The sequence below is a fragment of the Alligator mississippiensis genome, chromosome 6 (genome assembly GCF_030867095.1).
Source record: "Alligator mississippiensis isolate rAllMis1 chromosome 6, rAllMis1, whole genome shotgun sequence".
In the NCBI taxonomy this organism is placed as follows: domain Eukaryota; kingdom Metazoa; phylum Chordata; order Crocodylia; family Alligatoridae; genus Alligator; species Alligator mississippiensis.
In genome coordinates this window covers 91394834-92497791 of record NC_081829.1, presented here as the reverse complement: position 1 = coordinate 92497791, position 1102958 = coordinate 91394834, and the positions used below count along the sequence as shown (strand labels likewise).

The window sequence follows — 1102958 nt, the reverse complement described above, 5'->3', positions numbered from 1 at the left end:
TTTATATCAATGGGCAAGTGAGACAGCTAGATTCCCAATAGGATGCCATCCTCATTTCTAGCCTGGAAGGTCCAAAGGTAATGACTTTAAACATATGGTATCTATCGGGCAGGAAATGTTATTCTTAGGTTATTTTTCAGTGGTTTACATTTATTAAATACTAATTTCCCTCTCTGCCTGAGTTCTGCACAGTGGGATTCATGATCCTTCTTGTGATCCCCCCTTTAAACTTAGAAATAGGTTATATAAAATATCATATATTGGCTGAAGTGTCTGTGTAATAGGAATTAACAATTCCTATTACATTCTGCTGTGTGATTCTCAAGCCTGTGCTGGTTTCATAGGCATTTGTGGCTCTGTTATACACACTTCTTTTATAAAGGACTTCTGATGTAATCATTTAAGGCAGGGGTGTCAAAGATATGGCCCGTGGGCTGGATCCAGCCCATGGTGCTTCAATTGGGTTTCAGAGTTGACCCACATGCTGCACATGGTGCAAACCAGTATGGCATTGTGCGCAGGGCCTGGGATGTGCGCTGTACAAACCGCTCACTCCAGCCAGCCCAGGACTGAGTTGCATGGGGTGCCTGCCCCAGCCAGTCCAGAACAGCCACACGTGACACGTGCTCCAGCTGCCTTGAGACCCATGCTGCATGCTGGAGTGGGTGCTGCATACACAGCACAGGTCCTGGGCCAGCTGGAGAGGACAACATGTGTGGCGCAATCCTGGCTTGGACAAAGTGAGCACCACATATGCTGGATCTGGCATACAGGGATCCATAGGCCTGACTTAGCCCATGGTCAAGCCACACACTATTCATCCAGCCTATGGAGCCAGATGAGCTTGACACCGCTGATTTAAGGCAATATATGACATAAGTTGCTGGATCAGCTCTTTGGGGATAGCCCTGGCCCAGCCACTGCAAGGAAGTTAAACACATCTCTTCTGCTTCCTAAAGCGATGACAATCCTACTGGAAATCTAAAACCTGTTCACACCACCGGCTCCCTCAGCTAACCGCATAACCCATGCGGCTGGTGTCTGCTGTCATACGCCGCAACATTTTAAACATAAAGCATCTGCAAACAGCTCACCTGAGAGGACAATGAAAAGGAAGGAGATCAGACCACTCATTGATGTAATTAGTTAAACATTAATAGGCTGCGCTAACTATATACTGATTTTTCTGTCATCTAACACAATAGATGCCTGTAGGAGGTTGAAGTGACTGACAATTTCCACATTCCTGTGGCTCACTCACTTATTTTTGGCCTCAGAAATTTTTCAAAACTCCCCAGGTTTGAACTGTGACCTTTCTGCCACTGCGTTGTGATTCACCTGGAAGGAAGTCACAGTTTTGAGGAACAATCATTTCACACAGCAGTGAAAACAATGCAAGAGGAGATGTCTCAAAATGCATGGGCTCGTGTCGTCATTGAGATAAAAATAGTCCCATAGCCCAGGGTCCAGAACTGCCCTGTTCCTCTGACTAAGAACAGCATCTGACTGATCTGCAGGGATCCAGGTTTTCTGTTTCCCATGGGAAAACAGAGAAAATCATGGATTTCCCTATTTTATCAGAGCCCACAGCAGGCAGGCAGCAGTGGGGGAGCTGGCTCCACGCTCCTTCTACTGCAGCAGCCGCTGCCTTGTGTTGGGGGCTGCAGACCTGGGACCCTAGCCCCATAGCCCTGGCAGCTGGGGGCCTCCTCCAGCAGGGCTGGGGTGCAGGGGCATGAGCAGGGTTGGAGGGGCTGTGGCAGGGAGTGAGGGGCACCAGTTGGGCCAGGGGGGCTGTGGAAAGCCTTTAATTTTAATAATGGATTTTGGGGGGAGGTTATCAGAGAATCTGTGATTTTTTTTATCAGGGAAAACCAGGATCCCTGCTGATCTGAGATGGGATGCCTTACACACAGGCTCGATAGTTTCCAGCCACTGGATGGACTTCGTACTGTGTAGATGGCTAAATCCATCCCCGTCTGTGGCTCTTGATTAACAATGCAGTGCCAGACCCAGACTCTTCAAAGTGACAATGATTTTAGGTGCCCCAAATTTGGATTGCTCACCTGAGACATGTGAAAAGGGCTTGGTTTGCAGAAGGTGGGTGCTCCACGCATTCTGAAAATCTAGCCCCTTTCAAGGTGATCCAAACTGTTGCACAGAAGCCTCTGGTCTCTTCTGAAAAGCTTTCATCTCTATTTAGGGTTATATTCTTCAAGCCTTCTCTGCTCCATCTGTCTGGCTCCCCTACTTAGTCCCCTGCAGGTATTGAACTAGCAGTGCTGACTCTGGCATCATTATCTACAGTCGCCAGTTTAAAAGGTAGGCAGGAAAGAGCCAGACCATCCCAGGAAAAGGACAGACTATCTTTTCTAACTGTCAGGTCCCAAAGGAAAAGCAATTGATACACAGGTAAATACACCTAATTATTAAAGGGCTAGCTCCTCATCCCAGGCAGTCTAGATGTACCACCCAAGTTGCTTAAAAGGAATTAAGACCTGCTCTAAAAGGACATCTGAAAACCACTTTACAATACAAGAATCCTCTACCAACCAGGCCAGCTTTTTGGCACATGCTCCCTCCCTTTCCATGCAAGAGTATTTTTGGACAGGGCAGAGCAGGAGCACTGCTACAGCATGCTGCCTTCCATACAACCAGGTGCAGTGGTAAGTTTAAGGGCAGTAGCCTAAAACTTGGAAAACCTACGTTTCTGCTACAGACTTTCTCTGCGACCTGGGAAAAGTCTTTATAGACAACTCAGCAGCCTAAAGTCATTGCACTGCTCTACACAGGCTGCCTTCTACACTGGAAGCATTATAGCCTTAGCTATGTGGACGAGCTAATTAGGTTAGGGTGGGGGTAATTGTCACTGCCACTCAACAGGGCTAATTAGCCTGCTCCAAATGCTCCAATTCCAGAGCAATGTATTTGAGGGTGCAACTCCCATGGATGGTAAATTTACTGCATTATAGCCACGGAACCTGTGTGCCTCAGGTCCCCATCTGCACACTATGATAGTGCTTAGATGGGTGTTGTTAAGATACATGCATTAAAGACAACGAAGCATGCAGGTACTCAGGAAATGGGGGTCATATAAACACCTGCAATATTGTCCAAATAATCATTTAGTTCATATGGATTACAGTAATCCTGAGGCTGTTCCAGCTTGTTGGAGGGGGCATTTTGGCCAGCTCTGGGTCTGAGGGAGGTAAAAAGATGATTAGACCCACCTGTGCCTCCCAACTCCGGCTGCACTGACTGACTTAGCTGAGCCAAAGTTTGATCAGAGACTTCATATCAATTCATCTATGGGCAAGTATTTCTCCATCTTGCTCCTGTATTATACAATGACACAGACAAAGAAAAAAAGGACTGAGATTCATCAGCACCTGTCTCCTGAAATGGATGAGAAATCAGTATGCCCACATGATGCTAACAGACCATCAGTGGGACCTGCCCTAGAGAATAATGGCTTTATCCTTAGTAACCCTGCAGAAAACACATTCATGACTGCAAACAGGGCATCCTCTTCTTTGTATGAGGAATGAGTTACCCAGGATATGAGCCTCCTTCCATTTAGAGAGAGCAGTACCACTAATATCTAAGGTATTATTTCCGGTCGGGAATTCTGCCATTGTGTCAGAGCCTTCTGTTGGCCAAAGTATAGTCAGGTAAATGCACACAGCCATTACTTCTGCCTCTGGCAGCACAGGGGAGGTGTCCCAAGCCAGTCTAGGGCCATAACTACAAAACCATCGTTCTTCTGCTTTCAGTATCTGACAAATATACTCCTTTTTACTTGCTGAGGTTTTTTTTTTTCCCAAGGAATAGCAGCCATCCCACGCGTACGTCATTCTATACCAGCACAATTCCCTTTTGCGCAGTGTTATTTTGGCCAGATAATCCCTGCATGAAACTTGGAATATATGACCGACCCTGTTCCTAGAAATGCCACTGGAATGTCAAACAGTGCCTTTGGACCTTCATCTCATTCTAATTTATTGCACCATTTTGGGAAACTGAGAAACTGGCTGAGGTTAATGAGAATCTGCATGTTATTTCCTTTAAAAAAAATGTAATAAAAAATTCACCTCTGTACTCTTCAGTTATGAAGAGAGTCATCAGCCTGGAATTATTCATTACCTTCTATGACTTGCTGGCACAAATCTCCCAATATGATATCATGTTAGGGCCAGAGCCTCAATAGATATAAAACCATGTTGATACATTGAAGTCAATGTACCTATATAAATTATACCAGCTAAGGGTCTGGCCTGTTTGGGACCTCTCATTCATAGTTTCATAGTAGCTAGGGTCAGGAGGGACCTGAACAGATCATCTAGCCTGACCCCCTGCCACAGGCAGGAATGAATGCTGGGTTCACAATACCCCTAGGATGCCTGGATGATTTTGAGAGTCAGCTACAGTTGATCTCTCTGTAATACTTGAGGGCTAGTCCTAAAGGTGGAAAGTAAAAAGCTTAAGCAATCCATTTTAGCATTTAAATACTCTCATTAGAAATCTCACTAATTGCTTATATTACATTTCCATTTTTTAAAATTATATCATATTATGTTGTAGTAATAGCTCCATTCCTAGCTAGGGAGCAGAATCCTAGCATTGCATAGCACAAATGCAGACAGTCCTCATTCCAAAGAGTTTGCAATCTAAGGGGCAGCTATTTATTCTTAGACTCTTCTTGAACAAAGATGATGAACTACATGGATATGGTTCAAAGTTTAAGCATAAAAGATTCTTCCTGGATAGAGGTACAAACCTTAGACTACCCCGCTCAATCCAGCTTCTTTCCTCAGTCGTGACCATGGTATGGAGATGGGATACTAAGCCCCTGAAAACAAAGTGACAAAGTCAGGTTCACAGTTCCACAATGCACAACAGTGCAGATTACCCTCCAGTGAACTGATGGCCATTTGGAGACGTGTACAAAGAGTGCAGCAGAGAGAAGAAAAACTGTACTTCAAGGCTGAAGCAAGCATGGATTTCACCCAACACACTGTGCTTGCCATGCACAGATGGACCCAGATGCTGTCTGCAGCCAAGAAAAGGGCTGCAACTCCTCAAAAGCAGAACAGCTGTCAAAACACAAGAACATCATTTTCATGGAATCAAACCAACCAATTCACAAGAGTGTTTGCTGCCATCATGAACTTCAAGAGAAGCATAGCCATTTTCTCTTCTCCTGTATTTGAGTTTTTAAGTAAATGTTCTCCTTTTGCCCACACACACCTCTAACCTAATGCATGTTTACATCCCTCTCTGTTTCACGTAAGAAAATAAGAGCCTCCTACTACTACCAGCTATAGGCATTACTCTTTTAGCATAAGTGGTATTGTGTTGTTAGTATTGACACTCCTGAATTGATCAGCCATTGAGAAGAGAGTCATTATACTTCCAGATAAGTAAGGTCAGAATACTGCATTTGTCATTTGTCATTAGACCAACACAGCTACAACCTACACCCCTGCAGCATTTGTCATTTGGTATTTTTCAGTATTCTTGCAACTCTGTGAAGGATTATGGACCATCCATTATTTTATCTCATTGGCAAAGTCCATCTCCTGCTTTTGAGATGTTATTTTGCCTCTGAGCAAATGTTCCTGCATTCTCTTTTCTAAAAATAAAAGTGTGAGCCAAGAGTCCAGCAGTTCTGAGAAACCCCACAATAGCAAATCATTGTCTGTGAATCCACAAGGAAAAAAACTTGGGGAGGAAAATGATTTATGATTCGAGGGGTTGCCATAAGGCAAAAAGGGGGAAGGAGCACTTAAAAATGTACAGCAATCGCCTGCAAAACTAGAATTTTGCTGAAATTACATTTTTGCTATTTTAATTGATTGGGGGGGAAAATCAGCTAAAACTATTCCTAGCAACAGACAAGTGGTAGCACCTGCTTTTAGAGACCAGCTGATGCATCAAAATAATTCAGAATAAATATGTGTGCAGATTCCCTTGATAGAAAATGAATAGTTGCTTAAGTCAACAACTCTATGATGTTGGCAACTGGAAAGCAGTTTAATTCTTATTTAATTTTTATTTTTGCATGTGGGCTTATTTGTTGCTGATGAAGACTGTGGAGTTAAAACAGCCCAAGGATACTTGGACATACATCAAGGAGAGAGAAGGATAATGTAACTGAATGTGACCACACAGAGGCGAATTAAAAACCAACTCCTGTATAGAAGGCCAATTGGACAGTATTTAGCCCATGAAAACTGAGATTAAATAATTTCTTGGTTCTTACTCTATTTCTGGGCATTAATCCTTTAATACATTGGTGCTACCAGGACGGGGCTCACATGATGAGTATTTTTGACAAAGACAACCATCACAAGGGGCCTTACATAGCCATGCAAGGTAGTAAGGGGTCAGTGTTTATGGGAGCAAGAGCAACTCCCATGAGACAATTACTACTGCCTTATGCAGATGGGCAGGAGCAGCAAATGGGCAGTTCCTTGGCTCCACCTCTCACAGTGTCTGCACTGTGCTGGTACTGAGGAGGAGGTAATCTCTGGATCACATTATGGTCTCTGATCTCCTCCTGGGCCATTATACCTATGCACTGACTTCTTCCTACTCACAGGCAAAAATGTAGAAAAAAATAAATAACAGTCCCTGCAATAGGATTCCTCAGCACATAGTTCAAGGGGGTGTACCACTGCTGTATCTCTGTATCTAATTCTTGAAATGCCGTGATTACTCCCATCGGCTTTGATGCGGGTGTTTTTTAAACAGTCATGGACACCTCCCATGCTGTGTAAACCACCACTTGTTTATAGTTCATACTATGAAACTATGAAGAGCCGGACCCAAAGTCTGTTAAAATCAATAGTGTAATCCCTGTTGACTTCAGTAAGCGGTGGATCATGCTGCTTTCTTAGACATTCATCCCTGCCAGATTGTGGTTTCTCAGGGCCTGAACAACTAGCCTCCTAAGCTTGTGGAAATCGGCCTTTCTGAAGTCAAGGACTTCCGTATTGCTCCCTGACTTGCCAGCTTTTCAGTGAATATAGAAAGCGATCAACTCATGGTCACTGTCTCCCAGGTTCCCCTCGATTCTCAGGTCTCTGACTAGATCATCCCCTTTGACCAGTACCAGGTCCAGCAGTACCTTGCCCCTAGCCGATCCATAGACTTCTTGAGACAAATAAAGCTCATCAGTACTTGTGAGCAGGTATTGCGACTGATTGGATTTGGCTGAGTGCTCTTCCCATGAGATATCCAGGTAGTTAAAGTCGCCCACGACAACCATGGACCAAGAGCGTGCAGCCTCAGTCAGTTCCCTGGAGAACTCGTGGTCAAGTTCTTGCTCTTGATTAGGAAGTCTGTAATAGACTCCTACCGTTATATCCCCTGCTCTACGTTCCTCGCTTATTCTTACCCAGAGGGTCTCAAGTCGCCCTCCTTGGTTGCCAATCTCCACCTGTAGAGAAGTGTATTGCTCTTTCACATAGAGAGCTACATCCCGGCCCTGTCTTGCAACACAATCTCTCCTGTACAGGGTATAGCCATCTATACCTGTGGTCTAGTCATAGGTGGAGTCCCACCAGGTCTCCATTATCCCTGAGATCATAATCATTACTCCAGCTCCTCCTGTTTGCTGCCCAGGCTCCTGGCATTTGTGTAAAGGCAAGTGAGCTTGCCATTGGTGGCCCTAGGTTTCCCTGTGCTCCTGGAAGAGCCCCATCCCTGGGGTAGGGTAGGAGTTTGTTTCCTTGTACAGCCTGATGGTTTGGTAGCTGATGCTTGATGGGCTTGCACCAGAGACTATCTGCCCTTCCCCTGGCAAACTTAGTTTAAAACCCAGTCAAGCAGATCAGGTGCTCTGGCTGAGAAGCGCTTCTTCCCCGTGCGAGTGAGGTGGAGGCCGTCCCTTCCCAATAACTCGCTGGCTGTCTCTCTGAAGTGCGGGCCATGGTCGTAGAAGCTGAAGACTCCTGGACGGCACCAGCACTGCAGTCTCCTGTTTACTTCCTGAATTCTTCTCACCCTCCTATGCCCATGACCCATAACAGGAAGGATCGAGGAGAAAACCACCTGTGCCCCCAACTCGTTGAGGCCTGCTCCTAAAGTCCTGTAGTCAGTCACTGGCTGGGATTGCTCTGAGCCGTGTCATTTGTGCCCACACGGATAAGGAGCATAGGGTAGTGGTCAGAGGGCCAGATAAGTTTTGGGATCCTCACAGCTACATCCCAGATATGGGCCCTTGGGAGACAGCAGACCTCACGAACTGAGGGGTCAGGGTGGCAGATTGCTCCCTGAGTTGCCCGCAAGAGGTAGTCTCCCACAACAACCACCCTGCATTTCTTCCTAGGGGTGCTTGCAGGATGCCTTTCTGCTTCAGGTATAGGAGCGGGTGGTTCTGCTGGCTCATCTGCGGCTGCTGAAAGTCGATGAAAGTTGTAGCTGAAAAAAGTGAGAAGCACCATACCAGAAAATGAGATGCTCTTAATATCTGCTAATTTTGGATGGGAAGTCGATGTTCACTCCATTCTGTTGCTGTGTAAATGGTGAAATGGACCTAAATTGATTAGTTGTTACATTTCTCTGCTAGAGCAATTCTCAACCTTTTCAAATCTTCATTGGCTTAAGCAAGCTGTGTTGTCACTATAATAATTATAGATGTATCTTAAGTCTCTTTGCGTGCATCTACACGTGCTTTAATATGCATTTACTTATTGTAGTTCGCATTAAAGCATTACTAAAAAAATAGTGGGAGTCTATATACGAGTGTGGAAGGCTGCTCCAATGATCTGGAATTCCAGCAAATCAGAGGAGACTCAATTAATCGAGCCGCCTCTTGCATCTCGGGTATCAGTGTCCCCACATTTAAAAATGGCAGTGTTGGCACTTGAACTAAAGTTTGCCATTTTTAAGCATGGAGATGCTGATACACAAGACGGAGCAGCACTTTAATTAAAGCGGTTCTGATAGCCGCTTTCAGAATTGCTTTAAAGTGCCCCTCCCCAACCCCCAGAGCATGTGTAACATCATTTAGCTAATGTGCATTAAAATAAGATAATGCACATTAAGCATCACTTAAAAACCGTGCTTTCATTAATGTGCGTTAAGACAGGCTAATGAGTATTTTCCTAGTACCGCACCAGGCACTTTTACATACGTCCCGGAGGTGCAGGGAGAGCAGCACTTTAATTACACCAGCTCTGAGAGTACCAATAGCTGTGTACCCAGAGCTGGTGTGGCAGACGCTGGCCCGGGCTGCTGAATGATGCCAGAGGCAGGGACCATGGCAGGACAGGTTCCTGGCACCCTAAGGGGGCCTCCCCCACTGACACCTCATCGTGGCTGCAGTGGAGGCTCTGGCGAGCCAATCATGCTGGAATACATGGCATGGCTCTGGCCAGGGTCCTGGGGTGCGAGGATGTCATCCAGCTGCTGCATAAGGGACATGGACCTGTGGGCAGCCCCCGATCCATGGCTATGGTTGATGATGCTGACCCACTGTGCCTGCAGGGCCTTGACCTTTATGTGGCACTGGCACCCCACTGACTGTGTCTGTGCTCCTTCACATAGCCCGACAGACCTTCATAAACGTGGGCATTGGAGCTCCCACTCCAAGAAAATTGGCTCAGGACTGTGGCTTCATCTCACAGGACCATGAAATCTGCAGTCTCCTCCTGGGACCAGTTCTGCCCCTGGGAGGAGGTGTGTGCCTTTGGGGATGATGCCAGCCTGGCTCCTTGATGGCCCTCAGGGGCTGTGCATGAGAGTCCAGGTGCAGCTGCCTGCAGTGCCCAGCACAAGGGCATGGCATGGGACAGGCAGGCAGGCAGTGGGGCTGGGCCAGAAGACAATGCCAGGGTCCAGGCAGGCTGCTGTGGCTGGCCTTGGGCTACTGCTGTGGGACCCAGTGGCCAGAGGCTGGTTGCAGATAGCACAGCTCCACCAGCATCACCACAGCATTTTAAGGGGAAGGCTGGAGCAGGCAAAGAGCTGCTTCAAGCCCTATGGCCCTAGGGCTAGCCTGAGGGTGGTCCCCTCGTGGCAAGGCTGATCAGAAGCTAATCTGCTGCACATGTGCTACCGTGCAATAACTACAGCGCAGGTAGCAAATTAACTGTGCAGTAGACTAACTGACTACACAGTAAGTGTCTGCACACATAAACGGTGATGCTTTACCTTGCAGTCCGTTAGTCTACTGTGCAGTAAAGCATCTCACGTAGACGTGTCCTCTGTCGGATCTCATTAACGCACCAAGGTCAGTGCCCGCACAAGGCTAGTATTAGTAAGTGCCACTGAAAAGCCTTGGGGAACCAGTCTTTGCAAAGAAGGTGACTTTCACTCCAGATTCCTTTTGGTACTTAAAGTTCAGATGTAGTACATTTTAAAGACAGCTTGTTTTTGTACAGAGCACTCCTAGTACATGGTGATTGACAGAAGGCTTGATGCTTAATATAAGTAAAGTCAAAATGCTTAATATAAATATATACTGGATAAAAAAAACACAAAGACAGAAATGCAGAGGCAGGTGTATAGGGGATTTACTTGAAGTTTCATTCCAAGGTAATGAAATGAGGCAATGTAAGGTAATAAGGTAGCAAATATCCATTGCTCCTTTGAATGGGAGCTTCATCTATTTCCACTCCCCAAACTTTTTTTAATCCCTCTTGTTATTGGACGTGACAGGAGGGTGCCACATAATTCTCTAGTCCTTTGCCAGACTACTGTAGACAATATCACTGCTTTTTCTCTGGTTGCTTAGGTAGTATGGTGATCAGCGTTATAAAAATGCCTATAATTAAATCCAGTGGACAATCAATGATCTGTTATCCCATGCTCTCTCTCTGTCCTTTTGTAATATCCACCTATTTTCTCTCATCATTTCTGCCTTGGTATTAAGCAAGCTTTACAAGGATTATGTTGCCATTACAGTGAGCATGGTCCATAGTAGTCAGAGATGCACTCTGTATTCCAGGTCCATAGGTGTTGCTGAAGAGTAGTAACCGCAGTTAGACAGGTCCTCTCAGGTGCATCTCAGCTAAACTGGGCTTTAATAATTAGGGGCAGAAAAGACAGAAAGTAGGACACAGAAGGACTGGAAGCAAAGAAGAGGAAGTGAGATTGCTGTCAGTGGACTTCCTGTGCTCAATACCTGCAGGTCGCAGGTAAGTTCTAAAGTCACCATAGAGAGGAGGGCAAGGACGCGAGTGCCAGCAGGTTGACCTCACACCCTGATCCACCAGATATCAAATATAGGAGTTTTTAATGTAGATAACTAGTAAATATGGGCTTGATGATGACCTTAAGCTTGGCCCTGATTAGCCGTGTAGATACAACCACACGGACGTCTAGAGAAAACCCATCTGTGACTTTGGAGAAGCCAGAAAGTCTGGCTGTTGGTTGGCCATTGCTTGAGGAAAGAGCTGGGAGGGAGAAGAAGGTGGAGAATTTCCTGAAAATATGGCATCATAGAATATTTTTTCATCCTGAGCATAAGCTAGTTTTTTTCTATGTTTAACGTTGAAACACTTCTCCCTATAGTTTCTAGCTGTGTTCTATACTCATCATAATGAAGGCAGAACAGATGGGAATTGACTTATCAATTGACATTGCCTCTTCAGACACCACAGGGGCGGATGACAATGTTGGCAAATATTGTATTAACAGCCAGAGCGAGATGGATTCTCTAGGCAGGGTACCTCATCAAGAGTTGTCTGAGTGGAGTACAAAAGATAGATATTCATCTGACTTTCTCCTATTGATCCCTATGCCCAGATGCTCATATGTGGCCTTAAAAAACAGGCTTCAGGATGAAACATGACCAATTGTTTATCTGTCTCTAGACAAGTAAAGTGGTTACCTCAGCTGTGTACCCTCCCGGGAGCAAGTGAGGCTATAAATCTAGCAGTCGATGAAGCCTTAGGTAGAAAAATTGACAACAATAATACATAGTTCTTACAGAGAGGTTTTCTTCTGTAAATCTCAGGGCTTTACAAGGAAGCTTAAAATCATTTTACAGAAAGGGAAACTGAGGCATGGACTAGGAACTGATGCCCACAGTCACTCAGCAGGTCAGCAGCTAAGCTGGGAATTAAAACTAGCCTTCTGCGTCTCAGTCCATTGCCCTAACTGTTAGACAATACATTGTGATCATTATATTCAATCACGTTCTCACTGCACCTCTCAGTCAACGTGTTTTACAGTTGAAAAGACGAGGGTCACATTCTGCCCATTCTTCTCTAGCTATAGAAAAAACAAGTGTGAGCCTGCTTCCCTGCAGAGTGGAAAGGATTGAATGAAAGAAGCATGTTTATGGCTTTGGGATCTTTTCAGATCAAAAACCAAGACAGGTTCCTAACGCATGCAAGTCAGCAACAGTTTAGGAGCAACCAAGCATGTTGTTATTTTACGGATAATTAAGCCTAATGCAATAGACAAACACTAAGATCCCACAAATTACTGCTAATGCCAGACATTGCACTAGAGCCCCCACCCCTGCATTCAGTCTGCAGTGCTGCTGGTCAGAACTGCACATGTAAAAGCTCCTGCTAGGAGTTGACAAAGGAACAGAACAATTTAAAAATGAGAATGAATAAGTTCTTACATCCCACCACACAGATCCTCCAAATCACTGCTTTCACTCCATGCAGACAAGCTGGTGGGTGGCTGGAAAGGACAGGTGGGGGCAGGAATCAGTATGTGCAGCACCTGGTTGTCAAATGCAGCCTCATTTCAGTCCTTTAAGTAACTCTCTCACACTCCAGACTCCCCCAGCTCTGCTCTGCGCCCTCAGCACAAAACTTCCCCATCTCAGGCTTATGAGGGAATGGCAAATCCCCAGCACAAACAGCTCAGACACGGAACCACAGCTATGCTTTATCCATCTGGGTGCAGATGTCGGGAAGCTTTTAAGAGTATAATCAGATGGTTAAGTGCTAGCTTCCACCACCTTCACTCATGCTGTACATACTCTACAAAGTCTCAGTTATTTCAGTGCTAGGGAGGCATCTGGATGCTTTGGAAATCTCCTGAGTGCCTATTTACATCTTCAGGTACCAAATTACTTTTAAATAAATGGCTCCAAGAGCCTTCTGCTGAGATCATGGGTAGTAGATGATGTTTGGGGGCCTTTGAGGACTCAGCCCAACGGCCACTTTAGCATCAGACAATCCCATTGCCTCCGTTTCCTCATGTTAGAATAAGGAAACTCCCAAAGAATCATTGCTTCTTGGATGGTTTATTAAGGAAGTCTTTCTACATTTTCTTCAGCCCTTTACTTTTCAAGCCTTGCATTCTGCTGCCATGCATTTTCTCTCTGCAGGTAGCTCCAGCCAGGTTATTCCCAGTCCAGTGCCTGCCTGAGTTTTTTTTTTATTTCCTGTTATCTATAGACCAGATGATCTGGAATCCTTTGCCTCCAACCCATCAATACTTTCCCAAAGCAGCTGCTTAGTCAAAGGTACTCATCTCACAGGACCACTACAGGTAGCCTTAAGGTACAGTACAGACAGAGTAATAATTGTATTGCTATCAAAAGAACCTGTTATGATTAAACTGTTACATCTGCGTGATTCTTTAGCAATACAACGGTAGCAAAACCACTCCAACTTTAACCACACCCAGAACAAAGTTGATGCGATTTAGCTCACATTTATCTTTACAAGCATCTTTACAGAATTCTTTAGATGTAACAGTTGCAGGGTTACACATTTCCAAGCAGTAACTCTCCATTTCTTTTTAAAGCAGCTGCAAACATACTTTTATCCCTATCTGTAGACTTTGATTCTGGTTCAGCATGAGTAAAGCCTCCGAGTATGAATCCTTCTTCAATTAATTCTGTATCTGGATTTGCCACTGATTCACTCTGCAATCCATGTGATTAGGTCTACATTGTAGACTGCAGTGTAGCATAAAGATACCCAAAGATACCCAAAGTAGCTCTAAAGTTGCTCAGATACTACTTAGATGCAGTCTAATTGTGTTTGCACAGAGAGCTGCACAGTCTAATCTGCCTGGACCAAAAGCAGGACATTAGCTCTTGCTAAACTCTGTGCTGCTTCAGGTACTCAGACCAACTCCCCTTTATGCTGCAGTCTGCAATGTAGAAATACTCAGTTGCAGATCCCTTGTACAATTTTTTTCTTGCATCCATAGCATCTGTACTAGATGTAAAAAGGGGGGAAAGAAAGAAAGCTATATTCAAATGCTAAAAAGGAAAAACTTTTTTTTTAACTATTTGTTTTATGTAAGTGCTTATTAGAAACTGGCATAAACAAGTCACTATCAGCTTTGTGATACTGCAGTGCATGCTAATGTGACAGACTGGAAAAGCCTCCTCGGTGCCAAAGTACTCATCGGAAACTCAGATAACAAAGTGCCATTGTGTAACAGCGGGTAAAGGTTCATGGGCTCACAGAAGGTAGAAATGGAAAAGGCATTTTAGGCCATCTGGCCCTCCCTCTGCCATTAGAGGACATGTTCCCTACAACAGGCTTTCTTTAGAGAAGTACTTGTACATTATTCAATCATTAAGGCTTCCATCACTGCACTGCAAGAACACGTTGCATTCCAATGTCGTTTATAGTTGACTTGTCCTCTTGAAAAAAGGATGGTCTTACGATTTACAGACTGACCAGAGATTAGGGGTCCAGTTGCTGACTGTGCGAGACAATCTCTTTGCCTTCGTTACCTTCTATAAAATGGCGATGATAAAGAGAAGGAAGTACTTGTCTTGTTTGCTTATGAAAGTCAAATACTAAAGGCAGAGCCTCTCTCCTATTTTGTGTTATGCATAACTGGGCCCTAATCTCAGATGGGTCTCTGGGCACTATAATAATTAGTATTCAAATTTAGGTTTTTTTCCCCTAACTCAGCCCATTAATCTCAGGTTATGCCCCACTCTAAATAGCCTTTCCAGTGCCTTAGTAACTTCTTACTGTTCTGCGAACTCTTTCCAATTTGTTTCTATCATTCTAGGGCTCAAAACTAAAGGTCAACGTTCCAGATGCAAACCCCTTAATAGGGACCAGTTGACAAAATTTCAGAACAAGAACTCTAATTCCTAACATGACAAATTGAAAGTGATCTCAATTAATTTCATTCACTTGTCACATTTTCCCCTCACTCACTAATATTGGTTATAAGAACACTGCCCAGTTGGAAGGGTGAACATAACACAAGCAGTTCCAAATTGCATCACTCTACATCCATGGTAAACAAGCATAAAGCCTAGAAATGTAAAATAAACCCCCCCAAATACAAGAATCCATTATTTGTTTTGATTCTAAAATTAAATCCAGCTGTTTCCGCACCACTGGGAACGCGAAGTTAAGTTGAAAACGTTTTGTGCTGAATTGTTCATACTTCCTGATTTATCACTCACCTGCTCTTTGTCAGAAAACCACTGCTAAAAATTGTTCAATAGACACAAAATAAATATGCCAAGACCATAATTGCACGTTGGTTTGCCATAGTAACACATCTCTTATATAACCCAAGTAAACATTCTTCAGATCCAAAAGACAGAGTTTTGGCTGAAAACCAGCCTCAGACACAGTTTAAACAGTTGAAGTGTTCAAAAACATTTATCAATCTATGCAATATCCTTAAAAAGTCATACTATATTAACTACTTATTTAACTATATAGTGCTGATCTAAAATCCAGACAGTTGAGCAAGACAGATATGAGGGAAAAGACATGTTTTCCTCCAGGTTGAGGGGGTTTCTATTCAGATGCACAAGAGTGAAACTGCTGATTGCTATTTTGTGTCCATATTTGCAGAAGTATGTGGTACCGAGCAGACCCCTTCAATCGGCCCAGGGTAGATTGTCACTGTTCCTATTTAGCATTACTTTTAAATTGCCCCTTCCTGATATGCTGTTTCATGACTGCTGGATCACCATGCATGGATGTGCATAAATATCACTGTTTCCCCATATCACAGCAAACGATAAAGACTTTGTCTGACTCGGCAGAATAGGATTATTCTGTCTCCCTTCCCACCATCCCTTCCAAACAATGCTGGTTTTAGCTCATTTATCCACCTATGATGATATGCAATCAGAGCAGTGAGTCTGATGGTTAATACAATGTTACGTAGGCGGCCGTCAGCTTTAAAAATCATTTTAGGTACAAAGAATTAGGGCTGTGCGAAGCTTCGGGTGCTGATTTGATTTGGAGGAGTTTCGGCCCAATTGGGTGGCTGAATCTCCAAATCCAAATCGAATCAGGGGACCAATTAAAAGGTCCGAATCGATTTGAAGCTCTCCAAATTGATTTGGAAAAGATGCGCAGAACTTCGGTGATTCGGGTAGTCCCCGCTAGCTGCAGCAGGGAGCTGGACCTGGACTCCGTGCTCGTAAGTAGGGGGTGGGGGAGGGAAGGCGGAGGGGACCATGGGGAGACCCCTGCCAGGCCCCATCCCTTGCCTGCTCCCCCAGCCTCCTGCCATGGCTTCCCCACCCAGCCCAGCTCCTGGTTGTTTTTAAAAAAGCCCCTAACTCACCGGGTGCTGCCAGGCAGGGGGGCGATCCCCGCTGTCCCCCACTGCCCCACACTGCATGGGTCCCCCCCCTCTGCCACAAGCCCCCCAACCCCTACCCACTGTCTCAGCTCCACCCCCCGTGGCTGCCCCGCCCCACCCGCCACAGGCTGCAGCAGCCTTGAAGCTTTGGTGGGCTTGTGGAAGAGCCCCATATACAGCAGGGGGCAGAGGGGATTGCCCCCCTGCCAGGCAGGAGCCAGTGAAGTCCAGGGTTTTTTGTTCTTTTTTAAGGGCTGAGAGCTGTGGTGGGCAGGGCAGGGCAGGGCAGCCATGGGAGGAGAGGGGGGGGGGGGGCTAGGACAGCAGGCAGGGGTTGGTGGACTTGTGGTAGAGCCCCCGCCGTGGCACGGAGTAGTGGGGGGGCAGTGGGGATTTTCTCCTGCCTGGCAGCAGCTGATGAGTGCGGGCTTTTTTCTTTTCCAAAGAGCCAGGAGCTGGGGCAGGCAGGGCAGCCATCGAGAACAGGTGGGGGATGGGGCCTGTGTGATTCAGAGATTCGGCTGCAGCTGAATCGATTTGGGACAGTGATTCGAATCACCAAATCAATTCACCGTCCCCTGAACTGTGCGAATCCAAAGCAAATACTAGCCACTTCGCACGAGCTTACAGAGAATGGGTTATGATCCCCTCTTTGGTTGTTCCGTCTCTGCCTTGACTGTCATCAAGGCAGAGGAGTATCCAAGGCTGGAGGAGTATCCTAGAGCAGGACCACTTTGCTTAGCAGAAACTTAATATTCTCCCTGATAACATCCAATAACCTGTCCTGGCTGCTAACTTCAGTGATAAACCCTCACAGTCCTGTTTCCACAACAGTTGTGTTCCTTCATGCTCCTAAGTTCCAGTTAGTTTTACCCAGGTCGTCTTCTGAGAGGTCTTAGCAGAACTTCCCAACTACTGAGTACAGGGTGCAATCCTTCCCATTACATTACTTCATTTTGATCCTAAAGTCCTCAACCATTTCATTCCATGGCTTGCTTTGTGAGCAAGAAAGAGGTTTGCGTTCCTGCTGCTTGTTCCACTGCAGACAAAAATCAGTCTTCACAAGGTGCCCTTTGCCTAAAGCGTAGTTTGATGCATGGTAGCAACAAGAATTTGGAACAAAAATCAGGTGCATCACACATTTCTGCTCTTCATAAGATTTAATCTGCCGTGATTAGGAAACCTTGCATGAGAACAATCTAGAAAAGGAAATGGGCCCCATTACAAATCTTTCCACAAAATTCTTGCTTAAATGGTTTTCCACTGCTGCTTATATGTTCTGCTTGGTAATCTAAGCAGCCACTTCCCGTTATTAATCTTCTTTCTTTACAATGAATTGAATGAAAAGATTAGTCTGGCTTCACAACAGCCATTTTTTCCAGGAGGCAGCAGCCAAGAGAGTGGGAGAAATGTGAAGGTGGATGAAATGTTGAAGAGTTGAGGAACATACACGAGAAAGGTTGGCACGGGTGGAAATATAAAGCAGAAATACAGAAGAACGGAAGCAGCTAGAGGGCTGCTGTGCAAATACCTAACAGGACAGTACGGAAATGAAAACAGACCAATACATACTGATGAGAAAGGAATCCAGTACAAAAACCATCCCACTTCTGCTTTGTAGATTGAAGAGCGACTATCAGCATCTGCTCCAAATCTGGACAGAATTAACTGGCTGAAAAGCTACAAGTGGGTCAGACCAGCTCTTGCCAATGTCAACGCATGTTTTCCAAGATATATCAGCTTTTCTGTTTGTTTCAAGGACTGTTCCTTTTTTAAATCCTTTATTCTGGGCAATAAAAACCATTCAAAACCCAAACAGAAGACAATTCTGATTGTGTGCTGTACCCTAAAGAGCTGGAAAAAGGCAACACCTGTTGCAAACAGATTATTTATACTGAAAACTTTAAAGTAAATGTTAAAGTAAGTTTAATGTGGTTCATTATTAAACAGAATAAGTGATAAGCAACTACCATGGAAGGCTGCAAGCTTACTAAGTGTGTGGTGTTTATGCATGTGGATGTTGTAGGGATATGAGAACAGGACAATGCAGCTGTGAGTTTTCCTGAGAAAGCTTTTCCTAATATCTAACCTAAACTTTCCTTGCTGCAACTTGAGCCCATTGTCCTCTGTCAAACCACCCTGCAGGGGGTTGGAGGCTGCTATTAAATCCCCTCCATCTTCCCCTCTCCAGACTAAATAAGCCCAGGTCCCCAAGCCTCTCCTCGTAAGTCATATGTCCTGGTCCCCATACCATTTTTGTTGCCCTCCACTGGACTCTTCTCTAATCTGACCCCATCCTTTCTGTAGTGGGGGGCCAAAACCAATCACAATACTCCAGATATGGCCTCACTGGTGCAGAATAGAGGGGAATAATCACTTCCCACAGTCTGCTGGCAACACTTCTAATAATGAAGCCCAGGATGCTGTTAACTTTCTAGGCAACAAGGGTGCACTGTTGACTCATAAGTCAGCTTATTGTCCACTGTAACCTCCAGGTCTTTTTCTGCAGAGCTGCAGCTTAGCCAGTCAGTCCCCAGCCTGTACTGGGGCATGGGGTTGTTCCATCCTAAGTGCAGGACTTTTCACTTCTCTTTATTAAGCCTCGTGAGTTTTCTTTTGGCCCAATCCTCCAATTTGTCTAGCTCTGAATCCTAGCCCTACCCTCTGTGCAGGCCGGGTCTGACCCCGGGCCCTTTTCATCGCTCTGCACGCGGGCTGTGGCCAGCAGCCCGGGCAGGCCGGATCAGAGAGGGAGGTCGCCGAGCTCAAATTAGGCACAGACACGTAACAGTTGATTTTAAGATTGTTTTACTTACACTGAGATGGTCGTGGTGTAGGCTGAGAACTTGCTTGAGTTGCGGTTACAACAGAAAACACGAACACACGTGGAGGTTGCAATGCTCCACACAGACAGAACACGAACAATCACGTGGAGCTTGCTAGGCTCCACGCAGACAAACTCCGGATGTCCAGGACAAGCGCGCATTAAACTCGTCGGTACGTCTTATAGTAGGCTCCGTTCAAAGACGGGAAGAGGTGGGCGGTGGATCAGGCTGCCAAACTCCTCTGAGCGACACACAGGGTTTCTATTACCCTGCCACGCACACCCACGAGATGGATGCGGAGTCCTCTTCAGCTTGGGCGGAAACTGCTCAAGCCTCTTATACGGCTAGCAGGCCAATCGCTAGCCGCCACGTGTGAATAATTTAGCACTAGCCAATTGCGGGGCATGAATTTTCATACGACGAGCGGGAAATCTTTGCACCGTGCATTTCTGTGTTGCAAAGGGAAATGCACCCTGCAAAGATCGCTGCAAAGTGGCGGGAACACTCCTTTGCACGCGGGTTCTCTGCGCAGCAGAACTCCTCCGTGCAATGAAGCTGTAAACCCACAGGGATAATTCGAGTGCCGAAGCGCGCGCACACAAAAAAAAAAAAAAAAAAAAAAATCAGACCTTTGGGTCATGACACTCTCCAGCATATGTACTGCCCCCCACAGCTTGGTGTCATCTGCAAACTAGCTAAGGGTGCACTCTATCCAAGCAAGGTCCCAAGTCAACGTGTCAGTTCAGTTGCAGATTTGCACTACACCTTGCTTAGGTTCTGAGAGAGGAGGGGGCACAGCGAGAGAACAAGTGCACGATGGGGATTCTGGAATAGTGGAACAAATGATCAAGAGTAGTTTCCAGCCAATACAAATTAGGCTACAGAGCGGCTTTAATTGCATTTTCCCCAGCATTGGGATGGAACATAAAAGCAACCTTTTTTGCACCCCCTGCCCCAGTGCCGAATCCAGCTTGTCATGATCCAATGACTGACCCCAAATGTAGATTTTGGGATCTGCCATATTAAATAGCTTGTATGATGAAGGAAATTCTCATAACATATTGATATCAATCATGCATTTTTGGCACTAGTTAAAGCAAAAACTTCAGATTGTTGAACTGCTTAATAAAGATGAAATTACTTGTTACTTGACATTTCAATGCAAGTATAAATGAAATTGCTTATCATTGAAAAACGTGTAGTTGATTTATACAGGGGGATATTATTTTTTTTCAAGAAGGTAGAAATGCAAATACAGTAAAACTATTTCCGAATCACTTATCTCACTGATAATAGTAAGCGTCCAGTTATATTTGCATAGCTTATAGAAATGCTTCCTTCAGTAAAATAGTGTTAAAGAGGCTTCAGATTATCCACTCTTTTTGTGGACTGTGGACTCTTAATGCACTCTTTAATTTTTATATCTTCTTGAAGCCTGGACTCAAATCCCAGAACAAAACTTTGTTTACACATTTAAGTCTAATATTAAACTGAAGTATGTAGTTGCAAGCTGTCAATTTTTCTAACACTACACAGGACTCAGTAAAAGAGCACTACTGAAAAAAACTTACATCACTATAACCACTATTTGCACTTGACCTCCTGCTTTGGGGAAATAAAAAGACCAGCTTCTATTAGATCAGTGATTCTGATCTGCTATGGCACTCTGGAGTGCCTTAAAATCAAGGGTGCTATAGGACACTATGTAATGTTAGCACTGTTAGGTGTGTAGACGTGAACCCAGAGGCCGCATTCAGATGAGCACAGCTGTGCAGTATGTGGCACTGCAGGTACATCTGTGGTGCCCCCTCCCTCCTCCCCCACAAAAACACACCCTGCGCAAAAAATAAGTGGAGCAGTGCACACAGGGGCAGTCTAACAAGTCTAACAAGGGGTGCTTCAAGCATAAATGAGTGGTGCTTTGAGTCTAAGAAGGTTGAGAACCACTGTTATTAGACTTAGGAACTGAACATGCAAATGTTAAAGTAACTTTAAGTGGTGGATAAGTTTCTTTGACTTCAAAATGAACTGTTCCCCTGCTTAATGCATGAGCTGAAACATTTGCATGACTGTGGCAAGTAGGTAATCCTACGTGCCCAGTACACAAGTAACACACAATAGCTTCAAGAAGCATTCCACGTGCAAGGCAGTTTGCTGGATTACTCTTGCAACATATAGTCGTATCTACTTCATCCTACTGTAAAAAATAAAATACAACAGGCTTAATTTCTGTTCTTTATTTAAAATAATTAAAAAATTTTCTTGTATGCAATATAAAAGATAGAAAGGTAAGACTCTCTTTTTTTAAAATGAGATATTCTCCAAAATACCCATTTATACTCTGCTGTAGTACTACAAACCAATCCTCTATTCATGATGTAAATTTGGTATGTACACACGTGAAATCCTTAGTGTTACAACACTCAGTTTTGCCTAATTAAACAAGTTGCTTTGCACCCTGAGTTTATGTAAACCTAGTTCTCCTAAACTTAGTATCATCTTCTCTTCCATTACTGTCATTTCCTATAAAAATACTTCATCTTGAAACAGAAATTACAGAAAATTAATTCATTTAAAAGATCTGGAAATCTCACTTCTGTTCAAATTTTCTCCTGTACCATTTGTTCTACATTTTATAGGCCAGTGCCACACATCTGTTATACATTAGATCAATAGGAGGCAGATAGCTTCAATCAAAAAAACACAAACCCATGAGAATAATCATGGTTCACTTCTTTTTCTGCCATTTCTTAGAATGACCACATTCATGTACAGGGCAGAGGAAAGGGGTAAGACCTAGGTCACCACGCAGCAAAGGATTAGAGCATAGCTAAGCATCTGAATAATTCTAGTGAAGCCAACTCAAATACTCAGGTGTTGAATTTAGGCACCTGCTTAAGCAGTTTTCTGAAGTATTTTTCCAAATAACCTGAAGCATATATTTGACATTGTTTGAAATGTAAGCTACAAAAAATAAACTAACAGTTACCTAAGAGAACTAGGCACCTTTATCTTGCTGCTGCCTTTATGGGAGGAATGGCAGCTTGTTTCTGCTTTAACCAAGCTTAGGGGAAAAAGACGGTTAGATGGAATTCCTGGAAAGTTCAATCTCTTTCCAAGCATGTCCCCTGTGAAACGCACATTCTTTCTTCTTTCTACTTACATCCAGCAGCCTCAGTCATCCAGTCTTTAAAATGCTTCTGCATTGAATTTCTGGCTCTCCAGTCACCAATATTTACAGTGGGGATGATTTTCTGTGGTTTCAGCCACTGGACAAATCGTTTCATTTCTACGTAGCTGCTGTGCTCGCTGTAAGGAATCCCTGAAACAAAACAATTGCAGAGGTACTTCAGTCAGTCTGCTTAACCTGAAATCTTATTAAAGATTCTGAAGCCAAAAATAATTTTAAATTAAAGTTTACACTAAGGAACAAGTTCAGGCTTCATTATTGTAAGAATTACCTACAATGTCTGTCATCAGTGCAAGCCAAGTGAAACTACGTAGCTCGTTAAGTGGTGAGAGGAGAGATTTTCTGGGAAATTAAATTTCATTTACAGATTTATTTCAGAAACTGCACCAGTAAGAACTGGTAGGAAGTAGGTTGGAACCAATGGAAGCTTTCCAGCAGATGCAGGGCATCTCATGGTTTTACAAGGAGTGGAATCTTGGCTTTACTGAAGCCCAGGCTGCTTCCATTGACTTCAATGGGACCAAGCTTTTAAAGTCAGCTGTTTTATTGAAACAAGGTTATAAGAAGGAAACTACCTAAAATCTGTATTTACAGTGTTTTAGAATTGATGACTGGTGGATTGTTGGCCAGATTTATCTGCTCAGCTTCTCCGATGGGTGATAACAATTACTGGTTATGATGAGTAGTAAGAGATGCTGGAATGAAATGTCCAAAAAACAATCCACTAGAATTAAATTATTGAACCATTTATATTATTTGTACCATATATCGTGATCCTTCCCCTTATCTGAGGTCTGATCTCTACAAGCGAGTGGCAGGAATCCGAATAAGTCCATCCAGTAGGTTTGAAAGCCAAAATTTGGTCAAAATTCTCAGAGAACTTGTCCAAATGATTTTGCAAGCCCTGTAAACAGAAGAAAGCATAGGAAGAACTTTATTAAAAGGACCACCACCACAATGATTCAAACCTAAAAAAAGTTTGGGTTTGGTGATGGAGAGACCTGAAATTACGAAATTTTACACACTTGTAATCTAAAAGATCTACTTTCTTTTTCTTTCAAAATACAGGCTGTCCTTTGAATAGAAGGGACGACAACTTTTAAAACAAAACATTTCTTCAAAAAGTGGTCTGGGTCCAAAACGTAAGTTTGAATAAGCTCTTATAAGCATTATAGATGCGTCTTTATTTGTTTCTTCAATTCAGCCAAAATATTTGGGTGCATCTTAAATTCAAGAACATCCTAAATTTTAAGGGGTATGCCAGTAACGGTCAATACTTTTCACTTGGTGAGATCCTAGAATCTCGCATGCTTTTCAAATGCAAAAAAAAAAAAATATTAACTCTTTATTACAGATGAGAACACTGAACCAGAGGAAATTAAGTGGTCAATCTGAAGTAGCAAAGGAAGTCAGTACTTGAGCTGGGTAGAGCTTGGGCCTTGTGGCTAGGTACAGAAGTTACAGATACACTGGTTTAAGTGATCAGAAATTGTTTTAAACCTGTAACAGAAGTTCAGTGCACATAAACCAGTTTCAAAATGCCCGAAACTGATTTAAGATAAACCTGATTGTTTGTAGATCAGACTTAACTGGTTTATGGAACTTCTGTCCCAGACCCCTTCCTAATTTAGATTAAACCAGTCCCCCAGCATCCCAGCATGCTTTTCAGCCCAGGGCTGGGCTGTGCCGTCTCCTCCAGACAGCAGGGCTGGTCCTGCCCCTCGGCTCTCTAGCTAGAGCAGGGGCAGGGGCATGGCCAGATACCAGCCCTGCACAGCCCCCTAAGGCTAAGCAAGCAGGGAGGGGGTTTATTTCTCCCTCCCTCCCTTTCCCCTGGGGACCGTAGCTGGCTCTGCCTGGCCAGGACGGAGCAGCCCCTCAGGATAACCCCCCTACCCTTGCTGCTACAGCGGCAGAAGCAGAGGCACGGCCAGAGCCGACTGGCCGGCACAGCCCCGCCATCCACCTGTCTTGCTAGTGGCTAAGGCCGAGGCTGAGGCTGAACCCCCTTCCCCCCCCCCAGCTTCCCTGCAGAAGGAAAGGGAGGGCTCTAGTGTCCTGAGCCACTGCAGGCATGTGCCTCCATTTCCGGAATCAAAAGTTAATGTCTATTCACTTGCTTACTGGTTCAATCTACAGTTTAGAGTAACCTGCAAAAATTGAATCAATTCAGGCTTGGTTTTTTTGAATGACTGTGTTTAGGCTGTGTGATCACAAGACTACGCTTAGCTTTTCAAAATCCAAACTGAACTTGAAGTGAGGAAATGAAGTCCCTTATCTCCTCATTCCTACTCCTAAAAATCTAACCTGAAAAAAGGTTCAGTTTGGCAGGGACAACTTTCATTTCTGTGGGGAAAAGGGAATGAAATTGCAATCCTACTTTGGGATTTAGATAAGTATTATTTAAAACCCAAACTAAGAAAACAGTTTTAAAGGTATCCTGTCGATATATTACATGTACATTATATACTTGACCACAGGATTTTAGATTTCAGAGCAGACACTAAGCCAGAAGCAAGAATAAAGCACAAGATGAAAAAAGACTACTTAAAATGAAAGAGATGAATTGCTAAGGAGTGCTAACCAACCTGGCAGATGCTGAAGAGAGTTTGTGACCACGGAAGTAAGAAGCTGCTTGTGATGCTGCCACATTTACCAGCATTTACCATACTCCAAGACAAAACTTGACAGTAACAGAACTGCCAAGAATGGCATATTTGAAAAGAACCAAAATTTAAAAAAAAACCCACCCCCGCCTCCATCCCACACGCATTGTTTATTCAGCCGTGGGCACTAAAGCTATTCTTCAAAGGTTCCACATACTTGGTGCAATGTAAGAGGCTTAGTTTCATTTAGCAAATACAATCCTAGGACCATATTTCCCCATCATTTTTCATTTTTAAAAGGGACGACATTGTTTACTGCAATGCTTCACAAGATAATACACACCATGCTTGCCCTATTAAAATATAAATACAGAATGTGAAGTTCCAGTAAGAAAAGTTACAGCAGAAATTAGAACCAGTTTGCACATTTCATTCTAAGCTTATTAATCAGGTACATGGTGATAATATTTAAGAGGGGAGGGAGATTTTTAGCCCCAATGAAGGTTACTTTTGGGCCTAAGCTGCTGGTGTGCTTTTGAAAATCTTATCCTAATGCTTGTACGTGACAGCAGCAACATGCACAGCACATATACGAAGGTAATACCTTTGCCCTGAAGAGTCTTGTTTTTTTGGACTTCTTTTACTATGAATTTAGATGGCAAAAATCTCTCTCAATTTAAACTGCTATAAAAAGATGTTCATGGGATGCCAGGGGAATATTTTTATACTACTTTTAGCAGAGACAGACTTCTTCCTGCAAGAAAGTGGCTTATTTCAGAGCTTATTCATAAATAGCATCATTAAAAAAACACCTTATTACAGCTCCTCTTTTTAGTCTTTTAATCAATATTGCACCAATATGTCTATCCTCTCGAAATCAAAAATATAATTCATTCCGCAATCAACTTCCTTCAATCACCATGACAGCCTGTTATCTGCTGGGCTGCTGAAGTCAGCAGTGCATTTAAATGGATTCCACAGGGTATGAGAAGGTTCAAACACTATTAGTTAATTTACCATCAGCCCTGACAGTACTTACATTCAGCTTGCTTATTCAAGAGCAAGTATTTTTCAATACATTAGGCAAACCCAGGATTTTCCTGTAGTCAAACTAAACATTTCATTGAAAAAGCCCATCTCTTTGAATCACCACTTCTTTGCCTTTGCATTTCCCATATCAAATCCATTTGCCTTCCTGCAGCAATTCATGTCTTATTTTCCCTGTACTTGCAAAACAGAACTTTGCACAAAGGATATGCAATAAAGACATGCAAAACCTAAGTCTATAGCCCTTCATTCTGCCTCCATCCCAGTATGGTGCTTGAAGGAGTTTTTTCCCCCAGTACACTGTATCATTTCCTCAAGAAAGGTCTCTCAAAAACATTGCAAAATTACCAGCTAATATTTGACCACTCATGAAGTCCCATGCCTAAAACAGCCCAAACTGTAATTGCCAATGGAGAATTTCCATCTGAGTTGTGGTCTCTGACCTGGATAACAAGCAGGGATGTTATCTTACAAAGCAGAGAGAGAATACTTGCTTTCCAGGCTTGGATTTGTTTCTTCAGATGTAGTGTGACTCACTCTTCCCAGTGTAGCTAGAGGATATTGTGAGAATTAAAGTTATTCAATGTAAAGTGCCTTGAAGATGAAAAGTGATATATTTAGCTCCACAGCTGCAGTGGTCACTGGTGCAGATCTGCTGCATGATAGGTGATCTGTATATGGAGAGAGATGGAGTCCATTTGCACAGCATAGGGCTTAGCTAAATCTGAGTCTGGAGACCAAGAAAAAGGTACATACGACAACAGATTTCTGCAGCTCTGCTGCCCCTTAAGTATATCTCCAAGTCCTGGTCCTGTCATTGAACCACCTAATGGTGGCAACCTGCTACTTGGGTTTGAACCTTGTTGCTGTTAAACCTTAGAGTAGAGCAGTGGGGGCCACACTCTTTGGTAGGCATGCCACAAATTAGCACCAAGTGCCACTTTCATTCCCATCCCACGCCTGATCTGCTTTCTGCTCCCTGTCTTACAATCAGCCACTGTACTGATTGTCCCCTTCCCAGTCTGCTGCATGCCACAAAGAGGCTGCCCATGTTATTTGTAGCACCTATGTTGGTTGGCCACCCCTGGAGTAGAGTATTAGTATTTAATTCTAGGCCAGTAGTTTTACCTTTTTTCATCTGCGAACCCCTTGAAAATTTCAAATGGAAATTTCAAATGCAGACCCTCAGGTGACCGTAGACCACAAGTTGAAAACTACTTTTCTAGGTTGTAAATGTTGACCCAAAAAATATCTTTAAACTCTGATCACTACTTGAGGGAGAAGGAGAGAGATTTCTGTGGTATATATCCATAACTCGGTGATTCCAGTCCAGGGTACCATGCAGGGTCCGAGGACCCTTTAAAGGGTGTCACGCAAGATTAGCACTGTTGTGTGTGCAAACATGATTCATAAATTATATCAGAGATTTCAAATAGTAATCCAAAGCATAAAAAGCATTCTGACCTGCTGTGGTCTTTCTAAGCTTTTGCAAAAGCACAAATGTTTTCTTATTTTTTCTGCAGTCAAAATGCAGTGAAAACTAAGAGCTGGCATTTTCCAAGGACTGCTTAGAATCTAAAAAGTTTGAGAATCACTCCCTTGACCAACTGCTTATGGACTTTTAGTTGTCACGACCCAGTTATTTTGGTGCCTTGGCACGATGGAATTTTCCCGCCACATGAGAGCCTCTTGCACAGCAAAGGGTTTTGTTGCAACAGAAAAACCCCGGTGCAAGAGAGTTCCCGCCATTCGAATGCAAATTTGTGTCCCGCTATTGGCCAGTTTTAAATTATTCCTACGTGGCGGCTAGTAATTGGCTTGCTAGCCGTTTAAAATTTCGTGCGACTTCCGCCCAAGTTGGAGAACTTTGAGCATGCTGCAGAGCGCTAAAGATATCTGACTTGCGGCTGAGCTGATCGATAGACTGATCACCTATCGATTCTTCTCCCCGTCGCCAAGCGCAATCCTCGACGTATCCCTTTCCCCACCGGCTTGATTTGTGGATGGATGAGCTGGCCTGAGCCCTGTCAGCTGGAGCAACTCACATAGTTGTTCAAACGACCAGACCATCTGCGTCGCGGCTACAAGCGGCGTAAGTAAAGTTTTTGCAACCAGTAAGTTTTGTCTGCCTCTCTATTCACCAGCCCGCCCAGTGAACGAGTAATTTCTCAATCACCTCGAGTCGGCTCAGGCCGTCTGAGACATTAGTAAAGTTATCTGCTGAATTAATATAGTGTCCATGGACCATATGTAAAGTGCTAAACTGCATAAAGTAATTTGTCCCAAATGGGAAAGAAATATCCTGTTTTGATATTGCTCCTAGAAATCAATGTGGAGAGGAAGAGTCCAAACAAAACTAAAATCAGGAATTAAGCAGACAAAAACAAATCACAACACCACATGGCTCCACCTCCTTTCTTTGGGAATTGTTCTCAGATCAGAATAAAAGGAAAGGTAAAATTCTATGGAATATTAGGGGGAGGGTGGGAAAAAAAAAATGGTCACTTCCTGGAGATATATTGAGATGAAAGAAGAATGCGTGCATGTGTCCTGCAAAGAATTTTTAGAAAAAACAGTATGTTGTTAAAATTATAGATAACATTTTAACAAACTTTCCCAATAAATCAAAGGAGCAGAAGATCACAGTAAAGTAGGGCTAGAAGGGACCTCACAAGATCCCGCTCAAGGCAGGATCATCCCTGACTAAACCAACCCAGCCAGTTTAAAGTTTAAAGTTAGCCCTGGGATTCAAGGACTTTTACTACTTTTAAATACTGCTTTTTTTGTTTGTTTGTTTTTTTAAAGGCTAGATTGTAGGTGAAAGCGCCCATTCTAGAGAAGTCTCAGACTGAAAACTCTTCCACTCTTCTTTTACATAATGCAAATTAGCAAAAAACCCACAAAAAAAACAAAAAACAGAAAACAGGGACAGTGTGTCATGGTATATTAATTGTTAGTAGGGCAGATCCTGTAATCATTACATTAAATCTACTTCAAAAAAGCTCACTACTAACAGCAAGCCTTTGAACAAGTCTCATCTCATCTTATCTATCCTGCACGCACTCTGCATTAGCGTCAAATTACACTTCTTGTGCATCAGGTTTGAAGCCACTTATTAATGTTTAATTGTGTTTCCTTTTCAATGTGTTGCTATATATCAAAACATCACTAGATTAATACGATCTGACAGACGCTTAAGAACACCAGACAAAACATTACTGTTATGTCATCCAATCCCCCAAGTTAGCCAGACAGACAGAGACGATACCTTCTAAACATACCTTAAAATTAATTTGCATCATGGGAAGAATGTGAAGCAAAGTATCTTTCCAATTCATGGTAATGATGGAATTAACAGCCGCTGACTCCAAGCAGCAAAGTGTTTTGTATTTATCACGAGACATACTTGCTTTAGAACCAAGAACTTCAGCAATTGCTGTAGACAAATGGGGGAAAAATAAACAAAATATAGCTCGACAAGTAATAAACATTTCCTCTGCTGCTTCTAGGACGTTCCCGATCATCTTACTAGCTCAGTATTACCATTAAAGATATGGACACCGTTTTTGTCATATAAAACAAGTGGTTATCGTAGATAAAATAAATAAATTAATAAATACTCTCCACAGTTACCAAAAGATACAATTGCTCATTCATATTGTAAAAGAGATAGGGGAAAACCATGATAACTATTAGTAAATGCTGATTTTGGAGATTAGATTTGGAATAATTGTGTCATCTTTTGGGAGAGGTGAAGAGAAAGAATAAAACAAATAATGAAATAAAATAATACTTTAGCAATATTGATTTTCCAGGAAATACACTGATGTTTTGTTCCAAAAAGCTGGAACCTCATGCAGTGTTTGAAAAGGGGGAAGGGAGGGCTTAAGAGTTTAAGGCTGGTCTGAATTTCACGGAGATAAGGCCACCATGATTAGAATTTAAGAAATACAGATGCTGCATGGGCTGCCTGCTTCAGAAAATTATATTTATTTTTTCTTCCTACATTATAATTGACTGAAGTGTAAGGCACAAAAAACAGAAAATAGTTTGGTTTATTAAACAGATTGATGTGGATTATTTTTAATTTCTAATAGAAATATATTTACATCAAAAGTTCTATGCATTATTGGTAAACCCAGCTAGGGTCCAAAATGGATGTTCAGAAAGTGAATCTAAATTATTGGTGGGGGGGAAATCAATATCAAGGGTTCCCAACATTTTTTTAAAAACTAACTTGGAAAAACTAATAGAATATATATTTGGGTGAGGTTGAAGAGCTACAATAACTAGTCCTCTAATTGTAAATAAAGAAGCAAAAACATTATTAAATAACCAGTGTCATGTGAAACAAATAGGACAAAGGTTTCAGGAGATTAGGAGTTCAGAAATACTGTTGGGCATTTTTGAAAACACACACACACACACAGCTGAAGACTTAGTCATGATACATTTCAGCTTCAGATACAAACTGTAATTTTTTTGGACAGCTGATAAAAGTTGTCTCATAGTTCAACACTTAATAAATACAGACAAACATAACATTGTATGCCAAGTAGCTAAAGTAATGGAATAAAACAGCATAAACAGGATGTTACTTTGAGATTGGGGTCTGAGTTGATGTTCATTCTGGCGCTCCGGAGGAGTCCAGCCTTATCATTGCTTGAACTATCTGATTAACTGTTCTTTGTTACAAAGGTTCTGTTTTCTGATGTTACCATAACCATATAGAAACTTTTAGGCAAGGGACAGAAATCACACACGACCAATTATATGTATCAAATCTGTAACACAACAGAAGTTCAGTGAACATAAACCGCCTTCAAAATGGCCGAAACTGGTTTAAGATAACCTGGATGGATGTAGTATCAGATTTAACTGATTGAGGTTAAATCGGTTTATTGAACTCCTGTCCCAAGTCCCCTCCAGATTCAAGTTAACTCACAATCGCCCAGCACCCCAGGATGCTTTGCACCTTCCCCCACAACCCCTCCCCAGCAGGATGGGCAGGCTAGGCTTGGCCCAAGCTGTCTGCTCTAGCCAGGCAGGAAGGTGTGCTCCCCAGCTTCTGGCCTGGGCCACTGCAGGAATTTGGCTGCATTTCCAGAATCAGAAGTCAATGTCTTCACTTGCTTATCAATTCCACCTAATCTGCGAAGACTGAATCAATTCAGCCTTGGGCTTTTTGACTGTCCATACTTAGCCTTGGTGATAAGTTAGGATTATCTAATAACGATTTTCTGAGTATTTCTTAAAACATTACTATTTGTAAACTGAAGTGGGTCCAAGAAAAGAAGTTTTCACCTGAGCCAATTCCAGCTTAACACAGTATAAATACTTAACTAAAAATGAAAAGGGAAAATAAGCTATTTTTCTCTTTCTATACAGAATATCTAAGCTACGGCTTTGCTACCTTTGGGTAAAAAGTTTACTTTATATTGATGTATATAGTTGCTTTGATCTAATATACTCACTCACCTAAAAAAATCTTTTCTTTCCCAATGGAATAGCTGCCACAGACAACCAGAGTACGTGGATTTAATGTTACTGTCTCAAAGGCAGTATTGACAGCAAACTGGATAACCTCTTGTTGGGAAGGAAAGGTGTATTCAGGACTGCAATATCTAAGAAATGGAAACAGGATACATATATGTAATAGACAATATGAACATAAGAGAGCATAAGAGAACATAAAATCTTACTTTATTAAGCAGGCTGTCAGACTTGCACATATACAACAGCAGAAGAAAAAAAGTCGGATTATTCATCAATATTGATTCAGTCTATTAGCAATTCACTTATAAGAAATCATTGTGGAATAAGGTGTTTTAAAATGAAATTCTAGACTCATTCATCATATAATATGCATATATACTTTCTCTATATAAAATGTTTATTAAGGCCATTGCCAGTATTCATTTATCTAAACAACTGACCCTATAAATAGAAAGGAGGAAAACTCTGAAGTATCAAATCCTCCCCAAAAGTTGGGCGTTGTGCCAAATACTAATAATATCCTTACATCCTTTATTTTTGTCGTTCATATAAACTGTAAAAAAAGGATAACTCCTATTAACACACGGGACAGAAAGTAAGTGAATCATAGCTGGGAATCAGTCATCATTTACAGAAAAAACAATGTTGTGTGATGACAGAAAGGTCTAATGAAAACTTACATACCACCGACTCCAACATTTAGCAGCCTTTCACTACTTGATTATTCTCTTCTTGCATAATGACTTGATCACATAGGGCCAGTTTCAACTTCATAAAGCTCTGCTTTTATAGGTGAGCAATTCATACCTCTAAGTTATAAAGGATGGGCCCATCTGAAATACTTTAGAAATCTTTATCCCATACACCTTTGTTGTTTTTGGACGGGGGGGAGGGAAGAAGGGATTATATAATATGAACCAGAAATAAGTCATATTATATTTCAATTTTAATTATAAAGTACTAGCTGTTACCAGACATACATGTGTGACTAGCACAGGTCAAAGTAACATACGTGGTATCCAAGTAAAGGGTGTGGACTTTTCGACCAGCCAGGGGAAGATAGCGCTCCATAGAAGGATCTGCCCTGAAGTCCCCTGTGTGAAGTATAACAGTTCCATTGGGAAGGCAAAAAAGGATCATTGTGGCACCTGGACAACTGGGAGAAAACATACACACATACCCCTTATTATTTCTATATACGTATTTTATACATTACCCCAATTCTGTATTGCTTCCAACCAGCAGTAGGGATAAAATATTTTAAATCACAGAAGTTTGGGCAAGGCACTCCTGCTGTCAAATGCAAGTTCTGATGTTAACTTGTCTACAGCCACTGACGTGCCACCCTTAGTTAAACTCTGCCCCAGTTCTCCTATCCATAAAGTGTAGATTACCTGCCCACAGTGCTGCTGTGAGATTAGTAATACAGAATATTAGGGCTACAAAATGCTAGTTAAGGGCTACATTTCATTTGTTTTCCCAATTCCAGTGAAACTAAAAAACATAAACCCTGTTTAAGTCCTATCGATAGGCTACAGTCCTCAAGTTAGATGAGAAGTGAAAGAAATACCTAAAAACCTAAATCAAGCATGAGCTCTTTTGAGTTGTTCAATGTTCTGTTAGGTACATCACAAGCTTCAGGCTGACCCTGTATTATGTGTAGCTTTCTTGATGGCCTAATGCAGTGGTTCTCAAATTTTAGACTCAAAACACCCATTAGACTAAGGTACCCTTCAGAAAGTGCAAACTCTTAGTTTTTCCCTCTATTTTTTTGTAAAAAAAATTAAAAATAAAGCAATTCTTCTTGCTGCAAGGACCTCAGATAGACCTTAACAGGTCAGAATTGTTTTGACACTGTGAAGTCCTATTTAAAATCTCTATATGTAGTACATCATGTTTGCACATGCAACAATGCTAACATTGTGAGGCAGCTTATAAGGACCTTATAAGAGGATCTCAAGGCACCCTGCTTAAGAATTAATGCTGTAATAGACAGCAGGGAAGACAGTCATTTTTATGTATTTATAAAAATAGATATTTCATAACTGTAACTGCCATCTCCACTGCTGTGAACTACTTAGTGTAATATTTGCTTTTAAGTTCCCTTTACAGATTTTAAGCATTAACCTACATTCAGAACCGACTGCTGGTAGGAACCATTCTTCTCTCTTTATTATGGCTGTTGTGAATCAATTGCTATTAGTGTGCTTTTTCCATGCAGCCGTCTGCCTTGAAAGGCAAACACTTAAAATGGGAAGCCAAAGTGAGACTATTTTGGAAATTAATTATCTATAGAAAAGATAAACAAAAATCTCAAGAGGGAAGCATTGGGTAGAGATCACAGCTTAAAGGCCACAGTGGGTAAGTGCTCCAAAAACTTGAACTCTGTACCTAAAGTTTATATTCTTTTTATATTGAAGGGGAAAGCAAAAAAAAAAAAGAGTGTCCAAACAACATAATCAACAGTTTTCTCCCATTCCCAGAAAGGGTTCTCAAAGGACTTGCAAGGAATCTTATCACTCAAAGTATAAACAAGTCCTAAGATAAGTAATATTCAAGCCAGCTGTGACAATGCTGAATTTATATTTATACACATAAAAAGAAAGGAGTTTTATTCCAATACACAGCCAAATAAGGTGCCACAAGGCATATGGCGGGAGCACAAGACTGGAAGCAAAAGATACTGAATTTTAATCTTGACAACACCACATATTATTTATATGGCCTTGAACAAGCAAGTCTAACTGCACTACAGAATTTAACAGAAGTTTTGCAGCTGATTTAAATGATCGTGGAATCAGGTCTTTTTAGAGCTTGATTTCAATAGTATTAACTACATTTTAATACCCAGCTTGAGAGACCACAGGCCTTATTTTCACAGCCAGAAGTTTCCATTATCTTAGTAGAAGCTGCAGGTTTTCGACACACCTGCTCACAGGTGTTTCAAATTAGGCATTGCTGATTGAAGCAAGCATTCTTTGGACTACTTTGGAAAGTTGTTTCTCAATGCTTTTTAACCTTTTTCTTTTTAAAATACTACCAGAAAAGCTCTAGAGAATCAACTGGCTGATTTGTGATAAGAATTAATAAATTACAACCCTGGGGATTGTTAGGTATCCTGGCAATGAATTTGCTTCAAATACACACAATAAATTTAGGATTAAGCCCTTTAAATAGACTTCAATACTTAGAAACCAAAGTCCCATTGACATTTGGGCTCCTAAATATCCAAATCACTTAAAGTGAAACCTATGCTCCTCAGTCACTTAAGCTATTCTAAAAATAATTTTCCTTAGCTAGAAAATATTTTGACTTTGACCTACAAGATTTGCAAAATCTACACATCATCTGCAAAGGTACATACTGATTGGCATCAAGCAATACCACTTTGATCCCATTCACCATACACTCCTTATCCATTGGCAATATATGGATGTATTGCTCCTGCACTTGAAGTTTGCTCTTCACCAAGTTGCCAGTTATCTACAAAACACAAAGACACTGAGAATTGAAAGAACAGAATAGTAAAAAGGCAGGTCAGTCTCACATACTTTCATTAATAGCTGAAGAAAAGAGACAAAGAAAAACAATAAATTGAAAGAAGGATCTGTAAGCTACAATTTACAGGTACATTATGAATGTTCATGGCTCCCACCTCTTTGTGCTACTTAACTGCTACAAAGCAATTTAAATAGCTGAGTTCCAGAAAGTCTCTCTTGATAATGGAGACTCCTATGCCATCCCCTTACAGCTGAACCAGGCAAAGTGGCCATAAGAAGGAGAATGTAGCAACGGATCCCTTTCATCTTTCTATTCTCTAATGACTATAACAGTTTTTTGGGGCTGTCAGCAGCCGAAGCAGCGGCCAGTAGCTTGCAGGGTGCTGATCCAATAACCAAGTGGCATCAGGAGGAGCCAAAGGGTTCCTATCTACCTCAGCTGTGCCAAATACAGCTCAATCACAGCAGACAATCTAGCCCTGTATCTGTGTTTTTGGTTTCCATTCACAGTTTTATTTAGTTAAATGTCAAATAAACATCAAAACTTACCTTGTTGCAATAGACTGGAAATGTAAAGTTTTTTGTTAGACCACAAAAATGATCAGAATGGAAATGAGTGAGGAAATAAGCTGTACAGCCCTCAATTTCTCCATACTGGAAGGCATCAACTGTGAAACCAGTTCCTACAAAAATAAATACAACACAAGTAAGTCAAATAAAATGCAGAGAGTACCATACAGCCAGATTCTGGTCAGATTTTCATTTTGTAGCAGAAAAGCCATTAACATTGTATTCAACCCGAAAATGATTGTGGTTTACAGCCACGAGCTGCATGTTAACAGTATGGAAGTTTTTACTGTTTTAAATACAAATTACATGAGTTCCAAACACAAGTACTGATAGACGTCTGCCAATGGTTTCAAGTACAGTTGGTCAAGTGAGAAAATGTTATTTCTAAAACATTCAATATTCATGTAGCTACACACACACACGTGTATATATACACACACACAGTAGGATCTAGTACCCAAAACTTAAAATACACACTGCAGATGAGATAACTGTAACAGATGATTCTCCACTCAGCTCTGACAATGCAGTTAACCCTCTATTTCCATCAAGCCATTTAGCATTACTGTTAAATGTTATAACAGTTAATTAGAAGATAACTGACCTTTGTTCTTTGAATACATCTGTAAGTGGTAAAACATGACAGATTTGGTACTTTATACTGTAACTGCATTTATACAAGTTATGATAAAGATTGATATAACAAGGGAGTTTGTTCTACTCTGCAAAAAAGAAATGTCTTTTCTTTAAACCCATTAAATTTGCTACATAATTACAAAATAACATTCTGACCATAACTGGCTGTTGGCCATCTCTTAAAAATTAAGCTACAGCTAATGAATTAGAAAAAAGCAAATATTAAGAGGAAGGTTTTCAAAAGCACCAAAAATGTTTAGTAGCATGAGTCTTAATTGAGCTTCAATAATACCCAACTCCTAAATCCCTGGCCTGCTTTTAACTCTCCCCATCAAATCATACTTCAGAACATATAGCATGAGACAATAAGTCTGTTATTTTCACAGAAATATCTTCACAAAGGGATCTATATGCTACACACTTGTTTTATCAGTGATAATCTTCAAATAGTTTAAGTCCCCAATCTTTCAATCAGCTTCTTTTGGGCACATGCACTTAAGCAGAATGCTACCAATTTCTACAGAGGTCTGTATAAAGACAGCACTTGAAAGAATTGGCATCTAAATGGTTAATTCAGCAAACAAAATAAAGACGGCTGGAAAACGTAATATCCAGCCTGAATATTTCTATATTTAACCTCTCCAGTTAATGAGATATCTCACCTGGTATTTTTTTGTAGAAAGGACAATATTTTTTTCTTGTTCCATCTTCTGTATAAGAGGATTCTCTAAATCTTTTTCTCCACCTCTGTTGTGTACCAGCTGGGCCTACACAAACTCCATTTGTATTTGAATTGACTGGTACTTTATCTACGTCTCCTACAGACGCTTCAGCTTTCCTCTTCTGTCGCTTAGGCCTCTTTCCATTGGGAGTTGGTAGACTTGAGGGTTGTGTTCCTTCACAAGGATGCTTCTCTCCTTTGCTCTCTTCTGTTGCTTTGGGTTTTAATCCAAAGAAAACACCAATGTCCATTTGTTTCAATTCTTTGGTGTTGATATTTGCAGCAGAAGCAGATGGCAACATTTTAGAGATTGCACTGGGAAAGGGTATACTTGCTGTATTAGGAAGGCTTCCTTCTCCCTCTGACTGCAAACTCTGTTGGCATAATATTTGATCTGTTGTGTTAATATCCATTTCACCTTTATCAATTAAGAAACCACCTGATTCCTTCAAAATAACACTTTGCCTTGACATAGGAGGACTGCCACCTTCTTCTTTGACCTTCAAAGAAAAGGAGTCAGCATTCATAGCCAAGTCTACAGAATCCCAACTCTGACCACAAAAATCTTGTAGCTTCCAATTACCTGTATTAGAAACAGAGGTACTGAATTTTGGCCAGTCAAATTCCTTCCTAGTTTTGTCATGATTAAGAGAGAGAGAGAATTCTGCAATTGGTGCCCCTTGTGGGCATTTTAACTGATCAGCAGCACATACTAAATTAGAGCTGTTTGTCTGACCCTGAGAAATTGGCCTAACACAACCATTCAAATGGCCTTGGGCATCCATTTCTCTACAAGGTGCATTTTGTATTATAAAACCTTCCATTTTAATGTTGTCATATCCAAGTTCAGGCTGAAATGGAGAATCATCAAATTGGTTATACAGCATACAGCTAGATTCCTCCTTTTCAGGGTTCTCTTCATCAAAGTTTTGAACTTGAAATAATTTCTTTCGTGATTTTCTTATTTCCTTCTCTTCTTCATCCTCTTCGTCCTCCGTTTCTTCAACACTTTCTACACCGCTCCTAAGCGGGGAGTAGGAAATTTCACAGTCACTGACATCACCTTCTGGTAGTAACGGGTTTAATTGATTTGAGACATTCTGACTGTCCAGGTCTTCCCCAGCTTCACTTTCTTGAGAAAATGGAAAATCAAAAAACTGAACCTGGCAATCATTATCTGCTGTCTTTGTGAGCGGAAGATTCTGCTCGGGCTTTTTAACATTCATGGAGAAGGAGGCATTTACATTGCTTATACTTGGAGATTTTGCTTGTGTTGAAATCTGTACCGCAAATGTATGATCATCATTTGGGGCATTTCTTACATTCTTGGTTTGTTTCTCATTCTGTGAGATTTCATCCAGGAGGCCTGGAAAGCAGCTTGACTTAGCAGCAATAGGATGTGCGAACTTGTTCTCTGGGCTTTGTGCTGAAGAGTCTACAAAATAATCTCCTGCTCTACTAGCAGCAAGAAAAAAATGTGTATAGCGCTTGTAATGCGATGGAATAGTAGAATTGCACAGTAAACCATCAGGACATTCTGAGAAAAAAGTTAAACAGAGTAACACAATTGATCATTTATATCAGTACGGGACAAGTTTTTTGGCAGACATGCCACAAATTCGCCCTCTGTCCTCCCCAAGTGTAACTCTAATCCCTTTTCTCTTCTTCAATCTGCTGCTCTGCTCCCTGCCTGATCTGTTGCTCTGTTGTCCACTTCCTGTCCTATATGTTGCTGTGCTACATGCTCCCTCCCTCCCTGATCTGCCACATGCCACACACAGGGTGTCCACATCACTTGTAGCACGTGCACCATATGTTTGCCACCCCTGGTTTGTATGAACATATACAGTGATTTTTCACAATATTGTAACATGGCCATTAAAGGCTTTTCCCTGTAAATAGTTGTTGGAGCCAAAGGCAGAGACAGACCAGAGCTGCTTTCAGTCACATTAACCTGAAATCCTACCTCAAAATTGTCAGTTGGGCTACATATAATTTTTTTTAAATGCTAAAGCAACTACTCATGGCCGCATGTATTTTACGCTTTGGACCTTAATAAATAATCAATGGCTTTCCATCCCTAACATGAACTCAGGCATGCATGCGCTTTTCCCTTAATAGTCACAAATGCCATGGTCTACACATAGCTGTCCTTAAATGCTTTTGAGAATTTTTGGGTTCGGTGCCAAAAAGCAAGGTTCTACAACTCTTACTTCAAAGCTGAAAGTAACATGGCAGACATGTTGGCCTAAGGTTAAGGCTATAAAAAAAACTACAAGTTAAAACCTCCCCTTTCCATTATTCTACAATGACTTCAAAGGCCCTTCAAGAAAAGCTACAAAATTATAACAAGAAAAGAGAAGTGGTTACTTAATGAAGCATCCTTTAAATTTAAAGTTTTGTGGCTGTATACTTCCAATTTTCAAAAAACTGAAAAAGATCCTGAATGATTTATAAGTTTGCCATGGATCCCTAAAAGATGGTAGCACATACTATTTTAGAGGGTCCCAAACCTCTTGCTCCCACTCCTATCTGGAAATGAAAACAAATCTACTTTTAGGTTCACATTTTCATAGCAGACTCATTCTAGATGGTATTTCTACAGAGTCCTGTGCAAGGTCTGAAGTCTAATATATCAGCACTAGTCTTTCATTGGTTGGACTCAGCACTCAAGACTTCATTTTTGCCTCCACATCCTGTCCTCAAAGATCTGAACAGCAATTTGGACCAGGAATCATAGAATTAGTTGTCTGAGGAAAGAAAAACTCAGTGACAAACAGAAGTGATATTTTAATTAATAGAAGGTTTTTGTTAGGAAAGAATTCAGGATTATGCCATAAATGTTGGCATAGTTTGTGAAATGCTAAATATGTGCTAACACCAGGGTACTCAACCTCCAGCTCATGGGCCAAATCCAACCCACGGTAAACTCATCTGGCTTGTAGGGCTCCCTACAAGTATGGGAATTTGGTGGCAGGGGACCAGTGGCAATTAACACCGTCACCCCAACTTGGTGCCAAATTCCCAAACCCCTTGCAGCAGATCAGAGCCGGGCCATGCCCCTCCTTCCAGAGACAGAGCAGGGCTGAGCTGTACCCCCTTACCTTGTGCAACCTGGTTGGGAATGAGCCACACCCTCTTCTCCCCATGGGGCTAGGCCATGCCCCCTCCCTACCCAGCTGGATCGGGGCCAGGCCTCACCACTCCCCCCACCCCGGGGCTAGGCCGTGCCCTGGCCAATCTTTTTGGCTGGTGTGCCACCAATTAGACCACCCCTCCCCCCCGAGTGCCATGAAATCCCTGTTGCCCACCCACTCCGCTACTGTTTTCTGCTCCCTACCCAATCTGCCACTCTGCTTTCCACCTCCTGCCTGATCCGCCACCCTGCTTTCTGCTCCCTGCCTGATCTGCTGTCCCACTTTCCGCCCCTGCCCAATCTGCCACTCTGCTCTCCGCTCCCGGCCCGATCTACTGCTCTCCCTTCTGCCCACACCGCCTGTCCTCCCCATGATCTGCCCCATGACACATTCAGAGCCTGCACCTGCAGCTTGTGGCCCTTGCGCTGGAGGTCGGCCACCAACGAACAAGAGTCAGTCTATCCAAGTCCCGTGACAGACGTCCGAGCGCAAACCCTGCTGTGAAATGAATGCTGATAAAATGATCCAAAACCAAAATGGCTCTTCTCATCCACTACAAAAACCGCGTCGGATACCTCACCAGTGCAATTCAGAGTGAAACACGACACAGCAATTTCATTTGACTATATAAAACCTGTTGGGCGTCTCCTCTCTTGGCACCTGCTTACCTTTTCCAGCAGCACTTGGAGCGTCCAAACATTCAGCAACGTGCCACCGGGGGGTCTGCACTAAGAGTAAAGAGAAGGGCATTTGGCAGCTTGGACAGTAGCCCTCATAAATTGGCCTGGCCTTTTGCGGCGTTTGTTTTTTGTTACAGCTCCCGCTCAGCTTGGCGGGAGCAGTGCCATCATCCTGCGCCTGCCCACTTGGGTCCTCTTTGCCAAGGGCTTGACCTGGGGCTTCCTGCTCGCTGGTCTCGGGCTTGGCCTTTTTCCCCGATGGTTTTTTCCTCCTCTTCTTCCCACCGGCTCCTTTGCGGGGGCTGGGCAGCGGCAGGGAGGTGGAGGGGGTCACCGCGTCCTGACCCCGCGGCATGCATTTTGGTTTGCGAATGGATTTATACTCCCAAATGTCCTCTTCCAACGGGCCTCCCTGGGACATGGCCACGCACAGCGGAAAGTCAATCTGGGGGGCCGGTCTCGTCCCTCCAAGACGGTTGCTCTCTTCCCTGCGGCTCCATTGAAGCAGGGCAGCCTGCCGGGAGGAAGATTTGCAATGATTTACAGCTGGATGATCCTTCCTGCCTCCCCATCTCCCACATACCTCACCATCCTCCCCTCCCCTCTCCCACCACCCCTCCCCCGCCAGCCCCGCTCCTCACCCGGCGGCGGGAGCCCTTGGGCCCGGCAGCGCCTCCCGATCCGTTCCCGCACTTTCGATACCCACCGACCCCGCCCCCCACAACTCCAGCTTGGCGCCCTACAAATATTAGCATCTTTCATTCCTTTTCATCATCTTCCCCTCTCACCGTGTCTTTCTGTCTCCTCCTCGAACGGGAAAAAAAAAAATGCGAGTGTCGAATCTACCGACCGTTGGCCGTCATTGGTTTTTTTTGACGAATGTGCCGCTGCAAATCATCATTTTATTGTTGTTTGCGGTTTTTTTGAACATGAGAAATGCCGCGTTTTTCAAACCAGACTCGCGCCGCCTCGGGGGGGGTTAATTTCGCGGGCTGCACAGGCAGGACGTGTCGAATGTGCGGCGCGGGAAAAGCAGGTGGGTAAACAGCGCTGCGAAGGGGGAACGGAGGGAAGCAAGATGGCGGCGGCCGGCGGACTCCCGGCACTGCTGCCCGCCCAGACGCAGCTGGAGTATGCGCTGTTGGACGCCGTCAGCCCTCAGGAGAAGGAGAACCTGGTCTACCAGCACCTGAGGAAGGTGGACGGCTGGGAGCGGGACCTGGCGGCGCCCGACTTCGGAGGAGGTGGGTGTTAGAGCCCCCCCCCCCCCCCACACGGAATGGTTTGGACCCCCAGTGTGGTAATAGTGTGGTGGTACTCCACCCCCCCCCCGCGAATGGTTTGGACCCCCAGCGGGGTGCTATTGCCATCCCTACACGGAATGGTTTGGACTCGCAGCAGAGTGGTACCATTTCCCCCCGCCATGGAATGGTTCGGCCCACTTCTCCATTAGTGTGGTACCACCCCCCCCCATGGAATGGTTTGGACCCCCAGCAGATTAGTACCGTAGTTCCCCCACATGGAATGGCCCCAGCACGGTGGTAACCCCCCCCCACACACATGCAATGGTTTGGACCCCCAGCAGAGTAGTACTGTAGTCCCCCCACATGGAATGGTCCCAGCACAGTGGTACCACCCCCCACACAGGCACATGCAATGGTTTGAACCCCCCCAGCAGTGTGGTACCCCCCCTACAAAATGGTTTGGACCCCCCCCACAGGGTGGTACTGTCCCCCCATTCCCTACAGGGAGCTGAGTTCAGCCTCTCTCTATACCCCCCCCCCCCCAGTGCTCTTAGGGAGCATCTATACATGCACTCATGCCCTTTAGTTCATGCACATTGAATCTAGTTCTTCCATTGCGAGGTACTGGGGAAATAAATGTGCATTAGCCGGTCTTAATGCACAGTAAGGGGGTGTCATGTGTCACACACAGCGTTGTGTGTATTCAGCATCCCCGGCCTTTCAGCTCGGATCAAGCGTAACCTATGCTTATCTATGCTTATACTGTGATCATGACCGTGGCTTCCTAGTTGCACCCAGGGAAGCCTGCTATGAAGGCATGGAATAGTACCCATGTAGGGGTACCTTGGCTTTATGCCCACTTTATGGAAATAGGAGACTCCTCCCTAGCTTGCTCCTGCAGCCGTATGGCTAAGGGGAAGCGAAACTCGGGGGCATCCAAACCCCAAGCCTCCAGGCTTGGGCCTGCAAGTAGGATGCCCACCAAAGGATTTGGGAACATCTGAAGCCCCAGGTGGGGTGGTGGACATTTGCTGGTAATAGGGCCACTTGCGGTTCTTGACCGACTCATGGATTTGGAATTTGATTTGGCTAATTTGGCTTGGAACACGAAAAATTCTCTTAAAAAAAAATGTATTCAGTATCCCCGCGCTTCAAAATGGTGGCGGGGGTGCTTTAAAACGCATTCAACAAGCTGTAGTTTCATAGATGTTGGGGGCAGGAAGGGACTTGACAGATCATCGGGTCCAGCCCCCCCTTGCGCTTGGGTAGGAAAGATGGCTGGGATCAGACGACCCCAGCAAGATGGACGTCAAGATGCTTTTTGAAGATCGGCAGGGTGGATGGCTGTACCACCTCTGGGGGGAGCCTGTTCCAAACCCTTCGTACTCGACTTGTAAAGAAGTTTTTCCTTATGTCTAGCCTGAAACATCCCTGCCACCATTTTGAAATGGGGACACTGAATACACGTGACGCGGAGGGTGCTGGCGTGCACCAGTTAGCATACTTCAGTAGACTCCATCCTCTCCGATGCTGCTAATTAGACCTCTGTCATGTGTGTAGGTGCCCACGGTTTTTAAGCGACGCTCTATCTGTTAATTAGCCTATTTTAAGACGCATTAACTAAGTAGCGCTTTTTTAGAGATGCTTTAATGTGCATTAAAATAGACTAATGCACATTAAAGTGCATGTGTAGGTGCACCCTTACTACTCTGTCATCTTCCTGAGAGAACTTCTTAGAGCTTGTTCCCAGGGTGGGCTGGCTGCCTGGGCTTAATACTGTGGAGTCCTGTTTGAAACCTTTGGCTTGATCTTGGGAATTCTGTGCGCGCCTGTAACAGTGGCGCCTTTGAAAAGATCTCAAGGCTCCCCAGGGTTGAGAATCCCCGAGTGAAAGGAAGAAACCTTACTCTCTTGGCCTGAAAATATCCCACTACTCCAGGATTGCTCAATCTCACAACTTCCTCATGAAACGTCTCCCAGTGTTGGATGTTTTTGCTAAAGTCCTGCCTGTTGGAATGGCTGCTGTTTTAAGTCCTTAGTTTTCATTTATATATCTCATTAGGTATGTGTAAATATAAGATCCTCATGGTCACAAAAAAATGTGACTGTCAAGGCCCTGGCTGTTGTCATGACCCAATGATTTTGTGTGTGCTTCGGCACTGCAGAATTATTTCCCGCCACATGGAGCTTTCTTTGCACGGTGCAATTCTCAGCTGCAGAGGGAAAACCCCGGTGCAAAGGAGTTCCCGCCACTCGCATGCAAATTTGTACCCCATTATTGGCTATTTCTAAATTATTCCCACATGGTGGCTAGCGATTGGCTTGCTAGCCGTATAAGAGGCTTGAGCAGTTTCCGCCCAAGTCGGAGATCTCCGAGAATCTCAGGAGAATCCTGAGAACCCCGATTCCGAGAATTCCGGGAGAAATCCGAGAGAATTCCGGCAAGGAGTCCATGATTATCTTGTGGATTTCTACGTATATCTCGGACCGAATGATGGTTTGATCACCCATTAAGAGTCTCTCCCCATCGCCGCATGATCCCTCAACGTACCCTACCCTGCGCGCTCGTCAAGAGTCACCTTTTGGACTCTCATTTCGGTCGTTCCACGGAGCCTAGCAAACTCTGTGAGTGTGTATCCAGAGCTCTGTTCGTGTTTGTTTTGTGGAGCCTAGCAAGCTCCACGTGTGTCTTTTTGTAACTGCAACTCAAGAAAGTTTTTCCTGCCTGCGCCGCGGCCACCTACGGTGTAAGTAAAACAATCTTTAATCAACCTCTACGCATCAGTGCCTAATTCTAGTTCGCCGTGCCGACCTTTTCCCCGGCCCACGTGCCCGGGCTGCTGGCCACAGCCCCTCGGCCCCGACAGCTGTAAGTCAAGAAAGGGAAAAAAGAACCCACTTTAATTTAATGAATTTTAAGCCAATCCTTTTAGGAGGGGGCTGTTATCTGGTCCATTTTATGCATCCAAACTGTAATTGTAAGTTAAGTGATATGTTTCTTCAGATGAATATAATGCACCCCCTGTCTGCTGGTTCTGTTGTCCTGCAGGCTGGCAGTAGTCCCTAGGCAGGTAGGCACCATAATTATTCCGTTGTATAAGTGAGCACAGAACTGTAGAGGTTTATCTTTAAAGTCTTTGCATTCATCACTTGACACAAATTCAGAAATACAAATACATGTTCTGCTTCTTCAATTCAAGTTTTCCAGGAGAGGAAAAGAAGAAAAAATGTGGAATAAATATGTTTTCAGTTGTTCTCGTGTTGTTGATTCTTCATTCCAAATCATAGAAAATTAGGGTTGAAAGGGACCTCATGAGAGTAACTGGTCCAATACCCTGCTCAAAGCAGGACCATCCCCAACTACATCATCCCAGCCAAATATTAATAGGGTTGCTATGTTCTTGAGCACACTAGCAAAAAAGACCATTTATATACTAAATTGTTTTTTCTAGGTACTCTGAACTCTCACTCCATATTAAGATGACCCCTCTTCTGTCAGTTACCGTTCAGACCATTTCCCAGCTTTCAAACTGTTTAAAAATGACACATGGAAGCCTGGGTTGTTTGCAAGACAACAAATCTTTAACAAGCAGAAAACTGGAGAAATATTTTACAACTTTATTTTAATGGATGGAGAAAATATCACTGGTGGTTACTAGTAAGCATATTTTGGTAAGGGCTAGTAATTTTTCATAATGCTTTTGCTAAACTACCAATACATTCCCAAAATGTCACTTGGCTTAGTGAAGATGATAGCGGTAGCCACATAACAGCGTTGTTCTTAGCTAGAAAAAGATTGAAGTGGCTTTGACTTCTTTGTCAAAAATGCTGTTCAGAATTTATCCCAAACTCTAAAGGATAATAGAACATTCTTTTGGCTCTTAGTTTTTAGATGCAATATATTAAAAAAAAAAACAAAAACCCACATTTCTGTGATTGTGTATATAGTTCCAAACTAAAGCAAAAGTCATGCTTTGACACTCAGAGTATCACTGGTATAAATGGGAGCTCTCATAGGAAAAATAAGTGAGACAAAATTTCTGTTTGGCTTTGAAAGGAGAATTCTTCCCTGTATATTTTAAGGACCAGTTTTCAGGTTATTATTTAATTTTTTTTTTAATTCTTACTAGCAAATCCATTTAAAAAACAAAAAAAGAAACCTCTGTGCCTTCATTCCTTAACTTCTTCGTTGTTGGCCATTGTTAACATCTCTCTGACTTGGTTGAGTTCCTCCTGAGTGTCCTCAATAGCATTGCTTCAGTTTCAGGGCCTGGTTCCTACTTGTCTGCTTTTGTCCCTTACGTTATTGCTCCTTCAAACAAACCAGAAATGCCATCCTCACTGGCTTATGTGCATTTGTTCCTTCTTTCATGCCTCTACGATATGAATCAAGCTTAAACCCTGTAAGAAGGGACAACTGCAGTCTGCTGATTTAGTGAAGCCTTTTGGAGTTATTCAGGTCTGTTCACATAGAGGTTTGAAGGACTAAGACCTGAAGGTATACATTTCAGAATTTCATTGGTGATTTAAAAGAGAGATCTTCCATTATGAGTACATTTTATATGCAACAAGTGAGACAACAGGTGTGTACTACTACTACTACTACTACCTAGATTCCTGGGTTTTGTTCTTGGGTCTGCCACAAATGCGCATGACCATTTTGGGTTACTTACTCAGAGGTGGATCTGTCTCCCGTATGCTTTTTTTTTTTTTCTTATATAAATAAGTCTTATTAATATTACCAGTACCTCATCTGTGGGGGTGTCACATATCTTTCTCTCAGTGAAGAAAGACAAAACTTCTACTGACGGATACAGGGATTATCCTGAGTTCTATGGGACGGTCACAGGGTGGGATTTAAATTCTCTTCTAAGGGATTTATGAGTCTATATCCCATTCCAAAGTGGGACTTAATTCACTGCAGCCTTTTTCTATCTTATCTATATACTTGTCTTTCATTATTTTAGAAGTTGGCACATACAGATAGAGAACCAGGATTTCTATTCCCTAGCTTTTTTGTTTCTGACTTCCTCTTTGTATGTCTGATGCATTCTAAGGATTCATAAAGGAAGTGGTTGGAAGTAATTCAGTGAAAGGTGCTACACTCTATAATTGCTAGTGTGGTTGTTATTGGGAAAGTATATCTTATTATTATCATTAATATAATTATATTTTATATGTATCATCTAATAGAATTACTTTCAAAAGAGTATAAAAATTATAGCACAGATGGTTGAGTTATTTTTTCAGTAAGAGGTAAATTATGGCATTTTTAAAAGAAATTAATACTCCTGCAAATTTAATAAGGTTTATTACATATCTTAAACTTCTGTTCATTCCATCGATGTATATAGGTGTCTTACCCATGTGATAGTCTTATGTGGTTGATTATTGTAAATCATGATTCTTAAACAGAAAACAAAATTATTGTAAAGTTTGCCTGTGCTTTCAATTAGCATTAACCTATTATGAGTTTAGTTTGTTCGCATTACATTACAACTATTTAACTCAGTAGTATTTATTTTGACTCATTAAATATGAAGAATTGTAGGTCAAAGCCACATTTGCCATCTGTAAGATTGTGGCTAGTTTTCTTATCTTCATAAAAAGTAACATTTTAAAACTGTTAATGAAATGTACCAGGAATGTTGAACACCGTTATACAAACTGGCTGTAGAACCTGCTCCTTTGTCCTTTAATTTGGATTCTTCTGCTTTCTGAATTCCAGATCTGGAATGGCTAAACACTGAAGGTCCCATTTCTCTGTACAAAGACCTCTGTGGAAAAGTGGTGGTGTTGGATTTCTTCACTTACTGCTGCATCAATTGTATGCACCTGCTGCCTGACCTACATGCATTAGAGCGCAAGTATTCTGATAAAGGTATCAACGCTTTTGTTTGCTTGGAATAGAATTTCCTGGCAGTGTCACTGGTGGAGTAGCTGAGTCACTTGTTGCTGGTTGCTAAACATTTGGCAAGACTATAGTGGTGTCTAAAAGTGTCTTCTAATCTGTTATCCTGAAAGGCGGAGGACTGTATCTACTCCACAACACTTCTAAAAGGGGTTAAATTTGGCAGCTGTTGTATTTCTAACTTTAGAGAAGCCATATTAATACTTAAGAACCCAAAGCAAGTATCTATGTAAATAAAGCTGTTTGCAGAATAATGCACTACTGAAGTGGTTGACTTGGGTACTAAGTTTCTAGATGTCTAAACAATGTCTTCAAGACTTGATAGATTTAAAAATAAGCGAGTGCCTGAGGGTTCGTGCCTAGTCTGAAAAGGGATATGAATACTATGCTTAAGCTCTATGCTTGTACTCTGAAATCTCACCCTAAGGTTTTTTCCCCAAGTCTGACTGTCTCTTGCTTATTTTCCTGCAAAACTTCTTTTCTTCTTTTTTCTAGTTCTCTATTTAATTTCAACTCCTTCTCAAATTTTAGTTCAAGATAATAAACTCTGCCTGCCTTTCTGATTAAATAGCGGTCAGGATGCCTTGCAAAACAAGAATTATAGTCTTATATCTTTTCTTAGAACCTGCTAACCAGGCATGAATATTTTAAGAAGTGCTAGATAAGTATTTCTTCTAAGCAAATGAGAAGGATTGAAAATAATATTGTTCAACACCTTAAAATGTAAGGTATGAGAATTTACAATGTGTTTGACCCCCAACAGGCCTATTTGTGAGTTTAATCTGTAGATCTTTACACTTTGGTGATTGTCTACGTCCACTGGAATAATAATAGTTTTGCCCAAAGTACCGTTTGTTTATTGCAGTATGTAAATAACACTACACTTTAAAGAAGTCATAAATAGGCCACCTTTCTTCCCTTAGGAGTTTATAATTTGTCCCAGAAAAAGGAAAGCAGATGCAACAGTTTAAGTGCAGGGAGTTTTTTAAATAATGTACCAGCAATTTGTCAGAGGCAGGTGTTAAGTGGTAAATTGGGAGTGACTGACACAGTAAATAACCTGTTACAAGTATCAGGCCTAGCAGGAGAGTTTAAGTAATGTGAGGTGGTATTGGTATTACCATGAATACTGTACACACATGCACATATGTGTACATATAGTATTCATGTTAATGCTGTATGTATGAGAATGATATTAAATGTTTTCAAATTCAGAGCTTTATATTAGCATATTGGGCTCAAAGCACTGGATTGAATGCCAAGTTGGGGAATTTTTCTGTTTTGTTTCTGATTTGTTAACTTCCCTATCATTGAAACTAAGACCTAAGAAAAAGGCATTGCCACATTTTTTTTTATTCTTAGTCGCTCCATCCTTTTTACAGAACTAGGAGTTGCAAGTAGAGATATGGCATGAGTGAAGGAAACAAAATTGGATTTCACAGGAAATAACAGACGTGTCAATCAGTAAGCTTGAATGTTGTATGGTATGAAACAGGAAGTTACCAAATATATTCAAGAAGGATTTTAATGTGTTTGTTAACAATAGAATAGAGGTGACTTTTGCAGTAGGGTTGAGGGGTAATGTTGCAGACGGAGGAGTAGAGAGAGCACTTAATGCAAGCTTGTTGGGACAGGGACTATAATGTCACTATATGTTCATTGTAGATAGGTATTAATCCAACATGACTAGTGATTGTAGTAGAAAGAGGACATGCATGCCCCGACTACCCCTTCCCCTCAATCAGGTGGGCCCCTGCCCCCGACTTACCTCTGGCTGCCCACACCTCTCCCAACAAGTAGTGAATTAATTCACACACAGCTCCCAGTTCCAGTTAGGCAGCTTAAACTAAGAAAATCTGAGTTAAGTTGGTTATGCTCTCGGTTCAAGCTTTTCTTCCAGTAATTGAAGATCGAAAGATATTTTGAATTCAGCAAGCAGGTATGTATACTTCAAGGAGAAAGTAGAAAATAGTGCTTTCGGTTCTTCTATTAAGTAACCTTTCCACAAGGAGTCTGGACTGGGTGTTTTTTGAGTTGAACTATTCCAGCATAAATTTTAGAAAGTCTAAGGACTCAATGCTACCAAAAACATGTAGATTGCAGTGACTGAGCCCTCAGGGATAAAGGACTGAGGAAAGGGTCTAGGCAGTTACAAAAAGTCAGTCTTAGATGTGAACATTTTTTAAAACAATTAAAGACATTGGTGCAGATGATACAAATGTGTTTAAGAGAAAATCTGTGTAGATATAGCACCAACTGCATTGTCTGTGCTCATACAGCATTGCTGAAGTGCTGAAGGATATCAACGTAATGGATAACAGGTTTCACTATAGAAAGAGGAGGGGAAGTTTTCATCACATACTAAAGCAACCTCTTATTTGATAAGAAGTCCATTTGGAAATGTTTGCGAAGATTTGAATTTGTAAATAAGGTTTAATTGGGAACAATAATGAAAAGCTGCAGAACTTGTTTTATGGGGCCATTAACTCCTAGGCTACTTGCCAATCATGAAATACTGTAAAACATCTGGGATAGCCTGTTCCTGGACTTAGTGAGACTTCAGAAAGTGCTGCAGGGTTAGTGGAATGGTCTTCCTCTCGCTGGACCTCAGACAGAAACAACCAATTTTAGTCTTGCTAAGAACTTCCTCTTTTGGTTTGCTTAAGTAATTTGCTCTGCCGTTTGCCACATCTTGTTTCAGAAGAATGGCAGGTTATGGGGAAAGGGTTTAATTCCCAGGAGTCTCCCAGCTTAAGAAGTTTGCAGGGAGTAGTAATTAGGAACCTGAAAGTTGCTGTGTGAAAGGAAAAGAGAGCTGTTTCCATAGAAGCAATAGAGAAGGTCATAGTGAAGGAGACAGAGGTCCTGCAGGAATGTAAGGAGACACAGAAGTTAAATTTGCTTATGTTCCATCCCTTATTGTGATGTGTAAGAGTACTTGACTTATTTCATTCCTATGGCTTAATTTATGATTTGGATATTTTAAGACATGCTGCCTATACCCCTCTGCTTACAGCATACTGAAAGCATGTATTAATGGGCACATAATACATGTAGTATCTTCCTTTGATTATATGCTGTTCATTTATTTTACAGCATAGTTTTTTTGATATCCTTATATTTATTTTATGTTCACTCACTGCAAATATCCTCTTGGCATGCAATGCAATGCCATGCCACCAGAATGATAGAACTTCAGCAGCATGCTGTGACTTGAGATGCCTGAGCACAACACGATATTGTTTTAGGATAATTAGCAGCGTCAAATCTATCTGTATGCACACACACATTGTTTTATTATCTTGAAACTTCAGTAGGTTTGTCTGAAAAACAACTTTTCATAGGACTGAATGCCACCCAGCATCTTTATCTGATACGTTCTTGCTCTTATCTGTAGCAGTTCTATTTCTGTTTTCAATGTGGCATTCAGTGAGTTATTTTAAACTCCAGTGCATATTCAAGCTCATGTTATCTGTTGTCGAGAAATGATCTGCTGTACTTCTATAAGAGGAAGTATATTTTAATATTCAGAAATAGTTTGGCATAGGTCCTGGTCTGTGCTGTATAATACTTTAAACAAAGTGTTTAAACTGGATGTATATTACAATGGCAAAGCATAGACCAAGTCCAACGAAGGATTTTTATTAATGAAGTATCTTACATGTGCATTTGTGGTGAAGAAATTCCCCAAATTTACTCCCTTTTCTTGAAGCACAAATAAGTGCTGTTACATCTGACTGCACAAATAAGTGCAGTTACATCATATTGTTGCATACTGAACAGGGTTGCAGTGTTGTAGTATTCATTTAAGTTTGGGTTTACAAACAATACTTGGATAAATGCACATAGTTTTTTTCAGTTACAAATGGTCTAAAGTTCAATACTTGGGAACTATAACTTTTCACTGAGTTTTTAATTCTGCAACTGAATCTACACTCTTCTGTCCTGCGTTGAAATTTGCCATTCCTTCAAATGTCTTTGTGCTCTGATGATGATGTTCATGGGCTCTCCTTGGATCTTGGCTAGAAGGCAGGTGACAAAATTATTAGAAACATAGCCATGGAGTAGGTGATCTCCAGGGATCCTGCTTTTGGAAGCCTAGCAATGCCTCAATCACTATACTAAAATAAATTCTAAGTACCTAAAAATTTTGGTATTTGAATTTGGATTTTTTTATCATGGAAAATCAGAGCCCCTTAGTGCTCACCAAGACACAGGTCCACACTCCTCATGCCCCATCCATAGCCTCAGGTAACGGGGAATATCCACATTTTTTTCTGTATTCCTATGGGAAATGGAAAACCTAGATCCCTGGTGATTTCAGGTGTTATCTAGTCCAACTGCCTGCACAAGTGAAAGATGCACTATTTCTAAATCATCCTTGTCTAATGCTTATACAGCTTCTTGAAAACCTTAACTGAAAGATTCTATAAACTTCCCTAGGTGGCTTGTTCTATTGCTCTACTAGCGTAAGGAAAATGTTTCTGAGATTTAATCTAAATCTACTTTGCTGCAATTTAAAGCCATTCTTTCGTATCACCACCTCTGTAGCAAAGGGAGAACAGTTGTTTTCCCTCTTTTTTCATGGCAGCTTTCCAACTATATGTAAACTGCTGTCCTATCCCCCTTAATCCCTTTTGTGCCAAATTAAACATACCTAGCTTTCTCGGCCTCTCCTCCTATAGCTTACATTCTTGTGCATCTCATCCTTGTTGCTCTTCTCTGGATCTTCCCCAGTTTCTCTACATACTTCCTAAAATGCAGAGCCTAGACCTGCACATAGTTCTCCAGCTGAGGTCCAACCAGCACCAAGTAAATTGGTACAGTCGGCTCCCATGGCTTGCATACAATCCTCCTATTAATTCATCCATAATTGGGTTTGCTTTTTGGTGACTCCATCACATTGCTGCTTAATTTTGAGTTCATTAGCTACCCAAACCCTGTATCTTTCTCAGCAGTGCTGCTGCCTAGCTAATTATCTCATATTTGCATTTGTGTGTTCTTCCCCGGGTGTGGTCCCTTTCATTTCTAGTTCAGTTCTTCGAGTTTATCAAGATGCTTTTTAATTCCCTTCCTATCCTCCAGTGTCTTCAGTCCCTCCTATTTTTGTGTCATCTGCAACATTGGATCAGGAAGTTTTCTCTTCTGGCATCAAAGTCATTAATAGAACTGTTAAACAGCACCATTTGAAGACTCCTGTCATTCTGACATTGATTGATTTACTGTTACTCTGCTCTAGATGTTATTCAGGCAATTATGTATCCACCTAACAGCAATTCTGTCTAGCCCAAATTTCTGCAGTTCACTTCTAAAAATGGCATGTGGGACTATCAAAAGCCTCACTAAAGTCCAAGAATATTAGGTCCACTGCATTCCCTTCATCTACCAAACTAGCTACCCTGTCAAAGAAGAATACTGAGTTTATTTGGCATGACTTATTCTCAACAAATCCATGCTGGCTGCAATTTTTTCCTTTGTGTGATTGAGTAAAAGCCAAAGTAATTTAGATTTAAATCTGCTCTTTGGTTAAAAAGAAAACACTCTTGCTCAAGAGGTGTATAATATATTTGATATGCATATTAAAACCTGAAAAAACTAACTGTTGTGGGTTTTTACTACAAAATCAACTATTTATGTAATTTAAAATGAAAATACAAAAACAGGCACTATGTTGCGGTGCAAGTGAAGACCTTAGCTGTCCACCCTTTTCTACAGAGGGAATTCACCAAGTGGCAGCAGTTAGACAATGTATTAAAGCTTCCTTCAAGTGAAAGAACCATAATACAGCTTTTTATAATGAGCTATTTTCTTGGGTTGTGAGCTTGTTTATGCGTCACCTTTTTGTAGCACAGCAGAGAAGAGAGCATCTACATTCTTATTTTTGCTTGTTTGGTACCATAATTTGGTACTGTTGAGTGAGTGACCTGAGCTAAATGGTTAATAAACAGACACTTCAAACTTTTTGCACTCTAAATGCTCTCTACTGACACTACAGAATAGTTTAAAATAAGTTAGACAAAGAGGGCAACATAACTATTTATAACTGGAATGCTTTATATTAACTGTCATTCCAGCTGTTTGGAAGAGTGTGGGAGAGATTGAGATTGAATGATTAAACAGAGAGAATGGTTATGATGGCAATTCAACTGCGAGTCTGTCAAGATTGTTACAGATGCAGATGTAAGTACCATCGTGAGTTAGAAAATTTTGAAAGCAAAGAGAAGCAATTTGAACTTTTTATTGATGGGCTCATACATTTCCCCTATATAAAGACACAAAACAATGCTACAGTTCAATGAGTAAGGAAGGAAATGCTGGGAGCTATATTTTGAAAGGACAGCAGAAGAGTATCACAAAGGAAAGAAGTTGCAGGGTGCCAGTTAGATTGTGGGTGCTTGCACTATTAATTTTACTAGAAAGGAGTTTTGATATGTTGTAGAAAAAGATAATAGCTGGATTTGCAAACCCCTGAATGCAACCTGTAACAGGAAGGAGAGCAATCAACAATTGCCCTTCCCCTTATCAGTCACATCTGTGGTACAATATAGCTAGCTGTTAAAGCAAGAAGAGTAAATTTGGGAAGTGTGAACTCATTTTAGACATCATTAGCCAGATTTAGTGTTGGCATAACATGTTTATAGTCCCATTGATTGAATTGAAATTGCTCCCTTCGGTAGGGTTTTGTTGGACAAGGAGACAGCTCTCCCAACTATACAGCTGATCTAATAAATGGTATCGTACAAAATCCTTGCCTCGAGTATTGTATATAGAGACATTACTGAGTAAGGTGTGGGACTGGAGCAAGCCTGGCAGGGGTGTAGTGAAGAGAGCTGCAGAGAACCAGGTACCTGGGACACCTTTAAAGTGCTGGGTTTAAAGAGAAGCCAGGGCTTTCACTACTGCTGTTCTTTGTGCAACTTCAGGAGGATTGGGTGTGGAGCCCAGCTGGCCACGCACATGAGAGAGCTACACTCTGAAGAGCATGGCTCAGGATAACATGCTGCTTAACTCCATTCCCTGCTGGCTTCAGTGGGCAATTTGCACCCTCACTGCAGCAGTTGCATTCATTGGCCATGTGCAGGGGAGGCAGGAAAGGAGGAAGGGACTTACCCACCTGACCTGGCTCACAGGAGCCCAGCTAAGGGCTCTTAACAACTTAGCTTGTTCCTTGTTGCCTCTGATGCCAGCATTTTGCTCCCTCATTGCAGCACCTGGGCTGGCCATGTGGAGGAAATAGAGGGTGGGACTTTCCCTGGGAGCAGCATGTGCCCTGGATCCCAGGAACCTGGCTTAGGGCTCACTCTGCTTACCCCCATTTCCTACTGGCTTTGGTGCAAGCAGTTTGCTGCCTGGAAGTAGCTGTGCTGGCTTGCCACATGTGAGGGGGGAAAAAGGATGAGATTTCCTCCAGAGCAACAGTGCCTTGGCTCCTGAGAGCCTGGCTCAGGGCTCTACTCCTTGCATTACCCACCTACCTTTCTCCTTGGGTCTCCTTTTTTTTCTCATTCCTTTCTCTCCAGCCTTCTGCAAACAGAAATCCCAGCCCAGCCTGACAGTGCTGGGCACGTCAAGCTTCCTAAGCATAGCTGCTTAGTAAGTGGAGCTGAAATCAAAGGCAGGATGCATATATACCACTGCATCCCCTCTGGATCCTCCCTGGTTCCCTTTCAGGCCTGCAGTGAACTCAGCCCTTTGAGATGGTGGCAAGACTTCTAAGAAGAAAGATCACAGAGGCAGGTGGAGCTACTTGGCATCTGTTGCACACCCAGTGCCAGCTCAGCTCCCTGTGCCATGAGCAGCGTGTGCAGGCAGTCCAGCTCCATGTGCAGCCTGAAGCATGCGAGGTCAGCACAGGGTGCACACTGCAAGTGGTGCCTCACTGAACTAGCTCTGTGTGCTGGCTCCGCTAAACCTCAATCTGGACCAGCGCCTGCTGATTCCAACCTGCAAGCTAGACTGGCTCTGTATACTAGATCTATCTGTGATTTATGGGCTGGATCATATGGCTCCACAGGTTTGATCTAGCCAGTGGGCCATATTTTTGACCCTCCTGCTTTAGGGCTTCATTTAAGGCTCCTGTGGTAGTCCACGTTTTCTTACTCCTACGAAGTCATTTTGGTTTTTGTCAAAAGGAAGGAGCCTTTGAGAGGGCAGTATTTATAGCATCCATATAGATTTTTGTAGACTGTAGAATGGTTGAATGGGAGTTGATTGTCTGAATTTACTATTTAACCACAATCTAAAATATAAAATAGTTCAAAACTCTCATTCTACATGAGGGCAGGACTGAAGTGTGTTCCAAAAATTAGACTGAAAGGAAAATGGGATAGCTGCCACTTCCTTTAAAATCTTGTTTTAGAGTTCAGTTTATTAACACCAGGCGTGCTGGGTATCTCACATCGCATTTATGGTGATATTCTGTCAACACTGTATAGCAGAAGGGAAAGGAGACATTCTTGTGAAATTTTCCATGTGAAGTGCTGAAAGGTTGGCGTGACTTGTGTAATTTTTTTTTTTTAAATCAATCTGTCATTTTAAAGTATAAATTAAGTTTGTTTTTCACAAGGGAAGATTGATTTAATCCTTAACGTGCTTCTTTCAGAGCCTTGGACATACACTACTCTGTGCTTCAGATGTTCTCTGAAAAAATCTTATGTGCTCAGTGGTTTTTAAAAACTTCCATATTTTTTTTCCATAAATGTTCAGTAAAACCTCTTAAAATTTATATTTGTGGTTATCCAAAAAGTTTTTACAAAGATGAACAAGTATACAAGGGTTCATCTTTGCATATATTATTGCAGTAAAGGGCTTTGATTCAATGCATGGCTTAACTTCTTGTATGTCTCTTTTTTATTTCCCAGCATGACCCCCAAATTAAACACGCACCTTGTTTTTTGGAGGCAGAATGTAGAAAAAGACTTTTCCAGAGTCGTGGCCAACTGCATAACTTAGAGTAAGTCACTCTGGGAGCATAGCATCCAGGAAGTCTGGCATCAGAAACTTCCTGGTGTGGCAGACTCTCCTGTGATACTCTGTGTTCCCAGGAGGACTTGCTGTGTGTCATGCAAAGCTAGGCCCCACGCCTTTGCAAAGGACAGTAGCAAGACTGTTACTACTGTAGTGTAAGTAGTTCTTTATAGAAATTCCTGTAAATAAAGTGTTGTTTTGACATCTCAAGTCTTACCAAGGTGTTGCCAACAGCTCACTTGTTGCATCAGGCACCAGCTACAGCATTCAGCCCATAGCTATGGCTATGAGAAGGTTAACACAAGACTGCCACTTCAGTTTGCTGAGCAGACACAAATTGCAGCTATCTTGGTAGCTGCATCACCTGCACAGTGTTACCAGGAGTGTTGCTCTTTCAATGAAGAAAATGGCCTTTCCATGTAAAATGTACCCCGATTTTGAGACGCTGATTTTTGGGGAAAGATTCATGTTATATTTGAGAAAATAAGAGAACTGGTTACAGTTCTCTTGTGCATTATTCATGCAGAGATTTCCTAGGCTTAGTACTGAGCACATTTAACACTGCACTGAAAAGTTTAATGAGAAATACAGTAGTCTGTGAGCACTTGAAAAGTATGTGCAGTTGACAGGGAAGTAAGTACAGCAGAGTAATGAGTTGATAAAACAAAAGAAAAACTATGCTGAAAGAATTCTTATGTTCTTTGTTTTTCTTAAATTCTTCATTTTTAGTACAGAAAAGCCTTATAGAAAATGAAGGGAATCCTGTTGTTCAAGACATTATGTAAGACTGGACAAATTCTAGAAATTCTAGAAAACTGGAAAGAAATAGCTTCAATGGCAAGTAGGATGACTGAGGCTCTGAGTCCATAATTTGATTCCCATCCAAGTGGACCAACATTGACTTCAACACAGCTGTATAGAGCTGAAGAGGTCTACTTGTGTAGATCCAATTGCAGGAACAGGACTTAGGGACCAACTGAGATAATTAGTTGGAAACTAAAAAACTTGAAAGCAACTTGGTGAAATCCAGCAAGCTTGCTCTTCCCACTCACCATTAAGAAGTTACTTAGTGAGAAAAAATCTAAACATAAGTGTAAAAAGGAACATGTAAATGTTATTCCTCCTCCTTAATATGATGTTTGATTACTTACAAATACGCCACCTGATTTAACACCACTACATTATTTGCAGCATAAGAAGAAACATAACATTTGTTTTCAATTTGCATAAACATTCCTATTCAAAGAGATTATGTTCACTTGTTTATAACAGTCTTACCAAATTTGGACAGGTTTTCCTTTAATATGAACCAAAATGTTTCAGCCATTTTCAGGAATGAAAAATACTTTTCCCCATTACTTAAAGAAGAAAAAAGTGTGCAAGCTAATAACTCAGTTGTTTGGCCTGAAATTGCTCCATTGGTTGCTAGTGTGCCTTTGGGTGGTCTGGCTATTTGTCAGCTGTATAGAGGTTTAAAAAAAATGTACTGTGACTTTATGCTGGATTGCTATGCAGTCTGCAGTGAGGACAGAATGGATGCGGGTGGCCCCAGCTTGTTTTCATGCAGGTACCAGAGGAGGCCTGCACACTTTCCCTTCCTCATGTCCTTCAAATCGGCTCTTTTTTTTGGTGAATCGCAGGGAATTCACCAGAGAGACGAGATGCATCAGGAGAAAAGCTAGTAATTGTGCTCCAGAGTACCAGTGCCTCTTGCCAGTGCCCTGTTTTCCTGTGCTTATTTATAGTGGGTAGAGGAAGGAGAAGAGGAAGGCTTAAACCTGAAAGATCAGCATAGAGATATTGAACTTCTTAAGAAATGATTTTTAAAGAAACAAGGATAGAGTCCAAGAGAGCCCTGAGAACACCCATTGACCGTGCTTCCTATGCAGTATCTGGAGGCATGAGAAAGTGGTGTTTTATGATGGGATATACAGTGAGAAATGGGTCTTGAACTAGAGATTAGCCTGGCGAGGTAGAACCAAGAAAAGTTCAGTTATAAGTCTTCTCTCTACTGAAACATAATGCACACTCTCTATGTGGTGTCAAACTCACTTTCTGCCCTTTAGCTTTTTTTAAAGGGAACCTAGTAACATCACAGATGTTACCTAAAGCCATGTCCTTCAGTTTGACTGCTTTCCCACGATCTCCCTAAGGACGTTCCCATCTGAGGATGTTTTTACTCAGTGAGTCAGTCTCACCTTTCTTAACAAACCCTGCCTACTATAAGGGAAGGTTCTTTGAGTGGATCACCCTGTTCTGAAAATAGATGGAGATACGGCATCATTTTGGTTTGCATTCTTGTAAGTGCTGAAGCTTCTAATATTTAATAAGCAAGTTTGCTCTCTGGAAGCATCTGATAGTACATACTGAAATTAGTATGCTTTCTCCACTTTGGAGCCTATTGCAGTTCAAGATTTTGAATGCTTTTGTGTGTGCGCCAAATGAATGAAATGCACAAAGGAAAGGTATCTTATCTTGAAAAGATGCAAGCTTCACATTTCTTGCCTATTCCTTCTCAAAGAAAGCAACTTGAAATGCTAGAATGGCAATAAATAAATAAAAGAGAGAGAGAGGGATGAATTTCTCAGATGTGAAAAATACAGCGAAATACTATCTGCGGAAAAACGTTCTTGAGGGACTTATTTCAAAAGGATCCCTAGAAGCAGCACAGTAGCTTCAAGGAAGAGGAGGGAAAAATAAAGTGAAAAAATGCCTTAAAGTACTGCTAGTTGGAGGTAGAGGGGCAGGAAATAGAGATTTCTTGACTTCATCTTCTGCTTTCAAAATTAATTGGAGAGAGAGTTATGCTTTGTTCTGATTAGATTTGTTGCAATCTGGTGGAGTCAGTCTGCTGCAACAAAAGGCTACTTTGAAGAAGAATACCCATTAGCCTTTTACTGTGTCTGTTACCAAAATAATTAAATGTAACATATTCCCTGCCAAAGCCTTCTTACATTGAAGTGTTAATGTGGTAGGGTTTCTGTAGTATTTGTCTGACAGACACCCCGGTTTCCTATCAGCAAAGCTGGTCCCACTTGGTTTATTCAGGATGGAAGTTCATAAATGATACCTGTCCCGGTGAGTCGGCACAAATTTGTAGACCCTAATTGCTTTGTGCCAGAGATTCACGTTGCAAATGTGCATGTCAGATTTGCAACTATGACTTTCAATTCTATGACTTACGCTTATATTTAAACTTGCGCTTTAGTTGTATGGTACGGCACTGCCTATTGTTGTAAGTATGTAATTATTTTTAAAGTGGCATTTCAACAAATTTAAAATGGCAAGTACACTTTTGTAAGTTAAGGCCTACATTCTGCAAGCCCATTCTGCAAAGAGTAGTTCTTTTGAAACTTTTGATAGTACTAGTCCAAAAAATAAGGATTTGAGGATTGGATACTAATATCTTTTCCATTTGTTTCCTGTATTAACTTCTTGGCTCCCTTTTGCTGCTGAAGCAATTACAACTTGTGTTACTGAAATAATAAGGCACTGCAAGGAATCCACCTACAGACCTCGGTAGTGGAAAACAGAATAAGAGATGTTTTTATTAGGTTTTCACCACACAAAAGGCAGTATAAATGCCAGGCAATTTTATTGGTGTGATGGAAAAACAAACAGCATAATGTACATTAGCAATCCTGCAAGTGTCAAAAGTTCTTAACTGGTAAAGAAGGTTAACATGGGAACGCATGAATTGTAAGGATGTTTCTTTTTTCCTTTCCTGCCTCTCCCATCTTATCCCTAAAGGATACACAAGATCAGTTGAGAATTTAAAACTTAGATGGTTATGTTGAAAGACTCCAGATGATTTTGAGGATTCCAGAGCAGAAAAATGGGGAAATTGGACAACTGCCATTCATATGATGTTAAACTAAGGCTTTCCTTTAGAATAAAAGCTTGGGGGTTTTATCGATGTGTTGTTTTGTACAACTACGTATGTGTGAGTGGAGCTGGAATCAGTGGGGGGAGCATCTGCACTGCTGCACCCCCTCTGACTCTGTCCTGGCATCTTTCATGCCTCCAATGAACTCAGTCCCTCAGGTTTAAGATGGTGGCAAGACTTCTAACAAAAGTGATCACAGGAGTAGGTGGGGCAGGGACAGGGTGCCAGATACAGAAGGAGAGCATTTACCCCCTCACACAGGGATCTTGTGGCACACTTCAGGCATACTAGTACGCACACCCTTAGAGACCCAGGATGCTATTAACCTCACTTTTGTTAAGGGGATAGAGTTGGTTAGCCATGCTCGTCTGAACACAGGCAGAAGTTGGGGAGAGATGGCCCTTTGAAGACCTAATTGTTTCAGAGAGTCATGAACTTTCATAGGCTACAACTTACTTCATTAGATACTGGGAATGGACTGTAAGTTGTCCATGACAGCTCATGCCTTTGTTAACAAGTTACTTTCTAAGGCTGCATCCAGATGAGCACAGCCATGCGGTATGTCTGTAGTGCCACATACAGCAGTCAAGTGTTCTCTGCACTCCAAGGCCACACTTCCCATATGTGCGTTGCTCCAGGTTTTTCCCCACAGGGGTCCAGGAAATCCAGGGGTCAAAAAACCCGTGGGGGGGGAAAAAAACTAGATCAGTGCACGCACAGACCGCATGAGCTGCTGAGAAGCGGAGCCGGGCCACTGCTACCTGTCCCCGGGGAACCAAACATCCACATTCGTCTGAACGCGGCCTAAGATGCCAAATTGCCCTACCTTCTGGTTTTCTTTGGGGGGGGGGGAACTGGATTTTTTAAACCTGTTTTCTATACTTGTTTGATTGAGTTGAAGAGGGCAAAACTTAAAGGGCATCACTCCCTGATGGCTAAGTATTAATCCTTTTTAATTGTATCTAGCTTGTCAGATCCACAGTTTTTCATAATACTTCTAATATTGGTTGCACATGAAATGCAATATGATCTTAATAGTCTATATATTTTCAGTTATTTCTGTGGTAGTATTGAAAAGATTATTTAAATTATACTTACTAGTACCGGGTCTTTATGAATACCAGGTTTACAGCAGAAGATACTGTTTTCTAAAACAGAAGACACTGCAGCATGGTCATAATTACTATCTCCAAAATGTGACTTCTGTCTATGCAGAGGTCCCAGCAGTCAAGAACATTTTATGATGTATTAACTTGCAACCAACTTGGAAAGTAAACAATATCTTAATTCTACTGAAATCTTCTGAACCATAGTATTTGGTATTAATAGATGAGTTATGCATCTCACGATACTGAATTACAGTCCTTGCTTTTAATTTAACTTACTCAAATCCTCTTTTACTTTGTAATGCTATTAGTCATGTTCTGAGAGAGAGCAGTGGTTTTTTTTAACTTTTAGCTGGGTGCAAATATATTTTCATGCAAGACTTTCTTGTATTTTTACTTTCAGATGGTCTTCTTATTGTTGGTGTCCATTCAGCAAAGTTCCCAAATGAAAAGGTTCTGGATAACATTAAAAGTGCTGTTCTTCGATATAATATTACCCACCCCGTAGTAAATGATGCAGATGGAAAACTTTGGCACGAGCTGGAAGTGTCCTGCTGGCCAACTCTGGTTATACTTGGGCCTCGTGGAAATATGCTGTTTTCTCTTGTTGGAGAGGGACACACAGAAAAATTATTTTTATTTGCATCTATAGCTCTGAGATTCTACAAAGAAAAAGGACAAATCAAAGATAATAAAATTGCAATAAAGTTGTACAAAGACTCTCTCCCCCCTTCTCCATTGCTGTTTCCTGGAAAAGTGACAGTAGATAGTTCAGGAAACAGAGTGGTCATAGCAGATACTGGACATAACAGGATTTTGGTTGTCCGGAAAAATGGGCAAATAGTGCACACCATTGGAGGTAAGGTTTGTGTAAGTTTTTCAAAGCCATGTGATTTTTAGAGTATTTAAGTATTTAGAGTATTTTCACTTCAGACCCCGTTTCAAACAGTTTTAATAACAAACTTTTAAAATAAACCCATGAGAGACATGAATATGCTTATTTGAAATAACTCGAGTTTCTGTTTGTGTAATATTGACAAACCTTGGCTTTTTTTAAGCCCAATGCATAGCACAGATGTCAAAATATAGGGCATGAAAAGTAAATTACTCATTACATCGACATAGCATGTATTTTATCCTGCTTTTCAGACGACACAAAGATGGGATGCATAGGAAAAGAGAAGCTGGGTCAGGGAAGTGAAGGGAGACCCTAACACTTGAGAATCCAGCACTGAGGATATCTTTAGTTGGATCTCAGGGCCAGTTACTAACTAGAGATCTCCTGTCAGCATTCTTTAATTATAGTAGATTTTAAATGGGCTCCTGTTGTATCAGTAATGACAATACTGTGCTTATAAACTAGAACCTGACATTATATTGACTGACTACATTACCTACTGTTTTGATTCTTCCTTGTCAAAACCTAGGAACTTTAAAGCATTAAAGACCTATTGAAATCTAGACGGCTCATCTAGATAGTATTGCTAAGGCTTGTCAGCGTGTAGCCAACAGCCCGTGAGTGAGGAATGTGACTAGCCAAGTGTCTGGCCACCCTTGGTACCCAAGCTGGTGAGCCATTCGCTGCTCAGTAGACTGGGGAGAAGCTATCAGTGCAAGCCCAATGAGGCTAGAACTCGTGCTTCTAGACCAGAACACCTTCCTGGTGTGACACTATGCCTACCCAAGCCTAAAATACAGACAGTAAACAAATTACATCAGTAGTGAAGAGAAAATTGCTGCACACTAGTTTAGTAAGAACATCTGAAACATCCAAAGGTAACAACTTTGTTTTTAAAATTAATTTTAATGCCTCTTGAAAAATGCTGTTTAACTTCCTCTTTTTGTACAATATTGCACCTTCTTTACCATGCAGTAATTGTTTTCACTGTCTTCCTTTTTTCTAAATTGATTCTTGTGTGAAATGTTATTTCCCCTGATTGTCTGTTTCTTTGTGTGTTTAGGTCCAAACAGCGGAAGGAGAGATGGAAGATTTTCAGAAGCAGCATTCAGTTCACCACAGGGAGTGGCTATAAAAAACAATATTATTTATGTAGCTGATACAGAAAATCATCTGATTAGAAAGGTACACTTTTTTTTTTTGAAAGCCAACTAATAAAGGATAACTACCCAAAATTTCTTTCTAATCGGTACACATACATATCTGTCTGTCCCATGAGACAACAGATTTCTGTTGAGTGAGGCATCAGCTTGTTGAACATCTGCGAGTATGGCTGTAGAGCCAACTTGTTAAATGGCAGCCCCTTTTGCATTTATCACACGTGAAGTTCATACCTGATGGTCCTGAATGTGGTACAGGGTTTTTCCCGAGGTTTCTTCTTTTCTCTGCGCGTTGGGTTCTTCTTTGCTCAATTACACCATGAAAATTGACAGAAAAAAATTATTCTGATGTCATGCTGTCTCATGGAAAGCGGAATTTGGTCCAATATTTAAAAATAACTACACAGAAAAATGTTGTTCAATTTGTCCTTAAAGGAATTATGTCCATTTTTTTGCTACATTTATGTTTTTAAACTCTTAATGACCGTTATTTAATACTCTTCTAATAGAAACCAAATCTATTAATAATTAAAATTTTCTGTGCTGTGGCCTTGCTAAGCTAAAGTAATACAGGCAACCCTCACCATTTACGGAGAATACGTTCTCATATCCCCTGCAAATGGCAAAATCAGCTAATAAGTCCATGAATGCAACACCCCTGGCGGCTGGGGGCAGGGCAGAACACGGCAACAGCAGGAGCGCAGAATGAGCAAGCACAGAGCTCCTGAGGAGCTCCTGTAAGTGTATAAAGTGTATTTAAAATGCGGGTTCGGCATTCACAAATATTTGAAACCATGAATGCTGAACACGTGGATAGCAAAGCTTTCCTGTATGCATTATTAATCTTTACACTTCCAGTGACTTCTCCAGTATTTTTGCCATGAGTATGGAAATGGGTTTGTAACTTGAAGAAAAAGCATATCAAACTTTTATAAGAAAGTATGATCCACTCGTTTTATAACCTGCAGTGCTCTGCAGCCAGTTAAAGTGACAATAACCAACTTTTTTTTTGAGGATTTTCAGTATGTGAATTTTTTTGGATTCAGTTCACCCCAAGATTGTAATATGAAGGGCTGTTCCATTCTAAATAGTCTTCCTTTAGTGACTGAGCTGCAAGAGTAAGAAGATTCTGTTCATGGAAGCATTAAATATAAAATGCTAAAATCCCTACATGCTCTGCAATTCAACCCCCCAAGGTAAGTAGGTGCCTAACTTCCATTGAAATCTGTGGAAATTAGGTGCCCACCTAAATACCTTTAGAGGGTCTGAAGCTCTTGCTGAGTCGTTAACTGTTTTCCTTGATCTAAAGGGACACCCCAATAGCACAGTTATTAAAGGATTGAAGTAATCCAACAGCTCTTTTTGTCTGCTTCCAGTTTGCTTATGGCTTCCTGTGAGGAAACAAGTCTAAAAGAAAAGGGGAATTATTGGTACAGAAATGACACCGTATTGCATATAAAAAGTTTTTTCTTTTCTTTTTCCTCTTAACACAATCATCAATATTAATTAACTAAAGGAAGACATTTCCTGATTAAATCAGCAGGGCAGAAATGAAATGGTGTAATATGACATGAATTAGCTTCAAATATTATTAAATAAATTGCATAAAATGATTTGCTTTGTACAGATTACGATACATGGTATTGAGAAATGTTTGTATAGTATATCATTTGTATAGCACGCGCTATTAGAAGTGTATTTTTAAAATATCCCCATTAGTCATCTGTAAAGTTTGTCATTTCTCCAGATGATTTGGCCTAACCATGACAGAAAACGCAGTTTTCTGTTTTTGCTTAGATTGAAGAGCCATTCAAGTTTTTCAACAAGTTTAATAGTTATCTGATAAAAGTATGGCAATCAAATTTGTGATTAGTTCCTCTGTAGGTATAGACGTATGCCTGTATCTAAACATCTGACTTGGCTGAATTAAAAACCAAAATCGCCACCTGCAAGATCATTGCATATGCTATTATATTTCTCATAGATTGACCTAGAATTAAAGGTAGTGACCACTGTAGCAGGTATTGGAATACAAGGCATGGACAAGGAGGGTGGAACAAAAGGAGAAGAACAGCCTATAAGTTCACCATGGGATGTGATCTTTGGAAATTCAGGTATGTATCAAATGAGCTTAAGCTTTACATGTTTAAACGTGCGTGACCTAATTTATAATAAATTCAAATGATTTATGGCTTCAAAACTGACTGACACTATGGGCATGTCCACATGAACGTATGCATGAAGGGGCGTATGTTCGCTACGGCAGAAATAGCAGTGGCACAGATTTGTGCCACTGCTTTTTGCCACTATGCAAGCCCCTGCAAATGGTTTGGTGCAGGGCAAAATGCCCCGCTTCAGGGAAACGGCTGTTTCCATGCTCCGTTGCATGGAGCTGGCATGGCCGTTTCCATGCCAGCTCCTGGCATGATAGAGTTGCTGACAGATAGCTAGAGATTGGGAGATGCTTTGGACCCAGTCTTCATTTCTGCCAGTTTGTGCTTCTGGAGTGTATGCCGCACCACTTCTTTGCAGCAGTTTTTTTAACACCAGAACCTCCAAATTGTGCAGCATGGTTGCATGTGTACCGCATGTGGTTTGTGACACCTCAGACCGCACATGCGTGTTCATCTGGGCACGCCCCTTGGTTTTCAATTGGGATCAAATCCAGGATTTTCAGCAACCAAGGCACAAACCTCTAAGCTAAAAGGATTTTTTTGCAGACTCGGAGCCTGATATTTTATGAATCATCTGGGTTAAATATTAAATCTGTATGTAACCGTGAAGTCATAAATGTTAGTTTTCTAAGGATATAAACCTTTTATTTCTTTTATGCACCTCTGAGCCTGACATCACATAACTGTGATTTAGTATTTTGCACTGCCCCTTAAGTTCTCTTCCAGCATGATTCACACATTGTGATTTCAAGGTCTATAACAACTAGAAACCAAGACTTATACTACCTTATTGGTATAAATAATAGGCATCCAGCTCTAGCATTTTTTAAGCCTCTGAAATGTTGGAATTTGAAGATGTATGGCAACAATAGCACTATGTGATTCTCATGATTTAAGTCTGACTCGTCTAAATTGCAAGTACTTTGGCAATATCAATATAAATATCTTTGGTATAGTAAAGTTTTCTGCAACCACTAATCTTGGGGGGGGCGCGGAAATGGCATTTTAAACTTGGTGTGAGCCCGTACCGAGCCCAGCGCGTGCCCAGAAGAGGCATCACATTAGTTGGACTTGGCTTTCCCAACTTCTGTATATATTGGGCACTTTAGTGGGGCTTTCTTGGCACTTTTATGTAAAAGCTGATTGAATCAGCTATAGCTAAAAGATGCTGTGGAGCCAAGTCAAAGTAACACGCTGCTGCTTGTGGTAAATTTGTTCTTTTTTGTTGTTGTTGTTTTTCCCCACGTCTGCCAGCACCCAAAGGCTCTACCATCTCTAAGGTCTATCTTAAAGAGATGAAATAACACAAATGTTTATAGAAAAAGAATACTTAAAAATAGCTTTACATGATTCAGGATAGAGTAGAGAAGGGCATGGATCTCTGAGCATTGCCCTGAATTGTCCGGACTGGCTTATGCCATTTTAGTCTAATTCTAGAAGGTTATATAGACCTTTGCTAACTGCTGTAATCATAGAGTTCTGGACCTCAGTAGAATCCTTGGGACTCGGGGTACAAACAGATGTCTCCTTTTCACCTGCAATTGCTTGTCCTGGGCTTTTACTCACATCAAAACAGGAGCAGCACAGTCATTTATACACACCACCCTTCCAAGCTGTGTTGCTGCTGCTTTGCCAGTGGGTGGCAAGCGAGATCAAACAGCCTGACCGGCTTGTCTCTGGAATGAACCACAGTGACAGTAGAAACATACAACAGGATGTCCTGGGAAAAAGCGGTAGTTCCGTTGATCCAGCTTATTTCAAATCACCTTGATTCAAGACAGTAGATGTGTACCTCTGTACAATCCAGGAACAAAAGGCTTTCTATCATGATAAATGCAACTTTTTTTTAAGCCTTGGACTTCTTGAACTAGAACCAGTAGAGATAGGGCCCATGTGCAACATTATGCTCTTTTTGAGACTGAGCAGCAGATTATGAAATAAACCTTGTTTTCCTTAGGTTAGCAGAAGTACTGCCTTGATATTCTGTGGACTTAAGCTGTTTAGCAGAGTTGTGCAAAGTATCCAGCTCTGCAAGTATGTATTTTGATTAGCACTTCTTTTATGATGCTTCCCTCAGTTTCTGCCAGTTGCCAAAAAAATCTGTTTCTATTTCGTTTTTAAAAGGTAGACATGCCTGTTATGTGAGGCATTAACTGTTGGGAACCTAGGTGTCTCTGCCACACATTGAAAATATAATACCTTTTTCTCTGCACCCTTTCACCTTCTGATTTAGTACTATTTTAATCTACCTCTGCACAAGTATAACAGGCTGCACAACATGCAAGGCAAAGGGAGAATCAGGGTCCATGCAGTATTTATTTACCTTGCTAATGTCTGTTTAGATCTATCTCCTAACAACCAATAAGATCATGCATAGGGTACTATCCTTAAGGCAGAGACATGGGTTCATATCCTAGCTCTTATCCAGGCAAAGATCAGTCTCGAACTTGGGTTTCAAGTCTTTTTAAGGTAGGCCCATTAAGCTCTCTAACTCTTTTCATTATGTATAAAATACTTATGCTGTCAAAGAGGCAGAGCAAGAGCGAGAAAAACTGATTCCCTTGCCATCTCTGTAATGGGAGACTGACTAGGGACTAGGCACACTTGGGTTCTACTCCCTGCTCCTGTGAAATTTAATTATTATGGAAAATGAAGTGGCATCAGCAGAAAAGTTTGAGAGTGGCATTGTCTCAGAATGTATCCTGTAACCCTGTAGGCTATGGATTCCTCCTGGTAAATAGGATATGAGGGGAAAGGGGGTTCAAAACCCCCAGTCAGAAGAGGCAACTGAGCCTAGCTGTCTCGCACGCTCCATGAATATTCTAACTAGGGGTGCACCAATAGAGATTTTGGGAGCCGATACTGATACTCAGTATTTAAGTAGGCATATTGGCCGATACTGATCCAGTGTTTCAATACAGCTGTCTCCAGTTGGTAAGTCCACATGGTGGAAGGGGCATGGCTGCAGGGTGCAGATCAATGACTCCTGCAGTGAGGGAGGGGGCAGGTGCTTCCTAGGTGAGGCAGGCACGAGACAGCTGCAGCTCATGGCTCGTTGCCCTGCCCTGCACAGATACAGGAGCACAAGCCCACCCCCTCGCCCTCCCAGGCTGCAAGCAGGAGCCACCCCATCTCCACCCCCACGAGCCACAGATTCATCCCACATCTGCCCCCCCATGCCCCTTCCTTCCCCTTCCCATCCATCACACCAGACTTACCAGCTGGAGGCAGCTCTCCACACTGCCGGCTCTGCTCCTCGCTGCCTGAGTGCTGCGCTATGGCTGTGCAGAGCATGGGTCTTTATCGGCCAAATTATCAGCCCCATTGGGCCAATTTCCAATACAGCCAATTTGCTTTATATCTGTACCAATCTGTTATCGGACCAATGTATCAGTGCACCTCTAATTTTAACCACTGAGCTACTGGATGAGAATAGGGACATCATCTACTATTTCAGCCAAAAATATTTGACAACTTTGAGTCTAATTTGGATATAGTTTGAGGATGACTGAAACTGGGTTGACAATTTTAGCTGTTTGATGAAACAGTTCTAGCCTGGGTCAATATCTGTTTGTTAGAGATTGGTTCAGTCTTTAAGCCTGTCTAATCCTTTGCTGTTTCTGAATCTAATGGTGCCAGTTGTAATGGTGATTTTTCAGAACTGGCCCAGGTGCTGCAAAGACCCAAAGAAGAACTGTCTGTTTTCTGAGTCTAGCACCCCTCACCCTTCTTAATCAGTGCTGAATTAGACCAGTCAAATTCAAGCTTCAGAGCAGCAGTCTGAATACGTGTACCTTCCAATACAGGAGGGCAGGGAGAAAGGAAGAAGGATGTCTGCCCGTGTCAAAGGAGGGGAGGGAGAGAGGCAGTAGCTCCTGCCTATGGAAGGAGGAGGGAAAAAGTAAGAAGTGTCTGCTGTGGGGAAGGAATGATCAGAGGTGGCTGCAGAGTGGATCAGTGTATGGTGCAAGGCAGGGAAGGGGATGCGTAGGGCTGAGCTGCTTACCACTGATCCCTTGGGCCATGTGCTCAATTCAGTCATTTCAGGGCCAGATTCAGCTTACGGGGCCATAAGTTTACTAATTACACCACTTGTTTACTATTGTGCATATGACTTAAGTTCTTATTGATTGACATCCTGTAATTTGGGGTTATCAGGAAGTTCTAATAATCTTGAATATATTTACAAATTTAGATACCAGTCTACATTATAATCTTGATACACAAATTAATGTTGCTTTTATCATTTGCAGGACATAGAGAAATATCTAGAGTATTCTAGAATAATTCTAGAGTGTTAGAACAGTGACACAGTGGAATAGTTGCCTAGGGAAACTAAGGACTCTCAGTCACTGGAGATGTTCAAGAATAGGTAGAACAGGCATTGGTCAAGGATGGTCTAGGTGTAGCTATACCTATGTTCTATATGGGTATTTCCCATGCTTCTGGGCTTTGCTGGTTGCCACATGGAGCCAGGGGGGGCATTTTTTCCCTTCCTGCTCTAACCCTCTTAGAGGGGTTTTTTTTAAGCATTTCTCAGAAGCATGGGTGTCAGCTGCAACCAAGGCTGGAGTTTTTTGAATGGGTTGTGCCAGTGCATCTGCTGGGAATTAATCCTGGAGATTCCTGGCTACAGGGTTCTTGCCCCTCTGCTCAGAGTTGGACTGATTACTCTGTTTTGGGGTCAGGAAGAAATTTTACCCCATGGTCAAATTGGTACAGTCTGTGGGGCATTTTGCCTTCCACTGTAGCGGGGAGCATTGTCTGCTTCCTGATATCTCTTGTGGGTTTTTTAACAACTTTTGCAGCATCAAGATGTTGGCCACCCTGCTTTACCTGTGGCAAATTATGGTGTTGTGTCAGGACTGACTGTGTAGTTTTGTTAATAAGTTAGACCAGGGATCAGAAGCCTACAATTAGGGGTGCACCGATTAAAGATGTTTTGGGCTGATACCAATGGCTGATTATTAACGAGCCATATCGGCCGATACCGATTTGATTGCCAGCATGCAAACCCCGCAGCTTGGAGAGCACCGTCTGGCTGGTAAGTCTGTTGGGGAGCAAGGGACATTGGGGGTCTTGATATTCCTGCCCCCCCCCCCAAGTGAGGGAGGGAGGGAGTGAGGCAGGAGTAGATGCTGCCCAGCCGGGGTGTGGAACAGAGCCACGAGTGGCTTGTCCGGGAGGGATGGGGGGCCATACATGCCACTGTGTGTACCCCTGTGGGAGGTGTGGGGAGGCACATACCCCCTGGATCTGTGCGCATGGCGAGGGCAGGCTGCTACTACAGGTTGGGAGCAGTGCTGGGCTCTTCCTGGCAGGGGGGCTTGGGCCAGGGCTGTACTCAGGGTGGGTGACGATGGCAATTGGAGAGGGCTATGGGGGCAGTACAGTGAATTTTATCATGGCTGTAGCCTCCCTTCCATAGTTCCCCCTCTCAGTGCTCCCGCCGCCTGCCCAGAATGCAGCACAGCCCCCTGCTAGAAAGACTCCAGCACCGCCCCTGGCCCCAGCCAGCAGCAGCAGCCTGCCCTTGCCCCGTGCGCAAATCTGGGGGGCACATGCCCCCTGTGCCTCCCCCAAGGGTGCACACAGTAGCATGAGCTAACCCCCCTCCCTCCCCAAACTCTGCTTCATCCCAGGTCCTGCCCCACCCTGGCTTGGCAGTGCCTGACTGTGCCCCATCCCCACTCCTTCCCTTATGGCAGGGGCCTCTATGCCCCGCGCCCCACCCCTTCTTCCCCAACAGACTTACCAGCCGGACACTGCTCTCCAGGCTGCCAAGTTGGCTGTGTGTATGCTGCAGCTGTGCCCATGAACACAGCATTTATTGGTGACATTATCGGCCATATCAGACAAAAAAAAAAAGCTCAATGTCGATAATGTAATTTTCCTTTTATCAGTGCCAATATGATATGGATCAATGTCGGTGTACCTTTACCTACAATTCATAGGTCAAATCTGGCCCACAGACATGGGGCTTCGGCAGGCAGGTGCGCTTAGTCCAGGTGAGAGGCAGGCAGGCACAGTGGACAGTTGCCAAGACCTAGCTGCCACTACCTGCTCTGGGGAAAATGGCAGCAGTGGTAGCTGTTTCCTGGTACCTGTTTCCACGCATGCCTGCCTCTGACACAAGCTGCGTGAATCCAAGTCCACGGCCTACAAAGTTTGCCAGCCCGTAGCTTAGACAGTGGATTTGTATTAGAATGGTTTGGATAGGGCTGATCCTGCCTCAGGCAGGGGTTGGACAAGATGATCTATGGAGGTCCCTTCCCGTCCTACTTCTCTATGATTGCATCAGTTTTTATTCATATAACTGTTTGGCCTTTTCCAGTAGGGAATCTAGTGTAATGTCACTTCAGTAATCTTCCTTATAATATTTTAAATTCAGTAATAAAACTAAATATATCATGCTAGAGCTTTCATGGTAGCACAGTGTTTATTTTAAAATAATGTTTCATCTTAATAGTAGCAAAATACCCATTTTATATGTCAAAATATGTATTCGTTATTCAGCTAGTCTGTAGGAAGCCTTCAGGATCCCAACCAGAGAAATAGATCTCACTTTCAGGCACTGATCCAGTTCTCTTGTTGGTTAATTTTACAGTGCTGTCTTAAGATCTGTTGTTCATAATGCATTGGGAATTAATACATTTAATGTCCATTTAGTGAATTTGGTTGGGAAAGTAAAGGACTCAATTTTTTTGAAGTTACTTTTGTCCCTGTCACGTGGTCTCTGATTTGCACAAGCAGGAAATGTCTTCATATAACTCTGGGTTTACACTTGAACAAATAAAGGTTCACAATATACATATTGATTCATCATGTCAGCTGGCTTAGCACATAGAAAGGAGGACACCTGCAGAACATTTTCTCATTTTCCTGCATGAGATTTTATCTTTTACTAATTACAATTAGATCCAATTACAGTTTAAGTTGTACTGAATCTTAGGCCCAGATGCACAAAGGGATTTTTATCAGAGCATAGATATGCAGGCTTCACAGTTAAACTGGAGACGCTTCTTGTGAGCCTCCCCCTTTTCATGCCAAAAGTCATGATACTCAAGACATGAAAGGCAGGAGAAAAGAGGCTTAAGTGCTTAAGTTCTTTATGTACTGTACTAGACACTCACAGCATTAAACAGCTTATGCTGACCTTTTTCAAAGCCTTTATGAGAGAGGTTACATTTTACAAATTAACCTTCTTTTCCATATCAGTCATGTGTCTTAAAAGATTACTCCTGCTACATAAATTTTATAGCATGCATTAGCATGATAAGACTTTTGTAAGTGTTTTCTTTTTATTGAATATGTTTCATTCAAGACACAAGCTTTAATCCTTTGTATTATTTCTAAAAGCTGAATTGTTTCTTTATGCTGGCACAAGCTATCTTATTTCATGAGAAAATTTGGTAATCAGTACCTTTTTAGCATGTTTTGCTTCTAATATATTAAGTTGATGGTTGCGCGTAGCTGTTATGTTACATTATGTTATAAAAAGGGGCTGCTCCAAAGCCCATTGAAATCATGGAACTTCAGTGAGTTTCAAATTAGGCCTGTGCTTCTATGACTGGTAGCTTGACAATTCAGGAATAGCGATGTGTATCGAATACATCAACGACAGGTGAATTGTGCAAAAGCTGTGGTGGGCAGCCTTGTCAGGCTTCAGGCCAGAATGACCCAGCTCAAGTCAGAAGAGAGGAAGGGTGGTAATAGTACCCAGCCACTGCCTCCACTTCTCTCTGTAACGGCAAGGGGAGAGTGACCATCGCTGAAGCCCCCTGCTGCCAAATACCACCAGAGCTTCACATCTGCAGGCTGAATCCAGTGGCTCCATGGGTCAGGTGTGACCTGCAGGCTGTAGGTTACCACCCCCTGTCTGAAAGGATTTCTGAGTATAGTGTTTTTCAAAACATTTGAACAAACTTCTTAACCAGCGATGCACTTGCTGTTGTCCTTTTACCCAATATAGAGTAAAACCTTATTTTAACAACCCCCATTTCTAAGAATCCCAGCAGCAGAAACTGATCTTTTTTCATTATGCTGAAGCAGCAAATTGACTCTCCCTATTATAGTGAATACCTTTTAATGAATTTTCTCCTAGTCCCGCGGAGGTTCATTTTAGTGAGGTTATACTGTATCAGGAGTCAGACTTCTAAAATCTGTATTCAATTCAGTCTTGTGCTGTGAGGTCTTAAAGGGGTGAACATCCTTGAATTGCATACACTTTCTGTACAAGGACAAGATGTTTGTATAATCAGACAAGCAAAATTGATTCTTCTATACTAATGGTTATTTTTCCAGCTTTATCAAAATATCCTCCATGTCTCCATGTAAACATTGAGACTTGATGGATCTAGGCATAACCTGGATGGAGGCTGCATTATACCCAATTGGAAACTACAAGTACCAGGAAAGAAATGTTCCTGGAAAAACAAACCACTGTTCTTAGAACACATGTCATCAAGGATTTCAATATCCTTTTGATTAGGCCTTCCAGTATCCCTGTGAGGATAGTAAGTTTTTTGTTATCCCCATTTTACAGATGGTGAAAACTAAGGCAAAGAGATTAAGGGACTGATGAGCCACTGTAAGAAAACTGAAATATCTTTTAAAGGTAGGGAGTTTATGCAGATAAAGCACATGGTTAAATTAATGTTGGATAAAATGCTTTTTTAATTTGAATTTTATCACCATATCCATTGCAATATCTTGTAAGCAGAATAATTCATGAATGAACACCATGGATTGTATAAATCCCAGCCTCACTGAAGTCTTGAGCTAGAATTTCATCCTAAGGACATTTTGCCAAACTTGTTGTCTTATGGTTGCGGGGTGTGTTGGGGGCAGGGAGAGGATGACTTTAAAATGTATTAAGCATGGTGTACTTTTTTGGTTTCTCTCTGTCCTCATCTATTTTTATTCAGTGGCTGTTGAAAGCAAGTGATGCTTAAATGCACAGTTGATCTGAGTGTGAAATGTTCTTGATAGCTGCATTCTTGCTGGGAGGAACAGAACTATGACCCAGGCTTAGTCACATAACTGTGCACTTTAGATTCCAAAATCCAGACTTGCACGGCACAATTTTTCATCTATTTTTAGAAGCACCAAGTAGAGTTCTGACCACATTTTGTACAAACTTTTCAACTAGTTTACACTTTTCTTCAAACCATTTTAGATTGGTTTTATGCATGGCTAATTTAAATGAAAGCTCAGTATTTTATCACACAAGTACCAATTTCATAACCCTTAGCAGAAAAATGGAAAAGTCCTTCTTTTTTTTCTTTTACTTTCTAAGAGGTTATGTTCAAAAATTGCATTCCAACAGGCTGAGATTCTGTATTTTTTTCCAAATTGTTCCTAATATCTCCTTCAAAATTCTACAAGTTGACAATGATCAAATAGTGTCTAACCAGACTTCCTATGTACTGAAAGTAACCTCTGTTTTCTTCCTTCTGCACATCACTTTTGCCTCCTTTCAGTCCTGTATCACTCTGGGGCTATAGCTGTAGCTTGTGAGAGGTATTCTCCCTTCCAGCAGTCCTGTCTTCCAATGATCCTAGATTTTGGGGATCAGCAGACCTTTTTGATTCTTTGTTACATGATGTTCTTAAGCTCTCCAGATATGTATCTGAGGACCTTGTTACCTGATTTATAGTCCAATTCACAGACAGACTTATTATAGCAACATAATTAGAGTGTACCAGGAATGGCTAGATATATCTTTGTGAATGACATCCTCAGGTTCCCAGAGATGTAAATAAAAATAATAGGGACTTTCCTTCAAGTACCCCAGATAGCAAAGTGCAAAGCATCTCAGTAGTGTATTGGTTAGAGCTGGACAAATGAGACTTGAAGAATTATGCTGGGATTTTATTTCCCATATCAAAATTATTTAAAGAAAAAAGGTCAGTTGAGAAGTATGATACAAAAACGTTGCAGGAAAAGGTCAAGCCCTGAACAAGTAGTGTAGCCAAGAAATGTTCAGTTTTGGAAGACTCCATTGTATACATATTGTCCAAAAATATAGTACAATCATCATCAGCCTCGCTTACACAATTATCGGAGGAAAGGACAAATAGATCTAATGGAAGTCTTTACATGTTCTAAAACAACTTGTACTTTTGTTTTCCTACTCCTACCCTGCTACTACTGTTCACAATTCCTAAATTGGATATATTTTCCCACGTAGGCATCTGAAGATAAATTTCAAGGACTTGGTAAAAGTTTTGTATAATCATGTGGTTAGCTGTCCACCAAACCAATTAAGCTTCTGACTAAATGGTTTTATTTACTGCAGTATTCCAAACCAAACTAGAGATTTGTGAGTATAACATATTATTAGTGTGAAAGCTATTACTAAAATACCATAGGTTCAATTAATAATTTAAATGCACGATAAAAATATGTTAAGAAATTGGGGGGAGAGAGCTGTTAAAAGTTTAAAAAAAAAAAAAGAAAGAAAAAAAAGAAAAAAAACAACCCTTTCAAGCAAAAAAAAAAATACCTCGTGAAAACATTTTATTCCATTATAAAGAGGGTAATGAATGCTATAGACTGAATTTCCAGTGACAGATGTAAGAAACTTAATTTGACAGGTGTAATTCCCAATAATTTAGATTTCTAGATCTTGACAAAATGGAAGGTGATTGTTTCTGATCATAACATGAAACATTGTGACTAGCAGAGTTATCTTAACAGAAGGCAAATTTTCTAACATTTCCCAGTCTGTGAATACAATGTACAATGTAAAATATGCTACTATAGTTGTATATACAACTATGTTTGCTTATTTTCTGTATTTCAGAATCTGTATCTTTGTCTGCTCTATTAATTCAATTTATACTTTGTAATTAAGAAACCTAAACTGCAAGCATTAATTTTATTCCAAATTAGATTCCTAAATTCTGTTTCAGATATTGGGGGGGGGGAGCTCACTGACATGCCAGATGCACCGCTGCTGAAAATAAACATGCTTGAAACTCCTAAAGAGATTTGTCAAGTTTTCTAGTGTCAAAATTAGAGACAGTTTTTAATTGTTCTAATTTGATGGTAAAAGTCCCTTGGAATACTAAGCATATCCTTTCAGGGGAAAGCACTATTTATGCTCCATCATTTAATATATTACATTAAAAAAATTAAACTAATGAGATACCTACGTAGACTAGCTTTTTATCTTTTATTCTGCTGTACCTCCCATCACTGTAGTATTAGAGCAATGAAGAGTTAAAGCAACAAAGACTTAAAATTTAACTCTCTAAACATGTCCTTTATCAAGGTGTCTGCTCCTTACCCTATTAAAGTTTCAGGAAGTAATGCCAAGTTTATTTGTTACTTTGATTATGGTTGGAAAAGTTTGATGAAAATTTGAAGAAGAATATATTCATTTTTCTTACTAAGCTCCTTCATTCTTTCAGGCCTCTTCTCTCTCTCCCTGGCTGTTATTTCTAAGGGCTTGCTGGTCTAGTTTACAAGCCAACCCACTAATCCGACTGCTTGCTCGCTGGCTAAGTATTTGTTTCTCCAGTATAAAATAAACCAGCTCCCTTAATATGGAGTAAGACACACTGACCAAGAAAACTTTTACTGGTAAAAAAACTACATCTGTATTACAGGCTCACCAACAGAGCTCTCTAACCATGTTGGTTAGAAATGTTATTTTAATTTTTTTCCCTCGCATTCCTGGCCAACACAACTAGTCTAAAAACATTTAAATATAGAACAGCCTCAAGCTAGAATGGGCTTGTCTTAAATATTTGCCCCCTAAAAATGTTGTGCACACCTTTGAAGATAAGTAAATAATACTTTGTTGTGACATTTAAGAAAAGGAGTTTGTATTTTTTTTTTATATCATGACTGAGGGAGGTGGTAGGCAGCGTTCCTTCTGCAGCCAAAGTTTTGAAATATTCTTTATTTGTTGAGTTGCTTCGTCTCACAGATGATGAGGTTTTTGCCTGAAAAGCACCTTGTAAATAGTTTTATCCTGCGGCTTGCAAAACCAAAAGTGCATGAATGTTAACACCCTGAAAAAAATGAAAATTACCGAATTCATACATATTCATAGTGACGCCTTTTCATATCATCCTATGATACGGATTTTGTTTTTTTTTTATTTGATTCTGTCTGGGTCAGAATATAGCTGAGGGTATGATTCAAAGATCATTTTTTTTTCCTTCATAGAGCTAAACCAGTAATTTGTGTATTTTGGATGAAATCCTGGCCCAATCAGTGTCAAAAGAAAATTTCCCAGTTACTTAATGAAATTAAGATCTTTTTTTTTCACCTGTTTTGCCTTGCTACATGTCCTAAAACATAAGTGTGGTCTATCGCATGAAAGTTATTCTCGTCTTGCCTCTTGTTCATTGGCAGATGATATACGCGCTGACAGATTTCTTCTTTTTTTTTTTTTTCTTTTTTTTTTAAGATAAAATTAGTAGATGGGAAAAAATATTTTCAATCTTCAGTCTATTTGGAAAGTGTCAGTGCTGCTCTCCAGGAGACATGACTTCTGTTCCCAGACTTTAAGTCCCCAGACTGAAGTAGTCCTGCAGTCCCAGGACAGTGGAGGCTGAAGGCTTTGCCTTATTCCTGGGAATGAGACTCTGAATATTTTTGTTCCCTGTTACTAAAGTGAATCCCCTTTCTTCTCCTCCTTGCTGGGAAAAGAAAAAAAAGCCTATGATATGGCCCTGATTCTGCATATATTTATGCAAGTGCTTAACTTGACTCAGATGAATTGTGACATTGAAGTCAACGATACTACTGATATGCTTCAACAGTGTTTGCAAGAATAAGTCAGTGTCTTGTGTGGAAATGAAGCAGAAGAAAATGGAGGAAATCCAGAAACTCCTGCAGTATAGAACAGCTTGAGGAGAAGTGTACTTTTGAACTATGTTTATGTAATTTTCTCTTTTTTGCACAAAAACAGTTCTTCCATATGAAACAATAATGCATCAAAAGCTCTCGTTTTTTAGCAAATTCTTATAAAACAACTCTATCACATTTACAAGCAGAACTTGCTTTGATACAAGCAACACTAGAGATAAGAACATACATACCCAAATAAGGAGAAACTCCCAAGATTGGAATGTAGTGTTTAATTGTGTAAATGTAAAAGAATTACTTTGTTCTTTTTATGTTATTCTTTAATAAATTCTTTGAAAATAAATCTTCTCCATACAAGGATTATGAGGAATACACTGTAATGTCATATATCAGCTACAATGAGAATAAAGACTTGTTCAGCCTTTTGGTTTCCTCCCTCCTTTTATCAGTATGGTCTTTCCACAGTCTCTGGTATTCATTCCTAAATTGCTTCCACTTGAAAGAAAGAAAGAAAAAGAGGAAATTTTTCTGTCATTTATGTAAGAAGAATAGACTTCTTGCGATGCGTCTGTCATGAGGAACATTATGTGACAATTGATGTGACTTGCTGTTTAAATATCCTGTGATATGCAACCAGAGATATTGTTTTTCTTTCCACCTTGACCTCCCCCAATGATAAATATGAAGCTTCTTCAGTTTTAGCAATATCATGTATTTGTTCTGTTCCTATATCTAGTTCTTTTTCTTATTCTAATTATTCTGTTACTTCTCCAAAAATAAGTAGTTCCCTTATACTAGAAATTACTGCCGTTGCTAAGTGCTTTTTCATGGTTCTTCTGTCTCTGTTCTTTAGCTGGAGAAAGATATTTCTCTCCTAATTTTTTATGTACTCAATAAAACCTAAAATCAATACTAATACTTTTTTTTCTCCTACATGTTTAATATATATATATTTTAGGCACATGTGAAAATAAATATTATTATCTTTTTGTCCATTTCTGGTCCTTGGGAGCTAGAAATTTTTATAGTGAGAAGCTAACATAACTACCCTTAAGCAGGAATGAAATTGAACTTTTGTACCAGTGTCCTCTGTGATGTTGGAGGTCTTTGTTTTTGATGAAACTGTAAATTCTAAGCCCTGACAAATTGTGATTATAAAAGAGACTGTGACATTTTGAGCAAAGGTTGGCCTGGTAATGTAACATTCAGGACTAAATTCTATTCTATTTAACAGTAAGTTTCCAGTTAGGTAAGGAGAGTTACATTTTCTTCCCAAAATGGTTTTAATTTCATTCATATACCCTACCTGCCACTTTCTGCCCTAGAGCTTGCTATTAGGAGGGTGTGAAATGGGCCATATTCGTTTCGAATTTGGCCTGGATCAGGGACAGTAATTCAATTTTTTGATTCGGATCACTGTCCCCGATTCGATTCAGCTGAATCAGAATCTGAATATTCAGTGCTGATTCTCTGACATAGACACAGCTTTAAATGTTTTTTTCTACATACCTTGAGGTAGCAGTCATGGCTTGTGAACACTGCGATGCTGGGGCAGATGGAGCATCTCACAGGAGTGCAGGGGAGCCCCCACGGGCTCAGTGGTAAACCCAAAAGTAGACCGGACATTCTTCCAATCTACTTCCGGGTCTGCAGGGGAGCTCCCCTCCCCCCCCATGTCCCCCTAGCTTGATGATCGGCCATGGGGGGATCCTGGGTGCCCTCCCAGATCCTGGAGTCACTGAGCCGGGGGGGGGGGGGGGGCTGTGCACTCCCTGGTGAACCAGAAGTGCTTCTCGTCTGCTTCCAATCATGCTGAGCATACTGATGCTCCACCCACTCCAGCACCTCAGTATTCGTGAGCTGCCTGGTACCTTGAGATATGTAGAAAAAACATTTAAAGCTGTGCCTATATCCAAATTGCCAAATCTCTCCAAATCGATTCAAAGGGTTCTGATTCGATTTGGAGAGATTAAAGGGTCTCCTGATTCGATTCAGATTTGGCCACCAAATCTCCGCCAAATCGAATCGGGGACCAAAGCTTTGCATGGTCCTACTTGCTGTATTTCATTGGTGGATAAATTGGATATTGGATAACTTGAAGAGCTTTGTGGATCCTTTATGATAAACTGTATTGTATACATTTGAGGTGCTATGACCTAAATTTTCACAAGTGTTTGCTTTCTTGATTTCCATCTTGAAGCATTCTGTATTACTTTTATGTTAAAGTTTCAATACGCAGAATAGAAATATAGCCAATTCCTGTGAGCTCGCACGTGTACTAATTAGTACATCATCAAAGATTCTCATCTAAGTTGATAGTGTATTTGCTCCATTTTGAGATGGAATCCAGATGCAGTGACAACTAATAGACTCTGAAAAAGACTTTCATGGGTTTCTTTCCAAAATGATATGAAATTTCCAACTACTTTTTAAAATACACAAAAGAGGCTGCTATTTGGGACTTTATTTAAAAAAGTGCTTAACATTAGGTATATTACTGACAGATATTAACTGTCTCTTTGTTCAACCTAATATATTCTGATTCAACCTAATATATTCTGATTAGAGTGAATACCTGTGGGTGCAGAATGAGGGAATATAAATGCATGTACATGCTTCAGCTTTAAAGAAATCTCTCTTCCAAAATCAGAGCTACTGTAGACCTGCCAATATCATAAAGGGAAGATTATAACCGAGTACTGTATGTTGCATGCTCGTTATCCTTATCTGAAGAAAAATCTCTCTTGCCCTCTTTCCATTTTTGTGTCTCTTCCAGTTTTATGAATTTGACAAATGATTTAAATATTTACCAATTATTAAGCTTTGATTTGGACTTCATGCACAAAGCTGAGGCAGAGACTCCTTTACAATGTGTTGCAGGTCCCTTGAGGTTCAGGTAGAGCCATGCAGGACTATCTGGATATTCTTTAACTGACACTCACCAGCAGAAGAATATGGGAAGGGGCAAAACCTCAGCTATCTTCCCTCCTCCATGCATCAGCCACTGCAGCTGAGCTAGTGCAGTAGCAGGTCATAATGATCGTAAGAGGCCATTTTCTTTCCTTGTAGCTGTGAACACTTAACAGTATTCTTGTCCATACTAGAATTTGATGAAAGACTGTAATACAACCAGGAACTTGGATGTTATAAAATGCAATAGCCAGCCTTTTTTTATGAAATAACAGTTGTTTAATTTGGTATGTTCTTTCCCTGGCTAACCTTGCCAGATGGAGCAGAAATAGAAATTACTTAAATATGTCTACGTGTGCTAGGATACTTATAATATGTTTCTCTATTACTTAAAAATTAATTCAGTTGAAACAAGCTATGCTCAGCAGTAGCAGTGTTGAACTTCTAGGAAGAATGCTCAGTGCTTTGGTGAAACCTCTGGTTTATCAAATGTTTATTTTTGGAATTTTTTTAATTCATCTGTGGATCCTCCAAATTGCCAGAAGTTTATAGATGCTGTGAATGTTAAACTTTATTACTAAAACTTCTGCTTCAATAGAAATGTTGAATATGTGGAGGAGAGGGAGGATTCAGTATAGTTGTATTTGATTAGTCTTGGAAAATCATGGAGAGGATTAGTAGCATTTAAAATGCATTACTTTCTGCATTTGGTAGAGGCTATGCGTATTCTTAAAATAGCTCATCAGAGTCAGAAAACTGTTTCTGAATGTGGAAAAATATTTTTTTCCTGAGGCTGCAAGAGTAACCCAAGCTTCATAGGAGTTCCTCTATTAATAAAAATGGGTTTGGTTCTAGAAGGGCAATTTGTGGTTGCTGCTTCAAAATATTGCTTAGATTTTGGGGGGTTCCATTTTTGGTTTGGGAAGGTTGATCTTGTCAGGCTCTCAGAACTTGAACGTGTCTATTTTTTTCTAGAGCACTTTGAAATGTCAGTAACAAAGTCTTTGAATTTTGAGGTTAGAAAAGGTTAGATAACACTGGGTGCTATTAAGGGCCTTGCAGGAATAAAGCTAGTGTTACTTTGTGAGTTCATATCAGTAGTAACAAACTTTGACACAAATATGAGACTTCTAAAAATAAAATCATGCATTTGTGTTTAACGTAACATAGCTATTTGAATATCTGAACTATTATGTTTATGATGCTTCAATATCTGATGTATTGGTTTTGAAAAAGTTCTTAGTAACATAAAAGTTGTTAGTGCTTTCTGTGTCGAAACAACATATGAGTAAAATACATGTCAGTAGACCCCTTTGTCTTTGATGGAATAAGGAAGATAACAAATAACTACACTGTCAACTGTTAGAAGAATAACAAATATCTGTGTTAATCCACTGTTCCTTATACTTTGAAAACTTTGTTCTTTTAACTTATTAAAACTTGTCACAAAGTATAAGATTAAGCAATAACTTTATTTGTTTCCATAGGCCACTTAAACATGCATGCGGGGAGCCTGCTACAATGCGTTGGAAATCCAGCGTGTTGGAGCAGGCTCAATTGAGTCTGCTGGAACACATAAATAGATACGTTCTGGCATCTTCACATGTCACGTGTATCGGTGGTGCAGCATGTCTCCACGCTGAGAAAATGGCAGTAGTACACTTTGAACTAAAACACGTTCAGTGTGCTTTAGTTCAAAGTGTACTGCCACTATTTTCTCAGTGCAGTCGCGTTGGGCTGCTGATACATGTGACATGCAGGAGCTTTTAACTAGCACAGCTCACTAATTAAAAGCACCCAGCACCACGTCAGAAATGCATGTAAGAATTCCCGTAGGCCTTTAATTAGTCATATTTATTTGGCCTTTTCTTTATTGACTTTGCTTTGAAAATGTAGTTTGTTTGTTTGTTTATGCAATTTTGTATTCTGCCCATCCCAAAAAAGGCTTATATTGTACATAGATTGTCTTTATATTTATGTGTGTGTCATTTTACTGGAAAGTAAATAACATCTGGACAAATGTTGTCTAAGTTTATTAATTATCAGAAGCTTTATATAGTAAGTAACTGTTTGCGAAAATCATCCATTTGAAAAAGTAAATTAAAAAAAAATCAGCAAACCTTAGCTACAGTTACCTTAAGAGCAAGCAACTGCCTTATTGCATGTAAATGAGGAATAAGGCACCACAGGAGCAGGAGAAAATTTAGGGTAGTGACAGTGTATGCTGGGGGTAGTCTACAAGTAAATGCCAAACGTCCCTCTCCGACGTATCAGAGTATACTGTACCTCCCATGAGTGCCGGTTTCACTTGACCCCCACTAAGGAAAATGCTTATGCCCCTCCTTTAACTTTGCTGCCATTTAATTTCAGTGAGACTGTTCAGGGGAGTAGAGTTAAGAACCGAGTTATTCACTGGATCAGAGCCTTGGATTTAAAAACTAATGCATTGGCAGCACTAAGCTAACCCTCCCGTGAGAAGTTCTGGCAGTACATGCATGTGCACAATTATTTGACCTGCTCCATGCAGCTCTACTGCTATATGCCCTTGGGAGGGCATTGGCTGCTCCTACACAAGCTTCACTCCACTCAGCAAAGATGAGCAGACTCTGCCAACTGAGTAGAGGGTTCTGCCACCACAAAAAAGTTTTGAGTGTGCTCACGCTTAATGTTTGCAGGTAGATTTCCAGTTCTGCCCACAAAACTTCATATTGTAACCCAGGGTAAGACTGTCTGTGCAGAGAACCTACCATCCTTGACAGGACATCCTCAGGCATGCTGCATTGCTCCAGGTAGGCTGCCTCCTCAATGGGAAGCAGTGTAGGCATAGCAGAGCAGGCAGGCCAGTCAGGTTGGTACCAGGCCAAGTGGCATTTAGTCAGCTGGGAGATGTTTGGCCACCCCAAGTACTGTACAGGGACAGCTATTCTCCTTAACTTTTAGGAGGCAGTTTACCTGAGCAGCTCCACATGTTTTGAGGGTACTGCCACTAGGACAGTAAGTTTACTCTCTGAACATAGCCTAAATTAACTCCAAGTGAGTAAGTAGTAGTGCTGTTCACTAGATCCCTTTTATCCTGCAAACACTTAACAGTATTCAGTGAGAACTTCAATTTTTTCACTAGTTGGGGTCTTAAATGTCTTGCCAAGATCTGATGTATTTGTTACCCAGTATGAATGTGAGAATGTGGTAATACTTATACCTAATGCTGTCTGCCTCTCCCATTCAATGTGTCATATTTATCAAGGGTTCTAAAAGTACAACTTTCTCACTTGCTAAAGCTATAGAAGAAGAGCTGTGAAGCTCTTGGTATGTGGAAAGGAATACACTTTTTTTGATAAGTGTTTCCTTTTATAAATAATGGGACCTGCCTTCATTCTGTTCTTTTCTTTTTGATGATGTTTCAGGGACCCAGGAAGATGCAGTGCTGTGGGTAGCCATGGCAGGTACTCATCAAATCTGGGCGCTCATGTTAGAATGTGGAAAACTACCAAAAGGAAGGTGAGCCCATATTGTGACTTAAATGCTTTTTCATAGAATGTACTTCCATAGTTATATCATTAAATGCAATTTTACATTGCATTTATGCTATGCTGTTTAATTGTAAATTCTAAATAAAGTTAAAATACCAGTTAGACTAGAGGCAGTTCAAATAATTGCCTGTGCTTTATAGCCCATTAGGTTGATAACTTACATATACTGAATAGATTTCCCAAACTGAAAGAAACTTGTTTTTGTCTGAACTGTTTCAAGCTTATCTTTGAACCTGGATACTTGCTTTCCCTTAGTGATTTAAAGAAAGGAACCTGCCTTCGATTTGCCGGCAGTGGGAACGAAGAGAATCGAAACAATGCATATCCCCATAAAGCAGGCTTTGCCCAACCCTCAGGTCTTTCTCTGGCTTCTGAAGAACCCTGGAACTGCCTTTTTGTAGCAGACAGTGAGAGTAGTACTGTGCGAATGGTCTCACTGAAAGATGGAGCAGTGAAACACCTTGTAGGAGGAGAGCGAGACCCACTGGTAATAACTTCAATCACTTCAGACTTCTCCACACTACCCTACTAATCTCTCTCAACTGGGAGGAATAACTGTCAGTCTGGAGAGGGTAATTCACTCTCCATGCCCAGTCATTTCTTTATTCACTATTTAGATTGTAAATGCAAGTGCTGGTTGTGGCATCATCTTTGTAATACAGATTGCTGGTCACTAAAAATTTGACTGACCAACTCCTTCACAAAATAAACTGTCTTGTGGTAGTAACTGCTGAAGTTGGCTGATGACCTAGAGGTGAGCCTCCATATCCATATTCAGTTCCTTAAGTTCCCAGCCCCCAAGTTTTGTATCTTTTAAAAAGTGAGCCAGTTAATCTCTATGTGGTAATTAGCGCTGTCACATGTCAACTCTGAATAGCCAGCTAATTGTACTAACTTAATAATACACTTTTTTAGAATTTGTTTGCCTTTGGTGATGTGGATGGAGCAGGAATAAATGCAAAACTGCAGCACCCCTTAGGAGTAACCTGGGACAAGAAAAGGAAGCTACTTTACGTAGCAGATTCCTATAACCATAAGGTGAGTTTGTATGATATATTGTACCCAACTGTATTTGTCACTTTTTTCATCACAAAAATCAGATTCAAATATTGTAGGGAAAGGGTCTCTCAGATTCAGTTGTGCAAAAATTGTACTTTGCACAACCAAGCAAAAAGACGTTTTTTCACTTGTTTTTGATCCTGGATTTCATCTGATCGGGTAGTTTATTATTGCATGTTGTATGTATAATGTATAGGAAAAGGAAGGGAAGTAAAACAAAGGTTTATAGTTTTAGCAAATTGTAAGTGTGTTTATTTATGAACTAAACTCATTTGCACATCGCCATTGTTTAAAAAAAAAAAAAAAACCTTCAAATTGTGCTGTACCCAGTTGGTTTAAAAGTTGGTTTAAAATTGTTATGAAGCTACTTAGTAGGAAGTACGTGAGGTTTCAAGAACATAGATTAGAGATCTATTTCTTAAATATTATTCATAAGCAAACTTCTCCCTAAAGTTCCTGTGGCTACGCACATGCTTACCAGTGAATGCTGTAATTAAGCCACAATAATCTAAAATCATGCACAAGAATGAAGATCAGGGTTTGGCTGTTTTAAATATTCATTAGATTGTCTATGTTAAAGAAACTGAGATTAATGTATTTGCCATTCTTATGTCTTGTGTGGGTATTTGTGATCAGGGAAGAAGATGGTGTACTCAGGATTATTATTTTCAGGTTTGGGACAGCTGGTCACGTTTATAAAATTGTGCAGTGAACCTAATATTACTACCTTACTACCATTTGATTTTAAAAAAATACTGAGAAATGACGGTCAGAAGTTCTTGCCACATGACAATGGGTCAGGTTGGGCACCAGATAACTAAAGCACCCAGGATCACTAGTCACTTCTGAAAAGAATGACCACAAGTGTACACAGAGTATGTTTGCTTTTAATTCTGACAAATTTACAGGGCTTTTTTTTTTTTTGTTCATTTTGTTTTCCTTAGATTAAGGTTGTAGATCCCAAAATGAAGAACTGTGCTACACTGGCAGGTACAGGAGATGCAAGTAATGTTACTGGTTCCAGCTTTACAGAATCAACTTTCAATGAACCAGGGGGTTTGTGTGTTGAAGCGAATGGCTGCCTTCTCTACGTTGCAGATACTAATAATCATCAAATTAAAGTGCTGGATTTAGAAACAAAAATTGTTTCCATGGCAAGTCCTATTTATGAATGGTTTTGATGCAACATTTTGTTTCTTAGTGTAATTAGTAATATGGAATTTTCTTAGATGATAGCAGATTTTGTTTAGATGATATGAAATAGCACAGCTGATGAATTCAGTGAATTAAATGTCTTCCCGTAATGTTATGCAGTGATCTGACAGATGACAAACTCTACAGATATCCTTTTAGGCTTAAAATTAAATATTCATTTTGTGCCTAGTGTATGGGAAGGACACTGGTACAAAGAAAAGAAGCTGATGAGCTTTCATAAGAGTTTGAATGCAGAGACTTAAGTTAGTCTCCATTAGAACAGTCTTGCAAGATGAAGACTGCCTTATGAGTAGGGCTCCACCAAATTCATGGTGAAAGTGGGGTGCATTTCAGGTCCTTTTTAATCTTGCAGATTTTCCTGTGCACCCCTACCCTGCACCTGGCTGATTAGCTCCAGGCTGATTAGTGGAGGAGCCTCTCTTGCAGCTTGCTTCTAATTGTCAGGGAAGTGAAAACTGTGTTTTTTAAATATGGTGCTGTTTTTGCCTCCTGCCACTGATTGACTGAAGGACCCCAGTGGCCCTGGTGCTTGCTGGTCACCAGCAGGGAGGCAAAAACAGCGCTATGTTTAAAACCGTGGTTCTCGCTTCCCTGCTGTTCAGAGACAAGCTACAAGCGGGGCCCCTCCACCAGTCAGAGGCAGGGAGGAGTGCAAGGGAACCTGCAAGATTAAAGGAACTACAGCGCACACCACTTCTGCTATGAATGCAGTAGGGTCCTACTTATAAGCACCCAAAATTCCCACTGGAATTAATGGAAATTTTAAAATTGCTCAGCAGCTCTGTGGATCAAGTCCCAAACAATTATTTGAGATCAGCTACTTCTTTATGGAATTGTTACCAGATCTTACACATGCAGTTGCCATTCTCTGTAACTCTACAGTTACCAGATTTTTAAAAAATAAATCCAGGAAATACAGAATAGTAGGAAAGTAGCAAAGTTAACTTGTGGTAAAGGAGTTAAGAGAATGGTATGATGCTGGTTTATTTCATATGGCTGTCATATGGAAAACAGAATGGGTAGCTGTTCCCTTTATAAAAAAATTTTTAAAAAGATTACTCATAAATGTATTTGCTTGCTATTTCTGCAGTGGTTACAAAATTGGATTATTTTCCAAATCCAGTAAAATATTCTGGTACATATGAGTCTGTTTAAAATTTTAAATGGCCCTTAATTTTAGGGGTGCATCGATTTATAGATTTTTTTTTTGGTCGATACTGATGGCCAATTATTGACCAGCCATATTGGGTGATACTGATCCAATTACTGATATGCAGCCCAGCAGCTTGGGAAGCAGCATCTGGCTGGTAAGTCTGTTGGGGGGCAGATTCAGGCCCCCATGGAGAGTGAGGGAGTGGGGCTGGGGTAGATGCTGCCCAGCCAGGGCAGGGCATGAGATAGAGCCATGGCTCATCCAGGAGAGCGGTGGGGTAGGGCAGTTCCTGCCATTGCGCACATCCCCGGGGAAGGCGTGGGAGGCATGTGACCCATGGATCTGTGCCCGGGGCAGGGGCAGACTGCTACCAGGGGATAGAGGCTGTGCCAGGCTCTTCCCAGCGGGTGGGGCTGGGCCCAGGCTGCACTTGGGGCAAGCAGAGGCAGGTCTGAGGTGGGGTTATGGGGAGGGGAGGTACAGCCACCCCAGAATTTGCCATAGCACCCCCTCCCAGTGCCGCTGCTGTCCCATCTGCCCTGAGTGCAGCCCTGGTCCAGCCCCCTCCGGGAAGAGCTCCAAGCATACAGCAGCAGCCTCCCCTTGGTCCAAGCACAGATCCAGGGGGCACAAACCCCCCCATACCTCCCCAGGTGTGTGCACAGTGGTGGGAACTGCATGCCCCTACATGCCCTGGTTCCGTCCTGCGCTCTGCCCCAGCTGGACAGTGTCTGCCCCAGCCACACTCCCTCCCTCACCATGGGGGCCTTGATCTGCCCACCCTCCCACAGACTTACCAGCCGGACACTGCTCTCCAAGCTGCTGGGCTGCACTCTTGGCCATGTGCATGTTGCAGCTACGTGAACACACGGCATTTATCAGCAACATTATCGGCCGCATCGGCCAAAAAAGGCTGATTACCAATGATGTCAATTTTCCTCTTATCGATGCCAATACAATATGGACCGATGTGTCGGTGCGCCTCTATTTAATTTTGCTTAAAGAAATACAGAATTTTTTAACGGCCCTGATTTTTATGTACACAAGTGGTCAGACTGAGACTGCTTTCAAAATTGGGTTCTGCTTTTTTTTTTTTTTTTTTGCCTTTTTACATATAAAGCAACACAGATTTCTCTTTCTGTGTTTATAACAGTACGCATAGCTGGTAGCTATTTGCAAGTAGGTACACTGTCACACAGGCTTACTTGTGTTCCTTGCAGCTGAGGTGTGTTTAAATATACGTTTGGCTGTCTTGAGGTGTTTTCAATAAAATTTACCAGTGATACTAAAATACTACCTTTTTAGATGCTTATTGGATGTGATGATCATGGGCAGCATAATCTGCATGGTCAAAGACCAAAAATTTTATTATCTGAGGTTACAGTAATTAGCAAGTTAACAGTAAGAGCCAATGGGCGAAACTGAAATGTGATGTAGTTTAAAATTTAAATAAAGAAGGGAAAAATAACATGGGCAGATCTTTTACAGTTTAAAAGCAAGAGCTATTCTGGGTCTTTCCGTTACCCTTTCCAATCTTTGCATCATTTCTGTATTCTGGCAGATGTACTCACTGCAATTTATATATTGCAGAGTATACACCTTAAGTTCAGTAAGCTTATTCATTCACATTATCTGCATAGGTGTTTACTATAAATATAAATTGCATGATGCTCTGCAGAGTTGTGCATTGGGGAACACACTTTCATATATGAATCTATATTAATTTGTTTGTTTGTTTCATTGATAGCTGCCTATCCTGACCACTGAAGCATTTGATGTTGTAGATCATCCACTTGCACAAAAGCCTAACATGGCAAGCCTACCAAAGCTGCCTAAATCTGCACCAAACATTCAACTTCCTTCATTGACTGTCTCTCCTGGGCAGACACTTCAGTTTTTATTACGCTTAAGCCTTCCTGAAGATTCAGAGCTGAATGAGGAAGCACCCAATTCATGGTTTCTCACAGCAGAAGGTGAAGAGCCATTGTTATTAGATCAAATATACTGGTATATATACTTGTATAATGCACACACTTGTATATGAGGCGTATAGTACGTTTTGATAAACAAGTAAAATATTAAGTTTAGATTATTGTCAGTCATTACAGGTATGGTAAGAAAATAGTTTTTGTCTGGGCTAGTTAGTTTTACATGGCAGCTGTTACCAGGCCTGTAAGGTACATTCAGCATTCGGAACTTCAGTTCAAATATAAATTTCTTCAGGTACAATTGGATGTGATGAAAGGATGCATGTGCTAGTGGTCAGAACAGTAGCCTGAGACTGGCTACTTGGAGCCCATGATCTGCCACAGACTTCCTTTATATTTCCTTTTAAAGTCCTAAAAGATATTTAGATTTCTAAATGCTGCTGTTTTTGGTGAGAGGTAGTAGTTGAAACATTGCTGAGGATATGGACTTTGGCTTCTGAGGGGCCAATCTGGTTCTTGCTCATAGGTCAAACAAAAATAGGCAGCTGCCCTCAGGAGGATGATTTAAAAGAAAACAGAGTTAGGTATCTAAGCTCCCAACAGAGTCAGTGGGAGAGTTCTTACAGGTGATTCAAGGAGCCCAGACACCAAGAAGGAAGCATCTTAATACTACCCAATAAGAGATCCTAAGTACAGGGCTCTCTAAAGTCCAGCCCTTCTCTGGAACTTAGCTGCCTAACTTAGGGCTATACATGAGTTGTCCACCCTGGACCATCAGAGCACCACCATAAAACATAAGAAATTGTATTTATTGGGTCAGACGATAGGGCCATCTAGCCCAGTATCCTGGCAAAGCATGGATGCCGAACAGGAGGGTGAACAGGGCATAGCCGGTCTTCTACCTTCTGCTCCTCTCCCATTTGCAGCATCCGTTTCTTATGTTCTTATGTTGTTAAAGGAAAGCAGCTGTGGCTGCCATATTTTGCACTGAAACAATGGTGGTGTGTGTTAGGCACTTTACTGAGGTTTCTGGTTTGTGGGGCCAGAAGTATTCTGGCTTGCTTACTGCAAATTTAAATACCAAAAAAAATACCTAAATCTCATTAAGATGCCTAGTTGGTCTAGCTGGGTTTTGCCTTGTGTTTGTTTCCCCATCTGTAAAATGGGATAATAGAATTTCTGTACATCATAGGCATCTTGTGAAGATAAGCATGTCACAATTTTTAACTTACATATTGGTTGTAAGGTGCTTTCTTCTGAGGTTTTATGATATTTGATACAACTAGAATAGTAAAGTTCTTAAACGTGATCAAGAATAGGTCAAAAGTCTCTTTCTTTCCATTTCCCTATCTGAATACAGTAAAAAAAAAAAAATTCTCCATGCGAACCTTTTAGAAACATTAGGCTCCTAAATAGGAGCAGTGCTGCTCTAACCACTGTAAATACCATGTGTAATACCAGGAGGACATATTTTAGACTTGAAGTAGTCTGTTAACACTTGGGAACAGGGGAGAACTTTTCTTTCTCCCAATCTGATTTTTTTTTTCTAATTCTTCATTTTCTGTCCATATTCTACTTATGGTCGCTGTAGAAAAATTCAGTGTAAAAAAAACAAAAACAAAAAACCAGGTCAGAGCGTTGATTGCAACTTCCAGCATCTGTCAGCAAGGACTTTCAGAGTTGCGATTCCCACAACAATATATACTTGGCCTCCTTTCGCTTTTCAGATGCTTCCCCTCCACCTTTAGCTCAGCCCCCAGCTTTGGGAGGTAGGCTGCCCTACCCTCCTCATCTCTTTTAGGCAACCAACAGCTAGATCCACTCAAAATTTAGCATGAAGGCTGAAGTGTTCCAGTAAAGGGTATTACATTTTTCCTTGTAAATTTATTTAAACAAAATTTGCATTAACCAAAATTTGACCCTAATTCACCATCATACCTACCAACCTACCTTAAGTAAGTGAATGCAGTGAGGCACATCCAGTTACATGAGAGAACAGATTGCAGGCATCAAAGCCTGGAAACAGGGAAAACTGGAGTTTATTTCTGACTTTTGATTAACTTCCTGTATTCCCTTGGGCAGTTCTTTTACTGTATTTACTTGACTCTAAGACATGGTTTTCTCTGCATTTAACATCAGGGGGAGCCCCTTGTCTTAGAATCGAGTATAGGGGGAAGGGGGGGAGGCAGTTGGCTGCTGTGGCTCAGGCTCTAGCCCCTACTCAGGGTCAGGGCCATATTCGCATCTGCTACCTGTCCCCCCTCTGCCCCACACCTTGCCATCTCCCCCCTGCAGCCTCTTTTCCCCATGTCCCTTCCCCCACCCACACAGCCTCTACTCCCCTGCCTGCTGCCACTCTTCCTCTTGTTCCTTACTGTTGCTCTGCAGTGGCAGGTTTTATGCACACTGCAGCCTGTGGTACTGAGCATGGCCCCAGCCCAGCCCCATAGCAGTGACACACAGCTACTATTACTACAGACACTGGGCTGGGATAGAGCCTGCTGGCATGGAACAGAAGCTGAAGGGAGAAGCAGGAAGCAGAGACTGGAGGTGGCAGGCAGGGGGTAGAGGTGGCAGGGGGGCAGGCACAAGCAGGGGGCATGCTGCTTGTCCTCCCCATGCCTGCCCCCCTTCAGTGAAAAGAGGTAAGAAAGACAACCCTCCAATAATTAGATTCTATACATGGAAAATTATAACATTTATAAATTTTTCCATGTATAAAATCTAATTCTTGGAAGGGGGGGCTCTCTCACATTCAGGATTATCTTGGGTTCAAATAAATACGGTCGTCTTGGTGCACCTCAGTTGCCAATCAATACAATTGGAAGAAAAAGGAGTACTTTACAGCAGTGTTATGAGACTAACAACACTGACCTAGGTTCTTATTTCTGATAGTTAGACAATACTCTTAGCTTAAATTAAAATAAGATAAAAATGAAACATCTCTGTCTTTGAGAGGAGCTTTTGTTGGCTGGCTTCTAAAATGCCTTTTTATCCATGTGGTGGCTTAATTGCAATAGTCACTATTGTGAGCAAGCTGCAAATGCTTTGCTGGCACTGACAATTTATTTGGACACCTGTGATTTGAGGAAGTTTCTCATCCCAACTTATGCTTTTGAAAAATGGATAACCACTTTTATATAGCAGAGTCAGCATCCTTTTTCTGGCCTACGAACTCTCCAAATACAGTTGAGGTCAAGATACCTGTCATGTTTTTGAGGATTAGTAAAAATGCAAAATGTAAGCAATGTAGGTTTACAATTCATTGTAAGCTTGTAAGTCCTACAGGATTTCTCTCTTTTTTTTTTTTTTTTATTTGAAGCTGACAAATTATGCAAATATTATGAAAATCACCAGAAAGAGCACTTCATCCATCTTGCTTTATGGCAAGACGCAGGGTACAATGGCAAGTTTGCCACCTTGTTTTTGCATGTTTTATATAGTTAAATTGTTGGGTCATTAACTCTTAAATAGTTAAACAAATAGGAATTTCCAGTTCTCCTTGTAATGACTAATCCAAACATTGTTAAATTATAGCAAACCAACACTCCTATTTGAAAATGTGTCATCAGTCTACAGTTCTATGTACTTTTGGCTTAAGTCATGTTATCTTGATTATATACATGCCTTGCTTCCAGTTAATTCAACAAAAATTGCACTTGAATAGTTGAGGGTAAAATTTGACTCAGCTTACAAAGCATATTACAGATGCTTAGCACATCCTTTACACAGGCACCTTAAAGTGCCCCCTTACATAAATTCAAGCTTATGTTGTGTAACTGCATGACCTGAAACTTGCTATTAAAAAGTGTTTGAATTCTATTTCAGTATCATCTTGAGTGGGAGAATCAGATGAAATTCCCCTAATGCTTCACATAGGACAAAACTGTGTTGTAATCAGGAAGTGAAATTCATGTCTAAATCAATGCAATCCTATAAGATATTTAACTCCCTGCTTTAAAAGCCAGTGATAAAGCATGTTTTTTTTTTTCTTTTTTTCAGGTAATGAGTGGTTGCTACAAGGACAGACTTCATCTGCAGAAATTAAGGATGTTTTCAATCCACCTCTCATCCACTTGCAGTTACCCAGTAGCTGCCAGTCATCTGAAGCTGTACTGTCTATCAGAGCATTCCTCTATTACTGTAGCAAAGAAAGCAGTGCCTGTATGATGAAAGGAATCTCTTTCAATCAGCCTTTACAGATAGCTAGCACAAACCAAGGTAGCACAGTGCAAGTAGAGTTGAAATATGCATTTTAACTAACTAAACCAAAAACCTAATAGATTTGTGATGCAACTTTCAGCCTAATATTTTTACAGAAAACATACAAATACCTCCCAACCCCCCCACCCCCCCGCACCCCAACCCCATTCCTCATCTTCTTATAGCATATGAAGAATTCTAAAGCATAATATGCTAGGTAGATGAAGTAGAAATGCCTTTTGATGTAACATGAATAAGTATAGTGAAATCGTGTTGTTTTTATTCCTTTTTTTGTTACTGTATGAGCAATAATGCCCTAATGCTGTAAAGTCTGCTGACAATTGTGAATTGATTGGACCTAGGCAACTTTAACCAGCAAGAAGCAATTTTTAGAGTCCGTCCTGGAAGAGCCAGTATTACATTGTGATATTACTGTAATAAGTTCTCTTGCACTGCGTATTTGGAATACCTAGATCACTTGGGGCTGACCAACTGCATATTCCTTTTTTATGCCTTCCATTTTTAATAGAATATTAAAAAAAGTCTCTTTTTCCAGTTTACAAAAGGATTATTTTTCTTATTTTGCAATGAAGGCACTTGAGACAAACTTATATATTTTGGGGAAAAAAATCCTGAAATGGGTGCAGTACTATTTATTCTTATGCAAATCAAGTATTTTAAATCAAACTAAATATTTATGCCTTATTTAAAGAGCACAATGTCATGGGGACAGTTTTCTTTAAAGGAAATGTTTGTGTTCATATAGACAATGTTACATAATGATGTCAAACGAAATTGTGCCTGCACAGAAGCAATGTGTTGGGATTTTTCTAATTTGTGTGCATCTATTCATGTTTTACAGTGAAGTATAGGCAGGTAATACTTGAGACTCTAACTTTGCAATAATTAAATGTCAAACATTTCAATCACATGACTTGTTTTTTTTTCCCTTCACTATTTTACAAATTCTGTGCAAAACTTGTAAGTCTCTCACAAGAAACTTGCAAACACTGGTGCACATGAGTAACATTATATATTTGGTTCATAGCCCCTTGAAGTCAGGTGGGGTCTTTCCTTTGATTTCAGTGGGCTTTGCATCAAGGCTTTGTGTTCAGTATGTCCGTTTACATGGTAACTAACTCAGATACAGGTTTGGAGCGTCCAAGCCTTCCCTTACAATCTGTGGTAGGTTTTTAATTTTTTTTTCAGCAAGACATTTTGGCACAGCTTTTCAAACTTCTGCTTGTTCTAGGCAAGCTTTGTCCTTTAACAAAATCTCTTCTTTGTCTTTTTTTCTACTGTCAAATGTCATCATAAATGGCAGGAGAGTAGTTGTTTTTTTTTAATTTGTATTGGAAAACTTCCATTGACTTTGCAGGTATTCGGGCCCAATTTTCTGACACAGTTCTAGTGGGAGAAAAACCTTCTGACATGCAGTTACTCATGGGTTTTTTTTTAATCGATATCGTGATAAAGTATATTTGAGTTTATAAAAATTAAAAAATTTATATTAGCCTACCTTAAAATAACCTTAATAGTTCATGGCACCTGTCAGTAGGCAGCTGAGATGATTTGTTCAGGTCTTTCCTGCTCTGAAACTAAGTGAACTATTGCACCTGAACCCAGGAGACTTTTGTTTTAAAGGAACCATATGGACTGGCGTGGCTTTTCCTTCCCTCTTGAAATCCAAATGCCAGCATATCTGCAAGCATTCTATCAGAAATAATATTGTCACTCATTAGCCATGCAAAAAGTTGAATATTAGCTTTTTACATGACCTTTATAACCTTCCTTTTCAGTTTTTGAGGGAAAAACAATCCATATTAACATTTCATTTCAGCGTTTGAAATAAACAGGAAATTATGCTGCCGTGTCTGTTTGCGGTTTGTAAATGCAGTTTGCAGGGTTAAGAAGACATTGATCAGAGTATTTACTATCCTTTTACTTAGAGGACAGCTTTTGTTATACTTATCTGAAATATTTTTTAATCCTAGACAGTAGTCAGGAAACTAGTATTCGACTTCCAACTAGCTCATACATTTTCTGTTGCTTACCATAAAAGAAAATCAGGCGTGAGCCTCAGTAGTTACAAGTGAAATTTCAGACTCTCTCTGCTCTCTTAAATGAATTGCTCAGCCAGATGAAACTGTTGTTCAAACTTTTAAAATAGTTGATTGGTATTTGTCCATTTCATTTGGACAGGATGATAAAAATGTGGCTTGATCAGTTTTCTGTATTTAAAAAAGAAGAAAAGAATTAAATGATGGGGTTTTTTGTTTAAAAAAAAAAGGGTTTATTTTATTAAGTGCACTGTTTAATATACATCATCACTTTAAATATAACATTACAGCTATTTTATCTTTGTGTAAATGGGTCTATATAAACATATTTAAGAGGCATATTCTGGGGGTTTTTTTAATATTTCATCTTCCTTGTCACGTAGAACCATAGAAAAGTAGGGCTGGAAGGAATCTCAGGAGTGCAGAATCCTCCCTGACTAAACTACTATGATACTGCTTTATTTTTTCTTCTTTGGTAAAAATTTATTGGGAAGAGATATTAATATACTATCACAGTTGTAGATCATGGCATAATGGACCTTTAAATGTTTTAATTGTAGCTAATTATGTTTATCCTATTTTGGGAAAGCACTTATGTTTTAGCAGCACAGGCTCAGAGTAAACCTTTTGTTTAAACTAGTTTATCCTTTTTCTTTTTCTTAATGGTGTAAGTAGTGAGTAGAATCCAATACAAATCATGGGGAATGGGATTTCAAAGTAGTTTATGTGATGGCAAGCCAGTGTCAAGTGCCTTTTTCATCAAATTAATGACTGCTCATTGTTCACTTCATTGAATTTCCTAAATGATCTGTACAAATATACTGTATTCATTCCATTGTTTCGCTTTCCAAAAAGCCTGAAAATGTCCTTAACCACAACATTGAGACGGCTTCCTGCTAAAAACAGAAAATAGGTTCCCTTGATGCAGATGTGAGCCTCTGCATGCTCTCTCAAACATCACTTAACACCTATTATTTGTAAGGAAAAACATCATCGTTTTAGAAAATACTGCCGACTGTACGCAGAGAATAGCGCACAATTCCTGTAATCCCCTCTTCATTTCCATTTGTAGCTCACAAACATTTGTGTTCACGTTCATTATAGCAGTACATATTTTGCATGCTCACAGTGCTCATAGTACACTAGAAATTTTGCTTATAGTAGTCACAAGATTAGGGCAGTGGTTTCCAAAATTTAGCCCTGCAAGCTGGTTAAGTAGCATAGGACCAGTTCACAGGCCAGACTGAAACCCTGTGTTAGTATCAGGCCTGTGTTGCTCTGCTCAGACCTGCACTACCCTGCCTTGCCTCATTTGGCCCTGCTCGACTCTGCATTGTCCTGTACCACCGAAATTGGCCCCGCTCAGCTTTGCACCACCCTATGCTGCCCCTTTTGGCCCTGCATGCTCAATCCAACGTGCAGGCCATGTTCTCCAGCCTGTGGGCCTCCTCCCAGATCCAGGAATTTGACAGCACAGGAGAGGCAGTTAAATGCCACTGCTTTCCCACTGCCAAATTTGCAGACGCATGGGGACCCTGTGGTACGGATAGTATGGCTCTGTGGGTCAGATATGGCCCGTGGGGTGGGGCACCCCGGACTTGGGTGATGTGGCAGAAAGAGTACTGACCTGGGACTCAAGAGACTTCAAACTTCTTTTATGATTTTGGGTGCTTTGCCTGCCTTTTGTGCCTTTTTACAAATGGATTCACTACTTTGATTTCATCCTCACAGCTTCTCCCTTCCCTCAAGTAGGCTTGCAATCTATTATTAATCGGGTACTCTTATATTAAACCGATGAGTGCCATATATGTACTAGCATAAGCAGATAAGAATAAAACTGTTCTGGCTGAAAAATACAAGAGTTAAGAACCAATAATATCCTGCATAATGTGACTTAAAATTTCATATTTGTTTTACATTCTTGGATATAATTATATCATGTACTGAAAACTATTTTTGCAAATTTGGACTCCCTGATTAGGAAGGATCTAGGATTAATACCAACTACCTAAATGCTCAACAGGCCAAACCCTCATTTAATGCAAAAATGATGGCTGGCAGCCTTTTTTTTTTTTTTTTTTACTTGTTTGGGCTTTTTTCTGTCTGTAGTTTTGTTTTCTTTTTCTCTTTAAGAGATTATCCAAAACAGTATGTAAGCACCCTTCCAGTAAGTGGAACAGTTTCATTTCTTCCCAGCTATTTCGTAGTCCTGTATGTGATTGGGTCCTATAGTAACTTATGTGCAAAATAGATGAGTGATAAACAGAAAAGCAGTGGATTAATGGCATTATATAAGTGCCACATACATTTAGTTTGATAAAGGATAATAATTTTTAAAGACTCCATTTTGTCTAATATCCAAATCTTCTAGTCAAACCCATGAGTAAAATGATTTCAAGCAAAATATTACCTGAAGATAATCTAAAGTGATATGAGATTACTTCAGGGATGTATGTGGTAGCCATGTTGGTCTGAGACAAAAATAAATGCAAAAATCTAGAACTTGCAGAAAAATATTTTTTTGCAATTTCTCAATTGGTCTAATTAATAAAAGGTATCATTTTGGAACCAAGAGTTCTAGATCTTTACATTTGTGATATTCCTTCTGCCATTACCCAGTAGATGAGCCTTATCACCCTGAGCTACTTCCATTTCCTATCTTCACCAGGTGCATACTCTTCTAATTTACAAACATAATTTAATTATTGACTGCTTAGTTTGGGGCTTTCTTGGATTGCTGAAATTCCTGTTCTTTGCAGAATTGTGTATACTTTTCTACTTAAATGAAAGCCTCATTATTTCATAAAGTTATGAAAATATCTGCATAATTAAAAGATATTTCCCTATCTTTATTGTTAGCATTTAAAATCTTTACAAATGTTTTGCATGATGATCTGGAAGGTTTTCAGTTTTAAAATCACTAACATTAGTAACTAAACAGTAAATTTAGAAAATAAGGTCATTCATAAATTCGGGTGTTTGTATCTCTCTTATACAATGATTACTTAGGTAATTAATGAGAGGTTTTACATTGGCAAAAGACGTACTGCATATGCAAATATCTGATCATTCAAATAAAACTGAATGCTCCTCCCAGTACAAAAGGCAAAAAGTTCATTAGTCACCTGTCTCTGAATAAAATCACTGTGCATTTTAATATGATTAAAAAAGTAATATTCACCTTCCTTCAGATGAAATAAAACTACCACATTTGTCATTGTATTCTTTATCAGATGATAGCTAGAAAAAATACTTCTAACAGAGATGGTGGCTACATTACTACTTTTAAAATATTAATCTAACCATAGCAATGTTCACACACACACACAAGCTAGTTGCTCCTAAATATTTTGGCACATTGATGTATTGCAAAATTATTTGCTACTAGCCAATAGCCTGTCAAGAATGATGGGGGGGACGGGGATGGAGTGCCACGCAACGCCCCATGCAGCCGCTGTCTTGTCTTTTCTCACTTTGCCTCTGTTGTTAGGGGCAAGCAAAGCCACTGCTGCCATGCCAGCACCCCAGTTTGGGGTTGGCCTCCCCCTCGCCGCTTCAGAACAGGGCTGCTTTCCCCCCCGTGCCTCCTCTCCCCATCCCAGCCAGCTTTTGTTTAGGCCCAGTGCCAGCATGGCTTGCAGGGGTGGCCACCCAGGGCTGCTGGCCTCGGCTCCCCCACGCACTGTCAGTCCTCAGCACCTGGGTTGTAGCTCTGGTGCCCACTAGCAGCATAAGAACATGGGTGGCCACCCTAGGTGGCAGCTGCATGCAGGGGCAGTGGCAAATTCCAGCTGTTGCTGCTGCTGCAATGACAATTGTATGACTGCAGCAAAAGCCAGTTTTTTTTCACACCCACCCCCATCAGCACCCAGGACAGTTGCCCCCTACTCTAGTCATGTCAATGGTGCCTATTTCCTATTTCTGCTCCTCCCCTTGGCATTGCTTGTTTTGCTTTCAATTCAGACACAGCTCAGAAACATCACCTTTGTGTCCTTCAGAAACCCTAAGCTAATTAAACCAATATTGCTCTTCATCATGAGACAACAAAATACCAGCATACTAAAAGCAAATCTAAATGCAATTTTGTTTTAGCATTTATAGACGGTACTTGACTAAAACTAAAGGCTTATGTCAGCATGTGGTTGTATGGCATTAGCATGGCTTTTCAAGATTTTGAATATTTCTGGTCTCAAGCATAAATAATTCTTCTTTAACTCTCACAATTTATATATGCTTATCAAGATCAATACATTTTCCTTGATTTTTTTTTTTTGCTGTTTTGCACTTACATTTCTTTGTCATAAATCTGTCCTCTCCTTTAGAGGTATCAAAGTGGGAGACTGTCTTCTTGCACTGCTCGTGAATCCATCCCATTCTTCCCCCCACCCCCGGGCCCCTACACACACACCCCATCACCTTTGCATCTCTGGCCATGGAAAAACAAATTACCACCACAGCTGTAACTTAGGCTCCTTGTAAACCATCTGTAAATAATGTGCATCTGTCAGTATAACTGGCATTCATTTTGCCCCAAAGACTAGACGTCCGACTTCATTCCAATCTTAGTTACGTGACTAATCTGGAATGAATATACAATTCATATCGCCTCTTTTCCTACAGGCAGGATCTCCAGAGTTGCTTCCAAACTTCAGCTTCACACAATAGCATCCCAACAAGTGGGAATAGTTTATGCTGAGATTTTCGTAGCTCTTACATAGTTTCAGGAAACCTGGAGTTTAAACTAAACACAAGTCAGTTGATTGTTATGCAGAATATACCCATTCGCTATCTTGTTGCTGGTTTGGTTTAATTATTGTCAAAGGTTGACACTCCAGTGGCACAGTTGAAAAGTTAAAAACCCTGGATGTGAGTTGGAGAATATTGACAGAGCTCTAGTTACTCATTGTTTGGTGTACCTCTTCTTTGCTGGCATGCCACACTCAAGCATACCAGAGAACGTTTTGTCCATTGGCAGGCCCAGCACTAAGTAAAGGAATTAGAAGCATTTCCAGATCCTGCCTACTTTTCTTACAGTATTGATGACGGTGATCTAAAGAAAAGAAATGCTTGTAAAAATACTCTCCAGTCCACCTCATTATAATGTGCTGTACTTAATCTGTATGAAAAAAAATGATCTCTTTATGCTGTGTTTTTCACGTTTCAGTTTAGTATGTTTTAACTCCAATCCTTTTATGAAACCTGGTAGTAGCCAATAAAAAAAAGGTGGTGGAAAATTGAGTGTGGAATATTTAAGCTTTAAAGAATGGGAGAATTAATTCTTTGAGTTTTAATTCAAGCAACATGTGGCTTTCAACCATAAGGATAAGAGTCTTCTGTTTTAAGACTTAAACTAGGTGGTGTCAGATAAGTGGTTTACAAATTAAAACGTAATCTAAGTATAGGCAAGTGGAGGTAGCAGAATTGCTACCTATGTTGATGTGGTTGGTTTTAGCCTAGACATATACAGATATTATCAGCCAGAGGCTCATCTTGTGTAAATCAGCATGGTTCCTTTGAAGCCAACTGATGTATGCTGATTTAAAGATCTGGTTTGGATTTTTTCATACAGAAACACTCATGGGTGAAATCCTGACTCTTTTCAAACCAGTCATAAGCTCCCATCAACTTCTTTGGGCTAGGGTTTCATCCTAATGACTATAATGCTGCATTTTCTTTTCATGGCAGTGACTGAAAAAGAGATTAGTGCTTTGCTTAAATCTGACTGGATATCTTCAGAAAGACACTTTCAAGTGTTCTTTGCTAGGGTTTTTTTTACCCTTCATTGTATGCTGTTTTTGTGAACTTTGGATTCATAGACATTGGGGCTAGAAGAGACCTCGAAAGATTATCAAGTCCAGCCCCCTGCCCCAGGGGCAGGAAGTCAGCAGGGATCATAGGATCCCAGCAAGATAAACATCCACATGTTTTGAAGGTGTTCAAAGTAGGTGCTTGAACCACCTCTGGCGGCAGTCTATTCCAAACCTTGGGGGCTTGGACAGTAAAGAAGTTTTTCCTTATGCGCAGCCTGAAATGGTCATGGAGGAGTTTGTGACCTTTCGAACTTGTCATTCCTTGGGGCGCTGTAGTGAATAGACATTCCCCCAGATCCTGATGAGCACCCCTGATAAACTTGTAGGTGGCCACCAGATCACCCCTGAGCCTGCGCTTTTCCAAGCTGAAGAGTCCCATGGCTCTCAGCCTCTCTTCATAAGGTCTGTTTTCCTGGCCTCTGATCATGCGCGTGGCTCTCCTCTGCACCCTTGCAAGCTTCTCCACATCCTTTTTCAATTGTGGAGCCCAAAAATGGACGCAGTACTCCAGCTGCGGCCTCACCAAGGCCGAATACAGCATGAGAATGATGTTCTGGGATTTGCTTGAGAAGCATTTATGGATGCAAACCAGCGTTTTGCTCGCTTTACTAGCCGCAGCATCACACTGAAGGCTCACGTTCATCTTGTGGTCAGTCATGACCCCCAAGTCCCTTTCGTCTGTAGTGCTAGCCAGCATAGCACTGCTGAGCCTGCCAGCATGCTTGTAGGTTTTTCTTCCCAAGGTGGAGAACCTTGCATTTTTCAGTGTTAAACACCATCAGGTTCTTATCACCCATTTCCTGAGCCTGTCAAGGTCAGCCTGGATTGCCCTCCTGTCCTCAGGTGTGGACACTTTACCCCAGAGTTTGGTGTCATTGGCAAATTTGGCCAGTCCGCTTCTAATACCAATGTCCGCATCATTAATGAAGATGTTGAATAGTATAGGCCCTAGGACAGAGCTTTGAGGGATCCCATTGGTCACAGCGCACCACGGAGATTGACTTCTGTCAACCACCACCCTCTGGGTCCGACCACAGATCCAATTCTCCAGTCATTCATTTGGATGTGGTATGGGATTCTCTCCATACCTCCATCTTTTGAAAGAAATTGATAGTAGTGTCGCTTCTTTTTAGAGGTATCATCTTACAAAACACCTTTATTCAGTCACTTGAGCACATGTCTAGGAATAATGTTCTGTACTATACAAACACTCAAATGCACATTTTGCTGATGAGTCCGACCCCTGCCTGAGATTCTGTCCCGTTTAAAATTTGTGGCAAAGCTCATCTGACTTCAGCACGGTAAAGGTTCTTTAGTCCACATATAAATAGCGGCGATTTTTTTTAAATGAAAGGGTTGGGTATATAAGATGTAGAATAGACATAGGAAGAGCCAGATCTTCAAAAGATGAAAAATGGTAACTTCATTTTAGAGCTGGCCATAGGAATTTGAGAAATCTTAGCAGTGTTGAAGGAGGTCAGATTTGAGCACCCAAACACCTTGATGAATGTTTTTCTTGGGGGGGGGTTTCTCTGAGCATAGAAGTTTGCAATTTTTTTCTGGTTATTGGTGTTAAAATGCCACATTTTTGTTGTACCTTTTATTTCATACAGTAAAAGTTACTTTTTCCTATTAACATCATTTTAGGATTGGAGTCATAAAAAATATTACCTTTTTAATAAAAAAAAAAGGTACTGTAATATCAGAGAACAGAAATATGTTTTAGAAGAAATGATATTAGTTCAAATAAATTAATGATGAAAGACCAGCAGGAAAGTACCTGTTCTTAATGAGATCCAACTCCTCTCCTAGAGTTTTGTAAAGCTTTTTCATGGAAAAAAAATAAAATATTACAATATTGTCTCTCTCAAACTCAGTTTGTTTGGTGCTTCTCTAATTGATGCAGAAATGTATATGCCATAGTATGCTTAAATCCAAAGTTTGTGACTAATGGGTCCCATTTCTACCTGCTCCTCATCTCCAACCTGTCCAACAGGGCTGTTTCAATGTGGGTTTCATCTGAGTACCAAAGACTCTAGGTTCTGCAAAACTGGGTCAGCTAATGAGGTCAATGCACCTTCTTCACCTTCAGGCTGGCTCAGAGTCCCTATGGAAGCTGGAGGCCTAACCCATTCTCTTCCTTCACATATGAGGTAAGAGAAATGAGGTGTGCAGAGGTACATGATGTGTGAGACATAACTATAGTATTGCACGAATTGAGCCTTTCAAGAATCTCCATGCTATCATGACCGCACTGCTTCTGGTGTCCAAGCTAGATTGGGCGTTTTTATGCCACACTGAAGTCTGCAGTCTCATCTTCTATCCAGAGTCTCGGATCTAGATTTGAGGAAAGGGGGTTAAATTATGTTGTTATAAAAGTTCAATATGTAAATGTCCCCCTAATTATGTGCTTGAGCACTGCTCCCCTTCCACCCAGAGGTAGTTAAAATAAAGTCTGTCCCCATTACCACCAAGCTCATCGGTTTCACCCTACCTAGAAAAATAAGCATTTTCTTCTATTAATTGCCGTAAATATCAGCTTTTAGTCAAATGCTTCATCACAATATCTGGTAGAAAACGAAAAAAATTCAGTCATAAAATACAGAGAAATTAAATGTGTTTTAGTTGAATAACAGTCTTGCAATCTTGAATACATTTCTGTTAATAGCACAGTGAAAATCTATGATATTTTATAAGCCTAAAGTTACAATTGATAGGGATACTAGAAAACCTGCAAGCATTGATGACCCATTATATATGCCCTTTACTACATTCTAACCTACATGATAATTTGATAGTCAAGGATAGCATATACTGATCTTGGTGAAATCCTGACCATCACCCTGAAAGAGGATAAGATTATCCTCCTTGGAGATTACAATGCAAGAGTTGGCCAGGGCTTTAACATGTGGAGAGGAACCATTGGGAAGGAAGGAGTGATCCAGGTCAATTCCAACAGCATCCTTTTACTCAGTAAATGTGTAGAGCATGACTAACATTTTCTCCAGATGACACAACAGGTACAAAACAACATGGCAACACCCCTACTCAATAGCATCTCCTTGATTATGTTATCGTAAAAGTGCGTCATCTAAAAGACGTTCATATCACGTGTTATGAGAGAAGCCAATGGCTGCTGGATCGATCATTACTGAGTGAGATCAATCATGGCTATTAGGGTTGCATTGAAACAGAAAGCAACCCAAAGCAGTCCAAAAACAGTACATCGAACGCCTTTAGACCCCGACGCACTGTGAAGCCCTCCAAACATAATCTGAGCAAGAAATTTGCCAATCTTGGTATTGAAAATGATAACACTGGTATTGAGGGAAATTGATAAGCTCTAAAGGAGACCATCCATGAGGCTTGTAGAGACTCAATTGGCTTTATCACCTGATACCATCAGGACTGGGGTGACAAGAACAATGCTGTGATCTTTCTCAATTGGAAGATAAAAGCTTTCTGTGACTGGCAAAACCATGCTACATCCAGTCAGCAGCAGGGAACATTTTGATAGCTTAAAGCTGAAGCCCAGAGAAAGATTTGAGAAATCAAAACAAATGGTGGGAAGAGAAAAAGAAATCCAACAGTCTGTTGACAATCATGACATGTGGAACTTCTTCAGTGCAATCAGGGCTGTGTACAGACCAAGCTCTTGTGGATTCACCCCACTTGATCTAAAGACAGCAGTATACTTCTTCAAGACACCAAGTCCTTCAAAAACCACTAGAAGAGACGCTACCAAAAGCTCCTGAACGGAGAATCAACAGTGATGTGAACTCATCAAATCTATCCTGCAGCATCCAGTAAGTAAGGGAACCACTTGCCAGTCCACCAACCTCTGGAAAAGTCTACCAGTTGATAAGACATGAAGAACAACAAAGCATCTAGCCCTGATGGCATACCAAATGAGATCTTCAAAGCTGAGGGGAAAATATGACCAATGAGCTCTACACACTGGGCACACCTACATGTGTATTAATGTGCCGTAATTGGCACAACTGTACAGTAGCACCAGCACACTTCTTTTACGTAACACTAATGCACAGTAGAACATTTCTTTGCATTCCCTTGGCTTTTGCCGTGATACGCTAATGCTCAGTAGAATTAGTGTACTGTGCGTCTAGTGTCTCATGTAGACGTGCCCACTGTTTTTCAAAATCTGGAATACTGAGGAAATTCCTGCTGATCTAAGGAATGCCAATATTGTCACCATTTTTTAAAAGGGAGATAAGTCTGACTTTGGAAAGTGTCCAGGTATTGCCCTCTTCTCCATTGCTGGGAAGATCGTTGCTTGAATTCTGCTGAACCGACTGCTCCTTCTTCCCAAGGAAATCCTTTCCAAGTCTTAATGCTGCTTCAGACCACCAAGAGACACCATGGACATGATTTTTGCAGCCCAGCAGATCCAGGAAAAATGCTGAGAACACCAGGAATTGTATATGTTCTTTATTGATTTGACCAAAGCCTTCAACTCTCTTAACCATGAGGCTCTATGGAAGATCTTACTGAAGTTTGTCTGCCCATGGAAATTTATCACCATCCTAAGACTCCTTCATGACTAGATGACTGCCTCCATCCCATGTACTGGCTCTGCTACAGAGCCCTTTACCATTCAAAATGGCGTCAAGCAGAGCTGCATGATTGCACCAATTCTGTTTTCTATCTTTCTTGTGGCCATCAAGATGCTCATCCTTGACTCTGCTACATGGCATCAGCATTCAGCATAGGATGGACAGTAACCTTTTCATTCTCTCCTGCCTCTGTGCCAAAACCAAAGTAATTTTGGCCTCGATTGTGGAACTTCAGTACACTGATGATTGTGCTGTTGTTGTATATATTGAGGAAGACCTACAAATGGCCCTTTAACTGCTTCTCTCAAGTGTACCAGTGCCTGGGATTGACCCTTGACATTAGAAAAACAAAGGTGCTTCACCAGCCTGCAACCTTCCCAGCAAAGATCCTCACTGATGAACAGAAGCTGGAAAATGTTGAACACTTTGGAAACCATCTCTCTAAGACCAACATCAACAAGGAGATCCAGTATAGGATCCAATGTGCCAGCTCTGCCTTCAGAAGACTGAATCATCACGTGTTCAATGATCAGGACATTGCTCCTACTATATAAGGCTGTGGTAATCTCAACTCTTCTCTATGGCTGTGAAGCTTGGCTGACTTACAGGGGCACCTGAAAAGCCTGGAATGCCATCACCAACATTACCTCTGGAAGATCCTTGGCATGAAGTGGGAGGATTATCACACATATGCCAATGTCCTCACCAATGCTAACATCACCAGTATGGAAGCATTGATAACAGCAGTTGTGGTAGACAGGACAGTGTGTGGATGCCTGATGTATGTTTACCAAAACAACTCAGCCAGGGACAAATGACACATGGGGGCCGGAGGAAACACTTCAAGGACACCCTCAAAATTAACATTAAGAAGTGTGGCATTGACACCACAAATTTGGGAAAAACTAGCTGGCAACGCCTTGTAAGAGAAGGTACATCTTACTTTAAGGAAAACCATCTCACCCTAGAGGCGGAAAAATGACCGAAATGGATGGAAAGGAAACAAGACCGAGAAATCTGCGGTCCGGCCCTCCCTTTAACCAGCACCTGTGGTGTTTGCCAGAGTCTGCAGCTCTAGGATCAGCCTTCCGAGCCATCAATGGACTCATCTACAGCCCTTTACTTAACCTGCAGAAGTGATCATCCTTGAACGTGAGCAATCACTGCTGCTGCTGAATTTGATTTTAATAAGAGTCTTTTATGTCCAATGGATAAATTGTAACATATAGTTTATTTAAAGATTCATATTAGCCATTCATGGACCATACCTTTTGTCCACTGTTAATTTATACCTGCTTAGAATTTTGGCCCTTGTGTCTCCTCAGATATTATTAAACTTTATAAACACTATTGAAAAACCTGAGGACAAACTGACTTTGGTCCAGTTTTAATATTTTGAGTTCAGTCTGGTATCTTGAGATGGGCCAGATCTCAGGATAAACTAAATTAATTTACAAGTTCTCCATTTTATTGTGAAGTACATGAAATATCTTGTGTGGATGTTTGTACCCTCACCCAGCTCTTGTGTTGTCTAGGAGTGCCAAACATTACCGCAGCTGACCATGGCAGTCTTATGATAGCCTGCCATCCTACTTAGTAGCTAGTGATTGGCTACTAAGTAGTTTGTGGTTACGTCACAGTAGCCAGTAACACTTTTGCCATATTCAGTCATTTTTGCTTCTGAAACTATACACTTTTTTTTTAGTCACAAACTGCTGAAACAACTTCAGAGGACTTGAAGGTCCACACTTTTTAATGAGCGCACATGTACGTGTGTGCTCAATATATGTAAACTCCTTTTTAACTAATGTGCAAGAAAAGGTTGCCATTGTGACTCTTGGAATTCCCAAAAGAGAGAGGCTCACTACAGATGCATATGCTTATAAATAGCCATTTCACGTAAGACAGTGGTTTTCAAAACGTGTTCCCTAGCACCCTGGAGTTCCACAATACATCATCAAGGGTTCCACAAAGAGATTGAGGGTCATGGCAAAGCGGGCCGGGGAGTGGTGCACCACCATTGCCAGCCCAAATTGCCTGGCTCCACATCAGTCTGCAGGATCGGGGTAGGGGTTCCACAGCAGTACGAGTTGATATGAAAAGGCTCTATGGCATTAGGAAGTTTGAAAACCACTACCATAAGAGTTTACCACTGTCCCTTTGCAGAGGTGGGGGACTTTGTCAATGAATCTTTCCAACAACAGAGCATTTTCATGGTGTTGGCAGGCATTCTGGACTGTACTTCTAAGAAGGACTCTCAGAGAGGTGTGGGGGGCTTTAAAATACCATTGACACCCTTTCAATCCTGGACTGCTTCGGGATCTATAGAAACTTCAGCCTAATTTGGGTGGCTATTGGGACCCGATTAAATTACCACAACTGTCTATAGGCTGCAGTTTCATCCCAACACAACCTTCTAAACTACCCTCAAACGTATTCCTGGCATATCTGAGAATTTGCAAAGAGGTCCTTGGAAAATGGCCTTATGGCTGCCTGAGCATTTGCCAGTGGAATCCTCCTCCTCTTGGAACTTGGTTTTCTAGGGACCATTTATACCCTTTGAGCCATTTATCCAGGGATTCAAGGGACTCATCCCGCATGTGTTATGGAACAGCATTATATATTTAGTTCTACAGCACTAAATGTTTTTCTTTTATTTTAGGCAAAAGACATTGGAAAGTTGTATCCCTTGATTCAGTCACTCTAACTTTGTATTACTGCAAGTGTTTCCAAGTGTTGAATTAACTGGACCACATGGGATCATTCACATTCCACTAGCCTACCAATAGACCATAAACAACGGCTGCATGTTTTCCTAGAGCAGAACCAACCCTTTAAAACTAAGGGCAATCAGATGGCAATTAGCAGGTCGCAACAGGGAAATCTTATATGCACCCCACGTAAACTACTACAACAGAAATACAAGATTATTTTGTGTCTTCGAAACTTAGGCTGTAATAACAGTTCACTTGAAAACTGACATACTTTTTATGTAATACATCTCATTATTCTTGGGTGCCTGCTTTGTATGAAAGACTAAAGAACAGGCAAATCAGGTTTACTATCTTATTTATATCCCAGGGGCTGAAAGTTACATTGTTGCCACAGTGAAGATCTGAAATTTAAATGAGGGATGACATCATGTAAACATGGAGCACATCGTAATACAGTCAACGTTCTTTTCTGCAAGCATGAGTAAGTAATTTGCTCGGTTAGGGTCTACTCTATAAATGAGTGAATTGAACAAAACTGTACTGTTTTATTGATCAGTATATTTGCATCTGGTACTAAAACAGAGAGTCTTTAGGAGTGCTCTAGCTCTTCATGTACTCCACAAATAGGATCAGACAAAAGTATACAACGTTTAAATCTACATGTAAAATGATGAGTAGGAGTATACAAGTTTAAATGACACTGAATTACTTAGTAAAACAGGAAAATTTGCCAGAGGCTATTGCAAGCACCAACACTTAACATTTTCAATCCTATATACAGCAGAAGTAAAGATGTATTTAATTAACACTTCTACTGTGCTGGGAGCAATTAAAGAGCTGTAAAATGTTAGCTATTATTGTTGGCTTGCATTGAGGGAGGTATATAAACAGCAGCGTACATGTTGGTACAATATAAAATCCGACTGAGACCACATCTGGAATATCAATGAGAAAGTTGAGAATATGTAGTTTCTCTGTTTCTGTAATAAGAAAAGGAGCAGAGTAGAAAGTGGCAAGATTGCATTTCCTGTATTTCATAGATTTCATAGATATTAGGGCTGGAAGAGACCTCGGAAGATCATCAAGTCCAGCGAGAGCATTTGTTTTTTCATGTGAGGAGTCTGCTGAGATGTAGTACAGTGATGGTAGTTGAGGTTTCAAATAAAATGAAATTTGATTTCTTTTAGACACAGGGCACAATACTGCTAAGGGACATACAGTAAGTTTTGGAATGTGCAGTATTTGGAAAATAATATTTTAACTAAGAGAATGAACAGATTAAAAAATGACATTTATTTTTTGTATAGATCTGCAACTACCCTTCTGTAATGTGTGTAACTTTTTTAAGGTTAGAGAAATGTATTTTTAAATGCTGATGGTTAGAAATCTTAGCAACACTTGCACTCATTTCTGGTCCTATGTAAATACGTCCCCTTTTACAAGGCTATGGTTCTGCCTCTACATAGGCTTAGTTCTAGTTCTCTTCCATTTTCAGTGACATTAAGGTGTATTATCACAGTAACGACATGCTGATTTAGCCTACTGCTGCTTCAGAAACTGGGACAGACATTTCTTCAGCTTCCTTGAAGATTCTGGTTCAGATGATGTAGTTTTAACTACAAAATAAGGTAAGAACACTGGGATCATCTACACGGTCATTAATGCGTTTTTGCTACTGCGCATTAAATTTCATACCTCTCATGTGAGATGATAAATGCATGTTTGGCTGCCCTAATGCACACTAGCAAAAGCACATGCTTTTTTAGTGAAGCTTAATATACAGTAGCCTATTTTTACTGCACATTAATGTACAAGCACGGTTTTTGACATGACGCTTTAATGTGCAGTAAAATAGACTACTGCGCAGTAAAGCGCAGATGTGGACACATCCACTGCATATAATGAAAATACAATCATCACCTCTCAAGACAGTTAAGACCATTTGGTATTACAGCAGACAAACATATGATGGCCAGGATTCTCTTCCTCTGGAGAGCAACAATTAGCTCTACTCACAGATTGTGATGCAATAATGACTAGGTCCCACTCTTGCAAGCTGCCATGCAGAGCACCACCTCGAAACTTTGTTGATGCTGCTCAGAACCTCAGCGAATCGGACCTTGGAAAGTATTAGGGCCCCTGCAATTCCCAGAAACCTAGGAGGTGTTGTTTTAATAAAGAAGATACGCATTTACATTCTGTTAGTTTAATATACTTGTTTATTTTTAACTAATGAGAAGTGTTTAACTTCTGGCAATGTAGCAAATTCTTCAGACAGAAAATAAGCAATTAAGTTATTCCACAGCAATGCTGACCTGTCAATTTGCCAGTGTGTTTGCAGTGCTGTGATATGCAAGAGGAGTTGTAGTTAACAATAGTTTTGTGGGGGTTTTGTGCTGAAATAAGTTTTATCCCTTCCGTGGCAAAATAAAGAAAACTAATACTGGGGGAGAGATCAGTGTTAGGCTTACATTTTGTATGTGGCTGTATAGTATTTAGGACTGCAAGAGCAGAGCAGTTTAAAGTATTTTAGTTGAGATCCAGAGGTGTAAATTTGAGCCATGTTCTGGATTTGCATCACAGGCCACCCCCAGCCAGTCCAGGAATAAAAGGGTACTTGATCATTTGGGCTGGCTCATCAAAGGGGCTGGATATGATAGCAGCCCCCTCACAGACTAATAATTCCCTCATGTGCTTTACGCTACAGGAGTTGATGTGCCTTAACCTGGTCACCTATGTTTGGGTGGTCCTTTGGATTTTTTTATTTTGATGGTATTTTAAATATTACCTGTCAGCACAAATACCTACAGAAATCTACTCTCATAAGGAAGAGGACAACAACCCAGCTACTGGGGCTCTGTTGGAGTCAAATCCTTAGCTGGTATAAATCAGCATTACTCTATTGCTCTGCAGTTGTCATGTCCCAGCAGAACATATGGTAGATTGTAAGGTATTTTCATTCATCTGTCTGCAATTCTGGGACCTCAGTCGATGGTTACCTTTTCTACCCCTTGCACTCCACTGAAACTGTTCTCAGCAAAGTCTCTAATGCTTTCTTCCTACAGAAAGCTTAACAATAGTTGGGGTGCGTGGTGTGCTGAAGCCACCCTCTGTCAGGCCAACCAATGTCACCATCGTTTCCTTATATTCCCTCAACTGTTGTCTCCTGTCTTTTATACCGTGAGACCCTAAGGACAGGGACCCTCTCTTTGTTGTGTTCGCATTATGCCTAGCACAAGGAGATCGATTGGAAATCCATGACTAGATCTCTTAGACACTACAGTAATGTAAATAATAGTAGTCAGCATAGTCTATGTCCAGGGCAATGGCTACCTTCAATAAAATGGCTTGAAAAAGATTAAGAAGTCAGAAAAAGAAATCGACTCTGTGAAATCTTAACTTTGCTTCCATCTTCTCGTAGTCTGTTCCCTCCCATCTATGCACGTACAAAACTGCCATTGTTCTGCCTAAAGTTTCAGTGATGCCCAAAATAAACAACAGCAACAAAAAAAATCCTTCCTGAACTGGTGGGATTAAATCATTAGCCCAGGAATTCCGGAAGGGAGTGGGGAGTTCAAATGAACTGGATGTCTTTCCAGGTTTGGCCTATAAAGGGTCTAGAGATTTTATCTTGCCTTTAATACTGATGTTTGAGCACATGCAAGAAAAATGTTGAGTTTGGCCACAGATGCAGCAGTGCTAGCATGTTAACTAGTTTGGGGGGGGGTTCAGTTCTTTTCCAGGGAATAAGGATATAAATTGGCTGGTTAGAACTGGATTGGAAACAAAACAGCACATTTCTATCCTTGCACGCCTAAATTGCACTACTGGTTAATTCTGGACAAAAAGCCAAGTAAGCTTGTCATGGGAGGACTCCCTCAGTATAGGAAAATCCGCTAGTGGCACAGAGTCAGTACAATGGCTCCTCTAACAGCTATCTACCTACCTGCATGGCCCAGAAGTAAGTGTTGAATCCAGGATGAACTTGGGTGCTGTTAAGGTCCAATGGGCCCATTGTCAGCTTTGTACAATGTAGAGTGGCTGTCAGCCTTCTTTTGTTACCTTAGGGAATGGCACAAACCCAGTTGCTGATGATTTTGGTGAGCACAAAGACAAGCTTTGCACTTAATTGTGAGCTGTGTCTGCAGCCAAAGGTTTGAGTCACTGCTTACAGGACCCTTTCTGTGTACATACCAGGCCTGTACTGAGAGAAGGTTGTATAATCTTTCCATATGCCACCTATATGGGGCTCAAGACTTTATAAGGGGCTCATGTACCATAGTAGTTATTCTAGCCTAGGGGTACTCAACCTTTGGCCTGTGGGCCAGATCTGACCCCCAGAGCTGTGTCACCTGGCCTGTGGGGTTCCCCATGGGCCTGAAAATTTGGTGATAAGGGGAGTGGTTGTCCTGCACTGGCCCTGTGTACTTAATCAGGAGCCCAAGGCAGCACAGGGCCCAACGCAGGCAAACGGGCTGGCCAAGGCTGTGCAGAGCCCAATCCAGCTCACAGACTGACCCTGTGCCACTCATTGAGCCTACAGGACCAAAAGATTGAGCACCACAGTTCCCACCACTGTACTCGCCAGTTGTGCATTAAATATGGCCAACAGCTATCATGCAGTTTGTTCTTTCAGTCATGCTTTCCCCAGCAGGAGAATTGTGTGAGCAGTAGAGTGGTTTTAGGTTTTGAAATGGGACGTCTAGATGTATACATGCTGTTCAGTATTTATATTAAAGGTAAGAACAAAGCAAAGATTTATAAATGTCTGCTCAAGCCCCACTCAACGATGGCTTCCTAATCTATCTGTCCATCTAGGCATTTACACTGCAGGGTGCTCCTAGGTTCCCCACTGACACACAGCTCTCGCACCGCCCCATCTGTGAGTAATGCTTTTTGCACTGGCACTTGGAGCAGATGGTGATAAGATTTGCGGTGGTTCTTAGTTCCTGTGTAGCTCATTGCAGGATCTGGGCTGACCCTGAGAAAGCTGTTTGCTGCCCAGATGAACTTTACATTTGCAGCAGTGAGTTCCAATGTGTCTGAGGGTGCAGTGTTGTTGGCCAAAGTCCATCTTTATTCTGAAATGGCAGGTCAGATTTAATGTAAGATGGGGTCCAGGCCACTAAGCACCATAAAGATCAGGATTAAGAGCATCAACTTGATATGCTATGGGGAAGAAGCATAGAGGGCTGCTGCTGAGGAGACTTGCTACAGCATTCTGGTCTCGTTGGACTTTTGTAGCCACTGTTGAATTCCTGTCCAGTGTTGCATTGCTGTAGCCCGGACAGGAGGTAACAAAAAGCATATATAATGAATGCCAGGTTGTCTGCTAGGATAGCAGTCTCCTAGCCAACCGAAGATGGCAGAAAACATTACTCATAGATGGGGCTGTGCGAGAGCTTAGTGTCAGTGAGGAATCTAGGAGCATTCCAGCTCCAGTGTAAATGCCTACATTTCAGGAAGCCTTTGGTCACTAGGGCTTCTGAAGACATTTATAAATCTTAGTCTAGTTGGCTTGCTTTGTTTCTTACCTTTAATCCTTAAGAATTTCTCTATGACGTCCTGTCCTCAGTTCTGCTTGTTTTATTGGGCCTAACACACAAAGCTTCATTCCAGTATGTGTGGGATCCAGAATCCAGTGTTTTATTAAAATCTGCCTCCATCTCCTTCAAGGTTTCCTGGTTGATTTTTTTTCCCTTTTAAGATAATACTGAACCAGTAGAAAACACTGTAAAAGAACGACTCTGCACTCTTCCTTTTCCTTAAAGTAGAGGGACTTTAAATGGTAACGCATGCATTTGGTAGCACTGAGATGAGGAATTAGGCATTTCAGCCCCAGAAAGATTTTTATGACAGTTTTTTGATTCAGCCGCACATAGGAATCTTTAAGACATGATCTTTCAGATTTCCTGACTGTTTGATTAATGTCCCAGCCCGTGTCCTAAAATGTCCCAGTGCGTGGATGTATTTTTTAAAATGCCATTAATGATACCCAGTTCTGCAACTAATTTAATATTTAAGCTAATTTGCAATAGTTACAAGTTTTTACAACTTGATTATACAACCAAACATCTCTTTAAATACAAACAAAAGACAAACAAAAGTGGCAGTTATCCAATTGAGTCTGATCCTGGTCTTTCAATGCGAGTTGAGGGTGCTTTGTAGGGTTGTATAATCGTATCTCAACTTTCTTTGCCATAGACCTTACTTTGACAGTGTTGTTATTACAGCTGACCAACATATTTGGCATTAAAGTTTTCCCCACTGGGAAATGTTTCATCAGATGTCAGCCTCAATGACATTTTCAATTCCATTTGGGAGGATCTACAAAAATATATTTTGTTTTGAGTTAACATTTTGAAATGAATGATATTTTTTTGTTTAAGAATGTCAAAAACATTTCACTTTGACTGAAGATGTTGACGTGCTTTAGTTTTGAAATGCTGAGTCGCTTCCAATTCAAACCTATTAAAAAACTTTCATTCTGGGAATTTTCTTTAATTTTTCAACTTTCAATTTCAAAATGTCAGAATTTTCCATGAGATAAAAACTTAGTTCACCAGTCTGTTCCAGTTGACCTGTTGAATGGAATAGAGGTGTTGCATTACAACTAGAGGACCAGCCAAGCCCAGGACAAATATAACATAAAAGAAGCAGTTTACGCACTCAAAAGCCTATGGCATAATTCAAGAGAAGTGAATGTAGAACAAAGAGAAAGATCACATTTTAAAAATGAGTGGGTTAAGATTAGCTTGATAAAACTCACAAAACACCTGACATCTAATCTGTTGCAGAGCTAAAACTGGGGGGCTTCCCCTCTTGTAACCATGCTCAATGATCCTGCATGGGCAGATCTCTTAAGGTACCTGGATTCTTTTGGGAGCATGATCTTTCTAGGTTGTCTTCAGCAACCTCAGTCCTGCACGCTTTCCCAGCGGGGAGAACTTTAATTCCATATACATTATCAGCTGTAACAACAACACTGTCAAAGTAAGATCCATGGCACAGGAAGTTGAGATATGATTATACAGCCCTATAGTTCTGCACCTGTTTAAATGTGCTACTATGAGTGATCTTGTTGAAATCAATGAGCCTGTTCATGGTAGTGCAATAAAGTACATGCATAAGAAAGTAACTGTACAATCTGCATCCAGGTTTATCAAGTGCTTAACACAATGCTAATTCCCCATTCTAATACGCTTATTCTAATTTGGGGCTCTTAATGTGCTATTTAATAGAAATAATCTATGATAACTGTGGATTCCTACTTGCATGCCCATTATGGAGTTTTTAAAAAAATCCTACACTCTTACTTATTTAAAACTTTGACTACAGGCCACCCTCACAACAGGTGAACTGATAATCCATTATAAGCAGGCATGTTTGATGACAGAAAAGTGATTATATTTAAATAGTCCCATCATAAAAAGTTTTTTCCATCTTTTTTTGTTGTTGTTGTTAGCATGGAATTTGAAAGGTTGTATTGGAGGGTCTGTAGTTTTAATGAAAGCCACCTGCTGTGTAGATCTGGCCTTTGGATGATCTTTTAGCATTAATATGGGAAATAAATAAATAAATGCAAAATAGATAAACAAGAGTTTGCTGTGGTGGGGAAAAATATCCTGCTTAAATCAAAACACAGACCGAAGGGCTCCTGTTGCAGATCTCTGGTCTTCTGTTATTCTAACTCGGCAGCTCTAGACATGATAAGAACGTGTTATTATGCAAACTTTTCCTATATCAAAGTTTATTTACACAGCTTCATAAAACAACCAGTGCTGTGGCCAGGTGGCTAACATCTATTGTCAAGGTTTTTATGAACACTGATCCAGTAGGGATTCACTATCCTACAGTAAGTCATTTTAAAACATGCTGTAAAACATGCTGTAATCTTTCTTCTAAAGAATGAATACTAACTCTCATCTTTAATCTTCTGGAATCCCTCTGTTTTCTTTAGTTTTGAGATGAGGAACACTTTCCTGCAAAACTGCAAATATAGTTATAAACACGATTTAAAACATGCTCTAAAAATTAAAACTTGATCATGAAATTATATGAAATAGGAATCTGTTGTTTTCCTGCAAAAAAGTCTCTCTCACCATTGCATAACCTGTGAGAGCTAGCGAATTCCTGAATTGCAAGGTAAGCTCTCTGGCCTCAGTTTTTAAAACTATTGTGGGTTTTGTGATTATGGGTAAAGCTTGTGATTTCCAGTGCCTTCAATTGTGGGTTCCCAATATTAGGAAAGAATACTGATACTTTCCAGGGGACCGGCATTTGGCACTTCCTACAAATTAGGTTTTTTCAGTCAGGCATCAAAAAAATAGAGTCAACAGAACCTGATTGTTGCTTTTTAGAGTTTAGACCAGTACTTGCTGTAGCTTTTGTGTGTGTTGTGTTTTAACTGAAAACTACTGTGAACATTGCAGCAATCTGAAAGTCTGGGCCTTCCCCTGCTTTTGAATGAGAAGGTGCCTTTATTATGTCTATATGTAGTATTTGCCAAGGCATGGTGGCAGAGTGATAAAGACATCTTGCTGTGATATACAGAGTTCTAGCCTTGCTCCAGATGCAAGCCGAAGACTACTCCAATCAAACTATCTATAAATAAGTAACTGGTCATTCAGGCTGGGACGTCAAATGTGACTAGGCAAGGTGCTAGCCGTTGTCATTCAATTGTGCGCCACACACACAATTGGCTACAGAAATGAACACGCTAGCCTGATGAGCTGTTAAGCTTGAATGGATCTTTTTTTGTTGTTGTTGCTATGAAATATATGCCACAAACAAAAAAAAAATTGACATATCATTAGAACAGCAGCCAGAGATACCAGACCATCTGGAATGACAGAAATACTGGAAGAGTTCCAGTAATGCCATTATTAAAATCTTTTCATATGCAGGTTACATAATAACACAGGTCAAGTCATCAGGAATAGATGCTGATAGTTAGATGCTCTATGTCCATATTTAAGCATTGCTGGTAGGATTTCTAGAGCGCTCAGAACTGGCCTAACTTTACCCCCACTGAAGTCTCTACTTTCACTACTGGCTCGGGGGGCTAAAGCCAGGAACATGTGGAAATCATGGCTCTAAAGAGGGAAGATGGGGTGAACACTTGACTTCATTAAAGGGAGCTTGACAATAGCAAAATGAATGGCTCTATGTCAGTAGACCCAGGTTTCCAGCCCTGATTTTCAAAGGTGATGAGTTCAAAGGGTGCTGCTGAGTGAAAATTGGGCCTGTTTTGTACCTAAATAAGAATTAAAATGGTCTAATTTTCTTCATATCCTTGACTCTTTGTTGATCTATTTATAGAGTTTTCAGTCTATAATCTGTTCCGCTAAGTTACATTTTCAAATGTCCATAAGACTAAGGGGTGCTTTTAATATTTTACCTGAAAGCTCCTAGATCAGCCTTAGTCTACATGCCACAGTCACTTGGGCATTCTTGAGAATTGTATCCATTGCATCTGTTACCTTGTGGTTATCACAGCTTTGGATCCCAAGAATGATTTTGACTTCCTTGTGTTATTTCACTTGACTTCCTTTGTGAGCCTGGCAGCAGTGAGCACCACAGCATAATGTGTCTGGCAGCTGCCATCTCCCCTATCCAGCTGAAGCTGGACCTCTGCTGCTTTTTTCCCAAAGAGCAACCCTGTTAAGATGCGACCAACAAAACTCTCCCCCAAAAAACCCAAAACAAAACAAATTGCAGCATCCAGCTATGAAAGGATTCCTCTGAAACTCAAAGGAAAATACATACTAGTGCATGTCATGCTGGAGGCTACCAAGCCACTGGCTTTGTAGAGATGTTCATGCTTGCCTCCTTGTTAAACTGATTCAGAGTCCCGGGAGACAAATAAAAGCAGCATTTAGCAGGAGCAGCAGATGGAGCAGTGTTAAGCAGTAGAATTTGTAGGTCAAGGGCATTAATGTTTTACTGTGGATTTTATTCCCACTCCATGTAATAATTTATATGAAGTATTTATTTAAGAAAGGCTAATTATGGCCAAGAAGAAGGAAAAGGAGGGTTGGCAACCTGAAGTTGGAAGAGACAGTTCAGAGTTAAGCAGGGAGGGAGCAGGAAATGGCATTAATAATGAGCACTAATATAATCGATATTGCCAACTTCAAGTGCTTGAAAAATATGGTAAACATTTAAAAATTATGAGGTTTTTGAAAATAATACATTTGGGGTAATTTAATTTCCCTTCTGGTCTTTGAAACTTTAGTGTTTGTTTTCATACTTTTCTCTGCTAGAGAATAAAGCACTGATTGCTAGATATTCGTGAGGGCCGAGATTCTTACACAGTTACGGCTCCAAAAGTGGGTGCTTTAAGAAAAACAGTAAGACCAAGGCTTGTGGGCACCTAAGTCACTTTTGAAAACAGGATGCAAAAGCCTATGAGTAAAATATTCAAAAACATCTGTGTCACCGAGTTACTATTTTAAAATAGGACTTGAGTAAAACTTGCAATAAAACCATGGGAATTAACAACACTGTGGACTTTACACTGTGAGCCACACAATGGTTGATCAGTGTTAGTGCTAGCTTCAAGGTTGGAGCAGTCACATCCTTAGTCTAGAAATCTTCTCTTACTGCCCCCCACTTGTGCAGCCGCGACTTGCCACTAGAGGCCTGGTGAGCAGGGGCGGGACTAGGGGCTGTAGCTATGAGTTGCCACTAGAGAGCTGGTGAGCCAGGACAAGCGTCTACCCCTGCTCTACAGCCAGGGGTGTGAGAGTCCTGGGATACTGGAGGACTTCAATTTGGGCAGCGCATCTATGGAGAGTGGCCTCACCTTAATGGAACAGGACCTGGATATAACTTTGAACTGCATAACGAATGCTTAAAAATATTTTAAGGTGTTAATGTGTGGATAATCCAGGGGTTGGTTAAGAGCTCCAGGAGCCAAAAATTACCATGTTAACAAGGCCCTGTATCAAGAGCCTACCATGGTACTAGAAGCAGCTTTATTTATAGTGATTATTAAGGCTTAAAATTTGCTTTTAATCATCTCAGTGGCATGTTGTCCAAGATATCACAGTTTGTTGTGGGAGATTATGTAGCTTCATAGTCTTTTTTAGGTTAACATAGAAGATACTCTTTATTTACCTGTCTTTAGAAAAGGATTTTAAGGAAAAAGGAGAGTGGCCTAACGGATCCTAATGAATGCAGGTCAGGAGATCTGGGGTGAAATCCTGGCACTACGCAAGTCAATCATTGACCTCTGGTCTCTACCCCTGATTCTGCCACTGATTTCATGTCTTTGTGTTGCAGTGACCAAGTTTCACTGGCCTTTCTATTTAGATTGAAACTTTCGGGGACCAGGAGTGTCCTCTGTGCATTCAGAGTACCTATCTTGATACCCTTAGACAGCACTGTAAAATAAATAATAGCAGTGGACAGAGCAGAATAGAACAACTGGGCGAAGCAGTATAATTCTGAAATATCACAATGAAAGATCCTTTCTCCAGTTTTCCCTTTTGAGCTCCTAAGAGCAATTCAACTCCATTCTTCTTTACAATCAAAGAGCTCTGGATAACATGATCTAGCTCTCTGAAAACGCCACATATTTCTCAAATATCCCTTTGGCTTATTTGCTTTGTTTTCCCATGCAAAATTAGTGCTCATTAAATGGAACAGAATGACAGCCCTGGAGGAAGTGTGAAAATCTTTAAACCTAAGGATTTAAATAAAGCACCTATTTAGATTCTGATGGCTGGTAATAGGATACTTAAACTTTCACTCATTGGACCACTTCAAATTCAGCCTGCATTGATGGTTTCAGTCTAATCCCAGTAGCCAAAAAAGATGTCGTAACCACTGGTATTCTGGGCCAGCTCAGTGGATAGGCAAAGGGGTGAACCAGCTTAGAGAAAGAAGTACCTTAGAGGGGTTCCTTCAGAACAGACTGGATGCATATTGCCAGGGTGAAAATAACAGCAATATTTACACAGCACTTCTCCACAGATGTAGGTAAGCCTCCACAGCTGCTGCCAGCAGCGTGCCTCTTCTGTGAATAGGAGGATTATCATTTTATTCCCAAACCAATATTAGAATCATTTGAGTGTGCAGAAGGTTAAGTTACAAAGCCAAAGCCAGCCAGCATGCAAAAGGTTTTATTTATGTTGGAAAGGTAAAATGGAGAACAAGTTTTCTAGATGATTTTAATAAATTAAAAGGATTTAAAATGGCTTGCTGATGGTGTACAAGGGTTTCATTCTCCTCTGCCAAGTCAGCTAAGTCATCATCTGCAATGTGCTGTTCTGTTGCTCAACATCTACAGAGATGAGGCCATCGGTCAGGCCACGTCATTCCTAAACATTTAGGTTTAGTTTGCCTGTTTTTTGTAACATGGACAAACCTCCACAAGGGAATATAATTGGACAACCAAACCCATTTGCACTTGTGACCTGGTCTTGGACTCCAGCATAGGACCCTAAAAATGAATTTCAGAGAGAACTCACTGTGGAGTGTCCCCATAGGCTGGGAGGCCCTGCAGACCACTGCACCTTATGCCCATAATTTGAAACGGGCATGTTAAGGAATGAGCAGTAGTGTGTGTCAGCAAAGGGTAATGAGCCTGTGATCCTGATTTTAAGAAGCATTATACAACAGAAGAGATTCAAAATGTAAAAAAAAGTTAAAATATTCATTTCATGAGGGAGATGCTGTTTTAACATGTCACAGCATAAAGAAGGGCTAAGCATTTCTTAGACCAGAGACCTTTCTGAAAGAAGTATGTTTATGTTACATTGGCATAGGGTCCTTCATGTGGTTTACTGGGCATTTAACAGACTGGGTACCAGAGATATAAAAGTAACTATCCTCAGATTGAAAGTTGGCACCTATATACAAGCATACAGAAATAGAATATAATGGCATGGACTAGAAAATAAAAATAGTTAAAATCGCATGCAAAAAATGTAGGTAATGTGAACACGATTACCTTAACTGGAATTTAGTCATGATACTTCTTTTTCAAATGAATAACATTTGGGGGACTTCAATGTCTGTAGGTGATCAGAATTTGTCGGTCTGTCTCTCACCTGAAAGAAGGGTGGTAACTAGATTACTGAGAGTACTATGATAGCATCCAGAGACTGGAAGATACATACAAAGGTAAAGAAAGAAGTATTCCTTGCCTCCAAAGAACTTAAAAGTTTGATTAGTCAAGAGAAGGGATACATACTATTTTATAGATGAGAAACAAGAGGCACAGACAAATGAAGGCCCAAATTCAGCCTAGCATCTAAATACATGTTTAAGATTCCCTTTTATGCAAAGCATGTGTTTAAGCATGTGCTTAAATTGTATTAACTTCTCTCGAGTCCCAGGCCACGTTTCCCTCTTGTATAAATAAATCCTTTTTGGATTTTTCAATCTTTGCCTTGAACGTATTTTCTACTGATAAGATACAATGATGAATAGTCTTTTAAAAAATGAGAAGGTTTTGCACAGTGGGATTATATAACCAGGCCTTTTCCAGGTTTTGCTCATCACACTTGGAAAACTCAGTATTTAGCTGTGTTGGTTCAACTTTTCTTTAAAGTATTTAACCTGATGTCCAAAACAAAGCAGTAAATTAGATGAATCTGTCGGATGAAATTCAATGTCCTTAGCTGAAACTTGGCATGCCACTTTGCCAACTCAGTTATAGGTTTGTGATCACTATTTGGCTAATAGGTCTTTTCATTTTTTTTTGTTTCAGTGCTGTAAATGTGCTTTTCATTACAATAGCTAGGCATGGGAGAGCATCATCTTAATAGCTTGCCTAATCTAGCCTTTCTGCCTTAATATTCTAAGACCCATGAAATGTTGTCAATTTAACTGCCAGTTTTCTTTGTGTGGGTCACATGAGTGCTTTTTTTTTCTGTGCTTAGTTTTTGAACTGAGCTATGTTGAATAGTTTATACACCAGGAAATTCACTTAGCTCAAACTAGATCAAACAAAACACTGGTAAATGTACAGTAGCAACAATCTTAGAGGGGCAGGGATATGCTCTGAATGATCTAATAGGTCTTTTCTATTTCTGAGTTTTGTGACCCTAGGATCTATGAAACCCAGTTGTTCTCAAGTAGTGTCTTAATTCAAACTCTGAATAATGCAACATGTTTAGGAATGCACAGCGTTATCAATATGCAACCTTGGAAACTCCTTTCCACACTGTTAAAGTATTGCAGTGCTCAAAACTGTCAAGCAAAATACATTAAGATGCCAGCATGTGCCCTTTGCCTCTCCTTTACTATGCATAATAATGGACTCAGCATTTTATTGTTCTCTGCTTGCTTGTTTGATTTGAAATATCAGCACCTCAGCATCCTAGAGGTCACTGCCATCCTCTGAGGAGCTGTCACATGACGATGTTACCTGAGCTGCCACTTAATTCTGCTTCCTGAGAAAAATGTTGAGTCAAGAAAATCGCTACCTTCTCCTTATTTTCTGCGAGCTCTTTCTCAGGCCACGTGACTCTTCAAAAGATGCTGAGGTTCTCTCTCCATCAGAGAGAGGAAGATTCCCCTGGTTTTTCTGGCGGTTCTTTCCTACTTCTTCTTCCTGAATTTTTTCCAATACTTATAATGAAAGAAAACAAAAAACAAGTTGAATACTTTTTTTTGGAAAAGATACCTAAGGCCACCTTAATAAACAAGCAGTATTTTGTTTAGCAGTGTACCTTTCATAATTGTATGCCTCAAGAGCAGCAATAACCTTCTGATAGATGCTGTGGATGACCTTCAAAATCAGCCTGTAAGAAAATGACTTCTAACACTTACTCCTGACCAGTTACTAAAAGAAGCAAGTTTTTGCATTCTTTGCTTCACAGTTATATTAACATCGCCTAGAAGCTGTGCTAACCCAGAGGCATGGATATCTCTCAGTGATCCTCAATGTATTAGACTCAAGGTACTGCTTGGAAAATGCCAGCTCTTAGATCTCACTATTATTTTAGTACAAAGAACTCAAAGTCCACAACAGGCCACAATGTTTTTGACATTATGGATTCCTATTTGAAAAATCTGGGTTTATCTTGTGAATCGTGTAGCTGTTTGCACACCAAACGTTGCTAATATTGTGCAGCCCCCTTAAAAAAAAACCCTATGGTACCTTGGTTAAGAATCACTGCTCTATACTGTTGGACCTTAAACATTTCTCTCATTTTGAAGAAATCCCATGGAAGTCAATAGGCTTGCAGAAAGCAAGAGTAGAATTCGACCCACTCTCTACATAATCTTATTTCTTTGGTAGATCTCTTTAATTTGCTTTTGGCAAATTAACTAGGTATTAAAATATGGGGTGACATGAATGTTTCATTTGTCCCTCTTCACCCTTCTTCCACATTAATGTCAGACCTGCTCAAGTGATTGTGATTCTAGTACAGTATCATCTTGCATCTCCATACAAGCTTCTTATTATGCATTAATGTAACTTCTAAGGTATCTCCAAATTACAGGTGAGGAAACTGAGGTACAGGGAAATAATATGACTTGCTCATACAGCAAAAGTGCAGGAGAACAGGAAACAAAACTCTGTTATCCTTTCCCCCAGTCTCTGCCTTAATTTAAAGCCAACTTTTTCTTTGAGGCAAAAGAACTACAAAAAATATATTCTCACTTCATTTCTTGACTGATTTTATTTTCTGTAGTTTTTAAGAGGTAGTGCTGCAAAGCTGCACTATGCAAAGTGAGGGTCATTCTTTAGCAGAGCTTTGCCAAGGGTTGTGAGCCACTGAACAGTGACAGACTCTGATCTACCCCCATATACAGACCTGCATCTCAGATCCTAATTGTTTATGTAGGATTTCTTATTTTTGTATTATTTCCTGTTAGGAGAAATATCTTTTTTACTTTGACTCTGTTTACCTCTGGATATCAATACTTGCTCTACACAATATGCTATAATGAAAAGATTTTGGCACTGATGTTGAAAAAGCCAAGGACTTTAATAAGAGGGAAGGAACATTTATTTATATGGCTAACAGAATTTCCATCGTTACAATAGTTAATACCAATCTAACTTTTGGAAGGAATATAAAACTTCATGTTTCCAGATTTAAACTGTCCCCTAGATTTTAGGGACTAGAGCAGGACCTTCCTGGTGGCAAAGATTTTTCTTACAACTGCTTAATGCAGGAGTTTTTGTACCTTCTTCTACAGCATCTGGCCGCTGTCAAAGATAGGATTCTAGACTGTAGTATATGTACCATTCATCTCATCCTGTATAACACTTCCTTTGTTGAACTGACCTGAGAACAGGCACCGAGGATCATAGGAAAGTCTCTCACTACAAGATGTAAAGAAAATCTAGCATTTAGAAGCAACTTCCTCTTTATACTATTGATCTTGGCATGGTCTTCATGATGGAGATGGCAGTGACTGGATGAACATGCCTGGATAGGACTGGAAGAGACTTCTGGTCCCTCAAGTGTAGACACCAGATAAAAAAAAAACAATCATGTGTTACCAGAAGAGATCAGGAAAGACACGGGTGTCAACCAAGGACTGAAGTACCCTCTGTCATCCCCTAAAGATGTCCCTTTAAAATAGTTTCAGGTGCATTGCTAGGGAGGTGTCTGAGAGCTTATGCTGTTTAGCATGGTATGTTTGTTCTATGAGTCAATACAAGATCTTGGTTTCTAGTGTTCTTAGTAAAACACCTTCAACAGCTCCAAATTCATTTCTAACATGGCATTCTTGCTATGTAACTTCTTGCTTGAATATTTCAGCATTTGAAATTGGAAAACAAGAATTAAATAACTCGCTGCCTGTCATAATCTGCAGTTATACATCAACATTCCCTGCTGACACAATGCTATGAATGAAATGTCAATTTGCAAGAACAGAGATTTAAAAACAGAAAATTAAAAGCTGCATCGTTTGATTAACCTTTGTGGTCTGCATTTGAAAATTAATGATAATTAAGCTTGCTTACATGTAAAGGTAGCAATAACTCTCATCTCTCAGCATTTAGCAGCCTGAGGCTCTGTCATTTACCTAGAGTTTGAGTCGCTTGTATCTGATATTCTCCCAGGCCACTTTTAATAATTTACACACACACACTTTCTAATGACTCTAACATTTCTACAAGACAATACAGAACAAAAGCCTCACCATCATATTGTTACCTGCCAGCTGTTCCATGGCCTTAGCCCTACATGCTTGAAATGGAAAGCTGACATTTTGTCTCAGCACTTTAATTTAGACCATGGATAAAGTAAATCCCTGGTTTTCAAGTCCCCTTCATCTTCTCATCCCAACAGTCTTTGCTTCGTTTTATTTTCTTTACTTAGTTATGGAAACTTTCAGTTAGAATGAATTGTCCTGAGCAGATTAGTTTAATGATGGTGCCTTTTCCATAAAGTCAGGATGTACATTAAAGATTCAGAATCTATTTTAGAGCAATTGGAAAGGTGGAAAATAAGCAAGTATCCAACAGCTCTCCTCTAAATTATAGATTAAGTATTAAAGTCTGCTCTCAGTCAAGCAGGTGCAAATCCATTAATTTCAGTGCAGGTGTTCCCGTGACATTGATGTGAGTGACAGCAGAGTCTGGCTGGAAAGTGTGATTTTTTTCCCCCATTAGTCATGGTGAGCACCGTCTTACACCCTGAGCAGTTCCGTTGCCTTCCCTTCTTTTCTAGCACACTGTATTGTCACAGACCATGCAGTTGCACGTGTACAAACAGAAAACTCAGTTCTTCTTTCCTTATGTTGGAAACGCATTTTGTGTGTGTGTGTGTGGGCATACGTGCCCAGTGCAGTGGTGCTTTTTTAGACCTAAGGCAGCTATCCATAACTTTTCTAAATGCAGCATCATCCCTGTTCAAAAAACTAATTTCACTCATTTTTTGATTGTGGGAAAATAACACAGCAATTCTTCTGTTGCAAAGAACTCAGAAAGCCCACAACAGGTCAGAATGTTTTTGACACTATGGATTTTTTAAAAAATCCCTGGGTTTATCTTGTGAATCATATGTAAGTGTTTGTACACCTAACAGTTCTAATATTGTGTGGCACCCTGCAGAACCCCTAGCCTAGTGGCATACTTGTGTACGCAACTTAGGCATACATGTATGCATCTAGTTGTCTGCACCTATTGTTCTGCACTACATATTTCATTATATTTTGCTTTGAAACGAACAACATTATGTTTAGGGCTTTTAATCTATATTTTTAAAGCGTTTTGGCTGACACCAAAAAAGTCCAACAGCTTCTAAATCCATTCTGATAAATTAACCCTATTTATATGCTGCATTGTACTGTGTGTCCCTGTAAACAGTGGAGCAGATCTTCTTGATGGGGGAAGAGAAGCTAAGATAAACTTAAATTAGACAGTACTGGGGAGGAGATTAGTTATGATTAAACTTTAAATTTGTATGGCCTGATGCCCAGCTAAGGTTAATTGGCAAAACACCTTTGAAGTCAAGTTTGATTTATACCAGATGGAGATCTGATCCATAAACTATAAAGTCTTTAATCTGAGACTCTCAAAGGATGTGTGATAAAGATGACCCCCTGTATCACCAGGTTTGAAATGTTGAAATTGAGTCACAGAAAGAATGTAGGTCTAGTATTACAAAGTGATAGCATGAGCCCTTTGTTCTTTTATAAAGGGCTAACTGGAGGGAATGGGTCTTACTGTCTTCACATTATTAGCATCTGCCTTTATTAGTTATACACAGTGAAGAAACGAGAACTCTTCTGACCTGTTAGGGTGCCTGTACAAGTGCTTCGATGCATTGTAATTACAATGCTCTAGCATTGCTGCACCGTCATGCGTATAAGCCCCCACAGGTTTGAAAATGACCACTGGGACACTTTAAATGAAGCTCGTTGAAAGCATTCCACTGCCATTTTTAAATGTGTATGGGGGCTTAATACATGTGACACTGTAGCATCTTAATTAGAGTGGCTCTCCAGAACCGCTCTAATTAAAACACCTCCCCCTTCCCCAAGCACATGTGTAGGCACCCTTAGGTCCTAGGTAGCCTAATGCTATATCGCTTTCTTTGCCCTCCACAGCTAGTTTCAAAGATCTCTGGGTGCGTCTACATATGCCCCCTAGGCACCATTGTTACTGCACCGTCATTTAGTACTTCTCTTTGGAAGCGCTAAATGACAGTGCAGTAACAGCCCATACTGTGCTGTGCCCCACACACACACACACACACACACACACACACACACTGTTTATCTCCTTACACAGGAGTTGGGCAGGAGAGGTTGGTGATCAGCCAGGCAGGGACAAGCCTGAGCCTGGTCTATCTGCTTAGCTTATCCGCTTCTTTCCTCATACCTTCCTTATCTCCTCACACCTTGTGGTACCCTGTAAAGGATTTAGAAGGCGCCCTGGCACCTTGGTTGTGAATCACTGCTCTAAACGTAGTATTTCCACGGAGGATGGATACTGGTTGATGAAAGACTATGGATAAGACTGCAGTAGATGCGATGTTCTGCAAATAAATAAGGGACTTCATTCTCTTGAACTATAGGTCTAGCGCTATTAGCCAGAATCAAAGGCATTCCAATAATCAAAGGCATTAAATAATGTATATTTAAAGGAAAAGAAATAAAATCGCTATACTTTGGTAAGCTAGAGACAAGCCTAAATGATTATTTTTTTTCTGTGTGCAAACCAACACCAACAGAATTGAAATCCTTTTGAAATGCCATGTCATCTTTTCATTCATTATTTGTTCCATCTAAGTACTCTGATATGCCATATGTTCTCATGCTAATTAGGCTGGCACTCTGTAATCTCTCTACATATATTTTAAAACAATCAAGCCAGAATTTCCCAGGAGTACAACCTGCAACAGCCTGTTAACACCTCCTTCACATTTGAACATTAGGCGGTCAGTTACAATTGCCACAAACCTGAAAATGAAGATTATGGGAAGGGAATAATGGGCTCTAAAAATATCTATTGTCTTTGATCAAGGGCCCCAGATAAGTCTGTACGTGACAGGTACATGGAATAGACAGCATACACAATTTCCTGGCTGTGGGCGATGAAGTGCATTAGCAGTTGCTGTGTTACATGACAGTTCTATTCAGTCTGAAGATTTCTTTAGCAGTCAAATTGTTATGAATGTTGAAATTTCTAGTATTCACTCTGAATGTTCTTTTAAAAGTGAGTTCAAACTTTTGATCGGTGATTCATATGTGATTGAAGTGGTGCTACTCTGTACCAGTATATCTCTGGTGGCTTGACTGGTTTCTAGAGTGCCTAATCAATTTTATTTTTTCTGCCTTTTTGGGCTGGAAAGGAAACCATGCAAAAGCAAAAGCAATACAGTGCTTTCTCCTTGAATCTGCAGCTAGGTAGATGTACTGGGATGAATTAATTCCTGATATGGCTTCTGTAGAATTATACCAGGAGCAGACTAGCTTTGAAAACCAAGAACTTGGCCCTCTTCATCTCAGTGAGGTCTTAATACTGAAGCCAAGTTGTAATAGACTGCCTTTTTGACAGTGTGTGCATGTGTCTGTGGATGTTAAGCTGGCCAGAGACTAGAAACCTACCACTGCTACCTACTGAAGTCTCACATAGGTCTTGTTTTGGTTATGTGATAAAGGTCTATGCTGTTTGAGCAGAGGCAGGTGTGTTGTGCTTCTGGTTTTGCACGTGTGAGATATATCTAGTAACTGTATGTTATCTACACCACAATGGTACACTGGAATGATAATTCACAGATCAGCCTTGATAATTGTTTTGCTGTTGCAACTCTTAGTAGAAACACCTATTAAATCCATTGTGCTGGATGCAGCGTGAAATGGTGGGTGAAATGCCATTACCATCAAGACCTTTCTTCCCAGTTTGAGCCAGCAGTATACAGTGTGGATTATAAACAGTAGCATCACTTTCAAACCGTAATGGTGAAAAGCTTATTTCCTAGACCCATAAGGAGTGTCTGTTAAATATGGTTTTCAGAGGGCTACATCTATTGACTTCTATGTCTGACTACTGCTTAACTTCAGTTTGTGCTTTCTGCTCTTTGAATTTGTGAGCTAAATCAGCCTCCTATAGGTTCCCCCAGTTAGGGGGAATTGCCAGGAGTTGAATAGCTAAGACGAGGATTAGTTAACTTGCTGGCAGGAATGCTTAGCCAGGAAAATGGCTTGTTTGGGTTCAACTCGGTAACAGTGATTTAATGTCCTGCTAAACTTAAGCATCCAGGATAGTATGATGCTGTTCTAAACTAAGCAATACACTTTAGGTGCATAAAGAAACGGTCTGTTCACAGAAGAGCTAGGGACAGGACAGCAAGAACAGTTTGTCTCCACTGTTTCCGCAATGCTTCTTTTGACACAAGATAAAATGTTTAATGCAGAAGCTAAAGACTGACAGGGATACAGACTGCAGTCAACCTGCTCTCTGTTCTTCATTTGAATCCTCCTGTATCATAGTGGGGGGAAGGGGGCAATAAAATTAATCTGTCATGCTTATATAACAATGTGTTATAATCTCCATGATTCCTGACAAATTCCTGGCAAAAGACAGAAACCTTCATTTCCTTGCAAGCAGAAGGCAGAAGCAATGAATGGACAATTGATCTCCTGAGACATTTGTATCCAATAGCATGAACATTAGAGATTGGGCCAAGACCCAGCTAGAGTTAATCAGCTCACCTATATTGATTCCAGTCAAATAATGCTGATTTATATTCACTGAGGATCTCGCCCTTTATCTGAGCAAAAATTACTCCAGGATTGGGCATTTCCTACCACAACATAAAGCAGCACAATGATAATCTTCTAGACTTCACCTGGAGATTGACTGAGTTCTGGTTTTTCAGAAACCAAACCTTGATGGCTTCAGGTTCAATCTCCTCTTTATGTGAGCGTCCTGTGTTACTTACTGTTTCAGCCCATCCCCAAGTTGTCTTCATCATATGTTTCAAATGGATTTTCAACTGTCCCTGAAAATAATGCGATTGATTAACCTTGTTTCTTCACACACCTTCGTTAAAGCAGAAAAGTTGAAACAAGAAAAGGGATTACAATTCCTTCAGCACAGTTTGCACTGTTAAGATCCTGGATTTCTGTTCAATCCCGTTTTGAGAAAAGTGGCACGCTTGGGGTCAGATTTCAAACACTCCCAAATTGTTTGGCAGTTTTAAGTTTCAGATTGGCCCACTGGAGAAGCTGGACTTGTTCATGGATTTGATATCTGGATCTGAGTCTGGATTTTCAATCTGCTGCCATAAAAATTTAGAGCTGTTGGGATTTAGAGATCCATTTCAAGCTGTCTCTTGTTCCAGGATGAAATGAAAATGTATTTCTCAATAAAAGAGACATGAATTAAGAGAGACAGTTTGTTTCATCTGGAGAAAAATTTTAATGTCAAGTAACTACAAACTGTTCAGCGCTCTATAATTTAATTTCCCCCACAGAAGCAATAGTTTCTTGGATCCCTCTGCTCCTGGTAGGTTGTATTGTTCAGTAATTGCACAGAGCCAAGGAATCTGACAGGTCAGCTTCATTCAGTCTCTGAATTGTAACTGATAATGAGTTACACAAGTTAGGCACAAGCCTATGGGCAGCACATGTCTCAAGAATATTACAGTGTACAAACATTGATGCCTTGTTTTGTAACCCACTGATCTCACAAGCTGAGCGTGTCGAGCAGCTTTCTTGGGCATCAAATGGCCACAACAGAAGGCAGGCTGGAAATTGGGAGATGACTTCTTGCCATAAGAACAGTGGGGCTCTGTTCCATGGAGGGACAAGAAGTTTACCTAGAATAAAGATGCAGCTTGACAGGGTTATGAACATGGTTATATGATGTAGAGGTCTATGACAGTAGGAGATGGGACTTGATGACCCAGGAGCTCTTTTCTAATCTCATGTTCCTGTGTACTTTGTCAGGACTTTCCATAGAGCAACGGGTGGTGCAGGAAATGGTAGAATGATTCAATAGATGGCATCCCAGTGCCCTAGGATGGTGGCATGGAAAATACTTCTCTAGGGGACGCTATCTATTGAATTAAATGTAAGATTTAGGTCTACTCATTTAGTGATGTAGTGTGCTTTAAGGGATCCACAGAATTTCCCTGAACTCCCTCAGTTTTCCTCTGTAGTACAGATATACGTACCCACAGGACTGATGGGAGGTTTAATTATTTAATGTCCATACAGTGCTAAAAGCATGTCAAGCACTAATTAGATGATAACTAGCATGATTATATTATTGGGAGTGAGTATATGGCATTGTTGCAAATGATCTGTAGAGGTCCATTTATCCGAATGCATGAGAGTTAGATCTTAGAGCAGAGGTGGGCAATTATTTTGTGTGGAGGGCCACTTACTGAGTTTTGGCAAGCCATCAAGGGCCACAAGAGTAGCCCACCCCTCGACAGGTGCCCCCTGGTCGCCATCTTGGGACTGGAAGATTGCCACCCCTCCTCTCCCTTCCCATGGCAGGCAGAGCTCCTGCCAGTGCTCCTCCAAGCCTGGGCTCCACACTCCTGCTGGTCCTGGCCCTGGGGCATCGGCACAGGCCCTGTGCTCCCACTTACCACCACTTCCCCATCCTGTCTGCCACCACTACCCTTCTCATGCTGCTTCCCCATCCCCCCCACTCGCCACTCTGGCACCACATCCCAGCTTCACGGCCGAGACCGCAGCAACCAGACCGGCCCAGCTGGCACTGCATGGAACCAGCCGAGAATCACGGGAGCCAGGCCGGTTCCTGCTGAGTCCTGCAGCCAGGAACCATGTGGTGCCAGAGCGGCAGCATGCAGGAAAGCAGAGAAATGGCTGTGGCAGGGGGCAGGGGACTGGCAGTGAGCAGACGAAGGGAGCTCAGTAACAGCTGGGCAGGAGCATGGGGCCCAGGGTAGGGTGCAGGCCAATAGAAACTCTATGGAACCAGACTGAGCTGCTCCAGCAGGCAGTTGGGGGAGCTAGCCTGGCTCCACAGAGTCCCTGCCAGCCCAGCCCCCTGCTCCTGCCGCCCTGCTCTGGGCCCCACCAGTGCTGGCCCTGGTGCACCAGCATGGGCCCTGCACTCCCGCCCAGCTGTTCCTGAGCTCACTGCCCCTTCCCCTCACCTTCCACAGCCATTTCTCTCCACCCCTCGCCCCCCTCCCCCTCCCCGCCCTCTGGCTGTGGTGCCCACCTAAAGTCTTGGAACCGCAGGAGCTGGCCTGGCCCTGAGGACTGGGGTGATCACCCGTGGTCCTTCCCTGCCTGCTTCCCCCCTTCCTTCTTATCTGAGGTTTCCCACTGGCATAAGGAAGCAGGAATAACCTCAGGGCCCCAGGCCAGAAGCCCGTGCTAGGCAGAGGCTTCCAGTGGTGGGGGGGCATGGCAGGCCTTGCTGCTGTGGCTGCTTAGTCCTGCTGCCGGCTCCCCCTGGGTCCTACTGCCACTGGCTCCTGTTATCTTTGACAGGCAGTCAGAGGCAGATAAATATTAATTTTCTAAATTTTTTAGGGTCCCCATGGGCCAGATAGAATGGCCTGCCAGACTGGATTCAGCCCATGAGCTGTATTTTGCCTGCCCCTGTCTTAGAGGAATGCTTCATGCTGGCGGAAGAATGTAGTACTGTATTTCATATGGAGTTCAGAGCTCTAATGGCTACATAATAATGCCTAGTCCATTTGTGTGCTGCTGAAATATAGACTCTATGATCTTAGAATTATGAAAATGAAAGGCAGGCTCACAAAGGCAGAGGGTGTTTCAGTTGTCTGTGGAGGAGTGGGGGAAGGTAACTCAAGTTATTCCCTGCTCTCTGGGTTGATTAGTTCCTGGGTTGTGGGAAGAAAAGAGTTGCAGAAGATAAAGCAGCTCCGGCTGGCACGCTTCCCACTGCTGCTCTATTCCTATCTTCCTCTACTGCCATTGACACACATCAACAGCATCTGTCCAAGCCCTTTGGCTAATGTACTGTATGTGGGTGGTGAGTGCATGTTTCTGCCCTGAAGCTGTAAAAGGGACAGTTGCTGTCCTCTCTCCCTGCTCCCTTTTTCATGCTTTCTCTTCTATTCCTGTGGTGGTGGGTGTTACTGTCGTTAGGCTCTTATTCAGCCCAGAGCTGGCAGAATAAAGGATTTTTTTGGTTCAGCAGCTGAACCAATACATCCAGAAAAACCTCTCTGTGGATCAGAAAAAAACAGAAATATTTTAAGTGTATCAGTGGTCTAAAAATAACCCCACCAGAATCCCGTTTAGCATAATTTTTAGGTAATTTAACTGTTTTTGACCCTTTTTTAACCCGGTTTGTTTTAAAACAAAAAAAGGCCATTTAAAAAAAAAGTTGAACAGTTTCATATTGAAACTAAAAATAAAAATGTTTCAGCCTTTCCAAAATGAAGCAAAGCATTTCACTGAGGAAATGTTGAAAATAAATGTTGAAAAACTTTCAAAATTTTTAGGGATGCTCTGGAGCAAGGATGGTGAATAATTCCAAATCTAGGATCACCCTCAAGAAGCCATAGACAGAGAAAAAAAGGAAGAAAGATTTTCCAAAGTACAGCTCATGGGCTGAATCCAGTCCACCAGGCCATTCTATCTGGCTCATGGGGACCCTAAAAAATTTAGAAAATTAATATTTATCTGCCTCTGGCTGCCTGTCAAAGATAACAGGAGCCAGTGGCAGTAGGACCCAGGGAGAGCTGGCGGCAGGACTAAGCAGCCACAGCAGCAAGGCCTGCCACGCCTCCCCACCAGTGGAAGCCTCTGCCTAGCAAGGGCTTCTGGCCTGGGACCCTGGGGCTATTCCTGCCTCCCTGTGCCAGCAGGTTTCAGAGCCCCCATTCCTCTCCCCTTCTATCCCCCCAAACTCCATTTTTCACCAGGTTTATTATTTATCACAATTTCACCTGGCACTTGTCCCTGATTGCAGCATGTCCTACTTCCTTCCTTTCCTTCTCAAGTTCCCCCACAAATTAGTTGTATTGTCTTTCCAACTTCAGTCTTAAAGTAAAGGCAGAAGTGATGCTAATTTGATCTTGCAAACCTATTTTAGGTCCTTTGTGGGCACTGCATGTGTAAACTTCAAGAAGGGATGTGCCATCACTAAGTGTGTCTCCCTGCTAAACATGTAAATTCAGATTAGCACTCCCAATGGGCTATCTTTTGAAAAAGGAAATTAGTTGAGTGTAGCTTGTGGAGAGGTGATGGATTAACTGCCAGGGAGGCACAAGCCCTCTGTTTATAGACAAAATAGATGCATTTGACAGTAATAGACAAAGCTCTCTTGTTCTGTTTAGCAAGTTTTTCTTCAGAAGGATCATTTCCACCGGAAACATGGGAGTTCAGTCTCCCTGCTTATTTCTTTCCCTGCTGGAGCCGTCAACCAGGGTATCATTTATGATGATACATTCTGTGACACGCTCATTAAAAACTAGACTGAATTCACTAGATTCATTTCACCAAGACCAATTAATAGATGTCAAATGAAACTGACTAAGTCACAAGGAAACAGAATAAGATTCAGACTTATGTCCTAGAAGTCTTTAGCTACCCTGACCTATTACAGTCTTTCCCCTTTTAATAACTTCAAAACCACCAAATACTTTACCATATGACATAATCACAGACATCTCCTTTCCACTCCTACCTGTGCTCCTTATTGGGTGGCCAATGAGATATCCATGAAGGAATATCAAAGGGACAGAATGAGGTGAAGGACTGGATGGGGGAAGACAGGTCAAGAATGTTACCTGCCTTCTACAAGATTCGTTCCCTAAAGCTATGAATGCCATGTTTTCCTAGCATTTAATAGCAAATCCTAGAATATTTTACTAAGCAAATTGAACAACTGTTTTCCAAGCACAGAGAAGTGGATGATTTAGGAAAAAAAAGGAATGAGTGGAACACTGTCTTTGTTAGAGTTATGATCACTCTTTGCCAATTATTCTGCTCTGATTTGACATGGGGTTTATATGTTTTCTACCACACCCATTCAAGTCATTGGGGTCAGCATACTTACTATTGACTTTTGTAGAGACAGAGCAGTAACACGCTTCTCTTTGTTTGGCGTTGCTATGTTATAGAACCATGTGTTCCACAGCAGGTCAGTAGGTTACTAGGCTTTGCTCTCACTTTGAAGGGCCAGTGCAGCCTAATTGGCATTAGGGTGTATAAGACCGCAGGGTAATCTGAAAATTGGTAAAGGACACAACTGTGCAACCTGCTTAGATGTCAAGAAGCCAACACAGTGCATGAATGGTTGTGCCAAGAAAGAAGTCCAGGTATGGACATGGTGACCCGTTTTAGGAATGTCTCCAAACAGCATGGCAAACATTGGTGTATACATAATCCTATTTTTTGCAGATGCTTGTATGCATAGATGGCACCTTTAATTTAAACCCGTGCTTTTCCCTTGCCTTTCCTCCGTTATTGCATAAAGACTGCTTTAAAGTTTTTTCTGGTTTTCATAACTTGTAGGGATGAAACTGGAGAGAGTGGCTTTCCATTTAATAGTATTAGAAAAATCAGGCACTTTTTGCCCCCTCTTTACTAGTAGACACTGGAGCTGTTTAGAGGATTCCAAGTCACATGCGAGTGTAACTCTGCATCCCGCAACACAAGGGAGTGGAGATGCTGCCTCTTTACTCTCTGGACCTGTTGTAGTCCAGTAGGCACATTTGTGAGATGGCCTGTTGGGAATGTTGCCTTTCAGAGGGTTATTAGTATCAGACAGCATTTGACATAAAACATTTATAAGATTAAATCAAATTGTCTTTGCCTTCGTCTGACTAAAACCATCTTTTCAGAGTATTTGCTATTCCAGTAGCCAGAGCAACAGTGCACATTTGACTCCCTTCTGTTAGTACACTCCTTTCACAGCTACAATATTCTTTGTCTGTTTGCCTGCTACATGGATATTGTCTACCAAGCTCAGTTAAATAACACTGAAAATGCAAAATAATATATTTAAAATCAAATAACTTGTGAAGAACTAGAAGAAATGCTGAATGGACCTGAAAAATTGTTGTCAGTAGCTAGTTCCCACTATCTTTGTCAATTTGTCTGCGTTCATAAACTTCTGAAAAGTTAAGTCGTTCAGGAAAAAATTCTTGAGAATCAGCCAAGCAAGCAAATGCTTTTCCTCAAAATGTGATAAGAACTAGGTGGTTTTACAGTTCATTGGTATCTGTTTCTTCACCAAGGAGATCTCTCAATGAAAGAACAGCATGAAGATCCAGCTAATGTAATAATATACAAAAACTAGCTTCCACCAGAAAGAGCTTAACATTGTCACATACTGTTTTACATTTGTGTTATCTGGTAGAGCTACTGTGCTGCCTGTGAACTGAGACCAATTAGCGTTTCATCTCTAGGGGTTTACAAGGAGCACACATGACAAATCTCACCATAGAGGAGGGACTCCAGCAACTGGCAGTCTGTGCCAGTGTCTTTCTGCTAATCAAAAGACTTGTCAGTCAGAGGGATACATACATTTCTGCACATAGGGAAAGGTAAATGTAATAAGATACAAAATTGTGTGTGTGTGTGTGTGTGTGTGTGTGTGTGTGTGTGTGTTGCTCCCTTAATTCTTATGACAAAACTTGTAAGTCTAACTACTTTTTACACCCAGGTTGAAGATTTGTACTTGCAAAACAAGTGACCATACATGCAAATACTGATTTACATATGTGCATTTACAGTTATCATTAATCAGCTGGTACATGCAAAGAACTGCCCAATTTGCATGCACTTACTCAAATATGAGGTCTTTTGAACAGCTGACCCTTGCAATTTGTGTATAAGTTATTATCCAAAACCCACTGTAAAAGTGTCATATAAAAATGCAGGCAGACCAGGTTCCTTGGGTGAATTTGATATCTTTTATTAGACCAACCCAAATTCTTGTTCTTGTAGATATGTAAGGCAGGCATGGATGCCATCCTGGTGTGGGATGTTGGTATATAGGCTGGTAACGTCCATGGTGGCTAGGCGTGTGTTGCTGGGAAGGTGGTCTATGTTTTTAAGTTTCCGTAGCAAGTCTGTGGTGTCTTGGACAAAACTTGCTCTGTGGGTGACAAGCGGTTTTAGGATGGATTCAACAAAACCTGATATTTCCTCAGTTAGGGTCCCATGGTTGGATATGATAGGTCTGCCAGGGTTCCCTTGTTTGTGGATTTTAGGGAGCATGTAAAAAGTCCCTGGGTTAGGTAGCGGGGGGATCAAGGTCTATAGTTTTTCTTGTAATCTTGGTGGAAATGATTTGATGGTATTGTTGAGTTTTTTGGTGAAAAGGGGAGTAGGATCTTCTTGTAGTTCTTTGTAGTAGGTGGTGTCTAATAAAAGATATCAAATTCACCCAAGGAACCTTGTCTGCCTATATCCTTAGACCAACACGGCTACAACCTAAACCCCTGCAACATATAAAAATGCATGTTTTTGAAATACTTTCTCAGGGTTAAGGTGTCACTTGCAATGAACCACCTTACAGAGGAGCTAGAGACATGCTACATCCAGACATGCAGGAGTGTGCACAAATTGGTGCACATGCACTTCATTGCGGGACAAATTGTCCTGCTCCTCCTGGCTCTTCAGCCAAGGAGAGCTAGAGGCTGGGGCTAGCACTGGTGCTGGTCCCAGCAGTCTTACCTGGTGGGCTGGAGCAGCTGGGACACAAGTCGGACAGCACAGAGGCCTGGTCAGCAGCACAGGGCACGTTTTAACATTCACCACGTGCGGCTTGTGGCACTGCAAACCTCTTTGCAGTGCCACAGACCACATGCCCCTAAATGTCTGGATGCAGCCTATATTACGTATTTACTGTTAACATTAAATTAACGTTTAATTTAACATTAAATAAGTTAATGCTAAATTAATTATGTTAATTTAATATTAATTTAGTGCTGAGGGGTGTCATCAGTAAGTAATGACTCTCAGGAAGAAGGAGATGCAAGGGTATGTCTATGGCTTCTTGAGGGTGATTCTAGATTTGGAATTATTCACCATCTTTGCTCCAGAGCATCCCTAAAAATCATAATCTAGCCTCTTGTTCCAATCAGGCTTGAAATATAATAGCAATTTTTGGCTTGCTCTTACAACTACCCATTTTTGAGAGTTCAGGAGATGGTAGAAAACCACAAACAAATGATGAAATAAAACAAAGTATCTGGAAAAAAGCAAACTAATACCCGTCTCATTACAACTGACGTTTCTGGACCTGCAGCAAGTGGCACCCAAATCACTGATAAACAGCCCTGGTTAGACTATCAAGACACATGAATTGTGCATAACAAACTTTGCTTTAACAATCAGCAAAGGAACTTGCGTGTTTAACAATTAAATATGTGAGTGTCTTATCTGATTGTTAAACCATGTTACAGCAGATTGATAACTATTTTATGTTATTACACAAACTATGGTTTTGTTGGCAAGGCTAAAAACCAGGCAGCTTCAAAATGATATATATCTGCAAATACAGTAAAAACAAATCATTTTAAGAAAATCTTTAAAAAATGCTTTTCACAGTTTATTCATAGTGAGAGAAGCATCAGTCTCCTTGAATTTACAGACAGCTGGCCTTTAAATTATTTATAAGACTCTGAAGCAAGTTTCAATTTTATTTGTCAACTGTTGAAATGTTTTTAAATTAGGATGGAAAATAACAAAAAATGATGGGTGATACCACCAGCCTTTGCAAATTAAATATGTTTTCTTTATAATAGTTACTTGACCTACAAGCTAGTAGGTTTTCCTAGAATCCTTAGGTAGTATTTCTTCCCATTATTAAATAACTGCTATGTTCTCCTTACTAAAGTATTTCTAGGGTATTTGGAGGTGGCATAACCTCTGGTAAAATTTTGTCCAAGTGCTCAGTGTGTGTTGTTGTTAAATGGCAGATTTGCCTACAAGCCCAATATGTTTCAAAGTATTCAAACTGTAATTGCCCATCAGTACTCTTTGATTTCATCTAATCCCCAAAGGGAGAAACATTCAGACTTCTATATGTGTTTGTGCATAGGCATGATGCATGTATGTATGAAAATCATAACCATTTGGTGGTCTGAACCTTCATAAATATTATCCTTTGGCCCAGAGCAAAAGTGATGGCTTAATTAACCTGAGATAGACAACTAAAGTAAACAGGGCACACAGATCACTCTGATTTTGGCTTGATATTCTGTAAGTGGAGTCCTTTATACTCTGGGAAATGTATGATATTCTCTTCTGTTTGCAGAACTGGTGATAACTTACTCCTCAGAGGAAAGAAGACTTACGTGAAACTCTATTTCAAAACATTGTCTAATCTTGGGGCACTATCTGTGATGGTGTTTGTTTCAACTTTGGTTCAAGTTCAGGTCTCATGGATGCTTTAAATGGAGAATGTCTTGCTTGCTGACGTACTATGAAATGTACTATGTGCCTTTATAAGAATGATTTAACAAACTGTGAGAGCCAGCACTAGCTCTGCTTTGTTGCTATATATTCAGTGGTAGTAACTGCGAAAGCTAGTTCACATTTGCTTTACAATCCTAGGATCCAGCATGCCTTTATTTTCTTACCTCGTCTGGCTAACTCAATGGGATTCACATATATGTCACCTACAGTACTTCAGTATGAACCAAAAAGATCCCTGTGGCAGAGCCCCACAGAAACCAGTACTGCTTCATGCAGGAAATGGGGTCCACCTTCTCCTCTAATTACAAATTACAAAGCTTTGATCTGATATTTGATCCAGTACAAGCAACAGGAATCAAATCTGTTATTTTGATATATGTGTGTGTTTATCTACACTAAGAAACGTGGCTGAAATTTAGATCTGGTTGAAATTTTCATTTCTGATTGAAAACATGAAAGAGAAGATTCAGAATATATTTCATACTTTTATTCTTGGGTTTTTGGTCATTTCTAGGTATGGTTGAAAATTTTCAAAATCTGATTTTATTTTTGAATTGCAATGAGGAAATATATATTTGCAGTTTTGTCTGCCTGCCTGCCTGGAATATATATATATTTTTGGCCAGCATCGTCCAGAACTGATGTTTAGGCAGGCTTTTAGTAGGACAGCTTAAGTTTTGAGGCAATGTTTGGGAGTGTATTGCTTTTACATACTAGATTTTAATATTTTATCTGTTTTTATAAAGTACCTTGTATTTTTACGGTAAGGCACTCCAAGCCTTTTCTGGGGAGCATGACATGTAAATCTAATAAATAAATAAATAATGAAGAACAGTTAATGAAACTATACACCAAATAATCTGCGTATGAGTGAGGTCACTACAATTTTCAGTCCTGAGTACATTGTGCCTAAATGGAGCAGTATGTTCCATAATTGAGTCACTCTGTTACATGCTTCATGGTCACCTCTAAAGTCTTCAGCCTTTAATCTTCTGACATCTTTATGAGTTATTTCTTCTCATACAGTATCTTTACAGTTATGTTATGTTATCATCACAATTGTAAGGAATACAGCACTATCCAATTTAAGTAGCCCATCTTATATATCCATTTAGAGCAGGGGTAGGCATATTATGGCCTGCATGCCATATGGGCTCCAGCCTTGCAGCCAGGACCTGTACACTACAGCCAGAACAGGATGGGCAGGGATGGCTCCCCACCTCCCACCATACCCCGAACACACCCACAGCCCCCACACACAGTCCCACACCCCCCCCACCATAAACCCACGCTCATCCACACACACTTCCACACCCCTACCATATCCACACACACACTGACACCCTCCCACACCCCCCACCCTTCACCATGCCCTCACGCACACTCCCACCCTCCATTACCATACCCACATATCCCATACCCCTCTACTCCCACCCTACTCCACACACCCCACTCACAAAACCCACACTCCACAAACACCCCCCCGTACCCTACCATACCCTCACACCCACTCCCCAACCACACAGCCCCCACACACACCCCATTACCCCTACACACACATAATATAGAAGAGTAAAAGTATATTTTGAGCTATTATGCAATTGCCTCTAGATACACTATGCAAATGCATATAAATCAGGACAAAAGTATTTTTTTTAATAACATGAAAATAAGTTTTATAGTAGTTTGATTCTATTTATTTATTTATTTTTTTAGTGTATGATTTTTTTTTCCAGTTTCAAGATGGCAACTCCTCCCACCCCCTTTCAAAAGGAGTACTTCTGGGGCAAGGGGAGGGACTTCTGGTGGCAAAGGGGTTAGGGATGGGACTTCAGGTCCCAAGATGTCAACCATGGGGTGAAGCAACTGTCAGGGGGCAGGGCTACCCTTACAGGCCTTGACAGCTCACCAAAATTTGTTAAGCAGCCCTCCAGCTGCAATAATTGCCTATCCCTTATTTAGAGCATGTACTGTTTTTTTTTCCATATTTTTCATATAGAAAACCCTGAGCAAAGAGGGTGAAATTAAGCCACATATCAAAATGGTACTAAATTCCCAGCAACATGTTAATTGCAGCATGGTCTTTTCTTCTAAGTTTGACTTCAGAGAGCAGAATGTTTTCTCTACTGCATATATTCTGGGTACAGTAGAAAAAGATACGTCTCTCTCTATGCAATTGTCATTTGTGTGTTCATTCACACACAGTGTTATATATAAGGGCCAGATCCTGAACAGTTGTGAAACAGCTTTAAAGTTGGCTGAGGATCTGCACCTAATTTAGTGTTCAGCCACCGCTTCCCGTAGCAGAGGTGGTGGCAATACGATCCCCCTCGTATAGTTTTTCAGTCATGGACGGTTTATTTTGTAAGTGCATGAAATAACTTTTCTTTTTGGTAAGGAGTGTCTTGTTCCTGAAATAGTATCATGGGTCCAATCACATGTGTTGAAAATTCCAAGCAGCACAAAAATGGATGGCAGAATCAAAGTGTTCTGCCTTTGCCTTCCAAGACCAGTCATGTGGGTTGATTTGCAATCAACTCTTTTTTATTTCATTGTCGCACTATGAAAGAGAAATTACTGCTGTACATGAACACTAATATCCTGATCTGTTCGCTCGCGATCCAATCTCTGCAGCTTAAAGAAACTCACATAGATTGAATCAATTCTGCCTCGGGCTTTTTGAATGTTTATACTTAGCCTTTGATGCCTAGAGATCTTCTCTTGCCCTTTCCAGGAAACAATTGCCAACTCAAGGTTTTCTATTCCTCTTTTCTTCTTTACATTTCCTGCTGTGTTAGTATTACCTAATCAGTTCAGCAGGTACAGTATTACCAGGGCTGCCAAAGTGCTAGAAGTTTGTTTTGGCAGAATCACCACTGAATGCTTCAGGAGACAGGTCTGTCAGGCCTAGTGCTTGAAAGATGAATTTCTTTTAATCTGGTTAGAGTTGGGTGCTTTTTAAAACCCCTCAGAGGTTAAGAACTTTGTCATCATTAACAGTATTTAAAGAAAAGCACCAAAATTACTAAAAGTTGTGGTGGGAAGGAAAGCTTTATGTTTTTAGAATGGCTTGGAAAGCAATTATTTTTCTTTTGTTATTCAGTCTATTGTATTAAGCTGCCCTTCAGGGAAAGAGGGAATGAGAGAAAGCAATAAATTTTAAGCAAAAGATGTTGAGCCAAATTCTTATGTCTAGTATAAATCAGGAGCAACTGCAATTCTGGCACATTGACTGCAGTGGGGCTGCACTGGATTTGTACCGTAGAAGAATAGAATTCAGCTCATCATTCCAAAGGACTTTTTTTTTTAACAAAATAAAAATAATTTATGTAAGTCGTTATTTTCACTTCAGAAAGGGAGAAGGGAACGGAGCAGAGGGAGCTTGTTCTGGAGGTTGTCCAGCTGGCGCTGGAGGGTGGGGTGGGTAGATTGGACTGCCCCGCCCCCCCCCAAGGTGGGTGGGCTCCATCCAGCTCTAGCACTATCTAGCACCAGCCACCGAACCCCCACAATGAGCTTCCCCCACTCCTTCCCCCTTCAAAATAGAAAGACAGCACTGGGGATGGGAGGGAGCAGGTGGGGCAAGGGGAGAGCAGCTGAAGATTTGCAGCCACTCTAAACTGCACCTGGATCCCTCAGGACCCAATAGCAAGTGTCTATAGGGTCCAGGTGATCGTTGTAACTCATGGCACTTCCTGCAAAGCACCATGAGTTAGAGCAGGGATCTACACTTTTATCTGCACCCATACTGTCTAATTTAATACCATCCTTTCTAAAATATGAAGGCTACCAGGAGAATTTCTTTCTACTGAGGTCTAATGAACTGCAAATAATCCTTACAGGTAAAGGTGGAAGCTGTGCTAATTTGGTTATTTAAAATAGAATATGACAGGATAGTAGGAAATTACTTTTCTAGCTCTGATTTCTATGGGCCTGTTCATGCAAGATGAACTCCCACTGAAGTCAACTCCTAAAGTCCTCCATGTTATGAGCTAACTCATCTGAAGTGTCTCCAAATGTCTTCAGTTTCTATTTTTTCAGCATCTTTGCTGATGGAGCTGAACAAAGGGCACCTCACTGGAAAAGGTATTTCACTGAGTCAAGAAACCTTGTTTCTAGTCCTTGTTCTGCCACAGACCTGTTGTTTGACTTTCAACAAGCGAAATCGTTTAACCCTCTATATATCAGGTTCCACATTTAAATGGCCAAGTAAGTGCAAGCATTAGTTACCTGTGTTAGTATAAAGTTAGGCAGAAATCAGGGTAGAGTTGCACTTTATATAAACTAACACAGATCAAACTGAATAGTGTTTTCATGCAAATAAGCCTCAAGTCATACCCTGGAGTTTTTGAATGAATAATTATCTGTGGTATTCTCTAAGCACTGAAGAAAGGCACAGAACAGGGAGACATGACATATACATTATTTGGCCTCAAACACACGCTTCCCCCACCTCCCCTCCTCCCCCAACACCAATTACAGAAGCTTCATTGTTTAGGCAGCAAGGTCAGTATTCAAGTTAAGGTTGTCTATGTGGCCTGAATTTGGGTCTCCTGAGTGTTCACATTACAATGCAGACCCTAATTATATGACCAAAAAATATTTTATCCACACAACCCCAATCTGCAAGATGGGATGACATCCATGGAGATAGCTTCAGTGTTGGAATATTTCATGTCTGGACTCCCACCAGCTCTACCCAAGAATGTTCTGGGTGCAAGGCAGCTGATAAGGCATTTCCTCCATCAGAGAGGCTCCTATTGCTTCAAGACACAACAAAAGCTCCTCTTCCTTCCTGTAATTAAAGCTCAAGTTGACAACAGCAGTAACAGCACTTGCCCTTTCACAGAAGGAATCTCCAATGGAAGTTCAGATCATGCACTCAGCCTTGGATTAAGTCATTCTGTGGGAACAGGGCAGGAATAGCTTCACTAAAGGAGTGGTTCCATGACACATATTAACCATCTACAAGAGCAAGTCCCACTGAAGTAAGGATTGCAGCAATGAGTGCACAGGAATATCGTAACTGCCACGCCTGAACAGACTGATGCATCTAGTAAGTATCCTGCCCCTGTGCCCACTACCAGCTGTGTCAGGAGAAGGTACAGGAAACCTTGCAGTTGTAGGATAACTTACTCTCAGGGGAAGTTAATTCTTGACCCCAGTGCCTAGAGCAGAGGTGGGCAAAATGCGGCCCATGGGCCAGATGCAGCCTGCCAGGCCATTCTATCTGGCCCACAGGGCCCCTAAAAAATTTAGAAAATTAATATTTATCTGCCTGTGACTGCCCGTCATGCATCCCTCAATGGCTTGCCAAAACTCAGTAAGCGGCCCTCCGCCCAAAATAATTGCCTGCCCCTATACGTTGACTTACGTCTCATTACACGAGGGTTTATATCTCTTCTAACTTCAATGAAGTTAAGCTGGGTGTTATTTTTTTCTACTATAACCCGTTTCAATCCTTCCCGGAGCCTCAGTCCTGGTGGTGATGAGTTATCACCCTTTAAAAATTACATTAAAACTAAAGTTGAAAATCTTTGTTTTAGTGTGAAAGTCCATATTTTAGAGGGGTTCAATTTTGGTCAGCTTTCAAGAGCAGCCTGTTGTCTGGCATGACCCTGAGGTCCAGTGAGTAATGCATATTCTTTCAGGGAGAAGCTGTCAGAAGCTTCTGTTGACTGAAAGTGTTGTGTTGTATACCTCTGTACTGTTTTACCTAAGAGAGCTGGAATTACAAGGTGAACCCAACTACAATCAAATTGCTTTATAAAGGAAAGAGGTGGGAATTTCCAAGTTAAAGATGAATGGCAATGGAATATTTTGAATGAGAGGTAACCATGGCTGAGAACAGGCTTTTGTATTGAGCTTATATGATGTGTATGGCTGAGTACATTCACATTTTTAAATGCATTTAATCATCTTTTCAATGGCTTTCTTTTTCTAAAGCATTAATTGAAATACGGACATAAAGGAATGGAGTGGATTCATATTCTTCTTATGTGTTGTTTTATTTCTGTAAAATGAGAGCTGTGCTTCAGTGGGTTTCTAAATATAAAATGCCATTGTACCAATTTCAAGAGTACAATAGCAGTCAGTGTAAGAACTGGATCCTGCTGGGGCTCAAAGAGATAAAATAAATAGGTTGTTTGAATGGGTGTCATATGGCAAGGAGGAAATGGTGTTGCTGGGAACATTCATGGCAAAGCTTTTAGTGTCAGCTATAAGAATGTTGTCATATTTTATGTATATTAATAATGCCCCTCAATGAACATCTTTACGCATTGGAGACCTGGCTAAAGTGAAAGCCAAAAAAAGGTAGTGAGCTGTCTAGTGTTGTGACCAGACATATGACTCCCAGGCTCACATATACTCCAACAGGTTACCACCCTGAGTCCCGTCCCTTTCCATTACTCCTTCAGGCAGCATTTTGCTAGCTTAAGCAGCCAAATGGGGATCCTCGAAGAAAAGGATGCTGAAGCTGCCCTTACATTGAAAGGTATGGGCAGCACCTTGTCTCGTGCAACAAGCAGAGCTCATCTGGGCTGAAGAACTGAGACTATTGCTTTCCACAGTGCAGTGACTTCAGGGCACTCCTTTGTAGGCAAGAAATGTAAAAGTAAATGGGGCTTCTCTGGATTGAAACTTGAGAGCAGAATTTCAGCAGAAATGGATATATTTCCTCTTTGAGATAAACAAACACCTTGAATAGTCCAGTGATTTTTTTAGGGGCACAGCTAGTCAAATGAGAATCAGCCCTGTGTGCTCAGTGTGATAGAAGCAGCTTTCTTACTGCCTTAAAATGCAACCGTCCATGAGCTCTTCACTTCAGCCCCAGAGTGGAAGAAAAAGCTGCAGTTGCATCAGGTTGATTCTTTGGTTGCATTTTTTCTCAGTAAGGTTTATTTAAACATGAACATTGGTAGAAAGCAAGCAGAAGCCCCTTTGAGAATGTCTTTCACAAACTTAAGTGAATATGCTGGTGTTGGGGATGAGTGAAAAGAGGGGGCATTTTGATCCCTATCTTTACAGTTTTCCAGCTATGTTTTAAATATCCTAAGTGTAGAATTAGTTGACAGTGAATTCCTCTCCGAAGCATCAGGACCTTCTGTTTTATGAAGCATGGACCCTTTCTTCAAAGCAGGATGCTTTAAGGGTGTTATGCATGAATATGGGTGTCAGGAGAAGCATCTTTCAGCTCTGGCACAGATTTCCTGAGTAATCTTGAGTACATCTCCCTCCTGTCCCACCTCCAGGGCAGCTTGGCACATTAGTTTAAGTGCCATTTTCTAGTATGTTTATCTGTTTCTACTAGCAAACATGCGCTTTGGTGCATTAGTTTAAAGCACCATTTTCTAGTACAGTACCTGTATCTGCTGGTACTAGCAAACAGCACTTTAAAATAATCTACTGTGCAGAAATTGCTGTGTGCATGTAGAAGTTGACGTTTTACTATACATTAGATTAACTGAATGCACAATAAAGTGCCCATGTAGATGTGCTCTCCAAGAGCAGAACTTGGGCTATATAGCATGTACATTCCAAAGGCCTGTGGGTACCTTGAACCTCTGAAAACTAGCTCACTTTTTTTAAGGGTCTAAATCTGAATTTCAAAGGGCTTGCTGTTAGGGGCCTACTGGCTTACTTTCAAGTACAATTAACCCAGCAACTTTACCATCTCAAATGACAAGTTAAATAGACTTTCAATTTTTAATGCCTTTTGTCCAGAATCTTTGTGCCATTTTCTCTGTAGCTCAGCAAAGCTGAGTGCTCAAAGTGCATTAGTATCAAAATCAGGAAAAGAACTTGTGTCAAAGATTTTCAAGAGTCATTAAGGATTTGGGATGTCTCAATTTTGGGTGCCCAAGCTAAGATGGGGATCAGCCTTCTTCTGGATTGTCTCACATTGGACACACCGAAAAGGAGGAGGTACCAAAACAACTAGTCACGTGACTACCTTAATTCCCCACTCTCTTTTCCTCCTCCTGCCTGATAGCTCTTTGTTCTAAGCAGGAGACAATGCTTGGTACTTTTCTTATGGAAAAGTACAAATATTGACCTCATTGGCTTCAATGGGATTTTTGCCATTGACTTTAATGAGTCCTGTATGTCACCCTTATCCAAGCCAGTTGGGTAGATATTTAGAATTCCTACATGTCCAAACTGATTAGTTTAAAAGAAGTTGGGAGGAAGCATTGCATTTTTTGTCTATAATATAGTGCCAGTATTTAAAGCATCATTACAGCATGTATTGTTATGCAAACTAGCATGATAGTGCATTACTAGTTCTAGCACCTGGGCTTTCAGAGTCCATCTGAAAGAGTGCTCTGAAGTACTCTGAGGTTGACATTCGGGTTGTTGCAGCATTCTATCTTAATGTTTAAAAATCTCAATAAAAATTTGCTGTATTATTTTAGATATGCAGATTGTACCGTAGTTCTTAAATCTGTGGTATAAGGCATGCAGTAGATGATGGCCCTTTTAATGAAAATTAAAACTGTCAATATGGCTAAGCGCAGACATTACACATAAACTGACTTAAGTGATTGGAAACCAGTTTATACCTGTAACAGAACAGAAGTACAGCGCACATAAACTGGTTTCAAAGCAGCCCAAACTGGTTTAAGATAAATCTGGATGAATGTAGTATTAAACTTATTTAGGTTAAACTGGTCTATCAAACCCATGTCCCAGATCCCCCCTCCATCCCAGGGCTGTCCCAGTGCCTCAGTGGGAGGGGATCCCCCGCTCCGGGCAGGGTTCCCCCAGCCCTGCTGTAGGTTTAAGATAAACTTTATACCACAGATTTTAGAACTACAGTACAATCTGCATATCTAAAATGCATCTAAACCGGATCTGCTCAGTCCCCCACCCTCCCTCCCACCCCTCCACACAGTACAGCGATGGCTTGAGCCCACCCCCACAAGTACTAGGGGTTGGGGGAGGACAGTCCGGAGCCAGACTGTGTGGAGGGGTGGGAGGGAAAAGCTCCCCTTCTGCACCAGTGGCAGGGGCAGGGGAGCCCTTGCTGAGACAAGGGGATCCCCCCACATGGGCTGATGCCCAGGGCTAGCTGGGACCTGGGTGGGAGGAACTCTTCCTCCCCTGCAGCGGAGACAGCAGCAAGTTGGGATGTGTTGGGCAGCCAGTCAGGGATGGGCCTGGCCCGGCTGCATTCGGGTGCCCTTGGCAGTGAGTGGCAAGCTGGGAGGTATGCTGTAGAGCCCCACGGCTTCTAGCCTGAGCCACTTCAGGCATCTGGCTGCCTTTCCGGATTCAAAAGTGGATGTCAGTTCACTTCATTATCTGTTCAATCTGCACAGCTTAGAAAAACCTGCAAAGATTAAATTGACTCAGCCTCAGGCTTTTTGACTGTCTGTACTTAGCCTAGATGTTTATAAAGGGGAGCAGGCCCTTGGGGGAGGACCAGAGGTGATTTCCTGTTACTTCACATGTTTTCCTGTCCTTATCTATCTGTGATAATATTGTTTTCTAAAAATTCTACCCATTTTAGTTGCTCTGCTAGCAACCGCCAATTCAGATCCTAATTAAGCCTATTGAATTGCAAACCGATTCTATCTCTTCTTTAATGGATGGAAATAGTTTAGCTTTCTGGATCAAGCAGAGCACAGTTCATAGATAAGAGAACCAAACTCCACAACTGAAAAAGAATCAATTCTGTTACTCTCCCTCTGCCCTCATCACCAGCTATAAGGAAAAAGCTTTCCCTTTCTCCCTATAGGACTATTGGTAAAGAAGCAGTAGGAGACGCTCCCCATTCTCTCCCTTTTCGTTGTTTGGGATCATGACTTTCCCTGACAGCTCAGCATGCAGCTCAACAGATGTAGCTTCTGACTAGCAACAATCATGTGCCCTGCAGGGAGCAGAAGATGAACAGACTTCTGTAGTGGTTGAGAGTGTTTTTGTGAGTGGAGCTGGATAGGACAGACCCACCCACCCCTTGCATCTTTTACACAAGAGTGTAAAATTGTCAGGACTCAGTTCCCATTGTCCATCTTACAGCCTTGATGTCAGAAACCAACTTGATGTGTAGGTATCACAAATTGGACCTCATCTTCCATATTCAAAAAATAATCCCAAAATTGGAGAACAATTGGAATTGGACTTGTATTGCCAATTCCAGGCATTCAAAAAGCATGAGTCACTCCCTGCCCCCACTCCCCAACACACACATGCTGCCTACAACCAATTTTTGAGATTGATGAGGATGGGTGATGCTTCAGAAGATTGGAAAAGGACAAACATAGCACCTATATTTAAAAAGGGAGGAAGGCAAGACCAAAGGATTTATAGACCACTCAGCCAAACTTAAATTACCAGAAAGGTGTTGAAACAAATGGTCAAACAGTCTATTTTTAAGCACCAGGAAGATAACAAGAATAAGTCACATCAAACCAATCTAATTTTCTTTTTTGATAGTCCTTATGGATAGGGAAGAAGCAATTCATATGAAATATTTGGGGTTTCTTTAGGCTTTTCACATGGCCACACAAGATGTCCTCATAAGTAAACTAGGGCAGCAGTTCTCGACCTTACATCCCACCAACCATTTTGTCAAAAAACCCATTCCCACCATGATAAAAACAAAACTCTATGTTTTACACTGTTAGAGTTATCTGTTGATTCATCTATATGAACTGCAAGCAACTTTGATTTTTTTCAATCAGGCAATGAGTTGAAGTCCCATCTGCACGACCTTCGCGTCCCACCAGTGGGACACATCCCACTGTTTGAGAAACACTGAACTAGGGGAATATGGTCTAGAAGGGAGGTATCAAACCTACAACCCACAGACTGGATCTGGCTCATAGAGGTGGCCCTGTCCCTGGGGCTTTTTCTGTGGCTGCCAGCAAGCAAGGGGGTATCACTGCTACCAATGGAACCCTGTTGCTGCAATAGTTGGACTCAGTGTCAGCACAGCCAGATTTCTAGAGGATGAACGTCACAGCCTAATTTAGTAATTTTTGTTGCTGATGACTAAAATCTGTGGTGTTTGCCCCTGGCTGCTGGCCACACTGGTAGTGCGGCTCTACAACCACAGCAAATTGGCTTCAGCAGCGACTATGTTAACTTCTTAATTGCTGGAGCCAACTCGGCAGCACTGGCAGCCAGGGAGACAGGCCTTGTGGATAGACCAGAGTTGCATAGTCTGGCCTGTGAGAAGCTCTGTGGTCTGGATATGGCCCACAGGCTCATTTGAGTTGGACACCCTTGATCTAAAAAGAAATCCTGTAAGGCGGTACACCACTGGTTGGAAACTGCTGCTCACAGAACGGTTATCACTCTTTAATTGGAAGAATGAATCAAGGGGAGTTCTGTAGGGGCCTAATAATTTAATTAGTGACTTGGGTGATGAAATAGAGAGCACTTGTGTTAAATCTGCAGCAAATACTAAATTGGGACGGGTTAGAAGAATTTTGGATTAGAGTTCAAAAATATTTTGACAAATTGGAAAATTGGTCTGAAATAAATAGGATGTAATTCAGTAAGCACAAGTGCAAAGTATTGTGCTAAGGCAGGGATGGCCAACCTGTGGCATAGGCAGCTTCTGTGTGTGGCACATGACAGATAAGGGAGGGAACAGGCAGTACAGTGGCACATAGAGCAGGAGATTGGGTAGGGACCACAAGGTAAAGGAGTAGGGGCAAAGCAGAAGACTGGGCAGAGGAAAGGGATTAGAGGAGCACTCAGGGAGGATGAAGGGTCAATTTGTGGTATGCCTGCCAAAAAGGCTGGTCCCCCACCGTGCTAAGCTTCAGCACAGATGGGACCAACCTTTTTGCCTCATGGGCCAGATTGGCAGGGACAGGTCCAGCCATGGGTCTGATGTGGCCAGTGGGCTTAATCCCACATGCAGGGCTGGCACAGGGGGCCCCAGCCAGCCACAGGAGGTGCACAGCACAACCCCAATCTGTACGTGCTGGGGGTAGGGTGGAGCAGCTCTGACCCAGACATGCAGTAGGGTGGAGCAGAGTGACCCTGATCCAGATGCATGCAGGGAGGTCTGAAGAGCAGCCTGGCCCCGATCTGCATGTGCCCAGGAGGGGGAAGGTAGGATGGAGCAGCTCCTATCCAGTTACATGTGAGAGGGGAGCAGCCTGACCTGGATATACAGGGGGGCAGACCCAGCCCTAATCCCAGCTCCTGGCACTGGCCCCAGGCAGAGCTGAACCCTACTGCACGCAGCTTCCTCTGCTCCCCAGCTGCCAGTTTTTCTGGCCTGTGGGGGTCATTGCTCCACAGGCCAGAGATTGAGCACCCATATGCTAAGGTATGAATAATCAACTTCACGAATACAAAATGGGGAGCAATGAACCCCAGTTCTGTACAGAAGGATCAAGGGAGGAAGGAAAGGAAGTGGATCACAAATAGAAATGAGTCAGCAGTGCCATGTTGTTACAAAACATTGCACATCGGTGTTATACGCAACATACGATTCCATGCAGCACCGGAGCGACCTTATGATCCCAACGGAAGTACTGCATCCAGTTTTGGGCATGACATTTCAATGCGGGTCAGTTGGAAAGAGTCCAAAAGAAAACAGCAAAAAATATCACATATTGAAAAAACATGATCTATGAAAAAAGATTTGATTTGTTCAGTTTGAAAAAAAGCAAGACAGAGGGGTGACATGATAGCTATCTTCAAATACATAAAAGGCGACTTCAAAGTGGAAAGTTATATACTGTTTCCATTTCTCCTGAGAGTAGGACAACAGGTACTGGACTTAAATTACAGCAAAGCAGCTTTTAAATTGGATATCAGGACAACCTTTCGAACTGCAAAGTGAATTAAGTATTGGAATAGATTACCTAGGGAGGCTCTGGATTTCAGTGACTGGAGGTCTATAAGAGCAGGTTAAACAAATATCGATCGGGAATGGTTTAGATATAGCTGATCCTACCTTGAAGTAAGCGAATGGACCAGATGTTCTCTTGAGATCCTGTCCAGCAGTATTTTTTATGCAGAAGTTAGGGTTTAAGAAAAATACCAACGTTGCTAAGACTAGAATATGAAATCAGAAGAGTTGGCAACACAGTGTGCTTGCTGTAAGTTATAGTTCTTTCACAATGTTTTTGTTGCCTCCTGTCTCTCCTCCTGTTTGAACATTGCCTTAAGACTGAAAATTCTTCAGGGCAGACTGACCTTTTCTACATATTTGACTATTAAAAGCACCCTGCATTGCTGGCACCACTGCCTTAATAAATAATAACTTTGCGGATTGCACTCTGCTGTTACTAATTCTTGCCCGTGCCTCAGAGCAAATGTGTTATTTGAACCATCTCCACAGAAACTGTTTCTAAATGTACATGTACGTAGTATTTTAGAGAGTGTCTTCATGGTACAATGCAGAGCTGTGTAGAGATACTAAAGCTAGGTGTGAATGAGCTACCTTTAATACCAGAAGCAGTATAGCTGCATTAGCTATAAGGCTGCTTGGGTTAGGACACCCTGTTGAAAGGAAAATGACTGTGAAGAGTGATGAACTTTATTGGTAGTATCTCTACATAGCAGTGCTTTATGCCATGTAGACATGCCCTTTTGGGCAATGGTATCCAGAAGTTAGAGCACAGAACTGGAATTAGAGCTCCAGAATTGTAATCCCATCTCAAATACTGACTTTGTGAGACCTTACTGAGGTTGTAGACCATCTCCAAGCCAAGTTATCATGAAGAACTTAAATATGTGCCAGGAATTTACTACTCACCCATAGAATGAGAAGTTTAATTAATGTTTGTAGTGCCTGTGGATAAGAAGTGCTATATGAATGGAAAGTCTCTCCATAAAGTGATATTTATTTAGAAAATTTGACTTGAATATTTCCATTCAGGAAAGCAAAGTTCAAGAGTTTGTCGTGCAAAAAACCTATGAGAGGAATTGTGGGGGGTATGGTTAGTGCCCACAAATGTTTTGCTACCTATATGCTTCTAATAAGACTATTTTCCAGCTTACATAAAATGCCATATAAATAAGTGGATATGGTGGGCTGATGGTCCTATGAGGAGGGTATTGAAGAGTCTTGAAGATCTGTGTTTCATTGGCATTAAGGTGACTTATCCAAGTTTATACAATAAATTTGGACCACTTGAGTGGTAAAGTTTCCTCACTTCTTCCTGATAGTTTATCCATTGACACATGCTGCCTCTCACAGGTGGATTTCTGTACCGTTAACTTTAGGCCCTCACTGGGATGCCCTTCTCTACAATGAGATAAAAAAAAAACAATGATTCTGAACATTCATTGCCTCCACCATTATCCAGCATACTTTTTAGCAGTTGTGCTACAGCTGGTGTCCGGTCCCAATTGCAGTTTTAGTTAATTATATTCCTTTCATAAATACTTGCCGATATTTCAGTTGCATGTATCTTTTTCTTTTAAAAACTGTTTCATATCATAGCTATGTGCTATTAAAATATTTGTCATATTTTGATCCAGCAATTGTTAGGTTGCACTGATGGACAATGCTGTTCAGCTTACATAAAATGCCCTATAAATAAATAAAGTGGATATGGTGGCATGATGGTCCTATAAGAAAGACCACCATGACAGAAGGACCAAAATGCCAGGCTCTATGTGACTTGCTTTAAGTGCATGGAAGGCACTATTTATTCATTTCAAATATAATAGCTGATACATAAGCCACATTATCTGCATGCTTTGCATAAGGGGAAACACCTCTGCTTACTACTGTGCAGCAGTTTGATGGAAAAATAATGGATTTATTACTGCTGGGAAAATAATTCATTTAAATATAATGATAAAACAGATGGTTCCTTTGTCTATAATCTCTCTCATACTCTGTCTCTGAAATTACTTTTTTAAAATCACAGGTCAGTTGACAAGAAATCTGGGAAAACACAATAACGGGTGCCAAACTCTATTTTCCCCTCCAAACAAGTGAGTCCAGAGGTTCAGATAAACTGTAAAAAAACAGGAAGTCAATAATCTATTTATAAAGGCTTCCAGCAGTTCTCTTTCTAAGTGTCAGCACAGTTTGGGGGGGCTCTGCCTTTCTCAAGGAATGTGGCTAAGGACCCAGTTCAAAGCCTCTGGCCTCCACTGACATTCACTTTACAAACTTTAGTCACTTTTGGATCATACCCTTACTTCCATAAATATATGATTTTAGATGCTTTAGTACCAAAACTGTGGGGAATTTTGCCATTGAGGGGCATTTAGATCCTTTCCCTTTTTCTCTTATTAGCTTATCAAGGTATCAGCCCTCCAGCTGCTGTCAGCCAGGGGTGATGGCCTTAATTGCCCACCTGTGTCTTCCCTTGGGCTTCTTCTCAAACTACCCCTACCCAGGCAAAATTCCCTATAAAAATTCACAGGGAATGAATAACTTCCATGAATAACTTTCCAACCCCTCCTTAAAGCTCCTGCTGTCATGCCTGCCTAGTCGTGTTTAGGCAAGGCACAAGCTGGGAGTTCTGCTTTCGTGCTAACCTCTGCTAGTTTAATTATTACCTTATCCTTCCTACCCTGCTTCCCTGGTTGGACTGCAAGCTCTCTGGGACAGGAACTCTTTTTATTACTGGTCTCAGCAGCGCCTAGAACAGTGCTCTGGTTTTTGAACAATCACTTCCATGGTAGGAAGAAGCAATAAATGGCCAAGTTTTAACTGGAAATGCTCCACAGAGGGAACGCCAATATTTGTGCAAGCAGACTTTGAAGCTGTATAGCCAACTACAAAGTACTAAGAGTCATTTGCACTCTGTTTCTTGCCTTCAGAGTCAAAATTTAAGACTAACTTTTCAGTGGCAGGTCTCACTGATGTGACATGAACCCTGTGAGATGTCCAACTTGCTGGCTACACCTGCAGTTTAAATCTGCAGGAGCTACCTATGCTGGGAACTTCTCAAGATAAGTTTCAATAAGAAAGATATAATGGGAGTCCTTCTTGGGGGTAAAGCAAGAGCTTCCATGAATAATTGTAATAATCACACAGATGGAAGGCACCTATTGAGGAGATTAGATAATCAATATAAACTGTCATGGCCAGAAAAGACAGGAATATTTTTTTTCTTCTGAGCAATGCATTATCTGAGAATTTGCTAGGGAAAGAGTGGGTGGGATGACAAGGTGTTTGCCAGCAAATTGATCTTTTCTAAGTGTTTGTTTCTGAGACCTTTTGGATGAGATATAAATTCCTCACTCCTGGTAACTTAAAGTAACAAAGGACCCTATGATCCAGAGGTCAGGATAACTGTCTGGGACTGCATCCAAAGAAGCCCCCCTGATTTTGGCAGCAAATAAGGTGACATTTCCCCCCAATGGCAGCAAACTCTGCTGCTGTTCTACAGCATTACATATTTCCCAGAATGCCTTCCACTCGCTGGCACACACTTCTGTACCAGCTTGCTGCAAGGGGTTGAGCTAGAGTACAGCTAGAGCAAGGAACGGGAGGATGAAGTGCCCTCTGGTCCATGCTGGGGCCCCCCTCGCGAATGCCCAAGGCTCACCCACTTATCCTTACACTACTGCTATAATCCTTTCTATAGGAATTTAGGGATATTGAACTCAAGCTCCTGCTCAAATTTGAGTTCAGGAAATATTTCCTGCTCTGTGCAGGTTCAGTTGGAATTGGTAGCATCTGCTTTTTTGTCCTGAGAAGCTGGCTACAGGATAGGACGTTCAGCTGTCTGTGCACACAGAGGGCCATATTCTGCAGTGTGGCACAGTCATTCTTCCCTGCACTACAGGCATGAACTGTATGTAAATTCACAATTGTCTGTGTAAGGAGGAGCACCCCACGTAAAGGTGATCTGCTAGTGCTACAGAGCTAATGAAGGAGTCCATGCGCTGCCTGAGGGGTTAAAGAAGTCACTCTTCCCTGATCAGTCACTGGTGGCATACTTGGCCACCTGTGGCTGTTAAAACCCAGAGTATAATTAACAGCAATCTCTGGCTCTGACACAGCACAGGTGCACACTAGGTCTGCATAGAGCAGAAGCAAGATCAAAGGAATGCGATGGTGATCTTTAAGCTACCTTTGTACATAACATCCTGGCTGGTGCACAGAGCATTGTGACTAGCCCCAGGGATTTGGCCCTTGTTTATTAAGTGTGTTGATAGCTTTGCCATCTTTGGATGAAAAGCGCTAAATCATCTAGTCATCAATATCCTTCACTTTTTGTCAAACCGCGGGTGAAAACTGCAAACAGAACTTGATGCAAACTTTGTTAAGCTGGCAGAGTTCCTAGGACACAAACCGGGAGCTTAGATCCAGATTCCAGCAAGTTCTGTTTATTCGTGTCATTACCCAAAATGGTCAGAGTTTTTTGCCAGCAATTAGTAGCATTGCAGGTTATGTCCGTCTTTCCTGCCTTCACTCTCCACAGAAAACAGGTTAAATAAGCAGATGCAGCTACCTCTGAAGTCAATGCTGGCTCTCAGTAAGAGCTATAGGAATGTCAGTATATGAAAGCTTGTGTTCATCCTCATCTTCCTCCTGAAGTGATTGGCAGCTTGAACGTTGGAGGAAAGCTGCTGCTGACAAATTCAAGTAAAATGTTTGCTGTTTCCTTTCTCCAGTCTTCCTTCTCTCAACAGATTACAATTTTTGTTTCATAACTTGACAATGACCTTCATGACACATTCCAGGATATCACAGTTCTACCAGTGATGCACAACGCTGTCATTCTGCTCAATGAAACATTTGAAACTTTCATTAGCGACTCCTCCCGAGTGTCATTTGGAGCAATGCAAACTTAATGCGCTACGGTTACATCTCCCAGCAGCTCCTCTGAGTCATCTGAGTTCATTAGCCCCCACCTTTGTGAGACTTACTGTTATCTGCCTGAAGTAGTATGAAACAAAGGGCCAAATTTTCTACTTATGTAACTGGTGCATCAGTTCCTTGCTAGGTACATTAGTGAAATTATGTCTTTTTACAATGTGCAAATCATGTGGCCCAGTGAATAACATATACTATAATTAAACTTTCCCCTAATTAATGAAATGCTGGCACCATGTTCCGATTTACGGTTATTCAGCATCTGCAGAGAAGTGTATAGAAAGCCACCATTTGCTGATGTCGGTTATAAAACATGCTTTAGGAAAATCCAAGGTTCTTCGCTTCTTTGCCCTCCAAATACAACAGTACCTCCCTACAATGTTGCAGTGTTATTTCCCTAACATGCTCTGCACAGTGCTATTTATAGCTTCATGATATCTGAATGAGGAAATAATATGATTTCATTTTAGTATCTGTCAAACCACATACATCTGTGAACAGCTGCTAAACATTTTTCATGCGACTGAAAGTATGTAGTTTAATGTATTTACATTACCTCTGTGGTGATATTTCTGTTACAGAATCAGATGTCTCTCTGACGAAGAGCCTGCTAGCATACCTGTGCATGGGTTTTTAAAATCCAGCACATGATTTAATCCATTAATAAAAACAAGAAAGGTTCCTAGAGGGGCTGGAATTTTAATCTCCCCTCCTTCTGGGCTCAGTGATATCTCACAGTGCCATTTAACATCTCCTAGAGTAGACTGCATGTGGGAGCTCTCCTGAATACTCTAATATCCACCACTGTGAACAGGGACAAAACTGCAAGTGCCTTTGGTACAGTTAGTGGGGACGTTTGCTGAGTCACATGCTTCACTTGGTATAAAACAACTGATCTGATTACAAGTGATTGAGATCAATAGTGTCAGAATGCCTTAGGATACTGCAAAGCAGGGGTATAATGCAGTGATACTCAACCTTTTTGCCCCACAAACTATATAGAAGGGGCCAGGACCGCCTAGGGGCTGAATTCAGTCAGTGGACCCAGTCCAGCATGTGGAAAAGGTGGAGCAGGGGACAATCTGACACATAGGGAAGCTGTGGCCAGAGCCTGAAGCATCTGCATGGCAATGGCCAGAGCCTGATCTGGGCACATAGAGGGAGAGGAGGAGGGAGATGTGAGGGAGCCCAAGCTGGGCCCAGCCCAGTCTTGCTGCATGTCAACAGTATGGCCCCTGCTCAGTGATGGCCCATCCCAGACTGATCCAGCTACATGGGGCTTAGAAATTTAGCTATGGTGGAAGAATGGCAGTGTTAATAAACACCGCTCCCCCAACACCAAATTTCCCAACCTGTGCGCCACAGGTCATATAGGAACCAAGTGGCAAAAGTAGGATGAAAGCTTTGCAAATGATTGCAGTGCTTGGTTTGCTGAGAATGCTGAAAAGTCTCAACAAATAGGTATGCATTGAAGGAAATATTTCATTTCAGATTCAAACTTTTCTTTGAAATGTGTTGAAATGTTTAAAAATAAAATGGATTAAAAATTTGAGGTCATTTTAACTGAAAACAAAGATTTTTGTCTTGAAAATATCAAAATGAAAGACTTCAGCTTTTACTTTGCTGTTGTTTTTCAAGAACAGTTTAGTGATGACTGACAGAAATTCACAATATATTTGTGTTGCCAACAGGCTTTCTCGTTTCCTATTAGGCCCTGTTCATTAGACCAGAGGTGCTCAATCCCCAGCCCATGGGCCAAATTCAGCCCATGGAGCCAAGGCACGTGGTCTGTGGGGATTCAGTCACTTGGAGCCTCCACCAGTGCTCCTCTGCTGTGGCCAAGCCAGCCGGCCCCACCTTGGGGCTGTCACAGAGCTCAGGCAACAAAGCCTGCATCCTGCCTATGCCTGTCAACCAGGTGGGGCCATGGGGGGCAGGAAGGGGAACAGAGCCCCCTGCCCCGGTCCTGGGCCTCCCCAAGCTGAAGTCTGCACAGCTGGGGGGAACCACAGACCAAGGGGCCTTTCCCCCTGCACAGCCCCAACCCCAGCCTGCTCTGCGCCCGCTCCAGACTCACCCACCCATAAGAGATGAGAGCCCCCAGCCCACCTTGCACCTTTCCAAGCAGCTCAGGTGGTGGTGGCTTCTTCCAGCTTCTGACTGCCACTCCCACAGACCCCTCCAAGAGTCAGAGTGTGATTCAACCCCTGGCCACAGGGCACGTGAGCTCTGGGGTGTTGCGGTAGGGAGATGTGCGGGGTGCTGACCAGCGTGTGGCAGCTCCCCAGAATTGCCTACATAGCCCGCAGGCCCAAATAATTGCCCAACCCTGGCTTAGCAAAACCTGCATAGATTGGATCAGTTTTGCTTCAGGCTTTTTGACTGTCTGTACTTAGCCTTAGCGAGCTTATTTGTATTGTCTATTTACATTGCAAGCTTTGTGGCAGAAACATCCTTTGACCACGGGTCTGTGTTGTGCCAGAGGGATCCAGAGCTCATCTGGACACTACTGTAACACAAAAAAAAGTGTTACTAGAAATAGCAGAACAGTGAAAAGCATTTCTCTTTCCTCTTTTCTTGATCTCAGGCCAGACAGTTTCACTTCTCAGTATACCATGCATGGCCTCGCTTAAACTGCTGATCTAATATAAACAATAACCTATATTAAACTTTAGGGGTCCTGTGGCTCATGGTTGCTATAATTATATCTTCTCATTTCTTCTCTGTTCTACTTGTTTTTGACCAAAGACTGAGTGAGAGGGAGAGGATAGGAAGAAATATGTTGAATAACTTCTAACTCACTGTTTTAAAGGGATGTGCACTGATCTATTCATTATGCTCCACAGGACACTGAAGCTGTAAACAAGTTAACATAAACCTGCCCTGGCATCTGGGAGTGGAACAGCATCACCTGCCCTAGCCAGGAATGCCCATGATATAATTATCACAGGAGAAACTAGGGCAGATCATTCTCATTGGAAGGTGCAACTCTGTGACACCGCAGTGCCCCCAATTTACCTAACCCAGAGTGCAACCACATTCAGATGCAAGAAGCCTCACTGACTTGGCTTTTTCTTGAATGCCTGCTCAGTTTTTCCTGTGACCCCTTGATTTCTCTCTTTGTCTTGCAAATAGTTCTTCAGCTGGTGTTAATTATCATGGTTCCATTGAATTCAATACATCTAGGACAGTTTATATCAGCTGAGACTCTGCTCTTGGGCTAATAATGGTAGTGGGCATTAGACTTACCCACTAGGACTAGGCCAGACATTGCATTTGTCCCTGGATAGGGTGTGCCTGTGTTTGTCCCAGCACAGAAATATCCTGGGATCAGCTTGTACACAGTCTCCTTTCTTATCAGGGTTTAGCAAGCCATTGATTCAATGATGCAATCCATTCAGATGCACTTTGCAATGTCCTGGGATAAACTTTAGGATTTTTAATCCTATGAACCTTTTTTAGAATTTATCCCAGGGCAAGAGACATGGACATCTGAATGATTGCAATTTGTCCTGGAATAAAATCATTTATCCCAGGATAAACGTGACATCTGTTTGTAGCCTAGGAGAGTTTTGGTCTCGGTCCCTCTCTTGTGTCTGTTTCACTAGGTTTTCTGCTACTGCTTCTCATTAAACTCTTCAGTTTCTCTGTAATAAGAATCTCTTGACCTTGCCTACGTAGGTCATGGATTCAAAGCTGGCTGTTGGTGAAAGCAGGTAGGTTATTTTTACTCTGTCTCTATAAAAGCTATTTGTTAATACTGAGCCACATGAAGGGCACACAGCCACATTGGTGATAGGCCTCACGTTCGTGCCTGTGATAACAGCAACAAAACAAAAATGATTGCAGCTAGGGAAGTATGTAGGGAGTGGCTGTAACACCAGCCAAGGCCACAATCCCCAAAAGGGGAAGAAGAGGTTAGTCTGTAAGCCTGATGGGGTGATGTGGTGTTAATAGGTCTTTGTACACAGCTGCAATAGCATGAACTTACGTCACAAGCATCCGTAATTTGCAATAAACTCTGTGTTGAGAATAAGAGACTATGAGTCAGGATGCTTGGGCTCCTAAACCCACCGCTGACACCAACTTAGTTTGTGTGACCTGGAAAAAGTCCTCACTCTTCTGCCTCCGTTTGTTTACTTTTTGTTCATGTATGAAGTATTAGAATAATAAAATCACAGAAAATTAGGGTTGGATGGGACTTCAGCAGGTCAGCAGGTCCATCCCCCTGCTCAAAGCAGGACCATCCCCAACTAGATCACCCAGTCAAAGCTTTGTCTAGCCTGGTCTTGAAAACCTCTAAGCATGGAGACACCACCACCTCTCCAGGTAGCCTGTTCCCACGCTTCACTACCCTCCTGGTGAGAGAGATTTTCCTAATATCTAACCTAGACTTCCCTTGCTGCAATTTGAAATGTTATTGTGGAAAATGTAGTTAACTGATGTCTAGGACACAAAGGGCTATGTTTTGTGCTGTCACTACAGCCCTCCATGTCTGTTCAGTGCTGTCCCTGTCAAACTAACAGCACATAGCCTTTCTGAATAAAAAATTAACAAAATCAAGGTTAATTCCAGGAAGGATTAAGACCTCCTTTTGGGCCAGGCCCTCTAAAGCCATTTCCTTCATGTTTGGGTACAATCTATGTTATCCAAAAGCATCTGTGTGTGCGTGTGAGAAAATGTGATGTATGTCTGGCTACCGCAGCAGCATCCAAAAATGAGTTAGTATCACTTCCTGATCACGTACAAGTGGGAGTTGTATCTGTGCCAGGATCATAATGTGAACATGGAAATAAAAATGCAACTAGATGACTGGGTGCAAACAAAAGTGCTCACACCTGAAAGGGTTTCAATAGCCTTTCCAAACTTCACTAGCCTGTGGCAATGCAGCTTTGAAGAAGTTTTGTTTTCTGAGGACATTTCAACTCTATTGGGAAAGTGCAAATGGCATGTTTAATAATGGTACTATATCTGGCAGCATTTGTTAGTATTATTTAATGCTAGTACAGGCTGTTGAAAAAAGTAGTCAATGCCCTATAGGTTCTGGGATATCTGTACAATATAGATACCATATTTCCTTTTGGCTCCAAGTACTTTAGTGTACAGAGTCGCACAAGACAGCTATATGAATAAAAATGTGGCAGTCACAATTAGAGATGACCCAGGAGGGAGTTAGGATGAATATCAAAACCACTGAACATCTCCCTGCAAGCGTCAAGCTTGATTGGCCAACAAGAAGCTTGAACTGCCTATGAAAAGAAGTCAGTAAGACTAAGTTAACATGCAACTGTCGGGGTACTCCAACAACACAGACACCATGTGCAAATGTGGAAGAAACTTTCAGACTGCAGAACATGTGCTGGTGCCCATGTATAAAGGAAACATGGACCAGCAAGGACCTTGCTAAGGCAACAGATTGAGCAATAGTATGTGCCCATTTCTGGACCCAAATTTAGTCATGGTGACAAGATGCAAGAAGAAAAGAAGAAGTGTGGAGAGTGAGTCTTGGATCTCTTGACTTTGCTGAAACCTAGAGGTGACAGTGGACTTCGTATACTTTCAATAGAAGATATGGAAACTGAGGACCAGCCATACTAGAATAGACTAATGTTCTATCTACTCTAGTGTCTAACAGTGTCCAGTAATTTCTTTCTAGCTCCATATACTTGGTATATTTAATAACATAGTTATTCATGTTTAGACTAATGTCTGACTGTCCTGGCTGCTAAAGAGTGTTCTTTGCAGTGATTTAGCCCCTTCATAGAGATGCCAGCAAAGTTACTGGACATACCCTCCCACTCTTGCTTGATCCGTAGCCTTAGCAAGGTCCTTGTTGATCCATGTTTCTTTTATATGTGGGCAGGCCAGCACATGTTCTGCAGTCTGAAAGTTTCTTCCACATTTGCACATGGTATTTGTGTTGCTGGAGTACCCCAACAGTTGCATGTTAACTTAGTCTTACTGACTTCTCTTCAGAGGCAGTTCAAGCTTCTCCTTGTTGGCCAATTAAGCTTGATGCCTGCAGGGAGATGCTCAGCGATTTTGATAGTCATCCTAACTCCCTCCTGGGTCATCTCTAACTGTGACTGCCACATCTTTATTCATGTGGCTGTCTAGTGTGACTCTGTACCCTCATGATGTGTCCAGACACCGGCAACAAGGGATACAGGTAAATAGCAGTTTAATGGCTACCAACAATGTATTTGAGCAAGTTGTGCAAAGGCATTTTGCATTTCTAGAGAATTTTGCCTGAGGATTTGGTCCTGTGACTTACGTGTGCAGAATATGTACAATCTGTTAATACAAATGAGCTCTATTAAACTAAAATATCACTGTCATGAATGAATTCACTACAGAGCTGGGAAGCAGAGTGTAGGAGCCACATATCTGAAGGGCCCTGTGCCATCAATGGCTTGTACAAAGGATGGATACTTTAGTACATTATGTCCAGATGCCCTTAGAAAACCTTCATTTTTTGTCAGCATCAAGATGTTTCAGAATTATTCCATGACACATGGGAGGAAAGTAAATCACCCTGAAATGACTACAAAGGATAGTGAGCTGAGCAAGATGTGCAAAAAGGGTTTTACAAATCAGCTTCGTTCCCACAGTACATTGTTCTGCCCTTCACACCGATTAAGGAGACACACACATGTGTTTCCCATTCTCATTGTGAAAGCAGGAAACATTTAATTAAAGCCAAGCTAACGTACTTTGTTTTGTCTTCATACAGAGGTAACATGAAGAATTGAGAGGGAGGACCTGCTAGTCTTGGCTCCTAAACATTTTCACTCAGCAGAAGGACAGGGCAGGCAGGGTCCTTGAGGGAGATTTCTATGTCCCAAGAGTGTCAGGAACAAAACAGAAAAGTACCACAGAAGCCAAAACTCCTGGTACCCTGGTCAAACCTCCCCATGAGGACTTACACAGGTCCATATTTTGCTCTTGCTTTATAGTCACTTAGGGTTGCAACCATTTAAATGAATGTAGCCAAGGTGTTGGGTGTTGCAGTTGTGATCATGGCCAGGACACCAGGCACCTCAAATGCAGAACTTCATAGCCTGAGCTGAAGAGCTAGCCCTATGAGCTGGGAAACATAACACACTTCTATGCATCGGGGAAGAGGGGAGACATAAAAACCCAATCACTGGAACAACTCCTGTTAAGTCAGTTCATTACCTAGGGACAACTCCAGTTAAGTCAGAAACCACTGGGCACAGTAGACTGTCAGTGCTGTCCCTGGCCTAAGTACAGCTCCACATTATGCTGAAGTTTCAGAAGCGTTTTGGAGCATCGGAGACTGTCCAGGATAGGAAAAAATAATCTCTTTTTTAGAAGTATGAGAGTTAATATATGTTCATGTGGTAGTTTTTAAAAAGTTAGTGTCTAATGAAGGGCTGTGATTAATACAATGTTGATGGTATGGAAATCTGTCTGTATGCATGCCAACTTGCACAAATTTAGTTAAATCTGTTTCCTGAAATTGGTTTGTTCAGAATGTGGACTCTTGTATCAGAAAAGAAGTGACTGAACTCAATTTAGCTAAGCCATAATTCAACTTTAATCAAATTGATTTCAGCCATTTCTCTTCTGAATTAGGAGTCTAGAAACCAAAGAAACACAGTAGGTTTCAATTCACACTTTTTGGTTTTTCAGAGCAAGTTTATTTGTAGACCCATCTTAGGTGCAAAGTTCTATTTACAATGTATTAATTAGTGCATGAATTAATTTGCTAACTAACAGTTATAAGACCCCCTTCCCCTAATCTCGAGATAAGGTCTTTAGTGAATAGAGGATGTATTATAAACCTAATAATACCAAGCTCTTCTTCTCAGCAATTGGTCTTGCAGCAGGTCAATGTAGCTTCCCCATTTGTAAATGGGGAAAGTGAGGCAATGGGGATGAAATGACTTACCCAAGACATACAAATCCTCTTTTCCATTCAACTATTCATTGACACCCATCTAGGAGCACAAAGGAAAGATCTGCAGGTTGAGAGCATACCAGGGAATTAGGGCATGTAAAGCAATGAGAATGGTTTGATGAATTTGCCCTAATTCTTGATGTAATAACAATTGTCCCCTGCCTCAGTCACCTTTGTACCATTTCCTGTTTTATTTGGGTTCCTGCTTTGACCCGACCTGACATCATATGCTTTGATTGTCTGACCCTTCACGTCTTTCCCACAGATTAGCAAGTGGGTAAACAGAAAACAGCTGAGGTCAAAGGGATCCCATAGATTACTGTAATTCGAGTATTTGAAATATGACAATTTTGCTTCCTTGGCCCCAGAAACTGTAAAGCAGTAAGCAACGAAACACAAATCTGTTGTCATGACAATGAGATAATAATAAAAGTGGGGTCTTCTGTCGCACATGTAATGCCTTGAGGAAGCGAGTGAGTATGGCAATAAACTCCAGATGCTGTTAAGAACAGAGCACCGCAGTGGCAGATTAAAGTATTAAAGGCAAACATGAATTACTTTGTACTGTTGAAATTAGCCTTTTTTTTTCCAAATACATGGATGGACATTTGCAACAGACAAGAAACAGTACAGCAAGCATAAAGAGGGGCACTGAAGCCATGCAGATGTAGATCTACCTGAATGCTTGGCTCACAGTAGAATCTGATCCAAATCCCAGTCGGTGCCTCTACATGTGTCACTATGGTGCTGTTGTTACTGTACCATCATTTACTACCTCCATTTACTATAAATGATGATGCAGTGACAGCCCGTACTGCATCGTGCGCCTCACACAAGCTTATTTTTAGCTGCTACATCGCTGTAGCGTTGCACTATCCTGAGAGATCACTACAGCAACGTAGCTGCGGTGTCACGGTTTTTGTTACGGTGATGTAGCATCCAGTGTAGACGCGCCCAAGGGGGGTCTTTCCAGTGCATCAGCTGTAGAAGATCCCAGTGAGAAGAACACAGTTCTGTAGTGTCACTACGTAGGATTTGCAGAAGTTATAAGCTGGGCTGCTGATTATTCTGCAGCATCTGACCCAAAACAATCCTTTGAAGAAAAGACTTAGGGAATCAAGGTGGCATGTGTGAAAATGGCTGTCTGGGATGCAGTATCACTTGATAAATCCAAGAGTCTACTTGGATGCATTAAAATAAAAAGACCAGACATGTCAGGGTAACAATGGCAGACCCTTATGTGTACTGTTATGTCCAAAGGGTCACCTCCCCTGACCTCCATGAAGATAGGCAGCAGGAGAGAATTTCATAATAATGTCTCACACCTGTGTAGCACCTTCCAGCTGAGGATTTGGAAGCACTATCTTAATCATAAGTTCACCTCTCGGCATGGGAGATAGATGCTCACAGCTTCAGGTCTGAGAAGAAGTTCACTTCTTGGTCAGCTGTGCAAGGTGTGGAGGTCAGGATTCAGTGAATCATACTGGCAGTCCCCAGTTCCTGCATGCTGCAGAGCCAAACTGTATGAACTGGAGCATATGACTGGATTGCAGACAAACTGGGACATGTCACAGGTGGCTATAAGTACAGTCCAGGGATATGCCGCTGTGTAGTCATATTCTCACCCCAGTGCAGGGGCCATGCTCAGGCTGAGGGAGTTGTTTCAGTCTTGACTGAGGTAGCATCTGCCACTGAGGTCTGCTATAGATCCACAGCCTAGGGAACCTCCCATGTTCCCACCACCAGCTGCTCCAGCCAGGATTTGGGAAGTGGCAAATAAATTGCAAAGACTGAACATTCAACTTGCAAAGAATTAGAGAGACCTTCCCTGAAGCATCAAACCCCACCATTGTTAAAGTTGCCATAATACAGAGGCTTTTGCACAGGACTCTATGTATCACTAGTCCCCATTTAACCCCTTTTCATAGCTTGTACCTCTCCTCTACATAGGGTGAATTTAACTCAAGGAGAAAATGGACACATACACTGCTGCTAGCCTGTGGTATGTGCTGTATATCAAGCACCATGAGAGTCTGCTGCCTGGGAAAAGTCCTAGATTCATTGTTATTGTTGTTTATCTCTGGCCCTGCCTGACTAGCCCAATAATACCTAAACCACCGCGCGGGGGCTCTCAGCAACAGAACTTCTCCTAATGCACGGCCCTTTGGCTGAAGTCTTTTCTCCATGCTCTTTTGTATTCATGAACTATTTGCTTTTGCCCCCCGAGGAACAGGAGTTTGTTCTGATAAGGACAAAATGATAGTAATGTATCTTACAGTTCATAGGGTTTTGCTTTGTTTTCAGGCCAAAGCCACTGGCTTAGATCCAGGAACCTCTCGTGAGCTTTTGAGCGTGGCTGCTAACCAGAGTTTAGAAACTTTCAATGCATAGTGCAGCCTGATTGCTGATAGCACGTGCTTTTGAGCTGGACATGAAAGAGATACCAGACTCTAAGTGCTGCTGGCTTAGGTGGGTTAGATATTCAGATGAAACACATACCATCCTATAAGACACACTTCAGTCAGCCTTCTCAATCCTTTTCACAGAGCAAAATTACTGTTTGTTTCTGTTCATCCTAAATGTAGAGTCCTTCCAGTTCCACCAAGGCAGATGCCCACATCAAAAAACCCAACAGTATGATCCATGTATGTACAGAAATTAGGGATGGAGGTCTTCTCTAATTTCTAGGTCATCTTGTCCATCTCCCCACTAGTGCATGATTGAACATGTGTTGGTCAGGTCTGCTTTGCAGTGCCTCAAGGGAGGGGGCTCCCATCACTTTCCCAGGAGACTATTCTGTATCCTAGTAGATCTCAGCAACAGGAGTATTCCTGGACATCCTTTCTCTCTTTAATGCCATTTGGTTGTGCTCTTATAAGCTATCATTCCAGCACTCTTTCAGTATGCACAGCCTTTTACCATGTTCTATTCTATTTTATACTTATACATTCCCAATCACTGTGGTATCTGAATGCTGTTCAGTAGTGCATTAAGCAACTTGGCTAACATCTGTCATCTGAGGTTTGTTATCTCCTTCTTCCTCTCCCAACTGCAACCTAGTCTCCTCCCTTCCCACAGTTGTCCGGCTGCACAACTAAGCAAATATGCAGCTGAATTTTCAAGAGTGGGTCCCACCTTGGGAGGTAATTGCACAGGTCGGGTGATTAATGAATAACTTGGCACACCTTACAGCTGACTTATCAGAAATTCTCTGTGCCAGGAGTGACAGATGAAGCCCACAATAAGAAATGTGGCTGCTTAGCATTTAGAAAAAATAGGCCTCTGCTGGCCCAGGTCTGACACCCAAAAACTGAAAGTGAAGCTTCTTTGGCTTCAGTTGAAGTTTGCCTTTTACCTTGGGTAAATTCAAAAAGAGGTTAGATGATCACCTGTCTGGGGTCTTGTAAACCCAGCATTCATTCCTGCCTGTGGCAGGGAGTCAGGCTAGATGATCTGTTCAGGTCCCTCCTGACCCTAGCAACTATGAAACTTTGATGAAGCCAGAATTTCATCCTGAGCATAGAATTCAGTTCACCAGGGTTATATAGGTCCTGTTCAAAAGATTTAGTCTTAATTTTTACTCCATACTTATCAGTCAAGCCTACCAACCGTTATTATCTCCCTTATTTGAAATCACTCCAGTTTTCCAGTTGGCACTATGGGATGGGATCTGCATAGGTTAAGGACTTCATAAGCCATGGAGACTGACCACCTCTTCTTTAATGGCTGTCTCTTGAGGCAGTGGGCTTGTTGTACAGTGAATGCCTGTTCTGCCCATGTCTTCAGGATAAAATCTCACTTATGCACCATTCACCAGTGCTGAAATGTACCTGAAGGTATGCTGACTGGCATGAATAGCTGCCAGCAAATGGGTTTTAGAGCCAAAGACATGGATCTCTGAGCTGCCTTCCCAGTCTATATATTACCTTGCCACCAGGACAAAACCCGTCAAGATTGCGTTTCCTGTTCCCTGAGTAGAGTCGTTCTAGGAATGAACCTGTGAATTAATTTTCACTCCTTGTATTCAGCTCTACTTCTGAGCCATACAGACAGAGAGTGGGGTGCCGGGGGGGTTAAAGTCAAGAGGGACTTGTGGGATTGCTACTGTCTGACTCTGAAATTGTGACTTGCAGCAGGTAGGTGAGTTCCAGCCACCCTGCAGGTGTGGGCAGTCTGTGAAGCAAGCTTGACTTCATGCCCTGAAGTTTAGCAAAGCTTCCATGGTTTGACTACCATTGGACATCAAGCTGAGGGGATTTCATCGTAGATGAATGTACGTCTGGGTTTCAGAGAGACCATAAGGCTGAACCTGACCAGCATACACATGTAAAGGTTTCCCTGGTTATAGAGGTTTCCCCGGTTGCAAATGCAGTTGCAGGTTGTGTGTCAGAGATGGATAAAGCCAGGAGAATGGATTGTGAATGCTACCTTTAGAGGAAGTAAGGGACGGACCATCTTGGGCATGGAGCTCACCGGAGCGGCAATGATGGGGATTTCAGAACCAGGAAGCTGTCTCTATATTTGTGCCAAGTGTAGGAAGCAAGACCGGGTGCATTCTTTGTAATGAAACAAACTTACACCGCCCCTGACTCACCTCACTGATTTCTTATGTTCATGGAACAAAACAATCCAACAATGCCCCAAATACTGGTCAACTGCTTACAATAAAGTGACGCCACTTTATACTGAGAGACCCTGTTTCTTCCTTATCTTCTCAGTGATTTTCTCTCTTGACTGATATCTCTGGCCACCTTTCGGGAAGCATGTATATTCATTTGCAACCCTTCACATTTGTATGCTGCTTTCTTTCTCAAGGATTTTAAAGCATCAACCCCCCTCTGAGAGACATAGTCGCTGTTACATCCTATTTGGTAGATGAAGAAAAAGAGCCACGCAGGAGCTAAGTTGGCACCAGCAGTGGAAGCTTATGTCCAAGCAGGGATCCTAAAGGGCAGCTGGCTCCCGATCCTGTTAAGCCACGCCACCGTCCACACTGTGGCATGTGGCGATTTCATTCACTGAAGCACGGTTATGGACAAAGCAACGTCTCTGTAAAAACAGCCTGTTATCTGCTCCCTGCCTGCCTATCCTCCAAGTCATGTGCGATTAGTTGACTGACACAAATACAGTCACAGAGCCAAAGCAGCTGCAGGAGCAGGCTGTGCACTGATACAGTTCGTGCCTTCACAGCAGTGTGCCTACAGTAGCCATATCCTCCCTGATTCCAGAAGCCTTACTGCTGGATGCTTTGCAAAGTACAGAGGGAAAAATAGCCCGATTATCAGATACTAGGTGGAGCTGGCTGTGCTGATAGTTAGAAAAAAATCAGCTTTGATTGTAATAAATAATGAGTCACTTTGACATTCAAGTAAGGGGTGGAAAACCAATAGGAGACACCAAGATGCCATTGCTATGCAGTTGCTTGCCCTCCCTTTTCTTAGCTTTGAAAAAGCATAAAGTCGGCTGTTCTCGTGGTCGTCTGTGTGAAGCACCTGCGCTCTACCTAGTCTGAGTCCTTTATGCCCTGGGACTCTAGATCTATCTCTAAATCTAAGATAGATTTAGGGTTTTCTATCCCCAAACCCTAATCACACTTTAAATTCAAGCTGCAGCCATTCTATTTTTACCTTTACATAGCAGCTGGCTTCAACAGTGCTGCAACCTGAGTGTTTTTATCTGGAGTCTTTAATAAGTAGTAGATCTAAAAGTCTCAGTATCAAGAGACTAGGGAAGAATTGTAGCTTCCATTGTTTAAAAATATGAGGCAAATTCACCTGAAACACTTAGAAAAGCTGAAGGAAATGAACAAGAATCTTAATTTTTAGTAAAGAAAGATCTCATGGGTTTTAAGCCAACCAGGATTTTTTGGGAGAAACTCAAAATGTAATTATGCTTGGGGTTTGGCAATATTGCTGTTGTGCAACTTTTTGGTCTTGACTTTACTAAGCTAGTTCTCTCATGTGGACTTAATGCGTGGTGTTAAAAAAATATATTGTACTGCATCTTCTAGCCTAAAAGAAAAGTCAGATGGTTAAGATGTTGCCATGGTATTTTTTCTAACTTTTCCCCCCCGGTTGCTGTTATTTATAATAAACCCTTGAAAACTCAGACTAAAATCTGTTTTCCATTTGCCTGGATGTTTAATTCATACCCAGGCATAGGATCCACTGTGTAAAATGTTATTTATTGCTAGCTTTTAAGAGATATAGTTTAGCTGACAGAATCTTCAGAACTGTCTTTACATTTAAAGTGTAGTTCATTAAAATGCTTAGTGCAATAAACAAACCATTACTCTTCCTGTGAAACACAACAGCTTTAATAAAAAAAAAAAAGGACCTTCAGACTTCTTCAGTAAGACATTTGGGGCTAATTCTAACCTTGAGCACTGGAAATTATGCTAGAAACAGCATGGTATAGTGTTAGAGCAGGGCCTGAGAGCCAGAACGCAGGACTCTCTGACTCCGATGCTGAATCATAGTCAGATTCCTAAAGATACCTAACTCCTAGTGAAATCCAGGGGAGTTAGGTGGCTAAATCCTTTTGAAAATCCCAGCAGATGCAATATGCATCCTTAGGCATCTAAATGCTATGAAAATATCTGCTCCTTAATTTTTTTCTGCCTGGTTTTAATAAAATGAATCTAATAATAGCCTCTCATTGGTGGTAGGATGTTTATGTCTTAATAAAACCACATTGACTCATTAAGCCATAGGCTACCCATGCCAGGCAGGTATGTATTATTAGACCTATTTTACAGAGCAACTGGGGCAGAGAAATAAAGGGCTAAATCCCCCAAACTCTGCTGTATAAAAAATACCCTTGTAATCTCATTTGTACTCCTGGCAAGAATGGGAGCATCTACACGTCACCCTATGGTGCTTCGTTGCTGTACAGTGTCCTACGGCAACATAGCGATCACACGTAGCTACACGCAATTGCCAGCTGCATCGCCATAGCGGGGCACTCCCCAGGTATAGTGGACCACAACGGCAATGTAGCAGTGAAATTTAACCATGCGCTGTGCTTTTTTTCTGCCAAAAGGAAGTACTAAAGCACAGCGCCGTAGAACCATCACCGTACAGCGACATGTAGACACGCCCAATGATGAGCATCAACTGGACAATGGGCATGAAAAGGGGATTTCCTAATGCTAAGAGGCAGAGTAGTCCAGTGGGTAGGGCACTGGGCTGTGACTCTGGAGGCTGTTGCATGACCCTGAGTGAGTCATGTGGCCTGTCCAGGGCCTTTACTTCTCCTCCCATCTGTATCTATTCAGTTGAAAATTCTTTCGAACAAGGCCTGTCACAGCATGTGTCTGTACAGCACCTTGGTCAGTCATGCTTCCATCTCTAAAGGAACCACTGAGCACTAGTGTAATACAAATAACAACAACTGGATGGAGACAGTTCCTTTCAGTAATGTTCTCTGCTCCCTTTTCATTTCAGCACAATAGGTATGAGTGACCTTCTATTGCCAGAAGCACCATTTGAATGAGACTCAGGCAAATGGAGCTGTACAAATATTCATGCAGATAGCTCTTTTGTAGCCACCTTGAAAGCCCTGTCCAAATTTGGGAGTCATCCAACCAGAGATCAGAAATAATATCATGTGGTATAGTACTCTGTGACCACAATTGGCATGTTGTCCTAACAGCAAATTATAAATAGGGACTCTTCAGAGGCATAACAGGGCAAGTCCATGCCCCAGGCAGTGGCAGAGCATGGGGGAGCTGCAGCAATGGCTATTTTGCACCCCACCACCACCACCAAAGAAAGCACTGGCGGCTGTTACCCCAGTCACTCCCCCATCAGTTATGCTGCTGTGAATACTCAAAGCAATTGCAAAGGCAAGGAGTACATACGGAGCCTCTAGACTGAAGTAACTACATAATACATAATAATAATAAAAAAACAAGTCCTTTAATGTTTTTGAATTGCTGACACTTATTAAGTCTGAAATCTGTTTGTGGATAACAGAATAAAGCACTAACTAATACAGTGCTTGCTATGAAGACCTCTCTCAGCTTTAGTAAAGATGTGAATAACTGTTGGTCATAGAAAGGAGTCTTTGTTGAGAACAGACTTAAACTCAGGAGTTACCTGACCAGCACTGTGGAGTTTCCTGATCATGCTTCTGGGTTTTAAAATAAAAATATTCATTTACCTTGATATAGCACCTTTCATCTGAGGATCTCTAAGTGCTTTACACCTATTAATTCCCTTTCAGATAGGGATTTACAGTATATCTATACTACTATGGCATTACTGCTAATACAGTACAAAAATACTACCAGACATTTGAGCTACTCAGATGAAAGGAGCTATACACAAAGTATTATTTATTAGGGGGTTGACATAAAGGGCCTGTTTTTTCTTTTTAATGTTAGTGTCCCTTTTTGCCCCCGCATATTGTAAATACATACAGGTGCACCCATAATTGCTTGTGGCTGTAATTTATGCTGCTTGGGCATAATTGTATTTGATTTGCAGTCACAGTCAGGTACCCAGAGATGATTAAATGCCTGATTTAGTGGAGAAGAAAAGGAAACGAGGGTCCAATTAAAGCCGGCTGAAAATAGGCCCTTAAAGTAAAAATGGAGCATGAGTCCACAAAATATGAACAAGACTGCAGAAATGCTGTAAACAGCCCGAAATGTGTTAAATGAAGCATGTGACCTATAACATCTCTAAGAGTCCAGACCAAGCTCTCTCTTCTGGACGCTCACCAAGCCGCTGTATTTGGGGACCATCATGTTGAACACACATGCATTAACCCTTCTGGATCTAGGCAATGTTCTCCCATTGCCTTTCGCTTGGTTTCTAGGCATACTTTGGGGATGCATATGCCTCTCTTGGAAACTGCGATCTGACTCAAGCCAGTGATGCTCAACCATTCACTCTCACAGGCTGGATGAATCGTGCAGGGTCAGTTCACAAGTTAGATCTGCTCTGTGGGCCCAATCCGGCACACAGGGCTAGAATCTGATCTAGCATATGGGGCTGGGGCTGGGACCCAATCCATATGATGCATGGGATCAGCCCAGATGGGGCCTAATTCAACCACAACACAGGGCTGGGTTGGCCCGGCACTTGACCCCACCCCAACTTGCTAGATTGGTCCACATGCCAGATCATACCTGCAGCCCTGGCCTCATGCGGTGCCATGTCATCTGGCCACAGGACTTAAAAATCTGGTGGCGGAGGAGTGGTGGCAGTGTTATTGGACCCATGGGGTGCCCTGTGGGCCAGATAACAAGGCTCTGTTGACTGGATCTGGCCTGGGGGATGAAGGTTGAGCACCACTGGTCTAAGCTGTGTGACATGTTGTCTCCCCCAGATCACATAGTAGTTTAAGCACGTACTACCTCAGTCTAACCTTGGGGGCACTGTAACTTATAGTCTGCTTTTATGTGTTCAGTAAGTAGAAACATAGGCTTTACACAAAGGTTCCAACATTAATCACTCTTTACTTTGGATAGCATAAGGATTTTACAGAACTAGATAATAAAAACCTGTATGCCATTCTCTGTCTTAATTTTCTCACCTGCTGGTAGAGTTCACTTGGGTCTGTGTCATTTTTTTGAAGACTCCAAGCCCCCTCTCCTTTGAAACACAAAGTCTATTTTATCACTCTCAATCTCCCCAGGCCACCTTCCTTTAGCCTTGGCTTGTCCCAAAGTCAAACTTCCCTCTTCCCCCTAGAAGCTTGTGCATCTGTTTTTCTATCAAGCCTCAAGCTTCCTGACTTGGTACCTTTGTCTGTTCTTCTGTTTGAATCATAGAAAAATAGGACTAGAAGGAGCCTCAAGAGTTCATCTAGTTCAATCCACAGTTCCAGGCAGGATCTGCTCTTTCTAAACTTTTCTATTAGCTCCTCCCTGCAGGCAAATAAGGGAGAGTTGCTGCTTTTCAGCTTCAGCATCCTCTTTAACCTACCCATTGTCCTGCCAGAGCGCAGCTGATAAAGTGAATGACTTCTTTGTTTTGGTTCTGTAGGTTCTTCCAGACGGGGATGATGACACTCGATAGGGACCTTGTCAGACCATGGCTGACTTAATACACATGGAGATACTCAATGATACAGCAATTTCAGAAACCAGAATTCATAACATGAACATAAGCAGAATCCCTAAATCATTAAAGGGCAAGATTCAGAATTGGTATAAATCAATGTATTTATACCAGTGAGGTCAGTAGAGTTCTGCAGGTTTATACAGGCTCAAGATCTGTCCCCATAACTACCTCTTTTTCATATAATAATATCCAGTTTTTTGAACTGGGGCACAGTTTTGCCATGTTTAAAATGAGACAGCTGAAGGATGATAAAGATGGCAGCTTAGTACTTTGTTGCCAAAAGGAATGTAATTTCAAGGAGAAATATGTTATGTTCAGCTCAGGACATCTCTATGAAGAGGCGTCATGCTGGGGAGGTTACTAACATTAATTCTGGGTGTTTTTTTCCTCCTCTTTTGTAAAATAATTTAAGCTAATTACAGTTTGCAGAGTCTGACAAAAAGACATTGTAATCTTCAGAGTGGGTGTTCACAGGGGGCCTGATTCTGAAAGGTGCTAGGTGCCCTCAAATGCTACCAACTTTAATGGCTGTTTTAGGCCATCCCAGCACCTGGCTGGATCAGATCCTTCCCTTCTCCAGGCTCCCTGTTTTAAAGCTGTAGCAAAGCACCACACTCATGGCTTTTACAGTTGATAGAGGCTATCATCTAGCAGAAACTCCTGCTGAAGTAGCTGGAAATTACAGTCGGCAGCTTGCTCTTTGATTCTTAGTGTCTAAAATCACACTTGACAAATAGAGATTAATCTCCCTACTTAGCCAGTGTCGTGGCAAGGTGCAAGCATTGTCTCAGAGGAAGCAAATCCAAGTTCATACGTGGTCCAATATCATGTTACAGGCACAGCTCTGATAGTCAGCTTCACAATCATTGTAACAACTCATGATCCACTGGCTGATTCCACCTTCAGCGTTTGCTTCTAAGACAAGAGATATAGTCTGAGTTGCCACATCTGGATCCAGATGTGCATCTTTTTCCACCAAGTTTGCGGTGTTTGAGGCTGGCTCATAATTAACACCTATTAGTCTTTTTAGTTTGCTGCAAAATTCTGATCCAGCTGGGATTTGGATTCCAGCTCCGTTTGGATTCTAGCTGCCCCCATCATAGTTTAAAGTGTCTGGGCACAGGACAATGGCTTGCCCTAGTAGGGAAGGAAGATGAAATTATAAATATTATCTCCAGAGCTGGGCTTAGTTGCAAGCTATATATAGTTATAGCTGTAGTTATTTTGTGGGTTTTACTATACAACTGTAAGGATGTTTTCTATGCACTGCCTCTTTGAAAGGAAGGACATTCCACATGCATTAGGTCAAATTATTACCAAGCAAGCTGTTACCAGGCCAATCATAAGTCCTGTGCACATTCATGAAAACTTTCCATTTGTTCTTTCTTTGATGTTTTATTTACAGTGAAACAAAACATCAAGCAGTGGTTATTCCTTTATGGAAAAACACAACAAGTAGAAACAGGAAAGCCTCATCAGATCCCCAAATCCATTCCCTGTCAGTGGGCACATCTCCATGAGATGCTTTAAAGTGCATTAGCTTAAATTTAAGGCACATTAGGGCTCACATCTATATGTGCACACCCTTAGTGCACTTCTAAAATGGCAATTTAGGCTATTCATGCCTAAATCTGATACCTGCAAATGCAGGTTTATGTAAATGTGTTTGTCAGTGTCCATGTCAGTGAACATCATGACAAATGTTCACTCAGGTGCTTAAATGTGGATTTAAGAGATGACCTTTAGCCACCCTGGTTTGAAAATGTTGGTGGATCCTTAGTTTTATACACTCAGAATTGTAATATGCAGTTAGACATACTATTGTTATTAAATCCATGAGCTTCTATAGTCACTTATATAATATTATTACTAGTCTAGCAAATGGATACACAGGCTGATGGATAGAAAAGTAATTTCTTATTAGTTCAATATGATCTTCTGGTCAGTTAAGGGATCATGGTCATGCCACTGGTTAAAACACTCACAAAGTAAAGCATGCACAGAAGGCAAATAGGCTGGGTGTATAATAAACATCCCTTTCACCGCAAAGAAGTGACCAGCAATATCATCTCTTCTCCTGCCAAAAGAAAGTGTAGTTGGAACAGGTGCACTACATTAAACTTTGGCTCTTAGTTATTCATTCAGAACAGCAGCAAACAATTGCTCTCTGAGTGGAGAAATCTCTCTGTTCCAGAGATCACTTCAGATCTGAGCAAATAATACTTGATAAACTGTTTTGCCAGTGATATGATAATGTTTATTTTTACTCCCTTCATAGCTCAACCTGCCTGCATTTCACTCCGTGACTTTGGATCTCATTAGCTTATTGAGATGAGTGTCTGAATTCATTCCTTCTTTAACTCGAGGCTGTTGCCTGGTTAGTTAGAATTTTAATGTCTGCTGGAAGCCTGGTAGCTTATTATCATGCCTATGAAATATAGGACATGTCCTTATGTTGTTTTCCACATTTCTGATTAATGGTATTACCATCCAAGGGCCAAATCCTGTCTCTTGATCAACCGGACTAGTCCTTAGTCCCATGACTAGAATCATTGCTGCCTGTACACATGCTGGTTCATGTTCTAAACACATCAGATTAATCAAGTCTGCTCTGTTCTCTAGTTAAAACACTCCAGCATGGCCTCACCATAACATGTACAAGCCTTGCAGGTATAAAAATGGCAACTGGTGTGCTTTAACTAAACCTCACTGGATGAGGTTTAGATTAAGCATCCTGAGGCCATTTTTAAACCTTTGGGGGCTTAATACATGTGATGGTGAGGTGTTTTAATTAGAGCGGCTCACAGGGAACTGCTCTAATTAAAACATGCTCTCCTACCCCTGGGCCTGTGTATATGCAGTTTCAAATTTCAACTAATTTCTCAGGTGAGCAGGGGTTGTAGCTGGGTGGAAGTAGATCCTGCATACCCCTTATGCTAGATTTTTAGCAGGGGTGAATACATTTCACCATAAATTTGAGTGAATTATTATGTTAGTAGAGCAGACAGAGATGAAGTGCTTCTATTATTGCTGCATTTTAGTTAGTATAAAATAATGCTGAACTATGTAAACCTTTTCTTTCTCCTTACATTTTGATTTATGCATCTTGTCATGTTGGTTATGAGGTTTGTGGCTGCCTTTTTAGCTTTCTGACATCTTAAGGCAAAGATAAGAGAAAATAACAATGCAAATCTTTATTTCTATGAATGTTTACCATCAAATATAGAACTAAGTAAATTGATTTGCAGGAACTGGGGATGGGGCAAAGCAATTGAACAGAGAGTATTCTTAGTTCCCCATGCATACCCTGTATAACCTATCACCTGCACTTAATCAAACTGTGGGTGCTAGGTACATGTAATAGCCAGAAGCTCCTATGGAAGGAAATCTATTGGAAGCCCCGTGGAATGAGAACCTCTCAAGATCAGGTCCCTGACAAGTACACTTTGCAACCTAAAATACATATGTGCTCTTTTAGAACCTGGCCATGCCTAGAAGAGAACCGTACTACTAATCAGCACGTTTAAAGGAGGTTGGGATAGCAAGAGTCTATCAATGGTCTCCTTACAATGGAAGGGAATTGCTTTATGCTAGAGTTCTGCAAGACAAATTATGCTGTAGAGTATTTTATAGTAGGACTATATTGTACAGACCTGCAAGTCAGGAGTGCTTCACTGGAAATTTAACCTGCAAATTTTCAAACAATGGCATATAGACATCGTCGTCTTCTTTTATTATATGGCTGATTTGGAGCAACAATTATAAATCCAGATTAAGGTCAGTTAACCAGTCTAACGCTCTTGAGGAAAGGGAATGTATCTCTACAGTGTCACCATCAAATTTGTACAGAGGGCAAAGTGTTGTTAAGTGGTCCATAGTTTGATCAGGGTTGCCACAGTCACATTCTGCAGAACTTCTAATATGAGGAGTTGCATATAGACATGACATGTCGCATATAGACATGATTTAAAATGATAGACATGTTGTATTTAGACATGACATAAAATGATGGAAAAGAGGTTTATATTTCTCAAGCACTGGATCATCAAATCATATATCAAAGAGCGTAGTTTCCAATCGTCAGATTAGAAAAAAAATGAAATGGGATCAAAGTTGCTGCATACATTTCCATGCAAGGATTTTCAGGATAATTGTTGGCTTTTGGCTTTTTTTGTTACATAATAGCAATCTATCATGGCTTTGCATGCCACGTCTAACACTAATGCTAGTCCTATTGCTTCTTCCCCTTTCAGCTAATCCTATAATTATTTGCACTGTATAAAATCAGTCTGAAGTACCCACACACTTTGTGGATGCATCCCTCATGACTTCAAAGTAGCTTTATTCTGTTCAACACTTGGTAAAGACTGTTTCCACTTTAGTATGTAGTGTGACAGGTTAATGTGCATATGATAACTAGCTGAGATGACAAGTGGGTCTACAGATAGATGCTAACAAGCAGCAAATTATTCCTTATGAAATTAACAAGGCTTCTTTTTCTCCATAACTAAAAAATCAAAGCTGGCTTAAAGACTAAAGCAAGCAGAGTCACTTAGAAGGATTCTGTGACTGAATCATATAAACTGTGCAGAAGACAAACAGTTTATAAAACTTGAAAGAAACTTTCAGCATCCCCAAAGCTGTTTGAAAAGGACTTTCACTATCACCAAAAATAATAACTCTCCAGCCTTTCCACACTCTAAACCATGAGGAACATAATTTCTGCAGATCAGACCTCCACCCCAATATACTTCCCACAAATTGGCACAAAATAGGATGGGCTCTTTTTCACGTAAATAACATCCAGAATGTGGGTTTTTTTCTCACAGAGGAAGCCATCTGGAGTAAGATTTCCATGTTGCTAAGAAATTCAGAGCCAGTTTCTTATACTTCCAAGATACCCAGCATAACCAAACATCAAATCCACGCTAGTCAAGCTTCCCAAAGTCACAGCCATTGAGCAGTGGACTGCTACACCTAAAAGCCACCCAGAATAGACTTTTCACTAGTTAAAACCACCAGATCATATTACCTGCCATTTGGCTGGTAGGACTTGTGATAAACACATCTGCATTAGTCTTTCTTGGTAGAACAAAATTTATTAACTCAACTGCTCCAGGGCTTAATTTGGCATAATAGGTTTACCATTACTTGGAGACAAAAGGAATGGGCTCTTCACTTACACACGTATCACACAAGATATTCTTTGATATCCACCTGTTAATCCTACTTTTGTATTCAGAGCATCTTGCGCCCAAACACCTCAACTTGCTTCTAAGGGATTAGGAAAGCCTTCCAATTAATATATTTATCTCTTTAAAGTATGTCCACTGTCCAGAGGATAAATTAAGGTACAGAGGAATTAAGTGATTTCCTTCAGCACACAGAAAATCTATGATAGAGGAAACACAGTAGAGCAGGGATGTCAAACTAAGACCCACATGGTGCGTTTACCTGTTCATTAATGTGCTGTGGTTACAGCGTATTAAGTTTAGTGCTTGCAAAACCAAGTACTAAATCAATGCATAGTAACTGGCGCTACTGCACCAGTAGCACCAGTACATGGGTTTTTACAGATACTAACTGCACAATAGCCTAATAGTAGTATGCAGTAGCATGCAGTAGTATGCAGTAGTAGTAGCCTAATAGTGGTATGCAGTAGCATATTAGCACGGTTTTTGCCCAGCAGGCTACTGCGCAGTGTTATTAAGCTACTGCAGAGCTAGTGTCTTATGTAGATGCACCCAGTTGGCTGGATCTGGGCTGTGGGGCATCCTGTGGCCCAGATCTGGACTGTAGACCACATGTATGACACCCCTGCACTAGAAGATACCGGAGTCCCAGTCATGACTTCCCTGGTCTAGCTTTGAGGTTACATTCTCTCTTATAAAGAGAGACTCAGTGCATGGGGATTGGTGGCCATTGCATAATTTTCTGATGTTATTTAAAATGTCCTGTCCTCCCTCTAAATCAAACTCATGTTCCACATTACGCAAGTGAACTCTGTTCAGCTTCTTCTCTTGGTTCAGGTGTCTCCTTGGATAATAAGAATCCTAGATACTGGTAGCAGGGTGTAGGGACTTGTCTGCTTGATCAGTAATAAGACAAAGAACCAAGTTCCATTAATCTGGACTATATCATAGATTCATATAATAGTAGGGATGGAAGGGAACTCAGGAAGTCATCTAGTCCAGCTCCCTGCTGAATACCAGCTGATCGCTGAATAAACCATTCCAGCCAAATGTTTGTCTGACCTGCTCCAAGGATGGAGATTTCACAAACCACGTAGCCTGTTTCAGTGCTTACGGGTACTTAGAGTGAGACAGTTCTTCCTAATATCCCACCTAAATTTCCCTTGCTTTAGGAATTGTGGTCCATGGCTCCTTGTCCTGTCCTCTGCAGCCACAGAGAGTGGTCTGTCTATTCTAACTGCCCTTCAGGTATTTGAAGATTGTTATCAAGTCCCACCTCAATCTTCTGTTCTCCAGACTAAATAATCCTAATTTGTTCACCCTTTTTTTCAACCTAAAACTATATTGTAAAATAATTTTTTAAGATACAGAAATTCCAAGAACACAGTGGGTGCATCTACACATGCGCTTTACTGCAGAGTAGAGTAATTAGCTCTGCAGTAAAGCATCAAGGTCTACACATGCTCGGGTATTAGGGTGCAGTAAACTAATTAACTCCAATATAGGATAGTACTGTCGGGGACAGTACTATCTTACAGCAGAGTACCTTACTGTGCTATAATGTACATATAAACGGAGACCAGGGGCATACATTTCACCCGGTCAGCCCAGCCAGTGGGATCCTGCTCTGTCCCAGCTCTAATTGCTGCTGTCCTGGGTGCACATGTAGATGCTGCACCTGGGAGCAGTTTACTCCTGATTGAACTGCTCCAGAGTTTATTGCATCACATTAACTGCACGTGTAGATGCTCTCAGTGTATCATAGAATATTGTCCAAACCTTTCTGTGGTCTTAGAAAAGTCTAAGCATTCCTTCTGGTTTCATCAAGTTCTCTGCTGAACTCTCAGTGAACCACCACTGTATAATCATTTCATGTCCTAGAGCATCTCTCCCGTCACTGTGCCAGCTTAGTAATACTCGAATTCATTTAGGTTACTGCAGGCTTCATTCAGAGTGTCAGTTCAGGAAGCAGGAATGGGAACTTCACCAAAGTTGAGGTACTCTAAAGATAAACTACAAACATTTTCTCAAGTTAAACTTTAAAATCAGCCCTTGGGTTACCCCATAGTTCCTCAGTTCAGCAGTCTGCATTCGTCTCATCACAAGTAATAAGTGGCATTACAAGGAATACCACAGTCCTCAAGGATCCAGGGCATCATGGACAAATAAATAAAGGATTCTCAGATTATGACTCATAGAAAAACATCAGGAAGAGGCTGAGTCCATAATTAATTCTTGGGTACATGGACCCCATGTTACTGCCCAAAGTCTCTCTGGATATACATCACACCTCTCATGGTAAAATTATGTCCTGAGCCTGGCTGTTCCTAAGCTTTCCCACCAAAGCAGCCTTTGTTCTAATTCTTTCTCTCTAGAGAGTAATTCCTAACTCTTTTATCTCTTGAAGAGAGTTAACAAGCAGCTTTTGCCAATGAGTCACCAGGCCTCTAGACACAGCTCTAATGACTGCTAACAGGTGTCAAGAAAACTGCTCCGAATAAGAAAACAACTATGCGGTTGCTGGAAAATTGGTGCAGTTTTTTTATAATGCAGCCAAGGCCTGTGCATGTGTATATTTTTTGCATGTTGATTTCACTTTATTTTTTACCCAATCCTGTGAAGGCTAAACAACTGATATCAACAGGAACTGATAGGTACTCAGCATCTCAAGGCCCGGGCGCACATAGTCAAAGTCAGGGTGACGACACCGCTGAAATTCCATACAGTACTACATAGTTGATCTCATTGCTTTTGGTATCACTTACTGGCCACAACCAGCCCCTTGTGTTATTAAGTACATTTGTTTTATATTTGCATTGTTTGACACAGAACAACTATATACAGTATCTGGCACACTGTCATGTATAATCAAGAGATAATGTCAGTGGAATTGCATGTTGTCACAGGATAACAGTTTCCTGCTGCTAGAGAAATGCCAAAGCGAGGCCGAGGCATTTATGGAAAATAAATGTCAAGTCAAAACTGAGATGTTTATTTTAAAAACAAGAGACATGGATCTTGTGGCAGCATTCCTCTGTGTCTATATTCCTCTAATAACAGAGGTCTGGTGTAGATACAGTCAAACGACAGTTTCTCACTGGGACAGAACAGAGAGGGTGAAGTCTGATTGCTTTGTATAAAGACTTGTCAGGTTGTTTCTGATTTGCTTTTCTTCTACTCAGATTTTAGTGAAAATGTTTAGATAATCAACTTGAAATAGTTTATCAGATGCATGATGAGTTTACAAAGGGATTTACAGGGAGAGAAAAGAAGAGTAAGTGACAACAGACATGTTTAGTTTGTCTTTCATAAATCGTATCCTCCAGAGTAGTAAGACAGACAATATGGGCCACAGGCCCAGGTCACTGAAATAGAAGGAAGTCTTTCCATTATTCATTGTGTGTAGGATCAGGCCCTAAAGGAAAAAACAATCTCTGCCTAAAATGACATCCTAGACTTCCTGATAACAGCTGGAGTTTTACTACTGATCCCAGTGAATGCATGATTGGGTCCACTGTGCAAAATATATATGTTAAAATACAAAATTACTAAAGCCTTGATTGTGCTATTCAGGCAGGACATCATGGGGCATAGACAGCCCCAGGTGGAGAAGTGAAATCATTCTACTCAAATCTACTGTACATTAGCATGTGGGCTTGGCTTAAACTGTTCCTGTGTACTTTCTTGTGATTCTCACTACTTTAAAATTAGTTGTTTATCCATTTACAAAGCTCACAGTGGTCAGTTTTCCTGGAGAATGAACAAAGTGAAAGGTATTTAAGTTACTAGTTACCAAGGGGTGGGATGGGATGATGAGACAAGATGGGATGATATATATAAGAGATGGTAAATATTCAAGTAGTCCATCCTACAGACATTGGAGCTTATATGCATTTATTAGGGTTTTCTCAAACCTAAATATAAAGGTCTAATCCAGGGGTAGGCAATGTTTTTGGCCAGAGTGCAAAAAACCCCACGATGTCTACCTTGGAAGGTACCAGAGTGCTGACATGCCAGAAAAACAAAATGAGGGTGGGGGGTGTACATGGCAGGACGCACCGCATATTAGTATATTTAATAATCATAAATGTTGCCTTTGTTGTTGTGTATTCCTTTTTTGTTGAGCATGTTGCAATGAGAGAGAAAAAAGAGACAAATAAGGCAAAGAGGAGAGAGAGCGAGAGAGAAAGGAGAGCAGAGAACCAGATACACACACACGCACGCAGAGAACCATGTGCACAAACACAGAGAACCAGAACACACCCATAGCAGACACATGCACACACACATCCAGAACCAGACACGTGTGTGCACACACAGATGCACAGGACCAGACAGAGGCAGATGCACGGGCACGCGGAGCTGGGCTCCTGGGCCACTGGTGTGGAGCTAATGCCGGAGCCCAGAGCAGATGTTTGCAGCCTCCCAAATGCAGCCGGCCCAGGCTCTGGGTAGCTGCTGCCAATCACAGCAGGGCTTGCAGCCACCCAGCCACTTGCTGGGAGCATCCTGGGCTTTGTGGCTGGCAGCAGCTGCCTAGAGCCCAGGCTGGTGGTGGCATGCCGAGCAAAATGGCCTTGTGTGCTGCACTCAGCACACGTGCCGGGGGTTGCTGACCCCTGGTCTGAGCAAAGAGAATTCTACTGCTTTCTTGGCAATCTAATAGATTTGACCTTCAGGAAACTGTTTCTGATAATCATACTGAACTTTCCTTTTCATCACATTATCTCTCATTAGGTCTCTTGGTATAATTCGTCTATTCTAAATAATTCCTTTCCCACCCACTCCTTGGTATTTTTTTTTTATGCTTCACATATTTATACATTAGGGAATTACAAGGTCATTGCTTAGTTAAAATAGTCTCCTTGTCTCTTCTCATATATTAATCCCAAGTTCCCTTTAATAGTTGATATTGATCTTCTCTGAACCTCATCTAATATATCATTATCTTTTCAATAGGGAAGTGCACAGACCTAAACATATTTCTCGTGATTTTGTGCTCACTTGCAGCAGAGAAGCCAGGAGCAAATCTATACAAACCAATAGAGATACACTGTTGGAAACCTGGTGTAACTGGCTGCGTCTACACGAGACACTAACTGTGCAGTAGCATCATGTGGCAGGAAGCATGATGCACAGTCATCATCACAAAAAAGTCATTCCTTGGTGTGACTGCACAGTAACTCTGGTTACTACACAGTCGTTTAGTACTTGTTTATATACTGCAACTGTACATCCAGCATCTTGTGTAGACACAGCCACTGAGAAGACTTGAATCAGGTCCATCATTACCAAGTCTTGTGATTTCCTTGGGGGTAGAGCTGTCCAGCAGATAATAATTTCATTCTGTGACAACTTTAAAGGATTCACAATTAAACCTTTAGAATATGTCCACAAAAGTAATTTTGCTGAAGAATCTTTTTTTTTCTATAAAAACCTGAGCTATCTTTTTAAGTTTGGTCCGTCTGTCTGTCTCTTTCTCTCTCCTTTTTTTTTCTCTTTGTCTCTCACTCTCTTTTTCTTTCTCTGCCGCCATTCAGAAATGTCAGGACAGCCCTAAAAAAAACTTCCCCAGCAAAATCTTTGTTCGGCTTCCACAAAACCATGTGTTTAGACAAAAGTTCATTATGTCAAAATGTTCTGACCAGCTGTACCCACAAGTACTGAAATTTTGTTCATGGCTAGAGAAAGACTGGCAGGTGGGAATTTCAGCCCTCCTTGAAAGGAGGACACTGTTATTCTTAAGGGCTGTTATGGGACTCTGGGAGAGCCATTGGCTCCGACAGTTCTGGATCCTGCATGATCTGGAGAACTGGTTTGGATAAGCAGGGCTACAAATTCAGGAACAGAGAAGGGACAACAGAGGTCTGGCTAGATGAAAAGGCAATCTGTCTCTCTTCCCACTGAAAAGACACTTAGGTAGCTGTGCATACTGACATAGGTACTAGCTGAGGGTATTAACTTTAGAAGCTAGACCTACCAGACCATCCTCACAGGCTGTTTAGCAGGGGAAAGAACGAATCAATTAATGTGCTGAGGTCTGAGGGAGAGCTGGAAACCCGGCACCAACGGGCAGCCAGAGAGAGCTCCTGCAGCCAGCTGGGTTGGAAACACATTACTTAATACACTGGGAAATCTGACAACAACACCCAGCAAGTCACTCAAAGTCCCACAACCTAGTCACTCCAAGCCTTTTCTTAGGTAAATCCACTAAAAGCCACAGATTGTCAGGACTAATCCTGCCATCACTGAGCTAAAACTTTTACTGGTTTTAATAGGTTCAGGATCAAGCCAATAAAGAGGATCTGCTCCTGCCCACCTCCATGGTGTGTATCATGCAAACTCACGCAGTGCGAACTTGAATCTAATATTCAGCATCTTTTTGCACTCCCTTAGCATTGCTTCTCTCTGTGCCGATGCAAATACCACACCCGTACTTCAGCCCCTTCTTCTCCCTCAGTTCTGCCTTCCTATTTGTTTTACTTGTTGAGCAGTCAGCATTATGATACACACCTGTACACAACAAAGCCCTGATGCTGCAAGCCGCTGTCTGTGTGGTAGTCATGTGCCTGCTCAAAGCCCCCTTGAAGTCTGTGGGACTCTGTATAGAGCAGCGCAAAGGATCTGGGTCTAAAACCCTACACAGAAGCCCTTGCAGTCCCTGACACATTCCAGCTCTGAAGTTTGTTTCAACTCAGCCTCTCCAGTGCAGTACGATTTGGAATTCCTTCTGGGTCCATCTGTTATCCTCTGTGGGTGTGTTGGATAACCAATCTATTCTAATTAGTATTGAAGCTTCTTGTTAAAAAAAAACAATGACTTCCAGGAAAAAATAGATTACTGCTTCAATAAAAAATGTGACCTGGAGCACAGGCAGAAACAATCCATTTCAGACTTTGGAACTCACTCCTCTTGACCTGACATCCTTAAATAATTTGCACACAAAGAGGTGCTAGCAAAACCACATTCAAATGCACAAAAATCAGGAAACTTAGAGTTAAAGGTGATCTGCAGAGGTGTCGTTTGGAAGATGAGTTAACCCTACAGTTATCAGCTGCATGCACACAGGGATGCTCAGCAGATAAATTCTTCAGCTAACCTTTGGTTCTTCCTTTTTAGACAACCCCAAAGTCAGGCTGGTTCCAGCTCTGACATGACGTTGCAGAATTACGCCTGTTGTGACAGGAAAATTATTCTAGGCCTTCTGATTAATTATGTAGCCTTGGGCAATTCACTTAACTTCTCTGGCCCTTAAACTTCAAAGCTTCTTCAAAGACAGAGAGACAATCAAGGGGTTACAATCCCATGTTAATTTTATTAGGTAAAGACCTTAATTCAGTAAAAATACCCTGGGGATGACAGATGGATGGAAATGCAGGAAAAGTGTCCAAAGGCATGATTTGTACCCCTCACAACTGCCTGTGTGATCTTGGGCAAGTCACTAAAGGTTGGATTTTCTAAACTATCCACGATCTTCAGATGTCTCCATTTTTTGAGAAGATCCAGCCAGCAGGACTTCAGGAAGCCCCTAAAATGATATACCTGATATGTTGAATACCTCTCTGTCCTGGCTTGTGCGGGCAACCAAGGCTTAGCTGTAGGATAAATTGTCTAATAACAAAATCTTTTGCAAGTCACATTTATAGTAGTTCACTGTAGAAGTCCACTCTTATCTAGCTCTGTGTTGGTTCCTTCTGGTAGAGACTCAGGACTGACAGAAAGGATGGATTCCTGTTCCTGCGGGGATCACAGCTGAGGATTGACTGACAACCTCCTGACAAATATCGTCAGACCCTTTCCTTAGTTGGTTCAGCCACAATCCACACCTAGCAGTGTTCACATAGTTCTTCAAGGTGAGGAGCATCCACCTCTCCCTGTCCAAGAGAGTCACTTCATGCATTGGAGGGCTGAGCTCTCTAGGCTCAGACTTCTTCTTCTCATGTCTCTACATCACATTTAACCATTTTTTTACACATGCTTGTGCTTGTTTATTGTACTTTGCAAGCTCTTTCATTGCACATGTGCCTTCAAGCAGTGGGCATTACAGCAGGCATTGCCTAGTCTGAAGCTCTGTGACAGTTACAGGTGGTCGAACCAATGTTATAGCCTCACTTCTTCATTAGTTCCTGGGAACATGCGACTCTGGTACGTAGGCAGTTGAGACATCGCCACCTTTGCCACTGTTCATCAGCCCCCGATGGTAAGGACTTAGCTGCTGGAGTGTACATTTTTTCATTGTCAGCTATTTTCTTCAGCCTCTCGTTCCACATCTGTAGTTGTGTCTTACTGAGTGTGGCATCGAGAGTGTGGGCGCTGATGAGAAAGCTCCTGCATGACTTCAGACATTTGTGTGCTGTGGGATGGTCATACAGTGGGTGTCTCGCATCTTCTGTTTGCCTCGATCGTTCTATCCCACTGGCTCAGACTGGAAAAGATCAAGTAATGAAGCAAAGTTCACTAGGGAATAGTTTAAGCAGCAGGTCCAAACTGATGGAGCCTGTAATCAGGGTTAAACAAACAGTATGTAAATAAACACATAATTCACTCCGGGGTTGCAACCTTGTATACCGAGTCTGAACCTGGCAGGGAATGGTAAGGTCAAACCGGAACAATGACACAGCCTTTGCAGAATAAATATATGTGGGAAAAAAGGATTCCCTCTTATTGCTCCCAGCTAGTATGAGATGGGGTATTGATGTAAGCCCCAGGCATGGATGTAATCCTGTGATACTAAAAAGTAAAGGGGAGAGAACTCATTTTCATTTCTCTTTGCCAGTACAAAGGCAATTTAAAGTAAGAGTAAATAAGCCTTACATCCATCTAAGGCCACACCTGATAACAGAGCAGCGTGAAGGGCTGCACATGTAAATAAGAGTCAAGCCCATGTGTTTTAAGCCGTTTCAGTGGATGTAGCTGTGCAAAGGGCTGCAATCCTTGTACAGTCTCTTATGCAGCTATGCTGTCACCGGAGCAACACATTTACTGCACACGGAAACTTTTTATGGTTATTAACAAATGATAACGTTGCACCTCAAACGTCTGTAGCTATCGATGGGGTTTGGCCGGGGCGGGTAAAAGTTCTGAGCTGCACATTACGGCTGGGATAACAGGCACAGAAAGATTTGTCCCAAGCAAAGCCAGCAACAGAAGCCAAGTCCTCTGACTCCCAGCCTTAGGAATGACACAGTGGCTGAATCTGGAACCCCCGGGGAAGCCAGAACAAACAGGACTTGTGATGGGGAGATACGCAGGGCTTGGGAAGCACGGATCCATCCCCCACCGGGCAGCGTACACTTGCACAGTTGTCAATATTGCCTACAGGCCATGGCAACTGTTGCTGGCTTCCAGTGCTAAGGTTTTAAATCCAGCACATGCAGCGAGATCCCCTGCCCCATCCCCGCGGGCTGCGGTGAGAGCGGCGGCGCCTGCTGCCTCTTGGTCACTTCTCCCTGCCGAGCAGCAGGGCTGGGGCAGGCCTGAAGCCCCCTTGATACATCTGTCTCCGGCGGGAGAACTTCTCCCTCCCTTCTCCTCCTTGCGTCTCGGCAAGGAAACAAATGCAACTCTTCGAGGAAGACGAAAGGCGCTCTGTTTTTAGCACAGAATGTTACTTTCTGGCCCAATAAGGCTGGCCACGTCACAGGCGTCTCCATCCTCAAGGTACCCAGCAGGCAGACAAGGCTCTTCGGGTAAAACCAGTTACCTTCCATTAGACCAACTCAGTAGTTGGAACAACAATTTCTTAGCAAGCTTTCGGGTTTAAAAACCCTTTGTCCGGCTGAGGAAGTGTGCGCTCTTCCAGCAGGCATTAAACACCAGAATGGGCTTTCCGGGCTCGGAAATTAAACGCTAAAACGGGCTTTACCTGCTCACGTCCGCACAGCCTAAGACCTACAGAGGAGAAGAGCGCGAACCCGGCGCAGCGTTTCGGGGCAGTGATGCCAGCAGCTGCCCTGGGCCCTCGGCAAGCGAGCGGGGAGCCCCCAGGACGCCGGCCCTCCGCTCCCTCACCCCCAAGAAGGGCGTTTGTGGCCGGAAGCATTGCAATTAAGAACTTTTTTATTTTAGTTTATTTTATTTTATTTGCACAAATCTGGCGGGTCTCAGACAAGACACCGCCCGCGCCCCGCGCCCCGCGCAATCCCCCCCCCCCACGACGGGTGCGGTGGCAGGGGGCCGCCCACGTGCGGGCGCCGCGGGGGTGTGTCCGCGCCGCGCGCCCATTGGCCGCCGAGCAGTGACGCGCGGCGCGGGGGTGTCGCGGCGCGGGAGCCGCGGGAGCGCACAACCATGCTGCAGCCCGGCCGCGGCGGCCGCTCCGCTCCGGCTCCGGCTCCGGCTCCGGCTGCGGCTGCTGCAGGGCGGGCGCCCCGGCTGGTCTTCATGCCCCCGGCGCGGCTGCCCTGAGCGGACAGCATGGGCGATGGCTGGCTGCCCCCGGACTGCCAGCCGCACAACAGGTCCGGCTCGCCGCCGCCCGCGCCCCCCGGCAGCGTCTCCCCGCCGCCGTCCTCGCCCGGCGGCCGGCACGAGCTGCTGTCGCAGCAGTGGACGGCGGGCATGGGCCTGCTGATGGTGCTGGTGGTGCTGCTGATCGTGGCGGGCAACGTGCTGGTGATCGCGGCCATCCGGCGCACGCAGCGGCTGCAGACGCTGACCAACCTGTTCATCACCTCGCTGGCCTGCGCCGACCTGGTGATGGGCTTGCTGGTGGTGCCCTTCGGGGCCACGCAGGTGGTGCAGGGCCGCTGGGTCTGGGGCTCCTTCCTGTGCGAGTGCTGGACCTCGCTGGACGTGCTGTGCGTGACGGCCAGCATCGAGACCCTGTGCGTCATCGCCATCGACCGCTACCTGGCCATCACCTGGCCCTTCCGCTACCAGAGCCTCATGACCAAGGGTCGGGCCAAGGGCATCATCTGCACCGTCTGGGGCATCTCCGCTCTGGTCTCCTTCCTGCCCATCATGATGCACTGGTGGCGGGATGAGGATCCCCAGGCTCTGGATTGCTACCAGGACCCCGGCTGCTGCGACTTCGTCACCAACAGGGCCTACGCCATCGCCTCCTCCATCATCTCCTTCTACATCCCTCTGCTCATCATGATCTTTGTCTACATCAGGGTGTACAGAGAGGCCAAGGAGCAGATCAAGAAGATCGACCGATGCGAGGGTAGGTTCCACAACAACCACCACCACCAGCCTCCTGCCCAGGGCCACGCTCACCACCAGCCCATTCTGGGCAACGGCAGGGCCAGCAAGAGGAAGAGCTCCCGGATCATGGCCATGAGGGAGCAGAAAGCCCTCAAGACCTTGGGTATCATCATGGGAATCTTCACTCTGTGCTGGCTTCCTTTCTTCCTGGTCAACGTGGTCAACGTCTTCAACAGGGACCTGGTGCCAGACCAGCTCTTTGTCTTCTTCAACTGGCTGGGATATGCCAACTCTGCTTTCAACCCCATCATCTACTGTCGCAGCCCTGACTTCCGCAAGGCTTTCAAGAGGCTGCTTTGCTGCCCCAGGAAAGCCGACAGGAGGCTGCACGCCAGCGGTGAGGAGCTCTCCCGGTTCCCAGGGAGTTTCATCAATACTTTGGGCACCCCCGAGCGCAGCCTAGGAGGGATGTGGTCCGACTGCAATGGGGGTACGCAGGGAGGCAGCGACTCCAGCCTGGAGGAGAGGAATAGCAAAACCTCCTATTCGGAATCCAAGGTATAAGGACGGTGGGAGGTGGCACTGGGGGACACCCTGGACACTGAGCACGAAGAAAGCCAGCCAGGGAATAAGTGAGAGGAAAAAAATATCAGGAGTCTGGTTAAGCAAACAAACACCAAACAAAACCAATCTCTGTCTCACTGGGGAGAAAATCTGTGTTTACTTAAGACTAAAAGCAGGTGAACTTGTATGCAACATACCTCATCTGATGTTAGAGGAAGCCGCTGACCACTGAACAAAGGAAATTGAAAGCTGTCTCAAGCTCATTTTTTTTAAATTTTCTAACAGGGAGTTAGGTGGCAACAGGCATTTTGAAAGGGAATAAGAAAATATCCTTTACTCAGTTAAGCTGCTCTAAGAGCTGCACTTGCAGTAGAGCCCGATCCTGAAGTATTGGGAGTTTAGCCACTGACTTCACTGTAGCCAGGATCACGCTGTATTTAACCTTGCTTTCAAGCTGAGGACTATAAACTCTCCCTGCCCCTACTCTTGGTGGCTGCAGTTCTTGTTTCACACACAGGTAAAAAAGCAGTCTGATTTTAACAAGTGCTGCCTGCACACAGCCCTGTTGAAGTTAGTGGGAACTGCAGGTGATCAGCACTTTTTGCAAATCAGGCTTAACAGTCCTTTATAAAAGTGTGTCTGTCATCTGGCAAGTTTTATTTTAAACTTCAGGTAGCTGCGTTCCCCTGTTTTTTAAAGTAAAGATGAAGGGAAAAAAATTAACTAATGAAGAATATTGATATACTTGTATTTTGAACAGAGCTTTTCTGATTTTTATCTTCTGCATCAGCAACCGGTTGACTTCTTATGCTTATCTTCTCTTGCCAGACAATACCAATCAGGCTGGGAAACTTTCTACCTCAAACTGTGCATATTGTACAGGGGAATAAAAAGACATGTTTATATTAAACAGCTTATTTATGTATTGATATTATTATTTTCTAAAAAGAGGCAGTGAGCCTTCTGCAATTTGTTCATTGTAATTGAAGATGAACAGTAAAAAAATAAATAAATCCTGGCAACAAAAAAAATTTACTGCACATAAAAAAAATGGCAACAGAGCCATTTTTGCACAGTGTTAAGAATCGTAAAATTAATTGAAGATGTTCCTTGCACAAAAAAAAATTAAAAATAAAACGGGGGTTCAAATATCATCAAACCTGAAAAAAATTCTTTCTGCTCTTGTCTAATATGTTACATTTCTATTGAGAGAGTGACTTTTTATATTATTTTATCAAGGTACTGTAAATGCATCCGTATTATAAATTAAAATATCTTAAGGGTCTTTTATTATTATTTTAATATTTTATGTCCAAGTGCCCACGTGAATCTGCTGTTATTTTAGCACTTGCGTGTCATTTCCATTTTCCTCCTGTGTGTGTTTTATAAGGTATTTATACTCTGGTGCAATTTACTACTGTGTAAGTAATTGGTCTATGTGCAATAAATAACATTGCAGCACAAACAAGCATATATGTACAGCGTGTCTCTATAGGTTCTGAAACAGTACCCAGCTATAATGGAAAGAACAGAGTTTTGTTTTTCTCAAAATATGGATCAAATTACCAATACTCTCCCACCTAATGGCTTTCCCTGACAAAATATTGTTTAAAAAAAAGTGTTCTAGACCAAATAAGGTTGTGTTTTCTGTTGCGTTAAGGGCTGCCGACTTCCCTCAAAAATTAATGGCCAAAGACAAGGTGTTTCCAGCCTGATAATAAACATAGTCATTTTCTTTAGCCTGTTGGCTCTCCTGATCTTTTTGTTGTATTAGTAGACCAGGAGTCAGGGGATTTATTATTGAAAAATAGAATAAAATGGTTTTGTATTGGATTTGAAAACTGAAAACTGTTGCTAATAGATTATGCAGTGGCTCTCTCATGGTGAAATCAATGATACTCTTAAAATAACTTCACTGGATGCAGACAGAGCTTGAAGTCCATATTCAGCGAAGCCAGCTCTTTCCCACCGAAATCATTGGGAATCTACGCTGATTTCAGTAAAAGGGAGATTATGCCCTGTATCGGGAGATGTAATAAGAAGTTTGTGATCCCTTGAAAAAATATGCCAGGCTTTCATTCTACATTACTGAAAAAAGTGTCTTCAGAAAATAGCACTACATATTTGATCCCTTCATTTCTTGATATCAATTAAAGCCAAAGGCAGTTGTCATTGACTTTAATGGGTGCAAGATCAGGCCCTGTAAAGTGTTTTTCACACTGCGTATCAGTTCCGCACAAAACCCCAGTCACATATCTATAGATTAAAGAACTAATTATATAGCGAGAAAAGCAATATGGCACTCGGCAGCAATATTTTCCCTAGCTATAGATTCCTTTAGGGCTGGATCCTGTTACCCTCACACACTGTGCAGTGCCCTGCTGACACAGGTACCCCCGTGGACTCCAAACAAACCATGATGAAGTGCCGAGAGGGCATGGGTGGCAGACTCTAATCCTTAATGCAAATCCTGAATGTAGAACTCCGTGACAATACTGTCTCCCATTATTGTCATGAAGGTATGTTTTATTATGATAGATTCAGAGAATTTTTCATGACTGCAACTTGTCATGGCATATAAAGCACCAAAAAGCCAGACGGCTGGGTATCGTAAAACACCTCCTTGATGTCATGCACAGAATAAAAGTGAAGCCATTTTTAGCTTTATTATACTCAACAATATAGTTGAGTTAGAAATCATGTCCCAGTGAGAAGAGTTCTGAAAGTCAGTTCTGCAAGAAATAGGCCAAGCTCTCTCTTAAATAAACAGTTTACTCCATTTTTAAAAGCTGAAGATTTTTTAATTCTGTTTTTAACATTACATTTTAGGGATAAAAACATAGAGACATTTTTTACACATAACCAAATTGAAAGGTCCTTTGAAGTCACTGGTTGTTTTGCCATTGGTTGCACTGGGGTTAGGGTTTGAACTACAGTTAATTATTTCTGCTCCAATAGAAGTGAAATAGGCTTCCTAAATGCCAAGGTGAAGCCAGGGCAGTTGCCAAATGAAACATGTTCCATCAGTCTTCTAACGACATGCACTTTTAAAAGCCAGGATCTAATTCTGCCTTTAGTTACACCCTGCAATTCCAGCAAAGTCAGCTGAATTGCAAGAGTGTAACAACCAAGGGCAAAATTTGTCCAGTCCAGCTGTCTGATAGCCATGTTGATTTTATGTGCAGTGTGTTTAGTGTGCATATGATGGATAAGAGTAGAGTGACTATTTGCTCCTCTTTCCTTGTAGAAAGTCACAGGCAAACATTAAGCATGTGAATGGTCCCATTGAAATCAGTGGGTCTACTCACACACCCAATTTAAGCATGTGAAATGTTTTGTTAAAGTGGAGTCTTCAGTGACACATTTAGGACCAAAACTTGTTCAGATGACTCTTGTTAGTAACAGCATGGGACCATGTTCATCTGTTGTGTGATTAAAGGCAGTAGAGTTCCAAAAAAACTACTTTGCTGATTGATTATAGGGGGATCAGCTGCAAGAATAAATTAATCAGTTATTGTTGCATTTTAGCCAGCCAGAAATGGCCCAATGGAAAGACTATATATAGATATATTTACTGGGTTTTTAAAAATAGGATGGTCTTGATATTGATGGCTGTTTACATATTTAAATCTTCAGTAATCAATAAAGATAGTCCATCCAGCAGTGTGAATGGCCAGTACCAGTTTAACTTAGTGCAATATAAAAAAAAGCAGTAGCATGATAACCTTACAGATAAAAAAGACATATGGCATACATGTGTGGAAAGAAGGAGAGACTATTGGCTAGCAGTGCCTTATGGATCTCTTTCTTAGTACAGACTGTTCTTAGTAGTGAAGAAGTATACTCTAAGAAGAGTTACAGGACAGCTGAAATTCTCTGCAGGCATTGAGTCAAAACTTCCTTGATGAATATATTTTTGAGGAAAACCAGACAGGGATTAACAATTGGAGCTGCAGTACAAATAGTAGACATGCAGCTATACACGCATGCACACACACTGTCACAGAAAGGTAAAGTAACGGAGAAGAACGAAGATCTGAAGGGAAAGGAAATACAAGCAGAACAGAAACTCTGCTATCGGGATACATGCCGTATCTGTTAGGGCCAATGTGTCCAGCTGCGGTGTTTAACCTTTAAGCACTTAACAGGAAAGGGCTTGGTTTTCAGCCACTATAATCTCTATTAACTTAAATGGAATTTCAACACTTGTTGGATCACTTCTCCATAGAGCCTAAATATAAGTCTCACAGTATAAAATTAGATAAGGTAGTTTGAACATATGGATCTAAATGTACCTGCTTTATCCAGGTAGAAAGCCTAAGGTAATCACGTCCTGTAATTTGTGTCCACCTGGAGAAAACTTAAGAGAGAGGTGTATTTGGTAAAGGTATTTGGGTGCCTAAAGATGCAGAGATGTGCCTACTGATATTTTCAGAGTGCCCAGGCATCCATGGGAGTTAGGTACATTCTTGAAAATACCACTCTATATCTTCATTTTTAGGCAAATAAATTCCTTTAAAATGCCCAAATTGTGATTCATGAATTGCATGTAGATCTGGTAACAAAAAACATTTGTTGGCATTGATTGCTATTAAATTTTGCATAGGAAACTCAGCCTAAAATGCTGACAAACCGATCTTGATGCAGTACGCAAAGAATTTGAGAAAACTGGTAGTTTGTTTTTTGATAGAGTGCACTATTTCTTCTGCAAACGGTTTCTTGGCTGGCATGTAAGTGTTTTCAAATATAAGAACAACTTCCTTATCTTGGGTCTTTTTTCAGGCCTTATCTGAAATTGAAATTTTATTAATAACTTTTTAAGTGTCTATTTTGCAAACCTTCCTTGTCATACACACTTTCCTAATTTATTGTAATTTCCTATCTGGTCCGGTGTACTTCCTCTCTGTAATACATCAAGTTGCGGGAATGGAAACTGTGCAACCATGAACTAACAGTACAGACATACTTCAAGCCAAATTCTGTCTTTAGTTGCACTCTTGCAATGCTACTGAAACCAGAATTTGGCCCTTATAATCTAATCTTTTTATGAGAGTTACTAAACAATGGCTTCAGAAAAATCCATTGTCACCAGTAGTGACCTTTGCTAATGAAGCTGGAGCAATTAGTCCCATTAAAAGCTGTCAAGGAAAATGCTAACTGCTAAACAACAGTTAATGTTGTATAACTAAAATAATGAATGTTTTGTTTGTTGGTCTGTGTTAGGTGATGTATTGGGAGATAATTATCCTTTGACTAGCAGCCAGCTTTGTACTAATCAGAAAGGAGGAGACATGTTCTGTTTGAAGGATTATACCTAAAAATAGTTTCTGCAGTCACATCAGCAACTGGAATGAAGTAAATTCCCATGGACAGATACACACTCCACATTATTTCAGTTCCACTCCTAAAAAGTCACAGTTCAGGTTAAACCAGGGGTGGGCAAAATACATCCCACGGGCCAGATACAGCCTGCCAGGCCATTCTATCCAGCCCGTGGGACCCCTAAAAAATTTAGAAAATTAATATCTATTTGCCCCTGGCTCCTGTCAAAGATGACAGGAGACAGGGGCAATAGGACCCAGGGGAAGCCCTAGCAGGTTCCTGCAACAGCAAGGCCCACCTGGTCCCGCCCCCCCAGCCAGAAGCCCCTGCCTAGCAGAGGCTTCTGGTCTGGGACTGTGGGACTGTTCGCACCTCCCTGCACCAAAGCAGGAATTTTAGGTAAGGAGTCAGGCAGGGAGCCATTTTAGGACCGTAGGGATCGCCCCAGTCCTTGGTGCCAGGCCAGCTCCTGCTGAGCCCCACGGTCTGGCCATGCAACTGGGAGCCACATGGTGCCAGAGTGGGTGACAGGCAGGTGGGAAATTTGGGAAAGCCACCGCGGGAGCAGGAGGGAGTGGAAGCAAGTGGGCCCGCAGGGCCTGCGTGGTATCCTGGGGCCAGCACCTGCAGGACCCAGAACAGGGCAGCAGGAGCACAGGGCATGGGCTGGCAGGGGTCTGTGGAGCTGGGCTGGGCTGGGCTGTGCCAGCAGGGAGAGGGGGGAGCTGGCCGGGTTCCATAAAGCCCCTGCCCGCTGGGACCCTGCACTCCTGCCGCCCCGCTCTGGGCCTCACCAGTGCTGACCCTGGGACACCAGCACAGGCCCCGCACTCCTGCCTGGCTGTCACTGGCTCCTGTGCACTCGCTTGCTCCATCCCCCCGCACCAGCGCCATGGTACAGGTGGGGCAAGTGCACGCAGCCCCGATCCCGTGCTCACCCATCTGGGCTGAGTGGTGGAGGCATGGAACAAACTAGTGCTCAGCTCAGGAGAAAAGTGGCCCCTCCACCTCCCTTTGGCCAGCGCTTCCTGGTGCAGCCACCTGGACCTGTCCTGTGTCTCCACCGCATCACCGCTGCCAGCAGAGAGCAGGCATAGGCAGCCTCGCGTGGGCTGTGAGCAGCTGCACTGTGGAGCACCAGCAGCGGGAGAGCGGGGTGCCACTTTTCTCCCGCACTGAGCACCAGTTTGTCCCATGCTGCAGCTACTCAGCTTGGGCCCCGCGCCGGGGGGAAGTGGCAGCAAGCAGGAGCATGGGGTTGCACCGGTGACCCGGGGCCAGGAGCGCAGTGTCCAGGCTTGGAGGAGCTCTGGTGCTCCTGTGCAGGGGGGCTGTGGGCAAACCCTCCCTCTCCACCCAAGCCACAGCCCTCCCCAGCCACCCTCCCCCCAAACATGGCTCCCCCCAAAACCCACAATATACAAGAGTAGGATTTAGGGTTTCATTTTAAGCTATACTATCACCTCCATGTGCACTACACGCACACATGTAAATCAGGACAACAATATATTTTGAAATGAAATTAATGAATGTTGTAGTACACGTTTGATTTTTAGAATATAATTTGGTATTTTTCTGGTTCCGAGATGGCAAGCCCCCTTGCTGGAAGGAGTACTTCTGGGGGGGCAAGGGCAGGGACTTCTGGTGGCAAAGGTCAGGTGTTAGGGGGTGGGACTTCTGGTCCCAAGATGGCAACCAGAGGGTGGGGCACCTGTCAAGAGGCGGGGCTACCCATGTGGCTCTCAGTGGCTTGCCAAAACTCTGTAAGTGGCCCTCTTCCCAAAATAATTGCCTGCACCGGGTTAAACTGTGCATTTGATTGTGTCAAAAAATAGAAATGTGAGTTTCTGAAGTACTGTAATGTTAAGCACACTCTCCCATAGGATTACTGCTGGTATGCGTCACTAATTCACATTCAGAGTTTGCCAAATTCAAAACAACTAAGCAGGAAGTAAGTGTTCTTTGTCTTTAAGTAAATAATCATGTATAATGTAAGATCAGCAATAGTTGTCCTAATTATCTTACACAAGAAACCTTTATTTTAAAAATAAAAGTTGTAATTTCTATCCATCTGACTGAAAAATACAATGGGCTATTGACTCACCCAGTTCACAAACTTCTGGCTGCCAAATTATGTAAATGTGAGGGGGGGAAAAAGTATCAACAAGGTATGAGGCAACAGAACTGGAGAACAATCATCTCCAACAACAGGAACAGAAAACATGATAGCAGTGGACTGGATATTTGATTTTCCTTCCATGACAACAACCCTTCTGGAAAAAGTATAAACTTCTAATGAACAAATAGGATGCACCATAGAAATTAAATGGGCTCCTATAGAAAGGACTTACAGAAGCTAAAGACTATTACAGCAAATTATATCCTCACAACAGACATTGGTAAGGCTGGCCAAAATGCTTAACAGAAAAGTTATCATTCTTTACAGAACTTTCCCATAAGGAGCTAAACAGTTGAAACGAAGCCCAGCTTTTCAGAAATGAAGGGAATGCTAAAGAGTTCCTTAACTCTACTAATTAGGGAATAAAAAGATTCTGATCTGGTGTAAAGCAGCTTAACTCCATTGACTGCCATGGAGTTATTCCAGTGTGCACATCAGCCGAGGTGCCAGTCGTTGGCTTTTAGTTTGGAAACGAACCTCTCTTTAACAATTCATTTTGGTTCTTAAATGAACTAGAACAGCACTGGCAATCGCACTTCTTCAACCGTTAGGCTCTCATAATAACTGCTGTGAGCATACACATTATCTTCATTAAGCAAACTGTTTAAACAAAGCCTTTCGTTTCCACTGCCTCAGAATATTTACATTGTTCTTTCTAAAAGTAAGACAGACTCACCGTTATGCAACTGAAGGAAGTCTTTCTGTTGAGTTTCCTGGGATTTGGAAAGCATCCTCAAACTCAACCCAGTTCTGAAACCATGCCTCACTTTTTGTACAGTCTTGCTAAAGTCGATGATCCTGATTCATCATCACCCATGCACCCTGTGTTGTCATTTAGCCCTCTTCAACGTGGATGTAAAAACACTACTGCCCGTGAGAAGCAAATTCTGATGAAAATAGCTGAGTATCCACGTGTGTTGGTACTACTCACGTAAGTAACTGCTACTTGCATCTATAAATAGTAGAATTGGGCCTGCTGCGTAAAAAATTGTATGCCGGTTAGATGAGTCATGTAAACTGTCACAGATTTCCCTGTTACACATTACTTAACTGAATTCAGCACACATATTAACTTCAAAAACCAACCTTCTGTCTCATTATCGGGCCAAAATGCTTCTACTTAGGATTATAACTCATTATTGTGTGTATTACCATAATACTTAAAAGTTCCAGGTTTATGGACAGGTTGAGGCAGCAGAGTCTGAGTTGGGATCTGAATGGACCCAATATTTGGGGAATCTATAGATCCACCAATTTGCTGTGAGTTCATTAATAATAATGTATATTGTATATAATGTATATAAAATTAATTAGAGAATAACTATGTATATTGAACTGTCAGTCTACACAGCATATTACAAAACAAGAAGGAGACATGACTCCAGAGTTTGCTGTCTAACGGAAAAATCAGCAGCAAAATTCACTGAGCTATCCCTACTTATCCTTTTGCTGTCACAGCGGTATTTGTACATTTTATCTAGAAGGTTCATTCATTCATTCGATTTATATGCTACTCTACGACAATTTTTTCCTTCTCATCTATTGTAGTGAATCCAAGCCTACAGTTCTTAGTGAGATCAGATAGGGGTCAGGTGCTCAGCCTGCATAGTAAATCCCACTAGGACATCAATCTGCTTCACTAGCATACCTTTGAAAATCCAGCCTTTCAGGTCCTAAAAAACAGATTTTCAAAGAGTTTAGACACAGGACTCCTTTGAAATCAAGGTGAATTAGATACCTAAATTCTTTTAAAATTCTGGACCTAAGTCTTATTAAAAAGCACTGGCACATAGACTCCTCAGGGCCTAAAACTCTTGAAAATGGCTTCCAAGTAACTGAGGGCCAAAACTGCAAAGGTGTTTTGGTGTATTGTACTAAAAGGACAATCCAGGCCCCAGTGAGTTTATGCTCTACAGATGATGGATTTTAAAAAAATGTTTCAGCTAAATGCTAAGAGTTATTGAGGCAGTCACTCTTGGACAGCAGCAAGTATTCTATTAATTTACCTTTAAGATACATTAAAGGTCCTGTGTAGTGCACGGCTAGTCAACGGGAGTCACAATTGGCTCAGTTCATGTTAAAGAAAGTATTTCTACTCGGTCTTTTGAGTCTAGTGATGTTCATTCTGTGTTGGTTTCTTGGGGCCAGGGTGTCACAAAATTGTAGGGATAACAGTGAAAATGGCTAACAACAATAGACTTTCAATGTTGTCCACATCAAAATCGTTTTGCAAACAAGGAATTCAGACAAAGACAAGACTTCCTGGCCTGGAGCTGTGTATAACACTTTAGCTGAGTGTGTCCAAATACATATAAGGGAGCGTTTTCCTGAGAGTCCCTGAGAGCCCTTATTATATCTCTGATGTTTGCCTGGGGCTGTACTAACCACAATCCTATTGAAAAGGGGAGCAGTGTTAGGGCCACTCCCCAGAGCCAGTTTTGTCTGCAAAATACACATGTGACTCAGATGTACTCCCTGCAGCTCCCTTTTGTGGGTGCACTCTCCCTCTGACACACATGCCAGCTTCATTCCATCAGCTGGTGTGAACTGGAGCCATGTCACCCATCCACAGCTCCTCTGCAATGCCTGACTGATTCCAGTTACACTAACACTTACCATCTGGTTCCTTCAACTGTGCTCCTAATGGCAAGTCTGTACTAAACCAGTCAATGCATAACATGCAAAGCTTTGGTTTAACCGTATTAATTGTTATTTGGACTAGATCCTCCAAGGTGTAACAATTAGTATATATACTGTAATACACAATCATTATACTGTTTCTAATCCTCAGTAATGTATTTTAAAGCACTGCATGATCTGTCATTTAACAAAATCTAGTCATAAACTCAGGGCCCTGCATAGGAGGATTAATGCACGAGCCAGCGGGGCCTGGGTCCAGGGACCCCTGCCAACCAGAGGCCCCACTTGCGGCTCACTTCTCATTGGCAGGGAAGCGAAAGCCACAGCTTTAAACCTGAAGCCATTTTTGTCTACTGGCTGGTGGGCAGCAAGGAGCTGGGCCCCCAGGGCCCCTCAGCCATTCAGTGGCAGAGAGGCAAAAATGATGCCAAATTTAAAGCTGTGGTTTTCGCTTCCCTGCCAAGGAGTGAGCTGCAAGCTCGGCCCCTCCACCAATCAGTGGTGGGGGGCACACGTGGAAACCTGCAAAATTAAAAGTGCTGTTGTGCATGTGGCCAGGAGCACAGCTAGGCAGCCAGTGCCCTGCAGGCAAGTCTAATGGGGAGGAAGGGCAAATGGAGGCCCCCACAGTGAGGGAGGGAGTGGGGCTGGGGTTGGAGCTGCGGTTGGGGCTGGGGCAAGGGCAGGAGGCGCCCAGCCAGGACAGTAAATGCAACCCTGAGGCCAGGAGCAGGTTGGAGCTGCAGACAGCTCCTCCAAAGGGTGCGGGGGGGGGGGTGGCCCCTCACCACTGTGCGCACCGCCAGGGGAAGCATGGAGGGCATGTGCCCCCTGAATTTGTGCATGGGGTAAGGGCGGGCTACCCTCTGTGGGCTTGGGGCCAGGGGCTTTGCTGGCCTCCTCCTGGCAATGGAGCTGAGCCGGGGCTAGGCTCAGGGTGGGCTCAGTTGTGCGGGGCAGGCAGCAGCGCTGGAAGGGGTGGCTCTGGGGGGAGAGCTATGGGGAATTTGGGGTTGCCCATAGCTCCGCAACCCCTGCCCTCCTCCAGCACCACCCTTGGTCAGGGCAGTCCACATGGGGCTGTCAAAGGAGAGGCAGCTGGGTAGCATCTGCCTCTGCCCATGCCCCTGCCTCACTCTCTGCCACACAATGGGGGCCTGCATCTGTCCCCCCATACCTCTTTCCTCCCCAACACCCCTTCCCCCCCACTGACTTACTGGCAGGATGCTGCTCTCTAAGCTGCCTGGCTGCATTCCTAACTGGGTGCATCCAGCATTTATCAGTGACATTAATCAGCTACACCAGCCAAGAAAAGCCAAAAGCCAATAATGTTAACTTTTCTTTATCAGTGCCAATCTAATATGCAACTGATATATCGGTGCATCTCTAGAGGGGGCCCCCAGTTTTGTGTTTGTCCAGGGCCCTAATAAATCTTAATCTGCTTTTGGGGTTCTGATTGCTAAAGAATCACATGAAATCAGCTACAGAGGTATATCCCAGGCCAGCTCTGCCTCAAAGCAAAGTTTACCTTATCCTTCAGTTGGAGCAGGATCACACTCAACAGGTAGCAGAACCTATTGAACGTCTCAGTCCTTCAGGCCCAGATCCAGCCTCACTTGGCATATATGTTCTGAACAACACAGGCTGCAGGAAGTAGCTGATACTGTCCTTGTAGCATGCAGTGCCCCCCACCCTCCATTCCCAGGATTGTAGTCCTGGAAGATAAATGATAAATCCACATATCTGCATCAGGGGACTGTAGATCATCCTGCTGTGGGGGAGCTCCTTCTCCTTCACTAGGGTTGCATAGCCTGCCAAGACTACTCCACCCTCCCTGCAGCTCCATAACACAAAAGTGGCTTTGGGTGTTGGGTGGTCTAGGAAGACGCTTTCTACTCTGCATTATCTTTGCTTTTTTGGAGCATAAGAGACAAATCATAATAAGTCTGTGCAGTCAACAGGAAGACTTCCACTCCAGCGATACTTGTGCTATAAGGCTGTATCATCACAGGATCTTGGAATGGGTAGAGGGACAACTACCTCTCATTCAGTCATTTTGTGGGGGTAAGGTTACTTTTATGAAGTGCATCCTCTTCATTCATTTCCCCAGTTAATCCATTAAACAGCTTCGGGGTTTGGGAGAAATTAATCCTTGCACATTTTTTCCTAGCTGGCTGGCACTGAATCGCCTGAAGAAGAATTTGTCCTTTTGAAAGAGTGATTGAGATAGGCAGAATCACAGGGTGCATACAGACATGCTTGTTAGCATTCTAATTAGAACACATGGGAGCACACACAATTAATCGAGTCTGCTCTGTGTTCTAATTAGAATGTTTTAGCATCACCTTGGAGTCACATGTATTAAGCCCCCCACATTTCAAAATGGCTACGGGGGTGCTTTATCTAAAGCTTATCAAATGGCCTTTAGTTAAAGGGCCCCCGTGGCCATTTTGAAATGCGGCAGGGCTTAATACACATGACCATGAGCTGTTTTAATTAGGGTGGCTGTCTGGAAACCACTCCAATTAAAATGCCATAAGGCCAGATCTACACCAGCTGAGGATCTTACCCATTCACTCTGGTCCTGGAGAGGGCACAGTTAAGAGAGGAAGGCATTTGCCAAGCTATGCCTATAGTTTAGGATTAATAGAACAACTATTGTTTGTTAGAAAGGAGAATATTTCCTCTTGGATTAGTGCAGCTACCTCAGGAGAAGTCTCACAAGGCTTCCATTGTTTAATAGCTGTGGAAACCCAAGGGGGTATTTTGTTTTGCTTGTTTTAGTCTTTCCTTAGATAGTCATTTGGGAGCCATCAATTCAGATGTCAATGACCTCATCCTGTTGTTTCATGGGTCAAAACCAGGTCTGGATTTGCTCTTGATAATGACAGCCGCACTTAAGAACATACAAATTGCTCTACTGCATCCGACCACAGGTCCATCTAGCTCAGTATCCTGTACCTTACAGTGGCCCAGAGCAGATACTAAGGAACAGAACATTTATCCAGGGCCTATATTCTGCCACTCTCCCCTTGCATCTTCCAGCATTTAAAAGACTAGGAAGTCCTCATTTGAAGGTAGGATGCTTAATATAAGGAGTTATGATGTAACAGATAAGTACTGCCCTGGGATTCAGGAGAAGTGTTTCACTCCTGGCTAAGAAAATAACCTGCTTTGTGATTTGGGACACAGCACATCATTTCTCTACTTCTTTGGCCACCTAGGGTGTATCCATTGAGTGTGCACATGCATTATGTGACACTGCAAACCTGTCTGCAGCACTGGACACATCACACATGCAGGTGTTCTCCACACTGCTAATTTGTAGCACGGGGGTGGGGGGATTGACACTCTGAGATCCCAATGTCAAGAAAACCCACAGAAGAAAAAAGTAGGGTGGCATATGTGGCAGCAGTGTGCACTGCCTGAAACCGGAGCCTGGCCAGCCAGAGCTCACTCCAGCTGCCATCCAGGCTCTGTGCTGCTGGGTCGCTACCGCTGGAGCCCCAGGAGTCCCCCAGGGCCCCAGGTAAGGCTGCTACGGCCACCCCAGGTGCTGGCCTCAGCCTCCCCTGTCCCACCCGAGGCAATGTGTCACTTGCCAGAGCCTGCGCGCACAGGCGTTCCCCACAGACAGTGTGCTGATTCTCCCCAAGGAAATGCACGTGCCTGCATCTCTGGATCTGGCCCTAGTCTGTTTAAATTGACTAATTTCTCTTTAGCCTAGGCTCTCTAGCCTAGGCTTGGGAGACCTGCGTTCCATTCCTTGCTCTACTATCTACAGTCTGTCTGTAAGCACATCCCTTCCCAACCTATGCTAATCCAGCTGATAGCACCTGTGTGCCAGTTACTAGGGCTACCTATAATAATGAACAAATTCTCTGGGCATGACTATACTGTAGTCTCTGCAATCACTAGAGCTTATGGAGACACACTTATGCTGCCCTTAAATTAGCTAGCACTGGTACTGCTGGAAGCATAATTCCAGTAGTGTGAAACTCAGCATGGGCTAATGTCCTGAGGATACTTAACTTCTCAGGCAGGCTTTGCAATCTGCACCAAGTCCTGCCCTGCCCTAGCTACACTATGGGCGCGTCTACACATGCACATTTACTGCACAGTAAATGAAATTACTTCACAGCACAGGCACATGTCTACACATACACGCTTGTACTGTACAGTAAATATGGTGACTTACACCAACTTCAGCATAAATTTGATACCTGCATCATGCAGGTATCAAATTTATACCCAATTAGTTACTGCGCAGTAATGCACATATAGACGTCTTACTGCACAGTAACACTTTAGTCCCAAGTCAGTCCACACAGCGTTAATGCGCTTTAACATCTGCATGTGTAGATGCCAGCCTATTCCTACTTAATGCACAATTACTGTGCAGTAAATTTAAGCCAGCGTAAATGCACATGTAGAAACACCCTATTATCAGTACCTGAACTGAAAAGTTTAGACAAGGAATAGACATTGCATTTGTCCCTGGACAAGTTGTACCTGTGTTTGTCCTAGAGCAGAAATATCCTGCAATTGGTATGCATACACATCAACCGTCTAGTCAGGTTTAATGAGTGGCTGAATGCACTGCCAGTTTTCTGCCATGGATTCAATGGTGCAATCCTGGGGTAACCATTCAGATGCACTTTGTGATGTCCCAGGGTAAGTTGTTTGTACTTCTTATACCACAAACATTTTTAGGATTTATCCCAAGACAATGGACATGGATGTCTGCATGATTGCCTTTGTTCCTGGATAAAATGGTTTGTCCTAGGACAAATGCAACATCTGTTTGTGGCCTTAAAACAAGTTCAGAGAAGCTGCAGTCATAGCAGCGACTGCAGTATAGACATATTCTTTGTCTCTCTGTTCTTCAGTTCCCATCTACAGAACAGAGTTAGTTAACAGTGCTAGTCTGGTGTCAGAAAGAAGGCAGGACAGGGTAGCACTGTGGTAGTAGGAAGTCAGGAAGAAGGCAGGGCAGGATGGCACCAGTTAGTCTCTAAGGGCATTTGTACACATGCTTGCGCTGCAGTGTCAGGTGCTTTTAAAAGCACCTGGTGCTGCAGCACGCACATTTGTATAAAGGGCAAAATGCACGTCAGCCCTGAGAAAATGGCAGTGGAGCGCTTTTGAACTAAAACGCATCGAGTCTGTTACAACATGCCGGATCTCTGGCACATCAAATGTATGTGCTCCTTACTGTACTATTGGGGGCATACAATTACCTAAGATAGATTGTAGGGTTTTTCAGAGCAGGGAGTGTATCACTCTCTGCATGTGTTTATATAACACCCAGCACAAGTCAATAGGGCTTCTACACACTATTGTAGCACAGATAATATCTAGTAATAACTCAGACAACAGACACACATCATAGGTGTGCGTATAATAGCTTTTTTCCTGTTCTAACATGAGTTCGCTGCCAGTTAAGTCAAGGTAGCTAACATGTCTGTAAATGTTAGTCTAGACATCCCACAAAAGTTGGGCTCTCTGGTAAAATGTAAACAGTAGCAGAGTGTTACTTAACTACCGTGAGTTAACTGGCAATCAGGTAACTGATTAAACCAGGAGCAAAATCTAGACTCTGGCAAGATCCTCAGAATATTGCATTATTCTTAGCATACCTTCACAAGTCTTTCACCATTTAAAAAAAAATCTTGCAGCTCCAACTCAGGCAAAGCCTCCATGGAAACAATTGGGCCAAATTCTGCATAGCAGAATTGTGAGTCCAGCAAATTCAAAAGCAAATCTAGACAGCACTTGACCCAGTAGAAATGCTGAGTAAATAGGAAGTAAGGAAGAAGCATAGTTCAGGTGACCTCGGGGGATCTGAGCTCTGTTCCCACCTCTGCCACTGAGGTGGGCCAGTCACCAGCCATCTCTGTGCACCTAGAACAGTGATTCTCAATGTTTTTAGACTCAAGACACCCCTCAGTAGATAAACGGCACCTCTTGGAAAATGCCAGCTCATCGTTTTCACACATTTTTGACTTCAGAAAAATAATAGAGCAATTCTTCTGTTGCAAGGAATTCAGAAAGACCACAACAGGTCAGAATATTTTTGACACTGTGGATTCATATTTGAAATCTCTGGGCTTATCTTGTTAATTGTATTTGCACACGTATCAGTGCTAATGTTGCATGGCATCCCACCGCACCCTTGAAAGGAACTCAAGGCACCCCAGGGTATCACAGCACCCTGGCTGAGAGTCACTGACCTAGGAAGTGAAAAAAATTGTAGTGACTTGTAAAAAGTGCTTTGAGACCCAGTGACAAAAAGCACTATTTAAGTACCTAGATGATCATTACTTAGATAATTATCCCTTAATGGGAAACATTGGGTAAAGAATCACCAATGCTTATGGATGACACCGCTGCTCAAATTGAAGGGGTGACTTTATTATCTGGTTGTATTAATAGGTCGCTATCCTTCAGTCTCTAAAAGGGGTCATGAGACACAATGCTAAGGTATACTGAAAGCAATAACCAATGGAAAACTTTGAGAACTATTTGCACCTGACATTAGTAGTTTTTACAAAAAGGCTTACTCTGGATGATAGTCCTGATGCACACACTAAATCTTTTAACAATAGGTAAACAATTCAGGTTTATAATTCTGTATCATTTGGGAAAGACCCCCATTATAAACACTTAGTCATGAGTAAAGAATGTAGTGATCAAAGTCTAAAATGTTAATTGTGCATTACTACTTTTAAAATACTATGACTTATATAACAGTTCTATCAGTAAACAATTTTTACAAAATGTCCTCTTCAGGAGCCAGATGTATCCCGTTTTTATGTGTTCATAAGTAATATATCTTCATTCTAAGGCTGTCTGGGTTTCATTCAAATGCTTTTTAATTTTGGAAAGCCTGTTTCAGCTTTTGCACGTCGTAGAATTTCTTTGTCTTTCCATTAGAAGGCGCCTCATAAATTAAATGTTTGATATTGTCAAATGCATGCCATTAACACTTGAGATATCTTATCCTCCCAGTGGCCTCTGCAGAGTCTATCACGAGGCCTGACTCCCCTGATAAAACCCCTGGAAGTAGAACAATGATTCTTTGAACTCATCATGACCTCTATTCTTCAATTTTAAGCTGTACAACTAGCCATTTTCTCTCTGTGCAAGTTGTGTTTGAAATTCCTGTACTTTTAAAACTCAAATTCCAAACAGTTTTTATTTAAAAAAAAAAAATCCATGGGGAAATTAAAATTCTTCCCTGAGAAGAAAGAGATTCCTTTAGCTGTGGTAATAAAGAAAATGGGTAGACCAAATGGCAATGTTCAATGACATACTTAGTGTCAAGAAAGCAAGCAAGCAGTGAACTAAATTTTGTGTCTATATTTTCCCTTCATTAAAAACATACAGAAGTAACAGCTTTCCCTTGCTTTCTACTTTCATTCTTTAGAGTACGGGTGAGTTAAGAAAATGCGGATGACCCTTACGCTTTCATTTCTGTTTCCTTCTCACTACCGGTAGAATTTCTATTCTGGTACGCGAAGCTTTATTTCCTTTTCTTCTCTTGTGACCTTGGCATCACAGGATGCCAGAGTGGGTAGCAGTGATTTCACTCAGATTGGCTGAAGAAAGTTTGCCAGCTTACCTCTCAGAGCATTGTGGTAATAAATAATGTCCTCCTCTGTAATCTTTATTATAGTTTAGATAGCAGCACTCCATATTTAAAGTTGAAGCTCATTGCCATTTATGAGCTCAATTTTCCATCCTAGCTTCCTACAAAAAATAGCTTTATCTGCCACACCTGAAACTAAGGTAACAGTATTCTAGGCAATTAAAAAAAAATCAGAAAAGCCTTTCTGACTTGTGGGGAGGGGAGCCTTGTTCTCACATCTCCCATATGATTTGGCCTTCAAACACCAACCTAGTCAAAAATGATATTTAGTGCTTTTTTTTTTAGACTAGCCAGGAGCTGGTGTTAGTGGAGGAATTATTGTGAGGATGAGCTTTCTAACATTAACACCAAGTAAAGACAGGCAAGAAAGACTTAATTAGGGGCTCCTTAGGGCTAGGGAATAAATGGAAGGCATAGGGGGTTCAGGAGGGAAATGGAAGAGTTTAGGAGCATCAGGACAGATGGCACTGGCCCTCTTGCCTAAAAGAGACAGTAACTGAAGGGATCTTTGCTGTTTTCTAATTTGTTTTGGACCAGGCTGAAACTACAACCCTGATTCTATATATTGACCAAGGAGGAGTAACAACCTATCCATCCTGAATGTTCCTGACAGTGGCAGGCTGTATTATTTTGTCTTCTTGTCTCTCCTTGTTTGCAGAAGCAAATTTAAAATATCAGTTGACTTACTTAATCTATCCATGGATGAGAGATAAGGGTGAATCTTAAAGGGCAGAAGTCTCTTCTGAAATCAGTGGATTGAGAAGGAGATGGGCTTGTGGTATGGAACAGGAGTCTGAGAGTCGGACCAACCAGTACCCAGTGTAATCCTTGTAATCCCTGTAAATCTTATGAGACGTATATTGCCTCAGCTCCAGTTTTGGTTATGAATATTTTATTCTTGGGTGGACCCTTTGGAAAGCCACTTTGGCAGTCCCTATATCCGAGGTTAGAAACTGGAAGATCTTGCCATCATCTTTTGGTATTGTAGATAACTGAAGAAGCTTTTACTTCAAAATAAGGGTTTGATTCCACAGACGTGGTAAAATTTTACTACATGAGCTTCACAACAATATAGTACAGGGGTGTAATTTGGCCCCATGGGCCAGATTAATTGTGCAAGGCCAGCCTTGTGGGCCAGATCAGGCCCACAGACTTCCCCACCCTGCATGCTAGATCCAGGACCCCCAGTATTGACTCCTGCCAGTCTGGGACCACGCTACATGTGGTGCCTGTTCTGGCTAGCTCAGGATGCAAACAGCACATGGTGCCCGCTCCAACCAGTCCAGAGCAGATGCTGCATGCAGTGTGGGTCCAGGACTGGCTGGAGTGGGTGCTGTGTGTGACACGGTCCTGGGCTGGCCAGAGCAGGTCCTGCATTCAGCACAGTCCCAACCCAATTGGAGCAGGCACTGCAGGTACTGGATCCAGCATGTGTGAAGAGGTGCTGGACTAGCTCCGTGCAGGGCTAGCATGGGAGGTTGGATTATGTAGTTCCATGGGCCAAATCCAGCCCACAGGCCATATCTGTGACATCCTTGATATAGTGCATCATTTCCACTCCCTTTGGTGGTACAATTAAATTGGTGTAAAGGTACTTTTACTGTTATAGTGAAGGTGTACAGAACGAGAAGCACCAACTTAATTATTGATTAAAACCAAAGGAGCCAATAGAGCTAGCTAGTTCAGTTAAAGTTGAGTAGACAAGTAAAGGTAAAGTTGTAAATAAAGCTGTGCAGACAAGTAAAGTTGGGTAGACAAGTAAAGGCAAATTTCAAAGCATCGTCAGACACACTTGATCTACAGAGCAGCAGTCTATTCTTGTTAAAGCAGAACTAAATTGTAACTGCTACTGGCCATTTTGAGCTCAGCATGAGTCTTGCACTGAGATTTGTTGGCTGACTCCTAGCACAGGCCCCTCTGCATATCCTGGTTCTGATGAGGGATAGACCAAGAATTGCCATTGCTCCATAGGAATTCTCTTCTGCTGTTTCCAGCCAGCCCTTCTTTTTAGATCAGATACATTTCTGAAGCTTATCTGCATGAATATTTGGCTGCTTAGTCGAACAGAACAAAAACTCATCAAACCTTTTGAGGTCCATCCATCATTAGTCTTATCTTATGCATGTCACCAAAGGACTCCTGGCCATTGCAAAGTTAATCCTTCCCACATGTGGAACTAAGATCTCCCAAACAAATTTTCCATATTCACTCTATTTCTGTCTGCTTTACAGCATAAATTCAAAGTAATCTGTTTGGCCTTCTGCCACTTAAATGACAGTATTTGTATCCACAGAGGAGTGGCAGGTCTGACTTGAAACATGATTTACAAGCTAAAACCTGACAGACTGTATATGTGATATTATATCATTGCCAGTCTTCTCCATTCAGTAGATATAGAAATGTAGCCATCTGGGTTACAGCCACAGATATGACCTTACCAGAAAGCAGTATCTACTTGTCTCCAAAAAGAGATAATGTTTGTCTTTAAAAAGTGATATTAAAGCAGGCTGAATAGCTGAATCTAGCGTCCTATAACTGAAGTTCAAAGACTGACCTCTTTAGGCCTAACATATGGAAAATTCTTTGGTAGAAATTTAGAGACGTTTTAAAAATAGTTTCATGAGGCCTAACTAAAATCACACTATCTCAAATAGAAAATATGAAGGGAATGTGGTACTCTAATCAGATGTGAAAAACCGGGGAGAGGGTGTTAATAGTCCCGACCTTAAAAGAACATGACTCTTTGCAGAAGGCAGGTGCTCAGTGTTTCCTGACAATCAGGCCCTGTCTCTCTCTGAAAACCTTAGCTGGCATTACGGCCCAAGAAGCTGATATGTCCCCTTGTCTTCTGTGTCACATACAGAAAGAATGGAGAACTTACTGGCAAGGAGACCAACTTTAGCAGCTTTGTGTTTTACACTTACCCCTGTTTCTTGGCCATGTAAAGTGATTGCATAATTACTCAAGTGCAGAATTCATACAATACATCATTCAGTCATATCAAAAGAATATTTTCAATGTTGTGTACTTAGTCTTGGAGCTGCAGCACCTTTCTTTCTTTCTTTGAAGTTGAACTGGCACAAAAAATAATCTACAATCCAACAATCCAGTCCAAGTTGTTGCCAGAAACAACAGACCAAAGACATGCAAAAAGGCCACCAATGTATAGTATAACCAGGTTATGCTGGAGGGCTAAATGGTTCAGTGTCTGGTAGTTCAAAACATGCCCAAGCTGGCTGATAATGCTTCAAAGTTACAACTACTTGGTACTGTTAGGATGGAGCAACCCAGTTAAAGTTGACCCTCTATAACATAATCATCAAGGTGACTTTTTATGAACACCAACATTTTCTAGACATCGTCCTCCACAAAAAACAGCCAGTGGGCCAGATTCATATTTAAATGTCTGCTTTTATGTGGTATAATTATATTTTTATTGAAAGGGTGCCTACCTCTCTCATTTACAGTGATGAATTGGACCCAATATAATTCTAATTAAATTACTCTTCCTGTATTGTCACGTGCGAATAAGCTATTTATAAATCCCATTGCTCTGTCCGTATTCATAACATGTCAATTTCAGCGTTTCAGATGAAGTCTTGGATGGAACGTAATCTTCCACTGTTGACAGATGAGATAAATATACTTTGTTCCTGTAAAACCCAATATTGAAATGGTTTGAGAAGTTCATTATAAGCTAAGGGACTATTTTACATTCCCTGCTGCCTGATTTGTGATTGTTTGTCCTTAGTGTTCAAGCATTTAGTTTAATGTTACATTCCGGTATAGAAATAATATTGTGTTACTATAGTAGTTGGTTGCTGAAACCCTCCATTTGTGCCTCCAACAGAGAGTGATGTGGCAGCTAAAGTACAAAGCTGAGAACTGGAGTAAAGTCTAGGTCTCCCTGAGACTGCCACAGAGCTTGGACAAATGCCTTCACCTCCCTGTATCTTATTTTCCATACCTGTAGAAGAAAACAGATCAGCACACCTACCTTGACCCTAGAAACCCAGAGGACAAAAGACAACTGCCTCACCTAGGAGCATTATGGAGCAATTTTGACTGGGGGAGCAAAGGGAGAGATACCCCTTTTTAAAAGCACAGAGAGATGACTCTATATCACTCCTAGCTCTGGTACTGCTTCGGTATTTGATCTTAATAGGTTACATACCATTCCAACTGTTGCACTGGAGAACTGTGTTAATGTAACTCGCTGAGTACTGCTACTACTCTCCTTCTTCCCGGTGCCCAGGTTGTGGCTGTTACATTCCACAGCTAGAAAGCCTCAGCTCCTAGGGGCGCAGACAGAAGTGACACTCGTCGCCTGATCCAGCCACACAAAGCAGCCTATAGCTGTGACCAAACACAAGTGCATGGCTGCAGACTGCTTCAAAAATGACCTATCGGGTGAAAAACTGAATCTTCATTGCATGAGGGCTCGGATGAAGATGTTTCAAAACAGAGCATATTCTGTAACTTGGGTCTCCACTGCCTCCCAGCCTGTTGCTGTTTTCAGAATGGGAGGGGAGAAAGAGAGCAGAGGGAGTTTGGTCTGGGATTTTTTCAGCCCCCACTGGATGGTGGAGTGGGTGTATTGGAGCCCCCCTGAGGCATTCTGAGTTGCAGCAGGGAGCTGCACTTCTGTCTGTGCCCCTAGTGTAAGCTGCAGCAACTCTTGTCCTCAGGAGTGGCTGTTTCATTATCTCTGTTGAAAGCCTGAGAAAGCCTCATGGATTTTCCATAAGATTGCAGATGATTGCTGGCTATCAGTGATGCTCTCAGCTAGCTTAATATTGCAAAGTTAAGACTTACTGTGGTAAGTGATATTGTTAACTAGTGGATCTTGGAAGCTGAACTATCCTCCAACATAAAGGTGGTCTCATATAGATGCCTGATTAGTGGGCAAAGTGGGAAGGATTTCACTTGCTGAAACATAAATACCCAAAACACATCAATCCTTCCTATTACACTTGGATCACCATGTTCAGACTGTAGAGCAAGAAGGCCTCCAAGAGACAACCTAACAATAGCACATGCTTGAGACTTGAATGCATTGGTACCAGTGACCAAGATGGTCAGGCTTTGAGGGGTGGAGGGAGTTCTGGCAAAGCAGCAAGAATAGACAGAGCAATAAGAGAGAGTAGGGGTCATTGGAGCAGGGGTTTGCCACGAGGGCCTCTTAGCAAAAGGCATCTCAATGATTACAACAAGAGCAGACTGGAGAAAGTCACCCTGATCAGCCAGCTCATCATAGGATCTTTGGTGGGAACAGGTGCTGTGAGATAATCCTACTGTTTTTCTTGGTCATGGTCCATTTTTATCATCAAGATTAAGCAAACAGGATACTACCTCAGTGAATGATTCATGAGGCCGTTACCAGTGATGTGTGTATCTGTGCACACTTGACTATAATGTAGACTCTTTCTCTGTTTAACAATCTGCTTTAATTTTGTCAGCAGATATCTTCTTAAGCAGTAAACAAGTTTTCTATCTGATTCATCCCCTTCATATACCTATTAATACTGGAATGAGTAGCTCATAAGGAAGGAAATGTAGATGCACTTAAGATGAAAACCCGTGCTCTACACAGTTTTGTATAAATATAGGATAGAAAGGAGCACTCTCATAAATATCTGGCATCCTAGTCCATCGCGGAAGTCACGGTTTGAAAAGCATTTGAAGCGCATCTGCTAACATGGCAAGATTAACCTGAGATGCAGAAGGGGCACAAAACATCTAGAAATTGCCAGTCTGCAGAATTGTAAGGCTGGCACTGAACTTGTTCATAGCCAAACATTCTCGGCCACAAAGGTTAGCTTCATGCTGAATGCTGAACTTTAAAGCTGAAACTGATGGGGCTTATCATGTACTATCCTGTTTTGGTTTGGTGCAAGTTCAGGCTTGTTCCCTATCATAGACTTTAACGCATTTTATCCTAAATTTCTCATTCCTTGACAGACTACTCTACTGTCTAGTAGATACCATACCAAAATGCTCTAATAACAATATTCCTTGTTGCTCAAAGTAAACAACTATACCGCATTTGTCTTAGCTGCAAACCTTAGAATCACCCAAACAATTCTTCTTCCATTAGTGAGAGGAGGAATCATAAGTATCCTCACATCAACAGTATCTTTATTCTGAAATAAGACCGCTCATTCCCTTTTAAACAGTTTCTTTATACTCAGAACTTGGTTCTTGTCTACATACAGCAGCATCAAAATGATCATGCTTCATGAAACACTGATTCTGCAGCCATCTCAGAACCTAAACTTGTATGAAAAATAGCTCTAGCTGCCTTCAAAAAAGAAGAAATGGGATATAGTTTCATAGGCTAATGTCAGCCTGTAGAGGAATAAAGAATGGACAAGTTCAGTTAGATTAGGGGGTTGCAATGCTTTGAGCTTGCACTAATGCTGATAAGGCAGTTTCCAAGAAACTGCCCATCCCTTAAGTAGTAGAAACTGTCTTTTCACAGGTCAATAACCTTCTATAGATTGAGCCTTGTTGCTATCCTACAAACAAGCTAAGTCAAAGTGAAACTTAATTCAGGGGTATTTTAAGAAGGAAGAGAGGGAATTTAGAGCCAAGCACTAGAGCTGGAGATGTAAGTCAGTAAACTTACAAAGACACTTTTAGATATCTGTCCCTTTGTGAATCTAATGAAGCTTAATTTTGCACCAGAAAACAATTCCTATGTGCAGTTTTGCTGTTCTATTAAGTTTCAGTTTTATGACTATAGTCATGCTGTCATGGATCTAAGTGCCCGACTTGAAACCTTCTAAAACTAGTAGTTTTTTCATCTCAATCCAGAACCAGTGACTTATGGAAGAATCCTGACTCCTTCTGTCTACATAGCTCTCAGACAGGCATTTATATCAGATGTGTGACCACAATACCTAACACCAATTACACTGCTGGTTGGTAGACTTAAGTCCCAAATGCTGGGCGCGTCTACACATGCATTAATATGCCTTTTCTAATGCACATTAAATTTAGTAGTTCTAATGTAAGGTAGTAAAAATTAATGCATGTTAGGCTCCACTAATGTGCTGTAGCACACTTGTGCACGTTTTTAGTGATGTTTAATGCACAGTAGACTATTTTACTGTGCGTTAGTGTGATGTCATGGTTTTTTACATGACACTTTAATGCACAGTAAAATAGTCTACTGCACATTAAAGCACACATGTAGATGTGCCCATTATGAACAAATTACTCCAGAAGGTGGTTACTATGAAAAATATGAGCAATGTAGTCCTTTTATTGCTTATGCTCAGTCTACTCTGTGGTACCTATATGGCCTGATATTACCATATCTGAGTACTTCACAACAGTAAATCTTAGCCTTGCAACATTCTTACGGGTAGTAATTGTCTCTCTCATCTTGCAGTTAACTGAAGCCTGAAGACTAAATGGCTTATCTGTCTATCCCAGGGAGTCAAGAGGCATTTGAACCCAGACCTTTTGAGTCCCATACTAGCACTCAGCCATCCCTTCTATCTATACATACCTCCTGCTAAAATGGCAAGATTTTAGCAGAAGAGAGTCTGAGGGTAAAAACAGATATTTTCCCCAGCAGATGATTGTCCTGGGCTTTGACTGGCACCCAGTGAGGAATGGGGCGTATACCCATTTATGCCAAAACAGGAGGTGCCTTGCTATTTGGGAGCGTGCTGCCTGGCTTGGCTCCCTCTTTGTTCAGGTGCCAAGGTATGTTGAGCGATATGTCCACAAGACATTTCCCTCAGCTCGACCACCACACCTTGATCTTAAGTAGAAAAGAGGGTCCTGGGATGGTACAGACAACCTGTGGGCATACTCTTGTCACTGGTGCTTTTTGGGGCTCCTCCTCCCCTACACCCTGTCCACTTGCCAACTGAGGCCTGATTGTCATCAGTTTTCCTGCCCCTGGGTGGGCATGGTCAGATGCCCCTGGCCTTTTTGGATTTGGGGGGATGCCAGACCCATAAGCAATTCTGGGGATCTATTGTTCACCTTTGAGGGCATTCGATTCAGCTAGCCTTAACCCAGGCACTTTTTTTTAATCAATTAACACAATTTGTAATTAATTCATGAGAGTTCTTAAATTCACAAAGTTCCAAATTGATTCATAGGCTCACATAAATAAACAAATAAAATACATAATTAATTTGCCAGGTTACTAAAATAAATCAAGTTCAGAATTAATTCGTACTGGATGGCAGTCAGGCGCTACTCCCCAGTCAATTCTGGGATGCTCAGCCATCCTGGCTTCAATTCATTCTCCCATCTGAATCAAATATTTGAAGTCTTACTCTCTTACAGAGCCAGGACTCCTCATCCACATCAAATGGCCTCCAGCCTTCCAAATGAACATTGACTGAGTTGTGAAAGAACAACAGAAGAAAAACTTAAGGAATCGACAGCAGCTTCACTATGACTGGGTGCTTGGCTTCAGCTGCTGCTGCACTCACATGCTCTGTATTTCAGCATCAGGGTGCTGGGGTCCATGAAGAGCCTTCCTCCAGGCAACCCTGGGTTGCCAGGTAGCTGGAGACCCCTCCAGGTTTCCAGACTGGGGAACCAGTTTGGTTTCTTACCCCTCTCATCATTCAGGAGTTGGATGCAACTGTGTTATTCTGATCTCCTCCACTGCTTAGCTCTGCTTGCATTTTTCCAACTGGCTATGGGTGCAGCTCTATGATATCACGTCCTGTGTGCCTCCCTCAGCTTCAATAAACAGGTGCTCATAAGTCATGGCAATGGTGCCGCTCGCTGTTCCGCTTTCACCAGCTCCACACCTGCAGGTAAGTACTGGCCATTTCCTGCCCTCACTGAGCAGTCTATTATGTTTCTCTGGGCTCCTGCTGCACCCTCCGGGACCCTCCCATATTGGGACCGGCACATGCAGACAGGGAGAGGGGACAATCATGCAGACAGGGAGAGGTCACACAGGAAGTTTGCATGGCAACTAACTTAAATTAACCACTATTGCCCCAAGGCAGTGTTAATTTGAATACTTCAAAGATACTTAACCTGGGACACTGGGCTTATTCATCTGTAGGATCCCAGGATAGAAGGCTTTGTCCTGGAAGAAATCCAATGTCTGTTTCTAGCCTCAGATTGCAAACTCCCTTCTCTTCTGTTCTCTACCTTTCACCACACTAAACTTGCTCTAGAAAACAAAACACATGAAATGAGCAATGTTTTCCATAACATCGCACAACTCTGCTAGCAAAAACCTCAGTGCGGTTCTAGTTAGTTTAATCAACTGTATCTTGATGCGCTAATTCACTTGTTTAGTTACCTGGTTTCATGGAGACAGATCTTTAATTAAATCCATTCTGCAGGTGTACAAGTTGACACAACAAACCATGGTAGTGGTTCTGAGTCCCCAGAGCCTGTGATGTAAACATTGCCGTTCCTTCTTAAGAAATTCTTATGAGCTGTTTTGTAAGCATATTTGCTTAATTTCTAAACCATGTGCTATTTACCGTAATAGGCCTTCAGGTTCCATTTATATTCTAATTGTATAGATGTCAGAGACTTTGAATGTAACAATCATAGTGTCTTTCATCGACTGACATGAAGAGTAACAAGCCTGGTTTAATGGCACTAATAGTAGTATTAGACTGCAGTTTACGGGAGCTTTCTCATTGGCTTATCATCATGTAGATCTCTGCCAGTGCTTCGGATACCATGGACCATACTAGAAGTTATTAGATTTCATAGATGTCATAGACGTTAGGGATGGAAGGGACCTTGAAGATCATCAAGTCCTGCCCCCTGCCCAGTATTTACTGAGAAATTTATTCAGAACTGTTAAGTGTGCACACATTAGTGTTTGCAGGACTGACTCCTTGTGTAACACATGTACTGTGCTTTGCCCCAGTCTACTGACTGCTGTAGCTTTTGAGTTAAGGGACTTGACCTCTCCACTTTAGACAGCAAAGGCTCCCAGTCTTAAGACCTGGAGATCTCAGGGTTCAATTCCTGCTGATCATGCAAAGGAGTTTTATTGTGTTGCATGGTATGCCCTTCAGGGTAGAACCCTGTTGTTTTCACTTGGCACATTCCTGAGTGCTACAGAAATAATATACCTCAATATAGGATTTTGCTACTGAGTAGCATAGACTTTCCTGAGCTCTGGCAGGTCTCTGGAAGGTCACCTAGTCTAGCCACCTGCAGTGAGTCAGGAATTTACTGTCCAGCTTTTCAACGCCCCATGAAGATGCTGGAAGGACTCCAACTCACTTAAATAGGACTTGACTCATACCCCACATGAGCAAAACAAAACATGTTTCTGCATATTAAAAATATTATAGAAAATGTAGCATTCATGCACAAAACCCGCAGTTCAGATTTCATCAAGCAAAACTCTTTCATTTTAAGAGAGGAGAAACATTACTTAAGGCCTGGCCCAAATTAACATTTTTGCTTCCCCCCAAAAAATGTCACTTCCCATAAACAAATCCATTTCTCAGAGTCTGGCATGAAATCAGGCAACTAATACCAGCAAACTTGGACTCTTCTTTTATTTTATTTATGTATTTATTTGTACTCTTTTGGAAGAACAGGTTGGTTTTTTCTGTTGTAATTCAAATCTGGGCTGAGCCTTTGTAGAGTCAAGATTGACCCAAAATAAATATTTATGGCCAAATTACAAATGTTAGGAGGCAAGGCTTTCTGACTGATATACCAGTGGACTTTTTTTAAATACAGTGGCAATTCCAGGGCAACTGTAGTGTTCAGTACCTCTGGGGAACAGGCAATACTCCACAAAGCTTTCCTGCAGGGTTTCATCCTGTGAAATGCTGGACATCTGATATTTTGAGGCAGAGCTCTACTCTAGGCTGAGAAGCAATACATGGTTCCTATCATTGTCATTTGGGGCTTGAATCTGTGCCAACACAGATATAGGAAGGCTGAAAGAACTAGGGTTATTTAGTTTGGAGAAGACTGAGGGGGATTTGATAACAGCCTTCAAATACCTGAAGGTCAATTAGAGACAAGATAGACCATATGGGCTTTTCTCTGTGACTGTAGAGGACAGGACTAGGAGCAGCGGCCTCAAGCTTCAGCATGGGAAGATTTAGGTTACAGATTGGAATAGACTACCTAGAGGAACTGTGGATTTTTCATCCTTGCAAGTTTCCAACAACAGGTTAAATGGACACTTGGCTGGGATGATTTAATTAGAAATGATCCTACCTTGAGCACAGAGCTGGACAAAATGACCTTGTGAGGTCCTTTCTAGCCCTACTTTCCTATGATCCTATGATCATTAGTTAAATGCCTTGGAGTTCAGCAGTACGAGAATTTAGCCCTTCACTTTGTGGGACTGAGCCCCCTGTTAAGCAGAGAAAGGCTATGTATGCTGGCATATGTAAGCCTTCAAGGGAAAGGAATTCACACAGGTATTAACAATCAATTTGTAATGCAGCTCTCGAAGCTGGTTTTTGATGTTGTGAAGCATGCATTAAAAAGTGAATGGATTTCATGGCTAGGCTTTTTTGTTTTCTTTAAAGTCTCTTCAATGTTCAAATCAGACTAATGCTACCGAGACTGAAAGTTTCTCATTTATTGAACAGCAAAGACAACAGCTTTTCTACTGGTCACTGGAATTTGGCTTCCCTTCTGATTAGGAGGCACAACATAAAGGGTAAAAGTACAGTTCAGCCGTATCCACTGTACATTCCTTGGGTTGGGGTGGGGGGGATCCCCAAAAAGGGATGGGGCCTGGGGTCAAGGCCAGGAGGGGGTGGGTGGGGCCAAGGCAGGTTGGCAGTATCTGGGGGGAAGATTCTGCCTGGAAGATGGGGGGTTCTGGCATTGGGGGGGGTCACAGAGCAGGGGCTCTAATACAGAGAGATGGCAGTAGATCCGTACTGCTACCCAGAGCACCCACAGGTGACGGATAGTGGAATGACCTTCAAGGCAGGTTAGCTGCCAAATAAGCAACTTTGAAAAATTTGTAACTTTGATGAATAAGCAGTCACAGACCAAGAAACAGCATTACCACCAGGATGTGGTGAGGACAGCAGATGGCAATGATTTCCTTCCTGAAAAGCTACATATATCCTTTGACAGCACTGTGACATGGTAAGTATAGGTGACCATTATAATAAGCCTGTCCAGCCCCCAACCATGGGTCTACAAGTCCTCAACAGTGGAGTAGGCAGAAGAAGATGTTAGAATCTCAACAGCTGTGAAGGCGGATGAAGGCTACGAAGGAATGAGATCTCCAATTGTCTTGGCCTCCTTGCCATTGGATCACTGTCCCATTCTGTCAAGAACCATGTGAAAGCTGATGTGCAGCAGCTTCTGCACAATAAAAGAAATCACGCACAGGCATCTTCCATGAAAATGGCTTTTCCAGAACATTTTTCACGCCCTTTGGCAACCAGCTAGTGACAGTGGGAGGAGGATTGTGATCATCTGGAAGCTCCTAGTCATGGACTGGAATGAAGGCAGCAATTACAAGAGGTTATTTAGCCCTTGGATGAAGCAGGAGTGCAATTTGGCAACAGTAACTGTGACTGAGCAGTGCTCTTCAGGATCTGCTCTGCTCACTCCACATGAGGAAGGGGCCAGAAAAGGTGTCCTAAACACAGTCTGCCTACCTTTCGTCTTGGCTGGATAACTACATCTAGTGGGATCACCTTTACTGTGGTCAAAATCAATGAAGATACTGAATCAGTTTTGCAACCTGAAACATCAGGACCCTCAGGGATAATCCTAATAGTGAATGCCCAGAGCCCCACACCATAAGTGTGGCTTGAGAACTCAGGCAACACAGTATTGACATTGCTGCACTAAGCAAGGCCCAGCAAGTGGGAGATGGACAACTCAGAGAACAAAGAGGTGGCTATACCCTCTTCTAGACGGGTAAACAAGAAGGAGAACACCAACTTCATGGAGCTGGCTTTGCTGTTAAGAGTGAACTCATACACCAATGCAATGAATTCCCTATCAGAATAAATGATTGCCTCATGATGCTCTGTCTTAAATTGGCAGGGGCCAATATGCCACTGTCATCAGCACATATGCCCCAGCTCTTGATGCTGCCAATGAAACCAAGAAGGAATTCTACACCAACCTTGACCAAGTCCTTTCTGACATTCTGGAGGGAGACAGACTTATTTTGCTCAGCAATTTCAATGCCAGAATCAGAAAAGACTTGAACCTCTGGAACAGAAACATCATCAAGGAAGGAGCAGGAAAGGTCAGCTCTAACAGCATCCTCCTCTTGATTAAATGTGCAGAACATGGACTCACCATCACCAACACCCTGTTCCACCAGAAAAACAGATACAAGACATTATGGCAACACCCACAATCTAAGCACTAGTACTTGATTGGCTATGTCATTGTTTGTGCCCAGGGTCACAAAGATGTCTGCATCACCCAAGTTGTGCTAGGAGCTGATGATTGCTGGCCTGATCACCAACTCATCTGCTCAATGTCACTCAAACTGGTTTCCAAAGGACAGCTGCAGCAGAAGCAATGCCAGTGAAAGAGCAACGTCAAAGGACTCAAGAACCCAATCAAGTGAGACCAGTTTCACCAGTGCCTCGACAAAAAACTGGTGAATTCCAGTCAACAACAGTGGGAGAATGTCAGCAGCGCTGTGGTGTCCTCGAGTCCACCATCATCAACACCCATAAAGAAACACTTGGATTCTCTACCAGGAAACATCAAGACTGGTTTAATGAAAATGACTGGGAGATCCAAGAGTTGATTGACCTTTTGTTCTTGGCAGAATTACTTCAATTCCAAGCAAAAGAAGATGAATCACCAACAAGCCAAGGCAGAGATCCAAAGAAGGACCCCGTGATATAAAGAAAAGATGATGGAAAAACAAGGCAAAGGAGATTCAACAACTTGCTGACATCCACAATATGCACATTTTTTTCAGTGCCATCAAAACCACCTACAGTCTGAGAATTCAGGGACCAACCCCCTTGAGACCTAAGAACTGAGGAGACCTGATCAAGTAAAGGGGAGCTATCCATGCCCATTGGGAGGAGCATCTTGAAGACCTTCTCAATCAAACTCTGTTGTTGGCAAGAGTGCTCTCAACTCCATCCCACAACACCCAGTTAGAGACTATCTCAGAAGCCCTGCAACCCTTGACAAAACCATCAAGGAGATAAAAAATGACAAGACATCTAGAGCTGATGGAGTCCCCACTGAAATCTTCAAGCAAGGAGGCCTCACATTATAGCTCCATGCCCTCATCTTCAGGATCTGGAATGATAAGGAAATCCCAGGTGACCTCAAGGGTGCCACAATCATAACAATCTTCAAGAAGGGAGAGAGATCCAACTGTGGAAATTACAAAGGGATCACCTTGCTGACCACCACAGGAAAGATCATTGTGAGAATCCTCCTGAACCATCTTCTGCCACTTGCTGAAGAGCTCCTCCCAGAATCTCAGTGTGGATTTAGGGCATCAAGAGGCACAACTGATATGATCTTCACTGCTCACCAGCTACAGGATAAATGCTGGGAACAACATGAACCTCTCTACATGGCCTTCTTTGACCTCACCAAAACCTTTGACTCTCTTAACCAAGAAGCTCTGTGGAGGATCCTTCTGAAGTACAAATGCCCACCGAAATTCATCACCATTCTTTGCCTGCTCCAAGACGGTATACGAGTGGTGGTTCTCAGTAAAGGATCTATCATAGATTCCTTTGAGGTTAAGACAGGAGTTAAGTAAGGCTGCATCATCGCTCCGACACTCTATTTAATATTCCTAGTGTTCCACATTCTGAGTTTTTATTTAAAAAAAAAATCTGGGAATTTTTCAGGGTTTATCTTTGAAACATAAAAACTGGGATGAAATCAGGGTAAAAGGAAGAAAAGAGAAAAAAATGGTTCAAATTGGGGAAAAATCAGTGGTGAAGGAGGGAGGAAGGCTGGGACTAGGGAAGAGGGAGGGGGAGGGGTGCGGCACAGCCTATCAGCTAGTCCCGGGGCTGCAGCAAAGAGCAAAGCAGGGTGAGCTGTCAGTGGGTGCAGGGTGCGGGATGCAGCTTTTGTTGCTACATGCCCCCTGGGAGGGCAGCAGGCTGGGGAGCTGTAACGGGCTCTTCCTGGGGGGGGCCCATTCCCCTGGATCTGTGCACAGGACAAAAGCAGGCTGCTGCCCTCTCCAAGCACCGGGAAGAGCCTGGAGCTGCTGCTGGCCCCAGGCTCTTCCCTGTGCTCTGGGTAGGTGGCAGCCTGCTGTCACTGCAGCTTGCTGCCACTGCAGACTGGGGCCAGCAGCAGCACCAGGCTCTTCCCGGTGCTCGGGGTGGGCAGCAGAACCGGGAGGAGCAGACCCAACCCCAAACCTGGCACCAGCACCTCCTGCCCAGCCCAGGGTCAGAGCCAGAAACCCTGTGACCCTGGGCAGTGGCTCCTGCCCTGCGGGCCCATACCAAGTGCCTGGGTGCAGCCTCCTGCCACTGGAAGCAGGGCCAGGCTCTCCCACCTACCCCCGCATGCAGTTCCCAGGGATTTGAACTGAAAAATGGGTGTAAATCAGTAAAAACCAAATGACTTAAAAGAAAATCAGGGAATTTATTAGTGAAAATCAGTAAAAACCGAGAATGCGGAACACTAAATATCCCTTACCACGATGCTACTACATCTGACCACCAACAAACTTCCAGTCAGAGTGAAGCTAAACTACTGAATGGCTGGTAAGATGTTTAATCTCAGCCAATTCTGGGCCAAAACCAAGATCGCTTCAACCTCAATCATCAAGCTCCAGTATGATGATGATGCTGTAGAGTGTACTCACTTAGAAGCAGAGCGTCAGGCAATTGTCAATGTCTTTACCAAGGCATACAAGAAAACGGGACTGACACTTAGTATTCAGAAGACTAAGGTCCTCTTAATGAGCAGTCCCCAGCTTCAGTAATTCAGATTTATGGTGACACTCTGAAGAACATCGAGTATTTCCCATACCTCAGAAGTCCTCTCTCACAAAAGGCTGACATCAATGAAGAAATCCCTCATTGCCTTAAAAGTGCAGGTGCATCCTTCCAGTGCCTAAGGAGATGGGTGTTCACAGATGGCAACATCAGATCCAAAACTAAGCTTGTGGTTTATCAAGCAGCCATGATCCCTACCTTACTGTACAGAGCTGAGATACAGATAACGTACAGGGGCCACCTCAAGTCTCTGGAGAAGTACTATCAATGCTGCCTGCAGAAGATCCTTTGACTTCATTGGGAATACAGATGTACCAACATTAGCGTCCTCTCACAGGCAAACACAAGCATCGAGGTGATGATCATCTGACATCAACTTCTCTAGGCTGGCCACGTCATCTGGATGTCCAACTCCAGAAGCAAGTTTTATTCTCCCAGCTCAGTCAAGGCATATGTCCAAGAGGAGGGTGGAGAAAACACTTCAAGGATCTCCTCAAGACCAACTTGAAAAAATGCAACATTGACATGAACTTGTGGCCCAGGACCACCCCAAATGGAGGAAGAGTCTGTTGCAAGGATCTCAGTAGTCTGAAACCTTAAAACAGCAACAGGAGATGGAAAAGCAGGAGCAGCAGAAACACCCTGTTGCCAACCAAATCAAGAATCTAGAGCCACCCACTCACATGAAAACACATGCCCAAGTTGCAGCAAAGTCTGTTGATCCTAGATCAGCCTTGTCAGCCATCTACAGATAAAGCAATCATGGAAGACAGTCATCCTTGACTGCAAGGGATTGCCAATATATACATTCTTTGGCTTGTCTGGGAGTACTCAGAAGACTATCAGTATGTATCAATATATATTTTGATGATGTTAAGATTATCTCATTTACTGTGTTCCACCAAGTGGCACTTCTAGAAGCCCTTTAACCTTTTAAGCTGTTCTGAAGCACTTTTTTTTACTGATAAACTAAGTAAGTCTTACCTTCTGAGCATGATTAAGGGTCACAGCCAACTATTTGAAACTCTAAAGCAAGATTTAATTACAAGCAGAATGAATCACCAGGATCACAAATAGTTTGTGGAGATTCACAGACAGAATCTCTGCCTTTTTCCCATGTAGTCCTGTGACTTGGTCACAAGACCACCCTCCTTTCCTGTAACAAATGTGCTAAATCTAATTTAAACTTTGCTCTACAACCCATTCAACTCACTCAGTGGATTCACAAATCATCTAATGTCCTGAGACCACACTAGTTATGAGCAGGAGACTAGGGTAAGACAGGGGGCTATCAGAAAACAGGAAAATGTAGGCATATCTTGTCCCTGATAGGCACTGATTGCAGAATATGGTCCAGCCGATAGGATTTCACTGGTTTCAGCGTTTCCTGATTTTTTTTCTAACTAGCATCTGGATGCGTAGGGCTCCTGCAGCTGAGCCGATGTTGTATTGTAAAAATTAAATAAACAAGTGTTCATTTGAGGAAATGCAATTGAGATAATGGCTCATTCCTTCTGTGCGCTGGACAATGCTTCACAAGAACTTGCTATGTGCTAAGGAATAACAAGAATAAGATGTGTCTTGTCTGCCTTCCAAATGCTGCTTTACTCACTTGATAGGTTTGGAATGAGCTCTATGGATCAACCCACAAAAAGTAATGATGTGTGAACACTCACTCTAATTTTTTACTCTATTTTGGAAGGTGCAGAACAATTTGCAGTGAATGCTAACTCTCTAGCACCATATGAGGCAAGCTACTATTTTTAAACTGAGATGTTGAGTCCATTTGAGACTCTATTACTTAGGCATTTTAAACAAGCAAAAAATCAAGAGGGTCCAAAGTATGGGAAAATATAATGATAATTTTTAATGCATTTGATTCAGCAACTTCAGTGACCTGACTACAACTATCTCAAAGCTACAGTATTCTGCAAACCTGTTTCTAACAGAAGGGCTATAACTTCTTATAAAATGCTGTGGGTTGCTTGGTACTTCACATCTCGATGTGTCTACGAATCATAAGTTCATTGCAACTTTGTAACCTTTGCACCAGGACAGGACTGAAAAACTTCCTCTTTGCTCACAAAAGCCTGCTCCCATTTGAGGGCTAAAGCTTTACTTTGATGAGACAGTCACAAAACACTGACACATGTGGAAACAAAACCTGAAACCCCATGTTTTTCTGGAAGCAGCAGCCTGTTACTTTTACCCAGCTCTGCAGCATCTGTATAGATCGGATGCTTCAGCAGAGCTTTTTGGTGCTTTTACCTAAAGCTGATTCAATTGCCTATTAGATAAAAGCACCAGAAAAGGCCCACTAAAACACCCGATCTATACAGACGTTAGGAAGGCTGGGTGCAACTTCTGGACGTGCGCTGGGCTTGGCATGGGAGCGTGCTGAGTTTAAAGTAAAACGCTGTGGGGGGTTCCACAATTGCAAGCAGCCACAATGGCTAAAATAAGATACCCAGAATCTTAAGGTCCACTTCGAAAGACACGACAGGCCCAAACTTGCTCCCACTAACAGTGAAAAAATAATAATGAGGTTGGTTAGTTAGTTGAGTCCATGTTGGGCCTGGCAAGGCTAGAGTACTGTGTGAAATGAATATACTACCTGCCTCCTGATAGAGTTTGACTCTACTTCTGTTAAGGAATATTTCTGTACCATTTCCCCAATGATGGACAACAGCTTGCTTAACTTCCACAGTGTACTGATGTGAATGATATTTTTTTCTGTTTTATTGAAATTGTCTGTGGAACCATGGAGTAAAAACACACTAGAAGTAGAAATATCCTATTTGGTAGTATGAACCTGGCCTTACCTGAACCTTTTTATTTTATATATCTGAAATCTCCATCACCTCTCTGTAAATGTGGCCTATTGATTAGCATTCATTTGAGGATTAATCGTAGCCATATACTGTCCTGGAGATAGTTAATGAATGGTAATTGAGAGCAAATCTGTCCCATGCATATTCCTTTGGATAATTGCATTTAGCTCCTTTGATCAGTGCTGAAAAGAATTAAAAGAAAACAAACTCAGATGCATGTGACAGGGTAGCTGACAACTAGAGTCCTGTTGCTGCTGAAGAGTAACTAGTCTGGTATTCTGCTTCTGGAGCTGAAGCATAACTAGGTTTGTCCTTTGACAATATGGAATGATATAGTTAATTAACAAACAGTTCCAGGGATGGTCTGGCTTTTTGTAAGGCCTTATTCAGGATTTAGTTTTGCAAGACAAGGAGTTGGTTTAGACTTGGACGCTTGGTTTTGGCACTCTTCCAACGTTTGAGGAACAGTTTCTGGGGATGTGATGACTAAAGAGCTCCAGTTAATCCCTCTTCAAATTCTAGGACACAAAAGACATAAGGCCCACATTGCCTTCCCACACTACCCCAAATCACATGTGGCTCCCTTGAGGTAACTGGAGTTCCACCTGTGTGTCAGGACAATCTGCCCCAAAGAGTAAGCTGAGCGAGTCTTCTCGTACTAACACCATGCAGCCACTTTTGTTTCACTAATGCTGACATCTGTTCTTGAGCAAAATTACTCGCTAATGCATCCTATTGCACAAGCAAAAGAAATACTATAAATACAGTCTCTTGCAACAGCACAGTACAACAAATATATAACCTTCCTCCAGACACACTGAAAATAAATGCATTACAAGGATAAAAAAAAATATGGGGTGTTTAAAATACAGTAAGCTTATGTTTTGAAAATACTGCAGATGACTGTATCACAATGAGCTTCTACCTAGATCTCCTTTCTCCAGGAAAAAAAATCCAAAACAAGTATCTTTAACTTCTATAAAGCCTGACCTGTTTTATGGCTACTAAAATCCATAGGACTCTTCCCACCAAGTATAGATAACTGATACCCAGTTTTGTGATTAAACTGAACCATAATGCTCCTGAATTCACTCCATGGAGTACACTGAATCAGATACAAAAGGTTGATTGCCACATACATCATTGGGCACTAGGTCTGTGCGAAGCGACAAGTATTCGCTTTGGATTCAGATTCGGCCAATTCAGAGGGACAGTGATTCGATCTGGTGACTCGAATAACTGTCCTGATTTGATTCAGCCAATTTGGATCTGAAGATTTGGCACTGATTTGGCGATTCAGCTATAGACTAAACAGGCAGTAGTCCTCACCACGCTGGACACAGCTGCCTCCAGCTGGTAAGTCTGTTGTGGTGGGCGGAGAGGGGAGAGAAGGGGCATGGCAGGGGCAGATCAATGCCCCCACAGCGAGGGAGGGCTTGGAGCTGGGGCTGGGACAAGCTGTCCAACGGGGGGGGGGAGGAGGAGGGACTCTGGGAAGGGGACTCCCACCACTGCATGCTGCCACGCACTGCTAGTCCAAAAGGGCATGGGAGTAGGCATGTGCCCCCAGATCTGCATGGGGTGGGCTGGGCCAGGCTGTGCTCCAGACAGACAGCAGAAGGTGCTGGGAGCAGGGGCTATACTCTCTTGCCACTCACCCAGCCCCCCCACACCTCCCGAACAAGCTATGGCTTCACCCCAACTGGGTGAGCAGCAGTAGGGTATGGAGGTGGGCGTGTGCACCTGGATTGTGGAGGGGCCGGTGGCCGGGGTATGGGGAATTTTAGGGTGGCTGCAGCCCCCCAAAGCCCCTGCTTCAATGCGCTCTGTGGGGTGGGCAGAGCCAGAACTGCTCTCCAGGCTGCAGCTGGGGCTAGCTGCGTGGAGCACAGCCCTGGCTCCACCTGCCCCATGGAGCACAGCCTGGAGGCGGGCGGCTGGGGCTAGCCCCCCGGAGTGCAGCTCAGCCCAGCATGCCTCACACAGATCCAGGGACACACACCTGCTCCCATGTTCTCCCAGACTGGCGGCACACAGTGGTGGGAGCTCCCTTCCCCAAGTCCCATGGCCCCGGCCCCGGCTGGGCAGCTTGTCCCAGCTCCAGCCCCAGTCCCTCCCTCACTGTGGGGCATTGATCTGACCCCCCTCCACACCCCTTCCCTCCCTGCTTCGCCCGCCACAACAGACTTAACAGCTGGAGGCAGCTGTGTCTAGCATGGTGAGGGCTGTTACCTGTTTCGTCTGGCCGAATCGGCGCCAAATCTTTTCAGAATCGATTCAGACCTTTTAATAGACTAGACAAAAGGAGGCGCTACTTCACAGTCAGGGCGGCTAGGATCTGGAACTAGCTTCCAAGGGAAGTGAAGCTGGCTCCTACCTTGAGGGTCTTTAAGAGGAGGTTTGACGTTTACCTGGCTGGGGTCATTTGAGCCTAGTTTTCTCTCCTACCCAGGGCAGGGGGTCTGACTAGAAGATCTGCAAGGTCCCTTCTGACCCTACATCTATGAATCTATGAAAATTGGTCTCCTGATTCAATTCGGATTCAGAGATTCGGCTGCCAAATCTGGCCGAATCGCCTCTGAATCGAATCAGCCACCAAAACTTCTCACAGCCCTATTGGGCACTGAAAAACATTGTGAGGAGAGACTGTAATACAGATCCACTGAAGTCAGTAGAAAAACCTGTTGTTGGCATCAGCCTAGGAGTTTTGCCAAGTAGAGCTCTGGTGTGTGAGCTAACTTAAGATAGGTTTGAGTCTCACGTTCAGATTTGGGATCACAGAGAAAGGGTGCATTTCTGAGCTTTGGGAGATCTGCCATCTCATGCATCATCTGAGCATGGATTATTTCTAAATCTTCTGACTCAAGCCACAAAGTCACTAGAGAAGCAAGAAAGAATATTTCACTGGTCACATATACATAAGACGCTGACTGCACAATTGTCACTGCGCAATCATTTAGTACTTGCAAACCGCACGGCTTTCTGGTGATGCTGACTGTGCAGTAGTAACAAATTACTGCACAGTCAGCATCACCAGAAAGCCATGTGGTTACTACTGCACAGTAGCACAGTTTGTTACTAACTGCACAGTAGCATCGCATCACAGTTCATGCAATGCAACGCTACTGCACAGTAGTAATGAGCTACTGCGCAGTAAGCATCTTGTGTAGATGTGGCCACTGAATACCAGATGGATGCATGATGCAGAACATTTTTCTTTCTTTCTAATGTGGTTTTTATGAGAAAACAGAGCTTCGCTGAAGGCAAGATCTTGACTTGATGGATCCGTCAAGACAAATGCCTTCTCCCTCTATAGTCTCCAGACTAGATCAGCTGGATACAAGACATTGTTTCACATTTTATGTACAGTTATTCCAGTCTTGTATCTAAAATGCCATGGACACAAAAGGAATAACTCTCAGTGCTGCTGGAATTTATGTAGATATGAATTAATCAGGGGATAAGACCTTATTGACTTGGACTTCAGAATTGCACTGGTAACACTTAGCCTTGGAGCTGTATTGAGTCTACATAGTAAAGCTGCAACACTTAAGCGCAATGAGGTAACAGAGGTAACAAAGAGATTAGAACTGGAATAAAGCAACCTCCAGATCATGTCCAGTCACAGGCCTGGTCTGCCAGCCCTGCTTAAAACTGCAGTGGGACAGTTGTATTGTAAGTCCCTAAAGTGATTCTGTCCTTGGCTTTGGCAACTGAAGTCCAGGATGTGATGTTTTGGTAAACTTGCCTGTAATAAAAGTAGGTTTTGAAAGCATCACATGGTCCAGTCTCCAGTGTGATCTCCAAAAGCAGAAAGATGCAGCGTGCAGAGATGAAGCAAAGGCTTTATAGCCAGTTGCTGCTTCTGTTTGTTGTAGCATAGCACAAACTGTTTCCTGCCTGTCTGTTAATATGCAGATTAACTCTTTGCCGTCCAGGCTATTTAACAACATCTACAAGTGGTAAGAGCATACTAAGAGCTGTTCTGCAGGGTAAATTAGCCTACACTAAGCTCCATGCTGGGCAGTTAAAATATTACCAGCACCCACACTAGCTAATTTAAGCTACCTCTGCCTCAGTGACTAGACCACAGACATCCTGTTAGATATAGGAGTAGTTAAAGAACTTGTAGGCTATGTTGGACACTGCTAATATAGACGTCACCTTTTAACAGGTCTCTGTAGCTGGCATCCAGAAGGAGGGTGAGCAGTGAAAAGAGATGATTTCCACCGCCTCGGCTAGGATGCCTCCTGACAGCTACTAGAGCACAACAGGGTTTGCAGTGGCTTCTGAGACAAAATATGTGTATGTAAAAAATAAAAAAGCACCTGCATTGCAAAGCACTTTGGGTTTATCATAACCCGCTGCTTTCATCAGCATATGGTTTTGTTCATATAATGCAACAGAAAGAAATGAGAAGTGGGGTTCAATTGTTACCAATGAATTTTAAACTATCTTAAAGGCACATGTACTCCTGCTTCTGCCTTTGGCCAGTTAAGATGACTAGATCCCACTGGTGGACCAGTAGAACACTGGAAATGAAGTCATCTCCAGCTGCCTTGCCTGTCTTGGCTCTCTGAAGCCTTTAATATAATATATAAGCTACTTCTTAGCTCCTTGTGGTTTGGATTTGCTTTATCAGCCCTTGTTCTTGCTCTGTCACCTGATTTCCCCCCTCCTTTTTTTGTTCTGAGAGTGAGCCCTTGACAGTAAGCACTTCTGCATCCTTGCAGTGCTCTGATTCCTCCTGACGCTCACCACTACTCCAATAGGGAATGACTAGGTGTGGGCTCAGCTGGCAGGTAAAAGTTTGGAGCAGTGGACAGGTGCTGGTTGTATGCTCAGCGCAGCACAGCCCAGACAGGTGCTGTAGTCTTTGTCTGAAGTACTTGGCCTACTTATGGATGTTATTGTAATGTCCTGAGCATTTCTCCCTCCAGAGCTTGAATTCAGCTTCGGAGCCAGTCTCTCCTTTTCCTACTTCAAAGACAGTTCTGGCCCTGGTGTGTCTTGCGTGTGCCGCTGGAAGGTCAGAGCACTTTGCAAATATATAGAAGATCTGATCCTGCTCCCGCAGAAAGCTGGTTGCTGACTTTCAAGCCAGCAGCATTGGGCCCAAAGTGCAGATATGATCATGTTTTGAAGGAGATAAGTACCTTCAGACAATGCACAACACATTTTGTATTAAAATCTCCAGCAGTATCTGGGCTATTGTAGGGGAAGTTCAGAAAATGCTGCAGTTTTTTGATTGGCTGAAGGTCAGAAGACTTGCATGTCAAGTTCTTGCACGCTCAGCTGAAATGCCTGTTTTGCTCAAGAAAATGTCTAGATACAGTTCACAATGGTTAGTAAATGCCAATTCAAATAAGTCTGAATCCACAGTGGTACAATGCCTGACAAATCCTCTCTACCACACAGAGCTTGTTTTAATACCTATGTCCATAGCTTGAGTAAATTGATTATAACACTTTGTTTTTCCTCCTACCTGCAAGGAAAATGTTCTGAAAATGCAAGTCAAAAACATTTTGTGACTCCCAGCTGCTTCCTCATCTGCATAAATGAAGGAGACTAATGGCTACCACTGGGAAACTAAAGTTAGACTGCTATGGTCTTATTTAGACACCTGAATAAGTGGCCTGACTTTCAAAAGTACCTATGACCCACTGACTCATTATATAATACCAAGCTCTTATCACTCTCTAGGCACAGATCTCAAAACAGTGGACAAAGTAAGCAAGCATTTAGCTGTATTTTAGAAACAGAAAAATCCAGACATGGAGAAGGGAAGTGACTGACTGTCCTTTAACTTTATACCTGCATTCAGGAATCTTGGGCAAGAACTCTGTGTTCAAGGCATCTCTAGTATTGGGTCTGTAGCATAGTACAGGGGAGGGTGAGTCTTGAAGGTGAAGCATGGGCTGTGTGACTTAGAAGGCCTGAGGTTTGCCACAGACTTCCTTTCCGACATGGTACAAGCTCTTGTTTGTGTCTCTGTTCTCCTCTGAATGACGGGCATGATTATTGTGCAGGAAGCCTTGGTTCACTCTTGGTTTGTACAAGACCTTTAAAAGCATGAAGTGGGAGCTGTCGATACTTGAGCTCAGTTATCACCAAGTGGCCTAGATTCTCTTTATGTTAGGAGGAACTATGATGTGGATGTAAACATCTTGCATTGTACATGCATTTCTCTTCTGCCCCACTTACATACTGTATCATGTGACACTCATCTGGCCTTAAATGCAGAAGAACTTTGTGAAGCAAGAGAAAGAAATATCACTATCTGACTTGATGTGGCTCTCACAACAAAGAGGTGCAAGTACGGTAAATGTATCAGCCCATTCCAGCAAGGGCAGCATATTACCTTCCTTGAGGTTTAGCATAAATACAGAAGGGGTCCACGCCCCTTGGAGTTCAGCCATATAAGCAAATCCATTTCCTTATGAGGAGCTCTGGCTTATGACTTGAGCCCATCCCTAGTGGAACTAGGTGAGTCTCTGTTCTAGTCAGCATATCAGCCCCTTCCTGGAAGAGCAAGGGACAGAAGAGTAGACAGGACACTTCAGTCTGAACTATATTTCTGGCTGGCTTCTCCTACAGCAACAAAAGCCACTTTTTGCACAGCAATGTTGGAGTGCACTACTTCGCTTTCTTTAAAAGGGCGCTGGGCTTGATCCCTCCCTTTACTGCCTGTTAGCAAGGCTCTGTTTAGTCGCTCTAGCCTTCTGGCTGCCAGTTGTTTGGTCTTCATCCTGCCCTGTTCACAAAGCTGAGCTGGCTTAACAAAAGTGTGCAGCTTTTTGTGCTGATCGAACTGAACTAGTGCATACCTGAGTGAGTATGAATCTGGCTCACTTTTGTTTTATTTACATAAGTAAACTTACAAGGGAAGGGGCAAGGTAAACCGATATAACCAGCTTTAAACTCGCCTGGATGTGTCTACATGCATGTGTCCCAGCTCGGCTTATCTGGTTTTAAATTGACTGCAGTGAACCTGCAGCTGCCGTAGCCCTGTTTGATAGATTAGGTTGAAAGTGGAGCTCTTTACTCTTTCGTGGAAACTGCAGCTCTTTGAAAATGTGACATTTGTTCCAATTCTGAATAAAAACGAAAGCCTCTACAAAACAGGCTCCAAATCAGTGTTGGAACTATGAGAACACATCATTTTAATCAGGTTGAAACAATATCAGTGGAATGATTTAAACCCAGCAAGTAGGAAGCTTTGGTCACTATTCACTAAAGGCGGTACACTAGGGAGGAGGGGAAGGGAGAATGCCTAAATTAGCTAATAAAAATGCTTCAGAGGGGGTTGTGCCATAAATCTTGCCAGGCACCTGTACCTGTAGTCCTATATCAGATCAGGATTCAGCCTGGAACCCTCTCCCAGAGGTAATTTCTTATAAGTAATATCTTTTAAAACTGAAGCAAGGATCCAGCTATTTAAAGCACAGCTGGTGTTGCTGCCTGCTTTATGCAACAGCCCAGAGCACTGCCCAGGATGTGGGAGGCCTGGTTTCTATGCCCTCCTCAGCCTAAAGGGATTCAAATCCACATCTCTCCCTTGTAGCCCTAACTATCAGGCAAGAGGCTGCTTCTCCTGTTTGAAGCTGAGACATTTGAGCCAAGATTCCTTGGGCAAGACAGAGGACATAAGAGTATGATTCTGTAATCCTGTGCGCAAGGCAGTCTTCAGGGCTAGGGAAAGAAATTACACATAAACCAGTATAAGTGATCAGAAGCCAGTTCAAATCTGTAACACAACAGAAGTTCAGTGCACATAAACCACTTTCAAAATGGCCAAAACCAGTTTAAGATAAACCTGGATGGACATAACATCAGACTTCACTGACTTAAGTTAGGTCAGTTTATAGAACTTCTGTTCCAGGCCCCCTCCAGATTCAACTTAACTCACAGTCCCCCAGCATCCCAGGATGCTTTGCACCTCCTCCACCAGCCTCCATTCTCAGGGCAGGAGGGGTAGCCTTGACCCAAACTGTCTGCTCCAGCTAAGCAGGGAGGCAAGCTCCAGCACCCCTTGGTTTCTGGCCTGGGCCACTGCAGGCATGTGGCTGCATTTCTGAAATGAAAGGTGAATGTCTGTTCACTTGCTTATCAGTTTAATCTACACAGCCTACATTAACCTGTGCAGAGTGAATCGATTCAGCCTTGGACTTTGTGACTGTCTGTACTCAGCCCAGGAGAGAGAAGGTCTGTGTTCTAATCCCTGTTCCCAGGACTGGGAGGATGTCAGCCAGCTAGCCTCACACTGAAGCACCCTCGTGCCCCAGCTAGTCCCTCCGCAGCACATTGAACCAGGTCAGAACAGCCTCAGGCTGGCATGCTCACCCCCCAGACCCTCTGCCAGCCGAGGCTGCTCCAATACGGCTCAATGTGCTGTGGTCCTGGGCACATGTGTAAACATGGCACCCAGGAGCAATAAACTCCGGTGCAATATGCACCAGAGTTTATTGCTGCGCATTAATATGCACATGTAGATACAAGTAACTGTTTAATTCCTGGTCATCATTGCCCTTCAGTATTTTAGAACTAGTAGATCTCATACTCTTACCTCATTTACTTTTTATTAAAGCAAAATGAAGAAAATTCCTGCACCCGGAAAAGAAGCTATGGCTATCAAATGCCGGTATAAAATATCAGCAAATGCTGGTGATAAGCCACTAAACTTCAGCAGCTTAGTGGTTTAACTTCCTTTTATAACTTTGCCAACAAATATGTATTGCTTAACACTTCAAAGTTTAGTAAATAATAATTAGGCCTTAACAAACTTGCATAATTATCAGCTTTTAAAACATTTCTTTCTTTGTTTAATAACACTACTTATATTAAAGTCAAACCATTGAATCTGAACAACTCATGTTAACTTTCTGTCAGAATTTGTCAAAATTGTCGCACTCCTGCAAAACATGCCCATTTCAGTGAAACTCCCCCTTTCTTTGAGGACAATTGTTCTAACTCTGTCAGTTCTAATTAATCCTTGCTCACAATATCCTAGCATGACATGTTATGGGACTGAGCCATGTTTAATTGTTCACTCATCAAATGCAAGTTACCAAAAGCATTTAAAGTAGGTAGAATAACAACTAGTGAATAATATGAACAAATAGCATAGCAGTTTTTTAGCTGATGACCATGACATCCAACCTAATAGAGATTGTTCTGACTGCAGTTGTCTTACATAAAAACTTAGCTTCTAGCTGGTTGAAGCCTGTCAATTCAGTAAGGCTCCTGGGGAGGGGCAGGAACCACCCACAGACACTGCTGGCAGGGTTGGCAGCAGCCAGCGGCGATAGGGGACCACCCGCACACGCCGCCAGCAGTGTCAGCAGCAAGGGGGAGGAGGGTGGCAAGCAGCAACCACCCACAGGTGCTGCCAGCAGTGTCAGTGGTTCTTGCAGGGGGTGCAATGCCAATCTCAGGGGGTGCACATGCACCCGCGTGCACCCCCTACACACACCCCTACATCACCAATGGCAGTAACATTGCATAGCGTGAACTGTGATGTGACACTACTGCACAAGAGTAACGAGCTGCTGCACAGTGTACGGGGACGCTACTGCACAGTAACGCTGGTTAGTGCGCAGTCATTTCGGACTTGGGTATGCAGGTCCGAAATGACTGCTCAATAACAACTGTGCAGTCAGCATCTCATGTAGGTGCAGCCACTGAGGATCGATCATACCTGGTTGCTGTTAATGCCTTCTATGGGAAGGGATTTTCCATTCAGGAGCAGCTGGCCAAGTATTTTGTCTGCTTTTTGTAGTTTTCATTAATGGTGAAAGGAAATGGATCACTGATTCAGCTTTGCCATCTGACAAGCTTGGGGATGTGATAAGACTGGATTCCCATTCTTGGCTAAATTGCCTGCAGTCACAGCAAATAAATTGGGCTCCAGCTCCAATTTAAAAAGCTCCAGTTCAGGGTGCTATGCCTGCTGAAAGGTTTTCTTGCCTTGTCTGTTGTGGTTGCTGCGGTAGTGGCTGACACTGCCTACAAGAGTCTAAAATAGTGCTTAGTAATGAGGTAGCTTGATGCAACAGGCCTGCTCCCCGGTCTGAGAATGCCGTCTCTTTTCTGCCTTGCCTGAATTTCCTCAGGTATCTAACTTCCTTTGTCACACTGAACCAGTGTGCAGCCTCTCTGTCTTTCCAGGGACGGGCTTCTCTTCCACAATGGTCCAGCGAATTGAGCAGGTTTTCTGTTATCGATCTGGGAATTATCACACGTGATTCACCTGCCAGTCCTATTTTGCACATTCAGTTCCTCACAACTGTGCAAGCATTCCCGAGAGCTTTTCCCAGGAATGTGTCACCCATCCAGACAAGACGACAGACATGAAGACTTGTAAATCTCTTGCCTCAGATGTAGTGTTCCACAAAAAAAAATTCCAGGAATTTTTCAGGGTTTATCTTCCAGGCATAAAAACTGGGTTGAAATTGGGATAAAAGGAAGAAAAGAAAAAAAATTTGGTTTAAATTGGGGAAAATAATAACATTTTGTGGGGGAGAGGGGCTGAGCATGTGCTTGCCTGTGCGCATGTGCCCCTCCTGGGCAGGAGAGTCTGCGGGAGGGAGGCGGAGGGGAACCTGTCATCCCCAGCCCCACGCCGTCCAGGGGGTCTGGGACAGGGGGCCCAGGGTGGGGCCAGCCTCAGCTGCACTGCTGGGCCAGAGGGGACAGAGCCCCCGGGACCCCCGCGCCCACCCCACCAGGCACTGCCCAGCTGGAGCGGGGAACAGGACAGAATTGGGGGGGAGCAGGGAAAGGGGGAGCAGGGAAGGGGTGGCAGCTCCCACCACTGCACAGGTCCCAGGAGGCATGGGGGGGGTGAAAAACAGGTGTAAATCATTAAAAACTGAATAACTTCAATTTAAAAAATCCGGTAGTTTACCAGTGAAATTCAGTAAAAAACGAAAATGCAGAACACTACTCATATAACTTGGTTCTCACATTCTTTGGGCGCCTGCCTCAAACAGGGCTGGTGGATGCTGTCTCCTATGTGGAGCTCATCCTATTACAGCTGATAGATCTCCGTACTGCAAGGCAGCTCTGGATAAGAAGTCAGATGTGCTTTTGTGTGTGTGGGGAGGGGGGGCGGGTGCGTATGCATGTAGCCAGTGGTTCATGGTCACCTTCTGTATTGCTTGCCACCCTTGCACATACCAGTACAAGTTGAACATCTTGCATGTGAGCACAATTTGCAAGTTATTTCTTTGCAGTTCAGGTATATATTATTCTTACTGCTGGTAGTGATGGTCACCATGGAAGCTAACTGCTATCTTTTCTGTAGGAGCTGGCCAACCCCTTTCTCAATAGCATCATACTGTACAGCAGCCTCCATTCCCATTCCCTCATTTCAGGATAGGCTATTTTGGTCACTAGTTCCCTGGTAACTGTGCTGGCTACATCACATCAAGGTAACCTGTTCATATCACACCTTTAGACACCTGCAAGGACAGGCAAATCTAGAGTTTTGAAAAGAGGGATGCAGATGTTGAGGTGCATCGTCACATAGAAAACAACACTTTTTTTACTTCGGTTAAAAATAAACTAGAAGCTTTACTAATATGCTAGGGGCCTAGGGTTGTGCTATACAGTTTATGATCGAAGCCAAAATAAAGATCACCTCATTGCAATGACTTAAAAACAATCTGCAGGGCTGTGAAATAGGAACTTCATTGCCAGGAGCAGCTAACAAACAGCAGAATTAAAGAATAAAGGCTAGCTTGAATGGTGGAAACATCAAGACCATTAACAAGAAGAGGGGGTTGTTAACACCTATGTGATGAAGTATACCAGTCCCCACCCTTGATACACCCCTGCTGGCAAGACTTAGAAGAAACTCTCTCAGTTTAACAAATCCTAAGAGTCTCTGAACTGATCTAACATCTTCAGGTGTAACCATCGCCTGTATCACTTTTTACTTTTTAGGGTCAGGTCATAGCCCGTGTGTGCAGTGTTTCCCTCAAAAACACAGTGAAAATGCAGTTGTCATTAGATTGATTTCCCTGGTTCTTTATAAAAGATAATGAGGGTGTGGGCATGGTCTGTGATCATGCTATTTAGTGTGCAGACGTGAGGATCACTGCAGTCAGGTTTGCCTATGTCTGTATCAAGATGCACTTTTGCCTGTTGTCAGTTTGATTCCACATGGTGTTCACAACCAACTATATCTACTTATTGGTGTCAAGAGTGTGGTGGGGTGGTTGCTTTCCTGATCCAACATCACTTACCAGTATCTGGCTTTCACCAATATTAGGACTGCAGCCACATTAGTATTTCTTTAGGTGAAGAATCTTAGATAGTGTTTTCTGGCTTTTCATGTTCCCTCTGGCTACTGTGCGACTGATCCAGCTTGGAAAATGTGCTAATACATTGAACTTGGGTATCTGACTTTAGCAATGATCGTGCCATTTTTTATTTGCTCCAGTTTTCTCTCTCAGTATGTGATGGGTTCTCTGCAAGGTAGGTGCTATACTGACAGAATCATTTTGTCCAGTGCCAGTTGTAACACGCCTAAAAGACAACCCAGTTCTTCCACCATATCATTGAAATCTTCTTAGCAGCTTTGCTGCAGGGATGACATTGTATATAACTAACTGCTTTGGATATGTCTTGCTTTGTCACTTGTATGAATCATTTGTCTCAGGCTCAGCCTTAGTTATGAAGTTCACTCTGTTCAGGTGAGAGTTATGCTTTCTGTGGCTTTTACCTGACATTTCAGACTTAGGTTGTCTGCTTCTAATTTAGAGTGCACCATTGCTTAACTTTTAATTTTGTTTTGCTTGGCTGCAACTTTGCTTTTGACTCTTGCATCTTGTTTAGGAAGTTGCTAATGCTGCATTCTGGACATGCCTACACGTGCATTTATGCCAGCTTAAAATTACTGTGCAGTAAATTACTGTGCAGTAAACTGGTATAGGCCAGCATCTGGGACTAAATTTAATCCCAGGTCAGAACAGCCTGCCATGTGCCTGTGCGGCCACCAGGGGAAGCTCCAGCCTCTGGCCACAGGGCTGCCAGCGCTTAGAACTAACTTTAGTCTCAAGTTGAAGCCAAGGGAGGCAGCCAGCCAGGAACCCTGGGGCTGGGCTCAGGCTGGTGCCCTAGTGGCTGAGCAGACCCAGCAAGGAGGCCCCCTGGGTTACTGCGCAGCAAAGCGTCTACATATGCATTACTACACAGTAACTAATCAGGCATAAATTTGATACCTGCATCATGCAGGTATCAAATTTACACTGAGGTCAGCATGAGTCACCATATTTACTGTGCAGTACAGGTGTGAATGTGTAGACACGTACCCATACTGCACAGTAATTTTGGTTACTGCACAGCAAATGTGTCTCTGTTTTGTGTATTCATCTTCCTTGTCTGTGTCCTGTGCTAGATGCGAAAACAAAGGAGCTAGCCTGAGCTTTACAAACAATTTATTTTGCTGTTTTGCACTGGATTAATGTCATATGCATGCAAAATCTCATTTTAGGAGTCACTGCTTACTTCCTCAATAGGGTGCACTCTTTTATTTTGTTGTGTCAGCAAATTGTAACACTTAGCAATTTTTATTAAACTAAAAAGATCCTATTCATAGTGTCCTGAAGTTATGATCAGGAGGCTCACACCAACTTCAGATGGTCCCTGTCCCAAAGAGCTTACAATCTAAGCATACAAGAGACAACATGTGGCTACAGATAAACCAATACGATGATACTGGTCCACTTGATGGGCAGCAAGCTAGGTATACCAGAAGAAAAATTGTGTTAAGTTCCTGTAGGCATCATGGCTAAGACATCATGAGTGAGGCCTTAGAGAACAGAGAGTCAGTTTCATGAGCCATTTTATTTTTTATAAGCAGACAAGTTTCTTTGGGTAAATCTAATATGTTTTATTAGACCAACACAAATAGTTGGAAATATTCTTCTTTGCAAGCTTTCAGGTACAAATAGCATTAGTCAGGCTGAGAAAGCGTCTGCAGTTGGTCTGTGCTCTTCCTGGATGGAATAGTAAAGAAGCCAGAAGCCAGTATGCATGCGAGAAAGCCAGTCAGTGAAAATGTAAACTGAGTTAATCTATGACTGAGAGACAGGTGGGGGGAAGGTGAATGAATATAGTTGGTAAATAATAGAGAAGTTCCCTGGGGAGTCAGATGTTAGGCAGGTTATAATGTGTCATAAATCCAATCTCTATATTTAACCCGTGATTTTTTGTATCCAGTAGGTTGATGAAGTGAAGTTCGTAGGCTTGTCTGTGAAAGGTGTTTTGTAAATTCCCTTTGAGGATCAGGACTGAGAGACTGGAGAGAGAGTGGTTTTCTTGTGAGAAATGTGCCCCCACAGGTAATTGGGTATTCTTGCCTTTGATAGATTTTCGGTGTGTGTTCATTCTGGTGCGCAGTTGTTGTTTGGTTTCTCCTATATATTTTCCAACAGGGCATTTGGTGCGCTGGATGAGATATATAACATTTCTGGAGGTGCAGCTGCAAGATCCAGGAATGCTGATAGCTCTGTTGCGGGGTGTAGTAATTGTGGGGGTGGTGGAGATGTGTTGGCAGGTTTTACATTTCTTGTCATGGCACGGTCTAGATCCATTCGGTGTATTTTGGGCTGTAGGAAGTTTGCTTCTGGTGATGAGGTAGGTGAGGTTTTGTGCTCGTTTAAAAGCTGGGATGGGTAGTTCTGGGAAAATCTCTAACTATTGGGTCTTCTTTTAGTATGGGTTGCAGTTGTTTCAAGATTCTCCATATAGGGTCCAGTTAGGGGTATGTCATAACCAGTGGTGTGAGATTCATGGGGGTTTTCCTTCTGTACTCCAGCAGTTCTTCACATGGTATCCAAATGGCTCTGTGAAAAGTGTGATCTCTATCTGGAGGAGCGTCTTTGGTGAGTGAAAGCCCTTTTGAGATTTGTGAGGTGACGATCACGGGCGTTCTCAGTGCAAAGTCAGTGGTATCAGATGGCTTGGCTGAACATTATAGCTTTCTTGGTGTATTTAGAGTGATCGCTGGTTCTGTGCAGATACGTACGTTGGTCCCTGGGTTTCTTGTATATGGCCCCCAGGTCTGCCGTGACATTATCTTTGCTGCATCTGCTATTTGCCGTAGAATGAAACTGGCTGTAATTTTTCTTGTTTTCTTACTTTCCCTCCTGCTATTTAGTGAATTCTGTGTTTCCACTACGTTGCCTGTATCTTATCATCTCAACAGCATGCCTGGTCTCATTGTGTACCCTTTCTTCCAGCCCTGTTGCGCTCTTACAGTTTTCCTATTATGTTTGAAGAATGTCAACTAGCTGAACATCCCCCTCTATGCTCACCTGCTCAGCACAGGAATCCAGTTAGCGACTATGATTATCATTCAGTTTTTCTCTCCCTACCTGCAGGAGTCTTCTCACTACTAGATTTTATCCTTGCATACATCTCTCATCATCAAGGAATTTCTACAGAAGGTTCCTATAAATACTATCTTACTACAGCACCTCCTATTGGAAGCGGCTTTAGACACCCCAGCTGCAGTAATGCGTATCAACAGGACAACAGGCAGCCGAGCTGTTGTAGCAAAACGGCATTGTTTCAGGACACTTTGCTTCATACTAATGAGTCGTCAAAAACATCATATAATCATAGAAACTTAGGGCTGGGAGAGCGCTCCGGAGGTGATCTCTTCTTACCCCCAGCTCAAGGGAAGAACATCCCTATCTAAATCAACCCATACAAGTATTCATCTATTCCTACAACCAAAAAAAACAACACTTGCATAACTACAAGGCACGTTGCCGCCAAACACCAAGAATGCATTAACCTACCACCGGTAAAGCCCGGGGATGAGGGCACTGTCAACGACTCACTGCTGCTAGGGTAAATACACTTGAGAGATCCTCTGGTTGCAAGGCAGCGATCTTCAAAGGCTTTTTAGCTACAACTTGGGGAAAAAAAGATACGGAGACTTGGTTTGGGTCCATCCCTAGGATGAAATAAAGAGGCCTAAAAGCTGAAGGTAAAGGTAGCAGAACCTTCTGTGAAAGTCCTATTGCATTGTCAGATCCATCTTGCTTGTAATACTGGATTAGTCTGTACGGGACACAAGCTAATGCTTATGCCAGGGGTTCTCGACCTTTTTAGATGATTCAAGGCATCATCTAAAAAGGAAAAAGGTACCCTTCAGAAAATGACAGCACTTAATTTTCACTTTCTTTTTACTACAGAAAAGTATTAGGGCAGTTTTTCTGTTGCAAAGAACTAAAAAAGACAGTAACTATGGAATACTCCGAAATTTCTGGATTTATCTTGTGAATCATGTTTGTAAACCTAACACTGCTAACATTGCATGGCATCCCATGGCACCCTTGAAAGATCTCCTGGCACCCCAGGGTGCTATGGCACCCTTGGCGAGAATCACCAACTTTACACTTTCTAGCAAGCATGATTTAATTGCTTCTGTGCAGCAGAGCCTGCACCTCTGCAAGGGCAAAAGATGTGACCAACGGTTGTACCATGTGCTAGCAAACCAAGAGATATGGGTTCTCTTCCCAGCTTTGCTTTGAGTATCCTGTATAACTTTGGGTTTGTCACTTAACTCCTGCCCCTCAGTTACCCCTCTTTTAAAAGGCAAGCACTTGTCTGTGTCTGTAGGGAGGTTGCAAGGTTTAATTCACTGCCATTTGGAAAATGCTGAGATTCCCCTTTAACAACACAGCAGCAACCCTATCTTTCAAGAAATGTTCTTTTTTTTTCATCACTTACTCTGACTTAAAGCTGTTCCAAATGGCCGGAAATGTATCTGCGCATCTCAGCTGAAACCCACTGCAGTGCAACGCACCCCTGCTCCACTGCTGGGACACGTATTCCAGGCCTATTCAGAGGAATACAATTCGTCCCCTCAGCCCCAGGCAGTGCATCTATGAGCTCTCTTATTAAAGAGCTTTTCTATCCCAAGCAGTGGCCCTGCAGCTGGAACAGGCCATTTGGAACACCTTTAAGTCAGAGCAATTAATGTAAACCAGCTTAGGCCTTAAAGGATTTGCTGTTCAGGAACATTCAAGCAGTCAGAATACCCCAGTCTGGAAAGAAATGAGCTCAGACCAAGGACAATAACAGAGCTAATAAAAAGGGGCCAACTATATTGTGGCTGGAATGGGAATCAATATTGGATCTCTGCACGGGGCCTCAGCTGATATAGCTAAACCAGCTGTGATGCAACCCTTCCTATGGACATGCTGTACACAAAGCCCGGTTTTATCAGATCATAGTAGGAGCATAGAGGAGGCAAGATCCTCACTCACTCTAAGCCTGCCGTTCCAAACAGCCCTATGCCTAGAAAAGGTCTCTGCTTTCTCTCGGGGCCACACTACCAGTGCTTTTCTTGCTGTCTGCAGCTTGCTCGCTCTGGCACGCATCCCTCTCCACCAATGAATTCCAGCCCCTGTTGCATGGGGTTTCTACTGTCTCAGCTATTCCTAACGAAAGGAACATTTAATTATTTCTCCCTTTAGTCTGAATAGAAAGCAAGTAGTTCAACTCTCACGTTTGTAGAATCTCAAGGCTGTGAGGGACCCCAAAGTAATCTAATCCCACCCCCCACCCAAACGCAGGAGTCATCACCATTTCTAAACCAAAATGAGATTCTAACCCATGACTTCACCCACCCCAGGGAAACAACTCATCACTGGGCTGCTGCTGAATCTGCCAAAAGCTTTTAGTAGCATTGGCTGCCCTTTGATCAAAGACATACTATAAACCATGCGAAATCCAGCGCAAGGTACCATGTTTCAGAAAGCACATGTTGCCATCTAAATGGCTTATTTTCAGATTTAAAGAGATAAATGTATCCATCTCAATCAGCTGAATTGTGCATTGCTGTCAGAGAGCAGCCTTGGAAGACAGAAATGAAAGCCCCTAGCAAAGGAAATGGCTTAACATTATTCTCATGAAAAAATGTGATTTGGTAGCTTTGCTTCTGGCTTATTGACAAATTCATCACTTCTCTCTTCTCAAACTTCACCCATTCCACACGGAAGGAAAACTTCATTTAAACTGAACATTTTTCCAGGAAGTGGTTCAATGGCTCATCTACAATTGTCAAAAGCCAAATCAGCTCAACTGTTTATCCATGTCTTTCTCCTTTCCTGTGCTACGCGTGTGCATGAAGCTCTTCTGCTTGTACATCCGCCTCCTGTTCGGTCAGACTCTGAATGCCAAATTCTCAGGACTGCATGCGACTGTTTTCCTAGATCACTTCTACAGTGCAGACAAGCCCTCAATAACTAATGTCTAAGTTAAAGACTGACCACTGGTCCAGAGGAGAAGGGTCTTGCATTGCATTCCCAGTCCAACCATTGTGCTCATCAAGCTTCTTGTCGATAGAGTAAGGAGAGAATTCGGATTAGACTGTCCAGACTCCCCATCCATTTGAATATGTTAATGTTTTTTTCCTTTAAAAGAGTGTCACAGACTGCACAGGAACCTCAGACATCTTTACACATGATCCAGGAGAAGTGGAAAAGAGGGAGGTTAATTAAAGCCGCTCTCTCTTTCTCTCGAGCCACTCTAATTCAAATGCCCACAGCGTCTCATGTATTTAGTATCCCGTGCTCCAAAACGGTGGTGGGGCGCTGTAACTAAAGCATGTTCGACAAGCTTTAGTTAGAGCACCCCCATCGCCATTTTGAAATGTGACGCCGAGGCTGATGGAACATTTTAATTTGAATGCTCCAACAGACTAATCGAGCCTACTTGATTAATCAAGCCTGCTTAATCAAGTCTACTCTGAAGCGTCCTAATTGAAGCAGGCATTGGGCACGTGCATAGGTGTGCTTCAGGAATATGTCCTATACCTTCAGACCAGAACTTAGGCAGCTGTCTCAGGTGTGGCCCTCTTTCACTTTGTTTTCAGCATGTGGGCACTCTCATTAACATCAATGGCAGTATCCAGATTTAATTACCTGCCAAAACTGACAGCTAAAAGGCTGCCCAAATTCATGCCACTCAGAACAGGATGCTCAGGGACATAGTAAACAGAACATTTAGCAGTTACACATTAGCCGAGTATAATTTATTCAGATAAACAAGGCTATCTGGTATAATTCACTTCCCACCACCCAACCCCCACATCCTCCCAACATGCCTGCTTCAAGATTTATTTTCATGCATTAGTGTAATAGTGTGACCTAACAATTCAGACTATTCCAGCTTTTGAGGCTTATAATAATTTTTTAACCCTGTTACTTTGGGGTCAAATTGCAGGGTTCTGGATTTATTCCCCAATAGCTTTGATATTACATTGGCAGTTTAAGCACAAATAAGTATACTGCTTCATACCTTTTAAACGCTCTCCATTAACACAGCTGTAAAATCTCTTATAAAGTAGGAATATATTTGCATCTCACTTCCCATCTGTAAAATAGGGATAATGCACAGCAACTGGCAGAGGTAAGATTACTACTTAGATCTTTACTCCATTGCCTGGTCTCAGTTAAGTTGCTGCTGTTTCTTTGCAGAGCCAGTGGGAAGATAGTTTGTCTGTCTCTCAAATCTGCAGCTACACTGATAGCTTTGCTCGTGCCATGCCTGTTGCTGGTGGAGGGGATGGAAGAGATGATAGATAAACAAGTTCTATTTGCTTGGGACAAGTCTGTCGAGCCAACAGTAAGAAAACACCCCAAGGGCCCTTTATCCAGTTCCCATGAAGACAGAAGTCTGCAATTAGTTTCAGTAGGAACAGAAACAGCACCCCACCTCCATTTTTGTAGCGTCACTTCACTCTGCAATCTATGAAAACGGAGCTTGTATATTGCTAATAAACCTATTATAAGACACAAGCACTCCGTCTGTTCCTCATCACCAGCCTGTGCAGGTAGGTCAGTCTGTAAAGGTCAGACAGAGGCCCAGATCGGCTCTCTAGAAGCTCAGCTGGCCCTGCCAGGCTTGCTCCGACAGGGTTTAGGAATCACGACTTCTGACAAAGGAAACAGATACTCCAAGATGCCATTTTGCACTTACCTAAGTGTCTCGATTTTTCTGTTCTAATATTACAGTTAAAAGGGACATAGGCACAACTTAGACTGAATTCAGCATCTGTCAAGCACAGGGGCACAACTACAAAGAGTGCAAAGGTGTGACCTGCTACTGGGCATATTGTATTTTCTCTATGCAATATGCATTTTAAATGAGTTTTAAACACTTACGATACTAATTACAGCAGCCCATGATCCTCTACAGTGCTTGTCTTCCTACAGTTGCAGCAGGAAAAATTCTGCTTCCAATTTCGGAAGGCTCAAGTACAATATAGCTTGAACACAATCTTGATTTCTCTTGGTGTTGCTGCTAGATAGTAAGAGTTCACCTGCGGTGTACAAAGGCATACTGCCATCTTTCGTTTATATAGTGCAACAGAAAAAATAGATCTAGTAGCAGGAGTTGCCATAGCCACTGATTTCAGTACAACCATTAATGAGAAATGTGTGGGTCAATAGCCTTTAGTCTAATCTTCCCAGATAGACATGCCTCAACTGTGCATGAAGTTGGATGTACCTGGATGACAGAGTTGCAGGGACAGGTCATCAGAAAGCACTGACTGGTCATCGATACAAACACGTTTGGTTTGGCTTCCAATTTTGCTCATTAGATCTTACATTCTTTGTTCCAAGGGAAGAAGTGAGGCAGGATAACTAAAACTAGCGGTTATTTTTACTGTCAGAATTGGCTGTTAATTAACATGCGCACATATGCATAAATCAGCACCACCTTATGTCTACTTCTGTTAAATAGGGCTACTCTAGAGTAAGGTACTACCAGGTGCAAAGAGAAATGGTAAAATTTGGTGATAAGTAAACATCAGCACTGGGTGCATGTGTCTAGCTCTATCCTTTATGACAAAGTGATTTATCCAAGCCCCTGTGGGTTATCAAGTGCCATTTCAGACCAGGTCTTACCAAGGGTACCATGTGGTACAGCACAGAGACACCTGCACTAGCTCAGGTATTGGAAACACTCTAGCCATGGTAGCCAGGAGCTTTGTGTAGGCTAATTTTTACTCCCAGACCTAGCTTGTACCACAGTGGGGAGTGCAGACATAACTCAAAGTCTGCCTACTAGTTATTTAAACGTATATCAAGCATGACACATCCAAAAACCAGCATTCACACGTCTGTTTATTATTTCAAAAGTACAATATATACATAATGTATAGTGATGTCTTAAACTTCATTTATACAGAAACAAATATCTACAAAGTTAATCAAATCAATAGTCACTATGTGTATATTCATACAACATACATACATATATTGGAAGATTAAACATAGTTTTACCATCAGAACACAAAATGGGTAAGTAAATAACCCCTTCCATTTTGGAAAATACCTAATACCACTCTCCACCATCTGTGACTTAGCTGGAAATTCTTTATTTGGCGAAGTTTTCAACTCTTCAACAGGCCTGGAAAGTCTGATTTTTATCGCCACCTATTGGTAAGAAATCAGAGCTGTGCAATAGTAAAAAAAAGAAAAGTTCTGAAGAGGAGCCTCTTCCCCACACCATGAATAAGGCCTGATCCTTTGTGAACCTCCTCGCAGAGCATGGTGGCCTATACAGGTAGAGATTTAACGGTTAAGATCAAATGGGAAGTTGAGGTCTGAATTCTCCAGTAGGAACACAGCAAGAACAATTATGATGCAACACAAACATGTTTAAAAGGTTGACACTGAACAGACCTGGATTAGAACATTTTTGAGGAATGTACGCCAGATCTCACTGCTTTCAGAAGACTATGTGAAGTAAGAGTCTCTATTAAGTGGATATAATAAGAAAACCATCACCAGGGTCTAGGATATCCAGGGGACCCACTAGCTTTTTAGAACATATTTGAGGCCCTTCCATGATGGGGAAAGGTCAGCAGAGTTTCTGTAGGAAGTGTGGCCTGTACTTCCGGATGTGGGATATACACATTACAAAAGAATGATATATTCAGAAGTGGGTAAAGCATTCTGTAGGATGTAAACAGCCAAAGGCTTCTGGCTTAGACTCCTATTTTCAAGAAGAGCCTTCAAGGTTGTGTCCCCCACTTTGGTAATTTTCAATGAGAAATGGACAGTCGTTTCAGACTCTTGAAAATAGAAGCCCCAACTTACTTGGGACACCTAGGTTTAAAATACTTAACTATTAAAATACATAATAGTTTTAAGACTATTACTTAATAAGAATAAATTTATCCTACTTCTTCATGACCCTCACAGAAGTATACCTCAAAACCTTGTAATGTAAACCATTATGTTCCTGAAGTAAGGATTAAGCAGAACCACTGATGCATAGGACTTGGGGGCTGGCTGTCTACAGTCACGACTTTCCTCTGTGATTTAAACTATTCCCTTACTAAAGCAGCAGTGTTCTTGTTTCAACTCTTTTTTATAGGATGCATTCGTGTTCCTTGAACCAAGTGAAGCCATCTATCTGACTCTTGATCTGTACCCTGAAAACAAAAGCAGTCACTGACAACGTTCATAAGGATAACACATTTTTCCAGCCATTAGCATCTTCTTGCATAAGAGAAAACAGACATGAGTACAGTCAAGAAAAACTTCTTATGTAAGACCAAAGATGTGCCTATGTGAAGATGTCAAGCCTTAAGACGTTTCCCCTCTGTGGCTTTATTTCTAACATCTTGGTCTATTTAAATTGAAGGTGGTGAATGAAAGGAGGTTTTGGCTGCTTATGCAAACGACATACACAAGCAAAGATAAAAAACCCCTAGAATTGTAGAGTCACAGACAGAAAGCAGCATTTTTAAGCAAGACAAAAGGATAACTAGCGTGCTAAAATAATTTAAGACGTGTAATGGAGTGATGTCAAGAAGCACTACAAAGAATTTCCGCACTATCATTGCACTTATCCCATCTGCATCACATTTCTTCATTTATATTAAACAGCTGAAGAACATACATTAAACGGTTATAGGTACTATATGGAGTGAGCTTATTTCCAAAATCTAAAATATGGGAATCAGTTTAATAGAGGAAAATAAGCCAAACAGGCATATAAGTATAAAAATGCAAAACAAACAAGAGCTAAGCTATGTTTGGACACACAACCTTTATTCCTGAATACTGTCTCAGAGGGCCTAAAATTCAGTTGTACAAACTTACCTTGCCCCTCAGGCGATATCCTGGCATTCTTGAACGAAATAGTAAAACTCACTGATTTCATAATGAGCCAGGATTTCACCTCAGGAGGCTAGCTTTCACTGCCCCATACCCACTTTCCCATCACAAACATTCAGAGTGTGGACAGATAACGAAGAGCAAGTTCAAAGGGAGCAGGGACTTACTGGCTATTCTGGGATAATTAGCCATTTGTCTGCTCTTACTCTGCAGTAAGCACAAGTTAAATCAGGGAAGCTTAAACCTGTTTTGTTCCAAGGTAAGTTTCTCCAGTATAACATTCACTTACTGTGGAGTAAGAGTGGACAATGTTACCGTATGCCAGCTGCTCCAGGGGAAGTCGCTGCCCTCTTTGCCTTGCTGTCCTGAATAGTTTGTCTGTATATGCGCAGCAGATACAGTCCTGAGGCTGGGCTGGCTAAGGGTCACAACAAAACTGCAGAACTGCTCTCACTGCCCCTGGAATTTGGGAAAGAAGACATCCTCCAGCATTAAGGGTTGAGGGGCCACATGACCCTCTCCTTATTGGAAATCATTAGCTCTTTACTACCTCTATTGTTGGGGAGTAAAAACGCCAGCTACTCAGGAGCAACCCTAAACAACAAGCTGAGCCTGATCTTGTAAATATGTACGTGCATGCTCATCTCTAACCAGCCGGGCAGTCTCACTGACTGATTCACATCAATCAAATCAAGTACTTTGGGGTAAAATCTTCTACTGCTTAAGTGACACTGAGGCTTCTGAAAATGGAAGCCACTTAGATGCTTTAGTAAATTTTACCCTGTGTTTTGACACAACCAGAGATCAATTTTGCAAATGACACAAGTGGGGAGGAGGGTAGAAAATTCGGGTTTGTTTTTTCATCATTAAAAAAGCTGTCCTTTCAAATTTAAATAACTAATACGTAAAGTGTTTTTATTGTACATGAGCACTAAGTGCAAATATGTAATACAGTATATACTTCATATATTTATATGATGAACTGGTCTGGCTCTGAATTTTGATCAAGCAAGCACTAAATGTATAAAAATATACATTTACTGCGGGAGTGGAGCTACTCCAGTCCAGGTAAATTACTTTTCCTGATGCTAAGCTGCATGAGTATAGCATTGAGACTCAACTTTTAAAGTTGTCACTGCAGGGCTAGCTTCCCGTCACCCTGTCAAAGCAGGATGGAGGTATCCCCTGGAATCTTACCCAGTGTCATTTTGACAGTTTAATACTTCACACATCAGTAAAGTTCAAGATCTGGCACAGATTTCTGTGCTGCAATTACAGTTCAGCCAATAAGCTGCAACTCACCACTTAACACACTCCTCATGTCTCACCTCGATCTTACTGGCTGGCCTATACTTATAACTAATGTGACAAACACAACGTGCTCAGAATTTTTTTTCTTTAATTAATTAGTTACCTTGGACTGGGGGAGGGAAGATTTGATACACATAGCAAACAAACCATACTTTAAAAATTATGCTAATTATACTGAAGGTCTGAAAAAACTTATTTTATAAAACTAAATTACCTGAGTTCAAAATTATTTAAATGTATACACCTAACCATTTGTGCAATCCGAGTTTATATCAACTAAACTTGCCAAATAACTGCAGCAGAAACAAAAGTTTTTAACTCTTCAATTTCTAGCTGGCTTTAAAAAAACAAGAAGCAGGTCAATTCATTTTAAATTCCCAAGCTATTAAACTTTTTTCCAAATGGTAATTTATGGAATACCATGTCCTTAATTTAAAAAAAACAAAACAAAAAACACAAAGCTTTAGAACAAAACCTCTCTCATGCATACATTAAAACTACTTAATCAACTTAAATATCAGAAACATTTATAGAGGGTAGGGAAGAATCTGTCTGAAAGCCCTTGAAGCTCAGCAGTACTGGATCTGTCCAACAGCAAAAAAAAAAAAAAAATCAGTTTAATTTTTTTTTGAAGCTCCATTATTAGCAGACTATTTAATTGCACAGGGCAGAAATTAAAATCTCATTGAAACTTACTCTACATGTAGTATACACCGCAAAGCATTTGGATGTCGTTTCAGAGTACAGTTCAACAGAAGAACGTAGTGTATAGTGAAGCTCAGCAATGCCTTTGGCTAACATCAAACAGGCAAAACAACCCGAGTCTACAGACCCCTTCTCTTGAGAAAGCGAACAGCTTGCATACTTAAAAGCTTTGCAAGATTGGATCTTTGAACTGTTGCGCACTCAATTTCCAGGAGAAGCTTAAGTTGACAGCCTGCAGCACCTGCCTTTTCTGCATCTTTGTTCTGGTCTTTCCAAAAAAACTCTAGTTACGTTTGCTTCATCCTCCGTTCCAGTTCATGCTGGTGTTTAATGAGCCGTTCTATTTCTGTTCCAAGTGTCTGAAGGTTCTCCTGTGAAGAAAGGATAGGGAAGGAAAGGCAAACATTAGTGAGTGTAATACTTGCTCGCAAATTTAAAAATTACTATTTAAAACAAAGTTAAAGACTTGGGTTTATTGCTCTCTGAAAATGCCCCGTTTGTGCCCGACATGGAAAAGGTGGAAGAGTAAAGCCCCCATCAATAATGAATCCGATGCCAGGGAGGATAAAGTCATTTCCTCAGATTTCAAGATTCCACTAGGCTTCTCTAGAAGCTATTGCTTCAGTTCAAAGCTCAAACTAATAAATATGTAAAAACACGCTTATGAAATAAGACAGGCAGCGCTTTCAAGATGCGTTACCTACTACTTGGTTATGAGCCTAGTAAGACACATACACAATCTTCATAGTTATGCATACAAAATTAAAATGCTGACCTGTACAGAAATCAGGTGGCATGCCCTATCTGAGTATACTTTCTCTGCCCTTCAGTGCTGTCTCGTTTGGTAGTCTGCATCTATTTAAGGCAGTTGGTATTAGAGAACTGCAAACGAAAAGCCTAGGTACTCACTTTTAGTGTTATGTTCTTCAGTAAAGTATCCTCTAGCACAGCCTGGAGTTTCCTGTTGATCTCTAAAGAGAGTTCTAATGTGAGCCCGCTGTCGGCAGGGTGAGACGTGTACAGAGACGCCATGATCCCACCACGCCTGCTCAAATGAACTTTGTTAAAGTCAGAGGCCTCTGAGGACAAGGTTCCAGCTTCTTCTCGCAGAATGTAACTCTGAATAATCCTGGAGAAAATGAGGACAGATATCACAAGGCATTGCAACTGCAGAGACTGACTTCTGCTCCAAATATTAGCTTATTTCAAGGAGACTTAAACTATATTTAGGTTGAAGAAAATGACGTCACTGTAACCCTGATGAGCAAAACCATGGTTGATATAAGTGCCCCAGCTTAGAAAGGTGTTTCAGATGAGGGGAAGGACTTGGACAACGAAGCCCATTTCTAGCTACAAAAGCATCAACAGTGAATAATCAGCCAACATAACAGTTTGTAGGGCTCACTCATAAGAAGAAACTTGGGCAAAATCCTGTCCCTGACTGCAGTCACTAACAGATCTCCTACTGACTTACATGGGGTCAGGATTTCGCCCCAAGCGCTCCTAGTGACAAAACCCAAGCCCAGGACTGAAGGCTTTCACTTCAGCAAAGGACCAAAGAGCACACAAGATTTGTACTTCTAACTGTTCTTGGAGACGTAGCTTGACTACGGTCTAAAGCAATTCCAGAACGCATCTCTCTTTGTCAGTTTTATTTGCACAAAAAAACAACTAAGGAGATGTGACAAAGCTTCCAAGCAGATAAACTGTCACAACTTGAATTCAACATTTACATTATGAAACAACTCTTAGTAATACATTCCTACTGTTTGTCCACAGGATCTCTACCTCGTTCAGTGAAAGGGATGTACCTGTGCTGGGAAGGAATCAATCAGAGCTGTGGAAAGGAGACTGCCTGGAAGACCTTTACATCAATAATGCTAGAAGGGGAGCAGCAAATGATGCAGGGGATGACAAAGAGAAAGGATGGGCTCATGCTTAAATCGGTTAGATGTCCACCTGGAGATGTGGATTCTGCCCATGCCTGTCACACAGGTCAGTCACTTAAACTAAACTTTTCAAAGATGTTACCAATTGTTCGCGCCTCGTTTTCTAGTTCACAACTTGAGACCTGAGAGTTCGAATTTCAGCAGTGCTGAGAGCTCCTACCTGACTGAGGTAAAAAAAAATGAGCTTCAAGGCTTAGGCGTGCTACACGGTGTTGACTACTCTGAGAAAGTACGGATCTGGGGAAGACACCCCACCAGAAATCCTCGGTGCCTCTGTCTGCCACCTACAGAATGATGAATACCATCCCACTCCCATCTCAGACATGCAGAGATGTATCCTAAAAGTGTCAAGCACTCAGATATCCTAATGATACATGCCATAGGAAAACCCATGAGGAAATAGCAATAATTCTGTCTTCAGAGGACAGTGTGAATAGCGTACACTAAATGGCCAGACACAGAACAACCAACTGAGAACAAAACCTATTAAGCAACTGTTCATTCACTAAGTTGCTATCCACTGGTTCAGAGACCAGTTTGCTCTGACTCAGATCAGGAATTACTGCCCTAAGGTTACTGAGTACGCACAATTAATAGACAGAATCCCTACCGCAGAGAGCTTACAATCATTTGAGGCACCAATATAATAAATGGGCGTATTTCATAAGGGATCAATTTAACAGCAAAAAGCAATTCCCCAGAAAAAAGACAGCATATATATGACTTCTTCCACTCTATGACCAGCTATAACTGAACTGGGCAACCCCACAGGAAAAGCCTACCCTGTAAGCAGCACCATAACCAGAGCCCAGTATATCACACTCTTAAGTATATGCCTTTAGCTCTGATATTTTTTACAATATATATCAAATATTATCTGTTATTTTTACTGTACACAAAGGCCCCCACTAGGAATTATGCAAGACTCTACATGCAAGAGGCAAGAATTTTTGTGGAGGATATCTTTTATTGGACCAAGTGCATGGGTAGAATAGACCTAGGCAAGCATTCAGGTATAACAGCGGTTCGCAAATCTGCAGAAATCCCAGCCCAATGAATTAAAAAAAAGTAAATGGACCATGATAGCGATCCACAGCCTCCTAGTTGGTCACTTTTTCTAGAACTGTTTTACAATAGTAAGGTAAAAACTATGATCTTTGAGGTACACTGTGGCTGCAGCTATCTTATCCTAATTTTTCTCTGTTTTAAGCCAATTAATTGTCTTACATAAGATTCTAAGTCACAATGCAGCAGCCAAGCACCAAAGACCATATGATTCCAGTGGGGTACATACTTGGTTTTTTTCCTGATTTCCTCCACCAGTTGCTTAATGTGATCCTCCATGAACTCCATCTTTTCATTTTTCCGAGCATGAGCCTTCTGTAGCCTGACTATCCTCTCAATCAGGATAGCCTTGTCCACTTCTGGGAAGTTATCCACAGCTACCGAAGAACCAGTATTCTCAGGCGACCTATCTTCATTGCTGCTTCGAGCATTAAGGGAACCTGCCAATGCAGTCACGTGCTCATTAAAGAATTCCAAAGTAAAAAATAAAGTATTTCTGTTCCACCCAGCTCCACATACACCATCCAGTAAATCACTACCATTTGCAGCAGCCCCGGACTTTGATTAAATACTGTTTTCACAGAATGCTGATCTCATTTAGCCATTACCGGGTTTGCCTGTCCACTGTATTCATATAATTTTAATGCATCTGTTCAGAAAGTGGTAAAACTCCTTACGATGAGCACAACTGTACTGATGTAAAGGATATATTTATATCTCCATAAATGTATTACTGGTGTTATTGCCCCAGCAGAAGGGGCTGACTGGTTTTACCTTCATAAGGTTCTAAACTGATATAGTTAAAGCTTTATGAAACTTCAGCGTAGACCAGCAAATCTCCAACACGAGTGCCCCAAACTTAGCCTCTTCCTACTTAATGACAGGAGGGATCCTGAAAAGCTCTGAGGCAACTTTAAAAACAGTGGGGAGAGTAAAAAGAAAAGGCTCAATACAGCAAATCCACACGCTGACAGAACATGTAATTTTTTATATAAATCAACCTAATTTAATACTATCTGTTACTGATCAAATAAATTAATGCCTAGATGCTGAAGGCGAAAAATTATCTTAGTGCTAAAAATAATAAAACAATGTTCTGCATAAGTACACTAGGCCTTTAAGGGGTGTAGGTTGTAGCCGTGTTGGTCTAAAGACATAGGCAGACAAGGTTCTGTGCGTGAATCTGATATCCTTTATTAGACCAACTTAAATAGTTGGAAAACAATTATTAAGCAAGCTTTCGGGTTCAAAAACCCTTCGTCAGGCTAAGGAAGTTTCTGCAGTTGGTGCGGGCTCTTCCTGGATGGAATGAAAAGTAAACCAGCCCAGCCGCTGGCTTCTTTACTCTTCATTCCATCCAGGAAGAACACGCACCAACTGCAGAAACTTCCTTAGCCTGACGAAGGGTTTTTGAACCCGAAAGCTTGCTTAATAATTGTTTTCCAACTATTTAAGTTGGTCTAATAAAAGATATCAGATTTACCCAAAGAACCTTGTCTGCCTAGGCCTTTAAGTGCATTAACTGATTTACCATTTACCCAGTATCAAATATCAATATCAAACCACGTTGGAGCCAACCGCTAATATCTCTTTTGACTAAGTTTAAGGAAATCATCTAAGAGCCCCTCTAGACTTTCAGGTAAAGGCGCAGTAGGATCTGAGGCGTGATCCACACATGCCTGGCAGGAGCTGTGATTATGGGATCCAGCATCAGATCCAATTACGCCTTACTGCCAGTGCAGAGGGAGCCCAGGATCGCAATTTCGGGCTCCTCCTGCACCAACAAGTAGCAAGCTTCTGCAGCTGCGAGCTGGACACCAAGGAGACTCACATCTGCAGCAGCGTCCCATGCCAGCTGCAGGGCTCACAGCCAGGGCAATGTGTGGTACACCCCTGTGGCTGCGAGCCCTCTCAGCTAATAGGGCTCCCAGCCAGGCAGGACCTGGCCACACACTGAATTAATGGTGTGATAAGACCAAGCCACAAAGTTGTTACACATTTTTTGTGGAATAACTTTGCAACTTATCTTTTATTAGACCAACTGCCATTGGTCCTTGTTTTATCATGCCATTAACTGAATGTATAGTTGGGTCACACACAGCTTAACATGAAGTTAACTGGTTATTCACGCCTTAAGTGTAATGTGTATATGGGGTCTAAGGTATTTTTAAACATCAATGCAATAAAAATTGAAAAAAGTAGGAGCTAGCTCTCATGGTTATTGTTTAACTCTTGTAATCAAAGCATGTGGCTACACTTATATCGAGAGGCCTAGGTATTATGTTCTCAGCCATAATAGTGAATGGCAGTGAATTTCACAGGTAAATTATGCAACAGGTAAAAATGAAGCTGTTTCAAACTGCACGTATTTCCAGATACTTCATAGTGGCAGGTACTGCACTTCTCAGGTCTATGTACCGAGAGACAAAAAAAGAAAGGGGGGGGGGAAGGAGACAAGAGACCAAACTTTAAACAGACCTGAGGGCTTTCATCGGGCAAATGGGTGCAATACTGTATCTCTGGGTATTTACAGGAGACTATTTTGTTAAAACAGTAAAAACTTCAAACCACTATTTAAGTTACCTGATGAGCTAGAACGACTTCCCATGCTGCTGACTTCTTTATCATAACTACCGTTTTCAATCTGTTCCAGTTTTCTTCGTGCTAACAGTAAAAGATGATGAGGGTTACCAAAATGAGGATAAACCTTAACCCAACACAGTATATATATAGCTTCCAACTTTAGAGAAATTCAGGCATTTTTCAAAATACTAGTGCCTGAACTCTTTTGAGAAAAAGCAGGGTCTAACATTTATTAGTTTGTTCTGCCCCAGTTCTGGGTGAGAAAAGAATTCCATGTACTACACAGTCTTGGAACAATGACACATACTACTGATCCAACATGCTTTTTAAGTAACTAGTGAAGGACATAACACAGCTCTGTTCTATGGAATCAGTGTTATCCTAGTTGTCATTGTTCCTGGTAGCTGACAGCCGAGTTTGTTCCTCCCAGGAGCTGGATGATGCTACAGTAAAAAGGGGAAAATGCATGTGAAGAGGAAAGGTTCATACACGCATACACAAGGGAAACAGAATTCCCTCTTGCACAATATGAAGACGAGACAAAAGCTGTGTTTCCATGCAAACTCCAAATGCACATGTGATTATCATCAAACTGCATTCGGAACGGATGCACTTCTGAACTATTAATGTTTTTCACTTACTTCGCACACAAATTATTCACCAGTCTTCCTACAACCATAATTAAACTGATAAAGCTCTTTGATAAAAATCAAACAATAAATGCCACAAACAATCCCAGCTCCAGTAAGGGCTTAGGAAAACGTTGGCAGGTTCTGAACACACAATATAGCAGAATTCAGATAAACCAAATTTACCCAGAAGAATATCACAACTGGTATAACCAGGGAAGGTAAAAATCCAAGAGTTTGTGTTTGTTTGTTGTAAGATGGCTGTGTTACATGGGTTTATTTACTTTACGGCAAACCTATTTCAAATCATGCAATCATGATTTACTGTTGATGAGGTGCAAACAGTGTTCTTTAGCAATGAATGGAGAGAGCCAGAACCCCTCTCTACCAGCACGGGGGGGAGGGACCATATTAGTGCGCACACTACTGTTTGGAGCTGGAAAAAATTTCAACCTTGCTGAAGTTGTTTGGTGAGATCTTTAAGATTTGCTGTGTGCTTCCGCTTTTGAGTAACCAGCTCATCCTTTAGTTCATCCACTTGGGTATTCAGCGCTGTTAGCTCTTTCTGTCGAGAATCTAACTCCGTCTGCAAGGCCAAGACCTCATGTCTGCGCAGCTCTTCCTCCTTCTGCAATTTGTTGGTCTGAATTTACAATGTTAAAAAAAAAAGACAAATAAAAACCAGAAGTAACCATCTGCTTAACAAAAACAACACATTCACTTACACTGCACCTGCCTTCTATCCAAGGATCTTGCACTCTTTTATATCACAATTAAGATCAACATGACCACTGTGGAAGGGTGCCATGACTAGGGTTACCATACATCCATATTTTCCCAAGCATGTCTTCTTTTTGGATTATCTGATCTCCATCCAGGTGGTTTTTTGAAATCTCAACCAGTGTCTGAGATTTTGCTCTGTTCCACTAGCAGGAGCAGGGGAAGGGCGATTGAAGACAGGGGGCACCACATGCGTGTCTGTGCCTGTGTCGGCGGGGCAGTGCCTGGTGGTGCTGGGGGAAGCTGTCCAGGTACTGGGGCAGGGTAGGGGGGCGGTGGGGAGGCACCTGCCCCACCAGCAAGGGAAGGGGATGGGGGCCCTTCAGGGGCAGCAGGGAGCTCCATGGCTGGGCTAGTGGCACCAGGGCTGGTGCTAGTGCTTGTGGGGGTGGGGTGGCCAGAAGATGCTACCGCAACTAAGGGAGGGTGGGAGGAGTGGCATGGCTAGGTCACCTGGAGCGGTACTGGAGCCCCAGCCCGGGGGGGGGGGGGGGGGGGGGGGGGGGGGGGGGGGCGGCCATAGCCCTCCCCTTCTCTTGCCTCCAGCCCACTCTAGGGCCAGACTTACTCTCCCACTGCCACCTGCCATGCTCCAAGCTGGTTGGGACAGGGGCAGCTGGGGGCCTCCTCCAGCAAGGCTGAGGGGAGCAGGGGGCTGCAGGTAGGGAATAAGCAGCACTGGCAGGATTGGAAGGGCTGTGGGTAGGGAGTAAGAGGCACCAGCATGGCCTAGGGGGTTGGGAGTGAGAGACACCAGTAGGGCCAGGGGTCTGCAGGATGGGAGTGAGGGGCAGCAGGGATGGGGGACTGCAGGTTGGGAGTGGTGTGTCCCCCTGACAGATGTCCTCTTTTCTGAAACTGGAAATATGGCAACCCTAGCCAGGGCAACATGTCAGCAACTGGACCAGCAAGGGAAACCGAGAGCCCTGACTTTTCATCCTCAATGCTCTTAGGGTGGTGCAAGGGATGCTCCCCAGTAGCAATTCCTCTGATCAAACACATCAGGGAGAAATGGAAAACCTTAGTTTGAGAGGGAACTAAAAGAGCTTCAGTTGTTTAGCCAAGCAAGTCAAAGGCTGAGCGGATATACCATACTCTTTATAAACAGATTGACAGTACGCACTGAGGGTATACAGATGCAGAAGAGCTATTCCAGGACAGCTGGCACAGAACAAAAGGGTATAAAGTGGCCACAGATAAATTTAGGCTGGAAATCAGGAGTAGGTTTCTAAGCAACAAAGAGAAGCCTTGAGAAGGAGCTTGATAAATGTATGAATGGAACAGCACAATATGGCTGCAGGGGACTAGACTCTATGACCAATGTTCTTCCGGTCTGAATGCCTGAAGACAAAAGGCAAGGCCTTAAAAGGTTCTAGTCTTCCACCACACAAGTAAATCCTTTTTTTTCCAAGCCTGGGCTGTCACTCGGAGGCACTTTGATTAACCACACAAATGCCACGGTTTAGATCACTAAACCACACTCTTGCCAGCCTAACTTTTCCACTTGTGTCTGTGCATACCTCCTTCCAGAATGAAATCATCTGTCCTAGCAAAAGCTGTCTCTACACCCAGGACTGATGTTTCATCTGTATCAATCCCACTGTCCCTCAGCCAACATAACTATGCCAGCTGAAGTTCCTTGTGCACACCAAGTTTAAACGAGGGACATTCAGAAACCAGTTTCATGTGCAAATCACATCATGTAAAATGCCAGATCAATGCAATCCATGACACTGAACTCACACTATGACTCCATTCACACAGCCCAGGCTCCATCCTGGGTCGTCACCCCTACAACTCTAGAGGACAGCGATGGGGAGGGGGGCACAACTTTGTGTTTGGAAGGGCAGAAAAATAGCAACAAGATTCTTCCCTCACCCCTAAAGACAGCAGGTCTTAGATTTCACTACCACTGGGATACATAAGGCCATCCACACACCAGATTTGTTACTGCACTAAGTTGGCAGACTCAGGAATCTGCTCCTACTGCTGCTGCACTGGCTACATTCAGATCATGTTTTCAGTCTTTTATTTCCAACCACAAGGGTCAGAATCTTTCATTTTCTTTTGAACAAAAGCCAAAATTCTATCCTCATTATGTAGCCGAAGAAGCTGGAGCCCCAAATCTATACCTTAAACCAGTCCATATCAGATAACCTACGGACACTGTGCACTGTACTCACCACATCATCTTTGGTCTGTCTCACATGTTCCAGCTGCCTCTGTAACTCTCTTTCACTGTAAGTGAGCTTATCGAGCTGGTTCTGTAACGAATTGTTTTCAGACTGAAGCTGTGCATTCTTACTGGTTAGTTTTTCAGTGAATACCAGTAGCTCAGACTCTCTTTTCCGACTGCCTTCAATGTCCTTTTGGAGATCAGTAATCAAGGAGTTCAGACTATCCACTTCTTCCTTCAATGCATCGATCTCTTGTTCATCTCTGCCAAAACAATGATACAGTTTTTAAAGACTTTGCTTGAGTTTAAATATAAACATGAATGAATTAAATGGCTTTCAGACTGCCAATGAGCTATCAGTGCCCCCCAGTCATACTTGTGAGAATGGCCAGTAAAGATCAGGTATAAGCACTACCTGAACTTGCAAATTCAATTTACTAAGTGGTACAACCCTGACTGAGGTGCAATTTCACAAATAAGCGGCAGTTCCAAAGGGGCTCCATACGCGAGGACCCCCTTGGAAGATATGGATCCAGTATAGAAGGCACAACTAATCCTGCCTAGTGTATCCCTGGCTAATCTTGTAGAATAGCAGGGTTTACATGCACATCTCTGCAAAAATATTTTCCAAACTTCCATAGTGATTTTTTGGAAATTATTAATAAGTGCAGAAATATTTCCTCACAGTGTAAACAGACCTCTAATCTTTTCTTGCTTTTTGGTATCATTCAGAGTACACATCTAAATTCTGCCCAAGTGGTTTATTACCACACATTCACCGAGTTTACATTTCTTCTAATATACCTGGATATAAAACAGACCAAAAAAACCCTTAAGGATTGTAAAAGCATTATCTGTTCCTTATATTAAAGATGGGCTTATCTTTAGACTATTAACCTCCTTTGTGGTCAAGTATTTCTCTTTATTCTAATCTGATTGAGGCTGTAGCTGACTGAAGTGGGAAGCTAGAACAGTAAATTATGCTGTTTTCAAAGTGGACCAATGTATCACAGGCAAATGAAACTGGAGGAGTTTCAAATTCCAGTTAACCCCTACGGGGAAAAAAGTCACAGCAATAAATCATTCGGTCTCAAAAACGATAATCTGTTTCTGTTTATTTGATATAACGGGCCAGAAACCAACTTTTTCTCAAAAGGCAGAAAGAGATGCATTTTGTTAAAAGCTAAGGCGACGGTTCCCAATCTGTGGTACAGGTACCACCAGTGGTACGCAGACAACCTGTCAGTGGTACGCGTTAACTGATTTATTATAATTATAGGACAAAAATTTGCTGGTGGTACTAGAGGTTGAACTGAAAAATGTGCTGGTGATACTTAAGGTTGTATTGTTTTAAATTGGTGGTGCGCAATCTGTCAGAGTTTGGGAACTGCTGAGCTAAGGTACTTCTAACAGTAGTAGCCACTTTTCTATACTGCTTATATTTGATATAAATAGAATCTTAATACATGGTTTACTAAAGATTAATGTTTAGGTGAATTAAATGGGTATTCAGCTGTCAGATGTGGTAGAGTCCAACTAGTCAAAAGACTGGCTATACCCAACAGCTATTGCATGACCTAAAAGCAAGACCTCTGTTACTGATGTAGCGCACTCATGCACAAGGCAAACTTGTCTGTCTGGTTCCTAGGACAAATTTCCATCAGTTAGAAATATCTACTACATCTACAAAAATGTGGAAAAAAGAAATTACTCAGTGAGAACTCCCTCAATGTGAAAGAGTACTAAAGAGGTTGACATGGAGATAACCACCCAAAGATTTCTGCAGGGTGTAGTCAGCTTCTCGCTTTGCTCCCAGGAGCTCCTCTCTGCACACCAGTGTGCTCTCTGGACACAGTCCAGCTATACAGGCAATTTGTGATATTTTCAACCCCACAAAAGCAAATCAAAGGATACAATATACAAGCCTATTAAGAATCCCAACAGAAGACTGGCAGCTAAGCCACATTATTAAACGATACCTACAGAAGGATTTTTTCTCTTCTTTGTGACATGTAAAGGCTGCCTGGAAGGGTTGTTTTGTTTTGTTTTCCTCCTAGAAAAATCAGTATCATCAGGTCTCCTCTTTTCTGCTCTTGCTAAAAAATTCACAAGGGAGGACGCCTGTGAATTATATATTTATTGTCTGCTGAAGTCACAGTGTTGACCCTTCAGTGAAGGTTAATATCCTAATTGTTTAACAGATGTTAATGAGAAGAAACCAAAACTCCCTCTCACTCAATTGTTCTTTTGACATTTTTTCCACTTATTCTTCAGTAACACAGGGCCTTTTAAATTCAACTACATAAAGATCCCCAGAAAGCCTCTCTGCCATTGCTGAAGCATGTTGTGTGCAAAGTCAAAAAGCAAAATAAATTCCATGCCCCCTTTAGACTCAGTCCCTCTTAGTAGAAGAACTAAGGGTGTTAATTCTCACTCTATTGAAAGAAATAAATGACAGTCTACAACATCCCACCTCACTTTTCAATAATCTAAATCACTTGCTCCAAACTCCTTCCTAATTTTGAAAATACAGCGTAATTCTTACAATTCTTTGCTGAAGCCTGCTCTTAGTCCCTCTTCCCTCAGAGGCCAAAATAATGCTCAGGGTGCCCCCACTGCTATGGTTGGCATTGTATTCAATATAGGACACTTACTGCTTTATCTTATATTTTCATCTATGCTGATACAGCCAACCATCTCTGCCTTAAAAAAAATTGCCTACTGGTACCCTCAATCGAAGTTCTCAGCTATTTTTATTACAATAACCCCATTCACAGCTCCACACCACAGAATAATGTACACTGCCCATTCCAAAGCAAACCGGCTCGCTAGGACTGGAAGGGATCTTGACAGATCACCTAGTTCAGGGGTTCTCAAAGTTTTTATGCTGTGGCCTGGCAAACCGCAGTGCGGAAGTGACTGCAGCTCGGCAAACCGCAGCCCAGTAGTCACAGCCGACCGTGGCCAGAATTTCCGACCGGCAGATGGATAAGGATACCCCCATCCACCGGGAAGAGGGGGTGGCCTCTCCGCCAAGCTCTGGGGAGATGTGGTTTGCCAGTCCGCGGACACTTTCGGTCCAGCAGCCAACCCAGGGCTTGAGAACCCCTGATCTAGTTCAACACCTGCAGTAAGACAGAATCAAGTATCACCCCTGCCAGATGTCTGCCTAATCTCACTACTTCCAGTGAAGGGAAGTCCCCAAATAGCCTATTTCAGTGGTTCACTACTCACAAAGGAAAAACATTTTATCTAATGCCCAATCTCAATTATTTTTATTTTATATTGAACCTATTTCTTCTCATCTTTCACCAAGTGGACAAAGGAAAACAGTTGATCACTTATCATTTTTTAACTGCTTTTTAATATCGGAAAACCTTGCATCTCTCCTCAGCCTTCTCAAATCAGACCAGGGGCTGCCAAACTGGGGGTGCCAATCAGCTGTCTAAATCCCATGCCTGGCAGCTCTAGCTGGAGTGTTACACGGGATGGCAGAGGCTCCGGGCAAGGGGGGTGAAGAGCTTTCTCGCCAGGGACTTTAAACTCCATACCCGACAGCCTAGCCAGGTTTAAAGTTCCAGGCAGGAAAGCCTTTTTCGTTCCCCGCACCATCCCCACCCCATAGCCTCAGGCTGGGGCCAATACCACATCAGGACTAGTTCCAGACCCAACAACTGGCTGATGGCAAGTGTCAGGTGTCAAAAACCAGCCATAAAAGGGTTCTACATTATATGTAGAACCTTTTTATGGCTCATTTGCCATTTTATGGCACCTTAAATTGGGTACATGTCTAGCCCTCCTGCCATTTATGCTGCCTTTCCTTTTCTTTTTCATGTTCTTGTGACAAGGTATTTAGCAGAATTCATAGATTTCAGTGAATCTGACAGGCTGTGCGGTGAATACTTCTGCTACGGTCTTGAACTTGTGACCTCTTGGGCCTTAGCGACTGCACCACCCCAGCCCATTTATGCTGTGATTAACATGCTAATGTAATGCGTAGATGAGGCCTGAAGCATGTTTTCAGATTCAACATCCTTTTCATCCTCCTTAGATATTCTCATGGTTAATGGAGGGAAGGGGGTTATTTTTTTCTTTGTCCGGTCTTTGCCAGAGAGATAAAAATTATTATTCTATACAAAAACTGAATCAGAGGTAACAAAACCTATACAAAAGAATGAAAAAGCTACACAAGAATCAGAATAGCATGGCTAAATAGAATGATAGATAGTCATATTTCCTGGACCAAATCTAAGGGATAAATATTAGAGGAACAGATAACTAAGTGTATCTGAAACATATATTGTGCAATAAGTAGGGACCTACTGAAATCTGCAGGGGGAAAATAAAAGCAAACTTACGGAAAATAAAATACTGCCTCCCCAGAGGCAGCCAGCAGTTTTCAGGGTGCTGCGGCAGCCTGCCTGGGCAGGAAAGGGGGGAGAGGGGACTGCCTGCTTGGAGGACTGCTGGCAAGATGGCTGCCGCCCCCACCCCTGATTGGCTACAAGGGCTGCCTGTCGTGGCCCCACCCCTCTCCAACAATCAGTGGCAAGGGGCAAGGCTGCATGATGACAGCCCTCGCAGCCAATGAATGCTCTGCCCATGAAATAGCTGCTGGGCCCCATAGTCTGCCCGCAAAAATCGGGGGGCAGCCCCCTCGAATTCAGTTGGTCCCTTGCACATATATGATTTTAATTAATTTGGCAGCTTCTGATCTATGGTTACCTTTTAAGGATCACAGTGTACACTGCTGTTACACTGTTGTATTTGGTAACTGCAGTTTTCCTAGAAAAGACTGATGGCATATAAGGAACTGAAAACATTCATTTGTGTACCCCTGAGGAAGGCCGACAAATTGCTGAAATATTGTCCCATGGCAAATGAAAACTGCTTGCAAGTACTGCAGGGATATGTAGGTGGATTATTTGTGATGCTCATCTGCCTCCAGAACAGTTCGAATGTGTGAAAAGATAATATTTGTGTTCTATTTTACATAAACCATATGGAAATATGGTTATGCCCAGACACTGTTCTGGGATGTCCATAAGCCAAATTCTCCTCCAGCTTAGAGTAGAGGGTGTGGGGTAAGCCAACATTTGCTACAGTGCAGTTAAGGGAGCTTTGCCAGAACCAAAACTAATTCAAGAGAAGAGAATCAGCCCTTCTGTTCCTTAAAAGCTCAGGATTTGATGTAGATAAATTCAAGATGCAACTTAGAGATGCAAATGAGCTCAATACTAGGTGAATGTTCTGAAAATCACATGTTAATGAATATAAATTAAGGTTTCCTTTAAGTGCTTCAATTCACCCATCACAATAAAAGAGCTTGATCCTCTCAGCTCAGCTGCCTCTTTCCTGGCTCTTGAATCACATGAGCACTGAACAGTTTCCCTGCACGGAAGCTGAACAGTCAGCTCCAGAATGCACACTTATTTTTATCCTGACAGGTCCCATTGTTATATGATCTATTATCTGTAATATTATCTCTTATCTGATCATCACATTTCATCAACATAATATTCTTGGGTACATTTAAATCATTCAGAAGTTTTACAAGGGGCTCTACTGGAACAGGATGGATTCCCTGAGGACACCCAAGTACAATACATACCAAGGCAGAAATATTTTTAAAACAAAAACATGCTGCAGATTTAAGGGAAGTCTGTTTTAAATCCACACTTTAATGTATACCTTTGATGTTGTTCCTGCAGCTGATCAACAATTTTCACTCTGTCCAGCAAATTCTGAATCTCAGCCTTCTGCCGATTAATGATTTCTTTGTACTTAGATAACTCATCATCTGTTCTCAACCTTTCATCCTCTAGACACCTCACCTAAATGTAGAAGATAAAAGAAACTATAAGCTTATTTTCTTAGCAAACTTCAGAGCTGGTAAGTTTTATATGGCAGTCTAAAGTTCTGATTAATTATTATAGTATAGTATTGCCTTCCTGTTTTTGAACATGAAGTGTACATATAATTGGATTCAAAAGCTAAATTAAATATTAATTTTAGTCATATGAATATGAGAAAGCTATAAATATCAGCTGCTTAAAAGGACCAAATTAAATAAAATAAATAGGGGCAATACAATCTTCCCTAAAGTTTCATAACTCTACAAACATCAAGGAATCAAGCCTCCTTAACTTCACCCTCTTCCTCCTATTAACAAAGCCAACGTACATCATGCCCTCCCAACCCTTTTCTCCAAGGACCAGCCCTATGGGGTCTGCACTGCTCCCCTTCTAGCCAGGATCAGGATGAGTTATTTGGCAGTGGTCTATGAGGCAGTGGTCTATGGCCCTCATTGGCCTTCAAACAACACCCAAACACAGTTGAACTCTAATCCTTTGTGTAATTCTTCTGCCAGTTAGGACAAACTCTATTTGTGCTGCTTGTAAAGATGCATATAGTGCAGTTCTACATAAATATACACCACACAGACAGTATCATCAGTCGTTTTCAAAACCTACTCAGGTACTCCTAATAGCTTTGCTGTAAAATGTGGCAGAGAAAAAAAAAAGGGACAGCGAGAGGTACCAGCTCAATGACACTCCAAGAAACACTGGCTAGATCAGCCATTCCTAAATAATGCAGACCCCTTGAATTCATCCTACAAAGTCCTCATTCTATAACGTATATGGTGAGACTACATGCAGTGACTGTGTTTCATCTATCTGATGTATTGCCAAAAGTTTTATACTCCATTTTCAACCTGTGGCTACAACAATCTCTAGTTACCTTTGTTCTCAGTGTACGCAGCTCATCCATGCCCTCTTTAAATGTTCTTTTCAAGTCCTCCAGTTCTTTGATTTTGGCATGATGTACCTGGTAAAGAAGGAGAGCATCACAATAAGCCTCAATCTGAGGCAGGAGAGTCTGAACATTGTCTGTAAGGCAGCACTCTGTGCCACAAACCTAGAGTAGCACTGTGCTTTCAGCCAGGAGCTGGGAAGGCTGGGGTGGCAACAGGAAACGTGGAGTAGCAGCAGTAGCAACAGCCACCTCTGACACCTTTGAAACCAGATGCCTTAGTTTGGCCTTTTTGAGAGAATATTACTACTAAAGCAGCAAGTCTCTGCTGAGCAGGTGAGAACCAAGATTCCCTCCTAGATGCTTTTAGCCTTGCCAAATTTGTGATGGCAAAAGGCAACACCAAAACCCTTTCTTCAAACCATGGAGGCCCCATAGCTTCTCAAAAAAGCAATGGTCATTTCCCTCTAACTTTGTTCTTGGAAATGCTTGAATTGCCTTAGCTGGAACATCCCCCCAAAAAAGTGTAGCCTGCAGCAGATACCTGGTACGCAGAATTCGGCCAGAGTAAATATTTGGCAAAGTTATAAGCAACTAAAAACAAGTTCTAATCATAAGAAGCACTGGGCAACTTGGAAGAGAAGCCTTGCTGCCTCTAAGCAACACAACGTGTTTACCTCCAACTGGTCAGACTTTTCCTGCATTTGTTTCTCCAGTTCTCCCTTTGTTACACGGAGTTTTGCATCCAACTCGTTCGATTTAATTTCTTCCGACTCCTACAGGAATGCAAGAAACAAGCACACTTCATTTTAGGAGCATTAAAACAGCCACTCTTTGCCCATTTTATGGGCACGTTATTAATATCACTAACTCTGCAAAACTGCTACATAGAAGCTTTGAGCCTTGCCCCCCAAAGCTGGCCTCAAAACTGGCCTCCCTATTTCTTTTCCATTCATACCTAATCTTTGGACCTGCATATAAAGTGACATGTCATCTCACTTGTGCTATATACACAGTAATCTTTCACTTTATTACAAGTTACGCGGCAAATAGAAAAAAGAAAAATGAAATGCTAAACACGCTAAATTTCACCTCATAAGAAAACACGCCTACTTGGTACGTTTTTATCATTTCTTGGCAGTTTTTCCGTATCTGATCTGCTTCCTCTTTTGCTTGTGTTAACTTCGTTGTTGCATCCTTGAGTCGGTCTCTAGTTTCCTAGAAAAACAGAAATGGATAATGGGTTGAACCTGCCAAGGACGACAAAGTTTTTAACTGAAGAAAATGTGGCTCTTTTCCAAATATTTTCAACTCCACAGTGACCAACTTCTCTCCAAATAGCAATGTATTTTGTTTGAACAACTGCAGCTATTGATGGAGACTGATAACGTGAAAACCCTTAGCTTTTGTTTAAAAATAAAAAATAAAAAAAAATTCCAGGCCTTATGAATGTAGAGAAATTTAACATTATAAATCAGATGAAAGCAAATAAAAATAAGCTGTAGCTAATGACTCGAAAAAAATCTCACGATTTTTAAGCCAACATCATGATTTAGACTTCACCAGTTTCTGTAAGAAGCCATATTTGAATTGTAACCCTCCCTGCCTTCGGTATGAAAAAAAATGGACAGAAGAAATGTCCCATCCCCTGCCCTGCCGCCTCCAGCAATCCTCCTCAAGGTGTTAAAAGGTTTTAAAGGATCATGCTGAGTCTTCCTCAATCCGTATGTAACAGCTGGGTCCTTTAAAGAGACCCAGTTCATCTAATCTATCAAAATTTTACTTAAATTACCCTGTCAGTTGGTACAAAAGACAGTTACTTAAAACTGTAGGAAGGGTTAGCCTGTGACACACATGCCAAAAGAGGCACAGGCACCTCTGTGAGTGGCACGTGGCAGATCAGGGAGAAGATGGGCAGCACAGTGCCAGAGAGGGCAAGCAGCAGAAAGAAGAGCAGCAGATCAGGCAGAGAAAAAGGATATGAGTGGCATTCAGGGAGGGTGTGAGGCTAATCTCTGGCATGCCTGCCAAAAAGGCTGACCCCCGCCGACTTAAAACTCTGTCTGTTCACCTCAGTCAGTCTGCTAAATTTTTGAGTGTTCCCTTTTTCATGTGGTGGTCTGTTTGTCTTTATTCACTGACAGCAAACACAGATTTTCTAGCCAGGTATTTAAATCCCCTGGACTGCTTTAAACATTTCAATCTACACTACTGAACCCTGAGCTCCAGAATAAGCCCTCAAAAACCAGCAAGCAGCACGAGTCAGACAGCTCAGCAAGTGAAAGTCTCTCATCGATAGAACATACATTTTATGAGCCAACGTGAAGTCAGTAATTCTGAAAAAGAAGTTAACAACAGGGGATAAATCCTTTGCAAACAAAACTCATGCATCTAGGAAAACTTTCCTCTTCTGTAATAGATGTTACAGCCCATCCTCTCCATCTTAGACTCCTCAAAGCAAGGACCTTTTACCATGGCTATCTCTTTCCTTTCAGTATGTGTGCATGTAAAAAAGAACCAAGTGCAAAAGCCTAGTTTCCAATTGCTCTTATTTCTCCCCAGTTAGACTGACAAGTGTCGGTAACCTGGATCGTGCACAGATTCTGAACTGGTAAATTCAGAATAGGAAGGGCAAGAAATTCTTAGCAGGGGCTGCAGGGTGTATAATTTTGATTTTGTTATGAGAGAGAGAAGTAAAAGGTCTCTGGCAATCGTAGAGAAACAAAAACCCACTCCAGATATATTCTATTCTGTCCTTCCACAATTTCGCTTCTCAACTGGAAACTTCTTTAATCCACCTGTAGACAGCACAGTCTACAGATGGATTTAGGGGCACATTGTAATCTTACTCCAGGACAGTGCTTTACTAACCTTGTGAGAATCCATTTCTGTTTTCAATTTGTTTTGGGCCCATTTGACTTTGATAACATGAGAGTTTATTTCTTCTTTCAGTTTTTCTATCTCTCTGCTCAATCTAGCAGCTTCGCCTTCCTTAAACCAAAACAGAACACAGGTATTATTTCGTAGACTTTGATCCTCCAGTGTTTATATAGCTATAGCACTCATGTATGATTAGTCTTATTCTAAGTGCAAGCTGTCAACTTTAAGGCTATGATCCTGAAAGACGAACATAACGCTTTAGCCCCTAACTTGTAAATATTCAAATGTTTAGGCCTGAGCTCCCCTAGTGAGAGTGCATCCCTGTCTGCACACATTGCTGGTACATTTAGGGGCTGTCAGGGGTGGCCTCTTCACTACTGCCCCTTTGATTTAAATACAAGGGAACTGCTAGCAGACTGGTTTCCTTGGGGACTGTGACAGTCCAGGAAAACCTAAATTTGATGATCTTCTGAGAAGACTGCAAAGGTGCAGTTTTATTCCTTCAGTAGATTGAGGGGACAGATGCGGGTTCCATGGAGCTAAAACCAGAAGGTGCAAGAAGATACAACTAAATACTTAAGGACTGGTAAAACTTTTGTACAGAACTGATGGAATCCTTGCATAACTGGATACATAAAACAGATCAATACTGGAAAAAAGAAAATAGTCCATTTTAAACCACTCTGTGGTTGTACTTTATATACTATTTATGCCAGCACAATAGTTAGCGTAAAACGCTAACAAAGCACCAGTGTTTTATATGCAACTAAGTACATGTGGTGCAGGGTAACAGCAAATGCTAGCAAAAAAAACACTCCACACAAACCACTCCCTTTCCTATCAATAGCATGAATTGCCAAAGCATAGTTGGCATGACCTTAGATACCAATATCTACAAACCAACATGTCATAAAATACTCCGTGCATTATATTAGACTCCTAGCAACTGCAATGTTATTCCTGAATGGGTCAAGTTTACCTTACCCAAGGTGTTTACAGAAGCATGACAAGAGGGCTGCATAAACACTGCAAATCTTCAGGGCTGCTGTCACAGGTAAACCTGAAGTTAGACCTACCAGCTAAAGTTTCTTTTGCAGGTTTGAGCAGATCCCTTCCTTTTTATAGGCAGGAAAACCACTGAAATATACTTAAAAGGAGGCACCTGAAGCCACAATTTCCTCAAGTTTCAGTGAGCTTACTTTGACTTTCCTTTTCCAGTGAACAACATGTGTTGTGACTGCTCACACCACAAAACAACATTATGAACAAATCCACTAGGTTTAAAGGCAAGGTCAGCTACCAATGGCCCACAGGATGGATTTGTTCCACCAAGCGACTGTCCCCCATCTCTACCGGCCAGATATTGGCCGCGGTTCTCCAGTAGAGGAGAGCAGTCGTGTTCCTCTGCTCCTGAGCAGTTTTGTTGCAGCACTGCCTGCTGCTGTCCCAGCCCTCTGCTTTCTCTTTCGCACCCTCTTATCACAGCTGTTGTTTCTTTCACTACTAAATTTGTGGCTAGCAGGATTTGGTGATGACAGGAATTGGGTGGCAAGGGTAAAGGGCAGCAGCAGTGGCAGCAGCTGCAGTAAGGGGCCATGAGAGCAGCCTCAGCATAGAGCCAAGATAGGTAGGGTGGCAACAAGTGGCTTAGAGGGCCGGTGGCAGGAGCCACCTTTGAACCCAGCTACCTTCATTCAGCCTCCCACACCTTAAAGGTTGCTGACTTGTGGTTTAAAGCTATTATTAAACCTTTATTACTGGGTAGCTGGTACTTTAAAGGAGCCAGCATCTCTTGTTTCTCCTCCTTGCTCACAGTGAACAGAAACTGCTCAGACATAAGACTGTAGGAAACTTCATTGCACCTTTCTTCAGACATTTGTGTGGAATATTAAAAAAGGGCCTGGCACTGCAGGATCTAAGCAGTTGGGGTGCAACCTGTTACTGGCCTCCAAAAATGAGTTCCAGGCTTTCCGAACTGGTCCTGAATAAATCCTGTTTCTTCGCTACTCGCCACCTAAGCAAATTTTTAAAAGCAACAAAACAGCAAGGACACCACAGAAAATCCTAAACGAGTTTCTGCAGTATTTAAACCCCTTCATCATGGCTTGTAGAAGAAGCTGCCTACAAGGCAGGTTTCTCATGTTGTTGCCAAAGAAACTAGTGCATCCTACAGACCTCCATTCAGAGAATTATCTGAAGGCATTTCGGGGAGATGACAATAGGAACAATAGTCTTTTTCCCAAAAGAAAACTCTTTCATAAAATGAATCTTTTTACCAAGATATGAATTCAGTAAAACACATTTCATTCCATAATTATGTTAAGTGAGGTCCAGATTATTCACAGAGTACTTTTAATCGGTTCTTTAAGTCTTGTACAATATGCCTAGCATACCTTGGTTTCATAGAGCTGGTGCAGTCTTCCTTTTTCCTGAGAAACCTGTTTGATTTTATTAGTGTGTTTTTCAATTTCTTTGTTTGCATCTCTCAGTCTTCTCTCAAGTATCTCCTTTTCTTTCCGGAGGTCTAATGATTCCTTTTCTCCTCGAACATATTTCATCACCATGGTTTCCTTTTCTTGGCGCGCTTCTTCACATTTCTTGTTTGCCTTTAAAATTGTTACTCTGATTCCGTTAATAATGCATTTTGCAGTTAGCATTGATAAGTGGGCAATACACATACACAGTACTCCATGCAGTAACTATCGCTGAAGGCGAGGATGCAGATATACATTTTCACTAGCATGATCAGGCTGAACACCAGTGTAATTGTAATGCATACACACAATATGCAGCCCTGTGCTGGTACATGTTATTCTACTCAAGGGAAAGGTAGCCCTAGGAAAATAAGAAGTACTTCTACACCAGTGCATGTTATTGGTGTACAGGTAGCTCTACTCAGTATTTGTAGGAACTGTCCACCTGGGCAGAGGTTGGACCCTTGTGGTTCCTTCCCTGCTATTCTATCCTGGGAGAACAGCTTGCTTAAATGCAAATATGCTGTCATAGCATCCCTGCCACCTAGCGGCAAGGTACTATAATATTGCCTACAGCAACTGGTGACCTGGAGAGAACCAGGTATCAGCCCATTCAGGCCACCAATGTAACTTACTCATGTTTGTAATATTAGGTACATATCTTAAATGTCTGCAAGCCCACAGCTAAATATCTTATTTTAAGGGCATAATCAGCAGACTGGTACAGCTTCAGCATATTTGAGTATTCATAAAAAGCAAAAACATACACACTTGATGCTTCCAAGTGAAAACATTTTTGCAAATAGTGCCAAATCTCTCCCCACGATGTTCTAAACAAGGTCTACTTAGTTGTTTAAAATCACAGAGATCTTATTTTCAAAAACTTACTAAATTTTCATAAGAACAGGAAGCAGAAATTGCATTCTAAAATTCATGCAACGTGGAGAAAGCCCCTGATTTAGTGCAATATTAAGAGAAAAAGATGACCTACCAGCAACAACAAATGATGTTAAATGGTTAACCTGGAATTAGTCATTAAAGGGTGCATTTTAATTGAAATCTGCTGACAACTCGAACCAATACAAAGCAGATTTAAATCAATGAAAATCATTTCACAGATAGGGAAACTAAAATAGCATTAATGGCCTGGATTTTGTATACATAAACATACAGATGCTCTGCCTTTTCAGAGTCTAGGTGTCAAGGACTCTAGTAAAGGTTAAAGTGCATCTTGGAAATCTTAGGGAATCTATTTCTAACATGACGAGGCCGCCAAACATTTCCAAGAAAATTGAATGAGCGATTCAGTGATTAAAAATCAATCTAAGATACCTGGTCCATACGAAATGTCATCTCCTTATGCAATTGCTGAATAGCATTTTTGGCTGCGGCATCTTGGGTTATAAGCTTGTCTTTAGCAGCTTTAACTTCTTTATTAAGCTCTTCTATTTTCGCTTCTAACTGCAAAGCAAACATCATTGAGTAATCAGAGAAGAGACAAGAAAAAAGATTTCAATCAAATTTTGGAAAGATAGGAACATTTCACCTAAATTAGGTGTTACAGCACTTTAAAACAACAAGGAAAATATCAGGGTAGAATAAATTACTATGTGAAAAGGAAGAGGGATTTGGACTAATATCTCTCTCTCTGCTGATGGAGTCTATTGGCAAGGATAACATAAAGGAGCAAAGATTTCAGAATTAGGCCCTATGTTCTAATCCAGCTGCTTAGGTTTGCATTAAAAGCAAGAACCAGACATATGACACCACAAATTCAATACATTTAAGATGCACCTTGAATCACTGCCTAGCAAATAAAATATAACTGATGCATTTGTGCAAGCATGCACATATAATATTAGTTACTTCAGTTATGAACACACAGTACAGAACTGTATAGTTTTTCTCTGTTCAAAGAGAAAAGACTAAATTATTTTCCAAAGACTGACTTCTATAAAAAGAGAGGGGGAGAATGAAAGAAGAAAAAGAGGCTTAAATTTTTAAATGCCATAAATATTACAACTCTCGTTGCTGAAAAGTGCCATTTTAAACTGCAGTGTCAAAAGGTATTTGACTAAACTCATTAAAAAGTAATATTTTCTGAAATTTCCCCAAAATGTGAAACATTAAAGAGCTGGCTTAAAAAACAAGAAACAGAATTCAAAGTAGCATGCTCACTTATCAGTACTACTTTCTGTTATGACACACTTAAGTGAACTATCACAGCAAACTCATGATCCTCACACCATCAGACAGTGATAACAAGGAAATAAGAACAAAGGACAAGTAAGCTGTTTGTTGCTTTAGGCAGGAGTATATGTTTCAGTTTCTAACTTTTTTAATCCATCTTCTTTTCAACCCTCTGTCTAATAATATTCTGTATGTTAGAAAGATTGCAGAGATGTCCAGAAGGCAAAGGAGGCTCCTGTAGTGTGATGCATTCTTCAAGCACTGGAGAACATGACTTTGCCACAGCACTTGAGAATGCCCAACAAATTGAGCAGAAAAAAAAAGACATTAACAGACAGCTATCTGACATGACTGGGATGCTAACACTAACAGTAGTGTTGTATATTAAATTACTAATATAAAAAGTTAGTAGTTTGGATATCATACCACACCACTACAACACATTTACAGTCTGTTTAAAAATCCATGCTGAAACAACAGCAACAGCATTAACAGATAATCCCATTATAAGCACGCAGTGACATCCAGGATGACACTCCCTTCTGCTTCATCACAAGGCTGCTGTCGCAACCCAATGAACAGCAGGGATGTTTTTCTTTTTAGCTGGTGATAGCTTAGAACAAGTGGAAATGTCTGCCATACAGTCCTCCGCCGTGTTGTAAAATATTCACTCGAATATATATATTCGAGTGAATATTTTACAACACGGCGGAGGACTGTATGGTCACTACAGAGGACTAATATATATTAGTTGTAGACCTAAACAACATTTTGAAGAGTGTCTTCTAAAATATACGTATATAGCAGTGATCATAATCTTTTACTAGTTATTTTCTTGGGTTTTCATTTCCTGGTTAGTTTAATAGCAAAATACTAAAAAGGCAGATATTCTTGCACAGACTAAGAAGGAATCTAACCACATTAAGACCTTCAGAGAAAGTACTCCATTCAGCTTAAGTAAAATATTTGGCTCCAAAGGGCAGAAAATCCATAATACGGTGAGATTTTACTATTGTTATCAATTATAAAAATGCTGTAAGACATTAACAGCTAAAGAAGTTCCAATTATAACTTAACTTTTCACTTTAAGATTGCTGCCTACTACTGAAAACAAAATATTTATATATTCTAAAGCAGAGAAGTCAAACTCATCTAGCCCCACAGAGCCACGACAATTAACACTGGCACCACTCATCCTGCCAACCAATTTCTGACCCCATAAGGAGACCAGCTTGCTGGATGGCATAACTCTATGGGTCATATTTTTCACACCCCTGTACTATAGCATTTAAACTTAGATAAATATTTCTTGAAGTGTAGCTTAAAATGACATTGCAGAAAACTGACAGGAATATCCCTTTCAGGTCAATGCAGCATATGTTACATTCCCAACAGGGGTTTTATTCTTGTTTGATTATAAATTCTGGCTTCAGCAGTTACTGCAAAGAGGAAACTCAACTGTGTGCAATACAGGGTCTTCAGTGGGAATCTAAGGCACCAAAATTAAACACAGGGAACCCCAAGAAATACTGAATAGCTGAAACTCCCTTTGACTTCCAGGTGCTCAACACTTCCCTAGTTTGAACCCAAAAACTATTGAAAATAAAGACAGTATAAGCTTTCAATAAACAGTTTCCTTAGTATGGAAGGAGACAGCCTGAGTGTTTCACATGAGGTTTATGTAAATACTGGGCCCGTTTCTGCAGTGCATCTCAGTGCCAGGCAGAGGCTCTTATTGCCAGCATGTGGAAGAGGTCAGACAGCCCCGTGCTAGCTGTACCTGTTTAATAATGTTGAGGTGCTGCTTCTCTGTCTCTGTTCGTTTTTTCAGTTCATCTTTCAGGTTGTCCTTTTCGGAACAAATTTCCAATATCAGTTCCTGATGCTTTTTGTTTTCCTTAATTAACCTGTATGCAACAAGGAAAAGGAGAATGAAACATGGAAGCCCACAACTGGGGGGGAACTATGCTGTGCAAATGTGGTGTATTTTAGAACCCCATTAGAATTGCAGCCAGCAATACCAATAAAGCCCTACAAAGAAAGGATCAAATAGGCGTGTTCGGTGTGCAGAGGACAAAAATAAGTGATCCCCAAAAACCTAGGTACCTGTAAATTTTAACCTAGAATGAGCTGTGACAGCTTTCTATAAACACTTTTATGCAAGGTTTTTACAAGAACTGCTGGCAGAGCCTTAGATACAGGGTGTTTATAATGTCCTTGTGCAACTTTAAACTGTAATAGCTTTGGATATACACTTTGGATAGAAGCAAACTGTAAATGATGATTCAAAGCATAATTCATTAAGTTTTAACATAATACAGCTCAAATTTCTAGACTTCAACATAATGCCACCTTTCATGATATTCAATATGATTTTCCAACTCACAGAAAATATTTTCCAGTTGTTGCTAAGTGATTTCATGAATTGCATTTGTGATCCTTACCCTATGCATGGCTTACACTATGCTAAAATGAACTTATGAATTATGCTTTCAATAGCTGTTTACAGTTTGCTTCTATCATATGTATATCAAAAGTTATTAAGGTTTAAAGTTGCACAAGGACTTTATAAACACCCTGTCCAGTAAAGCACTTGATGCTGCACTCTCTGGCTGGTATGAATGTAAGCCAACAACTGCGTGTCACTGGGCAATTAAAACACTGGTAAAATACTGCTTTCTAGTTAGCTACACTGTTCCTGTCACTCTAGTTCCCGGGAACTTCCAACACATTCAGAAACGCCCAGCCACAATATAGATATCAATGCAAACACCGATATTACCTTATTTTTACAGCATGGACAGAGCAAGCAATTGGTTTGCTCACAAAGGAAACCTGTCCCAGCCAGAAACCAAATTGAGACTTCCAAAGCCATAATCGAGACTCTTACCCACAGGCAGCTCTCTTTTTATAACAAGTTCTTCTTTGCAGTAGGGCAAGCTGAAGGCTGAACTGAAGCTGCAGTCTAAACAGCGTATTTGGCTTGATCTTCATGGCCTCACACCACAGCGTTCCAGAACAGATGTGAAAGAAGGTTACAAACAACCGACTGGAGCAATATTTGCAGTATTATGGACCATCCCTTCTGAAGTGTTTAGGTACCTAGCAGCACTCTCAGAAAGACCTCAGCAGGTTAAGTGACTACAGTTGGTATCAGTAGAAGTTCGGCACCTAGGCTTCACAAGGACGTTTTAAAATCCTATGGGCCATCCTCTGCATCTTCAGCCATCAAAATGTCTGTAACATTCTGGTTTTAAGCAACTTAGGGCACATCTACAAGTGTGCTTTACTGCAAGTTGACTAGTTAGCTCTGCAGCAAAGCATTACCATCTATCTACATGTGTGCCAGTATTAGGGTGCACTAGATTAATTAACTGCACCCTTAGATAGTAGCATCGGGGACAGTACTATCTTAGGGCGCAGTTACTTACTGTACCAAAGTGCATGTGTAGATGGTGACTGGGGTTGGCTGGGGAACCAGGGTGCAAAAGTAGAGGTTGCCTGCTGCCCAACCCCACACTTTAGCACCCTCATGCCCCAGCCAGCCCCTCGGCTGCCGACACTGGTACCTGGAGCCCAGGCTGCTCTGACCTGGATCAAACCGTTGCAGTCCCAGGTGCAGCATCTGCACATGCGCCCTAGACCACAGCAGTTTCAGCATCTACACGTGCCATTAAGGTGCCGTGATAAACACTGGCACAAACTAGGCCAGAGTTTATAAGTCGCCTTAATGGCACGTGTAGCTGCACCCTTAGGCTCCTAAATTACACTGGCTTCCAGTGACTCTTTGAAAACTGAATTTTGGTTCTTTTCAAAATGCTAATCCAGTCTATATAAAATATGCATCGAATCACTACAACTTGGCTGAATACCGGCAGTGGGAACATCCCACTGCCCAGGGGAAGAGTGGGAAGAAATCAGACTATTTATATGCATTGACAGTCTCTATGTGTGAAATAGCGGCCCAGAATAAGACACAGTTCCTTTCTGCAAAGAAAAAATACGGGAACCTCAGTGCAGAACAGAACTGAGCACTCAGTCTGGCAGCTGTTTCAAGGGGAATTCTACTGTATTACAGTTACCATAGGTATCCAATCCATCACAACTTCACATTTAAGGCAACCCCACACAAATTAGATTCTAGACATGGGAAATTATAAATCTGTTATAATTTTCCATGTATAGAATCTAGTTAGTGGAAGGTCATCTTAAAAATGAATCTCCACCCACTGCTGTGGTGGGAAAAATAGTAGTGGAGGGAAAGAGGTCAGACCGTCCCCTTGTCCCCCCACTGCTGCCTGCCTCCCCATACATCCCCCCGCCCCTTGCTCTCCTGTGCCTGTACCTGCCCCCCTTCCCTTCTGCTGCAGCTCTGCTCCTCTGTGGCAGTCAGCAGCAGGACGGCCCCACACTGGCTCCAGCCCAACCTGGTCCCTGCCCACCTCCTCCTCCCCCTACAACCTGCCACTTGGCCCCCTCCAGTCTCCCCTAGCTGAGTGGCCCCTCCTCCACCAAACAAGCCATTCCAGCCTGGGGCCAAAGCTGGAGTTGAGCCACTGCCTCCCCAGGCTCATACTCGAATCCAAGATGAGGCTTTTTCCCCCTCCCACTCCCCCTGACTGACTCGGGGGGAAACCTCACCTTGGATTTGAGTAAATACGGTAATTTAATAACAGCTACATCAACTGCAGCCTGGTCCCAAGGGTACAGGGCAACAAGCACCCACAAAGCTTTTCATGTATTCTGTGTCAGGCTGTAGATGCCTGCCTATAACCTAAATCTGACCCCAGCAATACAAAGTGCAGACCATTTCTGGGGCAGCATTGCAGTGATTCGGCGGATTGGAATCTTCGACCCAACCCAGAACGCCCTTTGGACCAGCTACCGCCCAGAGCAGTCTCCTGTCGTCACAGGCAGGCCCATTACGGGAGTAGCAAACAGCATGCAAGCATGCCCTGCTCTTCTGGAAATGCAAGAGGGAGAAGTAAAGTAATGGTACTTGTCTCTCTAAGAAAATGACAGGCTCCCAGGGCAGGACACTGAGCTGCGGTAGTAACGGAGCTTACACAGTGAATGACCACCCAGATAACAAACAGGTTAAACCCAATCAACCTGTTTATACACAATCCTTAGGAATTATGGCCATCCACACACCCACCACTTCCAGCTCCCACTCCTCATTCCTTGTCATTGCTGCTTGTACAAAGTACACGAATCACAATCATGCTGTCGTGCTCTCTATTAAGTGTTTTCTAGGAGGGGTTAATTTGGTATGTTTTTTGTTAGGGATTAATTGGCAATGTTATAAAATCTTCTCACAGAATGGGAATTTCTCAATAGAGGTTCTCTTTTCTTTTACATAGTTCTCCATTACATATCACAGTATATCCCATGAGAAGTAAACACCAAAAAAGCCCACACATTACAAAAACCCCTTGTGTTCAGCCCTGCCAGCAGGAATAAATTTAAAATTAGAGGATATGCTTTACAAATGATCAAATGCTTCTTATGTAATGAGAAAACATTAAGAAAGCCAAAAATGAAAGCAAAAAAAATCTACGAATTACCTGAAAGAATCCACATTTAAACGTTCTTCATCCCTTTAAATAGTTAACAATTTGACTATAAAATTTATCACAACAAACTTTGATATTCAGAAACTTAAGTTTCAAAAGCTTTCCTGCATCATCCAGTAAAGTGCTAATTTATTTCTATACACAGACGCTTTAAGGACTCTACATTTAAAAAAAACCTTCAGTTTTCTGAAAACTGAACTGAAATGTCCTTTTCCAGCTTTCTGAAAAGCCAAAGCCATCTCAAACTAGTACAGGAAGCTTCTAATTTTAAATGGCAGTTTTCAACCTTTTTTTATTTGTGGACTCCTAAAACAATTTCAAATGGAGGTGAGGACCCCCCTCTTTGAACTGTAAGTGTGGGTGTTCACATACTTTTGATTGATCACAGTCATCTTTCGTGAACTCAGACATAGTGGCTAAGTACAGACAGTCAAAAAGCCTGAGGCTGAATCGATTCAACCTTTGCAGGTTAAGTCTAAGTTGCATAGATGGAACCGATAAGCAAGTGAACAGACATTCACTTTTGATTCTGGAAATGCAGTGGTTCAGGCCCATGCACCGCAGTACAGCAGATAGCTTGGGCGAAGCCTAGCCCACCCACCCTGCAAGGAGGGCAATTGCAGGGGAGATACAATTCCTCCTAGGATACGGGGGACTGAGTTAAATTGAATCTGGAAGGGATTTGGGACAAAAGTTCAATAACCCGTTTTAACCTAAATCAGTGAAGTCGGATACACTACACCCATTCAGGTTTGTCTTAAACTGGTTTTAGCCATTTTGAAACCAGTTTATGCACACTAAATTTCTGTTCTGTTATAGATTTGAACTGGTTTCCAACCACTTATCCCAGTTTATATGTAATTTCTGTCCCTAATCAGTCCGTGGACCCCCAGGGGGGTCTGCTGACCACAGGTTGAAAACTGCTGTCTTAATAAATAGGATTTTCAATTAAATTTGAAGGAGGTAGAGTAAATAAAGGTTTCATGGGATTGGTTTTCTCACACTTAACAAAAGTTTCATTTCACCCCTCATCTGGAGGAATTAACTGGCATGCCAGGCTATTTGACTAAGGATTCCAGATTAAGGATTAGCAAAATATCACACCTGACCAGAAGTTTAAGGTTTAATTACGCTGATGTACAAAAAATGTAAAACATAAAATGTAAAAATAACTCAGCATTTACAGAGCATCTTTAAAGACCTCTTACATCAAGTCATAGCAGTATTAATAGCAACAAGACACGAAACTGCACATGCCATGAGGTCATAATTCCACAACAAATCACACAACTGAGAAAATTGGTTACGCACACTTGTATCTGTGGTGCAATTAGTCAGATACTCACTTCTTTATGGTTTGCTCCTGTTCTAGGTATTTGTCTTGCACACATTTGTCAAACATTGCCAGGGCCCGCTCCCCTTTCCTCATTCCGTTCGGGAGTTTGTGCTCTTTTGAAAAATCGGTGGCTATCAGTTCAGATTCGATTTCTTCCAACAAAGCCTCCTGCGATGAAGACTGCTGTATTGTGGAAATGAGCTTCTTTGTGCAGTCTGTATCATAAGGGCTTTCTGAGTAAATTCTATCGCTAGATTTTTTTACAAAGTCAGATTCTTCTCTCAACTCCTGCAATAACTCCATCAGGGACTGTTCTGTGCCATTCGTTTTCGAAACCTGTCGTTCAAAATCCCTGCTGGGCAAGAGTTCGGGTTTCCCAGAGCCTTCCCCTCGTCTTTCAGGAGAAGTCTTAGCACAGCAGTCCCCACCTCCTCCGTGATCAGGTGAAGGCTGCTGTTGCTCCAGCGTTTCAGTTCTGGCCCCATCCCCCCTCATGTCAACAGCTGTGAAACCATGGGCTGCTGGCAATGACTCAGATTCCCTTTCCAAGGTGGGATCCTCTTCTTCAGCAATGCTTGCACCATCCTTCCCGTCAGAAGTTCTGTCAGCACTTTCATGCTGTGAAGAGCTGGGAGAGGCACTCTCCAAGGCTTGCAAGGTAACTACCTCTATTACACTCTGCATGTCTGGCCTATGCACTTCCATCCTTTCCTTTCAGGAATCTGGAAAGAGAATGTAGACAGTGTTAACTTCAAAGAGACAGGATTAAAAAAAATAAAATAAACCAACCTGAGGGACTGGGGAGAGAAAGATTCAATTGGAAATCAAAACTCAGGACAGGGTAGAAAGAATTTGCTTCTGGCCAAAGTTTAACCAGGGTTTTGCCCAGTTTAGCATTCTGTCTGCTGAATGGACACGCTACTGATTACATCGAGTTTCAAGAGAGGGTGGGAAGAATCAAAGTGCTATGATACTAACTACTGTTAATTAGTGTATTTTCCTACCTTCTAGTAACTCTTGCAATCTGAAAGGTGAAACCATAGAGGTGACAGAGCTCAGCTCAGTGATTCTCAACAAGAGTGCTGCAACATCCTGGGGTGCCTTGATCTCCTTTCAAGGGTGCCAATGTTATTAGCAGTGCTAGGTTTGCAACATGATTCACAGGATAAACCTAGAGATTTCAAATAGAAATCCATAGGTGTGGGCCGAGTTCTTTGCAACAGAAAAATCCCTGCTCTGTTATTTTTCGATACTCAAAAATCAGTAAAAACTAAGAGCTGGCATTGTTGAGGGGTGTCTTGAGTCTAAAAAGCTTAAGAACCACTGGTTTAGTTCCATTTAAAAAAAAGAAATCAGAGTGGCTACTTTCACACAAATAGCAAAAACCAGGGCTTCCATAGTAACTGATATTATAGTACACGAGTCCACTTGCCGTTAGGAACAAGCACAAAGACACAAAAATCATTCTGTGGAGTATGGGATCACGTTCCAGCTACCGCCCATAAACATTTTTTCCAGAGTCGGAGGAGGCTATCACCCTCCTCCCACTCAGTCAAAAAAAATAACCCACACAGTTCCTCATTGCTGAGCCCTGACTGTCCATACACAGCCTGTACACACAACTGGCAAAACATCTCTACACAGCAACCTGGTGAGGTGAGAAAACAGCTTCCCATTTCTGCCAGCTTCACACCCTACAAAGAAGCATCTAGCTGCTTGAAGATGGCCCTCTACCTCAGTCTGTAATACTGTACAGCCACCCTCTCAGAAAGGAGTTGGCAGAATGAATGTTTGCAGAATCACCAGATGTAGAAACTGCTCCATACAGCAAAGCTCAGGTACACAGATTGCAAATAGCCGAGCGCGCTTGCTGGCCAGCTTCCCCAAGGTGGCTGGTCACACAATGTTGTCTCCTCTTCGTTTCAGAATGCTTCTGCACGTGTCCAGACAATTCACTGTGAAGACTCTAGAAACACCACTGGCCTTTTTAGGCTGACCTGTTGGTCAGTCTTCAGGAGACAAGTTGCAATGCCTTGATGACAAGGAATCAAATGTCTTTGGTGCGCTCTTGTAAATACCAAGAGTCCCATTTCTCTGAACAAGCTGAGGTAGTTTCCTAATTCAGCAGTTCAGCTCTGCCATTCCAGGAAACAACCTGCCCTCACACACCAGTTTCCTTGCTGCCTCCCAACACTGGCACCACCTCTTCTCCATCACCAGGGTGACCCCGGGGTCTCTTGGCTTTGCTTTTGCTCACTCCCTGCCATGCTAGCCAGTGGCTTGGGTTGTGACTTGTATTGTCCCAGCTACTAGTAAGCAAAGGGACTTTTCATTGCATCCTCATTATGCTTGAATGTATAATGTTCAATAGTGGCAGACTTCTACCAGGTCTGATTGACTGCTACCACTAATGCCCTCCAGCATAACATGCACAAACAGCTGCAAAAAAATAAGGAGCAATCAACTTACTTGCCTCTATCAAAAGCAAAATCTAAGACTGAACAGAAGCCAGTATTTGGTAATGGTAGATAACATGTAGGATTTACAGCAGGGAAACAGAAGGAATTTATACAGCAACAATACAAATATATGGGGAGGAACAAACGCTAAATTTTGAGGATTCAATATTTCCTGCAGACTTGCTACAAATGCAATTATTGACCAGAATAACTTAAGAAGATTCCTAGCCTTCCTCATAATGAAGCCTGCGTTATATCACTTTGTATTTCAAATTCTGTCTGCTTGCAGTGTAAGATTGAATTGTGAAGTGTGATTTCCTACCACTCATCAACTGTGCAGTGTTAACTTTTGCATTCAAATTACCAGCATGTAAATAAGGAATACTAACATTTGTCACCATTTCATTGCTGCTCCTCACATTGGAAACCTCCACCTAATGCGTTTAGTGGAAATGATGATGGCAGCTGTATTTTGCCATTCAAGTACAATATACTCCTTGCAAATGAATGAAACAAAACAATGAATTTTGAACGCGTGTTCAGTGACAATTTAGTTGCTTGCAACAGGGTTTACAAATAAAGGTCAGAGGCAGGTACCTTTTAGCAGCTGAAAAGTCTAGGTGCAGCTTATGAACAGGGACCTACTTAAAATTGTGGTAAGACAAAGGCTTTTTCACAGCCTGCTCCTGGCAGTGAGGACCACTGGTTGCCAACATTTTTTTTCTGGTGTTGATTTCATGGACAGTCCAGGATTTCACGGTTTCTGTGAAACCACAAATTAAGTCCCTACTTATAAAAATTCAGTTTATTTTAAAAATTGAGAGACTACTTTAAATATCAACTGTTAAAATATAATACAGCCAAAAACTACTTTAGATATTAAGATACACCTGCTTTCACTGTATATTTGAGAGAATCTTAACAGACTTGTCAGGTCTTCCTCTAGTTTTTTTCTTAACCTGATTATTAATTTAAAGTTATTTTTTCCAAATATGCATAAGTCATGAAGTTAACAGTATCATTTCCCAAGGACTTGTTACTTTTAAAAATTTAAGTAATACCCATTATACTGTGTGCTATTTGTGTGGGTACAGAATAACAGAAAACACTAAACTTAGTTAAAGTATTAGCCAATTGCTCATCAGGAATGACAGGGGGGGGCGGGCGGGGACGCAGCACAGCCACCCACCACCCCGGGGAGGAGGGGGGGTGGGAAGCCTGCCCCACTGTCCCCCTCAGCCAGCACCCTGTGCCACCACCTGCAAGAAACTCCCTCCCCACCCCCGGGGCTGCTCCATCCCCGCAATCATGGCGGCGCTCAGCCGCACTGCCACCTCCTGTCCAGAACACTCTTGGTGCACTCTGATTGGTTGTTTCAGACAACCAATCACAGTATGAATGAAGCGTTATGGACAGACAGACAGACAGACAGACAAAGGCTTTTATAATATTACTAGCCACTTGCCCATCAAGAATGACGGGGAGGAGGGGGCTAAGATGGAGTGTCGCTACCTAACACCCCGTGCTGCTGCTGTTCTGCCTCTTACAGGGAGCAGGGTCTGTCTGGTCCTCAGCAGTGGTCCTGTCCACTCTCTGTCCGGTCCTCAGCACGACTTCAGAATCATGGTGGCACTCCCCCATGCTTGAAGCACTCTGACTGGCAGTTTCCATCAGCTAATCAGAGTACAAATCAAGTGTTACAGACAGACAGATTTAGGCTTTATAATATTATAACGATTAAAATATATGACAACATAAAATTCTGTGTCATCTCAGTGGCATTCACTTCTACAACACCTAAGCAAGGGGAGCAAGTTAATCTCAGCATAGCTCGTGTCTACATGCAGCAGTTAGTCATCTTCGTAACCTTGGGAGTCAACCACATCTGACTTTGCCAAACACCTAGGCTGACATGTGAGCATCTTCCTGTGATCTAGTCCATGATGCTTGCTCTACTGCTCTGGCAGAACCTTTATAATATGCCTGTGCAACTAGTCTGACGAGTCCTTTGGACACTCTAGAGCAGCATTTCTCAACCCATGGGTCATGACCCAAAAGTGAGTTGCAAGAATGTTTGTGACCCTTTCATAAAATCGGGGGAAACATGGAAAAAAAAAAATCACAGATTTTCTCCTTTAAAGGAGAAAAACACAGGAAACTCCTTGCAGGCTGACAGAGTTCCAGCCTGTAAGGGGCTGCATGGGACTGGGGGAAGTGGGAAGCAGAATGAGGGCAATCGGGTGGGGGGAGTCCCACGTGCATGTGCACACATGCACAGGGCAGCCAGGCAGTGTAGAAAGCAGCTCCAACAGCTCCTGCTAGAATACACTGATCAGTAGCCAGACTGAAAAGGTAAATTGTTTTGCTTGCTGCTACTGAAAGGAACTATCTTAGGTGCTTAGGTTTTTTAAACTATATCCCTAATCTCATAGTAAATGGGACTATTCACGAGTGCAAAGTTACGAAGCTGTGTGAGTGGTTGAAGGATCTTATGTGGCAGGTATAAGAGCCAAATGAATAAAATTTCCAAGTTGAAGGAATCTATTTAACATGTTTTGAATTATGTACTTACTATTTTTCTGCCAGCAAGAGTCCCCTGCTGAGCTTGAAATACCCTTAAAGATGCTTGGAAATCAATCAAAATTAGAAATATATTCCTTGGACTTATTTAACAAAACATGACCCATAACATGTTGTTTATTCATTGCATATGCTGAATGAAGGATTTTTTTTTTAAATCCAAGACACTCTCCCATCCTAACTTTTGCAAATCTGGGACCAACTGTGGAGCATCCTGTTTGTTAGGAATTCTTAAAAGTCCAGGAAATCAAATACCCTGAGGATTGGGGGGGGGGGGGAGGGGGGTTGTTAGCTTTACAAAATGCTGGTCAAACTGTTCGTTAATATTATTTAGTAGTGAATTTTTTTAAAAGTGCACATGATTTGTGATACAATGTCTGTACAGTAATTTTACTGACTAATAATCCACGGAGCTTTTATCATAAAGTGTTATTTCAGGAAAAAGTATGAGGTCATCTTATAATTTAGGAATTAGACTAAGGTTTTGCAGTTATCTGCAGAAAAACAGAACCCGCTCAAAGAACACTAAACAATGCACATCACATTTCAGAAAGGCTCTCCAGTTAAACTTCTGATCTGCATATTATTCAATGGCTACAATAATTCATAACACCAGGTTCAGAAAGAGTCAGCTTTAACTTACAATGGCAAAGGAAGGATGGTCAGGCTTTGGTCCTAAAGCATCAACCTGGTAAATGCATTAGATGTATGTATGTGTTTTAACCCCTTCCTGCGGAGCACAAATCAGCATGGTTATAGGCCCAGAAAACAATAAGAAGTTTCCTAAAATCAGGTATTGATCATACCAACATTTGATAGCATGGGTTAGTTATTTAATATCAGTTTTGTACCACAGACCAAGCTGCTTCATATTTCTTCAAAGGGAGCCCATTTGAACCCTCCAGTTTTAACCTGCGAAGTGCTTAAGCCATTTAGGTTTCATAGGTCTTGTTTATATTTCTAGTCCTTCCTCAAAATCTGTGCTGATCAACAACATAGACATCCTTTGCTACTGTTAGTGCACCTGTCTTTGAAGGCAGTATCTTCAAGGTCAACTCTCGGTCACAGCAGAATGTAGAAGCCAGCACCTCTAAGGAGTAATCCTTCAAAAGCTCTGCAAAATCCACTAAACCTCTGCACTGCCAACCCCAAGGGGTCACAAATCAGAGCCCAGGCTAAAACAAATGAGGTCTGTTTTAAACCTGGATTGCAGCTAGAACAGATCAAGGAATTGGTGTGTAACTTGGGAATTTCTAGGATGCCGTGTTTAAGAAGTTAAAGTGTTACATTCACACAATTCATTTAATTGAACCTAGGAGTCCTTCAAGTTCATCCAATGAAATAAAAAAGCAATAAAAATCCAATCCCAAAAGCTAAACACGACTTCAAGGTGGGGTTGGGTGGCTGGAAAAGGGTACATTCTTTCTTGATAAGAAGGACAAGCCATAGAGAGCTGTTAAATCAAACAAAGTCTGTGGCTTTTGCTGACTCTTCCATTAGCAAATTAAAACAATACTGTTTCACTTTCCATGAACCAACTGAAAGTCTGAGTCTTCAAAGCATATGCATGTAATCTGTGGGCAAATACAATTTCCTATTCCAGTTGAAAAAAAATACCCACCCACAAAATAACACTTTCTGCACACCATACCAGCTGTTTACTGCCTGACTCTACTCTTCGTTTAAACCAAAAACAAGACCGTTCCATGTATTTAAATCAGGGAAAGCAGCTCTGTAATCTTCACTGTAGAACTGCTCAATACCAGGAGCTCCCATTGTCTTCTATGTCCATTCGAGCATCTCAGGAAGGGAAACCTAGTCAGAATCAGGCCATAGGATTGAAATACAATTACTTTCCACCCTAGCCAAAAGACCTCATTCTAGATGAAGTATTTTCTTGTAGACACAGATAAAATTTATCTGCACGCTTTTCCTGACTTGCTTCTCCAAAACGCCTATGAAAACTGTCTGCTCCAAAAATCTACGTGAATCTGCAACCTCTCAAACTCATTTCTTCCAAGATAACTGGTTTGTTACAAGCATAATTGTTTGAAAAATTTACTTTTCCAGTGCAGTGTGTACATTACTGTGTAGTCAAGAGTAAATTGAGGCTATAGCTAAAAATAATTTCCTGTGCCTTCTGTTTGCCTCATCTAAGGAGGAACCTGATGAAATTAGCAGGCAGAGGATTTAAAAACAACAAAACCTGGAAATGCTGCCTTTTGGTTTTGTTTTGGCTTTTTTGTTTTTTACACAATGCATAATTAGCATGTGACAGAATGCTGTAGAGCCCATCAGTATAACCAGATTGAAAAAAAGGTTTTAAAAAATGCATGGAGAAGAAGGCCATCCAGAGTTGAACACAACAGAAAGGGAAGCAACCTACTCATGGTGAATGGGAAGAGATGACAAGAACAGGCTGCTGGGCTAAAGGGACCCAGGGTTTAACCCAGCCCAGCAATTCTTAGAAACCTCAGACCTTCAAGCTGATCTGTGTAAGAAGTCCCCTATGGCTCATGGGTGACCTCAATTTACATAAACATTTTTCTCCCTTAAAATGTTAAGGTGTTGAAACAGGGAAACACAGGAACACAGGAAATCTGTAAGGCTTCTTCTGCAGCCAGCACCAGTGCAGCCTAGAGGGGAGCCCACAGTATAAATAATATCTACCACTACTGCAAGCTTGCTGGCCTACAGTTTCCTTTGCTTAAAAATACTTCCCCCCGGTCATTTCATCATATTAATATTATAAGCCTTAGTCCAGGGATGGGCAAAAAGTGGCCCAGGGGCTGGATGTGGCCAGCCAGGCCATTCTAACCAGCCTGTAGGGCCCCTAAAACATTTAGAAAATGAATATTAATCTGCCCTGGGTTGCCTGTCATGCAGCCCTCGATGGCTTGCTGAAACTCAGTAAGCGGTCCTCCACCGAAAATAATTGCCCGCCCCTGCCTTAGTCAGTCTGTCCACCTGTAATGCTTTATTTGTACCCTGACTGGTTGTCTTGGCAGCCAATCACAATACTTACTGAAACAAGCAGCATGCTCTGCACAGACAGAAGCAGGGCCATGACAGCAGGGACTGAGGGGCCAGAGCAGAAGGGCAAGGCCAGCACCGCTGGCCTCACCCCCCCCCCAGTCCCCACTGTCATGGTGGTGCTGTCCCTGCTGTCCCCCAGCAGGGCTGGAGCATTGCTGGCCTCACCCCCCCCAAACCCTGCTCCTTGGAGGCAGAGGGGCGAGAAACGGGTCCGGACCCAACGCAGCCTCACAATCGGCGCATCTACACAAGATGCTAATTGCGCGGTCAACTAATTCTACTGCACATTAACATGGCAGGCAAGAATCATGCTAATGCACAGTAGAATTAGTCTACTGTACATTAGGGTCACAAAAAAAGTGTTCATAGTAGCACTGATTACAGCGCATTAAGGTTAGTACCTGTTATTACAGGTACTAAACTTAATACGCCATAATTACAGCACATTAATGAACATGTAGATGCACCCAATGACACGCAAAATAATTCAGTGCAATATAGACTATGGGGAATGACTTTTATTTAAAATTGCTGACTATGAAGAGAGAGGAGTGAAGCAAGTGATTGTTTTTAGAACTTCCTCAGTGAGTTCTGCATGCCTGAAGTAGCCAGTAAATGCAGTCAGATTGGAAGAAATTTCATATAAAGGCCTTAATTAATACTAAAGCATATTAGCCAGGCTATAATATGCTTAACAGGCTGTCCCATAGTAGACAATCTTCTTCTTAATACCATGCCCCCAAAAATATTCTTAGAAAAATCACTGTAAAATTCTAATGAATTTTCCACAATCTTCAAAAAGATGACTGCAGCACACCATGCAGACACTGCATTAAAATAAACACAGAGGACCTGACAAGAAACTCAAAATTCAAATGAATACTTGAGTATTAGTTTTATGAGTCAGTCTTGGGTATGAGAGCAATCAGGTTGCAGTGATGGTGGTATGAAGCATAACCTACATTTCATGACACAATACAATAAGTTTCCCCAGTTCTGCACCAGAGTAGTGGCATTACACACACACACACACACACACACACACACACACACACACACTAGCTTGAAGTTTCCTATAATTAGATGGATTAAAATTCAAACAACTTTTAAGCTTGTGCCTCAGGACTAAGGGCTAAAGTCACTGGACTATGATAATTTAAATAGACAAAAAAATCCACAAGTGTGCAGCATTATTTTGTAACTACAGAGGATTTTTCAAGGTGTACTATACAAGTACAACTGTGCAAATATTATAAATACAGCCACAGAGGAATGTTATAGGCTGTATTATAGAATGGCCACATTTTAAACATATCTCAATACTCTCAGCTGAATCAACAGGAGGAAATGAGTACACCTTTGTACTTCACTTGCTCTACCAGTTCTTATTTAAGAACAGGGTATCTTCAGTTACTGTCTTTGTTCACTATACTGGATCAGAAAGGCCAACTTCTTTGTTCCGTTTCCAAGTCAACACACAATGAATCTTTATTTTGCATGGTCTGTCATACAAACTTCATCTCAAATCTCTTCTTACAGAATAAGCCAATACTACTGCCCTTGGTAAATAACAGCAGGAGAGAACTTAAGTGTTATAAGCAAGTGTTTTTATGCAAAATTCAAACAGCTGGTGTCAAGTAGCAAGAGAGATAAAGAAATGCTCTTATACATGACAAGAAACAGAGGAGCAGCCTCTCATACCAGTGGCCCTCTCCGTGTTTGCAGAGGGATCCAAAAAAGATCTCAGCTGGGGAATCAAAAGGGAGAGGGGAAGTGGAGAGGAAAGGATGAAATGGAATTGACAAAGTGTCGCACCCAATTCTTAAACTAAACAGTTGCAATGTAGATTACAGGTACTCCTCACTTAATGACCTACCTGTTTAACGACTGCGCGGACTTACGACCAGCTCTCCGAGCAGTTGGTATTGTACGAAACGTATTGTGGAAACAGCAGCGTGGCATCTCAAGCCAAGGCACGCAGCATCGAGGGGCGGCTCCTCGCTTATCGACCAATTCGCTTAATGACCTAGTCGCAGGAACGGAACTCAGTCGTTAAGTGAGGAGTGCCTGTATTACACAGTCCGGTCAGTGGAGAATTGGCTTATGGGATGCACCCTTAAGAGTTCAGAGGAGGGCCACCCATCTAGTTAAAGGCCTACAGGAAAAACCTTACAAGGACTGATTGGGGGACCTGAATCTCTTCAGCTGCAAGAGAAGGCTGAGAGGTGATCTTGTGGCCGTCTACAAACTCAACAGCGGGGGGACAGCAGGAAATAGGGGATACGATGTTTACCATGGCGCCCACTGGAATAACTAGAAACAATGGCCACAAACTGAAGGGGAGCAAATTTAGATTAGACATCAGGAAAAAAATTCTTCACTGCGAGGGCTGCCAAAATATGGAATACGCTTCCAAGAGTGGTGGTGCTGTCCCCTTCCTTGAAGGTATTTAAGAGGAGATTGGACAAATGCCTGGCTGAGGTCATCTGAACCCAGCACTCTTTCCTGTTCAGGGCAGGGGGTTGGACTTGATGATCTAATAATAGGTCCCTTCCCACCGTAAAAATCTATTAAATCTATGCAATCAGTAGCAAACACAGGAAATATTGTGGTGATGATGGCACCAGGAGGCAACAAGCTTCTGGACAGGGGAAGCAAGCTGACAGTAAGCGAGAACCAAAGAGAGTTTACACCATATTCTCAACTGGCTTCTCAAGGTGATTTAATCTGGCTACTTCAAGCTAAACAAGTTTACTATATCAACAAGCTCCCTGACATTACCTCTTCTTGGTAAAATAAATTAAACAATACCAGAGCTGCCTGTGCCTTAGCACTAAGTGTTTCTTTAGCACTATAATTTTCTAGTGTTCTCGACAATCATCCTGTTGGAAAAATTATGTTCCGTCAGTCTAAAGTTCCTTTGCAGGCTGTTCCCTCAGCTTCTCCTTATGGGGCAAGAATAAAACCCACTGTAATAATTCTGGTGAAGAATAGTTGTTGAAATCCAGATTATGAGGAATCAGTCTCAAGACATCGTGAGAAGAATAAAAAGAAATCCCTAAAATCACTCAGCTCCAAATGAATATCAGAATGGTTTGTAAATCTGTAAAAAATATAACTAGATGTGAATGAAAGAGAGAAAATAAGCTTAACTATTAATGCACAATATTTATTATAGACATGACTAAGGCACTTGAAAAAATTATCAAAACATTAAAATGTCTAAACAAGACAGAAAGAGATCAGATCACTTCAAAGAGGAGCTCAGACTTTTTTATATATAGGACAACATTTTCATGACAGAAACTGTCTCACTCTTCATTCTCTCCGAGTGCTTGGGCTAATACTCCTAAACCTAATTGTGCAACATCCCTGTGGCAACCTCAGCAGTTACTTAAATATATAGGTAACAGGGGGAAAAGTATTTGTGATTTATCAGAATAGGAAGCTGGATACATGAAGATGCACTACACTAACCTACTAGCTTCCATTCAAAGACATATGGATAGGAGTTTGAGAATCTCTGCCTTTAAAATAAAAAAATCACTTCTGCCCTATCATGCACTGTACCCGATTCTTTCCAGGCTGGCTGGTTTGCTCACACCTTCATACCGCTTTGCAGCACTCAGCCCGATTGCCAGAATGCAGTCAACTATCACCCAGTCAGCTCCATGACATTGTTTTGGAATAGTCTGAAGACACTGCTCTGCATTCAGAACAAATACATTGTACAACAATTGTTCTGTGCACAAAACAAGATTAGATTATGGATCTAAGCCCTGGGTACATGGGAACAGTGCTTGTGTGAAACATACACAGTTACAGATGAAATGATATCAAGTATTGCTTGGTCTGTACAAAAATATGTTTAAAATATATGGTTTCAAGTAGATTCTTACCTAGGACAGTACAGAGTTTGGTTTTCCCAAGACAAGTAATACGGTATTAGTTTCACTATTTAGTTACTGCAGCTTTAAGCAGAATAATGCCAGATGTACGCGAGCTGTATCTCCAGTCTCTCCCTTGTTATTCCACTTCTGTCCTCCTGCCAGCAGAAGGATTTCTTGAAGTATAGTAAAAAGTAAGGATCATTGCTTGGTCTTGCTTGGAAGGACAAGGTGCCTTTAACATTTGATCCCAACTACAAAGAAAAGCCAAAGAGCACTGGAACCATCCGGGAACTTTGGGGTTTTGAACAGGGATGGTGATGTCAGCCGTGCATCAAGGCTGCGAAACAGTTTTCTAACATGTGTAAGTTGGCATTGCTCCCTGACCAGGACAGACAAGGCCTCACTGAGCTGTAAGTGGTAAGCTGGTGCGAACAGAGAGCTTATGGACAGAGAAGCAAGTCTCTAGGACCATGCCCCATTTCCGTCCCAAAGTGCAAAGATCAGCATTATCTTCAAAAGAGACTCAGTCCTAAGGAGTCAGGGAACAAGATTTGCTCGTTCTTCCCCTGTAAGTTTTCTTTCCTTACATCACAACTTCCTTGTGCCCTTCCTTGCCTTAGCATATTTTATATTTATTGTTTTGTGGCATCATTGGGTTTTTCCCCACTTCATCTCACAGAAGTCTTTACAACATGATTAGATCAGACCCAGACAGGGAAACTTCACAGGTCAACTCCAATACATAAGTGAAGGTTTAGGCTCTGGCTAGTAGGACTTGATTTCTTCCAGTCACAAGGCAAAAAATCAACGGGTAACCAGAACAGATTACAGTTTAGTTGATTTGGTTCCCAGGTTAGCATACACCTAATAGCAAAGTGGACCAAGTCACAGTTACCAGGGGAAAAGCCTACACTAACCAGGAGTTGGCTTATGGCCCACCTAAGCTTTATAAAGTGCTTGAGAGTAACGTTTAAGCTCTAAGCCCTTGCACATCCAAAACAGAAAAACAGCAGACCCATAATCCTCCGTTAGCACAGCTGCAACAGGACAGAAGAAAAAGCTTATTTTTCCAAACCAAGTCAAACTTTTTCCAGCTGAACCTACATAGCCCCTGCAAAGTTTCACCTTGTTTGGCAACCTGGGTTTCGTTCACATAACCTGACTACCAGCGCTTCAGCCATCGCATCACCCACCGCTGCCTGCAGCCGGCACAGAGAACGCAGCGAGCGAGCTCTCCACCGCTATCGCGGAGGCATCGCAGGAGCCGCGCGCTAGGAGGAAAGAAAGTCCGGGATTTAGCCCCGATCCATTAAAATTTACGCCCCGGCTATTCGAATTGGGTGCAGGAGGACCCGGTCACAACACCGCAGCATCCCCACACCCTTACAACCCGGGCTGACGCTATATGGGCGTCAACGGCCCCAAAACACACTCCCGAAGGAGTTTCCAAAGCACGCGAAGCTCGTGCCGCTGTCGCGCCCCGTGCCAACACCGCTGAACTACGCCGCCATCGCGTGAACCGGGCGCGTGCGGAGGATCATGCACAGACGAAGCCACAAAGCATCGCTCCCCGGGACACCCGACCGGGCCAACTAGCCCTGTCCGGCAGCCACGCGACGGCCCCCGGGACACGGGGGCTCGCAGCGGAGGCGATATCTTTTGAGGGGGGGGGGAATAATAATAATAATAATGACGTCTTCCATCGCAAGCTTTCGGGCGCCGACACCCCGCACCAGGCGGGGCCGAGGGCCGGGAGGGAACTCGCGACACCATCGGGACGGCTTCCCTGCACCTCGGTGCAATCTCGCATCCCCCCCCGCCCCCATCACCTCACATCGTCCCCGGCGCGTTTCGCAGCGCCCTGCGCCAGCCGTCAGCAACCAAACAGCCATTTAACCGCTCCTCAGCGAGTCCCGGGGGGGGGGGGCACCGGGGGGGCAGTCTTTCCCCTCAAACTGACCGCGGTGGGGGCAGGGAAGGGAGCCGCCCCGCGCGCTCCTACCTGCGCCGAGGCCGCGCCGCCATAGCCGCGGGCTGACACCTCCGCCAAGATGGCGGCCGGGGGCGGAGCCTGCACTGCTGGCCCCGCCCCCCGCGCCCCGCCCGCACGTGCGCCCCGCGGCCTGCGCGCGCCCCTGCAGCGCCGGCGCGACCCGATGGGGTCCTTTATAGTCGATGCCATCTTTTGTATTGGGCGGGATTTTTTTCTATTGGACCGGGAAACATTGTGCTTTGAGAGGTTTCCGGCACAGACGCCCTTCCCCAGGCCCAGGGAGAGTGGCACCCGCGACTCTCGAGTGGGTCGAGTGGAGGCCGGCTCGCCAGCCCAAGGGAGGTGGTCGAGCCCGGCGCTTCCCAACAGCCTGAGGGGCGCGGAAATGATGCGGGGGGCGAGGGTGTGTCAGGGCGACGGGTCATTTATAAGCCCGATCTTTGCCCTGAACGACGTGCCGCGGCAGGCGACCGGACACGGGAGATCCTCGTCCTCCTCGCTGCCTCCGCCACGCGCCGCTCCGGGATGGACGGTCACCAGCGAGTCGCTCCCACGACTGCCGAAACTCTTCAGGGGTTTGGGTTGTAGCCGTGTTGGTCTAAGGACATAGGCAGACTATCCTCCAACATTTGGGTTGGTCTAATAAAAGATATCAAATTCACCCAAGAAACTCTTTATGGACATCTTTAGGATGTGCTTGTACCGCTGATTTGGCGCGCCGTGAAAGCGTTGGACAGTTCGCCGTAGACGATTTTCTTCGGCAGGCGAGCGCCGGGCGTTCTTGAGAGGTGTCCGGCCCGTGTCAGCTGCGCCGGTTTCAGCAGTGAACGTGGATAGTGGGGAGAGCGGATCTCCCGAGCACCTCGGTGTCCCGCACCTCGTCCTGCCGCTTGATCTTTAGTATCATTCGCAGGCAGCGCAGGTGGAAGCGGTTTAGTTTCCTGGCACGACGCTGGTAGACGGTCCAGGTTTCGTAGGCGTAAAGGAGGGTCGGCTTTGTAAACCTTCAGTTTCGCTGCGTATCACACAGTTAACTGGGTAATAATCACACGAGACATTGAAGCCAGCCACACGTGCAGTCATTATCGCTTGGTAAAAATGAGGCAAGCAGCCATAAAGTTAGCGCTGAAACTTGCTGCTTTCCAGCTTTATTTTGAACGTGTGGCGCGGCTCTAAGACGTTCGTCCTCAGGTCTCTGAATGTAGGAAGCAAGCGCAGCAAGTGAGGCTCATCATAGGAGAGGGGCTGAGAAAAATGCTCAGGTGTAGCAGACAGGAGTTAGCAAAAGAAAAGAAGCTGAATACTAGGAGATCAGGAGTCCCCTGTGGTTCGGTGGGAGAATCCTTCCCTACCATACAGAAGACCTGGATTTGATTCACAGACACTTATATAACTACAGCCATGGAGGCACCAAACATCTGGACTCAGTCTGGTCTTTGGATTCTGTCTCAGTGGCCTAAAGGAAGGAGGGAAGATCTTGGCAGCCTCCACTCCTCCAAAAATTCCTGTCCAGGCATATACATCAAAGGTCTGGGTGGCCCTCGTGCGTGCACCACGATCCGGGAGGACTGACGGTCGCCACTGGGAGATCAGGGCCTATGAAGGGAGGGAATGGTAGGGTCAGTCTCACCTTCCTTGTATAGAAAGTATTCAGGAGTTGGATAAATGACAATGGGCCATACATCCAAGATCAGTGTTTAGTCCTTGGCTTTTAGTGTCCAGCCAGTTTATGAAGTTTTGTTCCCAAGTTCGCCTTTTAAAGGTGTTAGGTAGATTGCCTTTGAGTACAAGGACAGTGAGGTCAGAAATGGAGTCGTTCTGCAAGAAATGTGCTGCTAAGTAAGAGTATGTCTCCGTCCTTTGTATGTTTTTCTGTGAGAGTTCATTCTCTTGCACAGCTGCTGTTTAGTTTCACGGGTGTGCAAACATAATTCACTGGATAAACCCAGATTTAAAAAAGCAATCCATTCAAGGGGTGCCTTGAATCCATAAAGGCTTGAGAACCACTGACCTAAACCAGTCACCCACAAGCACCAGCTGGTACGGGAGAATTCAAAACCCTCTTGTGACAGATGGGGGGGTAATTTGCTCCTACATTAGGTCTTATCCCAGTTTCTAATACTAAAAGATGAGTTTAAACCTGGAGCATGGAGGTTGATTCCCCTGCATCCTTTTGTTGTCTTTAAAATCTAATGGTATCAAAATCACTGGTACAGACTACTGAGAACCATTCCTGGCCTCCCATGAGTGATTGCACTCACCTAAATCAGAGTTGCAGAATCAAACATGAATTGTTTTAAGTTTCCATAATTTATTAAATACATTCCTCTGCACATTTTTCACATAAAACATTCATGACAAATATATCCCTTATGTTATGTGCCGTACCTCCAAACACCCTTTTTCGGGCATAGGGAGAGTCTGCTGTTGTTTTGTGTTCTGGATGGAACAGAAGCCAATATGCAACCAGGTCTGTGAAAATGCAAATGTGTGGCAGTGAGGATCGGAAGCCACGGGAGACAATAGGTGTGAGACAGGTAGGTGGGGGTGGGCGGGGGAAATCATGGACTAAAACATTGGATTTATAGCACATTATAAACCGCCTGCTATCTGATAACCCCAGGTAACCGCTCTGCACTTTACTAGCTACTTTCTATCACCAGGTCAACATCCTCCTCTTCCCACACACACCCACCTGTCTCATACCTATTGTCTCCTATGCCTCCGATCCTCACTGCCATGCATTTGCATTCTCACAGACCGTCATTTCGCGTATTGGCTTCTCTTCCATCCAGGAGAACACAAAACAGTAGCAGATTCTCCCTATGCCCAAAGAAAGGTGCTTGTGCCCAAAAGCTTGCAAAGAACAATTTTTCCAACTATTTAGTCGGTCTAATAAAAGATATCACATTTATTCAAAGAACTTTGTCTGCCTATTTATTATTTATATACTCACTGCCCAAAGGTGTGCTAGGCATACACAGACAGATTGAAAGAAAATAAAAAAGACATGAAACCCAAGACCCAAGTCATAAGTTCCATTCCTACAAGTACTTACTAGTATATACCATACTTTGCATACAGGGAAAACCCTAAGAATAAGGATATGTATAAATATTTACAGTATCTGTCCCTTATAGCTCAACAAAATCTCAGCTAGTAATATCAATAATTGGGTAGGGCAAGTGCAAAAGAGAGACAACGCTTAATAATAATTCCATGTGCTTATAGCTAGTATAATTCACATTTTCTTCTACATATGTACATAGATATATGTAATGCGGCCCTGATCCTGGAAACATAGGATCATGCAAATAATACTATAAATGTCAGTGGTCCTATTTGGAATCACCCCCAGGTGTGGTGTCAAGCAGGTTAATCTTTGTGGCATCGAGCCTTATGTGTGTACAATATTGCTAACTGCAAGCAACAAAACCATGAGCCAAGGCTCCAAAAAGTCAGGAATGCATTTTGGTTTATTTTTATGTCTTCTCATTTTGAAACCTTTAGGTGCCCTAGCTTCACTATTTCACTGAGTCCAGGAGGGCTAGACTGTTCTGTTTAAACCAGAGATTCTCACAGTCTCTTGCTTTAAGCTCAAGGGGCATTTAGGAAAGAAAAAAAAAAACAACTATCATGAGACTTAAACTAAAACCCCAAACACCAGCATTACTGTGTATATATACAGAAGTATAACTTTGGCAAACCTTATACAAGAGGTTTTTATTTGTAATTAGTACCAGTTGTAATGATATGGTACCAAACACCTGATAGGGGTTTTAACCTTTCTGTAGCCTTGGCCTATATCAAGTAATTGCGGCCAAGAAATATCAAGTATCACTATCAAGAAATATAATTCAGCCTCCTACCAGGACTCCTGTGTGTTATATTTTCCTTTACCCAAATTGGTTAAACCACTAGTGCTCAACCTCTGGCCTACAAGCCAGATCCAGCCTGCAGTCATGTCATCCAGCAAAGAGGGCTGCCCACAGGTCTGGAAATATGACAGCAAGGGAGTGATGGCAATTAACAGTGCTACTGCTCCCCCACCACCGATAAGATTGGGCCTGTGGACTGACCCTGCACCACTCATCCAGCCCACAGGGCCAAAAGGTTGGGCACCCCTGGGTTAAACGTTGAGCTTTTTTCCCACTTGCATTACCATCTTTGTGGGATACATGATTCCTCCTTGTGTCAGACATGCATCTCATGGCAGACCCCAGTTGTGAAAAACTGTATAGGCAGATGCTCTTTGACTGATAGGGCCCTGAATGGACCCGAGGCTTTATTCATGCATTGCTCCTTGCAGGATCAGGAATAAAGGCAGCTTCTCCTCACCCCAGGAGAAAATGACATGCCTTCCCTGTAATTAAGTGCTGCGCACAGACGAAAGCCTCTGTGCTTGATTCTCAGGTTGGTGTCAAGCAACAGTAAGTCTGATGTCAGTGCGTAAAGTCTGGCCTTATGGAAGCCAGTGTAAGTTTTGCTATTGGTTTTAGTGGGGCCAGACTTTTACCCAATGTATGTATTCTGGTGTAAAATGGGTGTGACATAACAGATAGGGCCCAGTTCAGCAAACTGACAGGACAGATAACATGCTTTTCTCTTTCAACACTGAAAGTATCTGTATTGCATTTCAGTAGTGGGCAAAGCAACTCCTAGATCCTCCATAGCATGCTGTGATACAAGGCACTACACAAAGCGCGTTGTAACCATTAACTATACTGCAGAATACATTGAAAAGGCTACTATAAGTGAAAATACCTGCATTTACTGTAACAAAACAGTTGGAATAAGCGATTGCTTCTTTCCTGCAAGAAAACAAAAAATCAATTTTCTTAAAGCAAAAGAAAAACAGGTGGGTCCTTTGTTTTTCTAGACCTGTGGAGTCAGCTCTTGTAATTCAGTGGACATGTTTAGGGGCAGTGGGAATGAAGCATATTATTCAATTTTATTTACCACAATTAATTAAGGAGGACTCGGGGTCGCTGCAATCCAAGTTCTTCTCCTTATGCCTTCTGGAAAATTGGGATACCCCAATTTTCATACCCCAAATTCAAAAACCAGAAAGTGCTTCATGAAGGTCTCCCTACAGAGCCCCAAAAGAACATTGAGTTAGAAGCAAAAACAATGCAGAAGGATATTTATGTGTTTAAAGGAACTGGTTTAGGCCCTTTCACTAGGCATTTAGATTAAGGCATTTTGTGGGAAGAACAACTGGATTGTGTTTTCACTGCTGAGATAGCAACCAGGGTTGGTTGTAGCAGAAGCAGGACATGCTTCTGAGTGCCCTCATCCCCCCTGCTTTACCTGTCACAGGTTAGGGTGCTCTTTGATGTCTTGGGGCAGTGCCTTGTAGTAGTGCAACAGGGTTGTTTGTAGAGTTTTAAGAATAGGTTAGACAAATAAGTGTATAGGACGTGCCTAGATCGTGTATAGGACTCTGCCTTGAGCAGGGGGATTGGACTAGATCAGGGATGGCCAACCTGTAGCACCATTATCCTCTGTGTGGGCAGGTTGGGATAGGGCAAGAAACAGAAGGCAGAGCAGCAGATTGGGCAGGTGAAGGGCACTAGAGTGGCACTCAGGAAGAGTGTAGGGCTAATTTGTGGCACGTCTACCAAAAAAGGTTGGCCCCCACTGGAATAGATGACCTCCTTGAGGTCCATTCCAGCCCTCCTTTTTTATGATTTCTAATGGGGTTGAGCTCCCTCGCACACCTGATCCCATTATTTTGAAGGCAACAATGTAGCACTGGTTTTAATCTGGCCAGAATAGAACATTTTAACCACAAGCCTGCAGCCATTTCTATCCCAGGAGAGCTACCTAGCAATCACTCATTTTTGAAGGCAGCACTAGGCAACACCAGGTTGTTAGTTCTCTGTCATGCAGCATAAGGGCTATTTTTACTTTTAGAGATGGCTTTCAGCCAATTTTAATGCTGTTCCAAAGGTAAACTGCAAAGTTCGTATACTCTACTGCTTGATTACAAGTGATTGAATTTGCAAACTGCTTTCCATTTGTTGTTGTCATTATTCATTCCATGGCATCTGCAGAGGTATTTGTGCATTAGGGCTTCGCACCAACAAAGATGTGCGCATGTGTTTAGCTTTACATGCAGTGAATAATTCCATAGGATGCCAAGTGTGTAAAGTTAAGCACATTGTGCAAATCTTAACTGGATTGGAGCCAATGGACATTTTTAATTTTAAACACCATTCTCTTTAGGGCCTATATCCCATCTTCCAGGATGCAGCCCAGGGAGCCTGCTGAGCACGGAGTTGTTCCTTAGTGGTTAGGGATCATCCTCTTCCTTCCCTAGTTATGTTTTCTGCAGCTTCAGCCTTAGTGCTAGAGTAGATCCCAAAGTGTCTGTGCCAACCTTAGACAAAGGGCAATAGATCACTACTATAATTCTTACTGGAGAGCATCAATAATGTTCACATTTGATGCTTTACTAACATTGACAGAAACAGTCTCTGAGCCCCAGAATTTACCATCTAAGAGATGTCAGGGCTTCCCCAGTGAAACCACATTTGCTCTGTTGCCAATAAGGCAAGGCCCATCTGCCTTGCAAATCAGAGAGCAGGATTTGCTCCTTTGTGCTTTTTAGGGGGTTGATTTTTACTGCTGGTGATGGCTTTGTTCTCAAAGGGAAACAAAAATGGTGTTTACATCATTGCTTCATTTCCCCCTATCTGATTGTTAATAATGTTTTGCATGTTTATGGACCTATTTATCAGGGGGCTCAAAGTGCACTGTAAATCACTCTCCTACCCTCCTTCAACCAGAGTTGAACCATTACCTCCATTTTACTGATGAATCAGTGGCTAGACACAGCCCCTTCGGGGCACAGCATATATGAACATCAGGGCCAGGAGACACTTCCCCTAGTAAGAAGAGCTAGAAATAGAATCTAGATTGCCTAACTCCCAGCCCCAGGCATTAGTCATGATTCGTGAGACTATCCTAACATAATAGACTTACTGGAGACTGAATTGGTTTTTGCATATGTCAGAGTTTATCATTGCTGTAAAAGGACTTCTTTCCCATTAACACAGAACTTTTTGCTTACCTTTTTATCCTGAGGTCTTGCCTAGGTACATATTTTGTACAACTACAGCTACATCTGACATTGACACAGTTACAGCAGCACAAAGCCTAGTGTGATTGCAGTTATACCAATGCAAAGAGAAGCTCTTGCAATAAAAGTATTTTTTATTGTAAGCTGTTTGGGGCAGGGACTGTATTTTTACTCTGTGTTGGTGTACCATGTAACACAGTAGGGTCTTGGACCCAGTCCCGTCTGGGTATTCTACACACTAACATAATGCAAGGAAGAAATAAGACCGATACTTGCAGCCCTGAGAAATGGCTATAGACAGCAGGCACAATTCCCATCAAACTCCTGCATTTGCGTTTGCTCTGACACTTTCCCAATCATTTTCAGTATGAACTACGCTCTCCCAGCAAACCTCTGCCACATTCTTTTTGCCGAGATCTATTCCCACTTCTGCAACCAACTCTGTTATTTTCCTTTTAACATTAGTGTCTACTGCTTTCATTTTCTTCCCTTTCCTACTCCCATATCCCAAGGCATGGAAAATCCCCTGTTGCTGAATAACATTTAAAAGAAACCGTTTGCCCTGGCCTGCTCATTCTTTGAAGTGTGGTGCTGTGAAAGAGCTGCACATTGGCTCACACACTGATAAAACTTCATGTCCCCAGTGGGGCACTTAATTTTCCTTCTAATTGCTTCCTGTCAGATGTTCCATTTTAAAGTCTATAGTGTTAATTAGCTTACTTTTAAAGTGGTGGACTGACAGCTTTGCTTTTATTACAGCATTGCTTGGAGATGAAAATGATTAGTCAGCTGAACGCACTAATAAGAGCTAGGCAGACAAGGGTCCTCGGGTATACATGATATCTTTTATTAGACCAACTAAATAGTTAGAAAAATTGTTCTTTGCAAGCTTCTGGGTACAAACACCCTTCTTCAGGCACAGGGAGAGTTTTAGGCCGCAAAGATGGATTTTCAGGTTTGTGATTATTTTTTGGAAAAACAACGATTTAAAAAAAAAAATTTCAGCAGATTTGTGCAGAGGGAGGGAATGAGAGGAGAAGTTCAGGGAAGCAGCATGACTCTGAAACTGCCTAGCCTTTTCTGTCACCTCCCACATGAGCTTCTGCAGCTCCGGGTGATGTGACAGATGGCTTTATTGAAAGCTACCCAGTTTTCCTCTTTGCTCTTAGACTAACCCATAAAGTAACCTGCCATGGTTGGTTCTCATATATGCAGGGATAAGTCAGGACTGATCGCTGGGGTGTCTACCTATCGGCAAGAGGTAGGATTGTATTTCCAGTTCCAAAAAAGTGGACACCTGTCACAGGGACACCTCACTCCCAACCCACAGCCCTGCTGGAGCCCCTCACTTCCTACTCACAGTCCCCCATCCCCCAGGCCAAATTTATGCCCCTCACTCCCGACCCACAGCCTCCTGGCAGTGCCAGTGCCCTGCACTCCCAGCCCACAGACCCTCCGTGCCCCTCACTCCCAAGCCACAGCCCCCCAGCCCTGCTGGTGCCCCGCACTCCTGCCCCACAGCCCCCCACCCTCCCAGTGCCCCTCACTCCCCACCCACAGACCCTCCCAGCCCTGCTGGTGCCCCTCACTCCTGACCCACAGTTCCCCTGCTCTCCCCAACCCTGCCAAAGCAAGCCTCCAGGCTGGGGCTCCTGCATTGCACCAGGCGGCCTGGCCATGCCACCCGCCTCAGGCAGCATCTCCCAGGTGCTCCACCTCTGCAAGCATGGGCACCAGCCCCCAGTGCCACTATGTCAGCTGCGCAGGGCCCTCCCGCCCCTTCCCCCACTGGAGGGTCAGGCGCCTCCCCCCTGCCCCTGGGCCCTGCTGCAGCCTTTTTCCCTAGACACCATTCCCCAGCACCAGCAGGCACCCACCCCAACTCCCCCCCTCCCCATCCCCTCCACCCAGATGGTCCACAAGCCCTGGCCCTCCAGCCCCCTCCACCCATAGACTTACCAGCATACAACTGCCAGGGCTGCTCCCATCCCCCTGCCTGGCTGCATGCCTGCCACATGTGTGTGCATGCAAAGAAGCACGGTGCCCCGTGCCTCCAATTGCCCTCCCGCACTCCCACCAGCAGAGCAGAGCAAAATCCCGGAAAACTTGTGATTTAAAATTTGTTCAGGTTTAAAAAAAATGCCCAGAGGGAAATCAGAGGATCTGAAAAGAGGACAGGTCCGGGAAAACCTGGATGTATGGTAACCCTAGAAAGAGATCATTAGCCTTCTTAGCCTGAAGTCAGGCTGAAGGCAGACTGTTGCTTAGGAAAGCTCATGCATCTCTGAATTAGTTAGTCTAGAACAGGGATGAGCAAAATACTGCCCACAGGTCACATCTGGCCCGCAAAGGGATTTTGTCTGGCCTGCAGCAGGTCCCTTGGTGCTGCCCATCCCAGATGCAGAGGGCAGCCTGGGCCATGGCACATACACATACTGCCAGGCATGCAGTGGGGCTGCAGCAGCGCAGCAGCCAGACTCCATTTTCCAGCAGCCCTGGCAGCACCGCTCCTTCTGGCAGTCCACAGCCACTGGACCCAGACCCACTGGCCCATCCTACACCCACTACTGACGGTGGGACCCATGCAGGCAGGGTGCTTGGCCAGGCGGCTGGGACAGGGCTGCAAGTCAGCAGGGAGCAGTGTTTGGGAGCGATTCAAGCGGCACTTGGTAGATGCCAGGATCTTGGGGCAGCAACAGTGCAGGGCCAAGGCCAGGGCTGGGTCAGAGGCACGATCTGCTGTCTGCACACCCCTGTGACAGGTGTGGGATCCATGGGCAGGAGTGCGCAGGGAGTGGATCATGACTCTGCCCCAGCCTCATGGACGCAGCTCCCTGTCCAGCTACGTACCCTGCCCATGGCTGGTCTTCATGGAGACCCTGGTATTGCAGGGAGGTGACAGCATGGGGCCGGGGCCAGGGATGTGCAGGGACCATGATCCTAACTCTGCCCCAGCCCCGGCCCTGTACTGTCACCACCCCAAAATCCCAGGGCCTCCATGGAGACTGGCTGGGATCCACGTAGCCAGGGCACGTGACTGGGTGGGCAGGGAGCTGTGTCCAGGGCCGGGGCCTGGACTGGGATGGTGGGATGATGACAGCAAGGGGCTGAGGTCAGGGCTGCAGCAGAGCCACAATCCGCTCCCTGCATGACCCTGCCCGCAAAACCCGTGCCTGTAGCAGATCACAGCTCTGCCCTGGCCCTGCACTGTCACTGCCCCAAGATCCCGGGGTCTCCCTGGCCCTGCCTGCCCATCTTGCTCCCAAACACTGCTCCACTCCAGCCCGCGGCCCCATCCCACACAGGGAGTTTTGGTGCAAGGTGAGGGGGTGCTGACCCATCCTGTGACAGCTGAACAAACTCCCTATGTGGCCTGTAGGCCCAAATAATTGCCCACCCTGGTCTAGAAGGTGCAAGTCTACCCTGCCTTCTACTTATCAGAAACCAACCCATCACAACCTTTTCTTCTCAGGTTTTCCATAGAGCTACCAATGGACAGACCTTATAGTCTACTGTCTAGACTATAGACAGTAGTCTAGACAGTAGACTGGACTACTGGAAAGAATGAGGAAAGGGAAGGATGGGCTATGGAACAGGAGACTACACTGAGGCTTAGGAAGTCTAGATTTAAATCCCGAGTTAGCAAATTTGCTCTGTGACTTTCGACAAATCAATTAATCTACTCTGCCCCTCATCTTGCCACCCTTACAACATCCTCATCACAGGCCTGACAGTGATGTTGTAGTTATGATGGTCATGTCTATACCTGTGCTCCTAGAATACAGATCAAGTTCAAGTGCTCTTGGCAAAGGTTTAATCACACAGCACTGAAGGTACATGTAGCTCATCTTCTCCAACACAGCTACTGTTGCACAGCTGCAGAGGTATTGTTATGTTTTCAGGGGTAGATGCAGTTACAAAACCTGAGAGCAAGGAAAAAATGAAATACCGTAGACTGTACAGTAAGGAAATGGGGAAAGGAGAGAGAGAAAATGACTGTAACCAGGAGACAAAGCAGGATTTTTTAGGACAGTGCAAAAAGCATATAAAATATCTCAAAACAAAGTACTGTCTATTCTGAAGGCAAGATATTTTCACATTTTCAAAGCTGACATTCTGAGTTCATATGAAACGAGGCTGATAACTGAAGTGACGACAGACTTTTAACGCTATTGGTACTATCAGACAAACTGGATTATCACAAAGTTATCAGAACATCTTTGCTTGCTGCCTGCTGTGGAAAATGTTTGGCACCAGTGCCCAGGATTGTTGCCAGCTGTGGAGCAGAGCCAATGCAGTTTAGGAGAAACTGAAATGTACCTAAACATGCTCTGAGTGTGAGGGAATTTTTGAGGATTCAGTTGAAATCTAATATGTGAAGGAAAGGGGACAGATGGAGATTGAGACAAAAGTTCTTCACAGACAACGTTTGGGATGGGAACAATTAATCATTTGGACTCTCTATTGACACTCTATAGTGCAATAGTACCTGTGTGATTCCCAGGAGCACAGTGTACAGCAGATAATGGAGCTAATAGTGAAGTCAAGGACATTTCCTTAATGCTCAAACATTTTATGACTGCTCTGGAGGGACAGTGTGAGATCAACACTGATATTTTTTCTAAGGTTTCCTGGGACACATACTGCTGTGCATGACTAATGCATTGTGTAATCGATGCCCTGACAACTGGGTTCTTGTTGAAGATAACAGACAATGTGGCTTTATCTTCTAGGCTTGCAGACAGAGGACATACCAGAGCAGTGAAAAGTAGATGGTGCCATGAATTCTTTCCCTAGTGTTTGGCTGGTCTTGCACAGTGCTGAAGGAGAGGAAGTGCTGAATCAGTTGAGAGAGAGTGCCAGCACCTGGCTATATCTCACTGCCCAGGCAGTTCTGCTGAGGCTCATAGGAGGAGTATGATTCCAACTATTTAATTAAATAAGGCTGCTTTTCCTTGTCCCCTGGTAAATAAAGGCAGCGCCTTGCCTCAAAAATGCTGCTTAGGTGGTCTGTCTGGGTCAAAACCCCCTTAGTAGGAATTTCTCTGTGGCATTTCTAGAGCTGCAGCAAGGAAGGCATGTGCTCCAAATATAACTGTATGCTTTTAACTCCCCTGGGGTGGTTGAAAGTGCTCCTGGGCTCCACTGAGCTTCTTGGGCTTGTCTCTTCCTTGATGGAGAACAAATATACACAGGGCAGTCACTCCCTATTGTCGTCCCCCTCCCACACAATTTGAGGTCCCACTGTGGGACATCACTTAGAGTAAATTAGAATAATAGAATGACATGTTGGTAATCTATGCTTTCCTTTTTGACACGAAAAATGGCATGGGGTTGCGTTTGGAGCCGAGAGAGGAGGTGGCGAGATGAGGGAAACATGCTGTTTATCGCGGGACTGACACATGGACAGGACTCGGGCAGTAACATTGACATGGCACCAGGTCAGAATACTTAAGGGAAGCAAGGCAGACAAGGTTCTTTGGGTAAATCTAATATCTTTTATTAGACCGATTCAAATAGTTGGAAAAATTCTTCTTTGCAAGCTTTTGGGTACGAATACCCTTTGTCAGGCTGAGGAAGCATCTGCATCAGTCCATGCTCTTCCTGGATGGAAGGAACAGTAAAGAAGCCAGAGGCCGGTCTGCATGCAAGAAAGCCATGAGTGAAGCAGCAACACCTCTAGGTACGTGCTGCAGGTCTCTCTGTTTTCCCTTCTTACCAGGACAGACCAGCGAGCCCTCTACTGCCCAGTACCACTCAATGACATTGCAAAGAAATCCTTACCTCTCACACTTCAAAGAATTAACAGTATTACATTTACACTATCATCTCTGGACATCTGCCAGCGAGATGAATGGGGATCGTCTGTCTACAGACTCACGCATAACATTTCCCTTAGTTCATATTTCTGAGATATTTCTCTGTAACCACTTGAGTTAGTGACTCATTTAAAATAACGCAAGCTGCTAAATTGCAGAACACAGCAGCAGCTTGCAAAAGATGTTATTCCACCCCACCCCCTCGTACTACATCGTACCTGACTCTGGTTACGGCAAGTCCATCCCTGAGATAACAAGACTGTGAGGTTGTTTAGTGCCACAAGTCAGGTAGTGGTGGAAGGAAAGGGGAAATCTCCTTTTCATCCCCCACTGCCAGGTGCCGGGTGTACGGCCTCATGGTATTAGGGTTTCTTGACTCTGTGATGTGATTTAACTCCAGCTAAATGGCAATGGATGGACTTGGACTCCTGATCATAAGGAATTAGGGGAGAGAGAGCAGGGTTCCTCTAGACAAAATAGAAAATAAGCTCAGGAATGTACTTAGTAGCTATGTTGGTCTGAGACAAAAAGAAATACAAAAACTTTACAGGACATAAGCTGGCATTTATGTTTTGGGGTCATAACTAGCATACACATCAGAGGTCACGCAGTCTGTATGGACAGCAGAGCAGGGATGTCACTTTGCTAAAAAAAATAATCCCTTCTCACAGGCTTGATGCTTAGACCCTAATTTTGCCTGATGCAGATCGTTTGGGATGCGGTTGTGGATCCACCATGCAGATCCCTGCCCTGGGGGGGCTGGAATGAATCTGCAAAGCCGGGGAGCCGCCTGGGATGGGCCAGCCGTGCCCTCACGGGGTCACCTGGGCTCTGGAAACCAGGCTGCAAACACGCTGGGGAAATCTGGTCTGAAACTCCAGCTGCATTGCAAGCACACAGCGAGAAGGAGCAGCCCGGCTACCTCACTGAGGCCAAGCCCGGGCCCCACAGCACTAGACGCGCCTGGCGCAGCATCGCGCACGTGGCGGGGACAGAACGCGGCAGCTGAGCACACTGCGCACGCGCTGCACCAAGCCCCGCCCGGCACGCACAAAAGGGGCGGGGCCAGGCCGCGCCACGCCGCAGGCCGGGCAGCTCTTGCGGGCACGTGGCGGTTGGGGAGGTCTCGCGAGACTACGGCTCGGCCACGTGACGCGGCCTCGTGGCGGGGTGGCAGTTGGTGAGCGGCAGTTGGGGCTAACGGCTCGTGGCCCCGCGGGGGCGGTGGGGGCCGCTCGCGGGGGGCTGCGGCCGCCAGTGTGCGCTCATTAGTGTGGCCCCCAGCCCTCCAAGTGCGGCCGCGCCCGGACTCGCCTGTAGGGTCTGGCCCGTCACGTCGTTCATTTCGGAGAAATGAGCAGGTGTTTCGTAGTGAGGTTCGCGGTGACTTGCCTCGCGTTATATCGGGGACGGCCCTTCGCTAGCGCTAGATGGGGAATAACATGTTTGGGGTTTTTTCTCTTTAACTGTAAAAATACTCTTCTTTTATTTAACTTCATTTTACTTTTGTGTAAGACTTGCCTCTTCTTGGTATTATGAAAGGATCGTCCCTTAGCTCACATCATGTAGGGAATAAAATGGCTCTTTTAACTATAAAAATACTTGTTTTTTGTTTTTTGTTTTGGTAAGAAATCCCTCTTTTCAGTAGCTCACATCAGAAAACAGCCATTTTATTCCCTATATAACGTTAGCTATAGGATGTTCCCTTTATAATACCGAAAAGAGGGAATTCTTACCAAAAAAGGTATTTTTACAAGTAAGATATAGGGAATAAAATGGCTGTTTTCTCTTACCTATAAAAATACACTCTTTGGTAAGAATTCCCTCTTTTTGGTATTATGAGGGGATCGCCCCATAGCTCACATCATATAGGGAATAAAATGTCTCTTTTAACTATAAAAATACTTGTTTTTTTTGTTAAGAAATCCCTCTTTTCGGTATTATAAAGGGAATGTCCCTTAGCTCACATCAGAAAACAGCCATTTTATTCCATATATAATGTAAGCTAAGGGATGTTCCCTTTATAATACCGAAAAGAGGGAATTCTTACCAAAAAACATATTTTGACAGGTAAGAGAAAACAGTCATTTTATTCCCTATATCTTACCTGTAAAAATACCTTTTTTGGTCTTTTTGGTATTATGAGGGGGCCGCCCCTTAGCTCACATTATATAGGGAATAAAATGGCTCTTTTAACTATAAAAATACTTGGGTTTTTTGGTAAGAAATCCCTCTTTGGTGTTATAAATTACCCTGGGAAGCTCCGGTAGGTACAAAGCATAAGTGATTTGTGCAAATCGTAAGCCTGGGGTGTCTGGACTTCAAAACTAGGTAGTGTTGGAGAAGTGTGTGCGATGCTAGCACGACACTTTAAGCGTGCAGCGCTCGTTATCTTAATAACTTGTAATCTTTGTGAACAGAGTACTTGTCTGTAATGTGATCTTGCAAAGCAAAAACGCTTCCTATCAAACACGGCTGGGTTTGGTAGAAGCTTCTGCAGTGAGGGAGTTGCTGTCCTCATTGAGGATTAAATGCATGGGAATTTATAGCTTAAAAAAAAATATCAAAATTTTAAACCAAGCAAGTGTCCTAGTGACATATCGCAATAAAAAGCACGCTTACGTGGGGGTATGGTTGCTTCAAGACTTTCCAGAGCGTTTTGGGTAGGGATGCAACCGTGTAAAACTCTTAATCCCGAATATGATTGTTTCTGAAACAAAACGCCTCAAAAAAAGCTAGTTAAAAAGTGTCCCGTGTAGCAATAAGTTTAGGCTATTTGTAATGTTACAACAAAGTCGTATCTTGTACAGTAGGTTCCTTGATGCTTGCTGGTTTTCTGCACCTGTGGAGTTATCACAGCGAATGATGCTTTTGGTCCTGTATTAAAACTGGATTTGCTTAAGGGCAAGAAGATCTATTTTTTAGTCTGGCATTCCTTTAGCTACTTTTTGACCTATTGACACTAGGTTTTGCATAATATAATTTTTATTTTTGATACTAAATATTTCTTGGAAGTTTCATACTTGAATTGGAGGCAGTGTTGTGCAAAACCATTCGTTTCTCTCTCTCACATGTTATCCACAACTCTGTGCCTCTTGGACTCATTCACGTAATTGAGATCTTTAATTGTTGGCTTATCAGCCCGTCACAGAGCTTAGTTTACTCACTTTAGGTAGCATGTTTAATGTTGCTTTAGGAAAGATGAGCTAAAATAGTTTGGGCAGAAAATAGTCAAGCAGCTGTTGCTCAGAAAATCATTCCTTTGAAGTCCAAATAAGGAGTCTGCGTTATAGTATTCATTGGTACTCACTTGCTTCTATTGTGATACTTTTTGGAAATCAGTAAATAATTTAAGGGAGGGGTGTCAGGTTTGTTTGCCTTCCCATCCCCAGGCCAGATATGGACTGTGGGAATCCCTGTGGGCCAGATCCAGACTCTCCTCCAGAGTTAGGGTGAGTGGCATTAATCCCTGCAGGTGTCTTGATCAGCTGCTGTGTTGGCTCAGGGAGCTGTAACAGTGCTGTTGCTCACTTCCTCATTGCCAGACTGGTAGTGGGACTCGGTGCCTGGGAACTGGGTGGTGGGGCAAAAGGGGGCCCCACCGACCCCTCTGTCTGCTCAGGGAGCTGCAAGAATTAACATTGCTGCAGCTGCTTGCCCTGCTCCTGATTCCTGGTCCCCACAGGAGCCCTGTAGGCTGTGTCTTACACTTGTAATTTACCACTCGTAGTAACAGCACTGTACTTCTTTGCTGCACAGTTGTAGTGAACAGGAGCTTCTGGAAAGCAAATGCCAAAAATCCCTTTTAAACCGGAGGCTTGAATTGTTCCTTCTCCCAATAGCCTTCCCAAAATGTAAACTGGATGTTTTCTCAACTTACAACGTTTGAAAACCCCTTTCTGGCTTGTGAATAGGAGGGTGCAACATCTATTACATTAGGAAACCTTGTGCCTTTGAGCTCTCTGTAACTTAACAATGAGAAACTGCTGACTTCTGTCCAGTGTTGCTACTCATTTTAGACTGCTTTGTTTAGTAAAGTGGCTGAAATGTTAAGTAAGAAAAATAAATCACTGTTTATATTTTAGGATAATAATTCATGGACTATTTTTATCATTAGGCTAATAATATTAAAATGTTTTTTATAGCAAAGCTGTATTTAAATATTTTAGAGTTGAATACCATATCCAGTAAAAACATAGTTCTTATTCCCTCCCTCTCTCTCTCTCTCCAGGTTTATGTAGTTAAGACTTTTGTGATATCAAGGAAGAATTTGGGGTAGATGTTTACAAGATGGCTCAACGGTTTCACAAAAAAAGCCAGGAGAACAAAATGCCAACTGAATCTTTAAGAAGCCCTTTCACTTATCCCAACTTCTTGTTGAAAAGCCCTGGCCTTGGAGGCAGCTACAGGTTACCCAACAGCAACTTCTTCTTTTGTGAGCAAACCAAACAGTTTTTTGCTTGTCAGAACAGCTCAGGAAGTGCTAACACTGCTTCCACCATTGAAATGGTAAACAGCTTTAAACAGAAGGAGATTGGATCAGAAATAAGTGACAGAATGCAAACAGGTGATGGAGCATACCCTCTCTTAAAATGGTTTCTGCAGCTATTTTTGTATCTATGTATAACACATTCACACATGTAGTTGAACTTTCAATCTAATATGAAATTATACCACTCTGAATAAAACTGACATGTATAGCTGGTGAAAGGATAATGCTGTATGCATGTATGTATAGACATACAAGATCTTGCACATAAATGTCTAATCGAGGAAAAAGCTTGTTAACCTACCATAACATTTAATACAGTCACTTCAGATTTTATTTTTAATCACATTTGTTTATTTTTAAATGCTTGTTAGGTCTTCCATAGAAGTAACAAGGGTACCTGACATTGTACAGTCAACAGTATTATAAGCAAACTCTCAAACTCTAAAATCAATTATTTTGTATAAGCCAGTTAGCTGTCATGAATGACAGTCTTTCAGAGAGTGTCTCATGGCCCCCCTGCAAACAGTACCTCCTCTGCCACCACTTCCTCTAGCCTTCCATGTGGCAGCTCCCTACCCCCTGCCCACCTCTGCCTCCTCCCCTGGAGCAGCCAGGCTTCCCCCCCCCGCCCTTGATGCCCAGCCCTGACAACAGCCACCACTGTGACCCTGCCCCACTTTGCCTACAACCTTCCTGGTCTCTGTGCTGGCTGTTATGGGGGGTGCTTCCACCATGACCCTCTGCCCCCTCCCCTTCACACTCAGGCAGGGAGGCGGGGGAAAGCCCTGCTGCTTGGGCAGCTGAGGCATTTGCCTTTGCCACAGACTTGCCCAGCAGTGGTGCAAAGTGGGGCCCACACAGCCAATCGCTGCCTGACTTCTTGGCAGCACATGCATGGTTGGCCAAAAGCGTTATGGACAGACAGACCAAGCCCTTTATTATAATAGAATTGAGTTAAGAAATATATTGGGTGTTACTTCCTGATGATAGTAGAAGAGTTGGACCAGTTTGACATTTATGACTTTTATATCTTTAAGTTTTGTGAGATCAGATCCCCCTCCCCCTTTTTTGATTCACACCTGTGTTTTTAATGCGTATGATTCCTATTCTGTGCCATTTGCTGGGTGCATGGTGTACTTGTTTTGGTTCTATTTATTTGTTGAGCATCTTGTATTACATAATATAATTGTCATGTCCTAGCACAGTGACATGGAGGTTTTAATATCCATTGTGATGGCTGACTTGCATTAAATGCAGAAGCAAAAGAAGTGGCTGTCACTTAAATTTCATATTACTTGTTCTGTAGCTTGACTGTTAAAACTGTTCCTGTTAGTATAATGAAATTATAATATCAAATTAACTTTTCTCTTTTTAGGAAATTCAGTGGGAACCACCAGCAGCAAAAATAGTTTGGTACCTTCAGCAGGGAAGGTAAAATCAGTGAGTTATTAACTCTTTACACCAAATATTTTGAATTGCACGAACCAAGAAATGAGCAGTGTGTATTCCCCTCCCCCCCTGCTTTCTAGAGTTTCTGTGATTTTTGCTGTATTTTCTGCTTTGCTGTATGAAATTGACCATTAATTCCCCACAGTTACTTGTAGACAAAGTTACTTAGAAAAATATACACAGAGTATTCTCATTGATGATTAGAAATTTAAAGAGGCTGAACATTTAACTGGCTTGTTTAAAAAAAAACAAACTACTTTGTGGTTCAGCACTGTCTTCATTGTAATTTACAAAAAGTATATAAATGATTAAAATCTCTTTTTTTCTGATGTCTTGAATAAATGTTAGTTCTAAATTCCTTTTATTTTAAAGGTGGTGTTTAGTAATATGTTAACAGCAAGAAACATAATTTAAAATAGGCAAAAACTTGAGGGATGTGTTTAATTTCCTTCTCTATCAGTATTTTTCATATGTACCTTTCCTAAAGTTCTTTTGATGTTACAATTGGACAAAGATGAAAACTTTCTTAAGAGGTTTTGCTTAAAGGCCTCCTTCTTTTCCTGTAGGTCTTTGTATTGATTACTGGCTAATAGTGTGAAACATGTGGCTGAAGTTCAGTTTTTGAGTCTGCATTTGTTGCACACCCTGGAATAATATAATATGTGCAGCTTCTTATGTTTTGGGAGTGATGCAATGTAGAGAGACAGGTACCTTGGCCGTTCAATCTTGAGCTTCATCTAGGTGGCTGGTTCACAATCCAGATGGGTAGTAAGCAAATGTTTAGAACTTGCCTTTTCAGTTAGATGCACATTCAGCTGTTCAAATGTTGGAAAAAAAAGCTGACATAGTGGAAGTTGAAAAGGGATCTGATTTAAAAAAATATATACGTATATACATGCCTATTAAGCAGTTGCAACGCACAAGGGCAGCATTGATTTTTCAGGTATTGCCAGTGCAATGTTGTGGCTATGGTGGCAGAGGCTTTTTTCTGTTCCTTTCCATCCCCTCAAGTTGGGGCAGCTGCTCCAGTTGTCTTGCCTTAAACTGGGCATAGGCTGGGCTGTACCTACCAAAGCTTACTTTTTGTCAGATGCTGTGAAGTAGGCTGTAGCCCACGAAAGATCATGACTCTGAACAAATCTGTAAGGTGCCACCCTGCCCTGTCTTCTGCCTGACTTCAGACTAACATGGCTGGCTAGCTTTCTTATTTAGAGTGTTCACAATGTAGTGAGATACAGTGCTTTAACTAGGTTAATTTAAAAACAAACTTGGTTAAATTGGTATAAAAACTATGTATAAGCTATACCTTGCTACAGTGTAGTGGGATATTCAGTTTTTAATGCCAAGCTGTTTTTAAGATCCCTTTCAAAAGTGAGATCCAAGGCTCATGTTTTTTTCTGTAATAAATGTTGTGTAGCTAATTGCCAAAGCAAATGAATTCACCCCCTTCAGATTTCTACAGTGATGATGATAGTTGTTCAGGATGGAATTTCAGAACTTCTGTGCCAATGGTTCTCCACCAAGGTGCCGTGAGATCCTTTTGGAAGGTGCTACACACAATATTAGCGCTGTTAGGCGTGCACACACCTATATGAGATTCACAAGATAAACCCAGAAAATTCAAATGGGAATGCATAGTGTCAAAAACATTCTGACATGTTGGGGTGGGGTCTTTCTGAGTTTTTGCAACAGAAGAATTTGTTCCATTATTTTTCTGTAGTCAATAAATAAATGAAAGCTAAGCATTTTCTGAGGGGTGCCCTGAATCCAATAAGGTTGAAAATCACTCTTCTAGAGATATATGTATAAATTGTCAGTACCAGACCACTTCAGTGAGTAAAAAGGTAATACTGCTAGATGACATCAAGAGCTGTGACTTCAGTGGATTATTGCACTCAGAAGCCACTCTGTTCTATATATCCCTTGCTTTCTTTGCTTATTAAACAAATAAGAATGCTCTGTAGGAATTCCTGAATAACTGTGATCCAAAATTATATTTAACTGGAACAATTTGGCATTTAACTTTAACTTAACACTGCGTTCTTTTTTTCTTTTTTATCTTTTAATGGTTCTAGATTCAAAATCTTCACCAGATAAAAATTGCTCTGTATTTAACACCATGTGGCAGTTGTCAAAGCAAGTAGGATGTGTTATGGGATTTGCGAAATTTTTAGAAATTTTGTTTTGGGATAAGCAGTCTTCAACTGCATGTAACTTGTATTTGAATATTTCTAGTCCATATGATTTAAGCTTTTATTTAAAAACTACCATTTACATTTGTTTCCTTTTAGACTGTCAGTTCTGACTTCCATCGTGCAAAGCAGAAGTTACATAATTCCCCTGAGAATATTTTATCTGTAAACTGTGATTTGAAATCACACTATCCATTGGTGCGATTCCCTCGGATAACTACTTGCCATCATTGTGGTCTGTCTGGTAAGCCTTTTCTTGTTTCAAAGCCATAGCCATGCTTGAGTTTTGTACTAGTTTACAGTGATATCGGATTGGCACTGATATTAAAAAAAATAAAAAATAAAAAAAATGTTAATATAGTGGAAACCTGCCATATCAGCCCGATAATATCAGGCCAGTAATTTGGCCAATAAATAATGTGTGCAGCTGCGGCACAGCACAGGTGGTGAGGAGACAGCCTGGCATTGTGGAGAGCTGCCTCCAGCTGGTAAGTCTGGTGGGGTGGGAGGGAGGCAGATCAGGGCCTCCATGGGAAGGGAGGCATGGGGCAGGGTTGCCTGGGTGGGTGCAGGACAGAGCTGCAGCTCATCCAGGGTTGTGGGGAGTACCTGCCACATGCTGCTCATCTGGGAGCTGCTGGTCCAGCGACTCATTTGGTGCTTGTCTGGCGGCTCCTGCTGCTGCTTCTGCCACTTGTCCAGGAGGGCACAGGAGGTGTGTGCCTTGGGATCTACGTGGGGCAGGCTGGGGCCAGAGCTATACCAAGCTCTTCCTGGTGGGGTGGGGCTGTGTTGAGAGGCGCCTATGGCCAATTTGTGTCTGCCCCTGTAGCTCCCTCAGCACAGCCCTGCCCCGCTGAGAAGAGCTTGGCGCAGCCCTGGTCCCAGCCTACCCTGCACAGATCTGGAGGCACACGCCCCACCCCGCACCCTCCTGGATGAGGGGTGAAAGTCGCCAGATGAGCGGCGAGGGGTGGACGAGCCACTAGACCATAGATTCATAGATGCTAGGGTCGGAAGGGACCTCAATAGATCATCGAGTCCAACCCCCTGCATAGGCAGGAAAGAGTGCTGGGTTTAGATGACCCCAGCTAGATGCCTATCTAACCTCCTCTTGAAGACCCCCAAGGTAGGGGAGAGCACCACCTGCCTTGGGAGCCCATTCCAGACTTTGGCCACTCTAACTGTGAAGAAGTTCTTCCTAATGTCTAGTCTAAATCTGCTCTCTGCTAGCCTATGGCCATTATTTCTTGTAACCCCCAGGCGCGCCTTGGTGAGTAAAGCCTCACCAATTCCCTTCTGTGCCCCCATGATCAACTTATAGGCAGCCACAAGGTCGCCTCTCAGCCAGTGGCTCCCAGGTGAGTGGCACATGGTGGTAGGAGCTGCTGCTGTGCGCGTGCTGCCGCGCACCCCCCCCCATGAGCCGTGGCTCTGTCCTGTGCCCTGCCCTGGCTGGGCAGCCCCTGCCCCACATCTCCCCACGGGGACCTTGATCAGGCCCCTCATCCTGCTCCCCCCTCCCACCACAGCAGACTTACCAGCTGGAGGTAGCGCTCCACATTGCCAGGCTGGTATTGGAAGTTGGTTCAGTATTAGCCAATATGCCTCCTTAAAAATTGGTGATCAGTATCGACCGTAAAATTGTCTATCGGTGCACCCCTATTTTACACTTAATTTTAACTTTGAAGTAGACATAATACATACTTTATTTTAAAATTATGAAGATTACAGAATCATCAGACATAATTGCCAATAAAATAGATCAGTCTGCTTTGAAAAGCCAAGAGTAACACAGCAGGGGCAGTTTAACACTGTTTGTTGAAGTACTTGCTTTTTCATTGGAGAGAGGGAATGAAATTCTAAGTAGCTAAATCAAAAAAAGTAAAGGTACATGTTTATATTTACTTGGGTGTATATCTGCACCCTTTCTTTTAAAAAAAACTGGACAAAGCTTAATTTAAAAATGCCTTCTTGTTATATAGTAATCTAACAGGTGACTGTTCATACATGTAAAGTTACCTTTTATAATGATTGTTACCTGTTTATCTGTTTGTTAGGCACGCTACTGACTCCTAATTTATTTTAGGGTCCCTGAGATGTTCACAATGTAAACAGACGTATTATTGCTCTGTAGACTGCCAGAAGAAAGATTGGTCATCCCATGTTGTTGTATGCAAGCCAGTTAAAAAGAAGTAAGTTAAGGCACTATCTTGTAATTCAAAGAGAATTTAAAAAATGTGTATGACTTCTGACAGTGGAAAAGCCTAGTTCTATAACCTCTGTATTGAAATAATAACTTGCATTGCTCAGTCTCAGATATAAATTTGATTCTATTATAAGTATGAGTTCTGTAAAATAAATAAATGGGGCATTGGGGGGGTCCAGTAAGAGAAGGCTCAGAAAGTCAACAGAAATGACATCTTAGGGCTTCATGTTGTGTACTAAAGGTTAGGCATAAAACTTTTTTTATTTACAAGTGAATGTATGCCTCTTGAGCTTCAGATGAAACTTTGGAAGATCAGGATTTTTTTTTTCTGCCTTTTCTTACATAATTAGAGATCATGCAACTACCATCATAACATCTCCGTAATGTTATCTTTGTTTCCATTTACCAAATACCATTAAAAGGAACCAATGCTTCTATTGTGTAACTTTTGTTTGTGGAAGAGGGGAAAATCTGCTTGGCAACATAATCTCACGTTATGGGAATTTTTGCTATGGACTTCAATGGAAATGGCTTTGCCACACTTGAAGTTCCTAGTGAGAAGAGGTGGCCCCATAAATTAAAACATTAATTTATCCTAATTGAGCCCTGTCCTGAAAATGGACCTGGAAAGCATACTTTACAATAAGCTCTTAATGCATGTTAACTACCTTGTTAGTTAACTTGATGTTCATTACTGCAACCATTTACACAATAGTTGTGGGGAGGGGGAGCCTTGACCTTGTATATTTGGAAGTCTTTGTTGGGATTCTGGTGTACATGAAGAGTTAGAGGGGAAAACTGGCTGCTACATGAGTGAGAAATAGCATGCTTTCTCTTCAGAAAGGGATGAGAGTTGGCACTTCCTTTTTATTGGATTGTGTAAATAACTTACTAAGTTGGCTTTTCCTTCCTGACTCTTGAATACTAATGTGACTTTAATCAAATACTTTATTTCAGTTTTAAAAAAAATGAAGAAAATGCCAAGCCACCTGGTGAAATAAAGAAAAAGGTTGATTTTAAGGTATAACATGTTAACTGTTACTTTGATTGAATTTCATTTAAAATGCTTATTGCAGATAATAGATCTACCCTAGTGATACTTTAAAGTATGTTAAAAATCTTACTAAAGGGGATAGAAATTTAACAAACTGAAGTCAAGAATTAGGGCAACAGTATTCTTAAGTGCCTGCTACTGATTTAAACTATAGGTTTTTTTTGTAAGTGTAAACTATGGATTTCAGTTTTGCTGGATCCTATTTATAACAAAATCATATGCTGTAGGTGTCGCATTATAAAAATTCTAAGGTCAAAAGTCCAAATTTAGAAATATTACTTATAGCTGTCCTTTTATTGGTATGTTAACCCCTGTTAGTTCAAGTATTTAGCTACTGTTTGTGGCTTTGTGGGTAGCTTCTGTTGGATAAAGTTTATTTTAAGGTATTTCTTCAATGCAGTCCTCTTTAGAAGTGTATCGAAGATAATACAGCTGAATTTTGAGGCAATCACTTGGTTTCCATTTCCAAGTGTTTCTAGGCAGCACTTATACCATAAAGTTCCTTCTTTTGGTTTTCTCTTCGGTTCATGCTTTCATTTTTGCAATAATATACCTAAACTGCTTTTTAGTTTTACTTTATGGAATTCTCAAAAGTGACTAAACTCCACTTTCAAAAGTGACTTGGGCACTTTATGAGCTGGATCTCCCTGAAAATGAACTTAAACACATGTGGAAATTTTTTTCCATAAATGATTTTAAGGAGTTTGTTCCCTGAACAGCAACAAGAAATATTTAGAATACCCTAATTAAATAAACAATTGTCATTTCTAAATAGGGTAACTTATCTCCTGTGGATGTTGTCAGAACAGAAGATAATATAAAGAAAATTATGTTTTCAGACCTGCAAGATCTAGCGCTCAAAAAAGCAATGGAAATACAGGTATTTTCTTTTATTGCTGTCTATATTAAATGGTGATATTAGTGGGGGGGGAGGAGGGGGGGAGAATCTTGGTACACTTAATTGTTAATCTCTTCTAAGTATAATGCCTTTCCTAGCCAGGTCAGTTCATTTCGGCTCTGTCCCTCAGTTTCTTCAGCTATAAAATGTGGCTAGTGATATTTGCCCATCTTGGCAAAGTGTGTTTGGATCTACAGATAGAGTACTATGTAGGGGAAGATGTCATTACAAAAGTGAACTTTTCTGGCATTAGAATTCTAGAAATAGCGCAAATTCTAATTTGATAGAAAATGTTTACAGTATTTCATTATACCTTTGTATTAAACTTGTTTAAAAAAAAAAAAGTAATAATTATCATGGATATCTTACTCTTTACTGAGTTTGGATAATCTACTCTAGTATGGTTCTTTTTTTTTTTTCTTTTTTTTTAGGGAACAGTTACAGAATTCAGGAATCCAAGTGAATTGTACATACAAGTCTGTTCTCCGGAAGTTTTGGAGCATATTAGAACACTTACTGTGAAACTGAAAGACTGTTACGCTAATACAGTTAACGAGGAAGAATATGTTCCTGTCCGAGGGGAAGTCTGTGTTGCAAAATATTTCCTGGATCAGGTAACACTTTTTATTTTGCACCTGGTAATACTTTTAAGAGAAGGCAGAAGTGTAAGTTTCTAAATACCTGTTTTCATTCAAAAACTACATTTTGTGGGGATGTGTTGTATATTGTGCTAATTTGTATGTAAAGATACCAGCATTTTCATCAAGTAAATATATTGTTGCATTTGGAACAGACCATTTTAAAGTGTATTTAACTATGTCTGGGTTCAAACTATGTAGAAAATTGACTTGATTATTGCTTGAGCCTTTTTTTTTTTTTTTCTCTTATTAATTGCTCCAGATTTGTTTAGAGTTTTGGTGAACTTACCTGACATTAATACAATTGGACAACTTTTGAATAAGGCTTATATCTCATAATTTTTTAACTTTGGTTAATGTGACTCTTCCAATTCTTATCTGATCCCTGACCTGACTTTTTTGATAGTGATTCTGTAGTGGATGAGAGAATTTTTGCCATTTGTCTGTCTTCCATCCTTTCTCCTTCAGTGTTTGTTACCAGACTCAAGGGGCTCCTATAACTGGGTCTATAAATTCAGTGCTTCTGAGCAAACTCGATTAATCTGGAATGTGGAAATTAATGCACTGCGGCAGCCTTCAGTGTCATGTGCATCAATGTCCCCGCACTGAAAAATAGCGGTGGGGCACTTTAAGCTAAAGCTTGTTCGATGAGCTCTAGTTTAAAGTGCCCCACCACCATTTTTAGTGCAGGGACACTGATGCAGGTAACACTTGGGTGCTTTTAATTAGCACAGCTTGCTAATTAAAGTGCCCCACCATGCCTCCTGCAGCATGTCTATAAATGCCCTAGGTCTCTTAAAAGCAAATAAAAGCACTGCAAGTACTTCTAAAGGATGGAATTTTACCTTTGGACCAAGCCACCTATTGGTAGCTTTTACAGAAAACTTTTGTCCAGGTAATTTTGATGCAGTGAGCATTTTTTTGAGCTTTTACAAAATTGGTAAGAAAGCAGTAAAAATGAGTATAAAATAAAGTATTTGGTACAATTCTTTCTGTGAAGAAATATTTAAAGAGTATATTGAGCTCATCATTGCAGCTTTTACAACCAAAATGCCATTTATTCATATCTAGACATGGAACAGAGTACTGGTGAAAGAAGTTGACATTGTGCAGAAGAAAGCATTAGTATTGTATATTGATTATGGAAATGAAGAAAATGCTTCATTACTTAGGATTAAACAGCTACACAGAGACATTGACCTGTTTCCTCCCTGTGTGAGTATTTTTCCCCTCCTTCCCCCACCTCTTCTCAAAAGTTGGTTTGGGTATTTAAAATAAATGTAAGTTAGGAGTGTTCCTGGTGCAGAGTGCCATGCAGTATTAGCACTGTCACCTCTGTTAGTGTCATACACACCTGCACAATTCATAAGGTAAACACGAAGATTTCAAGTAGTAATCCATAGCTTCAAAAACGTTTTGACTTGTCCTGGTCTTTCTGAGTTCTTTGCAACAGAAGAATTGCTCTATTATATTTTTCCATAGCCAAAAAATGAATGAAAGCCAAGAACTGGCCTTTTCTGGGGAGTACATTGATTCTAACAAGGAAGGTCAAGAACCAAGGGCGTCTATACATAAGTGCCAAGGCTGCTTTGACTTGCTGAAATTGCAGCATATCAGAGGAGACTCGATTAATTGAGTCCACTGGAGCGTGGCAAGTGCTGAGCTCCACCAGCCTCCTACGTCTTGTGTGTCAGTGTCCCTGTATTTAAAAATGGCGGCAGGGGCACTTGAATAAGCTTTAGTTCAAACATCCCCACTGCTGGTTTTTAAGCACAGGAATGCTGATACAGGAGATGTGGGGGTACTTCAGAGTGCTTCTTCAACTCAGTTAATGGGGTAGCTTATGACAGTAGATTGGCAGTTTTTCCTGTGCAGACCAGCAGTAGGTTGGAATAACTCTTACCTGTGTAATTCATTTATAATTTGTTGACTCCAAAGGAATAGTGGGTGCTGACAGACATGGAAAAAACACAATGGTGCTTTACTGGAAGAGGAACCATGTCGGTTTGACCTGGCTCCCCAGTGTCTGTATAGCTCGCATGCTTCAGCAGGGCTCTTTGAGCTTTCTAATTCAATCAGCTATTAGATAAAAGTGCCAAAAACCCCACTGAAGCATGCGAGATGCTGGGGAGCCAGGTCAAACTGACACGATTCCTTTTCTGGGGATGCTTTGTGCTTGGTATGGGGGCTCACCAACCTGAAAGTAAAGTGTTGGGAGCTTTTTGTGGGGGAGGGGGGTTCACCCACTTCTGTAAGCACCCAGTGAGATTTGGGATCTTGCATTTAATTTCTAAGCTTTGGAGCCAAACATGCTTCAGTGGGCAGAGAGTCTTCTCCATTGGACCGGTCATGTCACATACCTTTTCCTAGTCTCTTGTTTCAAGTGTTGATAAAGGTCTACCTCAGACTTCTTGGTCACATGATCTCACAACATGCCAGATTACCTACAAAGCCAAATGAGCTCTCTGTCTGTAGTTTAGACTGCATCCAGTTTTCAAATTACTATTGTGTGCAGTCAGGAAACTGCATTCTAGGTGGGTAATGTATTATTTGACCTATCTCAACTGCTACCAGTGGTGTGCTAGTGACAGTTCTGAATTGACTAGTCTTGTCAGATTCTTCTTAGAGAGGGGGTCCTCTGAGTATCAGTTTAACAACTGTTAATGAGGTGTGAAAAGTGAGCCGATTCTTCACAAAAATTAACAGGCATGCGTAAGTGGTGTCTTCAATTTTGAAATCAAAGGGATTTGGTAAATGGCTTGTGCCATTTACAGAATTAAATAGGTGCCTGTCTTGTCCCTTGGTGTCTCAAGGAGCTTATTCTAGACATATGTAAAAGTGCAGGATCTATTTAATTCAAGAATCCACATGTGTAAGGGAGTACCGTTTTTGTCAGTAGCCATGTGCGAAGGCTTTCCACTTTCAAATGAGAGCTCTTCTGGAACCCTTTCTTACCTAAGGCATCTGGATTCCAGATAATACTTGCTTCATCTAAGAATTTCAGCCATGAATCTTTAGCATGCACAGCAGTTCTTTTCATGATATCAGGACTGAAAAAAGTCCAGGTGACAGCAGACAACTTAACACCAGTATGTCAACAGAGAAAAGCATGATAGTTTTGCCTTAGAGAAACTCTTCCATTTTGAAAGTAAGGCATTTGCAACCTGATGGCTCCAGTAGCAATAAATTATCCTAGCAGACCAAGCAGATTCTGCCTCTGGACACGTGCGCTCTGTTCAGTCTAGTGTAGTAGTAGGGGATGAAGACTTGTATAGTTACAGAAGCAACAAAAACTTCTGGCTCAAAAGAACCTGACCTTGTGCACATGTGATGCATAGGCATCAGGAGCAGAACCACAGACCACACCAGGGACAGCCACAGTTAATGTAAGGTAAATATTTGTTTTCTGTTGAAGAATGTAACTTACAGTTATCTCTTTCAGGCCATTAAGTGTTCTGTTGCTAATGTTCCAAAAGAAGGAAGCTGGAACAAAGACTTCACCAGCATTATCACCCCCTTTATGGGAGAGCGCTGTTCAGTTGCTATTGCTGATGTTCTACAGGAAGAGATGATGACTTGTTTTGCTGTAGATGTTGTCATCCCAAGTTCTGGTAAGATGAATTGGGTTATTTAGGAATAAATGCAGGTCTACAAAGATCAGTTATGATACTTAGGTGTTATACTATCTTCCTCCTAATGACATGCACCTCACACTTCTTCTACGGGTTTTGTATTCTAGCTATAAATGTTGGAATTCTAACTGGAAAGAGCAGGTCCTAAAATACTTTAGGTTTCATAGGGTGCATCCAGATGAATGTGGACACCTGGTTCCCCAGGGACAGTAGCAGCAGTACACCTTGCACCATGGCTACTTGTCTCCAGGGAATGCCTGTGCCATGTGCACTTTGGCATGTGCCAAGTTACCCTGGGGGTGGTAGGCAAGGTACCCTGGGGGTGGCCTTACCTGGGGGCTGCAGCTGCTGCAATTCTGCCACTTAGCTGCATCACAGCTCCAGGCGGCCCAGCTCCACTTTTCAGCAGCGTGCCCTGCCTGTGCATACATTGCTCTGGGTTTTTTGCTTTTTTCTCACTGATTGGTGTTGTTTGTGTTTTGTTTTGTTTTGTTTTGTTTTACCCCTGGGTATCCAAAAAACCCATGGGGGGTGGGGTTGAAACCAGAGCAGCGCATCTTTGCAGCATGGAGAACACCTCAGTGTGTGGTATGTGGTGCTGCAGACGTGTTCGCAGCGCCACGTACTGCACGGCTGCGCTCATCTGGACGTGCCTACAATTTTTAATCATATGAAAGACAGCATCTAAACTCTTCATAAACAAATCCTTCAAGGAAGTACTTTTTTGTTTTATCTGGAATTGATGAATGTTCATCTCTTTCTAGCTCTGCTGAACACAGAGGTTGCAAATCTCATTGGCAGAGCCGGGCAGCTGGGGGTTCTGTACTGACAAACTTTCTCAGCAGGTGACAAAGTAGGCCGTCAGTGACTGAGGCCCCCCTCCAAAAGAGCAGCTCCCTTTTGCCCCCTGGCTGGGGAGCTTGTTTTTGAGGTAACTTTGTAGCTCTTCAGGTGGGGTGGGACACCTATGTGCCCCCATAGCGCCATATTTTTGTAGTGCTACAAAGTGCTGAGATACTCTAGCACTAGAAACCAATGTCTGTCCATACCTGTAGTATTTGTTTTAAGCCATTTGCTGCATACGGACCTACAGTTTGGGATTGCTTCTTGTATTCTCCCTTTCAATTATTTTTTCATACCTGTTTGAGGAACTTTTTCAGGCGTGCTAAAGGCACCTAAATTGCAACTGTCCTGTAGAAGTGTTAAGCTATAGTTAGTAAGTGTGGCAGTAGATAAGGCATTTTAGTGTTCTGTTTTTTTTTTTTTCTTCATTAAATTGTTTCTCAAAGACTCATGAGTTTGTTTTTTTTTTCTTATTTTCCCCTCTTGTGGCTTACTGCAACATGAGTTAAGATTCTTTTGGCTGCAGTATGTATCATTACTGGTTTATATTTTTTAAGTGTACACATAGCTTTGAATTTATTATAATGTGGTTTTGGGATAATAAAGACAACATCCATAATATATATCTTGAAGAATATGAGTCAGTAACTTTAATTCCAATTTAAGAGTTTTGGGGAAAGAACTTATTTAATATAACTGAAAACACTAAAGACTTCCAAAGAAAATGCTACACTTTTTTGAATGACTTGGCAATGTAATGCAGCGTGAGGTAGCAGGAGACCACTAGGCAGTTTGTGCTTCCAGTACAGCTGACCTAGACTGGTGAATCTTAGCCTAAATTAGTAATTGATTTAGAAGACTCTGCTTGTGAGGCAGGTGCTGCCTGAAAGGGGTGCAAGAAGAGCTCGGTCCCAGTGTCTGCTTTTAGGAGTCCGTATGCTGCTACCTGGGTAGGTATTTTGTAAACCTTCAAATACAAAAAGGTTGTTACAGTGAGTGTTGTGATTGATCTCTGTCTTGACTTTGGACAGGACAAGTAGTAATGGATTTAAATTGCAGCAAGGAAGATTTAGGGGTGGATAGAGGGGCGGTTAAGGTGTGTTATCTAGAGAGGTTATGAAATAGTCATCGGAAATAAAATGCAGTAATTGGAAATAAAGTGGGGTGACTTGGCCACAATCCTGTTTTGAGGAGAATTTTGGAGTAGAAGACCTCTTTAAGATCCCTTCCTGCTCAGCTTTATATGAGTAGGATTGGATACTATTCAGCAATAAAAGATCCAGTTCTTTCTTGGAATCTAAATCTCATACTGACAGCTTTGATAGCATTCTGTTTGTACTGATGGCACACAGTTGAGCCTTTTTTGTAGCTATCCATGTGGAGAGAGGATAAACGAGATCGTTATGGAAGGGCCCACATACTGTCCTGTTCATAGATGCAGTGTCCCAGGGAGGCCTTAGCTCAAATTCCACTTAAGGTATAATGCAGAGACAGCCTTTAAGACTAAACCCACCTACTGTCTTTTCTAAGCTTTTTGTATATAGATACAGGTGAAGAGACCCTTCAGTGCTTTCAAATGCTGAGTCCTTTTTTCTGTACAGAGAGGAGTGTTGCCTAGCTTTTCCATGTCCTGTACAGGGAATAAAAAGGGTGTAAAGCATTATTCACACAGAGACTCTTTTTTTTTTCCTCTCTCTAACTGTCTTCAAACTATTGGCTCATTCTCTCAGGGCCCAAGTTACTTTGGTGTTCCTGACAACATGTCGAGCAGCATGTGGGTCTTCCATGTGTACATTTTTTCCAAGCTCCTAGGCTATCGCAGTGATTCTTAACCAGGGTGTTGCAACAGCTTTGAAGGGTACCACTGGGAAAGAACATAGATAAATGCAGACTCTGGTGAGACTCTTTCCTTCCAGCTGCTCGTCTTTCCCCCACTGCCTGCAGTGTTTTCCCTGCTGGCTGCTACTCCTCCTTCCCAGCCCTTCTTCAAGCAGGTAAGCACTATAAAAAATAAACTAGTTTTTGAAATAGGGTCAATTCATATGTTATGGTGGGTGCCTCAAATCTGAAATTAGAATCATAGAAAGTTAGGGTTGGAAGGGACCTCAGGAGCTCATCTAGTCCAACCCCCTGCTCTCAAAGCAGGACCATCCCCAACCAGATCATCCCAGCCAAAGCTTTGTCTAGCCAGGTTTTGAAAACCTCCAAGGCTGGAGCTTCCACCACCTCTGGGTAACCTGTTCCAGTGCTTCACCACCCTTCTTAGTGAGAAAATTCTTCCTAATATCTAACCTAAACTTCCCTTGCTGTAACTTGAGACCATTGCTCCTTGTTCTGTCACCTGCCACCACTGAGAATAGTCTAGTTCCATCTTCTTTTGAACCCCTTTCAGGTAGTTGAAGGCTGCTGTATAGTCCCCTCTTGGTCTCCTGTCCTCTAGACTAAATAAGTACCCTCAGTCTCTCCTCAAAAGTCATGTCCCCCCGCCCCCTCACGATTTTTGTAGCCCTCTGCTGGACTCCCTCCAATTTGTCCACATCCTTTCTGTAGTGGGGGCCCAAGACTGAACACAGGACTCCAGATGTGGCTTTTCTCCCCCTTCTTCCTCTTGCCCCCAGCAGCTGCCTGCAAATTGTTTACCTGCAGATTGCAGCCCCTGTTTGCTGGCTCCCTGGTCAGTCATAGGCTATCATCATTGCATTCAGGGCAAATGTTGACATGAGGATTGTTTTCCTAATTAAAATAGACTTGTAAACCCAACACCAAAACTCACAGCTTGGAAGTGGTTTGTATTGCAAAAAATGTGCAATCATTTAACATGTATTAATTTGTTTTTGTCACTTCTTTCTGAGGTGTGTTGTACAAACTTGTTTCATAAACCACCACCTTTCCTCTGCCTTCTGCATTCTGCTACCATCATGTATTAACAGGTTGGAGAGATTAGGGCAGCTCTACCTTTCTTTGCCTCTTTTGGAAGCAGGCGACAAATAATTTGTATGCACTGTTCTGGTAGGTGCTACTAGAGAGAACTTTTGATTTGTGTGTACACATCTGGTGAATTCCATTCCAACTGTGATGGAGTGGGTGTGTAACATCTCTCTCAGTTACACGCATGGGTAACTGTTTTATGCAATCACTTACCTTTAATTATGTCCCACTTCCTTCAGATTGAAAATCTTGAATTGTTACTACTTATATTTAAAAGAAAAAGAATGATGCACAGATGTTACCAACCAGGAAGGATTTGGTCTTTAACTTCTTAAGAGTTGAAATAAATTATACATTTGAATTCAAATTTATATCTGTACTCTGGTGCTGTAAGCAAGGCTTTTTTTGTAGAGGAAAAATGCTGAATTTCTCTGAAACTGAAATTGAGTATGCCTGTCAATGTCAATATTTGGTTAAGTGAAAAGAGCAAGGCAACAACCATTTTTGAGATGGACATCTTGTAGAAAGAATTGTCAAACCACCTTGAACCTCCCAGGGGGCTTTTTGGCCTAGGCTATGCATGCTAGGCAATTAACCAACAGGTAAAATTAGACATGTTCTAAGCACCAGCTTACTGAAGTAACCTAGTTTAAAAACAGAACTTTAGCATGTTGTTGCTTTATGGCAAACTAGTTTTAGCTTACCAATTTGTATTTTAGGGAAACGCCTAGGTAACATACTTCTTGAAATGAGATCTGACTTGAGTCCAAAGAGGAGCAACAATGAACAAATGCATTCAGAGAAAAGTGAGTAAGCACTTTACTTTACATTTTTGTTTAACATTGAGATTTGAGGGCTGGCATTTTTCCCTATGGATGAAAATGTGGTGGTGCAGAGTTTGGCTGCCTTCTGGTTTCAGCTGCTGTTCTAAAATATCGGGCATTGTTATACAGAATGTGATAATATTAGAATATTTGCTGAGAAGAGAAAAATACAATCTCTTGTCTTGTTTCCGTTATTTTTAGGTACCCTGTTAAAAACAGATTCTGAAGGAAATGAAGGCATAATGGCTGAAAATAAAAGGCTGGATCACAACAATCATTTAACCATAAAGGCTATCACATTATCTGTTGGAGATAGGTTTTCTGGCATAGTTTCCCATATTCAGAATCCAGAAGACTTTTTCTGTCAACAGCTGCATAATGGCCGTAAGTGACTGTCTTTATTTAGTCTGTTCTAAAGTTAAGTGTTTATATAACTTAGCATTTTTACATGTTCTCTTTCCTTCCTAACATAAAGCATCTGAAAGTCCAAGGGGAAGGAGTTGGAACCATAAGGAGGGAAAGCAGTGTAGAGAGAATAAATCAAGAGCCATAGGGTATGACTTGCATGCGACTCTTAGCTTTAAAAAAGAAAAAAGGTTGATTTCCACCCCTCTGTACCCCCCCTTCCAGTCAAATAATGGAGAGTCTGAACTTGGCCAAATCATATCCTTCTGCCTTGATTTCTACATGATGTTTCTTCTGTGTATTCATAAGTCAAAATATTTCATGTTGGTTGTTGAATGTGCTAGAAACATCTGTAATAAACTGCTGCTTGTATGGTGTCCCTTTACTTTATGATAGTTGAAGTAAAGTTCCATAATGCCCCTGTTTTACCTTATGAGCTCTGCTCCCTGGGTGGACCAAATCTTTTAGTACATGCCCACAGTCATATGACTGCTGTGATGTATGCACAGCATAAAGAAGAGATTCTTTGAGCTGTGCTCCCTGAGAGAATGTGGGCATGAGATATGGAAGCTACAGTTTGGGTGTGTCATGGAATACATTTAACTTGTCACTTGTATCTTCAGGATAAGTTTTCCTGGTAGTCATTTCAGCTGCTGCTCTGGATAAACCTACCTAGTGTAATATGGTTCTGTCTAATCTCCAATATTGCATTTGCTTTTGTCTGCAAAGCAACTCCTAAGATATTTGACACTTATGAGTGGCAGCTATCAACCTCTAAGAGTAAACCAGCTTACATTCCCATTCATGGTTACAGGCTATACCAAAATGCAATCAGAAGTCTACTATTTACTTTTTGTAAGCTGCCTTGTAAGAGTAAAACTGTTTCTTGTGACCCATAAAAACAGAGAGCTCTAGTCTGTAAAGGTTATTCACAATAGAAGGAAAAATCATCAGGAATGCCATGATTGTGACAGTCTCCAAGAAAGGAGACAAGTCTGACTGGTAACTAAAAAGGGATTACCTTGCTCTCCGCCACAGGAAAGATGACTGTGAGAACCCTCCTGAACAGTCTCCTTCCGCTTGCTGAAGAGCTCCTCCCAGAATCTGTGTGGCTTAGGGCATCAGGAAGCACAACTGATGTGATCGTTGCTTGCCAGCTGCAGGAAAAATCCAGGAACAACATAAACCTCTTTATATGTACTTCTTTGATCTCATGAAAGCCTTTGATTCCAGCAACCGAGAAGCACTGTAGAGGATCCTTCTAATGTAAGGATGCTCACTGACATTCATCACTGTTCTTTGCCTGCTCCATGACTGTATGCAAGCAGTGGTTCTTAGAAAAGGATTTATCATGGATCCTTCTGTGGTTAAGACAGGAGTTAAGCAAGGCTGTCTCATTGCTCAAACACTCTCTTCTCAATATTCTTTACTATAATGCTACATCTGATCACCAACAAGCTTCTAGTCAGTGGAGCTAAACTACCAAGTGGATTGTGAGCTGTTTAACCTCAGCTGACTGACTCAAAACCAAGACCACCCTGACCTCAGTCATTGATTTCCAGTACACTGATGCTGTAGTGTGTGCTTACTCAGAAGCAGATCTTCAGACAATAGTTGGTGTCCTTACTGAGGCATACAAGAAAATGAGACTGACGCTTAACATTCAGAAAACTAAGGTCCCCTATCAACAAGTTCTTGGTGAGCACTCTCCAGCTCTCTGTTAATTCAAATGTATGGTGAGCCTCTGAAGAACTGAGTATTTCCCATATCTTGAAAGCCATCTCTTGTAGAAGGCTGACACTTGAAGAAATCCAGCATCACCTCAAATGTGTAGGTGCAGCCTTTGGACTCCGGAGAAAATGGGTGTTTGAAGATTGAGACATCAAATCCAAAACCAAGTTCCTGGTTTATCAAGCAGTTCTAATTCTCACCTTACCTTACAAAGCTGAGACACGAGGTGTCTCCTATACATTGTCCAAGTTGCTGCTGAACTACCATCAATGCTACCTGCGGAAGTTCCTTTGAATCCAGTGAGAACCAACACTAGTGTCCTTTTGCAAGCAAACACTACACGCCTCAAGATGATGATCATCTGACATAAACTTTGCTGTGCTGGCCACATCATCTGGATGTCCAACTCCAGACTCCCGAAGCAAGTTTTATTCTCCCAGCTCAGTTGAGGCATATGCCCAAGAGTGAGGGCAAAAAAAGCGCTTCAAGGCCAGCTTGGAAAAAATGCAACATTGACGTGAACTTGTGGGAGAATATTGCTCAGGACCACCTCAAACAGAAGAAGACCCTGTTGCAAGTAGCTCAGAACTTTGAAACCTTACAATGACAAAAGGAAATGGAAAAGCGGGAGTGGCAGAAGTAGTGTGTCATGGACCAAATCAAGAATCCAGAGCCACCTGCCCCACATGGAAACACATTTCCAAATTGAAACGGAGTTGGCTGATCCTGGATAAGCCATTGTTAGACCCACAGGTAAAACATCCATGGAAGACAGTCATCCTTAACTGTGAGAGATTGCCAAAGAAGATTAGAGGAAAGCTGTCCTCAGAATTCTTTATCAGTACCAAAGGTTAACTTGATAAGAAAAGTTTCTTTTGTGCCAGCCATAGGAAGCAAAAAGTTGCTTTGCATTCCTTAAAGTCACAGGGGGCTCTGTGATTTCTCTGTAAATCTTTAATTTACTCATTACACTCTTGAAAATGCACACATTGCGAGTTTTGGCAAAGGATTCTCTAAGACATTTCTCAGAGGTGCTTTTACTAGACATCACAGTTTTGGCATGTCTTTTCTATGGCTGAGGATTAAAAAAGAATCCTATCATACTACAAGTAATCCATAAATTGTTTGCAGAATTACAAATAATTCTGCTGTTTTCAAGCACTAAAAATACTTTATTCTTGATGCAAAATATTATGATATGGTTAAGTTAGATCATATAATGTTATCTTTATATATAGATATGAAGGATTTTATATTGTAATGCTTGTCTAATAAATGACTTAATGTACGTTTTTCCAAAACTATCAACAGGCGAACTCGCTGAGCTTCAGGCAACCCTATGTGAATACTGTAACAAAATTCCTAGTACCTCAGACTTCCGTCCAGCTGTTGGTGATGTCTGTTGTGCTAAGTTCACAGGTAAAGGAGGAAGGAAAGAATGCTTCTCAGAAGCTGTTAATAGCCCTCTTTTTTAAATTTGCCTTGTATCACATGTGTAAGCTAAAACTTCAAAGGATTTCTAAACCGATTTAAATGACAAAGCAGGTTTTCACTAATTCAGTTTTAAATCTCTTAGAAGCCCAGTAACCTTCTACAGGTTTCTAATCACTTTGCTCCTGTCCAATTTAACTGTGGACAAAATTGTCAGTGATAGCAGTCACTTTGGCCAGCACTGATGGAACATGTAGCCACACCAGGCAAATGGGTAGTACTGGACAAATTGTTGGGTAGAACTACATTTAGGAAGACCACAGAGAAACTGTAAGCTGAGGTGAGAGGAGAGAGCTAGGGGTGCACTGATAAAGATTTTTCTGTCTGATGCCAATGGCCGATTATTAACCAGCCGTATTGGCCAATACCGATCGAAAAAAGCCGATATGCAGTCTGGCAGCTTGGAGAGCAGCGTCTAGCCAGTAAGTCTGTTGGGGGAGAGGAGAAGAGGCTGTGGTAGGGTGCAGATAGTCCCTTGTGGAGAGGGAGAGAGTGGGGCAGGGGCGAGTGCTGGTACTGCCCAGTTGGGGCAGGGTGCAGGACAGAGCCATAGGCAGCTCATCTGGAGGGATGGGGAGGAGGGTGGCTCCCTGCTACTGTGCATACCCCCAGGGGGGGCTTGTGCCCCTGGATTGGTGTGGGGCGAGGGCAGGCTGCCCACTGTGGGTTCTGGCCTCTTCCTGACAGGGCTGGGCCAGGGCAGGCAGTGGCAGTGCTTGGGGGGGTGGGTTCTATGGGATACCTACAGCAAATTTTGGGGTGCCTGTAGCCTATTTTGTAGCCACCTCTCCTAGTGCTGCTGACCGGCCACCCCTGGAGCATAGCCCCAGCCTAGTCCCCCATCCGGGAAGAAGCCAGCACAACCCCTGGCCCTGAGCTTGCAGTAAGCAGCCTGCCCTTGCCCCACGCACAAATCCAGGGAGGTAAAGCCCCCATGACTGCCCTGGGGGAGCAGAGAGCAGTGGGGACTCGCCTCTGCTTCTCGCAGCTGCATCTTGCACCCTGCCCTGGCTGAGCAGTGCCTGCCTCAGCCCCACTCCCTCCCTACCCACCCCGCCCTCCAGACTTACCCACCAAACATTGTTTTCAAGCTGCTGGCCTGCATTCTTGGGCCTGTGTATGTTGTGGCTGCATGCATGCACACAGCATTTGTCAGTGATGTTATCAGCTACACCAGCCAAAAATAGCCAGTTGCCAATTTAATGTCAATTTTCCTTTTATCAGTGCCGGTCCAATATAGACTGATATATTGGTGAACCTCTGGAGAGAGCCTTTAAGCTGGAAGAAGAGTACTATTTATTAGGGCTGTGTGAAGCTTCAGTCGCTGATTCGATTTAGAGGAGGTTTGGCCCGAATCAGTGGCTGAATTTTCAAATTGAATCGGGGGACCTGTTAATCTCTCCTAATCGAATCAGAAGCCTCCGAATCGATTTGGAGAGATTTGACGATTCGGCCATAGATTCAGCTTTATGTGCTTTTTCTGCCTACCTCAAGGTACCACATGTGGCCGTGAATGCTGAGATGGTGGGGTGGATGTAGTGTCCCAGAAGCACGTCTGGTCCACTTCTGGGTCCTCTGCAGAGCATGTGGGGGACCTGCCCCCCGGCTCAGTGACCGGTGTCTCCTGGGTCTGGGGAGTACCCAGGGCCCCCCCATGGCCGATAGCCAAGCCAGGGGGGTGGGCGATGGTCCCCCGCATGCTCGGCGGCAGACCTAGAAGTGGACCGGAAATAGTTCCTGTCCACTTCTGGGTCTGCCGCCGAGCATGCGGAGGGGGGCACATCCCACTCCTGTGAGATGCTCCATCCTCTCCACCATCTCGGCGTTCATGAGCCGCACCTGGTGCTTCAAGGTATGTGTAAAAAAACAAAACAAATGAACAAAAAAACCCCCTGTAAAGCTGTGTCTGTGGCCAAATCATCAAACCTCTCTGAATCGGAATAGAATCTTCAGATTCAGCCAGATCCAAATCGGCACTGTGATCCGAATCAGCAAATTGAATCGCTGTTCCCTGAATCGGCCGAATCCAAATCAAATGCTGCCTGCTTTGCACATCTCTACTATTTATGGTCGCTTACAGACATTAAAAAAAATAAACCCTAAAAACCCCATGTCTTACTAGAAACACCATGCTAGTTTAATCTGGGTCTGCAGCATCTATAAATCGTGCACTTACACAGGGCTTTTTGGTGCTTCTATCTAATAGTTGATTTAACAACTATTAGATAAAAGCACTAACACCCCCCCCTCCCCCTCCCCCGGGTAAAGTGCACAATCCATACAGACATTGGGTGAGGCGGGTCACATGCACTGCCTCTTCTGGGCATGTGCTGGGCTCGGCACAGGAGCATGCCAGGTTTATAGTGAAGCACTGTTTTGCTTTGTTTCTATTTTTTTAACATCTGTAAGCAGCCAGTAGGCCTAAATTTGTTCCATTTTCTGGTCAAACTATTTAGGAGAGCCCTGTACTCTAAGACCAATTAAGGGAACACAGAACCTAGTGTTATAGGTAGCGGTACTACTTTACTTGGAGAGGGAATTCAGTTATGCAGCAAAAATTGCTTGTGTCTTTTTTTACTTTTGAGAATATTGTGATATTGCGGTTCATAGAAAAATAAGGCTGGAAGGGACTTCCAGGGGCCATCTAGTCCAACTGCTGCTCCCTGTTTTCCTAGTCTGTATGAAGGTTCCACAGCCATTCTCAGTAATCTGTTTCATTGCATTGTATATTTTGGCCCTGAACTATATTGCCCATAACTTAAAAGTGACAAATTTAATTTAAAAATGACAAGTGTTCATTTAAAAAAACAAAACAAACAAACCCTCAGTTTATATAGAATTTGATTGATTTGTTAAAGAGAAAATTAGTTTTATTTACTAAGCAATATCCAGAAACCCCATTCACAGAGCTCAGTTGTTTAGGGGGGGTTGTTTGTTTTTCTTTCTTCCTTTTGGACAGCAGTGCATCTTTTAAAGTGGCGATTCCTATTGTTTCCACAATCTGTTTTTATAAAGGAGCATAATAGATTCTTCTGTTTGTTCCAAATAAAGGGCTCGCTTACCAGCTTCAATGAGTTGTAATTCAGCCTATAACACTAGTATAAACTCTGGACTGTGATTGCTGTTGCAATTTTATATTGTATTATCAAAAAATACTTTTAGTGGAAGAAATTTACCTGCACTACATGTTTGTCTCCATCTTCTCTCCAGAGGACAATCAGTGGTATCGTGCTTCTATTATAACATATATTTCTGAAGATACTGCTTTGGTAGGCTATATAGATTATGGTAATTTTGAAACGCTTCAGATAACCAGACTTCGGCCTGTGGTTCCAAAACTGTTGGAGTTGCCGATGCAAGCTATAAAGTGTACTTTAGCAGGTAAGAAATTGCAAGCTGTTGTATGTCAAAATACAAAATAATTATTCAACATTTTGGGGAAACCTTTTAAAGAATGTACCTGAAGATAAGATTATGCCACTGACCAAGTGGGAGGATGAGGATAATGGTAATAACTATGGAAACTTGCTTTATAATGATAACACTAAAATTCTTAGGACTAAAATCTATTCAGATGTGCATAGTTATCCCTAGCAGTAAAATCAACAACAATGACAAACCATCCCCTCCTGCCACTTAGAACATTTTTCAGTTTAAACAGATCTACACAGGTGCAGTACAGGTACCCTTGGTTAGAATGACAGCTGTATGTACCAGACCTCTCTCTTGATCTGTGATGCTGCTCACAGAGTGGAAAGTACAGTTTTCTGGCATGCTGTGGTCTGCACAGACTTATCTGATGAAAATGCTAGCAGAATCTGACTGAACTTTTTAGACGTCTCTAACACTCTTTTGGACAAACACACCCAGTTCAGAACTGTTCCTTTTGATGCTTTTGAACATTACTTTAGCTTTGTGAACATGTAAGTATTCAGATTGATCATGCTCAGAGGTCAGAGTTAAAATACTTCTTGGGCTTCAGTTATCTTTGAGAGGAAACCATAGAATGACACCCTATTTACCATCAGAATGGGACCAATATACGTGGAGCATGCCCTGAATGGAGTCTTTCTTCCAAATCACATTATACTGGGTGCATGAACTGACTTTTTTTTTTTTTTGGTATTGCAAGAGAGATTCATTTGAATTTCTTTGCCTCAGTCAATGTTGCAAAACAGTTTCTTGATTTAATGGAGTTTGCAGATGTTTAATTAATGGTGTGAAGGGATCTGATCCCAGATTCTAACACTTGCGTCCTGCCATGCCATGTGTATATGGTTGGAGGCAAGAATGAAATTGGAGATGAGATCCCAATCATGCTACTGCCAGCAGGGAGTGTGGGACATGGGTTTGCAAGCTCTGGATGAAGCTGTTAGTGATTCCCTCCACATGATGCTTGCAAACTCAGGATCCTGGGATCAGGGAGCCTCTTCTTGGTCCTGGGGCCCAGTAGATGTTTAAATATGCAGCTGGGTTGCACACCTAGTTTTTAAAGATCCCACTGTATTGGGGCCCTGGGATCAGAGAGAGGCTTCCTGACCCTGAGGTCCTGATGTGCCAGGACATTTTAAAACTAAGTGTGCAGCTAGGCTGCACACTTTACAGATTCTGGCACATGGGGTCCTGGGATTGGGGGACATCTCCCTGATGCTGGAATCCCAGTGGCTAGAATATCCAAAGTGCCTTGTTCTGCAGTTCCCTGGGAGCTTTGGGGCAAGGCTATTAACCAGCTGGGATATGGGGGGGGCCCAGGACTTCCCACAACTTGGATTTTTAAAAGGTCTGGCCCTGCGGCTTCCACAGGAGGCTGCATGGCAAGGCAAGAAAGGTGGTCAGGCACAGGGATTGTCTTACAACTTCCCAGTAGGGAGGCAAGTGAAATTCCTTGGCTCCCCTGGCTCCCCACCCTAGAAACTGGCAACCTGCTTCTCTGGCAACCCACTTTTGGCATCAGGACCATGGATGTCCTGGTCCGGATGATAACTGCCCAGTACCTGTGTTAAGAATCTGCTGATTGTCAGCATCTGCATGGACGTGCCACACATGCAAATTATGGCACTGTACAAACAAGTCACCAACATGTTCCGTGTATTTGTGAAACATTTTTTGGCTGGTTTGCCACCTCACAGCACCATAAAAACAGGTACTCCTATAACACTTACTACATATGGTGCAGTTGCCATGCTAATCACCTCTGACTTGTAACATGCATCGGGGCAGTGATTGAGAAACTATGTTAAGATATCTGAGTGTGGAGTCAGTGTGAAAAACAATATGCAGTGGTGTGGATACTAAACTTTATAACTACTGACCAAATCTAAAAAAACCATGAAACAATGCAGGAAGAGCAACTGGATGTCCTTGTATTTCATGTTGGCATAGTTTGATGTGTTGTTGATGATACTACTCATAAAGCATCCAAACGCTGCAGCTGTTGTACAGTGTTTTATTGCCTTTCTAGGGGATTCCTATTTTTCAACACGAAGGAAGCATTGCACAAACCACAAATGTACATGTGTACTAGCAATTTTCTGCAATTACAGCTAACTCAGTAACCTTAAAGCAATGCCAAACAGTAAAAATCAGGATCTTGAGCATTATTTTCACTGTATTTGAGATATGCATAGTGTGTTCCCCTAACATCTAGTAATGAAGCTAGGATGTTAGGTCTGGGATTACTACCATAATTCTCCTTAAGCATATTGTAACCTGTGACATTAAATCATTGCATATTTTAAATGGCATGTGTTTTCATAAGGTAGTAAAGAAATCCTATTGTTTTATGAGCTTATGAAGAATGACCTCCATAAGAATGGGAGGTTTGTGAAAATGAAGCTAAGTATCTGTAGTCCAGTTTTGAAAACAGAAGTTAACTACATTTTCCTTTAAACTTTTTAGGTCTGAAACCTCAATTAGGAACCTGGCCCTCAGAAGCTATTTCTCTCATGAAACAACTAGTGCACAATAAAGTGACTACAGTAAGAGTAATGGGTAAAACAGATTATAGCTCTGTGGTTGAGTTTACAGATGAATCTTTCACTCCAATAAATGTATCTAAACATCTTATAGAAGCAGGCTATGCAATGAAAGAATCCAAGGCTCTCATAACGGCACATGAAACCAGTAACATTGGGAAGGAGGGAAACGGTAAGTTTAAAAAACATAAAGGAGTATGTTTTCATTGGGGTTTGATCTCTTCTTATGTTAGCATGTTTCTGCTTCTTCCTCTTTCATCTTGTGTTTCTTCTTTATTTTCTAGTGCAGCAAATCTCTTAAACACTGTATCCTATACTAACTGGTATCTTCCTTTCCTTTGTCTTCATGGCTATGTTCCTGCATTTTTCTGCTTTCCAATGTAGTGGTCTACCCAGTGAGAGACTGTTGCCCTCCCCTCTCTTTCTCCACCTTTGGCAAGCATCTTCAAACTCCCCAAACTCCACCAACCTCCTTGGATGCATCTTGAATCCTTAGTTCTCCTTTTCCAGGCAATATACATTATGCAAGTTGTTTCATCAGGTACCTGCTTGTGGAACATGTGCTTTGGACAACTTGTGCCCAATTGTCATCTTCCTTGCATCACTTGTAGTGTTCCCTCAGTAGGAGAAGGGACTCTGAAAAGACTAGTCTAAAAGAAAAATATCCTTACAAATTTCCCTGCTTGTTGTCATTGGGTAGCTGCCTGTGGTCTTTTGCACCTGCAGTCCTGCCACGGCTCAATCTAACAGCAGTGATCACATAAAAGAAGCTTTTAGGTCACTCATTTGACTGACTATAGGCTGGCTAGCAGTCAACATTTTTTGATAGGTGACTTGCTATGAGGATGGGCGAGAAGGTACCAGCAGTGGACGTTTAAAATGAACTTTCTTTTCCTTTCCAATAAACTTAATATGTCTAATTACTTTGTCATTTTCTATTCACTTTTCTCTTTGCCTAGGAGACACAGTAAGGAAAGGTAATTGGACGTGGGTTAAGCTGGCTCTTAAACAGACAATAAATGTCATAGTGTGCATGTTGTACAGTCCTGGAGAGTTCTATTGTCACATCTTAAATGATGGTAAGTTGCATCAGCATTTAGTCTTTTGCATACTACTACTGCCTGTTTTACCCTTGCTTTTGTTAATGTAGTTCTAATGTGCCATTGTTTCACATGTAAGAATAAAGAAGGTAGGCCAAATGGGTGGGAAACCATGTTAACGAATGCAGGATCTTTAGAAAGGAATTAGAAAATTTTCTCATCTGATGCAGTTCTGTAGCTCAGGGGGCTGTTGCAATATTTAATATAAGCAGGGTAGGGAATTATGCAGGTGTAGACTAGACATTTTCTGCGTACATTATTACTGGAATGCTGAGTCCAGTTTTAATGTCAATACTCCTAAAAGAAGACTGAGAATCCAGAAAAAGTTTGAGGTACGAATGGAATTCAGGAGTTTGGAAAAACATGGCTTTATGAGACTCTGGCTTACTTTGTCTGGGTTCAGAGGTGACATGAACTTACACATGAAAGACTTGATTAGCAGAGGTTTTTAATTTCGCAGAGTGAAGTGCACAGTGAAGTTCAGTGGCTGACAGTGGATGCTATACGGTTTCAGACCTGAAAATTCAGGATTTTTTATTTCAGGATTTATTTCTGAAAGATCTTATGACTTATAGGTTGTGTGGGCTTTATGCAGAAGTAACAGGGTGAAACTACTGCCTGCATCATGCAGATTGGATTAGATGATCACAGTGGTCTCCTTTGGTCTTGAAAATTTAGCCTAGATTGTGGAATAAAATGCACCAAAATAAATTTTCGTGCTGTGCAGTTTTCTTTGCCATACAACATCCCTTCCTTTGTCCTGGACAGATAAGCAGACATTTATCAGTTGTTCATTCTACTAAACCCATTCCTATTTTATTTTGCATGTTGAAATTATACCCAATGTAGACACTATTTTCAGTGCAGTATTGTTAGTGTCTCAACACTCCATGTGACTGACTTGAGAGGTAAATCATTAAGTAGTAAATCTGAGTCTTGCTGTTTTGTGGAAGGAATCATTAGGGAGATAAGAGTGAGTTAGTCCACTAACATGTCATGCGTTATGTCATTGTTAAGTGAATTAAGTGCAATAGAAAAATTGAGAAATGGGCATTGTTGATCTTATTTTCTTGTTAAAACCACAGATGCTCATCACTGATGGCTAATCTGAGATTTCAGTCTTTGAGGTGGTGGTTCTGTTTATGCATTTAAAGTTATCATGTTATAATTATGCCTCTCAGGATTATTGTGGATAACATTGCTGTTAGTCTTGTGCATACACAGTGTGTGCAATACAATTGAGGCATGAGATTCATCTTATAGTAAAATGCAGCTGTTTAAATAGAAATTTTAGAAATGTGCATATAACTTATTTGAAAATTAAAACCAAAGTTTTATTTGAATATGGGGTCATGTGAAGGGCTTAAAATATATTTCTAAATGTATTTTATTAATTGATAATATTGATGTTGTGAATAAACTTTTTGCTTTAGTTTTGTGTTCATATTTATTTTTACGTTCTACTTAGACTTGAATGCTCTAAATGTACTCAACAAATCCTTGGCAGAATACTGCCAGCAGGCTTCAGCTCCTAGTTTCAAACCTGTAAGGGGAGAACCTTGCTGTGCTTTTTTCTCTGGTAAGAGATTTTGTTTGCTGCTATTCTTTTGCTCTCTATTTAGGGGAAGTGCATCTCCATCACTGATTTGTTAAAAATCCTGTTTAACATGCAGCTTTCTAAATCTACAGTCTCACGGTATGTTTAATTTAGCAACAAGAAAGGAAATTAAATCTGCGGTTGGCTGTGATAAACCAAGTATGTAAATGGCACAAGTGATTTTTGGACCAGCTATGAACCTTTAGACTCCCCTGTACAGTTTAATACATTTACCAGCGGCTATCATGACAGTTGCTCAGTTACTTGTTGTTAAAAAAGTACAGAAAAGAAAGTTTAATTATTATCTGAAGGAAAGTTACTATTTCCAGAAAGTAAATATTGGATTTTCCACTAGTTTGTGTACAGTGTTAATAGTTTACTTGTACTCTTTAATGTAGTTTGTGGCTGAAAATGGTTTCTGTATTTGGAAAGAAACAAGAGTTGATTCTTTATTGCCATCCACTTTTGTGGGCTTACTTGCAACAGTGTAGAAGATTCACTGTTAAAATTCTACAGAATTGCAAATGACAAACACTTTCTCTTCTCTTGCTCACTTTGTTTGCAAATGATCGCACATCTCACGCAAGGTAACAGAATCAGAATTTTCAATAAAAATAAATAATAAATGGGAACTTAATTTAGGTTGACGTTGAAAATTTTTAAAATCCTAGGTGATGGTAAATGGTACCGTGCTTTGGTAAAAGACATTTCTTCAGATGGAGCTGTTAAAGTACAGTTTGTAGACTATGGAAACGTTGAGGAAGTAACTCCAGATAAGCTCCGACAGATTTCATTTGAGTTCCTGAAACTTCCATTTCAAGGAATTAAGTGTTGGCTATCAGGTAGGTCATCCTACAATGAATGTTAATAAGAGAACACTTAACAGGTGCAGATATTCTTTGTTTTTTAGAAATTGTACAAAATTGCTAGCAGGGTAGGCCTTTAAACGTATCACATTTTACTAAATGTAAAAACAAAAACCTATAATACAAGAAATTGTAACTGTTTGCAATTTTTCTTCTTGGCTGTTTCAACCATACTTTTCTCTCTAAGTCATTCCCTTTCTTGAACTGAATGGCAATTGCATTACATTTAAACTTCCAGTTACAGATCTACTGATATTTTCTGTTCCCTTCATGCTACATAAGTATAAATTCTTATTGCTACTCAAGGCTTTATATGTGAAGCAAGAGGCAGTGCTGAGATAAACCACTTTTAGGATGCAGGTCAGTGTAGTGAGGCCATGGTTTTGCCTCACTTGGAAATCCCCTGACATCTACAGTAGCACTGGCTTAAAATAGAAAATGCTTCAGGTCCCACCCCCCAAAATTGAAATGGCTACTTCGAGAAATATGTTTTCTCCAAATCTTCTTGTTCTACAAAAAAAGAGATGTTCAAGGTAAATTCCTAAATCACAACTCCAGTTACATATACTCGGTGAGGAAAAGAGAGTGGCTATATTCACCCTATTAATAAATACTTTGGTCTTTCTATAATGATTTATAAGTCAGGATATTATTTTGATTTACTAACACTACATGCAGCATTAAGAATTACCATTCTCTTATAGATTGGGGTGAGGTGGGGTGTCAATTTGGTTGGGAGATGGGCTGCTTGTTTTTCATAAATATACAATCTACATGTTCCTAGGATGGCAAATGTGGTTCTTTTTGTTTTGTTTTGTTTTTCCCAGCCACATCATATTTCTTAATTTGGAGATAATTAATTCTAGAAACAAAAGACATGGAGCCGAAGTTGTTTGTGTGTGTGTTTCTTTTTAAAATCTTCTTCTCTCTTTAGGTGTAAAGCCTGTTAACAAACAGTGGCTCCCAGAAACTATAGCACAATTTCAGATGTACACAGCAGGGATAAAACTTCAAGCCAGTATAATTTCCTTGACCAAAAATGGTGCCGGACTAGAGCTCATTGACAATTCCACAGGTTGTCCAAGAATGATCAGTGAAATGTTAATTTGTGAACAACTGACCTTAAAGGAAGTTAAAACAAATAAAGAGGTGCTACTGACCAAATCTGCTGACAAAAAAGAGTGGCAAGGTGACTAAATCTCTTATTCTTGTGGGCTGACTAGAAGAGTTATCTTCAGTTTAATGCATCTTAGATACTAGTAAATAGTGAAATAGACATGCCTTGTTTTAAAAATGCTAGGGATTTTGCCATTGGACACCAGACACTGTGCAGATGGCATTATAGACCCCCAAAAAGATACGTTTTGGACCACCGTTACTAAAATATTCTGTAACAGATATAGCAAACTTGAAGAATGTCTAAATTTTCTAAGCCATTTGCAGCATCTGATGATAAGAGCTCAGGCTTACAAAAGCTTATATTATGTCTCTGATTTAATTGGTCTATAAATTAAACATTTACCCAGCTTTCTGCCTGACTTCAGACTAACATGGCTAAGTATTTATCTAAGTTTTCTATTATACATACTTAGTAATAATATCTGGTATATTTTCTGTAAAAATGTAGGCATATCTTGGGCAAATTAGAAATCTGCTGATGAACAGAAAATGAAGCGAGTTCACAATATCTTGTGTATTAGGGTGTGGACAGACGTATAACACTTGAACCTTTCTAAGAAAGTCTCATTTTTGGAGCCAGTTCATAGATCTTCCTGCACAGAAGTGTCCACACATATGGTGCGTGCTAAGGGTTCTGAGTGGATCCCTTGGGCAGGGGCGGCCAATTATTTTGGGCAGAGGGCTGCTTACTGAGTTCTGGCAAACCATTGAGGGCTGCATGACAGGCAGCCAGGGGCAGATAAACATTTATTTTTCTACATTTTTTTTTTTTTTCTTTTAGGGGCCCTGTGGGCCAGGTAGAATGGCCTCTAGTGGGCTGTATCCGTCCCACAGGCTGTATTTTGCCCACCCCTCTTCTAGGGATTGCCTTGTTGCCAAAATGCTGCAAGGGGTTGGTAGAGTACCTAGACCATCATGCCTTCCAGGAGTTGGTTCCCAGAGTTATTTTTCCTCCAGGATTCCCCTACAGGAAGAGGACAAAGACCATCTGGATTGGGTGGAAGGTTGGAGTGGAGCTGGTTTCCAGGTCCTGGCAGGGGATTTGTGACCCCCAGCTCCTGGTTACCAGGGGGCTGGGCGCTCTAGAATGTGCCCCTGCAACAGCTGACAGGTTTTTTACTGTTTAAAAGCACAACCCACCCCCAAGAACCTGGCTACTACCCCCCCCCACATACAAGTCTCATATCTCTGTTTGGGGTCTAGCAGGGAAATGAAAGTGACATAGAAGCTTTCTGCTTCCCCACCCCTGCAGGCTGGTCTCTGTAGGCAATTTGATCTTTGGGCAGTAAAGTCCCTGGTTTCAACCCAGAGCAGCCCTATTGCCCTGTGGGGGGAGGTTGAGGAGCAGCACAGTTTGAGATGTCTGCAGGAATGACCAGATACTAGGCATGGAATGCCCTGTGTCTACACGCAACATTAAACCAGTTCATAGTACCTGGTATGCTTTCAAAATGTTCAAGGAAGTTTAAACCCATCTAAAGTGGCCTGTATGTCTAGACTCTTGGGGTTTAAAGGGTATTGAGAATATTTTGGGTGTTACATATGTCCACATTCAGTTTTTGCTGCAGAAGCACTTCAGTGACTGCAGCCTTTTAGATTTATTAACTTGAATAGTATCCACTATTAGATGTGCAAGATCAATATATTTGCATAGGTGCAGTATACTATATCTTACTAGTCTGTCTAATTCCATTAGAAACTTCCTCATCTGAACAGTGGAAAACAATAAAATTGCCCATTAATAAAGCTATATCAGTTCGCATAGTGGAGGTGATAAATCCAGATTTGTTTTATGCAATGCCGTCTGAAACTAAAGGTAAGAAATGGGTATTGTATTGTTAATGAAGAATGTATTTCACCCCAGTGACAGCGATGCTTGCAAGACATGTATACAAGATATTTAACATTTCAAAATAGATTGCTGATATCAACACCCAACTGAAACACCTCTCAGATTGCAGGAAAATTACTATACATAATTGTATTCCTGTGCTACTAAATATATTTTTGATATTAGAGGTGCACCAATAAAGATTTTCTTGGCCAATGATGATGCTGTTGATTAACCAACTATATCAGTCAATGCTGATCCAATAACTGATATTTAGTAATAGTGCAAGGCATTTTAAACTATGGACATAAACCTTTTTTTGTTTGTTTTGTATTTATAATACACATGCATGCACCTCCTGCATGTACCGCCCCTCAGTGAAGAAGGTAGCGATTGCCTTATTCCTGTGCATGTTGCCCCCTCGCCTGTGCAGCTGTGCTGCCATCCCAGCGGGGCAGACCCTCACTTGGACAGTGGTGCCAGGCACATTTAGAGCCCCAGAGCATGCTACTGCATCAGTGCCGGGAGGCCCCATGCAGCTGAGCTCCCACGGCCATTGAGGAGAAGACGTTTGCAAAGGTGCTTGGTGCTTAGCAAAGCCAAGCGTCCCTTGTGCAGTGCCATACCCCATCCGTGTGCAGCCCGGTGTTTCTGTGGCAGTCCCAGTGCTCTGGTTCTTGTGCACACGGCATTGCCATGGCAGCAGGAGCCAGTAATGGTCCCTTTGCTGAGCGCAGTGCCCTGTGACTATTTCCCAGCACCCCCTCCCACCTGCGTGCCAGGACATGTAGTCTGCTGCAAGCTTGGGCTGGCAGTGGGGCAGGGCTACGCTTGCCAGAGTGCTCGAGGCACGCAGACGTGTTTATCAGCTACAAAGACCAAAAAAAGCTGATAACCAATAATGTCATCTCCTTTTATCAGTGCTGATCCAATAGCCAACCGATATATTGGGTGCATCCCTAGATATTGTTGAAACCTGACAGTACTAAACAGATTCAGTTTACTTTAATTTTAGTGGATCAAGACAAGCTCTGCACATTGATGATTGAACTGGCAGAATATTGCAGCTCTTGTAGCAGTCAGTCGTTCAAACCAAAAGTTGGTGAAGCCTGTTGTGCCAAGTTTTCAGGTGAGAGTTTTTAACAGAAAATGTGATCCAAATTGATTTTGCCACTGCAAATAAATAGTAGCATTTTATAAAGAGATGATCATCTTTTTAAAACAAGAATGTCAAACTCACCCTGAGCTGGATCCAGACTATGGCAGCTCTTCCTAAACTGGATACACGGGGCCAGCAGTGGGTTAGGGTGTGGGTGGCAGTGCAGGGCTTTGGGCCTGCCATCAATGGCAATATTCACTGGGGTCCAGGGATCCTGAACTCTGCAGGAGGCCGTGCCACGAACTTCGGGTAGCCCCTTAAACTACCAACAAGGTGGATGGAATGGTTCCATGGGCTGAATCTGGCTCACAGGTTTTATGTTTGCATCCATGCCACAGGTGGGCTTCTCTGATCCACTAAATGGTGATCCTAGTATAAAGAGGTTCACGCATTTTGTCCCTTTTTTTTTTTTTTTTTTTCAGGTGATGGTCATTGGTACAGAGCTGTTGCCTTGCAAGTTTCTCCTTCCGATGTGAAGGTAGTATATGGAGATTATGGAAACACAGAAACTCTACGATTTTCTAAAGTGATGCCTATTACTGCGTGCCACTTAAAGCTGCCCTTTCAGATAATTAAGTGTTCTCTTGCAGGTAAAAGTACAACCACATACTTTCTTAATTACTTAAATGTGGTTATTTAGTTTTGATATAATTTATAGTTAATTCTTCTGTATTGATAATCTACATCAGTGCATCTCACCTCCTTTATTGAATGTGACTGCATCCCTGGCCGAGAACCACTGTTGGTGCTGTCTCGGTTTACTTCAGTGCTTCTCAGCCAGATTATGCTGCTTCCAAGTGAAACTGCCTCGTGTGCCTGCTGCACAAACAGCCCAGGAAGGGCTGTCTTGGGCATGAGCATCTCCTGCATTAGGGCTCTTTTAATCTGCCTGAAGAAGACAGGAGCTGCCTCCTGTGCATCTGATCTGGCATCCCCTACACTCCTTCCAGAAACAGAAGTAGACAGTACATTTCTACCCATGCCTATTTTCAGGAGGCTTATGAGGTGTGCCAGACAAGGAAATACTGAACAGAATGAGGCAGCTTTGCTGCCTGCTTTAGTCTGATTAGAGACCCCTAGTGAAGGGGGGAGCGTATAGGGCAGTTTTACCTGCCTGGTGGTGCAGCACCTGTGAGGGGGCCTCATGGCTGTTTGAGAACCCCTGATATAGATGAAGTCTCAATTTTTTAGCACTTGTAAAGGTGATTTTAAAATGACTGCTAGAATTTTTTTCTGAAGTAACTTGTTCTGCAGGAGAAAAAACATGGGAAAATGAAATTACTCCTAATTTAATAGAAAATTGGAATATGGGTATTAACTTTAACTTTGCAGAGTACTTTCTAAAAGTTTTTACTTGTGTATAGTTAAAATTCAAATGATGGTGGAAAAGAAATTTTGCAGCTGTTTACAATCAAAGCTAGAACTTGGTTGACTTTTTTTAATTTTATTTTCCAGGGATTGTGCAATTTGATGGGGACTGGTCTGCATTAGTGACAGATTTGCCAAAAACACTTGCATCAGGGAAGAGTGTCACAGTTATGGTGAAAGGAATCACAGAGAATATTCACGTGGTATCTGTGGTGAAAAGCTTTGAAAATGGTAATCTAAATGTAGCCGACAAATTAGTAATGGAAAGTTCGGCCAAACCTTCTGCTACTGGAAATCCAAGTATTCTACCCCAAGGTAGTATTTTTTTTTTTTTCTCACAAAAAGATACTCTGCTTCTAAATTCTGGTGTTCAAAAAAAGTGATATCTGCACATGTACCATTATCCTTATGAAATCCCGTTAGGTTTAGACGCAGCATTTTTCAAACTATTTGAGTTTATGCCGTCTCACAGTAAAGTTGGCCACTCTTGTGCTCCCCTACATCAGAAAGTAAATTTTTTGTTCAGTTGTTAGGTGCATGTGTAGCATTTACATGATCTTCACGTGTCTGGAGAGTTGTGACCCACCTCCCCTGCTTCATCTCCCAAGGGATCGTGCCTCAGTGGGGGAAACACTGGCTTATAGACTGTTTAGCTAATTAACAACGGTTAATAATCACATTTAACTGATCTGTTTATTTCATTTTTTTTCATATAGAGCATGCCAGTGAGACTAAATGCTGCTGCACAGAATTAAGAAAGCAAGTAAGGTTTCAGATTTTATGTGAAGCTCCTACCTTCTCTCCTAAACTTGTTGTTGTTTATTTAAAAAAAACAGCTCAGGAAAAGACTACTTAAATTTCATAGCCAGTTACAAAATTGAAGAAAAGTGCATTGTGTCCAAAAAACTTCTAAAGCTTCCAATATTACCTTTTTAAAGTGGTGGAATAAATCAAAATGCCATAATAGGGTACGGAGCAGGGGGAGTGTTCTTGGTCAGGTCCAAGTATATAACAGATGCCGTTAAAACTGTAAACTGGTAGATGACAAATGAGACATTACATTTGGGTATATACTTTAGATAAACGGCCAAAATTTTTCTGCTTATTTGGGGCTTTTTTTTTTTTTACACATGCAAGCTATAGAACCATGACTCTGAACAGTTTTTATTCAACTTCAGCTCCATTTCTTGACAGCCGTGCAAATAATAATAAAAATAAGAGCTCAAATTTAAATTGCAAAAAAGATTGATTTCAAAAGTGCTTGGACAGATGCCCAGATTTGCCCAGAAAAGCAAAGATCATTGTTGTTGGTTAACAAGAACAAGTTTGGTATTGAATAAAGAGTATGACATTAATGCAACAGTGTCTTCATATACTGCTTTCCAGTTATAGGAAAACATTCGTATTTGCAAGGAATTTCGAACTTTCTGCAAGAGGCAGGGCCAGCTGCGTTGGTGTTCAGAAATTCTCAACTGCTTTGGTAACTTGAGAATGAGGGAGTCAGAGTCTCTAAAAAGCAGTTGTAGAAGCTAGGGAAACTCTCTAAGAGTACAGATGCTAGGAATTTAAAAGCCGATGCATGGGAAATCTCTTTTGTTATTGAACTTGCTTGTCTGTCTTCCACTACAGTCCTTTTCTCCCAATAGCATTTAGATCAGTAGCAGTGAGAAATCTTTCTATGTAGTCTCTTAACTGAACTTCTTCAGTTCCAATGTGATAGTAGTACATTGGTTCCCAGCCTTGGGGCATGACCCAAATCGGGGAGGGGGGGGCCCTCAGTAGGGTCACAACAGGCCCATACACACTTGCATGTGGCCCAGGAGTGGCGGGTGGGGCAGGGCTGCTGTGCACAAAGGAGGCTATGATGGCTACCCCGGGCTGCCACACTTTGTTTTCAGCAGCCCCCACGGCTCCAGGTCGAGAGGTCCTGTTGATAACCGATTTGGCGTCACAGCAAAAAAAAAAGTTTGGGAACCGCTGTGGTAGTAGGATTGGATGAGTGCAGAAGTCTGAATCCACCAAGATAGGAAGGGGTGGGATGGAGGAGGAACAGAGGGCTTCCGGAAGTTACTTGGAGTTAGGTAGTCTTGGCCCAGGCCTGCGTCGGGGCAGATGACATTTATTGACGGGGATACCTTTATTGCCCACTGGTCTGGCCTGTTGACCTCCTGACATCAGCGCTCATTTCAGCATCTTGTTTAATCATTTTTGAGTGTGTATATTCCCCTAAAAATTGAGGATTAGTCGAACTCAATGCACTTCTGTTTCATGCAACAGAAGAAAACCACTGACAAATAAGGAGAGGTGATTTGTAAATCTTCTAAATTGGCATAGGAACTTGGATGCTTCTGTAGTATTTGGAGTTATATTAAGTGCAAGTTTAAAAAAACAACACTTTTTATATGGAAACCTAATTACTAATTCTTTCTCTTCCTTCCACAGATTGAAAAACATGAGCAGATACTCCTCTTCCTTTTAAATAAATGTGTGGATCAAGATGGTCTTAGTGAAATGGAAAAAATGTTAGAACGCAAAGTCTGCCTGACTTGATGAATGCTGATATGCTTATATAGATGTGTTATGTTGGCCGTATTGATAAATTTGATGCTTCTTGCTGTTCTCATTCCTAGAACAGTACTTGTATTCAGGTGTTGAATTTCCTGTTAAGTGTTGTCTAAATATACTCAAACACATGGAATATTACTGTGAACGTGTACACCGGAGCCAAGTTGCAGCATGAAGTTTCAGTGCTGTGATTCCTTTGAACTGTAGTAATTTTTTTTGGCAGCTGTTTCTTTAACAACTTACAGCACATGCATTCTGAAATGCAAATTTATTTTTACTTTTTATGTATAGCAGGTATTTAATATTTGAGTGTGAAAAGAAATCTTATGTCTGTTGACTATCATGAAGAAAAACTGTACGGATACCAATTTTTCCCTTTTAGTTTATTGAATATTTTAGTTCTAACTTGGGAGAAATTTATTTCCAGCCTTATTTTTCCTCTTTCATTTGCCACCAGTGTGTCTATAATGTGAATGACTACAACCCTCTAAGGCTTCTGTGAGATACGAATGAGCATTTGGGATCATTAAATTCAACCCAGTTTTTCAGCTAGTGGTTTAGTGCTTAAAAGCAGGAATTGAGAGTCCAGATTCATGGGTTCTGTGCTGGACTTCACTCCTGATCCTGAATCTAGATAAGTTGCTACATTCCTCATCTATTTCCCAGTCTATAAAATAAAGATACATGAAGTCCCTGATCATACTTGGATATTGTACCAGTGCATAGTATTTACTATCTTTATTAGAAAGGACACCTACTTTTCAAAATTTGGTACCATTATTGACAGTCTTTGCATGTAAATCAAGGAGTCAGTCAACAGAGATTGAATTTCCATCTCAACTTTAGAGCTTGCTTCAGTATTTGGAAAACTTTGTATTGCCTTTGCTCCTGTACAGCTACTTTTAGAGATGTAAACTTTTGACAGTACTGCACAAGACTTCTCACAAGCATTGCAACCAATCTGTAGGAGGTAAGACAAACTGCATTACAATGCTTTGTTTGCATCAAGGTGCCACCAGTTTGTTTCACTCTTCTAGAAATTATGAGTAAAGCTTGTTGCCTTAATCAATCATGTTTGTACTATTTATTTTGAACAGTTTAGTACGACCAATAAGAAGAGAACTACTCGCAAGTTCATACTACTCCCAAGACCAGTTAGTATATTCCTGTTGTTTTAGTTTCATACTTTCACTAACAGCAATTTGCAGTGTATATCCGTTACTGTTCAGAAAGTATGAAACGACTCGAATACCATTCAAATACTTGTTATATCCAGATTAAGTCAGCCTTCTGTATTATTTGTATAGCATTCTTTGTTGGTTTGAGTTGTGGAGAAAATGTACCACACACTATCCCTGCCTACACTTTTGGCCTACTTGCATGGTCCAGCCTATTTAGTGGTCCATGTTTTAGCGACGTTAACTTGTGCAGTAACAGAAATGGGAAATTTCTGTATGTTACCTATTGCTACTTTAAGTTCACTTTTCTTATAAAAATTGGCTTCTGTTTACTTAGTACCAGAATCTGTGATTAAAAAATTAATGTGTAAAACTTCCTTTGGAAGTCAGAAGATTACTGTGTTGCACATCTAACTCTTTACATTGAAGAAAATAGAAAAAAATCACAAAAATCAAGTTATTTAAACCAAAGCTGGTATGGTAGATCTGTTAATTGTCACCATAAAGTTCCACTTCTTTTCAAGAAAGCTGTCCCAGTAAATGTTTGGAGATAAACTGAAAGGTTTTCTTAGTGAAGAAAGAAATTGTTTCCCATATTTTTGCTGCAGTAGTTCCTAATTTCAGCATAAGAAACAAGGGAGCAACATTGCTTGGCCATAAGCCTTTCTGTACTAGCTCTTGCTGACTTCAGTAAGAGCTGTGAACATGTATCTGAGGGCTAATCTTATCTGTAGACCTTGGTGGAAGTAGAGGAGAATCTCTAATCTAGATATTTTCTTAAGGAGTTAAATCTAAAGATCTTAGCTTCTCAGATGCGAGAGAACCAGTAATACTTTGCACTGGTACAGCACTTTTTAATATAAAGATGATTTATCACTCTTTGGAAGTGGAAGGTCAGGATTATCTCCATTTTACAGATAGGGAACTGAGTCATAGAGGTGACTTCTCCAAGGTTACACAGGCAGTCTGTGGCAGAATTAGGGGCAGAACCCAGGTCTCATGACACTTGGCTGTGCTTGGACCACCAGTCCTCCTACTGCTTGAAAATGCATAATCCTTGTTTTCTGTCTCTAGAGTTTGTGAAACAGTCTGAATTATCTATTAGTTTATATCTTCATACTTGATCAGCGTGGGTTTCTCCACAGCTTTGTCTTGATATAAGGGTATGATTTGGTTTCCACTTTATCTAGTGCAAAGGAAGCAATTCTCAGAGTGACTATATTAGTTTTGAAATATTTAGGAGATGTCCTGTTTTGAATAGCAAGAATTCTACTGAGTTTACAATTGCCCTAGTGAACAGTTAGTGAGGTTTTTTTCTGTTGTATAAATATTTGTGAAAACATCACAGTAAACTTTGAAATATTGCCAAAGGAGATAGTAATAAGCTAAGTTTTGCCTCTAGCTTCTGCAAGAAACAAGGTGATGAACAAGCTGTGGTTAATTAAGCTCTGAATGCAGATAATTCAGCTCATAAAGTAATAGTATGCAGGCATTGTACAAACTTCGCATATCAAATGTTTGTAACCTTATTTAAACCTTACAGTAACTTAGAAATGGTGGGGGGGTTTGTTGAGTTTTTGAAGACCTCTTGAGACTTGTTATCTTTTATCTTGTTATCATGACTAATAAAATAATCTTTCTGTTTAAGATTCTTTCAATTTGTATCACTTTAAAAAAAACTCGGTCCCTTTTCACGCTGCATATTTTGGCATTCATCTAATTAAAATGTAAATGTTGTCTTTTAATGCAGGGCTATCCAACTTCTGAGTTTCTGAGGGCAACATGCTGTACAGGCCACACACGGTGCACTGCACAGATGCTCCCCCAGATGCTTCATGCCATAACACTGGAAATGCCATCAGTCACTTCTAGGAATAATCATTTTCTTCCATAGTTGTTTTTTTTCCTTATCTCACTATTCTTAAAACCTCTCTAATGCATAGTCTGATATAATCCTTATCCAGTGGGAGAGTTATGTAATGGGGTTGACAATCCAGAAGGAAGAGTACTGGAAGAAGTAGCTCATTCGTGGGATGGCCTACAGAGTTGCAGGACAAGAAAAAGGGAGGCAAGAGAGAAATGAGCAGTCAAAATGCAACATGCTTCAGATACACATGTAGAAATGCAAGCAGTATGGAAAACCACACCAGGGAGAGGAACTGGCAGGCCTAACCATATAGAGCCCTGGCTTAATTGGTATTATTACAGAGGCTTAATGGGACAACTGTTGTGACCTGGAGCATCAACACTGATGGTGTATACTCTGTTTCAGAAGGATAGGGTTGGGGTAGAAATAGGAGATAGTAATGTGTCATATCAAAAAATATATTCATCTGTGTTCTCTTTTCCAGAAGGAAGAAAGTAGATCTGAGTCAATTTGGATTTAAGATAATATCCCCACTGTACCTTACCCCCCCTTATGTGGGGGTTGTTACTGACGGCCAAACCAGGAAGATGAGGCACTCTGCAAGGGGATGACAAAATTGTCCAAATACTATGCAGTGATACCACTGATTGGGGATTTTAACTTTCCTGATACCTGCTGGAAGAATAATGTAGCCAAACATAAAATGTTGATTAAATTTCCAACTTGTGTGGAGGACAACTTTCTCCTCCACAAAGTTGAGGATACAATTAATTAGGAAGTTGTCTATCTCAGATCCTGAAGGTATAAAAGTGTTGGTAAATCTGGGAGAAAGTGATCATGATAAGATGGGGTAGAATTCATGGTGCTAAGGCAAGGAAAGCATGAGGTCAGCAGAACTAGGACTGGATTTCAAAAGGGCATATTTCAACCAACTCAGAAATAATAGGCAAGATCCCATAAAAGGATAGACTGAAGGATAGAGGAGCTAGTATCTTCTAAAGGGCTTGGTATTGAAAATTCAGTGAGAAACAGTTTGACACAATGGAAGCTAAAAGAACAGCAGGAGACCAATGTGGCTACTTAAAGGTTTTGGATGCCTCAAAAGGCAAATATACAGGCATGGGGAAGATGGGCAAGTCACTTAATGAAGCATACAAAGAAGTAGCAAGAACTTGCAGGGACAAAACTAGGAAGGCAAACACAAGTAAAAAATGAATTATACCTGCTGACAGAAGTTAAAAGAGAGGATTCTATAAATACGTGGTTAGAAAAGCATGACCAATGAAGCTCTGGGTCCACTGCTAAATAGCCAGGGTGAGCTTTTCAGAGAAGATGCAAGAAAGATGGAGCTACTCAGTGGTTACTTTAACCCAATCTTTAGCTGTTTGGCTGCAGATTTTTCTTTTTTAAATAATTAGGAAGAGGAAAGGCTGAGGGTCAAGATGATAAAAGCAACAGTCAAGAGCTTTTGTTTAGTTTGAACAAGTCAACAGGGCCTAATGAAGGAAGTGGCAGAAGGAATTGAAAGTCTGGCTATTACATTTACTAGATTGTGGGAGATAGGCAAGGTACCAGAGGCCTGAAAAAGAGCCAATTTAGCACCCCTCTTTAGAAAAAGGGGGAAACCAGGGAATTATAGACCAGTTTGTTTCACATCAGTACCTGGGAAGTTACTGGAGCAGCAACTATAAAATTGTAAGTCCATCTTTAAGTATCTGGAGAAGAGGATGATCACAAGCAGTCAGCATGGTTTTGTGAAGAACAAATTGTGCCAAAAATAAATAGTGGTCTTTGTCAAAGTAAATAAGTGGATGAAGAGGATGCAGTGGATATAGTGTAGTTGGACCTCAGGCTTTCAACTAAGGCCCACATGACCTCAAAAAAATGGGACTAGGGGCTAGACAAAACTACAGGGTGGATAGATGCATGGTTTACACCTGCAGCAAAGCATAATTATAAATAAATCAGCGTTGGAATGACACCAGGTTTCAAGTGGAGTTTCACAGAGGTCCATCCTGGGTCTAGTGCTATTCAATATGGCTGTTAATGATTTGGATGCTGGACTAAAGAGCTTCCTGAGCAAACTTGCAGATGACCTGAAACTGGGAAGGATTGTTAAGCCCCCTAGTCGAGGATAGGAGTAGAATTACGAAAGATCTTGGCAGATTGGGAAGCTGGGCCAGAGAAAACTGAATGAAGGTCAATGTGCACAAATCCAAGATGCTATGCTAGGGAAAAATTACATTGTCAAAGCACAAGTACACCATGAGTGATAACTGACTGGGCAATAGCACTGTGGAGAAGGATCTTAGGGAGTTGGTCGATGGCTTATTCATGTTGAGTAATACAGCTGCAAAAAGTGCCGTATTGGGCTGCGTTAAGAGAAGCACCAGGTGGAAAAAAAGGTATTAGTGCTGTGATTCAGCACCGGTTAAGTCTCATCTGAAATATTTGTGTTTTAAGCTCTAAATTTTAAAAAGGGCCTGGGGAGTTGGCTGGTTCAAAGGTGGGCAAATAAAATGATTGAACAGGTTGGTACAAAGAGTTTGAGAGAAATAAGCACGTTTAGCTTGTGAAGAAGAATGATTAATGGGGTACATGGTAACGGTCTTCAAATATCTGAATTCCTGTCATTAAGAAGAGGGAGGTCACCTTTAGTTCCTCACTGCAAAAAATTAGTACAGCCATGGCTTGAAATAGCAGCAAAGTTGGTTTAGCATGGTTATCAGGAAAATCTTCACTGATAGAGCAGTAAGGCAGTAATCTGCCTAGGGGAATCTCCTTAATTGGAACTGTTCAAGAAGTGATAGGATAATCATTGATTTAGGGATGATTTGGAAGTAGCAATACCTGGAGTGTGCTGTGACAGACAATAGGTGGAAATCCCTGCACATGCATTGCTCAGAGATCACAAGAAGAGCTCTGCAGCCCAGACCAGCCGGAAACGAGGTGACCAAGCTCAGCAGCAGGACAGTAAAGCTGAGCTCCACAACTGGCTTCCTTATAAAAGAAGATTAAAGACATTGGAATAAGCTTACAGAGAGGATGTGAGGATGGAAAAAGGAATCCTGGCTCCAGTCGTGGTGATATGCCTGGAATTGTTTGCTATCATCATTTTGCAGAACGGGGGGGGAGGGAGGGATGGTTTTCCCATGCGTCTAGGCTTTGCTGTTTATCACATGAGGCTGTGAAGGAATTTTTCCCCTTCTACTACTATAGGTGTTGAGGGAGGGAGTTCACATTCCTCAGAAGCATTGGGGGTTGCCTGTAGCCAAAGTTGGAGATTTTTGACTGGGGTGTACCGATACTGGGACTGGGAGGAGCCCAGGGGGTCTGGGCTACAGGGTCTTGCTCTTCTGCCTAGGGTCAGACCAGTTTCCACATTTGGGCTTAGGAAGGAACTTTACCCTGCTGTCATGGACTGTCACTGTCTTCTAGCAGGGCTATGGTCTTCCTCTTTGGACCTGTCCTTGCATTAGCAGGCTATCAGCAACACCCTTGTTCCCCTCCTTCACCTGTGAAAAGTTGGGGGGGGGGTATGTTTTCATCGTTGTGCATGTTGGTTGTTCACAAAGGCTTTAAGAAAAGGTTAGATGAACACTTTCTAGGACAGTTTTTAGATAGGGATGGGTGTTGGACTAGATGACCTCCTAAGATTCCTTCCAGCCCTGTTTTTAATGATTCTAATTTATATAGTAATCACCTAGGCTTAAATAGAGTCTTGCTGATGGTTCAGGATAGAAAGATTCAGGAAGATTCAAATAATGAAGCTTGTTTTTTTTTTGTTTTGTTTTGTTTTTTTAGTTTTAATTAATGTCATCTTTGCCCTAGAATTCCAGTGCGGTTTCAACACACCAGTTCTGAGAAACTACGCAAGAGCAGCTATCAAATAAAACGGGAGATCAAAGTTAATTGCTATTGGATTGTAGTAAACTGCAAGCTTAAGGGCTGAAACTATCATGCTACCTCTGGGAAATGCATGAGTTCCCGTGTGTAGAATATAAAGGAGAAGAACAGAGGGCTGTGACAGGCCATAGATACCACTAACTATCCTAAGCCCCAAATCATGCTGGCTGGTCCACTGCTTAGCAAACACTACTTGTGGACAGCATATTTTCTGCTGGGTTATGCTTGAAGTCAAGTGTAAAAGGTTAGTATGTCAGATTGTATAGTGCTTGATAACATTAGGCTGTTTGTCCTCTAGACATGGATGGATTGCAGCCTTAGTTTTGCAGCTGGCAATACTATAGCCTAATAGATTGTGTGTTACCATTGATGGATTGATTTTTTTTTAGTCCCCCATTGAACAGTATCTGGCATTTAAAAACAAAGCTTAAACAGAAATGGTTCTCCCTGAGAGGTGGGTCATGCATTATTAATTTCATATTAATGTGCCAGAACACCTATTGAAGGGCATCCACTCCTGTTACTCAAGTCCTAGCCATATGCCTTGCCCACAAGACTATCTTTCCTTTCCATATACCTTCACTGTGTTTTGTCTCAACTCTTGTCTGCTGCTCTAACATTTGTTTCTGTTGGATTTAGAAAATAAGCAGAGCCATGCACTGTCATTATCTGAATAAGAGAACACCGGTAAGTGGTCTAGTAATGTTGCTTTGTTGACATCATGGGACTCTATGCAGATGTATCTTTTTTTTTTTCTCCAATGCAAGAACAAAAGCTGGGAACCCTTTAGTTTTCTGTGGCATGTCTTAAAACAGAAAAGTTAAAGTACTCGCCTTAACTGGTAGTTGTTTTCTACTTATGTGTAATCTTCCTCCAATTTCCTAAGAGGAAAATTCTCTTTGGTTCTAATTCCAATTACACCCTATTGTGTATATTCAATATTAGGAGTCACTGCATTTCATTGTTGCATAATTACCTCATTACTATTGCAAACTTACTATTAAACTTCTAATGCTTAGGTGAGGTGGTTAGGTAGAGCAACTTGAGGGTCTGAATTCCATTTTAAACTCATAATTTTCCCCACTAGTTTCCTGCCCTGATGCAACTTATCCATTGAAGATGCTTCCTTGCCTTGGAGAAAAGATCATTTATCCCCTGGAATGAAAATAGAGACATTATCCTTCACTTCTTGAAACTCACATTTGTCTGTTTGCCTGCAATGGAGGAAACGGTTCATTCCTCTTTACAAAGGTTATCTTGCTATTCCCTTATGCCCTTCCTCTCTTGTCTCTTTAGCTTTACGTTGTCTGGAGCAGATGTCTGACATAGGCATGTACAACACCTATTGAAATCTGCCTTTATCCTGGAGCCTCTGCCAGTACAGTGCGAATACATCTCCAAAGGCATATAGCCTGTATAGAACAAGATACTAATCTGTATATCTGGTGTAGGCCCTAATCAATGATTGGAAATACAGAGTTTAAAGCAGTGGTTTTAACCTTTTTTTTTTTTTTTTTAATTTGCAGACCCCTAAAAAATTTGTATGGAATTGCCAGACCCCATTGGAAATTTCAAATGGAGGTGTTGATCCCTTTGAATTGTAAGCGTGGCTATTCAGATGCTTCTGATTGAGCAGCAGCATCAGTTGACATGGTCTTCAGACCCCCAGGGGTCCACAGACCACACGTGAAAAACCACTGGTTTAAAGAAAAAAGTTAGCTAGAATAGAGAAGCAGAATAAGGATGATCTGATGTAAGAATGAAACCCACTGACAAACATAGCTACTGCTATGTTTTACCCAGAGGAAAAGCTCTCGCTGGGTTGGAAATCAGGAAGACCAGAGTCCCATTCCTAAACTATGCTTTTATTTTATTTGGTGAGCTCGGATACCTTACTTTATCACTTTAGTCTCAACTGTTCTGTCCCTTAAGAAGGGGTTAGCATGTCGTGAGAATTAGCTTTTTATATTTACAAGCATTGAAAACGTATACAATGAGAAAAATGAATGAATCCAAAATGAACTTGCTAAGGTCTGAGACTGGGAGTGACAATGACTGCAAGCACATGTGAAACGAACTACTTGTATTAGCTGAAGGGAGAGAAACCTAACAAGTAAAGAGAGTGGAAGATACCTGTTTGCAATGCTTTCAGTTAGGGGGAAAATTAAAAAAAAACTAAACAAACCCTAACACCTGGGAAGGGATGCAGTTCGAGAAGCAATGTCTCATTCCAAAGGGCCAAAATTTGGAGTCATATGAAGTGTGCTGGTGGTAGGAGGGCAGGGTCAGGTCTTGCATCTAGCTCTTACCGGAAAAGAGCATATTGCAAAGGCTAAGGAGGATGTGCAAGAGTGGAAAGGAGCAGCTCGCAGGACAGCAGGGCTAATGCATCATCGCGAAGAGTGAGAGCACTGAAGGCACACGGAAAAGAAGCCCAGGGGGCAGCATGCACTAAGACATCGCAGAGCCGGCAGCAAGAGGATTTGATCTGTTTAAGAAAACTCCATCCAGGTGCGTGCAGCGGAACAAGCACCCCTCCGAGAGCTGGAGCAGGGCAGGCTCTGACCTGTTTTGTAACGGTGGCAGCTTAGCAGGGTAAGGACTTGGGCTCTGCCAGCCGGGGCCTGTCTCCTGCCTCTCTCCTGCCACCAGCACCTTCCTCCTCCCTGCTTTAGTGACGGAGCAGCATCGCTCGGTGCCGGGGGCAGACGTGACCGCTGTCCCGGGCCCCCCAGCTTGGGTTCAGCTCCTCCCGGCGCAGCCGGATTTGTGCTTTCTGCTCCGGGGAGGAGCGCCCCTGCGCTGGGAGGCGACGCGCGGGAGGTGTTCCCGCCCCTGGGCCGGGCCGGGCTGCCGGGAGGAGCCGGGATCCGCCGCTGCTGCCGGTGAGTTGCGGGGCGAGGGGACCCCGGGCCCTTCCCCCGGGGGAAACTGAGGCCCTGGCATGGAAGCAAAGGGACTTGCCCAAGGCCACTCGTGGGGCTAGTGGCAGAGCCGGCCCAAGAAGTCCAAGGACGGTTCCCTTTGCTGCTGGGGGAAGCACCGCGCATCAGTGCGGGCCCGGTCTCTTCAGCTGGACATCTTCCAGAGGTCCCCTTGCTGCGGTCACTTGCCCCCCTGTTGTCTTTCCTGCTTGGGGCGGGGGGCTGGACCCCATGATCCTGCCAGGTCCCTTCTGGCCTTGCCATGTGTGAAGCCACCCGCTCCTTCCCAGAGCAGGGACAGGCTCGACCGTCTGCTCCGCTGCTGCACGTGTGCTGGGGACGGTCACTTCGCTGCGGCTCCTGGCACCTCTGCAGCCTGCCCGGCTTCGCGTGCGGGAGCAGAGTGGCATCGGGCTGCCCGAGGGCGAGGGGTGCTCGTGTATTTTGACACCAGTGATTTCTAATCAATGTGGAAGGGACTGCGTCAGCTTCCCCGCCTTGTCCCTTCACCGGCAGGAGCCTTGACATCGCTTGTCATATGAGGAGGGCTACTTTGGAGATTAAATCCAGCTGCCCACAGACTCCTCCCTGGTTGAACTGACAGTCAGGACGTAGTAGAGATGGTATCTTTTATTAGAGCAACAAGATTTTTTTTGCTAAAAAAAATTCTTTAATTACAAGCTTTTGGGCACAAATGGGCATTCTTCATCGGGCATCGGAGAAAAGGTTGTCAAAGTTCCCCCCCCCGCCCGGGTAGAAATGAAAGTTTGTATTTCATAAGATTTCACAGAGGAGTCAAACAATGGAAAACTCCTCTGGGCAGGCAGTTGCTAGCTGGTATGGAGCCTCTGACCTCCTGCGAGGACCTGTCACGATGCAAATTACCTTGAAACAAAGTCAGGGGCAGGATCTCCAATTTCAGGTGGTCACAGTTGCTTCCTGCATGGGAAAATATGAAGATTTCATTTTTAAAAATAGGCTGTAATCTGATATCTTCCATGTGAGGCACTTTTTGTCATAGCCAGTCATGAGCGGTCCACTTGTGAGATGTAGTGTGTGTGTCCATATGCCTACACACGTACACGCGCACATGCATATCATTCGTATTGGCACAACCAGCTGCAGTTCTGGTTGCGTTACTGTGATATCCTATGTCGGGCATCCAGGCTGAATACCTGACATAGGAGGAAAAAGTTTTCAGGACTTGTGGTGGAGGTGGTATCTTTTATTAGACCATATTTTTTCCAAAAAAAATTCTGTAATTGCAAACTTTTGGGTGCAAACACCCTTCTGGTGCCTGATGAAAGGTGTGTGCGCCTGAAAGCTTGCAATTCAAGATTTTTTTTGCAAAAATCTAGTTGGTCTAATAAAAGAGATCACCTCTACCATGTGCTATACTATCATTTTACAATAGGGAACAGAATCAGTGTGAGGTTTTTCACACAGTTGTGGAGCCTTCCCCTCCCTCCCCCCTTCCACTTCTTCAGGGTCAACTTCTAATGTGTAAAACTCCTTAATTAAAAAAAACTCGGTGAACATGGCCATGGCCACGGGTTTGCCCTCAGACCTTTAAAGAGACACAGGCAGGCTGACTGAACGACTAGTAAAAGAGTGCCTCAGGGCCCTGTTTACCTCTCTTGAACTGGAGAGAGCTGGGACCTCAGAGAGCAGGTTGTGCGGGGTTGTTAAGCAAGCACACTGATACATTTTATTTGACATGCTTCTAGCCCCTTTTGGGTGGGGATAGTGGGAGGAGAAGTGCTGAATGTGCTGCAACAGGTCCTCTGGTAGGGAGTATCTCATGTCCTTAATTAAAACCCAGCTGCAGAAAATATGGGGAGGGCTTGAGCCAGCTCTCAGCAAAGCCAGTGGCACCTAAGCCAGGCCCAGAATGGGGTCACCAGGACAGCCGCAGACTCTTGCATCTCCCCTGGGACTAGCATTGGAAAGCCTGAACTCTATTTTAAAAAACATCCGCCTGTTTGAAAGATGTTTGCAGCTGTTTTTAACCATGTACATCTGGGAATGGGACCAGGGAAGTAGGAATGCTGGTGCTTGGGTTTTAGTCTTTGCTCTGCCACACACTTGCTTTGTAGCCATAGGCAAGTCACTTAGCTTCTGGTGCCTCAACTTCCATCTGTGTTTAGTGGGGATAAAAGTACCCCCTGCCATCTGGGAGGCATTTTGGTTATAGGTGATTTAAGCTCTTTGAGATCCTGGAATGGAGAAGGGCAATAGAGAAGGGGATTTTTTTTGTGTGTATGTGAAATTGTGGGTGAGGCTGGCAGGTGAACAGGCAGTAGGAGTTGAAAGCTGTGAAAACAGCTTATTTGGAGCTCCATGTAGTTGGAAGGGAAGGAGCAACCTGAGATGATTGGTATCTGTTTTAAATGCAGATGTAAATATGTGCTCTGACCTGAACTCTCTGCTTCTCTGCTCCACTTTCTGAGCAACCTGCCCAAGGTCCTTTCCTGTGTCCAGGATGGCAACTCCCTGTTGGATCATGTGAGCAGAATATTGTCTTTGACCCATGCTGCTGGATTTAAGCTGCCTTTTCCAAAAGGGGGTCACGGATGGAACTAACCAAGATACATGTAATAAAAGGGGCTTGAGATGAAGCCTGCTACAGCCTATGGGAAGGCACCTGTTGATTTTATCCGGCTTTAGAATAGTTCTGACCTTGCAAACATGCCCAGGGCTTGTCTGTATGACAGGGCTGTTTGCACCATAGCTGTGCGGGCGTGGCTATGGCAACACAGTAAGTTAGCTGAGATGCAACAGATGGTGGCAGAAGGGATCGTCTGCTGATGTATCTGTGCCGCCTCTCTGATTGGCATCTGCTGTGTCAGTAAAAGCCTGAGCCACGATCATGCTGGGCAGTTTTGCCAGCATAGCTGCATGTGATTGTTTCATGGCCCTAGCAGGCATAGCTGTGGGGGCACTTCTCTGTAGTGCAGAATAGCCCAAAGTCCCCCCCATGTGCACCTGCCCCAGGCTGCGTGTTGTAGCAGGGATCGCAGAGCACAGGAGGGGGGCAAGGAGCCACATACTGATATGTCAGATGCCAAGAGCACCAAGGGCAACATTTCATTGTCGTCTTGGCTTGTCTGACAACAAGTTCAAGGCTTTGATGAAAGCTGTTGTTTCATGGGATCAAAAGCAGAGTTCTGCCTCTTCCTCTAACCCCATGGGGTCCAACTGTTTTGGCAGCGTGCCACAAATTAGCCATGCACCTGCTTGGAGTGCCATTCCCTTTCTCCTGCCTGACCTGCTGCTCTGCTTTCTGCTCCTTACCCTTTCTGCCTCTGTACTGCCTGTTCTGTCCCTGGTCTGCTGCATGCCACCCGCAGAGGCTACCCCTGTCACTTGTGGTATGTGTGTCGCATGTTGGCCACCCCTGCTCCCGCCTCCATATTGACTTGGCTCATGCGAATTTCCTTTCATCTTCCTCTGCGATACCGAATGCTGGTCTCTGAGCAAGAGCAGGCATCAATATGGGGAGCACTGCTGGACTGACTTGCCACAGGAGTCCCCAGACCTTGTGTTCCTGTTCGTGAGCCCTGCTTTGGCACGTTGCCTCGGCTGCGTTTGCATTTTAAGGTCTGGCTGGTGTCATCGTGAACGGCTGCTGGATCATTGGCAAAGATTTTGCACTGCCCTGATACGACTAGCTTTCTGCTAAGTCCAGCGCTTGCCATTCCTCTGTCGCATCTGAAATTGCTGTGTGGCTGTCTCTGCCTCTTTAATTACTCTTGGTTGGCCTTGAGCTTTAAATTGGCAACCTCGTGGGATTAGGAGACAAATGAATCAAGGGTCTCTGCCCCCTAAGAGAGTGGTGGACCCTGCCATAACTTTTAAAGAGAGACTTGATTATTTTTGAGGCATGAAGCCCATCTCCTTTGCTGGCACACACAGCAGTGCTGCTAAGATCCTTGTAGAGGGGGCTGGATTTTCCGCTGCCTTTACTTTGTGATCACTTCCACCTGTGGGAGGTGAGTGTTAACTGCCAATCAGTAGCCATTAACATCTGCTGTGCACAGGCAGGGATCCTCAGGAAGGTGTAAGGCTGTAGGGATGGGGCCTGGGATGTCTCTGTGGGCTCACCTCGTTAGCATATACCCCATACACCTGTCTGGATGCCTCCCATAAAAGTAACTTCTGTTGTGAGGAGCAGTCCTTGAGATGGAAACACCTACTCCAGATGTCCCAGCCTGGACCTGTCCTTTGCAAAAAGGAAAAGGAGCTGGTGCAGGGCAGCACATAGTGAATGCAGTGGGACATCTAGCCCTGAATTAATCGCTCCCAGTGTGGTACCCGACTGAGGTTTCACAACCTCAGAATAATTATATTATTTACCTAGTTATTTTTCTCCAGCTGTAGGTGGCTTTTTCTTGAGAGACTGAGTGAATTGAGATTGCTACATCCCTTTAGTTTATACAGTCCAACCCAGCATTTGTTACCGGGATCCTGCACGTCACTAGCTGCTGCTTCAGGGGCGTTCTTCTAGCCTAAAATCCTAAGGTAAGGCTCATCTTTCCCCAAGTGGGCTTGCACATTACATCTGATAAAAGATAGAAGAGATCAGACGCTTGCAAAAATGCTCCTGCTGCTTTAACCGTTGGCAAAGTCAACAGCAGGGTAACTTCTATTGGAATAAGCTCTCCATTAAGTTTTAGGCCAAGCTTTTGGGGTCAGGAAGTGCTGGCTATCCTGGGAGGACCGGATCCAAAGCAGATTGACTTTAAACAGGGTCCCTAGTCAAGCACAACAGCAAGATCAAGGTCTGCCTGTGCATAGGAACCATCATCTCACCTGCAGGCTGGCAAAAATTTTCCTTTCAAAACTGTCTGCAGTGAAAAACTGAGGGTGTGATTAAACCAGGAACTTGTGCTGTAATTTTCAATCAAGGCTCCTCTTCTTCTTCCTCATGAAAACTCCAAGATACTACTATTTTTTTTTTTTTTTGCTTGGACAAAAAGCTGACAGTTTTCATATTCCCCTCTCCTCCAATTTTTTGTAGCAATTCACTTGAGGACTTTTTCCTTCATTTTTTTTTTTTTCACTCTCCCTCCCACCCTCAGATCTGAGCTATGTAGTAGATTAAGCTAATAAACCAGGAAAAGGCAGACTCATTTCAAGACAGTGACTACAGGAGGAGTGCTGTAGGTCGGGGCAGGTCTGTCACCCAGTTTAGCTGGTAGAACTCAGTGCAAAGTCTGGGTATGTCCTTGCTCAAAGCTGCTTTGTAGCATCATAACCCCTTCTTTCTGGTGGCCAAATAACACCCATCTCTCCAAGTGGAAGGCGGCTTTTGCTGGTGCCTGGCAGCTGGTAGAAGGTGTGCATGAGGCGGTTCCTTCAGCAGCTGTGGCTTTCTAGCATGTGCATCATATCCCACCAGCCCAGCTGATGAAGTGGACAGTGGGGGTCTGGAAGAAGCTGTGCATGCTGATGGCTTCTCCATAGTAGCTGCTATCTGTCGGTCCGCCTGTAAGACGGAAGTCCCCTGGTCTAGGCCAGGCTTGTTTTCCACTGGAAAGCAGCTTAGAGGAGTGGCCAGGATGGTGTTGCACAGCTGTTCTTTAACTAGCCTTCAGCATCAAAGTGATTTCTGGCCATCCAGGAATTCTCCTGTCTCGGAGACATGTTTACAGTGACCCCAGGGAGGATGTGAGAAGCACCATGTACACCTCTCAGTGATGGGGTTGTAGTTGCAGAGCTGCTGGCAGGTAGTCGACAGCGTGGAGAGCTGGGGGTGGGGGTTGTCTTTTTATTTGAACTGCTCTCCTTCCATTGTTGTCTGTAGTGAAATCTGGGATTGGCATCTGCCAGCCAGATCAAACGTGCGTATCAAGGTCTCCTGGCCAAGTGCTATGGAGCTAACGTGGCGCTCCCCTGCCCCCTCCCTGGAAAGACTTAGGGAGTGCGGGGGTGGGAAGCATCCAGAGGAACCGAAGGGATCAGAATAAGCAGCTTCTTTTGCTTCAGCCAAATGCTAATGGAATTTAGATGGACTCCTTGGGTTTATCTTGAAAGTCAAATCTGCATTTGAAAGAAGACTTCAGTCTGCAGGAAAATCTCTTTCCCCGTGCTGGTGTGTTGGATTACTGAGCGCGAGCTGAGCATTGCATCCTTTCCAGAGACGGTCTTTAAAGGGAACCGGTGCTGTTACAGCTCTGTTCGCAGCAGATAATTGCTTTGTTAATGCGAATATGCTTAATGAACACTTGGGACAGTCTCTTTCTCTTTCTCCCCTGTTACAAACCAGGAGAGTCTGAAAAAATTGGCCCTAGGTATGCAAGTTTGGCTGTTGTTGCAAACTACACATCTGTCAGCTAAGAAGAGGTGGTTATTTAAGCTACAGGTTGGTGCTTTCAAATAAACCTCCTTGCGTCACTGTTGATTCAGGAGGTTTTGACTCGGGCCTTATGTTGCGGCAGGCACAAAAAGAAAGTATTTAGCTATTCAGGGGGTTTCTGGTAAGGCAGAGCTGGCTTCTCCTGGGTGTCTTCCTGAGTCCTCTGCTCTCCCTCTCCAAGGGAAAGAGGGCAAGCACCGACTCCTTGATGGTCTGCCCAGTCGTGGGGACCCCTTCTGCGGTGGGAACTCTTCTGGAGCCCCAGCAAGGCTGCTGCTGGGGAGAATGGCCCCCAGGCCTGCCTGGAGGGATGCAGGGGGTGGCTAGCAAACCTCTTCCCAAGGCTTTGGGAGGGTTGCCGGTGCAGGAGGATCCCCTTCTCGCCTCCCCCCACTCTGCTGGAGCAGTGCATGGAGCAGGGGCTATTCTCCCATGGGAGGAACGTGGGGGTCCTGCCCCAGGAGAAGGGTCTCCCCCACCCCCATCCTGCCATTTTCCTGGAGTAGGAGCCCTCCTCAGGCTGTTTTTCGATCAGTAAGAGTACCCCAGAATTGACCTCCTTTCTGTGGGCTCATCCTGCCGTTTACAAAGACTATTATTAACCCCTTTGATCTAGCGTGGGAATGGTGACCCAAGCTACTGCACAAATGTGTGCAGTGCAAGCAGCTGTCCCAGATGTCCTGGCCCAGTCCTGAATTTCAGGGCCGATGTCCCCAGAGAGGCCCCAGTAAGGGGTGTTTTTTGCCCACATTTGGAAAATCGGTGTCCAATTTCTGCAGGCTGCACCATGGCCTGAGCCGCCCCTCACTATCACAGGGGCCCTCAGCCACTGACCTGCAGCACGTGGGTCACAACGGGGGACGGAGGGAAGGGATGACTCCCTCATAGGTTCCCTGGGGGCCTGGTGGGACCCTGCTGCACCGCTCTGCACAGCAGTCTGCCCGCAGAAGTGCATTAAGGTGGTTTCATTACACAGCTTCCGGTTTCGGGGGTTTCAGTGGGCCTCAGAGCTGTGCAGTGGCCTGGGTTTGGGGTCCTCAAAGTACGTAACAGCGCACAATGATTTCTGTCGATGCTACTTCAACAACCTGTCAGCCACACTGTAAGCGTGCTTCATTTCTCAGTCACCTGCCCAAGTTACTTGTTCCAGATAGAGCAGCATTTTGACCTGGGCTCTATTCGTTCCATTCCAGATGCAGCTTGCAAGGCTGAGGCTTGGATCTGGAGCAAGATCCACTGTTTTGGTGCGGTCAGATCTCCGGTTAGCTTCCAGTTCATTTTAACTGCACTTTTTGTAACAGGTTTTGTGTGTGGAGAAAGGGACCTTGACAACACCTTTTTTTTTTTTTTTTTTTAGATATGGAAAGTGCTTCGTTTGCATGCGTGCATGCTTAGAGAATACATGCTTAATTTGCATATGCGGCTAACCTGTCCTCGTGCCCTGTTTGGGTCTCTGTGCGTGGAAATGACTGGTTTTAGTCTTAATCCTACACTGTTGATGATTGCAATTATGGCATGCACAGAAGTGCACGCAGGCGGTTTTGAACATACACTGCTATGCCAAAGAAGGGAAAATTAAAGGCCCTCTATTCCCACCCCTTTCCCCAAGCCAAGACACTGTCTAAAGCTGTTTGACTGATGTTAATCCTGGAGCTGAGGTTGGCAAGCATTCACCGACATCCCACTGATGAGCCCCCGAGTTGGTTTTTAAGTTCATTGCTGCTATCATGGATCTACCTGGTCAGCAAGGGGAAAGAATTTCACTGTAAAATTACTTGATTTAAACCTGAGATGAATCAGAGCCACTGAAACATCTTTATCCCTTTGTACTGAAACAACCTGAAATCCCGCCACACCTGTCACATCTGGTAGCAAGCAAAGGCTTGTCCTTGCTTCAGTATTGTTGTTAAGCTGAGTATGCTCTGGAATTAGGTGGAAGAAAGCATGCCTGCAGGGCACGGCAAAAGCATAAGTTTACCTTCCTGGCATGTGCTGGGGCTTGAAGTTACAGAGGGACACAATAACTTCCCTGGTGAAGTAATGTGGTTTGTGTGTGTGCATGCACACCTCTTATTTAAATGTACTTTGGAGTTGATAATCTGGCAACATCAGGTATGGTGGAGCTTTTGTCGGGATTTGTTAAGTGATGTTTGTGATGCACTTTGCCTTTGCACTGAAGAAATGCAAAACACAATTAGGAACAGGTTGTTCTGACTCTAATCTCCTAATAACTCTCCTCTGGCCTCTGTCTCTAGGACGCAAAATGCCTCTGCAAATGTTAGCTCAGCCTCACAGCAGGGCTGGGAGAACTTTTTTTCTGTTTAACACTTCTTTTTAAAATAGGAAGTTGGGTTCTCCCCTGGGGAGGGTGGGGGTGGAGAAGGAACAAGGTCTGATTTCCTTGGAAATTTGGGATGTTTAATTGCAAAACTAGACATGTGCACGTGGTTTGGGATTTTAAACCTGTTTTTTCAACCAGCTATTCTCTAATATTGTGGGGAGAAAGGTCAGGATTAAAGAGAATATCAGCCCTTGAAACACAGCCTCCTCTTTAGAGTAGGAACCATGTTTAATGGTGCCCATCATGCGATCTAGGAAAAGGAAGAAATGGTGCGGTCTCTGCATGAACCCCCAGGGGTATTTGTTAGCTAGAACATTGCTCCGTGACTTGGATTTCAGCAAGGACACTGGGATTAACAGCTCTGTTGTTGTAAAAGGTATGACCAAAGAGGACCTTAAGTTCTCCTGAACTGGGTTTTATATCTTTCGCTGCTTTCTGCTGACGTACTCGCTCAATCCTGATTCAGAATTAAAAGAACGCCTGCTACCAAATGAACAGGACTGAGCTTTCTTTTGGAGGTCTCCTGCCTAAATCACGACCTGGTTCAATCAGGCTTAGTTCAAAGGCTGTGATCTTTAGTGAAAACACATATCTTTATTCAGCGATGCGAGATCACGGGGATAGTGGTAGGGCTGGGCATGCTCTTCTACAATCGTGCTGCAATGTGAACTAGCGCAGGGTGGCAGTGCAGAGGTGATGAAGCTCCTTGGCCCTGCTAGGAAGTCAGGGCCCATGTGCTAGATTGGCAGGGAGAAAGTCTAGTATCAGCTTTCTTGTGGAAAAGGACCAGGATCCAAAACTGCAGGAGAGAGTTTCTTCAGAGCAAGAAGATTTAATTTGGCATAAGGATGGGCCCAGGCCAGACCAGACCTTAAACCCCTTGTGCTTCATTGAGTTTCCGATGCAGGTACGAACTTCAGTTTGGGCCATTTCTAGTTGAATCGGCTCTTGTAAGGTGTGGGGGAACCCTGGGCTTTGATGCCTTCTCCACCAATCTTCCTGAAACTCTTCATTTACAAAAGTTGAGGCTTGACCTATAGAGACTGATTCTCGGTTTCCACCAATGAACCAGGATCTATCTGGTCTCGTCTTTCTCTGACAGTAACCGGTGCCAGATACTTCATAGGAAGGTGAAAGAAACCTGAAGTAAGCAACTCTGAATGACCTGTCCACCAAACCATAGGGTGGGAAGGGACATTGAGAGGCATCTCATTCAGGGGTTGGCAACCGTTCACTAACAGTGGGTTAAATGAAAACAGCTCGTTCCTAAAGCATGCTGTAGCGTAGCTCCCGGCGTGCCGTTCTGCCAGGCTTTTCGTTCTCCTGGCAGCCCTAAACCCCGGAAGTGGCTCCAGGGCTCCCCCAGCAGCCAGGGTGGGCTGGGAGGGGTTATACGCATCCCAAAACTGGATATCCACTTAAATGTCAAGTCCTTATTTGACTCTGGATGAATTCTTAGCTAGTCCAAATCCTGGCAGTTTTACAGCTACTTCTACAGGCTGATCATGTTTCACAATAAAAACAGCGTTTCCTTCTTTTAAAAAAAATATCATTCTCAGTTCTTCTGATTAAGCAGGGACCCATATCACAAGAGCTGCTACTGCTGTAGTAATCACCAACCAGTAGCATGGCTGATCTTGAAGACAGCGCCTAGAGTATCCTCTCACTTTACTGTAGCAGGGCTGGACTTTATGATTTCCCTCTGTCTACTCATTGATAATCAATGTGTCTGACATATCCCAGATGCATATGGAGATAATGACTGATGAGCAGGGATCCAGGTTTTCTGTTTCCTATGGAAAAACACACATTTTCCCCTTTTAAAGGAGAAGAATGCAGATTTTTCCCCTTTCAAGTGGGAAACCATGGGTTTCCCATTTTGCCAACAGCTCTCCACAGGCTGACAGAGTTCCTGCCTGCAACGAGTTTCTTGCAAAAATGGTGTGAAACCATATGCCATGTCTAGGGTGGCCATTCGTCTGGCTTTATAGAGGACAGCCCGGTTTTCTAGTCCTCTGTCCTCTATTGATATGAAACTGGATGCCTTTATGTCCTCTATTTTTCACTGCTTAGCACCCTCCCCCTGCCGCTGACACCACCGTGGCCGCCTGCGGGAGCTCTGCGCTCAGCCTGCCCCCACCGCCGACACTGCCGCAGCTGCCTGTGGGAGCTCGCCGTGCCCCTCCAGCCTCGGGAGGCACATGATGTTCATGGCAGTGGAGACAGTTGCACTAAATGCAACTGTCCTCTATTCTTGAGGTACCTCGATGGCCATCCCAACCGTGTCTGGAGGGGGTAGGGCTGGGGCCTGGGAATCTGCGACCACCTAACTCAGCTCGCCTCCTGCAGCCTTTGGGGTAAGTAGGGGCTGGTGAGGCTAGGGGGCTGGAGCCTGGGGGCAGCTGGGGGCCCCCTCTGGCAGGGCTGGGGGGTTGGGGACAGGGGGCCAGCAATGTCCTAGTCCCTGCATGGCCCCTAGGCTTGATTTTTTCGGGTTTCAGGGGCTATTGATTAGCCCTGCAGGGAAGGAGGGGAAGGGAAGCCTGGTGACAGTCAGGGCAAGTGGGATGGAGAGGAGGAGGAGGGGAAGTGGCGGGGGGATGTAGCAGGTGGGGTCTGCCCCAGCCACCTTTTTAGCCCCTGCGAAATGGGGACTGCTGCCACCTACCTGCTGCCCAGATGCGAGTCCTCAGTCATTATAATAAAATAAATACCCCGTCCCACTGCTCCCAGGTGCTCACTGCCCAGGTGGTGGCAGTGGGCGCATCAAAGCACTTAGCACCACGGGTCGGGCTGGGCTTGGATGGCACGTCCCGGCAGAGCGGCTCCACGTCCTGCAGCAGGGACCAGTGGCGGTGGCTCCGGGCAGCGTGCAGGAGCTGGCTAGGGTTGACAACTCTATTTGAATCGTTTCCAGGAGGTTTCCAGAACGCCAGCATGCCCACAACACATAACACAAATGTGCCTGCATGCTTGCGTATATCAGTTACGGATTACAGTGCATAGACTTTACGTCAGGTACCATTACATTTAAAAAACCCACTGGACTACTGTAAAAATTAGATTGAACATTTAATATTTATGTTAATGAATGCCCTATTATTTATCTCCTGGGTGACTCTCAGCAGTCTCCTGGAGATTTATATCTAATTGCTGGAGACTCCAGTCCCGGAGGGTTGGCAGCCCTAAAGCTGGCCGGGGCCACAATGAGCTTGTAGTTGCCAAGGGCAGCTCTGCTCGGCCTCGATGCGCTGTGCTTCACCCGCTGCCGCCACCTGGACCCATTGGGGCAGCGAGCACTTGGGGGCAGGGGTTGCAGGGTGGGGACTGTGGTGGGCCACGGACTCGCATGGGGGCAGTGGGCAGGCAGCATAAGTTCCCACTTGGTGGGAGCTAGAAGGCAACTGGGACAGATTCAACTGGCCCTGGCCATGGCCCTTGCTATGTCCCCATCTTGCTCCTTTTCTCATTCTCCTCATCCCCCTTCTCTCCTCTCCTTTTCCTCCTCCCTCCCACCTGCTCTGCCTGCTGCCAAGCTTCCCATGGCCGGGGGACTGCAGGACACCCGGGGCACCAGCACAGCGGGGAGGCTGTGGCGTGGGAGTGAGGGGCAATGGCATGGGCAGGGGCAGGCCACTGGCATATCAAGGCTGCTCAGCACCAAATCAGGGGTGGGAGGGGGGGAAGCTGCAGCTGGACCCGTGTCCTGGTATGTAAAGGGGGGCAGGGATTTTCCATGATTAAAAAAAACCTAAATATATAGATATTTAGAATTTATTTTATTATAATGACTGAGGCACTGGTAGGTTTGCAAATGGCTTTAAAATTGGAAATGTATCAATAAAACATTGCATTCAGCTGGTACCTGTATATATAGTGGTGTTTGTTATGAATCATGGAAAAATTTGGATTTTATGGGGGTTTTTATCAGAGAATTTTGGATTTTTTAACAGAGAAAACCAGGATCCCTGCTGACAAGATTAATTCAGGATACAGCTATTTTCTAATGGGAGGCAACTTCAGTGATAGCTGTAGCTTTCTGGTCTTTCACAAGTGAGGTACTTTGGAGAAGACCTTGGTGCTGTTAATACTTATATTACACTATAATATGATACAGTACAATACAATACAATAGCTGGGGTCATCTTCTGGGATCAGAGCCCCAATAGGCTTCTTGCCGTATTTGAGACACCCCAAACATTTACTTTATAGTTTGAACTGAGGGCAACAAATGAACAACACAAAGAAGAAGGGGTTGGGACTGAGGGTAAGGCCCAGGACTCGGGGGCAGCAGCCTCGAGCCCACTTCCATGTTGTTATGAGACTGATGGACTCATGTCACTGTAGTCATTTGTTGCTAAGGTGAAAGTCTCAGATTCCCATTGTTGTGGGTTGAAAGCTAACCAACGGCAAAGCCGGCTGATACGGGACGCGTCCTTGATCTGTGTCTCATCCTCATGGGTTTTGCATGTCATTCTGGGCTCTTAAACCATTCAGCCTGCTTGTGGCCCCAGCTGCCATGCCAAAGAAGAACAGCGTTTACACAAGGAGCTAAATTTTCCCTTTTTGTTTGTTTTAACTTGAGCGCAGGCAAGCGTCCAGGTTATGACAGGCAATTAAAGGCTTTGGCCCTTGACTTAGTCTCTTGGCTTGAGCTGTTGCATTTGGAGTTGGGATCTGCATTCTTGCACGACGAAAGAAACTTTGTTCAGAACGGTAATACGTTCTTGCTGTGTGCTCCCAAGCCAGATTTGACCCCTGCCTGCAGGGGACCAGCAAAGAGCTGAAGATAATAGAGATATTTTGTTAAACCTGGCAGTGCTGTCTGTGATGGACCTCTTTGCACTCTCCATCTGCTTGTAATACAGTGCTGCTGGTCAGCCAAGGCATCATGCTAGGGAACTCTGCCTACCTCCTCCCACTCCCTGATTAGCAGCGATTAGCTATGGCACGTGCTTGACAGCTGTGTCATGGTTATGGAGATTGGAAATCCAGATGAAGGCCCAGATACTTCTGCAGGGAGCCCCACTTATCTTGACTTGCTTGGGTTCCTCCAAATACAGTGGAGTCTTACCTCTGCCAACTTCTGGGATGGCAAGAACCGACGTCATCACAACCATGGGATGTAATTTTCCCTCGTCATCAGTTTGGCTTATAATATCGATCAGGCCTTTGGAGAGCTTTTGTGAAAGATGACATGTAATTTAGATGAAGACAGGACAAAGCATCCTCTGGCCACTAGAAGGTTTCTTCCTTTGACACACCAGACAACAAAATTCCTTCTCCCCTTGCCAACTGCACGATTATCATTGCTAAAGAGAAGAAAGATGACGTCTTGCCATACACTTCATTGTAGGGAGTGGACTCTCAGCTGTGCTTCCTCTGTTCCTTCTTCCATCCTCCCATCCTGTGCATTTTGTTAGCCAACAAGGAATTGGTATTGGATACCACTCGGTAGGATATATCCGTTTCTTACCGTGTACATGCAGGCCCTCTCGTCACTGCTCTTTGCTCAGACACGTTTAATCAGGACAGATCTAATTAACAGCCTCCTGCCTTCCTAGACTGTTTCTGTTTACAGGTCTGGTTAGGCATGTTGGGTAATGAAGCTGTGCACAGGTCATGAGCACGGGGGATGAGAGAGGTAAGGGCCAGTGCTTTCCTCTGCAATGAAGTTACTGTTTCTGGCAACTCTGGTTCGTGGGAGTGGATTTTTTTTGGATTTGTACCTTCTGGCAGTGTGGATAACAAGTGGCTCCTTTTGTTCCTCTAGCTTTCAGTTGGATGTCCCCCAACCTCTCATTTAATCTGAGGTTGCATGGGATTTCTCATTCAAAATGGTCAAGGCTTATCACACCACTCAGTCGATAAGAGAATCCCTTTCACACGATACCTGTAAAAACCTAGGAGTGCACAGGACCTCCTAGGTCATCAAGCCCATTCCGTTGCTATTGAGGGAACCAAGTTTCATAATCTCTTTCATCAACTGCCTAGGGTCTTGGCCCCGCTGCTCCTGAAGGGACCTCTGGAATATCAACAATTAGAAACTATCTTCTAATTTGCAGCCTACATTTTAGTTGTTCCTTGTTTAACCCATTTGTTCTTAAATAGTTAATTTTCTTGCCCAGGATTTATCCCCAATATGTCTCATGACTCGGTGATCATGCTTCTTTTCAGACTTCCTTTCTCTAGGCTGAACAAGCCAAGTTTTTCTGGTCTTCTGTCATAAGATCCTCTCTGCTCCCCTAATTATCCTAGAAGCTCTTTTATGCACCTGCTCCCATTTGAATTCATCCTTCCTGAAATGGGTTGTCGTCATCTTCTCGTGTTCTTATCGTACGCTAGATGTTTTCCCAGGATCATGCACAAGAGATGGCTCTTTCCATTGCTGCAGCAAGGTCCTCCTTCATGCAGGTCTCGCCGTGAAGTTGGCAAACGGGCATGTGTTCTGTAGCCAACATTTCACCGCACTTGCATACACTCGTGTCATTAGAGTAGCCTCATTTGATCATACTTGTTTTTGATCTTCCGGTTTGCATGGGCAGGTGATTCTGGCTTTGCCATGGTGGCCAATGTAGATCCACCCTTCTTGAAGGTCCTCTTGGGGTTTCAGGTCCATTTCAGATTGCAATCAATACCTGATTGCATGTAGTATTTCCTTCCATAACCTCAGTTGCACCCTGTCAGCCATTGTGTTCAATGCTGGTCACAAAACTCTTCTGCATTTTAAGCTGTTTAGTTACTTCTCTGTGACCATAGAGTGGATGCCTGGGGTCTTTGATTTGCTATGATCTTTCTTTTTGGCTTGGTACCTTTCTGATATCAGGTGGTGCAATACCAGCGGCTATCTTTTGGTGCTGGCTTTAGACATCTTGTTATTTCACAATAGTTATAGTTTAGAACTGGGTCTATTTTCTTGACATGAATTGATCATTCCCATCCCAGACAGCAGTGGAGTAACACAATAGCAGTGGTTCATAATCTAGCTGAGTTTGCTCCCCGCTTTGAGGAGACCAACTTTTGAAGTATATTGTTGCAGGCACTGACTTTCCCTTTCATCTTCTCTACGTATGCTTTGAAGGTAAGTGTTCAGTCCAGTGTAACCCCCAAGTGCACAGGGTTTGGGTGATTAGTCAGTGGGTTTCCATCCCAGATGATGTTTAATTTCTACTTGGTTTCTCCATGGCATAGGTGAAAAGTTGTGACCTGCATCTTGGTTGGGTTGGTGTGAAGCTGGTTCTTATTGTAGTAATCTGAGAGGTTGCTTGGTGCACATGTCAGTCTGTTCTTGACAGTGGTGAAGTCCTTCTCTTGCGATGTGATGTGTAGATCATCAATATATATGAAGCTCCTTATATTAGTCTGTATGGGTTGATCATTGGCATATGTGTTAAAAAAGGGTCGGTGCTAGCATGTGACCCTTTGGGAGGCCTTTTCATTGTCATCTACAGCAGCTGTTTCTTGCACAGTTCTACATAAAAATGTCTATTTTCCAAAAGAGATCAGAGGAACTGCACTACGTGGTAGTTGGGTGTCATGCTATAGGCTTTGGCAAGCAGGTTTCCATGGTTGACTGTGTCATATGCTGCTGATAGGTCTACTAATACAGCACCTGTTATCATCCCTTTCTCTAATCCGTCTTCTATATGAGTCATTAGACTGGCACAGCTCATTCCAGATGGTCTCACCAGTATCTCGAATAAGTTATATGAACATAAGACTTATCTCTCCTGTAACTTCCAACATCTAAGGATCTTAAAATGCTTCCCCAATGTCTACAAATCTAGTTTGTTAGAACAAGACCCACTATATCCTATTCTGTATATGGAAAAATAGAGATGCTGATGTATCCAAGGACACGTAGGAAGCTAATGGAGGATTTTCAAAGGCATTTAGGAGCTGAATGGGGTTTCCAAAAACACCTGAAGCACCTAAATACATTTTGGCAATCTGACCTTATGATATTATAACTGGCTCCCAGATCTGTCTCTTGAATAGTACCAACCATCCCCTTTCTGTGATCTCTGCCATTAGTTTTTCTTCCGTCTGATGCCAAAAGTGTAAAACAAGCAGTCTTAACGCAGCTGGAATATGTGCTTGAGTGTTTTGTGTCTTTTTTTTTTTTACTGAGGTCCCAGGGCCTGATTTGCCCCACTGGATCCCCAGATTCCTGATTTGTTTATCCCACAGTGCAGTCCCTTTTACTTCTGTTTATCCTTTTGCTCCCTTCCCACTCTCCCTCTCCAAAATGTGTGCTCTAAGAGAGTAAGGAACAGTTTCACAATGATGCTGGCTCATTCAGTGTGCAACCCGCGATCACAGAGAGGTCGAGGTACCTGCCTTTTCCATCCTTATGGAGCTGAATGGTCCTAGCAGACTGCAGGACTGAGCATGCATGACTTGTCCCAATGCCAGCTGAAGCCTGTGGAAATGCATTCAGTGGACGGTTGATCAGATCAATCTGGAACCCAGTTTTGCTCCTGCAGTGGCTGCCTCTAGAGGACTCTAGAAGGCATTTGGAGCAAGACTGAAATACAGCCAATGCTTTACATCCCACCCCTAATGCTACATTACAAGAAGTTTGGCGTCTCCTATATCAATTTCCAGACCTGTGGAGAGCCGCAATGGCTGGGTGATGGCTTTGCATGCTGCATTGCACCAGTGTGCAGGGTCATCCTGCCCCCGGATCTGGTGCCTGGGGTCAGGGTGATGTGTGAACTTGTTCCATACCTGGATCTGGTTGACTGGATCCAGCCCCCAGACCAACCCCATGCTACTTATCTGTCCTATGGGGCAGCACTGCCCTGAATCAAATAATACTTGAGTGTCTCTCCTCATACTGTCCCCCTCATTGACCTCTTTCCACTGTCCTGAGCATCTTTAAAGGTTGACTACAATCTGTGACTGAAGCTTTCGGCTTGATCAGCTACGTAACTGCTTGGACCATGAAGAAATAGAACAGTCTCAATATCTTGCTTTAAACAGATAGGAAGGACAAGGCTGAACTCTTCAATTAGTTTTTTGCCTCTGTATTCCTGGACACGTATCAAGACAAATCTCCCAATTGCATTATAGACAAGCACAGGAGGAACACCAGCCCATCAGTGGTCAGCACTGACCTAGAAAAGGGACACTTGGAGGGGCTGAATGTGTTTAAGTCAGCAGGCCCGGATGATCTTCATCCAAGGGTGCTGAAGAAACTGGCCAGTGTCATAGCAGAGCCACTGACATGGCACTCTTGGTGCTCAGGTCAGGTCCCGGAGGACTGGAAAGGGGCCAATGTGGTCCCTATTTTCAAGAAGGGGAGGAAGGAGGATCCAGGTAACTATAGACCGGTTAATCTCGCCACTATCTTTGGGAAAACCTTTGAAAAAATTATCAAGGATCACATTTGTGGGAGTCCAGCAGGACAAATAGTGCTGAAGGGCAACCAGCACAGGTTCATAGCAGGTAGATCCTGCCTGACCAACGGTGTTTCTTTTTATGACCAGATCACAAAATGCTTAAATGCAGGCGTCGAGGTAGATGTCATGAGCTTGGATTTTAAGAAGGCCTTTGATACAATATCTCATCCTATTCTCATAAACAAACTGAACGGTGGTGACATAGATGATTACATGGTCAGGCAGGTGGCAAATTGGCTTACGGGTCACACCCAGAGAGTGGTGGTGGACGGGTCATTATTATAACCTGGAAAGATGTGGGCAGCGGGGTCCCCCAAGGCTCAGTCCTTGGATCTGTGCTATTCAATGTCTTCATCAGCAACTTGAATGAGGGATGGAGAGCACTCTGTCCAAATTCATGGATGACATGAAATTATGGGGTACAGTAAACACACTAGTGGGAAGTGATCGAATCCAGGTGAACCTGAACTGGTTGGAAAAGTGGGCAGAAAAGAATAGGATGCAGTTCAACAAAGACAAGTGCAAGGTGCTGCATCTAGGGAGAAGAAATCACCAGCATGCTTACAGGCTGGGGGAGGACCTTCTCAGCAGCACGGCAGCGGAAAGGATCTTGGAACCATAGTTGACTCCAACATGAACATGAGCCACCAACGTGATGAAGTGATCAGTAAAGCTAACCGCACTTTATCATGCATTAGCAGGAGCATCACGCGCTGGTCCAGGGAGGTGATACTTCCCCTCTATGCGGTGGTGGCAAGGCCACAGTTGGAGTACTGCATCTAGTTCTGGGCACCGCACTTCAAGAGGGATGTGGATGACCTTGAGCGGGTCCAGAGAAGGGCTACTCATATGGTTACGAGGCTATCGGAGGTTGGGGGCTGTGGTCTGCCACAGAAAGCAGGGGCCTTTGGTCTCACTGGCCATAGCCATCGGTGGCAAGCTTGGCTCACTGATGTGGCCATCCCCAGACCCCCACTGCAGTCAAATCCCTGCTCCTGGACTCCTGCTGCCACCAGGCCCCCCACCCCTAGACCCCTTGCCATCTCCAGACCTGCTGCTACTATGGTGGCCAAGAAAGCCGCCCCCATGTCTCAGGCCAGATCAGGCCTTTGAGGAGCACCACGATCTGAATCCGGTCTGGAGCCGTAGGTGAGTTTGACTTCTTTGTTCTAGGAGATTGACCCAAGGTCAAAAAGGCAGTCGAGTCTGGAGCCAAGAAAGAACAGACTCTCAATTGGTTGTTTAAACTGCTAGCAAATATTCTCCATGCAAACATGACGTGTTGTAGACTGATACATGTAGAGGAGTGGTTCTCAACCTTTTCAGACTCGAGGCAGGAACCCCTGCTTAGACTTGGGCAGACTCAGGAAAATGCCATCTCTTCACTTGTTTCTTGATTTATACAAAGAGAAGTCATTGTTTTGCAAAGAAAGCCCACAGCAAGGCAGAAAGGTTTTGATACTGTGGATTCCTGTTTAAAATCTCTGGGCTTTTCTTGCAAATCATGTGTAGGCATTTGCACACTTAGTATTGCGTGGCACCCCACAACACCCTTAAAAGGATCTCAAGGCATCTCAGGGTGTCGTGGCATCCTAGCTGAGAATCGCTGGTTTAGAGACTTGGTGCAGAGCAGGCCGGGTTAGCCTGCAAGATGATTCACTTAAAAGTCCTGTATTTGCTGGGGGAGTAGAAGCGGGGTGTCACCACCTCTTTCACCATCCTTTGAAATCATCATTCAGAAATCAGTTCCCCAGCCTAATGGACCCAGCCCTTGGGAAATGCTCCCATAGCCTAATTTGCTTTTTCAGTGATGCTGGGGGAAGCACCAGGCTACATCTGGCCAGCTTCGTTCTGTGCTTGCAAGTGCACTCGGCGTTTCTAGAGCCAGTGAAGATTTTAAATCAAAATTTGGGCTGCAGCAAGTCTGGGCACCAGCCAGCTACACCGTGTGTTGGAAATGTCACCACCGCTGAGTGCCCAAATCTGTTTAAAGAGATTTGTAAATGCCCCCTCAATCCCAGAAGCAGCTGGAGTGAAGCTTGCAATGGAAGAACTGCCATGTTTACCTCCCAGGGTTTCTGCGGCAGCCAGCCATCAATTAGCTCTGTCCCTCTGCGTTCAGGATCCTAAAAGGCAATTTAAGCCAGCCCCAGTATATACAGTGCCTCCACGTGCACTTTTTTCAGGGTAAAAGGCAAGCTGTGTTTCTTTATTGCTGCTGTAGATGAAGTCTTTACCAACTCCATGCACGTGTGCCCTGGGCAAGGACTCCCCAGCCCAAATTGCCAAAGACATTTGCTGCTGTTATGGTTAGGAATAGTCAAACCAGGGAGACAGATCAGCTCATAAATGCTCTACAGCTGAGCTGGTACCTCTTTATTTTTGGATGTCTGTCCCTGTAATTCAGATTGCTAGAACGTCGTGCCCAAAGACTCCAGTGTGCATGTGTTTTGGTTTTTTCTAACCTACGAAAACTGAACCAAAATGAGCCTTTCAAAATGTTTATTTCCCTCTTTTCTCCTTGGTTCCTGTTTCCATTTCCACTCTGAAGGTGCCATGCAAACTTGGTGGGAAAGGAGAGAAAAGTTGGTTGCTTTTTTTTTAATTTTCTCATGAGGAAAGTGGTCCTGAAAGGTGTGCGTTCATCTGTTTTGGGTGAGTCCTTGGAAAACTTGAAGTCCTGTCTGGCCAAAGCAGTTGAGAGGGGAAGAGGATGTTTGTTAATTTTAACCTTGTCTCTGGGTGACCCCTTTTAAACTCCAAGCGCTGCCTAGCGTTTTGAAGAAAGGAAACTCTGTTAAAGACTCAACACCTTTGTTCTTTCAGTTAAGGTCTGAAAACTAACTCTCTCGGCCCTATTCTCCCTGCTCCCCCTACAAAGGTAGGGAAGGCCAACAGGTGACATTCTTGATAACTTCAAGATAAGAAATGTTTTTTTTTATCATAGTAAAAATTGCCCTTAAAATGTGCTCCATTCAAAAGCGTGTCTAAGTCTATCCCAACCATGGAGGTGGTCCAATAAAAGAGATCCTCACCTGGGCCATCATCACTACAACGTCCCTTCAGTATTACCTTTGTTATAAGGGTTTTCTAACCTATATATAAACACTATCACTATAGAACAGCAAGTCTCCCCCACCCCAAACTCTCTGCCCTCTCAACCTTGTAACGAGGCACGGAAGTCATCTGTTTAAGCCTTTATTATGTAATATTAATGATCATCTTTATTATGGTTATGGCAAAGGACTCGACAAAAATGAGGTGGCGCACAAAAAGGGATGGAGACAGACAGTCGCTACCCGCAAGACACTGCGGTCTAAATGGATAAGATGGATACGGGATGGAGGGAGGAGAGAACATGCAGGGAGGCAAAGTAAACTGTGATGTGGCAGCAAACGCCAAGTGAATTCAAGATATTTTGGGGAGGATGGAGTCTACTTAGGAGGGGATAAGGAAACCAGCAAGGAAGGGAAGGTAGAGGATGATGAGGCAGGTGTGGAGAGAAGACGCAGTGAAGAGCGGGAAGGTGGGGTTGGAGAAAACAGCCGATTCCCATCAGAGCCGTGAGAAGTCGCCTGCTTTGGCTGCATGCTTCTCCCGCTTGGATGCTTCCTCCCCATAGTATTTTCCAGGAAGGGCAAGCCCCACGAGAGTCCAAGTTTCCTGACGCAGGCAGGGGCATCCCTTGCACGGTTCTGATTCTGCGCAGGGGATGCGTGGAGGAAGGGTCGCCTGCTCTGGGCCCTACTTTTCTCCCAGATCAATACAGACGTCTTTGTTTGCCACTTCTGCAGCTGCTTCTACTGGGGCCGGAGGATATCAGGCATCATTGCAAGCAGGGTAATGATCGGGCCGTTTTCTCCTTTCTCCCTCCATCCATTTACATCTTGCTCATTTTTTCCTTCTCACTCTCCTGTGACTGTTCATTCTTAGGCTTTATGGCTACAGATCCAACTAAATTGACGTTAGCCAGTTGTAAAGGACTTGAATAGACGTCCAAGTTCTAACTGGAGAAATGCATTTTAGGAATCGCATTAATATTTCTTTTTTTTTTTTTTTTTTCAGTTTTGTCACCATGAGCCTCTTACTGCGCCTTGAATTCATCTGCATTTTCCTGTTCTGCCAAGGTACATTTTAACATTATCTTTTCACCCCAGTGGGACTCGGGGTCTGACTTCAGCAGGGGCATCAGGGTCTAAATTGGTTTCTCATTCCAAGGCTAAGTTAAAAAACAAAATTCACTGACGCCAATTTAAAGTTTCCACCCAAATAAATGAGATCGGATTACGGAAGAATGTGAAGTTGTGCTTTTGGAGACACATGCCTATATGACTTTCCTATGTGATATGACTTGCCTTCCAGAAGAAGCAACTAAGATGTGTGAATGAGGTCAAACTATTTTCCAGCTATTCCTCTTCAGAGTTTGGCAGTAGATCCAACGTGCAGGAAAGAGGCAGTCGGTCATGAATGGGCTCCGTGTAGGAGCCAGGCCTTCTAAGTCTTATTACCTGGTATAATATTGAGCATTGCCAGTTCTCCCATCAGCTTGAGTAGGATTTGAAATGACAGGTACTACACCTTGTACAAAGTGATGGCAAGATGAGGTTTTAGGCAGAGATGTTCCTTGACTTTATTATTAAACCCTGTTCAAATGAAGGCCCCAGTGCACGCTGGAAGAAGCGTTTGGTGTGTTGGTTCTCTGGGGTATGAGCATATCCAGTGAAATCGGCTGTTATTTTAATATGAAGTCATACAGCCTGACCTAACAGTTATTACAGTCAGTGGAAAGACTCCCTGGGGTGAGGCCTTCAAGAAGGATGGCACATCAGCTGTCCCATGGAAAGGTGAGACTGGCATGGTGGGACCTTGGTGTAAATGGCTTAAAAGAAAGGTCTCATCCTGGCGATGGTAACCTGAACATCCCGGTCCGGTTCGGACTTGAGGAGCTAACTCTACGTACACGTTGGTTTACATCAGATAGGATCTGGCCCCAGAGTCGGAAGCTGCAACACTACCGAAGGCATTTGCAGTCACGATGCCTCTAAATACCACTGAAGAAAACATTTAAGTATTATAACTTGAAGCAAGGGCAGGCCACTGGCAGGTTTACAGTTGCTAACATACAGTAAGTCCCCCATGCTGTGCAATGTCCAATTGTCACCCCTGCATTATGGCTGCCCCAGCAGGCGTCTCAGAAATGCCAATTTTCATTATAGCATTTATTATTTAAGTGCAGGTCCCAGCTTGGTCCTGGTGAGAAGTGCTTTTGACTTTCTGAATCCTTTTCCGTGGTGGGGCTGGGTGGAGTTTTCTTTTAGTAGCTTTCCTGGTCCTCTTGCCTGTTAATTAGTATTTTTTTCGTGTAAAACAAGTCACTTTCTGGTGACGCTTTGCACCTTCCACGCATAAAAAGGAAGAAGGCTTGAGACATGACAATCCAAGGTGACACAAAGCTGTGAGGGAGTGATAATCAGAATCTGCCAAAAATCTCCCTGAAGCTGCATGGTCAGTCGTCTTAACGTAACTGTTCCCGAGTCGAGTTGCAGAGCGTGCCTGGTGTGAGCGAGTCCAGCAGTAACAGTTTCTACAGCTGCATACAATCTTTAGCAGCTCTAGGAGGGCCGGTCAGCTGGAATAACAAATTAGACTCTGCTTTCATGTGCTGGAGACACAGCTAGTGCTTTTACGGTTACTGCAAGATTTCATTTCACTTTATTGCCACTTTTTTCAAGTCTAAGGATTTAAAAGAACCGCACGAGTGGAGTAAAAGAAGTATGTTATGGACTGGAGAGACCGGGTTGAAATTTTTCTGCTGAAAATCTTTTATTGGGAGAAACTCCCCCCACAAATCTTGGTTTCAGTAGTAAATTTGATTTTCTTTTTTAAACTTGAGGTCTGGGCATTTTTTTTCTAAAGATTTTGCTTCAAAACCCATCTAATTTTTGGCAAAAATTTTGGGTATTCAGATTTTTGTTGGAAAAAATCTTTTAACCAATCCTTGTTCCAGATCCAACCCTGTGGGCGTTTGTACACATGTTGGCGCTGCAGTACTGGGCGCTTTTAAAAGCAGGCGGCACTGCGGTGCATGCAGTTGTATAAGCGGTGAAATGTGCATCGGCGCTGAGAAAATGGCATGCTTTTGAACTAAAACACATTGGAGGTGCTTTAGTTCAAAGTGCACCACCACCATTTTTTGCACACTGACGTGCATTTCACCGCTTACACAACTGCACAGTGCACACCAGCTCACGTGCAGAGCAGATTCAACTAATCGAGTCTGCTCCGACCTGCTGGATCTCCAGCATGTTGCGGGACAGAAAGGTATGTGTATAAATGTGAGTGCAGTGACTGGAGAGGCTGCTCCATCCATTGGATTAGTAATGTAACAGCACAGCATTCTCTATAGGTTTGCCCACACTAAAAATACTTTACTGGCCTATCTATACCAGTGCTGTGCTGGCCTAGCTTCTAGTGTGGAAGAACTTATCTTGGCAAAAATGTACTTTGCAGCTATGGGCTAAATGTCACTCAGGCAAAATCAGCTATACCAGCAGAAGCTCAGTTTTGCATGTATAGCCATGTCTACACTAGGGCTTTTGCTATTAAGCAGTGATTGAAAAAGTGGTTTAAACAACTGGTTCAAAATATCACAGATCTGCAGTATTTATCTATAAATGCTGTATGTTAAAACTTCCCCTGTTGCATTGCCACGTTCCAGTCTGATGCAAGTAAACCCTATCGCTTCCTAGTGCTTCCAAGCCAATGGGTGTCAATAAAATCCATTTGCCATTTCTAGTCTGGGATTGTAGGACACAGTCCAAGGCTCAGGCCTCTCATCTGATGCACTGTTTTGAGACCTGGTGCCAAATCTTCATCCGAGACCTGAGCCAACCTTCCTGGTCACACTCTTATAGCCTCTATGAAGAGGGGAGTATGGATATTACAGATCTTTGGCATAAAATGAGTCCTGAAAGTCATTAGCTCCTCTCTTGTATTTCCTCTTCTTGTGGGTGTGAGGTTTGTCAGCATTTTCAGGTGAGACAGAAGGCATCCTGCTCTTGCCCGCCTGTATGCCCTTCTCAAATGTGGGGATGATCATCTCTCCTCTGCTCATAAAGCAGCACCCTTTTAAGTAAGGCTGTTCCCTTTGTCCTACAGGGATTCCTCAGCTCCCTGTCCCTGTTATGCTTGCCCTGTGTAGGAAATGCATGTTTCCATGAAAATTGATGGCTGGTCAGTTCTTCTGAGGTGTCAGGCATGGTCTGGAGCGCGGTACCGCAGGTTGTCCTCCAGCCACGTTACGACTTGCGTTCGTAAGCCGATGCAGACGTATCCCATGCTGTCGCACTCTAGTCTCCATTAGTAGGATACCTGTCTATTGTACACCTTCAAGTCTGAATGCAGCCAAAGCTGAGCAACCCACTAAACACGAGGTAACCGTCAAAAAAGCTGAGTTGTTTTTTTAACAAAGGACTCTTATATCATAACCAGATCTGCTTGCATTTACTAAGTGAAATAACTCTGATTAGGGATCTACTCTTGGGAAGCCAGTTAGATCTTGCCATGCCATCTCCTCCTGTATCGCATGATGCATCTTTGTAGCATCTTCACCATTTGAGGTACAAGAGGCAAAATGCTGCTTTTTTCTTTTCTTTTCTTTTTTCCAGCCACCGATCTGCTTGCAGCATTAGCAGTTAGGAAATACTTAAGTTGTAAATTTGTCATGTTTGATAGAGTTGAGTTAACCTCAAAGAGCATTGTCCTCATAAATTTTTCCCCGGTCATAGCTGCGTTTTAATTGCATCTCGGTAGTTAATATGAATGAATGCTTTGCGGAGGTCAGAGTAATGGGTTAATAGCTGTTTGATCCCACAGGGCTGCTGGTACAGGGCATACAAGAACTTCATGCCAACCAAGAAACCATTGTCAAGATTTCAGCAGCTGGTCAATGTAAGTTTGTTTTTCCTAAACCAGAAGTTAACCCCTGCCAAGGCCTTGCTGAGCTCTGCTGTCTGCGTGTCTCTATTTACCATCCCATTCTCCTTGCTCTCTTCATTTCTTTCCAATCCTGCTAACGTACCCCACCTTGGGCCCTACATCATGTTCCCTGCTTCCAATCCTTTAAAGCATGTCTCAGGGTGTATTCATTTCATTTGACATCTTTTCTGCCGTGCCTGCCTTCCTGCTTCAATTCCCATCCCTAAAACAAGTTTGATAGTTCAGTCTCTCAAAATCTTGTTCCTCACTGAAACACTATTCATATATTTACAAAAGGACTAACGGGATCGTCTGAACCTGAGCAGCCTTGTTAACACACAACTGATCTGAAAGGTCAGAGACCAATTCAGCTTTCTTTTACCAGGTTGGTTAGTTGTTGTATGGACAAACAAATACATTAGTGACTTAAGAGTGGGAAGGGACTTATCATGCATCAGCCACTCCTCTTGCTGTCTGCTTGACTTTCCTTCATGATTAGTGGAAGCTAAAATGGAGTAGCTAAGCTCTGTTTCCCTGGGGGATGACTTACTCCAGTTTAGCTTTCACTTACCGCAGGGTAACAGCATGGAGTATGGAGCAGCCGACTCCTGGTAAGTCCCACCTCTTTTAACCTGCTGTAATTAGTTTGCTTGTCCATGCCCTTAGCATACATGACTCAGTTCTCCATTTGTGAAAGGGTGGTAAGTTCCTAACATGGAGCTGATTCTTACAATATTTCTCCTTCTTTGCAAGCTGATGGCGATGGGGGATCATATAAGTGTCATGAGAGAGAGACGTGGTTTGGTTAGATTCACATCTGCTGGAAGGGCAATGATAGAGAGGACGGAGATCAAACTTATCGCTGCCCCCGCTTCGTGATGGGACAAAGCATTAGGAGCTGAGCCTGTGACTATTTGCACGAGGCAGCGTGGCGGGTGAAGCTCGGAGTCCTGTCCCACTGATTTCCTTTTAAACCCCAAGGCAAAGCTGCTCTAGTTAGGAGACCCTGAAACAGCCCCGCTCTGCTTCTGAGCAGCTGTCAAGGGTTGGAATAGGCTTGCAAAGAAAAGGGCTCCCGAGTGAATGAGGTTACTGTCTGGCATGGTCCAGTGACCCAGAAGGGAATGCTTTAAAACTTGCAATCCCTTATAATCTGGCATTCGAAAATCCTCATTATAAACGCACTTCTCACTATGAGGAGCGAATCTGGAAAACAATTATGGCGATAAAAATGTCCGGGAGATGTGCTGAAGGGGGAAGAGAGGCATTCAGCAGAATTGCAGTGCTACATGAAGTATTGTTTCCATCTCATCTTCTCATCGCTGCTAGTCATCTCATCTGGACTCGGGCAGGGCAACTCAATTTCCCTTGAAATGTTGCTTATCAAACTCTGTGGCATAACTGAAACTGCTGAATTGCTCTGAGCATTTCACTGACGTGGATTGTGACAGAGGACCAAGCATCCCCGCAGATGTAGGACAGTGTTGTATACATGCGACGGGCTGGCCACCCCTGTTTTGTGCAGCACAGGTAACCTCTTGGTGTGGCAGGTGGCAGACTGGGGAGGGGAGAGGCAGCAGATAGAGCAGGGAGCAGAAAGCAGAGCAACACATCAGCCAAGGAGAACAGAGCCAGCGGTAGAAAGCAGAGCAGCAGATAGGGCAGGGAACAGAAAGCAGAACAGCACATCAGACAGAGGAGGAGATTGGAGTGGCACTCGGGGAAGTTAGCAACTGCTTCGCCAGTGAGGGCTACAGAGGGCCAAGAGTCAGGACTTCGGGATCCTGTTCCTGGCTCTGCCATTGAATTTTGTTCAGTGTTACACAGCAGTAATTTTAATCCTTGTAAACCAAAGGGCAGAGAGTCGAAGGCTGTCTGCATTGTTATTATTAAGGCTGCGTTCCACTGCTTCGCATGGTAGGCAATACTGACTTATCTCTAAACTTCATAGCAGTTGCTTATGCCAAGGCCCCGTTTCAGTGCTTGGAGGTTTTACAGGGTAGAAGCATGAGCAAGGGCAGGAGGTTTCTTTTGGTTTTGCTTCCAGTTTCTTTGTTCTAAGAAGTCGCTGTTTGCTGCTGGGTTGAAGCAGTGAGATTTCAAAGATAGTTTCCAAACCCTACACAGCGGCGTGAAGCTTTACTGTCTGAACTACTGAGCGTCCACAGTATTGTGATCTTCTGCTCTCTAGTTTGAGAGAGGCAGTGACCTGAGCGTCGTGCTTCTGCCAGGCTGCCAACGCTTTGATGAATTTGTGGTTGTCCTGGCAAGTTCGAGGGTGATTCCTCTTTCTCTTTTTCCAAGTGTCTGGGATTCATTTTGTTTTGAGTGTCTTTGCAGAGACTAAAGAAAGGACCTCGCTTTAATTCCTTCGTGGAAAACATTGGCTTCCAACTCATCGAGGCTGCTGACAATAGGTAGCGATTGCCGAGTGGACATACACATATGTGCCTAGGTAGCACCAAGACACCGTTTCAGTGCAACCTGAAGAAGTGGCTTTGTGAAAGCCATGTCTGCCACCTCTTCAGGACTGATAGGACTCTGTGTATTTAAAAAAATATAGTGTGATTTGGGGAAAAAATGGGCCGCATTCTTTCTTCCCAGACGAAATGCATCTCATTCAAGTGGTCACTACACAAATTCCTACTACTACACATTTGCATGTGGAGACGGTGAGAGACTATGACACAAGTCGTTTGAGTCCTCACGTGATCCATTCCTGCTACACGGACTCCTCTGCTTCTTCCTGCATCCTTAGCACACGATTAGGTCAGCTGTCTCTGTATTTAATAGAGTAATTGAATATATTAATTAAAGCCTTTTTTTTGCTCTTGCAAATACAGTCCAGATTTCTGAAACCTATGGTAAAGGTGAAGCCATTACCTAGTACCTAGTGCAAGGTAGCCAGACCAGAAAGGGGTCTCTGCGAGTGACCTCTGAGGTTGGCCCTAGGATAATACATTGGACATCCCACTTGCATGAAATTCTTGGTTCTGTTCCCGAGGAAGAGAGGAGAGCGTGACAAGTTGATGTGATGGTTCTCTTTTTTGCTATTGAGTTTGGCTCACTGAAAACTTGGGTGACCTGTGACTCGTGTGTAAATGGACCTCCTGATGGCACATGTCTTGTTCTCCCCTAGTGATGCAGTGCTCCGCTCCAGTAGATATCCTGTTCCTGTTAGATGGGTCGTATAGCATCGGCAAAGGAAGCTTCGAAAGGTCTAAGCACTTTGCAAGCAAACTCTGCGATGCCCTGGACATCAATTCAGATAGGGTGAGTGTGACGGTGAGCATCTCGGTTTGCAGATTGCATGAAAAGTTCGGCAATGAGTGAACCTACAAAACTGAAAGTGTGGGGCAGTTCCTGAGCTCTGTCCTGCCTCTGTGTGATTAAGAGGAACTTTTCCTAGAGGAACAGTTATGACGCGGTGGTCGCATCCGCACCCTTGCCCTCCGTGGAGTCCTCGACAAGGTACCAGAGGCTTCCTCCCTTCAAAATGCAGTCATGGTCCGTCTGCACTAGGACTCGCACTACTGAATAGGAATAGCAGCAGCACAGCAAGCTCTTAATAGCTGATGCTCTGCAGGGATAGCATACAGCTGTCTGGGCAAGGCGCTTTGATCAGAGGACAAGTATCTGGTATTTAGAGGGATCTGCTTTAAAACGAACTAAAATAAGAAGGGAGGGTGGAGAGCTCAGCCCCTCCTTGCCGTTCTTTCTCATTTTGCATCTTGGCTTAAATCAAGGTCTAATTATAGGGTTTGACAACCGGAAAGATTTTTTCCATGGAAACTCAAGTTGAATTTTCAGTGGTAACTCTCTACACTGCCATATAGACATGGAAGACCTTGTAGACCCCCAGGTTTGTGTCCACGGTTGACTGATATGCATCTCCTCAGGCTTCGCCTACTCCCTGAAGCCTCCCGTGGTCTTGCTGCTTGGATCAGTCGTGTTTGGTGCATTCTCTGCTCTCTCACATTTCAGTGTTCCCAATCTGTAGCTTAATCAAAATAATAGTGATCTATGAATCTATAAAACTTTATTGACCGCCTCTTCTTTATGTTGTTTCACACCTTTCAGGTCAGAGTGGGAGTGATACAGTTTAGCTCCACTCCTTGGCTAGAATTTCCCTTGGATTCATACTTAACCAAACAAGAAGTCAAAGAGAAAATCAAGAAAATTGCATTTAGGTGAGTTTGACTCGACAGCTTTATTCTTTCTCGGGGTCTGCACAACTCTTCTGGTGTTAGAATATTTTTTGAATGGCAAAAATTCCTAAGCTGTGCATACCGTAGTAGCGTACATCTCGGAGAGAGATTAATGAAGACTGAACACCAGTAAAGTTCATGATCTACAAACAAATGCCTTAGTTCTACCCTTGTCATTAGAGAATGAATATGATGCGTTGATTCAGATGATCTAGCCTGGGTTGGTTAGTTAGTTGATGGTGAGTCTCTGTGACAAAATGGTTTATGTTTCAGTATAACACAGGATCCTAAGGAAGTAGAGCTGGAGAGGACCTCACAAGGTCACCTAGTCCAGTCCCCTGCTCAAGGCAGGATCATCCCTAACTAAACCATCCCAGCCAAGTGTCTGTTCAACCTGCTCTTGAAAACTTCTAGGGATCCATGTTTAATTGCAGCCTGGGAAAGGATCCTCTGCAGCCCTCAGAGAAGCTTCTTTGTGCTTTTCATGCAAGGCCTTGGGTCCCATCCTTTTTTCTGCTAACTAAGAAGGACTGAACTGGATTTCTTTTATTGCGGAGCCGCAGGGGTGGATTCGGGGAGTGTGTGGTAGTGTAACTCATGTGCCAGCAGCTCCAGTTCCCTGTAACCCCCGACTCCTGGCTCCCCTTCAAAGTCTGAGGAACAACTGGAGCTCTGAGCTGGTTTGGGACACCCAGACCAGGGGATCTGCCTACTGCCACCACTGTCCCTGGTTGACCTAGGGGTGGAGGAAGCCCAGGGCTGCTCCTTGCTCTCTGCCTCCTCTGTTGGCTGTTCCCTGCTGCCCAGGTGCTCCACCCGCAGGGAGCAGCAATGCGAGGTGTTGGGTGTTGACTGGGGATGGCAACAGCATGCGGTCCCCCTCTTCTGGTGCCTGCTCAAGACCACCAAGGGACACCCATGCAGACCAGGCAGGGAGCGGGCACTGGCAGGGAGGACCTGCTTGCTGCTGCTGTCCCTGGTTGACCCTGGCACCCCACAGAGCTGCTCCCCGAAACCCCCGGCTGGAGTGGGGCAGGAATGGCCCTGGGGCTCCCCTACCCCCAGGTCAGCCAGGGACCACAATGGCATTTAGGATGAAAGCGGAATGAGGATCCTCCTGTAGGGCTGATCAGAGGCATGACACTAAAGTGGCATTTTGCAGCAGCATGTGATTCTTTTACAGTCAGGATGGCACAACTGTTAGGTGCCCACTAAAGTTGAAGGGAAAGAAAGCTGCTCTGGAAATCTTACACTGTGGATCTAAGTCAGGCTCCCTTTTGTCACGTCTTGCACTTTACTCAGCTTGTACATCAGATAGCCCTAGGCTGGTTCTCTAATGGTCACCTTTATTATTGTTCATTAAGTAGTAGATACGGACCCTATAAATATCATCTAAATAGCATCCGTTCTTTAAAAAAAAAAAAAAGTGCTTGTTACTTCTGGTCTGGTGAAAAAGAAGGAAGTAATAATTCTGTGAAAATTAGAGGGGAAAAATACATCTCCTGCCTGCAGAATTGCAAAGGGAAAGTCATTAGGGTCACTGGATCGCAGCATTCAATAAAAGCTTCTGTGCTAATATTTATGGTTGAATATGTTTGCAAACAGACCTAAGGTTGCTTTCAACTTCTTCAAGCAAGGCCTTGTATTTATAGATACCCACTTATCTCTCCATTCTAGAAAACCTCTTATTGCTAAGGAAGGTATAGGAACTAAGACACACAGGTCCTCTTTGACTATTGTTTCAAAACCCATTACGAGCAGAGAAAATGAAACCGTATTGGATGTCCGGAATTTGGCTTAACGCCGCGACATCCTTAATGACGACAGACGAACGCTGATAGATCTAACCAGAAGTAAATGCCATTTATACCAGTCATAGATGAAAGGTTGAAATATAGGAATGGATGCCTGAAAATAGTTATAGACAGATTCCAGCTACCAGCTTTCCAAATGTGACCCTAATCCTGGTTGAGAGGCTTCTGGGTGATCCTATGAATTTCTTTCCTGCTGGGAAGAGGTTCCCCAAATATATTACATTTTGGGATCACAGTAGAATTTCAGCTTTGACCGATAATGACTTGAAACACTCTGATTTTTAACTCTTTCTTTCTCCTGGGCTCACATGGATGAGGTTGCTGAAAAGCTGGATAGATATTGTATATCTTCACCTCTTTCTTCATGCGAGTTAGATTTATACTTTACATGTACAATCCTCCCATAGTCCATAGAGGAAATGTGATGAATAGAATTTAAGGCCCAAAGGTACCATTATAATCATCTAGTCTGAACTGCCTCCATAATACAGGCCATTGAATTTAATCCCTGCCTCAAACCTCCCTGTTGTGAGGTGAGCTACCGAATCTGAGCACTGAATCACACCCGGTGCAGGGGCTGCCAATGGACTTTAATAGAATGGTTTCAATTTGCACCAGCTGAGAATCTGTCCCAGCATCCCCAGTGGCTGGCTCCTACTGGTTTATTTATAAAGGGCTGTTTGTAGCATCTTTAGCCACAGTAACGGGCTTAATTCAAGGGCCTCAGCAGACCATTGCTGTCAATTTAGAGCGTGGGGCTTATTGGAGAACTTGTTAGACATAGGGATGGCTCTGTAGGGTTGGACTGGACCTCGGGGGTCATAAAGTCCAACTCCCTGCCCAGAAGCAGGATGCGCTATATTCCTACATTGCCCAGGCAGATGCCTATTTAACCCTTTCTTGGAAATCTCCAAAGAAGGAGATGTCACAACTTCTCCAGGCAACTTGTTCCATTGTCCTCTGGTTCTTATGCTGAGAAAATTTGTACTAAGATGTATTTAAAACTGCTATCTTGCAGCTCCAAACCATTGTTGCATGTCCTGCCCTCTGTGGCAAGCAAAAACAGTTGTTCTGCTTTTTTGGTGAAGAAAAGGAGATTCCAAGTAGTTGGGGATTGAAATAAACTGGCAGAGAAAACAAGAGTGCTGGCAAAGCTAGCTGTGTTCCCAAGGTTTAATTTTCAACAGTATAAAGTAGAGAGGGAGAAGACCAAAGAAAGGGACCTTACTTTTTCATACCACTTTAAAAAAAATGTGGCAGAATGAAGGGAAGGAAACTGCCCTGGGCATGCATCTGATCTAATACCTGCTACATCATGAAAATCTGCTTGTAAAATAGAGGATCATTAAAACAAACGAAAGAAGAGTGAGAAGCAGAAGGAGATTTTGTATGCAACAGAGAAACTGTTATGCCTCCAAAAAAAAAAAAAAAGACGTGCTGTTTGAGTCCTTTGGACTGAAATAAAAGCAAAGCTACAAGGCAATTTTAGGAAATGATTTATATTAAAATCTCCCCATCCAGGATTAGAAAACAGATGGGAATGTCTCCTCAGATCTAGAGGCTTATTAGCAAAAGCCCTGGAAGAGTGATTGCAGTGGGCTGGGCTTACTCCGATATCAAGTGCTCAATGGAGGATGGCATGTTGCACAACGTCTGTCTTGGGTCATGTACAGAGCTAGCAAGAGAGGAGGGACTGGTGTCTATTTTGGATATAGTCCTTGGGAGTGAACTGTAACAAATGCTTAAACCGTTAAAAATAAGTGTGTATATAAAGGCAGAAGGGTAAGAGGACAGGGCTGCTCTCAGTCGCCGCTCAGCCTGGAGGACAGCTTGCCCTAGATTTTTGCAATGGTTTAATAGGGAAGTTGCATTTGGGGTAGTACGTCAAGTCAAAGCTTTAGCTTCCATTGGGCATGGAGTATGTCAGGGGTGGCCAGCCCATGGCACTTGTCCCATATGGCAGAGACCCATGGCACTTGTGGCAAGTCCCAGGGAGTCAGAAAATGGAGGTCCTGGAATTAGAGGCAGGGAGGACTCAATCCTCTGGCCACATGAAACAGGACCCTGTTGCAAGAGAAGGTGGTGACAGATGTCACCACCAAAAGCCAGGTTACCCCCTTTCTTGCCCTGCAGCTGCCAGTGAATGAAGGGCTTTTGCTCTTTGCTTACCACATAAAACCGCAGTAATTGTGAGGCCAGGGAAGGTTAACTTGGCTCTTCGGTGACGTTTCCTCTTGTAGCTGCATCCTACTATTACTCTGCTCCACACAGCTGTGGTCAACCCCCCACCGCCTCCAGTCCAGCACCCCAGTGCACAAAGCTGATCTGATACGCTTCTGGGGGATGGGAGCACACTTGAGGAGGGGTGGGCTTTGATTTGTGACACACCAGCCCAGAAAGTTGGCTGCACTTGTATAGGTTCATGCTGAGATTAGCAAGCTCAGTATCCAGCAATGTGTATTGTTGGGTAAGCCAGTAGAAATGAAGCTTTGTAATTTCTAGAGCTCAGAAGAGTGTCTTGCACTTGAAAGCTTGTCTAAATGTATCTCAAGCATGCAGTTGGTCCATAACAGTTATCGCTCACACACATCCTTGCCTCTGGCATAACTGGCAGAAATAATTCCTCAGCCTTTACCCCTGGGTGTCAGGGAAGAAAGGTGGAGAGGATGGCTTATTATCTATTTTGGTTGTATTCAGCAGTTTATAAGGGTGCCAGCATATTTTTTTTTCCCCATGAGTAGCTGTAAGGCTTGAAGTTTGCCACTCCCTAACATGGGGGACCGTCATGCATTAATTTATGGTGCTGGTAGGATGTGCTTCACCTTGGCTCTCCAGCATCGGTACGGCTTCAGTTGTTTGCGGGGATCTGCATGCCCAAGATGCATTTCCGTGTCAGAGTCATACTTCTTCTACCGTTGTCAAAATAGTTGGGTAGCTGCATTTGCAGCAAAGAGCCATCTCCAAGAGCCACATTGATGCAACATCCTTTAAATTTGGCAGGGGGGACGAGAGGGAGGGAGAGAGAGGGAGAATGGCTTTGTGGCCGAGGCACTGAAGTAAAATGTGGGTTCAGGTCCCAGACCCACTTTTCTAACCTGGAATGCCATGTAACTTGCCCAAGTTTCAAGAGAGCTCGGGGTCCAATCCGTCCATCCCCAACTCTCAGCCCCCCAAGTAGGGCCAGATTTTAAAATGAGCTCTGCTCTCCTGCAAGTATCCAACAACAGCCTGCTTCCAACGGGCCGTATGGAGATGCAAATTTTCAAAAGAGCTCAGTTGAGCACTTCGCTACTCCCAGCACTTTGGAAATCTGGCCCTTAATCCCTTCCTGCCTCAGTTTCCCATCTGTACAGTGTGGACAGTAACACTCTCCTTTTGCTGCTCTCCGTGTTGTCTATATGGGGTTTGGTTCTTCCAGGCAGAGACTGTCCCTTACCAAAAGTTCATACAGCACCTAGCATAATAGGATCCCAGGTATCCCAAAGGCCTCTGGACATTGCTTTGGAAATAAAGTGAGCATGACAGTTTGACCTGCTTATTTCAGTGTCACAAGAGATGCTTGTGACACTTCTTTTGTGTCAGGGACACAAAAGAATGGACATGACTAATAATTCAATTTTAAAATGGCTGCATGCTTAGTCTGGGTGACCGCCTCTGCCAACTGAAGAGTTCCCGAGGCAATAGCCGGATGAGTGAAGACCAAACCCAAATGTGAGACACTTGATACTGCTTCTTTGCATATCGGTACCCAGAATGTTTATTCCAGCTTTGACCCATCGCATACAGCTGTTGGGGAACAAACTAAAAGACATGGGAATTGGTTTTTAACTGCTTTTTCCATATGCTGTGCAAGCTGATGTTGCGAGGGGCTGCTCTGCCCTGACATTGGTTTAATTTTGAAAGTGGGGCCACCAGGTGACCTGCTCTTTGCAAATCTGCCTTGGTTTGCTTGTCATTAACAGGGGAATTATTCCAGGGACGCTGAAGAAAGACCTCCCTTGTATTCTTCCCTTGCCAGTTTCCAGGGCTACACTAAGAAGTCCTTGGCATTTGCATTTGTGGGGGCCTTACTACAGATGAACAATTGCGGCATTTTGTAGGAAGTTAAATTTAAGCAAAGATTAACAAGGGAAAGGAGGGACGGTGCCTTCTGGGCACTGCTGCATTGCAGGCTGTAGCATTCTCTAAAGCAAGCTAGGAATTGCCATGCGTTGACCTCTTCCCTTTGGTGCTCAAAAATGAATGCCAGTTCTGTTACCAAAGGAATACAAGGTGTCACTCTGGGTTGGGGGCTCCTAGGTGGAGCGTGACATTTATACCTTGCTAAAAAGAGAGACATTTTGAAGCCTTGAGCCTTGCCTATTTTTTCCTAAGCATGAGAGGCCTGGGAAATGAAGGTTTCATTGCTAACCAGATCTTCTGCACAGTTCTTATTTGGATAAGAGATGGGGAAATGGGCACCCATAGTCTAACGATTTGCTTGGCATCATGAGATGGGAGTGGGAATGGACGTCTCCTGAGTTCCCGCTCCGTGCACTCTTTACCGGACCATGCTGAGCGTTGTGATCCGTCCTTCTCTTCAAGTACGTGAGTTGCCATCCGTCTTTTGCTGGGAAAACAGCCTTCCTTGTAGAGCACCTTGGGGGGTTCTTCTCCAAACAGCTGTGCACCTGTGTGGTCGAGAGGACGAAGAAAAGGAAGAAGAGTTGTGAACTAAATGCAGGGGGTGGGGAGAACTGGAAAAATAACACTGGCCTGGCTAAGCAATGAGGGTAAGCGCGGAAATACTTGAAACTCACTTCTACCGTGAAAGGTAGACTCTAAGGTCCTGGGCGTATGGGCAAGGGAGCGAAGTAAAGAGAAGCTGGACAAGAGCTGAAGAAAGTCTAACTTCTCCTCTCCCAATTTTCTCACTTTCTTTCAGAGGTGGGAACACAGAGACAGGTCTCGCACTGAAATACATTCTCCGGAAAGGTTTCCCTGGTGGCAGAAACTCCTCCATCCCTGAAATCCTAATCATCCTTTCAGATGGAAAATCACAGGGCACCATAGCACTCCCTGCTAAGCAGGTGAAGGAAAGGGGGATCACGGTGTTTGCCGTAGGAGTCAAGTTTCCAAGGTAGGAAACTATCTTGTAGAAGTAGCAATGATCGCTGCTAGTGGAATAGCCTTTGCTTTTGGCATCTAAGGGCATGTTTACACTGCATCCTTGATGCTCTCGAGGCTGCTGTCAATGAACACATCCCTGGAGATGCAGTGGTGGAGGTATTTTGTGGCCAGCGCTCCAGAGATGACCATCTTGAGAGGGCCAGGTGTGTCTTCAGTGCCACATTTCTGAGTTTGGTGCATGTGAGTGGAAGCAGGAGGGTAAGACCATGCTGTCTAGTGTGGCATCCTCAAAAATGCCAGGAATGCTGGGTAGATGTGCCCTTAATCACCTGAACAGAGACTGGTGGGGGATGGACAGTCGATGAGAGCTATCAGAAGCCTGTTTTTGAAGAACAAGACACCTGGATAGTGGGAAGTGCCTTGACACGAGAAGGACCAGACAGGGGGAGAGATGGCGAGAGCAGTTCTTTGCAGGAACAGGTGTCTTTTGGAGAGTCCGTGTACCAGGATCTTGGAAGTTGCTTTGCGTGTTTCTATGCATTAGTGCTCATGGGTCTGGGTGAGGTTTTTGCTCTTGTCTTCCGTGATGATTGGAAGACTTGCTGTTTGGTAAAGCTCTGCAGTCCTAATCGACCATGCCATTGCTCTCGCAGGTGGGAGGAGCTGCACGTATTGGCCAGTGAACCAACCGAACAGCACGTGCTGTTTGCTGAGCATGTGGACGATGCCACCAATGGCCTTTATAGCACCCTTACCAGCTCCACCATCTGCAGCGCAGTATCTCCAGGTATCTCAGAAGCCATCCTGGCACACTTACTAATGACTGCTACCTTTTGCTTCCTGACCATCTCCCTGACACCTGCCTTCCTGACGCAGCTCACCCAGTGGCAGGTTCTGCCCTTTTCACTGAGAGCTTCCCTGCAAAACAAAAGGAGACTGAGGTTAGCATGAGTCTAAAGATGGTTTTGTAGTATCCTGATGTGTGCTAATGCAAACGTATGGCCTGTCTAAAGACCCATACTTACATGCAAGCAAGGATGGTGCAGTGATTCTGGCAGTACCCTAGGACTCCGGAGATGTTCGAGTCCTTTTTCTATGATGAACCTGCTGTGTGTATGCTTTTGCACAGGTAACTTATGGATATCTATACTCGACATTCCCAAGCCAGCACTGCCCTTGAAAAATAGAGTAACTTTGCCTGTGCTGCTTCCGGTACCCTCGGATACCTCTACATCACGCTGCAGTCTGCTCTGGGTCTTAGTTCCCCATGCGAAAACAAAATTACTAGCCTCTCCCTATTTCACTACAGCTTTGTGAGGATAGATAAAATCACATTAAAGCTTCTTGAAGATGTGCAGTTAGAGAGATCATGTAAAACTGGCCTGGCTGCTGTTTGAAGCATGCCCCAGTTGTTCAAGCTCTTGTCTGCAGCCAGTTTCATTTGGAGGCATCTGAGTTGTGTGGTTTTCTTACATGTATGTGCTCTTTGCAACAGGTTGCAAGATTGAATCTCACCCTTGTGAACGCAAGACGCTGGAGACTGTGAAGGAGCTTGCTGGGAATTACATGTGTTGGAAGGGCTCCAAGAGGCAAAATGCAGTGCATGTATCTCTTTGCCCATTTTATAGGTGAGTCAGCCATCTTTCCCTCTTGAAGTGGGTGGTGAGGACAGAGGGAAATGAGCACACGCTCAGTTCATCAAATGCAGATGTTTAAGCTGATTATAAATCATAGACTCAAAGTTAGGGGTTGGAAGGGACCTCGGGGGTCATTTAGTCCAAGCCCCTGCTCAAAGCAGGACCAACCTCAACTAGTTCATCCCAGCCAAAGCTTTGTCTAGTCAGGTTTTGAACACCTCCAAGGATGGAGATGCCACCACCTCTCTGGGTAACCTGTTCCAGCATTTTACTATCATCCCAGTGAGAAAATCCTTCCTTATATCTAACATATCAAATACCTGATGGTATGGGCTTGCAGCCTACACTACCCTGAAGAGCTTGTAATCTCAGCAGCCAAAGGGTGAGGAAACAACACTGAACCAGGAGCCAGATGACTTGCCCATGGTCACTCAGCAAGTCAGTGGCAGAGCTAGAAACAGAATCTGGGTCTCGTGTGCCAGGCAAGTTCCTGTAGGCCACGCTGCTTTGTATGTAATGGGCTTCTCTCGCATAATTGCTGTGTACTTAGGCACTACATTACCCAACTAAATAGAGGGGGAGATCTAAATCTCAGGCTTAGTCAAAAACAGAGTGAAAGCTAAGAGCTGACACTTTCTGAGGGATCCCCTGAATCTAAAAAATGTTGAGAACCACTACTCGATGCCATATGCAGCCAGTTCTAATTTTAGGTCTACCAGCTTTATTTTCCACAAAGTCCTTTTTTTTTTCACCCCGAATTGGCCGAGCTGAGATTCCTGGGAGAGCCCAGCCTATGGAGAGGTTTTAGCTGGCAGAAAACAACTCCTGCTCATATTGCAACAAAACATTAAATGCGACGGTTGCAAACAAAGAAGCATATTGTCAGGGCAGTGGCAGCGAATCGTGCAAGGGAAATTCCCCTTTTGTTGAGATAAGGATGTATTTGGGGGATTGTGAAGTCCGTCATGTCTTTAGAGGAATCAAATGTTGCAGCCAGAAGCGTCCGGAGGCTGCAGTCTGTATAGTAAGTGAAATGCTTTAAAAGTGACCCACAGGGGAAAATACCGGCTTGTGCTTTCTTGTTTGTGGTATCTGAAGAAAGTCTGACGGGGCAGAGGGAGGAAATGGTTGATGTTTTCTTCCCTGCTTGTTTGGTTATTAGAAATTAAGATTCAGTCTACCCTGGAAAACACTGTAGACCACTGGAAAGCAACCAATAGTTTTGTTTAACATTGAAAATGCCAAGGAACTCAAAACCTTATTCATTGAGCTGGGTATCTTTTTTTAACTCAGGAATTAGCAAAGATTTTTGTAGGTGATATCTTTTATTGGACCAGTGCGTGCTTGGAATAAAGTTCGACAAGCTTTCAAATGCAAAGCAATTCAATAGCTTGTCTAACCTTATCCCTACCATGCAGATGGTCCAGTAGAAGATATCGCCCACAAAAATCCTTGCCTCTTGCATAATTCCTGGGCCATCACGGCTACAACATCACTCCAACACTACCAACACATTTTTTTACTCAGTTTCTTTCAAAAAGATCTTGGAAGATTTTTAAATTCAAATGCCAAATGAGTAGCTGGAATTAGTGTGTGGATGCTTGGAGGCCTTTCAGAAAGGCAGCAGCTGGTCCCTTTGAATTACTGTGTGTGAACGAGCTGAGAGAGATTCATATGCACCAAACTTGCTCCAACTTTAACACTCCTTCATCCAGCAAAAGCTGTTCTGTTGTAAGCTTTCACTAAATGCTCAGCCGTGAAGATAAACAGTTAATTTTTAAAGACTGGCTGTATTTGATATTACTCTTTCTGTCTTAGTTGGAAAAGAGTCTTGATAAAACACCCATCCAGATGCTACCGAACCACATGTCCAGGTAAGACCTTGTTTTTCTAAAATCTTGTTTTACTGTCTAAGAAAAAGATGTGAAATAGATATAGGGGTTATTATTATTATTATTTTTTATTTGGGGTGGGGGGGTTACTCATTTTATGCTCCATGTTTAAACTTCCCAAGTTGTAGGGGAAATGGAGACTCCTTGGTCTAGCAAAACTGATAGGTGCTGCACAGCTGATGCATCAGGCTGTGGAGGAGGCAGAATTTGAGAATGAAGTGAACAGCCCCCAAATTGTTTGACATGTGCTGCCAACGTGCATCTCCCCAGCACCAAGTCTGAAGCTCTGGGAGGCTTGTATGTATTCAGGGATTTGGGGGAGTCTAGGCTTTCTGCGCAAAAAAAAAAAGTACCGTATAATCCTAAAAGAATCTGACTGGAGAATGGGCTGGATTCTCATCTTGGCTTCACTGGTGTCAGCTTGGAAGAACTGAGCTGACTTCAATAGTTGCAAACTGACACCAATATAATCCACCCTATTCCCCCCACAGCAGTTGAAGAGCAAAGTGATAAGCTGCAGTTTGGGCTGGACAGGACTGTAAAACCGATCCCTAAGTGCAGTGGGATTTGATGAAATAGCAGCTGCTAAGCACAAGCCTATTAACCCTCTGCCACTGGGAAGAATGGGGTCATTCTGGTTGAATTTGGCAAATGGGTAACCCTTGGGAAAATCTATATAAACACCAGAGCCTTGTTTATCTGGATTTTACCAGAGCAAGATGGAGCAGGGAGAACGCCTTGTGAGACACCTTGTAAATCAAGGGAAAATTATACTGTCCTCCCCACACCCAACAGCTTAGTGCAAGGCCAGCCCTGCATTCACTAATCTTACTCTGCTGTGCAACACGACTGCTTGCTGTTAGGATCTGGTCCTGCTTATTCCTTAACCTAAGGCAATCCTACCATTGAACCAAGGTGAGATGAGTCAGGCTCCCTAATGATTTTCTCTCTCGGTCTCTCTTTGTCTTTCTCCTGATCTGTTGCCTTTCAGATCCCTGTGATTCCCAGCCTTGCCAGAATGGAGGTACGTGCGTCCCAGAGGGACTGGAAAAATACCACTGCATCTGCCCGGTTGGATTCGGAGGCGATGCCAAATGCGGTAGGTTGATCCATCTGGCACTCTGTGCAGTGTGGGCCCTCGAGTCTATCGATCAGCTTGCTCTCTGCTTTCCTGCAACATCCCAGTGTGGCACTGTGATGTTGCATGGGAGGACTGGAACCATCTTGCTGCCTTTCTAAAGCCCTGGTCCCAAGTTTAGGTTTGGTTTTGTGGATATATGACCTCAAGGGAGAGGCTTAGCAGAGAGTCCCATCCCCACTTCACCCCTTGGTTCTTGCAGAACGTCCCTGCACAAATAGGCCAAAAATGCCAGGAGGGACTGAGGATTTTGCCCAACCTGAAGATCCATACAAGGGCCGGATTGTCCAGAACTCCCCTGCTAGAAAGCCAAGCCACCCCTTGAAGGTCATTAACAGTAGATGCCCTAATTGAGTCCTTCTCTTGTGACACCCTGCAGCATATTTCCTGGCCCCTGAGGTAGCTGGGACATTGCAGTCCCACAGTAGAAGGTGTCCTGCCCAGCTTGTTCTCCTGCCCGCTTGGCAGAAAGGTCATGGAGTGCAAGCCCAGACCACCCGCTTTGCAGGAGACCTCGGCAATGCACTTGGGGCCTGTGCACTTACTCTTTGCATTACACACAGTCGTGTTGCACTTTTCCTCCCCCCTTCCAGCACCAAAGCTGAGCCTGGAGTGCAGCGTGGACCTCCTGTTCCTGGTGGACAGCTCATCTGGTACCAGCCTGGAGGGATTCCTGCGCTACAAGGCTTTCTTGAAGCGGTTTGTCCAAGCGGTGTTGAGCAGGGACACCCCGGCGAAGGTCGGCGTGGCTCAGTACAGCAATAACGTCACGGTCCCCATTGCAATGGGAGCCTATGAGGATGTGCACGGTCTCGTGAGGAGCATCGATGCCATGCACTTCACTGGAGGAGAAACCCTCACCGGCCGAGCCCTTCGCTACATTGCTCAGCATGGCTTTAAGAGTGCTTCAGCCTTCACAGACATCCGTGTCGAGCTCCCCCGGGTGGTGGCCTTGTTCACAGATTCAGAGTCCCAGGATTCGGTGGCAGAAGCAGCCAAACATACCCGGGACCAAGGAGTCTTCCTGATCGGTGTGGGCAGCGAGTTCCTGCGGGCGGAGCTGGATGGCATTACAGGGAGCCCGAAGCAGACCATTGTCTACTCCAACCCCCAGGATCTGTTCAACAAGATCCCTGAGCTGCAGAAAACCATCTGCAGTGTAGACAGACCTCCAGGTAAGGCCGGGGTGGCACCCTGGGGGAGTCATGAGCGGAGCTCAGGAAGTGAAGCTCCAGGCGTAAGGAACAGGGCATTCAAAAAACACATTTCTCTGCCCCTCGAAGCAAAATGATGCCGAATCCAGCTATGCTGGTGCTGGCGCCCTCTCTGCAGAGCGCTCCTTGGGCACTGAGAGCTAGCATGGGGCTGGGACAACAGCACAGACACAAGTGGGTAGAAGCGTATAGACCTCCCCCACTCAGGCCAGGACCAGGTGCAATGCTAGTCAGCCTTGGTGAGCACAAGGGCTTTACCTTTTGCTGTATGTGAAGGTGTTGTGGCACTGCCCCGACCCTCACGCCAGCTGGAGAGCTGGCTAGTCACATGTGGGTGGGAGATCCAGACTGCCGGAGCCTTTCTGCTCCCTAAAGAACTGCCCTGCACGGGCCGTCTGCTTGGAAATCATGAATGACTCTTCTCTGGCCGCTCAGTTGGATGGGGCCGTACGTCCCCGCAACGAGGGATTTTCCTTTGCAATCTGAAGTAGGTTTCATATTAGTCGTTGGCTGAAAGGTTTCTGCTTCCTCCCTGCCTTGCAGGCTGCCAGTCTCAGTCCCTGGACCTGGTGTTTGCGCTGGCTGCCTCGACAGGCGTTGGCAAGGAGAACTTTCTGCGGCTGCGGGACTTTGTCAGCTCCAGCTCCCTCCAGTTCGACATCAACCGGGACGTCACACAGATAGGCCTCGTTGTCTACGGCAGCAGAGCCCGCACGGTGTTCGCGCTGGACACGCACACCACCAGTACGGCCCTCCTTGAAGCCATCAACAACGCGCCTTTCGTTGGTGGCACGGCCTCCGTTGGCAGTGCCTTGCTGCGCATCCATGACGATGTCATGACGGTCCCAAAGGGGGCCAGGCCAGGTGTGAGCAAGGCGGTGTTGGTGATCACGGATGGCGGGGGCACAGAGGATGCAGCAGTTCCAGCTCAGCAGCTGCGGGACAACGGCGTGTTGGTGTTCGTTGTGGGCATCGGGGGTGTCCAGCGTGACGTGCTGCTCAGGATTACCGGGTCTCCCCACCATCTGATACATGTCCCCTCTTATGAAGAGCTGTCAAATCGCACAGACTTCATCATCAGAAGAATATGTGAAGGTGAGACCATTTGTGATTTCCCTTCTTGGGATCTAAGTCATAACTGCATGGCTCATTCAAAAGTGGCTCTTCAAAGGCTTGTAAAGCAGGCAGACCAGGGGTCTCCTCACGGTAGTGATCGCCAGCTTTCATAGGAGGCAACACTCGTTCCACTTTATAAATGTGTAAACCAGTGCATGGAGTGGGCAAGTGACTTGCCAAAGGTTACTCAGTGGTCTCCTAAATCCACAGTCCAGGGTTTCTTTTGGCATGGTTGGCTCTTGTAATCCTGCCCAGATTAAGTCAGGTACTCTGGTTCTTGGAGGTACGGGATTCATTGCCCTGCACATATACAAGGCAGTCCATGTCCTCCAGGAGTTGAACAGGGCATGTATTACAAAGCAGCTGCTGGTCTCTTCCTTTTGACCTACTGGGTCCAGCCCCTTACTAAGCAAGCTTTCTATCCTAGCAGATTTTGGCCAGGTTTGGAGCCAGAAGCTGAGATTTGTCACTCCTAGCTCATTACTTCCCTCCCGTTGTCTCCTCATGGCTGACTTGCTTGCCCTTCTAGTTACTGGCCCTAAACCAGTAAAGGGAGCTCAAAGTCAAACATGGACCTGATATGCAGGTAAACTTATTTTCCCTTTTTTTCTCACTGAATGGAGTGATGCTACATGTTCCCAGTGGTAAACCCAGGGAAGGCATTGCTTGCTTCCTGTGGAAGTGTGTCCTTTGCTGATCAAAGGAAGGGGGTGGATAGAGGAATACGTCTCAGCCTTCTGGTTCTTTTTGTTTTCTTTGTGTTATCTTCTGCCATGTACTAGTAAGCATGAAGGCTACAATAAACCACAAAGGTAGATGCAAAAGGTGACGTGTTTATATTGACAGATAACACTACAGGGCCTTAGTAAGGCTCTGTTTCATGTAAGAATACATACAAGGACTTGATTATTATATACAAAGGTTTAGTGCAGTGGTTCTTAACCTTTTTAGACTCAAGGCACCTCTCAACTAACTTAGGGTGCTCCTTGGAAAATACCAGCTCTTAGGTTTCACTTGTTTTTTTTTTATTCCAGAAAATAGTAGAGCAGTTCTTCCGTTGCAAAGAACTCAGAAAGCCCACAACGGGTCAGTGGTTTTAACACTCCTGTTTAAAACCTCTGGGTTTCTATTGTGCATGTTTACACACCTCACAGTGCTCACGTCGTGTGGCCCCTTGCAGCACCCTTGCAAGGATAGTAAGGCATTGGAGGGTGGCACGACACCCTGGATGAGAATTAGTGCTTTAGGGCAGTGATTTCAATGCTTTACTACTTCAGCATGCAACCTTGTTGTGTTGGCGTGGACCACTGACTCCCTGCGTGATCTCAGCAAGTTGCTTAATTCGCTCCTTGTTACCCATTGGTTAAGCAAGAACAGCACTATTTCCCTAGGGGCTGTTGTGAGCATACTCGATTACTACAGGGATGGAAACTGTATGAGCATCTAGGCAGGTAGATGGAAAGATGCTTTTAAATATGGTAATTACTTAAACGATCAAGTCCTTTGAATAGGTGGAAAATGATTTCGTTGGGTAATTCTGCAGAAAGAAAGAAACATCTTTTTAAAGTGCTGTCTCGTCTAAGGTCAGTGTCAGATGTTTTAACTTTTTATGAGCAGGGGGTCCTGCAGAGTCGGGCCCCTTGGGGGGGGATCATGCTGAGTTGGGGTCATACCAAATCAGTCCTACTAGGTGGTCGTGCTACATCGGAGACAAAAATGGGACTAACTTCCATTTGTTATGCTAGCGGTGATGGTAAAGGATTGGAGAGATGTTTTGTCCTTGCCTGAAAATGCCCACAATCGGAAGAGCCCCAGCTAATGCTCACTTTGTGTTTAGAGATGCAGTTGCCTGCATCAAAGAAGGGCCGGGCGAGAGTGCTGCAAAGCTGACGCCTCAGGAAACGATCACTGTGCGGACATCCAAGACACAGTAACTCAAGGGCTTCTCTTCAAAGGCTCCATGTGCTCTGTTTACAAGGCCAAATCCTTGGGAATGGGCTCCTGCCATTACACAGATGGAGTTAAACACATAGTCACTGTCCTGGGGGAGGAGGGATAAGACCTGCCGAGTCCTTCCCAGTTGCATCTGTAAGGGAGAGAAGGGAACCGAACGTTACAGAGGGAGAGTCTCTGTGTGGGAGCGAATGGCCGCACACTGGGCTGAGCAGGATGAAGGGAGAGTACATGGGGGTGCTCCTGCCACGAAGAAAAGGGATTTCTCTCTCTCCTGTGCACCAAACAGTTCTTTCACTTTATACATGTTCAAAGCTGGCTCGCTGACTTCAGGGGAAGTTTGCATGAGCAAGGACCTCGCATTTTGGCTCAGACCATAGGGCTGTTGTTGGCAGCACCTGTCTCTGCTGTCACTTGCATAATAAGCGAGTGTGTGATGTGTCCCACCCAGCAGGCATGGTGCTGCTGTTGATCCTCCGAGGAAAACAACACTGAGGTGGTTTATAGACCTTAAAATCACTGGAGCTCGTAGCTTAGCTAATTACTGATTTGCATAAAGGAGCAAACTTTTGGGAATTTCCGTGTTGGCCCAAATCACACCTGGGTGGAGGCTGCAACCCTGTAGGAGCCGTCTCACTTCACAGTGCCGCAGATTCCTTCCTGCGCATGGTCTAGACCACGTACGCGCCACAGCCGGTCACGTGGGGTCTTAAAGACCTTTTCAGCTCTTATGTGTACTAAAATACCCTCTCAAGAGCATCTCAGAGCTGGAAAGGTTGGGAGCTCTTGGTCATTTGGACAGCTGCGGAGAGTAGCTGGTGAGTAGTGGAGTAGAGTGTGTAATGTCTTTTATGCAGCTCAGACGAGGGAGCATGTGTTGGGTTGTATGAATGGAGCTTCACAGGATGGTCATTTGGGACATTGTAGGACTTCACTAGGAAGAAGGCAGGATTGTGAGCTCTCTGTGCAGTTTTAATGGGTGATATGCAGGAGAGAAATGCCTATCCAGAGTGCAATCCAGAAACCTTGGACGCAGGTGTCGCGGCGGACGTAGTCTTTCTGGACTTTATGAAGGGCTTCAACACTGTCTCTCACCCCATCCTCATTTCAAAAATTAGGCATCTGTGGTGTTGATGCCTACACAGTCAGATGGGTCACAAATTGGCTGGAGGGTCACACCCAGAGTGGTGGTAGACGGGTCATTTTCGACCTGGAGGGATGTGGGCAGTGGGGTCCCCCAGGGCTCGGTCCTCAGGCCCGCACTGTTCAACATCTTCTTCAGCGACTTGGACGAGGGGGTGAAAAGCACCTTGTTCAAATTCGCAGATGACACTAAGATGTGGGGAGAAGTGGGCACACTAGAAGAGAGGGACAGGTTACAACTATATCTCGACAGGTTACAGGGGTGAGCGGATGAGAACAGGATGGGTTTCAACACTGACAAGTGCAGGGTACTGCACCTGGGGAGGAAGAACCAGCAGCACACCTGCAGGCTGGGGACCTCCCTTCTTGTCAGAGCGGAGGCAGAAAAGGATCTTGGAGTCATTATTGATGCCAGGATGAACATGGGCCACCAATGTGGGGACACAGTCAGGAAGACTAACCACAACTTGTCATGCATCCACAGATGCATCTCGAGCAGGTCCAAGGAGGTGATCCTCCCCCTCTGTGCGGCATTGGTCAGGCCACAGCTGGAGTACTGCATCCAGTTCTGGGCGCTGCACTTCAGGAGAGATGCGGACAGCATGGAGAGGGTCCAGAGGAAGGCCACCTGCATGATCGGGGTCAGCAGGGCAGGCCATACGAGGAGAGGCTACGAGACCTGAACCTGTTCAGCCTCCACAAGAGAAGGCGAAGCGGGGATCTGGTGGCCGTCTATAAACTGGCCAAGGGAGACCAGCAGGCAATGGGAGAGGCCCTGTTCCCCCAAGCACTATTGGGAGTAACAAGGAATAATGGCCATAAGTTGATGGAGAGTATATTCAGACTAGACATCAGGAGGAACTACTTCACAGTCAGGGCGGCTGGGATCTGGAACCAACTTCCAAGGGAGGTGGTGCTAGCTCCTACCCTGGGGGTCTTTAAGAGGAGGCTTGATGTCTACCTGGCTGGGGTCATTTGACCCCAGCATCCTTTCCTGCCATGGCAGGGGGTTGGACTAGATGATCTGCTTAGGTCCCTTCCAACCCTACCAACTATGAAACTATGAATTTTCCCATTTGCAGAGAGACTTGTAGAGTCCAGGCAGTATTTCACCCATTTCCCTGTGCATTGAGCCCAGTAACTTGTGTCTGATTAAACGTTATCTTCCAGGAAGCTCTCCAAATTTGTTTGAACACATCAGGGCAACATGGAGAAGAGAAGGCAGAGGAGAGAAAAGATAAGTCTTCTAACGCCTGAAGGATGATGGTAGAGAGGGTGGAGATGGGCTTTTCTCTGTGACTGTATGGGACAGGACTAGGAGCAGTGGCCATTGCAACAGGCTACCTAAAGAAGTGGTGAAATCTCCATCCTTGGAAATGTTCAAGGTCAGGTTGGACAGACAGTTGGCTAGGATGATTTAGTCAGGGATGATCCTGTCTAGGGCAGGGGTCTGAACTAGATGACCTCATGAGGTCCCTCCCAGCCCTACTTTCCTAAGATCCTATGATAAAGAGCTGGAGAATGGCTTTCCTTGGGAGCTTGTTCCAATGGTTCATCACCCTCGCCACTAAAACTTTGTGCCTTATTTCTGTTGGTCTGAGTTTAACTTCCACCTGTGTCTTAAATGGAGCAAAACTCTGGTTGCTTTTTCACATCTGCTCTTGCAGATGGGTTAACAGCAGCATGAAAAGCATTAACCTTTAGGGCACATTGGGCAGAATAGCATTAAATAGTTATCTGTCCGTTGTTAGAAATCTGTGCCCTGGCAGGCCTTTGCATATTGTTTCTTCTTGGGAACTTTAAATGTGGTTTCATAGTGTAGTATATCAGGTCCTTTAAAAAACCATACATTGCAGCACATGAAATACAGGATGACCTAGAGGAGGTAGCGGGATGCAGCAATTCTGGGAAGATAACGCAGCATTTCCTACAGCTGAATTTCGACTGTTTTTCACTCGTGCTGGTAATTACTGTTTGCAGTACCCTGGCCAAGGACAGCATAACAGATAAAACTCTCAATTCAGTCTTTTGCCAAGAGTCTGAGACACAACAATAAAAGCACAGGCTGTGTGGTGCTTGGGAGAAAAAATCATTGAATTACATGATCCACTGGCTCTCGTACCTGGAGTATTATATTTTTTCTAGGCATGTTTCCAGAAAGAGAGACACAGATTGAGGGGAGCTTGGAAGAGATCAACAATTAATGAACCAGGGGCCGGAGGGATTAGTCTGGAAGGAAGGATGAAAATCTCTCTGGCAACACCATGACTGGGGAGGATAAAGGCTGCATAGGCTAAAAACATGCATCATTTTTGCTGTGGCATCAGCTGTGCCGTGGAGAGTCCTGGGAGAGTCCCGGGGAGTTCTGTGTCATTGGGTGGCACAGACGTCACCCACTGTCCGTCCGGGTCTGGCCCCTGCAGCTCTTGGGACTTCAGGGCCCCAATCCTGGGGCACAAGTACAAACAAGGGAACTGACCCAGATTGCAGCAGCATGATACACGTGCCCAGAAAATCTCCCTCTGGGGGTTTCTGGGCATGCCTCTGCAAGCAGGAAATCCAGGCAGGTGCCTCTGGGGCCTGATTTTGCATCCTCCCCCTAGATGAGGATTTCATGGGACATGCAAGATTGAGCCCCTTAAGCCCTGAGAGTGCCTACCGCTGGAGCACATGGACTGCCACAAAACCACGGTACAAATTAATACTACCTTTCGTCTCAGACACGGATTTGGACGTTTGTGACGCAACAAAGAGCACAGACATCTGTTTGCTTGTGCTTTGTGCCACCATGAATATGTTTATGGCAGCACAAAAGCGACATCTGTTTTCAACCATTCAGGATCTTGATGAAAGGTTGTTTTTAAAGAGGAAAGAAGATTTTAAGGTGCTTCCCGAGGGGAGATTGAGGATGGAGGGGATATAGTTAAGGAATAGACTATCCAGGCAGAGTAGGATGGAGGGCGTCAGGCTGTGGAAGAGTCTTTATGGAAGCAAGAGAAACTCCAGGACTTGGCACTTCGAAAAATCAAGGGAACAAAGCAGCAAGTGTTCTGCGGGCATCAGATACCCACCGGCTGCACAGTGAGCTGTGATCTCGGAGGCCTTTTTATCTTTGCCTTCAAGTAATTTACTCTTCTGTATAAAAGAGTTTAATTGGCACCTACCTGAGGACAGTTTGTGGGACAAAACCCAGTCCTATAGCCTATTGGCCACTGAAACCAACTGGAACTTGTTTAAGTCGAGAAGAGCAGGGAGAAGGAGAACTAGGATTTGGCCGTTAGTGAACCATCCTCAAGGAGAACTTTGCTTTACGCTGGGCGTGCAGGTCTTGGTCCAGGAGGAGTACTCACACATCAAAACCACCCGTGGAGGGCCTTAGTAGAAATGTGGCACGCAGGTGGTTCTGCTGGTGAGACCACCAGCTGGCAGGAAGGAGATCTCGATTCGGGAGAGACGTCAGGGAGAGGAGCTCATGTGGGTGGCATCAGAGTTTCTCATTATTAGGAAACCTCACCAGTGAAGGCGGGTGTAGGGAGCGGGTAAGAGGTCAGTAGGCAAAAATAGTGGCAAAGAATGAAGGCATGATTGGAAGTATGATGATCCTTTGCTGCCCTTGTAGCGGTTGCTCCTGGGACTGCTCAGTGCTTTGGTCTCCCCGCATTGATGGGATTTATGGGTGTTCAATCAAGCACCAGGGCTGCAAGGTAACATCCAGATTGGCTCCTTATGCAACTCTGGTGGTCTTTGTTCACGTGCAGACAACAACGTATTGTAATCGTGTTGCTTGCAACTGAGCTTTAAGGAGTTTGGTGACCAGCATAGGATAGTGCAGCTTATTCTGCCTATCGCTGTGCTGGATGTGCCTGCTCCATTCATATTTGAGGAACCAAAACCATTGCGCTGTGTCTTTGCGTCTTCAACTTCTGGCTTCTTCAGCCTCAATTTAAGATAGTATTTGGATGCATTGATGGATCAGAGGTTAGTTGTGTCCTCTTAAGAACCCACTTTAGCTTGGGCAAGTGAAATAGAGCAGTGATTTTTTTTTTTTCAAAACTAATTGTCATAGTTTACGGGAATGCGCACAGTTTCGCTCTGTTACAATGCATGCTTTTTTCTTTGTCTAGCAATGGTTTTATGTATGAAACAAAATCCTGTGGTTCTCCCCATAGATATGGGGAGCTTTGTTATGAGCAGAGATCTGTGTTTTCCGTTTTCCCATAGAAAGACAGAGAAAAATGCAGATTTCCACCTTTACCTTTGCTGCTGTGCCACCAATTGCCTTCCCTGGGGAAGATTTCAAGCTGCATGGATTTCAAAAACACGGATTTCTCATTTTGGTGGAGAAACCCACAGATTTTACAGTTTTGCAAAGAGCTGTCTGCAGGCTGGCAGATGCAGCCTGCAAGGGGCTGGGGGGAGTGGGAGGGGGTGGTCAGGCAGGGGGCACCGTGTGAATATACATGCACGTGGCCTCCCGGCAGCCTGGAGAGCAGCTCCTGTAGGTAAGGGCAGGGGTGGGATTGAGGACCCCATAGGGAGAAAGGAAGTTGGGCAGGGCTGGGGCTAGGGCTGCTGCTCAGCCGGGTGGTGCTTGGGACTTGGTGTCTGGGGCCACAATGCACGGCCACAGCACCCTGGCAGGGAGCAGGACGGTGCCACAAACAGCTCGTCCAGGGGGTGGGAGGGGTCATTCTTGTTCCATTCAGTAGAGGCCAATGGTCTGAACCTGCAGTAATCAGCATGCTGCTGTGCCACCAATTACCTTCCCTGGGGAAGATTTCAAGTTACTCTATCAGATAACAACCAGGTCAGTACAATCCTGATAGAAAATGGTTTGCAAAAAGCCCCACGTTCTGGAGTGGAGCACGCTCCTTTTTAAGCTCCCAGTTGCAAGAGAGTAAAAGTGGAGCGGATGCAAAACCCACATTCCCAGCCCTTCAGTTGTGTAGTTACAGCATTTCACGCCCCTGCAGACGCTATGGCAGAAATGCCAGTGTTGGTGGTAAAGGATTCTCCTGAGGCGCTGCTACTTAACCTGGCATATTTATAGCAGGGAGGCATGGAAAGTCTGGACCCCTGCTGACAGCTGTAGCCCGCAAAGTTAGGAGTGTTGGGGAAGCCTGTTGGATGTCAAATTTAAAGAGAATTAATAATAGCCTGGGCTCAGAGCTTCTCTCCCTCACTGTCCTGTCAACTCCCTCCTGCAAACAGCATTCAGAAATCTGTTTTTTTTTCTGTTTTCCCACCAAAATCCTGCCAGTGAATGACTGCCCTGTGCTTGTCCAGTCTGTCTCAGACCTGGGCTCTTTGATCTGTGCTAGATAAGCTAGCACGGGACTGGGGCTTTGATTGCAAGCTGGTTAAGGCAGGAACTCTTGCCACCTTCTATAACGTCTGGATCTGGGGATTTTGTGTGGCCCTCTATTCAATATGCATTGATGATGGTGTTTAAAAACATCTGCCTCTTCCTGCTTTTCTTAAAGACACCTTGCCTAATAGCAGGGTTGTTTGTACTCCCTTTGACTTTGGGATCAACATTAAGCTATAAATTCAAGTAAATCATCTTTTGTCTTTTTTTCTGACTTTTCTGATGCTGACTAAATCATCTTCTTTGTCTTTTCTTTTGTCTAAGTAAATCATCTTCTTTGTCTCTTTTTCTGACTTTTCTGATGCTGACTTGCTCTTGCAATGAACTTGGGAGTGTTGCAAGTGGCTTGTATTCCCCCCTGTCGTGAACTAACGAGCTGTCACTTAATGCCAGCCAAGGTGACCTCCTCTACCATGAAGCCAGACTTTCTGGTGTAGGCCCATATTACCAAGGTGTCACAGATAGCGAGGGAGAGTGGTGAAAACTTAAGGGTATCTCCTTAGATCCCTGTCACAGCAAACATGCTCCTGTGGCTTTGGGTAAAATGAAAAGCAGCCCTTTGAAAGATATGTCTCCCCCATAATGGGAGTGTGAGGTGTCCCTGGAGGGATCCCAGCAGGCCGCGAGTTCACCGAGGAAGAAGTTCATAGAGAGGGGTGGAGGGGTCACAGACTTCCTCTTCAGTGGTGAGTGTCTGCTTGTTCTCACACCTCAATGCTCCCGAGGGACTCCAGATCTGTGGCTCCATCTCATGCCGTTGTGTTTGTGTTTTGTCCGCTCCAGAGGCCAAGAGCCCTGTGAACCTGTGCAAACCCAACCCCTGCGTGAACGAGGGCGTGTGCGTTCTCAGGAACGGCAGCTACCGGTGCGAGTGCCGCGGCAGGGAAGGACCGCACTGTGAAAGCAGTAAGCATCGCCAGCGGGACCGCTCTGGGATTTCCACTTGGCACAGCAGATTGAGGCTAACAGACTTCCCAAAGGACAAGAGCTTGGGCAAGGAGCAGTAGCAACATCGGCGATTGGGGCAGGACCTGCTTCTCCTTTCTTGCAGCCCTGAGGAAGGATTGGCCTGCATTCCTTGGCTTTGCCCTCTCCTGTCTCTTTAGGCCACCACCGCTACCACCTCCTTTTTCCTTTCTTTTCTCTTTCCTTTTAACTCACCTCAAAACTTTGCTTGCCTCTCGGGTGAATAGTTGGTGGCATCCACTGGGTGGTGAAGATGGGGCACAGGGTTCAGGGGTGTGCAGTGCTGCTTTCCACTGGGAGAAGAGAAGCCTGGGTTGCTGGGATCTCTCAGGGGACATCCCACCCTGCCACCCACAGCAGCATCATGGGGGAGGGAAGCTGCCTTTCAAGGAGCTGCTTTCCCCAAAGCCATAAGAGCATGTTCGCTGTGACGGGAGGGCCAAGAAGATTTCGCAGAAAATTTGGTTTCTGCAAAATCCACAAAACTACGAATTGAGTAGATCCCTATTTAACAGAGATGGCACATGCTAAGGGGAGATTTTCAGAGGCATAAAGGACAACGAAAATCAATAGCATTTGGGCATCTGACTCCTATGTTTGCATTTGAAAATCTTTTCTATCCCAGTATCTTTATTTATATTCCTACTTTTTAAACACAAATTGGAGCTATTATTGTTCTTATCATACATTCTGGCTTTTGCACTTGTCTACACTACCATAATTCACTGTACTAGAAACTGTTTTGTCTTCTGAGCCTGTATGTAGAACACTTTGGAGTATTGATCCAAACAGTCTATTTGCATGATCTGTGTGCAAAATCTTGTTTGAATTAGTCTAAGTAGCAGTTCAGTTTGCACTCAACAAGGAGAAATGCAAAGTGCTGCACCTAGGAAGGAAAAATGTCTAGCATACCTACTGCCTAGGGAATGACCTGCTTGGTGGAATGGAAGCGGAAAGGGATCTTGGAGTCCTAGTGGACTCCAAGATGAACATGAGTCGTCAGTGTGACGAAGCCGTCAGAAAAGCTAATGGCACTTTATCGTGCATCAGCAGATGCATGACGAACAGATCCAAGGAGGTGATACTTTCCCTCTATCGGGCGCTGGTCAGACTGCAGTTGGAATACCGCGTTCAATTTTGGGCGCCACACTTCAGGAGAGATGTGGATAACCTGGAGAGGGTCCAGAGAAGGGCCACTCGTATGGTTAAGGGCCTGCAGGCCAAGCCCTACGAGGAGAGACTGGGGCACCTGGACCTCTTCAGCCTCCGCAAGAGAAGGTTGAGAGGCGACCTTGTGGCTGCCTATAAGCTCATCACGGGGGCACAGAAGGGAATTGGTGAGGTTTTATTTACCCAGGCGCCCCTGGGGGTTACAAGAAATAATGGCCACAAGCTAGCAGAGAGCAGAGTTAGACTGGACATTAGGAAGAACTTCTTCATAGTTCGAGTGGCCAAGGTCTGGAACGGGCTCCCAAGGGAGGTGGTGCTCTCCCCTACCCTGGGGGTCTTCAAGAGGAGGTTAGGTAGGCATCTAGCTGGGGTCATCTAGACCCAGCACTCTTTCCTGCCTATGCAGGGGGTCGGACTCGATGATCTATTGAGGTCCCTTCCGACCCTAGAATCTATGAATCTAAGATACCCCGAAGTTTTCACCACTCTCCCTCTATCTGTAGCACCCTGGCAATCTGAGCTTATCTCACAGTCTGGGTTTATGGTAGAGATCATCTTGGCTCACTTTAGATGAGATGTTAGTGCTGAGAGAGAAAGAGAGACTGCACCTTTTGGTTAAACCCTGGATGGTAGCAAGTCACTGCTTTCAACAATTTCCATCCCAGCAGTCTCTTTCCCATGCTGGGACCCTCTTAGCATCCAGCCGGGCACTACCAGGGATCTCCTTCCATTTGGCAGCTTGGAAAGGACAGGGTGGTTTTGATATTTGTCCCCTCCTTCCTTGCCCAGCCCTGAGGGTAAGAGCCTCTGGTCTTTCTGGGTTTGTGCCATGCACTGTGCACAAGGGTTTGGAGCAGCAATTACAGAGCATCCTTAGGCAAGTGGTTATGTGTAAGTGCAGGGGACAGGACTCAGTGCTTCAGGAGGCCTGTGCCAGTGTAACGTGCCTCTGTAATGAACCGTCTGCCCAAGGTTGCATGCTTGGTCAGAGCCAAATAGGAGCCAGGGGTCCCAACTTTGTCGTGGTATCCCTCCCCATGCAGGTTAACACCATGGCATGCGCCTTTTGCAGTCACCTCACTTTGCATTGTCAAATAATGTATTTAGTGTGGCTTTGTTTCTGCCTTGAAAAGTTAATCTGTTTTTGCTTGTCTTTCGATTTTGTTTTTTTATTTCTATTTGTTTTGCAACAGGAATTTTAAGGGGCGATTCTTCCAGATCCCTGCTCCGTCCCCGAATGCAGTGGAATCAGAGTCGGGGATTGCAGCCGTATTACAGAGCTCTCCGGCACGCTAGAAGACATGCCCACCCTCAACACTGAGTTGGACAGTCTCAGTATTTCCAGTCTCCTTTTGCTTAGGGTCATCAATATACAAGAAGATCTGGCAAGCAGTTACCAAATACTTCAATGAATGGTTTAGTCTCCTAGAAACTGAGTTGGCGTCGCTCAGAATTCACATGTGCTGGGCTGGCCCGCAGCCAATGCTGTTTTACTTTTTTGTAATACGTTTTGTTGTGTGTCTATATATTTATTATCGACATGCTGCTTCTCCGCGCCACGAAATTAGTGTATTCCACTTTTTGTTTTCCCCAAACATCTTGAAAGACCTTTGAATTAGCATGAACATGTGGGAAAAGCTAGCAATGTGGGGGTTCAGGCACAAAGGGAATAACTCTAAGATTATATTGGGAGGTGGACCTGTATGGAGTGCAGGCTGGTACTAGTGAGTACAATTAAGCATTCAAAGCACTCCCCAAAGGTTGAAATGGATTCTCCATCACGTGAAATCTTTCATTCAAGACTGGGCGTCTTTCTAATAGAAATGCCCAAGTTCAGCCAGAAGTGTCTTGATGGGAAAAATGGGCAGCAAGATTATATAGGGAGGTCAGAACAGATGATTACTATAGACCCTGCTGGGCTTAATCTATATTAGTACGATTGGACAAAGCCAGAGACTTGGGTTCAGCAAAGGAGTTCAAGTGCCTTGAGCTGGCTGTAACGTGCTGACTGTCTTTACCAGCACCGTAAAATATCCCAGCAGTTAAAGTCACGAGAATGAATCGCTTGTTAAACACCGGGAAACAAATGCAAGTGAGGGAATGAGCGCCAGTGATGGTCTTTGTTTAGTTTTGCTTATTTTTCCTGTGTGCCAAATGTGCTGATGTTCCCTAGCTGCACTCTCTGTTTATTGTATGTTGAGTGATCTCACAGGGGTTTCACTTCATGGGCATTTTTATTATTTTTTTTATAAGAAGATGCCTTCACATTAAAATGTTATCTTTGTGCCTAATGCCTTTTTTGACTTTAAACTGGAGCTACAGCCATTTAATATGACGGTTGTTTTATTTAACCAGCGTGTAACATGAACCGGAGGTGTTGGATGAGAAATGGCATGTTTAAATCTGGGGACAAGTAGCTAAAACATTCTGGCAATGGAGAGGACAAGTCCTGGGCTTAAGTGAAAGGCTGTTTTGATCTCCTGTGCTAAGCGGTTGAGTCTCCTGAAGGGTATTGCTTGCAAAATGATCTCCTTGGCAGCCTGTTTCTATTCTCCGTACCCGGGGAAGGCAGCAGAGGTTTTGTCGATCTGTGCTATGACTGAGACTGGCAGAGCACTTCCAACCCTCTCTTACAAATAGGGCTCTGATCTGCTGTGGAAATTGGGCTCTTGCCCTGTCTGCTGCCTTTAAAATGGCCTTTGATGCCACCCATTTCCTGCTGCAATCTCTGTTTGCTTCTCTTCTTCCACCTCCTTCATCTTTCCACCCTCATTCCTCCTGTAGGCTGGCTCCTTGCTCACTGATTTTTATGCCATATTTTTCACTCTGAGTTCTTCTTTCTGCCTTTCTCAAAGCCAAACCACAACTCCTTCTGACGCCTTTGGCTATTCCTTCCATGGCTTCACCAAGCGGCTCTGGTTTTTTCCTTTGGATTGGTAAAGGGACTGCTCTCACTGCTCAGATTTCACAGCGATGAGCAAGGTGGAGTGCGCCAGCTTGACGGGAATAGGCAGTTTCTGGTGATCTTTATTGCCTTAAGTTGTCCTTTCTTGACTTCATCCCCAGCATAATCACAGTAACAGGAGCTTTAGATGGGGTGGGAGGGAACCATGGGCCAGGATGTCAATACATTAGTCTCCAAAGAGCAGGATTTGGCCCTGTGCCTGGGGCTTTCGGAGCTTGTCAGTCAATGGATCGCCGACTCCACTTGCCTGTGAAGCTCTTAAACTGACCCTGCTGCTCTCCCAGGGCTTGTTATCCACTCTGATGTTGCAGCTTTAATTGCTTTTCCCATGCAGCCCATCGCCCTGGGAGGTAGCAAGAGCAGCTCCACTTGTGCTAGGGATATAGCACCGCCAGAAAGTTTAACTGGGACTGCTGGTGCTTGTGATAAAAGCAAGAATCCCCTCACCCAAACAGCCCATCCCAGACAGCCCCAAAAAATCAAAGACATTATTTCACAGGTTCGTTGTTTAAAGGACACTGATCTGGAGATGGAAGCTGCCCCCATGAAACAAGTGACTGTATCTTATACCTTACAGTGGAAACCACCGTGCTCTGAAGGGGAACGTCTTTCTGCTACAACTTCAGCAGCTTGTCCTTTCAGCTTGAGCACCCAAGGTAAGAGGAAACAGGAGCAGAAGTGGAAGTCTGGCATTTGGGATAGAAAAGGAGACTAACCCATTAACATCGCTTCCTCCTGGCAGGGCCCTAACTACATGCTGCTTCTGATGTAAAAAATGTCAGTGGCCACTTGTTACAGAGAACATGGGCCAGAGGAGTTTCACAGCCAAAATCCAAAGACCAAGGTTTGTTCTTTATAATATCAATATGTCTGTGGAGTGGGGTCCCCTTCCAGCCAAACTTTGCAATGAAAAGTATTCTCTGTTACCTTGCAATCTCTGTATGGTGCTGGTTGTTTGCTTTCCACCCCTTGCATCATATTTTTACAAAACTCCAGGATTTTCCATGGTATAATTTATCTAACACACTCTTTCCTCCTCCCATCCTTTTACAACTTGCTTTCAACACAACATTGGCTTTTCCTTGTTTAACAAAAATGCATTTGTTTTCTAGAGCCTTCAGCTTGCGGTAAGAGATGCACTTCGTTAGCAGCCTACAGGTATTTTAAATCTTTCCCTTGCACATAGGTTGCACACTGGGTTGGTATAAATCTGTAAGCACTTAGGCTTGATTACAAACGTGTTGGTATGATGTGTGTGTAACCCGTCTGTGTATTCTTTGTTTTAATACACTGATACTAAGAGCATTTCTGGTGTTCGTGGATTATCCTAGAATAAGGGATGTGAGGGTAGGGGGCAGTGGGGGATAGGACTTGGAAAGCCAGGAGTATTTTCGCTCGCAAATGTGTACTTTTAAGTCCGAATGGGCCAAGGGCCCCGGGGAAGAACAACAGACCATTAAATCAGGTTCTGGTGAACTCATCTTTTGTCACACGTGTGGGCAACGTTTCATGCATTAGGGCCTCAAGCTTGACTGGACCTTCTAGGTTGCAAACATCTGACATAAAATAATGATTATATGAAAGGCTGAGGAGGCTTAGGTTGGGTGTTTCAAACATTAGGGGAGGTCAGTATCTCTATCCCATCGAATTTGTATGTACCTTTGGGACATCCCAGCCTACAGTGCGTGACTCTGTGCACCCAGGAGCATTACTGCATGCAGTTTTCCATCAGAAGACCTCCTATGCCAAAGGCTCAGTGCAGTGTACAAGCATCAGTCTGTGCCCGTGCTGCCCTGTCCTTCGTACTTCTCACTTCCTGTGGGTTCCTGCTACAATACAGCTACTCCAACGAGGTTGGCTCTAAGCAACACCTAGTTTTATTATAGGTGAGGTTGGGAGCATCATGTAGTATTAAGGTTACTTGACATTTCCTATTATAAGGCCCTGTTTTCAGTCACTTATATTATCCCAAATTTTAATCCTTTAGATTGGATGGCTTTGAAGGTTTCAACCATTTTGGAGAATAAAACGAAAGAAAAATAAGTTGTTCAATCCGTGTTTAACTTTTTTGGAGGTGATATTTCTATTTGACAGCTCAGCATTGCCATTCTTAAGATCACAGCCATACCAAGTGGCAGGAGGCCATGCCTTTGTGCCAGGGATACTGTGAAAACCCGTTGAAACTTGGTCCAGCTTTGAACACATGGAAAAACCACAGTTTACACATCCTCAGTAGAAACTTCTCTGCTGTTTTAACATCTAAAAATCATCAAGATTTGTGTGTGGCCCAATGTGGGGCTGGGCAAGGGCTGCTGCGAGGTGCTGTAGTTGGGTTGGATCAAGGTTTAGAGCCTGTGTCTCCTATAGGAGAGCATGCGGTCCTAACTTTTGAGTCTTTACCTTAATAATGCTCTGCTTACATAGTTTCTGCATGTAATATGTAGGAAACGTAACATAAAGCCAGTACCCACCACAGAAGGATGAAAATGGCCAGCTGTCCTGCTTGGTACAAGATGCTGTTCTCCAAGCCAGGTAAGAAGACCGCTGCCTTTGGGTGCTGGGGATAAGTCAAGCTGATAGATAGAGGAGAGGCTTAGTACAGCAGCGGACTGGGAGGGACATGGATCAGTGGGGTGACCTTAAGTAAATCACTCATTCTTGCTGTGTATCTTCAAAACGGGGCAGCAATGCTATTGATGTACCTCCTTGGCAAAGTGCAATGAGAGGTGCACTGTGAAAGGTAGGTGATAGGGCCAAAGCTGTGGCATGAGTCAAATTCATCCTTCTTGTAACTTCAGGGAGGCTCCCAGTGGGGACCCAACCTCTTGGCAAATACCCTCCGATAGGCTGGAAAGCCACAGAGAAAATATTGCCGCAGGGTCTGTCTTATGGAAGGGCTGAGCACCCAGAGCCCAAAGCGAAGTCAATTAAAGCTGCAGTGCTCAGCACCTCTGAAATACAGCCTGTGACTTCTGTGGATCTCCAGCGGGACAGTTCGAACTCTCCAGAACAATTACTTGAGCAGGAAAAAAACACTGATATTCGCACAAGGGCTAAATTACTACTTAACCAGAGTGGGTTACATTTGCTTTTTGTTGTGTTTCCATTGTGTTAACAGAAAGCGGGGTTTGGTCCAGAGTTGTAATGTCACATCCATCATAAAAGGATCTGAACCGCTGTAATGATGAGCACATGCGGCATCCCAGATGCACTGGAGCACCTGCAGTACCTGCCGTCTGTACCCAGACGGGCAAACGCTTACCCACTGGCAGCCAGAGCTTGCTTGCATCTCACCCAGTCATGTTTGCAAGACGGGACTTACAGGCTCTGGTGGGCTGTTGCACTTGGAGCGGTGTTTGCTGGTGTCCAGCCAATATGAAAAGAGACCCGGTGAAGTATTTAGACTCATAGTTGTTAGGGACTGGAAGGGACCTTACAAGATCATCGGGTCCAGCCCCCCTGCACTTGGGCAGGAAAGACGGATGACCCCAGCAAGATGGGCGTCGAGACGCTTTTTGCAGATCGCCAGGGTGGGTGAGTGTACTACCCCTGGACCTACGGTTGAAACCTGGTGGGCTGTGGCGTGGTAGAGAGAGGCAAGAGTGTTACCAAATGAACTGCCCCAAATAATACTTTACCTGTGACTCTCTGAAACTTGATGTGAGGCAGGTGTGTATAATGATCGCATTTAGCGTGGGAGGAATGACTTGGGGAAGGGAGGGGGGTCATCATCACATGCCAAGGCAGGGAACAGCTCGTGAAATGGAAAGAAAGCAACTTTTGTTTAAAAGAAAAAAAAAAATCAAGAGTTTGGAAAGCGTCGGTGGAGCTGAGCTGGTTTCTTTAACTCAGACTTAAAAACAACAGCCAAGAAAGGCTCCCAATACCTTGCAGCCCCATGTTTTAATTAAAGAGCGTCACTGGCTTGGGGCTGCAAGGCGGCCTCTTTTTTTAAATTCACTCCTGGAGCCTTGCTGGAATTCAAACAGAAACCCTTAATGAGAAAATACTTCACGGGAAGCTCAGTCCCTGAGGCTGGGAAGGTTGTTTCAACCTGGCACCATCACCAGGAAGGTGGGAGCTTTGCAAAGCTGGTAATAAATTACCGTCTGGCAGCGGGTGAAAGGAAAGCTCTTTCCAGGGTGGGATGTGCCAGTTTGTCGCAGGTGATAACTTGGGACAGCGTAACTAGTGCAAATGTGAATTAGCCTGGCCCCACAGGATGTCGGCTGGTCCCTTGGCTTCTCCCATCCAAGGTGTTGGCTCTGGTAGCAACTTGGGGTGCAAAGGCCACAAATTTCATTGTCTAAACTTTTTTATTTTCCCAGTCCCCTGCCCCAAGCACCTTTGCTAAAACCAGCAAGATCTTGCCTTTTAGTAAATACTGAATGAGACCGTACTTTCAGGTTATAGTGCTGTGTACTTCTCTATGTGCAACCCTGCACCCCGGCAGCCCTTTCCCCCCAAAGACCTGAAAAGAAACTACTTTCTTTTCCCCTTCCTTGATTTGCTGGTGCTCTTCCTGTCATGAGCTAGCTCACCTTTGTTTGGATCTGGATATGCAATAGAAAAGCTGCAGTGTTGCAGCTGTGGGGTTGTGCCCATGTCATGGGCATGAGTGTCAAGGTTATAGTTGACATCTCTGGTTAACTGGTAAGAACCAAACCCTGTGGCACCTTAACTCCAAATTCACTGAGACTTGTAGCTTATGCCAAAAGCTGCAAACTTTCCACCGGGGCAATCCAGGAAGCCTGCTTAAGCTAAGCCAGTAAACAGTGTGTGAATAAAATGGATTTTATTAGATCCCAAACATTTGGGCTGAGACTTTTTCTAACTTGGGAGACTGACATCAGACTCCTCCCATCCATATACAGGCATCTAATTTAGGTGGTCAAATCTTCACTGAGCGCTAAAGCAACTGGGGGCTCAGCACTTTTGAAGTCAGTGCTTGGGGTACTTGGAGCAAGGATTGATGCTTGGGTGACTTCTCCATTAAGAAAAAGACCTTGATTTGTAGCAATGGGTGCTCTCCTGGAACGGCAGCTATTCTTTTTTCTGGCATACTGTGCAGTTGCATATGATCCGAATACATCTCCTATTGTTTCAGCGAGCACAGGATTTGGCTGTAGATGCAAAGGTATTGGGGGGCAGGTGTGTGCACTGTATAAGGACAGTATCATAGTATGATAGCGCTTAGGGTCTGAAGACCTAAACAGATCATCAGGTCCAACCCCCTGCCCTGGGCAAGAATGGGTGCCAGGGTCATATCACCCCAGCCAAATATCTGTCCAGCCTCCTCTTGAAGACCCCCAAGGTAGGAGAGAGCACTTCCTCACTTGGGAGCCCATTCCAGAGCCTGGCAGTCCTCGCTGTAAAGGTCTTATCTCTTACTCTGTGCTGTACAGTGCCTTGCACAATGAGGATCCAGTCCTTTAAATGGTTTCTAGGCAGGACTGCAGTTGTTTCAGTATTAAATTCTCAGCCTAAGATATTCAGAGGCACTCAAAACTGGCCAAGACACTGGCTGTTGTGCTTCAAAGGGAGCTTTTCTACTGGACTTTGGAATTAGGCTTTAACTGCATACTTTTGAAAAGCCTGGTTTTGGTAGGACCCTACTGCACTTGTGTAGGACTTTCTCACAAGGAGTTAACATGATATTTGTTTTATTAATGAGCTAACAAGTTTGTTTTACAGGACTATATACATGTCTGGTCAATCCCATTGCTGTTTCTTTGATGGGCAGCCAGGACATGAATGTTGTGTGCACGCACATGCGCACACATGCCCACATTAACCAGTCCCTTCATAAAGCCACTGGGGTGAGCAAAGTAAATCAGGTGCATGCGCACACCCATGCACGCAGGCACGTGCGCGTTAACCAGTTTCTTCATCAAAACGCTGGGATGAGCAAAGTAAATCGGGTGATTAACTTGTGATGGTCCATAGGTCCAATCCCACAAGCCCTGCCTTCATAAGGGCAGATGCCTATTCATGTCAGTGGAACGACCTGGTATGAGAAAGCGCTGTTCCCTTTATTCCTGGCTGTGTGCTTTATCACCAGCATGACTCAGAGAGGGAGATGCTTCCCTTGCATGCTTGTGCTGGGGATGATGAATTGGGCTTTTAACACGAAGCAGTGGAACAAGGCTCTATAAAAGTTAAGAATTGCTTGGAAAGGCCAAATGTAACAGCTGCTGCCATTTAGGCACTTAAGTGCTGTGTGTACAGAAGCATGCCCTGCTATTGCTGTCACTGGGCAGTGGAGTGTAATGGGTTTGCTCTTTTACCCCGTGGGACCCTTTCTGCTGAGCATCTCAAATCCTTTTCCAGGTATGGAGGAAGGGCATGGAGAGAGGAAATGTTTACACCAGTGTAGCTGTGTAAAAAAAGGCATCGCCCATCTACTGCGCATGGCTACTAATGTTAGCGATTAGTGGTAGCTTTGTCTAAAGTTAAAATGCTGTAAAACTACTCCAAAAAGAACTAGAAGTAAAAATCTACCTGCTTGAATGATACTGGTTTAAGCATCATCTGTCCATATCCAGCCTAGGATATCCATTTGCTGAAGGCAAACAGACCTGCTCCCTTGCCACCTAGGAAAAAGGTGCTGTAATAGCTGTCTGCTCTGCGCTGCTACCCTGGGATAGAGGCACATTTGTCCATTCTTGAGCCAGTCTAATTTATATCAGGTTTATATACAAAATGACACCGGTTGTGTGCTAGTTTACACATGCCTCGAGTCGCGTAGCACATCAGAGATAGCTGGGTAGCATCCTATGTCTATATTAAGGGCCTGACCGTAACAGTTGTGCCACTGTCACTGTGCACACAGTGGGAGGGATAAGTTCCCTCCACTTCCCTCCAGCTCCAGGTGTTGTTGATTTGGTCCTTCAGGTGATGGGCTGCCCCTTTCTCAAGGCTTGTGATAACCCCAGTGAGCCCTGTGTGAGTTGTGAGGATCAGAGGTGGACAGGTATATTAGGTGAGGTGAGCTAGGCATTCCCATAGAGCTTGTGCTGGTCTTATATACTCTGCTGGCTATAGCCAGGAATGGATTTGGTGATGCTACGCTGACAAAGTGACTCTTTTTTGGTATTTGTGCATCACGCTACCTACAAAACTGACATAACTAGGTTCTTTATTCTGGAGTAAAGCCAAGGTTTAGGTAAGAAATCCTTGTTACTGATTTCCCATCTTATCCACATGTCTTCCCATCTCCCCCGCAACTCCTTTCCATCTTAAAATGTACAGCGAGTGGCTCAAACCTGCCACCTGGTGGACACACAGAGCATGCTTGAGGACATTTGGCAATTTGGGTGCAGTCACATTTGTGTCACCCAAACTCCTGGTGTTGGTTCTGCCTTTTTGGAACAAACCACATAAAAAAACAAACAAAAAAGCCCACCAGCTCCGTTTAATATACTCAATGTTTTATTATAAACCTCTCGAAAGCCACTTGACGGGTCACAGTTATGACAAAGGAGAATGGCCTTGAATTAGGAAGACAGTGGGACAACAGAGATACTATTTTAACATGTTGCCGTAATACGGATTTGGGTCTGGACTCATATTGTTCTCAGTCCCACGATAAGATGATCAGATGTACTATATCTACACACACACAGATGGACCAACAGGTGTGATCTATATTGCCCTGGGTCATGGAGTAAAATATTAAGCAAGGTTTTTCCATTTCTGTCTACAGTTCGTGGTGATGTTTCCTCCAAGATGTCAGAACGATGGCTTGGGTTCTTTCGCTTTCTGTGTGGTGAGTAGAGTATGAAATGACTGACAACCCTTCCACATCCAAGCTGTAGAGTTGAGGCTGGTTGTTACAGTAAAGGTATAGAGAGGCTGGAAATGCATGATGGATAGAAAATGAGTTGGGTGGGGATGCTGACCCACTCTGCATGCTCTGGGGGGAAAAGAAGCCCTTCGTGGTGCAGCTGGTACATGGGATCTGTTTTTCATATTAGTTTCGTATCAGAGACCAGTGGCAGGATGCGAGTAGAGGCAGAGGCCCTTGTTTTCTGAAGCTCCGATTTCATCCAACCGCTTAAGGGAAAACTTTCAAGAACAGGAAGGACGTGCCTAAATAACTGCCCTCTCTAGACTTTGCTGCTCAACCCCCGAATCTGTGCTAGGGCTGCTCGTGCGGAAGCTGCAAATGTAGTACGGCTCCACGGCATTTTGTGGTGAGGATCTCAGCCCGTGGGAACGTACTGCCTGATGGCTTGTGGAGCTGCAGGGTTGGCATAAGACAGGGAAAAAGGATTATTGTTTCCCCTTTGCATCTAACCTGCCACTCCCTGGAACACCTTTTCCAGGTAGTCTGTATGCCTTGGTCCAAAAAAGCCTCTTAAGCACTTATTTAAAAGCAGAAGTGAATGAGTGAAATAACATTTCTTGTCCTTAACTGCCCCTCTGACCATGGCAGAGCTGGCTAATAAAGCAGAGTGCTGAAGTCCAGACTATATCCTCTCATGGGGATACGTCCTGCTCTTTGTCAAGGCGCGTTGTGGTGGGCGGGCGGGCGGGCGGGCGGGCGAGGAACAGACTGCAGGGCTGGCCCCCAACTGTGGGGCACCAGGGCTTTCTCTGCAACAGCCCTGTGCCTCCTGACTGGCCCTGGGAGCTGCCCTGGCATGGCAGTCTGTGGGAAGGGTGAGTCCAGGGACAAGCTAACACGGCCCACACCTGCATTATCTCCACTGCTTTAGCCTCTGTGGTGCCAGAGCAAGGCTGAGACCATCAGAGCGAGCTGGGCTAGTGAAGCAGACTTCCAGTTTGGTGGGGCTGAAGGATGCCAGGGGAGGAAAGCAGGCCTGGCCCTGGAACTAGCTCCCTTTCCTCTCAGAGGTGAGTGATCTGAATGTCATTTCACTGCTATCACTTTAGAAGAGCTCTGTCAATCAATAGTAGAAAGATTGTGCATGCAAGCTAGTCTGCAGACCAGGGGTTCACTCAGGTTAATTCAGTAGCTATAAAAAAAAAAAAAATCCTAAACCCCTTAGCTACTGCGGTGCTACTGTTTCAGCAAAAAAGAAAGGGATGCTGTGTAAACTTCAGTGCCAGAGAGATGGCCTGCAGTCTGTCTGCTGCTAAGTTTTCTCTACTTCCCCTGAAAGTGTGTGCGAGAGAGAGAGAGAGAAACAAGGTAAAATGACATCACAAATGTGACTGGAGCATAAGCTCTTGTAAGCCAGCTCTCTCTAAAGATGTGCCAGAAAAGCCATTCAGAGTTGGACCCAAATCTCCAAACCAGCAAAGAGCATTCACATCGTGGGAGGAAGAACCGGCCTCTTGAAATGGTCATGTGTGAAAGATGGATCCAGATCTCGAAGTTGCCTGCCTGAGGGTATGCAGGCCCATCTCTGCTTCAAGCCCTCGCAGGTAAAATTGAGGTGACAACTACCCTCCTCAGTTTCTCTTTGAAGAAGTTCAACATCTTTATGAAGGAAAATGAGTCCAACTTGCTTTCGGCAGCTTTAGGGGATCTTTCTGGGTACCAGGTTTCCGCTGGCCAAAAACAGGAGGAAGGTCTTGATTGTCTTCACTTCTGGGAAATCAAACTTCTCCAAGGAAAGTGATGATGACCATGCTCATTCCCAGTTACAGAGACAAGCACGTGAGTACAAATCTTGGGATAAGTGTAAGTTGACTCTTAGCTGTCCATCTCAACCTGATGGTGAGTTGCTGTGCTGGGTTCTTGGGTAGGGATGCTGCATGCTTCCAATTTGGTTGCACACGTTTCACTCAGTAGAGTTTGGGGTTCTCAACTTTTTGTTTGTCTAGAGAAACTCGGCTTTGGTGCAGACACCGACCATGGGCAGCAGCTGGCAACAGGCTGAGATGAGTCGGCTTTTGTCTGGTGATCTGGTACGAGTCTGCTGCAGAAAGTTGGGGATCCTGGTGCGTAAGCAACAAGAGCAATAGGTCTCCACTGGGATTCCACCAGTAATGGAGCTATTGCTAATATAGAAACCTTAAATGATAAAACTTCAGAGTAGAAATACACAAAACATCCATATGTACAGTAACATTCTTGTGTACATTGGTCAGGTTAGGAGTATGACGCAAGGGTGCCACTTGTGTTATTCTCTTAGCTACACAATAGGACTTGGCTGGAAAGAGCAGGACCATTTTGAATTAAGATGGTAAGGGAGACAGTCCAACTCCATCATTTCTTCTGAGCCAATGACACGGGATGGAGGCATCGGTGGGTATTTTAGCCTTTCTAGCCCAGCCTCTACCTACAGATGGCTGAATTCTGATGTCCAAGCATTGGCGAGTCTAGTCTTTTTAGTCCATTCTTGAAGACATATGCCTTTTCTAACTAGCGCCTTTCTTCTCCCATTCCTGCCAAAGAACAAAAAGAAGTTATGGAGAAGAGAGACCTCTGTACTGAGTGCTGCAGAAAGGAATCAAATAGCATGAGCCTCAATATAACGCAGTCATCAGCATCCACCTATAGCACTGTTCTCAGTGGTGGCAGATGACAGAAAAAGGAGCAACGGTCTCTAGTCGCAGCAAGGGAAGTTTAGGTTGGATATATAGGAAAAACTCTCACTGGGAGGGTAGTAAAACACTGGAACAGGTTACCCAGAGAGGTGGTGGAAGCTGCATCCTGGGAGGCTTTTAAGACCTGGGTAGACAAAGCCTTGGCTGGGATGAACTTGTTGGGGCTGGTCCTGCTTTGAGCAGGGGGTTGGACTAGATGACCTCCTAAGGTCCCTTCCATCCCTCATTTTCTATGATTCTTTGATTTATTTTTTTTTCAGGCTCCCTTTGCTAAGGGTGTATAATGATGGTACCAACTATGGGTACAGACAGAAGTGGCATTTAAAGAGGTTCTGTTTCGAAGTGCTTCAGCTGCTTTTTGCCCATTTCAAAGGGCTTGTGCATTTGTCCAGCTGGCCCTTTGAAACTTCTCCTTTGCTACCTCTGTCCACATGCTATATAGTCCACAGCACTTTACTTGCAGAGAAGGTGGCAACATCATAGACACTAAGAAGAGTGGAAACATCTTCCACTGGAAAGAAAAACCACAGTAGACAGTCAAGTGAAATGCATGTTTGAGGAAAGAGCTGAGGAAGGCTCAGCCCATTTCCCCTCAGGGCAAAGTCTCATTTGCCCATTTTATCCATACGTCCATGCCAGGACAGGATGGTGGCAGAACTATGCACCCTGGAGCTATGGACTAAGGGAAGCTCAAGACTTGGACACATGCCTAATGCTGTCCTCTCTTGGCTTGGTCATTCAGGCCAGGGAGCCAAAAATGGCTTGGATGTGATGCTGGCCACGCCACTCCCTTGTGCACCACTGGCTAAAAGCTGGTATTGCTAAGTGCCAAAATAGCTTGGCTTGCCTGGACCTCCCTTTAATGATGGGGTGTCGAATACGGGATTAGGAAGAGAAGTCTACAAGCTTCCTGCACTGAGAGAACGTTTCCCTACTTGCCAAAGCTTGCAGATTCCCATTACATGTACAAGCCTGCAGTTTCACAAGTGTCTAGTACACTTGTGCACATTGGTTTTGGTCTGATTAGCTCATGTAGCCCCTTGAGAGACCTGCCCTGCAACTGAGGTGTGCGCCCACCTCTGAAAACTAGGATCCATTTAAGTACCTTAATCCTGATTTCCAAAATCACTAAACACTAATGAAAATAAAGTAAATAAATACTCCAAGTGTTTGAAGCTACTTCTCAGCCAAGTGTTTAAAAAAAGTTGCCAAGTATTACTACCCAGGCTTTTATAGGAAACTAAAAAAAGGTGACACTACTTTCCCAAGGTCATCCTGTGCATCAAGAGCCCTGCTGAAAGTAAAGCAGATCAGCTCCTGTCCTGTCCCTGCTATCATATCTACCAGCTCCCTCTGCCTATGCCCCGTCAAGGAGAAGCTGGCGTGCATCCCGTCACCCTCCTTAGCAGACTGTGAATTACTGCAGGTTCAGTTAAGTGGTTTGTATTTAATGTTTGGCTTATTCATTTAAGCTGCCTTCAGTATGACCAGTGCTGCTCGGCTTAAATTTGGTTGTGTAAATATTGAGATTTCTAAAAACCACAGGAAGGAAATTAACTTGCAGTTAGACCTGTTCCAGGTGAAGATGCCTGCCAAGGTAATCAAAGCCACAAGTCAAGTTAATCAGCTTTGAACAATGGACCACGAATGAAGAGAGGTTCTCATTCCTGCCGTTCCCAGGTCAGTTATTAACACAAAGCAATCGCTGTCCTCAAGCACTGAGGAGGAAAGGTGAAAAGCAAAGGACTTAGAAAGAAGAGTGCAGTCTGATGACTTGACAAGTATAAAATAGCTGAGGATACGCAGTGGTTCATTCCTAGGGGTTTATTTTGACAGACCATGATAAACCGCACTTTACCTTAGCTTTCTGTAGAACGGTGCCTTTTCCTGTTACCATGACAGACAGCGGCCTATTCTTTAAAGCTGTTGCTGAATTAACTGGGGAGTTGTCTGCGCTGCTTGCTGGGCTGGCAATTTTTACCTGCATTCACAATGATAAGTAACAGAGGAGATGAAGATTTGATTTTGCCACATTTTTCACACTTCATTAGCAATCTTTGAAACTACCATAATGTTTAGCAGAGCATTTAAAGCTCATTTGTGCTGAAGTATCAACACAGCAATGATGCTGAGTTTGGCCTGTAGTGGCCTGATGCACGCATTACAACCACGCTCAAGAAGCATCTTGTATTTTGGCGCCGTGGGACTTTGGTCACTGATACTTAACTGTGAAGAATTAAAGAGGTCGTTTTGGTCTGTAATATCTATGCTCATCACATCAGCCTACTGGCTACCCCACTTCTGTTCTAGCCATGAATATGGACCAACATGAGAAGAGATGGACCCAAATGGCGAAATCTGGAGCTAAGGTATTTATCTGGCTCCCATTGGAAAAACACAGATTATAACAGTTCATTCACCTGCTCCTCTACCAATGTCATATACTTGCTTACAGTGCCACGCTACTTTGTACATGGGACAGACGTGGCAATCCCTGCACGTAAGAATGAATGGACACTGATTTGACATCAGTCCTAGAAAAAGACACAAGCCTGTGGCAGAATATTTGAACCTCCTTGGAGAGGAGCCATCACTAGCCGCACAGGAGCTGTTCTTAAAAAAACAAAACTTAGCAAAATTTTGTTCTTAACAAAACTTTAAAATCCAACTTGAATGCAGAACTGTAAAACAAGATGCCGTCCACAGCCTGGACGACATTAAATAGGGTCGCAACCGAGTTTCTGGAGTCTTCTTTCATTACCTGGATTAGCTTTTATAATCTGTATGTTCCTTAGTGAGTTAAATCTCCATCTTGGCTGTCCCTTCTTCCCCTTTGCCTGTCCTTTGTATTTAAATTACTTTATTCCTTTCTATTTAGTACTCCTGGTCTCTTCAAGTCTATTCATAACACCTGACAAAACTCATGGACTATGAACCTTATGCCTGCCCTGCCTTCTGCCTAAATTCAGACTAGCATGGCTAACTACTTCTCTCTACTCATGTTACATAGAAGGGTAACCAGGTACCAGCAGATGGGCTTAGACTCTTCAATGGCTCAATTTGGCTTCGTGGGAATTAAGCCCCTAAATGCTGCATGAAGATTTGGGTCCAAGCTTCAACAGGAAATCTGTGTCAGAGCAAAGCATTAGCTTGGTCTCCTATATCCCAGACAAGTGCCCTTCCTCTCTTCTTGTGCAGATGTTTTTGAAATTCTGGGGTGTTGTGATCTGGACTCTAGGTTTCGAGTCCAACTCTAGCTGTGGAAGGGGAGGTGCAAAAAACTCCTGTTCCCAGAGCCAGAACTGGTCTTGAAGATAAAGCTCAGGAAACAGCTGCCAGGAAACAGCTACAGAGCAGTGCACGTACTTTGGGGGCCGCGTTCTCCAGGTGCGTGGTGTCCACGGCTGTGCCGAGTGTCACTGGGCCAGACTCTGCTTTCTTCAGGTTTTCTTTCACTTCCACAAGGCTCAGTTCCAGGTCCACCCTCCTGCTCTCTTTCCTTTTGCATGCCTCCTCGATCTCCTTCAGCTTCTCCTCTGTGGTAGCCAGTATGCTCTTATCTGCAGAGGGAAGAAGACACACCAGCTGATCGACTGGCACTAGGGTGCTCATAGCTGTCCTATGCCCAAGTCACTGTTCAAGAATCAGGCGTTGTGTTTATTGAGCGGAAGAAGAGAGGAAAGGCTAATAAAGCATGATTTCTACACCTCTGTTCAAACAAGGTGCTGTTATAGGAAGATGTGGGCAACAATAACTCAATGTGCTGGGATTGGGGGGACCGGTATAGGAAATGAAAGGACTTGTGTGAGTTACTGAAGTGGAAGAAGGAATTAAAAATCACATATTACTCTACAGTCAAGTGCATCTAGCATACAGTGGCTGAATGTGCATGTGGTTACATCTTCCTCAGGTGGCCAGCTCCAGGGAGAAGGCGCTGTGAGTACTCATGATCTAACTAGGTGCCTTGTAGACCCATGGTATTTGCATATAGCCCCTCCTCACAGCTCAAGTGCATAGCAAGTGAGCAAAACATATTGCTAAATGTCCCTACAACACAAAACCCATGGTGTCTCCCTCGCTCACCCTTCCAGTCTCCATCACGTGGTTCAGTTCAGATGCTATGTGAACTTTTAAGATAAGTCTCCTAGCTCCCACAGGCTCTTCCCAGTCTTACACGGGTGTCCTAGCCCATTGGTGCTTGGTCTCCATCAGGACACTTATGGCCCTTGTGCCTTTGAGCAGGAGCTTTCCTGTTATCCTACCTGTGCAGCTAGCTAAAGTCCCCTTCAGATCCCGTTTCTGTTTCCGGAGCTGGGTCAACTGAGAACGGATGTCTTCTTTTTCTTTCTCCAGGCGCTCTTTTTCTTCAGTGTAGCGCTTCACCTCAGCCTCGGTCCGGTTCTTGCCCAGTTTGGTTTCCACTGCTGCTTCAAACACATGAACAAAGTCAAGCTGAGCCAAGGCACAGTGGTCAGTCAAGGGACAAGAGAGCTGGCAGGTTCTCGGTAGAGCAGGGAAACCCAAATCAAACTGCTCCAGGAGCCTCAAACCAGACGCCTTAGACCTCACAGGGAGCGCCAGGCCTGTAACTAATACCATTGTTGTGCCCATTTTACACATGGCAGGAGCGGAGGCAGAGAGGTCAAAGGCTGCGAGGGCTAGAGCCAGGTTCAACAGTCTGTGTTATGTCTCTTCCCATATTAAACTCCTTTTAACCAGTGACACCAGCCTCTTTCGTCCGGCTGTCTTACTGGTGTCTCCAGGCTGCTTCTGATGCATGAAAGCCCTTCCCTGAATGTCAGCCCTACCCTGCTAAACCAAGGTCCTCACCTCATTCAGCCCCTTTTCTTGCCTCTGTCATTCCCATGTGAAATGTGGAAAGGAAACCACCATTCAGTTTTCTTGTCATCCTCCTCCTGACCTTCCTCACCTCCCTTCTCGGGCATGGTTTGCAGCCTGCGCTAAGAAAACTGTTACTGGAGTCTGAGCTCACTAGTTCACACTATCCCTCAGTCAGATCAGCGGCTGCAAAGTAAAAGCACCCCTTTTGCCTGGCCTTGCTATAAGAAAAGCATTTTCAAACAAAAGGAACAGCTCGAGGACAAGCTAATACAAATACCACAAAGGGCCCTCCGTTTAGTTACAGTCGAAAGAAAAGCTCCGACACATTTCAAGACATCCAACTGTTCCCTCTGGATCAGACACGCTGTGTTTTCTGCATCTCAAACATCTCTCTTTTGTGTCTTGTTTTACAAGTCCTTATCCACAGCCGCCTCCTCGAGGCCCAGGGGGCTGGCGCGTGGTCTCAGGGTCCAGCAGCGTATCCAGGATCTCTTCCAAAACAGATTTACCCAAGTACTGCGGTTTATCATCATACCAGAAAGTTCCCCAGCCTCCTCCTATAATCCCTTATGGGGAAACCATCCCTGTGACTCAGAGACGTTGCCTACTGCTCTTCTCCTTTATTCATGACATGCTTAATTTGGATGCGGGAGATTCCTGGTTTCAGAATGCAAACCTAACCTAACTTTGTATCCTCCCTCCAGCCTCCACTAAGCAAAAGTGTTAATTCAGAGTCTACAAGGGCATGTTTTCCTATTGTGATTCTCTCGTCAAGGCTTTCAATCCGCAGGCAGATAAATTATTGACAACTGCAACAGGCCTCTCCTGCAAGCCCATTTTACAGAAGTGGCCCAGGTTGACACTGTCTAAAACCCACCAGCATGCACACGGGATTCTCTCTTTCACCTCCTGTCATGCCTTGGGTCTTTCCAAGCCTTAGTGGAGGTCTCCCAGTGGACAAAAACTTTGCTAAGCATCAGTGGAAAAAAGCTAGGCCCTGGCTGAAGTGACTGAAGAAAGACTGAAGGGCCTTTCAGTGCTTTGCAAGGTTAGCTCCCACCACTACAAGCTTAAATACACAGGGAAAGAAAAAAAAAACCACCTTAAGATCAGCTAAACCAGTTAATTCTGCAGAAAAGTTTCACCACTGGAAGGTGGGTTAATGTTGCATGTTGTGCCCCTTCCTGCCATCTCCTGTGGCTAGGCAGTCCTACGGCTACGTGACCCACCTGTGCTCGTCACCTTGGCACGGTCTATCTTCTCCTTCGGAGCAGACGGGCTGGCCAGGATTGTGGTGGCAGCTGTGATCTCAGGACTGCTCTGAGGGAAGGCGATTTTCTGCTGCTGCGTCTGGATTTTAACAGTGGTTGTCCGCGGCACTGGCTCTTCTGGCTCCGTCTTCTGAGGTTTCTGCTGAGGGGGAAAAAAATGCTTCAGAATAAATTGTTTTTAAAATCAGCTGATGATGACCATCACTGGGGCCATGAAAGCACCTGGTCAGGGGCATCCACCGGCTTTTGACAGGGTTCTGCTTCCACAGCCGCTGAGGATGGGTCTGTTGCACTGTCTGCTGTTGTCTTATTGCTAGCCCTCCCCAGCGATGGAGAACTTAAAGGTGAAGCCTCTGTCTCCTTCTTGGCAACGGTGTGCAGGAAAGACCTCATTGGCATGAGGTCTAGGTACACCCTGTCTTGGTCTCCTTCGCATTTGCTTTCACCTTGGGATATTTCTTCCTGCAGAAGAGAATACATAATATGAGAACAACGCAGCGAAACCCTGGTGCATCCAGAAAGGCAGGCATGGACTCGTGGAAGTCACAGTGTTGCTTTGGGTGACTTGGAGTGAATTTTTCATAAGTGCTTAAGTAACCCAGAAGCAGAAAATCACTTGGCCTTTCAAGCCTCACTGAAAACCAACCTATGTACCAAAGCACCAAATTTTAAACGGTATTTAGGTGTTTAGCTTCCCCTGAGTTTACTTTACAACTCTGAATATGGGGCTTTTGAGGATCGTGTCCCTTATCGACTAGTTTAATGTAGTGCTCTTTAGTGGTATGAATGCCTAATTGAATTAAGGCATGAATGGGGAGATTTTCAAATGCACAAAACAGTTAGTGGAGGAAATTTCTGTCCTGCTGGAAAACCCAAGGCTTCATAACAGGGAGGTGTCACAAGCAAACGGGGGTATTCCTACGGACATCCTGGAGGACTCGGTGCCAGGCCCGCTGCTGCTCAATATCCTCATCCGTAATGTCCAACTAACTATAATCACTGCGGACTAAAATGTGCAGGTGACAACTTGATGGAGAGGCAATTAACAGTTAGGAGAGGCAGTCATATAGAGCGATACAAGCTGCTTGCTTCTTTGAGGCCCATTCAATCAAAATTCCCTTTTCTGATTCAGCCAAATACAACATTATACATCTAGGAATAAGAAACACTGGCAGCGTCTCAAGAACGTGCAAACTGTATTCTAGACAATGTGGGCTCAGGGCGGGTTGAAAGCAGCCGCTGCAAGAACGAGCAAAAAAGGACTAATGTGTTTCTTGGCTGTACAGACAGTGCTTTGTCCTTTATCACGGATGTACTCCATCGCACTGCTCCCAAGGTACCTATGCCATACAGCACTGCTATGAGCAGACTGTAACCCCAAGGCTGCCATCTCGTAGCTACACGGTTCAATGCAATTTATCATCTAAGAGTGAGTGCTCCAGGGACGGTCTCATAAATGAATATCATCAGAGTCACACCAGCTCATCACCACCTGCAGCTTTTAAAACTAGTCTCACTCTTTCTGCTGCTCTGCAAAGAGGGCTAAACAAAATGCCCCCAGAGTAGAAGGCTAGCGGGGCTGTAAAACCTTACTGTGATCACCTCCAGCAGGTCCACGTCATCGTACAGCTCCTCCTCCTGTGCTCTTTCCTGTGGCAGGTTATTGATGTAGGTGTTCGGCTCCGTGTACTTCCTCTGCATTAGGCTGCGAACATCCAAGGTGGCACAGCTGTAAAAGCTGCAGGGACTCCAGGTGTTCCCATCCAGGCTTCAAGGAGTTTCCAGGCCCACCCCTGAGGGCTGCACCCTCCAAAGTCTCCGTGACGGAGCTAGGATCGCCAGCCTCCAGCTCGGGGCCAGGGTCCATTCTCACACCTGTTACGGGCAGCTAGAGTTGGTGGCTAAGGTGGAGTTGCGGGGACTGGGTTTACTTACAAGAAGGAATTCTTTGCAGCGCTCACGATGCAGGAAATCCGGTCAGCATCAACATAATCGTAGGTAAAATCTTCCGGGTCTGTTTTTGAGCCCGACTCTGATAAGAGGAGGCCCAGCCAGTGGCCCATTTCCTCAGATGACTTGGCCTAGAAAGAAACCAGACTGCTGTCACTACCAAGGACTGCTTCTCAGCAGCACCCAGACTTACGCTTGATGTGCATTAGGCCATAAACTTGTCAGAATCTGCAGTGATAAAAGCAAATGGCTTTGCGATGTAGATTTAAACCGGCAGATTTAACCTTTACATCTGAAACCAAAATATTTTGACAAGCTGCTCCTCATTTAACCTCTTGCCAAGGCCAGCATTGAGGGTTTGGGGTTTACCCTGTAACGGGATGAAACCTGAATCCCATTCAACTTTAGCATGGCTGTACTTTCAGCCCTTCGCCAGCAGAGGGCAGTGGTGAGATTTCCAAAACTTTGCTAAGGGCAAAACTTGCAGGATGAAATCCAGTCTCACAAGTGCCAAGTTCAAGCTTCATAGTTTTGGATGAGCCTGGATCAGGATATGGGATTCAAACGTTGAATGAACTTGGACAGGACTGAAATCTCGTCTCCATTTGGTATGATCAAGATACTTGATCACGGACGGCTAAAACCATTGATACAAACTGCCTGATATTTTGGAGGATTCACCATTTCTAGGCTGGGCAATTGTCTAATGGAGAACTCCAAACAACTCATGATTGTCGATGGTTTCCAAATGAAATACAGCAACAGGCAGAAATGCAAAGCTTTTTTTCTTTTTTTTTTGGAGATTTTGGGGGGGGTTCAAACAGCAAACTCAAAACAAAATTCAGGGTAAGTGAATCCACATGAATCGAAACCAGTTAACCTTGGAGGGTGCCTGGTAATGAATATCACCAGCTCTTTATAGCCCTAGAATTAAACAGGTTTTAATTACATGGGGGGGGGGGGGGGGGGAATGTGGGATCTGTATTTTGAGCTTCTGTCTGTTTTAAAATAGGACAATTTCCAATGCTGCCTGGACATGAACTAATCCACCTGTGCCATGAGCGTGGCACTCTGAGGAAGTGCCATTTCATGCCTGTGCCAGCTATTGCTATTTTTCCAAGCTTGTTGTTGGCTTTTGCACCCGCTAGACTTGTGTGCAAAGGGGCTGGCCAGGATTCACCGGACAGCTCAGGCGGACTGTGATTCGGGAGCTAAACAAAACACCTCCAGGCGCTGCGGCAGTCATTTCAAGCCCGTTGTTTGGCTATAAATATTCCACCCGCAGGAAAATACAGGAAATTGCTCACATTGTCCTCCTCCTACTATAACCGTGCTTTCGTCAGAGAAAACTAAGATTAGAAAAGTAACAATCCTGGATGCAGGCAAGTGAAAGTAGGTTTACTTGCCCTTTCTGGGCCTGATCTTCAGTTGGTGTAAAAGGGTATCAGGTCAATGGAGCAACGCCAACTTATCCCAACCGAAGATGGACATGCCCCAGTGTAAAGTGCATCTTTTGTATCCTAATGACATTGCTATCAGGAATGAACAGATATATAACTATCCTGCCCATTTGCAGGTAATAACCTATTTGCCTTTAGTATGGCTAATCCAGGATGGACACAGACGCATGACACCTAAACCAGTTTAATTTACACCCAGGCTATTTTCTCCCTGAGTCTTTCAGGTGTAATTCTCCAGTAGATTGGGCAAAATTACCCTGGTTTGAGATCAGTCCCCTCAGCCACTATTTCTTTAACACTGGTGTTACACCAATTACACTGGTGTAAACATGTCAATATGCCTATCACTGTTCCTCATCATATAAAGAAACCCTCCTGTTTCTAGTCAATAGCAGTCCAAAATGACTTACCATTTCTATCTGTCCTGCAAGTAAAGGGGCCTGATCTTGGGCTGAATTCAGCCTCAGGTCAGTGGGAAGCCTCAGGCAAAGAAGATATCCTTGGCGGATGGGTTAGAGCAGCATCAGATGGGGAGGTTGATACCCTACCTCTAACATGATGAGCTCTTCCCCACTGTGGAGGACACGGAAGGAGTAGAGGTGGTCGGGGCTTGGCTCTGGAACAACTTCACAGCCTGCCAGGTTTAGGGGCTGCTCAGCACTTTTGCTTCTGTTCTTGTCCTGGTAGAAATGGAGATGACCATCTTTCACTTGACACCAGCGGGACTTCCACTGGCTGTTCACTAGCATGTTCAGATAACCTGCAAGCAAGCACGCACATGTCAGCGCAGTACCATCTTTCACTGCATCAGGACCTAGGTGTAAAAATGGCACTCACGACTTCTACATTAGCCCAGTATTTCAATGCGCGTGTGTTTGGTCCTTGGCTTACTGCCGTATAAAAGGAAGAGGGATTACTAGGTACAGGTTAACACCAAAGGTTTGAAGCTAGGTTTTCCCATGGGTGGTAAAAAATTTGATCCTTGGAGTCCAGATTAAGGTCAGAGCAGCAAACCAGCCATGGAGCCTTGGTCAGGGATTATCCAAAGCTGTAGAGGCCTGTCTGCTCATAGCTCGACTATCCACACAAAAATTTCTTGCTGAATATCCTAAGCCAATTTTGGAGAAGGAAAGCACAGTGATGTCTCCCCTACACATGGTCTCCTGGGGCTACTGTACCCCACTGTCTCCCCCACACCCCCCAAATCAGCCTTCAAGCACCACTATCTTTGGTATGCTCTGTTCACATCATAAGACACATCATGCCTGCCACTTACTGGAAGTTTCCAGAGATCTCTCTGGACTCTCCAGTGAGCTGGATTTTTTTCTCCCAAGGTTCATCAGGTTGCTCAGTTTCAGTCCCGACGTCCCCTTCTTCTTAACTAGTCAGAATGAAGAAAGAAACATGCAGTAGGCACACCACGCTTTCAAGATTATGGGCGAACATATCTACAGCTGCCTTTGAAGTGGACATGCAATCCTAATACCATGCTAGCTGGCGGTGGCTGCATTTTTTAGATCCACAATGCCCACCAGTGAATATCTAAAATGAGCCTATAATAATTATGGCCCCTATTCTTGGTCGAACATCTAAACCACCCAGACTGCATGCACCAGCCATGATCACGCTACAACACCTTTGGGAGCTCTGTTTGCCCCCGTTAACATCTGAACCCCTCACGATCTTTTAAAATGTATTTGTCCTCACAACACACCAGCGAGATAGTAAAGACAGGCTGTTATCTTTTATTAGACCAACTCAAATAGGTGGGAAAATCCTTCTTGGGTACAAATACCCTTCGTCGGCTGAGGGAGCATCTGCATTTGGCCTGTGCAGATGGTTCCTCAGCCTGACGAAGGGTATTTGTACCTGAAAGCTTGCAAAGAAGAATAGCTTCCGACTATTTGATCTGGTCTAATACAAGATATCAGATTTACCCAAAGGATCTTGTCTGCTTATGTCCTTAGACCAACACGGCTACAACCTACACCCCTGAAAGACAATCTGTAGCATTTTACTGAGATTAAAGTATTAGTTTATTTTACCATCTTTTGTTTCAGCAGGCTCTGGGTGGCTGTCTGTGCTGCTCCCACTCTCCGATGCCACAGAATACCTCTCGGATAACTCCACCTGTCAGCAAGGATCAGACATGAGCTCTACAGGGTTAAGGGTGATACGTTACTAACCACAAGCTTCGGCACTAAATATCATTTCTGGCAGATGGTGCTTCAGACCCCCGCCCCTGACAGTCAAGGAAAATTTGGCCAGTACAATGAAGTGACTATGAAGTCAACATCAGAAATTAGACAAATTTATGAATACTCAGAGATGTTTTGCATAGTAACTAAAGTGCATCTGCACACCCAGGTCTCTGAATGGGTAGGTCCTGTACTTCACCCGATATAAACTAGTATACCTCTATTGAAATCATCAGCTGAGAAACCAGCCAATGCTTTCTACTTTGGAAGTACATCCTGTCTTTTGGACCACCTAGCTCCCTCGATCCTCTTAATTTTCTTATTAAGTCATCATGAGCTTCACTGCCAGCTTCTCCCATTCCTGCTATGCTCAGGTCTGAACAGTTACTGGGTTTATGTGGGGCTGCTGGTTCTCTAGTTGGGCACCACTGTTTCTCCGTGGGCCCCTGACACATAGGTGACCTGCTCCCCGTTAAATGGACCTCTCCACCTTGCTTTCCTATGGCCTATTTCTTAAGAGTCTTAAAGTATCTTTAAAACAGAGATAGTCTTGTGCTTCAGTGTCTGAATCTGCACCTGACGTGATCCAAAGTATTCGGTGTACAGGTGGATATCTGGATACAGGCAAGCTTTGGTTAGATGTGATCTCTTTTATTAGACCAACTGAGTACAATAACTGGCTACAAAATTAAAGAAGGTGAAGGACAGTTAAGGTTGTTTCCATGAATGGTGTTTTCATCAGAAAAGTGCTTTGCTTATATTCACAGCATATTCTGACGCCTTCCTCCCAGATACAGTGACTGGACTTGAACTCTGCATGCATGAGCAGGATGGAAAGAAGAAGTGTGAAGTGCTGCTGTCTCTTGCCTAATGACCAGGGAGCCTGGTTTTCTCTGCTTTAAAAAAAAATCCCCAATTTTTGGTTTAAAAAAAAGTAACCTCAAATCCACATTTTTCCATGTGGAAAATGAAATGCCACTATATATAGCTATGTATTAGAGGTGTTTCATTTTAATGATGGAAAAAATGTAGATTTGAGGTTACTTTTTTTAAACTGAAAATTGGGGATTTTTTTGAACTCGGAGAAAATCAGGCTCCCTGCTAATGACACGAGGTTGTACCTTGGGGTAGCTTAGGCGCTGGGAGTCTGGGACGTACTGGTTTCCTTCACCAATTCCTTCGGACTGAAAGCTGCTGGCCTCCTGGATCACCTGGGTGGAGGAGAAAGCAGAAAGCTGTGAGTAAGGTCTGGTTAGACTGACCCATACTCCTCTTTTTCCAGGATGGGCAGAATCAGAGGTACACAACGCACACCGCAGCACTCCCCGCCACCCAAAAATTCACTCAGTAGCTTTGGCAAAGGGCTTGTGCATCTAGTCTCAGGAACCAGTGACCCTACGGAGGACAGGGAGAGAAGAGAAGCTGGGACCCGGTGCAAGCAGACCCAGAGATGGTGCTTGACAACAAAACCAGGAACAATTTGCAACTTCAGAGGCTGCTGATATGAATGGCGAACCGTGGCTATTTTGACAGCACTCTTTTTGGAGATCTTGGACTCATTTGGACCCAACTGAAAGCAAATTAAGAGTGCAAACTCAGAGATGCAGTTTATGTGAAACCTTGGGTGCCAAAACCACTGACTTAACCAGGCACAGGTAGGTTGGCGTCGGTCCACTGAAATGATTTACGCTGATTTACCCAAAACAAGGACCAGCCCATATGTGAAAGCAGCCCCAAATCCTGCAGGGAAAAAGGCCAGCTTCATTTCCATGTATTGTGACTGAAGTAGTTTCAATGGTGTATGAACGAGTGTAACTGAGGGCAAGATCTGGTCCCTTCCATAACCCAAATCAAAGGCTGCAAGTAAACAAGGTTCTTCAGCTGGCTTGGAGTGAATCACTGATCTTTGTAAAGGTTCATTGTTCTGCTGCTGTTTGAATCAAAGACCACGTTTCCTGTGCAGTCCGCGGCTATTTCATGTTCAGAACTTTCTCTACAAAACATTCCCACACATTGTTACAGAGAGAGGCATTAAGTGCTCTTCTCTCTTGCCTTTGCCATTAAAGCTCAATTAGGCTGAAGCTGGGAGTTTCATGGTCTCTTGCTGAAAGGCCTCCATTATTCTCGCAGGAAAGGTTGGGCCAGGGAGCTTCTCCATCTCCCTACATACAGAAGGCAGCAGGGGTCTATGGGGGGGCAGCTCAGCCTCCTGAAAATGGAAGTGATGCAGAGCACGTGTGTGTTCATAGCTGAGAATGGGACAAATGCAAATGGGAACAGGGGGAAGGAGGTGTATTCTGCAAGCAGGGCACGTGGGGATTTAGCCACAGGAATGAGTCTTTGAGAGCGGTATAGCATTCAACCCACTGGAGCATACAAGGGAGATGTAGCCTCAGACCAATGCCCTTTGTTTTAATTCCCATCACAGTTTCTCTGTCCCTCTCTTTGCCCTACCAAAGAATGAAACATCCTAAGAGATCCTTTAAAAGGCTCTTTATTCTGCTAACTGGTCATCTCTTCCTTGTCCCCAGCTTCAGACCATGGTACCTTTCCCTGCTGCTCCACTACCACCCGTTCCTCAGGACTGGCTGCATGAGAATGAGAGGAGCAATGCCTGACAGGTGGCATTGAAAATCACGGAGAGCCTGGTAGCAAGAGTTACGGGAAGGAGATGGGCAAGCTTCCTATCAGCACAGTGCAATGCTAAGTGGGTCAGCATGAAAAAGTGCAGCTCTTGAGGAAATTCAAAGTCTCTTTATGGACAGAGCCCTAGGAGCCATCTCATTCCTTGCTCCTGACAATTTTAAGGTCCTGCATTTTCTCTTTCACTGTCTCCATCATGAGAAAGCTGCAAGACCTATCATAGTCTGCATGTCTCCCAGTCAGAACAAAGCAGGAGGGAGTGCAGGGAAGGCAGGCAACATTTCAAACCCAGCGAGACGGTGACTGCAGGGTCAGCACTGAGCAAAGAGAAATGTTCCCACTCCACTACCATGGGCCATTTGCTAGCTAACCAGACACTGGCCACCACTGTGCCACTGAGCAGTGCAATGAAAGATGTATAAACCCTTGGGTCACACACAGTGAGGCAGCTCCACTCACCCTGAGCCACTGCTCAGCCTGGTCCTTACTCTGCAGTCCCAGCACAATGACATCGGTATTCATGGGAATGATCTTCAGCTTGTGCTCCTTCTTCCTCACTTGCTTCTCCTTGTATGTGACAGTGCAGCCAAGCAAATTCACATCTAGCTGGGGGTTGTGGTCCTTGGAGCTTTTGTAGCACTGAAAGCAGGACAAGAGAAGTAAAAGGTGTTAAAAATGAACCTTTGCAGCATAACCCCCCCCAGGATAAACTCAACTGTAGCCTAGTCTCACTGTTCAGGACGAGTGAAGCAAATAACAGTGTTCAGAATATAGGGGAAAAGTCCAAATCAGCTTAAGCTATACTGTCCAGATTTTTGATTTATACACAGAAACAGGTATACACATAGCTGTATATACCTGTGCACATATATACATGCATCCAGATCTTCCTATAAACTCCATCCCAAGAGGCTGCACCAAGTGACTGTTGTCTTGTCACGGAGTTCAATATTGCTGTCACAGGAGTCATGATTAAAACAACAGGGTTCCTGGCTTCTCAGACCCTTAAATCACACACAACATTTTCAAAAACACCAAAGCAGATTTGAAAATAAGGCTTTGGCTTCTAAAGTGCTTCGAGGCTACAGCAGGCATGTTAGAGGACCTGGGCTTGAGGGGCCAAATTTCAAAAGTAGTTTAGGTGCCTGAAGATGCCCATATATGTTAACTGCATGTTTGCACTTCATAGGTGGGTCAACATTAATGGGAGTTGAGCGCCTAACCTGCTAAGACACTTCTGAAAATACTGCTAGGTGCCTATCTGTATCTTCATCCACTTAAATATCTTTGAAAGTCTGGCTCTAGGATCCTAACATCATAAAGCTTCTAAACACCTCATCACTTTTGAAAATGGGACTTAGACATCTAAGTCACTTGGATGCTTTTGAAAATTATACCTTGCATCATTTTCCTCAACAATGAGCAGCACCTTTGATTTGTGATCTACTTAGCCTGGCATGTGGTAGCATCCACCTGAATCCATGGAGATGTGTCATTGATGAAAATGTTTAGGAATTTCCACTTGGATGAGTATTCTTAAATCATCTGAACTAAAGACTCCCCTGAAAATGAATTTAAAGGCTCCTTCCCACTCCCAGTCTAAAAATACACTATCATAGGTAGAAAGCCAAAGGTTTGCCTACCAGCAATCTGGTGTCCTTAATGACACAGAGCTGTTTGGCCCACTGGCCCAGCCATTTCTTTCTCCAGAGGAAAGCGCAGATACGAGCATCCTTCATCAATTCAATGGTGGCTTCAGGGGATGGCCACTGGTGGGTCGCTGACTTTCCTTTACTGCTCTCTTCTTCATCGTAGGATTCATAAGAGCTGCTAACTGCTTCTCCATCTTCTGTAACAAAGGCAAAGATGGTCACTAAACGCATTTCCCAGTGGCAATTACCATTTGCTTCACACATGCTCACATCAGGCAAGTGAGCGCACCATGTAGCATGCAGTCGTCACAAGCAGCCCTGAGGCTCTGCATCAAGCTCTACATCTAGGTGTCTTGAAAATTTCCTAAGGGTATTCTCCTTCTGCATTTGCATCTTCAAGATCCACATTCTCCTTCTGGCCCAAATTGTTCCTCCAGTGTTTTGTGCATCAACTTGCAAAAGGCACTCCCCAGTTGCTCTCCAGTTTAAGAACATCCCTCAGATGTTCTTGGATGGCTCCTGGGCTTTTTCTCCCCCTACGTTCGGCTATAAAACAAAAACCCTGCAAGGCAACTGCAACCCCTGTTTAGCCCCTGACACATCCACCCCTGCATCCTAATTATCAGATGTCGAGATGAAGCTTGCCAGACTCTGCTCATTGCATCTGAGCTGCCATTCTGCTGTCCCAGTTCTGGATCTACTCAGCATTCAGTGCAGGGCAGGAGGTTGGTGCCCCGGGTAGCCCAGCTTTCTGTAGCAACACTCAGTGATGAACCGCAGCTTTAAACAAAGGCAACTGTTTTGTAGAGTTGGCAAGCGCAGGCAAATGTCCCCGTCACACTTAAGAAGGGGTGGGATTTCCAAGAATGCTCCATATCAGCTTTTGCCACTGAAGTCTGGTAGAGTTTTACCATTCAAATGCAAGCAGAGGCTGATGCTGAGCACGCTTGAAAATCCAACCCAAGACGTACGATACAATCCAGCTCTCAGGCACTGTACATCGTGGGGGTTTTCAGAAGAGAAGGAAGGAGGGTCAGTGGGGCAAAATCCATTGAAGTCAATGTAAAGACTTCATTGCAACAGGGGCCTACGGTGCTTCGGATACAGATCAAATCTGCAAGCCACCAAACAAGCATCATTATTAGTGGTGCCCATGCAGCACTGTCAAAAGTGGACCCTAAGAGAGGTCTGCCACCTGTTAGGGCTCTCAAATGCTCATCCTGCTGAGCACAACTAAGACACTGCTCTTGTCGTGTTACTCTCCTTGGGATTTGGGCTGCAATGTCCAAACAAATGTACAGTTATAGGACCACAGAATCACTGAAGACTAGGGCTGGAAGGGACCTCAGGAGGTCATCTAGTCCAACCCTCTGCTCAAAGCAGGACCATCACCAACTAGATCATCCCAGCCAGGGCTCTGTCACGCCAGGCCTTAAAAACCTCCAAGGACGGAGATTCCACCACCCTCCTAGTGAGAGTTTTTCCTAATATCCAACCTAAACCTTCTGTAAGTTATCTTAGCATCATCGACACTGTTGAGAGGAAAGCCCAAACGATAGAATTGAGAGAAAACAGCTAAAAAACTTCACTGAGTGTTTCATGGAAGAACCCTTGAGGAAGATACATTTTTAAAACAAAAATGACTCAACAGCAAGAGTGTAGCTCCCAAAGGCTCTTCCAATGGCATGTTTCCCCACACATAGACCGAGTCTTCGGCCACAATCTCCTGTGCATCAACCATGATAACCTCGGCATGTCCGACACTGGGCTTGTTTTCACTAGACGAGCATCTCCCGGTGCAGCACTGCCGGGCAGAGGCTCCTCACGGAGATGCTTTCTGTCCATGTGGCTTATGATCACCACAACATCAGCTAAGCCAACAAAAGTACTACTGTCAGCCGACTTGAAAGTACACCAGCATAGCTGTGCTGGCTAAAGTGTACAATTTGTTTTATTCACACACCGAGCCAATATATTTTGCCCAGCTAACGCTACATAGCAAAGATCTGGTCATAGGCTCAGACCCTGCAGTTCTGCCTCTCCAGGGTGATGCCACTGGGAATCAGACCAACCAGTCTCCTTCCAGCAAAGTACCATTTATTTCGAACAAAGGCATTTCTTAGCTGAGGCACTTTCAAACCTCCAGAAAAAGCTGATCACATTGAGCTATCTTCCCCTAAGGCTGCCCATTCCCTGGACCTGGGAAGACAAACTCCCTCTGAAGAGCTGCTCTCTCTCAGGACTGTCTCAAGATGGATTTTGAAAGTGGCTTCTGTCCTTCTGAAAAAACTTTTTTTTTTTTTAACAATTTAGGGTTCTGTTGATCTGTAGCCTGCCAATGTCAATGATATAAGGCTTGAAACCTATTAAACATTTGCATACCTTGGTATAATTTATTTAAATTTATATAAATTACACCAGGATTAGGAACGGACAGATATGCAACCGTCTCAGGGCAGTAAACGCTATTGCAGACTTTTGTCGCTGGATGGCAGGGCCGGAGGTACCAGCTTGCTTGCAGCTACCAGGAGATGCAAGTGAGCAGATGAAACCTAAACCATTGTAACTTATACCAGTGGACTCTTACCCCTGATTCTTGGTCAAAGCCCCTGATTCTTGGACAAAAAGCTCCTCCACTTTACGGATCTGCCCTGTCTTTGCCCTTGCTTTTTGTTTTTGCACTGATGTTATACCTAGAGACTGGGGACAATATGCCTGGCACTAGCAGTCGTAAGTGTTCTGACATTTCCTGCGTTAGATCAATAGTGTTTTGTGTGTCTGCTCTTCCAACATCCTCTTATCAAGTTAATTAATACAATTACACAGAAAACTCTAATAACCCATTATATCATAATTGCCCCTCCCTGAAAAGTTCACACAGGCCTTCAGGGCACTTCTCCATGTCTGTAAGAGGAGCTGGTTGGAGTTTTGCCTGATTAACCAAAAAATAAGGACGACGGGCATTGTATTCCCTCTACGTCTGACAAAATAGATGAGAAACCCCTAGATTTCATTGCCAGTATGAAAAACTGCAAACTTCTGCATGCTCCCCTGCCATCCCTTTGATGCGGACATGGTGAATGGTGGTGGTTATCCATCCATGCAGGGAATGGAAAAGTGCTCATGCAAGGTAGGTAGATAGTTTTGGCAGATGATCATCTCTGCAACAGCTATGGTCAAGAGAAACAGTCAGGCTTTGAAAGCATGCCGTACCCAGAGTTATTGTGGCATAAATTACTCCCTCAGTAACTTGTAACCCTGTCCTTGTTCCAGAGGCAGCAAGCCTACCGAAATGACCTGCAGAGTCCAAAGCAGAGAGAAAGAGAGAGAGAGAAAGCCACAGATGAACAAATACAGAAAACAATGACTCATTCGCATTTGAGTCCATGCTCCCAGTCTCTGCCTTTCAGCTACTAACTTCCCGTGTACGAGATGGAAGGAGCAAAACTTGAAATGCTGACAGGAACAACAGGACCAGCACAAATTTTCAACTTATTTCCTTTTAAGTTCCTCGCAGACTAAAAGTCATGTTTAAAATCAGCTGGTGCAGAAGCAAAGCTTCAATCCCAATAATTATTATTCAATAGGTAGCTGCATTTCCATTCAGTCTCTTATCAGGGCTTTCAATTATGCAAATACAGCACCAGAGAAGAATGATAAGGCTTTAATACAGCTCTGCACTGACAAAAAGCAAAAGGGGATCCTAGAAATTAATGAAGATGTAAAATGAAAGGCGACAGTTCCCAGTAGAGAGGCAGAAACAGTGCTGATGAAAGCCAGACCCCGTGCCCCAGCAATCCTGGCTGTTTTGTTCGTTTTAATTCATTCATCCATGGTTTGTTACAGCGCTTTGGATTCCCACCTCCAGCGCCACACGCCTCTCCTATCTCCTCAGCCCATCTGGAGGGTTTGCTTTGATGTCTCCTTCCTGGGGATGATCGTGCTCATTTTATTAGCGTGCTTTTTTTTTTTTTTTGCCTTATTTTACCGCACCCCTCTGTTCGGAGATGTGTGGGTGGCTTCGATTCTGGCTGTCAGTCAGAGATAGCTCCCTGACTGCCTGAATCTCCACCACTCTGCTTGAAAGGATTGGGTAAAGAGGGTAGTAAGAGTGGTTATGTTCACACTTATCATTTTTCTCCAGGTAACAAACTCCAAAGACCTACTTACTCCCAGCACAGATACCCATGCATACGCATACTGCCCATCTACAGCATCCATCACCCTTCGCTCTGCAGGCACCCTTCAGCCATAACACCTCACCCTACATACCCTACCCCCCTTTTTATTATTTTTTTTTACAGATGAGGACTCTGATGGACAAGGGTCCAGTCTTGTACCCATTGATGCTATCAGCAAAAAACAGAGAGCAGCAGCAGATAAAGGGTCAAACCTAGGAAGATTGAAAGGACAGGATCAAGGTACTGCAGAGCTGAGTTTTGAATCAAGCACTGTGCTTTAGCCCACAAGATCACACACCTGCATCAGTTGCTTAATAACTGGCTAATGGCGTATTATCATTGACACACTCATATCAGTTTATTAATTATTTATTTGCCCAAGGTGGCTGCCTCCTAGCTCATCTCATCAGAAAACGACTCTCATCAGACCATGGAGTATTTTGGCAACTTAGCCTTTTCCTTCCCACGTAACCATGCTGTGCTGTCTAGTCTTAATCATAATGCAAGCTGCCTTATTCATTAATGTCTAGGAAAAGGTACTAGCTGGGGCCTGCTGAGGAGTGGTTTAGCTTTTAAGAAGTGGGTAGCAGTGCTGGCATTCAGGATATGCCAGAACTTGCATATTCCTATCCCAGCTCACTTTGTGGGTGTGATTGGCATCTTGCGGCTTGCCCTGATCTGTTAAAGAGCTTCAGCTATTTTACGCTGGTCTATGCAACTGTGTACAATACAAAACTTAAAAACTGAGGCCAGCTCAGCGTTTTGCCAAAAGAAGGCTCTTGTTTCCTATCGTAATCTGCTTCCAGTCGGGATTTCACAACAGCCACTGTGCTACATAGTGGAGCGGTTTGGGCTTCCACAGTGGAAGTGAGAACAGAATCCAGACCTTTCCCCTTGCAATGAAACCACAGGGGAATGTCCCCCAGCTGCTAGCAATGTGACGCCATTGAACAGCTCTGGTTTCTCCAGGAGAGGGCACTGGTATACACCACCCGCTCGCTATTCCTTGCTTTTTTAATTTTCTAAGAGTTCTTGAATTCAGCGACTGTCTGCAGATCAAGACTTGGCCTTACGCAAATCATTTAGTGTACAGGTAGGAAAGATAAAGCTAATGCCCGATTTAGAAAGGCTCCAAACCAGCGTGTGGTGCATAGCAAGGGGAGCCAGTCTCCGACCAACATGCACTGCACCCATGCCACCGTGACCCAGGGCAGATGAGAATACATGCGTTGAACAGCATCTTATTCCCCTATCAGATTACAGGCACAACTCAATGATGCCCCTTGTAGAGTACAGTATTATTTGACCTGCTGTGCTTTACCACTGAGCCTCACAGACCTCCCCTCCCGAGAGAAGTACTCAGGCTTTTATTCTTATAGAAACCAATGAGAGTTATGTGCCTTTAACACCTCTGAGAGCCTACAGCTTGGTGCCTGCAGCATTATTTACAAGGGACACCCTGGACCAAAGGAGCCCTCGCAGCTTCACGCTTAAAAATGACTGCTATCCATACCACCCTGCCTGAATTCAGTACCTGCGTTACCAAGAAACAGGGAGACTTGGGTAGTGTTCATATCACTTCGAACAAGGTCTTCCTTTGGCTTATAAAGCTCTCCGAATTAGACAGTCCATCTTATTTGGTGCACAGCTCTTTTACAAACATGCACGCAAGACTAAATAAGAGACTGATGCATGTCCCTACATGCAGTGGCTCTGAGCGTAATCAGCCAACTCCATTTTCCCCATGTGCACGGCAAAAAAAACATAACTATTATCTCGTTGTGGAGGCGACTGGAAAACACCCTGGGAAGTAAGATGCTTACATGAGGTTGCAAAGCAAGTTAAAGATGGTCTGGGGCTGGCAGGTGGCTCTGTGCCAGGAAACAGTTTAAAGCAACTGGAAAAATCAACAACAAAAGGGTGCGTGACTGCCTCCCCTTTCATCTGCTCCCTAGTTGCCCATTTCTCCACTGGGGTAAAGGTTTCATCTGCCTTTTTGCTCCAGAGGAACGAGCAACTGACAGGTAACTGGCAAAGATTTTTCTGCTTTGGCCGACAGAACCAAAAAAGTTTCAGTCAAACTGTAACGCTTGGGTTTATTCCAATGGGGGAATGCCAGCCCGGGGGCATTTTGTACTGCTGCTGCAATGGCTACGACCCCAAGCACTGAAAAGACACTTCTCAACTTCCTTCCCAAAGTGCCTTTATCCATTAGTTCTGCTGGATATAGGATATTCCCTGCACTAAGAGAGTCTAGGAACTGTTCCCAATGACTCTAGTGCTGATGTGGGGTTTCAAAGCCAAATTCTTCCTCTAGTATTTGAACTGGACTCGAGTTATTTAGAGAAAGAGCCTGGACAAAATTCCACAGGTGCCTTTGTAGCCCCAAACACAACCCTGGTTTTCCCATGAGTCATGGGACTACTTACCTTCAACTTCTTAAATGATGGTGGTTTTGCAAAAATGGAAAGTAATCCCACTCCTCCATGGTCAGTAGCAAGCGGTGCTTGCTCCATATTGGGAAGACAGGGTCGTTTTAAAATGACAAGCGAGAAACACGGAGAAGGGGTGAGGAACAGAAGCTAAAATCGTAATCCACACCACTTATCTGCACACGATGACATTATTCATCTTAGCCTCACCTCTGGTCTCGCCTCTCATGCAAACCAAGTGTTATCTCCCTGTTTATCACTGTACTTTCCTGGCACCCAAAGTGCTGGCTCATGGGAGGGAGGCAATAAGAAATTTTCTGCACCATTCTTCCTCTGTTTTGCTGTCACTTCCAAAGTCTCCCCTTGAGATTGGGGCCTCTGTTTAGCTTAGGAGCTGAACATATGCACAGGAAGATGCAAGAAGCTGTGCTGAAGAGCTGACTTACAATAAATGGTCCCCCCGTGATTTCTAGCAGTGAGCCCCAGAGTGGGTACAAACTTCCAAGTTCAGTGCTGCACATTTGGGTCATAAAGGACAACTCTGCTCATGCACCAGTCCTGAAATCAGATCCAAATCCTAAGCCTCATTTATCCTTAAGTCTGAATTTCTCACCTGCCTTGAATAACACAATAGCATAAATTAGGCTTTATGGAGTCTCCACTGTACATCCTTCACTCTCCAGGGGTAGATGGCAGGGTAATAGTCACATTGCTTGAGGCACAAGGGGAAGATGCTCTATAACGGGGTGATGAACATGGGCTGAGAGCTTACACAGTATAGAAGAGAATCAGTGACATTTACAGAACAAAATCAGTTGCACTATATAGAAATGTACATTTACAAGTAGCTTATAAATGGCTAATAACTGCTGGATTTAAAAAGTCCAACAGAACAATAGCATCAGATTTTAAGGGCCATAGGAAGCAGCAAATCATCCAGTCTGATGTCCTGCAGAAAACAGCCCGCTACATTTCACCCAGTTACCCCGGCATCAAGCCCAAGACCTCATGTCTTTGATAAAGAAATCTGATCTTGATCTGAAAGCATCAGAAACAGAAATCTACCCAGGCTTATACCAGTTTACAATGATGTATTTACAACTAAACATGCTCCTTATGTCTACGACAGGCTCAAAACACCTATTAGCTATTTATTAATCCTTTATAAACTATAATGGTACCTTCAATATTAAATGTGACCGACCATTATAGGGGTTGAACATGTATCATCAGCAAGTAACAAAGAACTGTATGTACTTTTTGCCCCTTGCTCACACAAGCATCAAGTTCTGTATCACACTGCAGTTAACGATAGCCATAAAAAAGCAGAGACACGGCTCTGATGTACCATTCATGGAGACATCGTATGGCTCAGCTTCTTCATAATATCCCTCTGGTGACTCAGTCCTGAAGGCCAAGGGCTGTTTCACTTCTGGAATCTGCAGAAGGAATAAATCAAACAAGCATGTGAACAGGCTGGAGTTTAGGAACAACCCCACTCATGGCTTTAAGGCAAATGGGTCCAGAGACAAGGAGAGACATATTGGCAAGTACCATAACTGGGTTTCACCATACAGCCGCTTAAAAGGACTGTTTTGATGCCATACTTTGCAACTCTCCCACGATCTAAGTGTTGTGTCTACTTAAAGTATATCATGTCTTCAATATTCCTGAAAACACTAGAAAAAAACCCAGGACTGATTGGGTTGGGAATGGATGGGAATACTAAATGGATGGGAATACTAACCCAGAGCCCCCTCTCGCTCGCCTACCAAAAATGAAGACTGTCATTTATCTGAATGTGCTTCCTCCCTGGTTCTTCAATACAGATTGCTGCCCATAATCTTATGTTTAATTGGACTGCTGTTCAACCCTGAGGAGAATATTAATGGAGACCTGAATTGTGGACAGCTGGGATTTGGATGTACTACCATTAGCCCAAACAGCCCTTTAGCTCCCCATCTCAAACCCCACAGCTGACAGTCCACTGCTAGTTGGTCACCGCAGCAAACGCCTCTATCTTAAGAAACATACCGGATATCTTTAATGTTGATTTGAGCATAAATGAAGGAAGTGGATAAATAACATTAATGTGAAATAAGCCTTTGAAAAGAATCCAAGTGCTGGAAAATCCCTGTTGCATCTGCCAAACCCCTCCCAACACACGAGCAAGGCCTGGCAGAGAAAACAGCTCCCTGAGTCATTAGAAATACTAACATACAAGTGAAGATGATGGGTAAAATCAAGCCTTTTTATTGTCTAAGGCATTCACGTGCCTGCAGACTGGAGTGGACGGAGTGACAGCTGTCATTAGGGGAACCGGGAGCGCTCCTATCCTGCCTAGCCATTTCCAAACCAAGTCCAGCAACAAGTCTTTCTTATCGCTTGCTGCACATTATACCACACAGCGCATAGCTTCGACTCGCCACGCGTTATGTTCTTGCTCCCCGTTCGAAACAGCCAATGACATTATTTCAGCTGAGGGTGGTTATTCTTTCAGTCACTTGTTTATGGTGTAACTTAGATTACAGGTGTATGAACTGGGCTGGGACCAGGCAGCAGTGATGCTGAAAAAGGCAGATGTTCCTAGGAGACAACTAGGGGTATGTTAACCACTACTCTTTCCAATCCTTTCAGCTAATTCATGGCTATGTGCTCTCCTTGATTATGCAAAGCCAAGGAAGAAGAGAAGACATGGGGCAGGGCCATGGCATATGATGAAAGGCCCTGCACACAAAGGCCCTATCATTAGTGGGAATTAAAGCTGCCCCTTCTCCCTACCAAGCACTAAAGGAAAAATATTACTGTACTCTTCTTGCCTACTCCAAGAGACCCACGAACATCACGCTCAACTTCTTTGTGGGGCTGACCAGCCCCTGAGAGTCCTGACTTTTGTACCTGTGATATTTTTGTGTACGCAATAAAAAGACCCAGTCACAATTTTTTCAGCATAGTTTGTATCTTAGTTTTTAAGTACATTTAAGACTTAGGCCTTTTCCTTCATTCTCCTATTAGGACCTAGTAAGGGCAATAGCATTGGGCGACTCAGATGTCTATGGCAATAGGGTAGTAAGTCCCAGTCTGACCCATCCGGATTGGTGCTTTGATCCCGATGGAGTCAGAAGATCAGATTTTGGGTCCCATTCACATGCAAACCCGTGGGTGAAACCTTCTCACGTCTGCACCATTGGGTGAAAGGTCTCTCCCAGCCCTGACCGTCTATAAACACTCAGTAAACGTGTCCACGTACATCAATGTGCATGTGGGCATGGAGACCACGCTGCTGGAAAACCATTTCCCATCACGCTTTCACGCTGAAGAACTGAAGCTAAAGCATTGCACTGAAAGACAAACACTCAGTACATCTGCTGGCTCCACTTCCTCAGCCAGGGAATATTTCCATCATTTCCATCTGGGGCAGGCAAGCTGCGAGAGCCAGCCAACCCTACGTGGCAAAAACAATAAACAGGTTGGGAGGGCGTCTTTGTCCACACAAAGGCCCACCGCGATTTCCTCTGATGCTGACCAACAAGTGCTGGGGAAGGGGTAGGGGAAGTTGCTTTGTTTGCTTAATAGAGACAACAGAAGTTGTCAGGCTTCAGCTGCTTTAAAGGTTATATTTTTTCTCTTTCCCTAAAGGCGTGGCTTTCTTTTGTCTCCCGTGGAGGTCAAACATGCATTGTACTGTGTTATCTAAACCAATCTCGGTCAGTCCAGGACACCTGTCCTTTTCATTTGTGCACTACAACATGCAACCCCAAATAAACCCCAGGAGCTCCAACATCTATTTTCAGAAGCTGTCACGGTAGGAGAGGACATCAGTGTTTTTTCGTGGGGGGGAAAGTGCAAGTCTGAAAGTCAGAGCACAGCACAGAGCCCCTAGTGCCAAGGGGGACAGAAGACAAGCATTAAATACATATCACACCCGATCCCAAGCCTACGGCAGACATTATGGTTGTTCAAGACTTATACCGGGATAGCACCAAGAGAACCTGGGCAGGACCAAGGATACCAGTGGGCTGAGCACTGCGCACACGTGTAGTCACGCTCCCATAGCACTTCTGAATCAGGCCCATCCTGCCTAGTTCTCTCGCTGAAATCCTCCAGCACCTTCCCCACCCGCTGAAAAGGAGACCAAAAAAAATGTGTAAAATAATCAAAAGAGATCCCTAAACCCCAGAAAAATAAACAGACCCACATCCCATCACATCATCGCTTTGTAATCAGCTTCCCAGGCTGGGTTTAAGGGTGCAGGAGGGTTTAGCTTTCAGTTTCAGTGCTCTCTGACCATTAATCTCAGAGCTTTTATAGAAACAGCACTCTCTGGTCATTGCCCTTTCAGGAACGGGGGTCCAAGTTCACAAGCTGAAGGGCTGTGATCTCCGCTTCCCTGCAGGAGGCCGTGCAGTTCCTCCCTCGCACATGAAAGCCAAACTCCCAGGGATTTTCTTCTGGCTGCTTTCCCCTCACTCAAAGCCTCCCTGCTTTAAACCTCCAACATAGCACAGACCCCTGCGGCATGTGCCGCGCCGGCAGGGAAAGCAGGGGCTGCTAAAGGAGAACAGCGAGCCCCAAAATTGGGAGCGGGCTTCCTGACTACACATATGCACAGTGCCCAGCCCACTGGTATCCTTGGTCCTGTCCAGGTTTTCTTGGTGCTATCCCGGTATAAGTCTTGAACAACCGTAATGCCTACCATAGGCTTGGGATCGGGTGTGATATGTATTTAATGCTTGTCTTCTGTCCCCCTTGGCACTAGTGGCTCTGTGCTGTGCTCTAGTTTTCAGACTTGCACTTTCCCCCCAAATGGGAGATTCCTGGTTTTGCTGAACTCTGTCACCGGAGATACGGGTTAAACTGAAGTCCCTTTTTGCCATCAGAGGACAGCTGTCCATTTTCAGGAACAGATACGTTCACAAGCGAGTCTCAGGAAGATGAGCTGGATGCTGACAACTGGGGACAACTGGACGGCTTCCAGCCTTCCCGCTCCACGAACACGAGCCGACGGGCTGCAACACTTGGGAGAAGCCTGTTCCTGGCTCCGTTCAAGTCTCCACTGGACTTATTACCACTGGGCTTATTACCTCCTTCCCCCAGGCCATAGGCCCAGCAGCTGTAGCTGCTGCTGACTGGAGTACTCAGAGAAAAACTCTTCCCACTGTCTTAGCAACAAGGAAAAGCAAAAATCCCAAAGAGGAAAACACTGCAGGCCTCCTCCATTGTACCCAGCTGTGTCATCCGCCCAAGTGGCAGCAGCCGCAAGATGGCAAATTTGCCTGTTCCCGGTGGCGATTTCTCACAGCCTAATTGGGACTACTTGAATGATCTCCCTGACCACAGTTCTGCAAACACACGTACTTTTGCCATCCGGAAAAATTAACAGGCCTGCTCACATGTTCACAGCCCCCCTAACCTGCTTTGCTGCAAGGGAGTGTAATCCAGATGCCAGTGGACATATTTGCCTGTACTAGGCACAGATTCCTCCTCTCGAAGCACCCGTGGGGTGAGAATTATAAAGGAGCTCGGTCCACTAGACACCACCGTCTTTGGGAAGCCTGACCCATCGGTGTCATGGATTTCATTTCATAGACGTTAGGGCTGGAAGGGACCTTGAAGATCATCGAGTCCAGGCCCTGGCCCCAGGGGCAGGAAGACAGCTCGGGGCAAAGGATCCCAGCAAGATAAGCATCCTAAAGTCTGGGTTCGATTTAGGAGCTCAGTGAGAGCCGTTCTGGTGTGGGCCAGGCCTTGCTAAAAGGATGAAATATTCGGAGGAACTGTTTGCAGAGCACTGTGCACAAACTCTGGGCGCGCTTTGTAGGCCTGTCACCCTTTCAGCAATTCTCTCGTTATAGCCGCTGAGCTCATATTTGTTCATTCCCGAGACCACTTTACTTTTTGCCTGGTTTCGTGTTGCAAGCTGGGAAAGAAGCCCCATTTCCACTCAGATGAGCAGTCAACCCAGAACCCGGCTCCAGAGCAGAGTCCATAAGCTGAAGAGCTGGCAACTCTTGGGCCATGCCCACGCTGCAACCATGGAGCATTGCTCACCCCCCGCTGCCCCACTCTCACATTGCCACGGCACAGGCACAAGGCACAGGACCTGGCAGGTGCCCTCAGCCTGTGCCCAGAGCTGCTCTCAGGCTTTCTGCCTCGGGTGTGTTTACTGGTGCACTATTAGTGCAGCTCTACATCGCCGTGCAGACCAGGAGCAAATGGGCAGGCCGCAGGTCCCGGTGGCACTTCCCAAAGTGGCACAGAGGCAGTGTACATGACCACGGGTTGGTTCACTGCGGAGTGACTCCCTGGCTGAAGTAAATGGTTGGGTTGTTTGCCTCCCCATCTGCCCCCCATAGTCTAGTCTCCTTCATTTGCTCACTCACCTCTCTTTAAATAACAGGCAGCTGATTTGTGCGTTTTTAAACCATGACATGAGGTTGGATCTGGGCAGAGCAAGCAGGTGCGGTGCAGGCTTGCCCCGAGTGACCCTGCCGACGCACCATGCTTCAGATCTGAGATTCTGCTCTTCCAGCCTACAGCATGTCTCTGGGGCTGTTAATCCCATAAAGCTAAAATACAGCACACATGGTAAAGGGTTCATGATGTTCCTCTCCAAGAGCTGATTACCCAGAGCAGGGAGCAGCAACCTATGGACCACTGCTTGTGACCCAGCCCCTCCACAGGCCACAAGTCTCCACTCCCTAGAGAGCCCAAACCACCTGCACTTACCCTCATTGCCAGCCTCCATCCCCTACGGCAATGGAGATGGGCAAATTTTCCAGCAAGCATGAGTGAGCAGCAGGGAGGAGGGGTATCTGGAGGGGATGAGTGGTGCAATCCCTTGGGCCACCCTTGGCTGAATCAGACCTTTGCAGGTTGGATTGAGCCTCCGAGCCCTAGGATGCTGACCCCCGACCTGGAGGAAAACAGCCTACTGTTGCAATTACTGCCTTTGCTCAAGTTGCACAGGTCTCCACTGAAGTCCCCTGCTCAAAGCTGATGGGGCAGATGTGCGGAAGTCGGTGCAAAGGCAACTCCTGCTTTTGCTATGACTCAGGCAGTCAGCTTTGAATAGGTCGGGAATTGAAAGAAAGGGATGAGGCAGGAGCCACTGTTGCATTGCTCATGGGGGGCACCAGGAAAGAGCCGCAGAAGCCAGAGGAGGGCTGGGAAAGCGCCTGGCCTTGCCCTGCCCTGCCCGGGGCCCGAGGTGCATTCCTGTATTTGTTCCACTGAATAACCAGGAGAAGCGGCCTCTAAGTTTCCCACAGCCAGCGCCAGTGTGCAGCTGGGGCTCCTCCAGCCCTGTCACAGCTCCGGCTGCCCGCTAGCCGCTCCATCTGCTTGCTGATACTCAGGCATGCTTTTCTTTTGGCACACGGCTGCTTTGCTGCCCCGGCTCACAGCCTCTTCTACCCATCTCACTGCTGCTGCTGCCACCAGCTGCGCTAAGAAAGAGCCCCCAGCTATACGAAACATCCAGACATATCGCTGCTCCCGGGGGCGGCCGGAGGAAGCCGTTCGTTCTCAGTACAGCGCGTCCATGGAGAGCAGAGTCAACATAAGCCACTAAGCCGGATGGGTTCGCTGGAAACCCCCGGGCGCTGGAATTTAGCTGTTCTGATAATTGCAATATGTTGACAAGGCCTCTCTATTAACCCAGCCCTACCTCTTTCCTTCTCTGGCCTCATTTTCCCAGCACCTCTAGGCAACACCCATCCATAAAACTCCCCTGCAGCAGAGCCCCTGCAAGACCCTTTCTACTAATCCCGTAGGTTGCCCTCTGACTTCTGCTTCCTGTCAGGGGAACAGCTTTTCCAGCGAGCCCCTCGCACCCCCCCTCTTTCAAGTCTGCTGTACTTTTACATCAGAAAGTCCTCGCTGCTGCGATTCCCATGTCCGATCCGCTCTTGAACAGTAAGACCCACTGTCAGCGTCCCTGGAGGATAGCAAGGGCTGGCTTTCTGGCAAGCAAACAAAATCCCACTGAAAGCTGATCGCGTTGAACTGTAACCTAATTAAATTTATAACTGCCCTGTGGAAAAGTCCAAAGCAACTTTGTTTGTGGACTTTTTTTTTTTTAAGCTAAGTTTCAGGGAAGCTGGAATCATACAGGACGGGTCTCACACACCAGCCCTGGAGGGCCGAAAAGCAGGTCCTGGAAAGACCTGCACCCCAAAATTACAGTGCAAGTGGCATCCTGTTACTCCCGACCCGTTACATGCCACATTGACCACAGCGGATGCATGGGGGGCCAGGAGGCTTGCTTAGCAGCTTCACTTAAATGCCCCTAGAAAGAGAAGGAACTTCTCTCCTTCACGGGACCCTCCATCATAGGCAAGAGACTCACAAAAGCCTCGTGTCTAACTCCTACAACCCCTGTGAATCCCAAACAGGCCTGGCTCTTTCAAGCTCTCTTGGGTCAGACCAGGCAGCATGGCAAGGAGAAGAATAATCCCAACTACCTCCCCTGTGGTTTCGGACACTCGGGCATTGTTCCTCCCTCTCACAGAGCCGCGTGGCCGCAGGTTTCATAAGAAGCTGTCCAAAGGGGCAGGGAACAATAGACTAGTGTCTGCTAGCGGGATTATGAAAGTGAATGAGGCCAGATGCTTCAGATGAAAGCGAGCACTTATCTTCCTCAGCCGTGATCAAACCATGCAGGAGAGAATAGCTTCCTGACACCACACAGAGACAACCCAAGTGTGCTAACGCTCGAGGACTGCTGGCCTGTAAGCGTTTATCCCAGGCAGCCTAACCCCAGCTGCTGCTCACACTCCTAGGAGAAGACTGTCCAAAGGCCTGCTAGGTGCCTTCAACCCTTCGCCGAAAGTCACAGTGACCAAGTATTTCCCTTAGTACCATCCATCAGCAGCCGTTCTGCGCATCACCTGTGCCATAAAAGTGTTGGCTCCGGGACAGTAGTAGCTGTGAAGCATTTACAGGTCTCAAATGCTGTCATCAGAGGTAGAAATGGTTAGATCTGCTCAAGTACGAGGCTGTGAAAAGTGACGGAAAGCAATGGGAGAAGGGAAGACAAGGGAGCAAACACATACTATCTTTGGTGGAGGAAGGTCTGGCAGGCTCTTCTGAGGAGGAGATGAATGCTGTCCTGCTTCCCCGTTGGGCACCGCGTCTCTGCGATCCAGTGCTACAACACAGAAGCAAGCAGAAATGAGGACATGTGGCATTTCCCAGCAAAGTGCTTATTACCCAGTCACAGACGCGTGCTGCGTTATATTTGAAGAGGAAGCAGTGCCAATTACAGAGTACATTGCACTGCGCCCACCGTCTCAGCCAGTGCTACAGGCCACAGCCACCGGGCAATCCTCCTGGTAGAAAGCTGCTATTTTCTGGCATGTTTTTTTTTTTTCCTTTTGGAAGGAAAACTGTGAAGATCAAAACATCTTTCAAAAACAAAATCCCGCGACTTGCAATGAAGTTGTCTATATTGAGCAGGTCTAAATGCTCACTCTGTTATTACTGGGTGGCATGTGGCTGAAAGTTGCAGACAAATAACTTTCCCTCTCCCAGTGTTGCTCTACAAACACACTTAAGAAAAAAAGGGGGTAGGGGATGTTCAGATGGTGCAAAACATGTACTGCTACTGACTTCAGAGGGGAACTTGGCCCGGAGAGAAAGCATTTCCTAAGTTGTTTCCCCTGGGGAATGTGTGTACCAGAGCTGCTTCCCACCGATGGCCCTACAGTTGTACAATAAGGAACTGCTGTATTTGGTACACAGAAGGGGTCTCTATATCCCCCACCCAAAAGAGCTATAGCTAAAGGAGGGTCAGCTTAACTAGATCCTACAACTGACTTGCTGAATGGTAGGAGTCAGTGCTACCTTTTGAGTAGACCTGATCCAGGACCCCTTTGCTTCAAAAAGTCTATCCCCTGCTCTATTACTGAACCTCTGTGTGCCCAAGCAGATGTCCCAATTTCTCAGCATGGGATCATGACATTCAACTCTCTTTGTATAGCACAAAAGACTTTAGACGGAGAGAGAGCGAGCACAGTCTGGTTGCTTTCTTACTAATAAGCTGAGAGCTGTAATGTTAACAACTGATACTTGTACATTAAATGTTTGTAGCTATGCAACAAAAAAAGGAAAGGAAAGGAAAGGAGTGCAGGGTGTATATCATCTTAGTGGGACCAAGTGACACTGCGAACCTGGTAACAGGTAGAGGCTGAGATTTTCCCAGGGGCCTAAGGAGGAAGCACGGGTCAGTGGTTAGGGAAGTAACCAGAGATCCGTGTTCAATATTCATTTCTGCCACAGAGTACCTGAGTGACCAGCCATAAAGATCAGGTCCTCAAAGGCAGATATGGGAGTTCAGCTCTCACCCACCTCTGAAGGTCCAAGCCTTAATCTCTCTCTGCCTCTGCTCTCAGTTCTGCAGCATCCCTCTACCAGTACCTAGCTATCAGATTAAGGCACCCTCAGATAACACTGCAATGGTAGCCTTGGAAGGGACACGTAGAAGCAATCGATTCCATAGGAGTTGGGTGCCTAATTCCTGTGCCTAGTTCCCTTGGGCTCGTTTGAAAATCCCAGCCTCTCCCCATGTGCAAAAAGGGAATGTTGGCAACATCGTGCACCTCCTTGCCCAAAAGAGGCTGCCATGAGCTTTGCTGCATATTTTCCATGTCTAAAAATAAAAGCTGGGACCACATTGCACTATTTCAGTCTCCGTCTCAGAAGCCACAATGATATCCCCGAACCTGCATCCTTCAATGAGTCTCTGGTGTGAGGGCACAGGATCAGAACAGTGCAAACCATACAAGGGCCATGTCCCACAGCGAGAGGCTGTCTGCTTCTCACAGTGCAGTCTCCGATTTTAATGCTGGACGAGTTCATTAAACTCCAGCATGGTTCATAGGCCATACTGCTCGGTGAGTTGATGCCTGCTGAAAATATCTGTGGGCTATGCACAACTGCGGCAAGCAGGGCCGCTGGGTTTCTTTTGTGGTTTAACCTAACAATAAACCAGGGGAAATGTAAGGCGCAGATTGTGACCATCAGCCTGAAAACACTGCTTTCCTGCATCAAGTAGAGACAACGGAGATGGACCAGCCAAAGTCCTCCTTGGTAGCACTGCAAATGCCCTGCTTCCTAGGTGTCACCAGGGGATGCCCTCTTCAACAAGGGAGAAGGAAGAGGTGTCAGGGCAGACATCATGTCGTGTTACCATCGATGGTTGCCACGTGTCTCTGGAAGAGACTGGGAATCATGGACGAAGAGCTTTGCTCAAAGGATGGTGCCATGACATTGCTCATAGGCAGCTCAGAAGAGCCTAGCTCTTGACTTACTGCCTGGTCACCTCCCCATTCACAGACACCAAGGGTTTTCCAAACAGGGCAAAATGTGCAGGAAAGCTTTCTGCAAAGGTGTATAAAAGTACAATGCCAACACATGGCCTGCTGCGAAGAGCAGAGCCCTCTCCAGCTCTGCAGAATCAGCCACAGAGACAAATGTCAGTCTATGCCATGATAATGGAAGCAAAACTTTGCATTACTTGTATGGTATCAGCATTGATTTACGAATAGTGGGATCCTGGCTTCACTTCCTACCCAGCCATCACCCTAATGAATCTTGCCATGCCAGGAGTATGCTGTTTGCTTTGCATATTAATTGTCCTTCGTCACCTCAGGGACTCACAAACAGGATGGAGACGAGATCTCTCCAACTGGTGTAAATGGCCACAGCTCCCCACAGCCACGCGGATTTACAGCCAGCAAGTATCTGACCGTGATGCAGTACAGGTTGGCTCTACGTGGGGAGCCTGTATCCCATCCCTGTAGAGTATACTCCCTGTCAAGGTGAGGTTGGAGCTGCATGCTGGACTTGTGGAGTTGCTTGCTCTTTAACCTTTTCCTGAATAAGGAAAACCCATTTTTTTTCAGATCTTCCCAAAGCAGGAAGTCAAGGGTAGAGCAAGCCCAGTTTGCTTGCAGAGCTGTCATCCACAAAAGACATTGAAGAATAGTCCCAAATGCAATGATGCTTAGCATCAGGTTCCCCTCCTTTCATAATTCCCATAAACCCAGAATTTAGGTGACATTCAGAAGAAAGTGAAAAACTGGGCACAAATACACAAATTCTACCTGAAATAAGATGGGCACTGCTGGTTCATTCTCATCTCTCCCTGCTCTCTGGTGCAGGTGAGCAAAGCAAGTACTTCATAGATCAGAGGGCCGGAGCAGGCCCTGCCATCGCGCAATCTGACCTGCTGCTTGGCGCGGGCTGGAGAACGTCACCTTGTGAATCCCTGCTCTCGTGTCTCCGCGCTGGCTGCATTTTACCTGCTGCTACTGAAGGGCACGGAGTAGGTTTCTCACATAAATTCGTGTCTCTTTATTACGGTGAATTCAATTACTGTGCTGCCATCAAAAGTGACCTAGAAAGGACTTTATTGTTCAGCTTGGAGGCCCCCTAAGGCAATCAACGGCAGACACATTTAGGAGTGGAACTCAGAGCTGTTCTCAGAGATTACTGATGCTTTTTAGGGCATTTGCTTGTCTGGGTTTCTCTCCTTTCTTCTTAGCTCATGCAATTCCTGTTTTTAAGAGCATCTTAGAACATGCTGCTCTGAGACACAAGCTCGAGTGCAATTAAACCAGTGAAAGGGCCCTGAACTGAGTGCCAGTGAGCACCTACCACTCAGCACCTACCTCTGATTTCACCCAGTCTGCTTCAGGTATGGTAGCTCACTATCAGGGTGGTGTCACATGGTCCCTGGAAGGTTTTTACCTATTAAAGTCAGTTTGTGTTAGGACAGGGGTGCTCAGTCCCTAACGTGGGGGCCACATCTGACCTGCAGAGCTGTGATCTGGCTGGCAAGCCTCCACAAGGGCCCAAAAATATGGGGTGGGGGAGCAGGGGTGACTAACACGCGATCCTGCAGTGGGTGATTTGGCCTGATCCTGGGTGTGCAGCCCTGTACACACCAGATTTTGCTCACAGAGTGGATCTGGCCCAGGGGCCCACCCTGCACAAGTCTGCAGAGCAGAAAATTTGGGCACCACTGTTTTGGGAAACAACCCTTGCCTAAAAGGGAACGACTCTGCAATGATCCTGCCTCAGGCAGGGGCTGGACTAGATGACCTCGGGAGGTCCCTTGTAGCACCACTTCTCTAGGACTCTAAGGGTGGCTAACCGGTGTTAAACTGCTTGACCGTGCATCTGCTCAAGTTTTAGCTGCACTTAGGGCTAAGCTGAATGTGTGACACCACCCTCAAACTCCAAGCCTGCACAAATCATTGCCACGAGCCTGCAACAGCCAGTCCATAAGCAGATCCTTGCCCCTGCACACACCCCATATACTTTACCAGGACTCTGCAGATGTAAAAGCTGCATAGACAGGTCCTGCACAGGATTGGGGCCCTTGTGCACAGCTCTGCCTGCTGTTTTGGCCAATTGTACATATAACCTAAGCTACTGACTTCAATCTTTCCAAATAAAACTTAGAAGTTTAACTTGAACTGGGGAGGTGGCTGAAAGAAAGGGAAAAAAAAGAGCCCCGTCCCTTAGGGAGTGAATTTGAGTGGGCAGGCTCATGGTCCTGATAGGAAAAAGGCTGAAATAAAAACAGGATCTCTAAAAATAATTACAGCAGGCTTTACACAGAGTCTTGGCTTTCTGCATGGCTGCCCCGAGCAAACCTTCTCACTCGATTCGCATAGTCGGACCCAGCCCTGAGAAGCCACAGGTCTTTCTGCTGCCACCGATCTCCTTGCTCTGAGCTGCAAGCTTCTTCAGCTTCAGCTTAATGTTATTGCTTGTATTACAATAAGTAGAGCCTGGCAACCACAGGCAAGATGCTGGGCTCCCTGTGGATGGGGCTGTTCACTCGCATGGTAAGGAAGTTCATGTATGGTTGCAAGGAGTATGATGATAAGAGTGCCAAGTGGCTAAAAGACTTATTCAAATTTGCAAGCACTGACCAATAGTGACCGTTGTAATGGCCATAAACACTGTGAGAGTGACAAAGTTTCACTGAACCATTCTGAAAGTTTGCAAGCTTCTTTCCCGTTTTGCCTAGTCAAAACCGGGCAGGTATAATCAGAAAATTTCTTCTGAAAACAATGATAAACACTTCTAGATTCAACTGTTCTCAGTTTATACAGTCTGTTTGGTCTAGCACCACGGTTCTCAGCCTTCCTGGACTTGAGGCATCACTCCCTAACTTTTGCAAACTGAGTGGAACCCAGTTTTAAACACTAATTTATATATTAAACTGCTTACCTCCTTGCAGAGAGACTGAGCAGTGGAGGCTGGAAATCATCCAGGCAGGGGCAAACCTGAGTCTATGATTACCTGTTTAATTTATCTGCTTATCTCCTGACACCTCGTGACACCCTTCAAAGGATGTCAGAGGTGTCCCAGCACCCTGACTGAGCGTCACTGTTCAGCAGCTTCCAGGGGGGAGGGGGGGAAATGCTGTTTAAATACAAGATGGCATAGTGCATAGTGGGAACACAAATAATTCGTCTTGATGTACTGCACTGGGTTAGCCCAACTGAAACGGCGCTGGCACGGTGCAAAGCAACATATTAAAAAAAAAATGTGAGCATCCGCAGCTTTTAAAGGCAGACTGATTTGTTTTGCACTGAAAGGAAATCTGTGGACTTCTTGAAATGTTACAGTGGGGTAGCAGGGTTGTGAGGAAGGTGACATTTTTATCCCAAAGTACTCAAAAATGTTACTTCCAGGAATAACTTCACTGTACTGGTGAGGACACAATTTCAAGAATATGCAGACTATGGAAATCATTTCACTCCCTCCGTCGGCTCAGTCCAGCCCCTACTGCAGTCAACAGGAGTGCTGTCACTGATATCGATGAGGGGAGATCGACTCCTTTGCCCCTTTGTCCCAGCAACTCTAGATTGCATACCTTGGTCTTGCTTCTGTGGTGTACCCTGCTGTTTATTGACGGTCACTTTGTTCATGTAAATGTATTCCTCATCGCCACCTGTGCACCAAGGGAAGAACAGGCTCTTTACCAACCCATCTGTACTTACACCTCTTAGTTTTCATGCAAACAAAAGCAAAAAGCATCTCTGACAAGTATGTTCAAGCTTCTGTCTAAGCTAAATGCAAAAAAATAAATAAATTAGCAGTAATCAAACATTAAAGCTGAGGAATTAACAACCAGGAAATTCCAAAGTTACAATTACGACTTCAATGTTAACTCAGAAAAGTGGCACATCCTTTGTCTCTTCTAGCGCGGATTAAGTCAACCCAGATTGAAAAGCAGAAAAAAATAAATCAGAAATTACAGGAATCCTTAGCTTGTAAAAATGTATGTTTAACCAGTTATTTCTCTTGCTGGTTAGGTACAGAATAAAAATATAAAATCTGTCTCCATGTCACCCCTTCTTTCAAGTCCCAATGAAGGAAAAGACAGCACCACAAGACTGACCCCCCGCTGCGATTCCCCAATCTGTACCTACCGCTTGACTTTGTGTACACCCGGAGGAGGTCGGAGAGGAAGCATTTCTTCACGATGGCTGTGCTGCTCAGGTTCTCCTTGTCCAAGATCTTCAGAAAATCTTCGAGTTCAGTAAGCAGCTGCTCTAGAGCTGAGAGAGACACAGAAAGCAGGTAAGACCACGTCTTTCTAGAGTCATCTGGTTTTATTTCGAGAGGGGACCTCTATTCCAACCCTTGGTAAGGATGACTGTGAATTTGAATTTCTAGACTGGACTCACTTTTATGATTCTTTTGATGCTAACTGAGATCCAAAACTTTAAAAGGGTCTATTTATCTACAGCCTTCAGCTCTAAGTTAAAATAACTCTCTTTTCTGGCTTCTTTCAAGCTTTCTTCCATTCTGTTTTACAATAATTTGTGTCCTAAAAAGCTAATGCTTTTGGCATCACATTACTCGATAGTTTCCAAGACTGTTTTGCCTGGAAAGGCTAGCAACAATATACTGGCTGGGGACTGAAAGCAGGGTCGGATCCAATTACCTCCTCAACAAATGCATGATGGAAAACCAGCACTTGATACCTGGAAAGGACAGGTGGAAAACAGGGCAGGAACGGGCCCCAGCATCTAAAACGAAGCCATGTCAATTGGTTTCCTCTAGCTCTAGGGGAGCCCCTCTGCTTAAACTGCTCCATGGCCAAATGGCTTTGGTGGAGGGGTTCAGACTGAATTAACTGATGTTCAGCTATTCACTTGTGTTTGCTCCTGTTTCTGCCTTGGGTTAATTAGGGACGGGGCAGGAACCTACTCCAGAGAGGAAATAACAGAGTGGTTTGTGGGAATAGGAAATGCAGAGTAAGAATGACAATGATGGGAAGCACAAAGCATGAGCCAGCTCTGGCCATTCCCGGACTTTGGGCTGTCCCCTCTTACATTACTCAATCACTTCCTGATCTTAACAAGCTGCCGGGCAGAGGGGCGACACACTTGCGCTTAACATAACCACGCTGTTCAATAGGCTGCTGTTCCTCACTATGCTAACAGGGAATGTGTGGCTATGAAATACGGAAGATTTAAACTGGGAAAAGGCAATTATTTCATTTCTTTAACTGCATACTTGGCACTCCCTACCATCTACCTTCATATCTCACAAAGTATGAAGGAGCTACCATTCCCAGCATACTATAAGGTACAATAATATCCCATTTTATCCTCCCAGCATACCGTAAGGTACAATACTATGCCATTTTATCCTCCCAGCATACCGTAAGGTACGATAATATCCCATTTTATCCTCCCAGCATACTATAAGGTACAATACTATCCCATTTTATCCTCCCAGCATACCGTAAGGTACGATAATATCCCATTTTATCCTCCCAGCATACCGTAAGGTACGATAATATCCCATTTTATCGAAAAAGAAACTAAGACATACTCAGTTACCATAGAAAGTGTATGGTAGGGTCAAGAATAAAACCATTAATGCCACATTTAACTGGAGGAATTTCTTTCTCTACCAAGAGCATCTTAGAAGCCAGTAAATGCAAGCAAGTGGTAGCTTTTCTGTGCCACATCATTTATTTTGCTAAGTCTAGAGCATCTAGCAACAGACCATTGGTCTTGAACGTCTACGAATGCTCAACAGCTTGACTGTAAACCCCAGTCTGTGCCTCCACACCAACATTTAATTGAATCAGTTTGCTCTGGAAACCCTGTACTATTATGTGGTAGCTCTTGGCATTTTATTCTAACCTCCCTACATCAGATTAATCCTATTTTGATCTGCCTCGAGACCAATGGGAAGCTCAAAATGTCTGCATTGTGCTTCGCTGTCTTGGCTGCAAGCTTGGCTCATGTCACGGCTTGACGTAACCCACTGCACTACAAACCAGGGACGGATCATTTCAAGAGGTGGCAGTACTTTCCTTAAGCAGATGGCAATGGGTAAAGAATAAGATGGTCACCAAGAAGCAGGATTCAAACCGAATAGAGGCTGGCTGCATCTCTCAGGCATCATCTGATACTGGGGATTTGTCCCTAGTCCAGCGAGGAGCCCGTTTGCCCTGGCTTCCAGAAATGATCAATGTGAGTGCAGTTTTCCTGCCTAAACGGCAGGTGCATCTCCTTTGGTGAACAGCAAGTGACTGCTGAGATTGAGACCAATTCCCGCGGTAGAAAAGGCCTAAATGTACATTGCTATTAGCTCATTCTGGGGGACATGCCAGTTTACATGTGATGATAACCAACAGAGCACAGCCCGTAACAGCATCTCATCTTATCTCCCAGCTTTAAAAGCAGGCCAGCTTTCCGACAGCTGTCCGCATGGAAGTCAAGCTAGACTCAGCTCTTCCCCCTGAGGTTAACGATTCCACCCCCGTGACTGTGGAAAATGACTTAATTTGTTTCTCAAGCATCCAGAAGGAGGACAGCACACAGGGCCCTGCCACAAAACACTGCATTTTCCAGCAGAGAAGTTAAGAAGGCAAATCTGGCTTCTGGCTTGCAATGCACTCAAGCAGTTCAATTCAGCCCTGTCCCAGCAGCCACCGAAGTCAGTGGAGAGACTCAGACTGACCTCTGCAGAGCTGGGTCAGGCACATAAGCATTCAGCTCCTCTTCAACCAGCAGCAGGGTCCGGGGACATTCTCTACCCCAACCTGATACCTGCAAAAATAAACCACCCTCCAAACAATTGTGACCTTACAACAGGGAGGGTGGGCGCTTGTACACATGACGCCGTTAACGTGGACACCTGACGCAAATGTCACTTAGTGTGGCTTAATGGCGTCACAGTGTACATGTGCAAGATGTTTGGGGGTTTAAAATGATTTTGCATCCTTGCAAGTGCCCGATAATGGTACAACTTTGGAGCCATGGTGAAAGTAGAGCTTGTCCCATGCGACCAAGAAAAGAGACCGGGGAGGGGAAGAAATTCAAGCACTGTTCCCACGTAATACCGAAGGGGCTGGGAGTCCGAATTTGTCCCGTGTCCCAACCTGATGAGCACAGGTCCAAGCCCGGCAGGAGCACCTAGAGAAATAGCACAACTGAGGCAGCTCCTGAGGTTCTTCGAAGTGCGAGAGGATGCAGCACTGCAGAGATTTTTGAGCAGGTCCTCCGCGGAGGGAAGTACGCTTCCCTTGAAAGTGTTTATTCAACAGAGAGCCGAGCAGGAGCTTCCCGTAGCGGCCTTTCAGCCTCTGATTTCCCTTGCTGAATGCTTGGCACTGGCAGCATTTGCTTTCCCTAGGGGCTGCTTTGGGAGAAAGCAGTTGCTTTCTTTCTTTGCTGCACAAAATCAATAGGCCAGCTGATGCCTGTGTGCAGGGTAAAAGATGATATAGAGAAGGCATTCACATAACTAAATAGCTATAGTGTCGTTAGCACATCCTACAGATCCAGCCCAGCCCAACCAGGCTAATTTGGAGGTTTATAAGGGCTGACTGTTACTGGAAAAGGAAACGGATTCTCTGATAGCAGCAAAAGAAAGCTATTCTAACTGAGAGAAGAGACAGATGTGTTGACAGCGACGACTGTAACAGCTGGATGACCCTTAGAATAGACCTTCCAAGGGAACAAAGCATTTGCTTCTTCCGACAAGCAGACTCCCTCCTCATCCTCCCCACGAGGATCCTCTAAGGAACAAGCTAAGAAAATGGTGGGATGTCTGCTGCAGGAAAGCCCGAGGATTAAGACGATTTTGGTGGGAACGAGACTGGGCTGGGCTCACTGTAACAGCCGGCTGCATCAAGGAAATAATTATGCAAATGCATTCACAGTAAACATTGCAGTACCGGACAATATGGGAAGATGCGCTGCTCCTAAAGATTGCATGCATGCCACCGCACCAGGAATAAGACAGCAGAAGGTTGAACCGTTCAATGCACGTACGCTGCAAGCTAACTTCATGTGTGTATAAATTGAAGGCTATGCCGTAGAGTGAGACTAAAGTAAACTTGGGCCAACATTTTGAGATCTGGGGGATACATAAGGTTTGAAACTAACAGACTTGACTTTTCTTGGGAACAAAAAACTTTCTATTAAAAAAATGAATTTCCCCACTCATTCTGTCTTATGGTAAAAATCTGTGTATTACTTCATAACTCATCATTTCCCCCTCCCCCTTATCCTTGAGAATATTTTTATTTAAAAAAATCATTTTAGAAACTTATCCTTTAACAAATCTCCAAAGATTTGTCTGTGTTGATGACCATTTTGATCATGTTTTTAGATAAAAATAATTAAATTAAAAAACAATCAAAGGGAGCAAAATGGTGTAGCTCCCCACTGTAAAATAACAATGCTAGGGGGCTTGTCATTCTCCCCCTAGTCAATCCACTCCTCAGGATACTTATGACCACCTTTTCCCACTAAATTCAAGTTGTCCACTTTTTGGAAATGTTGTCAGAAAAATCAGACCTCTTTGAGATGCACAAATAATGCTTCATTGCCTGACTTTCCACGCACCCAAGCTGGAAGAGTGGCTTTCCTTTGCTGCAAAGTATGAATAGTGGAGGGAAAGAGGCAGACAATGTGTCTTCTCGGTTGTAGGACATGAACTGAACAGTTGAACCCAACTAGCTCTGCGTAGGCTTCTTTGGAAGTTCAAACAACAACCTTATTGAGGAGCCGGCAGCTCTAACCCAGGAACTCTGAACTTTAGCAAAATGGCAGCAGAAAATGCACACAAAGCTGTTCAGTTTTCTGAACATACAACGGACTTACTTTTTCCCTTAAAAAAAAAAAAGAGAGAGAGAGAGATGAGGAGGGCTTGCAAAGCACTCAAACGACTCAGTGCCACAGGGGCTTTTCTTTGCACTTCCAATGAATATCACGATGCCCTTCCGAGATTAAGGGTCTCTCAACTTCTCCATTACAGCCCCACTGCTGAATCCCCTCCCAGACTCACCCTTCCCACCTGCCCACTGGCAAGCAAATTCTTTGTGTGAGATATGAATAAGGCCTATTGAGTTTCCACTTCTATCCTGGCAGAATATCTGTCACGCCAAGGGCTCCCCAGGATCTTACCTAACGTAACTGCGCCATTAGGCATAGCACTTCATACTGCAATGACCATGGTCAGTGCTGTGTCGGATGGGTTGGACTTCTCAAACCGAAGGGCCTGTTGGCAATGGTAAACACTGGGCTGGTAAATGTAAGGAAGACTATGCTCACAGTCTTCAACTGTGGGTACCACTGGGGTGGAGTCCAGGCGCAAAAACACCCCACGCTGAACAATGATGGCGGAGGGTAAATTTTGGCCAAGAAAAACCATACAAATCCCAACACTGGTTTGCATCAAGGCAGGCAGAACGGGCTTCATCTGCATCTCCTATATTCGCAGCGAGCGCTACGCCCATGGCTAGAGCCGCTCTCTGGGCTCTCTTCTCAGTGACTGGTGCATTATAATGCAATCATCCCAAAAGGACTGATGGAGACGGACTCATCTAGGCTTCACGCCTGATAGGGGACAAAACTAAAATGACAAAAAAGTTTTCACAAGTTCCTGTCATTCAGCGAGCCCTACAGCTGAACCCAAAACCAGCTTATTGCGTCAGCCTCCTTTCCGCCAGAGGTGCTACTACCATCTTTTCCCCCACCAATTTTTTCTTCTTCTAAGGATGCTTTTCTCCTCCCACCTTCTCTTTTTTATCTTTTCCCTCTATTCTATTCGCCTTCCCTTGATATATATATATATTTTTTTGATTTTTCTCCCCATTCCTCCTCACTACGTGCTGCTGCTTTTGTGCAGAAGTTTGAGAGACTCTGACTGTGTGTTAAAGGACAGCCGTTGTTTGGTATCTAATGTGGTGTCTAACTATGCCCAGGAGGAAGCCATTAACAAATGCTTGATTAAACAAAACAGCTGTTTCCAAAAGAGAATTATGCAAAGAAATCAACTGTGCAATACGCACGCCCAGTTTTGTACCATGAATAAAATACTGAAGGGGAAGAGTCCCATAACATTAAGTTGGTCTCTGAATTTGTAATGCACTTGTGCATTGTCCTCTTAGCATGGATGAATTGCCATGGGAGGAGGAAACAGTCACTGGTGGCTCCATGGAGGTAGCAACATCTGAGCTCTGCTCTGCAGTAGACAACCCAACTTTATCATGACCGAAGGCCCAGCTCCCAGTGGTACTCTTCTATCCAGGCACGCAGCGGCCAGGCACACAAGCTGCTGCTGCAGACATGTGAATAGGCTGCTGCTCCAGATCAGCAGAGAAAGGTGAGCTCCTCCCAGAGGGTACCCACAACATTGCCAGCAGTTGTGGAGCACATCTGTAAGGCAGGCGCCGATTTAGGGTCGTAGCAATGTCACCCTCATTTTGCACCTCCTCCCTGCGAAATTTTTCCAGTATATTGTTCCTGCCTTTCAAATTCAAGTTCTCAACTCAGGCCACTGCATAGGTGGCCTGCATAGGTGGCATCAATAGGCCCCAAAATGACTTTCTCCAGTGCAGCCAACCCTTCTATTAGGGCGGCCTTGAATCCCAAATCAAAGTGATAATCTCCATTCCCCAGCTGAGAAACCAAACCGGATGCACATCCTAGCAACTGCTTCCTCCAAGCTTCAGGGCTTCTTCCGAGTCTGCATTTCCAAAAAATATAACTGGACACTATTTGAGCACCCAAAAGTGCAGTCAAAATTCTCCTGGCCTACCTGTAGAAGTCATTTCCAATTGCTTGTCCACCATCCAAGGCTGTCTCAATCAGTGACCAATCCCCTGAATGACAACTAGCTCAGGCTACAGCTTGACAATCAGAAATGGTCCATCAGCACTTTCCGCATCCTCATTGCTTCACTTATCTGCCGCCTTGTCCTTCTCTCCCGATGTGCAATCAGATGGGCAGCATGCACCACCCTCTGCTCTCTGCACCTGCTGCCCATAGGCCAGCTCTTTGGTTATCAGCACTGCTTGAAAGGCAGGAATAATGTACTGCAAGTCACAGCAACTCATCTGTACACATTTACCCATCTCTAAGTGTGGTAGGCAGAAGGCAGAGCAGAGTGGCACCTCAAAGACTAACTGGTTCAGAGAGGCATGAGCTTTTGTAGGCAATGATCTGCTTCCCCAGAGTTGCTGGTTGAGGTCATTGCCCATGAAAGCTCATGACTAACTACCTCCCTGCCACAAGTATGTTGTGGTCTTTGACAGAAGGCCACTCCTTGCTATCCTGGTCTTCCCTCCCCTACAAGTTCACAAGCTACAGTCACTGAATTATAAACTCCTAATGAATAATGCTACTACAACTGCTGAGCTGAAGCAGCTCTGCAGTTTGTACCAGAGCAAATTCAACAAGGGTTTACTCCTGCCAAAGGTATTTAGTGAAGAAATTCTCTCTTGCAGGCAAAATAAAAATTAAAGGGGTATGCCATATATGTCAAAAGTCAATAGGATGCACATAATCTCTTTCTCTCTAGAACTGGGGTCACTGAAGTTCCCTCCGTTGTCTGTGACCTCACTAAATGCCTGGGCTACCCTGCAAGTCACAGCAACTCATGTGTACACGTTTACCCATCTGCAAAATGGATACAATGACACCTATTTCATGGGGAAGAGTAAAAACCGTGTTTTTGAAGATCTAGGACAGAGGTAGCCAACCTGCAGCATGCATGCCACAAATGACATGGACATCCCCTTGTGCATGGGACCCGGCACAACAGTGAGAGGACGGGCAGCTCAGCAGCAGATAACGCAGGGAGAAGAAAGCAGGGCAGCAGGCCGGGCAGGGAGCACAGGACAGGGAGCAGAAAACAGAGCTGCAGATTAAGCAGGGGAAGGGGATTGAAATGGCACTCAGGGAGGGCGCAGGGCTCATTTGTAGCACGACTACCAAAGAGGTTGACCCTCCACTGCTCTAGGGGATCACTAGGTGCTTTAGCAACACTGTCAGTGAACATTAAAGGCATCACTCATCAGTCATCACTTAATCTTGCTCAAATCACTGCTAGATTTCACGTGAGCTCTATCCATCCTCTTCAGAGCAGCCCAGGATCGTGGGGGAGAGGGCATTCAGTTCAGACCTGGAGCAGGCAGCCCCATGCAAACCAGGTATTTCCTCTGGAATCCGATCACGTAACCAGGAGGCGGCAAAGCCACTCAAATTCCACCTCCACGTACCGTTCAGAGGCAACACTAACCCCTTTCCTAAAAACAAGGCCGAATTTAAACATCAGACGGCCTGGTTTGCTCTCCTGGTGCTCAAATTTCCACCTCTGTTACAGACAGGGTGAACGGGACTCAATCCGTCTCCTGCAACGAGGCTCAACTAGCACCTGCCGCTGGGTTCCAGCACTAGCAGACAGAGCAGGACCACAGCTGATAGATGAACCCCGTTGTTGCAATTAAAAGTGAAGGCAGGTCCTGCTCCCATTAAGAAACATGAAAAAATATTCTATCGACTTGCATGGGAATATGATTGGGCTGGGTCCCTGCTATCACATGCAACCGACTGTATCATTATTCCCTATCCACCTCAGGCCCGTGGTCTCACACAACACATTTCATCGAATTCTAGGTAGAATTACAACCGCCCGGGAGTACATAACCCAACACGGTCATTATTGATTGGTGCAAACCAGCTGGTGATGACCTGACACAGTTAAAATGTGCGTCCTATGGTGAGATCAGCAATATTTCCTAAGCAACAGCACTTGCATATCTGCACGAGGTACTACACGTGCCCTGTACAGGCAGTCCTCGACTTACATTTCGAGTTACAATGTTTCGCACTTACAATGTTTATAAATTGACACCGTTTCAACTTTCTGACATCAGTTTTGACTTCACAATGCTTATCCGATGCCACACCACACCGGCAAACAAGTTCACCGCACTGCCCATCTCCCTGGAGAACATCTGTCCAAACGTCCTTGGACGCTTCTTTTAAGAAAGCAGACAAGACTCCAGAAAAACCTACAGCCAAGACTGCTGAGAAGACTCCAGCCACGAACCCTTCAAAAAGTCCAACCAAGAGCCCTTCAAAAAGTCCAGTGAAGTCACCTCAAAGAAGTCCTTCCAAATCAATATGATTGCCATTTACAATATAAATACACTAATGTAGCTACATTACTCATCTATAATTGATTAAGTATAAAATTCTGGGTTATTTTTGGTGAAAATAGAGTATAGGGCCTTGGTTCAGGAACCAATCCCCCATTTATAGCATTGTTTCCTATGGGAAAATCGGTTCTGAGTTACAACGTTTCAACTTAAGATGCGGTTTTCAGGAACCAATTGTGTTGTGAGTCTGAGGACTGCCTGTATTTCATTACGAAACAGAGATTTACTTTCCATCACTTTGAAATCCAGACATCACCCTTTTTCTTGCCAATTCCCCCAAAACTTTAAGGCTATTAGCATCATTTCACATTAATTTCGTTAATCCTAGAAAATGAGGGTTGGAAGGGACCTCAGGTGGTCATCTAGTCCAACCCCTGCTCAAAGCAGCACCACCCCCAACTCAATCATCCCAGCCAAGGCTTTGTCTACCTAAGTCTTAAAAACCACACCTCTCTGGGTAGCCTGTCCCAGTGCTTTACTACCCTGCCCCTGAGAAAGTTTTCCCTTATATCTAACCTAAACTTCCCTTCTCTTGAGCTCACTGCTGCTTGTCCTGTCATCTGCCACCACTGAGAACAGCCCAGCTCCATCCTTTTTGCAACCCCCCTGCAGGTACCTGAAGGCTGCTAGCAAACCTCCTCTTGGTCGTCTCTTTTCCAGACTAAATAAGCCCAGATCCCTCAGCCTCTCCTCAGAAGCCACGTGCCCATGAACCATTTTCACTGCCGTCCGCTGGACTCTAAGTTGTCCACATCCTTCCTGTATTAGGGAACACAGTACTCCAGATGTGGCCTCACCAGTGCCAAATAAGAGGGGGAAAAATCACTTCCCTCAATCTGCTGGCAACATACCTAGCAATGCAGCCCAGGACGCTATTAGCCTTTTTGGCAACAAGGGCACACTGCTGGCTCCTATTCAGCTTCTTGTTCACTGTCACCCCCAGGGTCTTTTCTGCAGAGCTGCTGCTTAGCCAGTTGGTCTCCAGCCTGTACTGGTGCATGGGGTTGTTCCATCCTAAGTGCAGGACTCTGCACTCGTCCTTGTTGAACCTCATGAGATTTCTCTTGGCCTAATCCTCCAATTTGTCTAGGTCGCTCTGAATCCTAGCCCTACCCTCCTATCTACTATTCCCCACAGCTTTGTATCATCTGCAGACTTGCTGAGGGTGCACCCCACCCTATCTTCCAGATTGTTGATGAAGCCACAGAACAAAAGCGGCCTCAGGAGCAATCCTTGGGGCACTCCACCTGACACCACCTGCCAGCTAGACATCAAGCCATTGATTACTACCTTCTGAGCCTGATGATTCAACCAATTTTCTATCCACCTTACAATCCATTCATCCAACCAACCCAGACTTCCCTTAGCTTGCTTGCAAGCATTTTGTGGGAGACTGTATCAAAAGCCTTGCCAAAGTTGAGGTATATCATGTCCACTGCTCTTCCCACATCCATACAGCCAGTCATCTCATCATAGAAGGCCATCAGATTGGTCCTACATGACTCGCCCCCGGTGAATCCATGCTGACTTTTTCTAATCACCTTCTCCTCCAAGTGCTTGAAAATGGATTCCTTGAGGATCTGCTCCATGATTTTTCCAGGGACTTAGGTGAAACTTCTTCAGTTCCTTAAGGATGGGCACTATATTTGCCCTTTTACAGTTGTCCAGGACCTCTGCCAATTGCCATGAGTTTTCAAAGATAATGGCCAGATAGTGGCTCTGCAATCACACCAGCCAACTCCCTCAGTACCCTCAGGTGCGTTGCATCTGGCCCCATGGACTTGTACACGTCCAGTTTTTCTAAGTAGTCCCTAACCTGTTCTTTCACCATGGAGGGCTGCTCACCTCCTCCCCAAACTGTGCTGTCTGGTGCAGTAGTGTGGGAGCTGGCCTTGCCTGTAAAGATTGAGGCAAAAGGGCATTAAGCACTTCAGCCTTTTCTGCATCCTTTGTCCCAGTCAGTAAGGAACCCACACTTTCCCTGATTCTCCTTTTGCTACTGACATACTTGTAGCAACCCTTCTTGCTCCCCTTCACGTCCCTTGCTAGCTGCAACTCCACTTGCACTTTGGCCTTCCCGATTTCCTCCCAGCCTGCTCGAGCAATGCTCTTATACTCCTCCCTAGTCATTTGTCCAAGCTTCCACTACTTGGATGCTACCTTTTTGTGTTTTAGCTCACTGAAGAGTTCCCTGCTAAGCCAAGCTTATTTTCACTATACTTGTTAGTTTTCCTGCACGTCGGGATGGTTTATTCCTGCGCCCTCAGTAAGGTTTCTTTAAAGTCCCGCCAGCTCTCCTGGCCTCCTCTCCCCTCAGACTGGCCTCCCAGGGGATCCTGCCCATCAGTTCCCTGAATAAGTCGAAGTCTGCTTTTCCAAAGTCCAGGGTCCTTACTCTGCTGCTCTGCATCCTACCTTTCCTTAGGATCCTAAACTCAACCATCTCGTTTGCTGCTGCCCAAGTTGCCATCCACGTATACATTCCCCACCAATTCTTCCCCGTTTGTGAGCAGAGGTCAAGAAAAGCACGGCCCCTAGTTTGCCTCTCTAGCACTTGCACCATGCAGCTGTCCCCAACACTTTCCAAAAACGTCCTGCGTTGCCCGTGCATTGCTGTACTGCCCTCCCAGCAGATGTCAGGGTGACTGAAGTCCCCCAGAAAAGCAGGTCGGGGATCTTCTGCTAGTTCTTTGAAGAAAGCCTCGTCCACCTCATCCTCCTGGTCTGACAGACTATAGCAGACCCCACCGTGGCATCCCCCTCGATGCTCTCCCCTCTGACCATAACCCAGAGACTTTCAACAGACCTATCTCCAGTTTCATACTGCAGCTCTGAGCAATCATAGTCTTTTTCTTTTTTCTTTACATAAGATCCACGCGTTCTCCCCTGCCTGTCCTTCCTGAACAGCCTGCGCCCATCCATGGCAGTGCCCCAGTCATGCGGTCTCCATTATTCCAATCACGTCATAGTTGTGTGACCGTGTGAGGACTCCCAGTTCTTCCTGCTTGTTTCCCAGGCTCCGTGCATTCGTGTACAGACATGTGAGATAACAAGCCGATGGCCCTACTTTCTCAGGAAGAGTGAGAACGCCTCCCCTGATGCCACCTCCTGCTTGTGCTTCCTCCAGGTCACTCGCTTCCCCACTTAATGAACGCACTCCCTGACCACTGCCACGTGATGTTATTTTAACCCCCAAAAAGAACAATAGGATTTTTTTTAATTATCTCAGATAATTGTAAAAACTCAGGGGTGGGGAGCAGGGAATAGCTTTTAATCAACTGAGCTTAACCCCTTAAATGAGGCACCTATAAAGTTAGACCAACATGGCTACAACCTACACCCCTGCACCTATAAAGGGGCTCGTACATATGCATTTCACTCATAAGCTAAATCCCTTATTGCTGGGGCAAAAAAGTGCATTGCAGAGCATGAATAGCCCAATTCACCAGTGGGAATAGGCTACACCAGAGCCAGCTGACTACTGAGGGGCCATGGGCTGCAGACCAGGCCAGGCTGCCCCCAGGCCAAGGCTGCACCCCCCAGGGGCAGCAACAAGAACCAGCAGCTAGATGAGGGAGGGGGAGCCCAGAGACCATAGTGGGGGACAGAGGAGGGACGGCTGTGAGAGGACAGAGCAGGGGAAGGTGATGGAGGGAGACGGTGATGGCCGGGGTAACGGTGCCCAGACCCATGGTGAGAAGCAGAGGAAGTGAAGGCAGCAAGACCCCACAGACCATAAGTTGACCACTCATGGGCCCCATGCAACCCATGGGCCACCACCTGTATAGGCCTGGAAATGCTTATGGAGCTGGAAGCATTTTACCTGCATCACAGGCAGGTGATGCAAGGCATCTGGGGGACCAGTTATCCCTGTGCTGCAAAAGGCTTGCGCGCCAGCTGAATGCCACTAAAACTCAGAGGAGACCTCCGAAGCACATAAGACCTTTTCCTGGTGTCTCCCCGCACAGTGTAATTTCACCCCCCCAAAGTCGGGCTTATCAACACAACCGAGTCCTGCACGTAGTTATGCAGTTTTACTGGTATAGATGTGTTCACGTTGGTGGTAACTCGCCCATGCTGGAGGATTTTACTGATGTAGCCAGACGGGCTAAACAAAAAAAACCACCACACCCCAGCCCACTGGGGTGCCACAGTTATACTGGCACAAATCGGCGTGTAGAGCAGTCCACAGAGACTCACTACGGTTCTAGTTACTTTAGCTGATCTCCAGCCACGTTGCCACTGCTCTTCATTTTGCCGCAGTCTCATATTTGAGATTCTGCTGCACGCCCAACTTCCCGCCGCCAAGGGGATGTGAGAAAAACCTCAGCATTCTTCTTTCCTGCTTCTTTCCCCGCAGAAAATACATTTTTTAGCCCCTGGACACAAGACAAACTGCAATGCAAGCAGACTCTACCTGCTCAAAAGCAGGAGGCAAAACCCCCCAAGCCCCAGCATTTACCATCTGTTGTTTCTTTAATGCTATGGTTTGCAAGTCGATCTCACCGCTTTTCCAGGTCTTGACTCGTGCTTCGTTTATGGGCCTTGCACAAGGTTTTGCACCAATACAAAAACAAACAACAGCAGCCCATAGTCCCTGCCCTGACACAGCACCATAAATACTGCTCTCCTCTCCCCCAGATTTCAGAGTATTTCAGTCAAGCAACCTCATATTTCTGGGTAGACTCATTGCATCCTGCCTGCACTAAGCAGCAGCTCCAGCGTAGATGCCAGCAACCCCAGCATCATGCCCAGGACTGGTCTGATGGCCTGGGGCAGCCTCGCTGTCTCCTTTCTGGGGCTGACGCGTGGAGTGGAAGTGGACAGGCAGGATTAATTGCTCAGTGGTGAGACTGAGCTCTTTGCTGCCATGGTGTGGCCAAACCCACCACGTCTATAATAAGGGCTTCTGCTGGCACGGCTCTGCCACTCAAGTGTCCTACCACCTTGCTTAGCTGTGCCACCCGAGTCTGTACCAGAGACATTTTTACTGGGTTTGACGGACCACCCTTTGTAGCTATTTGGCACTGCTCAGCTATGCACAGAAATAAAGCTGCTTCTCAATTCCCTTATTACACTAACATTTTGGCTCAGTGTTGTGGGCCTAACATAGATGATGACGTTTGGTAATCCTAATTGAAGCTGAAGTGCTATTCCTGGCCTCCCACTGAGCTTCCGTGTTGGAGTGGTTTATCCATCAGAAATACTCCACGTGCTAGTTCAACGCAGGTGACACGGCTGGAGTTTAAGTCCAAGAGAGACTCTTAGAAGGTGGCATCCAACCATGGGGAGCAAAGCAGGACATAGTCCTGCAAGCACTGACAGGGCAACAAGTGGGGCGCGAGCAAGTACAAGTGCTGAAGGACTCTCCTTCCATGCCGAGACAGATCACTGGGATCTTCTTCATTGGCACCAGGCCCAGCGTGGATTTTGCTGGACATCTCTCCTTTCTCCCTCACCTAAGTGGAGGCACAGGGCAGCATACTCAGTGGATCCATTGATCCCCTCTTCCATGTCTTTCCCTCAAGAAGGGAGTGCAGGGCAAAGATCAAGTGTTGAGGCCTGAATAGAAGAAATGTAAGTGGGCATAGAGGTGCCCACTATGCCAGGGTCATGCCGATCACCCCCTGCTGAGCACGACCCAATCCCAGTTTACTTAACCAAGAGGCCAGCCGCTCACAGCGCTGAGCTAAGCAATGCCTGCTGTGTTTTGCCAGGCAATGCCCTTCCACCACCTTGCAACAGAGACCTTCCCTCTGAAGCAGCCCCCTGGCAGGGGCTCCCAGATAACCCAACCACAATCCTCCCCGCTGGGAACCTCAACAGCAAAATAAATAATTGAAAGAGAAGAAAAAGAAGTTGGCTCTGTGTGTCACAGTATTGAAAGGGGCTTGCTGGGTTGCTCCACATACTGTTGAGTGAACCGCTGGACCGCAGGACCCCTGGTCTTTCCTTGCACTGTTGGGAATGGTGCAAGAAGAGAATCGGGCTACAGTCACTGTGCATTGTGCAGGCCGGGCTCTTCACTGATTTACGCCTGCAGGGGAGTAAGTCAGGGCAGAATCTCAACCCAGATTTGCAAATGGGCTTTTTTTGAGTTCCTCCCTTTGCATCCCGTCCATGAAGCTATACAGTATTAAGGTGCACAGGAAATGAGGGAGAGCTCTCCAACCCAGCAAAACAACCATTTACCGGATAAAAGAGATTCTGTTACTTAGTCTGTCCTGAACTCTGTTTACATGAACAAGAGCCAGTTATCCACAGTGGGAATAATATTCAGAAGTGAACCTCTGAAACCCATTACATAAACACTCAGAAGGTATCACTAATCCTATCACAGACTGAAGAGTTAGATCATTGTTTTCATTGAATGCTTCAGCAGAAAATCTGCAACAAGAAACTGCTGATGAACAAGTTTGAGCCCTTCCAGCAAGTTTAGTTTCTTTGGAACAGCTTAAACTCTAGTTTGACTCTTTACCCTCCTGTTTTGTGCTAAAAGCCCTCAAAGGGATGGTTGCACCTTGGCTATAATTTAGCCAGTCGGGGGATTTCTCTTCTCTTCTCAGCACCGCAGCCTAATGAGTATTCAGGCCACCCTCACTACCTGACATGCTGCCTCCACAGACTTCGCTTTACACCCTTCTCACCTTTTCATCTGTAATTAGAGAGGGGCCTGATCTGCAGAGAACAATTCAAAGCTCATCTGGATCTGAACTTTCCCCAAGAGCTCACCAGTGTAACGGCCAGGGGAAGTCATGACAGGCTCCTTGGCTAGGAGGTTATAAGACAGGGGCAGGCAATTATTTTGGGCGGAGGGCCGCTTACTGAGTTTTGGCAAGCCATCGAGGGACGCATGACAGGCAGCCAGGGGAAGATAAATATTAATCTTCTAAATTTTTTACGGGGCCCCGCGGGCCGGACAGAATGGCCTGGCGGGTCGCATCCAGCCCCCGGGCCGCATTTTGCCCACCCCTGTTATAAGAGCTGCTCCTTTTCGAAGGTGAAGAGGGGTACAGCTAAAATCTTCCCCAGGAGAAACAGTCATGAATTCAGTGCTGAGTTATTAATTAATAATACAGCTTAGCATGGGTATTGCTCTTCAGACCTTCAGAGAACCTTGCCAACATGACACGTTCAGGGGAAGGTATGAAGAAGCTATAGGAAGATGGTTGCTTTAATCCCTGTTTCCTCTTTTCCTAAATCCAAGAGCCCTTTTCACTGAAATGAACAGTTTTATCTAACATTTCATTTCTGACATCAGTGCCAATCATTAAGGAGAACAACAGCTTGAGGGCCTTGTTAAAAAGCCCTGTTAGCTTTTTACTAAGTGGTGGTTGGCTAATAAACTCCTTCACCTTCAGCAGTAGAGTTGACTCAGTCAAGGGTATGATTAACAGAAAGCGCCCTCGAGTTATCATTCCACCGTTTCTGGATATATGCAAACAAGCATCTTCAAAGCGCCGAATAAACCTGAATGAATGACTAGCCGCAACCCTGGGAACATCTTGTGATGCCACGGGGGCATTTCGTCTTCATAAATGACATCGCTTTATGCAGTCCTGGAGAAGATCCAGTCACTCAGTAAATCGGCCCTGAAAAATCGTGCCGCACATACAAACCACCGCCAAAGTCCTGACAAACACGGCTTGTCAAGTTGCTTCAATCCTTTCTGCACCACAAATCATTATTTAATATTGAAATTTTTCTTCTAACAATTAGGTCTATTAAACTCCCACCCCAAAGGCAAACCAATGGCGAGTCTGAGAACGGAGCACTACAGAGCTTTCTAAATCCTCAAAAGGCTAAAGAAAACATGACAATTTTTATGGTAGGGTTTGCTATGATTACGTTAGTTTTGTTTCATGGTTTCTCCAATCTTTTCAGATGTGGGCAGGACTAAACCAAGATGAAAGGGCTGAATATGATGGCATTATCATTATTATTTATCACTGGGGTTGGGTAACTTCTTTTGATAAATAAACCCCGCCACAAAAAATGCAGTTCTCAGCTGGTCGAAAACTAGTCACAAATGCAGGCTGACTTCACTACATAGTTTTGGTAGGAAAAAACTGGGAGGAAGGGGCATTTTCCCTTTTTGCTGCTTGCCCAGAGGTATGATGTTTTCTTGGTAGCAGGAGATACAGAGATTTCCAAGTCCCACTTCTACTGCAGGACTCAAACCCACATCACTCAGCACCTTGCAACTGCCCGATACGCACTCAGCCAGGGGGGTTCAAACTGTGTCCACGACAGGTCATCGGGGGTTGAGATTGGGGACAACGGCAAAGTGGGCCGGGAGGCAGCGTGCTGTCACTGCCAAGCTAGGGTGCTGGTCTCCATGCCAGTCATCAGCAGAGGGGTCGGGGTTCCTCGGCTGAAGAAGTGATAAGAAAGGGCTCCATGAACTTAAGAAATTTGAAAACCACTGCACTAAGCTGCAGGGAACTCGGAGGCGAGACTCTGGCACTACTGTTGAAGCTACTCTACTGTCCAAACTACTGAAGTATTCATTGGGGCCGGGCCTGGAAGCTGAATGACGCAGGCGGGCATCTGAATCCTACGGTTAGGGAGTCATTTTTTCTGTCCTCCAAAATATTGAACGACTTTTGCAAATGGTGCCACTACTCTGCCCTTTGCTGCATGAGATTTGTTAGATCAGGAAATAATCATTTGTCCTGAAAGAAACAAAAATAAAATAGCGGGGGAAGGGGCAAATCTTTATTTAGTTTTCCATTCAGCTGCCAGACCCAGAAAAGAAATCTGTTGCTCCAACAGGAAGAAGTCGGTGCAGGCCTCACACTGCTGAGAGTTTCCTCCCACTGAAATCAGTCAGTACCAGTGGATTGGGATTTTGTCCACCGATGTCAGATGCGAGATAGGGTCACCAGTTGGCCAAACCAACAGGGTGGATTTGGAGACAAAGATCGACCCAGTCTCTACATGCCACAGGGCATGCATCTTCATGTTATAGCTCATTGTACATGCACCTACAGCATGAGAGAGGCACAGGTTATACATTTTAAGAAATACAGATCACGGGACGAGAGATGTTGCACTGGAATATTTACAGTGAAGATCTTTGGTGGTCTGCAGACCTCTTGGTATCAATTCAGTGCTCAGTGACCCACAAAGTCCATTAAGGACCCCACATACACCTCTGGCCTGAATAATATTCAACAGCCAGACAGAAGGTGGCAAGTCAAGGGTTCCCCTCTACTCCCCCCCAAAAATCGGGGAACCTGTAGAGGGGGGTGTCCAAGACACCACTTTCTGCTATATTTTGCTGCCCCTGCATTGAAGCCAGAATGATCATCTTAGGTACATTATGAATATATATGATTATAAGAAACCATATGAAATGCCACCATGAGATGCCAAGAGCTCCCCCAGGGAGGTCAAGTCTCCCCCAGGGTGTATTGTGGCAATGTTTTAGTTTGGTATTTGTGCTGTCACACAGGGCTCGTCTCCCGGGGACATCCGGCAAATGACTATGTTCATTCATGAGGGTGGAGGTGTCACATCATGTGGAAGACAACAGAGGATGGGTACAACTGCCCAAGCCATGCACCATTTGGCTAGTGCTGGTTGTGAAAAAGGAGTCTCCCAGTCACACGTGGACGGTGGAGAGGAGCGATGGGAGAGAAAGTTAATTAGTGTGATGCAGAGTAAGTGCATTAGCGCCCAGCATGGAGATGGTGAACAAGGTCTAGTGGTGAGACTCCCGGACCTCTGTTACACCAGGAGCCTGTTGAGTTGGGAGCAGATGTCAGGCAAACCACTTACTCCAATTAGCTAGAAGTGACGTGTTTTAAGATATAAAAGCCAACTTTGTATACACAGAAATATAATATTTAAGTTTACCAGCTGGTTACCATGAGCTCCTTGAAGCAATCTCAATAACAAGGTGCTCGCTAGGAGCCTGATCATTCCCTGATCATTCACACGCAGCGCCGGCTCCCTTCCTAGGACTGACTACTCCCCACCAGCTTCCTAACAAGCCTCATAGCAGTCTGGCACCTCCACTTCCCCACTTCGACTATCAGGTTTGCTCTTAATTACTCTGCCCTATTTTAGAAGATGCTAATGAGCAGAACAAACCCAGTCCACGAGGCACGAGAGCTGGTATCTTTTTCTGCCCGTGTCAGCTTTAAGCAACAGGAAAGTCGCTATTTGTAGTTGAAAAGAAATGAAATGATTTTGAAAAGAGGGATGACTTGGCTGACTGGCAGCAGGAAAGCTTCAGGAAAGGCAGCGTTATAAAAGCAAACTTCAAAAGGAAAAGTGACAAGGACCCGAGTGTTTGTGAGATGCCTAAGGAAGTCATTAGAATTTAAAAGATACATAAATTGTGCAAGTGCTGTCAGCTCCAGAGATCTGAACCGCATCCAAAACCACTTTCTTTTTTGCCTTTTACAGTGCTCCCCGGCCCATGCTCGCAATGAAGGGTCCGTGCACATCGCTGTCTTACGGCATCTTTCAGCAGCTGCTGACAATGGGAAAAAGACTCCAACCCTTGTATAACAACAGGAATCCCACCCTCAGTCATGAGTTTATTAATAGCTGCCTTGCTTTCAGCATTTCTAGACTGGAGAAAATGTCTATAAATCCTTCAATGATAAGATGTTACTGTATAGCATTGAGGTTTAGATTTGTATGGATGATACAGCTTTCTACTGCTAGGGCTGTTGCCTGAAGCTGAGGTTTCAAAGGCCACCCCTGCCTAAAACAACGGTTGGCCCACTGATAGCTGATCTTCCAGGTCAAATATGACTCAAACTAAGAATATGCAATGCTAAATGAGGATCAAACAACATTTCTGTTAAAGCCAAATGGTTTCAAATCCATTTTTTTTTGTGCCAGGTTCTTTGTGCTTGGATGCACATGGCTTGTCCCAACAGCTTAGCTATGAGTCTGGGGTTCGGCTGAAGCTTGCTGCATTTTGTCTGGTTTCCACTCAATGCAGTAAGTTCAGATTGAGATCACTGATATATTGGCTCCATTCCCGCAGGTTTGCAAACATCTTCGTGAGCTCCTTGCCCAAGGAAAACATTTGTAACCAAATCTGAAACCAGACGAGGTGGGTTGATTTAGGAAAGTTTTCAGTTCAGTTCTGGACTGGAACCAGATCCCAGGTGCATGCAGACCACATTCGCCTTCCTATGCTAAGGCCAGGCCTCACTCATCACTGCGCTGCTCCAGTGTTATCCTGACAAAGCAACGCTGAAACCAACAGCTAGTACAAAGCTGTAACATACTGCGGTCAATCAAGCTCTTTAACCCCACATTTCTACAAAAAAAGCACTGTTATCGTGTAAGTGTTAATAATGATCACTAACGTATCATTTAAAATAACATCCTTCCATTTAACGCTCTTTATCCTCAAGGTGCACAAACCTTTGCAATATTTACACTACATTTTCTTTTACAAATACAAGACTGTGTCTGGAAGACGAATAGCAATGGTATTTCTTCTTTTCATTATTGTTTTATTCATAAGAATAGTAAGAAGTAGGGAAGTCAGAAATAGGTCACCAATAGCTTAAGACTTAGAAAACAGGAAGCACAGAGATTTGGTGATGAACAGGGAGCACAACTACTAAGTCACTGTGATTAAGCTGGGAGAGCAGGTGGAGTGAAGACACCTTCACAACCTGAATCTGTCAACTGGACCCAAATGTGGCGCTTACATTTTTAGACAAATCCCCGCAGTCACAGTGCAGCTATCAATCTAGGAAACCAACCAAATGACTTTTACAGCTTGGTATTGTCTGCAAAATACAGTTAATGAAGACAGTTCAGCAGTCCCTTAATTTTCTGGTTGGCCATTAGAAAGGCAGGAAAGCAAATTATCATCCTGACCTAGGTAAAGCTCTTCTTTAAAGTTGGATTTATCTAGGGCTACCCTACGTCCAGGTTTTTCTAGATGCATGCTCTTTTTGGAGCCTCCAATCTCTGTCCAGGCAGTTTTTTTGAAATCTGAACCAATCTCCGGGATTTTGCTCCGCTCCGCTGGTGGGAGCAGGGGGAGGGAGATTGGAGGCAGCAGGCGCAAGTGTGTCTGCACGCGCACACACATGCACCAGTGTGGCCAGCGTGCAGCCTGGCAGGGTCACTGGAGCAGCATCAGCAGCTGGTAAGTCTGTGGGGGGCAGGGGTTGGAGGGCCATGGTTTGGGGACTGTCCGAGGGGCTGTGTATGTGTGCATGCGTGCATGCATGCATGGCAAGGGTGCGTGAAGGGGACGGGTGCCTGCTGGGGTTGGGGAAAGCTGTCTGGGCACTGGGGCTGCAGCACTGCAGGCACGGTGGGGGGCAGGTACCTGCCCCTCCAGTGGGGAAGGGGTGGGGAAGCCCTTTAAGGGCAACAAGAAGCTCCAGCCAAGCCAGTGGCACTGGGGCCGGTGCCCTTGCTTGAGGGGCTGGGCCGCTGGGAGATGTTTCACGGGGGAGGAGGGAATGGCCTGGCTGCCTGGTGCGATGCTGGAGCCCCAGCCCAGGGCAGGGGGTGTCATGGGCATCCCCTCTTCCCTCCTGCCTGCGCCAGGGCCGGACTCGCTCCACCACCACCTGCACGAATCAAAATTGCCATGTTTCGGCCCGGTCAGGCAGGGCTGGGGGGACCAGAGGGCTGCGGTTTGGGAGTGAGGGGCACTGGCAGGGCTGGGGGGCTGTGGCTGGGGAGTGAGGGGCACCAGCATGGCCTGGGGGGAGCGAGACCGTGGGGCAGGAGTTAAGGGCACTAGCAGTGCCAGGGGTCTTCAGGTCGGGAGTGAGGGGCACCGGCAGGGCCAGGGGGTGTGGTATCCCCCCGACAGGTGTCCTCTTTTTTGGAACTGGAAATACGGTAACCCTGATTTATCTTCTGCTTGATTGCGTTTTCTTGAGACTAACCCATGCAAACCAGCCCAAACCTAACCCCGTTTCAGAACCAGACAATGGCAGAGACAGAGACAATGGACTGTCTACCCTTGCTCAGGTGAGATCTGGTGAGTCACTCGGGATGAATGAGCTGATAATGCCAGCACTTAGCACGGTAAGTCTCTAAAAACACTGACTAACTCGTGACTACGTTGCTTTTGTGTTCTTTTTATCCTCCTCCCACAGCTATCAAGTGTGTGACCACACATGAAATATGTCGTGTACATATAAATACAGGAAGTTAAACTAACAGACGCCACGTTTCTGGAACTAGCAATGGGGGAACAAGCAATGCCTCAAAACAAGGTTGGGTTTTACCCAAATGTTACTAAAGAAGGAACTTAAATCTTTACTGTGAACAATATTTCCAGAGGCCACTTACTCCTGCTCTTCACAACACGAGTCTCTCTGTGACAGTTCAGTCCGATTTGCCTGCTAGCACTTTGCATTTTCAAAACCCAGTGAATTCCCTTGCCAGAAATTATATCCAGATACTAACCGACTGGTGCACGTCCTATAGGATGAACCACAGAAATTAGAGGCAAAGCCCCCAGAATCTCTGCCTGGACGGTTCAGTTTGGGGCTACGCAAAATTTTCTTTGGAAATCTGGCAAGAAGACAGGCTTGCACACACGATTTCAGGAACACTTCTAGGAAGTTCACAGGGCTGTCAAATTGTATAATCATTACTAAAAGTCACCTGAGCTTTCCAAAGCCTCTTCCACAACTCACTCCAAGTTGTGTTGAATCACTTCTTACCCAGTCGTAAGTACCCATCCCTATGAACTAAAAATAATGATAATATGCTTTTCCAAAAGTGCCTTTGAAGCACCTTGTGTGCATCAGATAATTCAGCCTCGTGAGGTCTCAGAGAGAGAGGAAGGATAGTCATCACATGTGAAATCAAGACACCTCTACAGAGGGATGTAGCATAGATTGAACAGCCCAAGGTGCTATGCAGCAGGTTGGGACTGCTCACTGAGGCCAAGTGCAAAAAAATATTATGTCTAATTGCATGGGACATTTAGATGGAGAAGATATTGGAATTAGGCCAGAGTCTTACACTGTCACCCTTCCAAAAAATACTATGAGGACTCTTAATGAGCACAAGAGTTAGAGACCTTGGTGCTTTCAAGAGCAGAAGGAAACATCTCCAAGGAAAATATGTCACCTTCTCTATCACCACGACTGCTACCAGAAGCTCGGGTGGTTTCTTAGAAGTCCTCCATCTAAGTGTGGCCTTGCCTAGTTTGTGCAATCTGATGGGACCTTAGCACAGGATGGCACAGGTCTTCTATATATTTTATTGAACAGGCAGCTAGACATATGATTTGACAGAGAAGTTATTTTTGACAGAGGCCAAAATCCTGATCTAAAATGCCAGCATTGCTGTGGGATGGAACAAGTCTGGTTATTTGCCATACAGTAAATGTTTCTGCTCCTGAAGATGATGGCACACTTGGAAACATCATGGTTGATGCTATGGCTTTCTAATTTCAGTGGGTATTTACAACAACCTACCTGTCCAGCTTGCAATCCACATTCCCACAGAGCAGCTGGACGTCCCTCTCGTTTCCAGACTGATGTGTGGGTGGGTGATGACTGCAGATCGTCTGCAATGGCAGCAATATTTTGAAATCCCTCATAGAAGCCAGACTCCACTTGACCCTGTGCATACTTATAAAAAGAGAAACTCCCTTTCCTCCTTTCTTAAACAGGAGGCTAAACAAAGGGTGGGACAGAGACAGAAGATGGCAAGTGAATCATATTCATTCATGCCAAAATAAGAATGTACCAGCTTTGACTACATTTTGGTAGGGAAAACTCTCTGGTCCAGGTCCCAAAGAGGACCCAGACCTACCATTGCATGCGTTGTGTCCATGGACACTTATCTTTTTCTTCTTCTCCTAAAACCTGATTAGACTAGACTCTTAATTGGATTAAATTCACTTCAGTGGAACTGCACTGCTTCACACCAGCTGAGGATTTTACCCTGTAATTCAGTGGTTGCCAACCAGAAACCCCTAGGGGTACTTAGAAAGGTCATAGGGGGTATGCAGAATGAATGAGAAAAAATTACTAGAGGTGGACCAATATATGGAAAATTGACTGTAATGGCAATCGTCTTTTTTTGGCTGATGTGGCCGATAATGTGGCCAATAAATGCCCCGTGCGTGCGTGCAAGTGCAGCACAGCCTGACAGCATGGAGAGCAGCCAGGTCCAGCTGGGAAATCTGTTGTTGGGGGGGCGGCAAATCGAGTCCCTCGCGGTGAGGGAGGGAGTGGGGCCATGAGCACCTCATCTGGAGGGGGCAGCTCTTGCCACTGCACGCACCCTGGGAGGGCATGGGGGCGTGTGCCCCTGGATCTGTGCACGAGGCAAGGGTGGGCTGCTGCCTCCCTGCTTCCCTCACAACAGACTTACCAGCCAGACTATGATATATATATTTAATGCAGATATTAATAATGCATGTAATGTTAATTAGTGTAGCCTGCCTTATATCACATAATCGATAACATTAAAAACAAGAAAAAAATATAAAGGGGTGCATGCGCTGAAACTTTGAGACAGAAGGGATACGCTTGCTAGAAAAGGTTGAAAACCCCTGCTGTAAGGCATTGGGCCGGCTCGTGGGGTCAGTGAAAGGAGAATCGTACCAGGCTCATGGCTCAGGCTCAGGTCCCGGGGGCCAGGCATATCGCCATGCTGTGTGCGCTCCTTGTTGTGCCAGCAATTCGAAGCCATTGTAATCCTCTCTTAACTGCTCAAGTGAGCTAAGCTAAGGGGTGCCTCCCATCATTCGATAGCTGAAACAGCTGAAAAGTACTGATAAAATTCAGTTCAGCTTGTGACTCGCCTCCTCAGTCAGCAAGAGGAGAACTGAGAGCTTCTGAGCCAGCATCATGACACGCGGGCCCAAACCAGAGCAGTGGACTTGAGTCCTCATCCTCACCACAAATTTTAGGGAAGATGCAATCAGAATCTGTGCTCCTCTCCAGTTAAAACACACATGCTCTCAAGATCAAGATGCTTCTTATTCTCTTCTCTTGCTACAAAGTTAACCCCCCCCCAAATCCCAACATGCGACTTTCCTTCCTGACAATTCCAGCAAGGCGTAACCATACCCATTACTGAAGGGGAGAGGGAGCCAAGGGCCAGTGGGCCGTCCCCAGCCCCCTGGACAGAGTGACAATGGCAGGGGGATGGCAGCCTGCACTCAGGTGCAGGCAGAGATTGACACACCTAGGGTAGAAGTAGGGGTAAGCCAGAGAGGAGGCACGTAAGACCAGGGGAGAGCCAGAGAGGGGCAGCCTGGCCTTACAAGCTGCAGGAAGCAGATGAGCTGGGCTGCCTGAGCAGGAAGGACGCCAGACTGCAGGGATGCTGGAAGGACGCCCCTGCACCACTGGGCAGCAGCAGAGAGGTGCTCTGAGCCTGAGCTGCAGTGTGGGATTATCTGCAGGTGGGAAGACTTTTATTTGGGAGCAGATGCTAATGTTTCTCATTTGTATTTAAACTGGAGGGGCTGTAAGGGGCCGACTGGAGGCCATAGTTGTGCTGCAGGGGCACCCAGCATAGAGCCCTTGGAGGGTCTGGGACCTGGTGGGCTGCATGGGGGCAGAAGCCCAAACACTTTAGAAGGGGTGGTGCTGTTTGTCAGACTTCGGTACCTGACAGCAAAAACTGGGGATGCAAGCCCAGAGCCTGCAAGGGTGAGACCAGGGGGCCGAAGGGCCCAGAGCCTGTGAAGGCATGGCTGGCACGGGCCCAAGAGCCTGGTACTCTGGACCTCGGGTGGAAGGACCCAGCAAAAGTAAAGTGGGCCCAGTCCAAGGGGCCTCAACCCAGATATCCAAAACCTGCCGCAGCCTCCCTGTCAAATTATAACATGAAGACGTGGCAGGTGAGATAGCAGGGTGGGACCCAGTGAGGCCCGAAGGGGCAACAAGGTGGGGGTCCAGGCAGTGGCCAGAAGTTGACTTTGCTGCTTAAGCACCAGGCACACTACACAAGGGTAAGACACAAGCTGTTTCTGTGAACTACTTGGTTCCACATTTACGTGGTGGTTAAGAGAGTTGTTTTATTCCTTTTTTAGAAGCATTTTTGAACAAAGGAGTCTGCTGCTGCTGATGTCACTTTTATCAGTATAATGGCATGAAGTTTGGTAGATGAACCTGATGTATATGAGGGCAAGAAAAAGGAGATCTGGTCTGCTGGCATCCTTGCAACGAGAGAGAAAACTTAACATTTCAACACAAACCAACGCCCAGAATCAGGCATTGTAGAGCCTGTGATGTCAAAAAAAAAATCAAATCAAATCAAACTTCTGTTTGAAAAATATTTGGACAGGATGTCTCACTGAGTTGACACATCTGGTTTCCAGAAGGACCTCAGCTTCAGAGCTGTGCTGAACAAATACCCAGGAGGACAAGGAGAAGATGAAAGCCAGAAATAAGTCACTGAACTGATATAAAGAGCAAGAAGCCAAAATCAAGGGAAGAGGACTCTGAACTTGTACTTGAAGTCCAGTTCATCAAATTACCCCCAGTCAGCAAGACAGGGAAGCATCTGCTGGCCTTCAAACACATCCTTGTGACCCATCTTGACAAAGTGCGGCAGAAGAGTGATCCAAGGGGCTTGCTGAATAAACACATTCCCCGCCCCACATCAAACAGACGTCTACATGAGGCAGAGGGGGAGAAACGCATCCATGTACGGCCCCAATCATTAAGTCCAGTCCAACTCAGTAAAGGCCTAGAGCACCTGCTCAACTTCCAGCATGTACTGTAACCCCATGAAACCCAACCTGGAAGGGGCACTATGTGCTGTGCTGGTGGTAAAAGGGGTCGCAACGGGGTGTGCCTGTGCTCATCCATCCAAAACTGGCTTACCAGCGCAATGTGACCATCCCCGGCTACTGTAAGTTGGAGCAGCCCCCAAACTTTATTAAACTGTGCTAATGAGAAATGTCTACTTGGACAATGACAGAGATCTGACATTGTGCCCTCCACTGAATCTCAGCGTAAGAAGGATCGGGGCCCTGACTTCTCAATATGGTCTGAAAACATTCCTAAAAAATCAACTCCATCCACTCTCCAAGTGAGGTGCAGTCTAATTGACCTAAACTAGCCAAAAAAACTGCCCGGTAAAAGCATGAATATCCCCAAAACAGCGTAGGAGAAGCTACACGGTGTCAGTATCAGTTATCACAATTACAAATAATTGAAAAAATAAGGATTCTGGCTCGGTTCCCAGTTCCCGCTGTAATCCAACCAGCATTGATAAAAAGTGCAAAGCCAAACACAGCAAGCACACAGGGGACATAGAAATATCCAGTCATTCCCAAAATAGGAACGCATTAGACAGTCACAGCTGGAAGATGCCTGGGATCTTACTCTTCTATACAGGGTGGCCTCCCATTACGCAGCTCTCACAGGCCGTGCTACAAGCAACAGGTCAGGAGGTGCATTCCTCCTCTAAAAATACTATGAGAAAGAATGAATGAGCAGACATGGCTCACATCAGCCCTCAGCCACTTTCTAAGATGCAAAGGCCGGTTTATATATATTGCACTATCTACACTGTTAACACCGAAGGGTTTGAATGGTGCCTTGCATAATAGGGTCCTGATCTCTATCCTCTCTAAGCTACTGTGGTATGGAGGAATAATACTATGATCCTGCCCTCTTCTGCGTGGGTGTCCTGGGGAGGGAGGGCGAAGACAGTCTGCAACATAGCACCCCAACGTATAAAAATAAGCAACAGGATCACTTGCCAAATGTGCCAGGTACCTGTAGGTATGCCGCCCAGGTCTATAGGGGACTCACAAGGTGCCCTGCCAGAATACATGGCCAAGGCCTCTATCCCCAATGGTTCAGCACTTACTAGTCTAGACCAACAATGCTCCTTTCACAAGGTCTAGGAAAGTGGGCCCTACTGAGCAATGCTCCTGCACTTCCAGGAACCCGCTCCTCCATCCAGCAGATGAGATGTGGAGGATTCGTTGTCTCCAACTCTGCTCCTCCTCGAAGCCTGGCAAGAGGGAGAGTTGGCCCACTTTTAGCCACAACTGGAGTAAAGAGATGTATTTTGGAGCAAGAGTCACTTATTTAAAAAAACAAAACCCCTGCCTAAAATCAGCAGGAAAAAAACAACAGTAATAAGCCCACCGCCATAGGAACGGGCTTAGTATGATGGCAGCCAGACACCAGGGTCCTGGAGGCTTGAATCCTTTTAGTAACCGTCTACAAATCATCACTATTAATTACAATTGGGGGGAGCGGCGGTGAGCAGTGTTTGTACTGCCACGTTACAGTTTGGCCCTGGTGGAGACTCCCCTTGGCTCCAAAGGTGCTGGAAGACAACGCGTGTATTTTCTTTTCATTTCAAGGCAGCCAAGAGCCACCGCCTGCACGCTGATTCGAGCTGTATGTGAATAGGAATGAATGAATAAAACATTCGGAAAACAGGCAAGCACGAAACCCACTACCCGGCATCCCAGCCCCTCTGGCGCAGGGCCGTGGGAACGGAGGGGTGGCAAAAACGCCCTCCGACCACTGATCCACCACACCTTGCCTTCAGTCCCGATCGATACCCAGCACCTCAGGGAAGAGAAGAGCGCCTAAAATACTAGCATCACATCTGGGCAGCCAGCACAGATCAAGAGTTGAGGGCAACAAGCTATTCTCAGCCCAGCTGTTTCAAACCCTGATCTCAATCGGGGTCCCTGTGTGCTGAACTATTAACCATAGTACCTGAAAAGAGATATTTGATTACCGTCTGAGTACTCTACCTTACACAGACACAAATGTAATACTGCTTATACAAACTGTGCAGTCCTTTGAACTAAGGGGACAGCGTTTGACCGATGGCAGTAAGTTCAAAGTATTTCCTTTTATTTGCTTTCTACTTACCTACCATTACTACCATCAGGTAAATGATATTCCACTCATATTATGAGACAGCATTTAAAAAAACGAGGGAGTCACCAATTTCTGTATGCTTGCAGGTCAGTCTGCGAGAGAAGGGGCAGGTTATGACACGATAGGAGGAGTACACAAAGGAGATGGATCGAGAACCAATTTACCCCGGTCTCTAGTCTAGAAGTACTGTACTGCTCAAATAGAAGATGACCCTGGTTATAAGATGACCCCCCACAATAATTAAATTCTACATATGGAAACTTTATACATTTGTTATAATTTTCCAGGCACAGAAGCTAATTATTAGAGGTTTGCCTAGAATTTGTCCCCCTCCCATTGCTACAGCAGGGAAAATAATCTAGGGGGGCATCAGGTAGCCTTTTGCTTTGTGCTTTCCCCCCACCTTTTTCCCCTGGAAGCCCCTTCCCCTCACTGTCAGGCCCTGCTCTCCCTGACAACTTAGAAGTGAGGAGCAAATTTGCAAACAACAAGCCTGAAACGAAACTCGGCTGTAGCAACGTGCATATACTACCCATGTCGTTACTTTATCCAGAATTGATGCATGTTACCTTTTTGTTTAAACTGAATCTGCAGCTTTAGCACTGGTGCTCCATTAACACACTTTTCAACAGCAATTTGATAGCTACGTATATGCAATAAAAGCTATCATTTTTATACACATTTCATTTCAGGGGTCAGATCAGTCCCAAACTCCAGTGGGCTAAGCCCAATGGTCAGGTTTCAAAATTTGACTCGTCAGAGCTCAATTGGCAAAACTGCGTGGCTCTACCACCAGGCAAGGAGCCTCCCTCCCAGACCTGTCTGCCTGGGGCTTCAGATGCTCCCAAAATCCAGGCAGGCATCCTACATGTAAGCCCCAGTCTCAGAGACTTTGGGGTTCAGATGCTCCCAGTCTCACTTGATCTTACTTCAATTTTATTTTTTTAAACAATTTGTTCCTGTTCCAGCCAAATCGGGCTAAGCAAGTCCAAATCCGTGAGTCAGTCCAGAACTGTAAGTGGCCCTACAACCAGCGAACATCCTCCACCCCCACCAGGGGCTTCAGATATTTCCAAAGTCTTTTGGTGGGCATCCTACCTGCTGGCCCAAGCCCAGAGGCTTGGGGTTCGGATGCCCCCAAGTTTTGCTTGCCCTCACCCACCTGGCCGCAGGAGCAAGCTAGGGAGGAGCCTCCTATTGATCTAAAGGCAAAGGCTTATGATTTGCCACATAGCTCATTGGGCTGGGCCCCACCAGAGCATTTCAAGCCATGGTGACCCCATTGCTCAGCATGTTTGTGTACTCCGGATACCCTCCAAAAAGGCTTCATGTGCTTATTAGACCCCCCACTCATGACTGCAACTGGGTTTTCTTCTCACAAGTCCTGGGATGATCCAAAAATATACATGCAGATGCAGCACAGGGCAACCTGCACCCGCTGCACTGCACAGATGGAGGTCAAGGCCACATTGCACCAGACCGAGAGAAGGGCTGAGAGAGGGATGCTGGATGAACTGTATGCAACGTCACGGCTCGCCACGACTGGTAGAAGTCGGCAGTGAGGGGAACGGTGTTTAATGGGCGCTACTACACATGTCATTCAGATGGGCTACACTAACCTAGTCTTGTGGTAGGCTCTCAGCGTGGCACATGGGGAGGGTGTCGGAGCTTGCTCTGGCCTCTCCAAGTGCCAGCCTTGTACTGCAGGACCTCCAGGCTCGGTGCCTGTTCCCTCCTTGGGGAGCAACTGCTGTTTTTTAAGGGCCACACACAAAAAAAAGTTCCTATCAGCACATTTGCCCAACGTGAGCCATGTGTTTTATAGTCATGCTCAGTGTTGGCTGAATTTCATCAACTTCATAGCTGGTTTCATCAGCTTCATAGCAAGATTTGAGCACATGCTGCTTTTGGCAACAGTTTAGTGATAAACCATGTATTTAGTGAGATTTTCTTATATGCAATTATGAGATGAGGAGGCTTTTTTCCCCGTGCCAACTGGGGGGAACCTCATCTTGTATTCGAGTAAATACGGTAAGTAGAAAGATCACATCATCCTTCCTCCTCTCCAATACCAAAACTGGAGCAGGCATCCGGGGTGAGTTTCCTCATTAAGAGAAAGAGATCAGTAATTAGAAGCAACAGTGGAAGAAGAGGAACTAAAAACCCAAGCAAATTTTGGAAATTCCCTGGTTTCATTTAATTTTTTCTGGGAGGAGGAGACAAGAGAGGGTAGAGAGCAGATGGGGATAAAAAAAAAGGAAAAAGGTTCCCTCATCGTCTCTCTCTCCGCTCACTAGTCTCAGGCTTATATAAATTTGCTCTTTTTGCACCTGAAGCTGGAAAGCTGCAGCCAGGAGAGATGCACTTGGGGTCCCTCCAGCTACTCCAGGGCGTGCCGGCATCCACCACAGCCATCCTACCCCTGGCCGCACCCGTCGGGCTACAGATGCCTCTCGAACAATTCGGGGGCCCCTCGTTTCACCGGGAACCTTTTCCTCATGAGTTAAGCTGCTCCAAAAAGGCTCTGAGGATCTTACCCAGTTCCCCTCCCACTTACACTGGTGTAGATGCAATCCAAAGCCGCTGGAATGACCAGCATGGGCACGCCTAGGGTTACAGCAACCAGCCGCCCCAAATTTTCCGGCACAGGCCCACGTTTGGAAAAGCGGTCTCGACTCAGCCAAACCCTTCCCCAAATTGTCCTGTGGCAGCCAGCAGCATCACACTGCCTCTGCTGAGAGGCAGAGCTAACTCTAATTAGCATTGCCTCTCAGTATGAGCAGCACAATGCTGCCGTGTGCTGGTAGCAGGCTACCATTTGGGCTGAACATTCACATCATGCTGGGCCCAAATTAATAATTTGCTCTGCCTATCGGAGTTAATTCATTCATCAGCAACCCTCCACTGCGGCAGCTACAAGAGCCGGAGCCAGAGGTGGTGCAGGCTTCTCGTTACAGAGGACTGTGGAGCATCTTGGACTGCCCCACGGTTTTTCCTGCCAAAACTTGGCCTTTGGGTATGTCAGCATATTAACTCGGGTACCAATACAGCCACAACGATAGCATGAGACTCCATCTCCCTTAATTTGCTCAGCTTCCTCCTAATTAGCTCAGGCAGGGAGCTACACTAACCTAGCAATGCTGCTTCCCAGACAGAAGCGTGCTGGCATACCCCTGCCCAGCAGTGCACGGTGCTGCGTGGACATACTCTCATGCCCCTCATCAAAGCCAGCCCTGTAAAAATAAAAAATAAAAAAGGCAGGGGGGTAGAAATTAGGATACCAACTTTCCTAACTTTTCCAGTCCTGAGTTTCTGGACTGTGCCCTGGTGTCCCCAAAACAAGAGTTCTGTTCCAAATTTGCAAGATGGATCCCTAATTTTCACAGGTCCTGAGCAAGGCCATTCAGCCCGCTGCCTGAACTCAAGCCTCATTCAGCGTACGGCGTTCTCAGCTGGCTCTGCAGCCCACGAGCATGCTGCGAGGTCGGATATGGGGAGGACGGCTAGTGTGGGGGGCAAAGCCAAGCCAATTTGCCCCCTCTTCCCCCATGGCAGTCTCACCAGGCAGCACTGTACTGGGAGACCATGCTGCTCTGCATGGGCCAATTCACTCTGCCTGCGAGCACGGCCTTGCACCGCTTCCAGCTCGACTGACTTCTCCGGCTTCCAGGAGTCTGGGGCGGATCTGGGAGCGACCCAGATTCTGTTTTCAGAAGTTAGATGCCTTAGGGGAAAACCTGACTGTTTCTTTATCTCCAGCCAGCATGGGTTACAAATCTGACAGTTGTACAGTGCAAGCCCCTTCGGGTTTCTGTCCCGGGCCAGTGCTCTCCCAGGCAACGTTTTCCTTGGAAAAACTTAGTGATCCGGCTCCGTTATCTTAGCACTCTTTGAATCTGGCCCTTGAGGATCTCACCGCCTGGTTGAAAGCGTTTGTTTCCATTTGCAGGCAGCTGCGGTACTGCCAAGGAGATGTGTAAAGGACTCCGGGACCCTCGCTGCATCTACCCAGGATCTCGAGTCCTGCTTTCCCTGCCAGCCCTCTGGAAGATTTTTCCAGCCTTTGTTTTGTCAACTTCCACACGGAGCCAGATGACTCAGCCTATTGTTCCCCCTCCGGGCTTCAGGCTGAGCTATGGGCAGTGGCACATGCTAGGGTGGAGGGAGCGTTTACTCTGCGTGGAAAACAAGGTCAGGGGCTCTTTCATGTGCATTTGTTTTCACTGCAATCTCCCAGTCCCTCCAGCGGAAAGGCTGTGGGAGTATAGGGAGGATTAGGAAAACGGATATTTATGTGCTGCTTGCGATTCTTAGGAACTGCTCGATCCTACAGTCAAGCAACATAAAGTGCATCCTCCGCTGATTTACTGGAGAGGAATGGATCCCGCCCAAAACGCATCTGAAACAGCGTTTTCCAAACGCAGCTGTTGGTGCTAAAAGCATTGACTTGCTGCCACTGCCGTCCTTTATATACGTCTCGGATCCTACATTAAAAAACAAAGTATCCTGGAAACCATCTTTCCCGCCCCCACTCCCCCGAAACACCACCGATCACCGGGCCTTTGGCACACAACTGCTTTGTTGGAGGGATGGAAACCATGACAGTGGTCACACTTAAAGAGGAACAGATGTGCGTTTGCACTGGAGATCTCTCCTGCCCAGTTGAGCTCCAGGCCATGCAAGGGACCCAGCGTGCCAGATCATCTGGCTGGGGACATCCCGAGGAAGCGTCCAAGCCTCTCGAAAGAGAAAACACACAGCAAACGGGTCCTCCCAGCCAGACGGGGAAACGACCGTGCTGTGAGCTATACCCAGATGGGCTCTGCTGGGCTTCCACGGGTACGACCCTCAGTCTGCTTTTCACTTTCTCCTTCGTAACACAGGGATGGCAATCCCTCGCGCTTGAAGTGCTTTGGGAATTTCCAAGAGAAGGGCTGTCCAGATGCAATGTGCAATTACTGTATCATCAGATTCTCAGCCGATGGACCTAGCAGCGTTCCCGGATCTCACTCTGGTTCTGACCGCCTTCACTACTGTTATAGCCAGCCCCCGCGAGGATTATGCAAGCCGAGGACAAACAGATTTCGCTAGCATGCAGCTGTGTGTGCCGAGACCACAGGACGACTGTGGAGTTTAAGGGAGTGCATTTTACTGAATGGTATACTTGTAGGAAACTAGACGCATACCTGCCAGGATCAGGTCCCGTGCTTCCTGTGCTCAGCCTGCACACACGAGGCTTAGGTTGGTCCCTGAATGCATGAATTGGGCCCTGCCGTGCCTCCACACACTCCCAGGGCTGGGATCAAGCCCGTCTCTGCTCAGTCTCCAGGGCTGGGATCGGGCCCTAGGGTCCTGCAAGCCAGGATCAGGCCTCGCACTTCTCTGCATCCCCGATGCAGCGCACAGGACTGCGCTGTCTAGCTTGTGGGGCTCTCGCTGGTCTGGAAATTTGAAAGCAGAGGAGCAGTGCCAGTGCTTCCTTGCCACCAAGTTTTCAGACCCGTGAGAAGCCCCGTGGGCCAGATGACACAGACCCAGAGCCAGATCTGGCCTGTGGGGCGTTGGGGAGGTTGACCATCCCTCTCCCAGTCCATAAGGTCTCCTAGGTGTTGCTATCATACACATCATAACAGTCTCTAAGAAGGGCAGTCTGAGAGTTTGCACATTTGTTTTAATAAGAAGCTGCCACTTAGATAGTGCCAAGTTCTAGCGTGCTACTGCTACTGCATCGGAGCGCTTTCCAATAGGGCGGTGCTTCCCAAACCTTTCCTCGGCACAATCCCATGTACGACCCCATTTCTTCAGCACGGCCCCTCACTCCTAACCCACAGTCCCCCAACCCCGCGACCCCATTTGGGGTCATGACCCAGTTTGGGAACAGCTGCAATAGGGCATTAAGCAATGTAATTAATGTGTCACATGCTTGTTCTCTCAACCTCACAGGAGGGAAGAAGTGCTTGGAGGAGACCGGATTGCTTTGGAATTATTTTTAACATATGTACACATTGCCCTACATTTGTGGCATTGCATTCAATGAGAAGCCAAGGCAAAAGAAACATCCACTTGGAGTGAAAGATGGCAAAGGTTGTGATGACCCTTGGGGGAGTTGATACCAGAGTCCTGGGCTAGTCTGGAGAAGACCGTCTCCCACCGATACAGAGGCCTGGGCTGGCCCTCTGCATACACCTGAATGTTATCCTAGGACAACGACTGCTTATGAGCTCCTTTTGAAAACCTTAGTTTTTGTTTCCCATCAGCTCATGCTAAGCTGCTTTCCTCACCGGGAGAGGATGGCTTGCACTAACCTATTCGATAGGCAAGTGTTTCTCAACCCGTGGGTCGTGACCCAAAAGTGGGTTGCAAGAATATATGAAAGGGTCACGGACAAACTTTAAGAATGGATCAACGAGCTTTCAAAATGAATTCTCCTTTAAAGGAGAAAAACGTGGGAAATGGTGGCTCTTCCCTTGCAGGCTGGCAGAGGTCCAGCCTGCGAGGGGCTGCTTGGAGCCTCCCGTGCCCCGCACGCCCACCCCTTGCCCCACACACTTGGGGTCTGGGGGTGGGGGAAGTGGATCGAGAGTGAGGGGCACTGGGTCGGGACTGGCTATCGATCTTTACAAATGGGTCTTGGTACAAAAAAGGTTGAGAACCACTGCTCTAGGTTGTGTAGTATCTCCAATCCTGTATATTGCTGTACAGGCAGTCCTTGGACTTACAGCACAATTGGTTCCTGAAAATGTGTCTTAAAGTCGAAACGTTGTAACTCAGAACCGATTTTCCCATAGGAAAGAATGTTATAAATGGGAGATTGGTTCCTGAACCAAGGCCTGATACCCTATTTTCACCAAAAATAACCCAGAATTTTATACTTAAATCAATTATAGATGAGTAGATGTAGCTACATTAGTGTATTTATATTGTAAATAGCAATCATATTGATTTGGAAGGACTTCTTTGAGGTGACTTTGCTGGACTTTTTGAAGGGCTCTTGGTTGGACTTTTTGAATGGTTCATGGCTGGAGTCTCCTCAGGAGTCTTGGCTGCAGGTTTTTCTGGAGTCTTGTCTGCTTTCTTAAAGGAAGTGTCCACGGACGTTTGGACAGATGTTCTCCAGGGAGATGGGTGATGCAGCAAACTTGTCTGCTGGCACCGTGTTGCCTCGGATCAAGCGTTGTAAAGTCAAAACTGACGTCAGAAAGTTGAAACGGTGTCAATCGATAAACGTCAGTGTGAAACAACGCAACTCGAAACGCTGTGAGTCGAGGACTGCCTGTAGTGTCCCCAGCCTGCACATGCGGAGAACGTTCCTCAACCCTTGCTCTGCCTGAGACGTTTCCATTTGATTGCTAGCACTCCCTGGAGAGTACATCTTCATCTTCAGCATCAGTACGAGCTTCAGGATCACCCTCGATTCACAAAGGTGACAAAACTCTTATGTCAGCCCTGATTTATCATGCATTAGTCCATGTCTGAATGGATAGCAAATACATTTTTCCCTCCATGCTAATTGTCTATCTGACCATACGGTCACCTCCAGAAGAGAGAAGCAGAGCTTTTCATACAGACAAAGATACCTATGTGAGCAAACTGAGAAGAGTCTCTGGCACGTTCCTGTTCCACAGCTTCGGCGCTGCAGTGCATTATCAGCAAGCACAACCCCGCTGATAACTCCTGCAGCTGGAAGAAGATAAAAGCAAGAGCACCTTTCAAGGGAAATCCTATAGAATTTAGCAGAAATTAAATCAACACTATAGAAATTCAATAGGTTTCTATAAAATTTAACAGGCAAGGATATCCTTTCTAGGCATTTTCCATCTTACAACATTTCATAGCAGGGATATCGTTTTCTAATGAATCTTAGAAGATTATTCAAATTAGTTTCCATTGAATTCCTATCTATAAAAGAAGAGCAAAGCTATGTGAGCCTCACTAATTGCATCTATTTGTCCTTTTCCGCACCGTTAACTTCTTTTAGCTGGAGACAGAAAGTTAGCCATGTTCAGTCTGAAAGTCAGACAGTGGGCAGGGCAGGGCAGGGCTGCAGTAGCATGAAAGCTTGTATCTTTCTAAATTAATTAGCCTTTAAAGTGCCACCCTGTCCCTGCCTTCTATCTGACTTCAGACTAACATGTTAACTTGCTCTATTTTTTTTTTTTTTAACTAGAAATCAAAACGTGGTACTAATGACATAAAATATTAAGGAAAATGAGACATGGACTGAAAATATGCCCTGCAAGGAAAGATATCATTGCATGTTCAAAAGTTATGGGGCAACTCATATGAAGAGGACAGAGGTACTTAATAAGGAAGAGCTCGCATACATGCAAGTTCAAAGGACCAGACAGAGGGAAAAGTGCAACCCTAAGAATAACAGCTATGAAGTAAGCAAGCAGGCATGTGCAGAGGATCAGGACATGCTGGAAGGAGAGCAGGGAACACAGGTGAGAGATTAAAGCTATCCTCAAAGTCTGGAAGGAGGCTGGGATAGCACAAGCACTAAGGCTTATGGTTGAGAGCCCAGAGGTAGCAAGTTCACGGCCAGAACCTCTTCAAGTTCTGCTAAATAAGGAAAAGCTTGCATACTTGATGCAAGGAAACGATGGCCTGGAAGGCAGTACTGCAGAGCTTAAGGAATACTTCAAGAGTCTGTAGGCAAGAAAGACTGGTGAGCTGACAAGGAGGCAGGCAGGCTCACCCTTCACTGCTACCAGGAGAAGGGGAAATAGTGTGTCTACTTGATTCCACAATGAGGGTTTTCTCCCCAATTCATCCTGGGGAACACAAAGTCTTGTCTTAAAATCGAGAACCACAGGTACTAGTGAGTCTCCAGGATGATCCCCCCATAGCTGCCCAGCTAAGCAGGGAGTGAGTGGGGCAAGGGAATCACTGCTGCGTCTTGCTGATTTCTGGATCTGGGCTGATTCCCTCACTGCTGCGCACCCTGGACCCTGCACTGCTCCTTAGCTCCCTGTTGAACCAGGGCCCCAGCACAGAGCCCCCTGGGAGTGCAGCACGGGGTGGTAGTGGGGACAGCCAGCAGTACGTGCACGTGGGAGACCAAGCATGGCATGGGGACAAGAGTCCAGGGAGAGCTGTCTGCCCCCTCTACCACTTGTCTCCCCACTGCTTGCCCCCCCGGCTGCTGCTTTCCCTGCCCCCAATGTTGTGGGGTAATGAATTTAAGACAACCCTCCAATAATTGGATGCTTTACATGGGAAATTATAATATTGCATGTATAGAACCTAATTTTGGGGGGGTCATCTTAAATTCAGAGTCATCTTGGATTTGGGTAAATTCAGTTACTTGCCAGAGTGACTCCGGTCAATGAACATGTGTTTGGTTGCATAACTGCAAATTCTCACTTACCTCCCTTACAGAGCATGAGGCTGGATACCCTTGCCTTGAACATCCCAATAAATGTTTCTTTATTCAACCTCCTCTTGGGCTCAGACTGCATTTACACTAATTTCTTCTGACTCTACCTTAGAAATGACAAATTTCTGCTCTTTATCCAACCCTTCTTTAAAGTGATCCATAGCACAGATGAAGTGGGATCCAAAGGTCACACACTCATCTGGGAGAGCCACAAGCTTCCTTATTCAAAAGCAGTGCCACAAAAAGAGGCAAGTGGGACTTCCTAAGAGCAAACATCAGTTTAATAGAAATTAGAAGCAATTGATTGATTATGTGACATAGCCCACCCTCCATCGGGTACATCTTACAAGGTTTTGTCTAATCATGCTGACGTAAGTGATTAGGTTTCCAGCATTGCCATTGGTAGAGCGTGCCTGAGGCCTTCTGGCATATGCTTGACTCCCATCCCAACACCCGCACCTCTTGCCGCCACATGGGCATGGGAGGACACGCCTGCATCAGCTTCCTCCTGTACCAGCAACTTGAAGGCTGGGTGCCTGCAGCCCAGTGGGAAGTGGTACGGTCCCAACAACCAGCTGATTACCCATCTCAGCCCCGGGACCACGCCAGAGCCAGTTCAAGCCTCCAGTGGGGTCCCAAGGAGGGAACTGCCAATCAGCTAATTGGTGGTCTCGGCCCCGGCTCTGCGCCAGAGCAAGTTTGAGACTCGACTGGGGTCTCAGGGCTGGGACCAACAATCAACTAACTGTGGGTCCCAGCCCCTGGCGGTTACAGTGGACAATAAGCTGGATACGAGTCAACAGTGTGCCCTTGTTGCCAAGAAGGCTAACGGCATCCTGGGCTGCATTGGTAGGAGTGTTGCCAACAGATCAAGGGAAGTAATCATTCCCCTCTATTCAGCACTGGTGAGACCACATCTGGAGTCCTGTGTCCAGTTTTGGGCCTCCCACTACAGAAAGGATGTCGACAAGTTGGAGAGAGCCCAACGGAGGGCAACAGAAATGGCTCGGGGAATTGGGCACATGACTTCTGAGGAGAGACTAAAGGAGCTAAGCTTATTTAGTCAGCAGAAGAGAAGACTGAGCAGGGATTTGCTAGCAGCCTTCAGCTCCCTGCAAGGGGGTTACAAAGAGGATGGAGCTGGGCTGTTCTCAGCGGTGGCAGGTGACAGAGCAAGGAGCAATGGGCTCAAGTTGCAGAAAGAGAAGTTTAAGTTGGATGTTAGGAAAACTTTTTCGCTATGAGAGTGGTGAAGTACTGGAATAGGTTACCTAGAGAGATGGTGGACTCTCCATCCTTGGAGGTTTTTAAGGCCCAGCTCAACAAAGCCCTGGCTGCAATGGTCTAGGTGGGGATGGCCCTGCTTTAAGCAGGGGGGTGGATTAGATGCGACCTCCTGAGGTCCCGTCCCACCCTCCTTTTCTATGGCCAAGATACATGAAGTGTCAGGGCTCCCTGGGAGTCGTAGGGCACCCCAGACCAGCTGATGAGCTCCCTGGACTCAGCACCCTGTAAACAGCAGGGTGCAGCCCCAAGGAGGGACATAACACAGCTGTGCGCCTGCCAATGTGGCGGAGCGGGCAACCAAACCCTGCCATGCAGCCAGCATCGGGCTGGATTGGTTGTGGGAAGTTTTTATTGCTGGTTCCCATTTTGAGGCACCATTAATTGCCTGAAGGTGTGCCTGGGTTACTATTTAAGAAGTGATTAACAGGTTAATTGTAATGTCTGCCAGGGGCCTAATTGAGCACGGTGAGATGTAATTGTGTCTAACTGTTATTATGGTAATACAGTAGCATCTCGTCTCCAAGGTTCAGGGGTGGGAACTGCATAAACATATGGCTCAGAGAGTTTGCAACCTAAACAGATAAGGAAAAGGATGGAACATAAGAAATTATTGCATCAATTCCTCTTACAAGGACTTGCAGCCAAGAAAGGTGAAGTGACTTGCCCAATACCATGACAGAGCAAGAACTGCACCCAGGTCTCCCAGCTCCTAGACTATGCCCTCCAGCGCTATGTGCAAGTGCCCCGTTTCCCTGAATCTTGCTCTGATGCAATTAAGATTGTTTATAGGATTTTTTTCCTTGAGCATTTATTTGGTAGCCTACAATGGTTTTTTATTTTGTGTTTTTGGCTTTTTTTTTTTTTTTTTTTTTAAACAGGACTGATTTGCTGCTTCTGCTCTCAATAGCATAGCTGTGGAAAAGAAAAAAAAGTGTAGGAAGAATAAATTCAACAGAATGGAAAGGAGGGCCGATGTGCTAGGTCTGATATATGATTGAAACACCTGCTACAAATACACTTTCTGTCTTGTAAAGGGCTGAGGCCAGGATGATCGTAGCTAATTAGTTATCTGCTGCAGTGATGAGAGCCGTGGCTCCTAGCCTGCTCTCCCTGAAATCAAGAATATGCTGTTACTGACTGTAGCAGCCCCGGGACCAGGACCCTTACCAATTTGTCTACAGAAACACTACTGAATAAGAAGAGGAGTCCAGGAGATGCCAATGCCACTTCACTCACAGAAGTGACAGTGAGAGACTGCATTGTGTTTAACATTAACTGAAAATTGGATTTCCTGTTGTGCCTGAAAGTTTGAGATTTAAACTCGCCTTATTTCCTAATGATTTGGGAAGGAACAGCTGAAGTGACATTTCCCCTCACTGTCCACCCTTTAGCCTGGTCATGGCCATAAAACCCCATGACAAAACCCACGGTTGGATTTCAAGCGTCTCTGCACCATGGGAGACTCAGTTTGACATTGAAGTGCTGCAGAATGAGCCTGGCATTTTGGATCCGTTCGACAAACAAATATTTCAATTCGGGTCAAACCAACCAGAATCCAAATATTTCGTTTCAGCTTTCCTCACTGAAAATTAACCGCTTCAACAAAAATCTACTTCTTCCCTGGCAAATTTCAGTTCACGCTCATGTCATTTTCTAATGAGAAGTTACTTCAAGTAGAGAAGCCCTTCCCCATCTCCCAATGACTTCCTTTGGCCTGCCAATCCCACTGATGTTAATAGGATTTTTCACACTGGTTTCAATGGGATGCAGTTAGGCCCTCAAAATGAGCCAAGAATAATCTGCTGTTTCAAACCTAACCAGAAGAATCCTAAATGCAAGATTACTTTTTTAAGTGGACTGACTTATTTCAAACTGCGATGTTCGCCATGTTTGGAGGGCTGCACGCAGGAGGCAGGACCCAAGAGGATGTCCAGAACCACGGACACAGTCAGTCCTGCAGAATAAAGACTTTATTCATTGGCACAGACAGAGTCATTCCCTTCTAATTTACTTTTGCTCTGAAAAAAGACATTCATTGCCTTCCCAATATTAAGAGGCATTCACACTTAACTCTGAAAAGGCCTCACAGTCCGCTTGTGCCCCATTACTCTACATTTCCACAACTGTGTGGAGGTTTGGCAGGCTCCTCAACCAGCTGGTTGTTCTCAGAGCATCCACTATGCGAAGAAAATATTTTTCCTCCCAGATTTCTCAGCAGCTGTTTCTTAGAGAAGGCATACGCCAACTTTCAACGGGGCTGGATAGAGTGTAGACAGAAAGGAAATGCCGTTGCATTACTGCAGCATCTAGAAGTCTTCACCTGTGGGGTTTCTCCACTGCGCACAAATGTCTTTTGAGATGAGCCGATGAGGGCTCACTGATGCCATGTCTGCGCTCTTCAAGTCTAGGGGGTAACTGTTCTTTTAAAGCCATATCCCTGCATGTATTTTTACTAGCCAACCCAGCAAAACAATGTGAAAACTAATAATAATATCTATATTTCAACAGCACTTCGAAGCCTTTGCCATGGACGGGTAGGGGGTGTAACACAGAACAAAAGACAATCCCTGTCCCCAGAAACGTGGGAAAGAAGAACTGATTCGTGTCATTTTGGAGGCTCTTAAAGCCTGCACTGTTGAGGCCTCCTGGAGGAGAGCGATCACCGACTAAGTGATTGATCATTTCGGTATGAGGTTTACCGGTGCTTCTTGGAGCCGCGCACCAACTTTTGCGACCAAGTTCCTCCCGTGCCGCCTGTGCGACAAGAGCGTCAGCCTTCAGCTTGTTTTGTCCATTCTCTTCCTTCTTATCGTATTCACTTGGAAACTGCCGTTGGCAAGATCATGCCATCCTTCCCTCGATTCCCCTGCCCCGCGCCTGTGGCATTCCTCCATTAACTGGAACCCACACACGCATTCCCCTCCACGCAACAGCTCGGCCCAATTACGCTGAATGGCTGGTAGCTTTTCCCCTGACTCGTTGAATCAAAGGCATCTTTTCTTACACACTAGCCCAATTCAGAGCGATGAAACAATTTCATTTAGGGAGACTCTCTCAAGGGCCCATTGTTTTCAGCCATAAAGTCCCATTGAGTCAATGTCTGCTGGTCCGGATGGCCGATATTCTGCATTTCAATGAATTATCCTAGTGATGCGGCATTTTCGTTATCCTCACCCAATGGCCCAGCTGCCCAAGATGCAATCTATGCTCCAAATTCACCAAATTCTAAATTCAACTCTTTTCATCCTCATTTGTAAAGCAAACTAAAGCAACCGCCCCTCTGCTCCTTCCCAAAAATATCAGAGGAATTGGTGCTGCTAGCCTATCTTGTACCTGTCAGATGAGTCATAAGGAGCTTGGGCCAGGTCATTAGAACAGGTTAATTAACAACCAAAGCCATTCAGGACAGTGAAGGCCCCAGAGGTGGCTTTCACCAGGAGCAGCTCCAACGCTTGGCAGCTGGTACTGGTCTCCAGTGGGGCAATCCAGTAGTGCGGTATTGAAGGATTGCTGCCGCTCTCTCAGCATGCCCCCAGCACCTGTAACTTCACCCCAATACAAATAAGAGGCATATACAGAATACTCTTTGCTCCAGAAGCTGGAAGCTCTTAAAAAATGTTCATTAATTAAGGTTGGATTATCCCCAGGAAGGGCGGTGCGATTGACTGCTACTTACCTGAATTCCAGGGGACCGGTCAAACACTTAAATCAAATTCCCAGTCTGTTTGTCCAGTCCCTAAGCCATGCTGTCACTGTCAATGCCATGTTACTAGTTTCTCGGGGGTCATCTCCATGCTTCCCTCCCCAGTTCGGTCTCACAAGCACAGCTGCTTCCAGAGCTCACGGCCCCACCTGCTGCTGCCCTGCGAGTGCCGCCTTGCTAACACAGTGCGATTAGGTATGGGACGGTCTGTGGACCATGCTAGCCCTGTTCTGGGTATGCACAGACCTTGTGCTGACCCTTTCCACAGAAATGAATTTCACTCCAACTCCTTGGTTTAATGAGGGTTTTCACTGCAAGCTGTTTCTTCTGGCTTTGTTCTTTTAGGACCTGATCCAAACTCCGCTTAAGTCAATGGAAAACCTCACACTGACTTCAATGGCGTTTCAGGCCCTTCCCGGGGACAATCTATGGAAAAGCAGCCTGTATGGAACTTCCTCCCCTTATTATCAGGTCCCTTTTTGATGATGCTGCCATCCAATTTTCCATCCATCTGTTAGACCAGTCCAGTACTGACATCAGCTCATTTCCATTGATCCCGATTACATAAGAGCAACTTCATTCTCCACAGAATTGAATTTTCCATATGTTTGGATCCTTTTGCTGTTAGTAGAGAGGAATACAATTTCCTCTCTCCCTGCTGGACTCATTATTCATTATCATTTTCTCCCACCACTTAACTACAGTTATCTTTGCTGTGAAATAAACACTGCAATAGAAGATCAGAATTTGCCTGGATAAATGCTCATTGCATCAGTGTTTCCCTGCTCTAAGGCGATCTCAACACTAAGTTAATCATTCTTAAAGCTACTGATATTTTTCTCATCAAGTCAGATTTGTTGTACAGTATAAACTAAAAAGTCAACAACAGTGCCTAGGACATCAAAGTGTGGATATGAATTTCTAAAATTGACCCTTATGTATTTATAAGACCTGGGAGCTGGCCAAAGTACTAAGAGATTGTAAAGGTTACAACTCTATGGCTGTAAAAAATAGAATCATTTTCTATCCATGTATTTCCATTAACTTTTCAGCAAAGGAGGCAGTTCTGTGGACTTGAGCAAGCACTGCAGATATTCAGTACCTTACTGAATATTTCCTACAACAGTAAAATCTGCTGTTCCTGTTCCTCGTATATAATAATTTGCATATTAACAATACACTAACAAGACTTTCAGACCAGGATCTCAGAGCACTTTGCAAACCTGAATTCACTACTGTTCGTAACAGCTCTGCACGTAAGGAAATAGGATGCATTCATTAGAGGGATAAAGAAACTGAGTGCCATCATCCCCTGATCCGTCACCTGGCTGCATTACTACGGAGCTATAATCAGGCTGAACTTGGAATTTACAGGTTTGCTAAAATATTTGCAGGAGTTAGCATGGCTCTAATGAGTTGTCTGCAAGCAATCGAGATGAATGTATTTTCAAGGTACTCCTCTCGATGACTATGCTTTGTAGAAGTCTCTACTCAGGACACTTGCTGTGCTTTAGCCTGCATGAAAGCGGATTTCTTTTGATCAGAAAATGGGAGCTTTCCTCCATGCCAAGAAAGGAAATGGCTCTTGCATTATGAAGAGGTATGTCCAGGACTCAATGCAGGACAGGAGTAATTTCCCACCTGAATGATGCTAAATGCATTCTTAGGGAACAAGGAGTGGACTAGATTAGAAGTTCTCCATCTTCACGACTCCCTGGCCCGCCTCGCTCCACCTTCTCCTGCCAGTCGACAACGCACCTCTGCCCTTACCCTCCTTCGCTAACGCTCACCTACCCGGCACAGCCCCAGGGGTCCCCAACCCCACCTGCTGCCCCACAGCCCCTCTCTTCCTGCAGACGCGCCTGGTCCTGAGCTAGACAGCGAGCTCCAGAAAGGAAGCGGCAGGGCTAGGTTCGCACAGCGCTGTGTCTGGGTTGATGAGCTGCCATTCAACAGAGCTCAGCAACTCCCTCACAGGGCTGCACAATGGTGCCTGGGCTGCTTCTCATTTGGGAGGTCGTGTGCGTGGAGCAGCATGGCTTCTCACACAATGCTGCCTGCCACCCGAGGGGGCATTTAACTACCCCACCACTTGCCCCGCCTGTGCCCTTGCAGTCCACTTCAGTGGCCCACTGTTTGAGACCTGCTGGATGAGGTGGTCTAACAGGACTTCTCCATCTCCTGTGTCTGATTCTGTAGCTATGCCAGCTCCCAGGGGTGGATCCAGGATTTAGTGAAGTGGGCTATGGCATGCCACCTCTCAGACCATGGGAGAGGATGGGGGCAAGGCATGGCTGGAGGGTCAGCAGAAGACACTGGGAAGCTGGGCAAGGAGCTGGCATATAAGGTGGGGGAAGATCACTTTGCACTGACAACTGCTACTCTCCCCAGCTGACCTGGGCTGGGGAGGGGACAAGGGGATGGAGCCACCCCTGTCCTGCTCCAGCCAAGGGCTGCGGGGAGCTTGCGTGATGCTGTTGCTGTCCCTGGCAGACACAGACACGAGGGGATCTCAGGAGCTGTGCAGGGAGCCCTGCTTAGCCAGGTACAGGGTCAGTAGTAGCAGCATGTAGACTCCTTTTTCCACCTCCTGCTCGCTGCCCCCCACCACCTTCCAGCGTCCCTTGCTGGCTGGAAGCAGAGGCTGCAAAGAGGAACCTGCATGCTGCTGGCACCGTCTTTCACTGAGCCTGGGTCAGGCCATGGGCAGGAGTGGCTCTAAGCCGGGCTCCCCCATGCCTGCATCAAGCAGCAGTGCTCAGGTCCTTGCTTGCAGTGCCTGCACCCATGTAGCAGGGGATACTTGCAGGAGAGGCGCGGGCAGGGAGCAGGGGCTGGGAGGAGAGGGCTGCATGTCGCTGCCGCTGTTCCCAGCTGAGCTCAGCTCTTGCAGCTGAATCACGTAGGAGCAGCTTTGGGGCTCCCCCCTGCTCCAAGGTCCTTTAGGGACAGCAGCAAGAGAGGAGTGCATCAGCCCCCTCAAACCGGTCCCTGAAGCTTTCTAGTTCTGACTGCACTGCCTTGATGCAACAGCAGTGTCATCAGGAAAGCTAACCCCCAGGGTGTCAGCACCAGACAGCCCTTCCTGGTTCACCTGTATGCACTAGGTTTCTACCATCTACTAGGATTAGCTACTAAGAAAAGAAAAGCCCCTTCTCTACCTTGTCTCATACACATACCCCCCGTTCCACTTGCTAACTGCTCAGGGGATCCGAGTGATGGGAATTTACCTCTTCCTGGAGTCACCGGATGACTGGCTCATACCTGTTTTAGACAAGTACTGTGTATCTACAGGACTTCCCAATGAGCCTTAATCCACATTGGGACTCTCCCATGATGTCAGTCCTGAAAGACTCGAAAGCTTATCACCTGCTTTTCAAAAATGTTCAGCGACTGGGAAATATTTGGAGGGCTTATCCTGGCTGCACAGATAAGAATGGTGACATCATCTCTGGGTAATTACAGTCTCACCTGTGAAATTCCCTTTAATTTAAAATGGATAAATTAGTGTTTGCTTTCTGTCCAGAAGAGCTGCAGCTAGTGCTCAGTGCTATTTTCCACTTCAGCATTTGCCCAAGGGGTGGAGAGCACTCAGTGCACTGTACTGGATTCTCTATTGGGAACTAACCCCTCCCCATCACTGATTTAACTGATGGAGGACACGTGGCCAGGGCAAGGAGGGCACTGCTCGACCACCTCCGTCTAGCTCCCCTGCAATATTTACCCACTTCTCTTGCTTGGTAATTGAGCCATACTCAAGATTTAGCATGCTCCTAAACCTCAATCATAGGGCAGTAAGGCTGGAAGGGACCTCAAGAGATCATCTAGTCTGACCCGGAGACCTTGATCTTCCACATAGCAGGTGTGTCTACATGAGATGTTTACTGCAGAATAGACTAATTAGCTCTGCAGTAACCATTGCACATCTACATGTGCATCCCTATTAGGCTGGAGTAAACTAATTAACTCCACAGCAGGATAGCACTTGTAAATACAAGTTATTTACTCCGCAGCAGTGCATGTGTAGCTGCAGCCCTGGCAGGCACTGAGGGTGCTTCAGTGCAGGGGCTGCCCCAGCCAGCCCCTCCACAGCACACTGAACCGGGGGGCGGGGAGGGGAAGGAGAGCATCCCCGGGCTGCCAGGCTGACCCCCGGGGCTCCCGGCCAGCCGGGGCCGTTCTGACCCAGCTCAATGTGCTGCAGTCCCAGGCACACATTCAAGTGACACGCCTGGGAGCAATAAACTCTGGAGTTTATTGCTTTGCATTAATTGCACATGTAGACGCGCCCACTGATTTCTCATTTAATCTCCCAGTCCTAATTACCTAATAGCACCTTTCAAGAAATAAATGGAAAAGTAAAAAAAGAAAGTAACATTCTGAAATGAAATTCTGAAAATCCATCACAAATTTTCTGAACTCAGATTCCTCAAGAATGAGGTTTCCTAGGAAATGTTGGCCAGCCTTGCCCGATGGTGCTAGGACTTTCTCTTGCTACGTACCTATACGGCTCGCAGCACCACTGGAATGCAGAACAAAATAACCGAATGCAAGATGTGGCTCTAAAACTAGATCTGCTTTCCTGCCCACTGATTATCCTAATTATTTCTAGAGAAATTTTAGTCAGGTTAATCGTACTAATGCCATGAAATATGAATGTTTATATTTTGCTAATGATTCATCACATTAATCCTCTAATCCAGACACTTTTTTGCTAGATTAGGTTAAAAATTATCAATGCCACCTCCCATGCAGTTAAATTCATCCACAAAACTGGTCAACTCGCAGTAAATCCATGTAAAAATCTCGGGACCAAACAGGCACTCACTCCACTGCTTGTGCTGGAGTGACACCAGGCCCTTTCTGCTTCCTCTAAATTTAGGCCAACAAGACATTTATGTTTATTGGAGAAAACAAGAACATATGTTGAAAACAGACCGTTTCCAACAAAAACTCAGTCCAGCCTGGGAATGAAATGCAACTGCAAAGATTTTGTGGTTGGCCATAAGAACTGATCTGAGATTTTCTAACGGAGGAATTAACATTTTAAGAATCCCCAGAGAGGTACAATTATACAGCCGTGGAGCGCCTTCTTGAGTTAACATTTTTTAATAAGTCCAAAGAACTAAACCAGATGTCACCGAGCTGCTCTCGAGTAGGATACAGTACCCATCAGATGTACTGTTCTGTACAGGGAAAACGATTCTGAATATGGACAACAGTCAATCCATGCAAACTCAATTGTGTGAACAACTTCACTTCATTAACCGTGTGCTGTGAAAACTTCTAGGCACTCAGTAAGCAACCTGGAAGTCCCACTCGCATGGCTGAACACCGCCCCCAGCGCCTGAACACACTGCAGATGCTGCTGTTTGACACGGCAGTACGGTATTTTAGGGTTCACAAATAAATCAACCAGGCTGTTATTGCTGTTCACAATCTGCTGAGTCTATAAAGCACTTGTTGCTGGCCTCAGCCAGCTGCGAAAATTCAGACTTTACAACATTGTGTTAGAAAGCTGATGGCTTTCCTTCCTTCACTCCTACTTCAGATCCTATGAGTAGGTCTTGGCTATTCGAGGAGAGCGCACCGACTTAACTCTACTGATGCCAAAACGCCAATTTTTTAATCGATTTAGCAGAATTAAAGCAAACCTCCAGTGTAGACACAACTAAACTCATTGAAAATTACCATATTTTATCACATACAACATGCTTCGGAATAAAACGTGCAGGTTTTTGAAAGGCAGGATATAGAAATACAAATGTTTCCTTGTAGTAAGTAACCGAGTCCCAGCCGCTAAGGGCGCAGAACCTGCTCGTTGTAGATCACAAGCAGACTTGATGTTAGCTTTTGCACAGTAAAGGCAGGATTGCTCTTACTATATTTCTTTGAATATAACGCACACCCCAAATTTCCAATAGCCATGTTTTGGCAAAAAAAAAAAAAAAAAAAAAGGTATTGTATGCATGTAAGTATGGTATTATTCGCATCCATTTAGCTTCATCTAGTTGTAACCAACCTAAACTAAATCACTATGAGCCTATCACTATTAACCATTTAATAACTATCACTATTAACCATTTTAAATGCATCTGTGCTTGTCCAGTGAACCAAGGACTTGCTCAGTTAGGCTGGAATAGCTATAAATTCAGCTTCTCAAATTAGGAACTGTGATACACTTACACATTGCGTGTACTTGGCTCAGAGAGACGGCCAATAACTCGAGCACTAAAACTTGCACGAGGGTAACTAGATACATTTGAGATCATCAAGTAGTTAACCTGGCAGAATTTTTCTAGAAAAGACTAGCTCTGAACAAAGAGCTTTACGCTGTACAGAAGCCAAGGAAACCCAAGACTGGCTCTCAGAAATCATTGCATTTACATCAGGTTTCAAATCAGTTCTAGCTGGGGTGTAAAAGATATGTCCCAGGGGCTGGACTTGGCCCACATATCCCTATCATCTGGCTCTTGCTGTTGCCCCCCAGATTTTGAGTTGACACATATGCTGGACTGGCCGCAGGCAAAGGATCCAGGATCCAAGCTGCACGTAGCGCCCACTCGAGCTGGTCCAGGACTGCACCACACACAGCACCTGGGCCAGATGGTCCAGGACACGTGCAGCGCAGTGCCAGAGCAGCTGAGGCAGGTGCTGCCTGCTTTGCATCCATCATGGGGAGGGAAGGGAGAAGGGTTTGTGAGCCTGACCTGGCCTGCAGGACTGGCTCCATGCCATTCAGCCAGCCCGTGGACTGGCTCTATACCACTCATCCACCCCGCAGGGGCGATGAGTTTGACACCCATGAGTTGAACATGAGTTGCAGGATCTGTATGGGAATCCATCAGGATAGCCCGTCGCCAAGTAGGCAAAAAATTCGTACCAGCACTTGAAAGAGGCCTCTTTGCACCACGAAGCTAGCGTCTCTCTCTCAAGCGAGCTACAATATTCCAGACTGCCCAGGAGTTTGACATGGGCTCTAACCACGAAACCACATCATCACAACTAGCATTGCACCTTATAAGAAAAAATGGAAAGAGAATGCACATGAATGCAAGAAAAACAGACCGCGCAGGAGGCGGCAGGGAGGACTAAGGTAAAACAGTAATGAGAACATGTGTTTATATAAAACACCAATGTGCATAATTCAGAGGCTCTGCACCAGCTGAAGGCGTTGTTTTGTTATACACAGTGGAGGCTGGGATCTAGTTTGCAATGAAAGAAAGAGTTCAGCTTCTTTGCTTTGCATGAAAAATACTTCATAACCTCTCCAAACTTACAGGACTTTCACTCTAAGGAAAGCATGACTTTGTAAGTCAATCTTTTCCTTAACTGGCATTAGACCGAGATCTGAGTCCAACAGGTATTCTGCATCAGTTTCTTCTGTGTCCCAAATAATCTGAACAATACACTAATGCACACAATTTCAATGAATAAGGTTCTGCATATTATGCTGTGTTTGAAGAAATTAGGTTATAATTAAACTAAATTATTAACTATTGTTATATCGGCTACTGAGAAGATCAGGCAACTCTTACATGAGGCCGTATATATATATATATATATATATATACACATACATATACATACACACACACACACACACACACTTTTGATACTGCTATTCTGCATACAAATAATGCACATGAATGAAGCGAGTCAGTACGACATGGGAGGTTAATTCCACCAATGATCCTAGTTTGCTCTAGCTATTCTGTATATGAAATTCAGGGAACTGAATTAAATGAGCGGTGGGACGAGACAGAGTAAAACATGCTTAAGAAATCGGAGGGGGTCACTTCGCTCAGACGTTAGAGCTCTTTAAAGAGAACACGACCGCGTTTTAGCAAAGACACCTGCAACCGAAATCGGGGATCACGAGGAGGAAAAGTACAGGGGCTGGAACAAAAAATAAGGAATCCCTGCGGAGACGGAGAGACTTTAAATGCAGCATAACTGGGCAACACATTCAGACTACTCTGCACTGCTCTGGGGTACTGGGAAATCGGTCTTTAAAAGTTCACTTTTTCACTTTGATGTTGACATCGATGTTCGGCGGAGATCTTCAAAGCCTTAGAAATATCCCTTGGTAGCATTCAGTTTGGGACTCTTGCTCCTGACCTTAGAAACTGATGGAAATTCCCAGAGGGGAAACTTGTATGTAGTTAAAGCTGGGAGTGTGAACCAGACCCGTCATTTATGAGTAAATCAAACATTATGGGGATGCTCTAATCATCAAGCCTTATCAACCCAGAAACTTCAAAGCGAAGGCGACTTAAAAGAAATCGAATCATTTTCCATAAGAAATGTAACTACAGTACCCCAGGCATCTTGGGTCTGCCCTGTAGCGACATGATAGGATGGAATATGGTACGTGACCGCGATGATCACATTTATGGTCAGGATTCAAATAAACTGCTTCTAAAAAAGAGATTTTCGTATTTTTTCCTGTAGCATCAGTAAAGGGAAGACTTCTCTAGGGGCCTTACCTATAAGTTTCTTGCCTAAAGGAGCCTGAATTTCTTTTAAATGTAACCTTGCCTTTGAATTCCCAAGATGTACTACGCTCCGTTTGGGGATTAGCATAACAGTACACTCAGGTGTTACACTTTATCCTAGCATCGCTTTTTTTCCTTCTGGGAAAACAATCTTTGTTTTATAGATAGAAATTTGGTCATGCTAACTCGTTGCAATGGATTTCAAACCAGAGGCCCCAGTTTTTCCAGCTGAAAAGTTGGATCACCCCGCAGTGTAAAATGCAGATGGCTGCACACACTGCCACAACTTAGTTTGGCCGCTGGATCCATATAGTGAGTTATAACCCATCACAACCATGGGAAGAGAGCTAGCGGTCTGCTGGAAGGGAACCCGGGGCTGGACTGCTTCCAGCCGTGCACGACCGCAGCGCTCGCAGCTCAGCGCGTTAGGGGCCTGGGTACGCAGCCAGCAAAATGCAAACCACGCGCTGCCTTTCCTGAAGAAAGGAGGTGCCCAATTTCCAGGGAGACAGCTATTATCATGTGAGTTCCTAGTGGAAACCATTTCTCCACCTTCTTTCCTCACCGTCGCTACCTATATCAAGGTAAGCACTACATCGCCTCTACAGCAGTACCATGCTGCTAGATCTTGGCTCCAATTAATCTTAAGAGTCCTCTTCCCGGAAGAGTCTTTACCTGCCAAAAACAGGGTAGTGCCACGTCCTGATGGATATGGGATGAGGCACTTCTTACTGCCTCTGGAAGCAAGAAAAGGGCCTCGATTTTTTAAATTCAAAGCATGCTGGAAAGCCTGCAGAGTGACAGCTTATATGTTCTGTTTAAGGGGCTCCTAGCAAGTGTCAGTGTAATGAAGCATGCAGTGCATAAAAGCCACGTATACCAACACTAACAGCGAATGCAGAACAAGCTATGAAGACTTATATCCACATCTTCAGTGGGCTTCAACGGTTTGCACCGGGTGAAGTGCAGCTCTCACCTGTATGATTCAAATGTGGATGTTTGGGGACTGATTTCTAAAAGCGCCCACCCTTGCTGCTTTATGGCAGCAATTAGCTGTAGTGGCAAATGCTGCTGCTCAGACCTGTAGCTACCTGCCTGAACCATGTTACCTGCAGGGGAAAACTAGCTTCTCTTTGTATTTGCCCAATGGGAAAGACAACATTGGATGCTGGAGTCGCCTGGCCCGGGTGCCAACTAGACATGCTGGGCTGGTTTACCCCATGTGGCCCAGAAGCGGCACACGGCAGGAGGGCTGCAGCTGGCTGGATGAAATTCCTCAGCAAAAATGCTCCCAGTCACAAACATGCTGGTGGAGAAGTGTTCGGTTTAGAGCTGCCCGTGACATGGTAAAACCTTGTATAACAAGCCCCAGGAGCCCAGCCAGCCAGCCGTTTCCTCCCAAGTCATAACGGTTTTCATACTCAATAAGGGGAAGATTTGTCGGGAGCATTTGACGCGGAGCTACGCTCTTGAAAGCACTCTTGGCTCAGCACACAGAAGCCGGCACACGCATGGTCCTATAACACTTGAGGGACCTAGCTAGTTCCCCGTGTGAACGCAAAGATGCCCGGAGAAGGGTGGCCCTATTTCGTTTTCTACCAACGTCCTCTCACTCCGCCAGAGACGAGCCCAGAATAAAACTAACCAAACAGAGACCTTCTCGCCGCAGAACAAACCACTTAACATTACAGAAACAATTTTCAAAATCAAGAATTAGGCACCCAAGAGCCTAAATCCCACTGACTTGCACAATGAGATTAGGCTCCTACACATCTCAGTCACTACTGAAAATGAGCCTCGGTCTCCGGCATCATTCAAGGGATTTTGAAAAGGTTGCCTAATTTCTTTTCTATCTTTCATAGCTCCCCTATCTCCTTTGAAAAGAGGGAGGAACCTTTAAATTAAGGGAGATAAGAAGCCAGCAGCTGAACTGCCAGCTAGGACACGCAGGCAGCTATTTCCCAGGCATCTGTAAGAAGCATGCTACGGTTTTGCCTTAGCTAAATCCAAAATAATCAAAACAAGAACAAGCACCCGAGAGCAGCAGACTGTTCCCGCCCAGAGAGAACAGAAAATATATGCCATCTTTTATTAAAATCACAAGCAGCCCACACTATGTACGTGATGTGGGAGTCGCAGTCTGATCCCATAATACGGGGATCCTGACTTCCAGACAGAACCGTTTATAACCCAAGACAACAATGCCTTGCATCAAACAGACATCACATATGCTTTCTATGGGATTCTGCCCACAAAGAAGGCAATTAGGTCAGTGCAAAAAGAGGATTTTCAGAGATGTCGATCCTCTGCGTTTGGAACCGTACACCAAATAATTACGATGCTCTCGGGCCTTCCTCTGGCTGACGAGGACAGCATCCCCAGATGTGGGGGTCCGGGGGTCTGGACTTCCACAGCTCCGCTGGCTCCCCATACTCAACTCTGCAGCAGACAGGCAGTAAGTCAGCCTCTCCTTGCCAGCTGCAATTACCAGCCTCTGCACCAGCTGCTCTCATCCTGATTATGGCCCATCAGCCCCACCTAATAAGTGACTCCAATCATTAGTGTTACCAGTTATTTTTTAAATGCATCCAGCTTTAATTACTTGTGGTTCCAGTCTTGCTCTGGCCACTGCAGAAACAGCAGGCCAGATTATCCACTTAAGGATGAGCTCTGCTAAGTGATCATCGCTCAGTGGTTGTCATGTGAGGGAAGCCTGGCCATGTCCACTGCAACAAGGCATGAGTGGTATGAAAGGGCGAGGCCCCTTTTCAACACTCCTGCCTCATCAAGTGGTTTTGCTGGCAGTCGTACACTACTTGGGATTTTTCTGAAAGGCCCAGCTGCTGGATTCATGTGAATCTCAGCTTTTTTTTTTAAAAAAGCATCAACTTCATGGTTACAAAGAAGAGCCACGAGACATGGCCCAAGGGTGAACTAAACCTCAGAAACCCCAAGGACAGAGAACAAGAGCCCTGCATTTATTTGGTGTGTAGCCAGCCTCATGGTGATTCTGGGGGCATTACTCCAGCGTGACATCTGAACTCCTAGCCCAGCTGCTGCAGCACGCAGCTCAGCACCGGTTGCTTTACCCCTCTACGAGAGGCAGTGTTTGCTGCTCGTGGTATCCCAGCTAGCCTGTTTACAGCTACCTTGGGCATCTCTCAGATATGCTGCAGGCCACAGTGCTTTGACATCCTCTTTCCCCCACAAAGGGCGAGTAAAAGGGGGATCCTCACCGAGTAGCAGGCTTCCAATGCATCTTCTTTCCCTTTCTTGCCATAGTATAAACCTCTTCCTCTGAAAATGCATGCTTTCATGTTCATCGCATCTGACCCACCTCTCAGTTTATCCCCCGGAGCAAGCAAATTGCTCTGCACACTTGCTTACCTACAATGGCTGGCTCCAGCAGTAACAAGCCGAGTTGGGAGCGGAGATAAGGGAAGGGGGGGGCAGACGAATTCTGTGCCAGGGGGTGGAGGCGAGGTCTGAGAGCAAGGGGTGGCACGGGGTACAGGTTCAGGAACTGGGGGGGAAGGGGGCACATGAGCTCTGAGAGCAGGGGAGGAGGTGTGGGGGGAAGGAGGGGGACAAAGCAGAATCCGTGTCCTGGCAGCATTGCCATACCACGACTCCAAAGCAGTCCTCTGCCCGCCCCAGCTGTGCTGCTCTTAAACCAACAACAGCCAGGGATTGTTTGGGAGTTCCCGACCCGGCAATGCTGCCGGGGTGCGGATGCTGCAGGGGCAATTCTGATGCCCCTCCTAATGTGGCACTCGGGTCGGGTGCCCATCTCACCCACCACTATATGTCCTGGCTGGCTCCACGATGCTCCTCTGCTTGGCCTCACGTCCCAATGCAACTCACTTCCCCCAGATTCACTCTGAAGCCAAGGGGAAGGTCAGAAATCAGCAGTTAGGAAAGAAACAAGTGTCATCAGGACCAAAAGTCAGAGAGGAAGCCCACAGGGAGCAGCCAGGGTGGTATGCCACAGAGAGCAGGCAGCTTAGAAAGGCTCATCCCACAAGTCTCAGCCCTAGCTTCCTCCTGTGCCTCCTCCCTGACCACCTCCAATCTCCTGGCCACTCAGCGTGGCATGATTTATTTGCCCTTCTCAGTGACTCTCAGATAGTACAAAGGCTAAAATCCGCAACAGGCACGTGCCCCGACTATGCCCTACTAGTGCCACCAAGAACACGATGCCCCGACCAGAGCCATCCCCATCTCGCCCCCACATCACCGTTTCACACCATTCAGTCATGCGATGGCTGGGGTGTCTCTTAAAGCGCCAGCTCCCGGCATCACGCAATAGTGCGAGCAGCTCGAAGAAAAAGGGTTGTGGCCCTTACGGTGAAGAGGAAAAAAAAAGCCCTTGAAAACATGAACTCTGTGGGCTAAACAATCAAAAGGCAAATAAAAGGTAGAGAATGTAATATCACTGTTATTTCAAATCTGATTATTTTTAAGCCGATCGCATGACTGAAGGGGAGTGGGGTGGGAGGTCTTAGCCCATGATTTTGGGAAGGCTGGAGTCGGCGACATTGCACCCTGTGTTTTCCAGGCCAGGAGCAGGGCTGGACTGGATCCGGGTGGTACCGGGAAACGTCTCTGGAATGAAAATTGCTCCTCTGTGGCATTTAACAAGAAGCCTCGACACTCCCAAACTTGCACAGAAACAGGTCTCTGAACCCACCCCTCTGCCAAAGGCCCTTGCAGCTGCCTCTCAGCCCGAATGCTTCCCACCAGTCCCCTCCCATGGGGGGCTCGGCTGGGGGTGACGAGCTGCCAGCAGGGAACGGGGCGAAAGGGAGGACTGAACGGCCTCGGAGATGCCCTCGGCGGCAGAATCAAGCTGCGCCTACTAACCCCCACTTCACCAGTGTGGCTCTCCTGGTATCCCCCACTGGCAAAGCAACCCACACACAGATGCAACTTCTTCTGCCAAAATGTGCCTTTGCCAGGATCATTGCACTCTGCCTCTCTACCCTGAGCCATACCAGCCCCATCAGCAAAAGACCAGTTGTGCTGGTGCAACTGCGTCTGCACCGAGGGCAGCACGGTGGAGATCGCACCCCGCCACACCCCCGGGCTGGGTCGGACAAACCTGACCATGCCGAGCCGGTCCGTCTGGTCCGCTGACCGGGGACGGGAGCTGCGATGATTCACCCTTCCAGGCAAAACAACACGAACGTGAGCTGCGTGGAGATGTCCAACAAATCACTCCTTGAGGAAGATGCACTGCTTTTGCATCCACATAGCCTCAGTTAAGAAAGTTTCTGCCTGGCACATGCCTGTGGCTTGCCCAGTCTCTGCTCCTTTCAATGGCTCCAGGTGTTCGTCATTCCCAGGCTTCACAGGTGTGAGACCTAACGACTTGCACCAGGGGACAGATTGTAGTGCATGGACACATCAAGCAGTTAAAGTAGCAGGAAACTTATTGTACATCAGCTGCTCAGTGGTAGCTGTTTCATGGTCTGCTCTATCCCACAGGTAGCGGCACAGCTATGAAACGGCCAATTTAGTTTCTACTTTACTGTAACGCAGCATGGACCACAAAACAGCGACTGCAGAGCAGCTGACATGCAGCAAGTAGGACCTTCTATTCACGGGACTCAGTTCATCTAGCCTTACTTTCATGCCTTCCCTTAGTCCAAAATGAACTTGTCCTTTTGAAGAGAGCAGGGCTGTATAATATTCCTGAGGAAAAGACAAAAGCAGGAATATAAGAAAGGAAGGCCCAAGTACCCCATCATCTGTAAGGTCCCTTCCAGCTCCTAACAAGGGAGGATGGCCAAGTGGTTAGACGAGGACCCTAGGATCTGGGTACATCACACACTTACTGTGCGACTTTGTCGAGTCTCTTATGGCAAACCCTTAACATGCATTACATTTTGAAGCACATCAAACCATTCAGACCCACATCAGAGCTGGAAGTTTGGAAGCAGGGTTTATGCGCTGGTCATATACAGCTAGCTTTACATTTTGAAAGCCAAAAACTCAAACATATCTTTGTGTGTGCAGCCCACAAAGACCTGGGGGGGAGGAGGGTATGTAAAGCCTACTTGACTTGCAGCAATTGCCCGCTTGTGCCACGAAAGCGGACTGCGAGCACCAGAAGCATTCCCAGCGAGCAGCACGGACATGTCTGCACTCAATATGTTGCCTTGCATGAAAGGAACCAGTGAGAACCCCCCAAACAATCAAGCCATTCAAACCCAACTGCTCTTCCACAGCCTGGGACACAATGCAAAGAGATCCTCTGGTTTTAGGACAGGAAAAAACAAATGAGGAGGAAAGGTGCGGGGGCCTGACAAAGAAACAAACACAGCAACACAAAACAAGGGTGCATCCCACAGCTGACAGCATCCCGGGGGCAGGTATTTGAAGGCTCAAACCTTGTGGTACGCTGGCTTTTTGCATTGCGAGCAGTTTTCCTTGTGTGTTCAGAGGAGGAGGAGGGGTTGCAACCACAAATATACAGCCCCTTTCATTGTAAAGGTCTTCACAACCCGCACATGGTCTCATCACACACACACCCCGGCTTTGGTGGCTAGTACAAGCCCCCAGTGTTGACGGCAGATGTCGGACTGGAAATACATTACCGTCCTCAGACTTATCATGTAGCCAAGGCCAAAACAAGAACAGCTTCTGAGTAGCTATCCCCAGTAAAGTGCAGCGAGGAAGGCTCGTATACACAAGCCACCACCTGCAAAATCTTTGCTTTTTTTTTTTAGGCTAGAGATGCATCTGTGCTGGAAGAGGCGGAAATAACGCTCCAGCTTGGGCGTGGGACGGGATTTGGCCTGCGGGCGGTTGCTGTGGATCTATTATTGAGCTGGGCAGTGGTTTTGGAATCCACTCACAATAACAGAAAAGGCTCCGTCTCCCGGATCCCCGCTGAGCAGACGATGGTGTGGGCCGACCCTCTACGCTGCAGCAGCGTCCTGCTCCAGAGTCTCTTATAAAGGGATAGGACGACAAATGCAAAGAATAAGGAAGGGACCGAGCCCAGCAGTGATCAGATTTAGGCTGTCTGGAGTAGCAGAAGCTGTCCTGTTGCAAACTCCAGGTCACCGATTGCCAGCGAGCTCAAGGCAAGTAACACAGTGGGCAGCGCTCAGCTACCCCCAGCCTCCAGCACACCTGTGACATCTGTAAGTGCCTGCCCTCGCACATGTGTGTGAGCTCACTTAAACAAGGCCACCCTCTCTCAGCTAGAAATATCCTTAGAGCAAAGATATCTAGGTTTTGCTCTGTCTTGTTTGCTCTTTCCCAGCACTTCATCTCTCCCTGCTTCAATGACATGTGTTGATACCTTCGGGCTGCGTTTGGAAATACATACCACATTTTTACCTACTGAAAACATGTCGGCTTCTCCCACTCCCTAGCAGGTGTTAGGTCTAATCTAGGCAAACAAAAAGTGGCTGGAATAATCATGTCGGGGAAAGATCCCATCCCCACAGCCCCAGCAGACAGGCTGGCAAAGCCTCTTGTGTGCATGCAGCCGGGCTGAGGGGAAGCAGCTTCTTCTGGCTCACCCAGATCCCCTGTCCTGGCACCTGTCAGTCTGTGAAGTGCTCCAACTTTTCTGGCAGAAAAATCCCTCCTGTCCGTATATAATACACCTTCACCGGGGGGCTCTGCCAAGGCGGCTGCGCCAGCACAGATCTAGCAGTAGCAGCTGTCCTATAAACAGGCCCTTTGCTTGCTTGGACAAACTCTTATCTGCACTAAGATGTTAATGTGCTAAAATGCACTTCCCCCGGCTCCCTCCTAACAGATACAGCACAGGAGGCACCGGCCCTGATGTACCCTGGAGCATTATTGCAAGGTCTGGTTCTGCCTGCAAAGTCCTGGCACAGCCCCAGACAAGAAGAAAGGCAGAGCTTGCTGGCTTGCTTCAACACCCAGCTTGAAGTGGGCACTCGGAGTCTCTGTCTCGAAAAGACGCGACCAGAAATCAGGCTCACTTTTCACTGCTAGGGATCAAGTACTATTTAACTTCCTCCATATTTCTACTCCACCTCTGGAGGCATCTCTTGCTTGTCGCCCATGCATTCTCCCTCCCGTGCATCCCAAACGGGCTGGCTTGGACACTCTGCAGTGGCTTCTCCCACAGCCTCGAGATGGGCAGGAGACATTTTTCCAGCAGTAGCTCCAAAGAAAGCAACAAGAGGCACTTCTGAATTTAGTCGGGCTTTGCAGAAAGGGAACCGCCTGGCTGCTCGCGCCAAGACCCAGTTTCAACGTCTTCAGCTTCTTCCTCAAACTGAGGAGCTCCTCTGCCCTGGCACCCCCATTCCCTGACCTTAGGCGTGCGCAGCCCAAGAGGCGTCACGGGGCAGCCCTCCGATTTCACACCCTCTCCTAGAAATGCCAATCCCGGTGCTGCTCCAGGCTTTGCGCAGAGGCTGCCCCGACTGCATGTGGCCGATCACAAGACTTCACCCTGCCAGGAAGACCTCTTCCCTCTCAGGTTTGTCCTTACCGCAGGCTCTCTTCTATTTTATACCAACTCATGCAGGGCGTAAACACGAATTTGGCAGCTTGGCATGTGAAGGACCCTATTCCAGATTTAAAAAGTGGTTTTGTTTTCTCCCATGGGGCTTGCGAAAATCCTCCTCCTCACCAAGAGCAAGCTGGCATTTCACAAGTGCTTGTGGAGCTTGTTCATCTCCACCCCGAAAACGCCTCCAATGAATTAATTCTGCCTTGCTGCTATGGAGGATACAGGACTCCTCACCGGTGTCTAGATGCATATCCAGGACATCCCCGCAGCACCCCAACATGGGCTCCAAACATACAGGAGAGGCCTACGTCTAAACCAGCTAGTCTCGATTAAAAGGATGTGCCCCAAACCCATTTCATTACCGGCTCAGCCCTCTTCAACTTTCTCTCTTGCTTCTCAGAGGTTTATTCCCAGCTCTGCCCCTCCGCCTCTCCCAGCCATCTCCAAATAACCGGGTGACAGTAATCAACCCCCGAGGACAGAGGACTGCACTGACCTTCCACCTGCTAAACGAGCAGTAATAAATCCCTCTGCCGCGGGTCGCTGCCCGTCTTCACTACCGACATGATTGCACACTGGCTCCCAAACGCTAACATTAATAACACTCGTGCAAAAAGTGCCGCCACGGCTCCGGTATAAGTTACACTTGCTATTCGACGCATACGCGCAGAACACGTCCCTACCGCTTTGACGAAGCTGCATGCATATATATTTTTTTGAAGTGCTACATAAAACATCGCTGAATTTTAATGGAGCTATTGCCCTGACGCTGGGATTTGAACTGTGCCTCTATATAATCGTGTCATCTTTGATGTCAGTTTTGTGCTGCGCCAATATTATATCGAGCATTCGTGTGAAATGCATTCTGCGACCCCAACACCCAGTTAAAAAAAAATGCAGTGGAAGAGCTAGTAGTAACCGTCTTATGGGACCAGCCCCGCTTGCAAGACCACTCAGCAAGCATACCACAGGCGAAATCGCAACAACGTGACATCAGTGGGACTGTAAATTCACTGGGCGTGTATCAGACGGTTTGTGGCCATTCACATAGCGTACAACAGTTCGCGGTTTGTATTTTTTCCCCCCCCAAAGATGCATCAGATCCATCGTTAGAGACGGGCAATACTCACCACAGCCCAGCTCTACTGCCATCATAGTAATGCAGCCGAATTAAATCAAACATCAGGCAGCACCACGCTGCTGATTTTCCCTGATTCACTCATTAAAATATCCCGAGGGGACACGATGCCTAGAACAAGTCCCACTTCTGCGCTGAAGGGGTGCAACTTCCTTCCTGAGAGGTGGAAGTGCCAGATCCTCCTTCCGCAGGTGGGACACAGGGACGGGATCAGACTCCGAGGTGGCTACAAAGCCTTGGAGACGGGGCGCGTGGCTGCCTCGCTGGGGACGTGCCACCTGTTTTCACCGCTGGAGCCAAGTGTCTGAAAGGAACAACTCTTGCAAGGGCTGCCTACTTTTCAGATAAAAGCTGCCACTATAAGGTCTAGATCCAGCTAATCTAGAGGACAGAAGAGGCACGGATCCAGGCAAGCACTCTCCCTGAGACAGCTGGCAGCTCTCTCTTGCCAGCGGGGGCTGCGGCTACAGACGGAGTTTTACCCTGGGGAAGGGCTACACTTCTCAGGCTGGGTCTGTCCAGCGCCAGGCACTGCAGACCTGGCGAGGGCAGCACAACGGGGGCCAAAAACTTTCCCCAGGAGGATGCAAGGGAGGGAAAGAGCAACGGTGACATGACAGCGCGCCGTGCGGGCAGGGGCTGGGCTGTGCCACTGCCCTCGGTGCCTCCTCTACGAGCAGAGCCAACAGGTGCGCTACCCCGGGCACAGCCTCCCACCGCACCGCACCCACGCCAACACGCCCGCTGTGCACAAGCCTCAAAGCGTGGCCCCTGCCACTCGCCCGCCCGGCGGGGTGCACAGAAGAGGTGGCTGCTCGCCAGTGGCCAAGGCAGCTGCACCCCAGGCTCAGGCAGGGAGCCGTGGTGCCAGGGCAAAGCCGGGCTGCCAGAGCCCCCCACCGCTGCCTGAGCAGGGGCAGCCGCAGGGAGTGCAGCCGGCTCTGCCCGGCCCTTACCTCGGTACTTCTCCATGGGGCCGGCCGGGCGGGCGGGCAGGCGCTGCGCTCCCCGCGGGCTCCGCGCGCTCCGGCACCGACCGCCGCCTCCAGCTCCGCTCCGCTCTGCGGCAAGCCCCGCCCCCAGCCCGCCGCGCCTCCCGGCCGGGGGGCGGAGCCCACGCGTTCCACGGGGCGGGGCGTGGGCGCCGCCGCCTCAGTCTTCCCAGCTGTGAAATGGGTGCAACCAAAAATAAATAAATAAATAACAAAAAATTAAAAAGATGTGGAAGTGCGAGCTCTTGACTGTCCCTATTGCTGCCCCTCCCCGGGGATACTTTATGCATGGTGCAAGGCGGCAGGCTGTGTTGTCAGTGCGGGGCAGGGGGGAGGCAAGGTTTGGGGAGCCACTGAGCAATGGGGGGTGTCCCCACTCCCATACCAGAGGGTGGGGATGCTGGGAGAGTTGCGTGCCCATGCCCCGGGAACGTCCTGCAGGGACTTGAGAGAGTTCCTAGTGGTCCTTCCAAAAACATCCCTATTCTCACTACCAAAATCTACTGAAATAGGCAGTGATCCGACAGGCAAGTCACTTCACAGTGCCAGGCGGAGCGTGCCTCCCTACGTGGTTACTGTGCTGAGGACAGTGGGTCTCAGCCCAGGAGTCGTGGGAGGCTGCGAGACAGGCGCTGCCCTTGCAGAGGCCAGGTGGAAACACTCCCCAGGGCTTGTGCACAGCTGTAAGGCAAGCAGGAGCACCCGGTTAGGCTGCAGTCCCCCTTGGTCCAAGCCCCAACGCTCCTCCCAGAAACAGAGATGAGCAGGATAGGTGGAGATGTCCTACGCACCCGTTTCTGGGAGAAGCCTGAGGGACTGAGGGGTTGCAGCTGACTGGGGGCTCCTGCCTGCTTTAGGCTTAGCTAGCTGTGCATGAGGCACGTGGGGCATTTCTCAGTGGCACTTTCAGGAGCATGGACATGGCCAAAAAGCCACTGGATGCATGAAAAACAAGAATATCCGGCAGTAGCAATGCATAGGCGGTGCATCGGGGTGCACGTGCACCCCCTGAGAGTGCTGGTGCACTCTCTGACAGGCAGCGCTCCCCACTTAGGCAATAGGCAGGCAAGAGCACCGGTGCCCCCCCCTTGCAAGCACCGGCTGGGGGGCACCAGGAGAAATACCGCTGGCACTTCTGGGAGCTCAGGTCACGCTTCTCAGTCAGCAAGATTGGCTGCGGGGTAGCACCCGGTCGCTGACTGGCTGCTGGGGGGGCACATGCCCCCCCTAACTCAGGTGGCACCAGTCGCCCATGATATCTGGTGTTGTAAGAGTTAATACAAACCAAACAGCCTTGGTGTTTGGGATGAGGGTCAGACCTCGGGGGGAGACAAAATGCCCCCTTGCTGCCTGTTCTGACACAGCGACAGGATGCAGAACAAGACGGACTGCGGAGACAGAAGCAGCGAGGCGGTTCCACACCAAAAATGGATTTGCTGTATTTAAGATCTGAAAGACAAAGCAGAAGGAATCCAAATCAATTCTTTACAGCACCTCACTGTGCCCAGCAGATTGCGCAGGAACCATCCCTGTTCGCGGGAGATGCTGACAAACTTCAACCATCTCATATTCACAGATACGCTGTGTGTGCAGGCCTCGTCCTGCTCTCAGGACAGTTGGCTCTTGCACTTGGCACCCAGCAGATCCCGCTGCAGCAGTAACGGCCTGATCTTCCAAAGGGTGCAGCACCGTTTAAAGCCTGGACACTTCGTTGTGAGAACAGGAGCTGAGCCCTTGCAACTTTCTCCCCTTCCTGGGGGTGCTGGACAGGTGAGTCTCCTCCCATTAAGAAACCCACGGTGCTTTACAAAAACTAATTAGTCTTCATGCCAGTAAAAGGCCTGTGGCAGGATGGGGAGCAAAATCCATTTATCCAGACTCCTGGTCCTTTTACCACAAACTCAGTTGTGACTCTGGCCAAGGGTAGCTTTGGGGTGCGTAGGTGAGACCTGCGCCCTCAGGTCCATGCACTTGGTTCTTTATTTGGAAAATGTGAACAAAAGCACTACTAGGGAAGACACGGCCTGTATCTGTGTGGTAGGTCCAGGATTGACCCAACGAGCATAGAGCTGGCTCCTGTCCCACCCTGCAATGCTCCTGATCCAGCCACCCTAAGCGCCACATGAACTGACATAAAGCTCGGCAGAGATTTAAGCAGACTCAGTTGGCTCCTTCTCTCTCCTGCACCAAATGGACCTGGAACATGGCCTGAGATTTTTATTTTTTTTTCACTTAGCTTCTGTGCGAGGCTAGTGAGATGGGCAGAAGATTTCTGGGAGGCTCAAAAGTTCAACACACACAAAATAGGAAGCCTGATCTTGCACTGGGGGCAGAGGCCATCCCTCAAGCTGCTTGGAGGCTCTTTCTGCCAGGTTCTTGTGCAGTTGTTTCTAACCTGAGCTCAAGGCTGCAGCCGAATATTAACCGAGAACAAACACAACACAGGATTTTTTGGAGTGGAAATTATTTTCCCCAAATTGATTTGTCACAGCTGCTTGGCAGCTTGCAGTCAAACAGCCAGGAAGTTTTCTTCAAACTCTTTGCTCACCCAAATTTCCTCTCAAAGTAGGTCTTTAGGCTAGGGAGGGGCAGCCTGATGATCTCAGGGAGATGGGGAAGGCCAGTTAAAGATCCCACCGGCTGAGAAAAAGGCCTGAGTTTGGGAAGTCCTCCCCCATCACATGGCATGAAAGCCAACAGCCATGATGGAGAAGTGTCTCACAGCTATTCACTCAGGACTCGTGGTAGAGGTGATTTTTTTTTATTAGCCCAAGCAGATTTGTGCAAAAAGAAAAAAGTCTTCGATTGCAAGCTTTGGGCACAAACACCCTTCATCAAGCATCAGAGAAAAGCTATTCAGAATTATTTCAGAAAAACGTCTGCTGAGATACAGAACAGATTTTTCCTGCCTTTATTTTTTCAGGGTATCTGCAAACTTTTTCCCTATTGTTCCTCCCAAAAGCATCCTTACTCTCACTGCCGAAAGCTACTGAAATAGGCACTGATCCTACAAACACTCAAGCGCGTGCCTAACCAAGCACACGACTAGTCCTACCCAAATCGGTGGCTGCAATCTATGCTTAAAGTCATTCCCAGGTATATTTGAAAGACCAAAACTCAGGCAGCCTGATGTCCCCCTCTCCTTCACATCATGACTGCAGTCAAACTCTCCAGAATCCAAAGATCCCTGACCTGACCCATAACAATTGAGATGAACTAGTGAGGGACTAAGGAATAATTGGAAACACAAGAATGGTCAGGAGGATACTCGTTCTTCCAGTCTTTCCCCTTGCTTCTGCAGCAGGAAGTATGTGCCTTAAACACATGTGGACATGCTCTTAGATGAAGAGTTTGCAAGAGAAATACTTTGTTCTCTAGCGCCCCATAAAACTCCGAACCCAGTTTTTAGTTAGTAGCCAATAAACTACCCCTCAAAGCAGAACAGTACAGCATATTTTAGGACAATGTCTTATTAGTATGAGATCAATCTCTGTTCTCATAAGCATATCATCACGAGTACTAATGAAATCCTATGCCATCCATTTCAAACATGGTTGCCTAAAATTAACACTTTTCACAGTTTGACAGGACTCAATACCCTGGGTCATGGAAACCCCACAGCAATGGATAAAGACAGGAATTTAGGTCCTAGAAGGCAATAATGTATTCCATCCAGGAAGAGCACACACCAACTGCTGAAACTTCATTAGCCTGACGAAGGGTTTTTGAACCTGAAAGCTTGCTTAATAATTGTTTTCCAACTATTTAAGTTGGTCTAATAAAAGATATCAGATTCACCCAAAGAACCTTGTCTGCCTTTTGATGCCCTGTACTTTTTTTTTGCTTTTGTCTTCAGAACGTGCCTTTTGCAGAAATATTGCTCATAAAAAGTAAAGGGTGAAAAAAGGGGTCTTCCCAAGGGTAAATGTTAAGTTTAAACCACCTCCAGGCACACTTTAAGTGACTCGTTAAATAGCCTTGTTTGCTCTGAAACTCTACAATGAAATTGGATCACCTCTCTTTCGGTTACCCCAGGGCTACATTCAGTTCTGTTTTTCCAAGAGGCTGTGCAAATATTGACGACGAGATCTATGCTCACTCATTACTGCTATTGCTTTTACACTTACCTATGCATCCCCGTTTGGCACCCGTACCGTTCTGAATGTCTAATGTTTGTCCAAGTCTTTGTTGTGACTGACTGCCTTCCCTTCAGCTGGCTTTGGACTTGCTCCTGCCCTCATGTAGGGCCTGATTCAAAGCTAGCTGAAGTTAGCAAACTTCTCACAGCCTTCAATGAGCGGTGGAGAAAATTCATGAGCCATCATGGCTCCATGAGGCTTGAGAGGAAGTACTCTTGTACTGACGCAAAGGTCAAATTTGGCCCAGGATGTTGGGGATGAAAGGGACTTTTGAGATCATTTTATATCTGCCCACGTTAGCACAGAGCTGTTCTCTGCAGCCTATTCTTTAATGCTTTCAAGGATGGACGTGATGGGGCTTCCACCACTTCCTTGGAGACCATACTCTACAATCTGCAAAGCCTCACAGGCAGGGGTGGAGCCAGGATTTTATTAAAGGGGGTGTGGGAGCAGCGATGAAGGCTGCAGGGGTGGCTGCACCCCTGCCACTTCCTTCCTCCATCAGGGAGGGCAGACCATCCCACAGGACCACCAAGCAGGGGCTATTTTTTAAGGCCCTCGGTCGGGTAAATATCTTCCCTCCCACACCCAGTCCCCTGCTCGCTTCCCCTCCATGCTCAGCGGCACGCCCCTGCCCCTCCCAGGTCTCCTCCCCTCCTATTGCCTCCATTGCGGTCACTGGGCAGCACTGCATGGCATCGCTCCATTGCTGTTCCCCAGGGTGGAGTGGGGGACAAGGCTCCAGAGCCACTCCTGCCCAACTCACTGGTAGCAGCAGACATGCTCTCCCTCCCTGAGCTTGCTCATGGGCTGCAAGGACCATGGGGGGGATGGGGCAGAGAGGAGAAACCTGCCTGCTGCCACTGTCCCTAGCTGTACCCAGCTCCCTGCAGAGCAGAAGCGGTTCTGATGCTGTCCCGAGGCAGCTGGGAACAGCAGCAGCGCCGCGCACGGTAGGGGAGAGGAGATGCTGCTGAGCGTGGAAAGGAAGAGTAGGACGATACCTACCTACTTTGGGGACTTAAAAAAAGTCCTGACAGCTGCTCCCATGGGGTTGACTGAAAGGCGGGGGGTGCATCCATGGTCCGGCACCCCCTGGATCCACCCCTGCTCACAGGTGGCATTATCCTTTGCACAGGTTATTTTAATTACTCCCAATTAAGGATGCAGTGGCTGGAAGGGGTCTTCTAGCTCCCCATTTGTCAAAGGGATCTGCAATATCATCTGCTCTGACTCCGCTCATGTACCACAGCCACAGGGGAAGAATTAGACAGGAGTAGCTAGTTTTTGATTTTAAAAAAGTCAAATCGTCCATGCCCCGCACCCCCTCTCTAGCAAAACCTACCCTAAACTGCGCCAGATGAAGAGCAGGGGAGAGAACGGGTCTTTGCAATGGCAGGGAATTTGTTAAGCTAATATATGCCCTGACCATTATACCTTAAAATATCTTACTTTCATAACAGAACGTACCTGTTGTGTTGCATCCATCAGTCAGTCTACAAGGTGCACCTCTACCCTGCCTTCTGCCAGACCTCAGCCTAACACGGCCTTTCTCTTTCCTTCAAAGACTTCAAGTGGGGAACCATCTCTCTTTCTTATTTTCCTAAACCTCGTGCACACGGTTTTCTTAAGGTTCCCTCCTAAATAAACCTATCTGGCTCTTTCAACATTTTCATGTTCCCTTCTTTGTGCTGAACATTTTTTCCTGGTCCTGTAGCGCTCAGACGTATCTGCATGTGATCAAATGTGGGACATATTCAGCTTAGTCTCTAAAGTGTAGCCCAGTCTATAACAGTGATGTCCCAGACAATATTGTCCACCAAAGTCTGGCTCTCACTTGGGCAATGAATGAGTCGTGACATGTTTGGATTTGAAGCTGGAAAGAAAAATACAATTCAGATCAACTTTATTTTTCTACTTCCTGCTGGCGCCAAACAAGTTCAAGACTTTTTATGCCGTGCACTAACTCAGACTGGAAAGCCTTGCGGTGTGTCAATAGCATACATTTCTTAGGTCATTGCAGCCCAAGTTATGTTCCATCAGCCCCAAATTAAATTGTCCTCATTACAATCTTGAGCAAAGAAGAGTTGTGCAAAATATACAACGCGTGTGTTTGTGCCGGGCAGGAGGTGGCTTGTGTCTCCGTGAAAGGGAGTGGCAAAGGGGCCAGCTTCCCGATACTACTTGTATTCAGACCCTCCTAGCGGGTCTTCACACTTTTGAATATTACTGCGTGCATTTTTACACTAGTAGGTTAGGGTGCAACATCCTCTCTCACAGCTGTGGTTGAGGGAGGTGTAAAATCATCTCTTCGTGGAAGGACCCAGGTTGATCAGAAATTAGAGAATATCATTTTTTGTCATAGAGGGGATAGTATTTTTTTTTTTTAAGTCACATCTTCATTTTACCATAAAAATAAATTTGCTGCTGGGGACAGTGGCTAAACTAAGACTCTCAGGGTGCCTGCAGACATGCAGGGAGGCCGTAATTACAGCACATTGGAGCAGGCTCAACGAATCGAGTCTGCTGGAGAGTGCTAATTAGCAACACTCCGGCAGCCTCCGCATCTCATGCATCAGTGGCCCTGCGCTTCAAAATGATGGCAGGGGCGCTTTAAGTAAAGCTCGTTCGATGGCCTTTAATTAAAGCACCCCTCACCATTTTGAAGTGCGGGGATGCTAGTACACGAGACGCTATGGCGCTTTAATTAGAGCGGCTCTCTGAGCGGGTGTAAAAACGCCCTCGGAAACTAAATGCCATGTCCTAGAGTCTAGACCTCATTCTGGCCTCTTGGACACAAATAACAGTGCTACAGACCCCCCTTGATTGCTTCCCCTGGTTTTGCCCCCACATCAGGTCCTTGGGAACAAAGACTACGTCAGCTGCATCCTCGTGGAAACCGGGTCCAACACAGGTGGCCCCAACACCAGGTTTCTCCACGTAACCCTCCCTCCTACCCTCTCCCCGCCGGCGTCAACCCTGCGGTGGAAGGACTGCTTTCCAAAGGGGAGGGTTACTGTTGTCCACTCAGTCCTGGTATCTCTCACCTGATTTTCCCAATGGCAGCGATAATGCTTATGTCACATGAACATTTAACCGTGGGGAAATGAACGGGGGGGCATGCCGGTACATCCTACAAGGCCTTGACATAGCTCCTCCAGCCAATCCTGACATTGCCCAGAATCATATAGTAAAAAACTCTTTTGAGTAAACCCAAAGCCATCCAGGCCCTTCAGGGCTCAGTTTTTTGTAGAGCAAGTGTCGGTAAATGCCAGTGACACGTGGTTTGCTGTATAACAGCATCTGAGACTTCTCATTCGGGAGCGGGAGCTGCAATCCAACTAGTTTCCCCAGAGACAACCAGTATTTCCCTGACTAGACGCTTCTCTTGTTCCAGGAAGTGAGTGGGTGTCTGCGAGGGCCAAGTCTACGGGAGAGGTGCCAGAGGGAGCTGAGAAGCAGCGAGGCTACTGTTTGGGGTCGGCAGTGTTTGGAGGTGGGAGATAGCCAGCTCTTCGTTAGAAAGAAAGGTCCTATTGAAGACCAATGAGAACGAACCCTGGGTCTCTAAAAGGTTTTATGGCCTTGCTGCCCCCTTTGAGATCTTACGGCCAGCCTGAGAAACACTCACTGGAGACCAGGGATCAGAAATTTCTCTCCCTTCTGCCACGCTGGCCCCGGTGCAATGTCATCCTTTTCCATGCAGTGATTTCTGACTTGCACCAATGCAAAGCCTAACACGAACAAACACCAGAGCTGTTTTCCTGCCCACCGCCGTCTTGGCCTTTTACACATTCCAGCGATGCTTCACATTCCCTCCAAGGTTAAAAACCACGGTTGGGGGATGGGAGGGAGGCGGGACAGGGAATTAGTAATGACCCTCTAAGGACAATGGGGCTAGATACACATCCTCTTGACCAGCTTTTTTTTGGCTTCCCATGCTTTCACACGTGCTTTCTTGGCAGTCTGGTCCAAGCCATTCCTTGTGAGATCAGTGTAGATCCTCTACAGATAGCACCTCCTTCCGGCAGGTGTGTGAAACACGGGCAGAGCACTGGGTTTCCACTTCTGGTCATTCTGGGGACAGTACTCCAGGTGCACAACTGGGGTACTGTTGTGGATGGGTACAAACGGTTCAGGAAGGACAGGCAGGGTTGAGGAGGAGGAGTTGCACTGTGTGGAAAAGAGCTCAGAGCTCTCGTATGAAACTGGAAACAGGCCTGCTGAAAGTCTCTGAGTTAAGGTTAGAGGAGAAAGCAACAAGGGTGATGCCGTGGTGGGGTCTGCTATAGACCACCAGACCAGGAGGATGAGGTGGATGAAGCTTTCTTCAGACAACTAGCAGAAAGTTTCCAAATCACAGGCCCTGGTTCTCATAGGGGACTTCAATCACCTTGACATGTGTTGGGAAGGCCATACAGCAGTGCGCAGGCAATCCAGGAAGATTTTGGAGAGTGCTGGGGACAACTTCCTGGTGCAAGTGTTGGAGATACATCGCCCTACGGGGACGTTGTTACTGCGCCATGCTTTAGTACTATCAAAAGGAAGTACTAAAGTAACTGCCCAGATTGCACTGTGCACATGGCACACAGTTATTTTTTGCCTCTACTTTGCCATAGCAGTGTACTACAATGGGGGAAATGCACTGCTACGGCAAAGTAGCTGCCGGTCACGTGTAGACCCACCTGATCCCTACATCGTGTAGCAATGCACTAGGGTGATGTAGCACATCGCTGCAGTGATGTAGGGTGACATGTAGATGTGCCCATCAACCAGGGGTTGTGCTTTTCTTGACCTGCTGCTCACAAACAAGGAAGAATTGGTGGGAGATGTAGTAGTGGATGGCAATTTGGGCAGCAGTGACCGCAAGATGATCAAGTTCAGGATCCTAAGGAAAGGAAGGATGGACAGCAGCAGAGTAAGGCCCCTGGATTTCAGAAAAGCAGATTTTGACTCCTGCAGGGAACTGATGGGCAGGATCCCTGGGAAGCCCAGTCTGAAGGGGAAGGAGTCCAGAATAGCTGGCTGTATTAAAAAAAAAACAAAAACCTTACTGAGGGCACAGGACCAAACCATCCCAATTTGCATGAAAACTAGCAAATGTTGCAGGTGACCAGCTTGGCTTAGCAGAGAACTGTTCAATGAGTTTAAACACAAAAAGGAAGCTTACAAGAAGTGGAAGCTTGGACAGACAACTCGGGAGGAGTGTACGAGCATTGCTCGGACTTGCAGGGAAGTCAGGAAGGCAACTGGGGTTGTAGCTAGCAAAGGACATGAAGGGGAACAAGAAGGGTTTCTACAAGTATGTCAGCAACAGGAGGAAGGTCAGGGAAAGTGTGGGTCCCTTACCGACTGGGGGAGGCAACCTAGTGACCGAGGATGCAGATGAGGCTGAAGTGCTCAATGCCCTTCTCACCTCAGTCTTCGCAGGCAAGGTCAGCTCCCAGACTACTGCACTGGGCAGCACAGTTTGGGAGGGAGGTGAGCAACCCTCAGTGGTGAAAGAACAGCTTTAGGGACTATTTTGAAAATCTTGATGCGTACAAGTCCATGACACTGGGCAGGATGCACCCAAAGGTGCTGAGGGAGTTGGCTGATGTGACTGCAGAGCTGCTGCCCACCCCCCCCCCTGCGATGGGGGGAGGCCTTGGATGATTGAAAGGGGGCAAATACAGTGCCCATCTTTAAGAAAGGGAAGAAGGAGGATCCAGGGAACTACAGACCAGTCAGCCTCACTTCAGTCCCTGGAAAAAGCTTGGAGCAGATCCTCAAGGAATCCATTTCTAGGCACTTGGAAGTGATCAGGAACAGCCAGCATGGATTCAGCGAGGGAAAGTCATGCCCGACCAACCTGATGGCCTTCTTTGATGAGGTGACTGGCTCTGTGGATGCGGGGAGAGCGGTGGATGCGGTGTACCTTGATATTAGCAAGGCTTTTGATGCGGTTTTCCACGACATTCTCACAAGCAAGCGAAGGAAGCATGTGCTGGATGAATGGACTGCCAGACGGATAGAAAATTGGCTGCATCATCAGGTTCAATGGGTAGTAATCAATGGCTCAATGTCTAGTTGGCAGCCAGTATCAAGTGGAGTGCCCCAGGGGTTAGTCCTGGGGCCGGTTTTGTTCAATATCTACATTAACAATCTGGAAGATGGGATGGAGTGCACCCGCAGCAAGTTTGTGGATGACAGTAAGCTGGGGGAATACACTAGATACACTGGAGGGCAGGGCTAGGATTCAGAGCGACCTAGACAAATTGATTGGAGCATTGGGCCAAAAGAAATCTCATGAAGTTCAACAAAGACAAGTGCAAAGTCCTGCACTTAGGACGGAACAACCCCACGCACCGGTGCAGGCTGGGGCTGACTGGCTGGGCAGCAGCTCTGCAGAAAAGGCCCTGGGGTTACAGTGGACAATAAGCTGAATATGAGCCAACAGTGTGCCCTTGTTGCCAAGAAGGCATCCTGGGCTGCATTACTAGGAGGTTTGCCAGTAGGTTGGGGGAAGTAATTATTCCCCTCTATTCAGCGCTGGCGAGGCCACATCTGGAGTCCTGTGTTCAGTCTTGGGCCCCCACTACAGAAAGGATGTGGACAAGTTGGAGAGAGTCCAGCAGAGGGCTACAAAAATGGTAAGTGGGCTGGGACACATGATTAATGAGGAGAGATGGAGGGAACTGGACTTATTTAGTCTGCAGAAGAGAAGACTGAGGGGGGGGGTTTAATAGCAGCCTTCAACTACCTGAAGGATGGTTACAAAGAGGATGGAGCTGGGCTGTTCTCAGTGGTAGCAGGTGACAGAACAAGGAGCAATGGTCTCAAGTTGCAGCAAGGGAAGTTTAGGTTGGATATTAGGAAAAACTCTCTCCCTAGGAGGATGGTGAAGCACTGGAACAAGTTACCTAGAGCAGTGGTGGAAGCTCCATCCTTGGAGGTTTTTAAGGCCTGACTCCACAAAGCCCTGGCTGGGATGATCTAGTTAGGGTTGGTCCTGCTTTGTGCAGGGGGTTGGACTAGATGACCTCCTGAGGTCCCTTCCAACCCTAATTTTCTATGATGCTATGATCTTCCTCTCTTATACTGGTTTTCTACTAAAGCAGGAGAACCTTTTTGGCCAGGTGGCCAGTGGTCCTGATCTAGCTCCTGGAGCGGTCACAGTGGGACCCCATCCAGCCGTGTGGACTGGGGAATGATGGAGAGCAGCCCAGCCCCAACCCAGCCTCACAGGTGGAAAGGGGCTTGAGGCAGCCTCAGCACGGCCCTATGGTGGGGAGAGGGGAGTGAAGCAGCTTTGCTAGGGTCCAAACTAGCCTGCAGGTCAGGGAGGGAAAGGATGTGGGCCAACCCTGATCCAGCCTCAGGGGGAGTGAGGCATGGCCCAGCCCTGATCCAGCTGTGGGAGTGGGGAGGGAGTATGGCCCAGCCCCAGCCCACTGGGCAGGCTTTGGGGTCTGGCAGTGGAGGAGGGTGTCTGTATTAATAACCACTGCTCCCCCACTGCAAAGTTTCCTGACCCATGGGCTAGATACTATGGTGACATGGGCTGCATTTGGCCCACGGGCTGGAGGTTGAGTACTGCTGTACTAAAGCAATACCTGACCCAAACCCATGCCATAAGACACTGAGGACCAGATCCTACTCCACCTATTAGGACCTATGGTAAGTGGACATCTGGAGGGTGCCTATACACATGCATCGAGGGCATCTAAGGGTGCTTGTACACACGCATTGAGGCTGCTGGACCGTGGCATCACATGTATCAATGTCCCCACACTGAAAAAAGGCAGTGGGGGAGCTTTAGCAGCGCAGGGATGCTGATACGTGTGATGCTTCTGGTGCTTTAATTAGAGCAGGTCTCAGAGCCACTCCCATTAAAATGCCCCCTCCCAGGACACATGTATAAATGCCCTAAGTGAGATCTTTTTCCACCCCATTTCAGTCCCTGAAACTCCATTAATGCATCTCCTTCAGTAACATGCCACCGTTCTGGCCTGAAGAGAGAGTCACAGAAAAGCAGTGGACCCATAAGCATTGTTCACGGACTTGAATAAGGTAGAATAGGATCATACTTAGGTCCCTACTAGGTGGAATAGGATCTGACCTTCAGGTCTTATCTGCACACAAAGGTTGTATACTATACTATAGCAATATAATTAACTACTCCCTTTGGTGTGGATGCAATTACCAGTAGGAAAGTGCTTATAAAATATAACTTCCCTATTTTATAGTTGTACCAGTATATCATTAAGATCTCACATCCTACCTGACATAGTTAAACTATAAAAACTGACCCTGAACAGAAAATTGACATCCGCAGAGCATCCTCTAGACATTTTTTAGCACCACTCAAACCCTTATGCTGGGCAAAAGAAAAGTAATTTTATCAGCTAATGGGAAAACATTACATTTTGCCAAATTTCATTTTCATTGGGATGTTTTTCAATCCTTCTCCATCATCATCATGCTCACATATTACATAAACTGTGGTCTGATGTCAATTGTGAGCTCACAAAAGGATGTTTATTCTGGCATCTCCCCAAAGACAAGGTTTTCCAGCCCTTGGTTTTTCTTTAGACACAAACCATGTCGACCCAGCCAAAGTCAATAACCAAAGCACACTTCTGAGGTCAATGCTGCTTCAGTGAAAACAAGGAATCCACGGTCCATATAGAAAAGCATAAATCCAACAAAATTCATCCCAGTACATGTAAAAAAAAAAAAGGTAATTATGTAGCCACATCTCTTTTATGGCCCCCACATTTGCCATAAATATGGGACTGCAGAACCTGTCAGCGCCGACTGGAAATAACTTCTAGAGCAAAGCATCTCATCTGTGATAGCCAAATCGTGTATTTTTTGCTTCTTGCTGCATTAGTATTTAATTCTGGGTAAAAAAGTCAGCTTTGCTGAACAACAAAATAGTAGCTTCCATTTTCCACACAGAACAGGAACGATATTTTTCCTGCCGTCCCCAGCATCATTAAGTATTCCATTTAAATAGGCCAGCTTCACTATGCCTATTATGAAGTTATAGTGTAGCGCTCTGTTATGAGGGATGAGGCTGTTGTGTCCTACGGGGAGAAAAATCACTGTAATCCAACTTTCCTTTTGAAAAGGCCTAATGTATCCACATGAGATCTTCTGGCAGAGGCAACTGAGAGAATATAAATAGAAGCTTAAAAGAAATAAAAATGGAGGGGAACCCCTCTCCCCCGCTCCAACAAGGCTGAGTAGTTAAAATTCACAAGTTTAATAGAAAGATGGATGACTGGGAGACTGTTCTGTGACACAATTAAGACTTTATTTATTTGTATCCAACCAAATTTCTTGCAAAGGCTATTTCACACTGCCATGTGAGCTTGCTATTCTAACTAGCCCTCCAAAGGCACAGTAATGTATTGCACTGGCTGTGGGAAGCTAACCCGGCTCTGGGCATGTGGGTTGCAAGAACACACAGCATCTCCTCCAGCCTCCCCCACCACATAAAAGAAAAGAGCAAGGGCAATAGTGCATGTGGGTATCCGTGGCAGGAAGAAGTTTCTGCTTGGGGCAATGGCAAGTTCTCAACATTGATCTCGTCAAGACTCTGATTGTGCCTTCACTTGCATTGCACCTAAGTGCCTTCCAGTAATGCACTGAGCGACATGACTATCATCTGTCACATGCTACCCAACTTTCAGGGGGAAACATCACTCATTTATCACACAGGGTTTATTTGGGCTGGCATGCTTTCCTCCACAAACCGGGCACAGACAGGAATTATTTCTTCTAGGTAGAAAGGAGCGGGGATTTGCAGGTACCATCGCTGGTAGCTGTCTGCATGCACCTTCTGACTCAATGGGAAGGGAATGGCAGGATAGCTTTCATCCACATGGGATTAGTGTGGGCATGGCCAGTTATCATGGAATAAGCCCTGTGTTATAAATCCCTGCCCTCTTCTATCTTGCAGGGTACCTAGTTTCTATGCCCAGGCTCTCCGAATTACATCAGTTCCTTTGCCCAAATTTCATTAAACCAGTGGAAAAGGCTGTTAAGAGGCTTAATTTGGTCTCACTAGGTCAATTAGGAATAGGTTAAATGGGCATAGGCCAACTTTAAGGGACATGTCTACATTCAAGAACATGCAATGATTTGTAAAGTGGATAAATGGCACCACATTACGCCCCTGCATGGACAGTCTCATTTAAATGTCACCGTTTCATTTGTTTACTATCAAAGGAATGAAATTAAGTCTTTAGAGTGGCCGTACAAGGGTTGATGCAAGTAAATGCATCCACTACACCTATAGTTTCAAGTTGACGCCTATAGTTAATTTGGATCAATTGTCCAGAGTGGCTTTGAAGATCTCTCTGGGGGGTTTAAATAAGCCAAAGCAAATTTGTATGTAGACAAGGTCCAGGACAGACTCTGAGAAAGGACATGCAGGCCCTCAGGGGTCTGTCAGGCCAGGAGAAAGCAGAAGGCAGGGGCATAGAGAGTGCTGGCTGAGACACTGTAATTACATCAGAAGATAGGGAGATCAAAGGAGCGGGTCTGAGGAGGGTACAGATGTGTACTGGGGTCTCGCTCTCACCTGCATTCCAGTGCTAGGAGGCTCCAGCAATCAGCAAACCAACAGGCAGGCATGCACTACCTTCCTTATCACCAAATGGATCCTGGCTTCCTATTGTCTCAAGGGAGATTTTCTTCTTAAAGGCTGTGCTCAGCTAAAATGTCTTGAATGTTCATTTGATGCTTGAAATGGCCTCGTTAGAAATATATGGTCTCTGTAGGAATGCTGCTTGGGGCAACGTCCTCTCCTCTGAACTTTTAATAACAGCACTCAGCTCCAACTGGGTGCTTTTCAAGTGGAGACTCAAAGCATTATCCCCTGCTTTACAGATGGGGAAATTGAGTCAGATGGACTAGCTAGTCACATGGACTAGCTTATGGCAACCCAGCAGGCCAGCAGCCCAACCAGGGATAAAACACAACTCTCCCTAATTCAATCTACCACCTTGCATTGAACTTCTGTACTGGCCCCCTATTAGCCCTTAGAAGTATCTACATAGGAGGGGTCATGCAGTCAAATAGGGAATCTAGAGTTCATCTTCCAAATACATTGGCCTGGAGGAAACATTGTGCGACCAGAAGCTTCTGTGCAGGTTGCAGACGGCAACAAACCCCGGTCTAGCATAGGGGATGCAACAGGCTTCTGGCATGCTGGGTTGCAGCCTGCCCACAGCAGGGGAAGGATTCTGTAATCACTCAAAGGCATGGCAATCCACTTGCAAAAGTTGAAATTTTGTGCATAGGGGGTTAGGGTGAGGAGGTGGAAGTTCCCTCCTTGGTTTATAGGCCTGAGTCCACAAACCAGGAGCGGTGAGCTGGAAACAACCGGAGTCCAAAGACATCATTCTGCTGCTTCACAGCGGTTTCAGTGGATCTGCTTTGCTAATGACTTGCTGTGGGGCTGGTGCTGGAGGTGTTTGATTTCATTTGAAAAAAGCATCTGGGAAAAATAACTCTCCTCCATGCACATGAATTATTGTTTAAAAGTGAATTCCTTGGCTGTCAACACCGCACTAACAGTAAAAATACCGGGTGCTTCAGGACCAGCTGCCTGGAGAAGTTTTCACAATTGCATTCCATGGAGACAGCAAGCGTGGCCAGTTTCTGTGCAGAACAGCACTCGGCCAGGAACAAGAACAAATAAATGGATAGGGAGGTTTTTGGAGAGGACGTTCAAGCTCTGCTATGCCCTACACAAGTGCAGAGGAGACCGACCAAACCCGCCAGTGGCCCTGAGTACAGAGGTTATTTCCTGGACTGGAGGATAATTGTAGACAGGGACTCTGCTCCTGACAGCACCTGTGTCAGGATCGATAGATGCAGCTAATTTAATTCTGGATGCACTGCTTTTGAATAGCAACAATTCTGGATTACAGGGGCAATGCCAGAGGCAAGAATAATATGGATGGTTTGGCATTGCATAATTTAGGGAATGGAATTTTCTCCCCTCTCCTTACCTTTAAAAAGTTTCAATAGATGACAAAACTCTTCGGCTGCAGGTGACACAAACATGATACAAATGGAGTCTGAGAGCTCATTTGATTTCATTTATTTCCCTTCCTGTTACGTGTCTGTTTATGCCACAGCATTTTCCCATCGTAGATCCTTTTCCACCTTCTTTGGGAGTTAAATGGGTTCCAGAGTCTCAGAAAATGTTGCCCGCTGGGGTGTGAACACACAATGTTTGAACTAATCCACAAATGTCATTGTTTGGGAATGGTTCGGAGGGTTGCTGTGGAAATCCACTTGGGTGGAAATAACAATTAGCCCAGGGAAGTAGGAACCAAGTGAACATAAAAATAAAACGTGGGGAGGTTGGAAAGATACAGCTATTACTGTGCTATTATTGTTTGGAAAATAAGGTTGGGACCAATCAAGGTAAGGAAAGGGCCAGAAAGAAAACATCAGTGGAGGAGGCAGGTTGTGGAGGTGTCACAGCTGGAGCATGTGAACTGGAACGGCCCCTGCGAACCAAACCAAGGGATGCGGACCCAGTTGGGGGACTCTTCCGAGACTTGTCGCAGCCACTTCCGGTGCCGACTTTCCGAGCTCAAGGGTTACATCTCATGCGCACAGCCTGTTTCTAGGAAGATTGCATGCTATGAGCGCTGAGCTGAGATGCGGTTGCCTGGGGGTTAGGGCACTCACATGGCAGGAAGGAGATCTTGATTCAGTAAAAGCAGGTCGTTCTTTGAGCAGCATCGTCACAGACCTCCGAGTTGGGGTTCAGCTTTGATAAAAGAAAGAACTAGATTCACAAATTAATGTTGGGGTAATTTCGTTCATATTAAGTGTTCGCGATCGGAGCAGGAAGTAGAACCCAGGTCTCCCTACACGTAGACAAGTGCTGTAACCATTACACTACTGTTATTTTCTCTTGGTGGGTCAAAGAATATTTAACTGTTTCATGAAAAGGCGAACTACTCCTGCAGAAAATCAACCCCCCCTTTCCTCCCTGCCCTGACCCAGCATCCCTGACAGCCTGGTGTTGAGACCACTCTCTTGAAATGTGGGATCAGGCAAAGCTAGGATTTGAAGCCAGGTCTCCTACATCCCACTGGACTAGTAGATAAAAGGGGTCCCCACCCCTGCCACTTCTGGCATCTGTATGCATGCATGCCCCGCACCACCAAGCACTTCTAAAAATGCCCAGTGCTGCGGCACATACATTTGTATAAATGGCAAAATGCACATCACTGAGAAAATGGCAGCGGTGTGCTTTTGAACTAAAACATATCAAAAGTGTTTTAATTCAAAAGTGCACTGCCACCATTTTCTGCGTGCTGGTAGTTTGCCATTTATACAAATGATGCAATGCAGTGCCGGGCGCATCAGCTTGCATGCTCTGCAGAGTTGGTTAATCGAGTCTGCTCCAGGATTTCTGGTGTATTGGAGCAGACAAAGATATGTGTATAAATGACCTTCAATAGCAGGCTGGACTAGATGACCCTGGAGGTCCCTTCCAGCCCTGGGGTCCTGACTTTTGCTCCCATATCTTGTGCTTTGGGATGGCAGGTTTTGGTGCCTGACTCCCTAAAACAGCCTTCATGTCTGTGAATCCCAACTGGAAGGAGATGCTCAGTTCTTTCTCCTCTACATGGCCTTCCCTGCTAACTTAAGCTCCTCAACTCAGCATGTTGGCCTCTTTACAAATTAGGCATTACAACAGGAGGTGCTGTAGTGCAGTCTTTTGTCAATCTAGCCCTTTGTCTGATCAAAGCTGAACCCCCAGACGGAGCGGTCACAGACAATTATGTTGCTCACTGAATGACCGGCTTATACCACACCCCCCAAAATAGCCGTAACTTATACCTTTTTACCTTTAAATCATGCAAAATGAGAGGGCAGAGGGTAGTAATTGATGGAAGTCACTCATCGTGGTGTCCTGTGACCAGTGGGGTCCCCCAGGGCTCTGTCCTTGGACCCATACTGTTCAACATCTTCATTAATGATGTGGACACTGGAGTCAGAAGCGGACTGGCCAAGTTCGCAGATGACACCAAACTTTGGGGCAAAGCATCCACACCAGAAGACAGGTGGATGATCCAGGCTGACTTGGACAGGCTCAGCAAGTGGGCAGACGAGAATCTGATGGTGTTCAACGCCGATAAATGCAAGGTTCTCCACCTTGGGAAAAAAAACCCGCAGCATCCTTATAGGCGGCAGTGCTATGTTGGCTAGCACTATGGAAGAAAGAGACTTGGGGGTCATCATTGACCACAAGATGAACATGAGCCTGCAATGCGATGCTGCGGCTAGTAAAGCGACCAAAACGCTGGCTTGCATCCATAGATGCTTCTCAAGCAAATCCCGGGACGTCATTCTCCCCCTGTACTCGGCCTTGGTGAGGCCGCAGCTGGAGCACTGCGTCCAGTTTTGGGCTCCACAATTCAAAAAGGATGTGGAGAAGCTTGAGAGAGTCCAGAGAAGAGCCACGCGCATGATCAGGGGTCAGGGAAGCAGACCCTACGATGACAGGCTGAGAGCCCTGGGGCTCTTTAGCCTGGAAAAGCGCAGGCTCAGGGGTGATCTGATGGCCACCTACAAGTTTATCAGGGGTGACCACCAGTATCTGGGGGAACGTTTGTTCACCAGAGCGCCCCAAGGGATGACGAGGACGAATGGTCACAAACTACTACAAGACCGTTTCAGGCTGGACATAAGGAAGAATTTCTTTACTGTCCGAGCCCCCAAGGTCTGGAACAGCCTGCCACCAGAGGTTGTTCAAGCACCTTCATTGAACACCTTCAAGATGAAACTGGATGCTTATCTTGCTGGGATCCTATGACCCCAGCTGACTTCCTGCCCTTTGGGCGGGGGGCTGGACTCAATGATCTTCCGAGGTCCCTTCCAGCCCTAATGTCTATGAAATCTATGAAAATACACAGGAGTAAAGCAAAGCAGCAGGGTACTGTTAAGATGTTCACTACAGTGTCCTCGAGGAACTGGAGCACTCACTAAGCGTTGAATATTGAAAACTATCCTGCAGCCTAGGGCAGCCTGCTCCAGCGGGAGGATCTGGTTCTTGCTTCAGGCAAGGAAGGCCTTGCTTGTCACATGGACGGCAAATGTAAGTGCATTCACAGTTCAACATAAATTGCTATTATTACTAGAGAGGAGGGTCACGGAGAAATCTAAGGGGGATGCTGTGAGCTCTCCCCAGGCTGTTTTGTAAGCATCCCATATACACAGAATATCTTATAGAAGAACACCATTTGGTGGAGTAGTACATCTCCCTTGTCCACAGAAAACACTCATGGATGTGGCCTGACTGGACAGAGACCTCAAAATGGGCACAGTAATAGCTGTATCTTTATTTATTCAAATTAAGTAACCTTTATCTCTGTGGTCATCTCTGCCACCATAACATGGGAAACCTTTCTATGATCCACCTAGGGGATTGCTTGCTTTTCTACCCAAACAGATAACACACCATACCAAGCCAACAACTTGTAACCTGGAGAATAGGTTGGTAAAGATACACCGCCTCACCCCAAAAGGAATTGAGCTGTCTTGATACGCTGCACTCAGGATTGCTAACTTGGCAGATGACTTTCCAGTACGTTACCCTGAAGAGTAAACAGATCAAATGTTTATAGCTCAGCAGAAAATTGAATTACGGTTGCTTATCATCACATCCTGGTCCTGAGAGTGGGTCGAAACTCATTGTGTACCTGATAAAAAGGAAATACAAGCTACATGATAGCTATCAACATCTCAAGCTTTCGCTTACCATTGTCTTCTACATTCTCTGTGCCTTTAAAGAGCTCCCTGCTGGAGGACTAATTCACTTAATTGCATTAATAAATCTTGCTTATGTCCCTATGTCCAGCTGGGATTTCCCCTACAAAGTGGTAATTAGGGCTAAGAGCTAACCACTGTACAACAGAGATCACCCCCGGTGCTCATTTAATATCCAGTGAGGTTTCAGGACCATAACAGAGGCACTTCTCAGCAGGGGCTTATTCACTCATTCATTGTAGAACTGGTCTGGATTATGAGCTTGTCTACAGCTTCATAACATACAGGGAAAACTTGTGGCAAACAATGGTGTCCTTTAATCAGGGTCAACCCTATTTTATTATTGCTTTCTACAGGATCATGTGTTACAGCTATTGTACCTGCATGCAAAATCGGAGTCCCCTTGTCATTGGTATTTTAGAAATACACATCTTCAAAGGCTAGGGTGGCCAGCCTGCAGCAAGTGGCATGGGACAGATGAAGGAGACGACAGGTAGCTCAGCAGCAGATCAGGCAGAGAAGAGGACTGGCGTGGCACACAGGGGGAGCGAGGGGCTAGCAGCACACCTGGCAAAAAGCTGGCACCTGCTGGTCAGGGCACCTGCCTTAGTGAGCTTAAAGTCTTAACTAGAAAAGACACTTGGAAAGGCATGTAGCGGTGACATGACTGTCACACAGCAGAACAGTGGGCTCTTGGTCCGTGCTTTGGGTCATACCATCTCTACCATAGCCTGACATACTATGGTCTTTTAAACAAAGATTTCCCACTGTTGCTTTCAGCTCCAATCCATCATGGCAATGGCAGAAGTCTTAGTTTAGACACAGTGCCAGTGTCTACCTAGTATTTACAGCCCAGCCACAGGTAAGAGCTGTCAGTTGATAAGACCTATCAGCACTAGCAAATGTTACCACCACTGTTTCAGTTGTCACCGCATTTCCCCAGATCTCTTCCATGCTTCGCTGCTTGTGATAACACATTATAGTTATGCACGTCTCAGGCAAAAAACATGATGCATTGTGTGTAGGGATAAGTGCCAAGCTATGGGAAAGCTGCCGTACAGGACACCTGCACTGTTCTCAGGGAGCTGGAGTCAATATGAGGCATGGATGCATGGCAAGGGGGTGTCAACAGGGCAGTTTTGCCCATCGAAATTTAGTGTATACCAGGGTGGCTCCAAGACCAAGCCTTGTAGTGGATGTAAATCCCACTTCTCACTGGAGTCCTGCCTACACCAGCACTCTTCACGCAGCTGTGAGTGGAGCTGAACCTGTAGGAATGATTTTGCCAAGGATCTCAGGGCAGATGTTATGCAGTGAACATGATTCTCCAAGCAGCTGTCAGGTCCCTTCACACCTGTGCTCCATCATGTAGGGAGCAGGTTCTCCAGCACATGGAATAAGTACATCCCTCTTCACCAAAGCGGCTTATGCTTCTGGAATTAGGTGTGCAACAAAGCTGAGGCTGGTGCTGTTTGCAACATAGCACCAAACACCTGCTCCCCAGGGAAGCAGCCCCATCAGTTTGTTCCCAGGGCTCAGCTCAGTGACAGATGCTAGCCTCAGAGCTTGCATATGTCTCTGCATAAGTGTTTGGTGGGTCTCTGCAAAGGCATTTGGCTCTGACAGCCTCCCAGCACTGAGTCAATTAGCTACCTGTGCAGTTTATCATTCAGGTCTAGCACTGTATGCTCAAGACTGATCACAAAGGGAATTCACTTCATGCGGTGGGTCACAGTGGGGGTCTGACACTTGTTTGATCTCAGCATCAGTGCAGCAAACTTCTCCTTTCAATGCTGCTGGTTCTTCAATCTTCACATCCTTAAAAATAAAAGTGAGTGTATGTGAAAGAGCACTTTGTAATAGGAACTCCTGGAACAATTCCTCTCTCTCACCCTCTTGCTGAGCCATAGAAAACAGCAAATACGATTCCCCAGAGTCCTTTTTACAATAGAAAACGGCAGGCAAGACTGAATTTTCACTGAGTTCCCACCCTCACCCCAAACAGCAGACAGACACAAATTCAAAGGGCTGCGAGAGGGTGGGGGTAGCAAAGTAGGGGGAAGATACTGCATTTTTTATGGTTATGTGTTTTGTGAGAACCTGGCTGGCGAAAGGAAAGTTTTTTGGCTGCAGGCGAGAAAGGTACATGGGGACCTGTGCTTTAATCCTGGCAGGAGGAAGTGGTCTCTGGTTCTATACTTGAAGACATTTGACTTGTCTTGATCTAATCTATTTACAGACTCATTATCTGTGTATTTTTAACATGCTGAGAAGATTCACATAGCCAGATGCCTCTTGTGCTGTAGGATGTAGTGCATTCCACAGCCATTACTCAGGGGTCACAAACCCAAGAATGCTTTTAGTGGGGGGAAGGGGAGAGAAACAGCTTGACTTTATTTTATTTTATTTATCGGGATGTGGCAGGACTGAGGTTTCCTTGCCTTTCTGCGTGTTTAAGCGGCGAGAGATAACAAAGCCACTGGGAATGGCTGGAATAAAACATTAATGGAACCGAGTGGAAGAGATTGCAGGAACATCCAAAACTGTGCCCTGTAGCATGTGGAGACACACAGAAAGATAATGCCTCTGAGCCAGCAGGACCAGTCATAAATGAAAATGCACCGCTGATCTACTGTACAGTGGGGGAAGCCTTCACCATTCAGTGGGCCTGGATATCATGCCATTGGTTCAACAGGTCCAGGCATCAGAGATCCTGTCCTAGAAGAGGTCCCACCCTGCAGCTGCCTGCTTTGGGGGTGAGGCACAGTCCTGGCTGGCTCTGCTGCTTCACTGCCTCTGCTCAGAGCCTGCCTGGGGAGATGATCTATGACAGACCTTGCCCATGTGGCTGCAGCTGTCCAGACGTCAGGGGTTGGACAGGTAGGGAAAGTGTCTCTCCTCCACAGCCCCAGCCCTTGCACTACTAGGGGATCCCAGTGCAGAAATGCAGGTGGGATGCTGTAATAGGGAACTAGGGGCTCCACATTTTAAGGGGAAAATGAAGCAGGCCAACCTTGCAGGGTAGGCCGGCAGCTGAGCAGCAGCTAGCTGCACTGCAACCAGCTGGCTACAGGGCAGAGTCCAGGCAGCCTGAGAGTAAAGGCGGCAAGCAGCTGCGTTAAGCTGAAGCAGGGAGAGGAAGGCTGACCATTAAGCCCAAGGAGAAACCAATGTGCAACTGGGGAGTCACCTGACTGGAAGGGGCAAGGCTTCAAAAGCATATAAACCCAGCACCAGAAGCAAGGCAGGCAGCCTGGGGCATCTGCATGCTGGAGGGAGTAGAGCTCCACGGAGAGCGGGGTTGAAAGAGGAAGCCTAGCAAGCACCCGAGCCACCCGTGGGAGCCAGGAAATGAGAGCCCGAAGGGAGGTAGGGTTTACAGGAAAGCATAAACCCAGAGTGGGGGAGATTTTTGTTGAAAGTGGTCACTTGTATTTGTGCTGCATTTGAATTAGAAGCAGAAGACTGTTTGTGGCTATGGGGGGCACTATGGAGGCGACAGGGACACTGGAGAGGCACCCCACATACAGCCCTGTAGGGGTCAGAGACTGTAAGGGGCCTAAGCAGCATCAGAACTACTTGCTCTGGCCTGGGGACCCAGGGGACTGTGGGGTGCATAAGCAGCCTTGCCTGAGTTAGGGGCCCTAGGGGGTTGAGAGGTAAGAAAGAGCAACCTTGACTCAGGCCTGGGACTTCAGCAGGTCCAGGGCCCAACATACAGAGGGGGTTGAGAAAGCCAGGCTGGGACAAGTGTGTCATGGCTGAAGGCTGGCAGCCAGAATTCACAGAAGTTTAGGCTGGAAGGGACTTCATGAGATCATCAGGTCCAGCTCCCTACCCTGGGCAGGATAACAGTGGACTAAATCTAAGAGGGCAGAGGACCCCATAGGAAGGTTCAGGATGGTGTCAGAACAACACCTGCAAGGCACGGGCATGGCTACAGGGCAGGATGGAGGCCACAATTATTGCCCCTAAGATGACTTGTCCTTTGAGGCACAGATAAGGCCAGGGGGCTGCAACTCAGCTGGAGGAGCAAGGTGCCAGCTATGCACTTGAGACAACAGGTAGTGAGAAACTGAGGCCCACATCGGGGCCCTGGGGCAGCCTCCCTAAATATCAGTTGCATCAAGACATGGCAGGCGAAGTAAAAAGGAGGGTGCCCCCCAGAGCTGAAGTGGGGCAGGAAGTGCTTGGCCACCATGCTGCATCACGGCCACCCAGGGCCTCAATCCCACTGCAGATGTAAAAGAGTACGGTGTTGCCTCTGTATTGCTACACCCCTTCCTCCTGGCACCATGCTGCCTGGCAGGAAGGCACCAAAGGAAGAGAGACTTCCTTGAGGAATGGCGTCCATTCCCTGTGGAGTCAGGGGAAGGGAGGATAGTCTGCAAACAACCTGGCTTCCTGGGAGAGGGAATGCTCTGAGGACTGCCTCCATCCCCCCACCCTGGGACTCCTCACTGAATTGGGCAAGGTGCCCTTTGCTAATTCTACCTTTCCCCTCACGTGGAAGGCAGAGGGAGCTGGCCCATGCTTGTCTGACCATAGGTGGCGAGTGCTACACCTTCATATGATCCCTCAAGAAAGAGCCAGCAAGCAGTTATTACTCTTACAGCAGGTCTCTCATGCAGCTGCCATAGGCCCGTTTTCACCTCTGCTCTTAGCCACAGATGCTTGTTAACCACCAGTCCAGCTCTCACTGATATGGCTGTGTGTCCACACAAGATGCTGAGGTTGGATAAGAAGCCTTCATTTTGCAGAGATGGTACCAAAGCAGAGAGTGGTGGAAAGTGAGAAGCAGCACTACAACTGAGGGCGGTGAGGCAGCTACACAGGAAGTCGGTACCAAATGGAGGGGACAGAGGCATGCAAGGTACCTAGAAAAGCAAGCTGCTTGGGTGTGTGTGCAGTGCTGTTGAACTGAAGAGGCCCGTGGGAGTTAGACAGCAAGCTGTTAAAGTAGAGGCCCTTATATTTTGGCTCTTAATTTGTACAGCACCTAGCACAATGGGATCTGGATCCACAATGAGGGCTCTTAGGTATTCAAATAAAAATCTGTTTTAAGTACCTTGTTTAAGCTGTGCCTCAATCTTTTCCTTAGGTGCTATTCCTAAGACTCAAGAGCAATTCAGCTGACTTCCTGTTGCCCCACCTACACATTTAATTCACTTAACTGAGAAAGCCAAGCAGACTGGGCATCAATATCATCCTCACCTCTATCCCTGACCTGTGGGGTCTGGCAATTTCCTCACAGAAGAAGGCTTAGTGGTAGGGTTGGAGAAGGGATCAGTGACAGGCACTGATCCTTTCTCCAATCCTAGCACAAATATCCCATGACACAGATGCAAAGGTGCTGCTCCTGCTGGGTTGGGTTTGTAACACGACTGGCATCAGAGCTCTGTTCGTGCAGGGCCTGTTTGCTGCAGTAGGCTGGGCACTGTCCCATTAGTGAGAGCCTGGGCACACAGCTCCTCCCTGAGTCAAGCCTTACATACATGTAAGGCCTGCAATGATTGTGGAAGAAAGTTCTAATAGGAAGGAGCCCGTCTCTGGGCTCGGAGGCAACCTGTGGTTGCAAAAGTCCCTGGAGGTGTAGGGAGGGGGTAGGGAAAGGAAGACAGAACATGGTGGGATGTGGGAAGGGGGCATGTGAGCCATCAGCACAGCACAGAGATGTGCTCTGCCCTGGCTCCTTGCAGATCTGTGCTACATCAGGTCCCCTGTTCTTTACCCATAGAGGAGACTATGGGGCTGCTGTTTAACAGCTGGATAGACACTACATTTCTTGAGGGGCGCTGTCCCATTTCTCATCCCCCCCAGTGCTCTGTGGAGGTGAAGAGGCTGACCTGAAATACCAAGAGCAGACATTTCCACCAGGCTGCCCTGTCTTACTGTGCCCAGAAGCTACAGGAGGTGCAGGTCAGTTCAGCGCAGATGGATCATGTAGCTGGTTGGGTTGGCCCAGGAAGGGCCTGATATGTGACCCAGAGCTGTTCAAAAATGAAAACTAAGTGCAGTGGCATGGAGGCTCTGTTGTTTGCACTAGGGAACAGAAACGCACAAATTATCCAGCCTTTTTTTCCACGTGGTGTTTCCAGGGCAAGCCACTTGGCTGTCTCCTGAAAGCCAATTGATTATTGATACCTCCCATGGTGGGAAGGATTCAGGGTTGTGCTGATATGCTGTGTGTCCCCGCAGCAGTCACTGAAGTCACCTGAAGTTGTGAGTCTTCAACACCTCCTCTGCTACAGCCCTTCCATCTTGTGTGAATAAGCACCAAAGGGCACTCACAGAAAGCAAAATGGATCTACCTGGCACCTTGATGAGCAGAACGGTCCTGCAGCCTGCTTCCAGGGACACCTCCACGCTCTTCTCCACAGATGGTCCACGGGACTGGACAAAAGTCCTGCCTTGGGTGAGGTATTTAAAGATGTCTACCTTCAAGCAAGTAAAGGGGCTCATTGAGTGGCTTACATGCATAACTACCTTGCTGAGCAAAGGCTTAGATCAGAACTGGACACACACAGAGGAAAACTACAAAGCAAGCATATACACAACAACACAAGCATCTCTCATTTCTGATGGCTTTGTGCCTTTTTGTCGCAAAGGAAATCATTTGTACATGCATGTATTTATAGTGAGCTGCTTACAAGAAACCTTCAGCCCCACCCCAGGTTTGCAAATGTCCTGTGCAACTTAGCTGCCTTGGTCGGATCTTCTGTCTCTTTTCCTTCAACGTCCTGTTCTATAGCTGCTGTGAAGATGAGAAATGAAGGAATAAATGAAACAGCTGGCACCCACCCAGTAAGAATAAAGCACAGAACTTTATTCATTGACTTGAGTATAACAGTGATGCAGATTATAGTGGCAGAGGAGTGCGATGTGCTGCTTGCAAGACAGAAAGTGGAAATGGTTAATTGTACAGAACAGCAACCTGCGACTACTCCGTTTTGCCGACAGGCAGACCTCGTGCACAGACAGACAGCCATTCACTTTTACAGAGAGACTTGGCGAGAGAGCCCCCCTCCTCCCCAAGGGCTACTGTGTTTGGTTTCTGGAGGGAAGGGAAAACCAAGCAAATCCCAAATCCCTAGCAAAGTAAAACAGAACAGAGCTTTCTACACTTAGCTCTGTGTTCAGGGGAAAAACCCGCTGCTATAAGACCTGCTTCAGGCAGGGCTGTCAGCACCTCAGTCATTGTGGTGGCACAGAACAGGTTTGTTAGTGATCCGAACACATGATGTTCAAGGAAGACGCTATTCTGCGGAGAATATAGATATTGTTTAAATCCAGCCAGATGCCTAAGGACCCAATCCAAAGCTTGCTGCAGACAATATGGGACTTCCCATTGATCCTGATGGGTTTGGGTCTACGGAAGGATGCTCAAAGGTGTTTGGACGCAGATAGGTGTCTACTGGGATTTGCAAAAGCACCTAGGTGAGTTTGGTGATTCAAGGTAGGTCCACGCCTACACCCTTCAGGGCTTAAATATCTTTGTGAGGTTAAAGCGGCCCCGAGTGCCACGTGTTGTACTCACTGTAGTAACGCCGACAGACTGTATGGCAGAAACAGCTGTTTGCTACCAAAGCCAAACATGGGCTCCCTTCACTTCAGAGAATGAAGTTCCGGGAGCAAGCAGGCCCATTATTTTTTCATGTGGATGAGCACTTTTAGGAAGTAATTAACAGAAATGCATTTCCCTTTGGGCAATGAAGTCATTCATGGTAACCACAGGAGTGGCCAATTATTTTCCCACTTCCCGAACTTGTGCTTGAGATTTAATTGATAATGCTCCTTCCCCCCATGCCAAATGCAGGCACCAGAGACTCTGGACAGGAGGTCTTTCAACTGGAACCTCAACATCTTTCCGTTGTGTTGCTTTTCTTCTCATTTAAACTGAGAGCCGGGACTCCCAAGGCAAAACCATCGGCAGCTGCCACCCACGGTGGAGCCTTTTGACCCACAACTCTGGGGAGTACTTTCACGCCAAAGGAGAAAGGCCTACTGTCCTGCCATCATGCAATTCACTTGCTTTTTCTGTCCTCATTGTGACTGCTGCGGTGTAAGACCAAACCCATGTTCTCGGGGGTCTGCATAGTCCTTGCTCCCCTGGGCAGCCCCAGAGCGCGGGTGCAGGGTTGGGCTGCTCAAGTTAACAGTGACCCCCCAAATCTGGACCCAACTGCGTCTCTGTTAGGGTCAGATGACCATGGTCCCAGGACTGTCTTGTGACTGTGTTTTTCAATGGATGTAAAATAACTTTCATGTGAACTGTGCCCTTGCAACACCTTCTCCTTCCAGAGAAAATAAACCTCTGAGAGAGTTTTGGTAGAAATTGAGATGGGAGAAAGTGATGGCCAGAAATAAGACCAATTTCAGTCAGTCTATAAGACCCAGTACTGAGGGCCTAACCTCCTAAGTCCCAAATGTTCCCATCTTCCCTTCCACCAAAGTCAATGAGAGCAGGAGGAGACCGAAACACCCATCACTGGGCCTTTGGGTTGCCATCCTTCCTGGTGCTGAATGCCTCTGCCTTTCTGAGGAGAGAAGAAACACACCCGCTTCTAGTCTGACTTTACAACAGCTTCACCCTACTGATTTCTTGATTGTTTCTCCCAATTCATGCCTGTTTCTCCTGATTTACACACGCCCGGGACTTCACAGACCTAAAAAATCGGTGCGCATGATCAGCATGTGACATAATGAAGCCCACAATTTCTTTTTGAATTATTTTAAGCCCAGCTATGGGGAGTCCAGGATGAAGCCAATCCAAGTGCCCCAAGTCTAAGGCATCCCTGTTGTACTACTGCTAAGACTAAAAAACCTCTTTTTCTGTGAAGATACGCTTGAATTGTAATACTGGCCACAGCACAAATATCTCAAAGGAAGCAGCAGCATCCAAAGGGGATTTTGCTTCAAAATGCATCTAATTGAAGCTCGCCAAAGTGTCACAAAAAGAGGTCCGGTGACTCACTCCAGATGCTGGGAGTCTGAACTGTTCGGCTGAAGGAAGAATTTCTGAAAAGCATGATTATTATGGCAAGAAGATGACAAAGGCTTCAGAGTCAAAGCAACACAAACTTTAAAATGTGCCCCAGCAGAGTGCAAAGATATAAATGAAGCAACAAAATTATGTCCTGAATCACCTGGGACCAATAACCACCTCATCACTCCTCTAGTCTGACTTTCACAGCGTGCGGCAGCCGACTTGAGTTTACAAGTTACCACAAAACCATGTTTAAGGAGCAGTTACTCACCAGAAACTGAAACCAAATGTGCATTATTGTCAGATAATTTTTGCAGACTTCTGAAATGGCTAAAATCTGTTTTAAATGACACCGGCATGAAGTTGTTAGGTACCAAGAAAAACAGAACAATGTAATGAAACTCCTTAAGCAGGCTTGAGAAGGAAGCGATTTGTTTAATGTTCAATTTGCATGTAATGTTTAGCAAGTCTGTCAAAAACTGCATTCTGGATTGGGGTTTGGAAGCTATGCTGAGTTTCTCGAGTTGGCTGAAGCCACAGTGGCCCATGCTGTCTGGCTAGGAAGCTAAAAGTTGATATAACTTGCAGATCTTCCAGCTACTGGCTTAATTCTACTGTCTGCAGAAAAGACCCAGTGCAAAGAGTGCATTTACACTGATATCATACAGACTTTCAAGTTTAGCTTGTGGGGAAGGAAGAAGAAGCAATTTAAAGGAAGGAGACTGGATCGGCTAACTCTTCCTCTTCCAAGATACAACTGTTTCCTACTTGTTTCTATGAAAATTCTCCCGATATTTTTCTACCCTTTAGTTGACTGTTGAAAGGACAAAAAGCCAAATTTCTGGGTCCAACTAGATTGAAGAACATTGCCAAGATATACATAGCATTCCTCTGTGAATAAACAATGATGCAAGTGTCCCTCTAAGTAACATTTTGCCCCTGGCCAAATTTCGCACCAATTAATACATTAATACATTTTGCACTGTGACTCTATTTAAGCACTCAAAACACATGAAGATTGGAGCATTCAGACAACTGCATGACAGAAAATACACGTGGATATGCAAATAAGAAATTATATGAGTTGGTATTTGTCCCCTATTGAAGTAAGCAAAACCATCTGCTTTGCATACACTAGTGGGAATTTTGCAATTGCACCTTAGGTGCCTATCTTGATATTTTGCCATGACCATATCATCATTCTTATCAAATTAACCACGTGATAAAAAAGTGAGACACGCAACTGGTTTAAAGGCCTTTTACAATGACTGACTGGCCATGGCAATGGCTTTAATGGGATTTAAGCACATGCTTAAATGCTTTGCAGAAGAGAGAGAGACTTCAGCATGTGCTTCGTATGAAACACGAACTGAAGTGTTTTACAGGTTCTGGGACTTGATACAAAGTTCTGTACAACTCTTATTCTACACCATGGAAGTCACACAAATTTAAGAGCAGCAGATCTTAAGGAAAAGTTGGAGGAAGAAGTGATTTTACCCATATCTAGTGGAGTTACACAAAAGTAAAGCAACACTGGAATGGTGCTAGGGAAATGACTCACCAAATGACGAAGGACGTTTTCCCTGGGGCTGTGTTTCTGTGTTTATCAGGCAGAGGGTACTTGCCTTATGCAGCAGAAAAGCTTGAAGCACTTTCTCCTTGCCAGAGAAAAGATGTACCCTGTGACTATAGCCCTGCTTCTCGAAGGCAGGGAGTCTTGGAGGGCTTGTCAACAGGAGGACAGTCAGGAAAGTTAAATGAATTAACTAAAGAAGTGAAGGTAAAGCACTTGCGTAGATGCTCTTATTCAGAGCTGAAGCAAACTTGGGTTGCTGTAGTGCGAGGTTTAGCTACAGTAACATAAGGCCCCTTTGTATTGTACTCATGCCAGAGTTTATTGTGACTTTACCTTTACACCTTTCTCTTCAACTCTCATAAGTCCCATCCTGTAGGCATGCTCTTGGTAATGGAAAAACTAAGGGTGGCAGCAAGTTCTAGCCCAGATAGGCTCAAGCATGCCCTGTCTGCAACCCATCCACCCTTGCCCATAAGCAGCACTGCAGCTGGATGTTTACTGGTGAAGATGCTGGGAGGTGTCCCTCTGAAGCTGTTCTTCCTTGCTCAGTCTTTGGCATTCTTGAAGGTGGCAAGGGTGGACAAGCCTGGAGCCTCCTCAGTGATGTATTTCTGGGTCTTGGAGCATGTCAGACCCTCAAGCACCAGAATTCACCACTGCCACTGAGTGGGCAAGCCGTGACTTCGAAGGACAATTATAGCAGCTCCTCTATTGCCCTCTTCTGCTCTGTGCAGATGTCTTTCCCACTTAAGCATCTCTTCAGGTGCAGGCAGAAGAGCAGCTCCCCATTGTAACTCATGGCGCTATGTAGGAACCGCCATGAGTTACAACACTCACCTGGACCCAGCAGATGTTTGCTGTTGGGTTTTGGGGGTTGGAGAATTAAGCTGCTGTTTAGAGCAGCTGTGAGCTTGCATCCACTCTACCCTAGCAACATCCTACCCCTCTTCCAGCCCCAGCACTGTTTTCAGCATGGGAGGGGGGAAAGGGAGCAGAGGGAGCTCATTCTGGGGGTTGCCCAGCTGGTGGTGGAGGGTGAGGCAGGTGAATTGGAGCCCCCCCACCTCAGCTTAAAAAACCGCAGACCAAACTCCCTCTGCTTCCTTCCCCCACTCCCAGCCTGAAAACAGCACTGGGAGCAGCCCTGCTCCCAGCATGCACAGGTACAAGTTATTGAAGGCACTCCATTTTGGAACATCTTCATCTGAACCCTCATGCAATGAGGGTTCAGACTGTTGCAGGATCAGGCCCTTTTAAAATGCTCTGCAGCCATGCGCTTGTGTTTGCTCACAGCTGTAGAGCACTTTCAGTGATCAGATTGGGCAAAAATTGTCACTTCTGTCTGAGCCTTTTATGTTTTTCTAAGAAAAGGAGTGCAGCTTCAAGGGGCAAGAGTGGCCTCAGAGGAATGCTAAGCAATGCAGCCTGAAGTGAAAAGTAAAAGTGGGAAGATGACTGAGGGCAAGGACAGCAGAAGGACTCATCACGGTGCCAAAAGGAGTGGGCTTCACATCAGGTGCTCAGTGGTAACAGCCATGTGCACATTCCTGCCCTGTGCTAAGCAGAAGATGTGGTAGCTTAGTCCAGTCTTTCCCAACCAGTGTGCTGCAGCACAAAGATGTGCTGTTGGAAATGAACAGATGTGCTGCGCAGTTTTGCCATGGCAATGCGCTACAATAGGTATGAGGATGGGGAATGCCTTAATAGGTGTGCCGCAGAAAATTTTTATTAATGTAAGAGTGCGTTGGACCGGAAAAGGTTGGGAAACACTGGCTTAGTCCTCAGTGAAAGAGGAGTTATGTAGCTTCCACTTACCATGGAACAGGAGTGTGCACCTGGCCAGGTTTGTAAAGAAGCTGATGAATGGAAAACCTGTCCCATTTTAACACATGGTTAATTTATTCCTATGTCCAACACCCTGATCTTATAATATGTTGCTCACATGCACCTCCCCACTGTTATGTGGGGTCTAACATATTTTGGGAAATGACCCCCCCCAAATCTTGAAATCTGCCAGCAATCAACACCACATTTCCAGAAATCCCACCCAACTAAACCCCAAATCACGAGCCATTTGCTCCTTTTCCTGGTAATCCCAGTTTGCATCTGATCTTGCAGTGTCCATAACACTCCCACTAATTTGACAAACTAATCTGGAAATACTTATTATGCTTGTTCTGGAATATGGCATAAAACATGCTGAACTGATCCTTGCTGAAACCCCAGCAAAGTCAGTGGAGTTACCTCAGGGATCAATGTGGGCTAATGTCCCAGTATCTGCTGAAAGCTTCTGCACACTTACTCCATGAAGGTAATGTCTACTAGGCCTGTATAGCAGCAACCCTACCAGCTCATCCACTGCTTTGCACTATTTCCTTAACCTGAGCATGCATGATAGGTGAACCCCTTGAAACAGTCTCCCCAAATACTGAACCCTCAACCCAGACTTCTTCAGTGGGACCGCACTGATGCTGTGGCATTAGTGTGTCCTGGGCAAGAGGAAGCAGGATTTGGTCTATCCTGGAAATGGAAAAGGATCAGCCCGCTGCCCTGCTGCAGCAGAAGTGACTAAAGGCAGTGTGTGGGGGAACTCAGTGCAATGATACCAGATCTCTCAGCTCCTACAGGATCTGGAAGACTTGGTCACTGCCTTCTCATGTCTCCAGCAACAGAAAATACACAGGTGTTTGGTGTCTCCCACAATGATTACTTAACCCTAAAAGTGAAACCTTGATATGTCTCACCAGACTTGCACTGAACCTAAAAGGCAATCGCCCACAAGCAAAGGAGAGGCCTATCAATACATTTATATGTTGGCAGTTAAGTACCGAGGAAGAGAAGAAGCTGAGCTTTCAGCAGCCAAGCATTCATTCAGGGAGATAGATCAATGTGGTACTCGCGTCCTCCTGTGGACACAGCCTGCTCTCCAAGCCATTCAGTTATATACAGACTGCAGCACAGTGGGAAAAACCTGCAAGCTATATGAGTGTAACTTGGTCAACCATCCTTTGCCTTCCCTGCAAACCATGCCAAGCACAAAGGAAAAGGAAAATAAAAATATAAATAACCAAGGCTGCAGCTTTGTAGCATCAAAAGAAAGAAAGAAAGAAAAATTTCAAACCCTCCTTTTAAAGCACAAGTGAAATTCTGTTAGAACCCAAAGAGAGAGTACTTAACTTCATCTACCACGCAGCTACATCAGTGTCTGCAACTGCAGCAGTGGTTTAACTAAAACTCTATGTCGGCACAAGATGCTGCAAGATTGCATCTTTTCGCACAAGAGCAGTTAAATTATGTCTGCTCGCACAGGATATAGATTCTCTGCTGGTATCAATCACTTCAACTCCCCGGAAGTTATTTTTCCTGGCAGGGAATTTGGCCCCTATTCTGTGGGGGTGAACCAGGGCATATTTGAGAATCTTTTTTTCTTTAAACATTTTACTTATTCCCATCCCAAACCCCAGACTACACAACTGGAAAACTGCTACTTCTCCACCATTCCCGTTACTTAAATGACTGGCTAAGCCCAAGTCACATTAATTGAAGCAGAAAGTGTGGAGGAGGGAAGATTAGACAACAAACACAGCAATTCACTACTGATACCCTAGCAAATATATACAAGGACAAGCGGGGAGTTTGTTTGCCAATAATTCGGTTGGTATGCAGCAAAACAGAGCAGTCTGCCTGCCTCACTGGTTGGAATCACAAGAGGAATATGCCATTTGAAAAGAGTGCCAATTAAGGAACAGTTGTGCAAAAAATGAGATTTCTGTCATTGTATGGATATACAGGATTTTTCCTTACCTACAGAATATATATATATATAGATAGATACACACACACACACATATATATATATATATATTCAATTCTTGGAGTGATTACAGCTACTTCGGTTTACTAAGCATCCTAAGGGCACTTTCTGGCTCTAGCAATTAAATCCATTGTATTATAGACAAAAAAAATAAAGGGAATATTATTGTGGAGGAGAAAAGAGCAGCTTCCTATTGTGTTATACAACATCATGTAAAAAGTTTATACACGTGAAAACTATTGTTGAGATTTCTGAACACAGAAATTTCCTCCCCTCTGCCCCCATTGGCAAGTGTTCGTGTTGGCCCAATCGCTACGAATGCAAGTGTCCTTATCAGGTTTTCCCTTTTTGTGAAGGAGTGGCTCCTCTCCAGATGGAGTTGAGACTATACAGCATGTTATCCTATGCATTTGCTGTCGGTCGGCTAAGGGGACACGGATGTGGATAGCTCAAAAGAGTTTTGCTTTTTTCTTCATGTTGTTGCGTCTCCACAGAGGTAACTTGTCAAACTCCTGTATCGTCATGCCAAATATTTCCTGGAAAACCTCAGGGGCTAGGTGGCGCTGAAGAGAAGAAGAAAAGACAAGGATCAGTTCTAGCTAACAAGATGCTAGAGGACAAATTGGAAAACAGGCCAAGCCAGGTCCGGCGATAATCTGAGGGGCTTGATAGTCATGGGGCATTCGTTACTGAAATAACAATGCTTGATCAGAAAAGTTATCCAAATTCTGATCCAACACCAGTGGACCAAGCCTGAACTCTGCCACATGGCTTTTCCTCAGTGTATCTCAAGGCACTTTACAAATGAGGTTGCTATATCATTAATCCCATAATGAGGCTTAATTAGAGAAGGGCTGTAACTTGCTCAAGGTTAGCCACCAGGCCATCAGTAGAAGTGGGAAGAGAGCCCAGGACTCCTCTCTTCCAGTCCCATTCGTTACCCACTGTGGTTCCCATCGATTAAACTTCCAAAAACCCTCATGGGGCTGTTCTACTATCCCCATTTTGCAAAGGGAAAAACTGAGGCAAAAGGTGCTTAAGAAGTCTCCAGAAAGGAGGTCCCCAGTTCATGGGAGTGGGTAGCACCAAGGGGGTATGTTCTGCATGAGAAGAAAGCACAGGGGTGGGCAAAATGATGGATCGGGCCAGGGCTGGACTCCATTTCCCAGCAGTCCCTGCCCATGTCAGGGTGGTCAGTTTCCATGCAGACCCCACAAATGGGGGAGGGGGGGGACGTGATAGCATGGGGCCAGGGTTTCCATGGAAACTGGCCCCACCAGTGCTGGCAGGGCATGCAGCTGGGCAGGAAGCTGCTTCGGGACCAGGGCTGAGATCTTGCAGCAGTGGCAGGATGGTCCGGAGCTGGGGCAGAGCCATGATCCGCTGCTTGCAGATTGCACCTGTGCCCTGGGTCCTGGGAAACCAGCTGCTGCAACATGGGCAGGGGCTGCTGGGAAATGGAGTCCACCACGGGCCCGATCTGGCCTCTGCCCACCCCTTAGAAAGCACCTAACAACTCAGCTTCCCTTCCTTTTTTGAGGGAGTGATGTCCCTGAATATCCCTGAGCCAAGCCCCCTGTTCCTTCTAGGCGCTAGACAGGTTTCTTGCTCAGCAAGTGCTGAGAACGGGTGGAAAGTCTTCTAAGATGCACTAATGTAATAAAGGGCAGGTTTATGCCTATAGATTTCTGGCATTTAAAAAAGATGGCCAAACAGCCACCCCACTATCTGGGTATCTCTCCAACTATCTCACTACCTCTCTCATGCACATTCACAAGCAATTGTTTGGAAGCAGCAACATCAACCCTCCTGCTTCCAGATGTGAGTCAACCACTAATTGAAAAGTGTTAGCAAGAAACTTCTGCAGGTTATTCCATAAATGTCCACAGTGGAGTCCCTGAAGCATCCGAGCCTGACTTCCACCAGAGACACGATACAGAACCTGCTAGACTACTGTCCGGACAGGGTTAGTCCGATGGCTGTAAAACAAGCAAATGCAACATGGATTGAGAATGCACAATGAGAATTTGAGCAGCTCCATCAAGGGGCGTTCACACTAACTCCTACATGCAGCTTTGGAACAGGGACTGTATTCAACACCCTTCTGGCCACCTCGTTGTTATGTGCATACTACTTGCATACTGGCTTCTGGCTTCTGGCTTCTAGCCCATCCAGGAACAGCACAGAACAACTGCAGACGCTTTCTCTGCCTGAAGAAGGGTCTTTGAACCCGAAAGCTTGCAAAGCGGAATTTTTCCATCTATTTTAGTTGGTCTAATAAAAGATATCAGATTTACCCAAAGATCCATGTCTGCTTATGTCCTTAGACCAAGCACAGCCACAACCAACACCCCTGATTGCTATGTGAGGCATTCCTGTGAAACTTTTTCCTGTAACCCAGGGCCCAGACATCTACATTTGATCTTTCAAGCGAGCAACAAGAAACCTTGGCTGAAAGTTTACTTAGGAATTGACTTCTCTTACCTCAAGCCTGGTTCTGTCCACGTCTCTTAGTATTTTATTTCGTCCTCTGTTGGTCACCATGAGCACTTCATATGGATAAATCTGTTAACAGTGTATAAAGAGGGGGGGAAAGAGATATAGTTATATTCTAGAGCACAGAATATTCATATATTCTTCTTATAATAACCATACAAATAGTATTCTTGAAAGAAAACTAAAAACCCTTAAGAAAAGCTTATTTAAGATCCTGAAAGTATAGTCTAGTTTGAGCTAATTTAATACCAAAAGCAAACTATACCAAATTTTACAGGTTTTTGGACTGATTTGGGGGAGGGTTTGTGCTTCACACTTCCTATTATCTGTTATGCAAGGTATAGTACACATTTGTTTTCAGCTATAAAGTATAGTTGCATCTCTAGTCAACGTTTTGCCCTTTGATGAGTCAACACAGAGTTCATTAAGGCAAAAATGAATGATTTATAAGCATGTTTGAAGGTTGCCATAACTTGTACATCTACGAGGAAAAAAAAATACATCTTTTGTACTGAACATCAACCGAAAAACACTCAAAAAAGTTTGCCTTAACAAATAATTTAGTTACCATGTGGGATGACTCCATTGAATGAAGTTCATCAAGTATGTTTTCTTCACGTGTTTCAGATTATTACAGACCTTACACAGGTTCCCATAGTAAATTTGACCCTGACACAGATTAATGGATTTCAAGCATTCCTGTAGCTAGATTTTTACATTACAACTCTTTATGCTCTGTAATATGGCAAACATCCATTAAGTCTCCTGTTAAATGTTTTCTCTATTTTTATTTATATTGCACTGAATATCCAGGTATTATGCAGACCAGATGTCTGGCCATAATGCATTTCAGAGGTTAGGGACAATTGTGCTTTTTTTCCCCTATTTGCTTGGACAGATTTAATCCCATGTTTCTAAAATGAAAAGACTTGAAGTAACATCTTTTTTGCCAACTCTTCCCAAATTAAACTAACACAATCTAAATGATACTCTGGAGAAAGAAACCCATACGATTTGGTGCTTTACATAAGGTGTCTGAATCACAGCCCTGCAATCATGCCTAGCCTCTGCAATGACCCAGAGAGATGATGACTTCAGTAATGAAACGTCTAACAGTTAGTTCACTGAGCACGGTAACAGGTCCCTGGTTAGGTCCTGACCCAGCTACCTCCAAAGTCAACACAAGTCTTTTTACAAACTTCAGAGGAAACTGTATTGACCTTTATGGCCAGTTGTAGTAGTTATTTTAATGACTTGAATATTTGCCCAATGGGACCAGGACCGAGACCACCAACCCTTTATTGCAGAGGCAAAAAACATCAGAAGCCGTTAATATGCTTAATGCCATGAGAAGGGAAGACGTCACAGCTAACATTTGAGTTTTACTGTTTCGCTAAAACGTTCATTCCATTGTCACCATTTAAAAAAACCTTAAAGGCACAAGAAATAAGATTCAGCCATCTGTGAACATACCACTGAGTTTATTGTAATTAATATTTTAAAGAAAGTGGACTTACATACTGATTTGTAAGATATGGTTCTTAATAGACTCTGTCATTCTTATAATTACACATTTGGTTCTACTTTATACCTTAGGAGTTACATTGTTCATGTTCTATGCTAAAAACAACCACAGAATACAGAATTAGATCAAACTAAAATGTAATGTCATAACAGAACCACCACAGTGACCTCAGGAAAAGTTTAAGTTCAAGCTGTGAGGTCAAAAGCATATTTCATATTTAGAAATTCACAACACAGCATTGTTCATAACTCCAGGTTATATCGGATGCACAAATTCTGTCCTCCTTTTGAGGCACCTTTTGATAGTTTTGGGTGTTCTAAAATGCACTGATTTTTATTTTCCAGTTTCTTCATTGGTATTGGGGCACATCCTAGGTACTTTAAATTAACAGAGCCAGGCTGATTCAGATAACCAAAAATTAGGGCCAATACTTTTAAATGTCAACAAAACCCAAAGTTTTACATCAGCAAGATTTTTTCCATTAGGAAAATGACAGAATTTGCTACCCAAAAAACTTTAAAAACATTGATTTTAAATAAGTTGACTAGGTCCAGCAACAGCACTGGTGGCAGTAAGGAATTATAGTGCATCTGAGAAATCATTAGAATGGATAAGTAGCATCTGAGGAGATGAGAATGGCCCCAAGCTAGATTGTATATAGTTTACTTAAATTTTCATGTATAACGAAGCTTCTAAATCCAGGGTTAAATTCTGGTATAATTTATCGAGAACAGGAAAAGCAATTTTTGTTTACAAAAACTGCTCTTCAACCTAAAAGCAGAAATATTGAACCTTAAGACTGTCGTAAAACCAGCAGAAACAGGCAAGCCAGCAGCAGAAGAATGCAGCGAATATAGACCCAGCTCTGATTGTTAACATGTACTGTTTGTTCCAGTCCCAAATGCATTTACCCAGAGTGGTAGAGTATCATGAAATATGGTACAGTAATGACTCTTTCTCAACCAACGTACTAAGAATCTCTTTTTTCCCCCATCCAAGAGCAAACTTAAAAAGCTGATGAAAAGTGCCTGAATTAATAACAGCACTGGAGAGCTAAGCCCTTGTCTGCACTGCGAAGTTCAGCTGGCAAAACTGTCAGACAGCGGTGTGGAAAGATCACAACCTGTAGCTGATGTAGAGATGATGGGAACACCTCCAGTCTAAATTCACCTCTTTTAGCAGAAGTCAAACTCTCTCATTCACAGGAACTGGGTAAGTAGCAGCAAAAATCCTCTTCTCTCAATAGAGCCATGTCTATAGCAGGGGGCCCAGGCACCATTGCACACTTAAAAGGCATCAGGCCCATACAGTAGAGATAGTTTAGGTATTTTACTGATTGTCAGAGCATGGACTGCATGGGCAGAAGCCTTACAAGCTTCCCTAGAGACATGCAACCCCCAACAGCTTCAATTCTCAAGCCCAGAAAAACTGAGACTTCTCCCCTCTGAGTTTGGGAGGAGTGGCCACCCAATGACTTGGAGGGCTGGGAGTGCAGTTCAACCTTTGCCCTTTTTTACTGAGACCTTACTGCTAATGCCAGTTTTGGCCAGAGCTGATTCTGGATGGTGCCAAGTGTTTTTGGGAAGAACTGTACTGAGAGGCCCAACTCCCATTTAATTTATATAAACCACAATTCATATTATGTGCTAATAGTTTTCTTTCTGCAATTTTTGAGAACACCTAAACTGAGGCTATTTGCTTCCTTTGTGTTTTACCAGAAAATCCAAGTTATGGTATGAGCTGTGTGCAATCTACACATGGTAACTAAAACAGTCGGTTGCAGTGGCTGCGTTTCATTTTTGTATTGAGAAAAGCCAGGTTTTGATGAAGATGTATTAGTCTAAATGTTTGTGTGATAAGTAGATGCATGCCAAAGGATCACATGGGAGCCACTTGGTGATCACACAATGCTTCTGCCAATTATACAGGTAGCTAGGCCAAATCATTCATTATATGCGGCATGCTCACGGCAGTCCAGTACATCTGCAGTCCCATGACACTCTCTCTCAACTGCTCTTGAAAATAACATTTTCATATTCACCTCTGGGCTCATTCTCTTATTTAAATGGAATTGGAACAAAGAGATTCTTAGAACTCAGCTCTTTTGCATGCAGCTGCTATTTAAAATGGGAGAACTTCAGACACGCACATTACCCTTAGTCAGGAAAATGAACTCCTCATGTGCATAACTGCGCTTTATTATACTGCATGGACATCTGAAATGCAGTGAGCAGAGGCCTAGCCGTCATGATGATGAGACTTGCTTTCTAAACCATCAGAATATACGTGTACATTTATACATGTACAAGGTTTGTGTGTAAATGATTTCTCCTGTCCCACTGTAACAGCTCAAGTATCAAACCCTATTTTTAGGGCTGATGGTCATTTCTACTAAAGCCCCTTTGTACTAAGGGTACAAAAAGATGTTAGCACGAGAACTACACCTATTGGGACAAAATTTTGAAGGTATTTGGGCACATGAAGATGGAGGTTAGGACCTTGCGGGATCTCTCTCCCGCTTTTGAAAATCCCACTAGATCCCTAAATGCCTTTAATAATCTGCTAGTGTTCCCTGCCCATGAATGCTCTGTGGCCGATACTGCCTCAGTACAGCTGAAACTGCCCACCTGGAGTTGTCTATCTCCAGGGTTATGCATGGTAGTTTTCTACTCTTTTGGTTCTAGGAAGGTGGCAGCTACACTGGAGAGAGGATCAGCTACATGTGGCATGGCTCATGGTTTATCTCTAGAAGAGCCTTTGTCATGTCAAGGCCTGTGGCTCTGCTTGCCCTATCGCAGTGCAGACAGGAGGCATAGCTACTCAAGGCAAGGACCAGAGCAGAGGGAGAAGTTTGGCAAAAGCAGAAGCAATGACTGGGGTGTAGCAAAGGCAAACACCAGAGAGTCAAGACATTTTCTATGATCTCTCATCTGCATTATAGTCAAACCTTCACTGTCTCAAAGGAAAGTGAATAATGTCTGCACTTGCCTTTGGTTCCAACATGTTAGGCATAGACACTCCTCTGTCCATTCTCATTCCAGGGACATGACCATCCGGGAGGGACTGCATCGGATACAGGTACACATCAGACACACAGGTTACACACGCACACACACACAGGGTAAAGGCACTCATGTAATGATGAAAACAGAGGTGAATTTACCCTCAAACCTCCCCTAGGTCCTTAAGTTCAACCTTGTTCTACAGAATGCCATCATTACTATTGCTTAGCATTTTGCCAGTGTGAGCTGTAGGAGCTCCCAGCTCGTTTCCCTCCCTTATGGACTATAAGGTAGTGCCAGCTAAGTGGGATCACACACAGCTCTCTGTGGAGCCCTTCAACACCAGTCCATAGCCCACCAGAAGTCCCTAAGAGTGACAGGACCTCTTGTGCCTCAAAAGCTGCACATGCTTCTTCTGTGGGTGTGTAGCTTGAAATCTGAACTCATAGTCCACATAACCCCATTTTGGGACACTCTGAAGCTGCTGGACTAGCTTGCTGCTTACAAATGTCACAGCCACTCCCTACATGTCTTACCCTGTAAGGTGTTGGAGGTAGAGAGCTGAATTTCACCGGATGTTTGGCTTTAAAGATTCCCTTGTTCAGTAGCAAAATAGCAAATACATTAGTCACTGGGACAGTGCTAGTGTCGCTTTGCTCTGACAAAGTAACTGTAAAAAATGGCACCACGCATTTCTGCATTAAGTAATTTTTCCTCATAAATAACTACGGCTTGAGATGGGCTCAGCTGACCAGTAAACAGTCTCTTCTTCCAAGTGTTGACAGTGGAAACTCCACCTGGACCTGGAAGTCGGTCTGGGTTCTTTCCATTTTGCATGGAAAGAACAGCCTTGTCAGCCCTATTACAAAGCTTCCCTTACATTTGAGTCTCCTGCATGTCCACGATACTCTTCCTGACACCTGCACAAGCCTTCCTTGGTTGTGTACAGGTACAAAAGATTGAAACTTTAGGCCTCAATAAACTCCTACCAAAGTCCATCTCTGCACTCCCTGACTAGTCCTTTAATTGGGGGTATGATGGTTAATTCTGCTGCAGAGGCACCAGGAAGACTAGCATGCATCTGACATGCTGGCAGGGCAAGTGCACTGAGCTAATGTCCAAAAGTCAAAGCAGTTTATTCTTATCATTAAAACCAATGGATTTGACTATGAATTCCCAGAGACAGCTCTATTGTATAAACAGGTGCCACTTCTACACAGTTGCTGTTCAGAGCAGAACCACACTTCAAGGATAATGCAAGAGGATAATATAAATACATTTGATCATCCTCTTGCTGCTAAGCAGAGTCTTTGATATGCTGCATAATACATCTGTCCATGTATTTAAACTATTTATTAATATTATTTAACATCTGCATCGTGGTAGTGCCTAGATGCCCACACAGGGGAGGGCCATTTGTGCCGGGGTCCTAACTGCCTAGTGCGGACATTCATTAAAATAAGCACTGGCAACAATTTTCAGTGGGAACCTGGAGGAGAAGGGCAGAGCACCTACTTCCAGGGAAGCGATGGTGATGGCATCGCAGAAGACCACTTCCCAACCTTTTTGGCTGGAGGGTCAATTCCACATTGGCAGCCACGGACAAAAAGGGAGAATTCAGGGCTCACTGTTTAAAATGGGCACCCCCAGAATGAAGAGGGCTGTGTCTACCCTTCTCTTTGGTTGGGACCAGCCAAGCAGAGGGAAATCCCATGCTAAGATGCCAAAAAGGAATTACTGGAGATAATTTTCATTCCATTAACATCACCACGCTGGTCACAGAATTGGCGTTCGGGCCTCCTCTCCCAGTTCTGGGACTGTGTCAGGAAGTAATTGAGCTGTGCCTGTTCCTTGTGGATAAACGGCTACCTCGTCGATTATGCTTAAGCATGCAGATAAACTGAAACAAAAATGTCTTAAGAAACCCTTCCCTGTAGCAGAAATTCAGATTCGAGTATGAGGGGATGCTCTTAGCTCTGCTGTCAGTTGAGTGGTGAATACCCATACTCTACCTGGAAATCTGAAAAGAAAAAAAGAAAAAAAATCTCATCAGCATCAGACAGCAAAGAAACCTGGATTGATCACACATCACAGAAATATCAGTTTCTCATCCTAAGCAAAATGAGATCATTTTGCAGCCTCCAGCAAACCCCGACTCACTGTTCATCACTTTGGTCCAATTAATCCTTTGTAGAAATGTCTGAAGGTTGTTAGCTTCAATTCCCTAAATGGCGTTAGGAGCTTTTGTCACCTGTCTTGTATTATTTTATAATTAAGCATAAATTGTCTCCTCCTGCCATGCAAACTACAACACTGTAGTTGGCTCTGATGCACTACTACATTTGGGGAGAAATTCAGGTTTTATTTGGATGAGCTTGACTCCAAAGGCCAGATCCAAGTTCTACTGAAGCAGCTAGAAATATTTCTTAAAGGGCTTGGAGCTGAAGGTTTTATCCTTTATGAGGAAGAAAGGAAGCCAATTTAACAACATAACTTTAAAAACTGATTCAGTTAAATTACTGCAATCTGTTCCACGTGACTTGAATCCATATACTTTTCCTGTGTAGAGGAGTTTTACATGTTTATACTCTAGCATACCAAGAGCTGTGGTGCAGACAGTAGACAAACATTTCTTGTAGGTCAATTAGAGTAATATCCATCAATACAAGTGCAAATTATTATTTAAAATACATCATCATCATGAAAATGTTATTTTTTTTTGCAAGTACAGCAAGTTCCCACCAGTTAGATATCAAAGGGCTCCTACTGGCACCGTCAATGCTGCTTGTCCCGTACACGCACTGGTCCCCATTGTTTATTTTAATGCAGTTTCTCCAGGTATCCCTGAGCTATGAAATCTTGCTTTAAATTGGCCACAAAACACTCATTTTGAAACAATCTGATTCATTAAAAAAATTCCAATCTACTCAACATTTTTAAATTTCAAATGATAACAACATTTAAAATAATCTGAATTTTTTGAAAATTAATTACGACAAAGAAAATCTCTGATAAAAACTGTTTAGCTCCCTCTATTGAATGAGTAGTACAGACACAGCCTCTGGGTGGGGTATCGAAGTGCTTCTATTGGAAGGTACGAGGAGTCTGGCGCTTCCCTCCCTCAGGCCTGTACTTGGTTAAAGACTCCTAATAATACCTTTCAACTCAAGCTGCTTTTGCAAGATAAATTGCAACCTCCTAAAAAGAGATATTGCAATTAAGGACAGAGAAACCAGTTCAGCAAACATCTGAACTGATCACAAAAGTCTCATCTTTCCCTGTTCGGTGAAATGATCCAGGCTTTTAGAAGGGTTGGGTCTCTTTTAAAAAGAAAGGGCAGTTTCATTCAAAGATTTGTGCCCAACATAACTCTACACATTAAAAAGAAGGTCCCTTTCCTCTTACCCGTACCTCTCCTAAACTAATCCCTCTTTCCTATAGCACGGTTCAGTCATCCCTGCTCTGTGCATTGGCCTTCCTTTTTCCTAAGATAAACTCTACCCTGCTCACTACCTGACTGTCCTTCTGCCCCTTATGCCACTCAACTGACCATTCCTGCTTCTGTCTGAGCCTTCCTAATGCTAGTCTTGGCTTGCAAAGAGACAGTGGCATCATGCACCACAGTTTTCTGAATTTGAATGAGGCTTTTCATCCAAGGGTCTTCAGCCATTTTCCAAATATTAATTAAAAGTGCAAACACACGAGACATTTCGTATGTAACAAACTGACTTTACTACCTAGTAAAAGTGGAGGGGACAAGTGACACACACACCTACTATAGAGTAAACCACTCTGATCCAGAGTAAAGCTATCCCTTGAAGACTGCGCATTAATTTTAGTATGCAGAATGTGTCCTGTGTCCAGTCTCCTCAATAATTTTCATCTGCAGGGGGCAGTTTGCTCGATGTAAACGGTCTCCTCCTCTACCTAGTGATCAGGTACTGTACTAGCACCCATGGCAGGCAGCTGGATACATGTTTGGTCCTTACTGGGCACATGTACGTGTGCATATTCATATGCAGCAATATGCTCTGGTGCATATCACACTAGAGTTTACTGCTCCTGGGCACCATGTTTACATGTGCACCTGGGACTACAGCATGTTTTGGGCAGCACGGCTGGCAGGGGACCGGGGGGGGGTCAGCCTGGCAGCCCAGGGCTGCTCCAACCCAGCTCAGTGTGCTGCAAAGGGGCTGCCTTGGGCACAAGGGTGCTCCAGTGGGGGGCTAGTCAGCAGGTAGCCCCCACAGTGAATCACCCTCATGTCCCAGCCAGTCAGGTCAGCGTCTACCAGTGTGTTGCTGTGCACAGAAAAACTCCACAGCAAGATAATACTTGTATTTACAAGTACTGATCTGCAGCTGAGTTTATTAGTTTCTTGTGGTCTAATAGGGCCACACTTGTAAACACCAAGTAGCTTACTGCGGTGCTAAGTAGGCAACTCCACAGTAAACATCCCATGTAGACATGCCCACTAGGAGTAAATTCACTGCAGAGCAAAATCTAAGATAAATAACTCTATAGTCCTTGTGTTGTGCATCTGCACCTTAACACCAGCACTGCAGCATGCAGCTGCTAAGCTGTACACTGGACAGTGTCTTCTTATGCTGGACAGTTGAATAAACCATCTCTTAAGAGCAGTGGGAAAATGTCATAGGAAGGTGGAAGAGTATTCCCTAAACTAACTGTGATGTTTAAGACAAATTGTCCACCTCTAGCTGTATTACCATATAATCGTGTCTATAGCAATTAATATGCTGATGCGTGTACATACATTGGACTATTCCTATAGCTTTTTACATATACAGAAGTTGCCATTTGGCTTCCTTGTAGCAAGACTCTCTCTCTCTTTCTCTCTGTCTCACTCTCTCTGTCCTTATATAACGTGTATGTGTGTGCGCACGCGCACATGCACAGTAATATCATGTATATTAAAACATAGCAGTTATCCTTGTGCTGGCTTGTATAACAAACTACAGTGCAAGTCAGAAAGAAGGAAACAAGTGCAGGCTTCCTATTGTTTAATCCAGGTGAGGCTACGAGAAGTTTGTTTGACTTTCCCCCTGCAGACTCATGTCTTAGTTGACTCATTCATTAGGTCAAACTGAAATACTGGATCTACTTTGCAGTTCTGGGCTAGCTCACTGGAAACTCATAAAGGCTTTCTATGTGCACACAACTAGTCCCATTAGGATCCTGCCCTCCTGAACCTTTACAGTAGTGATGCTCACCATTTTGGCTCTGCCTACCAGAAAAATGGTACAGGGCTGGTCTGTGGGTAGGATCAGACTCTGTGCTGTGACAGCATGCCCCCCCACCCTGTGCCAGGATCTGGCCCTGGGGTCCAGTGCTGCCTCTGCCTGGCCCTGTGCATTGGGACTGGGCTCCAGGGCCCATGCTGTCCCCACCCATCGGGGATGGACTCTGGAGCCCTGCACTACCCCTTAGGGCCCTATGTGCCAGGACTGTGCTCCAGGCTGCCTTGTACACCCAATCCAGCATGCAGGGCCATGGCCAGGGGGCCATGGAGACTCCTGTGGGCTGGACAACTGGATCTGGCCCACGGACTGGGGACTGTGTACCCCTGCTTTAGAGTAGTGGTTCATACACACATCATTTCTGCTTGACTGCACTGAAGGTTATTAGAAGAGATTCCCTGCTTGCCAGAGAGAAAATTAAGAAATCCCAGGTACTAAGACCTTAAGATCAATCTTAAAATCTTTTGGAAAAATATCAGGGGAGTAAGCCAAATAAACAACGTAAGATGGCTGAGCAAATCCAGCTGTGTCATGTCAAGAGGTCTAGGTTCATATTCCAGTCTAAGCCTACACCACAAGTATAATCATGTGTTTTGTGAGCAGATCACAACACCGACAATGACCAGCCACAAACACCTACAGAACAATCGAACAGTGACTGCATCACGGAAACATGTGGGGAGGCGTCTTGTACCACCTCTGGAGGAGCGCAGCGCAAGGGGAGCTTGTAGACAGAGTTACCAGCAGCATATAGTACGATGCTTTCTGGAGTGCTGTACTGCACACTGGCCAAGCGAGTTAGCAGTCCTATGCCAGCAGCAGAATAACCTCATTATTTCCTCCTCAAAAGAAGATGCAATGAGTCAACCAGGGCCACTAACCCAGGTGACACATGAGTACCTATCAGGCTTAGTAACCAGGTATTAAACACATGTGAACACAAACTTTATTCAAAATTAATCACTTTATTTTCCACACACTCATTTGCAAGGGAAGGTAAAATCACACAGGAAAAGCAGAAAAAAGCACTCATTCCTGCTTCCCCCTCTCAATTCCCCAGATTAAAGCAGCTTTCCTTGGCTGAGGAGGATTGTATGGGACTCTCTTCCTGGCCCAAAAAGGTAATTCTAGGAAGAGACAAATCTAATCTCCAGTACTGCTAGGAGAGCCTTGATAGCTGCAAATTTAAGGAGTGAGGGATGTCACGTGGCAGCCCTAGGTCCAAAGCCACTTGGGTGGCCCACAAAAGTGGACGTTCAAATATGTTTTAAAGGCTGTAAAGCATTTCTCCTCCCTTAGAGAAGGCTCACTCCTCTCTTGATGTCTTTTGTCACTCTGGGCTTGGGCATCTGTATTACCAGAACCAGTACAACCTCTAATGTAAGCTGGAAGTACCGCATGTGATTGGTACCTATGAACAGCCCTTATCTTGCTGTCAGAAGGGTTACTGGTTATGATGGAGTCCTGAATAAAACCAGTAAAGGAGAGGTCAGACTCAGAACTTACCTATGCAATCCTAATACCTTACAACCCTGAGTTTTGGGAACAAACCTGAAAGAAGGATGTTGCTTTTTCACAGTTGGTTTCATTTTTAAAACAGCCCATTCAAATCCCAGATGCATTTGTACACTCAAAAAATGAGACTGCATACCTCAGTAGCAGATCAGAAAGTGCTCTGCAAAACTACCTTGCGACTTATACATTGCATGCTGCTCCCAGCAGAAATAAAGTCTCTTCTTTGCCTGAATATAACTATCTGCATGCTCACCCTGCCAAAAGGGGAAAATGAGACACTGGACAAAACACATTACTTATCTAAGTTTCATAACAAGCCAGAGACAGAGCTGGGCTTAGCGCTCCTAGTTTACCTGGCACCTAACTGCTGAGCTCACGGCCTTTCAGACCAGAGCGTCTAGGGTTTATCATTTGTGAATAAGTAACAAGAGGAAAGCAGAACTCTGCACATCCTTGAGTGCATCCGTATGGCCTAACTCCATTTACACTAGTGCCAGATCCATGAGAATAAGAACTATAAGGAAGATCAAACAAAAATACTAGCCTACAAAGTGCAGCCAGGGGTAAAGTGCTCTGAACAGGCCCAAGACCAGCCATGTCTATACTCTTCAAATGGAAGAGTAGAAACCAACATGAGCATCGCAGCACACTCAGGGACAGAAGCAGCGTACGAAAAAATGCCTTCACCTTACCTCGACCACCACCGCTCACGTCACCATAGCTGTTGTACTGACCAAAATCTGTGGACACCGGCTGTGACAGGAAAGCAGAGACAGAGGTGTGGGTACACAGGTCATGTTTAGGGAACTACCAAGATCGAGGCAGCAGATGGGTGATTTCTTGAGCCAATCCCATTGGGAAGCCAGCATTTTATTTTTAATAAGGTTTTCTTTCCTGATGATTCTGTACAAAATTGAGGAAACCGCTGTCTTTCACGGTTTCCATATAAATCGCAAAATTGCTATTTGAGTAGATCCCTAGCCATGTTTTGTAAGCATGCCCCTTTTTTCTTGCATAACAACTTGCTTTAGATTTGCACTATTTGTGCTTACAGGTTTTGTTGCAATTTACACAATCTCTGAAAGAATCTAGTTGTGGGAAGGAAAGCTGAGAGTTGTTTTACTTATGCTAGATTTAATAAATGAGACCGGTCAAATTTAAAGAAATGATATGGCATCAAGAAGAAAAAAAATTCTCTAGACTGTACATTAATGCCAACTTTTGCTTCTCCCCACTGCTGGCATCTTACCCTGTGCAGTCCATTTCTTCCATAGCCAGGAAGAGAGGAGGTCTTGGAGGCTGCAGCATGTGCTGTGGAGTCGAGAGGAGAAAAATCTCGTATTAGAACATTACAAATGCTCTGGAACAGTTAAAATCTGAACGCTGTGAGAATCGACTAGGGTCTTTAGCGACCAAAGTCTACAAACATGACTGACAGAGCCAAAGATCCACCAATCAACATGTCCTTATCTGTGCCCCATAGGTCAATGACCACATTAAAGGATTATGACCCCAAAATTGTTCCCTAAGGTAATAAATATATCACTTGCTGCATCATGAAAGGAGGTCATCAGGGAGTGGCACTGAGTTGAATAGCTGCAGCATGGAAAAATCAAGCAAGTCTCCAACTGTTTTGACAGGGAGTCTTCAAGTAAAATCAGGACCTCTCTGCGCAGTTCAGAATTTGACAAGAAATCAAGGCTCGCTTAGCTCAGTGAGTCTCAAACAGGGTGCTGCAGCACTTTGGGGTGCCATGAAATCCTTTGAAGGGCATCATACAGTCCATACAGTATTAGTACTGTTAGGTGTGCAGACACCTAAATGATTCATCCAGAGATTTCAAATAGGAGTCAAAAACATTCTGCCCCGTGGTAGTCTTTCCGAGTTATTTTGCAACAGAAAAACTGCTCTATTATTTTCCTGTAGTCAAAAAATCAGTGAAAGCTAAGAGCTGGCATTTTCTGAGGGGTAGGCTGAGGACCACTGACCTAGCTATTGCTTACCTCATTTGTGCAGCTTCATGTGATTAAAACAGCAACAAAGGGCAGGAAAATCCACTTACTATGGCTGGACTGGGTGGGTCCATGTTAAACTGCCCCAGGCAATTCCTCACATAGTACAAAGGCTTGTAGCGTCTTATCACGTCCTCTGAAATCTAATGAGTTTCATCTCTATATTCTCTTTATTGCAACTGTCACAACAATAAGGAAACTCCCAGCTGAAACTGAAGCTTAAGCAAATTTGAAATGGAGACCAGGAAACCTAGCACACTTGGCAGTTTGATTCCTCAGCCTTCCTCAATTGTAATATCACAAGAGGAGAAAAAAAAACACTTGAGCTTGGTCCTACACCGCTGCACTCTGAGGTTCTGCCATTCATTTCATCAGGACCAAGATCCAAGTGAATAGTAATGGTTGAATCTTAATAGGTTTGGGGCTTGGTGTGATCAAACCTTCAGATCCAAAGTTATCTCAAAATTGCATAAGGGTAACTTACCTGATTAGGAATGGTGTGAAACAACAAGGAACTAGGCTGCCTTGTTTTGTGGATCTTCTGCCTAATATATAGCTGACACCAGAAAATGTAGAGGCATAAAGGCATTTTTACGACTTTCAATTGTAACTGTAATTCTGGCTATGCATACTTGTAGCTACTACTAAAGACTATTATGGTGTTACAGTTGTATTTCCACAGTTGATGGCATTACTCATCTTCCATAATTAAACCTCTTTTTTCCTTTTTGCACGAGCGTGTTTCTTCTCACGCTCCCGGACATATTCTTTCAACTAGACTTGTTGCCCTTGTAGTCTCCAGGTTAAGACAATGTATTTTGGCACAGGTGACATGGGACGAAGGACATGAGGAACATGAGAAGATAAGGGGCTTTGAAAAAAGAGCATGAATGAGTTTGAGCAGCAATTCACATGAGGAAGAGGTGCTGCGGATTGGCACTGCTGTAACTGTGCAGAGAGGCATGGCATGTCTGGCATTAAGGTGGTATTCCTGCTAGGTGTATCATTAAGTCATTAAGAGACTCCAGCTCTGGGAAAGGTGGCAGAGGGGTTTTAAGTCCAAGGCTGGCCCTTCTCTCCCTGATAATAGAGTGGGACTGGAAGAGCTGTACAGACAGAACACACTGCCTGAGAAAGATGAGGGAATCTCATTTTGCTTGCAGCCATCCCTTTGGATGACTCAGTAATGACGATGCCAAACTCCACTGAGAGTTGTTCTTGCTCTTTCTTGGCCTGACGCAAGATATTGAGCTGCAGATGTTGAGCTGCAAAGTCCTGAGGGTGAAGAGAGACAGAAACCCACAAAGGGTAATCCTCAGAGTTCTGGGAAGGCTACAGAGATGTATTAAGGATTAACAAAAAAAAAAGCACTATGGATGATTCACTTTCAGCTGCATTGTTGACTTTCCTGTAAGCCACCAGCTAAGTGGAGATGATACTTTTGCCTTTTGTCTGGAATGCTGTACGTCCAACTAAGATGCTAGCTGAGAAGACTGACAAGGACTTGCTACGCTCTTTGTAAGGTGCTTCCCTGCCCCTAAAGACATTGCTGATTTCCTCCTATCATGTGGGAAAGGCTAAAAGGCTAAGATCAAGGTTAGGCAACGTGGATGTTTAGTCTGTTGTAATTTAATAGTTTGCAACACAGTTCCAATTCCTTGGCTTTGCATCACTCACTATGTATAAGTGGTCAGTCCTCCAAGAAATTTCGTCTAATGCCCTCAACTTGACATTTCTCTTAAGTTTAAGAAGCCAAAGGGTTTTTAGGAATTAAAACAATATCCAGCTATACATTGCCCAGGCTACCACAGACCACTTACAGCCATTTATAGCTAGATTTCAGTTTTGCTGCTTACATGAATTCACTGGAGAGTCATAACGACTGGCAGAAAGGGATGACCTATCACGGGTCTCCTTTTCCATTTCTTCTTTTAATATCAACTGTCCCAGCCCTGAGTTGAGCTATAAATGAGAAGAGAAAATATATATGTAATGAAAATATCATTGTCCATTCCAGAGGATATTGAAGACTCCGACAAAGTCTTTAAGATGGGGTCATTAACAACCTTCATGAGCTGCTCCTCCTGTAGCTGTCGACGTCTCTGTAGCTCCTCATCCTCTTCCTCTCTGCCGCTTGATCTGCGTCTCATGTCAGCGCCTGCTTCCATAAAACCACAGTACAAAGAGAGCTCCTCACATCAGGTCCACTACACCTTCAAGATCTTAGAATTACTACAAAGTACGATTTAGCTTGCTACTTTGCTGAACAATGCAAGTAAAGTTTGCCTGTGGCCTCCAGACATTTTCAAGATTCACACTAAGAAGTGAAAACAGCCACTCCCACCCACTCCTCTCATTCTTTTGGCTTCATGCTAAAATCAGCACATTGTTGAATAGAACATGGGTTTCCAAACTGTTAGGCAACTGTATCAGATGTAAAAAAAAACTTTGGCCAGACACAACAGTGCGCACAGTCTCTCATGTACATGCTCCCTTTAGGCTGTTCCAAAATCCAGTTAACTAACAACACGGCTGGAGATTCCCTAGTTACACAACTGCAAGACTGGTGTCTGGAGCAGCCCAAAGCTTCAGAGTCATTGGAACATGTACAAGTGAACCAAAGTTGAACAGCAGTGATGTATCAGGGCCTACTAAGAAGCCAAGAGCCAACTGTCAGGAGAAGAGTCACCGAAGAGTATTGTTACATGTATAAATAGTCAAGAACAAATATCCTCATTGTCATTTATACTTAGGACTTGTCTACATTGGCCACCTAAGACAGTTATTCTGAATAACTGTTTTAAGGAGGAATTACATTGCATTAAAATCCTGTGTGGATACACTTCAGAAATAAAGTAGCCTTAATTCAATTTGGTTCCCATCAGTTTCAAAGTGAAATAAGATCACTCAAATTAACACCTCTGATTATGTCAAAGTGAATGAAGATCACTTTACTTCTGAGCGAGAATTATCCTCCATGGATTCAATGCATTTTAAAGTCTCACCTGAACTCATCTTTACTTTTGTGCATTTTCCTCCGCGTAAATGTACTTCCTGTACGTGGAATAGGCTTAGTGAGGGTGAGAACATTTTAGTGAACACATTGGATGTGACAATATTGATGCCAGGTGTATTCTCTCTTCAAAGGCCATCTCCTGATGTACTTAGTCATTTTTCAATCAGCCCCGGCTCAGGCAACACTTGCATTGCATCCAAATGGGAGTTCTGTCTGAGCAAAGACTGAATTTGGCAACTGAAGCATTAGGACAGGAATCAACAACCTTTTACCAAAGACAGACTATTGCTCCCACACAGATGCATAACTAAATGCCATGCAGGAACATTTCCCAAACCAGGCGGGCTCTCTTGTACCCCTTACTGGGCTCTCTGCTTGCTGCGATGCAGCTTGCCTCAGTGCAGTGCTCCCCTCCACGGCACGCAAGCTGCCCACAGCTGCCCCAACCCTCCCTGCTGTGTGCTGAGGGCTGCTCTCTTGCTCTGCTGCTGCCTCCACCTACCCTTGCTACAAACTGTTGTCACCAAGTGCCACCAATTCCCACCCCCGGCAATGGGCAATGATGAATTAAGCAGCAAGGGTGAGGGAGTATGAGAGCAAAAGAGCAGCCCTTAGCACAGAACAGGCAGGGCTGGAGTGCTGCAAAAGGGCTGTGGGAAGAGAATTCAGGGACAGAGGAATGCACAGTGCAGGGAGGAGAAGGAGGGTGGGTGAGCCATACCCCAGCTGGGTAGGTGGCTAGCAGGAGGGTGCACCCCTTCTAAGGTGGTGCCCTGCACTTCCGTAGGCTCAACTGAATCTCTCTGTCCCTCTGCAGGCTGGGCCACAGGTTGCCAACCCTGGCATTTGGATATTTACATGGAATGTAATGCAATGCAAGAAATTGTAACATTGCTGCTAGTGTGGAAATAGTTCAGAGGTTATAGAGATTAAATTCTCTAAAAGTGCTAAATATACAGCCCTTTGCTTTTTGCACAATAGTTGAAACAGGTGTATTGTTTTTTATTGTAATGTTCAGCTTAGCTCTGTGAACAAAATATCAGATTCAGGCCCCTGCTACATATATTGCACAAATATCTGGTTAATCACACAATAAATTTAGACCAGTCACATGTGCAAAGTAAGATCAGCCCCAAGTGCAAAGGCATTATCACACAATTAATTGGTGCAATACACTTAGACCAGCCACATATGAAAAGTAATTACCACATGGTAAAAATGACTATCCTGCTATAAAAAGAGCCAACCAGCTATAAAGTTAGTGCTTGGAAATGGTGCAATAGCTCTATAGCTGGTTTCTATCCAGCTTTAATTTGAACATGTAGCAGGGTCCTCACTGAAATCAGGTGACCCATCTAAATGCTTTGGCCTAATATATTTGATTTTTAAGCATGCACATTAATAAGTAAAGGTCACACTTATTCCTGAATATAAAATATCCTCAGGGGCATTTTGGCCACTGCAGTGTTCAATGCCATGACTACATTGTTAAGAAAAATGAAGCAACTTGACAGCCACCGTACAAAACACAGCAGTATCACGGTGCAGTCCACTGCCAGGAGGCTGCTGACTGGGAGATCATGGACCTCCCCACTGTGAGATAATTTATTGGGGTGTTGTTACCACTGGTATTATCAGGAAAATTGAATACACCCAAGAGTTACCAATTTGATTTTTGGGGTTGTGAAGTTTCAGCTAGAATTCAGGGGACGTTGCCAGACAGCTGATGTCCTCTGCTTCACGTAGCTCGCCTCGTTGTCCACCAACGAGCTTCTAAACCCTGGCAGAGGTCTCCAAATTGTTACACTGAATGCACTATCGTAGGACAAACATTAAGTTCTTCAACAGAAAACAGAAGCAATGGCTGAGGACCCCCAGTGCTAGGGACATGATTTCATGACATAATCACATTTGAGTGTCTGTTCATCCCTGGAACATTTAAGTTAGGCATGCACATCTCTTCTGGTGGGACTCAGCACAGGCACAGCTAAGACGACAGATACAATACTAAAACAAAATAGGATTGTGTATGTGGCTCAAAGAAAACACGATATATGAGACACCCAAGACATAGCAATGTGGAAGAAAACAAATATGTATATATATTCTGTGGTAATGGGGTAGATAGAAAACATGCCTTGACGTGGCCTGAACTGGAAGCCGCCTGTGTGACCACAGTGCTCCATGCCACTGAAAAAGGCTTTGTGGTCCAAGAAATGACATCCACTGCTATATCTCTGCTGCTAACATAGAATTTGAAGATGAAATAAGTAATAACTGAAAGAAGTCAGGCTTCTGTGGTATTTTCAAGAAGTCACTCTGTTCATAAGCATTTGTACAGGAAATATATGTATTTCCTCTCTAGATTAACATCTGTGTTAACAGTGTCAATGCTCTTTTGTTAAACCTTTTTCCTTTATTAAACATTTGTGGTACAGGAGCGCCCAGAGATCAAACTGGACCCAGGCCTCATTGTACTAGGTGGTGAACAAACACAGGCAGACAGATTTCCTGACCCCAAGAGATTATAGTTTCAAGACAAGTCTGAGTCATTTAGTTGTACCTCTTAAATCCACATCACTTAGATCACTCCTCTTTTTGCATACCTACGGCCGCAAGGGAGGGAGGACCTGGCCAGTGGTCCGTCTCAATCTTTGGTATCTCGTTGGGTGCTGGCGCATGGGCTGCTGGGAACTTGGAGGACTTGATGATATCCTCGGAGGACTTGCTCTGTGCTGCCAAAGCAGCTGCATCTAGAGGGCAATCAGGGGAACTTAGCTATGTTACAACCTCTATCAATGTCATGGCTTTCCTTACTTTGGCAACATTTTATAGAGTATAACCATCAGTTCTGAAGTGTATGAGCTGTTCTTTGCCTTTCTTGTTCCAAATTGCAGCAAACTAAACTCTTCCCCTTATTAATGTCTTAGAATCAAATATAAGCAGACCCCACACAAAACCCTGGATTTTATTAGAATTGCACACTCTTTGAATTCTTAGACAAAGAGAATGCAAGCACATATAGCAAGCAGTATGTGACAATATCTTATGATAGCTGATCATTAATGAAGAGTTCAGTGCATTGGTTCTCTTCCCTTTTGAGCAAGAATACAAGGAAAGTTCAGTTCAGTCCTACTAATTTGAAATGTACTACATTTAAAAATATCTCCTATCCCTTTGTAAAAAATTGTAGGGTCAAAGGAATTTACAGCAAATAAACAAATGCATCTATCACTGGAACGTCTATGCTGCATGTACTAATTCACTGCTCAGTAGTAGCTAAAGCAGGTCTGAGTTTATTATAAATAGTAAACTCCATCCAGACCAACTCATCATGTGCAGTCACCAGGAAACAAAAGTTATCAAGTACTCCAAAGGAAACCCAGAATCTTCTCTTAGCAGCACAGCATGAACTGAAGAATGAAGTCTGGGCGAAAATCTTTAAAGTGTTTTCAAATATGGAGATGCACACTGTGAGTTTCACCTGATGACAACAGACCAGAAAAATCCAATATGATTTACTTTATATTATGACACCCTAATTATCTCTTAATATGCAAAATGTTCGCCTGAATCAATTCATTTTGTATTAGATTATCAAATTAGAGGCAGCATTCTTGGACCTCTTTTTAACAAACGGTGTCTGCTACGAGAAAACAAGGAAATGTTTAAAGAACAGATTCATTTCAGCTTTACCTTCTTAATGTTCAGCACTTTGGCTTGAGATTATCTAAGTAACACGAGAGAATGGGGTAGCCTTATTCCCATTAAAATTAATGGGAACAGCTCATCCAAACCCTTCAGGCTATTTGGGTAGTATCAGTATTAGTGTTTGCAGAGAACGTTAGAAATTTTTAAAATAGAGGAGGTTCTACGTATAAGCACACACAAAATGTGGGGTAGCTGCTTGGGGATTACAAAAGCATGACTTCGATCAGTACTTACGGATTAGAATTGGTGAGGTCAGTAGTTAAACATTCTCATGTTAATGGGAGGGTGAGAAGACACAATAAAACCATAAAAAACAAACAAAAATAACATTAAAAAAATTAAAACAAGCAGATGGGTAAAAAACAAAAAGAAAAATTAACAAAAGATGACCTACATCGACAGCAGTGTTTTTTCTGTGAAACTCTCGTTTCTCAATCCATCATAGGGACCTTCACAGGTTTTTTTCCTCATTATGAACTCTGTTACTCTCCACTGGCTACTCATCTAACACCTATGGTTACTGGTCTTTTGCTGCTTAATGTCAGAAAGAAATTATGTTGAGTGAAAGGTCTCCAGAAGCTAATGAAAAACCCTCGAAAAGAACAGGATGGTGCCCTTCACCAAAATAAAAAAGTGGCTAATCCTATCAACAGTGCTGAATTTACAAGAAAGAGGAATATGTTCAGTAATAACAAGGACCATGCTCCATAGCATAAGGGTGCGGCAAGTCAACCAGCTGCTCATACCATTGCTATAGCATATGCAGAAACAATGCCAACTTGGAAGGAAATTAGAATATCACTGGTATGAACTAACTTCTGTAACGGGACATTGGGAAAATAAACAGACTTTGCTATCCAAGGTCCTTCGCTGGCTTTGACAGTCAAATCAGCCCCCACCAGAGAAATGTCACTTGCAAAATCTTCAAAAATTATAAATATTCCTAGCTCCTTAAGCAAATACACATTTGGAATACTAGCCTGCTAATCAGAATCTGTCCATTTAATGTGGTAACTAAGGGCAGTGCTTTATTTGCCCAAAACAAAAGGAACAAGATCTGTTTCACCATATTGAAAAATGACAAATTAGTCTTACCATTATGAACTCCTTTAGTCTGGAAAAATAAACTCAAAGCCATGAGACATAGCTAGGGTATATGCATCATGTTAAAGGCACCGAGTGAAATCCTTGCCCTGTTTAGGTCAAAGGGAGTGTTGCTACAGACTTCACCCAAGCCATCTACATTGGGCAAATTATATATTTTTTTCAACGATGTAATTATCTAGCTGCTTGAGCAATTGAGCTCTTTTTAAATCAGAAATTCTCATTTTTAATTAGTGCTTTTTATCTTGTGCTGTGTAGATTTAACTGAGTGGAGTTTCCTACTTAGAAACATAGAGAGGAAAGAAGGTTTACCATGCTGTTTGTAGATGGGTGGTTTTCTGTAAATGTTGACCCCTTGATCTGTGGAATTGAAAAAAAAAAAAAAAGGTGTGAATATACAAGGATCCGTTCAGCTATGAAAAAAAAAGAAAAATCATGACATTAAACCACTAGACAAATCAAACCAAGGACTTAGCACAAGAAGAAGCCAGAAAGCTAACTCTAGCATTACACAGAGCTGGGCTACTCAAAGAACAGAAAATACACAAACAGGTGAAAAGTCACAGACATGGGATATGAAATTCATTGGCATTTATTCTGCAACATGTTGATGAACCAAACTCATGACCCACTCATCTGAATATTTAGAAGTTGATTAGTGGGATAAGGGTTAGAGAAGAAATGGAAGCAACAAAGATATATCAATAGGCAAAGATATATCAGTAGTGAGACGCAAGTAATTTGGGGGAAAACAACCCCAAATGACTTTCATAAGAAATTGAGCTTTAGCCATAAGAGCTCAATTTCCCTTCCAACCTAGGGGTTGGATTGAGTGTGGAACAAAGCAGTGAAGGTACAATTTTTATTAAAATCCATTGGACATGCATATTTTAACAGTCAACTGCAAGACTGCACTGGGCCACAGGAATACTCTAAGAAATGCTACCTAGGATGGTCCTAATATCACACCCCACAAGGACAGATTAGAAATGCATTTTTTGCAAGAGATACTACATAGCATACACCCTTATGCATTAGACTTTAGTGGCAAATCCCAGAGCTCTTATACAGGATTTCTACAGTACATTTTGAAGAATTTAAAGGTTTTACTAAATACTAGGTCTGAAACAGGAAAAGGGGCTGAAGGAATACCTTCTACTTTCTTCCCAAATAAAAAGCCCCAAATTAGTGAAAAACCAAGGATCAGTATCCTGTTATAAGCCTGAGTTGTCTTAGGTGCTGGGAATTTGCATTGCAAACTAACCAGTTTGCAACTGTATTATATAGTTTCTGGTCAAGTGTCACAGATACATTTTAAAAGTACACAGTGCGTATAATGTGTCCTATTGACGTGCTAATGGGGACAACTTTATCTGTGGTGTGAGGGAAAGCAAGCCCTAGAAATCTATGAAAATGAGGATAAGAATAATTCCTACGTGACTACACTCTCCACCTGTTGCTAAATAGGCAAATTCAGAGTTCACAGAGACATTTTATTAGTATATCTGCTACTGTGCCTCTACTTGAATAGCAAATGACTATAAACACTGGTAGGACAGCTAAATCATGCCATATCATCGTGCCATATCTTCACAACTGCCTAATCTGGAAAACTATGCCTAGGGACACATACTTTCATGTCATCAACATAGAAAATGGTAACAGAAGACCTTTTCAGAGACTGTAAAGTGGCCCTTATTTCTCACAATGAAGAATTCCCCTTGCAAAAAGGGTACACTGGCTTATATGCATCTTGCAGCTCTGGGGAAGACACGCTATTCTACGAAAGAAATTTCCCCCTTCAATTAAAAAAACCCTACAACCTAAATTAAAATGGTTTTGCTCTAGATCAAAACAATCAAGGAGGCGTCAGATGTGACAATAAAGAGTAAAGTTTGAATTAACTGTTACTAGAGTGCATCATAAATGCTCAGGGCTTGATTCTCCTGTCCTGTCCACTGGTGTAAATCAGAAGCCACTCCTCTGAACTGGGCAGCATTACTAGGGTAACAAGCTGACGAAAACAAGAGAAGAATCAGGCCCCAACATCCATCATACTCTCCACTAACTGAGCTGAACCATATGGCATCCTCATGCTAAGAGACTTGACGGACCGGGCAAGAAAGGGACCCTCCATCCCTCTGCACAATGCTCCTCTCAGCAAAGCTCAGAGGCAGGCAATTGAAATCAGACTGCGTGCAAACCTCAGATAAAAACAGCGTGAAATAATGGAGACAAGACAGAGGTTACAAAGGCTACATTCTACACTGTGACAGGACACCAAGACACACACAGTGCCAGCTCCTACCTGGAACATGGAAATGTTTAGGGGCCTGAGCGTAAGTTGGAGTTAGAGGGCGGCTGTCTGGCCGATAAGGGACAGGGGAGTTCCGACCGCTGGACGGCTCATTGCCTCCAATGAGAAGAGTGGAGAAAACAAAATGAGAAAAAAGGGAGAGCGGTCACAAAGCAAAGCATAATCCAAACTCAACCCAAAGACGGCGAACTCAAAAACTCCAGGGAGTGAGAGACATTTCAACCAAAAAGAAAAACCCAAACAATAACCAGCCGTGGCTAGCACGGGGTGACGTCTGCCTTTCAATGTTCCTGCAGAGACAAAGGTTCCCATTTGGGCCGGCATCGGAGTTCAAAGCAGCGCACGTTCATTCTGGTGGCATGCAGGCAGGAGCGGTGCACTGGCAGGCCAGCGGTTAGATGGGCAGGGTGGGAGAGAGGAATGGCTGGTTACTTGGCGATGGTTTAGTATCAAGGCTGGCATTTTTGGTTAGAGTCACAGGCATGTGGGAGAGCAGTTGATGTGCAAACCCATTTCTAAGCGGGTAGAGGCAGATGTATAGTTCCCTACATCAAAGGATCACAGATGTTAAGAGAGCCACCTACCCCACCTCAAGGCAAATTTGTTCCCTACAAATAACCTTCTTCCCTACATAATCTTTAGCCATCTTGGATTTCAATGTCTCAACATTTAGATCTAGTTTACAGATCTTCTGATCGGTAACCTTCTTTCCACTCCTCACAGATCCACCACCGAGAGCCCTGAGGCTCTTTCAGCATGGACAGCTCCGAAAGGAGCCAGAAGGAAACTGCAGAGTGCTTCTCTGCACAGCCCAGGCCTCAAAATTTGAGGGAGATTTTTCATGTGGTTTGAGTGAGATTTTCCATGTGGCTGCACAGATGCTAACCAAGAGTAAGAAAACCTCGGCCAAAATTGTGCACTGTGTGGCATCTTGTGCTATCATTTGCACCTGTGCAAAATAGCCAAGCAGCAGCATCCCACCAAAAGCGTATGGCTACCAACTCCCCTTGCACAGATGCAAGCGATTGCAATGGTGAAAGGGGCCAGGGCATCAGGGCCCTTCTGTTTTTTTTAAAAATGTGTCAAATGCTCCCAGGAGCTGAATGACAAGGGAAAGGGAGAAGCAGAAACACCGGGACCTGAACTTTAAAACCTGACAAACAGGGGCAGGGCAGTCCCAAAAGAGGGCCATATTTTCCAGATCAGCAATTTGATGTGAACTCAGTCCTATAAATCCAAAGCAATGAGAGCAACAGAGTCTTAACAAGACACATTCTGATGTATAGAAATAAAGACATATACTAGTTCCACTCCTTTCTCACTAGAAAGGCAGCCTGCAGGCCTAAAATATGGCAGCAGGACTGACCCAAACAGCCCCATATAACCTTCCATGAGGCAAATGTCAGTGCCAAAAAGCTATCCACTTGTGTGCATGGAAACCTTGATGACATGCCCCAGCACAGGCAAAATGGCAGATCTGGCCAGTGACCTGACAGCATTTCCCAGCAGCCCCTGCTGTGCCGCTCCTGGCCGGTCCTCATTGAGACCCCAAGAGTGCGGGGCTGCGACAGCGCAGAGCCAGGTGTGGCAGGTCCATGCCATGGGGTGGTTGTGATGCTCCCTGGTAGTCCCGTGGCTCCTGCCTAGCTCAGTCCTAAGGTAAACCTCCATTCATCACTCACCTCCACACCTTGTTCTTATTAAAAGGTTAAATAAAGGAGGCTGCCCAGGGCCTTAGAGCGAGCCTGCATCAGTACAAATCGCCATTGGGTCCCTCTTGGACCTCCACTCATCTAATAGACCCTCTCTACCCGCCCGTGTCTCTGTAGGGCAACTGTACCCTTAAGGGCTAACTGCGCTGCTCCATTCTGCCCCATGTCCCAAGCCTTGCAGGTGTTACCATTCAATGATGTCAACTACTGTTCCTTCTGGTTACCCTTTTCTGGGATCCTCAATACTTTCTGCTCCTTCCTCTGGGCTCTCAGACACACAGTTGCCTGTGTAGCCTGCCTCTGGGCTCTGAGACCCTCAGGTCACACATGCAGCGCTTCTTGGGCTCTTGGACTCTTTGTTCTCGCGCTCACTCCCCTCCCGAGTACTGCAGAAACCCTGGTCCCACACGCAGTCCCTTCTCTCTGGGCTTGGGGACCCTCTAGTCTGCCTCCTACTCTTTCTCTGGACTCCTGGACTTTCTGGTCTGGCTCGCATCCCCTCTTGGACTCCTGGGCCCTCTGTTGCGACCCTTCTCTGAGCGGGTGGACCCACTGGTCCAAGTCTTAGCCCTTCACTATTCTTGTGGGACTCCTGCTGTGCCCCACTCTGTGCTGGGCCTGAGTCTCAGCCCCTCCTGGGCTACTGGTTTTCAGGGTAGGCCTGGATTCATCCCTAGCAGGACTCCAGGATAAACTACTGGTGCACTAAATAGAAGTATCTCAGTGCTCTGGCAAACACTCCAATTCCCTCTAAGTTGGGTAAGAAAATAAAGGACCCCTGCCTGTACAAACAGTCTTTTGCTGTTCAGGTAAGCTTCCCCTGCTCCCAAGGACTGCAGAGCGGCTTACCCTGTTCACTACAACTTCAGGAGCCTGCTGCTCTGCTGCTAGGAGCTCCTTGCTGCATAGCTCCCAAGGCTGACTGCCTGGCCAGTTGACGCTTTGGGCTGATATAGCTCCAGCCTAGCCCCCTGATGCTCAGGTGACCTGTGTTACCTGACCCTCTGGCTGCTTGCACACTTAACAGGGCAAGCACACCCCAGTACCCTGGCAAATCATGACAGCATGGGGCTGCAGAACCAGGGCTCTGCCCCAGCCTGGCCTGGTCCTGCGCTGTCATGGCCCCACGCTCCTACTATCTCCATGGAGAACAGCCAGAAGCAGTGCAGGCAGGGCACGTGGCTGGGTGGGCAGCTGCTCTGGGGTCAGGATCTTGGGGCGGTGAGGGTGCAGGGCTCGGGCCAGGTCAGATGCAATCGCTCCATGTATGCCCCTGCCTGCAGAACCCAGGCTCATCACAGGGGCATGTGGGCAGTGGATTGCAGCTCTGCTTTGGCCCCCGCGCTGTCACTGCCCCAAGATCCCGGGGTCTCCCAGGCCCTGCCTGCCCATCTTATTCCTGGCTGCAGCCCCATCCCAGCTGCCCAGCCACACACCCTGCCTATGTGGGTCTTGCCCCTGGCAGTGGGTGCGGGGTGGACAGGCCAGGATGTCCAGGCAGTGCAGCAGCATCCAGAAGGAACTGCCATCATAGGGGCTGCTCAGAAATGGAGTCCACTGCAGACCAGATTTGGCCTGTGGGCTAGACTTTGCCCACCCCTGCCCCAGCACATGATGGGATCTGCAGACAAACCCTGGTCTGAGGCATGATTTGCACATACAAGATCGGTCAATATGAGTGCAGGTGCTAAGTTATAGATGTGTCAGTGTCTTGGGTCCTCAATGTCTTACATCCGGCCTCAAACATGCTGTTCCATCCGTCATTACATGCAATGTGTTTTTTTTTATTTTAGGTCTAGCGATGCTGGGGTCCTGTTCAGCCAGTGGCTAATTTGAAAAAGCTACATACTTGTTGGCATGGCAAAATTTAAAGTGACATTGTCATGTCTCAGTTGAATGGCCTGTATTTGTAAATTCAGTGGTGTGATCCTGTTCTATGTCAGTCCCACGTTATTTTGATTATACTGATTTTAACCACGTAACTTTTTCCCTATCAGATTATAAAATACTACTTGGCAAGAGTGGTGTTCTGAGGAAAGAAAATACTATAAATATGTTGATACAGTTAGTTTGACATATAATTAGCTTGGATATAAATGTTTAAATCCAGTGTGCATTCATGCATTTAGCAATAAATCAGTTTAACGAGAATGAGTAATCCACAGATTTCCTGAACTCTGTGTTTGTGCACCAATCAATAATGGAATAGCTTTAATATGTCATGTCATTATAAATGATGCAGCTCAGACCTTGCTGCTGAGAGGCGTGTTCTACCTGGTTCAGGTTGGTAATTATTGAAGGTGGGAATCCCTGATTTCTGTACGACCAACATCTTCACCACCATTTTTACAGCTGGGAAAATGGAGACAAGGGAAAGGGAACGAACCAAAGGCCACTGGAAGCCAGTATCACAGCTAGAATGGGGGTCCTGACCCCAACTAATGCTCTGCAGTCAGATCACTAGATGGCAGCTATTTATCCTATGACCCCAGCTGACTTCCTGCCCCTGGGGCAGGGGGCTGGACTCGATGATCTTCCAAGGTCCCTTCCAGCCCTAACATCTATGAAATCTATGAAATCCTGAAGCATGAAACACTCCTGGCTGGCTTTTCTGAGGGAAGGGAAATGATGGCTTTGCAAGGATGTGAATGTGCTCCATGTAACAGTTCTATGTTGCATTCTGCAAATATATAGAATATATAGAAGGAACACTTCTATTGTCTTTTTTATTCTGACTGGAAATCATTAAGCGCAGTCACACTGACTAAAATCTAATGATTTATCCCATGTCTGGTGCAACCAGATGACCTCTTACAATAAATAGGACTATCAGTCATATAATACATGCAACATATTACACACTGTCGATCTGTTAATCTGATGTGAATTAGGTCTCCCTGCACTTGTTGCTTCAAGATATTCCCATTCTATGTTATTTCCTGTGTTTCCCCTATAACATTTTCCAAGGCTATGTCTACATGGACTCCTGAGTGAGACAAGACATTGCTGAAAAGTAAGCTCTGTCCAGTCTTTTCACAGCCAGGCTTACAGACTAAGTTGATGAGCTGGTGCAGTCCAGAGTGCATGCCCCAGCATCCCGTTCACTCTCCTGAGTCATTACATCGGTCCTGAGTCACACTTCATTATACAGGGAGACCCCCTGCCCCACACAAGAAGCTGTGGGCAAATAAAACCAAACTGATATGGGATTTGCTACAAATCTTCATACGCTGCTCTTAAAAGTGGTCTGAAACTGCTGAATCTATAACTGTTAAAAATCTTGTTAAACAAAGCAATGGAAAAAAACTGTTCCTTCAGCATTTGAAGACAGAAAACCTTAAAGAAGCCATGCAGGTTATCAGACAGCAAGGAGAAATAAAGCCACTGCACCCACCCGACACATGGGAGATCAGCCACATAGCTGAGGGATGACATACCTATGTAGAATAAAGCTGCAATGAAGGGAAAAAGAAAAGGTAAAAAAAAATACCAGGGGAAAAAATGAGGGTGAAGAGAGAGCACACAGGATTAACAGAAAGGGGAGGAAGATCTCATCAACTCTGAGGTGCGTGCCATGCTAGCAGATTGGGGAGTCTCATTGGAGAACACTTGTGCCAACATGCAGAACAAAGCACCATCATATCAGCAAAAATGACCAGAAAGTAGTAGTTTTTTCAGCAGAATGAATGATTTTTTTTTTTCTGATGCCCAAACCAGGAGCTCTGTTGCGTGCCTGGCTAAGGAAATGTAATTTATTCCATTTGGAGAAAAACAGCCTAAAAAGGACCTGATGTTAGGAACAAGATAAACCCAGCTGTACCCAGTGACATATTCTGTGGATGCCCTGAATTCAAAACTTCAGTGAGAGGGGACCTTGCTTCAACCCTCACTGGTATCAGGGGATTGCATCTATCTTGTCCCTTTTCTAATGTTAAATGTGAGAAGGGTACTGGTATGGAAGAGCAGTCCTCAAGGAAATCCTGCTTCAGGAACCAAATGTTCCTTGGAGCAATAACTTCCAGAGTAAATTGTATGCATCTGTCTCTTCATCTCCACAGCTTTTACCTCTGGAGGGTAAGGAACAAAACTCCATAAGTGCGGGTAAAAACTGCTTCTTCATCTCTACCAATGCCCCAGAGAGGGCTCGCAGCCTTGCCTACAGGCAGGGGTGGCACTTCCTTGCAGTGTGTCATATGTCCTATATCAGTGAAGGAAACTGTCTTGTACTGCCCGAAATGCAAACCTATGACACGATGCTTTGTAAACTTCCCAAGCGCTGCAGCAGCAGTGGCAGCATATCCCCCAATACGCATGGAAGCACTGCAGTCTGGAGCACTGACAGAAGCACAACCCTCCAGGGACATGACGTCTAAGACGGAGGGACAAATAGACAAAATCATGTGGACGTGGCAGCCCGGGAAGCAGAGTTCAGAGATATCTCTCAGCTCTCATCCTTTCCATACCGGTCCCTTTACTATCCACCTCCCCCTCACTTCTTCTGGCTGAACCAGGTCATGTTATAGGAAACTGGCTTTTCATCAGAGAGGGTCAGGAAGGTTACTCCTGTTATGCAGTATGTCATAATTCTGGTCTATCCATTGTCCAGCACTGGCCACACTCACAGTGACCTTTTGCTGAATAGTAATTCCTGTATGCCTAAACCTCACACACATTCCTTCTCCTTTTGCAGATTTTTGCCTTACCAATGTTACAATTGCTGTGTGTGGGACTGGCGTGCAGCCAGCTCCCTCGAACAGCCAGGCCTGGCTTGGATCACAGGTCACTGTGGATACCTCTAATCCAGGAACCACAACCCTGAGGAATTCAAGACTCTGCTCTGGGTTTGCAAAACTAGTTCAACAGGGGTCTGGTCCCATTTGGGTTTCTAAGCCAGGGGATAACAAAACTAACAGCAACAATAATCTCTAAGGCAACTGTCCCATGACTTACAGACAGAAGCACTTAGTTCACAGAATCAGACATAGTGCAAGAAGCAGACTCTATGTCTAAGCCTTGCCTCCGTCCATGATTGGATCCTTGCATCTCTCAGTAACTGCAGCATAAACACAAAAGGACAGCTTCCAGCCCTCCTCAGGATGTGGTGACCCAGCTGGTGACCCAGTTGGTAAGGGCCTGTGGCCTCTAGTTCCTACAGGGAATAAAAAGCAAGGAAACTGAGCCAAAGCACAGCTTTTCCTGCAGGGTAGGGCTGTTGTATTATCTAGGCTCTGCTGCAGTCTGCTGGCACTGAATACAGTACCATGGACGAAGGGATACTGCTCTGACTTGCAGCAGAGATGACGTATGTGTCTCCACGGGAAAATTTAGGGCTAAAGTGACTACAGAGGCAGAGGGGAAGGCAACTGGCACATTCTGGGGGGTGGGCTCATGACCCCTTGCACAATGCCATCTCTTAACTCCAAGCCCTGCACCACCCACAACTGTGATGAGGGCTCTGCAATGCTCTTACATGTCTTTAAAAAATCCCAGGCATGTGGGGTGAAATCCTGGCCTCGCTATTGTCAATGAGGGTCTTGTCATGGACTTCAATAGGGTCAGGGTTTCATCCATGGATTTATTCTGGAGCCTTTCATTGTAGAGACAGTAGTGAATTGACAAGGTCAAAGGCAGAAGAGAGTCCCCATGAGTCTAGAGGAAGTCTAAACTGGTGTGATTTACACCTTCTGCCAACCCCCTCAACCCATATGTTACATGAATAGACTCAGATTTGCCTACATGTAACTAACACTGCTTGCCCCTCACAGATCTCATTTGAATCTAGGCTGGAGTCTAAATTAAAGCCTTGTCTAGACTTAAACATTTCAATGAATTAACTACATTGTATGTTGGTCATTATAAAAGTTTAAAAGTGAATCTATCAGTATGCCTCAGCAAAGTAAAATAAGCTATGCTGGTATAAAGTGCCTCAGGGTACGGGCAGAGGTGGGAGGAAGCTGTGCAATGACCCCTCTTCTATGTAGGGGCATGCTCTGTGGAGGGCAATGCCTTGCCATGTGGACAACATGCTTGGGGCAGGGGGTTCTTGGCAGACACGGAGGAAATGGCAGCCCAGTATAATCAGCACTCCTGGCCCCACAGATCCCTGATGTGCCTCATATTGCAGACACGGGATTCTGCTGGCATGAGTAAATAATTGTACAGCTTACCTGCACAATTATAGCTTTGTTGGCAAAGCTTTTCAAGTGTAGGACAGTGGTGCTCAACACTGCACACTGGATGGGCAGTGCCCGTCCCTCCACAGGTTGCATCCAGCTGGTGGGCCTGATCTGGCGCACAGGCAGGTATGGCACACCCAATGGGGGGAAGGGCAATGCAGGAGCATACCCCGGCCTTGATCCAGCTGTACAGGAGAAGGAGGTTTGACCTGGCTCTGATCCAGTCATGTAGGGGAGAGGAATCATGGTCTGGTCCATAGAAGGGTAGCAATGTTAATTGCCATTGCTCTCCGCTACCAAATTTCTGACCTGTGGGGAGCCTCACGGACCAGATATCATGGCTCCATGGGAAGAATTTGGCCAGGTTGATCACCCCTGGTGTAGAAGATATGTAAGTGAACCCAAGTCAATATGACTCAGACATCTCATGCCTTAGCTAACAAAACTGTTTAATCTTAAGAAAATACTTACCCCTTCTTCCAATCCCCCATTAACATTTACTTAGGTTCCCTTACACACTGGTAAGCATAAATTAAATTCTAACCACATGAAAAGCAGACACCTTGGCACTATCCCAATGAACTGGGTTGAAGGTGCCAATCATTTCAATGTAACTGAGTAGAATGGCATGGATTGACCAAGAATCTCTCTAGAACGGTGTATTTCTTAAGTCCTTAATAGAGCCACTATTATCTGTGCCAATACCTTTTGCTCTGCTGGAGATCTGTAAAAGGTGTACTTGGGCATACAGAAAGGCACAGTATAGAATTTAATGGGAATACATATCTGTCACCTATGACTGGATAACAGAAAGCTCAGGTATAAAGATCAAGTAGGAGGGAGGATGCAATCTAATCCCATACAAGAGATCCTGAATATCAAAGAACTGAAAAGGAAAAGCAAATCACATGCTGCATACATTACACCTCCAGAATATGCTGCCCTTGACCTATGGGCAAACTGCTCCTTTCCCTTTGCAGCCAAATAAATTGATTAACTTCAGTGGATTTATACTGCTAGAAGAGCACCGGGCCAATCACAAAACAGAGCTCTTGGGCTTTGTTATAAAGCTTCAGAGATTCACAGATTTTTAAAGCCAGAAAGGATGACTATAATCACCCAGTTTGACCTTCTGCATTGCACAGGCAACAGGACTTCCCTGGGTTAAATTCTGCTTCCAATCCCAACAGCTGCATTTCAATTACAGCATATCTTTTCTAGATTTAAAAACTTCCAATGACGGAAAATCTACCTGAAGCCTTGGTGAATTGTTCCAAGTGCTAATTACCCTTACTAGTGAAAAATCCCTGCCTTATTTCCACTTATAATTTGTTCAGCTTCTAGCCCCTGGATCTTGTTATGCCTACTTCTGCTAGACTGGAGAGCCCTCAAATTACTGTTCATTATATAGGTTCTTATGCCATGTTATCAGATCACCCCTTCACTTGCTCTTTGATAAGCTAAATAGACCAAGCTCCTTATGTCTTTTCCCATGCTTTACTCATTCTCATGGCTCTCTCCTCAATCTTCTCCAATCTTAACATCCTTCTTGAACTGTAGACACTAGGAACAGATGTAGTTTTCCAGCAGCAGTCACACCAGGGCTAATGCAGAGGTAGTATAACATCTTCCTTCTTGCTCAATATTTCTTTGTTATGTTTCCTAGGATCACGTTACCCCTTCAGCTGAGTATCGAACTGGGAGCTCATGATCAACTAATGATCTACTAGGATGTTTTTTTCAGTCACTACTTTCCTAGATAGAGGCCCATGTTTGCCTTACTAAATAGTCCAGGTCTTTTTATACCAGTGATCTGCCCTCCTCCTTCCTTACCGCCACCCTAACCTGTCTGTCAAATGTAAATGATCAGCAGTAAATTTCCATTTTTTCCCAAGTTACAGATGAACACATTCAACAATGTCACCTGAGCTGAGTAACATTTACATGGCACATATTTCATTATGATTCTGGTTCCCTCCTTCTCTAGCGCTTCCTGTAGAGGTTGAATACCCTTACCCTCCCATGAGAGCTGAGACGCGTTGTACACCAGAAACTGAAGGCACGATTTTCTTTTGGATCCGTTACAATCCCCACTCCCAGCCGTTCCACAGAAGCCAAATGCAACTGAAACCAAGTGCTAGATTTCCAGCTGGTGTGACCATTGAGAAGCAACAATGATTGGCACCACCTAAGAATTTAGCCAGGAGAATTTTACTAATTTTTCTGTTTTTTCCTACTGGGCATGAAATCCCACTTGGTGACCTGAGCCACAGTTTCATCCTCGGCCTCAACAACGTTTATTTTTTGGAACACTAAAAACAGCCAGCAAAGATTCGAGGTGCTGTCTTAGGTGCTGGAGAAGCTATTTGCTCAGTAGTCATGGAAAAGGGATGAAAGTGCCATTGGAAGGAGTGTGAGCATTAATTTAGATTGACAGCAAAGTAAATGTTGCAATTGCAAAGTATATGGATCGACTCATGCTGAAATGATTGGTGCATCGATTTTTAAGGGTCCCCATCTTTTACGTATGAAATGAGATCTCTTACAGTCCCACGATAAAAACAGTGAGAAGTGCATATTAATGAAAAGATCTAGCAAAATTCAAAGACTAAGGTCAGAGTGTTTGAGAAAATATAAAGTTGAGATCTATTAGCATTACTTGAAAGGTGATGGCAACAACCTCTTTGCAGCTCTTTTATTGGTTAACACCACTGCTATATGCAATTAGTAGAGGTAGTGGATTATAAAATATGTCAGATCATGCTACTCTCTCTTCTCTGAGCTCTTACAGGTAATGGAACGGCAACATGTGAATGCCTCACCCCATCATTTTTCATTCCATCCAGGAAGAGCACACACCAACTGCTGCAGCTTCCTTAGCCTGACGAAGGGTTTTTGAATCTGAAAGCTTGCTTAATAACTATTCTCCAACCATTTAGGTTGGTCTAATAAAAGATATCAAATTCACCCAAGGAACCTTGTCACCCCATCAACACTTTCTTGTATTTGGGTATTGAGGGAACAAGAACCCCACCTGGTATTTGCTCCAACAGAGGCAAAAACCCCCACAACATTTTCACATGCAGAAAGAAGCAAAAATTAAGGCTATTGTCTGAAATGAGCTCATTGAAGGGACAGAGAGCATGAGCACAAGTATCCGCATCTGGTCTAAACTGGCATGGCTCTAGTGAGATTGGTGGCGTCAGTAGAGTCACAGCAGTTCACACTAGCTGAGGATATGCCCTTAGGTGCTGGTAACACTTGATCTGATGTTAATTACTGCCAGCATAATTAACAGTAATGAGTTTCCTTGTTGCCACTGATCTTTGCATGATGTAAAAGCTGCTGCTTCATATTTTCAACTGCCTTCACTTCATCCAGGCAATACTTGGAGGAGCTTTTTAACTTAGGGATTCACATTTTAAACATCCAGAATTAACGAGAATTCAATTTGATATGCTAGTTGCTACATGCATTATGTATTGCATTGGAAATAAGCAAAATTCAGTACATCTGTTTTCTTAATGGCAAATGATAATGTTTTCCTATGTATTTAGAATATGCAATATATCTTATGATTCTTCCACTAGGGCCCTTAGAAATGACATATTTCCTCAGAGAGAAAACATTATGTCAGATCTAATGTAGTTGTAAGTGTAATGGCACATTTTAAGGCATGCTGAGAGCTAGACAGCCGATGACTAACTTATGGAGATATATCTATTAGCTTAGGCAGAATGCTAATAAATCTCCACTCTTAGGGCGCTAACTGGAAAGGCCTGGCTCCTTACCTTTGATATGGGGAATGAAGTGGTGTCGGAAGGGGGAGTAAGGGCGGGAGTCATTGTGGGTGGAGCTGAGACTGCTAGTGCGCAGGTATGACAACCGTTGCACACCAGTAGACAGCAGTTCTGCAGTAGCAAAGGATCGTGGGGCAGGACAAAATGAGAAAGAAAAACAATAAGAGAGGCAGGGAAAGAGGCTTCAAAGGAAAAATACAAAAAGCACTGATCAATTAGGATTCTGAAAAGCAGGAAGAAAAAAAGGTTAAAGTACCACCAGGGATCAGAAATGTTAGGCAAAGTTGAACCAGGCTCAGATTTGTATTGCTTTTCCCATTTAGTTTAACATTCTTTGGCTGAAGGAGCTACCAATCTGAACTCGCTTACTGGAAAATAATCTGCCACCACCATGCAAACATTGCAAACTCTGCATCCAAATGCATTTAGAAAGCAGTTTTGAGAAAGTATCTGATCAAACAGTGGCAGTCAAGAGGCATGCAAGATGTTTTCTGTCCTTTTAAGAAATTCCAAAGATGATGCCAACATCAATTGGGGCACCAGTGGAGGGGAGAGGCGAAAGGCTGAAAACTTTTTCAGAACATGGGAGGCTTTTGAATGTTAAAGAAACATTATGCTGACAGTGCCAACGAACAGGGGCTACTGCAGAGTGGCTCAAATCTTACGCAAGGGCTACTCTAGAGCCAGGCAAAAAAAGGAGTTATGTGAAGCCACTCAGTCACACAGAAGGCATTTGGACTCCTGCAAACAATATAATGATGACAAGGGTCATCTGCAAAAAAGTGCATGTACTGCTATAGCTGACCAATGCAGAATAATACCAGGTGAAAACCACAGACCATTATTAATAACCATCCCAAAACATATAGGAAAGATAAAAACGAAGGATGCTAAAGGAAAACTGTATTATGTATGAACAAGGGGGCAATACACATTTCTTGGGAATTTTGCTAAAGATGTAATATTTAAATAGAGATGAGCTTGACCCAAATTCCCCAGGGGATCCCAAAGGCCACAAACTTTGATAGATCTCGAATCTAGATCCAAACTTTGCGGCTTGGGCCCACCTGTACATCAAAAGAAAGTTAAGGAACGTAAAAATGGAGTGAAATTACTCCACAGGAAGGTACTTGAAACAAAAGGTATTTTGGAACTGAAACAGTGAAACCCACAATCACAATAAAGTTTGGAATAAACCTTGGATTCTTCCAAGTCTGTGGTAAAACACATCAAGATGTGAAAACCGTAAGGAGTCTGTTCCAAGAGGAACACAGAAGTTTGCAGCTTTTTCAGACTTCATCAGCCTCCTTTGATTCTAGCTACAATCAGCATCATCAAACAACATCATCGTGTTATCAGCATGATGTACCTTACAAGATTTGATTCAAAGTTCTGTGCATTAAATTGGGCCCTCAAAATGAAGCATTTGCTGCTTGATATAACTAGACATTTTCAGCCCGCTACTACTAGCAAACTATCACTCTGCACTGATCCTTCTTCAGTGACCCCAATTTAAAAAATGCAGTTACTATTGAATGTGATCTTCTGGTGTGCCAACCATTGTTATTGCTCAGTAGTGCTGAGCAGGGTATCGTTGCATGACTCCACTGTTTAAAAGCTGATGGTCAAGATTTGATACATCAATCTAGTGTGAAAATCTAGCATACTTATAACAGCACGTTATGCACAACCTTTTAGAACCACATTTAAAAATACATTATGTATGTGTTTTTAGAATAGAACAATTTTATACATACATTTCATTGGAAACCTCCAGCAGTACATGCATTTGCCTATTTTGTACATAAAACTGTATTACTTCTAAAACGCTTCTGAAAACGTCACCTTTAACAATTCATAACTTCCTAGGTTTTTAATTAGGAAATTTGCCTTGATGAATATTTGCTTAAGATTTCAAAAATGACTAGTGATTTTATGTGCTCCACTTGTGACAACTTGAAGGAATCTTATTTTTTTAAGAGTGGATGTTTCATTCTGAAAACCAGGCCCATTTAACAAGCCTACCTACAAAGAGTCAGGATAATTAGCGACTTTTAAAAATGTCAGCAATTATTCTTGTTTCCAATATGTGTTATTTTCCCTCAAACAAAAAAGAACCACCCTGAATAGCAGGATTCACTGCAGCAAATAGCAGATTATTTTCAAATACATACACATATGTCCAAATCTACATATTAAAAGAAAAAAAATCAGTAATATATGACACATCCATAAAATATACTAGCTGATCTTACATATGTTGATGACTAAGAACAATAAACAGGAATGGAGGTTTTAAAATTTGCAGCTACTTTTCAATGCTATAGGTAGAGAAACAGCTTCTTATTTCCATGGGCAAGTGATGTAATAAGACAACAAACTGCTTCCAGGTATAAAGCAGTTTCCCTTACCAGGTCTGTGAAAATGCTGAGGGGAGCGTGACATTGTGGGTGTGTAGCTGTGACGACTGTATACAGGAGAACTGATAGAGCCTTGGCTAGTTGACCTGTGAATCATTCGATCCCGAACATCCTGATAACCCTGGAAAGTAAGAAGCATTAGATGAATTAATTACAAAAAATTAAATGAACTCCAGGCATTTCTCCAACTGGATATGGCTTTCAAAGACCTGAAAAGAGCAACAGAACATCTTTCCAGCTTCTAGCCTATTATCATACAGTGTTAATTGCTTGTCCATTAGTTTTCACATATGAACGACTGCTGCTCATATAATCCAATCCATTATGTCTAAGTGCTAAAATCTGGGGCCTTCAAATTCTATGCATCCTGCAGACTGAATTCTGTTAAGCAACACTTAAGCATACTTAAAATTTAATCCTAATTTTTCAAGTCACTAATAAATTTGTGTACCTGAATTTCCCAGGACTCCTTAAGAGGACTTGTTTTTCACAGGGCATGCCTACACTGGAGACAGTGGTACACTATGGCTGCAGCCACCTATCCCACAGCGGAGCAGAGGGGAAAAGGGTGCTCATGCATCACCAGCACTACCCACACAGTGGGGAGCAGAGGTCCACATGCTGGCCATGCCTTTCGGGAGGGCAAATCCTGGGTGCCCTCCCTGCAGCATATGCCTGATAGAGGGTGCAACTCGGGCACTGCACACCAGCACCAAGTGCAGCCCCCCGCTGTGGGGAAGCTGGATAGTCCTAGTGTAGAGATACCTACACCTTTACCGACACCTCCACTACCCAGTTTAAAGTTAGCCTGGGTAACTGTTCACTATACTGCAGTCTGACGTGTACATGTGCCCAGAAAGTACTAAGGCTCCCACCTCTAAAATTCAGGCAGCTTTGCTGTGTCTCAGACTGGCACCCCAAATCACTAATTACTTCTGAAAATCTGAAATCCTGGAATCTTGGTTCCTGGCAAAAGCGAAGCAGAGTGGGGCAAACCTTTCCTACAGGAGAGGGGCAACTGGAAAGCTCCAAGACCAAAAGCATGTTCATAAATTTACTGTGTACTTCATAGCATGGGGAAGGCAGGACACCTTTCACTTTAAAAAAACTATGTACAGCAATAACCATTAAAACTCTGACAAATGCCTTTCCAAGTATGTCACATTGCTACGATGTTTAAGAGTATTCCCCTAGCCTAGGGGAATACTGTAGAGATATTTCCTCCAAGCATAGGCAAAACTCACACAGATCCCAACAGTAACCACTGCAGGCTTAGGGCCAGACCTTTGGCTGCTGTAAATGAGCACAGTTCCTGGGGCTCCAGCCTTGATCTACATATCACAATAAAGATGAGTTTCCAGACATCACATCCCACGGTACCTTCACTCTCCATATAACCTGCCAGTCAGCATGAAATACCCTCTCTACTTTTGATTTTCTTGGTCTTTTAATAATCATGCTATGTAAACAGAAAATGGAAATAGGCATCAGGCTGCCTAGGACCATCAGTAACTCCACTTCCTGGTATCAACAGTTCCAGCAGCGGTGACACACTGCCCCAGGAGGGTTCAATCAAACTTACTTCTGCAGACGGTGTAGGAGACAGTGTCCTTGGAGACTGTAAGAGGCAAAAGAGAGAAGGTTACAGAAACAGCATGTCTCCTGCCTTGCCAGCAAATGCTAATCCAAACAGCCCCAGAGATCTGGCAGTAACGTGGTATCTAGCTCTAAAGCTGTGGTTTCTCCTCACTGCCCAGAGCTTGGTTTCTGAAGTGCTGAAGCAGTTTAGGTTCACGCTACCCAAAAGCCAGTATGATTAATTCACTTGAATATCCTGAAACAGCATCTTTGAAACATCTAACTAGGGCACTAATGGAAATGTAGCTGCAAAGACAACGAGGAAAAAAGGGCTATTAATTTAATAACTGTGCTTGTTATGTGGAAAGCTTCACAATGGCAATTAAATACATTTTAACTCAGGGCTCTGAGTGGGAAACAGAAACGCAGGACAATCTCCTACTCCTAAACAGCCACACACTGGCAATTGCCCTCCTATCTCCAAAGCCTTACATTTCTGTGTGTGTGTGTGTGTGTAAAATGAAGAGACAGTTAATATTTAATCATACTTATTTTATATTGATTCATACATGCATCATATTTCTTAGCACCTTGCTTTGGAAGAGCTGCTAACACCACTCAGCAAGGTGGAGGCAGAGGTACCATTTTCATTAAACTGATAGAAAAAGTATTGCCCAAAGTCATCTATAGAGTTGGGAACCCAGCTGGGAATAGGAGTCCTACCTGATTTCCAGCCACAAGTTTCTGAGTACAAGAAATTCTCTTCCTCCAAATATCAGAACTTTAAGTATTTCTCATATGTAGTGAACACTAGCATTATTCATTTGACTGCCATACTAAATCCGGTGATGGCTGGTGTTCCTAAGGAATACTGTAGTTATTACAAAACAATTCTACTTTTAAAACAGTGTGTCAGAAATAAAACAGCTGTTCTGGCCTAACTACTGCTAATATGGTGACAGCAGTATAAAATGTACACAGAATTTCTGATGGCAAATGGATCTATCAATTCCTTGTGCATATGCCAAACATGCACATCATCTGTACAGCAGGCTGCGCTGTCCTCCATGTCTTACACACTCTGTAGTGCAAGACTATCACCTCTGGAGGAGCTGGCATTGCTGCAAATGCAAAGTATGTGAAAACAGGACTGATTTTTTGGCTTGAGTTCAAGAGATTTCACCATGTGCAATTTATCACATGGCTTTGTTAAACCACTTTTAACCACAGAGGAGCCCTTCCAAGTTTACAAAACTCCTGCAACACCAAATCACCAGGTCAGCACATATTTTAGAGCATGACCTATACAAGTTTTACTACTTGTATATATATACTTGTATATAATCACAAAACATTTTGCAGATTAGCCCCCAAAACAACTGTTTAACTCTAAGCTAAAACTCTTCAACTATCTATATAAAAAAAGTCCTATCCCTGATACACCATACCTGTTTTTGTTTCTGTTTTTTGTTTTTTTGAAGACTGAATTTGGTCCTTGACTTGCAAATAAACAATATCCTCTGATCTGATCTGGAAAGTGGGAGTCAGTTTCTACTGGAAAGTATAATTAAATGACTGGAGGCTGGGAGGATAACATAAGAAGTGACTTCCCTTGCATCTATTCTACATGTGCCAGTGCTAGGTAAATAGTCCCACCATGTCTTCTACGGCTTTGGAGAGAGGGAACCGCACCCATTTCTTCATTCACTGGTGAACTGCCATATCTGAAACTCTGAGTCTGTCAAGGAAAATTTAGCTTATCATTGTTTGGTTGGGACATTGAAAGGGCTCTTTAAAAAAATCAACATAGAAGACTTCCAATTACTCAGCAACATATTTAGGGATGTTTAGGAGGTATATTTAGAAGGAAAAAAATGAAGTCCAGCAGGAGCAAACCAGTGAACACAGAAAGCAGTGCTTTCAAAACTAAAATCCTGCTTAAAAAATAAAAAAGCACACACACACACACGGAATTAAATTCCCTTCCCATTCAACTCAGTGATCAAACTTTCATTCATTTTAGTAGGCTTAAGAGTTCATCCTCAAATCCTTGAAACCAAAGGTTTAACGTTACAGTCCTTGAGTGCTTTGCTGGATCAGGGCATGTTACCTTATGTCACACTGGCATGTGCCATTTTACTGGCAGCATAATTATTGTTTCAGGATTTCTGGGCTTGACCCTGTGGCAGGACTCTCAAAAGAGCTTTCTTTTCTTCAGAACTGCAGGACTGATCTCCCCCCGTTCAGAACAAAGGCCAGGTTAAAGAAACTGCAATTGCAATGGCAGCAGCAGACTGAACACTTGAAATACAAGGAATTTGGAGGAAACGAAACCTTCCACAGTATTTATGCTCCAAAAGCCAAGACATCCAACTCCATCGGTGATCAGAGCATGACGATGGGGCAGGATCTAAGGATGGGCAGATTTCAAATACATTCAACATCTAGAATAACTGCCAACCTTTCAAGAGTCAGCCCAGCTTGCCTAACATTTCTCCCAACTGTAAAGCTGGACAAATAAAAGGTATCGCTTAACAAATCTTTCTTCTAGAAAGTTAACTGACAGCCCCTGGGCAACATTACAGAACTTACTCCTCACTTGACTCCTGCTTTGTTAAAAACTGACTCACTCCATCATATCCTCAGGCTAACCTAACTGTGCTAGACATGTTAAGTGAAGTGCTAGGTTGTTGGGCTCCACTAGATGGTGCCACTTAAAAACTTTTTCATTGCACACTTTTAAACCAGCAATTTAGGGATTTATCAAGGAACAAACTGAGCAGATTACAGGGAGAAGCTATTATAGCCATTTGTGAAATGCTTCAAAGGAAGCAAGTCTAATGCCGCCCTATCCATCTTTCTCTAGAGCTAATGTGTATGTTCTCTTCTTAATTCACTCTGCAATTTGGGGACTTTTTCACGGCAGAGGTATTTTGATATTGCTTTGGAAGAGTTTCTGTTAAACAGTCTTTCAAGGGTTCAGACTTTCTGTCTATTAAATACACCCTATGGGTGCCTATATACAAGCAGTGAGGCTGCTCCAATGCGTTGCAATTACTTGAGTCTGCTGGAGAATTACCGCGGTCCAGCAGAATCCAGCGTCATGTGTATCAGCGTCCCCGTGCAGAAAAATCATGGTGGGGGCACTTTAACTAAAGCTTGTTTGATGAGTTTTAGCTGATGAGTTATTTAGTTTACCCCTGCCACCATTTTTCAGCACAGGGATGCTAATACATGAGACACTCCAGGCGCTTTAATTAGAATGGCTCTTGGAGTCACTCTAATTAAAGCACCTCCCACCCACTCCCAGAATGCGTGTATAAATGCCCCATGTGCCTGGCAGTTATATCAGGACACAAGGGAGAGTGGCTCAGGAAATACAACCACTCCAAAGTCCTCAAGACATTCAGAAGGCATGTGCAGTTTGAAAGACCCATTTAGAGGTGCAGGCTCCCCCCAACCTCAGCCAGGCACACCTCAACCTGCAGTATGAGGCAAACCATTGGAAGCGGGTGTCAAGTAATGAAGAAGCTCCCTGCTCTGTGTTGTAGAAGGTGTTTTGTAACTAGAAACTCCTGCGGTTTGTCTTCTTCAGAAGGTTGTAGGACTTCTTTATTTGAGTTGTTGATGGATGAGGTTTGGAAGTTCCTGTCCAGATCTCCTGCAATGCTCAGAAACAACTGAGCAAATAAGCAAACTCAGCGTGTCTAATGGCTGGCTTAGTTCTCCCTGTGTCCCTACTTCCACCATAGAGAAAGCAAGGGACAAAGCAACTGCACAGGGGAACGCTGAAGTAGCCTGTCACCAATTCTGCTCTTGTACAACTTTTCTGTCTGAGCTGGAGGGGATTATCAAAGGGCCTCAAAATTCAGGGCCGTCTGTACCCAGCCAGCTTTGCACTGATACAGGTATGTGTCAAGGGGTCAGTAGGGTTGAAGGTGGGGGAAGTGATTTATATCCTGAGAGCCAAGGATGCTTGCACCTGTCTTGATTTTCAGTAGCCATCCGCTCTGCTTCTTTGGAAATCTGACTCTTGCTTTACTTTAAATGGCAAGTCAAACTTAAACAGCAAGTACTTATAAATTATGTAGCCAGGAATGCACAATGTAAGAAATGAGCTGAGTTTCATCTGAACGAACAGCTTTTGTTGAGTGTAGATTTTAATGTAAAATACATGAATCACTCCCAAATCTTGAAGTCAACTTTGTGGCATGTTTAATCATTATTCAGCGAGATAAGTATTTAGGACGGTGGCTGTTATTAGTATAGTTTGCAAGGACAATGTAGTTCAAAACCCTGACTGGTGATGAAGGTGTTCTCATTCCACAGAAGATATCTCCAAATATACTTATTGTGCCCAAGGCTTATAACAGGACATGGCAAATAAGGTCTATGTACACTGTTTGTCAGCGTGCCAAATTTGTGTTTAAAAGCAGTATTGATGATAGAGTGGAAATCACTCCCTTCTTAGGGCCAGATTTTGTGGTCCTTAACTGAGCACAATTTTTATCTGGAGTTAATGGTAGCTACACAATATTAAAGACCAAAATCTTTAGTGTCTTGAGTAAATGCCAGTAAGCTAAGCTCCTTGGCACCTCTCAGTGTCAATACATGTGTAAAAAGATAGAGTTTAAAGTATAAACTAATTGATTTCTGTCCCCCGTCCCCCTTCACATAACATTTACTGATGACTAAATCAGACACAAACCCTGTGCAAGTCACTCCACTCATAGGAGCTTATTACAAAAAGATGTAAACACTGCAGTCCCACATTGCTATTTTTTTCTCATATACAGCACTACCTGGCATATAATATGCAACTTGTTTTTGAAAGGGAGAATAAAGAAAAAAAGATTTTTCCAGAGTTACGCATGCATAGAGCAGGGACAGAGTTTGATTGTCAGCTAACTTACCCTCCCTTTCTTGCTTAACTGAAGCTGAAACTAGAGGTGCATTGATATGTTGGTCCTATATCAGATCAGAACCAATATAAGGAAAATTGAAAGTATCAGCAATTGGCTTTTTGGCTGATATGGCTGATAACGTTGCCGATAAATTCCTCGTGCAGCCGCAATGCAGCATGCAGGCAGCCAGGAGCACAACCTGGCAATGTGGAGAGCAGCCGGGTCTAGCTGGTAAGTCTGTTGTGAGGGAAGGGCATAGTGGAGGGACAGATCGAGGCCCCTGTGGTGAGGGAGGGAGTGGGGCTGGGGCAGGGGCAGGCGCTATATAGCTGGGGCAGGGCATGGGATGGAGCCGCGGCTCATCCGCGTGGTGCAGGGGTTGGAGGGGTGGCTCCCACTGCTGCATGCACCCTGGGAGGGCATGGGGGGCTTGTGCCCCCGATCTGCATGTGGGACAAGGGCAGGCTAGTGCTGTGGGCTGGGGCCAGGGGCAGCACCAGGCTCTTCCCAGCAGGGTGGCTGAGCTGGGCTGCCTTTGGAGCAGGTGGCAGTGGCACTGGGAGGGGGGCTACAGTGAATGTTGGGGCGGCTGCAGCCCCCCCCATCCTCCCCCCCGTAGCCCCCTTCCCAGTGGAAGGCCTCTCTCAGAGGCACTGCATGGTGGCTATAGCCAAGGCTGGAGACTTTGCCACAGAATGCTCTGGTATTCTTTTGGAATAGCCTATTTCACCAGGAATATCAGCTTCTTAAGGTGAAGAACTTAGTAAACGACACTGTATCAGATCTGAATTTGTTTCATGCAACCATCAAATACTGAATATAAGGTATTGAGTCATATTGAGAAAGGAACCCTTCCCTTTGTGAGCTGCTAGTATTAGTGAAGGTAAGAAATGGAGGGGAGCCATGTACCTACATCTGTAGCTCCCCACACATTGCAACTCAAAGCTTGAATCAATGTTATGGTTCCTTCTTTCAAACATGGACAAGAGAAATGAAAAGCGTTTTAATAGCAGCGACAGCCACATTGAAGAGGATCAATTATACAGTAGTTTCAAGACAGTATGGAAACACAGCTGGCTTTGAATGACAGCAGGGCTCACATGTGGATTTCCTTACCTCTCCAAGACTCTGTCTGTCTTGTCTGTCCTCGTAGGCGGAAGTGTAGAATGGTTCGTAGGTAATTAGGTCTGGACGTTCAATGTCGTAAATGGCCTTGACTTTGGGAATGGCAGCTAAATCCTTGTAATCAAGGATCTCATTGTCTACTTTTGCCTGAAGGTCAAAGACAGAAAATAAATTAAGGGACACAAATACACCGGTAACTTCTATTTTGCACGCATTATGCTCTGGGGGAATTGACTTTCATAATGCAGTTAGGGAAAATTCTTTGCTGTCATTCCATTTATGTACACAGCAACTGTTTGTTCTTCACCAGCATATGAAGAACAAAGTGTTTTTTATCTTAAAAATCTAGGGGAAAAGCAGAACAGTTTAAATAGACTGCATCCTTTGCGGTGTCTTCAAAACTATCTACCATCTATCTGCATCCATGTCTAGCAACCACTGCCTCATATTCAGCGGCTGTGGTTAAGATAGCTGTAGCTCACTAGTAAAATGTGGTAAACTCGTTGACAAACAGAACAGACATTCAGTTTAGTTATGCCACTACGCGTGCAAGCTTCTGTCTAATGCACGGGTGAAAACCTGAACCTGGAAGCAGGCTCCGAAAAGAGCTGTTTGCATACCAACATGAAGATGAAGCTGCTATAGCGGGGAGAGGGATTAGAGGGGCAGCAGTTTGCTTGTTTATCTATTTCTTTTGATGTTGCTGAAATTTAAAAATCAATCATTTCAAGTTCTTGCTGGTTCTATGCAAACAGCTTTGATTATTAAAACTGAAAGCACTTTAGGAGTCTGATTTTGTTTCAGCTCATGATTTCTTTGGCCCACTTCATGAGGCCGGACATCTTTCTACCTACATCCGGTCCCCTAGACTGATATTTACAATTTTCAGAGCTGGTTTCCAGGGCAGTTTTCTATGCCAAATAGATATTAAATGCTGCACTTTAAAATCATATGGGTTTAAATACCTGAAACAACTAAAAAAAATTAACTACCTTTGATCAGTTTGGCTTTGGCTTTTTTTCACTCTACTTCCCCCCTCCCCTTCCCTGCTCTACCTTTGGTTTTCCTAATTTCTACCTATTTACATTCTCACTGACATCCTGCCACACTTCTAGCTACTTTTGTTCCTTGGAGTCTCAGAACAACAGAGACTCCCAATGCCTGATGAAGGGCGACTGCACCTGAAAGCTTGCTAAGAACTTTTTTCCAACTACTCAGTTGGTCTAATAGAAGATATCACATCTACCCAAAGAACCTTGCCTGATTATGTCCTTAGACCAGGGGTGGGCAAAATGTGGCCCATGGGCTGGATGTGGCCTGCCGAGCCATTCTATCTGGCCCGTGAGGCCCCTAAAATTTTTAGAAAATTAACATTAATCTGTCCTGGGCTACCTGTTATGCAGCCCTCGATGGCTTGCCAAAACTCAGTAAGCGGCCCTCTGCCCAAAATAATTGCCTGCCCCTGCCTTAGACCAACTCGGCTACAACCAAAAACACAGCTTTGTCTCCCTGGCTGCCATTCAATGAGCTAAGGAAATTTAACCCTTAATAATTGCTATACATGTAAATGAATATAATTTTATATATGTATCTACATCATTAATCTAAATGTAAATGCTCTATATAAAATGTATAATTATACACATGCATGCATAATTACATATGTAACAAATGTTTGTGTGCGCGTGTATACACACACACAGACACACACATATTCATTTCTGAGCTGAAAATGTCTGGACAACTTTAACTAGTACAAGTTAAAACAGACACTTGTATAATGCTTGCTGCAGAGCAGGAATACATCAGATGGGCCTAAGCCTGCACGGTGAGGCTGTGCTGTGTGACAAGAGGCAAGATTCATAAACTGGCCGAGGGGTATGAAGCAGCACATTGTCAGCAGGATGGCAGTGCTCCAGAACCTCTTTCATGATTTAAAATCAGCAGTGTGTAATAGCTTTAATTTATTGACTGCTTCTTCTCTAGTTGAAAGGCACTGAAAAACTAGAGTTGACTTGTATAAGAACAGGCCTGCTGGACCCCTTGCTCAGTTTTTCCATCTTTTTACATGAGCCATCAGTAAGTTTGTATCTGATATAGTTGAAAAGTTCAAGTGTAGCATGGTCTCTATTATCCTGCCCCCTCCCCCATTTCCTCCCTAGTATTGCCTTGACAAACAGCCCCTTTCTTCAGCTAGGATTTTGAATAGCATAGAGCAGGAAGGCAAAGGTCCTTGGACCAAAGGACTTCCTCCAGCTAGGAAAGGAAGAAAGTGTTAATGAACCCCTCAGATGCCCGAAAAAGCTTAATAAAAACAGGGAAAGACTAAAGTAAATTTAAAACATCTGGGCCAATTCTAAATTGTTGAGTCCATCTCCAATTACTTTATCATAAGATCAAAAACTACAAATCTAAGAATCCAACATCAGGAATGGAGAGGAAGGTGTCTTGCTACTCTCTGATTGTGAATCACATGCAAATGACGTGGCACAATGAAAATGCTAGTGATGATCCCATGTTTAGCCTGGAAAGCGTAACAACTGAAACATGGTCAACCCCATTTTCCTTTCTTTTAAAACAAACTCTTCTTCAAAAACCAAAATGCCTGATCTCTTCACTTGTAGGTATTTAGGAGGCAAAGCTTTGCTACACCAGAATCTCCATGAGCTCTATATGTAAGATGATAAATCCTCAGGGCAGCAGGCAGGAAAGCACAGTAACATCCTACATAGTGGGTGCATCTACATGTGCAATTAATGTGACATGATAAACTCTGGTGCAGTTTGTGCTGGAGTAACCTGCTCCTGGGCACAGCAGCTACTTGTGCACCTGGGACAGTAACACTTTGAGCCAGGGCAGAGCAGGCCTTGGCTGGCAGTAGCCTTGAGGGGTCAGTACCAGGTTCCAGGTGGTGGTATCATGTGGCGAAGGGCTGGCTGGAGCATGAGTCACTGTGTGCCTAGGCAGCTGACTGGGTGCAATTTCCACCCCTGGTCACTCTCTGTAAGTGCATTTCAGCATAGTACATACTCTGCTGTAAGATAGTACTGTCCCCAGCAGTACTATCCTATGGCAAAGTTAATTAGTTTACTGCACCTTAATACCAGCATATGTGTAGACGGTGATGCTTTACTGTGGAGCTAATTAACCAACTCTCAGTAAAGTGCACACCTAGATGTACCCAGGGAGCCTTAAATTTGACACACCAGGGAAAATGGCATGGCTGCTGTATCACTTGCAACTTAAAAAACAAACAAATGTCTCAGCTTTCTCCAAAGAGAGCGTGGTCTCAAAAGGTGCGATCCGCACTAAACAATTTGTCCTGGTATAACTACGTAGGAGTTATTACTAGTTAACCACTTTAAAAGATGTGCACATATCAGCTGTTACTTCCTGTTATAGCTCATGAACCTGTACTGATACAAACGTAGCTAAACTGCCCTAACTTTGACTTTGAATGAAGCAAGATTGAAGTGGATAGGTTTTGTTATGTTTGTATCACTACAAAATCAGGAAGATGTAGCAGTTATATTGTAACATCTTATACTGATAACATGTGGTTACAACTTTTCCATCTTTCTATACCCATAGAGGGGAATGATTTTTTACTAACATAGCTATCCTGATGCAAAATCCTGGAATGAAGTCTGTTACATCAGAATAAGGGTATCTTTTACTAGTGTATCTTATTTTACTTCCCAAACCAGGATACACTAAGCCCATTACTTTACTAGGGGAATAATGGCTTATTAACAGGAAATGTTACTTACATAGATAGTATGGCCTGGTGAGCCAGGTATACTGGAACCTGGTCTGGAATAAATACTTTCAGAGGATGTTCTTGTTGGCTGAAAAACAAATATTCACTTGTAAGAGTTTAGCTGTGGCCACAGCCCTGATAATCTAGATTATTAAAACACAGAAGGCTTGCACTCATCCCTAACGGATTCAAATTTAAAAATGTAAACATATGTTTAAACATAAATGCAACAAACTCAAGCGTTCTAGCAAATTTCCATCTTATGATGCAGGTATGATTTCTCTTTCAGGAAGGGTTGTGGGAGGGAAAGGGAGTGTTTAAAGGTACACTGTGAAAAGCAAAACTGACAGTGATGAACAAAAGACAATACCCCACAGAGGCATTGTAGTAGCCATCTACACAGCAATCCAGGTTAATATCGTACACTAACATCTTATGGTTACACTGAATGGGAAACCAGGCGAAGTCCAACCCTATGACATACATGCAGACTGCCGAGCAGTCACAGCCACTGGGGTGGGCATGGTTGTTTACCCACGTGATGTACCATGACTTAGTCACTACACTTACACCCATGTAAATGACTTGCAAGTAGAGGGACCATAGACTTTCTTACTTGGAATAACTCCAATAGTTTGTGTAACAGAGTTTTGCTGTTGTAGTTGCAGGTAACAGTCAGGCCCTTCTCGCTCCAGTGACTCTAATGTGTAAGCAACGCTTCCTTGCAACTTGAAACCCGTGTGGTCACTTACATGCATGTGCTCAACGCAATTCATTGATACATGGATGTTTGGGTCGGAAGGGATCTTAGCAGATCATTGAGTCCGACCCCCTGCCATGGGCAGGAAAGAGCACTGGGGTTAGATGACCCCAGCCAGGTGTGTGGCAAGCCTCCTCTTAAAGCCCCCCAAAGGTAGGGGAGAGCACCACCTCCCTTGCGAGCCCGTTTCAGATTCTGGCAACCCTCGCCATAAAGAAGTTCTTCCTGATGTCCAGGCTAAATCTGCTCTCCACCAGTTTGTGGTCATTGGTCCTAATTACCCCAAGGGGTGCCCTGGTGAACAGAGCATGTCCTATTCCTTGCTGTCCCCCCGATGAATTTGTACATGGCCACAGGATCCCCTCTCAGCCTTCTCTTGCGGAGGCTGAAGAGATCCAGGGCCCTCAAACTCTCCTTGTGGGGCTTTGCAGGCCCCTAACCATAGGGGTAGCCCCGCTCTGGACCCTCTCAAGGTTGTCTTGAAGTGCAGTGCCCAAAACTGAATGAAGTACTCCAGCTGCAGCCTGACTAAGGCCGCACAGAGGGGAAGCATCACTTTCCCTGGACCTGTTTGTCGTGCACCTGCTATGCATGATAAAGTGCGGTTAGCTTTACTGATCACTTCATCACATTGACAACTCATGTTCATCTTGGTGTCGACAGTGACTCCAAGATCCCTTTCTGCTGCCGTGCTGCTGAAAAGGTCCTTCCCCAGCCTGTAAGCATGCTGGTGATTCCTTCTCCCTAGATGTAGCACCTTGCACTTGTCCTTATTGAACTGCATCCTATTCTGCTCTACCCACTTTTCCAACCTGTCCAGATCTGCCTGGATTCGCTCCCTACCCTCTGGTGTATTAACTTTACCCCATAATTTGGTATCATCTGCAAATTTGGACAGAGTGCTTTCCACGCCCTCATCCAAGTCACTGATGAAGACAATGAACAGCACTGGTCCAAGGACCCAGCCTTGTGGGACTCCACTGCTCACATCTTTCCAGGTCGATACCAACCCATCCACCATCACTCTCTTAGTGTGACCCCTAAGCTAATTTGCCACCCACCTGACTGTGTAATCATCTCCATCACAGTAACTCAGTTTATCTAGGAGAATATGAGATAGTGTATCAAAGGCTTTCTTAAAATCCAGCTAGATGACATTTACCTCAATTCCAGAGTCTAAGCATTTTGTGACCAATTGCAAATTGGGTGCCAGTTTTCGGCATTTCATCAACATCCAACTGACATGACTCTGTGCAGGCAGTTTTGTATGGAGAGAAATTAATTCAGTGTCATTAGGACTGTGTGTGGTGGGATTCCAAAACTCCATGAATCAGAAAAAACACTTTTTCCAACCAAAAATCTGCCTGGTCTCCTAGACCTGTTAATCACTCCTAAGTCTAATATGCAGCATATGCAGACTGTCCTAACCTAAAGATTAATGTGCAATGAGCCCTATCCAAAGCAATGGAAAGACTCACTTTGAAGTGCTGTAGACCAGGGTCAAGATTTCACCTGGAAGAAATCAAAGATCATATTGCCTCCTCCTTGCACCAACCTTCTCCCCTTGAACCAGATGCAAGGAAGCTCTCCACAGCACGAAGCTGCTAGCCAGTTGCCGATTCCAACAGTTTGAGTGCAATGGGGTATTCAAAGCTAATGCCATGAAACAAACTCTCAGTTACTAGTTTCTGCCTCTTGTTGGCTTCTGGCACAGAACGGAGGCAGCAGAGATTGCACGCTGCAGGGAAACGAGCAACATCTGACAGTCCAGCTGGGAGAACTTGCTCAGGAAATGTCTGCAAAGAACAGAGCGGGGCAAGCAGGGCTTTCTTATCTTGCAGCAGATATTTCCTGAAAGGGGCCTTCCAGCTGAGTGGCAGCCCTTCTCCTGTGGTCCTTCTCACTTTAATTTTCCAGACAGCAAGCAACATTTAAAAAAAAAAAAGCTGGCTGACAAGAGCATTCTGAGGTCATGCTCCTTCACATCTGACTCAAGATGCATTTTGGGAAGTCCATAAAGGAAGCAAACACCCTTAGGGGAGGGCAGAGGCATCAAGAACTTTGAATATAGACCAAGAAAAGAGAGGACTCAGATCAAATGCAGCAGGTGACCATGGAAAACAGATGAGGATGCTGAGGGCTAAGCTATAGCCCCACCTTTCTCCATAGCGAGTCTGATCACATTTTCACAACTGGGCCAGAATACTGCTCCATATCTATTTCTGGAGCCATAAAATCCCACATGCCGAATTGCGGATAAATTGCTGAGATGCCCCAGCTTCCTCCCTTGCATGATACAACCAGAGGAAAAAAAACTGTTTGTGTTAGGGGAAAAATAAAAAGATCTAAGCTGGGGGAAATCTGGCTGCTACTGCGAAACATTCGCTTTCCCTCTCTGACATTTCACACTGCGGCCTGTTTGAGCAGTCATATGTAGCAAGTTGCTGCAGTTGCCATGGCAAGTGATTGTTTTTCTTACAAAGCATAAGAGGTTCAGTGTTTGAGGTCCGACTTGGGGCATTTTGCTTGTTACTCACCTTCTGGTTTCTGCCAAATGTTGCTGTTACTGTCTGTTTATTTTTTTCTAATAAGTACAAACAGATTGTGCTGGTTCGGAGTAGCTGCAATCTCTCTGCCCTTGTCCCACCCTTGGACTGGAACTTGTGAGCATTTGTACACCAAGGAAAGGGTCTTTTTAATTATTACAGGAGATCATAAATTGCTGCTCAACAGTTGCTTGGCCCAAACATGCTAGTGTCCTGCAGTACGTTCTCTGCCTCATCTTCCAGTTTGTTCCCCAGAAATACCTTAGGCAATCAGATGATTTACCTATGGGTGCTTTCACAGTTAAGAAATCTGCTCACCTTGCTTTCCAACTTCTGCCTGCTCCTTAAACACTTTCATGAAGTTTAGCTTTACGTACAGGAGTAGCTGAGCTGGCATAAATGGAAGTCAGTTGGAGTAAAGTACTTGCAGAAGCATTTCCACCATTAGGAATCACCTCCCATTTCCTCAGTTCTCCCTTTCTTCTGCTCTCAGACCTAACCAACCATCTGCAAACTTGCTTAAGAGTCGCTATTTGCTAGACCTGGCATCCCTGATGCCCAGTCCTCTCTCTCCTGAGTGCACTGGTTTCAGCATCAATCTGCAAAGACCCTTTCTTGTTATTAACAACCTGGTATCACCAGGGGACTTTGCTCTTAGAGTAGGATGTGATCCTGCTCAGCACTGTGTAAGCACGCTACAAAAAGGCAGCCTGCCCTGAGAAACTTCCTCTAAATGTTTCAGAAACTCTTTATTCAGCAGTTTGGGGCTCCTTCCCATGCTGTGTCCTGCTACCTCCTGCTAAGACAGAATTTTTTTTTGAGAGACCTTCTGCTCATTGTTGTAAGTACCTTCCACATCTCTGCTTACCTACTATGGCCTTGCCTGCCCTTTATTTTTCCTGTTTAAAGTTACACAGGATGGATTTCAATTGCAGCTTCTCTTGCTGTTTCTTAAACATTTCCGACTATGCTACAGGGCATTTTCCACATGCAGGAATTCTTCAGGGCTTTGCACCTTCCCCTAAGCTGCTCTACAGTCAAAAACATTTGTGTGCTGCTTGCTTATCAGACCTACATTAAAGATATTGTGATTACCGGAGCCTCGCAGTTCCCCTGACCTAACCTTACTTGCTATAGTTGGCTCATTTCCCAAGAGGTCTAGAAGAGACCTGTTAACCTGTGAATGATACTGCAGCCCTCAAGGGACATGCTCCTTTTACTAAACAGCAAAGTGCATTATCAGAGTCCCAAGTTCCTCTCTCTGTCCACAATCACCTTTGTATCACAAACACTTTAAGCCAAATTCTCCATCCATATCAAAATAGCAATCAAGTGTAAGCTGCACATTGGCAGCAACTTATACAGCAAGCAAATGAAATTGGAAAAGCAGAGCAAGTATTGCTGACTTGGCTTTGGATGTGCAACCACACACTTTTTTTTGTGCCTATTTTAATGAAAGTCGACATTATCCTCCTGCTGTTGGTTACTTTTCCTATTCCAATCACAGCACATTGGTTCCATGTGTTCTGAACCCCCATTGACGGTCAGAGAGATGGGCCCCTGGTGCATGCTCATTTTTGTGCTTCCTGCCATGATATATGTGTATGGTAGGACATGTAATTTTGGGATCAGATCCCAACTGAACCATTACTATGTGCCAGTGATGCCAGGCTCCCTCTGTATTGGCAAGTTGGAAGCCACATGCCTACAGCCTGGCATGAACCAGAGTGGTCTTGGGGTCAGGACTAACAATCAGCTGAGTGTCAGTCCCAGCCCCAGGGAACCACACTGGAGCCAGTTTGAGACTTGGGGAACACAGGGAAAGTTGTCAACAAAGCCCTGCCATACAGCCAGCATCAGGCAGCATGATGGGGACTCTGACACATGTTCAATTTAAGGTGTGATTGAAACCAGACACAAAAATATTACACATATTTTGTGGAATAATTTTGTAGCTGGTTTCCCATTTTGTTGTGCTATCAATTGCATGAACATGTGGCTAGGTTACTATTTAAGGTTCAATTAATAAAGTTAATTGCACCTTAAGTGTAATGTCTGCCTGGGACTTTTAGGCTACTTTTGTTGCTCATGAAAAGTTTCCACCCAACTGTGGTGCATTATGTACTTCCTCTTGTTTGTCCCTGCAGAACTGGACTGGGATCTCCAATACAAGTTGTCTGCATTTGAAGCAGTCTAAAGCAGCAATACAGTAGGTGCTTCTATTAAACTCCTTTTTCTGCTATTGTTATAGTCTTTACCCTACTTTTCTAAGAGGGGAAGATCTGTCTCCTCTCCTGCGTCTCTTCTTCTCCCTGAGCACCACTGCGCCCCAAAATTTGGAGTGCCTGTACTGAATACTGGAACACTAACAACACATATGAACAAAGAGAAATCCATGCATATCATCAAGTGATCTAAAAGATGGAATCAAATCACAAAGCAGGTATTCATATCATTCAAGTTTTTCATTTCTTCAGAAATCTTTTATTTCTAGTTCCTCTTTTCATGCCTTTGTTTCCAATGCACAAGGACATCATTCCCTTCATTTGTTGACTAGCAGGAGTAACATCAACTATTGCACTATTTTGATGGTGATCCTGTTGGGGTCTCCCCATCCATACCAATTATATCACTCATACATACACCCCAACTTGATCAGCTTCTTATTTAATATTAGTTTACAAAGCTTAGGCTGATCCATTTGATTTACCTGAATACCAAATTCATCTCATCATGCATTACACATCATTAAAACAGATCATGTATTTAAAGGGGAAAAAAAGAGACAGACATTAGAGCCATCCACATCGTCCAGATGAGGCAATGTGATGACAGAGGTTCTCTATATTACAGATGTTCAGTCATGCTCTATAGGAAGATATGGGGGCAGGCAAACCAGATCAGAAGTGATCCCATGAACATCTGGACCAAAGGGATGCACTACTATTCTACAGGACACTGCCAGTATTTACAGTACCTGCCTTAGTTTTTTGATCGAGTTCATTATGCAAGGCGGTGACAACAGCTGCAGAAGAAGGAATAAGTTTTCATTCTACAATAGTCACTGAACAACATTTCTAACACAATGAAGGCAAAAGCTCCTTAGGGCAGGAGGCTGATTCTAGACAGTGTATATTTACTTACCAACCTCAATTAGCTTTTTCTACTTGCCAGACAGGATTTTGCATTCCAAATGCCCTCTGGTGCCCCTCATACAACACATTACTTTGATCATCTCCTCTAATTCTAGGTTTCTTCAAAGGAGATGAGTTACTTAGGGCCTAGATCCAAACCCCACTGAAATCAAGACTCCCATTAATTTCAGTGGGCTCTGGGGTCAAGCCCTGAGTCTATCTCATTCGGTCTAAGTGGTGGTGCAGATGTGACCCACCAAGAAACAAAATCCTACAGCATTCATTACGCATGTCCATTATTATGACAGTTCATGACAATGTTAAGTTTCTCCTGTTAAGTGCATTCATATGGAGCCCCCGATTCTCTCGTCTAAGAATCTATGATACATATTGTAGACTCTTACTCCAGCTGTTACTCTAGTGAGTCTGCAACCATTTAAGACCAGATTTTGAGCAGGGGTGGTTTAAAAGACAAAATCACACATACACACGAGCTCATAAACAGAAGCAACGTTTCTCTCCATTTCAAACACAAGGAAAAGAGAGATGTGTCAGTTTGCAGAACTCCTTTTAGCCAGATGTTAGTCACAGCACCAAACTCCTCCTGCAAAAGTAGCCTTTCCACTGGCTGAAGGGGTAAGTGAGCACTAAAAAAAGAAAGGGTGAAATCTGGCACCAGTCAAGTTAATGGCTAAACTCGCACTGGCTTCACCAAAGAACAAGTTTTCATCTACTACTCTTGGATTTTACTGGCGCTACTGTCTACATATGTTAATGTGCACACTTCTCTTGACAGCTGGCATTGTGGATTTTAAGGGTTACAGTATACCTGTAACTCAGGATAGATCCCCACCCCCCGCCCCCCCATCAGCCAGTTTACTATTGTAACTTGCTAGGTGTCTTTATAAATTTTTATAAACTGTTGACAGCTTTCAATTAAGGTCTCAAGGCAATAGTTATAACAGCAAAAGGCATTCGAATATAATGCATCCACTGTGAGCCCCCATTTTAGTCCTTGCTTGGATGCCCATTGCTGCATTAGGATGAGGACACTGCAGAATCTGATTTATAGAGCGACTGAAATGAGCTCTGTTTGGGAACAGAAACAATATCGTGTCTTTTCTGGCTCATCACGATCCTGTACAGTTGATGCACACAAAGTGCTCTTTTGGCTTCACCAGGCTACTCCTGTGAATAGAGACTGCAGGACTGGGATGCCTGTTTCTTGGACCTGTCAGAGAAGTAACATATCACTGTTGTTAGCAATAAAACTGTTACAGACGAGAAAGCCGCTCATTGGTTGGCAGGTTTTTTTGATGTTTCATACACCAGAGCAGTCATTAATGTCATCCTGAATGTCACCCAGAGACATGTTGGATGGTTATAACATTTATCCACTTCTTCTGGCTAAGTGAATATTACATATTTCTCATGGGCAATGTGATGTGAATGACCCATAGACTGCTTTGCCTCTAGCCTCCAAATCCAAAAAATGTACACCAGTGGTTTAATATTGAGCATTCATCTTTCTAATGTTCCGGTTTCCATCAAGATGCTGATTTGTCCTGGTGTGTTGAACCCTATTTGGTTTAATCAGTCAGGAACTAATAAGACTGAAAGACTAGTTTGCAGAAAAGCACAGACTGTATTTACAAAATGGACTAAAGGAACTGGCGTGTCAGGTGCAAAAGCCACTTACATAATTAAGAATTGCAACTTCCCTGTAACCTAAAGCCCTTGTTCGCTGCTATCATTAAACATATACCAGAGTCTCTCAAGCTACTGCAATGTTCCAATCATCCATTCATTTTCCCTTCCTGCCTTCCTCAATGTCAAGGTCTCTGCTGGTAGTGCAACTGTAACCCCTGAAGTACCAAAAGAGTCATCTCTGGCAACAGGCAGTACTAGGTATCTCACAAGTATCTCTCTTCCCAAGAGAACTGCAGCCCCATTTTATAGACTTACAGTCTGTATAAAGATTGGGTACTTTTCCAAAACTGGACCAATGCTGTGCTCTAAGCTTTTGGGGTCAATGCTATGCTTTCCACAATGGTAAGTGGCGTGACCAAAAATAGACAAAATGTATTCTCAACACTTAAAGTCAGAGAAAAATGAAGGGCAAGATTTTTATCCCTTCCCTTCTTTTATCTCTATCCCTTACCCTTTCCCTTCTTTCTTGTAGGATGCTTCATGGAAACTTGGTCTTTACTGAGGACGAAGTGGAGAAGTGAAGTCTTGAAACTACAGCAGTAATGATACTCGTTTTGTATCCAGCACCCAGACAGTAATACAATGACCCAAATGTTGCCCTGAGTTACACTCCACACCAATAATATGTGAATCTAGGCAGAATTTCACTCTGATTAGATAGCTGAATGCACAGGTCAAAGGGGACTGTGTGACCCTAACATAGCTACCTCATGCCACAAATTCTACCCTATAAGGAGGAGACCATTTCTTTATCTGGTGTCTGAGCAGTCCGATTTTTCCTCTCCAATTTTTCTAATGCACTGAATAGGATTTATTGATTATGCTAGGGCTCCTGGATTAAGCTGGGTTTTAATAGTCTTGTGATATGAAATCTCATCAGCTACTGTACACAAAGGAGAGGGAGCCTTTGACCTTGGTCTAACAGACCGATGCAATGGCTCTATAGATCCTTAACCAGAACCTCTCATACCAGCACTTTGTCCATTCGCTTTAACGGATGTTGGATTCAGATCAACAAGACTGTGCTATGGACTGCAAACACTCTGCACCTACTGACAATACAGTTATATTTTTGTGACAACTGGGATCTGTGACTGCAACAGGTGTAGGCATACTTGAGCTGGCTTTAAATCTGCCCAGGCTTTGAGAGATGCTCGGTCCTCATCCAGGTGGCCAATTCATGCCCATATTGTTCACTATGCTGTTCCCAGGCTAGTTAGACTGAAGCAAGCTCAGTCCTGCCTTCCAGCTGGGCTGAGGATGCTGCCTAGAGGCAGGCACTGCGGTAGCAGAGAAGATATGCCTCCATTTTTCTGGAAAAGGCTCAAGTCGGAAAGAGAAATTCAGTGCCCAATGAAGGGTTAAGAGAGGGCCTCACACCTCCAGCTTGGATATGGCAGAGGTCTGTGCTGAGATAAAGGCTCTTGAGGAGCATATGAAACAGCCCATATTCAAAACCTGTCCAAAAATAGGAAATTGATGAAGAAATTAATAATCTCCATTATGGTATGAGGCTGGAGATGGTTCAAGTTTATTTGAAAGGGGATGTTTCAATTACATTTTTTCATGAGAAGGTTTCACTGTTTTATTCAATCAGCTCTGCAAAGTCTATTATTATCACCATATTCATGTCCTCACTCTAACTGTCTATTCCACACCAACAGCTTTCTATAATGCCCAGAACAACAACACGACAGTGAGAGAGAGCAAAAAAAAACAACCTATCATGTGCTTAAAAATAAATAAAACCAATTATTACATTAAATAAAAATACTAGCTAGATGTAGAGATTAGCCGAGGATGCATTGCATGATGCAAAAGACAGAGTTTGTGCTGGAGTGAGAAGCCAGGAAAGCTGCGTGAAAGGAGTAGTAGCAGCAGCAGCGGCAGCGGCAGCACACCATAATGCAGAAGAGAGATCTTCTCAAGAAAGAAAGCTATTAACAACTCCACGAAAACACAACAGCCAACCTCCGCAGAGCGTGGTCTCCGCAGAACCAGACTCTTAGGGTAAAAGAATTCAGATGAGGAATGCTGCCATGGAATAGAAAAGGAAGAAAAAAGAGTGAAAAAGCAATGTTTGTCCTAGATAAAGAACAAGGCATATAATCAAGAGCTCAAGGTCTTATGCAACAACGGTACTCACGCTGACTTTGTATAAGCTGAAGAGACAACTATATGGCATAACAGCAATGTCACACACTGTTAGCTGTAGAATCACCGACTGGCAGATGACCATAAAAAAAATTTTTCTCAGCGCTTATGCAGAGTTGTTTTATTTCCTGCTTGTTTTGGCTTCATAACCCTCCACTAAAAATCCAGTGGGAAAAGATCTTAAGCAACCCTTGTTTTTATGAGCTCCACCCCATATCTTAGCCAGTGAGGATGCTGATTAGCTTCTACTCCAGCTTAGTTATTGAGAGAAAACAGAGTTTGCTGAGGACTTCTGAAGCTGCTTCAACAATAGTGTTTTGTTTTGCTTGGTTCTAACTGGAAGGAAACCCAGCAGCGTAAAGAGTCTACATGACCAGGTTTCTGCAGACGCTTCATCAAATATGGGTCCAACCTTGTGGGGCCACAAACACTCGTCTACCACCTCACAGGCAGCATTTTAATTTACATTGCGTCTACATGGGTACAGTGTGGAAAGCTACAGCAAATCAAGGTTCGCAGATACTGCTCATGACTTCAACAGCATTCAACCCTAGTTTGAATGCACCCATTCAAGAGTAAAATGGCCTTTGGTCACTGTAGCTTAATCCTATGAATGAATATACTTTAATTTATGCACATTGACCTCACACCTTCAGCTGATCTGCCTACAGCTCTCCTGACTAAGCCCCTGGAGAAAGCTCTTCCAGGTGTGGGTGACTTCATTCACTTTCCTAACTTTAACTTCAGATTAACTAAGTGAAAAACACTTGCATGCTTCGATGCGCAAGAGAGAAAGGGAAACAATATTTGGAGGGAACATTTATAGTTTCCATAGGGACTTTAAATAACCCTGAGGATTTGAAAGGTCAGCTTGGAGGATATTTGCAATGGCAGGGATGTAGTCACGGCTGTAGTCATGGCTAAAAGTCAAAGGGCATATTGTATACCAGCCATACACCAGTCAACAGAGGCATTATGTGTTGGAAATGCCAGAACACAGTTTTATACCCAAATGGCTAAATGTGCAATAAAAGTTAACCCAGCATAAAAGTCTGACACAGCGCTGCACAGTTAGCTGGCAGCTGACCTACAGGTAGGTCAGCCCTGGGCTTGTTAGCCAGGGAATAACCTGATTGCTTTAGGATACTCTATGTATACAGGTGTGCATCCACAATCTAGTTCCAGCAGACTAGGCCGGGATACATAGTTTCATAGATGTTTGGGTTGGAAGGGACCTGAGCAGATCATCAAGTCTGACTCCCTGCCATGGGCAGGAAAGGATGCTGGGGTCAAATGACCCTGGCTAGGTGATTAACTAGCCTCCTTCTGAAGACCGCTGGGGTAGGGGCGAGCACCACTTCCCTTGGAAGTTGGTTCCAGATCCTGGCCGCCCTGACTGTGAAGTAGTGCCTCCTGATATCTAGTTTGAATCTACTTTCAGGCAACTTGTGGCCGTTATTCCACATACATATACACTTCTCCCCATACACTCAACTTGTCTGATACTAGGGAGACTATCCTGTCCTTGTATTAGTCTTGAAAGCACTGCTCTCTTGGGCTAACACTACAGTGTCGGACAATCAGCTGGTCAGTGACAGCAATTTGCCCAAGTGAGATAATTCAGCAGAGTGAAAGCCACTGGACAGGAACTTGAACCCAGACTGTCCTAGGCCTGAGAGACGATCCGAGATGCCTCCTGACTTCCAAGATGTTCAGAATTTAATCTACCTGGAACTTCAAAGCAAATAGAAAAATAGTGACAAATTGGTGGAGAATTTAACGGAAATGACAGCTTCCTTGAATGTTTTTGTCCAGCTCAATCATTTAATAATAATGCTCTTGGTTCCTGTGAAGTAATTTTGAGACATGTTTGTAGCCAAGTGGCTGGCATCTAGGATGATCACACCAGCCAGTTCACTGTGTCACCCACCCATCTGTTACTGGAAAGGCCCAATTCTTTTCTCAGGCCAATGCGTGGCATCTGATTAAGCTGGACTAGCAAAAGCCCTTCGCATTGATGTGATTACACTGGCCACACTGTACTATTACCAGTCTGATATATTTTGTTGGTGGCAAGGGGGCTTTACTGTATTGTTACAAAGCATAGTTTTGCAGGTATGCTTTGCACTCAGACTAGAAGCACATTGCCAGTATAACATACTAGTACTAGACCTTAAACTATGAAATCAGAGAAGAATCAGCTCCCAAAGCTACAGACTTCATAAGGCCAGACAGATCTGAATGTTCAGGCTATCAATTTTGCCTGCAAGTATCAGATGAAAAGTCTCCCTTTTGTAAGTTGTCATGGACACAACATTTAGCCAGAATAATGTGCAAATGCTGGGTTTTGCTGCAGCTTGTACAACAACATTTTGCCCATTTTTCATTCAGGGCTAGTTCTGTTGCTGGACTGTTATGCCTGCTTACGTTAGCTTTGATGTTGATGATGTTCACTATAAATGAAACAACAGGTTAGCTACATTCACAGTCAATATTTCATGGAGCATATTAAACAAGTAGGGTGCCAGGAGCAAGTTTCAAACGGTTTGAATTACTATGCCCCGAACACAAGGAACACAGCATGATATGCAGGGTACATGTAACCATAGTATCTCTCTCCAAATACATCCCCAAGCCAATTTTTTCATCTGCAGCCTGATACAAGGCCAGAAAAATTCACCAAGCTTGAAGGTGTGAACAAACCCCTCATTTCTGCATCTCGGCAGGCGCAGGCAAACACAAATAGCTTTCTGCAGGGAGAGCTAGCCAATCTGGGCTCACAAATGCCTGCTTCCATACAAAAGACCAGGAATAAATCACTGTTGTTCTATTTAAGCCAGGGTTTGATACAAAAGGTTTTCCCCTGCCAAGGTTAAGGTAATTTCAAACCTAACATTTGTTCCTAAGTGTTCTGGGTTGTGACCAGGGTAAGCAAATCCCCCCAAATTAGGACAAATTAGCTTTAAAGGGTTCATTGAGATGATGAAGGAAGAATGGGCTGGGCTGGATAATACCCTAACGGCTACAAAGAACATATTAGAAATGACACACAAGTTACACAGATGTCAGGGCTATGTGCAAAAATAGAGCCATGGCAGCCTTTGCACTGGTCACATTTCTCCCCAGAGGTTTTTCCCTTAGGAGCCATCCTGTAAGCTGTATTTTGTACTGGAGACAATGCCCTCAGTGTAGTGACACCGATCTTTGGAGCAGTGAACTGAAACAGATGCATTCAGGTGGTGAGTCTGAGAAGCCCGGCACTACTGAAGTAATGTCACTGTGTTTCTGCCAGGATTGTCATGGCCAGGCAATAAAACCCTGGGAAATCACTGCCTCTCACGAGGAATGCTCAGTTACTCTGTGTTCAAATGATCTGGAGCGTCCCCACAGCTTAACATATCCTTTCACATTCATTTGTCTTACCCGGAGCTTATCTTCTGCCTTCGTGGATTGCTTACAGTCGGGATGCCAGACAGTGGAACCTGGAAAAAGATCATTCATTACTCAGTGCAAATCAGCCAAGTTCAGGGCAAAGAGAGCTGAATGGTCAAGTCCTTAGGAAGAGCCCGTATACCACAAATTGCCCACATCCCACTTGAAAGCGCAAGAAATATAACAAAAAGCATCCTACTGTGGCCTACACTGAGGTGTTCAAGGCGTACTGAACTTATTAGTGAATAAGTATGTAGCAAAGAAGTAAATTAGGATATGGTGCTGGAGCTCAAAGAGCCATGGGACTGTGGGTCAGGAAGGAAGATGGGTTGGTGGTTGGGACACGGAGGTGAGAGCAGAAGTGCCCTGGCAGACTCTTCCAGTGAGATTTTGTACCAGACCTTTCACTCCTCTGTAAAGTCCCTTAATCTGCTCTCTCATTTGCAAAAGTGGGTAAGACCAATGTAGCTATCCACCAGCAATACTGAGTGGCTAAATTCACTGCCACCTGTAAAGGACCAGGATACCCCAGGGATGGCAGGAGTCACGTTCAGGACATGCCTGGTGCTATAACAGGCCCTCTACCCCCCGACTGTGCAGGCTGCAAACAAAATGACCAGTTAAAAATAAATGAAACAAAACCCCATAGCTGCACTGAGCCTGAATGGCCAGCATGACATGGGAGGCTGCAGTAAGGAAGGATCCTTCCCTCAGCTATGGAGAAACATGCTACCTGCGCAAATCCAACGTGCTGGATTTACACGTGTTGGATTTAATTTCCTGTCTGGCCAGTTGCTGCCTATGAATAAGCAAGGGAAGTTCACCTGCCTGTTCCCCCTGTAATGGGGCTAAGAGTCCTCCCCCGGTGTCAGAGAGGAGAGGTGGGCTCCTCTCTGACACTGAAGCTACCAGATCTGTCCTGCTTTTTCCAAGGCTTCCAAATCTGCAGAGAAAGGGCCAAGTTTTGCCCCTGAATAGTGACCCTTGCAAAGTGGGAATGCCCTGATAGTATTCACTATCAAGGAGCTGCTAGCAGTTATTATCCAGGCTAGAACTGCTCCATCTCTAGGGGTAAAACTCAACTACAAGGGACTTTTAAACTAGATTGTGGTCAAAGCCAAATGCATTTCAACCTCTCTAGGGCCAGTGCTGTTTTTGTTTGCCAGGCCAAAAAGCTCCCTGAGCCCACCTCTCAGCGAAACAAGAACCAAAGATGTTTTCTCCAGTGCTGGCCAGATATCTCCCCCATCCAAGAAGGCCACGTCAGAAGGGAAGGGTGAGGGAGGGAAGCTCTGAGGACTGTTCTGAAGAGCTCGTCTTTGGCTCAAGGCTTAAGTGTAAACTATTGGAAGCGACTCTTACTATCAGCGTTGCATGATGTAAACAGTGCTGTCAGGACAAGGGAGGGAGCACTAAGGCAACGAATTAGATATTTGGCTTTGAGTCTGAGAAGAAGAAACTGCTCGTACAACAAGGGAAGCACTCAGAGAACAGGGGAGTGATCCAAGGTTTTCCGTGTAAACAGACACCAGCCCCAGCGGCAGTGCAGCCTGCAGGGGCTTGGGGGATTTGCACAGGTCAGACATAGGGAACGAGGCTCTTGGACGTACTGAGATGGGGCTCAGGATCTGTGTTCAGGTTCCGACAGAGCGAGCTTAAATTCACTTAATACCTCTCTGCGTGGCTAGTAAAACCAACCTTCTTATACCTGATACCTGTTTTAAAGATTTAAACTATAAACTCTGAAGTCTCTCATGTGCACGTGCAACATCTACCCCTGTCCTGGGAGGAAGGGGCCTCTCAGGGTAACAATAATCATAGGGACACCTGCCAGGAGCCCACAATTTGAGGGGTGTGCCTGGGCTTTCTGAGGGTGCATAGCAGTGGGACAGAGTCTGGCTGTAATTTTCAAGGTACAGCTGAGCTAGCAACCTTAAATTTACTAACCTGATGTGAGGTTTGAAATAATATGCTGCCCTCGTGTCCCTAAGCACCCATCAAGCAGGCAAGAGCTTAGATATAAATGTTTTGCACAGTCCCCTATTTTGAGCCAACTGCAGTTTCTAGATTTTGTCCAGCCAAAGCGCGCTCATTTATTTTAAAACACCCCAGAGCTGTATAACTCTTCTAGCTGCATCCCTCTATTCTCCTGGGAATGGAACAGTTCAGGGCAGTTAATCCCCCCATTAACGTGCTTGTTCATTCATTAGGCAAGCACCAAACAAAACGGTCAGCTGTTCAACTTTGTATTCTGTGTTAACGTAACACACAGCTCTCTCCGAACTGCACAAACTCCAGTGAAATAAATAACCCTGGAAAATACAAAAGGCAGCAGAAAAAACAGCAAGAGCAGGCTTTAAATGCTAAGCCGTGCCCCACCTTGGCAACCCTCCCCCGCTCAGCCTGTAAGATAGTATGCTACAAGGCGATCCACGGGAAGCAGATGCTTTTGGGTGCTGCTCCTTGTTGTTTCATCAGGAAGACAGAAAGCTACATCCCTTCTGCCAAAAGCCGCTCTGTGGCTGGGAAGCCCAGCTGGCTTACAGGGGCTTTAGATGTACTGCTCTTTTGAGAGGAGCCTGTCCGTGGGTTACCTACCCGCTGGCTTCTCAGTCTTTCAGCAGTAAATCAAGGAACAAATACACAAATAAAACTAAACCCTTCTGTCCTGTTCTGGGCATTAGGCAGATGCCAGACTCCCAGCACAGGAGCCTGGCCCCTCCCTGGCAGCAAGCCTGTTCTGCTCCTAGCTTGCCTCCTGCTTGCAAACTCTTCCTTTCTCCAATCTCCCCCGGGGTTTTAAGCTCCCCGTGAGACACTCCCTCCATATCCAAATGCCCTGCAGTTGGGCTCTCAACAAGCCTGACTGTTCCCTCTTAAAGAGACAGACCCTCATTTGCATAAAGTAAAATATTAAAGTGGCTCTTGATAAACACGCTGGATGAAATCCTGGCTCCCATCACTTCAGTGCAGCTCTGATTTCATCCATGTTGCACGTGACAAGCACACATGCGTGACGCTTTGCTGCCCCGTAGGCATGGTAATTAGAAAAAAGAAGGACCCTACCTGCTTTAATTTACTTTACTGATGTGCTGTTGGCCATAATTTATATTATTACCTCAGCAAAAGGCCTGTGATACTTTTACCACTCCAGTAAATAGAAAGAAAAGGGGGTTCCCATGGAGGACTTAAACTGCTGGATCCAGGATATTCATATGAGCTGCTGCAGTGGCTTTTTCATGTTAAAGCCTTTCAGGTACATCAACCAAAAACAAGCAAGTAAAAGTCTGGCTAAAAAGTACGAGGTGCACATTTTAGTGACAAAAATGTGCTCGTCACTACAGCTATAGGCAGTAGTGTGCAGTCTGCATTGACTTGCCGTTGAAACTACATGGCATGTTACTGTAGGCTAGGGAACAAGGCAGAGAACCAGTAAGTGAAGCAGGACAGAAATAAAATGGATGTGAGGTATGAGAGCCAGTTACCCACCTCTCCTGCCCCATCTCCATCACCAAGTCTATCCTGGGTGTACCTGGATGCAGTTCCTATTGGCTTCCTGGGATCTGCATGTGTTTATGGGAAGGACTGTGCTGGGACGGGGGCATTCACTCCCATTCACTGCCCATCTGGTGCATTACCCCTTACTCCCAGTCTCATCACCACTGACAGTTGGTTGAAGAAATCCATTTACCATTCATTAGACACCCTTTTCATACTGTGGTGTCAGAAAAGTCTAATCCTACCCTGGGGCCAAAAAAGTCTAATCCTACCCTGGCACCCCTCTTTGTTCTCAAATGTACCACTGAACCCTCCTTCTGCCTTCTCTTCATTCCTGCAGAGGTGCTAATACGCAGCTTGACAGCTCAATCCTAGGTATGTGGTTGGAAAAAGACTGATAATACAGGGCTGGGAGTTCTCTACAGGGTTAAATAAGGAGGAAGGAGCTGGGGAAGGAAGGACAGCCCTTACTCTGAACACAAACATCTTAATCAGAGCACAGGGAGCACAGAGGGAGAACGAGCCCAATAATCCCTCTAACAATGTGGGTTTTTTTCAGGATTGCTCCACTGGGGATCCCTCTTTTAATGTTTATTGTCTGGTTTACTTCTCACTCCAACACTTCCTGACTCCATGCCCTGCTCATCTCTTCCCAAGGATCCTTTACTGTGTATTTAGGAAGCTCTCTTACACAGGCCCCCTAGAAAAGAGAAGTCTCAAGCTGGTTCCCAGTAGGTCAGCTGCCCATCAACTTCAACTTCTAGTTGATATGAATGTTGGATGCCTTCCTACCTATATTCATTTAAATTAGAAAATATGGGAAAATAACTGGAACCTAACTGTTAAAGTAATTTCTCCCGAAAATTCAGATCAAGGGTCTATTTAAACCAGAGAAGAGTGGTGTCTTTTGGATGATAAGCTGGTTGTGAGAGATGTCAAGAAATGTGTCTGGTAGAACGTGGAAGTGATAGAGGGAGTTAGAAGATAAAAAAGATTAAAAAGAGACAACAACAATTTAAGCACACAAAACAGGGATAAGACAGAGATATGGCCAGACAAAGGGAACTGCAGATAGAGAGGCAAAGAAGAAGAAAAAGGAAAAGATAAAGAGAAGGAATTTACAGAAATTTGTGTGCATGTGGGGATCCATGTATGGTTTGAACCAAGCCCATTGGAGCCACTGCCAGATGACTGTGGATCAGACCCCAAAAATCAAAGGAGGGACTAGGATCAAAATAATTAAAGAGAAAGTACCTAGCACAGCCATTCAAAACCAACTCCAGTGCACTCTGGTATTCATACCTGGTAATCTGAGCACTGAGCTTTATGGGAGCCACTGAAACTCGGAGGCTATCAACATTTATCTTTGGCTATAATTTTTATCTGATATAGCCACAGCTTGGTGCAATTGCAGGGGCAATGTTATAGCTTCCTACACTGAGGTGTCCATCAGGATGGTAATGTCTGTGATGATGACAAGACAGCTGTAATCCTGCCTACCAGTGCTAGGTAAAGGGATGGGTGGCTTAGACACTATGGCTTGGAGAGGGGAAACATGAAAATGGCAGTCTCCTGCCTGACTGGCATATGATTGATTTCCTGTGTTGACATCGAGAGGGCTACCAGAAGGTCACTGATGACATGCTGCTTTCCTGAGAGCTACTCCAACAGCTACACTGGCAGAGCTGGGGAAGGTAGCCTTACCTTGCAGGTACATTTCCTCTCCTTCTGTGAACATTTGGTTGCATCTGCTGCATCGTGCACAGCTTGGATGGTAATGCTTGTCACCTGCCTAAAGGAAAATAGAAAGGGAGATAAGGCACGGACACAGCATCACATTTTAATGCCTCTCACTGTTGTTCATGGTTGTGCCTTTCCTCAAGTCCCTCCAGTTTTAAGTGTAGACATTGGCTTTGATGTTGTTTCATTGCAGAATGTAGAATATGACTGAACAGAGCACAGAGGAACAGCATGCACCTCCCCACCAATACCAGTCAATTTGGACCAAGAGCGACCACTTCAAGCATTTGTTCTCAAAGCCAATTCACTCTTCGGCCTCTTTTTTAGCTAGGGTGCTAATGAAGAAAGGGTTTTGAGGCAGGTAGCCAAGACAATCAACTCATTTCACCTTACTGATTTCACAGGGCAGCAGCAAGTAATGGAGTAGCACCAACAACCTGAACTGGATTTGATCTACAGACCTCAAGTTGCTAAATACTTCAGATATTCAGTGATACTCATAACAACCTGAGCATAGGGTTCCACGCTACAATAAGGATGGGAAAGCAAGGGGACAGAAGACCAAAGGGTATAACACTTGCATTAGGTTGCTTACTAAATAATGAAGTTAGTGCTTCCAATGCTGTGATACTTATATGAGCTAAGCAATCCTAAATGTGACAGATGCCATCTCAATTGTAATCAGTGCAGATACCATCTTGCTCAGAGCAAGTGTATGAGTGGACACTTGAGCGATACCATACGCAGCTGTCAAACCACATTACAGTCACGCTGTGTGATATGTTATGAATATCAGACAAAACACAACATATTCCAGAGCCGGGTCCAATTCAAAGCCTCCATCAGCCTAACCTGCAAAAGAAGCTTAGAAACCAGAGAAGCAAAAACCAGCATGAAGAATTTCCTGAGCTGTTTAAGAGTACACTACACCCTAGGATGCTTCCATCTGTTCACAATGACAAACAGGCACACCCACACCACTCTCAGCCAGACCCTCCACGGCTATAAAAGTCACTGGAGCTGATCTTGATTCACAGCGGCTGAGGATTGAACCTGATTATTTTATAAACACTGTTTTCTGTACACACAGAAAAACTGGATGGGAAAGAACCCCAAATACCCTACTAGTACTAACTAGCGCCAGCCCACCATTTTCTGAATTCAGCAAGATCTGACAAACTGGCTGGGCACCTATCAGGCTAAGGATGAAAGGTAAAACATTTGTCAATGCCAAGTGAAATGTAAAGGAGGAAGACAAGGGTTTGGGTTGTAGCCGTATTGGTCTAAGGACATAGGCAGACAAGGTTCCTTGGGTGAATTTGATATCTTTTATTAGACCAACCAAGGAGGAAGACAGTTGCTTATTCTGAAGTTTATTCTCTGACAACTCAATTAGAAAATTCTAGCCGGAGACAACTAACAGCACACACATGGACAGAGCGGACTGAATACTGCTAAAAATAATTAGAGTTTGCTGAGTACCAATCAACCTGTAGACTTGTTCACATGCACAATTCCCCTAGGGATTGAACCAATTTGACTGAACTGATTCACCGGATGCAAGGCTGAGGGTGCACAGAACAGGTTTTCCTTGGTTTTGTTAGTCTTCTTTTCTTTCCTGTCTTCATTCTACTTTTTGCAAACAATTTTTGCTGAACTTGTTTTCATTTTTTGCTCTAACTGAAATGTCAGTTTCCCAGGGTGCCAGTACATGAGCAACAGGGATGCTCCAATGCGCTGTAACTACAGCGCGTCGGAGCAGACTCAATTAATCGAGTCTGTTGGAGCGTGGGAACTACAGCACTCCAGCAGACTCTGCCATCTCCTGTATCAGCATCCCCATGCTTAAAAATGGCAGCAGGGACACTTTACCCAAAGCTTGTTTGATGAGCTTTACACGAGACGCTGATGCACGGGACACCCCCCTGCACTCCCGGACCACGTGTGCGAGCGCCCACAGTTCCAATCAATCTAACAGTAACTGCATCTCTCCCCCCAACAGCTACAGCTACGATTTGAGGTGGATATTTAGATTTTTGGGCCTTTCCCCTCTCCTCCACGCATTCTCCGCCCTTTCTCCGATTTGCTGGTATTGCATTGTCCATGGATTCCCATCAGTTATAGACGCTCCGTGATGTTTGGCCCAAATGTCACATTTCAAACCTTCACCTGGGCTGTCCCAGCCCCACACACCCATTGAGGTGGCAGCACAGCACCCTCTCCTTTCCGGATCAGCGCATGGGGAGCATCCAGGATTTCTGCCCCTCCCTGGGCCAAGGGGTGGCTTTGGCTGTCAGACCACTTAGCAGGAGTTTCTCTCACTATGCACTGTATGTAATGCAGGCCAAAGCAAATCCCTTGCTGATCCTCACTAGGGGTTTGGCTTAATAACTGAACACTGCAACATCAAAACTCAAGCCAAATCTTTGTGGGACAAAGTGTATGAACAACAAGAATCATGTTTTCTGTTCCACAGCACTGGCTCCCCTTTCACTTCTTTATTCCAGGTACTGACCTACTTTGAGCATGTCTATACGAGACGTTAACTGCGGAGCAGACTAATTAGCTCTGCAGCAAATGTCTCGGTGGCTACACATGCAGGGCTGGAGTAAACTAAAAAATCCACAGCAGGGTAGTACTTGTAAATACAAGTACCATCCAGCTGCATAGTTTTGCTAATCTGCAGCACCGCATGTGTAGATGCTGACTGGCCTGGCTGAGGCACGAGGGTGCTTCAGTGCAGGGGCTGCTTGCCAGGTAGTCCCGCACTGGAGCACCCTTGTACCCCAGCCAGCCCCCCACAGCATGTTCAGCAGGGTCAGAGCAGCCCTCGGGTGGCAGGCTGAGTCCCTGGGCCCCCTGCTCGGATCCGGCTCAATCTGCTGCAGTCTCAAGCACACGTGTAACCACAGTGCCTGGGGGCAATAAACTCGGGCGCAAAAAGCTCTGGAGTTTATTGCTCAGCATTAATATGAACATGTAGATGCTTCCTCTTTGTTTTTTCAAACACCTAGGCAAAAATGATACCTGTCTACCTGACCCTGTCTAAGGTTGCACAGATATAAATGCGGAAGGATTATGGCTGTCCCAGGATGGCTGTGTTTACCTGCAATAACGCACCCAGTGACTAGGTGTTGACCATGCTGGAAGATCATGCTGATTCACCAAGAAAGGTAGCTCATTTTCTTACTTGGACTTCAAGGAAGTGGGAGTTATTATGTGTGTACTGGGAAGTCCTGAACTAGGATACTTAAGAGCAGCTGTGCCTGCAGTACACATGGGTGATGGGCATGAAAACTTGCTACCATGAACCATGGAGAAATGCAGACAGCTTTGTCATGGAAGGAATCTTTCTATCCAAGCTAAGAGCTGCTCTACTGCTGCAAAAAAGGCCTGTACTTCCAGTAGTGCTGCTTCTGGCTCCTGCCCAAAGGGGCAATGCCTGCTGAACATGTGTTCCAGAAGGTTAACCTGCCCTTCTGTTCCCATGAACAGCAGATCCTCACACAGATCTGGGTGAAGCTATAAAGGACAGGATTTGCCTGGGACTGCATTACAGGAAGTTTTATCAAGGACATTCTCTACAATTCTGCTGCATCTTAAGTATTTCTGTTCAACAAAGACATCCAGTTTTTCAAAGGAGCTTCCTTGTAGGATAATCAGAATATCTCCACAGACACCCTGTACACCATCATGCATAAAGCTGAACTGAGGAGAAGGAAGGGAAATCCTTAAATTGCATCAGAACACACCCACTTATAGCACCCCCACTTATAGATGACATTCAGATTGGATTTAGAAGCATGATACCAACAAAGCCCTTTGTAGGCATCCAAAAAGCATTTCAGGACATAAGCAAAACTGGACAAGTTGAAATCTGTCTGCCTTGGGACACAAGTGGTATTGCTCATTTACCTCCCATTTATTTTAGGAACACAACAATAATTTCCTTTGTGTAATTATTGACAGAAGTTTTAACTTTCCTACTTTTTGTGGCAGATTACAGGAAGTGTTGCAATGACCTGTACCATGGGCATACTCGGACAAGGCCAACACCCCTTGTTAAATGTTGTCCCTAAGAGCTCAGGCGTGGATTTGGGCTGTTTCCACAGTTACAACAGGAAGGGCTGAGCCTTTCATTATATTATTAGAATGAAAATGTTTGTTTTTCATTTCCACCCTATTTTCTACTTCTGTTAAAACAAAGTTTGTCTCCCCCAAATACCTCTAATAACAATAGAATGGTGCCTGGGGAGAGAGTGCTATGGTATTTTTAGCACGATTAATGCTTTCGGATTACAGCACCCAAGAGCATGCTGCACAGTCCATGGTACGTATACGCTAGTGGGGGTCTCTTCTCCACCATAGTAAAGGACTCAGCTACAAAACGGAAAAGTGATTACAATCCTGGCTGAGGGCTCATGACTGGGTTCAATTCCTGGTTCTGCCCTAAACCTGTGTCAATTTGAGCAAGTCATTGCACTATCCCGTGTCTCGATTCCTCCTCTTTAAGAAACCCAGAGAGGCTGTTGGGAGAGTATTTCATGTGCTCCTGGAGTGTGGAGATGAGGATGTTGGAGGCAGAAGGAGGCAGAGGGAGGATGGGCAGCTGTAACACTAACCGGAAGACAGAGGTACCCAGAAAAAGCTAGGGCACAGGAGGCCAGAGAAGAAAGTCTTTGCCAACTCCTCTCTTCTCAGCAAAGCTTAAATGGGATCTGAGGGTGATGGCCTGGTGTATTAGCTTAGGGAAAGGTGTTCTTTGCACAGCAGCAGCATGGCTCAAAGCACAGATGCTGCTGTGAGATGGAAGGAACGCCAGCAGGGTTCATCTAGGACAGGTCAGGGAAGCAGGGAGGAACAAGAGAATCTCTTTGTTACTTCCACTGAAATAAATCTGATAGGAATCAAGTGGAAAGGATCCCTTATTTCTCTGCCTCTCTCATTTATCTGTTCCGCCTATTTGGCCCTGATCCTCCAAGCCTGACTCATCTATCCTGTGGCTTTCCAGCAGATCCAGGATAAGAGGGAACAGAGACATTTGAAACTAAATGTTGAAAGGAAGGCTGGAAGCAGACATTACCAAGGAACCCAATCAGCTGTGCCAGCACGTGTCCCAGCACAGCTGATCTGCTACACCGAACCAAACATCTCACCCGTTGTCCCACCTGTGGATGCTGTGAGACAATAGGCACCATGTTCTCCTGGGGCTTGAGGGGTTTGGTCCTGTGTGTCCCAGGGAATTGCCATGCAGGATGGGGCCCCTTAACCCCTAGGAGTTCTTGCCTGGCTGTCCCCACTTGCAGAGATGGCAATTGAGGTGGCATTGAGGTGGCACCTGATCCTGTGCACCCCTCATTGAGGTGGCAGCTACAGGGGTGCACTGGATCAGGCCCCTGGGAATGCCTGCCAAGGGTGACTGGAAAGCATAGGTAGCTCCAGACTGCACTTTCCTACCTCAAAGCAGACTTTGGCTGAAAAATCATACTTCCAAAATCACCACTACGAATTTGGGGCATTTGTGGGGTAACAAGGGGTGCTGACATCTGTTTGCTTAGCCCAAAATTCTTATGGTGGCACAAAAGTTACATGTTTCCACCCAAAGGGAGCCTAGTGCTGAATGCATGCAGGCATGGGGAGAATATAAGTACACAAGGGGTGTTCATCAGGATCTGGGAGAATGCCTGTTCACCAGAGCGCCCCAAGGAAAAACAAGGACCAACGGTTATAAACTCCTACAAGACCATTTTAGGCTGCACATAAGAAAAAATCTCTTTACTGTCTGAGCCCCCAAGACCTGGAATAGACTCCCTCCAGAAGTGGTGCAGGCACTTACTCTGGACTCATTCAAGAAACGCTTGGATGCTTATCTTGCTGGGGTCCTTTGACCCAAGCTGACTTCTTGCCCCTGGGGCAGGGGGCTGGACTTGATGATCTTCGAGGTCCCTTCCAGCCCTAATGTTTATGAAATCTATGAAATAGCCTGAAAAATGTATGCAGTGTACACACCAAGATGTGCAAGAAATGGGCTCAAAGCCAATCCCAGATTGAAAGAACTCACAACATGAGAAAGCTGGAATTGAAATGGGGACTCTCTGGACCATCTCTTATGCCATCTCTCCATACCACACGCAATACAGTATACATGGAGTGAGAGGAATTCTCCCTGCCTTCAATAAAGTCACTCCCAGGCAATCCTTGTGGCTCTCAGGAGAAGCCTGGGTTGCAGAGTTGCTTCTCAAATCATCACAGATCTTTGACTTCCCTGCTGGCTTCGGAAACTCCTAGTTAATGTGGAATGACGACTCTTGAGAAATTTGAGCCAGTTCCTGAAGGATCTTCCCAAAATAGGGAAAGAATAATTAAAAGAAATAATTTCCAAGCTCCTCCCCTTTCCCTAATTAAGCAACAGCTCTGCCAGGTGCCCTTTTCTGCCCTGCAGTGAAATGAGAGCTTGATATGGGTTCAGTTCCCAATGGACCCAGGGATTTTCCACAAACAAAATCTAGTCTTTCAGCTTCTGGAAAGAGCTACCATTGTGTGGGATCAAAGAGAAGTGGCAACACAATCTGGAATTATATCAAATTCTTCTGTTATCTTTGCTTAATCTGACTTCTATTTGAATTCTCAAACATAAATGAGTGAAACAACCTGCTGTCTCAAAGCTTTCTTAATGTTAGTGAACTGTCAAAAAAAAGGGTTTGTCTGTTCCCATTACCAGGTGAAGCAGGTTTGATGAGAAAATTATTCCCAAATACTAAGCCAAAGGAGTGTAAATCTTGATATAGCCAATTATGGTCAACCGAGCTACTCATTTCACTAGCGTGACAAACTACAGGGAACAGAAATCCCTTGCTCAAGTCATATAGGCTTAATTTGCTTTCATCTTTCCAAATCTTGTCTTTTGGTGTTTTGGGAGCAAGGTGTTTTGGGAGCAAGAGAGTTGAGTTGCCCCAGGCAGTCACCTTTAGGATCAAAAGGTGCTGATTCTTTGGGTGTTGCACAGCTACTGTTCTGACTTTTTCCCAGGCTCCTGAAATTCTTGTTCCTTGCTCTCTAGGTTATTTTTTTCTTTAAGAAGTTGTTTCCCTTTGTCCTCAGCAGTTCCACTTGTTTTGCCTCCTCGTCCTGCGGATTTAGAGATGAACACTGGATTCCACTCTCCCAAGGAGCAATTACTAATATCAAAAGCGGTTTATATTTTTATGACATGTTCAAGAATTGAGCTAATTACAGAAGGACTAATTCAGAATTCATCACAGGACATACACAAACCTCCACAAGAATTTTCCACAGGAAGAACTTTTTCAAATAAACGTTAACTTGAGGGGACGCAACAATTTGGCTTTGGTTAAAATTTGGATTAGCACAGAAAGAGGGGTCCTTTCAAAACAACCAAACAGACTGATTTCAGGTTCATAAAAATATCTTTTTCTGAGACTGAGACCTTAGACTGTTGGTCAAATTTCAACCTAAAGTTAACAATCAGGAATGAAAACCACACCCTTGACATTCAGAGATCCATACTGGAAAAATCGTTCTAAGAGACGCTTCTGGAGAGGTGCTACATGACAGCATTGAGTTACACTGGTTGAATTAACAGGTGAAGCCATGCGGCAGAACTGGTCACCTGAGCCCATGCTGACATTGCAAGGCTTACATAAGTATCACTGGCAAAAACTCAAGTGCATATAAATCTTTCCCCGTTAAACAAACAGGTCTTTTCAGCAGAAGGAAGAAAGCTCTGCTATCAATTTGAAGTGATGATTATATGCTATATATCTCATACATTTTTTATTGGTTTCCTATCCCCACCGGCAAATTTGTAATGAATCTAAGAGCAGTCAAACATGCTGGGTATGCGAATGTGTATGTAAAGCTGACAATTTGTATCTCTTCACCAAATACTGGTTTAACGTTTCAACCCTCAAGAATAAGGAGGGGATGGCCGAAGTATATCTATAAAGGAAATATTGGCCAAATGTTATGTTACATATATAGTAGGGATCTCAAATGATTAAAACATTTGATCTTGATTAGCTGCGTGATTAAAAGAATTAGTTGCAATTAATCGCGATTTTGATCACATAGCTAAAAACTCAAAATTATGGAAAATGATGCAGGTAATTTGTATGGCTGTCAGGTGGGTGGGTGGGTGAGAAGGGGGGGGGGAATTTTTGAAGGTGAGTGTGAGGTTTGGAGCCCAGGAAGATGGGTTGCCCTCAGAGGGGTCTGGAGCCCTGGGAAGGGGGACCCCCACATGCCTTGGCAGGATGCTCAATCTGAGCAGGGTCTTTGCGGAGCTGCCCCAGGCTTGGGGAATACACACACCTGAGCACGGTCCCAGCGGCGCTGGGCTCACCCCGCTCTTGCCTCAGCAGCGGTGGTTGCGGGCAGCTTACTTGCTCAGTGGGTCCCAGGCGGTTCTGAGCCACTCCAGGCCCAAGGATGCCAGGTAGCCCCACCGTGGCCAGGCGCCGCCTTACCTGAACCTCCAGCACTGCCAGCCCAGCTGTTTGGAGCCCTGGATAGGGATTGTGGGTAGGTGGGTATGCCCCCACCCCACCTTCCTGCTGCAGCCACACAGAGTTGCCGCAGCGGGACTGCCCTTAGGCCCCACGGCTTAGGCTCAGAGCAGGTCAGGACCACCTGGGAGCTCTGCATGAGCCGCCTCTGGGACCATGAGTCCCATTCATTCCAGGTCTGGGCCCTCCGGGAGCAGTGGTAATGGTGGCCCTGTACCCTGCACCCCCGTGGAGGTAGCTGCTGCTGGCAGGCAGGGACAGGATTCCAGTGGAGCCGCATCCCTTAGCTCCCAGCCTGCGCTGTGCTGCACGCCTTGCCACGGCTCAGCACCCTCTTTCCTGAACCTCTGGTGCTCAGCTGCTCAGGGCCCTAGATGGGGGTTGTAGGTAGGTGCCTGGGTGGGTGCATGAGTGAGTCCTCCCTCCCTCCTCTTCCTGCTGCAGCCACACAGAGCCCATGCCTGGGCTGCCCTGTGGCTCCTGTGCACTGCCAGCGCTGCCCCACTGGGTGGCCCGGAGGTGGCGGTGATGGCAGTGGGACAGAGAAGCTCAGGCTCCAAAACCATGTGCATGATAAACGCATTAAAAAAATTAAGGCTTTGATTTGTTCTTGCATTAATTGCATGCGTTAATGGCAATTAATTGACAACCCTAATACATAGTTTAAATAATTTACTCATTCTAGGATTTTGCTCGTTTTAAGATTTACATCTAAGTTTCCCCACTTTGGCCCCGATCTTCCCTCGCCTGCTGACTTCTACAGCAAATGCACAGATGGACTGGAAGACAGAACTGGCTTCTCTTGGTTTGAAAAATGAAGCAAAAATAAAAAACATGGTATTCAGAAAGGTTCTTGAAAGGATCCCAACAGACTGCTTCAGACCTGAAGATTAAGGACCTGCTTGCAATAGCTGTGACTTGGGGGCAGAACCTCTGGTGGCTTCATTTTCTGCTTAGGTCCCACTAAATATAATTGGAATGGGGGCTGCTCAGGACCTTTCAGGAAAAGATAATCAACCCTAGTCTCAGGTTTCCCCTTCTATGTGACAACAATAACACCTGGTTGAAGTCTGCTGGAGCTCTGGAGGGGTTATATGTTATATAAAGTGGACTGTTGTTATCCATAGAGCGCTGCTGACAGTCCAAGGGGAAAGGCTTGAACTGACAGTGATGCATCCTCTCACAACTCTCAACAAAGGCAATTTCCACCAGTCGAATCAAGGGAACCTTTTCCTATCTGTGCACACACTTGTATGGGATGCTGTCAGTGACAGTACAGGCTGCTAGACATAGAGCACACGCATACCTACATAGAAAGGAGCATGAACAACTCAAGAGCAATCTCACTCCATACATAAAGTATCAGGTTCTTTGGCTGATCAGCGTGCTGTCTTTTGACAGCAAAAAAAAAAAAAAAAAAAAAATCACTTAAATTTAGGGGTGCACCGATAAAGATTTTTTTGGCTGATACCAATGGCTGATTATTAATCAGCCATATCAGCTGATAACGATCCGATAGCCAATATGCTGTTTGGCAGCTTGGAGAGCAGCTCCCTGCTGGTAAGTCTGTGAGGGGGAAGGGGTGGCAGCGGGGACAGATTGAGGCTCCCACAAGGGGGAAGGGAGTGGGGCTGGGGCAGGCGCTGCCCAGCGAGGTCAGTGAATGTGACCCTGGCAGGAGTGGGGCGGAGTCGCAGGTGACTTGTCCAGTAAGTGCGAGAGGTGGGGGTGGCTCCCTGACACTGTGTGCACCCCCTAGGGATGCATGGGGAACAAGTCCCCCCCCTCCCCCCCTCCGATTTGTGCATGAGGCAAAGGTGGACTGCCTGCTGAGGACTTGGGGCCAAGGGCTGCACCAGCCTCTTCCTGGTGTGGGGGCTGGGCTGGTGCTGAGCTCGGGGTGGGTAACGGCAGTGCTGGGAGGGGTGGCTACGGGGTGGGCCACAACCACCCCAAAATTCTGCAGAGCCACCCCTCCCAGCACTGCCGCTGCCTGTCCTGAGTGCAGCCCTGGCCTACCCCCCCACCCACTGGTAAGAGGTTAACGCAGCCCCTGGCCCCGAGCCTGCTGTGGGCAGCCTGCCCTTGCCCCGCTCACAAATCGGGGCGGGGGGGGAAACATGCCCCCATGCCTTCCTGGGGGTGCATGCAGCAGCAGGGAGCCGCCCCCCTCCCCACCCAGCTGCACCCTCTGGACAAGCTGCCTATGACTCCGCCCCATTTCCAGGGTTGCATTCACTGCCCCAGCTGGGCAGCGCCTGCCCCAGCCCCACTCCTTTCCTCACCACGGGGGCCTTGATCTGCCCCCCATGCCCCTTCCTCCTGCCTACCACAGATTTACCAGTGGGACACTGCTCTCCCCCCATGTATGCTGCAGCTGCACACATGCATGCAGCATTTATCAGAGTCCTTATTGGCTAGACTGGCCAAAAAACCCCAATTGCCAATAATGTTAATTTTCCTTTTATTGGTGCCGATCCGATATGGACCAATAAATTGGTGCACCTCTAGTTAAATTTTAAAGCTGCCAACTACTTTCATTCCAACACTGTATAAATCTCCAGTAGCTGATTACATTATGAGGATCAGTGATGCCAATTTTTAACTGCTGAGGCTCCGATGTTGCTTTCAAAGCTTTTGCATGATTATAGCCTGGCCTCTACTACTCCCATAATGGAGAAATGAGAGGCCTCTACAATCTTCTGGAATTATAAAGGTCACAGAAGAGGGCCTCTCACAGCACACACAACCTACGGTAACTTATTGGGCTCTTCCACAATTGAACATTTCCACCCAAACTTCAGGCAATTAGTTTTTGTGCTTCTTGACCTTGTCCTGAGGGGTAGGAAATCACAGAAAGAATTGCTATTTAAATCTCACAAAATATTGAGCTGCTCTAAGAACCATTTCCAAATTGCCCAAAAGCCTCCAGAGGCCTTCAGAGGTAAGGGATGAAATCCAACTCATGGATGCCAACAGAAGGCATAGGCACATGGCCCAGGAATGCAGGACAAGGCAACTTCTTCCCAAGTGTAGTACAAAAGCAGGTGTATCAGAGCCAACATAACATGATCCCAAAGAAAACCCTCCCTAAAAAGTGCCTTTGATTGACTCTCTAACCCAGCAGTTACCTCACTAAGAAAATCAAGTGCCTGGATTTCAGAGCTCCTCCATTCTTTCTTTCTTTGACTCCCACAAGGCAAACTTTCATCTTGCAAGTACTCTCAAACCTCCAATCTGATTAAATAGATGTTTTCCTCTTTGAATTCAGAGAGCTTAAAGTTTCCTATTGCTCATGGCTTCACTTCTGTCCTCCATTCCAAAACAACAGTGAATGGAAGCCAAAAAATGTACAATAACAGGAGTCCACCAGGACTCTCCCTTTGCCAAGCAGTCTGGTGGAGAGCACACTAATTACCAACAGACATTTTCTGTTGGCCAGAAAACATGATTAAATGCATTTTTGATGTATTACAGTTGTACAGCTGTGCTCAGTCCTCCTATTCCGATACATCTTTGCGATTACCTGGCAAACAGTAATGAAATGTGTAGGAAGTTTTGCCTTTATGCCAGTATTTAAACATCACCCAAAATAATGCCATGTGTGTTCGACAAAGTGTTTGCCCTGCTTGTGCTGCGAAGGCTGATTTAGGTCTGACTGCTGAAACGAATCAAATATTGCGTTCTACCATGACTCCAGTTATGATAACCTGTTTTTTGTAACAAGCATCCTTCTAGGGTACTTTTAATGGCTCCCAGTCCCATAAAAGAATGCCTTGAATTGCAAAGCACAAATTTGCAGCAGTCTCCTGTCTTGCGCTAAAGCTTTATCTGGACAATTGTGCAGAGGTTACAGAGCTCTGATTTCTGTGTGGAACTCAACACAAACCCAAGTTCAATTGTTTTTTATATCTGCACTGCTCGGCTGATCCCCCAGGGCAGGTGCTGATAGCATATGCAATAGGGGAACTAGGACTTGCCTCTAACATCCTGTCCTGAACTTTCCACTCAAGTTTTCCCAAGCACTTATTTAGCAAGCAAGTCACTAAAGACATCCATCCTGACAGTGCTACACTCACAGATCCTTTGCTTGCCAAGAGCTTCAGAGTCTGCAGGAAGCAGCAAGTGGACACAATTTAAACCCCAAGAAAAGAAATCTAAATCTCTGCCTCTGCGCAATCAGACTCAGGACTTGAAAGCAGGACAGTAGCTTTGACACAACATCTCCTTTGACAGCAGCATCAACTCAGTTCATATATCCTTTCCCTAAGGTGTTCCAACAGTTACATGGCTCCAAAAGAAGTTTGACATCTCCTAGTAAACATTCAATACTAAATCTGTCTGTTCCTCTTCATTTGGTTCCCACATTGCTGATGAGAAAAACATTACCATGGCAGGATTCTGTTTGAGCCTCATGCCAGCTGCAATTCTGGGCTTTGTTACACGCTACACTTCAAGCGTCTCAGATGTTGATTGGTATTAGCGTTACCTTGAGTTTAGACTAGTTACACATTCAGGCTAAAAACCTTCTTTAACTGTCCCAGATCGGCACAGCTGTGACTTGCTGCTAGAGGACAGGTGAGCAGGGGCCTGACTAGAGAGCTAGCGAGTCAGGACAGGTGTCTGTCCCTGCTCAAGGTCGGGGTGGGTTGGAGAGATGGGTTGGGGTGGGGGGAAGTGTGAAGCTGGAAGGGGGCGATTTTAATGATGGGGACTGGATAGTGAAATGGGAGAGGGAGAGGCAACAGTGGGAATGGTGGCTGGGTGGTGAAATGAAGGAAGTTAGCTACTCAAGGCACTAAAGGACAAAATAAAAAGAAGTTAAGAAAAAATAATTTAAAAAGAAATAAAGAGTAATTTCCCCCCCGCCCCCCACCTTGCTTCTCCCCCTCCAGCTCTCCTTCCCAGACTGGTCTGTGCCAGGTCACAACCTTGGGGATGGAAAGAGGAGTTGGCTTGGTGCCAGTACCATCCCCTGGGGTGGGGGTAGAAAGTTTGTCCACACAGAACAGGAGGGTGGGGGAAGGAGACACTGCATCCTGAGATATTGGAGGACTGAAACTTGGGCATCTTATCTCTGGAGAGTGGCTACACAGTCATGGAACACAAGCTGGGAAACACAGATCTGAGATAAACCTGACCTGGAGTGGCATAACCTTAAGGCACCCATAGGGTGCTTAAAACTCATTTACACATTTTAATACATGAACAATCCAGAGGTTAAGAGGTCCCTGAGCCGCTTAATATTAATGTGGAACAAAGCCCCCCGAATCTTAGAGGGGGACTCTTCTGCCTTGTAATTTACCCATCTTATATAGAGAACGTTCTGCTCCAGGGATCTGAGTCTCAAGCTCAGCCGGGAAAGCAAAGCGTGGTGTAGCTCTGATTTAGGATGACAACATGCAGTTCTTATCATAGAAGTCACTGGAAAGGCTATTCCCTATTTTACTGGGGTACCATATGCAAGCCAAGCCTGCAGCTGCTGTGCTGCTATGAATACTTTCACAGCTATTTCATGCCAAGATCCTGCTTACTGTACAGAAACACTTCACAGTGTCCCAATGGTGAGTGCCAATGTCATGCTAATATATCCCTGAACAGACGGGTTACATTAACCCTTACAACTTACTAGTGTTAATTAGGTCAAGGCACAGCATTATTAGATCTCAGACTTGCTGTTAGTAGTGAAGGAATGCTTGGGAACCTTGAAGTTGCACCGTTCTTTTGTCAGAAAGGAATGGGTTGTGCACTGCCCTAGATCTCACCTGGAGAAACCTGTCCATTGACCTCAGGGAGGCAACACTTATTTATACCAGCTAAGGATCTGGCCCTCTATTGAACTCATGTTATGGACAGCAGCTCGGTAACCCTTGCTACTCTGTCATGTTGAAGGTTCCTGCCTTTTCCCTACTTTGCATAGGGAGGCAGCCACAAATATATACGTTGTACGTGGGCAAACTTCTGACACTCAGACCTTTGCCTTGGTTATATTTACATACAATGAAGATTAATCCTACTAAGTAATAGAGGTGGTTAGCTGTGTTAGCCCTACCTTCTATTGAGTAATACAAAACCTATCAAAGGCAATGCTAACATGCTGGATGTGTGGTATGTGTGACTGCTTTGAAGAGGTAAATACATCAGTAGGAGCGACAGGACTGACTTGGTCTCAACACTTTCATACCCAATTTATGAAAGGTAAATTTCATGTAAAGGTGTACATCATTTTCCTCCTATTTTCTCCCCTTCTGGACTGCTTGGATTGACTGAACCTGGAAGGGTACTAACTGCCTGGGGCCAGATACTATATCCTGTAGCAAGCACATTTAATGCACCAAAGTCACAGAGTCATAGAAAAGTAGGGTTGGAAGGGACCTCAGGAGGTCATCTAGTCCAACCCCCCGCTCAAAGCAGGACCATCCCCAACCAGATCATCTCAGCCAGGGCTTTGTCGAGTCAGGCCTTAAAAACCTCTGAGGAGTGTGACTATTCTACGCTGCTCAAGCAATTACTACATAAGGCAGGTACAGAAGACAGGTCAGTTCTCCTCTTCCTTGCTGCTACTTTGAGCCTCACTCTTAAGAGGAAAATGGGGGTTTGTGGATGCATTAATGGGATTTCAGGACTTGAACAGAGAGGAACAGAATTGTACTTGGGTCCCTAAGTCCATTTAGATGTGTAATAATAGAATAATAGGAATAGAACAATAAAATCTGCCCCCTGGCATCTGTTTCTATCAGAGATTCAAGAGTTTTAATTCTGCTTTCAGCGTCTGCTGTCAGTGATACGCAAAACAGAAGAACATCTAGGGCAGTGCTTCCCAAACTTTTCTTTGGCATGACCCCATTCATGGCCCCATTTCCTCAGCATGGCCCCTCAGTCCCAACCCACGGTCCCCCACTCCCACGATCCCATCCACTGATGTTGTGACCCCATTTGGGCTCGTGACCCACAGTTTGGGAATCACTGATCTAGGCCCAGCAGCCAGGTCAGGGGTGAAGGAAGAACGCTTAGATAAAATACCTATTTGTATTTGTCAACTGTGTCCATCTGATAGGGAATAATTGAGAAATAATAAATGGAGAATGGTATAATGTCACCTCCACAGTTATTTTGGCAGAGTAGAAATGTGCTTTGAATTATCATCTTCCTAGGCAGTCACCAGCTCCTTTCCACCAAATCTTCCATCCTAGGTAGCCATGTACATGCTTTGAAGAGTTCTGCCACATTCATCAATAATGTTTTATATATATGCCTTTAGTCATGGAAGTTCTTTCAGGGAAAGGCTTTATTTGCCTGATGAACACCTTCCCCATTGTATAGCTTTGTGTATATCTGCATTGAGCTTTGTGTGTATCTGCACTGCTATTTAAATACGAACCAGAAAGAAAAGGTAGCAAATGACACTGTCGTTTTCACAGATGAGCCACTTCCCCCCTGGATGACATTACAACCACGCCAATGCTCTGCCTTTACTGGATATAAATAAGGGCAGAGTTCAGCCCTTGAATCACCACCCTTAAAAAGCTTTCTTTTATACCAAGGTTCATACACATTCATTTTTACTGTGAATTTCCTGACGGCAAATTCCTTGGCAAGGCCCAGTACTAATTCCTTCTCTATTAAATAACAAGATGGCATGGATCCAGCTCATAAGCAGAGCTGTGAACTTTATCCATAAACTGTAACCTTTAGCCTTGTAAAATATTTCAGATCTCCCTACCTATGAACTGCTCCACCTATTATACTTTGTTCCAGCCTGGAAGTATGGGTCATAGGAATACAATGCAGTATCAGCTACAGGACCTGAGTGAGTCTAATCAGAGATAATATTGCTATACTATTTTGGAGGTAATCAGACTCATTCAGCGATGAGGTTTACAGTAGTTTTGCCTAGGGGCCAACAGTCTGCTCTAGGCAGTCTGTCTCTCAGTTCTGACATGAACCTTAACTTCATCCCTTCCTGCTAGCAAAATGCTACTGCTGACACTTAGTGCTCCCATGCAGGACTGCTGAGCAGCAGAGTTCAGCGATCAGTCTCTATGCAGCAAGAGGAAGAACTCCTTTCCAAACTCAGCTTCCAGCATGCCGAAAGGCAGAAAGCTAAGCAAAACCCTTGTGTCTGATTTGTGGCTGAGTGCTAGTTATGTGACTCCAGTCCAGGGACAATGTGAATGGATCATCTACTGGACGTGTGGAGTGCCAGCTCTACAACCTTCCATAACCTCACAAGCTTCACACTGTCCAAGTCACCTGCACATCCCTTTTTGTCTGCTAACAAAACCGCTGAGTTATAATAAACACGTGGGTTGCAAAGCAAAACACTGACAAATCTCTCCAATGAATCCTCATTGCATGAATGGAAAGCTAATTGTTTTTTCCTATACCAGATTGAACCCTCTAAGTTTCATTTCTGTATATTCAAGCAAATTATTTTAATTGAAAATTTAAATGGAAAAATTAAAATGTGGGAAAGGCTTGTTTTATCCCATTGCAACACCAAGGCCTCCCAACTACTGAGAAATAATTAAGGAAGCCTGAATATAGTCCCTTTTTGTCCAGTTAGAAATACATTTCTCATCCCTTAGAATCACAGCAAGCTTCAATGTGGAGAATATTTGCTGGATTTCTTAGGAGGTAAGTAACAAAACTTCCTTAGGGATGGAGCGCTGTTGTGTTGTAGCTGTGATGGTTGAGGAGACGGACGAGAGGCATGGGGCTTTTTTGTGGTATCTTTTATTGGACCAACTACAAGAGAAGTCTGATGAGCTTTTAGGCGTGTGCTGTTTCCCCAGAATTTCTAAGAAAAATAGATGATAATTTGTTGACAGGAAATCCTGATTTCAAACAGAGCATCGGTCAATATTGGACCTCATTCTGACCAGCAAAATAGTTAAAGTTAATTGAATTAACTGAAGTTAATTGAAGTTAATAGTTAATTGAAGTCCAAGACAATTTAAAAAATACACACAAAAAACCTATTATGGTTAAAAAAACAAAACAAAACAAAAACTCATCCTTGTTAAAAGAAGCAGACATGAAACAAGAAAAAACCAACCTATAAATAATGGTAAAAAAGGGGAAGCTAATGGGAATGAATGTGTCAAGTTAGAAATGCAGATGACTGATCAAGGAAGCTAAAGGAGTCTATGAAATAACAGTGACAAGCAGAGTAAAGAAAATAAAATCATTTTAATTATTAGGAACAACAAGAATCCTAGGTCAGGCATAGTTTTACGTTTAAAAGGTAAATCCAGAAATAACGATGCAGAAAAGAAAGAGTTGTTTATTTCTGTTCTATACTTGTTCGTATTTTGGGTGGAAGAGAAAGTGAAACAAAGGAAGTAGAAGGTAGCATTTGCTGAAATAAAAATGTACAAAACAACAGGTCTGGAAAACTTGTATCAAGAATCACACAGGAGCTACCTGAGGAGCTCTCTGACAGATGTAACTGTTAATGGGAAGACAACAATCAGAGGGACCATCACTAGAAGGATTCTCCAGCAGTTGGTTCTTAGTCCCATTGTACGCAATATGTTATCAATAAGCAGAGGAGGATATCAAGTCTTTGTTGGTAAAGTTTGCAGATGAGTGATGAAGTGGTAAATGAGAAAATTACTGTTAGTGTGATCAAAATCACCTCGCTAAAGGGTGAGAATCCAAAAAGATGCGCTTAAGAAGAGTCAGGTGTAGAGTATCAACTGAAAACTAAGAATCCCAGTTCTGTCTGCAACATAGGAGACCTTGTCTTGCAGAAGACGGACTTGAAAAAGGATCTGATGGCCTTTGTAGATAGCCTTCCCAATGTGACCTTACGGTACAATGTTCTGGCCTAAAAAGATGGGCTAATGTGATCTCTGGATATATAAAAAGGGGAAGGTTAAAGAGAAGTAGGAAAGTGATCTTACCCCTGTACACAGCATTGGTAAAACTGCTACTAGAATACTGTGTCTACCCTAGTAGATATAAAAATACTGGAGTTTGCAGGAGGGCTACAAAATGATTTAGGGGCTGGAAACTAAGTTTTATGAAATAAACCTTAAGAAACATAACCGACTTGTCTTATCAAAGAGAAGATTGAGGTGACTTGCTCGTTCTGTACAGGTATTTATATGCAGAATAGAGAGGGGAGGACGTTTTCAATATTTCTGGCTGTTTAAAAATTTTAAACATCTGGAAGCTGAAGATAGATTCAACTGTGAAATGAGATGCAATTTCTGAATAGTCTGGATAATTTAAACATTGGGAAAACTTAGCAGGGAGGAGTACACCCACTATCACCTGGAGCATTTAAGATCAGATTAGATATCTTTCTGAAAGATGAACTTAAGTTTGCTATATGAGGGACAAGTCCAAGGAGAAGGTCTAGCTAGATGATCATGGCAGTCCCTTCTGGCCATAAATTCTGGGGATGTCAAAGTATTTGAAAGATTGCCTCTAGAAAGCACCACTCTGAGATACGCCAACAGAGAAGCACCTTAACCTCACAGTCTAAGATGGAAACATTTCTCAGAAAGTTAGGGCCTCAGGTTTACTCAGATAAGATCAAGAAAAACTTACCATGCATATCAATCCATCATCGTCACTATGATTTTCATGGTCTATTTATTCTCCTCTGCTGACTTACTGAGAGCAATGACTTGTTTAACAAACAATACTTTAAATAACATAAAGCAAAGCTAATTTTTCCAAGTTTCATACACTGCAAGTCCTCATACAGTTCATCATAAAGCACAGAATAATCATTTCTCTCTAAACTGCATCAGCTTCCTGAAAAAAAGATGCAATGAATCTCACAATACTGGTATCTTACACCTATAGGTCGATACCTCGCTGTATGAAGTGTCCCATTTATTTCAGTAAGACTTCTGGCAGCGGAAGTATGCCTAAAAATGACAGCATCTGGCACAAGAAATTTTCTTATCTCAAAAAAGTAAATATACCCCTCCCTTGGGCTGACCAGTAAAATGAACGCACTGCTTTCTTGTGCCTAATGAATGATGTCAGGCATCTCCCCCATCACTGAGATTCGTCACTCTTTCTTCCTCTTGGCCCAAGCTGTCTGTCTACAAAAGAGTCCTTGAGAACTGTACTGTCTGCTCCAAACCTGTCCTTATGACCCAGCAGCAAAATCATCTGGACTTTCCCTGTGGTGTACAGTGCACCAAACCAGTAACCAGCTGTTTCTGGCCTATTACACTTGCAACTTCCCAAGTTCTGGATAATTACATTAGAAACTGTTACAACTGGCTAGGTAGAGTACTCTCAAATTCAGAGACATCATTCAGACCTAATAGTGCCCGTTATTAACATGCCACCACTTTACAGAACATCTAAAGTAAAGGAAATAAGATCATTAAGCCTACAATAGGAAGTTATTTGTTTTATTACTATTATTTTCCTCTGCTTATCTTGACTTGGGCCTTGTTTCAGATTACACTGTAAACTCTTTGAAACAGGGTTTTTATGTGCAGCCAATCTGGCAAGAGGCTCTGACCTTGCACCAGGCCTCACCGCATCACAATACAAATTCTAACACAGCATGCATTTACTTTGCTCAACTGATAGCAGTACATTAAACTTGAGGGTTTTTAAGAATGTCATAGGAAAAGACTGCTGTATTTTTATTAGCCTTATATTCATAGATGCCAGGGTTGGAAGGGACCTCAACAGATCATCGAGTCCGACCCCCTGCCCTGGGCAGGAAAGAGTGCTGGGGTCAGCTGATCCCAGCCAGATGCCTATCCAGCCTTCTCTTGAAGACCCCCAAGGAAGGGGAGAGCACCACCTCCCTTGGAAATCCAGTCCAAATTGTGGCCACCCTTACCGTGAAGAAGTTTTTCCCGATGTCTAGTCTAAATCTGCTCTGTCAGTTTGTGACCATTGTTCCTTGTTACCCCAAGAGGCGCCCTGGTGAAGACCATCTCCGATCCCTTGCTGCACCCCCCTAATGATAAATATTAACCTGAGGCAGAAGGTAAGGCGGGGGGTCACAAGGTTCAACAAAGCTGTTGCCTATGAAATCTCATGTCTCCCTGAACCAGGCTCTAAGATGCCACCCTGCCTTGCCTTCTGTCTGACTTCAGACAAACACAGCTAATGACTTCTTTGTCGAACTGAATTGCCTGGTGTTTACTGCAGGTATCTGTTCCTGCAAAACACTTAAACCCAACAAAAATCTCTTCCAAAAGGTGCAAATCATACTTATAAAGAGGTTTGGACAAGTTTCCTCTCTGAAGCACTTCACTCTTCTTTTTTTTCCTTCTGTTTCTTTGCATTTATAAAACAAGCCCTTGCCTTTCTATAGCTCCATCCCTCTGAAGATAGCAAGCCCCTTTTAAAACAAATCTGCATTGGTTCTGCTCTCTTAAAAAAGCTGCTGTTCCAAACTGCAGATTTAACTCAACTGATTTGTTTGCCTGTGAATGGCAAGACACACTACACTTGCTCATTTCAATGAGAAGGGTACAGTTGCACACCTTTGTACTCCTGATGAGACCACACTGCCAGAGCACCTAAGAAAACCAGTGTCCAGCCCACTTCTTTTTTGCAGTATTAGTGGCATTAAGCCAAGCTCACAGTAGAGAATGGGGCCACAAGGGTGTCAAGGCGGGCATCACTGAAGAAAGGCTCTCTACAGTGTCACCTTACTTCATCTGCATAACACTTATTATTATATCTCAGAAGGAAGGGAAAAAAACTCAGCTTGCTTCTCATATCTGACTGGTTTTGCAAAAATGGCAACTATTAATTCACTTAAGACTCAATAAATACCGACTGTCACAACATTTACTTTTTACATTGTAACCAGCACTAAAAATCTCACGTCACCCTACAAAGTGGGTAAACATTAGTCCCGTCTTGTCGATGCAGCAGCCAAAGCAGTGGGTGGTTATAACCTTGGGGAAGATGCTTAAAGAGTGTCTGTAGCAGAGCCAGAAACCAAATATTGCGACTCCCAGCTACGTGGCTTAATCACCACATAATCCTTTTCTTTGGGCAATGAGGGTTTCTTCAAACACTCCCACTACCATTGACTGATTGGAGCTTGATTTTCTTGTCCTTCTGGCCTGACATCCTTTGACCCTTATTTGTAAGGTGACTTCAGCAGGAGACATGCAAGCTTTAACACATGTTTTGGCATGATCGGACCAGCTTGCATTCATTCTGCAGGGAGTGCCCAAACAAGTGCAAAGACATTAAAATTGCAGTGCAAAAAGGATAAGGAAGAAACTAAACAGGAGGGCAGAGACTGTGCACAGCAATGTACAAGAACAATAATAGGATGTAAAGCAAAAAGGCAGACTGTAAGAAGCAAAGTGCAAATAAAACCATCCACCCACCATTCCAACATACACTTGGAAGATCGTAAAGCACCCTCTGAACTTGGAGCACATTTTAATCCCTTGAGAACGGCATTCTGCCATGCTAGGGACACTGGGTGCGTCTACACATGACGCTTTCTTGCAGTAGCATTGCACTACGGTGGCATAGCGCTGGCAGGCACAAGCCATGATGCTGATGTTATGCTGCCATAGCAATAAGCTACCTCGCTATAGCATGTTGCTCTGGTGACGTAGCTGCTAAACTAACCATGCGTCGCCGGGACAGCGCAGTAATGGCTGTTTCTGCGCTGTCATTTAGTACATCCTAAAGCAAGTACCGGCGCGGTAACAACTGCACAGTGGAGGGCACGTGTAGATGTGCCCACTGATTTCTCTATTAGGTCCTTATTCTAACCATTACTTTTCAAAATGAGAAGCATAGAGAGGACAGATTTCTATGCCCCGGGTTAATTGTGCTATGTGATAATTAATGCTAGCTGACCTACACAGTCAGATGGGTCACTAACTGGCTGGAGAGCCGCACCCTGAGAGAGGTGGTGGATGGGTCATTTTCGACCTGGAGGGATGTGGGCAGTGGGGTCTCCCAGGGCTCGGTCTTCGGACCTGCGCTGTTCAACATCTTCATCAGTGACTTGGGCGAGGGGGTAAAAAGCACCCTATTCAAATCTGTTGACGACACTAAGATGTGGGGGGAAGTAGGCATGCTAGAAGGGAGGAATAGGCTGCAATTGGACCTAGACAGGTTACAGGGGTGGGTGGATGAGAACAGGATGGGTTTCAACACTGACAAGTGCAAGGTGCTGCACCTGGGGAGGAAGAACCAGCAGCACACCTACAGGCTGGGGAACTCTCTTCTTGTCAGTGCAGAGGCAGAAAAGGATCTTGGTGTCATTATTGATGCCAAAATGAACATGGGCCGACAGTGTGGGGATGCGGTCAGGAAGGCCAACCTCACCTTGCCATGCATCCACAGATGCATCTCAAGCAGGTCCAAGGAGGTGATCCTCCCCCTCTATATGACACTGGTCAGGCCGCAGTTGGAGTACTGCGTCCAGTTCTGGGTGCCGCACTTCAGGAGGGATGTGGACAGCATGGAGAGGTTTCAGAGGAGGGCCACTTGCATGATTGGGGGCAGCAGGGCAGGCCCTACAAGGAGAGGCTAAGGGACCTGAACCTGTTCAGCCTCCACAACAGAAGGCTGAGGGGGGACCTAGTGGCCTGTTACAAACTAGTCGGGGGGACCAGCAGGCATTGGGGGAGTCCCTGTTCCCCTGAGCGCTACCAGGAGTGACTAGAAATAATGGTCACAAGCTGGCAGAGGGTAGATTCAGGCTAGACATCAGGTGGCGATACTTCACAGTCAGGGCGGCTAGGATCTGGAACCAACTTCCAAGCGAAGTAGTGCTGGCTCCTACCCTGGGGGTCTTTAAGAGGAGGTTAGACGAACACCTTGCTGGGGTCATTTGACCCCAGTACTTTTTCCTGCCATGGCAGGGGGTCGGGCTTGATGATCTGCTCAGGTCCCTTCTGACCCTACCAGCTATGAAACTATGAACTTTGGGAATTCCCAACATCCTGGTAACAAGATAGAACAGTTAATATTCTAGAAACCACGCAACCCAAATATTCTTTTCATCCTTTTTTTTTGTTTTGTTTTTCTCCATACAATTTTCTCAACCCCAGTGCTACAGATAAGTAATTATGATATTGGGCGTGACAATATCCAGGACACTTTCTCAGGAGTCCTGTATTTGTAATGCCAGTTGGACTGCTCACGTTCTACTCGGTTCGAAATGCAAATATCAGACAGTGCAGAACAAACATCATTTAACCTAGAGAAGAGGGACCGCAGAGAAGCAGCTAATTCTTTTCAAACGGAATAATTTAGGATTGTCTAATGGAACGTTTCTGCCAGACTCGTATTTGGAGAAAAGCGCAGTTTCCCCCCTACCTCTTGTCAGCTTCCTCACCTCTGATATGCAAAGCATCCAATTAAGGAGACAGTACAATGCAAACAGACCCCTGAATCCTGCGCTGCAGGAACATCATCTGAGAATACCTCCAAGATGCACAGAAATGTTATTCCCTACCTTGTCTCCTTCAGCTTCATATGAAATCAGTGGTTCTCTTTAATCATGGAACAACGATAAGATTATCAGACTAGGGCATCCAATTCTCCAGGGATGAGTGGGATAGGTAAGATGGGCAGGAAGTAGCAAGGGGATATCTGGCACTACTATTTTCTAACTCTCAACCTGCACAGAAAGTACATAGCCTACAAAGTTACTGCTTCTTTTTTATATATGAAGCAGATTAAGGATACCATTGAAACAACACAAGGTTTCACTGTTTTAATCAAGGTCAGAAGACAGAATTGCTCAGTCCAGATGCTGTTAATCTAAGAGGCCACACATCTGTCTGCATGCACATTCAACTTCTCCCACTCTCCCTCACACATACATGTGAAAGTCAAATTTCTCAGAGTGTAGGTCATTCACAAATGATTTATGATGCTCAGTTCAGAGACCTCTGTAAACATCCAGATCTAGGCTGAGAGAGAACTTGGATGGATGTAAGCATAGCTGTGTGCCTCTTTCGGTGAACAGGTGAATGTATTATTGTCTTCCTACAAGGGAAAAGCCTTATAATAAATGTCCTGTCCCCCCAGTGTGTCCACAACATGCTGAGATCTTCTAATGGCCTTCTAAGGTGTCATGAGCATGTAATTTAAATCTTGCCCTGTCTTCTCCAGGTGGCCATTTCACATACTTAATTGGCCATAAAATACAAACGTGTGTCAGATTTCTTCATTTGTGAAGATCCTGTGCAGAAAGTCATACCAGGTGTTAACCCTGTGGGCTTCAAGTCCTCTCCAGAGACTCCAAATTTGTCTGTTTGCCAGGAAATCATGCTGACAGCCCAGACGGCAATCAGCAAACTGAGCCCTGTTCATGTCCTGTTCATTAAGCAGCACGTCAAGGCTTGGAACTCATTAGGGTGTGCATGCGACAATTAGAGACGTGCACCTATGGGCTGTGCTCCCTTTCTCAAGTCTGTGGTCACATCTCAAATGCTGAAAGGGTTGATGCATCCTGCCTGGCACGCACTTTTTCACCAGCACCATTTATTGGGTTCATCCCTGCTCCTCTTGAAGTCAACAGCAAACTCCCAGTGACCCAGCAGCAGGCTCTGTAAATGAAAGGTCTGGACCTGTCATTTATATGTAAACGTGTTACTACAAAATTAATTTTCCCTGAGACCTGTCACCTATGCTCACCAAGTTGCCGAGAAAGATCTGCTCTGCTACTGAGAATCAAACCCCACCCGCTTGTATGCACCCAAGCCCAGCAATTAGTCAGTGCACACAGTATAGAAGGATCCTGTGCACACATCCATGGTTAGGATAGTTTAAATGCAGTGCTAGGGAATTCATTTAGGACCTCTCTAAGCCTTCATAGACACCCTCTTTACTGAATTTACCGAATGGACAAGCACCTGGCTGGGGTCAGATAACCCCAGTGCTCTTTCCTGACCCAGGGCAGGGGGTCAGATTTGATGATCTACCGACCCTAACATTTATGAATATATGAATTGCTGGGCTTGGCCTCTTGCTGTGCAAGGGAGTGGTATATAAGTGGCTTCTGTGACTTAACTCTGTTGGATCACAATCACACCATGAAAATCTGCCTCTGAGACAAATGAGACAAAGCTCATTTTCATTGTCAGAGCTGTGGGGCACGGATTGCTGTTTATCTTTACACTGACTTGGCCATGACTGTTAGTACTACCATAAAACATAGGTTAAATAAATAATGATAATGGCACTCAAAAGCTGAAGGAACAGGGCTGTGGAACTGAACTTCAAATAGAGGTGCAATGCTGTGCTTCCCTGAACTTGGACCATGCCAAAGGGAAACCAAATCAAACTGAACTGCAAGAGTGAACCAACAGGCTAACTTCTGAGGTCAAGAAGAAAACAATTAAAGCAACCCTTGGACATTGCAGTAATTGTTCCACTGATAAGGTGGTGCACTTATCCTGTGCACCTTCAGGGTGTAAATGATTAGCAGTCGTATTTTTTCTATACATGTTCCTGGCATATTAACAGAAGTTATGCTGCAATGATGGCTGCTGTGCATCTCACCAGGGCAAGAATCAGTTTACTGGGCCCAGTGTAAAAGCACTTTCTGCAGTACCCCTCTGTTACGCTTTGGGCATGTTGGGTATGTTCTGACTCTCAAACTATGCCCAGGAATTTTTTGAACACATTAGAAACTTTAAAAAAAAATCCCAAGGGAACACATGACTAAAAATGACACTTAAAACCAAAAAGCGCTGCCCCAGACAGCTTGGGAAGTGCTTCTGGCTGGCAGCAGGGTCCTGAGAAGGTCATTCATGTAGGTAAGTGGTGTATTAGTCGGTGCCTGCAAGATCCCACAAGCCTTTGTGTGGCAATAATAATGTTTGAATGGGTTATTTTACATCGACTTGTCACAACCTGTTTTTCTTACTCAGCATCCCCTACATCCTCTTAGCATTCTTCCCTGCAGCGCGGGAATGAAAGCAGGCTGCAGGTTGGTCCGTAAATCTTTGCTGAGAGTTACACCCTCTTGTTGAAGCTGCCATGGCAACCACACTTTTGCTGGGGCACTGCCAACTTTACGTACTGTCTTTTTCCATAATCGTAAATCTGACTTTTGCAGGGGTTAGACATCGCTTTTGTCTAACCCCTGCTTTTGCTTAAAAAAAAAAGGATCTCTTTAACTTTTATGCAAGACTAGCTGTTTGGGTAGGAAAGTTTTTCCACATCGAGAAGCTTTACTTATCACTCCAGGATGCTGGAGCCCTGATTAGAAAAATACTAGAGTAGACCACAGTATCGATCCCAGACACTGCTGTAGTCCGTGTGTGTAGTCGTGCACGCGATCAGAACAAACTTTTTTCAGAACAAACAGTTCAAATCCAAGCCACTTTCTGCCACCCCCATATGCTATCTCACTAACCTGACAGAGGCATTCAACCATGTCCATGTGTTATTATTAATTTTTTCATTTCCTCATTTTCATGCAAATGTTGATCACTTGTTAAACAAATTGAGTGTTTTTAAAGTTAGCTGCTAAGACTAGCTCTTCAGCTAGAGACGATGAAACTTTCCAAAGGATACCTAGGCTGCCTAGTAGGGCAAATCTGCAGAAGTAAATCACAGAGTGACACATTATTTTAAGAATTAGATAAGATAAATAGTGTGTCAAGATTTCAAGCACAAAGTAGCAACCAGAAACCACACAAACTCCATCTGACCCATGCTGGTTTCTGACAATCTCCATAAAATATGTAGACATAAAACTGCATTAATTACTTTCCCTTCTTCCAATGAACAGAATGACCCAGTGCCTCGAAACAAATCTCTCCGCTGCACACAATGGCAGGAATAAACGTCCTAATATCTGACTCTGTCATCACTGGCCTTTGCGGGGGGATAAAACATTCAGCCACATTACAAAGCTGCAGAGTCTCCCCCACAAGACAATTTCCCCATTATATCTCGCAGGAATTTTTTTGCAAGGAGAGGGTTTTACCTTCTGTAAAGGCTTCTTCAGGCTAATTTCCAGTCCTCCTCAGCCTGGCGAACGCTCCACTTGTGCAATTTCGGAGCAGTCTGAAAAATGACCTGCAGACACCCTCAAGTCCCCAGCTCCTATTTGCACTGAGCCAGCCCTCGCAGCTTCCTATTATATAAGCTTGTTTCTGACCAAAACACAGCCCCCACCCCCAACCTCCACTCGCTGTTCAGTGTATCCACCCAAAAAGAGAGTCACCAGGCTTTTCTGCCTGTGCAGGAAACTCGTTCTAGCAGTCGCCGGGCCAGCCCATTCTGAAAAAGGGAAAAGGGGAGGGGGGAGGATTACGACCCAGGTGGGGACAGTACCATTTTTTAGCATTCAAGTGCAATCATTTGATGAAAGAGCCACTCAGAGCACTTCCGCCTCGGGGAGAGGTGTTGGTTCAGCCTGGGATCGGTGTATTGTGTCTGTGAAGGGGACTAACTATTTCTGCCGGGGCTTTTGAGCACTTTAGGTGTCACTCCTGTGGGCTACTTGACTCTGGGCTGCAAAGGGTCTATTACTGTACACTGAAATGTGCCTGCAGGCACATTTGGGTTAACAGAGAAAAAGCAAAGAAGACACCTCTCAAATGGGCACGTGCATCTTGACACTTGTATGTTCTGCTTGAAGTCATGTCCCTTGAATCATCTAGCACAGCGGTTCTCAACCTTTTTTGTACCAGGTCCCATTTGTAAACATCGAGGGCCAGGCCCGACCCAGCGCCCCTCACTCCCAGTCTGGGGGGTGGAGGGGGGCAAGCATCCCCTTGCAAACTGGAACTCTGCCAGCCTGCAAAGGAAAAGCCACGATTTCCCATGTTTTTATCTTTAAAGGAGAATCCATTTTTAAAGTTTGTTCATCCATTTTTAAAGTCTGTTCGCAACCCTTCCACATATCCTTGTGACCCAGTTTTGGGCTGTGACCCACAGGTTGCGAAACGCTGATCCAGGATGATTATGCAGTTTATGCAGGGCCCCGGTGCCCATAGACATGTGTGAACCATAATCAGATCATTTCTAGTCCATTTTACTCATCTCCATAATAAAGATGGTAGCATTAGAGCAAGCAGTGATTGCTGTGTGCTTCTGTAGGTCTTCCAGCATTTGCCAGGATGGTTTATGCTGTGTGTTCACAACCCCTGCCCCCCCCCCCCCCCAACTTACCAGAACAGCGATAAACTAAATGCAAACAAAGCAAAGCACAGAATTAACAAGATATGTCAGGGCTGCACTGCTCTTTGTTACCCCTTTGCCGTGTGTTTTTTTGTTGCCTATTCAGGCTGCAGGCAGAGGTGGACCCAGGGGGGGTGCAGTGGTACAGTGCTGCATCCCCTCGTGCTGCCGTTGCGGTCTCTGGCTGACCCATGCACACTGGAAACCCTAGAGCCACGCCTGCCTCACTCTAGCCATGGACTGCAGGTGTGCAGGGTGCCACGCTCAGCAGGGGACAGCAGCAGCAAGGGGGCTGCCTCTTTCTGCACCTCTTCCCTGCCAACCCCGTGCCTCCCGATATCCCCCCACTGGCCAGAAGCAGCTGCTAGAAGGAGGAACCTGCCTGTGTGCCTCCCACACACTGCCACTGTCCTTAGCTGACTTTGGGGGCAGGGGGAGGTCACAGAGCTGGGCTGTGCAGGGAGCAGCTGTGTGGAGCACTGGGTTCAGGTGGGGATGGCAATGGCGGCATGCAGGTTCCCCCTTCCAGCGCCTGCTCCCAGCCACCCAGGGACATGGGAAGGGGGGGCAAGGGAGGTTGGGCAGAGCGCAGGCACTGGAAGGAAGAAACCTACCCACCGCCACCATTGTTTCGAGCTGAGTCCGACATCCCATGCTGCAGCTCCCTGCAGGCCCCAGCTGGAGCAGGACAGGAGTGGCTTTGGGGCTCCTCTGTGCCTGGCAGCCTGGGGACAGCATCAGGGGCGAGTTCCTCCTTCCAGCACCTTCTCCTTGCCTGGAGCCCCGGGCTGGCAGACACTGGGGAGCCAGCTACACCGCACCCCCATCCGCCCACGGCCTGCGAGGCAGTGTGCCACACCCCCCCTTTAAGAAATCCTGGATTTGCCCCTGGCTAGAAGTGATTCGCATCAGAAACTGTATTTTTTCCCATGCCTGAAAAATAGTCTGCAGATTTCTGGTGGCAATGGAAGAAAAACACTAATATATTCTCTCTGAAGTTTTATGTATTTTTTTTTAAACCTACAATAACTTCAAAAACCCACTGCAGCTACCACTTTCAACAGCTTGAGTCTTTCATTTGCATCAATAAAATGCTGCTTACGAAAATTGCTTTATTCAGTTTGAAGGCAGGAAGCTTCCACCTGTCTCATTAATACAATTAAATCAAAAGATATCACCTGGATGACTACTCTGAGATCAGCTCTCCTAAGCATGCCATGGAAGAAAGAAACTGTGCATCAGTGTGCTATTTAATGTTTCTGAACAGAAATCTCCACCTGTTTTCAGAGGACATGCTTCTCACCCATGCCATGCACTCTAAAACAGCCTGTTCTATGAGCCAAGTGGCAAAACTGCTTGTGGCCAGATATATAAAGCACCCAAATCAATTCCAGTTAGACTCAGATGCCTTAATATGTTTGTGGATTTAAGGACTCTGACCTCAAATGGGGTTGCAGGTCTTGCAGAAATTCAGTTACGACAACTGGCTCAGACTGGAGGCAAGGTAAGTCAACCAGAAGTTGGGTCTCATGGCTGGAAGTGGGGTCAAAGCTCACAAAAGGTATGAGAACACCTCATCAAGTTCCGAGATAATTAGGGTCAAAGATACAAAAGCATCTAAGTCACCTAAGAGTCAAATTTAACTTTTGAAAAACAGACTTGGACCCTCAAGCTTGTAAATCTCAAAGTCAATGCAGCCAAGCATGTGGATAAATGTATTCACAAGAGAAAGCCACTGAAGGCAATGGGACTGCTTATGTGAGTGAAGTTTTCTTCATACTTTTGCGTTGGTAGAATTACGGCCTTACACAGTATTGCTAAATATGTCTTCGTTGCTACATGAATTACATTGTAAATAAGAACCAAGAATTTTATTTAAATTATTTCTTTGTAAATTGAATCAAACAATGCTATTTGGAGGATCCCAGCTGAAATTCAGATAAAAGCCTCCACATCAAATTAATGGACTAGATGATTATAGCTCAAGCAGCTTATAGAATCAAAGACTGAGTTACATAAGCAAAATTAAGACAATTAATTGAATCCTTTTATACCCAGTGATTTAAAAAAAAAAAAGACAATTTTTGGAGGATGATTATGGCCACCCCTGACTTTTGAAGAGCTGTTCCTTGTATCATAATGTTCTCCTCATCAGCAAGGACGATAAAAAGTTCTTATGCAACCACAGCAGCTATTTCCACAATAAGTTTAGCTCAAAGTCAGTATGTCTTTGGTGTAACACAGATGAAAGACCCCTTCATTCATTAAAATAGGAGCAGTTTTCTGTGCTCCTTTACAAAATCAGGGCAAGTGCAGCATAAATTGCCATTTCAACAATAGTTGATGGGAACTTGGCCTTTCAAGCTGAAGTCAGATGAACCTACCAATTCCCTGGCATCTTTCTCTCTGCAGGTCCATCTGTTCAACTGGCACTGTGCCATCACTTGCAAAGCGGTGTGCCAGTTTCAGTGCCACATAAAAAAACTAGTATATACAGGGTTAGCAAAAGAATAGCCAGAGGAACATATGATATGATACTCCCACTGCCAAACACTGACCAACTTGAAACAGTTGCTTATCTAAGTAGAACTAGCGTGGTGTGCAGCTAGGATAGATCATAGGGCTGTTTTTCATGGGAGGGTGAATATTAAGCAGACGCTATTATATAAATGGGTAAAGTAGGGAAACCAGATGGTTCAGGGATTTGTTAGCAGATACAGAGCTTCTGATCTCTACAGCACTGGTTCAAATCCTGCTTATATCAGCAGTGACAACATGGCCCTGGACTAGGACTGTGTCCTATTCCCAATCCTTCTATGTAACGTTAGGCAGGTGGCATCATCGAGCTGTGGCTCAGTTTCCTGTCCAGTCCCACCAGGATGATGGGTCTCTCTCTCTCAGGAGTTTGCAGGATCAATCACCAATTGTTCTCTTTCGCTGGCCAGGTTTTAAAAACACCAAAATTAGGTCAACCTCAATACAGTGGAAAAATCTATGCATCTTCTTTTAGACACCAATCCAAATTCTTTTCATGCCATCCCTTCTGAATAAGGGAAGTTTTTCACTGGAGCCAACAGGAAACAAAGGTTTTTTCCTCATAATGGTTCCTTTCTGGTAGTAAAACAGTGTAAGAACATACTATGTTGCCTTGACAACAGTTCCACGTATCGGTGACATACAAGGGACTGTATGACTTCCTGTACTGGCATCAGATTTGTTTTTAACTGGCTATTCATCACATTTAATGCACTTGTGTGCATGACCAGCTACTGGCGCTCCATCACAAGCAGGGATGTGCAAAACCTCTCAGGATTGACACCAACACAGGACTTCTTTCTCACCTGCATTTTTTGGTCGATTTTCAAAGGTATTAAATTGATAGTCTAGAAAAATATGTTTCTTGTCCAGGACTCATTTAATGGCCTCATCCCTACAGAACTGTGCTCTTACGGCAGAGTAAAGTGGACCTTCACGGGGTCCAAGAATCGAGCGCAGAGGTTGTGCTGCGTGTTACTAATTACTGTATGTCCCCTGATCAAATCACTCTATTATAAAGTCCTGTCTATAACGATGTACATGCCTCTTGTAGTTTCAGAGATGAGATCAGAGGAATTTTATTAGTGGATTATCCAGGCAGGTTTAAAAGCATTAGAGTACGTTCTACTAATCTCTTCTTGACAGACACTGTATGGCTCTCGTTTGGCAAGACAGCTCTACTTATTCCACGAAGGTCTCCTCTTAGCCTCTCCGTCTAGACCTTCCTGACAGCAGCCCGACTTTAAACCTCACTTAAACAGATTAGGAGGAAGGAACATCGTACCTAGTAATTCAACTTTGACAGGCTACCTAAAGAGTTGCATGCCAGGGGCTGCTGCTGCCCCCTGCTGTATTGCTACAGCCAAATTCTGTTGATCACATTAAAGCAAAACTACATTTACAGGACATGGCAGGGAAGATGAGAAAAAAAAAGAAAATCCAGCAAAAGGCAGCCAAAAGCATCCCAAGACCATTTTATGCTTAATGTTTACTTATTCAGAAGGCCATTAAAATGTTCTCTTTATGGTTTATCAAGGCATCATGGTTTCATAAGGGTTAGACTGCATGGAAAAAAACCCAAAGCCATCAACAGTAGCATATTAGATTTTGCCCCTGGACAAATGGGCATGCTGTTCTCTGGCACCTTTTTAACCCCTTCTAACTCTTGTGGTTCAGTGGAAGGTTTTTTATCATGATAAACGCTCAAACAAAGAGACATTAAAAGCTTAAGAAACCAACCTCATGAATTAAAGGAATTGTGCCTTAGCTTTTTCCTTCTAGGTGGGACAAATCCCAAGACTCTTAACTTGCACAAAGAGGTTTTAATAACTGAGGTGTGCCCTGAGGTCCTTGTACAAAGGTGAAAGATGATGCATTTTCAAGCCAAGACTACCTGAGCCCAAACTTTTTCTACTTGCAGCCATTGTAACACAAGCATCCTATCTAGTGTCTAGACCACTACAGGGCAAAGGGAACATGTCTTACAAGCTCTGTTCCAACAGTCTCCCCTCCCATCATTTTGGCCTTAGGTTCAGCTACTGTGTAGGGTCTATACTTCTTTCATGTGCTTCCCTTCCACAGTCACAGCACGGAAATCACCTGAGCCTATTTTTAAAAAAATTTCTAAACCCACAAATGATATTAGTTCTCCCTTTTCATATTTCTCAGCCCAACAGTGTCTTCACCAGTATATATTTTCAAACCAGAAAGCAAACCAGCAGTAGCTGTGAGCGGTACACTTTCTTCATGCACAAGAGAGAACAGATCCTGTTCCCACTAATTAGCCATGTGGATCTCCAAAAGGATTAGGCTCACACTGAAAGGGGGAAAGGGCAAAAAGCACACCTAATTAAAAAAAAGGATACTGCATTTTAAAAGAAACAATGACAAGAGCAGTGGCTTGCAGATCCTTTGTGATCCGTGCCATCTTGACTTACAGGGTGGGGACTGGAGGAAGCACCTCAAGAGCAAAAATACTGAGCGGCTGCTACAGCTGGAGTTTCTACACCAAGGTCCTCTAAGCTAGGGCTGTCACAGACTTGCATGCTCTGCAGATGGGGCCCAGAGGAGAGGACCTATAACACACATTCCCCAGTGGGTTGCAACTGCTTTCATCTCTGCCTCACTATAGGATGCACATTTTGTTCACTGTGGGTACTGTATGTTCAGCTCCTTACATGCTGCTTCGAAAAATATAGCAGAGGTTCAATGGAGTTCCTTCTGCTCCCCCTTTTACCAATAACATTGCTTAGTAAAATGTAATACATCTTCAAGTTAAATATTAAGCAACACTGAAGCCAGAGGTGCACCCAAGCCATGCAGTCCAGACTCACATTTAGAGCAGAACCTATCTCTAAAGAGCTTCGTCAGACCAGAGGATTTGATCCCCATCCTACAGTCAATGACTTGGGATGAAGCATAGTCTGGCTGAAAAAACTTCACAGCTGCTTGTACATTCTCATTTCTACCTAAAATCACTGTCCTCTTCAGCCTATACTACCTTCTCAATATCACTTGTACCACCTTGTCTCAATCTCCTCCCTCCCAAAGAACAAAAGCTGAGTATTATTAATGCTATTCCACAGCTATAATCCTGGGGATGTGGATTGACTCCTTCAGTACTTATTTTCTAATCCTTACCTAAATTACTAACTCCTCAACCACAGACTTGCTAGAAGTTTTTGCAGCTCTCAAAAAAAAGAGAAAGAAAATAAAAGAAAAATCAGCTTACTAACATGTCCACAGAAATCAGGGTGGTCAGATCTCTACCATGTATTTTTTTCTTGATGGCTGGGATTTTTCAAACCACACAGGACTTTCTTTGTTCCCAAAAATCTCTCCTGGGACAAATTCTTTGTGCTCTCTGTAGTCTGGTGGGAGCTTGTTCAAAGCCTGGCCAAGTAACATCTAACTAGTAGGCTACAGATTGTATGATGCTTACCTCCAGGACTTTCCCTGTGATGAACTGGTGACACGCTTCACATTTGACTCCAAAGAGAACCTGATAATCCTTTTCACAATAAGGGACACCATCCCTGTGGGGGGAAAAAATTGAAGACACAAAGCACTTTTTAATGAACAAATGTTAACAGGGCTTGCAACCGGCACTTATCTTTAATGTAAAACTCACTCTGCAAAAATAAATAAATAAATAAATAAATAAATAAAAGGGGAAATGAAAAAAAAATCAAGGTAGCTAGTTTACAGATGTAAAGAAATTCTAGTATAATCAATACCACTAAGAATTGAGTGTTTGGAGTGGACACATTCAAGCATAAATGTGCAAACACTGTGCTGGATTCTGTGCTTGTGTAAGATGATGGAACTGAACAGAAAACAGTGGAACTGGACCCACGGACATAGGCAGGGGATCTGGCCCTTTAGCAATACACACATTTTATCCTTTGCAGATGTGACCCTGCTTCACTTGTATTCTTTCCAGTAAATACACCCTTGGTAATGTCCACCATGGCAATGTACACCCAAGTCTAAGCAGACACCACAATCACATCAGAGGGTAAGTGGAGTTGCTTTTTACATGGTATAATTGGAAATATCTTAGTCAGCTTCAGGAATTCATGCAGTATTGGGACTGCTTCAGTAGGTTTATTATTCAAAGAGTCCACAATCTATACCTGTACCCCCTACAATGCGTAATGAAAGATTTTTCTCTGCGACACATTCTGATGTGTCCTGAGGTTTTCTCCCTCATTAGATGCTTCAAAATTAGTCTGGCTCAGCTCTCTGTATCTTGGAGCTATAGCACTTTGTCTGATCTTATCCCCACACCTGGGTATGCTGATAACTCTTTTCTTCATTAGTTTCTAATCCAAATGCAAGTCAGGTCAAATCCATCACAGTGTTTGTTCTCTGTTCTAGCAATGGGAAGAGAGACGGGGTTTGCTCTCTTCAAGTTCCCAATTTGATATGCAAAATTCTGTTTAGATGAAAAAGTCCAAAACCTATCTCTAGCAAACACAACAGAGATTCAGGAGAAGCTCAACCAACCCTTCTCTTGAAGGAGAAAACAAATGCACCCCTCCACATTATATTTGCCAGCTACTGTTAACCATTGCATCCCACTTGCTTTTGTCAGTTCAGAGGGAAACAGTTCCCTTACACCTCTCAGCTCAGATATTCTGCTCCCACTCAGGGCATGAATCTCGGTATTCATGGTGAAGGGAGATCAGCAGAGGACCACAGAACCAGGATTTGACAAGGTGATGAGCAAAGGCAAATTTTACCATGCGGTATCTTTGGAAGCTCTTCGCTTTGCAATGAGAGCTCACAGAACTATGGGCTTGGTGCTAATGCAGCAGAAAAGATGAAAGAAGTTGCTTACTTGCTGATGTATTCCCCAGTCAGAACCTTCCCACAGGCCTTGCACTTAAAGCATCCCAGGTGCCACTGCTTATCCAGTGCTAGTAGTGCTTGTCCGTTTTTTATATCTCTTCCACAGCCAGCACAGTCTGTAAAGAAATAAAGACATTCAGTATCAGTTACTTAGCTTTATTAATCATTCCTAACCTTGCAACTCCCCCCTCCTCAATTAAAATATGCCACTCACAGAGTGCATCTACACACGCAATTACAATGCCTGGATAAATGGTGGAGCTTATTGCTCCGGAGTTAATTGCTTCCAGGCACGCCATTTGAACGTGCACCCAGGAGCAACTAATTCGGGAGCAACAAGCTCTGCAGTTTATTCATGTGCAGCATGTGAAGCCGACTACTCCCCCAGCTCAATGTGCTGTGGAGGGGCTGCCTAGGGCACGAGGGAGCTTCAGTCCAGGGCTAACCAGCATGCAACCCTTGCACTGAAGCACCCCCATGCCCCAACCAGCCAGGAAACATCTACACATGCGCTGCTGTGGACATTTTTTACTCCACAGCAGGACAGTACTTGTATTTAAGTGCACTATCCTGCTGCAGAGTAAATTAGTTTAGTCCAGCCTAATAGGGGTGCATGTGTAGATACGGAGATGTTTACTGTGAAGCTAATTAGTCAACTGTGCAGTAAATGTCTCATGTAGACGCACCTATAGAGTCACGCAGCCCACATAGCTCCCAGTCCCTGGTCAGGAAACAAAGGACCACAAATCCATTTTCCATCACCACGAGTGCATCTAAGAAGAACAGCGAAGACCCTTTTCTCCTTTGGAAACCAACCATGATTCAGAGATAGCCCAGGAGGTGCAGCAAACACTTTGAATTCTGGCAGGAAATAACTTTAGTGCCCCTTGCTCACAAGGGTATCTTCAGAAGGAATCAGTGCTGATCTAAGTTTGCTACTAGCAAAATCTTATGGATTCAAAAGAAGTTACATAATTAGACACAGCCTGGCTTAATTAAACACTCCCTCACGGTTCTCCTTCTCCCCTCTAGATGGCAGCAATGCTCTAAATAATGACACAGGTGGTAGGCAGCACAGAGCTAGGGGGGAGAGACTGCTCTCACAGCTAAAGCCATGGACCCGCAGGCTTGAGGCAGAAACCCGACAAAAACCACACTGTGGCAGCTGCACATGAACAAGCAGGCTCTGCAGAGAGAGGCGAGCTCTTGAAAATGTGAGAAAATTGCCCAATTTATCCTGGGGCATAGTCGTCTCTGCTGGAGCTGAGCCATATAGCTTGTAGGGGTTGCATTACATCTTCCCAGCTGTGCTAATCAGGACAGCTTGAATTTTCCACAGCTAAACATGTTCATGGGTCCATAACACGCTGTCGTAATATATGGTGTGCAAAAGGGCATGTTCTGTTATTCTCTTTCTGATAAGGAAACCTACAACTCCCCTATGTGTTGCCTGCAGCCAAGCAAAGAAGAGATCTTTGCATTAAGAACTTCAGTTCCATCTCTGGAGTCCACACTGAACTTAGAGTCATAGAAAGTTAGGGTTGGAGGGGACCTCAGGAGCTCATCTAGTCCAACCCTCTGCTCAAAGCAGGACCATCCCCAACAACATCATCCCAGCCAAGGCTTTGTCTAGACAGGTCTTCAAAGCCTCCAAGGATGGAGAATCCACAACTTCTCTAGGTAACTTGTTCCAGTGTTTTACTAACCTGTTGGAGAGAAAGATTTTCCTAATATGTACCCTAAACTTCCCTTTCTGCAACTTGAGACCACTGCTCCTTGCTCTGTCATCTGCCACCGCTGAGAACAGCCCAGCTCCATCCTCCTTGCAACCCCCCTGCAGGGAGTTGAAGGCTGCTAGTCAACACCCCCCTCAGTCTTCTCTTCTCCAGATTAAATAAGCCCAGTTCCCTCAGTCTTCTCAGAAGTCATGTGCTCCAGCCCCTGTACTATGTTTGCTGCCCTCCACTGGACTCTCTCCTACTTGTCCACATCCTTTCTGTAGTGGAGGGCCACAGCACGTGCACACAGTATTTGAGATGTGGCCTCACCAGTGCAGAATAGAGGGGAAGAATCACTTCCCTTGATCTGCTGGCAAGGTTCCTACCAATGTAGCCCAGTATGTCATTAGCCTTCTTGGCAACATGGGCACACTGCTGGCTCATATTCAGCTTATTGTCCACTGTAACCCCCAGGTCCTTTTCTGCAGAGCCGGCACCGGTCCATGGGATTGTTTCATCCTAAGTGCAGGACTCTGCACTTGTCCTTGTTGAACCTCATGAGATTTCTTCTGGTTCCTTTTGAGATTTGTTTTCCTTCATGCTTCCAAGTTCCTTTGGTAGCAGGAATCAAGCAAAGAGAGTCCTCAGCTATGGCACCGAGTGCCCTTTCTCTCTCATGATGCCAGGGTGTCTTGTAGAAAATTATAGTTTTTTCACCGGGCTCCAGTTCCTTTCCATTCAAATACAACAATTTTCTCCCCTGATGGCCACCCTCACAGGCAACCAGGCTGGAAGAGAGTGAAACTGTGACACAGTGCAGACCCGCTGAAATTTTTATGCAAAGGTTTCTTCTTTTCTTGGCTGCATGCAACATGTAAGGAAGTTGTGTTTTCCTTATCAGAAAGAGAAAAGAACATGCCCTTTTGCACAGCATATTACAACTGTCTGCTATGGACCCATGAACAGGTTTAACTGTGGAAAAGTTAAGCATCCCCGGGGTGACAGAGGGATTCTGGAGAGAAAAGAGCTGGAAAACCTGTAAGAGGCGGCAAGAAAAAGCACCCAGGGATGGAGGGGAAGCTGTAAAGGAAAGAGGCTGAAAAGAAAGGTACCAGCTTGCAATTCAATATTCTCAAATCCTGAGCAGAAGTAGGACCATGACAAGCTAATACTGGAACAGAAAAGACTGATGGATGGTAACCATATTTTCACTTCAGTGTGCCAGCTCCCAGCTTTGTGCCCTCTGCCATACCACCTCATCTCATGTAATGACAATATGGGATCTTTGCATTAACTTCAGTGGGCTTAGGAAACAAAAGGCACTCGCTTATCAGCTCCCTAATTTTAGCCATTAGTTCTAGGGATAACTTTCGTCTTTGCAGAGCGTGAACACTGCAGACTTCTCAGATTTCACTGCTCTCATCCTCCCACCGCACTGCAGGTAAAGTTGAAACAATCCATCCGAATCCCTACAGTCATTTTCACAGCTTTTAACATTATCCAAAGATACCTGGTAAGCAGATGCTTCCCAGAGCTCGAGTTAAGGAGAAGATTCTGAAAAACTGTTATTGAATTTTGAAGAAATGTTATTCTGCCAAACTCGGCAAAATCCCGTGAGGTTGTGATCACGTTGATTTCAATGGGTGTTGTGAGTCTGGCCCTTTGGACTACAGAATATCTGAAAAATAGTGTACTTCTATAACAAAATCCATGATGGCATTTCATATTTAGGGTTTTCACTCTGTCAGTCCTCAAGTGCTTTCCAAAAGCGAATGAGCATCATCATCCCAATTCTAGCACAGACAGAGTGACTTTCCTTGGGCCACGAAGTATGTTAATAGTCCTATTCTGTCCTACTAGACTAGATGCCGTGTTTTTTTTTAAAGCATCTCCTCTAGTGAAACAGCTGTTTATAGATATGGAAAGTTGGCAATTATCACTGGAATGCTCCTAAAATAGAAAGGAGTTAAACACAGGCTGGGTTTGGAATAAAAAGAAAAAAAGCCATTAAAATTCTCATTTGCTCATTAAAATTCTTAGGACAAAAGCCATTCACGTGCCAGTACCCATACAATGGACATACCGTCTCTAGGTAAAAGTCACCGTAGTGTGGGGGATCAACAACTGCACAGGGTACGCTCTGTTGCAGCCTATGTGCCAAATACACCAGCACGTAATGGAAGTACAAGGTGCTAACGTTACAGCACCCAAGATTAAGTGGATTTACTCTATTTGGGAAACAGAGAAGCAGAAGCTAAGTGAGCTTTTAAGTGCAGAGCTGGTGCATTCCCATATGTTTGTACAGTGCTTAGCACATCGTGGGAGCTAGTGGAAAGAAACAGTATGCGAAGGCCCAGCGTGTGGGCTGAAGTGATGGTGGAGGCAAGGCTTCAGTGCAACTGCATTTAAAGCCCCACAGAAAGCTCAAGTCCTGGGGCTTTATGCAGCTAGGAAAGGGTATTTTGGCACCTGTCTATATACTGCAAGCCCAACACATCATTCCCCAGTGCTCTTACACTTGTACCCCCTCTTTTTATCCAACATCCTTCACATGCTCTCACTAGGCCAGTTCAGTTTAAAGCTACAGAACAGTCTATAACAGTGTTGCACTTGACATAAGGGAAAAACTAAAACAAATGCAAAGCAAGCTCTGGTACCCTTACAGGAAGAATGTCTCCCTGAATGCAGATGGGGGCAGGGCAAGGGAAAAAGCATGATGCTGTACAGTGACGTGTGCTTAAGATCACCATCCCCCCAGCACCTCAGGCAGCCTCGTAGAGAGATGCGGACCAGGAATGTGATGAAGGATGAGCTGCCATCTACGATGCTTTGCCTGTGAAGATCTGAAGAGAGAATACGTTTGCCTTAGCAGCCTCTGCATCACTCTCCCCAACCTGCACGGCAGCTCCTTCGTCACTGCTTCATTTAAGCAAGTGGGTTCTTCTTCTTTGCCCCCTTTTGCTCAGCAGCGATCAAGCTGTGGGAAAGCTTTTCTCCATCACATGCAGGACATGGGCAGTGGGCTCAGCGATGATACAGCTCCATTAACCCTGAGCATGCCCAAAACAGCTGCTCTCATTGCCACTTGAGTTGCCTTCCATGACATCCGTCTGCCCTCCCCTCTATCCCCACGTCCCTCTAGCGCAGTATTCGCTAGGCAGAGCTTTGCTCTCACCACTCAGGCTAAATGCACAACCTCCCCTTCACCAAGGTGTCTGCACTGAGAGTTTGGCAGGGATGGCCTTGAAGGGGCACAAATGGGCCATCCAGAAGCTGCTCTCACTCCTGAGGAGTCTGTGGCAACAGATGTCTAGCTCCAGCTTGAAGTTGCTCCCACCCAGCGGCAGAGAGCCTAAGGGAAAGAGCAGGGGCAGGGCTTCCCATTTCATCTCCCAGTCCAGGTGGCACAAAGGCATCAGCAAGTGCCAACATATCACTGAACTGCATCCGTGAGGGTGAACCTCAATTGCAGTTTTTTACCATATTTTGAAAGAAGGGATCAAGCAGGGTTTATAGGACTCCTCATACCCACTCAAAATATTCACAGGCCTGGAGCATGTCAGACTAGGGTCCAATACAGAAAAGTACTTCAGTACACAGGTAACTTTTAGTGTATAAATGGTCTCAGTGAAAGAGGTACGCGCACACACGCTTAAATATCTTGTTGAATAAGGACTGAGAGGAACATGTACTGTGTGTTTGTGTGTCTGTGTTTGTTGGGGAAATAAGTGTCAAACAGCAGCACTGGAATCGCTCTATTTTCATATGCATCTCATCTACTCAGGTAAACTACTGATATTTCCTGCAAGTCTCTGGGGGCACTTCAAGGCTGATTACTTTCCCCTTATTATTCGTACAGCTAATAAAGCACAGGGATGGATTCGTCCAGGTGACAACTTTGTCACAGAGCAACACAACGCTGAAGGACTGTTTCCTGTTTTAAAATTGACGGTCTAAGCAAGGCCTATGGAAGTTCAGAAAACAGAACAAGCTGTCAAAAGCTGAAAATGAGCTCAATTTACCTGTATCCAGGTTTGGGTACATCCCTAATGTGTAGAGCTCTTATTCTGCAATTGGATCCCTTCACCCAGGTAGCAGTTGGGGAAGGTTTGTCAGGACAAAGAGCGTGCATGTCTTTCTGCTAAAAATGAAGCAGATCCATGCTGGCAGCTCTGCATTCTGGAGTGATCTTACAGCAAAAATCCTACAATAAAAAGCAGCGCACATAAAATAGAGGGAATGAAGTTTTCCTGAGGGATGCAGGATTCAGCTTCAAAGAGTTACCATCAAATGGCAAATAAAACAAGGAGATTTTAAAAATTATGAAAAGTCTCTTGACAAGGTCCCTTTCTTAGATCAAATGCTGAATGAAACAAATCACAAATGAAATGGCCTGGCAGGGTAGGCTTTTAACACAAAAGTCAATATTCACAATGGCTCACAGTACTTAATGAAGCCTAATTAATTAAGAAGACAGGTTGATACTGATGAGCAATTTAAAAGTTGAAGTTCATTTCCTCTGAACATTTTGACCTATAACTATGGTGAGTATCTCCTTCAGTGGATTACTGAAACCAACAGAGATTAGGACGGGGCCAAATGCTCTTTTCCCATTTTTCAGGTTGTTTATTAGGCTCATTTGATAGTACTTGGGATTTAGCAATTTGCACTCCTACTCTGCAGAGTGAGTCTGTTTGCTCTATTTGTATGGGTTTTCTGCAGAACAGCAGGAAAGAGAAAAGGCAATTAAAAACCATGGGAAAACATGACTGTAAAGTTAGAAAATCTGTCCAAGCCATACTCTATGGAGAACATAAGGCCTGAAAGGACCTGTGTCATCAAACAGCTTTCAAGTGGACAGTTTCCCTTTAGATGCTATGGATTGTTTTAGTATTTTTCACTCACACAAGTATATAGATATAGATAGACATCTATATAAAATATATAGAGATATATGGTTTTAGATCTAGATATATATAAAACCACACTCTACTGTACTGTAGAACTTTTTCCCCAGTCCCTTGGCTAGGCTATGAAGAAATGAACTTGAAATTCCTTCGGGTTACACCTGAACACAGTCTTTCTAAAAGAAGCTGCTTTGGATAGACCATGATAGACATTTATCACAAGTGTTATTCTCTCTGTAGTCATGATTAGTGAGCTTTCTTTTAGAGATCATTGGATAATTTCTTTTCAGGCCATTTGCACTATAACACCTTCCTTCCCCATCCTATCACATATTCCCAAGTGATGCCCTTGAAGCTCAGATTTTCTACTCCTTGCTCTTGCAAAACTTCCATTAAAAGCACCAAGATGCAAAGTCGGTCTCTATGCATCTAATCATTGCTAACATCCCCGTCTATCTTTGACAGCACATTCTCTACACAGAAAGCAAAAAGGGATGACGCAAATAGGAAAGAGAGAGACTTGGAAGATGTCAGAGGTCCTGAACTTAGCAGCAGGGGCTATAGGGGAGCTGAAGATTTGTTTACTTTCCTCTGACCACAGCACCTACCAAATCCCAACCGGTCCAACTGTTTCAAGGGATAAACAACAGCTGCGTGAGCCGAAGTGGTCTCTGCTCCAAAGCAGCATCATAACTTTCTCATTGTGGTGAGTCCTCTAGCTGTTTCTTGGTCTGAATGGATCTGGTTCGGTCCAGCTTGCCTGCCTAAACTTGCTGGTTTTCATATCACATCTGCCTTGGTTCTTATGAGTTCCTAGAAACAGCTGCAGGAGCTTCAACCTGCAGTTTGTAATCTGGAATCATAAATCTTATGAATGGTCCTTTAGAAAGTCAAGAAACTTTTGGCAAGCCCACTAATTCACCTACCATCATCATCAAGACCATGATCCATGAGCTACTGATGAGCACATGATGGCCAACACATTAGCCTGGAGTCACAGCACTCTCCTTAGCTTCAGTGACTCATGGGTCTGTTTGGCAATATTGTGATTATGAGCATTTTTTCACAAGCACAAAAGCTCTGATCCCCCACTATGCCTTTCCCTTCCAAAACTGCCATTTCCCCATTCTTCCGTGTCAGATACACCATTTTATCCACTAGCCAGGCCTTTTGAAGGAGACCTGGTTTCTTTCTGGAGCCTGATTCCCCATTAACACCCATCTATCTACTGAGTTCAAAGAAATGTTGAGAGTCTAGTTAGGCATGGGCAATTATTTGGGCCCAAGGGCTACATAGGCTGTTTTGCTGAGCTGTTGCAAGCCAGATCAGCGCGCCCAACCCGCCCCCCCCAATAACTCACCAAAACTCCCTATGTGGGATGGGGCCCTGGACTGCTGTGTTCAGGAGTGGGAGGGGCAGGTGAGGCTGGGATCACAGGGAGGGGTTGTGGGGCGGTGACAGCGCGGGGCTGGGGCCAGGACTGGGTCAGAACCATGATCTGCTGCCTGCGACGGGCATGAGCTCCACGGGCAGGGGCACACAGGGAGCGGATCACAGCTCTGCCCTTCCCCGGCCGCACACTGACCCTAGTCCCGGACACAGCCCGCCACCCACCCACCCACCCTGTCCGCCTGGCTCCCCAGAGCTGTCTGGGGCCAGGATCTTGGGATAGTGACAGCATGGGATCAGGGCACAGCTGAAAGCTGCTGCCTTGCTGGGGGGGGCTGCAGCTCCCGTGAGGGGGGCAGGAGAGCTGCAAGCCCCATGGAGGAGGCTTGGGAAGAACTTAGCCTCCATCCCTTGTTCCCTTACCCATCTCCTCCCCCAGCCCAGGGCACACAGCCCATAGGTGCAGAAGGGAGGGGTGTGGACTTGGCAGTGACTCCACATCCCACCATTTGCAGTGGCCAGACCGGCCAGGGAAGGGGCCAGGGCTGGGGGAGGCCCTGAGGCACCGTCCCGTGCCAGTTCGCAGCTTGCTCCAGGATGCCTGCATGGCAGCAGCAGCCCCCAGCCCCACTGGCTTGGCGTGGGGCAGAGTGGTGCAGGAGCAGCAGCGGGAGCCCACAGGGAGGGTGTTGTGTCTGGGGCCAGTCTCCATGCAGACCAGCCTTGGATGCAACTCCCTGCCCAGCCCCACGCAGTGGCCCTGGTCCCGGATGCAGCGCCCTCACTGGGGCTTCTGCCACTGCTGCTGCCTCTGCGCTGCTCCGCTTCACACCAAGCTGGTGGGACTGGGGGCTGCGTGGGTATCCCAGGGTGAGCTGCAGGCTGGCATGGGACGCGGGTGCCCCAGCGCTGCCCACTGGAGCGAAAGGCCACACTTAGGGCTGGGCAAAAATCCCTCTGCAAGCTGGATCTGGCTCACAGGCCATATTTTCCCCACCCATAGTCCAGGTAGTTTAAATGATTTCCTTGTAACAGCCAGCACCAAGCTGAGCCAAGTATGTGCCGTCCCAGACAAAGTGCTGAGCACGAGGCTGGATCAGGTGCAGAATCACCCCCGAGCTTCTAGAGCTTCTGTTGCTCTTACTGCACACGTGAAGGTGGTGGCAGATGTGGCTGCACTGTTATCTGTTTGGACTTACTGGGACACTCAGACGAGTTCCTGTTTCTCGGTACAAAACAAATGCCTGGCCCAAGCACAGGACACCGTGTCTCTCTGCTCTTGCAGACTAGCTTGGATAATCTTCGGTTGTTGTGCTTGGAGAACAATAACCCAAACAGGTTTAACCTCTGGCAGTAGCAGTGAGGCATATTTAATTGCAAACGTTATGAAGGCTTTAGTCCTGATAACACACAGCAATCCAAGGCCCACCTTATCCGGGGCCTGGAACAACTAATTCCTTCTCCTGCATTCTTTCCGAGTGACCTCCTTCGGTTCCTGACTGGCATTTTTCTGGCATTTTTCCTGAATGTGACAGTTGATCTCCCAACTGTTCCATAAAAACACAATTTTCCTTATCTGTGGGGGGCCTTTCCCAGGAGCTGAACTGACACAACTAGTCCTGCCACCGACTGTTATGTCCATTTACAGGACAACACAGCTCACTTCTCCAAAGCAATCTGTGGGCTGGCATCCCAGACAAAGCTACCATGCAAGGGGCCTAGGGATGGCACTGATTTGGCTACAGGTTTCAGACAGACTCCTAACATCAAAAAAGTACTGTGCACAGACTGCCTTCACTGACTTGTTTTTTATGCACTATTCAGAATTGTTTCCAAACATACACCAGAAACAGTGCAACCCAAACGAGAACAGGAACTAAAGCAGTGGTTCTCAACCTTTTTAGGCTCAAGACACCCTGTGGAAACTACCAGCTCTTTGTTTCCTCTCATTTTTTTTACTCCAGGAATCAAAATAATGCTGCAAAGACCTCAGAAAGACCACAAGAAGTCAGAATGTTTTTGACACTATGGATTCCTATTTGAAATCTCTAGGGTTATCTCAAGGGTGTAGGTTGTAGCCTATTGATCTAAGGACATAAGCAGACAAGGTTTTTTGGGAAAATCTGATATCTTTTATTAGACCAACTCAAATAGTTGGAAAAATTCTTCTTTGCAAGCTTTTGGGTATAAATATCCTTCATCCAGCTGAGGAAGCATCTGCAGTTGTTGTGTGCTCTTCCCGGATGGCAGGAATAGTAAAGAAGCCAGAGGCTGGTCTGCATGCAAGAGCGGCAGTCAGTGAAGATGTAAACTGAGGAGTCAGTGGGTGAGAGACATTGAGTTTCCCCACCTAACATTGCTAACTGTGGCACTCCATGGTACCCTTGAAAGGATTTCAAGATACCCCAGGGTGCAACAGCACTCTGGTTGAGAATCAATGAACTACAAGAATGGACTTCAGTAAAAATAAATATATCCCACTTCCAAAAGACTATGTGAATGCTGTGTAAAACAATGCTCTGAAGGTCAGTGAACTGGCACTGTCAGACCAATGCTCTGCATGCGTCCTTCATACGCTTAGAGTCAGAAGCACTAGGAAAAAACGATCAGCTGACTTCTTATGCCATGGTGATGGATAGGGGAAAAGGTGGTTTTCCATGTAGCTTTTAGGGTTTTGGAGAATGTCATAAATTGCTCCTGAAAGCAAAGAGAAAGTCATTGCAATCTGCAGAGCACTGATGTGTTTCCCCATCAAACAACCTAGCCAAGTAATGGATCTCTTCATTCTGCACCAGATGAAGCTGCTGAGAGGACAATCCTGTGGGATATGGCAGTACGGAGGTCACATGGCCCTGGGTAACCTTGATGTGACAAGTTCCACATCAGGGCTCCTGGGCTGCAAATGCCACACTTAATGCATGCAGAGTAAAATGCATTTTTGGCAAAGAAAGCTACTGTGCACACACAGGGTAGGTCTATACGCTACGTACAGGGAGGAACTATCAGACAACGTCTAAGCAATCAGTCCATGCTCCACCTCCTATTATCGGCCTGGACATCAGGAAAGAGTAGTCAGCAGCGTCACTGCCTTTTCTTTATGGAAGAAGTCAATGGTCCTCAGCCTCCCTCCCTGAATCCTACCTGATCACAAGGCTCCTCTGCTACCCCTGTACCAAGAAGCGTGGCAGGAGGCCGCATTGAATGTTGTCACTACTCAGTCATGGTCATGAGTGCTGCGCATCAGAAAGGAGCAGTAACAAGGAGGGGATATTTTCTATGGCTCTACTGGAGACAGCAAGACAATGAGAACAAGAACCAGACTAGCAAGTTGCTTTCACAGTATGGAGCCAGGCTGCAGAAAGCACCCGAGGGACCTGGTTATCCAGCAGCGTGCAGACAGGCTAGTGAAGGACTGGAGGGGGTTGACAGCAAGGCTCTAACTACAAAATGCCAGGCTGTCTCAAACACACCTGCTGCCATGCTTCAAAATGGTGGCAGGGGCGTTTTAACTAAAGCTCGTTTGACGGACTTTTTTTAAAGCACCCCCACTGCTATTTTGAAGCATGGGAATGCTGATACATGAGACGTGGAGGCTGGTGCACGCTAATTAGCACACTCCAGCAGACTCAATTAATCGAGTCTGCTCCAAAGTAATTACAGCACATTGGAGCAGCCTCCCAGCGTATGTACAAGCACCCTTTATGCCTAAAAGCTTGTCTAACATCTCTCTCAACTATACTGTTGGTCCAACAAAAGCTATACTGTTGGTCCAAATAAATCCTGCTTCTTACAATATTCCCAGGACCATCATGGCTACAAGACTGCAATTGCTTCTCAGAATGGCTTGTGTGAGATGGACAGAAACCTGAGTGAGTCACCAAAGAGCTCTGTCACCAGAGCCCAGCCTAATCTGCTTTACGTAGAGATGACTGAAAAATGCAATTTGTATCTCTCAGGAGATTCTGACATTTCAAAATCTGTTTTTATTTGAGCTCATGCAAAACACCAAAATCTTAAAATATTTTGGGGAATGGAGATTTTAAAACAATTGGATTCAGATGCATTTATTGACAGGAAATGTTTCTATGATGTCATTCAAATAATGTAATTTATTCTGAAATATTTCATTTGGACTTTTTAATCTAGTTGTTTTTTTTCTCATGTTGAACCATTTGTATCATATTAAAATCAACATGAAATATAAAAGTCAAGATATGAGGGCAAACAAACAAGAGCCTATTTGATTTTCCATCATTTTGCCATCAACCCATTCCCTGAAACCAGTTGGTTTCAAAGACAGAGTATATTCCAGGAAAACTGCTGAGATGAATATTTTTTGACAAGGTGTAGTTGTAAAGACACCTGCTGTTCAGCCTTCTGTTGGACAGGATTTAGTTTAAAATAATACTTTGCCTGTCCACAGCAGAATCTTGATGCAATTTATAAGCAATTAAATATAGTTTTACAACACAATATAGATTAAGAATGACGATACCTATTTGACAGCTGTGTAAACTGAGGCTGATCAACTGATCCTTCCAGAGCTATTAGGTGTCAGTGAGAGGCAGAAGCAGAACTAGATGCACTTGCCCCCAGCTGCCCTGAAGAGAAAGGGGCAGGGAACAAGCTACAAGAATAAAATTAATCCAAGGAAACAATTCAAATTATACAAATGCTTCCAAGATCAAGAAAAGCTTTCCTTGAAAGTGTCCTTCTCAAGCACGGCACACCACAGTCACTTGGAAAGATAAAACATGTTAGCCAGCATGTTCTAATAAATCATTAGCCAGTATGGATAATCCAGAGTTTGTTGTCTCTTACCAAAACGGAAGTTGTGCTTGCATCTACATTAGCTCCTTGAATTTAGTACTCATTAGTACACGTGGATGTGCTTTCTTAAATAAGGAATAAGAGGGAAGTGAAATTTCAAGTCTACTGAACTCTTAACATGCACAAAAAGGGCATTGCAAAAGGGCAGACACAAAAAATTGATGCCTTTAAAACAATTAAAAATGACTTATTTAAATAAAGAACTCTGGCTAGGAAAAGAATACCATTCTTTTTATAAATGAATCTGTTTAATTCATTTGAAATGATGGCAATCTATATTAAATTCTATATTTACAGAATGTGTCATTATCACCCAAATGATAGAACAATACAGAAATTGGGCTGGAAGGGACCTCCAGAGGTCATCTAGTCCAGCCCCCTGCTTGAGGCTCCTGGGATCTTCCCTTTCCAAACTATCCTATACAAACAATTAAACTCTACCTAAGACTACCATCAACCTTTACACAACATAGACCTAACAGCCTAACCTGCTACAGGTAAAACGGAAGAACCACGGCAGCCAAAGTCTTGCTTTTATTAAATTAAATGATGTTCCCAAACATTCATCGCTAAACCTGAAAAGAAAGTCAAGCCATTGGACTGAGACAGTCAATGGCTACGCACCTGGAACCAGTTGGGTGAAAAGCTATTTCCTGTTGTCAGTGCAGGAAGAATATTTTCTTCATTTCAGTTTATTTAACCAGCTCAGTTCAATGACTAGTTCATTCAAAGTTAACCAACTATTGGGCAGTTAAAACAAGGAAGAAAGCTTGTTTTTCCTATTTGATCAATGTATAAAAAAGGTGTGGGAGGATGAGATCTACCTTTTTAAAATCTTGTTGTACACAATCAGCAGAAACAAACCTATTGGATTCATTACGTAAAGACAGTAGTTCCTTAATTAATAAATCATTTAAGATTTCAATGCAGAATTTTGATAAAATCCCTTTAATTCTGTAGGGTAGTACTATTTAACCAAAAATTTAAATTGCATCTTTTCTGCATTTTTAATTTAAACCTCATTGCCATCCACATGTAGCTTGCAAAGTCACAAGTAAAAAATAAATCTAGTAAAGAAGAAATGTGGCATATACTATTTTTATATGCAAAAAGTAAACAGTGAGAATATGAATAAATATAGAAACTGCTTGAATGAAAGCATTCCTACAGGTGCCAAGCAATATCATGTATTTATAAACCTCAATATTTTTATTACAAAGTATCCTGACAGTGTGAAGCAGATTGCATCTGTGCTTAATATGGTGCTAAAAAGAATATAACCAGAAAGACAGAGAAACTCACAAAGGAAATGGTAAAAGAACTAGTTTGGTTGTCAGCATGGCTGCTTTGTTACACAGAATGATTTTTGTTGAGAGTCGTACATAAGAGGAATCACTGTTGGCGTCTCCTGGCTTTTTTTTAGTCTTACATATGTCGAGTATGTCAATACTAGTCTATCCTGGTTTCACTGCCAGCCTTGCTGAAGGTCTCAGATGTATAATGTGAGCTTTATCATAACTTAATTCACAGAACAGGGATCCTGAATCATTAACAAATGTATCTTTTCTCCCAGGTGTCTATTAAGCACTAGCTTAGTATTTATTATTACAATAGGACCCAAGAACTTCAATCAAGGTGTCAATGTGCTAGGCACTATACAGACAGGAAATAAAATAAATCCCCAACCTGGGGAGTTCACGTAGCAGGAGTCAGATGAAAGGCACACAAAACAGACTGGGATGAACAAAGAAAATGCTGCTGTGTAATCAGTGTGATTATTCACATAACTCATTTATGTACATGCACAAATAATCACTCAGACATGCAACTGGCACTCATTTTTGAAAATGGCCTGAAAAAGGGACAATGTGGTGCCAGTCTTTAAGGAGGGGAAGAGGGAGGATCTGGGAAACTATAGGCTGGTCGGTCAGTTTGACCTTGATACTGGGTAAAATTTTGGAAAAAAATTTCAAGAAGTCCATTTGTGAGAGACTAGCAGAAAGCATGATGCTGAAGGATAGCCAACATGGTTTCTTATGGGGCAGGTCATGTCTGACCAACCTCATCTCCTTCTATGATCAAGTAATGAACCACTTACATGTTGGAGACGCAGTTGATGTCATATACTTGGATTTTTAAAAGGCCTTCGATATGGTCTCCCATGACGCTCTTATGAAAAAACCTGGGGGAATGTGGGCTGCCACACACACTTCCCTGTGCTGAGGCCCTTTCTAGGCTAAGAGACTTAATTTATGTGGCCTGCTCACCCTGTTACTGCACCCCCTCCAAAAGGGGGAAAAGAAAAAAAAAATGAACGGAACAAAATATGGAGTTGGGTGGCTTATTGCGTTGTTTCACCGGCCCTACAGTTAGGGTTTGATGGGGTCCCCTCGTCGCTCCACCTGGGGAGTTTCTTTGCATCTGTCCCTGCCAACACTTCTTCTGTACCCAGTACCTGGGAACTTTCAGGGAGATGACCCGTTGTCTTCCCTGGGTCTGCTACGGCTCCTTCTACTGGGCTGTTGCTCCTTTCACGCCGCCGAGTGCGGCTCGCGATGCCATTCTCCCTCTACGCTGTCTGCAGCGTCCTGCCCCTGATGTCCCACAGTCCTCTGAGCTTGAGTTCCATGCTGCCCGTGCTAGGAGCCTCTGCCACCTGTGTTGCTGCTTCCTGTCTGGATCCCCTTTCCCTATGCAGACACCGGCCATCGCCAGTGTAGAGAGCCTCCGCCGGCTCTCCTGCTCTCTGTCCGGATCTCCTGTGTGAGCACCAGCTGCTGGCAGTGTAGAAAGCCTCCGCCGGCTCTCCTGCTTTCCCTGCTCCTCCTGACACAATCCTTTTTGTTTCTGCCGGCTGGTGATTGCCAGTGATGTCACCGGCTGGTCTCAGCTGAATAAAGACGCGGCTTATAACCCGCGCAGGCTCCCCTCTTCATTCTTGCAAGGCCGAGTGTCCTATTGTAGGTAAGTAGTTTTTTTGTTTTTGTGTTTTTATACATGGCCCCCACTCCCGGAGTCCCCAGGGTGCAGCTCAGGGCTCTTTTGTCTGACCACCCCCAGAACACTAAGTTATGGGGAAAAGTGGTCATGCTAGGGGATAGGATGAGGATCCAAGCAGACTTGGACAGGCTGGAAAGGTGGGTGGAGTGGAACCAGGTGTAGTTCAATAAGGAAATCAATAAGGATATCAATAAGGATAAATGCATCTGGGAGAAGTAACTAGCAACATGAATATAAGCTAGGTGGCCAGCATGATGGCTGAAAGGGACCTCAGGGTTATGGATGATCACAGAATGAACATGAGCTGCCAGTGCAATGCTGCACTGGGATGTATTAACTGATGCATTGTGAACACGGCTAAGGAAGTGATACTTCCTCTCTACTCGGCACTGGTGAGACCCTAGCTGGAGTACTGTGTCCAGTTCTGGGCGCTGCACTTCAAAAAAGACATGGAGAATCTTGAAAGCGTCCAGAGAAGGGCCACATGAATGATCAAGGGCCTGAAGGACAAATCTTATGAGGAAAGACTAAGGGATCTGGGACTGTTCAGCTTGGGGAAGAGAAGACTGAGGGGGGACTTGGTGGCCATCTATAAGTATGTAAGGGGTGAATATCAGGAGCTGGAAGAAAAACTGTTCACTAAGGCACACCAGGGGATGACAAGGACCAGTGGCCAGAAACCATTAGAGAATGGTTTCAGGTTGAATGTAAGGAAGAACTTCTTTACAGCAAGTGTGACCATAATCTGGAACAGCCTTCCCAAGGAGGTGGTGCAGTCCCCAACCTTGGAAGTCTTCAAGAGGACGCTGGACAGGCACCTTGCTGGGATCATTTGATTTTCGCAGTATTCCTGCCAGAGCAGGGGTGGGGGAGCTGTTGCTGCTGCCTCTCCCTGGCTGGGTGGGGCCAGGGCTACCACCACTCCCAAGTTGCCCAAAGCTAGAGCTGCTGCCCAGAAGGTAAATGGCAGGAAGGTGCAGAAGGGAGGGGGGACAGGCAGCAAGAGGGCAGGCACAGCCATGGGGGGTGCAAGAGCAGGGGAGGCCAAGTAGCAGATGACAGGGAGGGCATGTGGTGGGGAACAGGCACCTAAGGGGAGCAAGGAGTAGGAGGTCTGGTTCTTGATCCTCACCACTGCTTTGAGGGAGATGCATTTAAGATGTCTCTCCAATAATTAGATTCTGTACGTGGAAAATCTTAACAAATTTATGTATAGAATCCAATTAAAACAAATTTATAATTTTCCATGCACAGAATCTAATTATTGGGGGCTGTATTAAATTCAAAGACATATTGGATTCAAGTAAATATGGTAATTATGTATTTTCCAAAGGGAGAGAAAGCTGGTAAGAAATGTATACTTCATTTTTAGGTCAAAAGAGATGCATCTTTCCAAATGCAAACTGGTGTTGATAACTCAGAGAAGTAACTTGGAAAGGGAGTTTGCATAATCCTAAAATGTCTGGTTTTCATTTGAAACCAAGTTGAAGTTGTTACAAAATTGCTCCAATCCTTGGAAAGGGGTGATAAGTAATAAGTCATGGTCCCCTTAATGAGAATCACACAATGGACTGAGCAGACTCTCATTCTCAAACCTAGATACAATTTGGTACTCTTGTTTTTAAAGCACCTTCACTAGCAATACCACAGAGAAAGCAAAATCTACTTCTGTGAGTTCAAAGATGACCTAGATTCTCTCTTTAGGCTTTTAAGGATGACCTCTAAACCGAAAGGCTGTGGGTTCCAGTCCCCCTGGTAGTCATGGGTGAAACTGCAGTAGAGGTTTACTGGAATATGGGCTGAGCCACTTTGCTACTGAATGCACTTTTTACCTTGTCTCTTTTGGGCATCCATGTACAAATTAACGACTTCGGTCCGTGTCCCCCCGCCAAAATCAATGTCCGTCTATACTATGGACTTCTAGCAAAAAAGTGCCCTGATTCTAGCACTAGGTCAATGGCACGAGTGGGAATGTGTTGCCAAAATCCCCAATGTCGATACATCCAACAGAATTAACTTTGTTTTGCAACTGATTTCCCTCCACCTCAACCCCCAACTAAGACTCAAACATCCCAGACTTACAGAGGTCAGATGAATGGCCACTGTTGTTTGTCACTACCCTCTTGCTCCCTCAACTATTTTTGGTATGCTCAAAAATTAAAAGGCATGACACAAACCAAACAATATTCTTCCTAGGGACACAAGGAATTAAGGCACAAATGTGCCTTCTAACTGCTTTAAAAGGGGAGGAAGATGTGTTGTTCTGGGGTGCACACCAGGTGTTATGATCTGTTACATCTGTTCCTGATCCTGTAGCCATGCGAGGGTAGCAAAATGACTCTAATTTTGTCCCTGACTTCAACAGCATTAAAGATGCAGGAGTTTTTTTACACTTAGGTCACTAAGGTCACTTAGGTCATCAGTAGCAAGCAGGTAATGGTAAATGTTTATATCGTTATGCTTTGATACTGATACAGCTGTTACTTCGGTCTGGACCCAATGGTTTTCTCTACTTTTTGTGCTACTGGTACCTCTTAGCCTCCTACATTTCTGCATCTAAATGCCCAGATCCCACAAATCTGTTTTACAGATCAGAACTAAGAGGCCCACAAAGGGTACATCTACACCAAACTATAGGTGTGATTAAAAAGGCTAGGTTAGGCCCACTTTGTATTGTCCCCAGCACTGACCTGTCCCTGCTCACGCCCCAGTTGTGCAGGGAAGCCCTCCAAGGACATCCCTCACAGCTGCACTGAACCATACCAGAGACAGAGGTCTTGAGAGCAGCCACAGAGAGGGAAACCCCTATAGCCATGGCACCACATCTCTGGGGTTAGGTTGTGCAAATAGAAGCGGGTAGGAGGAGGCTGCTCAGGAATATCCCCACTCAGACATGCTGGGAACATGATGTAGACCTATCCCAAGTTATTAAGGCACTTCTGCAAGCTCATCATGAACTCTGTAGCAGAGCACAGAAATGAAGCAGGTTTCCCAAGTCCTAAGCTCTACCCAGCCCTTCCTCTCTATAGATCTGCATTAACTATGTTGCCTTCTCTAACAACATCAAGACAATCAATCATGACTATCAGAAAAAAGTGACAGCTATGGTTCCTGAACAGCACCTGCCACAAGGACTTCTATGTATATAAGATGATCAAAAATTTTTGGAGAGGGAAGGCTACAAAGGGATTATCCCAAGGTATAAAAGGCATCATGCTGTAGAGCTGAAGAGAAAGCACAATGCCCATTAGCAAATGTACTGCCAAAAGCGTATAGATACCTGATCCCCACTCTCTCCCCCATCCAGCAACCAAACTAGGGAGACAAGATGGGCCCAGAGAAACTTTTCCCTGTATAATTTTAGGAACATGTCAGGAAAAGAACAAGTGGATAATTCTTGAAAGACAAAGAGCAGAGGAATCCTACTACCATACAGCAGAGTTGTAAAAGGCAGCGTCTGCTCTGGGGGGTGGTGGACCAGCTAGTGGCAGTGGCTGCCATTCTCATCCCCTCAATGTCAGCGCCCTAGGCTTGTACCCTAGTCACCCACCCCTAGAGGTGCCATTTTCATACACAATGGAGAAATTGGACACTGCATAAAACAAACACAGCAAATGAGCAAGCAATCCTCAGTCTCATGTGGTTGAGGAGAAAATACCTAACTTCCATAGATTTCATAGACATTAGGGCTGGAAGGGACCTTGGAAGATCACTGAGTCCAGCCCCTGGCCCGAAGGGCAGGAAGTCAGCTGGGGTCATAGGATCCCAGCAAGATAAGCGTCCCATTTTCTCTTGAAGGTGTTCAATGTAGGTGCTTGAACCACCTCTGATGGCAGGCTATTCCAGACCTAGGGGGCTCGGACAGTAAAGAAATTCTCCCTTATGTCCACCCTGAAACGGTTTTGCAGTAGTTTATAACCATTCAACCTTGTCATCCCTTGGGGCGCTCTGGTGAACAGATGTTCCCCCAGATACTGGTGGTCACCCCTGATAAACTTATAGGTGGCCACCAGATCATGGCCTGAGCCTGCGCTTTTCCAGGCTAAAGAGCCCAATAGCTCTCAGCCTATCATTGTAAGGTCTGTTTTCCTGACCTCTAATCATGCGCGTGGCTCTTCTCTGGAGTCTCTCAAGCTTCTCCACATCCTTTTTGAATTGTGGAGCCCAAAACTAGACACAGTACTCCAGCTGTGGCCTCACCAAGGCTGAGTACAACAGGAGAATGACGTCCTGGGATTTGCCTGAGAAGCATCTATGGATGCAAGCCAGCATTTTGCTCGTTTTACTAGCCGCAGCATCGTATTAAAGGCTCATGTTCATCGTGTGGTCAATGATGACCTCTAAGACTCTTTTTGCACTGCCAAGCCTATAAGGATCCTGCAGGTTTTTCTTCCCAAGGTGGAGAACCTTGCATTTTTCGGTGTTAAACACCATCAGGTTCTCGTCCGCCCATTTCCTGAGCCTGTCCAGGTCAGCCTGGATCACCTTCCTGTCCTCAGGTGTGGATGCTTTGCCCCAGAGTTTGGCCAGTCTGCTTCTGATTCCAATGTCCACATTGTTAATGAAGGTGTTGAACAATATGGGTCCAAGGACAGAGCCTTGGGGGACCCCACTGGTCACAGGGAACCGTGACAATTGACTTCCGTCAGTTACCACCCTCTGGGTCCGACCACAGAGCCAATTTCCCAGCCAGCGGATCATAGTGGACCCAAGGCCACAATTGGCCGGTTTTGCCAAGAGGTGATCGTGGGATAACAGATCAAAGGCTTTTTTGAAGTCAAGATATATGACAACAATCTCTTCTCCCTTGTTCAGGTGATAGGTCACCTGGTTGTAAAAGGAAATTTGGCAGAGTATGAAAACCTTTGAGGAACACAAGTCAGCTCTAGGCTTTAGATTCCAGCTGATGGTCCTAGTCCCTCTCTATTATCAGAATTTACATCTATACAATACTGTTCTGCCTCTATCTTGTGGCTGCTCTGTCTCCATCTACATCTCCTCTCTCTTGTATTTTGCTTCACATTTATCAGGTTGTCAAACGGAAAAAAGTTAATGAGCCCAAACATAACCCATTATATGTTCAGAGCTATTTGCAGGCATTTAGCCTCATATTTCCTGTTAACATCAATGAAATCCATGTAGCTAATTCACTGTCTGGGACTTGGAATATTTAAGAGGTAGGAAAGACTTAATTATGAATGAGGTTTGTTCACATTTTGCCTCAGTGCTTCAGGAATGGAGGTGAAAGGATGCCAGAAGGAAGAGACGTGGATTTAAAAAGCTCTTTGTAAAAAAAACAACAAAAAACAACAACAACAAAAAACCCGAATCTTTCCTTCCTTAGGATAATGCATTTGGAGTTAAGGAAATATATTAATTATGTACAAAAAGGTAAAGGTGCCATATAGATTCAGTTAATTCCAGCTGAAAGTGGGAGATTAATTATTCAGGAATTTTTCCTTCTGTTTTCCACTGACGTAGCATGAGAAGATGTTGGAGTGTTTTAGGTCTGTAGTATTCAAGAGTTACAACCTTTGAATTTAAAGGTATTTGCTTTCCTATGAAACCATTCCAAACCAGCTGCAACATCATTTGCCTGAACTTTGAAGAAACAGAGATGAGCAAATTACACGTTAACAATGATGCAAAGAAGAAAAATCTTTAGTGGGTACCTAGCCTTTTTCCTTGTTACATCAATCAGTCAATCCCTGTTCCCATCTTTCCTTTTTAAAATAAGCTTCCTCCGTAATCAACTTAAAAGTAACCATAGGAAACTGCCCATGGTATATAAGACATAAAACAGATGCACTGTACAAATTAAATTTTGTTCTGAATAGAAATGAATTTAAAATACATTATTTTAAAAAAGGGAAAAGGCATCAGAACAGATTGATGATGTCTCCAATTCAGTCTGCAAAAAGAGAAATAGAAGAGATCTGGAATATTTTATGCTAATTAAAGTTTACTTTTTGGTGCCAGCAAGCAAGACTCCTCAGCCCTAAGTGTACTCTAGAGTTGAAAAGGTGAGTGGTGAATCCTGGAAGAACTACAGTTGAGTTGTAAGCCTTACAGATACAGCCAGTACACATTTTTATTTTTATATTTTGGTGGAACTTCGCACTAAAATGGCTAGAAACCCTGCCAACTGGGTCTGGCTACTTGCTTCTATATACAAAGACACAGAACACATGCGGTAAAAGGGACACACTTCCCAACAGCACTCTTAGGGGTAAGAATCATCTGTTAGTGTGTGTTGATAAGGCAGCTTGCCGAGTAGGATCCCTAAACAGATCGTTGTCACCTTTGGGTACAAACATAAAATAATTTATTAGTATTAGAACCTGTGGCTTTCATAAGGGAATCCAGGAAGCAGTAACATCAGGAATGTGTTAGTGTAATGGATTAAAAAAAAGCACCATCTTTTATAAAATAAATGTCACATAGGTAGCATCTCCCTAACCAGTCTGTAGGAAACTAATCCAGGAGGTGCAAGCAGGTTTTTTCCACCAATATCTTTTATTGGAATTATTCAGTTGATAATGCAACTATAGGGTGATCACTGCTACAACCATGCTCCCCCTGCAATAGGAAGCAATTCTAGGAGTTGGATGGTCATTTCTTGGACTGCCGAGCTCCCGGGGTATCTGCAAGAGTACATAAGGCTCTGGAGCTTCCCTTGGGCACCTGGATTATTCCCCAACTGATTGTGTTGAGACATTTACAATTTATATGAAAATGCAGGATGCCTTTTGACAACACCAGGAGTAGTGCTGTCTGCTGGCGTGAGAAAGAGAAAAATTACATCTCAAGAAGCCTTTTGCCAATCCCCACTTTGCTAAGTGACTGGCTGCTTGAAAAAACTTTCCTGAGCTTCAGTCTACTCATCTATAGAACAAGGATATCGTCCAACTTTGCCCTTACAGAACAGCTAGGATTGCAAAGCAAGCACCATTCTTCCCCATAACACACAGATGATCCAACACCAGTAGGAAAGGCAAGACCTCTAGAGAAATAAAGAAAGATCGAAAACAAGACTAAGGCAACCAAAGCAAACACGCTTCAGAAACATCTCTGCATTATCAACAGGAAGAACCTGAGGGTCTAAGAGACTTTTCTGTCCATAACTCCTATGACTCCCAGAGGTAAAAATCAATCGGTGTCATCTTATAACAAACTGCTGATGGACAATTTTCATATTTGATTTTAAAAGCGTTAAAATGAAGCAGCAAACCACATTCATCGTCCAGCCAAGCCCTTTGTGTTTCTTCTTTTCTCTCTCTGTTTTTTTTAAAACATCACCAGAGATTTCAGTCACTGTAATAGCCTGCACTAGAGGTACTATTCAGACAATTCTGGTGGCACTATACTTACAGGATAATGTAATTAAGTTAAAATGTTGCAGATTAGAAACCAGAATTAATTTCCCCTGATGTAGCCCTTTTTAATTTAAATAAACCTGTGCAATAACACAGGAAGAAGTCTAGGGCCTACTTACTCCAAAACCACCTATTTCCTCAAACAGAATATGTGCCTGTAAAGGAACATCGACTTTTTCTTTCAAAATATCTTCAGACAGAGATTGTAGTTACTTATTCGGGATTGGGGGCTGGACTAAATGACCTCCTGAGGTCCCTTCCAACCCTACTTTGCTATGATTCTGTGATTATAAGTATATGCTTTTGCCACTCACAGAACCCACAATTAATTTACAGACCTTTCTTAAAAACTAAAACACATTTCAAACTTTAAAGGACCCTGGACATTGAGAACCTTAGAAAAGATAATGGAACACTTACTGCTGGTGCTGGACACCTCTTTCGGACTGAATGACATTGGTTGAGCACACATTTGACAGAGACAGTCCCTTCCATTAAAGGTAACTCGGTCTCCTGGTGGAAATGGGCGCCTGGAATGTGAAAGAGAAAAATGAGTTTAAGCCAAGGTTATCCTCGCAGTTTTATACTCGGCCTTGTGTCTTCAGTCTGCTGCCTTCCTCCGGGTACAATCAGTATCTTACAGAACCTCAGGCCAAACTATGTCTGAAATGTGGCCTTGATAAAGCCAGGCAGCTGGAGGAAGTCCAAAGGATAAATGCTCCACAGTCACAAGAAAAGCAGAAGTTAGACTGACTGTACTGTTGGTTTCCAGAAGCTATCAAAATGCGTAGCATCTATGGAGAAGCAGACAGTAGAGTTCGCGTAGACTCAACAGATCCTGCAAGGGTAGTGGCAACATGACAATGATGAACCCCAGCAGCATGAAAAGACAGAAAAAGGGAGACAGTTCATAGGGTTGGTCCAGAAATATAGGGTATGACTACACGGCACAGTACAACTAATGCAGAGCTAGCTCAAGTACCAGAAGCAGCCTTGCTGTGAGATCTGGGCATCCCACCCCCTTGCACTAAAGCAGCTGCTCTGCTTCTAGTACCTAAGCTATCTCTGGTATTTTGGCATAACATTGCATTGTGCCATCCAGACATACCCACAGAGCTGTTCAGTTCACAAGCAGAGATAATTATATTGAGATTGGTGGAGTTGCCCACTGAAACAGCCATGTTCCTACTGGTAGAACTCTGAGCAGATATCCACACTACAAACCCATAATTGGCACCTTTGCTGATGCTGCTGGTGGAGAAGTTAACGGGCTACTGAGACTGCCATTTCCTGGCATCGCCAATGTAAGGTGGTACAGCACAATAGATACCTGTACTGCTGCTGAGCCTGGCTGTACTCATTTAGTGGATTAATGCAAAATTTCTGCCTTCAAGGCTGAGATCCAGCACCTTTACTAGCACTCAGCTCAGTAAAACCAGCCCCAAATTCCTGAATCTCCAAGTCTTCTAAAAATGGAGTAGTTTTCATTTCCTGCTGCACGCTTTCTGCAACCCAGCCCACTCGGAACTGCTCACAACTACTTCACAAATCAGCACCAACCAGCTGACTGGTGGGATTGGGCAGAGCAAGTCTGTCAGGGTGGCACAGCCAGCGATGCTTCAGCTTCAGCTGTGCTGACTGTACTGCTGCTCCAGCCCAGTGCTCTTGCGGTGGGCCCGGGGCCACGTACTGATACCTGGGCTGCTACCGTGTGGGCTCTCGTCTGTTCTGACAGCTTGGGCAAGAAGTCCTGTCCTCACAACTACAACATCAGCAAGAGCCAGTGTTTTGGCCATGGAGCCACCAGGAATAGAGCATCAGACCTGCTCCCTGTCTCGCACAATGGCCAAGGACAGCCTCAGTTAGGCAGCAAGGGTGAGGGAGCTCCCGCAAGTGGGGACAGAAGTTTATTAGAGTGGGGGTGTCTGTGGCCATGATCAGCCAGTAGCCACAGCAGCAACAGGGACAGGGCAGCATCAGTGAGAAGGGGCAGCTGCAGAAAGCTGAGCAGCGCAGTGAAACCTAAGAGGGAACCTGTAAAAGTAGGAAACCTACCAAATTTCCTTTCCATTTCCACATAAGGATTTCCCACTTACACAGACTGAATGTATGTAGTTCCCAATTAGGCATTCCAGGACTGCAGACATTTTTTGACTTGAACAGGCTTCTGGCTTTTACAGGGTTTATCTTTGAAAGGCTACTGTATAATGAAAAAGGTATTCATGCTCCAAAGAACTTCTAGTATAAAGCACAGAATCACAGAATCATAGGTCGTGCGTAGATGAAATGACGGGTATGTGTGCACGACACTTTAAAGCTAGCTAAATGCTTCTGCACTGCTTTAATGGTGTCAGCATTTGCATACCTTGGCAGCATATTGTGCATTAATTCCAGCTGCTGTAGGAAATTTGGCAGCATAATGCGCCTTAAATGACTTTGGGTGTAACAAACTAAAACTCCTCTGAGGACTTTTAGTTTGCTGCCCCTACAGCTGCGGAGCGAAGCACTGGGCTCCGTGCAACTCGGGCTCTGCAGGAAGCCCGTGCAGGCAGCCTGACAGCAGCCTGGGAAGGCAGGCTCCACCCAAGAAAAGCAGCAAGCCTGATGTTTTCTGGTTTTTCCCCTGGAACCTGCCTGCCTAAGCTGCGTGGGGGCCTGGTGCTTCCCTCTGCGGCTGCGGTGCCCCCAGGACCGCCTGAGCCGGGTGCCTGCAGGCAGGTGCTGCTTGAGGGAGGTCTGCCGCTGACACAGAGGGAAGCACCAGCCCCTCTCCCCATAGCAGCCCAGGGATGGCTCCACCTGCTGGCAGCTCACCCTCCCCTCCCCGCCACCAGAGAGGCAGGTAAGTCGATGTGTGCATAACACAGGGGTTTAAAGGGACCTAAATTGAAGTGGTGTTTTTAAAAACCCACTGCTTCAGTTTAGGGCCCCCATTTTGTCTACACATGCCCATAGGAAGAAAGACTGGAAGGGACATAGGGCAAGAGACAAAAGATGGATACAACAATTAGGGCAAGCAGAAAGTGAAAGTGAGAATTATGATCAATACAGTAAGCAGTAGTCACAGCACACCAACTGTCTAGCCATCGAACCGTGGGGATCTTCTCTAACTCCATTAGAAGACAAACACAGAACACTAAATGTCTGAGACCGATGAGGACAGATCACTACAGTACACTGTGCTAGCATAGCAACATTACTTCCATTACCCATGTTAGCATGTTCAGAGCTAGCTCGGGTATGGCCACGTGGTACTGCATTGTGACATATAGACATGTGTAGGATGATCCTACAGCGCGAGCAGCTGCAATGAAATGTTATTCTCTATCTGGTACATTTCTGTTTCAGAAGATGCTATTTCTGTTATGTCACAGGTTCGTCCCTTCTTTTATCATATTCTTCTAGTAACTAGGATAAAATCATTGTGACCTTTGAATATCAGGTTGCTTGATTATATGAAAGAATCCAGAAGACTGGGAAGTTCTTCCTTCTCTTTCTTTCTTTCTTTCCTGTGCCTTGCATAGGTTTAAAAAAAAGCACAAAGCACCAGCACTTTGTTTAATTTCTTAAACACCATAAAGAATGCTTCTTTGACAGAAACTGATTAAAATTTTCACATAAGAACATGCAAAAATATTTCCCAGCCAAAGGAAAACACCCCAGTCCTGGAGACACATATGGACATGAGAAATAGGACTCATGCAGAAACTGCTATAGATTAATATGAAAAGAATTATGGTTGTCCTTAAGGGTCTGCCAGCCCTGGGAACTACTGGACACTGGTGAGTATAGCAGAGATGAAAGAAAAGGCAAGGTACATTGGAATAGGATTGGGAGCCAGGGGCCTTGACCAGGGGATAGCTCCTTTGTAGATGTGAGAACCAGCACCTGGCCAACACACAAAGGATGGAGCCACTGATTTCCAGTGAGAAGCATGAGCTGCTACAGTTTGAGCTACAGAGCTGCAAAGGAGTCTCTAGAACTTACGAATCAGTAGGCTAGATTGGGCCCAAGAAGTTAACTATTGCTACAACTTTCCCAGATCTAAAATGGGGTACTGAAAAGCTGCTAGTTCTGAGCATGGTTGCTTAAAAAACCCATATGCTCTGTGTAACATGACCCTTGCTTCAGCATGTAAAGCCCAATATTAAATTCCCTTCTGGATGAGAACAGCATTTGTGAGTGGGTACAGAGGATGATACCAAACAGAATCGCTTTGCTAGTAGATGCTTCCTAGATAAATGAATGGTGTTATGAGTCCCACAAGGTCAGGCCACAGAAAAATATTCCTAACCTAACACCTTTTAATGGAGAACTTTTAGAGTTGTGTCCAATGATGATACAGCTCTCCCTCTCTCTTGTGTTGGGGTTAAAGCCACAGAAGCTGAAAGGGCCAACTTACTTGCAAATAGTACAGGCAAAGCAATTCGGATGGTAGGTTTTGCCCAGAGCTGTCACTACTTCTCCTTCAACAAATTCACCGCAGCCGTTGCAGCGGGTTCCATACATGCGCTGGTAATCCAACGTGCAAAGGTACTCCCCGTTCTTAATGAAAAAGCCTCCTTGTGCCAGGTCACAGCCACACACTGGAAAAAGCAAACACACAAATCAGTAAGAGATATGTTTAAATCAGATCACTGGGTCAGAACCAGACCCCTGCACTTCAGCCACCCAAGCGTCTGCAGAGATGAGTTACTTAACAAATAGGGTGAGTTTGGTGGTCTTGGTCTGTCATTCAATGAGTGTTAGTCTTTGTCACCAGTGCGCTATGCCATATGGTAATGATGACCAGCATACCCTGGCACTAGAATATAGTATTCCTGTGCTTGTCTCCTTCCCAAGCCTGAAAACCACCTTATTGAGTCTGCCTGTCTGATTTCATTCCAGTGCTCTGAAATTATCTTATGAAGAGTCCAAGGAAGTGTATCCTTGGGACCCACCAGGACACCAGTACAGATGGGGGACAGAATTTAACATTGCCATTTATTAGAGAATATTAGAGAATACAACTCCTTAACCTGAAATTGCTCCTAGTTGAATTTAAATGAATTTCACCAACCTTAACCGTGACAGAGAGGCTTTAGTGGACAGTTAACTGAGGCTGTACCCCTTTTTGGTCCCTGGTGATGCAGATTATGCAGTAGTGTGGCACCCTGCCTGCATGCTGGGGTTGTGGTAGATGCAGGTGTGCCCTACAGACAAGCGCTGAAGGACAAGGGGTCTGCCCTCATCAGGTGCACTTTGCATTACATTTGGTCCTGATCAGCAGCAATTTACCTCTTGACTGTGCAGTGACTGCTTTATAATCTGCTCACTTCTCATGGCTGATTTATGGATGCAGACCTTGAGGGCAGGAGACACTATGAAAATGCAGGGGCTGAAAAGTGCCACCCCTAGGCTGGAGGTCACAGTTGGCATGACCAGCCAGGAAGATCCTATCACAATGAATACTTTTAAGCATTAAGGGCCTACCCTGCCCAGATAACTGTGCAGTGAGAACAGCAACTTCCTGGAAACGGAAGAGCTCATTTGACTAGGATTCTGGGCAAGGGTTAGGCACAGCCTCAGGTGGTGCACACAGGGACTTGGCCTTCCACTTCTGAAAGCGTTTCAAACTCCAGCAGGCAGGATCTCCTCCCACCACCTTGCAGATCAAGGAGAGGGCAGAGAGGATCCCCTGGGACCAGCAAGAGCACCAGGTCACCCATTACACGGACCCTTACAGTCAATAAGAAGTCTGTCTGCAAGAGATAGGGTGAAGCCCCGAGTGATTAGAGAAATCTCTGCAAGGGAATAGTTAGAACATGGAACTGAAGTTTGAATTCCTGGTTCCCTCCCACTTCTGCCACCGCCCTACCAGGTATGTCTACACAGCACAATACAGTGGAGTATAGAGATATCTGGCCTGGCTTGAAGACTGGAAGCATGGAGCCCTGACCCAACACATCTAGATTTCTTCTGGTAACTCTTTTATTGCTAACTTAGCTCCCTTGACACTTCACTGCACAACAGAGACATAGCTGCCGTATGACCTCGATCAAATCATTTCAGCTTCCACCGCTGAATAGTTAAGTGGGGGGTGGAGGGGTTAACCATGCAGGCATCAGCTAAATTTGCTGCTACTGTTTCATCTGTCTGCACCTACCCACAGTATGTGAAAGCTGAACCAGGACATCCTATCCCAAAAGAAGCAGGGTTAGTAATACAACAGTTCTATTTCACTCTTTGTGGGATTAAACATAAAGATGGAGCAGAATCAACTTATACGCGGATAGGAACAATCCCAGAAAACTGTACAGCTTCATCTGCCCATCACCAAACAGGGAAATGAACACACAGGCCAGTGGGGATCATGGTATTTCCCTGCCTGCCAAGAGCGTTGTGCGGTTTCGCTCAATGCTTGTGAAATGCTTTGAGATCTGGAGGCCGAAGGTATGATAAGAACAGTAATTTTGTTTTTCAAACAGCAGAAGTTACCAGGTGACTTAGCAGAAAAATAATGCTGGTGGAGCTGGCAAGGGAACTTCCTCAAGGAATCCAAGAAAAACTGACCCCAGCCAACAGGACAGTTTCCCAGGGCTGCTATGTGGGGCAGGACGTTTCCAAAGGCTCATTTCTCTGTGCTCCACAGCCGGTTTGCTGTCCTGGCCCTGTGCCACCAAGATCCTACGCAACTACAGCAGAAAGGAGATGAGTAGAGGTCAACTCCTTGCTTAGGAGTTAGGTAATGCAGTCACAAGCAGGACACTCAGCATCTCTCTGACCAGGGCTCCCATTTCACAGAGAAGCCAACAGACCAGGACAGAAGAATCTTCTCAAATCCAGGCTCAAACACCTGCAATACTGATATCAGCTTGGACTGCTGACGTTTATATCAGGTTACATTATTCAACAGAACAGCATCACAGGGAATATTATGAACCACTCTGTCCTCCTTTTAAATGTAGCTATGAACCCTCACCAGCTCTGAGCCACAAGAGGAGCAGGGGACAGCCAGGGCAGGTCAAAGTTAGGACACTTCACTGTTGATAGGGCTCCTTTAAAAAGACCCTTTTTTTGTAGAAAAGGACCTGGGGGTACAGTAGACAATAAGCTGAATAGGAGCCAGCAGTGTGCGCTTGTTGCCAAGAAGGCTAACGGCATCCTGGGCTGCATTGGTAGGAGCACTGCCAGCAGATCGAGGCAAGTGATTATTCCCCTCTATTCTGCACTGGTGAGGCCACATCTGGAGTCCTGTGTTCAGTTCTGGGCCCCCACTACAGAAAGGATGTGGACAAATTGGAGGAAGTCCACCAGAGAGCAAAGAAAATAGGGGGCTGGGGGACATGACTTGTGAAGAGAGGCTGAGGGAACTGGGCTTATTGGCCATTTCTAGACATGCTCAGCATTTTCTAAACCATGTTAACCAATTCACATCACACACTTTGAATCAAATTTCAATTTGAATTACGGGTTAACAGACGATCATTGGCACCTCCAATTTACTAGCATTGGAAGTAATTAGGAGGCAATAATAAACCTGTTTAAACACTGCTGTGGTGTTACAGTTATCTGAGCACTGCGCGACTGACCTGATACCCCGTCCAGGAGAGGTTGTTGGCACATTTGACTTTGTAAAGCTTTGTGCCTGATTGGCTCCCTTGTGCTGCAAAAATCCAGTCAAGTTTCCCTCGAGGGGACTGATATTTGCATATCTGAGTTCCTAAAGACTGTTTTTCCTAAAAGCAACGCCGTATATACATGTTAATTCATACTGTTTAACTTGCCTAATTCGGACAGCCCTAGTCTGCATTTAACTTTAAGTCTCATTCAATGGATTAGTTAATTCAGATTGGAGCCAATTTTAATTCAAACTGTAGTCGTCCATGTGTACATAGTGGCAGCTGCAGTCTGGGTTAAGCCTAGAAAAACATCATGTCTATAAATAGCCATTCAGCGTGGAGAAGAGAAGACTGAGAAAGGATTTAATAGCAGCCTTCAGCTGCCTGAAGGGTAGTTATGAAGAGGATGGAGCTGGGCTGTTCTCAGCGGTGGCAGATGACAGAGCAAGAAGCAACGGTCTCAAGCTGTAAGGGAAGTTTAGGTTAGATAGTAGGAAAAAACTTTCTTACAGGGATGATAGTGAAGTACTGGAACAGACTACTCAGAGAGATCTCCATCTCTGGAGGTTTTTAAGACCCATCTAGACAAAGCCTTGGCTGGGATGATCTAGTTGGTGATGGCCCTGCTTTGAGCAAGGGGTTAGACTAGATGACCTCCTGAGGTCCCCTCCAACCCTAATTTTCTATGACGCAATGATTCTACGACTCATTTAAATCACATGCTACTAAGAGAGGGCTGAGAGGCATCAGTGTCTCAGTAATGCAGTACAGTAACTTGTTCCAAAAAACAAAAAGGCCAAGATGCAGAAGAGATGTACTTCCAGCACAGTGAGTCCCAGCTTCCTCCCATTCTCTAGTCCAAGGAAGAGATTGTCTTTATCAACACAGTTATATATTCCAGTCTCAGGGGAAGAGACAGTTCTAGACATGGAACAGACTTTTACTATTTAATATATTAGCACTGTCTGGTAGCAGACACTACTTTGCAAGCACACATCTCTTTTAAGAGGCTTTCATGCCTGGTTGGCATTTCCCTGTGAAACAATGAATATTTTAGAAATGTTCTGCACTTTAGATTAAATCCTTCCCTAAACAAACACTTCTCCCCTTCCCCACCTCAACCCCAGCAGTAGAGAATACCCAGGCTGCTCGTCTGACATTGCATAAATCCTCATCTGCTGTAGAAACACCATGCCCTGCTTTCCTCAAACCTTTGAGATTCAGGGGGGTTTGCTTATTATATCTTATGTGCTGGGCCACAGCAACAATACTGGGCACATCTTTTGAGTGCAAACCCCTTGTCAAAAAGGAAAAAAAAGCAGGCATTCAAACCCCAGAAACAAGTCATTTCACTCAGCCACGCTATACACCCTATATAGCTCATAATTCACTGAACAAACAACTGACTGTTGATCTTTAGAAGAAAACAAGGCAAATAGGAATAAAAAGATACATACACATGGGTCCACCAGACAAATCATCATCATGAGAATAACCGTGATTCTGATGCAGATGATTTTGAAACCCTGCTGCTTTTAGGTAAGTGTTTTGTATTCAACATACAAAAAACTAGAGCTCTTGGTTCCAAATTGATCCCTTTTATTAGACCAACTGGAAAATTGCAAGAATTGTGATTCAACACACACACACACATGCACGCGCTTCAGGTTCAAGTCTACCCTGCCTGTGTCAGATCAAGGACCTGAGCCTCTGAGTACTATACCTATTATTGCAGTTTTCATGGAAAATTTCACAGAATTTGTCCCACTCAAAAGTGGGAAAATTTCCACACAGCTCGAACAGAATGCATTTTCTTTTCAGCAGTTCATTTTCATAATTTGTGCAACATAAAGAACACGTACAGTATTTCACAAAACTCTCATAGCTGCCTAACTACCAGCTTCCTATTGGCAGGACCTCCCAGAAAGACTGATGTCGGATGGATTGCTAGTATCTGGGTACAATGGTCCCGTCAGTGACTCTACCTGTGGGGCTTATTCATTCAAAATTATGCAGGATCTTCTCAAGCTGTGATGGCAAAAGTGGGTTTCCAGGATTTTGGTGGCATCTGGTGATTCTCTAAGTTTTAAAGGGGGTTTTATTTGCATCTATATGGCAGCCTAAATATTAACTGCCTCCTGATTTATACCTACCACAAGAAAGTTATCAGGCATTTTGCTTTTAGTCATTTCTCACTGCTCCACTGTATACAGCTGAGTCACTGCACGTCATTAAGAGAGACCACCCTCTGTAAAGCTGCATACTTTATTATTCAAGTTAATCTGTCTAATTTTTTTCAAAACTACTGATTGTGCGGAATAGCTGCAGTCATGAGGACTAAGCGATTACAAAGCTGGCAGCATGACATCTTTTCAGTCCTTTGGAAAACAGAAAAGAGGTTCTTGGGTTCAGGCAAAATTAAGTTTGAATCTTAGTTCTGCAACAGATTCCCTGTGAAACCCTTAGGCAAGTCACTTCCCTCTCTCTCTCAGCCTCAGATTCTTATTAATAAAACTGGGCTAATAGCATTTCTTTGCCTGCTTTGACTCTTTAGATGGACAATCCCTAAGAATCTGCAAACGCTACACATGGTACACAGCACTATGTGACATCTGGGTGTTATGCAAGAATAACAAACTAAAATGCAGCAGAGAAATGGAGCAAGACTCTAGCAATGGGAACAGTGTGACACTGGCAACCCCTCGCTGGGTTTCACATTTCTGCATAAAACAGCATTAATACTTCATGTGCAAACAAATAACTTTTCACGGTAGCATTAAAACTACATGCAGCCAAAGCTCAATTACCAATGACATAAGAGAATTAGAGAGAACTATTGTTACGGCCCTGTTTAATTCTCCAAAAGCTGGTTTTCAGGCACACCTCCAGAAAATTCGTTTTCTCCCGTTCTGTTCTTTTCAAGTACTTTCTTCAAATAATACAAAGTAATAGAAGACGACACCTGGAAAATAACCGGGCCCCTGAGTGCTGTCATCACCTTTTCCTCATGCAGATTATAAAAATTGTTATGGGTTACCTATACATAACCCAATGTGACCACGTTCTAGCGCTGTGCTCACATTAAATGAATAACAGAATTTATTGTTTTCCATAGTGAGCGAGAGCAGATGCTCTGGAAGGTGTAAAGCCTCATGGGCTCCTGAGTGCTGGCAGTTTCTTAGGTAATTCTTCTCAAAATTCTCAAGTTTGTATCTGGATTGTACCTGAAACATGAAGATTTATAACTTTATACACCTGTTGTAACCTTCATGCTAAAGGCAGTCAGCTTGTTGCAAGATCTGTGATTTTTGATCTGTGAACAAGGCTGTGATCTGTGAACAAGGCTGTGATTTTTTTTTGTTTCACTTTACTTTACTACAAACTTTACTGTGCTCTTATATCACACTTAAGGCCTGGGAAGACCAATCCATGTCCTGGCATAATTTATTCTAGATGTGAATACTGATGTATATTATATGAGGATAATGAATGAATACATAGGCAGCTATTCTGGGGTAGCTGCACATAGCAGGTGGCTGTTACTATAACTTAGATGCCTGAGCACATTATAGCCTGATTGCCTTGAATAAATGGCTGCCCTATGATGGATGTGGACAGACGAAAACTAAGCTGGTACAATTCTTTCAGGGGTAACTCCCCACCAATATATGTAAAGTTTAGGGGGCTGTCTCATTTGTCCATCACTTTCTTACACCAGTGTAAAGCTAATGACACGAGTGCAAACCTGTCTTCTTTCCAGGCCCTTAGCCACTTTTGCAAATCCAATCCCACATCACACAGAGGCTTTAGGTAATGAAATCATTTGCAAGAATTAAAACCTTTGGCTGAAGTGTCTCATATAAGTGCAGTTATTAGTGCCATTTTCATCGTGGCCACCTAGGGATTAATCCAAGCATCTACTGTTGGCGTCAATAAAATACTCTTCTCTGGAGAGCGTTCGTATTAAAAATCAAAAAACAAGAAAAGATCCCCTTCCCTCCCATTCCTGTCTCTGTTCTCCTCAACCTCTTGTGCTCTTTGTACATGGCCAAATGACTTCCACTTAGTTCCTCTTCTGCTGGTCCATTTTAGATACAGTCACAAGGTTTCTAAGGCAGCACCAGCTATGAGTTGAACCATGTTCTTTGACCCATCCAGAGCAGGAAGCGTGTACAAAGCTGCAAGTCTGAGGAGCTGAAGGTTTTACGAAGGATGCGCCCTGATGGTTTAGCATGTGTGTTCCAAGTGCTAATCAGGGCTTTGGGCTGTGCTAGTCTAAAAAAGGGTCAGTCAGATCATTAACATCAGCAGCCGGAAAAATGCTGCTACAGCAGGCTGCTTTCACTCTGAGTCACAGACAGATTGGATCAAAAAAGATCAACATGACGGGGGACCTGCATTTGCTATATAAACAGGAAGAGGAATTTGAACAGCTTTTTGCAACTTTGCAAAAGCTATCATTTTGACTGCAGATATTTTCCCCAGGCTTAGAGGATCTCGTTGGTGCACATCTTTACAACCATTCCAAAAATATCACAGAAAAAGAGGGGCTTCTTGCTTTGATTTTCTGTTCCAAGAAAAGACTACCTGCCCAGCCCAATTCATACCAAATCATCACTGCCACTCAGTAAGAGGAGCCAGGTTGTGATCAATACCTATACGCAGTGCCCATTACTATAGTAGTGTGGTCTATCATATTATCAGAGTACAACTATCATGTCATCAATGGCACATGAAGGGCACCAAGGTGATGACAGTTAACATGGTACATCTGAATTTGGTCATGTGATCATAACCAGAAAAAGAATTAATTAGCTCTGACAGTAACAATGCTCAATTTATGCTTGGTTAAGTAAAAAAACCAAACCAAACCAACAGGTCCTCTTTAGGCAGGCATCCATCAGGGAGAGCGCCCCACTGCCAAGAATTATTCCTGCCAAACAATCTTACAGGGGAACAGGTGGCATTTCCTTTAGAACCATCCCTGCCTGATAAGAAGGCAGGAATCCCATTTTAAGAGAGCTGACCTCCCTTCTAAAAGACAAGACATTTCCACATATGCCTGCATTCACTGGAGTATCAGGAGCACAGTGGCAAAAATTCGCGAGAGGTTTTTTAAACCAGATCATTCACGAGGACTTAAGGAAAATCAGGCTTCGTTAAATGGAGGATGCCTCTCATGGGATTTTGTGTTCCAAACATATGATCCTTCCCATCCTGCGAAAGGAACAGCTTGGAATACAGGCCTGTCCTTCACTGTACATGAATGCAGGCATTCAAGCTCTTTCACTACTGAAATGGGGCTACTGTCACATACCCTTGGCAATTTAGTGGGACCAGCTGGACCACGGATATTCCTAGCCAAGTGTAGTCAGTTCTCAAAACTACAGGATTCATAAGTCTGAGCTATAGCTACCAAAGTTATCTTCTAAGGAGCTTAACTTTTTGCCAATATTCTCCAAGTAACTAAGATCATTTTTAAACTGAGTTTAACGGGAAACAAAGTTACATCCAAGCTGTGATGGAGATGATGCGAACAAAAATAACAGGTCATTATGGACTTTGTGCCTGATTTTGCTGTTCTCATTGGATCATTCCCACTGACTGCTATGGTCAGTTAGTAAGACACATGACTTTTGTCTCTTGGAAGTAAGTTAAAATAACCTCCTGTTTTATCAGTTAAACCACATGAAGGATCTTTGAAGAAAAGTGAAGTGTGGCAGGTAGGTTGGTGAGGGTGGGTTCTACTTCCCTAATTAGCAGAGGTGAGCATCTTTCTGTAACAAAAGGACTACTATTTACTTTGGTACTGTGAGTGCAAGTATTAGATAAGGGGCTCATTCTGTTTTCAAGATGGGGCTTGGTTTCTTTCTTCCATTTCTAAGCTTTAAGGAATAATGGTTGATTGATCATCTCTTGCTGTTCTCAAGCACAGCCATATTCATAGAGGCTTTATTTCTTACCACATAATGGTCTTCTTGTTTGAAGGTAAAAAGGAATTTGGCAAAGTATCAATTTATCATTTACATCTAAGAAAATGCACAGAAAAATCTGTTTCTTTTAAGCTCCCTTCTAACAGGGCGCTTAACCGATTTTGTATCGATAGAGACAAGGTTAATGTTCTTATTAAAGTTTAAAGTTTCTACGTTTCAAATGGACTAATTGTTCCCCTGTCTTGATTTCAAGTTTGTCTTATCAGAATTTGTCTTGAAGGCACAGCCTCCTGTGCCTTGGGGTTATTTAAGGAATGAGTCTATGGCAAAACAAAAAGCAAAAGGAAAGCAGATGAATATGACCAGTACTAGAAACCATGTTGCAGAAGCCTAGAATAGGAATAATAGAAGCAGAATTACCACGGGTCCTGGGAGTCGCATTCAGCAGTCAACAAAGGCTGTAAGAAAGACCTTGAGGCACTTTGCTGCCTCGAAGATCCTCCTCCACCCAATGCATGTAGTACACAGAAATATTTATCTTGGCTACTCAACATAAATTTTGGCATTCCTGGTATTGACTCTCATTTACACAGGCATACATCAGGAGCAAGTCCAAATAGATCAAGGAAACCGTGCCTGCATAAAACAAGTGCAGAGGAGGTTAATGCTCAGACCTAATCTAGTCATGAGTGTGGGGCTATGAGCTCATTGGTCTGGCTCTTCCATGAGTGGGATGTCCCATTTACTCTGACTCACGTATTTGGATACTCTGTACGGATCCCTCGGATGCTGTCTGGCTCCCAGACAGCTTTTATGTTATTTCCTTCCTGATGCCTAATATCAGTCACATCTGGCTTCTTTCTCTCTACAAAGTTTACCTTCTGTTGGGCTGGTCTGTGTCTTCCTTCCTCCTCATATTTGGTACATGCTGTTTGAGTAGTTAAAACACATTTTGATTTCTAGCATAATTAACAAATAATACCTAGCTTGGTCCAAGTCCAAAGCTGCTTTGCCACCCGAGTGTAACCCAGCTACCTTAGATCTTCCTGCCAATTACTTATTTCATTCCATGGCTCAGTCCCATTTCCTGACCTTTGTGCCAAAATGTATCAAGTCGTCTGTTCTTTTAAGTGCAGCTAAAACTGCAACAGTTTCTTATGTCTTGTCCTCCAAGTTACTCCTGGCTAAGGTGACCCTCAATCGTTGTTTAATGTTTCCTTGTGCTTTTCGATTCAAACTTTTATGCTACCTAGTTTATCTCCAACTGCATGGTTCTCCCGTCCTCCCCTCCAAGAAGGGCAACACTAAGGATCCTTAGTGGGTGAATGCTAAAGGTGCTCTTTACCAACAGAGATCAGCCCAAAGCCTGGCCAAGACACTCAGATTGGATCCCGGAGAGCAGTGTTCACTGAAAAGCCTTATTGAGTCCGCAGCTGCACCTATCCAGTTCCCATTATAGGAGTCGTGGATGGGAAGTCTACGGTAAAGGAACTGAGCTGCCTATTTTTTTGTTGCTAGTTAAGCGCTCATGAAAGGTGATGGATTGACAACCTGCCCACAGACATTTTTTTTACATGCAGGGAGGAACAGTACAAAGAGCACAAAGCAAGACTCTTCTACTGTCCAACGTGGCTCAACACTCTGCAGATGAATTGTAGCTAGGGATGAGGGGGAAGTTGCTCTCCATTGCTCCTGCAAACCATGCCTCTCTGTAGACTGCTGGTCATGGGCACAGTTGGTACCAAGTGGAAGGCTGGGAACCCCACGTGGAAGCACTGAGCTGCGGCACATGACTAGACAGCTGTTGAGTGGGGAGGGGAGCTCCTGCCTTCGGGGACGGGGTGGGTGGGGTGAGCTCTGTGGGTAGGCATGGGGATACATGTGGGTGAGTGTGGGGAAATGTGGGCCCCCTGCCACACGCTTCCCCCATGGTGCACAGCCCCTGCCACCAGCGGCAGCAGTTGCACTGGATGACTGGCCCCTGGGGTGCTCATGGGAGCAGCAGGCAGAGCCCCCCAGTGGCGCACAGCTCCGGCTGAGTCCTCAGAGCTGCACATGGTGGCACGGAGCCGGCCCAACCCAGCCTGGCCCACTGACATGCGCCTTTGACCCACACCGAGCTGGCTCCATGCCAGCACGTGGGGCTCATGGCACTGCAGGCATGAGCCGTGTGCCATCAGGCTGGGCCATCTCTGTGCCCCCATGTGGGGCTTTTACCACTCCAGCAGGGAGCTGCACTTGGATGCATGGAGCCTATTCAGCCCAACTGTGCAGAGACCAGGAGCCGTGGGGACTCGTGTGCCATCAGGCTAGGTAGGCTATGTGCCTCCACATGCGGCTTCCCACTGGAGTGCTGAAAGCCCCACGTGGAGGCACGGAGCTGGCCCAGCTTGATGGTGTGCAGCTCCTCACTGCAGCGCCATGAGCCCCATATGTTGGCATGGAGCCAGCCTGGTTTGCCTTGAAAGTGCATGCCAGCAGGCTGGGCCAGCTCCATGACACCACATGCAGCCCCCGGGACTCAGCTGAAGATACACAGTGCCAGGGGCTCTGCCAGCAGCAGCCATGAGCGCCCAAGGGCCTGCCACTTGCTGCTGCCACTGGTGGCAAGGGCTGTGTGCAGTGGGGAGAGGCTGGGGATGTGGCGTGGGGTCCACACCCAACCGCAAACCCCCGCACCCTCCCCCACAAACCACACACACACACACACATATACACACACACACACACCCCCCCCCTTAACTACCTCCCCACAAACCCCACACACCCACTGTAGCAGAAAGCCCCCTTTTCCTCTTGCCTGCATTTGCTCTCCCCTCTTTGGATATGTTTCTCTTTTTCTACCTTTTCTTCTTTCCTCTCTCTTTCACTTTAAGATAAGGAATTGTGTTTTAAAATTTGTATGTGTGCATTTTGTATCTCCCCTTGTAGTTTGGTATTTTTATCTATTTGTGTGCCATGGCATTTGTAGCTTATATTTTATACTCCTCACCTTTCAACTTTCAACTGAATGTGTTTAGTTTCATAAGTAAATTATACATTGTAACAATGTTAACAAGGACAGGAATCAAACTGACCTTCCCTGTATCAGGCTGGCCCTGAGTGAATCAGTGATTGAATGTGTAACGTGATTGAATGTGTAACATGGAAGCAGGCAGCAATTAACACCTGGGAAGCTGCAGATCAGCCAACGGAAGAACTCAATAGAAGACAATGTAACAACCAGGAAATCTCTAAACGTCACTGATCAAGAGCAAGAAGCCCTGGCCTGAGTTAATCAACGCGGGGGACCAACTTTTGGGCTGAATATCTCCAGATCGACCGCTCCCAGAGCCCTATTCTAAATTCATCAACGGACTCCCAAACCTGCACGTGCATGCGGACGACCACTGGGGCTGACAGATGCCGTCCAGTAGCCACCGAGGGGGGGGGAAGTCCCACAAGGGTCAATGACCCCTGGATTGGGCAAACCTGAAAACTGGGGAGTCGCCAAAGTCTGCCAGGGACAGATAAAAGGCAGTGAAAAGTGACCCTCAGGGGCGCCCTCTTGATCTCCAACTCGACCAGACCTGTCCAGCCAGAAGGACCAGCCGGCGACCCTCTTCTGGAAGATAACACCACGCTGAAAGAAGCCTCAACAACAGACTCCAGCGCTTGTAGGATAGGTATACCTGACTCTGTAGCCTGCTACTGTGTGTGTGCATGTGTGCATGCGTGGGGACCAGCCCCAAGGTTTATGATTACAGTGTTTCAATCCACCTAATAAACTAGAATTTTAAGGATCCCGAGTTGGACATTTGTAGCCAACACCACATCCTCCCACACTTTCACAACCCCCCATGCTCCCCACACCCCCATCCCACACCCCCCCATACAATATACAAGCGTAATACTTTATTTTGAGCTATTATGCAATCACCTCTACATACACTATACAAACACATGTAAAACAGAACAAAATATTTTTTTAATTAAAATAAAAATATGTGTAATAGATGCTTGACTTTTAGTATATGAATTGGATTTTTTCCAGTTCCAAGATGGCATCCCCCCCACAAATAGGAGTACTTCTAGGAGCAAGGGGAGGGATTTCTGGTGGCAAAGACCAGGGGTTATAGGGCGGGACTTCCGGTCCCAAGATGATGATTAGGGGGTGGGGCACCCGTGCAGGGGCGAGGCTACCCTTATGGCCCTCGATAGCTCAACAAGTCGTTAAGTGGCCCTCCAGCTGAAATAATTGCCCATCCCTGTGCTGGAGTGAGGCCTCACAACATTTAACAAGTATTTACTGAACTGATATCCCAGAGTTTCAGTGCAGTTAAGCCTTCTAATTTAACTGGCTTGCCCACTGATAACCAAGATCAACAGGACAAAAGCCAGCAAACAGATTTATGCTATTTTCTCCATTACATGAAAAATTAAAACACAAGTCATCTTTCAAATGATACAATAATCCACAGAAGAAACTGCTTGGCCTCTGAAGTGCATAGATTTCACCTTTTTGGCACCCTAACAAGAGGTATTTCTGAGCTCAATACAAGGAGAACAGCTACCATACATGCTGTAGGAATTTGACAGTTTACCAAATGAAATGCCAGTGCTGTGTGCACCATGCTAGAAACAATGGCGAGAATCATTCAGCTGTGTAAAATACCTTTCACATGAAGGTAAGCACTAGCAGGAGATCAAAGCGGCTTCTGGGTCTGGGGGAAATGAACCTTGTACAAAACGCAATCATTGAGAAAAAGTTTAGCCTGGGAGAACTTGGCTGTAAATAAGCTAAGCAAGGATGCAGTAGTCAGTGAAAAGGACTCTACCTCATGTCTAAACTTTTGGAAAAATAGCCAAAGCAAGGGAATATTTACAGTACCCTTAAGAGAGTCGCCGATGTTCATGGTGAACTAGCATGAAAAACACACCGATGAGAACTGAGAACACTGCAGTTAGTATCATTAAAAGCACGTATACTAGCCATGTGCTGAAAAATGAGCAGATGATACTCATATTATGCATCTCTCTCTCTCTATCACATATTTATTTCTGTCACCAGCATAACTACTGGAGATTTTCCATGGTACCCACCACTTTCCTTGAGGGCCAATTTTTAAAAGATATTTAGATGCCTAAAGATAAAGGGCTTCAAAAATACTGAGATACCTAGTACCCTTTCAATTAATTGATTTAAAAAATAAATCTGTAACAGAACTGATGGCAACATTTCATAATTCAACATTTTGCAAACAAAAGGAGACATTTATTATGGAAAACTCATTCTTGAAACTTTTTTCAAATTGTCAACCTGCTCTTCTACAGAATTTCTTAAAGAATGAATGCCTTGTTGTAGCCGTTCAACCACCTAATGAAGAAATCATTTATTAAATGTTACAGTGCATTTTACAGTAAATCCAACCCAGAGGTTACTATTTTGCTTGTTCACTATCCTTGCCCCAAAAGAAAATCTTGTCTATGGTGTAGGTCCGACAGTACTGGACTCAGGGCATGCATTCAAAGTATTTCAGTGAGGCCTGAAGAGAGCTCTAGCTTATACTTGGAGAGGAGGTATAATGCCAGCAGAGGCCAGGAATATTGCTGAATAACTATTGGTACAACAAGTTTGAATGAAAACTTACTGTTGAAGCATGTGTAATAGTCAGCAAGAAATCAAAATGAGAAAAAACCTGTTCCTGTGGATTCCTGGTCATTCACACACTGTGCCATGATCTTAAATAAACCATTACATAAAATCAGCACTCCAAATAGCTGTCATGTAAAACAGTCCAAATTGGAGAGAAATACATGAGTCACGTTTGAGTTTTACATCATGCTGCACGCTGGATCAGGATCAGAGCCATCCTTTGATGCAGTGTATTCCCACAGATACAGCTGCAATTATTTGAATGATAATTAAACCTACACCAATATCCATATATAGAAACTCATTAACAGCAGTGTGTTTACCCATGAACCAGTCAATTAGCTATAGTATAATATAAGCAAACTTGGGCCATTTAATTTAGAAACTGAAGAGACCGTGTGCATGACACAGTAAAGACACTGGTAAAGACTTGGGAGGGAATGGCTGTGGGGATTTTTCCACAATGAATTCAAACAGTGTGCTGCACTTGGGACTGTACCTTGATTTTTTACAGTCTCTTTCTGCCCTGATGCAAATTTAACAACCTGTTTTCCTAGCATTTCCAAAACTCCTTCCTAAGCCTACACTACAAAGGCTGCACTGACAAATCATTTTGATTTATAGCTATATGTTGACTGAGTACCTTAAGAATCATCTCTATCCTGCAGAATTACCTCTCTCACTGAGATGCTGCTTTTTTACATGGAGCTATCAAATGGATCACTTTAGTGGGCCAAAGAAATCAGTTTATCAGATCAAAAGCACATCATGGTCAGGTTGTTGTGAAGCAACCCAGCAAGAGAAGTCTCCACTTGCAGCACTAAGCTCTTTTGGAAGCGTCCAGGCTGAGTGCACAGCAGATAAGATGACCAAGAGCAAAGCACTGTTTTGTTACTTTGCCCAGTCTTTGGAAAGGTTTTACATCAACGGAGCTCTTACCACCTACAGGTCCACGTAAACATCAGCTAAACCTTTTGTTATTTTCTCCTGAGAAGTCAAGGACACGATGCTCAACCTGTAGCATGTTGCTTCACTAAGAAGAATCCCCCTAAAGTTCTTCCTCTGCAGGCTCCCTTATTCCAAAATATCCTTTGGTGAAATGCAAACAGCAAATAAATCTCTTACAAAAAGAACTAAATGCCAAGTCCAAGCACGATTTTTTTTTAGTCATTTACTACATTTAGCCAATACATCATACATTAATCACAACCAAGGAAGATGCATCTCCCAGGAAGGATCTCACCTAGGTTTATGGTGTGGGGGATTGTTTCCTCAAAAAGCTGCATCCATATGGGACACACACTGCCTGCGTTTGCAGCTATTCTAAGGTCCTCATCAAATCTGATTGAGCAGGACACCAACCCCCCACATGCTTTCCCATATCCCCATAATGGTGCCAAGCTCCAGTGATGAATCACCTGCAGAGTCTTCTTGGCCTCTGGTTTTCAAAGGGATCCAGTAACTTATTAAAATCTAACATGACATCTGTCAGCATTCATCACTGTCCAACTAGTGCAATTAATTCCATTTCCTGTCAGTTGGCGACAGACACCTGAGGCCAACCCAAACGAAGCTCAGCAGAACTGCCTTAAATCCTCCAGAGCAATGCGAGAATCCCCGTTTTGCTCCCGCCATCACCAAACGGGATGAAATAAGCAAGCTGGTGTTTCCTACAATATCTAGTTCCTAGAATATCCAAAAAAAAAAAAAAATAGTATAGTAAATGTTTCCAGGAAATGGAATTAATTAGTTACATGTCAGGAGAGACTGCAGATTATGTTTCCCATGGTGAAGTTTACTGGCAGCGCTCAAGGGTATAAACTAACCCTCTTTGCTAAGTGTTTGGAGAAATGGGGCTGGATACACCGTTGCTGACAAACCGTACCCACTGAGCCAGCGGGCAACCCTGGGGACCAGCAGGCTGCACTTCCAGTACTGAGTTGTGTGCACGCTTCTAGAGGTTTGAATGAAAACTGGCAGCTTTTAGTTCAGCTGGCAGTTTCAGGGGACTCTGCATTTGCTAATTATGGGCACTGCCTGGATGCTGCTCCTTCCCAAACTAAAAGGTGTTGGTTTTCCTGACTACAAGGCTTCCCTGCCAGAGCAGGGGACTGCGGTCCTTCTGCATCCACCCTGCTCCCTCCAGGCAAACTTCACAACCTCTAGGGAGTCTGTGCCTGCGGCAGAATCTCAGAGCAAGACTTGCTGCAGGTACAAGGAACCAACGCAAGAACATGATTTATGAGAGATGAAAAGATGAAACTACAAGTACACTGGAGATGGAGAATATTTGTCAGGCAGCTCAAACACAAGACGCTGACTGCACAGTAGCTCGTTCTTACTGTGCAGTATCGCTGTGTGGCACAAGGCACGATGCAATGCAGTAACGAGCTACTACGCAGTCAGCGTCACCTGAAAGCCGTTCAGCGATGCTACTGCAGGGTAACTCTGGGTCCTGCACAGTCATTTAGTACTTGTACACACAAGTACTAAATGATGCACAGTAACAACTGTACAGTCAGTGTCTTGTGTAGATGCGGCCGCTGAAATGGAGTTCCTGTTCCCTATCACAAAGAAGCTCTTTGCCCCCAATCTCCGCTTGCTTCCTACCAATATCCAGATTCAGTTCCTCTACTCCATTTTTGAAATTCCACACAAATCTAACTTTGATTACTTCGCTTCAGTTGTGTCTCTTCCTCAAAACTCTCCAGGGTTACATGGGTGGAAGGGTGAGCCTCTTTCTCTATGGCCAATCCCAGCCACTCAGAATCCATCCACCAATTCTCCCAGAAACAAATCACTTCTCCACTCTAAACTTCACTCAAAAAACCTAACTCTCTCTCTTTATTTTTGTTGGACTTCATAGCATGCAAACAGGAAGCTGTACTGGTCACCCCAAAGAGTCAGATGATGATGAATTGGGCTCCAAAAGATTCTGAGCCTGACATAAAGACCAGGTGATCTTTAAAAATAATGTTAAGATAATTCATTCTTTATGTTTGCTATCTGGTGTTAGTGCATTTAGGATTCGTGTGTTCAAGTTTTACAGTAGTCAGGACTAGAAATATACTTTTTTAAAGAAAGCTCAGCTCCTGAAGGAATAATTTGCTGCCAGAGGACAACTTCCAGAAAAATACAAAGTATTATGAAAATACTTAAACTCAAGACAACATGATAATGGTTGGAAACACTGAAAAATATTTAAATACACAAGATAACATGAAGCACAAGTTGCTGTGCACGGACACTATATATTTAAGATGAATGGCAGAACTGAAAGGATCACACGAGGAAGATTGCTAAGTTTAACTATTTAAAGAGTGAATATGTTCAGAGACAAGTGTATTTTGCTCGATATATTGTAGACCTATCAGCCAAGTTGTGTCATCTTCTGCATGGAAGTCTGTAGGATTTCATGAGGGCCTAGAAAGACCATTTTGGATTCATTTGGAAAAATATGGAAGCTTGTTACACAGAAGCAGAGTGGTGCCTGCTACAAGAGTTTTCACAATATTCCAAACCTTTCATCTGATACCCTTGAACTATTAATAGCCCAACCTCTCCAGAATTCAATTTGCAGTGTTTTGTTCCCTCACATTATTTGATAGAGACTGAGGACAGATCAAAGGTCAAAGAAGTCATGATTCAAAGCACATTCCACACTATTGCTGCAGCGTCTAGTTTTTCTGTATGCCTGGACTGCACTCTAGTTTCTCTCCGTTTCCATCCCCCAATTTCTCCACTCCAGTTTCTCTCCACTTTCTCCCCTACTTCTGCTTGAAGTCAGAGAAAAGCCCAAGGACCTAAACTTAGAGGTCTGTTGTTTTTTTTTTAAACCAACCTCTTTGGATTGTAGCTGACGTGGTCTTCCACAAGTGATCATGTAAATGAAAAGAAAGTGTGTGCCTGAAATCAAAACATGCTATAAAAGGTATCTATGAGTAGGTAGCAGTGTAGGGTCTTCGTAATACATTTGAAAGACATCTGACTCATGAGAGGGTAGTTAACGTGGTTGTTCCATAATTATAGATACTGCCAGTGCTTATTTATAACAATGTTTCATCCTTACATAGGAAAGCTAATAATTGTTCTTCCTTTATAAAAGATATTTTGGGTTTGGGAATGCTTCCAAGATTCTCAGCTTATAATTAGTAAGGGCATTATATGGTAATTGCCATTTAATATCTGATATTTTTTATCACCCATCAACATTTCACCACTACACTCAGAATAAAGTATTTCCACCTATCATATCTTGCTGTTACAGAGAAATAGTACAATTTCATGCACTTACATCATGTGTTAGAGGCTGGAAAACTCTAGGTCATTACCCCTTCCTTTCTGACAAGATAAGAGAGAAAAGAGCTTCCTGAGTAATGAGTTAGAAACGGATTGTATCTACTCATTTATACTTAGCATCAGACATAGGCTGCCACTGTTTATAAATTTCTACTATTCTGCTATTTATAAATGTATGGGCAGAGCCCTTACTGCCTGTAAAGGTATAGTCTATTGTACTGATCGAGGAGGAACACAAGGGCTAGGGACAGAAGTTTAAGTGATCTGAAACTGGTTTAAACCTGTAACAGAATAGAAGTTTAGTGCACACAAACCAGTTTCAAAATGGCTGAAACTGGTTTAAGATAAACCTGGTTGACTGTAGCATCAGACTTAACTGATTTGGGTCAAATTGGTTTATGAAACTTCTGTCCCAGACCCCTTCAGTCCCCCTGCATCCCAGCATGCTTTCCAACCCTGGGCTGGGCTGTGCTGTTTGCTCCAGAGAGCAAGAATGGACCCATACCTCTGCTCCCTAGCCCCAGCACTGAGGGCTGGCTGACACAGGGGTGGGGGTAGGGCAAGCCTGGCTGAGGATGCAGCCCAGTCCGCAGGGGGGAGGGGACTGCCCCTCCTCCCCACCCCTGGCAAACCTTGGCTGGGTTCTGGGACCAGGGATGGGGGTTAAACACTCCTTCCCCAGCTCAAACTTACTGCTGACTGCAACTGTGGACTACAAATCTCAGAGGCACCTGGAAGCAGAAAGAGGAAGTAATGAGCAACCCTGCAGAGTCCTGCTGCTCTGATTGTGGACTACAAGTCCCAGAGACCTCAGGGGCAGCAGGAAGAGAGCTGTGCTCTAGCACCCCCTGGCTTCTGGCCTGAGCCACTGCAGGCATGTGGCTGCATTTCCTGAAGCAAAAGGTAAATGTCTGTTCACTTCTGTTTCAATTTAAACTATGCAGTTTAGACTAACCTGCAAGGATTGAATCGATTCAGCCTCAGGCTTTTTGACTGTCTTGATCTAGCCTTAGGATCATCTGGAAGGGACCTCACAAGGTTATCCAGCCCAGCCTCCTGCTCAAGGTAGGATCATCCCTGATTAAACCATGCCAGCCAAGTGTCTGTCCAACCTGCTTTTGAAAGTTTCCAAGCATGGAGACTCCACAACTTCCCTAGGTAGCCTGTTCCAATGCCTGGCCACTCTCATAGTCAGAAAGTACTTCCTAATCGCCAGCCTGCATTTCCCCTGCTATAGTCTGAGGTCGTTGCTTCTTGTCCTGTTACCTACAGCAACAGAGAAAAGCCCATCTCCATCCTCTCCGAAATTGCCCTTCAGGTATTTGAAAACTGTTATCAAAACCCCTTTCAGCTTTTCTTCTCCGACTAAACCCTAGTTCTTTCAGCTTTTCCTCATTTCTTTCAGCCTTTCCTCACTTGCAGCATTACTTTGTAGCCATTGGCAGAGCTCATTGCATTGAAAAACACGCCTTCCAAAAAACATTTCCCACTGCCCCACAGATTCAATTTTTAATCTCTTTAATGTCAAGTATTTTTATATCCAATGGATTCATCTTCCCAGTTTCTTCTCTTACCATTTGCAATGCAATTAAAGAGCAGTATAATCACTAGACAAGGACAGAAAATCTGATCCCATTCCTCAGATAAGAGTCTAAACCAAGATGCTGAAGTCTCTGCTCTACACATCATTATTTAGGGCCTGCTCCGGTGCATATTTACACACACAAGTAACTACACTTGGATGAACACTTTCATTGAAATAAGTGCAGCTCTCGAGGCAAAGTAGTTACTTGTGCATACAAGCTTGCAGGAACAGATCTCTCTACTTAATTCCCAATAAACAAAAAAACCCTACAAGTTCCTTCTTTTTACTGATTTTTTATGATTAATTAATGATTAAAAAGCTGCCCTCTAAAATCTCTAATTCAGCATTCTTTTTTTCTGCTTTTTCCCCAAACACACTCCCCCTCCCACCCCTGCAATGACTAATTGAGGAAAGCAAGGTCAGGATAAAATCTAAGCTGTCAACATATTGATCTCGAGTGGAGTTTAATGAACATTCAGACAAAAACAGGGTTTAATTAAATTTGCATTTGGAACACTAGACAGGGTAATTCCTTTGCAGAGCAAGCAGCTTGTTATCATGCAGCAGCCAAAGAGCGCGGCTTCAAAATAGGGATACTCGAGTGGTGCTGCCACAGACTTTCCACCTCCCTCCCGGCCGTCATCTCTTGTTCACTGCAGCCAGCTGCTGAGTGACTGAGATTCTTTGCTTATCGTTATGCAAGCAGAGCTCACCTCCTTGAGGATAAGCGAGACTGTTCCTAGCTCTCCCACTTCTTTATCAGCTTTCCACTTAAGCCAGAAATAGACCTGTGCAGCTGAGGGAGGAAAGAGCTGTAGAAGCATGGGTCTGAACCAGGGGAAAGAGTCGCTGACTGCATCACATCTGGGGCCTGAGAGATCACAGTGCTCGCTAGAGATTCTGCTTGTTTTTGTCAGGAATATTAAATGTTTGCCTCATATAGAGAGATTCACAGCCCCGGCCACAGAAACTAGGATCCTGGAAATTTCCTTCTCTACTACAGGGGGGAGCAGACGGCAAAGAAAGTGGTAAAGGCATGGGGGAATCCAGTGATAGGAATGGGTTGTGACAATGCTCCCAAGAGAAACTGCACAGAAGCAGTGAACCTTAAGCATGACTCAGGGAAACTAAAAATTTGTGATTCTCCCTTGTCACATTCACCTGTGAAACCTGCACTGCTCATGGCAGAGTATATTCAATACCTGTCTAATGGGATTCTAGGTTATCTGCTTCTCCCTGTAACTAGTATCATCGCTTGCATGCATGACAAGCTACCAAATGCGTACCAACATCCCTCTGACTGAATTGAGCTATACATTAATGCCAGAGTTTGGAATATACTCAACACTAAGGCCTAATGTAAAGTTACCAGGACAGATGGCAAATGGCTCAGACCAGGAATGTAATCCAGCCATACAGCAAAATTAAACATGAAAACTTAGCATTACTGATGCCCTGCTCCCAAGCTGTCACTACGTGTAACACCAGAACTGGAATCACTTCTGGAAGGAGGTGAAGCCCTTCCACATCTCGACTTTGCTAGTAGGATCAACCTGCTGGAAAGTGCTCTTATATTTCTGAGGGGCAGGACAGCAGTTTGCATATCCACGTAAACTGGAGTCTAAACCAGTAGGCTGAATAGGACTAGACAACCAAATAGCCGTAACTGAGCAGTTCTGTTCTCATCATAAGGAGTGATTAACTGTACTTTGCAAATGAAGGGTGTCTAACATAAGCCACTCTAAAGACAAATTCCATGTCAAATTAAAAAACAACTTAATTAAGAGGAAAACCACCCTGAAGTTTCTTGAACAGCTGTCTCCCATTCATATGGACCATATGGTTACAGAACATATGGCGTGTGAGTAACTAGCTAGCTCTCTGTCTTAATGAAAAGGTGTCCCCACTTAAACAGAGTTGACAATAAACCAGCTCAGTATCTCTGTGTGAAGTGAGCCAGGGATTTCAGTTCAGATCATGGAAGACAGGCTTCTGTAACTCGCACCCAAACCTCCACCTTAAATACGCTCTTATGGGTAGTCTAGCAGGAGGCCATGGATTGAGCGGGCAATGGAAAGCAACACCCTCTCTTATACTTAGCAATGGGCCTTTCCAGGCCTCCCTCACTTGCAGATACAGGAACAGCCTTGTCTTTACGGTCCTTAGTCTGATCCTTTCACAAGGACAAAAATCATGTAGATAAAACAATGGCAAAAATGCAGCCCCACATCTAATATAGATGCCTTGCAGTGGTCCTTCATCCTGCCCCAGGTTACATTGGTTTAAGCAGCGTAGATCATATGACAGATGATTAAACTGTCAACAGCTTGCGAGTATCTTCATAAACAACAGTCACCACGAGGCCAGTTAGCAGCCAAGTTAAAAAAAAGTCTGTATTATATTAAAACCAACCTCCCAGCAGAACACTTGGTGTGAAGTCAGCATACCATCAACGTAGGAAGACTCAATGGAAGTGGCAGTAAAATCTACTGAATCTGAGCAGAGGAGCAATCTATCCTACTCCTGCCTCTGCCCCTAACCCAATACATGGTTCACAGTAACTCATTTAAGATACCAAACCAAACTCTTTCTCCCAATGGTGAGCAGCTTCTCAGCAAAGGTTCACAACCTGGCCCTCAACATACCCTGCTCCATTTTTCATCTATGAAGCAAACGCTGCACCTGGAGGGTCTCTCATCTTCTTAGCAGTTTGTTTTGCAGGCTCCCACCATCAGCCAGGATAATAAAGATCCCTTTCTAGCTGACCATCTGCTTTGGGGGACCACAACGGGTCTGGATGGTTAAACTCACCACAACTCACAAGTACATCAAACATATAAATTGCTTAATAACCCACATCCAACAATTCTCTCAACTATACAGTTTGTCCAAGAAAAGACATCACAAAAAATGTCCTTCCCTCTTGTGCATTTTCTGGACTGTCACAGCTACAACATCACGCCAATCCTCCTTAACCTCGTAATGCCAGTGACCACCGAGAGCATGACAACACTGAATTTCAGGCAATGCCATTCAGAGGAGAAGGGTATTTACCTCCACAAACAGATAATGCTTGGAACATTTCAGAAAACCAATTGCATTTCTGGTCCAAAGAAATCCTCCCAGATCTCCACAAATGTCCCCTAGCTTTCCTCCTCCAGACAGAGAGATTGCACTTTTGAAAGAGCTACCCAGATCTGAAGAAATGCTGCAGTACAAAAAGAAAATCCCCACAAATCGCACACTATTCGTTATGACATACCATCCTTCCCTGGAACCTATACGGAAAATCCTCAAACAACTGCAATCCATATTAGAAGTAGATCTAATTCTCAAAAAGATCTTCCCAGAGCCACCCATCCTAGCCTTTAAACTGGCATCAAACCTCACCAACCTCATCACCAGAAGCAAACTTCCTATGACCCTAAGCACACTGAATGGATCCAGACCATGTCAGGACAAGAAATGTAAAACCTGCCAACACATCTCCCACAATAACTATGCCCCAAAACAGAATCATCACCATTGCTGGATCGTACACCTGCATCTCCAGAAATGTTATACATCTCATCCAGTGCACTGAATGCCCTGATGGAAACTACACAGAAGAAACCAAACAACAACTGCAAATAGCAGAACGAACGCACACTGAAAATCTATCAAAGACAAAAACGCCCAATTACCTGTGGGTACACATTTCTCACAGGACAATCACTCTCTCAGTCCTAATCCTCAAAGGGAATTTACAACGCACCTTTCACAGATGAGCCTACAAACTTCAAAAATCTAATGAATACAAAAAACCATTGACTAAATATAGACATAGGATTTATGGCATTTTATAACCTACCTGACATCTGATAACCCCCGATAACTGCTCTACATTTTACCAGCTCCATTTTATCCCAGGTTAACATTCCCCTCTTTTGTTTTCCCCCCCACCACCTGCCTGAATCACACCCATTGACCCCCATCCCTTCTGATCTTCCCTGACACACATTTGCATTTTCACAGACCTGCATTTTGCATATTGCCGTAAACGTCTATTCCACCCTAGGGAGTACACAATCAGCAGCAGACTCTCCCTAGGCCTGAAGAAGGGTGCTTGGGCCCAAAAGCTTGTAAAGAACAATTTTTCCAACTATTCAGTTGCTCTAATAAAAGATACCAGATTTACCCAAAGAACCTTGTCTGCCCTGGCTTTCCTGTCACCTTCCTGAACAACAACTTAAATGGCAACATTTAATTGCAAGGAAGACATTTAAATGATGCAATTAAAAGGTGTCAACTTTCATCCTTAGAATTTATGCACAAGGCTGAGAATAACAATGGGAAGCCTTTATGTTTCTGTTCTGCCTTCAGATGTGCACAAAATAAGTGACGGCTCTTAACGAAAAGCTGTGTTTGGCTGAGACCGTTCCCAATAAGGCTTCAAAAAGTGATTATTCTACTATTTGACTATGTGTGAGAGTATACATGCATCTGAGAAGCATTATTTTGGGGCCTGATTTTCTGAACTGTCCTCTCAATTTGCCCACATCATTTTCAAAGTGCAGATCATTTCAGGGTAGACACCGCACAATAGGGTGTATAGTGGTGCTGGGGTCCCAGACGGATCCCTACCGATGAACAGACTGTCCGTACGTCTGTAACAAGTTCCATTGCCTTCAGCGGCCTCCTGCAAGGAAGACTTTGCACTGGACTTCACCAGGTCTTGCTTCAGGCATCAAATATTTTACAGTTACTTGTCTGTCACCACTCCTAAAAGCTTGTGAATTCAGAGATCCCTCACACCCTCGAGATGTGGATGCAGTTCTGCATACGGGTTTTTGTTGTGTGAATGTTGTACTGATGCATGTTGATCTGCTGGCTTCTAAGCAGATTTATTATTGCAAGTACCATGTGAGTAGCAGGTATTTCAACACCCTTAACCTCAAGCTGCACTATTCAAATGCTAACTAGTCAAATCTCTGCTGACATAGGGACCTACCAAATTCATGATTTTGCAGATTTTGCAAACTCCAGCATTGCCTGTGAAAGCAAGCAATGTCCACAACATCCACAGGGGAGGAAAAAAAAACACTTATGAAAAATAAAGTGCTTGCTCCCCAAAGGGAGCCAAGGAGCCTGCTGGGGTGGGGAGGGAGGAAGTGGGGTGCAAGGGCTGCTGGCAAGACGACTGCCATCCTTGCCCCTTGCCACTGATTGGCTGAGGGCTGCCTATCATGTGGACCCCACCCCTTTCCACCAATCAGCAGCAAGGGGTGAGGCAGTAGGACAGGCAGCTCTTGCAGCCAATCAGCAACAAGGAGTGGAGCCACCAGGACCCCTCAGCCAGAGGCATGTGGGGGCCTGCCATGCTCTACCTACAATTGGGGAGCAGCCCCCTCAAATTTGGTTGGCCCCTAGAAATCCTTGATCTTCCAATAGCAAGAGGTAGCGCCCAACCACAACCAAATTGTCTTTCACTGCAGTGGGCCAATTTGGGTTTTAACCCCAGAAAAGGACAGCAGTCTTTTATATATGCAGAGACAATTATGTAACTGAGACACACTGACACAGTTGGGGCCAACCTTTTGTGGCAGGTGTGCCACAAGTTGAGCCCTGTGCCCTCCACAAGTGCCACTCAATCTGCTTCCCCTGCCCTATCTGCTGCTCTGCTTTTTGCTCCCTGCTCCATCTGCTACCCTGATTCTGCTTCCTTCCCTGTCTGCCCTGCACAGCCTGCCGCCTCCCACATGTGCCACGCGTTGGCCATCCCTACTTTTATACCTCGCTGTTTTACACCACTGCAGCCACTCAGACAGAGTTACACCAGGGTAAAGCAGAGTAACCCAGCATCGAACAAAACCCCTTTGTCTTCTGTGAACTTCGTATGCAGCTTATATGTCTGTTGAAAACAAATGTGCAGCTTCTGTTTCTCTGCACATCCTTGAGAGCCTTCGTTGTATTGCTGATAATACCGACACAAATGCAAAGGAGCAGATCCAACATACCAGGGCATGACCACATAGTTGGAAAATAATAGTGTGTTCCCTAGCCAGCCAAGAGTCACATTTTGGATACTAGGACCAAATCTAAACTGGAATTTAGATTTTAAAAAATTATTTAATAATTGTAAAAATGAAAACATAATCCAAGTGTCTTGGTCCCACAGATAAGAGTTTGAAGATAATATGTGTTCGTATTTTATTACTTCTCCATAAAAGGAAGGTTCTGAACAACAAAAAATGATCAAGTTGCATTTCTCTGGTTCCCCCCTCCCTCCTCCTATCACTGAATTAGATCACACAGCAGAAGGAAAAAATAATCAGTTATCTATGGCCTATCATCTGGCAGTATAGTTTCAGTGCACAAAAGCCTTATGGCTCATTCTGTTTTCAAAAGCTTAGTTTTCATAAAATACATTTACAGTATTTATATAAGCCTCAGCGGCAAATAGTTAAAGTGCTTCAACGGTTCTTGCAGTGTGAGTTCAAGCTTCACTTTGGGCTCATGCCAAAGACCACCCCAACTGACCTGGCTCTCAGTGGGTCCCTGATCGTCATGCAGGGGTCAGAAGTGGCTGTATATAAAACAGTGGTCACATCACCCCTTCCTCTTCCACTAGCAATGGATGCTGGAGTGCCTTACCTACACCGAGCTTATGGACCAACTCACCTCAGATACCCCAGGACTAACTGCATTTATGTACACAATTAGATCCATATAGTAAAAGTGACTTTGTATTAAATAGCTGTGCAGTACCAATACTTAGGAATCTCTTCCAGAACTGAACTGCTGTAAAGTATCACAGAGGCCAGTCCTGCACCAGCACAACAGACTAGAGTCAACATTTTCCCAGAAAAGTACCTAATTCTGGACAGCCAAGACCATTTTAGGCTCCTAAATAAAAGGGGTCTAATCTGCAGAGAGCATGTCCCCAGTATCCACTGCAGCCCATAAGATCCACAGGTGGCTCAGTCTCTCAGAGGCTCAGGCCATTTACTGAGATGCCTAAAGCAGGTCTTTTCAGTCTCTAGCCTTAAAGAATCTAAGTGAACATAACTGCATATTAAATCACTTCCTCCTCAATAAACATGGGCCATTGGAAGCATAGGGGGAAAAAATCAGCTAAGAAAGTCTTCATAACAGGATAGACACAAAAGTATACAACCTCCGTACGGGTTGTCAGCACCTGTGTTCATGCTGTTTTTCTCCCATCTTTGTATCACCACTAGGGCAGCCTGCAGGGCAAACACCACCTCTCCCCTACCCACTGTAAAGCTTCTGCCAGTGCAGCCTGCACCCATGCAGAACGCTGACATTTCCCTAACAGAAACAAAGCAAGAGACAGCAGATGTAAATGCAGACAAGTAAATGCCATAAGACTTTGGGACCAAATGTAGTGAATACCAGGTGAACATGGGAAATCTCTTGTTTCAGCAGAAGCTGTGCCTTTCCTCCTAGACACACCACTTCTCCTACTTATTCTGCATAGGGGGTTACCACCTCAGTCCATCAAATGCCCCCAAAGCCACAAAGGTAAAAACTTCATAATGAACCACAATGATATCTTGCACTTACAGAGTGCCTTTCATCTGATGATCCTAACATTCTTTCCAGTCATTAATTAAAGCTTCTCAAGAGGCTTTCACAGCCATGAAACAGACACCGGGAAGTTACTTGACTTTCTCAAGGACACAGAGAGAGTCGGTGCTATATGCATGAACAGCTCAGAACGCCTGACTCACAGGTCCCAGCTCTGACAGCTAGACAATACTTTCTCTTTTCAACAAGCAATTGCTGGGACAACAGTGTTAAGAAGACTTTTTTAAGTATCCAGGCTCATATATAGCAGACAGGGCTCTTTTTCAATAATAACACTTGTGCTGGATTTACTTTGTAGTGACAGAGCTTTCCAAATGAAGATCCCTTTCAAATATTCTTCTCTAGGATATGAAGCCAGTTCCATTTTAGTAATGACTCACAACACACCTACATCCTTCAGCGGCCAAGAGTCTTGCGTAAAACCCAGGTGAGTAGGTGATGACACATTTCCAGCCCCCCCCAAACTCATGTCTAGTTTTCCCTCTCAGTGTGTACGTGTGCCCACGTGTGTGATGTCACTGCTTTTTAACCTAAGCAACTGGATAAAATTTGGGGTCCCACACGTCTTTCATGCCATCCTGCTTATTTGCAAATCATGTGCATAAAGTTACATATCCTTGTATCCCTCAGACAAAAAGAGAGGGTTGCTAGTGCACTGTTCCAAAGAAATGTCCCTCACTCAGCCAGCACTGAGCCTAGAAGCAATCTCTCAGCTTCTTTTCGGGATCATGTGAGCAGTGCAACTTCTCTCCTCTCCTGCACACGCACTAACGCACGTACGCACGCACACTCTCTATGCCCATACATTTCAAATTCCTGGGCAGTCCCATGTACCTTTGCTCTTGGTAGTGGTTTGCATGGGTGACCAAACTGTTGCAGCCACCTGGTTCTGAAAAGGAACTTAAATGGCTTCTTGTAATTATTTTATATGAAACAGCTTAGCTATATCCTCCAGTTTCAATGAGATGTAACTCTCCCGCTATAAATAATAATGAACCCTTAGAAAATACACTCCGATGTCTATACCCTTTTCCCTTCCATATAGTACAAACCATTATGTTTATACTTGATGCCATACAAGTAAGTAGAGAGAGCACTGACAACCAAAGAGAAGCGCATCAATCTGAAAAGCAATCATTTACTTCAACAAGATTTAGCAGTAGTACAGGTGCTGTACACTAGTCCCTGATAATTTTTGTACCTTTTGTCATCTTGGTTTTTAACCAAGGATTGATATCAAGCTAAATTATGAAGGTCTTAATATAAGCAGGCTTGGATCATGGCACAGGTGACTGACCATATAGGAGAAATGGTGACAATGATTATATGCAGAGCACTGTACAAAGTATATACAATTGAAAAAAAAAAATCTCAGTAATTTAAATGTGACTTGTAACAATGGTCTGAAATATTCAGAGCAAATGCAATTATTTTGAGTTGATTGCATTTCTTAATGGTGATCTGTGTGACAAAAAACAACAAAAAGTAGGGGGCTGTTAGTTTCATCCATTCTAAGTGAAAACTCTGCATACATAAATGTTTGCTTGGAGACTTTGTTCCTTTTGGTGCCACTCAGCTGGGTGCTCTTCTGCTTGTGACTCAGCCAGCTCACCATTCATCTCCTTCACCTTCCCCGCCCACAAGGTCTAGGACTGTATTTTAAGCAATACAGATGTCTTTTGATAGGCAACAGCTGCGGGTTGTTGGCTTCAAAGACAATATCCAAGATTAACCCTTCACCATTTATTCAGATGAACTGGTCTGAACCATTTGCACGCAATGATCCATTTACTACAAATAGATGTGAATACTTTACCTTTGCAGGTGAAACACTTGATGTGAAAGTGTCTGGCCTGGACACGAAGCACTTCGCCTTTACATGGCTCCCCACATTTATGGCAATGGATAACTGGCTTCTCAGCAGGGTGGTGAGGCTCTTGAGGATGTGCCACTGTAAGAACAAAATATATCTCTTTAAGAAAAAACAATACTGGGCTTTCTCCTCGCTGTAGAGCTCTCAGGTAACAGCGAGTGGTATAGCATCTCTCCACCACTCACATTTTTGGCTCTCCAGTAAGTTAAAGAAATTTTTTAAAAGTCTCTTACAAGTCTTCAATAAATTTGTGTTTTAAGTCATGCACGATATTTTCTTCTGTATGACATGGGAGGGAATATGGAAGGAGAAACAAAATTTAATTAGTGAATCCACTCACCCACTCTGTAGCTGGTTTTATTAGTATTGCCTGCTGTTCCCCAGGGCATAGATAGGTGTGCATAAGACGTTAAACAGGAAGCAAGAGGGGAGGCAAAAACTGCACCAGCAGCACCTCAGAGAGAAATTCAGCCCCAACAAAACGAACAGAAACAGAATTACTGCACTCAAATGTTTTGGGAAGTCAGATGAAACAAGCCACTTGGTACATCAAGTACTGAGTCAGGATCATGTTCGACGTGAATGTCAGGGTGGGGGGAAAATGCATAGAAGTGCAAGCAGAAAACTAGCATATCTGAAGTTCGAGCAAAAGAGGCCATGTTGCTTGTTCTTAGTACAGATGTCTTCAGAAGGATGCAGCCCTTCGGTGTTCAGACATAGGTAAAGCCTGGGATAACAACACCGGATAAAACCATCCTCAGTTCAAAGGACCACAGGAAAATAGGGCTGGAAGGGACTTTGAGAGGTCAGCTAATAGAACCCCCTACTCAAGACTGAGCCATCTCCATCTAAACCACTTTAGAGAAGTGTTTGTTTAACCTACTCTCAAAATGTCTAGTGACAGGGATTTCACAGTCTCTCCAGGTAATGTGGTCCAGTACTTAACCACCCCAGAGTCAGAAAGTTCTCCCTAATATCTACTTTGCATTCAAACTTGCACAGCAGACACAGGAGAACTAGCATCACACAAGCAACATCTAACTCCCCAGTGAGATTTCTTAGCTCAGACTGGTTTGGCCAGGGGAAGAGTGCTTGAATTCTTCAGCCCAAGATTGAAGCTGTAGGTAGGCATTGAGTGGAAGGAGAGGGAGAGACACTTGTCAACTTTGTCTTCATTTTACTGCACTAATAAAACTGTTACTTTGCCGTTTTCCTTCTGACCAGCAGTGTTTAACATTTACATTAGAGCTGCCCTGAATCAGGCAAAGTGCCCCAACAAAACAGCCCAGATGGAAATGCATGGGGTATAAGCGCTGGATGTGGCCCGGTGCATGTCATCTGATTTAGTCAGTGTTTTCCCAAACAAGTGAGCATCTCCCCAAGTCACTTTTCCCTTTTCGGTAAAAAAAAAGTAACTCCAAATCCACATTTTTCCATGATTAAAATGAAACCCTGATATATATCTAGATATCTAGATAAATATATTAGTGGGGCTTCAATTTAATCGGGATGGCCTCGCTCTCAGTTCCCACCCTCTCTCATAACCCTCCGACCCTTCCCATCATACCTTGTCATCCATCCTCTGTGGCCAATTTCTTACTCCTCCCATGCCACCCTTTACACCCTGAAGCGCCTCTCATCTAGTATTTGCCATGCCAGATCCTCTCCTCGAGTAAGCTTCTGGAAATCTACTGTTACTTCACTGAGTCCTCTTGCTGTAAAACCCTCTGCTGAGCCTATAAACTCTTTGAGAAACACATGGCTAGTATTTTCCATCTATGAGGTGCATGTGAGGTCCAAATGAAACAGATAACAGTAATTGCAGGATGGAGGAATTACAGCATTAAAACTTAGAGGAAATACAGTTTTTTAGGCAGTGGTTTTTAATCATCCAGCTCAGCCAAAATGATAAAGTAGCTGCTGCTATTTTGTTAGCCCTGGTTTCTGCTTAAAATATTTAGAGTTTAGCTGCCTGGATTCCTTGACTGGAATATGAGACTTTATATATCTCCTCCTCTGGAGATATGCATCAGCTCATCTATTTCTTTGAAACACTGATTCAATCCACATGAGTAAGCAGAAAGCAGAAGGGAATGCCAACTAATGTATTAATTAGCAGTTGCTTCTAAATAAGACCCCATAAGTACATCACCTTAAGTGAACTGCTTCCAATCTGTAGTCCACTACTATTTCTGGAGTGGAAGAGCATGGGTTATTTTTCTTCCAAACAAGACTATTAACTTGTAACTAAGCTAACACATTATTCATGTAGTAAGAAAGAAGCGAGGAAAAAAACCCAAACATACTAGCAAGTGCTGCCTCGTGAAAAATAGCATGAGCAAAACTCTCCGATCATCTCAGTACCAGGACATGCACCTGATCTGGGGCTATTGAGGATAACTGCAAAGAGCTAAATTGGCAATGTTTAGCAGACAAGGGCCTGGGCAAAAGGTCCTCGTGACATCGATGATATGGGACCAAATCCACATGCAGCAATAGTCTGTTCTTTTTATTGCATAGAAATAGAACAACTCAATACATTATAGGCATCAGTGTAATGAAATATTTTCCCCTTAGCTTTCAAGGCCCTTTAAACGAACACAAATGATATCATTTGCCATTTCCAGCCTAAGCTCTTTGCTGCAGCTAATTTTGAAGCCTCTCTTACCGGCATCAGTTCTGGTTTTGGAATCAAGGTTCAGCAAGTGACTTCTGTTCTCCTGCAAGGAATTACTTGCAAGCATCTCCCTTTGGAAATATTCATTACGAAGCAAAGCCTTCCCGCGCTGGAGGTGACCCTTTTCACATTCATCAATAAGCGTGGGGGCTGGGGTGGCATGAGCACTAAGGCGCACAGTTGACAGCACAGAGTTCACCAATTTGAGGCCATATCAGACGTGCTCACTGCACAGCCATGCTAAATTCCAGCAAATCTGTGAATTCTGCTTAATACTTTTTTGTCACAAGGACACAGGAAAGGATGAGGAAGGATGGGACAGGGAATTAAAACAGCATTGCAGGGAGGGTCGGAGAGAGCTACTATTGGCAGTGCACAAACTGCCTTTAAAATATTTACGACTAAAATTCACCCACAAAGGAAAACGTATGTAAAAGCTTGCTGGATACTGATAATTTGGAGCTTGATTTGGAACTGGGACCTTGAACAGAGTCGGCACAACCCTGGAGTAGGGATCTTATCTCAGCAAGGGTAAATATTTCAAACCCTGCATGCATCAGCACTGCTTAGAAGATTTCCCTGGCAATGAAACATAGCAGCGATGGTGCCAGGGGATGGATGGCCAAGGCAGTGCAAGATTTCTACTTGATCAGCCTGCCTCCCTCCCTCACTACACAAGTGGTCAGGGCACTAGCCCAGGACTTGTGAGAGTTGAGCTGAATTCCCTACTCCGCCTCAAATATACAATTTGACCTCAGGCGAGTCAGAGATCGTCACTGTGCCCTGACTCACTGCGCGTAAAACAAGAAGAGCGCTGCCCTTCCTCGCAGGATTCATGGCTATGACATACTAACTTACTGTGCTGATGGCAGCCAAGTAGTAAGGTAGCCGGTCAACATGGTCACAACTTTTCTGTACCTGCTAGGACACTACCCAGGGAATTCACAGCAACAACTGACCCATACAAGGTACTTTTAATAACCTTGGAAGTTAGTATTTCTTATTATAACCTGGCATTAGTTAATGCCACTCCAACGTCACATGCTAACACTACCCATCTAATCCTTATCTAGATCTGGGAGTGGTTGGGCCAGCTCAAAACCAATGATTTCATCACTAATGGGATCCTGCAGGTACCAGCCTTGCCCATGCCCAGGTTACATGCAAGAACTATTCTACTGTTCAGAGGTGCTGCTCCTATCTAAGCTGATGAAAATCACATTTTCCAGAAGGCAATTAGCAGTTTCCTGCCATTTCCCACTCATTAAAAGTAAATATATAGCACCTGCTTTAGAATATGCAGTCTAATCTGAGATATTCATAGTTTATCTTAAAATAACAATCTAAAACCAGATCCCCCCCCCCAAATTGAAATATAAATTAAACAGATATAAACAGAATGATTTCAGAGGATAAAATAATTAAGCAGAATGCAAAGCAACCCAGATGCACAAAATATACGTGACTTAAACCGAGCAGCAACCATCTTTTTGTTTGGGATTTGCACAACCCCTTGCACAATAGGGTTCTGGTCCCAAACTGCCACTCTTAGATGCTATCATAATACAAATTACAAGAAGTATTTGCATATCTCAGAGTTTATATAAAATTAGGAGTATTTACTGACTAAAAAGACTTTCACATGGATTCAGTCAAACCAGACCAACTCTGCGCAGACATTTTTCTATTTATTTAAACCTAATTCTGACACATCCATTTAGCTCACATCAGTAAATTTGCAGTGAGCTTCTAAACTGATATAAACAGTTTTAAACCAATATAAGAGTTTCCACATGAGGGTTTGCAGCAGTTTAACTAAATTGTTTCTTAAACTGGCTTTAATTACATCAACACACTTCTGGGCTTAAATAAGCCCTCAGGGATATTAGTAATAAACTGATGGTAATTGGAAAGATATAACTATTTGCTTTAATATGTATATACATATATCTTTTCTTCCTCAAGCCATTTTTTCAAGCTCAGCTCTTAGGACCATTGTACTTATTGAAGTTTAAACTGTTAGTCCTTCCAGTTTTACATGGGTTGTTTGAGAACAATTAACAAGAGCCCATTAATAAGTATTGTTGCTAATGCTTCCAGTGGTTTTGTAGGGCAGCTGGAATTTCAGAAATTAAGATTGTGTGCTGGAAACTACCCCAGGGCTCCTTGCTTCATGGAGAGGCCAAATCTATCACCAAAATTACGTGCAGAAGATGTTTCCAAGAGTGGATAAAGCTCCTGGCTTCAGTTTCCAAGGACAATTTAAGTCACTGTCCCTTACGCAGGATCCCCCTGAGTTAACAAACCAATGTGGCAAGTGGTCTGTGAAACAGCTGACTTTACCAGCTGAGTTTCCCAGTTGAGAGAGACATACAAAAACAAAAGAAAAAACCCTCTTTTTCCTCCAACTTTTTTCTAGTCAAAATAAATCACAGAAGGTCCCAAGTGGAACAAGAACATAGGTCCAGCAGCTCCTTGAGAGAACCAAAAAAATCTCAAACATTGGAGGCATTTGCTCACTGCTACTCTTATCTGTCTTACACTGGTGTAATTCTGGAGTAACTTCATTGACTTGCAGGGAGTTACTCTGTTTGCAGCCGTCTCAGCTGTTTGCAGAGCAACTCAGAACCTAGCTCTTAAATAGTCCAAGTAACCTCTGCTCTCTCCGGAGACACGGTGGCAAGGAAAGGAAAGGTCCTGCTCCTCTCCCAAAACCCTGCAGCAGAAGCGGAGATGCAGAGTAACCCAGGTTCCACATAGCAAAGTGAAAGCACATCTCTGCCATGTACAGGGATGCACAAAGCTCTTGGTTCAGAGGCAATGTCTTTTATTAGACCAACTCAATAGTAGCAAAAAAAATCCCTTCTTTGCAAGCTTTCGGGTACACACACTCTTCATCAGGCTGAAGAGAAATCAAAGATTGTAAAAGTCCTCCTCGGTAGAAAATAAACTTCATTTTACACAGGGGAGAGAGAGTGGCTCAGAAGTGCATTCCCCTGGGAATCTGAGTCCTTTTGTGACAGCGTTGGTCTGTGACGCGCAGATTAGGCTCTTCTTCCCTGGAGGTGTCCGATGTCAGAGGCAGCCAAGGATGTGAAAAAAATCTTTCTTTTTTGTTTAGCAATGAAGTTTATTTTTCCAAATGGCTAAAATACGATATCTTCCATGTTTCAGGAATCTGTTTTATAGCCATGCTGGACTGAGAAAAAAGAGATACACAAAGCTCTTGGTTCAGAGGTGATATCTTTTATTAGATCAACTAAAGAGCAGCAAAACAATTCCTTTCCTTGCAAGCTTTCCAGCAATTTCAATTTCACTTCCTGGGCTGCCTCCACATCTGGAGTCCTGTGGGCCGTCTTGGGCCCCCACTACAGAAAGGATGTGGAGATACCAGAAAGAGTCCAGGGAAGGGCGACAAAAATGGTGAGGGGGCTGGGGCACATGACTTCAGGGGTGATGCGTAGGGTGGCCCTGCAAAAAGGCACTGCCGACATTGTTGGCAGCACCTGTGGGCAGTTGCCACTTGCCACCCTGCTGCTGACACTGCCTCGCCACCCCACCACCACCAGAGCAGCTGTGCCCCCCCGCCAGTCACCAGGGACACACAGCATTCATGCATGGCTTATACAAGAAGAGGCTGAGGGAACTGGGCTTATTTAAATCAAGAGAAGAGAAGATGGAGGGGGGATTGAACAGCAGCTTTCAACTCCCCGTAGGCTAATTCCAAGGAGGATGGAGCTGGACTGTTCTCAGGGGTGGTAGATATCAGAACAAGGAGCAGCGGGCTCAAGTTGTAGCAAGGGACGTTTAGGTTGGATATTAGAAAGACATTTCTCACTAAGAGGGTGGTGAAGCACTGGAACAGGTTACCCAGAGAGGTGGTGGCATCTCCATTCTTGGAGTTATTCAAGACCCAGATAGACAAAGCCTCGGCTGGGATGATGTAGTTGGGGCTGGTCCTGCTTTGAGCAGGGGGATGGATTAGATGACCTCCTGAGGTTCCTTCCAGCCCTCATTTTCTATGAGTCTAAGGGTGCATGTGCCGCACAGCTTGCAAAGAAAGGAATTTTTTTTGCTACTATTTAGTTGGTCTAATAAAAGATATTGCCTCTGGACCAAGAGCTTTGTGTATCTCTTTTTTCTCAGACCAACATGGCTACAAAACAGATCCTTAAGTACAGGGATGCATTCACTCAGCAAGTTTTAAGTCTGCAATGTCACTGCTGCTTTCTGAGAAGCAGATCGCTGTACCAAAGGGCTAATGTCAATTATGGGGATCGCTGTCTCAGCACAGAAAAGGGCCACGGCATAGACCACACCGTCCTTAACAAGAAACCACAGCCACTGCCTGAAGAGGAACAGTTCTCAGGTAAAAAGCAGCACTTTACAAGGAAGCAAAACAGCAGCCCCCCTTCATGATGTTCTTATACCTGAATCTGATCCTAATGCAAGACTGCTTGGAAGCCAAAGACCCAAATGAAGTGAACGCTGACTCAACTGCAGGCGGTGCTGGCAGGGTGCCATGTCTCTGCCGCAAGGCTCAGCAAGACAGAAAGAAACTTCTGGGAAACGTCTCACTCTGAGCGTGCCGTAGAGGTGAGGTTGCAGCAAGTACACCAGACTCAATCGTGCTCCCAGCTGAAGTCAATGGCAAAAAATCTCCCAATGAAGCCAACAGTGCTTTAGAAAGCAATTAATTTTGGATGAGGCTCATTAGTACTTGGTCATTTTCCAGTCAGACTCCCTGGCACGTTGGCATCCTCAGACTGGCAGGAAAACTCATACAGCTTGCAAAGTCATTTGTTGGCCCCGCTTCCCAGTTGGGGAAAGAACAGGAAACTTCACCAAGAACTCAGAGCATCAGTTCCAGGCATTTCCAAAAACCAGAGCCTTGAATCCCAACACGAACTATGCAATCCTCTGTCTCTTTAAAGGAGACCAAAAGCATTTCACACTCTTCCCTGAAGGTGAGACTTCATGGATGTGTCCCAGCTCCACCCTTCCAAATGTTCCCTCTTTTCTATCACAGTATAAGCCACACTGAACTTCTCCTGGGACAACTCCAACTGTGCTGTCCCAGGCAGGAGTCCAAGCCTGGTGCTGGAATAGAGAGCACTACCCGTACCTCACAGCCCACCCCGACAGGCCTGACACCATGCCCACGGGAGTGAGTCCAGGGCCACGTTTCAAGGAGACACTGAGGACCTCGTGAGATCTGCCTAATGCAGATGGAGATCTTACAAAGAGAATTCGTGAAACAGCTGCTCTGTAAAATAATCACCCTCCGCTTAAAACTGGAATAACAAGGAGGAAAAATACAGCAGAGAATTAGTCATGTGAAACTACAGCATGGTTTTATTTTAACAGAGAGCTCCTTTAAATCTCCCAGCTGCCTCTCCTTGCAGCCTGGGTGCCAACAGGAATCAAGGTAGGCGGCTTCTGTTGCAGCTTTGCTAAGGCAATCAGGATGAGTGAATTTTCCTAAAGCCAATGCTCTCTGCCCCCATCCTAACCGAGATGGTCTGACACACAATCTCGCCCTCAGGTGCTGAGGGCAGTAAAAGAAGCTGACATTCCTCTGTGGCAGGTTTGATGCAATCTGAACTGTGACAGGAAACATGGCCCCAAAATGAAACACAGCTAATCATATCGCTGCCCTGGCACTCCGTAATCTTACCTCTCCCTCGACTTGAAAGCTAAAAAAAAACAAAGCCACCACAAAAATCCTGTTTGCTATTGATGAAGTACATAGTCAAAGAGCCGCTCTCAATTTCTGTTTGGCAGAGGAATTCAGCGAGGCGCAGAGAGACGATTTAGCCGTCTCAGGAATATGAACTCACTACCTACATGAGCCTGAAGTTTATTATTTACAAGTAGCCAGGTTATGAAACCAAGCTAGGAAGACACTCAGAAGCAACACCCGACTCTTGCTTGCTTCCGAGCAGCTCAGGGGGTCGCAGCACACCACAAACGGGCTCGGACCCCCCAGAAATGCCCCCAGCTCAGACCGGGGTGGGGCTGTGAGCCAAGAAGGATAATCACAGAAAGAGTGGGAGCTGCTGTCTCAGAGGGGCCTCTCCGGAGAAGTGGGAGGTACTGTGGGGAAAAAGGAGCACGAGCCTAAATGCCTTTGCAGGATAAGTTGCATTTAATACACAAAACACACCAAGGCTTCTGGAGTTGCCTAAGCAATTGTTTTAAAGCCACAGCTAATCCACTAGCAGCCCATGACAAAGCACAGCTTGATAAATTAAGTCTAAGTGGGAAGAAAAATTGGTCTTGGGTTGAGACACCAGGCTGGAAGGCAAGAGTTCAGGTCCTTGCCATGGGCTTCCTTTGGAGGAACTCGGACTTATCACTTGGTCACTAGCATCTTCTGAAAGGGAGGGTGAACAATAATTTTCTTCTTCCTCCCGTGTCTCTCATCTCTCTGGTCCATTAGATCTTCAGAGCAACTCTCAGTACCTGTATTTAGCAGAAAAGCACAACCAAACCTGTAGGAAGCTGTATTGCAATATGATTAAAGAGCTGATGAGGGCACAGTGCCGTTCTGTACGCTCCGTTCTTGAAGGACAGCAGGGGGTTGAAACTAATGAGAAACCTACCAGCTCAGGTGTTGGAATAATGCTGTTCGACATGGAAATCGGACCTCACACCTGTCTGGGAATAAAACGAACTCTCCCTTGACCAGTTAACAGACAAAGACATAAGGGAACTCTGAGATGCCAATCGATGACCCAAGCAGGAAAATCTGTCTACAGAAAAGATCTTCTAACTGGCTCTCATTCAACGTTAGCTTAAGATTCACTATTTCAGGCACTTTTTCATCTTTTTTTTAATCTGAACTAGTCAATAAAAATTATATCCATATGAGGCAATCAAAATTTAACGAAAAAGCACTCCTGTTACTTGATATAAAACCTGGAGAATTCTTAAAGTGAAATTTTTATTTTAAAGATATTTATTTATTTTTTAAATAGTTTGTTTTAATTTCTGAAATTTCCTGCAAAAAAGGTTCTTATTTTATAGTTACCTATAGCTGGGATATGGGAGCAGTGGAGCTAAAGACGACAAAAATCAGTGGACAGACTGTACATGGTACATCTATTATACCTCAGTAACCTGTATAACTATGATCATTTGATGTACTGTACTACATATTGCACGCATCTGTACCACAGCCTGCTGCCAAGCCAATGCACCCCTTCTGGCACGCAGAGATACATGAGCTTTCTTCCCATCTCTTGCCCTCTGGAAACAGGGCATTGCAACTAGGAAAGATGGAAAACAAAATTATATTTCATATGAAGAAGCCACTTAGAAGTGAAAGACACAGACTGTGTCAATCCTATCCCAGCCTTGTAAAAAGAAAAACAATCAATTCTTCACTCAGTTATTCCCAAACCCAAACCTATTCCCTCACTGTATAATAAAGGCCCGATAAGAAAATAACCAACACTTTTTCTCATTACTTATCCTATTCAATTAACAGCATGGCGCATGTTCTCTGTGCTTCCCAGGTAGAATTAATGAAGTGCAACTAAATTATCTAATTTCAGAATTTCTATCTATCAAAAAACAGGTGAATCCTAGCCACGACTGCAGCGTACAAATGAACTGAAATCAAGCTGTCTCAAGGCACTGCAGACACTCTAGCACAGGGGTGGGCAATTATTTGGGCCCGAGCGCCACTTAGGGTGTTTTAGTGAGCTGTTGTAGCCTGGGTCAGCACCGTGTCACAGGCTGAGTCAACACCATGTACCTCCCCCCACAACAGCTCACCAAAACTCCTCTAGTGGCTAGGCAGATGGGATGGGACCATGGGAGGGCAGGGAGTGGCAGCCAGGAGCAGGACAGACAGGCGAGGCCAGGGCCAGGATTGTGGGGCAGTGAGAGCATGGGGCCAGGGTCTGGGGCAGAGCTGCGATCTGGTCCCTGCACAGCCCTGTGACAGGCACCGGTTCCATGGGCAGTGGCACGCGGGGAGAGGATTGTGACTCTGTCCTAGGCCCCGATCCTGTGCTGTCACCACCCAGCAATCCTTGGGTCTCCACCCATGTGGGCAGGGCATATGGGATGGGGCCACAGGTGGGTGGGCAGTGGCATCCTGCTCCTGGACACCACTCCCTGCCCTCCCATAGCCCCATCCCATCTACCCTGCTGCGTGCCCTCCCTGCACAGGTCCTAGGCCAGTCTCCATGGACACCCCCCATTTCATCTGGCACCCCCGGCTGTGGGTGCAGGGCTGGGGTGCCTGGGCAGCAAGCCTGGACCTGGTGGTGGCAGCAGACACTGGCAGCGGCAGCTGGAAGGAGCCACTGCTGCTGGGGATGCCAGAAAGCAAGTCTGGGTGCCACGCTGTCCCAGCCCTGCTGCGTGCCTGGGGGCAGCAGCGGCCTGGGCTGCCCACCAACCCTAGGCCATGGTATTTGCAGCCGATCCTGCTGTGGGCCGGACAAAATCTCCTGGCGAGTTGCATCTAGCCTGCGGGCCTCATTTTGCCCACCTCTGCTCTAGCAGTTGAGATATTTTTGGCCCACCGAGGAATACCTCCTGCCAATATATCTCTAACCTCAAGATGGGTTTGCTCTTAGTTATCTCATTTGCATTACACTTGAGAAGGGGTCTCTTTAAAAATAATTCTGAAGATGCTAGTGAGTAGAAATACATAGGAGGGATAGTAATTTGGGATAATTTATTATTTTTTTTAAAACACTGACAAATTTTGGCACAAATTCTAAACTTGTAGATAGACTTCAACAAACAAATCTGATGGAGAAAAGGCTATAGGCATCAAGTGCAAGAATTTCACCATTTCTTTAGAATACTTATATAGGTATACCACATTTTCTTGCATAGAAGACATGGCAGGAGGAGAGATGGCAGGAGAATGGGAGATGAAAACTTTTTTTCAAAAATCAGTTACTGGAAATCCTGTGCACCTTATATGTAAGATAATGCAGTAAGAGCAATTCCTGCCGCTTACCAGGCAAAAGTCAAGTCTGCGTGTGATCCACAGAGGACAGAACAAGGAGCCATCTCAGCTCCCTAACTGTTGCTACTCAGTCACTTACTACAAGATACTTTTTTCTTCTTTCTGCTTTTCAAAAACAAGATACATAACTTATTCTGGGTTGCGCTGTATGTGGGAAAATACGATATATCATTCTACATGGCTACGGCTGGTGTTAGATGCCATTTTAAATAGGCAAGAGAAATGCCATGTTTAAATGACACCCTGACAGACTACTAAAACAAAATACTGAAATAATAATACAGTGAAAAAACTTGTGTTCCTTATTAACAGAGGAAAGTAAAAACTTCGGTCAGATACACAAAGATAGATGGTAAAAAGGTAAGAGGTTTAAATAGCCCTACAAACACATAAGGAAAGAATTCAATGTAAATTTTATTTTAAAAATATGGAAAGAGACACCTGCTTATGTTCTCCCTGCTTATTCTGTGCACACGTGCCATCCCATCTCCCATTCTCCTGCCATCTCTCCTTCCTCTGCCAAGGCCTGCATCCTGCAGTCAACATCACATGAAACAGTTGGTGGGCTATGGGCCTCTTCCCTGCAAAGACTGATGCACACGCCAACTTTTAAACATGGGAGGAGTCCACAGAAGGCAATTATTTAATTACCAACACCAGTTTTATCCCGTTTGAAACCAGACTGTATTACAAAATGTACAAAAAACCCCACTGTGGCAGATATGCCCACTATGACACGCATACATTTGCTTAATTTATGTGAATTTGATGAGGTTTATTATAAATGACCTACAGGAGCTTAACAAAACTAAATGTATCTTGCTATATATTCTCCTATGGTTTCACTGGGAACTGCGGACCAACTTCTGATCTTATTTATTCTGGTATAAATCTGAACCAACCCTGTTGAATACTTTAGAATTAATCTGCATGTGCCTGAATGCATTAGGAGCACAAATCCTATGGATTTTCTATGGGATGTGCTCCTGACTCGTTCACCTCTTGTGAAAATACCAGTCTTTGCTAACTCACTTGAGAATTACTTCCTTACGCTTTGAGGGGAGAACACTCAGTTTTTAAACCTGCACTGTGACAAACCATGAAATTTGCCACAATGTAAAAATATCACAACACAGAAGGTCAAATCCTCTACTGCTCTATGCAAATTTGCACCAGCTGCAGGTCTTTGAGATTCCTGAAAACTCTCTGATATTTCAGGCCTTCATTTGCTGAACGGTAGTAGAAATCCACTGTTGTGCACCATGCATTTTTATGTACAAGACATGCCATATCTGCCTCCCAAGGTATCTTCTAACCCAGAATCCAAATGAAGCACATTGTGTAAGGTAGAAGGGATGGTAGTCTGGAATAATTTATTAAGGAAAAAAAAAAAAAAAAAAAGAAAAACCAAACACTGACAAATTCTGCCACAAATACCTAACTGTTAGGTAGTCTTAAATAAACAAAATGGATGTAGAAAAGGCTATGCTCAACAAATGCAAGAATTTCACTATTTTGTTAGAAGATTTCTTTTCTTGCATAGAGCACGTCTTTTTTTTCAAAAACCACCTGCTGAAAACGGGTGTGCCTTGTAGACATAAAGGCTTCAGATAATTATTTGTACTCTATCTTTGGTAGCTGATATCCAAGAAAAATGAGAATCTTTTCCATCAGGCCAGTTAATGGACTACATAGTTATCACAGCGCGATCACATGTTGTGGTAAGCTGAATTTGTGAAAAGGATGAGGACAGTTTTCTGCGGGGGGTTTTAAACCACTAAAGTAAAGGTGCCGATCTTACTGATAAAGTATGCAACAAACCAAGGCTTGCTGTGAAACATATGATGTTGAAAGAAATGTTGACTAAGTTAAGCCAGGCTTTGACTTAAAAACTAAGTTACTCAATATGATTCCAACAGACATGGTACATGATAAGCATCTAGTGAAGCAGGGGGCAGGGACGCTAACTGAATTCAATGTGCCATGTTTCAGCACTAGGACAGGGCAGCATTCACTGAATGATTCTTGAAATTAACTTCATGGTAAGTGAAAAGCAAATCCAGATTGTCTAATGCTGATGCTGTGAAAGTTGGCATCCTCGGCTTTCCTTGCACTTATAAACAGCTCTTTGCATACAGCTGGCTTATAAAAAAAAAAGGGTACCTTTAAATGCAATCAAGCCATCCTTCAAAACCCTTCACTGCAGTTCCAGCCAGGTACTGCAAACATTCTTCACCGCTCATACCTAAGAAGTCGCAGCATCTAGCAAGTAAATCCAGCATGACGACAGTATTGAGTATCATTGGATAAACTTGTTCAACACGACATTATACAGACAGATCCATTAATTATTGCATCTTAGTCACTGCATGAATAAAAACATGAAAAAGTCAGATGTTAAAATAACATCTTGAGGGACCCTTATTTGTGTACTGATACAAAAAGCATCAAAACACAAACACCAGCCCAAGCGAAGCATGAGAAACCAAGAGGCACGAAGTTGCTCAGTTGCGATCTTCAGAACGGATGCACGAAGACAAGATTGCTGAAGTTAGCAGGAACTGAGACTGCTTTCCCCGAAGACACTGAAGGCTCTACCCTGACAATGAGAGAGGTTTACTGGTGAGAGTACTCAGCAGCATACAAAACACAGCACAGCCAGCTTCCTAGTCATATCAACAACTCTGTCCACATTTAGTCTTCAAAAGACAGCAAATTTAAATTACAGTTAAATCATGCAAGCTTATCTTTGGTCATGCAAGCTTATCTTTTAAGCTGCCAAAATAGCTCTGCAAGATTGCAGAGGATGAAACAATAAGAATTAAAAAGGGCCTGATTCAGCAAGGTACTTAAACGTGTAAGGTTAAGAACCCATTGAAGTAGGATTTCTGGGGTGAGCCATTAAGCTTCCTAAATCCAAATCACCTTCTGTCTAGGTTACAGAAACGTCCGGCCGGTGTGTCACCACCACAGTATGATACACGAAACAGCACAGGAGGCGTTTTCACAGACATGAGTAACGACGTCTGCAAAAATCATCTCTCTTGCAAAGGGTCTACCTCCAAAAATAAAAACCACAGCCTACATTTTGCTTTTGGTTACAACCAGCAATCTCACTATGGGCCCTAGTTTAAGCCTTTTAAAGAGGCACTAGCAGCTGTCAACCAAATAATTTTTTTTTTAAATCAGTGAAACTATCCACAATGTACAGATTTATCTATTTGTCAAGGTTGTCACAAAGCTCCCATCACCACAGAACCTCTTTACCCTGGGATATATGAAGATTTAACCTCATCATGTCAAATCATAACCAAAGACTCTACAAAATCATGCAATAATATAACCCTCTAAACGGCGACCTTCTCTAGGGGCATCCCCACGTGTGCAGCAGTGACAGGGTATACACTCAACAGCCCTCGCTGGCACTTGTTTATTAGCAAAATAAAAGTCAAGTTCTGGATATGCTGTATTTTTCCAGCAACCCACATTAACGTTTAATGCAATGTTGTAAATACACAAATGCTGACAAAACAGTGATGACTGATACAGTATTGCTGGATACAGTCTGTTCCTCCGGTCAGCGCTTCACATGGGATGGCACATGGCAGACACTCTTTCAGATACATCTCTGCCGCTTGGAAGTACACACAAAAAGAAGTCACTGACTTCTGCATCTCTGATGAACAAACCATGCTGCCTCCCAGTAACTTAATGCCAATAAATCAGACCCCAATCCTGCCTTGCCCTGCTTTTGAAAAAAGATCATTTATGACAACTCAAAGGAGAGAAGGATAAAAACACTTCCTTTCCAAAAGGTTAGTGATGCAGCTTGATCCCCTCACCCCATGGCCTTGAGAAAGAGACTGAAGTAGTCTGCCTCAGTTTCCCCCTTTGATAAAATGGAGGTGGTGTACACATTTATATATACCCTTGTTATATTGGTGCTTCATTTCATCCCCCAGGTGCTTCCGGCTTACTCTGCAAGAGTAAGAGTCATACAAAATGACTCTTGACTACCTTGCAGCTGGCAGGGCTGAGAACAGTCCTAAGTCTTCCTCGCGCCATGGACAGATACTAGCTAGTCTCAGGAAAGCATTTCTTAGCTGGAGTTTAACTGATTTAAACCAAAATTTAAAAGAAATGCACTGTAATGCAAATTTAGTTTTGCTACCTGCTAGGAAATCTTTTAAAAGTCCTTGGTTTTTTGAAGTCTCATTCAAGAACTCTAACTTCAATAATTTGCACTCTATTTTCTTTATCTGCTTTGGAAGGATGAAAAAGCCAAGTCAACTCTGCCAGTATCTGAGCCCATACATTTACCAGTCTCAGTTTTAATTACTAAAACTAATAAGCTATCCCCTCCAGTTAGAACAATGACAAAGCTCTCCAGATTTCTTCCTGTGAAAGAGCCGGTTTCCCTGCTTCTCTCCACAGCATCAGCTTTCACATCCAGTGGAGATTCAGTGGAACATGTAGACTGCCACTCCAGACAACATGGGCATGCGGCAGACACGGCAGGACTGCGCAATGCGCTTGCCCTGCGGATTCCCAGGGTGTGAACAGGGTGCCACACAGGGCAAACACTTCAGAGAACATGCAGTGCCCGAGCTGGCAGCCGACTGAGATCCCTTTGTTTCTCTCAGCAGGAATGCTGTACAAATGAGCTGAAAGTCTGAAATGTCGTGTTTTTAGAAAAATAAGCAGACAAAATACGATGATGAAAAAAGACAGTAAGAGAAATGAACAGCACAACTTTACGTGTCTTACAGTTTTAATTGTCTGTAAAGTATCATAGGACAGAGGCTGGCAACCCCTGGCAAGTGTGCCAGAGCATGGTGCATGAGGCATTTTGCATGGCACACCAAAGTCAGCCCAGGCCTCAGGCAGCTGCTGTCAGCCACGAAGCAGCTGCAGCTGCAGTTACACTGCCCCAGGCCCCTTCCCCACTATGCACCCTGAGGTGCATGTGCAGCCATTGCTGCCACGGAGCCCAGGCTGCTCGCAGCAGGCAGTGGGCAGGCTGCAAACAGCTGCACCAGGGTCTGGAGTGCCAGCCTGGCTCAGGGGTCAGCGGCAGCTGCATGCACACCTCATGGCACACAGCAGGGACAGTGCATCTCCGGCCCCTTCCTCACCGTGCTCCCCAAGGTGCACATGCAGCCACTGCCAGCAACAAGCTGAGCTGATGCTCCAGATCCCGATGCAGCCACTTGCAGCTGCCTGCTCTGGGCTCTGCGGCAGGTAGCAGAAGGCTGCCCAGAGCCTAGGATGCTTGTAGTAGGCAGCCGCACTTGGGTTCAGAGCCCCAGCCTGGCCCACTGCCAGCAGCGGCTGCACACATGCCTCAGGGAGCATGGCAGGGAATGGGCAGGGGCTGCACTGCCACAACAAGCATCAGGCCCCTCAGAGTTACCTCGCCATTCGACCCTGGCACACCAACTTCTTCCATGTCCAGGTTACAGGGTTTTTTGGCACTCAGCCCAAAAATGTTGCCCACCTCTGTCAGGGTTTTGAGTGAAAATAGTTGTATTATGGTAATAATACTGTCTTTCATTATAAACAGTACAGTTTAAAATTCACAACCGTGCTGGAGACTCCACTGTGCTAAATCACTCACATACGTTACCTAGATCTATACTTCTGTTACACTTACACACACGCAATGTATAATATATTCTAGACTATAGAATATATTCTTACCACCCCGGCCCCCCAAAAAAGACTCTCCTGGTGAAAACCTCAACAGGGTCCAATCATTCCTTCATCCATTGAAGCTTAACCTTGTGGCACTCTAGAAAGGCAAAAAGTTTTGATATACAGGGAGATGTATTCTGGGGCACTCTTCCAACCACTAGCCAAGAAATCAAGGCTCAGGGCAGAACTCACCTCTCAGCTCACGCTGAAACTCAGCCAACACAGTAACTAATGATTAGATTAAAATTCAGACTCAAACCCCAACATGGGAGCACTCAGCTTCATTCTGCAGACCAATCCATTGACTGAACAATGCAGCAAAGCAGAACTCCAAACTAACATGGTATTGTATAGCCTAGTGTTTAAATTGCAGATTGACAGGTGGCAATTCTGGAGGACAGATCATGACAAAGAGCACTTTCCGTTGCTGGATACCATGAGGCCAAGGTAACCCTTGCATGCAACAGGATGACAGCAGATTAGTCTAACCAACTAGATCAATACAGCCTGTAGCTGGAAGACGACAAGTGTGCGTTCAGAAGGATGAAAATGCAGTGTTAGTCAAACACGATCCAGCCAGCATGGTTTGGTGGCAGGAGACAGCATGCTGCCCTCAGTATTTTTCTATGCACGTATCTGAGCTGACCAGACACATACTGAAACCATGCTGCAATATGAACATAATGAACCATGCTAATTTGCTAAAAACCATTACTAACCGGTTTGCACTTCAGTGAATTTGGATTGCATTTTTTCTAGCTGAAACCAGCCCCTTCAGTGCTTGGCCTGCATGTTTCTGAACCAACAGGGGTTCACAGGCCACTGGACTGCGAGAATCTCGGTCACGTTAAAAGAGAGGAATTCACGCCGGGGCTGGAAGAGCGAGTACCAGCTGTACTGCCCCGGCACGCCATCGCACAACATACCACTCTGTGGAATGGCATTTGTATCAGCTCTGGAGAAGCTGCAATTGCTGCCCTTCTGGCTAAAGCAAAAATTTAAAATAAAAAGCTGTAGAAACTGACTGAAAATAATTCAAAAGGACAGACAGAAAACACAATGGGGGGGAAATGCTGAGGGCTCTGGACCTTTTCTACTCTGTAATAAGGAATTATAGGGGTGGTTAGAAAAGAGCACTTAGCCCCTTTCTCTTGGTCTATGGTCCATATAAACTGAAAGCATGCTTTATATTTAAAAGTAAACACTAAAGGCAATTGTACAACATTGTACTGGACTATGGGGAAGGGAAGAGCTAAATTCTAAAGACTACTGGACATTTTCAGTGTCCTGTTTATTACTTGATTTTCTCGCCATTATTCTATCAGACTCCCCTCCCTCCCCCTTCTCTTTAATATAAAATTAAGGATTACCTGTTAAATCTCTTACACTTGTACCATAGCTTTCATCTTATCAGATGTCAAAGTGAATTTATACAGAGGCTTTGGTGATATGGGGTCCATATACCTGGGAACAAGCAGGGGTAGAGGTAAAACTGCAACTGGAAAAACTGAATGCTTTATTAATTTGCTAGAGGTCTTGAATAGGCATTTAGACTGGCAGCTTTAAGGTTTGACTAAGCCTCCTTCACTTCCCTAGGTACTGCAAGGTGCACGAAGAACTGACTTGCCCCAAAAGAGAGTTTAACTTATGGCTGCAAGTATTCCTCATACAATAAAGCTAATGTTCAGACCATTAAACCACCACCTCTGGTTTATTAATACTCTTAGAGGCTGATATAGCTGGTGATCACTAGGAGAGCCACCTTACAAGATCTCAAGCCTGACTGGCAGCCAATACTTGTTATTCCAGACGTGGCTTTTCTTTAACAGAGATTATTAACTGAGCTGAGCTACATCAGGTTTGGCCATTCAGGTCATGTTCATGTCCATTACAGACCCAAGTTAAAATGACTCAAGGCATTTAATTTGCTACTTTACCTCATTTGGAACAAAGGTTTTTAAATGTGAAAATCTACTGACCCCTGAACCCAACGTGCCACTTTGCCCCTTCTCACATGTCTTGCTCCCACCCACCTGCTCTTTACAGAATTAAAAAAAAAAAAAAAGGGAAATGACATCAATTCCTATTGTAGTATGCACAGGTTGTCTTTAGCCTTACGTTGGTCTCTCTGAATGTGCCTGGGAAGTTATCAACCTCCTAGTCCAGCTCCAATCCACGAGTCAAATTTAAGAGCAGGATGTACTTCATATCCCTGCTACTGGAAGGAGCAACTCAACAGTCAACTCCCCGATTCCTCCAACTCCAAGCCTCTTTTTCTGTTTGGGTAGAAGACTTGTAGCATGACCTCAAATCTGTGCAGTTAATGTCTACATTACAGTCTGTAAAATCCAGACACACCAAACAGTCCATCTCTATAATAAAAAGATGAAACAGCAAACACTTCTCCTCTTCAAGTTCTGTACTGTCTGACTGTGCAACTATTCCATTTACATTTTTTATATTAGGTGGCAAAAACACTCGGAGAAAGACAAAAAAAATCAAATACTAAAATCAACTAATAGAATATGCAACATACGGAAGATGTAAAAAAAAAAAAGCAAGCAAGCATGTATGGGCAACTCAGCTGTGCAAACACTTGGATTGAGGTGTGCTCTGAACCTTGCTGCTGGGAAAACAGGCTCAAAGATACTTAATACAGCTCGCTGCAGTTATTGACATCTTGGGGAACACAAAGAAAACAAAGCAGCCATCAAATCCAACCCATTTTTACTCGAACCCTGAAGGTTGCCATCTCAGATGATAGTAGCTGATCTATTGGGTCATTTCAGCTCAAGCTTATCAGTGAATATAATTACCTTTTTCTTTCACCATGGCTATCGAGTCCTCTTTGGAGTGAAGGCAGAAGGGATTAACCGAGGTAATGTACACACCGTTTTCTATTCCAGCAACGTGTGGCCAGGATGAGAGAGAAAAAAGCCCACAGCTTACTCGAGAGCTCTCTTCCTTGGTTCGATTTCCCACAAAATCTGCTCTGGCTGCTTGTCACTGTCTCTTTTCTCCTTGTGCCTCTTATCTCCTCACTCTCCCTCCCTCTCTCCCTTTTCCTGTGCCTAATGGCAGCTCACTCCCCGCTCGTGGACTCTGCCCCTTGTGCTGAAACAACCAGCTACAGCTGCTGCCGTGTAATAAATGCCAAATTCCCTTGTCCCTAATTTCCAGTAGCTGACACCACGTTACATTGCCCCAGCCTAGCAGGGCTGAGCTGGCAGCTAGACTCTCCCACAAGTCCCTGATAGCAGCTAGCAAATGAGGGGCACCGAGGAAAACTAGAGGAAGTGATTACATGGGGAGGGAGGAGAGCAAGACTAATATTTACAAGTTTCTGTTTTTCTTCCTTTGAACCAAACGGAACCAGATTAATGGTCAGAAACAACACAAGTGGATTGCAGAACGGTAATGCTGCCTGTAGCTCAGCTGATTTTCTTTATCCGCCTGCTCCTGATTTCAAAACATAGATACCATGTCCATCCGCAGGCTCTGAGATGTTCTCCAAACTATGTTTGAGGACTGCACACGGTGGAATAACCTGCAGAATCTCCACAAATTGGGCATATTAATTAACTGTACATCATAGCCTTCAAGGAAAGACATTGCAGTGTTAAAAGTAGTCAGCTGAACAACACAGAAAGCTCTATGAACTGTCACAGATCCGTCTACAGGGCAACTGGGTTTAGGAGCAAAAACCAGAAGGTAAAACGTGACATTTCTTTGTGTGGCTCTGGTGACCCCTGTGTGTTCGACGTAAAATATTTGTAAGGTCTAAATTCTTTCATTCTTTCCTTTAAAAAAAAAAAAAAGAAAATTACAAGTATTGTCAAAAATCACAAGTGCTCAGGAATCTGAAGGCACTGCCTAGGCAAGTGACACTATCTATAAATTACTCCAAAGCAAGCATGCATGTCAAATCAACAAAGCGCTGCTGAAACCTGGCATCCAATCAGTCTTTTTACAACTTTCAGTCTCTTAAGCACAGACTTCTAATGGGATCTTGTGATGTTATATTGGTCACCAGGTTGAACAAAGCAATCAAGAGTTTTATGCATTATAAGTAGTCTCATAATATTTATTGTTTTTCCTTAAATCTTCAGCTCTTTGAGTCATGTGATTATGGGAGACCACCAGTTTTTATTTTTATTTTTTTTAAGTTTCTCCCTATGGTTATAGGTAAGAGCTTAAAAGAAAGAGTGCCTGATTCAAAAACCAAAGGCACATTTAAAAATCTGAACTGCATTACTCTAAAAAAACCCAACTCATTGTTTTAAGCTTGCCTCGTGGCTTTTGAAGGCCTGACTTAGTTTTTGGACATGCAACATTGCCAATGTTGTATTTTACACACCTGATTTCCCTTTTCCAAACAGCTTCATTCATAATAGTTATCTACGATTCAATTTATACACGTGAAGTAATCCTTCGTACACCCTTCCCAGGTACATTTTTGTCATCCATGTTTTAAAGATGTAAAAAAATGAAGCAGAGAAGTTAGAGACTCCCAAGGGGACACAAGCCAGTAGAAGGACTGGGTTTAATACTTAGGAGGTTTTGGTTCCCAGCAATGTGCTGCATTAAACCAAAGTGCTGACTTTTGAAAGCTACAGCTGGATGAAAATGAAGGCCACCATAATGGAATTCCTTCGTAAGGCTTTTATTTAGGGAACAAAAAAGTTTAGAAGTGGAGAATCAAAATGCAGCCACTATTCTGACAGTGGCAGATGGCTGATGTATCCTGGAGACAGAACATATAGAGAGTGTTAGATTTTATTTACTGCAAATATTGCAAAATGCTTTCTATAGATATTACCCAGAGCAATAGAAAAATAAAATAAACCAGCCTGTTTGTCATGGTATTTCTTGTTCAACCAAATCCCTTATTTAAATAAAAAGACAAGAGCAGAGAATTGTCTGGGAAAAAAACGCCTAGCAGATCTAGGCTTGGTTTCTATTGTTAGCTGCCTGATGTGTAAGAGAAACAGCCCAAGCAGTTTGACATTCTTCCTTCTATGACTCAGTGCATTACTAAGAATAGCCTGAACGGGTGAAGATGGGCGAAATCCCTTCAACCCCCGAGTCCTGTGCGTCACATCACATTTCTGACACATCACAGACCGCTCTGGGATGCAGCTCAACCTAGCAGTGCTCTTAATCACACGCGATTCTTCAAACAGCGAGTCGGACAGGGTCTTGCAGGGGGCACGTCTGACCTTCATTCATAAATACTAGCTCTGCTTTGCTGTTTAATGCCAGAAGGCGTTACACACATGGATATTATTAACCCTTTGCTGTGATCTTTAGATGCTCTCCAAAGGTTTGCATTGACATTTATCATTCATTTTTCACTTTAGCAGCCGCTGACATGTAAGCTAACTGCTGGTATCTGGACTTTTTTGTTCTCCAAGCCCACTACTCCCATTTTTCACATGTGTTAGAGATTAGCACCCGGGGCTACGTGGAGGACTATCAGTCATCCAGACAGAACTGCAATGTTATCCTTTAACATGCACATAAAAATAGCTTTAAAACTCACACTGCAGTAAATTACACTGGAGGGGTTGGAAGACAAATGTAATTTATTCCCAAGTCAAAGGATATAATAACAGTTGCTGGTATTATAAATAAAGGCAAATATATTACACATTTATGCCCGAGCTGCTTTTGTGTTTTAATCTCATTGCTTTAAAAACCTTAGGCTATCGCTGGTCTGTCCCCTACCACTCTGGATGTATACAAACACCCCACAACAGGAGAACGTGGGCAGTAACCAGGCATTCTGGAAACCAGCAGCTGGTAGTTACTGCTCTATTGAGGTGCATCATCTTCCAGAGGAAAGGGGAAACAATGCTATTTGCTTTCAAGAACCTTTTGCACAATTTTAATCTAATGGAGTGCTCTCTTTACCACAGTCAAAGTGAATGAGACATGATGAGTACATGTCAGCTGAAGCAGCAGGCATACAAGAACGGTCACTAAAAATGATTGTTATTGGACTATGAAGACATACATTGTGCGCTCAGTAAACACCTGAGGATCAGGCTGGGGATATTTCAAGAATGGGGAAGAACAGAATCAAATTTGTTTTAGCTTTTTCTTGACCCAAGACAAGACGGTTAAAGGGAAATGGTCCAAGGAATTAAAATGATTTCAAGTACTATACTTGAATTCTTCTACAAATTATTGCTGGTTTATAATTGAATTTTCCTCAAAAGTAGCTTTTTCTTTTGTAGCCATGTGAAAGACCTGCCTCCACAGATAGCAAAGCACTGCAATAAAGCAGCCACTCTCCCATTTGTTGATATTACGGGAGCCCTTTGAGATGGATCGATAAGAGCCCTTGCTGCCTTTACGAGAGACCAGCTTCAAAGGGCTTACAAGTAAAGCAGAGAAAGGGCAGGAGAAGAATTATTCTTCCCCTCTTTTGTGGATGGGAACTGAAGCAGTCAAATCAAGTAACTTGCCCAAGGTCACACAGTAAGTCTGTCAGAAGGCACTGGAAGGGTAGAGGTGCACCTTGCGGACCGACTGAATACTGAACTCAGATACAAGTGACTTTCCAGTGTCTTAACCATGAGATTTCTCCTTCCTCTTATCAGGGCTTTCAAATGCATGGGAATAAAAGACAGAGGGATAAAATATTTTCTCTTCTAGTTGTTTTCAGTGATAGTCATCTCAGCTGTTCCTCCAACAAAAGATGTTGCTGAACAAGGCTTGTTTCCCTTGTAGTACCAGGTCAACAAATTCAGACAAAAAGGTGGTTTTCTTGCCTCTTTAAAAAGATACTTGCTGCAATGAAATTTGACCAATATTCAAAGGGTTGTGCATCATCCACTGATACACACGTGTGCAAAAAATGATAGAATAAGCAACTGGGTAAACCAGAATCTCAGACTGTTTGGGTTTTTTTTAATTTCAAAAGCTGGCTGTCAAAAACTTTATCTTGCTCTCATACCTTACAGATGAGACAATGGCTTATAAACACCAGCATGTGACTGTTACACATTTAACTCCCATTTCCTCATTGACAAATGAAGGAACAGACTCTTGGAAACTATAAGACAAGAAAGTTTTGTTAAATTATAGCTGGAAAAAAAAATCCCTATATCCTCTGGAAAAAAGGGCTGGTGTGCACAGCTCTGGCAACAAAGCACTCTAAGGCTTAATTGCTGCACTGCCCGAGTCAATTAAGAGCCTGTACCATTATGGAGTCTTGACTTGAGGCACTGGAGAATTTGTCCTCTCTCAGGAAACAAAGTCCTCCTCTCCCATGCTTTTACATGGAAGGTGACCCACCGTTACCAGGGATTAACCATGCCTGCTTCAGCGGGAAGAGGTTTCATGCAACAGCCCCAGAGCACTTAAAACTGTCAGTGCCCTTCAGAAAGCGCAGTCTCTAGTTTCAGCATTCTTGACTTTGCTAATGACCATACCCTGGCTCCTGTTCCTCCTGAGCACATCACGTCCCCAAATCTGACCACATCTGCAGCTCGGACAAGTGGCTGTTTTCTGTCCCATGATCCCAGCACAATTGAGAGTGCTTATCACAAAGCACAGACACTAGTATAAGAGAAGCAAAGCCATTGAATGAAATGCAGTCATTGCCGATTGCTGCAGTTCCTTCACATTTACAGCATAACGCACACCAGGATTTGGACTCCTGGGTGACATGAAGCTGCCCCCTGAACTTTTCCCAACTAGCTTGGCCATGTTTATTTTGGGGAAGGTACAGCTTTTTTTAGGTGAGCTTCTGCTGTACTTGCTTTCATCATGGCTCTTACATTGGTCCCATGGAGCAACCAGCATCTGCAAAGGACCGACTTCTCTCCTATCTCTAGACAGACTGTGAGACTGCAGGAGGACTCCCTCCATGACTGTTACTTCAGATTATAGCCGGAAAAAGCCACTTCATACCCCCTATATAAGCTTTCCTGGCTACTGACTTGGTATTATCATAGTTTCAGTGGCCTTATAGCCCACCTTTAGCCTTCTTCAACAGATCGCACTGGGAAGTGTCAGTGATGTAGAAAGGATACCAACGCCTCACTTTGGCCATCCCATCTGGGACCCAGTGAAGAGCTGCCACACGCACATGACGTAAGCAGTGTGAGGGGCCTCAGAAAGACCTTCCACCGGTGAGCAAACTTCTTCCTCTGTGCATGGTATGGTCCAAGTTCCTGCAACCCTTAACTCCTGCAACAACCACGTTAACCTTGCTGGTTATCAGGCAATTAACAGCTATTGGAGTGGGTCTGGTGCACTATGCTCTGCTTTACTTCATAGCTGATACCATGGCTCAGTGAATTCAGTAATCCTGCATCATCATTATTATTTCTAAATCAAATTCCATAGATATTTTTAAAGGGCAAAAAAAATCAAACATGGAAGATACATAATGTTTACTCTGTATTGTATGATCTATTTTATTCTTATTGTTCAGATCTCTTTTTAAATCGCCTGCTCACTTATACTGGTAAAAGCCATTTTTAATGTTCTATAAAAAGAAACTTCCCTAAAAACAGAACAAAAGTTTCACAGCTTTTCATTTGCTAGAAATGTAGTAATTCCTTAAATAGGTCTGAATATCTTTAAATTACATCCTTACCAGGAAAGCTTTGCTAGTAGGCCGATGTTCTGAGAGGGCAAACAAAAAGCAGTCTCCAAAGACCATATGCGAACCAGGAAACTGGTACTGTAGGATCCATGTACTTAATGTAACTTCTAACTAGCTAGTATCCACAATAGTGAAGCCAAGAGACCTGGCTTGATTCTTCATGGTCATAAGACAATCATGCTTGATACTCCATAAAAAGCTACCTCTGCATCATCTTTTCCTTTGGGAACACATGAGAAAGTTGTGTTACATCAGTGGTGCTCAACCTTTTTCCCCAGCAGGTTGGACAGGCAGTGTCTGGTCTGATGGCAGGCCAGATGGTGGTTCCAATTCAGTGCCTGGGGCTGGCGCAGCAGCTACCCTCCAACCATGCGGAGGGGGGCAAGGGCAGCCTGGCCTGAGCCTGGCCTCGCAGGGGGGGAACAGGGCTTCACTTGGCCGTGGAGGTGGGGGTGAGGCAGGAGAGGGGAAGGGCCATGACCCAGCCCCAACCCAATCATGCTAGAGAAACGTGGGCATGGCGAGGCCCCAACCCGCCACCCGCCCAAGGAAAACGGGGCATAGCCTGGCCCCATGGGAGGGAAAGAGGGTATGTCCAGGCCCCAATTGGCCATTTTGCCAGTGGGGCGGGGGAAGAGTAAGGGGACGTGGCCCAGTCTTGTTGGGGAAGGAGGCATAGCCTGGCTCCAACCAGGTGCATAGGGCTTAGGGTGTGGAAATTTGACAGGGGCCATATTAATGACGACCACTCCCCTGCCACCAAGTTTCCAGACCCACGGGGAGCCCCAAAGGCCAGATGCAATGGTTCCATAGGCTGCATTTAGTTTGCAAGCTACAGGTTGAGCACCCCTGTTTTACACTAATATTCAGTACTTTTGAGAGAACAGCCTTACAAAAATCTACAGTCTCAGTGTATGGGGGTAGTGGCCATTCCATAAATCCATGCCATAAAATAGAGGAAAAATTCAGAAGCTAAAACTTGGAACAAAGATTTACAATATTTGATATAAAAATCCCTTTCCAAGCCCTGTATAGTGCACCTTATCCTTGCAAAGGAGTGTTGTTATTAGTAACAGTGTGAACTTTTATTTGTGAGATAATGCACAACGCATTTTATATACCATAGCATAGCCTATTGGTAGCTGTTTGCATTGTTTTTGTAAACATATCCAATAAAGCCACCACTGTCCAGCTTCTGTAATCTGGAGTAACAAACAGACTGACGTGGTACCAAATACAATGCCACTGTACACATCAGCATGAGTGTACCAGCAGCAGCTAAGAAACCCCGTACTGCACAGTGCGATGGATGACTCGCATGAAGGCAGGTGTTTCAGGAAGAGATGGGCATTTCCAAGTGTCATCCTCTACCTGACAGGCCTACTATTCAAGTGCTATTGATAATCCTGCACAGAATTGGATTAACTCTCCGAATTACAAAATAGCTTCCGCAAAAAGAGAGCACCTGTGCACACTGCAATCTACTGGCAGATCACGTGAAGAGTCTAGAAGCCATTTAAAGACTCTAATCCCTAGCCTCTCCTCAGGGGGTCCACAGAGAAAATCGTACCTCAGGTCAATTGCTACATCATGAGGGCACACAACCTAGACCTTTCTCCTTCTTAAGGCTCGCAAGTTCAAAAGAGACGCAGCCAAATACCTCAACTACACTATTACGTGCCTTAATAGAGAGTGGAACAGTCCTGCCGCCTACAGCAGCATTTCTCAACCTGCGGGCCATGACCCAAAAGTGGGTCGCAAAAATATATGAAAGGGTCGCGAACAAACTTTAGAAATGGATTCTCCTTTAAAGGAGAAAAAGCATGGGAAACGGTGGCTTTTCCCTTGCAGGCTGAAAGAGTTCCAGCCCTGACTATACATCATCCCAGCCAAGGCTTTGTCTAGCCAGGTTTTAAAAACCTCCAAGGATGGAGATTGCACAACCTCTCTGGATAACCTGTTCCAGTGCTTTACTACCCTCCTAGTCAGAAAGTTTTTCCTAATACTGAACCTAAACGTTCCTTGTTGAAACTTGAGACCATTGCTTATGTGGCACCAGATAGTGGATAAAGGAGTGAACAGAGCACTGAGCCCCTGCTTCCAGAACCTTATAGCCTAAAGGTGTGTGATGGTGCAGTATAGGACAAGATAATCCAGGACAAATGGAGAAGCATGGACGTGTACAAAATGGGTAGGCATGTATTTTATGGATTTGCAGCAACATTTGCATTTAAAAGGCATTATATCCATAAGATGCAGGCAGCAACCCTTACAGATTGACTCTGCATTCCACAGATCCAGGCAGGCTTGTTCCTGCACTGCTGAAAGGCCATGATATCTATGATCACCCTTGGTAACTAAATCTAAATGTCATCCTTGATGATATCTAATGTGTCTAATGGGTGTTAGGACACATGGGGAAAAGATGAGACCTGAATGATAAAAAAAACCTTTCAACAGCAGTTATAAAGCACCTCCTTCCAGAGCAGGCTCACACGGAGCAACTATAACGTCTACGATGCCTAGAAAATTGCAATGACTTTAAAAAAAGTTTGTGCCTGCTAATCATAGTGCAGCTCATCATACTATTAGCTTAGATGGAGCTGTGATTTCTGCACCATTTTGTCTTCTCTGCATCTTCCTGTGCTGTGCAATGAGAACTGGGTGGGCAGTCTCACCTTCTGGCTCTCACCTTTCGGCTCTCATGTTGTGATGGGATTCTGCTTCCAAGAATGAAAGTGCTTAAAGGTAGACAGGGAAAGGAAGGCCTCCCCAAAATGCGTGGCATGAAATCAACCCGGTAATTGATTTGGAAAACCTTTAAACAGTCCACTAGAGGATGACCTTCAGCTATTCGAGATATAATATCTTCAACTAGTACAATTCACTAACTTTAGTGCCATCAAACAAGGTTATTGCCCATATACTGATGGGCACTAAATGCCCTCTCTGCCTCTATCATGAGAGGTAAGTAAGAAATGGTTGGTCCTTATTCCCCTTTCTGTAAGTATAGATGGCAGCACAGCTGCTTGTTCCCTGTTTCTCTATTCCCCATGCTCTATCCCACAGGTGAGGAAGAGACAGGTCTTTCAGAGAGGAGAAAGAGAGAGAGCGAGAGAGAGAGAGAGAGAGAGAGACCATTCCCATCTCTTGTCCCCCCATCAGGTGCTGCTTCACTTCTTGCCAGATAAGTCTGAAACTCCTCAGCCAGGTACCCTGTTCTTCTAGCCCCCACTGCAGTCACTTCCCTTCCCCAGCTAGAAAGCAGGAGAAGTCTCATGATCTTGCAGTCACCAAGGCAGCAAGGAAGGTAGGCAGAGACCTCTCCTCTTCCAACAGTGCACTGCTCTTACTTTAGCCTGTCCTGTGCCCCACCCATCCCACAGCAATCTGCCCTAGCCCCAACCTCCCTCACTGCAGGGGCCTCAATCTGCCCCCACCCCCCACACCCCTTCCCTCCCCCCACGCCCCTTCCCTCCCCCCACAACAGACTTACTAGCCAATGCTGCTCTCCAAGCTGCTGGCCGCGTGCATGCTGTGGCTGTGCGCATGCACGGGGCATTTATTGGCCACATCAGGCAAAAAAGCTGATTGCTGATACTCTCTGTTTTCCATATATTGGTGCTGATCCAACGTGGGACCAATGTATGGGTGCACCTTTAGTTGTAGGCAAAGGTTTTTCACCTTAGAGAAGATGAAAGCTCTGGTTCCAGTTATAACAGGTCTGAGGGATTCAAAAGTTTGCTCTTGAGCCCATGAATTCCTGAATTTCAGCACACATTTGAAGAAGTCTCATTGCAGGGCCTAGGAGGCCATCAATATGCACCTGGAGTCAGCTCCACAACTTGCTGTCAAATAGCAGGCAAGCTGGTTTCAAAATGCAGAGGGACAAAACGCACTTTTAAGGCCCGGGCCTGAGTTCTCCTCTGTGTAATATTGCTGGAGGACACCAGAGACAAGCTCTGCCCTCTGATTCACTCTAACCTGGCCCTCCAAAAATATTTCTTAAAAAAAATCTCGAGGCTGCTCCCTAATGGGAGAGATGGTGAAATAAGCTAATAAATCTTTGACCCGTTTAATGCCCTTCAGAATCCGAAGAGAGTCATTAGCTGCACTGTGTTAAAGAGCAGAGCAGACAACAGATTCTGTAACGAGAGAGGACGTCTACCAATAAATATTGTTTACACAAGTTCTTGTCACTGAAAAGCTCAGTATTTTATGTAGGCGAGCTGGGGTAGGGTGGTTTGCTGCTGTCATAGCTTTACTTCTCGGAAGGGCTTTGGAAGGCAAGATAAGCACTATGCTTAACTAAGTTGGAAGCGCAACACATGGCCCTTCATTTTGAACCAGTATCTCTGCACCAGCGCGCATCTGAGACTCTGCAGGCAGCAGCCAGAAAGGCTGAGAGATATGGGAGGCGACACAAGGGAAAAAGGAAGGATGTTTGCTGCTACTTCTCTCCAGGAAATGAAAGAAAGCTGGTATATCTATCTCCTGTCAGCAAAAGGCACAAGACTCTTGGGAGACTTCACAGTAAAATCTCAAACCAGTCCTGGGACAATGAGTAAAAATATTCCTTCCAGTTGGAAACAGAGAAAAATATGAGGGAGCAAGACTGTAATTGCTTGAACTGGAATTGGGTTGGACACCAAGGCTTCCTACAGTTGATAGAGAAGCCCTGAGTGCTATAATAGCTACAAGCAAGGCAGACCTCAGCCAGGGGATCTGTAATCACAGAAATGGAGGGTTGGTAGGGATCCCCAGAGGTCTCTGGTCCAATGCCCGGCACTGAGGCAGGCTCAGGTATATTTAAGTCATCCTCAACAGACATTTAGATAGTGTTATCTAAATCTCTCTTAAGAACTTCCAATAAAGGTTTCACAACAGTCCTGGATCAATTTAACGCAAACATAGTTAGAAAGTCATTCCTACATTTTTGTTGTTTCAAATTAAGCCAATCTTGCTCTACACCCAGTGGCCACGGAGAACAAGTAATCAGCCGTATCTTTTTAACAACCTTTTACATACTGCCATGTCTTCTCTTGGTCTTCTCCTTTCTAGACTAAACAAACCTTGAGCCTGTTTGTAGGACATGTTTTCAAACCACTTATCACTCCTGGTCTTTTCAGGGACTCTCTCCAAGCTGCTAACATCTTTCTACAAGTGTGGTGCCCAGAACCGGATTCCAGATGATGCCTCACCAGCACCAAATAAAGTGGAATACTTATTCCACATTTTACATATGAAACTCCTGGTAATGTACCCCAAGATAAATACTGCAACTTGGGCCAAAGTGCTTACAAAGTGCAACACTGCTGACTCATGTTTAGTTTGCAGTCCACGATAAACTCCCAAGCCTTGCCTAGCTGGGTGTTCCCCAGTTTATATTTGCACATTTGTTTTCTCCTACGTACATGCACCACTTTGCACTTGTTGATTTTGAACTCTCTCCCTCATTTGTCACAATCACCTTGAATTCTGATCCTGTCTTCTAGGGGGTTGAATCACTCCCCTAGGTTCTTCACAGACAATAAATATATGACATTATTCAGAAAAGCTTATAGTTTCATAGTTGATAGGGTCAGAAGGGACCTGAGCAGATCATCAAGTCCGACCCCCTGCCACGGCAGGAAAGAATACTGGGGTCAAACGACCCCAGCAAGGTGTTCATCTAGCCTCCTCTTAAAATGTAACAGTACTTTATGGTATTAATCATGCCATTGAATTAACGTATTGACTACAAGTAGGCCCAGGACAGACCCCAAGCAGGACTTCACCTGCACAGCTGCTAGCAACCAGGACCAACAAGTCTCCAACAAGCAGCACATCATCCCACAGCACTTTGTGTCATCCAACAGTGGGCACGTCTACATGGTGATTAACGTGCCGTAGTTACTGCATATTAAGTTTAGTATTTGGTTAACCAAGTACTAAATCAATGTGCAGTAACTTGAGATACTGTACAGTAGCGCCGGTTTTTAGTGACACTTATTATACAGTGCATGGGTTTTTAAGTGACACTTATTGTACAGTAGCTTAATACTACTGCACAGTAGCATGTTAGCATGTTTTCTGCTCAGCATGCTACACCGCAATGTTATTAGGCTACTGCGTAGTTAGCGTCGTGTGTAGACGTAGCCACCGTCTCAGAGATACGAGTGCCAACTACTGAATTTAACGTTCCTTTCTCCTGTTCCAGCACATACCAGGCTTATCCCAGTTTAGTTCATGAGACCTGACAAGACCACAGGTCAGCATTAAGATGCAATGGCTGCAGGTCATATAAGTACATCAAATTATCCTTGATAAGGGGCTACAAGACTTTAAACATTTCTAGCAGGAGATGGAGCTGCCAGGACAAAAGATTACAATAGAGTCTTTGGCTGCTTACAGACATGAAAAAAACAATCAAAAAACAGTGCTTTACTTTCAGTTTGGCATGCCCCGAGTGCAGCACATGCCCAGAAGAGCCATTGAGTTAGTCTGAACCAGCTCACCCAACATCTGTATAGATCAGGCGCTTCCAGTTGGTCTTTTTGGCACTTTTATCACAGTTTGATCTTCTCTCTTCTTTCCCCTCAAGATTTCTCCAGCCTGCCCCTGGCTGCCTTACACTTGCCTCCTGCTCAACTCTCTGCAACCCACAACAGCAAAATGCTACGTTTCAGCGCATTAGAACTGACACCAGAGTAAAGTACTGAAAAGCCAACTGAGCCTGAACTCGTGCTGACTGCAGGGAAATGTCGGCCTTTTTCATGAAGGCTCGCTGGGCACCGTAGTCCACGCTCTTAATAAGAGCATCTGAGAGCAACGGGAGGCAGTACCATGGAGAGGGAACAAGCCCGGAGTCAAAGTGCCCTTACCTGATCCACAGAAACGCTACCAGAAGAGACAGAAAGAAGCAGGACTGTAACACTCTTTTAAGGTTTAGTCTCTTTTCACGAGACAAGACAAAGTGGGGAATATAAGTCAAAATCATATGGTAACTGCCTCTACTCTGGTGCTTGGAAAGCTACAGTCTTTGTACTCATTAGGGATTCTCATTAACTAACTGGCTTCACAGGAAAATTAAGGCCATAAAGACGCACTGTATAAACCAAAGCTTTTCCTAATAGACAAAAGATTCAAGTTACCAGGCTAGTCAAGGTCCATGCAGGTACAGAATTAGAGTAACTTCCTCACCCCATTCTCTACCCAGATTTTCCATACTTTTCAGATGAAGGAGAAAGCAGTTGAGGCCCTCAGATTTCAAGCCACCAGTAAGGGTGTTGGTTTTAGCTGATAACTTTTCTTTTTTTGGATGCACGCCCATCAGGCCCAGAGACCAAGATCCAGCCATTCATTTAATAAAAACTGACTAGCAAACATCAGCCAGAAATACCTTTTGTGCCTCACAGCTTCACTTGCAAGATGACCCTTCACACAAGCACACTTTGCAGGGTAATTCATACCAGTTCAAGAGGGTATGAGAATTCACCACATCCAAATGGTAGCACACTCCCTGGCTTTGCAGTGGCGTAAACTGCACAACAGGGAAGAATCGAAACCTCCATCTGTGTATTGATGATCAGTATTTGGTTTACTGTCATCAGCCTTGCTGGTCCTGGCTTTCAGCTGTCAGCAGCCAACCTGCCAGGAAAGCTGCATTGCTGTAATCCATAATTTAGTCCATAAATTGCATCTGAATCTAGAATAAACTGCACCATGGAAAACTTTAGCTTAGAGCTGCCCTGTTCAGCTAGGTTAAGGGTTTGCACTAGTCCAGCTCCCCTGCTAGTAACCATTGACAACTGAAACTGTGGAAATGCCCGCCGAGAGAGACAGCACCTGCTTGTCTTATTACACCACTACATTTGCTTAGTTGCTTTACTGCTCTTTCCAAGATGGGGCTCTTTGGAAAAAGGTGCTGTCTTCTTGAGTTGCTGAAATCATCCTTCATACAATCCATTACATGTTTACTGACTAATTTATCAACTGTGAGTTAAAAGCTCTTTGAGATGGCTCTCTACAAAAATCCCCATCACAGCAAACCAGGGTGTTGGTCAGAGAAAGGCTCCTGCCCATCTTGTTATGCTTCTGCCTAACTCATTAGCTAAGGCAGACAAAGTCTTAATTAAAAATGTATTTTTAATAAACCAATTACTCACAACACAATGAGTATCCAGAATGACAGGTGAGGTCCTTCTTGCGTTGAGTTAGCAGATATAAAAGTGTGCATCTGTGCAGAACAGAATGATACCAGGTGCTGATGAAATAATAAACCTTAAGGGAAGCCCCTTGCAAGCTAAACATCCTTGCCCAGGAGAGGCAACCACTTGGCATGTGTGTTTTCCAGAATCAAACAAGAATGACCTGCATACAAGAGACTTTCTTGACCTGCTAAAGAGGGAAATATTTCCTCACCAATCCTCAGGGACACTGGGATATCAGACTGCAGGTCCACCACGCGAGTCACAGCAGCAAGCATCAGTCAGACTTTGCCATCAAACTGCAGGTGACTAGGTTTAGGAGATGCGACCGATTCGAGGAATCCACTGGGACATGCATCTCCCAGAAGAGTTCTTTTTTTAGCTTCCTGGGTAGTCACAAATCAGCAGAGCATCTTGCTAGTAACTTTTATTAGATAGAGGAAATTAATTTTTTGTTTGACAAGTCGGATGAAAACATTCATGTCGATTTTATTTTCTTTAAGAGGAAAGCGAGGGCTGGGGATAGAACTGACCTGGGAATGGGGTGACCATAGACTTCAACCTAACTCTCAAAGCAAGGGAAGGAGCAAAGTGAAATATATGTCTAGCTTGGATGTAGAAATAAGAACTCAGGGGTGTGATTAAGGCAGCACATCAACAGACAGACCCCGATTTTTCATATGCGCTGTCCATTAGTTGTTTAGTAATGAAGGCACTTCCTACCCTTCTAGTTACTGTGAACCTGAAATACAAACTGGCCTTTCCCACAATTTTATGGTTGGTCATAGCTCTCTGAGTAGTCCCGTCAGTACTCAAACCCTTTCCGGTACAGACCTGGAGCGTCATTTGTGATTCTCTCTCTTTCTCTGTGTTCCTAATAGGAACAAAAGCAACACAGGCAAAGTATGTCCTCAAGCGGATCCCAAATAGCTCGCATTGTATTCCAAATCAGATCTCATTTCTTCTACAACTCTCCCCCTGCCCCCATCTTCACAATGAACATGGTCCTCTGAATGCAGAGCTACTGCCAACCAGTTGTCAGCTCCCTGCTCCTAATAAACAACCTTGATGGGAGAGCCATGTTACGTAGCTACAGTGCATGCATTACATTTACTTCCATTTGCAAGTCCCAGCTCCAAAGGGCTCTCAAGGCAGCAGTAAGTATTAACAACCTCATTTCTAAAAATATCTTACATTATATCAAAGGGACTGAGTAATTGGTCCCTGTGGCAGGTGCTTTTCTAGGATAAACCCTTGCATGAAGTCACATGCTCCAAAGAAACTCATGCACCAATTTAATATTGATTTCACGAGAAAGTCAGTTAGATGTTTAAAGGGAGCAGCAGTGTCTAGGGTTGAAGCAGGGCAAAGAGTGGGGAGACCTGGATTCTCTCTGCCACAACCTGAGGGCATGGACAAACAAATACATCACAGTGAGTTAAAAAGGGACAAGAAATTACTGCTCAGCAACTGTTCAGCAGCATCTTTCCATGTGCCTGTTCTTACCGCATAGAAAGCAAAAGCTAAACCTGACCAGCTTAGCCCCGAATGAAACAGAGCTAGGTTACCTCAGTTTAGCTTTCATTTAGCACAGAGTAAGAGCAGGCACATGGGCAATTACAGCATGTCGACTGCTCTGCGGAAAATTCCCAGGCCCTTCTCACTCTCAATAATTTGTCCATGCTCCTGCTGTTTGGTCCCAGACAAAGAACGCTCTCTGGGTCTAAAATTTTACTATCTGTAAAAGAGGGATGAGACACGTTTTTAAAGAATCTTTATCTGAAGTTCATGGTATAAAGTTCGCCTGTTTTTAACATTTGCATGATTCTGCCAAGCCAAGTGCCTTCATTACCTTAGTAGCAGAGTAGAGCCCTCTGCCTGCTAACAGTCCCCTGCACCATGTCCAGAGGCATCGTGTCAGCACCACAACCGTAACTGCCCTACCAAAGCATACATGGGAAGGTGGACCCTTCCCTTGGCGAAGGCAGAACAAGCTCCCCTAAGCAAGGGGCTCCAGAACGGCAGTCTGCACACGGCAGTGGGCTAAAGCAAGCTGAAACTTTCATACTTCTCAACTATAAACTGTTTCCCCCACCTCAGAGTTGACTGTAATCTATTCCTACTGACCTTCAGTATTTCTCCCTTCATTAGTATCTAGCAAAAAAGCAAGACTGAAACCATGTTATTTTATCATAGTTCTCTTTACAGAGCATCAAAGGGGATTATCATCATGGTCAAAGGAGAACTCGGTGTTACTGAGGTCATCCAGCTGTGAATAGAAGAGAAACCTCCCAGGACTGATTTCCCCAGACTCCAACTGCAAAGCTACCTTATCTTTACAGCCACAAATCTGGATGTTGCTAGTCACTTTGGGTTCCAGGCTTGAGACGCCTCAGTGATGACACTACGCGAAACCCCCTCTCTCCCTTGACTCGAACTGAAATACGAGGCTCTCAACACTTCCAAAGAAAATCCGGCCCAAGATGTCCCAAGGGGCCCACCCAAATCTGTCAGCCACTTTGAGTCTTTTCAACCAATTTTTTTGCAGCATCTCTGTCACTGCAACAACTGTTCGTAAACTGTACTGTCAGAAAATATCTGTCTGCTAAATTGCAATGAGCTAACTTGACTATGCTTAGCTGATAAGACAATTCAAGCTATACAATGAACGCAGACCAGTCTGATGTTAGTTTTCTCACTTACCCATATCTTCAGGGCTTTTAAATAATTGTTCACACCAGTAGTAATCATCCAGATTCAAGCAGGGCAGCTGCTTCAGCACAAACTTCTTGGGAATGAGATACAGGACCTCTGAGTGGTCCCCATCCACAACAACTGCCATCTTTTTGATAGAGTTCCTGAACTTCACTTTCCTCAACACCAGTTCTTGACTTTTACCAGGTCCATGGAGCTTCCCAAAGCCATTTAAGGTCAGGAAAGATGGCATTTCTAGCACCTAGGGAGGACAATGCTGGGGATGTGTGGTCAGTCTTATATTTCCTAGAACACTGTGCTCACAGTTTTTATCTTTTTTTTCTTGTCCAGAAAAGGAGATTACAAAAGCTATATTTTTAGTGATTATCTTGGAGAGATTATGACGGTGTGCTTGGTCAGGTGACTGCCATCTAAAACCATTGTAATCAGCAACTCATCCCAGAAGAATCCATAAACCCAAAGCAGAAGCAAACAGAGCATTTGAAAAAAATTGGATTAATATCCAGGGCAAGAGGAAGAATGTAGCTGAGGGACGTAAGAGGATTAGTTCTCAAAAAAAATAATCTTCGTGTGTTAAAATCTTATTATGGCAGAAGCATGATAAGCCACACATGCACATCTGGGCCTTTAATCTACTGTATCCTTTTCCCATGTGGGGCTCCATGTGTATTATACAAAAGGTATCTACCCCTGTTTTCTGAAAACTTTATAAAGGCTGAACAGCTGTCCTCCAGAAGCAGGTTTCCTTGGAAGAAATCTTTTCTGTAGCTCCTATGATATTCTCATAGCATCCCCATCCCCCCTTCCAGGCATGGCTTCCCAGTCCCATTGTCTCTGTCACCTGTCTCATCGTACTGTACCGCTGGCTCGCCCTGCCTCGTTTACATGCATGTACCTTAATTCCATTCCAATGCCATCTAATCTAATCATTGGAGGGATTTTTTCTCCCTTGGGTAAAGGCAAAGTTAATCATCAACAGGGCATTCGAAGCCACAGAAAATTTCAAAGCAAGAGATAAAAAGGAACAAAAGCATATTTATCGTCTGTGTCACGGCACTGCTGGTAATAAGCAGATCAGGCCTTGGTAGATCCAAAGCCTTCTAAAAATCCTACAAGGAGAGAGCCAGGAAGGTGCCCAACTTTTAGTTTCCAATTTTCTCAAAGAGATTTAAAATGTCATGACAGAGACAGCTGCAGAGCAAAGTGCAACATGATCCCAAAAGTACTGGTACTGCTTCTATGCAAGTATGGAGTTACAAGACACCAGAACAGTCAGCTTACCAAAAAAACAGGAAGAAACCACTGCAGAAGTTACCATTTAACTCTTCCTCAAACACCTATGCAGATACTATTTCTTGTAAAGCAGGACTAAGGGGAAAGATGGTTTTATTTACTAGTTTTAAACCAATATACTGTCTTGTCAATCCAGAACTTGGTTAGAGGGCTTTCCTTATAGCAGCACTACTCAGTGCTATTTGTGACACTGAATGTAAGCTTGACCAGGATTTCCAGTAAACACTTTTCCCTGGGTTTTATAACTTAAGTCACCAGCACAGCAGCTCACATCCTCAGCTAGTACAACTTGCTAAAGCTGCACTGATTTCAGTGAAATGAAAGCTTATACACTAGAGAAGAACCCAACTCAAACATAACCATCATGGTTCCTTCTACAATTCTTCCTTTCATCAGAATTGATCCCAGCTCCCAACAAATGCAGAAGAATTAAGCTTCACAGCACTGCACTGAACACCAGGGCCACTGAAATTCAATGTACGGAGCAGAGAATGAAAAGCATCTTCCTCCAAAAGGGAATTGCTTCTGAGTGAAGCTGAAGGCAGGGCTCCAGTCTGTTTGAAGTAAGGGGGACTATGACCAGCCAAGCTCACATGTACCGCACTGATCAGGACATCATTATTATCCCTGTGTACTGCTGGATAAACCAAGCAACAGAAAAACTAGCAATTCATCTGTGGAAGAACTGAAATAGAAAAATACCAGCTTCTATTCTAACCACCAACCATACTCATTCCCCCTTCCCAGCTCACTTGCGTGGCAGCAACACAGGGCAATGCACAACCTAAAAAGCATTAAAGCTATTGGCATCTACTGTGGAGCAATGGTCAGAGCCAGAAGAAGCAAGTTTTTTCCTGTAATCATGCTTTGTAACAGCAGTGCAGAGTCATTACTGACAACTCCCTTTATCAGGTGTTGCAATTCATGACTGCAGTTTGAACTCTTAAGTGACTTCTGGGCATTTCCAAGGAGGCTACATGAGGTGCAAGAAAGGTGACAGAATGGCATAAAAAGTGCACCTTCTGATACACACCAACTTCCACTCCCTGCACTGCCTCAACACAAGTGTCCCAGGGTAGTTAGGTCACTGGCAGTAGCTTCTCCAATGAGAGCAGAAACCATTGAGCTCAGAGCCCTTTCTATCGTTATTCCTCTTCCACAACCAGCAGAGTTGCATCAAGGTGCAGAAGGCACCAAAACCATTTCAAAAAGTGCAATGGAGGCCTCTCTCTCCCCATCCGTGACAGAGAGCAGCTCAGACAAAGTGACCACGTACCCTGGATTCACCAGGGTAGCTCCTGTTTCCCTAGTCACATGCCTGTATCTAAGGATCTGGATCTTCTCTATGGGCACCCAAAAGTCCCAGATGGTCACAATGATCAAACCACTCTCCCTAACTATAAAATAGTTTGCTTGTCTACATGCAGGTTGCACTGCAATACCAAGCACAATTCGCTATGTGTGTGCCAAACCCAAACAGTCCAGCGGGACAAGCATTCAGTACAAGGAAGGGTCTGGAGAGAAGAAAAAGAACAGTTAAACAAATGGACAGAGTATCCAAGCAGCTCTTTTCTTCTGAGTGGGCTTTTGTATAATGATAAACTCATACAAAATCCTGAGTGGGGAAAACCCTTTGCTCCAACAGCAAGGGGCTGGTGTTGCTGTTGACTCAGAAGCACCTCCTAAAAGCACCAGCACATACCAGTATTCTGTCTTTGCATCACCACATTGTGACCCTAAGCCACGTCTCCACGCAAGCATCTTGGTTTTGTACTCTGCAAACAGTCACCCTGCCCTGAGAGTACCTGCTACAACAATGCCCCATTCCTGCACTGCCCACCACCGCCGATCTCTGATAACTATGATCTGGCCCTGGATACTCTAATTATTACTCGCAAAGCCCTTTCTGCTGCAGAGCAGTGCGATTCTTAACCAGAGGATTTCTTTTTAAGACTCTGCATCCTGCCTGCATAATGCAACATGTCAAGGACTAGGAGTAAGTAAAACAGAACTGAGAAGACTGAGATAACAAAAGAGCTCCCCAGGTCAGACTCAGGGCGGTCTGGAAGTTGGCTGAGAAGGCTCCCAGTGATAAGAAATGAAGAATGCCAGGGATGGTTTCATCATACATACCCTGGAGTTGTGGACTTGTCCTCTTCTACAGCGATGGACAGCCTTGGGGATCCGAGTCTTCCGCAGAGCTATAGCACAGGCAGGCTCCCTTCTCCTGCGTCTCAACTCCTACGTGGAAAACCACCCTCTGGGGTGTAGCACGATGCAGATTATTTACACAATATTTCCTCTTGATAGGCAACAGGACCAATGTACAATGAGCTATACCAAGCACCGCAACCCAGCCCTTATATGGAGCTAACTAGGCTCCAAGGGATACACGCAAACCTCTAGCAAACACCCCACCATAAATAAATAAATAAAAGATTGATTCCCAGCAGAACACGAATCAAATGGCAGGAAATACAAGCAACAAAAGCAGATTTAACTTTCTGTAAGGGAACGTTTCAGCTGTCACAACAATCCCTGACAGCTTGCTGTAGGCCCTGGGGAACACAGCCTGTTTCCTACCAAAGCCGCCTATAGGCAGCATCCCCAGTACTAACTGAGTAATTAATTAAGCAGTTAAGAACCACTAGCCATAAAGTTCAGGTCATTTCCAGAACCTAAATAATACAGTCCCAAGTGTTTGGTGTTATGATTCTGCTCTTTATAGAAGACAGCTAGGCTATTCATAGCTAGGCTCAGGTTTTGGTTCACCCCCAAAGCAGCTATATTCAAGGGTTCAGTTTGGCCCAAACATGTGAGAAGGGAACGCGGCACATACAATACTTGGGGCCAAAACAGCTGCAGAAATAAAGAGCTGCCCACGTGAGAAAAGAAATACCTTGCACACAAGCACACTTCAAATGCAACCTGCAACATTTTTTCTGTATTGAGATTGCTAAAACGACAAATACCTGCAAACTTGATTATACTAAAGAACCTGCACAAGGGAACAATGAACTCACTGAAGAGAGCAGCAATTCAGACATAAGACTGGGGCCAGTGTCATTGCAGGCTGATTTAACTGACGTTAATCAGGGATGAATTTGGCTCTCATTTCACTCAAAGTCAGCACTGTATATTGTATAAGTAATGCTGCCTTTATTGCTTCTGTCATCAGAACCAAAATTCCTCCTAATGTGTTTCAGAGTAATTTTATTATCTCTCACTGCAGAGAAAATAGGATTATGAAATAAAAGTTAATCAGACCAGCTCAGTAGAAACCAAGAGGAGGAGGAGGAAACACCCTCCCCCCCCCCCCACAAGCAAATTAGCAGAAGAGTCAACTTCCACACCAATTTGCAGCAAAACATCAAGATATTATTGCACAATCTAAAACGGCATCTGATGGATCTATCCAAGGTGACGGGATTATACACTTCCCCATGTAATGGTCTGTTCTAGGATGACAGAGAATAAAAAGAAGCTGCCTTTACACAAATGGAAACGAAGCAATGACTGAACATCTATGCGAAGAAAGATAGCTAACCCAGCAACACTAAAGAACAGAACAGCCTGGAAAATCGGCAGAGACAGAAGAGTTCTGAAATATGCGTTCATTTCCAAAGGAATCAAACCTCTCTAGCTACAGTAAAACGTCAAATTCATATAGGTTTAATCATGCAGCTCAAGTTCCAGCACTTAGTTATCCACAATTCATTCACACAACAACAGCCACTTAGTGAGGTACTATACAACTGCCTACAAATATTAAATATGTAGCAGACAGAAGCTGCAGGTATGAAGCAGGTTATCAATACAGTAGAGCCCAAAAAAGGCAAATAAGATACAACTCGTACACCCCGGCTCAGAATATCTAGAAGAGTCATTTTTTGCAGATATCTTTTTCATTTCAGGTCCCTCATCTTTAAAGATCCCTTACCCATACCTCCAAAGCAAGCAGTGATCTTCTGTGCGTACTGGCACAAGCCATTCTCATGGTAGGGCTCTTCACCAAGGACCTGATCACTCATTGCTTCAAAGGGAACTGACTTTCTCTGCACAGTCGACCAACTACCGCTTGCTTGAGACAGAACGCAAGACCACAGAGCTTTCTCTTCCAGTTTATTTCCATTAATAATTCAGGCACTATATAAAATCTGCTGAGCTCTAAAAAACAGTAGCACAAAGCCACTTTATGGCTTCTGAAGTAATTATGTTTTCTTCTTGAAAAAGTACCTCAAGGTACAGTAGTCTGATAATTCATAGGCAATATATCCAAAATGCAACGAGATTCATATCCTTGCTGCATAATGAGAAATACACCGTCAATCATGTAAAAGAGAACCGCTCTGCTCAAATACAGCAGCAGAATAGGGAAATGAGGAGCACTAAAAAGCAACATGACCACATACGTTAGGTATTTTAGATGTGCACAGTATGCTAGAGTTTCTGTCCTTCTTAACCCTCTTCAAAAAACATCTTGATGCCCATCTTGCTGGGGTCATCTGATCTCAGTGGTCTTTCCTGCTCAAGTACAGGGGGGCTGGACCCGATGATCTATAAGGTCCCTTCCAGCCACTAATGACCATGAAACCATGAATCCCTCAATATTATGTATTATACTCACATGTTTACGCAGTTTATGTTGCTTGGATATCAGATGAAAAGAGCTGACAGACTGGTATCCACTTGTGTTCTGGCAGTTTCACCATCAAGGCAGTTGGGCAACATGGAAGAAGTCAGCAGCTAAGCAGCTAGCTCCCGGAAGCACAAGACTATTAACTTTATCATTATCTTAGCTTGCACTAACTACAGGCAAGCAGTGACAAAATGAAAAGGCTACCCACAGTATAAGTCCAGGAAGAGCATGCTCAGGCTCCTCACTGAAAAAAAAATGGGGAAAATGGACAGACCTCAGGGATAGGATGAATGCTTAAAAAGTTGGGGACAGAAGAGAAACAGAATCAAGCCAGCAGCCCTCATCCCTAAGCCAACTGGTGTGAAGAGACAGCCCAGGCAGTCACTGTGCACCTGTTCCAGCTTTGCTTTAGCTAGCCAAAGGCACAAGACTGTCAAACTAATTAGAGGAAAGAAGATGAGAAAATATAACACAATCACACAAACAAGGTTACCCTCTGAACAGAACACTTACAAAATGGCTTTGGTGAGGAGTTCTGGGCTCCTAGCTTATTACAGAGAACAATCAACATGCATTACTACCATATAAGAGTTCCCCATGGGAGATGCTCTTTGTGCATCCTGCTCCTGGTGTTTCTCCCCTTCGCTCAGTGCTCCTTCCTCCTGCACTGGGAGACCCCAACCATCTCACCAAGAAACGATCAAGAAAGTCTAAGCACCGAATCTATCGAGGCACAGGTAGCCTTATTCAAAACTGACCCAAAAATCTATGTTGGGTATAGAGGCAGGAATTTTACTCTCAGTTGACCTAAAATTGCTAATGATTCATGCTGAGTATAACTGCAACAGATTACTCCTTTATGAAAACATAAAATATATTAAATCATTCAGGTGCACTGCTTTCTTGTATTTTGCCAGATGTCTCTGGGGAATGCACAAAGATTGGAGATTTCTTAAACTAATGAACTTCACAATGTAAACCCAGGAAGAACAATCAGGCTCCTTACAAAAAAGAATGGGGACAAGACCGGACTAAGCCATGCCTGTACATAAACAGAGCACTGTTACTGTAATTAGCCATTTTGAACACTGAAGAGAGAACACGCTTGCTGACATTTGAAATTCTGCACATTCTACAAGCTATTATAGTAAAGGCTTTGGTATTTTCAACCATATACTTCTTTTACATATAGTTTTGAAAGCTGAAAGCTGCAAGGTCTCTTCTGAAGCAGTTAATTAAATGGACATCGTTTTCTTGGCTATTTACATATCCAAAGTTATTTTATTGTTAAGAACACCCTTATGCAGGTGTATGTAGGATGGAGGCAGTAAGCTATAGTAGACAGTCACCTGATATACAATTAACTGCACTGATAGTACATGCAGCCAAATGGAACTGGATCAATATTTTGCAATTCTTATGAAGATGTAGATTGTGGCTTTAAATTATGTGAGTTCAAAGAAAGTATAGTGCAGATTTGCTAGTTAAAAGTAGAACTGAAGAAACAGAAGAATGCATGCGACTTATTTAGTGTGCCCCACCTTTTGCTTGGCTTTGGGTAAGAACAGACAACCCGTTTATATGGGTATAATCAATCAATATCGTGTAAGAGAGAAGCAGATGTGTGACTTACAGTCTCACTGATTTAAACTGTTCTACTCCCATGTAACACAAAAAACATACATCAGTGGACGCTGCATCAACCTATATATTGAGTGTCCACGGTTTGTAATATTCAGCTGCCCATCCCAGAGATCATAGGAAAGTAGGACTGGAAGAGCTTTCACAAGATTATCTAGTCCTGCCCCTGCTCAAGGCTGGATCATCCCTGACTAAACCATCCCAGACAAGTGTCTGTCTAACCTGCATTTGCTTAAATTGTCACTTGCTCCCTGTCACCTGGGCTAGGGACAGAAGTTACACATAAACCGGTTTAAGTGATCAGAAACTGGTTTAAACCTGTAACAGAACAGAAGCTCAGCGCACATAAACCAGTTTCAAAATGGCTGAAACTGGTTCAAAATAAATGTGGTTGAATGTAGTATCAGACTTAACTGATTTGGGTCAAATCAGTTTATGAAACTTCTGTCCCAGACTCCTTCCTTGTTCAAGTTAACTCACAGTCCCCCAGCATCCCAGCATGCTTGGGCTGGCCCCGCCCCCCTGCTCCCTGGATGGGGCAGTGAGGGCTGACTGACAGGGGGGAGTGGTGGGGGGCAAGCCTGGGTGGGGATGTAGCCTAATCGGGGGGGGGGGGGGGGGCTGCCTCCCCCCAGGTAAACCCCTGGTCTGGGACCAGGGAGAGGGGTTAAACACCCCTTCCCCCCACTCAAACTTACTGCTGGCTGCAACTGTGGACTGCAAATCCCAGAGGCACCTGGAAGCAGGAAGAGGAAGTGATGAGCAACCATGCAGAATCTTGCTGTTGTAATTCTGGACTGCAAATCCTAGAGACCGCAGGGGCAGCAGGAAGACAAAGCAAACACGGCCAGAGAGCTGTGCTCTAGAGCTCCCCAGCTTCTGGCCTGAGCCACTGTAGGCATGTGGCTGCATTACCTGAATTAAAGGTAAATGTCTGTTCACTTCTGTTTCAATTTAATCTGTGCAGCTTAGACTAACCTGCAAGGACTGAATTGATTCAGCCTCAGGCTTTCTGACTGCCTGTACCCAGCCCTGTTAGTTAGGCACTGTAATAGCAGCCTACAGTCTGGTACTCTAGGAGAAACTGGTCATCTGTCTGCTCTGTACCCTGGAATAATTTACATCAAAATGCAAAGCCAGTGTAAATTATACTGATGCAAATATGTCACTTCCAAAAGCTGTGGCCCCATATTCTTGCCTTCAAAACAACAATGCAATATAGTATTAAACTGTATAGTATACTGCTTGCTGACTACGAAAGCTGTGAAAGCGTGAAACAGTGCCTCTTGCACAAAAATGCAAGACGGTGGCTGGAGCAGGACTGGGTTGTGGTAACAAGCCTGCCACAAAGAAAATCAAACTCCGCTATTGGCTTGCAACCCATTAGGCATAAGAGAAACTGGAGTGCTTGCGGCACCAAATACCAGACCCATGCCATAAGATAATAACAGTCATAATAACAGTCCTCAACCTTCTACCACACCTGAACCAAAAAATTATAAATGATGGTTAAAATAATTGGCAAAGACCTGACACACTCACTGCATATATATAAAAAGACTCAGAGAGCAAGCCAGGAAGCCAAGTGGCCTGGGGAGAAATCTCCATTGAGCTAAGTGTCACTAAAGGAAACAAAAGAACTAAAATATCCACTTCAAAGCAAAGCCTGTAAGAGACAAGAAAAGCCAAAGTGCACTGAAAACATGAATGTTAATATATCCTGGATAACATATTTTCCCTTTGATTAAGACCTATTTCCCAAAGCAAATATCCAATATCTTTATCTAAAGTTTTACAAATGCCTAAATGTTTATTATGCTAAATCAGTCTACGTGACTGCATCTAACCTACCGTCTGATCCTCACTGCCTCATATTTGTATTCATTAATTAAAGCATATTTCTCAAAATAGGCAGTCAATTCCTAAATGTTTATTATGCTAAACCAGTGTATCCTCCTAAAGCTCACACCTATCGTATCCAATGGTCTCTGATCTTCACTATCTCCATAAGCCATTTGGTGCAGCTATTTATTAGGTTCCATTGTTAAAATAACTATTGAAAAACAGTATTCTGTGATTAACTTCCTAAAGGTACCTCCTTCAATCAATACCCATCCCATTTGATTTCAAACTGATCGCAAGCTTGCAAACTTTGCAAACACACACACAGGATACAATTGTAATATGTTAATTCTGTCCTGGCCTGCTTTCTTCAGACTTTGATTAACCAACTATCAAGAAGAAATGCTTTGAAGCTATACAGTTAAAACAGTATAAAAAGCAAGACAGAATGGCTAGCAAGGTGTGTGCAGTCCAGGGAAGATCAAGAAGCCATCCTGCCACCCAGCCACCAGCGAAGGACCCACACTGTGAGGCTGTACGAGAACTGCTTCCTGCCTGCATTGGGAAAAAATCTCTGTGCAACTAAGATAATACAATCACTGTAATAGCTCATTTATTGAATATTAGGGAAAAGTCTTTTGTTTTTCTGTCATTTAGTTCTATAGTATGTTGGCAGTTACTAAAGCAAGCCTTTCTGCTATTCATCAACTGAGTGTTGTGTCTATTCTTAAAGCACTAGGTTTAGAAATTTGGTTTTTAAGTGCAACATTGCTAGCAGAACATAATTTCACAATGGGTACTGTATCATTTGGGTAGTTTTCTGAACATTATTGATATCTAGATTATATAAGATCAAGGCAGATGGCTTAGAAGACTTTTTCTTCTTTTGCTGGCTTTGCTTCTCAGACTTACATTGATAAAAGTCACTTTCAGTGGGTAACCCCAACCTTATCTTCTACATTAAGATGGGTTGTTTTGGCTTCCATTTAAAAGGCCAAACTGTGCTAGACAAGTGGCTTTTGCTGGTTTAGACAATCGCTTATGACAAGAATGATTAACTATTATCTTTTCCACCTCTACTTTCAAAACAGATTAATAAGTCTTGCAAAGCACCAAAGAAATGCAGCACTACAAAAATCCCTACCAAAGTGAGGTTTTCTTGGCTATAAATGAGGCAATACATCCATTTGTCTGTAGAAATAAAATCTAATGTAATCTAACAGTTCCAGGCTATTCCAGATTAGATAATATTATGCTACAATGCTTTTCAGAGCTTAAGCTAAACAGAATAAAAGTGTTAAATTATACTGCGTGGCTAGGTACAGACATTACACATAAACCGGCATAAGTCATTGGAAACCATTCTAAACCTGTAAGAGAACAGAAGTTCAGTGCATGTAGACCGTTTGAGGCATGGGATCTAGTCTAAGACAGACCTGAACGCATGTAGTATCAGTTTAGGTTAGACTGGTCTATCGGACTTCTATCCCAGATCCCCTCGCATCCCAGGATGCTTTGCAGCTCCTCTGCTTGACACTCCCTTGCAGGGCAGATGGGCTACCCTCAGCTGGAGCTCATCTTCTCTTGCTGAGCGCTGGGCTATCACAGAACCGAGGCACCAAAGCTTCTGCTCCCCAGCCTGCATCCTGCCTGTGCCTGCCAGCCAGGGGGGGCAGAGGCCCTACCCCAGCCCCCGCCCCCCGAGCATAGCTGGGGAGGCCCAGGAAGCCAGGGGCTCCACTTCCCTCACCCCCCATTCCCGGCCCAAGCTGCATGGGTCTGAGCCGTGGCTCCTGTCTGCAGCTGTAAGCAGTAGACAAGCTGGGGAGAGGGGAGGGAAGTGGAGCCCCCACGCGGCAGACGGCTCCATTCCCCCCATCACCCCCCAACTGCTGCTGACAGCCAACAGCTGGCAGGAGACAGGGCTGGGGCCATGTGCTTGGCTGGGCTAGGCATTTTGTGACAGCCTGCTGGGAGGTGTGCTGGAGCGCCCCAGCCTGCTGGCCTCATCCAGTGCAGCCGCCTCCATGCCCTCCCCACACCCCCAAAAGCAAACTTGAGTGCTGTTTGCTTCCATACTAATCAAGGGAACTTAGAAAAAGCCAGGAAAGTGTGAATCCTTGGGCTTTTTGAATGTCTGTACTTAGCCCGCAAATCAACATTTAGGTTCAACTTTTAGACTCCAATAACACTCTGTAACTCTCACAGGCTTCAGTGAATTTGTAATGCATGCAGATGGCATACCAGCCTGCAAATGGTCTGCCCCACCAACAACAGGTACATGTTGATGGCACTCTGTAAATACCATCTGCCCAGGAAGTGGTGCAACATGCACCGGGTTCCTGCCCAAAAACCCTTACTGGCCAGGAAAGAGAAACCAATGCTGATACTGTATCTTATGTCTCCACGGAAAAGCTTATTCACCTCATCAGATCAGATAACTGACCCCTTTGTCTTCATTTCCCTTTTTTGAAAACAAAAAGGCAACCAAGTCTATTCAAACTCACAGAGAAGGAATCTCCAAGGAAAAGGAGACCATTAGATAAACACAAATTCAATGCAGCAGATTGAATCAAAGCAGCAACACGGTATTATAACATTCAGGTTTCCCCCCTGTGGGAAGACAAGAACCTTAGTCGGAAGAAAACAATACATTCCTTTCACCCGCTGAGCTATTAGTAGACATTTAAAGAAATCAAACACATTAAATATTTGAATAAAATGTTGTGAAAGTCACAGCTCTATATCCCAGGAGCCCCTTGAACATAGGGTGGTGACAGCCTTGTTGCAAGGGAAGAAGTTCATGAAGCTTTGACAGGTTTGGAATAATAGAGGAGCAATTAGCTAATCCTTATTAACATCCCTACCAGGCAAACGCATCTCCTGTAAAATTGGATGTTATTTTACTGAGTTTCTTTCTGCTGTTTATTCTAGAAAATCCACAGAGGTTAGAACAGATTTTTTGGGCTTCTGTAACATTTGTGGAACATGGTACCAAAATATTACTGCACTTCCATTGCAAGGGTTATTTGAAGCCCGTTATGTGACAAACTCCACTCTCTCAACTGCTGATGTTTGCAGAACCCCTCAGCTGAATTAAAGCATTGTGCTCAGCTTCCTGTTATCTTCTATGTAAAATAACTTTTGTAGCAGATGAGCCTTGATAACAAACGATCAGCTTTGTAGTGCTTTGTAAAAGCTGGATGGTACAACCTCTGGTCGCAGGCTTTCACTTGCTTCCCTAAAACACGACATCCATACAAGTTTGGACTTCAGTAGAGCAGCAGATCTTAACGGCCAACTTTTCTTAATATAAAAACTATGTACGTGAGGTTCCAGCGAGTCACTTTCTTCTTGTCCACATTGGCAGCAGCTGCCCTGCTAGCTACACTAGCTAGGATCAGTTTTTATAGAGGAAGTCAAACACCACACCTCAGACATAAACCAAACACCCGCTTGGTCTTAGGAAGAAATTCCCCATGGAGATATTATTGAATACTTGTCTAAGACCTTAGCAGGATTTTTAAACCTCCCTCAGAAGCATCTGGGATTGGTGTAGTGTTTTCAGTATTTTGTGTCTGAACTAGAAGGATGAATGGTCTAATCCAATGTGGCAATTCCTATACTACTGCGTGTGTGCTTTAGTAAAACATCACTATATACTACTTAAATAGGTATGTAAATAATTATTAAAGCAACTATGCCAGGTACAAACTTCCATTCCATGGTTACTCATCTGTAACAAATATTCCTACTATTTGATATATTTATAAATAGGTCACTATCCAGTATCTTACAATAAAACTTTTATTTTACTAACACGTACGAATATACTAATTACACATAAAGAAAAGAATTTGGTATTGACATGCATTTCTCCTGCTGAAATAATTTTTAAATGTCTAATCAAACTGCAAATGTTAGTTACCTCAAAATTCCCTAGGAAATAACTTTCAGAATTGTATACGGAAATATAACCTTGCTAAGTGTCACCTGGTTTCCCCCTGAGAGCTAGTGATTCCTTCCTTACTTAAAATAAAGGACTCTTATTTTCTAAAGCCACACAGGGCAGCTGGAGTGCCCGGTGTGGATCCAATATATAATTATGAAATGGGAGAATGGATGCTTTGTGCTTTTGGAGTAAGGAAGTGACCTGAGGTTCAATTGTCATGTATTCAAAATTTGGACTGGGATTTTCATGGGAGCCAAGTTAGGTGACTAACTCCCTTTTAACCCTTTGTAATCTCAGCCTTAAAGACACTGGATAATGCCTTCTCAGCCCAGGGACTGCAGAGGGTTCTGGTTCGTTCCTCCTAAAAAGAAAGAATCTTTTTGCCGTGCACGGACTTTAAAAATAGACCATGATGCTTCTTGCAAGAACAGGCTGCTGCAGAGGTGTTCTGACCAAGGGTTTCCACTTCCCCTGCTGTTGTGTAACTCACTGGCAGACTGCTAGCATACCTCACAGGGGAAATTGTGATCCTGCGCACAAGGGGTGTCAAAGATATGGGTCACGGGCCAGATCTGGCCCACGGCGCCCCCTTATCCAGCTACCCCAGTGCTGCTCACAGTTGGCCCAGACAGCACCACACATGGCACCTGTTCCAGCTCACCTCGAACACCAGCCATGTGCAGCACGGGTCCCAGACCAGCTGGAGCAGGCTCTGTGTGCAGCTCAGTCCTGGACCGGCCAGAGCAGAAGCTGGATCTGGCAAGGTATTTGAAGACTGTTATCAAATTCCCCCTCAGTCTTCATTTCCCCAGGCTAAATAACCACAGTTCTTTCAGCCTTTCCTCATAAGCCTTGCTTGTGCCTCAGTTTCCCTCTGTAAAACAGGCTTATAACACCACCCTCTCTCATAGAGGAGCTGGAAGGATAAATACGTTAAAGATTGCAAAGCACTCAGAAAGCAAGATAATGGATGCCATAGAAGTACCACAAATAGAGAGAGCACAAGGAAGCAATAACCAAAATGTAAAAACAGGACCAATGCAATGCACTGCTGACTACCTTTCTTTGCTGTTAATTACTTTCTAACGTTGTGATATTTCACTATTAGATTTAAAAAGATAATAATTTCCTAATCAATTCTGCCTGTTACTTAACGTGAAAATTGCTCCTTTCCTTCCAAGGACTATGTTACAGAATGAGGCAAAGAGAAGTAATTCTCTAAACTGCTATGATCTAGGAATTCTATTTTCATCACGCTTAAATTATTCTGGCCCCAAACAGCCAAATCATTACCAGTCTGGTGGCTGTGACTAGAAGACAGCAAAGATAGCTTATATAACAAGCACTGCTTCAACTCAATCATATTTACCTTGGGGTTTTTTTTGTTTTTTAATCAATCCAGATGTATATTGCAGTCTGTTCTGTCTTGGAAAATCTTTGTCCTACACTATTTTAGAGGCAAAAATCTCTCCCTGTCCAACCACTCTGTTCTAGACTATTTTTGGAGGCAAAATGACCCCATCTGCACTAATGGATGAACCTACTGGCTTGTTACAGTAACAAGACAATTGGACTCAGCATTTCGTTTCCTGGCAGTATGATTATAGATTATTTCTATTGATCTGTAATGCCAAGATTTCTGCACAGAACATTTTGTAGCAAAAAACCCCTACCCTTATGGACAGAAAAGAAACTGCTATACATCACAAGGAATCAATGCACTTTCATTATCAGAAAATAGACTCTGCAATAGTATTTAGGTGCCAGTGATGTGCTCAGTGCTGCACACAACACAAATATATATACTGCGTAAGACTGAAGGCCAAAGTCAACCTCTAATTTAGGTTATCTGGGATAATTTAGACAGTAATGTTCCTGCTCCAGCACTATGACTCCAAGTACATGTTCATCTGGAAACAGATGGGTATTCGTATCGACTTTGATAGGACTACACATTTGCTTAACATAACAAGTGCCTAAGTGCATTATTGAGGCATAAGTAGGAAGCAGGAGACCCAACAGAAACTCCTCGTTTTTAGTTAGCTGAAAGGAAACCAGCCTTTTCTCCTCCCCAGTCTTGGAGATGCACATCATTTAGCTAAATCATCATTGTAGCAACTGTTTAGGGCTGTAATACCTTACTGTACAAGAATCGGGCCTGGGTGCCTATACGCATGCTCCAACACATTCTAATTAAAACGCTTTGGAACGGACTTGATTAATTGCTCAATTCAAACACTTCAGTGTGCCTCACCATCACGTATATTACTATTAAGCATATCACATTTCAAAATAGCTGCAAGAGTGCTTTAAGTATAACTCATTAAATAAGCTTTAAATGAAGTGTCCCCATGGCCATTTTGAAATGCAGGATGCTTAATACACATGATACTATGGTATTTTAATTACAGTGGCTCTAATTAAAATGCCCCTCACCCTGGAGCATGTGTATAGACACCTCCTGGTTCACATCAAAGCACGTGAGCTGGCAGTTGGATCCTTTTAGGGCCTAAATCTTAAGAGCTGTTCACCACGGTTCTACATTATCAATCTTAGTTTTAGCCCATCTAAAAGATTGCACTGAGAGATGCAAACGAACAGGGATGAGCATAGTACAATGAACAGGATCCTTTAATTACACCTCTTGCTTCACTTTTCCCTTCCTGGACTTTGACCCTTTTCTCTCTAGGTGGAGAGGAGACGCGTGTTAGTGTATAAAACTCCCCACTCCACAGAACAGATTTCTTAGCTACAATAAGGCAAGCCATGTTATTGTTGCCTCACTTTAACAAGCGTCACGTGACTTTGTGCAAGCAATCACAGAGCCAGCAGCTTTATTTAAACACCAATCAAACAAGGGACTTTATAAGAATAAATTTAAGGCCAGTCTCTCCATTTTTTTCAGGAGACTCTCTCTAATCTTCTCCACTTTTTGCTCATCAGGCTTTCTGCTACACGTGCAAAAGCAACACGCACATTCACAGCAAGACTCGGTGTTTCTGTCGGCTTCACCATGGACCTCCCTCAGCCTTCTAGCTTGCAGAGCTGTTAGCTGTGTCCCCGGGTAAACCTAAGGCACACCATGTCCACCCTCCTCACCGCTCCAAGCACTAATTTAAGTACCCAACAGAGGCCTGGAACAATGTTTTTGTCCATGTCTGTCAAAACCAAAACCAAGAATAGGAGGTTACCTTTGTGATGGGAAGTATGGCCCAGCTATCCAATGCCAAAAATGACATCAGTCCATTTCAGCCACTGCCAATATTCTGACTAAAATCAGATTTAAATATGCTGTGGTGGTTTATCTTTGTCCTGTAATTAAATAAATCCTGCAGTACTGCTGAACTCTTTCTTTCACGGTCGGCACTGTCTCCTCATTAACACATCAGCAGTGTATGCACACGGGCAGTCGGTCGCATTAAACGCGGAAAAGCTGAGCAGCATGCTGTCCATATTGCTGGCTCAATTCTTTACTGAGGCACCCCTGTTCTGGATAGCGAACCTCTAAATTTGAGCTATATCTGGGATCATTTAGTCTGCAGAAGAGAAGCCGAAAGATGACTTGATAACAGTCTTCAGGAAAAGTGGTTCTTAAGAGGATAGCAATCAACTGCTCTCTGCATCCGTAGGGGACAGGACAAGAAGTAATAATCCTACTTGCAGAAATGGAAGTTTAGGTTGGGTATTTGAAAGAACTCAAATATGAGGCTGATTAAGCATTATAGCTAGAAAAATTGTGGCATCTCCATCCTTGGGAGTTTTTAAGCGCAATTTAAACAACCAACAGCCATCACTGCTTTAGACAAGGATGGCGCTTTCTAAATCAGGGGTCAGAAGAGATTTTCTGTGGTCCATTTAAAATCTTTTTTTCTAGGACTCTAATATTGATGTAGCACAGAGTTAAGAATGACTTCTGTTAGTTCCCCTAAAAATACAGGTGATTAGATATCAAGCAGCACCTAAGACAGTGGCAACCTGAAAATATATCTTCTTCTTTTTTTTTTTAAAGAAACATTCATAATAATCCAGTTGTCCCTTTTCTCTCCTAAGTCTCCAATGAACTGTCTCTGACATGGCATACACTAGTAAAAACCTCAAGAAAGCAGGTTGATGCAAGTCAGAAGAAAACCCAAGGCAGCCAATGGAATTACAACTGCAAAAAATGGTTAGAGGAGAATCAGGTTCTGCCTTGTACAAGCTAAAACATTTCAGTTTCCAGCTAGATCAACTGAGCACTGAGTCACCAAATTGCTGGTTTCTGAGGTTCATAGATTCATAGAAGTTAGGGGCTGGAAGGGACCTCATGCGATCATCAGGTCCAGCCTCCCAGCTCTAAGGCAGGAAAGACTGCTGGGGTCAGATGACCCCAGCGAGGTATGCGTCCCGTTGTCTTTTGAAGATCTCCAGGGAAGATGACTGTAGCACCTCTGGTGGGAGTCTGCTCCAGACTCTGGACACATAACTGTAAAGAAGTTTTTCCTTATGTCTAATCTGAAGTGATCTTCTGCCAATCTATAACCATTATTCCTAGTCTTCCCCTGGGGTGCCTTGGTGAACAGATATTCTCCTAACCCCTGATGTTCACCCCTTATATACTTACAGGTTGCCACCAAGTCCCCCCTGAGTCTTCTCTTTTCCAGGCTGAACAGTCCCATGTCCTTCAGCCTCTCCTCGTATGGTCCGTTCTCCAGACCTCTGGCCATTTGTGTGGCCCTCCTTTGGACTCCTTCCAGCTTCTCTACATCCCTCTTGAAGCGTGGTGCCCAGAAGGGGGTGGGTGGATGGCATCCTTAGTCTTGCTAGTAGGTTAGTTTCCTACTGATAAGACATTTGCTTTCTTTCATGCAATTTTCCAGTGCATTAGTTCCCTTAAACAAGGTGTATACAGTGGTCACCAGTGTTTGACAAACTGAGGTTCTGGTTCATTTCTTCATCCTATTGCCTTGCTGTGCGGACACAGATGATAAAAGAAATTGTATTTCCTAATGGCTACTATGAACACTGAAATATAAACCTGCAAATTGGCACCGCCAGGGCAAGAAATAACCACCGAAACGCATAAACAAACAATATAGAGCTGAAAAGACGTTGAAATGGAAAGACATGCCCTTGACACACCAACAGACACAGCTGGCATGTGACTGCACTTATACTTCACATGTGACAGGCCTTAAATGAGTGAATTTTCTTGCCAAGCATAACTCAGGCAAATATTATGAGAGTTACCCTAAGGTGTTAGTCAGTAGATGCTAAACTCCTTCATTTACCATTGACTTCAGAGAGAACTGAAGGCACTCGATAGCCTGCAAATTTTCAGTTACAAAGTTGGATTAAACAGGAGGCCCTTTGGCCTTAAGTATTATACCTGCAAAATCTCCCTCTCACCAGCATGAACCACTGTGAAATCTCCATCGCTGGAGGTTTTTATTAGTTGCCTACAATATCTGGACTGGGTGTGGGTATATTTTACCCTGCCCTGCAGCAAGGGAACGCCGTCTCAAAGTCCCTTCCATCCCTATGGTGCGTGGTTCTCTGGGAGCAAAACAAGAAGCAACAGAGCTCCTAATGCTACTGCGCAGTCTTGAGAATGACTCAATCACACGGAGCACCTGCACCCAACATTTTAAATCAATTCTTCTTCTAAGGTCCTTTCATGTCGCTGCACCCATCTTATTGGGCCTGATCGTCACTGTTACCCCCCAAAGATCCTTCCTTTCCCCCCAAGGAAGACCATGGTGGTCCTGGACAATTGTACGGGTCACCTACAAGAAAAGCTACTTTTAACACGTGTTTAAGTATCACGAGTTATTTTTATCCTTCACTTCCAGCTTAGATCTCTAAAAAGTAAGTGACTCTCACTGAACTGCGGAGCATAACTTTCTGTTGGTGGCATATTTTTAACTACTTCCATTGGTTACAAGTTCCCTTTCCATCCAGGGATTTAAAACATGCCTATAATCATATTATTTGGCCACTATTCCCACAATGGGCAGTTTAAACTCTATGGATTTATTTAAACAACAGAACTAGGTGCAAACACATCTTCTGAACACAGATTTATAACAAAGAAAGAAAAATCCATCTCAATCGCAGCAGAAAAATCTGAATTTTCTTCAATGTATGGTCTCCTCATCGCTGTGGTGTCTGTTAAGTTTATGGGGACCAGGAGCACAATTCAAGGTCAAACATTTAGGATGATTTCTCTTTTCATACGCACAAACCTCCAAATTCATCACCACTGCTCACCTTGGTATTCATTAGGGCTGTGAGAAACTTCAGGTGCCGATTCGATTCAGAGGAGATTCGTCTCAATTTAGTGCCCAAATCTCCAAATCCAAATCGAATCAGGAGACCGATTAAAAGGTCCAAATCAATTCAGAAATTATTCAGAGAGTTTTGGAGATTCGGGCAGTCCCCGTTTGCTGCTGCAGGGAGCTGGACCCAGGCTCCGTGCTGGTAAGTAGGGGGCAGGGGGGCAGAGGAGGGGACTATGGGGGGACTCCTGCCAAGCCCCATCGCCTGCCTACTCCTCCAGTACCCCTGAGTGCCCCCTGACCCCTGCCCGCTCTCGCAGGGCCCCCACCCATGGCTGCCCCATCCACCCCAGCTCATGGCTCTTTAAAAAAAAGCCCCTAGCCTCAGGGGTTCTGGGGGCTCATGGCAGACCCCCGCCCACAGCATGGGTCAGTGGGGGAGCAGCAGGGATCGTCCCCCTGCCTCGTGAGTTGGGGCAAGAGCCAGGAGCTGGGGCCGAGCAGGGCAGCCATGGTGGGAGCTGGGAGACTGGGCAGGGGTTGACAGGCATGTGGCAGATCTCCCCACGTGGCACGGGGCAGCGGGGATCTTCCCCCCCAACCTGGCGGCAGCCGGTGAATAAGAGGGTTTTTTTTGGGTTTTTTTTTAAGAGCTGGAAGTTGGGGCCAGGAGAGAAGGCAGGAGATGGGGGCTCGTGACAGAGCCCCCCATGCAGCGTGGGGCAGTGGGGGGGCAGCAGGGATCAAGCCCCCCCTTCCCGAAAAGCCAGGAGCTGGGCCAGGTGGGGCAGCCATTGACAGGACTGGGACAGCGGGCAGGAGATGGGGCTGATTCACTGGTGGCCGAATCTCTGAATCAGATTTGGACAAATCAGTTTGGGACAACGATTTGAAATCACCAGATCAAATCACTGTCCCCCGAATCAGCCAAATCTGAACATGAAGCGAATACTAGCTGCTTTGCACAGGCCTAGTATTCACATACTGGTAGCATCGTATTCCATTTCCACAGAGTTTTGCTCTAATATGATTCAGGATCACAACCACAATTAAGAAGATAGACTAGCTCACAAAAAAAAAAAGACTGCCATGCCAATAAATAGAGATTGATAACCTTTTTCTAGCACGGCTGAGTAATATTTTCAAATGAATCAGCTAAAACAGGTGCTGACCCTGACAGCATTGATGAGAGGAAACCCTTATGTTTCAGACATATGGTACGCATATTTTCAGTCTGAAACCAGATTAGCAGCTTCCATTTATTTCCCTTTAACTATGAATGAGCTCGGAGTAAACCTATTATACTTTTGCAAATTATGCTATCTGTGAATTCCAAGCCCTCCCAGTACTTCCCCCAAAGTCAGTTAATTGATTCAGAAGCAGTTTCATAACTCTGGATTTTCCTGTAGCTCCATACTGGATTGTCACAAAGGCAGAGCAAGGTCAGGCTGCTTAGGCTCTAAAATAAAGCTTTGATTAAAGAAACACTGGGCTATTTTGCTATTGGGTGAGAAGCTGACTCAAAATGCAAGTAAAACAGACCAATCTGTCTTCAATGGCTCAAGCTAAGGGAAAATAAGAACCAACCAAATAAATAGCTACCATGTGGGTTAGCAGGGTAAGGCTTACATGCACAATTTCTTTCTAATATTGACAGAGGGACTATGTGCAGGTGCCACGGCTTAAGCAGAGGAAGCAAGAATATTACGTTTTCTTTCTCTGCTTTCCCACTTGTCCATATGGGTTGAATTTATTGGGGCTCCACATTATGGCAGATTACTATCCTTTTCCAGTAGGCCATCTGCCCTATCCAGTACAGGAAGAAATGGAACCAAGGCTTTGTCTCATCCCAACTTACCAGTTCTGGAAGGGGAGAACTATCTATACACTAGCACATGCATGGTGACATATTCTTTCAATTTAAGTGATATGAGTGCAAACTGTCTTTAAAGCCATGGCAATGCGTAGGGGGTGCACGTGCGGCCCCCGAGAGCACCGGTGCACCTCTTGACTGGCTGCGCTTGCTGCTTAGGCAACAGGCAGGGGGGGGCAGGCAGAAGCACCAGTGCCCCCTGCAAGCTCCAGAACTCCCAGAAGCAGCCGTGTTGTGATCAGCCACAGGAGGTCCCACCCAGTCAGCGAGATTGGTCGCGGGGGACCCTCCCCCCCAGTCGCTGACTGGTTGCTGGGGGGGCACGTGCCTCCCTTGACTAAGGCAGCACCAGCCCCCCATGCTTTAAAGCCTCAGACCCACAAAGATCGATGACATCTATGAAACACATGCATCTGTGATGTATTTGTTAAACTCTTTAGTTAGACTATAAAGCTGGGTATCTATCCTGCCTTCTGTATGTGTTGAACACCATGTCTTTAGCATTGTCACCACAAACCACCTATGTCCAGAAAACCTGGTGATCTAAGGTCTTGATCCAGTTAACTCTTACATCTTAAATCAGTGCATTCTTGGCGGGTGTAAAATCTGCCCAAACAAAACAGCTTGCATGGGAACAGCCTAACAGCTACCAAAGGACCCATCCAGTGGTGGCACTCCTTAAAATGCTGAGTATGTTGTCTCCTAGTTTCCCTTTTACAGGACTTTATGCTGGAAAAGGCAACTAATAGGAGCCAGTGTTTGTGGGTCTTCTGGGATCAGCAAGTCTCTCGCATAAAGTAAGGGGAACTGTCTCTGTGTTCTGAACTAATTTTCGCTCTGTATAAACAGTGGGCGGGGAGGCTCATCTCTTAGTAACTCTTAACAAGCAGGTACACGCTGCCTGGCAGTAGGGTAATAAAAGCCGGCAGCACCTAGGTACAAGGAGAGCATGCTCTTAGCAGCAGCAGCTATTCAACATCCTGAAACCTGACCATGCAATAACTGCACAAAGCAAACAGAAGTGGCTGGAGCTAAACAGGACACCCGGGAACTCTTCAGTGTACTTAGCTACCTGACACAAGGGGTATAGCAAGGTTTTCTTGGGAGCTATTCTTCAGACTAACTACACTCAAGGACACTAAAGAAAATGAACTAAAGCAATAAATTAAAGCTACTTTGAATTTCTATTTATCCCTCCATCTAAGGATGGTCTCAAAGCCCTTTATAATTATGCACAAATATTTACCTACCTCACAGCAATGTACATCATCATCATTCATTTTAAACAGTGGGCAAACTGAGGCACAGAGTGCTTGAGTGACTTAGCCAAGAGTGCAGACGGAGTTAAACCCAGTCTGCTCCCACTGCATCACACTCCTTTCATCTCACCAAAATCCCCCCCCACCCCACCCACCCACACACACACACACACACACACACACACACACACACAGAGCTGGAATGCCTATAAAAACAGCAAGGATAGGAAGTGGATTTGCTGTTTAATCAGTCAAGTAAGACGCAGACTAAAATAATATTAATAACAGCAGCAGCAACAGCTTAAAGTACATCCCTCTCTCAGTCCAACAGAATTTCCTCCGTCTGCTTCTTGGCTGCAAGAACTAAGAGTAACATCCCTGGTACAGCTTAAAGTCTGTAATGTGTCGGAAGAATTTTACCGAGCAGAGCCAGCATGGCGCAGACCTGTGCATTGTCCCGAGCTGTGATTTATCTGTGCTTCCATGTGTGCTCGAGCAGCAGCGTTTCCCAGGCTCAAGTGTTTCAGCTTCTCTGAGCAGAGGGCAGTGGCAAGCAAGAGGAACAACTCTAAGCCTAAAGCGATGGCTCAGTCGCTGGCTGGACTCCTAACATTTCCTGGGCTGAGTAGCAATACAGGGAGTGGCCCTGGCAAACAGGGTGTGCCTGTGCTCCCAAAAAGTTTAAAGGAAAACTGGATTTTTCTTCTGCAAATCCAGGCAGTCATGCAAGGCATCTTTCAAGTGAATTACATTTTCCATCTTACCATTATCAGCAAACAATAGCTAATGAGTAAAACAGTGCTGACAGCTTCCTTTCAGATAGCACCTTTCACCCAGAAAGGATCCTAAACTGGATTACGAACATTAGACCTGATTGCTTCCCGCTTCAAAAGCTGGCTGCGCAACAACTCCCCCCTGCCCCCCCCCAGCAAACCATCCCTTTGGCACCCTTGAAGGGTACACAGGGTAGGGATCATGGGATATTGTATTGCCAGCCTCACTGATCCCCAGCCTAGCATGCAAACCAAACGGAAGTCCCTGTGCACGACCTCTGAATTCGCACCTTACCTAGCTCTAGCAGCGAAGCATGGTGGGTAGCCTGTTACCACTGGAATCCCACATCAGCAGTGGGCTCTGATTGTTTCCAAGAAGCATGAACATCTCTGTGGGCAGGGAGGGGTTAATGCTGCCTAGAGAGCTGCAGCCGGTGTGGCAGTCTGCTCTCATTGCCAAGTCTCCTTTGCAGCACGTTCTCCAAACTTTGCCTGGTGGCATCCTAAATATACAGATTCACATGCTTTGGGCAGCCAGGAAAGGCCTGCAGGTTCCTACTCTGTGGAACCAAAGGCCACCGCTTCGATTCCAGCCATGCCACGTCACAGATGAGAATGCTACTCTTTTTTCATATATGAAAAATATGATGTATTGTGTACACCACATACACTCATATATACATAGACACAAACACTCAGTGGGTGCATCTACAAATTAAATTAATACAATGCAATAAACTCTGGAGCAATTTGCCCTTGTGCCCCAGCCAGCTCTGGTCACTGTCTACACGTGTATACTTGTGTTGGGCAGTACTATCCTACAGTGGAGTTAATTTACTTACTCCAGCCTAATAGCACCACCCACATAGTTTTACTGCGGCGCTAATGAGGCAACTCTGCAGTAAGTGTCTTGTGAAGATGCACCCAGTATGATGTATTCTCTAGATATGTACTGGTGAAATGTAGCTACCTCTGGTGACAAGTCAGCCATTTGGCAATATCCCATGCTGACCTTTCCGCACCTCTTCTAACCAACATTTCATTTTAAGAGTCTTACAACAGACGAAGACGGACCTTACCGAAGTCACTATCCCTCGCATCCTTAATCACAGTAAATCTCTGAAGCAGTTCCTGAGACTGTGAGCTTCTCACGGCACCCAGCATCTGTGTGCTTGTGTGTTTGTACAGTATCTAGCTCGTAAGAGACCTCTGACTGAACCCCTAGCATGGTCCAGTAATACAAATAGCAATCAAAATCAATATTTCCATGGGAAAGTGTTAGAGAGATGTGTTACCTTCCTGAATGCAGACAGTGGGTTTGTCTTTGGGAAAGGACTTCATCTCTGTTTACATTTTGGTCTTCATTTCCTCTCCCCATCCCTCCTGCCCTCTTCTTCTCTCTCCCTCCTGGCCCAGTGCTTCTCCTCCGTCCCTGCTACCTGGTTCTCCACCTGCTTTGCTGACTGTGAAGCCCCAGCCCTTCCCTGGCAAAGGAGTGACAATTCCGGTCTCACTGGTTACTCCAGTCCCTTGAGGCAGCTCCCATTTCTTTTCCTCCCTCTCTGCAGAGCCCGCCCCACAAGGGGCAGTTATCCTGGCTCCTTCTTGCCTCTGGCAGCAATTACCAACTCTTTGTTCCATAAAACAGCCTGGAAGAAGTAGGTTTAGAAACAAAGGGCAGGGTGGTACCTTGCAGCCAGCCCACCCTCCACAAATCACCATACTGCATGCATGGAAAGCGGGTACCTTTCAACCTCCCCCCCCTTCCTGATTCACAGCTCGGCAAAGAGGTCAAGACTGCTTTACAACGCACCCACTTCTGCTCTGAGCGTGTTCTGAAAAGATGGCAGAAATGCACACAGAGCGCTCTGGGTAGGCAAAGATAAGTCCAGATTTTAGGTACTGACGTTTAATTCTCTGCCTCTAACATTAGAGCTGACATTTTATTTCCTAAGCTCCTGACTTCATTTTTGCTCACAGACCCCTCCCTCCCTCTGCCAGGCTGCCAAGCACGTGCACGCACACACATGGGGAGACATGCACATGCAGGTCATTCCCAATGCCTTTTACTTCCAGCCTAGCGTTCATCTCCTCCAAGTTCCTACTTTTGTTTTCTGGCAACGTGCTAACATCAGCACAGCTCAGGATAGGGCGTTCATTGGCATCAGGCTTTATGTGCTTGCCTAAAAATGATTAGCTCATCAGAAAGGTTCAGTGGAAAAAATGGAGCAAAAGTTCTCTCTTGCTCTCGCTCTCCCTCCTACCGCATGTTTTAATCATCAAAGCTCTCCTTTCACATTAACGAATCCTTGCTGGAAGTGAGGCAGGCACAATTATCCCCATTTTACAGACTGGGGAAAACACCCGTTCCACCAGGTGCTAGGCATTTGCCACTCCTCCTGGATCTTCCAAATACTGCAGTAATGAAAAATGTATTGATATGGAAAGATATTCTTCAGGGTATAAGTGTGTCACCACACAAAGCCCCAAAGTCCTGGGGAGCAGTTCTGCCCAGGCAGCACACATTTGTCCTTTCTCCAGCTGTTTCACCCCTCCTCAAACACAGGTTCAATATGTCCGTTTTCTACATAGAAACTTTTTAGGCTGCTGACAATATAGGTTAGCATTTACTCAACCATATTACAGGGTATGTTAGATGCTACTTTAATGTATGTACACTACTTAGCAGGATAGAGACAGGTATCATGACATATGTATGACAAAAGGTGTCCATGATGCTCCATAATGATTTAAACCAATCATATCTGGTAATTTAGTATTGCATGAAACAAGGGACCAGTTGCCCATCTGGCAGTCCCAAACCCAAGAACAACCTTCCCACAACAATTTCTTTAACCTTTCCGTCTTTTCCCACCACAGCAATATTAATCTCAGAAGGTGACACACATCTGCAAGGTTCAATTATTGGGGCAAAAACCTCCTTTGTCCCAACATACATCGGGTGGTTCAGATAGCAACATCTATAGCCAGTGAGGGTTGGGCTCCCAACACATCCCATTATAAAACCTTTTTTTTTTTAAACTTGGTTTTAAGTTTGTCAGATTTTAACACTTTTGGCTGAAATTTTCCAAGCTGAGTGACTCTTCAAGCAGAATAACTGGGGGGCATTTTTCAGCAAAAAATGTTTTGGTCATTTCAGAAAATGAACTTGGGGAAAAAAAAAAGTTTGCCCATGTTACCAAATGGGTTGTAAGAATATATATTTTGTAACTTCATACCTTGGAGAAGGGGCTTTGTCATTTGTCAGGAAGTCACTCTGCAAGCAAGGATGTGCCTTTTGCTGTTCCCATGAAAAATTCTTCAAACTAGACCAAGTTAAGACTTGTTTGCTAATGCTTGGTAGAGCTTTGTCAAGAACATGACTATTAATTCCCTGATAATTCCATCTGTCGTTAGCATGCTACTGTTCACCACCACTCTTAAATGCATCTGGACTATGCATACGCCACTCCTACAGGGAAACCGAGCATACGGCGTTTCAGGGCTACAAGGCCGAGCAGGACGTTCCCCACAACTGCTGCTCTGGGCTGTTCTGGATACCGGGTGCCAGAACTGACAGCACAAAGACTGTCTCTCCCTGGGCTCTGATTGCCCCTACTGCTGGTGCCCAGGCAGTGAGGAGGAGGAAGCAGCATGACTGAGAATGGAAAGTTATACAGGATCTGGAGGCAGAGGGCTGCAGGAACCAGACTGTGAGGGAGACCATGGAAATGCAATTAAAGACTATCAAAACACATATGATGGCACAGTGCCAATCCTGGCAGGGCCTAAATCATGCATGTTTCACTCCATACATCTCAATGTTGTTTTACCGTTGGCTATTTCAGCTGGGCTATAGTCCCAAGGGGAGCAGGCAGAACCACAAACTCCTTGGTGCTGAAACACACGCACGGTAGCTAGACTGGAAGTGACACTGTCCACCCTGCTGCTATGTCTTGGCTCCAAAACACAGCTAGTTTTAATTTGATTTAGTGGGGACATGAGAGGAATGACTTCAGTGCTCCTTCAACCACCTGAAGTCATCCCATCTGGGAAGTACAACCCATGAATTGCTTTGCTTCTTCAACACACTGACTCGGCCTCATCCTGGCAGGCTTTCCAGCTAGGTCTGCATGGGGTCTGCATCACAACAGTACCCAAGAGTCTAATAATCTAGAACGGATTTTGTCTCCAAATCCCCCAGTGAGGTATTATCTCCATACTGCAGATGAGGAACTGAAACACAAGTTAGACTAAGTGACTTGCAAAATGCCACACACACAGTCTGTGCCAGAAACTGAACCTGCTCTTGAGCGCCAGCCCAGTGTCCTCTGCCTTTGGCTTTCTGTTTAAAGAAGGCAATGAAAAATTAGACTTTCAAGACGACTACTGTAGCCAGTTTGCTTTACGGGAAACCTTACTTAGCCTGGTCTCTCGCAGCTTTCCACGTTACATTTTTTCACCCCAGAGAGGTTATGACTTTGGATATTCCTTATCAGGAAACAACAACTAGGCATATATCTATTGAGTTTTGTGGATGGCATGCTCTCTTGATTGATACCAAAGCCTGTTTCATCAGCGAGAGCAGCTAGACCACCAAGTCACAGGATGGCAATTATAAGCGACCCTTCCTGCTTCTGCCACTAACTTCCTTCACTTCACAATCTGGGCTGAGGACTCCTTGGCTGCCTGTGGGGGTGATCCCCAAAAGTGACCCTTTCAGAGCTTTCTCTCTGGCTCCCTGTCGTGTTGCGGGAAACAATACTGACAGTAGTTTCACTCGATTTTGTCTAGAGTATTTTAAAAAATAACTGTTTAGAACCAGGATAATAACATACTTTTGTGTTCTGAGATAGCTGAGCTGTGAAGGTGTATAAAAATACAAGCAGACAACAATACACCCAAAGGGGTAATTACATCCTAATTTTAATGTTTGACACAAACATCATGGCTAGGGACAGACACTATGCATAAACCACTAAGTGATCAGAAACTAGTTTAAACCTGTAACAGAACAGATGTTCAGTGCACACAGACCAGTTTAAAATGGCCAAAACTGGTTTAAGATAGACCTGGATGGATGTAATATCAGACTTAACTGATTTAGGTTAAACCTGTCAGCTGAACTTCTGCCACAGCTCCCCTCCCGATCTAGGTTAGATCTCAGTCCTCCTGCATCCCAGGATGCATTGCCGTCCCTGCTGGCCTCTCCCACCACAGGTTAGGCAGGCTAGCTACCCACACCAGCTTGCCTGCTCCAGATTGAACTGAGTTCACCTTGGGCTTTTTGACTATCTGCATATAGCCAGCATTTTATCCTGAAGGATCCCACAGCACTTTACAAACAATGGCTGGGACTAGAGGTGCACCGATACATTGGTCCATATCACATCAGCACCAATAAAAGGAAAAATCGACATTATCAGCAATCGGCTTTTTTAGGCTGATGCAGCTAATTATGTCACTGATAAACGCTGCATGCTGGGGCAGGGGCAGGCACTGCACAGCCGGGGTGGGGCGCAGGACAGAGCCACGGCTTGTCCAGAGGGTGCGGGGGGCAGATCTGTGTGCTGGGTGAGGGTGGCCTGCCGCCGCACACTTGGGGCCGGAGGCTACACTCAGTGCACTGGGTTCTTGCCAGCAAGGGGGGCTGGGCCCGGGCTGCACTTGGGCCAGGTTGGGCAGGGCAGGCGGCAGCGACAGTGCTGGGAGGGGGGGCTACAGCAAATTTTGGGGTGGTTGTAGCCCCCACCATAGCTACCCCTCCCAGTGCCGCTGCTGCTCACCCCAAGCACAGCCTGAGCCCAGCCCCCTCGGACCTGCCAGGAGAAGGCCAGCGCAGCCTCCAGCCCCGAGCATGCAGCGGCAGCCCACCCTTGCCCCATCACAGATCCGGGAGGCACATGCTCCCCACACCTCCCCTGGGGGTGCGTGCAATGGTAGGAGCCCCCCTGGACTAGCCGCAACTCTGTCCCACTTTCCGCCTCACCCCGGCTGTCCAGCGCCTGCCCCACTCCCTCCCTCATCACACAAGCCTCAATCTGCCCCCCCCTTCCCTTTCCCTGCCCCCCACTTTCACCCCACAGACATACCAGCTGGCGCTGCCAGGTTGCATATTGGTAATTGGATTGGTATTGGCCAATATGGCTGGTCAATAACTGGCCATAGGTATTGACCCAAAAAATCGGTGCACCCCCAACTGGGATCTTCAAGAGGCCTACATGAACATGGCATCCCCACAACTGATAAACCCCATACTACATGAAATTTTTGCCAAGGCCTCAGTGGGAAACCTTTACTGTCAGAGGAAACCCCCTCCAGATAATAAAAAACCCCGAGTATAGTAATGCCTTTCATCTCCAAGTGTGTTAAAAGTACTAATTCAACTTTAGACCTCTCCAGTGAATTGGGGAAATATTTGAAAAACTGAGGCACAGAGGCCACACTTTTCAAACTGTGTTGTCCACAGGCTCCTGTTTCTGCCTTCTGCTTTAGGCCTCTGTGTTTCTGAAGTGCAGCACACCCATAACTCAGCTTCCTTTTAGGCACCTAGCTTTGACAATTCTGCCCAGTGAAGTCAAGTGATTTTCCCAATTAGTTGTAGATCAGATGAGAGGACCAAAGTATCCTAGTCCTTACCACTGGACAATCAGCTTCAAAGGACCGATAGTGCAATGCTACATAATTTATCTTCCCATAAGAGATAAAAGACTGTGCTAGCATTTGAACCTGTGTTTCCAGGAGAGTCAAATATTTTTAGTCCTGACACTCACAACTCTTCATCATCCCCAGGACTATAATGCACTTCATCCATTATACTGAATGCAGGGGATTTAATTGATTGTTTTCTTAGTTTTCACTACTGTAAGTAGGCATCTCTAAAGCCACAAAATTTTGCAACGTCCCTCTGTGCTTTTCCACGCTCAAGCACAGCCTGGGAACTCACTGATACTGATTGCTTTCCCCTGATTTGGCTCTGAGCTCAGGCGCCAAGTAAGGGATCACAAATGGATAACATGCAGATAAAATGTTTGGCAGCTCCTCCCCTGTCATATGTTTTATGTTGCCAAGAAACAAAATAGGACTTATTAAAATGCTCTCATTAATTAACTGTTCCCTAATTCTCTTCTTTTTATCGGCATCTTGTCGATTAAGGAAATGCTTTTTATTCCTCTTTGTAAAAAAGCTTTGGAAGGAAAATGTGTTGGTTGAAGGAGTAACATTTAAGTAATGTTTATCGTCTTTAGAGGACTGTGTTTAACAAGCCCTTGGAATAAAGAGCCAAGTGCCAGATCCGCAGCTAGCAGAAATCAGAGCAGCTGCACGGACTGGACCACATAAGTCTGCCTTCCCAGTAAAATGACATCAGTAGGTTTACTCTGATTTATACTGGCTGAGGTCCTGGACCCTAATTTTTTGGTGGTTCTCTTCCTTTTTATTATTCAGACTGCTTTTAAAGGAGATAAGCTGTGAAGTCTGACAGGAGACAGATTTTAAGTTTAAAAAATTGATCACAGTCTTACTGGTACTAGAGTTGTTAAAAGCTGTTAAAACTTTTTTACTTGAACTTCTGTTTTTTACAAATTATCAAAAAATTATCATAAAATCCCCTTCAAATCTCTCTTTAATTGCTTATAAAGAAGTCGTCAATATAGCACCTATCATAACTTTGTATTAGCTGTCTGCAGCCATCACATGCAAGTGATGGTTTATATCACAGGACCTGGTGTTTATAGGGGACTTGAACAGATATGATCTCTCTTGGGAGAGTGACATAGCCATTACTGCCACTGCACTTTCGCAACCAATTTCTTCCTATTAATAAGCAGCAAATTAAGAATAGCTGCTTCTCTAGTTGTTTTCTCTATTGTCCGTACCAAAAAGGTGTCCTCAGCACAATCCGTAAATTTGCTGGACTGGGTGGTTGCTATCATGAGAAGATAGATTTCATGACCCCAGGAAAGGAAGGAAGGAGAATAGCAGAATAAAAAGAAATGTTGGACTTTAGAAATAACATACTTTAACGAAGAGAGCTAGTGGACAAGATGCCACAAAAGGCAAACCTATGAGAAAAAGAAGTCCAGGAAAGTTTGTTATATCTTAAAAAGGCAATATCAAGGATAAAGAGCATTCTACCATGATACAACAGGAGGATAGGAAAGGACAGCAAGAGAGCGGCCTGGCTAAACGAGGAGCTCTTCAATGACTGGAAATGTAAAAAGGAATCTTATAAGAAGTGGAAACTTGGCCAAGGTTAAGAATACTAGTACGAGGAGAATATTAGGAAGGCCGAGGCCCAAACTGATATACAGTTCCAGTAAGGGACATAAAAGGCAACAAAAAGTGTCCTGTAAGTATGTCATAATTGAGAGCAGGACCAAGGAAAGCAGAGGGGAGGGGAGCCTTTCTTTTCTTTACTTCAGTCTTCACATAAGAGGTCAATTATCAGATGGCAAGCACAGTTAGCGAACAGATTGGGGAGAAGATAATCTGCCCAGAGTAGGGAAGAACAGGCTAGACTTTATTTAGACAAATGAGATGTTTTCAAATTAGTAGGGTCAGATGAGATTCATCCTGGAGTACTCAAGGAATTGGCTGAGGTAATTGCGGAGCCGTTGGCTATTATCATGGGAGTCAGGTGGGAAAGGGGGAATCTTTAAAAAGAAAAAAAGGAAGACCCAGGGATCTGAAGACCAGTCAGCTTAACTTTGATAACCAGAAAGATGCCAAAGCAACAAAGCAGCTGTTCCTGAGCACTTAAAGGATAACAAGGTGATAAGGAACAGCCAGTGCGGATTTGTCAAGAGCAAGTAATGCTTAACCAACTGGTTTTCCTTCCATGACAAGGACAGGCTTGGAGAAGGATGAGGGAGGACAGTGGAAACAATATGCCTCAACTTCAGCACAGCTTTCAACACTGTCTCCCATACATCCTCTCACATGTAAACTTAGAAAATATAGTCCAGCTAAAACCAGCAACTAGTACTTCCATAAGTGGTTGGATAATCATGCTCTGAGTAGTCACCAATGGCTCAATGTCTAAGTGGGAGGAGGTATCAAGGGGGGCTCCCCAGGAGTTGTGCCCTGGGTCTAATACTCTTCATTATCTTCAGCAATGACTTGGAGGATAGGATTGAGTGCACACTTATCATATCTGAAGATGATACCAAGCTGAATGGGGTAATGAACACTATTGGGGGGTAGGGACAGGGTACTAAATGACCTTGATAAACAGGTAAAATGGTCTGAAATAAATGGATCTTAGGTGTTTCACTGCCAGCTGGGTGGCTTGGGCCAAATACAGCAGATTTTTAAGTGAGGAGTTGCTATGAACAGCAACACATGAAAGAAAGAACAAAAGTAACTGCTTTTAAAATACTTCTCTCCTTTTATGGCACATGTTGCCAATTCAGTTAGACAACTGCATGCGATCCATAAGGCTCTGAAATCTCCCAGAAGGGCACACTTGAAACAGTGTGGGGAGCTTTACTGTACTTTAAATGCTCAAGAATTATGGTGCTATTTGTGGGATTAACCTAGAAAGATTTCTGTGATGCTGTACAACTATTTCCATGCTCTACGGCCATCTCATGTATCATAGCCTCCAGCTGAATTCCATTTAACTTTATTTCATTAAAACTGTATTCCACTGGAAGTAATAAGCGAAGAACACTGCCATGAACCAAGAAGATCTTGCTTCTTATTACAATGATTAGAACAGTGACTCTCAACCAGGGTGAAGTGCCACCCTAGGGTGCCCTGAGAACCTTTAAAGGGTGGTGTGGGTTGCTGCACAATGTTACCACAGTTAGGGGTACGAACGTGATTTGCAACATAAACCCAGAGACTTCAAATAAAAATCCATCATGCTAGAAACATCCTAACCTGTTGTGATCTTTCTGCAGTCTTTGCTACAAAAGAAATGCTCTATTACTCCATTTTCTTGCATATAACTTGCTCCTAAATATATAACACTCATCCTAGTTTTGGAAGGCTCCAAAAAGGGAGGGGGTGGGGGCAGAAAACTTACCACGGAGTATGGGTAAGTGGTGGAAGTCTGGGGTCTCCAGGCACACCAATGTTGGGGCTCAATCTGCATGCCAGTAAAGGGGCCAAGCAGCGGGTCCAACCCTGTGCAATGGCTCCAGGGCTCTGCACTGACGGGAGCCATGGTGCTGGATCCCAGGCCGCATGCCCGGTCCAGCCATGGATAAATTCTGTCCCAATCTGGCACATAGCTGGGAAGGGACCTCCCTATGGGTCCAGAAATTTGCAACAGGGTCAGGGAAAAAGGGGAGAACAGTGGCAGTACTCATTTTTGTGGCTCCCAAACTCATAATTAATACTGCCACTGCTCTGGCTCCTCCCTCCCATATTTCTGAATCCACAGGAAGACCTTTTCCTAGAATATAATGCACACCACAATTCCCCTCAGCCGGTTTCAGGGGAAAGGGGCAGATGTTATGCAAGAAAATACAGGATTTTTCTGTACTCAGAAAACAACTGAAAATTAAGAGCAGGCATTTTCTGAATAGTGCCTTGAGTTTAACAAGGCATGCCTTGAGTCTAAAAAGGTTGTTAGGCACTAGATTCAATGAAGTGAGATGGTGCATAGACCTATAAAAGCACACAAAATGCTTTCATACTTTCAAGAGCCTAGTCAGAAACCTTGCTGAAACCTGGGAGGAACCTGACAGAAGTATGCATTTTCTTTCCACTAAATGGGACAATTGAATATGAAGGCATGACAGGCCTCAGTGTGTCGCTACTTAGTCTATTTGACATAAAAACTATGGAGGCGGTCATTTTTAATCATCAGAAACACACAGGATCAAAATTAAGGAGGCTTTCCTGCCCAAGTGGAAAAGAAGAAATGGTGACTTTACAGTTTATTCTCCTGTTGATGCCTGCTCATGCATTTTTACATTTACAAGAGTTTTAATGCAGGAGGAGATAGAGACATTGACATTAAAGCTTGGTGCTTGAGAGCGATCTTGCAGAGCCCCCATCTGTACCTGCACTGCAGAAGACAAGGACTGGGAGTAGTGTTCAGCACTGACACTCAAATTGCTCAGCGTCGCCAGCACTCATAAGCATGACTCAGGCAGCACCAAGAGCTCGCTGTGAAGTAAGAGATGCACCAGGCAGGGTTCTACATGTGGCTCTCAGGGAGCTTCTCACATAGACAGCCACAAGTTAGGCATCTTCTGTCTTATAGCCAGACTCCTTGGGTCCACTGGCTGTCAGGAAGGCCAGAAATTAGGGGGAAAGCTAAATAAGAACTGCTCTTCCATTGACTGAGCTGAGAGCTTGAAGTAGAGAAGACAACACCCAGCCATGTGAACCCAACTGGCCTCTTGGTACAGAGGTGGCTTTAGCAATCCGTTCTGCAAAAAATTATGTTGGACTAACCTGAACTATGATATCACCTGATGTAAGGGCTGCAGAACCTGCTTCTTAGAAAAGAGCAGCCCGTGACCTGCTCTAGCACTAGGTGTAGGCTTCACTGTATGCTCAGAGCATGTAGGGGCTTCGCATACCTAAATTTAGTATCCCGTACCCCATTAACACCATGGTACAGTGGCCTGGGAAGTCAGGAGTATGCTACCCAAGGACATACTTCAATTCTAGGCTGCACTGCTATTCCGATTCTGTGTTTCGGGCAAGACAATCTGATGTCCTCTAGTGTACTGAGGGTCAAAGGTTTCCTTGCATACGCATGGTCATACTATGTCAGGAAGTGAAGCAGCAATCAAAGCTTGTATTCCCATTAAATTCACACAATTCTCTCTCCAAAACTCCTTGCTGGTAACTTTCTTTTCTATTTATATTTTAATGCTGTGAATAATAATGCTCCCAACACCATCCTTTCTCCATACGTTTCTCACTGTCAATGCATCTGGGCTATCAGCACCACCACTTAGCTGAGCTGTTGTGTTCCCTATGTGCAGAACAAACATTCTTGCTGATGCATCCGGCAGTAGCAAATCAAAACACAATCCCACTGGCACAACACAAGGTTTGTTTCTGGAGTGATTTTACGAGCAGAAATTAATACTAACCAATAAGATCTGGTTGCCACTTGATTTAATAAGTAGCAAGCCATTTATACACCCCACAGATGAAGCCACCCACACAGAAATTCTACTAATTTTTACCATGAGTTCCACATTTGCTCCATGACAAATGATGGGTACAACAGAACTATGCGACTGATGGCTGGGACTGAGAGTGGGCAGTCTGAGTGAAAGGGAGGGCAATCAAGGCTGAACTCAAGGTCAACTGTGTTGCTCAAGAATACAGCCCAATATAGAATTGCAATCTCTAAATGGAGCTTGTCATCAGAGCTATGGAAGGCAGGACAATACCTACACGACAGACACCTACACTGGAAATTTAAATCCACCGTTCCATTCTCCCTGAACATTTTATTCCATGCAAACACCTTTTTAATGATCACACATTCTTGGAAGCCGAGTTTCCAGATAGCTTTGTTATAGAGTCATCATCTTTCCAACTCAGAATTATTTACAACTTCAACTCTGGCTTGCTGCTAGATTCAAATTCATCCTACACTTAAAAAAATCATTTCAACTTGTTCTCCCCATCTTCTCTGTGCCAGGAAAATTCTCCTGTTGATTTCACAGGTCAAATTTGCAATGGGCTCTTTATTCTCGTCAATCCAGATATCCCATCCTCTCCAGTGCTAACCTGAAAGTGTGAGATTTAATTTTCCTCATTACTGAAACCTCTTCTTCTCTGTCCTCCCCCAAGTCCAAACACAGCATAGTTGAAGAAGCACCACTGTTTCCCATGCAACTGTCCCATTTCACCTCCTAGTGATCTGACCAGGCCTGTCCCCTTTTTTAGTCCCTACAGCTTTCTATTGCACCATTTATCAATTCATTTACAGATGTTCGAAAAACCCCGGTCAGGATTAGAGTCTCAATTTGTTGGACAATGTATAAAAAAAAAGCAAAAGACAGCCAGCCTTAGACTCAAACGCTTTACAATCTATTTTTTATCTAGATGAATGAGCTATACAGCCACTTTAGAATACTTTGACTGTTATTTAAACATAGCCAGTGAAAACCTAGATGTAGGGACTGGATAGATCAGATAAAGGATGAGTACTGGATCTTCAAGCTTGATTCACCAGCTCACTCCAGCCACCAAAAGTTAAAAGCAACATCAATGGAGTTACATGCATATAAAACCATTTGCAGAGGAACCGGGCCCATAAGATTTTTATTGAAAGTCAAGTAAGGGGATGGGGAATTATATGTGTGGAGCCACTTATAGGGGTGAGATTAGTAGCACGTGATTCAGTTCATCTAGTGAGATTGTGTGGCTCACCTGGTATGTGCTATTGCACATTCAAAGTTGCCACACTGTAAAACAAGCCCCCTTCCAGCATAAATCACACACTTCAAGGGACACCTTCTAATAGATTTAAGTATCTCTGGAGAAAAAGATTGTCACACAATTAACAAGAGGGAAATCAGGCACATCTTGACAACATTTCATGGCTCCAGCACCACAGGAGAGTGATACAGTCTGTGCTGTTATTGCTGAATAATATAGAAACTTAAGTTAATTGCCTTTGAGGTGCATGACCCAGATCTATCTGCAGTGATAACACTTGTTTGCAGCTTGGGAAGGGAGCGGATATATCTTGAATTTAAAGGGAGATTTTACCCTACTGGATGTGGTTCCAAAGCTTTTCTTACAATAATTCCCGTTATTCTGGGCCCATTACATGATGTCTCATACAGTGAAGCAGGAAGGGCTGTGTCCATCAGATTTTTCAGGCATACGAACTCAAGCCAGATGTAGGATATGCTGCCAGTGTCATTAGCAGAGTGACCTACAGGTTAAGCCCTGGATTATCACACTGAAGACTCAAAAAGATGACACCTCTCATGAGCCCAAGGTGCTTTAAACAGCATCCATATGATTCGCTCCAAAAGGCTCCCTGCGCATCCCACTGAAATACATAGGATGAGACTGGACATCCATTAGAACTGCAAGAGAATCATACACGAGCATTAACACTTTTCAGAAACAATTTTGGGAGGAAGAATACAATTAACCATTTCAGAATATGGCTGTCTACTTCCAGACAGCCTCTGCAGATCTCAGAGCATTGAAGTAGCATAAAGAGCTTAATTAATGTATAGCCACAGTCTGCTCAGACTTCTGCCCAGACAATTTCCACATGCAGCTCAGTGTTAGATTAGTCTTATCTTGAGCTCTACACTAATCCCTACTCTTTAGTAAGCAAGATGTAGATCCAGAGCATTTGCATCTATCTGGAAACTACCATGCTGAGGCCCCCTACAAGCCACTCCAACATAAATGAATAATCACCAATCATCATCATGTTATCCCAGGGCAGTACAGAACTGGCTTGTGCACAGCGGCCCAGAAGGGACTGCGACTCTCCAAGATGCAGCGCATACAGAGTCTAAGGAGACAGATGACAAAAGTGCTACATGTACCTTGGAATCACCCCAAAACGGAGAGGCGGGATATGCTTTTTCCTACTTCTAGGAATAAAAGGTGTCTTTTGGGCTGTCGTGTCAGTGCCTTTCACCACTACAATTCCATGAACAATGGCAAAACCCTGAGGACAACAAACACAAGCATGCCTGCTGCTCTGACTGGCGGGGAAGAGGGAAGTTGTCTTTATCAGACTGTTCAGGAGGAAACTTTTGATCTGGTAAAGTGGTCCTGGCACCACACGAATGATTTTCGAGTTGTAAAGGAGAGGAGGCATGTTACCAACAGCCCAGTACTGCTCCCCACCCACCCGTCCCTCCCTCCCCGGTGAAAACCCTCCTGATTTTAAAAGATTTCATTGAAGCGGAGGTACCCATTTAAAAATAATGCTGCCTGAGAACAGGAAAAGGAAATAAAACAAACCAAAAAACACACGCACTGGAACCAATTGGCAGAATTTGACAGCAGAGCCAGGTTTCAGTGCACAGGGCCTCATTGGAAAGGTGATGCCTCTGTTCCTTGGGGCACCTGGCACTTGTCTAACCAAGCAATTGGTATATGAAATAAGCATCAGAAAAAGCTTTTAAATAAATCTGCTTGTGACACTGCAGGCAAAGGTGCCACACACCAGCAGTCATCAGGGAGCACAGAGGAACACATAGGTAATTAGCAGGCTGGGACTAAGATTGAAGCAAAGTTCACCCAGACTCAGCAGGGGAGTCTCCTAGGTCTGCTGCAGTCCTGTGACAAGGTTTCTGCACAGAGGATACATACACTTGGGCACCGGGGAAGCGGCACTGTGGCAGGCCCTACGATACTCTGCTGACTGCAGCCCCTCTGGGATCTCATAATGTCTCTCTCACTACAGCAATTACCTGCTGCAGAAATGAGTCCTGGGGCCCTGGTGCTCTCCAGAAAGATTTCTGTTTGCTTGGAGCTCTTTAAACACAGATTTGGAGGCCCTGACTACATGAGGACAGTCTGTCAAGATTAATCCTAACTAACTTTTAAAACAGGGCTTAATGTGGCTTAGTTAATACATGTGGAAACTTTTACTCACAACGTGCGCACTTAATTCAGTTTGAAAGTATACTAAACTAAACCACATTAAGGCCATTTTGTAACGCTGAGTGAGTGCATTCACATAAGCATTTAATAGTTTAATAAATCCACTTTTAAATGTGCACCTTTAGTTAATTTGGCTTAACTTTTCTAGGTCTCCCCATGAAGACAAGCTCACAAGCCATAAAACTGGGGAGCAAGAGAAATCTTCCTGTTCATCATACTGCAGGTCCTCAATATAAAGTCTCATGTAACATGGTAACCAGGTATATTTTTGGCCCCAATTCCAAAGCAATCTTCACTGCAATACTCGCCTTGCAGGTGCAGTGGAGAACCCCTTGGTGATATCTAAAAGTCAACACACAGTTAGTTTGCAGGGTCTGCTTTTAGTAGGATTGTTAGACCTGGCTCCTTCCCCAACTCTTGCACAGTATGTATTGACTCAAGGCTGTGACATCCACTCACAATCCTAGGAAACTCTTCGAGCAGTGATTCTCAACCACGGTGAGTCCCAGTAAGTATGAGGAGATAAGTGAGGTGAGAGGAGATAAGCAGGTAAAGGAAGCTCAGGCTCTCTATGCCTGGCTGCTCAACTCCTGTATAAGAAGATATGCACTATAATAAATACATCAGTTTTTGCAATGCCCAATTTACATAAGTTACTGCTTTGAGTCCAAAACGGTTGAGAACCACTGACTTAGGTTTTAGAGTAGTTGGGTTGCAGTGAGATTGTAGGCTCCCTAAGCACCAAACATATAGGCTCCCAACTCTGGGCTCACTCTGTCATCCTCTATCTAACAATCCCCTATCATCCTCTATCCACTACAGCCATATGAACAGTAAAAACCCACTGCCCTTAAGTCCTGTCTTGTTCGAGTGGCAGCTCCCTTTACTCAACATCGAAGCTACTGGTACCTGGTAGAGCTGCAACTGAGATGCGTCTTACAATACGGCATTTCAGAAAGTAGGACTTTTCTGGAGGAGGACACTGGAATGGCAAGGTCCTGAAGTGGCAACCACACACACCATCAGAAACAACCTGGTTACAGGTCTTCACTTCAAAGAAGAGTCGGCGGCAAGAGCTGAAGCACCTGTCAGGCTTCAGTCTAAAGGTATTCAAAACTGAACACTGTACATAGTGCAAATTATGGTTTAAGCTGCACTTGACAGCCCCTCTGCTTCTTCTCAAGTAAAGGCTTCATATGAGGATTATAAAATAGGTTCAGCAGAAGTAGTGCAAAAAAGGCTGAATTTTACTGACGCTTTCAGAGCAGGAGTTAGGAGCAGAGAACAGGCCCCCGTCAATGAAGGTTACTACTGTCCTTTCTAACTGGGACTGCCAGCTGACTGGTTTGGGGAAAAGAATAAACAGCTTTGACATTATTTATCACTCCAGACATTTTGTCATTTCTCCCTGAATCTTGAATGCCTTCTTAATGACCCATTTCCTTCAAGCAACACCCTTTCTCCAGCCAACAATGCAAGGAAGTTGCATTTGTTCAGGGACTGGAGGCAAAACAAGCTGAGAAGAAACTCACTCTGCTCGCCAAGTCTCTTCCTAACACTTTCTGTGACATGCAGCAGGCATAGGCAATACCCACCAATAACTTCTCAATAACTTTCACCGGGGCTCAACTGGAAGCACCCTGCATTCTTACTAACCTTAGGGAAAGATTAGCCGTACGCTCCTGAAGAGAAAGGGAATGGCCAATATTCCACAGAGACAGAAGGACCAAGTGCACTGGAAAAGTATAAATATGCATTTTGCACCTAGTAGGCACTGAAGTAGTTCAGCAATGGTCCATTTTAAGGCCACCAGCCAAGTTAGCTCGCCTGATATTTCCTTGCCTAGCAAAAGTCTGCCCCGTGTTTGAATATTTACTAGGGCAGTGGTTGTCAACCGGGGCTACATGTACCCCTAGGGATACTTCAAAGGGTCGTAGGGGGTAGGCAGAACTCCACGTGCGCGTGCGTAGCTGCAGCGCAGCATGGGGGCGGCCAGGAGCACGGCCCGGCCATGCGGAGAGCAGCCGGCTCTGGCTGGTAAGACTGTTGTGGGGGGAGGGAGTGGGGCAGGGACAGGGGCTGCCCGACCAGGGTGGGACGTGGGACTGAGCCGTGCAGAGGAGGGGGTCTCCCGCTGCTATGCGCACCCTGGGAGGGCATGGGGGGCATGTGCCCCTGAATCTGCATGCGAGGGCACACGTGGGGTGTGTGCTCTCCCAGGGTGTGTGCAACAGCAGGAGCTGCTACCCCTTGCACACCCCAGATGAGCTGCTTGCGGCCCTGTCCTGTGCTCTGCCCTGGCTGGGCAGCACCTGCCCCTACCCCTACCCCTACCCCTGTCCCACTCCCTCCCCCACTACCGGAGCCTTGATTTGCAAAGCAGCAACCTACTCTCACCCCAGATGAAGAGCCGGGGGCACACCAGCCTACAATTACATAAGAGGGATAACATCAGGACCTGGGAGAACAGCTATTTACCAGAGCTCCTCAAGGGATAACAAGGACTAATGGCCATAAACTCCAGGAAAGCTGATTTAGGCTAGACATAAGAAAAAAGTGCTTTATGGTGCAAGTGTCCAGGGTCTGGAACAAGCTCCCGTCCAGATGTGGTACAAGGACCTACTCTGGACTCTTTCAAAACACAGGTGGATACATTTCTTGCTGGGATCACTTGATCCCAGCTGACTTCCCACCTATGGCGGGGGCAGGGCTGGACCCGATGATCTCATGAGGTCCCTTCCAGCCCCTAATGTCTATGAAAAATCTATGAAACCACATTTTGTTCAAATGACACAGAAAGAAGCAATTTCCCCACTTTTGCTCCAAGTAGCTGCTGTTAAATTACTGTGATTGATCATTTGCATAAAAGCTAACAGAATTTGTTCTATATGCAAACAGGAAAATGTGAATGCATCAGCGTACAGAGGGCAAAGCCAACACATCAGCTCTGTGTGAGTAACAAACTGCAGCAATTGAAACAAGAACAGAGAATTACTGAATGTCAGATGCTGTAGTCAGTAAATCCTACGAACTTCACCCATTTTCACCGAGGGATAAACTACGCTGGTTCAACTTTCACTTACTACGGGGTAAATGTGGACGCACGCAAAGAAGCTGACACATACCTAGTCTCTTTCCTGTCCCCTTTAACCTCACTGTAACACGTTCATTTGTCCTGACTCCTGGCATTATCTCCCCATTCCTTCCTTCCAATATTGTTCGATGAGACAACGTTCAGTGTCAGGAATCTTTGCATTTTGATGCTCTCAGTACAGGCCGACAAATATTGCAATGGATGTTTATTATGAACGGAGGAACCAAGTCAGCACCTGTTAAGTCTCAAAAATATTTTAGCTCCCTTAGTAGTAGGCAATCTGAAAAGTCTTATTTTAAAGATCATTAACATTAGAGACACAGGAAAAATAAAAGCTGATTCTTGCTGTCACATTAAACAATATAATTAAACCATCCACCCTGTGCTGTGAACTACATCAAACAATTTCCACACGTTCAATTTGCCCAAAGGATATCAAAACACTTTGCAACTTTTACACAAATCCTAGGTGTTATCACACCAGGCCTCAGGTGCGAGACTCCTGTGTTGGAGGAGTTTCTTATGCTGAGTGATTACAGGATGGGTCTTAAAAAGTACTGTGAAAGTCAACAACAGAAAAATGCTGCTCAAGGTTAAATTTCTATCCTGAGAGCATAGTAGACTGTCTAAAGCAGGGGTGGGCAATTATTTCAGTTGGTGGGCCACTTAACAAGTTTTGGCGACCTGTTGAGAACTGCACACAAAATCTTTCAGAAGATATCATTTTAACAAATTATGGATTAAAAAATTATATACTAAAATCTAGTATATTTTCATTTTATTTAAAAAAATAATATTTGTCCTGATTTAAGGTTTTTTTGAGTCGTGTATATAAAGGTAATTGCATAATAGCTCAAAATAAAGTCTTACTTTTGTATATTGTATGTGGGGGGGTGAGGATATGGGGGTTGGTGTGGGGGCGCACATGTGTGTGGGGAGTCCACCCACACACTAGATCACCTGGGGTGACAGAAGGAAGGGAGCGAAGCAGGGGCAGGGGTGATACAGCAGAGCTCGCACAGGCAGTGTGGTGCAGGTCCAGTCTGCCCCTCACCCCCATCCAGCCCACAGCTGCTCCTGCAACCAAGCTCCTCTGATGGCACCGCCCAAGCCCCAGCCCTGGGCCTGGCCAGTGCACACAGCTTCCCGGTGGGGCTGCTCCTGTTACTGCTGCAGCCACCCAGGTACTGCTCAGCTCCTCCTCCTCCTGTTGCACTATACTTGCCACTATAGGGGCAGCCTAGGATCCTGATCGTGATTCTGAGCTCCTTCTGCACCAGCAAAGATGCCCAACAATCAGCTGATTGTTGGAACCCCCTCCCCCCAGTTGGTTTGAGTACCTGGAAATGGCCGATGATCATCTGTTGGCTGGATCAGGCGCACACTGGGGCTTGAACCAGCCCTGGTACAGTTCCTGCCAGCTGAGGATCACACCCTAGCACAGTCTGCCCTGCTACATGTTCATTTTAAGATGCAATGAAAACCAGCCACAAAAATACTACATTTTGGGGGGTAATAATTTTGTGTCTGGTTTTACTTTTTGTTATGTCCGAACTTGTGGCTGGGTTACATTTTAAGCTGTAATGAAGACACGCCTTAAGTGTAATGTCTGACAGGGGTCTGGGAAGCATGAAGGAATTACAGTCTCTCTTAAGAAGCAGAAAGGTGGATGGGACCGTGGTAGAGAAGATGATGGACTGAATATCAGAGTCATCTGGATAGGTAATACAGTCCACATGCAAGTGTCATGTACACACACATACATGCGCTACAGACACATGTCCAAACAATACAGTCCTTCTAATGAAGAGGTGCTTGATCAGGACAGTCCTGGTTGGGATGGTTGGGAAGGAATGGATTTAGCTGAATGACAGCAAAATGACAGAACAACTGGGACACACATTGGCAGCAAAAGAAAATTCTCATGTATAAAACTTGTTGCTCACCTCTAGAAGGAGGCCACATCTGGAGTGAATGCAAATATTTAGCAGTGCACAGAAATATAAAGCAGCAATGTGAGACAAAAAGAAAAGCATGCCAAACCAGGCATCTGTAGGCAGGATTTAATTTAGGCAGACAAAATATATGCTAAAACCTGGAGTGTGGCTCAGTTCAGATGCCTGAAGAGTGCCACCTGCTACATCACAGCAATTAATCCTTTCCTTACAATGCCCAAGGTCCAATCCAAGTAGGAGCTGAGCCAAACTCTGCCTTATCATTTAAAAATCATGGCATACTGAAGCAGTCTGTTAGCCAATGTATGCACAGTGCAAAAGTAAAGCTCCATCAAAAATAAAAGGCAAACAACTCTGCAATTCTTAAAGAAGGACTCGCATGTAATTAATACCTGCACCACTTTCTCGTCCTCACAACCTTGACAATACTCAGTCACTAGCAACTGTTTAAAGGTCATGATTTAAACAAGAGGGATTTTACTAACCAATAAGTTCTGTTTATGGAATGAGTTTTGTATCTGACATTACTTCTCATTCGGGGACCTATTCCACTATATTTCCACTAATACTTGAAAGAGAATGATCTAAACAGGGAAAGAGAAGCAAGCCTGGAGACACTAAAACTAGATTTGACATGATGCAGCCTCCAGAGGAAAACCTCCCCTCTGAACCATATTTCTGCAGAGTGTCTAATTATTTAATACATTATCAGACTGTAAAGAGGTTTTTTCCAAAATTGGAAGAGGTTCAAAAATATTTCTGTCATTACAAACATCAAACTGAAAAGGGCTGCTGCCTGCTGTGCAGAAGCTGGTCACTCGTATCTCATCTCCACCATGGGCAAAAATGAAACTGCAGTTGGGCCATTTACACAAGGAAAGCAAGACTTCGAGGATAAAAGCAGTTTGTCATTTCCCCTCAACCAACTTCTAAGCACCTTAACTTGCTAAAAAATCTACCTTAAATTCTTTTGTAAAATATTATGAGATTTTTGGAGGAGAGGCTATAAAAAAAAAAAAAGAAAGAAAAAGAAAACTTATATGGTGGGGTTTACAGATAGATGGCTGGATTGCATATGTGAAATAAAAACGGGAGATAAACTGGACACTGTATATGCTTTCCAAGAGAAGCAGCAACAGTCACATTTGTTTTAATTATTAGCACCCAATTACTGACATTTTTAAAAAACCTGTCAGGGCAGTGACAAATCCACTAGGATCCTTCTGCAATAAAGGAAATGTTTAGCTGCCAAATACTCCATTCAGCTCTGAGCATCTGGGAATTGCACAGGGCTGTAATGAGGTGCTTTCTAACATCAGAATGAAAGCTCATAAAAATATGAGCATTAAACCTGTACATCTTAACTCGTAGGGCATATTGTGGTGATATGATAGATGACTTCAGTCACTACAGGCATAAAGGCCCATAATTGTAATTGTATCGATCTAATCCAAGCAGGCAGCCAAGAGTCTGGGGAACCATCCTCACTCTCTCTGCCCTTTAATTCCTTAACCAAATTCATCCATTTTCTACTTTTCAATGAGGACTCGCAACATGGGTTTACATCAGTTTCTTCTGTATTCTTTTAAAAAGTACTGTAACTGCATAATAAAATACTCACGAATGCTTGATGATCATTGTTGATTTTTCCCCCTCTTTCTGGATACCACCTTAACAGCTCTTGGGCATTCAGATGTCAAGAATGGAAAAATCATCACAGTTACAGTTAAATACAAGGTTGAAGCAGGGTTTATACATTTTTAAAATGCCACAGAAAAGCTGCTGTTTCCACTAAAGCAAATCTCAGACTAGTGAATGTATAGCCTGACCATTTTGCAGTCCTGATGTCTGCGCTGCAACCCCCTTTTTAAATGACACCTGAACAGTTTCCATTCCTTTGATTTATGGTGATGACTCAGAAGCCTAAATTGCAGTAATTGGATGTTACATTGATGCAAAGTGATGAGTAATGAGTACCAAGGACAAGAGTTTCTCTGATGAACCAGTTTAAACTCCCAGATAAGCAGACAGCCTATGAATATTAGCCTACGACACTCTATCCTCTACTCCCAAACCTGGTAACAAGCTTCTGATGCATCTCTTGAAGTGGTGAAGTGATTCTATTAAAAAAAAAAAGATTAGCTTTGTAGGCAACTGCAAAAAAGAAAGAGGGTTTTACTTCCCTCTTTAGCACAGCTCATTAATGTGTCTATTAAAATCTGATAGACTAAAAGGCAGATTCCTAATTCTGATGTTCCTTATAACCCATCATATCAAAGAGTATGAGTTCATAACCTACACAGAGTTTTGTAAGAACACTTCAACAGTCCTGAAAGCAGCAGAAAGCAACTTGGCACTAAATGGGGTGGAAGGCTGTAGCCGTCTACAAGCACACGACACAGCGCATTAGGACAGGAAGTCAAGAGTACTTTGCCCAATGGAAACACAAGATGGCATTTCAATAATATGAACAATGGTGGAAGCAATTTCAGAAGTAGCCTCCATAAACATCTTTTTTCCCTCTCTATTCTATTTAACAATGGCCAGTTACAAAAAAAATCACTTAAATCATCCCTTTAATGCAAAGTTCAGAGACACTTTAAGTGCAAAAGCCTCTCCCCGATCAGAGGTAGCTCTATATTTCCAACTCAATTCATTCTATCTCTAATGTGCACAGTGCTGGTCAATTAATCTGCAATCAAACCTATGCTGTCATATGCGCTGATCAGGAGCCATAATGAAAGGAAGACAAATATCAAATAATATGGTTCCAAGAGAGTTTAAATTTGCTTATGCATTTTCTATTTCTAAGCTGTTTGCTGCTTTAAAGTTGACTGGGCACTGAAGTTCAGATTCCCTTTTTGAAGAATAACGGTGTGAACAGCACACCATTATTATGATGCAGCTATCACTGAAGAAAAGGATATAGCAACTTGAACAGAGCATGTCAGTCCATTTTTAAAAAAAACCAAAAAAACAGTTTATGCTGGAGCTACCATGCATCCAGGCTACTTCAGGATATCAAATCCAATACAATTTACTTTCTATGTAACATTCTTCATATAAATCGTCACAACACACGTGACAGTGAAAATTAATCATAAGCTGCAAGAAGGCTTAAAGGGAAGGACTAAAGTTAGAGGAGACAGTGAGTTGGGCAAAGGGAAGCAAGGGAAGAACTAGGAGTACAAATTTAAAAAGGAATTTTCCAGCTACAGCGAGTCCTTGGGAAAAGACAGAGAGAGACAACCCTGGAAAAGTAGGTGAATACTGTGGTTAGACAAAACAGGTTCCTGTGCAGTCCTCCTCCCCAAATGGGAGTCAAAACACTCTGAAGTTTTTAACAGCTCTGCTAATTGTGCCCATTTTTCATTTTCATCTGATTTGCACTTCCTGACTCAGCCTGGGCCCAGCAGCAGAAGCAATGTCAGAACAACAAAAAGGCCATTCTTGGACATTTTCAAAGGCTCCCACTACAAAGCACCGACATGGACACGTCTTATTATAGTTGGAATCCTTAGAAATGCTTTCTCTGTTCAAGTAGCACCCTCCAATTTACAGTTTCTGACAACACTAATGTGAAGCCAAAGTAGAAACCACACCACTACCTGTCTGGGATGATGGGGTACGAGTTTACTGAACCACAGGACACTGCATAAGCTCCGTTTTTATGGCTAGCAGCCCACTCTAATGGTTGGCACAAACCAAATCAACATATTATTAATGTGACTGTTAGCTTGTACAACAATAGCACCCAAATTAGAACAGACTTATTTCAATGCTGGGAGGTAGGTAGCAATGATTGCCTATCACCATTGTGAAAACTCAAAAGGGTCCAGTTGTTAAGTGGTTTGCCAGACTCAACCCTAAACTCTTTTACCCTGTCTGACAGAAATGCCTTGGTGACAGGTTCATTGTGCAAAAAAACATAATTCTGACATGCAGTAAAAACAATGCTTTCACACACACACACACACACACACACACACACACACACACACACACACACACACACACACACACACACACACCCTCTCTGCCTCACCACAGGTGAGGTCCTCACCACAGACTGCAGGAAAATGAATCCAACAAAGCCATCAACTGCTTTATTCATAGGTGAGGCCCCATCCCTTGTTCTCCTATATTCAGCCCCTTGACCAAAGTTGGACTCTCCCCAGGTCTCCAGCAGCCACACTGATCACTACGGATCCTAATTTTCTCTGATAACCACCCCCCACCATTTTCAAATTAAAAAAGTAACCCAAAATCCACATTTTTCCATGATTAAAATGAAACACCTCTCTCTCTCTATAGCTATATATCTATTAGTGGCATTTCATTTTAATCTCAGAAAAATGTGGATTTTGGGCTACTTTTTAGATCTGAAAATTGGGGATTTTTTTTTTTTTTTAAATCAAAGAAAACCAGGATCCCCGCTAATCACTCCACTGAGCAGAAAATGAAAACAGTACATTCAGTTGGGGCTCTCACTCGGTGCTCTCAGTCTTCTCTGGCCTCAGCTGTTTGTGAACAGTTCAGCAGTTTCACTTCTTCCACCTCACTTCAATTCATAGAGATGGAAGTTTCACATTTTTCCAGGTCTTAATGCTACCATCATATACTTTTCCCTGCAAGGCTTGATGCCTGCTCTTTGGCTCCCCATGTCCTACAACAAGCTTGGCACTCCCTAGCACTACTTAGAGTAAGAAGTCTGTGCTCCAAGGAAAGCAAGTAAAGCTGCACTCAATAACAGATGGTAAAGGAGACTCACCAGACCTGGTGGAAAGACTCAGAAGTGAGAGTGGGGCCTACATCTCACCGGCCATCTGACAAGTCAATTACACAAGAACTATGAACAAGAAATATGGACAGAGAACAAATACTTTGGAGATGGAAAGTAGGAAAAGGAAAAGAAAACTGGGGAGCAGGAGCAAATACTTCCACAGTTTGTAGATGAGTTTAACCATATGAGAGGGAAATTGAACACCCTGCTGGAAGGACCAGCATCTTCCTGTTTCTGTAAGGAATTTTCATGCAAGCAGCCACAAGCCCTTTACAGTAAGGATTAATCACAAGCTAAAGGAAAGTTTTATACCAGCACCAGTCAAGGATCTGGACCAGGTCCTGCATATAAAAAAAGGTCCCCGCCCTAGGTTGCTTACAAGTAGTGCCAGAAAAGGCTTCAGGGAGCTCTTAGTTCTAATTGACTTCACACGTATTTGCAATATATAGTAAACCCTGAAGCAGTTCTTACTGATAAAGATGTTGAAAAAAGAACAACAAATGGCTCCTCCTTTGGGTAGTTCATTTTAATTTTCTATAAATAACCATCCAGCACATATTTCCCACCTACATCCCATCTACTTTTAGCTGCACAAATGTTCTTCCAAAGAGAATAAGGAACAAGAACTGCTATTTAAAGCAAAAAGATGAGATGGGCCTTTTTTATCAAGTGCACACTGCCAGTCTGACAGCCCTTTACTGCGGGATGCCAGATCACATTATAGGCATGTTCTCCTGTACCTGTTCAAATGGGAAGAGTGATTTTCAATCACATTTTCCGTATCTCTAAGTGTATGTACATGACATCTCAGGATGTGCTCCCGTCTTCTTTTAGATGTACCTGGAAGGACAGGGATTTTCCCAGCCCAGCAGTAAATTCAATACCCAACGCAAGCTGCACCTTTTCTCAAGACTAACCAAACTCCAATTCAAGTAACTGTGCAGCCTATTTGCAATACAATTTCAGGGCAGACAATGAACCACTAAAGTACAAGACTGTATTGGCTACAATGAATTAACCTCCCATGGCTTTTAAACTGGAAGAAAAAGGGCAAGTATAAGCTAGTGGATAGGGCATGGACTGGCAAGGCTGTCAGGAGTTTTGGTACCTGTCATTATGCAGCTGCAAGTGTCCCAAGCACTCAGCATTGCACCACCTTCCCCAACAAGCTGTTTCACAGCATAAGACGGATATTCACCCTCCACTGTCCCTTTCTTCATTTTCACCTTGTTATGCCTCATTTGATCCTAGTTACACATTTTCATGTTAACCCTGTACAATGTTTCCTCCAGTTTTTGTGGACTCTTTCCCCAACTGAGTCATCACTTGGTGAAGCCATGCATATGTACAGCTCCTATAATCTTCCCTAGCAAGTCACTCCCTCCATCCCTTCTCTGAAGCCCTGAAGCGACAGGTGAGAGTTCACACTTTCACTCTGCTAGTCCCATTTGAGTCCGACATTTTTCCCTATGGAAAAAAAATGAGCTATGGTTTAGCACTGCTAGGGGCAGGTTCCTATGTGGACGTGTTAGCTTCCGATAGTATGCTGAATAGTAGAAATGCTACAAAAGCATATTATCTGGACTGGCTAGCAGCTATAACAAATCATGTGGCTCAGAATGATTTGCCTGCATAATGTAACAGAGAAGGTTTGCATTTGACACCATGACATTTTTGGGGGGGGAGGGATACTTTCTTTTAACAGATGAACCTTGAATCTCTCTCAGAACATCCATAAACATTGATTCAAATCCAAACTCCGCAGATCACGGACAATTCTGTGGTTTCAACACAGCTGCTAACACTGGCCTTCTATTATTTTACTTATTAACCAGGATTATATATTTAACATGTTAAAGTTTAGGGGGATCCAAATGTGAATAGCCACATATTAGGACATTCCACTGTGGTGTCAAAAGGGTCAACAGCAGATAATTCTTGGGGGGGAAAAAAAAGCACAAGCCTGCTTTGCTTTTCTGCTTGGCTGAAGATGTGCTTGGGGAGGTGGGTCACGTGTATTTGTTTCCTTTTCTCTCATGAATGTGACAACGCCCCTTAACCAAAAGAACCTCATCATCCCTAACTGAGAGAAGAATTTAGTATGCTTTTACTTTCTGCAGGTATAAAAACAATAATTTTATTTTGTTCCTTAGGTTATCAAACCACTCTATTAACTATGCGCTAAATCCTGATCTCTCTCTCATATTCTCTGCATAGATAAATGTTCTTTGTCTGGAATAGGAGGAGCACTTCTGAAGGCAAGAATGGAAGAGCGTTCAGTAAAATAATTCCTCTAGATTAAGCCAAAGAGATGTAGCTACCTGTGGATGGGACGCAGCACCAGGTTAAGATAAGAGTAGTCAACTCCTGGACCGTGGGCTAGATCCAGACTGCAGAGCTGTGTCATCCAGCCACACAGGTCCCTACTGGTCATGAAATCTGGCAATGGGGGAGCAGTGGCAGTATTAATTACTGATCCCCTGCTGCCAAATTTCTAGATCTGTGGTGAGTCCTGCATGCTGGCGAGAAGCTGGATCCTGGCAGGCAGGATCAGATGGCCAACTTCAGGTGCACAGGATCAGGCCAGTGTGCAGGGTTGCACCCACAACCAGCCCTACGCACAGACTCTGCTCAAGATCCAGCCTGCAGACTGACTCCACGCTACTCATCCAGCCCACGGGGCCAGAAGGTCAGGCTCCATGAGACAGCCACTCTCTCCTCTTGCAAAAAATATCCCAGGAAATTTAACTGGTATAAGGGGAAAAGAATTCAGGTTTACATCTCAGCTGAAATGAGGCCTCAAAGGACAAATCTGAGGAGAAAGGAAATAAAAAATGAGAAGCAAAATCAGACATCTTACACCTGCTTCCTGAGACTATTTTTCTACCTGTGAGATTTGTCAGCGGCCTATTAAAAGCACAGTGAAATGGCATTGTAACAGTCACTTGCCTTCTTTCTTGCAAATGCTGAGCACTGTATTCATTATCTTGTCAGGAGACAAGTTTAAAACAGACTGTAATATTCAGGTATAATGCAACATACAGATACAGTGGGAGAAAGAGGTACAGTTGAGAGGTCTTTCCTTTTCTATTATAACACAAAAAGTCAGAATGATCATTTCAAGCAGGGGAAAGAAACGTTACTACGTACCTCAGGACTGAACTGTCTCCATCCATATTACAGAGAACAAGTATTATAGGGGAAAAAAAATCTGAAGTTTGATATATTTGGAGATGGGAGACAGGTGTCATGGTTTTACTGAACCAAGATATACAGCGTGGATATAGGCAATGGGGTTTTCCTTGTTTAGATTTGTTTTTCATGTCTCAAAACATGTTTGCAGAACGTTTGCACCAAGGTGATTAATAAGCCTGCTAATTAAATTTAGTGTTAAGTCATACATATTCCCCAATGGGGCTTCTCTACGCAAGCTCCTCACCAACAAAACTACACTGCATTTTTAATGCGTTTACAATACAACCTTTCTGTCATATCCTCAGAGGCCTGGCTACTGAATGAACTAGGGAAAATCCACGTGAGTAGCGGCTGTGCACACACCTGCACGTAACTGCAGTCTCACGGACAATTCTATTTCAAATAATAAACACTAAAGGTAACATTTTAAAAAACAGACAGTAATTCTGACCTCCTTACAGAAGAAAATATATAAAAAAGGAAAAGCAAAGAGATTTTAATAACATATAATGAGAAGTTGTCATGGATTTTAAAACGTTAAATGCCTTTCTGTTTAAGATCCTGAACATAAGACATAAAATGTTCTTCTGTCAAATTAAAACATTACGCTGAAGGCTGTTCTTCTACAGCCTCCTCCCATGACCCATCTGTACTTTCAACCTCACACAAAAGTGCTTCTGCAATAAAATACACTTTCTAAAATTGTTTCTTTTGTGATGTACAGATAGTTCCTTCACCTTTTGCAGGTCTGCTAGAGAAAGCTAACCTAAGAGCAATAATTGAGGGGAACATATGGACTGGCGAATCTCCCAAGAAAAGATTGGACTGGAAAGTCTCATTGCAACTCAGAAAAATACAGCTCAGATTTACACAGTGCAAAGAGAATACATATCACAGCATTGGACAAGTTATCCTAGAGATTTCAAAAACCAGGTTTGCAACAAATGACATAAGCCTAATGAATACTTTTCCCTTGCCTAGCACCTTCCAAAAGATTTACTAGTGTAGCCTCACATGGCCCTTATACAGTAGGTAAGCTTTATCACCTCCTGTCTTGCACATGAAAACCAAGGAACACAAGAGAGTGCCAGACTGCTAGTTCAGTACCCTGTCAGACAGGATTCAGAGGAAGGTCTGAGAAACCCATGGTTGACAGATGTTTCCTACTTTCCGCAATGGTCTTGGCCTGATCTCTAACATTGGCTCAAAGCCCTGAAGCAGGAGGTTTGACATCTCTTCCAAAATCGTTAGTTGCTATTCTTTATAACAACTCTGGATAGTTTTATATCTCCCTTTTGAAACTTGCAACTTCTCGGTCTCAACAAACTCCTGTGACCATGAATTTCTTCTATCAGGTCTGAATTTTCCACCTTTTAAATCCCTTTAAATGTTGCCAGGTTCTTGTGTGACTGGCAGAGAGACTAGAATATACCTTCTCCACATGCTCCCAACACATGCCCAATATTCTCTGAATATACCTATATTCTATTTTTTTCACATCCCCTCTTATTCATCTCCTTTCCAAGGTAAAAAAGCCCAGTCTTTTCAACCTCTCTTCAAAGGACTGCCCTGAATCATTTCTTTAACTCTTTTCTGAGCCCACTTCCATTATTATTATTATTATTATTATAATATCATTTTTGAGATGGAGCGATCAGAACAGCACCTAATAGTTCAGATAAGGCTGTATTGTTGATTTATGCAGGCACTGTAATATTTTCTAGATTATACACCATACCATTCCTTATTCATCCTATTTTTAAATTTGCTTTTCTGACCCCAGCAGCATACTGAGCAGATATCTTCACTGAGCTATCCTTTTCCTGACTAGATGCAATTAAATGGGAACCGCACAAGGTATATGAGTAGCTTAAATTCTTCTCTTCCATTTGTATAACTTTGCATTTATCCCTGTTTGATTTCAATTGCTGTTATTCAGGTCTTTCTAAAGCTTGGGACCATTTTCCCTCTGTACTGGTCATAAGACACAGTGAGGTTAAGGGTCTATGGCAAAGCAAGGAGCTGAACCCAAAGGCGGCAAAGAAATGAATTTCAGAGTAAGTCACCAGTCTATCTGCATAGCAGCAGCTGTATTGTGAAGGATTTGTGAAATATCTGACTTGTAGAGGAGAAACACTGGAACACATCATCACCTTGAGGGGCACTGTTATGTCTATACAACTGTCCAGTCAATGACTGAGTTATCAGCTCACATAAACAGCCTAAAAAGTGTAGCTCTCTAAAAATACACCCGAGAGATCTTAATGTGAACAGTGACAGTATTCAAGTCACTTCATATATTTTCAAAAATGATTTTTTTCTGTTAAAAGTATTTTCTGCTTCTACTGTGCTTCCTACCCAATAGTAAATTATCTCCAGTAACAGCTGCTAAGCACTTTATATAGCTTTTTAAGGTTGTAACCAAGCTCACTGTAATTTTAATCCATAATTACACACTGTCAAAAAACCAAAGTTAGATATGCATCATTGTAGGTGCTTAGTCAGACTGTTCTTGCTGATCAGAAAAGAGACTCGTGGCTAGTATAAAATGAAATCTTTGAGAAGAGGTATTTATACAAAGGGAAAACTCAGGAGCTTCACCACTACCTGACATCACCTTGAATACAAAAATCTGTCTGGGAGATTTTCATCCATTCGTATTCTTTAGCAACAGAACCCAGTACTCTTCTGTATTAGCACCATATTCTCTAGTAATAGTTGGACTGATTCTTCTCTCTTCCGTCCTAAAGATTTGGCTTTCAGCAGCCCTAGGGTAAATTTATGGAGATTATCCTGAACATGCACCGGTGTAATGTGAAATGATAATCTAGCCAATGATGCTTTGACTGTTAGCACAGAAGCCAATGATCTTGGACGGGGGGGGGGTGTTAAGTCTAAGTAGCTTGCAGGATAGAATAATTCAGCACCAAACTTTCTCCTGTTTTATCAGACTGTGCTAAAGAAAGCAGTGATTAAAGACAATTTCCCAATTATTTCCTCCTATCTTAGGGATATTTACACCCTGTTTCATTGAAACTGAAGAGGTAGGAGGTAGCTATCTTTGTTGCAAAGCCAGGAGAGCTTCATTCTGAACAATAAGGGTTTCTCTTCACCTCCTCATTAATTGCATTTTGTTTTGCGCAGTATTATGTAATGTATTGTTGTGAAACTGCCTCGCAGCTCAAGTTTCCTTATCCAGTACAAAGAAGAACACACTCTCTTACTGCCACTGAAATTACACGTTGGCAGGAAAATAGGACAAGTCAGCTGGAGATTTCAAGGCTGCAGTGCTTGCAAGCCGTGAAAAGAGCAAAGGCAGTTAGGCAGATGAGGAAAATTGTCTAGGGCCAAAGTGTTTGGCCAACACTTGAAGAGTACAGCCCTCTCCCTCCATAATGTTATACCCCCACCTCATACAGATGCAGGGCAGAGGAGGGAAATACAGCTCCCACTGTGCCCCCAGTATGTTACTGGGAGCACCACAGGCATTAGTAATGGTTATCCTTCAATCTGTATCTGGGAATGTAGTTTTTTAAGATCACACAATTGCTAATAATATTTATTTCTATTAATTGAGCAAGCAGGGTCAACCAACCAGGAACAGAAAGCAGTTTGCATGGAGCCTTTGTTCCTAAGGGGTATGTGAATGTCTGTGGCTTGGTTTGGATGAAGTTTATAGACTCTGTTACTGCATTCTTTTGAGAGAGGGATGAAAAATATTATTTTCTCATCTGTAAAATGGGTTTGAGACCAAAGGGGTGTCATAACTTGCTCAAAGCCACACAGCAGGACAGGGGTGTGTAAATCACTGTAAATAACAATCTCTTACATTTTCTCTAAGCTCTTCCCTGGGCAGCAGAGGCTGGATGGATAAAAAAAAATTAAACAAAGAAAGCCAGGGTGTATATCTCACCTCAGGACCTGTCTGGCTTCTGACAAGAGATCAACTGTTTTGTTCCTCTGAAGCAACATAAGAGATGTAAGGGGAAAAAATACAAAACCAAACAGAGAGGCAGACAGCCTGCATGTCTCCCTGTTGCCTTTGCACAGCACTGTCCTGCTCGCTGTCTCAGCGCAATCATTGCAGAGAGGTTGAACAGAGTTGCCTGAACTGTCATTGTGCATTCTCTTCTGAGACTTCTTAGCACCACAGAAAAAATACTTTCAAGGAAGCGCTGCTGGCTCCTTCTCCCCCATTCCACACTGTAATGTTCGTATTAGCACTCCTGGAGGTCAGCGGTCTGGTTGTTTCCATAGTGGCTCCACGAAGCTACAAGGATCCCTGGCTGCCCACAATAAATCACACTGCCAAGTGCATAGTAGCAGTCAAAATATTTCAGCCGGCAAAACATTTCTGTCAGTTGAGTGGGAGACAACATGATTTCTGTGCGAGTGCAAAGTACGTAAAGACATGAGCAAGGTTTTGCTGGAAATGGAATTATAGACCTGACTTCTACCAAACCAACGGCTAGTTACCAGTGGGCGTTTCAGGAACTGTAACAAATGACCTGCTAACACCAATTTTATATGCAATACACTGTACCAGACCTGCCATAAAGATGCTGCGTTATACAGTAAACACCTGATCACATCCAGTCATTATAATATATGCAGTAAACCTTTACATTTTCCTTGCAACTAATTGGAAGAGCTATGTGACATTAGACAACCTTAACCTACAGCACTAGACACTCCAAGGAGCAGTAGCCTTGATAATATAAAGGTGTCAAAGTTTGAGACAAGGGTATGACCTGGAAAACTGAGAAGGCCTGGGGAACACATGCCTGAGATTTTCTGAACCCTAACCTTGTCACCACCACCATCCTGTTGTGTGGCTTTGAGCAAGTCATGACACCCCCATTGGTCTCAAACCCATTTTACAGATGAGAAAATAACATTTTTCATCCCTCTCTCAAAACAATGTGGTAACAGAATCTATAAACTTCATCCAAACCAAGCCACAGACACAGACGTTCACGTACCCCTTAGGAACAAAGGCTCCATGCAAACTGCTTTCTGTTCCTGGTTGGCTGACTCTGCTCGCTCCATTAATAGAAATAAATATTATTAGCAATTGTGTGATCATAAGAAACTAACCTCCCAGATACAGATTGAAGGATAAATGTTACTAATAAATAATGGAAGTGTGCAGACATTCCTGAATTTGATAGCATAATCTTTGGTCGGTTCAGAGTGCTTAGTGAAAAATGTGCTGGCTATGTTCTGCTTCGCTGTGGCAGACACTAAAGACTACCCAGAAGAGTACATCATAGAAAATAATCTTGGACACATAAATTACCAGTTAATTTAATTTAAAAATGAAAGCATAAGCAAAAATAGGTCTGTAACTAAGGTTTCCATTTCACAAAGTCAACATTGATGAAAGGGGGGGGGAACGCAACACAGGACACCAACAGGGAAGGGCTCCAACTCAAAGAACAACCTCATCTAAAAGGATATCAAAGATGAACAGAGAAATCCTGCAAGGATTAGAAAGAGACTAGCAAAAGGTGCTAATATTCTGGAGTTTGGAAAACACTGGGACAAAGTGTGAAATGCCAAAGTTAAGCTGAGTTTGTCCTTACAAAGTAAATTAAAATATGTAGGCTAAAGCCGTTTAGGCAGACAAACAGAGGAAAGAATAGGGTCATTCTGCGGTGAGATAGTGAACAAGATGACAGTGGGGTGGTCAATTTACAGGATGAGTGCTACAAGTGGCACAGGCAGCCCTGTGTGGGGAACATGGCACATTTGGGAGGGGACAGGCAGCATAACAGCAGATATGGTAGGCAGCAGAAAGCAGAGTAGCAAATCAGGCAGGGAGCACAAGACAGGGAGCAGAAAACAGAGCAGCACTTCAAGCAGGGGAAGGGGATTAGAGCAGCACCTGAGGAGGGTCTGGAGCTACTTTGTGGCCAAAAGGGTGGTCCCCCACTAGTGTACAGAGATACAGCCCAAAAGCCCAACAGCTATTTTGACTCAGTTTTCAATCCAGGCTAGAATGCATGTGAGGGCAAAAAAACAAGGGTTAATGGGAACTGGGCCTAGAAATGGAAATGACCACATCTGAGATCGAAGCAAAATTTCAAGAATGTACTCAAGTCCTGGGGACCAGATAATCTCCATTCCAGAACACAGAAGGAACTAGAGCATGAAATCCCAAATCAGAAAACAAGGACACTAAATGATTATCAATTATTTTCACTGTAGTAGTGGACAAGAGCACATATAACTAAAAAAACTAGTGAAAGGGAAAAAGTGACTGGAACAACTGCAGACTTGGTTACGCAGATCTCAATAGTATGCAGGGTTCTGAAACCAATTCTGAAGGAAAGAATAATTAAAGCTATGGAAAGTGGCAGCAAACATGGAGTTGTAGGAATCTACATGGGTTTACCAAAGGAAGGTTGTGACAGACCAAACCGATATCCTTCCAGGATAAGAGTTTTTGGACAAGAATAACAGGATAGACTTGAATAAAGCATGAAGTGCCATATGGGAAACAATTACCAACAATTTAGATGAAGAAATGGGGGACAGTACAAAACAGGAAAGGAACTTGCCAAAAGGCAGATAACGAATTGTACTGAAAGGGGAAGCATGAACGCAGACACAGGTAGAGCACTGGTAGGCAGCAAGAACTTGCCAAAAGCATCACTATGTGTAAAAGCAGCACCAAGGCTAAGTACAGACATTAAAAAAGCCCGAACCTGAATTGATTCAATCTTTGCAGGTTAGTTTAACCTGCGTAGACTGAACTGATTTGCAAGTGAACAGACATTCACTTTTGATTCAGAAAATGCAGGCACATGCCTGCAGTGGCTCAGGCCAGAAGCCAGGCGGCACTAGAGGGAAGCTGTGCTAGGGGAGGGAGGAAATGACCAGTCCCCAGCAGACTGAGTATGACTGGGGAGGCGTTTAATCCCCTGCCTTGGCCTGCAGGGACCCCAGCCAGGGTGTGGCTGGAGAGGGAAAGCAGCCCCTGCCAGGCATTTTCTACCCCCACCCTTATTGCTCAAGCAGCTGGGGGCATGGCCAGCCCCAGCAACAGCATGAAGTGAATGGAAACAGGGGTTTAATCCCCCCCTCCATCCCCTGTCCCACCAGCATGGACACAAACCAGGGTCTGCCTGGCTGGGGTGGAGCAGCCGGGGTCAGAGTTGTCCCCTGCCCTCGCTGCTACAGCAGCAGGGGCGTATCCAGGTGCCAACCCGGCATGGCACCCTGAGATGAAGGGGACAGGGAGGAGGTTTATTCCCCGCTCCATCCTCTCTTCTCCCAGGACCCCAGCTGAGGTGCTGTGGGAAGGGGGAACAGGGGAAATGCCTGACTAAATAACAGCAAACCAATTATTGTATTTATCTGCAAGCTTGCAGGCACACTCACCCTTCATCAGGCATAGGAGAGAGCAGAGATTGTAAAAGTTCTCCTAGGTAGATATGAAAATTCTACTTACAATCTTTTACAATCTCTGCTCTCTCCTATGCCCAAAGAAGGGTGTGTGCGCCCGAAAGCTTGCAGATAAATGCAATAATGTGTTTGCAATTATCTAGTTGGTCTAATACAAGATATCACCTCTTCCACAAGTTTTGATTCCTTTTGCTGAAATCAAGGTATATCACATCCACTGCTCTCCCCCAATCCACAGAGCCAGTCACTTTATTATTAAAAGGAAACTAGGTTGGTCAGACATTACTTGCTCTTGCTGAATCCATGCTGGCTGTTTCTAATCACCTTATTCTCCTTCAGGTGCTTCGCTATGGATTCCCTGATGACCTGCTCCGTGATTTTTCCAGGTATCAAGATCAAGTCTGTAATACCCCAGATCCTTCTTCTTCCCTTCCTTAAAGTTGGGCACTATTCTTGCCCTTTTCCAGTCAGCTGAGACTTCACGTGACCTCCACAAATTCTCAAAGAGGATAGCCAATGGCTCTGAAATTCCCTTAGACACTACATTTACTACCCTAGGGTGCACCCCATCCTGCCCTGCCAACTTGAAGGCATCTAGCTTCTCTAAGTAATCTCTAACCTTTTCTTCTACTATTCTAAGCTGTTGCTACACACTGCAGTTGTCACCTCGTGCTGCCCTTATTTGAAATGTCAAGAATTCAGGTTTTATTATTTTCACATAAAGCCAAGACATAACCCAAAAGTTACAGCAAACACCCCCAAATATAATAAACTGCCAAGTCCAGGGGTGCTACCTCTGTATGTACCATTACCTGCCCCCTGACTTTTGCAAGGATTACAGAAGTGTAAGGAGCAATGCTGTAGCCATGATGGTCCAGAAATTATGCAAGAGGCAAGGCTTTCTTAGAGTTATATCTTTTATTGGACCAACTATGCTGTTGGCATAAAGTCATACAAGCTTTTCAATGCAAGGCATTCTTCACCAGGTCTCTGACCACAGGAAGCCAGGCACAGCATTATAAACCCAGGATTATGGAAGTAATTTAGGAGTTGAAAGTAGAGGTGCCTTTCTGATGGGGAATGACTCACTGGGCATGTGGAAATGTCTGGAGGAGATGGGAAGCAGAGGAGATGCTCTCAAAGATATTCCACCCACCTGGTCCTACACACACATACCAAACCCAGAAATGCAGTGGTGGTGCCGCTGTGGGGGAATCTGGTTTAAAGATGTTCAAGAACATCCCTCTACTGACATGCTGGGAAGGCAGAATTAATATGCTCATAGGCAACTAGAACACTCGACAATTAGTCAAATCTATGTTTTAAGCGGGATGCGGTTTCCACTGAGCATTTTATTAACAGGGTACTGGGTGCTAGCCTAGAAATAGGAATACTTGGCTTCTAGTCAGTTCCTACAGTAGAAGACTGTGACCTTGGACAGATATTTTTACCACTCTACCTCTGTTTCTCCTCCCATCTGTTTCTAGGTTACCTGTTTGGACTGTGAACTCTACAGAGACTGGCTTCCTGCTCTGCATTTATACGGCGCTTCACAAAATACCCCTGTCCTCTCCCCAGTCTTGGCTGGTACATCTAGATTCTAACGTAATATTAGTAAGCAGTATGTATTCTGGAGAAACCATCTGTTTTTACTTCAGCCCCTTGTGGGATCGGACCCAATACAGTTTAACCTTAAGCACGTATTAGCGCTAAAGTCAATTTCCGTTTTATAAAATAATAATTTAAGTATTTCCAAGTAAATGCACCTGTCTTTAATTATCCTATTCATATAAAAGCAGCTGATTTTTTTACTAAATTCTTCAAACATTTTCTCTAGCCAAGAACAGTATTTCTGCTGTTTTAACACTATAAAAAATAAACTAGCTTACATATATGTTCATATCTTCCTTCTAAAAATATGCATCTCTCTTTAAACCTTGCAATACTGGCAAAAAAATACTACTCCTTGATGCATTTTACTGAGTTTTTATATGGGCAATGACAAAACTTATATGATCAGGTTCTCTCTTGTTCTAATTATTAACCATCATCTTAAATGTGTCTTGATCTTCAGGGCTTTTCCTGTTACAGCAATCTACTAATTGAGCTGATGCCTTTAAAAGTTTTTGACATTAAAAGAGCTAATGGATTTCTATTTAAGGAAAAAATAAATAATTGAGTAACATACAGTGAAAGATTAAAACAAGAAGTACATTTTACAAGTTGTGGGAAACATGCAAAATATACTAGGCTGCTCTTGGAAACAATATGTTGTTTGAGTGGAGAGGAAAGAACAAGTTGTGGGAATGGGAGTTGAGTGCTAGGATATGTTAAACAGAAAAAACCTTTCAGGGACAGAACAATACCTGGTGGGGCTGCCTGTTAGGACTGAATCCCAAACATACAAGATCATAAGAATTGCCACTCTAGGTCAGATCAGGCCCATCTCGCCCAGCATCCTATCTCTGATAGACACAAGCCAACTCAGAAAAAAGAGTGTAGGAAACGAGGGCAAGTGATCCATCCTTTGTCGCACCTTCCTAGTCATCATAAGTAGGTTACATCTCAATTGCTGGGTCTAATACCCCAGTGGACCTACCCCCCCAAGATCTGTCCAGTTCAAAACACATGTATCTTCTGATTGAACTGAGTAAATCCTCTATCCTGGAGTTAGTAGTACTATCTATCTGTGACCCAGCTGCTAAAGACCAGACCATAATCACATACCCCCTTCCCTGGATGGGGGAGAGCTCCCCAATGCTATCATGGTATGTGGGATTGACACCTGGAGCCATCTTTCCTCTTGCCTGCTGCAAACAATGGTGTACACAATTGTCTACTGCCTGCCTGGCGAAGCAGTCAACTGTTCCACGTGGCAAGGTCTGGCTGAGAGAGAGAGGAGGGAGAAAAATGCATTTCCAACAACTCCGACAGTTGAAAACCTTGGAGATCAGATAGGTGTGGCAGGCTGGCAATGGTCCAAGGCTTTTAATGGTTGGTTGGGGTGCGTTTTTTCCTGTAGTTTGATAGCGTTCTTAAATCACTGATGTTACCCTGAGTGCTTGAGATGAGGCATACTCTCTGCAACAGATATCCCCAGTTCTGCAGGCTCAACCCTCCCAGGAAGGTCCCTGGAGATCATGCTGTTAATCACACAGTAAGGCTTGCAGGATCCCAACCTTATCCCTATGAATTAATGGTTGTTTTACTCAGACAACATGCAAATGTTGGGAGCAAGTTTTTACTGACTGCTCAGTGTGTTTGCTCCAAATTAACCACCCCTTGTGGTGGTAGAAAACAGGCTAAAAAACAGTGAACTTGTTCTAAACAAGCCTGACATGAGGGATCCATGAGATAAATCGGATTCAGCCCCTTCATGTTTTAGTCTGTCTTCACACACCCACACAACTTCATTGTGGAGAAAGTTGAGAATCGTATCCTAACCTGACCCCACCATCAGCATGGGTTTAATCCCATACCTACATTGAAATATGAATAGTGCTATTGCTTTCAAACTCTGAACTCATATTCTGCACACTGGAAAATACTTTCTGCATATATTCTCGCTGATTATCACAGAGTGATCAGGAAAGGGCCGGATCATTGGCTGGAATACTCTGGCTGATCTCCTTTGAAATCACTGGAACTAGGCCAGCTTATATCAGCTGAGGCTGTCATCCAGAAACATTATCAACCTTCTCATTCAGAAGCTGTTGGAATGATTTCAGATCGCCGATCAGTGCGGGGAAGAGATGGAGAACTCTACGCTGAGAGCAGCATGAGCAGAGTACGTGAGTTATCCCCAAAACCCTGCCTGAAACCACAAGCTCTGAGCACTTTACTGGAAAAGTCACTCCAGACAAGGCTGACTCGCTCCCACCCCTGAAATCATCCAAAATCTTTTTGCTGAAGTAGTTTCAAGCAAAGGTGAGGTTTCTTTACATGAAACTATTAGGTGACTACATAGGAAGACGTGTCCCTCATACAAAATTTGGTGCATTTCGCACTTCTTTTTTGGAAGCAGAGGGAATAATATTCACCCTCTCAACATGCACAAAACCATGCCCATTAATATGAGGGTTCCTCCATCCCAGGGCTCAGAAAGGACTTGTTGGCCACAAAAACCTTGCCTTTTTTCTCCTGTTCCTTGTAACGAGGGCAAAGAAAGGAGCCTTCTCCCATGATTCAGCTTGGATGATTAATTACACTGAAGTGACAGCAAAGCTGTAGCTGCGTTTGCCAAGATAGCGTCCTCGGGACTCGTAATTAATACAGAGGGACTTCCAGTGGGAATCACATTTGAATGGTATGAGCATTAACAATTAAATCTCCTGCGAATTTTCACAGTATTCGGGAATCGCGGGTTTTCTCAAATTCTGAGCCTTCCCTGCCTCCTCGCTCAAATCTCTGCAGAGGCAGCCAAAGCCCTGTGGATTTTGCCAACTCTTAAAGCACCCCACAAGGCTCAGCTCCCAGGTTCGGCCTTTTAAAATAATTGCTGTTAAAATAATTGCCACTGAATTTATGCTGATTTCCACCTCCACCCCCCTTTCCTTCATTTAAGAACAAAAGAAATCAAAGGAAATTCCACAAGTGAAACGCAAAACTGAAGCATTCTTCACCAAACTTTTAGATTTGTAGGTAAATTTTATAGTTCATGAAGGCGAGTGACCCAAATACTGACAATACAGCAACACCTACTCTACAAACATAGCTATCCCTGTGCACCTCAATATTGACTCAACTTCTCCCTCCTACCCCACATGTACTTTTTCAAAAATCTGCCTTTCTGCTCCATCCTTCATTTTACCATCCTGGTAATCACAAGCTTCCAACCATTGCCACTGTGTCCCCAATTCTTATATCATTCCCCCAGATAGTCATTGTGCTAAATAAATAGTCTTCCTTAACCACAGGGCACATCAATCCTATCTGGAGTCTCTATTCTGGCCTCCAGTTTCCTCTCATATTGAGTTCAAATATCTTCCAGTCCCCCTGCGCCTTTTCTCAAGCACAGCTCACACAGTTAATTACTATACACAGACCTCATTCACACCAAATATGCTCATAACCCATCACCTCTTGCACAGGTAACTCTGCACCTTTTCTCTAGCTGCTCTCTCTGCTTAGACTGGTCACTCCTGAGGCTGACATCCCCCATGCCCTCTCAGATCCTAGGGGGCAGATTCCCTGAAACCCTCTACTTTGACTTCTGAACCTTGAATCCTAGTCTCTGAGCATAAAAGATAACCAGATCTCCGTTCATCTCAGTCAAGAGCCACTTAGATCCTAAAAATTCATAGTCCTCTGGTGCCCACTTCATCTGAAAGCCCAACAGGTAGCATGCCATAACATCTATTGGGCCACTTGTATAGGCATGGTCACGTCTGTGGTGCTTTTTAAACACACTAAGCAATTTTCTTGGAGAAAAGACAGGGTGTTTTTCCCCTAAAGTTCTTTCGGTGGCTGACCACTGTCTGCAGATTACAATGGGACCCTGTGGTAGCTATTACCTCACAGCACGGGCAGGGCATGGCCTGGAGTAAGAATGGACCAGCTGCTACCTCAGTGGACTAAAATATAACCAGCCAAAAAGGTACCGTTCTATCTGTTTAACATGCTCAGTGATGTATAATGGCATCTAGTAAATACTCCTGGAAAAGGCAATGGAGTCTATTTTTTTATTTGCATTTTAAAAGTCTGTTCAGGGGAGAGGTAGATGAATTATGAACAGGTACAACCCCCAGACGGGGGTTGTGAGAGTTGAGGGAGGGAAGAACCTTCCAGGCATCTTACCTATGTCAAGAACTCAAAAGCAGTCCGTGGATGCTGCTGCCACCGCCGCAGCACGGTCTGCCCACCCCAGTTGCTGCTCTTCCAGTAGCAGTGCAGTGCTGTGCACCTTGCTGCTGCAACAGCAACCTCGTGGGGCTACTTTTGCTGCCAGGGCACAGACTTCATGAAAGAGGGGATGATCCTGGAGTTCCACCAAGGCTGGCACCTGGGGCTGGTGTGCCTCTCGCCCTTCCCTAGTTACACTACTGTTTTCTATTCCATGGAGGTTTTTGTATCACACTCATCACTGCAATGCACAAGCATCTCCCAGTGACACATTAGGCAACATAACTATCATCTGTCACTTAAAGGTTCCAAACATTAGGAAGGACTCTGACGTGAATCAGTTATATGTTGTTTCGGGAGGTGGGGGGAAGATTTGTGACATTCAGTTGCTGCTAAATTGGACTCTTTGGAAGAGCCAACACAACTGGGGGGGGGAGGGGGAGCGGGATGATTGTTGAGCTTTTATGACTCTCAGACAGTTTTAGCAATGCTCTAGTTTTCATGTGCAGATTCCACCATAGTTACCGGTAGGAAGGGCTGGACCTTGTAAGAGTGGGTGAATGTTAAGGATAACAGGGTAAATAAAGCCAGTCCTTGTTACTGGTGAAGACATCCAAGCCAGCTTGAGTTTAAGGAGAATTTGCACAGCCAGTTACTAGGAAAGCGTCTTGTTACTTTTAACAGAGCTAATTTCATCTGAAAACTGATAAACAAATATTGGACCTAAAATGTCATTTTTACAGCACTCCCGTTTGGAGGGCAACGGCACTTTTAGATCCAATGGCAAGTGACAGCAAAGAGCCTCTTCCATGTGGTTCTGCAACACCAACAGGGATCTTATGGCACAAAACTCAAAGAGGGGACTAGACTGACATATTTTCAAGTCTGAAGTTATGCTCTACCTGGAAATGTTGCGATTTTCCCCTTTGAGTCAACCCCATTGTACTAGATCTCCCATCACCTTCAGAAGTCAGTCCACTGACTCCCTAACAAGGTAACGCCATTCTCGTTCCTTTACAATAAATGCAAACAGAGCACATCCATGGTCCTGTATTGCTAATACAATCTATTGGCAGCTGACATATGAAACTCAAGCTAAAACCAATTTAGCAGAGATGTGAAGTCACCCAAACCTGGCTTTAAACTTGCCTTTCTGCTCCCTGCCATAGTCAGGATACCACTTACAACTGTGCTAAAGCTTTCATCTTCTGCCTTCCTTCTTCTTATTTGATCATCCTACGCTCGAAGTTTCCAGGGGCAGGGAAGGCAGAAAAGAGGCAATTTACAGTGTTTTTTCTGCCTTTGCTTACTTTTCTAGCCCAAAAGCTGGGAAACTTGTCTTTTCCTTTTAAATAAAACTGTCTGAAACAAATACACTCCCTTGATCCATGTGCAAATTGCATTGTCTAAAATGTAGCTAGAGAGGCGTTCACTTCATAACAATGCAAATTATCTATACATCTCTTCAGAAAGCAATATTAGATTGACTGTGACACTGGCTGAGCTGCTAAATGGTACTTTGTAAGGAAGGTAAAGCCTGGATTTATAATGCCAAACTGGTGCTTTTAGTACCTATTTACTTCAGTGCAAAGAGGCTTGAAACATGTTTGCCTTCAGGTTAGAAGACAGGAGGGACTAAGCACAAGGGCTACGTTCCTACATATACTTAAATTCCACTTGGGCTGTATTCTGAGCATTGCTTAACACATTCATGCTGCTGGCCTGAGAAACGGCTGCAACTATTTTAAGCGATGTCATTCCCCAAGGAAGTGAGGGTTAATCAGTTTTCAGCCCCGACTCTGCACGTGGTGATAGACTCCACACTTAATGCATGGAAGGCTGCTGTGAGCTTGGTTGCCAGAGTATTAAATGAGCAGAACCCCTTTACTAACTTATACCTTAAAAACACAACTCAAAGCTTTCTATGCCGCACCAATGCAGCCAACAGGCTCTCTTCAGCACTGACACTGTCCACATTGTCTTGAGAGGAAGAAAATTCAGTCAAGTCGGTTACACTACGTGTTTAAATGCCATTTTTGGAATTTGAGGATTTGTAACCCCACTGGCATCTGCTTCATCAGGAACCTTGGCAGAAGTAAGAAAATGCAGACCTAGCAAATGTGTGAGTATTAAAGATGTAGGCAAGCAAAATGTATGGATATTAAAGGCAGGAGGTGAAAGCCTGTGCTGCATCTCCAAGTCTACATGTGAACTGCAACGAGAGGTGACTGCAGCGTGGGTAGGCATCCCGGAGCTAGCTTGAAATCTAGCTAGTTCATATTCCAAAGGCAGTCAAGCTACAGTGGCCTAGATTTCAACTCAGGGTAGTCACCCAAGTAACCAGTGTCCCTAGCAAGTTCACACCACCTGCACTGAAGCTCATACGCTCTGGCTTCGCTGCTGTTGGTACCCATTGAGCCAGCTAAAGGTAGCCTGATATGCCTACTGTGCTGCAAACACCTCCGACTGCAAAACTGGCTGCATGAATCTGCCTTTGCATCCTCCTGATGCTGGACAGCAGTAACCACCAATATAGTTTAGATGGCTCAGAGGCCCTGTCTGTATTATGGCAACCTTTCCAGGCTACCCTATGGGTGACAGCACTGCTCCAGAACTTCACAACACCGCATGCTTCAGCTGAGCTCTCACAACACATCTACCCACAATTCATCAGAGATTAGAAGGGGATCCATGGACAGGAGCCTCACGGAGTTTATTCACAGGTGGTATGTGTTTTATTGCTCAAGGGCCTTCAACCACTGTACAGTAATAAGAGTGAGAGCAAACACCTGACCCAGTATGTGCCACTGCATCAAATATTCCAAAGGAGCCTCAGCTGCAAAGATGATATTAGGGTTATCTATATGAAGACGAGCAGGAAAGTGAAAGGGCTTAAACTGTAGCAAACTAACGAAGGGCACTTAATTTCTGAATGGGAGCATCCACACAGAGGATAACACTTTAATTACATAGGTTGAGTCACTTTGTTTTAACTTTCCAGCGTGTCCCCATGAAAACATGCCAACCTCTCACTCTCTCCCCCTCCTCCAAGCCTCCCCTAGGGCCAGTTGATAAGTGGCGGGGAAAAGCACAAAAGCAAAAGTCTGTGTTAGATGGAGACAACCCTGAGCCACAAAATGCAGATCCACAGAGTCAGAATCCTAAGCAGAGGTTCAAAGGAGGAGGAATGCAGGTGCCTTCAAAAGCAAGGAGATTGCAGACTTTGACTCAGGCCTGGCTTGCTCATGGATAGTACACACCAGCTGTGGGCTCAGCTACTAAACAAGCAAACAGAAAGAACCCAGGCTGCACAACTCTAGAAATGGGGAAGCCTCACAAAGAATTGTTTTGCATTTTGACCTTCACCTTGAAAGGTGATGACACCTTCCAATTCCACCCTTCAAGCAGAAGACACATTTCACAATGTTCACAACACTTCCACATTCCCATCCCTGAAACCTCCAAAGGGCCCTGAGTGAGCAGACCCTCCCCACCCACCATCAGCAAAAGTCTCCCCACAAGTTCACAGGCCAAATGTATTTATTCACTTTGGTCCAGCATGTGCTGTGTGCAAGGGAATCACACCCACTGCACACCCTGGTTGGAAAGCTGTGGAAATACATCTTCCTGGAGCCATTCCTAAGGGAACTGGAGACATCCCAGTATACTGCAGGAGCACAGAGCTCCAATTATAAGTCTGTGCCTCTAACAGACCCTAAGATCTGCACTGACCTCTCCATTTTGCTTTTCTGCAATGCCCGTGAGCAACTGCAATCTGCTCCTTGTTCTACTTTCAGTCAGTTCAGCCTACAGACAGATAAGGTGCTGGGAATGACTTAGCTCATTTTAGACAGGTATCAGATCAACCAAAATAAGGTATCATCATGCAGCCTTGCCACATGTTAGCATCCATTTATTCTACTGAAATGTTACACAAAGTACCCCATCAGTTTTACAGAAGGCTGCCTTGTAGCTGGGAAAGCAAAAAAATCAGTACAGCCAAAGACCCCCAAACCCTTCCTGATGTAGTTCTGTTGAGTTTGTATTTATATTAGGGGTGAATTTGACCCCTGAGAGCCCACCCTGTTCCTTTTAACACTCACAGTTAATGTATGCTAACTAAATCTTGCTCCACTATAGATGGCCAAACTTCAACTAAATTAAAATTCAGACACTTCCAAATCTCTGCTTAAAGAAAAAAAAAATGGAACTAATAGCACTACTCTAACCTGAACTTAATTCAGCCTCGCATCATACGGCAATGAAACAAGCTGCATCAGCTTGAATGAGCAAGAACACAATGAAAGGATACAAAAGAAGTCCCTGCCCTTGGACAATAAGTGACTTCTGGGCTCTCTTCAACCACAGAAAGATCCACGGAAAGACAAAGTCATGTTGTTGTGGCCTGATTTGGGAATGTCTTCCATACAAAATCTGGTGATATACTTGATGTCTGGTCAGTCCAGAAACAGTAATCCATAGCAAGGAGGTGGGTAAAATACGACCGTGGGGCTGTATCCAGCCTGTGGGCAGGTGGCCACAAAGTCATGGGATCCAGCCCGCAGGAAACCAGCGACTCCAGCTGCTGGGTCGTACTGGGCACGTCCCAGCCCCTTCTGCAGCTTACAACACTTCCCGCCCTGAGCGCCAGAAGCAGTCCTGGATAGGCATCGGCATCAGCTGTGGACATGGTGGGATCTTAGGGTTATCTATATGAGGACATGCAGGAAAGACCATGTCACCTGCAGTCCCCTGGGAACTTGCTGGCAGCATCCACAGCTGATGCCAATGCCCTCCTGGTGATGCTCCTGCGCGCAAGCAGGTGTAAACTGCGGATGGAGCCGGGATATTGTGGACTGAGGCATGCTGTAGCTGTGCAGGGCAGGGAGAGAGAGATTGAGAGAGACAGACTGGGGTGTGTTGTACCTGCGGGGATGGTTCGGGCAGGGAAGAGGGAAAGGAAGATGAAGAAATGTGGCCTGCAGATGGACACTGAACTCATTAAGTGGCCCTCCAGCCAAAATCACTGCCCACCCCTGCCATAACAGCTGACCTCAGCAGCAGCTGAATAAAACCTCCACAAGATGCATGGACTAATGAATAGGGATTTTTACTGGCAGCTTGGGCCCTCAACACTGCTTTGAGGGCGAGACTCTAGGGGAGACAAAGTTATCCTAGATTTACATTCAGACCAGAATTTGGCCCAAAGAAGGAAGGCTGATCTTGTGGTTGTGATTCATGAGATGCAGGTTCTGCCACACTTTCCTGTGCAAGTTATACATGAGCACTCATATACACTGGTCATGAACAACTAAGAATGACCTAGGAGAAATCAGACCTTCACTCCATGAATCAAGTGACCATGTGAGAGTATGCAGCACAGTCCACCCAAGATGACATATGCCTACTTACTTAAGAGAATTAAGAGGAATTAGGAGATGCAGGTTCTGCTTCTGCCTCTAGCAATAGGCCAAGCTGTCACCATAAGGTAGCCTCTGAATGTCACTGTGCCTCAGTTTCCTCATTTACACAGGAAGAGTACTAGGAAAGTCTTTGGGAAAAGCTTGAACAGATATAGATTAAAAGTGCTATAGAGCCACATGGCTTTCCCTGCACCCTTAAAGCAAATCACTAAATGTACTCTAACAGTCCTCTGTACTTAAAACAAAAATAAATAAAAAATAAAACCCAGCAAACCTACACACTTGCTGCTAATTAAAATGCTATGCAAAGTTCTATGCAAAAGAGGCTGGGTGCTCCATGCTGCAAATCTGTCTTGATGAATACACATGAAGCAAACTAGCACAAGTCCATCTGATAGCCCAGAACCTTCAAAATCAACACAACTAGTACAACTGCCCCGACACCCAACATCTGACCAGGCCAACTTCAATTCTTTCCTACAGTGAGATCATCTGGCTTCAGTGAGCTGCTCCAGAATTACACCAGTACAGCCCAGTCCACCGTAGTTTCTAATTCCCAGAAATGGTCCTTAAATTCAGCCTATTATACCATAGCTTGCCTTCAAAGAGTTCTGGAACTCAAGGAATGGCTACTTGCCATCAGTACAGACTGCCTGTTAAATAAATACTGCGGTTTCTATATAGATGTTCATCAACCCAGAAATAAATTAGATTCTGTTAAGTTAGATTCTGGTAATTATTGCCCGAAGCACTTCTAAGAGGAAAAACCAAATGGCTGGGTCTGTGTGATGCTCTGGTATTCTAGACTACTGCACTTGCGTGTCTCCAACACTACTAGCTAAAGCCTGGAGCACAAATGAGAAAGGAAGTCCTTTTTGAGAGGCTTTTAGCCTCAGCTTCCTAATGGAAAAGCAGCAGGAGAAAGAAAATTATTCTGACCTTTTCCAATTGCCAGTATAGACTATCAATATTTAGAATGACATGCCTACTGCACCTATGCACATTCACACGGATGTATCTCAGCACAAGCTTTCAGACTAAGTTCCTTTACGTTAAAAGTGTCTGGCTGGGGGGAAGAGGGAAGTGGAGAGGAACAAAGATTAATAGATTTAAGTGGCCATTAATTATTTCCTTTCATGCCAAATATCATTTCTAGAGCACAGAAAAGGCAATGAATGATTCACAGAGAGCTTCACACTTAACAGAAATTCCAACTGGACACAAAAGCATATTTCAAATACACAAACATCCTCTCATCTTGGTGCCCAAACCCTCTTTTTCTGCAAGCATCAGACATTAACCCGGAGGCCAGGAATCTCAAAGAAATACACCACAGTTCACCCCGTCATGCTTCCTACATGCACGACAGCCACACTGACTGTTTCTGAGAACTAGAAGATCAAGACATACCAGGCCAGCTAAGCTTAAAAGGCAGGAATGAAGGAACGTGACTCCACTGTAAAGAAGGGGAGGGCAATTATTTCAGCTGGAGGGTCGCTTAATGAGTTTTGGTGAGCTGTCGAGGGTAGCCCTGCCCCTTTTCAGGTGCTCCGTCCCCTGGTCACCATCTTGGGACTGGAAGTCTTGCCCCCTAGCCCCAGTCTTTGCCACTGGAAGTGTCCCCCATGCACCCCACCTCATCCCCATCCCTTGCCCCCAGGGATGTGGGATCTGCATGTGGTGGCAAGGAGCAGAGCCAGGCTGGCCCACCTCTACTGCACAGGCGTGCAGCTCCCAGGACTCGCGCACAATTGGGGGGAAGCCTCGCACAATGGAGCCGGCTGCCTCCCCACTCCCTGCCAGCATGTGCAGCTCCCTGGACTCCACCGGGAAGCAGGGAGCAGGTGCAGGGTGCAGCTCCCGGGACTTCCACACCATGACTTTCCACTCGTGGTGTGCAAGTCCCAGGAGCTGCACCCTGCATGAGTTCTGCGCGATACTAGTGGACCAGCCTGGCTCCCCTCTTTGCTGCCATATGTAGCTCCCAGACATGGCTGGAGCCATGGGCCACCTGGCAGCTGAGCCTGCAGGCCACAAGCTCCCCAAGGGCCCACTGCCTGCTGCTGCCACCGCTGGTGATGGGGTCTGTGCACCATTGGGGAGGGGACATGTGGGGGAGACACCACACCCCCCCACCCTGCCTCACACTCCACAAACTAGGGGTGCACCGATAAAGATTTATTTTGGCCAATACCGATGGCCGATTATTAACCAGCCGTATCAGACGATACTGATCTGATGGCTGATATGCAGCCCGGCAGCTTGGAGAGCAGCGTCGGGCCAGTAAGTCTGTGCTGGGTAAAAGTAGTGGGGGCCACAGATCAAGGCCCCCCACAGTGAGGGAGGGAGTGGAGCTGGGGCAGGGGCAGGCACTGCTCAGCAAAGGCAGGGCAGAGCCACAGGAGGCTCATCCAGAGGGTCGGGGGTGGCTCCCACTGGTGCGTGCACCCCTGGGGCAGGTATGGGGGCATGTGCCCTCCAGAATTGTGTGTGGGGCAAGGGCAGGCTGTGCCCTGGAGCTGGGGGCTGCACCAGCCTTTTCCCAGCAGGGGAGCTGGGCCATACCTGCACTCAGGGTGGGCAGGGACAGGGTAGGCAGCAGTGCCAGGAGGGGTGGGGGTCTTTGTGGTGGGCTATAGACACCCCAAAATTCACCGCAGCCTGCCCTCCCAGCACTGCTGCTGCCCACCCCAAGCACAGCTGCAGCCCACCCCCCTGCCGGGAAGAGGCCAGTGCAGCCCCTGGCCCCCGCCCACAGCCCACCCTTGCCCCACACACAAATCCAGAGGGTACATGCCCCCCATGCCTCCCCTGGGGGTGCGCGCAGCAGTGGGAAGCTTCCCGTGGCTCCATCCCACGCCCTGTCCCAGCTGGGCAATGCCTACCCCTGCTCCACTCCCTCCCTCACCGTGGGGGCCTTGATCTGTACCTCCCCCCCCCCATGCCCTTTTCTCGCACAGGCTTACTGGCCACATGCTGGTCTCCCAGCTGCCGGGCTGCATTCCTGGCTGTGTGCATGCTGCCACTGCACATATGCATGCAGCATTTCTCAGTTACATCAATCGGCCACATCGGCCAAAAAAAGCCAATTGCTGATAATGTCATTTTTTCTTTTATCAGTGCCAATACAATATGAACCAATATATCTGTGTACCTCTACCACAAGTCCCACACATCCATACCCTGCGCACCCAAGATCTGAGCTCCCAAGCGCAGTCCCCGGGCTCTCACTCTTGCTAGCTCCACACTCTTGCCCAGCTGCAGCTTCCCAGAGCAAGTGCTGCAGCAGGAACACGAGAAGAAGCTGCTGGAGACTGAGGAAGCCGAGCAGGTCCCCTGGCAGCTGCAGCAGCAGCCCCATCTGGAAGCTGTGCATGCTGGCCAGGGCTCTCCCGCACACGAGGATGGGGGTGAAGTGCACAGGCTGGGCAGGGTACAATTAATTGGTAGGTGCCTGTGGGCTGCATGAAATTGCCTTGTGGGCTGGATTTGGCCTGCGGGTCACATTTTGTCCACCCCTGCTGTAAATTCTGAAGCCATTCGTGGAGTGATGTGCATTGATGATTTTAGCATGAAGGCAACAGTAATGTTTTCAGTAGGGGTTCTTTCCAATTCCACTTTTTCGCATGGTTTTATCAAATTATCTTCCATTTAGCTGAACGTTATTTTGCAAAAAAGGCAGGCAGGCTACTGCATGCATTAAAAAATATATACACTTTGGGCTCGCTACAGGTGTTAGAGATGTTATCTCACCTGGTCTGTTCCTGTGAGCCAGTACAGACAGGTTCCTGGCTGGATGATTCCTACTTTCTCTTGTCATGTTTTAAAATGTCATAAGCAATAGTGCTTCTTCCATTACTCCCTAGAAAGCCTACCACATTTCATTAGACAGTCAGTCTCGCCTGAAGATCAATTTCTTGCTATACAAAAATTCAAATGGCAGGTCAGCTTTTCTCTTTTTGCAAAGTTACATGCCTGTCCTAGCCCACTTTCACTCGGACTCAAATACAACTTCAAAGATGTGAAAACAGCCCAGTGTCATGAGAACTAAGGGGAAAGTATTAGTCAGAGTCCAGGCACTTCTGAGGGTGGGGGAAAGGACAGTTTTGCAAAACTTCAGAATTTCAAAGCATCTTGGTCACTTTTCCTAGTGCCCTTGCGGGGATTTCTGAGGAAAGCTGCTCTGGAACATGGTTTTCTATTTGAAGGGTTCACTACACAGCTTGGAGGCATCACAAAAAAATAAATGTTGCTGGAATCAGAGACTTACAGCACCTTTCACAGGAGGAATCTGGAATTTGAGCAGGCGGGTCCTCAACAAAATGTTCTTCAGTCATGTCTCTCTTTTTCTAGGGCAGCTTCTTTATATTCAACTCCAGTCCTTGCTGTGTCTGCTTACAGAAGGCTCCAGCACACCCTCCCTCCTCACTGCTTCAAAGACTTTCCTTGCTTGTTCACTCTCACTGCTCTCTGGTATTCAGACTACCTTTGTCTTTCTCTCTCATGTACCCTCACCTTCTCCAGCTGCCATTCTCTCATCTTCTTTTCCCTGTTGCTCTCATCAGCTCCCACTGATTGGCAGAAGAAAATTCAAATAGAGAAAGAAATCTAACTGTGCATGGGCCTGCTTCTGATCTCATGCCACTGGAAAATAGGTATTCTCAAGTTAACGCAGCATAAGGGAAAGCAGTTGGGTTATGTTCCACTATCGTTCGGGCACATGAGGACTGGACACTTGGTTTTTCATAGACATTAGGGCTGGAAGGGACCTCGGAAGATCTTCGACTTCAGCTTCCTGCCCCAGGGGCAGGAAGTCAGCAGGGATCATAGGATCCCAGCAAGATAAACATCTACATGTCTCTTGAAGGCATTCAAAGTAGGTGCTTGAACCACCTCCAGCGGCAGTCTATTCCAAACCTTGGGGGCTCGGAAAGTAAAGAAGTTCTTCCTTATGTCCTGCCTGAAACGGTCTTGGAGGAGTTTGTGACCGTTCGATCTTGCCAATCTTGGGGCGCTCTGGTGAACAGACGTTCCCCCAGATCCTAGTGAGCACCCCTGATAAACTTACAGGTGGCCACCAGATCACCCCTGAGCCTGCACTTTTCCAAGCTGAAGAGTCCCATGGCTCTCAACCTCTCATCATAAGGTCTGTTTTCCTGGCCTCTGATCATGCACGTGGCTCTCCTCTGCACTCCCTCAAGCTTCTCCACATCCTTTTTGAATTGTGGAGCCCAAAACTGGACGCAGTACTCCAGCTGTGGCCTCACCAAGGCTGAAAACAATGGGAGAATGACGTCCTGGGATTTGCTTGAGAAGTATCTATGGATGCAGGCAAGCGTTTTGCTTGCTTTACTAGCCGCAGCATCACATTGAAGGCTCATCCCCAAGTCCCTTTCATCCGTAGTGCTAGCCAGTGTAGCACTGCTAAGCCTATAAGCATGCTGCGAGTTTTTCTTCCCAGGGTGGAGAACCTAACATTTTTCAGTGTTAAACACCATCAGGTTCTCATTAGCCCATTTCCTGAGCCTGTCAAGGTCAGCCTGGATTGCCCTCCTGTCCTTGGGTGTAGATGCTTTACCCCAAAGTTTGGTGTTGTCAGTGAACTTGGCCAGCCCGCTTCTGACACCAATGAACACATCATTAATGAAGATGTTGAATAGTGTAGGCCCAAGGACAGAGGCTTGGGGGACCCCACTGGTCACAGGACACCAAGACGATTGACTTCCGTCAACCATCACCCTCTGGGTCTGACCACAGAGCCAAGTCTCCAGCCAGCAGATCGTGGTGTGGTCGAGGCCGCAGTTAGCCAGTTTTGCTAAGAAGTGATTATGGGATGCCAGATCGAAGGCTTTTTTAAAGTCAAAATATATGACATCAGTCTCTTCCCCCTTGTCCAGGTGATAGGTCACCTGGTCATAAAAGGAAATAAGATTGGTCAAGCAAGACCTACGTGCAACAAACCCGTGCTGGCTATCCCTCAGGATTTTGCCATCGGCCAGTCTGTTGAGAATGGTCTTTTTTATAATCTTTTCTAGGATCTTCCCCAGGATAGAAGTCAGGCTGATGGGCCTGTATTTTGCCAGATCCACTTTACTCCCTTTCTTGAAGACAGGCACCACATTGGCCTTCTTCCAATCTTCGGGCACTTCACCAGAGCACCAGTGGGGAGGTTCAAATAGGACGTGAAGTTTCTTGTAATTCCGTTCTAGGCACTTCTGACCCATTTCTAGAACACAGAACCAGGTCCGAACCTCATTTCTTCCGCCTCCCTCTGCATGTCTACAGTCAACACACAGAGAAATGTCAATCATTTTCTATTTACAGAATGATTTTTTTTGTAATATGTATATTCAAACAAATCAAAGGTTTGGCTTGTTTTTGTTACTTCTCCACTGCATTTCCTACCACTCCTGCTTGGTGGTTTCAGCTGGCTGCTTAGTGAATTAGTCCATCTCAAGTCCCCTTTGCACCACTGCTAATGTTTCCTAAAAATACTTCCTGAGCATCAGAAATAGCAAGATAGGTGGAATTCTTAACCCTCCTCCTCCCGTGGGGCCTGGAATCTTTTTTGCTATTGATGAACATGGAGTAAAAATAATGCATCGAGCAAAAAAAAAAAAGAGGGCACCTTTTAGTGCTGGATTTGCTTGGTCCTTTTTTTGCCCGACAGAAAGGAAAAGTGTGAATTTTCAGCATTTGTAAATACTGTTACTTGAAGCTTGCTATTCCAATATGTCTCATCACCTCCCCAATCTTGGCCTTTAGCATGACAAACACAAGATTTACTATCCAAACTGCAGGCCAGGTGGTATCAAAAGAAGTTTCAGATCTCTACCGCCCCTGATTATCTACCAAGTGGAAAACCAGATGGGAGGAAAAATCATCAAAGCAAAAAGAGCGAAGGTTGTATCTTGACCTGCTCAACCCCTGGACCAGGCCATATTTTATAAAAACAAATAAAATGTGCACTACATAGTGCCAGATAAGAACAGAGGGAACAGTGCTTCCCCCTTTCAACGTTTTACGTGTCAGAACACTACCCAAATGTTAAATTATCCTCCCAATGTCCACGCCACATAGATTTACCTAAGTCTTTAAAGACCTATTGGCATAGTGGCAAGGTCCTGAGAAGATAATTAAACATGTGTTACAACATATGTCAGAAGGAGTACAGACAGAAAATTCTTTTCTTTCTGTTTGATCTTTTCAGTCCTTGACAGTGGACTCTGTCAACTACCACGTGACCCTAACCCTTGAGCCCTTTTAACTATTTAACACAGTGTTCTCCCTCCCCTAAAACAAGACCATTTTAAAAATAAGACTCTGATCACCGCTTGATCAGACAGAAGATGGAATATCACAAGATATTACATTTCGTTTATAAAGACTATTATAAAAGACACTTAGAGGAATGTCTATGGCACTGCTGACAGAGAAATATAACATATTTACCTGGATGACCTTGAATTTAAGACGACCCCCCCAATAATAAGAGTCTATACATGGAAAATGTATAAATTTGTTATGATTTTCCATGTACAGAACCTAATTATTGGGGAAATGGGGGAAAAAATCTAATTATTGAAGGATCACCTCAAATTCATCTCCCTGTCACTGCAGTAGGGAAAGCGGCGTTAAGTACCAGCAGAGAGGCAGGCAGTGAGAGGGCAGGTGGCAGGGGGGTCATGTGGCCTGACCTCTGCTCTGCGCCGTCCCCCCATACCTTGGGCCCTGCCACCTACCCTTCACCACTTGTCCCCCTGGGGCATATGCCCTTGCTGCATCTTGCCCCCTACCCCCCCACATAACTGACCATGTCCTACTCCCTGGCTTGCTTTCTGTTGCAGCTCCAACCCCTGGCTGGCTAGGCAATTGTGGCAGAGGCAATGGCACCTCCTGCCCCAGCCCTGGCTCCACCCCAGGTCAGAGCCAGAGCTGCTGCCAGGAAGGTACAGAGCCATGACTAAGCAGCATCTGGGCAAAGGCAGGGTGGTGGGCAGATGGGCAGGAAGCAGCTGCAGCTCCAAGTCCAACCTTGAGCTTGAATCGCCTGCCCCCTTGCCTTGTACTCAAACTCAAGATGAGGGCTTTCCCCCTTCCCCTATGAAGGGAAATGGGGGAAAAAGTCTGATCTTGGATTCAAGGAAACATGGTACTAATGCTATAGCAGGCAAAATCAGTTAACTGATTGTCATTGTAATTTTAACATGCCATTATCAGACAGAGAATGCTTGCTTTCTTTTTTTAAGCTTTCTATTTTGCAGGCATGTATAATCAATTTATCCAGGGAACATATTGGTCAAACACATGGAACTCCAAATGTGGAGCACGTGTACATCTATAAACATTCTCTGGTCATTTGTCCCACATATCAAAACATCTGGAAATAGAAAAGAAGGGAAAAAAAGCCTTCAACATTTTTTGGACTGAGGTTACTTCAGTTCAAGTCATTCTAATCATGCAATTCTTTTCTCAGTTATTCTTGACTTACCCAGTATTACTAAGAACAAAATATGGCAAGGGCTTTTTTTTTTTTTCTAGCAGCTGTCAATTCGACTATGACTAAAGTTTTATAATTCTTCCCCGGAGATCAAATCCTAAGCAGTTTTGGATTATTTCAGGCAACTCAACCAGAAACATTCAGCTTCAAATAACCATGTTATTACACAGCCATATTGTCTTCTCATAATATATTTTTACACACAATCTTTGGATTTGTAAATGGATTATTGTTTGTTGCTATAATATGAAGATTTCAATAAAAAAGAATTATACAGTGGCAAAAAAGCCGACCAAAAAAACCCCAACAACCTACATACAATACTCTTCACTGAATGCCTGCTTTTTTACCTCAAAGCTTTGTGGTTCCATTCATTGTAAAACAGCCCCAGAGAAATTTGCAGACTTTTTTCCTGGGGAACATATGCTCTCACACAGTGTACTATCACACATGCATGTGCCTTCAGAACTGCAATAAAGGAACTGATGCCTTGGGGCAATGAAACTGGTACATTTCTGTAATGCATCAAATTTCACAAATAAACCCAAACTAGTATGGGGCCAGGGGCCCAAACACACGAGTGCGAGACTGGGCTGAGGCTCAGAAGCTGGGGCCCAGACAGTGGACCTTGAGCTAGGGGACACAGCTAGAGGAAAGAAGCCAAAGCCAGGAAGATGGAAACCCCGACAAAGGTTCAAAGCTTGAGGGGCGTGGGCAAAGGCAGGGCCAAGGGTTCCCCTCCAAACAGTGACTAACATCTGCAGGGCATGGACATGACTATGGGGGTGGCTGGAGCTCATGATTATTGCTCCTAAAGCACAACTGGGGCTGCCTTAAAGGGAAAACCCACCCCATACAATTTGAGGCAGAGAAGCCATAAGGGCTATGCACCGAGGAAACACACCCAGGAAACACTTCCCAATTAAAAGACCCTAAGATTAAATCATGGTGGACATAAGCTAGAAGGTAAGAGGAAGCCAGGGAGTGGGGGCAGACAGGTCTGATCATCAGGGGGTATCAGATGCCAGGCAGAATTCCCCTACCTGTAAGGGTGGGACTGTCAGCTAAATTACTTAGATCTGTGCCAGGCGTCTGTGACAGGTATTATCTTGGTTGACACACCATGAATCATACCTCCATAACATTCAAGCATGAATCTCTCCGGCAGCGGCTAACTCCATATCTGGGGCTGTAACAGAGTTGTGTCCTCCAAGGCTGAGGGACCCACAGACAAGTGAATTATTCATGCAGAATTCAATTAAAGAGACTTTGGCTTGAAAGGGTGACAAGTCAAGAGTGCTACAGGCCCCGTCACGGAAGAGACATTCAGTCTTCCCTCTCCACAAAAGGACAAGTTCCTCCTCATCACCTTTTATTCTTCTCAACCCTGACAAGCAAGAGGTTTCATCCAGCAAAATATTCAGCATACACATCTTCTAATGGGCCCATGCCCACCCATGTTCTCACTGAATTCAACAGGAGCTTTCCCTTTTGTCTTCAGTAGAGAAATGGCAAACAGTAAATTGTTTTCTTCCTTCTCTGAGATCCAAGCTCACAAACCTTGGTTATGTCATACTGTCATTTTTAATGTCTGCAGTTGCACTAAAGCTAACTAATGAATGTGTAAGCCTCAAATACCAGGTACAATAAATATGCTGGCACAAACTGTGATGGCACGAAGGCCAAGAAAGAGTAAGAATTCCTGCCAGCAAACTTTTCATGACAGTGTTACATTTCTTATTTGTTAGAGTCCACCCGTTCTTTTTCAAAATTGGCTAGAGACGCCTCCTGGGCTTTCGGGGACAAAAATAGATCAGAACCCCTCCTCACTAATTAAAGAAAAGCTGCAGCTTGGAACAGTGGTTTTGCTGACTACTGTCTCGATAACAGAACTACGTAACAACCTGATGCGATGGAAACAAATAAATCAGCTTCATAATTACAGTAATTACAGCAGAGTCCTTCAATTGAGTGAAATCCCACAGTCCTTACTCATGCTAAACTCCCAGAGGAGGAAATAGTAATTAAGAGAAGGACATATTTAAAATGATGAAGGTAAGGTCCTAAATATAGCAAAGTAAATTAAACATCACCAAAATCCAGAAGAGAAGGTCGCCTTGCCATTCTGAGTGCAAAAACCATCCATTTCTGTGACAACGGACTTTCATGAGATTTTACGAGCAGTTTCCCTTCCTTCAGCTCTGAGAAAGCAGCAAAAATCAAAACTTATCACTGAAGTGGAAAGGAAATGCATCTACTAAGTGTTCTGCATATTGGGATTAAGCCAGTCAACCCCTTTTACATGTTTCCAGAAGGCTCACATTTAAGCACCATGCCAGCCCAATATCACAGAAAACTTCAAGAGCATGAATCAAAAGAAACTCAAGCAGACTTAACAGGTATGTGCATCACATTTTCCAACCTGCGGTGAGTTTATAATGTTCTAGCCACTGGTTAGCATCATTTAGTCAAACCCAGATTTAGTGAGACCACAAACATGGGATTAAGGTCAAGTGACTTAAGGGAGAATTAAACTCATGCTTGAAAGCTTTCAAGACTTGAGGCCTCTCCACTTCCTGGCTTGTTTCCTTACCACCACCACCTTCCCTGAGAAGGCAATTGCAAAACCAGGGATAAAAAAAAAAAATGTCCCTGGCTTGCGGCATCCTTGGTTTGTGGAATCTCTGCCCATATTTTCTGCTGAAATGTTATTTTTTTCCTCCTCCTTCTGTAGCATCCCTCCTTAAAGCACAGCTGTTCACAACAGATGTCCATACGCCACATCTCCTACAGCATCAGCACAAATGCAGCAGGGACATGACAACACCTGTCTTCCTGTGGTAAAGCATATCAGCGTCACCAAACACTATGGACATTAGCCCTTTTTATTGTTACACTCACGTCAACAAAACTCCTACTTAAAATACAGACTTTAAAAGACTACATCCGTGCTTTCCACAAAACACCGTAGGCACGGGATTTCTTACAGCTCCAGGGAACACCAAAGTTATGACTGCTGCCCATGTAAACAACCCAAGACTAGGAGCGTGGCCGTAACAACCTGGAATCCAAACTCGTGGAAGAGCTGATATCTTTTATTACACCAACTAGGTATTTACCTGCCATAACAACATAGAACGAAGGGAAGTTGCAAAGCTCACCCCTGAAGTGGGTAAATACTTGCAGATTTAGCTTGAGTTGAGCTCCAGATTCCTCTGCTTATATATTTTTATTTAAATACATCTGCACAAGTTACCATCACTGCAGTGTAGACATAGGGTATGTGTATATGGTGTCCCTGGCATGTGCAGGGAACGATGCTCCTGATGAAAATTCCTCATGTTCTCACTCACCTACTGCCAAGCATATGAGACAAGCAAAGAAATGCAGTGGTGAACCTGCGCCAGTCTTCCCAGTTTGGTCCTCTTGCAACCCCAGCCTCCCACGTGCTTGAGAACACCTCCAGGGTAGCTTTGCTGTCACATTTCCAGGTCTGGAAGAGCACATGGTAAGGGCATAGCTAAGAGCATTATTTCTGACTCATGCCAGAGACGTGCTGTAGACACACTCATAATCACGTTACCTCGGGATAGCATCAAACGTAAACTACTCCAATGGCTTAGCACCAGATACAGCTTTTAAATGGACAATAAAACAGAAGGGGCCCACAGTGCACCTGACTGATGCCCATGTGTTCCAACCTTTACTCCTATTTCTGCAAACCAATTATTTAGATACATGGTGCCACCCACCATAAATGCAACGCTCAGGATTGGGCCTTTCAATAGACTAAAACTAAGGGTAAGCAAAGTCCAATTTTAAACTGTACTATGATAATGGTTAAACATCTGACAATGGTATTAGTCCACCTTACTCCATTGCTAGAGAATGTGGCAAGGGTAGCTGTGATTTGTTTTAATTGTGATGTTCAGCTGTCTACAAGGGGATAAAGCACACAAGTAAATACATTTAAGCACTACAGACTGGTCACTGAATTCTACAGACAGCTTTTGCCTTCCAGAAAGAGCTTCTCTTTTTCATTATATGACAGAACTAACCGACATTTGAGAATTTACAGACGCTGACCATCACTAGGCTTCCATTTCCAATTATTTAAAGAACCAATTAAGAAAGGATTCAGAACAAGATGTTGACTCAATTCAAACCAACTGCAGGACAAAGAAAAATTAAAAGGGACAAATCTCATGAAGACAGATTGCAAAGCCCTCAAACCACATATCAGCTTTTAGGATTTTTCACTAAACTTCTGAAAGCAATCCTGCCTGCCTCTCCACCCAGAAGCTGATGCTTGTTTTCCTTCTGTGCTATTCTATTCGAGGCTTGCATTTAAAATAGATTTCACCTCATTGTCCTGGTTTCCTCTTATTGTTGCCCTTAGCCTCTACCATTTTTCCATTCATTCAGGACCAATCTTCATTTACCTCAAAAAATGAAGTGCTGCCAGAGAACTCACAATCACTTTGAAGGGGGAAGGGCAAGGGGGAAAAAAAGAGCCAAATACATTGGGAAATCATTTTCTTCCCCACTAAAACATTCAACCAGACTTCAAAACCAGGGGGCTGCAGGGACTGACTCACAAGGACAGACAAATATGTACAGCCAGCCAAAGGAACAACTCAGGACCTAATCCTGAACCTATACACTTATATAAATTCAGAAGAGCCCTAAAAAGGTGGATAATGGGAAGGACAACTAACTACACATGGTGAAGGACAACTAACTACACATAGTTGAATTAAATAAACCTCAAGGATAGGCAAGAATTAGATAACACTGCAATAAAAGTATATAATTAACAGAGGAGGTAATTAGGACGGATATTAGGAATAGATTTCTTGCAGGGAGATCTAGAACAGTAGGCTTTGGAGGGCCAGGCAGTTATGTGAGCTAGTTTAGGTACCAGAGGCAGCAGAGCCTGCTCCTGCTCAGAGAAGCAGGGCTAATTAGCCGTACTAATGTAGCTGCACTGCTTTCAGTACCTCGCTCAACACGAGATCAAGGATCTCTGCACAGTACTACACACTGCCTTGCAGACAGACCCCTAGGCCTTGGAACAGTCTCCCAGGGAAAGTGATGGAAAGCCCATCACGTGGAGCCTTTTTAGCTAGGTTACACTGATGTGCTAGGATACACCATCCTGTACATTGAAGAACTGTCCTGAGAAGAGAGGAAGGATAAATAACTTGAGGTGCACTGATATACTGGCCGCATATTGGATCAGCACCGATAAAAGGAAAATTAACATTATCAGCTATCAGCTTTTTCTGGCTGGTATAGCTGATAATGTCACTGATAAATGCTGATAGAAAGTACTGTCCTGCTGGTAAATCTGTGAGAGGAAATGGGCAGGGGGAGAAGATCAAGGCCCCCACGGTGAAGAAGGCGGTGGGACAGAGGAAGGGGCCGAGGCTGGAGCAGGCACTGCCCAGCCAGAGCAGGACACTGGGGCTGGGAGTGGAATGGAGCCATGAGCGAATTGTCCAGGGGGCATGGGGATGTGGGAAGGGGGGTGGCTCCCCACCACTGAGCACACCTCCAGAGGAGGCATGGGGGGACATGTGCCACCTGGATTTGTGTATAGGGTGAGGGTGGGATGCTTGCTGCAAGCTCGGGGCCAGGGGCAGCACGGTTCTCTTCCCAGCAGAAGGGCTCTGTTTGGAGTGGGCAGGAGCAGTGTGTGCTCAGCTGTGCGGGGTAGGCAAGTGGCAGGGCTGGGAGGGGTGGCTACAGGGAATTTGGGGCTGGTTATAGCCCCCCAAACTTCCCAGTAGTGTTACCCCTGCTCAGGGCAATCTGCTCTACTGCCTTTCCCTCAGAAGCCTGCTCCAAGCCTAGCCCTAGCCCTGGCCCTGGCCCAGCTGCGCTGCCTCCCTCACCATGAGGGCCTCAATCCCTTTCCCCACCACAGACTTACCAGCAGGGCGCTGCTCTCCAAGCTGCCAGGCTGCATTCCTGTAAATCGGCTATCGGATCAGTATCAGCTGATATGGCTGGTTAATGACTGGCTATCGGTATGAGCCAAGAAAATCTTTATCGGTGCACCCCTATAAATAACCAAATGACTTTTCCATTTATTACTTTTATGATCCTATAACAAGAACCTCATTCATCTCTAGTAAGACAAGGCACAGAATATGCTACAGAAAAATAGTTTAAAATCATTTTCTTATGTATTAGGCAGACTCATGGCCTTTCAACCCTGAGACATTTTGTGGCTGGAGTCATGCCAAGGCCGTTGTCAAAAAATTCCAGAACGATAGCTCTGGAGACTGAAGTCCTTTATTCTCAACCCTGGATCCTTGATCTACTACAGGGGTGGGCAAAATGCAGCCCACAGACCAGATGCAGCCTGCCAAGCCATTTTATCTGGCCCACAGGGCCTCTAAAAAAATTTAGAAAATTAATATTTATCTGCCCCTGGTTGCCTGTCATGCGGCCCTGATGGCTTGCCAAGACTCAGTAAGTGGTTCTCTGCTCAAAATAATTGCCTGCCCCTGGTCTATTGTATGAAGAATAAAGTTCCAGACAACCAGCAAACAGGAGTGACCTGGGCTGAATGTGATCTAGGACAATAAATTTATAGGGATCTAAATCCCCTGAGCTATCCAGTCCCCCCTAAAACTCTTCATTTTAAGAGTGCTTATTCAAATGAACATGGAAGTTTAATTCAGCATGGAGGATCTAACAAGCTCAGAGGCCAGTGTTCAGACTCAGGTAGCCTCTGCCAGGAAGATATACCCTGGCTACCTATAGTTTGCCTTCAAAACCGCTAAGTAATTAAACCATTGTATCCCAGCTACGGATTCTAATCACAGGAGCTAATGTAGGTGGAGCGCTCCAAAGAGACTTACTGTTCTGTAAGCAAGTGGGGGCCGACCGTCCTGCTAAAGCACCAGCCTGCATCAGGAGTGCAGCAGCAGTTACCCAACCCAGGCAAAGTGCCAGCAAGCACTTCCCAGAGCTGAGCACTGAACAGGAGCAGAATGGCTCTTTCACCCCAGAGGGGCAGCTCTCTTCTCCAGAGTTAGGGAAGAGGACCCCACTCTGTCTTGTTGGGAAGTCAGACAAGCTTGCACAAGACCCAGGGCAGGAACTGCTACTCTGCACAGTCCTCCATGAGCAGGGAATAAAAGGGAGAAGGGCTCAGGGACTGTAATTTGTGGAGTGTAACAGGAGAGAGGAAGGCAGAGTCAGACACAACCGCCATCATTAAGTCATGCTTTAGGCTTGTTGGTTGTAGCCATGTTGATCTAAGGACACAGACAGACAAGGTTCTTTGGATAGATGTGATATCTTTTATTAGACCAACTAAATCAGGTTTGTCCAACAAAAGCCCTGCGGGCCGCCATGTGGCCCTCCAAGCTGTTTTCTGAGGCCTGAGGTGCTGTGATGGGAAATGAAAGTAAACACTGTACTTTCATTTCGGGGGGGGGGGGGGAGGGGGTGGGGGGGGCGGTGCATTATGTGATACCACTTCCTGTGAGGTTTTGAATGTGGCTCGCCGGCCCACTGGGTGATAAAAAGTTCATGATCCGGCCCCCCATTCAAAAAGGTTAGACACCCCTGAACTAAATAGTTGGAAAAATTGTTCTTTGCAAGCTTTCAGGCACAAACACCCTTCTTCGGTCACAGACAGAGTCTGGAGGTGTTGTGTCTGCTCTCCTCGGTAGGATAGAAGCCAATATGGAAAATGCAGGACTGTAAAAATACAAACACATGGCAATGAGGATAGAAAGGAATGGGAGACAAATGAAAGACACCTTTGGTAGAGGAGCCTACTTCATAAATCTCCTGGATACAAAAAATCACAGACTAAATACAGACATTGGATTTATGGCACTTTGTAACCCACCTGCCAACTGATAACCACTGGCAACCTCTCTGCATTTTACCACCTACTTTCTATCACCAAGTTAACAATCCCCCTCCCCCACCACCACCTACCTGTCTCACACCTATTGTCTCCTACTCCCTCTGATCCTCACTGCCGTGCGTCTGCATTTTCACCAACTTGCATTTTGCATATTGGCTTCTATTCTACCCAGGAGAGCACACAAAACACCACCAGACTCTCCCTGTGCCTGAAGAAGGGTGTTTGTGCCCGAAAGTTTGCAAAGAACAATTTTTCCAACTATTTAGTTGGTCTACTAAAAGATATCACATCTACCCAAAGAACCTTGCCTGCCATTATTAAGCCAGGCAGTTTGGCATTAATATTCCATGAGAAGGAGGCTGGATGCAGTCTTAGCCCAGGCCTGCAGAGGCTGGGAGTGCATCAGGTCTTGGAAGGCAGGCTTTGCCTTATTCAATAGCAGCACCACAAAAGGGCTTTGGTGAATGTGGAGTCCAGTCTGTTCCCCTTCACATCACACACGGTGGCAGTGAAGAGTGCCTTGAGCACAAGGGAGGGTGGCTATAAACTAGACAAAAGGGTTGGGATTAGGGATGCACCAATAAAGATTTTTTAGGCTGATACTGATAGCCAATTTTTGACCAACCATATCATTCGATACTGATCCAATTGCTGATATGCAGCCCAGCAACTTGGAGAGCAGCATCCGGCTAGTAAGTCTGTTGTGGGGGAACGGGTGGGGGAGAGAAAGGGCATGGGAGGGCAGATTGAGGCCCCCCCCCCAGTGAGGGATAGAGTGGGATTGGGACAGGAGCAAGGGCAGGCACTGAACAGATAGGGCAGGGTGGGGCGCGGGATGGAGCTTCAGTTTGTCCGTGGGGCGTGGGGGGGCAGGGGAGAAGCTCCAGCCGCTGCGCACACCCCTGGGAGAAGCAGACAGGGCATGTGCCTCCCAGATCTGTGTGTGGGGTAAGGGCAGGCTGTCTGCGGAGTGCTTGGGGCCAGGGGCTGCACAGAGCTCTTCCCAATGGTGGGGGCTAGGTTCAGGCTAGACAGGGGTGGGGCAGGTGGCAGCAGTGCTGGTAAGGAGGGTTATGGAGGAGGGCTAGAGCCACCCCAAAATTCACTGTAGTGCCCCCCTCTCAGTGCCTGTGCCAAGCACTCAGTGGACAGCCTGTCCTTGCCTTGCACACAGATCTGAGGGGCATGTGCCACCCATGCCATGCCTCCCTCAGGGGTGCACACAACGACAGAAGCCACTGCCCCCACTTCCCATGCCACCTGGATGAACCGCAGCTCTGTCCCACACCCCACCCTGGCTGTGCAGCGCCTGCCTCTGCCCCAGCCTCACTCCCTCCCTCACCACAAGAGCCTCAATCTGACTCCCCAACACCCATTTCCCCCCACAGACTTCCCCAGACAGACAGTACTCTCCACACTGCTGGGCTGCATTCCTAGCCATGTGTTGTGCACATGCATGCAGCATTTATCAGCAATATTATTAGCCACATCAACCAAAAAAAGCCGATTGCCAATCATGTCAATTTTCCTTCTCTCGGTGCCAATACAATATGGACAGATATATCAGTGCACCTCTAGCTGAGATCATGGAGGGAATCTGAAGGGAATTATACATATCTCAACAGGCCTGGGTATATATCTCAGATTGGTGCAACACTGCACGTAACTCTCAAATTCCAGCTAGAGTCCAGTTCTGATGCCTTCACAGAAGCCAGAAAATGTGTTAGAAAGGTCTTTAATTTGAGGCCATATTTTGTATTCTGTCATCCTTACATGGTGTATTTCTTCCTAAGCCACAGGTCTCTTGGCCTTAGGATATCATGTAAACAGTTCAGCCATGCGCTGCTTTATGAGTCTATCAGCGTGACTGATTAGATGGATGAAAGATATACCTCCATTTGATGAGACACAGAACTAACTAGATTTCAGACGAACACAGCTAACTACATTTCTCAACAGACAGAAGGACACTGTAGTCCATATAGTTAGTTTCATAGTTGGTAGGGTCAGAAAGGACCTGAGAAGATCATCAAGTCCGACCCCCTGCCATTGGAGGAAAGAGTACTGGGGTCATACAACCCCAGCAAGGTGTTCATCCAGCTTCCTCTTATAGACCCCCAGGATAGGAGCCAGCACCACTTCTCTTGGAAGTTGGTTCCAGGTCCTAGCTGCCCTGACTGTGAAGTAGCGCCTCCTGATATCTAACCTAAATCTACCCTCAGCCAGATTGTGACCATTATTCCTTGTCACTCCTGGGAGTGCTTGGGGGAATAGGGACTTTCCCAATGCCTGCTGGTCCCCCCTGACTAGTTTGTAAACGGCCAATCAAATCTCCCCTCAGCCTTCTCTTGTGGAGACTGAACAGGTTCAGGTCCCTTAGCCTCTCCTTATAGGGCCTGCCCTGCTGCCCTCGATCATGCGAGTGGCCCTCCTCTGGACCTTCTCGATGCTCTCCACATCCCTCCTGAAGTGCGGCGCCCAGAACTGGACACCGTACTTCAACTGCAGCCTGACCAGTGTCGCACAGAGGGGGAGGATCACCTCCTTGGACCTGCTTGAGATGCATCTGTGGATGCATGACAAGGTGCGGTTGTCCTTCCTGACTGCGTCCCCACACTGTCGGCCCATGTTCATTTTGGCATCAATAATGACCCCAAGATTCTTTTCTGCCTCTGCACTGATGAGAAGGGAGTTTCCCAGCCTGTCGGTCTGCTGCTGGTTCTTCCTCCCCAGGTGCAGCACCTTGCACTTGTCAGTGTTGAAACCCATCCTGTTCTCATCTGCCCACCCCTGTAACCTGTCTAGGTCCGATTGCAGCCTATTCCTCCCTTCTAGCATGCCTACTTCCCCCCACATCTTACTGTCGTCAGCAAATTTGAACAGGGTGCTTTTTACCCCCTCATCCAAGTCGCTGATGTAGATGTTTAACAGTGCAGGCCCGAGGACCGAGGCCTGGGGGACCCCACTGCCCACACCCCTCCAGGGCAAATAAGACCCATCCACCAACACTCTCTGGGTGCGGCTCTCCAGCCAGTTAGCGACCCATTTGACTACGTAGGTGTCGACGCCACAGTCTCTAGTTTTTTAATGAGAATGGGGTGAGAGACAGTGTTGAAGGCCTTCCTGAAGTCCAGAAAGACTACGTCCACTGCTACCCCTGCATCTAAGGATTTTGTGACCTGGTCATAGAAGGCCACCAGGTTGGTCTGACAGGACCTGCCACTAATGAACCCGTGTTGGTTGCCCCTAAGCATACACTCCCCTGCTGGCCCCTCATGGACATGTGCCAGGATAATTCTCACAAAAAGCTTCCCCAGGATCGAGGTAAGACTGACTGGCTTATAATTTCCTGGGTCCTCCTTCCTCCCTTTTTTGAAAATGGGAACCACGCTGGCCCTTTTCCAGTCCTCTGGCACCACGCCAGAGCACCATGAGTGCTCGTGAAGCCGTGCCAGGGGTCCCGCAATGACTTCTGCTAATTTCCTCAGCACTCTGGGGTGGAGATCGTCAGGACCAGCTGATGTAAATACGTCCAGTCCCTCCAGCAGTTCCCTGACTAGATCCTCACTGACCCTAGGCCTGGGTGCACCTCCCCTGGAGCCTACGGAGGTCCCGGTGGGGGGGGGATGACCCGGTCCCCGCTCAGGAAAATGGAGGCAAAGACATTGTTAAATAGGTTAGCTTTGTCATATATAGGGAACTAATATAGGACTATAGTTGCCTATATAGGGAACTAATACAGGACACAACATTACCATCTGCCGAAGAGCTAACTTCCTTCAGACAAAAGGCATACTGCTGTGGAAATGATGGACACAGAAGAGATGGTGGAAAGCCAGGCAACCAGGTTTTGTGCAGGTTAGCATATCCATCCATCAACACAATGCCAGCTGCAGCCATTTATATTATACATGTATATGCCCTTGTCTGAAGGTAACAGAACTCAACTTGTAATCTGGTAAAAGTAAAATTACTTGTGTAATAACTAGGAGCCAGATTCCTAACACTTCCATTTCTCACTGAAAGGCTCAGCGTATGCTTCAGCAGAAATCCGAACCTGCTGGGAATAACAAGCGAGTAATATGCACAGCACATAGAAAATAAAAAACGGTACTTGAGCAAAACAGCAGGATGGGTTACATCGTACCTCATTCTAGTGAGTAAATTGGCTATTGCCTCGTGTGACCGGAAAGTGGAGATCCCAGCACAGGGCTCAGAGCTAAGAATTCCCGTTCTAACCCCAGCCCTGAGACCCAAGGGAGAACATAATTTACTGAACTTCTCGTCTCATCCATAAAATAAGGATAACATTTACCTAACAGGAGCTCTAAGGATCAATTGGTTGGAAGGTAAAGGGGGTTTTAGCTACGTTTTAAAGAAATCAAACAAGACAAAAACTGTAATGCGAAATGTAAATCTCAAATTTAAACAATCCCGTTACTGCACTCACAGATTATGCAGTGGGCTAACAGGCATATTTATACTCTTAATCACACCCACTCCCATGACCCAGTAAAACCCACTGATATAACAGGGAATGTTTCTATACTAGCTTCTATCCATGTCTAGTCATTTTAGTTGTGGCACTGTCTTGGTTCAGGGGACAAAACTGTAGATAAAACCCTGTTTTTAGGTGCATTTGTCTTTCTGAGGAAGTTTCCTTTTCGGCACATGCCAGTTGTCTCGAAGGTATTTTGAATGGCTGATAAAATCTCTGCATTATTTGATCACAGAGAACTGCACATCTTCACACCCTTTAGCTCTAGCAAAACTAAAACCAGCAAGGAAAAAAAGCAGAACCTATTTTTAAAACTTCGGTTTTCTGTGGGCTTAGACCTCTACTAGAACAAATGCTTTTGACATGTTTCAAATAATTTGAGATAACATTTACAAATAGAGAATAATATAATAGAATAATGACAATCAAATAACATCTTTCTTCCAGAGACCTGAGAGCACTTTACAAACAATTAGGCTTCAATTCTTTTGTGAAATAGGTGAAGGATATACAGGGATAACTTCACAACTGAAATGCAGTCATGTATGGGCCAAGCAGGCACTACTGAACCACACACACATAATAGATTAGGGTAGGAAGGAAAAGAAGACCTTTGCAAATGAAGGAAATTATTCAATGCCCGCTAACATAATGGGAGTCTTCCTCAGCTCCAAAAGGCTTTACTTGTATCCTGAAGGGGTCAAGGGAGAATTTTCAAAGCTCTCCCCACCATGGAAGAAAAGGATACAAATACTTCATACCTTATATCTTTAAAGCGCAGAATGCACGCTAACTGTTTAGCGTCCACAACATCTCAGGGAAAGGTGGGTATCACTCACTCTGCTATGCAGCTAGGAAAAGGAAAAAGGTCCCTGATGCTGTCCTGATGTTACTTACCATATTAGCATTGACAACAGTGGGAGTTTGGGTTAAATAAGAGCTACAGAGTACACAGCTCTTATCAACCAATGATAAAAGGATGTGTCTAGAGCCACACACTAAGACTATGGCAGAGCCACAACTAGCACTCAGGAGTTCCTTGCTCTGTATACCATGTTCAGTTCACTGGATCTATCTCACTGCCTTCTGGAGCAAAACATTAGCCGCGTAGACAGAACAGACGTACCTTTTTGAAACAGGTTGCCGTGCTTTGAGTAGATTCTGGAGCTTAGTATCAGTCTCAGCACTGAACTCAAAAGAGACAAAACAGATAAATATTTTTCCACATACAGCCCGTGGGCCGCCCCTGTTTCTAACGTCTTAAAATCCTTTGCAAGAGACGGCAGGCAGAGCATAAAATTAGCAGTCTGTAAGTGCACCTGCAGACAGACGCTCCATCCCACAGCAGGTACAACAGAACTTTGTGCAGGTGCTTCCATGGAGCTCGTCACAAGAACAAGACTTCTGTTGTTTACCTCTTGGGATGCAACACAAAACAAATGAGAATGTTACTGAATCCAGGCCTTTATCCAAAAAAGATGTATACACACATAAAATGCCAGTAGTCTCATTCACTCCACTGAAACCATTATGTGTGTCCAGTTAATTGCATACATATGTCATTGCAGGACAAAAACTAATTACTTATCCTACATTTCTATTCTATAATTCTTCTACATTTCTATAGTTCTGTATTTCTTTGCACATAAGAAGCGGCCTTTTCTCAATATCAAACGGCTCAAATAATCTTCTTGCACATGTTGCTCTCTGCTTGGAGCAGGAAGAATCACCCCTGAATCTGTCTGTTACAGCTGATAAGCAGATACTCTCCACCAATTTCACACAAATTACAATTCTGGACTTGAGCTCCTGCATTAATCGTATTGAAGACTACTCCAAAGTCTAGGCCATCTCCCCACCAAATGGCATGAATAACACAGATAGGTGCTGCAGACTGTCCAAGCCAGTAACATCCCTTTTACCGGGACAAAGGAGAAGCAATGGGAACAGGGAGGAAATGACCAGGGGCTGCAAACTCTCCTGCCCCTTCTTCTTGCAATAAACCTGCACCCTATTTTCAGGCCAGGATTTACTCTACTGAGAAAGCTACTGAGATCGCTTCACAAACATATGGATTCCACTGGACTGACAGACCTTTAAGAAATGAGCTCTTTGAGGAACATTATCATTACTTCCTGAACAAGGGGCTCCCTGGTACAGTGTGATCTTTGCCAAATATATTTATACCAGAAAATGGGGGCAGGGTTTTAGGGCGATATGGGCCCTGCTGCAAAGGGTTTACCACGTTTGGGCCCCAACCCTGCCAGCTCTTCCATGTAGGCTGCTCATCACACAAACACGATGCTCCTTTCTAGTCAACTGTGTACCCGCCTTGCCCAGGTAGAGCAGATAGTAAGTTATACCATGAATGATGACACTGGGAGAGGGGTAGAGAAAGGGGGAGGTGGGCATACAGCATGGATTTGTACCACCATGGGCATGTTCGGTGTGTCACCCACATCTTTCACAAATATTTATAGGAATGTAAAAAGAGATGTTTCTAAACTCAAGTTTCACTTGTCTTCTGTAATAAAGATTATTTCATTCCCACCTTCCACACATCCAACAAGAGAAGATCATTCAAAAAGTCTTTTGTCCCTGGCCCTCAGGAAATCTTTAAACGTCCCAGAGGAAAAACAATTTCCTCCATCCCTTAATGGGCACTAATTTTTAAAGAGACAAAGATTCAGCCTCAGTCTTTGGATAATCATACCTGCATCAGTTCCCAAACTGGGAGAAGCAGAGTTTGAGATACGACGTGTTCTGCATGTAATCTGGGTTGATTTCTTCATTCGCAACCACCAAAAGAAATGGAGCGCCAGATTTTACACACACACACACACACACTTGGGGTCTCCTTTTACTGCAAAAATAATGCAAATTGGCAGTTGAACTTTTACGACGCTCCTGGTAGGGGGTTTTCAGACAGGATGCTAAAGACATAGCGTACCAGTCGGATTTATTACCCCACTAAAATGTATAGGGTCATCACACGTTTTGCTGAGCAACCCACATACATTATCCCTGTTCAGCAGTCCTGCAATGACCCATCTGTCATTATTTCGTGGGCAGTGGGAACTACTGCGTTCTGCCCAATATTCCCATGCTCAGCATCATCCTCTTTCTCTGTATCAGTTGGTGTCACATTCAAAGGGGGGGGGGGAGAACCCCATCAGAAACTGCTGTTTCCTGGGCACTTTCCTTTTGCAGCTCTACATTTTAGCTCATTCCAACACCAAGCCGGACTCAGAAGATCTCCCCAGGACGGGTTTACAGCTGCATCTCTTGGGGGGTTGGTACCAGGAACCTAAAGGATGCTCTGCAGCTTTAAATCTTGCTGCATCAAGCCCTGGAGCCCGAGCATCAGCAGAGCTGCAAAATGGTACCAGGCTGGGAGGAGAAAAATCTCCCCTCACCTCTCCCTTCCCCTGCCGAGACCTGGGCAGCCGCCGGGGCCCGCAGCCCGCCCCCCGGGGCCCCCACCAAGGGCAGGGTAGGGCAGGGCAGAGCCGCTGCAACCCGCGCCCGCGGCGGATCTGCAGCAAAGTTTGCGGCGGCTCGGCCCTGGGGATGGGCCGGCAGGGGCAGACTCACCTCTGGCGGACATGGCCGGGCGGGCGGGCGCGGGCCGGAGCCCTCGGGGGAGGCGCAGCCGCTGCTACCGCCGCGCACCCATGTGCCGGGGCCGGGGCTGCCCGCAGCCGGCGGGGGCTCCGCGGACAACCACGGCGGCAGCGGCCAATGCGGGCGGGCGAGAGCGGGGCGGAGCGGGTCTAGGCGGCCGCCTCCCGCCCGCCTCCAGCCCTGCCTCCCCCCGGGGCGCCCCCCTGCCGCACACGTGTGCGGGCAAGCGTGCGTGTGCCCCTGCGGCACGCAGAGCGGGGTTTGCACGCGGAGGGGGTGCGTGTGCAATAGCAGGGGGGGTGTATAGTAAGCAGGTGCCTGTGTTTCTCAACAGGAGCAGGTGGGGGGGGCGGTGTGCGCGCGCAGGTGCATGTGCAATAGCAGGTGTGTGTATGTGCAAGCCTGTGTGCAATAGTAGGTGTGTGTGTGTGTGTGTGCAGTACCAGGTGCCTGTGTTTCTGTGCAGAAATGAGCGCACATGCACGTGTGTGCGTGCATGCAGGCACATGTGCAGTAGCAGGTGTGTGTATGTGCAGCCATGCGTGCAAAAGCAGGGGTGGGTGTGTGTGTGTATGTAGTAAGCAGGTGCCTGTGTTTCTTAGCAGCAGCAGGTGTGTGTATGTGTGTGTGCAGGTGCATGTGCAACAGGCATGTGTATGTGCAAGCATGTGTAATAGGTGTGTGTATACACAGTACCAGTTACCTGTGTTTCTGTGGAGAAATGCATATACATGCATGTGTGCAGGCACATGTGCAGTAGCAGGTGGGTGTATGCATGAATGCAGTAGCAGATGCCTGTACTTCTGTGCAGAAACTGTGCGTGCGTGTGTGCAGGCACGTGCACAGCAGCAGGTGTGTGTATGTGCAGGAGCAGGTGTGTATATGTGTAGGAGCACATGTGCATACCTCCATGCCCTAGCGGGCAGGCTGGGCACTGCACTCACCGGGTTAGCGTTGGCAGGGAACAAACCCACCACAACCGCCTCCCTCCAGCTCAGCCTGTTTGGACAAAAAGCCAAAACAGGGTAGGAGGCAGCCAAAGCCCCCAGCAAACATGTCAATATAGAGACATGGAAATTGCAGCCCCTGTTGTCCAGACTCACAGGCCTCCACCTGACCATCCTGGAGAGACTCAGATACCCCAAAAGAAAAAGCACCTCCTAGAGCTGTGGTTCTCAACCTTTTTTGGAACCAGGACCCATTTGTGAACATGAATGGCCAGTCCCCACCCAGTGCCCCTCACTCCTGACCCACTGTCCCACGCCCCAACTCCCCAGTGTGTGGGGCAGGGGCAGTAGTCCCTTGCAGGCTGGAGCTCAGCACCAACCAAGGGTCAGCAACCTCCTGCAGCCGCCACCAGCAGGGCCAACCCTCAACACTTTTTGTAGGGGGTGCACCACCATGCTCAGACAGTACACATGCACCTGCATGCACCCTGCATGCACCCCCTACACGTCGCCCCTGCTTGCAACCCACTTTTGGGTCGCAACCCACAGCTTGAGAAATGGTATCCTAGAGAACCCGCTGCACAAATGACCCCCTCCAACAAAGCCACAGCTCAAACTGCTCAAGACCCTTCCACCACCAAGGCACAAGGGCTGGTATTGAAAAGAAATGATATATAATTGTACATCTACATGTCTGCACATACCTGCAGTAGGAATGCAGGGAACACCACAACACTGGCTGCAAAGCAGGACCAGGCTGATTCCCTCCTCGTAGTTAATGAAAGGTATAAAGCAGAGATGCGCTGGTTCTACCTTCACAGAAGCAGCCAGAAGAGCCCCAGAGGATTTCTCAAAACAGGAATGTGAAATGAACCTGTGGAGTGGACATAAGAAGTAGGTGTGGGGGAAGCAGAAAAAGGGGAAAGGGAAAACACACATGAAGGAAAAGGAAGAAGAAATGAACTCTGCCATACCCCCTAGGGCTTGTCCACATCACAAGAGGCAGCAGGGCCTGGGACAGAGGCCCCAGCACACCCCATTCATGCCCTGCCCATCCACAGGCAAGCTCCAAACCTGGAAGAATGCCAATGATGGTACTTCATGCTCATCCTTCTGCACCCACTCTCAGGACCTTGGTCTCCAAAGTACTTGAGTTTATGGGTATGAGTCCAGAGCAGCCTTGCTGGTAAACTTTTGGGTTTGAAGCGCATAAGTGGGTCTGGCTGGGGTGTGTTCATGCCCCTCAATGCCAGGAGCCACCAGTGCAGACAAGACCTCAGGGTACTGGAGAGATTACAGTAACTGATCACCAAACCATAAGGCCATATGCATATGTGGATCTAGGATTTTGAAAAGGGAGGTACAGATAGTGTGGTGCATCACCACATATAATACAACACACATTTTTCTCCAGGTAAACAAAAAAATCCAAGCTTTACTAATAATATGCTAGAACAGCTATATTATTCAGTTTAAGACTAAAGCAAAAGAAAAACTAAAAATGTGCATTAGTTTGCTATATCATCTTATGTACAAAAACACAACAAACTAGAACAAACTAGGCAAAAATAAATTAAAAGATGTTGTTTCATTAGGCCTGTAGTCATTAGAATTAAATGTACATCTCTTTTTCATATTCTTAAAACAATTTATGGTTCTTGAGCATCTAGACAGTACTTCCAATGCTTCACTGAAAGTTATTTCCACCCCTGAGTTAATATTCATCAGAGTTAACGCTTCTAGCTAGAGTTAAAAACAATCTTCAGGGCTGTGAAATTGGAGCTGCATTACCAGGAGCAGCTAGCAACCAGAAGAATTAAAAAAGAAAAGCTAGCTTGATTAGCAGAACCATTACAAACAATTAAAAAGGAGAGAGGGTTGTTAACACCCATGGAATGAAGAGTTTAGAAGGCATCAAGATGATAATGAATCATGAAGCCAACTGACTTTTGTCACTGCTGCCTGAATAGAAATGCTGTGGCTACTGCAAGGCACTTTGTTTTAAACTTGGGTGGTCCAGGAACCACAGGGGAGTGCAACTGCACCACTGTACCCACCCTGGATCTGCCACTGGGCATATGACACACTAACAAGCCCATGTCCTCCATCTGAGAAATGCAGCTCTGAATCCTCAAGGTCTCTCTCTGTCCACACTGGGCAGTAATGGATGTCCTTGGAGAGGCTTTCCCCTGGCAAGCAAGCACAGGTGGGCAGCACTACACTTTTCACAAGCAGCCTTAAGAGTACCAGGGATGTAATGCAGACATACATTCAGGAGGCTAGATTGGTATCTAAATTGCCAATTTAATCAGCCAATGGGAAAAAACATTTTTTTTAAAGCCACAATAATATAGATTGCAAAAGGTACCTGCACAGAACCACTTTAGTAGACTACCACAGGACAATAAGAAATGTAATAAAGTCAGGGCAGATTTAACAATTTCAGAATGAGAAATCATGAAGTAGATGGAGAGCAGAAAACCCAAAGCTCAGTTAGAATGCAGCGAGGAACCAACATACAGCCAACAGAACACAAGAGACTGGGACAAGGGAACAAGAATAAGTACAAGGGAACAAGGAAAAGACACAACACAGGAACCAAGAAAACTTTTAATGAAAAAACAGCAGGGAACATCTGAGTGAAACCTGGGAGTAAGGAGAAAGATGGAAGAAATGGCATCATGCTATGCAATCTGCCCCCCAATCTGCAGACCACAGTCTGCAATCTATCAGAAATAGATGATGGGATGATATAGCTGGGGATGGGCCTGCTCTGAGCAGGGGGTTGGACTGGATGACCTCCTGAGGTCCCTTCGAGCCATAATTTTCCATGAATCTACTGAAAAGTGGATGCAGAGGTCAAATCTGCCAGTGTACAGGCCTGTACTGATGGATCACACCTGCACCTCATGCATAACTGAGTCTGTCATTTATTCTTTGGGGGTATGTTCATGCTAGAAGCTCCTCTTGTTAATGACTGATCTACACACATGTAAAAAGTCTGAAGTCTACAACAATAATGCATGCATGCTCAGAAGGGAACTGTGTGCAAAAAAACCCAGCTTAACCATTTCTTCAACAGCTGCTGTGTGCGTATGGTCGTATTTCTGAAACAGTGGCTTTTAGAGATACCCATTTTCATCCCCTATCCATTGCCCCTGGTGCCTTATATAATGCAATGCAATTGTATTTATTGTGTCACCCTGTTTTCTTGCTATTGCATATACCACTGAATCCTGAAGCAAGAGTGAAATAATCAGTTCTCCTCCCTCCCAATGCCCCAGGCACCCGCCTGGGCTGCTGACCCATTGCTACATTAAAGTGGTGTGTGATCATGCATTAACATCTATTTCAAAACCAGTTCTCCTTGCCATTTTGCATGTGCAATCATTACATTTTTTCCAAACAACTCAACTTTACTTTCTTGAGAGTTCAGATTTTCTTCAGTCAGCATGATATGACAATAGCCATTTTGCATTTTCAATTATCAAAACATTTCCTTTGCACTTCCCATAATGGGTTTCTAACTAGGTGGTATCATAGGTTATTTTCAAAGTAGCCTTAAAAAGAGGCTTGGTAACAGACCAAATGTAGCTTTTCACTATGGAATCTTCCATTTTTTTAGGTTGCCTTTGTTAAAGGTCAAGATATGGGAGTCATTTATATGGAAGATATGGATAACATGAAATACAACTAAGTCATTCCCATAAAGTCTTTAACGTAAGCAAGTACCAGCACAAAGACTGATCAAAAACACTTTAAAATCGTGGGTGAACTCGTTGTACCAGCCCAGGCAATCATTTACCAGGTATTTTTGTCAAGCACTTAAAACCGCTGTTTCTTGAGAATAACATCAGGTGTTTTGGCTTAACAGAAAAAGTACATGATAATGTAGATGCATAGTAAAATTATGTATTGTACAGACTTTTATCTGAAGCTAATCAACATGTCTAATACACATGGACAAAATCTGCTTCATTTTCAAGGAAAAAAAGGAATGTATTGCCCTTACACAATCCCCCCAGAGATTTAAATACCAAGAAAAGACTCAAAGGGTCCTTACCTGAACCAAAGACAACTTTGAATTTATGATGACCCTCCAATAATTACATTCTATCCATGGACAATTATAGGAAATTAATAATTTTCTATGTAAAAAATCTTATTATTGGGGGTTTGTCTTAATATGACACCCCACTGGAGCCTCCTTGTCTTCGCCTGTGTCCCCCCCCGCACTTGCTATCCTATCCTATACTATCCAGTGGCTCTGGGGATGGAGCACACAGTGGTTCTGGCACAGGCCACTGAGCACTGGTGGCAGCAGCTTAGCAGCTTCAATCCCAACCCAGCCCCAGGTTGAGGTCAGGCAAGATTGGCCCCCAACTTGACACTGCTCAGGACGGGGTATTTTTTTTGCCATGCGGGCTGGCAGCGTGTGTGTGTGTGTGTGTGTGTGTGTGTGTGTGTGTGTGTGTGTGTGTGTGTGTGTGTGTGTGGTAGGGGGGCACTAAGTCATGACACAGAAGTATAAGAGTGGATATGGGGCTTTTGGCCCGCCCTGGGCCAGCCCACAAATTATGCCCCCCCAGACTCAGGAGGCACCAGTCACCCCTGCCTGCTGCTGTTCAGTCTCCCCTGCGCCCCCAAATCCCATACCGTGTGGTCTCCCCTGGACTGGGAACAGAGTTGGAGCCAGAGCAGGAGCTGGAGCCGGAGCCAGAGTTGCAGCCACAGCCACAGCCAGTGCCTGCCCTGGGACATACTCAAATCCAAGATGAGGTTCCTCCCCTACCCCCATATTGAAGGGGGGGGGGGGGACAACTGTCTTGGATTCTAGTAAATATGGTAAATACTCTTAAAATACTCAAGTAAAACCTGCCCTGAAAAAAATCAGACTTTTATTCTTAGAGCATGCACAAAAATACTACAGTACAAAAGTTAAGACTTTAGGGGGCCCAATTGTAAATTGACCCCATATAAATCAAGTGCAAATTTTATGGTTCTTTTAGAGAAAAAGAAGAGGTGAACTTATAATCAGAATAATAGAGCATATGGGCAAGATAAGATTTAGCATTTTAATTATTCATTCTCCTGCTTTTGAGTGCTTGACTGCTTTTCAGCAAGGTGTTAGGATTGTGATATTCCTATCTTTCACATATTTATCCTCAGAACCTTCCTATGAAGAAGGGAAGAGCTATTTTTCCTATTTTACAGATGAGGAAACAAAGCTCAGAAAGACTGCAAGTACATTCATAAGGCACAAGACAGTAGCACAGGGATGCCCTGAGCTAGTTTGGTACGTGCATCTCCACACAGGGCTGCCTTGCATCATGTAGATTTTGCAAACATATGTTGGCACCTAAAGATGGAGATTTTAAAATGCCATAGTGCCCATCTGCATGTCAAGGTATCTAAACACCTTCAAGGCCCTAAGTGGTCTGCTGAAGGTCACCCAGGAGATCTATAAAGCAAGAAACAGCACAGGGGTTCCCCTAATCCAGCAACTGGGGTGATGGTCCTTCTTCTTCCCCACAGTATATTTTACTGTTTCTTAGCAGCCTTAATATTTTTTAATACAGCTTTAATAATTTTCAGGATTACCCAAGAATTATTTTAGCTCTTCCCCCCTGCCCTTTTGTGTCGCTAAATGACAATACAGCTCTGTACCCATTAAATAAATTGGTTTCAGGGAACATAAGACAATTAAAGGAATAAAAAGGTTGTGCCAGTCCAATAAAGGTTGAATACTGACATCCCTCATCTCTTCGTAGCTTTGAACTGTTATGGAAACAATACATCATTGCCACTGGAATGTCTGCAAGCAACACATTGCCCCATTATCAGCTTGATTCACTGCCAATTGATATTGCTGAGAGTCTTTCCTTGGATTGCAAATGGGCTTTGGATCAAGGCCCACATGCTTAAAGGGCATGCGAGATGCTTACTGACAGGAGCACAGCATACAAACAGTACAGCCCCCAGTATTTTTGCTTTAGTCTTTCACACAATTTGTTGCTGTCAGGAAGCCTCAAAAAAGAGACTCCTCAGAACGGACTTTCTTTTTTCTCTGATAGTTTTAATGAAAAGAGACTCTTTCTAGTTTTCAGGTAATGGCAATTCCTTAAATATTCAACCTTAAAAATTTCCCATTGTATGATTCAGTATCAAAACTAAGGCTATCAGCACATACAAGCTATTCGTCACTGATATCCTGCAAATTATAATGCATGGTTTAAAAACAGGGTGACCATACATCCTGGGCAAACCAGAATAGTCTTGGCTGCCTTAGTCCAGTCCTGGCTGGTTGGTCAAAATTCCCAGAGTGGAGTCCAGCAGGGATGCAGCATGGCATGGTGCACCAGGCAGGTGTGGTGCACTGAAGCAGGTGCCACCATTGCTCCAGTCTGCCCATCTAGCTCCTGCCCGGCACCAGCAGAGCCTGCCTGCTCCTCTACCTGGCACACCATGCCGCTCCATCACCAGACTCTGCTCCAGGACTTTTGACTGACTGGCTGGGACCCAACTACAGAAGCTGGGACTGTCCCAGTTTGCCCAGGATGTATGGTCACCCTAATTAAAAAGAAATGGTGAATCTGGCAGGAACAGTTTGGAAAGCCTGCTCTTGTTTTGAGTTTTGTAATGTAATGGGATGTTACTGAGCCAATGAGAACATTAGACATTTCAGTTATGACATTGCAATAATAAGAATTTGTATGTGAAGGCAATGAGAAATCAAAAAAATCAGACCTGAAATTTTAATATAAAATCCAGATTCCACAATATTAGGGTTTTTTTAAAACCAAGCTAGTAAAATCAAGAGACTGCATGAAAGGTTCAACTTCATTTTTAAAAGCATGTTTTCAATTTTTCATGGCTGTAGTCAAGGTTTTGAGACGGGAAGTGAATGTAGCCCAATGGCTTAAAACCAGAAGAACAAAGAGAAACCACTGCAACAAAGCAAATGTGGGCATGGTTTCATATTGCTTTTTTTTTTTCTCTTTTCCTTTACTGGATACCTTTACCTCTTTATCATAAGATAGAATTTGGATCCAATATCTGCATAAACACACCTCTACCATTTTGAATACAAGTAAGATCTCTGTTAGCTATCTAAACCATTTGACATTTAAAAGGGAAGGAGGGTGGCAGACTTACCATGTATCAGTCTGATCCCTTTGAAACTGTTTTGTATCCACTCTCTCCCACAATAAGCAAAAATTATGCAGTAGTACTGCCCCCTCCCTTATGTTCCATCTCCATCCTTAAGATCAACTGAGAGCAACCCCCTGCAAGTACCATCTGTGCATCAAGATGGTTCAGTGAAAACATGTGGAAGGTCACTCTCAGTACTTGCTCCTCAACATTGCAATTCCTTCACCTTTAAGGCTTGCCATAACCTAAGCCTGGACATCTTCTAGAAGTGCTTTAGGACCTTTTTCTTTGGGCAGCCCTAAGTTCTGGGGCACTGCCTGGGAAATTATTATTATTTGCTATTTTATGTTTCAATTTATCTTATTATTGTAAGCCATCCTAGGCCCTTTTTGGGGGAGGGTGGCATATAAATCTAACAAATACATACATTTAGCCACTGTTTCCTACCTGCATCAACTACCCAGTTTAGCTTCCATTGAAACAGACAGAGAGCAACAGTTCACTCTTCAAAACAGTTGCAACAGTTCAGCTGCAGTGCATTAAAAAACGGTAACCCTTCCCTTCTTTAATTCAGTATAACTATTTTTTTTGTCCTCACCCAAGATCTTTGTTCTACGGCCAACATTAGGTAACACACTCACATAATATACAGACTTCCACTGATTTCAACGGACTTTGGATAGGACCTGTTCTCACAGAAGTTATGGAAAGTCCCGTTTATATCAGGGAGTGCAGAATTAATACCAATATTATCTGCAACAGTCAATACTTAATAACACTTATTAAAGCTTATTTAAAGCTTATTAAGCTTTACTTAATAACACTTCTTTTTCTTCAAATCTAGCCAGCAAATTAATTTAAAAAGTGAGATAAGGCTTTCTTGAGTACAAGTCCTGTTACTACATATACTAAACATTAAACCTATTACTAAAACTACCCAGTCAACCCTATTATACAACCACAAGGCATAGTACCCTAACCTGCCACAAGTAAAGCAGGGGGATGACGGTGGCCAGTGTCCTGCTGTTACAAGGGCTGTTAAAATATGCTTGACAGATCCAAGGGAGAGAACTGAGCTGAATTTTCCATGTGATTTCTCTAATTTTGTATGTTTTTGCACTGAAAGAGTGCAGTGGGGCCAATATTTGGTAAACAAGGTTTATCCAAGAAGCCATTTTCTTTTGCCTAGCATCAGTCCTAAGCTCACACAAATGCTACACTAATTCCCTGCAATGCCTTCTGTTATCTATTCTGGACAGAGTCGTAGCAGGGAGGTAGAGTTGCCAACAAATTAGTGATTTCTCCTGGCTTAGTATGCTGCTAAAACAAAAAGCGTGGTCATACTGCCCTCTGCAGGATATGTCCTCACGCATGATGGAGACTTACTCTTCTGCAACAGACCATGAAGGCTGCTCTGAATTCATGCAGTACAAAACTTCCGTGCATAATCTACATTGCATATCAGCTTGCACCAATAAGAAGTATTCTTAAATATGATCAATCTGTTTCCTATTCCATAGTTCTTGCTATGGAAGATCTAAAAAAATAGACCACTTTGGTTTGTGTAAAGAAAGTCAAAATACAAAGTCCTGCAGCAGGGGTATACATTCTGGCTCTGCAAAACCCCAAACAAACCAGGCTATCTTGACATTTACAGTTTATTATGGGCCACATTATCCTCACTGAGCCATTTATAAAACACACTATCTGATCTTCTCAAGATATATTTCTATCTTTTGGGTTTGGTTGAGAAGCCCATATAAAGAAAAGTTACCCCACTCAGAAATGTTATACGTGAAAACAAACATTATCCTTATATTGCAGTTCCGATAACAAAATGTTTATATTATATGAGCATCCAAAGGTTCTGATCAGGCATAAGGCTCTATTATCAGAGGCTCTGTACAAACACAGGGCTGCCTACATTAGCATTTCAGAAGCTGAGGTGAGGGCCACAGTTACAGGGAATTGATAGAAAAGGTAACCAGGTGCGGGGCAGGGACGTGGAGCAAGAGAATTGAGGGCTACCCCATCAGTTGCAAAACTGTCGAGTTCACCTTCCCGCCTTGCTCCTGCTATGGCTTCTAACTCAGCCTCATGTAGCTCCAATAAGAACTGGACTGGGCCTTTATGGATCAGTTCATACATCCAGGATTTGTGATGCGTCAGGAAGCAACTCAAAAGGACCGTGTTCTGTGCGTCTGTTCTGGAAAGAGAGTTTAGCTATGAATGTGTCCCCCCCAGCACCACAGCGTTGCTAACAGGCAGCCCTCATTTTGATCAGGAACAGCACTAGGTAACAGGAATTGGAAGAGTGAATAAAAAACCCTACAAGTAAAAACCCATATGTAACTGTGTGTCTACTTAAAAACCCCTTAATAATATTTTCTGAGCACATTGTACATAATTAAAAACTACTATTAGCGATCCCAACGCATGATAAGAGAACTTGATTAGTTGATCTCAGGTTGCCATTACCTCGGGGGGAGTGGTTTTCACAGTTCAGTCCCACTTCCTGTGGAAGGTCGATCTCCAAGCTCACAAGTCTCCCTCCACCTTGTTTCCCTGGCATTCATTAACAGAGCTATTACAGGAGGTCATGGTCACAAGGACAAGACAAGGTCTGAAGTGTTCACACCATGGAGGACTTATGCAGCTGTGTGGGAATGTGCATCTGATTTGCACAGACAGAATGGGACAGACCTGCATCCTCCCTTTATGAAGATCACAATTCCTGTCACAAAGACCTGGATTTGGAATCCTAGCTTATTTTACCCAAAGAAATTTCTTCCTTCTGGAAATCACAGAGTCATAGAAAAGTAGGATTGGAAGGGACCTCATGAGGTCATCTACTCCAACCCCCTGCTCAAAGCAGGACCATGCCCAACTAGATCATTGCAGCCAGTGCTTTGTTGAGCTGGGCCTTAAAAACCTCCAAGGATAGAGATTCCACCACCGCTCTCGGTAACCCGTCCCAGTGCTTCACCACCTTCCTAGTAAGAATGTTTTTCCTAATATCCAACTTAAACCTCCCTTACTGCAACATGAAATGGCTGTATACCTTTCTATTTACAATCTAAAAATGAAGTTTAGTGAGCAAACCTAAGCACCTCTGTCCCCTTTTGGTGATAATGTCTCCCTGTTAACATGCATGAAATAACTAAACCAAGTTACCATCTGATGCTACTTGCTATTCTAAAGCTAGGTGTACTATAAGACATTGCCAGCATAGCTATACTGGCCTGGAGTACACCCCTAAATGACACCAGTCATGCACCAGTCATGCATGGCAGTTTGCAATGATAGAGGTGAGGCTGGCCAATTGCAATGATGCAGTGATAGAGGTGAGGTTGGCCAGTTTTTTATTGCTTTGACTCACCTTTGGACTGCTTGTGCTTTTAGAGCATTGAAAGTTTACCAACTATTTAACATAGCAAGGGGGATAACAGAAGTGCAAGGGAAAATTTCAGGTAAAACTATATATACACAGCTGTTGGAGGCAGGTGATAGCTAAAAGCCCAGTAGCTAATAACGGACAAAACCAGGCTTCAGCCCAAGCTAAAGTTGCTACCATGGCCTTAGTACCCATTTCACCAACTCATATTAAAGTATGGCATGTTCCATTCAGCATCCTTATGCCAGGTGGAGAAGATACAAGTATAAAACTGGATGCACAGACTTCACAACAGATGAAGATTGCCCCATGGCAGGGAACTCTTCAGCTCACAATTTAGAGCTAGCTCAAGCCTGTTTACATTGCTAGAGTTCAAAGATATAGTTCAAAGGCTCCACTCCTGCTCCCAGAAGATTGCAAGACCACTGATTCCTGGGCTATATATATAGTAAAGAATTTATAATCTCATGAATAAAGAAGGCAGGGATTTTTAGGCCTCTAAGATTTTAGGATTGCTAGATAATTGTACCATGATTAATAATTTAATATTTGTTATAGAGCTACTGTCAAGTAGTTCAATTGTATATACTGTAGGCAGATGCTTCAGTGTTAAGACATTTTAATAATGCCTAAATTTAAAGAAACCTAGATTTCATGAAAGAACATGTACTGTGCCTCTGTACAAAGGGATTTACATTTTGACTCGGACACACATTTCCTCTTAATTCTGAACTATGCTAAAAGGACACCGTCCCATTTCTCTATTCCAATAGCTATGGCTCGAGACAAACAATTTTTTACAAGTCAAATTAGAATCACTATCAGGATCAGAATTTGCCTACGATTAAACAGATTATCTGATGATGTTTTAGGGATTGACAGATTACAACCCTTAATCCAAAGTAATGATAAAATCTTACTACACATTATAAAGGAAAATCCATACAGCCGGAACAGAATTGGATGTTTATTCAAAGCTCAGGAATTTCTTTGCATGGTAAAGACTAGGACTGAAATTCTCCTCCCAGGTCTATATACACTCTGATATACTGTACCTCCCTGGAGGTACAAAAGAAGTATGGCTTGGAGGTAGGGGGCAACAGAAAATCACCCCCCTAATTTGTAATATTTTCAGCCATTGCAAATGCTAGAATTTCAAGAACAAAATTAATCCTTAACTTCTTTGCCTCATTTTGCCTGATTTAACGACCTCATTCAAGGAGTACTGGAGTGCTTAAAGGATCAACATCTCTACAGTACCTTTGTGAAAACCACCATATATTTTCATTAGGAAAGATAAAATAAATACAATTTCACCATGCATCCTCAAAAGCAGAACTTTTCCTCAGTGCTACTTATGTGTACTGAAGTAACACCCAAGGATATCAGTTACAGGTAGTGCTGGGCAGTGTACAAACCCATACCGGACCCACAATTTCTCATTATTCTTTCCTTAAAGTTTTAAGTTTCATGTTTTAGGGGACAGAAAAACAGCATTATCTTACTCAATTGATCTGCTTCTTATGTGCATTCAGAGGCTTACCTGCTTATTATACTGACCAAAAATGTATCATTTTTATTACTTTTACACAGTCCTGTTCACACAGAACAGCACATACATCTCTGGCTTCTCCTTTGGCTTGTGGAACACCAATACAAGAATAGGCTTATCTGACTGCACAAAGTGTTCAAGTAGGCAGTGGTGATAATGCTTACTTTCTGGCTTCTGCAATTTCTCCTTCTTCAGATCTCAGATTCAGTTTGTGGGCAGTAAGAAAACGTCTCTTTATGCAGTGTTATTTTTTAAGTTATTTTTCACAAGTGCTCTGATTGATACCTTTCTGATTTTCTTGAGAGAAGCTGATAGCTTGATGTTTTCTAGCCAATCACTGGCAGGGGTCAGGAGAAAATGTCTTCCCTGCACGTACAGATTTGGCCAGAATTTTTTTTTACCTTCCTCTGAACCATGGATCAGCATAAATGTAACTAGAAAATATTTCATGGCATGCAAAAAAAAAAGATCAGACTAGATGATCTAATGGCCCTTTCTGACACCTTAAACTATGATATTGTGACAGAAGAAGTTTTAGCCATAATATAGCCCGTAATTGGTAATAAACAGTAAAACTTATGTATGAAGTCATAGTGTCAGATATTCAGGTGGTGTCTATCAGCTGACAGTGCTCTGCTGATTTCCACAAATCTGCTTCAATTTCAGAGTATCATTTGTTATTCTTCTAATAGGTGTAGGTTTGTCCCTCCCATGGGCAGATCTAGGATTTTGAAAAGAGGTGCAGATGGTGTGGTGTATCATCACATATAGCACAATGCACATTTTTCTCCAAGTAAAAATAGACTAGAAGTTTTGCTAATATGCTACAGGTCTAGGGATATAATACTCAGTTTAACATTGAAGCAAAAACAAATATAACTATTGGAATGTGCATTAACTTGCTATAACATATATTTTGTATTAAAAAACCCCACAACAAACTAGGCAAAAATAATCAAAAGACGTTGTTTCTTTAATCCGGTTGCTATTAGAATTAAATCCACATTTATTTCAAATTTTTAAAACAAAATATAGCCTTCTTGAGCATGTTGACAGTGTAATGCTTCACTTTAAGTTATTTCCATGTCTGAGCTGATGTTTACCTGAGTTAATGTTTTTAGCTAGAGGTAAAAACAGTCTGCAGGTCTGTGAAATAGGAGCTACATTATCAGGTGCAGCTAATGGACAGAGGAACTGCAGAATAAAGGCTGGTTTGATTAGGACCATTAAAAATGGAGACAAAGTCCTTAACATCTGTGGGATGAAGAATTTAGAAGGAATCAGGTAGATTATAAGGAACCATGAAGTGACTCCCTCACTGCTACCTAAATAGAAATACTGCTGTCACTACCAGGTGGTTTGTTGTAAAATGTGGGTGGACAATAATCAAAAAAGAGGTGCAACTGCACAACTGCACCCCCGCTGAATCCACTCCTGGTCCTTCCTCTACTATTTGTCAGGAAAGTGAGCAAGAATAAAGGATTCCTCAATTATTTCTTCCTGATGGGAAGTTTGCATACACTTGCAGTTAAGCTGCTAGTAACAATGAGAGGCAGAGTGGCCTTAGGGGTGGGTGGCATGCGAGAATGCCTATGGCGGCCTAGGCAGGGGACTGCCAATGGCATGGTGCAGCTCTGCAGGGGGTGAGACGACACAGCAAGGTGCAGCTCCGGTCTTACTATTTAGGCAGTTAAAGGAGTTGATTCTTAACCCTGTGAAGTAAAAAACAATGGATCTGTAGAAGACCTAGCTGTGCCACAAAAGTCTCTCTCTGTCTCTGGACTGTATAGTCTCCTTTAAATTACCCACCACAACTTACATGGAAAGGAAGGAACCAAACTAGTATGGTCCTGGGAGATAAAGTTGATGTTAATCTCTGCAATTTAGCAGGCTGGCTCCTCTTCACAGGGCTCCACTATCCCCGTACCCTGTCCTTACCACACCAGATATTGTCAGCATTGATCACAATAGCTCTCCCCTAGGGAATCGTAATCTCTACGCTGCCTTGCTTAATGTCCTGGCAGCCGGTCCCTTGCTACTGACCTCTTGTCCCATTCTTCACCCCATGGGTCTCAAATTATAGTCACACATAAGCTCTGCTCCCTTTTCCTTCAGGCCAATGCCCCAAACTCACATTTTTGTTCAGTCTTTCTTTCTTCCTTATTCAGGTCTCAGGGATAAAGACCTGCACTCACTGGACTCAAACCTAATGGCTCAGATGCGGCAACTCCCTCTTCATGCCCACTCCTCAGGTAAGTCTGACCATAGAACTGGCTCTGTGGTCACACCCAGAGAGTGACAGTCAATGGAGCCATGCCATCATGGTGCATGGTGACCAGTGGCATCCCACAGGGCTCCGTACTTGGACTAGTACTCTTTAATATATTTATAAACAATCTAGATTCAGGTGTCAGAAGTGGAGTGGCTAAATTCGCTGATGACACCAAATTATGGGGGAGGGTGGGCACACTAGAGGATAGGCTACCAATTGGGGCTGACCTGGACAGGCTTGCAAGGTGGGCGAATCAAAACCTGATGGCATTCAACATGGAGAAATGCAAGGTGCTCCACTTCGGGAAATAAAATCCACATCATACTTATAGGCTCAGCAGTGCTACACTCACTAACACCACAACCAAAAGAGACTTGGGGTAATTAATGACCACAAAATGAAGATGAGCCAGCAATACAATGTCTTAGCTGGCAAACAAAACCCTGGCTTGCATCTACTGATGCATCTCAAGCAAGACCCAGGAAGTCATCCTCCTGCTTTACTTTGTCTTGGTGAGGCTGCAGCTGGAATACTGTGTCCAGTTCTGGGCTCTGCACTTTAAAAGGGATGTGGAGAAGCTTGAGAGAGTCCAGAGGAGAGCCACGTGCCTGATTAGAGGTCAAGAGAACAGGCCTTATGAGGAGAGGCTGAGAGTCATGGGACTCTTCAGCCCGGAGAAGCGAAGGCTCAGTGAGGACTTGGTGGCAGATGACATGTATATACGCAGTGTGCATCAGGAACTAGGAGAATGTTTGTTCACCAGGGCACCCCAAGGGAAGGCAAGGTCTAATGGTCACAAACTGCAGGAAGACTGTTTTAGACTGGACATAAGAAAAAACTTCTTTACCATTCGTGTCCCCAGAGCCTGGAATAGATTCCCCCCAGAAGTGGTGCAAGCACCTACTCTGGACACTTTAAAGAAACACTTGGAAGCCTATCTTGCTGGGATCATTTGGCCCCAGCTGACTTCCCGCCCCTTGGGCAGGGGGCTGGACCCGATGATTTAGTGAGGTCCCTTCCAGCCCTAATGTCTATGAAATCTATGAAAGTCTGTCTGCCAAACCCTATTCTGCCGATCTCTGGTTGGTCTCATGCTGCCACTGCACCTCCGCGCTCCCTTGAGCTTCTCCTTATGCTACACCCCTCTCTGGAGGAGAGCCAACTGCTCGGTCTGCTCTCTTTTAACTTCCCACACCAATAATCTGTGTGCCTGGCCAGAGCTTTCCATTTGCTGCTCTCCTGGCTTCCCCAGCTGATCGTATTAATTACCATTCCAGGGACTTCCGTTTGGCTTTTCTCCTGCCCAGGCTCGCTGCTGTGGTAAGTTTCCTTTCCCCCTTTGTTCCTTCAGCGTTTCATGGCAGGGTAGGCTGAAGGTCCTGTCACAGGGTCATTAATGGGCCATCAACTCCCTTAGCTGCCTGAATAGTAATAAGTACCAGATCTACACCACTGGGGGAGGGTGGCAGCTGCTCAACATTGGTGGCAGTAGGAGCAGGACCAGAGGGGCTAGAGTAGAAATACTCATTTTAATTTTCACTGACCATGACCCCTGCAAGCATGTGCAAGCATCTGCCAGTGTGCCCAAGGGTGTGCCAGAGTGTATTAGATGCTTGTTGTAACTTTCACTAGCTATGAAATCTGGAAGGAAACAATGTCACAAGTATCTAAGAAGAGAATGTCAGGGGCACAAAACAGGAAATTAAAAGCTCGGTTAATGACTGCAATGAAAAAAGATGAAGACACGATGAAAAATTGAATTCTGTTAATGACAACCCATGCAGTAGTAGTGAGATGGTCACAGTGGAGACATCAGATGAAACATACATAGATGATCCACAATTCTACTTCCAAGAATCAATTCTTCATCTGGACCAAAATAATGACGATGCCACTAGTGACAGAGATGAAACAACTCCCATTATAAGAGCTGGCGATGCCATTTCTGATCCTGGATTTCCGATCCAACCTAATGCCTGAAATTCAAGGTCTGCTAGTGATCAGTGGTCTACCAAACGTAAAGGACATGGATTTTTCTGTGGATGATCAGAATCGCCATTTTTCTATGATGTTTTTATACAGAAACTTAAAAGTGGTGAAGTTCTGAAGTGGCACTGGCTGCCTTACTCAGAGTCCACTGACGAGGTTCTCTGTTTTTGCTGCAAGATCAACTTGAATGCAAAATCATCCCTCTTGGGCTTTCTATATAACATGATGCGATTCCCTGACAAAGAAACTTTGAGGAAGCACTGTAAGGATCTCCATTGTGCACTGACATACAGAGAGAGCTCTGACATTAATGATGTCAACCTCTCGAACAATTTGGCTATCTCCAAAGTCTATTTCCAATGGACTATACTGCTCCTTAAGAAGTTTTACAATGTATTTACAGTGGAGGTGCTCTGATATATCAGTGCCATATCGGATTGGCACCAATAAAAGGAACATTAACATTATCGGCTATCAGCTTTTTTTGGCTGGTGTAGCCAATAATGTCACCGATAAATATAATATGCCTTCTGGCCAGGGCCCCTGGATACCGCGTGCATGCACGCAGCCGCATGCATGCACATGGCCAAGAACGCAGGCAGGCAGTGTGGAGAGCAATGCCCTGCCAGTAAGTCTATTGAGGGGAAGGAGCATGAGGGAGAGAAGGGGCATGGGGGTGGCAGATCAAAGCTACCATGGTGAGGTAGGGAGTTGAGCAGGGGCTGGGGTGCTGCCCAGCCAGTGTGGTAAATGGGACCTGGGGTCAGGGCAGAGAGTAGGACAGAACGGTGAGCAAGTTGTGCCTCCTGCTGGTGGGTGGGCAGGGGACACGCACCTGATGCAGTGCCCCTGGACCAAAGTCAGCAGAGCAGAGAGCCCTGAGTCCAGAGCCAGCAGCCCTCATCTACCCCCACCCCACTTGGCTCCGTTCGTGAAAAGTGTCCCTGCATTTAAAAAAGGTGGCAATGGTGCTTGAACTTTAGTTCATTTGATGAGCTTTAGTTCAAGTGCCCCACTGTCATTTTTAAATGCCAGGATGCTGATCCTGTGGATGAGCTGCCTGAGGCTCCGTCTTGCTCCCTGCCCCTGTCCCAAGTCCCATTCACCACCCTGGCTGGGCAGCGCCCCCAGCTCCAACCATTGCCCTTGTCCCTGCCCTATTCCCTCCCTCACTGTGGGGGCCTCGATCTGCCCCCTGCCCCCCCCACCTGATGCCTCTGCCACTCCACAGCCTTACCTGCAGGGCACTGATCTCCATGCTGCCCTGCTGCATTCTTGTAAATCAGTTATCTGATTGGTATCAGTCGATACGGCTGGTTAATAATTGGCTATCAGTATTGGCCAAGAAAACCTTTCATCAGTGCACCCCTAATTTACAGCAATGAACTTCAAGACAACTTCCCAAACCCATGAATAGCACTCAGGATCCTGTTAACCATGCCCTTAATGGTGGCGAGAAGTGAACAAAGCTTTTTAAAGTTGAAGCTCACAAAAGCATATTTGTGATCAACCACGGGAGATGACAGGCTATCTTTGCTGGCCATCCTATCTATTGAGAGTGCCGTGGCTCAAAATATAGACCTGTCACAAACAACATCAGAGTCTGCAGCAGCAAAGGCACTCAGAGTTGTCTTCAAAGCCTTGGAAGCTTGGTGAACAAAGTTTTTTATTTGTTATTATTCTTTATTAGGTTAGTGCTTTATTTAATGCCTAGTGTGTCACTTAGCTATAATGCTATTTTTATGACTTGCAAGCATTTGCCAGCAACTTTTATTTTTATCCAAATTCAAATGCAATTTTATTCCAATAACAATCATAATATTATTTGAATAAAATGTAATTTAATTTAATTTTGTGTCATTTCCTCTTTTGTATTTTTTTCAGTTACGTATGAAAAACTGTTGAGATTACTGCTTAATTTCTGAACCGGGGGAGGGGAGGGTAGTGTAGAACACCAAAATACAAATTCACCCAGAACATAATTTTCCCTGTGGCTGGCTCTGATGAGACGCAAGGATTTTGTGGGATGATATCTTTTATTGGACCACCTGTATAATTGGGAGAGATGTTAAAATGGGAAGTTAAAAAGTCAGAGGTATCCATGACTTCCTGGAAAGTTCTGATTTGTTAACTAATACTGCAACCCAACAAGATCATTTTTATACCTGCAACAGATAGAACTTGCTCCAATATCAGTGCATATTTTATGCATAAAGCATAGGAGTTTTCTTTATCCAAGATGTATATTATGAGAATATAAGCAGCACATAAACCAGCTTTGACACCGCACTCATACTCATACACGTTGGCAGACAACACCTGCAGGAAAGCAAGAGAATTCACTGAATGCTTTAATGGCGACTTACCATAATCTGGAAAGTGTTTAGTGGGAGTGCAAGGAATTCAGAGGGTTCTTGATGCAAACAAACCTGGAAGTTTAGAACTAAAGTAAAGGTTAAAGTCACTTGTGTTATGGCTAATTATAACAGAAACATGTGTTTGTAACTTTAATCATTTGTATTTTCCACTGATTTCTGACACTGAGGTGGCCAACCTACATCACATGTTCCTCAAGTGGCACAGGCAGTCTCTGTGTGTAGCATGTGACAGACTGGGGAGAGGACAGAAAGCACAGTGACAGAGTGAGCAGGAACCAGAAAGCAGAGCAGCAGATCAGGCAGGGGAAGGGGCTCAGAGTGGCACTCAGGGAAGATGCAGAGCTAATTTGTGGCACACTTGCCTAAAAAGTTTGGCTCTCACTGTCTCTTGCCATCAATACAAAGTGACTTCCAGGTATTGCCTTATAGAGCTAGGCAATGTCACCACCAATCTGGTAATTGGACAGCCACCTACCATCTGTAGCAATGTCTACTTACCACAGCAAGTTCAGTATCCATTTTGCACCATTCCAATTTACACAATCATGTGTAGAAATAGGGTCTAGGTCTGGAGTAGAAACAGGTCAGCAGGACCCAAATCTGAAGCTCTTGATCCTGAAGCAAATATAGAAGACTCAGATGTAACTTATCAATTACACTGTAGAGTATCATCAAATTATGCTCATTTTCCTACACACTACTGTATACCAGATGCCAGCTTTACCCATCTAGAGTGGGTTGTCATGGTACAAAGAGTTGTGTGGTGGGATGAGATTGCAAGTGATTTGCTGGAAAGCAGAAAACATTCTGGAAAGCAGAAAACAGCCTGGGAAGCTTGGGTGGCTAATGAAAATTTCAGCATGACTGTAGTATGGCTGCTTGAAAACAAGTCTGAATTGATGTCATACCTCTAAAGCTCCCAAGGCTCAGTGGGGCCCTGGAAGTGTAGAAGATGCAAAACAAAAGACATAAAAATTATCCAAGTAGGAAGCTTAAAATGCCGTGGTATTTATTCCTTTAATGTAACAAAAAAAAAAATCAATTTTCTCTCTTCCATGGTCCTTTGTTACACATTTTCATCAATAAAGATGAGGGGACACCAAGTATGAATATAGCTCATTTGGGGACTTAGATGACTGACTTTCTTTTAAATGAAATAAGCAAAAGCCCCCCACTACAGAAAGGATGTGGACAAATTGGAGAAAGCCCAGCAGATGGCACCAAAAATGGTGAGGGGAGTCAGGGACAAGACTTCCGAGGAGAGGCTGAGAGAACAGGGCTTATTTAGTTTAGAGAAGAGGAGACTGAGAAGGGACTTAATAGCAGCTATCAACTGGAGTCTTAGGGGGGTTCAAAAGAGGATTGAACTGGACTGTTCTCAGTGGTGGCAGATGACAGGACAAGGAGCAATGGGCTCAAGTTGCAGCAAGGGAAGTTTAAGTTAGGTGGCAGCAGTCAGGAGTCTGACCCCAGCTCAGACACTGCCTACACGTGTGTTTCAGTGCAGTAAATAACCCTGTTGTAAGACAGTACTGTACCTGACTGTACTACATTATGGCTGATTTAATTAGTTTACTGCACTCTAATACCAGCACGTGTAGATGGTGATGCTTTACTGCGGAGCTAATTAGTCTTCTCTGCAGTAAAGTGCATGTGTAGATGCACGCGGCATGTCTTAATGATAGTAAGGATTTGATGCTTAGAGTCTTGCCAGGGGCTTGTGGGGGACCCATTAGCACAGGAGCCATGGAGATAGTTACTTATTAAGTCCATGGTTTGATCCTTTTAGTTGCATCTTACTTCTTTTGTAGCCTCGTTGACTTCATAGGGTGGGATGCTACTCAGCGGACACGTCTACACATGCCTCTGACTGCGCATTTGGTACTACCTAGTCCCAGCAGCACATGGTTATTTTTAGATGCTACATTGCCAGGCGTCACAGTTTGTGCCCGCTGACACTACGTTGCCATAGCTCATCGTTATGGCAATGTAGTATCTCATGTAGATGTGCTCAGCATGAACAAAGAGGGCATCAAAATCTCCAATGCTTTCACTTTCTGTTTGAAGTCAGTTAGCCTAATGAGACTTGGTTGCCCATTGAGATACTTTGGTATATTCATAGTTTCATAGCTGGTAGGGTCAGGAGGGACCTGAGCAGATCATCAAGTCCGACCCCCTGCCATGGCAGGCAAGAGTACTGGGGTCAAACGACCCTGGCAAGGTGTTCATCCAGCCTCCTTTTAAAGACCCCTAGGGTAGGAGACAGCACCACTTTTCTTGGAAGCTGGTTCCAGATCCTAGCCGCCCTGACAGTGAAGTAGCGCCTCCCGAAGTCTAGCCAGAATCTACTCTGCCAGCTTGTGACCATTATTTCTAGTCACTCCTGGTAGTGCTCAGGGGAACAGGGACTCTCCCAATGCCTGCTGGTCCCCCCTGACTAGTTTGTAAATGGCCAATCAAATCTCCCCTCAGCCTTCTCTTGTGGAGGCTGAACAGGTTCAGGTCCCTCAGCCTCTCCTCGTAGGGCCTGCCCTGCTGACCCCTGATCATGCAAGTGGCCCTCTGGACCCTCTCCATGTTGTCCACATCCGTCCTGAAGTGCAGCGCCCAGAACTGGACGCAGTACTCCAACTTCAGCCTGACCAGTGTCACATAGAGGGGGAGGATCACCTCCTTGGACCTGCTTGAGATGCATCTGTCGATGCATGACAAGGTACGGTTGGCCTTCCTGACTGCGTCCCCACACTGTCGGCTCAGGTTCATTTAGGCATCAATAATGACTCCAAGATCCTTTTCTGCCTCTGCACTGACGAGACGGGAGTTCCCCAGCCTGTAGGTATGCTAATGGTTCTTCCTCCCCAGGTGCAGTATCCTGCACTTCTCAGTATTGAACCCCATCCTGTTCTCATCTGTCCAGGTCTGATTGCAGCCTGTCCCTCCCTTCTAGCATGCCCACTTCCCCCCACATCTTAGTGTCATCTGAGAATTTGAACAGGGTGCTTTTTACTCCCCCATCCAAGTCGCTGATGAAGATTGAACAGTGCAGGCCCGAGGACCGAGCCCTGGGGGACCCCACTGCCCACATCCCTCCAGGTCAAATAAGACCCGTCCACCACCACTCCCTGGGTGCAGCCCTCCAGTCAACTAGTGACCCATCTGACTGTGTACGTATCAATGCCACAGACTCCTAGTTTTTTAATGAGAATGGGGTGAGAGACAGTGTCAAAGGCCTTCCTAAAGTCCAGAAAGACTACAATATTGTATTGCGGGCTGTGAAATTTCACGATGCACTGTCACAACCTGTTGCCTCCGAGACCTACAGCTTTCACTGCCTCTCATTTTAAGTGACCTGAGGATGGGTACTGAAAGCTTGTCTACTATCTCTCCCAGCTAAGCATCCAATCCTCACTATCATTAAGACATGCTGGGTGCATCTACATGTGCACTTTACTGCAGAATAGACTAATTAGCTCTGCAGTAAAGCATCACTGTCTTCATGTGTGCCAGGATTAGAGTGCAATAAACTAATTAAATCCTTCATAATATAGTACTGTCAGGGACAGTACTGTCTTACTGCAGGATCATTTACCACACCAAAACACATGTGTAGATGGTGACTGGGCAGGGGCCAGACTCCTGATTGCTGCCTAGCCACTTGGCTCTGCAGGACCAGCACCTTTGTGCCTCAACCAGTCCCTCCACTGCCCAACACCATCTCCCAGAGCCTAGGGCTGACCACCCCTTGCCAGCCTGGCTCTTCTTTGCCATGGACTCAAATTGCTGCTGTCCCATGTATACGTGTACACACTGTGACAGGGAGCATTTTACTAGGGCTGTGCAAAATGGCACCGGAATTTTGACAGTTCAAGGGAAGAGTGTTTCATATCGCATTTCATTTCGAGTTGAAACAGCTGTTCCATTCCGTTCCGTCAAAACAGAAGGCTGTTTTGACGCTGTTTCGAGTGTTGCTGGGGATGGGAAGTCAGCCCAGCTGGTCTGACTTCCCATCCCCAGCGCTACATTGTACCGGGACAGGAGGCAGCCCAGCTCAGCTGCTTTCCAGTGCCTCTGCTAGATCATGCCAGGGGCGGGAAGCAGCCCAGCTGGGCTGCTTCCCAGGGCCCCATGCTTGATTGCACCGGGAATGGGAGGCAGCCCAGCTGGGGTGCCACCTGCCCCTGGTGCGATCAAGCCCGGGGCCCCAGGAAGCAGCCCAGCTGGGGTGCCCGCGCTCCCAGCGCGATCAAGTGCAGGGCCCCGGGGAACAGCCCAGCCGGGCTGCCTCCCACCCCTGGCACGATCTAGCGGGGGTACCAGGAAACAGCCTAGCTGGGCTGCCTTCCACCTCCAGTGTGATCAAGTGGATGGGGATGCTGGATCTTGCGCTGGGAATGGGAAGTCAGCCCAGCTGGACTGATTTCCCATCCCCAGCCTATGGTCAAAACGTTTTGAATTTCGAAATGTTTTGACCAGCCTCATTTTGTTTCAAGGCTATTTTGACCAGCTTGTTTTGTTCCGCTTTTGCTGTTTCGACCTCGAAATTAGTTGAAACAGTGTCGGAACAAAACGGCCGGCAAAATTTCGCACAGTCCTACATTTTTCTCTGGCCCAAACTGGTCTGAAGTTTATCATGTTGCATTAATTGCACATGTAGATGCACCCACTTTCTTCTATAGGTAGACCTATAGGTTTATTAGTCTTATTTCTAAGACAGATGCCTTACTCTGTCTGAGCAAGGGTATTCCAATTTCATGTTAAATTAATAAAAATGTAATTGCTGCAAGTGTTAGAAGGATACCAGCATCACTGTTAAATGAGCAAGTTCATTCTGCATTGCCCCCCATAATTTTTTATTTTATTTTTTAAAACGCTTCTACCAAAAGACCAACTAAAGAAGAAGGTCTGCTAAAAGTAGTCTTAGCTACTTTTAACTACAACACATAGTAAGAACAATTACACAACACAAGTCAGGAAAAGATTAGCTGAATTTTGATAGCTAATCAGTATAAAAATACAGAAACTTGCCATTCAAAATCTTGATAGGACTAACACCAAGTACATTTCTTTAGGGCAGGGAAGAATGTTTTAACAAGGCAGAGTTAAACAAGGCAGAGTCCTTCAACTTCTTCAGAATGACATTTGTAATCTAAGTATGTGCATGTATTTTAATTAAAAACAGCTAATATGTTGCAAGTTCATGTACACTCATGCCTTACTTAGATCTTCTGTTCAAGATTTTCAAACATCAGATTAGATTTTTTAAAATATGGTCTCCTGTTTTGCAGCTGCAATTATGGACAGATTCCAGCAAAGTCAGTTAGATAACTACTGTGGGCTCAATCCAGTACTAGACATGTAACTAAGTTTATTTACACCTGCATACAATTGTAGGGATAAAACTGTAGATACTTAGAACTGCTCAGAGGATCAATATATTCCAAGGGAAATCTGCTGAAATCTAAATGCACAGAAAAATAGATTCACACAACAAAAAAATAAGATCTGATCTGTTGTTTGTTCCTAACATCACTAGTGTATCTGTCTGTGACAATAGATGAGAGTATTGCTTACACCATTTGATCTGTAATCAAAAGCAAAACCTGCAATAAAAGAGAGTCATGAATCTGATTACCTGCTTCTCTGTATGTTCATTTGATCATCTTGCTAAACAAAACTAAAACTGACCAGACTTGAGAGTGAGTGCATACGTATGTATCTGCTGAAAGTAATTTTCCTGTATTAATGCTTGTGGAGAAGGTAGGTAATATTATGTTGGACTGTACTGATACAGGATTAGGATGAAAGTATTTCCAATGGAATAAAGATCATGGTTCCTATGCAAACTGCACCTTAGATTCCCTTATGGTCACCTTAGGGCACCCCCATTTAGGTGGCACCTGGAGACCTGTCACCTTTTTCAAGGAAAGATCCTGCTTTCTCACCCTCCAGACCAGGCACCTAGGCAGCAATTCCTCAGTACTTTCATTGTAAGTGCCTCAGCTGGTCTGACTTCAGTTCAGCACCTGCAAATCTTTTCTCTAAAGGACAAGAATAGTGTTAACCAGTGAGCAGACAGCTTTCATAAAGCAAAGTATTAGTTATTTGGAACAGAGGCCTTCAGAGAAAACAGCACACACAACAATAGGCAGCTTGTACACATCTAGCTTACCAGGTGTTCACCCATCTTCCACATGGAGACCCTGGCAAGTCTGCAGTGCTCCGTACCCTCCCACAGGGCCCATTTTTGTTTCTCTCAGTCTCACGCCTGTCAGTTTTCAGATAATGTCTCTGTCTTGCAGGTCAGGGGCTGTTATTTCACACAGTTTCAAGTGCTTTGTCTCCTTTGAACTTGGTTGAGTCAGTCTGCATCCCTCTTCCCCAGGGAGGAGAAGCTTCAAGACTTGTCAGCTGCATTGTTTCGGCAAAAGGGATAAGCATTGTCTTTAGTTTCTAGATGAAGCATCCTTTATTTTACCAGTCTAGCCAGGAACAGGATTCCTAATGAGACCATAACGATCCGTATACACATTGCATATACAGGCAGTCCTCGGATTTACGACACAATTGGTTCCTGAAAACTGCGTCTTAAGTCGAAACGTTGTAACTTGGAATCAAATTTCCCATAGGAAAGAATGTTATAAATGGGGGATTGGTTCCTGAACCAAGGCTTGATACCCTATTTTCACCAAAATAACCCAGAATTTTGTACTCAATCAATTATAGATGAGTAACATAACTACATCAATGCATTTATATTGTAGATAGCAATTATATTGATTTGGAAGGACTTTTTTTTACATGACATCACTAGACTTTTTGAAGGGCTCTTGGTTGGACTTTTTGAAGGGTTCTTGGCTGGAGTCTTCTCAGGAGTCTTGGCTGCAGGTTTTTCTGGAGTCTCGGCTGTTTTCTTAAAGAAAGTGTCCACGGAAATCTGGACAGATGTTCTCCAGGGAGATGGGTGATGCAGTGAACTTGTTCGCTGGTGTGGTGTCGCGACAGATCAAGCATTGTAAAGTCAAAACTGATGTCAGAAAGTTGAAACAAGGTGTCAATTTATAAACATTGTAAGCGTGAAGTGTTGTAACTCGAAACTTTGTAAGTTGAGGACACCCTGTAGTCAATACTTTTGTCTCTAAAAATTCCATAGAGTCTATCACATTTCAAAAAAACATTATTTGAATGGTCCATGACTCCAGGGCTTCTGTCAAGTCATAAGTCACCTTCTGAGGAGCAAATACTTGCAGGAACATTTCACACTGTGGGGAAAAAAAATCTAGATGTTTCAAGATGTACACCCCAAATCAAAGGCCTGTATTGAAAATTAGGGCTCACGCCAAGGAATCCACACCCATACTAGAATTAGGCCTTTTAATGCTTTTTGCAAACACACAGCAACCCAATTACCTTCTTTAAAAGTTTTTTTTTAATTTGTCAGTGTCCCATGGACACAAGTCCCTTTCACTTAAAGAAACTTTAATAAGTTTGGAACCTGGTATCAGATCAATTTACCTATTCTATTAACCCCCGCCTGTGAGAAGAATGCCAGGCCCTGTTGTATCACAAACTCTAGTTTTAATCAGGGTGGGAACTGGTGGGATCAATGAACAGAAACAAAATAGAACATCAAGCAATAAAATCTGCACAGCAGGGGAAAACCTTATAATGAATCTTGATGTGAAGCCCAAAAGGAGTAACAAACCAAACTTCCTCAGCCTGGGGATTAATCAAGCCACCCAGGCCTGCATAGAGAACCTTATCTGCCCACAGACATCTTCAAGCCTTCTCTTTAGCAGAACGTCTTATACCTCTCCCCCTAAACACCTGGGCAAGAGAACAAGCCAGGGATGCTGAAGCTACTCCCTTGTATACTGAGAAAATCCAAACAGTACCATACAGTGATTCTAATATTCACAATGAAAACTACTGGGGTGAGAGGGGAAAGTAAATTGGCTATCGCCACATGAGACTTTTATCAATCATTCAATCTTTTTCCTCTTTTCTGTTCAACTGTGACTTTTTTCAAGTTTTGCACTAGATGCAAATTTATTCTCTGCCCTTTCTATCAAATCTGCCCCTTTCCTACATGTGTAATGTTCCCTTATGAGGATGCAAATGCACAACTTTTTCATGCTGTCAACCTTAGCTGTTAATTTACAATGTAATCTAAGCCGCGTGCACTGTCATTCCAAGATAGTACTGTTCTTGTTAAGCAGACACCATCATACAGGTTAAATGCCAAAATTTGGCTCTTACACACATTTTTAACAAATAGTTCTTTCAGGGCTTTTAGAAATGTCAGAGAATCGCAGAAAAGTAGGACATTGGAAGGAACCTCCAGAGGTCATCTAGTCCAACCTCCTGCTGGAGGCGGGATCAGTGAAAACAGGTTTGATTCAAGGGATAGAAATAGCTCCCTGCAGGGCTGGGAACTCAAATAGTCTAGCACTGTGCTAGCAGTGAACAGAACGTGAAATGGCATATAACAGAAAGTGACACCAACAAGTTAGCTTCATTGCCCAAGGTAAGAAAAGTAGAAAAACTTACAGCTTACACAGTAAATGTCCACCAGATTCTCAAATTTCTGTACGAGTATTGTTTAATAATTGCAGATCATAGAATCAGACTCATAGAAAGTTAGGGATGGAAGGGACCTAGGTCATCTAGTCCCAACCCCTGCTCAAAGCAGAACCATCCCCAACAAGATCATCCCCAACAAGCCAAAGCTTTGTCTAGCTGGGTTTTGAAAACCCCCAAGGATGGAGCTTCCACCACCTCTCCGGGTAACCTGTTCCAGAGTTTTACTGCTGTCCTAGTGAGAAAATTCTTCCTAATATCTAACCTGAACTTTCCTTGCTGCAACTTGAGACCACTGCTCCTTGTTCTGTCACCTGCCACCACTGAGAACAGTCCAGCTCCATCTTCTTTTGAACCCTGATTCAGGTAGTTGAAGGTAGCTATGAACTCCCTCTCAGTCTCCTTCCTCTTCTCTAGACTAAATAAGCTCAGTTCCCTCAGCCTCTCCTCATAAGGCATGTCCCCCAGCCCCCCCACCATTTTATTGCCCTTCCCTGGACTCTCTCCAATTTGTCCACATCCTTTCTGTAGTGGGGGGCCCAACACTGAACACAATATTCCAGATGTAGCCTCACCAGTGATGAACAGAGGGGAATAATCACTTCCCTTGACCTACTGGCAACACACTTACCAATGTTATTAGTAACTCAGAGAAGGAGTTTAAAAAGAAGTGTTAGGAGGCATTCTCTCTCCTACTGCAGTCCCTGAACTGGCTGGGAGAATTCCCCCATCACAGACAAGGTATAGGGCCACTGCAGCTATCCTATAGGGCCCATCCTACAAAAACAGACATGGGGTGTCCCACCCATTGCCAGCAAAGAGCAGGCTGGCAGAACTCAGAAACTCCACCGAGGGTCGTGTCAGCCCTTGGAGCATTGATTCTCAACCAGGGTGCTACCCTGGGGTGTCTTGAGGTCCTTTCAAGGGTGACATGGGGAGCCATGCAACGTCAGCATTGTTAGGTGTGCAAACATGATTCACAAGATAAACCCAGAGATTTCAAATAGGATTCCAGAGTGTTAAAAACATTCTGACATGCTGTGGTCTTTCCCAGTTCTTTGCAACAGACAAATGGCTCTATCAGTTTTCACTTGCTTTTTGACTACAGAAAAATAAGAGCTGGCATTTTCTGAGGGGTGCCACAAATGTGTTATGAGGTTGAAAATCACTGCCTTAGAGCAACCTTGAATCAGAAAGAAGCAAAAGTAGTTTAAAGCCACCCTAGGGTCAATGGAATCTGATCCCCCATTCCAACCATCACACCTCCTGCCATGCCACACTTGCCTGGCAGGAAGCACAATTTTGGGATTAAGCATCAGATCCCAGTCACATTGTTATTACTTGCCAGTGCAGGGGGAACCTGGGATAACAATTCTGGGCTCTACCTGCACTGACCCATTCAAAGCCAGATGTCACAACCCTTCACACAAAGCTGCCAATTATCTGACAGATTCTGAGACTCATGGCTGTCTGGGGACTGAGAAGAAAACTCAAATTATTTTCAGCCCCAAACTCTGGGACAGTCCCAGCTCCCAGGTCTGGTACACCCAGGGGTGTCCGGGAAGACAACTGGTTGATTCTTGGGTCCGGCCAAGACAGACCTAGGTTTGACACTTGGGGCTAACCAGGCCAGGGCTGATGGTCAGCCAGCTGTAAATAACATCTACCAAGAAAGATGTTAGATGCTGGTTTTAAAGTCCCCAGTGAAGATCCTTCAGCTCCCCCCTCAATCCAGCCTAGGGTAGGGGCCCACAATCAACTGACTGCCTGTCCTAGCCACATGCTAGTTAAATTTAAGGTGCCATTAACTGGCCATACGCATGTTATACATCATATTTAGAATGCTTTAGTAGCTTGTTTCCCATTTTATGGTGCCTTAAGTTGGGGGTACATATAGCACCCTACTAATTTTTACTGTAATTAATGTTAACCATGGTAGAAATGTAATGCATAGAGAGAATCCTAGTTGCCCCCATAGCTGAATGTCTTGTGCTAAGCCTCTAAAAGGTGCAACACAAAAATCTAACTTCAACCTATATATTATTTCACATTATCCCTCTGATCATTTGTTGTAACTCTGGGTGTTAACCTAGTTATCAGGGACATAAACAATTATGGCGCAGTTACACACGACTCCGCAAATGTGCTTTTATCACTCCTAGACCCCTCTTTAGCAAAAAGCTAAACTATTTGAGTTACAGACAAATGTACCCATTACAGACTGGGCTAGGGCCATCAGGCAAAATGAAGCTCCTCAAATGTAAGAGGCTAGTTCATTATTTCACTCCATTTAAATTCATTTAATCTGAGCAATTTCATAGAAAAGAAACAAATCTCATTGCTTATTCAAATAAACATTTTGACTCTCCACCACATCTTAACCTATCATAAAACAACAACTAAACTGGCATGTACTCCAGCAAAGAGGAACAACCCACGTTTCAAAATATCGTGTTGCCCACAAATGCGATATAACACTGCGAGGCTCTGTTCCAATGCAGTTAATGGCAAAACTTCTGTAGAAACAGGATCAGGACCTAAACCAGGAAGTGAAAACAGGATTGTTACATGATGCATCACTGGCTCCAGTTTCAAAAGTGAAGCATCACAATGTTGTTTTTTACTTTCATTGATATTAACTTGACAGCAGTTTGAAGTGGCATAGTGATAGTTGTTTGTAACTATACTTGCCTCAGCATTTCCAGTTCTGCAAGGCCCTATTTTTATATTAATTTAAAGAGACATAAAAATTAGGGCTGTCAAACAATTAAAAAATTTGATCATGATTAGTTGTGCGATTAAAAAAATTAGTTGCAATTAATCACAATTTTAATCGCACAGCTAAAAAACTCAAAATTACGCACAGAAAAACTAAAGGTATGTAAAAATAATGCAGGTACTTTGTATGGTTGGGGGGTGGGGGTGGAGGGTGTGTGTGTGGGGGGTTTGAAGCCTGGGGACAGGGGGTTCCCACACACCCTGGCAGGATGTGAGATACTGTGGGTCAGGAATAAGGGGCAGCAGCAGGGCAGGGGGGGCTGTGGCTTGGGAGTGAGGGGCATACACACATATAGACACTGCCTAGCAGGTAAGAGTGGGGGAGGAAAGGGGTGTGGCGGGGCAGATCAAGGTCTCCATGGTGAGGGAGGGAGTGGGGCAGGAGCAGGGGCAAGGGTGAATGGGACCCTGGGGCTGGGGCCGGTCATGAGATGGAGCTGCGAGAGGCTCGTCCAGGGGCGGGGGGGGGGCGACTTCCACCACTATGAGCACCCCCGCGGGAGGCTTGGGGGGGCATGTGCCCCCTGGACTCGTGCATGGGGTGGAGGTGGGCTGTCACTGTGCTGGGCTCTGCACCCTGTTGCCACTGAGCCCAGCACACAGTGGTGGGAGTGGCCCCCCATGCAGGCCTCAGCTGCTCATCTGTGTCTGTGTCGGTGCACACCCTTCCTGCCCCTGCTCCAGCAGCCCTGAGCCTGTGCCCTGGCTGCCTTGTGGTACCCTGTGCTACCACCACTGCCCAGCGAGGCAGCCCGGTGGTGGCGGTGACAGCAGGGGAGCAAAGCCCGGGCACAGGCTCCAAAACCATGTACACGATTAACACGTTAAAAAAATTAAACGTGAACGATTAATGTGTTGTTTACATTAACTGTGACTGATAGTCCTAATAAAAATACGTGGTTATAACAGGTAATGTAAGCTTTGAGGAACACATTTTGCCAAGCCGCTACAGATGCAGGCCCTACGTACTGGAGATTAGCCGTAGAGTTATTCACAGTAACTCAATTTATTGTGTTAATAGGATTAGGAGTAATCATATAATGGGAAGATTCTTTCTTCTTTACAGGGTGAGATTCGGAGCTGAGCAGTCTTAACATGGTCATAAAATCGACTCCTCAAGCTGGATTCGAAGCACATTTTAATGTTCCAAGTGTTTTTAAAACTGTTTCATGCACATCAGGTGCTCCTAGAATAATAAGAGGCCCTCAAGCACTTAGAAAAGCTGTGCTTTACCATCTGTGATCAAGTGATTTATGACTTCATAAATTATGAAGTATGCTTAGAAATACTCTCATTGTTATAAAACTGCCTCCCTGTATATCTTCATGGCACTTAAACTCCTCAGCTTTTTTTGTTCATTCTGTTATCCATTTAGATGGAAAAGTCTCACCCAGGAGCAAAATGCTATTTTTGCAAAGACAAATGGACATGCAAATATCCTTTAAAGAAAACACATTCTCCCAGATACCTCAGTAAAAAGAAAAATATAAGACCTCAAGGATGATCTGAGAGATGTACACAGAAAACATGTGCTGAGAGAATACAGTACAGAGAACCAAACATCACATTTAAATTAGGATTCATGAGCTAGGATATAAAGTCAGAATGTCATACTCCCCTAAATCCACAATAATCCTTTACCAGTGTCACAGGGAGGTTTGTTGGGGGATCAAGGAAAGACCCTAGCCTTGTGATATCCCAGCTGTTACATCTTGTTTATTCAGGACCTTATTGTCACATCCAGTGAGAAAAATCTGCTCCCCTATATGGTTCTCTATCTCTGCCCAGTATTTCTCTTCCTTCTCCATTTTTTTTGTCTCCCTCTTTCTCCCTCTACCCTGCTTGTGCTTCCTTTGTTCTTCCCTTTGTGCTTTCTTCCCTACAGTGGCTCAATGTGCATTTCACTAAAATAATCAGCAATAAAAGAGTTAACGCTGACAGTGAGCTATCAACACTGGACTTTAAATGTGACACTCCAATCAGATAAATGGAGGCAAGGAGTTCACACAGCCGACTTGTCGTCAGAATTACTGCCTGCAGATGCAAAGCGGCTTCGCTTCGTCTGCTCCGTTCAGAAATATTTCTTCCAAAGTGAAGGCTAGAAACAAACTTCTTTTAAAAAGAAATTACCCTTCTTCTTTTATTTTCTTTTAAAAGAAAGCTGGGGCTAGGTCCTGCTGTCCATATAAATGCATCAAACAGGCTGAATTTGGCAGATGGGCCATTCTGTTGACATCCCTTTCCTGGATAATGTATTAAATGTCATTATTAGTAGCCTCTCAGCAGCACTTAAGTGTCACAATCTTGTGCCAGGATCCCATCAGACGAGGCGCTGCATAAATGCATGCTAAAGAGATAGTCTAATAGCAAGCTGTCTGGGGCAGGGACCATGCCAGTGAGCAGACTGAAAAGCTTTTTATCTTAATCACACAATGTAGACACTTTCCACCATCTGATCAAATGGTTTAATTACTACAATAGACATCTTGATTTCCTTAGTTCATTGTCCATGTTCAGAGCTGACATCTACTAAGAAAATGCTGTAAACTAGGGACTGAGAGTAGATCACAATTATTTTGAAGCTTTTTAAAAAAACAAAAAACCACCTGTTTCTTTTACTTCCATTCTTTTTTGGAGATCGTTTACAATATCCACCACTTTTTTTACACCTGCTTTGGCACAAGGAGCAATATGCAACTTGTATTAACTCACAAATAGTAGCTTTGTTCATTTGTAACCCTCACTTGTCACATCATAGTAAATTTAGGCCCCAAACCCACAAAACTCCTAGTGGCAAAATTAAATAGCTTGGTACTGGCAGCTGCAAGACAACAAAAATCAGGAGTCAGATCTGCTGAAGAGATTTAAAAATCATAGTTGCACTCCTGAAAGTCACAGTATTTATGTACAGGTAGGTAGGTAGCCTGCTGGTAGGTAGGTAACCTGTTGATCTCTCATTTTTAAGTGGCACGCTCAGTCCTAGCACATGTCCCAATTAGCATCCCTCAGGCTCCCAGATGCACTGAAAAAAATAACGTTGACTTTTTGAACACTACAGAAGCTCTTGGGCCTGTAATAGTCTTGTCACCTAAATAATACTGCTCCTCCAAAATCAACCCTGATCTCTTAACCCCAGTATCAACCCAGCATCCACATGCCCCTGCTCCCTGCACTCAATTCTGCCTCTTCCTCACCTCCCCTTTGCTCATTTTAGGGTTCTTCAAACACCCACTACAGCCCGGAGGAGACCAGCGCAGCAAGAGCAGGGTCTAATTCCCACCTCCAAAGCTGGAGACCTCCAGGCAAGAAAAGCAGAGGAGGCTCCCCCTTATTCACAAGCGGCAGCAGAGCGGCCCCGAGGGCTGGGGGCTCCCCTCTCCCAGCACAAAGGCACCCCAGCCTGGCTGCTACTCCCCCAGGAGGCGGCACGTGGGGCAGGCCCGGGGCAGCTCCCCCGCCGCAGGGCTAGAAGCTGACCAAGGTCAGATGCTTCCCCTTTCCAGGGCACCCTCAAAACACAGGCGGACTCTTCCCCCCCCCCCCAAGGCTGCTTCTAGCCCCCTCAAAACACAGACGGACCCTTCCCCTCCCCTGAGGTTGCTTCCAGCCCCCCTCAAAACACAGTCAGACTCTTCCCCCCCACGAGGTTGTTTCCAACCCCCTCAAAACACAGCCAGACCCTTCCCCCTCCCCACGAAGTTGTTTCCAACCCCCTCAAAACACAGTCAGACCCTTCCCCCCCACGAGGTTGTTTCCAACCCCCTCAAAACACAGCCAGACCCTTCCCCCTCCCCACGAAGTTGTTTCCAACCCCCTCAAAACACAGCCAGACCCTTCCCCCCCACGAGGTTGTTTCCAACCCCCTCAAAACACAGCCAGACCCTTCCCCCTCCCCACGAAGTTGTTTCCAACCCCCTCAAAACACAGCCAGACCCTTTCCCCTCCTCATAAGGTTGTTTCCAACCCCCTCAAAACACAGCCAGACCCTTCCCCCCCACGAGGTTGTTTCCAACCCCCTCAAAACACAGCCAGACCCTTCCCCCTCCCCACGAAGTTGTTTCCAACCCCCTCAAAACACAGCCAGACCCTTTCCCCTCCTCATAAGGTTGTTTCCAACCCCCTCAAAACACAGTCAGACCCTTCCCCCCCATGAGATTGTTTCCAGCCCCCTCAAAACACAGCCAGACCCTTTCCCTTCCTCATAAGGTTGTTTCCAACCCCCTCAAAACACAGCCAGACCCTTTCCCCTCCTCATAAGGTTGTTTCCAACCCCCTCAAAACACAGTCGGACTCTTCCCCCCCATGAGATTGTTTCCAGCCCCCTCAAAACACAGCCAGACCCTTTCCCTTCCTCATGAGGTTGTTTCCAGCCCCCTCAAAACACAGCCAGACCCTTTCCCCTCCTCATAAGGTTGTTTCCAGCCCCCTCAAAACACAGTCAGACCCTTCCCCCCACCACAAGGTTGTTTCCAGCCCCCTCAAAACACAGCCAGACCCTTTCCCCTCCTCATAAGGTTGTTTCCAGCCCCCTCAAAACACAGTCAGACCCTTCCCCCCACCACAAGGTTGTTTCCAACCCCCTCAAAATAGTCAGACCCTTCCCCCCCATGAGGTTGTTTCCAGCCCCCTCAAAACACAGCCAGACCCTTCCCCCCCCCCAGGTTGTTTCCAGCCCCCTCAAAACACAGTCAGACCCTTCCCCCCACCACAAGGTTGTTTCCAGCCCCCTCAAAACACAGCCAGACCCTTTCCCCTCCTCATAAGGTTGTTTCCAGCCCCCTCAAAACACAGTCAGACCCTTCCCCCCACCACAAGGTTGTTTCCAACCCCCTCAAAATAGTCAGACCCTTCCCCCCCATGAGGTTGTTTCCAGCCCCCTCAAAACACAGCCAGACCCTTCCCCCCCCCCAGGTTGTTTCCAACCCCCTCAAAACACAACCCGCTCCCAGACGGGCCGGGCCGGGCCGGCCCGAGGCGGCAGTGGCGGTGGTGGCGGCGGCAGCGGCCCCTGCAGGCCGCACGGGGGGAGCGCGGGGCCTGCTGGCAGGCGGGCCGCAGTGCCACGGTGTCCGGGGGCGGGCGCCGCGCCGCGCCGCGCCGGGCCGGGCCGAGCCGAGCCGAGCCGAGCCGAGCCAGACTCACCCTGGAGCAGCTCTCGCGCGCGTCGCGGCAGCGGCTGCGGCAGTCCCGGGACAGGATGCTGTCCAAGCTCACCGCCATCCTGCAGCACGCCGTGGAGGCGGTAAGGGCCCCGCGCCGCCTCGGGCCTAGCGCGGCCCGGCCCGGCCCGGCCCGGCCCGGCCCGGCCCGGCGGACTCGCGAGGGCCGCGGCCTCCCCCCGCGCGGGGCTGCACTTGTGTGGGGGTGCCGAGGTTTGGGGGTGGGAAAGGGGGGGTTGTGTGCGAGGGAAGAGGGGCCGGGGGGGGAGACCCCCCCGCGAGAAGGCGGCACAGACGCCTGCCCATGTATTTGGGGTCGGGACAAATTCAGCACGAATCGGGGAAGATGACGGCAACCCATCAAAAGTGCGCACACCGGCGCAGTCCTAGGACACGGGCGGGCGGACGAGGGTCTTTGGGTGAAACCGGTGTCTTTTATGACATAAATATGTAATAACCTTTTTATTAGACCATCCTAAACTATGGAAGGGTCTTTGGGTGAAACCGGTGTCTTTTACTACATTATGAATCCAGTATCTTTTATGCCATAAATATGTAATAACCTTTTATTAGATTGTGGAAGGGTTTTTGGGCGAATCCGGCGTCTTTTATGACCTAAATATGTACTAATATCCTCCAGTTTTTGTGGTTCATTCTTAGCATTTAGAGACCTAAAAACCAAGAGCTTTAACGCTAAGAATAAACCACGAAAACTAGAGGATATTATTACATATTTATGTCATAAATAAAAGACACCGGATTCACCCAAAGACCCCTCCATCGTTGAAGCGGGTCTAATACAAGGTACGTGAACGTCTTGGGATTGCAGAGACGTCCTGATCCTGCCGAAAGCTTGCTACAAGAAAATGTCCCCAACTATTTAAGTTGGTTTTAATACAAGATATCGGAGTCACCCAAAGACCAACACGGCGACAACCTCCACCCCCGTCCGCACGTAGCATTCGCAGGGGTCTGCGCCTCCGTGGGAAATTGTTTGGCAGATGGGAAAAGGTTGAAAACGTAGAGTAATCCTGGTATTTATTAAAAGTGCTGCTTGAATACGTCAATACTCTCTTTTAAAAAAATTCGTATCTGACGTGAGATGCATCTTTCCATGTCGATTTAGCTGTGATCCTGCATACGCTTAAGCACCTGCTTCACTTAAGGCAGGTGAGGGGTCCCGCTGACTCCAGTAGGATTGCATAGGTGTTTTTTAATGCTTACGTGTTTGAAATCAACGGCCCGGTGGGCGGCAGGACTAGGTGTTTGTTGTCTTTTTTTTTTTTTTTTTTTTTAAACCCACCACTTCATTACAAAGTTACATTTTAAGTTAAGATAGTGGCTTCCTTACAAACCCTGTGTTTATGATGCTCCCTATGGAATTGTATATAGGGCCAACAAAATTTGGCCTAGAAACTGTTAATGTGAGTGTTTAGTATGATTACTTGAATAAGTAAGGACTGTAGGACTGGACAAAAAAAGGGATCATCTTTCTGGCTGTGCAACAAAAGGTGGCTATTAAATATTCCCAAGGATCGTGTTTACTTGATTGATTAGCCTGGTGCACAAAAAAGTAAATGAAAAGAACTGATTTCATTTTAGCCCCATCAGAAGGACTAGGAAAAATATCGGGGTGGCAAGTGGGAAAGGATAAAAATTAACATATAAACAAGAAGCGGGACAAATGACAAAACATCTGTAAGTCTGTGATTTTTGTAAGACATTGCTGTGCACCAGTGCTCCGCTTGTCCTTGCTCAGCTGGTCACTTCCCTTTCAGTTTGCTGGCCTCATCCTGCAGACACTGTTGTGAAACTTTTTAGAGTAGGAAGTACTATGGTCAGTGATGGGTAGGGTAGAGGCCTAAAATCAAGGGCTCTAATGCTAAGAATGAACCACAAAATCACAGAAACTAGAGGATATTGGATATGGCTTTAGTACCTTCTGGGAGAGACGTGTTGTCAACTGATTTAGGCACAGGCCTGAGAACCAGAAACGTATGAGTTACTTTTCAACTTGTTGCTTCCCTCTACTTCACAGTTTGGACTTGCTTGATTGTAAAGTACTTTGAAAATGAAAATTGTGCTGAAGTTTTAGATTACTGAAGCCTGTGGCTGTCTAGTGTTTAGAGCTGCAGAGACTTCCTCAGCCTGACGAAGGGTTTTTAAACCTGAAAGCTTGCTAAAAATTTTTTTCCAACTATTTAAGTTGGTTTAAGAAAAGATATCAGATTCACCCAAAGAACCTAGTCAGGACTAGAAATTGCATTTTTTACTACTTACTCCTATTTTTGCTGCTGCTGTGGCAGCCCCAGCTGAGATCATTTTTAGATCTTGCCTCATCCAACAGAATTGGTAACTAACGCTTACATCCTCAAAGGTATTTAGGCACTGAATTCCCACTGAAATTCAGTTGAAATTGGAGTGATTTCAGTGAGAATTTGGCACCTAAATACCATTTAAAGGCCCAATGACAGGACCAAGGTCCTTCCTAACTGTGCAAATCTGTGAAGAAGAAAGGGCTAGAATTGGACCTGTCTATCAGGGGACTGTGAATATTGTGTAAGCCAGAAAGTAATTTAGATTGACATTCTGCTCTTAGTTTCAGCTTGTAGGGCTGGCTATTAAAAATGACTTTTTTTTTTCTGTGAAAGGTGCAGGCTTTTGGAAGACAATAAATTTGGTGGAATTCATTTTTTTTTTATTTTTTTTTTTGTCACTTCTCAGGGTAGAACTTTAAGGGCTTATCCATGGTTGCACATCATTCCCAGGTAGGGTGGCCATCATAGAGGACAGTCTGGTTGTCGTCTGCCGATACGAAACCAGATGCCTTTATGTCCTCTATTTTTCTCTTGAAGAAAGGCATCTGGTTTTGTATCAATAGAGGACAGAGTAGCAGAAAACCAGAATGTCCTCTACAATGGCCACCCTATTCCCAGGGCAGAGTAAGGAATGGCATTGTCTGCTCTAAAACTCTCATACCATTTGTCTGCTACCAGGAGATGAGAAAAATACCACCAGAGTGATATTTCTACTTTTCCAGGTCTGAAATGGGTCCCTCTCTTGGTAGCCTGAAGCTCTACTTACATTAGACAAGGAGCGCAAAAAATTGTAGCTGGAATCCTAGATTAACCCGCTGTCACATTCTCTTGTGTTCTAAGTACTAGGCACGCTGTTTTTCAGAATTTATTTTTGCAGTGTATATAAATATTAAAACATGCCTTTCCCAAGCCCTCACCAAGCCCCAACAAAGTGAAAGAGCAGCATAAGCCATTAGCAGCAACAAGCAAGAAAACTAACCCATCCCATCAAATCTCACACAAAACTTAACTGCTGGCAAAACTTCCTTCTTCAGGAGCCCAAGCAAATTGTCTTGACTTTCAGGTCATCGAGGGCTGGTTCTGATCCAGGGGTTGGGGAAAGAAGATGAGTTGATTCCAGAGTCTCCCATCTTTGGAAGGCCTGTGGAAATAGGATTTTTTGGAACATATTGGTGCACTAGTGCAGTAGCTTGTCTCTAGACATAAGCCATAGCTAGTGCTGGATTGCAGATTTTCTCCCTCCTCTCAGGAATGCTCATAGGTGCAATTGTACCTGTGGGAGTGGAGGGGATGCTGACTTCCTGACCCTTCAGGTATGCAGTTTTATTCATCTTAATTAATGCTCCTGGCGTATGATTTAGGTACAGGAACAATTAACTTTTGAGACACGTAGCACCGCAGTATGAGTTTCCACTCTGCCAGCTAAGAGCTGATCACCCTAATTATCTTAACTTTTATATATCAAGTAATCTAGCCACAGCGGCTGGCTCTATGACCCCTGACAAGGAATTCCAAAGGTTGACTGTGCAAACTAGCATTTGCTTTTAGTTTTGGCAAATGACTGTCTTTTAATTTCACTGTGTCCCCCTTTCATGCTGGCAGTGTGACGAGATTAAAATGAGGGGCCATCATTTTTAATTAAATCTTTCTTTCCTTTTGGACACCTCTATCAAACAGCTTCTAGTCTTTCTCGATTTTTTTCCTAAATAATCTTGGGTTACAGTGACTCTCTTTTTATTTATCTGTTGAAGTGCTTTCTAATATAACCTTAAAAATTCCTTCTTTTACAGTCTCTTATCATGAGTTGTTTCTGCTTGCGCCTCAGGTATCTTTTCAGCAGTTCCCAATTCCTGCACAAGATTGAGACACTATCATCTGGATGACCATGCTCCATTGTGTGATGCCTTATCCTGACGGAATGATCACAGGGACTACAATAACCTTGTACAATAAAGCCAGCTAAAAAGAGATGCATCCTTAAACTGGATGCTGGGGGAGAGAGAAAGGTTCCTGTTGGCCTGTGTTATTTTTAGTGCCAAATTGATAGTGGGGCTGTTGTTATTTTAGTGCCAAATTCATAGTGGGGCTGTTAATGTTTGATGAGGTTGGTTGTAACGAACCAGTGAGAGGCTCTGTCTAGCATGTTGCAGAGATGTTTTTATCCTGTCTTTTACTCAGATGTGCTCCCTACATGTAGATATTTAGGGAATGCTGAATCTTTAGGACTGTTGAAAAGTAAATTACAATGCACAATAAATGGGGCTGCAAGGTGGATTTTCTCCCTCTTATCCTGTGAAACTTGCATCTGTTTCCTTGGAAGGAAATAGCATCTTTGTGGAGTGGTAGGTCTGAGTTCCAAAAAAGGACATGCTCTTAGTTTTCTTAGGATTCATTTGTTGAATGGCTAAGTCTCTCTTAATGGCAAATATTGGGAATATCTGTCTAAGACTAGGCAGTGCCTTGTGGAGGCAGCCTGTGCTAGTGGGCAGTGTGTTGGCTTCTGAACTGGAAGCAATACGGCCCCGTTCGTGTAGTGTTGTGTGTGGGCCGGTGAGCTCTACTCCAGAGGTTGGAGAGCTTGCCTGAGGTGTCTTGGCACTTGCAGTGTATAGACATACTCTTAGAGGCTTTTTTGAGACATTTAAAAAGAAAACTGTGAACTTTGAACACTTGGAACTGGTAGCCACTTCACTCCTAAGCAGGATTATTCTGTGTCACTGTAAAGGTGATTGGCAGCAACACCAGGTTTTAGCTGCTGGTAGGGTCGGTGAATTCTTGTTAAATTGCCTCACAAGGCTTGTTTCTCAGCTGAATCTGATTATAAAGTACCTTCCTCATTTTTGGCAGTTTTCCCTCTGTCCTTGTCATGCCTGGTTCCTTCTAGCCAAAACTGATCTTTAAAAGAAAAGCCTGGTCACTGGTTAAGAATTACTTCAACTTGTTTATGCTGTTCTCAGGTCTCTGACTGTGGAAGTGCTCGTAGCAGAATTTCGTCTCCTCCATCTTCCTTTGACACAATAGCCTCACCTGGTCTCTGCTGCAGATAAGACCTTCACCTCCTGTTGCAATTTATTAGTGAAATGGGAAGTAAATACACATTCATTCAACTTGACATTTGAAGCTAGTGGACTCTTGCAAACCAGTGGGTGACTTGACCAGGTGAAGAAGGGCCAGGAAGCTCCAAGCACTAACCCTTTGTCAAGCTGGCTGAAGAAAGAGAACATGCACTTCCCATTCATACCTCATTGACCCAACTTGCCTTTCCTTTTATGCTTCACTCTGGGTACACATATGATCAGCCTTTACCCATTGCTGTTTTAGTGCCCAAGGAGCACTGAAGGGATATCCTTACCCCCAGTGTCCATGGCACACCGCAGGCATGTTGCAGATGAGCTGAGACAGCTTTCTAGAAAATATGAATTAAAAATGTGAGAGCAAACATTTTTTAAATCTATGAAGAAACTGTAGGTGAATATTTTCTAATTCATTGGGGTCTTGTGGCTTTGAGTGGGTTTTTTTCATATCAAATCTCAGTTCTATAGTTTTTAAGAAACGCTTGGGCAGCTTTTAGCAGTTGCTGAAAAGATCAGTAATTCCCATTCGATCACTTTGCTATTTGGGATGTCTGAATGGACTACTGACTAAGACACAGTCACCCAGATACTGGAAGCTCAGATGACAAACGAGGAGACTGGCTTGCTCAGGGAGCCTTGGCTGTTGGAGATGGTGACAAGATGGGCTAGTTAATCACTGCCCACTGTAGTGGGCACTTCTGCTTTAACAAGCAGTTCAGTGTGTTCTGGTCATCTGATACACCTACATCCATGTCTTTCTGTTATAACTGGGACTTAATTCTTTTTCTGAGGGAGGAAACCTTTCCTTCGTAATAAAGGATTCTGGCTCAGCATTGCTGGTAACATACGGAAATATAAGTATTAATAAAAATGAATAGCTTTAATTCACATTCAGAGAGATTCCAAATATGACTTAGATGAACAAATGCAAAGAGCCCATTTTTCACTTCTAGCATCTGTTGTAACTCCTTGAAATTTGAGCAAGGGCAATAGCTTGTTAGTGGCCTTTAAAACCAGGCCAGAAACTTGGCAGTAAGTATGTTTCAGCAAAGAAACTGTCGGACATTGTGGCAATAGTAACATCCAGTTAGTAGCAGCAGACAGCAAGTGTTTGACCTTGCCTTTTGCTCTGATATGGGATGCCACTCAATCAGTTAATGTTCCTGGGGTCCTTGCACTTCTGTTAGCTTTGTCCCTGCTCTATAGATAAACAGGTATGGGGAATGGTAGGCCTGGTTTACACACAGATTTAGTACCAGTATAATCATTTCATTTAAGGGGTGATGTTTTTTAATGAAATACTTATACAGATAGTACCCCTAGTACAGATGTGGTTATACTAGTTGAGATTATTCCCCTTCCCAGAATGGAGTAGCTGTACTGGTATACAACATCTTTATGTTGAAGTAATTGCATGACAGGGGTTGGTGCTGCTTTAACTATACTAGGCTATTTAAAGCCCTTAACCTGTGGCTACCAGTTTGGCACGATTTCCCAGCACCAAATCTTCTCTAAACAAATAAGAGAAAAAATCTGAAACCTTCGAAAGAGAAATACTTGCCTTCAGATTGCTGTCTGAATCTGAAAAAGCCATGGTCCAGTAAACCAGTTCTCTCCTTGTCTCCCTGCCATCCCTGTTCCTTTTTCCCCCTTCTCATTCTCTCTCTCAAGATCAAATCATTTGCGAAACCAAAGCAAGCCTCTTAAATAAGAGAAGATCCAGAGGCCGTCTGAGCACTCTGGACACATTCACAGGGGTTTGAAGGCTCAGTCAGGCAAAACTCAAGGAGTTCAATGAGAATTTTAACTGAGTAAGAAGCTCAGGATGTGATCTGAAGTTACCTTTTCACCTCTAGAGAGCAGTCTCTTGAGGCAATGTGTTGCAGAGGGCCAGTGCTGCTCCTGTTACTGCTCTCTCCATGGATAAATTATTATCCATGTTTGAAATTACAGTCCTTAGTCTGGCACCCTTCAGAAGCACTGAATTCACCCAGAAACAGATGAGGCTAGAATAGAGGCAGAGAGGAGAATCGCATCCATCAAGGATACATTTTTAATGTCATCTGTCTGGAGTTACTTTTGAAAATCATGTGGTCTGAAAAGCCATGGGCAGGAGCTTTTTATTCCCAAGAAATTCTTTTTGCAGTGATTTTTAAAGCACAACTAAGCTTTGAATATATTTTATTCAAATATTATATATATTATATATAAATATTATTATAAATATTATTAATTCTATATTATTATAGAAACATGTAAATTGATACCAGTGACTCCAACCATCCCTCCCCATTCAATAGAGTAAATAAAAACTTATATTTAAAGAAGTGTCCTCTCTATGCAATTACACCGGTGTGCTTCAGTAATGAAAGAAGCTGTGTAGCAAAATAAATATCCTTTTTTGTTCACGATGTAAGGTTTCCTGATGCCTTTTACTTCATGATAGTGGATGCCCTGCCACGTTGTTCTTGCTGCCCCTGACAGGGCAAAAAAACATGGAAAAGTAATTGTGCACAGTGGTGGCTGGGAATGGGTAACGAATGTCAATTTGATTGCTTAGTTGACATTTGTGAGGAGATGTTTTAATAGCATTTTGGCAATATTAGTTATCATGTGCTGCTGCTTTTTCTTGTCTTTCATTTCAGTGCCGTAGTGCAAAAGGTCAGCAACATTACGAACTCCGCTTCCATTTTGGCATACAATACGCTGTTAGTATATTGAGTTTGACATTTTTATCAATAATTAATGCAAACTTCACTAACTAGAGAAAAGTGGGGTTTCTCTTTAGCAGCCCAAGCCTATAAGGTGCTGTTACACAAAGGTCTGAGGCCCCAGAGTTCCTGTTGACTCTACTGAAGGTTGAAGACACACAGCATCATGTGGAAGCAGGCCTTACTGGACCAGACTGGAAGTACCAGAGAGGGAGTAGCCAACCTGCAGCATTTCATTGTATAGAAGGGCTGGTTCTCCTGCACCTTCTACACTTGTAAGATCAGAGCATACTCTCATAGGCCCCTGCCACACCTACATGAGGTGTGAGTAATCAGTTAATCATGTCTTAAGTTGTAACCAAGCCACATATTAAAACAATTAATGGTGTTATAAAGCAAGGAATAAGCCACAAAGTTATTCCGCAAAAAATGTGGAATATGTGGCTGGTTCCTATGATACCATTAATTGGATATGTTTGCCCCCATGGCTGGGAGCCTAAATCAGTTGGCAGGGCTCCCAGCCATGAGAGTTTGCTACTTGAGTTAAGGATCCTGAGGAAAGGAAAGAAGGAGAGCAGCAGAGACTCTGGACTTCAGAAAAGATGATTTGGACTCAGGGAACGGATGGGCAGAATACCCTGGGAGGCCAGTCTTAGGGGGAAGGGAGTCCAGGAGAGCTGGCTGTACTTTGAAGAAACCTTACTGAGGGCACAAAAGTGAACCATCCCAGTGCACAGGGAGACTAGCAGGCAGAAAACCATTGTTGTTTAGCAGGGAAGTCTTCAGTGAGCTAAAACACAAAAAGGATGCGTATGAGAAATGGTAACGTGGACAAACAACTAAGGAGGAATGTAAGTGTATTGCTCAGGTATACAGGGATGAAATCAGGAAGGCCAAAGCGCAATTGGAGTTGCAGCTAGCAAGGATGTGAAAGTTAACAAGAAGGGTTTCTACAGGTATGTCAGCAGGGGGTTGAACTAGTTGACTTCCTGAGGTCCCTTCCAGCCCTAACTTTCTGTGATTCTATAATTCTATACTTGCCAGTGCAGGGGGAGCCCAGTATCGTGATCCTGAGCTCCCCTGCACCAGCAATAAAGTGTGATGGGATCTGATGCACAATTATGCTTCCTAATCATGCACAGCAGGCAGGAAGCATGATTATGTGCATTGTGTATCAGATCCCATCACACCCTGCATGTGTGGAAGGGGCCCTTAGGACCCCTTTTAGAAACATGGCAGAGGCAGCCTCTATATGTGAGATGCAGCAGATCAGGGAGGGGGGAAGGCAGTACAATGGCAGATAGAGCAAGGCGCAGAAAGCAGAGCAACAGATCAGCAGGGAGTGTGAGGAAGGGGGCAGAAAGAACAGTAGATCAAGAAGGGGAAGGTGATCAGAGTGGTTCTTGGGGAGGGTTTGGAGCCAAAAGGTTGGCCCCCACCAGCCTAGTGGGGTTTGCACCTCAAGTTTGAAATATGTAGACACTAAAGACACACAAACTCTTAACACAAGACTTTCAAACAGACTCTTGATTCAGCCTTTCCAACTTCTAACACAAATATAACTAGATATATATGGGAACCATTTTAAAAAGGTCTTCTCCTTTCTTGTTGTTGTGCTGCATTCTACTGAGTGATTGTCCAGCCTGCCCTAGAAGAATTTGGATGTCTTTTTCAGCGATGTGCTGGATGAATTATTCTGGTATTCTTTCCTTAGAAAGATGTGTAGGAAGTAGAGCCCAATAACAGTATGTGGAAGTCCTGAAATTTTTGTTGAGGGATGTTCTATTCCAGTTGTGAGTGGTTCCTCATCTTTTGTACTATGATATGTGGTTTGTGAACCCTAAATGTTTATATAGCATTTACACATGATCCACAGACAGCCTAACAGCCATGTAGCCCTTGATCCCCTTGTTTCCAGTTGCTGCCTCAAGTGGCCAGACTGTTATTGAAGTTTAGCCTTATTTTAGCGTCTTTACTATTGGAAAGTATCTGGAAATTCAGAGAAGGACCTAATGTATCAACTTCTATGAGGGAGTGTTGCTCTGCAGTGATGTATAAAACTAGGACCTGCTTTAGGAACTGTAGGTCCCAAGAGTTAGCAGGGAAGACTATCTGGGCAAGAATTGAGTGAAGTAGTGGGGCAGTGTGTGCGTTATGTGGAAGAGAACTAAAAGGGAAGGGTGAAAGGGTTTAGCTTGTTTTTTTTTTCCACGCTCTTTCCCCCTCACAGATTTACTGGCCGGACACTGCTCTCCAAGCTGCAAGCTCCATATCGGCCATCGGTTCAGCATCGGCCAATATGGTTGGTTAATAATCTGCCATCAGTATTGGCCAAAAAAATCTTTATCAGTGCACCCCTAAAAGGAATGAAAAGTACTTTCCTACGTGAACAATTGCTTTAATTGCTGGTTTAATTGGTGGGTATAGAGGTATCTGCAGGACATTCCCTCTGTAAGATGTGGTTTCCTCTGAACAATTTTAAATGCATGACAGTATGGGATAAAGGTTGTATTCCGTAGCACTAGTCTCCTGGAGCTGTTACTCCAGTTCACTCCTACAAGAAGTGTATTTTTATCATTCCTAACCAGTTGTGTTTTTTTTTCTATTTCTCTAGCTTGCACCTTCTCTTCCATTACAAGAAGATTTTGTTTACCACTGGAAAGCAATTACCCATTACTACATAGAGACTACAGGTAAAAGAATCTATTTTTGCATCTTTACTATGGCAGGAGGCTAATTAGAATACTGAAAAGTAAAGATCTAAAAACCTTTTCATAGTTCCCAATTAAGTGAGTTTTTCTAACTCTTGTCAAAATAACAGTAAATATTTTTTTTTCAAATGTCCTTTACCCATCATTTCATCAGCTATCCCTCAATCTGAGGATGATGTCTACCAGGGGGGTATTACTGGTGAGTTTTAAGGTGGCTGAGGAGTCCAATCTATGCTCTGCAAGTTTGTCCACAGATATGACAAGGAGCAGGGAAGTGTTGGGGGGAGTGGGAGGTGGGGCACAACTGTTAGCCAGGATGTTGTGTGCTTTTCTTTCCCCTCTGCTGTTTCTCGGCTTCCTGAGCAAGATGGTTCTCTTCGAAGTGGGCTGTGGCTTGATGTATGGTGCAGCGCCATTGAGACCTGTTACCAGTCAGCACATCCCAATGTGTAGGGTTGATACCACCCTTCTTAAGATATGCTTTCAGGGTGTCTTTGTAGTGTTTCCTGTGTCCTTCGTGGGTTCTCTTACCATGTCTAAGTTGAGAGAAAAGGACTTGCTTCAGGAGACAAGTGTCAGCCATCTGCATACAGTGCCCAGCCCAGTGGAGTTGATGTTTCATGATCTTTGCCTCAATGCTGGTTACATTAGGTGCAAAGAGGATGCTGGCATCCTCTGCTGCAATGATCTTCCCATGTAAGACAGAAGATCTTTCTGAGGCACTGCTGATGGAACCATTCCAGGTCCTTAAGATAGCTTTGATATGTCACCCACGTCTCTCACACGTAGAGGAGCAAGGGGATGACCATTGCATTGTGGACCAGGATCTTAGCTTCCATCTGTTGATCACAGTCAGCAAAGACACAACAATGGTCTAAAGCCACACTGGAATTCTGGAAGGACATCTTTGGCAAGGGGAGGAGGCAATTCAGAAGGCTGCAAATAAGAATATTTCTGGCAGAGGAGACGATGGCAATGCCTCAGTAATTCCTGCATGCTCGCTTGTTCCCTTTCTTGAAGATGGCTACAAAGTTGGCATTCTTATGTCAGATGGAACTTCCTTGTTCATATTTTGATGAGAAGTTGGTGAAATATTTGCACTAGTGCTGTTCCACCAGCTTTGAAGTCTTCAGCGGGGATGCCATATGGACCTGGCACCTTGTTGTTCTTGGTCTGAGTGGTGTCACTCCAGACGTCCTTGAAGGATGGAGGATCAGCAAGAGGTTCTGTTACTGAGTGTTGAGGGATGGATTCCATCATGGCAGCTGAGACCTCAGATTCATGGTTGAGTAGAGTCTTGAAGTACTCCTTCCAGTGTTGTTTGATGGATGCATGGTCCTTGAGAAGGGTGGAAGCTATCCTGGGATTGCAAGGGAGTTGGGCCATTGGCACATGGCCTGCAGATGGCTTTTATTGCTTGAAAGATGATTCTCATGTCATTGATCAGTAAAACTTTGAACCTCTCTGGCCTTCACTTGCCATCACTGGTTCGTGATGTCCTGTAGTCTCCTCTGATCTACAGTTTTGAGCCAGTGGTAAATCTCTCATTTTTGCTGGTTGAAGGGTTCATTTTTCCAACTGCAGAATGCGAGTCTCTTTTGATGGATAAGTGCTAGGATTTCCTCAATGTTCTCGTCAAATCAGTGTTGATGATGGTAAGCGCAGTATCCAATTGATTCAGCGCATGCCTTGTGAATAATGTTTTTAAGCTCCTGCCATTGTGCCTAGATGTCCTTCATGTCATCAGGTAGGTCAGAGAGCCTCTCAGTAAGGTGTTGCTTAAGAGCCTCACATCCAACTTGGTCTTGGAGTGCCTTGATGTTAAATCTCTTCCACATTCCTTTTGGTTGGTTTACGGTGTTGTGGTCTATGCTGCATGTCCATGATTGATCTGACTAAACGGTGATCAGTCCAGCAGTCATCTGCACCTGTCAGGACTCAGGTGATATGGACATCATATGAGCACAGACTCTGACAATATAGTCAAGAAGGTGCCAGTGATTGGAGCGTGGATGTTTATTATATTTGTCACTCTGTCTTAAGATGGTATTCGTGATGAGCAAGTCATGCTCTGAACGTTTGCTGAGAAGGAGGATACTATTGCAGTTGACTTTCACCATCCCTTCTTTCCCAATGGTGCCACTCCAGAGTTTGGAGTGTCGCCCAACTCTTGCGTTGAAGTCACCCATGAGGATGAGCTTGTCTTCTTTGGCAGTGGCAGTCAGGACTGTGTCAAGAGTGCAGTAGAACTGTTCCATGTTGACTTCTTCATTGTCAAGTGCGGGGGTGTATGCACTGATGACCGTAGCATAGTGGTTGTTACTGAGCTTGAGGCAGAGAGTCATAAGATGTACATTAATGCCCATAGGGAGTTCTGAAAGCTGGCTGACAATCTTGTTCTGGATGGCAAAGCTAACCCCATGAATGCCTCTCTTCAGATGACTTGCTAAAAAAAGGTGTAGCCACCTCCTTCTTTCAACTGGCCTTTATCTGCCCAGTGGGTCTTGCTTAGGGCAGCAATATCAATGTCATGTCTTGCAAGTTCTCTAGCTTGTGGTTCTTCTTTCAGGACACTTACTGTTCGGGAGGTCCATGAGAGTGCAGACATTACATCTGGTGAACTTCAGTACTTTATTTTGTTGGTTTTGGCTGCAAGTAAAATGATCCCACTGGATGTGGCAATCCAGCCAGGGGCATTGAGACAGTCTATATTTAGGGCACCTTTTCTAGTCCCTTCCCCATTCAGGATGAGCAGAGGGGATCCTAAAGAGGACTGTTCAGTCACGGCCGCAGCTGGCCAATTGTACTTCTGTCTCAGTAAGTGCAAAATGACTATCACATGACTGCTGCCTACGTGCAGATTTGTGACTAGGGAGTCTCAGAAATCACTGTTCGTGCCCCCACCATGACTCATCCGTCACTGCAGGACTTGGTTTGTGGGAGATGTTAACATCCTTGGCAGAGGCCTGCACATGACATCGTTTAACATGGGGAAGCCAATGCACAAGTGACAACTGCACGAGTTTGATTGGAGGGATTCCTGAACCCAGTGGCAAAGATGTCCAAGACAACTGGAGACCTCTATCCTGCTGCAGCCCTCATCTGCCTTCACATCCACAGAGACGTAGCAGGTCCTCAAGTACACCTGTTCCAGTAGGAGTTTGGACCATGCTTAGTCTGGGACCTCACTTCAGATCTGTTCACCAGGGGACACCCTACCAGGAGTACAAGACTCCAGACAACGTAACTCTGAGGGTCATTGGAATACACAAGCCTCTCCACCATGACAAGGTTACGGTCCAAGGAGAAGCTTTTACCTGTAATCCGCTGTTGGCAAATCACTTTGGTAGACAAAGGTCATGAGCAGGAGAAATTTCCACTACTAGAAATGTTTCCAGGAAAGGGAACAGTATAGGCATTCAGCCTGCAACCATCCCCACACCCCTGCTCCTCACAGGATGGGATGTTAACAGCCTGGGGAAGGCTTAGGGAGTGGTGGCTACTCCACTCCTCCCAGTCCTAAGGGGAAGTAGAGTGGCAGGGGTAAAGCTCCCCACCCTTCCCCAGACTGAGGTCTCGTGGGAGTCTTTCCCTACCGCCCCACTCTCTACCCATAAGCTGGTCCAGGAAGGGACTGGAGCAGTGGGGTGAAACTCCCAGGCTTTTCCTCAGACCAGTTCCTGGTTTGGGGAAACATGGAGAGCCTTGCCCATTACCCTGAGCAGAGCTTCTCCTTGCAGCCCAGCTGGGCAGCGCATGCAGCATTTAAAGCCCATGAGGCCAGGAACTGGGGAAAGGAGAGCCCGTTTCCTACCTGCACTGGCATTTAAATCGCTGCTCAGGTGGGTGGCAGTGTGAAGCCAGAGGTGTGAGGAAGCAGGATTGGTGACAGCCTCCCTAAGCCTGATTCCCAGCCTTGCCATTGCCATTCCCACTGCCCAGCTGCAGTGCCTGGTTTGAGAGAGTCAGGGAGCGGCAGTGGACTGGTCTGGGAGGGGAGGGAGTCAGTAGGGCAAAGCCCCCAACCCATTCCCCAAACCAGGCAGTCTCTGGTCTGGGAAGAGGAAGGGAGCATTGCCCCATTGCTTCCCTCCCCTCCCAGACCAGACCAGGAGAGGAGTGTACAAGCATTCATTCTTGTGGAGAGTTTTCTTGTAAAGGAAATCTTCCAACTTGACACCCAGATCTTCTGAGGCCCTGTTTCTTCCAGGAGGAATTGAATAAGTACTTGTTTCTACCAGGGTAATGGCAATCCTCCTACTTGAAAATCTAGTGCCTTTTCATGGCCAAAGAGTGAATAACAGCAAAAAATAAGTAGTATACTGAGAAAACTCAGTCAAAACACACATCTAAAAAAATGTAATCTTTCCTGATGAAAATCCTTCTGGTATATTTTCTTTTCTTTCTCAGGTTTTGCCAAATACCTTAACGGCCTAAGTCAATCCATGCACTGTTCAGTATTTGGCACATTTCTGTTTTGGTAGGGGTTTTTTTCTATCTCAACATAATTTCTCTCTAGTAATGGGATTTTTAAATTGCAGCTCTAGTTGCTGCCTGACTAGACTGAACCACATTTTGTAAAAGATGTAGATGCTCCACTGTGCTCTTTTCATTTTAATTTAAAAGCTGGATATTCAGGTGAATTATGGCTCTGTTTATCACATTTCTAGTAGTCCCATGATTTCTTAGAACAAATGCATAAATAATTACCGTTCTAATCACTGATTCCAATCTAATGTTCTGAAAGACAAATATTACCCTGCCTTATTCACTGTATTACATCTGCATATTTATTGGAGTGGCTAATGAATCTCATATTCTCATCTTCAAAGCCTTCAGGACTTTTGTTTTCTTGTTTAAATCAATATTTACCTCCTAAGGGCTGAAAACTTGACCCTTTTGTTCAGATTGCCAGGATTAGTCTTACTTTGTTGGGCCTCCTAGAGTGAAGACAAGATGGTACATGGGTATTGAAGTATGCTAAAGACTTATTTGCAGAAATCCATTTCTTTTCTCCCTGTTACCTCTCCTTCACCACCAGCTTACCCCCAAAAAGAAAAACTTTCTAAAGCAGTGGTTCTCAACCTTTTTTGTACCGGAACCCATTTGTAAACATCGATTGCCAGCCCTGACTCAGTGCCTCTCACTCCTGACCCACTGCACCCTGCCCCTAAGCCCCAGCCTCACAGTGTGGGACAGAGGGTGGGCGTGGGGGGGGCCACAAGCAGCCCCTGGCAGGCTGGAACTCCTTCAGCCTGCAAGAGAAAAGCCACAGTTTCCCACGTTTTTCTCCTTTAAAGGAGAATTCATTTTTAAAGTTTGTTTGATCCATATTTAAAGTTGGTCTATGACCCTTTCATATATTCTTGCAACCTATTTTTGGGTCATGACTCGCAGGTTGAGAAATGCTGTCCTAAAGGATCTTGAAAGTTATGGGGTTAGGTATATATTGCCTTTGAACCTAATAGGAATTTTACCATGACTCTAATGGAAACAGCATTAGGTCCCAGAAAATTCGGTTTCATCAACTTAGTCTAAGATAACTGATGCCTATGAGAGAAGTCTTGAAACTGCTCTGGTGTGGCTGTTGTCTACTGTGACCTTGTTTCTCTCTATATTCAAGGAAGTTATATTTAGGTTATTGCATAAGAACAAATGACTAATTTGACTGTTATTTGTCCAATCAGAATCTGGCTCAGGAAGTGTTGTTTCTAGATTCCTAGAGATATGACTGTGCTGAACAGTACCTTGGGCTAATGCCATCTCTTAGTTATGTTCGTGTAAATTAAGAGCAACTCCATGGATTTCCATGTAATTGATTGGAAACTCGCCCTTTTCCATTACAGAGATAATGGGTAAAATTTAAATAAAACACTACGGTGTTTTGGTACAGAAAATATAAGAAGCCTGCCCAAGACCCTCTTTAAAATGACCTGTATTTACATTATTTGTGAAATAAAAATATAAATAGCTTCTGTATCTCCCTTGTGACAGTTGAAGCTAATCTTTATTGATGCCACAAATTCCAGGCTATTGTGTGAAGGGACAGCACAGCAGGGAGTGGCAATAGATGAGCTAAGGGAAGGTAGAAAAAAGGTATGATTCATGCTGTTAAAACTGAGGCTGGATGGTGAAGTGAGGCAGATGCTAATCTGGGACCTAGAAGAGCAGGGTTCAATGCCTGTCTTTTATTACTGGCCACAAACTCCAGTCTCTTTCTACCCCTCTCTTTTGGTCATGTGAATAATGTCTCAAAATTTGCATTTCACATTTTCACATTAAAATTAAACCAATACATAATGTGTACAGCTGTCCACATTTTCAGAACCAACAGGGAGACCAGTTTAAGGCACTTCCAAGGGTCCAAATTTTCAGGTGGCAGATTGGTAGCACTTCTGGAAACTGAGAGCCTTTAAGGTGTTTCAGGTTGAGCACCCAGAATCTCTAGTCCATACTGAAAATTTAGGCTGCATGTGCTGGTACATAGGAAGAAACTGGGTAATAAATGAGTACATGCCCTAATAAGTTTTCTACTAATACTCTTTAAGGTAATTTTGAATAACACAGTGGTCATTTCTTCAGCCAGAATTTTATAACAGAACTTGAAGGAAAGTAAACCTTCTCTTTATGTTTTTTTTTTCTCTGATTGTTTTATTTAGATGACAAAGCTCCTGTTACTGATACCAACATTCCTTCTCATCTGGAGCAGATGTTGGATATCCTAGTTCAAGAAGAAAATGAGAGGGAATCAGGAGAGACAGGGCCTTGTATGGAGTATTTGCTACATCACAAGATCTTAGAGACATTGTACACTCTAGGCAAAGCCGATGTAAGTTCTCTAACAATGAAACTTCACGTTTGTAGGATGTGACACTTCAAGGCACTTAACATGTTTGTCGTTCATGAATTTAGTGAGTGTTGAGGATGCTCAGCTTCTGGCAAGATGGGACTTTGAGGCACTATGAAATCCTTGCACATTGGTCAATAGATAGTCTAAAAGAACACAGAGAAATTTGAGCTAGGTGCTTGGGGTTCTCAAGTCTTCTTGTTTTCTCAACTCCAGTGGTACAAAAGGGATGTTAAGCTGCTTAGGGGCTCAGAGTTTCCCAAGCTGCTTTCTCTCTGCTCCAGTGTTAGGTATAGAGCTAAAATGCAAGTTGCTCTGGCTTGGAATTTTGACATGAGATAATTTGGTCCCAAATCTGCTATAATACATGTCAGTCTGGTTTGAATCCCCAGCAATTGGGAATGGGAAGATACAAAGTCACCTTTGCTGTATGCTCAACTCACAGGTGTCTAGAGCTATGCTGTGTTGCGCGTGGCCGTACAGCTCAATATGTTTGACACTGCCTTTTTAGCTTCCCATAATTTAGGTTTGCAAGAGGCCAATTATTTTTAAGCGTAAAGAAATGATGGTTCCAGATTTGTAGTTAAATGATGATGATTAGCATTAATTAACACTTGTTACGTGAAGGAAGAAGCTTGTACCAGCAATAATTAAATTTGTCAGTAGTGAACTTTTATATATCTGGAGCACTAGTATGAATCCAGCTCAGGTCAATAACAATAACCTTTTTGTGGTTCCTTTGTGACTTAACGTGAAATAGGTTTAGTAGTCTCAGTGTACTTCCCAGTACCAGCTGTCCACAAAAACCACTACCCTGCTGTTGACATTCTCCTTGATTGTCTTGTCAGCAGAAAGGCCAAGAAGTGAACAGATGATGAATTAACTAGTAGTGGTATGCTCATGTCACAGTGCAGGTGTGCTAGTTAGGCACTGCTGCAGTCCCATGGCCTGTTTTGGCGAAATGGAGAGCACTTTATTCTCTGTGCTTGTCAGTCTTGCACCTTACACAAATTCACACGCATTCTTTGTTTTGCCTGCTTAAGTTTTATTTATAGTTAGAGTATGTACTAGCTGTCTGATCCCAGAATACTGCAATGTCTTCCTTCTGAAATCACTTTTCCCCATATCTCTATTGCTGGACTGCCCTGCATCTTGGCTAATGAAGTGCTGTAATGGATATCTTAATGGGCAGATTTATTAGCTCAGACATGTAGTTGGGTCAGTAGAGCAACACACTCTGTGAGGAAAATGTAATATAGTTGAGATGTGCAAAATTCATAATTGGCAAAATGCTGCTAGAGTTGAGGGAAGTCGTAACACTTAAAAGAGTAGGCCTGCACAAATGGTTCCTATACAGCATTTTATTTAGACTTCATCACTCATGAATTGCATGTAGGATGTTGCAGATGACTCCAATTAAGGAATATTTCACTTCATGATAATGATTTAGGTCAGCAGCCAGCAAACTTTTATAGGCTACAGGCTAGAATGATGCAGTTTGGGTCAGAGGTGGAAGTGTGGGTGCCAAGACCCAGCCATGGGCGGCATTTTCCATGCAGCGGCATAGGAAGAGTGACTGCTGCCAAAGCCCCCACTGCTGAATGCCGCTGAAGTCCCGCGCTCCCATGGCCATAGGTTACTAACCCGTGATTTAGCCTTATTCTTTTGTTCCACTATTAGGGTGCATCTCCACCAGGGGACTTTTAACTAATTGTTTACCAGCCAACTCAGATTAGTGGACATGTTAGTCTGGCCACTATGAATGTTTGCCTTGGTCAGCAGTGTCAAAGCACCCGGGTGAGAGCAACGGTGCTGGAAACCTAGCAGCACCATGGGAAGAAACCCAGCACAGCAGCTTTACTGCAGCCACTGCCATGCATCTAGGATGCTGGGCCTCTTCCTGCCATGTCCTGAAACAGGCGTTGCATGTGCTGGATCCAGCATGGGGGGGAGGGCAGTCCATGAGCATGATTCATTTAGTGGGGCAGGCCCCCATATTATTCATCCGGCCTGTGAACCAGTTTTGCATCCCCACAGGGCCAGATGTGTTTGACACCTTTGCCCTAGGGCAAATTGCAAGCATTTATTGAAATTACTGTAGAAATGAATTAGTTTCCAGTCATGTGAACAGAGCTTAAAAATAACCTTATAGTTTAGGTAAACCCTTAGATGAGCTGCATATAAGTAGGGGTGGTGTAACAAGGAACTGTAACCCTGTTACAGGGAAAATAGGGCCAGGAAAGAAAAATCAGCAAGGCCCCTTTACAGCCAGAACTTTTGTAGCCTGAAGGGGGGTGGGATCCCCTGCAGCAGAAGAAAACCCAGCCATAGCAGCCAGAGTGATAGAGGTTCTCTCTGAGCAGGAAGTGGCAAGCTGCTTGCTGCAGGTGAGAGCAGGAACCTCCTGAGATGAGATGACTGACACTGGGCTCTGGACTCATGCTTGCAGAACCCAGTTTACAAACAGCTGGCTACCAAACACAGTAGCAAAAGGGGAGGGGAGATTAGCAACACCTGGGCCAGGAGAACAGGAAGCCTGGCCAGCTGGGACTGACTGGGAAATAAACCAGTCCAGAGCAGAGGATGGAGTGGGACATATGGGAGGAGACAGTGAAGGAAGAAGAAAGCAAAGCAGGTTGGGTAGGGGAAAGGGATGGGGGTGGCACTTGGGGAGGGTGCAGAACTAATTTGTGGCATACCTTCCAAAAAGGTTGGCTTCACTGGATGAAAGGATGTTGGACTTCCATGGTGGCATCGGCCTAAATTTCCCTAAAACCCATTCCCCATGTTCTGTTATGTAACTGAAGCCAATTGATGTAAGCTCTAGGATATCACATTGCCTAGTTTTGTGAAAACAATAGATCAAAGTTTACAATATCAGGAACTAGGGCAACTCCATCAAAGCTAGTGTACCTGTCCCACTTAATTCAGACATTGACTTGCCACAATACAGACCATTGAAAATGTCTATGTTCACAACAGAAAATATTTAGACTTAGAAGTGATATTTTTCATTGGTTTTGCACAACAGTGTTAAAAATGTTCATTTATGATGAATTTATTCAAGCTTTTATTCATGGTTAAAAATATTCAAATGTTCATTTATGATGAATTTTTTCATGGTTAAAAATATTCAAATTTAATGTGAACTTTTGTTAAGATCAGTTGATGCGTTGTTTTTATTTCATGTTCATTGTATTTCTCTTGTGCTGTAGTGTCCTCCAGGAATGAAACAGCAAGTTCTGGCTTTCTATACAAAACTTCTAGGGAGAATACGACAACCTCTTCTCCCACATATAAACGTACATAGACCAGTGCAGGTACTGTGCGCATCAGAAATATATGCTTCATCTCTCATGTGACTTTTTTTTTAACTTAAACACAATAACCATTTTAACTGTCATATCTACTTGAATCTAAGATGACGTTAAATTTAAGATGCTCCCCAGTAATTATAATTTATACATGGAAAATGTATACATTTGTTATAATTTTTCATGTGTAGAATCTAATTATTGGAGGGTCATCTTTAATTCATCCCTCCCACCGCTGCAGAGTGGGAAGCATGGGGGAGGCGATAATGTGGGGAGGTCAGGCAGCTTGCCCCTTCCTTGTGCCTGTCCCCCTGCCACCTCTGCTCCCTGCTTTCCTCCCAAGCCTGCTCTGCACCAGCAGTCTTCATCCCCATTCTGTCCTAGGGCACTGAGCTCAGCTCCAGCCTGGCCCTGGCCATGCTCACTGTTCACCACTGCTATGGGGCCATGCTCAGTGCCCCAGGCTGCAGCATGAATGGAGCCTGCTGGTGCAGAGCAAGAGTAAAGGGGAGAGGGAGAAGGGCTGGTGGGGGGAGCAGAGGCTGCGTGGAGGTGGTAGAGAGATGAGGGAAAAGGCTGCGGGGTGGGGGAGATGGCAGGATGAAGAAGCAATTGCAGTGGGGGGTGGGAGGGCAGGCAGGCAGGCAGCAGCTACAGCTATGGAGCCCAAGTCACAGCAGCCTCTGCCCCCCTCCCTCCCCCTGTTAAATGGGGAAAAAAAATCTCACCTTAGAATCAAGTAAATATGGTACTAGTTCATTGTTCTAACTGTTACTGCAGCACTGGGGTTAGGTAGATGATAATAATTGCATCCCATTTGCACTATATAAATTTGGAGTAAATATTAAAGTCAATACAGTATACGTCCTTGTAGAACTACTATGAAAACAATCCAGGCTATGGTGCCTAGCCATCAGGCCATTTGTCATGTCCATTTTTAATCCTCCCTTTTCATTTTTTGACAGAAATTAATCCGGCTTTGTGGTGAAGTTTTAGCAACACCAACAGAAAATGAAGAAATTCAGTTTCTCTGCATAGTATGTGCAAAGCTGAAACAGGATCCATACCTGGTCAACTTCTTCCTTGAGGTGCGTAGGTCAAATCCCTAGCTTGCAGGTACATTTAAAAACAAGTATACTAGAGACAAAAGCTTCCTATGAAATGGAGATAGATATTTACTGTAACCTTTCCTCAAATAAGCAAGAGAGTTTTCTTTATTTTTGCTTGTAGAGGCTTGAGTAGTTTCATTCTTTTTTGCCACAATTTCATTCAGAACTCACAACTTTTCCATTTTAAATCCCTGCATAGCACAACCTTTACAGGCCACAAATTAAAATATATAAGTAAATAAAGAGAGTCCAGTGGCAAAGTAACAATGCTATGGATTGTGACAGGGGACTCCTGCCTTCAGGAATGAACTTGGGCATTTGCCTTGTTTTTCCTCTCAGGGTAGTTGAGACCAAGGAACAGGTCCCGTATGGCATTGTGTATATCTTGCAAGATGCCGAATGCCTTGCAGGATTGAGCCCTTACTTGGTTGTGAGACACGGTTTGTAGCATTAACTAAGAAAGTGCTGACTAACAGTCTCCAACGTGGCATTGTTTTCTAGCTGAAAAGAAGAGTTTCTACAGTCTGTCCCTGTAACTTAATATATAACATTAGTAAACATGAGCGTGTGAGTAGAAGTAATTTGTAAGTTGAATTCCTGCTCTTACCTGGACAGAATAAATAAAAGCATAGATTATAGAATGTAGCCTCCATTTACAAATTCCGCATCTGGTGTTTACTATTTTGTCACAAGAAGCATTAGATATAGCATATGTAAAGATATATAATGTGTTCAAGGAATATTTCATAGGCTTTCCCAAAAAAGGATTCATTTTATATTTTTCACCCCAAACAGTAATTTTATGCTTTCATCTCCAATGTAGCGTTACTGCTCAGACCTCAGATAATAAGGGGATTCAGGTTTAAACCTGAGTATTACAGTTTTCTTTAGAAGTTACCCAGATAGCTGTCTCAGGTCACCAGAAGCTGTAGAGTCAGTACAGGTGCTGCTTCTATTACAATGCTAGAATTGTTTAAATCCTGGCAGCATTCAGAAGTGAGCCTGGGGGGATATTACTTGGAGAATATTCCAGCAGTCTAAAATGGAAAAACTTAAACATGGTTGGGAAAAATCATATGATCCGCATCACAACCAAGGTTTGGGCAGTCGAGCATAATGGTTAGAGCAGGGGGAGGGGGAAACTGCTGACAAGATGTAGGCCAAAATGGAAATCCAAGTAAGAAGATCAGATACAGAAGATTCATGCTGAAATCATGGAGCTGCAGACAAAGCTGATCACCAGCTGCAGATGGCAAGAGCTGGAGACATGATATAGTGTGGGCTATACTTCTCAGCCTAATCAGAATAGAGAAAATAAGACACTCGATGATTGTTATGCTAATAATCTTACTGAAATAAAATCTGAGACTCATAAGAAGCAAAACAATTTATCAACCGTGATTATGCTGCTTGACTTCCAGAATATCAGAATGAGAAGTTTTAGCATGTGGCAGGTTTTAAAAAGCAGGATGATACTGAATTGCCAAGAGAATTTTAGCTTCACTGAGTTTTGTGTTACAGTTCCGTCTTAGTTTAAAGAGGTGACTGGAAGCTCCGTAATCCTTGAAATGATACTTTTAAATAGTGGCCTGAAGCAGAACTCTTTACCAATTTCAGGAAAGACATTACTTTATACAGCATTTTACATGTCCCTATTCAAGAAACAGACCTATCTTGAAATGCAGACTGTTTGGGTCTACCAGTCATGCTTCAAACAATTTCAGTATCCTTATGTTGTGACTTGATATCTAGCTCACCTTGAAAGACCTGAGAGAGTAAATATTCTGCATGGCGTTTTTCTGGCAAATCCCATTAACACAGACAGTATTTGTAGCTGAAACTTTGGTATAACATTCTTCATCTGCACTTCTCTGTGTGCTTATATATAGATATAAATGTACCCTCCTCTTGGAAGCTTCTTACTGTGTTTGTACTATATTTTATAGACCGATACATATGAAAAAAGTAGTCATGTATTTGATTCTGTTTTCAGTAGTTTGCTTTTCACTACTCTAGTTGAGGTACTTTGTTACAAAATCTTTCTTCTGTTTTAGCTGGGAGCCTCATGGCATATCTGCATCTCTTGAGAAAATTAAACTGATTTAGGTGGACAGCAATTGATAGGACATCATGAAAATACTTTTAAAACCTACTCAAGTCTCAGCCTCTGTAGGATCTACTAGCAGCCAGTTCCAAAGGCTAATTGTGTGTTGTTTAAAAAGAGTCTCTGTTCCTTGTTTTTACATTTCTCTCCTAATTTAATTATGTTTCCCTTAGCTTTTTTGCGTCAAGAGAATGGATAAACAGGAATGCTTGATTAATCTTCTTATCTGAGTCATTATTTTATACACCTTTTTTCAAATCATGTCTGTCTTCAGCCCTTTCTAAATAGTCCCCATTTTGGTAATCTCCTGATAGAGAAGATATTGCAGCTACTAATGGATTCCACTTCCATACTCTTGATATTTTGATTTCTTCTGTCTCATTTTAGGGCTAGGCTGACTAAATGGTTGGGGGTGAATTTTGGTTATTACAAGCTGACAATGCATTTATTTTTGATCCCAGCCATGTTCTGAGCAGACTGTTTCACTAAGTTTTGATGCCACAGCTTTTTCACAACATGTTATTAAATTAGTTTTAACTTTCATAGGGTGGAGTTGTATGATCTGCAGAAGAATCTGGCTTTCTAATGTTATATGTGAAGAAAATGGATCACTGTTTTTAAGTTGCCTGTTCCTCACTGTGTTTTCTGCTCACTTAGAGGAATAGTATGATTAGAAAGCATTAAACATATATTGTATGAAACCTTTTCTATTAGGTCATTCAAGATCCTGTCCTGCACTCTTACAGGAAGCAGGTGAGCAGCTCACCTGCAGAACTGCATGACTAACCAAATGCAACTTATATATGTGTCTGACGTGTAGTATGCTGTCTATTACCTGCTAGAAAAATATGTGGTGAGCCATCTTCAGACTGCAGAGGGTGCTTATATCTTTGGGGCATTTTGCCTTCTCATACAGGGGTCATAGTTCATGTATGATACAGGCACTTCCCATTTATAGACAACATGAGAGATACTATAAGAATGAGTAATTTCATTGCTCAACAAAAGTCGGTATAAACATACTCGGCTTTGTACACTGATCACTTTGCGTCTTTATGCTATTTGCAGTATAGGAAAGCCCTTCTTGGAGAAAAGAGCATTTTTTGTGTGTGCTAAAACCGTAACTTTTCCAGTGTATCCCAAATTCATTCTTCTGTACTAGATTGTATGTAGTACTGCTGTACAGTATATCCAAAATTCATACTTCTTGTACCATGTACTAGATTAATTCTGATATTGACAGACCTGGGTTGCCTTCCCCCTGTATTACCATCGTTTCATTCACTATAATCTCTTCACAAAGAATGCACATCAGATGGGCAAGTGTTCAAAGCATTTCTGCAGTTGGCATCTGACTCCCATGTAGTTAGGACCTGCTGGTTTTGTATGTAGTAAAAACTGTTAACTGATCTGGTAGCTCTTTAAACTTTTTAATACTTCAGACTTGTTTGTAATAATCAGGACTTTATTATAGATGAAGGAAACCCTTTGGATTTATAGTCTTTTGTTATGGTCTGTCTTGTGGTGAAGTCTTAATTTATGGGTATAAAGCAGTATTACACATTCATGCATAGGCCAGAAGAAGAGGCTCCTTGCAACCAATCTCCTTGGTTTTGTAGAACACAGATCTTAGTGCGTCTTCACTTACTTGAAACAGAAAAGTAGGGTTGTCTTCTTTCAAGATGACAAATCGGGTAGCCCAAACACCTGAGAAAGTTCTGTACGATGGTCTTTTAGTACCAGGTGCCCAGTAAAACATTTTAGCTTCCCTTTCTCATGAAATTTAGAAGGAAACAGTAAAAATACAGCATCTGTTGAGAGCAACTTGTAGGTCCTTTTTTCCCCTGCTTCCCTCTGAAATTAAACCTATAGGAGCAAACAATCAGTTTGTGACACAACTTGAGTTAAAAATGGTGTTTGCAGTGTCACAGAGATGAGTTGGATTGAGGTCTTGTCCTGAAAAAGCCACATTTTCCATCAAATGTGTTGGGGTCAAAAGGGACTGCCTAGAGTAAATATAAAATTCATATTGGAGATCGGATAATTCAAATGACTTTCCTCCTCAGCTGGTTGATAAAAGGAAAAAAGTAATCTCTTTGCAAATGGCACAGAGATGCTTTAAAACAGATTGACATAAAGTTTGGACAGGCTACCAAGCTGTGTTAGCTTTAAACAGTTACATGTTCCTGCCACTCTTAATGTTCTGTATGGCTAATGCATCCAGCCTTGTAGAAAGCTGCTTCGTATGTTATGGTTGGAAACCCTTTTTTAAGTAAATTTCTGCTCTTAGACCAACATAAATTTTACCTAGTAATGTCCTTTTCCAATGCAATGCTTTTCAGAATAAGTTAAAAGCAATGACTTCCAGAGGATCAGCAAGTGTAATTTCAGAAGAGGTGCTAAAAGGCCAAGATTCCTTGACGACAGATAGAGGACAGTCTGTGCAACCTGAAGAGAGATCTGCTACTGCTAGAGCAGAGCACACAGAGAAAGCTGATGACCTTCCTCAACAGGCAGATGATCTATCATTCAGTCTGGATGAACTAAATGTCACTTCATCTCCTGAAGCCTCAGCAGCTCGTCCAAACCACGACTATAATTTAGTGAATTCTTTGCTGAATCTCACAAGAAGCCCGGTGAGTGGTTTTCAGTCCCTTTCAATGGGACTAAAAATGAGTAGAACATTTGGGATGTTGCAAAACCTCAAAAATAGGTTTAGGATTTGTGTCTCAGTCAGCGTTTCCCCTGATTCATATTGAAGTAAAACATTCTTTCTGATAATGTCAAGGAAAGTTGGAAAAGACTTTACTTGCTATTACTTACAGAATCTAGCAGGGAGTATAAAACTTTATGGAACTCCCTGTAATTGTGAGGTGTGATGGTTTACATAACCTGTTGGTTTGAGCCTAATCTAATGTGCAACTGTATAAATTTTAGGTTTGCACTTACCATGTCAAAAACCTTCTTCAAGAAAGAAGTTTTTTAATAGTAAGATTTAAATTCAATAGAAATATCTGTTCTACATTCTGAACAAGAAACATCAAGAAATGCATTCAACCCATTTTTACTTATTTTTTTGAAGACTTTTTTTCTGATGTTTGGCTTTGAAGGAGTTTTGTTCTTGGTTTGTTTAACCATCTTGTGTTTGCTCTGCAGGATGGTCGAATAGCAGTGAAGGCATGTGAAGGACTCATGCTTTTAGTGAGTTTGCCTGAGCCAGCAGCAGCCAGGTGCTTGACCGAAAGCACTTGTTTATGTGAATTGCTTACAGACAGGCTTGCCACACTCTACAAAGCCCTGCCTCAATCTGTAGATCCTTTAGATATTGAAACAGTAGAGGCAATTAACTGGGGGTAAGTATGTTGTTTCTCTTTTTAATATGCGAGGGGCTTTGCATCCTGCCCTGAAACAGAGTTTCTATGGTTAGATTAGATATTTAGCACAGATAAAGCAAACAAGCAAGCAAGTTCAGTAAGTGTTTGGATATTATATGGCACTCTGAAGACTTGGACTATCCAGTGCATTTCTTATTTTTGAGAGATGGCTACTAGTTCATGGGCAATTGGTCATCCTAAGAGCACATACCCCATTGCATTTGGTTAGATTTCAATTGAAATCTATGGTAATTCGTGAGTCTTCTGCCTTTGAACTAATATCAGGCATAGTTTGTACTATATATAAGTGGGTACAAAAGTGCTGCCTAAAAGTATATTTATGGAGCGCCTATGCTAAAACATGTAGCAGTTTCAAAAAAGGTAAAACGCATCAATTCTGGATGAACTAAGTATATATTACTACAAGCATGATTATTTCAAAGGCATTGTTTTCAACTTTGCCCCTCGCTTCCATGTGCTCAGAGAGAGCAGGGTCTGACAGTAAGGTGGGGTGTGGGCCTGCATGGGGGAGAAGTTGGGGAGACAGTGGGCAAGGGAGCCACTTGCCTCCCCCCAGATTTATTTTCCATGCTGTAGTAATGGGAGAGAGACAATTTAATGGCAAACCTCCAATAATTAGATTCTGTGCCTGGAATTTGTTATAACAAATTTGTAAATTGTCCATATATAGAATCTAATTCTATATATAGGAGGGGGATTTTCTTATGTTAAGGGTCCTCTCATATTTGACTAAATACAGTATTTTTCTAAAAGAGATCCTTTAGGTCAGCTACCAGGTATGGCGTTGGCTGCATGGAATTCTCCTATACAACAAAGAAGAATTATTTCCTTCACCACACCACAGGAATTAATTTGTCAGTTTAATGAAAATTTAGTGTAATGGGATTATCAATAGTCCTTGATGTTTTAATAGATTTTAAAATCAATCTGAGTATTGTGAAGTAGAATTATTTTGGTGAATATACTGTGTGTACTTGAACATGTCATTTAAGTCAATAGAGTGGTTTGGTAGCACTGCAGTATAATTGGGAGGCCAAGAACAAAACCGTTATCCCTCGTCTCTTTCTCCGCAGTGCTATTAGAAGAGACAGGGAATTTTGCCAGTGTGTTCAGTGTGAGCAGTATTGGGTCCAGCATTTTTTTAATGCACCTAGAGTAAATGTGTCTGTTTCCTTTTGTCCTCCAGTTTGGATTCGTATAACTACAAAGAAGATGCTTCTGCATTTCCAGGGAAAAGAGCCCTCATTTCCTTTTTCTCCTGGTTCGACTACTGCGATCAGCTCATTAAGGAAGCGCAAAAGGTTTGAAATGTTTTCTAGCCTAAACATGGATAATCCAGACCAAGTTCAGAAAAGACATTGTTCCACTTGTTCTGTAGCCTTTGAGTTTGAAAGGTAGTGTTTTGTACCCTGTGTTTCAGACTGCTGCTGTCACTATGGCAAGAGCTGTGCGAGAACGATTTTTTGTTGGTGTCATTGAACCTCAGCTGATGCAAACGTGAGTGGCCTCTTCCATGTGGAAAACATGTCATGTTGACATTTCCAGAGTGAATCCCATATCTTACTAACATTTAGCTTATTGTTCAGTTCAGAGATCGGGATCCTCACATCAACTGCACTTTTACATCGTATTGTCCGCCAAGTCACGTCAGATGTCTTGCTGCAAGAAATGGTTTACTTCCTACTTGGAGAGCACAGGGAGCCAGAAACCCTGACAGACATCAATAGACATCCATTGCGACATAGGTTAATTGAACACTGTGATCATATTTCTGATGAGGTGAGCAATCACAAAGTCAGTGCAGTTGTTGTCTGTACAGTGACTGCAGAAATGGCATTGTGAGCTTCCATGCTTATTGTGTTGTTAATATCTAGCTGAGTTTTGCCAGTGAGAAGACAGGGAAGATCTTTTTTCACTGTCCATCCTATAAAACTCCCACTAGAGAGGGAAAGTCAGACTATTCTGTCTGACCAGCACATCACTACCAAATAAAGTGCTTTTGTGCCTAATTTGCATACACCTGTCCATGTCTTTTTGGGGCTTGCATTCATGTAAGTGGCTGCAAAATCTGGTCCCACCTTTGGAGTTCACTTTAGATTTTTGTTAATGATGTCATATTCCCTTTTCTCTTTGCCATGCTGGTTCTGTCAGGCTGCCGTTAAAGGACAGTAAAGCTTATTTTTGTTGCTCAGGTCAATAGATAGAACTGAGAATGTGCACACTGTAGATATGCTGACTATAAAGTGCTAGAGTTACAGTAAGTGCTGATCCTTCAAGCTACTCCATTCAGAGATCTGTTGAAATAATTGACTTCACTGAGACTCCCAATGGACCAGCTTGCAGTCACCCTTTTCAAAAAAGAAATGCTTGTATGGGAAATTCTTATAGAATCCATTTTTCCTTCCTTGCACATTCCTGAATTTGTGTATTCTGTTTTATGTCACCCCTTGCACTCTAAGTTTAAATACTGTATGCCTTTGCCCTTTCCTTTTTCAATACATCACTCAGTGCTTTACATGCTCGTTTTGCCTAGCTTTTAAATGCACTGGCAGACACCATGAAACCAGGGCATCAATATAAACTGATTTTTCAGACATGAAAAGGCACCTCAGAAATCCCTCTGCAGCCCACTGGAGGTCAGCTGTCAGTCCTGTTGAAGATCATTCTCCTTTTGTGTAGGTGCCTGGTTTGAATATTTCAGATCACAAAACAAATCAGAGTATACCTGTACTGCTTCCCTGTTGCTTTTAGGCCCTGAACCCAGTGGGTCTGCCGTGGCTCATAGAATTGAAGCTTAAGTTTGTGAGTATTTTTGCAGGAGCACTGCTAGTATGGCACAATTCATCTGTTTTACAGAGCAGTGTCAATCTGCTGCTGTATAAAAATTAAAGTTTTAATTAATACAAGTGTGTATTCTTTCCCCATATCTGCATGTATGCAGCACCTTGCACAATGATGTTCTGCTCCTGATAGGCACCTCTTGTAATACGTATGAATAATAACAGCAATATCCCAGTCTGAGTAAATACAGCCACTCTTATTAAGACAAGAATAGCGATTTAAGGTTGTTATGTGGGTTTATCTGAATAATTTATTTTTATGTTGCAGATCAGCATCATGACTTTAAGAATGTTTGAGCACCTTTTGCAAAAACCCAACGAACACATTCTTTACAACTTGGTTCTAAGGAATTTAGAAGAAAGAAATTACATGGAATATAAACCACCCTGTCAGGAAGACAAAGATATAGTGGAGAATGGGCAGATAGCAGGAGCAGTGTAAGTTTTCCTGTTTTGTGAGTGAGAAGCTTTACAACAGCCGAGCACACTTTTCACTTCTTTACTTTCAAAGTAAAACTCGTTTATGATCAATGCTTTTCTTTACTAAAGGAGAAGGAAAAAAATGATTTATCCTTTGTGTGACCATCATTGTAATTACTACAGTCTGTAACCATATTTAAGATACAATTTACTATATCAACAGCATGTGGAAAAGAGGCTAGCAAATAGCAAAAACCTCTTCCTTAAATAGTAACATACACATACATCCGCTTTTAGCAAGTAACTTGCATATATCCCAAACTTTAAACGCACATAGCCCCAATGGCTTCAGTAGTATCATTGGAGGTTAGCCCCATATCTAAGAATCTTGCTGAATCTGGACCATAGTGTCCTTAATCTTCAGTGTTTAAGCCTTTCAAACACCCTTCAAAGGTGGTATACAGGTAGTCCTCAGACTTACAACACAATTGGTTCCTGTCTTAAGTCGAAATATTGTAACTCGGAACCAATTTTCTCATAAGAAACAATGTTATAATTGGGGGATTGGTTCCTGAACCAAGGCCCGATCCTATTTTCACCAAAAATGCCCCAGAATTTTGTACTCAATCAATTATAGATGAGTATTATAGCTACACTAGTGTATTTATATTGCAAATAGCAATCATATTGATTTGGAAGGACTTCTTTGAGGTGACTTTGCTGGACTTTTTGAAAGGCTCTTGGTTGGACATCTTGAAGGGTTCTTGGCTGGAGTCTTCTCAGGAATCTTGGCTGCAGGTTTTTCTGGAGTCTTGTCTGCTTTCTTAAACAAATTATCCAAGGCAGTTTGTACAGATGTTCTCCAGGGAGATGAGCAACGCAGTGAAGTTGTTTGCTGGCATGGCATTGCATCAGATCAAGCGTTGTAAAGTCGAAACTGATGTCATAAAGTTGAAAAAGTTGAATTTATAAACATCGTAAGTGTGAAATGTTGTAACTCGAAACATTGTAAGTTGAGGACTGCCTGTGTAAGTATTATTGTCCCCTTCATGTGTACAGGGGGAAACTGAGTCAAAATATTGAAGTGACTCGACACAGAGGGATTCCTTGTACCAGAATTAGATACAATAAATTCCTGGCTCTGTAGCACAGACCACTAAATAAGCCTGTGTCTAAAAAGATGGTCATATTTTTCCCCCTAAATAATGATATTGCTGCATAATCATCCATTGAAAAATTGTCCAAATTGTGGCACTCTAGGGAGCCTATGCCTGTCAATTATGCCTGTCATACCTTCCATAATATATTAATGAATTATTCTGTGCTTGTGTCTAATATGTTACAGAGACCTGGAAGAAGATCCATTATTTACTGATCTCTCCCCGGATAACACATTGTTGAATCAGGAGTGGCTGAGTGCCTCTCCACCTATCAGTCCAGAACATCCAAGAAATGATGGGAAGACTGAAGTTCATAAAATTGTAAATAGGTGAGTTGGAAAGAAGAAATAAGAAGTGTGTGTGTGTGTGTGTGTGTGAGAGAGAGAGAGAGTGCATAAAATAAATTTAATTTAGATGTTTAGTTGGCATCATGCTGTTTTGTGTAAGCTGGTAGAATGACTCAGTAGAAATAAACAGTTTAGCAGTTTCAGGCAGTGGGTTCCTCCTCAAGGGTTAGAGTTTGTAACAGGCAAGTAAAATAATTCAATATAAGGTAGCCAGCATAAGCTAACATAAGGCAGAACTTCCCAGCCAGAGACTCTACATAATCTTTTTGGCCTTTAGCTATGAGGCTGCTGGGTTATAAAGATATGTCCCCTTTCATGAGCATTTGCGATGTTCCTCTTTCTCTTAAGCAGCCAATCTCCTAAGTCTTGACAGTCCTGCACTGAAGACAGTGAGAATTTCACATAGCCCAGCCCATAGTTGTCCCCTGAACAATTGTGCAATGGGTAGTGGAGGATGAATTATAGTTCATCCATTGTTCCCATTCTCAGGGAATGATGCCACATCTCTCTCCTGCAATTTATGGCTGTGCATACTCTGAACTAGAAATGAGAAGTCTTGGTGTAATTTATGTCAGCTTGTCTGTACACACATGGAGATTGCAGTAGGATCTAAAATAGTCAAATGTCCATCTATCCTGATAGCCTGCACAGAATGCAATATTACTGTGCTTTGCAGCTAGGCAGCAAGGGATAGGTAATATAACCTGTTTGCCGTTAGCAAATAGCTGTCCTTGGATGGATGCTGACAGACAACTAAAGCAGCATAGCCACTTACACTGATAGAGTTTTACCCCTGATTCAAGAGGGATTCTTCACTGGATTAGATGGAGTTATCCCTGTTTAGGGGGTTGCATCTTTTTTTTTTTTTTTTTTCCAACTACATTTTTTACAGCAGTTTAATGCCAATTACATCTCTGTAAGTGCTCTGTCTTTCCATAGATGCAAAGAAGACTTTTTATTAAAAGTGGTTTAGCATTGGTATTTTTCTTGAAGGTAGTAATATGAAGAGTGGGGTCAGCTGCCATCTAATAACTTAATCCACATTAGCAAGGTAGCACCAATGTTTTGGTGTTAATCATGTCATAAATTGCAACATGCCATGAGCTCAGCCAATTTATGGGGCTATAAAACAGCTAACAAGCCACAAACATGTTCCTCATATAATGTAAAATATCTTTGTGTTTGCTTTCTATGGTGCCTTAAATTGAATGTATAGCATGTGTCCTGGACCTGGGGCTGTCCTGACAAATGCAGATAATCACCTGTTTATTGGCTTTGGCCCCAGGTAGCCCTGGGCCTGGTTTGAGACCAGCAGATCTTGGCAATCAGGCTAGAGACCGCTCTGGGTCTCAAAATGGCTGAGTGTCGGGATGAGGCATGGAGTATGCTTGGGGCTTAGATGTAGCTGCCCACGCCCAATCTGTGGGATTAGGTTTGAGGCAGCCCCAGGTCCTGGTTCAGTCCAGCAGTTTCCGAGTTGGGACTGGAGGAATCTTATGCCCCATCTCACATCTAACCTACCAGGCTGTATGATTTTGGGAAGGAGTATACAATTCCTCTCATCCTGGTTGTACCTTTATTTTAGCATCTGCCAGGGGCCCAAGGGAAGTAAACTGTTTGAATACCAGATTGAATAGTTGTAGTGTATTTTGTTTTGTTTTCCCCAGACACTGTTGTCCAGTTATATTTGCATTAGTGTAATGGAAATCTCCTGGGTATTTGAAATGCTTTGCAGAAGATTTCGCGTTTTTCTTTGTTAATAAGAAGCACATGGGAGATCTCCGCTGATACTCTGCTTTCCCTTACACACACAATTCTCACTGGTATCATTGGCCGTTCTCTGCCCGTAGGGAGACACTGGCAACCATTTCTGAAAGTCGGATTTTCTTTAACTTACCTCAGGCGGAGTAATGATTGCTTATTTCCTTCTAATGAGTTGGCATTTCCTAGAACTAAGACTATTCAGCGTCTGCTGAAGGCTTACAGTCATTATACAAAACTCAACAAATGGCAGCAATATTTGTAGCTGGAACATCTACCAACAAATAATCCATTATCTTCTTTACCGTCTTTCATCATAACAAACTGAAAAATAAATTATTTATTCAATAAAAGCACTGGAAATTAACTTAATTTAGCTTTAAATATGGATTCCCTTCTCTTGTACTTGATGAGTGGACCAATAGACTTTCTACGGATTTGGCCTTGATGTGGTTTTATCTTGAGCAAATGCTGGGAAGTGGCTATGATTTTCCACCTTAGTTTTACTAGGCGGCTTTCAGAAGTAACAAACCCTGTACTTGTTTCCCCATATTTTGTACTAGAGAGGCAAACTTTCGTACATCTAAGCACACAAACACTTCAGAATACAAATCAGTGGTTATATGGCTAAAAGTACTGACCATAGATTTCATGGTGCCATTTCTTCGTGTAATGTTACCCTGTTAACCCCCTTTGTACATTGAGTAGACGATTCAGTCTTGTAACCACTGATGATTAAATTCTGGCCTGCCATCATACAGGCTAACATTTATTTATCAATGTATTTATATTTCTTTTAGCTTTCTCTGTCTTGTACCTGATGAAGCCAAATCATCATACCATGTAGAGGGTACAGGTTATGACACCTACCTCAGAGATGCCCACAGACAGGTATGGTACAAAACTCATCTTTTCCTCTCACTAATCACTGCAGGAATTTGAATTGCTTGTCAGAATTTACACATGGTTTTTGGAAAAGTTTAGTCCTATGGAAAATATCTTTCAAAATAAGCTGGTGATAGAAGAGTGCAAATTCAATTGATATGAACTAATCAGTATTTACCTGTAGAGTTTTTAATTGAGTTGGAATCCAGTTACCACAGATATAATGTGAATTATGGATGATTTTAAGTGCATTAATATTCATGCAAGAAATATAATAAGAGGAAACCTGCACTGCAGACTGGTTCTTAAATTGCTTTTAGGTTTATTTGCATTCACTAGACAAATTGTCTGGCAGGATCTTTGAAAGAACTGAGGGGTATGTAAAAATTCTGTATATGAGTTACAGAACCCAGGGCTTTCAAAATAAAGGTTCAGTGTAAATAACATGTAGCCTTGGGCATGCAGGCTTGAAGTCGAGAATACTGGTGGGAAGGGAAAACATCAATGTTTAATATTTTGAAATAACAAATGGAGTTTTTGTTTTGAAAATATAATGAAAAATCTCCTTGGGCAGAGAATAATTGGCATTTGTTTGTAGTGTTCCCAGGGAAGGCCTGTGAATTCCTATAAAAGAACAAATTTGTGAAAGGGAAGTTAGAGAAACAAGGACAAAAATATGTGTAGCGGTGCTTCTAGTATTTTCCACTCTGAATAGTGGTAAGAACACTTTAAAACAGAAAACTCTGCCTTCTGCATTGATGGGAGAGTTTTACCCATCACCTTTTCTGAAGAGAAAGGAAAATGGAAAGTGAAAACTTGGGGAGAGCAGCTATTTCCATACAGTTCTCATAAAATTCTAATTTTGGATGCAGGAAAGTGCATATTATCTCCCCCCTTGGGGAAAGGAATCTTCTGAGAGCTGTGAGCGAGGAGACTTGGTGTCTGCCATTTATTCACAAAGATATGCCTGTTGTTTTAAATATTTAACTTGAAAGGAAAATCTTCGTGCTGGTACAATTCCACCCAAGTAGTTGTTCTAATGCAAGTCTATACTTCGAGGAAAATGCATGAGTGATTTTTCTCTCACTTGCATCTGTTTTATTTCAACATAAATTCACTGACTGCCATTACTCCTGCTGCAGATGAATCCCAAGCAGTATGCATGCATCACAGTGACTGTCCCATATTCGTATGCCAAGCCAGCTAAAATATCAGGGCTCTCCATTCTCCCTGAAAGATGTTTGTAGAAGTCCCATAAGGTTGCACACATCATGAGGGGAAAAATGGTATCTGCATGGAGGCTGATATTTTTTGTCATGGAGTGTTTTCAAAACGGGATGGTTGTAAGAAGAGAAGTTCTCTGATAGCCGCCACTCATAGTTCTGTGTATTGCTGGGTAGGAGCAAGACGTGAAATGGTTTCTACTAGTGATCTTGCTTCTGCAGTCTGCGCTGTGTTTTGTTTAAAGTTAAGTATGTTTTTTGCTTTCTTCCTAGTTCCGGGATTATTGTGCGATCTGCCTACGATGGGAGTGGCCAGGGTCTCCCAGGTCTTTGGAAAAGTGCAATTTAGAAGCACCATTTTTTGAAGGACATTTCCTGAAAGTTTTGTTTGACCGAATGGGCAGGATTCTTGATCAGGTAACAAAAAGCACATTATGACTCTCATTTCTGATGCTCTTGTTTCATATTAACAACTAGTTTCCACATGCCTGTACTGCATGCTCAACAGTTTATTATTGTGCAACTCCCCCACCATATTCTATATAATTTGGCTTCCCTAGGTAGTAGGAACATTAAGGTTTTAGTTGGGCAGTCTTCTCCAAATGCCAAAGGAGTTAGTCTGTATCATATCCTTGCTGTTGGGATCTCTAGACTGGTAAATTCTGTAGCGACTGGCACTCTGTAAATACTAAAAGTAGATTAACTTCACTTACACTAAACACCGTTTACTTCTGTTAACAGCCTTTTTTGTGTATTAAATGCTTTTGCTAATCTTACATTTATTTAAATTAAAATACAGATTGTTAGAAATGTCCCCAAAGTTTAAGGTGGGTAAGGAACTACTGTTGTCAAATTAACAAAAATTTAAATATTTCTTGCATGATTGTCTTCCCAGCAGGAAGTGGATGTTATGGAAGGAATAAGGGATGGAAGAAAACCTATTTAATAGTTGAAAAGTTGCTTGTATTTTAACAGGGTATAAAAAATATGGCCTTTGCAAATGTTAGCTTCATTAAGCCTATTTTGATTTTTCCAGCATTTACATTTACATTTTTCTAACAGTTCAGGTCCAGCATATGCTAATAAGCTTTACTGTATAATTACTGTCCATTATATTAAAACTAAAACAGTATCATTATATATTTTGCACCATGCTGTCCTTGTACTAGAGAGCTAAGAACATTTCTAGAGGGTATGGATTTCTTCCCCACCAACTCCAATAGACCTAAAAATAAGTCTTTCCCTACCATTTCATTATATTCTAATATTAATATAGCTGTTACAAGCAGAAGAAATTGGTGATGCCTTTTTGTTTAACCCCATTTTATGATATTTTTTCCTTTTTCTTTCTCTACTCTCTTTTCTGCCTTTTTCTTCTCTGTGGCTCTGTCTTCACTGGAGGGGGGAAAAAGGGTGATTTTTTTGTGTGTGAAAACTTTAGACTTCATTAGGATTTTGCCTCAAGTTCCTGAAGTTGAGCTAGCACTTAGAGTTAAGGCCGCTCGCACATATTGTTCCTCAAGAAAACAAGACCTGAAAGTGTATATTATCTTCAGAGTAGTGTTACATGGAGTGCTATACAAGTGGTGCTTCCAAGTGTTCAGTGAAAAGTTGAAACCTCTTTCTTTGACATTTTTTATAAGTGCTGATTAGACTTGTATAGGATGGCTTAGTTGAGGGTGATTTTGCTTTGAACAGGGGTTGCACTAGACAACCTCCTTAGGTCCCTTCCAGCCCTGCTTTACTGTGGCTCTGTGATTCCTTGAAAACAACTTTGCAGTTAGCTCCATGTGTAAGATGGTGCTGCCAGAAGAGATGGGAAGAGCCAAAAGAGCAGATGAGGGCTCATAGACCATGGCAAAAGGCAACAGCACCCAGAAGCTGTGACCTGCCCATTTTTGGAGAAAAGACCATGTATGAGTTTAATTTAATTTATAAAGTCGAGGAGATTTCAAAAGTGGAGATGAAATCTATTTCATCAGTTTATACTACCACTGGGCGCCTATACGTAAGCGCAGAGGCTACTCCAACCTGCTGGAATTCCAGCACGTTGGAGCAGACTCGATGAATTGAGTTGAACAAGCTTTAGTTCAAGTATGCCCGCTGCCATTTTTAAGCGTGGGACCACTAAAGCATGAGATGCAGCAGAACTTTAATTAGAGCAGCTCTCCGAGCCACTCTTATTAAAGCGCCGCTCCCCCACTTTGTCTACATACTGCAGAACGTATCCTTATATCATGTCATCTTCAGTGTACTCCATCCAGACTAAGTAAGCCTAGGGCAGATTTTGTACTGTAACACTGAATTTCTTTGAGTTTTATTATAGTTAGATGCTTATTGCATTAGATTAATCTTATTTTTCCATATTGGATAAGATTGAGATCTCAAAGCCAGGTATGGACGCTAATGCATATATATCATTAACCACTTGATTTTAATATCAACTATGTTTTCTATGATTTTGGGTGCATCAGAATTTCCATATTTTGGGGAAAGAGGAAACATTCCTCTGGCAAATGGTTTTTGTATCTGTTGTTACTTATTGCATCCGGATTGACTTAAAAAACATGTTGTATACTCTTAAGGTCTTGTTTTCAATACACACGTATTCCACACATCACTAACTGAAGTGTTATTAAAATTGAGTCATAAATAAATCTACGTATCATCAGCTCTTAGGAAGCGTAAATCTCATACATTTGAAAATTTTGTTTGAGCAATGAGATAGAAATAGTAAATTGTAAAAGGGACAAAATATATCCCTCTGGGACCTCTGAAGAACAAATGCCTACTATTAGAACAAAAATAGCATCTGTTATTGAAGCACAATGCCAATTTGATGTAGTACCTGTCAGCATGGTGCAATTTCAGAGTTAGTCAAGCAAGATGTCACGGTCTGTGGCGTCAAAAACAATACTTGACTCCAAAAGAATTAAAACAAACAACCTGAACTGGGCAGCAGGAGTAAATTGCTGGAGTAACTTCCTCCCAAAACCTGCCCCTAAAACCAAATTGAAAAGTGTCCCGTGAATTATTACTAGTGAAGTGCTAATGTAACCCAGAAAAAAACCCTTCAGTTCTATCAGATGATTTTGACATGATCCATGCTGTTGTAAATGCCAGCCCCAAATGGAAAATTTAGAAGAGCATTTAATTATGGACACAGCAGCTGCAGATGCTGTTAATCGCTTTTTAAGCATTGTCACAATAATATAATGCTCTTATGTAGTATTTTTTTTATTTGCAGATCATAGAAGGTTTTATGGAGGTCAGTATTCTGAGCTTTGCTTTATTTAGTGAGACAGAGAGACGGGTCCAAGGCCACCAGGCAGGCCAGTGGCAAAGCTGTGATTACAGCCAGGTCTCTTGAATCCCTGTTATAACAAACCTCTGCCTTTAGCTTCCCTAACTGATTGGAACCGATGCTTTTCATCACTATGAGACAGCAAACTGACTAACCCTATGACGGGAACACCTTTTAATGAACTTTTCTCTCACTGTCCCACAGGGGTTTGTCGTATAATGAGGTTGAACTGTGTTTGCATGGTGCTAAGTTTCTTAAGAGCTCATGTGGTCCAGTAGTTTCTTTCCTTCCTGTAGTCTGTGCGCTGTGGAAAGGAGTTGGCTTGACCTGATTCTGGCTGGTACATCCTGGAAGTAATTTATTGGCAATCTCATCTGTTCCTCCAGCCTCTACGTGTTTGTTCAAAGTTGAGTTTCCAGCCATTGTGGCTGTGATGAAAACTGGGGGCTGGGTTAGCTGATGCATTGGTGCCCGACTGTGTCTTCTGACATGCAGAGAAACAAATGCTCTGTGAGAAGAAACTCCTACCCTGAAAGCTTCAGCTACTTCAAAACCCAGTACTTCTGCCTGCTGAGCAGGCGTTGCTGCCGTGCCTCATTCTCTGCTCTCGCCTTATTGAATAGTGTGTCCCGTCCAGGGTTTCAGTCCTCTTCTCATCAAAGTCTTCCATAGGATTGATTAGCTCAGGTCACTTTAAAGCTTCCTGAAGCAGCTCCTTTCCTCTGGCACAACAAAACCATCAGCCTCAAGAGAAGGGACACACCCAGCACAACGAGTTGTGCTTTCACAGTAGATGAACCCAGATTGTGCACTTGTTTCTGGAAGGAGTTGGGAAGATCTTGAATATCTGCCTTCAGAATAACTTGGCCTTCTTTGGGAACACCATCTCCAGATTACAAACATCCTGATTATTTTTGCACTTTTGATCCAGAGGTCTTAAAATCCTTTACAAAAGAAGATAAGGATCAGTTCCCTATCATGTCAATGGAGGCTGAGGTACAAAAATAGTTCCCACTGATTGGGGGTAGAAAGAAAAGAGAACCTTGTAAGTTCACTTCAACTCGTCTGTGAAACACCTGGCTTCCCCCTTGAGCGACATGTTATAACCACAGGGGAGAGGTGTGATCTGTCACCTGATGCCTTGGTAGGATGTGACTGAGAAGCGCAATGATAATAATTTAAATGTCAGCATAAACTGGTTCTCCAATGATCATTTAAAAAGTCAAAATATCACCTCTCCCTCAGTAGCTGAAGAATAAGTACCAGGAACAGATATATGAAAATTCCAGTTTTATGGAAATGTATTCCACTAAGGGAATTCTGATTCCTACCCATTGTTTCCATGCTTTCCTCTGAAGGCTGTTATTACCAGGCCAGGCAGACGCAGATTCCTCAAGTTCCTGACGGTGATTACATTTTTATTTGTTCTTTAGAAAGGAGCACAAAATACCCTTCCTACTAGGGGTTGGCCAAGCTGCTTTTCCGGCCCTGAATCCCACAGTGCAGTACTTGGTTCTGCCACGAGATGGCTTGGTCATCTGTAAATGTCCTTCCTATTTCCGAGTGAAAGAGAAGGAAAAGAAATAAAAGATCAGCTCTAAGCATTGCACAGTTTCCTATCTGTATGTTTCTACTGTACGTATCATTGTCATTCGCAGTCATCCAATAAAAGTCAGCAGCCGTTTTATCGAGATGGATTCTATTATGCAATTTGTGAATAGCTTGGCAGCAGTTTCTCCTGAACAGGATGTAATCTGTTCCAGCAGAGGCAAAAACTGAGAGATTCTGCTAAAATAAACTGAAATTCTCAGCCTGACTGAGTCAAGGCCCTGTTCACGCTATAAAGATCTGTGAACTGATTCTGCATTGATGTCTAGGGGCACCATGTGATTGCCAGAAACTTCCAATCTGCCGTAATACCTCCCTCTAACATATTACTCCTCCCTAGATCTCATGGCTCTGTACATAGGAGAGCAAGTATTATTATGTCCGTTTCCCAGTGCAGGACAGTGACTTTGGACTGCATAGAAAATAACTTGTAGTTGACCCTATCTTTATTTAGAAAAGACCTGCACATATGAGAGCCTGCTTGTGACTTTGGATAGGAAGAAAGCTAGTGCTTGAAGGATGCATGAAGACAAGGACTTTAATGATTTTAAAATCGGCACTGGAACATGCATCCTAGAAGGCAAAGTGCTGGAAAAGGTGTACGTTATTACAGGATGCTTTCCAAGCAGTGTACCAACATTTTAATCAAGTTTTATGGAGAAGTTTGAGGTTTAAAATAATTGAAAATAGACAGTGCATGTGCAAAAGCTCCTTTTAAAGCAAAGGAGGATTTAAGTCCACTAACACCTAATGGCAACTTTAAAAGGGGATAGTATTTTTATTGCCTATGTTGCGATTATTCAGAAAGCTCTTGTGTTAAAAGGAATGCAAATGCATGCACATAAAGATATATACATTGACGAAGCAGCTAAAATTGGAGTTTAGTTGACCTAAAATATTAAGGCCAAATCCTATAGGAAAATATAGTGCTCAACCTTTCCACAGGGTAAAGTTTCGAAAGTTAGGAAACGGGTGTAGGTTGTAGCCGTGTTGGTCTAAGGACATAGGCAGACAAGGTTCTTTGGGTGAATCTGATATCTTTTATTAGACCAACTTATATAGCTGGAAAACAGTTATTAAGCAAGAAAGTTAGGAAAGGCCTCCTTGATTCATCATCACTGAGCAGCTCTGCCTTGTTTTAAACCACAGCTGCAAACTGCACTCATTTTGCTGCAGTCAACCTCTCCTCTCCACCCCTCTAGTTCTCCATCACCAGCTGTCATGCTCATCATAGCTGTGGCAGCAACAGCTACTTTAATCAGCTGCTGAACCTGCCACTTCAGCACAAGTCATCTCCTTCATTCCTTGAGACTTCTCTTTGACACTTGGGCAGATGGCAGACAGCATCACTCTATACATGCCTATCATGCTAGTTTTCTGCTGATTCTTTACCACTCTATAGATACTCAGTGCCATCGATACTTAAATATCCTGACATGGACTTCTTGAGTGATATCCCTGCAGCTCCTCAATCTTGGGGTCTTTGCAGATATATTTCCTGTATCAGTGAACTCCCATTGCAGCATGATGGATAGTGTGTGCTTTGTTAAAACATGTAATGATAATATCAACAAAGGCTATGACAAAACTAAGGACACACCCATGACTAATAAAAAGGTTGGAAAAGAGGATATTTCAAACATGAGATCACACAAGGAAAACGTGTAAAAATGGTCAGGTAATTTTGGTTTAATGGAAAGGTGTCAAGCAGTCACAATTACCGCCTGTTCCAACAGCCAACCTTTGGGGTTTTTTCCATTTAGAAATGTGTTGATGCTGATTTGTTTGTGACTAACTTAATTATTTTATCTGTTCCTCTCTGTCTGTTTTAGGCCCTTAGATGGCTCTCAAGCTCCTGTAATCTCATCGGCTTCTCAATTCACAAGTGATCAAATATTTAGATCCTGTATAATCTTTAGCTAGCGCCTCACTACATTTATTGTCTGTTTATTTATTTATTTGTGTGCATAGCCTGATCTTCTGAATCAAGGACCTTGAATAATGATGATATTTGTTGCAGAGCAGCATGCAGTGTGTTGTGGCTGGGGGATGGCAGGACTTCCCTGCTGTTTTAACTCGGGTTCCTCCCTACTTCAGTAGCAACCTAAACATGGATTATAGGAAAAAGAGCCATAATGAAACTAACTGATGACTCCTTTTGTTCACAGCCATACGATGTAAATTTACAGGTTACGTCTGTGTTGTCCAAACTCTCCCTGTTTCCTCATCCACATATACACGAATACCTTTTGGATCCCTATGTAAATTTGGCTTCGGGTTGTCGATCTCTCTTCTCTGTTATTGTCAGGGTGAGTAAATGAAGAGGTAATGTTTATATGTGCTTACACCATGGTGAGAAACTTTGAATCTCTGTAACTAATTTTAAAGGGTGGGTAATTTTGGCTTTAGAGAGGCAACAGTTCAGTCTCTTGCAAAGAACATAAAGATTCTTTACATGTCCTACAAGGGAAATTCACTTTCCACTGAATCAGCTGGTTGTATCTGAAAATGTTTCATCGCCATGTTCATGCAGTTTCATCATATGGATATAAAATTCCCCTTACACCTTCAGTAATATTGTTTTAATGCTGGGTAGGCCATACTGCTGTCATTCACATGGCAGTGGCACATGCTGCTGTAAGTACAAGCATCCATCTGTCCTAAAACTGGATTATGAAAGAGTTGGCTTGGATTCAGGCCCAAGTAAGCTCCACTTCTGAACACACTGCTTTGCATGCAGCACTTCACCACATGGTCTCTTGTCCCTGCCAAGCGAGACTCCTTCTCTCTGCCCTGCCTGTGATCCAGCTGTAGAGTCCAGTCCACTATAAAATAGCCCCTACTTATCTCCCTCCAATCTCATCTCTCTCTATAGCACACTGCCATCTCCACTTGACTAAGCAAGCCTCTTGTCTGACCACAGTCCCTTCCCTCCTGAGCCAGGGGTGAATCCTTTGCTAACCCTCTTCAGAGGGAGCTGTTCATTCTCCTACAATGCCAAGCACATTGCTGGCACTTAAGTCTCTTGTCCCTTCACGTCACTGACTTCACACCCTCTATAATGTTACACCTTAATACCTCCCTTTCTGCAATCTTATCTAAAACTATTATAATATTGGCCAACTCTGTTCACCTGTGTTAGTTAGACACATTCACTGTGGCTACAGGAAATTTCCATTTATGGTAGCTATGAAGAAGGGTTTACAGTGCTTACACCTTACATCTATCTTTATCTACTGTCCCCACATCTCTAATTCTTCCTAAGATTTTTAGGGTTTATGCAGTGCAGTTCTCCTGTCACTATCCAGTGACCAGACCTCACGGGTTCATAGTCTGCATGCAACCATGGTGCTGATCTTTTCAGCTCTGGCATTGGTCACTCGTGCTTGAAGATACAGAAGTCTGCCCCATTCAGTCTTTGCTGCCAGCCATCCATCTGGGGTGTCAGATTGCATCCAAATGACTCTGTTGGTTTCTCCAGTAATTAGAAGAAGGGCATGCTGTCAGTGGCTGACAAACTAGATACAGTTTGGCCTGAGAATCCAAGGGCAGAAAGCTGCCCTTGTGGAACAGTTGTGTAGCTGAAATAACCACACCACAAGCTAAGTGCTATTTAAGCACCATTGTCTGGCTCTTTATTTGCATCACTTCATACAGTATGTCTCTGCGTCTGCGGTTTGCAGGTCGTCGGAGACCTTATGGTGAGAATCCAGCGCATTCCAGATTTCACTCCTAAACTTCTGCTGGTCAGAAAGCGTCTTCTTGGCTTAGAGCCTGAAGGGCCCATGTAAGTAAACTAAATTGCGAGTCTTTCATGATATCTTTTTTGCTTTCATGTGCAGCTTCTCATCTTATGTTGGTTTTTTTTCTGTTTTGTTTTTTTCCCCTTGTTCCCAGCATTGACCACATGACATTACTAGAGGGAGTGATTGTACTGGAAGAGTTCTGTAAAGAGCTGGCAGCAATTGCATTTGTGAAATACCACACCTCATCTACACCGTAAATAGACATATTATGTGGCTGAGCTCCAAAATCTTCTAGTACGTTTCAGTCAAAAAAAACCAACAAATCCATTGACCCACTCAGGCAAGCAGGGATAAAGCCTCCCACCAAAGTGCACACAGTAGAATTACTGTTGGGTGATGGTGAATGGCAAGTTCTTGGTCATCGTTTCACAATTTGCCAGTACAAGCTGCATTGTGATGGAAATGAAGATCTGTCCATTCAAGTCGACACTGAACCCAGAATGCAATCAGAGAGGCTTCAGGAAAATCAAAACATAACGTTTCTAGCCATTGTTTGAAGAGCTGCAAAAACTGATGAACCCCAGGCGTCCGAACTTTGCTCACTATTCTCTTGTTTTAACAGTGTTTTAGGAGTTTGGGGTTTTATTATAATCTGAGGCTTATATGCTTGCTTCTATCTGGTGACCTTTATTAGTTTTAAATATCAAGCTAATTTTGTAATGTTTTCATGTCTTAATTATTTAAGGTGTTTTTTTTCTCTTCAACTGGAAATATGAAAGGAAAAGAGTGAGCCAGCAAGCAGAGAACAAGTGTATTATTTAAAATGGAGAGAGGATGAAAAAACCTGCAAATACATATGATCTGTATGCGATTGATTTTAATTTTTGTGACTCTTCTGCAAAATATTTCTGATTCACCACTGCGTTTTTCAGAAGTTGCATCAGTGTAAAGCTGATCTTAATGGAGTTGCACTGTACATCTGTCAGTAACGCAATGTTGAATCAAATCCTCTGTGTAGTTGGGAAGTATATTGTAGGAGTGGGTGTTTCTAGTATGGTGGTCTTTGACTTTCCAAATGATTTGTTGTATTCATCTGTGTAAGTAGATTTGCTATAGACTTCTGGGTGTGGGCCTCAGTTTGTCTGATTTATGTCCCTTTCATAAGGCTGTTAATTATACAGGTCGTTAGTAGTAGTTGCTAAAACAGTATTCATTTTGTTTTAAAATGCCATTTAGCAGACGTTGGTTTAAGTATATTTCTGTGCCTTTAAAATTGGCAAAGGAAATCTTCTGTCATTCTTAACTTTTTTTTTTTTTTTTTTACTGTTCTCATCCTAATGGTAGTGTCCAAGCAAAAGATGGACTCATACCACGTGAGGCAGCACTCAAAGGGCTATTCTTAGGACCAAAACACCCCCCTGGTTTCCACAATGCTAGGAAGCAAACCTGCTTCCCAGCGCACCCTTTGCAATATGAAACCTGCCAGCCAGCACAGGCTATGGGGTACATGTACCAGCCAGAGCAGGCACTGAAGGCTCAGGGGGATGGACCCCTCAAGCACCCTTTGCTTCTGCTCTTTTTGAGTGATTGCAACTTGCACCTCAACAAGCTCTTGTTGCTGTCAGTAGCATATGCACTAGCAAGACAGGGGGGCTGGACATGCTCCTTAACCTTCCTCACAGTCATGGTGATCTTTGCCCTGCTGTTTGCACAGAACAGTCCCCCTAGCCCCTCCTGTTGACATTGAAGCGGAGACAGACAAAGCAGGATGTAGCCCTGAATGTTTACAGTGTTTCCCTTTGCTTGTCTTGCCTAATACGCTGTTTGCACACAGAGTGCCAGTTTCTAATCTGATTTACTTCAGTGTAAATTTGGACTAATTTAATCAAGTCACTTGAGTTCCTCCAGATTTGCATGAGTGTATCTGGCATAAGAATCTGGCTGCCCCTGATTTTGCTGCCTGTTTTGTTTTTTTACATTTGTAGACATTTGGTAGCGAGTACTTCTTTAAATTAGCAAGTATATAAAGCACAACAAGAGCGTTCTCCCCAGTTATGGGCAAAAATTGCTCCCAAGTATGTTTAGCACAGTGGGAGGGTTCTGCTGGTGAATACTCCTGTAAAGTTAATGGGTTGTGGAGGCTTAAAAAAAGCAGGTTTGGCACCAGCCCAGAAGAGAGAAGCACTGTTGAAAGGTGACTGTTTTAACATAGCACGTTGATTCACCAGCTCCCTGCGCTGCTTGCCATCCACAGAACTACAGTGCCTCACAACCGGCACGAATGATGTTCCCAAGGGAGCATGGCCTTGGCTTTAACTGTTACATGGAAATATTCCTTTTACTTCCCTGCGCCAGATTTGCTAAATTTGGCCAAATGAAGTTTTCATCAGATAGCTTAATAAGAGCAGATTTAAGGAAGAATGGTTTCTCTTCATTCCTGTCCTTTTAGACAGATGTTTTGTGAGTAGCAAATGATTTTTAGAGTGGTGTGTATTACAATCAGTTCATTTGAGAAGCTTTGTTAATTTAATGCAACTGCCAGTACACAGTGCACATAGCACAAATATATATATATATATGTAGATTTATATGTAATACACAGTTATGTTAACTTAGGCCCTCAATTAGCCAAGCATTTAAACATGAGCATAATTTCAAGTATCTTCCCAAGTCACAGTCATTTTAATGAAGCTTAGGAAGATGCTCAAAGATAAGCAATGGAGCTACACACACATTTAAGTGCTTTGCTGAATTGACACCTTTATTGTTTTAGCTTGTAGTTTGAGTTTAATTGTGTTTTCCTCCCAATTTAATTACTATTTTCATTATTTATTGGGGAAAAACCCTCTGACTCTTAGAATTTGCCTAATATCCTATTAGCAACAAACCAGAAGACGTAACACTGTTAACATGAAAGCAAGAAAGATCATAAGGTAAATCTCCACTGGAGCAGTCTGAATAATGCAATCACAGTAAAGCCATTCAAGAAGTGCAGGGTGGAGAAATTGGCATTATTTTTTTTAATCAGTTGCTGATTCCTGAGCCCGTTGCACAGTAAAGGGTTGTATCCATCACTGCATGCAAAGACAGCAGCAGCATCTGTATCTTTTAAATGCAAAGCAATCCACCTAGCTGCAACTCTGATAAATTAGTGCTGGCACTGCAGAACAATAAAGGATCATTGCAAATACTCTTAAATCGGAGATGTAATTGTTTAGTGTTCGGTCTTCAGTAGCCATGGTGATGTTATCTGACAAACCAAATGTAATTCAGTCCATAAATTATAAAAAGTGGATCTACCTTGATACCTAAACCAATACAAAGGAAAGCTTTAGCCTTTACTGCTTATGTGGGTGGTCCTTACAAAACCATAATGACCGGAAATGATGACAGTGACTTTATTTTATATATAAAAAAGACAATTTGAATTTTCCTTTAGAGATAAAACTTGCTTCCTTTCTGTTTAAGTTTTTCATGCACTTTTATTTTTTTAAAGCGGAGAGTTAAAGTTCACATTTTCATTCATCAGATCTATGTATGTCACTGAGATGCCCGTTTTGGTTCTCTCTGTTTAGACGCGCGTTTGTAACTAGTTATTTATTGCCCACAAGTGAACACTTGAGAAACACCGGCCCTGGAGCGAGATGTTCAGTGCATGTGCAAATCCCTCAGGTGTGTGTGGGACTGGCAGGTGCTGCTCACTACCCTGGAAAATGTGGCCACTAGTGTTAGAGTGAAATACTTGAGGGGGAAATAGTGGGAGTAGTTGGTTCCAATAAGCAGATCCAAACTGCATTTTAACCTGAATGCACATTTCTGTAAATAAAGACATTTTTACTTTTTTGCCATGTATTGTATGTATCTGATTTAGAAGCTGATGTAGAAAATTTTGTAATAAGTAACATATCAAACGTGCTAGAACAGAAGTTTGTCCATAGTCTGTTTCCTGTAGTCTCGCTAGCATTCAAATCTTATCAATGTAACATTCAATAACGTATTTGTCTGTGCAATATGAGAGCTGTGATTTGATACACAGCCCCAGTCTGGTTGTACATCACCTGTGTATATACAAGGACCGAAATCCTGAGCTCGCTTACACTATTGCTAGTGTAAAGATTGTTACACTTGATTTTACAGGGCACCAGTAATCATGGAATTGCTTTGTACATGCATGGTAAATTTCTTACCATGACTTACTGTATGAATGCACAGCTGCCATGTGATTATGAAATACATCCTTATTTGTCTTGCTGAGAGAAATGTTATAGTGAAGTACTATGTAAAATCTACAGATTGCATAAATATGCTTTGGGTTGTATGATAAATCCCAGTCTGTAAACTGTATAATATACAAGGCTTTCCAACCATGGTCACTAATATTTCCTGTGCCCTGTAAAATAGTGTTACCCTATGAATATATTCTCTTTGTTTTGCCTCCTGCCTTGTTTACATTAAACAGAGGATATTCAGTAAACTTTTTCTATTGAACTTTGTGTAGGTCACTGACTGACAGTGTTGCCAAGGGTTAGCAGATGTGTGATTTCCAACAAAGGAACTGTTGAAACAGCCACATTACAATACGTACAATACCAAGTTTTACAAAGGAGGTTGTGATACAATACAATTTTTGTGCTAAAAATGCATGCAGGATTAAAAGGGATATTCTCAAAATAAATTAATCTAATTTAAATGACGTGATTGCTGATTTATATTTTTGCAGAATTCCAAATGAGTTTTGGATGCTCATTTTTAGGAGAAAATGGCACAAAATCACTGTGACAGAATGAAAGTGTTGTATTTTGTATTGTGCATTTCATCCTGAAGGATATTCAGGCTCTCTACAAGTTTTGTATTTCAACAAATGCAACCATTTCTGGGGTAGAGCGTAGCGGACGTTTGTTTGGACACAGCAACAGTATGGTTTAGTACACAAAGTGAAACAGTACATCCAGTCTCCCATTTAAAACCTGGAGGTAAGTGAAGCAGACTGAATGTAATCAGTCACTCCAGGTGGCTAGTGTCCTACTACTTTGAGCTTGCAAATGGTCAAGACCCTAGTTGTATGTCTCATGTCACCTCCAAGAGCACAGTGCCTAGTTTACAGATCTAAATGCCAATACCATCTACTTAAACTGCTGCCATGAGGTGCCTGCAGCACCCTGAGGTTTCCTTTCTCTTTCTCCCCAACTTAGCTTCTGATCTTTAATGAAAAAGCAACTTGAGCAATACATGATATAGATCCCCATGCATGTGTATGTGGTACTGGGTGATTGTGGGTTGTCAGCATGCTACAGTATCTATCAGGTACCTGTCCTTGAAAACTGCTTCAGTTGCACTGTAGTTCATAGATTCATAGATGTTAGGGTCGGAAGGGACCTCAATAGATCATCGAGGCCGACCCCCTGCATAGGCAGGAAAGAGTGCTGGGTCTAGATGACCCCAGCTAGATGGTTATCTAACCTCCTCTTGAAGACCCCCAGGGTAGGGGAGAGCACTACCTCCCTTGGGGGCCCGTTCCAGACCTTGGCCACTCGAACTGTGAAGAAGTTCCTCCTAATGTCCAATCTAAATCTGCTCTCTGCTAGCTTGTGGCCATTGTTTCTTGTAACCCCCGGGGGCGCCTTGGTGAATAAATCCTCACCAATTCCCTTCTGTGCCCCCGTGATGAACTTATAGGCAGCCACAAGGTCGCCTCTCAACCTTCTCTTGCGGAGGCTGAAAAGGTCCAGTTTCTCTAGTCTCTCGTTGTAGGGCTTGGTCTGCAGGCCCTTAACCATACGAGTGGCCCTTCTCTGGACCCTCTCCAGGTTATCCGCATCCCTCTTGAATTGCGGCGCCCAGAATTGCACGCAGTACTCCAACTGCGGTCTGACCAGCGCCCGATAGAGGGGAAATATCACCTCCTTGTACCTATTCTTCATGCATCTGCTGATGCACAATAAAGTGCCATTGGCTTTTCTGATGGCTTCGTCACACTGCTGACTCATGTTCATCTTGGAGTCCACTAGGACTCCAAGATCCCTTTCCACTTCCGTGCCACCCAGCAGATCATTCCCTAGGCTGTAGGTGTGCTGGACATTTTTCCTCCCTAGGTGGAGCACTTTGCATTTCTCCTTGTTGAACTGCATCCTGTTGTTTTCTGCCCACTTGTCCAGCCTATCCAGGTCTGCTTGCAGCTGTTCCCTGCCCTCCGGCGTGTCCACTTCTCCCCATAGCTTTGTGTCATCTGCAAACTTGGACAGAGTACATTTCACTCCCTCGTCCAAGTCGCTGATGAAGACATTAAAGAGTATCTGTCCAAGGACCGAGCCCTGCGGGACCCCACTGCCCACACCCTTCCAGGTCGAAACCGACCCATCCACCACGACTCTCTGGGTGCGACCCTCCAGTCAATTCGCCACCCACCGGACTGTGTAGTCATCCAAGTCACAGTCTCTTAACTTGTTCACCAGTGTGGGTGGTTCCTGTAAGCTCATTTACAAATCTTTTTATTTCTTGGTGTCCATTTTTACTCTCTCTGGTACTGTGCTGAGCGTAAAGGAGAGATGCTTTAACCACTGCAAATGCTTTCTCAGCTGTAGCATAAAGATGGCAACCTTGCATTTCCTGCTGTCAAGATGCACTTAATAGATGTATTTATGGGTTTCTACGATCTCCAGCTTTACTCTTAGGCCCCAGAAATTTGTCATTTCCCATTATTTGCTTTGCCTACAGGAAGGAGTCAAAGACTCCAGGACTTAAGTCCTCAGCAGTGTGGAGAGACTGCTTAAAAATGCTAGTCTTAAATCTTTCTCAGTTTTGACTATATGGCTTTAGCATCTCCCAAATACCCTACAGCAATCCTACATTTCAAAGCCAAGCTGCTGTATTCAGGCTTTTGCCATTCGGATGCCTTTCTCTTTTGAGGCTCTATATACCTAAAAAAATAAATAAATAAAAGACACAGTGGTCCATCTAGATGTGGCCTTTACTGTAATACTATTAACCCACTTTATGGCCTCTTTGATGCAAGTATGATTAATGCTGACTTACTGACTTTGTTAACTTCCTAATCCTTCTAGTGTCAAAGCCTCAAAATTTTTTGCAGGTGTGGAATGTGATCCAAGTGGGTTAAGGTAGATTAACGTTCAGAGAAATGAATCTCTCTCAAACTGGATAAGTCCTGTGGGCCTAGACCCTGTGCCACTGACACGGCCTTTATCTGCTGAGCTCTGTTTGAAAGATGAACGGGAGAATTGAAGCACGATTCAGAAATCAAGTGAGGCATATGGCGGATTAGAGCCTTCAGGTGTCATAAGCTTCTGGGGAGTCTCAAAGCAAGGCAAGTGTGAAAAGCCAAATGTTACAAGTTCAGACAGATGGCGGGTCCTGCTTTTGGAGATCTGTAAAACAGGATACCAAGGTGCATCTGACTGACATTTTACAACTTGGCTTCTCACCAAGTGGCAAGGCCCATTGATGCCGCCCTTGGAGGATGATGCCTGTGTTATGTGACTCACTTTTGACCAGTCTTTCATGGCCTGCTTTCTGCTTGTTTACAGGAAAGGCTGTCAGTTGCATGAAATTAAATACCATGATACTACAGGATTGACAGCTGTGACATTAAAAAACAATATCTCATCACTTTGATAACATGAGAATGCTACTTACTGCTTCTGCCTTTCTGCTCTATCATATTATGGTTGTGTTTTATCCTGGTGAAGTACTTTAAATGCTGAAAAATATAACTCTTGGCAGGAAAGAAAATAAAGGGTGGCCTCCTCCCCTACCACAAAAGCATTACGTAATCGTGTGCTAGATGGTTGCCAAAATTGCAACCAGGAAAATTCAGGTTGGATATTAGGTAGAACTCTCTAATTATGGTGGTTAAGCACTGGAGCTGCTCATTTAGGTTGTGGGATCTCTGCCACTGCAAGTGTTTAAGTGCATGTTAAATAGTTGGCTAGGATTGTTTAGACAGAAATGAATCCTGCCTTGAGCTGGGGATTATGACCTCATGAGGTCCCTTTTTGTCCCTCTTGTATGTAATGTGATCCTATGATTTTAGATCATCGATCCTGCAGAGAAGTACAAATCTATTCAGTTGACATATCTGGGTAACCAGATGAAATGGGCCTCACTTGCTTCAAACAAACAGATGCACAGATGGAGAGCTAGAAGGAAGGAAGTCCTCCACGGAGAACCCAAGTCAGCCCAGCCCACTAGGCATGGGTCTACCTTAGGAATGTGTTAGACGGTTCCCAATCTGTGGTACGCGTACCACCAGTGGTACGCAGACAGCCTGTCAGTGGTACGCATTAACAGATTTATTATCATTATATGGCAAAAATTTGCTGGTGATACTTAAGGTTGAACTGAAAAATTTGCTGGTGGTACTTAAGGTTATATCATTTTAAATTGGTGATGTGCAATCTGTCAGAGTTTGGGGGCCGCTGGGTTAGATTAAGAAAAAAACTCCAGGAAGGTCGGTGTGGTGGGCGTGAAGATGTTTTGCATGCGCTTGTGCGTTTCAGGGAAGGCGGTGATGCCACCAGTCTACATTATCTACTCCCAGCTTGGAAGGAAAAAGCATAAACTGCAGGTCCTGCTCCTGCATAGTAATAAATGACTATTTTTGCCTGTTGAGACCAGGGCTGGAGGGAGTTCTGACAAGAGCATCAAAAGCTATTCAGGAAAGTGGGACTGACTGGCTGAGGTGGAAAGGTTAAAAGGGTTAAATGTGTCTAGAGTGCCTACACCAATGGCTAAGGTGGAAGAGGAACATAAATCTACAAATGTATGAAGGATTTAACTGCCAAGAACTGAGGAATTATTTAGCATAATTGATGGGAGTGGAATTGGGCGTAATTGGATGGCACTAGGGAAAATTGAGGCTCAGTGTCAATGAAAACTCCCTGACAGCGAGATCTGTCAGCCTCCCAGGAGGAATGGCAGAAAACCCATCACTTGACACATTTTAAAATCAGACTGGACAAACCACTATTAAATGTACAACAGGAAGCCATCCTGCATTGGGAAGGAGATGAACTCGGGGGTCTCTTATATCTCAAGCTTCTGGGCTTATTAAGGGCTCTTGAATAATTTAAAGCTGTCCTGCTAGAACATAGGAGAATGAATTGATCCCCCTGAAAGTCTAACCCAAATAATTCTCGGTGACCCAAGAAAAGCAATTTTCAGCCCCTACAATGAGATTTGCTTATGCAATAACCTCATTCCAAAAGTTGCACCCTGCACAAATAGCAGGTGGTGATGCCTGATTAGCTTTGCCAAGGATCCTTACACACTGAGACACACTGTAGAGAAGAAACAAATTACCCAGGCCCTGAAACTTCATTATCTTTCACTCAAGAAACCCACTTCTGCTTCCCTCATCTCCCTATCCACAGGAAGCACCTGTCAAGTTTGTATTTCTTAATTTGAGTTTATTTTCTGGGTCATGAATTTTTATTTCCTCTGTCTTCCCTGAGACTTTTTTTTTTGCTCTTAGCTGCATGTCCGTGAGCACTTTGTTTATTTCCAGAGTTTCAGTTTTCCTATAAGCTTCCTGAGAGATAAGTAGGCAGATGGGGTTCTTTAGGTAAATCTGATATCTTCTGTTAGACCAGCTAAAATAGTTGGAAAAATTATTTACAAGCTTTGAGTGCAAATGCTTATTCAGGCTGAGGAAGCATCTGCAGTTGTTCTGTGCTCTTCCTGGATGCGGGGAGGGAAGGGGAATGTAGACCTGGTGATAAGATATAGCTGGTAAATAGTAGAGAGGTTACCTGGGGTATCAGATGTTAGGCAAGTTATAGTGTGCCATAAATGCAATGTCTATATTAGTCCATGATTTTTTGTATCCAGTAGGTTGATGAAATGAAGTTCATAGGCTCGTCTGTGAAAGGTGTTTTGTAAATTCCCTTTGAGGATTAGAACTGAGAGATTGGAGAGAGAGTGGTTTTCTTGTGAGAAATGTGCCCCCACCAGTAATTGGGTATTGATGTCTTTGTTAGATTTTCAGCATGCAAAGAAGAATTTTTTCCACTGTTTTAGTTGAACTAATAAAAGATATCAGATTTACCTAAAGAACCTTGTCTGCGTGGCTAGGGACAGACATTCAAAAAGCTTGAGCCTGAATTTATTCAATCTTTGCAGATTAGTCTAACCTGGCTAGGTCGAACCAGTTTGCAACTGCACAGACATTGTCTCTGGACTGAGGAAATGCAGGCACATGCCTGCGGTGGCTCAGGCTAAAAGTGGGGGGTAGGGGGGCACTAAGGCAGTCCTCCCTTCCCTTCCAAAGTCCTGAGCTGAGGCAGGCGTGGCCAGGCCCCAGCAGGACACTCTGATTAGGGAGGGGTTTAAACCCCCACCCTGCCAGCACAGTCCCAGGCTTTTCCCCACTTGCTGCTCAAGGGGCAGGTGTGTTGCCAGCCCCTAGCCCCTGGCTAGCACTCTGAGGCAAAGCAGGTGTGTGCAGTGCATGGATCTGTTGATGATACGGAGCTTTTCATTCTCCCTCTCCCTTCTTCAGGCCATCTGCAAATCTGACAGGGCAGGGAGCCAGCAGGGGGCTGATAGCACAGCGTTTATCAGCCGATCAACAAAACAAAAGCCTTTCTCATTGGTTCAAGCTCTTCTTAAACAGCTTTTTCCAAGGAAGGAATGGAGGGATATTACCAGTTGACCTGCTGATTAACTTCAAAAGCCCTAAGCGGACACTATCCTGTCTGCCTTTGTCTTGTCCCAGTGAAATTGGAGAGACACACACAGACACCTCTCAGCATTCACTAGCATACCATAAACCTAGGGTCCATGGGGCTGGAGTTTGTGCTGTGGGAAATATGAGGAAGAAAGGGGGGGATCCCTGCTTGAGCAGGGGGCAGGGGGAAGCTAGGCAGACCCTGCTGTGCCTCCAGTCTCTGCCGAAGCTCCATCTAGGGAGCAGAGGAGCAGGGCCAGCCCTGCTCTCTGGAGCAAACAGTCCAGCCCAGCCCAGGGCTGCAAAGCACCTGGGATGCTGGGGGACTCTGGTTTAACTTTGGACCAGGAAGGGGTCTGGGGCAGACATTGCATAAACTGGTTTGACCCAAATCAGTTAAGTCTGATACCACATTCAACCAGGTTTATTGTAAACAAGTTTCATCCATTTTGAAACTGGTTTATATGCACGGAACTTATGTTCTGTTACAGGTTTAAAGCAATTTCTAATCTCTTAAACCGGCTTATGTGTAATGTCTGTCCCTACCCCCGCCGCCCCCCCCCCCCCCAAAAAAAAATATCCTTAGACCAACACGACTACAACCTATACCCCTATACCCCTGAAAGGTAAGTAAAACTTTTATAACATTTATTGCCTTGCCTTTTTACATTCCCTGTTCATGTATCTCCATTTCTTCAAGTCTCACAGAATATCCTCTCTCTCTCTCTCTTCTCTTTACCTTTCAACTTCAGTAATTCATAGCTATTTTAGTTTTCTAAGGAGCAGTAAGGACATCACATTCAAAAATCAACCTAATGCTAAAATCAGGATGGGTTCTCCCATTTAGGTAATTGTAGGACAGGGGACTAACATATCCATATCCATATTTATGTGGCTATATAAATATCTATCCATCTCCAGGCTATATTGACAGAAATGGGAATTTTGGTGCCAGGTCTTCACCCTCAGATAATTCATGTAGTTTCTGAGCTTTCAGCAGTGGTTCAACTTTCTCCAAAAGGACAACTAAGGGTAATGTGGGCCGGGGAAAGAAAGGAGGACTCCAAGTGACAAAAAAGTCACTTTAAAACAAGCCAAGAAAAAGGACATTTGCTGAGAAGAAAAAAATTACGATTGTGCATTCTTCTTCCTTACAAAGGATAAAGAAAGCTTGATAATTGTGGAGGTATAATTACTATAGTGGAAGAGTGATGTAACTATAATGGTCCAGAAGTTATGCAAGAGGCAAGGAATTGGTAGGGTATTGTCTTCTGTTAAACCTACTGCATAGTTGGAATAGAAGTCGATGTGCTTCTGAAAGTAAGACATCCTTCATCCTTTCCTTGCATGTTGTTAGACATCCAAAAAAAGCAAAAACTCAGTGTACCTTTTCTTTGCAGTTTACTTTTAACTCTTTATGCCAGTTTGGTTTTCTCAACTCCCCACAACTGTTAAACATCAAAATAGGCTGTTCTTTGTTATAATATATCAATTAGAATAATGTATTTTACAGACTTCCTTTAAAAAAAGCCAATATAAAACTAAATGTGATTTGTTCAACTAGTCAGGTGGCACCACCATTTCAAAATCACTTGCTAAAAGTCACTAAACCCCAAACATGCAATTTGACAAGCACAGTTCTGGCTGGTTCAGTATGAGAATGGAAAGCTGGAACAACTGAATGTATTTCTGTACTGGTTGAAATGGAAAGGAAAAGTCTATTATTTGCAAGGTGCTTTGGACTACAGTATAATTGACATTGATTCCCTGAGCTCTGAGCAACTGTATCAGAAAGCTGATATTTATCCAGTAAATCGCTATTTGTCTATCTTAATTTCATTTCATTTCAGGAAGAACAAAGGATGTGGGAACTGTAACTAACCTGTTGACAAATAATTGTGGGCAGAATAATGGAGAACATTTAGACGAATCTTTCATAACTTTACTTGGTTCTCATGCAACTTTCCATTACTGTTTCTCTTGCTGATAGTTCACTCAACCTTGTTCCCTTCTCCATTTAGCTGTTTTTAATTGCCTTTATTATTCTTCTCACACTGGGATGATATAATATCTGGCTCCCTGCTGAGCCATTCCCTTTTGTGCCAGGAGTGCTGACCTCATGGGTTTCTGTTTTTGAATGAGTGAAACGTTTTCCTTTCCATGTGAGAGCCGGACAGCTTTGACCATTGATAATCTCTGCAGCAAATGATGACGCAACACTTTTAATGCTTCAGGGCATAGACTAATGAGGGGTCAGGAAGGAGTTATTTACCATAAGGTATTTATTTGCATTATGGATTTTTTCAATATGCAACATAGGCACAACCTGCTGCAAGATATAGGGCATCAGCCTTAGACTTGCATGTGGTGCAAAGGTGGACAGCTGCAGGTGTGCTGGTTACTGTCAGGCCCATGACAGGAGGTGCTGTAGTTCCTGGGGAGGATGTGCCAACCACCCTAATCATAAAGGAATTTGTTTTGTCTGAGTATGGTGGACCCAGCCCCAAGAGAAGAGTATGTGTGCCCCTCTCCTAGTCTCCACCATGCTCCTATCTCCAACAGCTTTGAGGACTCCTGACCTCTAGCACTTCACCCAGCAGAAGTTTTTCATACAGAGCTAATCATCTGAATCCTTGAACAGTTAGCAGGACAGTTGGTTAATAGCATTATTTAGCACTGGGGAGGGTGGCATGTTATAGAGCTCATGTTTCTTTGAATGAGTTAGTCTATAAAATGCCCCCTGCTCTGCCTTCTGCCTAATTTCCGACTAATATGGCTAATAGCCTCTCTGTTTTTCGGCACTGACATTTGGCCAAACTCCGTTGTGCTCGCCCCTGTGCAACCAGAGAAAATTCAGTCCCTTCCCACCAAGAGCTGACAACCTAAAAGAGCAGTACAAAGAACAGCACTTTCCATCTGGGACAGCTGTTGAGTGCCTTACTCAGGCAGTGTCCTTTAAGCTGATGCAAATTCAGCTCAGAAAGGGCCTCAGAGTTAGACCCGCTTCCTAAACTTAGAAACACTGCGCATTTCATTCCCATCCTCCCTTTTCCTTGCACCACCCCCTCAATAGCTGCACTTTCCCCTGCAAGATGCAATTCTATCAGAATAATCTTCTCTCTGCTCCGGGGTCCCTCCCCAAAGACATAACGGTTCATTGCTTCAGTGCCAACCTGGCAGGAACTGTATTTCTTCCTGACAAGTTAGTGTGCAGGTGGGGAGATAATCTATCAGTGGGAACTATTATTAGCTTGGCATTTTTCTCTTGGTGTCTTGACTCACTAAATATTGCAAGGCATTTTGTGGGAGCTGATATTTGTATTTAAAACCATTATAAGCCATGAGCCTGTAAAGGTGGCTGAGTCAGAAATCATGTAGGGGAGGCTGCCGCTGCATCTCTCGGGGACGATGTGCTGTAAAGAGCTGACGCTGCTCTTCCATTAAGGAAGCCTTCAGAGACGCAGAGAGTGATTCTGACGGCGAGGTTGGTGGTTGCTCTAGGGTACGAACCTGGTGGCTGGCCAATTTTAAGCAGAGTGAATGCATCCTATTTATTCAAAGGAATGGTCTCAGCTACAGGTTGCATTCGTGTGTGTGCGTAACACAAAGAGTCGGGCCCTGCAGACTGAAAAAAAGGGCTGTTCCTCATGTCCCAACCAGTGGTTTTATTGCAGGATTGGGGAATAAAAAATGTATATTCCCACTGAACAGAGAAGGGTAATTGCACCCTAATTTCTGAAGTACCTGTTTTTCTAGTGTGAGCACTGCACTTGACTCTGAGCAGACAAGCTGTTTGCAGGAGCGCACTGAGGTCAGATCTACTGTGTCAGGCAAGGGTGCAATCGAACGTGCTTTGTGGTTTCAGGTGAGCTGCCTCTTATACCGGAAGCTATGTAGCTGCATCCATGCAGATCTGTGGGCAGGCTAGCTAGCGCTGCTAAGTGATTGCAAGGTAGCCTGCCCTCGTGCTAATTAGCTCACTCGCAGAGCCAAACACACATGCATACATACATACATGTGGCTCCACTGCCTTCAGGCACCACCACAGCCTGTGTGCAGCCGTGTGGCATGTCTGAAGGTGCCACTGCCTGTCATGGTAAGTTCACCATGTAAATGTGGTGTGAAGGGACAAATAATCTTGGGGTTCAATCGCTGATGTCAGAAGAGCCTGGCTTCTGTTCCTGGCTTGGCTTCTCACTTGTTGTGCGACTTGCAGCCTCTGTTTACCCATGACAACTTTTACTGTTGTCATGGGGTGTAACCAGTCTTAACTCATGCCTGTTTGTAAAAAATATGTTGCATTTCTTTCCATGAAAGAAAGCATAATTGTAAGTCCCTCTCATCTTTATCAGATAAACAGCAGTCTTTGCAAATGACAGCTATTATATGGGCAGCCGAATGCTCAGACGAGTACCATGGCAAAACATCCCTTTGTAAGGGCTTTAATGATCAAAGGCGATCTAGAGTTGACTGGAAACCAATTACCTACTGCTGGGTGGACTTTTGAAAGCTAACAAGATATTCATGCACTTTTATCCTTTGATCCCCCAAATGACCAATATAGAGAAAAGGAAAAATGGCATGAGGATGTAGTGAGAAAGGAGAAGGAAGAGAGCCTGCCCACAGGTTACTTGGACAGATTAAACCCCCCCACAAAAAGCAAGTTATAAGCATAATCAATTATTCTTTTCAGTTATTGATTCTTTAACTCAGCGGATTACTTAACCATAAGATTCCAATATGGATTAACCGTAAATGTCCAAAATAAGGTCCATTCAACTCTGCCTTTATTATTAATTATGTATCTGAGGTGTGATTTAACCCCTGTCTCTTTGGGGTTTGGGGATTGCTAGGCTGTTCTCTTTCTCTCCCATATAATATTCCTTTATATATACTATAACGTACACTCCTTTAGACAACCCCTTTCTGCTTCACATGCTGCTCCGAATCCCCGCGGGGTCAGTCCATGCCTGTATTTTGGACCGTAGGTCTAAATTTATTGCTCCTTCTGTTGTTAGCAGGCGGTGGGCCAAAGCCATCACTGAGATAAGCAGTGGAAGCATTTTTATAGCATTTCACCCACTTCTTTGGCCCCGTAGCTTTAATTTTAGTTTTGCTCTCGGGGGTCAACATTTGTAGCATGGCAATTAACACTGCGCTTCTGAAACCAAACAGGGATTTACAGCGTGGAGCTCTTGGCAGCCACCCGGTGAGACAGAAAGGGGGGAGCGGGGAGGAAGAATGAGTGCAACCTTTCCCTTTTTCAGCTGGCACACACCAGTGGATCAATGACTGAAATGGATGAGGGCTCGCCTGAAGTGTCACAACAGTGTAACAATGCAGCTGCTATTAATAGGTATTGCTACAACTGAAAATTACAGTGGGAGGAAAGGAAAGAACAGAAAAAGATTTAAAAAGGCTACAGGCTGGTGATTTGTGGTTTGTAAAGTTGACCTCTCTTTTCTTATCTGCTAATGCTGGGCTGTCCTGCAGGCTGCTGGACCTTGAATCTGGTATTGATAACCCATGAGGCAGCAGGAGATGCACCCAAGTGCATTGGATCCCAGCGTGTCCTCCATGCCATCTCTAAACAGGAATCAAACCAGTTTTTGCCAGTGGGTGGGAGGTGTTACAGTAGTGGAAACCTGCAAAAGAAGACTGGTGTTATCGGCACTGATGCTGAATGATGGAGAGTCTCAGCTCAAGGTGTTGGAGCTGTTTCCAGTGGGCTTTCCTCCCAACCAGAGCCCAAAGCAAAAGCTGACAAGGCAAAAGGTTTGCATTAAAAGTATTTACCGCTCAAGCCATGGTTGCACTAAAAGTCAAAAGCCATGTTGACTCGAGTGAACTCAGGATTTGACTGTAGTGAAAAACAAAGCAGTAACAACCAAAACCCCCCCGGCTTGATAATTTATTCAAGAGAGTGTTTGATACTGTCAGTAAAATCTGGTCCCTTCCCTACAGAGGGGCTCTGCCATCATGCACCGGTAGCTTCAAATACTTCATGGTCCAATGGATCTTTTCCATGGTCTCGTGTCCTTTCTTTGTACCTTTCTTTAAGCAAAATAGGGCTCATTTCAGAAGACTTGCTATCCCTCCGCTCCCGCAAGCCTGTCCCACTGGATTAAAAATGTCCACTGTGCGTTCTGAGACCCATTAAAAAATGAATATTCAAGTCCTCAAAGAAAGGACTTGTCGGAAAGGAGTGACTATGATTCAATGATTTGCGTTCGTACTTTCCAGTGTTAACCTGCTTTCTGCTTCTTGTACAGAGTCCTTCTCCCGTTGTCCATCTTGCTGCAGAAGGATTTGGCTGCCATTATTATGCTGCTCAGAGATGCTGCTGCCCTTTCTGGGAGCGGGCGAGAGGTGAAAGAAAGCCTGGAGTCTATGCGGTAACTTGCCAGCGCACTTCATGCTAGTGACTGGTTTTGGAAAAAAAAATAACAGTCTCCCAACTTAAACGAATTATGGTAAGCCCTCTCCCCACTCCCCGCAATGTTGCTCCCCACCCATAAGCTTGTTCTGTTTTTCCCTTCCCAATTCTTTTGTATTTGTTCAGCGGTCAGCAAAAAATGTTTTTCCCCTTAATTTAGCCTTTTAACTTTGCTTTGTGCCTGTTGAGTAATAGATGTTGTCCAGGAGGGCAGCTCTGAGAGGGCAGCAAGTAGGGAGGCCACCAGGGTAAACGCTCCTGAATGCTTGGGCATAAATATTTTAGAGAAATGTGTCAGTGCAAAAGGCTTAGCTTCTGTTAGTCACTCTTGGAGGTCAGGTTGCAAGAACCTCTGTTCACTCCCCCAGTGCTGCCTCCTTGGCCATCCGGCATAGACAGATCAGAGCCGGTAATAAATACCAGGGATATGAGGGGGAACAGCAAGTATTTACAGTGCAATAGCAAAGCAATCGCTGCAATCCTGCCATGTCACACACTTGTGCAGCCAGTTTGTCCTCAGTCAAGGGCTACAAAACTCCTCCACTGCCAAGCAGTTTTGCAGCAATTAATTCAGGCCCAATGTGGTTTTATTGTAATTAAACTGTTTTCTGTGAGCCATATTATGCATGGAGTTGTGGAAATTAGCCAACGCAGTGTTTTATAAACAGGAACTGGCACATTAGCACTTATGCCCCTTTCTAACTGATTACCTCATTGAAAATGCTTCAGTGCAACTGGCATTTATAGACATAAAAATACCCGAATTAAAAACCTACTACAGCAGTAATGATCCAAGCCACTTACATGTTACAGAGCAGCGTTTCTCAACCCGTGGGTCGTGACCCAAAAGGGGGTCACAAGAATATATGAAAGGGTTGCAAACAAACTTTAAAAATGGATTTTCCTTTAAAAGAGAAAACTGTGGGTTTTCCTATAAAGCCTAGAAGAGTTCTAGCCTGCAAGGGGCTTTTTGGGACCCCCCATATCCACCCCCAACCCCCAGCCTCACACACCCAGTCCCTGCCTGGCTCAGGTCTGAGGGCAGGGGGCAGCGGGTCAGGAGTGAAGGGCACTGGCAGGGCCGGGGGCTGTTTCCGATTTAAACTATTTACTGGGTCAGGCCTGGCCATCAATGTTTACAAATGGGTCCTGGTACCAAAAAAGGTTGAGAACCGCTGTTATAGAGAACTGTAATGGTGCTGTACTGCAAACAGATAGTATGAGATTTTCAAAGCTACCAAGGAAATCTGAGCACGTAAATTCCCGTGAATTTTAATGAGAACTGGCATCCAAATCTCTATTTAGGTGCCTTTTAAAATCTGAGCTATAGAGCATAATTACCGAAGAATATTTTTATAGGTGTTGATTGAATACTCTGATCTGTGTAATATTATGTCCAGCTAGTTGGCAACATGCTTTATTAATAGGGGATTAATAAGAACTGCCCTGCTGGGTAGGTCAAATAAGCCCACTATCCTGTTTAGGTCAAACAAGCCCACTATCCTGTTTCTCAGAGGCTCTAAAAGTTTCCTTGCGAGCCCAGGCTCACAAAGCTCCTATGAGCGCATCCAGACACATGGGAACATATGGTACGTGGCACTACACGTTGCACATGCTGCTCATGCAGGCATTCCCTGTGCTGCTAATTTGCAGTGGGGAGGTGCCATGGGGAGATCCTGGTGTCAAAAAAACCCACACCTAAAAAAAGCAAGGCAGCATACATGGTGGCAGTGTGCACTGCCCGAAACCAGAGCCTGGCTGGCTGGAGCTATGCTCCAGCTCCTGGCCTGGCTCCCTGCTGCAAGACTGCCATGGCTGCAGCCCCAGGAGGCCTCCAAAACCACAGGTAAGGCTGCTGGGGCCAGCCCAGGTGCTGGACCTGGCTTCGCCAAGCCCACCCAGAGCAACGTGCCGCGTGCCAGAGCGCGCGTTCATAGACATTCCCGGGGACAAGTAGCAATGGCACACGTTGTGCCGCTGCTGTTTGCCTCCAGAGAAACGCATGTTCCTGCTTGTGGGGATGCATCCTACGTGTACTAAATAGTCCTGTTTCTCACAGTGGCAGAGAATGGATCTAAAGGGGAAACATTTATCCAGGGTCTCTTCAGACTGATCTGCCCCCTGTCCCTCCTCCCTTACAGCTTCCAGCATTTGGAGGCCTAGCAAGCCCTAATTTGGAGGTGACACCCCTAAACCTTAATTTGGGTTGCTGAATTAAGGACAAACCACCCAGCAGCTTGCTGCAGACATTACTTTGCACTGCTCAACTAGAGCTTTGCAGTGGCTCCATACAGCTGACGGGAGAAGCAAAAGCTTGAAGGAAAATATGAAGAGAATGGATAGAGCATCTCAGTGGTGCTGAGCAGCTGTATCCCCCCTCCCTTCTTTCCACCACCTGTTGCAATGCAAACCTTTGTCTTGACAGGAGCAGAAAGTACCTAACCCTGCAAAGTATCCAGGTTCTACTTTATGTGATAAATGCTTGGAGATCATAATCTCTCTCTTCATATTAATTGCACATTTTCTGTGGGGGCTTTGATAAAGTCAGCTGATTTCTCTGTCTCTCTGTTCTGGATCCATTATATGGGGAATGCCTCCGTGGCATTTCAAGGAAACATTCAGTAAGGATCCAGCAGCTCTAAGACACTGCTAAGTGCAGTAAAAAAGCCTATTAATAAATATATTGTATATCTTCAAAGATCAGGAAATATCCAATTCTCCAGCACAGCAGGACAGCAAAAATCCTAGTCCAGACACTATCCACCAGTCAAGTTGCTGCCTTTCACTTACAGATCTTGGTTTCATTGATTGACCAGTGTCTCCATGCTGAGCCCTGTATTGAACACCAGCCTCCTGTCTCAGCAGTTTTATATAACCACTGGACTCTATAACTATGATTAGTCTGTCGTGCTTACTGCTAAATTCTTCCTCTGGTTCTGGTTGTAAAGAATGATATCTCTAAAGAGGACATGCCAAAGTCATTCAAACAGTGTGTGTTACAAGAAGATACAATAAAGTATTGTTTGAAGAATTTCTCTCTCACTCTCTTTCTGGGGCAGTCAGCCCACCTGGGTATATTTATATTCAAGATTCATAATCAAGCATACTTTTATACTCCTTTGTGTTCGTTTCTTTTTTTGTTGTATCTGGGGAGATGATAACAAGTATATTGATTTTTCTCTGTCAGAGCCATGGCTTTGAGATTGTTTTAATATCTGTTGTCATGAATCTGAGGGGTGTGTGGGGTATCATTCATGTTTTCTTGAGTGTTTTTTACTGATATGGCAATGCAAGATTGATGTTGTAGCCATATGGTCTAGAAATTTTGCTAAAGACAAGGATCAGCTATGTAGTTGGGGTAAAGTTAAACAAGCTTTCAAATGTAAGACATTCTTCCTACTAAGGATTCGTTGAGCCTTACATTCGAAAGCTTGTCTAATTTTATCCCAGCTACATAGTTGGTCCAATAAACGATATCACCCTAAGAAATCCTTGCCTTTTACTGTTACAGCATGTGTAGTCTCTACAGGTAGGTAGCATCAAGTTGTATTTAGCCTTATCAACCTTATTTTATATGCATTTTAGTATTTGATATAAAATACATTTCTTATATGTTATAATAAGGCTGGGATTGCACAATATGATAATGACTTTCAAGTAATTAACAGTTGGTTTCTTTGGCACCTAGAAGAGGCCCATAGCTTAAATGACTGAGAAATAGTAATTGCTAAGAATTAGCATTTAACATGAATTTGTTTACTCATCCTGTGTTGAGAGTCACAGGAATCAAGCCTTTCCAGACAATGATGCATTTACATTTTAAAAGAAGGGGCTCCAGGAATAACACCTGGCTTTTCAGCCTATTGCGGAAGGACAGATCCCAAGAGCAGGGAAACTACATGGGAGACTGTATTATCAGAATACTGCTAACCTGAGGGTTAGTATCCTCCAGGGCTGCTTACAGATGTGGAAAAAAACCCAAAACCAATGTTTTTAGAATACATCTTTGGGTTATCTTTTTATAATTCACTTATTGTCAGTATTACTTGTGATCTCCAAGCATTTGACCATACCGGCAAGTCTCTTTTCCAGAAGGGGGGAATCTGTCTTTTCTGAGCACGTGACTGGACAAAGCTAGGATCCTTTTAGATGGCAGAATCCATTCTGGTGGTAAAGTGGTAAAGTGGTAAAGTGTAGGCACAATGGGTATAGCTGAGGTGTTAAAGGTTAGGGAGGTGGCAGACTAAAGCAGCTCAGTCTGTTCTCGGTGGTCCAGCAGCAGACTGGCGCTGAAGGGCAACCCTGAAAGTGTGAGAGCACCCCAGGAGTGTGCCTTATCTGGGGTCAGGGCATGCCACATACGTCCTAGTCTCTGTTCCTTTGAAAAGTATTTGTGAATTTTTAACTTCTAGTGCAGACACAGTTGAGCCTCTGGACAGATGATTTATTTCTTTTTTAAACGTTGCCTAAGTTGCATGGGAATTGTAAAGTAAAATCTACTGAAGTCAACAAGAGTTCCCTCCCTTCCTTCCTTCTCCTTTTTTAAAATCAAATTTCTATACATAACTTAAATGACATTTTTTGAAATTTTATTTTCATAAAAATCTAAAGCTACATTAAATAACAAATTGCCTTTGTGTGTGACATTCAGAGATGGCTGCTCTGAAAATGAACAACACCCTAGATTCATAGATTCATAGATGTTAGGGTCGGAAGGGACCTCAATAGATCATCAAGTCCGACCCCCTGCATAAGCAGGAAAGAGTGCTGGGTCTAGATGACCCCAGCTAGATACTCGTCTAACCTCCTCTTGAAGACCCCCAGGGTAGGGGAGAGCACCACCTCCCTTGGGAGCCCGTTCCAGACCTTGGCCACTCGAACTGTGAAGAAGTTCTTCCTAATGTCCAGTCTAAATCTGCTCTCTGCTAGCTTGTGGCCATTGTTTCTTGTAACCCCCGGGGGCGCCTCGGTGAATAAATCCTCACCAATTCCCTTCTGTGCCCCCGTGATGAACTTATAGGCAGCCACAAGGTCGCCTCTCAACCTTCTCTTGCGGAGGCTGAAAAGGTCCAGTTTCTCTAGTCTCTCCTCGCAGGGCTTGGTCTGCAGGCCCTTGACCATACGAGTTGCCCTTCGCTGTACCCTCTCCAGGTTATCCGCATCCTTCTTGAAGTGTGGCGCCCAGAATTGCACGCAGTACTCCAACTGCGGTCTGACCAGCGCCCGATAGAGGGGAAGTATCACCTCCCTGGACCTATTTGTCATGCATCTGCTGATGCACGATAAAGTGCCATTGGCTTTTCTGATGGCTTCGTCACACTGCCGGCTCATGTTCATCTTGGAGTCCACTAGGACTCCAAGATCCCTTTCCACCTCTGTGCCACCCAGCAGGTCATTCCCTAGGCTGTAGGTGTGCTGGACATTTTTCCTCCCTAGGTGCAGCACTTTGCATTTCTCCTTGTTGAACTGCATCCTGTTGTTTTCTGCCCACTTGTCCAACCTATCCAGGTCTGCCTGCAGCTGTTCCCTGCCCTCCAGCGTGTCCACATCTCCCCATAGCTTTGTGTCATCTGCAAACTTGGACAGAGTACATTTGACTCCCTCATCCAAGTCGCTGATGAAGACATTAAAGAGTATTGGTCCAAGGACCGAGCCCTGCGGGACCCCACTGCCCACACCCTTCCAGATCGAGACCGACCCATCTACCACGACTCTTTGGGTGCGACCCTCTAGCCAATTCGCCACCCACCGGACTGTGCAGTCATCCACATCACAGCCTCTTAATTTGTTCACCAGTATGGGGTTGGATACCGTATCGAAGGCCTTCCTGAAGTCTAAGTATACGACATCCACCCCTCCTCCTGTGTCCAGGCGTTTCGTAACCTGGTCATAGAAAGAGACTAGGACCTGGTCATAGAAAGAGACTAGAGACCCTAATAGCTAATATTTGAATAATAGATAAAACTTTGCATCAAACCCAGAACAAACACACTGGACCATTGCTTCCTGTCTTCAAAAGATGAACTGTTAAGCATATTACACAATACTAAATAGACAATTCTTATACACTCAAATGGAGCCTTGATGAATTATGGGACTCCAGTTAAGAATGCCAGACCATTCAATTTTCTGGAAATATTGCTTAATTGAATGCACCTAGATTGACAGGAATCATTAACTACAATTTCAATATAATAGAAGCAGTATCTACAGTATTAATTCTGGATATTACAGCAGAATGGAATAAATTAATTATAACTCTAAACACTCTTGAACTTAGAGAAAGATTATGTCCTGCTGTAGGTTTTATGGCTGAGCCCCATCTCTAGACAAATACTTCTACCCCTGCAGTGGCCAAATAGCTAAATCAGCTTATCACAAGTTTTCGTAGGCTAGCTGACTATGTAGGCTGTGACCTATGAAAGCTTATGCCTCTCTGAGCTAGTTAGTTGCTAAGGTGCCACATTGCCTGTACACACGTTCAAATGATCTGGGAAGATTGTCCCAGGTTTGTTTTCCTGGTAGAAAAACTTACCTGGAGATGCCTGAACAGGTATTTGAATAGTGAGCGCCTGAGGAGCAGAGAGCTTGCAGTGCTGGCACTGTGCAGCCAGAGGGGCCTTGATGCACACATCCGAGCATGCTCTGCCCTTAGTCTGCCTGGAGTCAGAATTGCAGCTGTGTACAGAGCAGCCATGATTGCTCAGGGTCAGCTTGTCTCTTTCTGCTGCACGATGTGGGGATTGTGAAGGGGGTACAGTCTGCTCCCTGCTCAGCTGGAGCTGTAGAGTCTAGCAAGTGACACATTGTCTCCTGCGGGGAGGAGACAGGAGCAAAACACCCTGGGATGATGGAGCACTGTGCTGTGGCTTCTTCCAGAACAGAGCATGTACAGGCATTTGCTCTCCCAGAAGAAAACCAGTGACTCTCCCAGGAGAAACTGAATGTCTGTACATAGCCTAAGATGGCTAACTTCCCCTCTCTCTACACAGTCAGAGGACGCCTTATCTATTTCATTTATGTTCTGTACCCCTAGCTACAAGGAAGGCCCTGGTAAAGACCAACACACGGGATACAGAGATGTTTGCACTGCATGATGTAAGTGGGGGTTAAAGGATATATGGCCAAACTTCCAAATTTCAGCTGTGTAGAAAAATCTGCTGCTCTAGTTAAAAGGAAGTTTGTCTTTGGATAAGTGATTTTGATGGGTAATCGAGAAATCTTCTGACATTTAACCAAAATGAAAAATTAATGGATTTATGCTCTATAGGAAAAGGAGGACTGACAGTTGGACTGAACTTCAGGCTCTGATAGAGGGATTGATTGCTTTAATTATATAACCCCCAGTACTAAGGAATTTCAGGTAAGTTTCCCACCTTGTGCCAGGAACTGTCTGCAGAAGTTATTTATTTGGTGGAAGAGGAAAACAGTATTTCTTTAACTATTCAATCCTGTAGTAATTATCCTGTGAGAACGCCCAATGAAGTCAATGTATATAGTTTCTATGCACTGTGTTTCTTCTAACCTAATTCTTTTAAATAACATTTTCCCCTTGTGCTGCAATTTATTTGAGAGGTTTTTTTCTGACCAAGTGGGAATTCTCTTGAATTGAGTCCAGTAGGGGGTAAACATCAATGAAGAAGAGTGGATAGACAAATAGCTAGCCTTATAGCACTTTGGGCAAGAAAACTCCCACTGATCTCATTACTGGGGAGTCAGTAATTTGGGTTGACCTTACTGAGCCACCTTTGTTTCTGGCATAGCTCCAGTAATTTCATTATTGACTTCATTGGGACTGGAAGAAGGAAGAACTTGGCCAATTCTGCTTATGATATTCTCAAAGGGTAAAATTTGCCCCTCTACAGGAAACAAGTCAATCCCAATGCACAGTTCAGTGGATTTATGTAGAAAGTGGGTGCTATACCCTGCTTGTCCTCAGCAGGGGCTGAACTTTATCCATAATGGAAAAATGACCCATTTCTTTTTTCTCCTCCAACAAATTCCAGGCTAGTAGGAACTGCAGATTTAATATTATGGGGGTTTTGGAAAACTGATGAACAATGATGATCTGTCTTACAAAAGTTCTCCATTAAGTCAAATCAATGTAAAACTAGATGTGCCCAGATTAAAGGATAAAGTTAAAATTGGCAGGTGCATAGGGAAGAAATGGTATATATTTTATCTGATGTGGGACTGTGTAGCTCCAAGGAGTTCTTTAAAGAAAGAGAAATCATTAATCCCAGCAATCAGTTCAGAGCAGCCAGAAGAGAAGCTAAAGTTCCTGTATCTTTGTGCCACGTATACCTCCAGGCATCTTCTAATTGATGTTCTCTACAGGTTGAATTGAGCTCTCTGCTTCAGTCAGAGACACCAGGGGAAGCTATGTCTGAAAGCAAAGAAATATTTGAAAATTTCCATTAGATTTACTTTTAAATGATTTTTTTTTTAACAAGCTTTATGGCATTTTTTTCTGATGAACATTAAAGACACACATGATACCTTGATGATTTAAGTTGTGACCATTATTTTCCCTGACGCACCTTCACCTGGAAGTCAATATCTGAATTAATATCTTCCCTTTACCACTAAACATACTTCTGGGAAGGATAGAAAAAGGCTTGAATTCTCAGCCAAGGAGCACAGCTTAGGACAGGAAGCTATAAAAGTCGTTTCAAGTCTGCTCCCTCCTCCCTTGAGCCATGTCAGACTATTAATTAGGACACTCCACAGTATAAATAAAACAAGCCTTTACAAATTCTAGCCTCTAAAAATGCAGAAGAAACCAAAGGCACAATTTTATGGAGTTTATTTCAGCTATGCGCTATTCGGTAGAAACATTTTTCATGAAATTGGGCAAATAGAATCATAGAAAATGAGGGTTCGAAGGGACCTCAGGAGGTCATCTAGCCCAATACCCTACTCAAAGCAGGTCCATCACCAACTATAACATCCCAGGCAAGGCTTTGTCTAGCTCAGCCTTAAAAACACACAAGGAATCTCCAGATTCCAAAACCTCTCTGGATAACCTGTTCCTGTGCTTTACCACCCCTAATAAGAAAGTTCTTCCTAACATCTAACCTGAACTTTCCTTGCTGCAGCTTAAGACCATTGCTTCTTGCTCTGTCATCTGCCACCACTGAGAACAGTCCAGCTCCATCCTCTTTGGAACCACCCAAAGTTAGTTAAAGGCTGCTATTAACATCCCCGCATAGTCTTCTCTTCTCCACACTAAATAAGCCCTGTTCCCTCAGCCTCTTCTCATAAGTCATATGCCCCACCCCCCTAACCATTTCCGTTGCCCACTGCTGGACTTCCTAGTTTATCTATGTCCTTTCTGTAGTGGGGGACCCAAAACTGGACATAGTACCCCAGATATGGCTCCACCAGTGCTGAAAAGAGGGGAATAATCACTTCCCTCAATCTGCTGGCAACGTCCCTACTATTGCAGCCCAGTATGCTGTTAGCCTTCTTCACAAGGGCGCACTACTGGCTCATATTTAGCTAATTATCCACTGTAAGCCCCAGGATTATTTTCTGCAGAGCTGCTGCTTAGCCAGTCAGCCCCCAGCCTGTACCGGTGTGTGGGATTGTTCTGTCCTAAGTGCAGGACTTTGCACTTGTCCTTGTTGAACCTCATGAGACTTCTTTTGATCCAATCCTCCAACTTGTCTAAGTCACTCTGAATCCTAGCCCTACCCTCCAGAGTATCTAGTACTCCCTCTAGCTTGGTGTCATTTGCAAGCTCAGTGAGGGCGCACACCATCCTATCTTCCAGGTCATTGATGGAGACATTGAACAAAACGGGGCCCAGGAGACCAACCCTGGGGGCACTCTAGTTGATACCAGCTGCCAACTACACATCGACCCATTGATTACTACCCTCTAAGCCTGATGATCCAGCCAGTTTTCTGTCCACCTTACAATCCATTCATGTAACAGACTTCATTAGCTTGCTTGGGAGAATGTATCAAAAGTCTTGCTAAAGTCAAGTTATACCACACCCACTGCTCTTCCTGCATCACAGAGCCAGTCATCTTATAGAAGGCAATCAGGCTGGTCAGGCATGACTTGCCCTTGTTGAATTCATGCTGTCTGTTCCTGATCACTACCTTCTCCTCCAAGTGCTTAGAAATGGATTCCTTGAGGACCTGCTCCATCATTTTTCCAGGGACCGAGGTGAGGCTCACGGGTCTGTAGTTCCCTGGATCCTCCTTCTTCCCTTTCTTAGAGATGGCCACTATATTTGCCCTATTCCAGTCTCCCAATCACCACAAGTTTTCAAAGATAATGGCCAGTGGCTCTGCAATCACATCGGCTAGATCTCTCAGTACCCCCAGGTACATTGTGTCTAGCCCCATGGACTTGTACATGTCCAGCTTTTCTAAGTAGTCCCTAACCTGTTCTTTCTCTGCTGTCAGATGTTCATCTCCTCCCCAAACTGTGCTGCCTGGTGCAGTAGTCTGGGAGCTGACCTTGCCTGTGAAGACTGAGGTGAAAAAGGCATCGAGCACTTCAGCCTTTTCCACATCATCAGTCACTAGGTTGCCTCCCCCAGTCAGTAAGGGACCCACACTTTCTCTGATTTTCCTCTTGTTGCTGACATATTTGTTGAAACCTTTCTTCTTACCCTTCACAACCCTTGCTAGCTGCAATTCCAGTTGTGCTTTGGTCTTCCTGATTGCATCCCGGCATGCTCAGGCAATGCTCTTATACTCCTACCTAGTTTTTTGTCAAAGTTTCCACTTCTTGTAAGCTTCCTTTTTGTGTTTTAGCTCACTGAAGAGTTCCCTGCTAAGCCAAGCTGATCTTCTGCCATACTTGCTAGTCTTCCTGCATGGTGGGATGGTTCATTCCTGAGCCTTCAGTAAGGAGTCTTCAATGTACAACCGGCTCTCCTGGACTCCTTTCCTCTCAGACTGGCCTCCAAGGGGATTCTGTCCATCAGTTCCCTAGGTAAGTCAGTAGGATACCTTTGCCAGGTGCCATACTGATGATATTGCTTCTTGTCCTCAATGTAAGAAATACCTCAGTCAAGGTAAAGATGTTTTATTTTTGTAGTAGTAGTAATGTACTGCAGAAGCATCCGGAGTCCCCAACTGAATTTGACTTATACGCACTGTACAAATGCATAGTATTCGAAAGTCCGTACTCCAAATAGCTCACAATATATACAGACAAGGCAGACAAAGGTGGGTGAAAGAGGTAGACTTCTCTACAGTCCCATGGGAAGTCTATGGTAGAGTCAAGCACTGAATCAGATCCCCAGATCCCAATTCAGTGCCTTAGGCACAAGATCACTTCTCTTTTTCTTCTTCTGACTTAAAACACATGAATTTGAAACACAAAAATACCTAAAAACTCAACCTTGCATTAGTGCAAAGAGCTGGACTCTGATCTCAGAGCAGAAGAAATCCACCTTTCAATGCAAGGCTGGACTGGTTTTCCAGTCCCTTCTTCCCAGTGACTGTGTTGTATAGGTTCCCCGATTAGGCTTCCAAGTAATTTGCAAGTTTGTCTGTCCAGTTCTTTTCCCATGCACTTATTTTGCAAATCCTCTGGACCAAATGCCTCTAAGCTTCTTCAGTTAATTTATCTGGACTCTGCATTTGGCAGGATATCAGAGTGATACCATAGCAGCCACAGCCATGAAGGATTTTTTTTTCCAGGACATTTAGTTCTTGCCATCTGCTACTTGGCTCAAGTCTAGGAAGTGTGGATTATGTGCCTTCCCAAAGTGTTTCTTTATCTGGATTGTTTTGAGAATATCCAATCTGTCTCTGTGGGTGTTTCAATGATGCAGCATTTGAGAAATGATCAAATGTTTTAGACCTTTAGAAATGCTGCTTTATTTCTTAATAATGCTAATTAGAATAATGCACAACACCTGAGAGCCAATGATCACAGAGTGTTTCCAAATGGTTGGTGAAGACTCTTACAGTGTCTTCCATGTATTGTACCATTTTTGTCATTTGGCCAGTTAGGCCAACCCTGCTTGTTTTATTAAGTCTCTATCTTGCAGTCTCAGGAGGGATGTGTGTAGCTTATGTTTTTCAGGGTTTTGGTTGTAGCTGTGTTGGTCTAAGGACACAGGCAGACAAAGGTCTTTGGGCAGATGTGATATCTTTTATTAGACCAACTACATACTTAGAAAAAAGTTCTTTGCTTTCAGGCACAAACACCCTTCTTCAGGCATTGGTAATCCAGTAGATTTATGAAGTGAAGTTTGTAGGCTCATCTATGAAAGGTGTTTTGTAAGTTCCCTTTGAGGATTGGTTGTCTCGTGAAAAATGTGCCCCCACAGGTAACTGGATATTTTTGTCTTCGATAGCTTTTCAGTGTGCGTTCGTTCTGGTGTACAGTTGTTGTTTGGTTTCTCCTACATGCTTATGTATGTAAGAGCTGCAACGCTCACCTGGCTGCAAGCTGAATGGCTGAGCTGTGTTTAAAAACTGCACGAAAAAGGGGGCAACAAGTTTGCAGAGGGTGCAATAGCTTTTCCAGGCAGGAGGGTATGCTGTGCACAGTGCATGCTTTACATAACCAGGTAAATGTAATTATTGAGGTTAACACAAGCAGAAACACCCAGTGTGTTGAAATTATCCACCTAATGTTGCAGTTGTAAATTTTTTCCAAATTGTTGGTTTTATTATTAACTATTGTTATTATATTTTTATTTTGTTTATTTATTTCTTTTCTATATATAGATTGGTTGTATATAATCAAGAAACAAGGTGTTCATTGGGTTCGGGGTGAATTCCTGGGCGGTGAGGGATGCACCTCTGCATTGGACACCTCAGTCAGCAGATCTGCCTGAGGGGGCTCCCATGGTTACTGGCACTCTGAGGACCCAAAATCCGCCGCATCACCCAGCTTAGCATGCCGGCATGCGTTACATGTAGCAAAAATATACATGCTAATTAGAATATGTATATATATACATATGTAGGAGAAATCAAACAACTGTGTACCAGAATGAACGCACACTGAATATTCATCAAAAACAAAAATATGCAATTACCTGTGGGGGCCCACTTCTCACAAGACTCGCTCCCTCTCTGATTTCAGTTCGAATCCTCAAAGGGAACTTACAAAAAACCTTCTGTAGATGAGCCTCGAACTTCACTTCATAAATCTACTGGATACAAAAATTCATGGACTTAATACAGACATTGAATTTATGACACATTATACCCTGCCTTACATACAATTCACCAGGTTCCTGCTTGAAGATTACCATTTGCATTCCTTCACACATTTCCCATCCCCACCCCCACCCCACTCCTATCTCTACCCATTGTCTTCCACTTCCACCTATTAACATTTTCACAGACTTCTTGTCACACTTTTACTTTCTTTTCTACCTTGGAGAATTCAGAACAGCAATAGAGTCTCCCAATGCCTGAAGAAGGGTGTTTGTGCCCAAAAACTTGCAAAGAACCTTTTTCCAGTGGCTCAGTTGGTCTAATAAAAGATATCACATCTACCTAAAGAACCTTGTCTGCTTATGTTTTGCTACTTTTCTGGTTCGGGATATTATCTTTCAGGGAACAGAATCCAGCCATTTCATCAACCAGTCCAGGTGATGGTGTGGAAGTAGAGGTGGGTGTCTCACTGCTGGTAGGGCAATGCTGCTCATTTCTTTAGTCAATTTTATTTTTCATGTTTAGTTTTTCCTTGTGGTACTTTGACAGGAGGTGACCCTTTATTCAAAGTAACATAACCCCTCTCATCAAGCCTGTTTTTGCATCATTCCATTAGACCACACATCAATCTAATATTATGTTTAGACAGCGGATAGGCCTCCAAGTAGGTACTTTGGGTGATAGACTCAGATTAGATTGCAGTCGGTTTTAGGTTCATCAACAACAAAAACTTCCAATCTATTTTCCAGAGGGTTTTTCCATCAAGGATGGTGTTGCGGGGCACCTCGCTGCCCCACTCCTAGAGAGGGGAAAACTGCCAGAGGAAAAGCTCTGGCAGTGCATAAGGAGCCCTAGCGGTGATTAGGGAGTACAGCTGTGGGTTGCCGGGGCAAATAAGGAGCATCAGCTGCCTGTAGGAGGCAGGGCCTGACCCTTATAAAGCCCAGGGCTGAAGCCAGGCTGGCACTTCCCTGCTAGCAGCCGGAGAGGCAGGAGCTCCCTCAGCCAGGATATAGGGAGAACCCTGATCGCAAGTATAGCTCACGAGAGCTCCAGAGGCTGGAGCAATGATGTTGTTACAGCCAGGTGGCCTTAAGTTAAGTTATAGCCAGGAGGCTTGTGTTTGCTTTAGTATTTGTATTAAACCGGTGGCTAGGGTGAGGCTATAAGGGGTTGGAGGAGGCCTCATAGGGACCCCAGAGGGGTGGGGCCCCAGTGCCTGAGGAGGGCACAGCGTACTTATAAGGACCCACAAAGTGTGGGGCCCTAGTGCCCGGGAAGGCGCAGTATTCTCAGGGGCAACCCCAGCGGTGAGGGGACCCTGGCACCAGCAAGGGCACAACTTGCGGGGTGCGTAGACCCCAGCCCAGAGAAGGGGTGGCATTATTAAGGAGCCCAGCGTGGGCACAGCAAGTCCCAGAGAAGGGACTATTGAGAAGCCCGAGACGGGCGTAATGAGCCCGGCTGTAGGCTAATACGGCAATAGCCCTCGGATAGGGGCAGGGTGCTGCGGTGGACCCCGACGGAAGGGGTTAGTGGTACAACTCCCCAGGAGAAAAGCAAGGTGCTGCGGTGGTCCCCGGCAAAAGGGGATAGCAGTGCGGTGAGCCTGGATACAAGAGGGTAGCCGTGCGGTGGGCCTAAAGGACCGGAGACTCGATAGGAAGTCCCGTAGCGGGCTAGGTTATTTTAGAGAAGGCCCACAGCGGGCTCGACGAGAGTCCCAGTGAGGGGCCGTATATTAGAGAAGGCCCAGGAGTGGGCTAGACGACAGAGGAGGCCCAAGGGAGTGGGCAGGTATTTTGACAGTCCAACGTCCAGTACATCTGCGAGGCTTGGGGCGTGGTATTAGGGGTTGGTAGGAGCCACGCGTAGCCCATAAGGCTAGGGTGCCTGGAACGCACCCAGTGTACAGGGAGACCCCTGGTGGGTCCGGGAGAACAGGGGGACAGAGGTCCCAGCTAACCGTGCCGAGGAGACGTAAGGCAGCCTCCCAATTGAACTCAAGATCAAAGACGTGGCGGGCAAGAATAGAGGGTGCCCTTGGGCCGAATAGGCATGAAGAGGGGGCCTTAAGGAGATCACGGCCCTCATTGCCGTGACATGGCAATGTCCAGGAGGTCAGCTGAGGTGATGAGGTTTTCATTAAGTCATCTGCTTTCATGAGGTCCTTTTGGATCAAATCTGAATGTAATCTTAAAAGCCGGTCCTGTTATGACTTGAATAATAGGATTTGGAGAGACCTCTTCTAGTTGTAAAACTGAGGACCTGACAGCCACACGAAGTGTAGAGTGTGGGAGTTTAGACTGAGTACTTTAAGTGCTCTCAAAAAACAGAATAGAAAGCTTCTGGATGAAGGGGTAGGCAGGGGACTGTAGGAGACCATAATCATCTAGGAAAATGAGGGTACATCTTATTAATATAAGTGTTCTTTGGCTAATTGGCTAAATTTGAAGAGTGATGCCTTAAGTCTGATGATTATTTTCTGCAAAGAAGTGATCCTTCTGGACTCACAGGGATGTTCTCCTCATACTTTATAGATCCCCAAAGTTCAGCCAAGTTACATTTGCATTTGGCTGCGTGCAATGTTTCTGCAGGGGATGATGACAAATCTGCCAGAGGTTAGGGCTAGACATTTTCAGCATCAAGTGAAAACACGTTTAAAAAGAAAGTGAGAATAACAACAAATGTGTACAAGTTATGGCATGTAGGATTTAGACAAATTTAAGGTTACGAGAGCTCTCTTGCCCCCAGCCATTGTAGTTAATAATTTAGAGCCAAATTTAGGGGCACTCCAGCAATAAACTATTGCATTATCCAATTTCTGTTGTTGCTCAGAAGTGTAAGCAGCAAGCTTATTAAAAATGAATGGGGTAATCAGACAAATTCTATGACTCTGCGTGAGCTTCTCATTAATGTTTCACTAAGGAGCATCGAGAAAAACTAAATAGGCTGCCACTACATTTAAAAGTAGAAATGTACTTCAAAAGCTAAATAGCTTAATGACCTTCCTGTGAACACAAGGACTGGAAGGAAATGGATCTGAGAGAAGCCACTGGTTGTGCTCGCTAACACGTGTAGATCTTTTCCACATCTTTGTCACCTGATGCAGTTTCCCATTTGCCCAAATTTCCATTTCTTGTCATGTCCCATTCAGTGCCTCGGTGTAAAGTACTACTATTACACACCTATACTCCAGAATACTACGTTTCCCCTTCATCAATGCATTTGTGGCTTCTGGGGTATTGTTTATCTCTGAAGCATTAGGGCATTGGCCACAGCTAATCTGAGAGTATTTTGAATGAGATGTGCTGTTGATCTTGGCTGTATTAGAAAACCCAGAGGTTCCTGGCTTTAAGGCAGAGGGGGGTAATGGCAAGCCATCGAGGGCCACATGACAGGCAGCCAGAGGCAGATGTATATTAATTTTCTAACTTTTTCGGGGCCCTGTGGGCCAGATAGAATGGCCTGGCAGGCCGCATCCGGCCCATGGGCTGCATTTTGCCCACCCCTGCTTTAAGGTCTTGCTCGTCTGCTCAGGGTCACACTGAGTGGATTGACAAATGTGGCACTATTAAGGATATTTCCTCTAGGGCAGATTGACAGCAACTGTCAAGATGCTTGTCTCCTCTGTAGCATGGGGCATGGTCCTTTTCCTAGGTGTGCGGGCCAGGAGCGGTCCAAGGCCCTCGGGGGCGCGCAGTGGGCTGTGGCCAGCAGCCCAAGCACGCTGGGTCAGAGAAAGCAGGCGACACGCTAGAATTAGGCACGGACGCGTAATGGTTGATTCAGGATTGTTTACTTACACCGAAGATGGTCGCGGTGTAGGCTGGACAGTTTCCCAGGCACAGCTCCGCTTAAATCCTCGTTTGAGGACTGCGACAACACTCGGATCTCTCCCACGGAGTTGTCAAGGCTCTGTGGATCCTTTTTTTTGCGCGCAGGGAGAGGGATACATCGAGGATTGTGCTCGGCGATGGGGAGAGGCTAGAGGCTGATCAGACCTCTGTTGCCTTCTTGAAATGCGCTGGGTCCGATAGGCTCCGCAGCGCTTAGAGATCTTCACACAGCGTGAAGTCTCCTCCTCCTGGTGTTCATGGAGTCCTCCAACTTGGGCGGAAACCACTCAAGCTTTTTATACGGCTAGCAAGGCAATCACTAGCCGCCACGCGTGAATAATTTAACGCAAGCCAATAATGGGGCTCAAATTATAATACAAATGGCGGGAACTCTTTGCAAAGTGCATTTCCATGCTGCAAAGAAGAAATGCACACTGCAAAGAAAGCTACAAATTGGCGGGAAAATATTTCAGTGGTGCCAAAGCACACACAAACAAAAATCACACCCTTGGGTTGTGACATCCCCCCTTGCTGAAGGCACAACTGAATTATGTTGCACACTTGTCATTCAAGTGATCCAGAGCTTTATCACGAGTCATCAAACGAACAAACAAACATAAAATTCCTCAACATAAAATTCGCTCTCCTGGGATTGAGTTGCACAATAACCAACACCAATACACATAATCAGATTCAAAACAAAACTACACGATCAGGGCTTCAGTGGGCGTTATGGCGAAGTTGTACGTCAGGCCCTCACTTCTTCCGATGATGTTATCCTTCTCAGGGCCTCTCTTTACCACGCACTCTGAATTCCGGATCTGTAAACAAAAACTCTCAAAAAAAAAAATAGGTTAACGCATCTCAACATATTTATAAAGTTTCCATGGAACTTTACTATAATACAAGTGTTACTACTTTAAACTACCCTCTCTTGTACACTCAACTAGATTAAATTGTTGAGGAGCCATCGTCTAGCTCTTCTAGATAACGGAAACCTAACTCATAGGCCAGTTGCCATTGGCCTGCGTCCCCTAAAATCCGCAGTTGCCGCTTATTGAGTCCAGAACGCTGTAGGAGAAACCCAAACATGTATCGCTCTTCTGGTGTTCTCTGTGGCAATGATGGAAGATCGGATTCGCGATGTCTTGTGCCTTGAATCTCGGTCGGGTGTCGACGGTCCCGATCAAGAGATAATCTTGGCGCCATCAGGATTCGCAGTCGTGACAACTGACGAAGGAGATTGCTTACGGGTTGGTTCACCATTGGGTTAAGCAGAATCCGGAGGACGACGATGTTCTTTTGCCCATAAACCTCAAGACAACTATCTATGCTGTGAACTGTCACTGGAACGGTTCCAGGGTCTCGCAAATGACGGTGAGGCCACAGTCTTATTCGCTGGAGTGATGTCAGTCCCAGCGCACATGCTCTGGGGTTCCAGGCACAGTACGAGACTCCGATGATTGCTAGCATGAGATGCTCTGCGCCGGTATATTCTGGCCATCCTGCATGCCATACGTGGGCTTTCTGACCGATCAGTCCTGCAACAAGCGCTGGCAGTGGAATAGGCCAGTGAACGTTGACCGCTATCATGTCGATGTTAGTGACATGTCCTCTACTCCACGAAGCTTGTCTGACCAAGAAGCTTGCTTCTTCCTGGTTCAGCAGGTCGGATCCAAGTTCCACGACTAAACGTCCCAACCATACAGCTAGAGTTTCTTCAGGCTGGATTCTTGATTCTCTACATAAATCCTGTAGTTCAGTTCTGGTGCGAGCATAGTAGGCAGTAGCAACTCGATTAGTCGTTGTTACAGGCTGAACTGCCGCTGCGGGAGTCATTGCTGCTGTTATTTCTTCAGGCAGGAGGGGCGGATGCACTCTTCCGCTTGACTCTCTCTTTCATTGGCAGGAAGGCGTGGTCGGCAGAGGTGTCACCGCGTCACTAGGCGGGGTTGCCGGAGACGACGCTGTGCCGATGGGCGGAGTCGCTGACCGAACTCTCGCGGATTCCTCCGAAGCTCCACTCTTCTCTTCCGGTTCTTCCACGCGGTCTCCCCCTTGCTCGGTGCCATCTTGGGCTGGCGTTTCAGGATCCCTTCTCTCAGCCGCTTCTTTGACCGCCTGAACAGCCATACACAGCTGGGCCTTTAAACTTAAATTCTTGTTCATTAAATCAGCAATTGTACAGAATGTTGCACTTAATTCTCCCCCCTTGTCGTACCGCGGGGCCACCCTCTCATCTGCGGCACGTTCCTCCGTCTCCAGATCTTCGCGGAGCTCGGATGGAAGCTCGCGACCCCTTGATCTAGACGCCATGAGTGGAGGGAACCGGCCGATCGGCACCGGCTCTTCACTCTCCCGAGCATATTGTAGACATCGGGCACACGCCTGGGTGAGGGTCGGGCTCACTGTGCCCGCCGGATTGACTCTGGCGAGGGACACAGTATCAAGGGGCCTGAACAGGACCCGCTCGTCACTCATTATACACCCAAACGCCGCAGGGAGCAAATACACTTCCCTCTCTCTTGCGGCTCCGTCTTCGGAGGCTCCCTCTTCTCCCTTCAGCAAAAGGCATCCGCTGACAAATCTTTCACCTGTTCCGCCCGCCTGGTGGTAAGTGATATGTGCCTCCAGTTCCTCAAAGCTTTTCACTTGGCGTTTGTTATCGCGCCAAGGGCAGTTCTTAACCAATTCTAGCTCTAGCGTGTTCTCTCCTGATCCCATCCTCGTCGCCATGTGCGGGTCGGGAGCGATCCGAGGCCCTCGGGGGCGCGTGGTGGGCTGTGGCCAGCAGCCCAGGCATGCTGGGTCGGAGAAAGCAGGCGACACGCTAGAATTAGGCACGGACGCGTAATGGTTGATTCAAGATTGTTTACTTACACCGAAGATGGTCACGGTGTAGGCTGGACAGTTTCCCAGGCACAGCTCCACTTAAATCCTCATTTGAGGACTGCGACAACACTCGGATCTCTCCCACAGAGTTGTCGAGGCTCCGTGGATCCTTTTTTTGTGCACAGGGAGAGGGATACATCGAGGATTGTGCTCGGCAACGGGGAGAGGCTAGAGGCTGATCAGACCTCTGTTGCCTTCTTGAAATGCGCTGGGTCCGATAGGCTCCGCAGCGCTTAGAGATCTTCACACAGCGTGAAGTCTCCTCCTCCTGGTGTTCGTGGAGTCCTCCAACTTGGGTGGAAACCACTCAAGCTTTTTATATGGCTAGCAAGCCAATCGCTAGCTGCCACGTGTGAATAATTTAATGCAAGTCAATAATGGGGCTCGAATTATAATACAAATGGCGGGAACTCTTTGCAAAGTGCATTTCTGTGCTGCAAAGAAGAAATGCACCCTGCAAAGAAAGCTACAAATTGGCGGGAAAATAATTCAGTGGTGCCAAAGCACACACAAACAAAAATCACACCCTTGGGTTGTGACACTAGGATCTTCAGAACTTGTATTTATTAACTACTTCCCTGTCATTGGAGTGGGAAAACATTGGCAGTGCCCTCATCTCCCCAACTTTTACCTGTGGTACATTATAAGATGCTCCTGGTGTTTTAGATATTATTCCTTGCAGCGGTGGATGAGGGTTTGAAGTGGTGAATTTGGAGACTCCTTTGATTAACAATTCCTTGGAAATGCAGGAAATTGACTCTGTGGCCTAGGAGGCTTTTCTAACCCCTAAATTCCCCAAAACACAAATACCATGAAACAGCAGAAGCGACTACTGGATTCTGTATTACACATTTGCCTTTGGAAGGAGAAGATCTATATGTTAAAATGTGGCAGACAAAGAGTATTTGTCCCATGTTGAGGCAGTGTGTAGTTTAACACCTAGGCATGTAAATGAGAGCTGGATAATCCTACTTGTGTGGAATGTGGATCCAGTTTAGCTCCCGGATTTTAGATGTTCTGGACGTCGCATACTGATCGGTGCGCTAGCCATTAAGCCCAGTTAACATGAATGATCTGAGAGAGGGGGCATATGAAACCCTATATTTACAGTCACCTTTCAGCACAAACTGCACATTGAAAGTATCCATCCTAAGGTCATGTTTGAGCTACCTTTGCAGACAGCTCTTGTTTTAATAAGAGGATTGTAAAATTAAGCTTTTTTTCCTCTCCCACTTCAATTCTATCTTTATAATAATAAAGGACAGACGTTGCCAGCTCATTGTTACAGATTTTAATTAGCATCTTTACAAACTCCAAAGCCCAGACAATTAAAAGTTGAATAATTTATGGCTAAACTGAACTATTTCTGTCAACAATAATAGAGTTCACATTTGAAATATGCTTTGTTCCCTGGAGCTGCTTGCTTATTGATTCTAGCTTTCTCATTAGTGATGCAATTGGCCGTTATAGCCAGGATGCAATGGCTAGTTTTTGTCTATATGCACTTCTGAACTAATTGGAGCTAATCCATGGTTATTTGTGCTTACTTAGGGCTGGATTCTGTCATGGCTATCACAGGCTCAGGAGAAACGTGGAGAGAGGCTATACCAAAGTTTGAATCCCAAGAGAAGTTTGGTGTCACCCAGCCCGAACATCTCCCAGGTAGGACCCACTGATGTCACCATCAGATCATTTTTGCAGAGTTTAGTATTCTCCCCCTCTCTTCCAGGTTAGCTCTGGACACAAGAGCATGGCAGAAGTATGGCTTGGCTTGCGCCTTATTTTACACACCTCGAATCTGAAGACGTAGACTTCATTCCTCTTGGAGACTCTAGCCAGGCCTTCCTCAGCCATACAACAGATGGACAACCAGAGCTTGCACACCTTTAAATGGGCTGGACAGAAGCTAGCCTTTACAGAAAAGGACTGAATCTGTTGGTGAGCACTGCCTTTAAATATCTAAAATAATAGCCAAGAAATAGGCAGGCAAGTTTCTTTGAGTAGATGTGTGAGTAAATGTGTTTCATTAGATCAACTGAGTAGTTGGAAAAAAGTTCTTTGCAAGCTTTTGGGCACAAGCACCCTTCTTCAGGCATTGGGAGACTGCTGTTGTTTTGAGGTGTTTGTGCTTGAAAGCTTGCAAGAGCTTTTTTCCAACTACTCAGTTGGTCTAATAAAAGATATCACATCTACTCAAAGAACCTTGCCTGCCTATGTCCTTCAGCCAACATGGTTATAACCAACAACCCTGCAACATAGCCAAAAAATACACATTTATAAAGTACTTCTCATCCAAAAATCCTAAATGGCTAGTTAACTATTAGATACAGCTTGGTGGTGGATGGGTCATTTTCCACCTGGAGGGATGTGGGCAGTGGGGTCTCCCAGGGCTCGGTCCTCAGACCCGCACTGTTCAACATCTTCATCAGTGACTTGGACGAGGGGGTAAAAAACATCCTGTTCAAATCTGCTGTGACACTAAGATGTGGGGGGAAGTGGGCATGCTAGAAGGGAGGAATAGGCTGCAATCGGACCTAGACAGGTTACAGGGGTGGGTAGATGAGAACAGGATGGGTTTCAACACTAACAAGTGCAGGGTGCTGCACCTGGGGAGGAAGAACCAGCAGCATGCCTACAGGATGGGGAACTCCCTTCTCGTCAGTGCAGAGGCAGAAAAGGATCTTGGAGTCACTACTGATGCCAAAATGAACGTGGGCCGACAGTGTGGGGACGCGGTCAGGAAGGCCAAATGCACCTTGTCATGCATCCACAGATACATCTCGAGCAGGTCCAAGGAGGTGATCCTCCCCCTCTATGCGACACTGGTCAGGCTGCAGTTGGAGTACTGCGTCCAGTTCTGGGCACTGCACTTCAGGAGGGATGTGGACAGCATAGAGAGGGTCCAGAGGAGGGCCACCCGCATGATCAGGGGACAGCAGGGCAGACCCTACAAAGAGAGTCTACGGGACCTGACCCTGTTCAGCCTCCACAAGAGAAGGCTGAGGGGGGATCTAGTGGCCGTTTACAAACTAGTCAGAGGGGACCAGCAGGCATTGGGGCAGTCCCTGTTCCCCCGAGCACTACCAGGAGTGACTAGAAATAATTGTCACAAGCTGGCAGAGGGTAGATTCAGACTAGATATCAGGAGGCGCTACTTCACAGTCAGGGCATCTAGGATCTGGAACCAACTTCCAAGAGCAGTGGTGCTGGCTCCTACCCTGGGGGTCTTTAAGAGGAGGTTAGACGAACACCTTGCTGGGGTCGTTTGACCCCGGTACTTTTTTCTGCCATGGCAGGGGGTCGGACTTGATGATCTGCTCAGGTCCCTTCCGACCCTACCTACTATGAAACTATGAAACTTACAGTTGCTGGGACTTCGGCTTCAGAGACAACCTTCACATGCATCTCTGTTGCTTTAGGTGGAGACAAACTCTGTTGCTCCATCACTGAGATGACACACTCTAAGGGTTGGAAGTCCAAAAAAATATCACTATAGAAATTTTTTTTCCAATGGCTAAGATAGGGGTAAGATGGTCCTTATTTTGACAGATCTAGTGACTTATTCTAATCTGTTGCCCTTGTGGACAAGTTCAAAGCATGTCCCACATTATTGAGTCATATTTACTATACTAGCTGGTGACCTTCAAGCTCTTCACACTGGTGATGACATCACTTAAGAGGGCTGAAACAATATGCCAAAACTGCATATGCTAAACTAATAAATAAATCCATTGTACAATATCAGTGCCTGCCTTAGGGTTAGATGTTTGAGAAGATTGCCTTTGTTTTCAGTTGACTTACAGACATAAATGAGGTGGTTTGAGAGGCAGCAACAACTCCCTAACTTATTTTAAAGATTGCAAATTGATTAATAAGTTTTATCTGCAGTGTATGTTTACAGGGAGACAAAACAGGTACTACATGGCACCTGACAGAGAAGGGCAAGTTAAGAACCTGAGGTTAGATGCTAAAACTGCTGCTATTCACATTAAAAATTAGGCAAAAATGTAACCACTAGAATAATCTAGCAAGGGAAGCTGTAGCTTCGTTTTTTCTTTTGATGCCTTCCTAAAAGGCACATTTTAGCCACATACAAGTTACTGGGGGTACCAAGGAGAAATCTGACGACCAGAAAGTCAGAGCTGAGGAATCCAACAGAAAATCAGGCCTCCAGAAGCTTTTGTGTTGCCTGCCTTGGTTTAAACATCTGCAGAGTGGCCCTTCTTCTTTCCTAGCTAGGATCCAGCTTCTTAGAGAATTAGATTCCTTTGGAAGGAGCTGTAATAATAAACTAGCAAATTTCAGCAAGGGCCGAGAGTCCCGCTGGGCCTTCTTTTATGAACCAAAATCAAAAGGCTACAAAACACCTTTCATTTGTTTCTCTCCTGGGCACATCTGAATCTTTGATTCCAAACAATGCCTGAGGCTTGTCTTTATAAGCACAAGTGGGCATATATATTAGCTATTAAAAACGATATACTGATCAGTATTTAGTTCTATGTATAACCTTAAACATGGATACCAGCCTCAATGGTTATAATAAAATTAACAATGAGCAATTAACATTAGCCAAGAAATGTAACTGGTCTGTTCTTTCACTCATTGCCAGAACTGGACTGAAATTTCCTTTAAAAAAAAATTAACACACTTTGGTCCACTGATATAATGTCAAATTCTGCTCAGCTACATAACTGAAAGTTAGAAGTAACAGTACTAATGTTGAGAGAGCAAGAATTAGGGAGAACAAGTGCAATGTGTGTGTACGCAAGAAACTTGGTAACAGTTTTATTTTTTAAACTTTCAATTGACGTTTACTCTTCACATTTTTTGTGTGAGCAAAGATCTTTTCGAATTTAGAAACCACTTTTTCCCTGGAGGATAATTATGCAAAAGAGGCCAAACCTGATGATAATACAGGCTGTGTTAAACAGTAGGTTAAACTATTGGGGGTCAGGCTAGATGATCTGTTCAGGTCCTTCCTGACCCTAGCTACTATGAAACTATGAAACATTTTATATTTCCAATAGCAATTTATATTTTCACATAAATGCTCCGTCAACAAAATACTTTAAAATGCATACTTGTCTCCAGTGGAGTAACTTTTGTTTATGGTTAGGCACATACTTGAATACCTAGCTGAATCAGGGGCGAGATTAGCTAACATATTGAACAACTTTTTATCATTTCTTCAAATATTTTATCTGTTTGGATAAAAAGAAAAAGTTAGTCTTCCTTCTACTCTGTAGTCAGGGCTGGAGTAGTTATTAATTAAGGCCCCATTCCTGCAAGCTGTTCCCCCATCAATATACAAAGCAGATATTTGCAGAATTTGGGCCTAAAGTGTCATACCACCTACATCAGACCTTTATCCTTTACAGGAAGAACATGAACCATCATTTTTCTCCCTGCCATTATTCAGTCTTATGTGGACACAGAAAACAAAGCAGAAGCCATAAAATGAGTCACCGAACATTAATACAGTCACAGGTGTCCATTATCATGTAAAAAGGTAAAGACCAATACCATTTTCTTCTCCAGCTATAGCCTATTAGCAAGATTTTAGGAAAGGCCACAGTCTGAAAGCAACTGGCGTTGTAGCCATCTTCACCTGCCTGAATAAATGTCATTCTCTGTTCTGCTCCATCCGTGTCCTGGGGGGAGCAGCGAGTTATAAATGGACCGTCTTAGTCAATAATGGAATTTTCTTTTTCGGAGGCACTGCTCAGTCTCTCAGCAAACGAAGTAATGAAAACAAATTCCCCCCTTGCTTGTGAATTATAACTGAGCAGATGTAATTTGGCATAATGCCCTTGACTTCAGCTGACGGTCTAGCTTGTCTTTGTCTAAAACTACAAGACCTCGCCCACCAGCGAGCGCTGCTTTCTCCCAAGGTTGCCAGTAGTAACCAGTTGTGGTGGGGCTTTGTGTGACGTGGGCACCTCTTGACTTTGAACCACGCTTCTCATTTCAAATAGGCTACTAATCACGTGGTAATGACTTTTAGTCACTACCGACATGAGATTAATGGGAACTAGTGACCTTGAGATGAATGGCTAAATACCTTATTCCTATCGCTAAATCCCTGAGTCCTAAATAGCACTGCCCCATGCAAAGACCAGTCTGAACTGATTTATAAGCATACATAGTGCTCTCTGTTCACCTGTAACATGCACAGCTGTTGGGAGTTTTACACATATTTTGTTTTTAGGCCCTGATCTACATGCACTAAAGACAAAGCCAGCCTTCTTACTCTTTAAAGAGTCAGGTCCTCTATGAATAAAATAGCTTTTTTTTTTTTTAAATTATCCAGGCAGATATCTGAGGGGGCCTATAAGAATTCGGTGCTCAATTTTCATTGACTTTCCCGCTGACTTTGTGTAATTAGGGAGAACAAATGCAATATTTGTGTAAAGAAGACACTTGGTCACAATTTAAATTCATGACTCCCTTAGGTTGCTCAAAAATTCTGCTCTTAACTAAGAACAAATGCAGCCAAATACGCTTCTCCCAGCTTGCTGGAGCGGTGCTAAAGTTCAGAAGCAGACTATGCATAGTTTTGGGTTAGCTAAATCAGCAAAATCATTCGCAACACCTTTCTGATTAAATCAGCTCTTACAAAGCAGCATCTCAATTCTGGAAGGAAGGGATGCACAGCTCCTGGCTGTTACAGGAGTACTGAATAGCCAAGGTGTTTGCATGCTATGATGTTGTTATGCGGTCGATGGTGTTCACACGTCTGTGTAGTCTGTCTCACTGATCTTTCTGAGTCTTAGAAACTGCTGTCAAGACAGCCTGCTGACCTGATGAGACTGTTAGGCAGCATCGCATGAGTGGCTCCCATTGCACTCCTTCGCTTGGCATCTTTTTCACAATATCTTAACATGTATTTTTAAATAGTTTTGTCTGAGCTGTTCTGGCAGGGCCATTTGTGTGCAAACTATGGGACTGTGTTTTCAATGGTTAGGTTAACACAGTTGAACTACACGTGTAAAGGGGACTTCTCTTGACTGCTGCACTTACAGGCCTCATTTTCCATTCTTTGGGGCAAATCCATCGAAATCAACAGCAGAATCCCCACAGGACGCTTCAGTGACTCCAGGTCTGTCCGTTTCTTCCAGGGGAAGATCCTGCCACCTCCCTTGCACGCACCAACAATGACAGGCGGATGTACCGGTCATTAGGGGCTTCACCCTTGCAGCAGAAGGAAGCAGCAAATATTTTTTATGTTCAGGTTACAGCTATGTAAACGAGCACTGAGCAAATAACTTGTATAATTAAAATCTTCCTATAAGGCACTAAGAATTTTCAAGGCATTGTACTAACATTCATTTCTTACAGGTAAGAAGATAAAAATGATCCACCCATGTGGAACAACCATAGAGGATTTTGCTAACACAAGTTACTCACTTGTGTGGTGCTGAACTCTCTCTCTGCTCTTCTTAAAGGTAATGGGAGCAACACTCATTATGGGCAGTAGAAATGCTGGTACAGGATCTGGCCCTTTTTAATAACAGGATGTAAAAGGAGGGTTAAGGAGACAGGATTCAGAATGTCTGGGCTCATTTTGCACCCCTCAGCATGGAGCTGAATCAGTTCATCTACCATAGGCCAAGTACCTACCCAAATAGATACATGTCCTCATCCTGCACTAAGGGCCTGCAGATACTTATCTATGCTTAGAGTTAAGCACACATTTCTAAAGGAAAAGGCCAGGGGGCCTGTTCAGTCATCCAGTTTACCCTTTTTTATGACATAAGACATAAAATTTCACTCTGCAATGTCTGCATTAAATGCTTATTTTTGGTAGATGTTGGTAAATCCTTATTTCTATAGCAGTGGGGGCCATTCTTTCTGGCAGGCATGCCACGAGCTAAAATCTGCATCCTCCCCGAGTGCCACTTCAGACCCCTTCCCAATCTGCTGCTCTACTTTTTGCTCCCTGCCTTATCTGCTGCTGTTCCCTCCGCTCCCTCTCTGATCTGCCACATGCCACACACAGAGGCTGCCCGTGCCACTCATGGCACACGTGACATGCATGGGGTTGACCACCCCTGAACTATAGCTCCTGGAAAGATGTGTAGTCTTGACTGAACAACATCAAGAGACAGAGTATCTACCACCTCTCTAGCTAAGTTGTTTGAATGATGGATCACCCTCATTATTAAACAATGTGCAGCTGATTTCTGGTCTGAATTCACCTGCAATAATTAGACTTACTGACTTGTAGCATCTGGCTCTAGGACTGTTTTTACTGCTGGCTAATGTACTTAGGAGCCTGATCTGACTTTCATTGATATCAGCTGAATGATGCATTTGACTACAGAAGTAAGAGAGCCAGTTCTTTGCCCCAGGTGAGAGTCCACTGACTTCTGTGATGTTAATCCTGATTTATACCCATGCAACTGGGATGAGAACCAGGGCCATGTTTCTAAATCAATAGCATTACAAAAATGTTTGTGCATTTAAAACAAAGCAGAAATTAAAAAAAAAAAAAAAAAAAAAGCAGTCACCTCCATTCTGCTATCAGCTCTCACCGGTTCCAGCTTATGGGGAAAATATACATGTTGTGTCACTGAATATAAATAGTTTCCTGGGATCCCCTGACTTGGGAGTAAAGGCAAACAGCGTGTGATAGGGATGGTCAGGGAAGGTAGCAAAGCACGGGAAGGCCTTCCTGCCTTCCAGTTCCCTGCTCAGCCACCCTGCCAACCCTTGCAACTCCCTGCAAACCCCTTCCCTCTGCAGGCTTTTCATATGCAAATCTGCTCATCCCAGGCAAATCTGCATTGCTGAACCTTGGGCCTGGGGTTTGGGATGTAGGGTCCCAATACTGGTGTAGATTGCAGATTTGGATTTAATCCCATCCTTGGATACAAATTTAGCTCTTTTAGAGCCATGGGAACCCTACAGTGGGCCCGTAGGAGAATGGACCACTTCTCTCCAGTCGATGACCCTGGCATGCAGCCTTACATTGGCAGTAATGCCAACTCTCATGAAAAAATCACGACACTCCTGATTTCCAAGTCAAATTAGCTCTGACTCATGATCTCCTGATAGAGAGATCCAATGTCAGGATTTTTTTCTCCTGGCATGTGTAGAGAGTACCAAACTGGTAAGTCTATGGAGGGGAAGGGGTGTGCAGGGGCAGATCGAGGTCACCCACGGTGAGGGAGGGACTGGAGCAGGGGCTGGGGTGAATGGGGCCCTGGGGCCGGGGCGAGTCCTGCAACAGAGCTGTGTGTGTGTGTGTGAGCAGGGGTTGGGGTGAATGGGGCCCTGGGGCCAGGGCAAGTCCTGCAACAGAGCTGTGTGTGTGTGTGTGTGTGTGTGTGTGTGTGTGTGTGTGTGGCCATAGCACATCACATCCTGCCAGGGGGTGCAGGGACTCCCCTTCCCTGGGCTCCAGCCCCTCACAACTTCACGAATAGCCCCCGCTCCCATGCACACACACTTCAAAAATAGCATCTCATGATTTACACTTCAAATCCCTTGATTTTTTTTTTAAGAGTTTGTCTCATGATTTTGGACACGGTGGGGTTGCCAATACTGCACTGGGGCTGCCGCAGTATTGTCCATCCCTCCCCTGCAGCATCCGCCGGCTGGGCTACCCTGTGCCAAGCCATGGCCACGCCAGCTCCCCTTGCTCTGGATTCATCGACTTGCATCTCCTCCCGCAGGAGCTAACCCATCTGACCCGTGGCAGGAAGATCTCTTTTGGACCAGCTCGGGGGGGCTGGGAGAGATGCTAGAGGAGCATTAGGTCGCACCGAGCCTTTGCTCTAGTTTCGTGGGGGGGGCTGTCTGCAACCAGGAAAGGGTCCAGGCAAAATGATACGCTCCCTGCACCACGCAGGCTGCAGCATCTCCAGCTGCAACCCCCAGAAAACTACCAGTCCCAAGAGCCCTTGCAGATCAGCATGCTGCAGCAGGCAGGGCAGGGACTACATCTCCCAGGATGCCTGGGAGGAGGAAGGAGTCTGCCTCTTCCTTGCCCTCTAGCTGCTGCCTGCCTGGGAGCTGCACCCACGTGGGGGGAAGCTGGGGCAGAGCTGCTGGCCTGGGCGCTGTGCTGGCAGCATGGCCAGCAAGGTGTGCGAGGAGCTGGGGACCTTGATGGCCGGCATGGCAGCAGACAAGCTCTTCTCGCTGAGCGGGCTCTTTGCTGTGTATAAGCCCAAGGGGCCTACCTCAGCTGATCTGCTCAACCAGCTGAAGGCGAAGCTGCTGGCAGGTACAGCAGGGCAGGGGCAGGGGTGGAGATCCAGGCTGGGATGGGGTGGTTTGGGGAGAAGAGGCAGGTCTCGTGCGGGGAGGTTTGCCACCGTGCAAAGGACCTGCAGCGCGCGTTGAGGCCGTGCCCAGCTTGGCTCTGGAGCTGCTCTCTGGATGCCTGCGTGCAGAGCGGGCTGCCGGAGCGGCGGTGGTGGGACCCTTGTCCCGAGCACCAGGGAGGGGTTTGGGCGTGCAGGTGTTTGCCCCCCCGGCTCGGCAGCAGCGTGCGTCTTTCCCACCCTCCATGCTGGCAGATTGCTAACCCACCTGAAACTGCGCCCGTGCAGGCAGACGCCTGGCCCGCGGCGCAGGTCAGAGCCCTGATTTGCACAGGGATGGGGAATGGCCGGTTAAAAAATCTGGTCCAGGGTCAAGGGGCTGCAGAGGGGCACGCGGATGAGGGCTGAGGCAGAGTAAATGTCTGCCCAGACACTCCCAGCTGAGGGGAGGAAATTCCTTAAAATTAAATCCCAGATGGAGTTTCCTTCTCTCCAGTGTCTGCTTGCACAAATGTCTTAAGAGTGGGGGTACTTGTTGTCTGGCCTCCTCATGCAGCTGCGAAACCTGCCCGGCAGGCTTGCGTTGGCATCCCCCACAAACACGGGCAGGACCCGAGCAGTCACTCTGCTGCCCTCGCCACCCCTCCGTTTCCTCGGCCCACGTACATTGGGCCCGTTGTTGACAAAGCGAAGGTCAGCAAAAGGTACTGTTCTCCTCTAGTTTTTCAGGTTGCTTGCAGGTCCCGGTCTAGCAGTCTGGTTTCGGTCCATGGAGGGAAGCCCACTGAAGCCTGGCTCCGGTGTTGGGAGCGACTGCAGGTTTGGGGCAGACCTGGACCAGCCTGCAGCTTTGGGGCCTGCCTGAGTAAACTTATCACTTCCATGGGGCTCTGTGCCACCTCCTCTTCTGCACAAGAAATTAAGATTGCAACCCCCTTACGGTGAGGACCATGTCTGCACATCCGTGGCATGGTGGAACCGCGATCCTCATGGGCTGATTGTAGGCTCGTTTGGCGTTCAAGGCCCTGGTCCTAATCTGAAAGCTGGATAGTGGATCCCCGACCTGTGGGGTGACCTGGCGAGGGGGGCTCCGCACAGCTAGGATCCATCTCCCTGTGATAGCTCAGTGCTGGATTGGGATCTGTGTAAAATCATAACAACAGTCGCTTTCTGAATCATTGCTGTTTCTGTTGCTCGCGTGGGTCTTTGAAGCACTGGGGAACTGCTACCAGCAGTCGGGAGAAAGTGAAGCAGTTGAAATAATGAAGCGTCATTGTAAACCTCCAGATCTAGGTGCAGAGACTTGAGGGCGCGTGGAGCCTTCATAACCATATTATTTACTAGCTTTTAAGTTCCCAGTGCCCTTCAGTGTGTTGAATGAGCCCTTCAAAGAGTGACCTGGGCTGAGGAAGTCCTAGATCGGATGAAAAGGCCAGTCACATTTGGACAATCAAACAAATACAGCTGGAAGGGACCTCAAGGTCATCCGTTCTGCCCCCCGCTCTAAGCAGGAACGTCCCTGCCCAAACCGTCCCAGGAAGACGCGTGTCTAACGGGTGCATCTACACGTCGCCCTACAGTGACATAGTGAGGCGCTATGTCCCCATACAGTGCGCTACAACACGGTAGCGGTGCGCTCCCTGGGCATAGTGCGCCGCTAGCAGCGAAATCTAACCATGCACGGTGCACACGGTGCAGTAACCACCCGAAGGAAGTACTAAAGCTTGGCGCTGTAGCAACATCATCGTACGGTGACATGTAGACACACCTAACCTGTACTTAAAAATATCCCAATATGATACTGTTTGTGTGTGATACCACGAGAGCAGATACACCACAGCACGCAGGTTCTGCTCGCTTGCCCGCAGCCCCGTGGAAAACATGCAGCGTGCAACATTTCTCCCATGTTGTGCAATTAAATATGGCAAGACTATTTGTACTGTGTTACCACAGAGAGGCAGTGATTGCACACCATTGTGTGTGATAGATGATCGCTCTGGTGGGGATCTACTAATGATGAGGCTCCATGTTTCATTAATGAAACATACCAGGTAAATTGCCCACAGTGGTGTTCTTTGAACCTTTCATGGCAAATCTGTTTCTGATGGTGCAGGAGATGATTTATTATTATTGCCTGATACTGAAATGGCACACGGTGAAAATTGCTGTAGATGAACCAGTGGCGATTTTATTTTATTTTTTTAAGAGGAGCAGTTCCTATGTTCTCAATTCATCGTTTAATTGGGGAAGAAGGGAAAATGCTTTCTGCTAAATTTGTTCTGTCCTTTTGGTACCTTTCAACATAAATACCAGATACTTTGCCTGCTGCCATGTGCTGAGGTTGTCTTGTAATGCCCCTTGTCAATTTATTTGTGCAGAAGCTGGTGTACAAGAGGTTGTAAGAAAAAGGAAGAAACCAATCTTGAAGATTGGACACGGTGGGACTCTGGATAGTGCAGCTTCAGGAGTTCTGGGTAATGAAAAATATAAATATCTGTCATGTTTGTCTCTCTTTTATTTAACAAATTTTGCCGCTGTTAACTTGAGATGGATATGTACTTTTGTTTGAATAAGCTGGCATTTTGCAGCTGTCGTGATTTTTTGGTAGCATTTATTGTTATAATAATGTGTTTCTAAAACACCGTTCCTGTCTCCAGAGAAATGTGAAGTGCTTTACGTGTAGGCTTCAGTTCAGCCATCTGTTATATAAAGTGTAGCATCACAATAGATTAGGACAAGAAGCGAAGGTGATCCCATCCAATAGAAAAAGGGACGTTTATAAGCTTCCCTTTTTATTGTCGTCAAGTGATTTTCTGCATCAGATACAGCGTGATGTACTGAAGGGCATCATTTTGGGACTGCAAAAAGGATATGCACTTATGTAAAGTACGCACTTATCCAGACTTCATGTAAGCAATCATTACTCTTAAGGCTGCAGCTCTATCGGTGCTGTAGTATTAGCAGCTTTTCATAGCTTCATTTTAATATCTTCTAATTAGTCAGTGTGGTGGCTTCTCATATTACAGCAGGGACAGTGCAGTGCACTGAAGGACTGTTGATTTACAGTGCTCTTGGTGGCGTGGTACCAGCAGCCCTGAAGCTGACTAGCTGCAATCATTTTCAAGGCTTCCAATAGCTGCTCCTTGACAGATCCTTCCCCTAGGCTGTTTCTGGCACAGTTAAAAGGACTACAGCGAGTTACAAAGCAGGTGGATGCAGTTCCAGCTACCATGCCCCTATCTGAAGTGCAATTAAGTTACATAGCAGGCAGTTGGGCTGAAAGATGCAATGTGCTGAAGTGGTTCCTACATTTAAGGGATATGTAGGTTAACTGGAGTGTGTTGCAGCATAAGAAATAGGGATCACACTGGGCCTAACATGGTATTATACACTTGGAACAGATGCATTTATATCCAAACTGGCTGTGTTGAGTTTACCAGTAGCATGATGTTCTGACAGCCTGCCCTGCAAACTTAACCCTTGGGACATAGTGAGCTGGATTACTCCCATCTTTGCACCAATAATTTTATTAGTGGACAGCATAGAATAGGTGCTGCAGTTCGCCTAATCCGACTGGTATGGCTTCTTTAATTCTTTTCAGCCCTGCAGAGTAAAAATCCTGGTTGGAAAGAAGTCAACAGGTGTGAGTGGCTCTGGTGGGGGAGTAGATAGGCTGAGTTGTGATGCAGTCACTTCTCTGAGTAGAATCACTCTGAGCTGTGTGCAGAAGCTGCAAATACGTTGATGCCCATCTGCTGGTAATTGTCTTTTTCTTCCACCTGTGTGCACTGTTAACGTGCATAGACTAGAAGTGAAGCTTGAGCTCTGCTTGCTCCAATTTCCTGTACTCTGTTGCCATTCATTGGAGAGCACTGCATCTACTTATGAAGCTGATGTTCTCTCCGGCACAGATGTTCCCACCGAGCATAATATTGCTGGTTGTGGGAAGTCGAGAACATTGATTTAAGGGGTGGGGGAGAGAAATCACTGATGCTTTTCAATTGCTTCTACTGTTTCTCTGCCATCCAGTGGGCTCCAGAGCTTGCTCTTGTGGTATGAGAAAAAGTATTCGTGCTTGGCTTGTATCTGGTCTGGCCAGAAACGTGTCTCACCTTAATATGCTGCTGATCGATCCTTCGCAAGGGCACAGGATGTTTCATTCCACTGACATACAAAGTATACAGATAGAGATCAATGGAAACCCAACTGAAAAGGACAACACGGGGAGGGGAGCGGGGGCAAATGCTTTCAGACGGTAGAAGAAATAACAGGGGAGAGGAAGGAATTAATAACAGAGACACAAACAGCTTAATGGATCGCTCATCTCTTGTCTTTACCCTGGTGGCAGTGGAACATCTTGTACATGCCAGTGGGCAGCGTCACGAAACGCCTTCTGTGGCTGCTAAACCTCCTTTCTGGATGGGTGATGCTGTGCCTCTGAATTCAGACTTCATGTCGAAGTCATTCGTTGCTGCTTCCTGGCAGACCTCTTGTATACACGTGTGCATGTTAAGGCCCTGATCCTGTAGTGTTTGGACATATGAATAATTTTTGCATATGTGAGTGAAGCACTGCCACACCTTCATAGGGTGCTTGGGTCCAGTGATGCTGAATGCCGTGCAAATGTCTAAATCATATATATATTTTTTTAAAAGATGCATTTTGATACTATATTTAATTTCATACTTTGTTTCATACTTTGAGGCTTTGCAAATGTAGCATAGAAAAGGAAATGTAAAGGTGTTCAGTTCCAACTGTTAGCACAAAAATTGTAAAGTCTAGAGAAACAAATGGGAACAGGGGTGGGGGGCCAGTTAATCCTGATTGTGATTCTTAACGTCAGTTCAGAGGTGTATTTATTTGTCTCGGGTCCTTGCCATGCCATTGAGCCCACGATTATTTAAATGCAAGCAGATTAATCACAGTAATTAATTATTACTTTTTTTTTAAGGGCTTGAAAGTAAAAGAATAACAGAAGTAAAACTAAAGCAACCAGAAAACAACGTGGTTCCTTCCATTAGTTTTCTCCATATACCTCTTGTGTGAGAGCTTGTATCGGTGATTACACCATAGGGAATATTCTTCTCTAAGGTTGCGGAAATGCCACTATGGGTCTGAGATCACTTCATCGGATGCTGTGAAAGGCTTGCACAGAGCAGTCTGTTAGAGTAATTTGAATGCAGAAGACAGGAGGGAGAGGGGAGAGACCTCTCCCAGCACTTTGCTTCCCTAAGGTGAAGTGAGCTCAGGCTTACAAAAGCGTATACACTTCTGATTCAGTTGAACTCTAAGGTGCATCTCTACCTTGCCTTCTTCCTGATTTCAGACCAAAATGGCTAACTACCCCTCTCTGCAAGACTACCACTATTAGGTGTTCAACACCTACATGATTCACAAGATAAATCCAGCTATTTCAGAATAGGAGTCAATAGCATCAAAAAAACATTCTTGCTCTTTTGGTTTTTCTGAGTTCTTTGCAATAGAAACATGTTTTCGGTAGTCAAAAAACAAGTGAAAGCTTGTGGCATTTTATATGGGGTGCCTCAAGTCTAATGATGGGTGCCTTGAATCTGATGAAATAGAGAACCATTGTGTGATACATTTTTCAAGGGATAACTTTACCCTTGACTTGAGTGACTTGCTTCGTAGTAAGGCTGTGTTTCTTATGGTCTCTGCACTTAGTGCACATAAGGCTAATTTGCTATATAGTAAATATGTCATATAGCTACGCCCTAAGTAAGATAAGACCAAAGTACATTATTCAAATCAATGGCGAGTCCTGTCTTACTGTATTATGGATAACTGTACAGTTTGTAAATGGGCAAAGAGAAGTGATCTTAATTCAGTGCAATGAAAATGAAGTATGTGTTTAAATAAATTACTCAAAGAAGCCATTAAAGGACAAGTCTAAAGATGGGCCAATTAATTATTAAGAATGGTAAATTCAAGCTCAACTTTGCTGTTTGTTTTACCAAGATTACCCTGTATCTCCTTGCCAGAAATACATAGACTACACAGTCTGGTGCTTAACAAAATAAGTTGTTAGTATGTTGTTTATACTCTCATTGAAGTTGGGAAGACATGTACATCCTTCTGGGCTTGGCTTGTCATTTTTCATTGGCTCAACACCTTCATGTGAGGGTCTTGATACAAGCTTCAGCTCACAAATATGTAGCCTGTAAATTCAGTCTTTTTAACTGCAGTATGTGACAATGTTGCTTTTGTCTTTGTGGTAGGAAATGCCAAAAACATCCTTAGAATTGAAACCCTCTTTTTGGGGGGTTTGTATGAGGATTTAATAGGAGTTAAAATGTTACAGTATTTACTGGAGTACAAGATGAGATTTCCCCTCCCAACCCCAGTCAGCATGGGGAAAACAGACCCTAGTCTTACACACAAGGAAACCACAATAAATACATTGCCTATTTCTGAACTGCTGCTCAAAGCCGCTTGTGGTCAGTAATGGAAACCAACTATGATGTTGACTAAATGCAGCCCACTGAACATGACTATAAAAAGCGTGGCCCATAGTGGGCAAACTTACTAATGGAAACCTACCACTTTTTTTTTTTTTGCAAAAATATGTATTTATATATATATATAGATAGATAGATCTATATAGATATATATATCTATATAATATATTAATAAACGAACTATGTATGTATGTAACTCCACCTCCAGCACTCTGACAATTGGCCCTTGCGGTTCACTTGGCAGCTCAAAGCACACTAAAAACCTGTAACACAGTTTGCACCATGCAGCCGCACACCCAACTCCATACCTGTACCCCGACCCACTGCCGTCCTTAGAGGGTCTACTCCTGAACAAGTCTATGCCAGACCCCTCTTCCCCAGAAAGATTAGTTAGTACAGCCGTCTCCAACCTTTTTATGGTGAAGATCACATTTTGGCACCCCAGGATCTACCGTGTCATCTCCCCCTCCGCCCCCCTTCTTGCTTTCCAGACGAGCTGCCTGGGCTCTGACCCCATTTACCCAGCCTGGCCGGCAGGAGGCATTGCTCAGCCCAGCCATATGCATCCTGCTGCCCTTGATTATGGAGCCTCTGACAGACTGAGATAGACTGTCAGAAGCGCCACGATTGACCAGTCGATCAAGATTGACCAGTTGGCGACCACTGGGTAAATGCAACATCTGAATAAAATGTGAGGTAGTGCCCATTAAGTGCAGTCGCACTCAGCACTGACTCTTTTTAAATGTCATGGTGAGCCACTGTGTTGCATACATTTCGACTTCCTCTTCACTCCCACAGCTGAGCTGCACCTTCCTTTCCCATTTCCAGTGATTCCTGTTTCTTCACCGACCTTAAATGTCTGGCAAACCTCACCAACCAGGGCCCCATACATTTTGCCGAGTTGCCCCCTCTCTCAGCCAGTCCCATATGATTAGTGCTGATGAGGTTGCTCTGCGCCTTATTTGCATATAATTTTTTGGAGGATCCCCGGACTTATGAGAAGAACAAGTTGTGGGGGCATAGGGCAAAGGGGCTACCTTACGCCCCAGGTTTATTTTCCCTTCTGTAGCAGTGGGAAGGGGAAAAAATCAAGGCAAACCTCCAATAATTAGACTCCATACCTGGAAAATTATGAAAAATGTATACCCTTTCTGTATATAGAATCTAAAAAGGGGGGGGCGGTTATTTTATTATCAGGATCATCTTATATTCAGGTAAATATAGTATTTCTGGTGAATCTTCATTTTTATATAAAATCATGTTTCCAGATTTTGAAATAGGGTTGGTTTTTTTTAATTGATTTAAATGATTTGTAGATTATATTTGATGACATTTAAGTTTGGCCAGTCCTTAGGTTGTTTTTGTCATCCTGACTCGGTTAAGGCGTTCCATCAGCATTTCTAAATCACTAACATGAGAAACCAATTCATATTCCTTAATTGGAAAATTAGTGATCAGTTATAATGCAGTCATTTGAACCAATATATTTGCATGTAACATCTCATTCTTCACATAACGGTGGTATCAGGCAGTTATTACATTTGCAGATAAACATCTCCAGGCATTAAAATGATTATGACTTTCAAAAGGTAACAGGTGCAACCAATATTTCTGTCACATGTACAACTATACTATAGATAAGCTTCCATTTATAAGAACATAATTCAAATTCTCTCTATGGATTTAAAGTGGAAGATTTTTCCCTTTATCAAGGGAAGGGATACAGAGGTACACTTTTATATCAGAGCACGTAGCTTTTATGAAACAACCCGAATGTCTGTTGTTTCTGGAATATTTTGTAGAAAGAAGTATGAGAAGTTATATATTAATAATCATTTTTGTAATGGTATCTCTTAAACAAGAAAATATTGGAGAATTTTGTCCCACTCGCATGGTGATGAGCACTTAAAATGCATTAACAATATGCCTGATTTCCAATGCTTTTTGCCTTCTTATTTTACCCACTGCTTCAACCTGCTGTATTTGCAGGAAACCAGTAGACAAAATTATTAAAGAGAAGCACATTACTGTAGGAAGCTTTAATTTAAATTATAATACCATAAAGAGGTTTTTTTCCCATCCATTTACTTCATTGATGGAGATCTGATTGATTGTTAATGGCTACATGTAAAAATGTGATTTAAAATTGAAAAAGTCAGTGGTCCATACACACATGTCAGCCTGTGTTTGATAATAAATGATCCTCACAAGAGACCCAGGGACCTCCTGATTATTTTACTTTCTTGCCATGGTCCTATCACAGCTAAACTAATTTCATTTATGGGATTTGTTGCTGCCTTGGTTGTGTTACTATTGGCCACTAATAACCTTTAAATGGCCCATCAGTTACAGTTATGCCTTTGGCTCGCTAAAATGAACCTTGCCAAAGACTTTATCAAACCAGACTGAGGAACATGGTTAATTGCACTGCGCATTTCTTCACTGCGACTGCAAAAACTGCACAAAAGAAAGAAAGAAAACCCAGGATAGAATTAAAGCACATTAACAATAGGCAAAGCTTATCTGTTTTCCACTTCATGCCCTCTCTTTTTCCTCAGCCTCTGGTAAATTGAACATCAGAGGTGTTTTCTCTTAGGCAATATCTTTATCTTTCGGGATCCTTCCCTTGCAAGACTCATTCAACTGATCAAGGATAATTGAGCCCATTTATACGCCAGCAGTGCAGGAAATGTGATATTTCTGACTAACGTGATGTATGGCAGTGAATGATGGTACATGCAGAGATTGTGAATCCAGTTTTTGTAATGGATTGTTGCAATGTTCCTCTTCCTTTCTTTGCAGTGGTTGGTATCGGAAAAGGAACAAAACTGCTCGGAGGTCTATTGGCAGGTTCCAAGGTAAGAAACATGAAAGCTGCTTGTCTCTTCATTGAAAGAAAAAAAAAATGTTAAGGTGAATTCTGGCACAGGGAACAAAAACAGCCAACGTTTCCAAGAAGGATTTGGAAGGGCTCCTTTTTGGAAGAGACCACCCCAAAGCTTGATGTTGCAAACATTAAACCAGCAGAAATACTTCTCTCCGCCATTGTCCCAGAGAACTTCATTGATCAAAGCAGTTTGGTAGGAAGGGTTTCTTGTGTTTTGATTTACCCACTTCCCTCCCCCCATGTTCAATTCTGTAACATTTAAATAAAAGAAACAGAATGTGCTGTAAATATTTTAATATTCTAACTTTTTCTGGGTGTAACTGTATTGGATGAGGTTTTCTGTGAGAACTATAATATCCCATTTCTCTTACCCCGTCGTGTAAATATATGAGTAATAATATAACTCTTAGTCCATCATACTTTGTTATGCAGTCACAACTATTCACATCTCCTTTATATGTATATATGTGTATATGTATATATATAAATCTCCACGGTGTTTTAATGTGAATATTAATCTTTCACATTAATATTGTTGTCATGGCTAGACCCCTCCTCCCCCCCCACTGAAGATGATGGCCCCACTGCACAAAATACTTGGAGAACATGTTAGTAGAGGCATTCTCTGTTCTCCAAACCCTTGCAGTCTGATTTGGTGCAAGATGTGACGAGCAGTTGTGTCCAAAAAAAGAAGAGTAGGAGGAGGAAAGCAAAAGCAATAAAATCGTGATGGTGCAGTCAGATAATGGTTCCAAATCATGTTAGATTTAAGAGGTAAAATCGACTGTTTCTGACTTGCATCTAATCAGATGATTTTTTGACTGAATTGTTGCACATACAGCACAGGTGGGTGAAGATGAAAGAGCTGGAAGAGCAGAGGGTGCAAGGGCGAATTCAGGGCGGGACCCCGAGAATTAGGGTCAGCATGAAATAAATGATGGAGACAGGTCTGAGAGATGCTGACAAAGGGGTATGGCAGGCTAATGAACAACCTTAATTAGGTTTTTCTTATAACACATTGGTTACTTGGGAACTGAAGTGGGAGGCTAGGGAGATTGAGAGTATGCTGCGAATCTGAGAGCAAGGGTGTACAGATGCCTATAGAGGTCCCTTCAGAATAGGCATTCTCTCTTCCATTTTTGTGCCTAGCACCATGGGCTTTGCCTGGCACTGAGGCAATACCATAGTCCATATATTAGTGCTCATCATAAAAGATGCTTTTTGTGTTTATATCACCAGCTTAAGGACTAAGGTTTCAAATATTCACTCACCTTAGTGGCGTTAATTAGGTGTGTGATACCATTATTGTCAATGGGTTTGCTCATGTAAAGTTGTGTGTGTGAGAGAGAATATCAGTATGCAAAAGCACAAGTGACATTAAATGGATATGAAGAACTGTCTCTATCTCCAAACTTATAGATTCATAGATGTTAGGGTCGGGAGGGACCTCAATAGATCATCAAGTCCGACCTTCTGCATAAGCAGGAATGAATACCTGCTGAATACTTGATGAATACCTGGTAGTCTGGTCCCCCCCTGGTGTTTCTTGTCACACCAAAGCCTGGTTTTATGTTTCCATTCACAATTGTAGGTTTTGGGGAATCAAGCAAATGTAGCTGGATTACCCAAATATAGCTACTCCACCAAGTACAGCTCTAGCTCTGGGAATCCAGGTTTTGAGAAAATCAAGTGCTGAGGTTTTATAGAATATTTTTAAATGGGAAAATTGGACAAGCATAGGAAATGCAGAAATCAATTCACTCTCCAAGTGCCATCTAGACTTTCTGTTACTTTAGGAAAGTCGATAATGGGCATACCCAACTGACAGCCCCGCTAATGTATTTCATGCTGACAATTTTTTCTTTTTCCTTTCTGATCCATTAAGCTATTTGTAGATGTTGTGTCAATGATGTGAACTGATTGATATTCCCTTAATTTTAAGCTGAGAAAATGTAATTCTGCAGGAGAGAATTCAAGACAAAGCAGTTGTAGCAACCGCGTGTGACCCAAAACCCATTGTAGTCAATAGGAGTCTTTCAGTTGACTGCAGTGGACTTTGGAGTAGGCCTTTAGGGCCAGGTCTTCAAAGGTATTCTGGAGCCTAAATCTGCAGAAAAGTTTCTGGAGCTAGATTTACAAGGTTGACCTTTGTCTACAAAGTGAATGGCAGGTGCCAACATTTAGATTTTCAAGACCACCGTCTAGCCCAGACATGCCTGTATTGCCTTGCTGTCTTAAAGCTCTACCAGTAAAGACCTTGACAGCACTGAGCAGTTTTTCACCTCCATCTCACAAACTCCTTCACAGGCATTTGTCTGCCTGTCTTGTCTGCAGGGTGAGAACCAGGGGATGCTTTCAAAGCACATGCAGTTCCACACAGGACACCCACGCCCTCCCCCTAGCTTATATTCAGTAGCGTAATGGTGAAGACTTTTCCAGGAGTATTGTGGTGTGGTGTGCACTCAGTGTTTTCTATTGAAACTGTTCTATTCTTATCCCGCCAGTGTCCTTGGCATTTATTATTAGATAGTCCCCACTAAGCATGCCCACTTCTTTGAAACCCATTCTTTGGCACCTCTCTCTCCCATGCCTTATAGGAAACCTTGGTCCCCTCCATGTGTTACATTTATGCTATGATTAACGTGTTAATCATGGCATAAATAGCAAGGGGGGTACCTGTGCACCCAATGAAAATACCATAAATGGCAGACCAGCCACAAAATTGTTCTACATGTAATGTAAAACAATTTTATGGCTGGTTTTTATGGCACCTTAAATGGAACAGGTGGCTGGGTTAGGGACTGCACTGGGGTTTGAAACTGGCCCCAGTGCGGTCCCTGACAGTCCGCTGTTCCAAACCCTGATTGGGCCTGGCTCTAGATCTGTGGGCACCCATTTTTCAACTGGCTGGTGCAGGGGGGAGCATAATTCTAGGCTTCTCCTGCACTGGTGAGTAAGTCATGATTTGGGGTCTGATCCCCAATCCCAACAGTTGTGCCTCCTGCTATGCCACAAATGCATGGCAGGAGCTTTGATTTTGGGATTGGGGATCAGATCCAGTGGCATGTTTAAATAAATGTCTGCCAGGGGCTCTAGGGAACGAATCTGAGGTAGAAGGTTCCACGAGGTGGGCATGCACTTGAGTTAGGTGTTGCAACTCCTAAATGCTCCTAGTCAACGTAGCCCACAGTGGGATATTCAAAAGTGCTTGGCAGTTTGCATCTAGGTATAGCAGACACCTGTAAGCATGTTATATACCTGTGCCTGGGGTTACACACATAAATTATCCCACAGTAAATGCAAGGTGGCTTGCCATACTTTCATTGAGGAGTAAGCTGTTTGTCATTTGTCCTGTTATAAGAGCATGCACACCATCGTACCAACAGGTGGTAAATTCACACATTAACATCCATCATGGGAACTCAAAATACCTTTGATAATCTAGCCCTTAATGTTCATTTCATTTACTGGTGATCTGGAGGTAAAGAGCTGGTGGAGACTGTACCTTTTTATAGCCCGCCATTACCTCTTGAAGATGATTCCTTGCTAGAGGAAAGCTGAGTCATTGTAACTAAATGAATTTTAAAATATTCCAGGTAACACAGTGCAAAGCTTGAAAGCAGATGCACTTAAAACCAGATTAACTTCTGCTTAATTGCTTCGGTTTAATTGTGACCAACTGATGAGAGCTTCAAACCAGTTTAGGTGTCTACATTAAACATTTGCCTTGCCATATCTAGGTTGTTGTCAGCAAGGCCATGACTCTTCTATATGCCAACACTGTTGAAAAACTTTCTTTTTCCATGCCATGGCATTGCCTGGAGTCTGATTTCCTATTTTATCTTACGTGCTTCACTGTACATCACATGTTTGTCGATATAGTTTTTACTCTACTTTGCTACTTTTTATTCTAGATTCAGCTACATTTGATACTTTTTTTCTGCTTGAAATTGTCTTTTTTCTTTCCTTTGCCATAGTTGAGAAGAATCTACATAGATTAGGTTCAGTCTATCAGTGCTGACAGCATAACCACCATTAACAGGCCAAAGCTTATGTTATGGTGGTAAACTCCATATGGCAGTTCTACCAGAGACTGGCATATGTCAGAATTTTTTCAAATGCTGTAAGAAACTTTCTTGACTCTGTGTGGCAGCTATCAACATGATCACTTGATTTGTAATTTATATATGCTCGGGAAGGAGAAACACTCTTTAACTGTAAATTCAATTCTGAAATCGGTGCTCCATCAGATTGACCTCTTTAAGGACTAACTCAAAACAAATAGAAATGTGCAGCCAAGTGCAATATCTACTCAGAGTTCCAAGTTTCTTATCAAGCCCCTTAATGTTTTTCCAGAAATAGAAATATGTGTGGGTTGACTTGTGGGTTTTCTTTTTATTTCAAATGTTCCAAGTGAGGAAGAGAAGTGCTGGATCCTCTCAGCTCTGCAGTGTAAATACTGAGACTTTAATATTTGTGCCGTAACGTCATCTCTCTCTCTTTTCTCCCTTGTGTTCTGCAGTGTCATATTTTGACTTGGAGAACCTGTTGGGGTCGAGAGAGGAACTATATTCTTGCATTAGCAAAATAAATGTCTCTGGGGCAAGGGTGGGCAAAATATGGCCCATGGGCCATATTCAGCCCACCAACTGATTGTATCCAGCCAGCGGCTGCTCCTGCAGCACTCCGCGTGGGGTCGAGCCCTGCTCCCTCCCACCTGGGCAGCATGCACCATGCTTGTGCCTGTATGCACGGTCCCAGTGACTGCTCATTGTGCTGGGAGGGCAGAGTGGGTGGGAGGTGGCCAGGAGCTGGAGTTTTGCATTGCAGGGCAGGAGCTGCTCAGCTGCAGCAGGGGCAGGAGGAGGAGGAGGAGCAGCCGCTGGAGGCAAGGGGAGCAGAACAGTACGTGGGCAGCTGCAGCCGCGTTGGAGCAGCCCCACCGGAAAGCTGGGGCTGGGGCCAGGGCCGATGAGCGCGGGCAGAATCGCGGCATGGGCTGCCCCGGGTGGGAGCAGCATGGGCTTGGCCTGATGTGGAGTGCTGTGGGGGCAGCTGCAGGCCAGATTGCGGGGGGTGGACTGCCCTGCCCTGGCCGGGCGAGTTCTGCCTTCTCCCCCACCGCCTCCTCCCCTTTTCCTAACCCTTGGCCGACTCCTGGGACTGAACGCATGGGCAGCCCCCACATACACGTACACACGTTTCTCTTCCAGCCCCCAGCCCCATACCACTCCATGCCCCCACCCACATCCCCCCACACACACACATCCCCCCTCCACCCCCATACACAATATACAAGAGTAAGACTTTGTTGAGCTGTTATGCAATTGCTTCTATATACACTACTCAAAAAAACTTAAATCAGGACAAAAATAAGTTTTTGAAGTAAAATTAAAATATGTTGTAGTAGATGTTTGATTTTTGGTATATGATTTATTTTTTTTATAATTCGTTAAAATGATATCTTCTGAAAGAGTTTGTGTGTGTGGCTCTCCACGGCTCACCAAAACTCGTTAAGCGGTCTGCCACCCGAAATAATTGCCTGCCCCTGCTCTAGGGGGAACAATCCTCTCTCAACCCCAACATACCAAGCTCGATGAATCAAGTCGTGGAAGAAATTGCCGTAAGTGAATGAACTAGTCTTTGGCCCACAGGATAGTACACTCTGCTGCTTCTGGCAGACCACAGGTCATGGGTGACCTGAGTAACTCTGCTCCTGGTGCCCAGGCTACGTGCAGGTGATGTTTTCAGACAGATAGTAAAGAGAGAGTTGACTCCAGCTTATAGCAGAAAGCTTAATAGGTAGGATGACCATATATCCTGTTTTGGCTGGGACAGTCCTGGATTTTGTAGGTCGTCCCAGTCACTTGGTGAAATTTGAAAAGTCCTGGAATCGGGTGCTGGAGGCAGAGGCACTCAGTCCAGCACGGTAGCGGAGCAGGATGGTGCACCAGGCAGGTGTGCGGGCTGGCACCACTGCTGCCGCTTGCAAGTGCCCGGGCCCGCTCCTCCTGAGCAGCGGCTGGAGGCGAGGGTGGACCAGGCTGGGCATTTCTCCTCTTGCCTGGAGCAGGGATTGGCTAGTGTGGGATGGGGCCAGGGGAGGCACTGCCATGAGTGTGGTCTTGGGAAGGGGGGGACATGTGTTGGATTTCCTTAAAAATAATATGGGCCCCCTGTTCATAGGGATCTTTGCTTTTCCAGTAGCTGGTGCTGTAATGTAGTAGCTGTAGAGGATGTAGCCTGGGGCTCTCTGGGGAGGGAGGAGGCCTGGTTGCCTGAACAGCAGATGAGGCTGGTCAGCCTCATGCTACCCTCTGGGGAGGGGATGTATTTCCAGCACATATGCAGCCTGTGTTCGTGGTGGGATCAAACAGGACACTTAAGCAAAGTCACTCTGGCTTTATTACACATTTTCTTTGGGATCGCACCAGGGAGACCCCGGAGTCTGTGCTGGCATCAGCCCAGTGTGAACAAAACCAGGATTTGCCCTTGCTCTGTGCTCTGACTCCTCAGATACCGACGTGTGAGAGCCGGTTTATCGAGGGTGGACTCTTCAGTGAGAGTCTGCGTTTCATCTAGAGCCCCAGGAGCTGCAGTGGCTTGGGGAGGAGGATTAGCATTGACTTTTGGCATTGATTGCAAATGCTCAAGCAGGGAGCAGGTGAATTGAGCATTTGATCTCAAAGGTTGCGGCTTCCCCAGAGGGGTTGCAGTCAAAATGTCACCGGGGTAAAATAAAACACAACCTCCAAGTTGCCTCAAAGAATAGAGACGAAAAGGGATCAAGGGGACAGCAAAGCTGCCGAGTTAGTGGCCTGGTTGGAAGCAGCTCGGATGTTTTCTAGACAGAAAACAGATCCTGTAAGGCCTAAATGGAGATCATTAGTAATCAAGGCTTGCTCCCCTGTTTTGTCCCAGGAATACAAGGCTTGCTACTTAGGTTTAAATGTACTTGTCATGCTCGGAGCACCCTGACACTCGCCGGCAGGGCTGGGACCCCTCATAACATTTAGACGTAGCTTCTATCTCCTTGAAACGCAGCTGCTGCATCGCATTTCCTGTTGGCTCCTAGGCAGGTCTGTGCTCAGCAGGTGGGAATTTGCATAGTACTCATGAGGAGCCTAACTCCCCTTGCCAGGGAGAGGGAGTTGAGGTCAGGTGCTGAGCTCTGACTCTTGGATTTTGCTCTGGGGAATCCAGCCACCTAAAATGTAGGTGCAGTGCCCAACTTGTAGGTGCCCAGGTCTTCAGTTGGGTCTGGCTGTTAGGACCTGATGATGTAGGACAGGCTGCAAGTGCCTATAATGAAATAACCTGCTGATCATGTGCATTACTTCTCTCTTCCTGCCAATTGGTATTTTCCTTATTGCCCTGAGGTCTTACTTTATAACCCTTACAATTCTGTATCCCTTTTAATGTCACGATGGGTTCCAAGTGCTCTTGCAGGAAGCCCCATGAGCTGTGCCTTTAGAAAAAAGCAAAGCAAATGACCTGCTCCCTCATCTGTCCCCCTCCCAAACCCAATTCCTTGCATCTTTTCAAAAATACATTATGCTGCAGTTTTAGTGTGTGCAGTGAATTTATTCTTGTGTAAAAAAAATGAATGGCCTGACTCTTAGTACCCATCTCTTCGAGCTACACTCCTTCTCCTGCCGGCTGACCCTCCTTTCAGCCCCATGTATCTTTGCCTCTTAGTTGCTCAGTGGCGCAGTGCAGCAGGAAGGGTGGAGGATGCTTTTGGCAATGCCTTGTTGTGGCTGGTGGTTAGGGCACTTGCTCATGCAGTGGGAGATCCAGGCTGTATGCCCCCAGAGTGGGTTTGAACCTGCATCCCCCATTGCCAGGCCTAGCCGCATGGGTTATTGGGCTGAAAGTGCCACCCAGCGTGGCCCAGAATGCCACTCCTGTGCCTGACCTAGCTGCATGAGTAGAACTTGGACCCATCTAAAGTTAGATTTGTCCGGGGGTGCAAGCCTGGCTCAGCTGAAGTCAATGGTAAAATTTCTATTGACTTGAATGGGGTCAGGACTTTCCCCGTCTTTTTTTCTGTTACGCCTCTCACATGATTCTGTATAAGCTTAAGTTTCACAGTTTGGAACAGTTTGTTGCATAGTCACAACATCCCTGCCCTAAATACATTAAACACTTAGAGCAATGAGGCAATTACTGCCAGCAAACCTAAATTTGCCAATAAAGCTTCCAGGTGCCTATCTCAGCGGTCCTGCAAGGTGGGTAAAAAGTCTAGCAACACTGTATTGGGCAGCATCTTGCTTCGCTTACGTGGGAGCTAAACGTGTTGGTATGCCAGTATTCTTCTGCATGTTTGCTCTGGGAACGATGTTCTTCTAGGGCTAGATTTGGACACCTTTGCTCTCAATAAATACTACCTGTTCTGTGCCGGTGGTCTCTTCCACTTCAGTAGCACAAAAGTAATGCTCATCAAGATAAAAGGTAGTGGAATATGGACCCTCATTATGAGTGAGGCTTAGTAGCTAAATGCATGTAGTTGGGAACATAAATGTAAAATAGAATCATTTTGTGCTGAAATAAGGGCCAGCTTCTTTAGAGAGCCTCTGACTGTAGGGAAGTACAGTCTTCTTCCTAAACTTGCGTGTCCTTTAACAAACAGGTTGTATCTCTTCTTGTTTCTCTTCTCCTTGAGAGGCAGAGGCGAAGGATGGTTTAGCCCTTTGCTCTCCCTGCAAAAGTCTTTAGCAGGCAGCGACTAGCTTTTGAAATGCTGAGCAGTGCTGTGTGGCAGACTCTAGAAAGCAGATGTTCCTGAAACTGTGAGAAGTGAATCAAGCAAATATTTGCTACCTACTTCCAGTGTTATCTCACACACATTTGGAAAAGTGATACTCCCCCAGCCTCCTTATTTTAGACAGAGAGAAATGTTTCCTCCTCTTCGCTGAATGATTTAGAGATATAAAGGCTATGGTGAGGACTGATTTAGGGCTCCCTTCTATACTGTTCTGCCATGGAGAAGGGTTCACTGAAGAAATATAAACTCACAACCACCAGAAGGAATTGCTACTTCAGCCTGTACAGTAAAGCATGCAGATGTTGGGAACTTCCAACAGTAACGCTACGCAAACAACCTTAACTCTGCCCCTTGCAGGTGCACAAGGACGGTCTCCTTCATTACATTCCCTTCATTACATTTTCCCATGCTGCTGCTTGCAGAATAAAATATTATCGTGCACTTGCAACTTAGTGCATCTATAGCAATGGCCTAGGAAGAACGTGCTTGCTCTGAGGGAGGACAAGCATGGGAGGAAGCTACCCAGAAAGGCTGTGGAATCTCCATCCTTCAACATTTTTAAGAGCAGGTTGGACAGACACTTGATTGGGATGGTTTAGTCAGGGGTGATCCTGTCTCGAGCTGGGGTTTGGATTAGCTGACACCCAGAGGTCTTTTCCAGCACTCCTTTTCTATTATTCTGTGGTCTCCAGAATACACTATATGTTCTACAGTTGCCATTTTTATGGTAGCCCAGTGGACCAGTCTCAGCAGGGAAAATGTGTCCTACAAATTAAGTGTAAACACAGAATAATATCAGGAACCTGCTGGCAGACAGAGGTCCTCCTGAGCCTCGTGGCTTATAGGATTAGAGAAAATAATGCATTCCAGTTTCTGTGGCCAGACACACTGGGTGCTGACAGATGTGAAAACTAAACTAACCCGGGCTTTACCAGAAGAGGGAGCGCATTACTTTGTCCTGGCTCCACAGCGTCTGTATAGATCGGACGCTTCAGCAAGGCTTTTTGGCACTTTTATCAGCTCTTAGATAAAATCACCAAAAAGCCCTGCAGATGTGCGTGAACTATATAAATGTTGGGCGAGCTGGGTAAAACTAATGCAGTGCCTCTTCTGGGCACGCGCTGTGCTCGATGCGGGAGTGCGCTGAGCTTAAAGTAAAGCGCTGTTCCCCCCCCCCCAATCTGTAAGCAGCCAATATGTCTAGGTGGCTTTGACTCTCTAGCCCAAATGAGGATGTATCCATCTGCACTCGGGGCCACTGGGTTGGCCTTTAGCTTGAGTCTGGAGCACAGCTCTCAATTCACACCTAGGAGCTTTAGGGGGGACCCGGACTGCTCTGCCACGGCATCCCTGCAAACATTTCATTTCAGTGCTCAGCTAGAGTTGGAGCTAACTCCTTCATCCATTGAGTTGCCCCTAGGAAGCCTGCTGTCCTGGGTTAAAAGTAGAACCGGGATACTTTACAAAGTTAGTTTCCTAGACCCCCTGCTTAGTTATCTGAGGGCTTGTGTAGTAACCTGGGCTATGCAGAGATGCAGCGAACAGTGACACAGGACCACTGAGGTGCCCCAGCTGTTTGCTGCAGCTTTGATTTCAAATGGCATCGCTCCTTCCATCAGCTGCATGAGGTTGGACTGCTGATGAGCTCTGGCAGCATCTTTTGAAGTAAAAGCTCCAGCAAACCTCTGAGCCACTCATCTTTAATTTGATAACCTGCTGTGAGCTGAGTTGCAAACTGCCTGGATACAAATGATCCAGCTTCTAGTATATATATATATATATATATATATATATATATATAGTGTGGAGTTGCTAACTAACTGCAAATGAATGGAAATCTATGGCACTATTTGTACCCGTGCAACATCTTGTGCATCTTTTCCCATGCTGCCACTGAGCTGTAACTCGGCATAAAACCTATTATGTACCATATTCCTTTGAGTACAAGATGCCCTGCAACTTTAAGCCTTTCCCAAATGTTCTGACTTTCAATTTAAGAAGAAAAAAATAAAGCATCAAATAAAACATCAATGGTACATAAGGTGGGGCAGGGTGGCACCTTTGCGAATGACTGGTTCAGAGGCATGAGCTTTGATTGGCAACAACCTGCTTCTTCAGACATTATGAAAGGCCTGGTAGAGAGAAAGGGGCTGGGCGAAGGCACGCTGTCAAGAGATGTAGAGTGGGTTGAGTGGAGCCATTGAGATGAACAAGGCAGTTAACACTTGGAGGAGCAGTGGTTTTAACATCTAGTCCAGGGACTGGGATAAGAAGAGATTTATTTACTTAACTCTAATTTAAGATGCAGGAAGAGACGTTTTGTTTGCTTTGAACATACTGACCCTTTTCAATGTGGATACACTAAGAGTACCAGTTTTTTTCCCCATGTGTCCCACCTTGAACAGATCAAAACCAATTTTCATTGGAGCACTCAAAGGACATCATCCCTCCTACAAACCACGTCCATGGCAATTTTGATCTTTTCTTTCTTTTTTGCTCGAGCTGCCTTCATAAACGGGAAAATGTCTAATATTTTTTGCTTTTTTGGGGGTATAATTGGAAAATTGCTGTCCCACATTTCTCTTGTTTCCTCCACCTCCTGGCATTTCTGAAAGCAACTGAAGCATGTTTGCTTAAATTTTTTAATGAAATCTCACAGAAGATTTTAGAAAGCCATACTGAAGATAGGGTTCGTGGGGAAATGCCTCTACAACCTGACTCCCCCTACCACGACGATATCTGCATTGCAGGTAATAGATTTGCACATGCGTGGTTGAAATTGTAGGATTTCCCTGGCTCCCTTCCCATTCCTTTTTCTTCTGCACTCCCTGCCCCCAAAAATACAGGTTATAAAAGGGTCCTAGCTAAACAGCATAGGTATTGCCTGCTGCCATCCCACTAGCGAGCTGGCTCACTGTGCTGTGCATCTCTCAAGTGTGTCTCTCTTTCATACTCACCCCAGGGGCCTAATCTATTAATAGCTGTGCTTCATGCTCTATTAATATTCAGACTTTAAAAAAAAAAGTATAGAAAATCGTGAGGAGGCTGCCCTGCCTTTGCTTCAGGAGCAGTTGCCTCTCTCAACAGGGAGTGTGTTTGAAAAGCCAGCTCCAGTTAATATTTTTCTTTTATACTTTATCACTTCTTTTGTCCTGTGTATAAATTATGTTTGTGTTTGTATGCTAGGTATACATTTCTTCCTCCCACTCCCTGAAAGAAAATCTAGGGCTGCTACATTATGAGACCGTTCTTTTTAAATAAATAAAGAGCCTCTTGGAAGTCAGAAACAGAAAAGACCTGTTAGCAGATCCAGCCTGTTTCCCTTGCAAAACAGCTATGTTGCCTGTACTGTACTTCTTCCATCTGCTGATGTTGAGATGCTGCTACCACCATCATTTGGACCGTACTAGTGTCAGAAAGCTTCTCTGGAGTCAACGTACATATGAACTTTCTTAATTTTCTCGTATTTTGGGTTATATCTCCCTTTGTGTCACTTTAAAATTTTTTCTTTCTTCTATTAGCATCTCTTCCTCCTTTGGAAAGTCTGTATTATATTTTTAGGTGAAGAAAATTCAGAATTTCCCTAAAACCATCTATTTCAGATAGTGACATGGTGGGATAATTGGGGTGCTAGCGTATCCCTTGCGTGATCCATAGCACAGGTGCTAGAGATTGGAAGTGGAAAGGAAAAAAGTAGCTTGCATTGTAACAAAAGGAAATGACCTTTGTCAGAGAAGTGGTTCCTTTGTCGACTGGGATATTTTGGTCTTTGCTGGTGCAAATGACCAGAATTTGCATTCAAAGACCCTGCAATGCCAAGCAGGTGCACCTGCAGCCATTATTAGATATAGCAAGCCCTTGCCGGTGTGTTGCTGAAATCTGGGTATGACTTAACGTTCCTATTTTCACGAAAACCCACTATTTTGTTCCATGTCTTGGAGCTCTCTGCACGCTCCGGCCACCTCCCCCAGGCAGCTGAAACTGTTCCTGACCTCTAGGAAAACTATCTACTGCAAGCCCTGTGATGAGCAGTTTTAGTTTTTCACATTGAAAGTCTGGTCAACCCATGTTACAGTGTTTTAAATAAGAGGCTGACATAAGGGGTCAGAAAATCCAGTTAGTCCCAGGGTAAAGATCAGATAGTTTTTCAGCAATGACAGTACAATTACAGCATCTAGCAGTAAATAAAATTTAGTGCAGCTTTAGCACAAAGTCAGCTTTTTTTTTCTTTCAGGAGAAAAATGGACAGGAGAGAAGAGAAGTTGTAATGCGTCTATATTAAGAGGACATGTTTGGTGTTCATTAATTTTGGAACTTGCTGCATCATAAAATATAAAATTGCTCCTTTTATTTGTTTCACTCAAACTCACTGTTTTTTCTCGTCAACCTGCTTTCAAATTGTTGAGGCACTTTGGTTTTAATTGGTCTGAATGTGACAGCTGCAAGTCCTTTGTTTTCTAAGTTAATTGGGACTAACATAATCCTTCTTTTTCTCCTGCCTCTCTTTTTGCATTGTCTGTTCCTATCTGTTTTGAACAGTACCTAGCATCTTGAGACGGCAGACACCACCATGGCAGAAACGCAAAGTTCGGTAGATAACTAAGTGTAGTAAGGAATTAATGATAGATCGTATAAATCTGTGGCTACATACTGAATGCAGTTTTTAAAATAACCCTTTAGGGCATAGTCATCAGTGAACAGAGCGGCCCAAATCTGCTCGCAAGATGAACTCAAGGGTATTGGAAGTAGATGCACGAAGCAGGCAGCTGGCTGACTGGGACATTGTGGCAGGCGTGTCGATCCATTTGGGCTCTACCTAACAGCTTGCATTGTCCGTGCGTCACCTCTCGGGTTGGTCTTTCGACACGTTTCCAGGCACGTACGCACGTTCTATTTTTGGTACATAGGATTTTTTTCTTTCGTCTCTATCTCCCGCGCCAGGGTTCTTGGCCTTTTTTCCCTCTTGCGGTCCCATGTTCAGTGCTACTCTGGAAATTAGGTCATCCTCAGATGAACTCTTTAAGAATTGCTTGTGCCTTTACCTGCAGTCCTCCTTTTCCAGGAAATTCTAGCAATGGGAGCCATCCTTGCAATCTTCCCAGCAGCTACTAGCGACTCTGTTTTGCAGTCACTTGCATCCCAGGGGATGTCGTGCTCTTCCATGTTCTTAAAGGCTTTTAAAGAGATGGTAATTTAGGGTTTCAAGGCTCTGGCCCTGTTCCAAACAAAAATTTGATATATTAACAATTAAAACTGAGAAGCACCATTCTGTGGTCTCTGGCATTTGCACTGATAAGTGGTGCAGACAGATCTGGCAGTCAGCCCAGGGTCTCTTACCACTGTGGAGTTAATAGCGAGGGCTACAGAGAACCCTTTCAGCAGTGGAGAATGCATTGCAGCCCCTTCCAGCTCCCAGGTTAAATCCATATCCTTACTGATGATAACGCTGGTATATTTGCAGTTGAAGGCTAATGCTTTGTTTATAAAGGCTGTACCTTAATAGGAGCAAGGCCATCGCTGTTATCATGGGGAGCGTTACCACTGGCGCTAGGCTTTCTCTGCAGAGTCGAGGCTGAGGGCTCCTGTTAGTAGATGGGTGGTGATTGCAGCATTAAGGTCACTCTCGTGCCTCTCAAGCGACAAAGCTGCTGCTTGGTGGCATGAGCCATCAGAACGGGTGACAAATGATCCCAAATGCAGAACATCTGGGTTGTGTTGTACTTTATGCCATCCCTGACAGTGTGCAATGGTTGAATACTTGCATCCCATTTTAAGGCCTGCTTCCTCTCTGGGCGAGCGGGACAAGCCAGTGTTGTGCTCTCTTACGGCGTGGAGAAGTGGGTCCTGCCTAGGTCACTTGGATGCCGGGGCTTTGGGGAGAGGTCTGCATCTGGTCTTATCGTAGAGGGGCTGAGAGAAAGCAGTTTTAGAGGGAAGAGGCTCTCCCCCTGTCAACATCAATGCAAGCAGTTTGAGCTGGCAGTGCCTCGGACCACGTTGCGCGCCATCCCCTTGTCCTGTGGGGACCGTGAAATGCCCGTGCCTTCTTCCTCCTTCCCCTGCAAGTTATGTTATCAGCTGCCTGTCTCCGACCGAGTCGTCTCGACTGCTTTCCAGGGGGCAGGCGAGCAGGTGATGAAGAGGATCGTGACTCCCTGTCGTCTGAAATCCCACTCTTAATTTGCATCGCTGTTGCTGGGAAGGAGCGTCCACGACAGCACAGTGCACTCCAGCGCTTTGTCTGTCCCTAAAGCTGCAACTCTGGCGTTGGCTCCGGTTGCTGTGGCAACGAGAACCTCCCTCTCCAGACACCAGCAAGATTTCTGTCCAAAATGGACTTCGTTGCAGCGATTGCATCCCTTGTCACTTGGAGACTGGCTCGCTCTGTTGTGCCCTGCGTGGGACCGCTCAGAAGCTGTGGCTAGGGCAGGGTGCTGCCCCCATTTCTCAGGCTGGGCTGCACGGTGGGGAGCACGTTAGTCTGGCTCTCGATGATCCACAGGGGTTGCTGATAAACTTCTGGCTGGCATTCAAGGTGCTGGTTTTAACCCCTCAGACTGGAAGTGCTGTGAGTCCCGATTACTGCAACGTGGCCTCCCTCCCTCCCTGCGACGTGCAGTTGAGGTTGGCGGAGGGGTGGGCGGGTGGATGCTGCTGCTCCGGTATATCTGGGAAAGGTCCCAGGAGAGGTCCGATTTGGTGATCTCTCGAGCAGGCTGCAACGCCCATCCTTCCTCTGCTCTTGTCACGGGTTGAGATGGATATACTTTATGAGCAGTTGATTGATCATGGGTGACTTATGATTTATGCAAGTCATTTGTATGATTTAGATACCGGTGGAGTTGGGATGGAGTCCCCAGAGACCCTGCAACTGAATGGGGGTCTCTGGCTATTGCTGAGGGGAGTGCAGTGAAAGTCCAAGGAGAGGCAGCTCTGAGTTTTGAGACAGTCACATAAACAGTGCCAGAGGAATCGGAGGTCAGCCCAGCATTTTAGCCTATTCTCTACACGTGCCAGTTCCTGTTGCTTGCAGAATAGACCTAAGATCCTGTACGTAACCTATAATACATGACTACCTATTCCCAAGGATCTTACCGAGACCAGTCATGAACCAGTAGTGGCTCTTTTCTCCCACTGCTTCTGCGCGGGTTGCTTTCTGCAAGTAGGGACCATTACTTTCCTTGCTGTTGTAATCCATAACTACCATGTCTACTTGCATGCATGGCATGCCCTTTGTCCAGAAATTAGCCATCCAAAATTGAGGCGCCTGTTTTAAGTGAGGAAGCTGTTTTCCGAGCAGGAATGGACGAGTGGGGATGTTGGAATAGCTGCCGGGGGGTGTGCTTTAACCCTCTCACAGTTGCTGTCCAATTCACCTGTAGCTTTGGGCTGAGCAGTAAGAGGAGAGTGAGCGGTGCTAGTGAGTGGACACCGTCCCTGCTCCGTGTGGTCAGCATCCAGCCGTGACTCTGGAAAGGTGTTTTTTTTTCCATCTTTCTACCATCTCAAAACAAGTTGAGCATCTTATTTGGGAGCATCTAGTATACAGGGAAATATGTTATATTGTGACTTATCTCTATACTTGGTTAAGGATCTTTTGGCATTTTGCCATGGTTTTTATTTCAAATGAGAAAACTTTATGATATTTCACATTTCAGGGATAGAAACCAAAGCCTTCCACTCTGAGTGATGTTGTTTATATAATCTGCTTAGATATAACATGCCATATATCTCTTCACTGCTAGGATGTTAGATTTAATGTGTCATTATAACAGACGACCTGAGGCGAGTTACTGGTCATCAAGGCTTAAAAATCATCCTTCAGACCCAGGAAATGTTGGAGTTTCCATTTGGGAACTTCTGCTATAAAAGTGTGGGGTCTACAGCATGAACTTGAAAGTTCAGGATTGTTGCAGTGAATCTGATCTGTTCACGTACTAATTGTAATGTATGATTTACCAGCCAGCATTTTTCTCTCTGGCTATGGTGCGGTAGTTCAGGGATTATTTTCCTTTCTTCTATATTCACAGAGACACAACTGTAAATCAGACCCCTTTTATCTCATAACAGTTATTTCAACATGTTTAGGGTTGATATAAAACTTACTGTAGTCCCTTCTTCAGTTTGACATGGCGTGGAGCATCCCGTCTTGCTCCTCTGTTTCTCTGGTGTGCAAGCTTGGGGATTTTTTTCCTCTCAAATGCTTACTTTTGCAAATTGAGCCTGAGTATTTCGGTGGGATTTGAGCACCAAACACCAGCTTTATGATAAGTAAGACAAAAATGTAACGCATTTCCTATTTTAATATCCCCCTCACCTTTTGTTTGGTAGCTGTTCCCATGGAGTCCCTCTTCCATTTCATAGCACCTAACTAAAGAAACTCTGCAAAGTGGTAGGGCATCACAGAGCAAAGTCCAGACCTGCTCAGGTAGGTGGCATCTTCATGTCCTCTCAGGGCCAAGGTCATGGGTGTAATCTATAAATTACTACTTGCATTTTTTTAGTACTTAGTGGGTGTACAAAACAAGGGTGTGTTACACATTAGGAAGTATAATATGTTACTGCTTACACCCATTTATTGGTCAACTTTTACCACCTTTGAATTTGGTCCTGAGATCATCGTGGGAGATGTGTCCCTTTTGTGCTAAAGCCAGATTCCGATTTCATCTATACTGCCTGTGGCGCACAGTTTTTAGCCTCCTGAGGAATGAAATGGTTTAAGCTATCTATAGTCTTGAGGCTTACTCTAAAGGGGCATCAGAGTGACCTGTGATATACCGTAGGTCAGATTTGGATGGTTTAATGGTACGTTCTGGTTTTGAACTTGGTGATGGTGGGATTCAGTCTGGTATGCTGTGAGGTCCCATGTACTGAGAGACATGTGAAAGGGATAGGGAGAGGGACTGATCCATAAAAAAACTCCCATTAATGCCACTGCTCTGATGGGGCCCAAGATCCGAATGTCTCATTGCCTGCGGTACTAGAATTGGCGGTGTGGGAGAAGATGAATGGAGTAGGAAGTACAATAGAGAGAAAAATAGATTGACATATGAACAGAGTTGTTGGTTGTATCCATGTTGGACTAAGGACACAGACAGACAAGGTTCTTTGGGTAGATGTGATATCTTTTATCAGACCACCTGAATAGTTGGAAAAAAATGTTCTTTGCAAGCTTTTGGGCAAAAACACCCTTCTTCAGGCATTGGGAGAGTTTGCTGGTGAATTGTGTGCTCTCCTGGGTAGAATAGAAGCCAAACCTATTCTAGGCTACCCAGGAGAGCACACAAACACCAGCAGACTCTCTCGCTGCCTGAAGAAGGGTGTTTGTGCCCCAAAGTTTGCAAAGAACAATTTTTCCAACTATTTTGTTGGTCCAATAAAAGATATCACGTCCACCCAGAGAACCTTGTCTGTCGATGTATGAACAGGTTACTCCTACCTCACAAGCTTAAATCTTTTGGATGAGACATAAGTCATGACAGTCGCTGGCCAGTCAAGATCCCACGGTCGTTTTCATGAATAAGGGTATTCATTATGATGTCCTTGCCAAATTCCAGCACTGCTCATGATATTCATTTACTAAAGTTGGCTCGTGATTTCACATTGGATTCGGCATTTTTCTTTGTTTCAGGTCTAGACCATTGTGCGGTTCTGTATTTCATGCCTAAGCAATCGGTGTGCTTTGCCTTACAGTCCATTAGTGGCAGATGAGAGACATTGGGTGCATCTACACAAGCAATCAAAGCGATGAAATAAATTCCATTGTAGTTTGTGTCGGAGTCAGCCGCTCTCAGGTGCATGTTTTACACGGGTGCTCAGGACTTCAGCAGTTAGAGCCAGGGCAGAGCAGCCCTAGGCTGGCAGCAGGCTCTTGGGGTGGGGGTGGAGGGGTCAGCTGAGTGGTGGCATTAGGCAGCGGAGGGGCTAGCTGGCAGGCAGCCCCCACACTTCAGCACCCTTGTGCCCCAGCCAGCCCCTGTCACAGTCTATGTGTGCGTTTGATCACATGTAAGTACTTCACCATAAAATAGTACTGCTCCCTTAGGGTGGAGTTAATTCTTCTGCATGTAGACTGCATGTGTAGACTGGGATGCTTTGCTGCGGAGCTAGCTGCAGTAAAAGTTCTGTTAACTGGCATCTTACCAGCTGGCATGCTCAATTAGCTGGCATGCTGGCTTGCAAGATAAAATGAAACCAGAAGTGCCCACCGTGGCCCAGGGCAAAGCAGCCAGCACTGCCAAGCCCCCATGGCCCGGGGGCACAACAGGCTGTGCCCACCTCCCTGTCCCACGGGGCCCACAGGCTCACAGGAGGGGCAGCGATGCGGCAGGAGAAGCGGTGGCCTGGGCCGCTCAATTAACCGGCATTTTTTGTTATCCGGCGTCCCCCATTCCCGAGGGATGCCGGATAACAGAGCTTTTACTGTAGTCTACTCCGCAGTAAGGCGCGCATGTAGATGTACCCATTGTGTCTCTCACTGGGTTAGGATGAAACCATCATCATCATCCCTTCTGGTTGAAAACAGCTACATGCATTTATGCTTAAATGATACCTTATGGTCTCTTTCTCTTTCATCAGTTGCCATACAGTGTTAAGCCACTGAAACATTAGGACTTAATGGAAGTAATCTTACTATGGCTTAAGATCACCCAACTCTTTCTGGGATTCTTCAATCAGTGAAACAATATGCCCAGGAAATGCTTACTTTCATGAGTTTCCTATCGTATATCTTTGCGTTTGCTTACCAAGGGCTGTCCAGTTGGCTTATTCAAGCCAGATCTGGAATAGAATTATCTAAAGTTCACACTGAATGTCCGGCAGACTTTCTTTTTAAAAGCCCTTGTAGACATGACTCATTGATCTTTCTTTCTTTCTTTTTTTTTCCCTTCCCAGAAGTACACAGTCATTGGGGAGCTAGGAAAAGCTACCGACACATTAGACGCCACAGGAAAAGTAACAGAAGAAAAGCCTTATGGTAACAGTAAATTAATCATCTCTGCTCTAATCTAAGTGCAATAAGTGGTCTCTGTCAGAGTAAAATGAAGAATAGATTTTGGACTTCAGAAATCAAATTTCATTTCAAGTCAAAGCACAGATTTATTTCAGCATTAACTTCAGTTTCTGTAATCTCAGGAAACTGGGCTCAGCACAATTGTTGATTTTCATTTTTTAAAGAAATCAGCATCGAAGGAGGAAGGAAAGAAATAGAGTTAGGCCTGGCCATATTTTTTCCCGTTTGACATGTTCTTTCGTTGTCAGTTAGGTTCTCCCTTTTCATTGCACAGTCCTGCGAGGGACATCTCCTAATGACGTCTTTCCAGACTGAAAGTGAAGGAACATGTCAGCTTCCCCTCCCAAAAGTCCTTTTCAGTAGAAACATCTTGATTTTTTCAATGGTACAGAGGACTTTTCATACACTTACTTGTAGACTCCCTCTTTTTTTCCCCCTGAGATGCCACTTTACAATGCAAGTAAATGTATTTCTCTGATACTGAGAGCCTTGAACTAACTAGCAGCTATGTCAGTTCATGGTTCCAGAGTTGGTTAAATGATAGCTTAAAGAAACCACTTCATCTCCTGGCAGTATTGCAGGACTGATGGAGGACATACCTGAATGTTTTTACCATTAATTCTTTCGTAACACAGAAAATAAAGCTCTAGGTAAGTGGTCTCTCAGTAACTCCTACAGGCCTGCTTTGTTTATGATGCCAAATAACAGGTAAGAGCAACATATTACCCTTCATTATCACGTGATGGAAGAGGTATACTTGTGTTCCCCTTCCCTTTTTCTTACTGCAAATGCAAGGAGATGCCGCAGTTGGAATGAACCCCTCTTCCAGTTTGAATTGTATTCACAGTGTTGAATACCAGTATCTTTTTTACTCACTTGTGTTGCAGGAAGATCTTGCTAATGTCGTTTTTATTTCAATACTGAGATGTTACCAAAAATCCAAGACCAGTCAGGTTTTAGAGAGACAAAACTACAGCCTGTCTGTGATCAGGATCTCTTTTGCAAACTTAGACACAGAATTAAGATACAGTTTCCCTTAATGATTCCCTCTTCTAAATGCCATATTAAGATATAATGACATTCCCCAATGATTGTCCATTCCCTCTTAGCAGGTAGGGACTGCCACTTAAGTCAGATAAAGAGGCAAGGGACAGTTCTGTAGGTCACACTTTACCGTTTACATGCCAAAGCAAAAGAATAACCACTTGTCTTAATGCCTACCTAGCTACCTGCCACAGCACGGTATAGATTCTCATTTATACCAGCTGGGGAAACACAGGAGGTAGAGGAAGGTGACCTGTGGACTGGCAGCAGGTCATCCTGAATCTGCTGAAATTTCCCAAATCCCCTTAGTGTATATATATGCCTTATTTTAATAAATGTTTTACTTTTAGTAAATGTTCTCAGATTGGTTTTATTTAAATGTCTTTGTTTCACTGAGACTTTGGGAGCTAGACTGAATCGATTTTTCTGTGGACTCGGAAGATGCCAATTAGCTGGGATCTATGTCCTTGTGAACGTTACAATCCCGGAAGGGAGGATTTCTTTCTTTCCCTCACACTCGGGGAATGCTACTTGCCATATCCAGCTTCTTTTACTTTGCTGCCAAGTTAGTTGTAACATCTGCAAAGGTTCACGCTGAAACAGACTTTGAGACCTTCTGCTTTAGCCATTCTTCTGCAGTTTAGCATAAGTCCCTTGAAAATGGCCAAAGCTCACAATGGATGTTTTTTGTGATGGGCTTTTACTTTTCTTCTGTGCTCCTGGATTCACATCCCCAGAGCACCTTTAACTCTACCCATTCATTTCTTTCCCATGTATAACATACATTTACTACATACAATTCAGTTCTAATCAAAAGGCACAACAGCCAGCTGTGACTCGCCTGTTCCCCAGACCGGGGATCCATGGTCTGGTGAAGGCATGGGGAGCAGGGGAGAGGAGGTGGCTGCAGGCTGAACGCCTGTACTGCTCCATCTCCCAGGAGGAGTTTTACCAACAGAAATTTCTGAGAAATTTGCACCGCTATAAATGAGTGCCTGTTCATACCCTCTGTGAGGCTGACCCTATTCACTGCAGAACGTGCACTAATTCATAATGAAATAATAGCAAAAGTTTTTAAAACTTGATTCCCATTTCAGAACAAATGCATCTCACAATGCTTTCCCTTTGCTTAGGGTTTCATTTCTTTACTGTGTGACAGACTTACCCAACTGAGCTCCAACACGTCCTGGGGCTAATCCTTACTTCCTATTGGTGGAGCCAATCCACCAATCAGGAACAAGCTGAGGAACGTGGGTGCCGCCCCTTTCCCGTAGGGAGGGGGAGAGGAGCTTCCCGACCTGATTGAGGACTGCAGCATGGCAGGTCTGCTTGACTTCAGGGGCCCCTGAAGCATATAAAAGGAGAGCGTGAGGGCAGACGCAGCGAGGGACTCAACAAGAACGGAGCTGAGAAAAGCTGGGGAGAGCTGTCCCCGCGGGCGGTAGTCTTTGGCTTGTGGAGACGCCGCTGGAGGAGCCACCGCTGGAGCTTCAGCCCTGGGAGGAGGGTGAGCCTGCCGGGCCCCCACACGGTGCACAGCCCGGTGCACAGGGCCGACCCTGGCAGCTTGGTTCCCAGGATACTCAGTGCACATAGTGCTGCCACCAGACCCTGGAGCTGCACATGATGGCTCGGGTCTGCCACCCTCGGCGTGCAGCCGAGCGCTCTGTGCCCGCGGTGGTGCACAGCATCCCAAACCCTAAGAGCAGCGCCATGCCACTTGGGTTTGCAACCCCCTCCCAGGTGTAAGGCCGGGCACCTGGGAGGCACCATCGGGATGCACCAGAGGTCCAGCGGGCCAGGCCTGGGCGGTGGGACCCACACGAGGCAGCCTGATGCTCACCACCCCATAGTGTTAGGAGCACAACTTCCCTGGTTGATCAGGCCATGAAGTCTTGTCCGGGGCTCCTGGTTCCCGTGTCTGATGTCGAGACAGGATCTTGGGTCGGGGACAGGATCTCTTTGGGTTTCCTTCAGCAGTGTTCTGCAGGGTGCGCTCTCACCTCTCTTTATATGCCATATAGCTTGCATTTCTTAATGCATACAATTAACTTAAGCCTTCCTCCTAATGTATATTAATACTCCTGCTTCTGTTTGCCAAATATGGTTACCTTTAACTGGGGTTTTCTATTCTGAGGTCATCTTTTCATCCTTAGATGGGGGTAGGTTTTGCTCTGACTGTTCCTTTTTTGCCCAGGTAATTTAGGTAACCAACTTCCAGATTCGTTTCAAATCATGGACAGTATTTTTCCATCTTCTCCTTTCACTGGGTGCAGGTCTTGACCACAGTTCAAGCTAACCATGCGGCTCGAGCTGAGCACAAGGGTCAAACCCCAGCCTGAAGTCCTTTGGGTCCCGACAGGAGTTCAGCACTGGGCCTAACCAGGGGGAGGGAAGACAGGAAACCCGCAGCAATCTCTTTGAAGCATCTGCTGGGCCCTTAGTGGAGAGTGCGTGCAAAAGGCTGCCCGCTGCCTGAACCATAAGCAAGCACTAAATTTTAGTCCTAAAATGGTCTCTAGGCAGCACTTCAAAAAACAAACTCCTGTAAATACAAGTTACACATAGGGCAAGGAGGTGTTGAAAAGAGCAGCTTGTGTTTATCACTTTTAAACCTTTAGGTTTTTGTTTGTTTGGTTTTTTTTTTGGCGGATGGTGGAGTTGAATGGCAAAAAGGAAGCTTGTGCAGCTAGATCCAAGTGGAAACTGTTGCATGCATTTGTGAGAGTGGCCTTGGGTGGTAGCTAGGAACGTAGTTAGTGCTCTTCTTTTTGGGAGAGCCATTTAAATGTGGCTTTTTTATGTTAATGATGTATAACAGCATGAAGCTCACTTCCTTCCCTGGCTCCATGTAGGATATGTCAAGGCAGAGGGAACAGAATTTGCAAGACTGCCCCAGGCGCACTACCACTTAAGCTAAAGTCTCATTAGCAGAGTTGGTGAATAATTTGACAAATAAAAACCTTTTTTCATCTTTTTGATTCATTTGCAACTTGACTTTGGGCCTGATCATCAACGGATGTAAATTGGCAAAGCCCCTCGAGCTGCTACGGCCGCTGTCATCTTCATGATTTATTTCCTGGTTGCTTTTTTTTTGTTGCTACAGTTTATGGGTATCTATCCTAAACGCATGTCGGTCTTTAGGAGGCATGACAATGCTCTTTGCCCAAGTCATGCCATTTTGTTTGGTAGATTTTATTTTGTTCGTTTTATCTGCTGACCTGTTTTACTGCTCTAATCTGATCAGTAGCTGAAAGCACTATTCACCTGGAAACTTCTGGCCTCAAAAACCAATAGTTATTCTGGATTTGTGGGGAGCATAGCAGTCCTTGACTTGCTCGTGCGTTGGGATGCTGAGGGAATGATAGCAGGGGAATACTCCATCGGTATCCACTTTGTGCAGAGACCTTTTTGGTCACATCATTTCTCTAAGTGTTTAGGACAAGCTTTCTAAAGCATTTTTATAATGCGTACAGCCCATGACAGATATGACAGCTGTATTTTAAACTGCTGTGGAGCAGGGTGGCAGATTTTTTGATGCTTGCATAGAAGGACAAGGTTCCTTTATTGAATCATTTTTTTTCTCTGGCGCTTGAATCCCATACGAAGTGATATTATAACTCCTGCTGGATTATATTATCAGATGGGACTTTATCTCCTATCAGGCAAGGAGAATTAGAGGATATCCCCACAGCAGAGGGGCCTCAGGTTCAGGACTGAAAGGGATTGCAGGGAAAACCGAAGAAACACAAGCCCGGGGAGGATGTTTAGCATGAATGTGGGGTGCCATGGTGGTTGGTTGAATTACCAGCAATACTAACCCCTCGGAAATAGGTAAGCGTGCACTATATAAAGCGTGTGGATATGCTTATTAAAGCAGGAGGGCTATTCTTCCAGCTTATGCGATGTTCAACCAAAGTCAAGGGCCTAATGTAAACCCATAAAAGCAAAGGCAGCTCAAAGTGAAAGCTAAAAAATTCAAACTGACATGTTGAGCTTTGCAGAGAACGGGGAAGGGGCAGCCTGGATATTTATCCTTTAAAAGGATATCACCAGGATTTAATACTGGGCTGCTCGCGTCATGAGAAACAATTGGAGAGGAACATGAATGGTTTAAACCCTCTCAAACTCATCTGCAGGTGCTTATTGGATAACACACTGCACCGGTTGTTTATTAAGGCCCGGACTAGATCAAACCTCACATATTCACTTTTTTGGAAAGATTAGTAAATTGCCTGTAGTACAAGTGATTTCCCCGGGGGCCATCATGGCTTTTTCTACTCCCCTCTCAATCTGGAGAGCGTGAGATCAGAGCGGGAATTGGACCCAGGTGTCTCACTGGGTGCCCTGACCACAAATCTAATCCAGGGGGTAAAAACTGAAAGGCAAGACAAGCTGACACTTGTGCTTAGATCTGACATGCCAGATTTTCGCCTGGAGCAAACTGGGGTTCACAGTGGAAATGCTGACGGGATCATAAGGATACTGTTGTGTCAAGCTGATTTACTGCCATATGGCATCTGCTGTGACACCTTGCTCCACTGCGGCACTACAAACGGCAAGGCTGTGAACAGCCCTGGACAGGAGGCTGTTCAGGGGGGAGCTCTGAATTGACAGTATAAATGATGCTACTGTTCCCCTCCTCCGTTCGGATGCGCATTGTTCTCTCTCAGCATCCTTGACTGATTTATGAACGGCTATGGCATTACTATTAATGATACTTCTTTAGGCAGCTGCTGAGCATAGTGGCAGTGTCTGCTCTCGAGGTTGCAAAGTGTTTAGGTTGCACAAGTGAACAGTTAGTCGTTTGGTTTTTTAAAGCTGCAGTGGGGGAAAAGCTTGTCTTTTGGAGGAATAAGCCTTATTTATACCCTGACAGCTGTCTGCTTTGAGGAGAGCTGCAAGGAAAGAGCTCCTTAAAGACTGAAGGATGAAAGCTAATAAAGGGACTGTCATTTTATTTTATGCAGAGTGTCACTTTGCCTGGACTCCAGAAAGATAACACGAGTCAAATCCTTCTGTAAGAAACGGCACTACTCAGGTCATAGAAAAGGAGGGTTGGAAGGAGCCTCAGGAGGTCATCTAGTCCAACCCCCTGCTCAAAGCAGGACCACCCCCACCTAGATCATCCCAGCCGAGGCTTTGTCTAGCCAGATCTTAAAAACCTCCAAGGATGGAGAGTCCACAACCTCTCTGGGTAACCTGTTCCAGTGTTTTACTATCCTAGTGAGAAATTTCTTCCTGATATCTAACCTAAACTTTCCTTGCTGCTACTTGAGACCATTGCTCTTTGCTCTGTCATCTGCCACCCCTGAGAACAGTCCAGCTCCATCCTCTTTGCAACTAGCCTTCAGGCAGTTGGAGGCTGCTGTTAAATCCCCTCTTAGTCTTCTCTTCTCCAGAAGAAATAAGCCCAGTTTCCTCAACGTCTCCTCATATGTCATGTGCCCCATCCCCTGAACCAGTTTTGTTGCTCTCCGCTGGTCTCTTTCCAGGTTGTCCGCATCCTTTCTGTAGTGGGGGGCTCAAAACTGAACACAGGACTCCAGATGTGGCTCAACTGCGGTACTACAAACTTCACCACTGCTCTTCTTTTACTGCCCACGGAGCTGTATCATCCGACCTCTGATGCTGCCTGTGGGTCATGGAGTAACCAACAGGCAGTATGGAGAGCATGTTATGTGGTGGGCCAGTAAGGGGTGCCTATGCTGAGCCGCCCACCTCACTGTGCTCGACCAAAAACCACACTTTGAGTGTCTCTCCTGGGGCACCTATGTCTGGCCACCCGCCTATCTGGAGCAAGCCTGGGGTAACCGCCGCCACCACCCGGGCCTGGGTCTTTTTTAGGGCTCTGCGCATCCTGGGGTACACAGACCCTGCAGACTTTGGGGGTGCTTTGCCCCCAGCAGGATGTATCTGAATCCTTCTTATAGCCTGCAGCATTAAGAGTAGCCTCCCTTATGTAGCTGAGCAAAGGGAGCTCTAAGGTTAATCTCACCCTTTCCGGCACCCACAGTGAGGCGTGCTATAACAGATAGCTTTATTGATCAAAGAGGGAGAGCATGGGGAAGGAATACAAAACAAAAGGAATATCGAAAGGAAACTGCTTTGAGCAAATCAGTATAGGCTCGTTTGGCCCTTTTGATATGCAGGTCCTAAATGAGTGGCTAAATATCAGGTAAGTTACTCACATATTCAACCCAAGATTTCTGGAGGCCTATGCTTCTGCACATGTGTGTTTCCAAGAAGACGTCTCTGCTCCCAAGATGGAGTGACCCTTCAAATAACCTTTCTGATCTCCTCACCTGAACCCCACCAAAACCAGGTCTTTTCTGAGCACCACTGATGCTGACCAGTCAGTTTGAACAAATGTGTGAGCCCTCACCTTGAGGAGTAAGCACTGCCTTAGGATCGCCCCTCCAGGTCAGTGGCTTTAAGGTTACACAAAGCACCTGGACCCATGAAGAGGGAACACCCCCCCCCCCCCCGCCCCCTTAGGGGATCACCTAGGCAGCCAGGTGGTTGACAGACTCATGGGCAGAGAGAGAAAGAGAAGAGAAAAAAAAACCGCCCAAAGAGGGGGCTGGGATGGAGCTTTTTCACGTTACATGGCCCCAAAGCTGCTGCTGTCAGCAGCCTAGCCGCAGAGAGGATACCCGCCGCTCCAGGGCCCAGGCTGCACAGCTCTTGGTGGTGGCAGCCCCAGCTCCAGGACTGCTGCTCAACCCCGCAGTGGCTCTGGCTTTCGGGCTGTGCAGAGCAGCCCTGCAGCAGCTCTAGGGCCGTGCTGCACGGGGTGGTGCAGGGACCGGAGTGGTCCCTGCACCACCCCGGAGTGGCTGGGGCAGGGACTGTGCCAGCTGCAGTGCCCCCCCACATCCTGTCTGGCCTGTGGACTGACCCCATTGCACTCATCTGGCCCCTGGGGCTGGATGAGCTTGACACCTCTGTTTTACTGGAAAGGAAATATTTGCTTTACTTTTCAAATGACCCTTCATGTCTTTCCCCTGCAACTCTGGATTTCCTGTTAAGAGAAGTGGCCTAGTCTGAGTTAAGAAATTCTCTCTTTTATGAGTCTTTATTAAAATCCAAAATATGCGTGATTTTTCTAGTCGTGCGCAGCTTACTCAACATATGAATGTGCAGGGCGGAGTGGAAATAGAAAATATTAACAAAATGATATATGCTGGGATTCTAGCAGCTTCTGATTACAGTCAGCATGGTGTGTTAGGAGTCCTGAATTTTCCTGCTGACCACCAGTTTCAGTAGAGTTGACATTCACAAAATCTGTTCAGATCTGTGGAGTGGATGGGACCCCCCAGGTAATTCAAGGAGATAAAGGAACATGGGTCAGGAGAGGAGATGAAAGGAAAAGGTGAGGGAAGCAGAGGGGGCAGGAAAGAGAGAGCTTCTCCCTTTGGGTCTTATTTATACACAACCTTCTGGTCTAGATGCAGTTACACAGGGGAATTGGACTCCATACTGAATATGATGGTATTGCATGTTTTTTTCATTGCTCTGTTTGGCATTTTTTCCTAGCTTGGATGATACCCACCATAAATACCAGTGGCGCCATATCAGTAATCAGTGCTAACGTGTCCTCTTTCCTCTTGACAGATCAAATAACAAAAGGAGATCTTGAAAAAGTGCTGCAGAAGTTCACAGGGGACATAATGCAAGTTCCTCCACTGTAAGTCCGGGATTGCTTAGATCTGGGCATGACTAGTAGTGATGCTCCCTTTTGGGAAGCTTTTCAGCAGAAGTCTCTTTTGCCAAGAAGCTGTTTTGACAAGAGGATATCAGCAAGGCAGGCTTCGGTTGTTGTTAACCTGCCAGGCTCACTGCCGAGGGTTGCATCTGATTTAAACATAGGACACAAATTGTCCCTTGAACTGTGCTTTGTGGTGGCTAAATTTTAATATAGAGCATCGTCTGAAGATGTTTTTACAGGGTTTTGTTGGGACTCTCTTATCTGTTAGTTGGAGGAAAATATTTTGAGGCCTCCATTTAGTTCTATAAAGTAAAGGGCTTTTTAGGTTTCATGTAGAAATATCGGAGATCATTTTAAAATTTACATGCCTGAAAACCCAATTCTGTTTCCTTCAAGCAAGTGATATATATGTGCATATGTGTGTATATATGTGTATGTGTGTGTATATGTGTATATATCAAGTGCCCGCTATCAATGAAATTACATTCATTGCACTAGTGACACATGGCCTTATTCAAAGCTTCCAACATCAGGCTTTGAATAATGGGTAAATACCCATTAAGATGTGTGTGCGTGTGTGTATGTGTACACGCACACATACACACACACACACCCCTTACCCATTATTCAAAGCCTGATGTTGGTGGCTTTGAATAAGGCCATCTGTCACTAGTGCAATGAATGTAATTTCATTGATAGCGGGCACTTGAACAAGGCTATGTAGTTGGCAGTTGCTTCCCCAAGATACCCGAGACCAACACTGGAAGGTTATTTCAGGTCAAATTGTGAAGTGGGGCTGTGTGAGGGAACTTGCCTGTACAACACCAGCTGCAATGGCCATTGATGAGTCCAGCATAATACTCTGTGCCATAGAGCTGAGTGGGACAACTTGTGTGAAGCAGAAGGCCTGCACAAATGACACCTTTTTACTGGTGTAACTGGCCCAGCTTTTGTACGTTGAGGTAAATGACAGCAGGCTCATGAGCATATCCGGATATAACTGCATGCATTAAGTACTGTTATGGCACTTGGAAAATGAACAGCCTCCAGGATCATTTGGGGACAGGCAGTGTCTAAACCAGTATAAGTAGGCTTGGCAGAATTTGGTTTCAGTTTTTAATCATTTTGCCAGATAATATCAATGCTTATTTTTAAGCATTTCTTTCAGTTTCTATTGATTTAAAATTTTCAGGATTGTGAGAAATTAAGAGGCTTGGGGGGCAGACAATTTATTAATGGCGGTATACTCTTGCAATAGTGCAGTTGAACTGCCCGCCATGACAAATGGAAGTACTGTAGGACCGCCGCCAGCTGAGCGGCAGAGCTGCCATCAGTCTTGGCTCCGCTCGCCTGTAGCTCTCTCGTCCACCTTGTCACTTCTTCCCTTGTTCGCAGTCCCTTGGGGCTCCTGGGGGTCGCAGTCCGAAGCAGTCAGCACAGGTCTGTAGGACTGCCCCCCTGTTGTCACACGCTCCGTCAGCCATTATTTTTCTTGTGTCCCCTTTCTATAGATTTTGATTATTAAAGATGGAAATATTCTTTTGTTGGTGTGTGAGTGCGAGGTAAAATCGACGTTTACCAGCATTTACTGATAAAAATTGAACCCTACCAAGCCTAAATATAGCTGATGCCTCTGTAGTTTTCCATTTGATTTTTTTCTTAATCTGTGGTAATTCTCTGCCAGATTCAAGTCAATTAAACCTCTGCAGGATTACCCGGTAAATGGGTAAGTAAGTTAGACCTCTGTAGGATTACCCTGCCTTCTGTCCCCTCCTGATTTCTTGGTGAAAAAGCTGATTTCACCCGTGTAAACGTGCCACGTGTCCAGGCTCCGAGTGAAAGGCGCTCTTTTCATTGTAAGTGGTAAATTCAGCTCGGAAGCCTTTTCAGACGCAAGTGTCAAATGATTGACTCTCTTGTGTTTAGTTTGCAGTTAACTAGTTGCAACATAAACAGACCCCTGTGTCTAAAAGGTTTTAGCAGCACTCGTTTCTTCCTTTTTTTTATAACCACTTGAAGAAGATTAGAAGGGTAAAAATGCATCCTAGTGGAGTGCAATATTAATAGTGTCAAAAGCCTGGAGAGCTTGCGTTCTGCGTGACACGCTTTTGTATGCTCTATGTAATCAGCTGGTCTGCTTTGAAGAAAGATGGACAAAGGCTATCGTTTCTCATGAAGAAAGGAGTAGCAGTGGAAGCAAAGCCCGCTCGGCCAGTTAGAGTTTACAACCTTTCTCTCCAGAACTTCCAGCCGCCGCTGTTCACGCTGGGTAAGAGCCAAAGATTTGACACGGGCTGATGCCCTCGGCCCGTTGCTAAGGATTGCCTACACGTAGCCTGGGACCGAGATAATGGGACGGGTTGCCATTCCCACGCTCGGTGGTTTTGATGCGGGGCTGCGTGTGGACATTCCCGTTCTGCAGCGAGCGTGCTCCCTTTGGGTTGAGCCGAGGCTGGTTAGACATAGATATGATTCCACGTGCAGCTCTCGGACTCGCTCCCTCCTTCGCAGGCCTCCCTGCTCACCTCTCCTCTCTCTTGCCCCGATCCCGAGAGCTGCTGCCAGCTCTGTGGTGTCTTGAAACGGGGAGGGACACTGACACCGTAGGGGAGAAGGGGTTAGCCACCACCTGGAGAAATGGAGACGGGTAGCATGTCTAGAAGCACAGCAACTAGAGAGAGGCCCTTGTCATTCTCAACCTGTTTGGTGCTGAAGGTGAGGGCAGGAAAGACTTCTCCCTTGGGAACTGCCTAAGTGTTCCCTTGGAAGTCCTTTGATGTACTGTATGTTGTATGGTAAGTAGGTAGGAGCACTATATTTCACTACCGTGTGTTATTTAAGTGGTTATTTTATGGTTGGGTGATTAGCAGCTGATCACAGGGGACTGGGAAGGGGGGTAAGCTAAAGGTGGATTTTAAAATGTCACAGTCCTTGTTGGAGCTGCCGGCGTTTTGTGCTTTGCGTGGCGTCGGTGCTAGGGGGTGGGGAGGCAGCTCGGGGTAACACTTTCAAATCGCTGTTTTTCGTCATTAGAAATTGGGAAACTTATGACCTTTCAAAACCTTTCAAGTGAACAAGGCTGAAGCTCTTATTAAAATGCCATTGCCAATAGTTAATTTATAATGCATTTGCTGAGTCGCTGCTATGTTTGCCTTCTCCCCTCTCTGGCTTTGCAATCTCACCCGCACATATGTTACAGGATGAATAATTTATATCGTATTCCATAAATATTTTATCACCGGATTGTTTGCTTAGTGCATTTTTACATTTGTTTGGGAGCACTGTTTCTATGTAAAATAGATTTCATACTGGGCTGACAATTTACCATGTCACTGTTAACATTGCAGATGTTGAATGTGGCGGTGGCTTTTATGTCAGAAGCTTGGTCAGTGACATTGGCAAAGGTAGGCAAAGAAAAAAGCATGACAGCTTAAGGAATGAATGTCTCTGGTAATACAAGAATATTCTCATTTTCCATATCTCTGGTCACCAGACCTGTGTGTTGGGTTAAAATGCTGAATTCTCATCATTCATTTTATGTACTGGAATATTTGCCAGGAAAGGGTAAGCAGAGGAGGGCAAATATTTGCCAAGTGATTCCTGGTGGAGACTAAAAATTGAGGTCAGTAACAACATTGGGGTAGGGGAGAGGGAAATCATATGGAAAATCTTACATTACGGGTGAGCAGAGGAAGAAGGATAAGTTGTTTCTTTTAAATTCAGAAAGCCTTACCCTGACTATATTAAAATCCTGCTTGCTGGAGACCTTTTCCCATTCATGATTATTTTGCTGCCTTTCATCTTTCGTGAGCTATGTTGCTTTCTTATTGGGTTATTTGTCTGGTTGCCCTACATCAGAGGAGTGGCGTGATGGAGCATTGGATAGACCATTTAAATGCTTTTCAAGGCTAAATTTGCCGTATGGAAAGCTGAATGGGAAGAGAGACAGCAAGAATTTCAATACCATATTTTGTTCCTTGGCAAGTCAAGGCTTCCCTTTTCTTGTTATTGTCTGTCTGGCATTCTAGCTTGTGTTTAAACCTTTGAAAGACAAATTAAAAGCCAAGGTCCCTGCCCCAAATTTGTTCCTTTTCAAGATTTGAAGTGCAATAGAAATCCTCCCATGGCTGAGGGAATGCAGGTGTATTTTAAACTCTATAGTTCATCCTACATCTAGTGGCCCACTTTGTGTGCGTGTTGTAGTCTTCTGACCCTGCTTACCGATTCATTTTATCTTAATGATAATGAATTATTCTCCCAATGGATATTAGATTTCCCCCCTTCTTTTGGCTTATACTGCCCTAATAATTATCGTGGGGGGATTTTTTCCCAAAATGCCCATCCCTTTTTTCAGAAGGTACTAAAGCACTGACGCTCTGGAGGGCTTGTCTCCTGCAGTGGCAGTGGCATCTGATGAGAATAGGGCCAAGTGGACCTGCATCCACAAGCATGCTCCCAACCTAGTAGTGCACCCTGATGCTGCTCTGGGCTTATCCCTCTGAGCTTGCTCTTGAGTCTTCTGTCTCCGGCACACATGAGAGCAGCTTCACGTCTCACCTTTTTGGAAAACATCGCAGGTGGGTGGGAACGTTGCTTGGACCCGTCTTTGGGCCCCGCTGCTGCCGAAACCAGCTTCTGAAGCCAGCAGCAGCATAGCTGCATGCACACAATGCCAGGCATCGGGCAGTTATCCCTGTCACTCGGTGGTAGTCAACCCTCCTCCAGCTGACAGCTACACTGCACTGGGGTACGAGGCAAGCCCGCCAGCAGCGAGATAGCCTGCCTGAGGGTGCCACTTCTGGTATGGGTAAGTTTGGTACACAGACACAGAGTTTCATTCCTAAGACCTAAGAGTTTCTTTACTGTCCGAGCCCCCAAGGTCTGGAACAGCCTGCCACCGGAGGTGGTTCAAGCGCCTACATTGAACACCTTCAAGAGCAAACTGGATGCTTATCTTGCTGGGATCCTATGACCCCAGCTGACTTCCTGCCCTTTGGGCGCGGGGCTGGACTCGATGATCTTCCGAGGTCCCTTCCAGCCCTAATGTCTGTGAAATCTATGACCTAACGTTGCTTCTCGGCATGGGGCTCAGGCTCCAAAGTCATTGAGGCATTGTTGAAAATTTTACCCTGAGGGAATGAAGAGTGCATATTAGATGCTGCTCTTCATCCTGCACCCAGTGGCCCACTGCTGTTTTAATTTTTCACTTCGCCTGTTCGTTAGAATTTGGAAAATCTCCCGCCAGCCTTTGATCTGATTCTGTTCGGCTGGAGCAAGCCTGTTGAAATCAAAGAGTGCTTGACATTCCTGTTGATATAAGTGAGCTGAGAATCTGAATCAGACCCTTTTTCTCCAACTAGGAATATGTGGAAACACTCTCTAGAAATATTTGACGTGGGATTTTTTAATGAATTCTGTGATTTATAATTCGGGCTGTTCACTGTTTTTTTCCTGGTTGTTCCCCCCCCTTTTCCGTGTAGAACTCTCTTCCTGTGCCAGTGTGCGAGAGCTGACCCGAACCAAGCATGGGCCATTTACCCTAGAGGAGCACACGCTTCATGAAGACAAATGGACAATTGATGAAATTGCACGGTCCCTAGAGCATTGCATGTCTCTTCTCCCAGAAGAACCGTCACATAAAAAATTAAAGACCGAGCATTCGGAAGAATCTGCTGTGAGCTGTGAAGATAAGTGATAAGTCAGGTCAAGGAAAAAGACTGAATGATTGAGACATTTTGAGATTGGACCGGGATAGTCTTGCCTTCCTGAGTAAATTTACAAGCCTATACATGGAGGGTGATATACTGCAGTGCAAGGAGAATGACCCCTTTCTCTCATATGCACAAAATATCTAGTGCTTATTGCTTCCTCGCTTCTCTTCTGTTTTATACACTGAAAAAAGGTCTCTTGCTAAAAACTAGCTCTTCGCTGTATGCTGGAAAGATGCTGAAGGGAGTGTATCTTTTTATTACTACGTTGATACCAAAAAAAGGTGTTTTATATTTTATTAAATTTGGTAAATTTTGAGGGAGAGAAACAATTCATTTTTTGTGTAGCTGTTAGTCAAACTCAAATCCTGAAATATCACTGTAATGAAAGCCTGTGCCAGTTTGACAGATGCAGAAATGTGGAGTGACATTGTATTTCTTTTCTTTTCTTTTCTTTTCTTAAAGAGATTCCTTGAACTGGAAATGATTTCACTGTAGCCCTGAAATGGTTTCACTTGTAGTCCTTATTATTTGGTGTGGTCTTTCAGTGGAACATTACCCAGAATAAGTCAAGCACAAACTGGGCTTTTAAACATACCATTCAGTTAACTGCTCAAAAATAGAAGCAATCTCTAATGATAAGTGGTATTCCTTACTAATGTTAAATGGCTTGGAGCAGTGGGCACACAATCAGTGCACCAGCGTATAGCTATTTCTTATTTTCCAAGGGGCAACTTTACCCCAGAGTGGCATGACTTACCCTGGTAGACTGACATATCATGTGACTGCTTCTCTAGCACACCAGAGTAATTGTGCCATGTGTAGTAAGGAAGTGAGAGCTGGGGGAAACTCCCACTTCTGTTTGCCTGAAGGAATAATGACCAAAAAGAATATCGCTAAAAACGGTGGCTGCCCACTGTTCAAGGCCAAGTGGAAACATAATTGGACCTACCATATAATAGGCCATAGGCTTTTGCATGGTAGTTCCTGCAGTGGGGAAAATTGTTCTCCTCACCATGTCTGTCAACGCTCTTGGGCCCTGGAAGTTGGGGCTGCCCCATATCTGTTGTGTAGAGACACTGCACTTTGAATTTAAAGCCCCCCAGATGCTGGTAATGGAACCTGCCATTTCCGCAGGTGAACGGTCCTAGCTGTTAATTGAAGAAACCCATCCAGGATTTTACAAAGAGTAGGGGTACAGCGAGTGGAGCTGCAGGTGTGGCTGCACCCCTCTCTCTCCCCCTGCCTCCTCCCTGCTCTTGCACCGTGGGAGCAGCAGCTGGGGACTTAAGTCCCGAGGAAAGTAAGAATCCCCCCCCTGCTTTCCCCTCCATGCTTGGAGGCATGTCTGCTCTCCTCCTTTCCACGCCCTTCCTCTACCCCACCTGCTGCTGCCAGCATCCGCACTGTCCCAGGGCAAGGGGAGTTCCTGCCCCATTCCAGCTGGGCTATGCTTATTCAGGATGATGGCAGCTGTGGCTGCTGTTCCTGCTCCTGCTCCCAGGTCGGTGGAGAACGCCTGGGGGGAGCAGGCAAGGAAGGGGAATGCACCCATCTGCTGCTGCCCCAGCCCCAAGCTGAGCCCAGCACTCACACGGCTCAGCTTCTGCTTCTCTCGCTCCGGGGACAGCGGCAGCAGCAGGCTGTGGAGCAGATGGAGATGGAAAGGTATATGTCTTTAAGCATGGAAGAGAAGGGGGTGGGGGTAATTCTTACCTACTTTGGGACTTAAGTCCCTGGCTGCTGCTCTTGCGGCATGGTCAGAAAGTGAGGTGCAGCTGTGCCACTACACCCCCTCTGGCTCTGCCCTAGGTTAATGGTTTTCAGCGCTGAAAAAAATGTTTCATGTTCCTAATTTGAAAAACACTGAATCTACTCATACCGTTGTCCCTTAAACTACAGCAGCCAATAGCAAAGGTCTTCTCCTTTTTATGGTACTTGTAGAACGTAACCGAGTTGCCTCTGAATTTTCAGTCTTCTAAGTGAAATCAGACTAAATAAAGATTAAGTTTCTCACTGTGGATGCTGGAGATTTCTGCTTATTTGTGTAGTTCTTACTGATAGAATAAGAGATTTTAAAATCTGGATAAGGTTCCTGAAGTATAAGACTTTTTGAGTTTTTATCATTCCTCAGGTAGTAAAGGGCTTAGTGTTTTCCTTTTAGTGTCTGCATATCTATTCTGGGTCTAGGTGAAGTTGACATATTAAGACATGTAAAACTAGGGAAAAGTGTGGTCAGCTTCAAAAGAGAGTTAACACTTTGGAGGCTGTTTATTTAATGGTCTAGGAGAGGCAAGGTAGTTAAGATATTTCTCTTTGTCTCCTAAGAAAACCAAATGAGGCAGCCAACAATCACTTTTCAGTGTGCATTTCTTGAGTGATCAAAGACTTGCTGTTTCTTTTACTCTCTCTCCAAATCTAGCTCTTGCAAGAACCTCATTAACGTTATCCCAGTGGTCTTTTAACATTGAATGGTAAGCTTTCATTTTGTTCGTATATCCTGTGGATATCTTCCTTTTTTTTTAATAGCTCTCTGAATATAGGTCTGCTAGTCTAGTTGTTATAGTGAGTTGCTTCTTAGAAAAAGGGCTGGAATTGAAAATCTCCTGTTCTGTTAATAGGGTTTCTTTGTATGTAGTGCTAAAAGTGCCTGGTGCATTCTTCCCACCTGTCTGCTTGGTATTTACAGCACTTTTCTTAATCTTCTTTTTTTCCTTCAGCTGTCTAAATGTTCTTAATTTCAGTAGTTTGCCCTATATTTTTCTTCTGCTGCTTTTAAGTTAGTGTGATACTGTCTCATCTGCTTTAGATATTAGCAATGTTCCTGTCGTCTTGGTAACAAAGTTCTTACCAAAGCCTGTTTAAATTAATGGAAAGAGGCCGATTGACTTCAGTGGGTCTTAGACCAGGCTTGAAGTGCTAAGTAAAATGTATATGGAAACATAGAGGAAAAGAATATAAGCGGGTATTTTTCTGCATCCTCTTCAAGTTTGTGCGTAGATGTTACTAGGGTCTCTCACTGTCCGTTTAATGAATATGCCAGCTTTCTCATCTTTGGGGTCCTTGAAAGAACGACCCACACGACTTGAGAGATTCTCTCTCTTCTAGGGCCTTCGCTTCCCGTGTTTATGTCCGACTGTCATCGAATGTCAAGCAAGAGGGAGGAGGTTCTCGGGGCGTCAGGACTTTCACGGGCATCGTGGTTTCTTCCTGCAAGAGGAAAGAACAGGACTGGACTTTGTCACAGGAAGCTCTTTGTTCCTTCCTCCCTGCTCCCGACTGTTTCAAGCTAGGAAGGCATGGAGAGGAGGGGAACCATTTCAAAATACCTGGATGGTACTTAAGATACCAGAAAATATGGTCTCTACAGTAGAGAGTTGTTACCAACAGTTCATGGTGTGGAGACTGTGACACGGTGATTAATCAATGGTGAAACGATGAATGAGTTAATCCAGGGCTTTGTGAACACCTGTCCATGCAGCCCCTGCCCCATGGCAGCAAAGGAGGAACCCACGCTGACCCTAACAGTTGCACTATTTGCCCTTTCTCCTTTTTGGCGTTTTCTACTTGCATGCCTTAGTGCAGCGTCTTCACTGGTTCTTCCCTGGGTCGTTTCATGCTGTTTTTATTCCCAGGTCAGCTCTCCCTTGAGTCGTCCCCACTCCTGTGCTGTACCCCAGTTGCCAAAGGCTGAGCTGATATGTCCCAGCAGGCCTGGTCCCAAGTCGCAGGCTCCTTTCGCGTGCCCCTGGGACTCTTCATTCCTCGTGCTTGGGGAGGGAGCGGGTCCTGCCGAGCCTCAGCTCCCTGGAAGAGTCAGCTGGCTCTGGGATGTCCCTTGTCGTGCAGACTAGCTGCTCCAGGAATGTCTTCAGGTTTTCATGAAAGATTTTGGGAGTGCACCTCTGCCTGCACTACCAAAGTGGTGCTGGGTGGTCCCTCTGGACAGGGGGACAGAGGAAACCTGAAACATTTTCAAAGGGTTAAATCCTATGAACTTTGGGCCAGATCCTATTCCACCTCGCTGGAGTCCCTGAAAAACTGCCAATGCAAAAGATTAGTGGGTGGGTGGCTCCTTTTACGTCCTTTTTGTGACTTCCTTAAGGCTAAGACAGTAGTGCATTGTAAAAGCAGATAAACTAATGTTTTTTTCAGAGACTGGAAAAGGTTAGATTGGATTTAGGTGTCATATAGTGGTAATAGGATAAGTTTGGTATCTTGGCACTTTCCTGGGTCTGAAGAGACTGCTGGGTCCCCATGGGAGCTCCTCTGTCTGGTATAGCTCCTATAGATTTTTTTATTTATTTATTTTTTAACCCAAGAGCCCTGGGAATCACAAGCTTTAAAGTCAAGTCTTTACGGACAGAAAAAGTGACACTCTCCCAGGACTGATTGGCACAGTGTCCTGGGTGATGTGTAGAGGTAATATAGGGAAAAGTATGTTTTGTGAAGGTCGGTGTAAGAACTGAGCAGACAAGTGAGAGGGACTCACGGTCAAAGAGAAATCAAAGCAGGTAGTTATGTTAAATGTGTGGCTCTGCAGGTTACCACGAACCACATGCGTTACCTAGGCAATACCTAATTTCTGTGGGCATCCTTCCAGGGAAAAGACTTAATGGGAGAATATGCCTCACCTTTCAGGCTGAATACTGGTGATCAGACCTTGGTCTCATCCCCTCTGGCTCATAGCGTTGCTCTAGCATTATCACTCTTTCTCCATTGGACACTCACGTTTGCTGCAGCTGCTTCGATGGGGTTGGCAAGGGCTTCATCATTTCTCCCTCTCCTCTTCCCACTTCTGCACAGCTGGATCCTTTTCTTCCTCGCATAACTGGTTATCTTTTCATTGTGAGGCTCTCCTCATGAGCTCATTTTCTCGTCTACAGTGATTCTCTACTTTTTCTTTCATGTTTGATTATTTCTGTTGTCACAGTGCTGCTGGTTTTGTACTTTTAAAACAAAATCAGCAGGATCCTTTTTATCCTCATCAGGCATGGGGCTCCAGCAAAATATTCCTTAACTTGCCTTCATCAGGAGCTCTGTTTTGCGCCTTATCCTTTAGTTCTGTTCTCGTCACCTTCTATTTCTCTTATTTATATCAGAGGAAAGTGAGAGCACGCTAAATAATTTGCATGACTAAATCAAAATTTTGGGATCATTTGAGAATTTAAAAATGCTTAACAGCTGGAGTGCTTAGCTCATCAGATTGTGTCCTTTTAGCATTCTCATAACTCCATTTTTTACATTTACTAGGTATAGCAGGGTGCTGTTGCAGGGCTTTTCAGCCTGGCTTTGTCCCTCCCCTAAATGTGTCTCAGCCAGCCTTAGTACTATGCAGGCTTTCACCCCGCTGGCCTTTGCTGCCTGGAGCAGCTCAGCCTGCCCCAGTCCTATACTGCCCTTCAGCAAACAGAGTAAGGAAACAAAGGACCCTGAGATGAGTCCGCTGTGGCTTCAGACTTCCTTTCCCAGGCTTGTCCTCCTCCTAGCACAGATGTTTCCTACCTCTGGTGCTTCTCCTTGACTCCCATTTCCCCTCCCCACCACCTCCTGTCTACCGGGCTTTTTGATTCCCAGTGCCATACCCTCATTAGCCTTCCCACAGCTGCAGCCCTTCACTTTCCCTAGCTGCCTTTTCTTAAGAGGACAGGCCACTCTGTTGCACTTGGTCAGGGTTAGAAATTAGCAGGAGCACCCATTTTATTGAAACATGCTTGAGAAAGAGATAGGTGTATAGAGACACACACATACACCCACCGCCACCTGCCTATCCCTAGTGTAAACCAGCCAGAGGGAGATCACGTGAGACAAGTGTGTGAATTCAGCCAGGCTGGGCAGCATACTGTCCCCATTAAGAAGCAGTCATTGCATCTAATTACCATAGGCTTAAATTGGTTCTTCGTGAAACCTGATTAAGCAGACTGCCAGGATTTAAGTGCATCCCCAAATAAGCCTCAAGCACTGGCTCACTGGAATACTAGCATCTCCGCTACGAGAGGAGAGAAAACATTGCTCTGCGTCCTGCTTTCTCCGAGATCAGCTGCTGCAATCTCAGAAAGTGGCAAAGCAGCAAGATGGGAACTGGGGCAACCTTATTTCAGCATTTCAAGACTGACCCGAAAGGGCTCAGCCAAGCAGCCCTCCTTAGAGAAAGTAATCAGAAAAAGGAACGGATATTTTATTTCTTCGGTTCTTAGGGGGACAGCTAGAGGAACTGCTTTCTCCTTGTCCCCCAAAAAACAGCATGGCAGGAGCATGAGATTCAAAACCACCCTAAGATTTTTGCTGCGTCTAAAATGGGGCTTTGCGATGCCCTCGTTTCTCCTCACTGCTAGTTCAAAGTTGTAGAAAACCTGTCCCCCAGATCTCGTCAGAGGGAGCGGAGGGAGACCCCTGCCCTTTCTACACTATCCCATCGCCTTATGAGATGGAGCATGAAGGGCAGCGCAAACAGTTTTCTACTTGGCCTCTGTTCAATAACCAGCTCTTATGTGGCCTTTTACTCCGGAAGTGAGAGGGAGTAGAAAAAGAAATGAAGGAATTATATTGGTAATATATATACCAAAATGGCTTTAAACAGCCTACAGCAGGGGTTTTCAACCTTTGTGGGTCATTGTACCCTCGGCGGCCGGTTGAGAAGGTCTTTGTACACCCGGCGGCCAGATAAGCGTGGGGGGGTCCCCAGCAGCCAGTTGGCGAGCATGGCAGTGGAAGTGCCAGTGGCGCCCGCTGCCGAGTACCCCCTGAGGCCATCACAAGTACCCCTGGCTGAAACCCCTGTCTTACAGTATTCACTCCTCACCAAAACAATTAATGTAAGCTGAAGCTCTGTCCCCCAGCGAATATAACTGTTTCCATGGGAGGTTTGAGTCTGTAAATCTGCTGCTGTTTTGAATCCTCTCCAAGCAACCACAGCCCTTGATACCATGAAGAGGAAAAAGCAGGCTAAGGTTGAAAAGAAAGGTAGGGAACTGGGGACAAAAGCGGAAGAGAGCTGGAAACAATGAGAGACGCTGCGATCTCCCTCAGCTTGCCCCTTTTAGATGAAAAGGAAAGAGACGTATTCTCTTTTGCTCTTTTTTCCAGATGGGGATGACCTTAGGTATTACTCTCAGTACCAGGCTCCATGAAGGCCAGATTTGCAAACAGTGCACACGTCTTAATTAAAGTACCAAAAGTATCACTTAATAGGGAGATTTAAAACTCTCTTTAGTTTGAATGAAGTGTGCACATGCTGTGGTGAGCGCTGCATGTATTATTTTCTTACATGATTATCCAAAGTGAGGAGTTATTTTATTTTAAAATATATATATTAAATCTTACAAAGAGAAAAATGGGGAAGAAAAGGCTTTTGCCTTAGCTGTGAGTTGTCATCTTTTTTTTTCTTTGACAGGAGATACATGAAACAATTAGCTTAAATATATCATCTCAAAATTTAAGGTGCTTTTTTGGAGAAATGCATTCTAAAAATGTTGCAGTCTGAAGTTAGGAGGGCCATTTGTTTCCATTACAGCTTTCTCAAAAGACACAATCATATGATGCTTTGCAAGGTGCGCTAATGTTTCACTGTTTCTTTTATTATTGACTTGCAATAAGCACTTTATATTTCTTTTTGTATGTATCTGAAGAGAAATAGTGTTGTCTATCATTAGAGGTTTTATTGCTTTATGTAATTGATAGGGTACTTTTTGTATCTAGAATATAGATCCACAAATTCTAAATTGCCTGTAATTTGAACAATGGATAAATACTATGTATATATGGGGCGGAGGGAGAGAGAGGAGCAAATGTACAAAATGTTTCCACTTTGTACAAAGCAACTAAAGCATATTTTTTTCTTAATTTTTTTTTTAACTCTAGCTTAACTATGGCTTTAACGTTACTTTGAATTCAGCAAGGCTCATAAGTACGATTGATTTACAGTGTGTGAATACTCCTTTTGACGTCAGTGGAACTGCTTTAGCGCTCGGAGGTAAGCGCACGCTTACTTCAGAAGAAGCTTGCTGAAATTTAATTACTTTGTCCTATCGTGTATGTTTGTGGTTTCTTTCTTTCTTTTTTTCTTTTTCTTTCCTTTTTAAGATGCGAGTAACAAACTTGCTGGACTGAAATAATATATTTCTGTTGTACAAAAAATAAAACAGGCATCTGACAAGATAAGTGATAATTTTTCCCCTCCAGCCACTGGAAATGTAATGGCTTTTGCTGTAAAATAAAAAAGGAAAAAGAAAGCCCTGTCGTACTGAGCTGAATTAATGCTGTTGTGTATATTTATTTATTTAGCAAAAGTATTGATTTCCTCCGAGGAAGGCTGTGCAAAATGGAGAAACACGCTTGCTTGTTTGACTACTTGGGTGATATGCCTCTGGAGTTAGGAATGTGTAGCTCTTTTATTGACCAATATACAGTCTCTATAAATAAACTTGCCCAGCCTTTCCCCGTGGGTTTGTGGATTGGCTGTTGCTGCTGTGAGGTCTTGAGGTTGCTGCCTCCAATTTTCTGTACCCAGTAGTAATTATTTTCTATAGGGAAAGAGGCAAATAGCAGATGGTGAGCAAGCCACATTCATATCTTCTGCTCCGTATTCAGTCACTGCTGCTTTGGTGCGCTCTTTTTCCCTTCCCGTAACCAAACCCAGATTGCCCTATTTCACGATGTATGAAGTCAGAAAAGCCCATTAGAACATCTAACCTGACTTCTGGATTATCGCCATTGGCCATTGAATTTCCTCAAAACACCCCTAGAGCGAGCCAAGCACCACCTAGATCTGGCTTCACATACCTGGATTCTGCTGGTTCCCACATGCCCAGGTTGGGCCTTTCAAAAGTTTTGTGACCCTGATCTAGCATGCAGGGCCATGCTATTTGTCCCACAGGCCTCATAGGTTTGAAACTTTGGTAGCAAGGAAGTGGTGATAACACAGATGACATGGTCCACAGGCCTCATCTGGCCCATGGGCTGGGGGTTGAGCACTCTTGCAATAGGGGAGCTAAACCTCACGCTGCAGAGGTAGTGGAAAACCTCCAGAATCTCCTAACCACGAATCTGTTGCTCAGTTAGACTCCAAGCATGTGAGCAAAACAGACCAGCTAAGGATTGGAAGAAGATTTTCACTATCACTTGAGAGCCGACGAGAGCCACCCAGTCCAGCTGTGACCAATCGGATGTTTCCGAGGAAGGCAATCTTTTATGTGACATCTGGCCAACTATAGAAAAAAAGTGAATCCTGATCCTCCCAGATGACCAAATGAAGCCCTGAAGCATGGGGCTTGATTATAGTCATGGCCTTACTGCAGAGTTGCTGGTATTATGTTGAGGGCAATGCAGGCAATGGCCTGTGAAGAAAGGGAGAAAAGAAGTAGGGTCATGGAGTCGCAGATTCCAAAGTTTTGTGACCCTGCTTTCAAATCTCTCCCCAGTATTTCCACGTCCTCCCTGAAGTATGGATACAGGAAATGGGCATTGCAGTGCTACCAGTGCTGAATACAGAGGTAAGATCGCTTTCCTACCTCTTACTGGTTTATGCCTTTTAATACATTCAGGCATCACACTATTTGTTTTGCTTAAGCAATGCACTGAGGCCTTGTCAAGGTGAAGTCTTATGGTAATCTTTTAGTCCTTTTCTGGGTAGCTGCTTTGTGAGACAATACCTTAACTGAGCCCTTTGAGCAATCGCCAGATGAGGAAGCCCTTTTAGATGAGTTGTGATAGGCCTATAGTAATTAACCTCTGAGGTCGCCTTTTGGGAGCAGTAGCTCTGGTCTTTAGGCAGCATCTGTAGTTTCATGGCTGGTCAGCACTGAAGCCTGTGCCTCTTTCTCCAGGTCTCCGGTCTGTAGCCTGGTTTGTCTTTGGCTGGTTTAGCAGCTGCTGAGTTTGGCCCACAGCTCTCAGGTTGTGCCTTTGGCTGTGCGCTTTGGCTCCTAAGCATCAGCTTGTGTTCTGGTTCTGCTGTCCAGATTACAGGCAACTTTGTGGGTAGGCTACTGATAAAAAAGGCAGAAACAAGTCTGGAGCCCAAACTTTTATTTGCTTGCATCTTAAAACATGAAAACAAGGACTTATCCCAAAGTCTGTCTGGCTACCTGTGCAAGCGCAACATAGATTCTCATCTCTACCGGCTGGGGAGAGTTGAGAGGTAGGAGGAGGGTGGCATGCAGGTTGGCAGCAGATCTTCTTGAATTTGCTGAATTCTCCAAATTTCCCTCGGGCTTATGCCCAATATTTGTAGATGGCTGGTCCTAATATTCTAATAAATGATCTCTGATTGGTTTTATTTAAATTTATTTCACAGAAATTTTTGGAATTGACTAAACCAGATCTCTTGTGGACTTAGAGGTGTCAGTTACTTAGGATTTATATCTTCGGGTAAGAAAGAGGAAGGATTTCTTACCTCCTTTCCTTCTCCATTATGGAGTGCTGCTCAATGCTGGCTTGTTTTTGAGGGGGTTTTTAACCCTAGTTTATGGTCGTCTTTGACAAGGCTGTTTTCATTTTTACGAATTATCTAAGCATCTTAACAAAAATATATCTAGGATAGCAAAATAACTTCTGATACATTTGTACTTCTAATAACTTCTAATACATAGATTCATAGACACTAGGGCTGGAAGGGACCTTGGAAGATCATTGACTTCAGCCCCCTGCCCCAGGGGCAGGAAGTCAGCTGGGGTCATAGGATCCCAGCAAGATAAACATCCAAATGTCCCTTGAAGGTGTTCAAAGTGGGTGCTTGAACCACCTCTGGTGGCAGTCTATTCCAAACCTTGGGGGCTTGGACAGTAAAGAAGTTCATCCTTATGTCCTGCCTGAAACGGTCTTGTAGTAGTTTATAACCGTTCGACCTCATCATCCTTTGGGGCGCTCTGGTGAACAGACGTTCCCCCAGATCCTGGTGAGCACTCCTGATAAACTTATAGGTGGCCACCAAATCACCCCTGAGCCTGCGCTTTTCCAGGCTGAAGAGCCCCATAGCTCTCAGCCTCTCTTCATAAAGTCTGTTTTCCTGGCCTCTGATCATGCGCGTGGCTCTCCTCTGCACTCTCTCAAGCTTCTCCACATCCTTTTTTAATTGTGGAGCCCAAAACTGGACGCAGTACTCCAGCTGTGGCCTCACCAAGGCTGAGTACAATGGGAGGATGACATCCCGGGATTTGCTTGAGAAGCATCTATGGATGCAAGCCAGAATTTTGCTCGCTTTACTAGCCGCAGCATCACATTGAAGGCTCATGTTCATCTTGTGGTCAATCATGACCCCCAAGTCCCTTTCATCCGTAGTGCTAGCCAGTGTAGCACTGCCGAGCCTATAAGGATGCTGCTGGTTTTTCCTCCCAAGGTGGAGAACCTTGCATTTTTCGGTGTTGAACACCATCAGGTTCTCATCCGCCCATTTCCTGAGCCTGTCAAGGTCTGCCTGGATCACTCTCCTGTCCTCAGGTGTGGATGCTTTACCCCAGAGTTTGGTGTTGTCAGCGGACTTGGCCAGTCCGCTTCTGACACCAGTGTCTACATCAATAATGAAGATGCTAAATAGTGTAGGCCCAAGGACAGAGGCTTGGGGGACCCCACTGGTCACAGCGCACCAGTTGTGCTTCTGTCAACCACCACCCTTTGGGTCCTACCACAGAGCCAATTCCCCAGTCAATGGATCGTGGTGAGTTAGCCGCAGTTAGCCAGTTTTGCCAAGAGGTGATCATGGGATAGCAGATTGAAGGCTTTTTAAAAGTCAAGATATATGACATCAATCTCTTCTCCCTTGTCCAGGTGATAGGACATCAATCACTACTAATAATATTTTAAGATAAAGCTATGATATGGTGTATATGCATTACTTAATCTATAGTCTTCTCTTATTTCCTTTCAGGCCTTATGCTTTGTTTAATCATGTTTGATGGATTCCTTTACTTTGCTGACAAAGCTAGTTGTCACATCTGCAAAGGTTCACACTATAGTCACTCAGAAACAGGCTTTGGACCTTCTGCTTAGCAACATGTCTGCAGCTTAGCCTAGGCACCTTGAAAATGGCCATGGCTGTCAACAGTTCCAGAACTTGGACCTAACCAGTCACCCCGCCCCCCCAGTTCCTTGCACAGCTAATAGCATATATAGAAGGAGACTAGCATGTGTGTGAGAGTGGTTGTCATTGGCAGCACCAGTAAGATGGTCCTGGCCCTTTGACTTCCATATCTTATTTTTTCACTAAGTACAGCACACTATCTGTAAAAGATGGGCCTAAGTATAGAAGACAATCTTCTACAACTTTGGAAACTATATTGGGGCATCTTTTAATATCCATATGAAAAGAAAGCAAAGTCTTTTTATATATAAACATATCAAATGGACATGTATCTGTCATTGAACCAAGCTCTTGGGTTCATAACTAAATCTAGGTAATAGGATGTTGTGGACTGAGATTCTGCAGCAAAAGAAGTGGTTTGGAGCACCAAATTGCTGAGTGAAGGAAACTACTGGGAATTCTTGGCAAGTTGAGGGAAATGGTAATGTCAGAAAACACTGTGGTATAAGGCTGGAAATCAGAGTGTCTCAGGTTTCCAAGGGAGTTGTTCGGCATTTGTTCTTAGCCATTGTAGTTTCTGAAAGTCTCTGGATCTTAATATTGGCATGTATCCCTCAAAATAGCTGTGTTTTGTTAGCACTGGTTAAGGATTGAGTATTTGCAAGTGCTGGAAAACTAGATCAATATAACACTCACTTCCTACATTGACTAGCTTGAGTTTATTTCTTGGCATCTTTTAATTTTTTTTCAAGGCTAAACCTATGGTTTCCAAAATAAACATAATAGAGAAGGAATGAAATTTAAATTCAAATGTATGCAAATAGAGATATTTGTCTAAATTTTCCCTCTGCATCAATACCCAACTCCTTTAATAAGCCACCATGTCCCCAGGCAGTATTCTGTTCTCTCCAACTAGCTCTTTAAGGAGCTCACTCTGAGGAGCTTAATATGTGCCAAGAACTACCTGAAATAAAATCATCTGAGTGTTTTAAAGAACATAGACAGATTTTTGTGAATGTTTAGATAATTGCCCAAGATAAAAGGATACTTTCTGTGGAAATACAGCACAGTCGCAAAAAAGTAAACAATATATAATTCTTGACTGGCTTTTAGGTGTTCAATTTGAAGTAAGGGCAATCCAGAAACTCCCTAGCTGAGTGATTCTCAACCAGGGTAACTGGCACCCTTGGGTGCCTTGATTCTTTCAAAGTTGCCGTGGGATGCCACACGATGTTAGCTCTGTTCAGTTTACAAACAAGATTCACAAGATAAATGCAGAAATTTCAAATAGAAATTTGTAGTTGTGGTCTGTTGCAAGTAAGTGCACGAGGACCTGGGACCCCTCCGGGTTGACATCCTTCTACCAGGTGACAACAGTGGAGGAGCTGTGATCTCACTCAGGTGCTCTTACATGTTCTTCTCTCGTCTGCCATGACTTTGATGTTACATTTATTGGGGAGCTAGTTCTGGCAAGTGACACGAAGGAGTGTCTTCATGGGGCTCTGCCTCCCCTTCACGCCACCCTTAGTACTTCCTCGGTGTTGTCTGGTGTTCTGGTCTTGGAAGAAGGAGGAGAAAGGGCAAAGCCCCTGGCTTCACTGACACACAGTGTGCTTGAACTGGAAAATCCAATTCACCAGTTTCATGAATAATGAAAAACAAGAACCAGGAGTACAAACTCCCAAAAAGAAGAATGCCCCATGAGGCTCCCCTCATGCATCAATTCCAGTCCTCGGGGAGAAGGCAGACCCCTCCAGGCCACTTCACTTATGAATCAATTTACAGTCTTTAGGATGAAGGCCAGCCCCTTTGGGCTGCTTCCCTTATGAATCAATTCCCAGTCTTTAGGATGTAGGCAAACCAATCCAGGCTGCCTTCCGTAGGAATCAATTTTTCAGTCTTTAGTGAGGTAAATGGGCTGCTTTCTGTGCTGGGCAGCCCCTGCCCTATTCTCAGCTCACCCATGCCGCTCCTGACCTGACTCTGTCCCTCGGAGTCAGGCTGGCTGCTGTGGCATCCTGGTCCTCAGTGCCTGTCTTGGCCAGTGACCCTCTGATCACCCGTGCATGCAGTCTGCACCCCTCAGCTGACACTGACTGCATGCTGAATGTGGCAGGAGAGTCCCCTGGCGTCCTCTTGTCCCTGACCCTGATAAAAACAGCTGCTTCCAGAGCAGCTTATGGGAATGGAGTTTGACTGGCTGGGGGGGAGTGCAAAAAACAGTCCAGTGCAGGGAAAGGGGGGAGTGAAAAGAGCAGCCCCAGGGCCGTGCAGGGGAAGTGGAAAGAAGTTCCCCGCACTGAGTCTAATACTACATAGATCCAGGTTTATCTTAAACTGGGTTCTGCAATTTTTAGACCAGTTTGTCTGCATGGCACTTCTGTTCAGTTACAGGTTTAGACTGATTGCCAGTCACTGAGACCGGGTCTGTAAATGTAAGGTCAGCACTGGGATAAGCTAAGTTTAAATCAGGCGGCCAATTTGAACCTGCTTTAACCTCCCAAATATCTGTACTTAGCCCAAGAGCTCACAATCCCATATGAAGAGCACAAGTCAAACAAACTGTACATACACAAAAGATCCAGATTTTATAACATGAAGTTTTAAACCAAGCAGTACTTAATTTTGTTTCATTTAATTGAAATAACACTGAAGGTCCTCAGCACAAAGTGAACTTCAGTGAAGGATAAAAGAAGTGAGGCTATCTACTTTGGATTAGAAACAATTACAAAGAATATAATCTTTTGTTTCAGGGATTAAACTAAACACTCACCTCTGGGATTAGGAGGAAATAAGGGTGAGTTAATTGTTCATAATGAAACGTATTAGATTTTCTGCCCCTAGTACCAGCAGTCAGAGGTACTGGAATAAGCAGACCGTGTTTTGATTCAGTCCCAGAATTCCCGTAGGCTTGTCTTCGTGGCAGAGTCAACCTGTTTTTATCTCCAAATGCAGTTTCCAATTTAGTTGTGTCCACGCACACACATTTTTTACCCCATCTGGTGTGGTGATGCTTTTGGGTGGCCTACCGGGAGGCATCGGTCACAGTTTAAGGTAGCATAACTCACATAATACAGCTGTTCTGTGTACTTCAGTGTTTGCCTTGCAGTGTGGCTGCTCTCTCTTGGGTTAGGTAAACTCAAGAGGAGTTAATATGGATTATTTACACACGTTAACACTGCAGTGAAGACATATCCTACAAGAGGGTGACTGATTAGAGCACGAAGCACTCTAGGCATATGGTTTAGAGAGAGACAGGCATGAAGAAGAGAGGGAGAGTCCTGCTTTCTGTCTAAAATCCAATAAACCATAATTTAGCCTGGCTCTTGCTGATCAAGCCTGTACCAGCCTGACAGTACACTATTCATTGTGTGGGGAAAGGTGAGGGAAATGGTGAAGCTGTGGTTTACTCAGCCTAAAGTTCAGGGTTGAACACTATAGAGAACTTGGGAGTGCTTGATGCCAAAACCAATTGTGTTGTGCAGGCTCTTACGATCTCCCTTCTTGAGGTCTGGCCTGCTCCTCCGACTCCATATTTCAGTCTTCAGTTGCTTTGATGTGTGTTGCAAAGGCTTAATCCCAGAAGACAGCAACCTGCAATGCCTTGTTTAAAAGGCAACTTTTAGGGTCAGGAATGTTAGGCCCTAGAAATATATCTCAGCAGAGCTGTTTACATAATAGTACTGTTCTTTTGCATTGCTTGAAAGCAACTATTGAGCCATTTCAGTGTACTGGCTGGCTGTTCTATATGATTATTTTAGTAGTGTAGTGTCTAGCAGAACAAAGCAACATCAATGCCTCATCCTTTTGGGCACCGTACACACCCATGGCCAGAGGTGATTTCTGCTTCCAAAAGGTTTTTGATCCTAAATAAACAAATTAGACCAATGGTGGAGGGGAGACAGACGCCAAAGTGTAGTGACTTTTTTTAAAGTTACACAACAGAACCAAGATTAGCACCAAGGTGTCTTGGATCACCGTCCATTGCCCTGTCCAGCAGCCCACACCATTATCTGAAATATATCCTAAGCTGCTTGTGTATGAGAGGGTATCCAAGTTCTACTGCTTGAATTTCATAGAGCTAAATACCCTATTTTCATAGGAAAGTTTTCATAGCAAAATACTCTGTAAAGCTACTAAGTGAAAGTACTTCCGTAGGGGAAGTTAGTGGGGCTAGTTTGGTTTAGTTCAGTGGTTCACCTTTTTAGATTCAGGGCACCCCTAGGTGACCTTTTTGAGTTTGGACCTTGGTTGAGCTGCCCCAACTTTTTTCAGCGGTTCTCAATGGGGCAGGGCTGCCATCGCAGCCAGACTGAACCGTTCTACTTGCCCCACGTGCCTCTGTATCCAGGAAATGCCCTGCAGGGTCCAAGTGGGTAGGGCTGTGGCTGGACTGGGTGCTCTTGCCTGCTTTAGGTTTATCAGATAATCCTAATGATGGCACAAGAGTGGGTATACAGAGCAATCCCACCTGGCTGCAGCAGTGCCCATGCACCAACACCCCTGAAAACATCTTGTGGCACCCCAGACTGCGGTGCACCTCGGTTGAGAACTGCGGCTGTAGCTGATCTAGACCAGCCAGATTACTGCAGTGCTTTTGGGCAGAGTTGACTGGTGCATGCACTGTGCTGCAGCAAGCCAATAACGCTGCTTCCAGAGTGGAAAGTCCTGTTCCAGGAGGGGACATGGCTCTGCCTTGTAGCAGAGTGGCACTCTTAGGTCTCACATTTTTCTGGGACAGAAATGTTATTAAACTGGGACAAAGCCCTGCGTGTTCTTTCAAATCCATGGGATGCCAGGACTGCTCTTTCAAATCAGTGCCATCTGGTCACAACAGTGACACACTTGCTTTTAAACACTGTCCTTGTCAGGGTATGTCTGCAGCTGTGCTTCCTTAATCCATGTCAAAAGGGTGAAATAGCTGGGATGTCAGTACCTGTATTTATGGTCTGGAGTGCAGCATTAACCCAGGCAGGGCCAGGGCTGAGCGGGGTTGTCTGAGCGTAAATCCGGAGTACTTGCATTGACTGAAGCGGCATTACTCCAGATTTACTCAAGAGCACAAACTTGGCCCAGACAATCTGGAACCCCACAGGCTTCTACTAGATAAATTTGAAAAATAATGAGGCTGAAATTGTATTTCCATTGTGGTAGCTTCCAGCTTCACCCATCTGGGAAAGGGAAATGCAGAGAAGCTGTCCCGTGAGTTGTGACTTCAGAATTGCTTGAAAAAGGAAGTCCTGAGCCTGTGGGAATATCTTTCTAGGAACAACCTAATCTCTGCAGGTTGCTGGTCACAGCTCTGTTAAACAAGCCTACTCTAGAGGCCTATTTATCTGCTGGAGCCATGGTATAAATGTGCGCCATAAAAGCATAGCCAAACATAGAGTTGAAATGCAAGCGGTCTTCTGAGGAGCTGCTTCTGACATTGATTTCTGCACCTCAGTGAACAATGTGCTAATACAACCAGTGCCGACCTGTCTCCTGTTTGCAGAAATGGCAAGGCTTACATTTCAAGGCTGTGTGATTAAAAACACAACAGCTCGATTTCTCTTGATATCAGAGATGTTTCTAGCCAAAACTAAAGAAGAAATTTAAAAAATTTAGTTCTTTTTTAAAGACCAGCCGCCACTATGGAAAGAAATATTGCAGAACCAATCCCCACTTCCTCTCTTAGTGAAAGGACATCAAGGACCATTGTTTTTATGTAGCACGTTTCACTTGAGAGTGCAAGACCAATTTAAAGCGTTAATTAAGCCTCCTCATTCCTGAGAGGCAGGAACACAGTAAGGTAGGGGCTACAGGTGACTAAACTGAGGTACAAGTGGATGGTGACACGTTAGAGGGAGTCTGATCTCGTTGATAGGCAATGGTCCAAGGATTTGGAGAACTCAAGGGAAGGTGTCCTGAGACTTCATCTTCTCCCCACCCCCAGCAAGAGATCCACACTAATGGGTGTAATCTCTGCCTTACGGGGGAAATGCAGGGACTGTCTCTTTGCACCCCAGGATTGCAAAGGTCTGTTTTCTGTGGAACGGTTACAATTCTGTCTGCGTAGGGAGACAGCCAAATTCAAAGATCAATCTAATTTCAGCCCTTTGTGATCCCAGGGCTAAGGGAAGTCTTGCGTTCTTGCAGTCAGATAGAAGGTGAAGCTCTGAAGAGGGAGAAGGAAGCGTCACTGGCACATTTCTACTTGCTCTCAGGCTCATAGAGCCAAAATTGAGATGGGAATTACACCAGCTCAAACTCCTGCAGATTCTTCCTATACACTGTGAATTTGGTCTGGGATTTGCAGCCAGGCATACTGTAATTTATAGGCTTGTGAGGAGAGATGTAGACTTGTTTATAGGGAAGAGACGCTTGCTTTATTTTAACAGAAGTTGGAGCATGGACATTGGGTTTCTTGGCTCCTTAAATAGGACTTCGCAAAGTGAGGATGCTGACCCTTCACTTACACCCAGCCCTAGCAGTGCTACAAATCATTTCTTCCCAAACAGTAACCGCTGTACCTTGTCCTAGTTTCCTCAGAGAAGGCACCAGCCTGGTGCAAATGTTGTAATTCAGATCTGAATTTTCGAAAAGCCGCTGAAGTGAGGCATGCTCCTTTACGCACTGTTTGTTCTCCAATCTGTTACAACAGTACGAAGGTGCAGGAGTGAATTGGAAAGAAAAGAAAATGCTGGGCAGGATTTCTCTCCTTCAAGCATCAATGAAAAACGTGTTAGCTCTGATAAAAGAAGCTGCAAGAGTAGTGAGAGCTTGGAGAGAGGGTTACACGAGGCTCTCCTGTTCCATGTGGACATGGCTAGAGTTGAGGGAGCAGCCACAGGCAATTGCAGACCTTACCTGGTCCAGCATGAAGTAGTCAGTCCTGTAGCCCTTGTGCATTCAAAGCTACCATGAAGGTTATCAGTGGTATTGGGTGGATGTGGGATGCAGGAGTAGGCATGGGGTTTTCTAAAACGCTGAAGTGACACAAATCCTTTTTGGTTAGTTTACTTCGGTTCCTTTGACAGTCCTTCACAAGTGAGTATCTTCAGCCAAATCATTCTGGACTGAGTGTTTGCGGTGGCAGGATTCAAGTAGTGACAATGGCAACCAAGGTGATGAAGAAGGGTTATGAGACACTTGAAGTCACAAGACAAAAAACCACCAAAGGGAGCACTTAGATTGGATAATAGCTAAAGATGTAAAGGGCCTGGGAATAAGCTCCTGCAGAACGCTGTCCCCTTCACTAGAGGATCTGAAACTAGCAGAGTCAAAATACTGCGCTAATAGGAACAGACCTGCGCCAACAGACAAGATGCTCTGGGTAATCTTATAGACCTTTTCCACTTCTCGCTTCTGTGATTCTAGGGATTTTCTTTCTCCCTCAAATGAGTTTTGTGGCTGTTAGGTTCCAGTAACAAATTTAAGTCTGAGTCATATTACTTCTGAGAAGCAGATATGTTCTAGTAAGTGCATGGGAGGGAGGCTTTTACTTCTTTGTTGAGAAGATTAAAATGCAATTAACTTGGTGATCCTAGGTTGCCATTCATAAGGTCTCTATCCAGTGTGCCAGGGTCCTGAACTCAGAACATGGTCTGAGTTCCTTTGGGTTTTATCTGTCTCACATACTGTGATATGGGAAAACCTTTCCACCCCAGTCATACAGCAGGAGTACACATAAAGCCCAGTGTTCTTGGTACTGAGTAATTCCAATGGATGTCTGTCCAGGAGCAAAGGAAAGGAGTTTGTTAGACCAGGTTCTTTGTGCATCCTCATCAAAACTCCCAAGCCCCCTTAGCAAGGATCCCCATGAAGTTGTTATAGCTGGCTCATTTGAGATCTGGGTAACAATATTTCTGACCTTTCCTATAGAGTATTTTGAGCGGGGATGTGGTGGCAAAGAGGTCAAACTACCTTGGTATAGCACCAGCGGTGCGAGTTTAAGATTCACTCTGGACGTGTCAGTGGGTTGGGAACCAAAGGTTTCTGGATGTGACATCACTTTCTGGTTCATCATTGGCTGCAGAATTGGTGTGTCTTGCTCATGTGGGCCCAATGGCCATCGCAGGCTCGGGTAGGCCATGGAAGGTCAGAACCAGTTGTGCCAACAGTAGCGTAACCCAATAATTCAGTAGCATGTGCTTCATTTGCCACCTTTCTCCTAGTACTATTTCCCAATCTCAGCATTTAGCCCTCTAAGCACTAAGTAGTTTATAGCCATCAAGTTCATTCTTTCTCCCAGCTCTGCTGTTTCTGGATGCAATCTTTCTCATCTACTACTTTATTCTTGCTTTGCACTGTGTTTCCCTTCAGGTTTCTAGTTGCTATTATAAATAAGGCCCTGTACAGCTACAGTCATCTTTTCTGCTGTCTTAAATCTCTTTATTTTTGCATCACCCTGACTTTCTCTTTCCTTAATGAGCACTAGATTCCATAGTTCTCTCTCACACAACATTATAATTAATGGAGAGAGATTCTTCAGCTTTTTTCCCCTTACTTACATCATGTCTGGGCTTAGGACTCGTGTGCAAATTGTTTATTATTAACAGTAGGTCTTCAAAACCCAAGGGGGAACAGGCCTCCACTGGGGAAGGCACTGCACAATACATTGTAGGAGACAGGCTCAGTTGCAAAGAACTTGTATTCTAAAAAGACAGGCCAGACAAAGGGGGATATTAGAGGTTGGGTGAAGTGATGTATCTGAGGTTACGCAGCTCGTCGGTGGTAAGTAGGGATAAATGAGGTTTCGTCAGCTGGTCAGCAGGGCTAGTACCTGGGTTATCTACAGGCCTGACACTTCCTTGACAATTTACATTTAAATACCAGCCTTAAAACTATAAGGATTAAATAAAATCCTTAACAGCTGCTTCTAACACACAGGAATGTACATAGGCAATAACATAAGGCATACTAATGCTGAAACCTGTGTAATATTTAATAGCCCTTCAAGATGGGTTCTTGTTCTTCTTTTGGGTGGGTAGCATTTTGGGTGGATAGGAGCAGTGAGATTACATTTATCAAGGCCAAGGAAGGGAACGTTGCAGTAAGAGATGAGAGCCTGGACAAGAGTTTTGGCTCTGTGGATGGGTAGGAAAGGAAGTGTCTCAGGGATCCAATGCAGAAGGAAACTGGCCTGGTGGCGAGGATCTCATGCAAAGTCAAAGATGACATCTGCTTATGGGCTCAAGTGACAGGAAGCCTGCCATTGTCCATAGTGCTCAGGATGAGACGGGGGGCGTGTTGTCAGGGAGGAAGACCAAAAAGGGTTCAATTTTCACTATGTTGAACCTTACTTCATGCCTAGCCAACCATGAGATGTCAGAGAGAGAGAGGATGAGATTTTAGTTTGGACAAGAAAAGACTGATCCAGATTAGAGAGGACTGTTAGCAGAGATGCCAGTTGAGTTCATGTTTTGCAGAAGAGGCTACTCCAACGTAAGATCTAGAGGGAAAAGAGGAGGGAACCAAGATCAAGGCACTGCGGGACCCGCGCGAGAAACTTGATGGGAGAAGAGAAGCCAAGAAAAAGTATGTGCAGAAGGAGCAGTTATAGAGGTAAGGAGAGAATGAGGAATTTCATTCACCTTCTCTCCTTTCAGTTTGTTTTCTTCACACCTTTCAATCCGTGTTCTCTCTCGTTTTCCCCTTCCTCATTTCCCCTTCCCTCACCTCTAATTTTGACGTTGCTCCCATCTCTTCCTTTGCTTGGGCCTCTTCCATGTTTGACATTCTTGCACAGTTCTTCTCTAACCTCCATTCTCCTTCCAGTTCTGCCCAACCTCACTTTATCTGCCTTAAATCACTATTCTTAATTCCCCTTTTCCCATTTGCTCTTCAGACCTGGCAAAGGGATGATTTTTTTCCCCGGGACCTTCTACTTTGTGGATATCATCCATGACAGTTCAACTTCCTCTACATTTAAAGGTGAATTTGAAAGACTTGCAAGCTGCCATGATGCAGAAGAGTTTCTGCCTTTTAAAGCCATTCCAGAGAGCTGAATTCTTCAAATTTTGTTTGAGTTAGAGATGTCAGTAACTGTTGCCAAGGGAACTTGACTTCTAAAATTACACTAGTAACATCTCTTATCAAATGCTATATCAGACCTTCAGGTAATGCACCAGCAGTACAAGAATAGATTGAGAAAGCATCGCCCTGCAAAACCAACCAATGCTTCATGTACTGATAAAGGAAAAAGACCTAAAATCTGGGGAGAAAAGAAGTCCCCAGGCAGACCAGAGGGACTACTCCTCCACCTCTAAATCAGAAAGGGGTCCAACTGGATTTCAAACCAGATGCGTAACAAGGCAAGGGTGCCTGGGGCAGCTGTGACACATGGGGGCAATAGCGACTTCTGGCTGCCACCATGCTGCTGACACGGGTGTATGGATGTGGTGGCAGGTGGTTTTTTCAGTTCTCCACCCTTCCCCCTACTTTGTGCCTGGGGTTCCTTCTTCGGTGCCCCTACCTTAGTTATGCTGCTGTTTGAAGCCTTTGGTGTTGGAATACTCAAAGCAGGCAATAGCTGTAAGAGGATTAGACTTGGCATCCCCTATTTTACCTCCAGGAAAGAAATACACATATTTTTTCATACTAAGAAATAAATGGTTGTTCACAGCCTTTAATTCACAAAAGATTATCTCCCGGCTAGAAACTAGCAGGCGAAGCTATAATGTATTCCTCTACAAAAACCCTGAAGCAAAGACACATATCAGTGATCTGAATGCATTTTAAGTCTGTGTTTTCTTTAAAGTTAATATTAGACATCAGAAATCTATGAGATACAGAAGTAAGTTGGAACGTCACAGAAAGGAACCCACTGGACATGTCTACACATGCAATTAATGTGACTGAGAAATTGCAGAGCAATCTGCACTATAGTAAACTACTCCCGAGTGCAGTGTTTACACATGCGCCCAGGACAGCAGCAAATTGAGCCAGGGAGGAGCAGTTTAAGTCAGGGCTGCTCTGTTCAGCTCTGCCCCCCTGCAGCACAGGGGGAGCTTCCGGCTCCAGCCACAGCTGCCTGGCAGCCAGCCCCAGACTGGTAGGGGGCACAAAGGGTCAGTCCTGGGCAGCGGTGGGTTGCGTTGGGTGGCAGAGGAGCTGGCTGGGCCATGAGGCTTTTCTCAGTAGTGCTTGGTTTCTCACCAATGTTCCTTATTTCTCCTCACTCCCCACTGAGGAGGGGAGTGGGACTGAAGTATCTCCTCTTCATTTGATCTATTTCAGCCACTGTTCAGTTTTATTCCAAGCTGCTTAATAATGGGCAAGTCACTTAGCCATGGAAGGAGGTTGGGGGGAGGGGGTAATGTTTTTATGTTTCACAAGGGTCCTTAAATCCTTTCTATTTGTATAGATCTGGGGTGGGCAAAATATGGCCCATGGGCCAGATCCATCCCGCCAGGCAATTCCATCCAGCCTGCGGGGCCCCTCTGTAAGCTGAAAGATTGATCACAGGCCCTGGCCCTTGCTGCCCTTCTGAAAGCTGGTGCCCCAGCCTGGCCTGACCTGCTCCCAGCCCCAGGGTAGAAGCACTGGAGACAAGAAGCTTTTGCCTGGCATCCTTGTGCCTGTTTCCCAACCTCCCTACCTGTGAGTGTGGAAATTCAGGTAAAACACCCAGCGGACTGGGGGCCAGGGACTCCCACTGGGGGAAAGGGGTATGGGAGTGCTGGGAGCCATGCGCTATGGGGCCCAGCTGGGCTGTCCCCACCGGCTGCAGGAGCACAGTGGCCACATGGCTATGGGGCTGGGTTGGCCTGCCCACTGCTTTCAGCTGCAGACTCAGGCAGGAGCTACATGCTAAGGGGCTAGGAGGGGCTGGCTCCACACACTGCTACTTCATGTGGCTACAGACTTGGGCAGGAGTATGGAAATGTGTGCTATGGGGCCGAGCCAGGCTGGTCTCACTCACTGCCTCCATGTGTAGCTAAAGACTCAGACAGGAGCACAGTGGAGCTGGGTGAGGCTGGCCCCGCATGTTGCCATTACATGCAGCTAGAGACTCAGGTGGGAGAGTAGAAATGCATGCTGTGGGGCCAGGCGGGGCTGGCCCTGCTCGCTGCCACCACATATGGCTCTGAGGACTCGCACACACTGAGGACTCCAAGGACCCACCCCCCAACATACCCCACACACACACCCATACCCTCCTACACACCCCATCCTCCACCATACTCCCACACCCTCCCACAGCCCCCATGCACACTCCCATTCCCCACCATACCCCCCCACACCCAGATCCTCACATAGTCCCCACATGCACTCCCACCCCCACCATACTCCCATACATATCCACACTCTCCCACACACCCTAGACCCTCACCCTCGCACACCCACAAGTGCACCCACCATACACACCCACCCATTCCCCAACCACACACTCCCCACACCACACACTCCCCACATGCTTGCCTTACCCCGCGACACAATATACAAGAGTAAGGCTGTATTTTACACTATTATGCAATCACCTCTATATATACTATGCAAACACATAAAACAGGACAAAAATACTTTAAAAATAAAATTGAAATATGTTATAGTAGATGTTTGATTTTTTTTTTAGTATACAATTCGTTGGGGTTTTTTCTAGTTCCAAGTTGGCGCCCCCACCTCCCAAAAGGAGTACTTCTGGGGCAAAGGGAAGGACTTCAGTTGGCAGAGGTCAGGGGTTAGGGGTAGGACTTCTGGTCCTAAGATGGTGACCAGGGGGTGAGGCATCTGTCAAGGGGTGGAGCTACCCTTAAGGCTCTTGAGAGCTCACCAAAATTCATTAAGCAGCCCTTCAGCCAAAATAATTGCCCACCCCTGGTATAGATCATTCAGATCCTCCAGGGGAAGGTAGAAAGTTTTTATTATTTATTAGAACCAGTGAGACATATTTCAGAAAACGAGTCTTGGGATTTTGCCCCCCTGTAGCAATCCTTTCTTTGTTGCTGTCCTTTCTATCATGTAGCCTAAACCCCACTTGGTGCTTTGACAATGTGGCTCATGTTGCATTTTTAAGGCAAATGTCCCTTGCATGCAAAAGGGAGCTTTGCATGTGGCTAGGTGCCTGTGTTAAATGTGAAGTCAGTTTTTCTGGTTAATCCAACTGTTTGCTTACTTTTGACTGGTTCTTCTTCCTGGCATGTTAACAATATTGATATCTGAAGCACCCTAAGGAGTCTTCACTGATGAGATATTCAGAGTCATAGAGAATTGCAGTTGATATTCTAAAAGGCTCAGTTTGGCGTTACGTTAATGGAATCCATAGTCAGTCATTTCTAAGGTCAAATTACAGCAGGTTTACTTATTCCTTTGTAACCCATAGAATACCATTTAACGACTGTTTCTTTTTCAGGGAGAATAAAGAATTCAAGCTGTATCCTTTGCTGCTTTTTTCCTTTCAAAGCATTTAATATTTATAATATCAAAGTGAAACCTTTCCTGCAGTAATGACAGCTGGAACTATTCTAAATATTCTTGCAAGAAGTGAACTGTCAAACTGCCGCCACGCTTTGGTGTCTTGCTCTTCCCTTTAACCTTTGCCTTGCCTTCTTTCTTTCCACCTTACCTTCCTTGAAACTTTTACAGCTCATATCTGAATCTATCTCTCACTCGGTCTCAAGTTTTTATGAAAAAAAGATTATTTTGTATTTTATATTACTGGAATTTAAGGACCAAATTATGCTGTCACTTTAATGAATTGACAAGGCAAGCTAGGGTGCACTAGGATACTATAAGGCAAGCTGGGGTGCAAATTTATAGAGCATTAGCCGGCCCACAATACATGTGAGGGAATTTACCCGACTTTAATTGAAGGCCAAGAGCATGCACACGAGTAGTTCCCATGGGATAGCCGACATGCTGGAAGTTCATATCCTATAGTGCCTCAAGATAACTTGATCAGGTAGTCAAATTCTGAGTCGGTGCAGTACATTGGAATTACGCTGCTATGTACACGAGGAGAAGTTGGCCCTTTGTCACTGCTTTTGTCAGGAATGTGTTAGCGTGGATGTACCTAATTCTGCCTATAAAAACGTAACATTTCTGGAAGAGGGGCATCTAACTGAAGTCAATATCTTGAGGTTAGTTTGCTGCATCTGTTTGATAATTTTCAGTGTAGCAGGGTACTGAGGAATTCAGCAGGAGCGGTTTGTGATTATTCCACTATGATCTATAGGACCAGCACTATAGATCCAAAGCCAAATTCCAGTGTTGCAGAGCTATTTCATTTGGCAAGCTTTAGTTAGACTCTAACTCATGACTATGAACCAAGTTTTGCCACATTCATGTGAGTCATCACATTGGACTTCCATGAGTAATATGAGTAAGACATAGTCCTATGTTGGTTTTTGACTTCATGTTAATAGTTTCCTGCATTCTTTAATGTTCAATACATTGCCTAGGTTTGAGTGGTTCATTTACTTCCCTAGACTCAAGTGGACTTATGTTTTTTTACATAAGTAAGGTAGAAATTTCTCATACAGAAGTGAATGTTGATAGGCTTATTTGCTCTGATGCTAGCTAAAAGCCACACAGTCTATGTGACTGACAGATATATTTTAGGTTTGTGAGGTATTGCGAATTGAAAAATCTCAAAGAGGACACTTGGTTTCTTGAACAAAAGTTTTTCAAGGACTGAAAGATCAAAGCTGTTGACAAGTCACTTCCCTGCTGTCCCGCACAGCTCTGCTACAGACAAAGCCAGAGCTACAGTAATTAAATACACAGCAGCACAAGCTGTAACAATGATTACCTTTTACTATTCCCAGGTACTTACAGCCAGTCAGAGAGACTGTAGTACACAAAAACTCCATTTTAGCTCACAAGCATACATTCGTAGACCTTGCTTATACAAAACATTTGTATAACGTGGCAATCCTTAGGCTAATTCCAGACTTCAATTTTTAGAAAGGTTCAAATTAATGTCCACTTAATCCTTTTGTATAATTACAGTTATGATAGCAGAAATCAAACCCGTTACCATTGTTAGTAAGCTGCATCTGAACATTGCAATTGTCTCCCATTGCAACTAACCAATCTCGATCTGAGCCCTAGCGTAAACTACAGACACCTGTGCTCTAGAGCAGAGGTTCCCAACCTTTTAAAATCGCGGACTGGCAAACCGTGGACCGGAAGTGACCACAGACCAGCAGACTGCAGTCCGGAAGTGACCGGCATACTGCGGACCGGCAGCCAACCCCTTGCCCAGGACCAGGCCACAGCCAAGGGCTTGGGAACCTCTGCTCTAGAGTAGTAATATAAGTCCATAGTAAATTATAAATATTGATGTCCTTTGTGGGATATCTAGCTAGCTATTGCCACTCGGTTTTTGCAACTGACTTGAATTAAATCAATCAGGATCACAATGTCTACTGTAGACAACAAGTGGTTATCTTAGGCCTGGCCTAATGTAATCCAATTCAGTTCACACAACATTTTATTTACCGGGCCCTTTGCCCCCTGTAAAGGCAGACATAAATAAGCTTAAAATGAGCTCATGTAGTTTCAGCTTAATTTCACAATATCAGACATTTCCTCAACAGGGTCTCTGCTGTTAATAGTTGTATTATTATGTGTGCTTTATTCCCACTCTAAAAATTAGTCATCATGTGCCATCTGTTTCCCCCCACCACTCTTACTCAGCAGCTATCATAAGAAATGCAGTGTTGTTTGCAGCATTTTAGAGATATTTTTGTGTATATATATTTTCAAATGATCCATTTGAGTCCTTTAGTTTTAACAAACTAGAATTTGCCTTTTCCGGGATAGTTATGTTGTTCTTCATGTACTTGGGAGAAGGGGGAATTACTAATTTAACCCCTGGAGCAGTCTCTGGAGAAGTTACAAAATTCAACATGCATGCAACATGTTTTGTGTGCATTGCTGCGGTTGGCCATTTTTTTTTTTTTAAAGGAAAAATTAGTTTTTTGGTTTTCAATTTTCTCCCCAAAAGAGAAAAAAGAGCACATTTTGTTCTTCTCTAATTAGTATGAGCACCAGTGATTGCATTCCAAGCAGGCAGATGCTTTGAATCAAGTGCAATGTAGATTGTTATTAATCTTCTCTGGCATAAGACTTTTCTCCTGTTATGCCTATGCAGGAAGTAATGACTAGAAAAGATGAGCAATCACATGCAGTTTTACCCAACTTAAGCTGGCTTTTGGAAAGGATGAGACAGGGTCAAGTTAAAATATGGTTCCTGCAAGATGTGATATTTCTCTGTTTCTTGTTTTCTCTTTTAATGAGAGGTTTCAGGCAATTTCTTTTGTTAAGTGAATGAAGGGGGTTTTCCCATCCTGCTCAGGCCACTGAAGAACACATATCAATAAGCAGGGGCAGCCTGAAGATTTTAAGAGGTAAAAATTGAATTACTTCCAACTGTTCCCCATTTCCATTCAACCTTTTCCACTCTGACCAGACTGTAAGGACTGCTACAAGAGAAAATGTTAAATGATGGAAGTGGGAGCTGTGTATGACTTCCCTTTTGCTATATGTTATGGCTGATGTAAGGACATAGATGTCAAATTCATTCTGTAAAATGAGCCTTTATCCATTTTTAATTAGCATCCTTGGGGCTGGGGGATTTCTAGAATGATGCACGTTTCTTCACCAACAGTGGCGAGTTTACTAGGAGATTGACTCAGAGTTCAATGGTAAGACAGCCTTTTATTTTTTTGGAACTAAACTCAGTCATTATCACTTATTTTTTCAGCACTGTATTCTTACAGTCAACAGCACTCAAAGGGAAAATCTGCTTCTCTGTAAGATCACTGCTTTCCTCTTCCCCCACAATCTTCATTCACCTGTTTTTATTCTTCTTCCCTGAATTTGTGAGTTCGTCTACATGGAAACTAAAAATATTTATGCCTTTAGTTATCAGTGTGGCTAAGTACAGACAGTCAAAAAGCCCAAGGCTGAATTGATTCAATCTTTGCAGGTTAGTCTCAGCTGTGCAGCTTGAACCAATAAGCAGTGAGGAGACATTCACTTTTGGTTCTGGAAATGCAGCCACAAGCCTGCAGTGGCCAAAGCCAGAAGCCCGGGGGACAGACACTAGAGCACACCTCCCTGCTTTGCTGGAGCAGACAGCTTGGCCAAGGCTAGTCTGCCCACCCTGCAAGGCGGGACTTGCTGGGGAGGTGCAAAGTATCCTGGGATGCTGGGGGACTGTGAGTTAACTTGAATCTGGAGGGGATCTGAGGCAGAAGCTCAATAAACTGATTTAACCTAGATCAGTGAAATCTGATACTACACCCATCCAGGTTTATCTTAAACCAGTTTCAGTCATTTTGAAAGCGGTTTATGTGCACTGAACTTTTATTGTGTTACAGATTTGAAACAGTTTTCAATCACTTATACCGATTTATGTGTAATGTCTATCCCTAGCCTGAAAGTCTTGCTCTTGTTTTGCATTGAGTTAAGCTACATCTATGTAAGGTAGTCTTATTCCAATGCTTGTGTAGCCAAACATAGACTAGTACACGTACAATTAAAGGTGCATATTGCCATTGTAAGCATTGCATATTTTGTCTACATTATCTGGATACATGGCCCCTTCCCCCCTCTTCCTCCTTTCATAACTTCTCTTTCCACTCCCTACAGTGACTCCCAATTCTCAAACACTATTCCCAGCCTCCATGTCATTCCCCAGTGCTGGGAAAAAGCAATGAAATAGTTAATCTGGAATATGAAGTGTTGCTGCTAAACTTTAGGATTAATGCCCTCATGTAATGAGGGCAAGGAGACTTCTGGTCTGAGCCATTGTTTCAGGCAGTCAGCTCACTTTTGGAAGAGTCTTTTTTACACCTTTTAAAATAAAAGCTTATGCTCTGCAAATTTTGAACAAAATAGGCAGGCCACTTGAATACATTTAATAAGCTGGATCCAGGCTGAAAACAGACACTTGACACCTAGGCACAAGAGGTTCCAAACTTTTAAATGCACATTCTTCTTATAATAACAAATTATTCATTGTATGAATGGATTTCTATTTCCAGGTCAAGAGATAAGAAGGTTTATTGGGTGATTACTGAGCTAGTGTGGTACAGAGTACTTAATTCAAGGAAAGTACAAAGTAAAGAGCAAATGAAAAATGGGCCTGACGCAGTGTGGAATAGCACACAGAGAGTATGGGAAAAGAAGTATTTAAAACTGCAGAAATAAGGGTCATTATTTCTGATGCTCTAGATACAGACACAAACTTTCAAGGATAAGAGTAGAGAATATGGGTACTGAAGCAATCATTTTCAAAACAAAACAGCCAAAAATTGCAATATACTGCAAGTTAAACTTTCCAAAGGCCACACATGGGCCCTTCTAAACTGAAGGCATTTTAATGGTGCAAATGCTACAGGGAGCTAAAATGAAGGTTGGCTATGTTTAGCATTTGGCACCGGGAAGAAAATAATGCTCCATTTTATGGTTTGCTGAACTACTTTGGGACCTCAAAAGAGCTGCAGTGCAAGCTGGGTAAATGTTGGTTTCCAAGCGCTAGCAGGAAGACTTAAAATTGTTTTCTTCTTGTTCGCTCGCTCTGTAGAGTGTGGGAGTTCCTCACTGGTTTCAGGGATTAGCTAAAGAGAACAATTGTGTTCCCAAAGGCATGGGCTCAATTCTGCACTTTGGTCCTCATTGCTCTGTAAAAACCCCAGTTTGGAGGGGAGAAGGTTCTCACAAGTCTCCCCAAATTTCCTAAGCAGCCTTTCATCAGAGAGCAGTTTACCCCCTCCTAGGAGACACTGGGAGTTTGCTGCATTAACCCGATCTCTCAGGGACTCGGCAAAGGAAAGGAGCACCCACGTAGATACCCTTTGAGTTTGCTGCAACTCTCAGCCCTGCTGGGTCCTGGAAAGCCATGCGTTTCCAGGATGCAGCCAGCTTGCGACTCCCCTGCCTGCCTTCCCTCTGCCTCTATGTCAGTAGAACCGGAGCCGCTCGTGCGGGAAGGAAGGAGAGCGCAGCTGCAGCGGGAGGACTTGAAACTTGGTCCTGCATCGGTTGAGGTCCGTGGCAAGACTCCCACTGACTTTGTGGAGAAGGATCAGGCACACAGCAAGTGAAGGGGAGTGTAGGGTCCTCAGTTGGGCTACTGTAAATCCTAAATTACAAAGGGGAAGTCAGAAGTTAAGTTGGTAGACAGACAGGAGAATGTGGCATCATGTGCTGGGGACTAAAATCACTCAAGGAAATCATTGTCCATGACAGAGGAGGAAGGGCTGTTCCAGGCAGTGGCAGCAAGGCCTTTTGGGAGCTGGTTAAATATTCAGTGTGCAGATTTCTACAAGAGCAAATGGACATTTTTTAAATTTCACTGCACAACTGTACTCATGGGTATCACTGTGCATATTTAAGCCATGCTGCTAGCAGATGGATGTGTGTGAAAGAAAACTTTACAGACTCTATAGCCTGCCTTCTCTTCAGAAAAGTGCCAACTGCTACATCTTTGCTATCAAAGGGCTATGAAACATGCACAGAAATGTGATTTCTGCCTCTTGTTCAACATCATTTTTTCTTGTTGCACACATTGGTAATAGCATTTAAAAAAAATCATAAATATTACACAATAATATATGGTGCAGGGGCGGGCAATTATTTGGACCCAAGGGCCACTTAAGGAGCTTTGATGACCTGTTGCAGGCCAGGTCAGCGCCCCTGCCAGCTGCTATGCTGGGCTGGGTCAGCACCCCCTTCACTCCATAACAGCTCACCAAAGCACCTTAAGTGGCTCGGGGCCTGGCCCTGTGCTATCATGGCCTAGGGATCCCAGGGTCCCATGGAGACCAGCTCGGGACCCATGCAGGCAGGGTGTGCTTGGCCAAGGTGGATGGGATGGGGCTCCTGGAGGGCTTGGAGTGGTGTCCAGGACTGAGATGGGTGGGAGAGCAGGGCTGGGGCTGGGATCATGAGGTGGTGACAGCATGAGGCCAGGGCCCAGGCCCAGGACAAAGCTGTGTTATGCTCCTGGCAGGCACCTACCCACAGAACTGGTGCCCATTGCAGCGATGTGCAGGCAGCAGATTGTGGCCCTGCCCTAGCCCCCACCCAGAGCTGTCACCACCCCGCGATCCTGGCCCTGGCCTTCCCCACCCATCCCACTCCTGGACGCTTCTCCCCACCCACTTGCAGCCCCATCCCATCTACCTGGCTGAGCACACCCTGCCTGCACAGGTCCCAGAATAGTCTTCATGGAGACCCCATCCCACCCATTTAATTGGGTGCCCCTCAGTGATGGGTGAGGGGTGGATGGGCCGGGGTGCCCAGGCAGTAGGGCTCAGTCTGGCAGCCACAGCAGCCGGAAGGAGCAGCCAATGCCGGGAAGTGGAGTCCGGCAGCTGCACCACCCCAGCTGCGCCGCACTCAGGGGCAGGAGGACTGGCTGCATGCACCCTGGCCCGGGCTGCCCTCCGCGCCTAGGCTGGGTGGGGCTGAGGGACCCGCTGCAGGCTGGATGGAAGGCTTTGGCAGTCTGGATCTGGCCCGCGGGCTCTATTTTGCCCACCCCTGGTATAGTGCCTGCTTGGTGCTGCAGAGAGGGGCCTGGGGACACCATACCTAATATTTATAATAATATCAGGTGAAGTACAAGATGCTAACTGCAGCAAAGAGTAGAGAAAGTGCTGATAGCAAACATCCCCCTAACTTATGCCAGCTGTGTAGCGTCTAGTATTGTATATTAATTGGCTTTCCGAAGCTCTCTAAGTGCCGATGCTTTGGTGAAAGAGGAAAATCCATATTGAAGTTTTCTACAGAAACATTAAGTCTCATGCTCTCCTCCCCCAAGCCACTGTGGTGAGATCAGTTGTATTCTTAGATGCTCCCAGTTAGGAAAAGTTTAATTGTGTTTTTTGGAAATCCCCTTTTCTGCTCTTTCCAACTCCATTAATAATTATGAGACGAACCTCCAAGTGTTTTATGCCCTAAATGCTCGCTGGGGCCAAAGGTCAGATTTAAGGCCCTATTCAATAAATCACTGAAGTATGTGCTTAACACTCATACTTGCTCTTTTTTCTCTTTTTTTTTTTACCAATGCTATGTAGTTCTAAGGCCTGAACCACCCATACGGTGTCAAACCCCAGCAAGCTGATTTATAAGAGTTTGGCTCCAAAACCTGAGACTGAGTTCAGAACCAAAGCATAAAATGAAATCTCTGCCATCTTGGACATGTAAAAACTGGGTCCAAAACAGGATTAAAAGAGCTTGGCTTGCTTAGCCTAACAAAATGAAGGCTGAAAGGGGATGGGATTGCTCTATAAATATATCAACTCCCACAAGAGAGAAGAACCGTTTAAGCTAAAAAACAATGTTGGACCCGACCCAGGAGAGCTTTCTCCGGCTTGTGTCCCTACGTTCCTAATAGCTCTCTGGGACTGAATCTCATCCAGCGATGGGTTGGGAGAAGTTGAATCTAACAGCTATCAATCAGGGCAGATGGCTGTTTACTGAATGCAGGTTGCATTTCAGGCCCATCTGTAGTATTATTTATTTAGCAAGGTCAGATAGACCTTTGCTTTACATTGGTGGCACAGTCTCCTTAGCAAAGCTAAATTTTGGGAAATAAAATGGTGGAAAGACTCAAGTGGGAGACAGGTTAAAACTGTATCAAAACAGGAAGCCTAGCGATGCAGAACTTACTTGTGTTTGCTATAACCTCTGTTTCCTACAATGGTATTTCTGATGTTAATAGTTTACCCCAGTAACCATGCTGGGGAAAGTAACATCGCATTAGTTTGGGCTGAACTTAAATTTGGTCTCAGATGAGGGACGCTTTAGAGGAATGTTTTCAGTAGTACGGTCAGGGTTGGAGACTGTGAAACATGCATCTGTACTAAAAGGCTCTTCTAATAATAGTGTCCTTTTTCACTGTAGGACTGCATGGTATGAAGGCGAGGTAGGCAAAATATGGCCTGCAGGCTGGATCCAGCCTGCCAAGGGATTTTTATCTTGCCCATAGTGGGTCCCTCAGCCCTGCACGTGGGGAGCAGCCTGGGCCATGGTGTGTGTGGCTGGTTCCCCGGGCACCTGGCGGGGAAGGGGCTGCGGTGGCATGGTGGTTGGATTTTGCTTCCCAGCAGCCCTGGGAGCAACTCCTTCCAGATGCCGCCACTAGTGTCTCTGCCACTGCTGGACCCAGCCCTGTTGCCTGGGCACCCCAGCCCATGTGCCTGCACATAGAGACTGCCAAGACCCCTGCGGGCAGGGCATGCTTGGCTGGGTATATGGGATAAGGCTATGGGCAGTCAGGTGGGGAGTGGAGTCTGGGAGCAGGAGAGGTTGGTGCCAGGATCACAGGGTGGTGACAGCATGGGGCTGGGGTCTGGGGCAGAGCTGCAATCCATGAAGACCCCGCCTGCCCACTCTGTCCAGCACCCCTGGCAGTGCGTGCAGGGCAGATAGCCCTGGGCCAGATAGTATTAATGGTCCCTCTCTTCCCCACCATGCTGAGCCAGGTCAACACCCCCCTCCTCCCACTGGCCTGCAACAGCTCACCCAAGTTCCTAAAGTGGCCCTCCAGCCAAAAGAATTGCCCAACCCTGGTTTAAGGTCAGCACTGCTTGAAGATTAAAAATACAAGTCTCTCTGAAAATGTAGTTAAATCACATAATCTCTTTGTTACCAGTGTCTGATTTAGTCTTTAGGTTGCCTGATGTTTGCTGCTCAGTCTATAATCACAACTAAGCAATCTATAAAACAGGAAATGATTCTCACTTACATTTTTGGGATTGATTCCCAAATGGAAGGATATTTCTACTATGTGAAGTTTTACTACCCACATTTTGAACTGTGCCTTATTTCTTTGACCAAACCAATTAAAAGCACAAGTAAAAGGGTCACATGCAAATCCTTGTTTCAGGCTTTATGAGTAAAATTTGACTTTCAGAGAACAGTTATATTATGCCAATGGGCCCATTCCCTGTGTCTAGTCCCTCAAAGAGGGCATATCAATCTTTTAAATGCAGATATTAGCCCAGATCCTGAACTCTCATTTGAATGGGAGGAGTTAAAATGAATTCCCCATGGCCTTGAAATTTAAATCTGACAGAAATGGCTGGTAGTAGGCAAGAGAAGAAATCATTTAGTGGCACACAGAGCATCATTTGCTGTGGATAGCATTAATAATGTATCTGAGGCTGGTCTCTCAGCTGTCTCCTTTTTTAACTTTGATTTTTATGAACACCTTCCTGGTGATTCTTGGAGGCTTACAGGAATGGATAATATATTGGATTTCTCTTTAATTCTCTGTGAGACTTTCCCCTCCCTCTGAAAATAAGGTTTTTCATTTACCTTTATATTTTCTCTCCCTGTCTCTTTCCCTCCCAATGCAGGCAGGTGGCAAGCTTCTCCACCAGCTCGGTGTAGATGCCAGGAGTATTCTCCAAGGAATGGCTTCACCCTCATTAAAGCTCCAGCTCTGGTCTGGCCATGTAAAAGGGCTTTAAAGCAATGGAGAGCTGGCCACCTGTAGCCTGGTTAGCCTTGCCTAGCATAATCAGTGTCAGAATCAGCTGCCATATCCGTGATAGCAATTCAAGTGTTTTCAGGACAGGCGTGGAATAGTCTGCGGGTGAGCTGTGTTTGACATCCATCGTCAAATGCTCTCACATTTGTTGGGTAGAGACAGCCCAGTATATGGACTGCATGCATGATAAAACTGACTTCTGAGCATGGAGGAGGAAGCTTTTAGTAGCTCCAGCAGGTAAAGCCAGATTAAATATGCAATTTATAAGCATATGCACCCCAGTGGGAGTTGTTGCTGCTCCTGGGGACTTATTTGCTAGCTTGCCATTTGCAGCAAATAAAATAATGCAGTTACTCGCTTGTGTTTCTGTGTGCTTTTAGTGCAGAAGCTCAGCTCATTTCTAACACGTTGTCGTTTTATCTCTTAATGTTGCCACTCACTGATACAGATGAATGTAAAATAGTCCTGATCATTTTGAGGCAACCTTTAAAGGGCAACTGGTACAGGTCTCTAACCCTTTTAGCTTCTTCTTTATAGTTTCAGGTATAAGGAGTGCCTGTATTAGGAAAACTCTATGGGGGGGTTTTTTAAAATTTTTTTTTCTGATGTCTATGTGGGCTTTCCTTAACCCAAGAAATAGTAGGAATATTAAGAGATTATTGACATGGGGAATTTAACAGCAGAACTATAGGAGTACAGTTACAGGTAGGGCTGTTATACAGATATCCCTAATCTGGTCTCTTCTGATTTTGTAGGAGAGAGCTCTCTTATGGGAGAAATATAGAAGCAGAGTGGAAGTGTTTTCAGCCCTTCATTGAACATGTGACATGTATGCATGTGAATCTTTAACAAGGAGATATTGCTTGCTCATGTTCTGTCATGCTTTGGAGTTGACTCGGGGTAAGCGAAAACATCATTTTAAGCAGCCTGGGCATGTCTTCACAGCAGAATTAACTAGTGTTTTGCATGTGAATTATTTATCTCATGTTAGCTTTGCTTGAGTAAGAGCAGCCATACTGTGAAACGAGCCTCTGGGTTTTGTATTCATGGTAGTGCTGCCCGTGTGCTTGTGGCACCAGGATTTCTGGGAGCATATTTTGTGGATGATAGAGCAGCTCAGCAGTGAATTCAACTATATGCTGCTCCAAGGAGCCATGCTGGGAGGCAGAGCCAAAAAGCTCCTTCTCAAGTGCCTAAGCAAGGTTTTGGTTTTATTTGGCTGTGTGTTTGTTGTGTGTAGCCTGGTTGTGTGTAAGCTAAGCACCAGTTATCTGAAGGCTGGGGAGTTTCTCAGGGGGCAAAGCTGCTTGCAAAAGCCAGTTGGCTACACAACCCGCTTACACTGACACAATACGGATGTGCTATACAGGTTTCCCTCGCTTTATGCAGGTTCTGTATGTGCAAATTTGCTCTAATGCAATGACACTTTTTATATCAACAATCGTTATATGTGAGGTAAATTCACTCTTATCCAATCAGTGTGGTGGAAGCGCATACTCAGCTGCTTTGTGCAGTGTATTGTGGGAGTGACACACACCAAAATGCAGTCTCCTGTGCGGATCTGCGCTCCTCGCTCTTTGTCTGCACCACGTGTTTCTGTAGTTATCATGCCCATTATGATAGTGCCCTGTGTTTGTGTGCACTGTCTGCTGTTGGGGAGTACCAAAACTGTCTTGTAAAAGTGGTCGAAATGGGTCTGGGGGTCAGTATAGTTGAGGTCTTGGAACATATCCCTATTTGGTACATTGTAAAGTGGGTTTCCTGTATGCGAATTTGAGTTACATGCCATTTTTCAGGAACACATGTACAGCATGAAGTGAGGGAAACCTGTATTCAGGCTAATATATGTGCTAACATGGATTTCTCTGCGTGGCGCTGTATTGTGCTGTTTAAACATATGTTGTGAGTTCTTTTGCAGTGTACTGTGGAAGAACTTGAGCTTTCTGGGTCTATGAGTGGAAATGCTGTTACCCCAGCAACTCCAAGTTAAAATCAGCTTGTGTTAGTATTAATGTAACCCTTTCAACTTTCATAAGCATAAAAAGAAGCTGATACAGGACTGGGAAATGCAGTAATGGGCATGTCAGCAGGTGTTTGTCAGTAGGAGAAAGTAGCAGTGTGCTTTGCCAAGGATGTCACTGCATGCAAGCTACTTGCAGAGATGGAGGAGGGGAGACAGTGGAGGAATGGTGAAAATATGTGTGGTGCTACTCTGTATCCCCATAGTAGAATGATGTATTAGCAGCTGATAAGTTATAATCACTTGAGTCTTAGCTCTTAGCCCTTAAGTCTTCTCTAGCAAGCCAACTCAATGGGGACCTTGTGTGCGGAAAGGAGTCAAGTCAGGGCAATGCTCTTAAGAGAAGTTATGTTACATTTTCAGGGAATAGCATCCTTCTGATCCCATAATGCTATTAGTTCTCCAGCTGCTTAAATTGCCTTCCAGGAAAAAGTGGGTAAGAAGGACCTCCATTTTTAGTGTAGCAAAACAGCAGCAGATAGACAAGCAACAAAACCCTATCTGTTTTCCTCCCAAAAAATTAAGACTCAGTTTTTGCTTCAAGAAAGGCAGAAGAAGGTGCAAGCTTTTTTTTTCTTTCTTTCGTGCACATCGCTAATATTTTGAGTGTGGGTACAGACGTGGGTGTGAGTTCAGCCTATAAATATACAAATACAGGCAGGTAGTACTCCAAGTCACAATGCCTATCTTAAAGTCATAGAGTCCCAACACTCCTGAAGTGCTTTACAAATTCTGCAAGAAGCATTGCATTTCATCCACTGAAAAACACAAGATGCTTCTGGGGCAAAATAGTGCTCTGAAACATGACAGGGCAGCTTAGGACAGGAATAGAAAAAGCCTATTATAGATGTTTGGTGCCAGAGGAAAAATGTAAGTAGGCAGCATTGTGATTGTCCACTTGGAATTTAACCAGGATGTTGAGTTTAATATTGTTGTTCTTGCAAAAAGTGCCATTAGTTCAAACAGTCCACAGGTGGTGAGGAGTGATTTCTGTCTCTCATCTAAAAGAAGTAAGTTGCTACAAAGTTAATTACTGAAGTCATTTTTGTAACGGGAGAACAGTTTTTCTTCAGCACTCCTAGAATAGCAGTGAGTTTTAATTGAAAAGTATGCGATTTATTTCTACAAAATCCTGTGTTCTTCCAGTACTTACACAGAGACACAATGCAGATGTTGTATTCTGTAACAATGTGACTTTTTGACTGTCAGAGGACAATATCCTCATTTTTAGGGCTTCAGTAGGAAGAAGTGGGATGCCACAGAGAAGGTTTGAGAAGTAGTGGTGGAAAGAGAATTATAGTAGGTCTTGAAATGAAAATAGAAACATAAAATTAAATAAAAAGAACCCTGCTGATCGCTTTGTATTTTGTTAGTAAAACCCCTTCATCTGAGTTTGTTATTCCCAGTAACAATGCAGTAGATTTATGTGCACTGTGTGTCTGCACAAATATTTAAAAGATGGCAGAACTCAACAGTAATGTTTATGATCAAAGTATCTCTGGCCAAAGTATCCACAGAGCTGTGATTTGGTAGCAATTGGGACACAATGCAGGGTTTCTCTCTCTAGTTGGGCATTTTCTTGAGCTGGGGCTTGTATTTGGGGCTGTTATTGTAAAGCAGTGGATGTCAACCTTTTTTATACTCAAGGCACCCCTTGTTGGACTTAAGCCTTACCTTGGAAAATGCCAGCTCTTAGTTTTCACTGTACTTTTGACTACAGAAAAATAATAGAACAATTCTTCTGTTGCAAAGAACCCAGAAAGACCATAGCAGGTCAGATCATGTTTTAACACAGTGAATTCCTGGGTTTATCTTGTGAATTATATTTGCATGCTTCACAGTGTTAACGTTGTGTGGCACCCTTGAAAGGATCTCAAGGCACTCTAGGGTGCTGCAGCACCCTGGTTGAGAATCACTGCTGTAGAGGAACTGGGGATGATTCAGACTTGTTTACCTACTACTTATGGGCAGTGTTTAAGGGTAGGTAGCTGCCTGGGGCTTACAATAGCCCAAAGGCCACACAGCACTGAACATAACTGCTTATGCCCCCAGTTCACCCATTCCTGCTCAAAAGATGGCTAAACCTCCTTCAGGTTTAGAGCATAAAATGAATATGCTTTTTCTTGGCTGTTGACTGGACAGAGGTTTCCATATTCCAATCAGGGATTCAGGTCCCTCTCTCCCTTTCTGGATATAAACCAATGGGTTTATACCATTGAAGCTAATTTGAATGTTTCCATTGACTTTAACAGGTTTTGAAGAAACCCAATCACTTTCCAGAAGAAGGGTTTGGTTTGGAAAGACACCAGGTTGTTTCCAGACAAGATTCAGGTTTACTGTGCAGTCATCATCCCTACTCTCCTCTACAGATGTGAAACATGGGTGACCTAGCACTGTCATCTCTAGAGTCTAAAAAGGTATTACCAACAATGCCTCTGGAAAATCCCCCCCATCAAATGAGAAGATAGCCACACAAATGCCAGCATCCTTACTGAAGCCAATGTTACCAGCATTGAGTTGATGATCCTCAAGCACCAATTTCACTGAACTGGACACTGTGTGTGGATGCCTGACTCTTGCCTCCCAAAACAAGTGCTCTACTCCCAGAATAACGGTGGCCTGAGATTTTGCAGCGGCAAGTGGAAGTGTTACAAGGACATACTGAAGGCATACCTCAAGACATTTTTTTACAATGTTCTTGTAAGCAATCTAAGAAAGTATGGGTTGGATGAATAGACTGTAAGGTGGATAGAAAACTGTCTGGATTTTCAGGCTTAAAGGGTAGTATTCAATGGCTATGTCTAGTTAGCACCTGATATCAAGTGGAGTGCCCCAGGAATCAGTCCTGGATCCAGTTTTGGTTAATATCTTCATCAATGACCTGGAAGATGGGATGGGGTGCTCCCTCAGCAAGTCTAACAATGACATCAAGATGGGAGGAGTAGTATGCTGGAGAGTAGGGCTGGGGTTCAGAGTGACCTTGACAAATTGGAGGACTGGACCAAAAGAAATTTCATGTGGTTCAATGAGGAGAGGTGCAAAGTCCTGCACTTCGGATGGAACAATCCCATGCACCAGTACAGGCTGTAGACCGACTAACTAAGTAGCAGCTCTTCAGCGAAGGACCTGAGGATTACAATGGGCAATAATGTGAATAGGAGCCAACAGTGTGCCCTCGTTGTGAAAAAAGCTAATGGCATACTGGTCTGCATTAATAGGAATGTGGCCAGCAGATCAAGGGAAGTGATTCTTCCCCTCTATTTGGTACTGGTGAGGCCACATCTAGAGTACTATGTCTAGTTTTGGGCCTCCCAGTACAGAAAAGAGGTGGACAAATTGGAGAGAGTCCAGCAGAGGGCAATGCAAATGGTTAGGGGGCTGGGACACATGACTTACAAGGAAAGTCCGAGAGAGAATTGGGTTTATTTAGTCTGGAGAAGAGAAGACAGAGGGGATTTAATAGCAGCCTTTAACTACCTGAAGGGTTCCAAAGAGGATGGAGTTGAACTGTTCTCAGCGGTGGCAGATGACAGAACAAGGAGCAATGGGCTAAAGTTGCAGCAAGGGACTTTTAGGATAGATATATAGGAAAAACTCTCTCATGAAGAAGGTAGTAAAGCACTGGAATAGGGTACCCAGAGGCTATCTATCCTTGGAGGTTTTTATGATCTGGCTAGACAAAGCCTTGGCTGGGATGATATAGTTGAAGATGGTCCTGCTTTGAGCAGGGGGTTGGACTAGATGACCTCCTGTGGTCCTTTCCAACCCTAATTTTCTATGAAAACAGATGCCCACATCAAGAGCTGGGAGGAACTGGATGCTAACCGACTCCACTGGCACTCAACCTCAGCCAAGTGGCAGCCCATTTGGAAGTAAAGCATCTTGTCCTTGAAGCATAGAAGAAAGAGTGGGGGAAGGAAAAGAAGAGGAATCCCAGCCTACTCTCCCCAGCAGAAAGACCTGCATCTTCTGCAGGTGTATCTGTGGCTCAAGGATTTGACTCTTAAGTCACTTCAAGACCTGTCAATGAGCCATGCTAGAGAACATCCTTGAATTGAAGGGTTGTTGTCTATGAAGCAAGACAGAGTTGGGATTGGAGCCCAGGCCTCCTACATCCTAGTTAAGTGTCTTAATCAATAGGCTATGAGGTAAATGGGGGTAGTAAATTATCCTGTTAGTGTTTTGCAAGAACAGACTGACTTTCAGTGTTTAAGTCCAGGAAAGGGTTTGAAAGACAGTGAACCCTAGGTAGACATAAGTCTCTCTCTGTAGCTGGAGTTAGATGCTTAACTAGAGATAATATGACTATATTAGCATGACATTTTGTCCAGGTGACTTTGGCCTGTGGAGAAATAGGATACATTGGCTGCATTGGAATATGACACTCATGTGACAATACTAGTACAGTAACCAAGTAAGCTGGTACAAAACATGCTCTGGGTATCCGTCCTTGGCACCATGTTGTTTTATGTAGACATACCCTACAAATGACAACTATGTTCCCACTGACTTTTAGGATTTTCCTGGGAAACTGCCCAGAATCCTTCTTGGGTGTGAGAAAACAGTGCATTTTGTTATCAACAAAGTGTTAGCTAAACAACCAGTGCCATCACAGATCTTGACAGTGGAAGAATCTTGTAACAGCAAGCTCTCATGGCAAATTTCATGCCTGATCTTGTTTCCTTTCTGGGGAAAATGAATATCGTATGGAGAAAATGATAATGAGTCTATTTACAAAAAATCTAAACCAGAAATAAACAAGCTAAATATAGTGGCTAGATTTGCTGGTGATGAGTAATGATAATTAATAACAATTCTTTGCACATCCTTTAGCTAGAATATTCTAAGGCATTCACAAACACTAATGAATGAAGTCTCAGCACCCCTGTGGAGCAGGGAAGTACGATCATCCACATATTGGGAACTCATGTCTGGGAAGATTAGCTGACTGGCCTGAGGACCTCAAGCCCATGCAGAGCAACGATTAACAATTGTCTTTTGCCCCTTAGTCCTGCAGTTGAATCACTGGGCTCTGTTTTCTGTCCTATTTTGTCCTGAAACTGTTGGTTCTAGAAATGGGAGTGTTAGAACCTGACTCCATGTGGTGCCCAATGACTAGGAAGATGACGGTCCAATTGCCCATGGATCCTGTTGCTCATTCGCCAGAGCAGGCAGGGAGCAAACACCAGCACACATTGCTCACAACTGCTATATTCAAAAGGGAGACAGCTTTGGGCAAGCTCCCTCACCGACAGAATACAGGGAGCAGCAGCGAACAATAGTTTTTTCCCATATTTATACATTTTGGTTTATACTCATTAACATTCACTCTACCCTTGCCCCTCCTGTGTTCCACCCGTTTCTCCTCCCATCTCAAGCTCTGCCTCTGTTTACTGTTTGTTTCATTAGCATGGAATTGCCTATGTATTCCATTCATTTACATGCCTTTTTGCTATGAGCGCATGTCTAAGACCTTGACTCCTGCTCTTCAGTCAATGAGCGGACTTTGACCAAAACCTGGAAGCTTCTGGAGGCTTCTTCACCAATCACCATTCACCTTTTTGCATATGTTCATCTCAGATTCTGTTACCAATTACGTGTTGTTTTCCACATTCCAGTCTGTTTTTCTGTCTCAGATTGTACCATCTTCCACCTTTTTTGGGCCCTTGCATCTTATCTTGTTCCTTACTGTAGCTGGTTCACAGCACACAGACTCACACAGATTCACTTGCTGCTTTTTTCTCAGAGAATGGTTGACACAGTTAAGATGGTTACTTAGCATAAGCAAAGGCTGGCTTAGCTATCATTCTGCCTTGTGGTCAGCACCTTTGCTAAGCCACAGGTCATGCCTTTGTATTCAGCTGCAAATCCAGTGCTTCCTAATAATCCAAATTATTGTCACCCCAACAGGCAGCAGTAAGTGCATGGTAGCAGCTAGATCAGGGATGGGGAAAATATGGCCTGTGGGCTGGATCTGGCTCACCAGGCCATTCTATCTGGCCCACAGGGCCCCTAAAAAATGTAGTAAATTAATTTTTATTTGCTCCTGTCTGCCTGTCAAAGATGATAGAAGCCAGGAACAGTAGGACCCAGGGGGAGCTTGCAGGACCAAGCAGCCCAGCCCCACTCCACCCCCAGCCATTTCCTTGCCTTCCTGCCCCTGAACAGCTCCAGCTCCGTGTGGCTCCCAGCTATATTGCCAGACTGGGGAGCATGGGCTGTGCCAGTACCCTCGGGCCAGGAGTGGGAGGTGTGTGTGTATATGCAGGGGAAGAGGGTGTGTATGTGTAGGCAGGGGCAGAGGGTGTGTGTGTGTGTGTGTGTGTGTGTGTGTAGGTAGGGACAGAGTATGTGTGTATTTTCGTAGGGTGAGTCCCACACGCACACCCCACCATACACATGCACCCACACCACCCCTCACACTGCCATACACACAGACCCCCCACACCCACACCCTCTCACACACCCCAGCCACCCTCTCCCTCCATACAACTCCCCACAAACCCCATACACACCCACACCCCACATATCCACACAAACACTTACATGCTCCGTCACCCCCACATCCCCCCCACACCTATCCACCCCCACAGCCATATCCACACTCTCCCCCACACCCCACATACACGCACACACACACACAGCCCTCCACAAACCTATACCCACCCCCACAACAGACAAGAGTAAGACTTCATTTTAAGCTACTGTGCTATCACCTCTATGTACACTACACAAACACATGTAAATCAGGATAAGAATTTTTTTAAAATCAAATTAATGAATGTTGTAGATGTTTTCTTTTAAAATATAATTGGTATTTTTCTGGTTTTGAGATGGCAAAACCCTTTGCTGAAAGAAGTACCTCTGGGGGGCAAGGGGAGGGACTTCTGGTGGCAAAGGTCAGGGGTTGGGAGGCAGGGCTTCTGGTCACAAGATGGTGGCTGGGGCGGGACACCTGTCAAGGGGAGGGGCTACCCATGTGGCCCTCGACAGCTTGCCCAAACTTGGTAAGCGGCCCTCTGCCTGAAATAATTGCCCGCCCTTGAGCTAGATTTATAATGTAAAGGGAAAGATCAGTGAGGTTGATGTCTGTGAAGAGGGACTGGGTGGAGTCCAAAGTGCTGTCAATACATATGTAGGGATCCCACCCCCAGTAAAGTCATTTTGATGTTTTAACCAAATGATAAATCTGGACTTGGAACGAATTTTATTTCTATGTTAAAAATTATGCTTTTCTGCTGGGAAGGATGTTTGTATGTTTGGGTTTCCAGTGCTTCACAGTGTAGACAGAATAACTCCCATTGAAACTTCTGTTCCTACCACACTTTATGGACATTGTCCTCCCTGTGCAACCCAGGCCTGTCTGTAGCCATTATCCTGGCAGCAGCCTGGTTTTGTTCCTCCTTGTTCCTGGTAATTTTGTCCTCTTTTTGTTCACATCAGAAATTTGATTAATCCAGAAACAGCATCATTCTAGAATGATTTCCTCAGCCCCCCTCAGTATTCACAAATCAGAATTCAACCTACTGATGATCAGTCTATAGTTCTCTGCTATATTATTGGAAATAATTTTTATGGTTGAGAGCTAGAGCCAATGTATAACTTCTGGATCTTATAATTTTATAATACAGTATTTCTGTGTTCAGTCCTTAATTAGATAAGGCCCCATTAAGAGTAATCAGACAAGCCCCAAATTCCACTGTAATATTATCTACTTTCTGGTATTACAGTTATCATTAAAGCATTTGATAAAACCATGAACTGTTGGTCCAAATGCAGCATGAATGCCCAAATTAGCTTAGAAAACATAGAATTGAAAAGAGAGAAGGATCAAGATATAACACTCGTTAATCATATGAAATGTGATTCCTCCATCTGAGCCTATATTACAATGGATGATCCCCAAGTAATGTTTCACGATAAAAGGGAAAAAGTACCAAAATACTCCAACAACTATGGTTTATTGCCAAGGTGCAAGACAACAGATACATTTTATGATTCCAAATGGGGTGCATAGTGCAGGCCTCTACCTTGGACTAAGATGCAGTGTGGCTAAAGATATAAAGCTTTATCTATATAGCAAACTTTCTGGCCTGCAGAGCAAACTGATTCCTGATCCAGAGGCTGTGTATCCATGGAGTACCATGGCTGGGCTATTGATCAGTGCTAGTTAGCCTGTTCAACCTGCACATGGCTATGCTGCTTTTGGATGTATCTAAAAGCATGTTTGAGGATGTCACTTGGGAGCACTCTAAATTTACCACGTAGACATGGCTTAATACCTTTTATACCTATAGAAAATATTGGCATACAAGTAAATGGTGGATGCTCTGTGTTTTATTTGTTCGGTGCTCATAACATGGATTATTTTTTCTTGATAAAAGATATACCGACTCTGATTAGAAGCTATTGAAAGCACAGCCCAATCGTCAGTATAATTTAGTCTTTTGGGTCATCACAGGTTATTTCCATCTTGGACCCCTGGCCCTTAAGATGCCACTAACCTGTTAATTGTGTTATACATAGTAACCTGGCCACACGTTCAGGCAATAAATGGTGCAACAGAATGAGAAACCAGCCACAAAAATATTCCACAAAATATGCATAATATTTTTAGTGCTAATTTTTATTGCGCCTTAAATAGAATGGTTGGTGGGTGGCCCTACCATGGCACATGATGCCTGCTCTCTACACTCAGCTTTGTGTTTTCAGGGTACTGAGTTGAGAGGAGCTATCAGCTGGGGCTCCCTGTGACCCAGCATGGTACTTGCCTTGCCCTGCAGCTAGCAGGGGCAGAGGAGCAAGGCATATTCTGGTTCTGGGTCACAAGAAACCACAGGACTCCCTGCAACCCTGCGGGTTGACTATTTTGCCCTGCAACTCACAGGGAACTGCAGATCAAGGCACTTGACACATCCCAGCCACAGGGACCCTGGGACTGGGGAGAGATTTCCTGATCCTGGTCCCTTGGCTGCACAAACAGGTTTTCTGACATCCCTAGGATACGGGGACCCCAGGGTCTAGGAACCTTTCCCATGCCTTGGAGTGCACCAAGACGCTAAAAAAACACATGTGCAGCTGGGCTACACATGAGGTTGTCTCACACCCTGATGCATGAGACTCTGTTGTCCTGGGGCTAGGACCAACCATCAGCTGATAGCTGGTCCCAGACATGGGACTGCAACGGTTCATGCTAGACTATGGGCACTGCCTTTCAATTTGCTGGTGCACAGGGAGTCTGGGATCATGATGATGCTCCCAGGCTGCTCCTGAACTGACAGGTAGTAAGGGTGTCACCAGTATATGATTTCTGATCCAAAAATCATGCATTCCGCCATGCCCATGTGGCATGGCAGATGGTGAGAATGCTGAGGCCAGGAGTCACATCCCAACACGCTGTTAAATGAACATGTACCAGAGGCCTTAGTGTCTGGAATTTTTTTAAAACTTGGATCTCTAGTTGCAGGAATATATATTCATATTTTAGACTTTGTACTAATTAATAAACCAGCTCCCATGAGTGGCCCAGTCCTGCCGACTCTCCCACTGGCATGCAGACTTGGACCCCCAGAACTTAAATAATGAGAAACCAATTAAGTGATACATTTTTCCTGCTACCTATTGTCCTAGAACACCCTTCTATTTATCTACCTTGCTCTTTTGAATTTTTTTCTCATTAAAAGAGGGAAAATGACTTCGGGGTTTTTTTTGTGATAAATGGTAGAAATCTATGTTATTCGTCTGTTAAAATTACATTGTAACTTGCATTTGCTGATTTCCACTGTGATAAAAAATCTAAATGTCATTTTCCCTTCTGTGAGATAATGTATTCAGAGTCTTATAACCAATGCTGGAAGTGATGAAAACATGTCATTTCCCTGACATGTATTCTCAACCAAGAGCTCTTCACTTGTCTCCTGAAAGTATAATAGACAGTCTGTAATATCTCAGGTCTAGAAGTGATATTTCTGCGCTAGATCTTTCAGCCCTTACTTATGTGAGGAAGGTCTAACTCACATAGGTACTCCCATTCAAGACATTGAAATTACTCAGCAGAATCCTCACTCTAGCATGAATAGGAGTTGCATACCAGGCCTTTGTGTGATATATAGATATAGCTATCACAAATGTGTGTGCGCGCGTGCACACACACACACACACACACTTATAGATATGGTGAAATACACCCAAAGAATGACTATGGGTTTTTGTGCCTGCAAACTTACTAAGAAGAATTTGTCCAACTATTTGAGTTGATCTAAAAAAAGATATTGGATTTACCCAAAGAACCTTGTCTGTCTGTGTCCTTAAACCAACGTGGCTACAACCTACACCCCCAAAGAATGTAGCACAGCACAGGAAACTGGTTAGTACTTTCCTACTCTTGTGTAAAGGTAGATGGTTGCCATCCATTACACATGCCAATGCATTCCAACTAGATTTAGGATGTTACCATTGGACATGACACCATTGAGCATAGTGTTCAATTTCTGAGGTCCCTGCTATCAAGATCCTGCATCAGGATCCAAACATCCATTAATAAGTACCAATAGCATCTAGATTCTGCAGCATCATTTGTAAAAATTCTGTCTAGCTTCAAGTTATCATTATATCTACTTTTGGAGTTGTTTTCTGACCTGGGTGGCTTCAGAGCAGTTGTGGCTGTTGTTGTAGGTTGCTCAGCAGGTGTATATACTGATATATTTTTCTTAAATGTTGCAAACATATCTGGATATGATATATATATATATATATGTATGTATGTATGTGTATGTATATGTGTGTGTGTGTATATATATCTATATCATATCCATATATATATATATATATATATATATATATATATATATGAAGGATTTGGGGAGCTGTGCAAAACCCTAGGTATTTCAGATGTTGTCATGTTTCTTTTTGAGCCTAAATTTAAACATGGATAAGAGTGGTAGGAAGAAATACTTTCTAGAAATATTCAATATTCTAAAAAACTGAAAAAAAAGTCAGTTCAGAAGAATTTCCTAGAAAGTGGGAAGTACAGTGACAAATAGGAAAGAAAAGGATTCAGAACAGAGGTACAGGAGTGATTCAGGATTTGGAAAACCTGCCTTAGGTTGAGAGAGAGAATTAAACCATCTATTTAGTTTAAAAGATGATGAAGAAGTGGCTCGATCTCTAACCTGAACTCTGTTGAAAGAGGATTTCTGATGGTATGCTGTTTAAGTTGGCAAATAATACATAGGAAAATTCAAAGACTGGAAACCAAATTCTAACTAGAAATATGGTACAGATTTCTAATGATAAGGAGTACTGAAAACTGTTTAACATAGGGATATGCTGAATTCACCATTACCTGAAGTCTTTAAATCAAAATTGGATGCCTTTCTAAAAGATGCAGCTTAGCCAGAACCAGAAGTAACAGGCTTGGCGCAGGTTGCGTGAATTAACAACCCGCATCATGTAGGCAGTCAGTTTGACATAGGAAGTCACAGCTATGATTGTAATAGTTCCTTCTGGCTTCAAAATCTGTGAAAGTGAGGTGGGCAAGTATGAACGAAAGGCATGGTAAGTGAAGTATTAACCATTTTACTGCCTACTAAAGGCTTTACTACCAATGTGAATTCCATAGTAACTATAACTAAAATTGAATTGGCTATCTTTCCAGCTTAGGCACTTGCACTAATCAGAGAAAGTCTATCATTAATAGCATGAAGCGGTAGTCAACCATGTAAAATCATTTATAGACCTTTTATGACATAGATGGACTGCAATGCTTGTCCTTCCGCCGGGTTGGCCTGAATCAGTGTTACAGTTCTGAATACCTTTATTTTTCAGTGTAAAATTAATTTACATTCAAGAAATGCATTTGGCCCAATCCTGAACATTTAAACATCCTATACTGAAATCAGTACTCTCTGATTTCAGAGACACGGGTAATTAAAAATAGGTCCTATCCTTCGAAGTCACATCAGTGGAGTCTTTCACTCTCAGACAGTGGTTTTGCCAAATTGGTCAACTGAGGAAAATATCGATACATTATTCTTAATAAGTTACTATTAGTCCAAAAACTAAGCACAATAAAATTGTGTTTGACTGCATATATAGATTGAGAGAGAAATAAAGTAACCTCTGAAATCTTATTGTGTTTAAATCTGGCAGCTGGATTTCATGAGGAAACACTGAATGGTATTACTTTAATTATGTTTTAAGTGCAAATCTTATCACAACATTTACTGTGGAGCTGCTACTTGACTGTTTCATCCTATCAAATGTCCAAAGCCTGTAGAACAGAAGAGAGATACTTTTCATTAATTCATCCTACTGGAGATATTTCTATTCAGGAAGACTGCAAAAATTAATGTAATTAAACCCTCTTGTCTTTCCTAAAGTGAATTCTATGCTACATGTTTACATTCCAGGAAGAAATATGTGAGACCTGCCTGTAACAGTCAAGCAGGCATTGTCTGACTCTTTGTTCTGAGTCCATGACTTCTGTAGTCAGAGGTTGAGCCTGTTACAGATGATGATCTGTCTTCTGTGTCTCCAGAAGGAACATCCGGCCAATTATTTTTAGGAAGAGCTGACTTACAGTAAACACATCCCTTTTAATGGTGACAGACCAGCTGAAGGAGAATGAAATCATAAATCTTATGGTAAGTGGGAGCTGACCAAATTACTGAAAGTGAAAATCATTCCTGTGAGACGCTATGAACTTTGGTGACAAAAGGAAATGGGAAATTCTTTTCTACCCCGAATAACATTCTTATGCATTTATAGAGGGTTTCATATCTTCAAAGTGCTTTACAGACATTAACTAATCCTCCTAGTATTCCCGTGAAGGAGGTAAGCATTATCTTTGTTCTACAGATGGGAAAAAGAGGTGCAGAGAGGTTAAACAATTAGTTTGAGGCCACAGGAGTCAATGTTTGAACCACTGTTGAAGCAAAGAGTTCTAGGCTTAGAGTTCTCTGATCACATTCACGAGGCCACACTTAGTCGTCCCCGAGTAATGGAATATAATTGCTAATATCCTTTTTTTCACCAAAGCAAGAATCTGGATTTTAGAAAGATTGTAAATGGATTTCATTATTTTTGATTTCATAAAGTCATAATTTAGACCAGAGAAGATTTATTGACTTTATTGCTCTGTGATAATTATAAAACATTTTGTGCCCTTGTTGATCTAATGGGCCTGTCATTTTTAGTAATGTATCTGTCTGGAAAAAGAAACAGTATGAATTGCCGATTTCTATTTAGGAAGTGGATGTACCTGATCACAAGAGGCACATGCAATCACACCACACATGAGTATTAAAATGGAAGGTTATACCCTTGCAAAAAGTAAACAAATAATATATTAAATTCATTTCCAGCTAATTGCATTTTCTACGCAAATATAATGCTCTGAAAGATGCAAGGCTGCCTGCCATTCAGTATTTTATTTGCCCAGGATTTTGAGTGCTACTAGTAATGAGCAATGCCACCTGATGACTTTAAAGTAATTTATCATTTTATTTTACCAATGGTATCAATTTAACATGAATCAAGGCTCCTCGTACCCCTGTAAGGTTGAGCACTGTAGGTGTGCGCCTGTGCCCTCTACTGGTCAGTGAGTCAATCAGATGTGCTCACACACGTGATGTATTATTGGCAGTGCCTGATGTGTATGTATAGCCCTCTTACTACAAGTAATAGAGGTTCTCTTCACTTCAAGTTGTGGGAGTTTGCATTTTTGCAGCAGAAGACCCTGAGTTATATTCCTCAGTCAACAGTATGATACTAAAACCTATGCAGTCATGGAATCACTGCCCTGGCACCATGGTACACTTGCATAACAGGAATCAACTTATGCGGAGAGCTTCTTATTTTAGCAGCCCAACCCCCTTTAGTACTTATACATCTGATTAAAATGAAGCATGTATTCAGGTGCTTTGCTGATTCAGGATGGACTTAAGCTTATGTATGTAAATTTGCTAAACTGGGCCAACAGTGCTTAGGGTTTGCTTGTAAGCATACGGTGGGAAAATAGAGAATAAATTGAAAGAGGACAGGGCCTAATCCCTTTCCGTTCTCAACATATCTAACAGTAGATTGCACTGCCTATAACCAGGCTAGGGGGCAGGGAGGGAAAACAGAACAACTGGCCTCCGATGTTATATGGTGCTTTTTCAGACCTTTCTACAACTTTCTGTTTTGTTTTCTTGGGGTTTTTTTATATACAGCTGCTCTCACATGGGCCTAAGAGAAAACTTAAAATTTACAGTAAGGTTAAGACAGATGTTAAATACAACAAGTCTCATGGAGTGTAACCCACTTATAGACTCATGAAAAGCTCTATCTTCCAGGGATAGTCACAAATCTATATACGATCTTTGCAAACCAGATTTTGCATAGGAATTTGTCTTTCAGCTTGAAGCCATTTCAAAAATTTCATGTAACCAGACAGTTCCTATCACTAGAGCTACACATCTGATGAGCCACAGATGAAACAAATGATTCCATCAAAGGTCAGTTGTGTAACATCAGCACTTAAAATTGGGTCCATCAAACCTGGGGAAAACGGTAGTTTTCCTAGTAACCCTGTTTTCTTTAGGACAAAATACAGCCCTTGGAGAGATCTTGCTTGTAAATATGGGTATTGTTACAGCCGCACATTTTGGAAATAGACAAAATTATGCCTATTTGAACCATTCTTTACTTATTTGTAACTAGTTCTGTTAACTTCTTGCTCCACAGGTGTATTGCCCATTTCCCATAAGTGACCCCTTTCTTTTATATTATGGCATTTAGCTTAGACTGTCTCCTTTCCCAGACCTGAGGAAGAGCATTTTGTGCTGCAAAGCTTCTCTATGCTCTCAACCATATAGCTGGTCCAATAAAAAAATCTCCCAAAATCTTGCTTCTCACTATATTGTAAAGAAGTGGATTGAAGAAATTCTCAGATCCACACCCAATGGCACAGGCTAGATCTGAATGTATCATTCACTTTTCCTTTTTGCTTGTAAGTAATACATGCAGCTGAGCTTCTATGAAAATTAACACGGGACAGATCCTTAGCTGGTGTGAATTATAACAACATATTTTGTCATCAATATCACTGTGACAGCTTACACCAAGGAGGATTTAGCCTTAATGGAAAAAACAAACAACCCCCCCAACCTAAATACCATTATCCTAATTTGTAATTAGCAGAACTAAATTACGATTGCACATAGAGACTTAATCTGCCCAACAAGTGCCATCCTTCTCTCCTGTCCCCAAATGGAGATTCCTGTCATTACCCTTCAATGTTCACCCTCACCTTGTTAAGCAAAGGTTACAGTCCCATCTTGCTCCCATCACACTTCCTCTCTTCCTACCCTGAAGACATGTAGATGATTCATGGTTCTGTGTCTCTCCTGTGCTAGCTAAAGTAAAGAATATTTGTTTCAGAGCCCCTTTTGCAAAGTCTCTATGATATGCTTCACCTAGCACATGTCCCTGGAAAGATAAATGATGAACAAAGATGTCCAAAAGTGGGAGCTGTAGAAAAAGCTGCTTACCTAAAATATCTTAGGTGGTGGCATGGGCCCCAAAGCCACCTCATGAGTGCCCAGTAGGGGAAACTCGACCAGGTGCATCTAGTTCTTGTAATAACAAGGATGCAATGCAATTAGGAGAGGGGAGTGTTCAGTTTAGAAACTGTGGGCCTAACTCTAAGTACTTTCTCTCCTTATTTAACACTGCCACTATCTGTCAGCTTTGTTGGAGGGCAGAGGCTGAATCTTATGTTTAATGTGTTTTGGAGGTCTTTACCTGGGAAGTGCATAGAAGTGCAATTAAAAGAGAATGTCCATTGCAGAGAATGACATTTCTAACTCTGTAAATGGTTGTATGGGCATCCCCATCCAATTACCATATTTTTCATTCTTGCACAGTTATCTTCCTAGTAAAGTTGGGAGATTCATTCATGTGCATCCATTCCAGCAGTAAAGAGGGAATGCCACTAGATATCTTTAAATAAATAAATCCTTCAAAGGTTAAGTGTAAGTAGTATGAATTAGAAGGATGTCATATTTTGTTCACTTATACTAATGTTTTCAAGATAGTGTTATGGCTGTATGGTTCATGAACTGGCCAGAAATAGGGACTGGGGACAGAGAAAGGGAATGGAATATCAGAACTTACTTATTCTATAAAAACAGAAAGGAGATGATGGCCAGGGAAAGATTCACACAAATATCTTTTTCATTGCCTCCCCCTGTGCGAGTCTCAGATGGGCTAGCATTCTTATGCCTAATGGTAACACTTATTCTTCTCCTATGCTATCATTATCTGAAGTTGATGCCTGAAATTACAGGGCTTGGAATAACATGCTGGTTTGGGGCTCTCATCCTCATCCTGTTTCTCCAGTTTCACCTGCCCTCCAAAGTCCTGGCCTTCTGCAGACAGCTTACATACTGGAAGGAAATTTGACCAGAACTTGACACAATGAAAAATCTGTTAATAGAGCTGTGGAATATTTTTTTTCTGAGTAATAAAATATACTCTAGGATATGCCAGGTATAAATAAAACAGTTCTTTCATTTTAGATTTGCAGTCTAAGTTTTTATCCAAAGATGCTGATGGGTATAAGATGAAGTGAGCTGATTTGGGGCTTGGATAATGGCTCTGGTTGTCCCAGTTCTTCAGCTGCCATTTTTCTTTTACACATCTCGTAGCAAGCCTAGGACCCAAACAAGAGCAGCAGGGCTGTATGTATAACAGCCATCTGTTCAAAATGTGCATCAGATGTTCCACATGTGCAGTGCTATGGATATTCTATGTTCTGTTTCTGCACTATTTGGTCTGCACTATGTAATCAATGGATTACACAGACACTTTCCTGTATTCCTCTTTGGTGCATGGTCAAGTGATCTTTCAGGTCTTCTAAAATATGTAAGAACAGTACTGCTAACATATAAACTCATTAGGACATCCTGTATGTTTTCCTTCTTTGTCTTGTATGGAGTATATTAAAGCACTCCTTACTGAGGCTGGTTTGACAATCCGTCTTTTAATGAAAACAAAACACAGTAAAAGTTTTTCTGGCGTGAATATTTGTACATAGAACAAAATATCTGCTCCTAATTAAACCAACAGATGTTCTGAATAGAAGTTTAAAAGGCCCTGGGTATACTTCCTCTTTACTGTTAGACTATAAATTGTCATTTTGCTTATTTTGCATTTTACTTTTAAGTTGATAAGTTCTCCAGGCTTTCTCCTTCCTCCGTCAGTTTCTACTGTTGTATTTTGTTAAATGGGTATCGTACAAGCACTACTGATTCACAATCCCTAATATATGCACTCTGATATCAGTCGTTGGCAATTCCACTTCTCTCTTAAGGCATGCAAGAGAGCCATTAGTTGCCCTGCTAAACAACTTCCAGACATGGTATTGAGGCGGGGGGGGGGGGGGGGGGGGGGGGGGGTTACTTAACTAAACCCCTATTTTCCATTGTTGACTGTAGTCAACCACTTGCATGATACCTTGTTTGTTTTTACACAAAAACAGTTCTGGTGCTACATTTGTAGATAAGTGTAGTCCTTGAATAAATATGCACACAGACACGGCTCTAGTGTCTTCCACCAGATGAACTTTATCATGTAGCATGTTGAAGAATAATTTGTACCTTCTTATGAAACCTGATGAACAATCCATGGAGACAAAAGTGTTTAAACAATATCTTTTCTGCAGCAGAAAGAACAATATCAGGAAGTAGGATCGACCTGGACTTTTTTTGCTATGATCTCCAAAGATTTACAGAGGTGATCTAGGAAACAACCATTCTAAAAGCATATTTCCCTAGCAACACTGAGCACACCTGTATGTATATCAGTACTTCTCCAGATGGTTGCAGTTTCCCTCTATATGTACAGCCACTGTAGCAGTATTGGCAACTCTCATGATTTTTGGTGTTGTTCTTAAAGTCTACACTTCAGGAATGTGAAAAACTGAGCTCTTTCATTTATATATAGATAGATAAAACAAAGAGCTCAGTTTTTCACATTCCCGAAGTGTAGACTTTAAGAACAATGCTAAAAATCATGAGAGTTGCCAATACTGCTTTAGGTGCAAGATTCAGTGTCAAGAAAATCAGAAGTAATGCCATTCCTGGGAGAATCAGTCAATCCTGTCACCATCTACAAGCCTATTGTGCATGATAGTTTTGGTATCCATCATTCCTGGGGACCTTCAACCTGCATGCATTTGAAATATATACTATTTCCCCACTTTCTCCATGGCACTGTCACTTGATGCAGTTCCCTTGTGGTGCAATCACAGGGACAGGGAGGCTGTGGGTACTTCTGTAGAAGAGCTCCTGCATTTAAGCATGAGTACAGAGTGCATATGACCCATGGTGATTGTGTCTCCATAATAAGACAATAGTCATCCAGTAAGCATTCTGCTTGAAAACCGATTTAAAATACTTCACAGCCAGGGTCTTGTCAGCTCCCTCATTTAAACATGCTTGAGGGGCTGGTGACTGAGTGAGCCAAACTTGTCACTTGCAGTTTAGTTACTGGGGAAGGAAAACTGGATGGGCATGTTCAAGTCTAGGCTTATTACTGAAGGATAAAAAACGGGGGAAGTGGTTTGTATTGATGCTGTGCTCCTCAAAGGGCATTAGACTACAGGATTCTTATGCAAAAATATTCAGTAGAATAAGAGAAGCCTAAAATGAGGATTAGAGGCACTAAGCCAGAAGATTGATTGATGTTTAAAGCTCGTTCACAATGGGGAAAATAGCATTTTCTCAAATAAATTTCACTCTTTCTAAACTGGTAATCTAATGCTACTGTTCACCTCTGTCATCGGCTTCCTTACTTGCATTTTCTTAGGAAGGAATCACAGCTGCTAGCAATACATTCAGCCAGCAGCTCTCTCGAGACAGTGCAAGCAAAGCCGCCATATGATCTTGAAAAGGATCATGTTTAAACAGTAGCATTTAAAGAGAGGAGGATTAGGATAACAGGAATAAAGTGCTGGCCATACAGGCAAATATTGGGGTACTGGCACCCAATGTAAGTGGGGTATATTTCTGAAGTAATAATTAGTAGCAAGTGGGGGCAAAGGCACAAGATGATTTAACGGCAACAGGAAACACAGGTGATTTTTTTTCAAAGCAGATCCAGACTTAGATCCTGGTATTGCATTAAGTCATACACTTGCATGGAGTACAATTGACTTTTGTGGTGGGGAGAGCAATTATGGTTCATTGCCAGACTGGAGTAGGATTTTTAGTAGGATCTGAAATATATCATCTTTCCTGCTTGGATTTTTCTGTCGCATTGAACTGCAAGAGAGAGTGAGAATTGCCACTGCAGTAGCAGGTCTTTTATGCAGCAGAATTACCTATATTTTCTCAATTCCCATTCCTTGCTGATTGTTGGACCTGTCACTCTGTAAATGGGCTGGCTGGGGCCTGACAATGGCAGAAAATCAGGAGGCAGGAGCAGATAGATTCAGTCTCTCTCTTTAGGTCAAGTTGCAGCTATTTCCACCACACTGGGTAGAAGCTGTTATGCTCTTGAGCTAAAACGTAGTGAATTACACTAAACTATGACCTTCTCACTTTCTTTAGGAGACTCTTATCTTTCCTCCCAATGATAGTGAAACTCGTTGGATGTGACTCACTCAACTATTCTGTTAACCCTTAGAAAAAAAGAAAATAACATAAAAATGGTCCATTTTCTACTCTGAGGAGATATAATGAAAGATAACAGTGCAGGAAAGAGAGAAGCAGGACTATAATCCTACTCATTCCCTCTCCCAGGTGCATGAACAAAAAGGAGAGAACATTCAAGGCAGACACAGCCAGGAATGTGGAGAAGAGAGAAATAAACGGAGCTCCCTGCTTCCTAGTACCATAGCCCACTTTCAAGGATCACAATTTGAAGTGCATATTTAAAGGGAACAGTGAGAGAAATTGCTTTTCCATGCAGCTTCCCTGGGAGACTTTCTCTGGCCCTAACAACATCTAGGTAAGTAAAAATTGTCTTTCCCTCATCTTATATTCTTAATTATGCAGGTGTCTGTGATAGGTGAGTTAAAATAATACAACCCCAATAATATAAGGGCTGGAAGACACACATACAAAAATCTTAATAGCGCTCAACTCTCTGTGCTTATGAATACAGCAGTACCTTCAGTCTGTGTATGTTATCTGTCTCCATCCATGGAGAATAGCAGAAGCAGAGCTCTGCTTGCTGTTTCCCGTTGTCAATATAATGTAACACACTTCAAATATTCCAGTATTCTCCAGGTTATTGAACACCTGGAAGATAAATACTTTTATTGTTCATTCTCCTCTATATCTTAATTTTGGTCCTCAGTTAGACAGCTAGCAAGAGAAGTGATTTTGCAGTTCTTTCTCCTTTGCTGCTGAAATGCACTTTTCTGTGACTGGAAAGGTTTACTCTTAGCCTTGAGAGGGATATCAATAGACGTCCTTGTGTAACAGGGAGCCTAGGGCTCCTGAAAGCTTGGCTAGGGACAGAAGTTACACATAAACCAGTATAAGTGATCAGAAACCAGTTCAAATCTATAACACAACAGAAGTTCAACACACATAAACCACTTCCCAAAATGGTCAAACCCAGTTTAAGATAAACCTGGATGGATATAGTATGAGACTTAGTTGATTTAGGTTAAATCGGTTTATTGAACTCCTGTACCAGATCCCCTCCAGATTGAGGTTAACTCCCAGTCCAGCAACATGCTTTGCACTTCCCCCTGCAGGGTGGGCAGACCAGCCTTAGCCCAAGCTGTTTGTTCCAGCCAAGCAGGGAGGCATACTCTAACACTGTGCAGCTTCTAGCCTGAGCCACTGCAGGCATGTGGCTGCATTTCTGGAATCAAAAGAAAATGTGTGTTCACTTGCTTATAAATTCAATCTACACAGCTTAGACTAACCTGCAAAGATTGAATTGATTCAGCCTCTGGATTTTTGATTGGGGCCCAAAGTCCTAGAGGGGCAAAACTAGGCTCAGGGGCCCACAGCTAAGGAGGCAAGAGCTGGTCAGGTGGCCGACAGCCCTAGAGGGCCTAGAAACTTCATAGTAGGTGAGATGAGAGCTGGAGCTCAGAAGCTAGGTCCAACACAAAAGTAACTAAGGACATCAAGGTGTGGCAGGAAGGAGTGAAGGGAGAGGACCCTAGAGTCAGAGCAGGACAGGAGCTATATGATCATCAGGGATGTCGTGGTCACCTCTAGAGTACCGGTCCTGTTGCACCTTGTATTTGGCTGGCTGTTCTCTTGGGGAGCAGAAGTAATTGTGTAGTTGGATGACCTATTGGCAATTCAGAATTTTTTTTTTTAAACTAAAATCTCATGATCCATTTCTGAACTTTACAGACTCTTCAACACTAATCCTATTCTCTCATGCTCATCATAGGTTTCTGAGGAGGGGGAAAAAAATCAGGGTTTATCTCAAAGGTGATGTATTTTAAAGGTTAAATCAAATTCCCCCAGCCATTTTTAGAGTTTGAAAAGAAGGAAAGTGGCGTGTAGGGGTGGGGGGATTTGAGAACACATCCTAAGCTTTCACATACTTTCAGCCAAGGCTCCAGCAAAACTCTTGTGGTTGGTCCAATAAAAGATACCACGTCCAAAGAATATCTTTTCTTCTCACATTTCTGGACCATCATGGCTACAACTTCACTCCAACACTATGTCTTCCTTCATCCTGCTGTACTTGGAGAACTAATTAAGTACTTATTGCCCTTCTCCTTTCCCCCTTCAAGTCACTTGAGCACTTTTAATCTTTAACATATTATTTTCATTGCATCTTTGTGATGATTAGGCATGCCATTATCTCCTCTTTACAGACAAGATACAGATTTGGGAAGAAGAAATCTATGACTGAACAAGGAATGTGGCTTCTCAAGTGCACATCAAGAGCTCAAGTGGTTGGGGCAGGGTAGTGCCCCAGCCACAGCCGCATCCTTCTTCTCTGGAAAGGAGATGATTCATTATGCTTTGTTTGGCTGAGGAGAAGTGGTAATCTATTGTGAGATACTAAACTATGTATTTTTTTCTGTTTTAGTGCAGTATCAGTCACTTTGTTGTTAATTTTTTCTGAATGTGAAGTTCATTGTGTGCAATATCAAAGCCTGATTCAAAAATAGTAAATGATAGGATTCAACATTTCAGCTGACAGATAATTTGAAGACTTGCAGCAATTCACACAAGTCTTTCATAAGCTAAGACATTTCTGTTTGGATTGTCATGCTGGCTAAAGGATAACAGCATTGAGGATTAAAGCGTTTTCTATTTCTCTTTGAGAACTCTGCAGAGTACCTGATAGGAATGGGTAGTCCTCAGCTTTAAAATGGATCTCTCTTCCTGGTGCTTCTTGACTATATATACACTGGGACTCCTGTTGCATGCTCTACTGTTGAATGAGAGGTCCAAACGGTGAAATGTGTACTTTGACATCAATAAAATTTGGAGACTGGTTGTGACTTAATCTTTGTGAAAGTGTTGAGTGAATATATATATATATATATATATATATATATATATATATAGTGGACAGACTCCCTTGGGGTGCCTATACATGTTCTCTGATGTGTTCTAATTAGAACACTCCAGCATGCCTCATCATCGTGTGTATTCAGCAAGCTTTAGTTAAAGCTTTCCTGTGGCTAGTTTGAAAAAGAGGATGCTAAATGCATGTCACAGCATTTTAATTAGTAGCTGTCCCCTCTTCTCCCCGCCCCGCCACTCCCCCTTCCCCCCCCAACCACGTATATAGACACCCTGTCAGTGTTCTGTTTTTCTCTTTTTGCCTTGAAACATCCATTGATAGGCTCATTTAGATCTGGGTCCAAAGCCCTTTGAAGTTAATAGAAATATTCTTTCTTTATTGTTTTGTAGAATAGTTGTAACCTACAACAAGCTTATAGCCTGACTTTTATGTTTACTTGATTTTGGACACATTGCTTTTTACTGAAGTCAAGAGTTCAATAAAGTCCTTTGTTACTGAGCCAAATAAATCTGATAAAGGCTAGAAAACTCAAGTAATAGTTAAGTTAAGAAAATGTAAGTGGTGGAAATACTGATTTACTTTAGTTGCTCTTCCATGTGGTGTGAGGGAGTCAATAGGAAAGATGGAAAAACAAAACCCCACAGCTGTAACTCCATAGGAAAGATCTGGTTCATAATTCCAAACAAAAGTTTCCAGCAGTCTCTTTCACTGTTGGGTCATTAGTGAACATTGTAGTACAATCTAATAAGTTATTGGGAATGGCCTTTATCAGAGAGAATAGAGATTGTGAAACAATTAAGTTCTTAGTATTAGCAAAACTCCCACAGGGAACTGTAATCTTAAAAACAGACAAAGATTACATTATGAGAGTCAAACGTATTACTGAGATGGTATTATAATATGAAAAATGCCACAATTAAGGGATGTCAACAACAGTTCAGTTGCTTCCCAAAATAACTTCTTTAGGCTCTGATTTAGGAAAGGATGTATGCACATGTTGGGGTCCCATTGACTTTAACTGACTTTAAGTAGAGCATGACTAAGATGGTATACAAGTGTTCCTTCAAACACTTGCACCCCAATTGATTGACACTTCAACCTAGTCCTATATGATGGAGACTTCCACTGTAGTGGTTGTTTTTTAACTAGTTGAAGTGCTGTGAACGCTTGTACAGAGCATTTCAACCTATGGAATTGTGATACCGCCAGTTGAAATGTAACACTTGTACCTGCTTTAAATTGCTTGTTGAGTAAGGATGAAATGAAGTATGGTCTGAAGTTAACCATGTAAGTTAAGAGCTTGATCCACTGAAGTGAATAAGCATTGAAAGTTGTGTGTGCTCTCTTGATATGAGTTTAAAACCCACTATGCTGCTTATAGTGATTTTTCTTTTTCTACACCATGTCCTCACCCAATATGTCTAAAAATTAGATTAAAATAAAAATTAAGGCAACAGATGTGAAAGCCTGGAGCAGGGGATAGGACTGATGATTTTGTACATGTTCAAAGCCTCATTCCATGTCCTTAAAATCTCACTGAAATCAGTGAGAAGTCTGTGTGCAGACCAATGGTTGGCTATAGGTATAGGTCTTTACTCAAAATTCATTGTTAAAGAACTGTAACTCTTAGGCTTGGCACAGACATTGAAAAAGCCGAAGGGGGAATTGATCCAAGTTTTGTAGCTTTCTTTAAGCGGTATAGTTTAGATCAGTAATGAACAGGACACATTCACCCTTTGGTAGGGAGCGGGCAAATCTTAGGCTTTTTTCTGCCATTTTTAAACCAGTCTGTGTGTGCCAAACATGTGTTATGGGTACAGACCAGATTCCGATCACTTCTACCAGTAAAAGTGTAATGTCTGTACTATTAAGTACAGAATGCTTAAATAAGTATTCAGTATAAAAATGCTTTTGTTTTATTCTTTTATTGACCTTAAGTGCTGACTTTTTTTTATACCAGTATATATTATCAATGTATAAGGTCCCACTGTCTAGTGGCATTTGTAAATAAGTCTCCAATCCTACCCTCATCTCTATATAAGAACCTTGTGAATCCCATGGTAAGTATGAAATACGAACCATGGCCCCTGTGAAAAGGCTGTGATTCAGAAAAGCACTTAAAACATGTCCTTAACACTCATGTACCATATGGCTTATGTTTGAAGCTAAGTATATGCTTAAATTCTTTGCTCAATGGATGGTTTCATGGATTGAGAAGTAGTCAGCTTTGTTAGTCAGAAGTCAGTCAGAAGGCAGAGTAGATGTGCACTTTTCCAGATTAACTTAGATATATATACAGACAGATGTGCACAGCATCTGATTAAATGAACTTGGGTTCACAAAAGCCTGTGCTCACTCTCTAGTAGGGGTGTGCGAAGTGGGTCTTATTCGATTCGGCTGAATTTGAAGATTCAATGCTAATTTGGAGAATCAGTGATTCGACCATAGATACAGCTTTAAATGTTTTTTCTACATACCTTGAGGTAGCAGGTGCGGCTCGTGATTGCTACGATGCTGGGGTGCATGGAGCATCCCACAGGAGTGCAGGGGGGCCCTCCATGTGTTCAGCAGCAAACCCGGAAGTGGACCAGAAGTACTTCCAGTCCACTTCCGGATCTGCTGGGGAGCACGCAGGTCCCCCCCTTCCCCCCCCATGTCCCCCCGGCTGGGCAGTCAGCCACAGGGTGACCCTAAGTACTCCCCCCAGACTCAGGAGGCACCAGTCACTGAGCCAGGTGGGTGTGGCCCCCCGCCCCCCCCACTCACATGCTCCCCGGCAGACCCAGAGGTGGACCAGAAGTGCTTCTGGTCCACTAAAGGGTCTGCTGCTGAGTGTGCTGGGGAGCCCTTGGTGCTTCTTTGAGACATTCCATGCACCCCAGCATCGCAGCACTCATGAGCCCCTGGTACCTAGAGGTATGTAGAAAAAACATTTAAAGCTGTCTCTATGTCCGAATCTCCAAATCTTTCCGAATCTCTCCAAATTGATTCAGAGGGTTCTGATTCAATTCAGAGAGATTAGAGGGTCTTCTGATTTGGTGGCTGAATCTCCGAATCCAAATAGAATCAGGCTGAATCTCTGCCAAATTGAATCGGGGACTGAAACTTCGCACAGCCCTACTCTCTAGATATCTTATTTAGTTAATCTATAAAGGTGCATATCTGCCCTACCTTCTTCCTGGATTGAGACTATAGTCCTGAGACTTCAGCTTTAAAATGAGTAAACTAGCCCATCCATTTCAGTGTCATGCTGTCTTTTCATATGGCTAAGTATATTTCAATATAGGGCAACCCCATTTTTCCTTGTTAGAATGATGACTAAATCTCTGCATGAATCCATTGTATGAATTATAGGAAATGGTTTTTGCAAAAATTCCATGATGTTAAAAATGCAGCTGACATTTGGTGATAGCTAAGCTGTACAGTGATCTAATATAAATAGAATGTCTCTTATTAATGAGCAGAGAAATGGCTTTATAATTCTGAGGATAGTTAAAACATTACATCTGGTTGTCTCTTATGTCTTATCTGTATCTGTCATCATACATGAAACAGTTGTGAGGGTTTTTTAGTTGTGTTTAATTTTTTGCTTATACAGTAATAAACACCAGTTAGTCCATTCTGTTTAGCTGCAGTACTTTTAAAGATAATTGAAGTTTCTCATTGATTTTTTTAAACCCCTTTCAGACAAACTATTATGTGAAATTAGCTTAGAAAATATTGTTGCTATTTTTTTTCCTGTTCAGGTGCTTACACCATGTCTGTCATCATGATACTTAGTTTAGCTGCTCACCACATAGATGTTATCTGTATGTTTTCTTTAAAGTATAATGCTTGATATTTATCATTTTTTAAAAACATATTTTCTGGTGATTTTACTACAATATTTCATTTTTCCATAAAGAAATAGTACATGATTTAGAAAAGTCCCTTTTTTAAATGAAGGAAAGAGAAAATAGAAGGCTTTTAATCAAACCTATTGCAGCTGTTCAGATTTTCTTTTAATTACTTTGTAATTGGTTTGTTTTCATAGTAACTGCATTTAAAAATTAAAATCAACTTTGCCTGTTACTTTTTTGGAACCCTTTGATATCATGCCTAGTTGGGTCACAGTGGTGTTTAGTCATGATGTTCCATGCCAAAAACAAGATTGCTTGGGTTATATATTCTTTTCCAGTCCTAGAGAAGGACATTTGGGGCCCCAAAACTTGTCTCCCAACTGCACAATCGGTTCAATAAAAAGATTGCTAAACAAACCTCGCTTCTCTCATAGGATCTCTAGATGGTGAGGTTACAGTTACTGTCAGATGGGAGTATTAGAAAAGCCTAGCACTTGCAAAAGCTTGTAAACATTTTAGAAGGTAAAACTTCATATTCAAAAGAAATCTGTGAGCCTAAGTCTCATGGAAATCCAGACTCCTAAGCTATTGAAGTGTCTTTCAAAATGTTATTCTTTGCTGAAAACATATTTTGGCTGTCTAAAAGTATACATAGTCTGTGAGGTAACGAGAAAATACATCAGGCACAGAGGCTAGGTACAAAAATTGCATGTAAACTGGTATAACTGATCAGAAACCAGTTCAAATCTGTAACAAAACAAGTTCAGTGCCCATAAACTACTTTCAAGATGGCTGAAACCAATTTAAGATAAACCTGGGTGGATGTGGTTTCAGACTTAACTGATTTAGGTTAAATCAATGTATTGAACATCTGTCCCAGATCCCCTCCATATTCAATTTAACTCGCAGTCCCTCCAGCATCCCAGGATGCTTTGCATTTCCCCCACAAGCTCCCCTGTCCCCACAGGCTGGGCAGGCTAGCCTTGGCCCAAGCTGTCTGCTCCAACCAACCAGGGAGGTATCTTTAGCACTCGGTGGCTTCTGGCCAAGGTCATTGAAGGCATGTGGCTGCGTTTCCAGAATCAAAAGTGAATGTCTGTTCACTTGCTTATCGGTTCAATCTATGCAGCTTAGACTAACCTGTGAAGATTGAATTGATTCAACGTTGAACTTTTTGACTGTCTGTACTTAGCGACAGAGTTCAGTTCTGAAAGATATACAGCATCTTGTCTGTTCCAACAGGGTATGTCAGAACATACTTAACTTTAAACATGCAAATAGTCCATTGACTTGAAAAATGGACTCTTCAAATGCTTAAAGTTAAACATGTTTTGCTGGACTGGGGACAGTGCTCAGCAGTCTGCAGGATGAAGCCACATATTTTTCCTCTAATCCTACAACGATCTGCATTTGGACATATGGGGGGGAGAGAGGGGGGCGGCGGCTGCCTGTAAGGAGGTGACTGCATCACTGGGGTCTTTTGTTTTATGTGCCATGATGACTTAATGATGCTGCAATGCTGTGTTACTACGGAGAAAATTCCAGCTGGGCACTTTTTTTTATTGAAATGGTTCTTTTTCTTTTCCCCCCCTTCCCTGCTAGTTTGCTCTTTTGAAACTTCTGCAACAAATTAATCTCAATTCTATCAACCATGTCATTATACTAATCTTGCAGTCACAGTGAAGTCCTTGACTACAGTACTAACTGATATAGTGTACTTTAAATAGGTCAGATACATAAACCAAAAAGACTTGTTATTTGTTTGTTGCTCAGAATTTACTATTATAGCGTTATGAGAAACATGTTCTCTTATTATAGCAAGATTTTTCTGTGGAACATCCATTCCCAATTAAACAGAGGCCACAAAAATTGCAGTATTTTAAATTAAGTTGTCCAGATGTATGGTCTGTTACAGTATCTGAAGAACACTTGATACAAATCTTATAAGAAATAAAACTTTAATACTAATCCTACATTCATCAAAATCAAAGTATGCAGGACTATAAGAGACCTGGTAAAGGGAACACCAGACAAGGGAACTTGGTAAAGGATCACCAGAAAAAGGAGGTGATGCATCATGACAGCAGCCATCCAGGTGCGGTGCTCAGGATCCACTCCTGAGTGGGAGAGCACCCCCTGGCAGCACAGCATGGCCTTGGACACCCGGTGCCAAATTGGCACTGCATGCAGGGGCTGTGTACCCGCAAGCTTGGCTGGGTCCTGCCTGCATTGAGCTGGCCTGGCCCGATGGTGCATGGGAGCC

The 1102958-nt window shown here is 44.2% G+C and overlaps 10 protein-coding genes and 2 long non-coding RNA genes across 52 annotated transcripts; 6 read left to right on the top strand and 6 right to left on the bottom strand.

Moving 5' to 3' along the window:
* Window positions 1–4826: 4826 nt before the first annotated feature.
* Window positions 4827–41782, bottom strand: DCLRE1A (DNA cross-link repair 1A). Of its 8 annotated transcripts, none has more exons than XM_019485952.2 (10): window positions 40900–41489; window positions 37036–38631; window positions 35717–35850; window positions 35032–35150; window positions 32680–32823; window positions 31650–31795; window positions 29453–29607; window positions 23281–23422; window positions 22492–22650; window positions 4827–4849 (listed from the first exon to the last, which is right to left on the bottom strand). In XM_019485952.2, exons 1-10 carry the CDS (start codon window positions 41330–41332, stop codon window positions 4842–4844), a joined length of 3036 nt encoding a protein of 1011 aa, XP_019341497.1. In that variant the 5' UTR covers window positions 41333–41489; the 3' UTR covers window positions 4827–4841. The 8 variants fall into 8 exon arrangements, 5 of the variants coding, with proteins under 5 accessions (XP_019341497.1, XP_019341496.1, XP_059586124.1 ...); XM_019485951.2 differs by lacking the exon at window positions 4827–4849 and adding an exon at window positions 19295–21525; XM_059730141.1 differs by lacking the exon at window positions 4827–4849 and adding an exon at window positions 41700–41782 and having other exon boundaries at window positions 21551–22650; window positions 40900–41425.
* Window positions 41783–41912: 130 nt separating this feature from the next.
* NHLRC2 (NHL repeat containing 2) lies at window positions 41913–96006 on the top strand. Of its 2 annotated transcripts, none has more exons than XM_014594655.3 (11): window positions 41913–42155; window positions 47884–48036; window positions 62429–62884; window positions 63987–64108; window positions 66068–66197; window positions 85397–85490; window positions 85778–86009; window positions 86438–86560; window positions 87526–87735; window positions 90697–90922; window positions 94880–96006. In XM_014594655.3, exons 1-11 carry the CDS (start codon window positions 41990–41992, stop codon window positions 95134–95136), a joined length of 2169 nt encoding a protein of 722 aa, XP_014450141.1. In that variant the 5' UTR covers window positions 41913–41989; the 3' UTR covers window positions 95137–96006. The 2 variants fall into 2 exon arrangements, with proteins under 2 accessions (XP_014450141.1, XP_014450143.1); XM_014594657.3 differs by lacking the exon at window positions 41913–42155 and adding an exon at window positions 54141–54246 and having other exon boundaries at window positions 47948–48036.
* On the bottom strand, window positions 79415–96688 carry LOC109282821 (uncharacterized). 2 transcript variants are annotated; one of them, XR_002089837.2, is made up of 3 exons: window positions 96600–96688; window positions 92828–92893; window positions 79415–79577 (listed from the first exon to the last, which is right to left on the bottom strand). It is a non-coding gene; the product is annotated as an uncharacterized LOC109282821 (long non-coding RNA). The 2 variants fall into 2 exon arrangements; XR_002089839.2 differs by lacking the exon at window positions 92828–92893 and adding an exon at window positions 82025–82200.
* A 96117-nt stretch (window positions 96689–192805) lies between these two features.
* Window positions 192806–195956, top strand: ADRB1 (adrenoceptor beta 1). Its single transcript, XM_006261740.4, has one exon. It carries the CDS (start codon window positions 192922–192924, stop codon window positions 194215–194217), a length of 1296 nt encoding a protein of 431 aa, XP_006261802.2. The 5' UTR covers window positions 192806–192921; the 3' UTR covers window positions 194218–195956.
* Window positions 195957–251891: 55935 nt separating this feature from the next.
* CCDC186 (coiled-coil domain containing 186) lies at window positions 251892–300361 on the bottom strand. 5 transcript variants are annotated; one of them, XR_009463137.1, is made up of 17 exons: window positions 300288–300361; window positions 286331–287042; window positions 281189–281315; window positions 278551–278679; window positions 277138–277350; window positions 274736–274855; window positions 272957–273082; window positions 272542–272640; window positions 271853–271939; window positions 270803–270945; window positions 265119–265374; window positions 262609–262798; window positions 261527–261607; window positions 259173–259383; window positions 256839–257058; window positions 255921–256300; window positions 251892–255808 (listed from the first exon to the last, which is right to left on the bottom strand). XR_009463137.1 is itself a non-coding variant. In XM_059730137.1 (17 exons), exons 3-17 carry the CDS (start codon window positions 287023–287025, stop codon window positions 256217–256219), a joined length of 2781 nt encoding a protein of 926 aa, XP_059586120.1. In that variant the 5' UTR covers window positions 287026–287042; window positions 290292–290453; window positions 300288–300345; the 3' UTR covers window positions 251892–256216. The 5 variants fall into 5 exon arrangements, 4 of the variants coding, with proteins under 4 accessions (XP_059586120.1, XP_059586121.1, XP_059586119.1 ...); XM_059730137.1 differs by adding an exon at window positions 290292–290453 and having other exon boundaries at window positions 251892–256300; window positions 300288–300345; XM_059730138.1 differs by adding an exon at window positions 290327–290453 and having other exon boundaries at window positions 251892–256300; window positions 300288–300345.
* Window positions 300362–314272: 13911 nt separating this feature from the next.
* Window positions 314273–358432, top strand: TDRD1 (tudor domain containing 1). 4 transcript variants are annotated; one of them, XM_059730135.1, is made up of 25 exons: window positions 314273–314361; window positions 317413–317748; window positions 319049–319104; window positions 321414–321558; window positions 323404–323509; window positions 324481–324544; window positions 325353–325457; window positions 325907–326089; window positions 327185–327328; window positions 329556–329724; window positions 334236–334322; window positions 334542–334724; window positions 337788–337895; window positions 341178–341348; window positions 343866–344114; window positions 344902–345021; window positions 346511–346621; window positions 347311–347481; window positions 348440–348694; window positions 350381–350500; window positions 351531–351644; window positions 352097–352264; window positions 353130–353357; window positions 353759–353805; window positions 355485–358432. In XM_059730135.1, the coding sequence occupies exons 2-25, from the start codon at window positions 317472–317474 to the stop codon at window positions 355590–355592; spliced, it is 3489 nt and encodes a 1162-aa protein (XP_059586118.1). In that variant the 5' UTR covers window positions 314273–314361; window positions 317413–317471; the 3' UTR covers window positions 355593–358432. The 4 variants fall into 4 exon arrangements, with proteins under 4 accessions (XP_059586118.1, XP_014450134.2, XP_014450136.2 ...); XM_014594648.3 differs by having other exon boundaries at window positions 319049–319113; XM_014594650.3 differs by lacking the exon at window positions 314273–314361 and adding an exon at window positions 314371–314542 and having other exon boundaries at window positions 319049–319113.
* A 6612-nt stretch (window positions 358433–365044) lies between these two features.
* VWA2 (von Willebrand factor A domain containing 2) lies at window positions 365045–422581 on the top strand. Of its 4 annotated transcripts, none has more exons than XM_059730134.1 (14): window positions 365045–365069; window positions 387651–387712; window positions 391461–391535; window positions 394702–394835; window positions 395643–395752; window positions 402509–402703; window positions 403347–403480; window positions 404189–404321; window positions 406149–406204; window positions 407214–407321; window positions 407954–408535; window positions 409118–409669; window positions 418938–419060; window positions 421484–422581. In XM_059730134.1, the coding sequence occupies exons 2-14, from the start codon at window positions 387661–387663 to the stop codon at window positions 421609–421611; spliced, it is 2382 nt and encodes a 793-aa protein (XP_059586117.1). In that variant the 5' UTR covers window positions 365045–365069; window positions 387651–387660; the 3' UTR covers window positions 421612–422581. The 4 variants fall into 4 exon arrangements, with proteins under 4 accessions (XP_059586117.1, XP_059586116.1, XP_059586113.1 ...); XM_059730133.1 differs by lacking the exon at window positions 365045–365069 and adding an exon at window positions 365077–365153; XM_059730130.1 differs by lacking the exon at window positions 365045–365069 and adding an exon at window positions 365237–365443.
* An 8083-nt stretch (window positions 422582–430664) lies between these two features.
* Window positions 430665–534325, bottom strand: AFAP1L2 (actin filament associated protein 1 like 2). Of its 5 annotated transcripts, none has more exons than XM_019485943.2 (20): window positions 534216–534325; window positions 471861–471989; window positions 471302–471379; window positions 465462–465556; window positions 457754–457844; window positions 453006–453089; window positions 449784–449989; window positions 448600–448779; window positions 446619–446708; window positions 445345–445429; window positions 444576–444680; window positions 443848–444059; window positions 441825–441970; window positions 441483–441594; window positions 440112–440351; window positions 439848–440031; window positions 438039–438200; window positions 437143–437336; window positions 435635–435757; window positions 430665–433614 (listed from the first exon to the last, which is right to left on the bottom strand). In XM_019485943.2, the coding sequence occupies exons 1-20, from the start codon at window positions 534229–534231 to the stop codon at window positions 433588–433590; spliced, it is 2559 nt and encodes an 852-aa protein (XP_019341488.1). In that variant the 5' UTR covers window positions 534232–534325; the 3' UTR covers window positions 430665–433587. The 5 variants fall into 5 exon arrangements, with proteins under 5 accessions (XP_019341488.1, XP_059586109.1, XP_059586110.1 ...); XM_059730126.1 differs by having other exon boundaries at window positions 439848–440028; XM_059730127.1 differs by having other exon boundaries at window positions 441492–441594.
* Window positions 534326–560987: 26662 nt separating this feature from the next.
* Window positions 560988–885208, bottom strand: ABLIM1 (actin binding LIM protein 1). Of its 18 annotated transcripts, XM_059730125.1 has the most exons (24): window positions 864030–864051; window positions 732681–732815; window positions 702624–702807; window positions 698642–698751; window positions 674991–675117; window positions 673590–673683; window positions 638928–639015; window positions 633717–633775; window positions 626273–626320; window positions 620000–620077; window positions 616221–616376; window positions 610205–610240; window positions 608614–608743; window positions 594506–594610; window positions 592510–592557; window positions 589989–590135; window positions 586433–586524; window positions 586223–586328; window positions 583604–583665; window positions 583047–583107; window positions 577594–577601; window positions 575568–575642; window positions 571043–571123; window positions 560988–569121 (listed from the first exon to the last, which is right to left on the bottom strand). In XM_059730125.1, the coding sequence occupies exons 3-24, from the start codon at window positions 702728–702730 to the stop codon at window positions 569008–569010; spliced, it is 1932 nt and encodes a 643-aa protein (XP_059586108.1). In that variant the 5' UTR covers window positions 702731–702807; window positions 732681–732815; window positions 864030–864051; the 3' UTR covers window positions 560988–569007. The 18 variants fall into 18 exon arrangements, with proteins under 18 accessions (XP_059586108.1, XP_059586106.1, XP_059586099.1 ...); XM_059730123.1 differs by lacking the exons at window positions 560988–569121; window positions 571043–571123; window positions 864030–864051 and adding exons at window positions 866592–866761; window positions 885123–885208 and having other exon boundaries at window positions 575568–577601; window positions 586433–586527; XM_059730116.1 differs by lacking the exons at window positions 560988–569121; window positions 571043–571123; window positions 864030–864051 and adding an exon at window positions 864911–865042 and having other exon boundaries at window positions 575568–577601; window positions 586433–586527.
* Window positions 885209–889457: 4249 nt separating this feature from the next.
* LOC109282813 (uncharacterized) lies at window positions 889458–899506 on the bottom strand. Its single transcript, XR_009463136.1, has 2 exons — window positions 895640–899506; window positions 889458–891883 (listed from the first exon to the last, which is right to left on the bottom strand). It is a non-coding gene; the product is annotated as an uncharacterized LOC109282813 (long non-coding RNA).
* A 1550-nt stretch (window positions 899507–901056) lies between these two features.
* On the top strand, window positions 901057–950708 carry FHIP2A (FHF complex subunit HOOK interacting protein 2A). The gene is made up of 17 exons (XM_059730107.1): window positions 901057–901221; window positions 911856–911934; window positions 918612–918781; window positions 922015–922119; window positions 923079–923201; window positions 927669–927962; window positions 928483–928679; window positions 929908–930022; window positions 930142–930218; window positions 930308–930500; window positions 931830–931999; window positions 933327–933470; window positions 936050–936140; window positions 937631–937774; window positions 944438–944578; window positions 945953–946056; window positions 946167–950708. The coding sequence occupies exons 1-17, from the start codon at window positions 901177–901179 to the stop codon at window positions 946270–946272; spliced, it is 2298 nt and encodes a 765-aa protein (XP_059586090.1). The 5' UTR covers window positions 901057–901176; the 3' UTR covers window positions 946273–950708.
* Window positions 950709–992985: 42277 nt separating this feature from the next.
* On the top strand, window positions 992986–1038901 carry TRUB1 (TruB pseudouridine synthase family member 1). The gene is made up of 8 exons (XM_006264738.4): window positions 992986–993236; window positions 995655–995750; window positions 1002555–1002610; window positions 1022300–1022381; window positions 1031079–1031151; window positions 1033302–1033441; window positions 1034520–1034576; window positions 1036653–1038901. The coding sequence occupies exons 1-8, from the start codon at window positions 993083–993085 to the stop codon at window positions 1036865–1036867; spliced, it is 873 nt and encodes a 290-aa protein (XP_006264800.1). The 5' UTR covers window positions 992986–993082; the 3' UTR covers window positions 1036868–1038901.
* The last annotated feature ends 64057 nt before the right edge of the window (window positions 1038902–1102958 follow it).

Excerpts from the sequence above, each read along its gene's own strand:
- DCLRE1A (XM_059730141.1), bottom strand. The coding sequence starts at position 41,332 with ATGTCCCAGGGAGGCCCGTTGGAAGAGGACATTTGGGAGTATAAATCC. Across the intron at positions 31,796-32,679 it reads ACCCTTTACTTGGATACCAC|ATATTGCAGTCCTGAATACA; the intron begins GTATGTTACTTT and ends TCCATTTCTTAG. Across the intron at positions 23,423-29,452 it reads TGATGCAAATTAATTTTAAG|GGCTTGCAAAATCATTTGGA; the intron begins GTATGTTTAGAA and ends TTCTGTTTACAG.
- NHLRC2 (XM_014594655.3), top strand. The coding sequence starts at position 41,990 with ATGGCGGCGGCCGGCGGACTCCCGGCACTGCTGCCCGCCCAGACGCAG. Across the intron at positions 42,156-47,883 it reads GGCGCCCGACTTCGGAGGAG|ATCTGGAATGGCTAAACACT; the intron begins GTGGGTGTTAGA and ends TCTGAATTCCAG. Across the intron at positions 86,010-86,437 it reads GAGGAGAGCGAGACCCACTG|AATTTGTTTGCCTTTGGTGA; the intron begins GTAATAACTTCA and ends ACACTTTTTTAG.
- ADRB1 (XM_006261740.4), top strand. The coding sequence starts at position 192,922 with ATGGGCGATGGCTGGCTGCCCCCGGACTGCCAGCCGCACAACAGGTCC.
- CCDC186 (XM_059730136.1), bottom strand. The coding sequence starts at position 287,025 with ATGGAAGTGCATAGGCCAGACATGCAGAGTGTAATAGAGGTAGTTACC. Across the intron at positions 274,856-277,137 it reads ACCAGCTCTATGAAACCAAG|GAAGGCGAAGCTGCTAGATT; the intron begins GTATGCTAGGCA and ends TTTTGGTTTAAG. Across the intron at positions 262,799-265,118 it reads GACAGACCAAAGATGATGTG|ACCAACAAATTGCAGAAGGA; the intron begins GTGAGTACAGTG and ends TTGTAAATTCAG.
- TDRD1 (XM_014594648.3), top strand. The coding sequence starts at position 317,472 with ATGGCTCAACGGTTTCACAAAAAAAGCCAGGAGAACAAAATGCCAACT. Across the intron at positions 337,896-341,177 it reads CTGTTGTGCTAAGTTCACAG|AGGACAATCAGTGGTATCGT; the intron begins GTAAAGGAGGAA and ends TCTTCTCTCCAG. Across the intron at positions 341,349-343,865 it reads TATAAAGTGTACTTTAGCAG|GTCTGAAACCTCAATTAGGA; the intron begins GTAAGAAATTGC and ends TAAACTTTTTAG.
- VWA2 (XM_059730134.1), top strand. The coding sequence starts at position 387,661 with ATGAGCCTCTTACTGCGCCTTGAATTCATCTGCATTTTCCTGTTCTGC. Across the intron at positions 406,205-407,213 it reads CTACCGAACCACATGTCCAG|ATCCCTGTGATTCCCAGCCT; the intron begins GTAAGACCTTGT and ends GTTGCCTTTCAG. Across the intron at positions 409,670-418,937 it reads CATCAGAAGAATATGTGAAG|AGGCCAAGAGCCCTGTGAAC; the intron begins GTGAGACCATTT and ends TGTCCGCTCCAG.
- AFAP1L2 (XM_019485943.2), bottom strand. Across the intron at positions 444,681-445,344 it reads GCCTGCTGAAACAAAAGATG|TTAAGAAGAAGGGGACGTCG; the intron begins GTAAAATAAACT and ends CATTCTGACTAG. Across the intron at positions 440,032-440,111 it reads CGGTGGATGCCCCTGACCAG|CAGAAACCTCAGAAGACGGA; the intron begins GTGCTTTCATGG and ends TTTCCCCCTCAG.
- ABLIM1 (XM_059730111.1), bottom strand. The coding sequence starts at position 794,494 with ATGAAGTCCTTTCCCAAAGACAAACCCACTGTCTGCATTCAGGAAG. Across the intron at positions 675,118-698,641 it reads AGAGGTGTCCAGCACCAGCA|ACTGTGCTGGCTGTGGAAGA; the intron begins GTAAGTGTTCCA and ends ATTTCTTTACAG. Across the intron at positions 583,108-583,603 it reads GAAGAAATGGACTGCACAGG|CCGGTGTCCACAGATTTTGG; the intron begins GTAAGATGCCAG and ends TTCCTGTCACAG.
- FHIP2A (XM_059730107.1), top strand. The coding sequence starts at position 901,177 with ATGCTGTCCAAGCTCACCGCCATCCTGCAGCACGCCGTGGAGGCG. Across the intron at positions 901,222-911,855 it reads TGCAGCACGCCGTGGAGGCG|CTTGCACCTTCTCTTCCATT; the intron begins GTAAGGGCCCCG and ends CTATTTCTCTAG. Across the intron at positions 937,775-944,437 it reads TGGGCAGGATTCTTGATCAG|CCATACGATGTAAATTTACA; the intron begins GTAACAAAAAGC and ends TTTTGTTCACAG.
- TRUB1 (XM_006264738.4), top strand. The coding sequence starts at position 993,083 with ATGGCCAGCAAGGTGTGCGAGGAGCTGGGGACCTTGATGGCCGGCATG. Across the intron at positions 993,237-995,654 it reads GAAGGCGAAGCTGCTGGCAG|AAGCTGGTGTACAAGAGGTT; the intron begins GTACAGCAGGGC and ends TTATTTGTGCAG. Across the intron at positions 1,022,382-1,031,078 it reads AACAGAAGAAAAGCCTTATG|ATCAAATAACAAAAGGAGAT; the intron begins GTAACAGTAAAT and ends TCCTCTTGACAG.